The 1067203-nt window shown below is 50.0% G+C and overlaps 388 protein-coding genes across 388 annotated transcripts in view; 198 read left to right on the top strand and 190 right to left on the bottom strand.

Annotated features, from left to right (window-relative positions):
* The window catches only part of N7496_011665 (uncharacterized protein), a gene marked incomplete at both ends in the record, with an annotated part of 3072 nt that extends 898 nt beyond the window's left edge, over positions 1-2174 (bottom strand). The window contains 3 exons of the mRNA XM_056704578.1: positions 1-516; positions 578-2012; positions 2078-2174. The exon at positions 1-516 is cut by the window's left edge and continues 898 nt beyond it. Of these exons, the coding sequence (XP_056550538.1) occupies positions 1-516; positions 578-2012; positions 2078-2174 (2048 nt within the window). The remainder of the gene's footprint in view (positions 517-577; positions 2013-2077) is intronic.
* A 1278-nt stretch (positions 2175-3452) lies between these two features.
* N7496_011664 (Zn(II)2Cys6 transcription factor) lies at positions 3453-6704 on the bottom strand (the record flags this gene model as incomplete). Its single annotated transcript, XM_056704577.1, has 3 exons — positions 3453-4334; positions 4392-4444; positions 4505-6704. The coding sequence occupies 3 exons, from the start codon at positions 6702-6704 to the stop codon at positions 3453-3455; spliced, it is 3135 nt and encodes a 1044-aa protein (XP_056550537.1).
* A 1653-nt stretch (positions 6705-8357) lies between these two features.
* Positions 8358-10424, bottom strand: N7496_011663 (MFS transporter; the record flags this gene model as incomplete). Its single annotated transcript, XM_056704576.1, has 3 exons — positions 8358-9171; positions 9264-10158; positions 10328-10424. 3 exons carry the CDS (start codon positions 10422-10424, stop codon positions 8358-8360), a joined length of 1806 nt encoding a protein of 601 aa, XP_056550536.1.
* Positions 10425-22857: 12433 nt separating this feature from the next.
* N7496_011662 (GTP-binding protein Obg) lies at positions 22858-24555 on the top strand (the record flags this gene model as incomplete). Its single annotated transcript, XM_056704575.1, has 1 exon — positions 22858-24555. The coding sequence occupies one exon, from the start codon at positions 22858-22860 to the stop codon at positions 24553-24555; it is 1698 nt and encodes a 565-aa protein (XP_056550535.1).
* A 366-nt stretch (positions 24556-24921) lies between these two features.
* N7496_011661 (putative JmjC domain protein) lies at positions 24922-26535 on the top strand (the record flags this gene model as incomplete). The annotated part of the gene is made up of 1 exon (XM_056704574.1): positions 24922-26535. The coding sequence occupies one exon, from the start codon at positions 24922-24924 to the stop codon at positions 26533-26535; it is 1614 nt and encodes a 537-aa protein (XP_056550534.1).
* Positions 26536-26922: 387 nt separating this feature from the next.
* On the top strand, positions 26923-27844 carry N7496_011660 (Aminoglycoside phosphotransferase; the record flags this gene model as incomplete). Its single annotated transcript, XM_056704573.1, has 2 exons — positions 26923-26952; positions 27005-27844. 2 exons carry the CDS (start codon positions 26923-26925, stop codon positions 27842-27844), a joined length of 870 nt encoding a protein of 289 aa, XP_056550533.1.
* A 216-nt stretch (positions 27845-28060) lies between these two features.
* Positions 28061-29640, bottom strand: N7496_011659 (uncharacterized protein; the record flags this gene model as incomplete). The annotated part of the gene is made up of 3 exons (XM_056704572.1): positions 28061-28261; positions 28331-28794; positions 28860-29640. The coding sequence occupies 3 exons, from the start codon at positions 29638-29640 to the stop codon at positions 28061-28063; spliced, it is 1446 nt and encodes a 481-aa protein (XP_056550532.1).
* A 1146-nt stretch (positions 29641-30786) lies between these two features.
* Positions 30787-33407, bottom strand: N7496_011658 (cell division control 45 family protein; the record flags this gene model as incomplete). Its single annotated transcript, XM_056704571.1, has 2 exons — positions 30787-32592; positions 32649-33407. The coding sequence occupies 2 exons, from the start codon at positions 33405-33407 to the stop codon at positions 30787-30789; spliced, it is 2565 nt and encodes an 854-aa protein (XP_056550531.1).
* A 545-nt stretch (positions 33408-33952) lies between these two features.
* On the bottom strand, positions 33953-35013 carry N7496_011657 (aldo/keto reductase family protein; the record flags this gene model as incomplete). Its single annotated transcript, XM_056704570.1, has 3 exons — positions 33953-34304; positions 34373-34548; positions 34606-35013. 3 exons carry the CDS (start codon positions 35011-35013, stop codon positions 33953-33955), a joined length of 936 nt encoding a protein of 311 aa, XP_056550530.1.
* Positions 35014-36400: 1387 nt separating this feature from the next.
* Positions 36401-37594, bottom strand: N7496_011656 (GPI-anchored transamidase; the record flags this gene model as incomplete). Its single annotated transcript, XM_056704569.1, has 1 exon — positions 36401-37594. The coding sequence occupies one exon, from the start codon at positions 37592-37594 to the stop codon at positions 36401-36403; it is 1194 nt and encodes a 397-aa protein (XP_056550529.1).
* A 1073-nt stretch (positions 37595-38667) lies between these two features.
* N7496_011655 (uncharacterized protein) lies at positions 38668-42949 on the bottom strand (the record flags this gene model as incomplete). Its single annotated transcript, XM_056704568.1, has 3 exons — positions 38668-38742; positions 38789-39232; positions 39668-42949. The coding sequence occupies 3 exons, from the start codon at positions 42947-42949 to the stop codon at positions 38668-38670; spliced, it is 3801 nt and encodes a 1266-aa protein (XP_056550528.1).
* Positions 42950-43632: 683 nt separating this feature from the next.
* Positions 43633-44450, top strand: N7496_011654 (DUF1014 domain protein; the record flags this gene model as incomplete). Its single annotated transcript, XM_056704567.1, has 3 exons — positions 43633-43689; positions 43759-43859; positions 43943-44450. 3 exons carry the CDS (start codon positions 43633-43635, stop codon positions 44448-44450), a joined length of 666 nt encoding a protein of 221 aa, XP_056550527.1.
* A 526-nt stretch (positions 44451-44976) lies between these two features.
* Positions 44977-46166, bottom strand: pex7 (putative peroxisome biosynthesis protein (Peroxine-7); the record flags this gene model as incomplete). Its single annotated transcript, XM_056704566.1, has 2 exons — positions 44977-45889; positions 46003-46166. 2 exons carry the CDS (start codon positions 46164-46166, stop codon positions 44977-44979), a joined length of 1077 nt encoding a protein of 358 aa, XP_056550526.1.
* A 739-nt stretch (positions 46167-46905) lies between these two features.
* Positions 46906-48378, top strand: N7496_011652 (putative CUE domain protein; the record flags this gene model as incomplete). Its single annotated transcript, XM_056704565.1, has 1 exon — positions 46906-48378. One exon carries the CDS (start codon positions 46906-46908, stop codon positions 48376-48378), a length of 1473 nt encoding a protein of 490 aa, XP_056550525.1.
* A 604-nt stretch (positions 48379-48982) lies between these two features.
* Positions 48983-50991, top strand: N7496_011651 (GMC family oxidoreductase; the record flags this gene model as incomplete). The annotated part of the gene is made up of 6 exons (XM_056704564.1): positions 48983-49026; positions 49078-49197; positions 49252-49468; positions 49533-50069; positions 50127-50730; positions 50789-50991. 6 exons carry the CDS (start codon positions 48983-48985, stop codon positions 50989-50991), a joined length of 1725 nt encoding a protein of 574 aa, XP_056550524.1.
* Positions 50992-51221: 230 nt separating this feature from the next.
* Positions 51222-52961, bottom strand: N7496_011650 (uncharacterized protein; the record flags this gene model as incomplete). The annotated part of the gene is made up of 3 exons (XM_056704563.1): positions 51222-52170; positions 52230-52633; positions 52689-52961. 3 exons carry the CDS (start codon positions 52959-52961, stop codon positions 51222-51224), a joined length of 1626 nt encoding a protein of 541 aa, XP_056550523.1.
* A 12-nt stretch (positions 52962-52973) lies between these two features.
* Positions 52974-53267, bottom strand: N7496_011649 (uncharacterized protein; the record flags this gene model as incomplete). The annotated part of the gene is made up of 1 exon (XM_056704562.1): positions 52974-53267. One exon carries the CDS (start codon positions 53265-53267, stop codon positions 52974-52976), a length of 294 nt encoding a protein of 97 aa, XP_056550522.1.
* Positions 53268-53425: 158 nt separating this feature from the next.
* N7496_011648 (putative ubiquitin-conjugating enzyme) lies at positions 53426-54615 on the bottom strand (the record flags this gene model as incomplete). Its single annotated transcript, XM_056704561.1, has 4 exons — positions 53426-53509; positions 53566-54332; positions 54396-54490; positions 54554-54615. 4 exons carry the CDS (start codon positions 54613-54615, stop codon positions 53426-53428), a joined length of 1008 nt encoding a protein of 335 aa, XP_056550521.1.
* A 342-nt stretch (positions 54616-54957) lies between these two features.
* N7496_011647 (aspartate/glutamate racemase family protein) lies at positions 54958-55638 on the top strand (the record flags this gene model as incomplete). Its single annotated transcript, XM_056704560.1, has 1 exon — positions 54958-55638. One exon carries the CDS (start codon positions 54958-54960, stop codon positions 55636-55638), a length of 681 nt encoding a protein of 226 aa, XP_056550520.1.
* A 103-nt stretch (positions 55639-55741) lies between these two features.
* Positions 55742-56776, bottom strand: N7496_011646 (uncharacterized protein; the record flags this gene model as incomplete). The annotated part of the gene is made up of 2 exons (XM_056704559.1): positions 55742-56370; positions 56443-56776. 2 exons carry the CDS (start codon positions 56774-56776, stop codon positions 55742-55744), a joined length of 963 nt encoding a protein of 320 aa, XP_056550519.1.
* A 477-nt stretch (positions 56777-57253) lies between these two features.
* Positions 57254-59227, bottom strand: N7496_011645 (uncharacterized protein; the record flags this gene model as incomplete). The annotated part of the gene is made up of 1 exon (XM_056704558.1): positions 57254-59227. The coding sequence occupies one exon, from the start codon at positions 59225-59227 to the stop codon at positions 57254-57256; it is 1974 nt and encodes a 657-aa protein (XP_056550518.1).
* Positions 59228-59531: 304 nt separating this feature from the next.
* On the top strand, positions 59532-60719 carry N7496_011644 (uncharacterized protein; the record flags this gene model as incomplete). The annotated part of the gene is made up of 1 exon (XM_056704557.1): positions 59532-60719. The coding sequence occupies one exon, from the start codon at positions 59532-59534 to the stop codon at positions 60717-60719; it is 1188 nt and encodes a 395-aa protein (XP_056550517.1).
* Positions 60720-61523: 804 nt separating this feature from the next.
* swo1 (putative swollenin) lies at positions 61524-63328 on the top strand (the record flags this gene model as incomplete). The annotated part of the gene is made up of 7 exons (XM_056704556.1): positions 61524-61606; positions 61667-61772; positions 61827-62100; positions 62157-62203; positions 62262-62477; positions 62545-62734; positions 62799-63328. 7 exons carry the CDS (start codon positions 61524-61526, stop codon positions 63326-63328), a joined length of 1446 nt encoding a protein of 481 aa, XP_056550516.1.
* Positions 63329-64316: 988 nt separating this feature from the next.
* Positions 64317-65769, top strand: N7496_011642 (acyl-CoA desaturase; the record flags this gene model as incomplete). Its single annotated transcript, XM_056704555.1, has 4 exons — positions 64317-64570; positions 64634-65054; positions 65106-65192; positions 65260-65769. 4 exons carry the CDS (start codon positions 64317-64319, stop codon positions 65767-65769), a joined length of 1272 nt encoding a protein of 423 aa, XP_056550515.1.
* Positions 65770-66637: 868 nt separating this feature from the next.
* N7496_011641 (ankyrin repeat domain-containing protein) lies at positions 66638-68668 on the bottom strand (the record flags this gene model as incomplete). Its single annotated transcript, XM_056704554.1, has 1 exon — positions 66638-68668. The coding sequence occupies one exon, from the start codon at positions 68666-68668 to the stop codon at positions 66638-66640; it is 2031 nt and encodes a 676-aa protein (XP_056550514.1).
* A 1347-nt stretch (positions 68669-70015) lies between these two features.
* N7496_011640 (uncharacterized protein) lies at positions 70016-70660 on the top strand (the record flags this gene model as incomplete). Its single annotated transcript, XM_056704553.1, has 4 exons — positions 70016-70158; positions 70211-70409; positions 70471-70578; positions 70649-70660. 4 exons carry the CDS (start codon positions 70016-70018, stop codon positions 70658-70660), a joined length of 462 nt encoding a protein of 153 aa, XP_056550513.1.
* A 455-nt stretch (positions 70661-71115) lies between these two features.
* On the bottom strand, positions 71116-72548 carry N7496_011639 (tyrosine--tRNA ligase TYS1; the record flags this gene model as incomplete). The annotated part of the gene is made up of 6 exons (XM_056704552.1): positions 71116-71337; positions 71397-71629; positions 71679-71745; positions 71811-71875; positions 71930-72361; positions 72431-72548. The coding sequence occupies 6 exons, from the start codon at positions 72546-72548 to the stop codon at positions 71116-71118; spliced, it is 1137 nt and encodes a 378-aa protein (XP_056550512.1).
* Positions 72549-74215: 1667 nt separating this feature from the next.
* Positions 74216-75123, top strand: N7496_011638 (uncharacterized protein; the record flags this gene model as incomplete). Its single annotated transcript, XM_056704551.1, has 2 exons — positions 74216-74692; positions 74764-75123. 2 exons carry the CDS (start codon positions 74216-74218, stop codon positions 75121-75123), a joined length of 837 nt encoding a protein of 278 aa, XP_056550511.1.
* A 1898-nt stretch (positions 75124-77021) lies between these two features.
* N7496_011637 (putative homeobox and C2H2 transcription factor) lies at positions 77022-79610 on the top strand (the record flags this gene model as incomplete). The annotated part of the gene is made up of 1 exon (XM_056704550.1): positions 77022-79610. The coding sequence occupies one exon, from the start codon at positions 77022-77024 to the stop codon at positions 79608-79610; it is 2589 nt and encodes an 862-aa protein (XP_056550510.1).
* A 1236-nt stretch (positions 79611-80846) lies between these two features.
* Positions 80847-82553, top strand: N7496_011636 (Laccase abr2; the record flags this gene model as incomplete). The annotated part of the gene is made up of 3 exons (XM_056704549.1): positions 80847-81078; positions 81133-81607; positions 81683-82553. 3 exons carry the CDS (start codon positions 80847-80849, stop codon positions 82551-82553), a joined length of 1578 nt encoding a protein of 525 aa, XP_056550509.1.
* Positions 82554-83745: 1192 nt separating this feature from the next.
* N7496_011635 (uncharacterized protein) lies at positions 83746-86025 on the bottom strand (the record flags this gene model as incomplete). The annotated part of the gene is made up of 1 exon (XM_056704548.1): positions 83746-86025. One exon carries the CDS (start codon positions 86023-86025, stop codon positions 83746-83748), a length of 2280 nt encoding a protein of 759 aa, XP_056550508.1.
* A 511-nt stretch (positions 86026-86536) lies between these two features.
* N7496_011634 (fungal specific transcription factor domain-containing protein) lies at positions 86537-90070 on the bottom strand (the record flags this gene model as incomplete). Its single annotated transcript, XM_056704547.1, has 7 exons — positions 86537-87210; positions 87278-87950; positions 88006-89105; positions 89180-89228; positions 89286-89377; positions 89449-89852; positions 89955-90070. 7 exons carry the CDS (start codon positions 90068-90070, stop codon positions 86537-86539), a joined length of 3108 nt encoding a protein of 1035 aa, XP_056550507.1.
* A 2241-nt stretch (positions 90071-92311) lies between these two features.
* Positions 92312-93097, top strand: N7496_011633 (flavin reductase family protein; the record flags this gene model as incomplete). The annotated part of the gene is made up of 1 exon (XM_056704546.1): positions 92312-93097. The coding sequence occupies one exon, from the start codon at positions 92312-92314 to the stop codon at positions 93095-93097; it is 786 nt and encodes a 261-aa protein (XP_056550506.1).
* Positions 93098-93622: 525 nt separating this feature from the next.
* On the top strand, positions 93623-95036 carry N7496_011632 (homoserine acetyltransferase family protein; the record flags this gene model as incomplete). The annotated part of the gene is made up of 6 exons (XM_056704545.1): positions 93623-93767; positions 93846-94341; positions 94403-94512; positions 94567-94714; positions 94768-94847; positions 94906-95036. 6 exons carry the CDS (start codon positions 93623-93625, stop codon positions 95034-95036), a joined length of 1110 nt encoding a protein of 369 aa, XP_056550505.1.
* Positions 95037-95686: 650 nt separating this feature from the next.
* N7496_011631 (polynucleotide adenylyltransferase) lies at positions 95687-98031 on the top strand (the record flags this gene model as incomplete). The annotated part of the gene is made up of 8 exons (XM_056704544.1): positions 95687-95835; positions 95902-96050; positions 96116-96490; positions 96562-96773; positions 96836-97463; positions 97518-97632; positions 97691-97808; positions 97948-98031. 8 exons carry the CDS (start codon positions 95687-95689, stop codon positions 98029-98031), a joined length of 1830 nt encoding a protein of 609 aa, XP_056550504.1.
* Positions 98032-98696: 665 nt separating this feature from the next.
* Positions 98697-99149, bottom strand: N7496_011630 (putative quinol monooxygenase; the record flags this gene model as incomplete). Its single annotated transcript, XM_056704543.1, has 3 exons — positions 98697-98819; positions 98878-98905; positions 98968-99149. The coding sequence occupies 3 exons, from the start codon at positions 99147-99149 to the stop codon at positions 98697-98699; spliced, it is 333 nt and encodes a 110-aa protein (XP_056550503.1).
* A 297-nt stretch (positions 99150-99446) lies between these two features.
* Positions 99447-100526, bottom strand: N7496_011629 (aldo/keto reductase; the record flags this gene model as incomplete). Its single annotated transcript, XM_056704542.1, has 1 exon — positions 99447-100526. One exon carries the CDS (start codon positions 100524-100526, stop codon positions 99447-99449), a length of 1080 nt encoding a protein of 359 aa, XP_056550502.1.
* Positions 100527-100758: 232 nt separating this feature from the next.
* On the bottom strand, positions 100759-102879 carry N7496_011628 (Zn(II)2Cys6 transcription factor; the record flags this gene model as incomplete). Its single annotated transcript, XM_056704541.1, has 3 exons — positions 100759-102499; positions 102559-102662; positions 102715-102879. 3 exons carry the CDS (start codon positions 102877-102879, stop codon positions 100759-100761), a joined length of 2010 nt encoding a protein of 669 aa, XP_056550501.1.
* A 427-nt stretch (positions 102880-103306) lies between these two features.
* N7496_011627 (dihydrodipicolinate synthase family protein) lies at positions 103307-104334 on the top strand (the record flags this gene model as incomplete). The annotated part of the gene is made up of 2 exons (XM_056704540.1): positions 103307-103765; positions 103813-104334. The coding sequence occupies 2 exons, from the start codon at positions 103307-103309 to the stop codon at positions 104332-104334; spliced, it is 981 nt and encodes a 326-aa protein (XP_056550500.1).
* Positions 104335-104736: 402 nt separating this feature from the next.
* Positions 104737-105912, bottom strand: N7496_011626 (sialidase family protein; the record flags this gene model as incomplete). Its single annotated transcript, XM_056704539.1, has 1 exon — positions 104737-105912. The coding sequence occupies one exon, from the start codon at positions 105910-105912 to the stop codon at positions 104737-104739; it is 1176 nt and encodes a 391-aa protein (XP_056550499.1).
* Positions 105913-106389: 477 nt separating this feature from the next.
* On the top strand, positions 106390-108203 carry N7496_011625 (uncharacterized protein; the record flags this gene model as incomplete). Its single annotated transcript, XM_056704538.1, has 4 exons — positions 106390-106608; positions 106670-107380; positions 107443-107799; positions 107847-108203. The coding sequence occupies 4 exons, from the start codon at positions 106390-106392 to the stop codon at positions 108201-108203; spliced, it is 1644 nt and encodes a 547-aa protein (XP_056550498.1).
* A 311-nt stretch (positions 108204-108514) lies between these two features.
* On the top strand, positions 108515-109616 carry N7496_011624 (uncharacterized protein; the record flags this gene model as incomplete). The annotated part of the gene is made up of 4 exons (XM_056704537.1): positions 108515-108658; positions 108722-108737; positions 108793-108871; positions 108929-109616. The coding sequence occupies 4 exons, from the start codon at positions 108515-108517 to the stop codon at positions 109614-109616; spliced, it is 927 nt and encodes a 308-aa protein (XP_056550497.1).
* A 584-nt stretch (positions 109617-110200) lies between these two features.
* N7496_011623 (NAD-dependent epimerase/dehydratase family protein) lies at positions 110201-111347 on the top strand (the record flags this gene model as incomplete). The annotated part of the gene is made up of 3 exons (XM_056704536.1): positions 110201-110656; positions 110704-110892; positions 110949-111347. 3 exons carry the CDS (start codon positions 110201-110203, stop codon positions 111345-111347), a joined length of 1044 nt encoding a protein of 347 aa, XP_056550496.1.
* A 70-nt stretch (positions 111348-111417) lies between these two features.
* Positions 111418-113112, bottom strand: N7496_011622 (putative extracellular lipase; the record flags this gene model as incomplete). The annotated part of the gene is made up of 2 exons (XM_056704535.1): positions 111418-112449; positions 112507-113112. 2 exons carry the CDS (start codon positions 113110-113112, stop codon positions 111418-111420), a joined length of 1638 nt encoding a protein of 545 aa, XP_056550495.1.
* Positions 113113-113892: 780 nt separating this feature from the next.
* Positions 113893-115431, top strand: N7496_011621 (putative MFS transporter; the record flags this gene model as incomplete). The annotated part of the gene is made up of 1 exon (XM_056704534.1): positions 113893-115431. The coding sequence occupies one exon, from the start codon at positions 113893-113895 to the stop codon at positions 115429-115431; it is 1539 nt and encodes a 512-aa protein (XP_056550494.1).
* A 409-nt stretch (positions 115432-115840) lies between these two features.
* Positions 115841-116942, bottom strand: N7496_011620 (putative mitochondrial phosphate carrier protein (Mir1); the record flags this gene model as incomplete). The annotated part of the gene is made up of 3 exons (XM_056704533.1): positions 115841-116225; positions 116322-116741; positions 116821-116942. The coding sequence occupies 3 exons, from the start codon at positions 116940-116942 to the stop codon at positions 115841-115843; spliced, it is 927 nt and encodes a 308-aa protein (XP_056550493.1).
* A 1452-nt stretch (positions 116943-118394) lies between these two features.
* N7496_011619 (alpha-amylase) lies at positions 118395-120383 on the top strand (the record flags this gene model as incomplete). Its single annotated transcript, XM_056704532.1, has 6 exons — positions 118395-118830; positions 118888-119483; positions 119573-119659; positions 119697-119919; positions 119967-120219; positions 120347-120383. 6 exons carry the CDS (start codon positions 118395-118397, stop codon positions 120381-120383), a joined length of 1632 nt encoding a protein of 543 aa, XP_056550492.1.
* Positions 120384-121678: 1295 nt separating this feature from the next.
* On the top strand, positions 121679-123129 carry N7496_011618 (MFS transporter; the record flags this gene model as incomplete). The annotated part of the gene is made up of 3 exons (XM_056704531.1): positions 121679-122099; positions 122156-122755; positions 122807-123129. The coding sequence occupies 3 exons, from the start codon at positions 121679-121681 to the stop codon at positions 123127-123129; spliced, it is 1344 nt and encodes a 447-aa protein (XP_056550491.1).
* A 324-nt stretch (positions 123130-123453) lies between these two features.
* Positions 123454-125815, bottom strand: N7496_011617 (uncharacterized protein; the record flags this gene model as incomplete). The annotated part of the gene is given in 7 exon segments (XM_056704530.1): positions 123454-123912; positions 123964-124602; positions 124619-124866; positions 124919-125406; positions 125461-125522; positions 125572-125698; positions 125757-125815. Coding segments are annotated over 7 exon segments (2082 nt in total), but the record flags the coding sequence as incomplete, so codon positions are not given.
* A 485-nt stretch (positions 125816-126300) lies between these two features.
* Positions 126301-127598, bottom strand: N7496_011616 (iron-sulfur cluster-binding protein, rieske family domain protein; the record flags this gene model as incomplete). Its single annotated transcript, XM_056704529.1, has 2 exons — positions 126301-126712; positions 126772-127598. The coding sequence occupies 2 exons, from the start codon at positions 127596-127598 to the stop codon at positions 126301-126303; spliced, it is 1239 nt and encodes a 412-aa protein (XP_056550489.1).
* A 920-nt stretch (positions 127599-128518) lies between these two features.
* On the top strand, positions 128519-129826 carry N7496_011615 (cystathionine beta-lyase; the record flags this gene model as incomplete). The annotated part of the gene is made up of 2 exons (XM_056704528.1): positions 128519-128734; positions 128786-129826. 2 exons carry the CDS (start codon positions 128519-128521, stop codon positions 129824-129826), a joined length of 1257 nt encoding a protein of 418 aa, XP_056550488.1.
* A 739-nt stretch (positions 129827-130565) lies between these two features.
* On the top strand, positions 130566-131723 carry N7496_011614 (putative sarcosine oxidase; the record flags this gene model as incomplete). The annotated part of the gene is made up of 1 exon (XM_056704527.1): positions 130566-131723. One exon carries the CDS (start codon positions 130566-130568, stop codon positions 131721-131723), a length of 1158 nt encoding a protein of 385 aa, XP_056550487.1.
* A 263-nt stretch (positions 131724-131986) lies between these two features.
* Positions 131987-133306, bottom strand: N7496_011613 (glycoside hydrolase family 16 protein; the record flags this gene model as incomplete). Its single annotated transcript, XM_056704526.1, has 3 exons — positions 131987-132331; positions 132391-132844; positions 132900-133306. 3 exons carry the CDS (start codon positions 133304-133306, stop codon positions 131987-131989), a joined length of 1206 nt encoding a protein of 401 aa, XP_056550486.1.
* Positions 133307-136578: 3272 nt separating this feature from the next.
* On the top strand, positions 136579-138691 carry N7496_011612 (MFS transporter; the record flags this gene model as incomplete). Its single annotated transcript, XM_056704525.1, has 6 exons — positions 136579-136633; positions 136695-136918; positions 137007-137420; positions 137476-137851; positions 137924-137971; positions 138033-138691. 6 exons carry the CDS (start codon positions 136579-136581, stop codon positions 138689-138691), a joined length of 1776 nt encoding a protein of 591 aa, XP_056550485.1.
* Positions 138692-139042: 351 nt separating this feature from the next.
* On the bottom strand, positions 139043-140983 carry N7496_011611 (major facilitator superfamily domain-containing protein; the record flags this gene model as incomplete). Its single annotated transcript, XM_056704524.1, has 6 exons — positions 139043-139344; positions 139399-139646; positions 139706-139939; positions 139997-140506; positions 140561-140578; positions 140661-140983. The coding sequence occupies 6 exons, from the start codon at positions 140981-140983 to the stop codon at positions 139043-139045; spliced, it is 1635 nt and encodes a 544-aa protein (XP_056550484.1).
* Positions 140984-145077: 4094 nt separating this feature from the next.
* N7496_011610 (heme-dependent oxidative N-demethylase family protein) lies at positions 145078-146345 on the top strand (the record flags this gene model as incomplete). The annotated part of the gene is made up of 3 exons (XM_056704523.1): positions 145078-145661; positions 145736-145858; positions 145949-146345. The coding sequence occupies 3 exons, from the start codon at positions 145078-145080 to the stop codon at positions 146343-146345; spliced, it is 1104 nt and encodes a 367-aa protein (XP_056550483.1).
* Positions 146346-146864: 519 nt separating this feature from the next.
* Positions 146865-148155, bottom strand: N7496_011609 (uncharacterized protein; the record flags this gene model as incomplete). The annotated part of the gene is made up of 4 exons (XM_056704522.1): positions 146865-146912; positions 146981-147501; positions 147555-147984; positions 148054-148155. The coding sequence occupies 4 exons, from the start codon at positions 148153-148155 to the stop codon at positions 146865-146867; spliced, it is 1101 nt and encodes a 366-aa protein (XP_056550482.1).
* A 316-nt stretch (positions 148156-148471) lies between these two features.
* On the bottom strand, positions 148472-149241 carry N7496_011608 (uncharacterized protein; the record flags this gene model as incomplete). Its single annotated transcript, XM_056704521.1, has 3 exons — positions 148472-148886; positions 148946-149099; positions 149193-149241. 3 exons carry the CDS (start codon positions 149239-149241, stop codon positions 148472-148474), a joined length of 618 nt encoding a protein of 205 aa, XP_056550481.1.
* Positions 149242-152396: 3155 nt separating this feature from the next.
* N7496_011607 (putative isochorismatase family hydrolase) lies at positions 152397-153286 on the top strand (the record flags this gene model as incomplete). Its single annotated transcript, XM_056704520.1, has 4 exons — positions 152397-152486; positions 152541-152853; positions 152917-153136; positions 153196-153286. The coding sequence occupies 4 exons, from the start codon at positions 152397-152399 to the stop codon at positions 153284-153286; spliced, it is 714 nt and encodes a 237-aa protein (XP_056550480.1).
* Positions 153287-154468: 1182 nt separating this feature from the next.
* N7496_011606 (uncharacterized protein) lies at positions 154469-156660 on the top strand (the record flags this gene model as incomplete). The annotated part of the gene is made up of 6 exons (XM_056704519.1): positions 154469-154689; positions 154869-154905; positions 154972-155112; positions 155166-155472; positions 155534-156101; positions 156171-156660. The coding sequence occupies 6 exons, from the start codon at positions 154469-154471 to the stop codon at positions 156658-156660; spliced, it is 1764 nt and encodes a 587-aa protein (XP_056550479.1).
* Positions 156661-157131: 471 nt separating this feature from the next.
* N7496_011605 (transcription factor domain-containing protein) lies at positions 157132-159643 on the bottom strand (the record flags this gene model as incomplete). Its single annotated transcript, XM_056704518.1, has 2 exons — positions 157132-158197; positions 158259-159643. The coding sequence occupies 2 exons, from the start codon at positions 159641-159643 to the stop codon at positions 157132-157134; spliced, it is 2451 nt and encodes an 816-aa protein (XP_056550478.1).
* A 6103-nt stretch (positions 159644-165746) lies between these two features.
* Positions 165747-167342, bottom strand: erg13A (putative hydroxymethylglutaryl-CoA synthase; the record flags this gene model as incomplete). The annotated part of the gene is made up of 4 exons (XM_056704517.1): positions 165747-165884; positions 165933-167023; positions 167110-167212; positions 167289-167342. The coding sequence occupies 4 exons, from the start codon at positions 167340-167342 to the stop codon at positions 165747-165749; spliced, it is 1386 nt and encodes a 461-aa protein (XP_056550477.1).
* Positions 167343-168079: 737 nt separating this feature from the next.
* Positions 168080-168904, bottom strand: N7496_011603 (proteasome assembly chaperone 4 family protein; the record flags this gene model as incomplete). Its single annotated transcript, XM_056704516.1, has 2 exons — positions 168080-168310; positions 168680-168904. 2 exons carry the CDS (start codon positions 168902-168904, stop codon positions 168080-168082), a joined length of 456 nt encoding a protein of 151 aa, XP_056550476.1.
* A 291-nt stretch (positions 168905-169195) lies between these two features.
* Positions 169196-170546, top strand: N7496_011602 (uncharacterized protein; the record flags this gene model as incomplete). Its single annotated transcript, XM_056704515.1, has 2 exons — positions 169196-169320; positions 169409-170546. The coding sequence occupies 2 exons, from the start codon at positions 169196-169198 to the stop codon at positions 170544-170546; spliced, it is 1263 nt and encodes a 420-aa protein (XP_056550475.1).
* A 975-nt stretch (positions 170547-171521) lies between these two features.
* Positions 171522-173849, top strand: N7496_011601 (Hsp70 family protein; the record flags this gene model as incomplete). Its single annotated transcript, XM_056704514.1, has 4 exons — positions 171522-172091; positions 172164-173096; positions 173152-173590; positions 173650-173849. The coding sequence occupies 4 exons, from the start codon at positions 171522-171524 to the stop codon at positions 173847-173849; spliced, it is 2142 nt and encodes a 713-aa protein (XP_056550474.1).
* A 730-nt stretch (positions 173850-174579) lies between these two features.
* N7496_011600 (tubulin-binding prefolding complex subunit GIM3) lies at positions 174580-175340 on the bottom strand (the record flags this gene model as incomplete). The annotated part of the gene is made up of 4 exons (XM_056704513.1): positions 174580-174772; positions 174879-174946; positions 175035-175169; positions 175323-175340. 4 exons carry the CDS (start codon positions 175338-175340, stop codon positions 174580-174582), a joined length of 414 nt encoding a protein of 137 aa, XP_056550473.1.
* Positions 175341-176281: 941 nt separating this feature from the next.
* On the top strand, positions 176282-177396 carry N7496_011599 (autophagy-related protein 27; the record flags this gene model as incomplete). The annotated part of the gene is made up of 3 exons (XM_056704512.1): positions 176282-176549; positions 176638-177124; positions 177201-177396. 3 exons carry the CDS (start codon positions 176282-176284, stop codon positions 177394-177396), a joined length of 951 nt encoding a protein of 316 aa, XP_056550472.1.
* Positions 177397-178769: 1373 nt separating this feature from the next.
* N7496_011598 (uncharacterized protein) lies at positions 178770-180510 on the bottom strand (the record flags this gene model as incomplete). Its single annotated transcript, XM_056704511.1, has 4 exons — positions 178770-178913; positions 179035-179883; positions 180184-180366; positions 180448-180510. 4 exons carry the CDS (start codon positions 180508-180510, stop codon positions 178770-178772), a joined length of 1239 nt encoding a protein of 412 aa, XP_056550471.1.
* Positions 180511-183206: 2696 nt separating this feature from the next.
* On the top strand, positions 183207-183603 carry N7496_011597 (uncharacterized protein; the record flags this gene model as incomplete). Its single annotated transcript, XM_056704510.1, has 4 exons — positions 183207-183221; positions 183277-183338; positions 183399-183460; positions 183518-183603. 4 exons carry the CDS (start codon positions 183207-183209, stop codon positions 183601-183603), a joined length of 225 nt encoding a protein of 74 aa, XP_056550470.1.
* A 799-nt stretch (positions 183604-184402) lies between these two features.
* Positions 184403-187198, top strand: N7496_011596 (ATP-dependent Clp protease ATP-binding subunit; the record flags this gene model as incomplete). Its single annotated transcript, XM_056704509.1, has 1 exon — positions 184403-187198. The coding sequence occupies one exon, from the start codon at positions 184403-184405 to the stop codon at positions 187196-187198; it is 2796 nt and encodes a 931-aa protein (XP_056550469.1).
* A 1356-nt stretch (positions 187199-188554) lies between these two features.
* Positions 188555-189763, top strand: N7496_011595 (uncharacterized protein; the record flags this gene model as incomplete). Its single annotated transcript, XM_056704508.1, has 1 exon — positions 188555-189763. One exon carries the CDS (start codon positions 188555-188557, stop codon positions 189761-189763), a length of 1209 nt encoding a protein of 402 aa, XP_056550468.1.
* A 523-nt stretch (positions 189764-190286) lies between these two features.
* On the bottom strand, positions 190287-191024 carry N7496_011594 (uncharacterized protein; the record flags this gene model as incomplete). The annotated part of the gene is made up of 1 exon (XM_056704507.1): positions 190287-191024. The coding sequence occupies one exon, from the start codon at positions 191022-191024 to the stop codon at positions 190287-190289; it is 738 nt and encodes a 245-aa protein (XP_056550467.1).
* A 6993-nt stretch (positions 191025-198017) lies between these two features.
* On the bottom strand, positions 198018-199397 carry N7496_011593 (uncharacterized protein; the record flags this gene model as incomplete). The annotated part of the gene is made up of 4 exons (XM_056704506.1): positions 198018-198691; positions 198757-198890; positions 198950-199231; positions 199306-199397. 4 exons carry the CDS (start codon positions 199395-199397, stop codon positions 198018-198020), a joined length of 1182 nt encoding a protein of 393 aa, XP_056550466.1.
* A 3498-nt stretch (positions 199398-202895) lies between these two features.
* N7496_011592 (uncharacterized protein) lies at positions 202896-204522 on the top strand (the record flags this gene model as incomplete). Its single annotated transcript, XM_056704505.1, has 2 exons — positions 202896-203125; positions 203190-204522. 2 exons carry the CDS (start codon positions 202896-202898, stop codon positions 204520-204522), a joined length of 1563 nt encoding a protein of 520 aa, XP_056550465.1.
* Positions 204523-205012: 490 nt separating this feature from the next.
* Positions 205013-207961, top strand: N7496_011591 (DEAD/DEAH box helicase; the record flags this gene model as incomplete). The annotated part of the gene is made up of 2 exons (XM_056704504.1): positions 205013-205281; positions 205357-207961. 2 exons carry the CDS (start codon positions 205013-205015, stop codon positions 207959-207961), a joined length of 2874 nt encoding a protein of 957 aa, XP_056550464.1.
* Positions 207962-208585: 624 nt separating this feature from the next.
* Positions 208586-213710, bottom strand: N7496_011590 (uncharacterized protein; the record flags this gene model as incomplete). The annotated part of the gene is given in 2 exon segments (XM_056704503.1): positions 208586-210296; positions 210307-213710. 2 exon segments carry the CDS (start codon positions 213708-213710, stop codon positions 208586-208588), a joined length of 5115 nt encoding a protein of 1704 aa, XP_056550463.1.
* A 1073-nt stretch (positions 213711-214783) lies between these two features.
* Positions 214784-215748, bottom strand: N7496_011589 (EXPERA domain-containing protein; the record flags this gene model as incomplete). Its single annotated transcript, XM_056704502.1, has 4 exons — positions 214784-214866; positions 214932-215247; positions 215290-215453; positions 215541-215748. 4 exons carry the CDS (start codon positions 215746-215748, stop codon positions 214784-214786), a joined length of 771 nt encoding a protein of 256 aa, XP_056550462.1.
* A 1751-nt stretch (positions 215749-217499) lies between these two features.
* Positions 217500-217831, top strand: N7496_011588 (uncharacterized protein; the record flags this gene model as incomplete). Its single annotated transcript, XM_056704501.1, has 3 exons — positions 217500-217635; positions 217714-217770; positions 217821-217831. 3 exons carry the CDS (start codon positions 217500-217502, stop codon positions 217829-217831), a joined length of 204 nt encoding a protein of 67 aa, XP_056550461.1.
* A 547-nt stretch (positions 217832-218378) lies between these two features.
* On the top strand, positions 218379-220577 carry N7496_011587 (uncharacterized protein; the record flags this gene model as incomplete). Its single annotated transcript, XM_056704500.1, has 6 exons — positions 218379-218491; positions 218566-218600; positions 218678-218747; positions 218815-218982; positions 219048-219373; positions 219436-220577. The coding sequence occupies 6 exons, from the start codon at positions 218379-218381 to the stop codon at positions 220575-220577; spliced, it is 1854 nt and encodes a 617-aa protein (XP_056550460.1).
* Positions 220578-221054: 477 nt separating this feature from the next.
* Positions 221055-221944, bottom strand: N7496_011586 (uncharacterized protein; the record flags this gene model as incomplete). Its single annotated transcript, XM_056704499.1, has 2 exons — positions 221055-221737; positions 221785-221944. The coding sequence occupies 2 exons, from the start codon at positions 221942-221944 to the stop codon at positions 221055-221057; spliced, it is 843 nt and encodes a 280-aa protein (XP_056550459.1).
* A 1034-nt stretch (positions 221945-222978) lies between these two features.
* Positions 222979-226000, top strand: N7496_011585 (glycosyltransferase; the record flags this gene model as incomplete). The annotated part of the gene is made up of 12 exons (XM_056704498.1): positions 222979-223159; positions 223206-223436; positions 223507-223658; positions 223722-224077; positions 224130-224290; positions 224345-224602; positions 224661-224769; positions 224824-225171; positions 225234-225384; positions 225453-225591; positions 225651-225773; positions 225840-226000. 12 exons carry the CDS (start codon positions 222979-222981, stop codon positions 225998-226000), a joined length of 2370 nt encoding a protein of 789 aa, XP_056550458.1.
* Positions 226001-226724: 724 nt separating this feature from the next.
* On the bottom strand, positions 226725-228701 carry N7496_011584 (uncharacterized protein; the record flags this gene model as incomplete). The annotated part of the gene is made up of 1 exon (XM_056704497.1): positions 226725-228701. The coding sequence occupies one exon, from the start codon at positions 228699-228701 to the stop codon at positions 226725-226727; it is 1977 nt and encodes a 658-aa protein (XP_056550457.1).
* A 383-nt stretch (positions 228702-229084) lies between these two features.
* Positions 229085-230830, top strand: N7496_011583 (misato family protein; the record flags this gene model as incomplete). The annotated part of the gene is made up of 5 exons (XM_056704496.1): positions 229085-229156; positions 229218-229420; positions 229480-229918; positions 229975-230489; positions 230563-230830. 5 exons carry the CDS (start codon positions 229085-229087, stop codon positions 230828-230830), a joined length of 1497 nt encoding a protein of 498 aa, XP_056550456.1.
* Positions 230831-234032: 3202 nt separating this feature from the next.
* On the top strand, positions 234033-235307 carry N7496_011582 (uncharacterized protein; the record flags this gene model as incomplete). The annotated part of the gene is made up of 1 exon (XM_056704495.1): positions 234033-235307. The coding sequence occupies one exon, from the start codon at positions 234033-234035 to the stop codon at positions 235305-235307; it is 1275 nt and encodes a 424-aa protein (XP_056550455.1).
* A 935-nt stretch (positions 235308-236242) lies between these two features.
* Positions 236243-239197, top strand: N7496_011581 (Hsp70 family protein; the record flags this gene model as incomplete). Its single annotated transcript, XM_056704494.1, has 1 exon — positions 236243-239197. One exon carries the CDS (start codon positions 236243-236245, stop codon positions 239195-239197), a length of 2955 nt encoding a protein of 984 aa, XP_056550454.1.
* A 1893-nt stretch (positions 239198-241090) lies between these two features.
* N7496_011580 (uncharacterized protein) lies at positions 241091-242537 on the top strand (the record flags this gene model as incomplete). Its single annotated transcript, XM_056704493.1, has 2 exons — positions 241091-241131; positions 241223-242537. The coding sequence occupies 2 exons, from the start codon at positions 241091-241093 to the stop codon at positions 242535-242537; spliced, it is 1356 nt and encodes a 451-aa protein (XP_056550453.1).
* Positions 242538-243709: 1172 nt separating this feature from the next.
* Positions 243710-245514, top strand: N7496_011579 (cytochrome P450; the record flags this gene model as incomplete). Its single annotated transcript, XM_056704492.1, has 4 exons — positions 243710-244021; positions 244084-244446; positions 244496-245323; positions 245380-245514. The coding sequence occupies 4 exons, from the start codon at positions 243710-243712 to the stop codon at positions 245512-245514; spliced, it is 1638 nt and encodes a 545-aa protein (XP_056550452.1).
* Positions 245515-245778: 264 nt separating this feature from the next.
* Positions 245779-246318, bottom strand: N7496_011578 (uncharacterized protein; the record flags this gene model as incomplete). Its single annotated transcript, XM_056704491.1, has 1 exon — positions 245779-246318. The coding sequence occupies one exon, from the start codon at positions 246316-246318 to the stop codon at positions 245779-245781; it is 540 nt and encodes a 179-aa protein (XP_056550451.1).
* Positions 246319-247523: 1205 nt separating this feature from the next.
* N7496_011577 (uncharacterized protein) lies at positions 247524-248243 on the bottom strand (the record flags this gene model as incomplete). Its single annotated transcript, XM_056704490.1, has 1 exon — positions 247524-248243. One exon carries the CDS (start codon positions 248241-248243, stop codon positions 247524-247526), a length of 720 nt encoding a protein of 239 aa, XP_056550450.1.
* Positions 248244-249231: 988 nt separating this feature from the next.
* On the bottom strand, positions 249232-251643 carry N7496_011576 (SDA1 family protein; the record flags this gene model as incomplete). The annotated part of the gene is made up of 3 exons (XM_056704489.1): positions 249232-251395; positions 251472-251507; positions 251597-251643. 3 exons carry the CDS (start codon positions 251641-251643, stop codon positions 249232-249234), a joined length of 2247 nt encoding a protein of 748 aa, XP_056550449.1.
* A 583-nt stretch (positions 251644-252226) lies between these two features.
* N7496_011575 (40S ribosomal protein uS7) lies at positions 252227-253287 on the bottom strand (the record flags this gene model as incomplete). Its single annotated transcript, XM_056704488.1, has 4 exons — positions 252227-252321; positions 252397-252619; positions 252760-252943; positions 253160-253287. The coding sequence occupies 4 exons, from the start codon at positions 253285-253287 to the stop codon at positions 252227-252229; spliced, it is 630 nt and encodes a 209-aa protein (XP_056550448.1).
* A 966-nt stretch (positions 253288-254253) lies between these two features.
* On the top strand, positions 254254-260139 carry N7496_011574 (putative AMP binding domain protein; the record flags this gene model as incomplete). Its single annotated transcript, XM_056704487.1, has 4 exons — positions 254254-254313; positions 254378-254400; positions 254514-259139; positions 259197-260139. 4 exons carry the CDS (start codon positions 254254-254256, stop codon positions 260137-260139), a joined length of 5652 nt encoding a protein of 1883 aa, XP_056550447.1.
* Positions 260140-260768: 629 nt separating this feature from the next.
* N7496_011573 (2-isopropylmalate synthase) lies at positions 260769-262918 on the bottom strand (the record flags this gene model as incomplete). The annotated part of the gene is made up of 4 exons (XM_056704486.1): positions 260769-260951; positions 261017-261752; positions 261811-262815; positions 262911-262918. 4 exons carry the CDS (start codon positions 262916-262918, stop codon positions 260769-260771), a joined length of 1932 nt encoding a protein of 643 aa, XP_056550446.1.
* Positions 262919-263588: 670 nt separating this feature from the next.
* On the bottom strand, positions 263589-265163 carry N7496_011572 (threonine--tRNA ligase MST1; the record flags this gene model as incomplete). Its single annotated transcript, XM_056704485.1, has 1 exon — positions 263589-265163. One exon carries the CDS (start codon positions 265161-265163, stop codon positions 263589-263591), a length of 1575 nt encoding a protein of 524 aa, XP_056550445.1.
* Positions 265164-265830: 667 nt separating this feature from the next.
* Positions 265831-267372, top strand: N7496_011571 (uncharacterized protein; the record flags this gene model as incomplete). The annotated part of the gene is made up of 1 exon (XM_056704484.1): positions 265831-267372. One exon carries the CDS (start codon positions 265831-265833, stop codon positions 267370-267372), a length of 1542 nt encoding a protein of 513 aa, XP_056550444.1.
* A 1585-nt stretch (positions 267373-268957) lies between these two features.
* On the bottom strand, positions 268958-270267 carry N7496_011570 (glycoside hydrolase family 16 protein; the record flags this gene model as incomplete). Its single annotated transcript, XM_056704483.1, has 2 exons — positions 268958-269839; positions 269896-270267. 2 exons carry the CDS (start codon positions 270265-270267, stop codon positions 268958-268960), a joined length of 1254 nt encoding a protein of 417 aa, XP_056550443.1.
* Positions 270268-273583: 3316 nt separating this feature from the next.
* Positions 273584-273967, bottom strand: N7496_011569 (uncharacterized protein; the record flags this gene model as incomplete). Its single annotated transcript, XM_056704482.1, has 2 exons — positions 273584-273845; positions 273891-273967. The coding sequence occupies 2 exons, from the start codon at positions 273965-273967 to the stop codon at positions 273584-273586; spliced, it is 339 nt and encodes a 112-aa protein (XP_056550442.1).
* Positions 273968-274800: 833 nt separating this feature from the next.
* Positions 274801-277840, bottom strand: agdC (putative alpha-glucosidase; the record flags this gene model as incomplete). Its single annotated transcript, XM_056704481.1, has 7 exons — positions 274801-275734; positions 275793-275901; positions 275979-276467; positions 276521-276589; positions 276649-276892; positions 276948-277558; positions 277624-277840. The coding sequence occupies 7 exons, from the start codon at positions 277838-277840 to the stop codon at positions 274801-274803; spliced, it is 2673 nt and encodes an 890-aa protein (XP_056550441.1).
* Positions 277841-279107: 1267 nt separating this feature from the next.
* On the bottom strand, positions 279108-280406 carry N7496_011567 (NAD(P)-dependent alcohol dehydrogenase; the record flags this gene model as incomplete). Its single annotated transcript, XM_056704480.1, has 2 exons — positions 279108-280101; positions 280240-280406. 2 exons carry the CDS (start codon positions 280404-280406, stop codon positions 279108-279110), a joined length of 1161 nt encoding a protein of 386 aa, XP_056550440.1.
* A 2137-nt stretch (positions 280407-282543) lies between these two features.
* On the top strand, positions 282544-283392 carry N7496_011566 (F1F0 ATP synthase subunit g; the record flags this gene model as incomplete). The annotated part of the gene is made up of 3 exons (XM_056704479.1): positions 282544-282790; positions 283001-283085; positions 283149-283392. 3 exons carry the CDS (start codon positions 282544-282546, stop codon positions 283390-283392), a joined length of 576 nt encoding a protein of 191 aa, XP_056550439.1.
* Positions 283393-283924: 532 nt separating this feature from the next.
* On the top strand, positions 283925-286138 carry rok1 (RNA-dependent ATPase ROK1; the record flags this gene model as incomplete). The annotated part of the gene is made up of 1 exon (XM_056704478.1): positions 283925-286138. The coding sequence occupies one exon, from the start codon at positions 283925-283927 to the stop codon at positions 286136-286138; it is 2214 nt and encodes a 737-aa protein (XP_056550438.1).
* A 113-nt stretch (positions 286139-286251) lies between these two features.
* N7496_011564 (uncharacterized protein) lies at positions 286252-287110 on the bottom strand (the record flags this gene model as incomplete). Its single annotated transcript, XM_056704477.1, has 2 exons — positions 286252-286842; positions 286910-287110. 2 exons carry the CDS (start codon positions 287108-287110, stop codon positions 286252-286254), a joined length of 792 nt encoding a protein of 263 aa, XP_056550437.1.
* Positions 287111-287665: 555 nt separating this feature from the next.
* Positions 287666-288852, bottom strand: N7496_011563 (S-adenosylmethionine-dependent methyltransferase; the record flags this gene model as incomplete). Its single annotated transcript, XM_056704476.1, has 3 exons — positions 287666-288420; positions 288487-288744; positions 288819-288852. The coding sequence occupies 3 exons, from the start codon at positions 288850-288852 to the stop codon at positions 287666-287668; spliced, it is 1047 nt and encodes a 348-aa protein (XP_056550436.1).
* Positions 288853-289288: 436 nt separating this feature from the next.
* On the bottom strand, positions 289289-290129 carry N7496_011562 (ESCRT-I subunit protein VPS28; the record flags this gene model as incomplete). Its single annotated transcript, XM_056704475.1, has 3 exons — positions 289289-289693; positions 289753-289989; positions 290040-290129. 3 exons carry the CDS (start codon positions 290127-290129, stop codon positions 289289-289291), a joined length of 732 nt encoding a protein of 243 aa, XP_056550435.1.
* Positions 290130-290356: 227 nt separating this feature from the next.
* On the top strand, positions 290357-292684 carry N7496_011561 (mRNA-binding ribosome synthesis protein NOC2; the record flags this gene model as incomplete). The annotated part of the gene is made up of 1 exon (XM_056704474.1): positions 290357-292684. One exon carries the CDS (start codon positions 290357-290359, stop codon positions 292682-292684), a length of 2328 nt encoding a protein of 775 aa, XP_056550434.1.
* Positions 292685-292964: 280 nt separating this feature from the next.
* On the bottom strand, positions 292965-295473 carry N7496_011560 (uncharacterized protein; the record flags this gene model as incomplete). Its single annotated transcript, XM_056704473.1, has 7 exons — positions 292965-293526; positions 293577-293646; positions 293739-293807; positions 293860-294194; positions 294247-295055; positions 295110-295318; positions 295449-295473. 7 exons carry the CDS (start codon positions 295471-295473, stop codon positions 292965-292967), a joined length of 2079 nt encoding a protein of 692 aa, XP_056550433.1.
* A 5725-nt stretch (positions 295474-301198) lies between these two features.
* On the top strand, positions 301199-303703 carry N7496_011559 (ABC-F family ATP-binding cassette domain-containing protein; the record flags this gene model as incomplete). The annotated part of the gene is made up of 6 exons (XM_056704472.1): positions 301199-301276; positions 301340-301532; positions 301586-301774; positions 301828-302020; positions 302088-302187; positions 302243-303703. 6 exons carry the CDS (start codon positions 301199-301201, stop codon positions 303701-303703), a joined length of 2214 nt encoding a protein of 737 aa, XP_056550432.1.
* Positions 303704-304148: 445 nt separating this feature from the next.
* Positions 304149-306472, top strand: N7496_011558 (molybdopterin cofactor biosynthetic protein; the record flags this gene model as incomplete). The annotated part of the gene is made up of 2 exons (XM_056704471.1): positions 304149-305464; positions 305731-306472. The coding sequence occupies 2 exons, from the start codon at positions 304149-304151 to the stop codon at positions 306470-306472; spliced, it is 2058 nt and encodes a 685-aa protein (XP_056550431.1).
* Positions 306473-307532: 1060 nt separating this feature from the next.
* On the bottom strand, positions 307533-309197 carry N7496_011557 (uncharacterized protein; the record flags this gene model as incomplete). Its single annotated transcript, XM_056704470.1, has 3 exons — positions 307533-308176; positions 308245-308958; positions 309005-309197. 3 exons carry the CDS (start codon positions 309195-309197, stop codon positions 307533-307535), a joined length of 1551 nt encoding a protein of 516 aa, XP_056550430.1.
* Positions 309198-309834: 637 nt separating this feature from the next.
* On the top strand, positions 309835-311772 carry N7496_011556 (glycoside hydrolase family 13 protein; the record flags this gene model as incomplete). Its single annotated transcript, XM_056704469.1, has 3 exons — positions 309835-310206; positions 310260-310389; positions 310466-311772. 3 exons carry the CDS (start codon positions 309835-309837, stop codon positions 311770-311772), a joined length of 1809 nt encoding a protein of 602 aa, XP_056550429.1.
* Positions 311773-311783: 11 nt separating this feature from the next.
* N7496_011555 (fungal specific transcription factor domain-containing protein) lies at positions 311784-313289 on the bottom strand (the record flags this gene model as incomplete). Its single annotated transcript, XM_056704468.1, has 2 exons — positions 311784-312083; positions 312147-313289. The coding sequence occupies 2 exons, from the start codon at positions 313287-313289 to the stop codon at positions 311784-311786; spliced, it is 1443 nt and encodes a 480-aa protein (XP_056550428.1).
* Positions 313290-313931: 642 nt separating this feature from the next.
* N7496_011554 (Glycoside hydrolase family 32) lies at positions 313932-314449 on the top strand (the record flags this gene model as incomplete). Its single annotated transcript, XM_056704467.1, has 2 exons — positions 313932-313981; positions 314041-314449. 2 exons carry the CDS (start codon positions 313932-313934, stop codon positions 314447-314449), a joined length of 459 nt encoding a protein of 152 aa, XP_056550427.1.
* Positions 314450-315989: 1540 nt separating this feature from the next.
* Positions 315990-317639, top strand: N7496_011553 (ankyrin repeat domain-containing protein; the record flags this gene model as incomplete). Its single annotated transcript, XM_056704466.1, has 2 exons — positions 315990-316455; positions 316933-317639. 2 exons carry the CDS (start codon positions 315990-315992, stop codon positions 317637-317639), a joined length of 1173 nt encoding a protein of 390 aa, XP_056550426.1.
* A 4961-nt stretch (positions 317640-322600) lies between these two features.
* N7496_011552 (cytochrome P450) lies at positions 322601-324527 on the bottom strand (the record flags this gene model as incomplete). The annotated part of the gene is made up of 7 exons (XM_056704465.1): positions 322601-323000; positions 323053-323255; positions 323379-323623; positions 323678-323829; positions 323896-324087; positions 324138-324267; positions 324329-324527. 7 exons carry the CDS (start codon positions 324525-324527, stop codon positions 322601-322603), a joined length of 1521 nt encoding a protein of 506 aa, XP_056550425.1.
* Positions 324528-325417: 890 nt separating this feature from the next.
* On the top strand, positions 325418-326254 carry N7496_011551 (uncharacterized protein; the record flags this gene model as incomplete). Its single annotated transcript, XM_056704464.1, has 1 exon — positions 325418-326254. The coding sequence occupies one exon, from the start codon at positions 325418-325420 to the stop codon at positions 326252-326254; it is 837 nt and encodes a 278-aa protein (XP_056550424.1).
* A 1028-nt stretch (positions 326255-327282) lies between these two features.
* N7496_011550 (uncharacterized protein) lies at positions 327283-327914 on the top strand (the record flags this gene model as incomplete). The annotated part of the gene is made up of 3 exons (XM_056704463.1): positions 327283-327303; positions 327433-327442; positions 327496-327914. 3 exons carry the CDS (start codon positions 327283-327285, stop codon positions 327912-327914), a joined length of 450 nt encoding a protein of 149 aa, XP_056550423.1.
* Positions 327915-330175: 2261 nt separating this feature from the next.
* On the bottom strand, positions 330176-334184 carry N7496_011549 (uncharacterized protein; the record flags this gene model as incomplete). The annotated part of the gene is made up of 4 exons (XM_056704462.1): positions 330176-333234; positions 333295-333497; positions 333554-333672; positions 333729-334184. 4 exons carry the CDS (start codon positions 334182-334184, stop codon positions 330176-330178), a joined length of 3837 nt encoding a protein of 1278 aa, XP_056550422.1.
* A 1462-nt stretch (positions 334185-335646) lies between these two features.
* N7496_011548 (basic secretory family protein) lies at positions 335647-336618 on the top strand (the record flags this gene model as incomplete). The annotated part of the gene is made up of 1 exon (XM_056704461.1): positions 335647-336618. The coding sequence occupies one exon, from the start codon at positions 335647-335649 to the stop codon at positions 336616-336618; it is 972 nt and encodes a 323-aa protein (XP_056550421.1).
* Positions 336619-337105: 487 nt separating this feature from the next.
* N7496_011547 (mitochondrial 54S ribosomal protein mL44) lies at positions 337106-338317 on the bottom strand (the record flags this gene model as incomplete). Its single annotated transcript, XM_056704460.1, has 1 exon — positions 337106-338317. One exon carries the CDS (start codon positions 338315-338317, stop codon positions 337106-337108), a length of 1212 nt encoding a protein of 403 aa, XP_056550420.1.
* A 309-nt stretch (positions 338318-338626) lies between these two features.
* Positions 338627-339027, top strand: N7496_011546 (uncharacterized protein; the record flags this gene model as incomplete). Its single annotated transcript, XM_056704459.1, has 3 exons — positions 338627-338649; positions 338709-338891; positions 338970-339027. 3 exons carry the CDS (start codon positions 338627-338629, stop codon positions 339025-339027), a joined length of 264 nt encoding a protein of 87 aa, XP_056550419.1.
* Positions 339028-339170: 143 nt separating this feature from the next.
* Positions 339171-340491, bottom strand: N7496_011545 (uncharacterized protein; the record flags this gene model as incomplete). Its single annotated transcript, XM_056704458.1, has 3 exons — positions 339171-340036; positions 340096-340356; positions 340419-340491. The coding sequence occupies 3 exons, from the start codon at positions 340489-340491 to the stop codon at positions 339171-339173; spliced, it is 1200 nt and encodes a 399-aa protein (XP_056550418.1).
* Positions 340492-340878: 387 nt separating this feature from the next.
* Positions 340879-342701, top strand: capA (adenylate cyclase-binding protein; the record flags this gene model as incomplete). Its single annotated transcript, XM_056704457.1, has 5 exons — positions 340879-340925; positions 341051-341306; positions 341372-341673; positions 341727-341928; positions 341955-342701. 5 exons carry the CDS (start codon positions 340879-340881, stop codon positions 342699-342701), a joined length of 1554 nt encoding a protein of 517 aa, XP_056550417.1.
* Positions 342702-343505: 804 nt separating this feature from the next.
* Positions 343506-345841, bottom strand: N7496_011543 (uncharacterized protein; the record flags this gene model as incomplete). Its single annotated transcript, XM_056704456.1, has 2 exons — positions 343506-345476; positions 345581-345841. The coding sequence occupies 2 exons, from the start codon at positions 345839-345841 to the stop codon at positions 343506-343508; spliced, it is 2232 nt and encodes a 743-aa protein (XP_056550416.1).
* A 712-nt stretch (positions 345842-346553) lies between these two features.
* N7496_011542 (uncharacterized protein) lies at positions 346554-347223 on the top strand (the record flags this gene model as incomplete). Its single annotated transcript, XM_056704455.1, has 2 exons — positions 346554-346683; positions 346748-347223. The coding sequence occupies 2 exons, from the start codon at positions 346554-346556 to the stop codon at positions 347221-347223; spliced, it is 606 nt and encodes a 201-aa protein (XP_056550415.1).
* A 352-nt stretch (positions 347224-347575) lies between these two features.
* Positions 347576-350728, bottom strand: N7496_011541 (exocyst subunit SEC5; the record flags this gene model as incomplete). Its single annotated transcript, XM_056704454.1, has 2 exons — positions 347576-348307; positions 348362-350728. The coding sequence occupies 2 exons, from the start codon at positions 350726-350728 to the stop codon at positions 347576-347578; spliced, it is 3099 nt and encodes a 1032-aa protein (XP_056550414.1).
* Positions 350729-351158: 430 nt separating this feature from the next.
* N7496_011540 (isocitrate dehydrogenase (NAD(+)) IDH2) lies at positions 351159-352758 on the top strand (the record flags this gene model as incomplete). The annotated part of the gene is made up of 6 exons (XM_056704453.1): positions 351159-351242; positions 351337-351402; positions 351544-351630; positions 351693-351815; positions 351900-352619; positions 352687-352758. 6 exons carry the CDS (start codon positions 351159-351161, stop codon positions 352756-352758), a joined length of 1152 nt encoding a protein of 383 aa, XP_056550413.1.
* A 311-nt stretch (positions 352759-353069) lies between these two features.
* Positions 353070-354164, bottom strand: N7496_011539 (EAF7 family protein; the record flags this gene model as incomplete). The annotated part of the gene is made up of 4 exons (XM_056704452.1): positions 353070-353425; positions 353491-353683; positions 353749-353894; positions 353966-354164. The coding sequence occupies 4 exons, from the start codon at positions 354162-354164 to the stop codon at positions 353070-353072; spliced, it is 894 nt and encodes a 297-aa protein (XP_056550412.1).
* A 51-nt stretch (positions 354165-354215) lies between these two features.
* On the top strand, positions 354216-357292 carry N7496_011538 (tubulin gamma complex associated family protein; the record flags this gene model as incomplete). The annotated part of the gene is made up of 2 exons (XM_056704451.1): positions 354216-354498; positions 354594-357292. The coding sequence occupies 2 exons, from the start codon at positions 354216-354218 to the stop codon at positions 357290-357292; spliced, it is 2982 nt and encodes a 993-aa protein (XP_056550411.1).
* A 2433-nt stretch (positions 357293-359725) lies between these two features.
* Positions 359726-360328, bottom strand: N7496_011537 (uncharacterized protein; the record flags this gene model as incomplete). Its single annotated transcript, XM_056704450.1, has 1 exon — positions 359726-360328. The coding sequence occupies one exon, from the start codon at positions 360326-360328 to the stop codon at positions 359726-359728; it is 603 nt and encodes a 200-aa protein (XP_056550410.1).
* A 216-nt stretch (positions 360329-360544) lies between these two features.
* niaD (nitrate reductase NiaD) lies at positions 360545-363491 on the bottom strand (the record flags this gene model as incomplete). The annotated part of the gene is made up of 7 exons (XM_056704449.1): positions 360545-361434; positions 361487-362110; positions 362170-362393; positions 362448-362683; positions 362750-363008; positions 363074-363173; positions 363233-363491. 7 exons carry the CDS (start codon positions 363489-363491, stop codon positions 360545-360547), a joined length of 2592 nt encoding a protein of 863 aa, XP_056550409.1.
* A 701-nt stretch (positions 363492-364192) lies between these two features.
* Positions 364193-367873, top strand: niiA (nitrite reductase niiA; the record flags this gene model as incomplete). The annotated part of the gene is made up of 8 exons (XM_056704448.1): positions 364193-364326; positions 364386-364533; positions 364600-365139; positions 365199-365281; positions 365340-365867; positions 365922-366124; positions 366182-366812; positions 366874-367873. 8 exons carry the CDS (start codon positions 364193-364195, stop codon positions 367871-367873), a joined length of 3267 nt encoding a protein of 1088 aa, XP_056550408.1.
* Positions 367874-369553: 1680 nt separating this feature from the next.
* N7496_011534 (MFS transporter) lies at positions 369554-371274 on the top strand (the record flags this gene model as incomplete). Its single annotated transcript, XM_056704447.1, has 4 exons — positions 369554-369727; positions 369794-369873; positions 369925-370200; positions 370260-371274. The coding sequence occupies 4 exons, from the start codon at positions 369554-369556 to the stop codon at positions 371272-371274; spliced, it is 1545 nt and encodes a 514-aa protein (XP_056550407.1).
* A 465-nt stretch (positions 371275-371739) lies between these two features.
* N7496_011533 (L-rhamnose mutarotase) lies at positions 371740-372214 on the top strand (the record flags this gene model as incomplete). Its single annotated transcript, XM_056704446.1, has 3 exons — positions 371740-371869; positions 371937-372073; positions 372131-372214. 3 exons carry the CDS (start codon positions 371740-371742, stop codon positions 372212-372214), a joined length of 351 nt encoding a protein of 116 aa, XP_056550406.1.
* Positions 372215-372287: 73 nt separating this feature from the next.
* Positions 372288-373255, bottom strand: N7496_011532 (phosphoglycerate mutase; the record flags this gene model as incomplete). The annotated part of the gene is made up of 2 exons (XM_056704445.1): positions 372288-373137; positions 373200-373255. The coding sequence occupies 2 exons, from the start codon at positions 373253-373255 to the stop codon at positions 372288-372290; spliced, it is 906 nt and encodes a 301-aa protein (XP_056550405.1).
* Positions 373256-373760: 505 nt separating this feature from the next.
* Positions 373761-374889, bottom strand: N7496_011531 (60S ribosomal protein uL18; the record flags this gene model as incomplete). Its single annotated transcript, XM_056704444.1, has 3 exons — positions 373761-374622; positions 374697-374734; positions 374887-374889. 3 exons carry the CDS (start codon positions 374887-374889, stop codon positions 373761-373763), a joined length of 903 nt encoding a protein of 300 aa, XP_056550404.1.
* A 447-nt stretch (positions 374890-375336) lies between these two features.
* Positions 375337-376182, bottom strand: N7496_011530 (HAD family hydrolase; the record flags this gene model as incomplete). Its single annotated transcript, XM_056704443.1, has 2 exons — positions 375337-376068; positions 376129-376182. The coding sequence occupies 2 exons, from the start codon at positions 376180-376182 to the stop codon at positions 375337-375339; spliced, it is 786 nt and encodes a 261-aa protein (XP_056550403.1).
* A 467-nt stretch (positions 376183-376649) lies between these two features.
* N7496_011529 (kinetochore subunit FTA4 family protein) lies at positions 376650-377587 on the top strand (the record flags this gene model as incomplete). The annotated part of the gene is made up of 4 exons (XM_056704442.1): positions 376650-376790; positions 376840-377075; positions 377143-377205; positions 377272-377587. 4 exons carry the CDS (start codon positions 376650-376652, stop codon positions 377585-377587), a joined length of 756 nt encoding a protein of 251 aa, XP_056550402.1.
* A 569-nt stretch (positions 377588-378156) lies between these two features.
* N7496_011528 (uncharacterized protein) lies at positions 378157-379723 on the top strand (the record flags this gene model as incomplete). The annotated part of the gene is made up of 3 exons (XM_056704441.1): positions 378157-379089; positions 379147-379207; positions 379269-379723. 3 exons carry the CDS (start codon positions 378157-378159, stop codon positions 379721-379723), a joined length of 1449 nt encoding a protein of 482 aa, XP_056550401.1.
* A 739-nt stretch (positions 379724-380462) lies between these two features.
* On the bottom strand, positions 380463-384295 carry N7496_011527 (putative cell wall biogenesis protein Mhp1; the record flags this gene model as incomplete). Its single annotated transcript, XM_056704440.1, has 2 exons — positions 380463-381151; positions 381208-384295. 2 exons carry the CDS (start codon positions 384293-384295, stop codon positions 380463-380465), a joined length of 3777 nt encoding a protein of 1258 aa, XP_056550400.1.
* A 7469-nt stretch (positions 384296-391764) lies between these two features.
* Positions 391765-392937, top strand: N7496_011526 (uncharacterized protein; the record flags this gene model as incomplete). The annotated part of the gene is made up of 2 exons (XM_056704439.1): positions 391765-392322; positions 392389-392937. The coding sequence occupies 2 exons, from the start codon at positions 391765-391767 to the stop codon at positions 392935-392937; spliced, it is 1107 nt and encodes a 368-aa protein (XP_056550399.1).
* Positions 392938-393774: 837 nt separating this feature from the next.
* N7496_011525 (Zn(II)2Cys6 transcription factor) lies at positions 393775-395894 on the top strand (the record flags this gene model as incomplete). Its single annotated transcript, XM_056704438.1, has 2 exons — positions 393775-394662; positions 394719-395894. The coding sequence occupies 2 exons, from the start codon at positions 393775-393777 to the stop codon at positions 395892-395894; spliced, it is 2064 nt and encodes a 687-aa protein (XP_056550398.1).
* A 224-nt stretch (positions 395895-396118) lies between these two features.
* On the bottom strand, positions 396119-396583 carry N7496_011524 (uncharacterized protein; the record flags this gene model as incomplete). Its single annotated transcript, XM_056704437.1, has 2 exons — positions 396119-396400; positions 396503-396583. 2 exons carry the CDS (start codon positions 396581-396583, stop codon positions 396119-396121), a joined length of 363 nt encoding a protein of 120 aa, XP_056550397.1.
* A 1012-nt stretch (positions 396584-397595) lies between these two features.
* N7496_011523 (uncharacterized protein) lies at positions 397596-398203 on the top strand (the record flags this gene model as incomplete). Its single annotated transcript, XM_056704436.1, has 2 exons — positions 397596-397917; positions 397989-398203. The coding sequence occupies 2 exons, from the start codon at positions 397596-397598 to the stop codon at positions 398201-398203; spliced, it is 537 nt and encodes a 178-aa protein (XP_056550396.1).
* A 565-nt stretch (positions 398204-398768) lies between these two features.
* On the bottom strand, positions 398769-400211 carry N7496_011522 (uncharacterized protein; the record flags this gene model as incomplete). The annotated part of the gene is made up of 6 exons (XM_056704435.1): positions 398769-398864; positions 398924-399288; positions 399336-399477; positions 399532-399676; positions 399850-399982; positions 400049-400211. The coding sequence occupies 6 exons, from the start codon at positions 400209-400211 to the stop codon at positions 398769-398771; spliced, it is 1044 nt and encodes a 347-aa protein (XP_056550395.1).
* A 1204-nt stretch (positions 400212-401415) lies between these two features.
* Positions 401416-402033, top strand: N7496_011521 (fungal specific transcription factor domain-containing protein; the record flags this gene model as incomplete). The annotated part of the gene is made up of 3 exons (XM_056704434.1): positions 401416-401670; positions 401742-401875; positions 401928-402033. The coding sequence occupies 3 exons, from the start codon at positions 401416-401418 to the stop codon at positions 402031-402033; spliced, it is 495 nt and encodes a 164-aa protein (XP_056550394.1).
* Positions 402034-402040: 7 nt separating this feature from the next.
* On the bottom strand, positions 402041-403591 carry N7496_011520 (MCT family MFS transporter; the record flags this gene model as incomplete). Its single annotated transcript, XM_056704433.1, has 4 exons — positions 402041-402470; positions 402525-403108; positions 403173-403279; positions 403351-403591. The coding sequence occupies 4 exons, from the start codon at positions 403589-403591 to the stop codon at positions 402041-402043; spliced, it is 1362 nt and encodes a 453-aa protein (XP_056550393.1).
* An 864-nt stretch (positions 403592-404455) lies between these two features.
* Positions 404456-405798, bottom strand: N7496_011519 (uncharacterized protein; the record flags this gene model as incomplete). Its single annotated transcript, XM_056704432.1, has 4 exons — positions 404456-404862; positions 404926-405282; positions 405357-405558; positions 405628-405798. 4 exons carry the CDS (start codon positions 405796-405798, stop codon positions 404456-404458), a joined length of 1137 nt encoding a protein of 378 aa, XP_056550392.1.
* A 1336-nt stretch (positions 405799-407134) lies between these two features.
* Positions 407135-408424, bottom strand: N7496_011518 (ankyrin repeat domain-containing protein; the record flags this gene model as incomplete). Its single annotated transcript, XM_056704431.1, has 2 exons — positions 407135-408273; positions 408340-408424. The coding sequence occupies 2 exons, from the start codon at positions 408422-408424 to the stop codon at positions 407135-407137; spliced, it is 1224 nt and encodes a 407-aa protein (XP_056550391.1).
* An 887-nt stretch (positions 408425-409311) lies between these two features.
* N7496_011517 (putative MFS multidrug transporter) lies at positions 409312-411260 on the bottom strand (the record flags this gene model as incomplete). The annotated part of the gene is made up of 7 exons (XM_056704430.1): positions 409312-409868; positions 409925-409972; positions 410025-410267; positions 410321-410450; positions 410507-410920; positions 410985-411145; positions 411203-411260. The coding sequence occupies 7 exons, from the start codon at positions 411258-411260 to the stop codon at positions 409312-409314; spliced, it is 1611 nt and encodes a 536-aa protein (XP_056550390.1).
* Positions 411261-411919: 659 nt separating this feature from the next.
* N7496_011516 (Zn(II)2Cys6 transcription factor) lies at positions 411920-414390 on the bottom strand (the record flags this gene model as incomplete). The annotated part of the gene is made up of 7 exons (XM_056704429.1): positions 411920-412461; positions 412520-412801; positions 412861-412980; positions 413030-413610; positions 413680-413774; positions 413832-414108; positions 414170-414390. The coding sequence occupies 7 exons, from the start codon at positions 414388-414390 to the stop codon at positions 411920-411922; spliced, it is 2118 nt and encodes a 705-aa protein (XP_056550389.1).
* Positions 414391-414707: 317 nt separating this feature from the next.
* On the bottom strand, positions 414708-416044 carry N7496_011515 (uncharacterized protein; the record flags this gene model as incomplete). The annotated part of the gene is made up of 3 exons (XM_056704428.1): positions 414708-415502; positions 415578-415845; positions 415971-416044. The coding sequence occupies 3 exons, from the start codon at positions 416042-416044 to the stop codon at positions 414708-414710; spliced, it is 1137 nt and encodes a 378-aa protein (XP_056550388.1).
* Positions 416045-416544: 500 nt separating this feature from the next.
* On the top strand, positions 416545-417470 carry N7496_011514 (SDR family oxidoreductase; the record flags this gene model as incomplete). The annotated part of the gene is given in 2 exon segments (XM_056704427.1): positions 416545-416893; positions 416911-417470. 2 exon segments carry the CDS (start codon positions 416545-416547, stop codon positions 417468-417470), a joined length of 909 nt encoding a protein of 302 aa, XP_056550387.1.
* Positions 417471-417899: 429 nt separating this feature from the next.
* On the top strand, positions 417900-419864 carry N7496_011513 (uncharacterized protein; the record flags this gene model as incomplete). The annotated part of the gene is made up of 1 exon (XM_056704426.1): positions 417900-419864. The coding sequence occupies one exon, from the start codon at positions 417900-417902 to the stop codon at positions 419862-419864; it is 1965 nt and encodes a 654-aa protein (XP_056550386.1).
* A 130-nt stretch (positions 419865-419994) lies between these two features.
* On the bottom strand, positions 419995-421103 carry N7496_011512 (uncharacterized protein; the record flags this gene model as incomplete). Its single annotated transcript, XM_056704425.1, has 2 exons — positions 419995-420851; positions 420926-421103. The coding sequence occupies 2 exons, from the start codon at positions 421101-421103 to the stop codon at positions 419995-419997; spliced, it is 1035 nt and encodes a 344-aa protein (XP_056550385.1).
* A 487-nt stretch (positions 421104-421590) lies between these two features.
* On the bottom strand, positions 421591-423651 carry N7496_011511 (putative flavin-binding monooxygenase; the record flags this gene model as incomplete). The annotated part of the gene is made up of 4 exons (XM_056704424.1): positions 421591-421734; positions 421797-422789; positions 422864-422970; positions 423036-423651. The coding sequence occupies 4 exons, from the start codon at positions 423649-423651 to the stop codon at positions 421591-421593; spliced, it is 1860 nt and encodes a 619-aa protein (XP_056550384.1).
* A 1135-nt stretch (positions 423652-424786) lies between these two features.
* Positions 424787-425032, bottom strand: N7496_011510 (uncharacterized protein; the record flags this gene model as incomplete). The annotated part of the gene is made up of 1 exon (XM_056704423.1): positions 424787-425032. The coding sequence occupies one exon, from the start codon at positions 425030-425032 to the stop codon at positions 424787-424789; it is 246 nt and encodes an 81-aa protein (XP_056550383.1).
* Positions 425033-430368: 5336 nt separating this feature from the next.
* N7496_011509 (uncharacterized protein) lies at positions 430369-432103 on the top strand (the record flags this gene model as incomplete). Its single annotated transcript, XM_056704422.1, has 3 exons — positions 430369-430561; positions 430630-430916; positions 430967-432103. The coding sequence occupies 3 exons, from the start codon at positions 430369-430371 to the stop codon at positions 432101-432103; spliced, it is 1617 nt and encodes a 538-aa protein (XP_056550382.1).
* A 675-nt stretch (positions 432104-432778) lies between these two features.
* On the bottom strand, positions 432779-433255 carry N7496_011508 (uncharacterized protein; the record flags this gene model as incomplete). Its single annotated transcript, XM_056704421.1, has 1 exon — positions 432779-433255. The coding sequence occupies one exon, from the start codon at positions 433253-433255 to the stop codon at positions 432779-432781; it is 477 nt and encodes a 158-aa protein (XP_056550381.1).
* A 489-nt stretch (positions 433256-433744) lies between these two features.
* On the top strand, positions 433745-436447 carry N7496_011507 (uncharacterized protein; the record flags this gene model as incomplete). Its single annotated transcript, XM_056704420.1, has 1 exon — positions 433745-436447. One exon carries the CDS (start codon positions 433745-433747, stop codon positions 436445-436447), a length of 2703 nt encoding a protein of 900 aa, XP_056550380.1.
* An 818-nt stretch (positions 436448-437265) lies between these two features.
* N7496_011506 (uncharacterized protein) lies at positions 437266-439089 on the bottom strand (the record flags this gene model as incomplete). Its single annotated transcript, XM_056704419.1, has 5 exons — positions 437266-437641; positions 437702-438246; positions 438300-438371; positions 438429-438771; positions 438833-439089. The coding sequence occupies 5 exons, from the start codon at positions 439087-439089 to the stop codon at positions 437266-437268; spliced, it is 1593 nt and encodes a 530-aa protein (XP_056550379.1).
* A 697-nt stretch (positions 439090-439786) lies between these two features.
* Positions 439787-442238, bottom strand: N7496_011505 (uncharacterized protein; the record flags this gene model as incomplete). The annotated part of the gene is made up of 2 exons (XM_056704418.1): positions 439787-441796; positions 441870-442238. The coding sequence occupies 2 exons, from the start codon at positions 442236-442238 to the stop codon at positions 439787-439789; spliced, it is 2379 nt and encodes a 792-aa protein (XP_056550378.1).
* Positions 442239-443496: 1258 nt separating this feature from the next.
* N7496_011504 (uncharacterized protein) lies at positions 443497-443953 on the bottom strand (the record flags this gene model as incomplete). The annotated part of the gene is made up of 2 exons (XM_056704417.1): positions 443497-443551; positions 443616-443953. The coding sequence occupies 2 exons, from the start codon at positions 443951-443953 to the stop codon at positions 443497-443499; spliced, it is 393 nt and encodes a 130-aa protein (XP_056550377.1).
* An 847-nt stretch (positions 443954-444800) lies between these two features.
* Positions 444801-446390, bottom strand: N7496_011503 (putative nucleoside hydrolase; the record flags this gene model as incomplete). Its single annotated transcript, XM_056704416.1, has 6 exons — positions 444801-445430; positions 445485-445784; positions 445864-445898; positions 445968-446137; positions 446193-446296; positions 446355-446390. 6 exons carry the CDS (start codon positions 446388-446390, stop codon positions 444801-444803), a joined length of 1275 nt encoding a protein of 424 aa, XP_056550376.1.
* Positions 446391-449016: 2626 nt separating this feature from the next.
* N7496_011502 (uncharacterized protein) lies at positions 449017-450174 on the top strand (the record flags this gene model as incomplete). The annotated part of the gene is made up of 1 exon (XM_056704415.1): positions 449017-450174. One exon carries the CDS (start codon positions 449017-449019, stop codon positions 450172-450174), a length of 1158 nt encoding a protein of 385 aa, XP_056550375.1.
* A 640-nt stretch (positions 450175-450814) lies between these two features.
* On the top strand, positions 450815-452138 carry N7496_011501 (protein ERV29; the record flags this gene model as incomplete). The annotated part of the gene is made up of 5 exons (XM_056704414.1): positions 450815-450981; positions 451121-451233; positions 451385-451878; positions 451945-452009; positions 452066-452138. 5 exons carry the CDS (start codon positions 450815-450817, stop codon positions 452136-452138), a joined length of 912 nt encoding a protein of 303 aa, XP_056550374.1.
* A 1721-nt stretch (positions 452139-453859) lies between these two features.
* N7496_011500 (uncharacterized protein) lies at positions 453860-454969 on the bottom strand (the record flags this gene model as incomplete). Its single annotated transcript, XM_056704413.1, has 1 exon — positions 453860-454969. One exon carries the CDS (start codon positions 454967-454969, stop codon positions 453860-453862), a length of 1110 nt encoding a protein of 369 aa, XP_056550373.1.
* Positions 454970-457280: 2311 nt separating this feature from the next.
* On the bottom strand, positions 457281-457659 carry N7496_011499 (U6 snRNA-associated Sm-like protein LSm8; the record flags this gene model as incomplete). The annotated part of the gene is made up of 2 exons (XM_056704412.1): positions 457281-457552; positions 457629-457659. The coding sequence occupies 2 exons, from the start codon at positions 457657-457659 to the stop codon at positions 457281-457283; spliced, it is 303 nt and encodes a 100-aa protein (XP_056550372.1).
* A 666-nt stretch (positions 457660-458325) lies between these two features.
* On the bottom strand, positions 458326-459786 carry N7496_011498 (putative proline-rich, actin-associated protein Vrp1; the record flags this gene model as incomplete). The annotated part of the gene is made up of 3 exons (XM_056704411.1): positions 458326-458379; positions 458430-459605; positions 459661-459786. 3 exons carry the CDS (start codon positions 459784-459786, stop codon positions 458326-458328), a joined length of 1356 nt encoding a protein of 451 aa, XP_056550371.1.
* Positions 459787-459861: 75 nt separating this feature from the next.
* On the top strand, positions 459862-461412 carry N7496_011497 (uncharacterized protein; the record flags this gene model as incomplete). Its single annotated transcript, XM_056704410.1, has 1 exon — positions 459862-461412. One exon carries the CDS (start codon positions 459862-459864, stop codon positions 461410-461412), a length of 1551 nt encoding a protein of 516 aa, XP_056550370.1.
* A 243-nt stretch (positions 461413-461655) lies between these two features.
* Positions 461656-462595, bottom strand: N7496_011496 (60S ribosomal protein uL1; the record flags this gene model as incomplete). Its single annotated transcript, XM_056704409.1, has 4 exons — positions 461656-461918; positions 461990-462183; positions 462335-462512; positions 462577-462595. 4 exons carry the CDS (start codon positions 462593-462595, stop codon positions 461656-461658), a joined length of 654 nt encoding a protein of 217 aa, XP_056550369.1.
* Positions 462596-462890: 295 nt separating this feature from the next.
* On the bottom strand, positions 462891-463661 carry N7496_011495 (GNAT family N-acetyltransferase; the record flags this gene model as incomplete). Its single annotated transcript, XM_056704408.1, has 1 exon — positions 462891-463661. The coding sequence occupies one exon, from the start codon at positions 463659-463661 to the stop codon at positions 462891-462893; it is 771 nt and encodes a 256-aa protein (XP_056550368.1).
* Positions 463662-464168: 507 nt separating this feature from the next.
* Positions 464169-466550, bottom strand: N7496_011494 (uncharacterized protein; the record flags this gene model as incomplete). The annotated part of the gene is made up of 7 exons (XM_056704407.1): positions 464169-465171; positions 465232-465730; positions 465781-465871; positions 465924-466083; positions 466134-466153; positions 466219-466246; positions 466540-466550. The coding sequence occupies 7 exons, from the start codon at positions 466548-466550 to the stop codon at positions 464169-464171; spliced, it is 1812 nt and encodes a 603-aa protein (XP_056550367.1).
* A 1085-nt stretch (positions 466551-467635) lies between these two features.
* On the top strand, positions 467636-469849 carry N7496_011493 (uncharacterized protein; the record flags this gene model as incomplete). Its single annotated transcript, XM_056704406.1, has 8 exons — positions 467636-467875; positions 467950-467978; positions 468056-468095; positions 468151-468415; positions 468472-468585; positions 468641-468966; positions 469038-469433; positions 469517-469849. 8 exons carry the CDS (start codon positions 467636-467638, stop codon positions 469847-469849), a joined length of 1743 nt encoding a protein of 580 aa, XP_056550366.1.
* Positions 469850-470785: 936 nt separating this feature from the next.
* On the top strand, positions 470786-471926 carry arfA (putative ADP-ribosylation factor). The gene is made up of 5 exons (XM_056704405.1): positions 470786-470815; positions 471033-471199; positions 471319-471563; positions 471634-471699; positions 471813-471926. The coding sequence occupies exons 2-5, from the start codon at positions 471052-471054 to the stop codon at positions 471903-471905; spliced, it is 552 nt and encodes a 183-aa protein (XP_056550365.1). The 5' UTR covers positions 470786-470815; positions 471033-471051; the 3' UTR covers positions 471906-471926.
* A 1189-nt stretch (positions 471927-473115) lies between these two features.
* On the top strand, positions 473116-475578 carry N7496_011491 (DUF3405 domain-containing protein; the record flags this gene model as incomplete). The annotated part of the gene is made up of 1 exon (XM_056704404.1): positions 473116-475578. One exon carries the CDS (start codon positions 473116-473118, stop codon positions 475576-475578), a length of 2463 nt encoding a protein of 820 aa, XP_056550364.1.
* Positions 475579-476430: 852 nt separating this feature from the next.
* Positions 476431-476990, bottom strand: N7496_011490 (uncharacterized protein; the record flags this gene model as incomplete). Its single annotated transcript, XM_056704403.1, has 2 exons — positions 476431-476451; positions 476520-476990. The coding sequence occupies 2 exons, from the start codon at positions 476988-476990 to the stop codon at positions 476431-476433; spliced, it is 492 nt and encodes a 163-aa protein (XP_056550363.1).
* Positions 476991-477955: 965 nt separating this feature from the next.
* N7496_011489 (uncharacterized protein) lies at positions 477956-480038 on the bottom strand (the record flags this gene model as incomplete). The annotated part of the gene is made up of 2 exons (XM_056704402.1): positions 477956-479813; positions 479878-480038. The coding sequence occupies 2 exons, from the start codon at positions 480036-480038 to the stop codon at positions 477956-477958; spliced, it is 2019 nt and encodes a 672-aa protein (XP_056550362.1).
* Positions 480039-481329: 1291 nt separating this feature from the next.
* On the bottom strand, positions 481330-481551 carry N7496_011488 (uncharacterized protein; the record flags this gene model as incomplete). Its single annotated transcript, XM_056704401.1, has 1 exon — positions 481330-481551. One exon carries the CDS (start codon positions 481549-481551, stop codon positions 481330-481332), a length of 222 nt encoding a protein of 73 aa, XP_056550361.1.
* Positions 481552-481691: 140 nt separating this feature from the next.
* N7496_011487 (uncharacterized protein) lies at positions 481692-482021 on the bottom strand (the record flags this gene model as incomplete). The annotated part of the gene is made up of 1 exon (XM_056704400.1): positions 481692-482021. The coding sequence occupies one exon, from the start codon at positions 482019-482021 to the stop codon at positions 481692-481694; it is 330 nt and encodes a 109-aa protein (XP_056550360.1).
* A 2024-nt stretch (positions 482022-484045) lies between these two features.
* Positions 484046-485736, bottom strand: N7496_011486 (uncharacterized protein; the record flags this gene model as incomplete). Its single annotated transcript, XM_056704399.1, has 5 exons — positions 484046-484688; positions 484742-485013; positions 485078-485178; positions 485232-485327; positions 485391-485736. 5 exons carry the CDS (start codon positions 485734-485736, stop codon positions 484046-484048), a joined length of 1458 nt encoding a protein of 485 aa, XP_056550359.1.
* Positions 485737-485856: 120 nt separating this feature from the next.
* On the top strand, positions 485857-486102 carry N7496_011485 (uncharacterized protein; the record flags this gene model as incomplete). The annotated part of the gene is made up of 1 exon (XM_056704398.1): positions 485857-486102. The coding sequence occupies one exon, from the start codon at positions 485857-485859 to the stop codon at positions 486100-486102; it is 246 nt and encodes an 81-aa protein (XP_056550358.1).
* A 508-nt stretch (positions 486103-486610) lies between these two features.
* Positions 486611-487985, bottom strand: N7496_011484 (TauD/TfdA family dioxygenase; the record flags this gene model as incomplete). Its single annotated transcript, XM_056704397.1, has 4 exons — positions 486611-486767; positions 486822-487127; positions 487182-487668; positions 487727-487985. The coding sequence occupies 4 exons, from the start codon at positions 487983-487985 to the stop codon at positions 486611-486613; spliced, it is 1209 nt and encodes a 402-aa protein (XP_056550357.1).
* An 815-nt stretch (positions 487986-488800) lies between these two features.
* Positions 488801-490757, top strand: N7496_011483 (uncharacterized protein; the record flags this gene model as incomplete). Its single annotated transcript, XM_056704396.1, has 5 exons — positions 488801-488828; positions 488886-489024; positions 489075-489723; positions 489776-490477; positions 490530-490757. 5 exons carry the CDS (start codon positions 488801-488803, stop codon positions 490755-490757), a joined length of 1746 nt encoding a protein of 581 aa, XP_056550356.1.
* Positions 490758-491004: 247 nt separating this feature from the next.
* N7496_011482 (putative MFS sugar transporter) lies at positions 491005-492756 on the bottom strand (the record flags this gene model as incomplete). Its single annotated transcript, XM_056704395.1, has 5 exons — positions 491005-491399; positions 491453-491976; positions 492028-492265; positions 492324-492664; positions 492728-492756. The coding sequence occupies 5 exons, from the start codon at positions 492754-492756 to the stop codon at positions 491005-491007; spliced, it is 1527 nt and encodes a 508-aa protein (XP_056550355.1).
* A 1776-nt stretch (positions 492757-494532) lies between these two features.
* N7496_011481 (uncharacterized protein) lies at positions 494533-496627 on the top strand (the record flags this gene model as incomplete). The annotated part of the gene is made up of 5 exons (XM_056704394.1): positions 494533-494872; positions 494932-495339; positions 495399-496218; positions 496275-496527; positions 496598-496627. The coding sequence occupies 5 exons, from the start codon at positions 494533-494535 to the stop codon at positions 496625-496627; spliced, it is 1851 nt and encodes a 616-aa protein (XP_056550354.1).
* Positions 496628-497304: 677 nt separating this feature from the next.
* N7496_011480 (mitochondrial import receptor subunit TOM22) lies at positions 497305-498248 on the bottom strand (the record flags this gene model as incomplete). The annotated part of the gene is made up of 4 exons (XM_056704393.1): positions 497305-497358; positions 497582-497723; positions 497768-497876; positions 498140-498248. 4 exons carry the CDS (start codon positions 498246-498248, stop codon positions 497305-497307), a joined length of 414 nt encoding a protein of 137 aa, XP_056550353.1.
* A 402-nt stretch (positions 498249-498650) lies between these two features.
* On the bottom strand, positions 498651-500475 carry N7496_011479 (mitochondrial-processing protease subunit alpha; the record flags this gene model as incomplete). The annotated part of the gene is made up of 2 exons (XM_056704392.1): positions 498651-500300; positions 500374-500475. The coding sequence occupies 2 exons, from the start codon at positions 500473-500475 to the stop codon at positions 498651-498653; spliced, it is 1752 nt and encodes a 583-aa protein (XP_056550352.1).
* Positions 500476-500961: 486 nt separating this feature from the next.
* N7496_011478 (acetoacetate--CoA ligase family protein) lies at positions 500962-503106 on the bottom strand (the record flags this gene model as incomplete). The annotated part of the gene is made up of 2 exons (XM_056704391.1): positions 500962-502815; positions 502879-503106. The coding sequence occupies 2 exons, from the start codon at positions 503104-503106 to the stop codon at positions 500962-500964; spliced, it is 2082 nt and encodes a 693-aa protein (XP_056550351.1).
* A 2242-nt stretch (positions 503107-505348) lies between these two features.
* lcb2 (putative serine palmitoyltransferase 2) lies at positions 505349-507373 on the top strand (the record flags this gene model as incomplete). Its single annotated transcript, XM_056704390.1, has 1 exon — positions 505349-507373. One exon carries the CDS (start codon positions 505349-505351, stop codon positions 507371-507373), a length of 2025 nt encoding a protein of 674 aa, XP_056550350.1.
* A 2120-nt stretch (positions 507374-509493) lies between these two features.
* On the top strand, positions 509494-510457 carry N7496_011476 (uncharacterized protein; the record flags this gene model as incomplete). Its single annotated transcript, XM_056704389.1, has 2 exons — positions 509494-509789; positions 509866-510457. Coding segments are annotated over 2 exons (888 nt in total), but the record flags the coding sequence as incomplete, so codon positions are not given.
* A 1220-nt stretch (positions 510458-511677) lies between these two features.
* Positions 511678-512208, bottom strand: N7496_011475 (uncharacterized protein; the record flags this gene model as incomplete). The annotated part of the gene is made up of 1 exon (XM_056704388.1): positions 511678-512208. One exon carries the CDS (start codon positions 512206-512208, stop codon positions 511678-511680), a length of 531 nt encoding a protein of 176 aa, XP_056550348.1.
* A 2117-nt stretch (positions 512209-514325) lies between these two features.
* N7496_011474 (SGNH/GDSL hydrolase family protein) lies at positions 514326-515345 on the top strand (the record flags this gene model as incomplete). The annotated part of the gene is made up of 3 exons (XM_056704387.1): positions 514326-514432; positions 514481-514667; positions 514737-515345. 3 exons carry the CDS (start codon positions 514326-514328, stop codon positions 515343-515345), a joined length of 903 nt encoding a protein of 300 aa, XP_056550347.1.
* Positions 515346-515932: 587 nt separating this feature from the next.
* N7496_011473 (PQ-loop repeat-containing protein) lies at positions 515933-517270 on the bottom strand (the record flags this gene model as incomplete). The annotated part of the gene is made up of 1 exon (XM_056704386.1): positions 515933-517270. One exon carries the CDS (start codon positions 517268-517270, stop codon positions 515933-515935), a length of 1338 nt encoding a protein of 445 aa, XP_056550346.1.
* Positions 517271-517930: 660 nt separating this feature from the next.
* On the bottom strand, positions 517931-518656 carry N7496_011472 (uncharacterized protein; the record flags this gene model as incomplete). The annotated part of the gene is made up of 2 exons (XM_056704385.1): positions 517931-518450; positions 518523-518656. 2 exons carry the CDS (start codon positions 518654-518656, stop codon positions 517931-517933), a joined length of 654 nt encoding a protein of 217 aa, XP_056550345.1.
* Positions 518657-520474: 1818 nt separating this feature from the next.
* On the bottom strand, positions 520475-521319 carry N7496_011471 (uncharacterized protein; the record flags this gene model as incomplete). The annotated part of the gene is made up of 2 exons (XM_056704384.1): positions 520475-520868; positions 520928-521319. Coding segments are annotated over 2 exons (786 nt in total), but the record flags the coding sequence as incomplete, so codon positions are not given.
* A 749-nt stretch (positions 521320-522068) lies between these two features.
* N7496_011470 (SH3 domain-containing protein) lies at positions 522069-524595 on the bottom strand (the record flags this gene model as incomplete). Its single annotated transcript, XM_056704383.1, has 5 exons — positions 522069-523190; positions 523248-523399; positions 523471-524067; positions 524122-524475; positions 524568-524595. 5 exons carry the CDS (start codon positions 524593-524595, stop codon positions 522069-522071), a joined length of 2253 nt encoding a protein of 750 aa, XP_056550343.1.
* A 1112-nt stretch (positions 524596-525707) lies between these two features.
* Positions 525708-527684, top strand: N7496_011469 (uncharacterized protein; the record flags this gene model as incomplete). Its single annotated transcript, XM_056704382.1, has 1 exon — positions 525708-527684. One exon carries the CDS (start codon positions 525708-525710, stop codon positions 527682-527684), a length of 1977 nt encoding a protein of 658 aa, XP_056550342.1.
* An 864-nt stretch (positions 527685-528548) lies between these two features.
* N7496_011468 (mitochondrial 54S ribosomal protein uL15m) lies at positions 528549-529596 on the bottom strand (the record flags this gene model as incomplete). Its single annotated transcript, XM_056704381.1, has 2 exons — positions 528549-529155; positions 529280-529596. The coding sequence occupies 2 exons, from the start codon at positions 529594-529596 to the stop codon at positions 528549-528551; spliced, it is 924 nt and encodes a 307-aa protein (XP_056550341.1).
* Positions 529597-530245: 649 nt separating this feature from the next.
* Positions 530246-532259, bottom strand: N7496_011467 (uncharacterized protein; the record flags this gene model as incomplete). Its single annotated transcript, XM_056704380.1, has 3 exons — positions 530246-531372; positions 531447-531720; positions 531798-532259. 3 exons carry the CDS (start codon positions 532257-532259, stop codon positions 530246-530248), a joined length of 1863 nt encoding a protein of 620 aa, XP_056550340.1.
* A 13316-nt stretch (positions 532260-545575) lies between these two features.
* Positions 545576-546139, top strand: N7496_011466 (uncharacterized protein; the record flags this gene model as incomplete). Its single annotated transcript, XM_056704379.1, has 3 exons — positions 545576-545591; positions 545688-545790; positions 545845-546139. 3 exons carry the CDS (start codon positions 545576-545578, stop codon positions 546137-546139), a joined length of 414 nt encoding a protein of 137 aa, XP_056550339.1.
* A 2243-nt stretch (positions 546140-548382) lies between these two features.
* On the top strand, positions 548383-550309 carry N7496_011465 (sugar porter family MFS transporter; the record flags this gene model as incomplete). Its single annotated transcript, XM_056704378.1, has 7 exons — positions 548383-548506; positions 548563-548616; positions 548682-548917; positions 548978-549095; positions 549153-549243; positions 549301-549586; positions 549638-550309. The coding sequence occupies 7 exons, from the start codon at positions 548383-548385 to the stop codon at positions 550307-550309; spliced, it is 1581 nt and encodes a 526-aa protein (XP_056550338.1).
* A 1210-nt stretch (positions 550310-551519) lies between these two features.
* N7496_011464 (endo-1,4-beta-xylanase) lies at positions 551520-552678 on the top strand (the record flags this gene model as incomplete). The annotated part of the gene is made up of 2 exons (XM_056704377.1): positions 551520-551753; positions 551824-552678. The coding sequence occupies 2 exons, from the start codon at positions 551520-551522 to the stop codon at positions 552676-552678; spliced, it is 1089 nt and encodes a 362-aa protein (XP_056550337.1).
* Positions 552679-553680: 1002 nt separating this feature from the next.
* On the top strand, positions 553681-555149 carry N7496_011463 (PP2C family serine/threonine-protein phosphatase; the record flags this gene model as incomplete). Its single annotated transcript, XM_056704376.1, has 2 exons — positions 553681-553866; positions 553929-555149. The coding sequence occupies 2 exons, from the start codon at positions 553681-553683 to the stop codon at positions 555147-555149; spliced, it is 1407 nt and encodes a 468-aa protein (XP_056550336.1).
* A 1517-nt stretch (positions 555150-556666) lies between these two features.
* Positions 556667-558617, top strand: N7496_011462 (uncharacterized protein; the record flags this gene model as incomplete). Its single annotated transcript, XM_056704375.1, has 4 exons — positions 556667-557021; positions 557113-557451; positions 557514-558485; positions 558544-558617. 4 exons carry the CDS (start codon positions 556667-556669, stop codon positions 558615-558617), a joined length of 1740 nt encoding a protein of 579 aa, XP_056550335.1.
* A 2328-nt stretch (positions 558618-560945) lies between these two features.
* N7496_011461 (alpha-ketoacid dehydrogenase subunit beta) lies at positions 560946-562236 on the top strand (the record flags this gene model as incomplete). Its single annotated transcript, XM_056704374.1, has 3 exons — positions 560946-561499; positions 561575-562140; positions 562199-562236. 3 exons carry the CDS (start codon positions 560946-560948, stop codon positions 562234-562236), a joined length of 1158 nt encoding a protein of 385 aa, XP_056550334.1.
* Positions 562237-562613: 377 nt separating this feature from the next.
* N7496_011460 (thiamine pyrophosphate-dependent dehydrogenase E1 component subunit alpha) lies at positions 562614-564326 on the bottom strand (the record flags this gene model as incomplete). Its single annotated transcript, XM_056704373.1, has 5 exons — positions 562614-562634; positions 562884-563648; positions 563717-563929; positions 563987-564057; positions 564113-564326. 5 exons carry the CDS (start codon positions 564324-564326, stop codon positions 562614-562616), a joined length of 1284 nt encoding a protein of 427 aa, XP_056550333.1.
* A 685-nt stretch (positions 564327-565011) lies between these two features.
* Positions 565012-566620, top strand: N7496_011459 (uncharacterized protein; the record flags this gene model as incomplete). Its single annotated transcript, XM_056704372.1, has 4 exons — positions 565012-565174; positions 565225-565328; positions 565381-565452; positions 565508-566620. 4 exons carry the CDS (start codon positions 565012-565014, stop codon positions 566618-566620), a joined length of 1452 nt encoding a protein of 483 aa, XP_056550332.1.
* Positions 566621-567206: 586 nt separating this feature from the next.
* Positions 567207-567773, top strand: N7496_011458 (Glyoxalase/Bleomycin resistance protein/Dihydroxybiphenyl dioxygenase; the record flags this gene model as incomplete). Its single annotated transcript, XM_056704371.1, has 1 exon — positions 567207-567773. One exon carries the CDS (start codon positions 567207-567209, stop codon positions 567771-567773), a length of 567 nt encoding a protein of 188 aa, XP_056550331.1.
* A 625-nt stretch (positions 567774-568398) lies between these two features.
* N7496_011457 (FAD binding domain-containing protein) lies at positions 568399-570254 on the top strand (the record flags this gene model as incomplete). Its single annotated transcript, XM_056704370.1, has 2 exons — positions 568399-568745; positions 568799-570254. 2 exons carry the CDS (start codon positions 568399-568401, stop codon positions 570252-570254), a joined length of 1803 nt encoding a protein of 600 aa, XP_056550330.1.
* A 479-nt stretch (positions 570255-570733) lies between these two features.
* Positions 570734-572564, top strand: N7496_011456 (uncharacterized protein; the record flags this gene model as incomplete). Its single annotated transcript, XM_056704369.1, has 5 exons — positions 570734-571050; positions 571123-571360; positions 571427-571473; positions 571534-571964; positions 572041-572564. The coding sequence occupies 5 exons, from the start codon at positions 570734-570736 to the stop codon at positions 572562-572564; spliced, it is 1557 nt and encodes a 518-aa protein (XP_056550329.1).
* A 274-nt stretch (positions 572565-572838) lies between these two features.
* On the bottom strand, positions 572839-573891 carry N7496_011455 (fumarylacetoacetate hydrolase family protein; the record flags this gene model as incomplete). Its single annotated transcript, XM_056704368.1, has 3 exons — positions 572839-573137; positions 573202-573496; positions 573577-573891. The coding sequence occupies 3 exons, from the start codon at positions 573889-573891 to the stop codon at positions 572839-572841; spliced, it is 909 nt and encodes a 302-aa protein (XP_056550328.1).
* Positions 573892-575105: 1214 nt separating this feature from the next.
* On the bottom strand, positions 575106-576284 carry N7496_011454 (fungal specific transcription factor domain-containing protein; the record flags this gene model as incomplete). The annotated part of the gene is made up of 6 exons (XM_056704367.1): positions 575106-575152; positions 575487-575535; positions 575585-575883; positions 575948-576142; positions 576198-576216; positions 576270-576284. The coding sequence occupies 6 exons, from the start codon at positions 576282-576284 to the stop codon at positions 575106-575108; spliced, it is 624 nt and encodes a 207-aa protein (XP_056550327.1).
* Positions 576285-578309: 2025 nt separating this feature from the next.
* Positions 578310-578943, bottom strand: N7496_011453 (uncharacterized protein; the record flags this gene model as incomplete). Its single annotated transcript, XM_056704366.1, has 2 exons — positions 578310-578766; positions 578819-578943. The coding sequence occupies 2 exons, from the start codon at positions 578941-578943 to the stop codon at positions 578310-578312; spliced, it is 582 nt and encodes a 193-aa protein (XP_056550326.1).
* Positions 578944-580167: 1224 nt separating this feature from the next.
* On the top strand, positions 580168-581103 carry N7496_011452 (alpha/beta hydrolase; the record flags this gene model as incomplete). The annotated part of the gene is made up of 1 exon (XM_056704365.1): positions 580168-581103. One exon carries the CDS (start codon positions 580168-580170, stop codon positions 581101-581103), a length of 936 nt encoding a protein of 311 aa, XP_056550325.1.
* Positions 581104-582030: 927 nt separating this feature from the next.
* N7496_011451 (uncharacterized protein) lies at positions 582031-583390 on the bottom strand (the record flags this gene model as incomplete). Its single annotated transcript, XM_056704364.1, has 3 exons — positions 582031-582443; positions 582508-582813; positions 583333-583390. The coding sequence occupies 3 exons, from the start codon at positions 583388-583390 to the stop codon at positions 582031-582033; spliced, it is 777 nt and encodes a 258-aa protein (XP_056550324.1).
* Positions 583391-585250: 1860 nt separating this feature from the next.
* N7496_011450 (uncharacterized protein) lies at positions 585251-586437 on the bottom strand (the record flags this gene model as incomplete). The annotated part of the gene is made up of 2 exons (XM_056704363.1): positions 585251-585747; positions 585804-586437. The coding sequence occupies 2 exons, from the start codon at positions 586435-586437 to the stop codon at positions 585251-585253; spliced, it is 1131 nt and encodes a 376-aa protein (XP_056550323.1).
* A 1040-nt stretch (positions 586438-587477) lies between these two features.
* Positions 587478-590346, bottom strand: N7496_011449 (dynamin-related GTPase MGM1; the record flags this gene model as incomplete). Its single annotated transcript, XM_056704362.1, has 3 exons — positions 587478-587914; positions 587977-589992; positions 590049-590346. The coding sequence occupies 3 exons, from the start codon at positions 590344-590346 to the stop codon at positions 587478-587480; spliced, it is 2751 nt and encodes a 916-aa protein (XP_056550322.1).
* Positions 590347-590831: 485 nt separating this feature from the next.
* Positions 590832-592153, top strand: N7496_011448 (glutamine amidotransferase subunit DUG3; the record flags this gene model as incomplete). The annotated part of the gene is made up of 4 exons (XM_056704361.1): positions 590832-590846; positions 590909-591004; positions 591093-591822; positions 591882-592153. 4 exons carry the CDS (start codon positions 590832-590834, stop codon positions 592151-592153), a joined length of 1113 nt encoding a protein of 370 aa, XP_056550321.1.
* A 392-nt stretch (positions 592154-592545) lies between these two features.
* Positions 592546-593682, bottom strand: N7496_011447 (PIG-Y family protein; the record flags this gene model as incomplete). The annotated part of the gene is made up of 1 exon (XM_056704360.1): positions 592546-593682. The coding sequence occupies one exon, from the start codon at positions 593680-593682 to the stop codon at positions 592546-592548; it is 1137 nt and encodes a 378-aa protein (XP_056550320.1).
* Positions 593683-595015: 1333 nt separating this feature from the next.
* On the bottom strand, positions 595016-596843 carry N7496_011446 (uncharacterized protein; the record flags this gene model as incomplete). The annotated part of the gene is made up of 5 exons (XM_056704359.1): positions 595016-595194; positions 595256-595385; positions 595450-596097; positions 596170-596292; positions 596463-596843. 5 exons carry the CDS (start codon positions 596841-596843, stop codon positions 595016-595018), a joined length of 1461 nt encoding a protein of 486 aa, XP_056550319.1.
* An 895-nt stretch (positions 596844-597738) lies between these two features.
* On the top strand, positions 597739-598847 carry N7496_011445 (uncharacterized protein; the record flags this gene model as incomplete). Its single annotated transcript, XM_056704358.1, has 2 exons — positions 597739-598008; positions 598113-598847. 2 exons carry the CDS (start codon positions 597739-597741, stop codon positions 598845-598847), a joined length of 1005 nt encoding a protein of 334 aa, XP_056550318.1.
* Positions 598848-607211: 8364 nt separating this feature from the next.
* N7496_011444 (arrestin C-terminal domain-containing protein) lies at positions 607212-609787 on the top strand (the record flags this gene model as incomplete). Its single annotated transcript, XM_056704357.1, has 3 exons — positions 607212-607477; positions 607606-609058; positions 609116-609787. The coding sequence occupies 3 exons, from the start codon at positions 607212-607214 to the stop codon at positions 609785-609787; spliced, it is 2391 nt and encodes a 796-aa protein (XP_056550317.1).
* A 1120-nt stretch (positions 609788-610907) lies between these two features.
* N7496_011443 (GNAT family N-acetyltransferase) lies at positions 610908-611857 on the top strand (the record flags this gene model as incomplete). Its single annotated transcript, XM_056704356.1, has 3 exons — positions 610908-611021; positions 611179-611718; positions 611822-611857. 3 exons carry the CDS (start codon positions 610908-610910, stop codon positions 611855-611857), a joined length of 690 nt encoding a protein of 229 aa, XP_056550316.1.
* A 1170-nt stretch (positions 611858-613027) lies between these two features.
* N7496_011442 (uncharacterized protein) lies at positions 613028-613675 on the top strand (the record flags this gene model as incomplete). Its single annotated transcript, XM_056704355.1, has 1 exon — positions 613028-613675. One exon carries the CDS (start codon positions 613028-613030, stop codon positions 613673-613675), a length of 648 nt encoding a protein of 215 aa, XP_056550315.1.
* A 7628-nt stretch (positions 613676-621303) lies between these two features.
* Positions 621304-621726, top strand: N7496_011441 (uncharacterized protein; the record flags this gene model as incomplete). Its single annotated transcript, XM_056704354.1, has 1 exon — positions 621304-621726. The coding sequence occupies one exon, from the start codon at positions 621304-621306 to the stop codon at positions 621724-621726; it is 423 nt and encodes a 140-aa protein (XP_056550314.1).
* A 403-nt stretch (positions 621727-622129) lies between these two features.
* On the top strand, positions 622130-623248 carry N7496_011440 (chitin synthase export chaperone; the record flags this gene model as incomplete). Its single annotated transcript, XM_056704353.1, has 3 exons — positions 622130-622367; positions 622437-623008; positions 623063-623248. The coding sequence occupies 3 exons, from the start codon at positions 622130-622132 to the stop codon at positions 623246-623248; spliced, it is 996 nt and encodes a 331-aa protein (XP_056550313.1).
* A 1100-nt stretch (positions 623249-624348) lies between these two features.
* On the bottom strand, positions 624349-625822 carry N7496_011439 (esterase/lipase family protein; the record flags this gene model as incomplete). Its single annotated transcript, XM_056704352.1, has 3 exons — positions 624349-625459; positions 625522-625670; positions 625781-625822. The coding sequence occupies 3 exons, from the start codon at positions 625820-625822 to the stop codon at positions 624349-624351; spliced, it is 1302 nt and encodes a 433-aa protein (XP_056550312.1).
* Positions 625823-626178: 356 nt separating this feature from the next.
* Positions 626179-627362, bottom strand: N7496_011438 (acyl-CoA thioesterase; the record flags this gene model as incomplete). The annotated part of the gene is made up of 2 exons (XM_056704351.1): positions 626179-627027; positions 627099-627362. The coding sequence occupies 2 exons, from the start codon at positions 627360-627362 to the stop codon at positions 626179-626181; spliced, it is 1113 nt and encodes a 370-aa protein (XP_056550311.1).
* A 620-nt stretch (positions 627363-627982) lies between these two features.
* N7496_011437 (mitochondrial 37S ribosomal protein bS6m) lies at positions 627983-628490 on the bottom strand (the record flags this gene model as incomplete). The annotated part of the gene is made up of 3 exons (XM_056704350.1): positions 627983-628292; positions 628363-628394; positions 628467-628490. The coding sequence occupies 3 exons, from the start codon at positions 628488-628490 to the stop codon at positions 627983-627985; spliced, it is 366 nt and encodes a 121-aa protein (XP_056550310.1).
* A 235-nt stretch (positions 628491-628725) lies between these two features.
* On the top strand, positions 628726-629461 carry N7496_011436 (glycine decarboxylase subunit H; the record flags this gene model as incomplete). Its single annotated transcript, XM_056704349.1, has 3 exons — positions 628726-628861; positions 629007-629069; positions 629148-629461. 3 exons carry the CDS (start codon positions 628726-628728, stop codon positions 629459-629461), a joined length of 513 nt encoding a protein of 170 aa, XP_056550309.1.
* A 463-nt stretch (positions 629462-629924) lies between these two features.
* Positions 629925-632339, bottom strand: dscA (ubiquitin-protein ligase dscA; the record flags this gene model as incomplete). The annotated part of the gene is made up of 1 exon (XM_056704348.1): positions 629925-632339. The coding sequence occupies one exon, from the start codon at positions 632337-632339 to the stop codon at positions 629925-629927; it is 2415 nt and encodes an 804-aa protein (XP_056550308.1).
* A 363-nt stretch (positions 632340-632702) lies between these two features.
* On the top strand, positions 632703-634164 carry N7496_011434 (cation efflux family protein family; the record flags this gene model as incomplete). The annotated part of the gene is made up of 2 exons (XM_056704347.1): positions 632703-633029; positions 633094-634164. 2 exons carry the CDS (start codon positions 632703-632705, stop codon positions 634162-634164), a joined length of 1398 nt encoding a protein of 465 aa, XP_056550307.1.
* A 397-nt stretch (positions 634165-634561) lies between these two features.
* Positions 634562-634977, bottom strand: N7496_011433 (putative NADH-ubiquinone oxidoreductase 14 kDa subunit; the record flags this gene model as incomplete). The annotated part of the gene is made up of 2 exons (XM_056704346.1): positions 634562-634812; positions 634944-634977. The coding sequence occupies 2 exons, from the start codon at positions 634975-634977 to the stop codon at positions 634562-634564; spliced, it is 285 nt and encodes a 94-aa protein (XP_056550306.1).
* A 293-nt stretch (positions 634978-635270) lies between these two features.
* Positions 635271-637207, top strand: N7496_011432 (BOD1/SHG1 domain-containing protein; the record flags this gene model as incomplete). Its single annotated transcript, XM_056704345.1, has 3 exons — positions 635271-635483; positions 635560-636487; positions 636558-637207. 3 exons carry the CDS (start codon positions 635271-635273, stop codon positions 637205-637207), a joined length of 1791 nt encoding a protein of 596 aa, XP_056550305.1.
* Positions 637208-638012: 805 nt separating this feature from the next.
* On the top strand, positions 638013-638660 carry N7496_011431 (NOPCHAP1/New4 family protein; the record flags this gene model as incomplete). The annotated part of the gene is made up of 2 exons (XM_056704344.1): positions 638013-638399; positions 638469-638660. 2 exons carry the CDS (start codon positions 638013-638015, stop codon positions 638658-638660), a joined length of 579 nt encoding a protein of 192 aa, XP_056550304.1.
* Positions 638661-639027: 367 nt separating this feature from the next.
* On the top strand, positions 639028-640008 carry N7496_011430 (uncharacterized protein; the record flags this gene model as incomplete). Its single annotated transcript, XM_056704343.1, has 2 exons — positions 639028-639194; positions 639249-640008. The coding sequence occupies 2 exons, from the start codon at positions 639028-639030 to the stop codon at positions 640006-640008; spliced, it is 927 nt and encodes a 308-aa protein (XP_056550303.1).
* Positions 640009-641414: 1406 nt separating this feature from the next.
* On the bottom strand, positions 641415-643298 carry N7496_011429 (uncharacterized protein; the record flags this gene model as incomplete). The annotated part of the gene is made up of 4 exons (XM_056704342.1): positions 641415-642261; positions 642315-642665; positions 642724-643123; positions 643193-643298. The coding sequence occupies 4 exons, from the start codon at positions 643296-643298 to the stop codon at positions 641415-641417; spliced, it is 1704 nt and encodes a 567-aa protein (XP_056550302.1).
* Positions 643299-644330: 1032 nt separating this feature from the next.
* N7496_011428 (guanosine diphosphatase) lies at positions 644331-646129 on the bottom strand (the record flags this gene model as incomplete). The annotated part of the gene is made up of 3 exons (XM_056704341.1): positions 644331-644388; positions 644450-645788; positions 645862-646129. The coding sequence occupies 3 exons, from the start codon at positions 646127-646129 to the stop codon at positions 644331-644333; spliced, it is 1665 nt and encodes a 554-aa protein (XP_056550301.1).
* Positions 646130-646596: 467 nt separating this feature from the next.
* N7496_011427 (putative translation initiation factor IF3) lies at positions 646597-647289 on the top strand (the record flags this gene model as incomplete). The annotated part of the gene is made up of 1 exon (XM_056704340.1): positions 646597-647289. One exon carries the CDS (start codon positions 646597-646599, stop codon positions 647287-647289), a length of 693 nt encoding a protein of 230 aa, XP_056550300.1.
* Positions 647290-647724: 435 nt separating this feature from the next.
* On the top strand, positions 647725-649260 carry N7496_011426 (translation elongation factor Tu; the record flags this gene model as incomplete). Its single annotated transcript, XM_056704339.1, has 4 exons — positions 647725-647946; positions 648010-648272; positions 648336-649015; positions 649076-649260. The coding sequence occupies exons 1-4, from the start codon at positions 647752-647754 to the stop codon at positions 649258-649260; spliced, it is 1323 nt and encodes a 440-aa protein (XP_056550299.1). The 5' UTR covers positions 647725-647751.
* Positions 649261-650776: 1516 nt separating this feature from the next.
* N7496_011425 (uncharacterized protein) lies at positions 650777-653070 on the top strand (the record flags this gene model as incomplete). Its single annotated transcript, XM_056704338.1, has 3 exons — positions 650777-650849; positions 650913-651152; positions 651209-653070. The coding sequence occupies 3 exons, from the start codon at positions 650777-650779 to the stop codon at positions 653068-653070; spliced, it is 2175 nt and encodes a 724-aa protein (XP_056550298.1).
* A 512-nt stretch (positions 653071-653582) lies between these two features.
* On the top strand, positions 653583-656452 carry sey1 (dynamin-like GTPase SEY1; the record flags this gene model as incomplete). The annotated part of the gene is made up of 4 exons (XM_056704337.1): positions 653583-653728; positions 653835-654287; positions 654348-656092; positions 656151-656452. 4 exons carry the CDS (start codon positions 653583-653585, stop codon positions 656450-656452), a joined length of 2646 nt encoding a protein of 881 aa, XP_056550297.1.
* Positions 656453-656838: 386 nt separating this feature from the next.
* Positions 656839-658521, top strand: N7496_011423 (uncharacterized protein; the record flags this gene model as incomplete). The annotated part of the gene is made up of 1 exon (XM_056704336.1): positions 656839-658521. The coding sequence occupies one exon, from the start codon at positions 656839-656841 to the stop codon at positions 658519-658521; it is 1683 nt and encodes a 560-aa protein (XP_056550296.1).
* A 439-nt stretch (positions 658522-658960) lies between these two features.
* On the top strand, positions 658961-659917 carry N7496_011422 (uncharacterized protein; the record flags this gene model as incomplete). Its single annotated transcript, XM_056704335.1, has 1 exon — positions 658961-659917. One exon carries the CDS (start codon positions 658961-658963, stop codon positions 659915-659917), a length of 957 nt encoding a protein of 318 aa, XP_056550295.1.
* Positions 659918-661109: 1192 nt separating this feature from the next.
* Positions 661110-662438, bottom strand: N7496_011421 (pectin lyase-like protein; the record flags this gene model as incomplete). Its single annotated transcript, XM_056704334.1, has 4 exons — positions 661110-661139; positions 661191-661289; positions 661324-661416; positions 661488-662438. 4 exons carry the CDS (start codon positions 662436-662438, stop codon positions 661110-661112), a joined length of 1173 nt encoding a protein of 390 aa, XP_056550294.1.
* A 3808-nt stretch (positions 662439-666246) lies between these two features.
* Positions 666247-666725, top strand: N7496_011420 (uncharacterized protein; the record flags this gene model as incomplete). The annotated part of the gene is made up of 3 exons (XM_056704333.1): positions 666247-666364; positions 666431-666543; positions 666600-666725. The coding sequence occupies 3 exons, from the start codon at positions 666247-666249 to the stop codon at positions 666723-666725; spliced, it is 357 nt and encodes a 118-aa protein (XP_056550293.1).
* Positions 666726-667302: 577 nt separating this feature from the next.
* On the top strand, positions 667303-668170 carry N7496_011419 (uncharacterized protein; the record flags this gene model as incomplete). Its single annotated transcript, XM_056704332.1, has 2 exons — positions 667303-667733; positions 667795-668170. The coding sequence occupies 2 exons, from the start codon at positions 667303-667305 to the stop codon at positions 668168-668170; spliced, it is 807 nt and encodes a 268-aa protein (XP_056550292.1).
* Positions 668171-668945: 775 nt separating this feature from the next.
* On the top strand, positions 668946-670217 carry N7496_011418 (uncharacterized protein; the record flags this gene model as incomplete). The annotated part of the gene is made up of 1 exon (XM_056704331.1): positions 668946-670217. The coding sequence occupies one exon, from the start codon at positions 668946-668948 to the stop codon at positions 670215-670217; it is 1272 nt and encodes a 423-aa protein (XP_056550291.1).
* A 20-nt stretch (positions 670218-670237) lies between these two features.
* On the bottom strand, positions 670238-672092 carry N7496_011417 (uncharacterized protein; the record flags this gene model as incomplete). Its single annotated transcript, XM_056704330.1, has 6 exons — positions 670238-670378; positions 670436-670496; positions 670551-670610; positions 670666-671776; positions 671838-672012; positions 672072-672092. The coding sequence occupies 6 exons, from the start codon at positions 672090-672092 to the stop codon at positions 670238-670240; spliced, it is 1569 nt and encodes a 522-aa protein (XP_056550290.1).
* Positions 672093-673436: 1344 nt separating this feature from the next.
* Positions 673437-674565, top strand: N7496_011416 (acyl-CoA thioesterase; the record flags this gene model as incomplete). Its single annotated transcript, XM_056704329.1, has 2 exons — positions 673437-673574; positions 673663-674565. 2 exons carry the CDS (start codon positions 673437-673439, stop codon positions 674563-674565), a joined length of 1041 nt encoding a protein of 346 aa, XP_056550289.1.
* A 1523-nt stretch (positions 674566-676088) lies between these two features.
* N7496_011415 (putative jumonji family transcription factor) lies at positions 676089-680783 on the top strand (the record flags this gene model as incomplete). Its single annotated transcript, XM_056704328.1, has 4 exons — positions 676089-676376; positions 676481-676578; positions 676643-678610; positions 678812-680783. 4 exons carry the CDS (start codon positions 676089-676091, stop codon positions 680781-680783), a joined length of 4326 nt encoding a protein of 1441 aa, XP_056550288.1.
* A 1921-nt stretch (positions 680784-682704) lies between these two features.
* Positions 682705-684282, top strand: N7496_011414 (putative GABA permease; the record flags this gene model as incomplete). The annotated part of the gene is made up of 1 exon (XM_056704327.1): positions 682705-684282. One exon carries the CDS (start codon positions 682705-682707, stop codon positions 684280-684282), a length of 1578 nt encoding a protein of 525 aa, XP_056550287.1.
* Positions 684283-684869: 587 nt separating this feature from the next.
* N7496_011413 (acyl-CoA-binding domain-containing protein) lies at positions 684870-686411 on the top strand (the record flags this gene model as incomplete). Its single annotated transcript, XM_056704326.1, has 4 exons — positions 684870-684995; positions 685070-685183; positions 685253-685325; positions 685436-686411. Exons 1-4 carry the CDS (start codon positions 684980-684982, stop codon positions 686409-686411), a joined length of 1179 nt encoding a protein of 392 aa, XP_056550286.1. The 5' UTR covers positions 684870-684979.
* Positions 686412-687406: 995 nt separating this feature from the next.
* Positions 687407-688261, bottom strand: N7496_011412 (coiled-coil-helix-coiled-coil-helix domain-containing protein; the record flags this gene model as incomplete). The annotated part of the gene is made up of 4 exons (XM_056704325.1): positions 688166-688261; positions 687850-688077; positions 687617-687749; positions 687407-687505 (listed from the first exon to the last, which is right to left on the bottom strand). Exons 1-4 carry the CDS (start codon positions 688183-688185, stop codon positions 687407-687409), a joined length of 480 nt encoding a protein of 159 aa, XP_056550285.1. The 5' UTR covers positions 688186-688261.
* A 531-nt stretch (positions 688262-688792) lies between these two features.
* Positions 688793-690210, top strand: N7496_011411 (putative nucleoporin; the record flags this gene model as incomplete). Its single annotated transcript, XM_056704324.1, has 3 exons — positions 688793-689330; positions 689396-690051; positions 690112-690210. 3 exons carry the CDS (start codon positions 688793-688795, stop codon positions 690208-690210), a joined length of 1293 nt encoding a protein of 430 aa, XP_056550284.1.
* Positions 690211-690795: 585 nt separating this feature from the next.
* Positions 690796-691205, bottom strand: N7496_011410 (uncharacterized protein; the record flags this gene model as incomplete). The annotated part of the gene is made up of 4 exons (XM_056704323.1): positions 690796-690833; positions 690929-690995; positions 691053-691084; positions 691193-691205. The coding sequence occupies 4 exons, from the start codon at positions 691203-691205 to the stop codon at positions 690796-690798; spliced, it is 150 nt and encodes a 49-aa protein (XP_056550283.1).
* A 452-nt stretch (positions 691206-691657) lies between these two features.
* On the top strand, positions 691658-693142 carry N7496_011409 (transcription factor SPN1; the record flags this gene model as incomplete). The annotated part of the gene is made up of 4 exons (XM_056704322.1): positions 691658-692144; positions 692215-692297; positions 692351-692829; positions 692893-693142. The coding sequence occupies 4 exons, from the start codon at positions 691658-691660 to the stop codon at positions 693140-693142; spliced, it is 1299 nt and encodes a 432-aa protein (XP_056550282.1).
* Positions 693143-693667: 525 nt separating this feature from the next.
* N7496_011408 (HIG1 domain-containing protein) lies at positions 693668-694592 on the top strand (the record flags this gene model as incomplete). Its single annotated transcript, XM_056704321.1, has 2 exons — positions 693668-693708; positions 693791-694592. The coding sequence occupies 2 exons, from the start codon at positions 693668-693670 to the stop codon at positions 694590-694592; spliced, it is 843 nt and encodes a 280-aa protein (XP_056550281.1).
* Positions 694593-696224: 1632 nt separating this feature from the next.
* Positions 696225-697430, bottom strand: N7496_011407 (FAD-dependent oxidoreductase; the record flags this gene model as incomplete). Its single annotated transcript, XM_056704320.1, has 1 exon — positions 696225-697430. The coding sequence occupies one exon, from the start codon at positions 697428-697430 to the stop codon at positions 696225-696227; it is 1206 nt and encodes a 401-aa protein (XP_056550280.1).
* A 376-nt stretch (positions 697431-697806) lies between these two features.
* Positions 697807-699311, bottom strand: N7496_011406 (DASH complex subunit ASK1; the record flags this gene model as incomplete). Its single annotated transcript, XM_056704319.1, has 4 exons — positions 697807-697943; positions 698014-698989; positions 699054-699160; positions 699221-699311. 4 exons carry the CDS (start codon positions 699309-699311, stop codon positions 697807-697809), a joined length of 1311 nt encoding a protein of 436 aa, XP_056550279.1.
* Positions 699312-699594: 283 nt separating this feature from the next.
* N7496_011405 (uncharacterized protein) lies at positions 699595-700663 on the top strand (the record flags this gene model as incomplete). Its single annotated transcript, XM_056704318.1, has 2 exons — positions 699595-699616; positions 699723-700663. 2 exons carry the CDS (start codon positions 699595-699597, stop codon positions 700661-700663), a joined length of 963 nt encoding a protein of 320 aa, XP_056550278.1.
* Positions 700664-701819: 1156 nt separating this feature from the next.
* Positions 701820-702329, top strand: N7496_011404 (uncharacterized protein; the record flags this gene model as incomplete). Its single annotated transcript, XM_056704317.1, has 2 exons — positions 701820-702239; positions 702297-702329. 2 exons carry the CDS (start codon positions 701820-701822, stop codon positions 702327-702329), a joined length of 453 nt encoding a protein of 150 aa, XP_056550277.1.
* Positions 702330-702866: 537 nt separating this feature from the next.
* Positions 702867-703381, bottom strand: N7496_011403 (uncharacterized protein; the record flags this gene model as incomplete). The annotated part of the gene is made up of 2 exons (XM_056704316.1): positions 702867-703211; positions 703343-703381. The coding sequence occupies 2 exons, from the start codon at positions 703379-703381 to the stop codon at positions 702867-702869; spliced, it is 384 nt and encodes a 127-aa protein (XP_056550276.1).
* A 461-nt stretch (positions 703382-703842) lies between these two features.
* Positions 703843-704655, top strand: N7496_011402 (uncharacterized protein; the record flags this gene model as incomplete). Its single annotated transcript, XM_056704315.1, has 1 exon — positions 703843-704655. One exon carries the CDS (start codon positions 703843-703845, stop codon positions 704653-704655), a length of 813 nt encoding a protein of 270 aa, XP_056550275.1.
* Positions 704656-705262: 607 nt separating this feature from the next.
* Positions 705263-707721, top strand: N7496_011401 (Tetratricopeptide-like helical; the record flags this gene model as incomplete). The annotated part of the gene is made up of 3 exons (XM_056704314.1): positions 705263-705598; positions 705646-705861; positions 705916-707721. 3 exons carry the CDS (start codon positions 705263-705265, stop codon positions 707719-707721), a joined length of 2358 nt encoding a protein of 785 aa, XP_056550274.1.
* Positions 707722-708900: 1179 nt separating this feature from the next.
* On the top strand, positions 708901-710343 carry kat1 (putative 3-ketoacyl-CoA ketothiolase (Kat1); the record flags this gene model as incomplete). Its single annotated transcript, XM_056704313.1, has 4 exons — positions 708901-708968; positions 709027-709207; positions 709271-709847; positions 709916-710343. 4 exons carry the CDS (start codon positions 708901-708903, stop codon positions 710341-710343), a joined length of 1254 nt encoding a protein of 417 aa, XP_056550273.1.
* A 2336-nt stretch (positions 710344-712679) lies between these two features.
* N7496_011399 (uncharacterized protein) lies at positions 712680-713240 on the top strand (the record flags this gene model as incomplete). The annotated part of the gene is made up of 1 exon (XM_056704312.1): positions 712680-713240. The coding sequence occupies one exon, from the start codon at positions 712680-712682 to the stop codon at positions 713238-713240; it is 561 nt and encodes a 186-aa protein (XP_056550272.1).
* Positions 713241-715072: 1832 nt separating this feature from the next.
* Positions 715073-716128, bottom strand: N7496_011398 (putative zinc metalloproteinase; the record flags this gene model as incomplete). Its single annotated transcript, XM_056704311.1, has 1 exon — positions 715073-716128. One exon carries the CDS (start codon positions 716126-716128, stop codon positions 715073-715075), a length of 1056 nt encoding a protein of 351 aa, XP_056550271.1.
* Positions 716129-716787: 659 nt separating this feature from the next.
* N7496_011397 (putative mannosylphosphate transferase (Mnn4)) lies at positions 716788-717825 on the bottom strand (the record flags this gene model as incomplete). The annotated part of the gene is made up of 3 exons (XM_056704310.1): positions 716788-716881; positions 716946-717376; positions 717451-717825. 3 exons carry the CDS (start codon positions 717823-717825, stop codon positions 716788-716790), a joined length of 900 nt encoding a protein of 299 aa, XP_056550270.1.
* A 2202-nt stretch (positions 717826-720027) lies between these two features.
* hsp88 (Hsp70 chaperone Hsp88) lies at positions 720028-722573 on the bottom strand (the record flags this gene model as incomplete). The annotated part of the gene is made up of 5 exons (XM_056704309.1): positions 720028-720348; positions 720403-720705; positions 720777-722223; positions 722332-722363; positions 722499-722573. The coding sequence occupies 5 exons, from the start codon at positions 722571-722573 to the stop codon at positions 720028-720030; spliced, it is 2178 nt and encodes a 725-aa protein (XP_056550269.1).
* A 779-nt stretch (positions 722574-723352) lies between these two features.
* chsD (chitin synthase D) lies at positions 723353-725775 on the bottom strand (the record flags this gene model as incomplete). Its single annotated transcript, XM_056704308.1, has 2 exons — positions 723353-725674; positions 725725-725775. The coding sequence occupies 2 exons, from the start codon at positions 725773-725775 to the stop codon at positions 723353-723355; spliced, it is 2373 nt and encodes a 790-aa protein (XP_056550268.1).
* A 798-nt stretch (positions 725776-726573) lies between these two features.
* On the top strand, positions 726574-727793 carry N7496_011394 (tRNA maturation protein LHP1; the record flags this gene model as incomplete). The annotated part of the gene is made up of 2 exons (XM_056704307.1): positions 726574-726891; positions 726957-727793. 2 exons carry the CDS (start codon positions 726574-726576, stop codon positions 727791-727793), a joined length of 1155 nt encoding a protein of 384 aa, XP_056550267.1.
* Positions 727794-728020: 227 nt separating this feature from the next.
* On the bottom strand, positions 728021-728550 carry N7496_011393 (Dabb family protein; the record flags this gene model as incomplete). Its single annotated transcript, XM_056704306.1, has 4 exons — positions 728021-728081; positions 728145-728280; positions 728339-728425; positions 728532-728550. 4 exons carry the CDS (start codon positions 728548-728550, stop codon positions 728021-728023), a joined length of 303 nt encoding a protein of 100 aa, XP_056550266.1.
* Positions 728551-729376: 826 nt separating this feature from the next.
* Positions 729377-731460, top strand: N7496_011392 (putative RNA binding protein Ligatin/Tma64; the record flags this gene model as incomplete). The annotated part of the gene is made up of 3 exons (XM_056704305.1): positions 729377-729397; positions 729507-730326; positions 730376-731460. The coding sequence occupies 3 exons, from the start codon at positions 729377-729379 to the stop codon at positions 731458-731460; spliced, it is 1926 nt and encodes a 641-aa protein (XP_056550265.1).
* A 500-nt stretch (positions 731461-731960) lies between these two features.
* Positions 731961-733430, bottom strand: N7496_011391 (AA9 family lytic polysaccharide monooxygenase; the record flags this gene model as incomplete). Its single annotated transcript, XM_056704304.1, has 1 exon — positions 731961-733430. One exon carries the CDS (start codon positions 733428-733430, stop codon positions 731961-731963), a length of 1470 nt encoding a protein of 489 aa, XP_056550264.1.
* A 957-nt stretch (positions 733431-734387) lies between these two features.
* On the bottom strand, positions 734388-734730 carry N7496_011390 (uncharacterized protein; the record flags this gene model as incomplete). The annotated part of the gene is made up of 2 exons (XM_056704303.1): positions 734388-734473; positions 734622-734730. 2 exons carry the CDS (start codon positions 734728-734730, stop codon positions 734388-734390), a joined length of 195 nt encoding a protein of 64 aa, XP_056550263.1.
* A 2740-nt stretch (positions 734731-737470) lies between these two features.
* Positions 737471-741863, top strand: N7496_011389 (putative membrane-tethered transcription factor (SPT23); the record flags this gene model as incomplete). The annotated part of the gene is made up of 3 exons (XM_056704302.1): positions 737471-738169; positions 738240-741668; positions 741732-741863. The coding sequence occupies 3 exons, from the start codon at positions 737471-737473 to the stop codon at positions 741861-741863; spliced, it is 4260 nt and encodes a 1419-aa protein (XP_056550262.1).
* Positions 741864-742347: 484 nt separating this feature from the next.
* Positions 742348-743310, bottom strand: N7496_011388 (sulfotransferase family protein; the record flags this gene model as incomplete). The annotated part of the gene is made up of 2 exons (XM_056704301.1): positions 742348-742584; positions 742642-743310. 2 exons carry the CDS (start codon positions 743308-743310, stop codon positions 742348-742350), a joined length of 906 nt encoding a protein of 301 aa, XP_056550261.1.
* A 1057-nt stretch (positions 743311-744367) lies between these two features.
* On the bottom strand, positions 744368-745332 carry N7496_011387 (uncharacterized protein; the record flags this gene model as incomplete). Its single annotated transcript, XM_056704300.1, has 3 exons — positions 744368-744487; positions 744552-744553; positions 744942-745332. Coding segments are annotated over 2 exons (393 nt in total). The 3' UTR covers positions 744368-744487.
* Positions 745333-747000: 1668 nt separating this feature from the next.
* Positions 747001-750501, top strand: N7496_011386 (uncharacterized protein; the record flags this gene model as incomplete). Its single annotated transcript, XM_056704299.1, has 7 exons — positions 747001-747425; positions 747476-747585; positions 747636-747818; positions 747870-747894; positions 747951-748580; positions 748637-750266; positions 750445-750501. The coding sequence occupies 7 exons, from the start codon at positions 747001-747003 to the stop codon at positions 750499-750501; spliced, it is 3060 nt and encodes a 1019-aa protein (XP_056550259.1).
* A 2003-nt stretch (positions 750502-752504) lies between these two features.
* N7496_011385 (uncharacterized protein) lies at positions 752505-753221 on the top strand (the record flags this gene model as incomplete). The annotated part of the gene is made up of 1 exon (XM_056704298.1): positions 752505-753221. The coding sequence occupies one exon, from the start codon at positions 752505-752507 to the stop codon at positions 753219-753221; it is 717 nt and encodes a 238-aa protein (XP_056550258.1).
* A 152-nt stretch (positions 753222-753373) lies between these two features.
* N7496_011384 (uncharacterized protein) lies at positions 753374-754724 on the bottom strand (the record flags this gene model as incomplete). Its single annotated transcript, XM_056704297.1, has 2 exons — positions 753374-753762; positions 753812-754724. 2 exons carry the CDS (start codon positions 754722-754724, stop codon positions 753374-753376), a joined length of 1302 nt encoding a protein of 433 aa, XP_056550257.1.
* Positions 754725-755138: 414 nt separating this feature from the next.
* On the top strand, positions 755139-757499 carry N7496_011383 (Hsp70 family protein; the record flags this gene model as incomplete). The annotated part of the gene is made up of 9 exons (XM_056704296.1): positions 755139-755241; positions 755333-755847; positions 755916-755960; positions 756017-756089; positions 756151-756412; positions 756466-756568; positions 756626-756731; positions 756804-757042; positions 757125-757499. The coding sequence occupies 9 exons, from the start codon at positions 755139-755141 to the stop codon at positions 757497-757499; spliced, it is 1821 nt and encodes a 606-aa protein (XP_056550256.1).
* Positions 757500-762275: 4776 nt separating this feature from the next.
* On the top strand, positions 762276-763888 carry N7496_011382 (sugar porter family MFS transporter; the record flags this gene model as incomplete). The annotated part of the gene is made up of 2 exons (XM_056704295.1): positions 762276-762339; positions 762402-763888. The coding sequence occupies 2 exons, from the start codon at positions 762276-762278 to the stop codon at positions 763886-763888; spliced, it is 1551 nt and encodes a 516-aa protein (XP_056550255.1).
* A 529-nt stretch (positions 763889-764417) lies between these two features.
* Positions 764418-766337, bottom strand: N7496_011381 (Lipopolysaccharide-modifying protein; the record flags this gene model as incomplete). The annotated part of the gene is made up of 1 exon (XM_056704294.1): positions 764418-766337. One exon carries the CDS (start codon positions 766335-766337, stop codon positions 764418-764420), a length of 1920 nt encoding a protein of 639 aa, XP_056550254.1.
* Positions 766338-767184: 847 nt separating this feature from the next.
* Positions 767185-769461, top strand: N7496_011380 (uncharacterized protein; the record flags this gene model as incomplete). Its single annotated transcript, XM_056704293.1, has 2 exons — positions 767185-767396; positions 767463-769461. 2 exons carry the CDS (start codon positions 767185-767187, stop codon positions 769459-769461), a joined length of 2211 nt encoding a protein of 736 aa, XP_056550253.1.
* Positions 769462-769954: 493 nt separating this feature from the next.
* On the top strand, positions 769955-771142 carry N7496_011379 (uncharacterized protein; the record flags this gene model as incomplete). Its single annotated transcript, XM_056704292.1, has 3 exons — positions 769955-769957; positions 770187-770957; positions 771011-771142. The coding sequence occupies 3 exons, from the start codon at positions 769955-769957 to the stop codon at positions 771140-771142; spliced, it is 906 nt and encodes a 301-aa protein (XP_056550252.1).
* Positions 771143-773224: 2082 nt separating this feature from the next.
* N7496_011378 (ABC multidrug transporter atrI) lies at positions 773225-778530 on the bottom strand (the record flags this gene model as incomplete). Its single annotated transcript, XM_056704291.1, has 13 exons — positions 773225-773448; positions 773524-773787; positions 773848-774209; positions 774269-774675; positions 774721-775038; positions 775104-776216; positions 776267-776456; positions 776510-776569; positions 776633-776716; positions 776784-777354; positions 777408-777424; positions 777477-777528; positions 777600-778530. Coding segments are annotated over 13 exons (4593 nt in total), but the record flags the coding sequence as incomplete, so codon positions are not given.
* A 603-nt stretch (positions 778531-779133) lies between these two features.
* On the top strand, positions 779134-780225 carry N7496_011377 (ribosomal RNA processing 1 family protein; the record flags this gene model as incomplete). The annotated part of the gene is made up of 3 exons (XM_056704290.1): positions 779134-779182; positions 779248-779355; positions 779423-780225. 3 exons carry the CDS (start codon positions 779134-779136, stop codon positions 780223-780225), a joined length of 960 nt encoding a protein of 319 aa, XP_056550250.1.
* A 428-nt stretch (positions 780226-780653) lies between these two features.
* Positions 780654-782310, bottom strand: N7496_011376 (uncharacterized protein; the record flags this gene model as incomplete). The annotated part of the gene is made up of 2 exons (XM_056704289.1): positions 780654-781987; positions 782193-782310. 2 exons carry the CDS (start codon positions 782308-782310, stop codon positions 780654-780656), a joined length of 1452 nt encoding a protein of 483 aa, XP_056550249.1.
* Positions 782311-782805: 495 nt separating this feature from the next.
* Positions 782806-785876, bottom strand: N7496_011375 (coatomer subunit beta; the record flags this gene model as incomplete). The annotated part of the gene is made up of 4 exons (XM_056704288.1): positions 782806-782948; positions 783011-785009; positions 785077-785497; positions 785572-785876. 4 exons carry the CDS (start codon positions 785874-785876, stop codon positions 782806-782808), a joined length of 2868 nt encoding a protein of 955 aa, XP_056550248.1.
* A 378-nt stretch (positions 785877-786254) lies between these two features.
* N7496_011374 (mago nashi family protein) lies at positions 786255-787073 on the top strand (the record flags this gene model as incomplete). Its single annotated transcript, XM_056704287.1, has 6 exons — positions 786255-786289; positions 786351-786388; positions 786462-786557; positions 786614-786677; positions 786739-786826; positions 786897-787073. 6 exons carry the CDS (start codon positions 786255-786257, stop codon positions 787071-787073), a joined length of 498 nt encoding a protein of 165 aa, XP_056550247.1.
* Positions 787074-787634: 561 nt separating this feature from the next.
* N7496_011373 (GID4/VID24 family protein) lies at positions 787635-788792 on the top strand (the record flags this gene model as incomplete). The annotated part of the gene is made up of 4 exons (XM_056704286.1): positions 787635-788009; positions 788077-788227; positions 788307-788664; positions 788726-788792. 4 exons carry the CDS (start codon positions 787635-787637, stop codon positions 788790-788792), a joined length of 951 nt encoding a protein of 316 aa, XP_056550246.1.
* Positions 788793-790045: 1253 nt separating this feature from the next.
* Positions 790046-794147, bottom strand: sskB (uncharacterized protein; the record flags this gene model as incomplete). The annotated part of the gene is made up of 2 exons (XM_056704285.1): positions 790046-792326; positions 792388-794147. The coding sequence occupies 2 exons, from the start codon at positions 794145-794147 to the stop codon at positions 790046-790048; spliced, it is 4041 nt and encodes a 1346-aa protein (XP_056550245.1).
* A 2071-nt stretch (positions 794148-796218) lies between these two features.
* N7496_011371 (uncharacterized protein) lies at positions 796219-796590 on the top strand (the record flags this gene model as incomplete). The annotated part of the gene is made up of 1 exon (XM_056704284.1): positions 796219-796590. One exon carries the CDS (start codon positions 796219-796221, stop codon positions 796588-796590), a length of 372 nt encoding a protein of 123 aa, XP_056550244.1.
* Positions 796591-798265: 1675 nt separating this feature from the next.
* Positions 798266-799997, top strand: N7496_011370 (ammonium permease MEP2; the record flags this gene model as incomplete). The annotated part of the gene is made up of 6 exons (XM_056704283.1): positions 798266-798352; positions 798416-798480; positions 798544-798798; positions 798860-799534; positions 799587-799818; positions 799878-799997. 6 exons carry the CDS (start codon positions 798266-798268, stop codon positions 799995-799997), a joined length of 1434 nt encoding a protein of 477 aa, XP_056550243.1.
* A 534-nt stretch (positions 799998-800531) lies between these two features.
* On the top strand, positions 800532-802119 carry N7496_011369 (U2 snRNP complex subunit CUS2; the record flags this gene model as incomplete). The annotated part of the gene is made up of 6 exons (XM_056704282.1): positions 800532-800702; positions 800830-800943; positions 801012-801415; positions 801477-801585; positions 801649-801804; positions 801928-802119. The coding sequence occupies 6 exons, from the start codon at positions 800532-800534 to the stop codon at positions 802117-802119; spliced, it is 1146 nt and encodes a 381-aa protein (XP_056550242.1).
* Positions 802120-802540: 421 nt separating this feature from the next.
* N7496_011368 (tubulin beta chain) lies at positions 802541-804458 on the top strand (the record flags this gene model as incomplete). The annotated part of the gene is made up of 8 exons (XM_056704281.1): positions 802541-802552; positions 802664-802687; positions 802768-802793; positions 802889-802930; positions 803003-803057; positions 803126-803581; positions 803664-804358; positions 804422-804458. 8 exons carry the CDS (start codon positions 802541-802543, stop codon positions 804456-804458), a joined length of 1347 nt encoding a protein of 448 aa, XP_056550241.1.
* Positions 804459-805209: 751 nt separating this feature from the next.
* N7496_011367 (uncharacterized protein) lies at positions 805210-806654 on the bottom strand (the record flags this gene model as incomplete). Its single annotated transcript, XM_056704280.1, has 3 exons — positions 805210-805609; positions 805683-806269; positions 806358-806654. 3 exons carry the CDS (start codon positions 806652-806654, stop codon positions 805210-805212), a joined length of 1284 nt encoding a protein of 427 aa, XP_056550240.1.
* A 506-nt stretch (positions 806655-807160) lies between these two features.
* On the bottom strand, positions 807161-809030 carry N7496_011366 (purine-cytosine permease family protein; the record flags this gene model as incomplete). The annotated part of the gene is made up of 5 exons (XM_056704279.1): positions 807161-807269; positions 807335-807465; positions 807515-808277; positions 808330-808553; positions 808659-809030. The coding sequence occupies 5 exons, from the start codon at positions 809028-809030 to the stop codon at positions 807161-807163; spliced, it is 1599 nt and encodes a 532-aa protein (XP_056550239.1).
* Positions 809031-811189: 2159 nt separating this feature from the next.
* On the bottom strand, positions 811190-812658 carry N7496_011365 (uncharacterized protein; the record flags this gene model as incomplete). Its single annotated transcript, XM_056704278.1, has 2 exons — positions 811190-812395; positions 812473-812658. The coding sequence occupies 2 exons, from the start codon at positions 812656-812658 to the stop codon at positions 811190-811192; spliced, it is 1392 nt and encodes a 463-aa protein (XP_056550238.1).
* Positions 812659-813434: 776 nt separating this feature from the next.
* On the bottom strand, positions 813435-817745 carry pmcA (putative P-type calcium ATPase; the record flags this gene model as incomplete). The annotated part of the gene is made up of 1 exon (XM_056704277.1): positions 813435-817745. The coding sequence occupies one exon, from the start codon at positions 817743-817745 to the stop codon at positions 813435-813437; it is 4311 nt and encodes a 1436-aa protein (XP_056550237.1).
* Positions 817746-820140: 2395 nt separating this feature from the next.
* N7496_011363 (putative urea hydro-lyase/cyanamide hydratase) lies at positions 820141-821229 on the top strand (the record flags this gene model as incomplete). The annotated part of the gene is made up of 2 exons (XM_056704276.1): positions 820141-820690; positions 821021-821229. 2 exons carry the CDS (start codon positions 820141-820143, stop codon positions 821227-821229), a joined length of 759 nt encoding a protein of 252 aa, XP_056550236.1.
* A 421-nt stretch (positions 821230-821650) lies between these two features.
* N7496_011362 (nucleoporin Nup84/Nup107 family protein) lies at positions 821651-825070 on the bottom strand (the record flags this gene model as incomplete). The annotated part of the gene is made up of 6 exons (XM_056704275.1): positions 821651-822000; positions 822066-822190; positions 822244-822556; positions 822612-824645; positions 824712-824952; positions 825008-825070. 6 exons carry the CDS (start codon positions 825068-825070, stop codon positions 821651-821653), a joined length of 3126 nt encoding a protein of 1041 aa, XP_056550235.1.
* A 456-nt stretch (positions 825071-825526) lies between these two features.
* N7496_011361 (uncharacterized protein) lies at positions 825527-826005 on the bottom strand (the record flags this gene model as incomplete). Its single annotated transcript, XM_056704274.1, has 4 exons — positions 825527-825717; positions 825784-825796; positions 825870-825920; positions 826003-826005. The coding sequence occupies 4 exons, from the start codon at positions 826003-826005 to the stop codon at positions 825527-825529; spliced, it is 258 nt and encodes an 85-aa protein (XP_056550234.1).
* A 427-nt stretch (positions 826006-826432) lies between these two features.
* Positions 826433-826779, top strand: N7496_011360 (SUMO family protein SMT3; the record flags this gene model as incomplete). Its single annotated transcript, XM_056704273.1, has 2 exons — positions 826433-826645; positions 826723-826779. The coding sequence occupies 2 exons, from the start codon at positions 826433-826435 to the stop codon at positions 826777-826779; spliced, it is 270 nt and encodes an 89-aa protein (XP_056550233.1).
* Positions 826780-827355: 576 nt separating this feature from the next.
* N7496_011359 (uncharacterized protein) lies at positions 827356-827907 on the bottom strand (the record flags this gene model as incomplete). The annotated part of the gene is made up of 1 exon (XM_056704272.1): positions 827356-827907. One exon carries the CDS (start codon positions 827905-827907, stop codon positions 827356-827358), a length of 552 nt encoding a protein of 183 aa, XP_056550232.1.
* Positions 827908-828423: 516 nt separating this feature from the next.
* On the bottom strand, positions 828424-830893 carry N7496_011358 (putative succinyl-CoA synthetase subunit alpha; the record flags this gene model as incomplete). The annotated part of the gene is made up of 9 exons (XM_056704271.1): positions 828424-828510; positions 828564-828856; positions 828915-828946; positions 828996-829581; positions 829632-829855; positions 829914-830296; positions 830352-830495; positions 830563-830684; positions 830740-830893. 9 exons carry the CDS (start codon positions 830891-830893, stop codon positions 828424-828426), a joined length of 2025 nt encoding a protein of 674 aa, XP_056550231.1.
* Positions 830894-833160: 2267 nt separating this feature from the next.
* Positions 833161-834991, bottom strand: N7496_011357 (fungal specific transcription factor domain-containing protein; the record flags this gene model as incomplete). The annotated part of the gene is made up of 4 exons (XM_056704270.1): positions 833161-833371; positions 833442-834163; positions 834219-834837; positions 834909-834991. Coding segments are annotated over 4 exons (1635 nt in total), but the record flags the coding sequence as incomplete, so codon positions are not given.
* A 1019-nt stretch (positions 834992-836010) lies between these two features.
* N7496_011356 (uncharacterized protein) lies at positions 836011-836419 on the bottom strand (the record flags this gene model as incomplete). The annotated part of the gene is made up of 2 exons (XM_056704269.1): positions 836011-836123; positions 836185-836419. The coding sequence occupies 2 exons, from the start codon at positions 836417-836419 to the stop codon at positions 836011-836013; spliced, it is 348 nt and encodes a 115-aa protein (XP_056550229.1).
* A 1152-nt stretch (positions 836420-837571) lies between these two features.
* N7496_011355 (choline/carnitine O-acyltransferase) lies at positions 837572-840231 on the bottom strand (the record flags this gene model as incomplete). Its single annotated transcript, XM_056704268.1, has 3 exons — positions 837572-838337; positions 838363-839686; positions 839826-840231. 3 exons carry the CDS (start codon positions 840229-840231, stop codon positions 837572-837574), a joined length of 2496 nt encoding a protein of 831 aa, XP_056550228.1.
* Positions 840232-841252: 1021 nt separating this feature from the next.
* Positions 841253-841861, bottom strand: N7496_011354 (uncharacterized protein; the record flags this gene model as incomplete). Its single annotated transcript, XM_056704267.1, has 1 exon — positions 841253-841861. One exon carries the CDS (start codon positions 841859-841861, stop codon positions 841253-841255), a length of 609 nt encoding a protein of 202 aa, XP_056550227.1.
* Positions 841862-843734: 1873 nt separating this feature from the next.
* On the bottom strand, positions 843735-847484 carry N7496_011353 (uncharacterized protein; the record flags this gene model as incomplete). Its single annotated transcript, XM_056704266.1, has 2 exons — positions 843735-847211; positions 847269-847484. 2 exons carry the CDS (start codon positions 847482-847484, stop codon positions 843735-843737), a joined length of 3693 nt encoding a protein of 1230 aa, XP_056550226.1.
* Positions 847485-848404: 920 nt separating this feature from the next.
* Positions 848405-849445, bottom strand: N7496_011352 (uncharacterized protein; the record flags this gene model as incomplete). The annotated part of the gene is made up of 2 exons (XM_056704265.1): positions 848405-849041; positions 849111-849445. The coding sequence occupies 2 exons, from the start codon at positions 849443-849445 to the stop codon at positions 848405-848407; spliced, it is 972 nt and encodes a 323-aa protein (XP_056550225.1).
* Positions 849446-849832: 387 nt separating this feature from the next.
* Positions 849833-850914, top strand: N7496_011351 (uncharacterized protein; the record flags this gene model as incomplete). The annotated part of the gene is made up of 3 exons (XM_056704264.1): positions 849833-850232; positions 850305-850807; positions 850867-850914. The coding sequence occupies 3 exons, from the start codon at positions 849833-849835 to the stop codon at positions 850912-850914; spliced, it is 951 nt and encodes a 316-aa protein (XP_056550224.1).
* A 296-nt stretch (positions 850915-851210) lies between these two features.
* On the bottom strand, positions 851211-852507 carry N7496_011350 (MFS general substrate transporter; the record flags this gene model as incomplete). Its single annotated transcript, XM_056704263.1, has 3 exons — positions 851211-851591; positions 851665-852073; positions 852125-852507. The coding sequence occupies 3 exons, from the start codon at positions 852505-852507 to the stop codon at positions 851211-851213; spliced, it is 1173 nt and encodes a 390-aa protein (XP_056550223.1).
* Positions 852508-853666: 1159 nt separating this feature from the next.
* Positions 853667-855974, top strand: N7496_011349 (uncharacterized protein; the record flags this gene model as incomplete). The annotated part of the gene is made up of 2 exons (XM_056704262.1): positions 853667-855869; positions 855949-855974. The coding sequence occupies 2 exons, from the start codon at positions 853667-853669 to the stop codon at positions 855972-855974; spliced, it is 2229 nt and encodes a 742-aa protein (XP_056550222.1).
* A 249-nt stretch (positions 855975-856223) lies between these two features.
* Positions 856224-858011, bottom strand: N7496_011348 (MFS general substrate transporter; the record flags this gene model as incomplete). Its single annotated transcript, XM_056704261.1, has 6 exons — positions 856224-856763; positions 856836-857115; positions 857190-857342; positions 857399-857595; positions 857644-857801; positions 857882-858011. 6 exons carry the CDS (start codon positions 858009-858011, stop codon positions 856224-856226), a joined length of 1458 nt encoding a protein of 485 aa, XP_056550221.1.
* Positions 858012-860300: 2289 nt separating this feature from the next.
* Positions 860301-861289, bottom strand: N7496_011347 (CAP domain-containing protein; the record flags this gene model as incomplete). Its single annotated transcript, XM_056704260.1, has 2 exons — positions 860301-860658; positions 860733-861289. 2 exons carry the CDS (start codon positions 861287-861289, stop codon positions 860301-860303), a joined length of 915 nt encoding a protein of 304 aa, XP_056550220.1.
* Positions 861290-863843: 2554 nt separating this feature from the next.
* On the bottom strand, positions 863844-866370 carry N7496_011346 (thioredoxin domain-containing protein; the record flags this gene model as incomplete). The annotated part of the gene is made up of 4 exons (XM_056704259.1): positions 863844-864484; positions 864539-866044; positions 866112-866229; positions 866296-866370. 4 exons carry the CDS (start codon positions 866368-866370, stop codon positions 863844-863846), a joined length of 2340 nt encoding a protein of 779 aa, XP_056550219.1.
* Positions 866371-866936: 566 nt separating this feature from the next.
* Positions 866937-868237, bottom strand: N7496_011345 (WD40 repeat domain-containing protein; the record flags this gene model as incomplete). The annotated part of the gene is made up of 4 exons (XM_056704258.1): positions 866937-867185; positions 867241-867888; positions 867956-868148; positions 868197-868237. 4 exons carry the CDS (start codon positions 868235-868237, stop codon positions 866937-866939), a joined length of 1131 nt encoding a protein of 376 aa, XP_056550218.1.
* A 333-nt stretch (positions 868238-868570) lies between these two features.
* On the top strand, positions 868571-870628 carry N7496_011344 (uncharacterized protein; the record flags this gene model as incomplete). Its single annotated transcript, XM_056704257.1, has 4 exons — positions 868571-868593; positions 868673-868708; positions 868770-869100; positions 869285-870628. The coding sequence occupies 4 exons, from the start codon at positions 868571-868573 to the stop codon at positions 870626-870628; spliced, it is 1734 nt and encodes a 577-aa protein (XP_056550217.1).
* Positions 870629-871834: 1206 nt separating this feature from the next.
* On the top strand, positions 871835-873146 carry N7496_011343 (uncharacterized protein; the record flags this gene model as incomplete). Its single annotated transcript, XM_056704256.1, has 6 exons — positions 871835-871969; positions 872027-872109; positions 872167-872311; positions 872367-872402; positions 872454-873045; positions 873106-873146. 6 exons carry the CDS (start codon positions 871835-871837, stop codon positions 873144-873146), a joined length of 1032 nt encoding a protein of 343 aa, XP_056550216.1.
* A 108-nt stretch (positions 873147-873254) lies between these two features.
* On the bottom strand, positions 873255-874949 carry N7496_011342 (glycosyl hydrolase family 79 C-terminal domain-containing protein; the record flags this gene model as incomplete). The annotated part of the gene is made up of 3 exons (XM_056704255.1): positions 873255-874030; positions 874092-874201; positions 874261-874949. 3 exons carry the CDS (start codon positions 874947-874949, stop codon positions 873255-873257), a joined length of 1575 nt encoding a protein of 524 aa, XP_056550215.1.
* A 3093-nt stretch (positions 874950-878042) lies between these two features.
* N7496_011341 (sugar porter family MFS transporter) lies at positions 878043-880382 on the top strand (the record flags this gene model as incomplete). The annotated part of the gene is made up of 9 exons (XM_056704254.1): positions 878043-878189; positions 878274-878650; positions 878717-879354; positions 879404-879561; positions 879623-879723; positions 879779-879912; positions 879968-880027; positions 880082-880174; positions 880228-880382. 9 exons carry the CDS (start codon positions 878043-878045, stop codon positions 880380-880382), a joined length of 1863 nt encoding a protein of 620 aa, XP_056550214.1.
* A 348-nt stretch (positions 880383-880730) lies between these two features.
* N7496_011340 (ankyrin repeat domain-containing protein) lies at positions 880731-881900 on the bottom strand (the record flags this gene model as incomplete). Its single annotated transcript, XM_056704253.1, has 1 exon — positions 880731-881900. The coding sequence occupies one exon, from the start codon at positions 881898-881900 to the stop codon at positions 880731-880733; it is 1170 nt and encodes a 389-aa protein (XP_056550213.1).
* Positions 881901-883223: 1323 nt separating this feature from the next.
* On the top strand, positions 883224-884866 carry N7496_011339 (pepsin-like aspartic protease; the record flags this gene model as incomplete). Its single annotated transcript, XM_056704252.1, has 3 exons — positions 883224-883400; positions 883501-883825; positions 883896-884866. The coding sequence occupies 3 exons, from the start codon at positions 883224-883226 to the stop codon at positions 884864-884866; spliced, it is 1473 nt and encodes a 490-aa protein (XP_056550212.1).
* Positions 884867-888469: 3603 nt separating this feature from the next.
* Positions 888470-889789, top strand: N7496_011338 (NADH:flavin oxidoreductase/NADH oxidase; the record flags this gene model as incomplete). The annotated part of the gene is made up of 1 exon (XM_056704251.1): positions 888470-889789. One exon carries the CDS (start codon positions 888470-888472, stop codon positions 889787-889789), a length of 1320 nt encoding a protein of 439 aa, XP_056550211.1.
* A 488-nt stretch (positions 889790-890277) lies between these two features.
* On the top strand, positions 890278-891893 carry N7496_011337 (putative MFS transporter; the record flags this gene model as incomplete). The annotated part of the gene is made up of 5 exons (XM_056704250.1): positions 890278-890573; positions 890646-891419; positions 891478-891550; positions 891612-891666; positions 891721-891893. Coding segments are annotated over 5 exons (1371 nt in total), but the record flags the coding sequence as incomplete, so codon positions are not given.
* Positions 891894-892109: 216 nt separating this feature from the next.
* N7496_011336 (putative nuclear RNA binding protein) lies at positions 892110-894266 on the bottom strand (the record flags this gene model as incomplete). Its single annotated transcript, XM_056704249.1, has 1 exon — positions 892110-894266. The coding sequence occupies one exon, from the start codon at positions 894264-894266 to the stop codon at positions 892110-892112; it is 2157 nt and encodes a 718-aa protein (XP_056550209.1).
* A 1773-nt stretch (positions 894267-896039) lies between these two features.
* veA (sexual development activator VeA) lies at positions 896040-897803 on the bottom strand (the record flags this gene model as incomplete). Its single annotated transcript, XM_056704248.1, has 2 exons — positions 896040-897571; positions 897656-897803. 2 exons carry the CDS (start codon positions 897801-897803, stop codon positions 896040-896042), a joined length of 1680 nt encoding a protein of 559 aa, XP_056550208.1.
* Positions 897804-904863: 7060 nt separating this feature from the next.
* On the top strand, positions 904864-906626 carry N7496_011334 (putative DNA repair protein (Rad57); the record flags this gene model as incomplete). Its single annotated transcript, XM_056704247.1, has 2 exons — positions 904864-905273; positions 905345-906626. 2 exons carry the CDS (start codon positions 904864-904866, stop codon positions 906624-906626), a joined length of 1692 nt encoding a protein of 563 aa, XP_056550207.1.
* Positions 906627-906971: 345 nt separating this feature from the next.
* Positions 906972-908872, top strand: N7496_011333 (SDR family oxidoreductase/polysaccharide deacetylase family protein; the record flags this gene model as incomplete). Its single annotated transcript, XM_056704246.1, has 3 exons — positions 906972-907059; positions 907123-908364; positions 908415-908872. The coding sequence occupies 3 exons, from the start codon at positions 906972-906974 to the stop codon at positions 908870-908872; spliced, it is 1788 nt and encodes a 595-aa protein (XP_056550206.1).
* Positions 908873-909772: 900 nt separating this feature from the next.
* Positions 909773-911928, top strand: N7496_011332 (amine oxidase; the record flags this gene model as incomplete). The annotated part of the gene is made up of 3 exons (XM_056704245.1): positions 909773-909823; positions 909892-910320; positions 910375-911928. The coding sequence occupies 3 exons, from the start codon at positions 909773-909775 to the stop codon at positions 911926-911928; spliced, it is 2034 nt and encodes a 677-aa protein (XP_056550205.1).
* A 468-nt stretch (positions 911929-912396) lies between these two features.
* N7496_011331 (putative TMEM1 family protein) lies at positions 912397-916945 on the top strand (the record flags this gene model as incomplete). Its single annotated transcript, XM_056704244.1, has 4 exons — positions 912397-912433; positions 912499-915050; positions 915112-916197; positions 916298-916945. 4 exons carry the CDS (start codon positions 912397-912399, stop codon positions 916943-916945), a joined length of 4323 nt encoding a protein of 1440 aa, XP_056550204.1.
* Positions 916946-919573: 2628 nt separating this feature from the next.
* On the top strand, positions 919574-921061 carry N7496_011330 (oleate delta-12 desaturase odeA; the record flags this gene model as incomplete). The annotated part of the gene is made up of 3 exons (XM_056704243.1): positions 919574-919985; positions 920027-920569; positions 920652-921061. 3 exons carry the CDS (start codon positions 919574-919576, stop codon positions 921059-921061), a joined length of 1365 nt encoding a protein of 454 aa, XP_056550203.1.
* Positions 921062-922563: 1502 nt separating this feature from the next.
* Positions 922564-923154, top strand: N7496_011329 (PaaI family thioesterase; the record flags this gene model as incomplete). Its single annotated transcript, XM_056704242.1, has 1 exon — positions 922564-923154. The coding sequence occupies one exon, from the start codon at positions 922564-922566 to the stop codon at positions 923152-923154; it is 591 nt and encodes a 196-aa protein (XP_056550202.1).
* Positions 923155-924483: 1329 nt separating this feature from the next.
* On the top strand, positions 924484-925035 carry N7496_011328 (uncharacterized protein; the record flags this gene model as incomplete). The annotated part of the gene is made up of 1 exon (XM_056704241.1): positions 924484-925035. One exon carries the CDS (start codon positions 924484-924486, stop codon positions 925033-925035), a length of 552 nt encoding a protein of 183 aa, XP_056550201.1.
* A 371-nt stretch (positions 925036-925406) lies between these two features.
* Positions 925407-926207, bottom strand: N7496_011327 (uncharacterized protein; the record flags this gene model as incomplete). Its single annotated transcript, XM_056704240.1, has 1 exon — positions 925407-926207. One exon carries the CDS (start codon positions 926205-926207, stop codon positions 925407-925409), a length of 801 nt encoding a protein of 266 aa, XP_056550200.1.
* A 1999-nt stretch (positions 926208-928206) lies between these two features.
* On the top strand, positions 928207-930745 carry N7496_011326 (Six-hairpin glycosidase; the record flags this gene model as incomplete). The annotated part of the gene is made up of 2 exons (XM_056704239.1): positions 928207-928277; positions 928336-930745. 2 exons carry the CDS (start codon positions 928207-928209, stop codon positions 930743-930745), a joined length of 2481 nt encoding a protein of 826 aa, XP_056550199.1.
* A 913-nt stretch (positions 930746-931658) lies between these two features.
* N7496_011325 (uncharacterized protein) lies at positions 931659-932972 on the top strand (the record flags this gene model as incomplete). The annotated part of the gene is made up of 1 exon (XM_056704238.1): positions 931659-932972. The coding sequence occupies one exon, from the start codon at positions 931659-931661 to the stop codon at positions 932970-932972; it is 1314 nt and encodes a 437-aa protein (XP_056550198.1).
* A 1029-nt stretch (positions 932973-934001) lies between these two features.
* Positions 934002-935959, top strand: N7496_011324 (glycosyltransferase family 2 protein; the record flags this gene model as incomplete). The annotated part of the gene is made up of 3 exons (XM_056704237.1): positions 934002-934212; positions 934269-935381; positions 935448-935959. The coding sequence occupies 3 exons, from the start codon at positions 934002-934004 to the stop codon at positions 935957-935959; spliced, it is 1836 nt and encodes a 611-aa protein (XP_056550197.1).
* A 164-nt stretch (positions 935960-936123) lies between these two features.
* Positions 936124-937888, bottom strand: N7496_011323 (fungal specific transcription factor domain-containing protein; the record flags this gene model as incomplete). Its single annotated transcript, XM_056704236.1, has 3 exons — positions 936124-936695; positions 936772-937028; positions 937077-937888. Coding segments are annotated over 3 exons (1641 nt in total), but the record flags the coding sequence as incomplete, so codon positions are not given.
* Positions 937889-938254: 366 nt separating this feature from the next.
* N7496_011322 (uncharacterized protein) lies at positions 938255-939130 on the top strand (the record flags this gene model as incomplete). The annotated part of the gene is made up of 3 exons (XM_056704235.1): positions 938255-938487; positions 938549-938756; positions 938843-939130. Coding segments are annotated over 3 exons (729 nt in total), but the record flags the coding sequence as incomplete, so codon positions are not given.
* A 187-nt stretch (positions 939131-939317) lies between these two features.
* N7496_011321 (FAD binding domain protein) lies at positions 939318-941158 on the bottom strand (the record flags this gene model as incomplete). Its single annotated transcript, XM_056704234.1, has 3 exons — positions 939318-939503; positions 939587-940844; positions 940893-941158. 3 exons carry the CDS (start codon positions 941156-941158, stop codon positions 939318-939320), a joined length of 1710 nt encoding a protein of 569 aa, XP_056550194.1.
* Positions 941159-941928: 770 nt separating this feature from the next.
* On the bottom strand, positions 941929-944435 carry N7496_011320 (phosphoketolase family protein; the record flags this gene model as incomplete). Its single annotated transcript, XM_056704233.1, has 2 exons — positions 941929-943902; positions 943965-944435. 2 exons carry the CDS (start codon positions 944433-944435, stop codon positions 941929-941931), a joined length of 2445 nt encoding a protein of 814 aa, XP_056550193.1.
* A 1160-nt stretch (positions 944436-945595) lies between these two features.
* N7496_011319 (putative zinc metallopeptidase) lies at positions 945596-947008 on the top strand (the record flags this gene model as incomplete). Its single annotated transcript, XM_056704232.1, has 1 exon — positions 945596-947008. One exon carries the CDS (start codon positions 945596-945598, stop codon positions 947006-947008), a length of 1413 nt encoding a protein of 470 aa, XP_056550192.1.
* A 1274-nt stretch (positions 947009-948282) lies between these two features.
* On the top strand, positions 948283-951574 carry kin1 (putative serine/threonine protein kinase Kin1; the record flags this gene model as incomplete). The annotated part of the gene is made up of 3 exons (XM_056704231.1): positions 948283-948807; positions 948938-949565; positions 949632-951574. The coding sequence occupies 3 exons, from the start codon at positions 948283-948285 to the stop codon at positions 951572-951574; spliced, it is 3096 nt and encodes a 1031-aa protein (XP_056550191.1).
* Positions 951575-954509: 2935 nt separating this feature from the next.
* On the top strand, positions 954510-956231 carry clrD (uncharacterized protein; the record flags this gene model as incomplete). Its single annotated transcript, XM_056704230.1, has 1 exon — positions 954510-956231. One exon carries the CDS (start codon positions 954510-954512, stop codon positions 956229-956231), a length of 1722 nt encoding a protein of 573 aa, XP_056550190.1.
* Positions 956232-958310: 2079 nt separating this feature from the next.
* Positions 958311-958940, bottom strand: N7496_011316 (uncharacterized protein; the record flags this gene model as incomplete). The annotated part of the gene is made up of 1 exon (XM_056704229.1): positions 958311-958940. The coding sequence occupies one exon, from the start codon at positions 958938-958940 to the stop codon at positions 958311-958313; it is 630 nt and encodes a 209-aa protein (XP_056550189.1).
* A 1147-nt stretch (positions 958941-960087) lies between these two features.
* Positions 960088-966657, bottom strand: cch1 (calcium channel protein CCH1; the record flags this gene model as incomplete). The annotated part of the gene is made up of 3 exons (XM_056704228.1): positions 960088-961098; positions 961177-964950; positions 965050-966657. The coding sequence occupies 3 exons, from the start codon at positions 966655-966657 to the stop codon at positions 960088-960090; spliced, it is 6393 nt and encodes a 2130-aa protein (XP_056550188.1).
* Positions 966658-967610: 953 nt separating this feature from the next.
* Positions 967611-968999, bottom strand: N7496_011314 (uncharacterized protein; the record flags this gene model as incomplete). The annotated part of the gene is made up of 4 exons (XM_056704227.1): positions 967611-968163; positions 968262-968407; positions 968466-968822; positions 968949-968999. 4 exons carry the CDS (start codon positions 968997-968999, stop codon positions 967611-967613), a joined length of 1107 nt encoding a protein of 368 aa, XP_056550187.1.
* A 670-nt stretch (positions 969000-969669) lies between these two features.
* On the top strand, positions 969670-970899 carry N7496_011313 (uncharacterized protein; the record flags this gene model as incomplete). The annotated part of the gene is made up of 1 exon (XM_056704226.1): positions 969670-970899. The coding sequence occupies one exon, from the start codon at positions 969670-969672 to the stop codon at positions 970897-970899; it is 1230 nt and encodes a 409-aa protein (XP_056550186.1).
* A 497-nt stretch (positions 970900-971396) lies between these two features.
* On the top strand, positions 971397-972469 carry N7496_011312 (60S ribosomal protein eL6; the record flags this gene model as incomplete). Its single annotated transcript, XM_056704225.1, has 3 exons — positions 971397-971501; positions 971897-972232; positions 972317-972469. 3 exons carry the CDS (start codon positions 971397-971399, stop codon positions 972467-972469), a joined length of 594 nt encoding a protein of 197 aa, XP_056550185.1.
* A 1339-nt stretch (positions 972470-973808) lies between these two features.
* On the bottom strand, positions 973809-974824 carry N7496_011311 (sterol desaturase family protein; the record flags this gene model as incomplete). Its single annotated transcript, XM_056704224.1, has 2 exons — positions 973809-974327; positions 974396-974824. 2 exons carry the CDS (start codon positions 974822-974824, stop codon positions 973809-973811), a joined length of 948 nt encoding a protein of 315 aa, XP_056550184.1.
* Positions 974825-975510: 686 nt separating this feature from the next.
* On the bottom strand, positions 975511-976644 carry ksrA (3-dehydrosphinganine reductase; the record flags this gene model as incomplete). Its single annotated transcript, XM_056704223.1, has 3 exons — positions 975511-976338; positions 976401-976532; positions 976600-976644. The coding sequence occupies 3 exons, from the start codon at positions 976642-976644 to the stop codon at positions 975511-975513; spliced, it is 1005 nt and encodes a 334-aa protein (XP_056550183.1).
* Positions 976645-977102: 458 nt separating this feature from the next.
* N7496_011309 (something about silencing 10 family protein) lies at positions 977103-979077 on the top strand (the record flags this gene model as incomplete). The annotated part of the gene is made up of 2 exons (XM_056704222.1): positions 977103-977283; positions 977342-979077. 2 exons carry the CDS (start codon positions 977103-977105, stop codon positions 979075-979077), a joined length of 1917 nt encoding a protein of 638 aa, XP_056550182.1.
* Positions 979078-980127: 1050 nt separating this feature from the next.
* N7496_011308 (MutS family protein MSH5) lies at positions 980128-983822 on the bottom strand (the record flags this gene model as incomplete). The annotated part of the gene is made up of 17 exons (XM_056704221.1): positions 980128-980232; positions 980295-980433; positions 980489-980527; positions 980580-980781; positions 980845-980956; positions 981017-981098; positions 981153-981187; positions 981240-981414; positions 981468-981557; positions 981610-981706; positions 981766-982120; positions 982170-982229; positions 982281-982358; positions 982409-982808; positions 982873-983248; positions 983303-983398; positions 983453-983822. The coding sequence occupies 17 exons, from the start codon at positions 983820-983822 to the stop codon at positions 980128-980130; spliced, it is 2811 nt and encodes a 936-aa protein (XP_056550181.1).
* A 293-nt stretch (positions 983823-984115) lies between these two features.
* Positions 984116-986509, bottom strand: hsp78 (chaperone ATPase HSP78; the record flags this gene model as incomplete). The annotated part of the gene is made up of 1 exon (XM_056704220.1): positions 984116-986509. One exon carries the CDS (start codon positions 986507-986509, stop codon positions 984116-984118), a length of 2394 nt encoding a protein of 797 aa, XP_056550180.1.
* Positions 986510-986838: 329 nt separating this feature from the next.
* Positions 986839-987911, top strand: N7496_011306 (translation elongation factor 1 subunit beta; the record flags this gene model as incomplete). Its single annotated transcript, XM_056704219.1, has 4 exons — positions 986839-986878; positions 986933-986972; positions 987246-987622; positions 987682-987911. 4 exons carry the CDS (start codon positions 986839-986841, stop codon positions 987909-987911), a joined length of 687 nt encoding a protein of 228 aa, XP_056550179.1.
* An 891-nt stretch (positions 987912-988802) lies between these two features.
* N7496_011305 (membrane magnesium transporter family protein) lies at positions 988803-989389 on the top strand (the record flags this gene model as incomplete). The annotated part of the gene is made up of 3 exons (XM_056704218.1): positions 988803-988858; positions 988937-989186; positions 989330-989389. 3 exons carry the CDS (start codon positions 988803-988805, stop codon positions 989387-989389), a joined length of 366 nt encoding a protein of 121 aa, XP_056550178.1.
* A 3203-nt stretch (positions 989390-992592) lies between these two features.
* Positions 992593-993163, top strand: N7496_011304 (uncharacterized protein; the record flags this gene model as incomplete). Its single annotated transcript, XM_056704217.1, has 2 exons — positions 992593-992673; positions 992762-993163. Coding segments are annotated over 2 exons (483 nt in total), but the record flags the coding sequence as incomplete, so codon positions are not given.
* A 1287-nt stretch (positions 993164-994450) lies between these two features.
* On the top strand, positions 994451-995979 carry N7496_011303 (putative ubiquitin conjugating enzyme E2; the record flags this gene model as incomplete). The annotated part of the gene is made up of 3 exons (XM_056704216.1): positions 994451-994453; positions 994546-994884; positions 994990-995979. 3 exons carry the CDS (start codon positions 994451-994453, stop codon positions 995977-995979), a joined length of 1332 nt encoding a protein of 443 aa, XP_056550176.1.
* Positions 995980-996237: 258 nt separating this feature from the next.
* Positions 996238-997269, bottom strand: N7496_011302 (D-mandelate dehydrogenase-like dehydrogenase; the record flags this gene model as incomplete). The annotated part of the gene is made up of 1 exon (XM_056704215.1): positions 996238-997269. The coding sequence occupies one exon, from the start codon at positions 997267-997269 to the stop codon at positions 996238-996240; it is 1032 nt and encodes a 343-aa protein (XP_056550175.1).
* A 463-nt stretch (positions 997270-997732) lies between these two features.
* N7496_011301 (uncharacterized protein) lies at positions 997733-1001816 on the top strand (the record flags this gene model as incomplete). Its single annotated transcript, XM_056704214.1, has 3 exons — positions 997733-998708; positions 998784-1000918; positions 1000983-1001816. The coding sequence occupies 3 exons, from the start codon at positions 997733-997735 to the stop codon at positions 1001814-1001816; spliced, it is 3945 nt and encodes a 1314-aa protein (XP_056550174.1).
* A 152-nt stretch (positions 1001817-1001968) lies between these two features.
* Positions 1001969-1003380, bottom strand: N7496_011300 (dipeptidase; the record flags this gene model as incomplete). Its single annotated transcript, XM_056704213.1, has 3 exons — positions 1001969-1002125; positions 1002184-1003060; positions 1003119-1003380. 3 exons carry the CDS (start codon positions 1003378-1003380, stop codon positions 1001969-1001971), a joined length of 1296 nt encoding a protein of 431 aa, XP_056550173.1.
* Positions 1003381-1003727: 347 nt separating this feature from the next.
* Positions 1003728-1005422, top strand: N7496_011299 (high-affinity nicotinic acid transporter; the record flags this gene model as incomplete). Its single annotated transcript, XM_056704212.1, has 5 exons — positions 1003728-1003850; positions 1003901-1004040; positions 1004099-1004214; positions 1004276-1005001; positions 1005061-1005422. 5 exons carry the CDS (start codon positions 1003728-1003730, stop codon positions 1005420-1005422), a joined length of 1467 nt encoding a protein of 488 aa, XP_056550172.1.
* Positions 1005423-1007425: 2003 nt separating this feature from the next.
* On the top strand, positions 1007426-1007836 carry N7496_011298 (transcription factor domain-containing protein; the record flags this gene model as incomplete). Its single annotated transcript, XM_056704211.1, has 1 exon — positions 1007426-1007836. The coding sequence occupies one exon, from the start codon at positions 1007426-1007428 to the stop codon at positions 1007834-1007836; it is 411 nt and encodes a 136-aa protein (XP_056550171.1).
* Positions 1007837-1008164: 328 nt separating this feature from the next.
* Positions 1008165-1009197, top strand: N7496_011297 (uncharacterized protein; the record flags this gene model as incomplete). The annotated part of the gene is made up of 2 exons (XM_056704210.1): positions 1008165-1008366; positions 1008422-1009197. The coding sequence occupies 2 exons, from the start codon at positions 1008165-1008167 to the stop codon at positions 1009195-1009197; spliced, it is 978 nt and encodes a 325-aa protein (XP_056550170.1).
* A 291-nt stretch (positions 1009198-1009488) lies between these two features.
* N7496_011296 (uncharacterized protein) lies at positions 1009489-1010786 on the top strand (the record flags this gene model as incomplete). Its single annotated transcript, XM_056704209.1, has 2 exons — positions 1009489-1009653; positions 1009716-1010786. The coding sequence occupies 2 exons, from the start codon at positions 1009489-1009491 to the stop codon at positions 1010784-1010786; spliced, it is 1236 nt and encodes a 411-aa protein (XP_056550169.1).
* Positions 1010787-1011455: 669 nt separating this feature from the next.
* Positions 1011456-1015766, bottom strand: ssdA (mRNA-binding translational repressor SSD1; the record flags this gene model as incomplete). Its single annotated transcript, XM_056704208.1, has 4 exons — positions 1011456-1011495; positions 1011552-1012912; positions 1012989-1015591; positions 1015670-1015766. The coding sequence occupies 4 exons, from the start codon at positions 1015764-1015766 to the stop codon at positions 1011456-1011458; spliced, it is 4101 nt and encodes a 1366-aa protein (XP_056550168.1).
* Positions 1015767-1016408: 642 nt separating this feature from the next.
* Positions 1016409-1016718, top strand: N7496_011294 (uncharacterized protein; the record flags this gene model as incomplete). Its single annotated transcript, XM_056704207.1, has 2 exons — positions 1016409-1016537; positions 1016581-1016718. The coding sequence occupies 2 exons, from the start codon at positions 1016409-1016411 to the stop codon at positions 1016716-1016718; spliced, it is 267 nt and encodes an 88-aa protein (XP_056550167.1).
* Positions 1016719-1018517: 1799 nt separating this feature from the next.
* N7496_011293 (putative RNA export mediator Gle1) lies at positions 1018518-1020162 on the top strand (the record flags this gene model as incomplete). Its single annotated transcript, XM_056704206.1, has 2 exons — positions 1018518-1019318; positions 1019395-1020162. 2 exons carry the CDS (start codon positions 1018518-1018520, stop codon positions 1020160-1020162), a joined length of 1569 nt encoding a protein of 522 aa, XP_056550166.1.
* A 2683-nt stretch (positions 1020163-1022845) lies between these two features.
* On the top strand, positions 1022846-1023960 carry bgt1 (1,3-beta-glucanosyltransferase Bgt1; the record flags this gene model as incomplete). Its single annotated transcript, XM_056704205.1, has 3 exons — positions 1022846-1023105; positions 1023190-1023653; positions 1023725-1023960. The coding sequence occupies 3 exons, from the start codon at positions 1022846-1022848 to the stop codon at positions 1023958-1023960; spliced, it is 960 nt and encodes a 319-aa protein (XP_056550165.1).
* Positions 1023961-1025741: 1781 nt separating this feature from the next.
* On the top strand, positions 1025742-1032588 carry N7496_011291 (putative myosin class II heavy chain (MHC); the record flags this gene model as incomplete). Its single annotated transcript, XM_056704204.1, has 2 exons — positions 1025742-1025811; positions 1025966-1032588. 2 exons carry the CDS (start codon positions 1025742-1025744, stop codon positions 1032586-1032588), a joined length of 6693 nt encoding a protein of 2230 aa, XP_056550164.1.
* A 782-nt stretch (positions 1032589-1033370) lies between these two features.
* N7496_011290 (uncharacterized protein) lies at positions 1033371-1034033 on the bottom strand (the record flags this gene model as incomplete). Its single annotated transcript, XM_056704203.1, has 1 exon — positions 1033371-1034033. One exon carries the CDS (start codon positions 1034031-1034033, stop codon positions 1033371-1033373), a length of 663 nt encoding a protein of 220 aa, XP_056550163.1.
* A 1943-nt stretch (positions 1034034-1035976) lies between these two features.
* Positions 1035977-1036882, top strand: N7496_011289 (p24 family protein; the record flags this gene model as incomplete). Its single annotated transcript, XM_056704202.1, has 4 exons — positions 1035977-1036174; positions 1036320-1036527; positions 1036606-1036793; positions 1036865-1036882. The coding sequence occupies 4 exons, from the start codon at positions 1035977-1035979 to the stop codon at positions 1036880-1036882; spliced, it is 612 nt and encodes a 203-aa protein (XP_056550162.1).
* Positions 1036883-1037611: 729 nt separating this feature from the next.
* On the top strand, positions 1037612-1038448 carry N7496_011288 (uncharacterized protein; the record flags this gene model as incomplete). The annotated part of the gene is made up of 2 exons (XM_056704201.1): positions 1037612-1037851; positions 1038032-1038448. 2 exons carry the CDS (start codon positions 1037612-1037614, stop codon positions 1038446-1038448), a joined length of 657 nt encoding a protein of 218 aa, XP_056550161.1.
* A 492-nt stretch (positions 1038449-1038940) lies between these two features.
* N7496_011287 (uncharacterized protein) lies at positions 1038941-1039435 on the bottom strand (the record flags this gene model as incomplete). The annotated part of the gene is made up of 1 exon (XM_056704200.1): positions 1038941-1039435. The coding sequence occupies one exon, from the start codon at positions 1039433-1039435 to the stop codon at positions 1038941-1038943; it is 495 nt and encodes a 164-aa protein (XP_056550160.1).
* Positions 1039436-1041588: 2153 nt separating this feature from the next.
* On the top strand, positions 1041589-1042858 carry N7496_011286 (uncharacterized protein; the record flags this gene model as incomplete). Its single annotated transcript, XM_056704199.1, has 4 exons — positions 1041589-1041753; positions 1041854-1042229; positions 1042289-1042406; positions 1042462-1042858. 4 exons carry the CDS (start codon positions 1041589-1041591, stop codon positions 1042856-1042858), a joined length of 1056 nt encoding a protein of 351 aa, XP_056550159.1.
* A 1515-nt stretch (positions 1042859-1044373) lies between these two features.
* Positions 1044374-1046075, top strand: N7496_011285 (sugar porter family MFS transporter; the record flags this gene model as incomplete). The annotated part of the gene is made up of 3 exons (XM_056704198.1): positions 1044374-1044470; positions 1044537-1045675; positions 1045746-1046075. Coding segments are annotated over 3 exons (1566 nt in total), but the record flags the coding sequence as incomplete, so codon positions are not given.
* A 908-nt stretch (positions 1046076-1046983) lies between these two features.
* N7496_011284 (RlpA-like double-psi beta-barrel domain-containing protein) lies at positions 1046984-1047760 on the bottom strand (the record flags this gene model as incomplete). The annotated part of the gene is made up of 1 exon (XM_056704197.1): positions 1046984-1047760. One exon carries the CDS (start codon positions 1047758-1047760, stop codon positions 1046984-1046986), a length of 777 nt encoding a protein of 258 aa, XP_056550157.1.
* An 814-nt stretch (positions 1047761-1048574) lies between these two features.
* On the top strand, positions 1048575-1052049 carry N7496_011283 (uncharacterized protein; the record flags this gene model as incomplete). Its single annotated transcript, XM_056704196.1, has 5 exons — positions 1048575-1048765; positions 1048834-1048866; positions 1048927-1050277; positions 1050343-1051472; positions 1051533-1052049. The coding sequence occupies 5 exons, from the start codon at positions 1048575-1048577 to the stop codon at positions 1052047-1052049; spliced, it is 3222 nt and encodes a 1073-aa protein (XP_056550156.1).
* A 306-nt stretch (positions 1052050-1052355) lies between these two features.
* Positions 1052356-1053450, top strand: N7496_011282 (SDR family NAD(P)-dependent oxidoreductase; the record flags this gene model as incomplete). The annotated part of the gene is made up of 4 exons (XM_056704195.1): positions 1052356-1052779; positions 1052871-1053223; positions 1053279-1053400; positions 1053438-1053450. The coding sequence occupies 4 exons, from the start codon at positions 1052356-1052358 to the stop codon at positions 1053448-1053450; spliced, it is 912 nt and encodes a 303-aa protein (XP_056550155.1).
* Positions 1053451-1053635: 185 nt separating this feature from the next.
* On the bottom strand, positions 1053636-1054703 carry erg27 (the record flags this gene model as incomplete). Its single annotated transcript, XM_056704194.1, has 1 exon — positions 1053636-1054703. The coding sequence occupies one exon, from the start codon at positions 1054701-1054703 to the stop codon at positions 1053636-1053638; it is 1068 nt and encodes a 355-aa protein (XP_056550154.1).
* Positions 1054704-1057332: 2629 nt separating this feature from the next.
* N7496_011280 (uncharacterized protein) lies at positions 1057333-1058539 on the bottom strand (the record flags this gene model as incomplete). Its single annotated transcript, XM_056704193.1, has 2 exons — positions 1057333-1058332; positions 1058382-1058539. 2 exons carry the CDS (start codon positions 1058537-1058539, stop codon positions 1057333-1057335), a joined length of 1158 nt encoding a protein of 385 aa, XP_056550153.1.
* Positions 1058540-1059857: 1318 nt separating this feature from the next.
* On the top strand, positions 1059858-1060831 carry N7496_011279 (uncharacterized protein; the record flags this gene model as incomplete). Its single annotated transcript, XM_056704192.1, has 5 exons — positions 1059858-1059866; positions 1059919-1060175; positions 1060228-1060309; positions 1060362-1060601; positions 1060649-1060831. 5 exons carry the CDS (start codon positions 1059858-1059860, stop codon positions 1060829-1060831), a joined length of 771 nt encoding a protein of 256 aa, XP_056550152.1.
* Positions 1060832-1061222: 391 nt separating this feature from the next.
* N7496_011278 (uncharacterized protein) lies at positions 1061223-1063498 on the bottom strand (the record flags this gene model as incomplete). Its single annotated transcript, XM_056704191.1, has 9 exons — positions 1061223-1061364; positions 1061454-1061793; positions 1061857-1062114; positions 1062183-1062503; positions 1062579-1062820; positions 1062917-1063019; positions 1063121-1063168; positions 1063247-1063316; positions 1063370-1063498. The coding sequence occupies 9 exons, from the start codon at positions 1063496-1063498 to the stop codon at positions 1061223-1061225; spliced, it is 1653 nt and encodes a 550-aa protein (XP_056550151.1).
* Positions 1063499-1067203: the final 3705 nt, after the last annotated feature.

Raw genomic sequence — 1067203 nt, 5'->3', positions numbered from 1 at the left:
CCACTGACAGTCTCCTCAGCCTCTTCAACTTCGCTCGCCACTCTGACGGGCTTCGGTGTGCTCCGAACTTTAGTACCTGACCGCGGCGGCTTCTTAGGGCTTCGGGAGGAAGAGACATTGTCTGATTGTCCTGACTTTTCTGCAGCTGTCCATGATATATTGTGTAGGTCTTTGGACCACTTGTCCGCAGAGAACTTGGCCTGTGCAAAAGGGGTAGGTGCTTGCTGTGTCTGCGGTTCAAAAGAGCCCGCCCTAGAAGCGAACGCGTTCAACCCAGAGATGCCCGATGGTGTTGATGATTGTGTTGGGCTAGTGCGAGTGCTGGCCCGTGGCCGGGAATTCGGAGTCGCTGATCCTGCCTTGCCGAGAGGAAACCGGTCTTTCAAAGAAGCACCAAGGAAGTTGACTTCATCGAGGTGTATCCGCCAATCTTCGGCAGAGAACTTTTTGTGAAGATTATTGGTATTATGGCGAGTGTATGCAGCAGGATCTGTCTTATCCTGGGTGGAGTTGATACTATGAGAGAAAAAGTAAGCGATGAACTGTAGAGTTGTGAGCCCAACATAAATCAACATACCTAGAATTCGATTCCTGTTGCTCAGGGCGGTAGGATCCTTTCGCGAATGCAGCGCTGTCCGAGTTGTGGCCTTTGTTATCGTCACTGTCAGCGGTCAAGTCAATATAGGTGGGAGCCCCTCGAGGTTTCCGGGTTTCTTGCGTGGCTGACGAATGTCGATGGCCTTGGGTGTCTGGCCGGGCAGAGGCGTCCTCACCAGTTCCGGGGCTAGAGTCCCTCGTTCGATAGAAGTCGCCGAACTTTTGATTGGGTCTGAGTCGACTCTTAGGAACGGCCATAGGTTTGAAACCGTTGGGTCGGCGCACTTCTTCTTCGATAACATCGTCATCGAGATCACTTGAAGTTGTCGACGAAAATGAATAAGATCGGTCTCGTCTGGTCTTGGGGCTGGCGCTGCGATGTCTCTCCGGTTGAGCATGGTCAGGGCTCGAAGGGTTGGTGCGGGCATTTGATGCTCGGTATGAAGACGTAGGTGTACGCATGGTCGATGAACGTCCTAGACCCGGATTTGCGAAAAAGGTCTTCTCGCCTCCTGTCGTAGCATAGCGACTGCTAGTTCGCTCGAATTCCTGTGCCAATGGTGGAGATGGGGGTTCTGCTGATCCTGACTGCCAGTTTGGAGACACGGGTCTTGTTGACTTTTTGGCTGTGGGGGGCGGTGCAGAGTCAAAATACATGGTACTTGGCCGTTCGCTTCTGTTGCTGGTATAAGCACTGGTATTCGGAGCCATGGGCTCATCTCCAGCCGCGGTTCCAGGCGCGTAGCCATGCCTCTTCTTGGGTGAATTCGTGTTCGCGGAGTTCTTGGCCTGAACATTCTCCTTGAATTGCTCATACGCAGACTTGGGCTTAGGGTTACCAAAAGGCGCGTTCTGCTGCCGTGGCGTAGCGCCTGATGTAGGGTCAAATCCTCTCCAGTTCTGACCTCTCATATTATGGAAACCCTTGAATGCATCCGCTCTTGTCTGAGCCTCATCCTGTGGCTTCTGCCATTGTTGGGGTCCAGCACGCGCATGAGTAGCATACCGTGAAGCACCAGCTGAGGGTCCCCTGGACGCGCCTTGTGATCGACTATCAAAGGAAGATTTCGGAGCTTGTGGCCTGTTAGGGGACGTGGTATTCCAGGGAGGGGAAGGGGAGTCGTCCGAGGGGATTGGACCTGGGGGAGGACCTCCGGAAGAAGCGGGGTGGTGCGAACCTTGTGTTTTGGGAGGAGTGGCCGTAGTGTAATTCTGGGAGTAACTGGGCTGGGTCTTGCGTGGAGCAGTCTTGGACGGTCCGTATACTTTGCCATATCCTGCGCGGAGGCGCTCTGTGTCGTACTTCAGCCGTTGTTGGGAGTCGCTGAGGATCTCGTGCGCTGCTTGGATGGCCTGGAACTTGGCGATGACCTCTTGTTCACGCCCTTGGTTCCTATCAGGGTGGAATTTGAGTGCTAGACATCCCGGTCAGTTTTCCCTCCCCCCACCAAAGAGATCGTTGAAGAGCGTCAAAACTCACCCAACCTCCTGAACTGCTTTTTGATGTCCTCAGCCTCCGCGTTGGGTTGCAAACCCAGGTCCGCATAGTAGTCCCTTCGGACGTCCGCTTTCACCATATTGATCCAGTTGTTAAGGCGGTATTAGAGGCCCAGTCGGTGGTCAAGTTGCATTATCAACCGCGTTGTAAGGAATAGGCGCTGTCGGGCATGTCCAGCCATAAAAAAAGTTCTCCTCAAGTTTCCCGGCTCAAGGGCGTCGCATAGATGCGCAAGCGAAATGAGTATATGTTGTCGCCGTCGACAGATAAACCAAGGTGAAGCCTGCAGGATATCTAACTAGGGACGTGTTATAGTCGTCTAGGCAGTCGTTCCTCTATCTCAAAATGAAAGTGGAGGCTGGCGATGAGGGTCGGCGGAAGTCAGTTGCCTGCAGGACCCACGCTCCGGCAGGGCTGAGCGGGATAGAATCAAGCGAGTGTTCGGTTCAAGGGTTCGCGGAAAAGGGGCATATTACTGCGTTCAGTGGGAAGAGTCGCGGCGTCGATCGTAGATAGGAGGAAGGACGGGGAAGCCTGGCTTTGCGTCTAGATTTGGTGGTTGCGGTAAGCGGTTGCGGGCAGAATCGCAAATCGTGAGATCGTGAGCACTGGGCACCTGATGAGGTTGATGTTAGGCAGATTTGGGTCTGAGCGCAGATCGCGCCGGATCGCTAGGCAAAGCAACCAACGAGACGCGACCAAGCAGGCTGTCAGCCAGTCCCCTGAGTAGCCTAGAAGGTTTATGAGTTGGCGAGGAGAAAAAGGTGAAGTGTTTGTTTTGGCTTGGGAGGAGGGAGTTGCGGCCCAAGGCATTCACGGAGCCTTTGGTCATCTCTCATGTTGTTTCTCAGGCCACCCCCATGCATTGATTCATTGGCCTTTCACTTATCCCCCCCCTTACGACTCGACAGGAATCCCTTTATGTACCTAATTTACCCGGTCAAGCTATCTAATAGTGCTATTTATATAATTAGTTGACATTTAAATTTTGCAGTTAACACTCGACGGTTGGTCATTAGATCCGGTCTTTTGATATGTGTGATATAGTGTATATAGTATATGGTATCGCGAAACGGACAAAAAGAGGTACAAGAACAAAACAAGAAGAGGGGTTGAGAATAAAATCCGGAACCCCTTAGCCCGCAAAACCAGTCCTTTTCACCTGAAATCCTCTTTGACTATATGGTCCCAAACAAAACAAGCAGGTCGTGGTAGAAGACGGGAGAGACGGGGGTGGGTAGCGGAACGCGGAAAGTACAAAGAAAGAGACGAGGATGCAAACAAAGAAGTAACGCACAATTCAAAAACGCCCGTACCATCATGGGAGCAAGTAGAAAAGGCAAAGCAGAGGAATCCTTTACGCATCCCCGCCAGGTGCGCCGGCTCCGGAACCACCAAAGAAATATCCCTCGAGGATATCGTAGTTGGGATTTTCGCTCCAATCATGCTGGAAGTCCATGGCCATGCCGAATCCAAGGTCAATACCCACGTTTTGACCGAGGGTAGGCATGCCTGCAAGATTATACTCGGCATTAGGGTCTTGCCCCATAGTCTGGTTCTCAGGATCGCCGGACGCAAAGTCCAAAAAGTCCAAGCTAACGCCTTGCTGATTCTCCATTTCTGTGTGTGGTAGACCATGGGGTCCACCGGCCGAATGAGCAACGCTGCCTGGAGAGCCACTCTGTGGTGGGGAGTTGCCATAGTAGAACTGGGGATGGGCCTGGGCTTGGGCTTGTGGGGATGTTTGACCTTCGTATTTCATAAAGTACTCCATGGATGGAGTGCGTTGCGCGAATGGTCGCGTTAGACCGGGTGCAATAGCCTCTGCAGTCTCTGGTCGAACAGCGTAGTTGGTACCTAGGGGCCTGCTGTCGGTTCGAGACCTGTCGGCCAGAGGTGTGTTGGTGTCACTGAACAGATCGGCCAAATTCATGTCGAACTTGGGCACCGGTCGTGCTGTCCGAGATTGATTCGAGCGTCGGCCCTGCCCTCCCTGGTGTCTCTGGTTCATTGCCTGGCGCCGGCCTGAATACAGATTACCTGCACCGTGGGCAGCCGCTTGGATTCGGGACATATCAACCTGTGATCCAAAGCCAGTGGTTGACAGGCACATTTGGACGGTAGCCTTGCTCATACGCTCAAAGGCATCCCGGCAATTCTCGGCGGGGGGACACTTGTGCATCAAGTCACCGAGAACAGAGGTCGCTGCAAGCACAGTAAAATCAACCTCGTCAAGTGTCTAGGGGAAGAAGGGTCGTTAGCATCAAGCAAGGCATGAAAGCGGAGCAATACATACTAATCGACTGCGAACCAACGGCGAATGCCAGATAGCATATAGGAAGGATATTCCTAGATATCAAAATCAGCAACTAGATCAAATAAGCCGGAATTAAGACCAAAAGTTCATACCAGCCATGAAGATATGATGCGTAGCAAGATAAGTGTAGTTCACCAATCGCACACGGTGCAACTGTCGATAGATTCGAATGACTTTCTGACCCGCCTCTGCAACATTCAAGTAGACATGGTCCTCATCATCGCCCTCCTCAGGATTGGAGAAAGACGGACTAGACACGTCATCCGCGGGTGTCAGCTCTGAAGCCAACTCTGCAGGCACCGTCAAACTCTGTTGATACAACAAAATAATCGCCTGCCAGTAATTCAGCTCCAAAAGCTCAATAGAAAAGCGTACACCCGTATCAGGACGCGTTGGCGCAGACTCATTCCACTCCACCAAGCGACGATGTACATCATGACGCCATGAACGGAATGAATCGAAGCCTTGGAGGAAAGGTGATGTTAGTTCGGCGTGGGGAAGAATCGTAGCACTTTCAGATGCTCGCCTGCGAACAGCACGGGCCTGTTGATATTGAAGGACGTCGTGAATTTCGGATTGGAGAAGGCGTAATTTGAAGTAGTGGAAAGCGACGTGCTTGTACGTTGGAGCTCCGTCGGGAGGCGTCACGAGGCCGGATTTGGTGATGTACTTGTCATCCATCATGGATGGGAATTCCGTGCTGATAGCCTGATCGCTGATGCCGAATGGTCGACCAACGCACGTGGCTACCAGACGGTCGAAGCTGTATGTACACCACCACAAACGGCGCCGTAGATCACGCACCCATTCGCGCCGGCCTCGCTCACGGGCATCGATGCGGGGCTGGACTTGGTTTCCGTCTTTAGTGGTCAACCCAACGCCATCTTCATAATGAAGTCCGAGGTCAACAGCCAAGCGCATTGCAACACCGACAATATACCACAAACCAGGGGCAACCGGACGAAGCAAGGCAAAGCTGGCCAGCAGAAGCACTGCCTGAAGCTCTTCCAAGCCACCAAAACCTTCGCTAGATGATGAGCCAAGGAAAGATTCCAGATGAACGATTGCAGAGGCATGGTACTCCTCGGGCTGATACTGGTGATTCGACAATCGTAACCTCTTCGTCGTTGATGAAGCTCGGTCACGGCCTGCGTGGTCCTCTTCATCCGAACCCTGAGGCTTGTCCTCAAAAATGATACCTGCACCAATGGCAAACACGATGTTGAGGACATATAGGGCGCGAGGAGAACGATTTTTCTCTTCCAAGAGGTATGTGCGGTCGAGAAGTTCCATGAAATCTCCACGATGGAGGATGGGCATTTGAGGGTTTGCGTGTTCAAAGTAAAGGTCCACCAGACGCTCAGCAAGCTCGCGATCTGGGAAAGCAGCGCGTTTCATCATCGGCCTCGTTTGGAGTCCGAAGAATGAGTCGCGCATGCTACCTCCAGCAGGACCAGCAGCCGTCTGCGGCAGACGCTCACTGGGACGGATCGGAGCACGCTCGGGCACATTTCCTGGGAGCGAACTTCGTACCGCAGCAAAGACAACTCGGGCAAATGAGATACCCGAAGTTGAGCCGAGATATCGAGGATCAGAGGTTCCCTGCACGGAAACCATACCAATATTTGACACCAGATTATGCAGTCGCCAGTTGTCCTCGTTTGCAGCATCGCGATTCCCGTCCGTATCTCGGCCTTGATCTCCATCTGCTCTCTGAACCGATCCTTCAGCCTCCTCCTTGATCGCCGAGCCCTTCCATGACTTATCTGCACCCTCGGTACCTGGGCCATCGGCGGCAGAACCAGTTTGCGCCGTATCGCCTTCGGTCTCCGTCTTGACGGCTTCCTCTTCGTCGAAAGCAACGGCTTTTTTGAACTCAATATTGTGCTCTGCTAGTTGCTTCTCCAGATAGGCGACCCGAGTCTCTAGAAAATATACATAGCTACGCGGGATCTCCCGCTTCGTGATAGGGTCGTATCCGACGCAGCGAACTCCAGCTTTTTCACAAGACTGGCATCGCGGAAGCCGCTGGTCGCAACGGTTCTTGCGCAGCCGGCAGCGATTACAGGCCGAGACATTTCGGAAGGATGAGGAAGAAGCAGTCGAAGCCACGGTGGCGGTCGAATGTGTGGTTGAGAGGGCGGGTGATGTGGAGGGGACGGCGGCTGAGGTAGAGGGGTTATCTCGCGAGGCGTTCGCAGGATCGGATTGAGTGGGTGGCGTCTCGCTGGATGGATGAGGTCTCTTCTTGCCCGAAGAGACGGGCGAGGGCGGGGAGGGGAGGTTAGGCATGGTGAAGAGCGAGGGGCGAAGGCCGCAGACCTGCGATCATCTCTTGACGGTGGAGTTCTGCGGAGACGGCGGTCGGGAACAGCGGCTGGACTCCCCGGGTTAGATCAGCATTCATGATCCCAAGTCCAGGAACGGGCGATGCAGGTTCGGCTCAGCGTAAAGCGGCGGTTCTTGCGAAGCGAAACGAAAGAAAAAGAGGCGGCCCGCACTCGACAAAAGTGGACGGCGAGCCAAACCTGCTCTCCGCGGCGCAAGTGCACGCGACGGAGGGAGATTAATCTCCGAGGTAGGGAATGAGGTTCGCTGGATAGCGTGAGAGGAGCGCAATCCCAAAAAGCAAATGGCCGCCGTCTTTGAGCGAAGTGCAAGGGCAACGCGTAGCTGCAGAATGAGGAGAGAGAGGAGAGAAGTTGCGTCGCATGGCTACGACGATAGGGCTCTGGTGGAGTTCGGACCAATGACCATTCCCAGTCACGGAGAAATTTAAGTTGCCCTCGGGAATGGAGCACTCGGCACTTTCGGTACCCCAGATTTTTAGGGCGGTTGGGAACTAACTGGGGCAGGTCACAGCGAGGGGGAGATCTGTAAGAATGGGGGAGGGATTTCGGCTTCTGGAGTCAAGTGTCAGCGCCGGTCTCGATATGTCCATTGGCCCTACATGAATGCCGCAGCGCTTGATAGAATGTATCCGACTGTCGAGTCGTGCCAAGTGGATCTCCCCGGGAATCGTCTGCTGCCATTGGCGGAGCGGCAGAGTAGTGGCCATTGGGGTTGGATAGGGTCACAATGAGTCTGTAGGGGAGATCTTTGAAAGAGTTGCGAAAAGGATGGTGGGACGAGTTACGGAGGTATATACTGTAGCCTACACTCCAGTCATATGATCGGACTCGACTTGTCTGATGCAGACAAGGTAGCAATGAGGGATATACTGAGTGGATATTCTTCTTGGCTTGCAGTCCAAACTGAAACTGGCCCCTGAGTCTTCAGCGTTAGGCGCTAGTGTGGGCCCTGAAGAAGGATGTTTTACACTTGAGTCTAAGGAAAGTCTAAGCAGTAAAGTTGTGCAGAGCAATGAGGTTAAACCGTGTATTGTGCCAAAAGTCCGTGACGGGAAAATCTATCGAGGATCCGCAATGGTTGTTTCTTGACAAGAGGCAAATGTAGAAACAGGCAAAGAATCGCAGACGCAAAATCACAGAGAACCTCCCAGATGCATGAGTATCATCATAATATAATCCCGTTTCAATGCTCCCAAAGACAGAAGGAAAAACAAAAGAAAACATCGTCTCATGACGATGGAAGAAAGAAAACCAAACCCGAAGAAAGTAAACCCAAGGTTTATGCTTTTTCTGTCGCATATGCATCCACTCTATGTCAGTTGCGCCATTCCCTGATCTTGATGAAGCGAGAAGAAAAAGGTAACCAAAGCACACGCGAAAAGACAGAAATGTTTAAAAAAGAAACGAGAATCATGGGGCAAATAAGAAAGGTATCATGGCTAGAAATGAAGAGAAGAAAAAGAAAAGCCCTCCGTAGAAAAAAAAAAGTGGGAGCGCAGAAGAACGTTTTGTGGTGATGGATGTCCTTCCCAGAAGGACAGAGTGAAGAGGACAAGGGTGTGTTCGTGGGGTGGCATACACCGGTCTCAACTTCTTAGAGGCGAGGAGTAGAAGACAAGTCGGTCTCCGGGGGAGTAGAGAAATCGTGGATCGGGTTCAAGCTCAAGGTGGAAACGTCGAATTCCTGATCAAGGCTGGAGCGCAAAGAGAGCAGGCGTTGCTCTTCCTGGGAAATAGAATCTCTGCCAGCATAGGAATCATTCGACATGGTTTCATGTTTGAGCTCCGCCTCGCTGACATCGGAGTCCTGATCCTTGAAGCGCTCAGGCTCGGGCGACTCCTCCATCCAGAAACTTTGGATGGCACCAACAACGCAGACTAGTCCGCAGGCCCACCATGCCAGCACGGAGTAACCGCTCAGCAGACCCCTTGAGTGCAGTAGTCCCGTCACCGTCGGCCCAAAGGCACGACTGAGACTAGCGGTAGAGGCAGCAGCGCCGTTGATGGAACCGAGGACCTTTGACGTGGGAGCAGCGTTGGCCAGCAAGATGGCGATAGCGGGGAAGGCGATCACGTGGAAGGTAATCTTGCTGATCAGGGCGACGTAGACGGCGGGCATCTGGAGTTTAGCGGGGAGTAGGATGAGATAGGGCACGGCCAGGTAGAGCGGCGGCCATGCCAGCAGGACGAAGCGGAACGTGCGCAAGGTGCCAAAGTGCTTGACGACGAATGGGAAGAGCCAGAGTTGAGCGATCATGGAATAAACTCCTTGGACGGCCAACATGAAGCCGATAGTCTTCGTTGGCAGACCAAGACCACCGGTAAACTTGAGGGGCAGGACGATCGCATCGTCGGACTTGGGCGTACTGAGGAAGACCGGCATCAGCTGATCGAAGGACACGCTGTGACTGTTGGGAGATTAATGTCAGCAATTATGCAGGGCTGCAGGAGGGGAGCAAGAGTGTGGCATGCAGATGGGAGGTCATTGGGGCCAACTCACTAGGCGAGAATGCCGTAAGCAACGATGGTGAAGATGACTTGTCGAGTGAACGCCTTGGGCGCGGCCGGTTTCTGTCCCTCGACGTCGACGTCGCACTCTGTTGCTCCCACGCTCACGGTCACGGGGCGCAGGCAGGGCGATGATTCGGCACTTTCGTATTCGGGCGGGACATCGCCATACACAAAGTACTTGGTCTCCTCCACCCCCACGTCGGAATCGTCGGGGAGCTGCACACGCGAGCCACAGCACAGGCTGATCAACCAGTGGCCCAACTCACGGCCGGGATCTCTTCGGTGCTTCTTTTCGGGGTGCGTCTCCTCCAAAAACAGGAATCCGACCACAATCCCGCACACAAGCACGACAATGCACACCAGGTTGGGCAGCAGGAACGGGAACCGGTCGAAGAGCGTGTTACGCGAGAACAGCCACGGGTAGTTGTCGCAGGGTTGGGCCAATGCACCGCCCATAGCCGGCCCAATGATCGAGCCCAGGCACCACACGAACGGCATGATCGAGTATGCTCGGGGCTGGTGCTCCTTGACCGTCACAATCTCCGCCACCGTCGTTTGAAGCACTCCGATATTCCCGTTCAACAGTCCACCCAGGGCTCGCGCAATCATCGCCGTCGCCAGGTTGGGCGCAAATCCAAAGGCGACCATGCTAATAGCCGTGCCAATGAGACCCATGACGAGCACCGGCTTGCGGCCGATCCGGTCACTCATCCGGCCCCAGAACATGCCAGCGGAGAATTCAGCAAAGGTGAAGGACGAGGTGATCATGCCGGCGTAAAACGCAATTTTTTGATCATTGTCCGTTACATGGAACGATTCCACCATGTGATACACATAGGGAAAAATCGACATGAAAGCAATGGGCTCGCAAATTCGAACAAGTGCTGTAAGGAGATGGTCAGTTTTCTGGATTTGGCAGGCTGCGACTGTTTTCTTCCAACAGAGCATTCAATTGTATAGCTCTTGGGCCCATTTGATCACACCTCTTTCTTCATCATTTCTTCAAACAACAGCCGCATAGTTCGCAATGCACAACAAAAGTACCACACTTACCTAAGACGAATAATTGCCGAATGGGAAATGCAGACCAATCCTCGGCCGCGCGATTGCGCTGTCGTCGGCCTTGCAAACAAGCTGGTCGTTGAAACATGTTGTGTGATGTATCGAAATCACCCCGAGGGCGGGAAGCCAAGAAAAAGAAAAGATGTATATGAACAATACAAAGTCAGGGAGCAGAAAATGGACTCCCCGCTTTCAACCTTCCGAGAGAATAGTTCGTGAGGGTGGGGGAAAAAGTACCAAAGAGCGGTGCTTTTGATTTCCCCCTAAAAGAGGCGAAATTACCCCAGGTTAATGCGTCAGGGCTCGAAAGGGAGCGAGGAATGTAATTCGGTGTGGAGACTGATGATATCGGAGCAAGGAGCGGGCGTGGTGGTTTTAGGGCTTCAGCATTGCTCCCCCTGCGGTTGGGTAATTTCTATCGTGAATCCGATCAGGCGGTAGATCCTCGGGACCCAGCAATTGAAAAAGAGTATGAGACTCGCTGCAAGGGAGTTTTGACACAGATCGGTGAGAAAGGGAGAACCACCGTAGGATAAGGAGAGCGCGAGGGGAGAGTGTCGGAGATTTTGGTTTCAAGTCGATCCCCAAAAAGATTGGAAATCAATTGAAAAAAAAAGTGTCGTAAAACCGGACTTTGGAGTATTCTTGAATGTAGAATAGACAAAGTTCAATGGGAAGACGGAGAGTCAAAAGGGCGGTAGGAAGAATGGGGAAGGGATCTATGAAGAATCTCGGCGGATTGATGAAAGGAGTAGAGTTGCAACTTGAGTTTCAAGAAGCAAAGACAATGAGCAAGAAGGAGAGAAAGGGAGTCATTCCATGGAGCCGGAGGGGAAAGGGGAGAACTATTATATGAAAAAGCGCGGGTGTCGTGGAAGTGGATAGCTCCATCTATAGAAGACCGATGTGATCAGGCGCCAAAAGGGAACCGAACATCAACCGTTCAGCATCACCGCTTGGGAATTTCGGTTACAGCTGTACAAGAAGCCGCAGGATGCAGATTGGAGCAAGCAAACATCACAGTTGGATCAGGACAAGACGGAAAAAGCGAGTGGGTCCAGGTGGGATTTTGGGGGGGGAAGAAAAATATTTTTTTTTTTATTATTTCTATAATTTTTTGGGTTTTATTTTCTGTTCTGCTTCCTAGAAGCTCTGTGTAATAATTTGACTTGCAATAATAATCGAAGGGCGGATCGGGACCATCCGACTGGGGAGAGAGGAGCCGTCTAGCCACTTAGAAGAAAATGATATGTCCCATATTTCATAGAGGGGGCGAGCAGAATTAAGCAGGGCCCGAAAAAAAATTTAAAATTAAAACTAACGGATAATTTAAAACTCAACAGACAAGAAAATAAAAAACAAGAAATCGAGGTTAATGAGCCTGAAAGGGAAAGAAAGAAGATGGGAGGCGAAAAAAATAACATTGGAAAATACACACTCCGTAGGGGTCATGGAAAAGACAAGGGAAAATAGTATACTAGAGACCCGATAGATGGGTCGGTCAGAGATTGTAATCGCAGTGGGGGATAGTAGTTAGGGAAAGACAACGCTAAACTAGACTTCGTCATCGTTGAGACTGTGACTGAATCATAGTCACAATATAATTAAAATAATAAATACAATCATAATCATCATCATCATTAGACGAAAGAAATCAAAACCTCTCAACCCTAGAGCCAATCATCAATACCGAATGACGAGTCCTCCGTCCGGGAGGGATTGCTGGTAAAGAACCCGATTGTCACGATTTCCATTCCTGCCCAGAGATCAAAAGGTCAATCAGATCAATCAGATCAGATCATTGGCCTCCGAGAAGGGGGCAGGGCCAGGTTTTTCCTTTAACCCCCGGTTCCCATTTTGGACAAAATCCTCCTTCTAGTTGATTTCCCTTTCTTCGTAGGGCCCCTTCGATCCGCGATGTAGCTCTCTTATTCGACGGATCCATTTTCACTCCCCAGATACAGGAGGGTTATAAAATACATCACTAACGTTTAATAGTCAGTGAATTTATGGTCTCAGAAAAAGAAACCAAAAAAAGGTTGATACCTACCGGATTCTGGCTAGTCTCTTACGTCCGTACTTTCTTCCCGCCCAACCCGACTCAAGCTAAACCTACCGAGTGTATGGAGTCATACGGCTAGTACTTGTTTATAATACTGTACCTGCCGTGATGGATCATCGATCATGGATCATAGACCGGTAGACCCGCGGCCCTGACCCCCGGGCCCCGGGGAACAGCAGGAGGCGACTCCTTAGTGTGCCCCTCTCTTCCCCCTTGAGCCCTAGAGCCTAGAGCATAAGGACGGGGGGGCAAGACCGGCTCACTAAAGTCGCGCTAAGAGGATTCTCCCCCCTCTCCGTATGGCGTAAGGCAAGGATGATCGGCTTACCTTACACTCCGTCTTTTTTGACTCCCGGAGCTTTGGATTTTTTTTAGCGCGCTTTTAGTGAGATGATAGATCTCAACTGCCCATTCCATTCTTTAGGAACTAGATAAATCATTAAAATTTGTTTTAGTTTATTTAATCTATTCATGCCAGATGCGCCTCTCCGAGACTTGGCTTAACTTGAAAAAGTAGACCATGAAAGGTGATAACCAGGGCCCCGGGGAGAGCCACCCGAAAGACTACTGTACAGTAGTCCATCGGGACAAAAATGAGCCACATTGATTCTTTTGCATGCTTTTGAAGATTCCCTATCACTTGTGAGGCACATTCTGTATCGCTTTCGCGGTAAATGGAACTATAGACGCATGGCACTAAACGCTAGCGTCATCGATTCAATTAGATCTCTCCAAGCTGTCACGGAATTATCGGATTGCCTCGATTGCCTTTGGAGTAATGCTCCGCTAGCCACGAAGCCCTTCGGACCCGATGCACCTACGGATGGGAGATAAATGAACTCTATTATCCCGTCTTGTCGGGTATGAAGGATCGCCTTCCCCGGCGTTGACGATGGCCACCCCCAGCTGAGACTGGGGGGCGCGACGCGTTAAAGAGGAATGGAAGGGGGGCCAAGTGGAGCCAGATGGGAGGAGTGACAGGGGGGGCAAGGCACCCTCTTGTTTCCTTCTCGATGCAATCCGAAGACGTAAACCGTTGAACGATACAATAGCAACCGCGTGTTTCGCATTGATTTGACCTACTAATGAATTAGGCGGAGAGCTGAGAGCTGCTGTACGATACAGAAGTATACACTTCAGATACACTTCAAGGCAACGCGTGGGTAATGCGCATCGCTCCCCAAAGCCTCAAAAGACGTACAGAGTACAGCACATTCAAGGGAGGCGCCCAATCGTGATTGTCGCCAACATTCCAAGGCGCTGTCGATGTGCACTTTGATCGGGTTTTTCGGATTTGTCGGGTCTGCCACACCCCTTTAGACCGTTGTGGCCCTGCCTATCATCCAGATGTTTGGGACCATTGGACCGTCGTCATAGGTTCAACGCCGCAGAATCGCACAGTGTATCCAAAGCTCTGGGTCGGTTAGCATGCCTGATGACTCCAGACAATGCGAATGGATCGCTTTGGATGGATGGATCATAATGAGCGAAAAAGGAAGATAGCTATGTATGGTGTTAGTTATCTATCGCTTGAAGCCTTTCGTATCGAGTTCAGACTTGATATTCACATCATCGTCTAACTAGAAGCCGTATAATGATGCCATTGCAGAGTAAACCCAAAATTTCAGGTCCGATTTTCATCTCAGCCTTCTTAGCCTCTCATGTCTGAATATCAGGGCTGGTCATGGACAACGGAAAAAGAGGGTACTATTGACTCTTTGCAAGTCTCAACTGTGGAGCCCAACGGGTTGTTATGTAAACGGGGGGTTGACGATCATCCTGTCAACAGTTGGGGGAAGTTACATACGAAGAACAAATTATTCAATAATACGGAGTGATATAGGGGCGGCCACCGTCTGTCGCAATTACAGTAGGGCCACCCCACTCTCACGGCATAGATATTATTTTTGGCGCGGCTGTCCTTCTCGAAAACTCCAGCCTTGAGCTTCGAGTCCATCATCAGCTGATCTTGTCACAAAATTCACCGACACTCCGGCACCTCAACCTGGGACCCGCTCTAAAGGGTGGGGATAGATAGGGCGATCGCTTCAGAAGGCCCCCTGTTCCAGCGTGCCCCGCGACAGAGGCGGCAAAAACAAGATTTTAGGAAAGAAAAAAAGAAAACGGGGGCAAAAAAAGAAATGGGATCAGAATCTAAATTCAGGATCTAAAATCTAAAATCTAAACTGGAAATGTTTTGCAACATTTGATTTCGGAATACGCCACGGGGTCGATCATGATTCCTCTACTGGATAAACAAGATAGCTCCGATAGAAATTGGCAGGCGATCTGGACAGTAGGCAGTTCGATCAGGCTGAAGAAGGAACATTCTTTACACGGCGAGGGCTTGCATATAGAAATATCGAATTTGACACGAACATCGAATCTATCGAAAAGTCGGTAAAGTGCCGACCCAGCAGAAAGGGCCAACGCAGCGGCGACCCAAGGGGCTGGAAAACTTTCCTGCAAGTGGGACCATTATTGTATCACACGGCCTTATACTACTCCTTCCGTACAGGAACGTTACAGATGGTTATGTACGAAACGCCCGTGTTTCCAGATTGTATGACGAGGCAGAAAGGTGGACTGTGCTAGTTTCACAAACTCCGGACGGTTGAAGGCGACCTTGTAATTATTCAATATTAATTATTTAATATATTTTCCTCGGCCACGCGAGCCCAAAGGCGGGGCATTAAGAAAAGCCGGTGAGACCCTCCGAGGAATGGGGTCCTTCTTCCCTGAGGAGTCGACGTCATTGTACTTGGGCAACAATCTCCAGAGCCCTGAGCCTCTTGAACTACGACTACGGCATCCTATAGGAGCATGAAATGGAGGTGAAATGGGGGGTAGTAGGGAGAGGAGAGGGCTGTGCTCTGCACAATGAGCGGGGGCCACTACTGCATGAAGCGAAAGCTACGATGGACGTGACGATTTTGAGGATGGGGAGATGTCGCCGAGGTTGACACCCTGAAAGGATGCAAGACTCACCGTGTGCAATATTGACTGGCGATGGAAGGACTCGGTCAGCAAGTTTTTCGAATGATCGGCCACGAGTCCTTGTCCGGATGGACGAATAGTTTATCGCCAGTAGTCGCCGCGAGTCACCGAGCAAACAGATGATAAACTCCGTGCCACATCGAGGCACTATCCACGTCGACTTGATTAGAGTGTGTCATGGTAGCCCCCATGATCGAGAAGACGAATCAACATCTCGCTAGTAAAGAGGGGCAGTGCAGACGACGCTCATAACAAATCCTTCTATGCAAGCAATGCATAGAAGACGCCATGCGTTCCAACCCAGCGAACAAAATCATGAAGCAAGAGCAGGGATCTCTTCTTCGAGGGTTTGCACGAAATGAAGCGGATTCCGAATGACAGCTCGGCGAGGACAATCCGAGGCGGGTTGATTGGAACGAGCCACGTCGCAAATGTAGCGGTGACGGCGAACGGAGAACAAAAGTGGACAAGACGTTCAAGGCTTCATGATTCCAAACAAAGCAGGGCCCTGCCTGTCACGCGACTTCGGGGAACCCGTGATATCCACTCGGACTGTTCGGAAGGGCTGAGGCTAAGGCTTAGACTTTGATTTTAGGCTTCGGGCCTCGGGCTCGATGGGAAAACAAAGATGGCCTAACGGGCGGTTGCGGATGGAATTTCTCCTGTTTTGGAAGCAACAAAGAAGATATCCCCCAGGGGACATGGGATTGGCTTTCTTGTGCATCAGTCAGTCAGAAGGGTAAACAGGGTTGACTGGGTTTAGGGCGATCCAAATGGGCTGAGCTTGATTTCTAGCCTTGCAGTATGGCCAATCATCCATGCTGGGGTAGGGGAACAATCCCAGTCCTCGTCTCTATTTCCTCTTACATCTGCCAGTGGTTAACCAGTCAGAGATCGAGAGGAAGCAGTTGGCGTAACGAGGTTGACAGCGGTGAGGTGCTTGGCTGCAGTTGGACGGTTCCTTCATTGTGGTGATGCCCCCCACTTTCTAATAATTTGTATACTCAAATCACGAATTTCATATAGATTCTCCATATAATCAAAAATGAGTAGAATAGTATGGGGCATCTATGACTCCAGAACCCCTTCGTCTCCCCGACATCCCCGACAAAAGCTCTAGACAACAAAGTTATCGATTGCCCAACACCCCCACTATCCCGCTATTTACTGTACGTCTGCACCGCCGGTAGCCGGGAGGGGGTTTGTCTATACTCATCTTGCCTATTGCAAATCAGACTGACGCTGCATATGTAGCCCATATCAATATTCCGACCTCGTCTTCCAAGAGACAACTTAAAAGACGGTGAGTACTTGGCCAGGTCAACGACACAGTAGTAGCGCGGGTGCTGGGCGCGTTACGCAAAGCATCGGATCATCTGACCTTCGATCTTCATCCTGCATCTCTCATCATCCTCGATCCTCCTCCCTCCAAAAACAGATACACGAAAATGCAAGCGCATATACAAAAATGTTGCCTGCAGAGCCCTGAAACTTGACCTTGACCCGGGTAACGCGGCCCGCCTTGTTGGAGAAATAATGCCCTCTCGTCGAGATCCCAACGGCGTATGTACCTGCCTGGCTACTGATGCCTGTATAGATGTACATCGCTTTACGGGCCAACTAACCGACTTGCGACAGTCGAATCGGGTATATTCACCAACCTTGTCCGTGCTCACGACATCGTGTTCTACTTTCCCGGCTGCACAATTTGTCTTCACGATTTACATTCCTCGTCTGGACACTGCTTCCTTTTCCCTTCATTCCGCTGCAAGCCCCTCTATCTGCATGACCCTAACCTCGTTTACACCCCCAACTTAGCCTTACCCTTCGGAGGAAATACGGAAATGCAAGACAAAGAAGGGGGGGAAAAGGGAGTCAAAAGGGATAAACCCTGCAGCTCCCCGTCCTCGGGTTACCCTTTCCGCGAACAACAAATGAATTTCATTTAGATCATTTAGATCATTTCATGATTCCCGCCACAAGTCGCAGCCACAAGCAAAATATCTGGTGGCGGACTATCGTGGCGATCGATCGTACCGGAATACTTTTCAGCTGCTCTCCAGTGGCTGGCTGGAAGGGTGGTGGATAATGGCGTTTGTCCAGAGCAGTATTCGAAGTTCGAACCCCATTGTGAAACCTGTACATCGGGTTCATGATCGACGCCCAGCGCAGCTGTCGCACCGGAGTGTCGGGTTCTGACAGTTGCGTGGGAAATATGGAGTATTTTATCTTCCATTTTTGGAGATATCAGAAAGCGCCATTCTCGGGATGCTGAGACAACGGCAGCCAACAATCAAGGGGGGGAAAAGTGACCCGGTTTGACTATTCGACGTGTTACCTATATATTTTTGGGGGTGGTATTTTCTGGGGGCGTCCAAATTAGGGGGTTTTTCCTGCCAGGCTAACTCGCTTGGGGCATTGGACTGGCGCTTTGGCATTGACATTGTTTTTGGCCCCCGCGGAAGCTTATTGTTATGTGATCTATCCAACTTCCTCGGCGGTGTAGACTGTAGAGGAATTGAAAAAATGGGACAGATGAAAAAAAAAAAAAAAAAACAAGAAAGAAGCTCACATTCCAGTGATGTGATAAGATCGTTGGAAGGGGGGATTAAATCAGAGTCAACGTTTGAGGAATTACAGTATCCAAGTACCAGGAACACCTACGGTACGTACATGATACCCCCGAGTTCGCGTGCGCCAAATGATAACGAGAATCCTTATCCTGTCGCTTCCCCTATGTAATTAGGTGATGACCGAAGATAGGCAATAATATTACCAGTAGAGTACGGGGACTACATATGCATATTGTCGATCGCTCGAGTCCTGGCGTCCTCAGGCAATCGATCGCGAAGGCCAGTCTCGATCTGGTCTACGCCATTATTGCTATTAATGCTCTGCCGCGAGCTATCGTACGGTCGAGGCGACTTTTTTCATGCCTCGGGGCCAATGATCCTCGACGCAGGTGCCTCCTGGATATACGTAACTTCCCGCGCTTCCCGATCGATCGAAGACTGTCAAAGTTTATCGTATCCGAAGTGTGCAGGCGGGTCGGCTTCAATGGACTGTGGATTAGTACAAAGTGGCATGCTAGGGTGCGGCAACGACCGCTGTTCCACGATGCTGGGGGGCCTTCTTTGGGATAAATTTGAGGTTGTTGTACAGCACAATAGTGGATTTGATTTCCGGGCTTGCCACTCTGACTAGTAAGAGTAGTGCGGTGGTGGCTAGCTGCTACTGACCCTGGGGGCAGCAAGTGGTGGTATACGTCAGTGACTTGGTGGAACTCGAGCCACGATAGTTATCTGGAAATTTTGACAACTTGACAGGTCCTTATTTTTTCCCTGCTGAGTACCGAGAGGCCACGCTATGAATTACCGATCAACTAATCCAGACCCTCTAACTAGCTTTGGGTTTTTTACTCAGCGATCGGTGCTTTTTAGGAGGGTTCCAAGGGATTTTTAGGCTGCATAAGCTGACAGGAGTACTTCTGATGATGCGAGTTCCAGCAAAAGTACTCGGTACTTCCTACTTTATGCAAAGTACATAATAATATAACTATAACTTATCGATTCACGACTCCTGACTATCACAAGATACGGTTCTCGGAGCCTAGCGGATGGGTAATTTTGCTCATGGAATATTGACCATGTTTCACGTTTGGCTCGCTTAAATGGTTTCACGCCAGTCACTTTGCTTCTTATTGCCTTGTTTTTGCCTCGACGGCAAGCCCAAGTATATCATTCGATAGCTGATCAAGTAGTTAATTAATTACGTGTTCTCCATTCCTGCTTGTCGTTCTCAATTGTGGTTCACCCATTATTATTTTCCACTTGTTTAGCGCATAGTTCCTAATAAACTACCCGCGTACCACAGAAAGACACTCTCTGGCCCGGAAAGGAGCAAGCAACATCCGCGCTCCAATGAACGCGGGCCGATCGCGGATTTCCTCATCACGAGTGGGCGAAAGAGTCCCAGGACCCAGTTGGAGAGCTCCATAGCCGCGAGGGGAACCTCGGAATTCAATGATTCCCCATGCCCACGACCCACGGTACAACCAGATGTCAATCGCAGACTCAATTTCCAAGCTAGTACTACTATAATCCTTAGTATGAAACTAAAAAAAAAATGCCGATTCACGATTCGAATACTCTCCGTACTCCATACGGTGTAATTCATACCGTATGAATGTGTTTTTTATTTCGCCCTTCCCGTCGTTTCACCCGGTTCGCCCTAACGTTTCCCCCCGACCAACAGGAAGCTTCCCCTTCTCCCCCGCCAGTGGCGACGCAGCCCCATCGGAATGCAGGATCCGGTGCCGCGGTGACGGGTAAGAAATCACACTCTTTCACTCGATGGCGTCCGATGAATGGCTATTCAAGGCGGATGACTGGCTGAGAAGTGTCGGGCCCTTGCAACGATTTTCCACGCTATCGACTCCTTCCTCGGTCATGTGAGCTACTCTCCTTTTTTTGAGGCCGTTTGTGGTCTCACTAATTGTACCGTACTGGAGTAACATATCGTATCTCAATTTCTAGAAACCCCAGCAAGGACGTACTGTTAATATTGTAGTTAATAATCAGGTGACTTTTCTTCTTTTCTCCACCCTTGCGCCGTTGGCGACCTTTTTTTGCCACCAATGCGGCGTTTCCGTAGTCGACACCGTAGTCCATACAACCCAATCTATTAATGGCTTAAAGCGCCTTTGTTTTGTGGATCGTCACTGGATCGAATCCATCGCCTCGGATATCTCTAGCTTCGAACTAACCCTTGCGATGTATCTTTGTTCTCCGCTCCGCGGATCCAGTGGTTCCTGCTTCTCTGCCGTCCTTATCCAGAAGACTGGGATAAAAACCTGCTTTCGTGGGTCTAGTACTTTGGCACAGAATTGATACGTACTTTTCTCAGCGCTTGTACTTTGTCAATAATAATCTTTTCTGGCCGTTCTTCCGCGGGTGCGGGGGCAATGGACCAAGGATTGACGGGAATCTGGGCCCTTGGTGGTGGATAATGAGGCGTGATGATCAGCTTGATGGAAAAGTGATGGATAACATTTTGCCCCTGCAGCTGGCACTTTTGTACTTTGTACTTTGGTAGCTGGCCCTCGGCCTCGTCTTCCGTGGTCTGGCCGCCTCCTCGTGAGAGTTCAATTGTATTCGGTACCTTTTTCCCTGAATAACAATAGTATGGTAAATGGTGGGATGAGTATGGATTATTACTTTGTATGGAGTAGACTAGATCCTTTGGGGGCTGACGCGCAGTCAGATGGGGCGATTCCTTGAACATTGGGCATGTCCGCTCCGAAGTACTGCCGGCGAATGCATCCTTAGACCTATTAGAACAGGCATTGGACACTCGGGGAGTAAGGTGTTAGCTGGGGTTATATAGAAATATGTATCCAATGCAGCATTTCATTCGCGAATACTGTCTCTTGTAAAGACCGATTTAAATGAGTTGTAGACTCGGGCAAGGGCTACTACGTCATTGAGGATTGACGAGGTTTCGACTAGATATTTCCGCAATATATATCGAACAGTTCCACAACCAGATCGCGAAGTATGCCTGCAGCGGCTAGTTCCCATATTGAATGTGACACCATAGTAGACATTATGATTCAAGTCTTTATCCACGGCAAATATCATGCACATTCTCAAACTCAATCGACTGGAGTGCAGCAAGTAGCCCGGACTCAATCTGGGCAGAAAGTACGATCCGTTCGCCGGTACTTAATGTGACATGAACTAAGATCCCTTTCCGGCTCTTAGTAGTGTGACTAGCTCCCTGACATGCGCGCCATAGGTGTGACAGATGAACATAGATCCCTTTTTAACTGTGATGAACTAGCAACCAGACCAGGATAGTCAGCCAATCAAGGCATTAAGCAGGAATAATCATGCCATGCGGCGGTTGCACCATGGCTTTGTCCTTGCTGTCATTCAAATTCCCAATTAAACCCAGACATAGATAGACTTCGCGATATATCAGATTTAAATACCAATTGGGAAGTACAACTACCACAGTGACCGACCATACACCATATTCGATATGACTGACAGCGCCTCGGTATGCACATCTCACCCGCTGTCCATCATCTGCAACTATGAATCTGGCTGCATCTGCCAACTGCCGAGATCTCCGACTTCCAATAGATCGCCTCCCTCATCGGGCAATGGGGAGGGAAATAGCGAGCTAGATGGTGGCTGAACGTAGATCAAGTCGTATCGGTTGACCCTGGCCAGTGAAAGACCAGTCTTCAATTCTGCTGTGACTTGTACACATTGAATGCCATTGTCGAAATTGAATATTGTGTCAGTTAAACGAGTCCCTCGCTTTGAAGCAGGTATGAACAAGGCCAATCCCCGTCGTACGAGACCATGTATAGACCCTCCCAGACGGGCATCTCCTTGACGCGCAAGACATCTAAAATTCGGATTAGAGCAAAGGTTCGGCGGTGTTCTGGGCCATTAGATGTGCATACGGATACAGCAAGACCACCTGAACCGGTTCAATTGCCTGCCGTTAGTATATGGCTGTGAGGGGGAGTCTCTTGCCGAAGAACGAGGCAAAAGTCCCTTTCCAGTCGGGTTTCAACGGAAAAAGAGCCCGACTGTCTGCCTCGTTCGATGTGGACTCCCATCTGCGCCTCACCGGCTAAAGAGCCCTTTTGAACTTCAATACTCGGGCAGTCCGTTCTGTGCAGCCGTTGAGACTGGAACTTGGAGAAAAGAACGCTGAAAAAAGTAAGAAGCATGTTTCGCCCCAAACGCTAGGACAAGGCTGAGCCTAGCTGGTCAAGTGTTTGCTAATGACGAAAATGTCATACGAATTGGCCTCATGAAGGCTCAGCTGAATAAAGAGTGGATGAGAGCCCCCAAATATAAACAAAGCCCGAGTTCACCCATTGGTTGACCCTTGACTGCGCTAGGTGAGTTCGGCAGCTACGGCGGCCTCATGTATTTATCAACAGGGCCAGTCATTGTAATTTTACCTGGAAAATGAGCGAGAATGGTGGTGAATGCGGGAAGATGTTGTCCGTTATTTTGCATAGGCCTGAATAAAATGCCATTATGCATGCTGACGGGGCGATGCAAATTGTAGACACTGAACCTGAACAGTCCAGAGTTCTCGAAGCATCGGGCCATACTTACAGCCTAATTTCAGTTTCAACTGAACTGGCTTGTCTGTACCTAAAATCCAAGCTCAATTGGCCTAAAGTTGGGGATTGATATGCATTTATCAACACGTGATGATATGCTTATCGGTTATCCAGAGCTCGAGAAATCCACGACAGACGAATCCGTCGCGGTGCCTCACTCTCTATTTCCAAGAAAATTGCCTTGTTTATTTGAAAGAACATCCCTGCTGCTCTCGTGTATCTGCAGGCTCATGAGATTGTCGTGATTGAATTGTCAACAAGCGTGCACAGCGCAGAATGAGGCTGGATTAGTCTGAATTGCGCAGCATCATGGCATATCCTCGAGCCTGTTTCAACCTTCCTATACGGTCTCTCCTCTTGAGCCGCGCGCGGATCTGCTCAACAAGAGCATTTCCAGCGATATCTGCACCTATACTCGGCCAAAGATGGCAGAGTACGACGCCCAGCAACGTGCGATCCGATGACGACACCTCCTCCCACGAACCTTCGGATCTGTCGCACTTGAACCCAGAACCGGAAGACTATTCGCGATTCATTTTCCAGGACAAGTGCCACGTCACTGTACATGCCGGTGCCGGTGGCAACGGATGTGTTTCCTACCTGCGTGAGAAATTCATTGAAGAAGGACCTCCAAACGGCGGTGATGGTGGCAGCGGAGGCGGTATCTACATCCAAACTGTCGAGGGCTTGACTAGTCTACACAAACTTGCACGAAGGGGCATCATCAAGGCTAGCCGAGGGAGAAACGGACAGGGCAAAAGCAAAGGTGGCAAGCGCGGCGATGATGTGCTCCTCCAAGTCCCCGTCGGTACCGTGGTGCGCGAAGTCGAGCGATACGACCCCGTCGCAGAGGAGATCGCACGGATGCGAAAACCTAAGGTTGAACCCGTTGATGAGGATGAGATTGAATTCACGCCGATTCGGCTTGACCGCTGGATGCTTCATCCCGGTGCCAACCCGTCTGATTTCTTGACGGTCAAGTTCCCTCGACTCAAGCCACGGAGACAGGCTATCGCAGCAATGGAACCGAAAGCCCCCATCTATCTTGATCTTGACCAGCCCATGGACAAGCCCATGCTTCTAGCTGCTGGTGGTGCTGGTGGATTGGGCAACCCGCACTTCGTGACGCGCAACATGGGCCGCCCCAAGTTCGCGTCCCGTGGCGAGGGAGGCATGAAATTGGAACTCGATTTTGAGCTCAAGCTACTTGCTGACGTCGGGCTGGTTGGTAAGCCCAACGCCGGCAAGAGTACGCTTCTGCGCTCTTTGACTAACAGTCGTACCCGCATCGGCAACTGGGAGTTTACTACCCTGTCCCCTCATATCGGCACAGTTATCGTTGATGATAACAAAGGCCGACCGCTGGTTGAGTCACAGAGAAAGACTCGCCGGACTCACTTTACCATTGCCGATATTCCTGGCTTGGTGGAGGACGCACATCTTGACCGTGGTCTTGGGCTTGGCTTCCTGCGACACATTGACCGGGCGGGCATCTTGGCTTTTGTGCTTGATCTCAGCAACGGAGATCCGGTTCAAGAGCTACAGAAGCTTTGGCATGAGCTCGCAGAGTATGAACGATTGCGCAGTGCCGAGCCTGAACCTACCATCAAGGAGAAGCCTGGTGTGATTGATTGGGACCCATCTGGATCTGGACTTCCAGAGCTTCATCGGCCACGCAACCGAGAGATTGAGATCGAACCCCCCGAGTATGAGGGCTCAGGCCAAGCCCTCAACTATAGATCCTCCGGGTCGTTGCCTCCTCTCGCCATGCCGCCTCTTCACACCAAGCCTTGGTTCGTCGTTGCCACCAAGGCCGACCTCGAGAATACCCAAGAACAGTACCATGCTTTGCAAGAGTATCTCTCTTCCGTGGAGAAGGGAACTGTTGAGCATCCATCTGGCCATACTGACGGATGGAAGGAGAAGGTGACGGCTGTTCCAGTCAGCGCCATCAAAGGTGAAGGAGTGTCTCGCATTCCCAAATTGGTGATGCAATACCTGGCGTAAACAAAGGGCGACCACAGTCCTGGATAGAGGAGTGGCATATGTATATTAGAAATATCCCCATAAAGCATATAATGTACAATAAAAAGCATCAAATAATTGTTATAATTGAGTGGTTTCCACCGTGAAGAGTTGAAGATTGTAATTTTGGTGTAGTGCAGAGTGAACCACAACTCCGAACTTCCAACTCTGTCGGGCATAGCTTTTGCACCTAACAAGAGCTTTCTCAAGATCAAACATGGAATGGACACAACACTTCTGAGTCCCATTTGCCGCATCTAGGTAATCTGCTCAGGTATCCTACCGGAGCTTCGACTCTCTAGTCCTCCTCCAGCCTCTACCAACCGGTTGTCGAAGTGCGACGCAACGATGAGTCTCTCCGCCGTCCTCAGTAGCTCGTTGACCGCCATCGCCACACCAACCTCCGACGACCCAATCCTCCAGTGCACCGATGACCTGCAAACCCTCCTTTTCAAAGACACTGCGAATGCGCTGAAACTTGCTGATGAAAAACTACACGTGTTCCCATTCAAAGACGTGCACAACAGTTGGCGCCGGCTATACACCGACGCGTCAATCGTGAAAGCATGCGTCGACATTATCCGCAACTGCAACCTCCTCGGCTCCCAGACAGAGCAAGCCACAGCACACGAACTGGATGGGCCTAGGCTTATCCAAGACCTACAAGATCAGACGAAAGATGTGAAAATCTGCTCGAGTTCCTCATGGCTTCCTGACGTCATTCACACTCTGGACAATGCGTTACTCATGACGGGCGGACTGCTTCGAGAGAAGCTCATTGAGACCTTGCTGTCTACACTGCACGCGGCTACCTCTGAACCTGATGTCTCAGAACACGCTTTCGACGACGAGTCCATACCTCCCTCCAAGCGCCGTAAACTCTCACAGCCACTCTTCCCTCCCGAGTCCGTCCCCTCGCCTCGCCTGAATTACCCCATCCCTCGCGTCTCAGCACCGTCCTTCGATACCATGCAAGAGCATATCCTCGAAGTTGGCACACCCCTGGTAATTACCGACGCAGTGGAACATTGGCCGGCGATGTCGACTCGGCACTGGAATTCCCGCGACTACTGGTTCGACCGCACGTTCAACGGCCGCAGGCTTGTGCCCGTTGAAGTGGGCAGGTCATACACAGATGAAGGATGGGGACAGAAAATTATGGAGTTTAGGGAGTTCATGGACAAACATATTTGGCGAGGAAAGCTGAATTTCAATGCTCGACAGCGTGATGAGCATGGCAACTCTGGAGACGAAGATGAGACTGGGTATATGGCACAGCACGATCTTCTCTCGCAGATTCCCGCTTTGCGCAACGATATCAGCATACCTGACTGCTGCTATATCGAACCCCCCAGCGCGGAACCGGGCACGCCTGTGTACCTAGCCAAGCAGCGAGAGCGCGAAGCAGCAAAGGCCTATAAGGCGGAGAAAGCGACGAGCCCGAAAGCAGACCAGTCATCCTCTTCGACTGAAAAGGATGACAACGCGTCAGAGGCGGGCTCTCCAATGGCATTCCCGACTGACCCCATCATCAACACCTGGATCGGACCGTCATGGACTATCTCACCTCTTCATCACGATCAGTATCACAACATCCTCGTTCAGGTGGTGGGTACCAAATACATCCGACTCTACTCACCGCACACCCCAGCTTCCCAGATTCACCCACGGGGTCAAGAATGGGTAGCTTCCAAGGACGAAACCGAATCGGGGACTTCGTCCGAAGGCGAACCAGCCACGAGACTCATCGACATGTCCAACACTTCCAAGGTCGATGTTGCAGCGATTGAACTTTCCCCCGCAGAGGAGGAACAATGGGAGGCTATGTGGCCTGGATTTCTGCAGGCGGAGTACGTTGAGACCGTGCTGCACGAGGGCGAGTGTCTATACATCCCCGTCGGATGGTGGCACTATGTTCGGGGGCTACGAGCTGGAATTAGCGTCAGCTTCTGGTGGGGTTGACCGAGTTTATCAGCGATGAGATATGCTTTCATGGATTATGAGCAATGACCATAGATGTATGGGCTACATGAATATCAATTTTGAATGACTGAGACGTATATGACAACTATCCCTTAGCGAAGGGCGAGGCTGCTGCCAAACCCTAGATTTTCCGTTCACACTCCATTGGGGCCTTAGGTTTCTGCCTAGTCGTCTAGAGTCCTGCTAAGCCCGTCATAACAGTATTCTTTGTAGTAGCCACCACCACCTTCCTTACACCCACAGGACTATTTTCAATCACATGGCCTTCTTCTCTGAAGCCCACAACTCGTGTAGACCTTGAAGAGGTTCCTATGTTTGCAAGAATCCAATATTTATCGTCATCCCATCGTCATTTATCTTACTGAAATGGAACTATTCATGCGCCCAATAGCCGATGTATGTTTATTCATAATTTAGTGAATATCATCTACTGACATCCCACATCAAGCTAGAAAGTCGCGAGCCTAATGGATCTTTTCCACTGGACGGGAAGGATCTTAATTCTGTCACAGATGAGGCTCTAACAACTCTTCTCACAACTTCTCCTATTCTCCATCAGTTAGGCGGAACGACGGTTGTGCGGCTGTCAGAGATTTTAATCATGAAGGGTGGCGGGAGTGTCATGACAAGCGAAGTAGAAATGCTTCTTCTTATTGCTTCCAGAACCGCTATTCGAGTCCCACGAGTCTATCGCGCGTTCCAGCTAAAATATGATACACAATACTTTGGTATATCTGGGTATATTGTCATGGATTTTATCCCAGGCCAACCGCTGGACGAGTGCTGGAACGCCCTATCCAGTGACACCCAAGGCAGAATCGCAGCGCAAGTTGCTGAAATGATCCAAGAGATGCAGTCCATTGAGCTTTTAAAGCCCGGCCCCATTGGTGGAGGGCCTTGTTGGGCTCGGTTCTTCACAGATTATAGTGCTGGGCCTTTTATGGACACTGCTAAAATGGAAGCTTGGTTTAATCACAAGCTGGAAATCAGCAAGAGCGTTAATAAGGCCCCAAGGGACGTTCCGCCATTCTCTCTTACCAAGTTTGTCCTTACACATCACGATATTAGTCCTCGAAAGTTGATCTTGGATCAGCATGAACAGGTGTGGTTGATTGACTGGGCATATTCTGGTGCATATCCTCCTGTCTTTGAAAGCGCCGCATTGTCAATCCAGCCGTCTTTCACTGATTTCAATGAAGCGGTATTATCCCTTATTCCACGTTACCCTGAGGAAGAAATACAACTTGATGCTATTGCATATGGGTCAACCACCGCCGCATTGGCATAAGGGAGGCTGAGGTAGAAGGGGACCGTACTCGTCACGACAGAAATCGCTGGTTGGTAAAAATGCAAATTTATAATACTGAATTCGTCTTATTCGCTCCCTTCTACTTATAAAAAGGTTTTCTATAGATTATAATGGTTTGATCTTCACTGTATCTCGGTAGGTCCATGTCCATCATGTTTCAAGCATCGACTTTGACATACATATCCGTTGGCACGGTTAGTACCACCCCTCCACCAGCTCACACAGAGTGTTCTCTCCACCCACATTACCAGGGAAAACCACGAAGGGCACTCCGCGATGACGAGACGTCGGCTCATCGCACCGCCAAAGCGGCACACCAGGCGCAGCCTGACCGACGATAGTAGCACGCTTGACATTTAACCCCTTGGTAGCAGCATCAGATGAAGTGATACCACCCTACAGTATCCGTTAGTAGGAATTCCTCTATGCTGTATATTTTCAGCGGAGAAAATAGGTGGCACATACCTTGGCAATAATATATCTCGGCCGCACCTCAATCTGCTGTAAAACACTAACAAGAGCCTCCGCAACAACAGACCCAATCTTCAAAGACGAAAGCTCATCCGCGCCAGTGATAAGCTTTCGACTAGTCATAACCAAAGTATCCTGACCAGCCTGAAGATAAGCCTCCGTCTCCCGAACGACCTGCTTCACGGTCTGCGACGCTGTCTCGGGTGACGCGATCAGGTCTTCGACTTTCATCTCGATAATGGCCAGTTTGCCGGCGGCACCTAGCCGGTCTGTGAGGACCTTGAGTTGAGCTGTAGTCTTTGGCACGTATGATCCTGCGACAATAAGACCGCCGGTTTGCCGTGGGGATGGGAGTTGCAGTTCGGTGGCGGAGATGGGAGCTTTGGAACGGATGCCGAGTCTAGTTGAGACGAAGGCTGCGCCGGTGCGGTAGAGGAAATGTTTCCCCTTTGATTCGGCTGATAGAAATATGCTTAGTTAGACGATATAAATGCGAGTGAGGTGGGGATGGGCTTAAACATACCGAGTAGCAGTCCAGCAACGAAGACATGCATATCAGACTCGGCGGCAGCATTCACAATGACCACACCCCCAACAGGCGTCGTAAGTAATTTCTCACAAACAACCTGTGGTCCTCCCCGCCGAATCTCTTCAATAGTCACCGAATGCAATTGATCAGCTGTAAAGCGCCCGGGGGCTTTCTCATGTATATAATCCCGCAAATTAGAACTTTTATAACCGAAAGTAGCATCCTGGGCGAACGGCGTCGCCCCTGCTGGAACGAGACTATCACCCTCAGCAACATAATGAACATCATCAATTGTGAAGCGTCCACCCTGGAAAAAGAACGGTGCTAGAACGAGGCCATCGGCTGGTCCGAAGACAGACTGCGCGACGTCAGGCTCTAGCGGGAAATGACCGCGTAGTGTGCTATCGCCGCGTAGAACGATATCTACTTTGTTATTGGTCTTCTTGGCTGCCTCAAGAACGTTCTCGCATATTGTTCGGATGAGGACCTCGGCGTCTGGGGGAGGGAGGGCGCGCGAGTTGGTTAGAATGAAGAAACCCGGTGAAGTGGTCTGGAACTCGGTGACGAGAGTGGGAATGTCCCATACGGCGAGTACGGAGATGTCATGGCAGGTTTGTGTGCCGGTTGGGTCATCGTCAAGTACGACGAGACGGTTAATTGAGGGTGTAGCGAGTATTTGGGAGGTTTGGTCTTGCGCGTTGGTGGGGTATTCGGCTGGGAGGTTGGCGAGAGTGCCCTCCCGGGGCAGGGTTGGGTATTGGCGCGGTTGTGACATGGTGAGACACACGTAAGGACTGGCTGGTATTACGATCAAGTTCAATTGACCAAGTCGAGATTATTGGGTCGTTGCCAGTTGTTTATAGGGGTCTGCAGGTTTCGGGAATCGGAGATGTTGCGATGGAATTGCGGGGTGCGGGGAGGAATGAAAGTCGGAGAGAACCCCGGTGTACGTACGGCGGACGAGAATCTCGATTTCAGCTATTCTTTGTCCCATATAATCTTATAGAAAAGAGATTTAAATCAACTAACTAATAAGATTACTTAAGCTGAAATTTAAATATAATCTATAGCTAATCTCATAGCTAATCTTAAGAAGACCGATCTCAAGACCTAGAATCTTATAGCTAATCTCCTGAATCACCCACCTTAGTATATATAGGGAAGACTACTAATAGGGCTATAGATAACGATTTGTTTCTTGCCGTTTAACTGCCTTGGGGAGGGGGGGGGGGAGCCCCTGGTTCAGTAGATATGTATAATCTATTATCTATATAGAGTATAAGATATAGCGCTTCGCTCCGCACTTATTGGTGTCCCCCATGGGGCACTATTGGAAACCTTGTATAAGCTACATAGTTAGACGTACGTACCTACCTAGATAAGAGGATTTTGGGATATTCGGGTAGAGCGTATAGAGACGGTGGAAGAAGCGGCAAAGGCACTTAGTAGGATTTAGGAGTATTGGGCAAGTCTCCTCTATCGTCCGCCGTATGTAAGTCGAAAAAGTAAACAGAGTCAAACAGTAGAAGGAAAGTTAAAGTAAATTCCATTCAGATGGCTATCGAGTAATACTGGCAATAATAGATCATAGGAATTGCGCACAAGTGAACAGCAATGAGAAGGAACACCTCGAACGCCATAGCCCAGTGCAGAGACCTCAGATGCAAGATGCAAGATGATCGTGGACGGATGGACGTGAATAATTATGCTTGCAACGGAGAGAGAGAGAATGCAATGCACACGCTCATTCATCATCATTTGGATAATCCTTTAACGGGAGGTCAGATCCAGTTCCCCTCGCCATCCAAACCCAAGTTGGTCCACCCTCCATGTCTCCAAAAACGCGCAAAACAAAAAAAAAAGTGCAAGATGTCAGGTCGTAGACTGCGTGAATAAATGTGGTAATGGGGGAATGTGAAAATTAGCCCACCACGCTGCGGAAACTCAAGGCTTCAAGGAAGCCACCCAGGTCATCTTTTTGAACTTCAACAACGCAGTGGTCGAAGCTGTCAATACGGACGCGGGCATTGGTCTCCTGGACCACTTCCTGGAAGGCGATGCCAAAACGATTGCGCAGCAGATGTTTCTTTCCCTGGGGATCTTCGTCTTCAGACTCCGATTCCGAGGATGATTCGGAGTCCTCCGACTCCTCGTCTTCGGCATCCTCGTCGTCTTCTTGTTCAGCTCGCTCCGCTGCACGCCGCGTTCGCCGCTCCTCTTTCTCCTTTTGCTTCTTTTCCTTGGCGTCTTTCTTCTGTCGACGTTCTTCCTGGCGCTTGGACATGGCAGCAAAGTCAATCACACCGCCACCTCCCCCGGTACCCACGACCACGTAAAGATCTCGGTCTTCGTCAAGCCCAGCGAGAACGAGAGGAGTACCAGCTGCTCTCTTCCGGCCGATCTTGACAGAGTCACCTTTCTCGCGCTCTTGCACTTTGATTGCCTCGGCAATCCAGAGTGCCAACTTGGTCAGGGCTCCGGGATTAGTGAAAAGTTTCACATCAGGGCCGTCTTTGACGACTGCAATGCGGAAAGCTCGGAGATGGCGGATTTGGTGCTTCGACAGTAGCGATGTACCGGTGCGCAGAATGGCACGGTGAAGATGCTGAGCCAAAGGCAGGGCCTCCATGAGAAGAGTAGGTGACTCGGAGGTCAGCGATAGGGCATCGTATGCGCTCCAAAAGCGAGGTAGAAGACTAGCCAAGTCAGATTCACCAGGGCCACTGCTGGCTTCAGTATCATCGTTGGAGCTTCGTGGCCGAGGAAGACGTTTGGTATCCCACGCTCCGGAAGCTTCATGCGGGCCAACTTCCAACATGGCACCAACAATGACACCAACGTCTGTAGCAGACAGACAAGCCTTCCAACCCCAGCAACGCACGAAGCCCCATCCCTCACGGGAACTGGCATGCCCGCCAGATGGCTCCGGAGGCACCAAACCGTCCAGGCCGTACATTGGTGCATACTTGAGAAGCCGCCCGCGCAAAACCCGCTTCAGCTCCATATCCATGTGCGTATAATTTTGGTGGCACTGGCTGAGGCTGACACCCATCTTTGCCAAAAGCTTGTGAAGGCGTTTTCGACCGTTCTCCGTCCAAACGTGGAGCCTTGTTGCCAAGTAGGGACTGTGTAGCATACTGTCGTAGAGTGACCAGTGTCGAACCAAAAGGAAGCGAGGTTCGGGCGACAGACGAATAGATGTATCCGTAGGTGACCTGGCAGTCGTTGGAATAACGCCATTGATTTCCCCTCTTATATCGCGGTCCCGCTCCAACGGGTCTGGTGGGTTCAATCGGTGGACTTCATCTCGGAGGATCTGACGGATGTGCTCTCCGCGCTGCCCACCCCAGCCTGCGGATCCACCTGATTCTGATGTATTCGAAATGCCGACACCAGTCATCGTTCGACCACTAAGTTCCAAGCTTGATGCGCCAATAATCGCAAGCCACAGAAGATCATTGTCTTCACGACCGAGTTCAGACGCAAGAGAATAGACCAAGGACGAGATCGGCTCCGAGTATGATGTTCCCGCGGAATAGTATTTTTGGAGAACTGTCTCGTGTTTGCGCTTCAGTCGAATAAGCCGCCGTTTTAAAGAGCGTGCTGATGGCTGCTTTGCCTCCTCCGGCGACGGTGAATCTGACGTAGGGGTCGGTGAACGGGATGAGTTGGAGGAGTTTATGGCGGTCCTCCTTCGTTGACTTGGAGAGGAGACCAACGACGAGCCCTATGGAACGTGTGTTAGTATTTGATATGCAGTACATGATCGAACGATTTGCGCACCGAGTTACTTCGCTTCCGCTGGCGTGGAGGCCCGTCTTCATCTTCTGACTCGTCTTCATCCTCGCGCCCTGACCAGGATTTGCGCTTCTTCGACCCAGAGGCCATGTCGTCATCGTCATCACTAGAGCCATCGTCACTACCCTCATCATCATCCACCTCAGGCATTTCCAGGAGTTCGTAATATGCTTCTCGTTCGTCGCGGAGTTCCTCCTCGATGTCACCGTCATCAAACACGACAATGCCGCCGTGTTTCGACGTGTAAGCGGGGGTAATACACCCTTTTTCCACCCCGCGCCCGCGTCGGCGCGCGTTAACATCGATTTCCGCCATCGCCTGGCCAATTCCAGCCTGTCCACCAAAGACGTTGGCGAGATTCCATGGCCGGCGCGCGTCGAAGACCCAGATCTCAATTCCACCCATGTCCTCGACCTCGTCTTCTGGGTTGTTCAGGTTGAGGATCTCGCCAAGATCGACCAGTCCGCCTACGCCGAGACATATCACGACACCTCCGCTGCCGCCATTGGTGGTCTGCATTGGCCGGACCAGTTCCTCACCGGCGCGCGCGAGGTCGCCATATCCGGCGATGGGTTGGATTTTATGAGGGATATAGTCGCGTTTTAACAAAGATGTAAGGATCCGGCAGGCACATAGCGCGTCGGGTTCGAGTGCCACGAGAATGAGAACCGGCGGGGAGAGTGGGTGGTGAGATCGGAGGAGTTGTAGGTATAGGTGCGAGATGAGCTGCCGTGGAAGATACATGGCCAGCTATGGAGGAAGGCTAGAAATGCATTCGAGCATGAATATGGAATAAGAATAGCAACAGGCCCGGTAAATGGTGAAGGAGGGCAATTGGAGGTTGTTGTGGTCTGCAGGACTTCGTCTGATCGAGTCGAGAGTCCGGTTTGGAGGAAAGCAGCCAGAGCCAGGCGCGACGCGTCCGAGGCACGTGCCCTGAGATTCCATTCCCCGTCGCCTCGACAAAGACGAGCATTTTACGATCCTTCTTAATCCCTTTTTCTTTCCTCGTGGAAATTATTTACATGCGCTTCTTATTTGTTTCCTTATGCGGATCCCAATTTATTGAGCTATTCCTCAAGGGACCGTTGACTTGATTCTTTAACATTCGTTCGTGACGGGAGGGTCGTAACTATACAAACGAACCAATGGGAGCCGTGTCATTTCAAGGGTTTTCTTCAGACATTAAGCGATCGAGAACTCGGGTTCAATTACCTCTGTCAAAGCTGATGATATCCTAGCTCCAATGCAAATGGGCAAAAAAAAGAGAACAAACCATTCAACACCCCTTAATGGACTTTTTCCCAGAGCAAGTCTATCTTCTGCACCACCTCCGTCGGCAAGGGTCCTTTCGATATATCGGCCAGGTTCTGCGCGATCTGCGGGACCTTGCTGGCACCCAAAATGACTCCATCTTCCTCACTTAAGACAGAGTGATAGTACAGCCACCGGAGACAAGCTTCGGAGCCCGCAATGCCAAGGGGCTCCAAAGTATTCAGTAGATCGGTCATAGCTGCATGCATTTCCGAAGTGTTATACTTGGCAGTCAGAGGGCTGGCGATCTTATTGCTTTGCCCGAATCGAGTCCCCTCGGCGTCTCCACGAGTTGCCCGCCCAGTCAAGAATCCACCTGCAAGAGGACTTGTTGGATAAATTATGGTTAGCCTGATCGTCCAGATTAAGCAGTGTATCGGTCGTGGCAAACCTACCTGTATGCGTTAAATGCGATTTTATGCTTTCGGAGCAAGGGAAATAGCGTCTCCTCGCTTTCACGACTGAGAAGGTTATACAACCCCTGATATACACTTGGCTTGACGTAACTCTTTTCTTCGCAGACAGAAATAAAATTTGCGACCATTTCAGGTGGAAAGTTCGATAGACCGAACTATTACCTTGTCAGAATGAAGACCACTTTGTTAAAGGATAGACTAGAAATGCATACCTTGTCAAAGCGACCAGCCAGATGTTGCCTATGAATCTCGGCCGCTTGCTCGGCGACAGAGGTTTGAGGATCAGGTCTGTGGAAGTGCAGAACGTTGACCTTGCTCGTTTGTAGACGAGACAGGCTCTCCTTTAATGACTTCTCGATAGCAGCTGCGGTCAATGACCCTGCTCCATCACCACTCACTGCGTTAATCTTGGTATCGATAATGAAGCCCTGCTCTGCGGCTCTTGTTTCACCTAGAAGACGCTCAGATGATCCAGGCGCAGTGGGCGAGTATCTGGCTGCAGTATCGATGCGATTAATGCCGAGAGATTTTAATAGATCAAGGAGCTCTTGCACCTGATCTGATGTAGTGAAACTGGTGCCTATTAATGCGCCGCCGAACAAGGTGTTTGGTTGAGGCATGATTGCAGAGTCCTATTGCGTGGGCTGCTTTTGAAAAAGCTACTGCAGAATAACTTTTGTGGTACCCCGCTCATTCTAATGAAATTCATGATGACAATGGTTTACCAGCTCGTCTTACCAATCATGGTAGGGCTAATCGGCACCGGAAAAGCGAGCCTTGTCCGTCCCGGAATCGGCTCCCTCGACGGGCCGTAGATCAAGTTCGATCCGAGTGCTATTCTGATATTCCAATTGTAAACAATTAGTGTGGTCCTTTACTGCAAAGTCTTAGTATAGACTATCTTATCAGATCTAGTTCTACATATACACCTGACAAAGGGTCCCGGGGTTGAAACGAAACAATCCCATGAAAAGAGCCATGCACCATGACCGATATCAATCATTTTGTTTCATTTTGTTTCTCCGATTCCATCTCGGCAAGTGCATTATCCCGTAGTATCCGAAAGATGTGTGTCATGGTTTGTCGCTGATGCATTATTGTGCTCAAATCTTGAAAAAGTTTCATCTTGCTTTCTTCCAGTTGGTCCTGAAGGGCGCTGGTCGCCGATGGATGAACCTTCAAGTTGGAGAGTAATTTAATTAGCCAATTGCCGGGCAATGGAGTCGTCTAGAGTCAGATAACCTACCAAGTAGCCACCATTGGCGATACGCTGGCAAGCGATGCACGTGTCTCTATCCAAGGTGGGAATTTTGCGCAAATGATCTAAGGATTTATGGAGTAGGAACTGGCAACCGTGGCAGATCAACACGTAGGAAACGGTGGGCTCGGTGGCAGGAGATTTGGCCTGATCTGATGGAGCACTAGGGTCCCGCATTTTTGTAGCTCTAGGATATGACAGAGAAGTTGACTACCAGGTTAACTTGAGATTCTTAAGATCAAGGGGCACGAGGGTCAGGTACAACAAAAGAACTCAGTCTGCTACCCCTCCTGCTGGAACAATATTACATCCGCTGCATAGATCAGCCCGATTTGACGTGTAAACTTTTCGAAGATAGATGTGATATCGCACATTCCGGCAGAAATCTCAAGCTGGAAGGCCTTATGGAAGCCATACTTGTAAATAGATAGTTTGAATGCTACCCATGGGTGAGGCTAATTGGTTAATTGGCTAATTTTCAAGCCCGGTGTTGCCATAGAATAAATAGGTTACCCTTATAGCGAACATAGCCGAACTGTGCGAAGCGTGTTGTCGTGGCAATTTGTGTATGATGTGGTGAAACGGGAGGCCGCTAGTAAGCAGTTATGATAATTACCCCATGAATTCAATCACCGGTAATGTCACGGGCAAGATTCACCTAAACGCCTTGCACCCATAGTATGCTTGTATGTACAGAGAAAAGAAAGACTGAAAGTCGACAGGGAAATGTAGGATCACGACGCAGAGCCTTAGGCGGAACGACCCAAGATCGACCCAGCTACCCACACGGCAGTGCATGCGCCAACCACGGACAAGCCAACCAAGCGCTTGCCCCAGCTGCCAGCCTCGGCCATCTTAGTAGCGCCGACAGGTTTCTTCGAAGACAACTGCACGGTATGTGATTGTGCACCCTCGCTTTGAGACTGAGACGAATTGCCAAGAATAGCAGAGTATTCCTCGTCTCGCTTGCGCCACTTTTCAACAAGTCGCGCGATCTCAGCTAGGTCTTCCTTCAAAGACCCTGGATCGGTAGCATTGGCGTTTTCAATCTCGACATTCTGCACATTTCCGAAGAAATCCACCACAGTTCGTAGACGGCCCTCCTGCTCGCCACCCGGGAAGAGGTCCCAGCGAACACCAGGCTGCGAGTGAATCTTCGACATGTCGTAAGAGTCAAACAGATCTCCCAGGGTCAATTTGGAGTTGGCGCTAGTCACTTGTGTCTCGAGGAACTCTAGCACATAATAGGTCCACCGATCAATGACCGCGACACCGACATCGTTATCCGCGTGATGGGAGTATGAAGATTGGTCGAGCTCACTGGAGCCAGTGGCGACAATGTTAGGCGAGTAGAAATGTGTGTACATCGTGTTGGCCTGGCATGTATCAATCATGAAAAGCAGTTCGTGGTAACGCTTCTTCTCCCACATCTGTCCAAACGCGTCCGCCAAATCCCATGCGCCAATCTCCTCGGCATCCTGGAACTTGAGGAATTGATCTCCTCCATGACCTGTCATATACACCAGCACATTGCTACCGGCATCAGACCCAAGCCGCTTGCTGCGAGGGACATCTTCGTCCAGCCGGTCGGTCAAGAGTCGGATGAAGTTCTCCACCGTCACCTCGTAACCCCTGTAGTCCACCTCAATGTTGTCGCCATAGAGATCCACCGCGCGATCTGCGTTACTGTAAACGGTTCCGGGGAAGGCATTGCGAGGATTGCAGGCCATGTCATCGGGGAGCATGAGGATGATTTGCGAATCGGGAATGCCGAGGCGCTTGACTGTTCGATATAGGGAGAGGACATTGGCGAGGTGGCGATAGTTGAACCAGAATCGGGATGTTGAGACTAGAACAGCCCAGTTTGATGTATGTTCAGCGGTCGCTGCTCCAACGAAGAGCAGGAGCGCAAGCGCTTGCAGCAAGCGAATGAGAAGAGACATTGTTGTAAGTCGCGGAGGGAAGGAGAGTATATCCAAGAAAGGAGAGACCAGCTCACGCAGCTGGTAATATCGGGATTTGACCCGGGAATGGGAAGGAGAGGTTAATGCTAGGCCCCAGGAAGTCAGTCCCCATGTTATACCGAGGCCATCCTCGGGGTTGCAGTTAGATGGGCGTGGAGACAGAAGCAACGCGTGGTTGTCTGGGGACCGTCAGCGATGACAAATGAGGCCAGGAGGAACTATCGGAATTGGGTTGCTGAGCTCATCTAGGTGCACCAATCGGGTTTCAACAGGTCTGAATTGCTATGTAGCCCCTTTCTGGCAATTTGGATGGGCATAATAATGACTAATACATGCGGGTTTATAGTATCTCCTTTCTTCCGAGTATCCACTACTGGTCCTGCTCCGACACACCCCCTCAGCGCTTAGCGAGTGTTGAATAGCTTCGCCAGTGTTGAATTCAATCGAGATGAGCGCTGAACACCATCTAAAAGCTCTCTCTTTTCTCTCAATTACACCTCAAACCTCAATTAGGTGCTGTATATCCTGCATGCGCAAGATCTTGATAAAATCCTCATGTTTCTGGCGTGGCAGGATCTTTGTGAGCCCATCTGCTGCCATCTTGGCAGTAGGTACCCATTTGATTGTGATTCGACCTTCTCTAATCTCTTGTCTTAGCCAGTGCCCATGGATATCGACGTGACGAAGCTTTGTATCGATTTTGGCATGCTCCGAGGTCAACAGGTTGACTGTCTGCTGATTATCACATCTTAATGTGATTGGGTGGCTTGGTTTGAATGAGATTCGGTCGAGAAACCTCATCCACCATAGGAGAGATCTTCCTGCATCAGATAATCCAAGCAATTCGGCTTCGGTGGTTGACGTGGTAACCGTGGGTTGCTTGGTAGCCTTCCAATCCACTGGTCCGCCATAAACCTGGCAGATATACCCTGCAGAGCTTCTGCGATCTTGATTGTCAGCGAAGGATGCATCGCTTGCTAGCTCAACTGATTCTATATCTCCTTTATCCCCATACTGCAGTGCTAAGTACCGTGTGGTGTATAGATAGCAGATCACTCTATCAACCGCTCGTTGGTGCTGTGGACTTGGATTTCGAAGAAATTGCGATAGCTTTGCAGCTGCTTTCGCTGCATCTGGTCTGGTAATCGTGGTTGGATACTGCACTGAGCCAACCTTTCCTTGGTACAATTTGATCTCGGCAGGTGTCGCAGTGCCATCGTATGGCTTCATTTCTTCCACTGGTAACGGTGTGTAGACCGGCGGACGGTCTGTTAGATTGTATCGGGCTGCCATACTGCTGATATAGGCATCCTGGCATAACCAAAGCTTATATTCTCTGCGGTCACGGATGATTCGAATGTTTAAGAACCATTCAGCTTCCCCATGGTCTGTGAGTTCCCAGTGTGCCTCGAGATCCTTTTCTAGCTGCTTAGCTTTCTCGCGCACTGATGGGTGATTGGCAATGAGGATATCGTCAACATAGAAGAAGACGATGATTCCGTGTGAAACGAAGACACAGGGGTCTTCTGGTATTGGTGTGAGACCTAGTTTCTCGAGTACTCGAGATGCTTCTTGTTGCCATAGCTTTGGTGAGATGCGCAATCCATATAGCGCACGCTGTAGCTTCCAACACATCCCTGGTCTATCGAATCCTTCTGGCATTCTTGTGTAGGTCTCGGTAGGCAGTTTACTATTCAAGAACGCTGTAACTGCATCTCTCTGGCGGAGATCGAGGTTAAACGCTGCGACCAGTGCAAAGATCATCCTTGCAGACCTTGCTGCAAGTGTAACCGCCCTCTTATCCTCTGGGGATATCGTTTCGAGGTCACCTCGCACGCAGATTCGCGCTTTGAGCTTCTGGAGGTAACCGTCCTGGTCGAATTTATATGCAAAGACCCATCGGAGTGGTAGGATCTGCTTCGAAATATCTCTCGGTCGATTTATGGCGGTAAAGGTTGATTTCTCTTGCAGAGATCGTATCTCTTTCGCGCATGCAGCTAGGAAACCCTCTGCCATTGGATGCTTCATCATCTCTCTCCACCCATCAGGTACTGGTGGTAGATCGTCTCTGTGGCGTTGAATCGGCTTCTCGGTGTATAACGCTGCTGCGAACGTGCGAAGCAATTCAGGTGGTTCGTTTTCGACGGCTGGTTGGATAGTGGCGTATGCGTGGTAGTCAGGGTTTACCCTCGGTCTTCTTCTTCTGCTACCCTCGAGGATATTGGCAGTGTCGATTCCATCGCTTCTTCGTGTGTGTAGCTCAGTGTGTAGTTGCTGCTCGCTATCAGAAAGCGAATCTTCTTCTTCTTGGGTACTCTCTTCCGTGAGAGATTCAAGCGGTATCTCCGGCTCTGGCGGCTGGTCTTCATTAAGACAAGATCTCTGGTTGGTAGCCTGGGATATTGGCTGGTTGTCCACCCCCTGACCAGCTGCAGTAGGAGACGCAGTGGTACTTTGATCTCCGGCGGGACTCGGAGGCAAAATTGGAGGCTCTTCGATTGGAAATGAGCCTGGTAAGGTCTCAGTCTGGTGACCCTGATCTGCCTGTAGGCGGTCTCTCTCGTCAGGTTCCGGGGTAATGAGTGTAACCACCCCCTGAGGTTCAGCGGTAGCTTCTGTAGGATCCCCTTCTTCAACCCCAGACACTAGAGGGTCTTCCTGATGAGCTTCGTCATGATCTTGCTGCCGATCCTCCTCTGTATTTCGGTTTGTTGACGGCTCTTCAGGTATCCCGAGGTCCTCGCGTAGGACATCTAGGTGCTCTTCGTCGGTCAAGATCGTCGGTTCAGGCGCAGGCAATGCGATTTCTTGCCAGTACTGCATATCAGGTCTCCATCTTCTCGATTCATCGAAGCGTGCATCTCGTACAACCTCGACCTTTCCTCTCGATGGAAACCAGACCTTCCAGATATTCGAAGCGACGTATCCAACCAAGAATCCAACCTCTGCGCGGGGAGAGATCTTCTGTAGGCGTGGGATCTTTCGAATTCGGCAGTAGGTCAACGAGCCATATACGCGAAGATTAGCAAGGTTAGCCTTCTTCATCCTTTCGCTGCCGAAATCCTGTCGTGCTTCATCCCACGGTACAATCCAGCGGTTCTCGTCCTTCAGGTAGGTAGGGATTCGGTTCAAAATCCATGCTGCGGTACTAACCATCTCTGGCCAGAGTTCCTTCGGCAGTTTACTCTCGATATGCAGATGTCTCGATTTCGTCAAGATGACACCTCCTGAACGCTCTGCAGGCCCGTTCTGTTCCGAATGATATGGGATAATCTGTGAGACGACGATCCCTTCGTGGCTTAGGAAGCGTTCAGCTTCTGCACCCGCAGACAATTCGTTATCATAGTGAAATGCCTTGATTGGTAGATTCCACCAGTTCTTGACAAGGGCTATAAACCTCCGAACAGCTTCTCTGCACTCATATTTCCGTTCATGCGTGTACAACCAGTGGAATCTGATACCTTCCACATAGAAATGGGTCATCCATTGGTGGCCATTATACCCAGGCGGAAACTGCACCAAATCGAAGTGGATTCGACCGTATTTCCCGAAACTACGACCGATAGGTCGTCTTGAGATCTGGCGTGGTGCGCTTGCAAGGTTGCATATCTGGCAGAGTTCCCTTTCCTCTTCTTCTTGTGACGAATCTGGCAGATCTTCGTTGATTTGGATACCATCCACCATCTCAGTAGCCTTCTTAACCACACGTTTGGATACGTGGGCTAGTCGTCGGTGCCAGCGGTCTGCTGAAGCTTCTGCAACCAGTGGTTTTACCGAGGTCCTCGAGGTCGAGGTCCCTACTGCATACGCATGTGCAGTAGTGTCCGGTACAGATTGGTTTGGTTGATCGAATCCCCATATCTTCAGCGGTTTGATGAGACGTACGTTGACGATCGGTTCTCCAGCAGAATCCTTAATACACTCGTTGTCCTCGTCCCATCGAACACCCTTCTCTTTCAGCGCTGCATAAGACATCAAATTGGCATGGAATCCGGGCGAATACACGACGTTGCTTAGCTGAATCGGCCTAATAGACCCGTCGGGTCCTATCCCAGTCATGATGGCACTTCCGATTCCTTCCACAGCGGTAGACGAGTCTCCGGTCCTTAGGTTGTCTGCCTTCGGAGTGAATTTGGTGAATAGGTCCCTTTGGTTACACACATGCACTGATGATGCGGTATCTAGGAACCATCGCTTGCGAGTATCATCACTAGATCCTCCTGCAGCTTTCACGCTTTGGTACACCTGCTCGATTGGAAAACTAGTGAAGTACGAGCCCCAGAGCTGCGTTGAATTGGCCGTCTTGGTATTGTTGACCCCGTTCTTCTCATTATGATCCTTGACCATCTTGTCTATCCAGGTCTTCCACGCTTCATCTTTCGAAAGACGTTCCTCGACACGTTTGACCTTCCATCTCAGTACAGGTTTGTCTGGGAAAGCCTCTCGGTTGATGATCCAGCAGTCCCATGGTTTATGGGCCTTGTTACCACATGGGCACCAGCGCTTTGGAATCGGTGGTAAGGATCGTGGTTGCTGCGGTTGTAGCGCTTGCGCTTGCTGTTGATCTTCTTGCTTTGCTTCTTCGAATCCTTGCAGTGTTGAGAAAGAAGCTTTTGAGATCGTACTAACGGTCGATCTCTGTGGATGTATCTCACGATAGGTTCCTCTAAAATTTTCAATCAAATCGCGAGTATCCCACTCTTCTTGATGCAATACAATTGCCTCGAATTTGGATTGCCACCACATAGGAAGCAGATCCTTGACCGCACGAAGGAAATCCTTATTGGCGTTCTTTATTTCTGGCAGGTCTAGGCTGACACCCTGCTCTCTTAGTGAATCCCATTCGTTGATCCACTGGTCGATATCTGCACCTTTCCTTGGTGGTAATGCAGACACTCGCTTCCACTGCGTACGCACGTCTTCTTCTGCGGCTGTGGCTCTTCCGAATCGAGTATGGAGATATACAAGCCTTTCGTACGGAGTTTGGTAATTCAGCATGGAAGTATGGTGAATTGGATCCAAATTGGTGATGATCCACTCGTTAACAGCGTCTAGGCTCTTGCTCTGTTGTTCCCATTCGCTTAGGTCTAGTTTATAGATATCCATGCGGTCTCTCCACTCTCTCTTCGCCGATTCGTTGCCATCTTCTGGATATTGAGGTCTTCGAGGTCTTCTGATTGGTTCCTCGAGGTAACCTTCTTCGGTATGGGGGTCAATGAGGTCCCACACCCTTTTCTGGCGTGCATACAGCTTAATTCGTGCGAACCAGTTCCTCCATTGCAGAGGGTCTTTCAGCTTTTCGCCCTTCATGGCGGAGATCACTGTTGACTCCATATCGATCGGTTCTCAGCGGTGTACACTGCGATAGGAAGTTCAGGGGCAAGGTGAGATAGATCGTATGTGTGTGTGGACTACCGCAATCATCGGCGTATAGTCTCGAAATCGACGAATCTACCCTTCTCACTGGCGAATCGGGCTCATAACTATCGGAATTGGGTTGCTGAGCTCATCTAGGTGCACCAATCGGGTTTCAACAGGTCTGAATTGCTATGTAGCCCCTTTCTGGCAATTTGGATGGGCATAATAATGACTAATACATGCGGGTTTATAGTATCTCCTTTCTTCCGAGTATCCACTACTGGTCCTGCTCCGACAGGAACGCATCCGGGCTGACACCTGAGACTTCAGGCATCAGTAACCACCAGCTGTATAGCAAGGTACAGAGTCTATACTTCAAACTTTGTTCAAACACAAAAGCCCTACGATAAGATATTACGAGGTCTAAAAGAGCGCAAGCTTCATCTATCTTCTAGAAGTATCTATTGCCTTTACTACCTAGCAAGTGATCCTCAGCAATAGCAGATTAGTCACTTCGTCACCGCCTACATCGGAATCGGCATAATTGTTTTGCGGATCGGATCATCCAACAGAACAATCCACTTTTTTCTCCTCCACTCTCCTCACAGTTCATCGAATTTGTTTCAAAAACACATTTCGAAGTACCTTGAACCGCCAATATGGGAGGCAAGAAAGCTGCGGGCGAGAACTCCAAGAAGGCTGCCGGCAACGCTCGCGTATGTACTAACCCCGCCCCCGCTATTGATTGCCACCGACGCGATAGCGTGCGCTAACAACTTCTTCAGAAGGCCGAAGCTGCCGCATCAAAGAAGGCCGTTGAAGATTCGAAGCGCGCCGCCGAGGAGGATAGGGAGTGGTCTAAGGGATCCAAGAGCAACGCAAAGAAGTGAGCTTTGATTCTGATCCTTCCAAGTAAAAATACTTGTCGAGGATGATAAGCTAACAAGGTTGATTTTCTTCCAACCATAGGGACGACGCCGAAGCCAAGAAAGCTGAAGCTGCCCGCAAGAAGGCTGAACGTGATGCCCTCCTAGCCGAAGAAGAAGCCTCCCAGCCATCCAAGGCCAAGGGTGCCGGCGCAAAGACGGCGCAGAAGAAGACCCGCGGCCTCGATCTTTCACAACTCGATGACTCTTTCTCCAGCAAGAAGGGCTCTGCCCTGAACGCTTCTGGTATCGACAATGCGCTAGACGCCCTGTCCCTGACGAACAAGGATACTTCTAAGGTTGAGCGTCACCCCGAGCGACGATTCAAGGCGGCATATGCGGCGTTCGAGGCCCGTCGTCTACCGGAGATTGAACAAGAGAACCCCGGTCTGCGCCGACAGCAGCGTGTTGACCTGTGCCGGAAGGAGTTTGAAAAGAGCGAAGAGAATCCTTTCAACCAGGTGCACGTTGCGGTCAACGCCACCAAGGAGGAGATTGCCCAGGTTCGGGACTCGGAGCGCAAGAAGACGGAGACTCGCCTGACCAGATAAAGTGGCGTTCTCTGTTTCAAGCCCTCAACTGGAAAATTGCTGAGAGCTTGAAACTTAAATATCACATTGGTGGTGCAAAATCAGGAAGATCTTGTGCGACATTGGCCTTCCCCACATTGGCTGCTGATGCTTTTATATGGTGAATATTCAACCCTCTCGGAAGGTCAGAGTCAAAGCGACTATGATAGACCAAGCGTGAAATTTCCTTGTGGATCTATGATTTACGCATCATGACCGGGAAGGGCTTCCACATGGACATAAAAATTTACGAAATGAAATGATCAATATCCATAAACATTCTGATCCCCCTAGGTCGTAGCAAAAGTTGGAAATCTACTTATATAACCTCTGCTCCTCTTCCATGGGAGATGGAACCTGATTAGGCATTTTTAGGTGGAATCTATTATGTGTATCAACAATAATAGTTGTTAGGGGCTCTTTCCTAGCATGTCTATGCATGCCCATCGGTAGATACGTCATGATAATAGATAGCTAGATGAATACATCAAAGAGGCAGGGGAATCATTCACGATGAAATTACTCCTCGCACATCCCACACATAAAGGCTTTCATCCCATCCGACACTGGCACACCACCCTTCACTTCCAAACAGACACCAGTCTACACCGGTAGCAAACTCTGTGTGTCGTCCCATTCTTCCTAGCTCCGAGCCGGCAACCGGACCCGCTGGACCAGATCGCATAAGGTCCACATCACCAGCCCCGCTGGTATTTGACCGGTCACTCCAAACACGACAGGTCATATCGTAGCTTGCAGTCAGGAGAACGTCTGATAAATGTGGCGACCAGGCCATTTTTTTAATCGCGTAGTCATGGCCAAGCATGATGGATAGAGGTCCCTGTTGTGGGGCACGAATATCGAATGTGCGAATGGCTCGGTCAACACCGGCTGTTGCAAGGACTGTAGGGCGATATTTGTTCCAGTCATGAGTGAGAATCTCGGCTGGTTGGGCCGCGGCCGGAGGCATTCCTGGTTGACCAGGAATGGCGGGTGCCACTGGGGCTGCGTGGTTGGGTATCTGGACAACAAGGTGGTTGGAAGCAGAAGCTGGCGTTCTGAGATCGAAGACACGGATATAGGAGTCTGAGGTGACACATGAAATGAGTTCGGGGTTATGTGGGCAGAAGGCCGCGGAGTAGGTGCAGCTATGAGTAGGTAGGGTGAGGATGGACTGCTGGCGATGAGGTGTCCAGAGTCGAACAGTGCCATCCCAACTGCTAGAGCAGAAGCGGTCTTTTGCCACCATGTTCCAATTCACACTAAAAACCTCCCGACCGTGTTCTTTCCAGTTCATAATAGGGAAATCATCGGCGGTCGTGTCGTAGAGCTTGATGCTGCCATCACCCGATGCAGCGAGGACCTGGTTCTCGTGGATTTCAGACCAAGCAAGGTCATAGAGGGAATCTTGTGTGGTGAACCTGAATAATTATACGAGACGAAGATTAGTATATATTGCGACAATGTCCGAAGAAGAAAGCAGATTTCGGCAAGTTATATGACCGACTGCGTCCCTGAGCGAGGGCCCACATACCATTTCACGGGCACAATCCCATTAGCAGTGAGCTCAAGAACGTATAACCGGCCATTACCGACCAGGCCAAAATTGGCTGCACTTGCGATGGCTAAGCGGTTATCGAAGAAAGGCGAATATTTTACCGCATAGCCATTGTAGCCCTGTGTTCGGTAGTGTAGCATCGTGGAGGGGCTGATCGGATCGCCGACCACGGGAGGTTATGAAGAGTAGACGAGGGGAATAATTTAATTAAAGCCACAACAGCTTAGGGTATCACAAGCGACAGGATGGATGCACCGTCATAGCTCAGGGCGCGTGTCGTGACGGGAAAGCGGGCAAAGTGACGGGAGGATTGCGGGGAGATCAAATGCGCAATGGGCCGAGGTCAGTTTCGAGGGCTCAACCTTATCGCCCTTTCCGTTATCGTCTGTTATCGCTATCGCTATCGTTATCGTTCGCCGGGGGAAACTATAGCGATAGCCAGGACTAGGTACTGAATTGATGATCTACTAGGCTGAGAAGTATAGAAGGCTTTGGAGAATTCTCAAAAAAGGAGGATAAACCTTGAATGTATTATTTTATGTTCCGAATGACAGTCTTTGTTAAATTGTTGGTCGATTCTCCGGACAACTATAGCTATGTAGTGTCACGACTGCCCCGGTGCTTCAAGCTAGGAGAAGGATGGCTGTACTAGAATTTTATTGCTCTCTCATAGAAAGTGAGCTCAATGTGTTAGAATTCAAGGTAGTGTATTCAGACATGCCCAGAAGACATGCTCTGATTGGTCAATTTAAAGCTAGTCATGTGGTGATAAGGCCTTGCTGATAAATCCTTATCGCATTTACGAGGTACTAGGCAGCACCAGGACTTCCTTCCCAGCGACTAGTTAACACAAGATTCAAGAGTTACTTCAAGGCATATATGGACGCTTTCGTTTCAAGGAAGAGGCGGCGGCTGTCTCAGTCAAGCTTGGGGGCTATTACAGCGTCAGCGGGGGCATCAAATATCCCAATTCCCGATACCTCTGGCGAGGACTCAACAGACATCAAAATTGCCATTCTGCTCTCGCTGTTCCCAGATATCAAGCAAGAAAATCTGTTGGATATCTTAGTTTCTTGTGATGGGTCTGTGGAGGCTGCTTCTTCTCTTTTAACATCCCAAGGCACTTCGTCGAGCTCACCTTTCAAGAAACGTGCGACTTCGAATCCAGCTCGCGGGGCCCAAACATCATTATCATCACACGTACTCACCAAAGCAAAGGATGGATCTGTTACCACTCTCAGTGAGAGTCTCATTCATCGAAAACCATTGTCCACTAAGAAAGGACAGACCCTACACCTTTACTCTCCCGAGGATATTGCAGCCTACACGCCTTGCACAATTATCCATAATTTTCTTCCCGCCGAACAGGCAAACGCACTCCTGATCGAACTACTTGATGAATCGGAACACTTTTCACGATACGAGTTCCAGCTGTTCAATCGAACGGTTCAGAGTCCCCATACGACGAGTTTATACGTCTCGACGGCCGAAGAATACCAACAACATACCTCCGAGTACAAGTATGGCGGCACTTACCGCTCAAACGTTCGACAAGCAACGCCAGAACTTCGCTCTGTATCCCGAAAAGTACAATACGCGGTCAACGAAGTAGTTCACGCTCGCATACACAATATTTACCCTGATGGCAAGAAGCTCAAGTATCAGTCACCAAAGGAGTGGCGACCGAATGCAGCCTTTGTCAATTGTTACGATGGACCTGGAGAAAATGTGGGGTATCATTCCGATGATCTGACCTATCTTGGACCCCATCCGATCATTGGAAGTTTAAGCCTAGGCGTGGAACGAGAATTCCGAGTCCGTCGAGTTCTACCTCGGGATGAAGAGGATGATGCAGGCCAAATAGGCGCCGAAGATAACAAGAGGAATCCACCCTCAGGAGCGACCAATGATCGAAAGTTGTCCACTGCTCGTGCAGATGCGCAAGGTCAGATTTCCATCCATCTGCCACACAATTCCCTCCTGGTCATGCATGCAGAGATGCAGGAAGAGTGGAAACACTCAATCGCCCCTGCACAAACTATCTCTCCACATCCAATATCGGGCAATCGGCGGATCAACATCACTTATCGCTGGTATCGCGACACACTTCACCCTCGATATACACCTCGATGCCTCTGTGGTGAGCATGCGGTCCTTCGATGTGCTCAACGTAAACAAGAAACGCGGGGCCGGTACATGTGGATGTGCTACGCTGGATATGTACCAGGAAAAGAAAGCTGTTCGTTCTTTCAGTGGGCAGAGTTCGACGACGATGGCAATCCTGTGTGGACTCATAAACCGCAGGAGGAGGAAACCGCCCCAGCTCTGGCCAATTTTTCAGCTTCTCAATAGCCCATTCGGTTTTTGGTTAGCAAGGTTACATTTTTTATTTCTCCGATAGGTTCATCGTGATAAGAGTGGAGGGAATCCATAATGGCCCCGCAGAGCCACTATCGATAGCTTCCTCAGTTTCAGGGTTCACCAAACCAGCTTGTTCGCCCCCATGGGGAATCTCGTCAATCAAGAATAGCTATAAAGACAACGCGATCGCTGATCACCAAGCGGTCCATGGGAACAAATTAAGGTTGTGCGGGGAATACTCACCTCTGCGGAAAACTGCCCAGTTGATTCCGCTCTTCAAGTTTACCCGAATATCCCCCGCATTTCTAGCCGCCCAGCTTCACTAGCGGGCAGTTTACAACTCTGCGATGCAAAAGTAAGATGCAGTTAGCGTCTGCGGACACCGTGTCTCGTATACAGCCCAGCCAAAACAACGTGTCACTTTGGAAAATCTTGTCCCGAAACGGTAGTTGTAGAGCGGAACCCACCACCGCCCATCCCGTATTCTTGAGGGCCACCTTTTATAAGTAGTGAGCTTGGTGTACTTTTGCTGCTCGTTTCTGGGATTTCAATCCAGAATACAGTTTGACTTGTGTGCAATCCACTGCCATCCATCATGGCCTCGGAGAGCAAACAGACCTACGATTATATCGTGTGCGGGTAGGTGAAGTATGGTCCAACTATGCAAGAATGCCAATTAACAACCGACAGCGGTGGTACCTCTGGATGCGTGGTCGCCGCCCGACTCGCTGAGAACCCTGAGATCAAGGTTCTGCTTCTGGAAGCTGGACAGCATAATAAGGACTTGGAGAATGTGCATATGGCTGGAGGGTGAGCAGCATGATCCCGACCGACCGCGACCGGAACGATTGCTGACAGGACAAGATGGTCGAACAACTTCGATGCCGAGACAGATTGGAATTTCGTTACCCCACCTATGGCAGGCGTCGACAATCGCCAGGTCAAATTGAGTCGAGGCCGGTTCCTCGGCGGTTGCAGTGGTTGCAATGGCACTCTATGCATCCGTGGCTGCAAACAAGATTATGATGATTGGGGTCTGGATGGGTGGAGTGGAGACGAGTTTTTCAAGTACATGAAGAAGGTGAGAAATGACAAGTGCGCCCCAGCGTGAAGAATTTACGCTAAATACTATTGCTATTGCCTAGGCCGAAACCTTCCATCCCAAGTCCTGGCATGAAGCTGATAAGGAGAGCCATGGATACTCTGGGCCGCTGCACACGGAGCCTCACGACCTGGCGCCAATCTCAAACCTGCTACTCGAATCTTTTGTTTCGGAAGGCATGCCACTAAATCACGACATGTTCAGCACTGGCGATGTGCCACACGGTTGCGGCCATGTGCCTCGCACAGTTTACAATGGAATTCGAACAACCGGCGCTGATTTCGTGACCAACAAGAACAGCCGTGGAAATATTACAATTCAAACCGACACCACGGTTGATAAAGTGATCTTCACTGAGCAGGGCGGGCAACTTCGTGCATCTGGTGTTTCTACAAAGACCGCCGATGGTAAATCAAAGATCTACCATGCGCGAAAGGAAATCATCATTTCGGGAGGCGCATACTGCAGTCCTGCAATCCTTCTCCGTTCGGGTATCGGACCAAAGGAAGAGTTGGCCAAACATGATATCCCATGTACAGTGGACGCTCCTGGAGTTGGAACAAACCTCATGGATCATTTGGTAAGTCACGACTCGACGAATAACCTAGCACTATAACTGACAGTGGCATTGCGAAAGATCGTCTTCATGTTCTACGAAACCGAAAACGCCGGACTAACAACCGACCACCATGTATACCACGATGACAACTTCAACAAAACATACGCAGAATGGAAAGAGAAAAAGAGCGGCTTCCTCTCAACCTTCCCCTTCGGCGCCTTCGCCTTCGCCAGACTAGACGATCGCCTAAAAGACGAACCGCTCTGGAAAAAGGCACCTCGTCAAATCGGCAGAGACCCAATGGGCCTAACCCCCAAACAACCCAACATTGAATTCTTCACCACGGAATGCTACGGTGGACCGAAGCAGTACGATCAATTCCCCATTGAGCATAAGCACGCTTTCTCGATGATTGCGGAACTCTTTGCGCCTAAATCTCGAGGCTCGGTTACGTTGAAGTCGGCGGATCCGATGGAGAATCCCATCGTTGATTGCAATTATCTTGCTGATCCGCTGGATGTGCTGGTTCTCAGTGAGGCATGTCGATTTGGTAATGAGATCGTTATGAAGGGAGCTGGTACCAAGGATATTGTTAAGGGATCGTGGCCTCCCAATTTGTCTCATCATACTTACAAGACGAGAGAGGAATGGGTTCCGTATGTCAAGGAGCATGCTACTACATGTAAGTTGGAGACCGATCAGATGTCTGCATGAGGAAGCTCGAGACTAACACTGTATAGGCTATCATGCCGCAGGAACATGTGCTATGGGCAAGGAAGATGACCCCATGGCTGTATTGGATGAGAAATTGCAGGTTCGTGGTGTTGTTGGCTTGCGTGTGGCCGATTGCAGTGTTATGCCAGCGCTACATGGAGGTCACACCCAGATGCCGGCGTATGGCATTGGCGAGAAATGTGCCGATTTGATTAAAGAGACATGGTGAAAGGCTGGTAATGTCTACAGCCGCATCTAAGATATCCATTTGGGAAGGATTAGACTATCGAATGCATTTCTCAATTGTTAATGAAGAAAAACGTGCGTCTCGAAGTAAAAACTAGAAGCTTAACATAAGACCTCCGAAAACATGCAAAAAGGCACGCATGGCTAAGAATAGTAATGAAACTAGAAGGTAACAAAAACGTCCAAAAGCACCATAAAGCCACAAGCGCTATTTCAGAACATAACCAGCTCCTCGCCTTGTTCAATTACCACAACATTCGGTTTGCCAAATTGACGGCTATCTTCCATCCGGACAACGGTCAGTTGTGTCTCGGCGTGAATTAGATTCGGTGTTGGGAGTAACGAATGACGATAATCGACCGAAGCGGTCAAGATCGGCTGAGTGATTTCACCGGTGAATTCTTCCAAAAGCTCATTGATCTGAGCAAACAGGTCTCCGAGGATAGGAGATTGAACGGGCGATTCAGACGGAAGAGAGGCTGGAGGAAAGGCGTTTGGTATATGGATCCGAACCGGAACAACCCATGTTTCACCAGGACGAATGGAAGTTAGCCGAGTACTATCTATAACTGTCTGGATGAGACATCCATGGCCAGGTGACAGAGAAAGTTTGAGGTCAGATATGGACCCTGGACGTATGCCGGTACGAAGGTGCCGGATGACCTTGGAAACTTTGCGTATAAAATGTGCTCCATGAGGGCACAGGTCACCGGTCGCAACATCGTAAGAAATATGCCAGCCAGCCTGGAAGTTTGGTCGAGTCACTGGTAGACAGGTTTTGGGAGTGATGGTATGGAATCCAATGGCCTGGTCAATCCACGGTATCAAGAGATGATCGGGTGGGGTAGCAGAGACAAAGAACAAATGACAGAAGGCGGGTCGTGTGGAAGTACAAAACATGTTGGCAACTTGCTGGATGGCGTTTCCGAGGTTCAGAGGTGCGCCATGTTTCATGGGATGTTGGCGTTGGGAGAATCTGTTAAGAGCAGATCGAACAGTGTCAAGGGAATGGAAGCCCAGAGGTAGCAAGATTTCGAACCCGTGCTTCCTCATTCCGTTTACACAGACTATAGCAATCCGGTCATGATTATGCATCAAATTGGATGCCAACACAGAGGGGCCCAAGGTTATCTGTGCCAGCAAGTTGACAGACGGCTGAGACCTGGCAAGCGAATGAGTCCGGGTGTGCCGCCGTGTTTAGATCAACGAAATGCAACTCACAATCTATCAAGAACAACGATTGCATCGAGGGGAGCAAGACCTGATGTTCCCGGAAAAGGAACCGAGGTGACATCGGCAGAGACATGTACGGTAGTCCATAGAGACATGGCCCCTAGGCCGATTTGCGGGCTGCTAGTCGTCGACTTCACATCAACAAACGCGACGGGCAAGTCCATTGAGGATATGTATGCTGATTTGACTTGAGAAAACTGGTTCAGTTCAAGGTTTTCGATTTGAGGTGTGGGGGCTCTCGATTGCAATGACCCGCTTGCTGGGTTGGATGGTACAGATTGTCCGGAAGAGTCCCAAGATCCAGAACTCCAGCGAATTGTCAATCGCGGAAGTGCTCGATACCGATTCATGGGATGTTTAGCCTGTTGTTCATCGGTAAGGAGTTGCGGGTTCTGAATCACGATGTTAACGAAAGGACAAAGAACTGCAGAGCAAGGGTGCAGGCACCTTGTCAACGAAGGGGTCGTCCGGATCGTAACCATTCGAGAGGGCGCGCGCGTTCTGTTCCCGGATTTTGACAACTCGGATTTGATAAAGACTTTCGGAGAGTGATGGGGTTCTTGTTGAGACTGCTTGGCCACTGGTGCCATCGCTCAGGCTCGCCGACAGTGAAGATTGTCGACGCGGGATCTGTGGATAGTATGCAGTGGAGCTTGTGCTTTGACTTCGCATCAACGTGATCATTCTTGCATTGAGCGGCGAGGGCATTGGATCGTCCATCATGAAGCAGATCTAAACGTGCTCTCGACTTCGAACGGGCTCTGCGTACTCGAGCGGAGACTCCGAGGCCTCAGTCCACTGCGTATTGGTGCCGCCTTCGGGATCAGAACGGCTTCTCTTCTTTCTGTATCCCCGTCTCCGAGGAATGAGACGCTCTAGCCAAGCAGGTCTCGCGAATCGGCAGGGGCAGTGTTCGGAGCACGAAATGGCCACAGCCACGGCAACGAACAGGATGACAATAGGGACAAGGACTAGAGAGATAAGCAATGCCGAGCTTTTAAAATCCAAAGAGAAAGTGTTGGTCATTTTGTATAGATGTAGCAATGCATGGCCAGAGGAATGAATCGACTCTCTGAAGTCGCTTATGAGGTTGGGGAGACGGCTGGCCGTGGCAGAGACGAGGCAGGAACGATGCACCTGGATAATGGTATTCGCTGGGTATATTTCCAAGGCAAGCGCTATGATCACTCTTTATGCACGTCGGCCACCGTCATCATCATCTCCTTCACCGAGCTCAAGGTTGCGTCGTCTAGACGTGAAAACCGAATCTGTTTCTTTGGTCAGTTACCAGGTATGACCAGACGACGGAGTTGAAGACGCGTACCACTTCATCACCACCACCACCACGAGCAGCGCTTCCAAAAAGCATCGGATCGGAATGACTTGCTTGAATTTCATCCCGAGCCCGGCGAGCCCAGATTCCATCCCAATGCCAATCCCCCGGGAGCCGTGCCTGCGGACTTCCTCGTTTCAAATCGCTTGGGCCAAGCGCACCCCGACGATGTGCTTTCCATGCATGCCATGCTCCAGGATTTCCTGCGGCCTCTACCGGCAAGGAATCCAAAACTTCTTCGTCATCAAATGTTGAGCGAATGTACTCCAACAACTCCGCGACAGGTACAACCGTTCGTTGCTCTCTAAATTGCTCAGCTGAAGGTACTTGGGAAACTCGAGGCTTTTCATCGCCCGCAGTACCCTGCTCCTCTTGACTTGGGCCGGTGGCCGATCCATTTAAAGCCACATTTCCTTCTGCCCCAGAACCGCCAGATACAGTTCTCGCACCTGGGACCGTGCCAACAGTATTCCCGCTCACATTTCGAGAGGACCTGCCCGAGCCTAGGCCACTCCGTTTTGATCTGCCAAACCAATGTGGGAAGCCATGGCGCAGACTGAACCCTCCGGGTGGCAGTCGCTCCTCATCGGTCGCGCTGACTGGATCGTCACTTGCTGAGCTGGTACTAAACGTGTATGTGGTGAGAGGAACAATCAATGGGTGGAAGACATCTGTTGCAAAGGTGACTAGTGGTGGAAGATCAGGGTAGATGTGTGGGAAGCGGATTTGGAAACGAAGGACGGCGGAGGCGTAGGGACCTGAAAGGAGGTAGACAGAGGGTCAGTCGAAAAGCCAGAGGACTTCCTTGAATTAACACTCACCGGAACGGACAAAGATGACTCCATTCCACAGGGTCGGGTCTCCGGGCGCGAGGCTCACATAAACTCCAAGAGGTGCGGCTTGTCGCAAGCTTGCGCTGTACGGGGGAGCATCAGTCTGTGTCGCCTCCTGAATAGGTGGAGTTAGGGAGAGTGCTCACAATTCAAGATGAAGTTGCTGCTTCCGGATAGAGGGAATGCAAGGTAATCTGGTTGTCGACATGATTGATCCCAGCAGAGTTGACCAGCAGGTTTGCAATTGGAGGTTGTTCTTGGGAAACGCGGTCTCTCAACAAAACACGGTGACGCCGCCTCCTTATCGCCTGAGCTTATCGCCGATCTATGCAACCATCAACAACACCGAGCGATGATGAATCGTTATTCCACTTGATTGAAGAGCGCTAAAAACAAGCCATGACTTGCTATCGTGGGCTGCAATGGCCAGCTCTGTAAGCGAACTGAAGTGCGCGGTTGTAGGATGACAGGGTCTGGCGTCCCCGCTTCTTCTCCGCAGACCATCCCTTCCACCTGGATTTCTATCATCTATCCTCACGAGTAACTCAACATGAAGACGATTGGAATCTGCATTCCGACAATCGAGGGAGGTGTGGTGTGTCACCAGGAGATTGGTCGTGAAGCCATGAGGCGAGGCATTGCCTATCCGCCCATCGTCACCCATACCCCGCTATTCGAGGGAATCGACCAAGCTGTCAAGACCGGTGATTTCGACTCGTTAGTGGCAGTTCTCAGTGAATCAATCAATCGAACAGCCCAAGCGGGTGCAGAGTTTGCTATTATTCCCTCGAACACTCCGCATATAGTACTCGATGAAACGGCAAAGCACTCAACGATTCCTGTCCTCAGTATCCTGGAGGTCACCGCTGGTTATTGCGAGAAGCATGGCTATAAGCGCGTTGGGATACTGGGGACAATACCAACTGTCAGAAATGGTCTATATGATGCTTCATTGGCGAAAAGGGGCATTGCATCGGTCTATACATCCGAGTCGGAACAGGACCGCGTCCACGATATCATTCAGACAGAATTGATTCGTGGTATCTTCCGAAATGAGACGCGTAATGAGCTCGTGGGAATCGCACAACAGCTGGCGCCGAAATGCGACGCTATCATTCTCGGATGTACGGAGCTACCTCTCATCCTTGACGAGGAGAACTGTGGGATCAAAGTCGTGGATACTACGAGGAACCTGGCGCATGCCGCGTTGGATTTTGCAGTCAGGGAATAGGGTCTCGCCAGCAGTCCTTGATTTGTAAATAATGCAGGAAGATGAATAAACCGCGTTTATGTTCGAACGTGAGAATCATAACGTGTCATTATATCTAGTCTATCTAACGTCTCTCTATCGGCAGCGCCAATCTATCAAGTTCTAAACCAGGCCTCAATAATCCCAGATGCATCATACCCTCACCTACACCTTCATAAACACCCCCTGCAACACCTTCAATCCACCAACTGGCAAGGTTTGCCACCGCAGTCCCAACTCTGCCTTCATTGAGCTTGCAAACCGCCGAGCCAAAGTTCGCACTACTTCTGCCCAATCCATCCGCCGCGTCCATTGTAGTTGTGACAACCCGTTCCGTAATTCGATGTGAACGCTCATATTCATAAACATGGCGGAGGAAGAGCCGGAGATACGGCAATAGGAATCGAATAATCAGGAATACCTGCACGATCCCCGAGGCGAGCAGCCGGTGGAGGTATGACCTTGGAGGCTGGATAGCTCTGGAACTTGTGGGTCCCTCTAGATGAGCTATTTGTGGCTGTGGAGAAGATGCTACGGCGTCTATCACTTGCTCGGGTAAGCGATGCTGGAGCATTGTTGTCTCGTCTGGTGTGAGATCCGAAGGTAGTGCATCGAGCAGATACATCACGGCACTGATATAGAGAGATCGAGCGAGACGACCGTCTGCTTGTGGTTGCTGTGCTTCGTATCCGGCATTTCGAAGGAGATTAAATGCTATAAGAGATAAGAAGCATTAGCCATTCGCCACTTTTGCAAGTCTTTCAACCTCTGGGGTGACATTCTCACCAGGTACAACCCGATTCCATCGCAGACCTGATTCGGTCTCATATTTCGTGGGAGAATCCACCTCTTCCACAGGGGGACTATTCGATTCCCTCGACCCCGAGTCAAAAGACCTCAGATCATCGCTCGCCGTCGAAGGCCGCTGCACTTCCATAACCGCTCGCTCCAACAGCTGGCCGTTAAAAGGCAGATACGGCTCGGATGAGGTGGTCAGCTCACTTCGCAAGGCCCCGCTCGGCTTGTTATCGGTTACAGCCCTATGGGATGAGTAGAGTCGGGATAGCCGACGCCGAATCAAAGCCGGGATGGGAAGAATCGGGATACGTGAGTACTCCATCAGCTGGTGTGTGAGGTGTGTAGAGGGAGATTGAGAGGGAAATCGGGCTCGTTGAAGGTGTCAAGTGGAGGGGCAAGATGTATAATATGCAGCCGCAGCTGCGAGAGCGTTGAAAATGATTTGACAGATAACGGGCATGCTGGGGGCAATAATTTCTTGCATGGCGCATGGCGCAGAATTGCGTTTCACATGTCAGCGTTGCGTCGTCTGATATGCCGATAAGAGTGGGGTCGGGATCTAGCGGGATTAACCACTCGTAGTATTAGGGGTCCTGTTCAAGAATAGATTGTAGAGAGGCTGTTGTACATTTAATATATTGATTTTACCATGTTTGTGGTTTTAAACGTATAATTTCGTGTTCGGGTGTTATGGCAAAGGCGGATGTCATTGATGGCGAAATTGCGTATACTCATAAAGCTAGTCAGGTACAGATGATACTATAATTATAAATACTAGGATTTCTGGCAATCTTTACCACTATCCTCGCCTGATCACCGCTGCTCCTTGCTCGAAATGCTTCAAAAATCGACCTGCAATTACCCTGCCTTCTCGTTCTCCTACAACAATCGGCCATAGTACGCGAGCAGCGCCATCCTCGAAGCCGATAGGACATCCCTCGGCTCTCTGATACTCTGGAGCCGCACTCATATACCCTGGATCCACTGAATTCATAGCCACGCGGCGATGACTCCACGCCGGCATCGCTTCTGTCTCGGTAATCATATTGATAGCCGCCTTGGACATGTTCGTGTGGACGTGATGGCCCGCTTTGCTGCGGGACTTCGGCGTATCCTCGAGAATACCTTCTCGAGAAGAGACATTCACGATGTATCCCAGTGGCTTGGTGACTGATGTGGTGTCATCAGTTCCCATGCAAGGAAGAAGCTCGCGGCACAGAATCAGTGGGACAAATGCGTTCACGGAATGTGCGGTGATGAGATCTTCGTACGGGATCTCTTGGAGAGACTGCACCCATGATGACTTGTTAGGGTCTTGATCGCCGGTTGTACGGAGGCCTTTATGAGTAATGGCACTCTCTTCCTTCTTATCTCCATTGTCGATTTGCAGTTTCTCGGCTCTGCTCTCGATGCGTGGAATCCAAGACTCTTCCGCGCCGCCCCTGATCCTGGGCTGATAGGCATGGCCAGCACAGTCCACTAGGAGTTTCTTGGTTGGTGCGAGCTCCCTCAACTGGTGCTCACGAGATATAGCCATCATTTCTGATTTCACTGCATCCGTCAAGGTCTGCGCCGCATTGTTAATCAGGATATCGAGGTTTTTCCGTTGCGTCGACCCGGTTTCTCCATTCCAGGACCTCAACAGCTCTGACACCACATGAACCAGCCGGAAAGCATCCTGCGCGGTTCGGAAATCAGCGCCGACAACCTTTAGTCTGGACTCCCACTGCGTGAAATCGGCTTCTTTGGAATATCGATCCGCTGCATCAGCAGGATAACGAGAAGACACGATCACATTTGCACCACAGCGGAGCAACCTCAGAGCTGTATAGTATCCAAGATTGATTCTTCCACCGGTGACAAGGGCAATTTTTCCGGTGAGATTCAACTTCTGAGGTTGTGACAGTTGTGAAGAACTGAGATTGAAGGCCCCGCATGGGCGGCACAGTGAGGGGTACAGGTCATGGACGTTGAGGATGGTGCACGTCTGGCGACACATGTAGCATCGCCGGGCTTTCGCCTTTTGCTCTTCACTTTTAGGTCTGCGTGCTTGTTTGGCGTATTCAATGCGGGTATTGCTGTCCATTGAGATCTGTGCTCGGATGGCCGCAACGACTTCCGTCAATGGACTCGAGAGCGTGATTTGCGATGCCGACTCATTTGCTTGAAGATAATCCAGGACTTTGAGCGCTGCCTCAAATTCTTCATTCTTGGGAATATGTGCAGTCCCATCGACCAAGGCGTCCTTATCGGTGTCACCTTCGATACGGTCTAGTTGACCAATATAAGCCTTGATTCCTTCTATGATGCTCTCGCATCGTTTAGATCGAAGTGCCTTCGGCACGTCGACGTGAGGTGTGAGATGCCAGGCAATTGCTTCAAAGAGAGAAGACTGTGCACCTGGCAGACGACAGGCGAGAGTGCTAGGGATCTTTTTTTGGCGGCATAGCTCTTGATCTTGCCTCAGACGAGCAGCGATCGCTTTTGCCTCGTTTGCGCTGGGATTGTCAACTTGATCCAAGTACTCCTTGATCCCTTCGATAATGTTTTTGCATCGGCCCACTCGAAGCTCTTTAGAAACCTCTTTTTGGGTTAAGAGATGCCATGATACTTCATTTAAGAGCTCTGGTGGTGCTTTGGATAGCTGCAGGGCAAGGCTGCTCGGTCGCTGATTATCATGACACAGTTGCTGGTCTTGTTTTAGACGAGATGCAATCTTTTCGGCGCTCCCCAAGTCCGAGGACAAGGATAAAGGATGCGGATGATATTTCATGCTCGTTTTTGTTAATCTTCTTGGATTTTAAGAGATCAATTCTTTGACATGTCTTACATGGGCTCCCCGCCCACTTTTATTTGCGGCTCTGTACTCGGTTAGCCTCTTGTTGTGCATGGAACCTTCTACCAAATTCACCCAGTCTAAGTCGAGTGAGTCAACAGTCAATCCGAGGTTCCACTCTGACTTCTACTTTCTATTAAATTAGTCTAATTCTTTTCGGTGCTTAGTGCAAGACATCATCTTATTATTGTCTTTTGTTCGGAGTCGACAGAGCGTGGAGTACTCCCTAAACACCGCCAAAATGGCCGACCCACGATTCGAGGAGATCGTTCAAAGCATGTCGCTGATGCCCACAGAAATGGCCCACGCGATTATCGATGATCTTCGAGTTCTGGATGTGCTCAAGTTGCTGGTATATGACGATCCCATGGTCACTGCTGCGATTTCTTCGCACCCAAGCTGCCAAGCCTTGTTCGGCGTGGCCCCCAACACGTTCTGCGAAAGAAAAGAACTGATCCAAAATTACTGGAACCTGGCCGGTAGGATTGGAATCAATTTCAACACATGCTGGTACAGATCAGTTATTGCGCTCAATGTCAGTTATATCAAATCGGAACCTTTCGACTCGATCACCAACGACCTTCACGCTCGCCTGTTCACGTATACCAAGAGCCAAGCCGACGTGATAGATCTGAATCGTTACGTCGTTGGCTCCAAGCGTATTTCGCACATTATATCTACTGCGTCTTTCGAGCAGCTCGAGGAATATTGTACAACCGTGCATGAGGCTAAAGTTCGCTTTTTCCAACAAGCCTCGGGCCAGCTGCGCCGGGCGTGTACTTTATTGGAAGACAACCCCGATCTCTTGAAACGCACTCTGGACCCGGAACAAGAACGACGTCCTAATATCACACACCTGACCTCCAGGATGAACCTCATTGCCGACAAAATTGCTAAGAGCGATATGCAAAAATTGGTACACACCGAGCACTACCGCTACATCTTCTACCCGTTGACTCCGTTCGACTCCGCTTTGGCAGAGTTGCTTCGCATGATGGATGATTTTGATATCACCACCGGCAGTGTCTTATTGCTCAACAAAGACGGTTCCTCGACTCATGGACATCAGCATTCCCCGGAGATCTACCGACTGGTCCGTGTCGTGATTGATGGTATGGCCCATCATCACATATTCTGGCCCAAAGATCCAGACCGGTTTGGGCAAAACCAAGTCGAGAATGAGGAAGGCGATACCTTCCGAACAGGGAATACTCCTTGGTCAGAGCAACCCGACTTGATATTGGATGAGCCGGTGGAAGGACCGTTTTTCACACCCCACAAATCCGGTACAAATGCACAGTGGGTTCGGCCCTGGGAATATGCTGGGCGTGAGCCGTTTGACACCAAAGAGGAAGAATGGGTGACGTCTTTCGTTCAGCTATATCGATACCTAGAAAAATTGGGGGACAAGCCAAACACTGTGGAATGAATACGTGTCTGCACAGGGGGATAAAATATAGAAGCGGAGAGTCTGCTATAAACATTATCAGACACAAGAAGTAGCTCATTCTGGCACGTCCCTTATCAGCCACGTTACTTCTTTTCCAATGACTAATTCCTGGAATAGTATATATCTGCCCCTCTTTCCCTCGCGTTATAAATTGCTTGGAAGTTTTTACCAAACAATGGCGCATCTAGGTGCCATGAAAGGAGATCAATCTGCAGGCCGGGGTACACACCGAGTAGGTCTCAGGTGACGAGGACGATGAAACCGCATGCGGGTGGAAGAACTCCTCAATGTGGAATCTCGTTATATTTCTCAATCAAGTTGTCTAGATAGCTAGAGCCGGACTGCGGAGCTCATAATTGTGCACAGGGCCCCTCAAATTGACAAACTTTGCTTAATGAGCAACGGGTTACATCCTTTGCGGTGACATCCGCCTACCGACACAATTCATGTGGCGGTTACCATTTTGCATCACAAGGTCTCATGAAACAAGACTTGTGCAGAAACGCCACTTTTTTCTGTATACTTCCACCAAAGAGAAAATCGACTCCTCATTTATTTAGGCATGACGGCCCGCATGGCCCGCGCTTCGGCTCATGTGCGACCCTGGTAAATTAACACTGTGAGTTTGTTTTGGACCCTAGCTACGCCTCTTCAGACACGGTGGACCCGGCCTTATTTGGATGCGGATCCCAAGTCCGGGGTAATATAAGAAGAGGATCTTACTCCGCAATACGCTACAGCATGCCTAAAAACGCCAAGTACTGCTGCAGAAAAACAAAAGTCATGAATTTGATTATCTTTCTGGCCACTTTGATCTTAACTCTGAGTACTGGAGTAACAGGCCAGACTTCTTGTGCTTCTGCTTGGTATGTTTCTATCCTAAGGTTGCTATAGTATATGGCTATGTTAAGACTGACAATTCACAGGGGCCAATGTGGTGGAACTAATTATAATGGAACAACCTGCTGTGTTAGTGGAGCGACTTGCTCCGTTTTAAATGATTATTATTACCAATGTGTCCCAAGTACTCAGGTAAGTTTCTCGAGAGATACCTCTCACTCGACTATTTCTGGTTACTCATTCTAGAAGACATCAGGATCTGGCTCTACAGCCTCTACCGCTGATGTAGGCGTGACTTCAACTTCTATGTACACGACCAGTACTTCCATTCCCACAGGAACTGCCACGCAGCCGGCATATCCATCCGCAGATGCCAGCTCTTGTGGATCTTGGACACTCGTCGACAATGTTTGTTGTCCATATTACTGCTTATCCAATAATGAATCAGAGTCCTGCGTTAGTGGCTGCACTGGTGGCTGTGGATCTCCCGACTCCTCAATGTGCAAGTCTGGTACTATGTGTAAGGGCTCATTCTAATCGTTACAACTCCCTCATTCTGACTTATCTTGGGAACAGGGGGAGAGCAACTGACCGTTGGGTCCGATGAAGATTGGCACTATAGTGTGAGTATAGCCGATTCCTGTTCAATTTTAGAGCTCATGCTAATGAGCACGCTTACAGCGCTCAACACATTTCGGACTTACCAGCGGCGGAGCTTGCGGTTTTGGACTTTACGGCCTCTGCACAAAAGGTAGTGTCACCGCAAGCTGGACTGACCCGATGCTCGGTACAACGTGTGATGCGTTCTGTACTGCATATCCGCTTCTATGTCAGGATCCATCAAACGTCACCTTAAGAGGAAACTTTGCGGCACCAAATGGCGACTACTACACCCAGGTATTCATATACCGATACTATCTCAGTACCCCTTTACATACTTCATTAATCACTAATATATGCTTAGTTTTGGCCTTCATTGATTGCAGCTTCACCAGGCGATCCAGACAACTATCTTTCGTGCGGAGAATGCTTTGAACTCATCCGCACCAAGGCCGATGGAACCGACTACGCTGTAGGGGATGATGGCTACACCGACCCAATTTACTTAGAGGTGGTGGACAGCTGTCCCTGTGATGCCAATTCTAAGTGGTGCTGTATGTGTCTCTTCATCTTTGACAAACTCCACGAAAAGAAATCTTTACTTACGGATTATTTTAGGTGGTTCTGGTGCTGACCACTGCGGCGAGATTGACTTCAAATACGGCTGCCCCATTCCTGAGGATAGTCATCACATGGACTTGTCAGACATAGCGATGGGCCGCTTACAAGGTAATGGGAGTCTTACCGATGGGGTAATCCCTATTCGCTATCGACGCGTGCCATGTCCCAAGCCCGGGAACGCATACATCTGGTTGCGGGACGGTGGTGGAGCATATTACTTTGCTTTGAGTGTGGTTAATACAAACGGCGTTGGTTCTGTCACTTCGGTCGAGGTTAAGAGCGCAGATTCAAGTTCCTGGATTGCGCTTGATCACGATCCAAACTACACAAGCAGTCGGCCACAAGAGCGATATGGAGCTTGGGTTCTACCCCAGGGTGATGGACCATTCTCGTTTCCCATTGGTATCAGAGTCACATCGCCAGATGGTCAACAGATTGTGAACGAGGAGGCTATCACATCCTTCACTGCGCCATCTGGGTCGGTCGAGGGATTTTACTATATTGACCTGGGCGTGCAATTTACTTAGTATAGGAAGGAACTGGAGGCAACGCAAGCATAGTTGACGTGTCTACTTCGCTTGGGTCCATAGTGAATCTACCGGCCATATATAATTGGCCCTTCAATCATAATTAACGAGTACTGCGCCAATGAATATCGCTCTAGGTAATTCTCGATAGGCCAAGCTCATTAAGCCTAGAGTGGAAACCACCAAATAGGTTTGCACAATTTTGGATAGACTTTGCATTTGCACATGCCACATTTTGCCGCTATTACTATTTGCCAATCCCCATTGCTTTCTAAATTGCCTAATCAACTTGAAAACATTGAGATAGATGGCCTGACTCATTTTCTTTATTCAACAAAAAGCTAGAAGAGTCTGGAATTCAGCCTAATTGTCTACCATTTCTTACTCATCGAAGTTTCCACCCACCTGAATTAGGAAATTTACTCTAAGGAAATGGCTAGGTTAGGTTACGATTTCACTGTCTTCTCCACGGCACCTTGATAGGCTATTCGGACTTGGCTTCAAAGGGGCCGCGATAGGCTATTTCCGCTTCTTTTCCTACGTCATAGTAGACCGTTGAAGTCCAGCGAATACTCGAGATTCCTATTAATTATGCGTCAACAAATTTGGCAGGGCTGGCCACATAGTCCCATGGTTCAAAAATCAAACCCAGAAATATGTATGGTGTGTTGTTTCTTAATGCCTGGTTTACAAGGAAGCCAGCCCTGCGGGAAGATTTGGTGAGGCAAACGGGCAACACATCCTTCCACCCCAACGACCCAACAAATTCGACCACCTGGTAAAAAGATCACAACGTGTCATTCACACATGAGACCGAGGAAGTAATCGATTGCATCTTATAATCATCTTATAAACATGGCTTCATATTCGGATATTCTGTGCTTAGTTGCATTTATTCTTTTCCATGCCATTCTCATCGCTCTAGATTCCTCCGGTTTGCCGATCAATCCCTCCGGAAACCACTATACTGCCGAAAAGCGAGGCCACGATGGCAGAAGCTAAGCCAGCTGGTCAGAAAGTGCATATCAGCGAAAAGCCTATCACGCTAGGTAACTGGTATCAGCATGTCAATTGGATTAATACGACCCTTATCTTGATCGTCCCCGTTCTGGGCTGCCTTGCCGCTTTCTATACTCGTCTGCAGGTCCCAACAGCCATTTGGGCAATTGTTTACTACTTCTGGACTGGCTTGGGTATTACTGCGGGCTATCATCGGCTCTGGGCACATCGATCATACGAAGCGTAAGTATATACGCATCATGTTACGCAGAATGATGGATGCTGACTCGCAACCCACTATCACAGAAGCCTGCCGTTGAAGATATTCCTTGCCTGTGTCGGTGGCGGTGCTATACAAGGCTCCATCCGCTGGTGGAGCAGTAAACATCGGGCCCACCATCGATGGACCGATACGAACAAGGACCCTTACAGCGTCCACAAGGGCGTGTGGTACTCTCATTTCATGTGGATGGTCTTGAAGCAGAACCCCAAGGATAAAGGTCGCACCGATATCTCTGACCTGAACCAAGATCCCGTGGTTGTCTGGCAACACAAACACTATGTGTTTTTCATTCTTGCTTTTGGCATGCTTTTTCCAATGACGGTCGCTGGGCTAGGCTGGGGCGACTGGAAAGGCGGCCTGGTATACGCAGGAATTTTGAGATGGTTGTTCGTCCAGCAGGCGACCTTTTGTGTCAATTCTCTTGCTCATTGGCTTGGGGAACAGGTGAGAAAATTTCCATTTCCGAATATCATGGGCCATACTAACAAGGTACAGCCTTTCGATGACAGAAACTCGCCTCGCGACCACGTAGTTACTGCTCTGGTGACGCTGGGCGAGGGTTACCACAATTTCCACCACGAAGTAAGTATCCCGGTATACCTTACTCGAATTACTTGCCTGTTCCTTTTTCTAGTGCTGACTTTCGAAGTTCCCATCAGACTATCGCAACGCCATTGAATGGTGGCAATATGACCCGACCAAGTGGTCGATCTGGGTGTGGAAGCAACTCGGCCTGGCCTCTAACCTCAAGCAATTCCGAGCCAATGAGATCGAGAAGGGCCGTGTCCAGCAACTACAGAAAAAGGTTGACCAGAAGCGAGCCAAACTCGATTGGGGAATTCCCTTGGATCAACTGCCAGTCTTTACCTGGGATGATTTTGTGCAAGATGCTCAAAGCGGGAAGGCCCTCGTTGTCATTGCTGGTGTGATTCATGACGTCACGGACTTTATCAATGAGCATCCTGGCGGCAAGATGCTCATTAGTTCTGGCATTGGGAAGGATGCGACAGCACTTTTCAACGGTGGAGTGTATAATCACTCGAACGCGGCGCATAATCTTCTTTCTACTATGCGCGTTGGAGTTATTCGTGGTGGAGGTGAGGTTGAGATCTGGCGGCAAGGACATCCGGAGAAACTTGCGCCTGTCAGACCTGCTTGAATTTGATTCACTCGCAATGAGTGCTGAAGAGGCATGGAGTTTTTGATATTGAGTTCGATATCGTTGTGCCATCTCCACTCTACATTATTATCTGTATACAAAATTGATCAACGAAATTGATATTTTCAAAGGAAAAAATTAAGAGCATAAATGACCATAAAATTAATAGTATTATGCCCATTATAAAGGACTCCTCGTTGTAATAATCCTAAATGTCTGTCTGATACTGTTGAGAATGAAGGAACACAAATCGAAGGCATTGAGTGCGGCCTTATCCATAAGGTGTCTAAGATCCACCGTGCAGAATTTTGATGGGGCAAAGTGGCAGAAGGTGGGTCCCAGAAGCGGTCAACAGTATTGGCGGATGCCCATTGGCCAAGCAAAAATAACGGACGCAAAGTGATTGGCTGGCCCGCTCCCTAAACTATGGACTCTTTCTACAGCTCCATCAAAACCTAAAGGAAAAAATTTTCATTGTAAAGAATACAAAAAGTAAAGGATTAACTCCGATAGGGGGAATCGAACCCCCGGCTGCCGTGTGAGAGACGGCGATGTTAGCCACTACACCATATCGGATCTTGATGGAAGCAGGTTTCCAAAAGGACATCATGGAGGCGCGGCAAAAGAATTGGAGGGAAGTCGCGCTTGGTCTCGAAAGTCCAATGATATTAGGTCTACATACAGTGAGCAGAGCTGATTCAAAGACTCTGACATAGGAACTAGTTCAAAAAGACCACGAGGCGCTCACTAGTGTATGAAATTCTGTCCAAATTGCAACCAAATTCTGATTTCACCTAATCTGTGTAATAAATAAATATTCCAGGTTCCACCTTGGCTGTAGAGTTAATAGCATAGTCTCCATGGCTATTCACACTCGATCGAAATGAACACGTCGAAATCGCTGCAGAACTCTAGCTATCTTTCGATTACCATGAGTTAACGCTCCAGTTTCTGCCTTTGTTAGCTCCCGGTACAATTCCTCGGACGATTGCTCAGCCCAATGGAGATCGAACCATTCAAGGATGGTTTGAACATAATTCTCATAGCAAATAAGCTGGGGGGTTCGTGTCGCGGCAAATATCAAAGGAGTCTCTCCATTTTCGTCTCGAAGGCGGGGATCTGCACCCCTCTGGAGAAGGACGTCCAGCTGGTTGGCATGGTAATCGGAGATAGAGTTCCAGATACAGGTACGCTGGTGTTCACCTCGAGTATTTATGTCCACTCCACCTCTCAACAGAGTATCAAGTAGCATTTCAGAGGGGGAGTCTGAACTGTTAAGACGGGCGGCGTGGGCTATGCACCCCGGAAGTAGATCATCGTTATCGAGCCTGAAGCCTCGATTCAAGAAGAAACTAGCAACGGGGACGTCTTCTCGTCGAATCGAGTCGCGTATCGCGCCTTGTATATCATCATGGCTAGCGGCTCCAAAATCGAATCCATTTTGCAAAAGGGTTTCGAGCATCGGGACACCTCCACGGGTAGCAGATAACAACGTGGCCCCTCCTCTGTTCCCTTCAGATGAGACTGGTAATTCAAGTGGAAAACCTCGGCGGACCAACGCTTGAGCTAGTGCCGGGCGCCCTGACTCGAGCACATGTTGGTTCAAATGCTCACCCTCGTTCCAAATGCCAGTAGGGTTGGCCCCGTGGTCCAGTAAGAGCTCGAAGCATTCGTCATTTTCTAATGCGGAAAGCAATAGTTCGTCAAACCAGCTTGTTCTCCGAAACTGCTCCACATATCTATCAAGCAATATTTTGGCGACACGAGGATGTCCATTTTTCAAGGCAAGCACCAACGGCTTTTGAAAGTTCCCGTCGATACCGTACTGGAGTAGTAGCTTGACCACCGAGTCGTGTCCTGCCTCAGCAGCCCATTCTAGTGGTCCTTGAGACCCCACATGGTGAAAGAGGACCCCATCTATCCATTCATCATCTGGATAGCAATCTTCCTGTAGTAGCTCTTGGACAAGTCCATCTTTACCAAGAGCGGCGGCAATAGTCAGGAGCGTCACCTGATTTTCGTATCTCGTCCGAAGCAAATCGAGATCCATATTATCGGCAATAAGGCGTGTCATGGCCATCTTGTTTCCTCCAATTGTGCCCATTGCCGAGTAGATAGGGAGCTCTTCACCTGGAACGGGGTTCACGTTGGTGCCGTGTGCAAGCAAAACTCGAACAACTTCGATATGACCTTGCTCGGCCGCAATCGTAAGGGGCAGCCCCTCGCCCCGCATCCGCAGGTTTGGATTTGCCCCATGTTCAAGCAAGAGCGTTACAGCTCGTGCTTGACCCGAACTAGCAGCGGAGGCTAATGCTGTATAGCCACCGTTGCTTTGTTGATTCGGGCTCAAGCCCACCTCCTCCAATAGGTATCTTATCATTTCAAGATCTCCGCTGGACGCAGCAGACAAAAGTAGTGATTTGTTTCTTGGGGAATCAAAGCTGTCCATTCCATACGCAATTAAAATCCGTGCGACTGCTATGTGACCCTTCCTCCCAGCATAGAAAAGAAGTGTATCCCAGTAGCGCCGAAGGTCGGCGCGCGGGCCAGTTCCCCCCTCATCATGAAAGGAACTGATGCCATTCTTGATGAGAAGTTCAAGTATTCGATCCTGTCCGAGCGATATTGCTTTCCGCGGTAACATCGAGGTAGTTCGCTTGTCCACGTATGCCAGGATATTGGCCTTCAGGCATTGGGCGAATGCATCTTCATTGCCCTTTTCAACAATCCACTGCAATACTGCATCGCTGCAGTTAGGAAGTGTCTGTTGGTACAAATATGTGCTAACTAGCCCATGAAGGTGACGATTAGTCACGCCAAACGCCGTCAAATCCCAGCCATATTCCAGAAGTTGGATGATTTCAAAAAGAAGTTCGTTGGGAAGATCGAGGAGTTCCATAACTGAAATTACCATGAAAGTCTCGGTGGTGCTCTAGAAGTGCAGATTCAGAAGAAAACGATTGTAAGAAGCGAGGGAGCCTTGGGTGATCTTGATCTCTCCGATCATGCAGGGGGTTGGTTAGGCCCCCACATTAATGGTCGTACTGAAATGGGTGAGCTTAGCGAGGCTTAGCACTACCCAAGATAAGACAAAATCAGGAACGAAGATAAAGGGCATTCAAGATTCTGGGATTACTCGGTGCAAGAAGAATTGGGGGGCGGTCCCTGCCGCAGCTTGGTCCCTGAGTTTAGTGAAACGAGGCGAAGCTTCGTCCCAGGCGGCGAGCCGCCCCCGTGGCGCCGAGTGGGGGCACACCCCGAACCCGCCGCCATAATGCACTACATACCCAATACCTACCCCTATACTACTATACTACTACCTGCGCTGAACGGAAATAAATTCTCATTTTAGCTTCTGTAGAAGGGTCAGATGGGTCCATTTCTCGCCCTCTTTGCTCGAAGATAGTCATATTCCAAAAAAAAATATCCAATCAACTTTATTATCATGCTCATCTTGGCCTCATGGAGGCCCAAGCCAGAGAGCCCGAGGAGGTCGCTGGACAAAATGTGTACTATAAATGCAACCATGTACCCGAACCCTAGGCCTTGAATATTGTATATGAATATATTCGCTTCAATCACAATCCATTACGGCCACACCTCCTTTCAAACATGCGTGTCTCCTGGATTAAGGCTGTATGCCTTGGGTCTATACTTGCTAGTTCTGCCTCGGCACTTTATCGACAAACCAGCGTAAGTTCACCAGCTTGCTCTCTCTTTATTTGGCCACTCCATACCGTTGGAGTATTTGACTGATCTAAACACTGCCTAGCTTGCAAACTAGGGAGCTAAATATGCTTGCTACCCGTGATATCCCACAGGACTGGGAGGGCTTTGACCAGAGCAAAGCTGGAGACAAACAAAAAGTCCAAAAAAATCACTCAAGCCTTTCGAGATATGGATAAAATGGTATCTCGTGTCCTCAAGGCCCTCACTGCCAAAGACTCGAATGATGAGTCCCAGTCCTAGGACAAAAAAACAGCCCTCATTGTCCTTGGAAACTACTTCAGTCCTGACAAAAGACTGCCGGCGGCCCTACCCAGCAGAAAATCGTTACTGATGTGCTGACGAACATAGTTGATCCCCCTAGAAAAACTCCTAGGACCGGTTCAGCTATGTTTGTAGCCATGATGATTGGAAATGGTCTCGATGAAGAGAGTTGCTCGGCGGAAAGCCGAGTAGGTACTGTTGCGGCGTACACCGTTTTGGGAGGAAACGGTGGCACATTAAATATATCTCTGCGATAATGATAGGGTCAATCCTTTCAAGTAGGCATCCTGGTCTTGCTCAATTGCCAACGGATGCGGCCCAGTGCAAGAAGGGTTTCAAAGATGGCAAGCTGTCTTATAAGGTGGTACCGCTGGCTTACATTCAGATTCATGAATTGACGTGAGTTGGAAGGAATTCTTTCTGTCTTGATCGCATCACTAACACAGTACAGTCATACTCTTGGGGTCAGTGAGATTCCATTCAAGAAAGCAAAGGTCACGGATAAGCTGAAGGCCACGGGCGATCCTGCAGATGGACCCCAGAATGTGAGGGCACTTAGAGATAAGCCAGAGCATGGAAAGTATGCCGGGACCAAGGATCTTCTGCTGGGGCCAATTGAGAATGCAGACAGTTACGCCTGGTGTGTTGTTGTAAGTGATCCTCAAGGCTCGGGTCTATTCATTTCAGTGCTAACTATCATGACTTTTGTAGGAGGCCTACTTTTCCTTGCTCTGTCACGAGAGATTTGGTGCACCAGCCTCCAACCAGATGGCTCCCGACGGTGTCTGCTCGAATGGGCCAGACAAAGTGTACACTCATGTAATAAGTCAAGCGATCATATTTTTATCAAATATAACCTTCATTTGATTGGTGATAAAACAACGTACAGCGTAAAAGGTAGAGTTTCATATGGCTTGGGTAAGGTGTTCCGGGTAGAAATTGAAGGGGGATTTTGAAGATATCCGATGTAACATATCTAAGGGTCTCGATGGAGGGCTTCACTATCTGGGTCGTTCCTGGAAAAGAAAACGGCTTGCAGTATGTTATCATTAGCATTTCCGGCATGGATTCAGACTGTGGTCGGTTCGACCTTTCTCATAATGCATTCTTTAGATGTAATGTATTTTACAATCTCGTATTGCAAGATGGCCATGATAATATTTGCTATCGATTTAAATGTTATCTACTGATTGACGGCCAGGCGCCAAGTCATGGACCTCACTGTAGATAGTTCCTCCTGTCTCACAACTTTTCTCTTCATCTTCAATATGTATTCATCCAATTGCATCAGTAATCTTGCCAAGTCATCAGGACGTACTCAAATCAGGGACGCTATGAGTCAAGAGTAGATGTATCCTACTCCTTCGGGCGCTCTGGGAGCTCCTGCTCCTTGGCAGCGCCCGGGTGGCGAGTGCCCCTATCCTTGACCTTCTTTTGCTTCTTCTGCACAACGGGAGGAGGGTAAGCCTTAAGAGTGATCTCTTGCCATTCAGCCGAGGCCTCGTAGGCTGCGTGAATAGGTGCCATGAGACGAGTGAGAGCTTCTGCCGCAGCGGGCTTGAGGGATTGAGGGGTCAACTGAATACTTGTTAGTAGATGCTTTGTTTTCACTGAATATTGAAACACTGATCACATACAATATCGTTGGCGTAATCATCCTTGAGTTGTTGAATATCGGTGTAGATCAGGGGCTCGGCATCCCGGCGTTCAACGCGGAATTCCTTGTTGCCTGTGAGAGCTGCCGCAGGAAGCAGGACGAACTCAACTAGGGCGATAATGCCGTTGTTCTCAACGATTTTAGGGGCCGCTTCGGATTTGCGGATCTTCTTGGCAACCGTCTCAGGCGGGTCAAGGAGATCAATCTTGCTATCTGTTTGGAGTTAGAAGAGTCATTTGCGAGAGATTCGAATTTTGCCTACCTTCAACACTGGAGCTCATCTTGCCTCCACTCAAGCCTGCCACCATTGGCGTGATGAGATGAGCGCGCTAGTGAGTGATTCTGATTAGAATTGTTCAAATAGCCAAGGTGGGCAGATGTAGAGTAGTCTTACCTTTCGGTAACCGAGCTTGGGCAGCCACTCGGTAGCCGCCACGAAGAGCTTCCGCTGGTCGAGACCTACTCATTGCATTAGAAATAGCGTAAATGCAGAAAGTATATACCAGAACATACCGCCCAACTCAGCATCGACCTTGAGGTACTCCTCATCGAGGACCTGCAGAATCGGGTACAGCAGACCACTCAATGGAGCATTGGTAGACTGCTTAACGATCTCAGCACCAGCCTTCCTGCAATCGTGCTCGGAAGTCAAAGCGGCCAGCCGGTAGACATCCATAACATAGTCGGCATTGCGCTGGTAGGAACTGCCGAGAACGAACTCGAGCTTCTCCGTGGACACGCCAACAGCCTCGAGAATCGCCGTGATAATCTTCTGGTAGTATTTGACACGGTTCTCGACCAATTCGAGGGGCGCTTTCATTGAATCCAGGAAAGCGTGCACGTCGGCAAGGAGGATGACCACCTCACATCCTGCGGCGAGCAGCTGGGCAATCTTGAGCGCGGCGACGAAGTATCCGGAGTGAGGCTTGCCAGTAGTAGCGGTACCTTGAAAATGAAACGAAGATCATGTTAGCCGGTTATACTAGGTCACATGTGGAGGTAGGGAGTCGTTACCCCAGTACACACGAGGGTTGCGCCCCTCCTTGAGGATACTCTCAATCAACTCAGGATTCAGAACCTCGCCGAGGTTTTCCCGGATGAGATCAAATCTTTGCTCTGGAGACAACGCCATGGTCGCACAATGATCTAGTAGATGTCGACTTCGAAGTGAGCAACAATATGAGGGGTAGAGACGCAAAAAGAAAATAGCAGAGAAAATGCCAGGCGGAATAACCCCGCAATTGAACCGGCAGAATTAAAACGGTATGAAGGGCGGTCAGGTCAGGTGAGTCACATCCACGTGATTTTGGTTGATGCAGCTACCGTCAGCCTCCAGTCAGATTCGTTGGTTTTCAACTACTGCTCCAGTGTTCTGGATTTACGGATAAATAGAAGTCCAACGGGGACTATAACTGGGTGCAAGCACTCGAAAAACTACCCACTCACCGTCAAGTTCGGCTCCAATTCTTTATCATAAACCCGATCGGACCCATATCTAGAGGAGCCGTTCCGCGTTCCGAGCTGGTAATCCGAACAACACGTTTCCCCTAACAACGTTTTTCTTCCCAATATGTCATCGCTTTTGTAACACTTGTGAGGACCACGGTCACTGGGTAAGTGATGTTGGCCAAAGACAAGAGGCATGGTTCTTTGAACGGTATAGCGAGGATTCAGCCTCAGTGGGAAGCGAGATAAGTGATCGATTTCAATCCAAACAAATCCTGGTCTCTCAAACGAAGGAATGGGAGGTCTTTAAAGTCAAATGATATATCGGCGTGGGAATCATGAGAAATTTTGAAAAGAACTTCCCCTAAGTGTGTGCCTTGTAGGTTGTGCTAAATTCCCAAATCCTCCAGAGAGCAAAGCAAGCAAGAGGAATAACGCCCTTGCATGGCGCATCATTTAAATTGATATACTTGAACTAGCAATTCAGGCTGCTCAGGGGTATACGTTTCGAGGCCTACCGCGGCTTCATACCTTGCGCCGAGCGCCTCTGCTAACGACAGTGTACCCACGAAATGCAAAATTTGCCAAACCTCTCATTACGACTTCATCATATGCTCTCTGAGCTCACAATCTGTTGAAACATGCCGAACTGCCGAGGACCGTTTTTGAGCCACCAGAAGGAATTACCCGCTTAATCTACATTGCTCAATTTTGAGTCAACTTGATTATAGCTCCGTCTTATCGTCACAATAGGATTGATCCCATCCCAACTTCGGAACTTTTCATCTGTAAGATGGATTTGTGCTTTATTTAAGGGAAGAGAATCGCTGGGTGAAACATTATCGTGACCCACGCCCGTTATATGCTCCTCGAACCAACCCCAATCTTCACGAAAAGGCCGAAGATGCGCCGCATAGGCATAGAAACCTACAGCAGGTGAAGAAGCCCTATATTTCCTGGTGTACGTAGTTCTCAAGACCTTTGAGCAACAAAATTGCGTTGATATATCGGAGCCACGATGGAGCACTCGAGGGTTTGCCCGTGTTCTCAGCCATCCGAGCCACTTATAGAGCCAATAGTTGTTGAAGGTTGCCTCACAATCGAGTGCAATTTTGGATCTTGGTGCTGTTTATAAATGTGTGAAAATGCAATATTACAATAGTTTTGCTTCCACCCATGTGAGTGCCGCGAACTATGACTTGACTGGCAATCTCTCCCGTATCCTGCAACTACATAACGCTGGATATCCGCTTCGGAATATCTTTGTAACTGCTGATCTTTCCACCATTCCATCTCTCTCTTTTCCCTTTCTTCTTACTCGATCAAAGAAGATTGTTCTTTAGTTGCATCTCAATGAAGGCCTCCCTCACCCTGTGTTTGGTGGCGTCCAGCCTGGCAGTCCACACTGCAGCGACTGAACCCAGCAGCGGGAACACAATCCTGTCTGCTTTTCTGCCTCACGATATTCCTAGTATTCCGTTGGGCTGCCTCACTCTACCACATGAACTTCCTCAGCCCAGTGGTCTATCCATCCCCAGCGATTTGCCTATCCCCATCGCACTTCCGGTGGCAACTCACTTCCCGAGTCCTAGTGGTCATCCTGAACCTACGGGATTCCATCGTCAGGCTAGAAGACAACTTTTTGGCATAACGGAGAATGATGTTACCACCAACACTGGCTGCCAACCATTGACATTTATCTTTGCTCGTGGAACTGGCGAGTTGGGTAATATGGGAACGGTCGTTGGCCCGCCTGTCGCGTCGGCGCTGTCATCATTGACCGGAGGCAAAGTGACTATCCAGGGAGTGAACTATGATGCATCAATAGTGGTATGATCCTAATCTATCTGGGTAGCTTGATCACCTGTATCGCCTTTGTTAACCTCCAATAAATTATATAGGGCGATGCTACGGCTGGTGCAGACGGTGGTCCTACAATGGCGAAGTATGTCACCCAAGCCCTTCAGCAGTGTCCAAATACCAAGGTCGTCCTGGGTGGCTACTCTGAGGGTGCAATGGTCGTGCATAATGCGGCAAACTCCCTGTCTGAGGGCCAGGTAGCTGCTGCAGTACTCTTCGGTGATCCATTCAAGATGTTTGGCGTGGGAAAGCTCTCGGCTAGCCAAGTCAAGGAGTTCTGTGCTCTTGGTGATCCGGTTTGCGAGAATGGATTCAACATTCTGGCCCATGTTTCCTATGGAACTGATGCAAACACGGCGGCGCAGTTCCTAGTCCAGGCTGCTGGGATTTCGAGCTCTTGATCGGCGTGGATTGGCCATGGATCGGAGGGAGCTGAACAGTGAAGGGGCCATTTGTTGACAGTAGATCTGTCATTTCTCTTCAAGAAGTAAAATTCTCTAAGACACCACCAATTTGAATCACGAGCAGCTTCATAGAATAATGGGATATCTTGGTTACTATAGAAAGATTGTGAGAGTTAGTTGTGGAGAACCCAGGTGCCACTAGTGAGATACAAGGCGACACTAAGCCCCGCTGAGGAACACTTCTTCGGGTTCAAGGCCTGAGCTTTTCGTCAGCCACTGGTATCGGCACACCTAATGAATTCAGGGTTCAGTTTTTTCTAAGGAACTTAGAACAAGGACAAATCATGCGAAATGAACTGTGACTTGAAAACTGAAAACGGAATACTATTGATGAAGGCAATCATGAAATAACTTTTGCTCTTTTCCTAGCATACGGGTTAATTTGAACTGCTAGCAATTTATCGGACAAATCAAAAGTTGACCTTTACGTTGTCAAGTATAGAATAATAGTCTTTGAATGAGACCCTGGGCCGAAGCGTTGACTCAAATTCTGCGGTGCTAGCGACTAGAAGATTTTGAGATTACGGCTACCATCACGGGTTATCGAAACCCCTTCCCGGGACATTGCTGAGGAATTGCGTGACTGAAAAGGAAATCTTGGCATATGGGGCGCCTGGTGGTTCCGGAGCCGACATAGTAGTCATGTCGTACCTAGTCGGGCTGGGATAATGCTGTGGAGGCCTATATCGGTTGGCTAAAGTGCAAGCTTTGGGCAAGGTCTATCTATAGTGGTGGTCATCTGAGTTGTGCCTAAAAAAAAACGATACTATAAACGCTTGATGTTTCAAGCTAGGAGCAATGAATATTTCCATTGACCTATCAAATCATTCCTATTAAGCCGCGGTTCTTCTAGAAATCCCGAGAAAAGAAAAGTCGATGACTCGTCCGTACCGACGCTAGCAAGTTAGGAGTACTAGTCACTCCGTTAAACGGTTAGACTCGCAAGCATGGGATCCATAAATATGATCAGGATACGAACAAGACCTGGCATAAGTATGGCACTAACTGTACTAACTCCGATATCGCGGGGAGAAGATGAATCACAACTGCCCGAATGGGAGTGCCAAGGCCGATGACAAACGAGGCAAACCGAATATATGGAACAAGTGGAACAAACCGAACAAACCCAAATCCACCAAAGACCCCCACCTCGCGGCAAACCTTTCCCAAAGAGGCTTGGCGCTGTCATTGGAAGGGCGTGCAGGTGCAGCATCTTCTGATCATTCGGAACCTCGACCCTTTCTCCGGCCCCTCCCTTCCAGCCATCCGCCGGCCTATCGTTCGCTCTCGGCCAATCTTCAAGAATGACGTTGTCGTTGATCGGCTATCCCGAAATTTTGATCCCATGTCGCGGACACGAGCGCCCCCTCTTCGTTGGACGGGTAAATATGCGCCTTCTTACATTTCGTTATGACCGATGGCTTATCGGACGTGGCAGGATAGCACGAGCCCTCCCAAGATGACTGACCTGCTGGCTGCGTGAACTGAATAAAAACTGATGCTCGGATCTGAGTGGTTCCAAGTGGATATCTTAGCGTGCTAATGGCACATGGCTGGTTGGTGCCGCAGCCTGGAGGTTCAAAAAATCGCATTTGCTGGCTCCACCGCGATTGATTATTCACCCAACCACCGTGGCCTCTCGCCGCTACCCCAGACCAAGGATACGCCCTCTTCGCAGACCGACTCTTCTCTTCGAAATCTACAATCTCTCCACTCCGTGGCCTGAGCCTTACTTGATTCCCATATATCTCCGAGTGGTTCATTTTTATTTTCTCTGTGCAACAACTCCTGGAATCTCACGTCTGTCCCCGTTCGTCAGGCGCGCAGTCCCAGAGATGGAGTACTTTGATTTTGAAGGCGCCTCATCGGCTCATGAATCAAACCATCCGAGCGACGAGGTCGCCTCGCTTGATCTTGAATTTGATGAGCCCGAAGAGCGGGACGCCAGATTCGACTCGTTGATTCAGGACCAGTCGTTGGACTTTCTTGACACTGCTCCCGTGCCGGAGTCGGCCGAACAGTATGTGGGCGACTTTATGGGCCCCGATCAGGACACCGGAGTCTACCCCATGTTCCGCGCCCAGGAACCCTGTGACTTCTGTCGGCGAATGGGCCTGGACTGCTTTGTTGCTAAACGTGGAGTGATGCAGAACGGTTGTACCTGCTGTATCTCTCTCTATCGTGAATGCAGTTTCACCCACGCCAAAGTCCCTGGCAAATTTCTTCAGACCTTACATCCCGTGTCAGAGAATGCCTACATCCCTACAGGTGGCTTGACGGGGAAAAGAGCACTCAAATCTGTCTCGTACGGGGCCTTTGGAGACGATACCGATGCGCGCTCTCGTAAAAACAGCGCTCGATTCTCTCGCAGGGCCGTCACCATTCTCAAGGGCTGGTTGCGCGAGCACAACGAAAATCCTTATCCCAACGAGGCTGAGAAGGATGAATTGAAGCAGAGTACGGGTCTAACTCGAACACAAATCTCCAATTGGCTTGCAAACGCTCGACGACGCGGCAAAGTTCGACCTCTTACCGGCACCGATTCGCCCGTGCCAGGAGCCGTCGACATTCCTGGACAGCAACATCCCAAAGATCCAGCTCTCATGACCCCTCTTGAACGTTGGAAGTACTCTCCTCCTGAAAACGAAGCGGCTACTATAAGTGATATTACCCGTGCTTTGGCCAATCCTCCATTCGATCCCTCGCGTCAACGCCGGACCCATCCTGGTCACGTGAGGTCCCGTCGCCCGGGGTCCAGTACCAATGAGTCAAGCCACGCAAGCTCAGAACATAAAAGATATACTGCCTCAGCCAGTAGTTTGGATACTAGTCGGTCATCCCTCTCTGACCTCTCTTTCGCTTCTGCGTTCTCCCATCGATCCTCTCTTTCCTTTGGTTCAATGGATCGTAAGGAACGTCGTCGCCGCCGCAAACCTTCTGTACCTGCCAATACTTTCAATCATCAGAAGGCCAAGGCAGTTCGTCCTTTCCAATGTACCTTCTGTACTGATTCATTCGCCGCCAAATACGACTGGCAACGCCATGAAAAATCCATGCACTTGATCTTGGACAAGTGGACATGTTCTCCTCATGGTGGTGTAACGGAGGAGAACGGTATACTTCGTTGTGTATTCTGCTCCGCAGCTAATCCAGATAGGGATCATCTTGAAACCCACAATTACATTAGCTGTCAAGAGAAGTCTCTTCAGGAAAGGACCTTTTATCGGAAGGATCACCTGAATCAACATCTGCGTCTAATGCACAATGCCAAGTTCCAACCCTGTATGGAAAAGTGGCAGAGCAGCATTACGGAAATCAAGTCCCGCTGTGGTTTCTGCGGAACTATCATGCAAACTTGGAAAGACCGCGTGGACCATCTCGCCGGTCACTTCAAGAATGGAGCCAGCATGGCGCAATGGCAAGGAGATTGGGGCTTTGAGCCACCGATCCAAGAGCGCGTTGAAAATGCCATCCCACCATATCTCATTGACTATGAGTGGAGGTCCCCTAATCCCTGGACTACCGTTCAAGCACAAGGGGATGGCGTCTCACCTCAGCTCCAATTCCCGAATGACGCCAATTGCTACATGCGCCTCTCACGTGAACTCACTTCATATATCCACAACCAAACTGCTCAAGGGATCATCCCAACAGATCAGATGCTACAGACTGAGGCGCGTCGAGTTATCTACGGCAATGACGACGACCCCTGGAACCAGACGTGTGCAGATAACCCTCTCTGGCTGACGATTCTGAAGCGGGATACCGGCCTAGAAACTCCTGCAAGCAATGACGACATCCAACTTTCCGACCTTGGGTTGCAGCCTCCTTTCGTAGGTCACGGTGGTGTGCGGGAGCCTTCCCAAGAATCCAATCTCTTAATCAGGGGAATGGGCGCTGGCGCCCTACCCAGTCCAGCCGTGTCCAGTCCCGGTCTACGAAGTCCCGCATACCCCCCAACAGGCTTCTCCTCTGCCGCGCCTAGTGGGCAGGGAAGTCTTGCAGGGAGCTACGCCGGAAGCTCAGGGATGATATCAGCTGGCGTGCCAGCATTCATCTCTGATTGGAGCAGCAGTCTACCTGGCCATGCTTCATCATCATCTGTTCATGCAGATGGAGGGCCACCTGATCCTGATCCGCTAGTGCAGATGGGCTTCGATCCGGAATTCTTGCAGCGACTCAGCGACAGCTATAGCGAGCTTACGCCACCTGATATGGAGATCGTACCTTTGAACGCACCTCTAGACTACGAAGGCAAGGGAAAGCAGCCGTGGTTGAATCCAACATCGCAGACACCGCCACTCATGGGAATTCCGGCTTCAGATCCCCTCGCAGCCCTCCATTCTAAAGAAGGCTATCCTCCTGCGTCAGATGCTGCCCAATCTGCGCTACCTGCATTCCGTGATGATTCCGGGAATTTTTGATTTTTTTTTGTGACGGATACTATATCGATGCATGCCAGCTCAAGCTGAGCTGGTAAAAGTTTAATGTTCATTGCGCGGACTAAATGGAAGACGAGTGGATTTAGTATGGGACTTTCGATTTGTCTTTTCTTTTACGAGGATACTACCCAATCAATTACTGTTTTGCATTCTAAAATTCATAATATCTCGGTTCATTATCCTCGTGGTAGACGGTCAAGTTTGAAATCGAGCTATCACCACACGCCCTGCTGGACACCCTAGATTCCTCATTGAGGCCTGGCAATGCTTTTGATTCGTCCTAGAAAGACGTGTACCTGATTCACCACCTACGCACGTGGTATCTTCCATCGTCCAGACAATGCTGAAATTCGACCGCTTTGCTGATTTTCGTATCCGGGTTTACTGGTTGGTTGGTTGACCGTTGGCTCACACCCGGTCCCTACCAATTTTTCTTTATTCCAAGACCCAGGATCATGGTTTAGATCCTTGTCTGACACGCAGGGTGCCGAGACGCACTATTCCTGAGTCAGGCGTGTCCTGTGGGTCAGACACTTTTTGATCTTAATGAATGATTCGTTCCTCGTACACCACCGCTGTTAAGCCGAGGTTCATGGGTGGAGCATCCTTAGGGCTGCGATAGATGCCCCGCAAGTCTCAGCCTCCATCGCAAACTTAGGTTCTTCACGCCGCCGGACCATACGTCGGGCTATAATCTTTCCGAGATCTAGAGGAGTTCTCTTTGGCCTTCGATGGGTGAGCGACCTTGCCAGATTGGGATTTTCGCATGTACGAGCAAGATCCCGTGCTGACGCCACGAGAGCCTAATGTTTTATGATTGGCTGCGTTCCAAAATCAAGATCCAAGATCCTAAGCTTATATTCTTGATCTATAATGGCGGTCGGATGAACTTTCCATCGCATCTGATTTTTTCTGCAGGGTTTTGCTACAAGCTATGGTCCCCGATCAACATTTGGGAACTGTTTCTTTGATCAGTAGTGACGATGGGCATCGCGAGCAAAACAGCTCTTCCATTATGACCGGTTGCTAAGGCTCGTAGGGCGCCTTTTGACAACTTTCAGCCAGAATTGATATTCTTCATTTGCGAATATCGTGTTTTTATAAAGCTCATTTTTGGATCTATGGTCCTGTATATAACCGCTATCATCCCAAGAATCAAGATGGTGCCACACTGCATTTAATATTTGACTTGATCTACTGAACAGAAGCTAAATCGTCATGGGTAGCTTGTTTCTGTTGCTCTTGTGTTTCACGGAGTGGGCTTTTGCCGCTACCGTCTATTTTACGGCCAACCTTACCTGGGCCGAACATTCTGTCGCAGGGGTTCAGCGGGAGATTATCCTTACCAATGGGCAATACCCCGGTCCTGAACTACGATTGAACCAGGGCGATGATGTCTATTTTGATGTTTATAATGGTTGTCCGTTCAACGTGACAGTGCACTTTCATGGTGAGCATGGTGGCCTTATTATGACAGATCGAATGCTAAGATATATTCTCGTAGGTATCGAACAGATCGGCACACCGTGGTCAGATGGAGTTCCTGGATTATCCCAAAGGCCAATTGAATCAAACAGCGAATTCCGTTATCACTGGAAGGCTGACCAGTACGGTGCCTACTGGTACCATGCCCACCATCGCGGCCAATTGGAAGACGGCCTGTACGGGCCGATCTATATTGCCCCCTCGAGAAGCGTGACAAAGCCATTCAGCCTGATAACGAGCAACGATACCGATCTCCAAGCCATGATCGATGCGGAAGAAAATACTTCGCCACTACTGCTCTCGGACTGGCGTATTTTGACCTCGGAGCAGATTTGGAATGCCGAGGAGGCCTCTGGGATTGACGCACTTTGTGCCAATGCTCTGCTGATCAACGGGAAGGGCTCGGTGACATGTTTTTCACAAGCTGAAATTGATAGCCTAACGACACCTGACCAGAGGGCGGCTCTGGGAAATGAAAGTCTCACTGATATAGCGTGAGTATTTTGTTTATCTTCAAAAGTCAATTCCCAGGAGAATCAAAGTAACTAACGGGTAATCACGGAACTCAGATGCTTTCCTCCGGACATCGGGCAAGGCGACTACACTCATAACCTCAGTGCTCTCTTGCCAACAATGTTTTATGGATGCACACCCTCTCAAGGCTCCCAGCAGGTCATCAACGTAGACCCAGAATGTCAATATATCAGTCTGGATCTTACCAGTGCTGCCGGCTTACTCAAACTCACATTCTCCATCGACGAACATTTCATGTGGGTATATGCTATTGATGGACGCTACATTGAGCCCGTCGAGGTAAACGCCATCACTATCGCCAATGGAAACAGATATTCCGTGCTCGTTCCAGCAGACCAGACACCGGGAGACTATACAGTTCGCATGGTCAGCGGTAGTGGCCAGCAAATTCTCAATACAACGGGCATCTTCCACTACCAAGCTCCGGATCAGCTCAATCGACCCTCCAATCCATGGATTACCCTGACCGGTGGCAATGCCACGGCAGATACCGACTTCTTCGATGATAATCAAGTCGTACCCTACCCAGCCATCGCCCCATCCACCGATGTCGCCGCCACATATATTCTGACGATTAGTCGCTTCAACGCATCGTACCGCTGGACACTGGGAAACAGCAGCTATGACCTCGAGCTCGAAGAATCCCAGCCCCTGCTTTTCAATCAAACCGCCATCCCCAGTGACCTCATAGTTCGTACCGACAATGATACATGGGTTGACCTGATCATCCAAGTTGACTCCCCAGCTCAACCCGCTCATCCAATCCACAAACATTCTAACAAGCACTTCGTCATTGGGTATGGTTTGGGAACATTCAGCTGGTCGTCGGTCGCAGAGGCGATGCAGTTTATTCCAGGTTCCTTCAATCTTGTCAACCCCCGATCAGGGACACTACTTCCACCCTGAGCTCTGGCACTGGTCCTGCATGGCTGGCCATCCGGTATCAAGTTGTCAATCCGGGTGCATTCTTGATACATTGTCATATCCAGGTTCATCAGAGTGGTGGAATGGCGCTGGCATTGTTGGATGGGGTCGATGAGTGGCCCACTGTGCCATCGAACTATCTCAATGATTCGGGGTTCTGAATTTAGCAGTAAATACATATCTGGGTTGTAACTCAGACATGAAAATGGTGATTGCGGGTGAATAGACGGGGTTGCGGGCAGTATCGGTTGAAGGATGCCATGTCTATATCGAAAGTGAGATGTTGAAATGGAATATGACTGATGTTGAAGCTACTTCAAGAGCTAGCAATACGGATTTGAAAAGCTACGCCTCCCTCCTTCACAGTCCTTATAAAGCTATCTAGCCAACAACCAGATAATGATGTCACCTGCCTGATGTAAAAATGGATGTGATCACCCCCTTTCCATATAGTATTTTAAGCACATGCGAAGTTATAAGTTTCGAGTATTCGAGTACAATACCAAGCGATGACCCTAGAAAGGGTTCCTCGCACTAAAAAAACAACTAGCAAAAAGGAAATGATCTCAGGTTATTTGTAGGAATAGCCGAACGCGGGGGTCGAACCCGCAACCTTGAGATTAAGAGTCTCACGCTCTACCGATTGAGCTAGCCCGGCAGGGCTGGTTGAAGAGGGCTGAATTATTAGCACTCTTATTCAGGCTCTTGAGCATTTCGCATCATGCATTCCGGTTGAGGCGGCGTGGGGCTGTCTTTGCATGCTTCGCGTTTAGGCAATTCGAAACTGTCCACACCCCTAATAGCCAGCCACAGAACAGAGAATACCTATGAATATATGATTAGTGTTTTCTTGATAGAGATGCAGCTGAAGCCTGTATGTTAGTTATTTTCTAGAGATATAAAATGATTCTTAATTGAAAGTTCAACTAAAGTAGAATTCTTCAAACTATATATATCCAGCAAACCGTTACCTAACCGTGCGAAATTCAATTCCATAAACGAGAGACAAGTTGGCTAAATAACTTCGACATACGCCCAAAATGATGAGAATCTGCTAAGTGAAAAAAAGTACATAAATAAATCAAACGTCAACATCGCAGCTCATGTCGTTCCAGTCGTTAAGGGTCACATTCAAAAATTCGTGTTCGTCTTCCCCAGGTCATTCGGAGATCACCTATTCCTCCGGGTCGGGTTGGAGCTCAGGTTCGACGACATGGGATTCCTCTACAGACTCGACCGGCTCAGTCTCGCCAGAGTAGAGTTCTTCACTAGCATCGACTGGCTCTGGCTGAGATTCATCATGACGTTCCTCGGTGATCTCTTTGTCGTGGATCGGTTCACCGGGGATCGGTTCCTCGAGGATCTCGTCAATGATCGCTTCATCGTGGATATCTTCATCGGGGATCGCTTCGTCGTGAGGCTCTTCGTCGGCGATCACTTCATCGTGGGCCGCTTCACCGTGAATCGCTTTATCAGGGATCGCGTCGCCGTGGATTTCTTCCCCGTGGGTCTCTTGTTTAGGGATATCTTGGCCCTGGATTTCCTCACTCTGGATTTCCTCACTATGAATATCTTCGTCGCGGGATCCTTCGTTGTGAATATCCTTTTCTTTGAAATCTTCCACCGGCGCAGCTTCAGGCGTCGGCTCGGGGATGAAGGAAATGGGTTCGACTTCAGAAGCCGTGGGGGACGGGACAGTCTCCTCAACCTGCGACTGGGCAACCACCTCAGAAACTGGCATAGAAGCCACAACGCTCGAGGTAGGAATAATGCCCTCCATCAAGATAGAGCTTGAAGAAGTCACCGACAAAGCGGGAACATCAGCACTTATGTGCACCTTCGGCGCTGCAGGCATCTCAACGAAATCTTCGCGAGCCAACGAATGCAACAAACCCTGGAGCTGATCCTTCTGCGGCTGTACCCCAATGGCGAGGAAGATGACCAAGACACCCATGAAAACCAGTGCGACATTGCGCCTGTCACCAGCTAAGACGCGAATGTAGTTGATCATCAGAGTCCGGAGGGCAATCTCATGTTGTTGATTGACTTGCGGCAAGTCTGGTCGCTTCATTTGCGGCGGAGGTTCCACAGTGTGTCCACTACTTCGGAAGGACCCAGCATCGCTGAATGTCCTGGAGTAGGTCTGGACGGACAATCGACGCTGGTCGATATCCAGCTTATCTGGATTGTGGAACACCATTGCCTGGTGAGCATGCTCCGCGGACGCAGCCGCAGCGGCATGTTCCTCTGCGAGTCGTTTCTCCAAGGCCCGCCTTATATCGGATGGCAACCAGACGCCAACCTCGACATCTACCTTCTCCATCTCTTTCCACGCTGCAGCCCACGCGCCGGCCCGCATCAGACCGTTCGCCGCGTACACCCGAATCTCCCACTTGCGGTTTGTGTCGCTATGATGCAGGACACGTCCACCGCAGTCGGGACATTCATCGCCTTGCTCACCATCCGTCTCGCTCTCCTCTCTGTCCGAAACTTCGCCCTCTGAACCAGGATCAGCCTCTTCATGACCGAGGAAATGACCCCTGTGCACGAGCGGGCGCTGTAGTTCCAGACTCTCCAGCAATCGCTCCTCCAGCATATCATATAGGTCCTCGGGGTGAGAAATCAACACTCCACGATCGCGGAGTACACCAGAACCAACCTTGTCCTGGAGTCTGCGCCATCGCTTCCAGTATTGCGGCGGCAGCACCTCTTCGACGATCTTCTGGTTCCGCGGCTCCGCCGCACCGGGCACGGGTAGAGATGGGGCGAGTAGTGTGCAATGAAGCAGCACGAGTGGGTATTCCTTCTTCACGGCCGGCTTGCTTTGAGACGTCTTGGGCGAATAGTACGGTGATCGTTTCAGCGGTGATGTCCCGGGCGATCGCATGCCCGCACGACGTCGGGGTGGTGTCAAGAATTCATCCTCATCCGCCTCATCCTCCGTATGCATCTGCATAGCCCGTACGGAGCTCGGTTTCCGGAATGCAGCTTCACGTTGACGAATCGTCCGAATCGATTGTGGCGGTCTATCGAAGCCGCCGAAACTGGCTTCTTCTTCTTCCATCGAGTATGCGGCGATTTGCTCATGTATGCCGATGGCGGACATTTGCTTCATTTGATCGAGAGGGTGTATAAGGACTGATGCCGGCACGGAAGAGAACGAAGAGCGACTCGACGCTCGGGACTTCATCTGCTCGAGCTCGTCGTCCATCTCACGGCCGAATATATCGCTTGTTGAATGTCGGGTTGAGGAGCCGGATGAACTGTATTCGTAGCTTTGGGTTGACATTTGGCCGTCGTCAATTGTCGATCCGGCGTCGCTCGGTAGGTGGGCTGCCTCGAGGGAAGTGACGAGGAGCTCCTTGCTGGGAGGGGCAAAGGGCTGGGGGCTTAGAATGTGATCGGAGGCATCGACCTCCGTATCGGGGATATTGTCATTATTCAGTCCTGCCATGGAGACCACATTGAGTAGTCAAAAAAGGCAAAAATCAATGGCAATGTGTAAATAATCGTGTGAGCTCCCCCAATTGTACGGTGTGCTGGAGTGATGCGTGTTGACAGCTTCTCACCGCCCGGTTGTGCTGGGCAACGCGGCCCGTTGGGCGGCGCTTCTCCACTTGGGCAGACCCCGAACTATACACGTGACGAGTTAATTGTCGGAGATAGATTATTACTTTGGACACCTTTCATCAGCGTAATGGTCCCCAAAGGGACCGAGTCAAGTCAGTAGAATAATCGAGGTATTTAAATGTCCATTGGCCCAAACCTCGAAAATAACCTCCGACGGCGATCTATGTGCTGCCTAGGGATATTCATTCCCATCCGCGATACACCGGTAGTACAGAAGTTTTCACAGCCCCAAAAAGATCCAAGATGGCAACGCTAAACAGACAAAAAATGCAAAAAGATTTGCCAAGAAAGAAATACATATGTACTAGAATGGAAGAAATGGCATCAAGCAAGCATCACTGAGGAGGCTGGGGCTTGGTATCATCGGGACTCATCAAGGGGAAATTTTGGGTTTCTCCAAAGAAGCTGAGAACATCTTGTGGCAGGTATTCCAGCCACGGGAGGATCTCGCCATTGGAAAAAGGAAATGACTCTTGCTGTTGCAGGGTGTTCATGTCCACATCATGACTTTCAATCATCATGCCGGGATGCATGTCACCGGGCCTAGATCCCATATGGGCAGTATGTGCATGCTGATCCGCTGCAGAGGCCATGGAGTAAGTGTACTGTGGAGTCTGGGTAGATGGAAGGTTATGGTTATAGCCCGAGTGGGCGGCTGCAGATGCCCTAGTATTTGACTCGGGGTATGGAGAGCTCATTCCCAAGAAGTAAGGAGCCTCACTGCCAATTAGGTGAGATTGGACCGGGGAGAATTTGGAACTGATCGGCGCAAAGGAAGATGCTTTGCTTTCATCTTGAGATCGGATTGGTGGGACACTCGGTGAGAAGGAAGAGCTTGAGCTTTGCGCTATACTCGTGGGAGCTGGCATAGCTGGATAGGTATGGTGGTATTGCGACGTGTGAGCAGATTTTCCGGAGATGGGGATATTCTGGGTGGAAGGCATCTGGTAAAGCAAGCTTAGGTTGGGTTGCGAGGAATTAGTGGCTCCAGTTAGGGCCCATCCAATGGCTATTTTCCGGGAAAAAACATGATTAGTGAGATGAATACCAAAAAATATAACCCGATATGCTCTTACCTTGACCAGGATCGATCTTGGGTGACGAGGCTCGATCAGGCACTGCGTCAGTCACAGGTCTTTCGGGGCCTTGAGCTGGGTCCGCAGCTTTGCCTCCAGGCCATCCAGCAGCGCCGAGTGGTTGGATAGGAGGAAATTCAGCGGTATTTTCCATATCCTCGGCCGTGTAAAGAAGCGGATCGACGATGCCTTTAGCCTTTTGATCCAGCACTGTCAAGATATACCTTGTGCCCTCCCAATACGCATCCAGTGCTTTGAGGGCTTTGTAGCAGCGTTGATAATTCTCCTTTGCAGCGGATGCGAGAAGAATGTGCTTGGCGGTGGAGTTGCGCTCAGTACCATTTGACGAGTCCATAGACGGCATCACAAACCCACTGGCTTGGCTGCTCAGCAGTGGCTGGGGTGCGGGTGAAGTAGATCTCGATGAAGGCGACGAGTAATATGCGCTCTCCATCAAGAATGCACAAGCTGCGATGTACATCGGCTGACTGGTGAATGGGTTGCCAATAAAGCTCTTTCCGTCGACCAACTCTGAGAACGAGAGGATATCGGCGATCGTTTTGGCAGAGGACATGGAAAGTTCACGACTATTTGGGTAGAGATGTTGGATTGTGCCACCAAAAGAGTTGAGGAGCGTTGGCTGGTGGAGGAGAACGATGAGAGTATGGAACCACTAGAACGAGTCAGCCGACAGATAATTAATTGATGGGAATATTTCGGATACTCACGAAATGCAGTAGGATAAAGTTGGTTCCTTCCTTGGCCTTCACATATGCCTGAAAGTTGGCGGCATTAAAGTGTAGCCGTGGTGACAATCGCTGATATATGCCTGTCAAGTCGCTCTCCATACCAGCCAGTCTCTTGAGTGTATTTGAGGTGACGTGATTGGCACCCTGAATCCCGTTGATCAAATCGGTCACCCTTCCATAAAGATGGATGATGCGAATTAAGGGTGGAAATGGAGCGGGCCATCCATTGGGCAGCTGAGATTCGGATTGAAGCGGGAAGCACAGCTCAATATCTTCGTCGCGTAGTGTCACAGGGCGGCCCGTTCCAGAGGAGATGACGCGATCAAGGAAGAAAATGCTCCAAAATGAGTCCACCCTCTCACGTTCTCGAGCACGCTCGGCACCTATTACAGGCGGGATAGTCTTCGGGCTCTGGTAGACGTCCAAATCATCGTACTGATCCTCCCGAAGTTTTCCAGCCTGTCCAGTCATAACTGCACTGGGAGTAACACCTTTCTGGCCATAATTATACTTGAGACCTTGCAATTTTTGCAGGCCAAGGTCCTGCGCCATACGTATGGATATACCGAGATACATCCAAAGACCACTATCGTGGTTAGATCCGAATTGCTCATACGCCAACAATAGACAGGCTTGAACTGCGGACAATGTCGGACACGCGAGTGCATCCACGAGGGCGTTCATCGCTCGATGGGCAAACGGCAAACCACGGTCACAGAGGTTGACATCGGCCGGGGGTTGTGAGCGATCAATCGGCGGCGCTTGAGGAGGACCGAGTAAAGGGTGAGGAGAGAATCTGGCCGCTAGAGAGCAAACCGCATCCACCAACATGGTATCGATCTTCTTCTCTTTGAGATCCTGCAAAAAGCGATCTCGTTGCAGAAATGGAAAGCTACAGCCAAGATGTGCAAAGAACAAGTCGCATAAATGAGAAACAAGATTTGAAACGGGTAAAGCGTCATCGCGGTCGTAAAATGGGATCGTGTTGGCGTCGCGATCGTCGCGGGGAACTAACAAGGCTGCTTCCAGATTGACTGGAGCATCGGATAGCTTGGGACTTCGCAAGGGAGACAGCGAATCTAGATCATGGTGTTACTAGCGATTTCTTTGAATTGACCGACAGGCAAAGCATGCATCTCGCAAAGCGACGAACCTGATGACATCGAGGGATTGCTTTTCCGTGAACCTCGGACTTGGACGACCTTGAGAAGAAATTAGAAAAGCGAAACTAGTGCAATGATGACATTTCGAATCCGAACCATTTGCTTGAAGCCCGGTACAATGGCAGTCGGCCCAAAATAGCGAAAGTATGGAACATGAGTGCGGTTGCTGGAGCTCACGGAGGTCCGGCCTGTGCGAAAGCGAACAAAGTCAATATTGCAATACACCAGGCGCAGCCGTGCAACAACTAAAAAAACTCACCGCTCTCTGGACTACCCCCCACCCCAAGTAAATCCGACTCTCTATGCGTGCGCAACGATGTTTCTCTGGAAGAAACATCCTTTTCTGATTGTTTCGGCGCTTGCGGGGATTTATCGGTCTTGACCTGGGGTACGGATGGCGGTGGGGGCTCTGGGGAATAGCTCTCCACCGCCCTGGGGACGCGCTGACTGGCTTCTTTGGAGCCAGCCAGAGGAGGGGCTTGTGAGCGGGATGCAGAGTCGGATTGGGATCGCAGGTGGGCAGTGGAATCGGTATAGCCGAGGCAGACATGCTTATAGTCGGAGCAAGTCTTACAGACTGTCGCAAAGCCGTGAGCGAAGGGGTCCACAATGGTTAAGCGCGCCTCGGTGTATCCTACCTGGTTGTTCTCCGGAACATCGAATCTTGCGCCGGCGACATGTTAAACAGCTAGAGAGAATTAAAGTGCAAATTAGCGTCGCCGCATTCACCTTGAAGTTCCTGGGCAGAATGCGCTCCCCACTTACGCAGCGTTGACCCGGCGGCGTTTAGTTTGGGGTTGGCCATCGGTAGCAACGAAGCGGATCTGTCGCGGGCCAGAAGAATTGCCGCCGGTTTTCTTCTTGGGAGAAGGGGGGCTCATTGCGAGCGAGAGATTTATCCGTGGTCGCAATTCATTGGGCACCGGGTTGTGTTGCTCCGACCGCGGAGTGGGTGAGTCGACCGACGAAGCTCCGGTAGCTTTAGTCTGAGATGTGACCGGATATCGGGCAGATGAAGCGGTAAGGGAGATCGTGGGAGAGGAGGATCGAGACTGGCAGAGAAAACTTCATGAGGCTGCGTTGTCGAGGCAGAGCGGGAGGAAGCGCTTGAATTTGATCGAGGGGAAGGGGGCCTTAGAGTCCAATAAGAAGGGATGGAAAGCTGTTGAGGATGGAAGGAAGGCAATAAGAACGGACGGAGGGGTGGTGGTGTGGACGGATGAGAGCGAGGAAGAGGGAACGAGAGCGCGATAGGCGTGGAAGGTGGTCTCTTCCGTTTTGCTCGCTTGAAGAGCCGTGGCTTCAATAAAAGAAAAGAAAAGAAAAGAATAAAAAGGACAGAGTTGAGAAAGAAGGAAGCGCTTGTGTGGTTCAAGGAGTAGTAGCTCCACGCCACCGGAGGGGGATTTACGGGGTTTATAGGACGTGGAATTTGGATCTTCGCCCTTGCCAGATCATACTATGAAAGTACGTAATTCACGATGTACACTGCTTATGTCCTCGATATCTGATACAGTCGGAGAACTCCTACAAGTACATTATTTGGTCATAACCTTTGCCTAAGGAGAATACTTTGACCGCCTCTAGACTTTCTTTTCTCGTCGGCGATCCTAGTGAATAATTATTAACCTGTTGGATAGCTCATAGTCCTGTAGACAGGGATTCCCTGGCATTTTGTACTTACTTTCCCCTCTAGCCGCCAAAAACAATTGGCCCGTTATGAAGAACGGTTTACTACTCTCGAGTTCAGTAACACCCACACAGTCCGGTACTACTCCAGTAGCCACGACTGATCCGCTGATCCCCTCCAGAGGTCAAGATCTGATGGTCATGGGATCACTGGTGGGGCGTCCACTCGGAGATCCGCTGGGACGTTCCTGGGGGCCCGGACCCGGGGTCCTCGGGGGGAGTTTCGTCGTCTTATCGGGGTTGGGGTTTTGTATAGCGGGGGCTTTGGAGTACATTGTCCATTTTGGGGTGACTGTTCCTGCAGTAGGGAGACTTGGGTGGGTGAGGTTTGGGCATTTCGCGACTGGATATCATGTACGGAGTATAGCCTTACCTAGGATATAGATCTAGATAGCGTGGTCAAAGCTACCTCCATCTCGGGAGAAGTTTCCTCTCTTCACATCATCCCCCACGTTCGGTCCCCATATACGATACAACTTGTCTTTTTGGGAATTGGTTGGGGGTGCTTGGGAGACTTCCAGACCGGCGTTGTCCCGTTCCAACTCGGAGCATCTGCGACCGCTTCTCCTCTATCCTTATCCACCCAATCCACTTCTTCCGGTTATTTTATGTACCACTCCCCGACACGAGCTTCTCATAAATACTGTCAGTTCTTGGTTCATCGTCGCGCATAAACTAAACTCTCATGGCAAAATAAGCTTATCCACTCGATCTTCGTGTTCTTCATTTTACCGGCATAATTTACCCGCCGAGCCAGCTCCCTTTCGGACGAGAGACAAACCGAGGTTGACAGTTGACCCACGGAATACGACGGCCCAAGAAATTGTATAGAAGGGTTCTAGAACGCACGTGTAGCGGGCTCGAACTATAGAAGATTCCCCAAGGCTTGTACAGTTCTGCCATTGGAATCTTGCATTGGATAGCTAACAACAGTCTGCAGCATTCTCGTACACTTGCCGATCGACCGAGCGTATGCTTACCTTAATACCACGCACGGTGCGTGTGATGATCCGCCCAGTATGCGTGGTTATCCCACCACATCCACATCCCTGATTCCTGATTAAGGCCGTGGCAGTAAGCCCCCGCTTCGATTGGTAATTGAACGCTCTGACGTAGCACTGGCTGCTTTTTAGGGTCGCGATAGCGAGAAAGTCGGTATCAATTGGTAATTAGCCCTCAATGAACTCATTTGCACCAGCTTTTCGCGCGACTCGATCAATCTCTCTCAAACTACGGTATGTCTCGCAGCTGCTTCACCGTCTCGGTGGCAAGCGCAACCTAACCAACCCCTCGTCGCGTATGCAACAGACGCCGAATATTTCTGCGGGGCATTGTCGAGCAACCGCGCTGACCTGAAAAATCGTTACTACAGTGTTGCCTCTCTAAACCGCACCTCCTTCCCACTGCATCGGCCGCTCAGCACCACCCCCACCATGTCCAAAGCTCACCCCGATTTCGAGCAGCTCCAAGCTTCCCGCCCGGACTTCCGTCACGATGCCGAGGTGATCGTTTCCAAGTCCCCAAACCCGACCTGGAAACAAGGCGATGGTGCCAACGACGGCGGAGAAAGCCTCAAAAAGGATCACGTCGAGATCGACCCCTATGCCGATGGCCGGCCCGTCGCGTCCAACTACAAGCTCCTGATCTCGGGTATGGTGCCACGACCTATCTCCCTGATCAGCACGCAATCGGCAGACGGGAAGATTACGAACCTGGCACCGTTCAGCTACTCGCAGCTCGTCAACCATGATCCGCCCTTGTTTGTCGTCGGGTTTGTGGGCTCGCTGGAGAGGGCCAAGGATACGTTGAAGAACCTGAATGATACGAAGGAGTGCGTGATCAATATCATCTCAGAGCACTTCCTCGAAGCTGCTAATTCGACTTCGATCAATGCGCCCTACGGCCACTCGGAGTGGGAGGTGTCGGGCCTCACCAAGGGCTCAACGTCCGTGGTTAAGCCTGCGCGCGTAAAGGAATCGATCCTGGCGATCGAGGGGAAGTTGGTCGAGGTTAAGGAGTTTGAGAGCCGGGCTACTCCTGGAAAGCCGAGTAGTGTGCTGGCCATTATTGAGGGTGTGCGATTTTGGGTCCGCGAGGATGCGATTGACGAGGAGCAGACTGCCATCGACCTTAAGGTCCTTAAGCCGATTAGTCGGCTGGGTGGTATCTCGTATGGCCGTACCACCGAGGTGATTGAGATCCCCCGCCCACAATTTTAGAGCTTTGTATAGATTATAGACATACACCCAGCGAATATGGGGAGAACAGGGCGAAGGAGACAGGTGTGACGAATCAAACAACCCGTTCGTGGTATCACTCAAGTCTCCATTTTAAAGCACGAATGACGGGTCTTCGCGAAGATAAATTCAAAATTATCTGCTAAATTTATAGGTATGGATGCATTTCAGAGCTTATCAATCGCATACAAGCGGACAGAGACGCCCGTTGAACTCCCATGGAACGGCATCCCATTCAACTGCTTACAACAGCCTTAAGGCAACGTCAAACTAAAGCATGACAAACTTTGAATGACAAATTTTTGGAGACGGAATCCCAGCGGAAGTGTAACCTTGACTCCAAGCGTGCCTCGTGCGGAGAGTACTTCGTACTCAGAGCGGGGTAGTTATCAGCAGGCCGCAGAAGTATAAAATGCGTGAAGCCCAGGGATCGGATATCACCGAACCAGAATTATTTCACCCCAACCAGCCTTGGATCAACGAGTGTTTAGTCAAAAGATTGCAGCCATGTCGCAGCCAGATTACGAGATTTACAAGCTTGGGGACTGGGACTTGCAGAGTGGGGAGAAGATTGTCGATGCCCATATCGCGTACAAGACCTTTGGTGATCCCAAGCTCCCAGCGATCGTTTATCCTACTTGGTTTTCGGGTGGTATGTTGCTACTAACCTCTTACTTATTGAATCTACTGGAATTCTGAAAAAAGCTAACTTACTGCGCTTCTTGTGTAGCTATCGCTGACAATATCTGGTTAATCGGAGAAGACAAGACCCTCAACCCGAAAGAATACTTCATTATCATCACCGCACTATTTGGTAATGGGCAGTCCTCGTCTCCTTCCAACCAACCCAGTCCGAAGCCCTTCCCCAAGGTTTCATTCTACGACAATGTTCGCGCTCAGCACAAGCTCGTCACCAAGCATTTCGGCATCACCCACCTGCGCGCCGTCCTAGGCTGGTCCATGGGCGCAGGCCAGACCTACCAGTGGGTGACGCAGTTCCCGGATTTCATGGATATTGCAGTGCCATTCTGCGGCTCGGCAAAGACATCCCTGCACAATAAGGTGTTTCTCGAAGGAGTCAAGACGGCCCTTCTGGCTGTGAAGAATACTCGCTCGGCTGGGTCTGGGAATGGTGCAGTAAAGGAAGACAGCGCCGAGGTTCGGATTTGGAGTGATAGAGACAGGGAAGTTGGTCTCAAGGCTATGGGGAGAGTATATGCTGGATGGTTGGTTTATTCCTTCTTTCTTGATCTGGGTTGAATCTGGTCTGATGAATTTCTCAAACAGGGGGTTCAGCCAGGCATTCTATCGTCAGAAGCTGTATGAAACAGCCCTGGGATACAAAGACCTCGAAGACTTCTTGCAGAATCATTGGGAGAAGTGGGCTTGCTCGAAGGGTAAGCGCTATCTACCTGGTATTGCAGATCACTTGAGCTGACGACAGTATTTAGATCCTGAGAACCTACTTGTGATGATGCAGACCTGGCAGAATGGAGATGTCTCCCAGCAGGAACCATACAAGGGAGATTTTGAAAAAGCGATGGCCTCGATCAAGGCGAAAACGCTAGTTCTGCCAGCCAAGACTGATCTTTACTTCCCGTAAGAAACATTTCGTTTCGTTTCAACGATAGAAACTGACATACGTTCTACAGACCCGAAGACTCGGAATACGAGGTCGCCTGTATGAAGCCTGGCGTTGGGACGCTAGGTGTTTTCCCTTCTATCTGGGGACGTGAGTACAAATTAATTAGCTAGAAACGGGAGCAAGAATATTGCTGACTGATACGCAGACTGGGCGGGAGGCCCCGGTGATAGCAAGGAGGATGTCGCATGGTTGGATAAGCAGATGGCCGATTTCTTTGCGGCTAACCCGCCGGACGGGGTTAAGGCATTGGGGGAGAAGCTTCAAGAAACGCTGTAATCGGCAGACGAAGCGCATTTCGAACGTATTATCCATTGAAGCTTGAGTATAACGGTCAGAAGTAAATGGGAGTAACGTCATAGGAAAGTATAAGTATGAGAAGAAAGAATGCATAAGTGAGAAATCAACAGAGAATATGAATATCAGGCCGATGCCCGAAGAAATGGGCATAATTATCAGCTATTATCCTTATCTAACATTCCTAGTGAACGCTCCTTTTGTGGAGAATATATTTTATAGTAAAATCAGTGTCAAGCCACTATTGAAAATGTAGCCAAATCAGATTCCAAATTCATACAGAAACAGCCTTGGCGCTATCGAGAGCCAAAAGTACGTGATCATGTGACACTGAGTAAGCCGTCCTTGGAAGCGCCGGTCGGCGATAGAACAGACCTTTGCGCGGTCACCTCACTTAACCCTCATTCTTGACCTGTCATTCATTTGGGGTCGTGTCGCTTTCCCGAGCTTTCCTTTGTTTATCTCTAATTTACCGCGCCTTCCCCTTCCTATTTCCTTCTGTTGTTGATACAGACACGCGACTGACGCCGACTCGGTACTCTCTCCGTTATCTAATCCCTATCTTCCTCATCTGAATCGCGACACACAATCCACTCCTCCACAAACCGACGTTCCCCTTCCCTTTTCCCACAATGGCGGCGACCGGAAGTCGACAGTGGGGCGTGACTCCCCCAATCTCAACTGTCCTACCGACACAGGATGAGTTGGCTGCGAATGACGATCTCATCGTGGAGCTGAAGGCGCAGAATAACTTCGAGCCACCTTCGGACTCCGAGCGGAGGTACGTTTGATGGATACCGGCTGGGAAGCAAACGGGGAACTGAGAGAACTGACGGGTCGTTTTCAGAATCCAAATGCTCCAACTACTTCAGCGGGTCGCCCTAGAATTCGTCAAGACTGTTTCTCGGAAGAAGGGACTGTCGCCTGCAGCCGTCGAAGCTTCCGGAGGCAAGATCTTTACCTTCGGAGGTTACCGACTAGGTGTCTATGGCCCTGGTAAGCACGACCTAATACCTCCGCATACATACTTCCCGACCTGATCTTAACTTCCTTCGTCCTAGGATCCGATATCGATACACTTATCGTCGGCCCGAAGCATGTATGCAGCGAGGACTTTTTCGCCGACTTCCCTCCTCTCTTACAACAGATGGCACCCGAAGGCGTGGTGGAGAAGATGACTCCAGTTCCGGATGCCTTTGTCCCAATCATCAAGATGGAGCTTGCCGGAGTCAGCATCGATTTGTTGTTTGCTCGTCTTGTGATTCCTTCAGTGCCGATGAACCTCGATCTCAAGAACAATGATTACTTGCGAGGCTTGGATGAAAAGGAGGTTCGATCGCTGAATGGAACTCGTGTTGCGGACGAAATTCTGGAGCTTGTTCCTCAGCAAAAGACCTTCCGCATTGCCTTGCGTGCAATCAAACTGTGGGCCCAGCGTGAGTCGCGACCAGTCAATTTTCCCTTGTTCCTTGATCATTGTATTTTGCTAAGCTTATTCTTTGTGTAGGTCGAGCTATCTATGCTAATATTGTCGGATTCCCTGGAGGTATCGCTTGGGCCATGCTGGTAGCAAGAGTTTGCCAACTCTACCCGGCCGCCTCGGGGTCAGTCATCGTGGGCAAGTTCTTCAGAATTATGAACAAATGGGCATGGCCTCAGCCTGTTCTTTTGAAGCAGATTGAAGAAGGCCCTCTCCAGATGAAAGTCTGGAACCCTAAGGTAAGCGTAGCTTGCAACATGCTGTGTTTGATACTTAGACTAACATTCTCTTGTTATTATAGATCTACCACGGCGATAAATTCCATCTCATGCCCATCATCACTCCTGCCTATCCTTCCATGTGTGCAACTCACAACATTTCCATGTCAACCAAGACTGTGATTCTTCGGGAACTCCAGAGAGGTGGAGATGTTGTGGACAAGATCTTCACGAAGCAACTGTCATGGAGTGATCTCTTTACCCGCCATACCTTCTTCACCCAGGACTACAAGTACTATCTCAGTATCACGGCTTCAAGCAAGACCAAGGAAGATGAAGCCGTTTGGTCCGGACTTGTAGAATCAAAACTGCGCCACCTTGTGGGCGCGCTTGACCGCAAGGCTATCATTGCAGTAGCACACCCGTTCCCGAAGGGCTTTGAAAGAATTCATATGATCACCAATGCTGAAGAGATGGAGGCGGTCAAGAACGGATCAACAAAGTATCAGGCCAAGGGGACTACGACGGAGACAACCGACGAGACGAAGGACCCGGCTCACGAAGCTGCGGCGCAAAACGGAATGGAGAACGCAACTGTTGCGCCACCAACAGAGCAGACTGAGCAACCCGAGCAGAAACTCGAGGGTGGCAGTCACACCGTCTACACCACTACCTATTACATCGGGTTGGAGTTGAAGCCGTTGGAGCCAGGTATGAGTCCAGACTTTGGTGGTCTTCACTTTGACATGTCTAACCCATATACAGGTACCTCGCGGTCTCTGGATATCTCTACGGACTCCCAAATATTCAAGTCAACGTGCACATCCTGGACAGGTTATATTCCCGAGATCCATGACCTGGCTGTCACTCACGTTCGCAAGTAAGTTTTTGAAAATTGCCGTCTCCAGTTGGATGATTTGATTTTTCACACATTCTAGCTTTGACCTGCCCGACGACGTCTTCCAACCCGGCGAAACACGGCCTTCCCGACCAAAGAAGAAGGTGATCAGAAAGACTGAATCGACCCGTCAGAAACGCAGACTTGGCGAGATGCACGTAAGTCAACATGAAGAGAACGAGATTGAACCTGACTCAGCAATGATATCGACACTCGAACTCGCCCTTCATCCTACGAACCTAGCTGCCTTCCTCGGGTATCGCCGATCGGGAATCACTAATCTTGTTCTCGTTGTAGGACTCTTCGCTGGATGCCTCCCAAGGAGCCGCTAAGCGCCAGGTCACACCGAACACCATGTCCAACACTGCAACGCCTGCTTAAGCACCGCTCTACTGTCCGCGCACAGCAAATACAACACCTCCACGCAATCCCGCCGGGGCCGGTCCCCATGAAAATGAAAGAAAAACAACAATCCAATCATCAAAGCCACCGAAGTTCATCCCACTGGAACACGAGCTGCGGGTTTATGTTCCATCCACTGTTTTGACTCTTGGGCTCTCTGTTCTACATAGACGTGCAGAACAGAAAGCCCACCAACACGGGAAATTTGTCACCACGCTCATAGAGCACAAGGTTGGTTTATTTTCCTCTATCCCTCTCATCTCCTACAGGTCTGCCGACTAGACACGTGTCTTATCTCCCCTCTCCCATCTATTCTCGGAGATGTCCGAGTGACTTATTTCCTCTTGCCCTCACACATCTGCAAGTGTCCGATTATTACTATCTTTTTTTCGCTGTCGCATCACATCCTAGGCCGAGGTAGTTCAGGCGTTTCTCGGCGCTGGGGACAGTCTTTGCGCTGTTTGCATTGTACTTATTAGTTCGGAACCTTCCAGCAGATATCTCAGCTAGGGTAGTTCAATCAAGGGGTAGGTCCGTAATATGCGGGCTAATCGTATCTGTTCCTCATTCTATTCTATGATATAAACAAAGTACAGCTATTCAAGCACTCTGCGCCTCGTGCATACTCCAACCGTCAGCTCCTACTAATCCTTGGCCATGAAGTATGGCGGTCCCATTCTGTTGTAGATCTTGAACTCTCTAGGCTTCAAGAACATAGGCTCCGTGGCAGCAAAGTATTCTTTGTAGTATTCCTTCGTTACTTGTTTCTAGCCATCAAAGTTAGCAAATAATATCACGAATCGTGCGCTCTGCCCGTAAACCAACCTCCATGAAGTCCTGAGTGCTCATCGTCCTTGTAGACTGTTAGCGTCATGGCCGCTAATATTTGTTCTTCAAAAATTGTTTGCCACTCACCAGTCCTCAACCCAACTCAAGGTCCCAGGGTCCTCTGGGGATTGATACAGTTCGAAGAAGCGACACTCGGGCTCGGCAATTACAGCGTCGTAGACTGGCTTGAGATACTCAAAGAACTTGGGCACATTGGCTGGGTCAATGTAGACTGTGACATGGAGACTGAATCCAGACTCAGATGCCATTGTGATTTGGTGTTGCGAAGAGAATAGGGTTGGAAGGTAGGTAAGCAAAGCCGGGAGGATGGATAAGCTCTAAATGATGTTGACAGGCTAGATATATACTAGCCAGGAATTAAAGACTCACGTAAGATGGCACTCGATAATATATCATTCTAACTAACTGTGTACTAGTCTCCCAGTCTAGCGCAGATAGACAACTGTTTTCGCCTGGTGTATCTGCATAGACGCGCAAGGCTGGGGCCAAGGCTGTGGGATTTCAAATCAAGGACTAGGGCCTCACCCCGCAAATGAGCTGAGTGATTAGATTGCTTGGACAGACAACGGATGATACGCCTCCTCCAATAGGGCAGCCTCTTCTCCTGTCAATTGGATTTCCAGCGACTCGAGTGACGCCTCAATTCTCTGAATACTGTTCAACCCAACGATTGGACAGCACCCTTTTTGTAACAACCAAGCCATCGCAACCGAACTCATTGCACAGCCTTTCTGGCTAGCCAATTCGTCCAACCGACTCACAATTATTTCATTCTGATCACCAACAAACCATCGTTTAGTCTTTTGATCTTGATCTCCCCGTGCTGACTTCTCCTGCCAAGGACGCGCTAATAGCCCCCTGGCCAACGGACTCCAAGGAATCAAACCAATTCCCTCTGCTTGACAGAACGGATTCATCTCCCTCTCTTCTTCACGATATAGTAGGTTGTATAGGCCTTGCATACTGACAAACGGCGTCCAGCCGTTCATCTTCGCGATATACTGCAGTCGCGCAAACTCCCAACAGTGCATACTCGATCCGCCTAAATAGCGGACTTTGCCCATTTGTACCAGATCATGCAACGCTCGCATAATCTCCTCGGGTGGAGTTTCAGTGTCTAAGCGATGCAGTTGCAAGACATCAATGTAGTCCGTATTCAGTCGCCGCAACGACCCTTCGACCGCATCGAAGATGTGCTTTCGACTCAAACCCATCTGATTAACCAGTGGCCCGTCATTAACAGCCGGATTTGGCCTTGCATCTGGATCGTCTTCAAGTACTGGGTAGTAGACTTTTGTCATGATCACCACGCGGCTGCGTGGGATGCCGTATGTTGTGAGCATTTTTCCCAGGATTCTCTCGGATTCTCCGTTGGAGTATGTGTTTGCGGTATCAAAGGTGTTGATTCCAACGTCATAGGCCTTTTTGAGTAGAGGAAGTGATTGCTCTTCGTCAAGTACCCATGGAGACCCTTCCCATTTGGGGTTGCCGTAAGTCATGCATCCGAGAATGATGCGGGAGACCTTGAGGCCGCTGTTTCCCAGGCGTTGGTAGTGCATTTTGGGTGGGATGCGGGAATGTTGAGCATCCTGGCTGGCAGGGACTGTGGAAGGGGTCGAGGTCATGTTGGATTGATTTGTTGTTGAGGAAGGAAGGGTTGTTGTCTTTAAAACAGTTGGCTTTTACTTGATCGGCCCCTCGTCGCCGAGGGACTCGGAGAACTCTCCGTCTCTGATGCGAGGACCAACTTTAGGGATATTCCTATCCAATTAGGCCCATTTCTACCCCTTGAAAGTTCCTCTACGCTAGAAGGACATAAATAAATTAGGTGCATTACAATTCAAATTTGGCGGTAAGCTAAGTGACACCATTCGACATCATTCCCGGAAAAGTAAACTCTCCAAAGTCAGCCAGTAAGAAGTCATCTCCAGGATTAACGAATGACTCTCCAGTAAAAGAAAAGGGCCCGGGTGGTGGATGCATTGAATCTTGCACATTATGCGCTGGATAGTCCATCGGGCCCACTGCAACTGCCAAGGAGGTAATTATTTCCTCGCCACTCCGTTGTAGCGAAGCTATACATTCATGCAACTTGCGAGTCAACCCTGGAGTCATGCGACAGATCGGATGCTGCTGGATACTTGGAGTCTCTTGGAATAGCCCCAAAACCTTTCCGATCAATTCAAAATCTTGACTCGGGTCAATTGAGAGCCGAGCATGGTAGTTCTTGGTGACTTCTAGCAAGAAGTAGCCTGCAAATGCAATCATGATATGAAAGTAATGAGGCATTCCAACCAAACTACGTCGAAGCTGCTCCTGGTGTAGTATCATTTCAAAGATAGCAACAGCGGCATCGTGTGCCATGTTTGCTGCAGTCAAAAAATGAGGTGGGATGTCATCGCCGTTCAACCCTTTGAAGACTTGGTGCCCAAGGTAAAGCTTCCCAAAGTGGTAATGTAATTGTAGGCCACACTTGGGGAAATCGCCGATATTTGGATCTGGCTTGAATAAAGCAAAGAATTTGGCGAACCATCGATCAAGCTGACGGGAGTAATGAGTGATTTGGTTTGATAAAGATTGTGGTAAGCGAGCTTCTTTGTCAGAGCCTAGCAAATCACGAACTTGGCTCATGATTACCAAGAGAGCAACTTGTGATATGAGTCGTATATCAGAGTCTGTTGTGTCGTCCCGAGCTAAGAATGTTTCCCAGCTCATAGCAATCTCCTTATCATTGCGCAAAAGCGGATCTCGATTGTGGAGAATGGAGAGGTGCTGGTCTGAGATGAAGATCAAATACCAGAGCCTGACACGGTCTTTCATTGCCCCGACCTCGATCGGCGTTGATACTGCTGGAGCGCCCCCGGGCAGTAACCTTGGATCCATGGGAGTGGTAAGATGGTCGAAACTGCGATGCAAGCGCATATCAGCTGCGCGGCGGATGGCATCACTGGATAGGATCCTGGACGCGTCCGAAAGCCAGAAGGAGCTGATACATAAGGCTCGGACATACTCCAGGTCATGCTTCTCAAATAGAGATCGAGAAACAAGGCGCCTGAATTCACGATTGCAGGATTCGTACAGCGATTGACCGTTTGGATCTTGTAAGGCAGCTACTGTGCACACTGCAGCGAACATTACAGGCGACGTACTTCGGAACTGCGCAAGATCTTGATAACCACAACATATCCCATATAGATAGGGATCTAGATGGGTCAGGTATCGTTCGACAAGCGCTTGTGCCACCGTTGGGGTGATAACTCCTTTATTGATGAGATCCTGAGGCACTGCATGCTGTCTTGGACGGGTTGTGCTGGGAGGGGTGTTGTCTGACGATCCAGGACTGCCGAATTTGGCGATATCTAGGAAAGTGTCGATTGGAGCTTGAACAGCAGATGGTGTGTCGGGTGGCGATATTTCACAGCCATCTAGGTCTTCCTGATCCCGCTCCAACACCTCTTGATGATCAGTATTTCCATCGCCTTGGGAGGGTTCCCCAGTAGTCAGAAGTGGCTTTGGCCTTGGTAGGCTGAGATGTTGACAGATAGAATCGAGAACTTCATGTATCCCTTGAACGTCGTTCTGGAGAAGCTCCGTGTTCCTTCGTATGTTAATAATACGCTCTCAAATTTACTATAAACTGCTTGGAAAAGAACTCACTTTACCTCCTCTACTAGGGACTGCAAACTCTTATTCAATACACAAGACAACCCGCGCCGACGACATCGCGTACAAGGTGGACCATCGGTCATATCACATTTGATCTATATAAGTGAGAAAAAATCCTATCAGAGGGGATAGAATCCCATTACACACCTTCTGTTTCCTACATGCGCCACACGCAGTAATTTTTCGGGTAATCCCCGGCAAAACATCCAACACGCTCTGGTCCTTCGAATCATCATGATCAGCTCCTCGAGAGCTCGACTCCGGCAAAGTTTCCGATGCCTCGTCGGTCCAGGTCCGCTTTCGTTTGCTCATGACTAGAATGATGAGGAAGTTGAAAACGGCCACCAGAACGAGAGCTCACCGGTGAGTACCCCGAGGGGGTTTATCTACGCGCGGGAGGGGGAAACCACACTCCAGGCCTGACGAAATGCGACTCTCCTATTTGCTGAGAGTGGTTTGCTTTGAGCATCGCAGCCACTTGCGCAGAAGAGGGATGGATCAGCCTATTCCCCGGAAGCTTCCCCACACCACCCACGAGGCCTATTGGGCCCATCTCACTATTCCCCCGCATCGGTGGAAAAGACTCCGGGGCGGAAATCTCGGTGACTCTCCGAGGTGGCTTGAAAAGTGCCCGTTAAGTTTTCAGCTAGCAGAGTATAAGGTAGAGGGATGATAGGCGACCGCGCTGGGAGATGATCTAACGAAGAGTCCAGGAAGACATTTTTAAAAGAACTACACCATGACATCAAACATTGCCGCCAAATCCAAGCCTATCCCGCCCGGAATATATTGTCCCGTTATCTCATTATACAAGCCAACCCCGCGGCAGGAAATTGATTACGATGCATCATACAAATTCTTCTCGCATTTGATTCGCAGCGGAATTGATGGGCTTGTGTTGGCCGGTACCACGGCAGAGGCTGTTCTCCTCTCTGCCGAGGAGCGAAAGGAACTTGTCACGGTCACGCGGAAAGCTGCAGTTGACTCTGGTCGCCCTCATTTCCCTGTTGTTGCGGGGATCAGTGGACAGTCAACAGTGGAGTCAATTCGACTGGCCGAGGATGCTTTGAGCGCAGGTGCAGATTTTGGACTGTTACTACCCCCGAGCTATTGGGCTAAGGCTGTTACAAAGGAAGCCATCCTCGGCTTCTATCACGATGTTGCTGATGCAACTGCTCTCCCAATCGTTATCTATAGCGTCAGTACACCTTGATTTACAAGAGAATCTAGACTAACATGACGAAGTTTCCGGCGATGTGCAACGGCATAGACCTGAACTCTGATACCCTGTCCGAACTCGCGCAACACCCAAACATCGTCGGCGTCAAGCTCACCTGTGGCAATGCAGGCAAGGTCACCAGGCTTACACAAGAATATACGCATGGTCAGTTTGGAGTTTTTGCCGGTTCTTCGGACTGGTTGCTCCCTTGTCTTGCTGGCAACGGAGGCGGATGTGTGACTGGTATTGCGAATGTCTTCCCTAAATGCGTGGCCAGACTATATGCGCTCTGGAACGAGGACAAAATAAAGGAAGCGAAAGAGCTGCAAGGACTTGTCGCCCAAGCAGAAAAGGCATGCAAAGAAGGGATCGCCCCTACGAAATATGCGACTGGCCACTTTGCTGGCCCAAGTGCTGGCGTGACTGAGCTAAAGGCTTTTTGGCCTCGGAAGCCATATCTCCCTTGTGACCCTCAGAAAGCAGTCTGGGTGGAGAATGTTATGCAGCACTTGGTCAAGCTGGAGCAGAGCCTCCCCGATGTTGTTTAAAGAAGGATGTCCAATATTATGAATAGAAAGTATGCTAAAGCTCTAGAATACGACGCGGAAATTGCCGGATTCACCCTCGCATTTAAGAAACTCTCACAATCTTAGTTTGGGATGTGTATGTATAATAATCTCACTTGCAAGTTGTAGGTAATAGTGTTGATTTGGTTTCTCAATCGACTCTGTAAAGCCTTATGTTATGATTACATTCCCAGATTCTAAAGTATATGAGTGGAAACCACTCTGCTCAATAGTAACGCGTTAAATGGTGGGGCCTTGGTCTTTTTAATGCCAAGTTCTCCGGTGTATATCAGTTGTTGAAATTCTTCGGATCCTTCTTGATAAAGTATTTTGTGTTAAATATATCGAGTAGTATATCGTATGATGTGTGAATCAAATGTTGATTTAACTTAAAAAGTCTTCTCCTAGGCGGACGTACTTGATCCGCTGCCTCCAGAAGGTAAACGCGATGTGAAGCGAACCGTCGCTCTGAATGGTGATACTGGGGTATGAAAGCTCCCGATTCAGCTTCTGTTCGCTGTTATTTGTTAAACAATACCCATCTCCTTCTTCCAAGGTCTTCCACTTCCAAGAAGATCCATCATCATCGCTCCAAGCAACACAAAGTGGTGCTCTTGGCGCACCCCAAAAAGCCTCCTTTCCATGCTTGTTCTTCTGATTGGTTCTTGTATCGCTTTCATCACTGATGTCATCGTAAAGACCATCTCGCCGACCGACAGCGTCTTTCTTCGAAGAATGGTTATAGACGAGGACGACTCTTCCGGAAGGTAGAACATCGAAGCAGATTCCTGCGTTAGGGTTTGGTAAAATTGTCGCCTTGGGCTCACTCCAGTCAAGGCCATCGGAGGATGTTGACATGTACACGTTATCGGCCCAACGACTTCGGTAGAGAGCCAGATAGGTACCATTGCTGAGCTCCCGGATATTCATGTGGACGCATCCATAGCTATTGGGTACTTCTCTCTCCGACCAAGTGCGTCCTTCATCCGTGGATATGCGAATGCACGATATGTCATCGCTTCCAAGCCATCGCTCACCTGGCTCTGCACGGCATTTGAAGATTGGTACAACCCATGTTCCGTCTTTGAGGACCTGAATGGGCTGCCTGATGAATGTACCCCGTTCTTCAAAGAGTACTGTAGGATCCGTCCAACTTTTCCCTCCGTCAATGGAAGCCACTTGCTTCACGATTGCAGAGTCTTGGTTTCCCGCATCTTGCGATGTGTATAGGAGCCGGATTTCTCCCGTAGAGGGAACTCGGAAGAAGACGGGATTTTGTTCGCTTCGAGTGTGATCATGAGTCATTTTCACCGCATCTTCCCAGTTATTTGAATGGGCTGGAAGACGAGACATGTAAATGCAAATATCGGGTCGGCCCTCAATGCTGCCTCCAAACCAAGCGCAGAGGAGATCGCCATTGGGAAGGAGAAGAAGATTTGACGCGTGGCATTGTGTCGTGAGAGCCGGAATAAATGCCTCGGCGAAGTTGTATTTCTCGCGCCCTTGGAATTGGAGGCTGGATCGAAACTCGGGGGCAACAGTGATTGTCGTGGTGGCCATGGTGACAATCAGTGAAGTAGGTAGGTGTTGAGGTAATTGAAGACTCGCAGACTTCATGACCTCATTTTAAGATTAGTTTATCTTATCAACGAGCACGTAAATTGCTAGTCAGGACTAGCATCGTCCTCAAAAAATGTCGGGTTGGTGCCCGGCATACAGCTAGTCATGGCAGACGCCGGAGAGAAACCCGACCCCAGACCAGCCCGCGTTGCCCTCCTTCTCCACCTCCCCACTTCCCCATGGGGTTTGCAGTTGAATGATCAGACATGCAGACTGTAGAATTCGACATGGGCCGTAAAGGCATGATCACTTGACAAAAGTCAGTTGTATTTCTGGCAGGATTTATATTCTGGCTGCAACCTCTTGAACTTCCAAGTGCCCTTTGAATTGGCTTACATCCCCAGTGCCCCAAGAGCCAGATATTTCTCAAGCGTGTTTGCAACTCCATTCGGAGAAGAGCTCTACAACACCATCAACATGGCTGGGGGAACGAGCATCTGGGTTAGCAGTGAGGCAAAGACAGATCCAAAGGCAATCTTCAACCTCCGCCTTCTCTACCTCTTGGTTGCCGTCTCCTGGGCCGGCTCCTTTTATGGATTTGATACAGGGAATATCGGCGGGATTCTCACTCTGCCATCTTTTCAAAATGCTTTTGGAATGAGTGGAGTAACTCAGTCTGAGTTGGATAACAGAAAGGTAGGGTGGGAGATTCCTTCCCATAACTTTGTTATTGAAAATATTGACTGAAACTATGTAGGGCACAATTGCGAGTATGCTCGCAGCAGGTGGATCTGCCGGCTCCTTGCTCGCAGCACCAACTTCTGACTACTTCGGTCGAAAATGGTCGGTATTTGCCTGGGGTCTGGTGTTCTTAGTTGGAGCACTGATGCAGATGATCGCTAACTATGAGGTCCTCCTCGCCGGGCGGTTCATCGCGGGTATGGGTGTTGGTGCATCGTCGATGCTTACCCCTCAATTCCTGGCGGAAAATTCGCCGAAGTCCGTTAGAGGATCCATGACTGCCACCTATAATCTAATGATTGTCACATCTCTTATGCTGGCATTCTGGGTGAATTATGGTGTCTCGAAGTGGTCTTTCCCTGGTGTGGAGCACGACAATTCCCAGTGGCGCTCCGCAATGGGCATTCAGTTGATTCCCGGTGCCCTCTTGTGCTTGATGATTCCATTTGTGCCAGAGACTCCACGTTGGTTGATCAACCACGGAAAATCCGAGAAAGGTCTCGAAAATATTTGCAGATTGCGGAAACTTCCTGCGGATCACATATATGTGCAAACTGAATATCGTGAGATTGAGGCACAGGTAATTCACGAGCAGGAATGCTTTGCTGGACATAGCTACTGGGTTGTCATGAAGGATATCTTCACGTCAAGAAGTAACTTCCAGCGCTTCTTCCTGTCTGTGATGCTGTTCCTGTTCCACAAGTTCACAGGAACAGACTCGCTCAATGTGAGTTTCAAATCCCAATCCGGTAATTCACCATCTGGAATTATCACTAATTCTGTATACAGTACTACGCACCAGAAATCTTTGCCTTAATTGGAGTGAAGGGCAGCTCCTCCAGCTTGCTCACTACCGGAATCTATGGCGTTGTCAAGACAGTCACCACAATTTTTTATGTGGGTTACCTGGTTGACCGAGTTGGACGTCGTATTCCACTCCTGATCGGAGCTACATTACAAGCTACTGCGATGCTTTACCTGGCGCTCTATCTTCGGTTCGCAGGAACGAATACGGAAACGGTAGGAGGTACTCCTGCGGGAGGTATTGTTGGCATCATCTGGATCTACATTTATGCTTTCGGCTGGTCATTTGGCCATTCTGTTGCATGCTACGTGGTCGCTGCAGAGATTTTCCCAACGAGAATTGTAAGTGCAAACCTCTGGAAACAAAAGATCCACGCTAACTTTGTCAGCGATCTTTCTGTATGGCGATCTGCTTTTTCATTAATTGGATTGTGGACTACGGTATTACTCGAGCAACGCCGAACATGATCACCGAGATGGGCTGGGGTGTGTTCCTACTTTATGCTATGCTGACCTACTTGGGCGTCATTTTCATATTTTTCTGTTTGCCTGAGATGAAAGGTCGGTCAATTGAGAGTATGGATAATTTGTTTGAGCGACCGCTATGGACAATGTGGCGACATGCTTATCCTACCGAGGAAGAGAAGACTCGTTCTGATGTGCGAGAGGAAATCATGGCTGGCAAACTGAATGATCAGGATGACGATGGAAAGAGAAACCGCGTGGAGCATGTTGAGTCGGTGTGATCAGATATGGCGTCTGGAAACGCTCGCTAGTGCCATTTTCAAGGTCCAATCCATAATTCTTCCGTTAATCAAACAATTGCACAAGAATATTAAGTTTTCGAGAGGAGTAACGGAGTGAGTCCGATGCATAATGAGGGGCAAAGCTATTAGGCTTCTTACGGCTTTCTCTCCGACGAAGTGCATCCAATGGAATGGATTCTTTCAATTGAGTAGCGGGGTCAATATCGGCTGAGAGCTCCGTGGTATGACTTTAAAGAACTTGCATTCTTGAATTGGGGTGTAGAGAATAACAGTTTTGAAGTACATTCATTATGGCCACGAATATTCAAACCAAGAGCTTTGTCCTAAACACCGGGGCGAAAATCCCCGCGATCGGCTTTGGAACCTGGAAGGCTGGGCCCGGAGAGGCAGCAGCAGCAGTTCAGGCTGCATTTGAAGCAGGCTATAGACACTTTGTAAGAGTGCTCCCAAGAGATTCGGCAATATTCAAGTGTACTAACCTTTCGATTCTTCATTAGGATTGCGCTCCTCTATGTAGGTCCTACCAAGAAAAAAAAGACAATAGCGATATGCTAATGAAGATCATCAGACGGAAATGAAGCAGAGATAGGCCAGATATTCAAGACAACCAATGTGCCACGCAGCGAATACTTTGTAACTACCAAGCTGTATGTGCGAATGCCCTGTTGCCCTATTCAAGGCTGACATACCTATTTCGAAAATAGCTGGTCCTCAGATCACCACCGCATTCAATCTGCGCTCCAGAAATCTCTTGACGATCTGGGCCTCGACTATGTGGATCTCTATCTTATGCACTGGCCCGTCACATTACCTACCTCAACCCCCGAAACATATGGAAAAGAGGATCGAACCGCCCACGACCCAGACTGGGACTTTACTGATACATGGCGCGAGATGGAGAAGCTGCTTGAGACAGGAAAAGTCAAGGCCATTGGGGTAGCCAACTTCTCGACCGTGAATTTGAGCAAGCTACTTGAAAGCTGCAAAATTGTTCCAACTGTGAACCAGACAGAGATTCAGCCATTGCTTCCTCAGAAGAAGCTTAATGCGCTGTGCGTACAACACGGTATTCATCAGACCGCATTTGGTCCTCTGGGTGGCAGTGGAAGTACACTTCATGAGAATAAAGCTGTCAATTCTATCGCCGAGAAGAGGGGATGCAGTTCTGGAAATGTGCTACTTAGCTGGGGCGTGAGGAAAGGTTGGAGTGTGATCCCGAAGAGCACAAACCCGGTGAGAATTGCCACCAATTTACAGAAATGCTTCGATATGGATGACGAAGAGACCGCGCAAATCGATAATTTGGCCACAACACTCGGAGGAAAGCGATTCAATCGCCCAAACTGGGGAACAACCATCTTCCATGACGACGAAGAGGCGAACGTGCAATAGTTCTTAAGCCCCGCATGACAAGTCCCGCCCACATCTGCATCTAATGAGTATTTGTTAGCACACCGAGGCTGAGTTGGGCATCATTTGCGTGAAACTTGGGTTACAGCTGAGCAAAGCTAGGAAGCAAGTTACCGTCTTTTTCGGGATATATCTTCAGAGTGGCCGATAGAATATGTTAGAGGACGAGTAGTTCATTTCGAGTATATGATAGATAAGCAGACGTTTATCCAAAGTCAACATTGATTACCTGCTGCTCAGGTAGGAAGGCCTTTAATGTAGCTCAATGAGTTGACTAGGTAGTTTTGAAAGTAGTAGAATGCATTTCACGATCATTAATCCAGATCCTACATTATTAATCAATTAGTGACCCACTTTGGAATGTTGCATAGTTAACTGTGAGCGGGTAAGTTACCAGATGCAGCTCGGCCCGCTTGGGTTGATTATAAAAGAAGCCATTCTGCGCTGACAAATTGTCAAGCAACGTTAGGTAACATTGGCTTTTCGATTCAAAGTCGCGAGGAATTTGAGTAAAATAAATACCTGGCTTTCGACTTCCATAGATCCGCACATGCGCTATCGTCACAATGTCGCACAATATCCTTATCACCGGCGCTTCCGGGTACTTGGGTGGAACCATCCTTGCCCGTTGGGCAAGGGCCAAGCTTCCTCCCTATCAAACGCTCTACGCTCTCGTTCGCACAGAAGAGCAAGGTGAAGCCGTCAAAAAATACGGCGCCAAGCCAATCTTCTTCGATGTCAAGGATGAAGCCAGCATCAGAACTGCAATCGTCGAGAACGAAATCACCGTGGTCTACTATCTCATCGATGCCATGACATCAGTATCGCAAATCCCCATGATCAAGGCGCTTGCGGAAGTGAAAGAGAAAACCGGAAAGGATGTTCACTTCTTACACACGTCTGGTGCCAAAATATTTAGCAACCATGCCGGTCTTCCGACAGATCGACCTATTCCAGACAATGACCCTAAGCTCTACGGTCTGCAGAAGAGTTCTATTGCAAAATATGCCCCAGTGCAAATGGTTAGTTCAACTACACATTTCAGCTTAGCTTTGCTGACGCAGATTAGGCTTTATCCACAAACAACAATGTGATAGACACAGCGGATGCGCATGGGGTGAAAAGTTACATCTTCGTACCATGTGTTGTGTATGGTGAAGGCGAAGGATTTGGAAACTCGATATCTATTCAAACTGTCGCCATTGTGAAAGCTGCCAAAGCTCTTGGGCGAGTTTACCGACCCGATAGCGAAGAGTTTGTACGTACCTTAAAGTATATTCTCCTTTCTATTCACGTTTACTAACTTGAGCCTAGACCTGGCCCGTCAGCCATGTAGCAGATACTGCCAACCTCTATTTAGAAATCTTGAGAGGCATCTTGAGTGGAAAGGACATTGGATACGGCAAAAATGGCTATTATTTGGGCGCGAGCGGAAATATGGCATGGAATGATATTTATCGTGCAATGGCGACGGCTCTGGCGCAGCACAAGGTGATCAAGACAGATAAGGTGGATCTGGTGGATGATGCAGCTCAAGGTGAAATGGGGAAGGCGCTTGGGTGTCCAAAGGAGATGGTACCACTCTTTCTTGGTGGGAAATGCACACTCGAAGCTCGGCATGGGCGCAAGATTGGCTGGAATCCGCAATATCCACCAGAGCATATCCTCGACGTGGCTGAAGCAGAGGTCGATTTAATCCTTAAGAATATCTAGATAGACGGTGCCAAAAACCAAGGATTTTCTTTATCATTCTATAATTTAAACACAAAATACCTGCAGTCCTTCAAGCGAGCTGTGAAATCGGAACCTTTGACCACCAGAATTCGGTTTGCTCCCTCGCCCACTCATCCTTGATAAACTTTGCAGGAGGAGCCGTGGTGCCTCCAATCAGTTCCTCATTGCCTTCGCCAAAGGTCATCACGCGAGGATCATTAGGCACGGAGGCCTCCCATCCGGGTCTTTGGGAGTAGCGACCCTTGATGGCATTCGGGTCGCCATTGGTGATAAAACTGGTAATATAGGCATGAAGAGTGCCAGATAGCTCTTTCTGCGACCCCGAAATCCCCGTAATACCCTTATTATATGACTCATAGTACATATTATCTCCATGGTTTGCGCGGTTAACCACGGTCCTGGGAAGAGCCCAGTGGTACAGGTAAACTGGCACGCCCTGAGAAGAGGCAAAATCGGCCGTCTGACGAACAGGTGCAACATATGCGTAGTGAGCATACGCTGCCTCGATCCGCTTGTATTGAGGGCCGAGACCATGGCCCTCTCGGGTTTCGATATACGGCGAAGCCGGGTCCGTACTCGGGTCCGGGTAGAGTCTATCGATTGTATCCAAGTCCGAAGACGACAATTCAGGGAGAAGATTGTTCCAGAATTTGCGGAACTGGGACGGATCGGACATCTTTTTGTTTACGTACATGCTTCCCTCGTTGGTGGTAAAACCTGTCATGATAGGCACTTTGTTCCAGAGCTCAGACTCCCAAGCATCTAAAGGCTTGCGATAAATTATATCATCGTCTATCACGGGTTGGAATGCCCACCGAAGAGAAGGGTTGTACTTGTCGAAGACCACTGTCTGAGCATTTGTCACAGTCAAGCTAGGCAGTGACCGGAGAAACGGGAATATCTCGTCCTCAGGCAGATCCGAAGGACAGCCAACTTCGCGAAGGAAATCTTGAAACTGCTGTTCGTGGATCTTCGCATTATATGGACGGACTGCGCGAGATGTTGGCGAGCCAGATTCCATGATGACGCGGTGGAAAAGAGCCGGTGCGTTCTCCTTGTAGTTCAGAAGGTGATGTCCAATCTACCATCTTCGTCAGAAATTGTTCCATACCATGTTCACTGAGGGGGATGTTAATACCGAATGCGCTCCAGCCGATAGGCCAAACAGCGTGACATTGCCAGGGTCGCCACCAAAATTGCTAATGTTTTCTTGTACCCATTCAAGCAAATGAATCTGATCGCGAAGTCCGAGGTTCAGGACGCCTTCTTTCTTCGACAAACTTGAGGGCAGGAATCCTAATGCGCCAATCCGGTAGCCAAAGCTCACACCAATGAATGGTGACTCGGACCAAGCAACCATCGAGGCCGTGTCATGCATTGTAGCCGACCCTCGATTGAATGCACCTCCATGGATATACACTGCGACTGGCAGTTTGTGTGATTCATCTGTTCCAGCCGGGCAGAAAATATTTGCAGTGAGGCAGTCTTCGCTTTGCTCGAGTTTTGGTCCACCAGCGAGCAAGGCCTTTCCTGGAGCTGCCGGGCCATATTTTGATGCATCAATGGTCTCGGTAGATGCTGGTACCTTGAATGCCGGCTTGAATCGTCTTTCTCCAATGGGTGGAAGAGCGTATGGAACACCCAAGAATGCATCGACGGTCACGGGGAACCCATCGTCGAGTTGGGTTCCAATTAGATGGCCCTGAGGAAGAGAAACGGACGGACTAGTGCTTGGCGCAGACATTTTGTTTTTGACTTCTCAGATCAACCGGATATGCTCTGGTGGCTGGGTTAAGAAGGGCGAGGAGTTATGAGGGGGAGAAGGCGTCTTTTCGGGGAATAAAAGTAGTTCCGTGCGGGGAGAAGCTGTGCGTGGTGGAGGCAGTGGAGACTCGAGACACCGGCAATCAAACACCAAGAGATAACGCTGTTTGGAAGGTAGAAAATGAAACCAACAGGAAGTGTAGTCTACTCTTATGCCTAGCGACATCATCGCACCTGGCACTCGTGAATTGGTCAATTGTAGGTTTCGGTTGCAAAGAAATATAAGGATCTTGGTAGCTCGGCTAAATCTCGGCACTTAGCCCGATGTTAATTCAGTTCACAGTGTACTTTTGAAACTACCCAGTCACCTTAAAATAGTCAAAATTGCCGGCAGTTAGCAAAGAGACCTGCCCAAGATAGATGTAAATAACGAGATTGTGAACAAACGCTTCGTCTTCATTCTTATCGTGGCACGTCCCGGCCATCTTCCGTGCCGTCTAGACAGTCGTAGATAAGGTTATCAGGAGCTTGGATTATCATAGGAGCAAATGCAAAAGCCTATCTCCTAAATCTATCGTCTTCGGACAGAATCCGTGCTAACAGGGTTCCCCGCATGGACAATCCTGGGCACGGGAGCTGATTTGGGGTATATCAATGATTGCCCATTCTTGTTGGAGATGGTCACTAAAAGACTTTCAAACATTGAGGTCCCTCCTTTCTACTAGGCCCTTTCATTTATCATATTATTATAATTTTCATCATGGAGGAAAGTAAAATCGAAAAAGGCTCTATCAGAAACCATGAAGATGAAAAAGATGTGCAAGTCGGTACCATCGCCGACCTCGACGAAGGTGGAGCCTTTCTTCATGAGCACGGCTTCACGCATGATTCTATCCAGGTGCTTCTGGACGATGAACCACGCAATAAGAAAGTGGTTCGCAAGGTAGACATTGTACTCCTCCCACTGCTTGCAGGAACCTATGTCCTGCAGTATATCGACAAGTCAGCCCTAGCTTACTCCGCCGTCTTCGACCTCTTCACGTCAACACACATGTCCAGTAACCAGTACAGTTGGCTAGCCAGTATTTTCTACCTGGCATATCTGGTCGCCGAATATCCCTGGAACATCCTCGCGCAAAAGACTAAACTGGCTAAAGTGGTGTCGGGGAACATCGTCGCTTGGGGCGCAGTTCTGATGATAACCGCTGCCTGCTCTTCATTCACTGGCATGGCCATTTGCCGTTTCCTTCTGGGTATCTTCGAAGCACCTATCACCCCATGCTTCATGATGATAGTTGGAATGTGGTACACCCGCGACCAACAGCCGTTCCGTGCTGGCATCTTCTACAGCTGCAATGGGCTCGGTGCGATCATTGGCGGTATTCTGACATTTGGAATTGGCCAAATCCACACCATTGCCGTCTGGAGAGCCATTTACCTTATTCTGGGAGGTGTCACGGTGGCCTGGGGAATTGTCATGTTCCTCTTCCTCCCGGACGATATCATCTCTGCAAAGCGTTTCAGCTTAGAAGACAAGGCTCTCTTGATCGGCCGCAGTCGCCTCGGACGAACTGGTGTCATGAACCACCAAATCAAATGGTATCAGATTCGCGAGGCCCTGATTGACCCTCAAGTCTGGATCCTGTTCTTTTTCACTCTGTGCAATGAGGTCATCAATGGTGGAATTGCCAGTTTTGGCAAGCTCATTATCAAAGGCTTGACTGATGATCCTCTCAAGACTTGTGCATTGGGGATACCATTGGGCGCATTCCAAGTCTTTTACATTCTGAGTGGAACTTTCCTCGCCTCGCGATTCCGTAATTATCGCACTATCGTTATGCCATTGTACCTGATTCCCACGATCGTCGGCACCTGCTTGATGTGGAAACTATCCCACAAAACCAACAAAGTAGGCGTACTTTTCGGGTATTATATCGTCGGTGCATATGTCTGTTCTTTGGTGCTGTCGCTACAGATGCCGGCAACGAATCTGGGAGGCTATACCAAGCGATCCACCGGTGTTGCTCTGGTGTTTTTGGCATATTGTGTTGGGAATATCATCGGCCCCCATGCATTTTTGGCCAAGGAGGCCCCTTTGTATCAGACGGGCTGCAAGGTCATTCTTGCATGTGCGTCTGCTCAAATAGTTCTGGCTATTGGTCTGCGACTGCTGTTGATCCGTCGAAACAAGACGAGAGATGCGCAGGCTGCTGCGGATCATGCTGGGGCTGGACCCCAATCGGAGTACGACGAGCTTGCTGATCTGACTGACTTTGAGGTGAGAAGTGTTCGACTCTGAGGCCTCCTTTGGAACATGCTAACGTCTCGATAGAATTCGAGATTTCGATACGTGCTGTGATGCTCCGTAACCTTGGACAAATGAAACAGCGCGAGTCTTGATCTTTGTCTTTCTGCTTTTCTGTACTTCGCCTGTCAGTCTAAACGCCTGTGCCATATAGCGGCATCTAGAGAAACTTCTCCTAACAAAGGTACCTACTATAATCTTCAAGCCAGATCTTTGGCCTGTAAAATGTCTCTAAGGTAGGATCATGAACGTCAATTGAGACAAAGGAAACCGAGCATGTTTTTGAAGGAAAACTGAGACAAAGTATTGTACATCGTATCGGGGGGATGGACAAGGGGGAAACGTGAAAAAAAATCTAAGGTAGTCTCTATCATCCTCCTCATTCTACAGGACTCGAAATAATTTATTTGCCAATCTCGACACCGCCAGTGGCACCAAGGACACGCTTGATGTCACCGTAGATGGCGAACTGACCAGCAGTGAGGGAGCCGACCATGAAGAGACGGGCACCGATACCGGAGTAAGAGCCACGGAGACCGAGCTCCTTTCCGATCTTGATGAGACGGGAGATAGTGCCCTCACCGGGAGCACCGGGGGTCTTGTTGATCTTGGAGAGCATGGTGTCGGCGGGCTGGGAGACGATGGCGGCGGCGAGACCGGCAACGAGACCGGAGCCCAAGTTGATACCGGTCTTGGCACCGTCGGAGAGGTTGTTCTTGTCAACGGAAGCGTAGATGGCCTCGGAGACCTTCTCGAAGACGACGAACTTGGCCATGGTGTAGGGGACCCTATTAAGAGATGATACGTTAGACCAGGATCGCGTGCGAGATGCCGGATATGTCGGCATTGGATGCGCCCAATTGAGAGCGAAAAGGGCAACTTACTGCTTGAACAGGATGGGGCCGAATCCAGAGTAGAAACCGGCGACACCCTCCTCCTTCAGGATACGGCTGAAACCGCCGAAGAGACCGTTGGCGAAGGAAGGCTGGGAGACGAGACGGATACGGGTGGCCTCGAGAGGGCAGAGGGCAATATCGGCCATGAACTCAGCGCAGGCGGAGGAGGCGAGGTAGACAGCGGTACGGTTGTTGGTAGCAGTCTCGAGGCCGAGCTGGTTGATGGCCTGCTGCTTGAAGAACTCGTAACCACCGAACTTGAAGGCACCCTGGAGGAAGTAACCAGCGGCGGTAGGGCCGAGACCAGTGAGGAGAGCGCCAGCACCCTCGTTCTGGATGACCTGACGGAAGCCACCGATCATACCACGGTTGTAGGTGGCAGGGTCGAGCTGGATACGGGTCTTGACGCTGTATAGAAGATGCGCACAACGGTTAGAGGGAATTCTTTGTATCCGTTCATATCAATGGTCGCAGACTTCCAACTTACACATCAAGAGGAGTGACAGCGCCGTGGGTGACACTGCAGCACACGGCACCAGCGAAGGCGAAGCGGCTGTACAGGGCGAGGCCCGACTTGGGGGTTTCCTGGGGGGTAGTGACGGCAGCCATTGTGTGTTTATCACCCGAGAAGAGGGAAGAGGATGGGGGAAAGAGAGGAGATTGGAATTGAAGCTTGAGAGAGAGAGTGAGAAAGGAGGAAAGGATTTGAAAGGGATGGGTCCCAATTCCGAAAACTTTTCGCGGGCCAATGACGGGCCTTTGCGGGTCCCCGTCGGCAACACACGGGGACTTGCCACCTTCTTGCGCTACTCCTCCGGTCATCCCCCGGTCAACCGAACAGTTTCTTGGACTTTTGATGGCTCGAGGGTCTTAGTATGAAGTCTTTTGCATAAATTATTCCCGCGTACTATTGCCAGGCACGAGCTCATGCGGCGTGTTATGATTCGACCATACTATTTTCTATAGGTAATGTATACCAGAACAAAATGTGATAGCCTCTAACAGACTTCCTTTATCCTAGAGATAGGATAGGTATCCAGTCAAAGGACTCTTTTTTTTAGGGTCTTCAATTTGCTATCAAATTTTCCAATATCAAATGAAGTTAAAAGCCCATTTGCTACGTCACCAAGTGGACACCTGGCGGCAACGAACGGGGCAACAAGGTGGCCGCCTTGTTTTTTCGGCCACCACGCCAAGACCGGCCTGAATGGCCTGGCCTTCCGTTCTCCTGCATTGACCTTACAGTACTGCTGCTGCTATTATTATTTCCACAAATCACCGTCTATAAGCATTTCCGGCCAGCTTGTTCCTATCGCAGTCTATGATTGGTCAATGGCCAGCTTCGGATCTCGGAACCCACTTACAGCAGAGATGTACAATGAGTACGAACCTACCAGTTGGAACCCAAGGCCGAAGCAATCTAGTTTAGGCCCCCAATGGTCAAATTTGTATGAACCATGAACCTATTCCGAGCGACAGTGTCTCGAACCTTGACACCCGTTCCATTCTTGGCCAGGGTTGTAGAACTTCAATCCATTCCACGGTAGTGTAGTACCAGATCTTCTTGGATAAATCCCCCACGGTCGTGAATATATATCCACCGCTATCTGCTTCAACGAGGGAGCCGCACCTATGAATTTCGAGCCCCCAAAAAGCAAAGACGATGGTGCAACACGTAAGCTGCCAATAGAGAGCCAATGAACTGGATAGTGTATATCGACTCATCGAGGTCCGCATATCTATTTAAATAGAATCACACAACAGTGGGGAAACCGTGTCACTATCGTCAGTTCCGTTCAGTCCTACTTTAAACTTGTGGCGTTCCAGGTCGATATATCGGCCGCGACCGAACATTGTGAATATCCCTTTCGCCCTTCACCTTCGCCTATCTTCTAAAACGCTAGGGTTGGATTGTGCTGATCCGATTTAATTCTCACCAAAGCTCGTGTTCCTTTACCTCATGTTGTCCGAGTTGAGCTGCTGTTTGAAAATGCGACACGAGACAAAGAAGTGGAGAGAGATCGAAGGTGGTAGTTGCCTCTTTCCGAAGCATCCAGAGACATGGCATGGAAATTAACCAATCCCGAGTCAGAAACAGACGATCCAGAAAAGTCCCTGGGATGGGATACTCCGCAGAACACCTTGATGATGCAGGGCTTTGAATGGCACGTGCCAGCTGACCAGAAGCATTGGCACCGTCTTAGAATGGCTCTACCGAGTCTTCGGGATGCCGGGGTGGACAATATTTGGATTCCCCCGGGTTGCAAGGGAATGGACCCGAACGGTACAGGGTATGATGTTTATGACTTATACGATCTCGGGGAATTCGATCAGAAGGGTTCCATATCAACTCGATGGGGACCGAAGGAGGAACTACAGGCTCTAATATCAGCGGCGAGTGATATTGGTATAGGAATCTATTGGGACACTGTCTTGAACCACAAAGCTGGTGCAGATTTTGCAGAGAAGTTCTCAGCTGTGAAGGTGAACCCTGAAGGTATTAAATTTACTCTGATTATTTGAGAGAGTTTGAAAAGAGCTTACATTGAACTAGATCGAAATGTCATTGTATCAAAGCCCGAGAAGATTTCTGGTTGGGTAGGATTCGACTTCCCCGGCCGTAAAGGAAAATACAGTACGATGAAGTACCACCATCAACACTTCAATGGCGTGGATTGGGATGAATCAAGAAAGCAACATGCAATATACAAAATTGCCAACTCACGCAAATACTGGGCACAAGATGTCAGTGATGAGCATGGCAACTACGACTTTTTGATGTTCGCCAACCTCGACCACACAAACCCGGAAGTACGAGCTGATATCTTCAAATGGGCGGAATGGATTGGAACCGAGTTACCAATTAGTGGAATGCGGATTGACGCGGCTAAACATTACTCGGCTGCATTTCAAAAGGAATTGGTTGATCATCTCCGGAACACAGTCGGCGCTGATTATTTTCTAGTGGGCGAATATTGGAGAGGAGATGTGAGACATTTGCTTAACTACCTCAAAGTGATGGAGTACGGGGTTTCTCTGTTCGACGTACCACTCCTCGGCCGGTTTGCAGTAACCTCGCAGACTGAACGAAGTGACCTTCGCAAGATATTTCGGGGCACGTTGGTGGAACAGAGCCCAGCGCATGCAGTAGTAAGACTCTCTCATCGATTGATGCTGCAGGAAGATGCTAAACTTTGGTACTTCCACTAGACATTTGTGGGAAATCATGACACTGTAAGCTGTTGGAATTCTATAACACATTGAGTCATGCTTACACTCAAAAGCAACCTGGCCAGTCACTCGAGGCAAGTCTCAGAGATATACTCGTATTTATGTCCACATGGTGCTAATGAGACAACATAGACAATAATAACCCCATTCTTCAAGCCGATTGCCTATGCATTGATACTTCTCCGTGGCCAAGGGCAGCCATGCATTTTTTATGGCGACCTTTACGGAATCAGAGGTGGCGTCGGTTATCTCTCTTTGCCATCCTGCAAGGGAAAGGTCCCTATATTGATGCGTGCCCGTAAGCTATACGCCTACGGAGATCAACGAGACTATTTTGATAAGAAAAATTGCATTGGTAAGCATCCATCGTCTGACTTAGACTGGCCTATTAAATCAATGCAGGTTTTGTGCGCTACGGAAATAATTATTTCCCAGATGGTCTTGCATGTGTTATTAGCAACATGGGAGCCACATATAAGCGCATGTACGTGGGGATTAGCCACTCAGGAGAGGAATGGACTGATATACTCGAGTGGTGCATCGGGACTGTGTTTATTGACACTCGTGGATATGGGGTCTTCCCGGTATCTGCAAAAAGTGTTAGCGTGTGGGTCAATAACAAGGCTAATGGAAGGAGGAAGCTTTCCCAGCTGTTGTGAGTAGGGCTCATTCTCTGCATCCAGGCTCTTGTCGAAACAAGTGGACTGACAAATTTATTACCATAGTAATACTAATATCTATGGCCCGTGAGAGAGTTCAATAAAATCTTTGAATGTCTGAAGGTACTACCTTGAAATCAAGCCTTCGTTTGAGGTTTGACGATTTTCGGGCATCCTTGTTTATTCAAACTTATGTAGAGGGGTTCTATTCACTGGATTTGACGCCCTTCTGGTCTTGCCCATTTGATTCTAGTCTCGAAAAGGTGTCTTTTTATGACTATTAAATCATAACTAAGCACGCTAACCCAAGCCGGAAGCTCCGCGTCAATGACTGTGAATTCAATTACATGAACTATACGGAGATGGTTTGACTGACCCTTGAAAGGATGGTAAACCAAAACTCAATTCCGAGAAAGTTATTAATAAGTTTCTGACAGATGAGCTGGCTTTTCGTAATCTCGCATATCTTGTCACTTATTTTGTTTATCACCAATTTTAACCAAACAGCTGTAACTCTGTGGATGGAGCTTCTGATCTTGTTAAGAACAACTGACGTGGAACTCCGAAGTAGATGGCAATGATCCGGTGGTTGCTTGACAAGATTCCTATAACCATGCTTCTACAGATTATCTAGGACAGCATCTTCCTGCTAGTTATACTTCTCCGCGTGCCGTCGGCAGCCGCCGGTCACATGAGCGGGGAGTGGATCCCGCCACCAACGTCCGAAGATAGTAGAAACTCCACTCTTGTCAAGGAGTTACGATATCTCCATTTGGGGTTTCTCATAATCCACCCCAACTGATTCGTGCCCGCATCCTGTATCAAGCTCCACCTGGATGTTGTGGGCCGGCATGCCAGTATCGCCAGCGAGTCGCAGGCTCTTGATTTGATGCACGGGAATGGCAGCGTCTCTCTAGCCCACCCCAGGTACAAGACTTGCGCCCCACAGTTTATCAAAAGGGTCTGGCTAACACTCAAGCTAGTGGTCTATAAAACCAGCCCGCATCACACAAACTGGTTGCGTTGCACATCTCTCGACACCACACTGAGTGTCCTCAGTTGGCTGTTTTCTTTCACTTCACACTCGACGAGGCTACAAATAAAATTCCTTGGAATACCGCAAGAAATGACGACAAAGATCGATAAGATGGGCGGGACTCATCCCGAAGATGAGGGCCAGGACCCTACAGTGGTTGCCTCAAGCTCTGTTGTTGATGGCTCCGATGATATGTTATGTCTTGGTCGCGTCGACCAAGCTCTGGCTACGAAAATGCATCTTGTCAATGATGTAAGTTTTGTGAAGACAAACGTACGCTGTCCAATCCATGTTGACGACGCAGGCAATCGACGAAATCGGGTTTACCCCATATCATACGAAGCTATTTTTCCTGAACGGATTCGGGTGCGTTAACTTGAAATTGATCAAATGAATAGCCACACAGTGTCTAACATATGATGATCAGCTACGGAGTGGATTCACTATTACTTTTCCTCATGAGTATATCCGCCGACCAGGTGGTGGCTCAGTACCCTCCGAAATTTACAAGGGGTGCCCAACTGGGTTTCTATCTTGCATTGCTGGTGGGTGCATTATTCTGGGGTAGCACAGCCGACATTATAGGCCGGAAATGGGCCTTCAACTTTTCTCTGTTCACTAGTGCCATCTTTGCCATCACTGCTGGGGCCGCGCCAAATTACTCGGCCTGGGCTACGTTAGTCGCAATTTCAGCTTTCGGCTCTGGAGGAAACTTGGTGCTGGACACCACCGTCTTCTTGGAATATCTGCCCTCAAACAAGCAATGGCTCCTGACACTTCTAGCCGGTTGGTGGGGAGTTGGGCAGACCGTGGCTGGGTTGGTTGCCTGGCCGTTCATGTGTGAGCATTTACTATCCGCTTCTTGCTCATTTGTCTGTATGCTCACTTTCAAACAGCAAACTATAGCTGCCCCACGGATGGCTCTGTCCCGTGCACCAACGCTAACAACATGGGATGGAGATACCTATTCTACACCTGCGGAGCTCTGGTATTCGTCCTGAGTATTGCTCGAGTACTTGTCATCCGATTCCACGAGACCCCCAAGTTCCTTCTCTGCCAAGGCATGGATGAAGAGGTTATTCAAACGCTCCAGAATCTGGCTCGGAAGCATAATCGACCTTGCAATCTCACCTTGGAGCAACTCCAGGCCTGCGGCCAAATCCATAGTGCCCATGCCGAAAATAAGGCCTCCCTGTCTGAGTTGGTTGTTCACGTGAGGGGACTGTTCTCGACCCGAATTATGACCCTTTCGACGTCGCTGGTGTGGTTTTCATGGGCACTAATTGGGCTAGGTTATGCTTTGTATTACGTTTATCTTCCTGAGTACCTGGCTTCTCGAAACGCCTCGGCAGGTGAGACGTCCCCGTATCTCACCTGGCGGAACTATGCAATCACCAATCTCTGCGCCATCCCGGGCCCTATAATTGCAGCATTTATGTCCGAGCTTCCCATACTTGGAAGAAGAGGAACGATGGCCATTGGCGCATTCATCACAAGTGAGTAGATCTCGTTTTGCCAGCCCGCAACCTCAGCTTATCAATCACCAGTGGCCTTCTTCTTCGGCTATACTGCTGTCCGCACAAGTGCGCAAAACCTGGGATTTGCCTGTGCGATATCGATTACAATCAACATGTACTACGCCACGCTTTACGCTTACACCGTGGAGATCCTCCCGTCCGCGCATCGAGGCACTGGCAATGGCATTGCGGTTGCACTTAATCGACTGATGGGTATGGTATCGGCATTGATTGGTGCTTTTACGTCTACAGCCAGCTCAATCCCAATTTACATTTGTGCTGCTCTTTTGGGGATGGCTGGTGCTCTCGCTGTGTTATTCCCGCTCGAGTCTCGCGGGAGACACAGTATTTGAGGACATCGGAAGGCGCCTGGATGGAGCTTGTCGCTAGACGGTCAAGCATGTTTTGTCAAATGGAGAACAAGGAGCAAGGAATGGACCAGTAAGAATTTACTCGCAACCCGGGTTAGAGTCCCTCACATCAACATTAGCATCCTTTCCTGCCTATCTATTACACTAGGTAGATTCTATCCGCAATCTTTATCTCAATATAGCAATAAACGATATTTCCCCACCAGCTTTCAAACTGGGTCGGGTCATTCGTCGTTACAAATTTCCAATCTCCCAAACCCCCAAGTAAGGACGGTCCTGGTCTTGAAACTGATAAAAAGGATCACGGGTGATGTCCATGAATGAAGCATCATTCTGGAGCCCCGGTACCGACCACCCCATAGGGTCTCGTGGCAATGGACCCTGGACAGCGCCATTACTCATTGAAAGTGAGCTGCTTTCTCTCCACATTTCTGAACCGTCAGAAGACCGCCGATCTTGTACGGTACTCGAATATGGTGGCAAGGCTTGCCCACCATCAGAGGTATCCACCGTTCTCGTAGAGTGATGGAATATCTCCGTTTCAACCGTTACCTTCTCGGCATTTTTCTCTCCCTGTGTTGCAAAAAATGAGGGTTCGAAGAGACCTCGCCCAGCAGCATTATATGGTGCCTGCGGAGAGCTTTGAAGGAGAATATCCCACATCAATGCCGTGTCGATTGATATTGTTCTGCGTGGTGTCCGGCTGTTGCTTGAACTTGGGCTCACGGCAAATGCCGATTGTATGAGAGCTTGGACTTTTTGATACTGTTATATCGTTAGCCAGGTATTGTGTAGAATAATTTGGTCTGTACTGACGATAACCTCGCATGTGGGCCATTTTGCAGCCAAGTCGCTTAGGAAATTCGTACAGGTTTCCACCTTGCGTTGTGCGGACTCTCTCAGGGCGGGATCTGCAGCGCGACAGTAATAGAGATGAATCGTGGTCGCAATGGCTACTAAATGGCCGATCGATGGGTCGGAGAGCTGATAGTCCTTTTCAGTAACCATATCAATGAGGCGAACCGTCCACGTTGTGTGTATCAGTGCCAACTCTGACGAAGTTTTCCAAAAGGTGTTTGGCACTGCAAGTTGAGCAGACTGCTGAGGCCGCCAGGAGTAGAGAAAAGGATGGTTTATCATACTGTGCACAGCATGATATGTGAATTGAAGATATAACCATGGGCTCCAGTACCAACGATCGCCATGCAGTTCCTCAATAGACTGTTCTTGAAACCTGGCGGAGTCGTATCGATGAGACATGGGGAAGTTTGTTTCAAGATTCATCAAATGGGCTCCGATAATAGAATAGCCGGAGTCAACGGACCATGGTGGAGTGAAATACCCGCTAGCACAATGTGATACGTAGTGCTGGACCTCTCTCCAAAGGGATCCCAATTGAACCATGTAAACCCAAATTCCTCCTCTTGACGAAAGGGAGCCGGTTTCCTCCGGAACCTGAGGGGGGTATTACACCCATCTCTCGAGGGGTGTCAATGTTGACGGCCGTGTACTTTGGATTTGAAATATCTCGTAGAATATTCAACGATAAGTTCCGTGGTCCGAATTGCTGATTCAGGAAGTTGATGCTCCAAAATAGCCTTCGGCGAGCTTCCAGCGTAGGCGTAGTTTGTCCCTCATGTAGTTCAATGTCAATATTCCCACACTTGGCAAGATTTGTGACGAGGCCAATGTGAATCCAAGCCAGGTGGGTATCATTAGCTGCGCGAACATGAGCGAAGTGACTTCTTCTCATTCATTATTAAAGACTAACCAATGTACTCAGCAAGTGAAATCAAACAAAGAGCTTGCATTGTTGATAGATTCACACTCCCCCGAGCAATTCGAAGAGAAATTAGACTGTGAGCTGACTCTGCGTATTGCCGACACAGCTGGTCGGCCTGGCCATCTAGAATGTGGCTCCGTGAATACCGCAAGGCTAAACTGGAAATACCGAATGTAATCTCATCGGGAATTTCTGATAAATTTGAGAGTTTTTCAGGGTCAAAAAGCCACAGAGGTTGCTTGTGACAGTATTGGAAGTAGAGGGCAACGCATTTAGAAATCATGTCTTTTGGGGGCAATGTAAATGTTGTCAGATTGGTGGTCATGTTTGCAGACTGAATAGTCATATCATCATGAGATGGCATTCTCCGTGTTGGAGTCTTGCGACTGCCAGCTGTAGACTTTGATGCAGGATCCCCGCCTGCACTTTGGCTTATCAAGCCCAGTGGCCCCGGTATTCCAACATTGCGGTTTGGTCTGACTTTGTTAGTTCCCTCTCCTCCTGATGGTCGTGCAAGTGTATGCGCTCACACTGATTGTTCCAGCACTAGATTCATCTTCTCCTCTAGCTGCTGGAGTCGATCTTCCTGGCTCTGACTTAGCCAAACGATTCAGTAACTACCAGTCGTAGAAACTGCTCACCAGGACGCCATCGCCCCCAGCACTGCTTTCCCAGGAATCATAGTTCCTGCTATACTGGCATGCCTGCTTCAGACGAGTGCAGGTTGAACACGCCGGTCGCTCTCCAGGGCATCGCGTCTTCTTTCGTCTATTCCCGAGTTGATTGTTAGTTGGATCCACCTTGGAGCTAGTGGGATTTAGCTTACCTGCAGTTTTCACAGGCCTGATGGGATCTCTTACTGATACGAGAATTCGCCAGCGACATTTGTAGTCTTATTCGGCTCTCCCATGGACTAAAGAATAGAATGGCGGCATTACAGCTCGAGGGTGTGCTTAAAGAAGGGGGAGCGCGGGGTTGTCGGACTCGAGCCGACGAGGCGGAAAGTAGCGGGGAGCCGGCCCACAGTTATGGCCCACTCCTGGAAACAATAGCGATAAGGGGAAATGCTGATATCATTAAGTTTAACTGGTGCATAGTCGGCATCAAGCTAAGAGCGCACGAAGATCTTGATACGTGCGAGTAAGGCCTAGCCTGTGAAGCATAAATCAAACGCCAGGTCTAATTCTTCAGGTTGACCGAATTCCTATCCCATCGGAGTCCCATTTCTGGGCAATTGATTGGCCCTAAACACTGGGAAAGTATCTCATCCGTCCAGCCTTACGTATTGCTTCAATAAAGTATACCGAGTGGTTTCAACTCATTAAGTTCAAAGGAATTGTTCAACCCATCAAGTATGATCCAAAAAAGAGCTACCACTCTAACTTGCTATTACCCTCCGCCGAACATGCCAATCCTGAACAGAAATTAATATCTTCCGCAGTGGCTGATCCAGCCGAATGCTGACGAGCGGGCCAAATTTCTCGCTGTTCTCTCTGCTCTTCCTTTCGATGATTGAGGAGCAAGTCCCGGACAGTATTTTGAAAGAAAAGCGGTGCACTTTCCAGCTCAGGATGAAGTTGGCCATTGACGAAAACACCGGCATTAAGATTTTTCTGGGCTTCATTGCAAAGCCACTTATCTTCGGCTAGTACCCGCTTGAAGAATCCGTCAATGTGCTCGAATTCCTTGTCCGAAGCCTCTTTGTGTCGGTAGACTTCGTACTCCATCGAGCATGTCCCTACCGAAGTTGGAACGCATCGCATCATGTAGAAAAAGTGAGGGCTAATAATTAATCAGTATCAGGCTGCTTCTAGTTTTCTTTTGATCGACAGAAAACCCACGAGACAGTCATGCATGCGTTTGGAAAGTAATAGGTACTTGCGTTCTTGATATCATCTTCCGCCTTGTCTTGCTTTGGCCGAGAGAAATGTTGAATATGCCCAGGAGTAGAGACCGTGTAGTAGTACGAGAGATCCGCGAGATTTGCGACGTCCGGGTGTGCGACTGTGCAGTGATAACATTCGTTGTAATTATCGGCCAAAGTTTTCCAATTATAGTCACCATCCATCTGCCATGTATGGTCAAACTTGTACTGGCTGAAGTCGAAATTCTGGAATCGTTCTTGGGTGTCGACCCCTTTGAAATCTTCTTCCCAGGGCACAGGACGAGGCGAAGAGTCGAGGTTCACCCAGACAAAACCAAGTGCATCAACATGAACATGCACTGGAAACAGTCTTTGGTCTTCTTTGGAAAATCCGGGGACATCGTCAAATCGCGGTGCCTTGGCCAGTTTGCCATTTAGGCCATAGGACCATCCATGATACTTGCAAGACAGAATTTTGACATTGCCTTCGTCCTCTGATACGAGAGGGAACGCACGGTGACGACAAATGTTGTGAAAGCCATTCAGGTTACCCTCGCGATCCAGGCATAAGAAGAAGGAGAAGCCAGCTTCGTGAAACCGCAGGTAGTCGCCCGGCTTCGTGAAGCGGAGCTTGTGTGTGATCAGAATCCACTTCTTGGAAAAGATAGCCCGTCGTTCCAATTCATACAAGTCTGGCGAGCAATACCATGAAGCTGGTAGAGCCTTGGGTGGCTCCTTGACAGGCTTCTTTTCCACGAGAACATTGGGTTTGTATCCAAAGAGAGAGGCGACGGCAGCTGCCATGATGCTAGAAATTATCTTCTTCGGAGCTTGTGTGCTTGGAAGAAAGAGCCTGTGAAATATTGTCCATTGCCTCCACTATAATATTCGATTTCGTTGATTTATCTTCTTGTTTAATGCCTTCAAAGTATCCGATCATGTGGCTATACAGGCCCAACGCCATAGCAAGACCATCTGTCGCATTGGTTAACACGGTATCTCACCGACGGCGAACTTACCGTGTCATACAATAAGTGGATCCGCACCCAGGCTGATAAGGCCCCGGTCAAAGTAACGGTGAAAGTTCGTGCTCCCCAACCGGCCTCTCATCAAGTCTTACCTTCCGTCGGCATTGACCGGTCAGGTGAGCGGGTGGTCTTTTAGTCTTGATAACCGATGGAACAACCAGCCTTTTAGCAGCGCTAAGGTAAATGCAATGCGGAATGAATGACCAGATATGGGAATAGGGTCCCCGGGGAAGCTTCTGGCGCATCCTGTGAAACGTTGTTGAGTGAATCTTTTTTCATAGCCCACACCACCAGGCCTCAAGTCGTGAATTCTATAGCGGATTCCATATGTCTCATTCGGACTAGCCACAAACTTTGCGCTTCTCTGATACATATCAATCAGGTAACAGGTCATCCTGCAGCATACATGCCGGACTACGCAACGAATTCAGGTGACATCCTGTGACGCAGTCGGATATTGGAATTCACTGCTTCACAGCCCGGCAAAAATACGGAGTTCTCCGCGCATGTGCGCTGCAGCTCAAATTGGGAAAGCCTCTGTTTAGTTCGCATGGTGGCCCTCAAACTAGTGAATGGGACTGTGCTCTTTACTTCACCTTTTCCTGAACACTAACTTCAATCTGGCATATTCCCACTTCAAATTAAACATCTTACCATCCCGCCACATTGAACGCTGCCTATACCCCGAAAGACACAATGGGCTCTAGCGATACGACCGACAATGGGTCAAAATTCATTCTGACGGCAGACGCCCTCAATAAAGCTCTGCCCAACATGAGCATGGCAACGAGAGCAGTTCACGCCGATGACTTCGTCAGTCCACACCGTGCCATTGCTCCCGCAATGCACGTCGCAGTCAACTTTCGATATGCGAGAGACCCCGAAGACCTGGTCCCAGAAGAGAACAAAGATGTGTGAGTCCCGGCTCCATTGATCAATCTGAAGCCTAACAATCTGAGATAGCCAAATAACCCCCATGATTCACATGTGTACTCCCGTTACACAGCGCCCAACTCCAAACGATTGGAAGTTCTCCTTCGTAATATCATGGGCGGAGAGGTGATTACTTACTCGACGGGTCTCTCTGCTTTTCATGCTATGTTTATCCTGCTCAACCCGAAAAGAATCTTTATCGAGGATGGATATCACGGATGCCATGGTGTTCTTGATATCATGCAGAGGCTGAGTGGGGTCCAGAAATTTGACTTGTCGCAACTGGACCAAGCGGGCCCGGGTGATATCATTCATGTCGAGACGCCACTCAATCCGACCGGTGAAGCGCGGAACCTCGCATACTACCGTGAGAGGGCAACCGAGAAAGATGCCTATCTGACTGTTGACGCAACTTTTGCGCCTCCTCCTCTTCAGAACCCTTTAGATCTTGGTGCGGACATTGTCATGCACAGTGGTACCAAGTATGTCGGGGGCCATTCAGATATGCTTTGCGGTCTTCTAATCATTCACCCTGACCGCGTGGAAAAGGATGGATGGCTGAAGAAGCTACACAAGGATCGCCAATACATAGGCAATGTGATGGGGAGCTTGGAAGGCTGGCTCGGTATCCGATCTGCTCGGACGATGCACCTTCGGGTCTCCAAACAGTCACAGACAGCGGAGAGGCTGGCTGGGTGGGTACATGACCAGTTAAAGGATCCGAAGAGTGTTGTCAGTCAAGTCGTAGATCAAGTCAAGCATGCCTCGCTTCAAGTGGATGACTTGAAAGACGGTTGGCTTCGAAAGCAAATGCCCGGAGGCTTTGGACCCGTATTCTCAATGTGGGCCAGGAATGCAGCTTTCGCCCGGCAACTTCCAAGTCGTATGTTCATTTTCCAGCATGCGACCAGTCTTGGTGGGGTTGAAAGCTTGATGGAATGGCGGGCAATGAGCGATGCATTATGCGACGACAAATTATTGAGGATTAGTTGTGGTATCGAGGAGTTTGAGGATCTACAGGCCGATATCCTGCAAGGCGTGCAGTCAATTTTGCGCAGTTCTCATTCATAGGCTTTATTATACCACTTTCAATATGACGACGAAGGTCACTATTCGACGATTGACTGTATCAAGGGTGGATGCGACACAACTAGCAAGTTACTCAAACATTTTATTTCTCCGTACCTAATTGTGCACGGTTTTTGAAAAATATCACTCTGTATGAATAAGTCATTTCTTAAGCCACTTTAAATTGATGCTTTTATTGCTTTACTGATGGACAAAGTGCGGTTTTAGATAAACGGGACTCCAGGTTATTGAAGCTCCGCTTTGAAGTTTTGAAATTGTGCTGCACCTAAGCTTTTGGGCAGATAGGAAATGTCTATGAATACAATGTCGAAAAAAATCCAGAGTGCAAAGTCAATGTTTGGGCTCTGTCATTGTTGGTCAACAAGGGACCGGCGGGACACCGACCACGTGACCGGAGATAACGTGGGGAATATGCAAGTGAACGTCACGAGCCAACCGCCAAACGCTAAGTTGCAGCCCACTTTGAGAGCTAGACCCACACAAGCTCCTCAATCGCCCTGCCGACAGGTTGACTACCCATTTTTGGGGGTTCTGTCTCAATGTATCACCGATGGTCATCTTCGGTGTGCCCAACGCACTAGCTTCACGTGGACGGCGGCACCCGTGATGGAGGATTGTGCCTGGATGGTCTTAAATTCATGGCCATGGAGGGCTTCTTTCAGGGGATAAACAATCTATTCTCCCCTACCAAACTCGATCGAAACACTCGATAGGTGGCAAAATGGACCAATTTGATGTCGCAGTTGTTGGCCTCGGAGTCCTCGGAAGTGGCGCCGCATATTACGCTGCTAAGAAGGGTGCCAAGGTCATCGCTTTCGAGCAATTTGAATTAGGCCATGTTCATGGTGCTTCTCATGATACCTCACGCATCGTTCGAACTTCAAATTTTACCCCGGAATTGGTTGCACTTGCAAAATCAGCATACAAAGATTGGGCCGAGCTTGAAAAAGCCGCCGGTCAAAAGTTGTTGACCATTACTGGCGGCGTGGTTTTCTTCCCCGAGGAGCCAAATGCGCCCGCTCTTGCGAGTGACTTCACCAAGAGCCTCGATACAAACGACGTACCTTATGAACTTTTAGATTCTCGAGAAGTGAAGGACCGATGGCCGCAGTTTCAGATTCCCGAAAATGTCTCTACAGTGTACACAGCCGACACCGGCATCGCACATGCTTCTCGAGCAGTGAGCACCTTCCAGACACTAGCGCGTACCCATGGAGCTATTCTCAAGGATCAAACCCGAGTGGACCGCATCATACCGAAGGCTGCGGGTACTGGTGCGGTTGTGATCAAAACTTCAAAAGGACAATTCCAAGCCGCCAAAGTTATCCTTGCCACCGATGCGTGGATCAATAAGCTACTTGGCCCCTTGGGCACACATATCCCAGTGTCTGTGATGCAAGAGCAGGTTACATACTTCAAGCCTACCGAATCAGCAAATTTCGAGTCCGACCGTTTCCCCGTCTGGATATGGAATGGTGCAACGTGCTACTACGGGTTTCCCTGTTACGGAGAGCCGACTATTAAGGCTGCTCGAGATACTTCCAATAATTTTATGACGCCAGAGCAGCGTACGTATGTTCACTCGCCATACCTGCTCAATCAACTTTCGACCTTCCTAGGGAGCTTCATTCCGGACAAAGCACGTCAAACGCTCCGCACCGTGACCTGCCAATATTCGATTACTCCGGACCGACAATTTGTTATTAGCCCTCTTGAGAACCACCCCGACATCATTGTGGGCCTGGGCGCAGCTCATGCTTTTAAGTTTGCTCCTGCATTTGGCCGTGTACTAGCCGAACTTGCGGTGGATGGCACTACCAAGGAAGATATATCGAAGTTTGGTATTCCGACATCCGCTACTCATAGCAGCAAGCTTTAGTGTGAAAGTTTGTACTCTCAGTCGCTACCTGATCTGAACCACCGACGTAAGAATCAATGAATAATAAATAGTTCTTCCAAAGGAACCATCTTAATTGGCACCATGTGACGAAGTGTAGAAGATAAATCCCTTGATCCTAGGCCTTACGCGCTAGACGTTTTCATAGAGTCCTTGGAGGTAGATGTTGAACACTGATACGGGGTTTCTGATGTCACGTGCTCATGGAATAAATTATTGTTATTATATGCAACGCACTCTCTATTCTATGACGACTGGTATACCTTGAAACTGTTAAACTCCCAGTATGCGTTCGTGAAGTTCGCACCGTTCTCAGCCGCGAATTGAGTGCATGTGTCTGGACAACTGTTCAAGTCCGTGTAGTATGAAGTTGCACCAGCAAGGTCACCACATATATCAATATTTGCGATAATACTTTGATTCTTAAAATGTGAGCCGATGTCACAGTGGGTGCTGGGGAAGTCTGCTAGGGCCTCCCCCCACGTTGAGGGATCCGGGCTACTCGTTGAGTTTGAGATGTCCGAGGGAATATCGTCTCTTGAAAACATCCAAACTCGGATCCCGGCATCACGAAGCTCCATGGCGTACACCTAGCAATACCGGAGTCAGTATATGACCGATAATCTAACCCTGATATTGAAGAACTTACACCACCACCATTATCGTTGAATGCCTCGCCATATGTGGCAGTTTTTCCCTTGACGCCACAGCCGGCGTTGTCATTTGCCGTATTGAGGCAGTTCGAATATAGTGCTGTGCCGGTCTCCTTGCGCTTGGCATTCATTTTGCAGCCGCTGGTTGTGTGCAAGGTCATATCATTTCCATGCGTTCCTTTATTGTTGGACTCCATAACGTCGATCTCACCGTGTTCAGGCCAATTGGAAGGATCGGTGAGCCAAAGTGCTGGCCATGTTGCGCATCCATATGGCGTGTGAACAACGTCGAAAATGAATAAACCGTTGTCGTAAGTGTTTGTCGAAGTAATGCGGACAGACTTGCGGCCACTCGTTTGGTTCTGAGTATCGGTATCAACCTTAATCACGGCGGTCGAATCTGATGCGTATGTCAGGTTCATCATTGAGGCAGTTTGCGAGTCGACATATCTTTGCCCGTTCTTAGCAAGTGGTAACCGAGTCAGAATATTGAAAGAAGACATACTGTACCCAACCGTTTGTTGGATCTGTGGATGTGTAATACTCAAAGTTATCGAAAAAAGACGACCCCGAAAATGTGTCAACGAGGGTGTAATTTAGTTGAGAGTAATCGGGATAAGCATTCGCTTTGACTCCTTCAACTGCCCCAACAATGGCTGCCACGATCACCACCACAACACACCCTGCAATGATCAACTTCTTTCTACCAGACCATCCCCGTGGATCATACCATGGTCTCTCAATCACCATTCTTGAGCCAAAAACATCCGAATAGCGTGGAGGCTGTGGTGTTGTCTGAGGTACAGAGCGACCGTAATTTGTGCGATGATCAAACCGAGGTAGATTTGTCGTTGCGCTTCCAAACCGACTGTAGTCGTCTTCGGGACTGGCAAAAGGGTTTTCGGTTCTCATTATCCTTATGGGCAGGGTGAAAAGCGCTCGGTCGCGGGGTTACCAAAGAACTGGTTGAATCGAAATTGAAAACCCAATTGGTTGCGACTTGCATGCAGGAGCAGAACGTGCCATCAATGAGCAGACAAGAAGAGAAAATTTGCGCGCTAGAAACAAGATATCCCTCTTAAGCGAATGCGATGTAAGTAAACCCTTCATGGATATACGTCGCCGCGTACGTCCCTCTCGACGCTAAGAGCTCCACTTTCGAGAATTTCCCCTCTCCTCAAACAAGACTTCTTTCTCCAGCATGGCAATTATACCCATAAACTCTGATAGCAAAATTGACTTTATTGAAACCTCAAAGAACAACAACAGCGGATATCTAACCAAATCTGCTGGTCGTAGTCCTTCTCTTCGGTCATTGCATTTCTCACAGGGATCCACCTATCAGACCATGATTGCTCAAATTCCAAACCCCAGGTCACCAAAGTTGGAGTTCGGGGATTCCTGATATCTGCAGATTTAGGATTATTAATATCGAATCCAAGTGAGGAGTTCTGATATTTGCCAAGAAATTGCGCGAGTATCGACCCTGGGCTTGCCGGCTCGCCGCGCAACAAGGACGCGTAACCAGGGTCTCCAGCGGTTGGATTGTCCACAAACATCAGAAATTCGTCCACATGACTCGCATAAGTTCCACTTCTCTATTTATACGAGTTTCAGCAGCTGTTTGTAGCATTCTATTTTGGAAGTGTGAATATTAATATTCAATAACCGACGGGATCGCGTCCATTCGAGTAGTGCCTCGTTGCTGGATGTCGGATCCTTATCGTGTTGGGATCTGCAAGTAATACGTCATGTAATCAGGGTTTATTATGGCTATCTAAAGTTGAGCTTATATGCTAACGAAGACTCGTCGAGATGGCACAAGAATTTTTGTGTATTTAGCTCGTGAATTTCACTACCAACTGAGCCGACCTCGTGATGATCAATGGTAGGAAGTGAAGTTAAGACATCTTTAGCGTCGGTATGAATTTAAATTGGCGCAGGTAATCGACAGGGAATCACAGACTGCCCTGTCTCACAAGAGCAAAAAATGCTTGTTGATGAAGCGCTAGAGTGCTTACATTGATGACAGCTCCTAGGCACATATAGTCTGGATGTCGGGATGAAGCATTATGGGCTTATTCTGCTCTGCATATCGAATCAACCACAGTTTTGGTTTCAATCGCTGTTAGAATTGTTAATCTACTACAGGATAGTCTCGACCTTCGAAAGCTCCTGACGGATTTGCGCAGACAGCTTTCTAAGTACACCTTTAGACTTCTCCTTTCTATGTAGTATCTCCTTCATGGGAATGCAAATACTCGCCATGACAGCTTGGCTATTGTTCAGGGTCATTATAGTTAAGACATTTAGGTGGGGCAACCAAGATTTGCCTCGTGGCAAAGCAAGCAGTTCGTCCACGGAATTATCCATGTCTCTGAGTGGGGTGCTTGGGAAAAAGTCAGTACTGTATGTAATAGAATATCTACGGTAGTGAAGAACTGCTCACAAATAGCTCACTCTTATGCTGAGTGAGAGGTATTTAATGTACCATGTGGTAATTTCGGACATCTACGTATGGTCTCGACAGAGCCCAGCGAGGCACTGAAGTTTCTTTGGCACGATGAAATATCACTAATAGTTACACGCATTTTCTCTTGACCTTGACAAGATATCTGCTATCGTAAATGAAAGCACTACGAGAGGAGGGCATTCTCGATGTCTGCCTAAGGCATGAACATACCTTCTATTACCATTACCCTGCACAGTTTTAGGAGAACTCTGAGGGCAGGATTTGTTTCATAGTGTGTACTTGACACTCTTGAGAAGAACAGTATTTATTATGCGCAAATGATGATGCCCCGAAGTTGGAACCAGTTCTTAATTGTGGTATTTCTATGTTTCTATCTAAAGACCGTTCTAGAATACTCCCAGGAACGTCTCAAAATCCCGAAACCGGGCGGTCAGTGCAGATCGGCCAGAAGTCCGAACCCTCAACCGGCACCGGATCGCAACCGGATTGATGCCGGGGATTTGAAGGCTTGGCGCGTGGTTTCGCGCTCGCCGGAAAAAAGCAAAGAAAGGGATCATTGGTAGCATGATCCTCCATGTGTACCATGCACATGCATAAACAAGGCAAAGCACAAGTTAAATAGGACCGAGATTCTGCTGAGAATCTCCATTGATTGCCATAGTTAATGTAGAAGAACAACAATAGCGGGTGTGATTGATAGGCTGTGGAGTCGCATTCGGCTTCATGCTCCGATTCTATGACTCAAAATCCACAATAAATGCGGAATCCCCCCGTTTGGTTCCCCGAAAAATCTGGCAGAGCGTAACTGAGAAATCAATTTTCATGTTTTGGGACACCCCGCGAATGCCAAGTAGTGTGTCTGACAAGAAATTGGTCGAGGCTTGGTCTGCAGGGCCATTTCGAGTGCCAATCTATCATGAGGACAGGCGCTCGGCACCTCGCCCGATATGGGGGTTTCTTCATGGTTGAGATGTCAATTGTAATCTATAGCGCTAGCTCAAAGGCATAGAAGGTCATTGGGTTGATCTGCATGGTATAATGACCCCTCTTAAGGTTCTCGTGATGGAGAATGTCGGCCCAAAGACCGCGATGAATGCGGGTTGCGATGATCCAAGGCCTGCCTTTTGTGAATCAACACTCTGCGCACACATTCGCAAACGATTATGACAGTAGGTACCTGCTCAACGGCAACTTTGAAATATCGGGCTACTTTGCGAGGTATCATTTTAAATTTCGGCAGATGGCGAACTGTAGTATTAATAGGTTGCCACTTAAATCCACCGAAATCTTAGCTCATGTTTCCCGCAAACTTTGCGATGCCTGAAAGCCGTCTTAACCGAGGGAAACCTGGCCATGAAAAGATCAACATTTCCAAATACCCCATTTGAGTGGATCTGGCCAGGCTTTCTCCTTGTATTGTCCAGAACCGTGTCGCACACAGACTCGTTCGTCAATTATAGGGCGTAGGGAGTGAAAAAAAAAGTGGCAGAGAGATGTGGAGACCGAATCCACATCAACCTCGAGTTTGACTGATTTAGCTTGAGAATTCTGACTGGGACCCTGGGAGTGGAGCTGGGCTTGCTTTCTTGAATTTTCTCTGTCACAGGATGTACTCCATAGTCTCTTTATAATAATGTGCCATCCCACCTGAGATCGTCATACAACGTAGTCGCGTCTTTTATTGAATGGGAATTTCCCAGTTACCATCACAATGCCTGACCACTTTCCCATGGAGGAGAACCTGCAAAAGGTCATGTCAGCCACAGGTGAGTCTGCTCTGTGTATAGGTATGCTTCTTCTAGATATTTGATTCTAATTCTTTCAAAGAGGGTGCCATCATAGTAACCCCTCACGAGTCACGACGAGATTCACTACCCGATTCGCTTTCCGACTCACACTCGGATTCATCGGATCAAGACTCGGAGGTGACACATGAACCAATCCAGGAACGATATGATAACCCATCATACTCTCGTTTTCGACGGGTGGCTTCAAAAACAGTCGTTTCCTTCGGGCCAAACGATCCAGAAAACCCAGTGAACTGGAAGAAGGTATGTATAAGCATGTCAATCACGATTTCATGTCGAACTTGGAGGAAGTAATATTTCTTTAATTATACTTGCTGACATGAAACTCCAGACAAGAAAATTTCTAGTCCTTCTCGCCGGTGTTATGCAGGTCATGAACAGTACCATCGGCTCGTCTATCTGCAGTAATGCTATCCCGCAAATCGCTGAAGAGTTTAACATTACCAATCAGCAGATGCTGGTTCTACCCATCTCTATATTCCTGATCGGCTACATTTTAGGCCCACTGGTATGGGGCCCTAGCTCCGAATATTTTGGGCGCCGACGTCCTTTACTCGTCGCCTTCATCGGATTCATGATCTTTACACTAGCCTGCGCTGTGGCTAATTCTTATGCCTCGCTGTTGATATTCCGACTCTTTAATGGCATGATGGCATCTTCTCCAATCGCTACCACCGGAGGCTTGTTTGCTGACGTTCACGACGACCCAACCTTGCGAGGTCGCCTTATGGCGTACTATATGGCTGTATGCTACATCCCTATATCTGCCTCCATGGAAGAAACATGCTGATGATTCCCAGTGTACTACCTTTGGTCCGATTATGGGTCCCTGGATTTCCGGATTTGTTGCCGTCGTTAGTTGGCGGTGGTGCTTCTGGATTGGGCTCATTTGTTCCGGTGCAACTTTGCCCTTGGTCATCTTCATGCCTGAAACATATGGCCCCGTCATTCTGACACACCGGGCTAAGAAGTTACGGAAGGAAACCGGAAATTCCAACATTGTGTCGCCCTTGGAGCTTGAGAGCCGCGACCTTCGCAGAATGTTCATCATTACCATCTCTCGGCCCTTCCGAATGATCTTCCACGAGTCAATTGTCTCCCTGACATCGTTGTACCTGGCGCTGGCATATGCAATCTTCTACCTGTACTTTGAGGCATATCCAATTATTTTTCAAGGTATGCTCATCTCCCAAACCGGTATACGCAGTCGCCAGTCGAGCGATACATATTAACGTGATGAATTTACAGATCTCTATGGTATGAGTGCCGGAGTTTCAGGACTTATGTTCCTGCCTAGTAAGTTTACATTACATGAATTCTTGGCTTGCATTTAGGATCTAACTGACTGGGGTTATAGTTGGTGTTGGTGCACTCTTGGCTTGTGTGGTCTTCATCTGGTATGATGGATTCCTTGCTCGAGCTAAAGCTCGCGAAGCAAAGTGGGCGAATATTGAAGAATATCGACGACTTCCACTTGCTTGCATTGGAGGTCCCCTGTATGTCATCTCACTCTTCTGGGTGGGTTGGACAGCGTCTCCTAATATCCATTGGGTCGTGCCCTTCCTCTCAGGTATCCCATTCGGAATGGGGTACTTGCTGATCTTTATGGCAATGCTGAATTACCTCACCGACGCTTATGAGACGTTATCAGCGAGTGCTCAGTCTGCAGCCAGCTGCACACGAAGTATCCTGGGTGCAGTTCTCCCTCTTGCTACTAGGCCCATGTTCAACAAGTTGGGTATCCACTGGGCGTGTAGCCTAATCGCATTCCTCAGCCTTGGAGTTTCTATCATTCCTTTTGCTTTCATTCGCTACGGCGACCGCATCAGAAGCAACAGCAAATTCTGCCAAGAACTGAAGAGAATCAAGGAATTGGAGCGCCTCGAAATTGAGAGAGAGGAGCGTCTACAAAAGGATTCCAACAATTTGGAGATCATTCCATCAGCCAACACTGGCCAAATTTCTCGAATCGACACGGCGCGCAGTCATGCGGACAAAGCATCTATCATCTGCTAAGCCACGGCAATTATGAGAGCCAACCATGGTTTGAATGACATGATCTCATGTTATGGCAGCACATATTCCTGGTCGAGCGATTCAAAAGTTTTCTTTACTTCCCTTTTCTGTTCCATGACAATTACGATGTGACGGTACATTTATTCTTTAATACGCTGCACACTCAGGACATCGTGGCCGCTGCATTCCAAGGGAAACCCCTGAAGCCGGGCGTTATTCTTTTTCTATTTATGATTCCCCGACAGCCTTTCTATAGCCTCGACCGTTCTAATAATATACTACAATAATCATGACTCTTAAGAACCTTCCCATCCCTGGATTCCTCCTATTCACAGCGTGCTGGATTTTAAATTACTCTTGTTTGAGGCCAACCTTACCCACCTTTCGTAGCCCCCAAGCACCGATGCCAGAGGCAAGCATCATCAAACCAAAGCAAGTCCAAAAGACAGCACGGTAGCCAGCCATCAAAGCACCAGGTGAGCTCTTATCAGTATAATCCGAATCCTGCGTGACGCTTGCCGAGATAATAGCAAAAGCTGTAAGTCCAATGGACGTTCCGAACTGTGCGATCGTGTTGAATACGGCACCAGCGAGACCTTGGGTCTTCGCACTGAAGGAATCGGCAATAATCAAGTTAGCGACCGTGAAAATTACTACACAAAAAAGGTTAACAAGCTTTTTTTAACCTGAATGACAGGAATGATTACCGTCAGCCGATAGAGGACCCAGAAGGACAGCCCAAAAAGCACAATACCACCATGACCATTGTGGATCAATGATTGCCAAAAGCAATGGAGACCCAGCGCTGAGGACTGTCGTGACGAGAACTAGATAGTTGGCATGGAGGCGGTGCACTAGGAGTCCAGTTCCGAGGTTCAACACAATGCCAATAAGGACATTTGGTAAGAATCGAAGAGCGGCCTGGATTGCGGATAGTTCCTGGACCTCTTGAAAGCTATGATCGAGAAACTCCTGGTTAGCAGGGTTCACTCAAATTTGTTAGTTTACACGCACAAGAGACTCAGAATCGTTTCAGTGCCGTTCAGAACAGCCCAGGACAGAAGAACCATGACACAGATCGACGCAAAAGCAGTATTCTTCCACAGAGAGTTAGGGATCAAAGCCGATTTCCCGTTCTTCTCTCGCCAGCTCATCCAGCCTAGGAAAGCAGGAATCATGGCGGTTGCGGAACATAGCAAGGAAATGTTCTCGGGGCGATGAATATTCGAAGGATTATCGGTGATAACGCTTCAGTTGTAGTCAGCTTAAGCCCTCACAGTAACTACAGTGATGACATTAACTTACGCAAAAACATAAGAAATGATTCCTAAACAAGAACTCGAAAGCACGATCCCCACCCAGTCAATTTCGGATCGTAGCCGTTGGAGCGTGAAGGGCTCGCGGGGCTTATCCTTGGGCAACTTGAAGAAATTGACCACGGTGAGTATGGCTGTAATACCTGTGCAAAGGTAATAGCCAAATCTCCAGCCGAGCGATGATCCTTGGAATAGACCACCAAACACCAGACCGACAGAAAATCCGAACGGTTGCCCAAGACCCAGGCAGGCGAACCCGATATTCCTCCGTTTACCAGCAGGCATGGTATCCGTTAGAATACTAAACGCCGTAGGAAGACACATAGATGTCGCGATACCTTGGAACGCGCGAAACAGAATCAACTGGATACCACTCTCGGCAACACTGCAGGCCAGAATGAAGGCACATAGTAGAGTACAACCAATCAGGTTAATAATCCTGTTGCCCATGAAATCTGCTATTGAACCTGCTAGCAGAAGGCAGCATCCATTTGCAAGGCTATAATTGGTCAACTACTGTCACAAGAGGAGAAGGGAAGAAAGAAGAACTCACGAGTAAACCGAGGCGGGCCTGGGCAGTCCAGAATCATCATGTTAGAACATTTCGTACATTGAGGGCCACTTTCAAGTTGATAGATCAGGGTTCTACTTACCAAAGCAGTAGATTATCCGGAAGATTCAGATCTGCCGCGATCCACGGTAGACCAATAGTCAATAAGCCACCACTCATACTACCCACAAAAGTGATGCCAGTGAGAGTAGCGATGAGAGTTATCGCCCTGAGTCGGGACAAACCAACATCCTGGCCCTCGTAGAGACCATTACCAAGAGTCTGCCCAGGATTCAGGAGGCTTTGGGGCCTGGGGTCAGGTCGAGAATTTTTCGATGGCCACTGTACCAACGGGATGCTGTTTGAGTAATCTACCTCAAGGACCGTCGCCGTGGCCCGTGTCGGGGCGAGGATGGTAGTCGCCATGTTTCGACCAAAGCGTTAGACTTGTCGTGGCGTTGCTATTCATCAGCTAGTGCTCCTCGGATTTTCTGGCCCGGCCTTGGAAGTTCTTGACTCGGCTCAGTTGGGTTTGCTAATTGCGGTGAACCCCGTCCTGCCAAACCCTGCTCATTAGTCATTTTCGGGTGGGGTTCGGCTATTCACAGATTGCTATTCTAGAAGCTTCAATTGAAAGTTGACTACTAACTAGGACACTAATTTGTACTTCCATTATCTTCGAGAAAATTGGATCATATCGCTTTGAAGGGGATTTTCCATCTGATTTGAGAAAGTGATGACGAGTGTGGTTCGACGAAGCTGATTCTATGTTGTATATCCGTGCCATACAGAAAGTATATCCACCCCATCACTAGAAAACATAAATCTCCTGTAATGAGTTTCTTTTAGTAATGGAATTATGAAATAGAGTCTCGCTGTCGGGAAAGATCCGTCAATTCGTCTACGAGGTCGCCCAAGCGTGAGTTGGTATTGAGGTTTGTATCTGCTGATTGCGCATGAAGAGCCTAGATACCAGTCCGTTGACCTAATTGGCTTCATTTTCGTACGCACGGAGCGGTTAATTCTGTCAATCGTAGACCTATGACCCTTAAGAGGCTCTCAACAGTCCCTTCAAACCAGACTTAACCCCGAGGCTACTGTTTCCTGCCGAGGCAGGGTCAAAGCGAAAGGTAAGTTACACTCTCAACTCGGAAACAAAGCTGGGAAGGGATTAACACGGCACTGCAGTAACGCACAGAGACACGTCGCCCTTTGCACTGAGTCGACGATTTATTCGGATCAGTTTGGTAACAGCACGATGGGAACCGGCCGTTGACGCTCTCCACGAAGTCAAGCAGTGGCCACTTGTCAAAAGCAGATTTGGCAAATTGAGTGACCGGTACCTCTTTTGAGCTAACGGATGAACTTGAACGGATTAATTCAACTTGAGAGACATATGGGGCATATCTCTCAATTGGAAGATTTCATCTATTGCGTTTGAGATATGCCGTCCATATCGGAACGCGTCACGCATACTCCTGCCTATTTTCTCTGAGGAATATCCAGAGCAGATACCCCGAAACTGATCGCAAGAAATGGAAACTATTCCTCGTACATAGCTAGCAAAGACTATAGCTGTCCATGAATTCCAATACAAGGTTGTAGTTATGGATGTAGACGGCTTAGTCAACTCAACACAGCCATCGTGCCACCATAAGTAGTTAAAATATTATAAATATACTTTTAATATTCTCTAGCGAGCAATTCGAAGCAGAAACTAATGCAAAGAATAAAGCACGGTCCTCTTTGGTGATCAATGGAGCAGTAAATCAGGGATATAGTTTTCTGGATTTGGGGTATTCAAAAGTACCAAGTACCATGTATTTCTCACTATGCGTCAGCCTGATACGAGCTGACTTTGGCTGACTTGTATTCATACTGGATATATCTATTTTAAATCCAACAAAGGCCTTCTAATTAATTTAACTAAAGAATGGTGTTGATGTCATCAGTAGGCTGATATGTCAGCCCACCCAAAATTTGACATATCTGTTCCTGTGGCTTGATGGCGGCGATTTCCAGACCCCAACAACGTGGGTGACTTGCATTCTCCCCCACCAGTACTTTGTCAAGGGCTCAATGCACCTTAGATCAGAGTCATAACAACATAGAAGCCCCTCATCAATACAGTGCTATCCATGCGTCCTAGTGAAACTCAGAGTATGTAGATGGAAAGAGACAAAAGGGAGATGATGTGTAATTTCGGGGTGCATCCACAGTATTCTCTCTACCCTGGAGCGCAATTGAAAAAAAAGAGACTGGAAAGGAACCAGAAGTACATTGAGATGACCTCATATTTCCTGAAGTGTGTATCGAGTGCAGAGGCCAATGCTAATCAATGAGGGGGTCCTACAGTAGTATGTACAAGCCGCGGGGAAAAAGCAAATATTGAAAAATCTTTTTGCTGGGACAGACTCCCGCCACAATAGGAAAAAGAAATGAGATGCTGAGGATGATTATGCTTTAAAAAATTTGGACCCCTGGCGTATTGAACCATGGAACGACAAAATAGACCCAAAATCCCGAGGAAAAGGGGGGATTAATTGCTGGTTTTTTGCTCCAAAGATAAGTATGGAGGATGCCTTGGACCATGAAAACAAAGCAGCGGCAAGCGCGCTTTGCGCGAAAGGGGGGAAAGCGGTTGCAGCGGAAACCCCAGATAGGTGGAGTTGTGTAGTGGGACCGTGGAACCAGAACACAACGGGGTACACCCTACTGTACTCAATTGTATATTACTTGTAAAGCGCCATTCACGGTGTATGGAGTAAGGAATACGGACGCAGTAGTTAGTTGCATCGTGGGGAATAATTGGGGCTTAGACATGATTCTGGACCTGGTGATCACTTCGCTGGTAATCTGCACTCGTGGTTTCAACAATAGCCAGCGCTATGGGGTGCATGAGGGCTGCGGGAAGCCCATGTGTACTGTACCTGCTGCACTCCTGCCCTACTCCATGCCGGTCGGACTTGGAGGATTTTGATTTGCGCCCGGTGGATTTGGGCGGGGGAAGGTAAGGCGCGGTATCCGGTCAGAATCAGATCAAATTCATGTATTCAGCAGACAGACTGTAGTACGCTAGGGATAACCCTAGTATCCCAGTATCTTGGTACTGTATCTTCAACGTCTTGGGATGTCTTGCGGGCAAAGGAATTAACGGGGGGCTGTGAAAAGAGAAGCATACTGGACCTTCGTAGGGAGGAAACCCCCACACCTAGGATTATGATACGCCAGGGGCCTCCATGTGCCCCGTCCCTGTTTAGTTTATGTTTAGTTTGGTTACGGTGTGATGTGCACTTGGAACTAGATCGGAGCCTCCTGGCCAGTCGGGTCGGCCTTGTTTGAAGAGCAGTACTGTGCTTGGGCGATCCCCAACGCATCTCAACTCCCTATGGATCCCTATGGATCCCAAGGGATCCATGCTGGAGGCTAGGGCCGAGGAGAAAGAGGGCAAAAAGGACCCCCCTCCATTAAATGACAGCGTGACTCAGATCAAACACACATACGTACCTCAGTTGTTCCAGCCTGATGCTTATTGCTCGCCTCACGCGGCGCGAATCAGCTGCTCCAGGTTATCCCTCCGAAGGTATCCGGCCACCCCGTCGCACGACTTGGGTTCGGCCTTTTGGTCCTGTCATTGCTGGTCTCGAGAGATGTTTCCCGAATTGCCATTTCACCACACTGCAGTTCACGAGGGGCATTGTGCGCACGGACGGTTGACGCGAGCTTGACGATTTTTCGAAGCTAAATGTTGTATGTGCCTAGATCGTGCCTAGCGGCTGGGTCTCCTCCGCCGAGACCCAGGCTATAGGGTGACCCGTCCTGTCGAAGCGCCGAATCCAAACGAAGTATTCCCATACTCCTGGGAACAACAACGAGGGGACAAAGACACACCCCAAACGGACTGGTCACCCCCATCTTACAACCTACTCCACCATACACCGAGACACTTGGAGTGGAGAAGGGGGTGACGGTACAGTTTAACACAGCCTAGACCTTTTAACCCGTCGATGATGACCCGACCCCTAAGAGCTGAAGCCAACCGATCATGTGGCTTGCCGCCTATAATACTCCCCGGAGGCGAACTGAGGCGTTTTTTTATTGCGGGGAATCCCTGAGCGTATCACAGTAGTTCCGCAGGCACAGTCTCGCTAGATCAGGAATGTGGGAATGCAGTCGTGGTGCTTTGCTTTGTGGGTATCCATTTTTTGACTGGAGCTAGTGCTGCTCACTTGACCATCAAGTGATCAACTTGATTTTGATCTGGGTTTGTTACCTGGGTCCAGACGGGGTCATATCGTTGCCCGTATCCAGACGAAGAAGCATATTAAGGTAGCCTTTTCGCCGAGCTGTCAATTCCATAATTCAAACTATTTCCTTCTCCTTGTTTTTACTTTTTTTTTTTTTCTTCTTGGCCGATACCAAAAGTAGCAATCGCCCAAGTTTTTTTTGAAAATCTATAAAGACCAAGAAAGCCCACTGCTTATCACCATATACTTGCACAACCACCGCATGGAAAAAGTATGACAACCTTCTCTCTGGTGGCGCTTCCTATAGTCGTCCTACTTTTTGTCGTGCGATATCACAAAGATATTTGCAATTGGATATCGACAACTGCGAAGAACTACGGCTTCTCAAAGAAAAATGGAGGTTCCCATAGCCCCTCCGATGTCAAGCGCATGGCACCATACCCAGCGCAGCCTATCAAAGGCAGAGAGCGATACCGAGTCATGATGGACATTCGCAAACTGGATGTTCAAAACTGGCTTACGCTCGACAAAAACTACATGGAGGAGCATTCCGTGCGAGACGATCTACTCCGTGAGAAACGGGACAAAGTTTTACAGTGCTTGCCCGAGTCAGCGCAAGCCTGTCAGGAGGCACTGGAAGAAGTCTCCGAATTCCTCTGCGAACGATATCCCAACATGTTTCAAAAACTGGTGCAAGGCGGTCGAACGTCAATTCAAAATTGCATGACAGGAGAACGATTCGATATCGGTGGCTCGGCCTCTGGCGGTGAAGGTATTGACGCGCTTGAGGCGGCTGTACGACTTACTATGGAGGATCTCAGCATTTTGATGATGAACGAAGATGGCGAGTACTATCTGTATGGGCCCAAAATTTCTTTTTTCTCCTTTTCTTGAAGTTTTTCTCTTATCAGTCTCACTGACTATTTTCCAGCGCCGCCAGCGCAAGTCTTTTTCCTACGGGATGGACGGTCGAAGAGCGTATCGGATGGACGATCTCCCGTTTGCACGAACCCGTGCCTCTATGGCATCAGCACGTTGCCAATTCTGTGAGCAAGTAAGTGGATCGTGAGAGCGCATTTCCTAGGAGCATTTCCTAGGAGTGTGTCTGTGCCTTCGTATTTGCGCAAGTTCTAATCTCAACTAGGTTTCTGGCGCGGCTGACGCCAACGTCCCCAATGGAGCGGTCAAACTACTTTGTTGAGATTAAACGGCCCGACGAGGATCTTATCGAGATCTTGTATCGGCCCAAAGGATTGTGCGAGAAAGATCTATCCGATCCTTCTCCCGAGGAGATTATTATTCGCCGCGAGAGACAAACTTTCCGCCGTTTGCCAAAAACGGGAACTATTCTCTTCGGCGTCAAGACCTACCTGACTACCCTTGATCAGCTGCCAATGCAGGAGCTAGAAAATCTGGCGACAGAAATGAGAAGCTGGCCTGAGTACGTGGGCGAGTACAAAGGCAAAAACGTTTGGGGTGCCAAAGTGCTCGAGTTCTACAAAAGTCGAGTTGGTCAGATGAATGAGAAGATCGAGGTATGATTTGTTGAATTGTTGACGCGATGACGAACTATGTTGCTTTTTCTTGCCTTCTTGTTATCCCGCCTGGATGTTTTACTTTTTTTTGCGATGCATACTCCCTGGACTATTTTCTTTTTCTTTTTCGCTTCTTCCCTTAATGCGAAACAAAATGGGCTGGCTGTCTGAATACTTTTTTTTATTTTCTTTCAAAAGCTGTTTACCGCTTTGAATGTTCTTTGGCATGATTCGACCTATGCGAAACCCAGCGATTTTTTTCCCGGCAAATATGTCGAACTACGTCATATAGAGATTGAAATGAAAGTTTTGAAGAGTCATGATTGATTGAGTTTTAGTTAAATAAGATAAATTGTAATGTCACCAGGAATCGAGACCGACTGAAACAGGATGCGGTCAGGGTAAGGAAAAAGGCAAAAAGTCAATGTCTATAAAAAATGTGCAGCTGGAAGGATACTATGGGCATATGAACAGCCCGAATGTCAACATAAGGAAGTTCGAGAAAGGGTATAGGCGAGGACATGTTTAGATCTTTGACAGGGGTGGCTTATCCTGCTTCAAGCGGATAACACCCTAAACAGAAACGGTTAGCCATCAGGCACAAGTAGAAAAAGCGAAGAAGAAAAAAGTACTCCGCATACCTCTTGGGTACAGGTGGCAATCAAAGTCCCATCCTGTGACCAGATCTTTTGAATAGCCAGTCCACGACCTTCCCCAGCCCACGGGCTCTCCATCTCAATGAACATCCACTCGTCGGCTCGGAAAGCACGCGGGTTATGGAAATAGATAGAATGGTCTAAACTGACCATCATGCCTACTTCTTTCTCGGCTTTATTTTTACCTTGAGTCGCGTTGTCCAGGGCGCCTTGCAGTCTACGGCGCAAATCGGCTGCCTCCTCCTCCTTGAGTTCCTTCAATGCTTTGGTGATATCCTCATCGTCGAGGTCGGAGGGGTTCTTCAATGCCTTGAGTAGTTTCTGGAGTTCCGCTGGAGACGAGAATCGGGGAATATCGTGAACTCGCGAGACCGTACCGATGAAGTAGCTGTCGGTGACGTAGGCAAGGGCCGACAGATGGGCCTGGAAACCACCCTCCTCGGAGATGTGGCCTCGTGACCTAACAAATCTTCGCACCTTCTTGTCCTCGGGATTGGGTGAATTGCCTATGCTCCATCAGTCAAAGAGCACCACACGTGGAGACTGAGGAGCAACCTACGATTGACGATGCCCGCCTTCCTTGACTCAAATGGACCCCCGCCCACATTGTTCAAAGCCTGCACGGTTCCAGGCAGCGGATCTTTGGGCAGAGATACGTCTGGCATAGGAACTGCATGTGTAATGGTCTTCTCTCCACCACTGCCGACCCTACTGAAGCTGAGGGTCGTGGTGAAGATTGGGCGTCCACGCTGACGCGCCTGTACGGTGCGGGTTATGAAGCTTCGCCCGTCGCGTACTCGTTCCACGTGGTATAGGATAGGTATCTCGGAGTCGCCGGCAAGGACGAAGTAGCAGTGCATGCTGTGGACAGCGAAATCGGAAGGGACAGTTCGCATGGCAGCTGATAGGGACTGGGCAATGGCAGCGCCGCCGTAGATGCCGCGGGCGCCAGGAGGATGCCATAGCGGTCGTGTATTCGTGAAAACATCCTATATGCGATGCAGCAGGTTAGCATTACCTGTCTCTGCAACGGCCTATACGTTGGAAGGAGTTCGTACTGGGCCGAGGTCCACCACCGGCGTCAAGTCAAGCACATTCTCGATAGGGGCCTTGGAATGGTCCTGTGGCGGGGGATCTAGGAGCGTCACACGTTTCGGCATATTGTTGTACTTCGATAATAGTGTCTTAAGCCGACCGAGATGTTAAATAGGTTGAAGGATTGCAACTTCGGAGCTGATGGCTTTCCCGCTCGGATGACGGCGGTTTCCAACACTTTTAAAATGCGGTCGGGGCTTACGCGGGAATCTGAGCCGAGGTCCAACGCGCTCTGCAAGTCGCGAACTTATTAGGCATTTGTATTATGCTTCATTATGTCACATGAATTACGCTAACTAACTAATTAAAGAAACAAAAGTCAAATTCAGATGACTCAACACGAATATTAACTATCCGAAATATCGAGAGGGTCATGTTTCATCACGTCGTGGTTCGACTCAAGCTGCTCCAAGTCGTCGATGGCGGGGGAATCAAATGAGGATCCCAAGTCTTTGGGGTTGGGTCGAGGCCAGGGACGGTCTCGAGCCGATAGGTTGTGTTAATTTGACTAGGGTTTGGAGATGGTGCACCAGAACCCTGCTCTTGTAACAGGCGAAGCAGCTGTCGACGCTGCATCTCTTCCTGACTCAAAAGAGGAGTGCCGTCCTCAGCCCGATGGCCTTGACTGGGACCATATTCATGGTAGATTAAGAAAGATGCGAGACCATATATGACGATGAAAGCGCTCGGAAGGCCAATACCGATTACTCGAATCGCGTTTAACGGAAAGAGGCTGCGACTGAGAATATTGAATAGCACATTGAATAGTGCGATCAAGTTCACGACCAGAAAGGGCCTAGCAATGATGTTAGTAACTTTGCGCAGCACAGCATCGAGGATAGGAAAACGACCGACATAAACAACGATCGGAGGAGGAATAATTTGCGCCTGCGTTGGAAATAAGCGATCGCGATCGAGCCTATATAGGATATTCCGATGAAGAACAAGGCAAAAACGAGCGACGCGGTCCTATCAATGTGCAGTTCCTCATTGGGGTCTCCAAAGACAACTGCCAGTATTAGATAGCTAGAGAAAGATTGCCACTGGTTAGCAAAGTTGATGGCATTGACTCTGCCTCGGGCTCTAGAAGTAAGCTGTGTACTAACCCCAATAACAGCAGGGCCGCGGACAATGCTGTCACGAGTCTCCATGGCCTAGAAACCCGATGGGCACTCGAGATCGTTCCAGATTCAACCCATCTATCTGATTCAGCCGAAAGAGCTTGCATGGTGGAGGCCTATCATCGCATCTCACGCAGTCAAGATGATCAAGGGGCTGGTTGGCGCTAAGACACGGGCGAAGTAGAATCACTGGTTCTTAGTAGAGTCCTAACAGACTCGTAGTCGTCCAAAGACAGCCGGATATTCAAATACAGTGCTCGAGGCACTAAACGAGTGAATAGGGTGGGTTCATGAAGATGGTAAGAAGTCTCAGGATCAGGCACCGAGCTGAAAACAAGAGCGAGAGAAGAACCCCCACGTCAGAGCCGCAGGAAAACCTGACAAACCTGAGAAACCCAGACGGGGCACAGCTTGCAGAGTTTAGGCTCTCGGCAGGGCCACTCAGACCTACAGAGCAAAGCCCAGCCTTCAGGAAGACTGGGGGCCAGCCTCCAATCATATCAAGGTGGTTCTGAGATGGCAACGGGCGGGCTGCCTCAATCTGCGGCTGATCCGTGCTGAGCATTCCCCTTGTGGGTACTGAAGATGTACAGCATCAATTGGGCTGGGCTATGCTCGAAGAAAAAAACGCCTCGCATCCTGGCGCGATCCATTTCGGTATCAGTCCCTTCGCTAACTATTGCATCGACAAAGCCTCTTCGAAGTTCGTCAACAGGCGTGCAGCCCCGCCTCCTTCCCGCCGCCCCTGATGCTCGCCACTAAGGATGGTCCGACATAGTTTCCACCAATAGGTTCTTGGTGATGAGATGAAGGTCAAAGGTATCGGGAACCCGAAATCTACATTGCCAACCCAGTAGTACTTGTCAGCGTGATCTTTTCTGCAGCGGAGCGGGGCTAACTGACTGTACTTCGCTGTCGTCCTCGCCTGTAATTTGTCCTCCGGCAGATTTGACCAGTGACTTAAGCCTGCTTTTAAACATCAGTCAAGTGCTATGAATATGGACATTATAGGAGGCTGGCCTGTCAATGTCGGCTTGGGTGATGCCATCCTGCAAAATGACCTAGTTCAATGCTTGATTTTTAGGAACACACACGTTTATCTTGTGCCAGGCAAGAGTACTTACTTTGTGGAGAGGCATTCTGTATCTAAATCTGTAGGTGCTAAGTAGGTAGGTGAGAGTTCTGAATATATTTTGGGTGATTCAAAACTAATTAGACGGTCTCAAACTTCAACTCCGGGAAAACATGCCGCCCTTCATGGTCAGTCATGATGATATCATATCCAATACCCCTTTAGATGATATAGAACGGACTACCTGGCTGTCATAGCGATATCTTCCATCATCAGGTAGATTGAGTCATGGCGTTTCTTCACATGGAGATCATCGGACTTGTGCACCTTCGATTCCTGGCTCCACGGTGTGGGGTACATCCTCATAGTTAAAATATATAACCCCAATCCCCCGGAGTCACCGTCAAAAACAGGAAAAATACATGCTATGGCACCTTTTCAAAATTGGCATTTCTGATTCCTTTTCTAATGCTTTTCACATCATGTAATGCCCGAGGGATTGGTGTTGTTATCTCAGAGTGGACATGGATATACGCTGATTTTTTTAATTCAAACTACTATTACTGATGGATTTTTTGCGATCGCGGTAGATAGCAAAACTTCGAGGCCTTTTCTAGGAGTATCTATGTCCAAGGTGACCAAAAATGTGCCTTAGCATTTGGAGCATGAATTTTGAACATACATATCATGGACACCAATTCAATGCGATCGGGGAAAAGAGAGGAGGGGCGTCCAGAAAACAAAAACAACATTAGTGTTAGGAGGCATTTGAGATTGAGAGCAACAGTAGTTTCCAAATGTCACACTGCTAGATGCTGAGATATTCTGAAATGGGGTTGCAGTATCACTTGTCATGTTTGTCATCGCCCCGCCCCATTTCCCGACAAAGACATGACCACATCATTATTCAGGGTTCCGTAACCGGGGTTTTCGCCGTGCCAAGAAAATTTGCGACAAGCCAAGCTTAGATTCGGACAAACTGCATCATTCAGTAAGCAGGTGTAAGCGGTCTAATCTTCGCAACACTAACTTTTTTTGATATTCTTCGGGCAATATAATATCTATTACCGATGAAAATGAGACATTATCATGAGTGGGACTACACGAGAGCCGACATGCGGCATTCAGCGGTGAATTAATGATAGAAGATCTCAATCTACAAACATAATCCAAGATGCTTGGCATTGGGGATCGGGATCGCAAATTAGACTAATGAAATCTTAGAGGGAGAGGGGAAAATGACTCCGAGCGCTGGAGTTTTGGGGTAATAACGGTAGCTAACACCTTCAGGGCCTATATTGACTTAGGGTCTAGGTTGACGTGCATGCTTACTGACACATTTGTAGGTCGTTTGTCATGCGCTAATTAAGCTAAAGTGAAACGACAGGTGCCAGGCTTCCGGCGGGAGTTCCCGGTGGATCCGAAAGCTTCAAACCTTGAAATCCAACGGGCGGTATATCTCCGGTGGCTGAATTTAGCATCTCGAAGGGTCTAGAGGGGGAAAATCTAGCTGCAGATGAAGGGCAGAGGTTCGAATATACGGACGTTGTGTAAGGTCAGTCAAAGGCCAATACAATAACATTCTTGCGAAGTGTATGGACAAAATACTCCCTCGTTGATGGCAGCTTCTACATTTGAAGGATCATTGGATTAAGCTACAATCTCCATTGCTCAACTTAATAGACAATAAGACTGTCAGTTTCCTAAAGAGGAAAAAGTTGTCATATGTATCTTGGAACAGATGGGACCCTCCATCGGAGTAAAGACCTGTCACCGATCTATCCGTGCTTGTACCTGGCTAGCCGAGCCGTGACACGTGTAATAGTTTGCATATTGAAGCACTGTCTGTGGGCCAAGATCATGTGGAGAAGGTAATTATCGCCATACTAGATCTGGGGTGGGAGTAAGCAGACTCGGGATTAGCAAACCCTTTGTCAAGATTATCTATCTCCATGGTCAAAACAAATGTCGACATAATTTACATGGAGTGTGTTGGATATAAAAGGGAGGGATTCCTCGCATTCCCTGTGTTTTGTATCCAGACTCAAGACAAGATCTCAAGAACACTCAAGACTTCCTCAATCTCTTCGGTATTCCGCAGCAAGAATTCAAGATGTACTTCTCCAAGATCGTCCAGACTGCCTTCCTTTTGGCCCTTTCTGTCCCCGCTCAGGCGTGGAACAGACTGGACAAGGACAACGCTGTAAGTCAACAAGTCCCGAACTAGAACCAGAACAAGAATTGATCATTGTTCCAGGCTCTCTTGATCATCGATCACCAAGTCGGTCTGTCCCAGGTCGTCCGTGACTTCAGCACCAATGACTTCCGCAACAACATGCTTGCGCACTCTTCCATTGGAAATGTATTTGACTTGCCTACTGTCCTGACCTCCTCTTCCGACACCGGCCCCAACGGTCTCCTCCTCAAGGAGATCACCGACATGCACCCCAATGCTACCTTTGTCCGTCGCCAGGGTGAGGTCAACGCCTGGGACAACGAGGACTTCCGCAAGGCTGTCAAGGCTACCGGCAAGAAGCAGCTGATCATCGGCGGTATCGTTACCGAAGTTTGTAAGTTACCCTGCTCCTTGTTGTACGATCTCCACAGATCAATTCTGATAATATGGTGATTAGGCACTGCTTTCCTGGCTCTGTCCCTTGTTGATGCCGGTTACGAGGTCTTTGCCAACACTGATGCTAGCGGAACCTTCGACGTCAAGCTCGCTGAGGATGCTAACCGCCGCATGGAGCGCGCTGGTGTTACTCTCATGGGCTACTTTGCCATCATCTGTGATCTCATGCGCGACTGGCGTAGCAGCCCTGGTCTCACCGAGATCCTCCCCGTCCTTGACAAGTAAGTCATACACTGAAATTTTGCCAACCGGGGTTTGCAGCTAAACTAACTTACTATAGGTACCAATTCGCTTACGGTCTCGTTGCTCGCCACCACGCTGGTGCTATTCAGAACGGTACCCTGGCTGCCGTTGAGACCACTCTGATCTAAACGCAGATCTAGCACTAGTTTATGCTCTCGGTTCGAACTAAGTGTCAAGATCAAGTCGGCCCGATGATTGAAGCGGCGGAAGAGTTGAAGAAAAAGATGGAAGGGATGAATGGACAGATAGACGGATGGAACAAAGACTATTAGATGGACGAGAGAGATGGGTTGATGTATGAAAAGTGTATAGCTTTACCAATCATTACTGTTCTTCTCGTGACGCGAAATATCCAGTAATTGACGTCAAAGCGCTTGACGAGCCGCCTCTAGCAAGTCAAAACTCCATCAACAAATAAGCCTCCGATAACTTCAGTCTCGAGGCCCATCTACCTCTTTTCACAGCATAAGCCTGATCGACCGTTTGGCATAGTAGAGCCAACCAACCGGGCCAAGACTTGAATGAATTCTTGTGAAAATTCCACTCTTTCCAGAAAAATAAAGTCCGGGCAAATGAGCTTGCGGACGTCTAAGATATTATCCAACGAGATGATCGATTATCAAAAGGCGACTAGGCTCTACAAGGTAGGGCCAGCCTGATGGTCCTAGCCACGCGGCAGAAGATATACACATGCGCGCACCCCAATTTTCAAAGCCACCAATCAAGATGAGTCGTAGAATCAGAAGATAAAGAAATGCCGTTAGCTCGATATCAGAGTAATTCCAATCATACTAAAACATTAGACAGAGCTACAAAAGCCCGATAGGACAATATGTGTATTCCTCCTGTCTATCAACAGAGAGTTGTTTTATGTTGGGAGGCTGACGGATGACAAAATATCTCAGCTTTACGTCCCGGTAGCTGATGTTCAGCTAGTTATCGCTTTGTTCCCCTCGCTGACAAACAAGAGTTCATGCCCCCTTGGGTTTAGGCCTACAGTAACTGAGTTATACCCCGCTCGACAACACAATGCAACCTTCCCAATTGAAAGAAGCGAGATCGAAAAGGGGGAGGTCTTATCGTTATCAGGGGGGAACCCGACGGTCGACCGGGTTTAGTTTAATTACATGATCGGGAATGCAAGACAGGTGGAGATGATGATGAGCTTCCTTGTTTATCAATAAAACGACTGCCTCTTCCCCTCAATTAAGTCTCCTCAGCTATCGTAGCAGGGCGAAGTTCTCTGCCATAGTACCCTGTATTTTCTTTCCCCGCCAATTTATATCTTGGCCAAGCTTTTGCGGGCTACGATGGCGCGATATTCGAAAGTCTTAGCTATCACGGCAGCTTTGTTGCTCCCCTGTGCCTCGGCACAGTTCGTATCTGCCCCAACCGACTTGATCACGAAGAAGGGCCATGCGGGAATCAACGTGCGATACAAGGAAGTCCCGGCTGGAATCTGCGAGCAGGATCCCAATGTCAAGAGCTATTCTGGATATGCTGATGTTGGCGAAAATGAGCATATCTTTTGGTAAGCGACCTTCCTCCTCAAATCGTGGGGTACTAGAGGCATCCGTTGCATGCACGCGACCTGATGCGATCGCATTCCATTGAGAAATAATTGTCTGTTGCAAGGACCTCCGTCCAACCGGCGCAAGATAACGCAGTAAGATTCTCGTTTGAATGATCGGACTAACAATTGAGCTATAGGTGGTTCTTCGAAGCCAGAAATGAAGATCCAAAAAAGGTATGTTCTGCTCCAACTCCGTAGAGCCAACTATATGAAGCCAATAAGTCCTAACGATTCACCCAGGCACCACTCACCGTCTGGATCAATGGTGGACCAGGTTCATCTTCCATGATTGGACTATTCCAAGAATTGGGACCCTGTGGTGTCGATTCCGACGGCAACGCCTACAACAACCCGTACTCATGGTCCAACGCAAGCAACATGGTAAGTTCGGAAACACCGCAATACTAAAGGCACTTCATCTAACAAACAGCCAGCTCTTTATCGACCAGCCAACCACTGTCGGCCTTTCATACTCGATTCCCGTCCCCGCATATCAAGATAGCGATGGCAACATCATCCAATTGCCCGACGAAACATGCCCGGACTACGCCGAAGAGGTTGGCACATGTGGCACATACTCCAAGTCAGACATTAGCCTCGTGCCAAACACGACCCAAGGAGCAGCCCCGAACATGTGGAAGACTCTGCAGGGTTTCATGGGCGCATTCCCTAACTACTCGCGCAATGGCTTCTCCTTCACGACGGAGAGTTACGGCGGTCACTACGGGCCCGTGTTCAACGGTACGCAAGAAACCCCTCTCAACCATCCCCTACGTTTCCACTCCCATCTGATCCAACGTAGAATACTTCCTCCAACAAAACGCCAAAAAGATCCCCGGCGCAATCAACATCAACCTCGAAAACGTCCTCATCGGAAACGGCTGGTTCGACCCCCTAATCCAATACCAAGCCTACTACAATTACTCCATCTACCCGGGAAACACCTACGACTACGACCCGTACAACGCCACCATAAAAGCAGAATGGTACAATAACCTCTACGGCCCCGGAAACTGCGTCGACCAAACGAAGCAATGTTACGCAACGGGTCGCAATGATATCTGCGCCACCGCGGATAGTTTCTGCGCGAACAAGGTCGAGGAGATGTTTGATATTTACTCGGGACGGGATGAGTACGATATGCGCGAATTGACGCCGGATCCGTTCCCGTATGAGTTTTACGTGGACTATTTGAATAGTCCCAAGGTGCAGGAGGCTATTGGGGCGTATCAGAATTTCTCCGAGTATTCGTATACGGTGGGGAATGCGTTTTCGAGTACCGGTGACGATGATCGGGAGTCGAATACTATTGAGGATGTGCAGAAGTTGTTGGATGCCGGTGTGCAGGTTGTGATGTACTTTGGTGATGCGTGAGTTTGCCTATTCTCCCCAGTATTGTCTTCCATGCACATGTATAGCTAACTTGATATGTGGAACAGTGATTACAACTGCAATTGGCTAGGCGGCCAAGTCGTTGCCGAAGAGATCAACGCACGCGGCTACAAAGACGCTGGCTTCGTCAACATTACAACCTCGGACGGTATCGTGCACGGCCAAGTCCGTCAAAGCAATCTATACAGCTTCGTGCGCATCTACGAGTCCGGCCATGAAGTGCCCTTCTATCAACCCCTCGCCGCTTTGGAGCTATTCGAGCGAGCCCTCGCAAGAAAGGATATCGCCACGGGTAAACATTCCGTGACTTCGCATGGCGGGTATAAGACCGATGGAACTCCCACGAGTGACTTCCGGGAGGGTAATAGCACGATTGTGATGGAGGTGCTTTCGAGTGATGCTACGTATAACACGACTTTGAATGGACCGAATCCGTCGACTTCGAGCAAGGCGCGGAGGGATGTTTCGGCTCAGAGCAAGAAGGCCAAGGCTGTTCGAAAGGTGAGGCGGTCCATGGGGGGAAGACGGTTGGTGTAATGTTGTGAATAGTGATATGCATGAATCGGCTTGTGATCAGAGCCACGGGGATGGTAGTGTAGGTAGGGTTGGAGGTTGAAGAGATATTTTGTTTCAATCAATGTTTCGGCTTCTTAATGCCGTTCTTTATTTATGCAGTAAATTGGATGGGATACAAAATAGATATTCACAAGAAGGTAAGTATGTGGATGGATGTGGCCATCTCACGGCTTCAAGAGCCTAATGCAGATGTAGTGCTTCTCCAAATGAGCTGTAAGCGGACTCTTCTTTAGGCCTTTCAATACCCTAGGCCAGTGGTCTCGGAATTTCTGCAAGTATAAAGTCCAAACTCCCACCGAGCGATGTTTGACTTCGGCGGAATGTCTGGGGGTTAGGAAGCTGCTGTCTAGCTTCGCTGTTTGCCTTCCTATCTGTGGAAGGTTGGCCAGCATAAACCTCACTATCAATTGAGGTATACTCTCTACTACATGCTCAGATAATACTGGCAATAGTCATACGCGAATGAGCAGAGCTAGACCGACGCTCTGTCGTATCCGAACCCGCTGACTGGGGAGCGAGCATGGCGGAAGAATCCGGTCTAGAGTCCATCGCGACGTCGCGACGTTCATACTCACGGCGCTGTTTCTCGCCAAGCAAATGCGCAACGGTCTTCTCAACCCACTCCCAGCCTTCCCATTGCGAGTCTGACTGAGTTGGCGCTGGAGCCGATTGTCCGGGGATATTCTCCAGGTTGGCACCGGTTTCGCTACCCTGCCAGACCCAGCTACCATCTGCAGTTCCCTGCATATCCCCAGAGACATAGGCCATCATCGCCTCGTCGTGTTCAGAATCCACGATTTCGCCTGGCTGGGCGCGGTCGAGAAGGCACCGGAGGAAGAACGCTAAGTACCGGCCGCAGGCAGCGTTCACCGCACGATCATCACCCACGGCGGCACTAGCCTGCACACAAGCCAATGCTGCGGCGAATTCTTGCCGGAAGAGAAGGAATAGAGCACAGCGCCAGATATGTGTGCAGAGAAGTGTCCCTGCACTCGAAGCGAATAGAGTTCTCCAGTCTCCAGTGCCAGAGTGACTGCGCATGCAGCGCGAGAGGATACTAGCGGTATCGATTGCTATTGAGACACAGTAGTCCACAGCGGCGGTGCGAACGCCGGGCTGGCAGTAAGGGGAGATGTTGTGACGATGAAGGAGGAGGCGGGCATTTTGGAGGTAGATTATAGGAGCGAGAGATCGGGGATCAAGGTCGGTGTCTTGCTTGAGTTGGAGGTGTGCTGGGAAGGTCGTTCGGCAAATGGTGAAGTGGCGTTCGAAAGTTTCGAGAGTTGCGTAGCTAATGGAGGGAGAACGGAGGGTGCGTGTGAGCTGGCCGATGGAACGGACGACGTGGATTGTGGCAAGTAACGTGGATGGCGCAGTTTGCTGGTCTTCGCATAATTTGCCTTGGGCAAGAGACTGGTCGTCTACGGGGCAGGGTAGGTCGATATCGCAGTCCTGATCATTGATCAAGACTGGTTTGCCCATCTCGAGAGCCAAAAGTCTAGAATAAAAAAACATCAGTTACGTTTCTTAGATTTGCAGGTAAGCCACGGGATACAAACCGGTCGTAGGTGTACAATCCCCACCAGATGCGCTTGCGCATTTCGCCTTCCAGCTCAGGCCATGGACCAGACTCGATATGCAAACCAATCTCTTGCGCGACGCGCACTGCTGATCCGATCCAGACCCAACTAGCGGATTTGGAGTTGACTTCGTATAGGAAGATGCTAGCAAGCAAAGCCGCCCGCACTCGATCCAGATTGAATTCATCTTGCCACACATCGATGATCCCACAAGAAATGCGAACAAACTTCTTGCCCTCTTCTTCTCGGTTCGGCTCAGCTGTATGGACCGCACCGCATGCGAAAACACCGAACAATACCGCAGCCCATTCGCTCGACACGCCCGTCAAAGACCCCGTTTGATACAACTTCTCATATGCGTCGATAAACTCAGGCCAGTGCAGGACCGGCAGAACTGAGTGAATGCATTGGTAATACTGAGCGAGGAGATGATCGGCAACTTCTTTTGGGGGAAGCTGTGGCGCTCCCTCGGCTGGTACCACCGATTTTGAACCCTGTTGCTGGTGCGGATGAGGGGCCTTCAAAATCCCTCGACCGTGCTGACGCAAGTTCGATCGTACTTCGGACAAGTCTTGCGTGATGAACGGCCTGGGTCTTCTGGATGGTTTATATTCGATCTCGGGTAACTTGATTATAGGTGCTGACGTTGATTCCTCGATGTCCATCATGCCGTCTGGTCGAAGCATGCCCGATCGTAGTTGTTGGAGCTGTTGCTTGGTCGTTTGTAGTTGTTTTTCGAGATCCTGAACCTGCTTGATCGAGGACATGCGCCGATTCGTCTCTTTGGTGAATAAACAGCGAACCTTGCGGTTGATACACTCCGTGCAATGGGACGTCTCCGTCGCATCGCACTTGACCTTACGCTCGCGACAGGCATCGCAGCTGGGATCTTTCCTCCGTTGGCGATAAGCTCTCTTCTGCTGGAGCGGGGTGGGCGTCGACTGTGGAAGCCCAACCGGGCTCGTTTGGTACATGCCGGGGGCTCCTGGCACCGATACCATCGGCGGCGCATCAGGTAGACCTCCACTCTCCGCAGGAGATCCCGATGCCGAGTCATAGAATCGCGCATAGGGTGAAGTTGATGGGGCTGGGGTCGGGCCCGGTGCAGACATCTGCTGCGGCTGGGGCGGTGGAAGCGACGCCTGAGCCAACGGCGACACTTGTGGTAATGGTTGCTGCGGCTGTTGAATCGGCGGCATAGGTTGCAACAGATGAGCCATTCGCATTCCGCTGTCTGGTCGACTTGGCGGAGCGGAGGGCAGCCCAGGGGCGGGAGGGAATGCGCCCGTTACGGACTGCACCGGAGGAAGCTCATACGAGCCACTCCGGTTCGGGTTGGCGGGGCGAAAGGGCGTCTGCTGCATCGCGAGAAAATGAAGCGTCATCCAGACTCCACCGCGGCGGCGGGGAGGATTTCAGAAGAGTAGAGGACCGACGAAGGGCTTCAATGCGAAGAACCAAAGTAAATAGTCGCAAAATCAATAACCCACAGATTGAAGCCCAGGTGAAAAATATAAGATGGGCAAGGTGAAGAATGAAAACAAGAATATCCACGGAACAAACCAATCGACCAGTGGATAAAAGGAGGCAAGTTCGTGGAGTTGGTAGAGTGGACTAGTTTTAAGTTGAAGTTGGCGGGGGGTCATCAAACCCGTCGCGGCGCGAGGATACGACTGGCCGAAGGAGAACGGGCTCGCCACCGGGTCAGTTCATTCGGTCGCTTGGAAACTGCCGAGCGCTAAATAATCCCACTGGCGGAATGTGAATTGTCATTCGCGGGAAGAAGTCAAGTCGCAAGTAGCCATATTGTCGAGTTCAAATGGAGATCAAGAATGTTAAGATCGGGGTTGTTGCGATGGCCCAAAAGAAGCTCGAATCAGTCGCGCGAACGAAACCGGATTGGTTCTGGGAGCGGAGAATAAACAAGATTTAAAGCAAAAAGAGAAGAATAGAATCAAGGGAGAAAAGAGGAAAGAGAGAGAGAGAGAAAAAGGAAAAAGGAAAAAGGAAATAAGAAAGGACCCTAAATGAGAGCAGGAAAGCCAAGGCCGAGAGGAGAAAAAGGAACGAATGAGATGAAGGTCAAAAGAAGAAGGGGATCTGAACGTCAGGGCAGATCGTGGAGACGATAAATGCCGAGGCTTGTGGGATAAAGGAAACCGATCGAATGACGATGCCGATAGAGTTGAAAGGCCAAGGGTGATGGAGTATGGAGGAGTATGGAGTAGAGGAGCCGGGGGAAGAATGAGGATCGGAATGCGGCAAAATACAAGATGAACGGGTTTGACAGATTAGTGAGGAAGGTAGAAGAAAAGGAAGAGGAGGAAAAGAGAAAAGGGAAAATGGAAATCCAGAAGGAACCAGATCGACAAGCTGGACGTGGGATTGCGATCACCATTCCTCTCAGGGTCCGTATTGTCTTGGACTACTCGATAAGTTTAATTATTATATTTTTATACTGTAATGTTTAAACCTGGGCTTTGGTAATACTCCGTAGTTATAGAATCGATTGGTTGAATGGCGAACCAAAGAAACTCGACGACCCGGAAACCGAATTAAGGAATCTTCAGCCGAAATGACACTTTGCACGTCCGCTAAAAACCGGGTCTAGCCCCCCCCTTATACGATCGTCTCGAGGTTGCTCTTCTATGAGTCTATGGAGTATGGAAGACTATATATTATCTAGGACCTTAGGATCTAGTCATCTTATAACTATCTATCTCTACTACTACTACTACCTACACTACCTATACTTAATTACACTCCATACATACTTCACAAAAGAATGAAGGAACCAAAAAGTTCACCTCTCGGCCTCCGGCTATCACCTCCTATCACGACTCTACCCACCTCTTTCAGCCCGAGATCAGACCTCTTGCGCCCAAGAGGCATCCCGAGATCGGCAGAGGCAGTGTTAATGGATACCTGAACCAGTTTGAACAGCGCCTTGCCTTTTTTTTTTTTCCTTTCTTTTTCTTCCTTTTCGGATGGACCAGTCAAGGCGACTGGAGACCGTGTCCACCGGGGCCCCACCGTCGGGAGCCTGGGAATTGGCGAACCTTGTCTCCATTTACATTTGACGGAGGAGGGGGAAAGTCATGGCGTTCTTCGATCCGGAGGGGAGCCACGCCGGTAGGTTGCCCTTGAACTCGGCAGAGTTGGCGGGTCCCACTTGGGTCCAGCACTGCTGAGTCTATCCCTTGTGTGCACTGCGTTGTGTAGTGAAGTAATATTATCGTTGAACGATATTTTGTAAAATATAAGACACGGTCTTCCCATATCTAAGAACTAGTATACAATAATTGATAATGCACGGAGCATGTTCGAATCGTTCCTCGCGAACGTTTCCCGATGTTAACCTCCTAATGGTAGATCGGGAGCAGAACCGTCCAAAAGGGCTGGTGCGCCGCGTATCCTGAACGGCTAATGGATCGTCAGTGCTGGTTGGGACTGGATCATCTTTACACCAGTCAGGATGCAATCTCGATCTTACCCCTAAGGAGGCAAATTCAGAGTTTAATGAAGATGCCTAGAATTATTCGGAGTGTAGAACGCATGCTCTGTAGTCTGTACGTAGAACTGTGAACGCAGTTTCTATGGATAAAATTTCTATGGATAGCATTAAGCTCCCGACATCGGGCTTCTATGGAGCGTGGCGACAAGAAGCCAAATTATACTTCTGATCCAAATGCTTGCTAGGCCAACCAAATTGCAGGAAACTTCCGGCACGAACAGGCTTAATCCCTCCTGGTGCGTTAACCTACTTTTCTTGGTTATACCGCCTATTTCATAATCGTCTTATCCCTTACCCCCATTTAAAGTCGCTATATCCACGGATAGCACCTAGGTGGAAAAGAAAAGAAAAGGCATACGTAGCCTAGGGTATGCGAGAATGAAGATCTCGGCGCCCGCCGTGCCGTCTTCTTTTCTATGCAACAACCTAATAACAAGTTTAAAAAAACTACTGTACCAAGACCCGATTTTTTCCCCTTTCTTTTCGGTTTAGTTTAATTTTGTTCCACCGCTCCCGTTTCGTTTCATCTTCTGCACGGTTGCAAGCCCTGATCGACTCGGAAAGCATTCACCGGACCACATGGAAGCCCAGCCCAAGCCCGGATGTTGGCCCGGACAGTGGGGACCCTCATCTCCAAGAGCGGCAATAATTTGCCTTTTCCTTTTTCTCATTTCTTGTTCTCCCCTATCGCCCATCGTTGCTAGTTTGGACGCAGCGACGCCAGGCTACCCCCCATCTTTCTTCCAATCAGAAGGGACTGGCTTCATTCAATCTGGCCCCATGTCGCGTATCAAAGGAAGGTGGCTGAATGTTCCTCCCGATCTCAGACCAAGAGTTGTACATTCGGGTCTGCCGAGCCCTAGAGCCCTGACTGGTTGGTCCCGAGTTTTATCCGAAATAAACGTTGTTCGGGTCCCGTTGGGTCTCCGCAAAAGGGGAGAGATGTGATTTTATGGTTAACAACTGGGTTTACGGGATGTTTACCGAGACCAGAGCGAGGGGAGGCTAGGTTTCAACATACGAAGGTAAGTAACATATAGAATATTAAAACCCCCAAAAATCCCAACAAGTCAATAATAACATCCCTTCGCCAAGTATCCCCGTTAAAAAGCTTCGGTACAGAGTACATATTAAACTCGTCAAATAAATCAAATGCCCCGTGCGTGCCTTTTCCCACGTTGACCAAAAGCACAGGCTGCCGTGCCTCGTGCCTCCTCCCGAAGTTAACGCTGTTGGAACCTCCTTTTTCTCTAACCCAACCAACCACGACCACGCTATGCCAAACCCACGGCCCCAAGAGCTGCCCGTAGATCCACCCCTGCCATCTATCACGATTGGCCAACACAAACGAAACGTCTGATCACCCCCCCTCGAACGGAGAAGGTATCCCTCGCCAATCTGCTTAAGACAGATCTCCCACGGGTTTGGGAGTACGGAGAAGCCCTGTCGGCTTTGATCACAGGACCTGCGGTCTGCTGCAACCGGCGTGCATGCTTTGCAGCAAGCCTGAGCGACGCTGATGCTGATGCCAGCTTCAGCCGCTCATCCCCCTTGTTAGGCTAGTTCTCCGAGTCTGGTCATCTCGGGTCAGCCCCTTCACCTTCCTATTCTCGACCTTCGTCGATGCGAAGATCTATCGCGGGAATTCCGAGTTCCGATTACTTATGGTACAGTCTGGCGCAAATCCTACGGAATCATGGAGGATAGTACCGAGCAGAGATGCATTGACACTCAATTCATTTCCGTGTCATCTCATTCTTTCAAAATCTTGATGACGCTCAACGCTCGACACTCGACGTCTTGGCGCGCGGGCCCATACCCAATCTCGTCATGCTCACGAGCTCTCTAACAAGATCCTCCGAATCATCTACCACGTCTTAGAGAAATTACGGCTTCCCCGCACCCTTCGGCTACGCGATAAGACTCTCCGGCCCCAGATACCCAACCATCCACATCAGCCACTATCCACCGTCTAAGCGGCGGAACTCGCCTCGCCAATCCCCATCCCTCTTTTGTAGGAACCTGTCCGATTTCGAGGTGGATTATCGGACGCACCAGTCGCGATCATGCATGAGCCGTCTCAATTGCGCCATTCACCCCTGGCACGGGACATCAATGCGCCAGCTGCCGTATTCTGGTCCAAGCTAGCCATTTACTGTACAGTGTGCGCTGCAGTCGAACAATTCCAACAAAAGGAACCCAGTCGAGGACTCATCCAAGTCACATGGATAGAGCTGTGCTCAGCTGCATACCGCCTGCATAACCTTACCTCGAGTTCTTTCGTATAGTTTACTCCATACAGTACATGCTTTGTGCCTGTCTGAGAAATCACATTTGGTTGGGCGGTCAAGCCCTCGGTTCGTGCCGTTGCTTGTCGGGAGAATTTCTCCTGCGTTAGCATGTTAGCATATTAGCACGACTGGGTCTTGTCAGGGCAGGGATCATTACTGTGCTGTACTTCGCTCTTGTATTTTCCCCGCCTTTTTGTCACACACAAAATTAATTGTGCTTCAGCCTTCAGCGCAGGGGTGCCAGTGGTACGTGCTTTGATCTATCGTATACTTCGTACAGAGTACAGATGACATCCCAGTCAGGGACCTTGTGTGTCCGGGCTGTTGGGTAGAGACCCATAGCAAAATGAAAAGCAACAATACAGTAGCCAGCCACCAACCCAACCCAACCCATGCAAACACTACTGCACACTTATTATACAGGTCTTGGCAGTCGTAGTAAGCTCAGCAACCCTCTCAGCTCGCTCGAGCCGAAGACCAAATTCATCACTAGCGAAGCCTTGTCCTGCAGTCTTGCGACCGCTTGTAACAGCTGTTGGTTCATGACTCTATATACTCTGTACAGTAGCCCCGAACACCAGCGTCGTCATCTATGCCTCGTCTAATTCTCGCATGACCTTCCCCTGGTCAATATGCTTACATGTGTTTTGATGATAGGGCGGTATGAACTTATGTATCACTCCGAACCCCCCACCAGGAAGAACCATGCAGTCAGGCACATAATACCACAGCCCCGGGCTGATAATTGAGCTCAACTCATAAGCAATAAGCCATAAGAGAGCAAACCATGGCCCCAAACCACAGAAGCAATTACTAAAAAGAGGCAACCTGGCTAGTCTACTCTGCGTTCTGAGGCACTGGAAATCCGGCACCACAGCGCCGTATCCTAACAGCACTAGTGGACCAACGCCATCTACGATGAAGTCGACCTGCATACTACGAACATCCAAATACAAGCCCTCCCCCCCCCCCCTCTTCATATGCACACATCACACGCATACTGTGAACATTAATTTTCCCTCCAATTCCACCTCCCACCGTGACCTGACCCGATGGAGTCTATTTTTCCCGCCCCACAGCGGGACAACGATCCGAACAGATGAAACCGCCCCGACCAACAACCGAGACTTTCCGATTTGCCCCCCTGGCCCCAACCGGTGACCACGCTGAGGAGCTGGTCCTGAACGGCCCTTTCAATCTGAGACCGGAGTGTTCCGCGGACCTAATCACTAACGTTATTACGGGAGTCTCAGATTAAGCGATTGCTTGGCTTTGCGCGATGACGTATTGATCGGGTTGGCTTTTGCCTTTGGGCTATCGGGTGCTCGGGTTGTGATAGCCCGATGGGTAAGCGATTCGTACGTATGTAGGGTTGAAGGGAGTAGAGTATAGAGATAGTACGGAACATGAGATTATTATTGGTAGAGTGCATACTTCCTAGGTGTAATTCTCGGAGTCCGGATCGGTGCAATCTAGGTTTAGAAGGTCCATGTCATAGCGTTCGTGTAGCCGCGGCACGGAGAGATTTCGTTGTAACCCAAACTCACCCACGGTAGCAGCAAGTGCGAGAGATTAAATCTTGAATTGAATATAGAGTAGAGTAAAAAATTGAAGCATGGGTAAGGCTGGTTGCTATTGTATTGCAGTCACAGCTAGACTTTTCTACTCCTTAACTGCGTACGTCCGCCGGAACATCTCGTCGACTTCGACAAGATAGTATGTCCCGGGTGCCAGAGCGTCGACGCTGCCAACGGGTCTATGGCTCTTTTGTTGATATGCCTGCTCGCGCAGTTTACACATCTGATTATGATCAGCGTCTGTTATGTGCTTGAGGCGGGATTGTCTTACCTCGTCGTAGAATTCAGGCGAAACTTGCTCGCGAGCTGCGAGGCGAGCGTGCAGGTCGATCTTGGATGCGATATCGCTCACGTCGCCTACAACGCGTAGACTGAAAAGCGTACTGGCCAGACCACTGCCAAAGCTGTACACTCCCACACGTCTGCCGAGTAGTTCTGCATTCGGAACGTTGCTGAGTAGACTGACAAGACCCGAGTACACGCCCGCAGTGTACATATTCCCGCACATAGTCGGCGCTGTGAGGCTTTGCTGGACACGTTTTGCGAATCTTTCTTTCGACAGTCCTATGAAGAGTTTCTGTAATGTCTTGTCACTCAAAGATTCCTCGTAGGTTTGCTGTTGGACGGACGCAGGCACAATATCAGAGCTGAACAGTTCGTTCTGCGGGTTCGCCATGAAGTCATTATACAGCAGCCGTGCATAGGACTTGGAAACGAGCTTGCAGTTAGGCGCATGAAAGACAAAATGGTCAAACTCGTCCAGGGGAACCGTAGATGGGCCCGTCATCGAAGAATGTCCGTTCATATACCCGTTCACCATCCCATTCACCTTACGAACAACCTGCTTCTCACGATACCGCCGATAACACCCATCAAGTGCCTGCAAATAACATCTCGAAGAATAATGCCCATCCACAATCGGATACTCAGACTTGAGATCCGGTTTATAAAAGTCATATGTATGCTGCATATACGACGCACGCAACGGCTCCAAGACCAACGGTGCATCGGGCCCGATGAGCATCGCCACGCAACCCGCACCACCAGTCGGTCTCGCCGAGACAGTTTTGTACAGTGCAATATCCGAGGCAACGACAATCGCATTTCGTCCATCCCAGGCAGAAGATTCAATCCAGTTCACGGCGTTGAGGAGCGCGCTTGTTCCCCCATAACAGGCGTTGTAAGTATCTGCGCCTTCTATGTCGGTGTTAAAGCCGAAGAGTTGCATTAGTACGGATTTGCAGGATTTGGCTTTGTCGAGCATGGACTCTGTGCCGACTTCTAGGCGGCCGATTGAGTCCCGGGAGATGTTGTATTTGTGGAGGAGGGAGGAGACGGCTGTTAGGGCGAGGGAGTATACATCTTAAAGAGTGGTCAGCCACGGTCAGTGCATAGGTTTATCTCATTGGATCAATGGGCATTGAAACAGTTGAAGGATGTAGATGTACCCTCGCGATCGTCACAGAAGCTCATTTTCGTCTGGCCTAGTCCGATTGTGTATTTGCCGGTGCTAGCACCGAGGAACTCTTCCAGATCCGATTGAGCTACATACTGTAAGAATGTTAGATGCAAAGGAAATACAAGATTCGTAAGCTGAAGGCTGTTCTAAGGAACATAGTCAACTTACTCGACTAGGAAAGTAAAGCTCAATAGCTTTGATGCCAATGTTCTGAGGAGTCATGATCAGATGTATCTATCGTAAGCTTCACAGATAATTATTACCAGTCTGTCCTGATTCTGAAGCAGAACTGACGTGGGTTCCCCTCTCTATTTATATTCTCAGCAATACACAGGAAATCTCAGACCACCAGCTCATTCTCAGGAACAGGGACTTTATCCCGGTGGACCTATGCGTACAGCCCGTCACCGTTGGTCCAATCTCGTAGCCGCTTGCAAGTGCAGCGCAGAGGCACCAGAGACAAAAAGGCAACCTCCTTTCATCCGAAGGAAACGGGCAGCGTGGGTGTAAATTTCGGTGCCTGAGTGGAGGGCAGTTGGCCGTAGCATTCGGGGATGTACACTGTAGTTCGGATCCTGTATGCAATCCCGGCCTGGCCGGACTTGCTGTCAGCAAGCCTTTCCCGAAATTCGAATGCATTGTCTCTCTCATTGGAAGATATCGAGGGAGAAGTAATTGAAAACGTAGGGGCTGGAGAGGGACAAGTCCAAGGCAGCAGCTATAAAAAAGTAGTTTGACATGACGTCGTTGTGAGGCGAAGCTTTGATAAGGGAGGAACAGATAATGTGCTCCAAGATGACAATAATCTTTAGATGATTATGTTGTATTGGTCTTGCTTTGGTCAAACACATAAATTTTCAATTTTCAAGATGGGGACGTGGTTAAATGCAAGCTCTCCAGTAACGCCGCCCACATGAACGATACTCCTATCAGATCAATCCACTCTTTAGAATTTGTGATCATTTATTCTTTTGCGCTTCATATTTCTCGACGATAAGATTCACAATAAGCGTTAGGCCTTCCATTTCTTCCTCCACCGTCTGCCCGAGTCCGTTGGGATCAATGCTGCACCCAACATAGACAGGTTGTCGCACGCGTCGGGCAAGGATCTTAGCCACCCGTGTTGTATATTCGATGCTGGATGGCGTTGTGTAGAGTGTTGTCGAGATTGTCGCATTTGATGAAGTTCGCTGGGATTGTTAGCAAGGGTTGAATGTGATAATTGATGACAAGAAAAAAGGATGAGATGGCGATAGGATAGTGAAACAATCAGTTCAAGATGAAAACATTAATCCCCACAATCCAGGTGATTGATTTTGAGAAAAAAAAAAGCAAGTTCAATGTTGTAGATCGGTAGCTCCTGAACAATAGAGGTGGCATATGCCTCTATCCTTGGGCGACGAAGATATGAAATGACATAAAATATTGTACCAAAGAGCCCGAGGAAAGCTCAAAGAGTCCCAACAGATAGACAATGACCGTCGAATGAGGATTTCAATGCAAGAATCATACGACAGGTAGATGAAGGAGATCAAAGATGAATATTGTGAACGACTTACATAAGGCATTGCATACACAAAGCTACCCATCGGCTTCACAGACCCCGCCGAGTCACCTGGTGTCGATGTAGCAAGATGGACCATGATACAGTGACCCAAGAAGGTCAAATGGACATGGCCAGTCGTGTGGAGAGCTTTAGGTAGTGGGAAGGAGAGCTCTTGAGGCTTGAGAGTGGGGGAGACCAGCTCCGTCTGGGGGATTGTTGGTGCTGCGGTCATCGCCATGGTGTGTTCTCTACTTCAGACTCAGAGCTGAAGGTCTAGAAAGAATGAAGACAGAACTGAAGAAGATGTTTTGATGGCGCGTGGGGTCCTCGCGTGTCCGTTGTCAAGCTTGGAGAGGTTGAAGATTCAACGGTCCCCGCCGGCAAACGGAGGCGGTCCACCAATCCCACTTCGCTTTGCCCGCCGCACACTCACGAGGATCGACACTTGGACCTGTTCAGTCCATAGCTCATTGCAGAGGCGTAGCACATCCAGTGTATATATTGACGGTCACTGGGACTATATCTAGCTATGACAGATTCAGAGCCAGTCGTCAGCCACGAGGCTGAAGGGGAGGAGACCTGGGCTGGAGACTTTGATCCTTTCTCCGATCCCGAAGAGCGACGAGTTCTTTTCGCCGCGTTTGATTCCTTCCGGTACGCCATAATGAATACATGCAATTCTACTTGTTCGATGGCAACTGTATCAGCCAATCACATATCTTTCAGGACTAACCTACTACAGACAATACCGGCGAACGGCGCATCAAAACACGACGCATCGCCGGCGACAAGCTTTCTACGCCTTGCCCTCTGCCCACTGGCAGATGCTCTCGGAGCCTCCATTTAACATTCTAGACACCTTCAACAAGGTCGATGATGCTATTGACACCAATGCTGAAATCGCCGATGCCATCCTCGCCGTGGGCCTGGAGTCCTTTGGGCTCCCCGCCAACCCAGACAAGGACGACACCAACCAGAACTGGCACGAGACAGCCACAGCATCCGATGTGAACAAGGCGCATTCAACCATTCGCCAATTCTACCGCGACTGGAGCGCTGAAGGTCGCGCTGAGCGGGCAGTCTGCTACGACCCCGTCCTCCAGGACCTCCACGCCGAGTTTCAGACGCGCCGAGACGCGGGCGAGGAGATTCGCGTGCTGGTCCCGGGTGCTGGACTAGGCCGACTCGTCTTTGAAGTCTGTCTGGCTGGGTATGCAGCCGAAGGCAATGAGATCTCGTACCACCAGTTGCTAGCCAGCAGCTGGATTCTGAACCACACGGCCGGTCCCGCGGCGCACGCGCTGCATCCCTTCGCCCTGCACTTCTCCAATCTACACTCTCGAGCGCAGCAGTTACGGCGCGTCATGATCCCGGATGTCCACCCGGGCACGGCGATCCAGGAAGCAGCGCAGACGCGAGCGCCGATCGGGTCAATGTCCATGTCCGCGGCAGACTTTGTGGTACTATACACGGAACCGAGTAACCGCGAGTCCTTTAACGCGGTAGCGACCGTATTCTTCATCGATACGGCGCCCAACCTGATCCGATACATCGAGGCGATTCACCATTGTCTCATGCCGGGGGGTCTCTGGATTAATGTGGGACCGCTGCTGTGGCATTTCGAGGACGGACATCCCCGGTCGGATGGGGGAGAGACGGGCGAGGAGAAGGGCAAGGGCAAAGATGCCTCGGGCATTGGGGAGCCGGGCAATGTGGAGTTGAGTGAGGATGAAGTTTTGTGTTTGGTGGAGCGCATGGGTTTCCGGGTTGAGGCACGGGCTGGCGATCGGAGGCCGTGCGGCTACATTCAGGATGGGGAGAGTATGCTTCAGAACTTGTATCAGCCATCGCACTGGGTGGCGCGGAAAGTGGCTCAGTAGGTTCTAAGAGGTTAGGAGTTGTGGAAATAGAAAGTTGAATTTTGGGGGGCCAGTGGATAGTCCAGAACAGTGGAAGTCGAGACTTGGGCTCGTCTAGGCAACCCGTTTAACTCAACCAGATGTCTTCACGCCCCCAAAGTTCCCAAGAAAAGCTCCGCAAAGGGAAGTGGCCCCCAGGTTAATTTTACGATTCGATGGGGGCCAAAACGGGCGAACAAAGAGAAGTGGGATCAGCACGGTTCCATGGATCACAGACAAAGAGAAGTAAATAAACCGAGTGTCGTGATAGGTTTGTGTATAGAAGCCACATACTCGTTGATTGCAGATGAGCCTGAGGTATTAGTTTGTAGAGAATTATATTATCGTAGAGAATTACCATAGATAAGTCGTTTATTCTCGGGAATACCCAATACGAGAGTTACGTCTAGCTAGACCCTACGTGATGGACCAGGGCACTGCCCGCAAGGCATTTAGATCGACACGAAAGGGGGGCCCTGTTTTAATTCAGCTTCAAACTCGTTCTTTACTCTCTTCCTCTTCATTTTACTTTCTCCGTCTCAGCCGCACACCATTATTCTCGTCATCCTTCAACCCGCTCGTCATCTCTTTCCCCCCTCTATCCTGGGACTCCACTATAGTATACTATCTATACGGAGTACTCTTTAGACCAAACTACTATGGGATGATCTCTTCTCCTTTCACAATCCAAGATCTACCATCACTGTCATTGCGGTGGACTCCTCCTGCGCCTCTTTTTGTTTAATTTTTCTTGGGTCTTGATTTTCTTTGCTGACAGGCACCACACTGATTTTCTCGTATTTCCAACTCAGCCTTGTCCTTCCCTCGCCTCACCTCCACTCCACACCTGCAACCCCCCCCCTCTCTCACACACCCTTCCTCTTCTTTCTTCCCTGACACGTCCCCCTTCCTCCTTTCTTTTCCCCCCTCCTCAGCCTGTGGGCGCTCACCACACACATGTCCTCCATGAGCTCCCGACTTGGCAAGTTCACTTTCCGACGCGACAAAAAGCCCCAGAATCCCCCGCCTTCCGGCTCCCCCAACCCCCTCGTCGTGACCCCCTCCAACGGCACTTCACCTACCTCGCCCTCGCAGCGTAGCTCCTCGACGACCAGTCTATCTGTGAATCAGCATCCCCAACAAAGCCGTCCTCCAAGCTTCCCCTCAAATCGACCCACAAGTCCCATGGTCCCCAGTCAACTCACCCAGCACCCCGCCCCGCTCAACCCCAACACCACGATGCAGTACGCTGGTCACCAGCAGCCCATGAACCCACCCCCGGGGTATAGCATGCAACCCCCACAACAATCTCTCGGCCACCCGATGCAACAGTCGATGAATCAAAACCAGTATCGCAACCCCGCCGTTGAGATCGAGGGCGCCAATCGCAACAAAGCACAGCTCATTGTTGGTATCGACTTTGGTACCACTTTCTCCGGTGTCGCATTTGCATTTGCGACCAACAATGAAGCCCGTGAGGATATCATCACAGAATGGCCGGGCGCGGGTACGCATACAAAACAAAAAGTGAGCACTCGTTGGGAGATTTCCCCGTCGCAAGACAGCCCTTTGTTGACCATATCTATTATTTTATCTTAGATTCCGACCGTCCTTTACTATGATCAATACCAGAAAGTGGTAGGCTGGGGCCCTGATATCGCCGAGGCGCTCGCGCCGACTGGATACCCGAAACCTGGCGTGCAAAAGGTGGAATGGTTCAAGCTGCAATTGATGCTATCGGGCAACACTTATATCGATCCCATCAACTTGCCTCCACTCCCGCCGGGCAAGTCGGAAATTGACGTGGCTGCCGACTACCTTTTCAAGTTGCGACAGGCAATGCGCGCACAGCTGCAGAAGACTCTTGGCGAGGTGTTTACGCGAGAGGAGCGCAACATCCGCTACTATCTGACCGTGCCCGCTATCTGGAATGATGCCGGCAAGGCAGCAACTCGTGCGGCTGCCATTCAGGCTGGTTTCCTGCGTGATGAGAATGACAACCGTCTCACATTGGTCTCGGAGCCCGAGGCAGCTGCGCTCTTCTGTGCGAAGACGGGTTTGTTGAACTTGAAGATTGGCGACGCCATTCTGATTGTGGATTGTGGTGGTGGCACCGTCGATCTGATTGCCTATGAAGTCGAAGAGGAACAGCCATTCAGCGTGGCAGAGTGCACTGCAGGATCTGGAGACTCCTGCGGTTCGACTGCCCTGAACCGAAACTTTAGCAACATTTTGCGGGCCAAGATTCGCAAGATGAAGCTCCCTGATGGATCTCGGACTGCGGGCAAGGTCTATGCCAAGTGTATTATGGATTTCGAGAACCGTATCAAAGCGGACTTCCGTAACAATGGTCAAAAATGGGCGGTCGACGTTGGTATTGAGGCAGACTTCCCCGATGCGGGCATTGAGGAAGGGTACATGACTTTCACCAACGAGGAGATTCTCCAGTGCTTTGAGCCTGTGGTGAACCGCATTCTTGAGCTGGTTCGCAACCAGATCATCGCTATCCAAGCACAGAACCGCTTGCTTCAGGTAAGGCTTTTTCTTATCCTCTCCAGTCTTTTTTCTTTGCTAACTCCATTTTCAGAACGTGCTGGTCGTCGGTGGCTTCGGTGCCTCTGAATATCTCTTCCAACAGATCAAGCTCCACGTCCCACCCCAATACCAGACCAAGGTGGTTCGTCCTATGGACTCCGTCGCTGCCATTGTCAAGGGTGCCGTGACCGCCGGTATCACCGAGCGAGTGATCACCCACCGTGTTGCGCGTCGCCACTACCTGATGGCCACCCTTCAGCCTTTCAAGGAGGGATATCACCCAGAGCAGTACCGTGTTCCCAGTCTGGATGGCCGGGACCGTTGCAAGTACACACGCCAGATCTTTGTACAAAAGGGAGAGCGAGTCAAGATCGGCGAGCCGGTCAAGGTCAGCTTCTTCCGTCAAGTGGCACCTGGCGCTACTCTCATGTATGAGGACGTGCTGTACGCCTGTGATGAGGATGTCTGCCCCGAATACACCAAGGATCCTCGTAAGTCAACGTTACTTCTTGGTTTATTTCAACTACTCTTGCTAATCACCTTTCTACAGGCATCAAGGAAGTTGTCACGCTCACCTCCGACCTCTCGCGCAAGAACCTCGAAACCGACTTCGAGCGCATGGACACTCCCCAGGGTATCTTCTACCGGGTGTACTTTGACATCTACCTCACGCTAGACGGTAGCGAGTTCAGCGCTGAGCTGGTTTGCCAAAACGAGGTCATGGGCCGCTGCCGTGCAAAGTTCCGGTAGATGCATATTGCATTTTCCCTGTTTCCCTAAACTGATATACCCCGGAGTGTTATATAAATGCAGAACAGAAAAAGGAGAGATGAGAGACCGGACGAGCATGTGGTGGGGACTCGTAAATATCTTCCTCTTTGGATGAGAGAAAGTTGACCGAGGGGAGAACAAAAGGCAGAAATTATGGATTGGGATTGGTGTACAGCTCTCCCTCCCCCCATCCACACCGGACTGGACAGCACTACTGGAGAAATGGGCGTTGTTTTGTTGATGCTTTGCACTTTGTTCTAATCATTCTTTGACATACCTCTCACGGGCACTTTACCCATACTACCTTTTCCCTAGCGTTCTTCGATTCCCGAGATGCCATTCAGTTGACATCTGATTCTTCTTTGATTTTTCTGGCAGATAGCCTGTCTTTGCGTTTTTGTTCTTCTTTGATGGTTGCTTTAGATACCTCACCTTTGTTTTTTCTCCCCCTCTTTGGTTTATCTGGTTTACCTTGAATGAAATTTATGAGCCGTGATCAGATTAAAGATGGACATGTCCTTTGAAGATGAATATCTAAAGTCGAATGTGCCCTTCCCCGATCCTCCTACATCCGACACCACGCTTTTCTGTGACATACTAAAGTGGGAAAAGAACACATCATCCAAACTCTCATTCATCTATCTTATCGTATACAAAAATCATAGTCATTACCCAACCAACCAGACCCGGAAACCCTGACACTCAAGAATCAAGTCTCCAGGTTAATGCTCCTTCCGAACCGCGCATACAGCGCAACCTTAAGCTGCTGTAGCTCGTCGCGCAGCTCACCAAGCGAGTCTTCCAGCTTGGACACGTCAGCGTCAATTTGGGCTGTCGAGGCCTCGAGCATGGACTGGGCGTCTGTGAGGGGGAGTTGGAAGAAGGAGTCTCCGATTTTGTAGCTAGATGGTATGTTAGCATGGAATTGAAGAAGAAGGAGAACAGTGCAAGAAGCACTCCTGATGAGAAGCTGTCGAAGGAGGGGGATATGTGAAGGAGTTCACTTACGGGACAAGCTCGTCTTCATCCGCGAGTTCGAGTTCTGTAGAGACCTCTTCGAGATCTTCCTTATCTTTCTGTATCATTTGTTAGATATGGGTATGTCATGTCGGATATCAGTTAGACACGGGAAAATATTAGTTTCTCCCCGATTTTCTAACATACCTGCTTCGCCTTCAACTGCTCCTCCAGCACGGTCTCCCGCTGATGCAACCGACTAAACCGGTTAATCTTCTCCTGATCCTCGCGACGAACTTCGTTGTCCTCACTACCAGCGGTAGCTTCGTCAGCCCGCGAGAGCTGTCCGGGTTATGTGTTAGCTTTGGCCGTGCTTTCTTTTTGCCGTGGGGGGTTGTTGCGGGGAGCTAGTGCTTGGTGGGATGGATGGGTAGGCTTGTTATGGCGATGTTCTACCCCCGGCTGTCTGGGGCATACAGCCGGGGAAGGACTTACCATGCGTGGTTGGATCATGTTGGTGATACTGTGGAGGGAATTGATGTATGGGGAGTGAGATTAGGAGGGGAGTTGATGTGTTTCGTTTTGGACTTGGAGATCTGTTGCCGCTGGATTTGATGGTGGTCCGTGCGCGGGTGTGTGCCCTTGGTGGATGAGGATACTCGGGATAGAATTGGTAGGACATGGCTATGAGGGCGGCTATTTCAATATTGAGTGCTCTCTAGACACCTGGAGATTGTCTCTTTCACCAGGGGTTTTCTCTTTAAATATAGAGTCTTTGGGTAATAGCTCTATGATTGCTATCCTACGCATGCGACCACGTATAATGAGCCAACTATGGACCTTGAATGCCACAGAGTATATCAATTATGTCAAACAGTATAACATTTGCCTAGCTAGAACAACACTACTATCAAAAGTAGTACCAGTAGTATCCCAGTGTAGACCAGTCTGGTCCCCGACAATGCGAATGTTTGCGGTCGGGTGACATCATCCTCTTCCAGCCCGTAGAAGGATTCGGGCAGAAAAGACACAAGTCCTGAGGTTTGAAGCTTCCAGGACCCCTTTCCAAGTCCCTTCCAACCGATATATCACTTCTCTCGGTTCATCTCCTCTCTGATTCGCGGCGTGTCCCTTCTTGTGCTGCCTACAGCTCCCGCCAGTAACGAGCCGTGTCGGAGAATCGAAACACCTCCGCAGGGCCATCATCCGTCATCCTCGACAAACACCAGACCAACCCTCGTGCGCGCCACCAGAGCTTGCACCTCAACCCGCGTGGGATCCCCATCATCTGCACTTCGATCCCACTCTTCTCTCGACACTTTTTCTTATCCACCTGCTCACTCATATACGACCCTGCAAGCTCCCTCCCGCGCCGGAATTCGATCCAGTACCGGGCCCCCATCGACACATCCTTCCTCCCCCCTCCCCCGACTACACATTCCAGATCCGCCGCGATGCGATTACAATCAAGTGGAATCACGCTACTGCTGTCCGCGGTGCTACCCAGTCTCAGTTCGGCGCTGAGCTTCGACTGCGCTCAGCTCAACGTCGACAAGTACAAGTACGACTTGAGTCCCCTGGGCGGCGTCCATGAGCTATACCACGTGAACGAGACGGAGGCCGCGGTGACGAATACGACCTACGTTCTCAATATTTGCAAAAGCCTGGGCAGCAAGGCTTCGGACCGTGGAGATGATGGGAAATGCGGACCGACCAAGCGCAGTGCGTCTCGATTCAAGCTCCCTCTCTTCTAAGCTAGGACGTCAAGTCCAACCAGGGACCTGGTTAACTAATTACCTATACTTTCTAGTCTGCGGCTTCGTAAACCGACACCCAACCGACGGCAACGGCAGCAAGCGCTTCGGCTTCCCGATCGTCGGCCTCGAGCATATGGGCGGGGGCTCAATGGAGCCCGAGCTCACGCGACTAGCCACGATCGACCCCGAGACCGAGGGTGTCCGAGTCAAGCTCGCCGGTGGCGAGTTTAGAGGAGACGATGACGAGGGGAAGAAAAAGAATACAGCCGCCGTGATTGATTTTACGTGTGACCCGGACCGGTCTGGACTGGAAGGGCTCATCACGGAGGAAGACAGCGCGGATGCGGACGAGGAGAAGCGCCGTCGGGATGAAAAGTCCAGGGATGGCAGCCTGCAATTCAAGAGCTTCGAATTGAGTGAGGATGATACGTATGTGCTGAAGCTGGATTGGCGCACGCGATATGCTTGCGACAATTACCAGCGCGGGAAGCAGCCGAATAACTCGAATTCGTGGGGTTTCTTCACTTGGATGATTATCATGTAAGATCTCACCTTCTACCCCCTGCGATATCACATCGTCTTTTCGAAGCTTCCACTCACAACTTTTTCTTCTTAGTGTTTTCCTCTGCGTCGCCGCCTACCTCATCTTCGGCTCCTGGCTCAACTACAACCGCTACGGCGCCCGTGGCTGGGATCTCCTCCCGCATGGTGATACCCTCCGCGACATCCCCTACCTCTTCAAAGATTGGGTCCGCAGCGTGATCAACACCCTGCAAGGGTCCGGGTCGAGAGGCGGGTACAGCGCGGTATAAACGGTCTTTCTTACCTGTGCTGGCATCGGGTTTATGTGCAGGTTATCTAGCTTTTGATCTTTTTGCATGAGGCTTGCCATTTGGGGCTATATTCTTGTTTCTCTTTTGTCTCTTTTTTCGGGGCGGGTCATTGAATGAACAGATTGGGGGTTCTAACTATGTACCGTAGATTACTTGCGGGGCAGAGGCAAGTGGTGGTGTGCTTCTGTTGGTTGAAGATTCCAGTGCTTGTTAGGAAGGGCATCTAATGAGTCCTGTCTGTATGGCGACTCGGCTAGAGATGTTGTGTCTTGTATTATCGGGCAAGCCTTTTTGGGGGCCTGTGAAATATATATGGTTTATGCTGCCGTTTTAGTTCCAGATACGTACTTGAGATGTCAGACACTATTTGCACACTTTGCTTTTTATTAGTCTAATTGCCTAGTGCGATTGCTAGCCTGCATTGGGTACCAGGCACCTGGAAGACCCTGGATAGCTTGGTCTAGTTCTATATTTGAGTATGCCTCGCGGGATCATCTACACCAAACCAAGTTCTGGCCCCGGATTAAGGAGATCGGGGGTCATTATTGAAGTCAAGATGGATGCTAGGAAATCCAGAATACGTCAAGAGTACATTTTTCCCTAGGGAATGACCTCCACCTACATGAGGCCAGTGGATTTCCAGATCCGTCTAGGTATCTATAGACGTGCCGCCACCAAGCCATCTATCGCATTAGCAACCTTAACGCTAGGCTGTGACAGACTACGATGATCATAAAGTTAAATGAATATAGCAAAAGACACGTATCGTATTCATTCTCCCAACATACAAAAGACACCAGAGCAATACACATATCCAATCTCTCCGCAAACACAGCATTGGAACCTTAAAGCGGACAAACTGGCTCGAAAGACGGCAACACAAGAAGTCGGTGAAGATCAGAACCTCGAGTTGTAGCAACAAATGCAAGATCATGAGCAATATCCAGCCAATCCCCAGTCACCAATCCAGATCATCATCCCGTCTCACAGGAATGATGGGTGGGCAAAGCACGGGGATGGCGTGATCGAGACTAAATAATTCTCATCGCGGGCGTAACAATCCAACATAAAGCGGGAAAAATAGGGGGTGTGTGAAAATCATAGTGGGAATGCAGGGTTGAACATAGCACGGTGCAGTAATAATAAGAATAGTCGTAATCGTCGTTTAGCCAGGGAAAGGAGTTTGGGGGGTAGAAGAATATATGGGTCCCCCGCTTTCCTCTTTCCCCCCAGGCTTGGGTCTGATTCTTTCCATACTTCTTTCTCGCTTTCCCTCCCCCTTGCTATTCTTCCACATTATATATGACCATCTGAACGAAGCCAGATCCATGGCTGTGTCTACCTCTGGGCGGTTAGACCTTTACGGCAAACTGCTTCAGATACAGGTAGTCCTCCATGTTCTCGTCGACGGCCTTGCGGATGAGAGCTGCTGCTTCGGGACCATACTTCTTGGTCCATTCGGCATCGAACTCTTCCTCGGTCTTGTGGGCCCGTTTCTATGAGACCATGTTAGCACAAGGTTATCCAAAGTCATCTCATTTCATCCCATCCGATCTTCTCCCTCCACATCATGCACCATCACTCTATCATCTACCACCGGGGTCGAGGAATGCTTACATGCGCTCTCGCAACCAGTGCCTTCGACTCAATAGCATCGTTATGGAACCCACGCCACTTCTCAAAGCAATGGCACGCAAAGTCATAATCCTCCTGCGTATCCCACGTCAACAACGACGCATCATACGGCACATCAACGCTCTTGCAGAACGCCTCAATCGTCGCCGCCGGTGCATCCAGCATATCATCCGCATCAATGACGCAGATCTCATGGATGGTCTCCTTGGCTCCGCAATTCTCAGCCTTGACGTCCGGACGGGTCGCTACCCGCGGTCCTACGAGTCCCTCGCGAACGAGGTAGTCAAAGTGTCGCCGCAGCTCGTCATACCCGGCCTCGCGGGGGTCATAGTTATGGAACCCGGTCACCTCGTCCAAGGGTGGGATCGTGCACCGGTAGTACGAGGGCACACTGAAATGCGGGTCGCGGATGAGGAAGGCGAAGTGGAATCGCTCCTGGATCTCGCGCGGCATGACGGTGGGGTTGCCTGCCTCGGCGGGTGTGTCGTACGGGTATGGGCAATGTGAGACGCCGTTGGTGCCGTGGCCGCTGGCCTCGTGGATGCCATTGGTGATGCCGTTGGTGACCCTGTGGGTAACGCCGTTGCTCGCCGTGCCGTTGATACCGTTGGACGTGCCATTGGCAACGCCGTTGGTCGGCGCGGTAGCATAGCCGTTGGCGTGGGTGGTGCCATTTGCGGCACCATTCACCCCATTGGCCGGGGCATGGTCATCACCGTTGGTGGTGCCGACACCGCGCTTGATACGACGCAGCGAAGGAGCCACACTGGCGGGTTTTCCGGCTGGCGGAAGCAGATAGTGGTCGATATCCTTGATGAAGACTCTCTTGCCCTGCATTCACGGTAAGTATCTCCCTCGGCAAGAAAAAGACGCAAGTTACACATGACAGAAAGGGCATGAGACCCTCCGGTCGTCGGTCTTAATTTCTCGTGTGCTTTTGTGAACACATTCGTAAGAGGGAAAAAACGGTGAGTGATAGACAGGGTAAGCCATCTCATGGAGAGAATAGTAGGCAGTTGGTCTCCTTATATCGATCCTTACGGAGACATTGGGAGCATGAATTTGGAGGGGAGAAAAGAAAGCAAGAAAAAAAAGAAATCAGGGACGATTTCGCAGGAAGAAGGGTCGGACCTCTGAAGCTTCACGTTCTAGTCTCTCCAACACGGTGAGATATGTCGACTTGCTGAATCCGCTGTCAACACGAGCCTGTTCGTCATCTTCAAACCGGTCGGAGAGACGCTCTGGACCGTAGTAGAAGGCATCGCCAAACGGCTCGTGGACACACTGGATAGTAGCTCGCTGAGTCATAAAGACCTGTAGAAAAGCTGATTAGTCTGGATTCTCGAGATTGATATTTGCCTCTTATGCCGATCTGGCTCAGCTTTGGTAACCTACTCGCTCAAACGCCGTCGAACAGGCACGCGGATGCGTAGCCACAAAGATCGGCTTAGTCGACATTCTTGCAGAAGTAGATATGCACGGACGATCCGATGCTGATGGTTCGTAGGGAAGGGGATAGAAAGGGTAGATTAAGAATTTAGACCCTGCAGAGAACCTCGACGGGTGCTTGCAGGCTGATCAGAGGACGAGAAAAGAAGAGGTTTATGAGCACACGACAGGAGGGAAAGCCAGAAAAGGTAAACGGCAATAACCTCGTGGAATGTGAGCGGCTCGACTCGAATGGACCACGTCAAAATGCGAGGCAACACGATCCAGATCGTTTAGTCAGGTTCTGTCGAAAAATCCCGAGATAGGCTCGCGCGGCTAAGCCCAAATTTTCTCTTTGGGAATAGGGATTATTATTTCCTTGACGGTGATTTGATCTGCTGCTGGGATTTAGGATTGGGATAGTCTGAGGGAACAGACAGGAATCCCGGGCAGCGTCCAGCAAATAAGAGGGCTTGCAGATGATCTCAATAGAAGGCGCGATGGCGTGAGAAGAAGACCAGAGAAGGGCCAGGGCAGGATGCAGGGCCAAAATGCTTTTTTATAGGCGTGTTGATGACAGATGCGTTTAGTCTTTTAGTCCGTTGGATGGTGGGAAGGCTATTTAATCCCGTTTGATCGTTATTCATTAGGTGAATCTCCCCCTAATGGAAAGTCCGACTCCCCAATGAAAACTTCGAATCGTTAGAGACATTATTGGATCTGATCATTTTTACTCCATATTTTTTACCCTTTTGACCCAGTGAAAATCAAGGCGGCTTCGGGGCTAAACCGGGTTTTTCTTCTTTTCTGGAGCCTCGGGCGAAAGATCTTTCTCTAGATGGTACAGCTGAGCACACGTTGGTATATGCTATACTCTATCCTATGCTGAGAATTGAAAAAAAAAGAAACTCAGCTCTCCGAAAATACGTGCCAAGGGGAAGCTCGTCAAGGTCCACGGCCCTGTACCTACCATCCGTGGACGCCTCGTCTCCATGCTTCGTATGTTTCCAAAACTCCAGTCTGTTGTCGCCTACACTCCTCTGAAGCGGGGGTTCGGATTAGGATCTACGACCTTGTCATCCAATGTCCAAGCGGTATATCTTGTAGCTTAATGCTAGAGACGATAATTTTTCGTAGCTTCCACACACCCGTAGTAGCTACCATCTTCGAGAGATTTTGCTTGGTTGATCTAGTTCTTAGCCTAGTTTCACACATGCAGTAGTTACATCTAGCTACGGCCTACCTGCACAAATAATCCCAAGATCCCAGAATAGAGGGGCACGAGGCAATCGGAGCGAACGCAACGCCTTCGCCCCTCTCTTCCGCTGCCCCGCCACACGAACTTTCCGCTGCGAGTCCTTGCGCCATATCCGCGCCGTCGTCCATGCTCGGCCCCTCCAAAGATAGTTACAATTTCAACACGTTCCAAAGTCTACGTGTGGGCCAATGAGGAGCTCCGTTGTGGACAGACGGAGCCATCGATCTTCGTGTCTGGACTGCGCCGACTCGGAACAGCCTAACTGGTGTCCACCGGACAACTCCACGATGTCTGGGCTTTGCTGCGGGTGGACGAGGAACGGCTTTTTATTTGCGCATGGCCGATGGAGATGAAGGGCTTGATCCCCCTCTCTCGGTCTCTCCATCTCAGCTGTAGATGGACAACGGTCCGATGGAGAACGGTTTTTCTCTGAGCCGTTTTGACTGCTCGTTTTACGCTTTTCTTTTTTGCTAGCCTCGTTTCGTTAATCCGTAAAGCAATCGGCCGAAGTATGGGGAACTGTACTTATCATGCCTCGGACAGGTTGCTCGAGGTCTGATCCTAGGAAAGTCTGATCATCTCCTTTTTGCTTCATGGCCGGTCGCGCTTGACGTCAAGACCCGGGACGGCCTATCGCAGTAATTATTAGATCGGCTATTGTAAAGGTTGGGCCGGGCAGAGCTGTGATTTGTAAAGTAGTACTGTAGCAAACCGCCCGGCAAGGTACCAGGACTGGAAAAGATACTCTCTTGTAAAGCAAGTCGAGTGGCTGTCATACTATGGGGCTGCAGGAGAAAGCCGTACTCTATGTACTGTTCTTAGTAGTGAGTACACGGTAGGTCGAGAACGCCTCATTACCTAGGCTGGCGTCAGCGGCACCGTCAGTCAAATCAAGATCTCGCCACAATCCGGGATTTTCCTGGATCGCTACTGGTATGGCGGAGTGCCAGGGTCCGCGCGCTCCACCGCAGGAACAGTTACACACTTCAGGATTCCGCCAATAGCCTCGTGAAACTGGCACCGTGTCTTGTCTGGGAGAGTTGAGCAACGTGGGGGAAACCTTCCTGTCTGGACCAGGAGGCAATGATCGCTGTTGATGGCCTAAGGCATGAAGAACAGTCGTGACAAGTAGTAAGGCAACAAGGCAACAAGGCAACAAGGCATTCAGGTGTCGAGGTATCAACATCGCCCATTGTCAGGGAAGTATCGGGTTCTATACTTTGTGTGATAGACAAAAGCAGAGACCAGGCCCATTATCCCACAATATTAGCAACTCAGAACATACTATCCATCGCGAGAATACTATGGAGCTGAATTATTGTTCCAGAAAATATGCAGTGCTAACCATATCGGGGTGTGGGTATCATCTTACTTCCGACCGCCTTACCCGGGATGAGAACGAGAAAGCCTAGCTTGCTATTCAAAGTGAACATCCATAGCTATTCTACGTCATACAAGAAGCTTCGAAATGGATAACCGGAAGGTATGTCAGATTTTTCTATTCTGAAAGACGCAAATACTTACGGCTTCATAAAAAGGAAATCTACTTTACCTACAAGACCGTCGACGCCTATGAAGAGTTTGATGGGAAAGTACGACAGTGAGTTGAGGACCTTGATAGGACTCGATCATATATTTACCATACTCTAGAATTATCCAGGAGGACACTGGTCAAGAGTCTTGGATCGCTACTAGATCCCTTCCTCCCACCAATTATCCCCCGTGAGTCTTTGGAAGGCGATCATGTCCCGGTGTTGAATATCTTGACTGACTTGGCAGTTTATACTAGACCCCTGATCCCCGAGAGTATTGGGGAAATCAAAAAGCTGAGCGAGGATATTGTTGTCAGCGACATCTCTAACTAGGAGTTATCGTTGCTCATCAGTGCAGCTGCGGGTGTCGTAGTTAGCTCTTGGCCAGCATGGTTCAAATCTCCAATTTAAAATTGTTGGCATTGAAGATCAAAGCTAGTTAGAGTCTGGGAGTCCGGGAAAACGCTAGGGTTTAATGTAACTATTGCGAGGTGGATAGATATGGTTAAATTGTAGAGACAAAACAAACTGTTGATGTTTTACCGACCCTGTCTAGCAGATCATCCTATGTCCAGGGCTTAAAGGATCATCTCTTGTATTTCGAGGTATGAGGTGATAGTGGTTGCACTTGTAAATCTAAGAGTTCGGGGCCGACCTACATAGCCAGTATTCTTTGGTATGGTTGTCGGTCTATGATCACCACTGGTCTAGCTGGTCTAGACTAATTCGATTAGCTGAATTCAGCCAGTCGCTCTTGTATCTCAGCGAATCAAAACGCATCTCGCCGTGATCAACGTCATTGTTCATTATCTGATCGTAAGATATTGAACAACCTTGGCATAGTCATCACGTGACCTGTCATATCGGTGGAACGACGTGGATGTCAGGTGATGGCCCTGGCAGCTTCTGGAAGGCGGTGGAAGCCACTCATAACGTCATGACGGTCGGAGCAGCTTCGGGCAGCCTACCAGCCCAAGTATATTATCGGCTCGAATCACTGGCATTGTCGTCATTGTCATTTCTCACATCACACATCACATCTTACCGCTACAATCCCAACTTTCATCCTGCTCACTCCCTTCCGACCATCCAATATCACCTGACATCATAGCACACACGTCTCCCGTTCAACATGAACGGCGCTCAGTTCACAGACCGGGCAAACAAGGCCTTGCTGGATTCCAGCGCCCTGGCCGAACAATACGCCCACTCCCAGATTTTGCCTATCCACCTGGCAGTCTCCCTCCTCAACCCTTCCGTGGACGAATCCCAAGATCAGCAGCAACCGGCTGGCCACTCCTCACACGATGCCGCCTCGACCCCGCTCTTCCGTCAAGTTGTGGAGCGAGCTCATGGCGACCCTCAACTGCTCGACCGGTCACTCATGAAGCTGCTGGTCCGGCTACCCAGCCAGGACCCCCCACCAGAGACCGTCTCCGTTTCGCCACAACTCGCCAAGGTCATTCGGTCGGCAACGGACTTGTCAAAGACGCAAAAGGACAGCTTCGTGGCCATTGACCACCTAATTCAAGCGGTGTCCCAGGACTCGCAGGTTCAGCGTGCCTTGGCAGATGCCAACATCCCCAACCTCAAACTGATCGACTCCGCTATTCAGCAGATCAGAGGCACAAAGCGCGTGGACTCCAAGACTGCCGACTCCGAGAGCGAAAATGAGAACCTGAAGAAATTCACCATCGACATGACGTCCTTGGCTCGCGAGGGCAAGATCGACCCCGTCATCGGACGTGAGGAAGAGATTCGCCGTGTGATTCGCATCCTGAGTCGACGGACGAAGAACAACCCCGTTCTCATCGGTGAGCCCGGTGTGGGTAAGACTACCATCGTTGAGGGTCTGGCCCGCCGGATTGTCAACGCCGATGTCCCGGCCAACTTGACCCAATGCCGACTGCTCTCTCTTGATGTCGGTTCTCTGGTCGCCGGCAGCAAGTACCGTGGAGAGTTTGAAGAGCGCATGAAGGGCGTTCTTAAGGAGATTGAAGACTCCAAGGACACCATTGTCCTCTTCGTCGACGAGATCCACTTGCTCATGGGCGCGGGATCTAGCGGCGAGGGCGGCATGGACGCTGCTAACCTCCTCAAGCCCATGTTGGCCCGAGGCCAACTGCACTGCATTGGTGCCACCACCCTCAGCGAATACCGCAAGTACATCGAGAAGGATCAGGCCTTCGAGCGACGTTTCCAGCAGGTCCTGGTCAAGGAGCCTTCCGTCCCGGAGACCATCTCGATTCTCCGTGGACTGAAGGAGAAGTACGAGGTTCACCACGGTGTTAACATTCTTGATGGCGCCATCGTGGCTGCCGCAACCTTGGCTGCTCGCTACCTCACTGCACGCCGGCTTCCCGACTCCGCCGTCGACCTGGTTGATGAAGCGGCTGCAGCAGTTCGTGTCACTCGCGAGTCCGAACCTGAGGCTCTAGATACCCTCGAGAGAAAGGCTCGACAGCTGCAAATTGAGATTCACGCCTTGGAACGTGAACAGGACGAAGCCTCCAAGGCCCGTTTGGAAGCCGCCAAGCAGGAGGCCGCCAACGTTGCCGAGGAGTTGCGCCCTATGCGCGAGAAGTACGAAAGCGAGAAGCAGCGCAGCAAGGAAGTGCAAGACGCCAAGATCAAGCTCGACTCTCTCAAGGTTAAGCGTGACGAGGCCGAGCGCTCTGGCGACACGGTAACTGCGGCCGATCTCGAATACTACGCCATCCCCGAGACCAAGGCGCTCATCGAGCGTCTCGAAGCCGACCGCGCCAAGGCCGATGCTGAACGTCGTGCCAACTCAGGTGAAGCTGGTGAGGCCTTGCTTGCCGATGCAGTTGGCCCTGACCAGATCAACGAGATCGTTGCCCGATGGACTGGTATCCCCGTTACTCGCCTCAAGACCACTGAGAAGGATAAGCTGCTCAACATGGAGAAGTACCTGGGCAAGGTCGTTGTTGGACAAAAGGAGGCGGTTACCTCCGTCTCCAACGCTATCCGACTCCAGCGCTCGGGTCTGAGCAACCCCAACTCGCCTCCCAGCTTCCTCTTCTGTGGTCCTTCCGGCACCGGTAAGACACTCCTCACCAAGGCTCTTGCCGAATTCCTCTTCGACGACCCGAAGGCCATGATCCGCTTCGATATGTCAGAGTACCAAGAGCGACACTCCCTCAGCCGAATGATTGGTGCTCCTCCCGGATATGTTGGCCACGACGCTGGTGGTCAGCTGACCGAAAGTCTGCGCCGCCGCCCCTTCTCTATCTTGCTTTTCGATGAGGTCGAGAAGGCTGCCAAGGAAGTCCTGACCGTCCTCCTGCAACTAATGGACGATGGTCGCATCACCGATGGTCAAGGCCGCATCGTCGATGCGAAGAACTGCATCGTCGTCATGACCTCTAACCTCGGTGCCGAGTACCTCACCCGCTCCATTGACCGTGATGGTCGCATCGAACCTCATGTCCGTGAGCAAGTCATGGGCGCCCTCCGCGACTACTTCCTGCCCGAGTTCCTCAACCGTATCTCCAGTACGGTCATCTTCAACCGTCTCACCAAGCGGGAGATTCGCAAGATCGTTGATCTCCGTCTGTCCGAGGTGCAGAAGCGTCTCGAGCACAACGGTCGGAATGTTCTCATCCGCTGCACCGAAGAAGTCAAGGACTATCTCGGTGCTGCTGGATACTCCCCTGCATACGGTGCCCGGCCTCTGGGCCGTCTCATTGAGCGCGAGGTTCTCAACCGCCTGGCCGTGCTCATCCTGCGTGGCAGTATTCGGGACGGTGAGGATGCTCGTGTGGTCATGACTGACGGCCGCATCAACGTTCTGCCCAACCACAGCCTCAGTGAGAGCGAGGACGAAGATTCCGAAATGGCCGACTCGGACGATGCACTTGCCGAGATGGATGATGACAGCGGTGACATGGACCTCTATGATGAGTAAATGTCATACTTGCACATACTCTCAAAAGTTGATTTAATCGCCTCCAATCACGAATGATGTCAACGAATCCTTTTCTATTTCCTTACATATCGGCGCGGCGTTGGTGTTTTACCTTTTTCTGTCAAATATTCTGCCCCTTCACCTGTTTTTTTACACCATCTGCATGACTGTTTTAGGGTTTGTTGCTTTCCGGCTTATCAGCACGGAAGCCTTTTATGGAGTTGTTAATAAAGATAGCATAGCATAGCACATTGACAACATTATGACCCTGGCTACCTTTCCCTCCCTTCTAACGTATTTTGGACCCGTAGAACTGCTATGGTAATACCCACGTAGCCTGTAACTCGTTAGCCTCACCTCTTAACAAAACAAACCATCGTCGTTTTTCTTACGCTCTAAACGGAAACTCGAATCTGAAATGTAAATCCACACAACATCAAAACAAGTAAGCAATTGCGTAAGATAACAGAGACTCCTTTCCTGTAGGTAACATTACTCCGAAGAAAGTGAGATTTATTGATTCCTACTGTCCAGGGAATGTAGTTTCAAGGAAGACCTTCAAGGGCCCGGCAAAGAAGGTTCTCAAAAGACCGTATCTTTTTCTCAGCCTCCTTCAAGGTCAAAGCAAGGATTTAGACATAATATGACGTCCACGAAATCTAACTCTTTGCGTGAAGATACATAGGCTGCCTAGGGTTTGAGGCATACTGTACATGAAAGGTTATCATCCATTCTTCCAAGGCAATATACCTGAATATTGAAGAATTTCTCAGCAGCAACTAGCCATAGCAATCAATCGCTAGTGTATATTCGGAGAATATTTTTACGGGGCCTCTCAAATTCGAACCGAGTAACAATGCCTGTCCGCTTCTCTAGGGCCTCGGATTTGAAACTTTCGGCCTCCCTTAAAATTTAATATTTTACACAAAAGTATCTTTAAAATTCCAATTAAAATACTAACTTTGGTATAGACCTACTTAGTTATTTCAACTAATTAGATATCTGTAGATTATATTAGTTAATTCATGCATATAGTCTATTGTGTAGTTGTACGAGACATTGCCGATGTCGAAACCCCTTTGCGGTTCTTTCTGGTCGTAGAGTTGCCTACTGCTCGTTCTTCTTCTTTGCGTTATTCATTACTTATGTTCATGGTGGGTGCTGGATGGAAATAATTGAGGAATTAGAAATCTGTTTTCATTGCAAGTTGGAGCACCCAAACGCGGTAGCGCTTGGTTCTGCAGGTAGCCCGAGTCTCCCAATGTCTCACTCTCATTTTTTTCACTCTCTTCACTTCACAAAGAATGGAGAAGAAAACGACAACTAAAATACCAACAGAAAAAAAAACGACCAATAATGACAGATGCAAAGAACACGAACCTGTCCTCAACAACACCAATGGCAGGTTCAGCCTCGGCCTCGGCCGCGGACACAGACACAGACACAAATGCAAACGAAACCATGCGCCTTGCCATCACGCGCTTCCGTAGCAGAATGGCCGCCGCAAACCAAAAGTTTCTCCAGGACCGCATCAATGAAATCGAAGAGAAAGGCCTAGCTACTGAAGAGGAGAAGCGCCGCCATCTCCTCCAGTACAAATGGATGGACGATATCGAATGGGACGATGAAGACTCCGAGACGTGTGGGAGGCGCGACTGGACCCGGATCCCACAGCAGACGTCAGTCAAAGACCTCGATATCCCTGCTGTACTCAATGCCTTGCCGCCTCATCAACCGGCGGATGGTGTAGTCCCGCCCCTGCTGCGCACAGAACAGTGGCGGCAAATGTACCTCGATACAGTTCAGCGTGTGTGCCAGCGGCAGGCGGACGCGATCGTTGCCGAGGATGACGAGGAGCTTGACATCGCGTGCAATTCCCACAAAGACCACAGGCCGATGGCTATCCCGCGATGCGACGAGCTAGCCCTGTTCCTAAAGTATGCGCAGGAGGTGGTGGACGTTGACTTCCGGCTGTCGGCCATTCCGCCGTTCACACCGGCTTGGTCGATTGGGATTAAGGAAGAGGAACTGGACGGACTTGGCGAAGGACAGAGACGCGACAAGCTAGCGGATCCGGACCTCCTGAAGCGCGAGGAAGAGGGCTTGCAGCGGTATTTGGAAGATGAATTGTCGAAAGGGTGTCTGGAGGCGTATATCGACGAGGACCTGGAGGTCAGAGCTGGCTTTATCACCGGTATTGGATTTAGCCAGTTGTACGAATGCCCATCCTGGTATAGTGCGTATGTGTACTGCCGGCTGTGGACGGATGACGAGGAGGACGATGGCAAGCATAAGGATGAAGACATCCAGGATGCTACCAACATCCGGGACTGGGGGTGGCGGGTAGTTGTCTTTCAGGCCGAGGTTGTCAATCCTAGCATTCTCCACGGCCGGAGGGCACGCTTTGATTCGATTCCAGAATTTTTGGATTGGTACGCCAGCTGGCTGGACCATCTGGATGCACGGGGGTTGCTTTCTCTGCGGCGCCACGCTATAGGCTGTGAGACGGACTGCGAGTCAGACTGTGAGGATCATGCCACCGGGATATATGCACAGAATTTCTAGTCGACCAGCTCTTTCCCTTACAATGAATCCGGAAAGGCAGAGAAGACCTTCCTATGAAAGTCCGATATCAACCCCAGGAGAGGATGTCACAATCAAGGCTCCTTACTCCATTCGCTTTGATATGGGTTATCAAAGTCCTTTGGTGCCCAAGTAATGTCATCGATGCACCTATAGGTATCGATTTCCTCCTGCGCAGCGTGGTCTTTTGGCCAGAAGTAACGTGGGGGTACCCTTACCGACCCCATGATCTGTCCTTGTTCAAATCCTGGATGGTGACTCTGTGGAAGTTAGGTCTATCATGTTTCTGCAACTGATCCGGATTGTTTCGTTTCACCACAACCATGACTTTGTCCATATCATGCCCCTCTCGTGACGCTGGATCAGTGAGGCCGCGAAGATTCACTCTCATCTCAGACAGTTGATCAAAGATGACCCGTTTATGTGGTTCCACGGCTGAAGAGTGATATATCTCGACCGTCAGACTGCACTCTTGTAGTACTCCAACCATTCGCCGATTTTGAGTTCAAAATTCGGAGAGTGCGCGCTCGCTTTTGAGACTCCGGTCGGGGATATCGCTGCGCACCTCGAAGGGACTCATGGAACCTGCACGGGGGGTAATGAATCGAAGCTCCTTCCAATGGCTATCATCGATAAAGAACTCAAAGATATTGTCCAGGTTCTCGTAGAACTCGAATTCACACCCCAAGACAGTAATTGTTTTCAGACGCAAGCCCGATAGCAGCTGGAATGCTGAAGGGAGCTCGTACTCTTCCACTTCATATAGAAAGCGCTTGCTCCACTTTTTGTGAGCCTCAGTGGTAACATCGAGATCCAGATAGGCGAGATGGCTGCGAATGTGGCGGATTTGGGATAGCACTGACGGTGGTCGATAAAAGAGTTTCTCAGGCATGCTATCCGGATGCTTAAAGCTGAAGGTGACTTGACTCATCCATAGACCTCTGGCATCCTCATACATCTGGCGGTAGGTACGGAGAATTGCGAGGGAATGTGGTGCTGACTTGATCCGTCTCCATTTTCCTTTGTGAACATATCGCCTGCCAGAGGACAGCCTGGTCGATGCAAAGAGGAAGTCGTAGAGAAGATTCCGTATCTCTCCAGGAAGGCTCAAAAATTCTCGTCGGTCATTCAAATCCGGTTCAAGGCATGGCTTCTTACTTTCACGTTGAAGGAATAAGCCGGGCGAGTCTGGTGTAGCCATGGATGGGTGGTCATCCGTCATGGGAGGTTCTTTGTGCGCCATCGTATCTGGAAAATTGGCCGGGTATGGAGAAAGGAAGACGAAGGACGATGTTTTATGAACTCGAAAGAGGATACGATATGAGTGTAGCCTGAGAATTGAATATCAATTCGGAGTCAACATCTCCTGGAGACAAATATATATCACGTGATGTGTTTTGAGATTTAGTTTCATGAGTATACTATATGTTTGCCAAAGGCGTTGACCGTAGGCGGTATATAAGGTAGAAAGATTGCAGAGAATCAAGGTGACTAAGTGACAAAGATCCGGCTGGCTCATATGTGTGTCATGTAGCAGGAAACATCCTGCCCAAACGCCGGGATACTTCTTTCATGCTATTGGTGTGTCTGGTATTACCACTGACGCATTGTAGATATGCTACTATATGAAGATAACTTTACAGAGGAGGGGTCTCTTAATTAGCTAGGCCTATCTGACTACTGTTCCCTATAAAAGACACCATATGTACAAGTAGAGAGCCAGAAAGAAACTTTTACAGATATTGTTACCCACCAAGTCTTATACGCATAGACTATGTCTGAGAAGGGTTCTGGGCCACTAAATGGGAAGAGAGTAGTTTATTTTGATACTGAGGAATAATAAACGGTATGAAAGGGCTGAGACGTTAGCCAGACTTCACAGTCTGGAGCATTCTGATAAGAATTTCACCTCACGGAACAATTTTGTGGAACAGTTGAAGACCCAGAGAATCTGATCAGGCTCTTTTTCCAATGGGCCAAAGTTTGTCTTGACGGACATTACAGTAAACTCCCGTTTTCGGCACGGGCCTCCGTGCAACAGAATTCCGATGTGCCTAATGAAAGTGTGCCACTAATATCGCGCTAAACCTCATCTAGTAAGAACTAGTCTGTTTTTGGTCTAAAGTAGTCATCCACCCTTCTCTGCTTCCTCCCATTGATCTCGAATCGAGAAAAAAGATGAGCGATCCTCTCTATATCACGTAGATCTCTCTCAGTAATTCCCTCTTGGTGCTGGGCAAATTGAAGAGCTTTATGCATATATTCAATAGCTTCAACACGCGAGAGGATATCCAGCGGTGGTCCGAATATATATTCGTCCTGGTCGTCCTCGCTATCCTGAACCCCATTATCCCCACCTGTATTTTCTTCTGAAAAATGAACGATAATATCAGATAAATCAGGCTCTTCCACGTCGATGTTTTCTCCTGGAGGGTCTAGAAATTCATCTAATGCCATAACCTCTGTACCAGGAAGCCGGTCGGTCACCTCTGCGTATAAATCACCTAGTTGAAGGTCCTCAGACGGAGACGTATTCATCTCATTAGTGCTAGGACTAATAAGCGTGCTCTTGATAAAGCACTTCTGAATAGTCTCATCTAGGACGTCACGTCTCCAAGCCTGGGTGATCCAATGTAGTGTGTAATAGAGGCTCATTCTCTGCGTAGGATCGACGCCGCGGTCTATCATATTAACCATCCATGTCAACCATTTCTTCCGATAATGGTGCTTAAGGTTTCTGATGATACCCTAGTCTAATGGCTGGTAAACCGAGGTCGCGTTTGGTGGCAAAAAAACGACTTTAATATTAGACGGCGGTGGCGCATGTTTAAGCGCAGAGAGATGCGCGCTAAAGTTATCGAGCAATAGCACGACTCGTCTTTGTGTGCTAATATGCCTATAAAACGAGCGGAACCATTCTTGCATAACATTACCGCGTATCTATGCGTTCTTGTTCCATCGCCAGACACATCCAAGTGCTGGGATATTGAGTTTTCGTAGAGCACGAGGTATCTTCGCAGTGCCTATTAACTATAGAGGCATTCGATCTGAACCAGTAGCATTGGTCGTTACTGCGAGAGTAATCCTGGTCTTGTCTTTTTTATAACCAGGACTACCCTTACTCGATAGACCCCTATTTGGCATTCGACGCCAGAATAGACCTGTTTCATCCATATTATAGACATCGTTTGGCTGATATTGGTCGCAGATAGCCCGAATAGCTTCCATGTCGGAATACATCGAAGCCGGAACCGATGCAGATTCGCCATAGGAGGTATGATATCGGATCGAATGGCGCTGTTTGAACCGTGATAGCCACCCTTCAGAGAAAAGTGGCGGGTCGAGATCTTTATACTGGGGTATTTTCTTCCAATATTCGACGGCTTTGCTCTGAATCAATGGGCCTGTTATAGGAAAACCGGCATTCTCGTGACGCTGCTGCTAGATATATAGGGCCTCATCTAATAGAGGCCACCGAGATGCTAACGGGCGTTTGTTCTGACCAGCTAAACCAGTATCAAGGTACTCGTATTTGGATGAAAGAATCTTGGAGACGGTCGCACGGTTGATATGACGATTAAATTGAGATGAAAACCACTCAGCGCATTCTCTCTGAGTAGGTTTAGGGCGTGTCTCCGATGCATAGATACGTAATGCTTTTTTCTGAGCATCGGATATGCCTTTGTTGGGTTGTTTTGGTATAGCCAGTTTAGCTGAAAGAGCGACCGAAGAAGGGGTGGAAGGGTTGGAAGGGGAAAAATCCTGCATTCTGATTGGTCGGTTTATATGACTAAGCAAAAATTGAAGAGAATTTTGTGTGCCAGACAAAAAGGTGTGCCGGTTGGCCTCTTATATATGGGAAAACTCTAAGAAGTGGGTCCATCCAACAGATTTTGGTGCCTAATAAAAATGTGTGCCTAACCTGGGAGTGCCGAAAACGGGAGTTTACTGTATACATCAGACAATAGCTATGAGTGCACTTCAAAAGAGGTAGGTATTGATACTAGCTGGAGGTCTATGCCACTACTAGCATTCAATGGGTATTTATGTCTTTACCCGCCTTGCTATGTACTATCTCTGGTTCTGGCTCACTGTTATATTTTTTTCTGCGAATACCGCTACTTTGGCTTCCTGTCCTATCGCTTCCTGGCTCGGCCCGCTAGGCTCATCGAGCTCACAAATCTATATATCATGTTTCCAGCCACTGGCCTTTGCGTCGCCAGTCGCATGAACAGGGCATGAGGAAAATGGAACACTTTATGTTTATGTAGCTAATTACTACCTGACTCCAATATTGGGTCAATTTGGAGGCTTTCAAAGTCCAATTTCTCCCAAAATAGTAGTACGAATGATAAGCGGTGATGTAGCACATAACAAACGCAGCAATGCTATGTCAAACGAGCATTTTCACCACAACCCCACCGCATACACGACGGTTGTGTTGATTCTCTTGTCTCAGGAATGGCCGGTCGCTAAACAGACTCAAGTTACTGTTACCATCGGTCGAATGAGCGAGTCAAAGTGGGACGCTGATGATTATGGAGGACCTTCCGAGATATCTCATGCTTATGTATATAGTTTAGCACGATCGGCGTCTAATAAAGAGAGTTCTGGGTTCTAATGAACTAGTCCAGTATTTATATATTTACAGTCCTGCCTAATTAGGCAGGGATGATCAATGGCCACCAAGTGAGGCATTATTTTTACCACGCGGAAGTCTTCCACTGCCGGTGGAAGGATCAGCAAAGACAGACTCGAGTTGTAGAAGGATGGGCTAATCCCCTGTATATACAGCTCCAACCTAGAGTATGCAGCCTTTTACCATGTGCAGCCTGCATATGTCGTCAATTATGCCCTGTGTTTCGGGAAAAATGTTTGGGAGTTTCACCGATATATCAGAATAAAGGAGATTTTTGTGCCGACCCAGTGACAAAGAAGGTCCCTACACAATAATACAGATAGCAGGAGGGGTCCGGTTTTTGTAGGGGCGTGCCTGGAAATCTAAGTGGACCTGGCACTTCCAAGAAATCTACACCAACAAACAACCTTTGGGCTATCGAAGTTAATAGATTTTGCAACTTGATATTTTGTTTCTGCAATATCTTATTCGAGGCTCTCGTACTTCCCACCTTGTTTCCTATGCGAATGGGCCCCTTGGACAAGCTTTCGCAATGGATTGGGATCGGAGTTGTTTGAACGAACAGACAATCGAGATTGACTTTCGGCTGCCTAGACAAGATTCAATAGTCCTAGCATATCGGTTCTCGATTTGTGCGATCTCTCCCTCATGTGGGGGCTTCTCTTCATTTACTTGGTCGTCGAAAGGCATGGTACAGATTTGAATGACACCGGCATTGGCGAGGCCTCAAGAACTCAAAATATGACGGTGACTTCTTCATGTTATCGGGTTTCAGTTGCTTCTCGAGAGTCACATCGTGAATACCAATGCGAAATGGTAGTAAGACATTTCGCCTAGCAATCATATTATTATACCATTCGGATATCGCTACGGAGTAGGCCTAGGATAATAAACGCCACATATTACATATTACAATTGTCGCACCACGCCCGAAGCCGAGAAGCCACAAGCGTGTCTGGCCAGAATCACAGCGTCCAGCCACTCCGTTCCTCAAGCTTCGAAAGACTGGAAAGGTTGGTTTAGATGGCAACGCTTAAGGTTCTGGTCGTCAGGGGCCAACCAGGAAGATCGGAACTCGGGAGCAACATTCTGTAGCCACAAAGAGCAACAGCACTAGCAGCACGGACCTGCGCGTTCATGTGGACCAGGAACCACAAATTAAGACACTCAAGCTAGGCCATGATCAAGACCAGTGCTATTAGCACGGCCATTGGCCCATTTACATACTGAAGCAAAAGGCCCACTGCTTGGATTTGGCTTAGATTGTGGTGGTCCTGGACGGAGTGGCCCGATCTGGAATAGGAGGAAAGGCAGTGTTCGTTTGAGGTGTTCTGGCACGCGAATGGGATAGATTAATCTATACAGACGGTTTTATCCGTACATATTCCGAATCTTGGTAACTTTTTTCGTAGTGAGATGTTAAATTCGAAGGCTTAGGCTATTGTGCGAGTGAACCGAGGATTTCAAGCGCCATGACTCGGTCAATTTCCTCGGTAATCAATTATCATGATACATAATGTAATTTCTCAGTCAATCCGCTGGTACCGTTGTTGATTATCTGGAGAAATGGCCGATAGCCACTTGATCCGTATGGAAGGATCCGTACGTCCGTAACACAGTAATACATGTGGCAGTCATGTATATGGCACTATTCTAAGCGACATCGGACGATACAGAGGGTAACTTATCCCGAGGTACAAAAGCCTCAGGTACAAGCTTAGGATCAAGGTTCCTACCGTGTGAGTTTATGAAACGCATCTTGTTGGGTCGTATTATTGAGGAACTCTTTTGCACAGTGGGAGTATTATTATTGAGTTAACTTTTGTAAACATACTTTTCCTGTGACATTTTTTTTTGTCAGCGGACCGCGCTCCAGACACCGTGGGTCCGAAAGTTTGTCGAAACTCTGTTAGATATAAGTGGATGAAAGTGGCTGGCCGAGCACGCTGTTTTCTGGAATTTCCAAGTTAAAGTGAAAACATTCGTTTCTTTTTTTCTTTTCCAGGAAGACGTTGCATCCTTCGGTCTCACTATCACGTAGAAGGAAATACGTGCGATTTAGCGACTGCCGTGTTGCTGGTAGGGAGAAGCATATCGGACGGGCGGATAGTCGGCTCCGATGACCATTAGAAATTGATAATCGCTTGGCTGTCTGATAATAATAATGCCGGTACTGTACACAAGTCAATTACTCCAGACTCCAGACCGCTTATCGGTCGCATCTCTCCGCAGGTAGTAGATCCCGCTGGACATTCCTTGGATGCAGTGGACACTGCCCCAAAGCGCATCCGGAAAATCCTACGCTCCCTATCTATTTGGAGTACCATGGACGGTAAAGAAGGTGTGCTGGGCTCGGGGAGGCAAGTTCCATGGCTGTTGCAATGCTGATAGACAACAGGAGCCAATGTCTGCGGGTCGGTGATGGTGAGCACGACTAAGTGGAGCCTCCCAGCACTTGACTGCCCGGGGAGAGACGGACTGGACCAGCTGTATTCGGCTCTTGTGGTAAGTAGGAAAACCAGCTTAAGGAGGAACAATTGATGCGCCTAAGTTGGAAAGGGCCGTTTGTCAAAGACGCCTTATCCGGGAATCGTTCTTCATTTGTCGAAAGGAGCGGAACTATTGGATGACTCGTGGACAAATTGCGCTTTTGGGCAGGACGCGCATGAACTTGGCGGGGGATAGGCATGGAACTGGACTCAAAATTGGGATAGATCCTGCGTGGAATGTTCTATCGTACTCGGTTTAGATGTTTAGGGCAGCCGGGGCTTGTTGATTAACCCGGCTCGGAACCGGCAGACGTCGGATTTCGAGCTCAGGCCCTGAGGAAATAGTTAGCGAGACCCGGCAGGATGGGAGCTGGGACTTTTGGTTCTGCGCCAAACGGCCTTCGGAATATGAATCCGTAGAGCTAAAAAGAAAGCATCAATTCCGTACTATAGGATCAAAATTTACTTGCATAGTAGGACTTGGGAGGCGACCAAAGGCCTTGAGCTGCCATCAGCTTCGACAGAGCAGTCGGCGACCCCCGAAACAGAGCAGATCAGCAGTCGTTGACGCAGTTTACGCAAGGAGGCGGGAGATCGGCGGGGTGGGTGGCTCTCTAACTGGCTGTATCATAGATTGGATCCATCGGCGGTTCCGTGGGAGTTGTAGAATGGCTCGATGGATGGCAAAGATTGGGCAATTTGGCTATTGCCGTTAAGAGGCAAATTGATACTCAAGGATTGACGCCCTCTTGTTCAGTGGAAATGTTGTATATCATAATATGTATTTCTATGGAATTATTGTATTGTATGCCGCATTCACGGCGATCCCGGTAAGAACCCCCCACCCTTCTCCGTCCGCCCCTCCTCTGCGACGATCGTGGACAGAGGCCACCCAATCAAAAATCAAAAAAAGTAGGTCTAGAAGGGAATATGTACAGGTCAATCAATGTAAGAAAAGTGCTCAAGAAAAGGAAACGATATAGCAATATAATGGCGAGGCGATGAACGATCAAAGGCTGGGTATCTGGCCCACCAGGACTCCGTGAGTTCGTAACAAATGAAAAAATTTTGGGGTTTGGTTTGGCGTAAAAAGCAGGACGGGCCGCAGCTAAACCTCCTCACGCTCTCGGGGAGCCCGAGTGGCATGCGCTGTGCTGGTCTGGTAGTCTGCTGGCCGGGAGTCATGCTGCACGGTGACGGTGATATCTTGTCGGATCCGCAGAGCGCGAGCGGATCCATCATCGCTGCTCATATCTCGATCCTCACTAGCGCCGAGGCTCACGTCGGAAACCGCAGCAGAACCCTTCTGCGGGGTCACGGTCGCATTGTGTCGGATGTCGTTCATGTCGAAGTCGCCGGAGCGTAATTGACTGTGTGGTCCGTAGGGTCGAGAATTCTTGCTGGTCCAGGGGCCAGACTTGTAGCGGTCGGTGCCTCGCTTGGATCCTCCAGTCCAACTCTTGAGAGCGGGGAAGACATCACGGAGGAGGGACCAAACGAGCGGAAGGTTGGTGACAAGAATCGCAACGGTGGCTTCACGGAAGTACCAGTTCATGTAGACATAGGAAATGAGGGCGGGAACGAGACAGTAGACCTTGTTGAGGACGGCCGCCACGATAACGAAGATGCCCATACCGAACAGAAGCAACAGGATCAACTTCTGCTTCGTGGGCACGCGGACTTGCACCAGCATTGGAATGGCGACGATCAACATGAACACATCGGCGGAGATGGAGAAACATCCTTGGATGATCTCATAGTACTGATAGGACGAGCATTGATCTAATACGAGAAGTTAGACAGTTTTTTAGTTTGATCCCAATGGTTGACGGGTTTAACGCTCTTACAGTCTGGTGTAGGCACAGCCCAATAGTTGGTAATTGGGCGGCAGATGAGGAAAAGCGACAACTCGGTAGCGACAAAACCAAGGGCAACATAGGCGGCGATGTAGTTAATCCACTTTCGCTGCTTCAGACCCTCACTGATGAAGATAAGTTAGTGCAAGGACGAAAGTGAAATATGACGTTGAGTTCGACATACGTGATACGGGAGTAGATGACGAGCATGCAGGCCTTCAAACTCCAAATACATAGGATAAAGGCATGCTCAGAGACGAACACCCATTTACTGCCCCGCTCTCGCTCGGCATGCGTGGTGGGCGTCAAGTTTTTTATATCCTCGTCCGACATCAAATTTGATCCTCCACCCGTTGCTACCGAGTTGAGCGCAACACACAGAATTGTATACCAGACCAGGGCGAACATCATAAGGTAATCATCAACTTGGAGATTGCGAATACCCAGACGTCGAACACGGGCAACACTGTCGATCACAGTGAGTTAGTTGTAAGTCCACACTATACTCCATGGCGATCAAGCAGTATCATAAGAACTCACAATCGAAGAATAGCGCCCAAGACGCCGACACTGTAAAGCGTCCATGTCTCGCGCTCGAATTGGCGACCGAAGTCACCTCCCAGTCCAGACATAGTGTCGGAATGGAGCCTGTATCGAGTCGAGAGGGGTGTCAGGACAAAAGGTCGAAACGAAAGGATAGAGCAGTTCGGAAAAGGTGGACAACCCACATATTATAGAATTAACCGGGGAGGAAAGGCCGATATCTGGATTATTGAGTTTCCGGTAACGTATGCATCTGCCGAGCACGATCAAATCACCAGGGGTTTGGCTAACGGAGAGTTCGCCGGGTTAGCGTGATAGGTATGATTGGAGCGTGAGATGCATGAGAAGTGCAGCAGCTCGAAGCGTGGAGGAAAAAGGCTTATCATAGGCGAGCGATAGATCTCCCAACGACAGCAACCAGCCAACCACAGGACTAGGTGGAGAGTCAAAGCCAGTACAAAAGTTTCCATGGCTGTGGATGCAACAGGGAACCATGGAATTGTGATTTTTTGGGAAATGATCGGTTTCCCTCTTACAGTTTACAATACATACATCCATACACTCAGTGCATGATTTAGATTTGGTACCTGGCAGTGCTGGTCGATTGTAGTCTTTGGCTCCACCCTCTGACCCCTCAGTTCCTAACACTCCAAGTCCAACGCTACGCGGCTACTCAGGGGATTGGCCTACAGACCTTCCAATTCGAGCAAGGATGTCCTTGATTTGGTTTGATTTGCGCAGGCCAAGCATTCCTTTGGCTTGGAAGAACGGAGTAGCACTCCGTAATTAGACTCTTAGCTGCGAGTACCTGCCGGCAATGCCTCAGTATTGGCTTAAAAAGTTAACCAGGTGGACTTGCCGAGAAACTTTTGTTCTCGAACCCACCGGTCTCGGCGGCAACAATTGACTGTTCTGACACAAAATGTGGTGCTAATAATGAAAACCTGTAATCTATGGCTAAAAGTCGGCTACCTATCGTATGAAAGGTCAGCCAACAAGTGAGCACGCGAGGCCTGGGCAATTTGGGGAACTTAAACGGCCTTCCTAAGAAAGTCGAGTGGCTGCTCGTGGGGCTTGGTATTTGGAAATCGCGTACGGTATGGCAACATCGTACAATCTAACTGCTGAGCTCATTGCGGAGTTAAGTTCCACCCGCAATCAGCGAATTGATGAATCGGCGTCCGGCCACTTTACTTTCGGCGGATCCAGTGCCTGGGGAAGCGGGCATCCATGACTATAATAGACTTTGGTGCTAACCTGGTAAATGGGGACTAAAGTGGGTCTAAATGGAGCCCAAGGATGGAACAGACCGGGCACTCTCAGCGACGCCTTTGCGAATTGAGGGATTTTGCCAGTGGAGAACGGGGATCCCTACTCCGTACGGGAGTCCCGTAATTTTTTTTAAATGGAGTAGTATGGAGTGTGCTCCCCCCAAACGTGACCTCAGCGTGGCGATGTACTCAGTAGACCATCTGGAATGATTTTAGGCGGACCAATGCCAATGCATAGGTGGGAAATGGACACAGTGGTTGCATGGATTTCTTCTGTGATTCACTATCAAGTGCCATGCAGGCATTATTACGATCGGATCTGCACGATTCTGCAGGTTCGTTCTTCATGAACAGGGATATTACCGGCATTAACTGGTCGCTGCAGTACTAGTCTCCCGCCGAATCCTGGTTCAATCCCGCGGGAAACCCTAGCATCGTCTTTTTTTTTCTCACGTTTATGGCCCCCAAATCAATTGTCTTTAGGCTATGATGATAATTAAAGATAGAAAGGACAGTAATACTGTTGTGGTGCTAGTAATGTATCTGCTACATTGCAGTATATTAACGGTTGCTGGGATTTGGGCCTTGTCTAGATCCAGAGACACACGCCACACAAATCCCACTAAAATCCTTAGATCTAAGGCTAGATCTCTTTTTCTATCCGCACACAGTCAGACTAGAATTTGACCGGCTGCATCTGGATAATCCACCTTGGCCAAAACGGAGTATACCCGCTCGCCTAATGGGGGCGGGGATTTCCGAGTATATCCAGAGTGTACAGTCACTTTCTTGGGGGATGTGCTTTCGGTAACGTAGATCGTGGGCCTGATCCAACACAGAATGTCGTGGATTGATTGTCTTCAGTTTGATGCGAGTCTGGGAGACGTTTGATAAATTTCAAAGGAGTAGACGGAGCACTGACGTTTCTCATAGCTAATTTCCAGAGTATATCTACTCGGATCCGACAGTATTGCAAGACTCCGAGGTACTCCGCGAGCAGTGGAACAATCTACTATGAGATGCTCGTTAGTGCATCTATTGTTCTAGCTACGGTGATAACTCCATAGTGAGTTAGTAGTAATAGTTCTAGCTTCTAGCTCAGTAATTTTCATAAAAAAAAAAACCAATCACACCATGGAAGAGCCGCGATCCTTCGAATCCGCGCGATGCCGCATTAGCGTTGCATCCGGCCATAAATCCGTGAAACAATAGCCTGACCGAAGACTTTATTGAGTGGTGCCTCAACGAGCAGTATGTCTCACCCTGCGAGTAATTCTCCGAGCATTAAGATGTGTATTCTTAGTGCCCCTGAATTTTGAGACTTCTGGAAGCGTGGAAACCCACCGAGGGCCAGCCCTGTGTGTGCCATGTGGGAAGGAAATCGATTGCCTTTCGTGGGAGTCTCTCTTGCTGGGACAAAAAAAAGGAAGGAAGACGATACGTCACGACCCAAGATGCTTTGTATACCACATGGCGATGCAAAGTATGTTGTGTAGGGCAAAAAGCATGTTGAATAGTCAATGTAAACCACCCAAAGCAGCAAAGGGTCGAGAACCCCGCCACGCCCCAGGATTACTGGAGTCTTCTGCCATGGTTAATCTTCCTACCCCGGTAGAGGCGGTTGACAAACAGCAGCTTCGATCGGTTATAATCCATTCCGTCGTCGAGATGATGATAATCATCTGATCTTGGCGGACACAATGGTATCGAATAACAGTTCATGAGCAGCGCCAGAAAAATCCAGTCTGCTGAAGCTCCCCTTCTAGGTAAAGCGTCGATGCGCAACTCGTTGCGTCGAGGCTGACTTTCCGTTGGAGTTTGGTCAAGTTGCCTCTGCAAGTGCCCAATTGCAGCGCATTTCTGGGGCCGCGGTGCCCCACAACCGCCGAAGTGGCCACTCTGAGGTGCGCTGCCGGGATCATGATTGGATACAGATTGGAGTCTCCGTCGATTAGAGTGGCCAAGGGGAGTGGGGTCATTCAAGGACCATTTCATGGTCGAGTGCTGGTGGTCGACCAAGTCGGTCCTGATGGGTTCGCTGTACGTTTAGGACACTCCGCACCGGCAACTCGGAGGGCCCGCCATCGCGTTGGACAAGGTCCGAAATCCAATCGTATATATCTCTAGCCCTGCTCCCTGTTTTTATTTTTAATGAATCACTTCGGTCACTCCATCCATTCCCCCTTCCCCAGCATCAGGGAGCGCGCTCTTCGTGCATAATTCCCCTTACCTCCTCCCTGTTCGCACACGAGCTAGGCAGAGATTGATTCTCTTGCAATTTTGGAGGGGACTCGATTTCACGTGGATTCATACACAATGTCGACCGAATTCGATGAGAAGACCAAGGCCGTCGACTCGACGGCCGCCGAGGACCCCCAGGGCGAGTTGATCAACGCGTCCGGTCACGTCCAGGAACTGGATCGCAACTTCTCCCTGCTCAGTATTTGTGCCATTGCCGTGACGACCGGCAACACTTGGATTGCCCAGGGTGGCAGTGTTGTGACCGCATTGAGCAACGGTGGTCTGGGTGGTACGATCTATGAATTGTATGACAAACTATCTCATCCTTCAAGTGGGAATATAACACGCTAACCTTTTCGTCCTTGACAGTATTGCCGTGTCCATCTGTTACTGGCTGGTCGCTGCTTCGATCGCCGAGCTGGCATCTGGTATGCCCTCTGCCAGTGGTGTCTACCACTGGGCTTCGGTGACTGCGGGCAAGTATGGTCGCGCCTGTGGTTTCTTCGCTGGTTGGTGGAACTGTTTGGCGTGGACTCTGGGTGCTGCTTCGATGTGTTTGATCATGGCCCAGCAAACCGTTTCCATGTACGCGCTGATGCACCCTGGCTTCGTTCCTCAAAACTGGAACGTGTTCGTCAGTTTCCTGATCTGCACCTGGGTTTGCTGTGCCATTGTGCTCTTTATGAACCGCTGGTTGCCCTTTATCGGTAACGTTGGCATGTTCTTCATCCTGTCCGGTGTCTTCATCACCATCATTGTCTGCGCTGTCATGCCCCATGTCAACGGTACTGGATACATGTCCAATGACGATATCTGGGCGACCTGGAGCAACGGAACTGGCTACAAGCAGCAGGGCTTCGTCTTTGTCATGGGTATGCTCAACGGTGCTTACAGTGTCGGCACTCCTGACTGCTCGTCCCACTTGGCCGAGGAGATCCCCCAGCCTAGCCGTAACATCCCCAAGGCCGTGCTTGCCCAGATGAGTGTCGGCTTCATCACTGGCATTCTTTACATGATCGCCATCTTCTACTCTATCCAGGATCTTGACAGCGTCACCTCCAGCACCTACAAATTCCCTCTGGCTGAGATCTACCACCAGGCGACCGGCTCCCGTGGTGGTGCGCTGGGTCTCCTGATCATTGCTTTCCTGCCCACCCTGGTCACCGCGTCCGGTTGCTATATCACTGCCGGTCGTACCCTGTGGACCATCTCTCGTGACCGTGCCACTCCGTTCCCCAACTGGCTCGGCCGCATCAACACCACTTTCCACAACCCGTTCAACGCCACCCTGACTTGCGGTGTTGTCATCACCATCCTGGCCTGCATTTACCTGGGTTCGACCACTGCCTTCAACGCCTTCGTTGGCTGCTTCGTCCAGTTGTCGTCTCTGTCCTACTTCATGGCCATCTTCCCCCACATCCTGACTCGCCGCTCCTCGTTCACTCCTGGATACTTCTTCATGAACAACAAGATTGGATACGTTGTCAACACCCTGTCCTGCATTTACATCATCGCCTTCGTCATCATCTTCTGCTTCCCCTACGCTCTGCCCGCGGAGGCTGCCTCGATGAACTACGCCAGTCTGATGACCGGCGGTCTGACCATCTTCGTCACCATCTGGTGGTTCATCCGCAAAGGCTCCTACGAAGGTCCCAAGAACATTCCTCTGTCCGACAAGGCTGTTCCCGATGAGGCTAAATAAGCATATCCAAAAAAAGTAAAATTGTGGCGGGGATGTAAGAAAGATGACCGATGAACTGGCTGTTTTTTGTTTGAATATACCATTTTGGACGCATTTATTATACCTTCTTATCGCTGATGATCTGCATGACCTATTAGATGCAATATTTGATCTGACTATGATGTGATTTAACTCGTTATGTACACCAATCTTTAATGATGCTAAAGTGTTTGGGTTTCTATCTATAGCTCCAACAAGTAAAGACAATTGACCTTTAAAGCACAAATTTATCTCAACTAAATGAATATATTATGCATGCTATATTCAAGCTTAAATTGAAGATAAAACCAGCTCCTATACCTAGAAACCCCAACATTGTATCCTAAATTCGGTTGTTTACTTCCCCAGATTCGTTCATATTGACTCGATAGTGGTCATGTGACCACGCGCTCCACGCCTCGCGTCTTGCTGCCAGCCGCGTCTCTCAAGAGATCTCACGTTTCAAGCCGCCATGGTTTTCAAGCCCTTCAAACCTCCTTTGATCAGGAAGCCCGAGCAATCAACTGAGACGGCCGATGCAAATGACCACCCGACTAAGAAGCCTCGCTTGGTGAAGGACGAAGCAACATCCGAAACCCAGACAAGGCCCACACCGACTCTAGGTAGCCGAAAACCGCTATTGCAAGTCAGAAACATTGGCAAGGACTCTACGGCCAAGGAGATAAATGAATCGGTAGCCAAGGAAGACGCAAGCTTCGAGAGATTCTTCAATGTTCTCTGGTATGTTCGCTCAAAGTTCTCCTCGGCCGCCAAATGCATTGGACAATTTATCTGACATACGGCTTTTATTCTTAGGAGAAAGCCAACAGCGAAAAAGAACAAAACATGGGATGGCGATGGTATACTTGCAGCCAGAGGAGGATTCCTCTACCTACGCGATGTGGGAGGCAAAGACATGGGACGGGTGACATACGAGTCAGAACTTGAGCCCGGTAAAATGCTCTACGTTGCTGGGAAAGAGGTTGAGATCGAGTCGGAGATACCACGAGCAGAATACCTGGCTGGGAAACAGTTCTTGAGCAATGCAAAGCCCGCGCCACCACCCCCGTCGTTGCCCAAGAAAACACCCCTGCCAGTTATGCAAAGAAGCGAGTCGCGCCGGCCGTTGCCTACTGGTCCTAGTTATACGAGTTCGCTGAAACGCAACTCATCTGCTTTGGAGAGTGGCACCTCCACTAAATCAGCAAATGCCCTCGGCGCGTACAAAGCGCCTCTACTCAACAACACTGTCAATTCGTCAACGAGCTCCGAGGCGATAGTGCCACGACATGATCCTTATGCAAAGGGAGCGTTGGTCATGCCACGGCCGAAATCATTGCCCCCAGGAAAGCGCGTTGTTGATGTTGTTGTTGACCCATTGTTGACGAAGAGCTTGCGCCAGCATCAGCGCGAAGGCGTTAAATTTCTCTACGAGTGCGTAATGGGCATGCGCGATTTCAATGGCGAGGGAGCTATCCTGGCCGATGATATGGGTCTCGGCAAGACATTGCAGACAATCGCTCTACTATGGACTTTGCTAAAGCAAAACCCAATTCATGGCGAACCTCCCGTGATCAAGAAGGCGCTCATCGTCTGTCCTGTGACCCTCATCAACAACTGGCGAAAGGAGTTCCGCAAATGGTTGGGTAATGAGCGAATTGGAGTGTTTGTATTTGATGATAAGCGGAAACGCTTGACCGACTTCACTAGGGGCAGGGCTTATAGCATCATGATTGTTGGATACGAGAAACTGAGAACGGTGCAAGAAAGTCTGGCCAAGGGTGTGGGTGTCGACATTATCATTGCAGACGAAGGCCATCGGTTGAAGACCTTGCAAAACAAGAGTGGGCAGGCAATTCAGTCACTCAATGCCGCGAAGAGGGTCATTCTCTCCGGCACGCCCATTCAAAATGACCTGAAAGAATTCTTTGCGGCTGTCGATCTCGTCAATCCTGGTGTTCTGGGCAACTTCAAATCGTTCATTCGAGAATTTGAAACTCCTATTGTACGAAGTCGACAACCGGAGGCCACCAAAAAGGACATCGAAAAGGGCGAGTCCAGAAGTGAGGAGCTTCGCGAGCTTACCTCTAAATTTATTCTCCGCAGAACAGCCGATATTCTATCGAAATACCTCCCGCCCAAGTCAGAATATGTGCTCTTCTGCAAACCAACTCGCACTCAGGCAAACATCTATAAAGCTGTCCTTCAATCGCCAATTTTCCAAACGGCTATGGGCAATGCTGAAAGTGCCCTTCAACTAATTACCATCTTGAAGAAGCTTTGCAACAGCCCATCACTTCTCTCGGCGAAGAACAATGATGACTCGCCAAATGAAACCATCAGCGCCCTTCTATCTTCACTGCCACCTAACCTCCTTCGCCACTTTTCAGCCTCTTCGAGTGCCAAGGTCCGCGTCTTGGATCAGATTTTGGATAGCATGCACTCAAAAACATCCGAGAAAATTGTATTGGTGTCCAACTATACGTCAACATTGACCCTGCTCGCCACCCTCCTCACCTCACTTGGTCTTCCATTCCTCCGTCTGGATGGAAGCACACCCGCACAGAAACGCCAGCCACTCGTTGACGACTTCAATCGCCTCCCCGCAGAAGCATGCTTCGCCTTCTTGCTCTCGGCCAAGGCAGGTGGAACTGGACTCAACCTCATCGGCGCTAGTCGCCTCATCCTCTTCGACGTGGACTGGAATCCGGCTACTGATATCCAGGCCATGGCCCGCATTCATCGCGATGGACAAAAGAACCATTGTCGTATTTATCGTGTCATCCTCAAGGGTAGTTTGGAGGAGAAGATCTGGCAGCGTCAAGTTACCAAGCTCGGGTTGGCCGACAGTGTGATGGAGCATAAAGATAGCGTGTCACAATTCTCCACGGCCGAACTACGCGATCTATTCCGTCTCGACGAGGAAAGCACCTGTCAAACGCACGAGCTCCTCGGTTGTGAATGTGGCGGCAAGGGAGTGTCTCCCGCCCCGTCAGGCACGACTACACCCGGTGACAACAGTGACTCTGAACTTTCTGAGCTAAGCGAGCCCCAATCTGACGATGATGACTATGACGACCTTCCCGACTTGCCAACCCTGATGAAAGCTTCGGAAGTCGACATGGAAAAGCAAGAGCGCGAGGTTCAAGATAGATCTCGGCGTGGTCGGACAGCCTCTAAAAATGAGAAGGGCAAGGGCAAGACGCAGAAAGAGAAGATGCACCAATCCCTCGCACATTACTCTCATATCGACCCGTCCTTGCTTTCAACTGGCACTGAGGATGACGAGGAGATTGCGGCTGCCGTTGACGATGATGTCCTTGTTAATTTGCTTAAGGATGAGTGCAACATGATTGGCTACATCTTCAAGAAGACGAGTGGTGCGCAGGTGGAAAGCCCGACGGTGGTGCCTGATGCTTGAATGATGGTCATGTACGAAGATGTTTACTTTTCAGGTCACAACAGCTTAAATTAGATTTGGAGGGACAAACCGTCGGTCCTTGTAGTATAGTATCCAATATGATCTTTGTCAATAGATTACAATGATGCACCATATCTTTTCGACTCTCAACATTAACTCAAGCCTTCAATCGCACATAATTTAGGTAGAGTCGACTTATTCTCTAGTATCAGTTTTGTAGAGACAGATTTGATATACTAAGGAAAAGAAAGAATCGGGGTTAGCTACAGTGACTACGAGGATGACAAGATGGCTAATTCATCGAAAATGGTTTAAATCCATTCACTTTCAGCAGATGCTCGAGTTTATCACACAGCCGTAAAGACAAATGACATGATAATCATTAATCCATACGGCCACCAATATCTAAATGTACAAAAGAAAAATGGGGGGTAATCACATAACGACAGACAAGATCTAAAGAGATCAGTGGTGTAAAAAAACATCATAGAGAAGAAAAGAAAGTTGCATGCACGAAAAAAGATCAGCCGCTCTCCACCGATGCACTACATCATGAATGATCCATCCTATCCCTGTCTCCCTCCCGACTCCAAAACACAAAACCAAGTGTCACCCGCAGCATACCTAATACCGCAGTTTGCCCACGAGGCCAAAGGTATAAGCCGCCTCGGCTTCGGACTTCAACTGGATCATGTAGATGCGCTGGGTACTCGTGCCCACACCACCTTGTTTGGCGATGGTGCCACCTTCGTTCTCCTCATGCACAGAGACAGCGATACCCGTGCGAGCAACACGCTCGAATGAACTTTCAGGTAGACACACATCCAGCAAGACTTCGCCGCGGGTCTTGCCACGGATGATAATGCGTTTTTCGGGCTCCACGTCACGGCGTGGTGTAGCTGCGCCTGAACTGGGGGGTGAAGTGCTATCGTCCCGGCTGCCTTCGCTACGAGCACTAACAGCGGTTCCTGGACGGGAAGGTGGATTCTTTGGTGGTGCAGGCATAATTGTCAAACGGGCAGCACCCATGTCGCGCCACTTGGAGGCAGACTCACGAAGGTAGAGACGGATCTTGGCATTTGAAAGACCGATCCCGTCGGCACCCTTGATTGCAGCGGCAATCCGGCCAATGCCTGATGATGGAGAGGGGTCGGAAGAGCCCCCCGAGCCGGAGTACATGCTACCTTCGCGGCCGCTACGAGATGTCACAGTCGAACGAGAAATATTAAACATCTTACTGCCGCCGCCAAAGCGCTTCAGCGCAGAGAAGGCGCTGCTCATTGTACCGACACTACTCTCAGAGCCCTCGGCAAGAGAGCGCGGGGAATCGGAAGCGCGGTAGCTCTTTCTGCGACGAGGGAACCCGAACCAGCGGTTTCCTTCTTTGCTATCGGGCTGCTCAAATGTGGGCATGTGGTTGTCATAAACAGGGCCGCGGGCATTTTGAAGGGCGATGTAGGTAGGGTTGTTGATTCGAGCTTGATTGATCAGGCTGTAGAGGGCGTCACAATCATCAGGGCTGCGAGAGCGGAACATAATATTGTTGCTCGATGTAATCTTGGATCGGTCGGTGGGAGGTGAGCGGATGCTAATGTCGATCGCGGTACCTCGGCGAATTGGAACCAGTGGTGTGAGTTCCATGGAGATGAGAGGTCTCGAAGATGAATTCGGGTCAGTTCCCACCTTGAAAGCCTCAATCAGACCAGGGCTGACGATGATAGTGCACTCATCGGGAACTAAGCTATCCCAGCTACCCTTGTCAGACCAAGCAAAGATCGATGCAATCGCCTTGGTCGACTTGGTTGGTTGCAATGGCACAGTGCGGTATCCACCTTGCGATGCAGAGTTGGAAGGAGACAGGGAGCTCGCGTCAGATGTACTAGAGTGAATTGCTTTTGGCTTGGGGAGATCAGGCACATCTTCGTCCTCATCCGATGCCGAGGAATAAGAGTCCGAGTCCGTTACAGAGCCCGAGTATTCAGACGAGGAGTAGGTGTAATGTCGCACAGTCGATGCATCAGAGTCGGTTTCGGAGTAGTCTGAGGCAGTCGACGGCTCGTATTCATGCTTCAGCGGCGAGGAGCCACGGCGCTTGAGTCGAACACCCGAAGGGGTAAGCACAGGGCTATTGGAAAGCTTGTTCGAGGAAGAGCTCGGCGAACGATGGGGAGGCGGTGGGGGAGGAGCATTTTCATGCTTGGACTTTCGTCTAGATTTCCTCCTGCTAGATTTGGTAGGAGTCTCTAGGGGTCCTTGGTCAGGTAGAGACTCCAGTGGTGGGTAGTCTTCCTCTTGTTCGGGCTCAACGGTGGATGGAGAAGACATGTGGGTCTGACTGCTGGCACTGCGAATCTTTGGAATCATAGGCAGATAGGGAGATGGTGTTGAGGATACTCGAGGGGGAATCCCTCTCTGGAGACTCCTTCTGGCGCGGCGTTTGGGGTGCCTTCTTAGAAGTCTTCTCCTTCGGGACGGCTGACTCCTTAGCACTGTCGCCACCACCATAGAATCTCCCAGCTGCGGGTGTGGATGTCGGAGTCTCGACTGGCTGGTCTGAGACAACAGTCTGGGGAGATTCAGTCTCCGGGGCCGGGCTATCCGCATGACGAGAATGTCTCTTTGCCTTGGACCGCTTCAGTCCACCAGGTGACTTCTCAGGGCTGACCGTGGAAGGCAAAAGAGGCAGGCCAGGACGAACAGCTTGTTTGCTAGAGACTTCAGAACCGCCAGTGGTATATTCCGTCTCTCGAGTAGCAGTTGAGACGATAGAGCTCCTGTTTTCAGTGGCAGAGGAACTGACAGTACTAGGCTCGGAATAGTGCTCTTTGGGAGTAAGAGAGCGTCGTTTGGTAGCTTTCTCCCCAATAGGAATGTCCACATCGCTCGGGTTGACCCTTGGTGGAGAGTCACTGGTACTGGGCTTACGAGCCTTGTGCTGCTTGGCTCGACTGATAAAACTCTGGCTTCTGCAAAGTGCTGGGGGAACGGGATCCTGGCCCAGCAATTGCACCCATTCAAGACCAATCTCGACTTCATCAATGCGAAGCGAAATAAGCTCCTGCCAATACTTATGCTCTCCAGGAGCACTGCGTAGCATAACCACGATCTCACCCTTGCTGTCGCCGTTGCGGGCCGAGACGCACCGGAGATCCATTGGCGGGAAAAGCAACCACCGGTCTGAGTGATCAATCTCACAAATCAGCAAATCGCCGCCGGGGCCATTGCTTGATGTATTGTCTCGGTAAAGGAGTTCGGCTCGGCAGTCAACCAACTGGCCACTAGAGTGGTAAAAAGAGAGATTGAAAAAGTCGCGGGCCCGCACGCGACGAGTCTGATCGACCACAACATTGCTGGAAAGCCCCAACGTCATTGGATCTCTGGCTCGAGTAGGATCGATGCTAGCAGCGGATTCATCCTCGAGTCTTGCTCTTTCGTCCCGTGCTCGCCTACGGGCGTCCGCCACCAAGGAAGCATACGCCGTAGAGATCTCCTCGGCCTTGGCAGATGGCTGCAGGTGATTTATCCCCTTGAAACTCTTAGCAAGATATTTCAATCGGACTAGAGGCCGCTTCAGTAGATAGGCCACATCGACCTTCTCGCCATTGGAGCCAATGACATCGCCCTGTTCGTCTCGCTCCATTCCTTCGTCCAAGCTCTTCGTCTCGGCATTTCCGGTATCCTCACCCTCCTCTAATGGGGCCAGGTTCACAATGACATCCTTGAAGCCGAGCCTCCATGCCTTTAGGTATTCGCGGTACACTCTTTGAGCACCCTGCGCCCACGTGAGTAATGCTTCAGCATCATCTTGAGGAATTCGTTTATGTAGGGTCTTCAGACGCTCAATAGCGACACCCATATTGACAATAGGCTTCGAGAAGTTGAGGTCATCCTTTGGATCCATCGAGGGCCGGAACAAGCCCGCAGCAATAGCCGAGTCGGATCGCGAAAGGACACACGTGAGCAAGACGGGGATGACTCCCCCAACGAGCGTCTTAAGCTCACGCATATACTTGGCTTCATCAGCGGTGAGCTCAGCCAAGAGATCGGGGATGGTCGCATTAGCCAGTCGACTTTTGTTAGAGCGGATGCTTCTTCGGGACCGAGTACTGCCACTCCTCGAGACAGGACCCGATAGTACAGACATGAGGTCCTTGTGGGTAGTAAGACGCCGTTGAAGTTGCGACGCGACCACTGGCAAGGAATCAGGGTCAAATTGATCTTTCTCTTCAGCCGCTTCCTCGGCCTCTTCCAGAGTTTCAGGTGTCGACCGCTTGGCCACAGGTTTCTCGGAGATAGTCGAACCTTCGGGGAGGGTGCTCAGAGTTTCCACCGATGCAATGGTCGACAGTCGATGGTAGCCAGTGCTTGGGAAAGGCTTCTTGAGACCAACTGGAACGGGCGCGTTGTTTCCAGAGACTTCAGAGCCGCCGTCCGAAAATGGCTGGAAGTCTGACTCGGAAGGTGCCAGACTATCCTCATATGGTTGGTCACCAAACTTCTCCTTATCATGGCGGATTCTCAGGGCGAGTGGCTTCTCGGCCTTATCCATGTCAAACACTTGATCCTTGCGAGTCTTTTCTGAGGATGAAGCGTCGTCCTGCTCCTTAGAAGTTCGACTATGTGAGCTCTTTGGTCGAGAGCCGCTACTCTTTAGATGAGTTTCGCTTTTTTGAGACAGCTCGGAGATAGACAGCTCTGACATAGGATTGCTTGCCGCAATCTCGTCCACCATGCGCTGGGACCGTCTCGCGCGGGCTGATTTGATATCCAACGGACCGGGCATATCAGTCTTCGAATCGCCATTGTCCACGAAGGGATCCGGAGTTTCAGATAGCCATGCTTCAATCTTCGCTCCACGAGTTCCAGGTGGAGGTGGAGTTGGCCTTGGTGGTTCGGGCTCTGGTAACTTGAACATCTTCCTCGACTCGTCCAGCATGTGGGCGAAGATACCACCCTTTGGCGGTTTTTGAGGGCCACGAGCGCGTCTCCGGGATAGCTCCGTGAAGTCAGCCTCGCTTTTTGCCCACTCCACATCTTCGGGTGGCGGCGAGCTTCTTCTCTGGCTTTCCGCTAATTCTGACGGTATCGTAGACTGGGGAGGCAGGTCGGTCTCCAAGTCGCTATCGGCAACGGATTCGGCATCCTTCTGGACAGACGACCGCTTCAGGTCTCGGGTTGGCGATTTAGAGGCATCCACGATGCGATAGGCTTTAAGCTTTGGAGGTTCTCGACTCTTGTCTAGGGCATCCTTCTTGGTATCTTTCTTGGCTCGTGGTGACCCAGAGTCTCTGTTGGTCGTGTACTCGTTGATGCGCCTCGGGACGGGCAAGTTGCGTGAAGGCGTTTGCGTCGTGGATCGATTCTTTCTCCAGTGCTCATCACTGATGACTCGCTTTCGGGGGGTGCTGTGACTGCGTTTTCGGACGGGCGGGACCTTCTCCTTCTCCTTCTCCTTCTCCTTCTCCTTCTCCTTCTCCTTCTCCTTGTCGGATTTCTCCAACCGCTCCACGTTCAACTTCGTCACCTTAGGCTTTGGTTTCGGTCGGTTCTCTTCCTCGTCATCGTCATAAGTCCCATCGTTGATTGTGATTACGCCTCCGCCCTGTTGCTGCCATTGGCGCACTCGTGAGCGAACGGTGTTTGTGTCATGGATTCCCAGCGGCTGTCCAATATCGAGTGGTTTGCTTGGAGTCGATTTAGCACTCCCTCCACGGTTGGAGGGGCGAGTCGGCGTCGCAGGGGTCGGCATGGATGTCTATGCGACCACATAAAAGATCAGTATGATCGATTTTGTCGAGTGTTGTTGACTCTGCGGATAACCGAAATATGTTTGTTGACAATCGTCATCGGTCGGGGGGAGGAGGGTCGATCACTATAGACAACTCACCACAGTGACCCAACGGCCTGGTTTGGGTCGCAGATCTTAAAGTGACAGCATTTGCTTCCTTGCGACGAGGATCCCAAGGGAATAGACCCGAGGAGGGGGGAGAAGTAAACACAAGACTCCTTTGAGGCTGACCGTAGCTTGGGCGGTTGGTTCAGTCGATAAGCCCACCAAACGAGTCAAACACCGCTGCCGGGGAAACCACGCGCCGATCGACACCACACGCTACTCCGTACTTGGTCCAGACAGTGATCGCCCTTTGACTCCTGCCCAACCACCAGTCAAATCCGCCGCCGTGTTGAGTTTTGCTGCAAGGATCGATCCGCCTGATAGGTCTGCCCTTGTGATTTGATCGCGCGGCTTTCAAGAGCAGCTGAGGGCCTCGATGCTCTTGGCATCGCCCGCTATGGCCGTCCCGGGGGGGAAAGGCTGACTAGACTCTCTTAGAGACCGAGGTCAGACAGTGCTCGAATAGGATGGCAAATATGTAGGTCATGAGAAGAAGCTTAAAGGTGGACAAAGGGCAGATTTTATTACCGGGTTTGCGCGTCTCGAGTAGTGCGGTGGTGCCTCATATGCATGGGCGTCATCGCTGCGTTGGACAGTCCACTTTGACGATGTCTTTTGGACTATGCTGGAACTACGTACAGTAGTTTTATGCAGTATTTTGTAGATGCCTGATCAGATCCACCTATTTAGGCCTATGACTCGTTTTATCATCTGCTATTCCATTCCTCCAGTCGTATCAGCAAGTATCGAAGTCTACATAATCAGCCAATCACTTTTGTACTGTTTCACATTTCCTCTGAAGATGTCCTGATCAGAACGCCTCTTCCCCTCAATCTCAATGCTGACCGACTCCCGGTGTCAACCCTGTTGGAGATTAACCCTGTCTCCACCAGTGCCCACCCGCACATGCCACTATGACGGAAGAGGTGCTATTGGGCTTTACGCCTCGCGCCTGACTCCTGCTGGGCCCGAATCGCAGCCGAGAGTGTGCGGATGCTGTCGACCAGGTAGTCTAAATAATGCATAGAGTCAGTTGGTCTACGCCACCCGAAGAATTGATATAGCTTCTATACTTACAAAACGGAACCACAATCCAGATAAAGTTCATGAAGAAGTAATACAGCCAGAAATAGTAGGGCTCTGGTCGGCTGTATGGTATATCGTTCACGTAATGATCGAAGAGACTAGTCGCATAGTACAGTGTATCTCCATAGAGGTGGCTCATACACACGATCAACTGCATGGGGTGGCGCAAGGAATGCCGGGTTGCGGTCAGATATGCAACAACGAAGCAAAGAGGCCCCCACAGCAGCTGGGAAACAAGCGGGTCAGTGGAACTGGTAGGAAGTAGTCTTGAAATGGCAGCCTCGCGTATCGCACAATGTACGGTACACTGTAAAATCCAGCTATTGTTATTGGCGTGCTATTGACTTACCACGGTCATCGTCTCCATGCACAACACCAACGTGTCCGATGTCATGTATCGAGAGTCGGATAAAGCATACTCCTTCCACAACTGGCCGAACAAGTCCTGGGCCGAGGCCATATGGTCATGGTTGATCATGAAGTAGCCTTCAAAGAAACAGTGGAGCGTGCCGGCTTAATGTCGATCCTGTCAGTTCCCAGACTAACGTTTTCCTTCCATTCCATTGCTGGAGCGCTGTCAAGGGCGTGGGGATGTCATACAGAGCACAAACCACAGAATCGCAATCCGATCGGCCAGACGGAGCGTCGGTCGCACATAACTGGCCATGGCAAAGGTCAATCCGAGAAGGGCCGCGCAGCCTCCGCCGGCTGTGACGAGTAGCTCGAGGACGGAGGATTGGTTGGGCGAATAGCCAACGATATTGGCCCCAAGGGGGTAGAAGGGGTGGGCAGATGAGATCCCCGTCATGGCGTAGGCATGGAGCGGGCGAGAAAGCTTGTTTATGTTGAGATTGAATCTAGATCCAGATTTCAAGATATGTCGACCTGAATCCTATTTATAGTCTGAGCTCTGATTAGCTCTCCACGCGGCAACGAAGAGTACAGGATATTCGGGAGTTGTTTGCTTGGGTTTTACTCTTCGCGGAGGTCTGCGCGATGATCGCATCGGGTGGATCTGCCTGAGCTCGTTGGGCCAATTGGGAAAGGGGCCACCCAGAACTACGAAAAGTAACAACAATTCTGGCTGATATCCATGAACATAACAGCTGCCGACACAAATAATGAAAGAAGGATATAGTGTACTAGGCGTTCACAATCTCAAGCAAGCACCTACACCCAACGAGAACGGAAGATCGGCTTGACTAGGTACTCGCTTGGCTCTTGTTTGAAAGTCTAGGAATATATAACCCTACCGTTTACACTAGGCTTCAGCTAGGTCCTCCGTCATCATCTTTATTTTATGTTTAAACGCCGACGAAAAACCAGGGACAATCTTAGATAAGGATTTCAACTGATAGTTAACTATCGAGACTATATTGTTTGCTAGACTAGGTTAAATGATATCGCATATCTAAAGTCCGGATTACACAGGGCTCCGCCACTCTTGGAAACGAATAGGTGAGCGAACAAAGAACTTGACCATGGCAGAGTACCTGGCCAAATGATCCCATGGATAGAAAAGGATGACTGTAAGAATAAGAAACCCTCTCAAGGATAATGAGCCCTTCATTCTAGATGCTCCTACCTAGGCGCTCAGCGTCCTTTGAGCGAAGGGAACGATCAAGGGGCCGCGGCCTTCAAACCAAAAATCCACTGCTCGGCTAAGTAGGCTATGAAGTGTGGTATGTACATGATTTAGCTCCGCACATTCTGGATCCCCCTAGTAAGGGACGACCACAATGCTTATCGAGTTTTCTCCTGGGATTCTATGTGAGAACCATGATTATCAGAAAGGTTAAGTTGGCGGGCTTTGGAGATGCCAAGGAGAGTATCCTGCTCATATAGCGCGTTGCCAAAAACGAGTCTCCTAACACACCATACATTACAAGACTTAAGCTTGCTGCTTTGTTCTCAGTTTTGAACGGAAATACGAATATGCAGGTGATAGGACGCCACATATCCACGGGCACCTTCCACCTTGCCTCCACAATACTCAAAGATAGTGAATGTAGTATAACCTAAGTGTCCCTTGTCTACACTACTTAGTCACGGAAATTACAAGCTCCCCTATCACCATGCAAGCGTCCCGCTGCACAGTAAAATTACCAAGCTATTAGGTATCTGTCAAGAATATCTGAAGCTCGGCAAATATGCCATTGTTTGAAGTTTCTTCTACAAGAATGAGCCAAAATTTCAATCGTGTACTTTTTCATCTTTCGTGGCTTGTTACTGTAGAATTCCAGTTCGATGTGGCCACAAAACCCCTTCTGAGGCAAGTCAATGTCTACTTAACTTGACCAATTACAGTTCAACCTCGGCTTTCGTAGGCGTTATTGCGATTTGAGGGGTACAACACATCATATAATCTACCGGATTGGCGACGGAATCATCAACCAAGGTTGATCAGGGATGAAACTATGTGCTGCGATATTGACATGAGTATATACTTGAGCATTAACGGTTGAGGGTCTAGATAAATAGTCTTCTCTCTGTCCCTGGCCTTCCACGGACCACATTTCATTCGTACGCCTTCGACAACATCTTTCGCCTACCGCGGTCATGTACTTCATCAACATTGCTGCTGTTCTGGCCCTAGCCAGTATCGTCTATGGCGCAGCTATCCCACAGGACCCCCTGGACTCAATATTACAAGTCCTCTCTGGTGTGCCTGTGGCTGGTAACTTGATGGAATACGGTAAGTGAAAAGAAGAATAGGACGCTCTGTCGAGGTGCTCATTGGATCTCAATGCAAAACGCTAACATAATAACATAGCCTCGCGACCAACTAGTGGGAACTCTGCCACGCCGGGTGGTGACGATATCGAAAATAGTAGGTGATTATCGAAAGCCCCCATTTGGATGGTTCTGACAGCTTTCCAGTGACCGACTAAAGAAGCGCCCCCCAATCAAGATTGGATTCGATTCAAGGGAACATCTCGGGTGGGCCTTTCGTTTCACTGAAAAGTGAAAAGAATGTTTGGATTAAAATATGGGTTCGCAGGAGTTGATGTGATTATTTGTATCCTGTGGTTATTGCAGAATTATGGCCAAGTGTTGCGTGTCATATTCTCGCTCTTTTGCTTCAGATTCAGCCTCGGATCTATCTACAATATACGTTCCCTCCATACCGGCGTCCTCCAATTCTCCATGTTATCCACTTTTATAAGTTACTGCCTGAATAATGTATATCCATTTTATTTTGACTACCCTTTTTAGGAGCAAATCACATCATGTACTTCGTACTTCGTATTTCGTATTCTGTATCTTGCACTGCACCCGAGCGGTCAAGCTTTTGCTGCCTCAGGCCACAAAGGTCCTCGTACGATTAGTCTCCGACTCTCCGCGCCAGTTCCCCGATAACCCCCTCGGCCAACCGAGCGACCTACCGTGATCCCCCGATTGCTTAAATGGCGCCCCAGCGTCTGCTTTCCTCTGAAAATGGCCTCCGACACTCCTAGGAAACCCTCCGCTATTGACGTCTCGCGCGCATCCATGGAGTCGCCTCCAGGCATTGCGGCCTTGTTCGTCATCCGCTTCGACATCAGGACCGGGTAAGTCATGATCCCCATCGTTGAAGCCCCAGAGCTCGAGGTGGTCGAATCGCTGACATACGTGTGCTGTGCAGGTATGTGGTCTCATGGAAAAGAACTGCGCCAGGTGGTAAGTGATCCTATGCGCTCGTTTATTGAGCTCCTTGGTGTTTCCGGAGACTCAATGCTAACCCGATTCCTGTATAGTTGAGGTGGAAGGGGTGGTGGAATACAAGTCGCTTCCTTCTGGACTACACAATGTGCATGAGGACTTGATGTAAGTTGACTCGGAGCTTCTGCGATGCTTGATATTCAGGCATGCTAATCAAGCATCTCTCCGCTAGTTACTTCGTTCACGACGAGTATGCTGGAGTCAGCGCGTTCCTTAACCAGCCCGCCGAGGAAGCAGAGCGCAATGCCAAAATGTTCGCGATTGGCGTTCTAGTCCCCCTCAGCTCGGGGAGACTTGGAAAGAGCTGGAGACATGCCCCAAAACTCAAGGAGTTGACGCAGTACGTGATATCTGGTCTCAATTCTGAATGGCAAGCTCGCCGCTAACTCCCAACTCCATTGATAGGAAATACGCGACGGATATGTCTGATATGCAAGCATTGTCTGATTACTGGGACTCATTCCGAATTGGAGGTCCTGAGTCTTCTGCGCCGGATTCGCCGATTGACTCGCCCCTTAGCCTCCGATTCCGACCAGGCGAGCACCGTAACCGTGCCTTCAGCGACGCGATGGTATTGGAAAACTCTAGGCCGGCCCTGACTCCTTTCCATCCCGCCTCATCTCTTCCTGATTTCATCGAATCCTTCGGACCCTTGATATTCCCCCTATACCGAGCCGCTCTCTTACGCAAGCGCATCCTCATCATGGCAGAAGCACCAGTGCACACACCATGTAATTATGGTATTACAACCCAATCCAAAGCCTCCATTGGTTCAGTACTAATTGAATCTCAGTCTATGACTTATCCTTATTGGCATCTCTCCCAAATTCTCTCCTGCAAGTCCTCCCCTCGGACCACATTCCGCCACTACGACCCCGCCCCCTCTTCAATATCGGCATTCATGACATCCCTGATCTTGCCTCTTTTGATCCGTCACGGGTGACCATGGATCCTGAGAAAGATCCCAGCTGGATCGCTTGCTCAACAGACAGCGTCCTGAGCATGAAGCCTGATCTCTACGATATCCTCATTACTCTCCCTCCATCATACTCTCAGCATGCCAATGAGCGTGTCTTCCCCACAATCAATCTGGTGGACCGTTCTAGCACCAAACATAACGCGAATCAAACTGTCAGTTTGAAAGCAACACAGCGCGACGCACGCCGATATGCTATGCTTCGCAGGGGTCTCCGACAGTTCTCGCATGACCGTTCAACCTCCCCAGACACGGCGGAATCTGACGCAGACTCAACCTATTCATCTAGCCCGGTCGTGGAGCCACTCTCGTGGACCCGCCTCGCCTACACTTCTTTCATCTGGTGGGCTTCGGCGGGCGAAAATCGTGACGGCCTATCTGAGGAAGAGGAAGAACATCAAATCGAACAAGACGCTAGGCTTCTGGCAAGCGTGGAAAGTCTTGCATACCCTTCTACAAACACAGTCCGCCGCTCAATGTATTCCGAAGACCATGGCCAGGAGCCCCCAGAAGTCGCGCTGGTAGCGTACTTCCGCCGTCTCACCTCACAAATCTTTTTCACTCTTGCTGGAGCTATTGATCGACACGACAGTGACGGCCGGGGTGGGAATGACTCGGGTGATTCATACACCGACACGCCATACCTTGATGACATGACGAACGAAGATACAGACTTGTCACTATCCATGTCGCGGCAATCGATTAGCGGCGACGATGGAAATACGCCACTCCTGCGACAAAGATCACATGCAAGCCACAACGACCGCAGATCAGTATGCGAAAATCATGACGCAGATGACCCAATCACCATCACAATTGCCGACATGGCAGAGATGGGTCTCGATGTGTGGAGTGCCACAGATCGGATTTTCGTCGAGGAGCTGGTATCTTTGTGGTGGGGACGCTCTGCATATGTCGATAGCGCCCGTATCCGGTGCTGCGGCATTTCAATCTTGTAAAGACCTTTTCGGAAGCTTTCTATCAGGCTTCTTCCTCAGACACTCAATGAGGCGGCCCTGCAATCTCGGGCAAGATCTACTGCCTGAGCACATCTGCACATCTGCACATATTCTCCTTGTATCTGATATTCCGGTTTAGATAGCTTTCTATATGGCAAGATACAAAGCGCATGCATCCTACCAAAACTTGGTTTTCTGGCCAAGTCTTATACATTTTTCATCACTGCCCTGGTTTTGACAACGACTTCTTTTTGCTGGATTTGCGTGGAAGCCTCTAGGACTACACTTGTCTCCATGATATCACGACTCTAGCCTTTCTATCATTCCCCATTTATCCAACGTAGTTTACACCACTCCCCGTGAGGACTTTGATCCATCAATTTTTGATGCAAGTAATTTCTATAATGTACAAAGTGTTCCGTTACCAAGGACGCGCAAACTTCGTATAGATTCAGAATAAACACATGGCATACAGTCTCAAGGTGATACGGATCTCTCTTCCGTTCTTTCTAGCTCCGTCAAGCTCATGTAACTCACTCTGGAACCGACCTTGCGAAGTTTTTCTGGTAGGTACCATATGGCCCAAGCACTCAAAACCACCACCATTTGATAGCCGTCAAATGCATATGACGGCCACTCAGTCTCAACCAGAAATGCAACCCCTCCCGCCATAGTCAAGCGCATCACATTACGACCAGCCGCAATAATAGACACGGATAAGCCGAAAAGCTGATTCCAGCCTTTCCAGTGTGAAAGTTTGGTATTGCAGGCCTCTGTTGGCTGGCTGCGCAGCTTGATTGCCATGTATGTGTTTTCCGCAAACGTGAATAACCAGAAAAATAGTTGTATCACGTAAATAGCAATAGTGATTTTGGTCCCAATTTCGATGGTCTCGATGGAAGAAGATGCGGTGGATATCACGCCTCCCACTAGTTGGACTATCATCAAGGCCACGTTCAAGCCCAAATAAAGCGCTGGTTGCCATGGAATTGGAACCCAACAGAAATCCTTTGCATCAAGCACCCGGGCAAAGTCTATTTGGGTCAAATTGACAGAAAACATAATGAGGGTTGGACCCAGGAGCAATAGCACCGATTGAGTTGTAAAGGCAGCTCGATTACATGTCGAAAATATGCCAACTGAGTAGCCAGATAGTTGTGCTGGAAACCATTAGCCAATCCAGTTTGATAATATGTGACAATATGACCTACCCAGCCCCCGAGACAGAAAAATGTACTGGTCCATGTCTTTGCCTGGATCATACGGAATGTATGAATCCCGACCAGCATAGAATAAAGGATGATAGCGACGACCGCTAGCGGAAGGCTAGGTACATATGGGTATAGTTCACACTGCGATGCGGACATGGTATGACACTAATGATAAAAGTAAAATATGGGAGATTGATAAACTTAATTGGGTGTACAGCTGGAGCTATCTCCTGCCATAGATGTATGAAGTATGTTTTTATAATGCATATCGATTCTAGGCAGTCACATAGCGGTGGTGAAAGTTCGGGATGATGAAACCATCCAGATTAGAAAAAGGTTAGGGTTAGAATAGATTTGAGTCTTCTTTGTGAAGATCCTAGGCGACTCTGACTAGCATAAAGATCGACACCCAAAACGTTAGCCAAGCCTCAAAAAAGGGGTTGAGCGGGTGATTGAAATCATTCAGCCTCGAAAGGGTGTCGCCTAGCAAGGGCTGTACAATCCCATGGCACTAGATAAAAGATTTGGAACTAAAATAAGGATTTCCCGGGCGCGAGAGTTAGCTTAACCGCCTAATATTAGCTCGTTATCCTAACTGGGGGTCCTGCTTCACTTGTACAACACCCAATGAATGGATGCCAAGCACGATCTCCGTGAACGATTCTTTGCAAGGCAAGATTTAACTTTCTCGAAGTCATCTGTACCACTGATTGTCAGATCTCTAGAGCTATAACGATATTAACTCTAACTCCCCGTTCTTCTGTGCTTGTTTTTGGGTCCGGGTATTGTCGTATTCGGCTTCGGCTTCGAGTTCGGATTCAGGTTCCACTATTACGAAGATAGAATTAGACTTTTTGGCTCCACTATCAAAGTAAAACACGAGGTGTGAGAAAAATTGAAGAACTAGCTTAAATCCGGATTCTATACATATAACCATTTAGAAACGTCGCTGCCTTGTGCCCTTCCAAAAGTACTCTATCACAGCCCAATAGTTCAGGTCAGTCAATTAGGAGGTTCTATCTCCAAAATTAAACCAAGGCAGTATCTAACAGGAACGAAGCTGCCTGGAAGCACAGAGGCTGGTATAAAGTCCAGTGATATCTGAATTACTCCAATACCAAATCCAGACCTCTCCTGGCGCTAAGTTTGGCTTTCAAAACACCGCCCAGATACACCGAAAATATTCGACTATGTCAGAAAAGAAGGAGCTTATGCGCGCCGAGGAAGAAGTGATATGGAACGAGATGGATGACTTGGGTGAAAATGACATGGAGTCCCCACCGACATACAGTTCCATCTTCGAGGATGCTTCAGTGAATTCGTCACTACTTATAGCCGAGGATGATGAGAAATCTCCGGCGGCCTTTGAAAGTAAGTTTAAACCCAACTTGTATGGAAATAGCTTAACTTGTCTCAGAAGTTACTAACGCTGATCGCTTGGAAGATGGCCGTTTCAGCATAGACTTGAGCGCTGGGTCACGTACATCCGCTGTTTTACAAACCCTGGTGATACCAGCACAGATCCCAAGAGTGATAGACATTACATCCGACTCGAAGCCAAGGCCACCGCCACAAGAAAGGACAGAAGAAACATTTCAGAAGTATGGTGTCTCCTTAGATATCGTACTGATGCTTGTGGGTACTAGAGGTCAGTACAGACACTCAGGATAGTAGACAGCCATCCTCATATTTGAGACTTACATACGCTCTGGTCATAGACGAGATCAAATCTTGTATCTCTGTTGGTCATGAACTACAACGGCAGGGCCACCGAGTTCGAGTCGTGACACATTCTATCTTCCAAAATATCGTCATGAAGCTTGGGTTGGAATTCTTCTCGGCTAGCAGTGACCCGGAACATCCAATTGCAGTGAGTTTGTGAAATTAAGCGCCCCTTCCAAGCCACAGGAGTGATGCTGACGATTAATATCAGAAACAAGATTCAGGCTTGATGCCTGGCCTATCCAGCCCAAACAAGACCGAGATCAGGAGAAACAGCAAGATGCTCTTGGATTCTCTCAAAGCTTGCTGGATTGCGTGTACCCACCCAGGAAGATGGAAAGAAAGACCATTCTTAGCCGACGCAATCATCGCGACGCCTCTTGCTCATGCACACATTCATTGTGCAGAGCGCTTATCGATTCCACTGCATATCATGTCTACAACCCCGTGGACCCCAACTAAAAGCTTTGCGCATCCGCTAGCACAGATCCGATTGAACGACGGGGTCGATAGGGAAACGCAGAATTACCTCTCCCACATTCTGATTGAGGACACTGTCTGGCATGAGTGAGTGGTACGCTTTTACAGGGGTAGAAGACCGACTAACAAAATCTGACAGAATTTACTATGTCGTAGATCATTTTCGGCGGTCGATCCTAGGGTTGCCGCAAATCCCTCTTGAAGATAGCGCAGGTCTGCTACGAAGGTCCAATATCCCTCATACATTCCTCGTATCTTCTGCGTTGATCCCACGACCTGAAGACTGGGATAATCAAATAGGTACATGATATAAACCCGAACTATATGACCCATTATTGCTAACAAAATTGACAGATATTTCTGGTTACGTGACGGCGGATCATGAAGTACCATACACTCCCCCTGAAGATCTCGTTCAGTTCCTTGAAAAGGCCGTCGCCCCGATTTACGTCTCACTACATATAGATCTTCTCAACAGCCCAGAAAGATTTATCTATTTCCTCAAAGAAGCTTCCAACAAGTATGGGTTTGCTTTCTTGCTACCAAGCCACTTCGAATCTGTGAGCGGCATTTCAGATTCCCATTTCTTCGTGCTGCACAATGTTCCAATAGGTATGTGAAATGCAAATTTCATGGGATAAAGTGGGATAATACTCACGGCCTTTTGCAGACTGGTTGATACCCAAGATTGAGGTGCTTATCACACACGGTGATGCTGATATGGTATCGATGGGCCTTGGCCATGGAAAACCCATGGTCACTTTGCCAGTCATTCGCGAGTGAGTTCCAAAATTGGCTCAAACAATTAATATTCATTGTTAACCTCGTTACAGTCAGCCGTTCTGGGCTAGTGCTGTCTCTCAAGTAGGCGCTGGACCTATTCCTATTCACGAAAAAGGTATTTCCAGCGAGGAAGTGGCCCAGGCAATCCGCCAATGTCTTCAGCCCGAAACTCGCAAAATATCCAGCCACATCAAAGAGGGCCTTGCAAAAGAGCGTGGTTTAGCAAATGCCGTCAGCTCGTTTTATCGTCATCTCCAATGGGAAAACATGCAATGCGATCTCACCAAGACATCGCCTGCAGTATATCACATCGAGAAGGGCCAGTCCATTAAACTTTCAGCTGCGGCAGCGGCAGTACTTGTGAGATCCAATGCAGTGAGGAGGTCTGACTTGAACTTGTAAGTTGCTATCCAATTCAAGCTGGACACTCTGGACCCATTTTAATCGAAGATGCCAACAGGATTAAGCGCCGAGAGTACGACACTACGACTGAAGTCGCTCCCGAGGTCCCACCCTCTGCTCCCGTTACAAAATCTGTGGGCAAGAACTTGATCAAAGCTATTATCAAGCCGACTGTCAGCCATATTGCAGATGCCTACAATGAGATGGAGGTAAGCAAGACAACAACTATGAAGATTCCGTATCGGTCGCTAACTCGAGTACGACCACGTGGAAACAGGCCAGAGATGATACCGATGCAGCTAATTCACACAAGTTCAGGGGGAAATCAAAGAAAGGAATGGCAGTGGGTGCCGCCAGAAATGCCGGTTTCGTGTCCGCGGTATTTCTGGGGAAAGTTGCCATGTTGCCTTTTAAGAGTAGGCCATCTCCATGAGCTATCCTAATGATATCGAGTGGTTGTGTTGACATTAACTAGCTGTTTACTACATGGGTGAAACTGCATCATACAGTGTGAAAAGTCTGCAAGGGTCAACTCATTCTGAAAAGCAGAAAGACACCAGTACAAACGAGTCTGAAATGGCGTCCGAGTGTGACATAGGTGAGTGAGCCAAAAAATCACACCAAGATCACGAACGCCTATTAACCGATGCCTTGGCGTGTTCAGGGGCCTCCATAGATGAGAAACGAACAGAGACCATTCGGAATCTGCATTTTGAAAAGGGAAGGAGAGATGAAAGACTTCGAGATCCCGAGTTCACAAAGACCGTTCTGTCGAAGTTTGAAGATATATGTACAGCCAGTCTAACCAACAAACTCGACGGCTGAATTATCTTCACTCGCTTGGTGCTATTGATGATTGCCCAATTCCCAAGGTTATCAACACCAGGAATGTACGGAATGGGGAAGGGGACGTGTACCAGGAGCTGTTCGACCAGTCGGAAAAAGCTTGCACGTCCACATGGCCCATGTTTGTTGTACCTACCGCAATATCTTTGAGTCAACTCGATTGCCTTTAGAATGCCCGTGTGGGAATTTCACTTCTAAAATCCTCTTTGCTCACAACAAGAAGTTAAAGTTACCTCTTATTATCCTTAGGTTATCGTGTCTTGAAGAGGATACCGGTGCTAAATGGAGAAGAGTGAACTCAATCATTGGATGAATATCACAAATAGTATGCATATGTACAGAAACGAGACCCAGTCAAACAAAGGAAATGTAGAGGGAGTGTGTAAGTAGGAACGTAAAGCATGATTTCCAAATGAAAAAGGGGGACATAAGATCAAAAGGAATGCAAGGAGAATAGTGTTGCAAAACGCCGTGGTTAAACAAGGAACCGAAATGCACGAGAATTATTGCCACTCAGCCGCGATGCAGGTAAATAGTAAGTGGTTGTCCCAAGGCCGAGAATGCAAGATAGAAACAATTTGATGCACCGGCGCCGGGGGTATTTTGAAACGAAGACGAAGACGAGAACCGGTTGAACAGAAGGAGAAACCCAAGACACACTCATATACGCATGAAATCAGACCAGGCCAAGACAAAGAGACCCCTAGCGGCGGTACATCCGGACAGGAGCGCTCAAGTCTCGGCGCTCTGCGAGATCATTTTCAGTTTTGCCGTCTGCCCGTAGGTTGGGCATACGTCTTGGCCCGCGACCCGAGGTCGTGGCTGTGGAACCAGCTGAACGGCCAGTTGCTTCATTTGCACTCACAGAGCGTTGCTTGCTTCGGGCACGGTCGCGACGGGCCGCGATCTGGGCGAGGGCATCTTCCCGATTGATGGGGGTGTCTGGAATAAGGCCAGAAGAACCGGAAGTCCGTGCGTCAGATGCTTCACGGAGAGGAACTCGTTTCGTAGTAGAGATCGTATCTCTCTCGACACGTCTGGAGGGTCGAGACTCTACAGAAAGACGGGAATTCGCGCCTTCACTGTGAACCGTCTCTGTTGGGACATAGAGTTCTCGGGCATCCCTCGGGTCCTCCGAGGGGGAGAAAGTATCGGGGGCGTAGTTCGAAGATGCAGCCGAATCTCTCCAGTTTTTCATAGGGGGCTTTAGAATGGGCATTTCGGGGATAGGGAATGAATCCGTTCTCCGAGGCAGGACATTGTCACGGAGAGGCGACGGGAATGTCTTGAAAGTTCCGGTCTCCGGAGAGAAAGTCACCAATGGCTCTTCAGGCATCTGCATCTTCTCGGGCGGTTCCACTGGCTCGGGTTTCACAGTAGGCTCGGGTCCGGGCTTTGGATTGGATACCTGCTCTGGCCGATAGTGGACAGGGGTAGGGGGCTCGACGCTCGGGGTGTGACTCGATTGAGGTTGGGGGGTCATCTGCTTAGGTTGTGTCTGTTGGACTGCTCTAGCCTGAATCTCGGCTTGTCGAGCAGCTTTGGCCTTCGCCTCAGCTTCAGCCTCAATTTGAGGCCGTTGGAACTTTTCAAAGTATTCGGCATCATAGATATAGTGACGACCCTCGCTCTCGGCGATTCGGCACGAGCAGCGCTGGAACTGGCACTCGATATTCAAGAAGTGAATCATCTGTTCGGCCTCGTTGCGACGGCGGCGTTCGAGGTCAAGTTCATCTCTCAACTCTTCCAAAGCCTCAACGTTGGCGTCGGACGCCGAGATCTCAGATGTGGTTTCCTCGGGACCAGCAGTTGTTGTGCATTCAGAGAGGCGCTGACGCTTAGGTGGAGTGGCTTCGGCAACTTCATCGGCTTCAATTTCCGATGCAGTCGATTTGACTGATCCCACAGCGCCGCGCTTGGGTCGACGCGGAGTCGTCAAGAAAGCGAGATCACCCTCTACTAGAGAGATTCGCCCGAATTCTTCTCTGCGAATCTCATGAGCTCGGACTTCCAGGGTGCTGGATTGATTGGCGGCTTCCATCGATCGCAGCTTGCCCTTGAGCATTTCCAGCTCTTCGGTTAGGCCAGCAAGAGCGTACGCACGTTCGAATGCTTCTTGCCTCGCCTTGTCCTTGGACTCGCGTTCGGCAGCGACTTCATCTTTCAGGGCCTTGGACTCGGACTTGGAATGTTTCAGTTCTTCCTGCAGTTTGACGAGGGTCGAGCCCGCTCGGAAGGCTTCTTTGCGTGCTTTCCTTATCTCCTTCTCGAAAATTGATCGTTCGTGGGCTTGGCGCTCTTTAGCAGAATGTAGTTCTTCTAAAAGAGATTCGAGCCGCTCGCTGATCCGACGTTCCCGTGATTGCGCTTCGGAAAGTTCTTCTTGTACGGAAACTAGGGTAGACTCGGCTTCTTCGCGACCGAGAATTGCTCGCTGGAGGGCGGCATTGTGTGCAGCGGACTGGGTGTGTGTGACGGGACTGCCTCCTCGTGAGAGGCTATTGAGGAACGCAACCTTGGCCTGGACTTCGGATACACCCTTGGTGTTTTTGTGATGAAGCGACAACAGGTCTGTAGGCAGCGATGGCGAGCCGGGGATTGTTTGTTGATTCATGCGTTCCGGCGAAACCGGGTGGAGGATCTTTGTGGGACTGAGGATGGGACGCGTTGGAGAATCCATCGCGGATGATAGCGAGGGAATATGGCGTTTGAGATGGAATTTCAAACAATCATGAGGGCGTCGTAGAAAGGAGACGGGTCGGTCCACGGGGGAAAATCACCGTTGACATTTGTCGAGTGACGCACCCACTCAGTTGGGTAGCGTTGTTTATTGCCCTCTTGGGACAAATCAGGTGACTGTTGCCCTGGACACCATGGTGTCTTCCCTATTTGGGTTAGATCATGCATCACGAGGGGCTAATCATCACGTGTCATGATGGACCCGATAAGGATTAGCGATAGTGGGATAGTCGCGTCTGTGCGCCTGGAACGGCCTCGCTTGTATGAGAAAGCGAATTTGAGGAACGTCATATTAATCACAAGCGGGCAGATCGATCTCAGACGATGCATGAGATTGTCACACTCCAGTTGGGTCAGCGGGCGAACTACCTAGCGACCCATTTCTGGAATCTCCAGGTTCGTTCTAGTTCTGCAGGTTGCCGAGATTTGACATTCTTATTTTCTAATCTATGAATAGGAATCTTATTTCACATACAAGGAAGGCGAAGAGTCGCCTGTGGACCATGATGTCCATTTTCGCCCGGGAGTTGGAGCCGATGGGTCTGAGACGTACACTCCACGGACAGTCATCTATGACTTGAAAGGTGGATTTGGAACCTTGCGGAAGCAAAATGCGCTGTACGAACTCACAGAAGACTCCTTGGCCGGCCAGGGATTGTGGTATGTTGTACCCGATATCATAGCCCAGCTAGTCTGTATGTTTTTAACTGTTCAAATAGGGATGGCCTTGAGATTGTACAGAAACAAGCACCTATCTTGCAAAGCGAGTATCAAAGAAGCTTAGATCTTGGTACCACCGCCCCTCGTTTAACATCAGAAACGGTGCGATACTGGTCTGACTACAACCGGGTCTTCTATCACCCACGATCCATTGTTCAACTTAATGAATATGAGCTGAACTCCCAGGTCATGCCTTTCGAGGATTGGAACGTAGGTGAAGACCTGTTCAACGACCTCGACAAGGAGCATGACCTCTTGGATCGGGACGTCAGACCGTTCGCCGAGGAATGTGACCAAATGCGAGCTCTTCAACTGTTCACAGGTTCCGATGATGCGTGGGGAGGCTTCGCTGCTCGGTACATCGATAGGTTACGAGACGAGTATGGAAAGAAGAGTATCTGGATCTGGGCTATTGAGGATGGGGCAAGAGTACAGCGAGTCAGTTTGAATTTCTAACAGAAAACTAACAAGGAACATGCTGACCCGAAACACAGCACCATCAATTCAAGAGGGACACGAATAAGGCCAAGTCGCTATACTCGATCTCGCCTCAGGCAAATCTTTATGTGCCACTTGTCGATATTCCTCAGAAATTGCCGAACTACCTCAGTGTAGACCGTCACTCTGAATGGCAAAAGTCTGCTCTCTTGAGCGCCGCGGTAGAAACAGTGACATTGCCCTCTCGACTACAGCCATACCATGACTTCGAGGCCTCCCTAGCCGGAGACGATGGAAGACACAACATTTACGAGCTGCAATCAACCTTCAACCCCGAGAAACAAATTGATGACGCCTCCAGATCCGACGACGAGGGCTCGCCTAAAGCTCGAACCAAGTTTGACATTGACTTCACCTACGACAACGAAAACACCGAGACAGCAACTATTTTCAACCAAGTTCAGGTCATGCGAGGCAACGAAACCAAGACATCCACTCAACCACCGGAAAGTGGTGACATCGGTCATCTTCGCAAACTTCGTTTGTATAATTCAGAGCCAATGCTACAAAGGTATGAACTCGGACAATTACTGAGACAGGTTCAACCCATCATCCGCTGACATACGACCGTGGTTTTGTCTTAGTTACCACAGTCCACTCCGTCTACCCATTCTCGACAGTTTCCCGCACGGCATGTTTTCCGCGTCCCCGGCTAGTGCTGATGGGTTGAGTCTCTTTACCGCATTGACCGCGTCGACTCGGACAGCCGACCGGATCAAAGCTATTCAGGCCACTGCTGCACGGATGCTATCAGTGGATGAACGAGAGGCAATGGTCAACGGGCTGGGCGAGATCCGGGAATGCTATGAGACGGGATGGAGCAGTGGATCGTCCGACGAGGACGATGATTAGACTAAGCAAAATCCGGCTTTCGACATCGACCATCACGGTTTCTGACTTCATCGTTCTCGGCTGTCATATTATTAGATTGGCGAGAGACGAGCCGGTCTTTCCGTAGTCATCGTTGAGCGTCGATACCACAAGAATTTAACTAGACAAAAATGGCTCTTTTTTCGCTAGCGTGCGGCGAATATCTCTCCCCTCTTTACCCCGGTCCGTCTCTTCTCGATTTAGGGCAAGTTTGTCGTTATCGTCAGCCACCAAGCCCTCGACCGTCAGACCGTCAGACCTGAGTCATGGAGTCATAAGTAAAAGGTTCTTCTAGAAATACGAAATCTACCTTGCCCCTCCACGCCACTTTTTTATTCCCCCCCCCCCCCACGTTGGACAATACCGGGCATGGCAGGTAGAATAGACTTTATAGTCCGTGCCCAAGGAATAGCCACACCTGTCTTAAATTGTACCGAGTACGGAGTACTCCGTTTAAAGTGGCGATTAGAGAGTTTAAGACACATTCGCTGGGCGAAGATTCTGCTTTGCGTTCTCTTTGCTTCGACCTCTCCCGGGTAAGACAGCTTAGTGGTTTCCATAGACAACCAGGCGACTCCTCACGAGGACATTGGGCCCTGGGGGATTTCTCGAGATGTGTTTTCTTTTTTTTCCACTGGGCAGCAACAGGAACAGAAGGCAATAAACGAGGCTGGTGGGAACCTGGCTCGGCGTTGCACTTTGGATGATGGGCCAATTATTTCAGAGCAGTTTGTAGGAGAGAGGTTGGGAGATAGTTATGAGGTATTATTGTTATATTGCATACGACCAGCCTCCCCTGCCAACCATTGATAATAACATGCCGAGATCGGACCTTGTAGTACCAGACCAATTGAAAATTGCCAGGAGAAATAAAAAGCATATCTGAAGACGGGGGATTCTGACTCATGGCATCATGGTAACTAACTGATGGATGATGCGGTGACAAAAGGTCGGTGTTGTGACGAGGAAGCCATGGAAACCGGCCGGTCATCCGAGACATTTTGGCCGAACGGGAAAGGTAGCGGATAAACATACCCTGACTCTGAGCTCTCACCAAATACTAACTGGACTGATCCTAGAGACCTAAATTGCCTGTTCCGTGACATCATGAAAGGTTCTATCAGTGACATGGCGGCTGGTATCGCACCAATCGCGTGGGCTACGCGGCAGCTAGTGCCAAGCTCAGGTCCGCTTGAGCACCTGGTCCACGCCGCACTACCCCGGTCTAGGGCTGTAGTCCCCAGTACCCCGGTCCCGTCCCAGTGCCCACACCTTCCCACCCTTGGGCGTCAGCTTAACATCATCTTGTTCCTCCACAACTCTGAAAACCGGGCAGAGTCAACTCTCTAGCATGTAACGTTACCTACAGGAGGTAGTCCCCAGGGACCGACGCGGTGAAATCCCTAAATAGCCGTCCCCACTGATACCTCCGGGACTTTTCTCGTCTGAGCTTTCGTAGGATCCACCGCTATTCATTCTCCACCGCCCAGGAGCTGACCCTGAGAGGGGTACAGCATGATGCTTATGATTATTTGGGTGCTATTCGCAGTGGCAAAAGACGGGGGAAAGCGGGTGAACTGCAGGAACTAAACTCGTGGCATGCATTTGGCCCACCTATCCAGGACCCTGTCGGCCCTGGACAACAGGAAAATTACATGACAACAAAGCAAAACAAAGCAAAAAATTCGATATCGACTTTACCCATGCTGATCGCAAAGTTGATGGGTCTAGATTCTACCCAGTGCGGAGATATTCTCTAGGTTACTGGGTAAGTTTTCTGTTCGAATTGACTCTTTGCCTTATGACAACTCAAATTACTCCAGTTCTTTTTCCCCAATAATACCTCAATACCCCAGTACGTCACATAATCCACCCAAAACGGTTCTAGGATGCTTCGCTAAGATCCTTTGCCCAAGTGCGGTAGGGTCTCTGGACTACTTTTTCTCCTGCTGCCCTGTCATTCGTGAGGTTTCCCCACACAAGCACTCGGCCCACGACTAGCAAATGAAACCCATTCCATCTATTTTCGGGTCTACGAATGGCAGTCCAAGCGAATCGAAGCACACAGAGAATGAATCTGAAAGGAAAGAAAAAGAGAGACAGAGAGGACTGGGACCTCCCGCCACGTCTCAATAGTCTCATTCCTCGCAATTGATCTCATGACGTCCCAGACAGTCATGTTCTCAATCGATAATTCAGGGACCGTCACCACCCCCGCCATCAAGCCATGATCGTGGCCGAACAAAGGGAGGGGCGGGCTCTATCGACATGGATTCCATGGCCACCATCCCCCAGTCGCAGCCTCAACCCTCCGAGGCCATGGATGCTGAGTGGGTTGTGGAGCGATCCACCCATCAGGCCGCCAAGCCAGACTATGCATCATCGGGACTCTGTTGACTCGATCTCACTCCCGCTCAAGCGTCGGCTCCTTCGATGGCTTTGAGTTTTGGCTACAACTTATCCCGGTCTTCTGATCTCACTTGATTCAGCGAACCTGTCTCCAATTTTCCACGGCTACGGCCGTACTCATTGGACAGGTCCCATTTCCAGTACCAAAGCACAGGTCACCGAGCCAACCGGCTCGAGGCGTGCCACTAACTTTGGCCCTGCAGCTAGACCCAGTTCACGGTGCATCCACTGCATATCGTGGGCTAGCATGGACACAGAAGACAGCGGAAAAGTCTCCACGTCCGCTGCACCTACCATGTCCGGTTACCCTGTCAAGCTACTTTGCCAGCTGTGGGTCTCGTTGGGTATTGTTCTCGTACCACCTTCGTACGGATTGACTCTCGCACTGCACAAACTGTGACGAGGCGGCGTGGTTGATTCATGCATTGGGCCATGGAGAGCAAAAAAAAAAAAGAAAAAAAACCCCAAATCCTGATGGCTTGATCGGTCGATGGCCTTGTCCGTCACCCTGCCTCCTCGGAATCCGACTCCGGTCTGCGCTGAACCTTGCATCTTGGAAATATAAAACTGTCCATCCTCGTCGCCTTCCCGATCTGTTTCCTTTGATCTTGGAAGTACTTCGTTACCAGGAACTCTCTCGCTAAGGTTCCCATTGTCCTTCGTTTCCGAGGATCGGCTCTTGATATACTTCCTATTTAGGCAATTATCCTATTGCCCGTCAAATATCCGACTCTTCTTCAGCTCTAGCATAACCCTCGCTCTTCTGCTAGACACGATGCGTGGCGTCTCGATCCTGGTGCTCTACGCCGCCAGCCTAGTCTCGGGTAGTGTTCTGCCCAGAGACGCGGCTGGCAACGTTGCCATTGTTGCCCGTGGTGGAGGTGGAGGTGGAGGCGGCGGCGACGAAGGTGGATGGGGAGGAGGAGGTGGTGATGATCATGGCGGCCATGGCGGCCATGGTGGAGGTGGCCACACTTCTGCAGAGAGTACTCCTTGCGAAACTGATACTCCAACGCCCACCTCGACTCCATGCGATACTACTACTACGGCGCCGCCGCCGCCAACTAGTACGCCGTGCGATACTACTACGACGACGACGCCTCCTCCAACCAGTACGCCATGCGATAATACTACTACGACGACGACGCCTCCTCCAACCAGTACGCCATGCGACACTACTACTACGACGACGCCGCCGCCAACTAGTACTCCATGCGAGACGACCACCACTCCAACCTCTACTCCATGCGAGACGACCACCACTCCAACCTCGACTCCATGCGAGACGACCACCACTCCAACCTCGACTCCATGCGAGACGACCACCACTCCAACCTCGACTCCATGCGAGACGACCACCACTCCAACCTCGACTCCATGCGAGACGACCACCACTCCAACCTCTACTCCATGCGAGACGACCACCACTCCAACCTCTACTCCATGCGAGACGACCACCACTCCAACCTCTACTCCATGCGAGACGACCACCACTCCAACCTCTACTCCATGCGAGACGACCACCACTCCAACCTCGACTCCATGCGAGACTGAGACGGGCACTCCTCCTCCAACCTCAACTCCTTGCGAGACTTCTACCCCAACTGGTCCTCCCCCTACTTCCACTCCCTGCGAGACTGAGACGGGCACTCCTCCTCCAACCTCCACTCCCTGCGAGACTGAGACGGGCACCCCTCCTCCAACCTCCACTCCATGCGAGACTGAGACGGGCACTCCTCCTCCTACCTCGACTCCCTGTGAGACTGAGACGGGTACTCCCCCTCCTCCTCCCGAGAGTACCACCACTTTCACCACTGTGTACAGTACCACTTCCAGCATTGTTCCTCCCACGAGCTCTGCTTCTCAGCCTACCGAACCGGCTCCCGTTCAGTCCTCGCCGGCTGTCTCTGCTGTGACCAGCTCAGTCCAGACTACCGCGCCAGTGGCTCCCGCTACCACCAGTCCTGTCTTCAACGGAGCTTCTTCTCAGTTCCAGCAATCCCTGACCGGGCTCGTCCCCGCTCTGGCTGTCGTTCTGGCCCTGATCTAAGCTCTTTAACAGTCCCTTCATTGGCATTGCAAGAAGTGATATAATTTCCTTAATGCGTCACGGATAATATACGGATTTTGTGCAAGAGGAAGGGAAATGGACATGGAAAGCCGGACAACCGAAAACTAAAGAAACCGAAAAAAAAATCTTATTCTTGGCAGTTTTTTGGGCACGGTGTGGATGGCCCGAGGACTTGTTACTCTTAATTCCTGCTACCTGCATCCTGGCAGGTGGTAGCATTTGATGAGGTCTGATTTATGACTGACGGACATTCCTTATTACTATATTTGATGCACGGCTTTAGTTTAGTGCTGCATAAAGTAGTTCACTAATTCATTTGATATCTGATTTGATAAGATCTTTATGTTCTGCAAAGTTTCAAAATAATCTTTAGAGAGATTTGATAGATTTCATACATCAAAAACATCTCATAATTTATATTCCTCTAGCTTTTTGTTTCTCCTAGTGATGCTGTATGTAGGGATATCCACCTGCCAAGAGGACCCTTTTGAGGGCTCTTACATAAGGCTGACCCCAAACAGTGCAAACACGCCTCTATCGTAATCGGACCCGTGGCCTTAGATGCGCCTCGTCCGTTCTATTGACAAGTGGCCACAGCATCCCCTCGCGCCCGGATGGCCTGAAATTAGTGCATTCTCTTGTTTTCTTCCATTTCCTATCCTCCGGATCCCCCGATTATCGCTCAAGGGCCACATTGTGTCCCGATTTCATAGCTCACACAGCTTCCCGTTCGGCGCAAGGCCAGCTTTCCACCAACACACGCCTTGGCGATTTGGTGGTTCAATTCCAAGCCTATCTGCAATTTTTATGCTTATATACTGCTAGCTTAATGTGCGCCGAGCTCCCAGTCACCGAATTAGCAGTTGGATAATACCAGCTAACTCTTGAATTGCAGTGCGCAGCTTAGATAGACCATGGCTCTCCCGGGCCGCGGCAGGTTACTTACCTCGCCGTTCCTTTCCCTCGTGATCCTCCCATTCTTGATTTTCCTCGTCAGTTTCACCAGTCCAGCTGCCGCAGCCGGATCAGCAGTCCTCGGTCTTGATGTCGGCACCGAATATTTCAAGGCCACCCTAGTGAAGCCCGGTATCCCCCTCGAGATCGTGCTCAGCAAGGACTCGAAGCGGAAAGAGTCAGCCGCCATCGCATTCAAGCCGACAAGAGAGAGCGATGCCCCCTTCCCCGAACGGTTCTACGGTGGTAACGCGCTGGCCCTGGCGGCTCGGTTCCCGGACGATGTGTACATCAACTTGAAGACTCTCTTGGGCGTGTCTTTCAACGATGGAAACGATGAGGCGGTCAAGGGCTACTGGAGCCGGTATCCAGCTTTGAATCTTGAGACTGCTCCCGATGGTCGCGGCTCTGTTGCGCTGCGTAGCAATCGTCTCGGCGAGGTGCAAAAGAAGGATGCGTTCCTGGTCGAGGAGATCCTGGCTATGCAATTGAAGGAGGTCAAGTCCAATGCTGACGCGCTGGCTGGTAAGGGCTCTGATGTCCGCGATGTGGTCATCACGTACCCTGCTTTCTACACTGCGGAGGAGAAGAGAAGCCTGGCTCTGGCTGCCGAATTGGCTGGTCTGAAGATTCAGGCCCTTGTTAGCGATGGTCTGGCCGTGGGTCTGAACTACGCTACTAGCCGCAAGTTCCCCAGTGTGTCGGATGGCGAGAAGCCAGAATACCACGTCGTCTTTGATATGGGTGCTGGATCGACCACCGCCAGCGTATTGCGTTTCCAGAGCCGCAAGGTCAAGGATGTTGGAAAGTTCAACAAGACTGTCCAGGAGATTCACGTTTTGGGAAGTGGTTGGGACAAGACCCTGGGAGGTGACTCTTTGAACGATCTGATTGTCAACGACATGGTTGCCAAGTTGGCTGAAGACAAGAAACTGAAAGACAAGGTTACTCCGGAGCAGATCAAGGCCCACGGAAAGACCATGGCCAGGCTTTGGAAGGATGCGGAGAAGATTCGCCAGGTTCTCAGCGCCAACACCGAGACTTCCACCAGCTTTGAGGGACTCTATGACGAGGAACTCAACTTCAAGTACAAGGTTACCCGTGCCGATTTTGAGAAGATGGCTGCTGAGCACGTGGCTCGCATTGGTGGTCCTCTTGAGCAGGCTCTTGCGGCCGCTAGCTTGAAGCTTGATGAGATCGATTCTGTTGTTCTCCACGGTGGAGCGATCCGTACTCCCTTTGTCCAGAAGCAGTTGGAGAAGATCTGCGGATCTTCCAAGAAGCTGCGCACTAATGTCAACGCTGATGAGGCCGCCGTCTTTGGTGCCGCTTTCAAGGGCGCAGCTCTTAGCCCCAGCTTCCGTGTCAAGGACATCCGCGCCAGTGACGCGGCTACCTACCCCATCGTCCTGAAGTGGAACTCGGATGGCAAGGAGCGAAGCCAGAAGCTGTTCACGTCAGTTTCCCAGGTTGGCCCTGAGAAGCAGGTTACCGTGAAGAACCTTGAGGACTTCGAGTTCAACTTCTACCAGCAAGTTGAAGAGCAAGGTCTGCCCGTTCTGAGTGTTCAGACTCAGAACCTGACCGCCTCTGTGAACAAGCTCAAGGATACTTTTGGCTGCACTACTGCCAACATTACCACCAAGTTCAACATTCGTTTGAGCCCTGTCAACGGTCTCCCCGAAGTGACCAGTGGCAATGTCAGCTGTGAGGTCGAGGCCGAGAAGAAGGGCAGCGTTGTTGAAGATGTGAAGGGCTTCTTTGGTCTCGGCTCCAAGAAGGGCGAACAAGAACCCCTTGCTGAGGATGAGCCTAGCGAGTCGATTACCCTCGAGCCCGAGTCTGAGTCTTCGAGTACCGCCTCTGCGAGCTCTTCTACGACGACTACCACTAAGGAGAATGCCAAGCCGACTACCCAGACGAAGCTTGAGATTATTCCCATCAACTTGAAGTCGACCCCTCTGGGAACCCAAGCTCCCTCTGTGGCCGAACTGGCTCGTATCAAGGGTCGTCTGGCTGCTTTCGATGCTTCCGACCGTGATCGTGTTCTCCGCGAGGAGGCTCTCAATGAGCTCGAGTCCTTCATCTACAAGAGCCGTGATCTTGTTGACAACGAGGAGTTTATTCAGGCGGTCAAGGAAGACCAATTGACTCTCCTCCAAGAAAGGGTCGCCAAGGCTAGTGACTGGCTCTACGAGGACAGCGACAATGCCAAGACGGCCGACTTCCAGTCGAAGCTGAAGGACCTGAAGTCCATCGTCAACCCCGCTCTGAAGCGCATGAAGGAATCTTCCACCCGCCCCGCTCGTATCCAACTCCTCCAGGATATGCTCAAAAACGCAGAGTCCATGAAGCAGTTGATCGAGAGTCAGATTGCCAACGACGAGCAGACTTACTCGTCTTCCCTTTCGGCTTCGAGCACCTCAACCGCCGCGGAGTCAGAGACCAGCTCCGAAGCCACCCCGACTCCTTCTCCTTCGGATGAGACCCTGGATGAACTCGACGATGACTCGTACTCAACCTCGACCACCTCGAAGACCTCCACCAAGTCTTCGGCCGCGGCTAAGCCCACTGGCCCAAAGTACACCCTTTTCACCCCGACCGATCTCGCCTCTCTGACAACAATCTACGAGTCCACGAAGCCCTGGTTCGAGACCCAACTCGAGCTGCAGGAGAAGCTCACTGAGTCTGATGACCCGGCTCTCACCGTCGTGGAAATCGACTCACGTCTGCGCGAGTTCGAGCGCATCCTGAACCGCATGTACGAGCGTATGACTGCCGCCGCTGGCCGCGAGGCCAAGAAGAACAGTGGCAAGCAGAATAAGAAGAAGACCTCCGAGGAGAAGGGTAAGGGCAAAGAAAAGGCGAAGGAGGAGAAAAAGAAGGCGAAGGAGGATACTAAGGACGAGCTGTGATGAATCCTGCTCTTAGAAAACCTCTGCATTATCTCTTGTTTATCTTGCATTTTGGGTATCTTGTGCGCCTTATAAAGTACAGAGCATGATTTTCCTTTTTTTCTGTTAACACCTTTTTCATATCCCATGTACCATGCACCAGTGTCAAGCAATAATAGAGAAAAGAATTGCAATGGAGTTTTGGGTTAAATCTTTGATTATTTTCTTGACATTAAGACTGTCTACATTCAGACCGAAGATTACCACATCCACGGTTTACTTCAACAATGCCCCATTACTCGCAACGAAGCGTGTCGCCACTAGCATAAAATTCACCACTGACGCAAGCACTGTGGCATTTCTCTTCATTCTCACAGTTCCATCCATGCGCGCCAACCTTGGCTATTATCACATTCAGTCACTATACAAAATAGCCATGGAAATAGAGGTATACATACGAACAACCTGGGCTCCACTCGCTGGCGATACTGGAACAGATGTGGCTCCTGGGAGTTGAGGTTGTGGCATAGCCACAACAGCAGATATCATCCCGAGGACAGAGAGAAGAAAAGTAGCTTTCATGTTTGGTGATGTCGACTGTGAGGATCATCATTAGACCAAAGACATCTAGAGTGTGACGGCGACTCACAGTTTATTAACTCAAAGATAGCTAAACGTTGATGGTGATACACAGCAATTCGAATCTCAGATTCGGGGTACACACGAGGTATATCACTGTTGAGGGGCAGGTCTCTCCTTTGTTCAGATCTCAATTTTGAGTCCTCGTGCCAGGTCCTGTACACAAAACAAAGCAAGGGGCAGGGCTCTCCGCTGCGAATGCCATTCCAGGCGCTGATTGGCGGCTCGTTGCTTTTTTTATTGACTGTGATTCTCAGCCTGAGAACAAGCAATGGCTCTAATAGTCTATTTAGTACGCCAAGAACACTACTACTAACTTATGTGGGTAGATGGCTATTGTTGTTTCTACAGTTCTACGAGCATGGAACAACGAGACAGCCGCTTTGACTAAGCTCTGTCGTTAACTAACTAACTACTAACTAAGAGCTACAAATCCATGACATAGTGTTAAATATATAATTCTTCGAGGTGTATCTCGAGATGTTTCTCGCACTTCTCAGTGCTCAGGGAACATCATCATAGACGCGGTGTGTCTTTGACCTCTGGCGAGACTGAGCAGGATTCGAAGGCTTCTTTCGCCTCTGAGCCCCATAGCTTTCGGGTCATGTCGAGTAGCTTGTCCACCGAGGGGATATCAAAATCCTAAGATGTTGCGCCATTCAGTAAATCTCTCGTGCTTAGTGCTATAGTTAGATGCCCGCCAACGACTTCGCCAATGCATGCTCACGGTTACTAGTTAGTTACATAATGTTCCTGTGACGGTCGGCGCGGCGATTAGTGGACATCCGCCCGCGTATTGACAAGGTCATTATTTCATGTTGGATTTTGTTACTCAGAGCAAAAGCGTAACATCTAACAGTATCTATAGCACATCGTGAGGTTCTCGGAGATTATATACGGACTTGGGCTTTTTTTTGCCAATCAAAAGCTCAGCTCCGGCCTCATTGTGATGAGGACGAAAGCCGATCAGGAATGAACGCACTGCCACCGCAAATGCGCTCGGCTAGATTCTTGGCTCTCGTGTTCTCTGATGATCATCATCTAAAACACCATACAACTACGGTTACTGTGAGTGAAATTTAAACTAGTCATATATACTGTGGATACATCAATTGAGACACTATTAATAAAACCACTTAAATTTGTATCGACATCCCACTCGCAGAAGGTCCAAGAGAAAGATAACTCGATCACTTACTTTACCTCCACATTTCGATTGAGCAGAAAAAAAGAACAACAGCATTTCTTGACGTCTTAGTCTTTCCGGCCTCCACAATGCCTAGAGGCACAGACTTGCTCCAACGATTATGGTCTAAGTAAGATACTCCCTCGTTCTCGTTGGCTGGCTGCAAGATTAAATTAACACCGTTATCAACCTTTCAGAACAAATAAAGCATCACGTAACAGAAGCGAAAATCCGGATGAACAGCCACTTCCAGATGATTTATCATCCATCGAAGCATCCCAAATCCTAGAGGCGCGAGTGGAAAAGCGCAAACGAGAGCTAGGCCCGGAGCACCCCGACACGCTCGTGGGAATGAACAACTTAGCTTTCTCCTACTGGAAACAAGGGAGATGGAAAGAGGCTGAAAAGCTCCAGTTACATGTGATAGAAAGTCGCAAGCGTGTTCTAGGACCGGAACATCCTCAGACTCTATCCACCATGGCTAGTTTAGGCTTCGGCTACTGGAATGAGGGACAGTGCAAGGAAGCGGAGGAGTTGCAAGTCTATGTGTTGGAGAAACGGAAGCGTCTACTTGGACCAGAGCATTCTGAGACTCTCGAGATCATGAACAACTTGGTTTGTACATACCTCGACCAGGGTCGATTCAGAGAAGCCGAAGAGCTACAGACTGAGGAGTTTGAACTGTCTTCCCGGGTGCATGGCCGCGACCATCCCGACACCCTCATCAGCATGGGTAATCTGGCATCTACCTATACGAAGCAGGGGAAATGGGCGGAAGCAGAGTCCTTACAAAAGAAGGTGATCGAGCTCTATTCTCAAAGCCTGGGAGGAAAGCATCCTTCCACGTTGGATAGTATGGCCGAATTGGCATCCATCTACCAGGAGCAGGAGCGATGGAAGGAAGCACTGGATCTGAACTTCCAGGTGATGAAAGCTCGCAAAGAGGTACTGGGACCAGACCATCCCGACACTCTGGGTGCTATGTCCAGCCTGTCATCTATCTATCGAGAGCAAGAACGATGGGAAGAAGCCGAAAGGATAGACGTCCAAGTGGCAGAGGCCATTATGGAATTGTTTGGACCGGAACACCCAAAGACATTAGTCTCTATGTCTAACCTGGGATCCACCTATCATGGCCAAAAGCGTTTCGATGAAGCGGCAGCAGTACAGGAACAAGTCGTGCATATAAGCATTGAGCTGCGAGGACCTAACCACCCCAGCACACTCACCGATATGGCCAACCTAGGATGCACCTATCGGGGCCAGGGACGAATGGAGGAAGCAGAATCGCTGGAGCAGGTGGTGATGGAAGCCCGCCGGCAAGTGCTGGGGCCAGAACATCCCGATACTGTGACCAGCATGAACAATCTTGCTTTTACTTTCAAAGCATCCGGCAAAAATGAAGAGGCGTTGCTGCTCATTGGTAAGTGTGTGGAGATCTTGAACAAGTCTTTGGGCCCTGACCATCCTCGTACCATTCATGCGGCTGCCGCCCTTACCGAATGGCGCAAGACGCATGCTTCTGGGTCCATTTGAGTGCATAAAACGTCGATAAAGTCAAGAGTGGTACTTTCGCTCATCAAATCACACATTCCAATGAATACATAAGTACATTTGTTTTGTAGAATGTTATATCTTAACTGGATACCTTATCACCTCTATTAACGGTTCTACTGAAGATAAGCCAAGTTCCCACTTTATCAAATACCATGTGCTCCGAAAACTCGAGGGGACCAAGCAAAAGTCTAGGCAGACAATCAATTAGTGTATCTAGTTTTCAAATTCGGTGCAGGGGTAGGCTTTTGGATTTCGATTCTATAGGAGTCTCTATAGGGGGTGTCTAGATATTCAAAATTAGTTAAATTTGGGTGTGCACATGTAGCAAAGCCCGAAATAAAAGACTACAAAAGAGATTACGATCATATCCTAGTCGACCGGTGTCGACTTGCCAATTAGGGGGTTAGGCCAGTCTTATGCGTTAGTAGAATCGTATTAATTTGTGACCAGGCCTGAATATAGTCCTATTGCGCGGGATTTAGCCACCATCCTCACCGTAAGAGTCCATTCCCTGGCTCAGGTGATCAACAACTCTCTGTTTTTAGAGGCAGGAGACAGGATAATCGGCAGTTGAAGAGGTCAACAAATCCCGTCCACAGCCATTAAGACTATTAACCTCCCCCAATCCAGCCCCACGTCGCCCCGCGACCCAAAGAGAAACCCCCCGCATTCTCATACCCCAGAAGCCACACTTGAGCTATGATGCACACCCCGACCGGGTGTTCCGGCCCATACGTCCGCTCAAATCGGGCATGGACTTTGTCCAGCTTGATGATAGTTTTTGAAAAAGGGGTATTTATGACGAAACCCTCGGCAATAGCTTCTCCGCGTTTAGGCCCCCTACTCCAACTAGAGGTTGTCCGAGAAGACGACTGAAACTTGATTGGGCCTGATTGGCGGCATGGCTCCCACATGCTAGCAGGATCGGTGTTGGCTCCACGATGGGGCTTTAATATCCTCGATGATAAGCATAAGCCTTGGTCCAGGTCGTCGTGGCAAGTTCCACCCTACAACTACTATTCCTGGCAGGGCCCGGTAGTTAGAAGGAGGAGTGACATGCCGATTTGTACTATATCTTGCACTGGGATATCACTTTTCTCTGACTGTCTTAATATTTTCATTCTTTCCCTTCTCCAGGAATATCCCCCAAGATGCATGGACTAACAGACCACGTTCTTCGCATCCTTTCTGAGCACTGGATAGCAGTGTCTCTGACAGCCCTAGTGCTATGGCTCCTCAAGAATCGATATCATAATGGTCTCAATAAGTATCCAGGTCCGCTATTGGCTTCTTTTACAGACTGGTGGCGCTTCTTGGATGTCTATGGCCGAAGGCCTGAAGTCACTCATCGTGCTCTTCATAAACAGTACGGCGATGTCGTTCGTCTTGGGCCGAATACTCTTTCTTTCTCAGATCCTCGAGCTCTCAAGTCGATATATGGTTTGAACAAAGGGTTTATCAAGGTAGGAACATCATATAACGCTCCCGAAAATAGGGCCAACGCCATTGCTAACAATCTTTATAGTCTGAATTCTATGTCGTCCAGCAATCTATTGCTAGAGGCCACCGCTTGCAGTCATTGTTCAGTTCAACGGACAACGATTTTCATGCGAGATTTCGCCGTTGCGTTAATTCTGCATTTGCCATGTCTGCCTTAGTTCAATATGAGCCCTTCGTCGACAACACGACCAAGCTGTTCCTGGAACAAACAAGGAAATATTACGTCAACAATCCCGAAGGTTGTGATTTCACTCAGTGGTTGCAATTTTACGCCTTCGATGTCATTGGAGAGATTACATACAGCAAGAGACACGGATTCGTGGAAAAGAACAAAGACATTGACGGTATTGTGTCCTACCTGTCATGGCTATTCCTCTATGTTGCGCCAGTACGTCAATCTCTGATACCATTGTCATGTTCATTATTAACATTTCTAGATTGGACAAATCCCATTCCTAGACAGACTTCTTCTCAAGAATCCAATCTACCTCAAACTCTCCCAATGGGGCTTCATCGATGCCACTTTCCCCGTGGCACGATTTGCCAGCAATCGCATGGCCGAGAGACTCCCAGAGCTATCCCAAGGAAAGTCCGCTTCCGAACTGGGCGTCAAGTCGCCAGATCTTCTCTCCAAGTTCTTAGCAGCACACGAGGCACATCCCGAATTCATGAGCCAGACTCTGGTCCAGACCATGGCTGTAAGCATGGCTTTTGCCGGCTCCGAGACTACGGCTATCAGTCTTTCAGCGGTATTCTACTTTTTGCTCAAGAATCCCGATACTTTGAGGCGTCTTTTGTCTGAAATTGATGATGCTGCTCGCGCTGGAGCCTTTGGAGACTCCGAGACGGGACTTGTCACTTGGCACGAGAGTCAGCGGCTTCCTTACCTGGACGCATGTATCAAGGAGGCTTTCCGGTTGCATCCTGCTGCTGGACTTCCCCTGGAACGTATTGTACCGGAGCAGGGCGCCGAAATTGCTGGACATTTCGTGCCCGGTGGTACTATTGTTGGCTGTTCGGCTTGGCTGATTCATATGAACAAGGGCATATTTGGTGAAGATGCCGAGCTCTATCGTCCTGGGCGTTGGCTTCCAGATGAAGAGATAAGCAAGACAGAGGCCGGCAGGGATGCCGAAGATCGTCGCATCAAAGAGATGAATGGTACAATGTTCCAGTTTGGAATGGGCAGTCGTACCTGCATTGGAAAGAATATCAGTTTGCTCGAGATCTACAAGCTCGTGCCTAGCATGTTACGACGCTTCGAGGTGAGTTTCCCGGGTATTATTCGCAGTCATGACAGTCCTAATAGGGTATCGAATAGATCCAATTCCAAGATCCCTCTCAAGAATGGGAGTTGATTAACGCGTGGTTTGTGAAGCAAAAGAACTTTACGACGACATTCAAGCTTAGGGATATTGTGAAGCCAGAGAGCGAGCCTGTCCCCTCTGCCCCTTGAGATAGTCTCTTTCTATTGATCTTTCTTTTGAGCGGTAAAGCATAGCAATAAGCAAGTAGAAGTACCCTTTTCTTACACAACACCAACATGCGGTCAACTTCAAAGAAACATTTCAGGTTTCCCGGTGACACTTCAAGAACTTCTATTATAAACAATGTTTGAGACACGCTTCGAAGCATTTTAAAATGCTCGCACAGCAACTATAACGCCCAGAAATGAGAGACAGAGTTGTAAATTCACTTGGTTCCTTGATGAGGGGGGCAATTACTTCACGCTGCCCTTTGACATGATCTCAGATGGACTGTCCACTGAACTGGCGAGTTCCTGTACCCGATACATACCGTCCAACTCTACCGGCCGATTCCCCCCATCGCGCAGGTTCGTATACGGGCCACCATATGGTGTACCCGTAGCTGGCAACATTCCCCGGCCCTTCAATGCCCGCCGCCGCTCAAACAGCGCCCATACTATCGAGAGTAATGCGATTACACCAAGTGGCACCCCTACTCCAGCACCAATCGCGGTTTCATGACATGTGGTACAAATAACCGATAAGTCAGATGAGGATGACGATGAGGATGAGACCGAAGCTGTTGCAGATGGTGACGATGTCGTTGCAATCGCGTCGAGTAGCGTAGAATTGGCCAGCAGTGCGCGACCGGGAATAGGCCAGCCTGTGGGGACTTCGAACCCGGAGGTAGGATTATCAGGGCAGACGATCTTGTCACCGTCAATGACTGGGGTGCCACAGCAGTAAGTTGCGGTGCCATTATAGAACTTCAGGTTGATAATCGAAGCACCCATGTTCGGGGTGCTCGTGGCTGAAGCCCGCCATATCTGTTAGTTGCGCTGTCTAATCCTCACTCTACCAGAGATTCAGGCGCATTTGTCGTGCACTCACAGCAATAGCTCGCACATCCCGAATTCCAGTCGGAATTGGTGCATGCTCCGCGAGATAACACATAGGGCTGATGCCCAACGTTCAAACAAAGTCCGTTCGACAGGCAAATGTCTTGTGACCCGCAACAGGTAGCACTTGTGTCGTCGGAACAAGGAACGTTCCCTTTGGCGATATTGCCGGAGGGAAAGTAACAATATCGATTGTCGGCGACCATTTCTGCAAGAATCTGGAGACGTTTTGGAGCTGTGGGTTGGAACGGCCGGTAAGGGTCCGACCCTTCCCACTATTAAAGGACTCATTGCGAACTAATTGAGTCGAACGATCACTATCCCTGGCCCCACTAGGGGCGGATTTGAGCTGACCCTGAAGGGATTGATGAGCCCTGTCCGAAGACATGATTGGCGGCGGCCGCAATTAAAGCGTGGCCCCCAAACTTGTGCAGCCCCGAAGGCGCTAACACTTAGTATCAAGCCTCAGTCTCACCGTTTCGAGATCGGCCCCCACTGACGCTGCAGAAAGTCTCCCATCGAGTGATTCGGTTGGCCCCAAAATTTGCATCCTGCCACAAAGGATCTTCCTGGCGAGCAGATAGATGACAAGGAGGTAAGGCAGAAATCTAGAGGGTGGCAGCAGCGTCGCCCATGACAAGGCCATCGCAAGGCTGCAGCCTTGGACCGTCGCTGCGACTATAATTTCGTTTATCCTGTCAGGGTCGGGATCAACAGGGTACTACTTAACTTTAGACTCCACTTTGGTGCATGGAGATGGCTCGCGTGTGGTTTTTTCGGCGAGAAGCATAGAAAAGGACAAGCTTAAATATTGATTCGCACGTAACTGAATGGCGGGTGGCTGAATTTCGAAGTAATAATACAAACAATGATGGTACAAGTACAAGGCTGAAACAAAAGTGGGTATAGGTACAAAAACAAATAAGACAAACATAGGTGGTCATAAAGGGTTGGCAAGGGAAAGGGGTAAGGGAGAATGAATACAAAGGTCAAACTCGGAAGAGTGGCAAGTGTTGGCAAAAAGCAAATCAGGTACTCTTCGTGGGCCATCCAGTAGCAACCACCAAGCGCCAAAGCAAGCAGGACGAATGGACAGCATGCTATGCACAATCCATGCGCATGTAATCCGAATCAACTTCCTCCCGTTGACGGAGGAAGGACGCTTCTTCAAAGTCATCCAGGTCCATCTTTGGCTGGTTGCTAGTGTGCTGAGCGAACAAACGGCGTCTTGGAGATAAAATAATGCGTCCTCGAGGAGAATCCTGCCCAGTCTCATCCTCGTCGGCATATACGTCATCCTCAAAGTCGAACGATCGTTTCTGACCATTCAATCCATAGGTATATGAGCCTGTTGATGTAATGGACTCCTGGCTGCTAGGAGGGAGGGAAAATGCGTCACCATCATCGGTGACCATTGAGTGTGGTTCGTCGATGGATTTGGAGAGGCCAGAAAAGGGCGTCAGTTCCGCACGACGAGTGTTCCCATAATAAGGTTGAGCGAGACGGGATTGCGTTGCAACGACTGCAACTTTGGCTTTCTCGGCTTCCAGTGACAATTGAGTCTTATATCCATCTGCAACAGATTTGCGGACCCGCATTCCGACCGACAGTAGTGAGGCCTGCACCTTGGCTGGGACTACCGGAGTTGCAGAGGAGGTCGAGGCGGAATAGTGGTTGTGTGAAACGGCGTATCCATCAACTGATTGAGATTCTGATGGAACCGAAGGGAAGAAACTTGTGATTGGTGTCTGGAAGCGACGTCGCTTGGAGAGTATGCTGTTCGAGGCAGACACGGTCGGGTTGGTGACGATCGATGGCATGATGGAGAGTGGAGAATGTAAAGAGGACGGCAAATCCGAGCGAAAGAAGAACGAACAAGGAATGTAAACGGCTAGGTGGGTGTGAGGCTAATGCTCGAGGGGCAGATGAGATCTTGCAGGTAGGGTTGAGGGGTACAGGAATGGATGCGGGATAGAAAAGATAAGAATTGAGGTGATGCAAAATGATGCGGCTGGGAAACGCGACGCGGGGGACACGCGCCTGACACGTTTTCCAATTAAGCCTATTTGGGTTAGGGCTTAGGGCTCCGTGCGTCACCAGTCACGTGGAACTGCTTACATTTAGAGCTGGACATCTTGACCTTGGAAGCATCGAAAGGTAATGGTTGCAACCCTTGGAAACCATTACCTTGCATAATATAGCCCCAATGATATTGCGAAATACTGTAATTACCACGTATTCGATCTCCAGTTATCAGCCATCTGAACCATGGGCTGAATGGTAGTTATTTTCTGTTCAAATTGTACAACCTTATGAGGCAGCCGAAGTATATATTGTTGTGATCCACAAGGTACCTCATGTACACAAACCCAGCGCTATGCCCGGCCGCAAGTACTAGGAAACTAATGACATGGATTGATCAAAGAGATACAAGAACCCTCACTACCTAAATTGAAGATCGTCCCATCCATATGTACGGGGTACGTTCCACGTGCTATAGTATACGTACACTGCCTCAAACCCCAAGTTAACTCGACCCATCAATGACCAATACCTACTTCAGAATGGAGATTTGAAACACCAACTTGGATCTTAAGCAAATAGCAATATAGAAATCAGTTTATCGAAAGATGCAGTTTAGAATAATATTGTAAATCACGTTTTGGGTCTCATATATAACTTGCGAACATCAAATGAGGTAAAGAGTAAATCAAACGCCAATTCCTCGACAGATCAATGGCCATTATCTACAACGCGATGCCCAGAGTAAGTGAATCAAAGTCAGAAATAACACGGATGGACTTTCGATCAGTTTCCAAGATTACCACGCTTGCCGCCTCTCTTCTGGCGTTCGTGGTGAGCCTTCAGCACCGCCCGAGTTTCCACCAGACTGCGCTTGTTCTTGCTCTTCGCCTTGCCCAGGGTCATGAGGAAGTTCTTGCGGCGAGCCTTCTCCTTGTTGGTGGTACTCTTGCCCTGCTCCTGCTTGCGTTCTCTCCGCCTGCCTTCCTTGCTCTTGTGCTCCTCGCGATCCGGCTTGCCCTCACGAGCATGGGCAATACGTTCTTCACGAGTGGCCTTGCCAGCGGACAAAGACGCCAGACCCTCGATCTCTGCAGCAGTCAACGGGTCATCCGTGTGGCGGGCAGCAGGCTGAGCAGCCCGGCGGGACCTTGAGCCGTTAACAGCAGACTCGACAGATGCCTGAGCACGGAGCTCGGCAAGCTTCGCGAGATCGGCGGGGGTCAAAATTCTCGTGGTGGCGAGGGTGGATAGCTTAGCCTCTTGAGCCGCATCTTCCTTCTCCTTCTCCTTCTCCTTGGCCTCGGCATCATCCTGCTTGGATTTCTTCGAGGGTCGGTTCTTGCCCTCATCTTCGGAGTCGCTGAGTTCAATCTCAACATCACTCTCGACATTGATCCATTCACCAGAGTCATCACTGTCGTCATCATCCTCAATGTTCCAAGCAGCCCAATCATCTTCCTCGTCCTCGTCATCCTCGGCGTCAGAAGCCAGGCCCTTCTCCTCACGTCTCTTGCGACGCTCCTCTTCCTTCCACTTCTCCAACAGCTCGAGACCCTCGATTCCGCCAATATCCTGTTGACCGAAACGTCTCTGCTCTTTCTCGCCAGAGCGGAGACCCATAGAGGCTTCCTTGCCACGATCCCGCTTCTTGAGCATCTGCGCTCCAACGTCACGGTAGAGACTGAGCAGACCCTTGGAAGCCATCATCACACCCTTATCTTTGCTCTTCTTGTACATGACAAGGTCCTGGAGGAGGGTTTCGTTCATAGCCAGTGGCTGTCTCACACAGATCTCGCGGATGGCATTGAGACCAGCAGTGGCGACCTCTCCAGCAGATGCTTCAGAGACAAACTCGTTGGCAATCTTCTGAATGAGAGGTTCAAGGACATCTGGAGGCACCAGATCGTGCGATGCCTGAGCCAATGAGGCCAAGAAGGAGGTGACCGAAGGCTGGCGGGGAGTAAGGAACTTCTGGAAGTAGGAGTACAGCGACATGATATGCAGCTTGTGCAGGCCAACAAGGCGGGAGACCAACTGTAGAACAAGGAGCTTCTGCTCCAAGTTCAGCTTAGCCCTGCTGCTTTGCAAGTGCTTGGTGAACATGCTGTCGGCGAATCCTTGAGGGTCATGGAGCAGATGGAGGGCTGAGAAGTTGAGGGGGTGCGGCTGGTTCTTCTTGCGCTCCTTCTTCTTATGCGTAGCCATGGCCTTCTCCGCAACACGGGCCTTCTTCTTCGACTTTTTATTGATCTGCAAGGTATGACGAAGACGACCGATGTCGAGGGTCTCTTCGTCACTGCTCTCATCCTCCATGTCCTCACGCTCCTTATCACCACCGAGGAAGAAACGCACTCCGCCGACGATCACCTTTTCATTCTCCGAAAGCGCTGCCTCCTTCATAACCTCGACAGCCTTGGCGTCCGTCCAGATCTGGCGCTTCCATAGCTCTCGGGTAATTTTGATGGCCCACAATGCTTTAGAAGACGTGCGATCGGAGGTGACCAGATTGAAGAGGACAGTCTGCATCGTCCGGTTCAACTTGTGGTTGGTGGTTTTGGAGTTAGCCTGACGTAGTTCCGACAGGATCTTCTGGAATAGAAGAGCACGAAGGGTCTTGCTGGGCGTGGTGATGAGAATCGGGAAGAGAGTGTGAAGCAGCGTAGCCGAATCGAGAAGGTCCTTCTTCTTGAGAAGCACGATGCTTCCAACGATTTTCTCACGCAGTTCAGGCTCCAAAACCAGGTGGTGTTGCATCAGCATGTCAATGAGCTGCTGTGGGAAGTCCTTCAAGATCTCCGGATAGCAATCAGCGACATGGGAAATGAAGTCAATAAGCTCCCTCAGAGAGATAATGCCGGTGTCCGTGGCGGCAGAGGGAGCCGCCATGAAAATTTCGCGATGCGACTCATATTGGTAGTGCTGGGCGCGGAAATCCTCGATATAAGACCTGAGCACAGTGAAAAATTGATCAGTATTAATCCTATCTCAAATCCTTGCATCAATCGAGGACTTGAGCCACTTACTTGGGATCCCTTCGAATCTTGTGCTGCAAGTTAGGCCTGCGGAGGACAGAGAACGGGTCAGTATTCGACTCCACAACATGGTTGCACCCAGGCGCACTGCAATTTGAGGCACAGTAAAAACTCACAGATCAGCCTCAACCTTTTCCAAGGCCCCGAGCTTTCTTTTGACCATCTTGAAAGCCTCTGGCGTGGATGTAAACAGGCGGTGGAGGGAAAAAGAGGCTGGAGGTCAGTTGCGCTCCGAAACTTTTTTTCCGCCGTATCGATAAGCGACCCAACTTTGGAGAACAAGCGCGCCTCCACCATAATCTAGTAGGCCTAATAATCGTCCATCATTGTTCGAGAACTCGGAATGATAGACCCTTAATTCCGTTGAATAAATTACTAGATTTATTGTTTAAAATTTATTACAATGAAATGCTCCTTGAAGTGTCATCTGAAAGAACTCGTAGACTACTTTTGAATGCTACAGAAAATCCATAATCGCATGATGTGAACAGTAAAAAAATTTTGTTTTTTCACTTAAACTTGGCCATTACCACCCAAGGCCCCTGCGACCGCATCACAACTGCTGGAAACGAAGCTATCCGATTGTGTTCCCATTTTTGGATCCTGCTTCCTCCATGGCTGTCCCAATCCATGTACAGCTTTTGCAGTTGTATGTCAATCATCCGAAACCCGGTGAAAAACACCCCGTTCACTCCAGTATCCATAAAACACATAGGACCAAACGGAGAATGCATCCAGTACACCCTTTACCGGTTAGACTTGGCAACACGCTCCAGCTCGTCCTTCTTCTTGATGGCGTAGGAGTTGCTGCTGCCCTTGGCGGCGTTGACGAGCTCCTCAGCTAAAGGGAGATGTTAGTAGAAATTCTCATAAAAGATCGCAAATGGGATCTAGAAAAAGGTTGGATAGAACGAACCAAGGCACTCAGAGATGGACTTCACGGAGCGGAAGGAGCTCTCACGGGCACCAATGGTGATCAGAGCAATTGCGGTGTTGACACGGCGGAGGGGAGAAACATCGACGGCCTGGCGACGGACGGTACCGGCGGAACCAATGCGGGTGGAGTCCTCACGGGCACCGCAGTTGACGATGGCATCAACAGCGATCTGGATGGGGTTGGAGTCGGTGGTGATGTTGATCTAGCGGGGAAAAGTTAGAAGGGAATCATGAAGGATGCGAGTCCAAAGTATATCAAAGCGGAAGTTGAACGGTTGTCCAGTTCCTCGCAATATAGATATCCTCCGAAACAATTTGTAGGTAAAGAAGGGGGGAAACGCACGATCTCGAAAGCGTGGGCGACAATGCGGACAGCCATGGCCTTCTTTCCGTTGTTGCGACCGTTCATCATGATGGAGTTGGTCAGGCGCTCAATGATGGGGCACTGGGCCTTGCGGAAACGCTTGGCGGCATAGCGGCCGGCGGAGTGGGAGGTGTAGACCGGCTGGCGGATCTGAATGTAGTCGCTGTTGGCGGGAAGAAGAGAGGTTAGCCATTTCGAATTCTGCGTGATGAATTCGACCTTTGGTTCCTCCAGAAAAATTTGTCCCGGTGCGCGCAGAATGCCCGTCTGCCCTTTTCCTTCCCATCTCTTGCGGCGCAATTCGCTCCCTGCGTATAATCCCCGGGACCAAATCCATCCGGAAAAACTCGTTGTCGGTTCGATTTTGAGGTAGACTCACGTCAGGGAGATGTCGCGGATCTCGACATCCTCGTAGCTCCACTTGCCGAAGAGGAGAACGGGCTGGTTGTCGAGGTGAGCAATCTCCTTAGGCAGCTGAACGGCCTGAACATCCCCGGAGTCGGACATCTTGATTGTCGAGGGGGGGTGGTGGGAAAGGGTGACCGGGTTGTCGAGGGTGGTTGAACGATCAATCGGGATGGCTATCCACACAGGAATTTGGAGGTGCTCTCGCTTAGCGGTGTGTGGTGTGTGGGTGGAGTCACATGAGGAATTTTAGGGCAATCACTCGGATGAGGTAAGCAGTGTAATTTCCCTGAGGTCATGTGATATTCATCTTTCCTGCCTCAGGTGTCAAAAATAGAACACGGACTTCCCACTTGTTTAATGGCCGGCTTGGCATTTGACATTGAAGTGCCACATTTCCAATGTGCTATGAATACTTCCCCGCCATTGGATTTTGCCATGTCTTAAGTCCTATGGTACTGTTACCATGGCATTCTTTGGACGGATATCCCTGTACTCTTATCATCCAAGCACAAAATAAGTACTAGGGTAACTATGTAGAAACAAATGCACACATACATAATACCCAACTGACTGGGGGGCCCAGACAACGCCCACTGGTACCTGAGTAGTAAAGCCACAGTTTCTATCGTGACCACAGGCAATGCTACACGCCATTTATAGCCCCCTGATTTTTTTTCGTCGTAGAAACAGTCATATTTCTCGGCTCGCTAAAAAACCGTCATCTCCATAAATATAGCATCAATTGCCCGACTATAGTTCTTCTTGGCCGGCCTTGTCTCACTGGTACATTCGGCAGTCTGACCGCCTTTGGGGAGGGTGACGTTGTGTCCAGCGCGGAGGTCCGACACTTGAGACTAGACAACAATTTGCTGGTAGGTTAGTCAACGTTACTAGGGGATTCAACTACAATCAGCAGGGGTCTCTGCAGGTCACCCCTCTTCGTCTCCCCCTCATTGTGCCTTGGGAAACTTCATGAGATGAGGCTTTATTGACTGAATACATTCCCCATTCCTCCCCCGCGTGTTCGATCCACTTGCCTCGAATTGAGGCCCTTCCCGTATTCTAATGGCGGAGGAGAATCCAGAATTCCAGTCCGCTTTGCGGGAGCTGGATAGGGAACTAGAGGTATGTTTCCCTGTCCAAAGACGATGGTGTCTTCTTGCGCTTACATGGGGTGTTATTCAAACAGGAGGGCGATATCACAGAGAAAGGGTAAGCAGTCGTCCCGTAGCGATCTGACGAGCATGAACATGGGGACATGTTGATCGCCCACGGAGTTACCTGAGACCTGCTACACAAGAACGGCGCACTAACGTTAAGTGCAGGTATCAAAAGCGACGTACCCTCCTGCTCTCCCAATTTCTCGGCCCTAACAAACCACTTGAGATTGGCGCTCATGAGGCCACAGGCTATGGAGGCCCTTCTGAAGGCATCTATGTCACCCCGCCAGCTATATTGAGCGTTCGACCGCCGACCGCCGAGTCTTCGCAACCGACCATCGCTTCCCCAACCTATGCAGGCGGATACGATGCAATGCAGAGTAGCGGAGGATTTGGGTACAATCGTCGGGTCAGCGTGGACGCACAGAATCCGTCTCCGGCTCCAGCCGGATCTCACGAGCGAGACAGTACGGGCATGTTACAAGCTCTTGATCGAATGCCCTCCTCGGCCTCTTACGATTCGCTTTTCCTTCCCAAACCTCCGGTCCCCGGATCGCAAGGCCAAGATGGGTCGCGCACCGCGACTCTCATGAGCCAAAACTACGCATTCAACCCCGAGTCACAAGCGGAATATGCTCAGCCCGAATACGCTCAGCCCGAGTACATGGATGATGGCATGGGAGGCTATGATCCAGCTTCAGGTGGGGTCACGCGACAGTCGACAATGTTGGATTCCCAGCAGGGTTACTTCTCGGACTTTGCCGGACAGCAACATGATGATTACAGGGAAAGTTACGGTGGTGGCTTCCACCGCTACTCTCAATCAGGCGAGGCCTTTTCACCGACGGCAAACATGGCGCCGCCGTTCATACCTCCCTCCGAACTGCCCCACGGCCCGGCGATCGAGCATCTCCTACCCCTCGAGCCTCGAGACATTCCTTTTGCTGTGAACGACCCCCATGACAAGAACATCCCCATGTCAAACTTTGACAACATTCCGACGGTTCTTCGACACCGTGCGCGAGTCCACCCGAAACAGCCTGCTTACTGGGTGCTTGATCAGAAGGGCAAGGAAATTGCTTCAATCACATGGGACAAGTTGGCAAGCCGCGCAGAAAAGGTTGCGCAAGTTATTCGCGATAAGAGCAACTTGTACCGCGGAGATCGTGTGGCACTGATCTATCGCGAGGCTGAAATCATCGAGTTCGCCGTGGCCCTCATGGGTTGTTTCATCGCAGGCGTAGTCGCTGTTCCGATCAATAGCCTGGATGATTACCAAAGCTTGAATCTGGTGCTCACATCAACACAAGCTCATCTAGCTTTGACTACGGAGAACAACCTGAAGGGATTTCAGCGTGACATCACAGCACAGAAGCTCAACTGGCCTCGTGGTGTTGAATGGTGGAAAACCAATGAATTTGGCAGCTTTCATCCCAAGAAGAAGGACGACACACCTGCCCTTGTCGTTCCAGATCTAGCCTTCATTGAGTTTGCACGGGCTCCAACTGGGGATATGCGCGGCGTCGTGATGAGCCACCGAACCATCATGCACCAGATGGCTTGCCTGAGTGCCATTGTCTCCACCGTACCTACGGACTCTAGTGCCAGACAGTTTGCAGCCAAGGGTGAAACCATTATCAGCTACCTTGACCCAAGACAAGGAATTGGCATGATTCTGGGTGTTCTCTTAACTGTTTACGGCGGCCACACTACCGTCTGGCACGAGGACCGCGCGGTTGAGACTCCCGGCCTGTATGCTCATCTTATCACCAAGTATAGAGCGACTATTATGGCTGCGGATTACTCGGGCCTGAAGATCGCCGCGTACAACTACCAACAGGACCCCATGTCCACCAGACATTTCAAAAAGAACTCGGAACCCAACTTCAGCAGTGTCAAACTTTGCCTTATCGACACAATCACTGTTGATTCGGAGTTTCATGAGATCCTGTCGGACAGATGGCTACGACCGATGAGAAACCCACGTGCTAGAGAGATCGTTTGCCCAATGCTTTGTCTACCCGAGCATGGTGGAATGGTCATCAGCGTTCGCGACTGGCTTGGTGGCGAGGAGCGAATGGGATGCGTTCTGACCCATGAGATGGACCCAGCAGGGCGAGACAAGAAGGAAGAGGACGAGAAACTGGAGAAATCAGATAACAACACCGGCTTTGGTAGCAGTCTTCTGGGTGGTGGTGGTGCTCGCGTCTCGGCGCCAAAGGAGAGCGCAAAGAATGACCTTGGTGAGGTGCTTCTTGACAAGGAGGCCCTCAAAAGTAACGAAATTGTCGTGGTTGCTATGGGAGAGGATGCTCGCAGGTATGCTAGCAGCATGCCACATACTGTGCGAGTTGGTGCTTTTGGCTATCCTATTCCCGATGCTACACTTGCTATCGTCGATCCCGAGACAAATCTCCTGTGCACACCAAATGTGGTCGGAGAAATTTGGGTGGATTCCCCGTCACTGTCGGGAGGCTTCTGGGCATTGCCCAAGCATACCGAGGCTATCTTCCACGCTCGGCCTTACAAGTTTGAAGATTCCAACCCTACACCTGTTCTTGTTGAGCCTGAGTTCCTGCGTACTGGTCTGCTAGGCTGTGTGATTGAGGGCAAAGTTTTCGTGCTGGGTTTGTATGAGGACAGACTACGCCAGAAGGTTGAATGGGTTGAGCATGGCCAGGAGATTGCTGAACACCGGTACTTCTTTGTTCAGCACTTGGTCGTCAGTCTCTTGAAAAAGGTGCCGAAGATCCACGACTGTACGGCATTTGATGTGTTCGTGAATGAAGAGCATCTCCCGGTCATTGTCTTAGAATCGTATGCCGCTTCGACGGCACCTACAACGTCAGGTGGTCCGCCGCGTCAGCTTGATTCTGTTCTTCTTGATTCACTTGCTGAGCGCTGCATGGAGGTTCTTTATCAAGAACACCATCTCCGAGTCTATTGTGTTCTGCTTACCGCTCCTAACACTCTACCGCGTGTGACCAAGAACGGTAGATTGGAGATTGGAAACATGTTGTGCCGCAAGGACTTTGAAGCCGGTATGTTGCAGGCTGTGCATGTCAAATTTGGCGTCGAGCGGTCTGTGATGAACTTGCCCGTTGGTGTTGACCCTGAGGGTGGCATCTGGTCACCCCTTGCCCTCGCGTCCCGACAAGATGTCTTGGCCTACCAGGAGAAACAATATTCTGGCGTGGACTACCGGGATGTTGTTATGGACGATCGAACCTCTACTCCGCTCAACCAATTCAAGACGATTGTCGATCTTTTTCAGTGGCGTGTCTCACGGCAGGCCGAGGAGCTTGCTTACTGCTCCATCGACGGTCGTGGTAAAGAAGGCAAGGGTATTACCTGGAAGAAGTTTGATTTGAAGGTCTCTGCGGTCGCAACTTATCTCAAGAACAAGGTGAAGGTTCGACCTGGTGACCATCTGGTCTTGATGTACACCCACTCGGAAGAATACATTTACGCCGTTCACGCCTGTTTCTGCTTGGGTGTTGTTGTCATCCCAGTGGCCCCCATTGACCAGAACCGTCTGTCGGAGGACGCCCCTGCTTTCCTGCATGTGATCAACGATTTCAATGTCAAGGCCATCATCGTCAACACCGAGGTTGACCATGTCATGCGGCAGAAGCTTGTCTCCCAACATATCAAGCAATCTGCCCAGGTTCTTCGCATTGGTGTACCGGCCATCTACAACACCAGCAAGCCTTCAAAGCAATCGCACGGCTGTCGTGAGCTTGGCTACACTATGAAGGACACTTGGCTCCAGGGTAATCAGGCTGCCCTCGTTTGGACCTACTGGACTCCAGACCAGCGACGCATTTCCGTACAAATCGGACATGACACTATCATGGGCATGTGCAAGGTGCAGAAAGAGACCTGTCAAATGACTAGCTCGCGTCCAGTTCTTGGCAGTGTGCGCAGCACTCTGGGACTCGGATTCCTTCACACTTGTTTGATGGGTGTCTATGTCGGTGCTCCCACTTACCTCGTCTCTCCCGTCGACTTTGCTCAGAACCCAATGACGTTGTTCGTGACACTTGCACGGTATAAGATCAAGGATACCTATGCCACCAGTCAGATGTTGGACTATGCCATGAGTACCATGGCCGGAAAGGGATTCCAGTTGCAAGAACTTAAGAACTTGATGATCTCTGCTGAAGGCCGACCCAGAGTCGATATCTACCAGAAAATGCGACTGCACTTTGCGTCAGCGGGCCTGGACCGCACAGCTATCAACGTTGTCTACTCGCATGTCCTCAATCCTATGATTGTCACGAGATCATACATGTGTATTGAACCGATTGAGCTTCACCTAGATCTTCGCAGTCTTCGTCGCGGCCTGATTTATCCCGTTGATTCCGATGCGGATCCCACGGCGCTGTTGGTCCAAGATTCTGGAATGGTACCCGTCAACACTCAGATTGCCATTGTCAACCCAGAGACCTGCACGCTAGCTCACGTTGGCGAGTACGGTGAGATTTGGGTTCAATCAGATGCTTGTGCCCAAGGGTTCTACAGGTCTACGCAGGAGTTCGACGCTGAAAGAATGAATGGTCGTGTCGCAGATGGTGACCCCAACGTACCCTACGTCCGTACTGGAGATCTCGGTTTCTTGCACACCGTCACTCGGCCAATCGGTCCTGGCGGACACCCAGTTGAGATGCAGGTTCTTTTCGTTCTTGGAAGTATTGGCGAGACCTTCGAGGTCAATGGTCTGAATCATTTCCCCATGGATATCGAGAGCTCGGTAGAGAAATGCCACCGCAACATCATGAACGGAGGATGGTGAGTTTGCTTTCGTATTTTGCTTTGTGTTCCCTTGCTGACAACTTTTATCCACAGTGCCATCTTCCAAGCAGGCGGTTTGATCGTGGTCGTAGTTGAAGTCACTCGCAAGTCGTTCTTGGCCTCTCTCGTTCCAGTCATTGTCGACACAATCCTGGGCGAACACCAGGTGGTCGCAGATATCGTTGCTTTCGTCTCTCACGGGGACTTCCCTCGCTCGCGACTCGGTGAAAAGCAGCGCGGTAAGGTTCTGGCTTCTTGGGTCACGCGCAAGTTGCGTACGATTGCTCAATTCAGCATCCGCGATTTGGACGAGGATCATCCGTTCAACCTGATGCAGCACCGTGCTAGCCGCAGCTCCAAACCTGGAAGCACCATGGGCCACAGTATCCGCCAGTCTAGTATCATTCCTGATGCCGACATGCCTGCCGTACCTCGGTCTCCAGCCACTGCGGTCCCTGAAGACAGAGCTGTCACCTTGCAGGAATCTTATCGGGACATGCCGCCTGGAACTCTACCAGAGCTTGACACTCACACTGAAAACTTTGTTTCCTCGACGCCAGTTCCCGCACCGACCTCTGCTGTACCTCACATCCAGGAGCCACAGTCCGCAACGATAGTGACCGAGGATGACGACCATTTCGACCATCACTTTGATGATCACAACTTCGACCTGGTGGAACCCGCCCACGAAGCCGGTCCTAGTCCCTCCCGCAATTTCCGCTTCAGCTTCGACATGATCAATAGCCCCGTTGAGCAGCTACCGCACGACCCATTCCCAGCTGGAGGTGACTATCACCCTGCCAGACAGAGCTCGCTCGCCGGTCAACATGCCGGCTATCATGGAGATGTAGGAGTCGCAGGTCCGGGACATCAACAAAGGGCACGCCCTGGAACCGAGGAAAGCGGCATAATCGATGACTGGCCGCAAGAGGCTCTCATGTATCAATCCGCCCTGGATGGTCAGCGAAAGCCCTCCAATGCTGGCAACCGCATTTGAAGTTTTGAGTCATGAGTCATGAGGATCCGAGGTAGCCCTGACTATGTACATGGCATGGCATACTATTTGCGAATATTCCTAGAGTTAAAAAAAAGAAAGCGCATGGCTTTGAGACTTATTAACGAAGCGATTGTTGTTTGGACTGTGTGGAATGATTTCTGTGGGGGGGCTGTTTCCACACCCTTTTCCTTTTGAACTCACTGTTTAGCATTGGTTATCTTGTTTTTGTCACTTAAAGATTTCTTCTCATTTCCCTCATACCTGATTTGCACCATTGCCTACTCTGTTATGTTTTGCATATGCGTTGGCTTCTGTTTTGTACATAGCAATCACATACCCAACCACTTCACATTTACCAAAACCATATTCCAGAAACTTAGTCCCTTTAGATTCTATGTATTCTCGGACATGGTCAGGTCTCCTATGAAGAACCCAAGTATAAACGTACCCCCGGGGCGTTGCTGACGATTGTCATTGAGGTACTGCTTGAGAATCCCAACCTCTACAAGGCACGAAAGTTTAAAACAGCGAGGAAAATCACTATTTATTCAAATTGAACTCATATACTATGCATTATTTGCTACACCAGCTCCACAAAATGACAAGAAGCATCAAACTTTTCAAGCCGCTTACTGCTGCTCAGCTTGCCGGGTCAGACCGTCAATGTTGACCTTGGCAGTGAGGCCGCCATTAGCAGTCGCCGTCTCGGGAGAACCGGTCAGCTGCTCCAGAGCGTGGAGGTCCTCATTCGTAAGGGTGTTAGAGCGGATGGGGCGGAAGGGAGCGGGGGAGCCAGCGCGGGAGGTGAGGAACTAGATTAGATGGAAAGGTTAGTTATTTGAATGGCTTAGGACTGGCTCGGTTAGGTTAAACTTACGGAGCTGGCGGCGCTGAGCAGAGCAATCAGAGAAGCCTGGACCACATCACCGTGGATACCGACACCCCATACTTGTTCCTTGCTACCGGCGGCGGTACATTGGATGTATGTGGCAGCCTTGACTTCACGACCAAGACCACCCTCGTTGCTCTGGCTGATAGAGTGCTCCTTGTAGTCGATAACGTCAAGGTCAATGCTCAGGGTAGACAGAGCAGCGGCAAGGGCGGAAATAGCACCGTTACCCGTGCCGGTGATAGCGTGCTGGACACCGTCGATCTCAACGATACCGGTGAAGCGACGCTTCAGGTTCTTAGTGTTAAGAGCCTTGCCGGGCTCAGGTGGCGCAGGGGACTGGGAACGATCGGTGGTGATGTTGTAGTCGATGAGGTTGAAGCGAGGGTTTGACTTGAGGTGATATGCCTCCTCGAAGAGGGTGACGAGCTCGGATGGGCGCAGCTCCCGGTTGACTCTCTCGGTCTCTTTTTGCACAACCTTGCTGAACTCGACCTGGAGACCGCGGGGGAGATCCAGCTCCAGACTTCGCAGAATGATCCAGGCAGCTCCACCCTTGCCACTCTGGGAGTTGACACGGATGACGGCCTCGTAGTTTCGTCCGATATCCTTGGGGTCGAGGGGAAGGTAAGGCATCCTCCACTCATCGTCATCCGTAGCACCAGCCTTCTCGCGAAGAGCAAAGCCCTTCTTGACAGCGTCTTGGTGGCTTCCACTGAAGGCACTAGAAAGGAAAGGATATCAGTATATATTTAATGCAAAATCCGAGCAAAATAACAAACCTTGTGACCAGAGCACCACCATAGGGCCAGCGCTCGTTGACTGGAATCTTATTGCACTCTTCCACAAGCTTGATAACGGAGGGAATATCGGAAAAGTCCACGTTGGGTGAGACACCTTGCGTGTACAAGTTGAGAGCGAGAGTGACGAGATCGACATTACCCGTGCGCTCACCGTTACCGAACAGAGTACCCTCGACACGCTGGGCACCAGCCATCTGAGCGAGCTCAGCCGCGGCAATAGCACAACCGCGGTCGTTGTGGGGGTGGAGGGAGACAACGAACTTCTCGCGCTCGGTCATAGAGTTGCAGAAGTACTCGATCTGATCAGCGTAGACGTTGGGAGTAGACATCTCGACGGTAGCGGGCAGGTTGAAAATGATAGGGTTCTCAACAGTCGGCTCCCAAGCAGCCTTGACAGCCTCGCAAACCTCCACGGCGAATTCAGGCTCGGTATCCGAGAATGTCTCCGGGGAGAACTCAAACTGCCATTCCGTGCCGGCCATTGAGGGGTCATCCTTGGTGATTGAACGAGCGTACTTAGCGCAGGCAACGGCCTTCTCCAGACTCTGCTTCTTGTCCATGTTGAACACGATCTGGCGGAAGCAGGGGCTAGTGGCGAGGTAGATGTGCAGAATGGCCTTCTTGGCACCCCTTAGGGAGTCGACGGTGCGGCGGATGAGATCCTCACGGCAGGGAGCGAGGACTTGGAGCCAGACATCATCGGGAGTGAGACCGGGCTCTTCGACGAGGCGGCGGGTAAAGTCGAAGTCGATTTGAGAAGCAGAGGGGAAGGAGACTTCGATTTCCTTGTAGCCGAGTTCCACGAGTTTCTTGAAGAAGCGGTACTTTTGCTCGCCGTCCATTGGATCGGGCAGAGACTGGTTTCCATCACGCAGATCCGTTGCAAGCCATCTTGGTGCGGAGGTGATTTGCTTGTCGGGCCAAGTCCTGTTGGGAAGGTTCAGCGGCTTGTATGGCTTATACTTTTTTGAAGGGTCTTTGAGCCTGGAGTAAGGAATTAAGGATTAGCATTGAATTTCTCGGTTAGGCCATTTTCAGGGGATATGCAGCCTGAAAAAGCGGTCGCGAAAAGGACATACATCGGCATGTTGGCGGTTGGCGGTTGGCGGGGTATACAGCGGGGGAGAAAGGTGATAAGAGGCGATAAAAGAGAAGAAGAGGAGAGCGACTAGCAGACAAGGTGCAGTCTGGTCGAACAAAGATGATACAAATGACACACCAGAATTGAGGTATGAAGTCCCTTTTAAAATCAGAGAACAGCGAGGCCAATGAAGAAAAGGGAATTTGTGACTCAATGGAAAAGGGCGCGATCGTCGATGACGCCGAGTTTTTCGGCGCCGACAGCGGAGTCACGTGACATACGCCCTTCGGCGACGCCCTGCGAATTAGTGGCGATCGACAGTTAACTTTGGAATGTGTAGATTGACAAATCAGACTAAATTGGGTCTTTTTTCAAGCTTTTCTACCTTCCCATCTGCGCATTTTTGAGGTACAGGCTGTGGCGAGCATACCTACCATTATATACTGCTCGTCAGCTTAGAAGAACCGTCTCCCCGAACTCGGAGCACTTGTGGCCTGAGGCGAATACCTTTGGCCGAGGCTAACCGCGCAAGATGGGTTTCATAGTGGATTCGATTGCATGGGCTGATTTCGCGTAGAAGAAATGGGGAACACACTGAATTGTTATACATGGTTGGACATTTCGTGAGATATATGGTGGATATGGTACAAAGGGATAGAAGCGCTCAAAAGCAGGATCACAGGAAGTTTCTCTCAAACTGCACCAGCAATGGATGCACTTCATCCAGCTTGAGTTTCACCGCACGGGGGTTCTTCAGCGCCTCCTCTCCCAAGTGAGACTTGATCAATGACTGGAATTGCTGAGCTTCGGGGTCGGTCTTGCTCTGCATCTGCCCAGTGACATCCAGGGTGATGCCGCCTTCAGCAACATCGCGCGAGCCGAGGATAAAGATCATATTGTACTTCATCTGCTTGGCTCGCTGGATCTTCTTGCTGAGAGTCTGTGCGCTGGTGTCGACATCAATCAGGAATGTGGAATCGACCGAGGAAAGAGGGCGAGGTGGTGTAGCAGTTCCCTCGCTTTGGAGAACCTTGAACCCGGAGAACCGAGCCGCAGCGTCCTGTGCCTGACGAACTACGGCGTCATCCTGGTTGACCGTGAGGATGATACCCTGGCGAGGTGACAGCCAGAACGGCCAATGGCCACCGTGATGTTCGATAAGCAGGGCCAGGAATCTTTCGAGGGAGCCAAAGATAGCGCGATGCACGAGAACAGGAGTGGCGAATCCAGGCGTCGCTGGGTTATAATCCTCCTCGCCTTCTGCAACCTGATACTCCAGTCCAAATCGCTGGGGCAGATTCATGTCTAGCTGGATGGTAGACAACTGATGATACTTGCCCGCCTGATCCTGGAGCTGGATATCAATCTTGGGTCCGTAGAATGCACCGTCACCCTCATTCAATGCCCATTCACGCCCAGTGCTATCCAAGGCCTCGCGCAATTGGCTTTCTGCATTCTCCCACATCTCCAGTGTCCCAATATAATCTGTCTCCGGTCGCGTAGACAGCACCAATCGGTACGGCCCAAGTCCGAATGTGGTCATAGCCATATCCACGAATCCCAGCGCGGACGCAATCTCCGACTTGATCTGTGATGGCCGGCAGAAAATGTGGCCATCGTCCTGGTGGAAGCGTCGCACTCGCGTGAGACCCGTCAACGAGCCCGAGATTTCATTCCGATGCAGCGGGCTAAAATCCGCATAGCGGACAGGAAGCTCGCGGTAGGAGTGGTTCTGCGACTTGAACAGTAGGCAATGGCCAGGGCAGTTCATGGGCTTCAAGCCGTACGACTCATCCTCACCGAGTTCACCCTCCGTCTCGCCGGTCGCACCACGACCAGTCACCTCGTACATATCATCCTTGTAGTTCTGCCAGTGGCCGGAGACTTCCCACAGGGAGCGTTTGTAGATTGTCGGAGTCAGGACTTCGCGGAAGCCGTATTGGAGGTACTGCGTGCGGAGGAAGGAGATGAGCTTGTTAATGACGTGGGTGCCATTTGGGAGGAAGAGAGGCGAGCCGGGGCTGTAGTTCGACGAGGTGAAGAGCTCCTGGCTTGTGCCTAGAGCTCGGTGGTCATTCGGTGGAATTGAGGGAGCTTGAGCGTTGGGTCGGCCGTTGGCAGCGTCAGCGCACGAACATTGACGGAATGCGGTGGTGGACAGCCATTGTGATCTTGCAGAGGCCCATCTTGCCGGTTGACTGATTATAGGCCTCGAGATGAGACGTGGCCATAGCCGAGTGACTGCGCGCATGGTTGTGTTGCGGAGGTCAATCTTCTTTTCTCCGCGGTCGATCCGGACTTTCTACGGCTGCAATTAGCGGCCATCGCGCAACTATGGGTCTAGCCCAGAGAACCTACTAATTACAGCCCAGGAAGGTTTCTGTGTTATGTTCAAAGACTACGTAGAAGCCAGGAATATATGATTGACAATTAGTCTATAGTTATTTATGTAGTTGTACATAGTTATTTCCTTAATAGTTATCTAATCTCTCTAATACTATGGCCGGTAACCTTAGAGGGAGCCTTGGGCAGAGATTAATCTATAGAGCCAAATCAGTCGGTAAACGATGACAGTCATATCACAATACAACCTTAAACTACCTTCTTTTCTCAGTCGGGCTCTACTAGAATCCATCGATATGCCTATCTTGCAGTAGTAAGAGTTCTGTTTATCCCTGCAAAAGCGTACCGCTAGACGAATCTCGACTGCCCCACCGCTTTGCGCGTGAAACCGTCGCGCTTCACTCCAACACACTCCCTTGGGCCGGTATATGATCGCAAGCAGTGTCGCATTCGACAAGACAGTGCTATTACTACGAGCTTTACAAAGTGCACTCGTCTCTATTAACTACTGACCCTGTCCGACCTTCTATCCACCCGAAGTGCACCACTGTCCATCGCGACATGTGTTTAGCGCCATGTCAACAGTACCACCACGTACTCCAGACCGCTCGGTGCTAGGGGATTCCTGGATCGTCGCATCGACGGCATCGATCAAGGATCAAAGCTGCAGCTCTACACCCAGCAACGATCCTGGAAGTCCCACGCCAGCGCCCAGGACACAAAAGCAAGTTGATACCGCCAAGCCGGCAAACAAGATCGCGAACCCAAAGCCGAACCCAGACCAAAACCAATACCGGGATCAAACAAAGCTGTCAGATTCGCTGACTTCGTCTACCTCATCATGGAGTATGTCAGGTCCGGAGCTCGTCATGCCATCCATCTACGAGGTACCCATCTCAGAGGCATCATGGGTAGCGCCGCATATGCGATCCGCAGACCCAAGGTCCCCGCATATGAGGAAGCGGCGCAAGATCACACCGAGTGGACAACAGAAACAGCAGTCCAGCTCTGCACCTGAAGCATCCGACGCAGGCTTGTCAGCTCCAGGCCATGCAATCAGGAAACCGAGTGTGATCTCAAAGCTCTCGTCCCTATACCACAAGCAGCGCACGCTACTCCGCACGGCGATCAACACACTCCTCATCGCCCTAATCATGCACCTCCTCATCCTCCCCGAACTCATCTACCAAGCGCAAGACCTCTGCACGCTCCCAACAATCCAATCCACCTACCCAGCCAGCTGCATCCCTCTCCACCCACGAGCCCTCCCCTCCAATCCCTTCCACTCTGCTAGCATCCCCATTTCCCCGGAGGAAACCATCATCGCCGCGCAAACTTCCCTCCAAGATATCTTCACCACCACCCTATCAACCCTCACCCCACTCGCATACACTCTCAAAGATAGCGAATCCACCCTCTCCACCCTCCAAACAAACCTGCAAACAAGTCTACCCGACGCCCGACACGCACTAGCCCTCGAATTCCAAGGCAGCGACGCCGCCCTGCGCGCTGCAGCTTGGGAATTCGACTCGCTGCGCGCAGACCTGCGCTCCGCCGTCGACAGTCTACTCGCATCCCCGCTAGCTTTGGAGTCCGGGGGCGCGGCATCGATCGCACGGGATACCAGACTCGCAGCGCAACTGCGCCGCCGTGCAGAGTATCTCGATCGCTTGCGGGCGCAGTTGCGGAGTAAAGCCGAGTCTCTGGGCGGACGGTTCGCCACGCTAGATGATCATCTCGAAGCTATTGATGGGATTGTATCCCGTGAAGCGCGACGGGCGTCGCTTTTGCACGGTGATGGTGATCATGCAGATACAGCGGGTCAACGCGGTGAGGGTCTGCTGCACTCTTTATCAAGCTATGCCGGATTCAGCGCGCGGCTGTTCGGTGCCGGGTCAAGCTCTAGCTCGAGCTCGGACTCGAATGCGGACTCGCACGATCAATCAACAGGCCCATCACCTGCAGCTTTGTCTAACGCAGATCGGCGGCAGCCCACGAGCACCCTTGCATTACTGCGACTTGCAGCGACACAACATCGTGCCGTCGCAGACGAGGTCGCGCGACTTGCGAAGGCGCTGCGGGATGAACAGCGCGCTCGATTGGGGCCCACTTGGTAAGTGGATAGTTCACTTGGCGAACAGTCAGCCGTGAGTGGGTTCATGTTTTTTTTTCGGCCCACGCGAGAGTTTGGCGGCTGGTCGATAGCATGGTTTAGTGTGTGGATACCTCTAGCGAAACGGGGTCCATTGGGCTTGATACGAGATTTGTTGGTGTCGATGGGATCTCGATTTGAGTTGAGGTGATTTCAGGGGAGAAGGGTTGGATGGAGGGAAGGAAGAGGAATATTTGGGAGGTCTTAAGCGGTTTTTCCTTCGATCTGGGGTGCTTTGTTCCTTCGGGAGGCGTTCGGTAGTGTGGTGTTTTGGGGCTGAATACGAGGGTATGAATTATAACGATAGCCATGAAATTGAATACGATACTTAAGAAGAAATTGGATAGAATTGACTTAAACGTAAATTGACTACTCCATCTTTTCTTTCATACTCATTATCGTCATGTTTCTATGAATAACTCATTCTTGCCTTGACCCTGCTTTCCTCCGACCCAAACTTCGGTCCATCAGCTTATCCACCCAATCACTCCGAACCCTTTCATGTCTATCCATGGTAAACAACCCAAAAGTAACTACCGGGCACACCGATGACAACACAACTCTCCAGTACAAATGGGAGCTAAGAAGCTCGGATGTCACGGGACTAGAAACAAAAAAGGCGCTTCGGCCGAAGGTGCAGGTTTGGGTTAATGGATGACAGTTACTTTCTACTTGGTTTACATACATAGTATTAATTGGTTATTTGCATTGAGATTTAGTCCGGATGGACCCGGCCCGATTTAAATACTAGTACAGTGACTACTAGATTTACTTCCATTCCACGGTCGAACAACCAGGCAACGAAATTCACCACTAACCCGAACTCGATCCAAGTCTAATATCCATTATCCAATATCCACCATGCAGTCATCAACACATAACACAAATATAAGCCCCCCAAAAAAACTAAAAACTGAAAACTAAAAACTCGGTAATTACAGCCGATCGTTACATGGGGCTTTTTTGCTTTTGCCAGCTGCGTCTGACGCGGGTAGTCTAGAGCAGTTCGATTCGTATTATAGGATTGACGGCTGCATGTACATATGTATAAAGTACTCCATACAGGAGATACGATGCAGATGCATGTCGATAGATGTAGTGTATCTGCATGAACACAAAAGAAGCAAATATATGATTGTGGGGATATCCAGCCTTGCGTCGAGCTTCAGGTCTAGAGTTCTAGACAGCGATGCAAGCTTGCTGTTCTCGGAGTTGAATAGATTATAGTAGGAGGGAAACAATATGATCAGTCCCAAAGGGAAACGGATTAATCTAATGGTAATTGTTATGATGATCATGAGATCCATAGATACATGTCAGGGCAGGATGAGGAACAGGGCCAAAAAAGATACATCACGGAAAATGGGGAATAGTAACCAAATGGAAAAAAGTAAAAACAAAAAGCATTCCTCATGTCCAAAAACCCGGTTCCAGCCCAGTATGCTTCATATGTGAGAGGTAAACGTTATTAGGTGGTGTGTGCATAAAGTCGAGTAAGCGTCAAAAGTAGTCAAAGGCGAGCGTAAAGTAGGGGGTTCGTATGGGCTTTTTTACAGCTGGAGGAGAGCAGTGACCAGGCCCAGGAGGGAAACTGGGCCAAGGTAGTTGGCAACCACGTTGGCAGCTGCGTTGAAGGTGGCGCTGGTCTGGGGAGCAGTGCTGGAGGCCGAGCCGGAGCTTGAGCCGGCGCTTGAGCCGGCGCTCGAGCTCGAGCCAGAACCCGAAGTAGTACCAGAGCCAGTGCTGGAGGAACCAGACGAGGTGGACGAGCCAGAGGAGGTAGTGGAAGAGCCAGTGCCGGAGGTAGAGCCGGAGGTGGTGGCATCAGTAGACGAGGCAGTGGTAGATCCAGCAGTGGTCGTCTTGGCGGAGGTGGAGGTCTGAGTGGTGGTAGCCAATGTAGTGTGAGCAGTGGTGGAGCTCTCAGTGGAAGACTGGGAGCTGGTGGTGGAGCTGGTCGAGCTGGAAGAGCTAGAGGTCTGGCTGAGAGAACCGGCACCGCTAAGCTTGATGCTGTCGGAGGAGCCGGAGGTGTCGCTGTAGGTGTACGAGTCGGCCGGGTTGGTGTTGGTGATCTGCACCGACTTGACGTACATGGAGAAGGGAGCCTTGGAGTAGTCGGTCTGACCGCCAGCCCACTCAATAGTGCCCTCGCCGTTGGAGGGGTCACCGCCAGCCCAGATACCGATGCGCACACGCATAGGGGTCTGGGGGTAGCGAGCGCCGCCCTGAGCATCAGCGTAGTTGAGAGTGCGGACGGCAGTACCATCGATGGACCAGACGGTCTTGTCCTTCTGCCAGTTCACCGTGTAGGTGTGGAAAGTAGACTGGGGGTTGGCGACGGCGGGCCAAGTATCACGATCATAGGTGGAGGTATCACCCTTGCCAAAGTAGTTGGTCTCGATCTGGCCGGTGTTTCCACCGAGAGCCTCCTATAAAAGATTGTTAGAATCAGATACAACAATAATAGCAGAAAGTCGATGCTTACCCAGTCAATCTCATCCAGGTCATCCGACTCGAAGACGATGGAGCTAACGATGCCAGTGCCGGGAGCAGCCTGCATGGTGACCGAGATCTCACCGTAGAAGATGTAGAAGTCGGTCTCAATGGTAGGGGCATCACCCTGCTTGTTGATGGTGAAGACGGCGCCGTTGGAGCTGGTGCTGACGGAGCCAGCAGTGGTCGTCCACTTGTCTAAGCCGGAGCTCTGAGTAAAGTCAAAGTTCAGCTGGGACTGGGTGGAACCAGCATCGGCAGGGCAGGTCTTCTCCAGCGGGTTGCAGTCGGTGTATGTCTGAGCCGAGGCAAAGGGAGCAGCTGCAGCCAGAGCCGCAGCGGCGTACTTGAAGATAGACGGCATAATGGAGGGGAGGTGTGTGTGTGTGTGAATATGCGTCAAGAGATGAGGTGAGAGAAGGAAGAGTGGAGGGGGAAGCTGGAAACGAGTGTTGTTGTTGGAGGGGGAAGAGCGAGAGTTATAAATCCACGCAGTCAGGCAGGCAGTAGCGAGTGGAGCTGGAAAGTGGTCCAAGTGGTTCCAAAGTGGTCCCCTCAAAAAGTGGAGTCTTTCAATAAATCAGTGAGATATTGGAGAGAGAGAGCTCCACGGTTAGGCCATGTCTCTTCCTTTTGTACTCGGCGCCGCCACCTTTTTTTTTCCCACTGCCCTATTCTTGGTACTGGAACTAAGGAGTATACGGAAGATACGGAATACACGGTAGCATCCAGCTAGTCTCGAAAATCTCCCCTTGACTCACGCTAGTTGACTGGCCACCAGGCACCAAACCCAAAAAGAAAAATAGAAGAGGCTGACAATGAGGAGCCGTGCGTGACGGTGTATTAGCCCCTCATCCCCTAGTCCAGGACAAGCAGCGCGACAATGCTGATTGGATGATTTCTGGCAAGGGCACTCCACCAGGGATCGTGGTGGAGCCTCCGCATGAGCTGCTGGGGAAACCCTCACTGGCGGAGTCATAGACAGGCTGAGACACCCTTCTATCAGGACAGAATTAGCAGACAGGATGCGACTGGTCTTTGAATAGTTTCATATCCTCAACTCCTTGGTAGTATGGTCGTATTCCTACTGTGTACTCATTCTCCTCGCACCCGATCGGCCGATCATCCGGGACGATCATGTTACAGTATCAAAGTCAAAGTACCGTAATCATATGAAAGAGCACTACTACTCAAAGTGGCCCCAGTCCCAGCCCCAGCTTTTTTCCATGCGCCTGCCGCCCCTTCAAGGTTAGGCCGATGCATGATAGTAATATGTAGTAATATGTGGCAGTAATAATATACAGATCATACTAATCCTACTACATACTTAGTTCAGTCTACACGCGGGACCACGGCAGTAACCAGGCCACCCACTTTTTCTCCCGTAGCAGGCCTAAAAATCAACCCAAAGAAGATACTAAAGATACTAAAAGAGGACTAAAGGAAAACTAGCCATCGTGACTCGGGACGGCCGAAGCGAGCCCAATACGAAGGGAATACCCAATGTGAGACATATTGATAGAAACCCCCGGGATGGAAAACTGGGGCAATCCAAAATTACAATACATAATACACATCTGTCACTTGGATACACCACTGTAGGGTATTAGATTATGCTCTCTACACACACTCCTCGTAGCCTCCAGTACGGACAACTGATCTTCATCTTCTGCTCATCGTTGCCTGAAATATTATCTTCTGATACAATCATGACATCTTCAGGGTCCATACTATCCATCCCAATCCAGGGGATTCTCTCTCGTTCTCGCTTCTACTTGCCGCCCCATTCATCGTCAGACGGTGAACGAGCGGCCCGTGCCCCCAATTGCACGATTGAGTACGTACTCTTCATCTGCATTGAAGATACTCAATATACGGAGTACTTTAAACATTACTATCAGGAATAATAATATATATACTCCATAGTTAATTATACTATAGCTCCTACTTTACAGTATAGTAATATTCATCTAATTACTTCTAGTTTCTCTACTGTACCCTTGACCCTCCCCAAAGTCCAAGCTTGACACTTCACTAGCGCGTCAAAATGCGACCGTACCCTCGGACTGCCCTGCGCCCCCCTTACTGAGCCACGGGATCCGGGGATGGTGAAAGGAAGATTCTGAATCACCTGCACTGTAAAAAGACTAAAACAGATCATTCAACATTATTACCTATACGGACTCTCCGTATATCCCGATATTAATAGAAACCCTATTTTTTGCCTTTTTGCCCCCCCCTCGCTTCCGGGGGAAATCAAACGGTCCAATCACACCTTTCTACAGAACAAAAACCAGGGCTCATGGGATAGTTCCTTTTGGGTTGGCTCCAACGCAGGAACAAACGCTTGGCTCTCGGTTCCTCGGCATACGACTGGATCTTAGGATGGCGGACGTTGGCGCTGCGGTGGTTCCCCCTAAAACATTTCTTTTTTCTGTACATACGTCTAGTAGTCCATGGAGTGACAGCCATGTGCGTGTCAGGTGGATATGTGGGTATTTGGTACATATACCCTTTTCCACCCCATGATTTTATTCGTTGACGAGTCGCCTGCCAAAATCTACAGAGGGGAGTATCGGACATATACTACCTCTTGGCGGTTTAGGATTGATGCTTTCTCCCCTGTTATCTTATTTGAACCGTTCAGGGCCGTTCGTCAGAGACGCCTGGCGCTAACTTTATCCATACAGTGTGCCTTTTTTTCCCCTTTGTGGGCAGGTCAGTCAGGGTCTGAGACTCTAGGGGATGTTGTTTCATACAGGTCCGACAGGGCTGCTTCCCAGGAAGCAATTATTGGTTACGGTATCAAGGCACCGAGTCCGAAGGGAATAAAGACCCTGCCACAAAATCTAAGGGGGAAATTTTAAAAATCAATTCCCCCCAGGATGGAAAACTGAAGCAGTTTAAAATTACAATACACAGTACAATACACTTTATACACCAAGCGTGGTAGTACTTCCTCACTGTAGGGTATTAGATTATGCTCTCTACACAGACCTCTCGTAGCCTCCAGTACGGAGGAGCACTGATCTTCACTGTCTGCTCATCGTTTCCTAAATTTCTACCATATAGAGGTTTGTGTAATCGATCTAATAGACCACGAGGTGGAAGGATATTCCAAGTAGGTATGAAGACACCGCCAAGCGTGGGTCGTGCTGATACATAACTGGAGCTTCGGCATTTTCACAGTTGAATGGGGATGATTACAGTTTGTTGACAACTATCGAACGGACAATATACAACCAGGTACCACCATGACCCCGTCGGAATGAGTTAGCTGTACATCGATCACAGAACTCCCGGGTAACCAGACTCGGAAGCAAAACCCTCTCGAGGGTATTCTCCACTATCATCATGATCAACCGATTCGATCGGACATCGCTGTCACCGGATAGTACGTCCGGGGGACGACTGATACCAGGCATCCATTCTGCAATCTTTGGAAGATGCATATAATACCGACTTCTCAGCTCCAGACCGTCATCTGTTCGACGCCATAAATAGATCATAGTGCAGAGCTTTCTGAATTTAGAGTGTCAAGATTGGGGAATTGGCCTTGCATTATGGAGCTTGCGTTCCATGCATTCAAGGTGCCTTAGCCAGCATAAGAAAAGAGTAAAATATCTAGCCACAGAAGAAAAAAAAATACCCCCTCATTGCGAATCCGAGCATTCCAGTTTCTAACTGCGCCGCCAAGGTTTATCCGCCCAAGTATTCAAAGTAGACAGCTCATACGACGAGTCGTTCTCCTTGAATCCGGAAATCGGCCCTGGCGAACTGGGGAAGCGGGAGTTACCCGGATTACCACCCTGCCGCTCGTCGAAATCAACGTCCCAATCTTCGCGTTTGTTCCACTGCGCGTCCTCTAGATTTTCTTGCTGATCCTTTTTATAGCGTCGGTAATATATAACTCCAAGGGTTGTAGCGGCGCAGAGGAAAAGCCTGGAAATATCAGCATGGATGTGGTGTTGGTTTGGCATCACTTACACGCCTACGATCACGGCGGGTATACCAATGGTGACGGCATCGCTGGTGGGCTTTTCGTCGCCACGTTTTGAATACATCGCCTTGGCCCCGATAGGGCTTTTTCTTTGGGGTGGTGGAGCCGGTTGAATCGTCAATTGTCCTGCAAGTCGCAGGTTTCGTAGCTCATTCGAGATGCTATCTATCAGATTCAGGGGGGCGGCTTTAAGTGGGACCGTACAGAGCCAGAACGGACTGCTGGCTTGGTCGAGAGAGAAAGAGGGGTGGCGATGTCTGTCTCTTTTTGATACTTGTTTCTGGCCAAGGCAATTTCCAAGGATTAGAGGTTGAAAGAAGATTTATGTGGGGGTGGAGGATGAATTCATAACATTGCAATCGTTATCCCCTTGGTGTTGAACCTCCGACGTGGGCTGAAACGTTTGATGAGTCAGCGGGACCTTGTCCGGCAACCGGTAGGTTCCGTAGTCCGTTGCCTCCCCTTCATCTCTAAATTTATCACAAAGCTATCACCATACTAAATACGACAAAATATACCTTCTTATATCAAGTCCCCGGGTCCGAAGGAAATAAAGGTCCTAATTTCCAAGCTAAGGAGAGAAATTCAAAAATCAATTATTGATCATGATTCATTTTGATCCATTCTTTGCTCTGTCTTCTTCAGTTCCCATTTTTAGACGTGCCAGAGACATGTGGCGGGTCAGCCGCCCTAACGAGATCACCCCGAAGCCCTAAGACAACGTCTTAGCCACGATCCCAGGCGGCAAATTCATCAAGGAAATCAGCCGACCCTTTCTCCCCCCAACACCTTCCTAAAAACGATCCCCGAGAAAAAAGAACAGAAAGAAAAGAACTAGTCACAGCAAAAAGCAAAATTAGGAAACTATCTTCTCCACATGACAGTCAGTTCAGTCCCCTAGATATCAATCTCAACAGGCCCGCTCAAAGCAATATCCACCTGCTTGGTGATACTATGCCGAGCCGCATTGAATTCAACCCCACGCTTCTGCTTCCACGGCCGACTCTGTCCCAGCACGGTCACAGACTCAATCACCACATTGGCCTGGTACCCGAACTGGCCCCGGATAGTGAGATGGCCACGGTTGTACTCGAACTCGATCTCGCTGCTAACCGTGTTCACTGACTCGCCATCATCCAGGTACAACGAGCCCGAGGCGTAACCGCTCACGTTGGGCGCAACCAGGATCTCGAAGCCGCGACGACGCAGCTCGGTCGTGGTCATGGCGCTCTTTGCGCGGAGCGGGATCACGCTCCCGCCGCGGATGTGGATCGGGATTTCGGTGATGTCGATGTTATCCAGGTGCTTGGTTGCGCCTTGGCCGCGGATCACCGCGCCGGTGTGCCAGTCGTAGAAGACGTCGTTGGGGAAGTAGGCATCCACCGAGGTTTGGCCGACGTCTTGGACTGGGGAGATTAGCAGGGAGTCGCCGTAGAAGAATTGGGCTTCGTTGGCGAAGGTGTTGGTGTCCGAGGGGTAGACGTAGAAGAGTGGCTGCAGGAAGGGCTCGCCCGTTTGGGTTTGACGGTGGAAGGCCGTGTAGAGATAATCCAACAGGCGGTAGCGGATGTCGATGGTCTTGCGGGCAGCCTCGGCGACGGTGGGCCAGCGGTAGAATTCCTGGGAGATCGCGCCGAGTTCGTTGTGGTTGCGGTAGAAGGGGTTGAAGGCACCCAGGGTGGCCCAGCGAGCGCACAGCTCTTCGGTTGTGTTGCCGCCGAATCCGCAAACGTCTGATCCAACCATGGGGATCTGGAAGATGGAGGCAAAGGCCAGCATCTGCGAGATGGAGACGCGGTACTTGTCCCATTGGCTAAGGTTGTCGCCGAGCCTATGATGATAGTGTGAGCTTGTGTGTAGTCGATAATATAATCGATGAATGGACTTACCAGTGACCGACGTGAGCACCTGCACCAGCGAAAGTGCTGCGAGTAATCACCAGAGGGCGGACTCTAGGACGACGCAGCATCATAGCCCAGCGAGAGGCGGAGCTCATCACTGAGATCAGAGTCAGCATGCGTATCTAAAAAATGAACCTAGAGAGATGCATATCTCCACGCCTGCAACACACTTACTGGTACCGTAAAGATTGTGAGTATCATACTCCACGAACGAGTCACCCCCATTGTGCACAAGATCAGTATCAATGGTCTTGTTGCTGATTGAACCCGCGGCATTGGCAATCTGATAGGGCGGCGAAATCAGGTTCCGATCAGGCAAGCCAGCCTTGGTACCCTTTCCGCGACGAGTCTTTCCAGAGGCAGACCGCTTGACAGTTGGAGACTTCTTGGGCTGGAAGTCGGACGGGAAACCGGGAATTGGACGAGGCGATGACTCGCGGACAGCGGGAGCAGCTGGGGGCAGGTCGTTGTCCTTTGCATAACCAGTGGGGTCCTTGCAAGGCCAGGGGCAGAAGTTGGAGGCCTCATTCATGTCGATCCATAGACCGTCAATATCGACGCCCTTTTCAGCGTCGAAGAACCGGGCAAACTCACCATCCCACCATTCCTGTGTGCCGGGGTTGAACCAGTCAGGGTAGATGGTGACACCAGGCCAGACGGCGCCTAGATGAATGGTCAGATGAAGTCCTCGCGATTGTCTGGATGTCTATATTTACCTTGGTAGAGTTCCTCGCCGCGAGTAAGGAAGATTCCCTGGTCCTTACCGCGTTCGGCAGCACCGTTGTCTATGCACGAGTCAGCGTCATCAAGAATTCTCAGATATGATGAGTCAACTGGTACTTACCGCTGTCGCTCACCGCAGGATCCACCATAACAATGTAATGCTGATTGTGCTTATGCAGGTGATCCACTAGCTCGCGCATCTTCTCAAGGGGGAAGCGATCCGGGTCCAGAGTGAACACCCGACGACGATCCATGTAATCAATGTCAGTCCACATAGTCTCCAGCGGAATATGAGCATGGCTGTAATTGTAGACGACCTCAGCAACGTCATAGACATCCTGATATCCGTAGCGGCAGTTGTGGAACTAGAGAGAAATGTTAGACATGTCACAAGAACCACAGAATTTCAAATAAACATACACCGAAAGTCCAGTAGGCCTGCATGGCGGGCAGGCCCACAACTTCCGAGTACTGCTTGGCCACATCCTTGGGCGTCGGACCAGCGAGGAAGTAGAAATCCAGCACACCACCGATGGTGTTGTACTCCAGATACTGGCGTCCATCGTCGGTCTGGTCGATCTTGATGTCCATGCCATTGGAGTTCAAGAAGAACACGCCGTGCGTGCCATCATCACCGCGGTGATCCACGTAGATGGGGTGGTTGCCATACAAGTTCGTATTCTCTGGAATCCCGTAGGCATCACGGCTCCACAGGGTACGTGTGTAGTTCTTGATCGGCAGACGCAGAGAATCACTGTGTTCACCCAGACCGTACAGGTAGGGATCAGCTGGCAGCCAAGTCCGCAGTCGAAGGTACTGGTTCTCGAAGATCAAGTTGGTGTCTGTGGTATCAAAGAGCACCTGGTCACCACGCAGAACACGGAAGGAGAAGGGCTCAGCCTGGTAGTCAAAGCGAATGGTGGGCTGGTTGTTGTGGTGGTCACCATTAACATCAGGGCGAGGCAAGACAGAAGTGGGAACCTGATAGACATCCTCCTCGAGATCCGAGATGAGAACGTGAAGACGGTCGTCTACGTGGTGTCAGTATAAGCATATGAGCTTGTTTATATCTGGTCTGGAACATGGTGATACGAACCAGTCTGGTACTCGACGTACAACTTCAGGTTCTCCAAGTCAGTACCGTAGCAGTCACAGTGGTCACCAGCGAGAGTCAGGACAGCCTCAAAAGAATGACCCTGCTCCCAAACGTTCACAACCTTGTAGCCAGGACAATCGTCAGGGGTTCCAGATCGAGCCTCCAACATCGCGGCACCCACGAGGGGCGCCAAAAGGAGCAGAAGTGATCCCCGCATGTTGAGAAATCACCCGGGAAGACGGTTGATGCACAACAAAAGGGGAGGACGAAGGGGGTTTTAAAGTCGACCAGTGGTGCCTCCAAGGTCAAGGCGGGTTGCCTGAGAAAGGGAGAAGGAAGACGGTGAGGGGGAGAAAAAGAAAAGGTGGAGAGGGAGGAAGAAGGGGTGGAGAGGATAATGTCCGATGAATGCGCGAGCGATAAAGTGAGGAGAGAGGGAAAGATACCAAAATGTTGTCATACCAAGACTTGCCAAGTGAGGCCAGTAGCTAAAGCAGGCCCACGTTTGTGTAGCTATTGCCATGTTTTGACGCGATCTGAGCTTTTTTTTTTGTTTGTGCTACCTGCATCTATAGACCGTCCCGAGGTGCGGGCAATTATCGGAGATCGTGGCTTGGCCGGATCTGCAGGGTCCGTTTAGGTTGCATTTTTTGTGCACTTTTATGCCATGGGGTGGCTTCTGGGCTTGCTAAGAGCCGAATTGAGGCGTAAATTCAAAGCCGGGGTCGTTAGTTATCCCCCGCTTGTCGGGAGTTGCCGAGAGGGAGGAGAGGAGGAGAATACAGGGTTCAAAAGGGAGCTAAGTCATGGAACGAGGCTGGCGCTTGAGAATTTTCAAACTATGTCTCTGATGAGTACGTTACCAATATACCTTCTTCGACATAGTTCCTATACCTCGAAATGACCTAGTTAGTCGTATCTTATATGGTTTAGAGTTATCTGCATAAAACATAACTTTCAGGGGCTCGCTCAGCTTTGACTTACTGAAATCCCTGCGAAATTTGGATTCATTACTGACAATGTGAGTTGAGTAGGTAATTTTTGAGTGTAGGACTTTATGCAATGGCATTGAAGCACAGAACAGTTGAAGTTTTGCTAAGATCTATCCTTTTACTAAGCTACCATACATACTTCGAAGTATACTTCGGGTGGCGGGTTTTCTTCGGGCGTTGATACGCCGGTCCCCAATTTCTCTCCCGCTTTGCGCTCCCAAGGTTCCTCCTTCAAACTACTAGAAACTGGACTTTGACTTGATCAACTAATCAAGTATCGAAATGCACAAAAAAAGGAAATTCATTTCAGGGTCTCTCTATAGTACCCGATGGGCATCTCTAGACATCATTCGTGTCGTGATTAAGAAGAAAAATCATCATCTGGAACCCCCGCTCTGACCAGGATACCAAAGGTCAAGAAAACGGCAATCATACTCCCTCACACCATGGACCTACCCAGTCCATCCTCCATCAATCCTTCCAACCTCTTATTCAAATCTTCTCACCAGCCGAGGCCGCCTTAACATCCTCCTCCGAGCTCATAATCTGCACCTTGATAGCACCAGTCTTGGGGTTGGCCGCAGTCTCAAAGGCCTTTAGGGCATCCTCCAACGTGAAGCGGTGGGTCACCAACTTGCGCAGGTCGATCACACCATTCTGCACCAGGCGGATGGCGCGGGGCCAGGTGTTGCAGTAGCGGTACTGGTACTGCAAGTCGATCTCCTGAGTACTCAGACGCATAAAGGGGATAGTCATCTCGTTCTTGCCAACACCAATGACAAACACCTTGCCGCCGAACTTCATACTCCAAATCGCAGAGTTGACACTGCTCTCGACACCGGTGCACTCCAAGCACAGCTTGGGTCGCAGGGCATCCGGACCAGAGCCCTTGCCGTCGTTCAGGGCATTGATGATACCCTCTGCGGACTCCTCGGCCGACTTGCCAATCTCCACCTTGTAAGTGCGCACCTCGGGGGCCAGCGACTTGGCAAATGCCAGACGGCCCTCGTCAATATCGGTGATAACAATAGGGCAAGCACCAGCGGCGCGGGCGCTCAGCAAAGAAATCAGACCGATGGGACCAGCACCGGTGATGAGCGTGGGGTCGCCCAGGCGCAGCCCGCTGCGCTCGACGGCCGCCAGAGTCACGCTCAGTGGCTCCAGGAGGGCACCGTCCTCATAGCTCATGTCGCCGATCTTGTGGCACCAGACGGCGGGGTGGTTGACATAGCGGCGCAACAGGCCGTCCACGGGTGGGGTGGAGAGGAAAGCGACCTTCTCGCAGCCGTTGTACCGGCCGGTCAAGCAGGGCTCGCAGGCGTTGCAGATGACGTTGGGTTCAATTGCGACACGGTCGCCAGGCTTGAGAGAGGTGACATCGGAGGCGACCGCAATGACCTGACCGGCAGATTCGTGACCGAGGATGTGGTCGTCGGTGACGATCATGGGGCCGATGCAGCCCGCATGCCAGAAGTGCACGTCGGATCTATGAGAGAGCGCGGAGGTTTATAATCAGCCTATTTGGTTATGCAATGTATGGAATGACTGCAGAATGCATTCATTGTCTTTCCCCGAGGCTGCGCTAACCGTGGGGGTCATTAGAAAGAAGGGGGGAGTCTCTTACCCGCAAATTCCAGTACTGCGCACCTCGATGGTCACCTCACCGGGCTTGAGGGTCTTGCCACTCTCGACATCCTCGACTTTGGGCTCGGCCTCGGCAATCCACAGGTCATGCTTAGGGTTGGTGTAGACACCAATGTTGGTCTTGGAAACGGTTGTAGCGGTCGACATGGTGAGGATGTCAACTGTGAACTGTGGAAGGTAGGGGGGAAGAGAGTGAGAGGAAGAGCAGAGAGGATCAACAGGCTTCTCTTCCTTTACGAGGCGCGAGCGCAGGTATTTAAAAGATTCGGGCAGCCAGGCAGGTGATCAGAAAGGAACCCGCATTTCTTTCTTTTTTTTTTCTGCTGTTACCCCATCGCGGTCCATTATCCAGACAAGACGTGGAGAAGGACGCGGAGTTACTCCTAGAGTACGGAGAACCTCCTTGTAACCAACAAGCAGCCAAAAAGCTCCGTCTTGGTTAGTTCTCACTGGAGAGAAAAGTGGAGTGGAGGGGCAAGTGATTTAACCGCGCGGGGTTAACCTGCCTGGCGGGCTACCAACGGGGCAATCTGGACCCGCCCAGAGTCCAGAGAAATGACCCAAACTATGTACAACTACAGTACACAGTTTCGTTGGTCCACCGAGTCCTACCCGGGCCGAGTCCGACAGTCGGCTATCGGGTAAATTCAATTTGGAGGTCAAGTGACATTTTATCAGTAGTTATCTTGTATCCGTATTTTCTTCAGTGCCTACGGGGTATGCCATATTCTGTAGAAACACATTTGCTTTCCCGGATGAATTGGCGTTGGTCATTCGGACATGTAGTGTCAGTGCAACGTAGCGTCCCTGAGGCACAGCTTAGCCTTCCAGAAGCCTTCCACGACCGAAGTGGCAATTCTCCGGTGGAAACTCATTCTGGTTGATGGAGTTTTTGGACGGGTTCGGGCTCGCTGGCCCGTTTTCCCGCTAATCTTGACAAACAAGACAAACATGCCCTGGAAGTATGTATCAAGACACTTAGTAGTACTGAAGAATGGCTTTCTATAGAATGCTATTCAAAGTAGATCCCTCCATACATCCTTGATCCTGACTTTGTGTTCCATCCACCACATGCAACTGCAGATTACAATCCACGAAACACATTCTCTCCGAGCCGTGCCTTGGTGAAACCCCCACCTGTCGGCATCATTTGTAATGTGGCCAGTGTCGGACTAACGAGACTAGATGTTGGTCAGTAGAATAGAGAATAGAAATTTGTTACATTGTTTGGAATTTGGACTTTGCTTTCGAGTATACCTCATAACTTGACCAGTTTGTCAAAATAATCTCTCATAGCTATGCTCCCAACTAGAGATGTATCCGAATAGCATATCTATACCAAGAGCGCCTCACTATGAGGATTACCTATAGGAAGCCACTTTAGGTACTATCATGTCTAGTTTACTCAGGTAATGCATGTTATTCAGTCGTTTCACTAGTGCATCAAGAATTCCTACTTAGTTTCTAGACTGGAGCCGGCTGTAATGTGGCCATCGGGAATTTACCCGAACCAACCGCTATTGTCGCCGAGATGGAGTCCTGTCGAGATGGTAGAACTGACTCGAACGTCAGGATCAATTGTGAATAGAGTTTATGATATCTGACTCTAGCATTTTTTGCTACTAGATAACATGGGTCCACGAGAGGCTAAATCATTGGGCATACTGTATTTATGTCCACGCACAGGAGGCGTACGCCCCGGAACATATATCCATAATGGAGGTAAGTTGCTTATGACAAACACATCAGCGTGTTAAACCTACAACAGAATACTACAGATTAAAATCAAATATATGCCAATCAATTTTATCTGATTGAGTTTGATTATCGACCCAGCTAGCTCAATACTCGACAAAAGGTCTAGGCATGTGTGGTCCCGGCTAGTCCGTTACAGGGCCAAATGCAGGAACACACTGTTCGGGGACAACTGAATACTTGCACATCGACTATCTCCTGCTCTCCTCTCCCTGATGGAATCTCCTAATAAATTCATACTTCCACCAAATATCACTAAATAATTTCAAACCCCACCCTTCTCTACTTGCAATGGCAATTGTTTACCCCCAATTCAGGCACGCCGGAATACCCCCTCACGTGACCTCCATTCCCTGAACTTCCCGAGCCTCCAAATCCGCAGATTCTGGTCCTGTCGTTGCGCAAGACGAAATCCGCCATTGGACTTATACCCCCCCGTCCCTTCCCACCAGCGATCGTTCCGGGTCATCTGTGCTTGGTCTCTCTTCATATCCACTCTTTCCTCTTCCTTCCTCGCACTCCTCCCAAGATGCCCGCTGCCACCCGTGCCGTCCTGCGGCAATCGCAGTTCCTGGCCCGTCGCACCGTTGTCCGACACGCCTCTTCCACCTCCGAGGCTGCCTCCAAGGCTGGTCAGACTGCCTCTAACGCTGCCTCCAAGGCTCAGGAGGGTCTGTCCAAGGCCACTGCTGCCGCTGGCCCGGCTCTCTCTAACGCCGCCTCGGCCCTGCGGAAGGTCGGCGGTCCCGTCGGCAAGGTCGTTTCGTTCGTCGACTGTAAGAGACCAATCCCGACCGTTTAGGAGCAAAAATCGCTCTGAAATTGGATGAAGAGGTTGTGGATGGTCAAGATAGGAGGAAATGGACCTTCAATTGTTCTGATTGGAGTTGTGCCGGGCATTCTCCGGAACCTCCTTGTTGACAAATCCACAACCTTCGTATCCATTTCGATAACCCGTTCATGACTGACTTTGATATCCGCGATAGCCATGATCCCACCGACCCTCTACTACTCCCGTGTCGGTCTCGAGCTCGGCAAGCTGGTGTTCCGTGGCCAGAACATGACTCCTCCGTAAGTCACACATACCTCTCTTCAATGGTATACCGGATCTAACATCCTACCTTCCTCCTTCAGCACCCTGGCCACCTTCCAATCCTACTTCCAGCCCCTGATCAACGTCGTTCGCAACCCTGCCGCTATCAAGAACCTTAGCATGCCCTCTCCCCAGGGCTTCCTGGCCCGCGTTCGCAACGCCAACGCCAAGGAGATTGCTCTCGTCGGTGTCACCGCCGCCGAGGTCATTGGCTTCTTCACCGTCGGTGAGATGATTGGCCGCATGAACATTGTCGGATACCGGGGCGAGGCTGCTCACCACTAAACTTGGAAAATGCTCGTCCTTTCTTTTTTTTTAAACACCACCCCCCGTTTTTCCTATGTGCCCTACCATTATTTCCGCCCCGTGTTGTGCTCTGTATGATAGACGATGGAATATAAACTGTTGTCTGAGATAGAATCATTTTTTCTTTGCAATTCATTTGAGCCTGGTCTTCTGGGTATTGTGACAAGAATTTATCGATGTGGTAGTAGGCATGTAGATAAATGAGTCGTGTGACAGCATATAGCCTGATGCCCACCGTTATCGTAAAAGTAGGCGTTGCGAAATCTTTTTTAATTTACACTACAGAGTCCTCATTATCGAGCCTAGACTATATAAGACTTTCGTTAACATCTTTCGAATATCTCTGGCCTGGGTCCATCTGGTGATCTGATGAAGCCACCAAACAACGTTGATTGGTCCGGGCGGGGAGTGCGGGTCACTTTTTTTTCTGCCAAAATATCAAAGTCTCCAAGCTCAAAAGTTCAAAAAGTCCAAGTTCGGCCTGCTTTGCCAGAAAATTTACCCATCCAACATGGATGCTTTCAGATTGTTGACTCGGTCAACAAAATTCAGCAAGTCGGCTGCTGCGCCGGCTGCAGAGTCGACTGCTCGTCTGCCATCGACGGGCAAGGCGGCGAATCCGCAGCTCTTCCGAACCGCTGCGGGCGAGAAGCTCGAGTCGGAGAAGAACAAGAAGAAGAGGAAGAGAGCTGCCGCCGCCGATGATGAAGATGGCGAGAATGATGCAGCAGAGCTGGACTTTTTCCAGTCCTCCAAGCGCTCTTCCACAGTCAAGGCGGAATCTTCTGCGACCACCAAGGGCGACCAGGACCAGACGTCTGAGCAAGATGATGGATCCGATGAAGAGGATGAAATGGATGAAGTTGAGCGTCGCACGATCTTGAACTCGCATAAGATCAAGGTGACCGATCTCCGGGACTTGGACGAGATCCAGCCCCAGCCTACACCTGCCACGGATTCCAAGAAGAAAAAGAAGAAGCAAAAGAAAGACGAGACACCCGTTCTCAGCAAGAAGGAGCAGAAGCGCGCTCGACGCGTGTATCCACAGCCTCTGACTTCGTTCAAGGAGTTGCGCTCGAGATACAAGATCTCGAGCCGGTTGGCAGAGAATGTCGCGGAACAGGGCTTTACGGTGCCTACGGAAGTGCAATTGGGGACGTTGCCTCTTCTTCTGGGGGATTCGTCCGTTTCATCAGAGTCTAATGAGGAGCCTGATTTGCTGGTCGTGGCCCCGACTGGTAGTGGAAAGACGCTTTCCTTCTTGATTCCCGTGATCAACAAGATCGTTCGACACCATCACTCTTCGCAGTCTGACGAGCATGGCATTTTGTCAATTATTGTGGCTCCGACTAAGGAGCTCGCAAGTCAGATTGTTAATGAGGGCCGGAAATTGGTGGCTGGTACCGGTGTTAAGATTACCCTGATGAAGAAGGGTATGCGTGTGGTGGAGCGTGATGACGAGAGTGAAGCAAATGTTCTTGATGAGGACAGTGAGGCATCTGAGTCCGACGAAGAGGAAGATGACGACAAGTCGAAGAAGACTTATAGCAATGTTCCGATCACCAAGAGCGATATCCTGGTTACTACGCCACTTCAGCTTGTGAATGCCCTTTCAGAGCATCAGAACAAGCCCATGGCTAAATTGCCCCTTGTGCGCAGCTTGGTCCTCGATGAAGCAGATGTGCTACTGGACCCGCTCTTCCGTGAGCAGACCCTGGACATCTGGCGCTCCTGCGTCCACCCCGACCTGCGCGTGAGCCTCTGGTCTGCCACTATGGGCTCTAACATTGACGATCTTACCCGGTCAACGATCAAAGAGAGACAAGCCGATATTGGACAGACGAGCACCACACAGCACCCGCTAGTTCGTCTCGTCGTCGGCCTCAAGGACTCTGCCATCCCCAATATCGATCACAAACTCGTCTACGCCGCTACCGAGCAAGGCAAGCTCCTCGGCCTGCGTCAACTTCTCCGTCCTGCGGCTGCCACAGCTTCAGACGTCCGTCTGCGCCCACCATTCCTCATCTTCACGCAAACCATCCCCCGTGCCATCGCCCTGCACTCTGAGCTTAAATACGACATCCCCGCCGAAGCAGGCGGTTCCTCTCGTATCGCCGTACTCCACTCTGATCTATCAGACACCCAGCGCTCCGAAATCATGCGAGACTTCCGCAAGGGCGAGATCTGGATCCTCGTGACAACCGACCTCCTCGCCCGTGGCGTGGACTTCCGCGGTATCAACGGCGTCGTAAACTACGACATCCCCAACTCGGCCGCCGTCTACGTGCACCGCGTTGGCCGAACCGGCCGTGCCGGTCGCGAGGGCGGTATCGCCGTGACATATTACACCAAGGAGGATATCCCCTACGTCAAGAGCATTGCCAACATTATCGACGTCAGCGAGAAGCTCCGGGGTACCGAGGGCGAGAAATCCATTCAAAAGTGGCTGCTGGATTCACTCCCCGATTTGAGCAAGCAGGATAAGAAGGAGCTCAAGAAACATGGTGTCAAGGCACGACAGGTTTCGAAGCAGGTTGGTAAGGGTAAAGAAGGTGATGGGAAGGGATTGCGGGGGATGAGGATTAGTACGAAGAGTGGGTTTGAGAGGAGGATGGAGAATAAGAGGAAGGGGGCTATTGAGGCTAGTCGGAGTCGGAAGGCGAATGAGTCTGGAAAAGCTGGGGAGGAGAGTGATAATGGAAGTTGGAATGGGTTGGAGGATTAGATGATGTTTTATGCGTTTTTGTACAGGACTATGGACTATGGGAGAGAATATACCAGGTGTAACTCGTTAACACGTTAACGCATTCAATCATGAAGTCATTTATACAGAGATGTTCACTTTCCCTCTGTCGTTTTTGGTTCTTCATTAGAACTCTGTCCTTGACTGGAACTCTGCCCTTGACTGGAACTCTGCCCTTGACTGGAACTCTGCCCTTGACTGGAACTCTGCCCTTGACTGGAACTCTGTCCTTGATTCTGCTGAGGCCCCGGTGGCTCTTCCTCAGCAGGCCTCCTCACCAACTTGACCGGCACAAACGCCTTATCCAATTTCCCCTGTTCCTCCAAAATAGCTTCACACTCATCCCCATCGCCATCGAAATAAAGCGCCCACTCTCCCTCCTCCTCTTCAACCGCCACAAACCCACTACTCTCCTCAAGGGTAATCACCCTCTCATCCTCCGTCCAATCCCACGGTCCGACAATATGCGCCACGCTCTGCGACCGATTCCCGTATTTCATCTCGTGCGTGTTGACGTCCGCGTAGATCCAGTTTAGTAAAGGTGGGTTCGCGGATACGTAGGTTGGTAGACCGAGGCCGCGGTCCAGGTGTTTGGTTTCTTCGAGTTCGGGGTATTCGATGTAGAATGCGAGGGCTGTGAAGGCTGGGATGGAACGATCTATGGGGTTTGGATGGTCGAGGTAGACCTGTGAGGAAATGGGTGTTAGCATGGCAGGTATTCTCGGGGAGAGGGAGTGTCTGTGGTAATCCGACCTTGTCATTTCGGACTACTAATCTTCGTCCGTTGACGTCGCGATCGTCGTCCGTGTCTCCGTCGCATTCCACGTCGATGTTGAATTTGGCCATGCGCCGCGCATCTTCCCTGCGCTGGTTTGCTTTGCGCTGTTCGCTGACTCCGAATGCCACGCCCGTCGTGGTCGGGATGGCTGTGAGGACTAAGAGACCGATGACCATGATGTGCAGCTCTGCAGATCAAGCTCGATGCAATTAACTGTGTCGAGTGACTGAGTAGCGCAAGATTGGAAATTTGTGTAGACTCGAGGGGTATAGATCGCAGTATTGTCTTCACTCATGTGGCGAAGTCAGGTTCCCCAGTGCCGGTGGTCTATGCATTTCAGCCTGGCGGTATAGTATATTTTCGCAGACTCTTAGGAGGTCCCATGAGTATTTCGAAGGAAGTATGAATTGTAGTGGAGAGAGATTGGACCAAATGTTGACTGAACGCCCAAGTTTCTCTTTGGCGCTGAACGCCGATCGACGTCATCGCCCCGCACGTGATATTGGTCGCGTGAACGTTCTTCCTTCGTTGCATCGCATTCTTCAACTCCCATTCCTCTTCTGGGATTGCTTTATGTCCCGGGATCGATCACTTTGAGAGAGAAAATGCTTCTATTGAATCTAACAACGACCTCTGATCTATCTCTAGGGTCATGCTGATCTATCGTGTATCGTCTATTCGTGATCTCATGTTGCAGTGACAGCAGCCGCTGGCCAAATCCAGGGCCACTGTCATACTTGCTCGCTCCATCCCCAGACGGACCACCAGCACTTCACAGCCAGTGCATCGCCATCCGAACTCTCCCAATCATCGTACCCGATCTCCTCGCCCTCTTCAACAACGGCGAGGCCCAGATCAGTCATGCGCTGTCGGAACTCTTGCACCTGAGGGAGATATGCATCGCGCAGCGGCATCTCTGCAACAACACGGGCGTCCAAACCCTTACTCAACCATGGCGCAATCGTGTCCACCAACCATTTGGGGTGGTTGGGTGAGTACAACGGATCGGCGGCGAGGATCACATCAAATCGCTCTTCTGCGGTGGGCAGCGGTGTGGGCATCACGGACCAATCTAGTACGCCGGTGGTCACGTTAGCCTCAGTCTTGTTGAGCAGCTCAGCGTTCAGAGCGGCATTGTGGGCCAAGTTTGGCACGATCTCTGGGAGATCGGTCAAGTGAACCGTGGCTGATTTGCCCTTTAACGCCGCAAAGGACAAGCCAACGAGGCCGGTTCCAGAACCCAGTTCAAGAGCTCGAAGTGGCTTCTTTTCCTGGGATGATGTGGTCGAGGGATCAGTCGAACCAGCGGGGACGAGTTCGGGCGGAGACTCGAGCAGTTTGTGCAGTCGGCGGGATAGGAGGTAGGATGACACCCAAGTTTTCATGCCCAGGTTGTCAGAGGTGAGAGATGGTTCGTGCAAAGTGAGCGTATAGTCGTCACCGGAAGACGTGGGAATGCTGAAGATGCGCGACATGGCCGGCATGGCTAATCGGAAGCAACGGGTGTCAGCATGACTACAATCCTGTAACAGATGGAAGATTCAATTCTTACCAGTACGACCAGACCGTTCACTCAGACGAGCTCCCGCAGCGTCCCACACAGCCTCACGCAATTCATCCGTCTCCAGCCATGACAGCGGGCTGGAGATGATCTGGGTGAGATACCTCGTCACCCCCGCCGGCTGGACCGAGGGGCCCTTGACAGCCTCCGCACTGGTACCGAAAGTGCGCGGCTGCAAAGCCAACAAGGCAAGTGCCTTGAGGAGATCGGTCCCCGAGGGCTTCCGGTAGATCTGGGGCAGATCGAGCACTGTGGCCGTTGCCGGTCTCTTATCAGTTCCACTATCTCGGACCGGGGAAGATAGGTGTAGATCGTAGACATACCGTGAATTGGCTCGTCAGTGGTGGTACCGATCATGGCGGGTGAGATACTGAGCCCGTAGGCTATAGAGACTCTGTTGAACAGGAAGGTCTACCTGACAGACCGAACAATCGGGCGACAGGCGGATTTATCTGCGGAGCCCAGTCCCTGAAGACTACCGCCACGCGGGAAAAAGAAAAATCCCAATCGGGTAAGGCTGGCTCCAGTTCCGCGGATCGTCTGTTGGCTTTGGTGCCTGGTGATTCAGGCCAAAAGAGTAAGAGGTTAGGCTATTGCCAACCACTTAAGACATTATGATTTCACGTATGAGATAGGTCTCATGTTTAGGCCAGTTCGTAGAAATGCACACTTGGCCAGCGAGGATCCCCCTGCTGAAAACAAAGATCCTTCGAAGCGATAAACTAGAGTGGTATCTATCATCAATCACATAATCATAACTCAACTTAACGCCATTCCAATGTATGTAACAGGCTTAGTTCAATGTTGCCTTGAACCCTTGATAAGCCTGCTCAATATCAAATGCAAGTTCCCTCGTCTGGTCCTCACTGAGCTCTTCTGTCGCCCGCATCTGATTCAGCGCTATCAACCATTGAATGATCTTGCCACGGTTCTCAAATTCGCCGTCCGTCACTTTGTTGACAGACTGAATGACTTCCGATAGCAGTGGATGCAACGCATCCTTCGAGACCATATTCAACTTCAATGCGTCGAGGAAGGTGATAAAGTTCTCCGTCGCTGCCAGGATGAGACTGCCCGATGCACCACCCACACCACCTCCGGCTCCCGTGCTAGTTGTTTGCGGCGCACCATGTGAGGCTTGTTCGACGGTCGCTGGAAGACCAATGCGGAGTCGTTCGGTTGCGCGAGGACACTCCAACTGAGCTGGATGTTAGCAACGGGGCGCCAGCAATACCTGGGTAACTGCTATAGACTCACGCCCCAGGTTCTCTTGAATGTTTCCAAATCAACGAATTCTCGCGACACGGATTCGTCGCCTAGACTGGACTTGTATTGCTTCAATAGTCTGGTGCAGGTCTCAGTGTACTCCGCCTCCGTGACCACATCCTTGATGTAGGCCTTTTCGAGTCCATCGAGGGTGATTATGATGCTGTATATTTCGGCAAGTGATTCGTAGAGATCTCGTTCGCCCGAGCTGGACACCAGTTTCACTTCCTAGAGTTGTGTTAGCATTAAACCCCCACGTTTCATGCCACCGAGCATACCTCATCGAGATTAATCGAGGCCGATCGGGCCGGATTTGGTGTGTAGCTGTAGGGAGTTGGAGCATATGATAACGGCCGCTGTGAGTACATCTTGATGCGATGTGCAAAAATGAAACAAAATCAGATTATCCCTCGTCAATCGTCAGAAGTCATCAGTTGTTCCTCCCTCCTGGCCGAGGCGGAGCTTGTCCTTATCGGCAGCTCCCCCCAAGGCGGTCACAAAGGCGGACCCGCCGATAATTCCCCCAGCCAAATTTTTTTTCTTCGTCCGCCAAAGAGCTAAAGAAAGCGGTTCATCTACAGCCAAATCTTTCACAATGGCCGGCGCCAAGAAGTCGACCAAGAAGTTCGAGAAGAAGCATCTCAAAGATACTCTCGAGCGACGCAAGGCTTCGGCCAAGATCAAGCAACGCCACCACCTGAACGACAAACGCAAGGCTCAAAGTGCCAGCCGCCGCGATGCCGAAGATGTCGAGGAGCCTGACACCGAGGAGGTGAAGAAGAAGAATGCCTTTGCAGAGATGAACGTTGATGACTTTTTCTCTGGTGGCTTTGACATTGCCGATGCGACCGACGGCAAGAAGAAGGCTAGCAAGAAGGACGTTACTCCCAAGATCGGAAAGCGCAAGCGCTCCGCCAACCAGGAGCAGGAAGAGGAGGCCAGTGAAGACAGTGCTGCTAGTGATAACGATGACGACAATTCGAGCGATGCCGATGATTTCGATGCGCACAAGGATCAGCTCGAGGCATTGAAAGAAAAGGACCCCGAGTTCTACAAATACCTGAAGGAGAACGATGCAGAGCTACTCGATTTCGGCGCCCAAGGCGATCTTTCAGAGGTGGACGAGTTGAGTGAAGGAGAGGCTTCTGAGGAGGAGGGCCCCGCCAAAAAGAAGAAGAAGAAGGCCAAGAAGGATGAAGATGAAGAAGAGGAGGAAGTCATCGAGAATACTCTGACTATCCCCATGGTCAAGAAGTGGCAGACTTTGATGGAGGAGCAACATTCGATTCGGGCCATGCGCCAGACCGTTCTTGCATTCCGTGCTGCCGCCTCTGTCAACGATGCTGAGGCTCCGGAGCAAAAGTACACCATCTCCGACCCCAATGTCTACCACCAGGTCCTCGTCACGGCACTGAATGTCGTTCCTAAGGTTCTGGGCCACCACCTCCCAGTCAAGGAGACTGCCTCTGGCAAGATCCGGGTTTCTCTCGACTCGAAGAAGTTCAAGACTCTGACCCCTCTTATCAAATCCTACACTTCCTCCGTTCACCAGCTCCTGGTCAACCTGTCCGATGCATCCACTTTGAAGTTGACCCTGTCGGCCATGGAGCCCATGCTCCCCTACCTGCTCCAGTTCCGCAAGGTCCTGAAGACTCTGATCAAGACTGTGGTCGGTATCTGGGCTGACGTCTCTACCGCCGATGCTACTCGTATCACTGCATTCCTCTTACTCCGCCGTCTTATGGTTCTGGGTGACCCCGGTATCAAGGAGACCGTGCTCAAGGCTACTTACGAGGGTGTGGTCAAGGGCAGCCGTAACACCACCGTGCACACCCTGGCTGGTGTGAACTTGATGAAGAACTCTGCTGCTGAGATCTGGGGTATCGACCAGAACGTTGCCTACACGACAGGCTTCAGCTTCATCCGGCAATTGGCCATGCATCTGCGCAGCAGCATCACCAACACCTCGAAGGAGTCATACAAGACCATCTACAACTGGCAATACGTGCACTCTCTTGACTTCTGGTCTCGCGTTCTCTCCCAGCACTGCGACGGCCTTGTTGAGGCTCAAGCTGGCAAGCAGTCTGCCCTGCGCCCGCTCATCTACCCCGTCGTCCAGATCACCCTCGGTGCTATGCGTCTCATCCCCACGGCACAGTACTTCCCTCTCCGCTTCCAGTTGACCCGTGCTCTGCTGCGTGTCTCCCGTGCCACCGGCACCTACATTCCGCTCGCCTCCTCGCTCATCGAGGTTCTTACCTCTGCCGAGATGCGCAAGCCCCCCAAGTCCAGCACCCTCAAGCCCCTCGAGTTCCACACTGCTATCCGCGCCCCCAAATCCTACCTGCGCTCGCGCATCTACCAGGACGGTGTCGGTGAGCAAGTCGCCGAGCTTCTGTCCGAATTCTTCGTCCTGTGGTGCAAGCACATCGCTTTCCCCGAGCTGTCCGTTCCCGTTGTCGTTGCCCTCAAGCGCTGGCTGAAGCAGGTCTCCGCCCGCACCGGCGGCAACAAGAACGCCAAGATCAACCAGATGATCCTGCTCCTTGTGCAAAAGGTCGAGGCGAATGCCCGCTGGATCGAGGAGCGCCGTCTCAACGTGTCTTATACCCCGCGCCAACGGACTGAGGTTGACAACTTCCTCAAGGATGTGGACTGGGAGTCTACGCCGCTGGGTGCTTTCGTCAAGACGCAGCGCAAGTTGCGTGAGGAGCGTGCTGCCATCGTTGAAGAGGGCCGTCGTGAGGAAGAGAAGCGTCGTGCTGAAGATAAGAAGCGTGATGAGGATGAGTTGATGGAGGATTTCGGCAGTGATGATGATAGTGATGAGGGTGAGGATGAGGAGGAGATGGAGAGCGAGGAGGAGATTGAGGAAGAAGAGGAGGATGAGGATGAGGATGAGCTGGAGATGGAAGACGAGTAGAGTCTTCTCTCCCTGCGTCTACTGCTATGTTTTGTATATTTCCATTTATAAAAGAATCTCGGCGTTTATTTGGCTTTCATAATGCATGAATTGAATATCCTTCAACCAAAACGTTTCATATCATAGAGCCATAGCCGTAAAGGTATAACCATGGAGCAACTATCTCAACAACCCTCACATAATAAACAAAAGCATATCCCAATCGAGAACAACAAAGGGTATCTATCACCAGCGAATTCCAATCACACGCTAAGTCATAACCACATAATGATTAAAAGAATCAAACCGAACCAATCGGCACCCGATCCAACCCCCAATTCCTCGTCCTCTCCCTCCTCAACGCAGCATCCTCCTCCTCCGCCCACGCCAAAGACTCACTGGGCAACATAATCGCCTTGTCAATAGCAACAGGCAAACCCCGATGTCTTCCCCTCAACGCCACAGCCGCAAGAATCAATTTACTAATCGTATGCCAAGCGCCACAAAACGAATAATTCTTGCCCGGATACCCCAAACTAACACCCACACAGCCGTACGCAGAGACAACCTCGAAAATAATGTTGAAGGTGCTAAACGCCACGGGTTGGTTGTTGTAGTGGTCTGATTCGGCGATCGCGATGAAGAGGACTGCTAGCGCGATCCACCAGATGTCGTGGCTGAGTTGGGAGCGGACTTGTTGGTGGACGAAGTAGCTGCGTGAGGATTCGGAGAGGTTGGGGCGGCCCATGTGGTGGCGGACTAGGTCCATGAGGACGCTGCTGCGGCTCGTATTGGCGCGGGTTTCGGGGGTTTCGTCGTCGGCGTAGATTCCGAGGGAGCGTTCTTCGTAGACGTTTGTGTTGCTGTGGGTTTGTTAGATTAGTGTTGATGGAGGGATGTGAGATGGACTTACCGGATTGTCACCAACACGGGGAATGCGGAGACGTACTGACTAAATGTTAGTATTGGTTGTATTGGTCTGTCTGGGCTTGAAGCTTACCATCATGAGGACTAGAAAATGTTTTGTTAGTACATTCTGTATTGAGATGGTAAAGTAGTGATAGATAAGACTTACCATAAAGGACAAGTAGTCCTTGTCTCAAATCAGCAATGGTCACCACATAGAACCCACCAGCGCGAACGGCTATATACAGAGTCAGCCAGGCTCAATCCCATGTCTCATCAATGATACTCACCCAACGCCTGGAACAATCCATCCAGAACTCGATACTCGGTAGGCAATGCCTCGATCTCCTTGTTTCCAATAGACAAGAGCTCAAACGCCGCCCAATCAATACCATTGAGAATAATAATGGTAGCAAGAAGATACCACGTGTGACGAGCAGGGAAAAGATTGGTATAGACCCTCCTTGGATGATCCAATATAAAATCAAGAGTCACCCTCCACGACTTCCAAGATGGCGTGTTGGGCAACATCATGCGCATCGTCCAAACGATGAAGCGTAGGAAGCATGGATAAAGAGTATTACCAGCGAGAATGAGCATGCCCAGGGTGAGAAGGGGATACGCACTAGTGATCTAGTCAGCATAAGATATAGTGAAACAGAATCCGAGAATCATACTTTAATTGCAAAGCAGTCATGTTCGCATCCAAAAGCGACATGCCACTGTTGACAAATGCAGAGACTGCAAAGAACGCGCCGGTCCAAAACGGCGACAGTCCATTGACTTCGGATACTTCGGGGTGATTCGCTGCAAGCCAGGAACCCATACCGACAATACCGAGAACCAAAAACATCAAAAAGTAGAGCGAGACAATAATCCACAAAAACGAGACTGCCTTGTATTCGACACCACCGAGTTTCTCGCGCTCGGCAGATGTCAAACCGTAGAATTGCGAGTTGCGCGAGATAGTGCCCTTGGAGGAGAAGTATTTCTGCGTGCCGCGGATTATTCCCTTGAACCCAGACACCGAGGTGTCGTCAGTGTACAAGGGCAGGGGGGCAGCAACGTCGCGGGGGTGATTGTTCAGATCAGGTCGGGCGCCCACTCCGGCCATAGGAAAGACTCGACGGTGGTGATGGTGATGCCGGGCTTGGACATCGCCAACGGTGATTTGATCATCGTCCACCCATTGGATTTGATCGTCACGGAATGTGGATGATTCGTCTTGCACCTCTAGATTGCCCTTTGACTGAACTTGGCTATCCCCTTCGCTGAGAGGAGCATCCGGTTCCACTGTCGAGTTTTGCAATTCCAGAGCTGACGCACGGCGAGATGCCTCACGCTCTTCCGAGACGTGTTTCAGCTTTTCCTCAAAGGCCTGCTTCCGGACCATGAGGACGGTGCTCGAGATGAGAATAGCCGATCCAAGGATCAGGAGAATAAACAGGATAGCCTGTTGGAAGGTGTTCAGGGTTGACAAGTCCACCTGCAGTAGGAGATTAGTTTCTTAATCGGAAAAACCAGTAGAGTAAAATCATACCGTGTTCAAACCCGCTCCAGTCATCGCACTAACACATAAGAAGATGGCATCCACATAAGCCACACTCTTCCACGGGGTAGAGGTCAGATAGAAAATGATACTGGCCACCATACACGTCGCGATGAAATAGAGATAGTGCAGCGTAAGGAAATTACACGGCGGGAGCACTGCCATGATGGCTCGGCCCATAGATGTTCGCCATTTGCGAGCTGCACACGACCGTTAATATCATCGTAAGCAAGCGAAAAGGATAATCGACGGAGAAATAGGTGAATCAGGGGAAGAGAAGATGATTGGATGTAAGAGACCCGATGAATCGGGAAGAAAAGGGAGACATACGCATCAGTATCGCGTGGAGTTTCATGTTGACCGAATGGTATGCAAATGGCAGTACCAAAAGGAGATCCAATAATACGAGTACCCAGCGATGCGTGCCCTCGTGGGAGTCGGAGTCGGTGTGTAATGCAGGTCTCTGCGTTGCACCGCAGCGGCTATCACTTCAAGTAACAGCCCTGTAGCTTGAAGAAGCTCTAGTACGAAGCTAAGGAAAGCTCCTTCCGCCGGCTAATTGTCGGACCAGAATCCAAGTAAAAGGGGAATAGGCGCCCAACCACTACGGGCCGCGGGTGTGTTGAATCGGGATAGCGAGGCAACGAGGGATCATGGCTTCAAAGTTTGTGTAGGAGAAAGAGAGAGGGGAATTGACAGACCGCAAAATCCCAAGTCTACAAGACGGGAGATGCACGGATCAAGCGCCAGGGCTGTGCGCGTTGTGGGTTTTGGGCTTGGAAGGGTTTTTTTTTTCTGGATCAACGGTGCCCCACTTGGATGATGTGGCGGACAGCGGGCCGAGGGAAGTACTAAAGAGGAGGTTGAAAGTAAAAATTCTCCGTGATAAAGAGAACAGGATATAGAGATTGAACGAGTCTGAAGTAATCGACTGGGAGGGAATATAGAGACAATCGAGAACCCGAGAGAAGTAAAAGACGGTGAGACGGAGAATTTCTGAATCCAAATTGGGTCTCCTGCTTTTCTCGGCATGACCTTGTGGGCCTAACGACGGACCATAAATAAGATTATAAGTCACCCACCAGCCCTATTAATTACTTATGTTCTGGGTGATACTATAGGACTACTGGCTAATGTGATTCTTTTCTCTGTTGCATTCCGCCCATCGAACCCTTAGGAATAATCACTAGGTTACGAATGACTATTCTAAGTCGATGAGCGCCTACTGAGAACGTTAGATGACCAGTTACCTACTAAGCAAGGGGATACGCTAGGGCAGTCTGGTCAGAAGAGACAGGTCGAGGCACAAGATAGATAGGCAAATCGAAGAGGACCAAGTAGAGACACTAAACACCCCGAACAAGGCTGACAGGAAGCTATACAATACCTACTCAAGGGCGAGCGCTGCGAGCCCGGCAGCGAACACTGGGTGGGCCAATCAGATATAGAGATAGTGGCCGTCAAAAGATGTAGTTAACTAATTGAATTGAATGTGAAGAAGCGACTGCTAGAATAAGTATGTAAAGTATATTTAACTCGAACAGAAAAAAAAGAATATATGTCTAATCTTCCATCCCTCTTATCTCTATGAGGCCGTTCACGGTAACTCTCCGAATCAATAAAGTAAACCAGCCAAATAGCGCAAATAGACCAAACAGAAAAGTAATGTAGCAGACCAATCCAAAGAAATAAATAAGACCAAGGCGCCAAGTAAGGATTGGCAAATTGCCCAATCAGGTAACCAAAATCCGTCAGCAGTTCTCCTACTACACTACCCTTTAGACAACTTAAAGGAAACATGCCATATATGCCCCTAAGGCCATAGCTACATCATCGCCTCTATATATGAGTCAATCCCGAGCTACTTAAAATGTAAGAAACTGATAGGGTGAGGCACGAAGAGGAGAGGTAATTAGACAAGAGCTAGGAGTCATATACATGGCGAACAGGAAGATAGCATACAACACCCACTAAAGGCAAGTGTTATGAGCGCGGAGACTAATACTAAGTAGGCTAGTCAGATAAAATAAAAATGACCGGTCAAAGATACAAGAAATAGATTGAATTAATCATAATGAAAGTCTGGCAAAATACGTTAATGAATCGTAGATAAACCGAAAAGAATGTGTGTGTCTGTTCAATCGCCTTCTCCTCGCATAAGGCCTTTCGCCATGGCCGTCTAAACCAACAGATTAATCGGACTAAGCAGCGCAAAAAAGCTAAATAAGAATACGGGAACAGACGCACCTAATGAATTCAACACCCTAGCTAATTACCCAATCCGGTAATCGACTAAAAATCCGTCAGCAGTTTCTCATTACACTGAGTTCGTTTCTCAATAGAAGTAGATTTCCTTAGTTAATTCAGACAGTCAAATACTACTACCTCATATTAAACCTCTAAAGAAGGCCAAAGTCATCTTCCACAAACTAAGAGCCTAACGATCCTTAGATTCCCTCTTGTTGCTACCTACTTCTCTATATCATGGCCTATGACGCTGCCACCATTGACCTCTAACCACACAAGAACGATCGTCGCATCCCCAGCTCTCAAGAGCTAAATGAAAAAATTAGCCACCACGCTACGACTACTACTAGCCCTAGTCAGGTCCGAAACGACCGGTACTGCCCAACGCCTTCACCACTAGCGGCGCCTAGGGACTGACCAGGTTTCTCCCGAATTTGACGAGGATACTAAGTAGGCAGCGCTCAAGTAGGCCATATGCAATATCCTTAGATTAATATTCCTGGGCTTTGCTGGGCTCGCTAGAGACATCCCTTCCACTGCCGAAGAAGAGGTTGGATGACAATAAATCATACTGTCCGGAAAGTTAGAGGTTAAAAATGATCGAGATCAGCATCAAACGCCCGGGTGGTCTAGTGGTATGATTCGCGCTTAGGGTTCACCCAAAGCATTGACTGCGCGAGGTCCCCGGTTCGATCCCGGGCTCGGGCCTGATTCTTTTTTTTTCGTTTTCATTCTAAATTCCTTCCTAACTTAAATATCTTCCAAGTCAAAATCTAATAAGTATCCATTGAAATACTCATGATGTTTGATTAGCCTGAGTCCTCCTCTGATTTCGTCTATATCTTCCTTGACCTCTCTGATTTAGTTAGACTATTACTAACCTATCCCCTCGTTTAACTACTCCCTAAATTTGTTAGTATACCCAGGTTAGTGGGAACCCAAAAAGTTCTGCCAGATTTTGGGTCCCTAAATCATATAATATTCTTTAATAAACTTATTAAGACATAAAATATTTGGGGTCCCGTTGAGCGTTTTTTGGGTCCCGCTGAGCTAGAACCCGAGTATATATATTAAACGCGGGGATAACTATGTAGTGGTGGTTTAGTCAGAATAGATAGGTCGAGGCATAAAAGAGAGAGTCGGCGCGGTATGGGAAAGTATATAAAACACTACCAAGAAGGCCGGTAAGAAGCTATAGAACACTAACCCACGGGTAAGCGCTATGAGCCCCAATGAATACTGAATGGGCTGATTGGATACGAAGAAAGTAACCGGTAAAAGATTTAATAAATAAACTGAATTGATTATGATGAGAGACTGTCAAAGTATATTGTATAGTGGGGCCAACTACTGACGGGTTTTGATGCGTTGCCTGGTTGGCTAAATTGCTGTCTCTTGCTTGGTACTTTGGTCTTGTTGAGTTCTTTGGTTTGGTTTGTTATATTATCATTCTTGTGTACCCCGTTTGTATTATTTGGTTGGTTTGTTTACTTGATTGGTGAGCTACGGCGAAAGACTTTATGAGATAAGAGGAGACACACACTCTCTTTTGACTATTGATTACACACACGTTTTGCATGTTCTTTTATTGGTCGTATTCGTAATATCTGATTAGCCTATTCGGTAGTCATCGCAGGGCTCACCAAACTCGCCCTTCGAAAGGTATCATATAGCTTCCCGATAGTCCCTTCTAGTGGTCCTTGGTGCATTTTTTTTCTCTCCGAGTTGCCCATCCTCTTCGTGCCTCGACCTGTCTGTTTCGACTATACTGCTATAGCGCATTCCCCTATTTAATGTGTAAATCATAAATAAACCCGAAAAGAATATGTTTATGTGTGTATGTGAGATCTCCCTTCTCCTCCTATCCTAACTTGGAGGATTCTCCGCCTTAGTTACCAGCGTAATGGCCTATACTCTAGGGGATTGCTGAGACCCCATTAAATATCCTGCGCTTTCCATCCATTACTAAACATGTCGTATAAGCCCTCTTTGCTCCTTTTCCTGGTTCTCGCCAGGGATGACATTTCTGGAGGGGTTTTGCTTTGCTGGGTAATGTATGTCAAATACGTTATGTAATACAGAAAGCTTAAGGATAAAAGACATATTATGTTGGGGGCTTTGTGATATCCTCGCGAACTAATTAATGTTATCACCATTGTTGATTATTAGAAAAAGAGATTGAAACGTATCCGAAGCGTTCCCTTTAGCAAGTTCCTCTTATAACTATTCCCATTCGTCTATTTAGAATTCTGCCATCTTCCACCTAGCCCTTGGCCCTTTACCATTGAACTACGTACTACCCCTTTGGTTTTAGCTATGCCTCGTCTTTATGTCATCTCTATAGAGCGTTTTACCATGACTCTCTAAATCAATAAATCAATTTAACTAACTATGTGGTTTAGATGGATAAACAGAAAAGCAGTAAAGAAGACTAATCTAAGGAAATTAACAATATTGAAGCAAGGACCAGCGCACCACCTAGTCAGGCAAAGTATCAAACCCCTGTAGTAGTTACCTAACTATATAATGTAACGTAATTCCTAGCCGACCTGCGCAGCCCGGTCTAGCTGCGCACCCTAGAATATGTAGTAAATGCGACAAACCACCAGTTTTTATCTTAATAACTGTTTGTTATTTTTGCTTGAACATGGGAATATGGGCCATTTAGAGCATATGAAATACTATATGTTATCTCAAGGTAATTTAACTAATTATTTCGATATTTTACCACAGTGATATTATAATAATGGACGTAATATATATCACTCTACGACCACTCCAACCAATGTCCCTATACTTCCCTAGAAGGTTAGAAATACAATCTAGATTATGTGTTTTTGATATTTTATCGTAAATATATATGGTTGTTGAGATATGAATTCGTAATTTATCGCATTTACTATGTGTTTTGGGGTACGCAGCTCGACTGGGGACGTAGGTTGGCTAGGAATTACGTTATACGATCGAGATATGTGGTAGGTTTGTGTCCAAACGCTTATATAGGTAAAATCTGTGACCACCTCACATCAAACGCCCGGGTGGTCTAGTGGTATGATTCGCGCTTAGGGTTCACCCAAAGCATTAACTGCGCGAGGTCCCCGGTTCGATCCCGGGCTCGGGCCTATCTTTTTTTCTTATCTTCCTTTTTTTCCCCTTATGCCTTCATTCCTCCTAAATTCCTAACTTAAAATAATTTGAATTAATGTGGGAACTACTCTGTATATAGATCAGAATCATCATAATATTTCCGCCAACTTAGAAACGCTTTTGTCGCATATAATAACTTGGGCATTGTCATTCCGTCTGGTATTAATCTCGGGGTGCTCTTCTTGGCCTGGAGCCTAAGGTTATACCTATTGATCATGGGACTACAGAGAATTTTGAATCGTCTCAAAACCATACATACAAAGCTATTTGCTTAAACTCTGACTCACAGAATATGCCACTGAAAGCAGTCATAAAACAGTCATATAGCACAACATTGCACAATCAAACTTCTACCAGAGGCGGCATCTGCCAAGCGCGGAATGCGACGCGGCGGCCTGAGGCCCAAGACTAAACCCCATTGGGACCCCGACCCCAGGATACTCGACAACTCAACAGTCGCGAGTTTGCATCAAGTGTGAATAATTGTGGACTATCCTCGTTTTCCATCGCTTGGCAATGACTCTTATGAAAGGATCTTCATTCCACTGACCGATCGCTGGTGGCGTGAATTTGGAATGAGGACCGAGGTTATCCGCGCCACGATTTTATATGAATCTGTTTCCGCCACAATCACCACCTGGCAGACAGATCGCCATTAATAGCCGAGTCGGATACAAAGACTGACAATGACCTCGGCTCCAACTATTCTTGCAACGTGCAAGCAGACGCGGTTCCATCTGTTAGATGAGAATCCGTCGACTGAGGTGTGTGAGACGCTTTCACCGAATACCGAGAGTCAACTCTGATACGTGGATATCCCTTTGAAGATTGATGTAGAGGGTCTCAGCATTACAATCACCTCCGCCGGTGCAGATCCTACAGATGAAGCTTCAAAATCAAAAGTCAAAGGGAAATCCAAGGCCAAAGCTTCTGGGAAAGAGCTAATTTCCGACGCCCACCTCCGTCTAAAGGGTGGCGTTCACTATGGCCTACTCGGTCGCAATGGAACGGGAAAGTCCAGTAAGAACCGTCACCCAACTAATATTGATACATGTATTAACTCTCAATGCCAGCACTCCTACGAGCAATGGCCGATAAACTGATTCCTGGAATTCCGCATGTCACCCGGATTGCAATTCTCCAGCAAACCGGCGTGGATGACGAATCTGGTGGATACGGGAGGTTAAGACTAGACAAGACAGTCTTGGATGCAGTTCTCAGCAGTGATGAGACGAGGAACGAAGCTGTGTTTACAGCAGAATGTGGGAATCTGGTTTCCATTGCATTGAAATTCTGGTGGCTAATACGAAGCTAGTCCTGTCTAAAAGTTTTGACAAGGAGGATCCCCTTGAACCAGTCAAGGCGATTCGCAAGATTCAATATCGGCAAGCGGAGAAGAACCTCTTCCTTGCTCATAAGAATGCAAATCTCAAAAGCGGCGCGAGAGGGTTTCAGGCCAGAAAGGATCTTAAGACGGCCGAGGCGAATATGGAGTCCGCGACTGAACGGTAAGGAGTTGTGAAGAATCCATGAGATTCACGTTATGCTAGCAGCAAAGGCTAATGTTTGTACTAGACTCGCCCAAGACCCCGAGTCCATCGATGCAGAGGCCGTTCAAGTGGATACGCAAGCTGCTGTAGAGACACTGCAGACTCTGCAGTCCCAGCTCGAGGATGTAAGTATTTCCTCAATAAATTCAACATCAACTTCCTAATCTTACTCGAAACTAGATGAACCTGGCAGATATGGAGAAAGAAGCTCGTCGCATTCTCCTAGGCCTCGGCTTCAAAGAAGAAAACCTCGAGAAAAAGGGTTCTACCCTATCGGGAGGCTGGCGAATGCGATGTATGCTCGCAAGCGTCCTAGTCCAATCCCCAGACATCATGATCCTCGACGAGCCGACCAATTTCTTGGACCTCCTAGGAGTAGTCTGGCTTGAGAATTATCTCCAGCAATTACGCGAGACGTCCGAAACGACAATCCTTCTAGTCTCGCACGATCGCGATTTCATTAATGCTGTCTGTGAAGAAATTGTGATTCTACGAGATCAGAAGCTCACCTATTTCCGAGGCAACCTCGCCGCCTACGAGCAAGATTTTGAAGAGCAGAAGTTGTACCGAGGACGCATGAAGGAAGCGCAAGAACGACAGATCGCACACATGGAAGCGAGTATCCGGGAGAACTTGAAGATCGGCAAAAAGACCGGCGACGATAATAAGTTGCGGCAGGCTAAATCCCGCCAGAAGAAAGTGGATGACCGGATGGGTCTACAGGTCAATGCTAATGGCAATCGCTTCAAGCTCAACCGTGATCTGGTCGGGTACCATTTGACCAGCCGTGCAGAGATCGAGGTGCCACAGGATGAAAGGGGTGCGTCGATGGCCCTACCAGATGTGACCGAGCTGCGATTCCCCGGGCCATTAGTGTCGCTTGAAGGAATCCATTTTCGATATCAAAAGAATGATCGGGTCATTCTGGATGATGTGAATCTTGTGGTGCATATCGGTGATCGCGTGGGTATCATGGGCCTTAATGGATCTGGCAAGACCACTTTGATCCGCATTCTGAACGGCCAACTCCCACCGTCAAAGGGCAAGGTCTCGACTCATCCACGACTGAAGGTGGGCTACTATGGCCAGCATTCCGTGGAAGAGTTGCAGGAGCGTGGTCGGAGTGAGCCCGATTTGACTGCGCTGGGATTGTTGGCGGCTGAAACCGAAGGCCATCTTAACGAAGGTGCCATTCGTGGTCTGCTCTCGTCCATGGGCTTGGCCGGTCGCATTGCTTCGGATGTACCCGTGGCCAAATTATCTGGTGGACAACTAGTTCGGCTTGCGTTGGCACGAATTGTGTGGGCTTCCCCCCAATTGCTGATTCTGGATGAAATCACGACTCATTTGGATTTCCACACGGTGACTGCACTGGCCACCGCACTTTCCTCATTCAATGGAGCCATCATTCTCGTCTCGCACGACCGTTTCCTCGTTCGATCCGTGATTGAAGGCAAGCGAGATACGGAGCACAAGCTTGATGAAGACTTTGAGGGTGTTGAAGAGGAAGAGTCCACCGAGTCTACTCCACGACGCCGGTCGGTGTATGTGCTCAAGACGGGCAAGTTGAATGAGCAGTCGAGTGGAGTGGAGCAGTTTGAGAAGAGCCTGGTGAAGCGAGTACAGAAGCTACTCAAGTAACGAAAAAGAGTCCATAGTTATAGCATGAAATAATGGTTATGAATCATCACCCGTATAAATAGTTATTAGCACAGCCAATCGTTCTCACCGTGGATGAGTGACCAACCCTCGCTGATTTGGTGCCAAACTCCATCTTGCTAAACGGTTATAAACCGACTAGTTAACAGGTTTAACCTATTAGTAACATGTTAAGTAACATGTTAACACATTAACTGGTTCAAAGAGAACTTCCGCGGAGAGCCCCGACCGGGAGAAGCGATTACTCAAGCGAGTCACCGCCCGAGGAATGTCCAAGCGGGGTTATCTCCGCGATAAGCTCCATGGACCAACTCCTTACAGTAATACTACTCCTTCGAGCCCCTCACTTCCTCGTACTGGAACTTTATATTTAATATTGGCTCCCCCCATGGTCCCCCAAGTTCCTGCAAACTAACACATGGCGGCTATGCTATGCAAACGGGTCCTATCCATCCCCAGGACCGGGATCCCCGCGTCTTGGGTGTCGGTCGCGGTACAGACTCGATTGCAGAGCACGACAGCTTCCTCCTCCTCGACACGAGCAGACCCCGCCCTATCCGAGATTCCTCCGCCTCACCCGCACCATGCTTCCTCCGAGGCCTCCACCAGAGTCACAGCACTCAAGTCTGCAAAACCATTCTCCGAATTCCTAACCGACACCTTCCATCGGCAACATGATTACCTCCGAATTAGCGTCACGGAACGGTGCAACCTGCGGTGTCTATACTGTATGCCAGAAGAAGGGATCGAGCTGTCGCCACCCGCCCGGCTGCTCACTTCCCCGGAGATTGTCTACCTATCATCACTCTTCGTCTCACAAGGTGTGACAAAGATCCGCCTAACGGGCGGAGAGCCCACAGTGCGCAAGGACATCGTGGCCTTGATGCAGGACATCGGCAAGCTACGACGGGATGGCCTGCGCGAGCTATGCCTGACCACGAACGGTATCTCGCTGCACCGCAAGCTCGACCCCATGGTGGAAGCCGGGTTGACCGGCGTCAACCTCAGCCTAGACACCTTGGATCCATTCCAGTTCCAAATTATGACGCGGCGCAAGGGCTTCGATGCAGTGATGAAGAGTATCGACCGGATTCTGGAAATGAACAAGGCCGGCGCAGGCATCAAATTGAAGATCAACTGCGTGGTGATGCGCGGTATGAATGACCGTGAGGTTGTTCCCTTTGTCGAACTGGGCCGCGAGAAACCCATCGAGGTGCGATTTATCGAGTACATGCCATTCGACGGGAACAAGTGGAATAAAGGCAAGATGTTCTCCTACCAGGAGATGCTAGCCGTGATTCGGGAAAAGTATCCCACTTTGGAAAAGGTGCAAGACCACAAGAACGATACCAGCAAAACATATCAAGTGCCTGGATTCGAGGGCCGGGTGGGATTCATCACGAGTATGACACATAATTTCTGCGGTACTTGCAACCGCTTGCGGATTACCAGCGATGGCAACCTTAAAGTCTGTCTGTTTGGAAATGCAGAGGTCTCTCTACGAGATATCATCCGGAAAGAGAATGATGGACAGCCCATTGATGAAGCCGCCGCGAAACAACTCCAGCTTATGGAGACCGTCCAGGCCGCTGCTCTTCTAAGCGATGAGGGCGGCCTGGTCAACGAACGAGAACGCCAGATTCTCGACATCATCGGCATGGCCGTGAAACGCAAGAAGGCCAAGCATGCTGGAATGGGCCAGTTGGAGAATATGAAGAACCGGCCCATGATTCTTATCGGTGGGTAGGCCTGTTCTTTTCTTCTTCTCTTCTTCTTCTCTTCTTCTCTTCTTCTCTTCCTTTCTTATTCATCTTGTCCACACTCATGATTGGAATGATTTCACGACCTTTTGTATATGTCCATGGGAAATTGGGATTGGATACCTTTTGTCGTCACGGATATTGCATTTACCATTCGGGTGCCATGTGCCATGTATTTAACAAATTCATGTTTTGATCTCGGGCTTGCCTTATCTTTTTTAGTTTCTGTGCTGATAGGCGAATAGATAGTAAGCCAGCGCTACCAGGACTAGGATTCTCGAGTAGACCCCGGACAACCTTGTCTTCTCTTCCCTGGTCCAAGATTCCTCCACATATACTTCCTTCGTCGCACGGCTCCTTGCAAGCCCGTCTCTACCACACAAAAGGGTCTACCCTGGATCATCAACCCTCTTCACAACCCACCAAAACAAACAACAACGAGGAATCCTCCAAATCCCACGCTCTCCCAACGGCATCCGACCCGGACCTGCCACACCTCACCCCCTCCCAAACAGTCCACATGACGCAAATCACCTCCAAACCCGAAACCAAACGCATCGCCACGGCGGCCTGCACCGTGCACTTCTCCAACGCCCGCCCCTGGGCCCTCCTCCGTAAAGGCCAAGGCACCCACAAAGGCGACGTGTTCAGCGTAGCCCGCATCGCGGGCATCATGGCTGCCAAGAAGACGCCCGACCTTGTTCCACTTTGTCACCCGGGCATTGGGATTACGGGGGTGGAAGTCAGCGTGGAGCTTGAGGGGCCTGTTGGGGAGAGTGTGGAGGGGGATCATGGATGTATGAAGGTTTTGGCGACGGTTAGTTGTTTTGGGAGGACTGGGGTGGAGATGGAGGCTATGACTGCTGCTATGGGGGCTGGGTTGACGGTGTATGATATGTTGAAGGCTGTAGATAAGGGGATGGTTATTGGGGAGGTGAGGTTGTTGGAGAAGGTTGGGGGGAAGAGTGGGCACTGGAGGAGGGAGGAATAAAGAAAGATGATTCTATACTATTGTATCATTTAAAAAAAGAGCTGTTCTAGTTCCAGTTAGGCGTGACGTTGAGAGTTGCAAGTATAGATCCTACTTCTCTGATGGAAGGATCGAATACTATCTAATATCTTTATGCCTTAATACTTCAGTCCAGCCCTACGCAGCGCCAAGACTTTGGATCACGAGCATTTGAGAATATCCATCAGCCATTTAACTTGTTTAGCTTACTTCCCACGGAACTAACTACCCCCACGATTCGTAAAATATTAACCATGGCAAGAGCTAGTGGGAGTTCTTGCCAACCTTATCATTGATCGATTGCAGTCGGTCATACTCCAGCTGGATACCACGAGGTCCATACTCGAAAGGTAGGTTCCGTTATCTATTATTTCGAGGATTTGATTAAGGGGCTAGTACACGAAATATGAGATTCAATTAATAAGACTTTTAGCTACTAATAAGCTAATAGAAACCCTATTCTTTAAGGTATCCTAGAAAACTCCGGTAGACCTAAGTAACCGGTGAAATACTCTAGCTTATTCCTTTTAAATACTGTGGCGCTTAGTCTTAATATAGTTAAACTAGAATATAATTAGCGTAATCTAGATAGTTCTCTTATTGGCTTAACACACTGCTATTTACTTTTCGCACTTTGCCTCCGTGATCCGCTGACTTGTGAAGTCCTCACTGGGCTTAGCCTCCGCTTCTCCACGCTTTTTATGTTTTAGCTTTTACGCCTCGAGGCTTCGTCCGGTCTAGTTCGTACGTTTACATTCAGTGCTTGTCTCTTTTCTATTATCTAGCTTTTTTTTTAACAAAACCTACTACATATAGCTTATTACTATGCCTTGTAAGCTTCACTCACCTGCGAGAGCACTCTCCGGGCACTCGCGAATATCCGTTATAGTTACGTAGCTTTATAGTTCTAATTCGTTATACACGCTACTACTCTTGAAATGACATTACATCCATGACAGACATATTGACTCATTTAAGGGAAGTACATAACATGTTTTAATTTTACCGAACTCAACAACAACTGACCATGAAGATGTAAGCATTAGGCGACATGCTCTACTTCGATCTTGTTGGGAGACTTGAGCGTGTAGGCATCGTTGGGTCGCGAATTCGCTTGCTCTGTAGGCCCGTCGAATACAACTGCAATTTCCTCCAGAGTACGACCTTTCGTCTCCGGAAACAGAAAGTAAATGATGACAAGGAATGCAGCAAGGCAGACGACATAAACGAAATAAAACCTCCAGGCAAGTGCGTCAAATGCTATCGGGTTCACGTATTGGTTAAAGAACCCAGCGCCAAACACCACTGTCAAGCAAAGCGAAAGTCCTTTAGCACGCAAGTGAAACGGCAAGATTTCCACAGGGTATGCGATTGATAGTGGGGTGTACGCTACAGCGTAGGAGCCGAAGAAAAGAAACAGCATCGCTACAGAGGCGCTACCGGCAGCTCTTATGTGCATCTCGGCGAATACCCCCGATAATGCCGTAACAGCTGCGAAAAAGACCAACATCAAGGCTGTTGATATCATCCACAACGATCGACGACCGTATTTCTCCGTTGCCAAAGCTCCTCCTAGCGCTGCGAGACCATTCCAAGCCTGCAAAGCAAGGTTTATACCTGCTTGTTGGCTTGAACTAGTAACGCCGACTGATTTGAGGATAGGCGCGAGATAATATGAGACGATTCCTATTAGAATGATTCAAAACCAACAGTTTAGTAATGTTCCCAGGATACGGAGTCTCAAATCAACGTACCATTACCGGCCCACTGAATCATGAACCCTACGAGAATACAGATCAACAGCCGATGAACTGCACCGCGGGTGGAGAAAAATGCAGCCCATCCACTGTCCTCAGCTACTGCATTCTCATACTCAATGGCCTCGCAGATTTCACGGTATTCAAATAGAACAAGCTCATCAGTCTGATCACCATTCGCGTGATAACGAGCCAGGATCTCCAACGCCTCTTCCCGCCGGCCCTTTGAGACAAGCCATCGTGGACTCTCTGGAACAACCAGCAACCCGAGCAATTGAAGCGCAGGGAAAAAGGCTTGCATTAGGCATGGAACCCTCCATGACCATGAGCTGGAGAGGTAAAGAGTTGCCAGAGTGATAGCTGCGGAAAGGACTGCACCACAAAACCAAGTGCACTGAAATATAGCCGTGACAGTCCCTCGCTGGCGCGGATGCGCAATCTCTGTAGTCAAGGGAGGAGCTGCGGTCTGTGCAAAACCCAATCCGACTCCCATCATAAGACGAGTGCCAAAAAATGCCCAAGGTCCATGTGTAGCAGCTTGGATAATGGAGGCGCATACCATGATTGCCGAGCCGAGAGCAACGCACTTCTTTCGTCCGAATGCATCCGCAAAATATGACGCTGGGATAAAACTCGGCATACCACCAAGAGAAACTCCAGCGATGATGAGGCCTTCAACATTTGAGTTGATTTCACCTATATCTTTCAAGACTGTGATGCTGTTAGCGCCGAACGTACGTGAATGATGAAAACATACATAGTGGCAAGGCCAATAAGCCATTCATAAGGCTCCCATCATACCCATTGGCAGCAGCCGATGTAAACATCAGCCCGATACCTAAGTTCAAACGACGAAGACCAGCATCCTTGATCCACTGATCATGGGTGTTGTTGGGAAGTGAAGCGTGTGAATCCTCGCCTGAGGTAGTTACAACAAGATTGGCAACCATGCTGTCGAGGAGAATATAGCAAGTAAAATCAAGAGGACAGGAAGGAGCCGGGTTGCTTATTGGAAGGGAAGTCGACGAGAAGAGGGATTCGTGGAATATGAAAGGCTGTATAGAAGCCAAGGGGCATTTTATATGCTTGGGAATACACGGGAATTTATGGAACGCTGTCGAATCGCCAATGTCTGGGGTAAAAGTTAAACATTAGAGGGTTTGCGAACACAAGCCGAGAAAGTCCAAGGCTACATATTTTTACCAACCTAGCTCTTTCACCTAATTCTTTTTTGACTGCGCTAATATTCTTTGGTTGAACTAGACGTCCACCGTTTAGGCTGGGGGGATTCTCGGGCAGATTTTCGGGAGAGCTCTCGGCGAAATTAGTGTTCACCTCGGGATGCCTTGGTTGGTATCTTGAGAATGTGGGTGGAGTTTCCGATGCGGGGAAAACCGCGTCTCGAGCTAGAAACGCCAGTGTATGTGGATATTCTTCGGGCAAATATTCGGGAAGAATCTCGGTCATTGGGCCCGGGGACATTATCTGCATGTGTAGCATGAATATAAAGCATTGGCCTCCGTCGGCTGTAATGGCTTACCTTTTCTTCACTTCTCAACAACCTTTCTTGCGTGCTCCACGCCTGACATGACTGTTACCGAGACGCAAACCCAATCTCACTCCCAGCTTATGCTGACAGGTGGCAGAGCTTGGTGGAAGGAATCCTCCGTTTATCAAATCTACCCTGCCTCCTTCAAGGACTCAAATGGCGATGGCGTCGGCGATATTCCGGGAATCATCTCAAAGCTTGACTACCTTAAAGCGCTGGGTGTTGATCTCGTCTGGCTTTCCCCTATCCTACAGTCACCACAAGTTGATATGGGATATGATGTCTCTGACTATTATGCAATCCATCCCCCATATGGGACTTTGAAGGACGTGGATAGGCTCATTCAGGAGCTTCACACCCGTGGCATGAAGTATGTCATGGATCTTGTCGTAAATCATACCTCTGATCAAGTATGTGTCGCTCTAATACACCTTATGGCTTCCATTTCTGACAGAAACGGTAGCATGAATGGTTCAAACAGTCGAGGTCTTCGAAAACGAATGAGTTTCGCGACTGGTATATCTGGAAGAAGCCGCGCTACACAGCGGATGGCGTGCGCCAGCCGCCAAACAATTGGGGATCCTACTTTTCAGGTATAGCTCTCTTCTTCCTAATCAAATATTATTATTGCGCTTTGACAAAACTCTGTCTCTGACAATTACTCTGAAGGATCGGCCTGGAAGTACGACGAACAAACGGAAGAGTACTACCTCCACCTCTTCGCTCCCGAGCAACCTGACCTCAACTGGGAGAACCCCAAAGTCCGTGATGCTGTCCACAAAATTATGCGGTACTGGCTCGATAAGGGTGTTAGCGGATTCCGAATGGATGTGATCAACTTCATCAGCAAGGACCAGCGATTTCCAGACGTCCCTGTCGTTGATCCTTCAAAGCTGTATCCAGAGGGTGCGAAATACTACGCTTGCGGGCCAAGACTTCACGAATACCTGCAAGAGTTGGGGAGCATCTTGAAAGAGTATGATGCCTTTTCTGTTGGTGAAATGCCTTCGGTCTACGATCCGACTGAAATACTGAATGCAGTTGGGTTCGAAAGACAAGAGCTCGGCATGGCATTCCAGTTCGAGATCATGGACCTCGATCACGGACCTCAAGGCAAATTCTCCCCAGGCAAGTTCCGCCTGAAGGATTTGAAATCTGTCGTGACGAAGTGGCAGTTATTCATGTACGAGAACAACGGATGGAACGCGTTGTACCTTGAGAATCATGATCAGGGACGCAGTATATCCCGTTTTGCATCCGAGAAAGAGGAATTTCGTGCTCTTTCCGGGAAGATGCTAGCGACCTTCCTAGGGTTACAAAGCGGAACCCCGTTTGTTTACCAGGGCCAAGAGATTGGAATGGTGAACTTACCCGAAAGCTGGAATATTGAGAAATTTAGAGACCTCGAAGCTATTAACTTCTGGAATGAGCTTATTCAAGCATGCCCGGGAGACACTAAACTACACAATCAGACCATGAAAGAGCTTCGACTTAAATCCCGAGACAATGGGCGTCTACCAATGCAGTGGGGATCAGGGAAATTTGCAGGTTTCTCTTCCGGTACTGCAGATCTGTGGATTGATGTCAACGAAGATTATGACAACTGGAACGCCACCTCTCAAATGTCCGACCCGTCCAGTACCTTCAACTACTGGGCAAATATTTTGAAACTGCGCAAGGTTTGGGTCGACGTGTTCGTATACGGGTCGTTCAAACTCATCGCCGAGGACCATGAAGAGTTGTTCGTCTATACTAGAACCTTTGGTGAAACGAAAGCCGTGGTGATCAACAACTTCTCCGAAAAGAGTGTGGAATGGTGCATTCCTGTCGAGATAGCATCGGTTCTCACAGGAGGGAAGTTCCTGACGGGCAATTATGATGAGCGCCGAATCATCGGCTTTGAAGGAAACGTCATCACTGTCAACCCCTTCGAGGCCTTTGTGGTACTCAAGGAAGGGCTCAGCCACACTATCTAAATTAGTTCGTCCTAATAGACGTCGAAGTTCTTGTTATAATACACTTTCCCATTGCTGTCCGTCGTTTCACCTTCATCGTCGGTTAACTCTGGAATTGCACGAAGCTCAGAAACTGGCTCAAGAAGTAAATTCGACTCGACCAATCTCTTACGAACCCAAGCTAAGCCCTCCCGACTCCCATTCAATTTTGCAAGATAGCAGCAAAATTCATGAAGAATCTGTCGAGTTTGAATAAACATTTCTGGGGGCAGAGAATGCACACACGTCATGACATCAAGCAGAGTGCTCGTTATGTCGCATAGTTTGGCTTGCTGAAAATCTTATTAGCTAGGCTTCGGTCTTGACTGGAGGGTTTGCGAAAATATTCCGCTTACCATTCCTGGCCCGTGAGCTACCAGCGCATCAAAAGAAACCGTCGATATAGAGCGAAGCGCATCTCTTGATACATGAGCTGGGTAGGTGAATGACATGCTATCGTCTCCTGGCTCACTCGACAGAGTAACATTACTGAGAGAAAGTTGCCACACCAGCATCCGCAACCACTGCTGCGTAATAGCAAGGTCGCTTCTTTGTACTTCATTCCATTCCATGGGCCATTGATCATATCGACATAGCGCATGTTGTATTTGAACAAGCACTTCCTTGCTATACTGCTGGCCCCGCCCATTATTAGACGCTTCTGAGCCGACCAGTACGCCATCAACCGATGAAAAAAGGTGGGCTAGGCTGTGGAAAGCCTGTAAAACCTCTGGGTTATTCTGGCTGTCGCTTGAAGCAACATCGATAGAGTTCGTGAGGCAGACTGGAGTGCCATGCTGCATTGCGTGGCCTCTTTCAGTCACATATAGAAGCCAGAATGTCCGGCGTCTATAGCTCTCCTCCTCAGAATCCATGTTCTGATATGTCTCCTCCTTGTCTAAGGCGAGCAGCTGACAAAGTGATACTGCTTCCCGTAATAGAAACGAAGCGGTCCGCTTTTTCCCTTTTGCTCCGTAGTAGAAATGAAGGAATAAAGGAACCAGAATAGCTTCTATGGCTGTGCTTTCGCGATAGTCGTATTTCAAACGGTATCGCTCGGCCTCGGCAGCAAACCGATCAGCCAAAGCCGTGGAACCCATATTTTCTGGAAGCCCGAACTCGCTCCATGTTGGCGTGGTCGACTTGAGTTGCAATTGCGCGCCCGTACCGGCACAAACTGCGAAAGTTAACGCACAAGTTTCGTAATCATTTTCGTCGGTTCTAAAGACAGAGCTGAGTCTGGCAACATCGATCACTGGCCATACTGGATACATTCTCTGCCTGTAGGTTTCAAGATACTCGATCACGTCGCTCGGTGTAAAGGCGAATCTCCATGTTGCAGGTGACGAAGAGGATGACGATAGCGGAGAGGTAGCTGAACTTTCGCAATTCTGATCGACAATCTCACCAGACGGGGAAGGTGATACGATAGATGGTTTAGGAGTGCTGCTTTCTTTGATCAGGCTCTGTAATTGCTCGTTTACACGAGCACAAGTCATGCGACGGGGTCCTTTTGGCCCAGACTTTCTTGGTCGTTTTGCAAAGGTACATTTGAACCCGGTTCTCGCACAGTTCGGGCACGGTATTTGGCCAGTGCACCGAACCTTGCGAAGGGAGCATGCATCGCAGGCTCGTGGTCTTGCCATGAGGAGCAGTTGAAAATGTTGATTCAGGTGTGAGAATGAGCACGGTATCCCAGGACAGCTAGTGTAGTATCTGTGAGTCAAAAATGATGACAGCTGCACGGTTGTGTACAATATAGGAAAAGTGTTGTGCTCTGGCAAGTTCTCGGGAGAAACCTCGGCGATTCAAATCGTCCCCGCATCACCTGAGTCCTTCAAGCCTCCTCCGTCAAGCAATGCACCATTCACCATTCCTACTGTGCAGGGCGCTGTGCGTGGGATTTGGCTAGAATTTTTGTTTGTCCATAGTTGGCTTCATGGTTCTTCTGACAAGGATCTGGCTAAGTCCCGGCAAATGGAAATCAAGAGAGATCGGGCAGATTCTCGGGCTAATTTCTCGGGGGTATTCTGGGGAAATTTGTCGGCGATTTTGAAGACTTGATGATGGAACTGATTGTGGGTTATGATGTTGATGGGAATTGAACCCCGTGGGGAAGAAGTTGTGCATACGTTGCGTTTATGTTGCGTATAAAAAGCGAAGGCTGTCACTTTGTTAGGAGAAGAAGCCGGTAAGTTCTGTTTTGACCCTCACCCTTCCCACAGCATCCTTCAATCTGACTTTCTGAAGGTTCACAACAATCACCTGGACCCCATCGAACTCCACAGTCGCCGTCTCCCGCCTTTACTCGTCCGCCGTCGAAGACTTCACCAATACACCAATTTACGGTCGCTTTGAGCCTTACAGACTGGCAAGGTCCAACCAGACTAAAACCATCGAAGCCGACATATTCGTCGACGGTTCGCTCCTAGAGATCTTTATCAACGACCGCTTCGCTCTGACAACCAGGACCTACTCGTCTCGCACCGACGCTCTCGGAATCACTCTCCTCTCCAATGGTGGACGGACTATCTTCGAGAATATTACTGTCTACAATGACATGCTAGATGTGTGGCTGGATCGGCCGATGAACTCGAGCTCACCGCTTCATTATGACAGATACTACGAGACTCACATTACCTTCCCCATACGTGCCTGAAGGCACTGAACTTTATGAAGGGTGGTAACCGGAGTCTGGTTGTTACAGGATAGTATTGGTCATCCACAATGTTAGAATTTATTTCATCGGGATATGCTAAGTGGACACCCTCTTAGTCCGTTGATGACATTTGTCTGCCCAACACAGAACCTAGTCCCCGTCCTTCAATCCATGGAGGCCGCCCATAATCCGAGATAATCCCTTACGTCTTTTTACCAAATGACAAACAAAAGAACTTCCATACTTCGACACCCACAACTTTCTATATGTCCGAAACAGCTTCAAGAAATTATAAAATTCTGAAAAGCTATGGTGGCATATGTCTATTACCTGCTTACCTTACTCACCCCTAGTTACACGACGCTAAAGCAGCACTCTATAGTTTCATTGTCTTTAGGAATGTTCAGAGGATATAGTTTGTTCCAATGCTAATCCTAACACATACGACCATAGGGTGTGGAGAACAGGGCTTCCCGTCCGCTCAGCCGTACTTAAGCCACACGCCGGCCAGTTAGTAGTATGGTGGGTGACCACATGCGAATCCTGGCTGTTGTATGTTTTTGCTGTTGAATTTTATTTAAACTGCTTCACTCTTCAGCCCCTTCAGCCCCTTCAGACTGGTCAACCTGAACGCCCCGAAGCTCCCTGGCCTGTCGGCTAAAATTTCCTTCCAAACCCCCTTCCCAGTCGTGTCGCAGTTATTCCTCTACTTTTTGGGGGGTCTGAACTGATCCTGTTCGGAGCTAACCACAGAAGATAGATTCATCGAAGCTATTATAACCGTCTGGTCTGGTCTTATTTAGCTCTTCTCTATGGACGGAGTGAATATTTGACCAAAGAGGTGGTGCTGTAAAGACCAGCTCGCTCATGAGAGACAGGGTGCACTGACGCTCTCAGCTGAGCTCAGATACAATATTATTGGTTCAGCTTGATCTGGCTGAAACTGTGGAACAAAGAAAGGGCCGAATCAAATATGGAGCCCGATTTACATGTCGCATTGGGCCGAAGTACACTCCACGGGCGTTTGGCGTCGTGGAGGGACGAACAAGACGTGGGCATCGAGATATTATACACATCTCGTTGTTCCAGGAATCCTAGCTTGGGCGCCTATGCACAACTTTGAATAGCCTTAGTGAATAATTTCTGCCTTTATTAAACCCAGCGGGCTAGCATTCGCCGACAAGCTATTTTTCCACACGCAGACTGCGCCCCACTCTCGACAAAGTACTGCTCCCTGCCATACCACAACGGCAACCCAGAGGGTTCAACTGAAGCACCCTAAATTCAGCAAGAAGGACGCGAAGTGGGTGACCGCAGTTGGCCTAAGGACGCACACATTCCCTGAAAAATCGAGTTTCCAATCTCATTGGTCAGCAGCCTTCGAACTTCTTCGCGGCGAAGCGTCATCTGTGTCCGCTGCCACGGCCAGCCGTGAGGGCAACGCTGATTCACCATGACGGATCGCTCAAGATTACGTCTCAGTCGAGGTTGCTATACAGTTGGTTGGATATGCCCGCTGCCAATAGAGATGACAGCCGCAATGTCTATGCTGGATGAGACGCACCTACCGCTACCACAATCACAAGCGGATTCGAATACTTATGTTCTCGGACGAATCCATACTCATGATGTTGTTCTAGCTTGTCTCCCTGAGATGGGTCTAGCACCTGCAGCCACGGTGGCGCGGCAGATGAAACAATCCTTTCCAGACCTACGTTGCGCGTTACTGGTCGGCATTGGAGGAGGTATACCGAGTGAAGGGTACGACATCCGTCTAGGGGACGTGGTAGTTGGCGTGCCGGGATCCAAATACGGATCAGTTGTACAATGGGACTATGGGAAGACCGTCGCCGAAGGAAAATTTGTCCACTATGGCGTTCTGAACGACCCTCCGGCGGTTCTACTGACAGCTGTCAACGCTCTTCGGGCCCGGTATAACATGGGGCAAACAGGTATTGTGGAGAACCTGGAGTTTGGATCGTCGCGTATTCCTTCCGATATGAATGGTCAGTTCTCACGGCCAAGCCAGGACCTTGATGTCCTCTTCAAGGCAGATTACGATTATGAACATTCTGATTTGGGAGACTGCCAGTCCTGCGATAAGAGGAAAGCTGTACTTCGTGGGCCTCGCGAGAAACAGACGATAGTTCATTTTGGCACAATTGCCTCTGGGAACCAGGTTATCAAGCATGGCCGGAAGAGGGACGAGATTGGTGCAACATTTGATGCACTCTGTTTGGAAATGGAAGCTGCTGGAATTGTAAAGGATCTACCCTGCATTGTCATCCGAGGTATATGCGACTATTCGGACTCCCATAAGAATAAGACATGGCAAGGTCACGCAGCCATGGCCGCAGCTGCGTTCGCCAGAGACATTCTCTCGATATTGCCCAGCCACCGGGTGAAGTTACTCGATCCCGGCTATCTTTTTAACCCTTATGACTCTCCCGTTCGAGTCCGTGGGTTGAACTTGCCGCTATTAGCTCGCGAAGAAAACATTTTCTACCAGGATTATTGGCACGAGTCGCGAATTCTAGAACGTGGCAACGATGCTCGGAGCTCACAATTTGCAATTCGGCAAGATGAGCGGCAATTACTAGAGCGGTTGCTGAGCCAGCCCCCGGGACAAGGTCCGAACTTTGAAATGGAGCCAAAACTGGCAGAATTCATGCATGAATACAGATCTGAGCTACTGGAACAGCTTGCTGATTTCCCAAACCCCCAGCAGCAACGCGGCCTCTTCGCCGCAATGCTGCGGATGACAAAAGGATCGCTTGACCATGATTCCGATACATGTCGTACCTTATTGCACTGGCTGGCCATGAACGGCGTATCGGACGTTCTTCCGAAGCTAATTGATATCGGGTTCGATGTGAACCATAAAGATTCAGATTGGCAGACACCTCTTCATCTCGCAGTCATCGAAAATCACTTTCCTACTGTCGCTGTTCTTGTGCAGCAGTGCCATGCTGATGTGCATGCGAAAGATCTAAATGGTCTACTCGCGTGGCATCATGCTCTCCATATCGACTGGGATAACTGCGCCGACAATGACGAGCGTGAAAAATCCCGGATTTCCATCATCAGGCTCCTAGCAGCCTTCACAAACATAGAATCGATCAAAGGCGCAAAGGCTCGGAAGAGTCTATCTCGTCTGAAGACGGACCCGGAGGCAGTCATACTTCTATGAACTTAATATTAAAATCAGACCGAACAATATTTATTTCAATGAACCGCGCTTCTGGCATCCCGCGCAAAAGCTGTCACTTCAACACGGAGAATCCAGATGATTTCAATAACTTATGGTCACGCTGGATATGTAATAGGTCTACCTAGCCAAATACAGAGTTATTGAAGTCGCTGAGGTTTACTATATTATACACACAGGCTATTAGGGGGTCTTTTTCGTTATAATTACCTTTGTTTCACAGTGAGAGAGAAATGGTGGATGGAGAGGAGTGAAGCGGAAAGGAAGTGGAAGAGGGCGAGGGTAACCAGCGGTAACTGCATAGAAGGGAAAGATGTAGTGTCTGCTTCCGTATTGCGGAATCTTTTCCTCGATTAAATCGTACAAAAGCATCTTTTTCAGGTGGGTGAATTTCCGCCTAATCCGCTCAAACCAGCCTGAAGTCTAACTGCGTAAAGCAACAACAACAAGCCACCTAGCACCGAGCGATGGGCGCTAGGTGAGCATGACCATAGGATGGCTGTTGTACGTTTTTCCTTTCCTTTTTGGAAGGCAAAAAATACGATCATTGCTATTTTGAGTGTTGGCCAGGGTGTGGCTTCGGCTTCATGACGGATGCCCATGATCAATACTGCCACGATTTTCAGTCTCTTTTCCCCACCTATTTGCATTACTCGTCCAATCATCACACCCTACCCCGTACTTTGCTTCACCACTCGGTATGAATATAATTAGCTGATCCTATCTCTAGAATATACGTATATACCTTTCCGGTGCCTTATCAAAATTACACGTTCGACTGCTTTGTTATCAACCAATTTACGATTCACTTTTCGTACTTATATCGTTCCAGGGCCACAGCGTACGACAGCGCGCGTCACTGGTGCGAGAGAGCATGATCGATAAATTAGCTAAGTTTGGACTAGGTCGTTTCATTATATCCTTAGCATTAGGGTTCGAGAAAGTTACTCTAGGTAAAACATGGAAGCCAATTTCGACTTTAGCTGTATATCTCCTTGTATGGACAGGGATATATATACCTAGTTGACGTAGGCTGCATGTCGCCGTTGAGGCGAGGGGTCAGGGTAAATGAAATCATCATCATCATCAGCAGCTATATATCTCCAGTTGCGTCGGCGGTTCGACTCATCCCAAGCCAAGAGCCTCAACGGTGTAAACCACACCTAGAAGTCATCAACATGGCTGTTGGTCAAAAGATAAATTGAACAACCTACGTCAGCGGTGGGAGTGTTTCGCGGCGATAATACTTAGCACTATAAGGTTAGCCTTTACCTTTCATGATTATTGTAAGGCCAAGGCAGTTCGTCGTCGTGAGTTCATTGACCATGATCCTTCCTCAAGGTATCCCAGAGCCTGGCTCTTTCTACACCGACGGCCACGCCATCTTGTTTCCTGCCAAGGAGTTCGAATCGCGCAAGAAGCCCAAAATCGATGGATTATGAAAGTTATTCTGGCATCTTGGGAGGACGACGATGGGGATGTGTGCAATGGGAAAAGACCCCCAACTCGGACAGAGCTGCAAGGTTTGGGCCTGTTCGGCGTCAGAGAACGACTTGGAGCAAGATCTTATTAGGCTGAATTCGATCGATGCGATAATAAAAATGCGCCAATTAGAGACCCGTAGCCCTGTTAATGGTCTGTAGAGACTCTGAGAGATTTGTAGCCTTCTAGAGACACAGACCTGGGACGTTATCATAGAGCCGTCCTATACTTGGAGCGCCCATTGCTGCATATGCATACCATGGAGCTAAATACTATACCACTGCAAAGGTACATAGCCAGGCCGTCCCATAGATGAGAAATGAACGGTCGTGGGGGGGGATTATAGTTTGCAGGCTCAAATGGTATATAATAATTTCGTTTCATGCTTAGACTTCGGCATCGGCATGTAAGGCGTAACTATCTCCAACCCGGTATTGTAATATTTCACATGTTTACACATGACTAGGAAGGAAGATCTCTGGCAATTTTACATCAACTGCCCGGGTGGTCTAGTGGTATGATTCGCGCTTAGGGTTCACCCAAAGCATTGACTGCGCGAGGTCCCCGGTTCGATCCCGGGCTCGGGCCAAGTTTCCTTTTTTAGCTGTCAATATTTTTGGGCCTAGTTTCCGTTTTGAACTATTATTTAATCTTCCTTCGCTTTTTTGCCTTAGTAATAAGTTAGTTTATATCTACTTAGTCTCCTAGGTTGAGCTCTCAGACCTTAAAATGACCGAGATTAACATCAAACGCCCGGGTGGTCTAGTGGTATGATTCGCGCTTAGGGTTCACCCAAAGCATTGACTGCGCGAGGTCCCCGGTTCGATCCCGGGCTCGGGCCAAGTTTCCTTTTTGAGCTGTTAATATTTTTAGGCCAAGTTTCCTTTTTGAACTATTAATCTTTCTTCCCTTCTTTTCGCCTTAGTAATAACTTAATTTATAACTATTTACCTAGTCTTGTAGCCTAAGTCCTCTTTTTAATCTATTAATCCTATATATGTTGTTAAAATAAATCATAAAACCCCACAAGCCAGTTAGAGCTTAAAAATAAGCGAGTTCCGCATCAACTGCCCGGGTGGTCTAGTGGTATGATTCGCGCTTAGGGTTCACCCAAAGCATTAACTGCGCGAGGTCCCCGGTTCGATCCCGGGCTCGGGCCAAGTTTCCTTTTTTAACCATCAATCTTGCTTATTCACCAAAAATCCCTAAGTTAACGATCTCTTGGCGAAATCGATTTCTTGCGATATCTCCGGATCCAAAGAGGGCTTATAAAGCCTTACTTATACGTTCAAATTTCAATTGCCCCCCCGCTCTATCGATTGACACCAAATTTGACCCAGTACGACCGTGCTAGCGGTGGCGGTTAACCCAAACGACATTTTGTTGCCCTAACTAAGAGGTTTTCACGGTGCAACTTCTGTGCCAAGACCCCTCGACTCAGGGGAATAGAGATACACGCGCAATAACCAGAACAACAAGAAGAGCGACTAGTTAAATACCATAGATAATATCGCCAAAGCTATCCAGTCCGTCCTCGAACAAACCGAGGCCAACCAACAATCATGAGGTTGATAGTATTGTGAAGGGATTCGTGAGAAACGTTAAGAAATTTGCCCTGAAAGCCTATAGGGGCGACACCGATAGCATGAGCAAAGTGCTCGTGGCACTCGAAACACTTATACAGCGCCTAGACGGTCTCGAAAAGACTGTCTCATCGTCAACAACTACCGCCCCATCCATCGATTCTGCCGCCTTTTAGCGTTGTCTTCGTATAACCGCGTGGCAGAGTGGAATCACCGGTGCACCCGCACCACTAATTGACCGGTCAAAAACTTCCTCGCTAGGGTTTAGCGAGATTAAATTATAAGAAGACCGCTAAATTATCGTCACGATAGCTAACTAGGGGACTCGCGAGCGATACCGCCGCAGGGACATGAGCGAGAAGGACCTCGTTTTAGCAGGTCGACGAGAGGGTAGTGGCTAGTGCCCTTAGGGCCCCTTCGTCGGCGTTGGCTGCTGTGAGCGTGGTGGTAGCTAGAAACTGCCGTCTAGCGATGTGGCCCTGTATGCGAGTACTGCTACGTCAGCCGAAGTACTCAGACAGCATACGGATACCGGTTGGTTAGAGATCTTTAGTCCTGGTGCGACCGTATAGTGTCTCGGCATGGTTCATGCCCAACAACGATACCAAAGGGCGCCGCGAGGCCATCTCTCGACCTTTCGAGAGTGTCCAGCACAAAGCAGCTTGTTTAATTAGTGACGCATTCAAGACCACTGCGGCAGCCGCTCTATGCGTGGGGCTCCATCTTAGGCCCATACAAACTCTTAAAGGAAAGGATGGTCAACGAAGTAGCAATCCGTTTACGAACTATACACCGTTCGCTATCCCACCAACAATCGTCAACAAGCGCACCAGAGCACAGCGTCAACTCAGTGGATTCTCACCGATAGAAGCCATCGCGTGGAGGGTCGGCGGATGCCTCATAGCTGCCCTAGGTCTGCCTGGCCGGGGAGTGCTCGGGGAGAGCCGTATTGCATTCGTGCGCCAAAGGTGGTTATCCACGAGAGGGAATCTGTCACTAAGGAGCACAACCAAATCGTCGCGAAGCCAGAGAGGCGACGCCCCCTGGTTATCTACACCGATGGTAGTGGGTACTAAGGGAACACCGATGTGAGTGCCCTGAGGAGAAGAGGCACCGGCGGTCTGGATCACGCCAGGAATAGTTCTCACAGAGCCGTTAGCGTGGGGAACCGTAGTTTGCGCACTCTCAGGACACACTGTCGTGACATAGGTGATTGTCTCGGTGGTCAAAGTATGTCGTCTGTCGGTGCGCCGGACAGTTGGTGACTACAGCAGCACAAGAAGTGATTGTATGACTCTCGGTTGCCGTGATGGTAGTTATATGTTGAAGCACTTGATGCCGTCTCACCTGATTCATATAAAGACAGAGTCAAAGGAGACCCGAAGCCGCAACCAACTTGCCAAATAGAGATGAGCTCTTTGTCTCGTTGGCGCCTCTCCATTATTTCCCGAGTCATGACCATTTCAATTATTGATGCTGGTCAAAATTGAACTTTATCATGCAAACAACTAAGTTCCTTACTTTGGATCCTGGCAAAGCAGCACGAAAAACTCGCCCTAATCATGTTCCAAAAACATCCAGAAAGACCCTTCAAAAGGATGATTGTAGAAGCATAGCTAACCAGACTTTGTCTCTAATCTCTAGATTCAGGCTTGTTGACAGATAAGGAACCAATCTAATTACTTTTAGATTATAGTATGGCTTGACTTTTTGTCGAATTCTACTTTATTGGTAATAATAAGATAAATTTCATGTGCAAATCGTACTACAAGTATATTGGCAGTATAATTCTTTCGCTGCCTCGAGCCAAAGCTTGTAGAACATCGTCCCAGCATTGACCTAGTCGTTCCCTACCAGACATGAACACCACCCAAAATGCTAAAATTCCACACCCCCAAGAGCCTCAGCGTCACTCTGCCCCCAAGGATATAGCTTCCCTAGGGACTGTATAAGCTCCCGATGCTTCTCACTCCGAGGATGAATCGCTAACTCAAATGGAGCAGGATGGCTGATAACCCCTGGTAAGAATCTGAGAGGAACGTCTTGTACCTTGCCATCGCGTACTGGCTTTTCAATATTGAAGACAGCCAGAGCCTGTACAACGGAAAGGAACACATTTGCATCCGCCAATGTACGGCCGGGACAGGCTCGACGACCAAACCCGAACACGAGCAGATGAGGATCTCGTTCCGGATGCGGATTCTCAGAAGTGACGAGAAAGCGTTCCGGCTTGAAGGCCATGGGATCGCGGTAGACCTTTTCATCGTGTGTAAATGCCCTGAATCAATAATTAGCGATTATCTAGGGGAAATGTGACTCTGAATACACACCATATATTGGCAAGGATAGATGATCCCTTGGGAATCAGGTATCCCTCACAGATATCATCCTGACTTGAGGCGTGTGCAACGTTCATTGGGACAACTGGGTGCCATCGTAGTACCTCTTTTACTAAGGCGTTGATGTAGGGAAGATTTTCACGATCATCGAATCCTGGTAGTTTGGTTTTTCCGACTACCGTGTCTAGTTCCAACTGTGCCTTGAGTTGCACTTCAGGGAATAATGCCATCGCCAGGAAGAAGCTCCCAATGGAGGACACGGTCGATTTATTTTGTTAGCAATCTACTTTGTATAATCCTTATGGACTAGTACTTACTGTATCCGCTCCTCCGGCATATAAAGACCCAGCAGACCATTTGACGATATTTTCATCTTCTGATCCCGGTTCCACGGGATTGCTTGCAAGAAGATTAGACAGGAATGATGGTGTGAAGCATCCTCTTTGCATCTGTTGTCTAACGAATGCAAATGGAACACCACTGAACGCTTTTACCCGTCTGTTGTAAGCCTGTGCTGTCTTGATAAAACCTGTCCCAAGGAACCAAGGCGGCAAGTGCCTCACTAGTGGAACAGTTAGATAAAAATATAGTGCCCTTTTCTGTTTGAGTTACTCACGCATTGGAAAGAAATCCACCGCCCATGTTGCCGGGAGTAGTGCGTATGAAAAGTCCTCCATCGCTTTATCAGCCAGATCCACGAGGGGGTCATTGCCGTGGGGCTCAATAGTGTAGCCGTAGCCAATTTTCAAAATGATTGCGCCAGCCTCTCTATATATCATTAGGATCATGCGACCACGCATTTATACCTGGGATTGTAGGAAGATATTGAATTACTTTCGAATATGCTGTTGAAGCTTTTCTGGAGCGTCTAGAACTCTCAACAAGAAACGAGCGACCTCGACTTGCTGAACTTCATTGAAAGATAGAACAGACTTGTTAGATCCGATTTCTTGGTAGAGATTCTTGCGTGTTTTTCGAACATCCTCTGGATTTCGGAGGGCTCCGAGAACCTCGTTCCAGCCGGACCTGTTGAAGTCACCTTCCCGTCACAGAATCCGAATGTCATCTCATCTTACATGTCCGTAAATGTTTGTTGAGGACGTAGTGAGTGAATGACTGATCGCTTTTCCAAGAGTTGGACAGCCAGTTGAGCATCGTTGAGAATGATAATATTCTTCCCCAGCACAGTGAGGGAGCTAATGGGTCCTGATCGTAGAGTTTCAGTTCCCACGTTCAAGAAGGTTGCGTTGTTCGGTCATCTTCTCACCAAAATATTTCTTATGTTTCAGCCAATGCTGCCAGTCTTGCTCGTCTGGCCTGGGCAGATCCGTCAAATTACCGATGATTGGCTTTCGCCAGGGACCTGGAGGGAGAGGTGGAAGTCGTCTTTTCCGCCCATAAATGACAGAGAAACCATAGCTGCTCAGTACTACCACCAACAAACCAATCCATAAAGTGGGAAACATGACAGGCGGTACTCTTTGAAAAGTATTTTGAAAAGTGTGAAGCCTGCCAAAAGAGGGGAAGGTCTGCTGGGCTGGACTGGGCTGCTCTTAATACTTCTTTGTAGGCGCTGGGAGTGGCGTCAGCTCCTTTTCATAGCGCTTTCAATTGGCCTCATAATACAGCGATGGATGGTAGCACTGCGTTATGCATGCATTATCTCGGGCGGGGAAATCAATTCAATAGGTGGTCTCGCTGCAGTATCGTGGGGCCTCAGCAGGGGTATTATGCTGTCATGCGTCAAGTCACTGGCAGAAGGATCCTGCATTGAGATAGGCTTTACCCCTTATGGTTCAAAAACATGGAGGATTTTCATTCGGCCTGATCATCCATGGTCAAACGATATTAATGGCGCTTGTAGCTCTAGCAGCCCAGCAGACTTGGGGTTATTCTAAAGCGGAAGGCCGATTGCATGGGTCAGATTAATCAAGCCTACTTTAATGCAAGAATCGAGAGAATGAAGCTAAATTTAGGTTCCTGGTTTTTTAATCTTCGTTTCACTAGTATGTCGCAAAGACTAGGCTAGGGGCCATAGAGTCAATTCAAGTTTAGAATTCCATTCGAGCTTTGTGTACAGTCAAGCAAGTTCAAACTGCATAACATATGCTTATAGAAAATAATATGCTGGGCTATATCGGAAAATAAAGCGCTTTGTTTGCTCTTTGTTCATTGATCTCTAAAAATTGTAATCAAGAGCCCATAAATCAAGAGCGTAAACAATGGCCATGCCCGTGGGGCCCACACATCATCAGTACATAAGAAGCGAGTTTCTACCGTTTCCAGAAAGGACACCTTCAAATCATTTGAAAACCAATTTCACTACATTGAAAACCATAGCTACTATTCGCCAACAATGCCCGACCTAAAGTACGGCCATGGTCAGTTCAGGGGTCGAGTACTACAGCAATGGATTGAAGGTGAGAAAGTCGAATCAGAGGTCTGTCCAATTCAGCCATGCAAACTTGTTTTTGCTGATCTTCTTCAATGGAAGCCAATCTTCAACGAAAATGCTGTGCCGCTGCCAGTGAAAGACAAGGCAAGGGAGCTTGGGGTATGGCCAGAAGATCTTAACAATGAAAATAGCTCTTGGCGCAAGTTTCGTATAGCACCCGTCGACCCTATGAAGGTGCTGAACTTCAAGGACAGATGGGGAGGAATGACTGGACCTGGTGTTATATTTACTGACGAAATGTTTAGGAAGGATGGACATCACCCATCCGAGATCATGAAGGCAGTCTATTGGAAGGATTTTGCACAGACCAGTCTCAAGCATGTCTTCGTGCTTGACATCAAAAACCCCAACACCAAATCGATCGTCAGAAAGATCTACAAAGAAGGAAACTCGCTCGGATATCCAGATCCGCGGTTGCAGGGCAGGGTCTGGGAATGGGGCACCCCAGAATACCAGGCCCTTCTCGGAACAGAGATTGGGAAGGTCGTGGCCTATTTTGTGCTCGGGGCTTTCGGAAAAGGTAAGCGTCGCATTGTCCGGGTTGTGTCCTGGGCCTTGCCTGGAAATCCTTCCCTGGAGTTCGACATTGAAAAGATCGATCCTGCAGCCGCTCCTAGTGGGAAATCATCAGCCACTACCAGCTTACAAACAGGGGGGAAAGATAAGCGTCGACTTTCAGATGACGCAAAGGACGAGACAACTCCAGATCTTAGAGCTAAGCGCAGGAAACTAGACTAAGGATTACTTTGATGGTTACGGTATGTAGAATATGGAATCAGAGAATCATCAAGGTACACCTCCCAATCAATAGTCATGTACGAGTAAATTTAAATTTCGCCGAGGAGACCTTTGTTCGTCCTGGTAACAAAAACATGGTCACGTCACAGTACTAATCTTGGTAACTTTAGTGATAGTAGTAATATGGGCGTTATTAAAATAGGGGAAGGAGTTAAGCCTCTGGACAAATTTTCGCCCACTATTGAAAGTGGTATCTATGCCTAAATCATAGGGCTTCGATATCATCACGCAAATTTGATTAGGTGTGAACTAGCCATACGTGTAATTGCAGTCCGAGCAGCAACTTGATTTTACAGTGCTATAATGCGTATCATCTATATGGACAGTGACATAGCATCTCACTCGGAGGTGGCCCCCAGTCCCTCCAGAGGTAATATTCCCGAACTACCAGCATGGAAGTCGCCCCCAATCCATGTAAAATCTCCCCATAAACCGGTACGGGGCGACCAGGAAGACGTGGGAGTTATGCCGTCAGGATAATATTCCAGATGGCCATGATAGGGGTGTTACTGTAGTGGTGATGATGGAGAGGATGCCGGTTAAATCGGCTGGGGAGCTTACGTAGATCTCCCTTCTTCGCCCCTCCTCCTCTTCGTTTTTTGCTCTTTTTCCTTCTAGTCCTTTCCTCTTTCCTCTCATTCTTGCCTCCTTTCTCCCCTTCGCCCACCTTCCGGCCGCGATAGTGGGCCATTCCTGACATTCCTGTAGAGTGTAGATCTAAGTCTCGATACCATCCTCCAAGAGAATACGTGAATGCATCTGCAAAATATTTGACCTCTGTACATAACATAACTTGTTTAATTTCATTTAATTCCATCAAACTCTCATATAATCTCGCATGATCTGGAGCCTACGATTGCCCGCTCTCTAGAATTACAAAAGGTCCTCCTCCCTACTCCCAACTTTCTTTCCTCTTCAACATCCACCCACCCCATCGCGCACAAGATCCAAGCTTCCAGAGCTTTGCGATGTCTGACTCTCATACCACTGTGAGTTCAACAACCTCTCATTCTTCATCAAGACTGTGATTACTAACGTGGGGAAAACCTGTAGATGTTCGACTGCCCGTGCTCTGGTGGCCCGGCCCTTCTCAGGGTCCCTGCTTTGTGTGCAACAAGGTTGAAAAGGGTGAGTCTTGACCCCTATATCCATTAGAACTATACTGACTGTGTGTATATAAGTCGACGATCCTACTTTCTCGGACGATCTTCTGGGCGAGATTGCCAAACTCACCGTACAGAAGTCTGTCCTGCAAATCAAGCTAAACGCTGCCATGGTGGAGTTGCAGTCGTTCAAGGAGAATCCTTTGACGGACAGGGTGGAGGATCTCGAGAAGAAGCTCGCAGATGCCAACGCGAAGAATGCAGTCCTTATAGAGAGATTCCATCAGCCTTTAGTCCATCAAATAATATGCAATAAATTCATTGAGAAGATCAACGAGGTGACGAGTAAACACCTTGGGCTTCCAGCATCCATACGACTTGTTAGCAAGAGTCTGGATGATGCAAGTCCTGTCACAAACGGTGGCCTTGGCGGTTGCACTCCCAGCAGTACCCACTATAGGCACCGGGGCGTTGCCCAGATGGTAACCCGGGCGTAGTACACTCGACGGAGGGAGGGGAAATTTGCAAAGTGCGAAGAATTCGACTTCCGGCATAATGGCATCGTCAGCTTCGCGTTGATCATCAGGCAGAACCCACTCCTCACAAGATGATTCATGAGGGGCGTCCTATTCCCCTCCGGGATCCATAATGAAGGAATTTCAGACAAGGATAGAAATCCCAGACAAAAAGGGCGCAGAGTGTGGATAGGGCAGCTGTTGTCGGTACGGTCACCTATGGTGAACCGCAAAGGAGAAAGGAGAAGAATCCTGGCCAAAAAGCCTGTGTTTTATATTGACTCGCAGACTTGAAGTCATTCCCAGAAAATGCTTCTCCTTCGGGGCCGGTTAGCGGTAGCAGGTATTCATTGCCAGTAGAGAAAGGCCGGTGACAGATAGTAATTCCTCCACATTGGTGCTTCTGTCCGTGGCGAGAGCATGGCTACCATAGCCTCCATGGTCTCTTCGATTCGCTCGCCGTGTCTAGAGGCGTGCAGAATGTTCCCGAGGGCTACGTGCACAGCGAGCAGAGACTTTGGGCATATACGTGGGTATTACCTGAGCTTAGTGTCTGTAGATCTAGATCCAAGTCTCGACGTTATCCTCCACTACTGTCCCTGTTTGCGTACCATAACTTCTGGATTTTATTTGATTCCATCGAACTTCCATATGATCTCGCGTGATCTAGTGCCTACTAATTACCCCCTCCCCAAAATTATAAAAAGTTCCTCCCTGCCCAGTTTCGATTTTTACATTCTTCCTCACCCATATCCACCCAGCCTATCCATCGCACACAACCACCCCCTCCCCCAAATTGAAAGACACACATTCATTAACCTACCATGGTGAGTTTTCAATCACTTCTCACTCTTCCTCAAGAATTCTCTCATTCGCCATCAAAATAACGATCTCTAACGTGGAAATTTGAATCCTAGATGTCTAACTCCACTCGCGGCCTGGTCCGGGTAGCCGAGCGCAAGTCTCAGCTCCTATATCTATTCGACGCATATTGACTCTTTCTATGTAGCAGTCAACGATCCTCGTCGCACTGCCAATCTTGTGAATCATATTGCTAAGCTCACAGAGCAGAAGTCGACTTTGTAAGCTAAACTTGATATCGCCATGTCGGACTTGCAGGAGTTTAAGGAGAAGTTCGACACGGCTAACGCGCAGATTGAGGCTCTTCAACGCGAGAACTTTGTGTTGGAGCGCTATGTCGCTGAAATGGAGGCTCAACTTCATGAGGCCCTAGCCCGTGACAGCCTTGGTGGCTGATTCCCATTTTCGCATGTTCATTCCCTTCTATTCATCATCCAGGTTCTCATCAAATAGATAGAATGAAGCTCTTTCGAAGTCTGCTACACCCATGGAAGCGCTCAGTGGGAGTATATACTCAGGACCACAGGCTTGTATTACTTTCTTGCCTCGTAATAAAACTCGCAGTAGTGGTGTTTCATCGACAGTCTCATCAACTTGAGGGGGATTCTTGTTCAACAATGCCTCTGGCATACCCACCCCATAACGGGCGATAGATGATTATATAGCTGGGCTTAACTTATAGGAAAAGCAAAGCAGTTGGATTGTGCCTGTCTGTCAAGGGAGAATAATAAAACAAGAGGGGAAGGAAAATGGGTAAGGGCTGGTGCTGGAAACCGCCGGCACGCAGGACAATGGGAAGAAAGATCCTATAGGGATATTCCAAGTCACTGCCACTGTAAGAATAAATACCTAGCCGCTATCATGAAATGAAAAGCTTTGCAGAGTCAGCATGGGAGGGATTCGAAATTATGGAAGGGGTCGACGTGACTTATTAACACCACGAGAGGACTCTAGGCGACGAATCTTGTCAGCTCGGCATACTGGGCTTCCAGTATCTATCCAGTTTATTAGTTCTACCCTCCTTGCTCTATGGCTCTATCACTAGTCTCGTAAATCATGCGGCCATGTGTCTATCTAGACATTGACGCCAAGGCAACCTATAAGGTAAAATCTGCGGAACCATGTGATCTCATAGAGACTAAAGGCATACATCTAGCTGCTGGGCACTACCATACGAAACGCTACAGTAAAACTATGCACAATAAACACTTCGTTATTTTTTATGTACCGAAACATCCCACTACGCCACCGCGTCATGATAATTACAAAATCACGTTGATCAGGAAAAGATAAGGCAGAAGACTCGAAGAAGAAAAGAAGAACAGTCACAGGGAAAACTACTTACAACGGTTCAGGACCATTCCCATCTCTCTAGAGATCGTTCATTGGGACCGACGGGCCATGAAATAGGTGAGCAGGTTGAGCGAACCCTCGCCAGCGGGCGGAGTGACCTTCTGAACCCGCTCGAGGCCGAACTTGAGGTTGAGTAGGGTACACAACTCAGTAGCCTGCTTCCGCACGCCGGGGCGGGGATGACCCAGTTGCTGGCTGACCACCGCGCCAACACTGGCCAAGCTATCGTCCGATAGCTCGACGGGCCCTTGAGACAGCGCCTGGTGAACAGTGGCTAGTCCCATGATGATAGACCGGTAGGAATCTTCGCTCTTAGCATCTTTACCCAGATCCATGCCTTGAAGCACACCCTCGATGACCGTCTGCGGTGCAATCAACGAAGCCAACTGCTCTGCAACCTCTTCCAAGCAAGTCACAAAGTGCGAGTTTGACTCGTAGTGGCGACGAGCTCTTATGAGAGAGGCCATGGTGGCTACGTCGTATCGGTGGAAGAGCTCGCTGGTCCGAAGAAGCATTGAGCGAATGGTGGCCAGAATCTGGGTCTTCACATCATGGTCCTTGCGGCTGGTAGGTGCCGCCTCCAGCTCACGCAGCAGTGCTTCAAGCATGGCATAGTAATCCTCTTCGCGAGAGACGATCTCCTCGCCATGGTATTGGTACAGTCCCTGCAGCTTCCTATATCCAGAGATGTCCATAGTCTGAGAGGCAATTCGGCTAAGGGCCTTGTTTAGCATCTCCGTCGCATTGGCAGGATCCTTGGATCGAGGGCTAGGGCTTCGGTGCCGCTCTGCCCACTTCCGACTGCGGCGGAATGCTGGTTCTTCGCTCGTTGGATGGACTGAAGATTCAACGGACCGGCTTCGTGACTCTGTAGGCAGGCGCAAAGTGGACTCGTTCAAGGGGACCTCCTCAAGCGCACCAGGCTTGGCAACCGATCGTGGAGTCGCAGTAAGCTCTGCAGCCTTCATAACATGCGCAGTAGCATTCTCGTTATTTGCGCTGCTCTCAAAGGTCTCTGCAATAGCTGGCTTTGGTGGTGATGTAGAAACCAAAGTAGGGACATTTTGAGAGGGTGTAGGGTGAGGACGATTCCTGGTGGGAGAGGGGGTTCCCCGAAGTGGCGTCCTCTTGGGTGACGGGAACCGGGGCTCGTTGGGCCCATCGTTGGTGTGTTCCTGGGGAGGGGCCAGCTCCGGTACAGGGTTCTTGATAGGGGTCTCAAAGGTAGCCGGGGTACCTGGGATGGAGGCTTCTCCAAGCTCCTGCTCATCGAGGTGACGAGGTGACTTTTCAGGAGAGAAATGGCGGACTGGAGACATCTTTGGTGTCGTAGGCTCCGCGGCAATCGGCGTATCAGGGTCCTCGTATATTACCATTTCTTCGGGCTGTGGCTTTGGAGTTGGTTCGGCGTCGACTAGTGAAGGAGCAGGACGCAACGGAGTCGCCTGTTCGGATTCAAAGATACCTGGCGAAGCTCGCACAGGGCTAGGTTCAGCAGGTGAAAGCGGTTGTGGTTCTTCAATAGGCTCTGGAGTGACGTGGCCAGGATTAACTTGCTGGCTGCGAGCAAGTGTTGGCTGCGATGCAGAAAGAGGTGGGCTCTCCAGAACGATAGGCACTGGGGAGTGGCGATCTTCAGACCCGCTTCGATGGTCGGTATGGGGAGCATGCACGGATGACTGATGCGCAACGCTTTCGGCAGAGTCACTACGGGCACGGCTTGCCGCCATGAGGTCCCCGTGGGACTTGGATTTTGAGAGGTCAAGCTTCTTAGGCTTGCCTCTAGTGGTGCCCGTTTGTCCAGCATCGTGGGGTCGAAGGCGAGGCGCGTTGATGGGTTTAGATGAGGGTGTAGATGCCTTGGACCGCACGGATCTCGGAGAGCTGACCGGTTTACCCGTAGCTTGAGCTGCTCTTGAGTCCGGCCGACGGGCGTAAGGATCCGCAGTTGCAGGACGACTGATCTCAGGCCGGCGGGGCTTCATAGCAGGTCGCATGGGTGCGGATGACAGAGAAGAGAGAGGTGCCCCCGTTGGTACAGTCCGAGCAGAGGGTCTAGGAGCAGGATCTGAGTCAATAAACGCAGACTGGGCGGACTCTGGGCGACAAGGAGGCATCGCCCTCTTGCGAGCTGCAATGGCTTCTTTCAGTGCGGAACGGCTGGCACCTGGGCCAGCGGCACTCTTTGTGGGTGTAGATGTGACCTTAGAGGCATTGGGATTCGATGAATCCTTTTCCAGCAGAGTGCGCGATTTGGCATCGAGAGTCGCCATGATGGCATTTGCTCGGTCGGGCCAGACACCGTAGAAGGTCCAGAAAGTGCTGCGTACAGCCTCTCGTACAGCAGGGTTGGCATCTCCCAGACCCTTTTTAAGAGACTTCTCGATAAGGTCCAGACCACCGCCATGCTCAATCGTGCTCTTTTGATGAGCCTGTCGGTTGATCAGAGTCCTGAGCCACCCAGCCGCAAAGAGACGCAATTGTAGGTTTTTATCTTGGGAGGCCCAGTGGACGTGTTGCAGAAGGCGAACATTGTATGTTACGTTCCCAAGAACGGCATCGACCGTGGCGTTTCCACTCTGAGCGGAAATCTTTTTCAAGGCTCCACACAACTTGATCAAGTTCTGCATGATAATTTCAACCATGGGGTCGAGTCTTGGGCCGCAAGTCCGAGCAATATCTTGCATCAGCAGGCAGCCGTTGGTACAGAGCGTGGTTCGCAAGGAGTTGACAACTCTGAAAATTCCATCAAGAAGGGTTTTGACGCCGTGAACGTAGCTCTGAGGAAAGTCGTGAGGACCATTACCGTGAGTGAGTCGGCGAAACAGAATAACATTCTTTTCACGTTTCAACCAATTGTCTTCGGATTCTTTGCCCTCAAACCAGGGAAGCATGTCTCGCACGGTATCGTCGATGTCTCGGGCGGATGAGACAAGGAAGGGCTCGACTCCATCATCTTCTTGGGAGATTTGCTGCATGGCCGGTTGCTCGGCCGGGGTCTTGGGCCTTAACGGGGCTTCTGGAGCAGGGGTAGATCTATCATGGTGGCCTCTTGAGGATACTGGACGGGTTTTAGTAGGTTCTGGCTCTGAACGCTGATTAGCACCGCTCTTTTTAGATGAAAGCAACCTGAAACTTGGAATCATACCATCATCCACTAGTTCCCTAGCATGTGAACGTGAGGACATCACCGAAATAGGGCGTTCGGCACGAGAGATGGGCCGGTTTGAGCTCACGAGCTCCGAGTCGCCAAGCCCAATGCCAGAAATAATGGCGCTAGCAATTGACTTGCGCACGCCGCGAGCAACCAGCTGCTTTTGCAGATCAGACTTGGCTCGCGCGGGAGCGTTTCTAAGTCATTAAGTCAGCCTGGAGAAGTCGAATTGAGAATACAGAGTTCCACGTACCGGAACAATTCAACCACGACTAATCTTGCCGTATCTCGAACCGCGCTGTCTGCATCCTCCAAGCACGCAACCAGAGAAGGAACATATTGGCGGAACAACAGACCATGATTTTTTGTCATCTGCAGAAAGATGCTGTTAGCGGCCAGATTAGATTTTAGGCAGCGAATAAACAGACATTAGAGAGCCAGAGCATGCTCATCTCTTTGGCTCGCGGGTTTTTGCCCGTCAGTGCGGTCTCCAGAACGTAGTATTCAACCTCGTTACTCGCCACGGACCAGAGCTCAGTGAAGATCGACGCCGCCTGGGCTCGCACACGTTCTTTATGATCGCCGAGTCTCTCCATCAGGACGGGATAAAAGTTCCGCGCCTGGCCCACGATCCATTGTTGCTGGTCTTGAATCGAAAGTCGCTTCAGAAAGTGGCCAAGTGTGGAGAAGCCTGCACCGAGAACCGAATAGTGTTGGGACGTCAAGGCGAGTCGCAGAGTGTCGAAAATCGTCGGAATAGCGCCTTCGGGGACATTCTTCTGTTTAATATCGGACTTGATAGCTGTCAGGTGGGCGACCTTGGCATCGACGGAGAGATTGGGATTTTTGAAGGCCGCCAGGAGCTCTGCAGCCTTTGCCTCCATCTTGAACGCCAACAGATGATTTCAAGATATGTTAGGCACAAATCATAGGAGCTACCACCACTTTGGGGGGAGCAGATGAAGTCGCTTTGTCTTTTAAGCGGTCACGGGGGATAGGGGACGGAAAGCACGGATAATGGAGTTCTGATAATCGTCACTGCCTATTTTTGAGTGTCAATTCGCTTTCATGAAGTACTTTGCGCACGCAGATAAGACAGATCGTGACAGGGGGCTGCGCGCAGAACTGGGGCACGTAGATGACCGTAGCGCGGGTTCAAAGAGAAGGAGCGCGGGAGAGTAATCAAGGCCAACGCGAGATCCGAGAACAGCGCAACATGATATCAGGGGAATGATGGAACTTACCAAGGCAAACGCGACTGTCGAGGGCAGGATAGGGAGGTGAGCGGGCGCGAACCGTGGATGGTGGGATGTTGACGAAGGCGACGGAAACTCGGAGTCAAGGGGCGATAAGCGCGGATAAGCGCGAGCGGCTCCACTGATGCGACAATCTTCTTCCCAAAGGAACTATTCAATTCCAAATAGATAAAGGGGTTTAGTCTGCGGTCCAGGATGGTGAGATTGTTGTGTTTGTTTTTCCAGAAGTTCAATTTGAATCTTGGTGGTGGTCAACCGTGGTTGTGCCCAAACCCCGCCCAACCCTCAAAGCCGGTTTGTTTATATGGTGGTCGCAGTGGGCAACCAGATGCGGTGTAGTACAGTGTAACAAACCAAGACTATACACGAAAATAGATCTGGGAGTTGATATGAAAACAAGATTGATGAGAGTCCCAATGCTAGATCTATCTTCAAAATAGGATTACCATCCAGCTATATCTACAGTACGAGACAACACAATAAACAACGAATCATGTGACCGGGCGAGGCATTAATGTTGGCCTACAAATCCATACCACTTAGCTATAGAGCCTAGGAGTTACACAAACATCTACTACTATAACCTATGAGCATGGATTGGCCTAAGATAGACCTATATCCAGATTCTGATCAATGGACTCAATTCAAGATGTCCTGGCTCTAGCAGAATCAATCAAGAATTATTATGTCAGAGCCTTCCATGTTAGTTGTATATGTTCTCAGTCACAGATAAGCTACTTTGGGAAAGACTAAATAACTATGAGCTATCCATGATAACCGATCTCAATGGTACCAAAAGTCTCTAGACCTTCAATTTCCAATCTTTAACAAAGAAATGACGTGGAGGAGAATAATGATATGTGGAGTCAATGCAATGGCGAACTCCCCCCACCTTCCGCATTGTTAATGGAGAGAATAGATTAGTCTCCCCTCGAACTGCTCTAATTGGCCCCAACTCAGCCTCACCATCGACCACCAGTCCTTCCGCTGACCACAAATCTGAACAAAGTCACTGAAAGAACTTCCGGATACTTGATCCGATCTTCTCCAAAGCCTTAGGACTGTCAGTAGATATATGACTGAACTCGCAATGACGACTACTTCGGCCGAACCGGCCGCTGCATCTGCGATTCCCAAACCCAACCAACCTGACGAGGCACAGAAATCAAACGCCAACGATCAAGATCAGAACCAGAAGATCTCACAAAAGAAAGTACACATTCCAAAGCCCAAGTATCGCCTCCATGCCGAGGACCTCCGCCATCCAGAATCTGCCTCATTCTCTACCTACATCCCGGATGTAGCCACGACTCTCGACACGGCCCTCAGCAATATCGTCAAATACCTCTATACTAGCCCAGAAACCGGGTCTCCAGTGGATGTGAAAAGTGCACCAAAATGCAAGCGACCTCACTTTGTCCCCTTCATCCCGCCCACGCGCTCAGTGACGTTATTCCTGCGCGACTTCGGCGGCGTGGCTTACACGACGGGCACAGAGTTGGACGACGCCCACAAAGAAATCCACCTCTCATTGCCGTATATCACGCACTGCAAGAACTCGGCCGCGAAAGCTGACCCGGTGCATGAACTAGCGGGTGTGCTGACCCACGAGCTGGTCCACTGCTACCAGCATACCTCGCCCCCGGACTCTGCGAAGGGCGGGAAGGATACCCCAGGCCCACCGGGAGGTCTGATTGAAGGTATTGCGGACTTTGTTCGGCTCAAGGCTGGCCTGTCGCCGCCGCATTGGACGCGGCCTACGTCTTCTTCACAGAGGGAGAAGAAATGGGATGCTGGGTATCAGCATACGGCGTACTTCTTGGCGTGGATTGAGGATGTCTGGGCTGGCGAGGGTGCGGTTGGTATGCTCAATGATCGGCTCTTCAGGGTTGGTTATGTAGGCGAGGGGGCGGAGGATGAGGCGAATGGTCATGAAGGGGGCTTTTGGAAAAGTCTCTTTGGGGCTGGGGTTGCGGAATTATGGGATGAATATGGGCAGTGGCTTGACGATGGTGAGAAGGCTAAAGGAAACTGGGAGGAAGAGATTGTTAACCCAGTATAAAGTATAGTTTAGTTGCTATATTTAGAGCGATTCTACCTATAGTCTCGATCACTATATGCAGAAGCAATGAATGGGTATGTCTAGAATGTGATTTTGTTTTTAGAATACATTTGATAGGGGCACCTCTATACACCAATGCCGAGACACGCGACCTCGGTGCCCGATGTTAACCAAATTTCGCTGGAGAAGAGCGGGGGGCGTAGCCAGATACATGATGAGACGAAGAAAACAATGATCAAGGGGAAAAGAAAACGAGATAATAAAAGATCCATAAACAAAAAGACACCAGATGAATCGAAGGAATCACAATTCCCATACTATACAGTATCCAGTCATGCAAAAGACAGGAAGCAATGACTCTTTTTTTCCCACTGGCCTGCTTCCCGTGCGAAACCACAGCACCGAGAAAATTGGTAATAAAAAAAGTCAGTAATAAACAAGACACGAAGATGGCAACGCCCGTAGGCGTCCAAATTCAAAGCACGTATTAGACGATGACCTCACCCAGGTCAACATAGACGGGCTTCCAGGGCGCAGCACCCTCTTCCTCCATAGAGCTAGGAACACGCACGTTGAGGGGGCTGTAGAGATACCATCCCTTCAGAGCAGCGAGAGCCGCGCGCTCTCGGGCCTCGATCAGGCTGGCGCCAGCGCCCTCGCCCAGCTTATCCTGGCCAGAGAAGATACCGACCACAAAGACGGGATGTCTACTCTTCCGACCGGTCTCGCTAATAATTCTGGCAACTGGGGGCTCGAAGTTTTCGCGGGCACACAGACGAGCCAGGTCACGGGCGGGCTGGGAGAAGTTGAACAGCTGGGAGATGTTGAGGTGTCGAGAGAGGAAGTGCTGCTCAAAGAAGCGCTTGGCTGCCGGACGGCCAGCGTGGAGGTAGATGGCACCCATCACGGCGCGGACGAAAGTGGCACTGGCGAGCTCAGCCGTAACACCCTCACCCGAAGTTTCCGGTCCCTTGATCGCGTCACCAAACTCGTCATCGTAGAAGATCTTCGATGTCACCGTCATCCTCCATGCTTTCTGTGCAGCATATGGGCGAGGTGTGCGTTTGTTATAAAGGACATTCAAGTCGCTGCCAGGTGCGACCCTGCGGAACTGCAGCAGACCGGGATCGACTTCTCCACCAGGCAATGAAGCATGTTCCACACCCCATTCTCTGGCCATCGCAGCGAGTGTTTTGGGACCGGCATAGGCGTACATGGCGGCAAAGATGACAGTCAAGGGAAGGCGGGGGTAGGTGCAAAGGAGGTGCTCGGTGGTGTAGTAGGTGAGGAGGTCGTGACCAAGCGTGGCTAGCGATTCGTTGTTGAAATCGGGGTTGGAATCCGCGGAGGCATCAACCAATGCTCGCGCAAGCGTCTGAGGGGGTAATCGGGAGGGGAGGTAGAGTCGAGCGTGAAGAGCAGCGAGTTTGGCGGAATTGAGCGCGGCATCGACCGGAGGAGAGGGATATTTGAGCATGTCCTTGCGCCTGTGAGCACTTCGAACGTGCTTCATCAACTCCACATCTTCAAAGCCAGCATCTCCAAGGCCTTCTTGAGCGCTGGACTCAGCCTGCAGGGGAGATGCCGTCGATTGGCACCGCGATCCGGTAGCAAACACTTGTTGATGCAGTCGGCTAGCAGCCCGAGCCCGTGTCGAAAGGACTGTACTGCTCCATCGTTGGAGCTGTACCCTCTTCATCTGAGCGATTGTGCGATAGACTGGAAACAAAATGAAAAGCCGAGAGAATAGCAATCCACGCTGCGTCAATGGGGCGAGACTCGGAAGGCGTGCGGCCAAATTCACGGGGATGAGGAAAAGAGAAATTGTCTCGCCGGGTCACGGGATCGCTCTGTCGTGTGAGCTGACGCTAGTCCCGTTTAGGCAGTCAAGGCTTGGCACTCGACCTTCGATTGACGGCCCTTTCGGCTTCAGCCCGCTTGCGAGGAACTGTCCAGCCCGACACTCCTTTCTCTACTCAACAACTCCCTCAATTACATCTCATTCACAATGGGTGGAGGTGGAAAGATCCCGTGTGTTTCCATGTTGGTCCCAATTGGTGGCTAGAGGACTAACAGATTCTGCTGCACAGGTACCCCAAGGAAGTTTGGTCCCCCGCTGGTGGTTGGTACGCTCAGCCGGGCAACTGGAAGGCCAACACCGCGATCATGGGCGCCTTCGTTATTGGCGTTGCTGCTGTTGCCTTCAGCATCAGCGCTGACCGGGAGTACCGCGACAAGATGCCCGAGCCCGGCCGCTTCTTCCCCAGCCGGTAGTACGTCTTGCCCTGGAACCCCCAATTTGTCCGAAAACTCCCCCCATACTGACCATTGTCCTTTTTCTTTATTTTTAGCTGGAGCCGACAGATTCGCGAGCACGAGAAGCAGCAAGCTGCTCAGAACCCCTCATAAAAGAGATACAACCGAGCCGTGGACGGTAGCCAGAGGAGGAATCGCTGCGTGACGGAACATTTTCTTATCGTGTTTTTACTATCATTTTATCGTTTTCTGTGGCTGTACGACAATAGAAGGGCGTTCCTGAATGAACCATTGGATCAATTGGTCAACAGGTGTCTCTGGGGAGACTCGTCCAATGTCTTAAATAATCGCTGCGTGTACAGGCGGACTCGTTCCGTGAATTCAGACTGATTCCACAATTCCTTCCCTCCCTTCTCTGTCATAGAGATCTCCGGCACACCAATTTGTTCTACCACGAACCCTGCAGCAACGGTAGCGCAGATCAGGGCCATGGGCAGATTACGACGGACGGCCCAGGCATCGAGAGATTCTCTCCAGGCTTGAGAAGCAGATAAGATAGGTTCAATGACATTGAACGGTTCACGCCCTGCAGTAACCATGCCCTGGGCCAATGCACCGAGGAAAGAATTGCCTGCACCTGTTGGGTCGACAACGGCCGTAGCACCCGACGTTCCTGGTTGATGATATGCGGGTAGCCATAACTTTTGGGTTCTCGAGAACGCGTAGCTTCCTTCCTTGCCCGCTCTGATAACAAGGCAGCCATCCCCATTAGGACCGATACCAGAGGCGAGGATAGTTTGGACGAGTTGCTGGCCTTCCTTGCTCCACTCGGACCACCCAGGCTGATCAAACATCATGCCCAACTCCTGATGATTGGGGCTCACCACATCGACAACTTTGTTAGCCGCGAAGAATTTCTCTTGCTCTTCCGGCGTGCAAAGATCTGGTACTGGCTCCCAGACAAAGATGGGTCGAGTTGACGCATGCTCAGCGGAGGGGGCTTGTCCTGCCTCATATAGCTCCTCACGCCGCCGCAATATCTCATTCACGATATGTATGCAACGAGATGGAGAGCAGACCATATGAAATGTACGAGACCAGGCCTGGGTGTCCGATAGCATGTAGGGCTCTAGCCTCAACTTCGGCGTAAGATATTTGAAATCTGGGTGTTCCTGTCAGTCATGGGTTCTTCGACCGTCAGAAATAAGACTCTCAACCAACCCCGCTTCTCATCCGGATGATATCCATTCCATGCTCTGGTCGTCAGTCTGGTATGATCGTTCCTGAAGACACAATCGGTGCCCCAGGACTGGAGGACTGCCAGTGTCTCAGGTGGAAAGTCGGAGCCAACATCGACAATCCAACTAACAGATCGTGCATGTGTAGATCCTGCAACCATACGAGCGCCAACTACAGCGAACGAAGCGGCACCTCCAAGAATGTTCTTGACTCCTGGTCTGGAACCTCCGAAATCAATGTCATCTGGGTGGAAACGGAGTGTGAGTATCTAGACCGCGGGGCTCTACGAAGAGAGATAAGCATACCAAGAATAAACATCCCCAATGTGCAGAATTCAACCTCGCCTGGTTGGGCAGAGGCTAGAACAGACTCGGCCATATTCAACAGGAAATCGAGGGTCAATGGCTGTACACGAATGGGAACAAGATAGTTATCAGATTGTGTATCCAGTCGGTTGGGACGAGGTTAGAGCCTCTGTACTGGAAATACCAAAGATACGCGGCGACGTCATTGGCTGCCGTTACCCCCGACGTAACGACGGAACGTACTGTTGCGGGCCCCAACTTCAGGAGCTCCAGGCTAGACTCCGAATCACCATTGACCCTTTGACACTCCCACCACTTGGCGTCCTGTGGATTGTGAAGGACTGAGAACAGCCGGATCGACTTTATTTACGATCCCGTTTCTTGCAACCAAGTGAAGATTTCCCTTTCGTCGAGTTCATTTCGCCCCTTTCCGACTTCTTCGAGCAACGTGTTGCCTAACATGGCGAGCGGCGGCCATATGCATAATTTCACCACCCTCATCAAGCGGTATGTATGATATTTATTGGTAGCTGCGTGGCCTTGATTCGTTTGTTTTTCGTGCTTCAATCTCGTCCAACCCGTGCGACAAATGCCCCAGCGCAGAGCATGCTAACCATGGTGTGGATTAATAGGCTCGAGGCAGCGACCTCACGCTTGGAGGATATGGCGATGTCCCTAGACGACCCCAACGTAGCGAAGGGTCTGGGTACTCCTTCCCCAGCTGCACCTGCCACCCCCGAACCTCCTAAGCCTGCACCTCCTCCCCCGGCGCCTCCTGCTGCGCCGCAGGTTCCCCCGCAGATCCAAGACTTCGACGCATTGATCAAGGGGGATGTCCAAAACTTTGTCAACCTCGGTGAGAAGGTTGGCGGGCTTGTTGCAGAGCAGGTGAGAATTCTAGATCAGCAGTGAGATTTGGAAATTGGCCATTGCTAACGCACACCGTGCAATAGTCAAAAGCAGTTCTGCAAGCCTTCCAGGCCGAGCGTACATTCCTCTATGTCTCGACGAAAGCCAAGAAGCCCGATGTCCCCCCTCCAGAGCTCATGACGGAATTGCACAAGGCCTCGGACAGTATCAACAACATTAAGGAGTCGAACCGTGCGTCACCATTGTTCAACCACCTGAGCGCCGTTGCGGAGGGTATTGTTGCCTTGGGCTGGTTCTTCGAGACCAAGCCCGCGGAGTTCGTGTCTGAGATGATTGGTGGTATTGAGTACTACGGAAACAAGGTGCTGAAGGAGTACAAGGAGAAGTAAGAAAATCCATGAAGTATAGAGTATGCGCCAGTGACTAACATGTTAGCAGGGACCGAACACACGTTGAGTACATCCAAGCATACTACCAGAACTTCAAGGCGCTCTCTGCCTATCTGAAGAAGCACTATCCCAAGGGCTTGACTTGGAACAACGAATCTGGCCTCAATGTGTTGGATGCTTTGAAAGAGATCAAGCGCGGCTCTGCCCCAGCTGGCGGCGCTGCTCCTCCTCCTCCTCCCCCTCCACCTCCTGTCCCTGCTCTCAATATCCCTGGCAGCGTCCCGCCCCTCCCCCTCCTCCCGGAATCCCTCCAGCTCCTGCGCCGTCTGCCCCCGCGCCCGATATGTCTGCTGTGTTTGACCAGCTCAACCAAGGCGAGCATATCACATCCGGTCTTCGCAAGGTCGACAAGTCGGAAATGACACACAAGAACCCCAGCCTGCGTGCGGGCTCGACAGTCTCTGAGGGCTCAGGTTCTCCCCGGGGCAAGTCGCCTGCGCCGAGCAAGAAGCCCAAGCCTGAGAGCATGCGCTCCCGCAAGCCTCCACGCAAGGATCTGGAAGGAAATAAATGGTTGATCGAGAACTTTGAGGGCTCCGATGAGATCATTGAGGTCGCCGCGGCGCAAAATCAGTCTATTCTCATCACCCGCTGCAACAAGTGTATCGTCAAGGTCTCGGGCAAGGCCAATGCCATCGCCATTGACAACTGCACTGGTCTCTCTATCATTGTTGACTCTTTGGTCAGCAGCCTGGACGTCATCAAGTCGCCCAAGTTTGCTCTGCAGATCGACGGTACCGTCCCGACTGTTCTGTTGGATCAGGTCGATGGTGCCACTGTCTATCTTGGCCAGCAGAGCCTTGCCACCGAGGTCTTCACTAGCAAGTGCAGCGCCATCAACATCATGCTGCCTCCCAAAGAGGGCACCGATGATGATACCAAGGAGTGCCCCGTTCCTGAGCAGATTAAGAGCTACATCAAGAACGGTGTGCTGGTCAACGAGATCGTTGAGCACGCCGGCTAAAGTGCCTCACGTTCGTGATACAGCCGGATCTATAAACAGACCCGGTTTCTTATTGCTCACGACTACCGGTTCCCCTTGTGATAGGATTCGGATTTAAATTGTTTTTTAATCTTCGCTTGCTGTACCTAGCGCTCTTTGTAGATATATTCCAAGAATACAGGTCTGTCCCGCACCATCATACCTACTCATCAAACTACCGAGCAATGATATCTGGAATCTTGAGATTTGTTATATTTGTTTGCATAAACTATCTGCTATAGAAAAGTACCTCAAACGCCCTTGACAAAGGAGAACCAATGAAGGAAAGAACCGACCGAAACGAAGAGTACTTCCCATTTCTCCTCAGTAAACGCCACAGACAGGATCACGACTGTTGCTCCATGCCTTCAGGTCTGCGCGAGGCAAAGTATGAGATTACAGTCAAGTAGAAAACAAAAGATAGAACGGGGGGTATATATCTGGAGCCCAAGCGCCTGGCCTACACTGATACGATGAGGCCGAACAGAAGAAGACAGAGTAACGAGGATAGAGAACCTGGTCCCACGTGAGAGAGATGAGACATGCTGGCATCTGCACCTGCAGATGGAGTGTCCATCTCACGGGGCCGGTGGTCGCTGTGCGGGTATTGGTTAGTGGTATCGGTCACGCTGCAGTCCGGCGCTTGCTGTGATCAATTGCAAAGTAGAAAAAAAAAATAAGAAACAACACAAAGTTTAATCATCATACCGACAGTAACCCGACAATTTGGCAGACTGAGACTTATGCTGAGACTCTCGGGGTTGAGAGATTATTTCAATAGCCGGCTCAGTTATTGTCAAAGGCCTCGTGTTTATGAACATCCAGGCCGCGAAGTCGCTTGGCAAGTAAGCTCTCACCGTTTTCAGAGCCGCTCTGGATAGAAGCATAAGGATAGCCTCCATAGCCAACGTCGCCCTTGTTGAGCTTGTTATATACAGTGCCAGACTGGCGGGATGTCTGCGAAGGCTCCACGAGGTCCATTGACTCTGATTCGTCCCAATGTAGAGGGCCATCACTTGGCGAGGAGATATAGCTCGGTAACACGGGGAATCCGCTTTGACCAGCACTTCGCCGGCGAGCTGCTTTCTCGATCGCTAGTCGAGCTCCGGCAGAAGTGGAAAGCGGATTCTCGCGAACGGGTTTATACGGACTGTATCGAGGTTCTGGCAATTGAATCTCGTTCCGAAGTTTCTCCTTGCCATCCGGGACTCTGTTTGCGAAGACAACCCGAATGCTGGAGTGCAGATAGAAGCGACCCCGGGAGGGACAACAGATGTTTAGATGAACGAGATACCGCAAGATTGGCTTGTCTTGGGGGTCCTCCGTTGGGTTTAACGAGGCTTCTGGACGATCAGTTCCATAGTTCTTTCGCACGCTCAGGGGCATGTCAATTATCGGACCTGCCGAGTAACTTCTTTGCCGGATGAACGTCTTTGTGCCGGGCTCCATATCGCTGAGATCGTAAGGGACGAGGAACAGCTTGACCGCAGTCTTGTGCGGGTTCTTGATGATGATTTGTAATTGTCCTTGCTGGGGAATTCGGTAGCTCCCACCAGGGGGGCATCTGGGAGACTCCGCTCTGCGGTTCTTCTTCTCCCGACGACGCCGCGAGTCGGCGTCTGGGGCTCGCTGAGCGCCCGATTCGATTGGGACAATTTCTTCCGGGGCCTTGGATGGGCTGAAATGATGTTTACGACGCCGGGTCGTACTGGATCCATCCTTGGGTAGCGAATTTTCTAGGTCGATTTGCCCAACATAGGGACTGGGACTATCGTCGGCGATCGACCGGCCATTCCCCGAAGTCGGGTAGCTGTAGAAGACAGCCGGGAACGGGACTGTCACATGGGGAGGACATCTCAGATGTCCTTTGCAGTTGCCTTTTCCTAGAACTCCGATTTGAGCAGTGAAGTCTAGCGGCTTAGACGGGTTCATAGACATCCGACCACGTAATATAGACTCTTCGTACGACCCGACCATCGGTGCATGAGGCTTGGGAGAGATCTCCGAGGCAAGAGAAGGTCTCCGTGCTCGAAACGCAGGCGTATTCGCCGTAGAAGCAAGCTGCAGGCTATATGACAAGGCAAGGGACCGACGAGGGGCGTGATGAGGTTGGAAATGCCCATCTTGTCTACCTTTGGGACATGGACTGCCAATATTGACCGTCCGTAGGTTAGGGGGACTGGAGTGCAGATGCCGAAAAGTCTCCGGTGGGAGAGTTCGTCGTCTATTAGCCCGTTCTAATGGTCCTAGTGGCTCTGCGGAATCAACCCGAGGCGAAAAGTCTAGATCGGTGTTGTTGGCTTGGTAGACTAGAGGGCTTGTCGGGGCTTTAAGAACATAGCTCGACGAGAACGATCCAAGCGACGGTGCTCGGGATCGTGATTGTAGAACATGTTCTGGTTCATGGCGATCGGAAAAGGGGTTGAACTGTCTTTGGTTGCTTTGAAAAACAGCTGCTCCAAACCACGGCGTTGTAGGAGAAGTGCCGAGGCGGGGAAATGGCGAGGATGGGCTGGGTTCCGCAAAACGAGGTTGTGGTGATTGTTCCCCATGATGCGGGGAGCCTTCTCTAAAGTCACCAGAGTGTAATGCAGATCTAGGACGCTGGATTTCGGCAGGCGAGCCCAGTTCTTCGGTATCTTCCCCACAGCGTTGGTTCTCTGAGACCTGCTCTACCATCCGCTCGTCGGCCTGCGAGTTAAGGGGCGGTATAGAACTATGAGGCGTATAGGATTCGCAAGTGTTGGTGTTTTGTGGCTTCATACTTTGTTAGCTAAAGACAATAAAGTAGATATGAACGAGAAGAGCTCTGGATCAAAGACCAGAAGTTACTATCTCAGCCCAATAGCAGCCCGACATACCTGATATTGCAATCTCCACGGCGATGACTCTTTAATTCGCTGTATGAGCTCCTGCCGATCGTTGGCCCAAATTTTGGACGGAGACGGCTCCATGGACGTATAATCTATAGCCATCCCAGCTGATCCGACTATATAACGTCCGCGGCCGTCGTCTTCGCCAGCCTGATCCCGAGGGGACCCTGGGGCTGGCTGTTCCGGCTCGCTATGGTCACCCGACCAGCGGTGCTGGGCCCGTCGATCCGGATCATGAAAGAGGGGCATCGTGGCGAGGCTGGAGTGACTATGAGGGTTTGAACGGCGAGTTGGACATCGCAAGAGGCCACCGACGGGGCAAGTGCTAGGATCAGGCCCGACAGTGGGGGGTGGGATGAGATGCGGTGTGGTGCAGATGAGCGGGTATGCCGTCAGAGGTTCCGAGTGGAATGGGGTGATTGGCACGGACGAATATGGGTATTTCGAACAAAATGATATATAGTTGTAACGAAACGAACTTAATATATAAAGGCAGGCACTGCAGAAGGAAGGAATGAGTGTACCGGAGGAGGAGTCCGGGAGAGAGGGGAAAGATAAGGCGTTGGAGGGCGGAGGATGTCATCTGGTGAGGTCGTGGGTCTCCCGATGATTCATCGGCGAGTAGTTTCGGGTTTCTCGTTGCGAGGGCTTTAGTTTCATCCAAACAGGTTGATCCATTTTTTGAGAGAGAGAGAATAATCCTAGCGAACAATATTCAAGTAAATAATACATAACCTATACACAATAAATCCACTGGATTCGATATATCTTGAATACTCACCCATATACTACCATATACTATCAGCTCCGAACTCCGTGGGGGGAACCACAACTTTTTTTTCGGTGGCCGCGGCTCGCCACTTTTTTCCTTCTCCGACTCCAACTGCAACAAAACCACCTGCAAACCCAAACTCGTGTGCCCAGCCATATTCGCGATTACCCAACCCGATCTTGAATAATTATGGCTCCCAAAAGAACTCGCGATGGCGAGAACAAACCCTCCGAGTCACGAGCAGGTCCCGCCATGAAGAAGCGCAAGGGCTTCAGTGTCGGTCCTGCAAACCTCCCTGACGGCACATATCGACGCAAGAGTAAGAATCTGCTGTTCTGTCAATACAAAGCCTCCGTCTTTCTAACCCGATTTTCTCTCTACAGCTCAAAAGATCAAGTCTGACCTGATCCAAAAGGCCAAAGTTAAGAAAGCCTACGCCAAGATCAAAGCCCAAGAACTCGCCACCAACACCTCCAAACCACTCTTCACTACCACTGAAGAAGAATCCGAAGACAAGCCCGAACCTGCTTCCCTGGAACTGCACCCTGATCGCGTAGCGATGATGAACGAGCCCGAGCCGGTGCCTGAGCCTGCGCCACGACCTGAGCGTCGCCCGCGCAACATGGATGGACAGCGAAGAGAGCGGAAACCGAAGCCCTCGGCGTTCTCCAAGGAAATTGAGATTGCGGAGCAGCGGAAACAGGCAGCAGAGGCGCGGCAACGGCAGCGGGAGGCTAGACAGAAGGATCGTGAAGCGATGGCTCGGGCGAAGCGGCCGGATCAATTTGGCAAGAGGCGGTTGGGACGAGAGAGTAATGTGCTGTTGAGTCGGGTGCAGCGGATGGTCGGCCAGAACTGAGTATAGACTGGGAGGAAGGGACAGTGGAAAGAGGCCTACATGGAATGGCAAACCAAAAAAGTTGTGATACCCAATTGTTACTTATTCAGTATATCTCTCTCATAGTCCTTACAGAGATAGTTTCCTTCCTTCCTTCTTCTCTTTTACATCCCTTATGACATCCTCCCTTCCCATCCCTGTCAATAAGGATATCTCCTTTGATTCCGTGTAGGATTTACAAACCTTTAAGTCATCTCTATATTCTCGGAAAGCGAACATAGGCGGCATTATACCAGGTTCGACCTATAAGCAAAGAATTCATGAACGCTTCATATTAGATCGGTCTTCTCGTTGAACTATATACATGGCTAGGCTATGTCGAAGCGGAGGACTTGGAACCTCCACTTCGAGGCTTCTTAAAGCAGGCAAACTCGCCCTTCGTTCGGTCTCGCAGGCGTTTAAGCACAACTCGCATCTCTCCCAGTTCGGACTGGAGTTTGGTGCGGGCCTCGTTGGTGGTACGGCGATCCAATTCTACATAGATTTGGCTTTGGATATTGGACGCTTCGTCGGTAGAGTACTGGGATAAAGTCTGCGCAATGAACTCGGTATCCAGCGTGGCTTGCATCAAGGCAGCCAGTGAGAAAGTGGGCCGAGAGCGGAACGCTGCAAGCAAGGACGACGACACTTCTACCAGGAGGTGTGTCAAGATGGTGGCTAGAAGCGATGATGGGGCATTTGTCGATGAGCGACTGGAGCTTGGTGATACTGTGGAGGGAATAGTTGTCGAGATCTCGGTATGCACCAGCACCAGAGTGAGCATGGTGCTGTAGACGTAAGGGCGCACTTGATCTGGGCGGTCGGTGGCAGGCACCCAGTCGGACGCGGTAATGCCTGTGGTGATGGTCTCGTTCAATGTAGCAATAGTCGGCTTAGTGTATGACTGGAAGAGTCGGTCTTCGATCTGTTTCAGGACGTCCCGAACGGTTTTGCCTTCTTCCGTCAACTTGACGGAGAATGACGTCTCGAAGTTGGCGATCAACTGCGGCACATATTCGGCCTGAAGGGCCTTGAGGTTCGAAAGTGTAAGGAGAATCCGTACATTCTGCAGAGGTTAGACTTGAAACACATAAACTTAAGATGATGCAATGAAACTTACCCTGTTGCGGGAATCGACGGAGTCTGCAGTGAGAACCGACAGAGCTGCATCGACTGCCTGGCTGGCTATGACCGGTCTAGAAATAACCCATTCATTCTCCTCTTCTGAGGGCGCGAGTCGTTCTGCATTCTCAACCAGTCCGCTAAGTGCCTTGTAGACACTGGACACAAATTGTGCCCTTACCATCTGAAGCAATTTGGCAGGCGGTTGGGTAACAACATCAATAGAGCCCGATTTCGCCATTGCTTCGGAGATGTACAGAATCTTCTGCATACCTCCAAGGATAGCACTCTCGAAAGCCACAAACAAGCCAGGCATCTTCGTCAGATCTCGTTTCTCCGAATCGCGAGTCCAATCCTCTAACATCTTGCAAATCTCTGCGTCCTTGCTCCACGCAGAGCATGCTACGCGAGCAGAACGTTCCCGCGCGATGCTGACAAGAGACTTGAGTTGATCATTTGTTGGTCCTGCGCTGCTGACGGGACCTAGTGCCGCCATCTCACTGGCAGCCGTGCCCAAAATGACGAGGAATTTACTAAGATAGTGGACACCACTGAGAGAGTTGGAATAAGGCGGCCAGAATGCATAGCCCTCCCAATGCTCTCCCTTCTTGGGAGCTAATATGGGCAGATTCTTCGGGTCCAGTTTGAACCTGGATTCGGTAGGTGTGACGCCCCGCGAGGCCGGACTTGTTGGACTGGGTGGAATGGGAGAGGAGAGGAGGGAAATGTCCTCTGTTGGAGGCTCATTGAACAGAGACAAGACATTCTCTCGAATGAGGTTCACCAGCTCCACAATACCTCCCTCGAGTTGCGTCACATTGGCAGAGGTAAGCCGGTGGTGCTTGCGGCTCTCGCCCTCGAAGCCGACAGGAAGGAGTCTTTGGCGGCTACCATCGATGAAGGATTGAGCTACCTCCCAGAAGTCGAGTACTTCGCCGAGCAACCCACTCTGAGACGACAGGAGTCGAGTAAGGAAAGCCTGGACGCAATCCCAAAGCTCAATGACCTGATCAGTGTCTAGCCGCTCGGGTATCTCTACCGATCCATCTCGTGGAGCTAGACGTAGATACGATGCAGTGGCCTGGGGCGATGGTTTCTCTCCTCCCGCCAGCCTTCGCCGCAAAATCTCAATCTCTACCTTGCATCGATCACAGAATGATGTTATCTTGGTCTTGAGGAATTCGTAACGGCTGAGGAGCCAGGTCCAGATAGGGTTGTTTTCAACACCCAATTCCAACAATGCTCCAATCAGCTCCATGTGCTCCTCCACAGGACCGGATGCTGTACTAGTCGTCGACGTCGTGGGTGCATCACTCAATCGTCTCCAGAGATCCCGCTTGAAGTTTTGGATTTGCTGATCAACATCCATCCACATCCGGCCCATGGCCAAGATCGTATGCGTTTCGTGGTCGGACAATTGCCGTTGAGCGCTGGAGGCCTGCTCCACAATATTCTTTGCCCGGTTTGCTAGAGTCCGAGCCTTGGTATACTGTTCAAAGACTGAATCATAATCGCGCTGTTGGATGGACTTGGACAAGTGACTTCCAATCTCATATACATCACGTTGCTTCTCCATGGTTTCCACAACCGACTTGAGCATCTGCTCGCGGTCTCGGCCTCCTAGCGCAGGACCCCAAACTTCCTCGGCCTTTACTGAAGCTTCGACCAGAGGGCCACGGATGCCTTTCATACCGTATTCGCTCTCCTTGGTCAGTGCGTTCTTCTTGGGCCCAGTTGTTACCACAGGAGCAGGTGATATGCTCCGGTGTTGGCCTGAATAATTCCGGAAGTGTCCCGAACGACGAGGAGCCAACGCTTGCTCCTTCGTCGCTCCTTGATCTCTCATCTCAGTGTATACGCTGTCAATAGTTGCTTTCGCGCGGACGAAGCGCTCGAAGTTCGCCTCCACCAGTACCTTCAGCGACGCTGACTTTTCGTCGATGGAATTCGACAGGTTCTCCAGACCAGCCACAAGCGATTCAATCGAAGCATCATGATGGACCTGGGAGAGGAACAGAGCGGGCGAGAAGGACGTCGATGAGAGTAGGAACCGAGACCGTTTGCCCCCGTCATCCTCGAGGCGTATTCCACGGCTCTTCAGAGTGCGGAGAATACTGTCACCTCCTCCCAGTGGATCTGGCTCATCATTCTGCGTGGTTTCTCTGGCATCTTTCCCTCTCCGAGATCCAAAGTTACTCCGCCAGTCACTAGGGGTGCGTTCTAGCGCAAAGTACCGCGACTTGCGCGACTTGGATTTCTGGACGGGCTCCTGGTCGGACTGGTCGGCCTCATCCAGCGCCGCCGGCCATTCATCAGGGAACTCCGAGGGCAGGTTATAATGACTCGCGACGTCGAGGTCGGACATGGTGGCTAGACGGTATGCTGGTCTGGTGTGGAGACAGGACGAATCGAAATGGAGGGGGGTTGTCTCGGGGTCAGGGTCCGGGGTGGAGGGCAGAGGCCACTACTCGGAGCCTCCTGCAGGAGACTGCAGATGAAGAGAATCGGCAGAAGCTAGGAATTGTATGTGGTGATAGGCAATGGCAGCTGTAGAATGGAACCAAGTATGGAAGCTCAGAACCCCGAAGTTGGGTTGTTGTCACAGCAGACCAATGACCAGCAGCAGAGTGGACTTTCGGGTAGCCGGAGAGCCATCAAACCACCAATGCGGTCTGCCCGGTCGGATCGGGGCGGCGCCGAGAAACTCGATTCTTTCGTCCCTTTTCCTCTTCTCTTCCTTCTCCCCACCATCACACCCTTCCCCCCAAAAAGCCGATTGTCGGGATCTGTTCACGATGCTCGCCGCCAGAAACTTCTCTGCTGCTCGCCAGTGCCTGCGGTCGGCCCGCATGGCCCCCAGCTTCGTCGCCTTGTCGCAGGTACCGTCCACCACCTGCACCCCCCTCTCGTCCACCGAATCCGAAGCGCCCACTTGACGAACAATCAATTGACTAACATGCTCTCGATTTTTAGCTGCGCGGTTACGCTTCCTCTCCCGCCGATGCTGTCGCCAAGTTCAAGGGCCAGAAGGGCTCTGATGTACGTGTTGTTCCCAGCCATCGCGATTTTTTCCCTCCTCGTGCCGGCGCCAACCGCGCCTGAAACCCACGGACAAATTCTCCACCTCGAAAGATAATATACAATCGCGACAATACTGACAAATTTTATTTTGCATAATAGGGCAAGTACACCGTTACTCTGATCGAGGGTGACGGTATTGGCCCGGAGATCTCTCAGTCGGTCAAGGATATCTTCGAGGCCGCCAAGGTAAAGACTCGTCGCAACATTGATTGGTCGGTAACAATCAGGGATACTAACTCTTATCATAGGCTCCTATCAAGTGGGAGTCCGTCGACGTTACTCCCATCCTGAAGGATGGCAAGACCGCCATCCCCGACGACGCCATCCGCAGTGTTCAGAAGAACTACGTCGCGCTCAAGGGTCCCCTGGCTGTACGTTCTCCACCTTCGCGCATTATGGCGATACCACCCTGCGTCATTGGCGATTGCTAATCGCATTTTCCCCCATCCTTTTAGACCCCCGTTGGTAAGGGTCACGTTTCCCTGAACCTTACTCTGCGCCGTACCTTCAACCTGTTTGCCAACGTCCGTCCTTGCCGCTCTATCGCCGGCTACAAGACCCCCTACGACGGTGTCGACACTGTCCTGATCCGTGAGAACACCGAGGGTGAATACTCCGGTATCGAGCACGTCGTTGTCGATGGTGTTGTCCAGAGCATCAAGCTCATCACCAAGGAGGCCTCTGAGCGCGTTCTGCGCTTCGCCTTCCAGTACGCCGAGTCCATCAACAAGAAGAAGGTTCGCGTCGTGCACAAGGCCACCATCATGAAGATGTCCGACGGTCTGTTCCTGAACACCGCTCGCGACATCTCCAAGGACTTCCCCGATGTCGAGTTCGACGCTGAGCTGCTGGACAACTCGTGCCTGAAGATCGTCACCGACCCCACTCCTTACAACGACAAGGTCCTTGTCATGCCCAACCTGTACGGTGACATTCTGTCCGACATGTGCGCCGGTCTGATCGGTGGTCTTGGTCTGACCCCCTCCGGTAACATTGGTGACGAGTGCTCCATCTTCGAGGCCGTCCACGGTTCCGCCCCCGATATTGCTGGCAAGGGTCTTGCCAACCCCACTGCTCTGCTCCTGTCTTCCATCATGATGCTGCAGCACATGGGTCTGCACGACCACGCCAACCGCATCCAGAAGGCTATCTTCGATACCCTGGCTGAGGGCAAGGTATGTTTTTGTGCTCCCAATCTCTTGGACAATGACTAGAAATAAACGCTAACAATCTTCCTTCCAGACCCTCACTGGCGACCTCGGTGGCAAGGCCAAGACCCACGAGTACGCCGAGGCCATTATGAAGCGTCTGTAAACTTACGTCGCTACTTGGATTTCTTGTACTATGACCCCCCATTTGATCTATTTCTTCTGTACCCTCGAACGACCTTAGACTTCCTATAGCGATCGAAATATACCTCTTTGTGGTTATGCCATTGTCTTCAAATCAAAACACGTAAATCGTGGTTGGGCTCTGACGGGAAGATGTTTCATAGAAATAGTTGTAAAAGTACATAAAACCCATTGTTACACATAACAAATCGAACAGTATCCAAAACGCCACTCCAAAGATCCGCTGGTATCAAGATGTAAAACTGAGATGAAGGAAAGGGCCGATATTTAGCCTCAACGTCGGCGAGCAGTTCGGCGGGTCATAGTGCTCGTTGAAGCCTTTTTGGTGTCCTTCTGCTTGGACCGTGATGCTTTTGCCCTCGTGCTCCTTGACCCTCCCTTGTCACTGCTCTCTTCCTCCTCGTCCTCGCTGTCTTTGCCACCATCACTACCCTCCTCGCCTTCTTCTTCATCACCTTCATCATTGACGTCGGAATCTTCCCCAGAGTCGGCGTCCTCGTCAGACGCCTTGCCTTGGCTACTAGAGCCAATTTCAACTTGGAGTCGTGTCGAGCGAGTTTCGCGTGCGGGCTGGCGAGTGCCACGATTGTATTTGCGACCTCGAGATGGAGCGGGGGATGAGCGGGGCTCTGCAGTGAGCGATTGGGTTAGTTGCTGGATTGGATACATAGTTGAGAGGGAGGCTTGAACTTACCATCAGTATCTGCCACTGTGCTTCCTCGTCGAGACTCCGCATGGCGACTTGTTACAGGCGACAAAGAGCCTTCTGTCGCCAGCCGTCTCTCAAACATGAGGTCCCCATATTCGTCGTAGGGAAGCTCAAATGGCCAGTACATCTCACTTGGCTCTTCGTCATCCTCGTTCGTATCTGCAAATACCGCATCCTCCTGTTTTATGGGTAGTCATTAGCAAGAGGATTCCCAACGTGCTCGAAAGGTGGAGTGTCGCCTACCCGTTCATCCAAAGCCTCCAAGTTGTATAGGCTCCCTAGCTTCTTCCATATCCCGGGAATGCGCATATGCTCTGCTGATGAGGGCGCATATCCTTGACTCTTCAGGTAGTCTGCAATCGCGAGCATACGGAAATGCTTGTGAACGCCTGTAAAACGAGCTTCATTAGCTTCCGAATGTCCCCCGGGTGCGACTCAGCTGCACCGAATGGTAACTCACCGACGGGTTTCCATTTAATTATCGCTTTCAACAGTGCCGTCTCTTGCTCGTCTGTCCAAGGATCGCCAATCAAATCATATTCGGGCTCGGGCTTTTCAGCGCTGTCGGTTGATCCGGGGGTGTCCGCGCTAGATTGCGCTGCCGTATCCTCGGGAGGTGTAGTGGAATGTGCGCGCTTGGTCTTCTTTCGAGGTGGCATAGCGACTATGCAATGTCATACGGCAGAACTAAAATAATTGACGCGCGCGAGATGCGAATACTGGAGAAAGTCGAGCTTCCAGAATGTCAGTCGCGGGTTCTGTTATCGGGTGGCCCGTGCACGATAGCCCTTCTCATCGCGGGACTGTCCCATGAATTTCGAACGCGTCCACCACAACACCACGGAGAGGTTCTGGCTGGTTATGGATTCAGGATGGATTCGGCTGACCATGAGTCTGATCCTTTCTCCAGCGAGAGCCTATGGAGACTTTCTAAGTTCAGTATTGAAGCTCTACAACCATTAGAGGACCTACCATGGAACGCGGACTTGCCGAGTACGTTTCCCGCATCCGAGGGTGTTTAGCTGGCTAATGACGTCTCTGTTGGTGCATAGCAATTCCAAAAACATGCTTTCAACCCCCACTTGAAGGCTTTGAAACGCCTGACTCGATATGGAAACTGAACTTCTTCCCCAACGACATCGAACGCCCCGAGTCTTCGGCCAATTCTGTCATCGAACCTTCGATCGACGCCCAATCCGATGCGCCATCAGACCCCCTCCACGATCTCTCGGACGATAATGATATCTGGAAGCTCGATTCGTTAAATGATGATCCCGATTACATTGCCCCTTCGAAGACGTGGGAGAGATATCAGGATCGTTCACATCGCGAACCAGTGTCGGCATACTTTAGCGAATCAGGCGCGAAAGGATTCGATGCCGCATTGTCACACCAAGCAAATGCCAAAGGAAAGCCCATTGCGGGTCGATTAGTCCGAGACAATGTCTTCATTCGGTCGCTGCTTCGCCTTGGGCTCGGATGGAGCTCGTCGTTTTTCCGCTACAATGAGCGGACAAAGACATTCGAGAGATCCATGAACGATGTGCGCGTTTCCGGGGTGAGCCTTGTCATGCTAGACTCTGTCATTTCCAGTGTGCTACAGTGCGGTACAAACATGCAGCACATACGGACTTTTGCAAAGAATGCGCCCACCAAGTTCAAGGATCTGTCTTCTTTGTTCACGTTGCGCGGTACCATTGTGATAATCATCTACAACCTGGAGCAGCAGATTCTCCTATATTCCCAAAGCATAGTTTCAGTCTTGCAGGTCATGACACTGTTTCAACGATGCGGGGACTTGATAAGCGCATTGGCGGATATCGTCCATGTGGCAGAGATGGCCAATTCGGATGCCCAGGTTATTTCTGCGGTGATTGAGCGGGCGGCTATCTTTACCCATATGTTTGGATGGATGGAGAATCTTCTGCAGGAAATTGTCTTCCGAGTAACTAGCCCCTGGTTTGAGTTCGTCGAACGCTGGATAGGGTTACGGCCGGAAGAGGGTGCTCTCAGCGAACTGGTGGCTAGTGGAAGAATGTTTGTTCAGTTGGAGCATCATAATGACCCTACGAAGTTCAAGACAGGCTCTCAAAGGACCGAGTACATCTACCTTGGTGCCAACATGCCTTCTTTTATACCGAAAGATCAAGCTCGGACTATTTTTGAGAGTGGACGGAGTTTGCGCCTTCTAAAAAGATCGCATCCACACCATCCCATTGCACGTTATGACGTGCTTCCTCGTGCCGGAAATCTTCATTTACACTGTGCGAATACGTGGAGTGATATTGAAAGGATCCAAAGGCGAGCCAATGAGTATGAATCAAATCTTCGTCATGAGATCTTGAAATACCACAGAGGACACAATTCTACGCAACCAGCCCAACTGGACGCCCCTGCCAGCAAAGAATCATCATGTGATAACTTGGATCACACGTATGAGTTCTTTGATATGGATGATGAGAAGATTATCTCGGGTTCTGCGGTAGATCAAAAGGCGCTTGCCAATGACAAGGTCAATCAACTACTTGAGAAGACCAGGGAGCCGGCCTCGGATTTTGTCGATGACGCGAGTCGCTTCGGCCCGGAGCTATCATCTGCTCTCTACCTCTCCCTTGCTCCAGTCATTACTTCCCAGGCACAACTAATCGACTTCTCTTACCTACACCATCTATTCAAAGAACACAATGTACGGCACCATCTTAACCTCCAATGGCGTTTTCAACTGCTTGGGGACGGCTCTTTTGCCTCCCGTTTGACACATTCCCTTTTCGATCCCGAGATGGAGAGTGGAGAACGCAAGAAAGGCGTAGTCCGGAGTGGTGTTCATACTGGATTGCGTCTAGGAAACCGGGATGCTTGGCCCCCCGCGAGCTCAGAGCTACGACTGGTTCTTATCGGGCTTCTCGGTGATTGTTACTTCTCCGAAGAGGATCCTGAAAACTCTGAACAGACGCGGGGTCAGCAAGACAATGAGCTCCCAGGCGGACTGAGCTTTGCGATCCGTGAGTTGACAGATGAAGAGATTGAAAGATGCAGAGATCCGAATGCTATCGAGGCACTCGACTTCCTCCGTCTCCAGTACAAGCCGCCCGAGGCTCTTGAAGCACTCATCACAGCGAAGTCATTGAAGAGGTATGATCGTCTCTTCAAACACCTGCTTCGGCTATTGCGAATGGTTTCAGTAGTGAAGGGACTGGTTCGTGACTCGACGAATCGCGGCTCCATGTCGGGAGACACCCGCAATGTGTTTCAAAAGTTTCGCATTGATGCCCAACATTTTGTGCTCGCTATTAGCGACTACTGCTTCCACGTCGGCATCGGATCTATTTGGGACCAGTTTCAGAAGACACTCACTAGAATCGAGCGCTGCCTCGACCGCGGTGACATTGACGGGACAATCGAAGCCGCTCACTCGGTCCCGCGCCTGCGTGACTTCCACGAGGACATTCTTGACCAAATGCTATTTGCATTTTTCCTCAGCAAACGGCACGCGCAGGCGGCTAAGCTGTTGGATTCAATCTTCGGGACTATATTAGCCTTTAGCCCCCTATCTAAGGCAGATGGGTTGAGTGGACTGCGTAACAAGAGCGAAGGAACCGTCCTCCACTTATACTCAACTTTCCGGAAACAAACATCCGCCTTTGTTGGATACCTCCGTGGCCTGGACACGGGCAAGGCATCCTCAAAGTCTATGGGGAAGTCTGAATCATTGCTCAGCTCTCGTACCGACACGACTAGCGTTTTCGAGCATTTGCGAGTCAGGCTAGATGTGAGGGATTATTACTGAATTCTCTGGGTCCTTGGAGGAAATGATGATTTAAGATACAGTACTCAGAGACTTTTGAGGATTTTTGATGAATAATGAAAGCCCCAAATACCACCAAGATTCGCATGTTTGCTGAAGCTCGTAACTCTGTACAAACAACTGTTCTTTGTGTGAAAGGCCACATCCAGGATACTGATACCTCGTCTCTCAGGCAAACAATACATATACCTCTCTCTCTCTTTTCTCTGGATTACTTTCTCTCTTATTTTCATGTTCCTCTGCTTTTCTAGCCAGTTTATCTCCAGCCTTGACTGCCCATGGCCCTCCTATGTAGTGTCCCAACTTTCGGTATTTTGAGCGCGGGAATTTGCCCCCAACAAACGTTTCCACTACAATTTGACTAACAATGGTGACTTCCTAGGTGATCTAGCGGACTTGGTGGGGTTTCTCTGTCATCTTGGCGAGCGCAAGTGGGATATCTTTGAGCGAATACAAGACTACAACCCCGACCTAGAGATGTGCGGTACCTGCTTCAAAAGTATCAGGAGCATGCTGCTGGGATGTCATATCTAACTTTCCTGCTACGAGCGGACTCATATTCAAATCATGAAACTGAGTATTTCTCGGAGAATCTACGAGCAACAAGCTCTGGTACGGAGAAACACTTGAATCATAACCCCTGAAATTGGAGAGAAATTATAGCAGTCTTGTCGATTCCGACTGAAACTGCGGCATGGTACTGAATGTCTAAGCCTATAACTCGGTTGCACCCCAAGAACTGGCGTCCTATGTCTCTGGAACATACTTCAACTTGTGGACTCGGGCCCGGACTAAATGAGATTGATTTTCAGGGAATATGTACTGTCATCCCGAAAATTTATTCCACTCTTCAACACTACGGCTCCTAATATTGTGGTGGTCATACTTAGGAATTGAAATAGCAGCTATTGAGAATCATGGGATGAGCTCCGACATATACATTATTCACTTGTTCCAAGGTTCATGCTGTAAGTTTTTCAATTATCTTATGCTCTTATACTTTCTCATTTTCGCTCATGAGACTTGATTCCTTCCAATCAGAGCCAAGTCATTGATATCTGGATGCCATTCGCCCAGTCAAACTTGATAATCTTTCATCTTCAAATCCGACCAAATTGAGCTTCGCAAATTTTCTCTGTGCTCAAGAAAATTGCTTGTTATATAGAATATAATATTTCACTGTGGCATCATAGGAGTATTTTCTAGTTCAAGAGGGTGAAAGGGTCCTGCAGTACTTGACAATCTGGGCAGCTTCTAGATTATGTTAAAGTGGTTGTAAAATGGAAAAGTTCACGACTGAGCGCAGAATTTACGGGCATCACTCAACTCTTGCATTGAATCTCTCATAAAGTAGACTGCATCGTTTGAGAGCCTTTAACTGTCATTCTCCTAGGTTGTGGACCCCCTCTTAGATTGTATGATCATGTAGTAGTAACTTTTTTGTAGAAAACCCGATGCATAAATTTAGGGTCAACTAGACTATAGAGGCAGGAGCGATCACTATCATACGATTTCCTAAAGCTATATTCACATGGCTTGCCACAGCAAACAATAAACAAAGCTTCCATAGTGATAATCAGACGCGCTCGAACGCGTCCAAGCGCGACTCCAGTGTTGATTCTTCGAGAAAGACAACATCGCCAACCTCATCACAGAATACAGCAGCTCAATGGCTATCCCTCGGGCCCCAGGCTTCTCGGGTTTACATGTTATCTGTTCTATTGAGCAACTGTAGTTGGTATAAGCTTGCCGTCGTTATTGTAATAATTTTAAGGATTAGATAGAGTAGAGTAAGCATAAACTTAAGCTTAATTTATAGTCAGATATGGGCCATTGAAGACCAAGAGGACTTGATCCATTTGATGATTTCACATCAAATTTCTCCCCATCACTACACACTCTTCTCTTCTCATCTACCTCTCCATCTCGTTATCTGTCTGACTCCGACACCTACGCTTCACACATCCCTACAACGTGAATCATTTCGTTCTAAACGTTTATTTCACACTCCTCATAACCTCCTCTACTCTTCTATTACCTCATCCTATCACCAAGTTCCTCTCCCATATCCTACCAATGTCTTCATCGTGGGAGAAGTCCTCATCTGAGGCACCCACCTCGACCATCCCGTTCAGCTCGGCGGGTTCGGAAGCAATCCCGAGCGATGAGGATTCGTTGATGACAATGGCCCGAGACACCCCTTGGAGTCCCGCGGAGTCATTCCATGAATACCTCGATGATGAATCCATGGGGTTTTCTTCTTCATCTCCATCGGGGGACAGCTTGATCCTTCAGTCTATTGAGCACGACGACAGTGTCGCCCTGGTTTCTCCGCAGAACCCTCTGTCAAACGACCTCTTCATGAGATTGATGAGACCAGCTGCTCAGCTGATGATCTCTCCTACCGACCCAACCCTAACTCCTGCTGAACAAGCCCTCAAACGCCGCGAGGAGCTGTTCAGCCACGTCCCTCACAGGGTTCAGAAGACCATGCACAGTGTCAGAACTACTCGGCACGCATTGGCTGATCCTACCGCGACCCCATCCTCTCCTCCTAAATGGATTAAGAACGTGCTCTCCAAGTTCATCTCGGAGAAATGGCCACAGATTGTGGAGCACCATAAGACAATCCTGGCCACCGCAGAGAAGAAGTCCCGCTTGAGAGAACTCGAACGCGAACTTCAGACCCCAGAAGTGAAAAGCGTTCTGCTCAAACTCAAAGAGCGTGGAGAGTTGAAGAAGGATCTCTGCTTGTCTTACACCGACATTGCCGATCAGATCTTTGCCGAGGAGGACCCGGACCTGTGGGATATGCTTCTCGAGCTGTACCAACAGGAAGTTGGAGAAAATCTTCTGGAGCCTCACTCTCCCCCAGACCCTCCCGGATTTTCGGCTGTTATCAACGACTTGCTCTACGATCCAACCCAAGACCCCGGCCATGGAAGCAAGCAGTCCTAGTTTTGTCAACAATCGCCGAAGGAAATGACATGCGGAGTCTGGTATCAATTCAACGGACATGTTGCAGGTGGAGGTCTACGAATAACCTGGAAGGTACCTTTGTACGATATGTTTGCACGAGACCTTGAGTGTACCAGACTATCCAGCTATCTGAACGAAATCTAATTCACCGTTGCCTTTCGAACATTTCTGTAGATCGTCAAATTGCTTTCATTATACATGGATATCGTTTCTATACAAGTAGCTAAAACAGAGTTATGGCATGTCCGTCTTCGATCAGAAGAAGTGGAGATCAGACTCGGCCCAGCCCTGGGCAAGAAGCACTTTCTTTGCCGACTGTTCCATTGCCCCTGGTCCACAAAGAATGGCCATACTGCTCTCTTCGGGAGGCGCAAACTCCTTCACCAAGTCCTCCGAGATACGTCCCCGGCGACCCGTCCAGTTCTCTGACCCCTTCGTCAGGGTATGTACAAGAGTACACTTTTCCCTGTCTGTTTCCACATATTTATCAAGCTCCGAACGACACAGTATGTCCTCCTCCAGTCTGTTTCCATCGAGCACAACACACTTCGTTGGATCTTGTGAATCTTCCATGACAGCACGCAAGACCTGGAAGATCGGTGTAATGCCAGTGCCACCACAGATCATCTTGAAAGATTTGACATGGCGTTCCTTGCCACTGATGAGTACACGTCCGTTGCCCAGATACTCGAATCGACCAGTGGGCCCCTTGCAGTCAATCTCAGCTCCAATTTTGAGTTTGTCAAGGGCCATTGTCATCTTTCCACCGGGAACATCCTTGGTTGGGAAATAGATCTTGACCAGCAACTCCATCTTGCCTTCCATGTTTGTGTCTGAGATGGGAGTGTATGATCTGATGATGGCTTCTTTGGTGTCCGGGTCGTTGACTTTGATCATCAAGTGTTGGCCGATCGGCAAGCCCAAAGTCTGCTTTTCGTGTTCCAAATCGAAGACGAATATCCTGGTGTCCCAGGATACGGTCTTTACCTCTGAGAGTTTGAGTTTCGACCAAACGCGTGACTGAAGGAATGTTGGGCGGGGCTCGTCGGATACAGCTCCAGTGTTGCTGTTGAGCGCTTTCAGAGATGCTGCGTCCAATGTACCAATATGGTAGTCGGGCATCATCAACTTCGCAGTCTCGGAATCTGTGAAGCGTGTTAGCAGAATAGCGGAGAAGTTGGACTTCGATCTACTTACGAATTGCCAAGAAGTCCTCTGACACGTCAAGCCCGGCAGAGGATGTAATACTGATTGCTCCTCCAGGGTGGCCCTCAAGGAACCCGGTGCCGTCATACACTTCACCGTTCACAACGAACCAAGGCTTCTCGCTGCTGCTGTTTGCCTTGAGCTCTTCCAGACTAATTTGGCGGCTCACTCCTTCTTTCTTCATGTTGATCTCCTTTACAGGCTCTTGTTCCACAGGTTCTTCACCTTGGTGCCTCTCGCCCCAATTGCCGTTTGTCAAATCACCACCCGCCTTCTTGACCCTTTCCATCCAGCCTCCAGCCCTGGCTGGATGTGTCGGGTGTTCGAACTTCAGAAGGTTTCCTTCTTTCGTTATCGCAACCCGGAACCATGGGTTGTTCATCATACCGAGAACAGACCAGTACATATCGCGTGGCTGGGCGGTCATTGCTTCGTCCATAGCTCGCACAAGTAGCGCATCGCTATCTTCCAAGTCTGAGACGGGGATGGAGAGAGACCAGAATGACCAGCAATAACAGGTCTCTCGTTGCCACATGTCGACTTTTCCTCCAAACAACTCGCCGTCGTATTCTCGGTACTTGTCTTCGGCGTATTCAATGTCGGCAAGGCGCCATGCTGCAAATCAACAAATATTAGCAAGATTTTCACACATTTCTTGAGCCAGGACGCCTTACATTTGCCTTTGTCCAAGGATATCTCAACCCTTGTGATCCGTCGACCACCACCTGCGTATGCATAACCCTTCGCAGTGTATGTTTTTCCACTCGAGGTCAAGTCCAGTGTCTCTTCATGCTCTGGGTGTACAGCGACTGAGTTGACATTAAGGTCGTAAATGGCATATCTCTCATCAGTCCACCACTTCTTATCCGCCGCAGCCATCTCGGGGGAAACCGTTGTTCTAATAAAGGTGTTAGTTCAGGAATGCAAGGCTTATTCTCCCAGAACAACTTACGGAAGCACCCGGTTATCGTAAATATGATACCAGTTTTCACTTGGGGCATCCGTCACAATTAACTTGGTCAACCACTTCACACTGCGACCACCGATCTGGCCGGGTACAACTGCCCGCAGGGGACGGCCATGATCTGGGGTAAGTGCCTCGCCGTTCATCTTGTAAGCCAGCATGATCAACTTGTTCCGGTCCATAGCCCAGTTCAATTTGACAGAGGTTCCATAGTATCCATTGGGCTATAGAGCGAGTTAGTCCCTTGTTCTTACATCTCATAACCTGCTCCAAGGTAATATTTCCCATACCAATTTATCAGCCCCCTCCATGCACACAAACTTGGCTCGTCGGAGAGGCTTCGCGCTGCAGAGGATATCGGCCATTAAAGGTCCTGTGAACAGGGCAGTTGATAGACCAGCTGGACCCCATGAGAAGCCTTTCGACTTCCGAACGGTGTTCTGTTCTTTCCGTCTGTTGCCAGCACAGACGAGTGTGATTGGTGCGGTGATTGAATCATATTTCTCGAGAATTTCACGGAAGCTCAAAGTGATGGGGTTTTCCACAAGTCTAGATACAATTAGTTTTAATTTATACTCATGAATGCCTAAGTAAGCGACAGTGTCGTCACTCACCCTTCAATGCTTAGCTTCCAGTCGGGGATGTCTTCGTCGCGAACCTGTGGTACGGCGCCATGGTTTCGGACATAGAACAATTCGGGTGGCGTGAGGAATCCTTATGGGACGATCAGATGGATGTCCTCGATAGCTGAAAGCATTGTGAAATTATAGTACCTTGATTAAATAACGTTGTCAAAGGAGCCTCTACATTGAAAGGATGGACGCCGGTCAGTCGAATAAGTCTTGAATCACGAGGCACATGGTTATCGGGGGTGCCTTTGTCGATATCTAGAATCTCGGTCGGGCTGAAGGATGGCGGCGGTAGAGGGATATCAACTTCTTGTGGCGTTGGTAGGTCATGGAATGTGATATGTGATTTCTTGAATGACAACTTGTCACTATTGACAAGAACTTGTGTGGTAGTCATCGCCATGGCGAATGTACTGTGTGTGTGACACGTGGGAATTTTTTTTGGTTTCGTAGTAAATAATAATGAACGGAATCTACGATGGACTCTTAAACTGATAATAAGGATAAGACACACCAAGCAATCTCATCTAATATCATCTCATAACGGTCGATTGCCGAGAATAACGTCCATTAGTAAAAAAGGAAATCGTCTATACGATGTCAGACCCGAGATTGCCCACGACATCCGCCAGAATCCACGGTTTTGTACGCATCTCCGCGGGTCCGGAGGGGCAGTTCTTACGACATTAAATAAGGCATTACATGATATGAGTGTGGGCTATTATTCCGACCTAAGGTCTTCGGGGGGGAATTCGTCAATATGGGTGTTTTTAGCCCTTATCAGGGCATAGATCGGGACCAATCAGAGCGAGGGGATTGTTATCAGAGTAGAGTTAGTTGATCTCCATTAGTGTTTTGCCACCATCTCCGCGGAAGGCCAGTCCCCGTCCATGTTCTTATCAACGATCGCCTTCGAATGAACTCACCGATGTGGACCCTACTTCTTCCGATGTCCATACTCATTGCTTGTTCGTCGCAACTTTGTACTCCGGACTGCAATAATCGTAAAGTTCGGTTTTCTTAAAACTAGATTGTAGCCATATTTTTGTAGCGTAGTACGGGTCATTCTGTTTTCAACTCTCTGACACTGTGTTATCCGTCACTATGCCAGTTCTAGACGGGCTTCGCCATGGCGAGCCGGTCGACGGCAGCGCCAGCCCCAGCTTCCATGCCGAACCTACTACTACGCGACAAAAGATTGTAATTGTTGGATTGGGAATGGTTGCCATCTCATTGATGTAGGTCTTACAGAGAGAGACATTGGCGAATTCGTCTCGCGCTAACAAAATAACTCTAGTGAGAAAGTGATTAAGCAGGATACGGCCCGCCGATACGATATCCTGGTTATTGGAGAAGAGCCGCACATCGCATACAACCGTGTAGGACTCTCAACATACTTTGAGCACCGTAAGATTGAGGATCTATACCTCAATCCCAAAGAATGGGTCAGTTTACTGCTACCAACCGTGAAACTTTGGAAGAAGTGGTGTCATCCTAATGCGATAATATAGTACGGATCATTCAAAGAGCGCGCTTTCGATCACCATCTCAACACCCGAGTTACCGAGATCGATTCCAAGAACAAGACCGTTCTAACATCAACCGGAGAAACGATTTCATATGATATTCTCGTTCTTGCTACTGGCTCCGATGCCGTCCTCCCCACCAACACCCCTGGCCATGATGCCAAGGGCATTTTCGTATACCGCACAATTCAAGATCTCGAAAACCTCATTGACTTTGCATCCAAACACAAGGGTCAAACGGCTGTCACGGTCGGAGGAGGTCTGCTTGGCCTAGAAGCCGCCAAGGCTATGACGGATCTAGAGGATTTCGGCAATGTCAAACTGATTGATCGCAACAAGTGGGTCTTGGCCCGGCAACTAGACGCTGACGCCGGCTCTTTGGTTACTCGCAAGATTCGGGAGTTGGGTCTCGATGTGCTCCACCAGAAGCGGGTCAAGGCCGTCAACACAGACGCGGATAACAACGTGGTGGGTATGACATTTGAGGATGGTGAGGAGATTGAATGCTGCTGCATTTGCTTCGCGGTAAGTTCTGTCTTACGGTTTGAGGCCTTTGGAGGCATCCACTAATTGTTCTCTTATAGATCGGCGTAAAACCCAGAGATGAACTCGGCCAATCAGCCGGTATCCAGTCGGCTTCAAGGGGTGGCTTTGTCATTGACGAAAGGTAAATTAACACTTCGATATTTCCCTTTGTAATGAGGATATCTAACTAACACATTTAGCCTTCAAACATCCGTACCTGGAATCTACGCCGTCGGCGAATGCGCCAGCTGGGAGAACCAGACATTCGGTATCATTGCGCCCGGTATCGAAATGGCCGATGTCCTCGCCTACAACCTCACAAACCCCGACAAGGAGCAGAAGCGCTTCACTCGCCCCGATCTCAGCACCAAGCTGAAGCTGCTTGGAGTTGATGTTGCCTCGTTTGGAGATTTCTTTGCCGATCGAGATGGGCCCAAGTTCCTCCCCGGTCGTCGTCCCTCGGTCATCGACGGTGTCAACACAGAAGCACCCCGTGAGAAGGAACCTCCCGTAAAGGCATTGACATACAAGGATCCATTTGGCGGAGTGTACAAGAAGTACCTCTTCACCATGGATGGCAAATTCCTCCTAGGAGGCATGATGATCGGCGACACCAAGGACTACCTCAAATTGAACACGATGGTCAAGAGTCAGAAGGAACTGGAGGTGCCACCAAGCCAATTTATTCTTGGGGCACAGAGCGATGGCGAGGAGAATGCTGATGACCTGTAAGCTGCCGTGTGAATTTTTACTGATTTCGTGTCACTAACACTCTACTCTAGTGATGATAGCGTGCAAATTTGCTCCTGTCATAACGTGACCAAGGGCGATGTGGTTGAGTCTGTCAAGAACGGAACTTGCAAGACCATGGGTGAAGTCAAGTCCTGCACCAAGGCTGGTACCGGTTGTGGTGGCTGTCTGCCTTTGGTGCAATCCATCTTCAACAAGACCATGCTCGAAATGGGACAAGAGGTGTCAAACCACTGTGAGTATAAAGTTCTTACCGATAAGCTTGATGTCTCGTGAATACTGACTTTATTAGTGTGCCAACATATCCCCTACTCCCGTGCCGATCTATACAACATTGTCGCTATCAAGCAGCTGAAGACCTTCCCCGAGGTGATGAAAGGTGCCGGCAAGAACCCCGATTCCTTGGGTTGTGAACTGTGCAAGCCTGCCATTGGCTCAATCCTGTCCAGTCTGTTCAACCCACACGTCATGGACAAGGGATATAACGATCTCCAAGACACCAACGACAAGTTCCTCGCCAACATCCAAAGAAACGGCACATTCTCCGTCGTGCCTCGAGTACCAGGTGGAGAGATCACCGCCGATAGGCTAATTGCCATTGGATCCGTCGCCAAGAAATACGGACTTTACTGCAAGATCACCGGTGCCCAGCGCATTGATATGTTCGGAGCAAAGAAGCAGGATCTTCTGGCCATCTGGACCGAGCTTGTGGACGCTGGTATGGAGAGTGGTCATGCGTATGCCAAGGCTCTCCGTGCTATCAAGAGTTGTGTCGGTACTACCTGGTGTCGATTTGGTGTTGGTGACAGTGTCGGCATGGCCATTCGATTGGAGGAGCGATACAAGAGTATTCGCGCACCTCATAAGTTCAAGGCCGCTGTGTCGGGTTGTGTACGAGAGTGCGCCGAGGCACAGAACAAAGAGTGAGGCTCCTCCCCAATATCCTCCGCCATTCTGACAAGACAAACACTAACAAAATGACAGTTTCGGTCTTATCGCGACCGACAAAGGTTTCAATATCTATGTCGGAGGTAACGGTGGTGCTAAGCCTCGGCACTCTGAGCTGCTTGTTACGGATGTACCTCCTGAGATGGTTATGCCCATCATTGATCGCTACTTGATCTTCTACATTCGCACAGCAGACAAGTTGCAAAGAACCGCCCGTTGGATCGAGAACTTGCCTGGTGGCATCAGCTATCTGAAGGAAGTTATTATCGATGATAAGCTGGGTATCTGCGCCGACATGGAGCGACAGATGCAGGAGCTTGTTGACAGCTACTTCTGCGAGTGGACTGAGACTGTCCGGGATCCAAAGCGACGAAAGACCTTCCAGCAATTCGCCAACACGGACGAAACCGTTGAAACGGTCGAAGTGATCAAGGAACGTGCCCAGAGCCGCCCCACATACTGGCCCGCGACCTCAGCGCAAGAAGACTTCAAGGGCCATCAGTGGACAAGCCTTGCATGGCAGCCAGTTGTCAAATCGGATCACTTCTCAGACGAGCCTCCACAAGTCTCATCGGCGAATGTCAAGCGAGGAGATACTCAACTCGCCGTATTCAAGATCAAGGGCAAGTTCTACGCGACGCAGCAGATGTGCCCCCATAAGCGAGCATTCGTTCTTTCGGACGGTCTGATCGGCGATGACGACGCTGGCAAGTACTGGGTTTCATGCCCGTACCACAAGCGCAACTTCGAGCTCAATGGCGAACAAGCCGGGCGATGCACCAACGATGAGAGCATGAACATCGCTACTTTCCCCGTGGAAGAAAGAGACGACGGGTGGGTCTACGTCAAGCTACCTCCCATCGAGGAGCTGGACTCCGTTCTCGGAACGGAGAAGTGGAAGGTCAAGAAGGGAGAAGCTCCAGACCCGTTCCAGAAGCTGGACAAGCGGTACAAGGGCATGAAGGGCAAGAAAGTGGCCGAGGGTGAAGGCGTTTCCAAATCGCTAGCTCAGCCAGCGAAGGGTATTGACTGGTAGAGGTTGTAGAATGTTCATGTAACGATTGGATGGTATTTTGGCGTTCGGGCTGGATTTTATTTCGGTTGCCTCATTGCCTCATTGGCCTCATACATAGCGAGATACACAATTTTGAGATTTCAGTTAATTCATCAATGCATTTCAATAGATCTGAGAACTGGCATGGCTCATTGAATAACTCGTTAATTTATCAATTCATTCCAATAGATCTGAGAAATGGTCTAGCTCATTGAATGCTGTATTCCATCAAAATTGAAAATCGAGCCCCTATACAAAGACTAGTACAAATTGGTCTAATTTACTATCCTATCAGCCTATTAGAATGACCCAGTAATGACTAACGAGGCCAAAAAATTGCGCTAATCGAATCTTGGCCTCACGATGGAGTTCGGGAGACTGTAAAACAAGCTAGTACAACACTGGATTCTCGGTATAGGGAAATTTCGAGCGTGGGAGCTCATCACCGCTCGAAAATTTTCATTCTGTCGCTTATCGAAGTTTTTCAATGATGTCAGCATTTCAAAAGATGTGCACACACAGACGCACGAAACCACGTTGACGGCGAATTCATCGCGTGGAGGGAAGGTGCATCCCACGTTTTCTGCAAGCCATTGGGCTCTTGGGCGTTTGCATTCCTCGGAGAACGTTCTTCTTATTCAAGATTTTCCTCCCAATCTTCCCATGTATATGAGATATGGTGTTAGCCATCCGGAGTACTCTGCGCCGCGAAGAGGCGATGGGCCACAGTCATAGTCGTCAACCAGCGATTCCAGGGCTAAAGAGGATTTTTACAAGGGAAGAACTCTTATTTAACTATTTCCGCGGAGGTCAGATCAACCCGATTAAGATCATTCCTGACCCACAGAAAAGTGGTTCACGTCTCCATCCCTATCTTCGTCGCACGTTCGATATCCAATGAGAGGCAATGCGTTTATCAATACCGGGCCTGGTGGGCCTGACAAACCCTTGCTCCAGCGAACCGCCCCAAACCCCAGACATTAGGATTGAATTACATACTTAGCCGGTGGCTGTGAAATGATTCTTCCATTCCCATGGTTGAACCCGCGGAGTTATGAAATTCTAAATCCCAAACCACCTTCTTATCGGGAGTGGTCGTTTAGGGTTTCTGGCACTCGGGCCGCGTTTTCATAGGCCATTCCGATACATTCCTTATCTTTACCGGATTTATGGCCCAGACCACCCTGTCCAATTCAGGCCTTTGGTCAGCCTGTGCGTGTCTGGGGGATTGCCTTATCTATCGAGTGATCTGCTAATAGAGTAAGATCTTCGTCGAATCAGCGTAGGTGGATATAATCTGGCTTCTTGCTTTTTTGGTCGTGAATAATCTACCCGATTTTAGTTCGTGCGCTGCTTGCTATTCTCCCAGGCACCGCGATAACCGTGATTGTGGCTCTGCATGTGTCATAATGAAATTAGGCCTGGTATACGAGTATCAGCCTTAGATGCGAACCTCTCGGTCTATATAGATGTTAACGGTTTCCGGTTAAATTTGAGCTTCACACACTTCAACAATTCGATCTCATTACCTGAGCCTCCTCTATCAGACGCAATTCTTAAATCGATCTCTCGATATTAAAGCCCTTGTGCTATCCTCATTGAAAACCATACAGCCCATCACCATCTTTTTTAAAGCGGATCAACACGCTTCTTGAGCCCGCAATGGCTATTAGCTCTCTCAGAGTTCTCTATGCCTCGCCAGAGGTCAACCCTGCTAACAGGAAAGCCATCACTATTCCTATTTTGAACCCAATCAACCAATATGGCCGAGTTTTCTTCTTTGCCTGGATGGGTTTCATGGTCGCATTCCTTTCGTGGTATGCGTTCCCCCCACTGGTAAGTTGTACAATCCCTACTCAAGAGTATCTCAAAACGCAATTGGCCGCTAAACTGATTCTATAGTTGACTGTTACCATCAAAAAAGACTTGCACATGAGCCAACAAGATGTGGCCAACTCCAACATTGTCGCGCTTCTTGCAACGTAAGATATCTGATTCGCTACAACTTATCAACATGGTCTAATTCCGTCTAGTTTCCTCGTTCGATTCATTGCCGGCCCACTCTGTGATCGCTTTGGACCCCGCTTGGTCTTTGTCGGTCTTTTGCTCGCTGGATCTATCCCTACCGCCATGGCAGGCCTTGTGACCACTCCTAAGGGCCTGATCGCTCTTCGCTTCTTCGTCGGTATTCTAGGTGGTACATTCGTCCCATGCCAGGTCTGGTGCACTGGATTCTTTGACAAGAAGATTGTCGGCACAGCCAACTCGCTCGCTGCTGGCTTCGGTAACGCCGGTGGTGGCATTACATAGTATGCTTTCCCAGACTGAAATCTATTTAAATCCATATACTAACAATATTGTGCTCTAGCTTCGTTATGCCCGCCATTTTCGATTCTCTCGTCGCTAACCAGGGATTGACTGCCCACAAGGCTTGGCGTATCGCATACGTTGTTCCCTTCATTATCATTGTCTTCATCGCTATGGGTATGCTTTTCCTGTGCGAGGATACCCCGACTGGAAAGTGGTCGGAGCGTCACCTTTGGGCTAAGGAGACCTCTTCCACCGAGACCACCTCTCAAGGCAACATCATCGAAATCAACTCCGGTGTCTCCTCTAGCGGACCCTCAACTACGCCCTCTTTGTATAACATGGGCTTGGAAGATGTGGAGAAGAAGGGCGCTCGGTCTCCCCGGGTTGTCGACAAGGACGCTTCGGCAATTGGTCAGATCGACACTCTCCGTCAAGACACCGTCGTTGCGCCGACTCGCAAGGAAGCATTCCGTGTTGCCTTCAGTCTCTCTACCATGGCCGTCGCAATCCCCTATGCCTGCTCCTTTGGATCGGAGCTCGCTATCAACTCTATCCTTGGAACCTACTACGAGAAGAACTTCCCCCACATGGGCCAAACCAAGACCGGTGAGTGGGCAGCTATGTTCGGCCTGCTGAACGTCGTGTTCCGTCCCATCGGTGGTCTTTTGGGAGATGTTCTCTACCGCTTCACTGGCAGTGTCTGGTCCAAGAAGCTGCTTCTGTCCTCTTTGGGACTCATCATGGGAGCCTTCGAGCTGGCAATTGGCTTCACTAACCCCAAGAGCGAGGGAACCATGTTCGGCCTTGTCGCTGGTCTGGCCTTGTTCCTGGAGGCTTGCAACGGTGCCAACTTCGCTGTTGTCCCTCATGTGCACTCTTATGCCAACGGTATCGTTTCCGGTATTGTGGGCGGATTCGGTAACCTGGGTGGTATTATCTTTGCCATCATCTTCAGATACCACGGTTCCGACTATGGAAAGTCCCTGTGGATCATTGGTGCGATCTCTTTGGCTGCCAACTTGGCTGTGAGCTGGATTCGCCCGGTTCCCAAGAACCCAGTCATTGTTTCGTGAAGACTGTGAAAGTGAACATTGTTACGACTGCATTAGACCTTTTTTTTCCTTAGCGAGGAGTTCTTTTTTTCTTTGGCGAATACCTTTCTCTCTGTCTTAACATACTTGTATCTCTTATCCAAAATTGATCTGAGTCTCTATCCTTCAACTCCTGTGCTGTAGGCTTCGGCATCCCGATACATAGAATAGTAGAACGGGCCTCGGGTTAGCACACCCCGAGCGCGGGCTAACACTGTGGCGACAAACGAGGGGCAGACGACAAGCGCGTGCGGATACTTGGCCTCTTTTACTTTACCTATTGGCTTAATTCGATGATAGGTCTATCCTTTGTCATACTCAATTCGCTCTAAATCTGCTCTCTCCTCTGCCTGGTGACCCTTTTTTTCTCCTTCCCCAGACCACTACCCCGCAGACCCCGCCCAAACCACAATCGATTGCAATTGAATTATTGTAAACGCACACAAAATGCCTCAGGTTCGCCGTATTGCTCAGATCGTCCACCTCAAGCCATCTGCCGTGGTAGCATACAAGGAATGCCATGCCAATGTCTGGCCTGAAGTCTTGCAGCAGATCAAGGACTGTAACATCATAGACTGTATGGTCTCGACTTTCCAATTGACTTGAGAATGAAATGGCTAATTAGGAACTACTCCCTCCAACAGATTCCATTTTCTTCGACAATGAGCGCACTCTATTCGCTACCTTCAAATATGTTGGCACGGACTTTGATGGCGACATGGAGAAGATGCGGGCGAACCCTAAGGTTCGAGAGTGGTGGGCCATGACTGATGGCATGCAGGTATGACAGCCTTCGATCTTTTCTTATCACTGGAATACTAATACTTAATCTCAATAGGAGAGCCCTATCCCTGGCGCTATCGGTAGTGCCGAGGGTCCTGGTTGGTGGAAGGTGCTGGACGAGGTCTTCTACACCGAGTAAAGGCTTTTGATCAAGTGATGTCCAAACTGTATATAACAGCATGTAGGTATGGGAAAATTTCATGTTCACAGGACTATTTAAAGAACTGGTCAATCCTCTTCTGTCGATTGTCATATGAGGCGCTCCCTATGCCACCACGGGTACGGCGCAGGCCCACGAGATGTTCCTTATTATCAACAGCGATTATTTTCATAGACCATCCCTGCAGAAGAATATCTCCTGCAAGACTGCCAGATGGTGGTCCTTCAGTGTCTGTAATCGCGCCAGGTGCTACTCGCACTTCATGAGAGGTGAGATGTCGCTGTAGCGGTGATGACGACGGTGACTGCTTCATGCGAATCGATAATTCCATGAATCCTGTATTTGACCAACTTGGAGAGAGTAGAGCAGCCGGTCCGCCCTCCCGCGCGGCGATACCCGGCATCAGAGATATACTGATGGGGTCAAAGAGTTCCACGAGACAGTTCCATAGTACGCGAAGGATGATTCCATGCGCAACAATGGCAACTTTACGTTTGGCGGATGGATCATCGAATAGAAGCGGCAAGAAATGGCTATGAAGAAACGAGAGAGAACGTTGTCGCATCGAGACTGTGGTTTCTTTCTCGATGACTTCAGCAGATGTGATACTACTCAAACGACCAGGCGAGGCGCTCGCATTGGTAGACGGTGACTGCCAGTGTACACCCTCCAATGAACCAAAATCCCGCTCTCGAAGATCTGAAGTCAAAATGGGAGTCACTAGCCCGCCATCTTTCTTAGGAGGTTGCGGGCGACAGATGCCCTCTGCCGTGATGCGTGCTCGACTTAGATCGGATGCAAACACCGAATCAAAATGTATAGATTTGCTTGCAAATGTTTGAGCGAGAGATTCTATTTGTAGCATGCCGTGGTTTGTTAAGGCCGAGTCGGTCGTCCCGGCCCTAGGGTGTGGGTCAGCGTGGACGGACGAGGGCGACGGTGGCACACAGAGACGGCTTCTTACCAAGCTTGTGCGACATTGTGGACTGTCTCCCCATGCCGAATGAGATAAACTCTCATGGTTCAGACATGTGCAGCAGTATATCAAAATCCGACATGGTTGATATCAAAGAACCGAGATGGATCTATCATGGCTTCCGTCTTCGTTAGTCACGTGGCCGTGCACCTGCTCCCCCACCAGGCATAGTGCCGGCCATCGCCATGTGGGCATGTGGGGGAACACACACTACGATCCCCATCTACATTATATACTAAATCAAGGACACTGAGAAAGCGCTTGAGGGAACGATGAGATTGCATGGACATTTGGAGCAGTTAGAACTGTGAAGGAAAATTGCCTTGAATGAAACACCGAACTAATTGCTCCGAAGAAAAAACCTTGGAAAACCCTTAACCGTAACAAAAGTGGTATGTTGCCATGAAATCCCATCATCTACATCGCATTAAAGAAGAAACGCCGACTGGCAGAAGCCAATTCCCTCATTGTATTTTGGATAAAGGAACTTTTGTGAAGCTTTTGCAGCGAACCGAAGGACCCCAGTCAAGAAACAGCCGAGCGACGCGCTTAAGCAGCGAGCTGGCGGATCTTCTCCTGGACGCGAGCCTTGCGCTCGGCGTGGGTGAGCTTGGCGACCTTGTACTTCTTGGACTCGGCCTTCCACTCCTCCTTGGTCTTCTTGGAACCCTCATCCTCATCCTTCTTGAAGGGGTCCTCACGGATGGCCTTGTGGGCCTCCTGGTAGAGCTCCTCAAGGTCACCGGCATCGATCTCCTCCTCGATGTACTTGGCGAACTGGGACTTGTAGCGCTCCTCATCCTCATCGGCGAGGGTCTCCATGTACTCAGTGACGTGGCCACCGAAGATGTAGTTGCGGAGGGTGTCAGCATCGAGCTCCTCGGACTCGATGTCGTAACCGGGGAAGCGGCGCTCGGAGTGGGGGATGAAGATACCACCGTCGGAGGCACCCTTCATGGCAGCGAAGACACGGTTACCGGTGGAGGTGCGGACGAGACCAACATCAAGGAAGGCCTTGAAGGGGCGGCGCTCGCCGTCATCGGTCTCGACGGCCTCGGTGAGGGTGTACTCACCGTCAGCCTCCTCGACACCAGTGAACTGCTCAGCCAGACCGAGCTTGGCGAGGGTGCGGCGGGCAAGGAGCAGACCGGTGGCGTAGGCAGCGGACCAGTTGGTGAGACCCTGGGTGATGCCGTAGCGCTTCAGCTCGTGGGCGTAGGCAGAGGCGAAGACCTTGTCGCCGGAGATCTCAGAGTAGACGATCTGGGTGACGATGTCGCGGTTGGTGAAGCGAACGACCATGCGGTACTTGGGCGCATTGTACTTGTTCTTGGCCTGGGTGATCAGGCGCTTGCGAGCGTAGTAGTCGGTCTTACCCTCGCGACGGCGGCGGTACTTAGTCTGGTAGCGACTATGGGAGAAAGCGGGGTCAGTAAAAAATATTCTAGAGATATTAAAAATCTCAAAGTGACAGAATTGGCTTACCTGAAGTACGCATCGTTCTTGACAAGCTTGGTGAAAGGCTGTACAAGAAGATATCGCGAGTCAGCAATTTGCGCTTCAGAATTTCGTCCGAAGCATCTTGCAGGGACCCGGCTCCGAACGAGCGGAGGGAGAAAGGCGTGGGAGCAGAATGTTGATAAATTCAACCATCTGCTATCGCAGACACACTCACCATGTTGACGGTTGTCGGAGCTGAAGCCTGGTGGTCGACGGATGGAAGAGAGGAGGAGGGGAGAAATTTTGGCGGTGACTTTGTGGGGAGTTTCGCTTAGCGGGCTGCATCCCGCAACCAAAAGTGCGGTTGGCGACGACAGACTTTTGGGGTGGGCGACGAGTGGCCAAACTTACAGTACCGTAAAAGGCTTGTAATAACGGGAGGATTGGCCAGCACTTCGAAAATTACAGTACCCAGTCTTCTACAACTTTCATATCTATGGGAATAATGCCAACAGAATAATGTAATTTTTGGGGATTTGGTATGACTGATATACAACAGTATGATAGTTACCCGTAAATTACTGATAAGATAGAAGAACAGCAATGGCATAAAGCGTAAAAGTTGACACAGGGGAATCACTCGCACTCTATACATACTACCATCTCTATACTATGCTATCTTGCCTCACAGGCGGGCTTTATCCTCGCTCTCGAGCAAGGATAGGCCAGTGATCTTCTCGAGTTCCTTGACAGCATCTTCAATCCTGCCCAGGGTGACCTTGACAGTACGCATACCAGCCTTCTTGGCACCCTTCAAGTTCTCTCCAATGTCATCGAAGAAGACAATATCCGAAGGCTGAACCTCGGGCAGTCCGCGCTGCTTAGCCAAAGCCTTCATTTCTTGGATAGCCACCTGGTAGATTTTGGGGTCTGGCTTGCGAAGCCCGGTATGTGCGGATGAGATGAAGAAATCAAACTGCGATCGTACTCCAGATACGTCGCTGTTGTATGCATGACCATCGGGGAACTTCACGGTGTTCGACAGAGCCCCCATCAGATATTGCCCCGATGCTTTCAACTTCTGGAGTGCCGGAAACATGTATGGGTCTGGGTTGCGGGATACCCTCATCATCTCCCAGAAGAGCCACTCTGCATCCACTTTTGGCAGTGGGGGGACGGGGCCGGGGGTCTGGCCCTTTTTCTTCGCTAGTTGCTCATGGAATTGCTTCCATAGCTCAGGGTTCTTCAGATCATTGTTAAATCCCGCAAAGAAGTCCGCATCCATTGGGATATGACCACGCTCGAGCTTATGCCAGCTGCCGTTGGGGGATGTGCGGGAGATGCTGAAGTTAACCCAGCCTGGTGGGATGTTCTGTGCAATCTCATAGTCTAGGATTGCCTGGAATGGAGAAACAACCTGCGAGGGTGGTCAGCGAAACACTCATGGTTAGAATAAAGCAACTCGGCGTAATCTTACGCAAACTCCACCAATGTCGAAGAGAAGGCCTACTGGCCGCTTAGTCTCTGCCATTATATGGTCGATGTATCAGCAGGTGACGAGACGTGACCTTTTGCAATGTATAGGGTAACCTGGAAGATGGTTGTATCGAGCGCGTCTATTATCAGATTACTGCGGAGGAATCCAGGCCCTTTAAAAGCGACCCTGGATTGCCGAGGTACTGGGCGGTTTGAGACCGAGGGAGTGGTTCTCGCCAGCTTCGATACGAGCCTTTTTCAACAACCACTCGATAGACTATTATCATATACCAATAGTGATATTCGGCGTGTTTATTCATCATATATGCCACGACGGTTTCCCATGATCGAAAGTGCAAACCGTTAATTCATTCGATTCTCCTCCAGCATGCAGACCGTGGGGTACCGCACGTGACCCGTTATCGATAAGATTGCAAGTGGACGCGTCCCAAGAGGAGAGAAGCACGCCGCTCCTCACTATCAAATACAAAGAATGCGGTTTCATTCAACAACGTCGAAGCAATGGACTCGGCTCAAAACATATCAGAATTAAAGTCATCATTTATCCGCGGTCAAGTTCGCATCCTCTCCGAGAGTCTCGAGCCACCCGAGGACTGGAAGAACTATGCAGTGGAGACGGACGAGGGCGATCTGCCTGAGAAGGTGATTGGGGATGTATTGCACAAAAGTAGAATTCTCTCTCGGTGCTCAGGAAATGGCCTACTTGCGAGCCTCTTCTATGGACAACTCTTTGGGCTTAGAGGCTAACCCATTACTAGTCAACATGGCAGCCAAACAACACAACCGCGTCGTCTACTCGTCGCAGGCAATTCACCATATCGCTCATCAGATTGCCAGTCTCTATTGGACTTCGGTCAATGAAGAAATACAAGACCGAGCTTCTTTTGCCAATGGGGTGGAGAAAACAGCTGACTTGTCGCGACATATGTGAGCCGCCCATTAGCCCCTCCGGTTTTCTCTCCGTTCGCACAAGATCCCTGCTGACTCTCTTCAGGAATATCACGAAATTACCATTGGATATCGAATCACAGAGTGCGAGTGATGATTCAAATAGCAGGTTAGCCTACAATCTGCCCGAGCTTTCCTCGATTACAGTTCCGCCTGCCTAACTCCCGTTGTATAGATACCAACAGCTCCGAGAACAACTCGTTACGCTGGACGAGCAGCGTCAGCAACGTCAACGAAGACTCGACCAATTACAGCACTTGCAGCGCCTGCTCGGACCTTTCAAGGATCCCCAGAAGGACATCCAGCCGAATCTTGTCACTCGAGATGGAGAGCTGGTCCAAGAATTGGAAAAGATGCGAATGCTGGCCGCGCGGGTTGGTGGACGAATCTCTCAGCAGAAGCAGGGCCATCTCAGTACCCAGGAGAGCAAGGAATATTTACTACCAGGGTCTGGCCCAAGACTAGGGGCCCTACTCGATACGGAGTCATGACTTTTAACGACCTCACAAATCTACATGGAACATCCACAACGAATTTGAAACCCGCCCTGGTCCATGACATGGGTGACGGAAAGATCTCGCACTGCAGCACCGTAAGAAACTTGCAAGTCAGTCGTAGCAATTCCCGGTAGCCTTTTTTTCCTTCTCAGTTGCTTGATCTACTGGTATTCCTCGTGTACATGCAGATCCCGAGAGGGCGCTAGGCAACCAGCCCACCCGAACTATATAGATCACCATCTGGGCCCAGACCAGATGATCGGTGCAAAGGACAGCAGGCGCCTAGTGACCAACTCGAAAGACAGACAATGACAATCGCAGCAAGAACCGCCCGTGGTTAATGAATTCTAATTGTAGTAGGTACGCTTACAAATTATTTGAAAAGAAAGCGAGAGTTTACCGGTTCCTTGCAAGTTTCCAAGTTGCAGCTTCGTTCTCCATTCTCTCCGTCATCCATTACACCTACATCTGTCAGTCTCGGAACGGTTCGGTTTACTCAGGAGAACGATTCTGAGCTTATCCCTGAGAGAGTTCTCCATACATTCACCAGCCTTCATGCATCAATGAACGCTCTTGATCGGATGAAACGATTGGTTGGGTTGGAAGGGGGAAGTAGTCGACAACAGACTCCAGTGGCTTTGGGGACTTCCAGCGAGAACGGGCCTCCAGCGGTGAAGATTACTAACCCGATCGGGAATGGCGCTAACTCCCTGGAACAACGCCAGCTCGTCGAGGAGACACCACTTGCGTTGGATCTCGCCCTGACAACCTTTGATTCTGACTTTAATCCATCTGAGTACCGAGAGCATTGCGATCGTCCCCTTCACTCCTCTTCTCAACCCAACCAGCCCCTCTACCAGCCTCTTCTCGACGATCCCCCTGCGATTGGCCACGACGCCGACCCTCTCTCCCTCTCTGACTCGTGCGCCGCCATCATCGAGGGCGCCGGCTCTTCCTCCTCTTCCAAGGCACCTTATACACGTGGGCACCGCCGTCGTTCCACCCACGTTACTCGCCGTGACCTTGAGAAGTTTCAAAAGGAGGTCCTGGGCGTTGACAACCGCCCCGCCTGGTACGACGAGGAAAACGGCTCCTCGCTCCCCATCAACCCTTACGATCCCCAGCTTACGGAATTGAATCTCGCTTTTGAACGAGCCGATATGTCCATGAACAGCGGTGCCGGTGGAATGGCTGGCGGAAATAATCCAGGACCCAACATGTATTCCAATTACGCGGAGAATTCACCAACTCCCAACATGGGTAGCATGCAACGACAATCACCCAACCCTGCATATCCTCACCCTGCTCCACAAGTTAATGGTGCTAGTGCTGGTGCTGGTGGGATGGGTGCTGCGATGAATGCCAGCATGTCGATGAATGCGGGGCATCAGATGGATTTGCATCATCTTTATGAGATGGTCATGGAGCTGAGTGAGGTGCTGAAAAATAACCGAGAGGTTACAAAGAGTATTGTCACAAGTGCTGAAGAGATTATGGTTGGTTTTGCTAAGACGATCAGGTGATGGGAGAATTGAGCTAACGGATTAATGCAGAAACATGGAAATTCCGAGGATGCAAGCGCCGTTATGCGGCAGGTCAACGGCGAGATCTCCGGTATGTCTTCAAGGTTCATATCATTTGTCTCAAGCCCATGCAACTGACACTAGTTCAATAGCTGCCCGTATTTCAGAGCTCGAGCGTGCCCTTGCCAAGGAGAAGCGACTAGTCGAAGATCTAAGACGTGAACAAGTGGAAAACACCAAATTGATCAGTGACTACGAAGCCAACGTAGGCACAATGGTGGAACAAATCCGCAATTACTGCCAAAACAACAACATGCATTTCCTCTACCAAAAATCACATTACAATAACCTCCTACAAGCAGAGCGAGATGCACACCTCGAGAGCCGTCTCGACCGGGATTACTGGCACACACAAACAATGAAATGCGCACAAATGATTCGCAATGCACATCAAATCAGGTCAACTGAAGAGGAGCTCCCTGTCCGCATCATATCTGGTCTACAAAATGAAGTCCGGGCCTACCGCAACGCCTTGGGGATGGAGCCTGAGAAACCAGAAGAGGAATATGGTTGGGAAATTCTCAAGGATGTTTCCAGTCTGGAATGAAATGGAACTACAGCGCCGGATACTTAGACTCAGTTGGATGATGGACGCCGTCATGACCTGTATTATTACCTTGTTTCTGTTGCATAGTTCCCGCTGGCGGGTTGGACTTTGGATGCCGTGATGATCGCTCTTTTTTTTCTTCGCTTCCCTTTCTCTGGCTCTAAGCTGCCATAATTAGGGTTGGCTTTTGTCTATACAATAAATAGCTAAGTGTCCCAGCAGGATACTTAGATTTGAATCATTGATAGACCTTTTTCTGCAAGTGTTATCCTTGAATAGGCATGAAGCACATAGGCAAGATGATTAGCAATATTTCCTTCGAGATAAGTACACATCTTCCTTGAACTTTGCATTGTCATAGAGGCTCGCCCAGGCTTGATAGAATCCGCAAATACTATCATTAGAAATTCACAAAGAAGACTGAAAATGACAGAAAAAAAACCTAAGCCATGAGATCTGGCGAGGACTGCTGAACCAACCAAATAAGTCACATATGTACAAGACCCATTTGATGGCTATTAAAAGCAAACTGGTAGCAGCGAGCATGAAAAAATAGTAATAGTAATAATGATGATGATGATGATGATAATGCCAAGGATAAAGTAAGGTGATATTCGAACATGGACAGGCAATATGTGCAACAGGAACGCTTTCAAAGAGTAAGAGACAGTGTGGAGGACATATGAACGACCATGAATTATGCGTATTGATAAGAGCTGGGGGCGTTTGAGATGTGGAATTAAGGAGGTGTGAGAGACTTGCTCTCAGAGCTCTGCTGAGTATCGTTACTGGGGGTCTTCTTGGACTCCCCGTTGCTGGCGCTAGGCATAGATGCAGCCAGGCGCAAACCACTGTTAATCTGTGCCGCAATCTGGGATTGCTTGAAGCGCTCAAAGCCCTCGACGTCCTGCCGTTGAGCATCCCAGAGCTCTTCGACGGTTGAACCGAGCTTTTCGAAAGCCTCTTCGGCTTCGGCGCTGTCGAATGGTGACTGGGATTGTTGTTCGTGCAGACGTTCCAGTTTTTCTCGTAGAGCGACGAGATGCGCAGCATTGTCATCGTCCGGGTCGCCTTGGCTAAGTGGCGGGTTGAGGAAGTCACGACGGAGGTTCTGGCCTAGTCGGTGAACATGGCCTTCTTCTGATGTCATGGCACGAGCATGGAGCGAGGTTATGGAGCTGGTTCGGGAGAGATGAATGGCGTAGTGGTCAGTTTCTTCGTCATCGATGGCGTTCTCGTTATCAATGGCACTTCCATTCAAGTTGCCGACCATGCTTGGTCCGGTTGCATCCTCTCCAGAGTGCTGTGAGGTGTTGTCGGGGGCGATTGATGCAGGAGCAGGCTGAGGGACGATACGAGTCTCGGGGTACTCGTCTTCGAAGCGTTGAATCATCCTATGGAGAGTAAAGTCCAAGAATTGCAGACGCCCTGTAAGGAGAAGATGTTAGAGAAAGTTGCAATACTGTGTGCTGCGGGGTACTCACTATAGTTTGCATCATTGCCAGCTCGGTCCTCGCGGATAAGGGCTGTCTGAATACGAGCCCGAATGTTTCGTGCCGATTCCAACAGGTTCTTCGACATATCACGAGGCCGCTTTGCAACGACGCCTCGAGACTTGCGGCGTCTAGGAGTCGTGGTGCCACTAGGGGGAGCTGACTGGTCTGCAAGAGCATCGCTACCATCTTGGTTCAAATTGCCAAGGCAGACACCTAGCGCCTTAACGACACCAGTACCGCCAATGACATAGTCCTCGTCCGGAGCTGCATCATCTTCCTCGTCACAAGGCTCTTCAGGGCCGTTTGAATGACCGACGATATGTTGCAAGATATCAGGCACAGGAACATCCCTAGAGGATGAGGTGGTAATCGATTCAGAAAGTTCTTCTGCGATTGCACCGCCCTCGAGATTTCGAAGAGAGTATGCCACAATCTGAGACGCCAGAGCCTTGACAACTTCATTGGTCTCTGCGGTGGGAATTTCAATATCCACTGCGATGATCGTTCTCGAAACGCGGACAGCAGCCATCATAGAAGCATAGACTGCACATGCCTCCTCTTGAGCAGCAGCATCCGTACTGGAAGCCATAGCTGCAATCTGGGGATTCTCCAGAATATTGAGATGGCAGAGGCTGGGACATTCTGGGAGAACTTCGGCCAGACCGATTACATGATCCGGTGAAAGATCAACGTCTGCCAGATGGATGCGCTTGAGGGAAGGCATCTTCGGCAGGAATCGTCGGAACGCTCCAAGGGAGCTCGGTTGCGATGAAAACAGTGCGAGATTATGAGAAACATCCATGAAGCGAAGATTGTGAAGTCTGGTGAGAGCTTGGAGCAACGGGCAGATCACAGCTGGTGTCAAGGAACAATCGGCAAGGCTGAGTGCGAAGAGAGGCAGCTCGGGCTCAATGGCAGCGATGATGAGATCGAGGTCGTCCTTGATGAGATTTCCACCCAAGTCCAATCCTTCACAATAGCCATCTTTGAGGTACTCAATCACATGTTCGAGGCCTTCTCGAGTAATACCATTGTTCGCAAGACCCAGTCTTCGCAACTTCATTTTGGTGGCGGCAACACAGATCTTCTTCACTTGATCCATTGACGGCATGCACTCACTAAGCAACAATTCTTCAAGATGCTCACCACCAAAGCGTTCTCCCAGCGCGTCGGCAAAGATAGTGCAGACATCGACACAGGGCGCCTGAGGCTGCCCTGTAGAGCCGGTAGAGCTATCAGACGATGATCGGGGCTTGGGGAAAGGAACACCGGACAGGTCAATGGCCTTTAAGGATTTGGACAAATGGATGAACAGACTGATGTGGCGCCATCCTTCACGCCCAATCTTTGGGTTATTCTTGAGCGAGAGCTTTTCCACAACGCCCCATCGCACGTCTTTAACGACAGGCGAGTCTGGCTTCCGGGCCCGTCTCCGCCGGTATCGCATCTGTTCAACCGTCTTGGTAGAAAGAAGCCCGGAGAGGATGGCTCGCACAGAGTCATCAGTTAGGGCACAATTCTCCAGAATAAGCTTGCGCACGGGCACAACTGCGAGCCAATCGCTGAAGGTTGCAATATCTTGTGCAGTCATCGGAAAGTTACTCAGATCCAATGCCGCGACAGTACCCGGAGACTCGGCCAGTGTTGAGGAAGGAGACGAAATTTCATCAACAATCCTCTTGAGAACTGGGGTTTCACGTAGTTGACAGCAGCGGCGGTAAATGCGCACAGGATCTGTGGTAGGGTGACTCTGAGTTTTCGAACGAGAAACACCAGCCGCTGGGGTCCGACTCTCGTCCTCGTCATTCTCGCCATCGAGCTGCAACGGGATCGAACCATTGGCAACAGCCTGCCTGCGCTTACGTTCCTTGCGTTCTCTTCTTTCTTCCTCCGAGCGCTTCTTCTTCTCTTGCTTACGTGTCGGGTCCTTGGTTTCACCATTGGGCTTTGCATCGGCTGAAGCTTTCGGGGTAGTCACCTCGGTTGCAGGAGTTGTAGACTGAGCATCCACGGAAGCATTCTCCTTAGGGATTGGCGGGAGTGGTGCTTCCTTTTCAGTCACGGCAGGTTGAGGTGTCTTCGACGCTCCAGTCTCCTCTTTACTCTTTTCCTTGACATCAGCCTTTTTCGACTTTTGGCGATTGGACTCGGGTAGAGGCTGTCGCAGTTGGTTCGTCGGAGGCGCATCCTCATCAGAATCTCGATGTGAAATGCCTGCAATCTCCACATCGACACAGAATGCCACCCGGTTCAACTTTGCTTGGTTTAATTCCGTAATTTTGCACCGGTCTCGACTTTCATCAAGGTTCATCACCCGTCGCGGACAAATCACACCATTGGGAGGTAGCTTGGGGAGGCCTCCAGAGCTTGATGAAAACTTGCGCAACGCATTATGGATGAAGGAGGGTCCCTTTGGCGAAGTAGAGCTAGATAGACTGGGGTCATCTTTCTTCTCTTCTTCGCGGTCCTTGGGTGAATAGGCTGCGCCAAAGGGGTTGTGGGCATCAAGGGGAGAAGTTGCCTTGGGACTTGCAGGACTTCCCTTCAGACTAGACTGTGACGGAGGTGTTGACCCAGAGGAAAATTTCGAGCTCAGACTAGATATCCACGAATTTCGCCGCCCGCCGACAGGCTTTGGGCTACTCTTTTGTACTGCCGGGGTCGGGGTCGATGGCGGCTGCTTCGGTGGCTCTGCAGTCTTCTCGGCTGTCTCTCGTTTCTCTTCTACTTTTCCAGCATTGTTTTGAGGTTCGCGCTTGGGTTGCAGTTTATCCGAAGGTGGGACAGCCGGACTACTATTCGAACGAGATCTTCGGTGAGAGTTTGGGGTGGAGGTCGTCGAGCCTTTATCAGTCGAGGACTTGTCGCTTATAGTCGACGAAACTGACTTCGTTCGTGAAAGATGATCTAGAAAGAGCAAGTCAGTTGTTGCCCAACTGCCGACGAGAGGGGGACCGGATTCCGCGCCCGGGGATGTACCCGCGGGCCGCCAGCACACTGAGCGGAGCGGGAGTTGCGACTTGCCTTTTTGCGAATGATGGAGCCAGCTCACATCCACAGTCTGAACACCCTCCATGTTTTTTGAGGTTTGTTTCGGTCACGTTTCGAGTTTGCGAATGCCAGGGGCTGGCTACGAAGGTTGTGTCCGGGATAACCAGTTGTGCGACTGTGTGGCGCGGAATCGAGGTCGAATGACAGGATAGGTCTAGATCGAATGACGCATAGTTGGCTGATCCCCCGCTTTGCACGTATGACTATGCTATAAGTCTAGGATTCGAGCCGAGCAATGCTCCGGTTGGTGACCGTCCAGGATAGCCGATTCTGTTGATCAAAAATCCGGGGTTTTGCGACCGAGCAGAACTTCCGGAGTAGACAGGTGTGTTTGTGGGGCATACACCGTTTACAGGCGACCGTGGGGCAGTCTCACCATCAAGGGATGAGAGACAGAATTCATATTGTGAGAGAGGGAATAGAGGGAATAAAAGACTCGGTTGATCAGGTCGGAAGAAAAGAAAGCAAGACGAGAATCCCGAAGAGGCGCTGGAAGCGACCGGATGTGGGAGAGGAAAGATTAAGCATCGACGAAGGTGACATAATCCCCCCCCCCTCAGCTCAACTCAAAAAGCGGCTCCACTCCGGCACGTGAGGTGGTACATTCCCTGGATACTCCGGTTTTAGTTCTTACATTACTTAGCAATTATTTCCTCCCTTCTATCATCTTCTACTTGGACCATTTACCCCTTCTGTGCTTACTGTAAGCCCTATAATTGGGGAGAGTTCGGGCGAACCACTAGCAGTATCAATAATTATTCTCGGGTCTCTGATGTGGAGGACGTTACGGGGGGAATGATTGGAACTCCGGGTGGCGGGAACCAGGTCACTGGGACCTGCAAAAATATGGGCGCCCAGTCGTGGTGCAATTCCATTTGTAGAGGAGTGTGGATTTGCAATGGGCTAGGTGCTACTACTGCAGTTAGCTCGTCTCAATACTGATTAGTTGGTTAAGGCGAGCGAGCCCTCCAAAAAGTCTATAGCCCTGTTCCTTCCTCTCGCGGGAGTAGTAAGTACAGCATAGCCAAATTTCCCTAGTCCCTGAAACGGGACCCTCCTGAATAGGACCCGCCGCACTAGAGCTCTGGGGGCAAGTTTACAGGATTCAGCTTCTCTAGTTGCGGCCGAGAGTACGGAGTACTCATTATTCTCACTGTATATTGCGCCACAAGATACGTAGATCTTCAGCTGTGCTCACAGGAATGATAACTTACCCACTCATCATTACTCTACGAGTCCACAGACTCCATACTCGCAGATCTCGCCTTAGTACAGTGCTGTCCCAATTACCTCCAGTTTCCGACCGGGCACCTTGATGATGACATAATATTCGGACCGGCAAAATATTTCTTTATTTTCTGCATCACGCCTTGATATTGGGGATTTTTTGAATTCATAAGTATAATCTTATTTACATCTAGCACAAGGTTTGATCCAGAAGATCACTTTAATTTAGATTCTTAACGCTATATAGACTAGCAATGTTCTTGCTAAGAGCGGAAGACTAGGCAGTAGAGCGAGGGTGGACGAAGACTAAGGTTATGGAACACTACTACTATATAGCGCGGGCTTTACGAGACTATCTTTAATCATTTGAGGTCGTGTTTTACGCGATATACTAGTATTATCCATAAATATCGTATCCTGGCTTTAGAGTATGAATTTGAGCCTTCCGCAACCCTTCCAATAACTCTTGTAGATTAATTTATGTCAAGAAGAAATCGGTGAAATCCAGGCAGAGACAGAGAGAATTGATTAGAACTAATCTTCCGATCTCTCTAGAGGGCAGAAAAGATGAGTAGTACTTTATCCATGTGAGAGAAACCGGACATCCTCGAAGACTAGAGAAAACAAAAGAACGACTATCCGAACCCAAATCCTACCCAAAGCTGTCATCGAGACTTCCTGGCTGCACGTAAAACGGCCATACTGCGGAAGACTGCGCGGCTGTCTCGGGCAGGGGGATGAAGGGGTGAGACCTACAGGACCGGGGTTTCCAGTCCAGGTGTTAACCTGTACTCATCTCATTGATAAACATAACAATCCTTACTCGCAGCTCGTCCTTCGCAAAGAATCAACTTACATTAATAACCGCGCCACCATGAGTGGCAGTCAGTCTTCCAATCTCCGCAAAGAGGTCTCGGCGGACCCTTATCACATAGCAGGCATCATCACCAGCTTCTACATCAGTATCACTTTGTCGGTCTATGAAAACCGTAGTGTAGGCAAGAAATAGAACTTACGGTGCCCTTCCCGGTTTCATTCCCAGTAATGATAGTCATAGGCAGGTGGAGGGCGGTAGGGATAACCGCGGCGTCTCATCATCTTGACGAGACGAATAGAGACGGGAGGAGGGGGGGCGAGAGTGGAAATGTGGGGGGACCCGGGAGGGATTAGGTGATTGATTTCTCGGATTCTGGTGAGGAAGACGAGAGAGAAGAGAAATAACTTGCTGAGAAGAAAGGCTGCCATCTTTTCAGCGACTCTGAAAGTTCACCCGTCCCTATATCTAGTGATCCCGAACGTTTCGAGAAAGAAGAAGAAGAGAAGGGGGGCCGGGGGGGGAGGAAGTAGAAACAGATGATGACGATAATGATGATGACAGACAAAATGAACCAGGGGAAGAGGGCTTCCGTTTTGAAGCAACAGAATGCTTCGACGAGGTGGTTCTACCTCATCATCATGCCATACCTGACACCCTCCACTTTGAGACTTGGTTCATGGAGATTATGAGATACGTTTCGGAGGAGCTGAAGAAAAATGCTAGCAGCCGGTCTTACTCCGTTGTGGAGACACGTTTGTATATCGATCTTGTCGTCCTCGAGAAGCGCTTGCGCTTATATATGGGCATATGTATACATAAGGGCTTAGTAGTTATTATGTAGATATCCAATGTATCATTTCGTAGTCTTAGGGGTATTCCTAATCAGGCTTAGTACTACTGTTTCACGAACATTCTTTGTAGTGTTAGGAAAGCTTTTTATAGTACCATTAATATAATCATATTAGTAAGGTACCCATTTAAATGATATGTGTTGAAAGAGGCGCTGAACCTCGTGCTAGAGACGTCGGAATAGAGTACCACATAATAATGGTGTTATATCATCACTTATAGAGGATCCTTTTAATAGTGTCATATCGGGGGTATGTTTGTAGTTAAGAAGATAATTTACGCTTACGTAGACGGCTTAGGCAGTGCAAAAAAATCGATTTGCATCCCTCCAATTTCAGTGACTCTGATCTATATTTTACTGAAGCCCGGGGTACACAGATCCTCAATGCAATCACATCGGATTATTATGGCTGGGGGTCAACTAGTCATAACAAGCGATTCCAGACAAATTTATGTTTTCCTGGCTTATATTACTTCACTCCGCTCCGCAACCGACCTTATTGTCACAGCCCTGGTGGGACTGGGTTTTATCTATGTTCGTGCAAGCTACCTCTTGCACTCTCTTTTCTCCTTTTCTTACCCGGGTGGGCCATTTGACCTATGAAGTTGAACTCATACGGCTCAAGGACATTATTTCTTAACGACTATTCTAAACATATAGTTCGCAATAAGAAATAATGATTTCTTGAAAGCTCGCTCCGGAACCAACTTTGGGAGCGATGAGCCGAGACTATCAATTTTTTAACCTAGTTAGAGTGAACCCTTGGCTGTTGTTAGTAGGGTAATCTATATGGAGCTTATGGATATTCCTCTCCTTGCACTGGGGATTGGAACCATGGATTTGTGTCTCTTTTTTGGTGTTGCTAGTAATAATATTGGTTTTGATATTCGCGCAAAGCTGAATTGCCTATCTGTCTTGCGTCCTACTGATGGACAGGCGGAATTACGTGATTCTATATATTTGACCCAGGTCCAACCTTGTGCCCGCCCGAATGGTATGTAGCAGTTGGGCCTACCTCCTGACAGAAAGGACAATTTTCCGATACCCAGCCCAGCATCTATGATATTACAACCGATCCAGGCTCAATGGGTCATATATACACATTTTTGGACGTTAATCACTTCCCGAAAGCATTGACTGAGGAGTAAGAAGCCGCTTTAAAGTTATTCGAGCGGGATTGCCGACCGCATGGGACAGAAACCTTCCAGGCATAGGACACGAGCATGGTGGACCATTGCCTCCATTTACCTTTTGATACATCTAATAACCAAATTAAACCCAATTCAATTGCTCTATATACTGAAATAGCCGTTGATCTTGTCAATTGAAGCAAAGGTGGCGGTGTGGTTGTGACCCGGTCGGGTATGGTTTGGATATCAATTTTGACCTAATAAGACTCCAAAGATCTTGATTTAGGATATAACAAGAAGCGCCGATAGTGTAATGGTTATCATTCAACCCTTCCAAGGTTGAGATCGGGGTTCGATTCCCCGTCGGCGCAAGTAACATGTTCTTTTTTTGTCAACTAATAAATAGCACATCTTTTTTAACTCAGAGATAGTTCAGGAGTAAATTTCCTCCTATTATCGTGAGACCCTATACGAGGCCGTTGCATTATTCGCGGAATAGGCGGCAATTGGGGTAGAAAAGCTTTGGTCCGGTCTCTGTACCAGATCATTACACAAAAATTGTAGTAGAAAGGGGTAATAATTTCACGGTATCGACTGCTACCAAGTAACAACGGTGCCAGTAAAAGATGCGGTTACTGATACATGTATGTAATAATAAACCGAAAGTGTCCAATTCGCAACATATGTCGAAGCATCAGAATTATTCTATGCAAAATACTCCCCTATTCTTAAAAAAACAGTAATAATAACAGTTAAATTACTACTAATAATGATAATAAAGACGATAGTCTCTCGTATGGACAATACATGTTCCATGGCGACTTGATCTCCACCCGAAAGGCACATTTTTGCACATTTTTCTGAACAAAAAAGTTGTCCTATGCGCCGACGGGGAATCGAACCCCGATCTCAACCTTGGAAGGGTTGAATGATAACCATTACACTATCGGCGCTTCTTGTTATGTAAGATTATTCAAAAAAACAAGTCATAATTCTCAAGATTGAATGCCAGACTGGCAAATCTGTGATTTATGGGCCCGATCCCGTTTTTCAGCCAATCAAGACAGTTTAGGGGGCTTCGGCCTCTCACCGTCTAGCAGCACTCCTTTCTGTTGTTTTACGCCATCAAAACCACCCTACGACTTCAAAAGACCGCGTAGCGCTGAAGCACCTTTTTCGGCGAACTGGCAGGATTCCTCTACTATCATTGCATAATTCCTGCTTTTCTCCCTAAAAATTCCATATATTTATTAAGGACGGCGGCCATGTTGGCACGGCTGCTTGACCTTTTGCTAATAAATGCCCCTTTGTACACTGCCTGGATAACGCTACGCCGATACTCCAGTCGAATTCAAATTTATCGAGTTGTATTACGTCTACGCGGCAATATAAAATCGTACCTTTTAAATGCTTTGAATACGGTAGTATTGATCGTTATGTAACGTAAAAAAAGCAATGTCTACATGTTGGCTGAGCTAATGGAAGAGAAATTATCGGCGTAGCGTTGTCCAGGGAGTGTATAGTTCTTGAATACATCACCATCGAATCCACTGGGTGGTGACGGGCAAGTCGGGGGATTCGGATATCAACCAGTTCTGCCACGTTATTTACGTGCAGAACTGGCATGGTGGCTCCTAGCCATGTATCGAAACCATCAAGATCCTCGAGAGGGTTGGCCATCTTGTCGAGAGTGACATGCGCATTTGTTGTACTGCTTCGGCTCTAAGAGGGCCGTGCAACTCCAGCGTTGAAATTTGTCTTCCCATGCAATTGATTTCCTCGAAGGGGGAAGTGGCTCATGGTAAGGCTATCAAGGCAATGTCGTCTGTGACTCTGTTTTCATATCACCGACACTCAGTGATTATACCTCGAACGGATGCTGCTGGTGCATGATTGTCGAATATCCCGGATGAGACCGGACCGACCGTGATCCACCGAGAAGATATGATACTGAGTTGGATCTTATGATGAATCAGAGAACTTGTATCTTTTGGCCAGAGCCGCCAGCTGAGATTAGTATTTTCCAGCATGGCTATCTGTATAGGCAAGGAACTGGGGCAGTGATCCGATCGAGCGAGAGAAATTACTGGCATTGTTTGCTGATTCATATTGGAGGAGTCTCACTCTTAAGGGTTGGTTGAAAATGTTCTCGTATTGACACTTAATGAGGATTTGTGGCTAGGACCTACCGTGCAGATCTGTAATGGTAGAAGAACATTTATGTGTTTGCTTTGGCGCGATTTTATAATGCGACCCTCAACGTATCATATCGTTCGATGTGATTGAATAATGTTGTATTGCCGACGGAAGTATAACCCACTGCAAAGCTTAGCTTCCAGAGGCATAATCTAGAAAATTTCAGTATGGGGTGAAAGGTCTGTGAGACCCTCATTGGATCACTGGCAATCCTTCCGTACCTGTGATAAGTGGCTTAGATATCCAATTCAGCCTCGCACGTGAGCATTTGGTCAGCATTGCGTCCCCATTGCCTGTTCAGAGCGGAATTCATGGTAATCAAAGTGTTTTAGAATAAGATTCTTAATATTATGACCGCTGATAAAGGAACTGTGCCTGTGCCCGTGCTTGTTTTTGAAGGATCATCAACCTCAATTTTGGACCCGATCAGGTAACGCCTTTTGTCTAAAATGGCTGTAGTAAGTACCTATTAAGGGGTCAAAAGAAATCGTCACTAAGAATTATTCTTAGTTACAAGAGATAGGAGTAGCAGGATCAATTTTAGAGTTGGCACGTGGGCCCTCCGAGGAGATATAGGACACGAAAGCGAAACCAAGAAGGAACACATGTGCCAGCCTTGGTCAGGGTAACATTATGATTCCAACTCATGGATGTTGCCAGGTACGGCTCCGAATAATCTTCTTCGCAGTGGTGTCATTGAGGATTCTTAGAGGGAGAGGAGGGATTGTGGCGAGGGGTCAAAAAGTATGTTGGTCTAGTCTCCACGCAAACGTACACCTCGACGATCCCTCCACAAAGACTGTTTTGGTCGTCCGTGTGTGAGCACCAGCAATTGCCTGCGAGTCCAGGGCGCACGTGCTGGGCTACCACTCTGGATCGGAGGGGAGAGAGAAAGGGTGGAGGTAGATGGTACTGCCGGTAGTGCCTAGAGGTACCTACGGTAGTTAAGGATTCAAGTATATCCTGGATGTACTCTTGATAAGCTCTTGGCCCCACCAGCAGCAACCAGCAAATACCCGTCGTCCCTTGGCCCACGGGGATCCCCCGCCAATCAACGGGCCCCATTGCGGCTCGTGGGCGCAAAGCACGCGACACCAGCTTTCTATAGGGACAATCCGTCTTCATACCACCCATTCTCGGCCTTATAATCATGTCGATTCCGCTGCCTCTTCCTCGCTGGTACGGAGTGTGTACCTTTTCTCCTCATCCCTATTCCTCTCTCCTTCGTCCCCCTCCCCCTGATGTCTCGATCTCGCTTCCCGCCTACACCAGCCATGTCTGGTGAACTGATCATTAAGGATCAGCCCGCCGACGGCTCCGATGCCTTTGCTCTGCCCCCGGCAGCTCTAAGTCCCGCCAAGGGGGACTCGGCCAGCCGGCGCTCCTCGCGATCAGACCCAACTTATGTCCCCGCTTCCCCGACATCCCCCGAGCTCACTGCTCGGGGACGCTCATCCCAACATGCTCGGTCGGGAACGGCTACCAAGCGACCATTGGAGGACCTGGATCTCCCTCCTCCACCGACTCGCACTCGCAAAATCATCCAGATGAAGCCCAAATCACCAGCAACTACTAAGTCTCCTGCAAAGCCCAAGGAATCCGCCAAGGGAGCAGCTCAGACCGTATCTGAACCCGCCAATGCCAATGCCACAGCCTCCAAGAAGAAGCAGCCGAGTGCGACCAGTGCTGCTGGTCGCAAGATTGCCCGCAAGACAGCTCACAGTTTGATTGAGCGCCGCCGCCGGTCCAAGATGAATGAGGAGTTTGGAACACTCAAGGATATGATTCCCGCCTGTCGGGGTCAGGAGATGCACAAATTGGCAATTCTTCAGGTATGTTTCTTCTATATCTTCCTCATTCTACTCTCACATCACCATCCCAATCTAACAACCTTGCAGGCCAGCATCGACTACGTCAACTACCTGGAAAAATGCATCCAGGACCTCAAATCCGCCGGCAGTGCCCACCCAACAGCCGCACCTCCATCTCCTACCTCCCCAGAATTCATTGCCGAGACTGGTACAGACACTCTCATGCACCAAGCACCACAACGTCCTCCTTCTTCTACATACTACTCCTCCGCCTCCTCCGTCGCCTCCCCAGAAATCCTGCCCCCCAACACTCACATCTATGATGCATCCCCATCATTTTCTCCCCGCACGAGGATGCCCTCCGTCCACACTCTCCCCGATGCCCCCTCAATTCTGCCTAGCCCTGCCCTGGGTCCTAGTCACCCGTCCATGGATAAACTCCATGAACTTCAAGGCATTGACCACGAAGCATCCGCTGCGCTGCTGATGCTGACACGAGACCGCCGTGGTACGGCAGACTCGATCAGCGAGCACTTCTCCGGTAGCACAACTCTGTCAACGTCAGAAGACAGTCGGATGAGTGTCGACTCCCAAAGGAGAAAGGGTATGAGTGTGCGGGATCTTTTGATCTCATAGACCGAGGGGATGTATCATGTGTCACGTGCTTGTTTTTCTGGGTCTCATGTTCATATTTTGCGGGCGTTTTGGTGGTTTCATAAGATCTCTGGGTTAATAGAGTCTAATTGGCGCGAGGGTTGAGCGATTATATCCTGGCGGCTTTTTCTGAAGTTCGGTAATTTTTTTTGGAATCTTCAAAAGAATGAAATGATTTTACGCATGACGAAGATAAGACACTGTTTTTCTATAGGCTGATCCGGTCGGCCCGTCAACTGTTCTTTTGTAGTGTTCGTATGAAGTGTAGAGTGTGCATGAGGGGATCCATTTGGATTGGCAAACGCGGATGATCGCCGCTAAGAGTTGTGTATAGATCTTGCTGCCAAGGAGCAGTTCTCGTATATCCAAATATCCCATGACACTAGGTGACAGGAACACCTTTATCAATTTTCAAAACCCTGGCCCGTATCCAAATCAATAAAAGCCGACTGTCATCATCGTGCACTTCCCCGGGTTTTGCATGGCTTTTGCGTCGCTTCTCTCAAGGACCCTGACCCAACCAGACCCACTCAGATATCCACTTCATCCACCTCACCACCAACTGATTGGATGGAATCAGCGGCCATTCACCAAACCCCGAGCTCCGAACGACCGAGCCTTTGTTGCATCCATCATCGATCATCTCCACAAACAAGCGCAAATCAAGAGCAGACATTCACACTCCAACGAGCCTAAGGGCGCAAATTCCGAGCTTGAAAAATCGAGGGCCGGGACAGCCCCCTTATATTATCTCCACAATCCTCGCGAGCGGATGGATTAATTTCTGAACGACCGAGCTGGCGTGTATTCGTCATCACCATGGATATGGAGCATGTTCGTCGCTACAATGTCGAGCGCTCGTGTCTCCGCTGCCATGAACGGAAGGTCCGTTGTGATAAGGGGGCACCGTGCAACAAGTGCGTGCGCCTTAATGTGCCCTGCCAATACCCCGGCCCTAGACGGGCTAAGCGCCGCCCACCCAAGACGACGGTGACGGATGTCGTGGCGCGGCTTGAGCAGCTCGAGCGCTCGATTACCACGTTAGCGGGGAGTAAGATGGCTGGCGCTTCGGCGCAGGTGAATCAAGCGCTTACCGGGTCGAATGTTCAAATTAGTCCGGTCTCGGTGTCGAGTCAGTCTGGACCAGGTCTGAGTGGTCGGTCTGGTCGAGATGAGGAGTCGCATCGTGGATTCTTGTCGAGGGATGGTTGTTATATTGATGAGCCGCTGTTGTCGAGGGTTCTTGAGAAAGAGAAGGATTTACAGACTGCTATGGGATCACCCAATACGGAGAATACTTCCTCGAGGAAACCGCCTCCACTGAAGGTGGATGGGATTATTACAAATCCTATTTTGCTCCAGGCTGATTTCAGAGCATTATGTCCTACTCGGTGGCAGGGTACGCTGCTCTGGCAGATCTTCTTGAGTCGGGTGGATCCCGTCTTGAAGGTGATTCATGTCCCGACGACGACACCGCGTATATACACTGCTATTAATCGGCCTGATGCGGTGAAACCGGATGTGCATTGTCTGCTTTTTGCGATCTTTTTCGCTGCTACTACGACGCTGGTCTCGGATGATCCTACTAATGAGGAGACTCGGGATGATCTACGTCGATATCAACAGGGATTGGAACTTGCCATGCACAATTCATCATTCCTAGACTCTCCTACCGTGACATCGCTACAAGCCATGGCTATCTACCTGGTAAGAGCCTCTAGTCTCAAGAAAACTAGACCATCTGATATTGACGAAAAATCTAGACATGCCTTCGCTACACTAATAGCGGACGCTCCGGCTTCACACTACGCGGCCTGGCCATCCGTGCCGCTCAATCTATTGGCGTCCACCGCGACGGTAAAAACTTCAAGCTCCCTCCACTGGAATGTGAGCTCCGTCGCCGTCTCTGGTGGATTCTCTACACAACAGATGCGCGCATGGCCGAGGACCACGGCATCAGCGTCTCAGAACAAGACTTTGGCGCGGACACCGAATTCCCCACAAACATCGACGATCAGAACCTGACAGAAACCCAAACGACCCCCTCTCAATCCCTCCCCCGCTGGACAGAAATGAGCTTTATTCTTATCATCTCCGAAATAAATAGCATGTGGGTGCCCATCTCTCGCGCTAGCGGCCATGCCGAATCACTCATCACAGACCTTAAAACACGTCTGCACGAGCGCTACCTGCAATATGCAGATATGGACATTCCCATCCAACGTCAAGGCGTAATGGTCGCTCAAGTCCTGTTATCAAAATTAGAAGTCCACGTGCGTCAAAAGGCCCTACAGCGTCGATCTGCTGCAGACACAGACGCGAATGTCGAGGCTGCCTCGTCCTTGCTAGCAATGGCCTGCCATGCGCTCGAACTTGGACTGGAAATGTACACGGACGATTTACTCCGCGGAACACGCTGGTTAACGTCGACATACACACAATTCCACCTGCTGACGTATATCCTGTGGCATCTGTGCGTGTACCCGAGCGGTCCGCACGTAACCCGTGCCTGGCGCGATGTCAATCGCCATTTCGATCTTGCAGAGAATGATCCCTCGTGGCCGGATCCAGGTCCCAAATGGCCCGTTCTGGTTGGACTGCGAGCCAAGGCGTATAAGATTCGACAGGCTTATGTCCCGCCCGTAACGGGGGTGGAGGTTATCCCCGAGGGTGGTGTGACTGGCGCTACGACTGTTACGGCGGTTGCAGCTGGTACAGGCGAGACTGGGATGGGGAGTGTGGTTGTTGCGAATGGGAATATGACGGGGGCTGGAATTGAGAATACTGTTGCGATGGGTGGGGGGTTTGTACAGGGTGCGGAGGCTTTGTTTGAAGTGAATGGGTGGGATTTGAATTGGGTGGAATTTCCGGATTGGAATTATTTGGCGCAGAGTCTTGCGGTTATGGGGCAGGAGGGTGGGAGTTATCCCGTTGGCTGAGAAGGTTGGATTGATATGGGATATACGAGTGTGCTTTATACCCCTTTGATGAATTTATGATCTTTTTCATCCGGTACTTGAACTCGAGACACTCCGCGAGTAGTTGAATGATAAAGAATTGTAACTTAAAGTACGCCTAGATTCACTTAATCAAAACAGTAATCTCGTCACTAACTTAACATCTTAAGTTCGAACAAACGTCAATACCAAATCCATATCCAAAATCATTTCTTCCCCCTCTTCAAAGAAGACACAGCCACAATCCCAAAAATCATCAAGAACAACGCAATAGTCATAAAAGTCCGCGAAACAGTCGTACAGCAATGCTCCTTGCTACGCCGTCTCTCGCGCCGCTCAAGTTGCCGATCGCATTCCTCGCAGTGAGTATGCGGCTTATTGGAGTTGTTTTGGGATTCGTTTAGTTCGAGCGGGAGTGATGCGTCGTGCTGGTGTGCGTCGCGCTCGAGGTCGAGGTCTGGTTCATCGGCAGCAGCGACGCGGGAGTACTATTTGTAGATAGGGTTATGAGATGGGTGTGTATTTGGATTTATAGGTGTAGGAGCGACAATAATGATCTCGTGGTGGGAAGGAGAAGTGAGATGACGTACCCCAGTTAGTGGGTTTGATGGTCGCTGGGAGTATAGTTCTTCGTAGGGAGGGGCTACTTCGCTTGGAGTTGAGGCTCCCATGGCGATCTGGTGTAGGTAACACTGTTTAATTTCCTGTTCTGTTTATTGAAAGGATGGATGGAGATGGAGGGGATTTTAATGTGATCGTTGTCTTCGTAGTGATGCTCAGGTTGTGGTTGTGCTGACGGGCGCTCTCGACTAGGCATCCACCATGTTGACTCGTGCTGATTGGATGATTGTTATACGGGGCGCTGGCGACAGCCCACGAATGATGTTTGCGATCATTGTATGGCTATTTAATAATGTGTTTGACCATTCGCATGTGGAGCTTTAGGTACTCGAGGATAAAGGCTTGTACTATGGTTGGTTGTTGGATGGACTGTTTCAACTAAGCGATTTCCATGTATATGGATGACAGCTCCGTGATTAGGGAATTTACCTTTTTTACTTGCAGTCAAACATCCAGATTAGTAAAGTCAAAAACGATGCAGTAGTACAGTCAGTACTTAGACTTAGCATATCTATTTCTCGTCGTGGAAATAGCAAAAGCATCTTCGCGATTGTTTGCGTCCCTTGGCGCTAGACGCGTCGCGACCCTATTACGACCCATTCAGCCACATATGGAAAAGTTTGCTTGCGGAATTAATATTTTCACGAGAATATTTGGGAGAATTATGAGAAAGGAGAGGGAGATTGCATATTGAGATCTATCGACTCTCCAGTGATGAAGTGGATCTATCCGCTAGTGCGGGATGGACACAAAGAAGAGTGCCCATCATCGAGATCCGATATAGGTTATCGAATGGGATAGTTGAATTGGCAATGATTTTGATAGATCTCACTTAGTCTATTCGATTTGTACCCGACTAGTGGTTCAAGACATAATAAGCAATCACTCACTAATGCACAGATCGAGCCTCCACTTTCCCTCGGCTCGGCCGACGCGTCTTAGCGGACGCGCTAGACCGTGAATACATAGCGCCAGTTGGTGTCCTCCGCTGCTGAAAAAGTGAATATAATCAACAGCTCTTTTCAGATCTCACGTGCTTTCCGAGTCCAAAATTCATTGAGAATGGCCCCGGCAAGAGCAGAAAAAGTCGATCTACTCGACCACACAATCGACACGATCTCTACCGTCAAGCTACGCCAGATCTTCAAGTCAATCTGCAAGACGTGCCCCGAGGCAAAGAAGCATGCGGAAGAGCTACTCCTTGCAGACAAAAAAGATGCAAAGACTGGCCCTAGTATCAACGAGGAAGAAAAGGAGAACAAAGACGCGCCAGCCAAAGACGACGGCGTCAAACAACCCATTCCGCGCTTTGCCTTTTGCGCAAACTGTGAAAAGGAGTTTGACGTTACAACAAACACAAGCACGAGCTGTCTATACCACACCAGTAAGTTTTACAATGCTCCGTATATACTGCACCACCAAAGCCTGATCGGGAACTTGAACTAATCGCCACAGTGGAGGACGAACCTGACGATTGCCTCTATGAAGATAATCCTACGAATCCTCTTGATCCAGACTCGATGGAAGCCCGTGAAGAGTATCCTGAGTTCTTTTGGTTCAAGTGTTGTGGACGGAATCGCCACGAAGATGAGCCTTGCACTGTTGGATGGCATAAGGAAATGACAGAGGAGAAGCCGTACAAGAGAGCTCGGGCAAGCTATGTTGTCTAGCGGATGGGGCTTTCCTGTCTCGACTGTGACCGCTTATATAAGGGTGCTCAGGCTCAGGCTCAGACTACAAAGTGATCATATCACTGATTGGAAGTCATACGATGGAGGACTCATGCTCAGTGGCTGTTCAGTGTTTAATAACGGCCACTCGGTGATCACGCAGAATTGCTCGATGACCAATAGGTGCTTAGATAAAATTAGACACACTCGACATACAGTTCGTATTACAACTTCACTCTTCTTCCACAGTAGTAGGCCAGAAGTGACGAGTAGCCCATTTCCGAATCCATCCACCGAAGATATATGCAGGGACGCCCGGACCGAAAAGAACACCACAGATTATAGCATAAATATTCATAGCCCCGTCGTATCCGAGCTTATCGGTGATTGGCACGGTCGAGTAGCTCAAACCGAACGCGAAGAATCCTCGACCCGCACAGATAACAAGTAACAGTGGACCAGTCTGTTCTGGGAAACTGTCAATCGCATATGTGATCGCAGCAAGATTTGCGCCCAGGAAAGAGAAGTAGCCAAGGTGATAAGGTGCCGCGATGGCAACCAATGGCTATTGATCCGGATTCGTTGCTGCACGGCCGTAGATGGTGCACGATATAATGGCAGCACTTGCGGGGATGAAAATTGTGATGAGACGATATTCGGGCTAGGAAGGGTTAGATCAAGTTAAGGGATTTCGAAAGACGGTTCGCTTGAGATACTTACTTGGAAGATACCACCCCTCCATTTGCTGAGTACCTTGCAAATGAAATCGGATCCGTAGCCCAGTACTGGAATCATCACCATCGTATCAATGACCTGCGTCACTTGAACAAAGCCAAGCCAATCAACATGGAAGGAATATGGTGGACTCATGAGAACAGTCGAAAAGGTCGAAGCCTGGTATACATAGATACCAAGACAGGCACCATTGAGAAGCAACAGCCAGAATATTGTTGGCAAAAGAAGCCCCTTGAACGTATCCTTGTAAAACAATACCGAGTCTTTCCAAATAGGTTTGAAGTGGAAGATGCGCAATTCATCTCTCCATGTACGTGGTCCATAGGTGGCGTGGTTAAGGAAGGGCTCTTCTTTGGTCGCCTTATCGTAAAGAACCTCTTGAGAACCAGCTTTGTACCCTTTTTATCAATCTTCAGTTCTTCCACTTGTCCATCAATGCCTAGTGTGTCATGTCCCCGCGGTCGGTCGTAGCGAGTCTCAGCAACAAAGAAGATGGACAGGATAAACACAACTCCATTGACAATAGTCATGAAGCCATACTACCACCGTGCGCCTAGATTAGAGGCAATGTAATTCGTAGCAAGGAAACCCACCGTTGTACCGACACATTGCACGCCAACAAAGTACGCAATCTTGCTGCCATGATCATGCATGAAGTGAATCTCCTGTACCATTAATGTAGCCAAGGCCGCGCTCTGACTAGCCGCTATGCTGAAGAAATCGCGACGTGCAATGTGGCTGTTCAATGACGTTGAAGCAGCACACCAAATGCCAGAGACGATCAGCAAAGCCAAAGACATGAGGAAAACTGGCCGTCTGCCGATCGCGACATTGAGGGGCATGGCGATAAGATTTCCCACGCTCATGAAGAAGTTTGGCCATGTGAGGAGATGTCAATAGCGGCAGAGGACTCGTTGGGGTACATTTTCTCCACTTCGTTTCTGATGGATCCGAGACCAGATGTTCCAAGGACCGAGATGGCTGAATAAAGACCGACCAGCAGAATGATGAAGTATTTGCGCCATGTTGGCAGGTTAAGAGGGTCTAAAAAAAAGAGAAAGGATTAATTCAAGAAAAAGACTAGGAATCCACCATCACCAGGACTCATACCTTTCGGGTCGGGCGTAGGAGTCGGGATCAAGACAACCATCTCCTCCTCGAACAGCTTCACGGTGCCAGAAACTGGAAGCTCGGCCATTGAGGGCTTGCAATCCTCAATCTCCATAACGTTTGCACCCCCTGTCATCTCCGTCTTGTCTTCAGGAATGCCCATAGTCGCTGATTGGAGCTTACACGATCGAGTGCAGCGTTGCGATCCACGTCGAGCTGCACAGGATCATGATTCAAGGCACAAAGCTCCCAAGTTGAGCGTTATATAACAAATCCAAGGCCTGTGATCGGCTGGGGAATCTGGGGTAGCAAATTTGTGTGGGGGTCGATTTTCGGCTCCAACGAATTGTCCCGACTAAAGACTCGGGGACCCCCTTTTGTTCCGTCGGAACCTCATCGCAATGTCTTCCTCGGAGGTCCAGCTGGGTTCAGCACATCGTCCTAAGCGACGCCGCGTTAATTTAGCCGTTAATTTAGCCTGCAATTATTGTCGCGGCCGCAAGACACGTTGTGATGAGCGGCAGCCATCTTGTCATGCATGCATTGTGACCGGTGTCCCTTGTGTAACTGAGGATCGTCGACGACCTGGACAGCAGATCAAACGCCGTGAGACACACCAAAGCCCATCCAAAACACAGCAACCTACCACTCTCGTCAGTCCTACTGTCAGTCCTGGTAGAATCGGGGAAAGAGCGGGTGAGTTTCACCAATCGGATCCTCTCGTGACTCCGACATCGCCAGCCGATTTCGTGACCGTAGATCGAAGAGAGAGAGAGAGAGAGAGAGTTCCTTTGGTCCCAACGATCTCTGATCATCGGCAGATTCAGTTTAACGGGCCCTTGCCTATGCCTCTGGAGGCATCTGTGACTACCTGTTTGGAAATTCTAACCAACTGGCTGGATCTGGCTTTATTCCGCTTGGGAAAAGCAGATCGATTTGGCCCACCCCAATCTCAGCGCGATGACTGTCAAAGCCCCTCGTTGATACCATTCAGTTTCGAATTGCATGATCTACCAGAGCCGGACGTTTGCAGAGAGTTACTTGGCATCTATCTGAAGAGATTAAACTCTGTCTTTCCAATTCTAGAAGATGAACTCGCTCAGCAAGAAACAGCGGAGCTGCTGCAATCTGGCCCCAATCAATTCCTTCAGTCTTGGGGGATGATATCGCTTCTCCGAGTATACCTGAATTTCGTGGCGGGTGCCCTTTGCCATCAAGACATCAACCTCAAGCCGCTCATTGACAGCTGTCATCAGCTGAGTCGCAACTATATTGGGCATATCATTGGCGCAGTCTCATTAGAGGCCCTACAGGCGCTTCTTCTGCTCTCCATATGTCTCCGATATAACGATGAGATATCGGCATAAATGGAAATACTGGCGATGTGCGTCACTATGGCGACAACGATGGGTCTCAATAAGCCCGGTGCTGCTCGTTCTCGACGAACCAGCAATGGTGACAAGCGCATCTGCCATAGAATTTGGCTCACGCTCTTCTGTTATGAGAATCTGTTCTCCTTTGAACTCGGTCGGGCGAGTTGCATTATCGATGAACATTGCTATTTTCCACAATGGGAGGATGTGGGCTTGGGGGAATCTACAGATAGCCGCCTTGTCGAAATGGTACTCGGCTTGGCGAGGCTACTGAATAATGTCGGTCGGCGTGCATCCGCGTCAATCTATACGAGGAGCAGATTGGTAAGGACCGTTACGAGGAGCAGATTGGTAAGGACCGTGTCGAGGAAGCAATTTCTGAGAAGGTCAAGGTGACGAACGAGACCTGTCGTGATGTCCTCCAATGGGCTGGCAGCTTGCCACCGGATATGAGGTATGTGTTTTTTTCGCATTGAGCTTCACACTCAGTTTCTAACTTTGAATAGACCTGATTCAGACTTGATTTCTTTTTACATTAACCACTATTTAGCCCCATTTGCCTATACATTCACAAAACCAGGCGATGAGGGTTCGAAAATTGTACAAAGCTAGCCACCACTCAAAACTTGGCTCTTAAAACCAGCCCAGTGTGATAGAAGCGGGCAGCCAGGATGAAAAAGCTACCCGCTAGAAGGAAAACTCCAGCAAAGACCTTCATACCCGTATATGAGCCACCGTCCCGAGATAGAATAGCTCCTGCAATAGGATTGGTCGTCAAGCCTCCGAATGACGAGAACAAAAATAACAAGCCAGTTCTATATCCAATCTCCGGGAAGGGTGAGATCTTTACCACCAGCGCAGCTGCGAGGGAGACATAGGCACCAGATGCAAAGCCGAAGAGAGTCGCAAAGACGATGATGGCCGCGTTACCAGTGGCAGGTATCCAGAGAGCAAGGATTAGTATACTGGCGAGCATGCAAGCGCTGACGAGAATATTGTAGGCGCCCAGCTTATCAGAGCCGATACCAGCACCCATACGACCGAAGAGACTGTAGCGGCGCATGTTAGTCTTGTAAATTTCCGAGCCAGAACGCCAAACTTACCTCGCTGCATTCAGCATAGGAACCAGGTATTGGGCGAGATCATAGCTCATGCCCGCATCCATGGCTTGTATGACTAGGTAGTTGATTGGAATAAAAATGCCAAAAGTCAAAAACAGGAATCCCGCAATAATCAGTAACATCTTGATCTCAGTGAAAGGCCGAACCAGACTCGCTTTATCGAGGTTCTGAGGCTTGGGCGGCACTCGCGACCGAACCGTTAGAATAGCAATGCCCAACAGGAAAAGGATGAGAAATGCAGCAGTTCGCATGGCCCATGCATATCCAACCTCGGCGATCATGCGGCTGACCATAATTGGGAAGATCACACCGCCTAGACTGGACCCCGTGGAGACAATTCCGTAGGCTGCACCACGCTTTTTGTTGAACCAACTGGGGATACAATTCATCGACGGTTGGAAGATTGCACACACCCCTATAGCGCTGCAAACCCCTTGGGACAAGAGCACTTGATAGTATTCTTTTGAGATGGATGCCATCATGAGGCCGAAGACGTGTAGGAATGAGCCACCGATGAGGACGTAGCGAGGACCGAAATTATCGTAGAGCCGACCAACGATAGGGCCCTAGAGAGATAAACCAGATCAGGGAATTGTAAGAAACATCTCTCGCCTGAGTCTATGAACCCACCATTGCAAACATAAAGAAGATTTGAAGCGATGGGATCCATGCAATGGTGCTCGCGGAGTACTTTGAGAGGAGAACTGTTTCATAGTAGCTTTGGAACTCCCCAACACCTGTAGCATGATATCTGGGGTCAATATTGGATCTCTAAAATGTCCGATCATCATTTGATAGGTTGACGCACTGTTGATCCACCCGAAAGTGCAGAACAATGCACACCATGCGCCAAGCACCATCAGCCATGCCTGTAACCCCCCATCAGGAGGGGGATCTTCTGAAGACCAGTTTTTAGGCGTTTCGGCATCTTTAACTTCGAGTCCAGTATCAGATTTCTCCATCATAGTGCTTTGGTCAGATGGGGCAGCAGAGTGTAGGTCAGAGGGCGGGCTCTCGGTCGGCGCTGTCTTAACATCAGATGTGGACATCTTTTGCGATGAAAAAAACCCTTTGACAATTATGTTGCTTTCAACGAATTTCGCGTTTAAATCCTTGTTTCTAACAAAGCAAATTCTCCGACAATGGGAAGGGGTGTACTTATTGGAATTGAGCTCAACGGACTCGGCCGTTCGTGAACTGCCGCACCGCCGCACTTAACTCATAGTGGGCCATTTGGAGTCCGAACGACCGAAAGTCTATAGGGATCATTGGGATTTTGGGGGCTAAATGTGGAGGGGATTTTTTTTGACGGATCTTGATAAGAAAAGAATGATTCTTGTGGGTGATATTCCGTCGATGCCAGAAGCTCACTTGGATTTCTGGGTTGGCGTTTGATTGGGAGGGCATGATATCACCAATGCACTTGCATGCAGTTAAAATCCAAATAAGCTTCTTCGAACCACGTGGATCCCACGTACTGAGTTTTTATCATGATGAAGTTGAATGGTGTGAGTCGTGACTTCCTTGCGATCAGTGTTTGTTTGCTACATTTGTGGGTCATCGTATACAATTCTGTACCTAGTCAAGGGCCTTCACATGAATCACCATGCTGAGGCTAAAGAAGGGAAAATCCGATATGACCGCGTAGCATTTTCATTCATCAAGTAAAGTTATTCTGGGAGTGCAGTACCGCATATGCGTGATACATCACCAGTTAATTTCGCTTACGGTTGAATACTAGGTCTCAAAACTTACGAACAGTGACCATGCTAGATTTGATAAGTCTTCGTCATTTCGTCAGTTGAGTGAAAACCTTCATTATCACCCGTGGAATAAAATCATTGAAAAAGTTGAATCATAATAAATTTTAAATATACAAGAGTAATAGCGTTCAGTCACACTGACAAGAAGCATCACTGAGGATGGTTCTTGTAGCGAGACATTTCCACCCAACCTTCAGGGCCACCAGTGCTACTAAGAACCGTATGAGGGGTCTCAGCCTCTTCCTCATCATATCTGGTGAAAGAGCCTGCCGAAGATTCCGCACGTGCAGGTTCAGCAGAAGACGAAGGTCCCTTGGTGGACGAGATGGAGATAGTCGTCGTAATGACAGGGCCAGCAATCGGCGACGTGAGATCTCCCTTCGACGAGGCATACTGGTTGTAGTTCTTGTATGGTGGCAGACTACGAGACTGTCCGTTGGACTTGATGAAGTGGCGAGTGAAAGGTCGGAAAAGTGGCCAGACAGGTGGGATCGACATGGAAATGAGGACGACCCACTCCTCGACCTCACCCCAGCGGAAGAGGATACCGACACCATCTGTCAATTTGAAAATAGGATTAGCGCATTTTCAAGGCCTATATTAGAATAAAGGCTACTCACACGACGGATCATCACCCAGGATGAAGCTAGCTGCCCATGTTCGCACAATGGCTGCGACACCGGCAAAGATACCGCAGCCCATGAGGAAACTCAAGCCCCATTTCAGCTTACGATCGATTCGGAGTGGGGCCAGCATCGTGATCGGGATAATGGCCAGATAGAAATCTGAGAGTGCCGCGACAGCTCCTGCAAAGTATGTATAGTGGACACTCGTTCGGTGATCGCATTGACTCTGTCGCAAGGGGTCCCAAAGAGCGTTCGGAGGGCTGCATTGAAACCAGGCAAGCAAGATTTGCGGGATGTTGAGAACGATGTTAAGCGCAGCAACGGCGATCAGACTGCGGCGGATCTTGGGGTCTTTTGAGAAGAAGATAAGGTTAGATAGGGCACTGGTACATCCAATTGCCTTGGAATTAGGAGGGGAAACATACTGCCTTGGGCATTCATCTCAATCAGAAACGCTGCCACGGCGATCTTTCCCGTTGGAATGGCCAGGTTGAAGAAGAAGACCGTCATCCAAGTGAAGAAGAGATAATTGCCCAATTCACCGGTTTCCTCCACGGTTGTGAGATGATTTCCGAGTCCATGGAGAATAGAGATGACACCAAAGGTCTGGGTGACGGCAGTGAGGAGCTGTTACTTATCATTAGTACGAGATATTTCAGCTGCGATATCATTGTGCGACAAAGGCCGAGCTCATACCCAGGCTACAAGGGACAAAATCAATGCCGTAGTACCGAATTTATTGATTCGTAGTCGGACATAGACACGTAGGATCATGAAAATGGTGGCCACCGATCCCAGACCGAGTCCTAGACGCAGATCGCTAGGGCCACGGCCCCCATATGCTGGGTAACTGTCGTGTAGGCCCATGACGGCGAGGGTGGTGATGATGATGGAAAATCACCGACAGGGTAGACAGGCATATTTAGGTACCCCTCTCCTTCGCAGAACTTGTTGAACATGGCAATTCTCGGTTCCGAGCGGCCTTTCGCCAGTGATCTGGTTTCAACTTGAGAGTGGAGAAGCGAACCACCAGATCCAAAGGCTTAGTGCTCCAATTGCAATGTCGAGGGCATGCAATTCGACCGAGTGGAGCCGGAACCGCCGAACGATCCGGCTAGATCCATTGGATTCGCCAACGGGGCTGATTGCGCTCTTTGGTATTTGCTCCCCTCGGGGCTGTAACCCTCAAACGATCAGAGATTTGTCAAGGGGCTTTTGCTCGTGGCGAATTTCCTCCGTGGCTTCAAGGATTTGCCGCGGCGACCACTCAGCACTCTTGTACGAAACCCCGCTGATTGGATCTCAGCCGCATAATATTACCATTCAATTATGCTGAAACCAGGGTAAATATTACCGCGTCGAAGCATTATTATTGCCGAAGCCTTATCAGCCACCAAAAAACGAAGAGTGGAGCCCAAGAGGTCCGTGTGAAGCTGATCGTGTGTGCAATGACAGCTCAAGATCAGGTCCCCGCACGCAAGCCCCCTCGCCAACCATCACCAACTATTGAATTCATTGCGACGTTTCCCTGGATCATGAAGTGCATCTGTCTGAAACTTCTTAGTCAACCCATTCCCATTTTGTATTAGCGCGGCCACCTTCAGCCTTCGATCGGAGGAATCGCCTTATTCGTGCGGCACTGCGGTCGGAACCACGTGGAAGAATTTTCCAAGGTACAAAACATATACAAAAGAACTTCGATTCCCCGCTCGACTCATCTCCACTCGAAAACTTTGCTACGGTTTTTGTTGCTAATATACACGCACTACTCCTGCTATACTGGAAGGCGTCAACACATATACTCCGTTGAGAGTATACATACTGTACTACTAGATGCATACTTCTCAAGTCCGATGAGGCCGAGACACCCGAGGAGAATCGCACAAAACCACCATTCTTTGGTACGGCTTGATTTTAGAGGCGCTCGCAAATGTCCTTAATAGGAAGGAGGACGGCCATGAGGCGAACAATATGATTATTTTTGAACCTTTTACCTATTCCCGAGGGCGTATATATAGAGATTTACCTTGAGGGAATGTTTCAAGAGAGAGAAATAATTATGTAGCGATACACTTAAACTCGAGAGGTGCAAGCCAAGGATAGAGACAGAAGAGCTAGTAGCTGCAATCGCAAATTGATACATAAACAAAGAATGCAAAGGAAAACATAGACAAACGTCGCAACCCGGGAGTTCCTTGAGCGACTATTCGACCATGACATGGTTACACAACTCAAGTATCGCTACCATATTATTTTTAGAAAAATCGGCCCTAATCAACTCGGTGAAAATCTCCCTCTCAAGGGCTCTAATTGAACCTGGTTGAGGTCGCCGGTGCCTATACCAACCACAGATCCTTCGACGAGGGTTAGGGTTTGCGCCTTGTTGAAGCAGGTAACTTGTGATGGGCTCACACTCCGACTTCTGCGCCACACGCATCAGTCCTCCTTGAACATCTCGAATTTTTGCACCACTTTGCACAAAAAGAAAGAATTCATCCGACTTTCCTGCTTCCGCCGCAGCATACAGAGCCGATTTGCTGTCTGCGCCGGCATCAGCCCCATACTGCAGTAGCAGCTGGATTACCTCATAACTACCCTCCCTGCCGACGGCCAGGCACAAGGGGGTCAAAGCGCGACCGCCGTTTCTAAACTTGTCGGGTGATTCTCGGGCATTTGGATCGGCCCCGTTCTCTAGGAGGAGCCGAACCATACTGACAGGGGCGCTTTTAACCGCGTCATATAATGGAGTCCGACTTTCTACGGTAAACTGAAAGTTAATTTCAGCGCCTTCGTTGAAAAGAAGATGCATCACTCGTGTCTCGTTTCCTCGTCGTGCCGCGTGTTGTAGCAGTATTTGAATATCGGCTTTGGCAGTCAGATGTAGACGCGGGTACCGGTGCCGAAATTTGTCAAGCAGATAATCCGCAATGTCATCATGTCCCTCGCGCGCTGCGTATGTGATAGGTCGACGACCGTCCAAGTCGACTGAAAGAAGACAGGCGCCGCGGCTAAGAAGCATCTTGACCGTGTCAAAATGACCACCGCCTGCTGCCAGTGCAAGCGGGCTCCGGCCAAAGCGATTCTTATGATTTACATTGACCCCATTGTCAAGGAACTTAGCCACAACGGCAGTGTGACCACGTTTGGTAGCATTTGAGATGGGATGCCTTGCCAACTCGTTCAGTCCGTCGCGGAACTTAAGGTATCGGAAATGCTTGGCTCTCGGGAAGGCCCCTGAGCGAGACCAATAATTTGACTCCCAGCATAAGTTTGCTCCAGCATCGATGAAGCGCTGGAGGGTCCCTGAAGAGCCGTGATTCGCAGCCCACCATAACGCAGAACCTTTGTTGTGTTTCACGCCACGAGCGTAAAGACAACCGTTAAGGGAATGTTATAGAGCAGGATGACATTGTACGACCGCATTAAGATCGCGAAGACTCAAATCTTGGATGATCAGTGTGAGAAGCTCAGGAGGTAGTCGAATGAGAGACATTTCAGTGGATACACGTTGCAATCACCTTCTGAGGCTCTTTTGAACAATCAACATCGGGCCATACAGAGGGTGACCCAGAGAGAGTGGATGCAACGAATTAGAATCCTCAAATACGACACGTAAGGCTTCCGATACGCTTAGAGTGTCAGCAAAACATGAATGAATTATGGAGATTGGCCCCCGTAATACAGGTGTCGAATTCTTGTGTTGGGCGATTCCTTCTAGACTTTCTTGTATCTCAGCCATTTATTCTTTTAGGAGTCCAGAACAAGGCAAAAAAGTAATGTTTTGTGAGGGCCACATAATGATGGATGTGTTGATGTTTGGTTTGTCAAGCACTAACTGGATATCTAGATTGGCGAGGACTGGCAGACGTAACCGAAATTTCAGCCCCGGGTCAACCGCTTCTGATCGTCTCAACTTTAATTCGTGGAAATTTTAGATAGATTGAACGCAAGGATATCAGATTCCGCCAATATGCTAGCAAGTAGTAAAGGTCAAGGCTGCCATATTCACATGTAGAAATGCTGAAAACACGTTCAGGGGTAGCTGGTGAATAAGCCCCTTGGGCCCCGGGGGCCAAAACCGTTCGGGTTTAGATTGTCAACTACTGTACGGAGTACTCGCTTAACAGTTCTGGAACACCGCAACTATTATTAGTGCGTATAGATATGTAGAGCTAAGAAAGAAGTGGAAGAGAAATATTAAATGCATGTTAATGACGAATTACCTCGAAGTTAAACATTAAACAAGTAGTAGTTGCCTATGGCCTTGACGGCAACGGAAATCCCCGAAAACAATATTTTTGTATGCAATGCAAATGCCCATCGTGAATGCAAATTCGAAAACAGCTCGTGGTCTCATCATGTCATTGTTAAAACAACCCCTTAAGCCTCCTCGGGTGTTCTCGTTCCACTCGACTGTTTGATCATATCCTCTCCCAACAATCTCTGACAGAACGGGCTCCGCTTCCGTATCGAAGGGCCGTAATACAACAATGCAAAAGGAATGGGGATACACGCCATACTGGCGAACCCAAGTATCGAGGTTGCCCAAGAGACCTCGAGTTTTGAGTATAACGGATCCGCAGCGAGAGGGAACAATGCTCCCGCGATACTGCGCATGATGACTGAAGACGCCAGTGCACTAGCAGAATAGATTTTGTAGGCATCGGTGACGTATGTGAGAAGGGAGATGAAGGTTATTTGGTATGCTAGTCCGAAGATTGACCCTGAAAGTACAGGGACAATCCAGTGGACGCTCGGCTTTGCGGACCAGGCCAGCCAGAACATGCTGATTGATAGGAGAGGTCCAGCTGTGCATGAAAGTGGAAGCCTTTGATACTCGGGTCCTGAGGCCCAGCGTTTTCCGAGCTTCTTGGCCTTTTGATAGATCATGTCGTAGTATAGAGCGAACACACAGGATGATGCGGCACCAACGCCCACTGTTCAGTATTAGACTCGTGGCCACCCTCATTTTGAGAGTAAAATAACGACTTACTTGGAAGGTATGTGAGAGAAGTCATCGCAACATCGAAACCATATATTCCTTCGCACTTTTAGCTTCAATTCGTTCATTTGTGAATACTTTAGGGACACACCTTTGAAGATAATTGGATATGCTTGAAAGTAGAAAAAGACCATGGCCCATGCCAGAGAAACATAGATAGCCGTGAACAAAATAATTGGTTCAAACACAAGCATTGTGAGTGGGCGTGTGATGGTTTGGGTGAGAGTAAAGGCCGCATCTGACTTTAGTTCTTGTGGAGCGAAATAACGGTTAGATCCCGTCTCTTTGCGTAGCTTCTTAGCTTGCTTCTTCAATAGAACAGGTGTGAACGTTTCTATTGAATCCAGTTTAGCTTTGTCCCTTAAGGGCAGTAAATCCGCTTCTTACCTGACAAGAACAGAAGAGCTATCCATGTAAGACCACAAATGATCAAGTCGATACGGAAGGTCCATCTCCAACCATATTTGACAGAACATCCAGAGATGATAGGTCCAATGATTGGCCCAAAGCTGGAAGCCTTTGGATTAATTAGCTTGGTCTGCATCAAAGCTCCACTGTGATACTATAACTTACCGACATGTACAAAGCCATGGCGCGACCACGGCTCCGCATATCGGAGAACATATCCGCGTACACTCCACCGGAAACGGTCTGCGGCGCAGCAGCCATTGTACCACAGATGACACGGAAGATTAACAGGGCTGCCCAATTTGGCGCAAAAGCACAGCCAAGTGTCCCAAGAACGAAAACAGTAAAGGTCCAGAAGAGAACTGGTCTCCTTCCAACGGTCTCACTCAATGGGCTCCAAACCAAAGGTCCAACACAATATCCTATCAGGAAGATAGCAGTTGGCAACACCTTTTGGCCATCTTCTGACAGACCAAAGTCCTGCATGATAGTGGGGACTGCATTGCTAGGCAAGGAGGATGACACGCCACTATTGAGCACGATGAATAGCCCCACAACTGCATTGTATATTTTCTTTTTCTGCACCGGTTGTCAGTCTTATTTTATTCCGATTGGCTCGGTTCTCTAGAGTGTTCAAGCTTACAAGCGTCCAGTTGGTGGGATCGGCAGTTGAGTCTTCTGAGAACTCGACGAGTGTTTCTTCAGGAGTCAAATCAATGAGTGTATAGTTTTCATCTTTTATAGTACTTGTAGTAGGCTTGATTGAATCCGATACAACTTTTTCATTGAAACTAGGCTTCTTGCCTAGAAGCAGTTAGTGGCAATGTTAGGAAGAAGGAATTATGCGGGGTTTGATCGCACCTGAAGAAGAAAAGAGATTCATGGCTCGTGATGGGAATGGACGGCCTATGTCCAACATATTTTATGTGCGATAAAGAAAGGGATAAAATGTAGTATGCGTAAATGAAGATTCGAATGCCATATTCATAGATCCAGAAACCCCCTAGAAAGTAGGACCCAAGCATTATATAAAAGGAATCGATCATGGCTCGCTGCAACCGGTGGAGCCCAAGATTTACTAAAATTTGATCGGAAAATTTGAGTCACAATGTCTAGAATCCCGCAGTCATGCATAGCGTTGCAAGCTATTATGTTCGAGTCCGTTCAACACACCAATAAAGTGGCTGCTATAGTTCAAATTCTGGTTGAGTGGGTCGGAGCCGGTACGGGGCCGGTGTTTAGGGCCAGGTGGCATACGGCACCGGCCTGGGTCCGGTTTGTTGACGGGTGATGCCGACGCCTAGATCTCCGGCTATTGCACGTTTTTGACTCGGCCCTGCACACGTTTTTGATCGTTAGCGTGGAATTCCATGTGGATTGTGACAGAGGAACATAATTTTGCGGCCCAATTGTGGGATCATCTCTTGTTACCCCTCCATTTCGGATGTGGCCCGCCGGAACTATCAATCTTGGACCAGCTGCTGTAGGTCGACTTGGTACAAGAATCATTCACTATAAGCAGTTTCGTAGAGCTTAGATAGATCTTGGATAAAATTATGCTATATGGGTATTCTTCTATTAAGGCAAAGAAGGCATCATAGGCAAAAAGTCAAAGATATCATTCTGGCCTTCCTCGAAAAGGCCAAACGAGTCTGCGATCGAGTTGGAGACCGTCCAGGTAGGGGCATCCATCGTGTCAGGCAGCCTTGGTAGAGGCGGTCTGGTTGTTGCAGATGCATCATTACCTGGCATTGGAACCAAGTTTGTATCTTTGTCACTTGGGATGGCCGTGCCGGCTCTGTATCGAGGATCCTCGAGTGGTGCCAAAGGAGGGGCATTCTGCATGGGACTGTCTGGACCCCTGTATGAAGGCACGGGCCCATCGCCTGGTTCGGACATGTGAGTTGGCTCTGTACTGCCATTGCTTTGTCGATCATTGCTGAGGGGACGCTGACTAGCAATGAGGGCGCGAGCATAATTAACGAAGATAGAGACAGTGCGGTGGATATCAGGATATGGCGGCTGTTTCAGAAAGTCGCAGATTTTTTCAGCTCTTTCGAGAAGAAGATCTTGATCAATCAGATTGGGACGCCAGCGAGCGATTCGAAGCGCGAAAGTAGCTAGTAATGGTCAGCTCTGACATTGAGGGAATTATAGCAATGAATATTACCAACTTACTGACAAAGGCGACTGTCAATGCAGGGTAGGTTGGTGCCCATGGGAATTGACAACGATAGGCTGGCTCGCCAATCAAGAATGCCAGCTGGTCCATGATTGTTGCAACTAAAGATTGCCATAGTCCCATGACATTTTGGTCAATTCCCTCTGACTCGAAATTGGATGAACCAGGTTGTAATTTCTGAATGCGCGCCAAAGAGGCACAAAGAACAAAAATTCTTGCGTAAAGCAGCATAAGCTTCAGACTGCTTCGTTGGAAAGCTCCAGCATGGAAACCGTTGTCTGATTTCGGCGTTAGTCACAGTTGCTTTGTTTTCATCGGAGAAGGCACTGAAGCTTACTATTGTGAATTTCGTCCCATGTAGTCCACCAATTCTGTAGCTTCGTCATGATAGCTGGTAATTCTGTCGAAACTATTTCTCGAACCGAGCTCGAGTTATCAATAACAATACGCGAATGGCCTTTCACGAGATTAGTCGATGTACCGAAAATGGGATAACTGTTACAAACCTCGAAGTTGATGAAGCTCGATAATGCAAACTGTTCGCATATCACAAGGTAAAGAGAGAGGGTAGTCTAGAAATCTTCGAAGTTTCATGACATCCACCTCACCAATGCGGGATTTGCGGCCGGTCCCAGAGGCAACGTCCAGTTCCAGCGTAAAACTAATAAGCCACGTTCGGGTCTCCCACACGAGTTGACGTTCTTCCATTGAGGCGGAAAGTGAACTGCGAGGGAGAGTTTCTTGAGATAGCAACGTATCTAGCGACTTCTCTAATCCCGAGTCCAAGGCAGTGCGCAGAATGAGCGCCGTGGAGAACCATGTTTTCTCCGAGTAAGCGGCGAGAAGGACCATCGCTTGCACAGTTTCAAGTTTGGTGGGACGTTCGAAGAAGCTGTCTTCCGCCAGTCTCTGCGATTCGTCTTGCAAGACGCGCTGCATATGTGTGTCGCCGCGCAAGTCCATCACGGCTCGACTCGCAAGATAGATTATCACCGTGAAACAGAACAATGAACGTGATCTTATAGAGTCAAATGTATCACGTATTGGGTCAAATAGTGGCAGAAAGTTCTTGCTTCCGCCAACAAATCTATCACCGATGCGTTAGATTATGCTTTCGTATGTGTCCAGTTTGGCTGAGAGTCGATTTTTTTATTACCTTTCATACATTACTCTAGCATTTTCTTCGCTGACGATACCACGGGCAATAATATCGCCTCTTCCATCACCCTTGGCAGAGTTATCTAGAAAGATCTTTGATAGCGGTCAGTGGGGGCTTTTCACATCCCTCGACGGTTTGTTTGGACCCACATGGTTATTGTCGAGGAGGTTCACAGACATGGAGTGGACTGCCGACGCCGGAGCAATCATGTCATTAGGGCTTAATTGCTGCGATTCAGGCCCATGATGATCAGCTGTTTGAGACCTGCGCAAGTCTCCAAACGCCGATGAGTCGGGTAAAGAATCAATCGATGCGTCAAAGCTAGCATCACCTCCCGCGATCGGGGAGTATTCTTGCTCCCTCGATACAGGTGTCTGTAGCCCACTTCGCTGATCGAGTGGCGAAGTTACTGCGGAGCCGCTATATCTAAACATGATTAGCTGCTTTCTAGAACGAACGATAATGTAGTCGTAGTTAGGATGCTTACCGGGCAGGCGTCGCAGTCTTCCTACGGCGGTCACTGCGTCGTCTGGCGTCTTCTATAGGGTCGAGAATACAGTCACGACCAGTTGAGCGACAGCGAAAACATGGTACTTGTGTACGCGCATCACAGCGCATCTTCTGCCTGCGACACCACCGGCATGCTTTGAAGAAGCGGATCGGAATGTTCTCCGCCCGAAACACAATCTCCGAACCTCGCTCACTCATGATTGTTGCAGTTGGTGCTCTTGGAGAGTTACTTGTCGACTTTTAGGCGATGGCTATCACTGTTGGCATTCTCTCTGCCCCCTCGTCGGTGAACAGCTTCGGTGACACTTGCGGTGTGAAGCTCGTCGTGACTTGGTTATCTCGCTGTGACGGGATGAGCCGACCAGTCGGGTAATCCTTCGCCGGTCACGTGCATTTGAGGTATTTATGAGAAAGTAACATTCTTAATCCTTTCATTCGCGTTGTATACATCTGTTGTCGATGCTAACTGAACCTCATTAATTCCATTGACTCGTATCTTTCATAAAGAATCACATCTAGGTAAGCAGTCCACATTGCTCCTTAGGCCGCGCCAGCAAGACCTGGATATCCTTCTCGTGCGGGTGAAAAAGCTCCAGGTATAAGCAGATGGCTTGGCATTCTAATCTGGCCCGCCTGGCTATCCACCACAGAGACTCGCTCATCGGTCCGTACCAATAAGCGAGAATGAGGAGCGCCCGAGGGTCTTTCTCGTGTAACAAGGACTTGAATGCCGGGTCCATAAAACCTAGGAATTGCATATACCTCGTCATTGTGGCTTGGGTGCATTTCAGATGCCACAGTCGAGTCAACAGGGAAACGGCAGTGAAGTAGGGATTCTGCGTAGGTTCTGCCGTTCTGCCCAGGTGACAGAGTTCGACAAACTCTTTTGGCATATCGTGCATTTCGCACAGTGCTGGCTTGCTCATGAGAGTACGATAGTCATCTCTCATGACATGGAAGATACTATCCGGTCGCATTGGATCCGTTGCTTTCCATATTGCCTCTTTGCCGTGAGACATATCCATCCAGCGTAAATCAGACGACTCGGAGGATCGAAGAGGCCATGCTTCCCAGGGCGTAGAGGCTTCAATCTCGGCAATGCTCAAGAGTCCGAGGATGGCAGCGGCAGCCCAAAGGGCATCGCGATCCTGTGGCCTAATTGGAGCTGAAAGCTTCTGGTTTAGCAGTGCGGCACCTTGTGACCAGTGGTATGCCTCGGCAATAGAGCGCTTTGCATTATCTTTCGACGAGGACAGAAAACGGTCATGTCTCGCTGTTAAAGTCAGAATGACATGCATCAGGAATGGGTTCTGTACGGACATATGGTCAGTATTGGCACTGACGATTTCAAGAGATTCTATGAGGACCGCATATCTATAACTCACCTCGATGGCGATGCTGGTCACATGATTCTGGTAGACGGTGGAGTGCTGATTGCCAGCAAATGTGTAGACCGTACGCCGGTGGAAGCGATCTAAGCGACCGACACTTTCTGCGTCCAGTTGGAAGGACCCTTGGCCAGATCCTATTACCGTCGCGGGGAGGAGGAATATTGATTGAGGTCGGGGTTTTACATTAAAAACAACTTCACCGAATGAGCCTTCCGGATGAGCCTTGCTGGGTTTATCGAGCGATTTTGGCTGTAGATCTTGGCTATGGGGGGTATTGTAATTGCAAACGACACCAAACGTTAAGCACTTTTGGCATTGAGGCTGTTTTTCATCGCACTTCAAAGAGGGTTAGCCAAAGCATCTAGAGCAAAGCCAAATATTACTCACTTTGACGCGACGGAGCTTGCAGTTACGACAGCCTCGACGCGATTTAGTGTGGGCTCGGCGTCTCCGCCCGCCATGCTCATCTGGACTTAGCTTGTTCGAACCCATTTTTCACATCATCGGTTTAGAGAATGTTCCCTGAACAAGACAAGGGGAATAAAGGGAAGATGTCATGACGGGGTTGAGGCGGGCCCACTGCTTAACTCCGGAGGTTGGCCCGAGAGTGTCTCATTGGCTGCCATCAGAATCGCGCTAACCCTCTGTCGTATATCGGTGGCCCGGCGCCTTCGATCGGGCTTAGATCTTGCTTGGCTCCTTTTAGAAATCACAAGTCTAGGAGAAGCTTATACGGCGATTGCCTCAGATCGTATATTCGGTTGAACTAATGTCCCACAGAACGGAACCGGCTGAAATCATGGAGCTTGCCTCTTTATGTCCGTCGGGATCTAGCATCGATCAATCTCACCGATCGCGACTATATAATGGCCCAATACCCAGGTTCTATCACGGTCTTCATTCCAACAAACCAAACTGATAATCCCAAACAACTCAAATCAAATCATCACTACCTTTCAACATGCGTGTCTTTGTTACTGGTGCAACTGGCTTCATCGGCCAAGCTGTGGTCCAGGAGCTTCTCGATGCCGGCCACACCGTTGTCGGCCTAGCTCGCTCAGATGCATCGGCAGCTGCCCTCAAGGCCAAGGGCGTCGATGTGATCCAAGGCTCCCTTGAAGATATTGAGGCCGTTAAGAAGGGTGCCTCCGAGTCAGACGGTGTCATCAACCTCGCTTTCAACCACGACTTCACCAAATTTGCAGAGAATGCCAAGGTCGAGCATGCGGCTATCATGGCAATGGGCGATATCCTGGAAGGATCCAACCGCCCCATTGTACTTGCATCCGGCACCATGATGTTGCCCAAGGGTGAGCTCGTCACTGAGGATACGGGCCCCGACTTGGACTCCCCGTGAATGTTCGCGCATCGACTGAACAAGAGGTGGCCACGCTTGCGGCTCGAGGCGTACGCGCCTCTGCCGTTCGCCTTTCTCCCACGGTCCATGGAGACGACGACCATGGGTTCATTAACTTGATTACTCAAGTTGCGCGCGCCAAGGGTGAATCGATCTACATTGGCGAGGGGTTGAACCGATGGCCTGCCGTTCATCGCCTCGATGCTGCACGCCTCTTCCGCCTCGCACTCGAAAAGGGCGTTGGGGGTACTAGGTACCACGCTGTGGGTGAGGAAGGTCTGAAGATGAAGGATATTGCGGAGGCCATTGGAAAATCTGTCGGAATTCCAACTTCGTCCAAGACTTTCGAGGAGGCTGCCGCACATTTTGATGGTGGCTTCATGGGACTTGTTGTCGGCGCCGACAATCCATCCTCTAGCAAGAAGACTCAGGAGCAGCTTGGCTGGGCTCCTACTGGGCCGACTTTGCTCACTGATATTAATGCTGGGGTGTACACTCGAGGACAGTTGACTAGCCCCATCAATGTTTGATAAGGAATCTTGTCAGGGGTATTTTACTCCTAATTGAATAGCCCGAATAATTCTCATACTTTCTGAATCTTGTTCTGCTGATATTCATACTTGCATCTGGACATATATCGAGAATTCTCTACTACTGTATACCTGCCTCCGTAACCAAGACGAAAAGTGGATAATTCCGTGGGACAACCATTCACGCCTCGGAATACGCGATGCAAGGCGTGCCGGGATGAAAGCAACGCTTGGTGCCTGATTATACGCCACTCGCCTGGAGGTGCGCAAGGCCCGCAATTCAAGAAGATCACATATCTCACCTATGCAAACATTCTCGTATCCTAAAGTGCACACACACAGAGTGCCAAGACAATTTGGTGGTCTACGCTCAGTCAAAACCTACACTGTCCCCGACATAGACATGTCAATGCCACTGACAAAGACTCGATGAATTCAAAGGATTCTCCTCTTACCGTTGGAAATGCTCCTTCAGATTCGGAGCACATTCCAAAACGACGAAAGATTCGCAAAGGCACATTCAGCTGTTGGGAGTGCAAGCACCGCAAGAAACGCTGCGAGTCAGTGCCCGGATCTACCTCGTGTATCTTCTGCCAACGGCATGGACAGCCATGCTCCAGCCAAGAGTTCGCAGACACCTCAGTCAATGACTGCCGTGATGCCGTGCAGCGCCTTGACCGGGTTGAGGCGATAATAGATCGGTTAGCCCGGCAAAGAAGCAAACATGTTGGTCAGAGGAAGCTGTCAGCAGCAGCAAGAAGCCTTAAGCGCTTCGAAACCCCGACATTGAATTCCGTCAATCATGAACGAATATCCAGAGGCCCGTCGCTGACAAGTTTTCTGTACTCTCTTCTTCCCAATCCCGCGATTGCCGTGGTGATTCTGCGCAACAGCAAAATTTTCAGATCGCCCCTTCAGATCAGCCAACGGTCACATTCAAACACCAATCCGGAAGAGCTGAGCGACGATCTAGTCATGCCACAATCTGCACATCCGATTCTCTTGGCTCGAAAGCTGATCCAGCTTGCGCTTTGCCTTCGGAATTCTGACACTAAAGATTCCGAACAGCTTAAAGTACAGCTGAACGAGTCTGTCACTAGTGCAGCAAGTCGCTACTTCGACACGGCTTGTGGCTATGTCCTATCTCATGATGAATTGATAAGCTCTCTTGATGGGTTGCAAACTCTGATGCTGCAAGGCCGTTACTATATCACTATTGGTGACCTTCGGAAAGCGTGGTCGATCCATCGGCGGGTCTCCAGAATCGCCTCCGCGATGGGAATGCCACTACTAGCGCAGACTATGGGAGGTCATGCAAACTCTATATGGTTTCAGTTGGTCTACAGCGATCGCTTCCTGTCTCTTATGCTTGGAATGCCTTTTGCAATTACCGAGCGATATTTGGAAAGCGCAGAGTGCCGAGACGCCAGCACACCAGCTCAACGCTTGGAGCGAGTTCATGTCATGGCCGCCGGGCGAATTATTGCTAGAAATATGCGCATGCAAAGTTCCGATATGCCATACGAAATAGCATGGTCTTCCAATGAGGAAATCGCCGAAACAAGAGGCATCGATCAGGAGTTGAAAAAGGCAACGAGACTTCTTCCATCAAGCTGGTGGCTGGCACCACCTTTGGACAATGCAACTATAGAAAACGAGGTCCTAGAAAGGACGGGAAGACTACTGATTCAGATGCATCAGCACTACCTTTTAGTGCTTTTGCACCTCCCATACCTTATAAAGAGGCTGTGTTCTCACATTGGTGATAATGGCCTCCGGATCTCAGATGGAGACAATTACAGTGTGCTTGCAGCTGTTTCAGCAAGTCGTGAGATGATTTCGCATTACCTTGCATTTCGTGGGTACCATCGATCTACCTCTCCCCGTGCTACGGACGATAAATGCTTCTTGGCCTCTATAACTCTCTTACTTGCCCACTTGCAAGGCCATCGTCTTCGTGGAATGAATGTCTTAGAGCACCAGAGATGCCATGATCTAGGAATTATTGGACGGGTGATTGACTTTATGAAAGAGATCTCTGTTTTGAATGACAATCCTCTTGCTGCGGCACGGTCACAAACCCTGAGCAAGTTTGTGGAGATTGAGGCCCACGCTGCGGAGGGCTTACCTTATCACATTTGGATTGAACGTGAAACGAACGAAAATGGCACCAGAGAGGTTGAGGATACACTGCACGATTTTCAAATATCGGTTCCTTACTGCGGAAACCTCCACATCTCACTGCAGGTACGCAGTGATCCTCCGCCTGGAGATGCCTGGAACTCTGAACTATTCGACTTCGTGGTTGATTCTCCAGATCCAATCAACAACCAGTCTACGCTCGCTACTGCGGACGAAAATTTCTTCGCTGTGGAAGACTGTTCATCGATATAAACATAACGCGGTTCGAACAAAACACATATAGACAGTGATCGAGAGAAGGGAAATTCCTATGTTAAGGCCCCATCTACTTTGAATTATAGACGTGCAATTGAATGGGCACGCAACAAAACCATGGTTTCTCTCAGTTCTTCAAAGCAGGCGTATCACCGAACGCATGGCCAGTCATGTTCTGGAACCGTTCGCCAACAATTCCTTCCGCGAGGCGCCGCATTTCTTTCTCATCTTCCTCCGATAGGGTCACATCAAGACTTTGGAGATTCTGGTCCAGGCGACGGACGTTCGAAGATCCCGGAATGGGAAATATATCATCACCCTGAACAAGCAGCCAGGCAAGAGCCAACTGTGGCAGAGTAATACCAATTTTCTTCGCAATATCGGCGATCTGATCGAGGACCACAAGATTCTTCTCGAGATTGCCCTCCTTCAGCCACGGCAGAACCCCACGCAGATCGCCCGGCTTGGTCACATCGTCGCGCGAACGAATCGACCCTGTCAAAAATCCATTTGCCATGGGACTGTAACAGACAATCCCGACGCCGAGCTCGCGTGCCACTTCCAGCAGGCGTCTCTCCGGAGACTCGATCTCAGTGCAGAGCAAACTATACTCCACCTGCACACAGGTGATTCGATGCACCGCATGAGCACGACGCAGAGATTCGGCACTGCACTCGCTAAGCCCGATGTGCTTGATTTTGCCGGCGTTCTTGAGTTCCACCAAGGTCTGCATGGTCTTCTCAATCGGCGTGACTTTATCCAGACGGTGGACATAGTATAGATCCACAAATGGCAGTCCAAGTCGACTGAGAGATCTTTCAATGCACGTACGACAGTACTCTGGCGACGAGTCCATCGCGCGTCCTGGGGCTGTGTCGATGCGTTTGATGCCAAACTTGGTCGCAAGGAAAATGTCCTTTCGTTTATCGGGGTTGGCATCGAACCATTTGCCAAGTAAATCCTCGGAGTCGCCGTACTCATCCGCTTTGGACCCGTCAGCAATCAACCTTCGGATTGACACCTTGCTCTTCAAAACGAATAATACTAGTAGCGCTTACCTGTATCCCAAAATCGTTCTCCTCTTTCGTACGCCTCATCAAGGAAGGCGAGTCTTTCTTCGTTGGAGAGAGATACCCTGTACATCCCACTAGCACCCATGAGGCCAAGCCCCAACCGGGGAACAAGAGGCCCATTTCGGCCCAGTGGGCGAGTAGGCAGAGTCTTGAAAGCGGCCATATCTTGATAGAGGGGGGTTGTCGTTGTGAAGTTGCGATGTCAAATTGTGGAACAAATCAGTTTGGACTGGTCTTATTGTGATTCTGAGTCCCACGCCGCTCATCCTTATACTTTCGAGACCTCGGATTTTGCGGTGGACGAATGTTGTACTCTGGCACTGGACTACAGTATAGTCCGCTTGGGCCAATCATGTTGTTCCGCCGCCAATCCCCGTTATCTCCGTTGTGTGGACGCCTGGTCTTTCAGGCTGTCGCAGCCTTTCTTGGAGAAAACAACGAACAATAGACGGGTTACCAGTAACTACTGCGTGCGCAACAATAGAATAGGGCACGGTTGTGCAGTATACATTATTGAATTTGAGAGCAACAGCACCAAAATTTTAAGGTCAAACGCATGGTCCTTGTTGTGCATAGTAACAAAAAGGATTGCCAATAAAATATCAGCAACATTACATACCATCTATTCTTCAACTTCAATCATTAACATTTTAAATCTTAGTCTCCCGGGTCTGTGTCTGAATTCCAGATTCGATAGCCTTGATCTGCAACGCCAGGAACTTGGAGTATATCCGGCACAAGGCAAGGTTGCCACCAAAGTACCAGAATCCAGGATGCCCGCTTGGGCGCCACATCTAGAACCACCATTAACATTCCAGGGTTCAGCATGAGGACGGACAAGTCAAAATGAACTTACAGCACGGAGTTCTCCCTCATGATCCAGATCCCATACATCCAAGCATCGGTCTGCAATTTTATCACCCAGCACCTTCCGCACCGTCGTCCGCATATTATCATATCCAGTCGCCAGGACAACAACGTCAGCGGGCAAGTCAGTGCCGTCCGCAAGCTTCAGCTCACGCGGGCCAAAGCCTACGATCCCTTGTGGACTATGCTTCATCTTAATTTTACCATCGATAATCAGCGAGCTGCAGCCAACATCGATGTAATACCCGCCACCGCGCGTGTAGTACGCTCGGGCGATACCAGCGCCGTCAGGTCCGAAATCCAATTGGAAGCCCGCACGGCGCAGGCCATCCAAGGTTTCTTTCTCGGCATCTGCAATTCGACGGGTCATGTCCACGCTTAATGCGAATTGAACCGGGAAAGGCAAGCTCTCGGAGACGATGTCAGCCTCTTCTGTGGGCGGGCCACCGTCCTCGTGAAGACCCTTGTGCATCATAAAGACACCCTTATCGGCAGTGATCACGTATGTCCCACTGCGTTGGAGCATGGTTACGTCTGCGCCATTCTCGTAGTAATTCTGGGCAATGTCGTGACCACTGTTACCGGTGCCGACAACAACCACCTTCTTACCTCGAACGTTGTTGTATTCGGACGCATCAGTGTGTTGGCTACCGTGATACAATGTGCCTTGGAAGGAGTCCTGTCCCGGGAAACTTGGAATGCGTGCCTCACCGGAGTGACCCGTGCACCAAACGACATGGCGAGGCCGGAGTATGCGCTGGGAACCGTCCCCGCGAGTCACATTTACCGCCCACTGGGCAGTAGAATCATTGTAGTCGGCCGAAGTGACAGAAGTCTTCATCCAAACGTTGAGTTCCATGATAGTAGCGTAGGCTTCGAACCAGTCGCCTAGCTTGTCTTTGGGAGTGAATTGAGGCCAATTTTGCGGGAAGGGGAGATAGGCCATGTGGGTGAATTCGACAGGGTCATGGGTGACGAGTGTCTAGAGAATATACCGATCAGCATAAAGATATTACTGAATCGGTTGAGGGCTTTGAAACAATCTTTTCCACTCACGCGATACCGCTTGCGCCAATTATCACCAATCCGTTCATGCTTATCAACAAGCAGACAAGATAGCCCCAGGTTTTGTAGACGAGCACCCATATTCAGACCAGCTTGGCCTATAAGTAACTGAATCAGTATCATATATGATTGCCGATATCTCTCTGCAAACAGATCAACTCACCGGCACCAACAACCAAGACCGTTGGTTCTGCATCCAGGAATTCTTTCTGTCTCTCCCTCCGCTCAATCCACGTGCCACCCACAAGCCCACCAGGCATACTCTCCGTCGTTCCTTCGGGCCGTTTCTTCCCCAAAGGCTCTTCAGCCCCTTTCAATTCTTGCAAAGAGGTATACATCGCATACGCCCTCCAGCGTCCGTCGTCTCCCTGAGTAAGCCGCACCATCCCAGTGCCGCTACCAAAAGCCGTTTCGAAGAAGAACATGCTAGAAACCCAGCTTAACCCTTCAACCACCTGTTGCCAGCGTGGCTGAAAGTTCCCCTGTTCTTGAATTCGAAAGTTTGACAGTCGGGCCTTACTCTGGTGAGCGCCAAGGAACTCGGAGATTTCAGCGGCACTGTGCAAGGTGCGCATATCCCAGTCCAGGGCCAGCATATCTCGCCACCATGATTCTTCGTGGAAAAGCGAGCCGATTTTAAGTGTTGATGGCTTCGACAGTGCCGTCTCTAGAGCTACAAGCCACTCTTGGATCACTGCTCGAGCATCTGGCGGTGCGCTGGTGGATGTTTTAGGGAGATTGATAATGTGCGGGTTTCCACCCGTTAACGTTGTTACCATGATGGATGAAGAGTCGTGTCAATTCTGCAAGATTAAATTGCAAAACGTACAAAGTACACCAGGTTTCTTCAGTCTCCAGATGTGCGGGGAGCAAGAGGTCCTATAAATAACCCTGTTCTCCTCTATAGTACTCGTCACATTGAAGGGACATTATTCAGCCGAATTCTGGAGCAGGAGGGGTAACGTGGGGAAACAGAAGAGTCAGAAGACCCTAGATGACTGCAGAAGCTCAGCAAGAGCCAACCTTCCAGCGGTTATTTCGGGTGATTTTATGCCGTGGGGAAGGTCGGCTTGAACTCCGAGCAGAATGTTGGGGGAAGTCTGCCGAGAGTCATCGCTCAATTAGGAAAATTTCGCGGTCGCTCGCTTGTTGGTTCTTTTTGGGAGTTTCTCGATCTCCGCCTTCTTGGTGACTACTCCATCCAAATTCCACGATTGGTAGCCCCAGGCACTTTTACTGCTTTGAGGTTCCCGAGTGTGCATGGAGGTGCCCTACCCAAGAAATTATAGCACAGTCCCCGAGCACCTTGGTAACAGAACCCCACCACGCGCATAAAGACCGGGAGCACCAAATCAGTAGTGCCCATCATAGACACCTGGGCGGCCAGCTAGCGTGGTTGTAACTGTTTTTATTGTCGCCCAGGGGCGAATCACCAAGGCGACTTATTAAAGGCCTCTACCAGGCGGCGGGCGGTCATCTCCCGGTCGAAATGCTCTTACCAGGACCGGCGAATCTTGTCAACTCAGCATACTAGGCGTCCAGTATCTATGCATTTTGATAATAGTTACAGAGTCCAAATGATGCATGTTCTGAAACTTACAGTGGCCAGGGCTGTTGCAGTCCCAACAATGCCCATCATAGGCACCTGGGCGGCCGGAGTGGTAGCCAGGGCAGCTGTTGTCTTGACGGTCACCCATGGTGAACTGTACAAAGGGAGAAAAGAGGAGAATGGAGTGAGGAAGAGAAGAAGATAAGAAAAGAGTAAGAATGTAAGAATATCTGATATAGCTTTTCCTCCTCATCGTCTCCAGGTGTTCCTCGCCAGCTTGCTGTGCGTCGAGTCTATATGTCAAGGCGTGCAGCGTCCAGCGTCTAGGGCAGCTCTCTGGGCTGCTGCCTCGCTCTGTATCTTCTTCACTCGGTCGTTGACCGGCGAAGGACCGGTAGCTGAGGGGTAGGGGCGGAGACGGGACTAACCGTAAGAGGCTCTTCGGGAGGAGCATGAGCAGCGAGGAGGTAGACGAGCCTGTCATTTCTGGCGTAGATTTCCGTCACCTGGCTGACTACTTCTTTCAAATTTTGGAGAAGGCTGAAGCCGTCTATGTTACCAGCCACTCTCTGCTCAGCATTGTATTGGAGCTCGGGCGCCTCCTTGATCATTTTTTCAACGCAGGTGTTAAGAGTGTTGGGGGTACTCGTTGTCCTGAACGGGACTAGAGTAGATGATTTTCGAGTGGCTCTATCGTAAACATAGATTAGTTAAAACGTTTGTCTGAAGGGAGTGAGACGCGAAATGGACTTTACCTTTTCAGGGCGGGTTTAGGTTGAGAGCTCTTAAATGTCGATGAGGTGCTAGCTCCAAGCGGCACGATAGAGACCGTCATGCCCAACGGCATAACCATACATGGCGAACCTGCGGTAGTCGACGAACTCCGCGCAGTGGTCGAGTCGTACGACATCTGGGGCTACCCCCAAGTCGCGAACATCCCTATAGACCAGTGGATACGCATTCCCATGATCCCCAGATGGGAAACCAAGGTTCCGAAGTCCGGCCGATAGAGCCGAGATCGACAAGCTGTTTAACTCCCTCCAAGCCGATGGCAAACTCAAGTTCGCAGACTCGCATACCCCCAGTGGCCACCCAGTGCTTGTCGTCTGAAAATGGAAAACGGATGATAGCGGCAATCGCACCCGAGTCGGCAGAGTAGTTGGACCTCCGAGCCCAGAATAAGCTCGTCGTCAAGGATATCTACCCAGTGCCCACGCAAGCCGACATCATAGCGATAACCCTAGGGAAGCACTTCATGACAGTGTTCGACGGCGCGAAATGCTTCTGCCAATGGCGGGTGTATCCAGACCACACCGGCCAAATAGCGGTGATAACCCACTGCGGCCAGGAGGTATTCCAAGTCGCCATCATGGGGTTGGAGTCAGAGGCTTTTTTTGTGGGCGTACCGCCGGCCTCTTCGGGAGCGGGCCTTTTCTTGCCCTCGATTCTGCCTGATATATTGTAGAAAGATGTGTTATAGACCGCGAGGAGAGAAAAGAGGAGAGAAGCAGACAGAGAAAGAGAAGAAGACAAGAAAAGGGTAAGAAGGTAGGAGCATCCGACACAATATACTCCTTGTCACCTTCCTCAAGTTCCTTTCCCTGACTGGCTTCAGTTGAGTCAACACATCAGCATGTGCCACATCCATGGAAGCAACACTAGTATGCCTGGGAAGGAATTTCGTAATGGGAAACTTTGATACGTGCCTCTTGGAGTACCTAATACGCAGGCATCATCACCAGGTCTACACCAGTATCACTTTGTCAGTCTATGAAAACCGTAGTGTAAGCAAGAAATAGAGCTTACTATGCCCTTCCCAGTTGCATTCCCAACAATGGTAGTTATAGGCAGGCGGGGGGGCGGCAGGGATAACCTAGGCGTCTCATCATCTTGACGAGACGAAGAGAGACGGGGGGACGGGGCGCGCACAAGAGTGGAAATTTTTCTTTGAATAGTAGATGTGGGGGGCGGCAGCCAGACACGAGAGCGAGCGAAGACGTAAGACTTGTGAAGATGGGAGAATACTGGAACTACGGTTGGGAAGGAAGTATTTATAAGTTCCCCTCAGGCTTGACGCTATTCCCAGATCACTGATCTGGCGTATCTGATTGGCTGGTTTAGGGACCCATTGTGGTGATGATCATCTATTATGATTGGCTGAATCAACGCCTGTGCCAGCACCGATCCCGCACTCTGATTGGACAATCTGCAGGGGCCTTAGAACACTCCACTCATGCCGTGAGCTCGCGTTCCTATTGGCTAGATTACCGCTACTGATAGGTAATCCTGGAACTTCATTGGTTGATACTGCCTATGATCGCCCGGCCCGTCCCGCTGCAGCCCTGTGGGTCAGACATCAATATTATTGTAATAATTTGCAGTGGGTGTAGAATTCTATTGCAGTGGCCATCGCCTGAGCCCGTAGTTCCCCTTCTCTCTCTTTTTCTGTACCCTCTTGTCAAGAGTTGTGTTTCTATTCATTGCGTGTACTTTGTGTTCGTCACTAGACTACTGGAGTTTGTACGTACTCTGGTCTGTATTTGCGGGTAACTTAAGCTGCCTCTTCCCCTGCATTTCTCGAGGGAGCACTCCTCCGGTCGCCCTTTGTTTGAAGTGTCATAAAATCCCTCTTGCAAGACTCGCCATACCGTCCTCATAGTGTGGTGCAGTAGAAAATCATGGGTGGCATTGCGATTCGGGTTTCCACACTGTGTGTCCGGAGTAAGTTCTTTCCGTCTCTGTACTCGTATCTCGTTTTCAACGGCTCTCTGCTTTCCTCTCGAGTTGCCTATTGAAATTGACCACACAGAAGACGTAAGTCATCTCCGACCGGGCGGAAATTCTGACTCGCGGGTGTTTCCAGTCGTCCGCAGCCGTCGCACTTGATATCCAAGCCGGATCTCCGCCTAACTTCCAATTCTTCAAGAACGCGTCGATGCTGCCAATTTGAACGATTCCTCTGGCACATATCTCGCACGATTGGGATAGACATTTTGGAAGGAATTGAGAAGAGCAATAGAGAGCCACTCTCAAAGTTCCCTATGGGTTGGATCCGTGTTTGGAGGAAGGACAGCCAACTGCCGGAAGCTTGGTTCAGCTCTCTCATCCGCATCAAAGCGGCAGTGCGTTGTCGTCTTGAGGCTATTGCGACCCGTGCCAATTTTCGCCCGATACTCCTTCATTCGATTCGGCGGGTGTGCGGCGTATCCAGTATAACACTCGAGCTCCAATTTCCGATCCACATGTTTCTTGCCAAAATCACCTGTGCACGATCAGCGCACCACCTTCATCATCCAAGGCTTCTGAGTCACTCGCAGTGGCTGACCGTTCGTTCTTGACGAACTCTAGGACTTTACATCCGGCAGAAGCGGATTCCATGACTTTACATTTGGCAGTGCCAAATTCTTTCGACTCAATGGTCTCCAAGCTCTTCCTTTGAGTCTCTCGCACATGTATATCCTTATTATTATCACTGCTCTTCCGCTTCGATCCTTAAACATCGGACGTTTAATGTCTGTTAATTATATCCGTCAGCGGCCTGCGGCTAGTGCGGATACCGTTATAGTTCCGATTGATCGAATTCTGGTTATGATCGAGGAGGCCCTAAGTTAAATTCTCATTAGCGAATTCCTTCTGTTTATCTCCCTCGATTGATTTAGCTCTAGGGGATGGGGAGGGAGGGAGGGAGGAGGGACCTCGAGAGGGGGGGGGGAGTGAGAACTGCCTAGCTTAGCATTAGACTCCACTGCTGTAGAGCTAGACCGGCTGCGTAGGGTATACTTCACGCCAGAGTTAGTCATATTTAAGTTTTTGATTCGAATATAGCGACTCGGTATAGAAACTGATTTAATTCTTGTCGAAATTAGTTGGACCGATAGCGATGTAGAGTGAGAGATGAATGGTTATCCTCGAGGTGATCATCCGCCAACGGGGGTGCCTTATGGCCTGATTACGTTTTCCCCCATCGATTTAAAACGGACTCCTAAGTGCCAACATTCTCATTCCCCTCCTCGTTACCCTCTTCAGTGTCAGCGGTGTTGATGTCGATGTCGAACTCACCGACGGCATCTCGCTCTTAGGCACCACCAGCACCAGCACCGCGGTTACCACCATAGGGATGGACCCGAGCACAGCTTATCGTTCGTATGGAATTAACTTACACTGATGACATGACCACCATGATTAGTAGTCAGTTCAACTTTCGCCCAAATATCACGCGGACCCTCATCACAGAGCAACGCTCGTCACCAGCTTGGCAGGGTGTTCAAGCATGAGTTTGGGGGTCAAGTATGCGAGACAGGTTCAGAGAGATACGAAGTATAAGTATAAACCGCAGAATTAGGCGTTATGTGACGTTCTCGCTGTGAGCGAAGAAAGCCAAAAGAAACGATAGGCTGAACCCAAATCCTACCCAACCTCGATAACGAGACTGTTGAACTGCATAGCAAAACAGCCATACTGCGGAATACTGCCCGATTGTCTCGGGCGGGTAGTTGAAGGGGTCTCAGTGTCGTTTGTGAAGCACAGCTGACCACCGGCAAGATCTTTGGTGATCTCGGTCAGCATATGCTTTGACTTTGTTTTCAGCCTAGATTGTAATCTTTAGCTAGGAAACCACGGTCAGTATGGCCCGCACGTTCAGAAGAAAGGGAAGATTGCCTTGAGAGAGCAGTACAGATACCTTGTCAAAGGGCGATAATAACTCGAACGTGTATGAGGCTATCTCTGCTGCTTCGTCGACATGTGGGAATGGCTCTTCGAAGGGTGCTGGTGGTTCTAAGGGTCTTTAGATAGCGATCAGAGGATGAAGGTGCGAGTATCCGGCTTGTCCTTTCGCAAGTGAAGTCTCGCCATGGGTGACCCTCGAAGAAGAGGGCATCCTGACGGCAGGGACGGTAGAAGCGATCCCGTTATTCGCAGCGACGACAGGCGGCAATCCGTCTATAGCCGAGTCATTCGGGGGCCGATGGGATTCTGGGCTATGTATGTCGGTTATTCAAACTGTATAATCTAAGAAAGTCACAGAGAGATGAGAATGAAATGGGGAAGTATTAGACACTATGCAGCAAACGCCCACACTTCACACATCACTCTACCGAACTAGTTGGATACTCGGCGAAAGGAGAAAGATCAAAGGAATACGAGCATTTGTCGGGCCCCATCACTGACAAGAATGCTGTGCAATGCCCGACGAAAAATCCACAGCTTACCCCGGCCAAAGTTCATCGACCGTCAGAATCCAACCAATAGCTCCTTGAGAGGAATGATTTTCCCTCCGGACGAATGTCGCCCGGTGAAGGAGCATGCCTAGAACTCATGAGCGAAATAATATCACTCTATCAAATCACGAAATCAAGTTAGACCGGAGTAAACAACGATTCATGATACTATCGCGATATGAGCAAGATAAAAAAAAAGAAAAGATCAAGCAAGAGTCGCCGTTGATCGACCCCAAAAATTGTCGCAGGCCCTAAGGTTAATTACGGGGCCAGCTTCCGCATAAAGCTAGACGACGGGGCCTAGATCCCGACAAGAGATAAGCGCGAAGACATGACAATTAGAGTTTGCCGAAACTGGCAAGTCCCGGCGAAATGTTTCATGGTGGATGGTAGAGTCTGGGGAATGCGGGGTAATTCGACGCGGAGGGCACTGGTCGAGATCTGGGGGAGGATACCTGGTCTAATGCAATTATTGGATGCTTCTTCATGTACCCCAGAAGATTAAACTTTCGGTGGGAAATGCCTGAATCACTGGTGGCAATGATTCTCGCAGAATGGCGACGTGAGGGTTTGGAGTATATAAACCGTGACAGTCGTGCAAGGAGAATCTTTTTGGCACAGACTGAGAGACTAGCTTCTCATCTTTAATCTTCGTGAATAGATCTCTTTCATATATCAATTCAGTGTCTTTCGGAGCCCTACAATTGCTCCACTTTCAACAATCTACCATGGCAGACTCGGACCAAAATAGTGTCTCATCTAAGATGGACGAGAAAAATGCCGTCGCTGAGCATGTCGAAGCCTCCTCGCACCTGAACCTTGATGATCTCGACAGTATTGAGAACACCGAGTCCAGCAGATACGCCTGGCTTGTGTCCATCACGGCAGGTGTTGGCGGCCTTCTCTTCGGTTACGATACTGGTTGGTGCCAACTTGTCTATACTCTAAAGTGGCTCTCAAGTAACCCATATCTATTCTTCTGCTCACAGGTATCATCTCTGCAATTTTGGTCTACCTAGGAACCGACCTAGGTGAGACCCTGAATGCGAGCCAGAAGGAATTGATTACTTCCATTACATCTGGCGGTGCTTTTCTAGGTGCTATCTGCGCCGGGTTGTTCGCAGACAAATATGGCAGGAAATTGCCAATCTATAGCGGTTGTGCACTGTTCATTATTGGTGCTATTATTCAAGCTGCGTCCTTTTCAATTGCCCAGATGACTGTCGGACGTCTGGTGGTCGGCTTAGGAGTGGGCTCTGCAGCCATGATCGTTCCAGTTGGTATTATCCTTGCCTAAGGATACAAAATTCCGCTAACATCTAGCAGCTTTATATTGCCGAGGTCGCTCCCGCAAAGTATCGTGGCCGTATGATCGGTCTAGATAACATGTCCATCACCGGAGGTCAACTCATCAGCTACGGAATTGGTGCTGCATTCGCCTCCGTGTCGAATGGCTGGCGATATATGGCCGGCTTGGGTGCAGTCCCGGCCATAGTTCTCTGCTGTTTGCTCCCACTCTGCCCCGAATCTCCACGCCAACTCATCTGCCAAAACAAGCCCGATGAAGCAGCGAAAGTCATTGCTAAAATCTTCCCCAACGGTACTTCTGAACAAGTTCAACAAAAGGTCCAGCACATTTCAATCCACGTTGAGCAGGCCCAGAACGCTCTCGGGAACAAGAGTGTTTGGTGGCAGATCAAGCAACTCTACGTTGTCCCTAGCAACCTCCGTGCTATGATCTCTGCTTGTGGACTCATGGCAATTTCGCAGCTCGGAGGTTTCAATTCGTTAATGTATTATTCTTCGACGCTATTTGCACTTGTGGGTTTCAGCAATCCCGTCGCAGTGGGCACCGTGATCGCGGGGACGAATTTTATCTTCACATGGGTGAACCTCATGCTCGTTGATCGCATCGGACGCCGACGCATTCTGCTCTGCACGATGTGGGGAATGTCAGTAGCCCTAATCTGCGCTGCTATATGCTTCCATTGGATCCCGATCAATCATGATCTTACTCTGAAGAGTAGCCATATCGGGGCACCCGCTTACCTTGTCCTGGTCTCTATGGTCATCTACGTTGGATTCTATTCCTCCGGCATGGGCAATACCGCGTGGCTATCGTCTGAATTCTATCCTATGGAAGTACGTGCTGCTGTGGGCACTATGATGTTGACATTGAGTTGTTGGGGTTCCAACATCATCGTGGCGTCGACCTTCCTTACCCAGATGGAGAACACTACGCCGTCGGGGGCTTTCGGTTTTTATGCTGGTATTTGCTTCTTTGGATGGATTGCCGTCTATTTCTGTTACCCGGAAGTCAAGGGAATGACTCTTGAAGATATTCGAGAAGTGTTCAAGCATGGGTTTGGTGTCAAGTATGCGAGACAGGCTCAGAAAGATGCGAAGTATAAGTCGCGAAATCAGGCGTCAGGTGACGTTATCGCTGTGAGCGGGAAGGTGTGAGTCAGATTAGTACTATTCTTATTTCAAGAAAGACTAGATCGGTGGAATGGAATTTTTCTAAAATAGGGTAGTATTAGTATTCAACAAAGAGATCTCGTTAGAGATAGTGGTGCGGGACTGATACCATAGAATATATATTTCCTGCTCTATATGCTTCATCTACCGCTATATCTTCTAAACTAACCATCTAGTGACTAAATTATTTTAAAAAAAGATAGGACCTTTAATTTCTAATATCTAATTAGCTATATATAATGAGATTTCATAAATTTTTCCTAAGGAATATAGCTGAGTCAAGGGAGATGTTAAAGTAGTATACCAAAACACTATTTAATAATAGTAAAAAGTTCGGATGAATCCTCATTTTATCCATCTTATTTGGGAAGATTATGCAAAAAATATAAGCCTAGAGGGACTCCCATGAGCGAACTAAAAGACTTGGTCCCGTGGGGGTGGGACTAGATTTTTACTAGTCCCATGGGAGATGTCCATGTCTAGGCGATAATATATTTAGTAGGATGTAATTACTCCCATATGATAGGTATTCTGACGTTTTCAAGTACAAGACCTGCATTAGAAGGAAAGCATTATTTCATTAGCTTTCCGATACATACAATGAGCTCACAGGATGGGCTAGACATGAATTTTGGAAGGCTGCTAACACGGAGGATTTATTTAATAGTTGAAAATCCTCAGGTCCGGCTCAGCCCGGCTCTCGCTTTCCCGAATTAACTCACGGATATCAACCTTACCCAGGAACCAGCTCTGAAATAGGTTGCAAACAATACGCTGCATCTTCCCATTTTCCACCTCGTAGTATGCCCATACGCGGATCTTGATAATATCGCCCGCCTCAACCGGATACCCAAAGACGCCCTCACGAGCCGTCTTGTACACAAAGTAAGACTCCATGATAAAGAAGATCTTGTGTGCATCGTTCATCACAACCATGGGGACGACATATTCGTCACAAACGTCGAATAGTGGCATATAATGCCCACGTATGCCATCTTTCCCGCGCAGCATGCCGGTCTTGGGATCCGGGATGTGTAGTGTGACGTCATCGGCATAAAAATTGTATTGCGTCTCAAAGTCGTGCGCATTGAAGGCACGCATGTAGTTCAGGAAATCATTGCGGGAGAGCGCTGTCATTGTGGGAAAAGAGCAAAAAACAAGGAGGGTTGGCTGGCAAATAGTGCGCTGGAAAAGTTCGTTTCACTTTTTAGGATCGAGAGAGTATTCTCAGATTCCATGTTGGCGTGAAGCGCTGAGATATATGTCATCCCAAAAATAGCGGATGCAGAAGGGTTTAGAGGTTATGCTGACGGGCCGGGCCATATTGACTGACCAAATTGCTGTAAACCCACTAGGCGCCGGGACACTTCGGGTCCACCCTAGAGATAGTGACTGACCTGAACGCTGGGCACACTTCGGGTCCACCCTGGCAAGAGCCTCCCGGATCCTCTAGCCCCAAATTTCCAGATTACTCCGACACCTCTCGCCTTGAATTATACCGAGGCAGAGTAACGGGTCTATGTCTCGAGACCATAGATCGATGGTCATTCAAAAAATGAAGACATCGTGCTAACAATATTGAGAGGAGTTTACGGGTTTGACATTACACTACTAGTCAATAGGAAGATGGCTCTCCACCCAGTGTCTCTGCGCGTCAATCTTCTATCTGAACCCTTGGGCATCGATACGTCACAGCCAGAATTCAGCTGGCAGCTCTCCGCCCAGCAGGCTGCGGTGCTACAGTCGGCGTATCAAATCCAGGTCTCCGAGAGACTGGACTTCAGCGCTCCTCATTGGGATAGCGGTGTGATTACGTCTGACCTTCCATATGAAGCCCAGTATAACGGCGCAGCACTGGTTTCATGCCGTCGGTACTACTGGCGGGTGCGCGTATGGGATCAGGTAAACCAACCGGGCAACTGGAGCGATGTCAGTTGGTTCGAGACGGCCTTTCTGCCCGGATCGAACGGACCGAACGCCCAGTGGATCAGTCGGAAGTCCCTCACACCCTTGTCTTCACAGCTTCAAGATCGTGATGTGCTATACTTCCGCCGTGATATCACCCTGCAGCAGCCAGCTTGTCGTGCGCGGGTATACGCTTCTGGCCTGGGGTGGTATAAACTGGTGATCAACGGCGTCAACGTGACCGGCCGAGCGCAGGTACCACGCTGGACGCCATACGAAAACCACCTTGAGTATTCTGTTTTTGACGTTGGTCTCGTGCTGCGCGAAGGTCATAACTGCCTTGGTGCCATCGTCGCCGACGGTCACTACCGAGGAGAAAATAACGGACTGAGCCATCGCAACTGCTATGGTGACCGACTAGGCCTTTTTTGCCTGCTCGTCGTCGATCTGGAAGACGGGCAGCAGATGATAGTCCGCAGTGACAATGACTGGGCTGTCACCACCGGTCGCATCGTGCATTCGGACCCTAAGGCGGGCGAGACCGCCGACTTTCGTATCCCGGATGTGTTTGACGACGACATGAGCAGCGGCCTTCATGCCTGGGAGTCGACTGATATCCTCCCCATACCAACCAAGCACCTCATTGCCGAGGAGACTGTCCGTGTAGACGAAATTGACCGACGGCCCACCACGCACGTCTGGTGGTCCCCCAAGGGCCAAATGCTTGTCGATTTTGGACAGAACATGGTCGGTCATGTTCGTGTCTTGCTTCGAGGCCCTCGCGACACCAAAGTCACGCTTACATTTAGTGAGGTCCTCACGCCCGAAGGTGAACTTGACCTCGCGTACCTCGAGCCGGTTGGCAAGGATCGCCCTCAGCAGGACAAAGTTTTACTGTCAGGTACCCCAGCGGGGGATTGGTTCGAACCCATGTTTACCATCCACGGTTTCCGTTACGTCGCGCTTACCGGGCTAGATGCCCTTCTCTCGCCGGACGAGATCGAAGCCATTGTCATCTCCTCACAGTTCACGGGCTGGGCCGAGTTTGACTGCTCCGATAGCCGCCTGGCACAACTCTTCCGCAACACCGTTTGCAGCTTTCGGGGTAACTTCACGGATACGGCTACCGACTGTCCCACGCGCGAGCGCTCTGGTTGGACAGGAGACCTCCAGGTCTTCGCATCAACAGCGGTACTGCTGACGCGTGACGTGCAGAGCTTCCTGCGCCGGTACCTGCGCAACCTGCGTGCGGAACAGTGGGATGACGGCCGAATTCCCCCATTCATTCCGTCAGGCGACTCGAAGTTCGCTGGTGTGTCGTGGCTGTCGCGGCTGACTGCCAGTGCCGTCGGCTGGGGCGATGTCTGTGTTCACCTGCCATGGAAGATGCATTGCCACTTCGGTGAAACCACCATCCTTGAACGCCAATTTGATAGCATGCGGCGCTGGGTTGACGCGCTAGCCGAGCGGGCTCGTAATAAGCGCAGCTGGACACGTTGGCTATTTGGGGGTCCTGCCGAGGTGGAACAATATATCGTTGATACTGGCTTTCACTGGGGGGAGTGGCTGCGCCCGGGGGAGACATCGCTGGTGCCATTGCTTGTTAATTTGTTCTTGTGGCCGAATGCCGCCATTCCTACTGCATATTTAGCGGAATCTAGTCGAATCTTAGGCGAGATAGCCGGGGCCTTAGGTCGCAAGGAGGACGAGGCATCGTACCGCGAGCTGGCCTGTCGTGTCCGTGAAGCGTGGCAGAAGACCTTTGTCTCTGGCGGTGGCTACCATATTGCCCATGATAAGCAAGATGACTACGTGCGCGCGGTCCAATTCGGGCTGGTGTCCGGAGTCGAAAAAGAAGCAGCGCTGGCGCGACTAGCACAACTTGTGGAGCAGGCTGAGTACCATTTGGCAACCGGCTTTTTGAGCACAGGTGAACTTTTACCCACACTAATCACAAACGGTTACGTGGAGGAAGGCTTTCGCGTGCTATTGCAGACGACGGCGCCGTCGTGGCTGTACGCTGTGGAGCACGGCGCAACAACCGTCTGGGAGTCGTGGGAAGGCTGTACGCCGGAAGGCCAGGCTGTGCTCTCGCAGAATCACTACGCCCCAGGCGCCGTTGTGGCTTGGCTACTGCAAGGGCTTGCCGGGATCAACCCTGCTGTTCCAGGCTGGCGACGCATTCGCATTGCGCCGCAAATTGGCAGTATCATGCATGCATATGGGAGTGTGGATACTCCATTTGGACGAGTCACATGTCACTGGCGCCGCGAGCAAGAAACGGACGATATACATCTTGAACTCCATATCCCTCCCGGCACGACAGCCGAAGTTCAAATTGGCGATGGGGTTGTGCTGTCAAAACCCTCTGGGTACTACAGAGTAACGTGGAGCGGTAGCCAATGGGCGGAAGACTCATCGTAGCTGTCTTGCGGTACTCGGGGGAAGGGGGGCGGGCACAGGGACATGCTTGACTACCAGGGATGGAAAGGATATTGACCATTATATTTCTCTCTCTCTCTGAACAGCAACCCACGGGTCAATATTAGCCTACTATGTATTATGTCAAGGATTTCCCTTATAACTCAGTCAATTTAGTTTACCGGTAACTGAGCGTACCTTAGATTTCCAGACGATCTAGACGGGAGGGCAATCGAGAATTGTCCAAGGGAGCGACTGGAATAGGGAGCAATATCTAAGCCTGCCATGCAGAGGACGGGTATGAATACTGGTCAAGCCAAAGATTTCAAGTTTCTTGACCAACAACCTCGCCGCGGTTTGATAACCTTTCTAGTAAAAATGTAGCTGTAATCCTTTCTTAAGAGGTTTCGATAAAAGCCCCATTCCCACATGATGGTGTTACAGACACCAAGCACATGAAGCAAAAGGGGGCCACGAAGTCGATTAGTCTATCTAGAGAGAGGCCAAGAAGAAGAAGAAGAAGAAGAAGAAGAAGAAGAAGAAGAAGAAGAAGAAGAAGAGGGAAAAGAATGGAAAGGCCGAAATAGGCCTACAAGATACAAAGAACCAAAGGGACAAAGTCCTGGTCCTAGCAATCAGCAAACCTGCATGGCAAATCATGTAGGAACAGAAGATAGCTGCACAATCAAACGGCCGAGGCCAAGGTCGAGGTCCTGGAGGTCGATTCATCACCACAAATTCCCGGAGAGGCTGGTCTTTAACATCTAAGAAAACAACTGGTCCCGGTGGTGACTATTGAATATACCTTCAAACGTGCCACTTTAATCATTGTAAGTGGCCGAAGGATTCCACGAAGCGAACCGCCGAGCAGGAATCCCGCGCCGAAACATCTCATCCAGCGTCTCGTAAGACCGGTCCTTAGTTTCGGGAACCTCAAAGTACAGGACAATCAAGCTGATAGCGCTCGTCGCCAGAAAGATCCAGCCCATCTTTCCGCCCAGATTCCCCTCATCGGCGTTGAACATGTATGGGACGACCACGTTCCAGAGCGTCGAGTAGAAATAGTTAAATGCGAAGCCGATCGATTGCGATTTTGCTCGTAGCCGCACCTGAGACACTTCGCCGGCAATGCCCATCGCTGGACCAACCGTCGGGCCCATCGTCCACCAGGTCAACTCGAGTGAAATCCCGATCACCCTAATAATGGGTTAGTCTAAGTCAGTATCTATTTGTGTGGTACTGGGTATGATAGCCTACCAAAGGGTCTTGGAAGTGGACGGGAAGCAGCTGGTTATCCCCATCATGAGGAAGAGGAGGCACGATAGACCAACGCCAAACAGAATGATGTTGCGTCGGCCATACCGGCTGAGCGCAAACCAGGTCATGATCGAGCTACAGATCGCGAAAGCAAGGCCAATCTCCACGATCATGCCTGTGTTATTAGAGCTCATCCCCGCCATAATGAGAAAGTAGGGCGCATTGGATAGAAAGGTCGCGCCAATCATCTGCGACAGCCCGTTGCAGTAGAGAATGATCCGCGTCCGCCGCCAGTTGCTGCCCCTGAAGCATTCCAGGAAGCTGCTATCCTTGGCCTCTCCGGACAGCTGTTGTTCATGCTCGAAGACGCGCACGATGTCCTCCAGTTTTGCTCCAACGTTTGTGTGCTTATTGGAAATTCTAGCGAGCGCAGCGCACGCTTTGTCCTTCTCCCCCTTGCGGACAAGATAGTATGGAGACTCGGGAATAGCATAGGCAAAGATGATCAGCAGTGCTGTCCAGGTCCATCCTATAGCAAAAAGTACCTTTTCAAATTAGCGTTACAGATCTACGCGTATATATAGACTACGCGTCTTACCTGGTAGGAGGCGGCTGTGGGAATATCGAGACGAGTGAATGCGATCGACGCGGATATTATGAGACCTAGGTTCTACACAATCCCCGTTAATCATCGCTACCAGGGCCATCGAATGAGGCAGCCACATACCATGGAAAACGAATACAGGGAAAGCAAGATGCCGCGCAGTTCCAACGGGGCGATCTCGGAAACGTAACTCTGGCCTGTGGCAAGGGCCATTCCCAACCCAATTCCATTTACCATCTTTCCCACAAGAAAGACCGGGGATGTGGCTGCACTGTAAAGAACGGCCACGCCAGCGGAGGAGATGATGCCCGAAAGAAAGAACCCCAGGCGACGGCCAAAAGCATCCGAAATGTGGCCAGCGCTCCACGCACCCAGCATCGTGGTTAGCTGGGGGATTGCATTCCACAGCGACTGCCAATAGGCGGGGATCACCACCCCAGCGGAGGTGTTTTCGCCGAATTGCGTCCTATAGATAGCCTAGTTTTAGCCATATTGGATGGTACTTTGGGGTTGCGAGGGTGACGAACATGAATGAGGTCATGGATAGGCACAGCGACAGCGACATATTCTCGTAGCCATACATTAGAGCGCCGACGTTGGCGAACATGGACAGTGAGAGGATCATGGGGTTGGCGAGCAGCGTCTTGGTAATGGACATGGGAGGTTCTGCAGATGTATCTTCATCCCTGTCGAGGATTTTCGCGGGAGCAACATCTTCCAGGTGCAAAGCCTGGTCAGTTTTGTCGTTCTTGTCTTGGGTGGTTTCGGGCATGTTCGGACTCATGGTGAGGTTCAATACAAAGCGATATAGTTTTAAATTAGATCTGTTCCCCACAGTGTAGTAGGTTAATCTGGGGTCTTATGAACCTGGGGAAGGGCTTGAGATCAGGGGCTGGGGAAGCGCTGGCGCCAAAGTTAGACTCGGTGAAACGCACCCCGAGAAGATGCTCGTGGCGCAAGCTGTGGGCCAGCTGGCAAGGTGGAGGGTTAGGAGATCCGATGTGGAGGGGATCCTCCGGGCTTTGGGGTATTCAGCGCGATCCCTTGACAGTCAATTACGATCGTGGAGACTTTGCCCCCCGAAAAGCTGAGATTACGCCGGCTCAATAACCAACGTAGGTGTTGAGGTATCTGGGTTAAGATGAGGCTTACACACCCCCTCGGGATAACCAGAAAACAGAGTGCTGTAAGCTGGATTGATAGATAGGCTACTTAATTGCTAAATATTGTTATATAAATAGAGCACTGGTTTACCAACATAGATCCATAAGGTCTCAAAGTATGCATATACGTGTTACGTGTGCGCATACTGGGATATGGCGAAGAGGAATAGTCATTATAGATAGGCCGATGCTGAGAAGCTTACAGGTGACTATGTCAGACTCTAAATAAAATTTTTTCCAATTTGGCCAGAGGGGTGTCATGGCAGATACGGCTGATCTGAGGACTTGTAGCTGGTAATTCATAATGAACTCTCCATGCTAAGGAAATATCAGTGGCTCATTCTTTCGCACATCATACGAGCTGACGTTTCCTGTCCGGTCCTTGTACTGAATGCGGGTATCAAAGCTCGTTGTCAGGAGCACCGGTTTCCCTGGCTCCCACGATACCGTCACTGTGCCCAATCCAATCGCGAAGGTGCCCGCCATCTTCTCCCAGTGCTCCCGCCGCGGCTCAAACGAGATTGTGGCAAATTCAGGTGCAGCAGGTCTCAGCCCAGCGAGATTTGCAACCACGTCATGAATGGGAACCGCACTCCACCCATGACAGTCACTTCGGGGCATGGCCGCGGACTCCGCCCACGTTGTAAGATTGAGGTCCATCATCTCACGCCACGGATTCAACAAGCTGTGGCGGAGTTGATCATAGATGCCCACCTTGTGAGTGGCCTCCAAGACGTAGAAGGACATGGCATAGGAGCAGCGTGCGAAACTTTCATCTACCAAAGCCCGTTGCAGCACCTTGCGGGCAGTTTCCCCTTCCAGTGCCCCGGACAGAACTGCAAACACTTGCGCGTGCTGACTACGCTCCTCAATAGGGCTATCCGGCCCATCGACCAAGAATTCTCCTCGGAAGCAATGCTTGAAGACGGCTTCGTTGAGATCTGCTGCGCGCCGGTTGTACTCGGCTGCCGTATCATGTCTTCCCGCGTACTTGCACAACGCGGCAGCCTGTTGTAGGGTATAGGCATATATCAAGCTGCTATATGTCATTTTACCCGTGCGGTGGTAGGCCGGCGGAACGGCCAACTGACGAAAGTCACCCTTTCCCAACGTCCACTCCTTCGCCCAGTCGACGAATGGCCAGACGTCCCAGGCAAACCGACCTACGAGGCCATCCTCCTCTACCCGCTGGTGAAAATGGTCGAGAATCCCATCAACGGTACCAAGATAACCGCGTACCAATGATCTGTCTCCAACATACATCATATGATCATGCACCATAAGGACCCAGTACAGTGAGAAGAATGGGATATTGACAACGGGGAATGGAGCGGGGTAGTGTGTCTCAATGAGTCCGTCAGGCCGGCGGCTGGAGTAGAATTCCCGCATACACTTACGCGCCAGTCGGTCATCGTGCGAAAGCTGGTAGGTGAAAAGGATCTGCAGGCGGGCGTCCATGGCGAACTGGTTCTGCTCATAGTAGGGGCAGTCTTCGTAAGTCTCGTGCATGCAGTTGCGGAGGGTGTTCAAGCTAATATCCCATTGCTTGGCGGTCTCCGTCGAGGGGAAGTGGGAAAACGTTGTCTTAATTTCTAGCGGATAGTTGGTGGATCGGTACATGAGTCTCTGGATGCACAGCGGCATATCGAACGTCTCGATCTGCAACTCGATGTACCGAAACGTGCGGAACCAGAAGGGCTCATAGTATGTTGAGCTATTGACATCGTTCGTACTGCTGACAGTATAGATGTCATCGTAGCCCACGAGAACACCGGCAGGATCTGTGCGATCGCCCTTGTTTCTCGTAAAGGGGTCGGGACTGTCTGTAGCGGGCGCCTCGAAGCATTCTGCACAACGGATTCGGATGCGCGACTTGGCTCCACCTTGGAAGCGCAACTCAAGAAAGGCGGTTGTCAGTATAGTTGCATCCAGTGTGACTGTGACCTGGCTATTACTGTCTATCCAGACCTGCTGGTCGTTTCGTACGAGCTCTCTCCAGTGAATGGCCTCCTCGGCGGTAGTTCCCTGGCGAGTGACTGCTCCCGAGAACCGCCCATCAATCTCCGGAAGAAGAGGGATTGTTCGCTGTATCAGCCTGCGTGCTTCGAGGACAGGGACCATCGGCGTCTTCAACGTGGCCTTGACGGCAGTTACCCATGTTGAATCGTCGTAGTAGCTTGTGCACCAACCAAAATCCTCCCGTTTCCCGTCAACCTCCTCGTTCACAAGCAAAAGCGGTGGCCCGAGAGCAGGGTTGCTTCGTTTTGGGGAGATGATACAAACTGCGTCGTCCGCTTTGCAGAGCCACGGCCCATCGGTGGATATGTCCTATATGGGCGCGGCACAATCCGATTAGTGACCCGCTCCCTAACAAGGCGACAAGTCAAACCCATAAACATACCAAGTTATCCGAATAGAGAATAAACCCTGCAATTGGGCCTCGTATAAACGACATGGTACCTGGCTGGCGCGGGGAATATCTGAGCACCCTGGCCGCGATGACATTTGTCCCGACGCTGCAGAAGGGCGCTATGTCAATCGTCTCATAGTTCCATTCGGCCAGAGTGCTTTTTGCAGGCCCAAAGCACACACGCTGGCCATTAACGAAGAGTCGGTAGCGGGTGTCGGCTGAAACGTGCACCAGGCATTGCGCGGGGACCTGTTTGATCTCAAAGCGCTTGCGAAATTGCAGAATGCGAGCAACATCGCTACTGTCGTGCCAGTCTGGGGACCAAATCCATGGAATTGTCTCACTCCAATGCCCGGCCATGGTAAATTCCTTGTACTGGTGATGAGAAGTGCTGTGGTAACTGCAAAATATCCAATTTTGCATTTCTGCCAACAGCATCACCGACCGTCATTCGGGGTTTCTAATACCGAGACTTTCATTTCTCTGGTGGAGTCTTCTCTTCGTTCGGTGGATTGACTCCGAAATACAACACGGACATACGTATATAGCTGGCCCATAGCTCATCGGACCTGGCGCCTCCACTTCCCGATCAAACTACGGGGAGGGATACAATGCGCTCTACTTATCGCAGCCTCTCCTAGATCTGGTCTCTCTGCTCTCGCGCATACTATAATTGTCTAGTCCGGGTGGGATCCTTTGAAGACCTGGATCGATGTAGTACCGGGAGGTGGCCAGCCTGTCCTCTGGAAGCCAACCCGTTTATCACAGCCAGACACGTCAATGTATACCAGATGGTACGACCTGAAGTCGGACAGTTTATGGACGTAGCAATCTCGAAGATCCTGATTCTGCTCCCTCGCCTTCTGATGAGCAACCCTCTTTGACTAATTCCTAGAGATTAGCGCTCGCCTCATACTAGAGGTCGTTGCCTGCGTCCTATATTTATCCCCGAGGAAAATCGCTATCTTATCGAGATAGAGATCAGGTTTTTCCTGTAAATACTCGTAGAGGGACCCTAACATCGGCGTTGTAATACTTCGTGGTCTGCCTGCTCGAATGGGAGGCGCTCGAGCATCACGAAATTGCTGGAGGTTGCTACGGATTGTGGTGATAGAACGCTAGCTGGCAGTTATCCATATCTAGTAGTATTAGTAATCTCGGCTATGGTAGGTAATTTGCTTAGGATTATATCCCGGATAAATTTTCGACTGGAAGCTAGTAGGTTTATGGCTATTGTGCCTTCGTCTTATGGTGTAGTAGTAGGGGATAACGCGGTCTAAGGAGGCGCTGCCTAGGCGTTGGCGGGTGGATAGCGTTGGTAGAAAGCGTACGAAAGAAACGTATAAGTATAGGGGGCCATGGCGCATTAGACTTGTTCTTATTCTACGCAGCTAGCTTAGCTTTACAAAATAATGAACACATTCTGGCTTATCACACAACAATGTAGGATGGTAGGGACGAGATAAGGTTAGTCCCATCCATATCCATCGGCTGGCGGGGAGGGATTATATGAGGTGAATAAATGACCAAATTCCCATACTATCATTGACATCAACTATGTTATCTACCTATTTACTTCCCATTAAATTCATAAAACTTCCCAGAGCTCTTCATCCTCTCACTGGAAATCATCAGGTCGGCATCGGTCAATGCACCGCAGATACGTTTGCCAGCTAAAATTTACTTGTCAGCACTCTGTAATCCACAATATCCAAAAACTTATGTCATATCACTTACCAAAACTTATCATCATCCGGCACGGCAACATTACAAGTCTGCGCCTCCAACGAGCACAGCTCCGAACAATGATTGATAAGCTTGATATGATTGGGAAGATTGGCCGATCCCTGAATCTTGGGAGAATGGTGTGTGCCATTGCTCTTGCTTGCTGTTCCCGTCGTCAAGGGCTTCGTCACTGGCGTGCCGGTAGTAGTCGCTTTGTGGGCAGTCGTGACGTTGACGGGGACATGGACTGCGAGGGGTTTGCCGTGGTATGGACCGGCGAGTCTGGGCATTGCGGCGGCGGAACTGGCTAGGCCGACTAGGCAGAGGCCGAGAATACTTGTGAGTTGCATGATAAAATAATGTGGAGAAATGTTTTGAGAATCGATGATCTTGTTGATCTGACTCGGAGAATTGATCGGATGTTGATCAGGGCGTGGAGGTGGAGTTTGATGCTGTGGAACGGGGATGATCGACCGCAGGGCTTGGTTGCTTTATATAATGGGTCTGCTGGTTTTCCTGTGGCTGGTATCTGGTTTTTCGTGAGCTTCAAAATCTCCTATTGGATTGTGCGGTCTTACTATTGGCCTTATCGTGGACAATGACACGGCCGATCACTGGGGTATGGCATTCCACATTCCTGTAGTAGGCGGGGGAATTTTCTTGTCAATATCACGATGGAGCAAGATTTACTGATTAACTGGCACGTTTGTATCAATTTCTGAAGTCAATGGTTGAGAACATACTTGGTAAGGTTGCAGGACAGAGTCATTGGTCTTTCTAAACTGCCAGAATCGAGGAACATAAGTCAACTCAGGTTGTATACAAAGATGGGAGTCGCGCTCAACTTACATTCCAGACAGGCATGTTTCCACCCCACAGTCCAATCACAATTAAGTATTATAGATCAATCAGTATATTTGGCTTTCGAGTAACGCGTTGGGGTTGTGGGCCTAGGTCGATATGACAGGGAGCGTTGACCAGATGCCGCACCCAACCTCCCGAGATAACCATGGCGTTTCTCACATACCTCTGGCAGGCTGGAAAATATTCGCTGGACAAGTATACAAGCGGGGAAGTCTATGCTCCATTAATAGCCCCCATGGATCCAGGAGGCAATTGGTATGGTCTAGATGACACGATCTATATTCGTTATCATCAAGCTCTCGCTAGCTAGCTATATACAGTCCAAATAAAACTTTAACTGAAAAGCTTCTCGATGAGGATGCTTCCGAACGTCTTCTCCGCAGGCGACTCGTCCATCCGATAAATACGGTTACCGGCACGCTGGCTCAACCAAAGGCCATGGTCACTCGCGCTCTCCTCGTCGCCCTCAATCGGATGCCTGTTACGCCGGTCAACGACGCACATACCACGGGTCCATTGGCCCGTCGTCTCGATACGGATATCCTCAGGAGAGGTGGCCGTGGGCGCCCAGTGCGGGTCCTCGCATGTCAGAGCGTACCAGACGCAAACCGGATCGTGCAGACTGAGTTCAGCATCGTCGCCGACATGGCCTGGGTGCAATCTTTCCAGAGTCTGGAAAGTGTGTGCCATGAAAGCAGAGACCCATTCAGCCAACGGAGAGCCGGCCTCGACGAGGGGGGCTACGGCTGTGCGGAACTCGCCCCGGGAGAGGTTGTGTCGCAGAGTGATGTCAAGTGGGAACAAGCGGAGGGTCAATTGACGACTCAGCTTGGCGGGGTATGGTGGAAGCAGAGAGGTCTTGCTAGGCGGCAGAGTCGAGTTGGGGTTGGGCGATGTGAGGGCAAATACCCGTGCGGCGGCGAATGCATCAGCATAGGCATTGAATTCACCGACAGGGGTGACCTAGAAAACGGATTAGAATTGAGGTCATACTGAGGTCTCTTGGCTTCAACTCACATTGCCAGGCTCGTTCACTGCACCACCCATGACCACAACCTCCTTCACCCGAAGGAAGGTTTCGGGGTCTTCGGCAGACGCCAAAGCCAAGTTGGTGAGTGGGCCGACAGCGACCAAAGTCACCGTGTTCGGCTCATTCTCACGCAATACCCGCAAGATCTCCTTGTGGGCAGGCAGCCTGGATGGGATGAAGGAATGGTCCTCCGGGTCAGCGCCAGTCTTGACGGTCTCGATCCCTTGAGGATCAACGGCCGGGTCGAACAGGTGCTCCCAAGTCTGGCTAGGAGTGAGGTGGGGGTGCTATATACATCAGTTAGTTGATTTCATGCTGCAAAAATGCACAACTGTATGCAAATTGGGGAAGGGGGTCTAGCCATACACTAGCATGGATTCCGCCGAGTCCATCGGTTCCATCTGCGGGGTAACCATTAGAAATCGGTTCGACCAAGACAAAGGAGTTTCCAGCAGAACAAAATAACATACGGAAGTAATCAGCCAGCATCTTCTGGTCCTCTAGCGGATCCTCTGCACCGACGGCGACAACGGGACGGAAGGCACGCATAGCGCCAAACCCTTCAGTGCGGCCATTCTGGCGACGCCATTGGATCTCACGCTCGAGGATGTGAAACATGGAAACCACATTACGGAGACAGCTAAGGTGTGTCAATTAGATGCATGTTCTCTTACTTCAAGAGCAAGCAGTCTTACCTCTTAACCTCGATGTTGCCAAATGTCAACGAGATAAGCAGCAGCTCGACCTCTTCTGGCTGGGCGGACAGCGCCAGCAGCAGGGCGAGGATGTCATCGATGCCCTGGAGATGTCAATAACCGGTAACAATTCCCCAGTCTATCGGGAGGATGTTGGCTTACGGGATCTGTATCGATAATGATCTTCTTGCGAGCCATGGTGGGATATGGTGAAAGAGTTGGATGGTGGAAGTGGGAAAGAACGTTTATCACCGGTGGAAACCACTCGCCCGCTCTTATCGTACGGCGGACGATAGAGGGGACTTCCCCAAAACTTCTAAATCCTACAAGTGCCTTAACCGCTTCTTCCACCGTCCTGTACACTCTACCTGAATCCCAAAACCCTCTTACCTAGGTACGAACGTACGTCTAACTATGTAGCTTATATCATAAATTACACAGCTCGTTACTAAAACGTTATCTATAGCCCTAGTTATTTACCAGTATTATATATACTAAGGTAGGTGATTTAGGAGATTAGCTACAAGATTCTAGGTCTTAAGACTAGTCTTGAGGTTGGTCTTGAGATTAGCTATGAGATTATAGATTATATAGGACAAAGAATAGCTGAAATCGAGATTCTGCCGGTTTGAAAATCGCCGAGTCCCCTCTATCGCCTGGGCTGCTTCCTGAGGCATCAGCCCCACCGTGTCTTTCACTTGACGAGTTGACTAGCGGCTCTACACGGAAACACAGTTGGCCCCGATTTAAATCACGCTTCGAATATCTCCGCGCAGAACAGATCTAGGTATTTTGTGGTTTGTCACTTGGTGTCACTTGATTTGTTCGTGTGTACTCGAGAATAGAATAAGCCAATTAGTCGGTCTCCAGCCACCCGTCATCTCGCATATGCTGTGCGTATACGAAGGGCTCCGTAGTGCATGATGCACAGCGAGAATCAGGGGTTCCAGAAAAACAAATTTCATCACAAAACACACAAGTCGAAGACAGTAAGGCGGAGAATTGTCCATGACTACTGGACGACTTCCTTCTAGTAAACTATTACACTTGATTGCCTTAGAGACTTTTCGATTACCTTCAGTCTAGAGGCATTAGGGGGTTTTCGATGTTGGTAGAAGTCTTATCGAAGCACTATGGAAGAGATAAGGAAGCATCTGGATCTTTTCAATTGCCTCGTAGATCGAACAGCGCGTGAGCACGTGAGCTCCACTTCTATCGTATACGAGGTGTCTAGCAGTATTTACCTTGTACTCCATACTGATTCGCAATTTCAGATCCTGAAGAGATATATCGAAAACTCTAGAGTGAACAGATATGTCTTTACGTATACCGTTCGGCATTTCCTTTGCGCCCCTCGTGGCGGGGGCGTGAGGGCGGCTGCAAGGGGCAAGGGGATTCCCTGCCGGATCGACGCGAGAGCTCCCGGTGGGCGGAGTATGGACGGTGAGTGGACGAACAAAAGAAATTCGTTATCACATCCAGGGGGATCACTAGACTGATTTAATTTCAGGGTGCAGAAAGCAGGACCTATGTACATTGTAGCATGTACACTGCGTAGATGTATAAGACCCAATAAGGTAGATTATGGGGACGCCCAGCGGAGTGGAAATGAGACAGAGGCGGCGGAGGAGACGTGGCCTGTTCACATTCCCCCCCCAGTTGTAGCTTTCCAGCTCTCCACACCCGTGTCTGGATTCGGAGCTCTGAGCTTTGTCAGGGCCAGTCTGGTTAATTCCCGGTAGCGCTAGTCAATTAACTCCGTAGTCCACTTGGGGATTAGGGGACTAGTTATACCGGTGGTTGGTGGGTGAGTCCCGAGTCTCCCAAGGGGAAGGAGTCTGGGCGGGTATTTAATTTTTACAGGCGGTGTACCGAGTACCAAGGATTTGGATATAGATGTCGATGGTCAAGGACTGAATAGTATGAGGCAGTCGCGAGGCAATATTACAAGGTCAGAATGTAACTGAACATTTTAATCAACCGTTAATAACGTTCAATGGGCTTTTATTACCTTTTTCAATCCATTTTCGCAGCTATTATCCCCTCAAGCCCGTGGTAATCACCCCCTCCCCATAAATTACCAATACGCCGCCGTGACGGGAAATACCCGGCATTACAGTACCGTCGAATGGCTCAGCGTGTCCTTTTCCACTCCCTCCACCTCCTCCTCTTCTTCTCCTGTCCCTCAAACGTTCCTTTGGCGCTGCTTTTCTTTTCCTTTCTTTCCCCAACCTTCTTCGCTCTCCGCGCAGCTTCGGTATCCATGCCATCTGCCTGTTGAGCACAGCTTCTTGCGTTGTCTTCCTTCCTCGGCTCCCCCGTCCGAGCGCAATCCACCCCCAATTTCCCCAATTGAGCGTGGCCTTCTCGGAACCCCCGTCTCCACGACATCCTCGCCCATCTCTGATCGCAAACGACCTGAGTTTGGCTTGTGAGCTGTGGCATCGCTAGCAAGTGCAATTGACCCCCCGATTGCATCTTGACGAACAATTCCCCGACACCCCGACAACTTCGATGTTTGACCGGGTCCTCTGAATATCCACCTAACCCCTCTCCGACACCCGCTCCCCTTTTCCTTCTTTGCGGCGTACCATCAATTCGCCGTACACTTGCGCGTGCCGAAGCCTTTGTGCACGTGAACCTTTGTCCTACCTCTTGGAACTTGTGACCCGTGCGGGCCACTAGTACATCTCTCCTCGACTTTCCAGCCTTTACGGCTTCTCTCTCAACCGTACGTCCTGCGCGCACCTTGTATTCTACATGCAAAGCTTGTGGGTGCCAGGCATGGTTGACATAAACTGACGCTGACCTCTACAATAGCTCAATGACCATGAACCCCTATCTTAGCTGGGCCATCCTGCTCGTGGTAGCAGGTGGTCTGGGCTGGTACTACACCAATGGCTCGACCCCGAAGGCCAAGACAGCAGTCCGAACTGCTGTAGAGAAGACAGAGGCCGTGGTAGCGCCCAAGAAGCAGAAGCGCAAGCCCAAGGCGCCCGAGCCAGCTGTGGCCAAGAAGCCTGAGGTGAAGACTGTGGTTTCTCCCCCCACCACCGAGGATGACCAGCCGGACGAGGATGTTGACCGTAAGGAGATGGCCCGCCGCCTGGCTGCCATCAAGAACGGCACCTCCCCCGCTCTCGCGCCCTCCTCCAAGAGCCAGAAGAAGAAGGCGAAGAAGGCTGCTCAGCTCGAGAGCGGCTCCCACGCTTCCTCGACCACCGGCGCCGACGCAGACGATGACCTCTCCCCCGCTGCCTCCCCCGAGGTCAACGCCACTGTCCCCTCCGCTGGATACGTTTCTGACATGCTCGAGGCCCCCGCCCCCGGTGCCTCGGTCCTCCGTGTGACCGGTAACATCGAGTCTGAGCCTAAGAAGCAGAAGGTGCAGAACTTCAAGCAGGTGGAGACCAAGAAGCAGCGTCAGAACCGTATTAAGAACGAGGCGCGCAAGCAGCAGGTCCAGGAGGCCGAGGAGCAGCGCCGGAAGCTGTTGGAGAAGCAGCTGCACACCGCTCGCGAGTTCGAGCGCCAGGAGGCTGCTCGTTCTAAGCCGCCCACCAGCAACGCCTGGCAGACCCAGGGCGCCAAGCCCGCCGTCAACGGCTCTTCTCAGCCCGCCCCCGCTGCTGCTCCTGCTACTGCCGCGCCTGTGCAGCTCCTCGACACCTTTGAGCCCTCCGCTGCCGCTCCCGCCCAGAAGAAGTGGGACCAGAACCTGCCCTCCGAGGAGGAGCAGCTGCGCATTCTGGAAGCCTCCAGCGTTGACGATGACTGGACTACCGTCTCCAAGAAGGTCAACAAGAAGAAGGGCGGCAAGGCTGACGAGAGCGTCAGCGAGGCCAGCGCCTCCGAGTCCCAGCCCGCTCCCGTGGCTCCCGTCGCCGTTGAGCCTCGTGTGACCGTGACTCCTACCTATCTCCCGGATATCCTCCGCTCTCGGGAGAAGGGCCACCCGCTGGACTCTGACTGGGCTGCTTGAACGAGTTTTCCTCCCCTCCGACCCTTCCAATTTCGTCTATATGACTCTTCTTCTTCCTCACACTTTCGACCTTGTACCTATTACTCATTGACTTGGCTTTGGCGTTTTCGGGGGTGTGGCCCACAATCTCAGCCTTGGTCTCCCCAGCTTCACCCCCTTTGTGTTTTGGGGTGGGCACGATTGGCTCTCACGCTAATCGTGGTGAAATCGCCGGTCTCCCTCGGCGGGATCGCGCGAGGGGAGCACAAAAGCACACTTGGGACATCTTGTCTTCTTTTTTTTCTTCTTCTATTTTCGACTGTATTACAATGGAAGCATGCTTTTGTAGCATTTGATTGAGAATCGTTGATCGAGTAGAGAATGTAGAAGAATGTTGTGAATGTTCAGAAATGTATAGAATGTGCCCATGTTTGGTTTCTTGGGTTTCCGTTGTCGTCACAGTAGCCCAATCGGGACTAGCGTCGAGTTCCGGGCATCGTGGCCTGAAGAGGACCGCTTTGTATACTCGACTCCACCCTGTATTTACTCCCTCGATCCCTCCCTCCCTGCACCCAACCTTCGACCTTCTCCCACCTTCTCACAACCTCCAATTTACTCTCGAATACCTCACAACCTCCTCTCCTCTCCGACTCCTTTCGCCATGGCCCAAATCCGTGGCACCGCGGGCTACAACCTCGGTCACCAGAACCCGTTTGGCGGGCCCAGTAGCGCAGATGCTACCAACGACCCTAGCCCGCTCGATGCGATCCGCGAGCAGACTAGCAAGATCGAGGACTGGTTGGATTCATTGGCAGACCCCGTCAAGCCGTACGTGAGCTCCTCGATATAATATCTGGTTCAACATGGCTGTCCTGTTGCTGTTCGCCCAGCTTCCTCGGCCCCCCGATTGTTCCCCCCAAACAAGGGATCTTCAGGCATGCACTGACACCGTGTTCTCTTGCTGCAGGTACCTCCCTGCGATCGGCCGGTTCCTGATCGTGGTTACTTTCATCGAGGATTCGCTACGCATTCTTACACAATGGAGCGACCAGCTAACCTACCTGCGTGATTTCCGCAAGAGTAAGAAACCCTGCATCTGAACCTCGGACCCTGGATCTCGTCCCGCACGAGCTTCCCCGGTGGCTTGTGGGCGGCTTGCGCCCCCCAACAAAACAACCATATTATGATTACAACGCGACAATTTTGTCTAACTCGTCTTCGTTGGATATAGTTCCCTGGGGAATTACGCACATGTTCCTCATCACCAATGTTATCGCCATGTCCGTCTGTTCGTTCCTAGTTATCGCCCGCAAGCGCACCGAGTACGCCGTGGCCGGTCTATTGGCCGTTGTTATCACTCAAGGACTTGGATACGGCCTCATCTTCGATCTAAACTTCTTCCTGCGCAACCTGAGTGTCGTCGGCGGTCTGCTCATGGTGCTGTCGGACTCGTGGGTGCGCAAGAAGTTCGTGCCCGCCGGCCTGCCCCAACTCGACGAGAAGGACCGCAAGATGTATGTGCAGTTCGCCGGGCGCGTGCTGCTGATCTTCCTGTTCATCGGATTCGTCTTCTCCGGTCAATGGAGCTTCTGGCGCATTCTTGTTAGCTTGTTCGGTCTCGTCGCCTGTGTGATGGTCATTGTCGGCTTCAAGGCCAAGTGGAGCGCCATTATTTTGGTGGTGTTGCTGAGCGTCTTCAACGTGCTGGTCAACAACTTCTGGACGGTAAGATTGGGGTTTCCTTATTTTTGCGGTTTGGGACTTGTCTCAGATTGACTGACTATGAAACAGCTGCACCCCCACCACCCACACAAGGACTTTGCCAAGTACGACTTTTTCCAAATCTTGTCGATTGTGTATGTCTCCGATTCCCTTGATCTATTTTTACTCTGTGTTCTAATTTTTGGTTTAGCGGCGGTCTCCTTCTCTTGGTCAACATGGGCCCCGGCCAGTTGAGCATGGACGAAAAGAAGAAGGTCTACTAGTGTGGAGTAGAGAAAGGCTCTTATACTTCTCTCTATATATCCTATGAGCTCTGACATCCCGCAACTAATGGAAATTGGAAAGACCAGGTGTGGAAGATGTCAAAGAAAGCCGGCTCTCATCTTACTCTCACAAGAAAACAACATACATCACCTCTGCAAAACCAGCGTGAGGAGGTTAGTCAACTCTTGTACCCGCAATCTTTCCTTTCCCATTCGGATCTGTCTAGAGCCCCATCAAAGTCCCATCTTCCTTCCAACCATTTTGCATGTCCTGTCTTTCTGTCTTTTTCCTTGTCTCACCCAGCTCCCCTCCTCATACCACAAGGGACTGGATTGGATTGGTGTTCCATCATGCTCCCCGTCATACTCTTTTCTTCCGGGCCGTTCTGCGTTTTTTTCCCTTTTTTTTTATCGCCTTCAGCTTTTGTTCTCAAGCAAAAAAGAATATGTCCCTTGCATGCGATGGTTTGAATCACCGTCATGGACTACTGCCGAATCTATCATGAATGATAAGTTGCATTGAAGTCATGAGTTTATTTACTGTGCTGTGCTGTGCTGTGTAAAGCTGTGTACCATGTAGTATTAGGCGTCCCTCTAAACCAGGGCTTCGCTGTGTAAGGACGCCTAGTTTTTTTTCTATTTACGTATTACGGCTCGTGTTCAGGCATACTTGCTGAATAACTAGGCCGCACCCTTTCGACTAAATAACTACTCCAAAATGGAACTCGTGTCCTAAGCCCATAGTTTGGGGGCGGTAGGTATGGAAGTAGCGCATATTGTTGGGGGCGGGAGGACGAAGCCCTAACACAACGTTTCGAGTATTCGGGCTAAGCAGCCAAATCCAGAGATTATTACTCTTCTTGGGTTAAAGTAACATAGTTGTCGTGTGTTCAGGAATTTTCTGTTAGGTTTAGCCTTCGTACAGTATATGTAGCTTACCTGAAACTCTTTAAACCAGCTCTAACCCCGGTAGTCGGATACATTCAAGATATATTTTGAGCTAGCACCACCGTTCACACCCGCACGAAGGACAACCTCCAGTACTAATTTCAAAACCTTTACATGGTCAATCAATAAAGAGTTAGAGTAATTCAAAAATCCAAATCCAATGATTCATCATGCTATGTATGCGCTATGTATGTACCTAAACGGTGGAAAGTGATTATGATACAAGAGAAAGAAGAAGAAGGGGGTCGAGGAGCGATCTAGGGGATAACCAAAGGAGGGTCGCAGCTGCAAGGCAAAACAGAAAACTAATTTCACCAATAACAATATGGTAAAAAATGAGAGTAAGTGAAAGGACAGTCTCGGTGTGCTGGGGATACGCTTAAAAAAAAGGAATGACTGGGATGGGGAGGTAGTATAGAGGAAGGAATGATATAGAGGCAAAAGTGGTGGTTCTTTCGCCGGTCCAACTAGAACTGTTTGTGCTTCATTGATCGCTGTTGGGGGCATCTGGTCCAGCCGTGCGCTTGAGCCCAATGGAGGAATGGTCTGTTGGTGTAGGGGCGAAAGAGGGAGAGAACAAAATGATAATCCAGGAATGCGCTGTGACTTTTCGCTCGAATATAACGCCTTGGTGCCAGAGAAGAATCCAAAGAGGTCGAATAGGGAGGAGGTGGGTAGTCGGAGAGTATGAAGTTGAAAGGTTAGGTTAGGTTAGGTCGAGGGTGGAAGGATGATGATGAGGTGAATAAGGATACAAAAAAGGAGGGCGCTAATTATATATCCATGCTCCAGCGCCATGGGCGAATGCGTTCTAGCTGGCCGACACCAAATTCGTCTCGATCATCGTTGATCTCCAGTTGCAGCAGGTGGACCTTGTGCTTGTTGCCATCGCCGCGTTGCAAGGTAGACAACGTCTTTGAGATCTGTGGACGAGGTGCCTTGATGCTGCCTTCGGTGGAGTTGGAAGCCGGCCGTGTCGTAGGGGTGTCGGGGTACTTCCATGAAGTGCTGAAGGATTGATCGTCGGCCACGGAGGACATGGAGTCGGATCGAGAGTCCCGAAGTCGATCAAAGTCGTCGTGAATAGCACTCTCATAGCTTGCCCGGACACGTGTAACGGATGGTCGACGAGGCAATTGTTGCTGAATTCCGGTGGTATCAACCGTGCCGTCTTCAACCTCCTTGCTGATGTGTTCGGGCTCTTCTTCGTGGATGGGGGAACCCCTGATCGTGCGGGATGGCCAGTCATTGAAGCCACCCATACTGTCTCGAGGAGACGACATATCGAATCGTTCCTTTCCAGCCATGACCTTCGCACTGGGTGGCGGCTGAAGCATCCATCTAGTTTCGGCGCGGCTCCGGGGCCCACTCACGATAGGCGGATGTAGATCATTGACAGGGGGTACACGCGCTGCATAATACTTGGGCGGTTCCTGGTGATCGGTACGACCGCGACCTGAAAATCCAATGGACGATCCTCGAACTTCCTGACCCCAGAGAGGTTCGTCTTCACGCTGGTACCGCATAGATTTCCATCGGTCGTTCAGAGGTTGCATGAGGCCACTACTCTTATCCTTCTTCAACTGCGAGCTTTGATCCGTATTCCAGCTGTTCGTCCTCGCATTGTTTCGATTTCCACCTCGGCGAGTCGGAGGTCCTGGCCCTAATGATATCTCTTCGGTCCATCCCTCGTTGGTGCTAAACGCGGTCGGCTGCGGAAACGGTCGGGGTTGATCGGTAACGAGGTCGGCGGCGGCTTTCTCATTGAGACGCTGGATTCGTGCAGCATCCTTCTTGCGCTTCCGACGGTCGATGCTCATTGCACATGGTGTGCAAGTCGCGTAATAGAAGACCGCGGATTGCGCGCCACGATAGAGCCACATCGCCGACGCGGGGGAGGGGGATTTTCACCCTTTCCTTTTTTTGGTAACGATGTCCTTGTAGTACTTTTCGGTGGTAATATCGTCCGGACACGCTCACAGCGGGGTCTCAGCCCGGGAGAAGTGTTGAGTCGAGCCCGGTATTGGATCTTTGTTTCGTCGTGATACTAGAGTCCACATGAAGGGCTGAGGTAAATCGCGGATAGGGGGGGGGGAGGAGGACGGAAGGTTTGGGTGGCGCAGAGTCGTAAGAAATTGAACGCCCAACGACCAGCGGAGGGGATGCTTAAAGGTAGAGGGGAAAGAGGGTAGAAAGTAAGAGAGTAAGAGAGTAAAGAGGGGAAGAGAATGAGGGTGAGGGTGGAAGGGGGGGGGGGAGGATGAAACGGTCAGGAGTAGATTCTGAGGGGAACGGAACATTGGCACTTTGGCCCTTTGGGGTTTGGGGCGGATGGGGCGGGTATTGTGTACGGAGATTACGAGAATAGATTACCATACGGCGGAGTGGTGACAAGCAGAGACGACGGAGTCTGACTCCGCCTGGGTTTGACAGTAACATTGTTGCCTATCCCTCGGTGTAATTCTGTACCCATCAATACACTCCTTACGGTACATACAGTCAGCACCTCCACCCATGGTTCCCCCAGGTACTTTGCATACTACCGTAACTTTGGTGCCCTAGGCTAAGGTCTCCGACTTACTCCTATATATTATATTATAATATATCTTATTATATATTATTATCTGCTTGCGGTTGGGCCTATTCAGACTCACACTCTCTACAGAGTAAAGTTCTCTGACCGGTTTTTCCATTCGAATTGCGTCAATTCTACGTCTTACCAGACGAGTATACTTTAGTACCTAAGCCCTAAGGAAACTTAATTAACCAACCAGTAGTGATGACTATGACTGAACACGTCGGCCTAACTAACTCATTGTAACGGACTTCAACTAATTTACTTTCCAACCGGCGAATTGACCGCAACCAAATCCCCCTAACAACCGGTTGGCGCCAAGAGCCCGCATAGCGCTACTGTACGATTCATGCGATCGGGCAACAGAACTACCAGCTCGACCGGCCAGATCCCAATTTCCAAACCCCAATCCCTGTCTGGAGCGGGATCCCAAGAATGTTTCTCAATAATTACACACATTCGAAGAACCATAGAAACATCGTTCCCCTATATGGAGAAACTCGACGTTCATATTGGGCTTGGCATCAATCCTGCGTCCCGCGTGTGGGGCCCTGCGCCGCAAACGGGATGGAAAGGGGCTGGAGAGACAACTATGCGTGCGATACTTTCCTTGTGGGCAATAGATTACGAGATAATCTATTCTTGTGCGCTTTCGACGTCCTGTGCTCCGCCCAAGTCGTGTCACTTAAGCGCTGTGGGTCGAGACCTCTTTTAGCTCTTACTTAGGCCACAAGGTATCGTTGCAGGCCTCGTATTAGGCTTAGCTGTGAGCTGTCAGGCCTGGCGTTCTATATCAGATTCATCCACATCTATGCCGTATACTGTAAAAAGTACGCATACCCCGCCGTGTTGCGGTGAGTTGATTACTCTCCAGGTAAGACTATAACTATTACATGATCTATGGAACTAAGAATCAAGAGTACAAGAAACCAAGGCTTTGACAGGAAGCTGGGCAAGTCATATTAATGCGCAAGTACAAGGTATTCCATACTTCCAGGTACACGTATCTTCGAGATCCATCAAAAAGAGCCCCATTCTACACCCGGGTCTTCTTCCCCGCCTCATTTCGAATATCCGAAGAATGTGCCTTTCGCAAACACCCATAGGTCCTGATTGTGTGATCTTGTCTCCATAATTGAATCAATTGAATCCTCCTTTGTCTATGCCGTTGCTCGCCTTTGCCCCGTGCCCAAAGCCCCAATGTACCGTAGATCCCCGCAAGCATGTAGCCAACCGCGTGAATGCCGAGCTCCATGCGCCTGGGACAGCGCATCCCGCATGTGAAGTCGTGGTGTAGATCCTCGGGGCCGTTGCATCATGTCCAAATCAAACGCTTGCGAACGTCGTCACCAACGAATTGCATGCCGTGGGCTTGTGACCAATCAGACGAGGCTCGGCCTAAGCAGACGGACATGAAAAGAAGAGAATCGGGTATGAGCGAAATCAAGTCGACCGTCTTTCGGAGATGGATAGGACCGACCAGCGATACAGACACCCGTCAAGGCCCCCGCGCATGCTTCCAAAGTCCTCATCTCCTCGGCCCATCTCATGCAAAGAAATTAAAAGGATTTCCCAAACCACCAACGCCCGAACGCGCGCAAATCAAATCAAAACCCCGCTCATGCATTCTTCGTATCCCGAATAACCTGCCCTTTAACCTTTGACCAGTCGATATCCGCATCAATCTTCTCATCTACCTCGCCACAGACCACCACATTATCGCCCCGAATGAGGTACAGTCCATGCTCGACCTGCGCTGAGGGCTCGTCGTCGTCTGGGGTGCGGATGATGCGCTCGACCGTGTTGGTGAGGACGATGTTGGTGAGTTGATCCGTGGAGAGGAGTGTGCCGAGAAGTGTGCGGCCGTCCACGGTGAGAATGAGGACTTTTTCTGTGGTTAAGATAAAGAGGTTGAGTTAGTATTCGGCGGTTGTAGGTGAGTTAGGGACAGTAGGCGTGGGACGTACTATTAATGAGGGACATGAGAGGGAGAGACATGATGGGCGAGATTGTATGATGATGAGGTGAGGTCCTCAATTAAAAAAGTGAGAGGCGTGTAGGTAGATTTGCCGTGCAATTGAAGCTCGAGACAGGCCTGTGCAGGTCTATACTGCGGCTCGTAATGGCGATTTTGCAGCTTTCCGCAGCAAAGATCGTAGTTGTCTCTCGGCGCGCTTGCTGTCTATGTACAAGACAAGCTGGATCTCGAGAGGATGGCCTTTGTAGATTCCGGCAGGCGAATAGTGTCCAAGTCGAGCTCGAATGCAGCAAATGCGGTCTTTGGGTGTGAAGGTAAAGCCGAAATCCGCGGCGGTCAAATGTTGGTGATGATGTCAAAAGGCTGGACGTATGAGGCTGATAGCTGTGAAGGTATTAAGACTATCGAAATCCGAAGCCACAGGTAACTGAACCGTAAGACCGAGAGCTCTTGTTTAATTGACGGCGGGATTGGTCGTGATTATCTCGGAGGTCTTTGGGGTTGTTTGCACTGATTGGCATTGAAGGTCACGTGCCAGAGCTAAGCTTCATCCTTGAGAATGGAATTGATCAGATACCATATGATTACTGCGAGTAATTGCTATACAAATCAATAAATACATTTATATTTACAAAATGATTCAGAACTACTCTGTTGTATCAAACAATTTATATGTATAGTAATCACTATTTGTGCACGATATCGCCCGCAATGTCCCATGCACTCAACCACTCAACGTACTCAAATCCAACGGTACGCTGCTCCCTCGCCCAGCCCGATACCTACGTACTCCGCCGGTAAAAGGCCGAGGCTTGGGGAGTAGCCCATCACCTTGGAACTTGAACCGGGTGTCATCTATTCGGACAGGACCGTTCGTAGGAGCTGCGCGCAGGCCAGGTGCAGGAGATGAGCCGCCATTGGTAAGTGTGTAAGCACTGGGATTTAGTGGCGTATGAGGCTCATGCGAGACTGGGCGCGAAGGAACGGGGGATGGGCGAGAGGGCGGCTCGCTGGGTGGAGGGGCGGGGGCCGAGACTGGCGGAGGAGGTGGTGGAGGAGCCGCTGGAGCAGCAGAGGGTGGTGGAGGTGGAGGGTGAGCTGCTGGAGAACTGGCAGAGCCAAGTGCAGTACGTGCTGCTTGGGCAGCAATTGATGCGGGAGCCCCAGACGGGGGAGGAGGTGGTGTTGGTCGACCAGGAGCAGCTGGAGGAGGAGGTGGAGCTCGGGAAGAAGTAGGAGCAGGCGGGGGAGGAGGTGGAGGAGCCGCAGGGGAAGCTGATGGGGGAGGCGGCGGGGCTCCAGAAGGCTTGCGTGTTCCTGGAGGTGGTGGAATCTTGACTCCTCCAGGAGGTGGTGGAGGAGCACGAGGAGGAGGGACGTCTGGTGCTGCCTTTGAGGAGGTTGTGGAGATTGTAGATGATGGCCTTGAGGCCGGACGTGGAGGGGGCTTCTTTAGGTTGGCAATCAATGGATTGAGAGCGGGAGTAGGTAGCGAGTCTGAAGAAGGCGGGGGTGGTGGGCGTGCTCCAGGAGGACGAGGGGCTGAAGGAGGTTTAGGAGCAGGGGCAGCTGGAGGTCGCGTGCTTTCACCTTCAGACAGGTAAGGTGAATCTCGAACCGCTCCAGTGTCGACTCCGCCGCGACTGCGTAGCTTTGGCATTCCACCTGCGAAAAGACCGCCTAATTGTGCTGCTGGCCCGCTAGATCCTCCATCTGACCCAGATACACCTTCGCTGTTGCTTCGCAGCCGATTGGCAGCGGGACCTGACGGGACAGGTGGTGCAAGCCCTGAAGGGGCCTTCATCCCAGGAACTGGTGGCGCGCCACCAATAGGTGGTGCAGCTGAACCTCCCCCTGACTTTGAGAGCTGTGGTGCTGATCGATCATTGGTGACTGTTTTCTTCAACCGAGCGCCTTTATGGATGTCTGATAGTAACGCGCCCTGCTCTCTTGTTAGCATCTCTCGCTGGGATGATCAAGTATATCGCTGATAGCAAGCGATGCGATAATCCCAAACCTACCCGACCTTTCACTTCACCCTTCGATGGCCTGGCAGCCAGGCCTCCTCCTGGGGGAGGCGGGGGAGGGCCACCTAGACCTCCGGGCGGCGGCGGCGGCGGAGGGGGAGGAGGGGGAGGTGGAGGCATGTCGATGATACCGCGTGATCAGTGAGAATGCGAGAGTCGAGGTAGATGCGGTGTAGTATAGGAAAGGTATCAAAGATGAACGAGGATGGTCTCCTTGACCAGAAGGAGCGGCGTGTAAGGCAGAAGCAAAGACGTCAGTGTAGGGCGAGTGAACGGGCCGGGGCCAAGTCTCCGCCTTTGGAGCCTCCCTATCAGAAAAAGATAGCCGCCTGCTTCCATCGCAGCCACAGCCACCTATTGCGCGGCCTCGCGAATTCCCCAATTGACATGAACCGAATTCCTTTGAGGGCCCGTCGGGGCACCCAGTCTCCAGGGGCTGCGATTTGCCACTTCTGTGAATTCTCCTCCTCGACATCGCGCCGTGCCCTTCCCCTCGCTCGATTGAACGCAAACCCTCAAAGTCGGGTTTCAAGCAGCAATCTCGCATTGCAACCGTCGCGACCGAATGTACCACAGCCGCTGACATCCTCGGCCTCTGCCACACGGTATAAGTCGCGCATAGCTTCTCAAAAGGCCGAGAAGCCCGTGGAAACCGACCCAAGCCCAGAGCATCTTTCTGGCACGAACGACGATAATGGCGCCAGCGAGACTTCCCACCGTTCTCTCGAGGACCTCATCAAAATCACAACGGATTGTGAAGCAACGGCACTCAGCATCCTAGAGTCTAGCCAAGTACCTGAAAATAAAGACGTGGAGGACACCCTTCTCAAATGCGAAGAGACAGCTCGATCACTCTCCCCATACTGGGATTTGCGTGATGACAACTCGACAAGTGGTGAAGGGAATGCGATTTCGTCACTACTAGAGATGGAGGAAAAGCAGGGATCCGCAACCCAGCGCCACGAGGTGGAAGAAGTCCTGCACGGGTTGGCAGACCGAGTCTCGGACATCATGACACAGTTAATCAAGGATGAGAAGGTATTCATCTCCCCCGCGGCATTGGAGCGTTACGTCGGAGCCCAGTGTATCTTGAACCGAGCCGAACATCTGCCAGAGGTCTTCCATCTCTATGCCAACAAGCCGATTCCCGAGGAGAAGAGTAGCCCGCCTAAATTCCACAAGGCGAATCCAAAGGATGTGAACAGTGCCGTCTCCGCAGAACTGGCAAACCAGGCTATCGATGTCGCCATCAAGCAAAAGAATCTCCCCCTGGTGCTTGCAATGATCGATAACACCTTTTGCGCCCCGGCTTTCCATCGCGCAAAGGTCTTCCGGAAGGCTGCCGTTCCCCTGGCCGGTCTGGCCGCTGCCCCGGCCGCGTGCTTCACGCTCGCATCTTGGGCGTCAAGTTTCCAGAATACCATGGATCCGAGCACGGCGACTGGTATCGCATTTGCCGCGTCACTGGCCTATGTTGCGGGCACTTCCTCAATTGGTATTTTGGCCATTACCACTGCCAATGACCAGATGAAGCGCGTTACCTGGCTGCCCGGTGTCCCCCTGCGGCATCGATGGCTGCGCGAGGAGGAGCGCGCTGCGCTGGATAAGGTCGCTTGCGCATGGGGATTCCAGGATCCGTATATGCATGGAGAGGAGATAGGCGAGGAATGGGACAGTCTCCGCGAGTTTATTGGCATGCGGGGTATGATTCTGGATAAGACAGAGTTGATGGAGGGCATGCAGTAGACGAGGAACTTTTTGTACTATACTGTCATCTTTACATGTTGTTACTATATAGCCTGAATACATTAGCGTGTAATACTACATGCATAGCTTCCAATATTACATCTACAAAATCTACCAATTACAAGAATGCATATTTTGAGACCGTGAGATTCATATTTTATTTTTGGTGGTCACTAAAACTATGACACCCTCACTTTTCTCAAACACCGACTAGAGATCCAGCGCAATGAAGCGACGGAACATTTAGTAGATGCGCTTGGGGGGAGACATGGTAGCCTTGACGACCAGGCTACCAACGTTCTGCCAGCCCTTCTTCAGGAGGGAGACGAGGTAGTTGATGGCGAGCATCAGGTTGGCGACGAGCTCATCCTGGGTCATGCCGACGTTGCCAACGGCAACACCGAGGCAGAGAACCTTCTTCAGCTGGAACTTGATGGTGGACTTGACGTCGGTGACCTTGGCGGCCATGTCCTCAGCGTGGGAGATGGGGGTAGGGAACTTGCCGGCTGTAGGAAGGTGGAAGTTAGCATTGGTTTTGCGGATCTCGTGCAGAATTGGATTTTGTGGCAAGACTTACCCTTGGACAGACCGGGACCCAGGAGACGGGGGATCTGCTTGATGAGAGCCTCGGAAGCAAGGAAGGCATCGTACTTGCGAGCAAGCTTCTTGATGAGCTTCTTGTTCTTGTTGAGCTTCTTCAGGTCATCAGTGGACATAGCATCGATGCCGTGGTGCTTGGCACGGTCGAGATCGTGCTGGTCACCGAGAATGCTGTAATTGCCAGTCAGTAAATCAGACAGCACTCGTAGGATTCTCCTCCACTCCCTCGCTTGTCGGTATTTTGAGGCGATCCGTCACAGAACGTCCTCGCAAAAATTCGACGCAACTCGGGGTGGACGACAGAAATTGTAAAAAAACGCACCAGATGCTCATGCCAGGGCGGGGGACGGAAGGCAGCTTGATGGTGCCAGAGAAACGCTTGTCACGCTGGGGGTCATAGTTCTTCAGACCAATCTGCAGCTCAACGGTCTCAAGGAAGTTACGCTTCTTCTCGTTGAGAGAGTAGTTGAGCAGCTCATCGACATTCTGGCGCACTCCGGCTGAGAGGGTATTAGCGAGTCGAGTCTCAGGATTGAAATCAGAGGGACAGAGCGTAGAACATACCGACTGTGATCTTCGACATGATGGCGACAGTCTTCCAAAAGGTAAACTTATGGTGTGGCTCTACGCTGAAGTCTTGAAGAGAAGAAAATGTTAGTCGCGAATTTCTCCGCTTGTGGGTGGAGATTGTGCGACTAGGCCCAAAGGGGTTTAGCCTTGCCCTCTAACGAGAATCATGACTCAGCTACCGCGGGTTTTGTGATTGGTGCCTTGGTGCCTGAGAATCCATACATTGGGAGCAGACACAGGCTAGTTATTTGCTTGTCATTGTAATTGAATAATCGGTTTTAAAATTTTATATCAAGGAGTCTCTGGCTTCATGCAGACAAATCAATCTCCAACTCCAAGCACACTACGCTCGACTTTGCTCCTTGACGGTTCTCGATTACCACCGCTTCATCAACCACCTTGAACCCCACTCTCTCATATAGACGCTGTGCACGAAGATTACCAGACTCGACCTGCACGGTGATGCTAACTTTGCTTCCTTCAAGCGCGCGAACCTCCTCGGTAGCAGCCGCAATTGTCGCCTCCATGAGACGCTGTCCGTGTCCTCGTCGCCGGCCTGACGGTGAAACAAACATGCCGACAACCAGGTATACAAGGTGCGCACCGCTCAAATCACCCAGCTCGGATGTGGTTGTTGGAATTTGGTACTGGTTGTTCTGAATGAATACTTCGGAAGGCTGGTTCAGCCCTGTCGCGACGCCCTCGTTTGGCCGGGAGAATACCCCCGGTCCCAGCAGTGTCACGATGCCCACCCATTCTTTTCGTAGTAACCGCTGAAGCGCATCATTGGCACCGTTGGTTTTGACAAGCGTTTCAGTCGTGGACGCTTCCGATTGAGTGTTGGAGTCGGTCACAGCGGCAAAAGTCTTGCCAACTGGATTGTGTATCCGGGATAGCCAAACGTCATCGTCAAACTTGGACTCGTCCTCGTAAGTTGCGGAGAATGATTGAGGATCGACTTTGAGACCATGGAGCCGTAGATGCTTGTATCTGTTCACAACCTCTTGCTCGAGGGTTGGAGGAGAAAACATTTTAGGCACGAGGATAACCTCGTCTGTGTCAAGGCGAGGGGCTGCCATCACGTGGGGACTTGAGAGGATGCTGTAATGCTATCTGGCTCGCTTTGGCACAATGCAGAGGCTCAAATATAAGGTGCTCAAAGCTGGAGGAACTGAGTATCGATAGCCCATGAAAGAGTCATAGTAGGTCGTGAGTCAACTCTGTAGTGTGATACGACATTGGGGCGGACTATTCCGTCTTGACGAGGCGGGCGGCCTAAGCCTCGTTGATAAACAGCAATCACTCAAGACTTATCTTCCACTATATTGATTCGCCAAATTAGAGTCGGAATGTGTTATCGCTATGGGAAACTATTTACTAGGTTTTCATTTTCCTACCTTCACAATTAGGTTAAATTCAGCACTACTCTGGGAAGCTCAGTCTTCTGGAAATCGTTTTGATAACTGAGACGACAGATATTTCTAGTGTCGCTAAGAGTCAATTGTGGGATTTTATAAGTAAAGACAGACTCAGGCAGTAATATACCGAAACTGGTCATATAGATTTCATGTTTCCCATTGCACCCCTCATGCAGGAAACAAAGTCAAGTCAAGATTTTGCCAGTCCCAAATCTGGTCAAACTGACCAACTTCCAAATTTGAAAAGTCGCCCACACCAATAACCGGCGGGGTGTTCATTCCTGGTATCGGAAAATCTAGCGAAGCAGGCCAGAAAATCTGATTCGAACCCAAAGAAGCCAACGACGAAGATGGCGATTCCGTAGAGATAGATCCCAAAGGAGGGAATAAGTCCGTTTCTAACTCTGGCGAGGGGCCAGCACCGGTGATTTCGAGGCTAGAGGTAGCTCGTTTTGAAGATTTTGATATGCCTTTCGCAAGTCTCACGAGAACTGGATAGCAGATTGCGCCCGTTTTGGTGACCTGGGCAAGTTTCTGCATGAGAGAGCAGGCGAGGCTGATCTTTTGGATGATATTTTCACGTTGCAGGAGACTGCGGTCCTTGTCGTGAATCATTGCGGAGCATAGGAATGCAGCGGTATCAAAGATTAGAAATGTGACGAGGTGGAACTTGGCATTTAGCGGGTAGACATGATTGAATAGTCCGTGAGAAACGTCCATTAAGTGCACGGTAATATCGACGGCTGTGCTTCGTAGTGCCTTCTCCGTTTCGGAGCTCCGACTGTCGAATGTCTTGGTGAGGAATGCCTTGAACGGTAATAGCATTGTCATGTATCCGATTGCCTGTAGTTGGTGACGTTGGAGGGGTACATAGAGATGTTTCGTATCCCATTGTGTATCTGGATCCATTTCTCGGTAGGCTGGTGGAAGAGACAAGAACCACTGATCTATATCCACTTTGATGGAGTTGGCTTGAATGGGATCAACCAATTCTCCGAAATCTGGCACCCGCGAAATAATCTTGCCAAGTTCACACTGAGAAGCTATATGGCAGAACGGGGAAGGCGGACCCATGTTGGGATCGTGACATTCAAGCTGCATATTCGGGAGCTCGACAGGACAGTAATGTTGATTGATAATGAGTGGACGAGAAAGCAGTAACGACATTTGCCTGGACGGGTTATCATTAATCTCGATTTGTACACCATGTGAAAGAGTATGCATCTCTTACCAATCCCATACATATAAGAGACACCACATTCGACGTCTCATTTCAATGTCGAATTCTGATAAGCCCGCTCTTGGAGCACTTTTGTGCATACCAAGTTCCTGAGCCTCATGTATTGCACAAGTCAAAGCATGCCATGATTCAACAAATAATGACTCGGACTTGTACCAACCCGCCATAAGAAAGAGTTGCTGAATTTGAGCCAGTCCTCCTTTTCCTGGAGGAATCGTGTTGCTTAGTTGCTTGGCAGCGTGATGATAGCTTTCTGAAAGGCTCTGGACAGATTCACCCAGTTCGGACTCTAATTTCTGCTGGATCTCAACGTCGAGGTACTGAGCTGAACATGCGCAGACTCGGGTGAGCAGACAGGTGAATTCTGGTGTGAGTGTCCTACCCTTGGCTCGATCGGACCACCATGCTGCGTAGTCTTGTGAGAAAGTGGGAGGGTATAAACAGTAGTAGCCGTAATTCGTGACTTCCAGGTATCGCTCAACTAGAATATCTGGTCTGCTGTTAGAAAGGGTTCAACTTGCCATGGTTGCGACCACTAACCTGTGTAGGGTTTTGGAGGCAAAACACGTAACACGTTTCTCATCTCTGGAGATATGGCCTCGGTAGTTTGATCTGATACTGACTTGTCGGCCTTCAGAAACTCAATTATGTTTTCCATACAATTCCTAGGGAGGGTCAAATACCGTCGGAGCTGCATTTCCAAACAACAGATTTTGGTCATCGGGCAGATACCCTAAGTCACGGAGTTCATTCTTCGCCGCGAGGGCAGGCAGGTCCGTGGCTTTCAACTCGGACTCTTCCACTTTGACGTCATCTTGGACGATATCATCAGAAGATAACTTTCTGTAAAAGGTTGTCAGTCACGCTCTCGCAATATTGGACGTTGTCCATACCTCTGAGCCTCCACCGAAGCCTTTGACCCATTAGAAGCTTGCTTTTGAGGATATCTACATAAATGCGGGATCTTCCGCGACTGACAATTGTTACAGGGCCATTGGCGGCTGCACTGTTTGAACATTAGACGACTTTCACATAGGGTACTGGGTAAATTACCTTCTGTTTGCGTCGCTGGCACTCAGTGCACGAGGCCGGAGCTCGACTAGTCCTTTCCACCTTTGACCCAACCATTGTGAGTACCAGCGAGGCTCAACGTTCCTATGTAGGTGTGGCGGAATATCGTGGGGAGGTGTAGGCTAGGAACTCGGTAGGAATGCATCGCTCATTTGAAGCCTTGATTATCAGGCCAACATTCAACGTCACATGTCCCGCCCTAGGCCAATTACGGGTAAGTGTCAATACCCCGACATCATTGGCTGAGGGGTTAGGCAGCCGAGATGGCCAGTTAGTTAAGTGCAGGATAATCATATGTAAGGTGTAACAGGTGCAAGATTCTAAAAAGCTCAATATGATAGCGAACGTAGGAGCCATATTGTACTCCTGAGTCTAGGATCCTGGTTCCATGCTGGAAGTGCTCCCGCCATGTAATGTCCCGAAGACAGCATATATAGTTTCCGCGCTGTGTTTTAAACAATATCAGGATGGCAATAGAAGAAAATCCAACAACTGGAGGGAAAAGATTAGCACAACCATACATACTGAATTCAACCCAGTACTGTATGAGGATCAATATGATTACAACATTTTCGCGATTCGAACAGAACAAAACGCCCGCCCGCGAGTATCCAACATAAGTATCAAGGATTAGGTTCAACAGCTTTTAATCAGTTACCCATTTACTTGGAGGCCTGCCATTTACCAATACTCGTGTAGACCCTTACACGGGTTCAAACAACATCTATATACCAACCCTCGTCATAACCCCATCTGACCAGCACCTGACATGTACATCCATGACGGGAAAAAACTAGAAAACAACAACCCTGTGACCAAGCTTCTGCTAAGCAAAAAGCACCCGACACCTTTAATCAGACTAGTCCTCTACCCGCGGGTACAGAGTGTTCCACACGAAAACTATAATTGGTAATTGGGGGTCAAGCACCTCGATGAAACCGGGCTGTCGCGGGGCAAGCCCACGCTGCAGCTGATGCCCGGCGCTTAAGCGTGACCAGCGGCAAGATCAGCCTCAGATGACGCCCCCCCCTTTTGGCGGGGGTATGGTTCGTATAAATCACAGTGTAGTCCAGTCCTGCAGGAGCTGGGCGTGCCTCAGCTGGATTTTCTTTTTGCAGGACGCTGCGATCATTTACTGCCAGGCTCCCTCCTCAGCCTCCCCTTTTTCCATCTATTTCCCCGCAATACCACCACCGTCCCCACTTGCTCTAGCAGCCGTGTTTATGTTTAACTACTTTAAACACGAGCCTCCCGCGCCCGATTACACTAACCTGTGGTCCTTCCACCTAAGAAAATCACTGCCTATTCAACAGAGTTACCTGTCATGGCGGAAGGAAACTACGGACTCCGCAGTCCGGAAGAATACTATGCCAGCCTCCAAGGCACACAAGGCTCGTTGGGGTCCAAATTCCAGAGTATTGATGACGAGACGAATTTTGGGGATTACATGCAGCGGCTGAAGAATCCGCTGATGAGGAGCTTTGTGCTGGACTTTGGGAATGAAGATGCGTACTGCGCGACGGATTTGGATACGGGGGATTTTCGGGGCTTGTTGAGTAGACCGGTAAGTTGGAAGCGAAGCGAAGCTTGGAGAGGGGAGATTGGTGGATAGGAAGATTGCTAATAAAGGGGTTAAAGAGGGCAAAGTGCTTTGGGACTAGGTGGATGTAAGTTGGCTTCTATGATCGATCCTAGGAGGCAGGATGATGGTCGGGGGAGTTGAGGCTGACTGTTTCAATTGCAGTCATATTTGGAATCCAGAACAACAAAAGGAGACAGTTAAAGTGTGTTGGGACCACTTCTTTTTGCAGAAAGAATTGATACTGACGGGATGTTTAGATTATTACATCCGACTACGGTGTCTCTGAACGACTACAAGGCATGATGTATACCGAGCCTTTCCATGCCGCGCCGCCAACGGCTACAGCCCCGCCCAAGAAGACAAAGCGAGTATCTGCCCAAATAGTCGACTTTGAACTCGACGACATCGAGAGTGCACCTGCCGTGACGGAGAATTACCAGCCCACGTCATTCGGAGACATCACGTTTGGGCAAGTCACAGACCAGATTTGGCATTTCTCTTCCGTGGATTACGGTCCCCGATGTAAGTGTTCGATAATGACGATTATATTATATAGTTCGACCACTGATGAAAAGTAGATACTTGCATCGGCTACAACACATTATTTGTAGCGCCTGATGTACCGGTGGAAAATGGCAAGGATTTGCCCCAAGGCACACGGCTCTGGTCATGGCTAATCCTGTGCAATGATGGTAAGGAGGCCAGTTATCAGACTGACCAACCTGGACCTTTGCTGATTGCTGTCAGGGACTATTATCTCAATTCAAGAGAACCCTTTCCCCCAAATCCAGACGTTATCCGAGAAAGAGCGGACTGCGGTGCTAGCCGTCATCCGTCGGAATATTCGGTTCATCTTTTCCGGCATCTCAAAGCAGCATCCTAATAAGTCGCAGAGTGAGTCGTTGGTGACGGTTCGAGTACGAAATTTCCATGATACCGGACCGGACCAGGCAAATATCAAGCCGGAGGACGGGTCGAGTTTGCTGTTCTACTATCTATTCGACGACTGGGTGTCAAGCTTTGGGTTGATCGCGAAGCGTCAGCACACGTATGGGGTGTCCCTGGAAGATCTGGTAAGTATCGCAAGGCGCTGGGCTAGACCCCCGGCTAATTTTGGCCTTTATAACCGCTGACCCTGGGACAGAGAAAACAAATGCTCGAGCGGCCTATGGTCGACCTTGTTGATGAACTCCACTGGCTGGGACGACGACTCGGAGTTCTCAAGCGACTATATCAGAGCTACGAGCTCATCATGCGACGTCTCCTGCAGCGGCAGCGATTGTTGCGTGACGAGGCCCGCTCCTCCAATGCTCCGTCCAAGTCCATTGGAAACACTTTTACAGAATCCGACTTTGCTGAACTCCGGCAAGCGAGTATCCTCAGCGATGGAAACCGGGTTGGGCCGAACGACAAGCCGGTTGGTGTCGCTTTGAGCTCGGCGGCGGTGGCCCGGTTTGAGCGGCTGGTTGACCGTATCAACCTATATTGTCTGAGCGAGATTGACACCTGCCTCCTTGAAAAAGAGTCATTGACATTCCTGGTAAGAATCGTTCTCGCCCAAAGGCACCTGCCAGGCTGTCATCAATCATTGTAGTGCTAATTTGACCAAACTGTTTTTGTTAGAACTTCAACTTGATCGCGCTCAAGGACTCCCAGGCTGTGGAGAAATTGACACGGATCACCATCTTGCTCGCCAAAGCCACCATGCTGTTCCTGCCCGTCAGCCTGATGACGGCGTATTTCTCAACGGAGCTCAAGGGTGTCAAGGGCGGGTACAGCCAGGTAGAATACTGGGTGGCCTTTGTGGTGATATTCGTGGTGACCGTTTTAGTCTTGACCGTTTTTGGGTACGCCAGCGACACCGTGGAAGGCAAGACGATCTATCGCTCGTTAGTGAAGACGTTTTTCCGACGATCACGACAACGGATCACTGGGCGTGGAGGACGTCGGGACTGATCCAGAAGGGCTCCAAATATCTTTAAACGGAGATGTGTGTATGGACGAAGTACTCCATGGGATAAAGTTGGAGCGCACGCGATCGAGATGGTGTCATGACGCGGCGGTGGACTCCTCGGTCCCATGTGTGGTCCCACTGTTCCCACTCTCCTATTGGGGGCCCGGTGCAATGGCTTGCGGCGCATTGCAGAGCGGTATTGGCGCGGTGCAAGGAACGAGACTGGGCCGATAAGTCGGGCACGAGCCTATCAGGGGGGGTCATATGGGGGGGGCAATTGAATCTGGGTCGAGGTCGAGAAATGAGTGGATGAGTGGGTGAGAGTGGAGGATCCCAGAAAGAAGAGTCAAATGAAGAGGGGAGAGTCTGGCTGACTAACTGGTGTATGGGGAGTACGGAGTATGAAACGGTGAACTGGACAAGGCTTGGAAGGGGGCGAGTCCCCTTTCGCCTCTTTCCGTATTACGCATACGGGAAACACGGTGTCCTCTTGGAGAGGATGGTATCAACCACCTCTGAAGTATAGAGTAGCTTGTCTCAAAAGAGTATAATGGATATATGTCACTACCAGATAGAGTCATCTCTTATTGTGCTGCCTACTCTTTATTCGAGTCTCGTAAAAAAGCTTCATGTAAGGACCAACGTGGCAGTTCCCTCGTGCCCATCGGCATAAATACAGAGTTTCCCAAACCTGCTTGAAGCTGGAGTCGTCTCCAAGTCGAATACCAGCCAAGACCCTTTCCATTATTACCATACCATACACCCTCCCGGCCCGTTGTTTAGGGACGGAGACTACGCCCACCGCCAACTGCCGTATTTTGGTATTCCCAATTCCAAACCAAAAAAAACACCCCCTTCCAACTGACGCCTTTCTTTCTTGAAGTCAGCCTAAACCTCCATCATCATCTTCCTCCTTCTCTTCCTCCGATCAACCCACTCTTCTCTACTTCCATCCCTCTTTGCTACCGGTAAGTCTGTGGCCGTCGATCACCCCTGCCGCATTATTGCTGTTACCCCCTCCCTCTCCGAAAACCCACTCCCGACACCCCTGACCGCAGAGTCCACAACACGTTTTCCCACCACCTCCATCCAGCATCATCCACCCCCTCTCCTTCTCCAATCTTCCCTTGTTGCCTCCCCCCTCCTTCATATCTAACTCTATTTTTTTTTTGCTTCCGCTGCTAGGCTTCGAGGCTCCGTCAATATGGGTATCACTTTCTCCAGGCTGTTTGATAGACTATGGGGTCGCAAGGAGATGCGAATCCTGATGGTCGGTCTCGACGCCGCCGGAAAGACCACCATCCTTTACAAGCTGAAGCTCGGTGAAATCGTCACCACCATCCCTACCATCGGTTAGTCCGCTCCGCCCTTGATGCTTTCGACTATCGACAATCGAGAAATTCGAGGCTCCGACCTTCGAACTGCATTCGCAACGTATCCGGCGACCGAAGCTGACTTGAGAACGTGACAGGTTTCAACGTCGAGACTGTCGAGTATAAGAACATCCAGTTCACCGTGTGGGATGTCGGCGGTCAGGACAAGATCCGTCCTCTGTGGCGCCACTACTTCCAGAACACCCAGGGTATCATCTTCGTGGTGGACAGCAACGATCGCGACCGTATTGTCGAGGCCCGTGAGGAGTTGCAGCGCATGTTGAACGAGGATGAGCTCCGGGATGCTCTGCTCCTGGTGTTCGCCAACAAGCAAGATTTGCCCGTATGTACCTGACAGGGACCCTTTCCAGTCAACACACTTGCATGAGGTTGAATACTGATCGCACCTTTAGAACGCTATGAGCCCCGCCGAGATTACCCAGCAGCTCGGCCTCCAGAGCCTGACCCGCCGTGCTTGGGTGAGTTCACCCCCCCCCCCAATTATTACCTCAATATCCCCTCACCCCTCACCTCTTCCAACTCCCCGCTTCTTCTATATAATCCATGTTGCTAACTCATCTCCCCTCCCCAGTTCATCCAATCTACCTGTGCCACCACCGGTGACGGTCTGTACGAGGGTCTGGAGTGGCTCGCCGACACTCTCCGGAAAACCAACCGCGACTAAGCGAGTATAATATGGTGAATGCGAGTTTCCAAATCCACTTTCCACTTTTTTACTTGGGGGGAACGACTGGCGGGGGAATGCGTGTATGTAGCAGGACGAGAGAAATACCACGGCAAATCTGCAAATGATGGATTGATGATGACTACGGCGGGAGTTTTCTGCGCGAGGCCAACCCCGGATGGACCAGTGAAATCTCCTCGGGAGGGGGTTTTTTTTTTCTTTCGGTGCTTTGTGTGTTTGAACTTTCCATGGCTCTATTTCTCTTCGCTATGCTATTAGCCTCATTTGTTCTTTTTTTTCCTCCTGGCGCCACGTCAAAATTGCGGGTTTCTCCTGGTTCACCCCTTGTGTATCACCATATACCTCGAGTATGCGATATGCTTGGAGTACTCGAAGTACTGGTGCTATGACTATACCAGACTATTATGGTGTCTGTTTCGATGCTCGACCCCTCCATGTAGATCGCAAGTAGTGTATGAACACTCCGTCGTATAGGTATCTCGACTAGGGAGTATGGGGCAGGGCCCCGGGTATAAACTGGAGAGGATGGGAAGTATGAGAAGAGGTAAATAGCCTTGTCGGACACTCTTCACTTTTAAGATTTTATATGGACTCTACGAACCATCAGAGTAATACCCTTAATCTACCCGATCAGCCATATCACTTGCCCTAAAGATGATAGGAGGGAGTGATCATCTGCGGCCAAAATTAGTAGCGGACATGCGTAATCTCCCTCATTTCCTCATTTTGCTGGCGGACTAGGTCTTGGCATTCGGCCCAGACCTCGTTTGTTGTCTTCTTTTCTTTTGCCCTCGACGGAGTATTTTTTCGTGTACATTTTCCGTTGCGATTATCAATTGTACACTCGCTTTCTGGTGTTTCTCCTCCATTTCCTGGTCTGAGCCCATTGTGTTGTTGTGTTTCTTTTTCCCCTGACGCCTCGACCCCCCCCCCTCAAACCTGGAATTGCCTGGCCGACGATCTGCCAACTCCCCGAGCCAACCCAGCCAACATCCACGACGTTTGCCATCGCGCCTTTTTCTCCAACCCTCCCCCTCTCCCTTCCCCCTAATTTCTACGCTGTACATTTGCGCCCTCTCCCCCCGGTGACTGCGTCAGTCCTGGACCACAGATGTGCTTGCGCAATTCTTGATTGGACTAGTTCCCGTTCTCCCCACACGTCAATGTTGACGATTCGTCTGCTGGCATCATGACCGTCCAGGCCAGGAGATCCTCCGCGGCCTACAGCAAACCCTCGCCGTATTCTGCGCGGACACAGTTACAAGATAGCGACATTGAAAAACACCCTCTCAATGCCCGCCAACATTACCACAACCACAACCACAACCATAACCACCACCATCACCTAAGCGACGGCGACGACGAGACCTCCGACTCCGGACCCGACCACTCCTCCACATCCTACCCGCCCTTTGGCGGCGCGGGCTCACGTCGCGCAAGAGCACCTGTGGGCTTCAGAGTGCCCCAGCGGATTATGCGATGGCTGTGCTTCGCTCTATTCGCGTCGCTCGTGCTATTCATCTTCTCCCTCTTCCGCTTTACGATTTCCTCCTCCGTCTCCCGGGTTGATGTCGAGCTACCAAAAGTGAAACCGAATAAGCCCCCACTATGGGAAAGTTTCCCATTCCTGAAACGCTACGAGGGTGGACTCACCAGTCTGGTAAAGCGCAGCGACAATGTGCCTGAGTACCCCGGCGACAATGCGGATGGATTGGCACTACCCGAGGAACAAATCGCCCAAGGGGATGCAAGGCAATTGAGTAAGAGAGATTTGAAACCGTCAATGTCGAGCACTATCTTCAACCCGTATCCGGATTATAACTCTGCGGAGTACATTCAGAAGTACGGTGAAAAGCGCGAATGCTTTTTGGATCAGGACAATTCCATTCGGGTCCCGGCCGTTCAGTCATATCCCGGTGTGCCTAAAGGCTTCCCGGACCCGGCAATCGGCTCGAATACTATGCTGGGAATTCGCGACGACATGTGCTTTGACCGCTTTGGGCGATTGGGACCATATGGAATGGGATATGGAGTCAAGAAAGGCGGCAGCGGAGCTGGATTGGAAGGCCACCGTGAGGGTGCTGAGCGTACCTGGGAAGATGTGCCACCAGTGGATTTCCGCCAGGTGGACTGGGCCGGTGCGCAGCAGCGTTGTCTTGCGGCGAATCGCCACCGTTTCAAGGACTTGTCCGAGCCACGTCTCAACCGGTTTGTCTCTATGCCCGTGGGTGTGCCCAAGGTGGAGATCCCATCTCTTGAGGATGATCACAAGACAAAGCCCAAGGTTGGGTCGGAGCGTTTGCCTCGAACTGCGGTTATCATTCGTACTTGGCATGACTTTAACTATACCCCCGAGGACATTCTTTACCTTCGATCGGTGATCTCAGAGCTTGCGCTGTTGTCTGGTGGCGAGTATACCGTACACTTCCTCATCCATGTCAAGAACAACGATCTCCAGATCTGGGCGGACGACGAGACCTACGAGAAGGTATTGCATGACGCGCTCCCCGAGGAATTCCGTGGTATGGGTACACTTTGGACGGAGGCCCAGATGTCTCTTATGTACCCTGGCCTCGAAGAAACGTTCACACGCGGTCTACCCATTCACGGTGTCTACCGCAGCACTTACATGCCAATGCAATACTTTGCCTACCAGCATCCCGAGTATGATTACTTCTGGAACTGGGAGATGGATGCTCGGTACACCGGTCACTGGTACCACTTGTTCGACAAAGTGGGTGATTGGGCGAAGGAACAGCCTCGCAAGGGTATCTGGGAGCGCAATGCGCGCTTCTATGTTCCCTCGGTACACGGATCGTGGGAAGACTTCCGCCAGATGGTCCGCGTGCAGACTGAGATTGGCACCAATAGCCCCAATAACATGTGGAGCATGTACAAGGCGGCTGCGGAAAGTACCGAGAAGAACTCGCATGGTCTACACCAGCAGGGCGACAAGGCCGTCTGGGGTCCCGAGCGACCTGACGAGCCGGATATTTTCGAGGTCGAGGGTGAAGGCATTCCACCGACCACTGCAGACAAGGATCAGTACCAGTGGGGTGTCGGCGAAGACGCAGATCTGATCGTTTTCAACCCGCTGTACGATCCCGAGAGCACCACCTGGCTGCTTCGGGATGATGTGACCGGGTACAACCGCGAGAACGGAGCAATGCCCCCGCGCCGCACGGCCATTATCACTGCCTCTCGATTGTCCCGCAAGCTTCTGATTACGATGCACCGCGAGACCAGTCTCCGCCACCACAGCATGTTCTCAGAAATGTGGCCTGCCACGACGGCACTGCATCACGGCTTCAAGGCCGTCTACGTTCCACATGCCGTCTACGTAGATCGTCGCTGGCCGACCCGCTACCTGGAGTCCGTGTTCAACGCTGGACGCAATGGCGCATCTGGCGGCGCCCGCACGTCAGTCTTTGGTGACCGTGAGCACAACTTCAAGGGGACGACCTGGTTCTACTCTGCAGGGTTCTCTCCCAATCTCTGGCGCCGCTGGCTTGGTCTCCGCGTTGACAATGATGGCGGTGAGCAGCAGGAGCTGGCTGGCGAGGGTCGCATGTGTCTGCCCCCCATGCTCCTTCATCCCGTCAAGGATGTACAGATGGTGATTGACGAAGGGGCGCATGCAGAGGATCGATGAAGAGACGAAGCAGACGCGGCATCAAAAAAGAGCTCCGCTGATCTTGGACCACGACAAATTGCACAAATGCAAAAGCGAAAGAACATACGCACATGAATATACCCACCCCATCCTTCCCCAGTTCTTGATCCCTCATTGCATGATTGGGATACTGCTTTACCTTGCATGGTTGCGCTTTGCATCAATTTCATCCATCCCCTGTTACACGTTTGTCCTTCTCCGTCTGTTTTTTCTTTTCGGCCTTGCGTGTAAAGCAGGCGTTTTGCTTATTCTGGTGCAATGGCCTTGGAGCCGGCCATGGCTGTCATGATGCATTTTCCCTTTTACCCCTGATGTCTCAATGTGAATGTTTCTCTTTTTGTACTGTTCTATTCTTTTTGCCGGTCTCGTAATTAGAGGTTTTAGATCCTGATATCCAAGTCCGTTGTTTCTTTACCGTTTTTCATTTTGGTTTAGGGTCAGGCCCTGGGGTTGGATGTGTATAGTTGGATGTATTTGTATGGACTTTCTGTATAGGCGTAGTAGATAATGGATGAGATGACTTGTATTCTTGAAGCTTTTGTAGATTCCAATGGATGTACTCTATACATGACCAGAAAGATGTAAAGCAGATGCCGCTAAAGAAGACCTAAACACAACCACGCCGATGCAAAAGAAAGCAGAACGAGTAAACCACCATATCCCTCCCATATCTGATATCCCCTTCATTGCAGACAAACCAACGGCCTTGTCGTCCTTTTTCTCCCACCAGCACTTCCCCCATTAACCAACCTCCTAGAAACACCCCCAATCTGCCCTTCATAAATCCCCCGCCCAAGTTCCACCATCCCCAAAGGCGACCTCGACCGATCCCTAACCAAAAACTGCGCCGGCCTAAAACAAATACTACACTCATAAACCCCATCCTCACCCACCCCAAACGCCAAACAAGTCCTACAAACCCGATGCCCACATTTCGTCAACAACACCTCCACACCCCCATACTCCCCGTCCACAACGCACGTATGACAGAAATGCGTCGGGAAGGAGATATACGGGTTCTGCATGCGCCGCTCGATTTCGCAGGCGAGTTCTTTGCCTTTTTCGACGCGCGCGCGGAGCAGGTGGACTTTTGCTTTTAGGCTGTTTAGGATGCGGGGTATGCTGGATTGGGAGTGTTTGGTGTTGGTGGTAGTGGCAGTGGTGAAGGGTGGGGGGTTGAGGGTTGGGATGCGTTCGAGGAGGAGTAGGGGCCGGAAACGGTGGGTGACGGGGAGGTTTTGCATGGCTTTTTGTTCAAGTTGAAAGCGGCGGTTGAGTTGGCGGTTTAGTAGGATTGTGAAGTAGATCTGGAGGGTTTGCCAGGCGCGGTATTCGGAGGTTGGGTCGAGGGGGAGTGGTGGATGGGATTGGGATTCGGTGGTTGGGGACATGATTGTTGATGATTGAAGATTGAAGAAGCGGATGTATAGTTTCTTGTAAAAGTGGTGGGTATGGAAAGAAGATACGTTTCGTGTACTTTGTATACTTCTTCCCTGTAACTGGAGGATGGATTGGAACTTGGAGTTTAGAATGGAAAAGCTCGAGGTGATCGATCGTCCTTGAGGTGCCTTAAATAGACGATCGATCATCGAAAAACTATACCTATAGCAAAAATCTTGAAGAATGGATATTTCATCGGAATAGTTTCGGCCGAGGAAACACCTTCGGCAGAGCCGCAGGCTACCCCAGACGCAAATCTCTGTCACCAAAGTAACTACTAGATGAAAACTTCACAACTGACCAGGTCCAGACCAAAAGCTCCTCGCCCTATTCGTGTGGCGACGAGCGGAGTTCCCGAGAGCTTCTGAATGCAACGTTAACATGATCTGGAACCAAACTCTGGCATTTTCTTCGATTTCGTTGGTTACGATAGGCTGGTCAGGTGTTCCCGACAAGGTCAACCCTGGTTCACGGGTCCAGGGATCAATCGCCGCGCCGGCCGAGGCAAACGGAAATATCCTTGAAGATTGATTATCGTAAGGTGTGAGCTATGTGTGCAGAATCTGGATTGAGGAATGAAGTGCGAGAGATGGAGTTATTTAAGCATTGATCAGCACTTAAACTTAACAACATGGTTAGAAATATGTTCATAATCCCATGCATGGCATGTCTGTCAGTTGATCTTAGAGTTCTAGACTATAGCAGTGGAAATGGATTTTCGAGATGGAGATTATTCGTAACCCGACATATTGGAACCGAAGCGTTACGCTAGTCTATATCTGATATCTGAATATATATGGTTTAGGTCTCAATTTCTTCCTTTCCCTCTTGAGTTTTGCCAAGACATCAGTCTGGGCAGCAATATGTGGGAATTGACACGTTGATCATGTCTCATGTTCTATTCGTTGGTCTCATTCTATCTCTTGTAAATATTTTGCCAGAGAAGCTCAGATTGACTCTCAGAGTTTGTGTTGTTTTCCGAGGTACGATCTCCGACCTGGACACACTCCCACTCTGTGATAGAGACACCTTGGAAATGGAAGGTATATCTGATTCCTCGTGCAGTTGGCTCTTCGGCAGCATTGGCGTGAACCCTCTCTGCATTGATCACGTATTCTCCAACCCCTTCCTCGCGGTAAAACGGGGTCAAATGCAATCTGTAAGCGAGTCGACTTTCTTCTCTGTCTCTATCCGTGGTGACATCGTATACTTGAATCCCCGGGTTTGACTCTCTGGTTCCGGCTTCTGACAGGCAAAAAACCGCCCTCCCAACTGACGATACTTGGAATCCCGCTGAGACTTCATCTTGGCGTGTCTCCAAAACATATTCCCGGTCATGTATCTCATTTGATGGATACCGTGGGATGAATGCTACCGTGCCAGACCCAACTCGTTCCCCAGTCGCTGATGTCTGGGTATACCTCCACGTCCCATGTAAAGCCCTAAACACGGCTAGCGATGCCGCGGCTTGGGCTGCCGTGGAGTGATCCTGACATGAGATAGCTCGCAAGCTATCCAACGTACGGCGTGCCTCAACATCTTCCTGTCCATGGGCATATCGTGCAGGTATCACCGGCCCAGTCCGACTGTCATCGCCGGACGAAAGCGTCCGCTCTATTTGGAGATCCTTGGAAAATGTCTCCATTAATCCTACATAGTCACCCATCGGGAATTGCGCACGGCGAACATCCACACTGGGCTGTCTCAGAATTCGAAGAAGTTCCCTTTCGCTCTTATTCTTGGCGTCGCCTTCGCCGGGAGTATTGTCTTCGGCTGCCCATTCTTTGCCTAGGAATTTCGCTTGCATTTCCATGACACCCCAGTAAGGACCACGGTAGAATCCGACGAATCCTAGATCGGGAATCTCCGAGCGTAGTGTGCCGCCTTTATCCAGGATGAGTGGTAAGAATGGGTCGGATGTGTTGTACTCCAGGCTAGACAGAACGTCGTCAGGTAGGAAAGATAGTGAATCGAACGGGGTGAATCCCGTAGCCATCACGATCGATGTGACATCCTCCAATATTTGAGAGCCTTCAGCGGTCTCAATCTTCATCGAGGCAATCCTCGTATCAGACTGCGGATGAATCGAAGTGGCTCGACCCATTACGGTTTTTATCCCGCCGGATCGGACAAACTCTGCATAGTCATTCCCTATAGCTACCCATTCTGGCTGGGGGTCTGCTTTTGCCAAGGGAGATTGCTGGTGCGGGTGTCCGTATCTTTCATACTCAGCGCCAAGCAGGGACCTGAAATAATCGTTCGTTTTTGCAATCTTTTCTTCCGATAGAGGGCCTAGAGTATACTCTACCGGACCCGGTGGGCGGCGACTAAGGTCATACATTGCCAGATCAAGAGGTAAGAATGGCACGGTCTCCTCGGAGGTTTCGCAAGGGAGATATGTAGGTAGAGTCCAGAATGGTCGGGAATGTACGTGGTACACCTTGTTATTCTTTTGCGGGCTGCCAGAGCCTAGATATGTAGAAAGACGCAGTGAAGATTCTCGTAGAGCAAGTGCAGATGCAGCTTCGACTCCTGACATACTGCCGCCGATCACGACGGTATTTCCCTGAGGGGTAGTCTCTGCAATGGTGGAGAGACCGGCGCGACCCTTTTCCAGGGTAGAGCTATGGATCGCCTGGCCCGTGAAGTGCTCGAGTCCTGGAAGTACTGGAAGATATGGACGAGCAAAGTAGCCAGATGCGACAACAAGAAAGTCAAAGTCTTCAGACTCGATCTTGGTCTGTGGAGTTGTTTCTTGGGTGGTATTCTGTCTGCTGTTCGAACAATATCAGCTCTAATCCAGAATACGTAGATGATCCTGGATAGTCATTTACTAACCTCCCCTTAACCCAAGATACCTTCCACTTGCAATTGACATCTGATCCAGTCAAACGCTCCGTTTTAACAACTCGATGTCCCAATCTCAGCATATCCCTCGGGATATATCGCTGACTATACGCAGCCAAATACTGTCCAACCTGTCTCGCCTGCGGGAACATCGGACCATCCGTACAATTCAACGCAGATTCCCACGATAAATCAGAAAACGCCACCGTGAAACGACTAAGGTTAGTCCTCATGAGAGGGTCTAGCGTCCCCGGCGAATCTGCGCTCTGTCGGGCATGGCGTTCGGAAGACCCGGTGGGCCATAGGCCTCCGACTTCATGGCGAGTGTCGAAGATTATAGGTGAGTATGTACCCCGGGGATAATTATGGATAAGCGTCTTTGCTGTGACAAGTCCTGAGGGACCGGCTCCTGGATGTGTGATGCATGTTAGCGGGATCGTTCGGGATCGGGTGTAGCGTAGGTTGGGTTCTTGCCGATGATGGCGACTTTCTTTGGTTGCATCTTTGAAAGTATGCCCCTTTCGACTTGATCTTATCGTACGTGGCTGTGACAGAGCGAGTCATGTGGTTGACAGGGCTGATGTTGATAGTTTGATCTGTCTACCCACTGGGTTAAGTCTTCCCCGCGGCGGGGCAGCCGGCGATACATTCGCACGACATACAAAGTGCGACACGTAGCACTACTAGATTTCTTTTTCTTACAATCCTTGGATGACCTTTTTTGGAGTATGCCAGATCGCTGCCGGAAAGATCTGATCAACCTACCAGTCATTAGCCAGAGTTCTTTAGTGCCTAAAGTAGCAAAGTGATACATTGCAGATACTTCCAGGAAACCTACCCCTCACCTACTTTTCTCTTGTTGCAATGCCAATGAGCATCCGTTCCACAACTCATGTATGTTTTCTATAATATGCGACCTCTCGCGCGAGCTGTGCTTCGTATACCCACTCGAGAGTAAACTATTGATCTTGGCGAGAGGGCCCGACAGATCAGACTGGGCAAGTATAGATGCGATAAGCTGATTTGACTTCATTTCTGCTATCTCCTGCACAGTCGATCTTTCGATGCAGGCAGTGCCGAACGTCCTAGTCTTTGGTGGCCGAGTTGCACATTGGCCGGGGATGGGTGTAAAGCTGCCCGACAGTACTAATTTACAAGGCTTCAAGGAGTGAGGTTTCTCATCTTTTTACAAGACTCTTTCAATAAAATATTAGTATTATTCATATCTCCTGTATGATTTTGCCTTGATTAAAGATGGCCGTTAATAATATGCTAGAGGTATTATAAACCTATCGCCCGATAGCAAGGTCCACCTTTCGTAGATCATCTATGACACATTATTGATTAGAACAATCCAGGCAAGGAGGCTTGGTCTCGGTCTTGGCGTACCTGATGATTGCCAAGATCCCTGCTCATACCTGGGCGTTTGTTTGCGATGCCGGGTTACCGATGGAAGTAGTAGGCCGTCTCGGCATGCATAACTGTTTCCAGTGCGCCTTGCGCAACGACAGTAGTGCCAAGGCTTTGCCCAGCCAGGGGGATACGAGAACGAAGATAGCCTCCATTTGGAACGGTGCCATGGAATACCGGTACATCCATGATGCCTTCATCCGAAAATGTGTCCCAAATATTGGGACTACCCCTCGAGGCGTCCAGCACGGACATAATTCAATTTTGGGTGGTGGTGGACGTGGCTGACAGCAAGCGGGTGTGCGGGGTCACGCATCTCGAAGAGTCGAGAAAAAGCCTAGTCGAACTCTACTCAGACTAGCAGCCGAGTTGGAGGTCCCTGGCAAGTGCCCATATCAAGAAACATGTTGAAGCCATTCGACGACCTGGATGTCCGGAGTTCGCTGATTGGGTCGGCAGGCCTCGTTGCATTCTTGCTCCGTCACGAAATTATCCACATTCCGATGCGTGAGTGGGATTTTATATTGATTCTTTTTGCGGAGAAGCTCTTTCTCGGCAAAGGCCGAGGGAGAGAGCTTGGAGAGGGTGTTGCGCAGACGTCGAATCCCTCCGTTGGAAAATGACCGAGAGAACTGGGGTGGTCCAAAGGGATTGTCGTTGCGCCATGGGACTTCGGAGGCGATGGAACGAGAGTGCTTATTGCGTGAAGAGCGAGGACTGGCCATGGCGATGAAGGTTATCCAATGTATGAGCGGATGGGTTGATGGGATCTCCTTGATCCTTGTGAGGCCGAAGACCGGGGGAGATGGTTGTTAAGTAGTAGATGGGGGTAGATGAGGGCAGATGGGGGCCCGGGCAAGTCAGTGCTGAAAATATCTCCGCGGCACGCGCGCGGATCGCAGGCTGATTGGATTATGATATTGGAACCCAGTGGTTTTTAAGGTCTAGTAAGTGGGTTCTCAATGCCCTCTCACGGCACAGACATGCCGGGCCGCGCTATGCGATAGGGCAGCAGGCCTGGACTGGCTCTCCTCAAGGCGGATTCGAGAGTTGGCGTGTGCCACATGTGGTAAAGTTTGAGTGGACAAACCCGTGGCCCATCATCTTTGTGTTGTATTTCCCTCATGCTGAATGAAGTAACCTTTGACGGTGATGATTGTATTCCCCTCTCTGTTCATTGCTGTCAGTTACGTCATCTCGGAAGAGCGATGCCGATCCAGCGACTACCGTGATTGGGCGGAGTCGGGCGATCCATGCTTTTCCAGTATATGGATGGAGGAAACCTTTTTGAAGCCAAGGCGATGATCGCAGCGGTAAGAACTGGAGGGCCAGGATGGTACCTGGCTGTGGAAAAGGCTTGGTTAATGTGATCTCCCATGATGCCAGTTTTGTTCTGTCGGTCAGCGACAAATCCTGCATGCATGGGGCCCCGCGACGTGTAAGCGGCTGGCGCACCTGGCAGTGGATCAGAAACGCCTCAAGGCCCCGCCTGGAAGGTTGTTCAGGTAGATACGAGCATGCTCATTGATTGATTTGCCACGGATGAACCCCACCGATTAATCCCGCAGTGAAGGTACAGCAGATCACAGCGCCACGAATGCGCTTTTCGTGAAGCAAGCAGACGATATTCGGAATACTTGTCCGAGGTCTGTTTCATCCCACTCGGGTCTGATTGGTTCATGCACGCCCATCGGGTTCTGATGCCCAAGTGCGGCCGTAAGTAGTTCGAAGGCACATGAGGTTGACAACACAGTTGGTCAGGATCCTTTCCGACTGGGACATGTGAGTGGCTTGTGTTTTCGTCAACAAGCATTCTCGTATTCGGTTGCCTCGCTGGCATTTCATGCGGCTTAAAGTTGTGACAGGCTGGCGCATCCTCGCCACTTGGTCTCCCAAATTTGCCTGGTGCTTCTTCAACCTGAGCTATTTACCTGCGGCTTGTCCCTCCACACCGCTTTGATTCGGAGGTTCGTCGACGTCGAGGGAGGGAGGGAGGGAGGGGTTGGGGGGTTGTTGAGATGCATCCAAGCGAGGGCTGTTCTTTCGGATGAGGAGAAGAGCACGTGTGTCCCATGGGGATTGCAATGCCCATAGGAGTGGTTGGAAGTGTGAAGTTTTAACTGGTAGAACGGACTAATCAGGCTTGGATGGGTGTTCTCACAATAAGTTGACTCGGAGTCATCTGGGGAGGAGTTACCTCTGATGGTTGATACCCGTTGCTCATCCCACTTACGAAACTCGCGTGGGGGATGATGAGAACTGAGTTGATGGAGGCATGAAGCTGCCAGAGTGGATTATTGCTTTGTTGATCTGGTAGAAACGCGTCAGTATCAGCCAGTCAACGAAACTTGATCCGGAGTCATCCACCCTTCATGGATGCATCTCACGATAGATAAAGCCTTCGAGAGTCGAGGCGAGGTGAGTTTCATGCCTGACTTGAAAAAAATGCATAAGGTATGAGGAGGAGATAAGGTAAACCAAGAGGAGATAGATGGATCAAGAGGAAATGGTATGAAGTGAGATGGCGAGGATGAGACTGTGTTTTGGTCGTGAAGGTGGGGAGGTGTGAAGAAGGGAAAGTCTTGAGAGACGAGATGAGGAAAGAAAAAGAAATTTCCGTGGCTCGATCGCGTCAACTGAACGCGCTGGCGTGCTATCAAGGGAAATTTCATAATAAACCCAAATGGGTAAACGATTCATTTCATTGATATAAACTAAGCTGGCCAGCTTATTCCCCACACTACCATAACTAATACGTGAATCTAAAGCTCGGATGATCATCACCAAGATTGCTCAACTCCTCCTGAGACCATTCATACCGATGATTCCTCTTCCCAGCTTCTCTCAGACGATTCTCTCGCACCAGCCAGGCAAAGAAGAACATACACGCAAATCCACAAATCCAAACCATCCCCAGACTCACGCCAAACCCAGTGTGATACGTCGGCGCTTCGGAGTCAAAGAAGATATTGCTAGCCACCAAGCCACCACAATTCCCAAAGCCGATCTGCATCGCCGAGGCAATGGATTGCTTATAGTGACCAGCCATATTGTTACTGAGCCAGCCCATCAAGATCGGTTGGGTCATGTAGCCGCCGCCAGTGATCGCATAGAGGGCAAAGTACCGCGCTCCCACGGGGACGGACTTTTGGCAGATGAGGATCACATAGCCAACAGTTGCAATGGCACATCCACATAGTGTGAAAGCAAAACGGTGGCGTAGGCGATCACTGACGAAGGCAGTGACTAACGCAATGACGGTTGCAACGAGATAGATGGGAATACTCATGACCTGAGCACGCACCGAAGTCCAGCCGAGTTGCTTCAGGATAGTCGGAGTAAAGAAAGAGGTGGCGTATCCGGTATTGACAATGCCGAAATACATCAGTGGACTAGATATGTTAGTCACCAGGGTCATGAAGAATAATTGCAAGAGAACACATACCCAAGATAGATCTTGATATCGCGGATAACTCGCCCCCTGGCTGCACGATCTAGTCGGTCCATCCGAGCTTCTCCTCGATCACTCTCAAGCCGAGACAGCAGCAGCGCTCGCTCCTGGTCGTTCAAGAAACGGGATTTCTCGGGCCAGTCAACGATGAGGAATTTGGAAACGACGGCAGCAACAACGGTGACAAGACCTTCAATGATAAAGATCCACCGCCAGCCGCTGTATCCTGCGACTCCATCCATCTTTGCAATAGCGTATGCCAGGAGCTGTTGTTCAATATTCATTTAGTGTTCAGTCGTTTGAGAAGTCTGGAGATAATTGATGACGTACTCCGCTAACTGCACCAGCCAGGATGCTGGCACTGAAGAACACGTTCAGGCGCCACTGTAGCTCGTGGCGCTTGTAGTACATTGCAATGATATAGATGCATCCTGAGAATGTTAGTATTTCTCACGAGAGATTTACTATTCAAATGGCAACCTACCGGGCATGAATCCAGCTTCAAAAACGCCTAGTAAGAACCGACACGCAACTAGTCCTTTAAAGCTTTGAGTGAGTCCCTGGCAGACGGTAATAATGCCTATTTGGCGAAGAGAATATTATCAGCACAGTTTCATCAAGACTCCACTAAAATAGAACATACCCCATCCGAACATAATCCCACTAATCCACCACGAAGGAGCAATCCTCTTCAACAACAGGTTACTCGGAACTTCAAGTAGAATATACGGGATGAAGAAAATGAACAACGCAAGGTTATAGTCGTGGTTTTTCATGTTCAAGTCCTTCTCAAGGCCCTGCAGACGAGCATTGCCGATATTGATTCGGTCGAGGAATGCGAGGAGGAAGAGGAACATGAGGATTGGAACGACGTGAATATCGAGTTTCCAGAGGAGACGTTTCTCGGCGGAGCGATCGATCTCGGCGAGATTGTCCGACTTGACATGTTCGATCGTTTCATGATCGCCTGCTTTTTCGAGTTCCTCCATTTGGATGTAAGGGATAACTCGTGAAATTATTGAGGTCACGGAATTGGGTTAAGGAATCGCACGGAAGTGCTGCTACTTGCAGGACACGAATCAAGGGTCAAGCGAGGTTCTCAGAGGAATATGGCAGGGTCTAGAGCCGTTATTGATACCAAATATGCGGAGCAAGATGAGAAACAGTGGAAGGTGCCAGTTAAATACAACCTCAACACTGGAAAGCTATACGAACAGGCTCGCTGGGAGAGTTGGGCCGCGGTGATCCCCCTTCCCCCGCACATCATTGACAGCCTGCATTCCGCTGTATACATCCAAGACACCCTTGATTCCGCTAACCAAGACGCCAAGGCGCGCCAGGCTTGGCTGATATAAGGATGAGATCGCTCTCCTTTCTTCCTTTGTACGTGGATAGACATGAAAGTATAAAGACTAGAATTAACTGTGGCATAATTTAGCCACCCGGTAGTGTTACAAAGTTTTCGGGCGTGGAGCTGAGAAAAGACTATCTGCGAAGCAGTTGCACTAGCCGAGGGCCAAGTAACTTCAATAATTTTGTTACAGCGGAACAGGGTTCCGCTGTTCAATCCTGGGCCGTGGGGCTAAGACAATTTTTGAAGTTCAAGGTGCCTCTTTGCATCCATTCAGGTTATCCCAAGGCCGGGAAATTCCCGTCAGCTTGTGGGGTTTCCAACGATTCGGCATTTACCCCGGTTACCCCGCTTCCCCAGAGATCTACGGCATCTCGTCCAAGTTCGTGGAGCTGGTTGAAAGTTCTGATACCTGTATACAAAAGAAGTCATGCGAGATTCATTTGAATTGATAGTGAGAACCAAAGTGCGAGTCACAATATGATGAGATACAAAGATTGCTTGCTAGCATCTCAAGAGCCAATATTCTTTCGCAACGCTGGCTCCAGAGGGAATACCTGCTCTTCCTCCGTCACATCTTTATAAACAGTATCCCAACGGTCCTGAACTAGCTCGGGAGTAGGCCATGCATTCTCCGGGTCTCGAAGCCACAGGCGAAGTAGATGACGTCTAGTATAGTCAGCTCAATTCAATATCAAGGGACAGGAAACTGGAAAAACGAACTCTTTGCCGGGCTGGTCCTTGAAACCATTCCGTGCATGGAAAATGCTCAGATTATTGACATATTGGACATCGCCCTTTTGGAAGCCCAAGGAAGCACGATGCTTTTCTGCCAAAAAGTGCAATGCGTCTAGAGCTTCGGCTTGCGCTTCACTGATGGGAGGTATATTTGCGGATCGAGGCTGGGCGAGGAAGCCTGTGAAATATCGGCGAGCATATTGGATGAGAACACGCTCGGGGCTAGTCTCGGTTGCGGGTTGGTGATATAGAAGAGGACGGAGAGTATACGGCTTGTTGACATTACCGAATCTAGAACGTTGTGAGCTCGAAATATCCGGAACTTTAGGTATTCTATATGCATACCCATCAACAGGCCAGTCCTGGGAAAGAGTATGGATCAAATCGGGTCTCTCTTTAGCGAGGATATTGTAAACATTCCAGCTGCTTGAAAGATAACTCTCGCCCCCTTCGGCCGATGGGCTCAGGCAGAGAAGAGAGATGATATCTCCAGCATCGGTATGGAAGACTTGTTTATCAGCAGTATTCGAGGGAGCTCCGATCTTTTCAGCTTCCACGGTGCTGGTGATATCTTTAATGTGCGAGATCACCGGAGACTTTCCATTTTGTAATCGCGTGTCCTGTTGGCGACCGCGAATATTTCCGATATGAGAAGACACTCCAGTATAGATAATTATGTTATCCTCTCGGGAGTAGTCGTCAATACGCAGTCCCCGGAGAACGAAGAAGCCCCGACCGTGATGGATTTCCTTGGAGAGATTCCTCAGGATTGGGCGGAGGGTTGGTAGAGGGAATGTCGACTCGTTGATGTATCCCAGGGGGTTATTCAAAGCTACAAAGTTGATAATGAGAATTCTAAACTTCGATTGGACTGATAGGCAGATTACTACCTTTGAAGCTCTTCAAACCTGCATCAATCTCGTCCAGTTGTTCATTGCTCAACTTGTAGATCCAGTCACTCCTCTGTTCAATGTCCTTTCCCTCCCAGACAAGCGGAGACGTCAACTTTTGAGGAAATCCTGCCGGTAGACTAGTTTGCAGCGACTCCGTCTCCTTACGATGGCGTGTCCGTGCTTGATATTTCTCAAAGTCGGGATGATATTGAATATCAGGCTGAACGGGTCGAGTGATGGTCGTAGTAACAGACATAATAGCTTTGAAGATTATCGAAGAGGGGGTAAGTAGAGGATATTCAGAATATAACCCGCTTAAATATCCAACGTTACATAGTACTACCACTCACGCTATCTACCTTGTCACTCGCGTGTGATCGCGTCATGTTGGCCGTTGGTGGAGTTTTGATTAATTGAAGTGTAATCATTCGCTGTCCTTTGCGACATTCGCCCCACTCACGACGAGCTCACCACGTCGCATAGATCGACGGATTTTTGGGTACTTGATGTTAGATCCGTAGTGCTTGATAAGCAATATGAGGAGGCTAAATTTGTCTCAGTAGTATAAAGAGGAATAGGTCGGTGAGGTTCCGAAGGTCTAAGCTTCGATGAAACCTTTCTATTACCAAACGGTATCACTATACGTGATGATATCGATTTAGAACAGCATCTTGAGATTGAACTCAAGTCTTCTCTCTCAACAATATCTCAACATTCCAATGTGCACTCATGCTTATATCCTCATTTCACATTGTTACCATGGTAACCGTCGAGGTTTCTCTCGATGTTAGCGCCTTCTTGATCTCTATTCTTCAAGGTAAAAGTAAATGAAGACAGTGATACTCATACATATCAATCCATCTGCAATAGCCTCGTAGAAAATTGCGGCAATGGTCAGCTATTCTCTTCTCCACAAAAGCATGGGGCGCATCTGCAAGCTCAAGGCCAAGGCGATCACATCATTTGTGCTACATACTTGCCATCAGGAGTCCACTCGCAACACACTACATAATTCTTGTATTTAAGCACTTTAGTCTCGTTATTATAACATTGCAATAGAAGCAGTTCAAGATGGCAGAAGAACAAATATCACCTAAAAGTATGTTCTTTTTACCTAGGTAGCTTCCACAGGACTCACCCAATGTTAACTGGTCAGAGCTTTACCTACAGGACTCGTCTAGCGAGAATGTGTCAAGCTCCGACCTTCGGGTCCAAGAAACGCACATCTTGCAAGAGCGCAAAATTGGCGTTTTTGGGGCCATTTCACTCATCGTGAACAAGATTATCGGCGCTGGGTCTGCTCTTCTTTCTACACTCTGATGAGATGATAACTAATCAGGAATAGAATATTCTCAACCCCGGCAACTATCTTCAAACTAAGCGGTAGTCCGGGTATGGCGCTTATTCTTTGGGTTCTCGCTGGTATAATCTCGACATGTGGAGCTATGGTGATGCTAGAGTTTGGTACCAGCATTCCCCGGTCCGGGGGTATGAAAGTATATCTGGAGAGGTCATTCTCTCCTAAGCTACTTTTCACTTGCATTTACCTCTTCTATTGTGCTATCCTACGTAAGTCGAGGTCAAGCATTGACCCTAGTGCTCCCTACGTGACCGCTAATCATCTCATAGAGACCTCGGCCAGCAATGCCATCACAGCTTCTTCATATCTTCTCAAGGCTGCAGCTGTTGACTCAACAACATGGAAGCTGCGTGGGCTAGCAATTGCCGCTGTATCGTTTGCTGTTGGAGTTCATAGTGTCGCCCCAAGATTTGGAAGAGGATTGCAAGATCTTCTCAGCGTGGTGAAACTTTTCATTCTGTTCTTCATTGTCTGCACCGGATTCGCTGCATTAGGAGGTCATGTCCGAGGCTCCAAGCCTGACAATTTTGATGTCTCGACATCGTTCAAGGGCACCTCGAACAATGGCTATAATATCGGAACGGCTTTGTTGAACGCAATCTTTTCGTTTCAGGGCTATGACAATATGAACGCTGTAAGTCAGGTTGATGCTTTCTTTATAGTTTCTGGCTAATCTCCTATGTTAGGTGCTTTCGGAGGTCAAGAATCCGCAACGCACTCTGCGTATTGCGTTGCCAACGGCCATGGGCACTGTTACCGTACTCTATATTCTCGCGAATATTGCCTACGTGAGTCCCTATCCTCGTTTTCGTCTACATCAATGTGTTATTCTCTTACTGAAGTCGGAACAGTTTGCAGGTGTCTCACGCTCAGAATTCTTGGACTCCGATCTTACCATTGCGGCTTCTCTGTTCAACAATGTCTTCGGTCATTCAGCAGCAGTAAAAGCCCTCCCGGCACTAGTGGCTATCTCTGCAATCGGGCATCTTCTCGGGGTTGCCTTCACAGTCTGTATGTTTCCAAGGAGAAATAGTCTCTCACCTTTACTTCAATCTTCTAATGAACAAATTTTGGCAGCTCGAGTTCTTCAAGAACTGGCCAAAGACGGCATAACCCCCTTTCCCAACATTCTCATGCAGAATCGCCCATTCAAAACACCCATTATCTGTCTTGCTATTCACTTAGGAATCACGATTATCTTTATATGCGCTCCTCCTGCAGGCGATGCTTTTGATTTTGTCGTCGGCCTGGGCACTTATCCGACGGTCTTCCTCTTGACTCTCGTCACGATTGGACTGATCAAATTACGTCTTGACAAGAACCAGAACTTCCAGTCCTCTTTCAAAGTACCCTGGGCCATACTAGGATTCTATCTGGCAGGAAATATTGTGAGTCAAGTGCTCCCAACTCAATGAGTGATTATATTGCTAACATTGTCAGTTCCTTCTGGTTATGCCTTTTGTCCCGCCGGTCAATGGAAAGGGAGCCACGAGTCTTCCGTATTGGTTGTCTCCTGTTGTGTCCTTGTCTATATTAGCCTTGGGAGTTATCTATTATGTGGGGCGATTTGTTTTGCTCCCGTGGGTGTTTGGTTATGAGCTTGACCTGGTAGCTATAGGCCTTAGTGACGGATCACGGGTCTCGAGGTATAAGATCCGTAAATTATAGAGATGGGGGGGGTCTATTTCGATCTGCTCAAGTTTTGCACAACCTTATCGGGAGACAGGATTGATTAAAAGGTTACAAGTATAAGAAAGAACAAGAGGAAGACATTATCTCTCCAAATCGCGCTCAGCGCATGTATTAAAACTGGCAATCACTTGTGTATAAGTCCAGCAATAAATCATCTCCAATAGTGATTTTCAAACAAGAAATAAAGCCGCTTCCAGTCACTCCGCATATGGTCGTACACCCATTACTTGCGCTCAACATTCTCAACAGTAACCGAGCCGGGCTTCTCATTCACTTCGTGAGGAGCCTGAACAGCCGCAGCCTTCTGGTGAGCAAGAACTTCCTCACCCTGTACGACGTGGTTGGCACCACCGAACAGAGTATCAATCTCCTCGAGGGTAACCTGCTTAGTCTCGGGAATGAAGAAGAAGACAAAGACGGCCAGCAGGATGTTGACACCAGCGAAGAAGTAGAAGGCGTAGAAGCCATCGTTGTCAAGGAAGATGGGGAAGAACTGCTGGAAGATGGTGTTGGCGACGTTCTGGGTCTGCGAAGCCATACCGACAGCTTGGGCGCGGACGTTCATCGAGAAAATTTCGGATGTCCAAATCCAGACCGTGGCACCCCAAGATGGTTTGTCTGTGATGTTGTTAGTTTTGTGATTTTGGGATCGTGGGATATTAAATACTCACAGAAGAAGATAAACAGGAATAGCAAGAACACGATGGCAATGCCGACAGGTTCACTTTTAGCCCCGTTTGCCCCAGTTGGCGTCTCGGTTTCGACAGCAGCAACGATGATCATGCACATTGACATGCCAATAGCACCGGCAATCAGAAGAACCTTTCGTCCAAAGCGATCAACGATCCACATGGCGTTCAGGGTGAAGAGAATACCACAGGTGGCGTTGAGAGCGTTGATAAGAGCAATCTGGCTGCTGCTGGTGAAAATCTTGGAGTAGATCTTGGTCGAGTAGGAGTTGAGCGAGCCCTGTCCGGTAATCTGCTGACCAGCGTTGAGGATCAAAGCCAGGTACATGCGCTTGCGAAGAGACTTGTCCTTCCACAGAGCACTGTAGTTGCCGGAGATGGCCTCCTTCTCGTACTCGATGGCCTCACGGATCTGCAAGAGCTCGTCCTCAACCTCCTCTTCGGTGTCTCGCACTCGTCGGAGGGCGGCGCGGGCCTTTTCGATGTTGTTACCGTGCTTGACGAACCTTGGTATTGTCAGTCGGAATTCACAGGTTCTGTATGGAGTAACGACTCACCATCGAGGGCTACCAGGAATGGTCGGGAGAGTAGCGAGAATCAAGACGGGAACGAGCAGCTGGAAGATGACAACCAACTTCCAATCCCACTCGCCCAGGCTGAGCTTGTGCTTGGTGCATCCGTAGTTGATCCAGAAGCAAATGAAAGATCCGACTGAGTAGAACATCTGCCAGAAGGTCATGATCTGACCACGAATCTCAGGAGGAGCAAGTTCGCCGATATAGATGGGGCCAGACGCTATTCGATGCCCAAGTTAGCGTCTGCTTTGCAGGAAGCGTTACAAAGAGATACTTACTCAAGGCAATACCCTGGCCAACACCAATAATAACACGACCACCGATGAAGCACGCAAGGTTGTGGCGAGGGGCAAAGGTCTGCATAAACGTAGCAATGACAACCAGGATACATCCTGTCGCCATTCCGACCTTACGGCCGGCATAGTCGGCGATGGGACCACCGCAGAAGAAACCTCCAAAGATAGCACCGACAGTATACGCGGTGTTGATGGATCCGATTAGCGCAGAGTTGGGGTTATTGAACCAAGCCACCCAATTCTTGGAGCCCTGGACGGAATTGAACACGGACGCATCGTAGCCGTACAACACCATGCAGGCCGCGGCGACCAAAGACACGAACCTAAAGGATGACTATCAGAGGAGAACACTTTTTTTTGTCAACTCGGCAGCAGAATGGATATACCAGTTGTAAGCCCGCTTAGAGCTAACCATTTTGGCGAATGTAGAATGAGTTCACTCTACTATATAAAGGCCGGGGATTGTTGAGAAAGCAGCGTTGTTGACGCTGGTCACCAGATGACTGTGCCTAGTGGTGAGGGGATATCGAGGGACAACCAAGTACTCCGCTCAATGCGATTCCAATCAAGGGGAAGGGGGGAGTCGATCAGGCCAGGAGGAAACGATCAGCAACCCACAAGTTTGGGGAAGAAAGAACGGGCGGAGACTGCCCCAGATATATAACTCTCTGACAGGCAAAATTTCTGGGGGAAGAATAGACTCGTCCCCAGCGCCCTAGGCCAAAAAGAAGAGTGACTGCACCAATCAGCTCATGTCCGTGTAGGACGCCCCCAGGCGACGCTAAGCACGGCGTGCATTTTGATAACGGTAGCCCTGTCCTCGTGCGGATCGCTGAGTGGTGGGGTATTTCGAGACGTCCACACATGGCAAAGGGCCATATGCAAGCTGAGGACAGCTTATTGGACTAAGGATGGCTGGCACGCATGGTGCGGACCTGGGGTAGCCGTGATCTGGGGTTCGAGGATATTTTGTCCCGTGGGGAGCTGGTGTACTTTGCATTTCCACGAATCAGCAGCGAGCCGAACCGGGGGCTGGGAGAAAGTTGACTCCACCAATCGCGGGGGGACAGAGGAGACGTACTAACCCCAAAATCACCGGTTAAACAGAGTTGTGGAGAAAAGCAGATCGGGCGAAGTGAAGCGAGGTCCTTAATTGAGTAGTGATTGAGAGGCGAAAGAGTGGAGGAGTGGAGGAGTGGAGGAAGAGGAGGAGGAAACCCAAATTCTCCAGATTTCCTCCAGACGGTCCCCAGATCAGGTGAGCCTTCCCCCCCCTCGTGATATGAATCGTGTGCTCTTGTTTAGAGACCAAGCTTATTCTTTTTCTTTTTTTGCTTGGTAACTATTAATGAAAACAAAATGCCCTTTCCCAAGCAATTCAGGCATGTGATTACTCGACTAACTCGTTGGAAAGGTACTTCATTTAACTACCGGCTAATTAAAGACTTGGCAGCGAGATAGTTGGAAGCAGTCAGCTTTCTGTGATCACCTGTCATCCGCTTTGACTCGGAGTGCTATTCAGATGCAGGGCTGAGAAACTAAAAGCTGACAACCAAAGCAGAGGCCAGGTCTAGTCCACCATTAACGTAACATTCTAGATAGATAACTAGGCCAGTCCAAGCTTAGGCCATGACCTCAAGAACCGACCATCAGAATATGGAGGAAAAGATGAACCATAATACTAGAATGGAGAGTACCTGACGATCGTTTTCACTAAATGAAGGAGATCTTCGAATTATCCCAAAGAAGCTTAATCTTCTTATGCGATATCCCCACTTGGGACTCCATAGTAGAAAGATGGTTAATACCTGGCAAAATTTCAGACTTCCGGGTTTCTTAGGGTCAATTCTATGCGTCAAATTAAGAGCCTGTGCCTTATTTCGGTTTCTCTCCAGATCTCCCTTCGAATTCAGATCGCAAGTAGTAGATTGAAGACTGATCAAATCGTATCTCTCAAGCTACTATAGGTCACGTGCTCTCGCGCTCCTCAAACGCGGTCCCGCGCGCCGCAAAAGGAAAAAAAGTCCAGCAGCTCGCACTTGCTCAAGAAGCAATCAACCTTCCTTCTCCTCACATCTTTACATCGGGCATTCTATTCAAAATCTAATCTCGATATAACAAACAACCCCCTGCAATGAATTAAGCCCTCATCGCTACTTTGGGATCATCTTACACCCAGGACGTCATCGCGATGCCCCGCAAAACGAACAAGAAGCAGACACGACTTGCTTTTGCGCCAACTGCCCCCTCCGGCGATGCAAACGAGGCTGAAAGTGACCGCTTTGCCAGACTCTCATACGGCCACCCTAGCTTCCCTACCGTGCGACCTGAAATGCCCCGTCAAATCAAACATGAATCTCCGCCTGTGGAAGCTAGCTCGTCAACCGCCACTGCGTCCCATCGGAAGGCCACTTCGTTGAAAGAAAGCAAGAAGGAAAAGAGAGAGAAGAAAGCAAAGAAGGATGATAAAAAGGACAAGAAGTCGAAGAAGGAGAGGAAAAAGAGCAAGCTGAAGGAGCAACCGGCTGAAGGTAAGTTTACACAGCTATCTATCATGCTTCAGTAGACTATGGGCTGACACGTACGAAAGTTCAACCAGTTCAGTCAAAGATGGGAGATTCCTCGGATGACGAGATCCTGGTTCTTGAACCTACAAAGCAAGCGCGGCGTGCCTCCAATGTCGAATTCACCATCACGAAGCCCTTCAAATCTCCTCAATCATCACCACTACCCTCTGGCTCGCCTACAAACGTCATAAATATCGATTCCTCCGAAGAAGACGAAGGAGACATTGTCCAACCACGTCGCAGACTGAAGCGCAAGGCCGAACGGTCTTCAGTCATATTGAGCGACTCTGATGATTCTGAGCCCGTGGTCTCTTCTCCCGTCAAGAGGAGACGCCGGATCTCGCCTACGGAAACACCCCAAACACCTCACTCTAGTGTGGGTAAGGACCAACAAGAACTGGAAGATGATGTGAGGGATCTTCAGGACTCCGGTACCGTCACCATCTACGCTTGCTATGCATACATAGGCTTGATCACTAACATGCTACAGTTGTCAAGAACACTCGTACTCGCGGCGGGGTATATGAGTCTGCAAGAGATAAAAAGCTGAAGCTTCTGGAAACTCTTCGTCGCCGACGTGCCGGACAGAAAGAAGAAAGCGAGGAGGAGTCGGAAGAAGAATCAGACGAGGAGTCCGAAGCCGAACTTCCGCGATCCAGCCCAACACAGCATTTCTTCAACAGGCGACGAATTGACAACGACGATAGCGAGGTTGAATCGGCGATCGACGCTAACGAAGATCTGGACCGCTACGAAGATGACTTCGTCTTGGAGGACAATGAGCTCGGTGTCCCCACGGAAGAGATTCCCTTCGAGTTCACTCGACATGCATATAAGCAACCGAAGGAGTACTTCCGTGATGTTATCTCGTGGATGGTCCACAATCGTATTGACCCAGCATTCCCCCGCGACGATGCCATGTACCAAATGGCGTTCCAAAAGCTGGGGGACGAGGTTAAGGCTCGTGCCGGCTCTTCACTTATCTCTTCCGTCTGGACAGCCAAGTTCCGTCAAGTACTTCTAGCGAGACCGCATCTCGAGATCACGGGGTTTCCCACCTCGTTTATGCACTCGTGCGACGCTTGTAATCGAGCCGGTCACCCTGCATCATCTGACCTGAAGTTTTACGGCAAGGCATATTCCGAGGAGACCTTAGAACCTCTGACCGACGATACCAGCGATGACGAATCTTCCGATACATCTGACTCTAGCGATAGCAGCAAGGATGACAGCGACGATGAGTCGGACGTGGAGCGCGACCGCGACGGGAATGTTCTACCTGATGAAAACACCCGCTTTTATCTGGGAAAGTAAGTTGAAGCTGTATCTACATTCCTGAGCCCTTGTCATTCTAACGTGTCAACAGAACCTGCAGGGCCAATGCCTACATGGCACATGTCCTTACGCACTGGCGATACCAGCTCAACGAGTGGGTTGTTGATTACCTCCGTCGCATGGGACACATGGAAGACGCCGAGGTTCTCCGACGCGAGAATCTGAGCCAGAAGCGCAAGACGCGGAATGCGATCGATGCCTGTAAAAAGATGGAGGCAGATGGTGAGATCGAGAAGCTCTATCGTGACTTCCATATACATCTCAAGACTGCTCGTGAGAAGACAGTAAGTACTTTTCTGACCATTTGGTTGGTTGATTTTGTCGGTATCGTGCTAACATACCTCGTTCTTCTAGTCTACTATGGAGGTCTTGCAGAATATGTGAGAAGCTTTCAATATTCATGAGGATTATAGCTATCCTCGGTTGATGAAGCCTTAGTCTTAGCGTTGCATGATGATACCCAAGCTTTTATATCTTACCATTCACTTGTCTTTGAACGTCATAGCGATACCTTGTATGATTTTGACCCGTCTAGCCATCATTCGGCTTGGATTGATTTGGCTTCGAGACTATGTAGGCAACCACGCCCTTGATTAGATTACTCCAAAGCAGGAAACTCGGTTCGATCAAGCTACCAAATTGCATCACCTAGGCACACAAATCACGAAGAGAAGAAAGGGGAAATAACAAAGCGTATATAGAGGACATGGAGAGAGGAAAAGGAAGATGATTGTGATTGTACAAATACATGCATGCATAAGCTGCCGGAGCCAAAATTTCTGGTGGGAAAGACATATCAAGAAGCGAGGAAAAGAAAAATAGAAGAATCGGTCGACAACCGAATGACTTTATAAGCAACAGTCCTGAAGCCGATCCTTTCAAACCGATATGGTTGAAAGACCTCGGCGCAGGGTGAAGGGATTGAGGAAACCCTGGGCCAAAGCCTGGATTCCATCCACCATCTCGTTGATTTCATGTCGATCTTCTATCAATTATACGATCGATCATCAAGTCATTCGGTAGCGTTGCCCGTTCATCCCGTTTCTCATGGTGGAATTATTTTACAGAGTGGCCTGAACACCCTGCTTCTCGGGCTCGGCGCCGGGCGTGAGCATCTGGTGAAGGGATACACGGTCAGCAAATTGTCATAGCCCGAAGCTTCACAACTGGAATGGCAGAGCAGTGCCTGGTCGAGTAGAAAAACTGCAATAAGAGTTTTCCACACCGTCCCGAGGCAAGACGGGGATGGACGGCGATCAACGTAATCCCAAGTTCAGACACGCGCCACAATCCATAACTCAAGCAGATATACTAGTCCAAGGGATCTTAAAATCTTACCTCGTTGGCACCCTTAATCATGCCCTGCTCCCGCTCCATCTGGATGTACTGCTCCTCCTCGGCGTAGGCCAACGCCCATGGGACACCGATCAGGAAAGCACTGGTGCTGATGATCCAAAGGGCCTTGCCGCTGAAGGACAGGCTGGACTTGGTGAGGGATGTGACGGTGGAGACGGTGTTGCTAACGGTGCGGCGCGCGCCGGGGGGATGATGTCTTTCAAGGCAGAGATACGCTCGTAGAGGGACTCCTCCTCGAGCTCGAAGTCCTCCTCCTCATCGTTGGAGATCTCGGAGTCTGTGTTGATGAAAGAAAAAAGTCAGACTTTGCTTCGATAGATTGAGCATGATCATGTCTAGGTGTGATGATTCTGATGATGTCTTTGCGGAGACGTGGTTCTGGGCCGGTCGGGTTTAGGGGGGTGTATTTTGGGGAATGTCGACTCGAATTGGTTTTTTCTTTCCAAATAGCATTCGATACCAGAATCCCGGTGCGATATAATATGCGCCATTCGAAAGGGCTGGAAGGGCTGAACAAGTAGGAGTTTGTCAAACACTTACCGGTGTCGGTGTAATCCTCCTCGTCATCGGAAACCAGCAGGGCATCGTTCTTGCTGGGGATGGGCTTGTCGGTGAAGTGCTCATCCTCGACCTCAGTAAGCTTGACCATTTTGGCGGTTGTGAATTGGGTGGAAGTGGGAGATTTAAAAGATGATAGTTAGCCTGGATGGAGATGAATGATGGAAGAACGGAGCGCAAGTTGCACTCCGACTTTTTTGCCGGCCGCCGGGCAAAAGCGGCGAGGAAGCTTGGACCCGCCGGAACGCGACATCATCGGAGGGAACTACAATAACAGCCACAGGTATATACTTGGGAATTATCTTACAAGTTGGCAAGAGAGGAGTTTGGTGAAATATTTTACAGAGTTGTGTTTGATAGTACTTTCTATTATACAACAGATCCACCCGATACATATGCGTCAAGCTCTTTCAAGATTTGTCTGGCCATGCGACACTTTACCTGTAGTAGAAGCCCCGATTGTCCAGTCTATCCTTTGGACACTATAATCCATTTATCGCCGACCGAGCTTCCAACGAGAAATACGCTCTTGGATCTCCTCCCACGGGAATGACCGGAGCTTGTAGCCCTCCAGCTCGCCCTCCTGGAGCACAACCGTGGGCTTGCCGGTGCCCTGGCCATTGTTCTGGACATTGCCACCAAAGACCTGGCGAGCCACACGGCGCAGATCCTCGACAGTCAGGGCCTCAATCTGGTCGCACATCTCACGAACGCCGACCTTACGACCGTGGACTTGCACCTGACGGCCGAGATCCTCAAGTTCCACCATGCGGGACTCGAGGTTCATGAGCAACGATGACCGGAGCTGGTTCTTCGCCCGGTTGACCTCCTGGGTCTGCAGGGCAGTGTAGCCGGTGTCCAGAGTCAGAGACTGCAGCTCGCGGCACATCACCTCAAGCATATCGGCGGTCCGGGTGGGACTGCACGACGCGGATATACCGAAGATACCGCTGTCGGTGTAGCTGTGGTTGAAGGCCACGCAGCTCTCCACCCAACCGTGCTGGTTCAGAACGTTGGTATAGAGGCGCGAGTACATACCCTTGCCGGGACCGCCAGCGGAGAAGGAACCACCGCCACCAAGCAACGTCTGGAGGGTAGCGAGGGCGTAGATATCGGGAGAGGAGATGGGGAGTGCCTCGAAGGCAAGGTGGATGTGGCTCAGTCGTGGCAACATGGGGTTGGCTGGGGGTGGGATAGGAGGGAGGGCGATGAATCCACCGGTATAGTGAGCGGGTCTGCGGAGATCCAGAGCCGATGGCTCGATCAAAGACGGGTGTAGGGGCTCGACGGTGGCCTTCTTGTTTGCGGAGGAGAGGTTCTTGAGGAATGGAAGCTTCGACAGGAGGGAGGACTGAGTTTGCTGCGAAGCGGCCGGGCTGGTCGTGGTCGATGAGGGGGTGAATTGAGGAACGGTAGGCACCTGGCCCTCGCTAGCGACAGAGGGGGAGTTTGATAATGTGGTGTCGATTCCAGTTCCTGATAGCACGGGGCCCTTGCCCGTCCCTCTCGCCTTCATATCTCCAAAGTACTGCTCGGTGAGCTTGACGGCCTCCGCATGAGACACGCCGGCAAAAGCGACGACCATGCGGTCCGGGTTGAAGAACACCTCACGATATCGCTCGACAACCGCCTTGTTAATCTCACCCAGCCTCTCACTTGGGCAAAGCAACGGGTTACCGAGAGTGTTATCCTTGAAGGCAGTCATGTGGACCAGCTCCGGCAGGATCAACTCCGGCTTTGCCCAAATCTCGCCAATTTCATACTCTGCCGTGGCAAGTTGTTGAAGCACCTCATCCTCAGTGATTAGAGGATCCCGAATCGTCTCCGCCAGCAGACCGAGGGTTGTGGGGACTGCCGAGTTGAAACTGGCAGACTGGTACATCAGCGACTCGCGAGACGATGCGCATTGAATGTTACCGCCTAGCGACTCGAGAACCTCCAGCATTTCATCTGCCGTGCGCGTTTTGGTCGACTTGAAAGCAAGTCTGTCCATGATGTGGCTGACACCGCGAAGGCTGGCATCTTCATAACGAGATCCGGCGTCGACGTAAACTCCGACACCTGCGAAGGGACCGGGTAATGATTCTGTGGCAACTCGAATTCCATTAGGGAGTGTGGTGATCTGATCAAGGTCGACGGGGTCCTATTGTTCGCAAACGCAACTTGTTAGATGCGAGGGGAAGAAGACATTTCTAGGTTGTTCAGAAACCAAATACCTTGGCCGAGTCATTCAGAGTAGCGAAGCTTCTCGACACGGAGCGAGGAGCTCTTGAGAGAGGCTTCGCGGACTCGATGGCCCGCAATGCAGAGCGGCGCATGTTGCGTGTTGTCTTGAATGCGCGTAAGAGGCCTGGCGAATTCTTAAAAGGCGTCCTGCACGCTTTCCTTGAAGATCTGGGGGTTGCGGAAATGCGGCGCCGGCGAAGAATCGATTCCGGAGGACTGCGCCGGATGTGATTATCTAATCAGATTCACGATCGGGCAACCTTACCCCAGTGAGCAGAATTACCCTGAAATATTTACTAAACTAGATCGATCTGTCTGGAAAAAAAAATTTTGGTTACAAAGATTAATGCTTCCGGTTGCAATTATCAAGCACAGAATCACGGTCTAGTCTTTAGAGAAGCAGCACAGTGACCAATTAAGAATTGCTGACCAAATTTCGACAATCTAGAACTATGATGACATATATTCCAACACCCGAGCACTGTGACCTAGTAGTAGCTGTTCGGTAAATGAAGGATGTTGTTCATTGCACATTATTACTAGAATTTTTCTATCTAAACCAAGAAAATAAAACATAATTATGGGTTCTCTACAGCCCAGTTGCGATACCAATCAAGACAAGAAGCATTGGCCACACTGGCGCCAATCTTGATGTTGAGGCCACACAAAATCTGCTTGACAGCATTCTCAACCTTCTTGCCGTTGGAAGTGACAGGAATCTCGGGACACGCATCGATCACACCAGGAACATGGCGAGCACTCAGTTCCTTGCGAATAATGGCCTGGATCCGGGCAGAAAGCCCGGGTTGGATATCGGAGGGGCATGTTGGCGCAAGCTTGACGAAGAGGACAACCGTCTCATCACTGTCAATTCCATCCCGTCTGCGTCCAACGCACAAAGAATCTTCGATCTCATCAGCAAAATGCTTGAGTAGGACATTGTAGATCTCTGCACTGCCGAAGCGGACGCCTGATGGCTTGAGCACACCGTCACTGCGGCCAAGCATGACAACACCACCAGTCTGGGGATTCAACCGAACGAAGTCTCCGTGGTGCCAGATGGAAGGTCCAAACACGTCGAAGTAGCTCTTTCGGTACTTCTCCAAGCCGGTAGGGCCGGGAGGCCAGAACATGACTGGCTGTGCTGGGAAAGGCGTGGTGCAGACAAGATCGCCGGGTTCGCCAGAGGCGCTGATGTCGTTTCCGGCATAGTCGAAGACTGACACAGCCATGCCAAGAGATCGGCATTGAATTTCACCCTTGTAGACGGGCAGGATGGGACATCCCGAGGCAAACAGGGACAGAATGTCTGTACCACCTGTGATAGAGCCCAACATAATATCTTGATGGATCGAAGAGTAGATATACTCAAAGGTCGAAGGGGCCAGGGGTGATCCGGTGCTGAAAATGGCCCTCAAGGTCTTCAGAGTCACAGGTCGGTGGGCATGCTTGCGAGGGTTGAGAGCCGCCTGCTCCAGCATTGACAGGTACTTGGCCGAGGTACCGAAGTGGGTGATCTGAAGCTCATCGATGAGCCGGGGCATGGCCATCTCGCCATTACCACCTTCGACATCGAATGGCCGGAATGGCGAGCCGTCATAAAGAACGATGGTAGCACCGCTGGCCAAACCAGACACAAGCCAGTGCCACATCATCCAAGTGGTCGTAGTGAAGTAGAAAAGTCGATCGCCAGGGCGAATGTCGCAGTGAAGGAGATGCTCCTTCTTATGTTGAAGCAGTGTTCCCAATGACCCATGAACAATGGGTTTGGGTGCACCTGTGGTTCCCGAGGAATAGAGAATGTAGACAGGGTGCTCGGGCTTCAAGCTTGCAAACTCGAGAGGAGCATTCTGGTCACGGACAGTGAGCTGGAACTCCTCCAATGTCAAGACCTTTCCATTTGCTGGACGGACACACTCGAGGTCAAAATCAACGGTCTTGGCAGTCTCGAACACCACCAGAAGTTCTAGATCGGGCAACTCAGAAACAATCTCGCGGACCTTGGCGTATGACCCATGCACCTTGCCATTGTAAAGCGAGGCATTATCCGCAAAAAGAATTTTAGGCTCAATCTGTTTCAGGCGCTCAAGCACAGCATGAACGCCCGTATCGGGAGACACACCTGTCCAGAAAGCGCCGATTGATGCCGAGGCCAGCATTGCGACGACAGTGTTCGCATGATTGCCGACAAAGCCTGCCACACGGTCACCCGTCTGCAGACCCGCCTCTTTCAAAGCATTGGCGCATTGACGAACACGCTCACGAAGCTCTTTCCACGAGATAAACTCGCGATCTGCCTCCGTGGCGCCAATGATGGCGACGGAGTCCTCATCCGGAGCATTGACCGGGTAAAGGAGATTCTCGGCGAAATTGAGAGTGCTTCCCTCGAAGAATGCAGGCCGAGGGAACATCACCTCCTTGGACTCGAGAACCTTGAGATGAGTTTAGAATTTATTTTGGATCTCCAATTGAGTAGATGGTACATTAATACTCACCTTCTTGTATGGATCGTGGGCCTTAATGTGTGTATAGTGCCAGATTTCCTTCCAGAACTGGGCGGGTTCTGAGACACTCCATGTCCAGAGAGCATTGTAGTCATTGAGAGAGAGACCGTGCTTCTTGTTCACCTTGGTCATGAAATCATAAATTTGGGTCTTTTCAGGGGATGAAGGGCGCCAGAGCTCCTTCGCCTCGGGCGTCATAGCTTCATCAATGTGCGGCATTGTGATGGGTGAGTAGAGGTATATCAATATCACACACCGGAAAGACTGGCCACAATAATGAAAGAATTGAGGAGAGAAGAAAGATAGACAATAAGGAGGGGGCCGTTAAGAAGAATATAGACGTAATCTTCTTCTGTGACACTTTCCCTTGTAGGAGTTCTCCGCCAGGGGTAGGAGCGATATGCTTTAGGTAGGAGGGCCACCCGATTGATATGCCGAGAAAACTCTTTCCCCAACGCTCTATATCAGGTACCTCTACGCCTTAGAAGGACAGTGCAGGGGTGGGACTCGACTTGACACAAAAAAGGTCAAGTCTCAGACTGCAATTGCCCCAACAAGGGATCGCGGGGCGGCTTCAATCGGCTATCCGTTTACCGCGGCTTTGCGGGTAGAAGAGAATGCAGGTTGTTGTTGTACTTTAAAAGAAAGTGATTGGAGATCGTAACTTTGTCGAGTCTCAGCGAAGATTTGCATGTCCTTAAGCAATCCTATTCGCCTTTTTCACCCTTTCTCGCCTGAAACAACCTTTGAATCGAGATCTTGACTGGAACACATGTAGATGTGGCGGGATTAACTGCGGAATTGCGGGAGAATTGATAGTGCCTCAGACAGGAGAGTGAAACCTCAGGCATTCAACCGTCATATGGTCTCGACTCTCGACCGTTTTCGTCCTCCCAACGGCGAGTCTCGACTGATTTGTCCGCGAAGAGTCAGGAACCGCGGCTCTTGAGGTTGCAGATTTTCTGCAGGGCCTCGGTGTCTAAAGGTCTTTTATCCTTGATCATACGTCTGGCAGGGGTTACCACGCATCACCAATATCATCGGTTGCTCCCTTGCCCGAACCCGGCCATAGCTTCGGCGAGCATTGATATTACTACCCTATGTTGTGCAGTAGTGATGATGAGGATGAACTACGGAGTACATGATAATGCATAGTCAGACACCCTTTCATACTCGTCCTCCCCGTTATTCTGCACTAGGGAATACGCACTGGGCACTGGGGGGGGGGGGGGGGGGGGGAGGCTACTAGCCCCTTTTTGCTGCCGCGCCAGCGAGTAGCACAGCCATATCGATCGTGATATTGAACGCCACGATGGGAACGATGCACGTCCTTCTCATCTGGGCGAGTTTATGGTAACTATCGAACAGTTCGCATTCCAATGGGATTTGGCCGAGATGTGGCCAAGATGTGTCAAATGTCAGGGGTAAAAAGTTAGTATGTCCAGTCGATCAGCAGTATGTAACACGGTAGGGTTGCTGGTGGATTCAGGGTGGTATACTGCACAAACCAAAGACAAGAATTGATCAGTCTAACCACCAGACAACAAGGCTTCGGGCCCTGGTCAACTTGGCCCTGATCCAACTCTCCAAAGTTGCAATAATAATCGGATCCCTTTTGAGTGGACCCTCGAGTACCCAAAGGACGAAAAAAGTCTGGCCTCTCGGTATGGTACTGGTAATATTACAGCCGCCGATTAGTAACAACCCACAACGTAGCCCAATTTACTGTGAGCCTCCCCCCGTAACATTGTATCAGCCACGTTTCCAATCAATACCAGGAGGTCCGCATCGACAGTGCATGATGATGGGGACACTCGAAGTCGTTATTTACGCTTTCTCCTTCTTTCCTCTTCCCCTTCTCCTTCACTTGTGCTTGACCTTCCAACGACGTGAATCTCTGGGCAACGAAGAGTGACGGAATTGCCTGTTCACTGTTGGGCCCTGCGCCCCCCTTTCTCTGTTATTCTCCTTCGCCCCCCCCCCATTCCACGTGCAAAAGCCACAATTTTTCACCCAAGCCCTGCCCGGAGGTCTTCGGATCCGCTCATCGCGACGTCAACTTCGAGGTACGTCCCAAGGAAATCTTATGCGCTTTGCTCCCCTGTTTCTCTTCCTCTTGCAATCCAATGTTGCGCTCCCAAATCTCAATCCTCGGTTAACCATCAATCGTTATTGTCAGCACTGATTGGTACCTCCTGTACTAACATCTCGTCTCCTGCGTCTCTCAGATTACGTCGCTGGTTGTCGTCACCCTCCAACTGAACGTTGAGGTTCCGCTTGGAAGTCTCACGGAAATAAAAACCTCATACTACTCCTGCTGTGGGTAGTCCCTGCCTTAATTCGTCGGATTGGAACGCGCGAAAGGGAACCTACGCCCCCCCCCCTCCGCCTCCCTTCAAGTCCGACGGTGAAAACCTGTCGATCATCCACCCCCGGAACTGCTTCGCTGCTTCCCTCTGCGATGCCTCGCCGGTTTAGCAACAACTCCTCCAACGACACCACTACCAACTCACCTTCCTCGGGAAAGGGCGGTATCGCTATCAAGGCGCCTTCGGTCAAGTCCAATCGCCTGGCCCAGCTCTTCTCCTCCTCGCCCAAATCCAAGGCCGATTCCCAACCAACACTGGCGGCGTCTCAGTCGACTGGTGGGAACAACCCTAACAACTCCCCTCCGCCGATTAGCTCGGCATCACTGTCCTTACCGACGATCTCTCTGTCGACTGCCACTGCGGACAACCCTGCTATGGACGAAATGCCGACCACACTCTTTCAGCCCCCGACTCCTGAGGAGGCCCGCCGGCAGGCCAAGGCCCATGCTCAATTCGGTGTCATCGGTCATCCCAGCCATCGGTACTCCAGTCGCCACCCTGGCGGTGTCTTCCCGGAGCCGGTGATGGATGAGCCTCCGTATTATTACTTGCTCACCACCTACATCAGCTATCTAATCCTAATTGCTTTTGGTCATGTCCGTGATTTCTTCGGCAAGCGCTTCCGCGAAGAGAATTACCGTCACTTGAAACCCCGCAACGGCTACGGTGCCCTGAACAGCGATTTCGACAATTTCTACGTGCGTCGTCTGAAACTGCGCATCAACGACTGTTTCGAGCGCCCCGTCACCGGCGTTCCTGGCCGCACCATCACTCTGATTGACCGGGGGACCAATGATCACAACCACCACTTCTACCTGACCGGCACCACCACCGACACTCTGAACCTGAGCTCCTACAACTACCTCGGATTCGCCCAGTCCGAGGGACCCTGTGCGGACATTGCGGAGGATACCGTTCGGAAGTACGGAATTGCCACTCCTAGCACTCGTGCTGAGGCTGGTACCCAAGATCTCCACGTCGAGGTCGAGGATCTGATTGCTCGTTTTGTTGGCAAGGAAGCATCAATGGTCTTCTCCATGGGTTTCGGTACCAACGCCACTGTTTTCCCCGCTCTGGTTGGCAAAGGTGATCTTCTGATCTCTGATGAATTGAACCATGCCTCCATCCGCTTCGGTGCTCGTCTCTCTGGTGCCTCGATTGCCATGTTCAAGCACAACGACATGAAGGATTTAGAATTGAAGCTTCGTGAGGCCATCTCTCAAGGCCAGCCCCGTACTCACCGCCCCTGGAAAAAGATCCTGGTGGTTGTTGAAGGTCTTTACTCTATGGAGGGATCCATGTGCAACCTTCCCGGTCTCGTTGCCCTGAAGCATCGCTACAAGTTCAACCTGTTCGTCGATGAGGCTCACTCTATTGGTGCTGTCGGCCCTGCGGGCCGTGGTGTTTGCGATTACTTCAGCATTGACACTGCCGAGGTTGATGTTCTGATGGGTACTCTGACCAAGTCATTCGGTGCCAACGGTGGATACATTGCCGCAGACAAGGTTATGATTGACAAGCTCCGGGCTACCAACCCCGGTATCTTCTATGGCGAGGCTCCCGCCCCCGCGGTCCTCATGCAGATCTCTTCCGCTCTCCGTATCATCAACGGTGAACTCGTTCCTGGTCAGGGCGAGGAGCGTCTGCAGCGATTGGCCTTCAACTCTCGATACCTCCGTCTCGGATTGAAGCGTCTCGGCTTTATAGTATACGGTCATGATGATTCACCAATCATCCCTGTCCTCCTGTTCAACCCAGCTAAGATGCCCGCCTTCTCACACGAGATGTTGCGGCGCAAGATCTCAGTCGTAGTTGTCGGCTATCCGGCTACTCCTCTGGTCTCTTCCCGTGCTCGTTTCTGTGTCTCGGCAGCTCACACCAAGGACGATCTCGACCGTGTCCTGACTGCCTGTGATGAGATTGGCAATGTCCTGCAATTGAAGTTCTCTACCGGTATTGCTGGTGGTGCGCTGCCCCCCGTCGAGGAGATGGCTCCCCCACCAGAGATGGAGAAGGAGTGGCACCGCAAGCGCAGTGCTACTCCCACTCCTCCCCGGTGGCGCATTGAGGACGTCATCCGTCGTGGAGTCCAGGACGTCAAGTCGCCATTGTATTAGTTGTTTGGCATCCGTCCTCTGCGTTATGTGATATTGCCCTGGAAATTGCATTGTTATTGGATTGAGCCTTTCGCCTGGAGCTTATTCCTCGACCCCGGTTGGTGCTGGTCACATCGTGTCGTGGTTTAATTATCCATTTTGCCCCTTTGCTTTCCTTTTCGCCTGGTTCTCATTGGGATGCCTCGGTATCTTTTTGCTTCGACGTTCTAGGACCCTTGTGTCCTAGTTCGGACGAAGCAAGGATTTGCTGTCTTGTCGATAGCCGAGGATTTCAAACAGAATGCGACTGTTGTTAGTGAAGGAAAGAAGAAAGAAACCCAAAATCCGGTCATGAATTATTCGAACAAAGCAACGAATGAATATGCCCCCGTTTTTCATATGATCCTGTTTTGGTCCTTTGGAGATGTCTATCCCCAATCCCATTTTTTATTGACCTCGCACGCAGATTCTCCTTTTCTAGTTCATCTCCCTTTTACCTTTTTCATTGTCACTTTTTTGTTGCCTAGAATATTGCCTAATATTGCTATTCCTGTTGCCCGTGGCTTCTGGTACAGGGTGGCTTTCACTTCTTGCCTTCCCTCCCCTTACATTCTTCATGGAGCTGGTCCTGTCTCATGTCCATTCTATTTACTCGATGGCAAGGACACGGGTCGTTCCAGCTCCCACTGTTTTCTTCATTCCTGGCTTTCAGACTGCGGTTGTCTGGAGAACTGCAGGATGGCAGTTGGCTTTCATACAATGGCGCTTGCACACATTACTTTTGGCCTCGCTCTTTGCTGGAAGAGGCCAGGCTGCATTATGGTGGGCTGTTGTCTACTACCTTTTTTGATATATTTTTTGTTTATAATTAGATGAGTGATTGAAATGTCCATATCCTGCGGGTTTAATTATTCTTCATTGGGAGAGAACTGTCTTATATAGTTGATGATGGTCGGAGGCTGATCGAAACGGGATTGGCGCAAGGTTGTGACAAGGTTAAGCTTTATCACGTCACCCCCGGACCAGCTGTCGCCTTATCAGACTGCGGCTCATTTACTATAGGCTGCGCCTATCGCAGGATATGTCCTTTATTGAAAATAGCCTACGTTGAGTCTACAAGGCAACACCGTTGTGAACAAGTGGAACCTCAAAAACTATCCTGAGCTCTCGAGCCGAGTGCCGATCGCATTGGGGGCCAATACACCCTCGGGGCGGAGTGACGGATGGACGATACAGCGAGGCTCGTTCAGTGGACCTCGCCTTGAACCCTTGTCGGTCGCATCGCCTGAATTAGGATAAGTCGATAAGTCGGCAATCAGATAGTACATAGAGTGGACCAGAATGCATGGGCCATGGAGACTGGGCATGGCTTTCTTATGTACTCCAAGGAATTGGGAATAGGCGATGCAAATCTACTTAAATACTGTTATGCTTCCTGGGCTTGATAGCACAAGTACTATGACACGGACATAAGCAACATCAAGATAAGCTTTAGCCACGTTCGGGGATGCCATGTTTAAGAAAAAACATCGCCAGGGCGAAAGACTTTTCATGTTGATCTTCGACATCAACTCTGCGCTTGTAAATTTCATGCTCTTCTCAGTAAAGAGCAGCACCGAGCTCGTGAAATAACGATAGACAATGCGATTGCTAAATCTTAAAAGGGAGCCAATGAAGAACCCTGCACAGCGGGGCGGAGCGCACTCGTTACTATGTTTGGCGATAGTTTGGCACAATGTTGAAGCTAACCGGCCCGAGGGCAAAGTGTTATCCACAACTGCTGTGCGATACCAAAATATCGATTAATTTGTTACACTGTACTTTGTTGTACGCAAGATCCCTGTCCGGCCCAAAGTTCCTTGATTTCCATCTTTGCCAAGGACGCTCGTCCAATGAAGTATTGATGTCCCACACGAAATCCTCCAGGGCAGCCCACTTGCCAATGTACTAATGTTTGAAAGCCAAGAGCTTTGTATTGGCCCCCATCACTCTTTACTCAGCACAGCCTAGGGGGCTTTGCGACCGACGAGACTGTCAATAATGCCTTGCCCAACCTTTCTTTGACTTCTTCAAGGCCGAAGGATCCGCTTTCAGTGCCGTCATTTCCAGTGCGATGCGGTAACGGTCAACGCTCACCAAACATGACCACGTCCACTGCTTCCGCATCAGCGGCTATCCCGTTGACGACGGTGTTTACACCTCCAGCCTCGTGTACGAGTGTGAATTGGGTTTCATCGGATTGCAAGAAAAGCACCTGCGATGGTGTCTACAACATTGTACAAACCACCGACACAGACTGTTACCCATCCGGATGGGCGAAGACGGCTACCTGGTTCTCACCAGGATTGTTTTGTCCGACCGGATATACCGTCAATAATACCAATGTGGTCACCAGTGGCTTGGGTTTAACGGAGACTCAGGCGAGATGCTGTCCCTCGTATGACTCTCCCGTCGAATACCCCCTGCAATATGAAAACATGAGGGTATCATGCTAACACGTTACTTCTATCTAGAGGATACGCCTTTGCAACCAAAGCCTTGGAAGTCTGGTGGACCCCCGAGCCATGCACCAAGATAAGCAGGACAACCACCGTCATCGATTATACCGTCCTCGGCGTAACCCCAACTACCACAACGGCAATCACATACACACATCCCATCATCCACGCATACCCCGTCGAACTAAGATGGCAATCCACAGACAGCGTGGACGCAGTCGTAAAGTCCTCCGCCACGGTCATGTTGACATCTAGCACCGGGACTTCCGCAACATCAACATCGACATCCAGCTCTTCATCCGGGCTCTCCACGGGAGCAAAAGCAGGTATCGGAGTTGGCATTGCCGCAGCAGCCATCATCGTAATCGTCCTTAGTCTCCTCTTCTGGTTCCGTCGAAGGAAAAACCAAAAGGCTGCTACACAGACGTCGGCCGATTACTCCCGTGATGAATCCATATTCCAGAAAGCTCCTCAACAGGAACCCGTGGAGCTAGATGCATACACCCCCGAACTTCATGGGAGCTTTTCACCGGCTTCGGAGCTTGCGAGTGATCAGACCGTTAGTGAACGGGGTTATAGTGATCGTGGACATAGTGAAGGGGCGCAGAGTGAGTATGGTCAGATTGAGAGTCAGATGCATCAAAGTCCGAGGAAGTGATTTGGACGTGTCGGCGAGTTGCATTCCTCGGTTTTGTTCGTGTATTCTCTACTACGGGTCGCGATGATTATACCCTCCTGTCATGGAATAGACGTATATAGTGTTTTGAGCATGGTAAATAGTGAATATAATGTATTACTATGTTGATATTTTGATTCGGTGGGGAAATACGATGTGATTATGCTGGAGTATCAGCAAAAGTAATCTGAGCATTTTGAGGGTTATCACCAACTTCCAGATCTTCCAGTCACTCTCCCCCTCATATGGCCTAGTTGGTCAGCCAGGTTTGCGCTAACTGGTTGGCCAAGGGTGTGCCCCTGTGAAGGAAAATTGAGGGGAAATATGTGGTACAGGTATCCGATGTCGAGCACAACTCCACGGATGACCGGGCACACCCTAAAGGGGGGAGAGGGGGCGGGTGGGATGCGAGCAGGTAAGTGAAAGTACCTTGCTCGCGGATATCTTCTTATTTTATTTTCTTTATAAAAATGATATCTAATACTCTCTTATGTCTTCAATTTTAAATTTTAGATAAGATATTTTAAGGTATTATCGTAGTGTAAAGGGCGATTATTTAGTGGGTGTGGTATAGTACCCGGCCGGGCCAACCTCAAAAGTATGTCCTTCGGCATCGCGACATGACGATGGAGCATTTTAGTGAAGTATATATGGAATGTGAAGGTCGGGGGTTCGATCCATGGCAGAGGCGAGTTCGTTTCTTCTCTAGGTGAAGTGACATTGGCGTGTGGCCAGTCAAGCAGTGGAGGATGAGATGCACGCGTTGACAGTCAACTGTATTATCTTCCTTGCGAAGGCACTGACGCCGTTTGTCTTCAGGATTGAAATATTAGAAGAATATTTTCAAGTATCATCATCGATTGTCATGTTTTATAATCATCAAGGGAATCTACTAGATAACCCCCATCACCCCGACCCAGCAGCAGCCATGTATTAAGAGACATGACGACACGGCTCAGAGCCTACTTAGGCATTGTACTCAAAACAGTAGATCCATAATGACCACACCCAAATCCTCCGCAAGACTTCCCCGACCTTATTGATTGGCAGCCTCGAAACATCTTCAGAAACGTATATTTACACAGAAACAGGAATCATAACACAAGCAGAGAGATATTGGGGTATCTTCTAGGTGACGTCCAGCCTTTTTCTCAACCGCCCATGAAACTATCGTATTCATCGTCGCTGTCCGGTTGCGTCTCAATGACTGTGACATACTGGATCGGGTGCCCTCTCTTTTCATCATCCGAGTCTTCTCCCGGTGGTGGGAAATTCGCCAACCCTCGCAAAGACCTCTCATCTAGCACCATGCACATCCGATAAGCAGTAGAACAACCCCTCTTTTCTTGCGCACGAGTCCAGCTCTTAAAGTGTGCTTGAATAGCATCGGCCGACGCGCCATTGAACTGTGATGGGTCATCCATGATCACAGGATCATGACGGGCCCAAACCTCATGGTAAGGCGTTGGATCCGTTTGCCTGGAGGTAGTGCTTTGTGAAGAGCTGCATTCCGAGTATAGACCGTGTTTGATATAGGAGTTGAGTAGATCCACCACGGCGGGGAATGTAGCATCTGATTCGGGGGTATACGTTGTGCGATAAATAACATATCCCCATGTTGATTTGCTTTGAACAGCCGTGTGAAGACGGCGGGTAGGCCATGGAAGCCAAGATAGACTCATCATGACAATGAGAATCGATCAACAGTCGAGACTTTGAGGGAAAATGACAAGACAAGACGGATGGAAGGAGGATTGAGAACTCCTGGTGTATTTAATTTCATGTACTGCGACTTCCGGCGTTCCGCTGTTCGCTCGTTTCACTGATAGACAAGCTGAGGGGTTTGTCGGGATCCACATCGACTTTTGTTGCCGCGCTTGGGCTACATGTAATTACTAGCGTGTTACTTTGGCCCCAAGTATGCTGGGCCGATGTCGATGATCATATTAATCCACCCCAATTACGTATGTGCACCGGACCATCTGCAGGGGGAAAACTGCCTTGTTTAAGGGGAAAGAGATCACCCTTGCTCAGCCTTGTATTAAGAATCTGAGAGGTACGAGATGTGGCTACATATCTATGAATATCCGAACCATTAAGCTTGAGTGGCTCATAAAATGCATCTTTCTAGTAATAATCTGTCTGTTTGTCCAATTAAATATTGACCTAAAAAAACCTGATATTACTGCCGAAGGTTTCTCTACTCTATAATGTTAGTATATTCTAAGAAAAAGTACATGCATTACTATTACGACCACTGGCACGACATCGAGGCTTAGTTGGCTACTTGGCAGGAAAGTAGCGTATCGGTGAGGCTGAAAAGCGGATCACTTGGGCGCTGCACCTACCTACTTGAGTTGGTGAACCTACATTACAAGGTTCCTGGGTCTCAAGGCGTGACAAACGTGCTCTAAACAATTACTTGTTATAGATATCCAAGGAAATCATAACAAGAACTTGTTATGTACGGAGCAGCAAGTAAATACACTTTTTAATGGACAAGTTGTGTATCTGTCTAACGCGATGGCGGTTCAAGACAGAGTGACTTCTTGACGAGAAATTTATAGAGAATGTAGGCACAAGAAAGTCTAGATGATGCCTTCGCTAATCCTTCAAGTCAGGAACTGTTTTCTAGGCCCTTTTAAGCTCACACCTCATGGCTCGTACATTGGAAACATTTGTCAACGGCTATTCTCTTGTTAAGGTGGAAAGTTACGGTTTATTACTTGGCTCTGTATCGATGATTGCTTAAAGCTAGTTGAACAATCACGGTCCTCCATTTAGCACTAGATATGGGTTGTATTATGGACACGATCCCAAGATGATTTATTCTCACGACATCCATGCAATCCCCAAGCCGTACATAAATTCTTCACAGAAGGTATTAGTGTACCGGTTCGCCAACGCACAGTGAAGACAGAAATAGTCTAACCCCAAAGAGTACCATCATACGACCTTCGGTCATGCCGTTAAGAGCAGGATGCTCGAGTGGTAATGCCTAAGTCGGGGAGTCCTCATTTCCGTAGTAGGGGTCATCGAGCTACCCCCTCTTAACCAGATAATGGAAAGAGTCCAGTAAATCATAGTCGTACCCTCGGCGAGTAAAAACCGGCCAATTTTAGGCCACCCGGAAACCTACGCTGTGGGGGAATATTCTAAACCCTCAGAAGATCGCCCCCACCAACGCCAAGTATTCTTAGCATCTTGGCCCGTAATCCAACAACAAAGGCTTCATTTGAGGCCCTTCTTGGGTTTCAAAAGGATCTTTATCTTGTCTCAGGGGTTAAAAAATTCACTAAAAACATCGATGGACCCTTAAAATCTAAGATCCTTCGATTCTGAAAACTTAACAGCGGCCCCAACTGGGGTCTCTTCGCTATAATAGATTATGGCACATTTAGATGCAATTCCTTTTGAAAAGAGATTCTGACTGTAAAATAGCTCATGGGAATTATTTGCATCCTAGACTATAACGCAAGAGCATGGAATTACCTATCCGGCAGGGGAGATGTGCTTTCAACAAGTTTTCGTAGGCTAGAGCAGTCTCTTAGGTGCCCGGCTCCTAAACAGGGCATCCAGCACAGCCTACAGGATGAGGCCAAGTGGACTAAAGCTTCCTTTGAGGCGCTTCGGCCTTACAATAGGTGTGGACCCTTATTTTCTATTTTAGTTCCCCCCCCCAGCGCTGGGGTTAGTGAGTTTCATAATGCAGAGCCTCTTGGAAAGAAACATATAATAGACGCAAAATAGCTCTATCTCGAGTCTTTTTGCAGGCTCGAGTCTATCTAAAACACTAATCATGGTTACTTCTCACGCGGGATTCCCCCGATCGCTGGTTTCGCTTCTGGCTTCTATTTCTTTGTTGGCTGGAAGTGTCAACGGTTACCCGTTTATTGCCTCTTCAAGGTACGATACCCCAACTCGACCATGTTCATCCAGCTAACTTGGAGCTAGTGACCTGTTGGAAAGAGACCACAAGCCATTCGAACTGAAGTTATGGCCAGTGGGCGCCTCTATCACCTGGGGCCAGCACTCTCAGTCTCGTAATGGTTATCGCAAGCCTCTTCGCGATGAACTTGTATCCGATGGCTGGGATGTGGATATGGTGGGCTCCCAGCACCATGGAAACATGACTGATGATGTACGTTCATCCTTCTATATCGGATCTTATGTGTTTTATGAAAGACTGACACGCTCCAAATCCCTACAGAATGTCGAGGGCTACCCCGGGGCTACCATCGCTACGGTCCAAACAAAAGCCATGAATGCACTCCCAACTCTCCCAAACAAGCCCAACCTAGTCCTCATCAACGCCGGAACCAATGACTGCAGAAAAGACCTCAACATTACCGGCGCTGGCGATCGCATGGAGAAAATGATTGACGCCATCTTGAAAGAAAAGGACATGGAAACGGCAACGATCATCTTATCAACCCTCATCCCATCAGACCAGAAAGAAGTCAAAGCCCACCGAGACGCCGTCAACGAACAGTATCGCAAGCTAGTGACTGCAATGAGCAAGAAAGGTACCTCAATTCGCTTGGCAGAAATGGAAAATGCGCTCTCGTGGCCGCAGGATTACACTGTCGATGGCAAAGCGGATGATACTCATCCTAGCGATGCTGGATATGCGAAGATGGCTAAGGTCTGGTTTGAGGCTATCAAGGATGCGTATCGTGATGGTATTATTAAAGCGACTGGAACAGTGACATCTCCTAATACCGTGACAGAGGTTATTAGCGTGGAGTCGGCTGTTGGGGTTGGGCCTGGTGTTGAGGTTGAGATGGAGGTAGTGACGGAGACTATTACTGTTTCCTAGGTGCGAGGAAAAAGGGTCCATGTTCATATTTTTGTTTGTATTGATTATTTAAGATGAATAGATCGCAGTACTTCAGTCTCGTTTTATCCTACCTGGATTCACAGGTACTTAGTAACTATAGCTACAACAGTGGAAGATCTAAAGAAGCTTCATCAGAAGGCTTTCAGGAACACAAATCAACATCTGGATTGCTAGGAATGTATAATGCTAAGGGTAGGCAGAACTAAGATCCTGATCGGAGACCCAACACCAATGACTAGTGGTACAACAGCCCATGTATCTATTCATCTCTCCCTAAGCCCAAAACCAACAAGAAAAACGCCAGGAGCGAACATGACTCGAGGAAACCCGAGATGCATAATCATAATATGGGTCAGGCCCAAATAGCCGAGCACAACACGATGCAGCAGTAACAAAAGAGAATAGAATAAAGACCAGAAATGATAATAGGAAAGCAACACGCGATGCAATAGTAGGTGCGATCAAATCGCGAGGTCATCAAAATCGTAATGTATCATAATCCGCCTCGTTCCAATCGAGGACGGACCAAAAAAAGAATACGCAAAAGAATTACGCATCACGCATCCTCAGACAGTCCCGTAACGTCCACGGTCCGAGCCCAGAAGAGCCTGCCCCTCTTGTGCAGCTGATTCGCGCTCACACTCACTGCGTGTAGGAGACGCCGAAGGAATCCAGCCGCGCATCCAGCCGCGCACACGCCTCCATCGTCCGCGGCCACGCTTGGGATCTTCATCGTCGGCACCAATGACACTCTCGTCGTCAACATCCTGAGGACCGTACATGAGGAACTGCACGCCCATGAAACCGTCTAATCCAAGTACACCAAATGCGCCAAGGAAGAATGGAATCGCGCGCCCGATCCACTCCCAACGGTCGTTGCCGTGTCCATCCGCCCAGCCACCGCCACCATAGGGAGGGAAGTCAGCCCAGGCGTTGGGGTTGGTCAAAAGAGAGGAAGAGTAGAAGAGGTTTCCGCTGAAAGCAGCCATGAATAGCAATGGAGAGAGACCCTCGGTGCTCTTGCGACGATAGTTCTTATAGAGCTGTGGGGGTCGCGAGCCTAGGTAAAGGATCGTCGACATCCAAGAAAAGACGCGACCCACGATCTCGAGCACAGCCTCGCTAGGAGCGTGAGAAATAGGAGGGTGAGGCGATGGTGATGGCGTAGGGTGGGTAGGGCTGGCGTTGGCAAGCACGGCACAGAGCAGCGAGGCGATAAGCATTGTTCGGGGCAGCGCGAACGGCGGGCTAGCCGAGGTGCTGGCCACACGCACCGAGCGGCGGGAGGAGATGAATTTCTCAGTATGGTAAGGGGGCGTGCGACCAAGGTTCGAATTTAGTGTTGAACCGGTCTGAACACCCATATCCTGAACCTCCGACTTCTTGTGCGTCATATCGACCGGTGCCGGCGGCAGGTGGGTCACATCGTCGCCGGACAAAGCCACGCCTTGCAGAACGTCGCCTCGCGAATGGTGGTCATGCGAATATGGCACCTCGTTGTACCCCGCATACCGGCGCGATTTATAATGGGTGTACCAGAAGAACTGGATCACCAGTGTGACATCAACCAAGACATAGTAGCTCGCGACCACGACCTGCCACCCTGCTTGGCGAGTGAAGAGTGCCCCGAGGAGGTTGCTCGCGTCTCCGGCACACCATATAACCAAGAAAAATATCGATAGACCCGAAGTCGACTGTAGTTGGTAGTTCTTATAGATCTGGGGGAGTTGGGCGAACAGCCACGAGATGATACTGAGTGTTCCGAGCACGGACGAGATCAGCGCGAGTGGGGTGGGGAGGCAGATGTGGAGGTGAGTTGAGATAGCGGTCAGGAAGGGCGACGAAGGCTCGCAGTGATCTGGTAGCGACCCCGATATAAGCGACTGGAATAGAGTCACCGTCATGATCCGGCGAGTTTGTTCAGACGAGGACGCGGTTGAGGGCCGCGACCTGCGTTATCGGCGAAGATGGATCTGGGGAAGTGAGGCAGGCGATCCGGGGCCGCGGGGAACGTGTTCGGGGTCGAGTTGAGACGGAAGAGAGAGCAAATGAAGAGAGAAAGAGGGTCTAAGAGGAGAGTCTAGAGAGAGTCTAAGAGGAGACGCTGAGAGAGGAGAAGCTGAGAGAGGAAAAAGCAATAAGCCAAGAGGAGAGCGCGAAGACAAGTCACCCCTCGCGCATCACGAGAGCTGAACAGACGATCCTTCGCCCGATCGGGGGCTTATCGGCAGATAAGCCCCGTGACTCACCAGATAAGCGACGGTGAGCCTATTACGATTAAGATTATTAAGTTGCTGGATCGGCCTTCCGATTTAGTCCGGAAGACTCTCCGATTCCTTACGTCTTTTAATCACATACTCCATCAATCTTTGATATCACCATTACTCAAGATCCATGCCCAAGATATCAATGGAAAAAAATCAGATCAATATTAGTTTAATACTAATTACAAGACGAATAACAGCGTGAAACCCCCATTTTGAGTGGTTGAGAAACAAAGCCACCGAACCCTGCCATATATAGAAACTGGACCACGTGACGACGCCATTCCTTTCAATACAACTTTACAACATCACTGCAATGGCCAGGATGGCAGCTGCACCCATGAAGCCAGTGGCAAGCACACCGGTTGAGGCAGCGTTGCCGTGAGCAGCACTGCCAGATCCAGAGTTGCCCGATGAACCAGAGGACCCTCCGGTCGCGGCGGCAGTACTGCCGGTCATATAGTGGCTGGTGATCCATGCCTTGACGCTGCTAGGGAGATCCTGGTACCAGGAAGGATAGTGGCCGTGTTGGATCTCGCTGATGATCGAGGAGGCGGCCGTTGGGTTCGCTAACTGTGACAGGTAGGACGGTGGAATGGCGGTAGCGAGGACAGACTCGATGGAGGGAGGAGGCATATCATATCCAAGGCCGGACGGAATGCTGACACTGGGAGCAGCGGTCACCGCAGGGTAGTTGTTGGATTCACTGTTAGATCCTCCATCAGAGCCGGAGCCGGTGGCAGAGGGCAAGTAGGCACTGTAGTCGGTAGGGAGGTCGCTGTAGGCCGTGAGGTAGTCCATGTAGTCGGTATTAGTTGCCCTGGTAGAAGTGTTAGATGATGATATTCAAACTTATGTTTGATGAACGCATCTCTTTAGAGTTTGAACTTACAGGCTGTTGAGCTCGCTCATCAGGCTGTTATAGTAGTCATCACCACTGTCTGAGCCGCCATATTGCCTCTCCTCAACGGCAGCAGCAGCAGCCAGGGCTGACAGGAAAAGAACGTTCAGAGTCTTGGAATGCATAGTGAACCACGAAAGGCTGAAATGAATGTGGAAGAGGGTATAATGGAGGACGAAAGTTGGTAAATAATGGGTATATGAAAATGAGCGATGGCTGAGCGAAGGCCTCCGGCCACTACAGGACAGGGCCGTCTTTATAAACGAAGTCGGACGCACCAGAAACACCGATTGAGCCCCAGTGGACCCTGAATTTAGCGTAATGGATCCTCTGTGTTTTCAGCCTCTAGGACTCCAGCGTCACTCGTATTGCCTCATTTAAACTCCAATCGAGGCGATGCAATCAAAGCCTAGGGGACAGCATTTACTTCACGCCAATGCAAAGTTCTCAGCCCAAGCGAAATCTAGGGTCCTCATCTCATCGAACCACAGCGAGCCATGATCGACCGGGAGGGTCTAGCTGCGGATCTCTCCAAAAAGAATCAGCGAACCAAACTTTTGTCGTGACTTGATGCCTGAACTGGATAGGCGTGTTGGGTATGGTTTCGAGGAGGCTCGTATTTCTGGAGAAAATAGGGGTCTCGGATGGAGATGAATGCCCGTATCAAAGGGTCTTCAATGTTGATCGGACCCTGAATGTGGAATCGTCTAAGCTCAGATAAAGTTCGGAGGGTCCACTATGCCCCTGGAAGTCAACATCGTGCTAAGTCGCACAAACTGCACGATCTCTCTTGAGATATTGAAGAATCTTGGGTGAGCATCGATTGTGGAATATGAATTCCACGGACTCTGATTACTTGGTTCGTTTCAACGTGATACTTAAGTGTTCTTGAGCCTTGAATCAACGGGTTCAGATCAGCAAATGCGGGTCTTAGCGGGAGCATATACGAGGTGGGCGTGCTGCCCGTGGTTCAAAGGCTGAATACGAGGACGGCAAACTTTTCTTTTTGCATTTAGGCACGTTCAGCTGGTGAGGGCGTCTGGCTAATCCAGGGCCCCTGCAAGACCCTTGAGAAAAGAAGCCATGGCTGAGTGTTTGTTCCTAGGCGCGTTTCTAATCTTGACAGCGGACCTTTTATTAATAGTGGAATAACTCCTCGACAAAAGCCAGAGAGTGAGGAACTGGAAAGACTAGGAATTAATCACACGAAATGTCTGCGCTAGAAAACACCGTCTAGATTTCTTTGTCATTCCTAGTCCTGGCTAAAGCTCCTTGTCTTGCGACTTCTCTTCGTCTTCAAACGCCCCTTTCTCGGAATATCGATCAGGGCGGTAGCCAGAGTTCATAAAAATAGTCATGACATGTGTCTCCAGTACCCTAGGGAAACACTAGAATACGACAGCGGTTCATCTCACTTTTCTAGGCACTATAGCTGTAAATTCAACAGCTCCAGACCAGGGTCCTTCAAGCAAAGAAATTGACAGTGCCGAGAGAGGCGTTCCAAAGCCCGCTTCAATTCTCGGCTGCAAATTAACACGACCAACAGGGGAGATCTCTCAAATATAGTTCCCTTGGCATTTTTGGAGGTTATCTATGCACTGTAGTTTTCCGTTGCCGTTCTGGTCGATATTATACCGCCCAGTTGATGCTTTAAAAGTGATCCGTCCCCAGCGGCAGACAGGAAGTCCTCGGATTTCTTCACAAATTCTCAGAATGGTTATTCGCGTACTGATACTTTCGAACTATAAAATTGAAAGTGGTATGGTATAACCCCCACCTCTGTTGAGAAATAATCAACATAACTCATGAGATGAACTATAACAAGGCTTAGTCTCAATAGGACCGCTGTAAGCACAAAGAGCATCAAACCACCCATCATATATGCCATCCCCCAACGTATCAACGTATTATCAGACTGCCCATCTACTAAACAAAAGTCTCATCTAATAGTCATCCTCACCCCGATGTCGCGAGTGGCTTCGACTCCGACTATGTCGATGATGATGGTGATGGTGGTGATGCCCACTACCATGCTCATGGTGATGTCCATGTGAATGCCGACCACTATCCTTCAATTTGCCTTCCAGAAAGTTGCCCACGATAACACCTCCAATCGCACCCAACAGGCCATGGTCCTTCTTATGACCGAAATAATACCCCGCGGCTCCGCCGGCCAGAGAACTTCCAATTCCACGTTCACCCTCGGCGTCGGCGCCTTGGTTTAACGGACGATCTTCGTCACCGCGATAGTGTTGTTGGTCTGCATTCGATACATGCACAGAGGGTGGGCGGGGACTAGCAGATGGAGTGTATCGTGGTTGGTCGGCGGGATGGCCACTATGCATGTCAGTTGAGTGGACTTCATGCGCGTCTTACCACGAGCGCATGATTCTTACTAGTAGCCCAGATTCTCTGGAACTTTGCCTTCACCTGCGGGCGGCATTCCTGTAGTCATGGCTGGACCCATATAGTCTGGCTGCCCTACAGGCGTGTAACTTCTCTCCGGCGCGCCACCTTGATACGGCTCTGGGGCGAGGTGATAAGGACTCGGACTCGGGTTCTGCTGCGGAGCATATCCATAGTTTGGATCAGGTTGTTGTTCTGCACCACCGTATGGTTGCTGATATTGATAGCTGGGCTGTTGGTGAGCCTGAGGTTGCTCCTCTGGTGGATAGTAACCGACCCCGCCCGGAGTGGGCGTTGAGTATGAAGTGTATGGGTTGTAGGGATCGGCCATGATGGCGAAACTAGTCAGTGAGGAGCGACTCGATAGCGGAATTTTAGGAATCTGAATAAGACATTCGGTCGTGATCCTTCTTATACGAGAAGTGAAAGAAAGAGAAATCAGCAATGTCGGCGCATCGAGTAAACATCGAGTCTGCTGACGGGAGCGCGCTATACATCATGGTGCGGCTGACCTGCCCGCACGACCCTCTGCACGGCAAAAATCTTGGCTCTGGAATGTGCTGACGCCAATCACCACCGCAGAGGTGTGGAAGCAAACTATAATCGAGAGCACCTCCGCCCTAGAATGGCCGTGGTTATCATTTTCCTCTACGAGACTGATATCTTGGAAGCTTCAAAGTATTGAAATTGCGGCAAGTCATCTTTCCAAAATGACAGGACTATAAAAAAAAGACAGACGAGTAAATACGGATGAATCGGGGTATTCCGGCGAAACAAAGATCCAAACAAAAAGAGAAAACAAGGAAGGATAGGCAAAAGTATCCAGTGCAAGGCCGTGCTGGAGGTTGATCAAGTTGGGATGACGGGTCGCTTGTGCCTTGGCGAGTGGAGTGAAAGGACAAAGGGCAAGCGAAAGAATCAGATGCATCGAGTGAGCTGGCATGAGCGCAAGGAAGACCTTGAGATGATGAAAATTGAGATAAAGAATGGAAGAGGACCGGCCAGGTATGATGTGCGCAGCACACTGGAACCCCTGTCGTGTTTTGATAAATCTTCTAGAAGATAAGGGCAACAGTCCCGATGAACATATCGACAGATGCACTGGGACGAGCAAAATGTACACCAAGGCGACTAAGCACTCGGGCTCTGCATACTCCGCGTTGTGCTGGAGTGTCGCTTGCGCTGGGACATCCACTTGACAAGCATCTCGTCGAGTTGATTGTTCATCTCTTTAAGCCGTTTACTCTCTTCCTTGAAGAGACGGCCAGTCACGGGGTGGTCAGGGCCGGCCGGGGGAATGTTGGATTTGTCGTGGACAATAATGAAAAGGTCGCGAATGTCGTTTTCTTCGTCGAGATATGATCGTAGGCTGGCATCACTCCAGGTCGGTGTGTCAACTGAAAGCGTGTCCAGTGATATATGGGTAGTCTCGTCGGACTTGAGGTCGTTGACGTCGACCTCAGGCGACGACGGTGGCGAGGCAGGGGAGAGAGATCGGGCCCTCAATACGGCTTCCTTGGTCAGCCCGGGCGCGGCGATTGGAATATGAGACTCTTCAACCGGAGAGAAGCTGCCCGGAGATTGCGATCCTGAGTCAGCGTGGCCAGTCACTATCTTCGGGGTGAATCTTTGCGGTGGGGAAGCCACGGAAGGCTGAGTCCGCTCATGTGATTCGTATGGTTCTCTCCACTGGGCCTCACTGGATGGGCGATCGACTGGAGAAGCCAACGTATCTTGAGACTCGACCGGAGCAGCAAATGACTCCTTCGAGGGACTTCGATGGCTCACAGGAGAAGCTACAGTTCCTCGGCTCTCATTGCGGCTGTCGGTTTCCCGAGATGTAACTCGTCGAATAGACTGGCCAGTCTGATTCCCGATCACGATCTCTCTTTCCTTGGTCGAGTCTTCTGTTACAGCATCGGCCTGTCCATCAGCCCGAGATGTGGGAGACAAGATGGATGGCGGTTGCTTTTGCAGCCTGTTGCTGGTCTGCCGCTGTGGCTTGACAGACCGCTGTTCTGGCGACAAAGACTCCAGGGATGTCTTGGGTTGAGGCGAAGCTCGGAAGGCAGATTCGGCTGGAGATCGCTCAACCTCCTCGAGATCATCGTCAATTGATTTGCTCTTCTTATCCTTTCGCTTGAATAAACCGCTGAGCATCCCGGGTTTCTTATCCTTGCGCTTCTTGTCGTCTTTACCCTTGTCGTGCGAGGCAGTGGATTTGTCGATCGATTCAAAGCTTCCACGTCCGGGCTGGAAAATAGTCAGTCAAATGATAATTCGAGCTCTGAATTTGCTTGCGCTACATACGTCTTTCCAGTCATTACCCAAGGTGGTGCTGCTGGATTCATCACGCAGCAGGTTAGGCGTGAGGGAAATTTTCTTCGGCTCGGCGGTGTCATCCTTGAAGAAAGAATCTGTGTTGCGTACAGTGCCGTTTCTGGATCTACTAACAGTAGGTTCTGTTGTTGAAATGTTGAAATTAGGTCGCAACGTTCGCGCAATGACGCCTGAGTGGGTTGTGCACTCTTACCTTCCGGATCAAAGAACTCCTCGCTCGACCGTCTTGGCTCATAGCTCGCTCGCTCTGGCTCTTGCTTTTCAGGCGACTGTGTACCCTCAACCCGTTCTGTGAGCTTTTCCCTCTGAGACTTGGTGCGGAGAGGCTCCACAACAATATCTTCATTTTGCTCTTGAGCTTCGCCATCCTCCGACTCGACGGTTTCATCATCATTGAAGAAATCGCCATGCTCATCTTCCTCGTCTGTCGAGTATTCAACGTCCGAAGCTTCAATGTAAGTCGGTGGGGCAAAGTTGACGGTTTTGGCGTTTCGTCGTCGCATAGCCTTCTTCAGAGGATTTTTGGACTTTTCAGAGTTATCCCCTAGCATGGTTGCGGAGAGATCCACGTTGCGGTGCTTGTTTAATCTAGCAAGACGCTCGGTGGGAGTTTCGATGTGTTCAGCAGGAAGATATCCGATACTTCCATCTTTGACAACTCGTACAAGCCACCAATAACTGTTGCTATCGTCTAAAAGCACCATGGTATCTCCCTTGGCGGCGTTTGCTTGTCCATCGACGGTTGCGATAAAATTGTGAAGCGCGTAGACGAATTCAAAATCAATATCCTCTGCACTTTTGTTAGTTTCGCCTAATTTCGGGAACTTGTCTTTGATCAACGCACCGTCATCGATAGAAGGAGAACTAGACAGCTTGTCCATCATGTCATCGTCAAGAAGATCGTCGCTTTCACCGTCCGCCAAGTCGCCATCTTCCTCATGATCATATTCTCCGTGTCGTCCTATATCCTCATCCGTCTCTTCCGGTTCACCGTACATATCGACGCCATCTCGGTACTCGTGATTGCCATTCAAGGTGGATCCACTGAGAATCTCTGCCTTCGAGTCTTGCTCGGCATGGCGAATGGAAAGTTCCTGATGGGGGGCAGGCCGGCCGCCCCCAAGGGGATTGGGATGTTCGGGTTGCTTGGTATGATCTTTGGCCGATGGAGTATCGTGGTCTTGAAGGTCCAAGGTATCTAAACCGTTACTGTGGTCAGCACAAGTACATCCTGCTTCGGAGGGACAGACGAGGTTTCGAATAAGAATGAAGGGGTTCCATGCAACATACCGGCTCGAATCATTTGAGGTCTCGTCATGGTGATGGTCGAAAGGAACGTGGGATTGGCGTGGAGTGGCCTGTAGACACCAAGGTGTCGACGGAAGGGGCGATTGTTGAACCAGCACTATCGGCCTTGAACAAACAAGGGACGAGCAACGTCAAACCCTCGGCTCTTGGCGGCAGGGTCTCCGAAACCCGAAGATTGAATCTCCAAGGAGACTCTAGAAGGTGAAGCAATGACCCCAAAAAGAACGACTGCGGCTGGATGAAAGGTGGGGGCTGGTGCTGCACTTTCAGTTGCAACACGGGGCAATGAAGGCACGGAGGCACAAGGAGAAAGAAACTACTGCCAGAGCGACATTGAAAGGAAGAATGAAAGGGTCAAATCGTGAAAGAGTCACGGTCGGGATCAATTCGTATCCCCAGACCTGGGCCAAAAGGAGGTTGCGTCCAAACAAGCGCCCCTTGCGCGCGGCTAATCATGTAACCAGGGGAGTTGGAGCCCCTGAAACCAAAGTGCCTAAAATGGGTAAGTAGGGTAAAGGGTTGGCCACGTTTCACGTGATGTACACCTACATTGTTATGAACGGATGTCTATGACCTCATCTAGAATTGTTTGTCATGTTTGCTTGATGACCTACATCACCACCTGATTCCAAGTCAGGTGACCGAACGCTATTCCCAATCTAGGCACCGCGCCTCCGTCATCACCCGAATTCTTCCGACTCTCCAATGCTCCAATGCTCCGTTGGAATTGGCCCTTGCTTGGCTCCAACCAATCTCTCTCCACTGATGATTATTTTCTGCCTCTGACCTCACATTATTGCTTCTTCTGTATTCCTTTGCACTTCCCCATTTCTTCAGACGCCCAACCTCCCAACCTATAAAACTTCTCTTACCTTCCCCATACACCTGTCCTACGTCTGTTCCTATCACCCACCTTACCAGCGATACTCAACTAGCGCCTCATCCCCGCTTCTCGAGACGCTTATCGCCCCACATCTCATCTACGCCCCCAAATCGTCAGATCAGAAAAAAGTCAACATTATATTTCGCACGGCAGAGGGTTCATAGAACCCGACTGCAAGCCTTTCGCAGGCTAGCAAGCAGAACGACGTCGTTCTCCGTATTTTCGCACTCGTCGGGGGCATGGCGCACCCGGAGAGAACTGGATTGGCAGGCTTGAGGATTGAGACTTCGTTCCGCCAGCAGCGATCAAGTTGGCCGGAACAGAATGAGGCGGGGAGGAGGAGATCGACGGCGGGTGGCGATGGTATCGAGAGCGACCGCACCAAGTTAAATCATGACTATAACGCGCATCGCCGCGATACTAATGAAGACCGCAGTGTGCTCAGTGAAATGCATTCAGTCACTCCTCCCATCTCAGTACCTCGCCCCGATGGACGTTCGCAGGACGACTCGTCTTATCCTGACAGGCCGGACGATGTCCAGGGCTCCCCGCTAGACAACTATCTACAAACGCGTCGTTCCTCAATCACCTTCAACCCGAAAGTGTCGCTTGAGTCAGGCTTGCAGCGCCCACTGGAAGAGCCTCTTGCCAAAGGCGATGCCAGAAATCGTCCCCCGCTGAAATTCGAGTCCCGGACCTCAGGCCTCCGAAATGCCCTCTCGCAAGACGATGACTCCGCCAACAGGAAATCTGGCCCGTGGGGGTATGACTCCAAACGACCCCATGAGGAGCGGGGTATCCCGACCGGAGCCTCCCGCCAACGACACGCGGGGAGCCCGGAGAGTGATTCCATGCCTGGTACAGAGATAGATCAGCCAACGTCTCTCACATCGCTTTCGACAGCATCTCCCATCGCAGACGAAGTACGTACGCCACCTAGCAGCGTCAAAGATGCCTTGCTATCACCACTTTATATCACTTCGCCAACGCAGTCATTTGCGTCTCCGGAAGATCGCAGCGCTTCATGGTCCGGGGGTATTATAACTCCCTTTGGTAGCAAGACTCGCAGGTCCACCTTGGATCGTAGCAGTAGTCTGCGCAGCTCTGCCACCCGGCATGTTTCCCGACGGTCTACTATGTCTAGTGGAAAGTCGCCCGCCAGTGCGTTCCTATCCATGTGGTCTGGCAAGGACGAGCCGGCTGCGTCCCCGGACGACGAAGGTCAGATGGTGGGCACAGACTACGTGCTTGGAAAGCAGATTGGCTTCGGGGGCTTCAGTGTGGTCAAGGAAGCCTACAAGGTCGAAGAGCACGGTACTACCAAGCGACTTGCTGTCAAAATTGTCAAGAAGAATGTTACCGATCGCAGCGAGAGGGAGAACGAGGAAGTTCAGGCAGAGTTTGACCATGAGGTTCGGGTTTGGCGGTATCTCAATCATCCTCATGTCTTGACCCTGGACGCCGTTTATGAGACAGACTTTGCAACCTTCTGTTTCACTAAACTCGCCATCGGTGGTACACTGTTCGATCTGGTCCGCCAAAATCGCCAGGGCCTTGACATTACGCTTGCGAAGAAATATTCCTATCAACTTGGCTGTGCAATTCGCTACCTGCATGAAGATGCGCGAGTCGTTCACCGCGATATCAAGCTGGAAAATTGCCTTCTTGACCCCATCGAGACTCTTGATGGCACGACATCGTCGAACCTAGTACTTTGCGACTTTGGAATGGCAGAATGGATGACCACAGACGATGGTGGTGAATCGCCCGACCCTTACGACGAGGTTGCGGATCGGCCCCCGCCCAAGCACATGGGCCCTGCCAACTCCAGTACCAGTGTTGCGGGCAGCCTAGAATATGCTTCCCCAGAGTTACTGGAATCTTTGAACGGAGTTATCCATCCTTCGGTCGACATTTGGGCCTTCGGTGTGATTGTCTACACAGTGATTGTTGGATCGCGACCTTTCCAAGACTCCTTTGCCCCTCGCATCAAGTCGAACATTCTAAGTGGCACGTGGAACCGCGAAGCCATGCTCAGCGGGGTTGCTGACGAGTCCTTGCAAAAGGACCGACAGGATGCCCTCGACTTGGTCCTTGGCTGTCTTGAAATGGACGTTCACAAGCGATGGACCATCCGTGACATCTTGGCCAGCTCCTGGCTACGAGAAGTTGCTGAGAGTGAAGAAAGCTCGCCGGACTCGGTCTGGAAGCTTTAGATGGTCCATCTATCGAAGGCCTTCATCGTTCCACAACCATGCTCTCTACATTGTTTTGCAGTGGAGAAACAACATGCGAGGGATAAACCTCTTTTGCTCTTATTTGCTATTTGATCTGGCGCTTCTATTGCTCAAGCGCTGGCGTTATGTTTTGGAACTTTTGATCACCACGATACCCATTCGTTCCCATTCGTGAGATTGGCAACACAATGTTTCTTTTTTGCCTCATGGCATTGCTTTTCTTTCTTGTTTTATTTATCGGCTTTTCGGATTTACTTTGGATATTCCCCGGTTTCTAGCGCTTTTCTTTTTTTGGGGGATTGGAAGGTACTAGGCTCGGTATGACCGGATGGATAACGATACTCTACTCGCAATGGGCAAGCATGGCGTTTTCTTTTTCGGGGCATTCCGTTTTTTTTTCTACTCTTTGGTCTCTTCTCTATTGGGTTTCATGACTTGCTTCTCCACTATGGTACACTTTATATGAACGGATCTGGATATTTTGGCTCTCATCGTCCCCCCCCCCAATCTCGCCTATTTACTCTTACTTTACCTAAATTGGGTGGTTGTCTTTTTTTTCAGCCAGAGCAATAAATACTAAAACAACTCGAATCACTTCTCTCGCTATAAATCGAAATCTAATACAATTTTTGCATGGCCTAGTCATCGTAGCATAATCTAATATATCACACCGTGATCTGACAGCAAGGAGAACGATTTTTATGACCGAGGAATATTCAAGGCTAGATAGTATACATGTACATATAAAATGCTGCACCAAACAACAAATCCCAACATCCAGAACCTCTACCCCAAAAAATACAATCCTAATCCACACAGACCCTCTCAAAAACCACAACCCAATTACCAAAGTCTGTTCTCCGGCAGAACCTTCTCCTTCTTCGTACCAGCAGCCGACTTACGCTCCTCCGGCGAACGGAAGAACAAACTAGGACCCTCCATCGGCTTGAGCAGATGAGCCAGATAACCCCTGTGCGCGGGGTCACGGTAATACTCAACATCACGACGGCGCGTCGGATCCGGCAAACGATACTTCAATCCCAAGTTCTTCATAACAGTAGCCTCGGACACATCCTCGGGGGCACCGTCAGCCTTGAGCAACTCCTTGGACCCGCTCTCGGGCGACCAGGCCATCGAGATGAAAGGGTGCGACTCCATGCGGAGGATGTGGCGGATAGCGATGCGGGTGTAGAAGCGGGTTGTCAGCGAGCCGCCGGCGGCTTCGACGGCCTCGATTGCGGAGCTGGAGGCGCGGGAGACGACGAGGTGGATGGGTTGTTTGAGGGCTGTGGCGGAGCCGCCGAGGACTTTGACGCCGTCTTTGGATTGGTGGATGCATCGGGAGTGGGTGAGTTCGCGGATGGTGATGGGTCGGGTTGGGTCGATGCGGCCCTGGTCGATCCATTCTTGGATGCGTTCAAGGTTGACGGGGGCCATGTCGACGGCGAAGCTGGAGGGGGAGTGTTAGTTTGACTGGCGTTCTCTAATCTTCTCAAATGCATGACTTGAGGTGTAGCCAGGTATTGACGAGCCAATTGAGGCGTGACTCGAACGAGGGAGAAAAAAAGACGTACATGTTGTTCCATCCTCGCTCGCCGTGCACGACGATATCCTTCGTCTGACCACCATTGAAGCCTGCAGGGACCTTGCCGTGCTGCTTCTGACCCTTGTGACCACGTCCGGAAGTTTTACCCTTGCCGGAGGCAGGACCACGACCACGGCGGATGCGCTTGTTGTACGCTGTGGGATTATCGGAGAGCGAGGAGAGAATGGAGGAGTTGCGGGATTGCTGGAAAGTCGGGGTGAGGAAGGCCAGGGGCGAGGCTTGGGTGAATGGCCGCGCAATGAATTGCGATAGCTGCATGGGCAGCGCCATCAATCGAGGTGGCATTGTGACGGTTTGGCTGGTTGAATTCGCTGAAGTTGGTTTGTTGGTCGGGAAGAGGACGGAGATCTTTGATGAGGCGGAGAAACGTCGGGCCGGGCTAGGGACTGGACTCGAGGTAGGAGGACCTCGAATGCACCTCGAATGCACACTGCCTTTTCAAAAATTGACAGGGTCAATTGTAACGAGATGTTTCTATGAAGCTGATGTACTCGAATTTATTATTTTACTTTGTGCATTCACGCAGGTTCAAAAGTATGGTATGGATAAATCTGGTTGCTTGGTATGCTGCGACACTGTGTCGCCTAGAATAAAACGCCATAATATGCTAATGCACCATAGCGATGACCCGGTTGTTCATAGAAACAAGCAAAGAAACAAGAAAAAAGACAACGCCTCAGATGCCATCCCCAACCAAAGAATCCGGTTTTTCGTTGGGGAGGTCGAACACCATAGCCCCTTCTAGCTGGGGAACGCCGAGAAAAAAAAATGCAATCCACCATCATGAAACGGAATATGTGTACATGAAAAAGGGGGGGGAAATGGGTGATAAAAGATACATAGCGAAGGGTAGGGTAGGTTGGTTTTCTCATGAGATAGGTCATAGCGCGGTCACGTCGTCATCAAGGAGAATGGTGTAGGACAGGAGGATGGTCTAGCCAGAGAACTGAGTGGGAGGGAAGAGAGGCTGGAAGTGGGTTTGGGTCCAGGTCTCCGGGTGAATGTAAGGTAGCAGCCCGGTCTTGCGGTCAGCGGAGGTTTTACCCAGCGGCTGATAGTGCATGTGGTCGAAGGGAACACTGCGCTGCTGCTGCATGGAGGTAGAAGGAGGCGGGATGAGCAAGGTATGAACCGAGCGAACGGGTCGGTAAGGAGAGTTGCGGTTGGCGAGGAAGTAAGAGGGAGATAGATGCTTTTGCGGAGTGTGCACAGAGTAGGCAGATACGGCTGGCGAAACAGTGGCAGAGGTGACTCCATATGGGCTTTGGTGACGGCCCAGATCTGGGAGAGAGGGCGTGTTGTAGACGCCAGATGCCATGGTAGTGGGAACGGCAGCAGATGACATTTGCTGGGCCCAGTTGGAAGTCCGGTTGTAGACTTGACCCATCGAAACTGGCATTGGCAGCTGAGAGACCGCAGTGGAAGGGATAGATTGGGGCATAGGGTTGGAGGAAGGAGGTAGGTTGGGAGGTGGAAGACGGGAAACATGTCCCAATATCGGGACTTGACCCACGGGCGCCGAGGTCGGTGTCAGAACCGGTGGAAGAGTAGGGACCACGGAGGTCAAGTTTGACGATGGAATTGCCAAAGAAGGAGCAGTGTGCGCAGAGGTCATCACCACACGCTTCGCAGGGTGAAGCTCATCTTCGTCATCACGGCCACGCTTGCGGGTTCCACCCACAGCAACTTCGCCCTGCTGCGAAGTACCAGGGTATGGTAGGGCGGACAATGGCGTGTACCAGTGAGACGAGGGATGCGACGGTGGTCTGTATGGATCCATCGGGGGCGAAGGGAGCTTAGACAAGGGCGATTGGCCCTGGAGACGCGGCGGCGAGACTTGCATCACGGGGATCTCGCCTTCGGCGGGAAGCTTCGATGCCTGGTTGAAGTAGTCGCTGAAGAGGCCCAGCTTGGTGTGCCATTGGGCCCATTCTTCCTTGGAGCAGAACAGGTCATAGCGAATGTTGCTGAGGAACTCGACCTCCATGATGTGGATCTCCTGCACTGCGATCCCAGAGACCTCGGCCCATGTCTTATTGGTGTAAGTGTTATCGTCGAGGTCTGTGGCTGAGTCAGCATTTGATTTTCTTATCGATTATCTTTTAAGGCGGTGAAGCGATAACGCGAATACTCACATTTATTGCCGAGCATCAACGCCACGGTCATCAACCGGAATTCACTGCCCTTCTTTCCCTTCACGCCGGAGTTGAACTTCTTGAGTCGGTAGACGAAGAGGAGGGCCAGGATAATCAGGTTCTGGCTGACTTGTGTAGTCGAAAGAATCGAAGCCACCCACTTCTGGAAGCCGACGGTGGGGATAGCCTCTGAGACGAGGGAAGGCGCTGGATGGCGGCGGTCTTCAATGTCTTGCAGTTTGGAGGTCTTCTCAAACCAGAAGAGGCAAGTCATCTGCAAAAATAAAGCCAGTTAGCTTGACGTGTTCTTGTTGTATAAAAACTGCGATTCCTTTCCCAATGAACTCATACCTGAGCGGCAAACTCGGCCAAGCTGCCCTTGCTGTTATTGATTGATGAAGGAATGCGCAGTGCCGAGCTTGACGTCGTTCCAGTCGACTTCTTCTGGCTGGCGGGTTCCGTTGCGGGGACTTCTTTCACAGGCGCCGAGTGAGTTTCCGATTGATTGGACTTCATAGAAGCCACCATGGACGACGAAATTGAATCATAGTGCGGGCGCGAGTGACTGTACAGGTGCGAGGGCATGGCATGTCCTTTTCCTGCGTAGGCCGCGGACGGCATGGCATTGTAGGCCACGCCGGTCATGTCGCCGGGAGGAGTGGGTAAACCGTCCCGGAAGGGAGCAGTCCAGCAAGATCCCGTCGTTGCGAAGGCCGGCTTCGTAGATGGGTAGGTGTGAGATGTCAGGTCGACGGTAGGAGTGATGTGGCCAAGAGTCGTGGAGGATCGAGAACCCAGCGTTGGGGGAGACATAGGGATAGTGCGGAGAGAAGTTGGGAAGTGAGTCGAAGAAACATGTGGGAGTAAATCTGGTCGGGCGCTTTCACTCTCGATCAAGGAATTGGTCGATCCAGGCAGAATAGGCCGAGAGAGACGGTATTCAGACATCCATATCCAGGCAGCATATAAATCGAAGAACCGATTCGGCAGGCACCGTGGGGAACGTTTTTGAAGATCCGTAGAGAGACTTTCCCCAATTGGGAGACAAGGCAACGAGAGGCGAAGTGGTGGTAAAAGCAGGCGACGTTAGAACGGCGTGATTGAAGATCTATAAGGGAAGGAATGAAATGATATAAGAAATGCGGCGTAGTTCAGTTTTCTAGAGGGGCAACGAGAATGATGTATATGGAAATAGCCAAGAACCGGTCCATATAAGGAGGAGACTAAACCCGCGAAGGGAACCACCCATTCAAGAGAAGTGGCACTTCTGTAAATTTCCAAAAATTGATAAATTAATCAAATAATTCAGAAGGTGGAATCCCCCCCCCCCCCCCCCCCCCCCCCCAAAAGGAACGTTCACGGCTAGGCGGGACAAGAGAAGGATAATCCTCTAAAAAGAATAAATTGAGAAAATTAATAAAATGGGAAATAATAATACAATAGGAAAGGCTGAAGTCAAGGCATCATCTCCATCCTTCCCACAGACCCAAGTCCACTGACTTTCAAGGACTAAAAAGGGAGAAGACCCAGGGTCGATGGACCCATCCGGAGAAAGCCAGAGTAGCCAAACATGGGACAGAGTTTTGACCCGGACGCAGGTCCAGAGGGTTGATCCTCCTTTTTCCAGGCTCGTTTGGGTGCCGGTTTAGTCAATCTACAAAGTAGATTGATTGTTTCTCAGCAACCGATGGTCTACGGGCCAATAATAGAACGGAATCAGTCTTTACTCTCTCGCTTTCCCCCCCCTTAAATCAGTCATCTAGAATTCTTCGGTCTGCTAGTACTACGTTCTCCATTCACAGTTCACCACTCTCGAAGACCAGTAAATAAAAAAAATAATTTAAATTTCCAAAGTGTGAAAGGGGACGAAGAATACCGGTTGATGTCAGAGCCACCGGGGTCATAAGTGGATGCAAAGCCTAGAAAGGGTAAGTCGCAGAGTAATGTTTACGGAGGTCACTCGTCCCGGTCCTTCAAAGCGCAGGGCGCAGAAAGGGCAGCGCAGCCCTAGAGCGGACCTGGGCGGAGGCCTACTGAGTCTGGCGTTAGCGCGGGTTGGTGGAAGGTGGGAAGGGATGGGGGGAGAGAGAACGAGGAGAGAAGGAAAAAAAACCCTGGAAAAATAATTCAATTAAAAAAAGAGGAACCGAAAAAGCGAAAAATGCGGCAGGGAAAGGGAAAAAAAAAAGAGGGCCGATAAATCAAATATGGAACAGGTTCAGCAGTTCGGAGGACAGATCCAAGACCTGCTGGGGTTCAAGGAAGGACCCATATCAGATCCAATAAATCGGTCGGGTTTAGCGTGGTTGCAACCGTCGGCCCAATGCCTCTTCCCCTTGAAGAGAGAGATGATTACTCATGGCGGTACGAAGTACTGTAGCAAATGACGTACGGAATTTAATTAACTATAGAAGCCATATACGGAGTATACTCTACATCATATATAAGATAGCAGTCACCAGTAAATATACTCTGTCTCGAATGGACCAAAAAGAAGTCACTACTCGCTGGAGAACATAAATAATAACTATAGATAGTATATACTCTAGTGTAGTACTCCGTAAAGTCGCAGAGTGGCCCAAGTTTCCAGTATGTAAACGGGAGTACTCCGTAAGTGGCCTGGGCTGTGAGGGTGCGCAAGCATGTACGCCTCCGTTGCTGCACCAGGTAGGGTTAGAAAGAAAGAGCGGGCTAGAAGACCCAAGACCCAAGACCAAAGAACGCAGGGCTAAGAGAGGGGGGGGGGAAGAGGTTGCCGGGAAGCGCCTACGAGGGTTTGAGCATGGTGGCTGATCACTAGTCGGAGTCGTCACCAGGCGGAAAGGAAAGGAATGGGTGACTTTTGGTAAAACTACGGAGAACTTCATACGGGACTGGACCGGGGTCAACGGCAAAACAAAGCATGTAGTAATAAAATACGAACAAAAAGAAGAGGGCTGGTGAGGAGGGATCGGCCAGTGGGATTGTTGACCAGTAGTATTCCGGTATTTCGTATCGAGTGGAAGATCACTTTCCGGGTTAGGCAGAAGGGATGAAATCGGCCGGTTCTCTTTGATCGGCAGGAAAAATGAGTGTTGTATTGTGGTATGGGTATTGTCACATCCTCCCGGAATGCCTGCTGAGGTAAGCCAATTAGGATAGGATTACTCTCCTTCCTTTTCTTCTCCTCCAATCATATCCTCCCTCACTCATTACCCATCATCCAGACCAATCATATCCCTGTCAATCCCACCTCAAAGGACAGGCAACAATGACTGGTCCGGATCCTGTCCTTCCTGGTCGCTTTGCTCTCTCGGGCCTCTCTGACCTTGCTATCCTCCCTACTCCTGTCCTTTTCTGCCGGAATTCCAGGATGTGAGGATCCACCACCTCTACGCTTCCATAATCCGAGCCACCCGCCTTCGTCCTGGCCTTCCTTCTTCCGACGACGCCCAGAGATGGTCCTTCATGGCTTATGACTGGTCCCCAACAGACTTGCAAAACCTGGCCCCGTCATTTGCTCCTCAACCCAATTCGCCCCACGAGGCCCTGGCTTTTTTTGAGGCTTTACCGACGAAGCCTAGGTCCTTTGGTCCAAAAAGTGCGAAGATGGAGTATGTCAGCTGTCCGTGTACGACGGCCGAATCAATGATCCCATGGTTAGACCATTGCGCACTCTTTCCGAGGCGATCGTCCGTTTCCCTTGTCTCTACCACCAGCCCGCACTAGCCCATGGTCTTGTTCCATGATGCCGATGACTGCAATCATGACACGGTTACCCGGTGACTAGTCGCGTACTCCCCGACAGGCTGTTAGCCGCTCACTTCTCGCTGCTCATTGGTCTTGTCTCCATCTTTTTTTCCTCGTGGGCGTTGCCTCTTTTCCCTTTTTTTTTCTTGGTCATCACCAAAGCCTTGGGTAATTTCCGACTGCGGTGTGAAGTCTGTTCTTCCGACCTTCTTTGATCGTCACCTTTTCCTTGTCTCGGTCTCGGGGGGGGCACATCGCGACTAGCTTACGACCTAGCCCCAACGCGGGCTCCTCTACTTTTTTTCGCCTCCAAGTTAACTTTGCCTAACCCTTCGGACGACTTGCCTTTTCGTTGCTTTTTTTCTGGCTCTTTCCTCCTGGTCAGGGAGGAGGCGATCACGTAGTAAGATTTCAGGATGGGCGTCGATGGACCACAATCTGATAGTTCGGGCCCAGCCACTCGGGACAAGAACGAAAAAGTGCTAGAGTAGATGGCAGAGCTTGCCTTCATCGAATATCGGAGATGGTCCATGCTCTCTTCCTGCAAGCAGCTGGAAGTACTCCGTACCATGACTAGAAGAACGCCAACGGACTATAATCAAAATCCCAATTATACAGAGTACATCAAATACTATCAAAGTATCTGATGTACATCCTCCATACGAGGCTGCTACATATATCATCCAACAACAGTAAGAGGGGGCGGCCATGGCAATGCCGGGCATGCGGGCCTCTCATTCGTCCGATTATCATGTCATGCAACCTCCGACTGCGCTCGCGGATGTCCTTCTCATCTTTTACACCTTCCAAGCGCCGCATGTAAAACCGGAAACGAGCCTTTACTGGCCGCTGCCGGTCTGCCCGCTTTGGGCCCAAATTGAGGGTCGTTTGACACCACTGGAACCCTGTTCAACCATCGTTGCACCTGTGATCCATTTAGCCTGGGTCGGTGTGCTGCGACAACTAACTAGCCCGGCCTCTAATCGTTTAACGGACCGACAGGTAAAATAGTAGGATTTGTACGGAATACAGCTAAATGTAAATCCACAACTAGTTTCGGATCGTTGAATTTTGTTGATTCTGGACTTGGTACTCCATATCGAACAGAGTTCTATAGTACACCTGTACAAGAGCAACTATACGATGGTCCTCGGCCCTAACACCCAGAGTTATTCCGCGGGCTCCATCTAGCCCCGATTTGGCAATCTAATAGGTCGGATCTCGACCAAGACCGGAGTACCAAGTACAGAGTACAACTGTAAGTACCTCTGATCCCCCCTCGACGCGGTCGCGTTTTGAGCACGCGCCTCAAAAGTGACGAGCGAGGATAAGTAATAAACCTCGATGCAAAAATCCCGGTACCATGTCACGCACCCACGAACCATTGTGCATACTGGGCCGAGGATATAGTAGTGTTGGGTAGGTTACTAGGGGTTGTGGATTTGATGCAGACGGGCAATATTTACTCCCAATAATTTACTCATTTGCATGTATAATTTACTTTTCTGATTGACGCCTCCCGGTACTTCATGGCCATCTGCCTTCTACTTTCCAGACTTTCCCATAGCCAAGGTATTTGCCTACTGTAGGGGAACAAAGCAGGCTGCAAGTAGTTGAGCTCGGCTATCACGCCACCCAGGTAACCCCGTTCCATTTGAAGACTGCAAAGCAGATAATGTGAAACTCGAATGGGATGTTGGCGTTGTCAATCTTTGTTCTCTCTTGTTATGTTGCCGCCACTACTTACCTTGCGAGGGCGATCAAAGCCTCGACCCTTTTGAGCGAGTGCGGATCATGTTTTTTTTGTGGATATTCTAGATTGACGGGAGGATAGTTACTTTGTAGTTGAAGAGGGGATATCGAGAGACAAGGTTACTACTGTACTCGCAGTGGACACGCGTTGTTTGCGCGGAGAAAAACCGACCAAAAGTCTTGCCAGTCGACTTGCAGAGTCCACTTTTACCACTGTTTCCCTATTTTTCCCTACGGTCGGATTTGTCTCTGAGCCACCGCCACGATGAGGAGACGGTGGAGTGCTTTGAGAGTCCTTTTTTTGATGGTAATTTTTTTTTACTTTTTTTTCTCTTTCTGTATCATTTCCAGAAACCCCAGATGGACTTGGATAGATGTGGAGTCGTATGAGGAAGACCGGACCACGACCAGCGCCAACCGGTGTCATCACTGGCATGGGCTTATTGCTCCAATAATCCTCCGTCCTCCGTTGAGTTCCAGAGCCGATCTCTTTTTCCCAAAGATCTCGTCCTCTGATTCGCCCGCCGACGGAGACACGGAAAATGGAGCAATCTCGCGCGCCCCTCACGAACAACGCCAACGCCAGGACCAAGACACCGGGCAATGGGACGGAGTTAACGCGGTGCACTTTCGTCACAGCCCATACTCCATCCTCCATATCTCATACAGCCAGTCAGACCCGGCCTGAGATGACCCCCAAGCCTCGCTTGGGGTCTATTGCATGGGGCATGTACCAGATATGCTGCTCAACTCTCCTCTCGTACTCCCCCGTCTCCTCCTACCAGGACTCTCTCCATAACCAACATCTCCACCAATCCACCCAACGAGTCTCGTCTCGGGCAGTGCGATGCACTCGACCCCCCTGCCCAGGCTACAGGAATATCTTCCCTTTTAGCCTTTCCGATCTACACTCGCTGACCTCAACACCGACTCACACCTCTTTCTCAAGACCCAACTAAACCTACCACTCGCCATCCTCTAACTTAACTCACTGATACTAACTTACCCCCGGTCATCAACCGTGGAGTGGCTCCCCCCCCTCCCTCGCACGTCCTAGTGGGGGCAATCGAGCAAATGCTAGTGAATGACGATGACCGATGCAAATGAAGTCGAAATGAAAACGAGAAAACGCCGACAAGCCCGCCGTTCCAAACTGGATCCATCTTCAACCGGCGCACCGCAGGTTGCCACCGATGGCCACCCACGATGCGACGAGTCATCCCGGTTGCGGCACGTAAAAAGCGCCTCGAGCTGGTTGTTCACCGAAATAACCCTAGGAGGTCATCGCCAAACACGATGTCTTCGGACTTGTGGATGGAGTACCTCGTACGTACATTTCTGACTCCATACCCCTGTGCTATCAAGCGCGTATGGAGTATATGGTCGCTTTCCGAGTTGTAGAATGTACATACTACAGTTACTGTGTACCTTTGTCCACAGCTGGAGTACATTATACCTTGTACATCCATTTCCCTGCCCCCAAAATACAATCTGTCATCCCTTTCCAACTTTCCAACCCCCTAGTGAAGTTACCCAGTCACCGCCAACGCACCACAAATTGATCCCAACCGCTTTTGCGCCCACCCCGCTCACCCCCTCGAGCACCCATCTCTGTGCTCCACAAAGGCACGACGGTTGCGAAAAGGATTTTTTTATCGTTTACCGCCGAATCCTCCCCCTGTCAACTACAGTACTTACAGTAGTCCGTAGGCCTCCAGTAGGAGGTTCCTCTCGCCGGTGCACGGAGATATCCACATTTCACAGTTCATCATTCAATTTCACACTTTCCACACCTCCTAACTCGATCATCCTCGCTTCCTAACCTTGCCGAATTTCCTCCGTACCCTCCGTAATCAATAAACCTTCCCATCTCCTTCCTATGCCGTTATAGTGAGAAGGCGCGCAATGGGGTTCCCCGTACACAGTCCTACCTGCAGATTAGATGAAACCATCTGTCACAAGGACGCATCATGGATTCTGGACCTGCGAGGATGGAAGTCTCCCCTTCCAGGCTTATTTTTTTTTTGCTTTTCTTTTTTCTATCCGTTCTCTGTTAGGTTTGCATTCTACGCTAGTTATTGCAGACTATCAAACTAACGACTCTGTGTACGAGACTTGGTAGTATGGGAATTCTAAATTAGAAGTCCGAGCTGGATTTGATGAGGAATTTCTGAAACCTGAACTACTACTTCGATGATCTATCGTGGTTATCGCGTTATCCATACGGAGTACTACAGTATGCACTACTAATTTCTGGGATATGATCGCAGCCACTATGATGACAACAATGAGAAATTACTCGTGTCTTTTTTTTTACTTCTAGAATGACCACGATGATCATCATTTAACCAATATAATTCCAATTTCCTTTAATCGCCCAGGATGATCACTTTCGCTGCCCGGGTTCACAGCCAACTTTTAATCCTCGACTATTGGGGGCGCATGCAGGCTGACCGCGACCGGGTCATGATCCTCCTCCTCGATCTTCCCCGTATACTCCGTAATCCGTCACAACCAGCTTCTGGTTAAGTGAAAAGTTTACTTCTGGGGAATTCCGGAGGAAAGGGTCCGTCATCGGCATCGGTAATCAGAGACACTATCGATTCAACCAAGGATACGGAGACATTCGTTGAAGAAGGCTGTACTGTACGGAGTTCAGTCTATCCGCTTACAACCAAGAACGCCCCCTTCTGCAACCACCCCACGCCTCCTTCATCTGCACGCGGAAGGGTCACCTATCGTGGAAGTCATCCGAGTTTTTTTCAAGTCCTCGTATATTACTACACTAAAGTACTCATTTCAATGTCTATGTTGTTTCACCGTAGCGCCAGTGCCAGTGCTAGCTTGTTCCTGAGCCTTTGAAATGTCCTTTGCCGCCCATAGCTTGGTGATTGGCTAACCAGCTAGTCTGGGACTGGGAATCTACGGGACGGAGGTCTGCCGCAAAGTACGGGATGACTTGGTCCAAACACTTTGTACCAAAGTACAGGTACTCGGTACACGAGACGAGACCGTTGGCGTTGGCGTTGGATATTGGTTAGGGTAAAGCTGAAGCCGATCACATTGAGCACGTCCATTTGGAAAAGAGACATACCCCGTGCACGCTAACCAAGCTTCCCCCTGTAGAACTGATTTAATGATGATAAATTTGGTCGGTGCATTAAGTTTCGATGATTTATTCTGATTAACCGCGGTAGTTGTAGCTAGGCAATGTTGCCCTTGTTTTTTTATCAATTTCATAATAATTAATGATCCGTGAGCGATCCGGCCTGCTTCATTACACAACGGGCGGGGCCTCCGAGCCCGCTTATCACGGCAATCCATCAATCATCTATTTCCTACTCCGTATACATTCGAAGTAACCTGTCTCATGCGTCAGCAGTTCATCCTGAACCTCCCTTTTTAGCTTTCCTCCCTTGTCCTTTACGGACTTGTACCAGGCTGTCTGATTTCACGCATGCGGGTGTGGCCGCTTCTTCGATGAGCCTGGCTTGGGTCCTTTTTACCTGGCTGGGCTCCTTGCATATCCGGTAGGTTGTTTGTTTTGTTTTTTGTGTCTTGGTCGTCCTTGCGGCTGGCTGGACGCCCTGGCCACCCACGATCTCTGCTGTGGTGTGTATGGTAGATTCAGGGTGCGCTTTACACAGCCTGTTGGGACGGCTACTTGTGATGCCGATCTGGCATGGACAAGACGCAGTCGCAGACTCGGTATCAGACGGTGGTTCACATCATCCACAGTTTGTGGAGACATTGTGAGGCGATATCACCGCGCTGCCATTGTTTCCTTCACTGCCAGAGTTCCGACTCTTCCGTTCAGGAAATCGTGATCAAAATTAGTCAATGCTAGGAGGACATCTCCTCCCACAATATTAATGTAATTACCGAGGCTGCACAGTGGTTTGATATACTCCGAAGCTATGACTCGGTGAAGATGCTATTTGTACCTTTCATGGGAGGAGGTCTAAAGGAAACCCAGAAAAAGAAAAAGCAGAGAAGGTCGGTGATGTCCCAATTACTTCGTACCAACTAACCCTAGCCCTTGGTTCGTGTTGTAACATCGAACGCGTCGACACACCTCACATCTCCCCTCGCCTCGCAGTCAGCCCTGGCCCCCCCTCCTCCAGCAGGGGGGTGTCAAATGACATGACTCGCTGCGAGGGTGATCGTGAGCACATCTGCAAATCATTTCTCAAGCCATCGTATCACTCCCTGCTATAAAGGAATAATGTCTAACTCTGGACCTCACGTCCGATGCAGTTCATGGGGGCGTAGCAACTGGGATAATGGAAAAGTACCGACATGACTTTGGTCTAGCCCCAAGACAGTCCAGTCCAGTCACAGGTTTCAAGATAGATGTTAATCATTTGATTGTCATACTTTCCACCCTATAGGAAGTTTGATTGCACACAACCCCAGTTTGCCTCCCGAGTCGCTAGGGTTGGACCGGACTCCAGGTTCGAGACAAGGACAAAGACTTGTTTTGGATGTTGCGGGTCGCAAAAGGCAACAAAGACCTCCTCGAGACGTGGGGCCTGTGGATGGATCACGTTCCGTTCAAGAAGCTGCTTCCAGGCTGCTTCAGCCGTGCAGGGGCCCTTGAGGAGCGCCGATAATAAAATGACCAGAGTAAGTACGTGCTCTTGAAAGGATGTCTGGAGTTAGGAGTACATATTCGTTGTAGATCAGTATACTCCGTACTTCGAATAATATTTATCTCGGTTTGTACTTGACTGGATCCACCTCAACCGAGAATGAATCATAAATACTGTAATGAGTCATTGACGCAATCATATTATTAGTTAAATAGTCAGACAAAGGACTTGATATTATTACTGTAGTGAATGTAGTAATCCGTGGGGTAGCCTGGATGTGGTTGTTTTAGTAATGCCATTCTGAACAACCCCAAGCACGGTCCAATCATATACACAATCTAGTCAAGCCCCAATCACCTTCGCCCCAAATTATGCCATGCAGTCAGACACCGTCATCGCCCGGGTTTCGTTGAGAAACTGCAAAAGACATATTTCATCTTCGTCGTGTTTGCCCTCGCCAGTTTGACTTTTGGTCAAAGAGTCTTTGACTTTCCGGTGCCCCGGGGAAGTCCCAGCCCGCTTTGATTCGAGTTCCCAAGGCCGTTTTTCTGTTATGCTTGCCCCCGCCCGGCTGAAAGCGTGGCTCCTGGAGTGGTCATTGAGGTCTGTTAGATGCTGGTACCGTATGGAGCCGAGGTTTAAAGATGGTATGTACGAATTATGCTGGGCAAGGTAACGGGCTCCGTAAGAGGCACCAATAGTAAGCACCGTGTCCGTTATGGTTGTGGGGGAGAGAACGAAGAGTTACGTAGTGTTGTCTCAGGCTGACAGGCTCCAATCCATTATTTTGTACGGAGTAAATGTGTGCTGATCATTAAGAGAAAATAGAAACATTATGGGCCTTTCATGGAAGTCTTAGGCAATTAATCAGATACAGGTATAGCCACGATAGGCAGATTCGACAGTTGGCTGTGAGCTGGTTTGTAGTCGAGTCTAGACTTGGATGATTATGTTAACTCGAGAGTCATCTATGATTGGAAGCATGTAGGCAGTCGTCATTATTCGAGACATGTTAGCGCGATCATCCTAGTCTACCGACCTGAACTCCACATGAAGCACAAAATCATCACTACAGTACTACTGTATACTGCTGCGACAATAACGGGTCTTGCAGCCCGGAGATAATGAAAATTCTATTCTTCCGCCTACGACCGAGCCGGTTCTATTTTCGCCCATCTCAACTTCCGTCTCTACTTTGAATGGGGAATCCAGTGGAGTCAACGACGCGTCCAAGAGCAAGTCAGTTGCTATGCGGGACTATGGTTGGACCTACACTATACTGTTATCTTAGTTCCGAGTACGCGGTATACTCCATACTCCCACAACACTCACAAATTCAACAGTGGAAGAAAACTATCCATAATTCGTGCGACCTCTGGAAAGATCACATTCCCGCGAGTCTCCATCCGTCCACATCCGGTATGGCCGCCATCATTCTTTACCCCCTTCCCGCGGAGTTTCACAGGCTCCTTGGAAATGCGTTGCTTCCAAAGCCGATCAGTCTCGACTATGAGAGGCAAGCCTGCCTAGAGATTCTCGTCGTCCATCTTTGCGCTTTCCGTCGCCGACCTGTCCGTGGTTATGCTGTCGAGGCTCCCCGGTAGAAGGTTGGAATATTGCAATGCCAAAACCACTGCCAGGCACAGTCCAAAGTGATCTGCCAGTTACATTTTCAACGGAACCCTCAGCGAAAGCCGATTTCCATTCTTTACCTTTCTACCAATCCCAGGGCTCAGGTTACTACCAGCAAGGCTCTCCCAAAATGTGGACATGAACCAAAGCCTGTTTGGTCCCGTCTTTGGCTAGATCGGCCACCAATCCCAGATCGATGATCATATCGAATTCCCTAAACCGCAAGGTTCATTTCAACAACGGTCGGCGAAAATTCTAACCAAGATCATCTGAAAACATCCTACTTTTGTAGGACCCCAAGCGGGGAAATTATTTGAGATCACAAACGGCTATTCACAGACTCTTCTTTGCCCGAAGCATGCTGTGGCGCGCAGTGACAAGGACCTGGAAACTTGGGTGAGCCACCGGGTGATGATGAGAACGATGTCACCATTATCTTCGTATCGAGATCCTTGAGATCAATGGACCCAACAACCTGGCTCGAGCTCCCCGATCTCGCCCAAGAGGAACAGCCCGTCGGGGCTTCCACAGATGGAGCAGATGGAGCAGATGAAGGTCAAAGGCTCTAGCCACGCAGTCACCCTCTAACCATTGCGAACCGGCCTAGAGGATTCTTCGGTTTGGCTTTGCAGGACGCCTGGAAATGGACATCTTCCTCCGGGACTTTGCCCTTCGCGGCTTCGCCACGAATTCATGTAGCTGTCCAATCTCGGCCTTATTCGGATGTCCTGGACTTGGTCAGTAGATGTGATGTCTGACAGACATAGCCGCGCTCAGGATGCTGGATACTTAGCTGACGACTGGGCTTGCTGACAGTCATTAGGAATTAATCTGTTGCTCGCAGGAACGCTGCAGGTCTTGGGTGCGGCGGATTCTTTGCTCCAAACTCATTTGGCTTCTTTTCTTGCCTTCGGCTATCGCGCCTTGGTGAATACCGGGTAGACTGACTTGCGTTATTTGCGACGTAATCTCGATTGGAAATTCGTGTTGCTGCTATTGTGGATTTGACCAGATGAGCAGAATTTCCCCAGCAGTTTCGCCTAGCATGCCTACCTCTCCTCGACCGGTGTGTAGGCTGATTTTCCGTGATTTTAATACTGACCAGCTGTCTCTCTAGTTCTCTCATTACTATAAGTCTTTCTTCGTAGACCTCCAAGGAGCCTAAATGACCGGCTAGCTGTCCTCGAACTAATCTTGAGGCTCAATGAAGCTGCCATTTATGCGGCTGCCTTCTTTGTATTCTGATCAGATATGCCCAAGGCTAATCGTTCTCGTTTCTTTAGTAATGACTAAGGTCCATAGATATCTGGGCAAAGAAACCAAAGGCCTGAATAACTCCCACATAAACATGCCTTGAGACCCATGTGTTTGTGCGATCTGTTATTGCATATACGGAGATTTTAAAGGGTCTCTTATTCCTGAGCGTTGCCCCATAAGCACTGTTTGCTGTTGTCATCAAGATATTCGCCCGATGTATATTCCTGGATGTTTGACGGGATCCTTGAAAATATTGCTGGTCTGTCAGTTCACCTACGACTCTAATTTCCTTCAGCATATTTGTTGTTTGTTTCCAGTCCAGTCCCGTCACTTCCTTGCTTGAGATATACGTACAAAGCATTGCGAGGCACGCTCCCATAGAGATAGCAATAGACCTTCTCTTTGGACTGTCTCTGTGGAATGAAATTCCTTGTGGTGTTGTATCTATACATATTTAGCTACATAGTCTAGTAGACACGCAGCAACACGACTCGACGCTCGGTCAAGGACCATTTCTGCACCACCCGAAAGATTTGCAGAGTTCAATCAAGGTCAATTCAATAATTCAGCACAGCATGACAAGGCAATGGGGACAAGCTTAACACAATATATTCTACAACATGCGAGTGACAAACCAGATATTTTTGTTCTGGCGCTCACTTTAGCTATCCCAAGTTCAAAGCCAAGTTGATAAAATACCCTAACCAGACATATCATCGGTCTTCGTAATGGGAATGAATCACAAACAAAAATGAACGAACAAGTCCAGGCTACAGGCAATGCAAGTATCGAACGATACAATCCAGCTGCCTGCATCTCGACAAGTCAGTTCTTTCGAAATCCTGTCCGACTCGGAGTCGCTCAAGTTGCGGGGAAAGCCAGGATGCTTGCTCCTGCACAATTAAGCGATGCAGCTTGTTTCAGCACGGTGACTGGGCCAGAATATGCAATGATACCATCGTACATAAAAGGCATGATGAAACAAACACACATGAAGTCAAGGGAATCGACCCAGGTCTGGGCCTCAAGATTGTTCGCTTTGAAACTGAACTAGATTACGAGTCGAGAAATATATATGCTATTAAGGTTGATACATCAGATACATTCCAGCTTGATGAAATGTGGCTGTCTATTGGAAGGGACCTATATTCCATGTTCTCCTTGATAATGACGACGATGTCGAGTTTATACTATGTACACTAATATTAGACCTACAGATTCCTACATCGGGTTAGTACATTGATTGAGAGCACTGAAAGACATGGTATGGTCTACATAGATCACAAATCAACGAAGGGCATTGAGAACCATACGCATCTAGGATCGTCCGCCACGGACAAGCTCAACAAGCGCCTGATTCGAGTTTCGCAATACGTCAGTCAGTTCGAATTCGATATTTGTCAACGTTCCAGTATATCAAACCTCTAAGCTAACAGCCTTTCTCAATTCCCCTCTGCCGTACCTGTGAACCCCGAATCGAACGTGCTCGAGGAGATCGTTGACGCGAACCTGGTTGAAGCGGACGTTACTCTTGTGGCTCAATTACATGACTGCAATCCTACTCATGTGGAAGCGCTTCGTCGAGGATATCAGGTCAACTCAGTGATGGCCAAGTTCTGGCGCAACACGTATGGCGGGTCGGCGCTCTCACACGCCTTCGTCTGGTTTCCTCTACACTTGCCTAAGGTTGTGGAGATCGAAATAGCCATATACATCTCTTTCTATCGGTGATGAGTGTCTATCTAACCCACCTGAGTTTTAAGCTCCTCTTACTTGCTTTTGAGGCCCTTTTCTCTGGATTTCAACAGAGCCTCAAACGACACCTGTTAACAAAGAGCTCGACATGAAATGTGCTTAGTACTCGTACGACAGACGCGACTGAGAACCAAAGGAGCCCGCCAACATCCAAGAGCTGGTTAATACTCCCCAGCACGAATTTGAGGATCCCCCAAGCCCTCCCGTTGATCCATCTTCCGTACCGCAAGGTATATCCATCTACATTCCGAGTTCACATCGATTTCCCCCAAGTTTACCTGCCCAGTAGCTACAGTTCCTACGCGTCATCATCAATAATTGCTATTCAAAATTCTTATCTTTAATCCCTTTCATGTTCCGCTCGGCTGGAGACTGAGCTTTCCGAGTCTGGCAGGACTACCTATCACTGGCCCGCTTAGTCGGCCAGTCGCGGTCAGGTACCCGGTCAAGTAGCCCAGAATGATCATCATCTTTCCCCTTTAAACTTCGTTTGCTCTGAAAAGTCATCTCGCATGTCAAACTTAGCCTAATCAGTGTAGCTCCTGCTCCACTCTCAGCACTACAGTATTGGTGACCTCGATAACTGTGGAGTACTCTGCTCCCGACTAAACTTTATAGAGTCCGAAAGATAACTCGATAGAAAATTCTAAAGCTATTCCGAGAGCCAGTCCAGAAGACCTTTAGAGATATCATCTAAGGGATATGCGGTTAAAGTGTATCTGGCTAGGCTAATTCTCCAATCACTAATCCGTAGATTTAGACCTTTGGACGGAGATGAAACCAACCAAATTAGGCCTAGTCTATAGCGTGAGCTCATTTCTTTGTCGTGCAAGTAACAAGATCCTACGTGGATGGCATAGCTATGACTACTACACAGCTAGACCTACCCGAGGACGGGGTTGCTGTGACTATCCTCCGTGCCAGCTTCCGTGGAGAGAAAGACTTGGTGATACCCGAGTCTGAGCTGAAAAGAGTTGCCGAGGATGGATATTTGGAGCGAGCAGAGTCTCCTACGCCGTCTCGATGCTGACATGTCCGTTGGCCACCAAGCGATAGGAATCATGGAACACATCACGGACGCGTTGATTTGAAATATTTCAGGGGACGTGCGTGGCCATTCGAGGCTAAAGTCAAGGCCTCGAAAATGTTATTCGCGCTAGACTGCCGATGTCTCACGTGTTTATGCTGATGATTGTTCTACTTGAGACCCTGGAAGGTTGCTTGACTATCGTGGGTCTCTGGATAATAGCATTTCTGCTTTGTTCGGGCCGTTTTTTCGCCCTTCCGTTATTTTCCCCCTTCTCTCCGGTCCTGTTGCCCTAAGCACGAACCCTCGGGCTGACTAGCCGACAGGATGAATGTCTGACGATTTGATGGCTTGCCGGACGGCCTGTTAGTGCCGTCGCACTCATCCAACGGAGAAACCCCCTGGTGGACCTGGTGGGGGCTGTTTTCGACAGGCCAATGGCCACGGCAATTTCCGTCCGGGGGGAAAAGAATAATCTGGGGGAAGAAGGTTCAGTTTAAGTGGAGCACAACCCCCGGAGCGTCCAGTAATGGGCCATCGCTTCGGCAAGGCTCGTGCTAGTGTCTTAAAGCAGACATCGGCCCTTGACTCCTTTCCTGAACTGATCTAGGGTCCTTCTGGTTCCTGTCACCAAGACTATGGGCCCGACCTCGGAGCCAATCACTTCCACAACCCAAGCGACGCCTTCATTCCTCTTAGAGATGGACGGCTGTCTCCCCGGCTGCTGACCGTCGCGAGCCCGGGTCTTAACATTGGTCAGGCTCATGTCGTTCTCCAATTGAGCCTGAATTCAGTCGCAAGACCCTGGCCACTTGACAAGACAACCCCGTCGGCCATTGGCTTTGCGCAAGACCCGTAAGCTTTGCCATGAGAATTTGGCAAAGCTTGGTGGAACCCTCTCCAGCTTTATCCCCCCATCTTGATCGAATGACCGGGGTCAAGAGATCTAGGGCCTTGAAAGGATGAGAGGGTCCGACAATTTATCCTATTTTGCCGCTAGAAGAGACCGGTCCTGCAGCTTCGTCGCAACGAAACATTTCCCCGCGCATTTAAATACTAAGCGACTGTCAGCCACGAGGGTGGATTTTCAGATCCTGGCAGATTTCACAGATTGGGCCGCAACTGGTTGCATCTTCGATCAATCCTATTACTTCTTTTCAATTCGTGTCAAGACTTGACTGATACACGCACAATGGGAAAGGATACATTCACTCTCGGTGGCCGAGAATGGCCAAAGGTGACATGGTGGAAGATGAAGGGCATGCGCTTCGTCTATCTCACTCTCTGGGCAGCCATGATTACTTCTGCGACCAACGGTACTTCCCTCCTCCTTCCTGCGCCATCGCGACAACGCGACTAACAGAATGACTAGGCTACGACGGATCGTTGATGAACGGACTGGAGGCTATGGACTCTTGGAACGAGTGTGAGTAATTCCAACTTGAATAATAAATAGCTCGTGGCCATGGATCTGACAATGAGACGATCTAGCCTATAATCACCCAAAGGGCGCTACCCTGGGTCTCTTGGCAGCCGCCATGTCAATCGGCTCCATGCTTTCAATTCCCGTTGTCCCATACGTTGCGGATATTCTCGGTCGTCGTGCCGGTGTAGTTGTGGGCTGCGTGATCATGCTTTTCGGTGTTGCCATGGTCTCGATCGGATACCGTATTGCGCTGTTTGTCGTTGGCCGTGTCGTCCTTGGTTTTGGTCTCGGTATTGCCCAGGTGAGTCGGACAATAGCCTCATTTGTAGTGAGTTGATCACTGATGCCGAAAAAAAATTAGGAATGCTCGCCCCTTCTTGTCACCGAGCTGGTGCATCCTCAGCACCGCGCAGTCTACTCGTCGATCTATAACAGTCTGTGGTACGTGGGCTCTCTCATCGGAGCCTGTGTTGCTTTGGGTACGTCGGATAAGTGACATCGAAAAAAAAAGAGCAACTCCTAACGTGACGGTTTAGGAACGAACCACATCGTGGGCAGCGCATGGTCGTGGCGTGTCCCTTGTCTCTTGCAGGGAATTCCATCCCTGTGCCAGTTGGTTTTCATTTGGTAAGAGGCACAGACACAGTCTAACGAGGAACGATTTTTCTGACTTTGAGTTTACAGGACCGTTCCCGAATCACCCCGTTGGCTCATTTCTAAGGGCAGACTGGAGGAGGCAAAGAAGGTCCTGGCTTACGTGCATGCCCAAGGAGACGAAGACGATGAATTGGTCAACGTTGAATTCGACGAGATCCAACAGACCATCGAGCTGGAGAAGGAATTCGAGGGCAACAACTGGACTGAATTCTGGTCTACTCCTGGCAATCGCCACCGCTCTATTATTCTGATTTCCATTGGTTTCTTCTCCCAGTGGTCAGGCAACGGCATCGTGTCATACTTTTTGCCTCAGGTGAGTCATGGAACAACTTGTAATAGATGGTACAATGGCTGATCAAATTAGGTCTTGGACATGATTGGCATCACCAACAGCAACACTCAACTCACCATCAACTTGATTCTGAGCGCAGTCAATGTGGTTTCCGCAACTGGAATTTGTTTCTTCGTCGATTACTTCGGCAGACGCAAGCTCTTCCTGACATCCAGTGTCAGCATGCTTGTGTGCTACGTGGCGACTACCATTGCCCTGGCCCGCTTCAGCGTGTCCGACGCCGCCGGTGTGTCCAACAACAACGCAGCCAACGCCGTCATTGTCTTCATGTTCCTCTTCTACATTGCCTATAACATTGGTTTCAGCGGCATGTTGGTTTCCTACTCCTCTGAGATCCTGCCGTACCGCCTCCGTGCCAAAGGTCTTACCCTCATGTTCTTCTGTGTCGACCTCAGTCTCTGGTTCAATCAATATGTGAACCCTATCGCGCTGGACGCGATTGGCTGGAAGTACTACATTGTGTACTGTGTCTTCCTGGTCTTTGAGATTTTCGTCGTCTGGAAGTTCTACATTGAGACTAAGGAGATTCCCCTGGAGGAGATTGTCAAGAAGTTCGATGGTGACCGAGCTATCCTGGGTGGTGCGGCTGCTTCTGAGAAGGTTCAGGAACTCACTGGTGCTCATGGTAGATCCGCCTCCGCGGATGGTGGTGAGAAGGCGGTTACTTCCCAGATTGAACTGTAGATTGGCTGATGGCTCAATGCACTGGATCGAGATGACAGTCCATCGCCCCTATGAGAGATGAATGTCATTACAAGTGTACTTTTGCTCCTTGAAGGAGCATTATAATGTTGTTGTTACTATTTTGAAGAATCTATCCTGCCTAATGGCATCCCCCTCCTACTTCTGCATACAATGTTAAATCTAGTGATAGCGGTTGTGGTTCTTCATGAGCTCGAGAGTGCATGTTAAACCACACGTACATGACAGGACAATTAGCAGCATATTTTAGCTTAATCAAGTATCTTGGCATATCTGACTTTGTGAAGTTGTCCCGCTACTCAGTGCCCTTGTTATTGCTTTCTATTCATGTCCGGTTTACAACCTCTTCTAGTATTAACGACGATCTTTTGCAACTGTTTTGATGTATAGAGATGCATCGGTTATCCATCCCTTATTCTAGAACTCGCAGATCGGCACTGTCAAGCCGCTAAGATTTGCCGAAAAAGCTAAGGCGCTGGTGCATCTAGCTCTAGCCCCCAAACGTAAATCACAAGCGAACCCTTATCTCCAGCTCACATACTAAAAGTGGGACGCAATGTTAACCATCCTCGGCCGTTAATTTTCTCGGTATTCACTTTAATAAGGTTTTTTCGGTAGGGTAAATATTATTTCTCCATGCAGAGCCCATTGAACTTTGACCAATTCAACATACCTGGCTCGGAATGCCCACTCGGTAGGGGTCAATATTGATCCACCCACTAAATTTGATATACTTCATGGGGTATTAGGCTATAAGAACACTCTAAAAGATATTGAGCATATTAGACGATTATTGTAGCCGGTAACTCGGTTGAAATCAAAAACATACATCCTACTAGAACCTGTAGCCAACGCTTTTACTAATTCCGCCTAGTCCCTCTTTGCTCTTCTGCAGCCGGCTTTAAGCGAAACTGAGGCTAGTGTAGTATGCTTAGCCTTTTTCCACCAAACATCTTGGCATACCTATAGCCTAATATCCACATGCTCCTCCGGAGAATAGACGTACCCAGGGGTGTTAACTTTCGGCCAGCGAATGAGCGATTGAATATTAGAGGCTAGTAATAACAGGCGACGTGCATTTGCGGGGAAGTGTAGAAAGCTTAGGCCAAAAATTTGTTTATATAGCTTCAAAATTCTCTATGAAAATACAGTGCTAAGCAATCACCACTCTTCCACTTTCAAGCTTGTCACCATGCGTCCCTCTCTCATCTTTGCGGCCTTGCTGGCCGGTGCGTCCCAGGCCGCACCTCACTCTTCCAATAGCAATAGCAACAGCATTGATCTCAATAAGCTTGCTCAGCGCCGGGGAAAGCATTGGTTTGGTACAGCGGCCGATATTCCTGGAACTGCTGAGACCACCGACGCCGCGTACCTCAAAGTCCTGAAGAACAACTTTGGTGAAATTACGCCGGCAAACGCAATGAAGGTATGTCCATGTTGGAATCCTCCCTTGGCCTGTTATTTGTTCCTCCATTGACATTCGCATGTCTATCTAGTTCATGTACACCGAGCCAGAGCAAAACGTGTTCAACTTCACTGAAGCCGAGCAATTCCTGGAGGTGGCCGAGCGCTTCGGTACACAGGTTCGATGCCACAACCTCGTCTGGGCTAGCCAGGTGTCCGACTTCGTCACATCCCAGAACTGGACGGCTGAAGCTCTCACTGCTGTGATGAAGAACCACATCTTCAAGACTGTTCAGCACTTTGGTCGACGCTGCTACTCGTGGGATGTAGTCAACGAGGCTCTCAACTCCGATGGCTCATTCTCTTCAAGTGTCTGGTACGACACTATCGGCGAGGACTACTTCTACCTTGCATTCAAATACGCACAGGAGGCATTGGCTGAGATTGGGGCCAACGATGTGAAACTTTACTACAATGACTATGGCATTGAAAACCCGGGTACCAAGTCAACTGCCGTTCTTAACCTCGTCAGTGGACTCCGCCAGCGCGGTATTCGAATTGACGGTATTGGCCTGGAATCCCACTTTATCGTGGGCGAGACCCCTTCTCTTGCCGATCAAGTCTCTACGAAGCAGTCCTACATCAAGGCTAATCTCGACGTGGCTATCACCGAGCTTGATATTCGTTTCTCGACTGTGCCGTACTACACGGCTGCTGCTCAGAAGCAGCAGGCTCAAGACTACTATTCGAGCGTTACTAGCTGCTTAAATGTTGGTCCTCGCTGCATCGGTGTGGTTGTATGGGACTTTGACGATGCTTATTCCTGGGTTCCGAGTACTTTTGCTGGCCAAGGTGGTGCCTGTTTGTTCAACGATACTCTCCAGGCAAAGCCGGCGTACTACGCTGTCGCCGAGGCCCTCGAGGGGAAAGCTTGCAGTGTATGCTAGATAGAGTCCCACTAGATAAGAATTGATCGTGAGCCGTTTTGGCCATTAAGTGAGAGCGTTGTAATAGTATAACAAATCAGATCTCAAAGACACTGCAGTGTATATCATGTCTATGCAGTTACTCTTACCGGCAGGCTTGAGGGGTTAGTCAATTTTTAGAGCTTCTATCACAATCTCCTAGACTACTTGCAAAATTGAATATTGGACATGTAAAAGGCTATATCGTAATTGATCCAGCTAGGAGTTAGACTGTAACGCTGCCCTCTCAATACTGATTCTCAAACTACTGAAGATGGTCCCTGGCGGTGGGCTAACGCATGGTTTGACTTAGCTCGAGCAGACCTACAAAACAAACGGATAGTGAAATACAAGTGGGATTAATCGATACGAACACTTAATTATTCATGCCCGGTTAATCAATCTTTTGCGTAGTTCTCTCTGATGCCCCTTCAGATTGTAGGGATTCTTAAGTGAGGTTAAGTGTACGGATATATATCTCACATCCAACAGGAGGCACCAATTTCAGATACAATTAGTGGATATAGAAATAGTTGGGTTATGGTATAAATATCCCCAATAGACAGATGTCATGTTAAGCACATCAATTTACGTCGACTTTACCCATTGTTCTTTCGACTCGCAAGCTAGGTATCGGTATCCTCGCCCCAGGTCACGTGATCGATAGTGCATCAGGTGGTGTCCGATGCAGCCTCACTCGCAATGATTGCCCACTTTACTCGCAAAACCGCATCATTGATTTGGCCGGGCTTGTATTTGTGGGATTGCATATTTTGAGACTGCGGATTGATTTTAGGGGGCATATTCCTACCTTCCTATCACCTGCCTCGCACGCTATCACTCCTGTCCTCCCCAATTCAAAACAAGGGGGCACACGGTGCTGTCTCAACCCCTCCCATAGCCCTACACAAGAAATTGAAATTTCAAACTACGCTTTGACTCTTCTCTTGTTCTTCTCTTACCTCTACTTGAGCCTGAGCAATCATGCTGTTATGGGGCATGACTCGGACGCGCCTACGCGTCACAACAACCTCAAACCTCTGGCGGCGAGCCAAGAATGCATACTCGACTAAGGGTGCCAGCTATGGTTCCGGCTCTCGCTCCTACCCGAATCCGATCAGATCTATTGTGATTGCCAGCGTGATCAGTACACCTGCCCTTTGGTGGTTGGTAAATACCAAAGACAATACCACCCGTGATGATGCGCCGCATCTTGAAACCCCCCAGCTGAGCACTGGAAAGTCGAGCCCGATCCTTCTAAGGACCAAGTGACACGCATCATATCTCAAGGTGCTTATTCTCATTTGGTCCAAAACGTGGATGGCGTCATCAGATACGACGGTGCTCAATTGCCCTCTAACAGCCCTTGCGAGGACCATTTTACCCATGGCAAATTTCCTTCGCCGTGGAATCAAGGCAATACCTGGATGACATGGGGTGTTTTTGATGGTCATGCAGGGGCTCAAACGGCGGAATTGCTGAAGACCGAACTCATGCCTTTTGTCCGACACAGCTTGAGTCAAGTCAAGCCGGTCTCGGACGGAGTGTCTGATGGGCTGGTGCAGCGCGCTGTCGTGAACGCGTTTTTGAATCTCGACGATTCCATCATCAAGACTGCTCTGGAGACTTCCCAGAGCCAGGAATCGTTATCGGAGAAGGTAAAGAAGCTAGCGCCCGCTTATTCCGGCTCTTGCGCTTTGCTGTCCATGTACGATCCTAGCACGAGCACACTACATGTGGCGTGTACCGGTGATTCGAGAGCGGTGCTAGGACAAAAAGGTCCAGACGGTAGATGGAACGCAACGCCATTGTCGGTAGACCAGACTGGCAAAAACGAGGAAGAGATCGCCAGACTGTACAAGGAACATCCTGGCGAGCCAGACATTGTCAAGAACGGACGGGTACTGGGGATTATGGTCTCAAGGGCCTTTGGCGATGCGCGGTGGAAGTGGTCATTGGATTTCCAACAAGAAATACAGCGCAAATTCTTCGGTCCATCACCTCTGACACCCAGATACCCCGTTCAAACGCCGCCATATCTAACGGCCGAACCGGTGGTGACCAGCACCAAGCTCAACACCGGTAATCCGTCTTTCCTGATTATGGCAACGGATGGATTGTGGGATGTGCTCTCCAACCAACAGGCCGTCGAACTCGTGGGCAAATGGCTGGAACGAGGAGCAGGCGAGCAGAGAAGCAGCAACCCAGAACCACGATATGAAATGTCCGACTTTGGTGAATTTGCCAACGAGGAGAATTGGAGATTCGAGGAAAAGAGGACCACTGTTCAAGATGACAATGTCGCTGTGCATTTGGTGCGTAACTCGCTTGGCGGAAATCATCATGAATTGGTGGCAGGCCGACTTGCTTTCGATTCACCCTCCTCTCGACGTGTACGGGACGATATCACAGTGCAAGTGGTATTTTTTAATGGCCCGGAGCCTAAAAAGTAATCAGTTGTGGAAACCATAGCATTTCAAGAATATAGAAGATATTTAAAGGAGGGTACCCAAGATTGTCGTCCTGCCGCTGTTGTAACTGATCTCCAACATGGCTATCAAGTTCATTTTTTGGTTGTTCTGAAGCCACACTACGTTAGATACTGGAGTAACGATTTCGAACGTATCCAAACAAATCTCAAAGCCTGTCTTTTGGTGGTAGCGGTCAAATTCGGCTGGGAACAGCGCCAGCGATAATCGATAGATTTATACAGAGGTCACTTTGGAATGTCACCTCGCGCTTGAAATAATGACGGTAAAGATTCCAGAGAGCTTATTCTTCCAAAACCTTTTGTCCATTTTGATTTTGACATCGTCTTTTCGACCATGAGGGAGAACTGGGGCAAGGATGGTAGCCTCGTAGCACCAATAGACACATGACCATACTAGTTTTGCTTTATGACTATAATGCGCCGAGTCCTGCCGAGAGCGCGCATAGTTCGGGCAGGGCTGAAGAGGGGGCGGCAGGAAGAAATCGGGCCGCGAGGGGAATGACAAGGACAGGGTGTGGACCAAGGGAATACTTTCCCCAGATTCTACGAATAAGGAAAGTTTAGTCCCCCCTCACCAGGCGTTGTGTCAGCGAGGAGAAGCTAAGCTTGATCTCGTCGGGCGCCGCGGGTTCTTCCGCGGGTGATATCGGGGAAATCGGAGGAGCTCGTAGGTCATTAGGGCTAATAGTAATGGGAAAAGGAAATTTCAATAATAGCATAGCTAAATGGGATCAATTTTTGAACGAGAGGGAGGATATTATTCTCTGGTTTTTTATGTACAAAGATATACTAATAGATATAGATAGAGCAAAGACCTATCACAATAGCACCGCTAATATTACCGAGTTTGACCAAGTTTTTTTTCTCCTCAGCGGTTAATTACTCCTCACCGGGCATCCCCTCACGTCTCCAATTTTGCCCTTTTTGCAATTTTTCTTTTTTTGCAAGTTCGGTGTCGAGCCTTTTGCCGCTACGGGGCCCAGAAAAAACTGGGTCCCGAGTTCGCAGCTCCATAGTAGTTTAGCTTGTGAAAGCATGAGACTGTGAGAGTATAGTCAATAGGATTCAATTCATCGATAGAAGGAAGATTAGAAATATAATAATAAACGTAGAGAGATAATACAAGGCAATAGGAAGAGATATATCAGTCATATCAAATCCCTTCAATATATAGTTACAGTTACAGAAATGAAGTCATTGATTTTCTCGGGGTCGGACGGCAGAAAAAGAAAAAAGCTCTTTTCCCTGGTGGCCACACCGATTCGCCCAAAGCAGCACATCCACCAGCTCGCCATTCGCCCTTATCGAGAGATTTTCGGTTTTTTTAATTTTTAGCACTGGATTTTCGCCTGGGTCACTATTATTATTACACCCGAACGCTATATCTTTCCCAATTCCTCCCTTTCCCTTCAGATTCCCCCCCCAGCTTTTCAACGCTCCTCCCTCCCCCGCTGGTGTGCTCTTTCCACAGCCCCCATAATGGCTGGCACCACGCTAGCAATGCGCTCCATGGCCTCTCCCTCCATCATGAGGCTGTCGGCCGTGTCGCGCCGCACCCTTGCGACCACCTCCCAGGCCATCCGCCCGAAGCCGCTTCGGTCCAATGGCCTGTCTATCGCGCGCGCTGCTCGCCGCGGTTACGCTGATGCTGCTCCTACTCCTTCGCCGGCTCCCAAGCCCAAGAAGCGTTTCCGCGCTCTGCGCTGGGCCTGGCGTCTGACCTGGCTGAGCGCTCTTGGTCTGACCGGTGCTATGGCCTATAGCATCTACGAGCTGCGTCATCCCGAGGAGCAGTACGAGCCTGATCCGACAAAGAAGACTCTGGTCGTTCTTGGTATGTCATGATGCGCGATTTACGGTCGCAATCTCGGTCATCTGGCCGATACCGATAGGAATTGACTCACTAACGCTTACTCTGCGTGTAGGTACCGGCTGGGGTTCCGTCTCCCTGTTGAAGAAGCTCGACACTGAAAACTACAACGTCGTCGTCGTCTCTCCCCGCAACTACTTCCTGTTCACTCCCCTGCTGCCCTCATGTACTACCGGTCTGATCGAGCACCGCTCGATCATGGAGCCCATCCGTAACGTCCTCCGCCAGAAGAAGGCCACCGTCAAGTTCTACGAAGCCGAAGCTACCAAGATCGACTACGAGAAGCGCGTCGTCCTGATCAGTGATGATTCCGAGATCAAGGGTGACATTTCTCACACCGAGGTTCCCTTCGACATGCTTGTGATCGGCGTTGGTGCCGAGAACGCGACTTTTGGTAGGTGGTCCTGATGCGACAGAAAATATCTTTTCAATCAGAGGCTGACAATGCTGGTTTAGGTATCCAGGGTGTCCGTGAGCACTCGTGCTTCCTGAAGGAGGTCACTGATGCTCAGAACATTCGCAAGCGTATTATGGACTGTGTCGAGACCGCCATGTTCAAGGATCAGACCGAGGACGAGGTTAAGCGCCTGCTGCACATGGTTGTGGTCGGTGGTGGTCCCACCGGTGTCGAATTCGCCGGTGAACTGCAGGATTTCTTCAACGACGACCTGAAGAAGTGGATTCCCGAGATCAAGGACAACTTCCACGTTACTCTCGTCGAGGCCCTTCCCAACGTTCTTCCCATGTTCTCCAAGCAACTGATTGACTACACCGAATCGACCTTCAAGGAGGAGGAGATCACCATCCGCACCAAGACCATGGTCAAGAAGGTGACCGACAAGTTCATTGAGGCCGAGGTTACCAACCCCGATGGCAGCAAGTCTCTGGAGACTATCCCCTACGGTCTGTTGGTATGGGCTACCGGTAACGCCGTGCGCCCCGTTGTTCGTGACCTGATGAGCCAGCTCCCCGCCCAGAAGAACTCCCGCCGCGGTCTTGCTGTGAACGAGTACCTTGTTGTCAACGGCACTGAGAATATCTGGGCTGTCGGTGACTGTGCTATTACCAACTATGCCCCTACCGCTCAGGTTGCCGGCCAGGAGGGTGCTTTCCTGGCTCGCCTCTTCAACACTATGGCCAAGACCGACACCATTGAGAAGGAGCTCCAGACCCTCTCCAACGAGCAGTCCCTGGCTAAGACTGACGAGGACCGCAACCGTGTCTTCGATGAGATCCGTGAGCGCCAGAAGCAGCTGCGGAGGACCAAGCAGATCGGCCCCTTCCAGTACTCCCACCAGGGTAGCCTGGCCTACATTGGCAAGGAGCGTGCCGTTGCCGATATCAGCTGGCTGAGCGGCAACATTGCTAGCGGTGGTACTCTTACCTACCTCTTCTGGCGCAGTGCCTACCTGAGCATGTGCTTCAGCTGTGAGTTTTTCCCCCGTGACAACAACTTTCTAGATATTTGCTAACCCTTTTATCCCAGCCCGCAACCGTGTTCTCGTCGCTGTTGACTGGATCAAGGCCCGTCTCTTCGGCCGTGATGTCTCCCGGGAGTAAATACTTCAATACTCCATTCAAGTCATGCCTTCTGTGACAGCCTCCCCCTCTACGGCTGTCCATTTCCTATCCTCTTCATCGTCTCAACACACAAACTGACCTGTCTGTGTGTCCCTTCTTGAAACGCCACGCCGCCTCCATGCCCTCTTTGCTCCTCTTCCTACCCACGCCCTGGGATAGACATATCCATTACTTGTCCTTGTTTGTGATGACCTGCCATTGGTACCTGCCCACTTCTTCCCTTTTGACCTCTCATTTTGTATAACCACGCCACCCCAGATTCCAACATGGGATGTCCAGACCCCGCTTGGTCTGGGGATTGGAGAGGAAAAGCATTAATTTGGCCCTCTTTTCTCTGTCTCTTGTGAAGTTTTCTCTTTTCCTTTTCTTTGGGTTGTACGCTATGGGTATAGATAGACCGGGTCATGGTTTGTTGTTGTCTGCAACTTTCCATAATTATCCAATGAATTTTGTTTTTATCATGCTGCTCTATGATTCTTGGATTTGGACGCTGGTTACTCCAGCTCGATTCGACCGTATCGCAAAGGACCACTGGAAGCATTCGCTCTGGCATAATGGCGCATGTCGTTGCTACATCCAGATCGCAGGCCACCCGGCTTACTCACTCGGACTGTCATATCCAACGCTAGACCAACAACGCCCTAGCGGAAGTAAACATAGAGTTGAAAGCAATCTTCGACGATACCCGCGTGGCCAGTGACGCATTCTCCGGAGTCAACACTTCATGTTTCCCTATACTTAAGTATAAATACCGAATAAAGCCCACCACTAGTCAACCGAATATCCCCGAAATTTCAGAAGAGGAACTTGATGGGCAAGCAGTGCGATATCGGGCTAGTGCAAAGCATTGGCTTTCTTCTGTGTTGAATGACCTATATTCAATTCGTGAAAGTCTTTATGTATAAGCTGTGGGATTAGGGTCTTGTGACAATAATTCGGCATTCTATTGTTGCCGTGTTGGTTCGGCGTATTTAACTTGAAGTTGAAAACTCAGGTCATCATTGTATGATGAGATAAATGAACAGATTATAAATTGCCAGAAAGGTAATTATTGGGGCTATCTGCAGCTAGAGAGAACTTATTGATTGTTGAGTCATGCGAAGAACCTGGGCATCTTTTTAGATAGCATCCAGCTATATACAAAAAAGGACCACACAAATACCCATCAAACGGATATTTAGGTCTTAGCATAAAGCTCACTCAGCGTCCATAATTAGCTGCGAGACTTGTGGAGCGGGACTGACAACCTGATATTTGCATATTCTGGGCCCCGACTCTCGTTCTTCGATTTTCATCCGAGCTACAAACTCCAGGTTTGTCTTTGTTCCAGCCAATGTCTCCATTTTCAAAATTCCGACTAGAAAGATATCCGTGCCATCCGCGTCGTTGACGTAACTCTTCAAGATTGTATGCTGTCGAGTTTTCACCGTCGTCCAGGCGCCCTCTCTGGATTGCGATATCTCTGAACGTGGAACTCAGTGAGCAAAATTGAGAAATTGCGGGAACAACCCAAGAGGATTGGTCTTACCGGCAGCCCCTTGGAACGAGGCATTCGCCGTTATGAACACACCATCTTGGGTAAAGACCTCATCGGCTAAGACTTGCCCTACCTCTTGCGAATTGGTGTCTACCAAAGCGAAGAAGCGATGTACGAGTTGCTTCACCTCGGGTAAGGGCTGGGAAATAGGCCACGTCGTTGATTTTCTTGAATCACCCATAGCCTTTTATTTGAATGATGAAATAGGATCTGTAAGGTGAGGGAGACTGAGTGGGCGATAATCAACTACTAAATACTTAGCTCATGTCATCGCCAAGCCGGCTTAATTCTACTCCTCTACACCGAATGAGACCGCAGCGATTAGATTCCTTGAGCTGAAAGGGCAAAATGAACAACTTTAATCATAGCGTTATTCACAAAGTACTTGCTATAATGATGAGGATACGTCGCTTTACTTTGGCATCTCACAGGCATATACAAAATGTGGGGTATCAATTGACCGGATCCGATCTCGGCCTATTTCCGCCGCGCTCTATACCGTTTTCGTTCGGAATAACTGGTAACTTTGGATTTCATGCTCCTGTTGAAACAAAAGTCCCTAAACACCCTATACAAGCGGGGAAAGTGTTTGTCCCAGTCGGCGACTGTCAACCCTCGAGCGCTCTACAGTGTTATCCGTTTGTAACCGAGGCGTAAATGATTAGATTGAAGACTTGATAGTATGAAATGCAAATGGAGCTAGGACATATGCATTCATATACTCGATTTAATTTCAGTATTTTTCACAGCTGAGCCAATATCGTCCAAAAATGACTGCTTGTCACCTATCCCCCGTGAGATTGTCATTCTTCAAGGCACGCAGCTATGCAACAAGTGCCAAACATCGTCGACTCAACGTACCGATCGACTTCAAAGCTACCCCGTTGCTGCATCATTCCCCCAAGACATTCAAGGCCAATGGCATTCCCGATGAAGGGCCATCTAAGCGACTGAATCTTTGTCAAGCCGTCAATACTGCCCTAGCCACCGCACTGCGTTCGTCCAAAGATGTGCTTTGCTTCGGTGAGGATGTTGCATTTGGCGGAGTCTTCCGCTGCACGAGTGGGCTTCAAAGCGAGTTTGGCTCCGAAAGAGTCTTCAATACCCCGTTGACAGAGCAGGGTATCGTCGGAGCCGCTATTGGTGCTGCGGCGGAAGGAAGGAAGCCAGTCGTCGAGATCCAGTTTGCAGATTATGTCTTCCCTGCGTTTGATCAAATCGTCAATGAAGCCAGCAAGTTCCGCTATCGAGAGGGCACAACGGGCAGCAACCTTGGAGGAATGGTCATTAGGATGCCCTGTGGAGGCGTCGGACATGGCGCATTGTGAGTCTATTTAATGTAATCGACACGAAAATTCCTACTGCTTGAAACCTAACATTATATTTTGACATTTTATAGATATCATTCTCAATCACCAGAAAGCTTATTTTGTCATATCCCAGGATTCAAAGTCGTTATGCCGCGATCGCCCTCTCAGGCAAAGGGTCTTCTTCTGTCTGCGATACTCGAATCAAAAGACCCGGTCATCTTTCTAGAGCCTAAGATCCTCTATCGTGCTGCCGTCGAAGAGGTCCCGGACAGCTCGTACATGCTACCCCTGAACAAAGCTGAAGTCCTGAAACGAGGTCGCGATCTCACAATTGTTTCATATGGCCGACCTCTCTATACCTGTCAGGCTGCGATCGAAGCTGTCGAGAAAGACTTGCCGGGTGTTTCAATTGAGTTGATCGACTTGCGAACGATATATCCTTGGGACAGAGAGACCGTGATTGACAGTGTTAAGAAAACTGGTCGAGCTATGATCGTTCATGAGAGTATGGTCAATTTTGGCGTTGGTGCAGAAATTGCGTCAACAATACAGGAGAAAGCTTTCTTTCATCTCCAGGCTCCCATCAAGCGGGTTGCTGGGTGGTCCACGCATACAGGGTTAGCCTGGGAGAAATACATTCTGCCCGACGTTACCAGTAAGCTTCCAAAAACTTTTCATTCTGATTGCCTCACTAACCTGTCGGATTTTCGCAGGGGTTTATGATGCCATTCATGAGACACTGGATATTTAACCATCAATTGGGGCTGAAAAGTCTTCGTAAATCCAAGGGAGAATGTTGTGTATAATGCTGAGAGGATTGCTGAAATTTACGCAATGATTTCTTTCCCTTTCTGATATGCGCATAAGAATTAGGGCAAGGAAATGAAAATTGACATTGTATTGACTCGTCAGATACTACTGTGGCTGGCTGAGATCTATAACTACCCCTTACTCTGAGCTTTAATTTGCATGTATTTCTTTGCTAATCCCCGAGTTATTGGTATTCTTATGATTATTTCAACCTCCGTGAAGTCCAGTAATTTAGTTCAGCAGAACCAACACTCTTTTCATCCTATCTCTTTGCATTCTTCTGTTTGACACCAGGTTCTCCGATTTGATAGGAAGTCCTTAGTACTTCATAGCTGATAACTATAGGCCAATAGTGTCAATCTATGAAGTAAGAAAATTCTTAACTAGTGATAGTGTTATATAAATACTGTAAGCACTGAGTTTATAGTGGATGATAATTAAAGTAGGTGTGCATTTAAATTGATTTGTAAAAGAATACGTTCGGAAAGAAAGATAAAAATGAGATACAGTCACTCCAATTTCTCCGATCCTTGAATTTCGTTTTGGATACTCAAACCGGTATTGCCTCCCGTGTATCATAAGGCCTACAAGCCCTGAATTCCCCCCCTCATGCTCGTTCATGTCGTACTCTTCAGGATATTTCATCATCAGTCTCCGTAGTTCCTCCTTTTGTTCCTCGGCCTCCTCTGTCAGCTCTGCATAGACATCATCAAAAATCCCCCGGAGCGCTGGCTTTTTCTCTTTTTCTGCGGCGACAAGTTCCTTAAGAACAGCAGCTCTAATTGTTGCACGGGTTTCCTTTTCTTTCTCAGCATCCCAGAGACCCTTCTTCTCCATCCACAGCCTCAGCCGGGAAAGCGGATCGTTACGAGCCTTCCAAGTGTCAACATCCTTTCGATCACGGTACGCGAAGCTGTCATCGCTAGTGCTGTGGTGAGAGACGCGGTAACTCATAAATTCAAGGAGAATAGGCCGTCCTCCATCCTCCAGAGCCTTTCGTCGTGCTTCTTTGGTTGCTTCATAGACAGCAAAGATATCGGTTCCGTCCACTCGAAGAGACTCAATACCGTAGCTCATGCCGCGTACAGCAACTCCATCCCCGATATACTGCTCGCTAGTGGGCGTTGAAATGGCGAAGCCGTTATTACGGCAAAGGAAGATGACGGGACATTTTTTCACTGCAGCCAAATTAAGTGCTGCATGGAAGTCTCCCTCACTTGCAGCCCCCTCGCCGAAGTAGCACGCTGCAACCTGAGGCGGTTGGCCGGGGTTCTCCAGGGCGTCCATCTTCAGTGCGTATGCAGCACCGGTAGCATGTGGAATTTGTGTGGCAAGGGTTGAGGCAACGGCATGCTAGAGTCACGCTTAGAGTCAGAGGTCCGATATTTTTCTGTTGGGATTCAGGATTAAGAGAGACTAACGACGTTGACTTTGTTCTTTCCACTGTAATGCACCGGCATGTTTCGGCCCTTTCCAGGATCGTTGTGATTGGCAGTCAGCTGGCTCATAAAATCTTGCAGAGTAAAGCCACGCTGCATGAAAACTCCGGTCTCCCGATATTGGCAAGTGATCACGTCTTGAGGGTCTAGCGCGGCTGCAGAGCCAACAGTGACGGCCTCTTCTCCGGCAGAGACCTGAGACTCGTCAACGCTATTAATCAAAATTGAATTTAAAAAAATAGATATATTTACCATGTAAAAACTGAGACGCCCGTGTCTTTGGGCTTCGAACATTATGTTGTCCATAATACTGACTGTTGTTTCTGGTCAGAACAGTGTGCACTTTTACACTCAATGAGCATGTGTGTTCCAACCTACCGGTCAGCATGTTCTTGTACCATTCAAGAACTTGCTCGTCGGTCACACCGGATGGTACGTGACTGGGATCTTCTACTGAACCATCGGAGTTCATCACATGGTAGGTTGCGATAGGGGGTATTTCTGCAGGCTTGAGAAAGTCCATCTTGGTGGTGAGGCGGCTATTCACTGCGCCTGGGAATGGCCTATAGAAGTTTTTTTTAGTGAGAATCATTGTATGTGAGTTGGAAGTAAGCTCGTACGAAGGCTGATAGGAATTCGCGGACGTCGTTGAACTTGCTTGCTTGGGGAAAGCTCTAAGGCTGCGATTATGTCTTAGTAGACATTGAGGTCCCCGAAACAAAGGCAGTATGGGTAGGCGTATTATCCTTTGCATAATGTAAAGGCTGTGTGACTTAATGCTAGAATTATGAGACAGGCACAAGAATGCAAAAGAGAAAGGTTTTGTGCTTAGATTTGTCGATGGGATGCGGATACACTGAAGCGTTGTACCTACGGAGATTGGCAGCTCTTGGATAAAACAAGCACCAGCTGGCCCACTGACAATTACTGAAGCGGCTACAATCGGTTGATATCTAGATACAACAATAGACGTGATTTGAAGACCTTTCTGTTTCGGGACCTGAGACTGGAGCAAACCCCGGGGCCGAGTCGATCGAGTTAGCCTCCGAGCTCGGAGAGCAGGGGATCGGCTTTCTGCATTACAATTACGATTTTAATTCCTGCTACTCTCGGCTATTCAAGGAGCAGGTTTATAGAACCGATATAGATAGTCAAATAATGTTTTTACCGCTCTCTCCCTCTGTGGCATCTTGGGTTGTTCTTTATTCCCCAGATACACCTTCGCTCTCTCCCAGTTTAAATTGATATTGTATCAATTGAGTCAAAAACTTGATAAAATGGCACTCTCCATTCTGAGACGCTCGCCACATACGGTTAATATACCGAGTCGGTATCTCGCACAGTCCTGCAGTGGCGGTGCTCGTGTACCAAAAACCTACTTCCATACAACGCCTTCACGGGAACTAATCAAGCCATATCTACTCGCTGACATTGGCGAAGGTCAGTTATGCAAGTCGTCCTCTGTAGAAAATAATCATTGACCGAGTCAGGAATCACGGAGTGCCGGGTTGTCCAATGGTTTGTCAAGCCAGGAGATAGAGTGAGCCAGTTTGATCCTATTTGTGAGGTTCAATCCGACAAAGCTTCGGTTGAGGTACGCACTGTTCTCCTTGGTTAGCCTTGTGTGCATTCGCTGATCTAAGAAGATTACGTCCCGGTATGACGGGGTCATTGCTAGTATTCACCACGAGGCAGATGAGATGGCCGAAGTGGGAAAGGTAACCAAAATGAACCCGCAGAAATTGATCTCGGGATCTTACTAATTGGAATTAGCCCCTTCTCGATATTGATATTGAAGACGATTCATCCTCTCCAAGCCAGGCTCCCACAAAATCAACAGCCGAGGAGATTGTTTCTGACGATATGAGCACTGCGACGGCCAGCGTGGCAGCTAACACAAATATGCCGAACAATTTGTCTAACACAAATCCTGAACTCGAGGCAAAGAACTCTGGACTTATTGTCCCGGCAGTCAGATCTATGCTAAAGCAGCACAAGATTGATATCAAGGATATCGCAGGGAGCGGGAAGGGAAGGAGAGTAACCAAGGAGGACGTTCAACGCCATTTACGTTCAAGGAATTTAGCTCTGAAGCCTCTATCTTCAAAGCCTGCAGCCTGGCCCGGTGCACCACTGGAAGACGAAGTTGTGTCTTTGACACCAATCGAGACTCAGATGTTCAAGGTCATGACTCGTGCTCTCAGCATCCCACACTTTGGCTACAGCCATTCCGTCGACGTCACTTCTTTGATCAGTCTGTGTCGCAACTTCAATAAGCAACCGGGTGTCTCCAGTGAGATACACGGAGACGGTGTTTCGAAGTTAACAGCTCTTCCCTTCGTCATGAAGGCTATTTCACAAGCCTTTCTGCGACACCCCAGGTTGAACGCTCATCTAAACACAGAAACTAGTCCGCAAAACCCCCAGTTAATTGTGAAAGCTTCTCATAATTTCGGCATTGCCGTTGACACCCCAAATGGGCTTCTGGTCCCGGTCGTCAAAGACATTCAAAATCGGTCTATTCTTTCCATCGCAGAGGAAATCAAGCGACTGAGCACATTGGCAAAAGAAGGCAGTTTGACCCCTTTGGATATGAGCGGAGCTACCTTCACTGTGAGTAACATTGGAAGCATCGGGGGCTCCGTCGTCCACCCTATACTTGTGTCTCCAACCGTTGGCATTGTTGCAGTGGGTAAGGTCGAAGAAGTTCCTGTCTTCTCACAGCACAACAAAGACGTTGACCCATCAATTGTCAAGCGAGAGAAAGCTGTTCTCAGCTGGAGTGCGGACCATCGAGTTCTTGACGGTGCTTCAGTCGCACGATGTGCCCAGCTCGTTGCCAGGGTCTTGGAAAACATTGAATCAATTGGGATTGGATTGCGCTAGATATCTTTGGTTTTTATGGGTCGTTGAGCCACACTCATTTACCTGCTTTTGTATATTGCTGTCCGATCAACAGAAACTATCGGAAATCAAGGCGATGAAGCCCTTACACCTCTACGGCCGTAATTGCTACATTGTAAATTGAAACTTGCCTATCATCGGATGGAGTATGGGTTATTACACCGCTAGACCAAAAAGGCACCATCGACACTTCGCCTAGTTATACGGTTATTTCTTGCTGACACATTTATGTACATGACTGCTTTCCACCGCCCTTAGGCTGGTACATTTGTCATGTAAATATCCTTAGTCTCCGAACCAGAATGGAATAGCGCAAAAATATTTTTCCCCGATTGGCCCTCCATTCAACATCACATCTTTCAATTGGTCCGCGAATTGTCTGGCATTGTAGAAGAGGATTGCGCGGAGACTACCTTACGTCATTTCTCAGCTCATACACAAGCGATTTGACTGATTTACTAAACTTGCTCATATAAGATTCCAGTAATAACCCACTCGAAAACTTCCCCGCACATAGATTCTGGAGTGAATGAAACAGCATCTATTCGAAACCAGCATTATCTCCATTATGTCAGACCTTTCGATTCTTCGACCCAGTGGGCTAGCCCACGTCGTCTTCCGAACGGCCAACATCAAGGTTATGGTGGAATTCTGGTCCAGATTCCTGGGTGCGGAGCGAGTGTTCGAGAACGATTTCATTGCTTTCCTCCGCTACGACGATGAACATCACCGCGTCGCTATTATAAACGACGCGGGCACAGGTCCTCACTCGGCAACTGCAGCCGGACTTCATCATGTGGCCTTTACCTACGGCACACTCCAGGGTCTCCTCAAAGCCTGGGAGCTGAGAGAGAAGCTTGGCATCAAGCCAACCTGGTGTGTTAATCATGGCCCTACGACTAGTGTTTACTACAAAGACCCGGATGGAAATGCTATTGAGACTCAGGTCGATAATTTTGACACGGTCGAGGAGGCGAATGAGTTCATGACGTCCAAATTCTTCCAGGAGAATCCGATCGGGACAGATATTGATCCAAACGAGCTGCTTCGACAGCTAGAGGCTGGTGCGGCTGAGAAAGCCTTGAAAAGACGGGTTGAGATTGGCATTCGACATGATATTCCCGCAGCAGTGTGATGGTTGGAGAAACAGAAGACTATATGTTTCATACCTACGTTCCAGGGCTTCAAGAGTTCAATTTTATTTGATTACATTTTCTACAATGCGCGTTATATTGAGTTGATATATGCTAGTGCATTCCATTTTCAAATATTTGCGCTCTAGAATATTACTTTACTTTATATCTGTTGCGGATAAGTGTCTCACGGAAGATCGGCCTTCAGCTCTATTAAGCTGATTTTCTTGGAAAGAATGACAATATCACCACCTACTTCCTCTTCAGTTGAAGAGGTTCAACTCGAGGTTGAACGTCCACCCCACACCAGCTTGTCATACGGCATTGCCCGAGTTTGCCAAGGTTGGGTCTCCGCAGCAAACCCGCATTTCCTCTCACATGGATATAAATCTGGGTTTCTTAAAACTCCGGTACCCCGGAGCCCCGGATTTCCCCACATTTGTATTTCTCCGCACCAAAAAGGAAATAATTTGCTGTTACAATCTATTGTCACGCGATTTCAAGTCAATTTTATAATTCTTAATTGATATCTCGGTCTTACGCGTCTTCTTCAAGGTTTCAAGAAGTGAATCATCACACGATTTCTGTCTTCAAATCTTTTGTCCCTCATCACTCATTTCTATCATCATGCCTGAGGAAATCGAAACCCCCGTTGTCATCGTCGGAGGCGGCGGTTGTGGGTTGACACTTTCAAGCTTTCTGTCCAATTATGGTGTCGAACACGTCCTTCTTGAGAAGCATACAGGCACCTCGATCCTTCCAAAGGCGCACTATCTGAACCAGCGCACGATGGAAACACTTCGCAATCATGATATGGTGGAAGAAATTCTTCAGAAGACTTGTCCTCCACGACACATGAGTCAGGTTGCCTGGCAAACCTCACTAGGTGGCTCCGGCACATTAGATCGTCAGGTTATCTCCAAATTTGAATGCTTCGGTGGAAATGATGGTACTGAATTCGCGGAATCCTATAAGTATGACAACCCATGTTGAGCACAAAAGATATTGAGGCTCACCGTATATATAGACGTGACGCACCGCTCCGCTCTGGGAACCTCCCACTATTTCGGCTAGAACCGATACTTAAAAAAATCGCGGAGAAGAGAAACCCTGGCAAAATTTTCTTCGGTCATCAGTTGGTGGACTTCACCGACGAGGGCTCTTCCGTCGTCGCCAGAGTCTCTGATGGAGCCGGACTCGAAAGATCATATCGATGCAAATATTTGATTGCTGCAGACGGAGGCAGGACTATAGGCCCCAAGCTTGGCATCAAAATGGAAGGGTTGACCAACATAGCTGATATGGTTTCGGTGCACTTCAGCGCTGATCTCTCCGAGTACTGGGATGATCGCTACTTTGCTTGCCACTTCATCAACGGCGAATGTACCACTGTCTTCGAGAGCGGTGCAATTGTTCCTATGGGTCCGAATTGGGGCAGGCATTCTAAGGAATGGGTGTTCCATTGTGGATTTGCCATGGATGACCAAAATCGACACGACGATGCAGCCTTGATTCCACGTATCCGCCAACTGTTGAAGATTCCTGACCTAGAAATGGATGTGCATAAGATAAGTCACTGGGCCATTGAAAAAGTCCTCGCGGATAAGTATCGGGTGGGGCGAGTGTTTCTTGCCGGGGATGCGGGAAACCGCCGTCCGCCTACGACTGGTTTAGGGCTCAATACGGCCATCGAGGACTCTCTCAATATTGCCTGGAAGCTGGCATTGGTTCTCAAAGGGCAAGCCTGTGAGTCTATTTTGGACAGCTACGAGCCGGAAAGACGCGCCGTCGGCGAGATAAACTGCGATTGGGGGTTGTTCACGTTCAGTAACTCCGCTGTGATCAATACTGTCCTCGGACTCATTCCGGGAGAAAGAGAAGCAAACCAATTGCGTTTTCAAACCCTATTCGAAGATAGTGATAAAGGGCACAGTTTCCGAGCTCAAGTTGCGCGCATCATCGACAGCCAGGCCATTGAATTCTGTGCACATGGAATCGAGCTTGGTTTTAGATACCCCAAAGGTCTTCTTCTACAGGACGGAAGCCTCCCGATGAAAAGAGACCCCCTGGGTCTAAAGTATCATCCGACCACACAACCTGGCCATCGTCTTCCACATGCTTGGATCGAGACAGGAAACAGCGTCATATCTACCCATGACCTCGTGCCACACAACCCAGGGTTTGCCTTGATCACGGATAGCGAAGGAGCTGATTGGGCAATTGCCGCCAAGAATATTCTCAGGAATCGTGGGGTAGAAGTTGTCGTGGCTCAGATTGGTGACAAATGCCTTTACCGGGACTATGACGATCGATGGGATGGCCTGAAAGGCATTCAGCCCGGCGGCGCTATCCTTGTTCGTCCCGATAACATGTTAGCCTGGAGGTCGATCTACAAGAGCCGTCTTGACGGTAAGGAGTTTGAGGTTGCGATGGACCAGCTGCTGGGAGCGGATACTGAGGAGTATTCCAGAGCGAAACTCTAAGCTAGGTGGATTGTGCTATTTAGAAATTTATTTCTCCGATTTGTAACAGATCTTCTCTCTATCTTTTCTTTTGTAAATGCAGCTGTTAATATGGGCCACTTTTGGATAACCAAAACAGATAATTCTTGTACGTTAGCGTCTGCTTGAAGCCATGAAGAAGAATGTCAAAAATTCCGACCATGTCAGGAAGGCCTTCGCCGAATACGGGCGCCTGTAGCAAGAGCCGAGAGAACGGAAGTCTTATCTCGGGGCTTTGTTGCCCATAGCATTAGCAATTTAGGGTTTAACTAAACTTGATCTGTTCGGGATCAGGTTTGTGGGGAATATGGGAAATCCGGGGTTATGAGAAGTCCGGGGTATTTTCCTCATTGGGTTGCTACCTCAGTAGTAATCTGATGTGAATAAATAGGAGACCTTTGCCCGCAATAAGATGGAAATCATACAAAGCTCAAGAATCTGAAGTATTACAATTTGCCCAAATGGCCTCCAGCCCCAAACTTGAAGGCTGCGCTCATCACATAGACTTCTTGGAGAATCATGTCGCCGATTCACACAACTCAAATCTTCGAGATGATAAAGGCGTCTCTTTGGACCCTGAGTCAAGCAAAGCAGAAGGGTTGAAACTCACTTCAAACGGACATATTGTTCTAGTGCCCCAACCTTCAGAGAATTCCCTGGATCCGTTGAATTGGACCTTTGCCAAGAAACACGCCGTGATTGCAATTGTTATTGCGTGTTCTTTCTTGCCAGACTATGGCAGTGTCACTGGCGCTGCGACCTTGGCACAGCAAGCAGAGTAAGTAGTCCACCCTCCAAAAGCTCTACATGTCAAAGTTGAAAAAGGCAATGAACATTTATAAAAATTCAGGGAATACGGAAACTCGCTAAATGAAGTCAATCATTCGCAATCTGGGAATCAATTTATGGTAGGCGCGGGTGGACTTATTGCTGTTATATTCTCCGCATACTTCGGTCGTCTACCGGTGCTTTTCTGGTTTATGGTCGCTGCTTTTGCAACAGCTGCTGGTCAGGCTGGCTCGAATGGGTTCATGGGATTCTTCATACCGCGAGTCATGAACGGTTTCTTCTCGGGAGTTGCTCAAGGAGTCAGTCCCCACCTAGATCAATGCGATCCCAGAAACGACCTGACTGAGCTATTTGATGTTCTTTAGGGCGGCTTGATGTTTATTAAGGATCTGTTTTTCCTTCATGAGCACGCGTAAGCCAAGCCGATTGTTATCTGCCAAGGCATCTTTTTCAACTAACCGGTCAATTTCAGGCGCAAGATCAATCTTTGGCAGTCGTGTGTGATTCTTTCTCCTTTTCTTGGCCCTCTTCTGGCATCATTTATGACCATCAGCCTATCCTGGAGGTGGCCATTCTGGATATATACAATCCTGACCGGCTTCGCTCTCCTGGGAGTTGTCCTCTTTGGCGAGGAAACATTTTACAACCGCCTAGTTCCACCATCAGAGCAGCCAGTCCCTAGCTCTCGGTGGCTGCGGCTAATGGGCGTTGAACAATGGCGATCTCGCTCACAGAGAAACTCGTTCAAGGAAGCCGTTTCACGGTCTTTCGCTGTTCTTGGGAAACCAGTTATTCTTCTCACAAACCTCTATTACATCTGCATCTTTGCATGGCTCGTCGCCATCAACGCAACGCTTCCCATCTTCCTTACTTCCCTGTACGGATTTGGACCTAAACAGATAGGTACCTCTAAGCATTCTTTCCTTTTTACACTCCAATACAAGGCCAGACCTGTGCTAATATACCGATAATCTCGCAGGGTTTATGTATTTTGCTCCAGTTGTCGCAGCGATTATTGCATATACCCTAGGCCGCTGGCTCCATGATGCGCTGGCAAAATTCTACATCCGACGAAACGAAGGCCAATTTCACCCCGAATCACGGCTAATAATTGTGTGGCTCGCAATGCCATTTATGCTCTCCGGTCTAGTGATAGTTGGTTTTGCATTGCAACGCCATTACCATTACATGCTAGTCGCGCTGGGTTGGGGGCTCTACACCTTCGGCATGATTATCAACTCCGCCAGCGTGAATATGTATGTGCTGAATTCCTACCCGGAAGCCAGTGGTGAAGTTGGGATGTGGATCAATTTCTCACGCACTGCTGGGGGATTCATTATCAGTTATTTTCAGGTCGACTGGATTAGTCGTGTAGGTGCAGAGGCGGCATTCGGGACCCAAGCAGCTGTTTGTGCAGCTGTCTTTCCAGTGATCATTTTGTTGCAATTCCGTGGTAAGCAGTTGAGATCTTGGGGAGGCGAATTAAATTTCAAGACAAATTAAGGCGGAGTACGTAGTGCTGCAAAAGAATACGGATCCTTGCCTTGGGCCTGGGCTACTACCTGATATCAAATGATGTAGTTAGTTGAAATTTCTACAAGTGTCTTCTGCACTAGAAAAGTTAATTCCGTTCCTCCAACCTACTCAATTTTTACTTGTAACTAGCTCAATGGTTGAAGCAATTTATTCATATCTTGGATGACTGCGCAAGACCCTAGCTAGCGTCCGTGAACTGTGAATAAAGAACTCAGGGACGAGGTTACATTGAATTCGAACATTACTCATAGTGAACTTTGTTGATAAGGGACCCAATTTTCTCAATATAAATTCGGATTTCATCTCCATCTCCAAGGAATATTCTAGGGGACCGGAAGTATCCAATTCCTGGCGGGGTCCCAGTCAGAATAATTGTTCCAGGCTCAATGGTAGTCCCCTGGGACAAATAGGCAATGAGTTCGCACACTCCGAAAATCATGTCACTGGTATGGCCCTCTTGAACCGTTCTGCTATTATAAATGGCGCCGACTTTCAAGTTTTGGGGATCAGAAATAATGGCCGTGGAGACCAAAACAGGGCCTAGTAAAGTAAAGAATGTTAGATTTTCCCATAATTTTCATTTCATTCGAGATTTTTGACTTGCCCAATGGACAGCTGGAGTCCATGCCCTTGGAGAAGCAAGGCATTGGAGTTTTCATCTGCTCATTTCGCGCTGAAACATCGTTGGCAGCGGTGTATCCAAGAATATACCCAGGAGCCTGTTCGGCGGTAATGTCCCGAGCTGACTTTCCGATCACAATGACAAGCTCTGCCTCATAATCGCTTGAGTTGTCTTGGGCAATCTTTGGGATATTAATGGTACCTGGGTACGGATTGGCGATAGAGGTACGGGGTTTCGAAAAAAGGGCTGGGACGGTGGGAATTGACATGCCGGCCTCCTGTTTTGGATCTTAGCGGCCCCCTCCTAAGCCCTGGATTCCAGTAATCCCTCAAGTTATGGTATAGAGTAATGGCATACCAGTGCATGAAGCTTGTAATTGAGACCAATGCAGCGAATGTAGGGACACTCCTCTGGAACAATAGGTGAGAGTAGCTGTGACACACTGAGTCTATGTAATGCCTTCTGAGATAGAGCCTGACAAACCTTGCGGACTTGAAGAATATTTTCTGTCACCCTGCCATTGTATACATTTCCGTCTACTTTAAATGCATAGATGGGAACTCCATTGACAGAGTCTAGGCCGACATCACGCGTTGGGTCGACTAGTTGACCTAAATGGATTTGGTCATCCTCGAAGGCAACAAAGCGTATCAAATGTGTCCAAGGTCGCATTTTCAGAATAAAAAAAATTGAGAAACGTTTTTCTGAAACTTCTCTTCAATGAATTTTAGTAGCGTTGCAGCGTCTTCAACAGATGGGAAGAAGAATGAGCTCTTTTCTTGTTGGCCGGAGCGGATCATTTCCTATTTGGGTCGGGCGAGTCTCGGTCCGACTATTTCTGTTTACAAACATAATGACGGAGAAAATTTTGGATATGATATACTGCTTATTAAAGCGCTTATTTCCCCAATACTGTAATCGATGAACAGGGTCACCAAGAGAAAAGTAACTTGGCTGCGTATGGAAATCAGTCCTTAGGATAGGCCTATTTTAGGTCACAGCCAAAGGTACAAGCTGACGTTTCAAAAGATGATCATGTCTCCTTCAGCCGAGAGATTTTCAAAGAATTCGGTCGAGAGGGTATTTAAGGCCTCGAAATTTACATTCGAGGCAAAATCTGAGCCCTGGGGAGGAGAGAATGGAATCAACATCCGACAAGGATCATTAGAAATCTCAAGGCTTACCGGTTCTCCAGGCATATTTATTGAAAAAAAGTCAGGTGAATAAGTGCTGGGACGATTCGAGCTACTAGGCGCTACCGCCGTCGCCCTCCGTACAGCTTTATTTGCCAGACCGACAATTTCTCTCGCAAAAGTAAATGATACTTGTGACGACGTGAGAAAATGAACTTTTGCGAAATGACCGGCCGCGAGGTCTAGGAGCGCAAGGTCCGATCCGACTGTCTCCAGCGTTGGAAGTTTGAGGATGTAGATAAAAAGATTGATAACCGCGAGCATGGGGAAGTAAAAAACAAGCCTGGCATCTCAGCATTTACTCTTGATTTTCAGGCTGGGAGTAGAATAGCAGATACTCACGGAGAGGAAGACGACATATCGAGCTCGGTGTCTTTCAGAGTCGACAATATTTGTCGTGAAGCTTCAGCAGCGCGAGTCGAGCTTTTCAACATTCGATCATCAAAAATTGGCTCTTGGCGGGCAAGCAACGAACTTATCCAAGGATAATGGAAATTTGCATTCAAAGCAATGAGACTTCCCCAGTATAAGTAGTGTAAATGCAAAATGTTTGCTCTGCATCGGTAAGAGTTCTTTGACGACCGGTAATCGTTCTGCTTGGCTATGGTTAGATGTTCCGGAAGAGAATTTCGCCATATTTTTAGCTTATCCTCCAACTTTTCCATCATGTCGAAGAGCAATTTAGGTGACTGGTTAAATGCCCGGGCTGATAAAAGCTGTTTGCTTATCTTTGCGCAGATCTGAGCATGCTCAATAGCAGCAGTAACTACTTCAATATCCGACCTGCTTCCATCAGGAAGCTCATTGGGTATCTCGCAGCTTATTTCATCATCGTCAAACGCCTGAGCTCGGATTAGAAACCCTTGGAGATAAGGAACGTAGAAGGAAGAAAAGAGAACCAAAGCATAATACTTACCGATGGACGGCCCGATCGCAACGCAATATTCTTGTCATAACAATATGCGGCCCAAAATACCCAATTTCTGTGTATCATCTCTGACCTTGGAAGATTCCATGCCCTTGATGACTGTCGGTGAAGACCTTTTGATTGTGCGAGTCGAACTGCCGACGCACAAAGCATGTATTCGACAGCTGGGCTTCCTAAAAGCTCGGCGAAGGAAGTCTGGGCATCTAGTTAGTTATGGGGGTATCAAGTATTCAAGCACACATACCATCACAACCAGTGCCTGCACGGCCATTAAACCGCTGGGCCGAAATAGAAGCTCCGCAAAAACGGAAAAGGCATTATGAAATAATCGCAAGGACTCCGCCTGAATTTCTGCGAAGTCCATAGTTCCATCCATTGATGCCGCGACTCGACGCCCTATTGCATACACAGCATTCCGCAAAGCATACCAAGCAACGTCCTCGTCGGGTCTACTGGCATTCTGGAAATGGATACGAAGTCGACTCTCGAAACTGGAGCGGAGAACAACACCGAAAACACTATCTCGCGAGTTCTCAAAATAAGCTTTAATAAGTCAGCTTTAACATAGCCTTAGAGTAGATGCAATTCATGACACGGGTTCGCGTACCTGAAACGTATTTCCAAGCATTTTCAATTCCTGGCTCTGGGCATCGTTCACGAATTGTGTCTGAGGTAAGCGTCAATCTTTTGGTCCAACCCATGACCAGTCCCTGGGCAATTTCATGGAATCGAGTGGTGCACGCTTTAGCAGAAACCCATTGTACGCCTGGGGTTGAACAAATAGACAGCCATGATCCGGGCCCTATTTTAGTCAGTATTATTGCGCCTGTTTTCAGAGAAAATTGGCTATAACCGACCATGATGCTCCCAATTTACCTAAGACCCGAGTCAGCAGGACGAGCTCGCAAGGTTTGAAAATATCAACATACAGCTTGGAGGTCCATTGTGGCCTCCTCTCGATCGATTTCGGACTCTCGAGGAGTCGGAGGCCTTCCACGAATATTTTCTGTATCATTTCCACATGTCAAAGTTCTAGTGAGTCTTTGAGAAGCATCTGTTCCCCGAACTGGAAACCGATCCACCGATCCCGCCGTCTCCGTGATGTTCGGAGTAATTTGACTGGTCCCATTTAGATTTGTCTCGGGCTGTATTTGATCTTGCCTCATTTCAGCGACTGCAAAGGACGGCTGATCGGTCGGTTTTATGTTGGAAAACACATTGCACCCACCCCAATCGTTTGGCTGCTCGATCGTCTCAGTTGGGCTGGCACAGCTGTGTATCGTGCGTTCTTCGTTGCTTTTCCGTCCTCTTCGTTGTAGAATCGGGTAATCACAGTGGTGCCCACGGTCCTACAACCAGCATTTGTAAGGATATCTCCTCAAGAAGAATAGGTTGTAGTCTTAGCATACCAAGCAATTCCCACAGGGGACAGCACCGTCGCCTATGGAGAAAAGATTAGTACATTTCAGGTAATCTTCCTTTCATAACTAACATTTCACCTTTTTTTTCTCTACAGTGGCTGCAAGCCTGTGATATCTTGACGCGTTCCCTATTTGGAGGCATGGGGATTTGGAATGACTGAGATGACAAGACTAGGTAGAGTGGCTGTGGAGAGACGTAAAAGATCATGCGGGGAAATAGCGTTCTAGGTGTATAACCCTCCACGTGATGCGTAGGATCCCCTCTATGCCGTAGGAATTGGGGGATTTTGCGCGGGATGGCGGTTGTTCGTGCAGCGTGCTTGCTCTACAGAAAGAGATTGGATGTGTGGAGGGCTGAAACCAACTTGGTTCAACCTAGCTACTCTACAAACGATTTACAAGGGGCGAAGTTGAACTGTTTCCCGCAGGATGGCAGATTGCCGCATAGCTACGGTCACGTGGCCAGAGACGAGCATAATCTGGAGGATCTTGGTTTTGTATTGAGCTGGTCCCGCATCCTATAGTTGCCTATAGTATTTGTAGTGAGCTAAAATATTGCACTGGATAATTCCTGGCCCTGTGTACCAAGATTGATTGGAAATCAATCTAGAGGTTGCCTGCTGTACACAACCCCTCCGGTTTCGTTCAAACAGGATACGAGAAATCTTCCTTTCATTTACAAGTCTCAATATGATAGCCAGTAATGACATATCTAGATAATTAGTGTTGCTTTCTTTTTCGACTCTATATAATAATACAAGCATCGTCATTGTAGGGATCTAGGGATCACGTGCACTTCCCTCCTGATATACTCCATCCTCTACTACAATTAATGTAAAACAAATGCTCGGGAATAGAGCAGAAAGGTCATCCCCACAAGATACAAAAACCACCTAGGACCGACCATCCCATTTCAAGGGGATTTGAGATCCTACCACCGATATCTACCGAGGCATGCTCAAGTTTAAGATCTAACGGTGTTTTCAAGATCATCTAGACCGAAAAGAGAAATTAGCGGGTGGGGCCTGCCTTTTTCGTTCGGCCCGAACGTTTTCGGCAATCCCGACAATACACTGCATTATTGCACGTCCAAGTTATGATCCTATGGCACTTGAAATTAGTTTCGCGTTCCTTTTTTCTTATACACTTCCTTCTCATAGACCTTCCGCGTCACTATCCCGTTCTGTCGAAAAAGCCTCCACCATTTTCTCTCATCATGATCCCCATCATGATTCTCGGTGTGGCGGGCGAGGATAAATCTACTACATTTCGAGCGTATAGTAGTTAGATTGTTTCGGCGGTGGTAAACGACGTTTAACGCTTAATAATCTCAGGACTGAGTACTTGTAGAGACTGCGCTAGGTGGATTCCATAAAGCTCGGTGACAATAATTTCGTTGCAAGATTCACGCGGATTTCCCTTGTATTTACACCATCCTATATCAACATTGAGAAACTTCAAAACTACCGACGTAGACATGTGAATTCAGCAGGTACTCAATTACTCAAACGATGGGATGTGCACTTTTTGGGGAGGTTCGACAAAGCTTCATTTTCCCAGCCACTTGAAACTAGCTTCCATTAATTGTGCACACGAAGCAGAGTCATCGATACCAGGCAAATCTTGTTTGATAGAAAATCCCTTCTGTGACAAAACCCAGGAGATACATCTATAGCTCTCCCTGGAGTCTTGAGGCAAATGGAGCTCGGCCGTCTCTTGGGGAATGACAGGCGTAATCAAGTCGCGGTCATAGATTGCCTCCAAAGTAAGCAGCCTCCATTCATCCCCGACGAACTCGAGTCGAGAAATAAATCGAGTGTACGAGACGCAATCAAAGAACGCGCCGTTGTGTTGGAAGCGGATGGAAATGGACCCAGTTGATTCCGAAAGAGCCTTCTTGCCGTGAAGATGGACCTCAACGGGACAGATGGTATGAACAGCGCCCGTGCCATCTGTAGCCATACCTTTGGATCCTTTAACGAATCCATCGATATCCCCTTGAAACCTTGAAACCGTCTTAGATTATTGTAGCCGGCTCGTCATAGACAGGGTCTTACCAGGTAATTTCGATACGCGTTTTCGACGCATCGGGATGGTAGCAAGCCCTTAGCTTTTCCCACTGGCAGGTATCCCGGTAGTAGCGCTCGCGCACAAGGAGTGATTTGATCTGCGCCTCGGCCATGATGCAATTTTGGTGGTGTTATATTGTCTTTCAGTAAAAGGAAAGATGATGATCGCGCGAGTTCACTACTACCGGATGGTTTTCTCCGAGATTTTTGATCTAGGCGACGGGATTTATCTTATAGCCCTAGCCACAGGCTTTCCGCCAAATTAGCTCGGAACAACGGATGAACGGGACTTGGGGAAAGTTGCCGAGCTATCTGTCGCATCATGATAGTTTCATTACAAATAAAGAAACGGGGGAATGTCCCTATTTGAATCTGTAGTCATACACCCAGATCCCTCAACACTCTTAATGCCAAAATGACAACGACGCCTAGCTCTGAAATAGGCGTAAAGATCACCCTTTACGGTGGAAATAAATGACATACTTCCGGAGTTAATGATTTGAAAATAACGGAGTAGAAGAATATACTAGACCGGTTTTGCTCGGTCCCGATTCTATTTGATGACTGCACCATACAACAAAATCCGTGGACACAGACATTTTCGGACATAAGACATACTTCAAATTCTCAATACAGTATCTGAATTCCATCCTCACTTAATGCGCCTAGCGCCATAGAGATTGAATCATCATATTCTCCCTTGTAATGTTTCCTGTTGGCTGCGAAAGAAGGGTAAATATATAGAAGGACGTCTAATTCCTGTGCCTTCTCAAATACTGTCCATAGACTTTCATCATCGTATATCTGCCCCATTCACGTGGCTGTCAACCACCTCCCTTCCGGTGGCGGAGCTGGAGGATTAAGGCCCGCAGGCTACGTCATCTGGCTACACAACCTTTCAGCTCAGGCGTGCCCCTCTTGTACTTTAATTGGTACTGTGAGGTGTGGGTTTCGAACTCCTCAAGAAACAGTCTTGTCACAATTTGACTTCGTGATCAACAGGCTTTCTATCCTGCAAGTAGATATCTTAACTGCCATGACCAGAGAAAGTATATAAGTTTATTCTTTGGGTTGTGGTAACTTTCCATGGCGATATTCTGAGACTATATGGCATGTAGGCATAATAAATAGATGTCTTACGAATAAGTACTTCAATAGAGCCAATCGGATATATTATTTTGGTCCAAATAAGCCGGTGGCAGTGGGGTCCTCCATTTCCGAAACACGTTGCAGCGACCCCTCGCAACTTCAATTATTATAAACAGGTACGCAAGCCCCAAATTCCTTTTCTTTACGTTCTTCTTATCCACGGCACTCCAGGACGACTGCACTAAACTATGGAGCCTTTCAAACTCTCTCTACCAAATGGCGGTATTCTATCCGGCCGCTATACCTTTCCCCCAAGAGATTCCAAATCAGTTCAGACACGTCCTCTCATTGTGTGCATTCCCGGTGGCAGCTACGACTCTCAGTACTTTGACGTTCAAGGAGCTCAATCCGTATTCAACCTGTCAAGCTGTTTGAAAATTCCAGTCATCGCAATAGATCGACCTGGCTACGGAGCGAGTACGCCAGCTCCCGACGTTGAAAATGCACCGACCTATGCCCAAGCACAAGGAAAGTACCTCAATTCAGTGGTCTTCCCTGCGTTGTGGCAAGCCTTTGCAGATCGTGCAGAAGCGTCAGCGATAGTGCTGCTATCACATTCGATCGGCGCAATGATGGCAACGATTGCTGCTGGATCTTACACCGGCCTGGAGAATTACCCGTTGGTAGGCCTTATAACATCTGGTATTGGCAGCGAGATTGAGGAAGGTCCGAGGCAAGGCGTGTTACGTCTATTGGATGAACCAGCCGAGTTTGTTTCATTTGAGGTAACACCAAAAGACGCCATGATGTTGCAACTCCCTCATATGAATCTCACACCGGTCGAGATGCGTCAATTTTCCGAGCAGCTGAACCAACCGGTGCCCAAAGGCGAGATACTGGACATTAACACGACCTGGCTTGGTTATTGGAAGGACTATTCCACAAATGTCAAGGTTCCGTTGTTCTATGGATTGGGCGAATTCGATGGCCTCTGGACCTGTTCTGCGGATGCATTCGCCGTATATAAGGCCGCCTTCCCAAACAGTCCGAACGTGACGTGCGAAATGATCCCCATGGCCCCGCACTGCATGGAGTTAGGCTTTCAAAGCCAGGCCTGGTATATGAAATGCTTCGCTTTCGCGATTGAGTGTATCGTGGCAAAATCACTGCGTTCTACTGGGTAAGTTATAGAGAATAGTGATCGCGGTGCTGCAGTAAGAGGAGAGTCTGATTCTCCTGCGGGTGGGATCACTACCATTTTCTACAGTACTACGTCTTATGGGAGAGGGGTCGTGAAGATTAGTCCCGCAGGTAGTAGCCTAACAATTTCACGTCATTCGCTACCATTGTTTTCGGTGCTATTCCCGGTTAAGCGTCGTTTACGATCCGCAGCTTCACTCAATTACTCGCCAGAACCCTGCTACATCCTACGACAGGCCTGTTTTCATATCTCCTCATTCGGTCTGAAAGTTTAACGCCGACAGGGGCCCAGGGGATGAAGCTAGCCCCGCACGGAACAATACACTCGATATTGATATTGCCTCGGCCCGAACAAAAGTGGCTTAGCGTACTCCTTGACACTTCATTAGGGGAGTCATCCGTAGGGTGTTGAAAGAGATGTTAAAAAGGAAATCCCTAGTAATAGTAATTTGCCTTCGATACTGGTATATAAGAAGGATCTTTGTAGATCAAATAGAAAATTGCATAAACATGGTACTCATGGCATAACGCTAAGCCTAATTGGGGATGTACCTTATGAGTAGAACATGATATATCAGACGGCTGTCCCTGCGTATGTATGTATAGTGGTAGTTTAAAAGAATTTAGAATAACGGATAGAAAGAAAGACCTAGCTAAACGCGCTTTAACTTTCCCTATTTCTAAATATCTGTCAGAATGTCTTTTTAATTGCCTTTCCAAAGAGCCCTAGTAATATTTCTTGATTCTTCTTTTCGGGTATGACTGATTAAAGGTTCATTCGAATTCACCAGCTCGGCCAAGGCCGAGGTCTGAACAACTACTGAAGACCATGTTGAGCACCTCTCTGGTGACTGAAAAAGACACTTTCTAGTCTCAATTGCTCCGGTCCATCATTTTTGTTCGCCCGATGATCAAGAATCTGTGTCCGAAGGGCCGGCGTCTTGCTCCGTCGGACGAGGGAAAATTTGGGACAACAAATCAGGAGAGACATACATCCTCATTGACTGCCCTGGCCGCACCCAACAGGCCAGAGGCAGCATTCGAATCCTCGCGGTTGACGAAGAGTTGTCCTCATCGGAGGAATCCTCTAGGTTGGCTTCGGTATCTTGCAAAGCCTTGCCCGAAGAACTGGGAGACTCTTGCTCAAGGGTTTCAGAATCATGAGGGACAAAGTATGATAAGCCCTGTTGAGTGCTCTCCAGCTTCGGTGGTTCGCTTGCACTTACCGCAGTTTCGTGCGGAGCCACCCGATCTGTAAGTCTTGCCACCTGCCCTGCCGTCTCATCTCTTAGGTCGTTTAGTTCGAACTTGCAGAGATTGATCTCTTGAGTTAAGAGATCAAATTTCCGGGTCCTTTCCTCCTCTGACCACGCCGAGCCCTGGCCAACCTCTGTTTGAATTGGTGGCTTTGATGGCCTTGAGGGATTGGATCAAGTGGCCTGTAGGATCACTCTCTCGGGTGAGTTGTGCCAGGTCTATCTGTATAGCCTTGCATTCGGGACCTCCATTGCCAACGAGGAGCGTACCATGGTAGCCATATTTGGTCACAGCGGTGAGCATGCTGACTTGATAATGGCCATCATTCCATTTCGAAACGGCCGCCGAGGGATTCTTGCCAAGTTCCTGTCGTGGGCGCTTGGTAGGTTGCTTGTCATCTTTGTCATCCTCGTTCTTGTCCCTGCTCTTCGGGCTCCCTATTGGCGTCTATGTCGAATATCTTGCCTGAAGTCCTCAGCGGGTCAGAAATGATGCTACTATACATATATGATTGAAGGGGGTCTCACCTTGCCTTTGTCCGCAGAGAGGTGCAAAAGGTACTGATAGAGAGGGTGCGAACTCCAAAGCCCTGGTTAGGCTGAAGGTGAGGGGAAGAGGGAGGAGAAGAGGAAGAAAAGATAAGAGAAGAGAATAAGCGGGGGACGTTGAGCAAAAGGAATCAAGGTGTAGATGAAGAAAAATCCGAGACTTGTTGTCTGCCGAACGAAAGTTCTGGAGAATCCTTTGCTTTCACGGGTGTAAGAAAGAGGAGGAAGAGAGGAGAGCACCAAAAAGTGTTTGTTTAGAGGAATTTGCCTCTCCGAATTAGGAGCGCGCGGTCGTTCTCAATTGACATAAAACGCTTCCCCAACACAAGTACAACCATCTCTCCCTCCTTTATCCTTCAGACTTATGGCTTCATTAAATAACCAAGAATCCTTTTCGAGTTTACCTACTGGCTCGTGGCACAAGATACCCTTCCTTACTCTCATTTGATACCTCAAGCCTCAACATGCGATATCAGGACTGCGGAAAGCTGCGTTGCGCCTTCCTGTTGTCCGGGATTGAGATTGACCAGTGCTCCCCGGGACAAAGAGCTGCCTCGTAACCCACAAATAAACTTCTTGCGATGATCGGTCAACAGCGTGAGCTGCAGATTGATGACCTGTCAAAGAGATGCAAATTATGCCAGCAAGAGCGCCGTGCCATCTCGACATGTGTTATTGCCAAAATATCTGGAAAGAATCGAACGCCAGGGCAGTCAATTGGTAGTGGCGGTTGCATGGGTTGTTATTTCGAAGGCATCACCTGCTCGGTCAGTATGTTCGCCTCGAATTTGGCCTTTCGAGATTCGACGGCTTACAGAATTGTACTTGTTGGTTTTGATTTCCATTTCCCACCAAAGATCACAAGCGTGGCCACGAGAGTGAAGGAGAAGGTCAAGATGAGAACATAAAAACATCCTATTCGGGCTCCGGTCAATAGTTCGAAATGGTGCAGACAAATGACTGATGATGGAGCAGACGAGGACTCGGGCAGCGAGGATAATGGGAGACTTCCCTAGTCGTGAAAAGGATCGTCATACCAGGACGATCTACCGCTTACCCGACTGTGTGTTGGTAGGGAGCTCCTGACTATAAGAGATAGTGGTTCTTATAGCCATCAGTTGAAGTCTCTAGAGGTATCGAGTGAAGAGGAGCATTCAATAGTGGTCAATACGTTCCTGCTACATGCAGTATAACAGCATAGATGGCCTTTTCATAATAATGGATGTGATACTTGATCCAGGGCCAAACACAGTATTCATTCTTTGCGCACAAATATCAATACCTGACCTCGATATATCTGAGTATAGCCGAGTGGGAGATCCACGGACTGGCAAAGCAAGTGAAGCTCCATACTTTCGTACTAACAATGTAAAACAAATGTAGTCTCATATCAGTCCTGCTACCTTCGGGAACCTCTTAAGCAGGCCCTCCTTCTGAATTTTCCAAATCTTGGCAAGAGGATTGTACTGCAAGACCGTTGCTGAATATCGTCCCGGTGCCATGCAAATATCGAGAGCCGCGAGATTTATTGTCTTGGATAGTAAAGGGATTATCTTCTCTTTCATCTTCATCTTTTTTCCGATGCTCGTCATCATTTTGTAAAATTTCTGTTTCCCTTTTTTGTTTGCCGATTTCGCGCGTTCCCTCTGGGTTTTGTAATGTTCATCTGCTTCGGAACACTTCCACGCCTACGGAAAGGTCAGTGATTTCACACAGGAAAAGTTAGAGTTTGGAATCTACTGACCGCATCTTGTACGCTCATCAACGTCTGGAATATCTTCGACCGGGCGCTCAAGTAGCCTGTTACCGTGTCATAGTCTTTGTCGATTTGCGATGGGGCCTCTTGGGTCGTAAACGTGACTGATTCGTTCATCCCCAAGACACGGAAGAAGGATAAGCTCGAGGTAGGGAAAGTAGAAGACTAACGAGAATGTGTCAGACAACAAACTGACGTTTCTTTCAAGAGTCACTGAGAAAAGGAAGGCGCTTAGAAGGCTGGTCTATTATTACATACATGGATAGTGACGTGTCAGGGTGGGGTATCGAGCAACAGGCAGGTCATTCATTCTCGACATCCTAGGACAACGAACTATACAAGGATGGCACAGGAGCCACGTATTCTCATGCCATGCTCTATTACCATAGCTCTATCATGCTAGCTGGGGCTGAAGGGCTTGTTATGACTCTAATTGTGAATAAACCATTTTCATTCGAAATTATGCCTTAAATTAATGAGACAAGTGGAGAAGAGTACAGGTAGTGAGATCACTCTGCTTCTGCCTAGTTAGTTTGTGGTGGTTCAGCTGTCCACCACCATGATTCTCGTTCACCATGGCAGGGCGACAACCTTGTATCTGCCTAGACGTCGAATGGCCGGTCCATAATTTCCATTTCGAGGAGCCGCCATCGGTCCCACATGACATATCCCCATCTCCGGAGCAAAACGCGAGTGGGATTGTCGACAGTGTTGCTTAGTTTCTCGCCCAAATGGGCCCAGCGCCCAGATATCTTCGGGTCCCGAATCTGGATCGGAATACCATGGCTCGAAAGCCATCTCACCCTCTGCGCCATCGATCTGACGATCTCCCACATCCCGCATCCAGGGTTGGAGGGCGTATCTGAGGAAATAATCGAAAAGCCCACCCTTGGCTATGTCTCTCTGTAAACCAAGGCTGTTTCGAGCCAAAACAGCCGTAGCCTCCGCGTGGCGTTTGACGTGAGACAGGCCCAGATAGATCTGGTTGGTAGCGTTTGCGTATGTCTGCTGCTCCATGTTACGCTCCTGTGGCTCGGGGGAACCTTCGCCCATGAGCTGTTCCACGGCTTTAAGAAGTGATAGTTAGCAGAGATTCAAATCAGATGTGGGAGGTGCGGCTTACCAGGGTAGACAATCTTCCGCAGGGCCTGGTAGACGCAGGCGACTTGTTCATTCTCCCAGGGGGAGAAAGAGGGAAACTTGGCTCCATTAGGGGGCCAAACGACACCTTCTGGGCAAATGTTACGATGAACTTCGACCCGGTACAGTGCGCGATAAATCCGATTGAACTCTGTCGATGTCGGGGGTTGCACAGGCCGAAGATGATCGAAGTTCATCAAGGCCAAAGCATCAGATGCCAGCTTGTTGCCGAGAAATTCAACGACCTTATGTAGCTCGGCCATTTTGACTGCTTGCGATAGTGACAGGGTCAACGGACCCTCGAAGTAGCTTTCGTCGAGGGTGAAGTAATTGACGGGAAATTGCGCGATGTCTTTTGTCGGCCACTTCCGTGCGCCGATGGTGAAATACACGGCCAAGGCAGCGTGCATCAGGTCGGCCGGGATCTGGCGCTGAATGAAACGGGGTGACAGATAGCCTTCTCGGTCCTTGAGAGCACGGTTAAATGCAGCACCCGATAGAACAGCCGATTTGATCGAATAGCTATCGAGCTCGATCAGGATGTTCTGAAGGAGCTCGGGTGGGAGGTCTTCCAGGCCCCTAGGGGGAGGGACCTTGGGTAGAAGACGTTCCGCCATAGCTATTGAGTAGAGATCTGCTGAAATAAGTGTCAGATTGATATGAGATGAGGATTTGAGTCAAGGGTATCAGAACTGACGTGGGCTTGACGATTTCGCTGCGGTCTGCAGGACGCTGGTGGCTTGAGACAGGGATTTGAAAGCGCAGAAGAAATCCCGGGGTGGGGATGGAGAAGAGAATGCAGATGGAGGAGAGAGGTTGAAGAAAGAAAAGGAGTTGAAGAAAGAAGAGGAGTTGACGAGAGGAGGGGATTTATATAGACGAAAGGAAATGAGGAGAGGAGAGGAGAGATAAACAAGGAGCATTCTAGAGCCATCCCAATAGCAGGTAGGCAACGGTGCAGGCAGACCCGCGACGAGTCGATACGTCGTTGGCGAGGTACTAACTTCAGGATCCTTCTATCAAAGGCCAGTGCAATCCATAGCGTCACATGCCAGTCGATATTAGGGAGGTAATGAGTACGCAGCTTACGAGTCATGTAGATATCTTCTCACCCGTCGTGCCCGAGGCCATGCCATATTCCAGAGTTTATGAATCCCTAGGCAGAAACGGTATTTTCAGCTCATCCAATTTCTCACCCTCGAAGATTTGCAGGAAAGAAGCCTGAGTACCAGTGGCACACTTGACACCATGGAAGCGCAGGTCATCGCGAGCCCGCTCAAGGTCTTGGCCACCAGCGTGTGGTTTTGACTGGACGTTTGTTTTCGACTAGGTAGCTTGCACATCCATCTCGAGTTACCTACGCTGTCTAAATTGGTTCGACCATCGCAAAGGGTGTTTTGACAGGTTATATTGAAAGAGGGTAGAATATGTACAAGCGCCGAGACCCAAGGCCGTCTAGAGACAAGGAGACGATTAGAGCGGAGACCAGTAGGTAGACTCAAATCAAGGAGGGATAGCAAAGTATGTTGCTGTGAGAAAGCGAGGGAGGAGAGAAAGGTATCACAATTACAAAGGCCAGGGATAGAAGAGGTATCAAACAGGGTAAACAGAAAGGGGGCAAGATATAATGAATAGACAAGTCATGACAAGAAATTCATCAGAAGATGTTCCAGCGACTGCGAGTATCCTTGGCGGCTTGCGCACGATCCGCTTTCCGGTGCATGCTGCGACCGTCTAGCTGGCGGATGCCTTCAATCTTCTGCAGGGCCAACTCGAGAAGCTCCTTCTTGCGGATAATGTCGAGGTGACGACGGACGCGCGGGTCTTCGCGAGCGAAACGCTCGATCTCAGCATCGGAAAGGTGACGGCCGAGTCGTGCATCGAGCTCGCGGGGGAAGTTGTAGTAGAATTCGGAGAGAAGTTCCACGTTGAGGAACAGCACTGCCGTTGAAGTGAGTTTGTCGGCGACGACATCGAGGAAGACCTCTGGGCAGTAGTATTTGTTCTTTTGCGTGGCACATTGCTTGGATCGAACGGCCATGAGTCTCATTCTGATGAGATCCGCTCGATCACGGAGAAAGACGCCCTCTCGGCCTGTAGGGAAATGATTAGTCTCAAATTCAAGCGTATCATGCAGTCGGGGTAGGTTTGCTTACCTCTTGCTAGCAAGTCGGCACTGAAACCACCAGCGCCGCCCGAACCGTTGCCCTCCAGGACCACATCGCCCTTGAGAACCTTGTCAATGAATGACATCACATCCTTCATCTTACGCTTTCCAATCTGATCCTCCATATGCTTTGTAGCTGACTCGCAAGCACGGAGTTCTTCCTTCAACACCCTGCTCGCGTTTTCCCTGCCCTTGGCCCACTCCGAGTCCTCAAGTTCAATTTCGAACTTATATGGTTTGATGCAGTTCTCAACCTGGTCACTTGTGCTGAAGAACCGGTCATTTAGAATGCTATTGCAAGCATCCGTGATCTGCTTGTGCGCTCCTGGGTGAGAAGCGAATGTGGAAGAAGCAAGGAGCTGGTCCACGTGGTTCTGCAGAGCACTGGCAACTACAGTAGTGGCAAGTCTGCCAATGCCGAGCTTTGTCAAAGAAGAACTGGAAGCATCAAGCTTCCGGTGCCAGTACAGCGAGTCAGGATCGGCCTTTGGCAGATCCTTGAGAGGGTCTATTTCAGGTTGTCTTGGAGTCAGATCCTCAATGGGCTTGTTCCAATAACGCTGGGCCAGGATATCCATAACCCGCTGGTCCAGTTGAGCCTTGAGCATCTCACGAACTTGCGGCCGACCGAATGCCTCGGCAAATGCCTTGAAAGAATGCTTGAAGCTATCCAGGCTCTCAGCGAGATATGACTCGGCACTCAGGGGCCGGTCATTGTATTGCACCTTGAACTCATATGTAGCTTCCTCAAGCTCCTGGCTGATAGCGTCTCTGGTTCCCGAGAGGCTAGATGCCATGGTCTGCTCAAGGACATGCATCAACTTCTTTCTCAGAGTCGTAACGCCGACGGAAGTATCTGAGTGGAGTCCAAATTCGGATGGGTGGGCCGAGAAGTAAGCATTCTCGTTCTTTAGAATAGCACTGGTAATGTTTCCAGATCCTCGGGAAAAGAGGGCATTTGTCTGAGGGATGCGGCTCACGACACCCACGTACCCTAGACGGAGAGGGTACTTCTTATCAGTGAGGACATCGTGGCCTCGCTCCGGAGCAACGAGATCCATCTTTGTGATCACTCCAATTGTTCGCTCGCCACGGGGATCTACGCGCCGACTGGAGCGCAGTGCGGTCGAGTTTGCGAGATCAACATCAGCTGCCGAGATGGCCAGAATAATGTTGGGAGCTTGGATATATTTGTCGCAAAGATCGGCAATCTTTTGCTTGAGCTCCGGGGGCTGATCGTGGCCTGCCACTTGAATATAACCCGGGAGATCAATCATAGAGAGGTCGGGAACGTTCGGGGAATAGATTGTTAATTGAATAGGATCGTCCGAGACACATTCCTTTTCTGGGACGGCAAGGTTCAGGTCGGTCAAGGTACGCTGAATCGAAGAGAAGTCCGTAATCTTGCCGAGGCCGAGAGCAGGGAATTCGCCATATTCAGCCTGGGCATTAGGGGTGTTGACTAAGGTGAGTTCGATCGGGCGACGAGTGACCATATTCGAGCCCTTTGGCAAGAACTCGTGTCCGACGATGGCTTCCAATACCGAGCTCTTGCCTGAAGATTGGGATCCGATGACCACAATGGAAGGCAGAGTCAATGTTCCGGACTGGCCAACCGATTGAAGAATGTTCCGGATCTCAATCATTTTCCGGGTAAGGACCATCATCTGATCGTCTTCGGCGATCTCTTTTTCAGCTCGTGAGTCCTCCTCGCTCGACTGGTCGTAACCAAAGGCAGCACCAGTAGCAGCCGCAGCTCCTACTGCTCGACCTTCCTTTGGCTCCTTGCCGCCTCCACCGGGACCCTCCTTCTGAGACTTTGATTCTTCATCGAGACGCAGAATCTTCTGCAACCACTCAGGGAGATCCACATCCTCCGTTGTCTTCTCCCATCCACGCTGTGTTTGTTCCGCCACATCCTGAAGTCCCTGGAAGATGCCCGATGCCGTATTGCCGGCAGTTTCCCCAAATACTTTTATCATATCGACTGCATAATTCCCAGCCTCTATATCCGATGAGTTAGTAACCACATATCTAAAAATACCCGGACGAAGAACGTACGAGTTGCTTGATACTGTAAATATGCGACTCCCGCAATCGTCGCTCCACCAAACATAGCTGGAAGACGGACAAGCTTGAGGGCCAACTTTGGCAGCATGCGAGCAAATGAGATTGATCGAACAGCAGGAACATTATTGTGAATACCATTTGAGCCGATGGGCCAGGCGCGTCCCCTCAAGGCGGCACCACCATCAGCACGTAGAAGACCCCCGGTTCGGGCGCCTGCATTATGAAGATGGCGTGCCAGGCCAGCCCGCGCAAGCGGAACAAGTCTGTGGGAGAGAATCCTCCCACTCATGGCTGTCGCTGGATCGCATGCAAGAGGAGTGTTGAAGCAAAAGTAGAAGAAGTGAAGATCGGCCACTGACATCAACGTGACTTGCGCGAGTGGCCGCTTGGTCTCCCGTAATCCCAGTCACGTGGTCTACAGATGACGTGCTGTGCAAGGGAAGTGAGCTGGTTGAAAAGGAGGAATTTTTGACTCAAGAAATATTTGCAAGGAATCTCTTTGTTATTGTATCTTTATTTTTTACTTTGTCAATTGCATTTTTCAAGGTTGGCGATTGTGTTGAAAGAACCACCAGCTTGCTCCCCGATAGTCGGTGACTCTTCACCGATACAACACCTATCCATTGACCGGCCGCTTGATCAACACTAAAGGCTGAGCATTGCGACCTAGTCTCTTGCAGAGCTCCCTAAAAGTAATCCTAGAAGCTTCTGACAGAGACTTTCTTCAAACTTGGGACACAAACAACATACTAGCCGACAAATACAAGGCCCAGCATGTGCCGTTTCCTCGTGAGTCGAAGCTTGATCGGGCTGGGCGATCTCGGAGCTAGGAAAATAACAGATATCAACAGATCTACAAGGGCCGGAACGAGATTCGTCTCAGCAAGCTTGTCACAGAGCCCAGCCATTCCATCCTCACACAATCCTACGACTCCCGACTAAGATTGGTATGTCCAGACTGACTCAAGGAACGCACCCGTAGCTAGCTAGCTAGCTAGCTACCCGAACCTACACCTCAACTAACAAAATCCCCAGGACAACCGACGCCCTGTAAATGGGGATGGCTTTGGAGTAGGCTTCTACACTGACCCCAAGCTGGGACCAGAGCCTTGCATCTTTACATCAACACTGCCAGCATGGAACTGCGAGAACCTGGAACGTCTCGCGTCCAAGACATGCTCGAATCTAATCTTTGCCCATGTCCGCGCCACCACGGAGGGTGCTCTCGCAGACAACAACTGCCATCCATTCCAGCACAACACCCTCATGTGGATGCACAATGGCAACATCGGCGGGTGGAACTACATCAAGCGTGCCCTGGGCGAGTCCCTCGCCGACAAGTGGTACTTGGGCGTCAAGGGCGGCACTGACAGCGAGTGGGCCTTTGCTCTATTCCTTGATCTCCTCGAGAAGGAGGGCGCCAACCCGAGCTCTGACCCTGGTCCCGAGGGCTTCGGACAGGCGTTGCTGCGCAAAGTCATGATGAAGACTATTGCTAGGATCAATGAGCTGGTTCGTGAGGTTCCAGCTAAGCACAATGTTGCCGTTGAGACGCGTAGCCTGCTCAATTTTGCGGTGACGGATGGCCATACCGTTGTCTGCACGAGGTATATCAGCAGCAAGACGGATGAGCCTGCGAGCTTGTACTTCTCCTCTGGGACTAAGTGGAAGGAGGGGAAGACCAAGGGTCATTTCAAGATGGAGCGTCATGATAAAGGCGCTGATATCGTGCTGGTGGCTAGTGAGCCGATTACTTTTGAAAGACGTGAGATGCCCGCCTTGCTATACCCGTCAATATACCTGAAAACTAACATTGTGTGATAGACAACTGGGTCCAGGTACCGACCAACTCTGTCGTGACAATCCACAAGCAGACTGTCCTGTTGCACCCAATCTTGGATGAATTCTACGGAGAAGATCTCAACCAGGACCGCTCCTCTTGCTACGCAGTCTCCAAGGGCCTGGTCAGCACCGCGCCTGGTACCACCGTGCCCCCTCAGAATGCGGCAGAGAAGTGTGCGCCTTCTGCAAACAACGGGCCTAGTCTGGAGGATCCCCGGCTCGGGCACACCGCCAGGTGTGCGGCAACGCACTAAGTGAGATCCTTGGATGCGGTAGTTTGTGGTAGCACTCTCATTTCAAGAGCTGTTTCTGTTGGCATTGGAAGCAACTTTTTCTCTTTTGGCGTCGAAGTGATTTCTTTTTTCGGGGCAAATTGATACTCAATCCGCATACGGAGTTTGTTAGGCATTGGCCTTTGCTGTTTCGAGTTGGTCAACTGACTTTCGCCGGTTCGAGCTTGCATGGTTGGCCTAGATTTGGCACGAGGCTGTGACAGCTTATGAAAACCTAGCTATACAAAATCTTGGTATACTCCCAACTGAATATCCAAGTAGGTATTCACCTTGGCGAAATAATAAAGGCAATAGTGTACAAGTAAAATTTGAATACAGCCTTTCCATAGCTTGATTAAAGGATACCCTGACCCTCAACTATCATCCCCAGATATATTAGCATGTTTAAAGTACTTCATCCCCACCCAAGCCACAACAACCCAAACCCACGACATAACAGCCGTAAGTATAATAAGCGCAGGATAATACCCGACAATCGGCAAGGTAGGATCATCTTCCAACTCCGGCGGCGCATACGGCGTCTCGCCTACATCCCATGCCCAACTCCAGACTTCGAAGCAACTGCCCATCCCAACGACAAATACCAGCCATGTCACAATGAGTATAATCCACCCCCACCATTCAGTCTCGGAGTAGTCCCAGGTATCAGCATTATTTTTCATTTCCACCGAGTGTGTTGCCAGGGGCGAGGATTTGGCGCGGTGCACGGTTCGATAGGGCGTATCTGTCGGGAGGTCTGTAGGGAGGGGGTAGGACGAGTAATCGGATTGTGTAGAGATGTGTAAGGCTGTCGGGGGTGTGATTTTTGACGAGCCCGTGCTGGTGGATGTATTATTTGTCGTGTTTATACGCGGGAAGGAGACGAGTTCCTCGTCGTCGGTGCCGGTTTCTTCGCCGCCAAGGAGGTTATGCGGTGCGAGACCCTGTCGGCGACGGGCTACGGAGGAACGGAGAATCTTCTGTGCTGTACTCGCGCGGAACCAGCTCGGCTGCGTGTCTTCAGCGTCGTAGTCGAGGCTCTCGCGGGACCCGAAGCCATTAGCTGCAGGAGAGGACTGGTCCTTCGGGGACCGTGGCGTCTCGGCCATGTATCGAGGAGTCGTCGCATCGGCAGACTTGGATGCAGCCCGCTTCTCGCGCGACTCGAGCCTCGTTCCTAGTAGCGCGGTCTTCCGTAGTGACCCCCGCCGCCGCCGTGTTTTGCGCTGCTGCTGTATCACCGCCGACATCGCCCTGGCGCCCGTTGTAGCCTCGCTGCTCAAGTGCGGCATGGCAGGTGGGAAGTCCTCGTTGTCCCCATCCTGCTCCATGGTGTCGGATTTTGTGCCCGATTGCGCGGATGCCTGGCTCATGCGTAGAAAGGAGAGTCTGGAGAGTAAAGAGCCGGATAGGCTTCGTCTGTGGCCGTTGCTTGCGCTGCCAGATCGCGTGCGATTGGGTAGTCTGTCGACGGTTGGGAATTCCGCATTGCTGCTTGCGCCATCGTCCATTGGCACGGGTGGAAACCGAGAGCTAGCACCTCAGCTCCACGGTGTTTAGTCCCCCAGCATTAGGAAAGTGGACCAAGGGGAGCGTTGTCTGCGCGTTGGTTGTTTGGGGGTTTACACTCGAGGCGAAGGGCCTACGGAGATGCGCCAGGAGCTAATTGGGGCCTTGGGGGTCAGGCAGTAACATTTAGCGCCATAGTGACTAGCCACTGGGGGGAAATCAACGACAGCCCACCATATTTCCAAAATTACATGGAAAAAATACCATAGAGTCTCCGTTTTGCAAGCACTGTAATTCTAATTGGTACTCCCTGATATGAGCCCAATATTAGTTGGAATTGGCTACCTACAGATTGGGTAACACCACAACGGGCACCATGCATGAAAGCGGGATATGTTGGACAAAGAGCAATTGGCAAGAGTCTAAAAAACCCCGTGACGAAAGCAAATTGGTATATCGGCTAGAACGCCAGCAGGTATGAGAGACATAGCAGAAAGAATAGATCATAGACTAATTCATAGTGTCAGGTCACACAAGGAAATTCATCACGGCATATACGGATACTTGCAAGGAGGACGAGGAAAGACGGGAGCTCGCGAAAAGAAAAACACATTGATAACCGAGAAAGGGAAGCGAAGAAACGACCCATGGCAGGAGATAAAACCAAAACCCCGATGAGAGTATCTTTTAGAGTAGCGAGAGAGAAAATGAGCAGTATCCAGCAAAAGTATGGCCTAGAAAAAAGTGGAATAAACCAGAAATGACAGATGTTGAGAAGCAGATTTGATACAGCACAGTTCATGTACTGGGGAAAAAAATGCAATAGAAGCTAAACGAAAGAATTGACGAAAACAAATAAAGACCAAGTCCAGGGACGCACAACCAGGAGGATAGGAGTAGGGAGGTCGCTTTTATTTTGGAAGCATCACGAGCGAACAGTTCAAGGACAGGCCCTAGGACCAGTTCATGCATGCTCACACGGGATGCGAAGGCAAGACAGAGTAAAATAAGACGAGATCAGGAAGAAAAGATCGAACCAACAAAGTGGATTTGGGGTATTCGGTGCACAACACACAAATTCCATTTCAAGACAAAAGCAGTTTGATCGCTTGGTAATCCACTTAAACAGGCAATTTAGAAAGAAAATGAAGAGCAGATGGGAATGGGAGAGATGGGTGGAATGAGGAGGTGGTAGGAGTGGAAGGAGAGAGGGGGAAGTACTTGAGGACCACAACGACTGGGAGGTGTGATCCAGCCAAAGTCCAATGTCGAGATGAAACGGTTCCTCATGAAAGACACGAGTATCCATTTCCTAGGGGGCAGTCATGGGAGAATCTACGCCTGGTAGGCTCCGTTGAAGTTGTTGTTGGACTGGTCCCAGTTACCAGACGGGGACATGGGCTGGCCACGACCGTAGCCGCCGGCGTTCCCTTGAGCATAGCCCTGGGCAGGCATACCGGGGCCACCAAAGTTGTTGCCTTGTTGGTCCCAGCCTCGGCCAGCAGGGGCAGGACCTACGCCTCTTCAGTCAGTGAGAAAGGTGGGAAATACACAGATAAGAAAAAGGATGCCTACCTTGATTCATGGGGTTGGCCGGACCTCCGTACTGGGGGAAGAAGCCCGGGCCGTTGTTGAAGGGAGGAGCAGCGGCCTGCTGCGGGGAGAAGTTGTCAAACTGGCCGGTGGGAGGTCGGTCCTTGCCCCACTGATAAGTTCGGAGTTAGTAAATTTAGAAAAAACAGGAAAGCTTTGGGACAGAGGGAACATACGCTGCACTTGAGAGGACGGCCATTGACCTGGTAGCCATTCAGCTGGCAAATAGCCATGGCGGCATTCTCGTGCGTGTCCATCTTGACAAAGGCGAAGCCACGGTCAGCCTGGAGACGAGTCTCAAGGACATATCCGAAGTTCTGGAACAGGGGTACGAGGTCACCCTGAGAGGTGTAAGGGGTGAGGTTGCCGACGTAGCAGGTAGTCTGCCACTGTGGGGTCTGCTGCACGACCATCTCGTAGCTCTGGATGCCTTGGGTAGGGAAGTGGTGGTGACCGAAGGGAGTGGTCGGGGTCATGCCCATGGCGGCCATGGCCTGCTGCTGAGAGATCGAGGGCTGTCCCTTCTGGTTGGCCCAGTTGCAGCGGATAGCGCGAGAGCCGAGCCACTCGCCATCCATCGAGTTCAGAGCCTTGTCGGCATCGGCGCGGTCCCGGAAGGCAACGAAGCCGTAACCACGGGAGCGACCAGTCTTCATGTCCCACATCACGCGAGCCTCGGAGACGGAACCAAAGGCAGAGAAGGCCTGAGTCAGGACCTCATCATTCACCTCGTTGCTCAGGTCACCAACGAAGATGTGGAAGTGGTTGGAGGTATCCTCCTTGCTGGTACTGTTGGACTGGTAGGCCCAGTTGACGCGGATTTCCTGAGAAGAGTAGCACCGTCAGTACATTCAACAAGACCTTATCGCCTCCCTTCTCAGTCAGAGGAAACTTACCGACTGATGGATGCGGCGGCCGTTGAGAGTCTGCATGGCGCGTTCAGCAGCACCAGGATCATCGAACTCAACGAAGCCGTAGTTGTAACCCTTGCTGTTGAACTGTTGAGACGACATCAGTGTCTGTTGGTCGTGGTATAAGAGGCCTTCATTAGAAAAGACACAAAAATGTTTTCGCTGGACCGAAAGTTTCGGGTTGGTAGAAAACACAAAAGAGGAAGGAGCCTCGGGGGGCTTCGAGGGGGAAAGGCTGTTGATGTCACGGGGTAGTTCAGGGTTCAGAGCCAACTCACATTCTTGTCGGGGATAATCTTAACGCTAACCACGTGGCCAGTGGTCTCAAAAATCTGCTTCAAAATATCCTCCGTGACGCGGGGGTCCAGACCACCGACGTAGAGAGCTCTCTTGTTGGGTTCGGGGGCAGCCCGGCGCACGTAACCACCGGCGCTAGTGGGAGACATCATATTGCCAGACAGAGGCGACGAGATGGCAGTCGGGATCGGGTTGGTATTCTGGGGAATCACCACGGGGGGGCGTGGAGGCGGGGGCATATGGGAGGGGTTGGTCTGGCCATTGCCTTGGGCGCCGTCGTACTGCTGGTTCTGAGTAGCAGCAGCAGGCTGAGGTGCCGAAGGCAACGAAGAAGGGGTGGGAGCGGGAGCGTTCTCGGCCATCGTGTATAGGCGTCTGACGAAGTTGGGATAGGGAAGAGGCGATCGCGAATGTTCCAAAGAATGCTTAAAAGCAGCGGGTAACCAACAATGACCAGGCTGTCAAGAGCGTCAGGGCAGGTCGACACGGATTCAATGGCGAGGAGCAAATACAGAGCAGAAGATCAATGTCGCTGTTAGAAGCTAGTCCGATAACTATACAGCTGGTGCAGAGGGGGACAGGTGTTGATCGCGGGGCTTTTTTTTGAGATCAATGGTCTTTGAATGGGTCCAAACAAAGAGCAATGAATTCAGAGGCAAATCGTAGATGATCCGACAGCTTTTTCCAAATATAAATCGGGTTTTGCGAGATAAATCTTTGGAGTATAGGCAGGAATATCGATAGGAGGGTATCGTAGGTCGCAGAGGGGGGTGAACAGCAGGGACAGAGCCAAGCGCTTAAGCTGCACAGAGTCGAGACGGATGGGAGAAACCCCAGAGAAACCAACAAACAACAGTAAGAAAAGCTAAGAAAGCTGGCCAAACACACAAGGAAATAAGTCCGACGGGTCGCGAGCGACAGAACCCAGAAGAAAGAAAAAAACGAGACGATGGAGCAAAAAAGAAAAAAGAATAAGAGATGGGGGGAGAGTTGTAAAAGGAGGAAATAAGTCGAAGGTCGAAGATGCCGATGAGGTGAGGGTCAGTCAAAGGCAGACCCAAGCCAGTCACGACTCAGGAGGAGTAGAGAGAGGGGGGAACCCGCCCCTAATGGGTTTAGCCTCCCGACTTTCGCTGTCGAACCCAAAAGTGATCGAAGCTGTGTACAACCTCAGTACCACCCGATCACCCTGCCCCATACCCCCTCTTTACAATACCTAAATTCCTCAATAGTCTATAATTATCTATGACCATCATCATGACCACAAGCTTCGCCAACCCAGACTCCCTCGCCGAGCTTTCTGCCCTCGTGGAGCGAACGGTACAGCTGCCTTCCTCCGCGCCCAAAATGGATCCACGCGACTCTGCCACTGCCGAACGTGCTACTGACAATGAAACTCAGCTCATAGATACGGGCCGGTTGTTTCGCAAATCGAATTCCATGGCCGCTAGCACACACATCCAACGCTCCATCCCCGTATACTACGATGGCTTCCAGAACGCGCTAGACAACCTCTCCGAACAAATTGTGAGTGCAGATTGGATACTCGGGCGAATCGATGGAGCTATGAAAAATGCGCCTTTGGAGATTTCCGGTTTGTCTCCTAGACCATCCCCGCTAACTGTCCACAGTTCATCGCAAAGGCCTTCCTGGAAAAGGACTACGAAGCAATCAAGGCACGCGAGGTCGTGCCTCAGCCCGCCGAGGATGTATCCATGAGTGAAATCAAGCAGAAAATAGAGCCAGATCTACAACCGTCAACTCTCGAGCAGACAGATCTAGCTTCGCGACCTCTCAAGGTGGAACCACCCTCGGACGAAAGCGCGATGGCAGGTCTTTCACTACCAACAGAAGCTATCCCCGCACCACAACCCAGCGAACCCCTACTCAAGACGGAAGAAAAAGACACGGGAGGACTAGCAGTGACGGACCAAACATTCCCCGGAACCGAAGGCATTCAATTCGACACGGTTCTCGACGAGAGCGGAGCGACCAACTCGTTCGACCTGAATTACGACTTTGGCAACGATGATATGGGCAACCAGGCCTTCCTATCCGGGACTGGCTTTGGCAGCACCACGACCGGCACTGATAATCCCGCTACCTCCCTACCACCGACCGACAATGCGACCGCGGCCCCCGCAGGCGGGGGTGCATTCGACATGGAGCTGGGTAAGACGGAGGGTGCTAATGCATTCCCCGACCCGGGCACTGGGATGGAGGATATGATGGGACCGGGCGAGTCTAGCTTTGATGATTTGTTTATGGAGAATGAGAACTTTGGCGAGACGGCGGGGGATCTACATCAGTTGGAGGGTGATAGTTTGATGGAGATTAATGAGCTGGATGATAGTTGGTTTAATTGAGCGGGGTTAACATTGAGCTTTGCAATGATTCCACCTTGATCTGGAGGTACAGTCGAACAGTACGTGTTCGTGATTATGTCCTACTGTATGATCTTCTTCATAATCCTACGTGATGGGTGGTGGGGAAATAGTTTTCCAAGATCTGCGATCCTATGCAATCTGCACTAGTGGTCGTGGGTAGATCTATCGAGGATGGTGTCCTGGACTAGTTATTTAGTTCTTTAACAGAATAAACTACAGTGCCGCCCATTTTTGCCTTCTATATCTCGAGACACTTTCAAACCATAATCACGTGATTAGATGATCCCAATATGGTACCGCGTAAATTACGCGTCAGTACTATACGTATTACTGGTACCTGATATTGTACCTCTAATTGTACTCATACAAAGCCTCTGGAGGCAGGAACGACTAGAAGGCTCCATGCAACCTAAGCAAACCAGCACCCGTAAGCAACCTGGCAACTTCCATCCTCCATCCCTCCTCTATCCCTCAGTTGCCTCACTATGGAGGGTTTAACGCTGCCTTTAGTGTCCATATCTGGTCAAGTTGGAAGGCAAGCCTGACAGTAAGAATTGTTTCGTGATTACCCTCTTAGCTTCATCGATATCCTGAATCTCGGGAATCCTAGCAATGGCAGCTTTAGGATCATCGTGATCATCATGATCATCATGCTTTGGCTCAGCTAGCCTATTTGAGTTGTCTTCTCCGACCTTTTAGCCTATTAAGGCTGGAATAAGCATCGTAAAAATGAAAAATGGTCGCATTCTTTGGTCTGCAGTCTTGTTTTTGACTTTGCGAGAATTGAAAACACTTAACCTCGTAGAAACAGGAAAGCGTGAGACAGAATAGATAAAAGGAAATTTGCATGTGAATGTCCTTCGTTTTATATCTTGTTGGTTTTTTAATGAGCCGTAGGTCAGTTTATTCATTATCAATTGCTTGTCTAGCTTATAAGACTAGTAGACGTGAGTCCTATTCTATTAGTGATATCTCGCGCGCCTAGTGACACCCGAAGTAGATTATTAGTACTTATTTGCGCTTTGATAGTACGCTAGTAAATCCTTAAACCTTGTTGTGAAGTACAGAGTTTATGGGCCTAGGAGGAAATCACACCGACTTCTATAAATTATAGCGGCCGATCATCCGTACGCGGGAAACGGGTGGACGATCCTGCCTGATTTTCAAATCTACCAATCTGTTCTAACGGATTCTATGTATCATTACAGAACGATTACAATACGCCCTAAGAACAACAATACTGTAGTTGTGTCTACACAGAATGGTCTGGCCTTTAGGAGTTTATAGACGATCAATTTCCGATCTTGACAACGTATTAAATAGAACTCATTGATATTAAGCACTCATATCTCCCTAGCATGTGTTTATGTGTAGATTACTTGCCCCTTACTTGATAAAGGCTTTAAAAGATCCTTACTAAGTCTATAAGCCTCCTCAGTCTACTTTCAAATTCTCAAACCTGAAGAAATCTATTCGCTCTGCAATGAAGTCACCCGCTGACACGAAAGTTGGCATTATGCGGCCATTGGTAAATGATACGCTGACACTCACCAACCTAAAAGACCGTCGAGTTTTGGTCTTTTGGCTTCTTGAGATCATAGCCATAATTCAATTTATTCTCTGGCTTATTTTGGCCAGCAAATTGGCGGCCGTACCCGTCTACTTCAACACTCTGGCCGTAAGCATCTCCTCCGAGCCTAAGCTGAGTTCACCATTGAGGGCAACAATATCCAGACATATTGACCGCGCCAAGAAGGCCAATGTTGAAAGTTCGTCACAACAGATTGCTATTGATATCTGGTTTGGGCTTGGATTCACGGTGGTTATTGATGCCTTTGCTGTCGTCTTAACATTCAACCGTGCTCTCATTCGAAAATTTCATAACGTCGTGTCTCAACGCTTGATTTTCCTGGCTTCTATCATATTATGCGCCATCTGGTCATGGAATGCGAAAGATTCGGGCTTATCTTCCACGCGCGCGTTGTTATTATTGGCTGGAGGCTTCATGCTTTACGGGCTCCTCGGCTATACCCTAGATAAGCTTGAGAAGCGCGATATTTCCCCTGGCGCAGCTGTTCGTCGTGGAACATTTGCACAATACAGCAAAGATCTAGGCCGATTTGAAACATCTTGGACGCATGCTGCTTTTCTTGCGGTAATAATAGGAGGGCTCGGCTTGTTCTTGACTTGGCTCGTTCCACCCCCATGGTCGGCTGGCCTCCCAGTTATACATATCTTGTCAGAGGTTTGTAGAGCAATACTAAACTCTATGATCGTTATTCTAACCGCCTCTTCTTTTCATAGTCGCTCATTTTATTAATGAGGGGTGCAAAGAGGACACCTCGCTATATTTCTCTAAGCTCTCCTATATTCTTTGCTGTCGTTTGCGTGCATTGGGGTGTAATGCCATTGTCGAAGAACCCTCGTCTTTCGATCACACCTTCGTACTTTCTAGGCCTTGTTCTCCTGAGCCGAATTCTCCTCGACGCACATTTATTGACGATCCTGCGGTTTCGTTCTGAACTAAAGTGGTCTCGGAAGAATATCTTGATCTCCACACCCAGACTCCTGGCGATATGCTTTGTCATGCTCTTCCTCGAGAATCTGGGAGTGAGGGTCATTACTTACATCAAACCACTTTCAGTACTAGTTTTCTTTGGATTGGGGATAGCTGGGTATTTGGGTGCTGCTGCGTACGATATCGCCGCCAAGTTGACTTATATCGGTGTATAGCAAAACCCCATGAATACCCAAAGCTGTAATTACCAAGTTCCCATGATCATACAGTTTTGTACTTTTTCTCCCGCCACCATACAACACTGGAACAAATCCTTGTTTACGAAATTAGACATATCGCGTCACGTGACTAGGGTTTAGAAGAGTATCTCTCTGTTTCCAGATATGGAAGGCAATAACGGGCAGTCCTGTAGCTGGAGGAGCGGGGTGAGTACTCTTCCCTGCCTCTTGCTACTACGAGTAAGGAAGGGAAAAGCCTTTCGGTCTCCCGGTGTTATGCTTATTCCCCCGTTCATGGTGTTGTCTGTGCGGCAGAGTTCGCCTATTACCGTTGGATCATGAGCATGAGTGGCCGAGGACTTATTCACCGCAATTCGATTGTTAGTTCGACAAGCTACGATCTCCAGGGCTGAAGATACTGGAGGAAAGCGATGCATCCAATATGATCCACTATGATCTGAATAGTGTCTACTAGCACTTGCGACCAGTCGAACCACAGTTTGTGGGCATTGCACTTTCCTCTTTCGGTATTAGATAGCCCGTTAGCTTAGTTAGTCTGGCTAGCTTGTCCCCGATTGATCCTGCGATCCTGCGATCCTGACGTGTGACTGCGTGTTGCAGACACCGACAGGACTAGCACCGTCCTAAGAACCTCTACAGAGATTTATCCGCCTCAGACGACCGTGACCATAACCAAACCTACCATAAAAGGTCCACACTTCGTTGAGGGTGTGTTGGTGGTACAACTATAATAGTTAGTAATACATTCAACGCCACAAAAGGACTCGCCCCGTCCATCGCAGGTCTCGGCCAAGAGAACCCCGTGATCAAATTAATAAAGCCAAGCCTCCATCTCCACGATGACGTCGCAACTCCGAGGCTACTCGGAGACAGTATCCCTGCTTAAATTTTGACAGTTGACACAAAATAGTGACGAGACATCATTAACTCCCCATCTAATTTCCGGACTCCACTGACGTGGTGTGGGAAAATCAGGGCAGGGTAAAGGGGTCGTGCCTTAATTTCGCCAGGGTCGAGAGCGAAAGATGGGAGTAATAATATATTAGACGCCGACCGAGTTGCAGGTGTGCACCAATGAAATAGACGGAGTCGGATGATTGTAGTCAGAGGAACTTGGAAGAGAGTTTAGGGTTTGTGTGGAGGGTTGAACGCCTGACTTCTTTCTTGAGGGACGCGTGGTGGGGAGATGTCGATGAGGTCATTGCCAGCTGTCAATATGAGGCTTTGACATGGCAGCGGTAAAGATTTGCTTGACACATGGGAGATTGGGAGTCGAGAGCAGGGAAGTGAGAACCGGATCGTGGGGATCGGTGCGTAGATCTATTAATGTTGATGTAAATATGCAAAATGTATAATTGCGTAGTGCTAAACGTATTTTCTAGGAGAAAGTACTTAGATCCGAGTGGTAACGTAATCCACGGCCGACCGGATCACACGGCCGACCGGATCACCTACCCCCATGGGGATACTTCAAAATCGATTATCTCAACCAACACCTATCAATTCAACTAGATATAGCGATTTTTACATACATTAATCCTGTGGCCAATCTCCCTGCATCCACTACACCTAGGCGGAGCCCTAGCTGCTGGCCTAGTTGGCTGACTAGGCAATTCGACCTCTGCATGCGAATCTACCCCATCATCTTCCTCTGGCTGGTTTAGCTGCGTAGCTAGCTGTATAGCCTCTTCAATGGTTAAACCCTCTTCGCAGGGTATCTTCTTAGTTGACCGATTGCGCTTTTTGACCATCTTCTCATTCGCTATGCGCAAATTCGCGTTATCCTCTGCCAGTAGTGCACCGCTGTGAAGCGCGAGCTGGAACCCCTTGATCATCTGGTCTAGGATCTCTTTTGATGGGCTCGGAGGGCTATTTGACCGCCGTTTTAGTAGATCTTTCAACATAGAAGCTTGCTTAAATAGCTGAGTAGCGGTTCTAGGCGTTTGTGGTGTGAATTCGCTAGATCTGCTGCTCGGCCGGCTGTTTGGTGGTGTTGGAGTTCGTAGAGAGATATTAAGCTTGTTAAGCACTCTCTCAGCATCTAATGGTACTAGACCGCTAGCTGCGAAGCTGTTTTTGATAGTGGGATTGGTTGATTGGAACGTTTCTAGCCGCGCGTGCTGGTAATCCACTAAGAAATCGTGCTTGTCGATATGGTTATATCCTCTACGCGCAAGATCGCTAACGAAGCGACCGTACGCGCGCTTAACCACTGCAAAACACCCAACATCTAGTGGTTGTAGTAGATGCGATGAATGCGCAGGCATACAAAGAGGTATAATATCGTTTTCTGTGCAGATTCGGTCGAATTGGGGTGTAAGGTGGCTACCATGACCATCAAGAATCAATAGCCGAAACCGACCTCGTACGCGCGAATTCGTATATGGTATAAAGATCTTTTGTAACCAGCGTAGGCCAATCTCATGGGTAGTCCAACCGTTGGCAGAGACCTCGATTCGCCAGTCTTTCGGTAGATTTTCGTTAAACCATCCTGCAATAGCCACTTTGCCTTTAAAGACTATACATGGCGGTAGTGAATAGCCATCTGCGCAGATTGCTTCGATCGCAGTAACCCATTCGCGATTTCCTGGTTGTAGAAGAGACCTCCGACCGTAGTATTCAGCTCTTGTAACTACTTTCTGCGAAGATATAAGGCCCATTGCAAAGCCTGTCTCATCAAAGTTGTAGATATCCTCCGGTTGTATACCCTTCTCATCGATTGTGCGCTGTACGGTCGTAAACCACTGCCGAATCGATTTCGGATCTTCGTTTAGGGCTCTTTGGTAATCGTATCTTCGCGAGAAGCGAGACCGAAGCTCATCGCGGCGTTTAATAAAGCTTGATGGCCAATTAACACCAACAGTAGGCGGAGGGTTACTACCGCGCGTAGCAAGTAGGATATTAGCCATTTCTCCCACAGTAGCCGGTCTAGGCGCTGCTCCACGTGAATCCATAGATAATATCCACTCAGCAAGCGCATCCTCTTCGGTTTGGGTCAATTTATGACCAGATGGGCGCTTATCAACGCGTGAGACTCGGCCATCGGCGCGCGCATGTAGGGTAGTGTAGGGTATCTCATATAGCTTTGCTGCTGCGCGGATAGAAGAGATACGGCCCTCTTTTAAATCAGAAAGGGCCAATAGGATCTTTCCCTCTTGGTTGGCCAATTTATGGCTAGATTCACTGCGAATTGGTGGCATGGTAGGTGGTTGAATTAATCAGGTTGGTAGAAAGACGCGAATTTAGAAGGGGTGATCCGGTCGGCCGTGTGATCCGGTCGGCCGTGGATTACGTTAGATGATTTCAACCATGTTTATTAAGCACAACCGTACTTCGTACTTATTTGCCCTACCATGACGTGGAAATCTTACCCTATCGCTCTCAAATTAGTAACACTACTATAATCAACAGTCATCCATTCGCCTCATCTACCCCAACGATGACTGACAGTTGATGTACATCCCCACCGGTAGTTCAAAACTCGCGGAGTTGACATGGCCTTCAATCCCGAAGCATTTCTTCTCCGCGGAGTCTCACTCCCGGCCATTCACATCCTTTGTCAATATACCCCCCGCTAGCCCGTGCAGCAAACTCTGAAAAATCAGGGTCAGTACGCTGGCCAGGGCCCTGTGAAATAAGCATTTCCTCTCGGGGGAGAGTTGTTAGCCGTATGACGGTGGTCGTCTGCCCTCTTCCTTCGTCGAGCCACAGGCCATACAGAGTACATTCTGTGCCGAGTACATACCTGCACGTCGGGCCAACAAAAGGACTGCAACTCACTTCCTTGACGCTCGGGATTTGCACGAGGATGTGATGTAAATCCGCTCGTGCATCTTTTGGGTCTACCTCTTTAACATTTTGAGTTCTCCCCTTGGGATCGGTGTAAAGCGGGCTGGTCCAATCTCCTCACATGCGACGTGCCGATGGAAGCGATCTCCCCGCACCCGAACCCTTCCTATCGCCGAGTCCTAGAACTTTGTAGGACTGGACAAAGTCGAATGACAACTTCCCGTGCCGTAATATCCGCATTGTGGGAGGAAAGGACAGGGGAGCCGATCTATCCGTTCTGAAAAGCCCATTTTCAAAATTCGGGCGAGGGTTCTTGTTTGCATTCGCATCGCATGTTGGACGCATGGTACTTCAACTGCCTAACTTCTGGTTCGTAGTGTGGCTGTGTGGAGAAACTAAACACAGCCGAGATAGTTACAGTATCTCCGAGTAGAAACCTTCAAAAGTATTATTTTACCTATGTCTATCCTCAGGGATTTTAGATCCGTTCAAGCCTTATTCTCAAACCGTCGGGTGGAGTTCGATGTGGTTTTTTTTCCGGATGGAGTATCACTACCAGATACGGAGTAACGAGGCGTGGTGACTATCATAAATGATCCTCTCCACTTGGGACGAAAAGGGAGTTAAAAAGTTTGCAGGCACAGGCCGAATGAGCGCCGAAACTCTAGCACTAGGAGGACATTATTGTTACTACCATCGTCCATAGTCCTAGTAACCTATTGGAGTAGTACGTTCGTAACCCACATCTGGCCCGGATCGCCGGATACGTGAGAAGAAGAAGAAAAAAAAAAAGAGGACCCCAATGGGCATCGAGATCATGTCATCATCGATCCGGTCGATCCACGTATGGGGCCTTTTGAGCCTTATGGCTGATGGCCCTTATAGGTTCCCGTTCTTTTTTGGTTAACGCCCTGCTTCGTCCGGAGTACTTGGGGGATTATTTATGACTGATTCATCCTGGATCTAGCCCCATCATCTAATCTTATAATCACCTGCCCTGACCGTCAAACTATTGCCTGCGGATTTACACATTTCAGTCTATTATTTCCCTACGATCGACGGGCTACTTGACAGGGAGCTAATTCCGTGGACACTGAACAATCCCCGACGCCACATTACGGAGCCCAGACCCAAGCAATCTCCCTCTGTTCATCATCATCATCCAAGCCCAAAGCCCCCCAAAAAAAGCAAGCCCGCAGCAGGCCACCAAGCAGGCCGCCCAAACCCGCCCCAATTGCGCATCTCTACAGCCAATCCGACGTCTCGTTGAGAGGGATCTGCACGGCCGATGATCACGGCCGGAGGACCCGTGCTATGAAGTCAGCGCCCCGAGGTCTACGTCTCCATCTCTCCTGCAAAGATCGGTGTGCTCCTTGCGTGGTCGATCCGCATTGAAGGGGGTGACAAAGGGGAAACTATCAGAAAAAAAAAGAAACTAGACGAAAAAAAGATACCACACGGGTCATACAAAGATTAAACCAAAAAAAAGAGCTGCTAGGTAAGTGTTATCCTTGTGTTGCCCTCTTCCCTCCGTTCTACTGGTTTACTCTACGGACTCGTTCGTTTGCCTGGTGCACCATCATCCCCGCATTCTTGGCCACATTCACCTACGAGAGAGAGAAAAGAACTGGACGACGAGAGTCAGAGAGAGAGGGGAACGAGACGCTGAGAATTTGAGGACGGGTGAAACTGCCTACGCCCGATACATACCATTCAATTCTACAAATCTCTCTCCCACTTGCTGGTGCTCTCGCTCGACTGTCTCAATCTCTATCCCCATCCCATTATGCCCTCACCATGATGATGATGGCCGCTCACATCCCCGCCGCGCAGGCTTCCTCGCGATCCAGCTCCGTGAGCCAAGATCAATCGCTCGATCTCGTCGCTCCGTTATCGCTATCCAGCCTTATCCACACTCGATCAGCTCGGCGCCGAACAGTCACTCTCAGCGCGACCGTTGAAGAGCAATTCCCCAAGCAAAATCCCTCCTTTAGCCGTCGCGGCTCCATCCTCAGAAAGCTGGCGGGTCCACGAGAGAACGCGAAGCGATTCCTTCGCCTACGGTCCGCCGGCGTCCAGTCCCCGACGCCGCCCCCGCAACAGCGCCTCAATCCCCGCTGTAGCGGCGCCCGCCCCGTTTCCGAGATCATCCTCTCCCCAACGCACACGAGAGAGTTCCCACGGTCCCTAGAAGAAGGCGATATGCGATCGGATTCGTCTTCGATGGCGACCGACGTTTTGGCCCGGCGCTGCCCGAGCATACCACTGCTGTTCCCGAGTTGTCCACTCCGTTTCCCCCGCTTCGTAATGAGAAGATTGTCGCGACGGGGAGTGGCCTCACGGTGGGCATTGCGTTGACGGAGCCGGTGCTGTTTCTACAAGGCTACGATCAACATGATCCCAGTACAAAGAAGTCGGCCATTCTACGAGGCCAAATACATTTGAAAGTGACCAAGTGTGTTAAGATTAAGAAGATTTCCATTTGTTTCCGTGGCCATGCACAGACGGACTGGCCAGATGGTTCGCAATCCCCCAATCATGACCACGGATCGAAAGTCCATACTAACAAGATCACAGGAATTCCTCCTAAGAAGATCCATTTTCATGATAAGAAAGATTTGTTTACCCATGGCGTCATCTACTTCAACCACGGCGATACCGCACTCATGCAAAATGACTACGGCGCACACTACTATCAGCACGCAAAGCCCGCATCGCCCGTACCAGGAAAGGAGGGAGTCACCGCAACCACCCGGGAACTATTTTCCAAGAGCGGCTCAAATACATCTCTCGGTATAATGACCGCGAAAGATGCCAAACGTCTCTCAGTACAGACCACCCGAGGCCACTCGCGAAGTTTCAGCAGGAATGAGCCTCCAGTGAGTACGCAGAATCAGCCACAGCGCAACTACCGCATGTTCCCCGTCGGCGACTACCTCTACAGCTTCGAATTCCCCATCGACGGCTCGCTCCCGGAAACGATCAAGACGGATCTGGGCTTTGTCCGATATGATCTGGAGGCAATCGTCGAGCGCTCGGGCGCATTCCGGCCAAATCTCCTGGGTACCCTCGAAATCCCCGTGATCCGCACGCCGGCCGAGGGCTCGCTAGAGCAGGTTGAACCCATCGCCATCTCACGCAACTGGGAGGACCAGCTCCACTACGATATTGTCATTTCTGGCAAATCCTTCCCGCTGGGCTCCCAAATACCCATCGCATTTAAATTGACGCCACTCGCAAAGGTGGAATGTCATCGCATCAAGGTATACGTGACGGAGAATATCCAGCATTGGACTGCCGACAAAAGTGTGCATCGACTGCAGCCGGCAAAGAAGGTGCTCCTGTTTGAGAAGCGCGCCGAGTCTGCTAGCACGAGCACTTACCCCGGTAGTTCAATGCGCATTACTGCGGGCGGTGGTATTGACTGGGATCATCGTGCGGCTGCTGCGCGAGGAGAGGAGATTGTGGATCGTGCTCGGACGAATTTGCTGGGCAACTTGAATACTGATTCTGGCGTTGGTCCAACGGAGATGGAGTTTAATGTGCAATTGCCGAGTTGCCACGAGATGAGGGGACGGGATGAAGCGCAACGTTTGCATTTTGATACGACCTATGAGAACATCCAGATTAACCATTGGATCAAGGTATCTAGCCCTCGCTTTCTCATGCTGTTTCTTGGTTTATATGCTAACGCACAACAGATTGTCCTCCGCCTCTCCAAAATCGATGAGCGCGACCCAACCAAACGCAGACACTTTGAAATCTCCATCGACTCGCCCTTCCACATCCTCTCCTGCAAAGCCACCCAAGCAAATATCTACCTCCCAGCCTACAGTCGACCCGCCACGGAGCCAGACCCACCAGCCCAAGAATTCGAGTGCGGATGCCCCGGTGCCCCGCCAGCAGCACGAGAATATACACTGGGCCAGTCCAGCTCCGACCGCGAAGACTCCACCTCGAACCTCCACCGGCCCAACTCCATCACCCCAGTCTCCCGCAGCTTCACCAACGGCTCGGGCGGCCTTGCCCGCCCGCCACAGGCCCATATCGCCCACGAACCCAGCATCGATCGCGAAGTCCCTCGCCCGATGCATCTTGTTCGTGCGCCATCGTTCGCACCACCCGCGTTCGAGGATGTACCCCCGCCACCGCCGCTCGTCACTCCACCACCCGAGTACACGAGTATCGTGGGTAACAATGACCGCGAGGCCGTGCTGGAGGACTACTTCTCCCGACTATCCTTTTACGAAGAGCAGGATGACGAGCGCGGTCTCGGCCGTGTCGATGTACCTCTTACACCCGGAGGACGGATAAATCGCAGCATGGACGTGCCGCGGGAGTGGGTGCGCATCGAAGACTTTACTGCTTCATAATGCCTCTACACTGATCATGAGTGTTGTTCTCATACAGGGTAGGTAGCAGTGGAGTACAGTCGTTTCGCATCAGACGATATCCGAGCCATGAAATCACGACTTTGTTTATATCGGGGAACTGGGATGGGATAGGCGAATTCGTTCTTTAGCGGATTTCTATAGATTTGGTCATCATCTTCTTCATTCATTTTTGCGGATTTTTTGTCATTTTTTTCATCGCGGGGTTTATCCTCTTGGGAATGAGGGTGTCGGGCTCCGGGTTGGTGGGTTGGTGAACTAGGATTCGTGTTTTATGTTTCCACTCATGGGTACAAACTGGATATTTGTGATTCGCATTCTTCTCATTTTCAATCTCTTTTTCATGTTTGGGTTGTTCATAGGTCATGATTTTCTGGTCTAGTGTTCATGTTCATGCAGGCGAAGGCGTGGTGGTGTTTTGAGTCTTCAACTTTTATCTACACTGAGGAAAGGAGTAACAGGCTTGGATAGGAGAATTGGATGGGGGGTAGTTTGCCGATTGCTGGTGGAGTTGACCTTGGTTCCTTGTCTATTTGCATGTAGTTCTGTCTTTGGGTCTTGTCTTTGGGTCATGGCATGATATAATTCTACATTCCACCCATTATTTCTTCTCATCGTTCACTCTAAATCATCGTTATCATTCACCCCCAAGTCACACAGTATGTGGTGATAAGAGATAAGAAGGAACGCATGCACCTGCCTTCTTCGGGTTAGACTCTTCCCCACATCCCCTCGCCCATTCGGATTGACATTCGAGCTCTTCTTTCCCTCCTCTCCCAGACTACTCACAGAACTAGACGACTAGTCTTGCACGTTTAAACCACTTTATTCTAACCTAGAGATACTATCCCCATTCCTACGGGTGCTAGATATCGGTATTTCCCTCTTCGACAGATCTCGGCCCCACGGGTAGTGAATCGGGTGAGTTCTCGGAACGTAAATTGCTTCCGTGGTGCTTGTGCTAACTTGCTTTTTAGATCTGATCGGGACGCATCCCTGCTACTCTTCTTTCTATCGAGTCTGTCTGGATATTGCAGTGTTGCAAATACCAATCTTATTCCATCACTCTATCGGGCTTATCGCTACTTGAAGCGACTCCAACATGGCGATCGAAGTCGTCGACTTGACCGAGGCAGATATCCCTGGTGTTATCCAGGTGATCCAGCAAGCCTTTTCTGACGACCCGTACTTTAAATGGGTATTTGATGAACCGTCGGTATGACAAACACCTTTCTTCATATCACCTACGTCCAATCCCCTAGAATAAATTTCATATATGATAAATATTCACGCAAACTAACATCCCATCTCTCCCGTAACGCGGTCATCTCGACTCGCCGTTACATAACCCGAGAGAACCCTGATCCATACAGTTCAACGCACAAAGAAACTACGACTCACTAGCCGCCCGATGCCGCTGGGGCATCAACAACGCCATTTTCCAAGTCGCCAAAGAAACCACTTCTCCCAACAACTCACCCACACCCATCCTCGGCGTCTCCTGCTGGCTAGCCCCCCATCCATCCAACCAACCCGAATCCTGGTACTCCTGGACCCAATCATGGCTCCTCTCCTTCCGCCAACTAATCACCAACATCCGGCATCGCGGCCACGGCGGTCTCCGCACGAATCGGTATTGGATCTGGAAAACTCGACAGCAAGAAGCGCAGGCGTCTATCTGGGATGATCCCCGGGGTTATTACTTTTGTAATATTGTTGCGGTGAGTCCTGAGGCGCAGGGCAAGGGGGTGGGGAGGATGCTTTTTGAGGCTGTTACGAAGAGGGCAGATAGGGAGGGGGTTAAGTGTTATCTTGAGAGTTCGAAGAATGTGCCTAATGTTATGATTTATGAGAGGATGGGGTTTGAGATGAAGATGGAGATGGAGTGTAGGGATGGTGAGGATGCTTGTATGGTATGTTTTACGTTTTTTCCCTTGTTGTTTTTTTTTTCTTTTTCTGGGGCTCTATCTGAGTCTGTTGTGGGGATGTTGGCTAACTTTTGATCTCTTTGATTAGCTTTATTGCATGGTCCGTGAGCCTAAGACTGAGTGATTGGGCAGGCATGATACTGAGAACTCTGACTGGATGTGCTTCCATTATCTTGGGTGGTATATTAGCATCAGTATTTAGTGATAGCAGTTTTTTGATTTCGTCATGACATCGGTTTCTATTGTTTATGTTTCGTGTTTGGCATCGTTTCATGGACAATCGACTTTTTTGGGTTAAATCAGAATCTCGAATATCGGTATACAGGCTATTTTTAGGCCCCCGACTCTCGGTCTATTTCGTTGCTTTATCTAAACGTCATATTTCAGTACGTACTGCTCTGGATACCTTTCTTCTGTACGGCAGTCTCTATCAAAGGTTCATCAATTGCTCCTGTACTTCAATCTCCTTTCCGTTCACAGTCCCGACTCCCCGGTTCCCTCAAGGGCCCGCATCGGATCGCGACATATCTTTTAATCTCCAATCCAGCCCCTAGCCTGATTGATAATCAGCCTCAACGCTCTGACCCATCTTCTATTCCGTTTCCTTGTTAACCATCTCCACAAACGGGCGGGTCCCGCATAAACTCTATTGTAACAAGCGCTGGCGCGCTAGCGGCAGGCCTCGCGTTTGTATAGATGTCAATGTATCTGACGTGCCGTCAACCCTTGACCGTTTCCGATGCTCGCAGGGCAGACTCTAGGTCAACTGCAATCAATGGCTAGGACAAAGCGGGCTACCGTTGAGTTCCAACGGCATACGCATATCGCTATTTGGGAGCTCGCTTGGACCTTTGTCCCTACATTCGTTCCTCCCCGCGGTTTCAGACTTGGTCCGATTTGAATATCGGCTCTTACTTGCTTACTGGCATCTAAGGGTCTGCCGGGTTACAACTGATGAAATGGTTCGAGATTGCACGGAGATAACACCAAAGAGGAACGTAATTTAAGGGGTGGTCAACCCAACATTGATCTATATCTATGAGATCAAACCAAAGTTAAGAATGCAGCTTCGCCGTCCCCAGAAGAGAGGATCTCGAGTCAACTTTATACCTCCATCAAATCAAGTCTGTTTGTTTTCACTCTGGCGAATTGGGGACCCCGGAAAGGCATTGGCGTTGTCTTCAAACCTGTGAGTCGCTATAGTCATTCGCAACCGAAGCTACCTAGCTCCTTCTGTTACTAACTCAAACTCGACCTAGTAGCAGCATTGTACATACTACTTATGCTACTCATAATGCTACGCAAGGGCCGCGGGGCTTGGACTATACTTCGGGCATCGATCACCCGACGCTTACGGCTCAAGGATAACACCCGCCCCGCGGATAAATTCGAGAGGAATGAGCAAGCAACAGGCCATCTCGATGCCCACGACACACCGACAACACAATCTCCCGATATCCACGTCACACCACCACCCGCTCGAAGGGATACACGATGCAGTGACACGGACGGGATTGTCAATCAGCTGGCACTCCTAGCAGCCAGCGTTACACGATCATCCCCGCGGACCACAATCTGCTCTAAAAGATCATCCTCTCCATTGTCCGCAAATGCACAGAGCACGAGACCAGATGGTGGCAACAGCCAGGAATATCTAGTCGAAGACGTGGAATCCTTCCATTACCTGCGCAGTCTGATCACCATCTCTTGCCTACCGCAGCAATCCTCGCCCGGCAAAGCTCCAATCAGAACTACCATCGACGGACCCGAGAAGCAGTCACCTGGTCGAAAAAGGGCATCATCAAGGCTTAGCTTGCGCCTTGGCGATCTCCCCGGTCTTTCCTTTCCCAAGGTGCCCAGGAAGCCTTGTCCCCGTTATACCCCCCTGCCGCCGGTATATACCCCCAAGCCAATCGCAATGCGCCCCGAGGTTCGGTTCTGAGAAAGGCTTCGTGTATCTTTTAATTCTTTTTATCCTTGACACGGCACTGGCTTCGTATATACAGTCCTCAATATACCACAATACACCTTTTCCTTTCTCTATTAGCCGAAGTCATATTGTCCCACCTACCCACATACATGATGCCTTTTCTATCCCTTGTCTTTTGCATATATGCACGTTCAGACCGCCAAAAAATGATATACTGTTCGCACAAAATATCTCGTTAGGAGAACCCTGCATGAACCCTCCCCCACCATCTGGAGGGAAAACGCCAAACGGAAAGAGATCGTCGGGTGCATCTAGGGCGGGATCGAATCCTTGTAAGGCATGACGTGGATCTACTTCCAAGACGGGTTACCTACTTGAAACGATCCTTCAAGGCATTTATTCTCCTCGAATAGGATCGTTTCCAGAGCCGAAGCTGGAATTGTCGATAGCCTTGTGGTCACTACATTAGGGCAAGCGTGTTCTTGTGACCAGATGATACTCTAGAAGATAGGCACGGACAATATCCGAGCAACAATCAGAGCTAGAAGCCCCAAGCTGGGATTTTGTGGAGAAAAGGCAGGGCTTCATATTGATTACCACGATTTTGTTTGTATTGTCAATTGCCGATAAACAGTCCCAAAAAGTGAAGGAACTCCGCCGATGACGATGCCTTCTAGTAATAACCTCACCGAAAAGAATGTGGATCATGTCCGTGCTAGTCAAGGAGCTTGACTATAGAAGTCCAAAAGTGGCTTGGCTCCGTTATCATGATACATACATGCAGAAGTCTGTCCAGGTTTGAAGCGGGGCCGAACCAGCTAGCTAATTTCCATATGGCGCATCTATACTCTGCTTGGAAGGCCGATCTGGTCAGGATGAAGCTATCTCATCTGTTTTCACTTTTCAGGCAGGTAAGTTTCATGGTGCGCCGATTATCCTTCATCTCCTCTTCGCTTCATTCGGGATATGAGGTCACCTGTGTCCGGCCCCCCTCCGGAAGGTGGGTTACGGCTGTGGCTTCGGTTCTCCACCCGAGAGCTCTGTTTCCGCACAGACCGTGTGATAGAGGCAGTGGAGCCATTGATGGTGGAGTAATGGGGGCAGATAGTGTGTCGGATGAGGGTTGATCTGGTCGGAAGCTGATGGGGTATCGGGTATGGTGGTGGGGGAAGGAGGTCAACGAAATGAATTTTATTCAGTGCTTGTCTCCATGGCGATCATACGATGTATTTCGTATAAAGATGAATATTCAATAGAATATAGCAATCGGAATTTCAGAACTTTTGTCAAAGTCCGTTATTACGGGAGATGCACCTCATCCACGAAATGCAGACAGGCAAAAGTACATGTTTGCCCATTAGCCTCAATTGAAATGCATAGTGCCAAGCTTATCGCTTATGAGAAGGAGACTAAGCGAGCTAATGTCGGTAAAAATGAATAGTGCTTCATTCTGAAGAGAACAGGTTTCAAGATTCAGGCTCGAGTGTAAATTAATTGCATACTATCGGCTAGCAAATAGGCAGCAAAGCTAAGTAGCGGGTAAAAAGAACACGTTTCCCGTATATTGGACTCGCAATTTTTGTCTGGGTGGCTTTGATTGAACCACTGATATGAACTACCAGGGTCTGGGCTGGTATATTTCTTGGAAATCTTTTGGCCCCTATTACATATTGTTCAGTAATGAAACACGACAGGGGGATGTCAGCCAAGGCTCCTTCTATCGTGAAAGCCCCCCAAACTAGCCCCTCGACCTTGAGTATTTATCCTGCATGGAATTATTCAGATAGCACGGGAATTCAAGTATGAGTGAGCGATAGCATGTGAAGCGGAAGCTATGATAACAAGCTAAAGAAGGGTCTAGATTGGGCTTGCGAGCGCAAAGTACGACCGTACACCCATACATACTGCAGTCTATGCCAAGCTAGCAAGTCGTACCACGCAGGAACTCTATTTCTTATTTCTTGTAGCTAATGTGGGTAGGAATAATGCAGCAGGCCTCGATCAATGAGCATTATAGCTAGATCGGGAAACTCATGGGTGTGTTTGTGCAATGGTCTTGTTAAGGACGGATCAAGGTGCATGCTAGTCTCCCGATATGGACCCTAGCAGGATTCCCCTCCCTAATAATCTTCAGCACTTTGTCGGAGTCATGGAAATTGTTCATATGCCGGCAAAGGCCAACCGTTAAATAGGCGAGCTCGACCCTGGGACGCGATATTAACACCATAAACCCTTATTTCTCTACAGGCCCCCAATGAGCGCCCGACACGGCATGCAATTTTATTCTCAACAATACCCAACCACTCATAGAACTCCCAGGCACTTTAAACCCGCTGACTGCCCGTGTCACTGCAACTAAAGGAACAGCGAGTCCGCGCCTTGACCTGGATTCCAATGCAGTGTCATGCCGGTGAATGGAGCATCTGCATAGGCCTAGCGCACATAGGAACCTTGACTGTCACTTCTTGTTCCGGAAAATCTTCGAAGTCCTAGTAGAAAAAGAGAACTGTGCATGTGGGAGACGGACATAGCACCCGTTACAAGGCTAATTCTTTGGTGCCTTGTCAACTAGCGCCATCTCGAGGGATTTTAGCGTTCCAAACATCGCTTCGCCATATCCGGCACTTAATCCTCTAGGCTTCGGGGCTCATACCGAGCACAGCCTTGGCCCTGGTAACACCCACACCCCTTAGTCGCCCTAAGCACGTTATGTCCCCTCCAATTTTTGTTCAAACCCTTTCATTGATTACAGATATCTTTCCTCAACCTTGTCGTCTTCCAGGACCCATTGCCTAAATTGAATATCCCTGTCGTCTTCGTAGTTCCGAAAGGTCCGACATGATTCCCTATTGCGGCCCCCGGCACTATTGCATCATGACTTTCCGGGTATGTTGCTATAGATAGAGGGGTCAGAGCCCTCCCCCGGACCGGTAAATAGAGTTACGCCGGCCATACCGGAGACCGAGCCCTCGTTTTGGCATCTTTTACCTATTTCGTTGATAATCTTCTACCCCCGGATACATATACCTAGGCGGTAATGGGCCTTGGAACGCCGCACATACAAACTCAATGGGGTGCGATGATGGGCAATTCGGATTGGGTACATTAACAAACAAGCCCGGAGAGTGTCAGTAATCCCTGCCAAGGGCAACGCATAGTTGAAGCTTCGTTTGAAATCCTTCGTCCAATTAATACTTGACCGTTGCGTGGATTTGTAGGAGTAAACATGGTCTTGGCTCCTCCCCCTCCCCTCTCCCAATGATAACTCCGAATTATTATCTTCTCTCTTCCTTCGCTTAGGCCCTTTAGCTGTCTCAACGGTAGATAAAGAGGGAAGACCTACTTGGAGGCATTCTACTTTGATTGTACATGATAATCATACCCCTCACATCCACTTCACCTCTGCAATGTGCGCGTCATCGCACCACAAGCACGGACCTAGCTTAAGAAGAACAAAAGGTCCTCTTGGCACCTACCAGTATAACCTGCGAGCGTCTATATATGCAGATGTCTGCAGATAACGTTGTACTCAACCAGCTGGGTGATTGCCGATAGACCTTTAGTCGTCGTCATGCTGCTGAGCTAGGGCCCCTTCACACCCCCTGGTCTCTGCAGCGCGGAATTCAATGGGGGAGGATTAGAACCACGTTGCCTGCGCGGGCCCCCTTGGGACCCAGACCCAAATAGAAGACCTTCTCAATCTATTTCTTTTTTTTTTCAGTCTCTTGCGCTTGCCCTTGGCATGTCGGGCCCGACGGTGGACGTCGGGAAGAATATGAAGCAAAGATCCTTAATTTGAATGTAGTGGTTTTTCACCAATGATAGCATGTGATTTAGATCGATATGCAGGGTTGTCCTTTTTATGAACGAGAACGAGGGGGAAAATCAGATATACAAAAAATTGTCCGAGTCGAGTCATATCGTACAATGTGCAGGTAAGAAATGCCAATATATTAATTCCTTTTTAACCCCCTTAACCAAAACAGAAAAGGAATTTTCAACGAGACATACCCCAGAAAAATAAAACAAAATCGTACACTTCATAGGTCATTTGTACCAGGCCCCCAAATTTTAGGAAGATCAGGGTTCTGGTCTAGCCTTTGCACCTAAAGCACCCCCACAAAAAAACCCCCAATTGATACCAGTTAACCCCATAAAAACCAGAGAAGAAGGAAAAAAAAGTCAAAGTAATCAAATCAAACTTCCCGAAATTCCATGGCCGCTCAAGATCAAAATAAACGCTCGGGTGAACAAAAACGGACACGAGAAACTCGGTAAAGACCAATACTCTCCAGGAGGATTGGCGAATGTCGTCGACGGGCGGCCTCCAGGGCACAAAGTTTAAATTGGGTGGAACCCCAATAGGAAAAAAAATTTCTCAATCAATCTCGAAGAGAAACATGTCGATCCAAGCCGTACTGACGAATAGCCGATCTCAAATTATTGAGTAAACCCCCATCGTCTCAGTCATCGGCTCGGGAGGAGCGGCTTGGTTATGAGTGGATAGCGAAGGGGGAGGGACGGCTCCAACCGAGTCATAGTTCCTGGCGGCGCTGATTGTCCCAGAATCCAAAGAAACGGCGGGCCGGAACACTCTTATTCGAAAAGAGGATGGATTTCGGGCGTCAGAGATCAACGCCCGATTGTTGGATGGAAGTTGAAGCCTAAAGAAAGACGGGATGGGAGGCTTTTTTTTGGTCGACCTCTTTTAAGCTCATCGTCCGCAGAGTAGGCATTTGCCGACGACCACGATAAATCGATCGTGTGGGCTATCGGAACAGCGAGCGTCTTTGCTGCCGTCTAGAGTAGTTCGCAGAAAATGGGCAGCAGGATTTTGGCAGGTGCTATAGATATAATAGTTTTTGAAATAGTTGCACATTTCGGTCTCATGAGGATCGTTCGATAGAGAGGAATTGCAGTTAGGAGGAATGCGACAGCGTTGGCTCGAGCATATGAAGTAGAAGAAGGTTGTGTCGTGTTGTTGAAGAGCAGTGAATCAGAATGCGACAACGATAGAATTGCGCGAATTATGGGTAGGTTGGAATCTGGTGATGTAAAGTAATAATAGATGTGACAGCACTAGAGAAAAAAAGAAACCCTTCACTTTATGAACTGGATTGAATGGGCCTTTTGAATGACGGTGCCAGAGGGCCAGCACCACCAAGGTGGGTGAGGGAGTTGGGGAAAAATTATTGTTTTATTAAATCAATTTTGCCTTTTAAATTATTTAGCAAAAATGGGACCGGGGAAAGACCTTGTCCCCGATCCCAGTCAAAGTGTCGTCAATCTACGGAGTCGAGCACCCACTTCCATAGCTTTTTTTTAAGGATATTGGTACCAAGACAGTTTGTACTGTATCTCTTGCCCATGGTACATACTACATAGTAGTACTCCGTACTCTTTACGGTACCTACCGACTACTACTACTTCTACTAGCTCCCCTAAATTCTGCACGGTACTAACTAAGCTAGCCCTAGCAAGGTGGGCAATGTTGCTTCCCCCCCCCCCCACTCAGTAACCCCTACGGATTCACGGAGTGTATACCTAACCCACCCCCCTTTAAAAATATTTATTATCATATTTTCATCCCTGCCATCGAAGCGGGTCCTTGTCTGCATGAAAAGTGTGGCTTTGATTTGTGAACGACCGTTGAAAAGACATGCCCCAAGGACCGCCGACCGGAAATTTGGCCCAAGATTGTAATTAGGGATCAACGACCCTCTTCTTCCGATGACAAGACCTTCCCCCGGTTGCCGTCATCGCGGCATATTATCTATCGGGTAGGTGGGAGATCGACACGGTTCCTTGTAGCCGTTGATGCTTCTTCCACTCACACGTGGCGCTAGTCAGGATCGTCATGCATGAAACAGATATGCCGTCGTTGTAGTACACGGTCGTCCCACGCAAGAATGTTACGTAGTTGGATAGCACCCTTGAGTGACTAGTGCTATTAGACTTTTGCCAAGCTGTATACATCGTTGCTTCCGTTATACAAAACGCAAGCAAAACGACATGAAAAGCCAAATAAATGTCGGACAGGTAGATAACAATCCCAATTCCTTTTATAGTTTCTCCTGGCTAAATAGTCCGATGACGATATCTGGAACAATGCCTTACTTGGACATCTTGATTGGGGACTTGGTAAAGGGCGTACGGCAGTCGGGATGAGCCATGGGCCACGAGTGCTCAACCGAGAACGTCAAGGAGGAAACCGAGGCATGATTACTTCTTCGAGAATAGTTTTCTTTCATTTAGCTTCTGTCTACTATCACACCTTCAAATCCCTGTTCATCACACATTCAATGACTGGTTGGAGGTCCCAAGTAGATGATTGATTACAGGATGATCGATCCTGATCAATGAATGACGTGGCCGGAGAGAAAAAAACCATAATAAATGAAATTAAATTAACTATAAATCCACAAAGAAACAAAACATCAGAATAATGAACAACCAGGGAAAAAAAGGGGCGAGGCTGCTGCCACCCCCTAGATTTCCCGCGCGCACCCCCCTGATGCCTTAGAATCCTGCCTGAGATAACAATACGAAGTATACTACTCCGTATATAGTGGAGTTTTATGGTAGATTCAGAATCTATGGCTAAACTTCAAACCCGTCTTATTACTCATACTTTGAAATGTTACTTACTTAGATCGAGAGATATTATGTGGGCTATCAGAAAAGAGTCTTTCCGAAAGATATACTCATGCTCATGGCGTGCTTAGCAAGATTTAGCCCGTCAGGCAGAGATCTAAGGCCCCAAGGGGTGCGCGCACGAAATCTAGGGGTGGCAGCAGCCTTACCCCAAAAAAAGAGAACAATTGATTCTTGTTCGTAGTGGCTTGGCGGACCGGGGGGAATAGCGAACTGTTCTGGACCAGTGCGCTTGACAAATCAGGGTCGTTCACCGTAGGAGCCGTCGATAGGCAGCCGACTAGCCTCGGAGACCTCGGAGAGCCCGTATCCGATCTCTGGGTGGCATCCGGCACAAGGTCGATTCTTGTATGTGCCGCGTTTGCAACTTCAATTAGTATTCCACGAATCAAAGTAGCTCTGATACTTCTGGTTCGACTTTCTCCAGATCGCATGGCCCCAGAAAGGTCCTGCAATGGCCCCACTATACAGGTACACTCAGCCCTGAAGAGCTGGTTGGTTCTCCCGTTGTTTTGGGGCTTGTATAGGGGCTTGGCTTGGCTACATCGGTCATCAGGGAAAATCGAGTCGCACACTCGAAGCCACCAGTGGCCGGCATGAAAATTGGCTCCGTTGATTAGGTTATTATTGCCTCAATCGCGATTGTGCAGGGTTGCGACCACGACGATTTGTGGTGCCAGTCCTGCTGGGTAAGGATGGTGTGGAGCAGGTGATGATGACGAGGATTGCATGTTCCTCCGAAAGACAGGGTTTATTGGACTCGGGAAAGATATGCTGGGAAATCCTGTGAGTTGGACGAGGATGAGGAGTTCGGGCGAGAAAAATGAGATGGTGCGACATCCACAGGGTGACGTTTCGAAAGCCGATGGAAGGTCGATTCCACATGCCGAACTTTTTTTTCTTCAGTACGAAGTACAGGAACAGTTAGTGAACAATAGTCTCGGGGTCCATCGCCATCGTGTATGGTCCCATATTTAGACCGGGGGATGCAGCCGGCCGTTAGACCCAATGATGCCCGCCGGTGTGGCAGGCATCGCGCTGCTGGTTTCAAGCCCCAAGTTTATCGGGTTGTGGAGCTTGCTCAGGGGACAGTCCCCAGTACGGAGGGCAAGCTTGCCAGTGGATCCGTCTCGGGTACAGCCCTCCGCAGTGTCGCACACTTCTGCATCGGAATTGGGAAAGAACTGTGGCTGGGGCTGAAATGGGCGCCGACTCGCCGAGGTCCGCAGGATTCCGTGAATGGAAAGACCCCGAGGCTAGCTCTGTCGTGGAAAGAGGTACCTTTTCCTTCCATGGATATGGAGGGGTTCATCCTGGGGCGATGGTTCTTTGGTCGTCGTTCAATAATCGTCCGGGCTGAGGCCGAACTCGGCCGAGTCACGTGGGCAGAGGGGGAAATGTCCCGCTGACTCATCTTCCGGGGGAAAGACAACGCTAAGCCAAAAATAGAAACGGCAAAACAGGAGAGCCGCCCTGAATCCCGTGACTTCTCCCCCCCCTCGCAGAGCAGATCATCAACCTCCTTCAGCATCAGACGAGCCTCTACGCCGGTTGCACCGCTCGCTTGCAACGTGAGAGAGTCCGATCTGCTGACCTGAAGGGACGACACAGAGAACCAGGGTCTTTTTTTCGAGGTCCACTATCGTCACTCGCTTCGCTCTCGTCAACATCGCCTTTTCTCCCCACTGTTCCACCAACCCCCGTCGTTGTGGAGACAGCCGTCCTGTCCTTCGCTTTGTGACCGCCCACCGCAACAGGAAATCTACTTGGTATTTGTTGTCGCACCAGTCGACAACCTCATCGCCAGCCATCATGGGGTTCGGTGACTTCAACTCGATATGCGAAAAGACGCCGTTGCCGCTGTGCCTCCTAGTAGGCCCGGCCTCGTCGATCTCCGGTGCCACGGGCATCATCTCCAACTGTTATGCGCGAAACATTGAAGTCGCCAATACTATCATCTTCGAGGGCGCTGCCTCCTTCATGCACATCATTGCTCTTGGCATGACAGTGATTATGATCCTACATATTCGATCCAAGTTCACTGCCGTCGGTTCGTCTTACTATTGCGCCAAGAGATGAGATTGATACAAGTCGGCGCTAACCTATCATATCTTCTTAGGCCGCAAGGAAATCATTACCTTTTTCTACATTTACCTGGCTCTCACAATCTGCTCCCTTATCATCGACGCGGGTGTCGTTCCCCCAAGGAGTGATCCATTCCCATATTTCGTTGCCGTACAGAGTGGGCTGACATCAGCCCTGTGCGCTTGCTTGCTTGTCAATGGTTTCGTGGGTTTCCAGTTGTACGAAGATGGCACGGCACTCTCTGTATGGCTGGTTCGAATCACCTCTGCCGCCATGTTTGCTATGACCTTCGTGATTGCCCTGCTTACCTTCAAGTCATGGGGTGGCCTGGGACCCTCAAATACCATTGGTTTGTTCGTGGTGCTATACCTTCTCAACGCCATTGCAGTGGCCATCTATGTTGTGATGCAATTATTGCTCGTTGCCAACACCTTGGATGACCGCTGGCCTTTGGGACACATCTCCTTTGGTCTGCTGGTCTTCATTATCGGACAGGCCCTGCTCTACGCGTTCAGTGACACCATCTGCAACAACGTACAACACTATTTGGATGGTCTGTTCTTCGCAACTTTCTGCAATCTGCTTGCCGTGATGATGGTCTACAAGGTAAGACCCACTAAAATAGAAGACATTCAGTGTCATTTGCTGACAAAGTTTTAGTTCTGGGACTCGATTACCAAGGAAGACTTGGAATTCTCGGTGGGTGTCAAGCCCAACACTTGGGAAGTTAAGGAACTGCTCCCCGAGGAGGACCGACGTCAAACCGTCTACCAAGACACCAACTCGGAATATGCCGGCAGCATATACCACCATCGCCAGTCGGCATACGGTCACAACAACTACTAGCCACTTCGTCATCCTGATCTGTAAATGTGCCCATGGATATGACGGTATTTAATGTGCATTTCGTCTCTAGCTAATTGGCCCTGGAACCTGTACCCAAGGGGCTTTTGATATTTTAATACATTTCATCGGATATATGCATGATATGTCTCTACCACAAGGCTGCCACGTTGGAACGGCATTAGTACCACTTTAGGTTGATATAATTTCTTGATTTCCATGGGTACACTTGTGCTCTAGCTTTCAACTATGCTCAGTCGGGTAATAGCCTTGACACTAGCGGTTACAAAGGATGCGCTATTTCTCTGATCAACACGTCAATGCTCCGATACTTTGAACGACAAGCCTGTGGTACGTTTCGTATACACACGTATGTACGGAGTCGGCTGGGGGGTGGGCAGGAGGCCATTGCATTTTAATTCAAATCCCGGATGTATTCGATATGCTGTCGATCCTGTAGCCGATCCTTCAACAACATCCTAGAATGCGGAGTGCTCGTCTCCGGGAGTATCTTGAAGATACGAGATATGGCTAGAAAGCGTTACTATTGCCGACAGCCAACTTTTACCGATAACCAACTTTAATCATGTCAGATATCTATCCCAGGCAGTTCAAAAGCCGACCTCTCCCGTCATGACGTGCCAATGAGCAGAGCCGGCAAGACAGGCAGGATCATCGAGAGGCTGAAACAACTGGCAGGATCGGCACTGCCCCAAAACCGCAAGAATTCGAGCGAATCCTATGCGACGTAGAGACCGGGAATGGTGCCAGGCATCGGGGCATTAACGGAATTTGCCGGACATATTATGGGGAAGAATGCTGGTTCCGTATTAGCCATGTATTCGCAAGCATATCTTGGCAAAAAGTATGCATCGGAGAATATGACTCTCTGGGATGATACATACATACTCTGGATATTTTGATTGAACATCATAGGCAGGGTTTCTGATGTAACGGGCGCAGCCAAAAGTTTAAACGTGGACCCGCCGATCAGGGGGGATGTTGCTTGGAGTTGAACTTTCTATGCCCAGCGAATTTTCCACAGGTGCCCGAAACTGTGGAGGTGTAAACTCTACTGATGGATTCTGTTTTTGAGGCTTGTTTCATTCCACAACCACGACATCGTCCGCGTCCATGAAGTCGTCCTCAGTTGCCGGTTGTTGAAGAGGTGCATTCGCTTCCGTTGGTCCGGTTGAACTGTTGTACCAGCCCTTGTCGATCGAGATCACCAAGGTCTTGCAAGTTTCGCCGACAAGGTCGAGGAATGCTGGGTTATCTTTGGGCAGGAACATGCTGACGTGTGCCTGCACCTCGTCGGGTGCCTGGTCGTTGACAGCCTTTTTCCACTGAAGCCCGGCTCGAGACGAAGGTGCCTCTTCCTCTGCATCTTCCACTTCGGACGGAAGCATGCAGAATGTTCTGTTCTTTGACCGAATGATTTTCTGACTGAAGGATGTTTTGCCAGTTGCCGTTTCCGCTACGAGATTGCCTGCGCCCTGTCCAAGGCAGGTGTAGAAGTTGACGCATTCGATCCCCCGATCCTCCTGGACCTTGACCAATCCTTCCAGACGCTGCTTTAACTCGGATGTTCGTGCGAGACACCCCACAAATTCAAGATGAGATGAGACCCAGGTAAAGCCGGCCGTCAAGTTCTGTCGTTGGGAATAAAGGGCTGCAGCACCGCCGGCAGCGACGGCTCCGGCGGCTCCCGCGAACATGGCGTATCGACCCCAGCGTTGCCAAGAGGGTGTTGCTGCTGCATCGGCAGTTGGAGGTAGAGGCTTTGGGGCTTCTTTTGCGGCTTCGGCAACAGCCTGGCCGGGTGCGCTCTTTCCGTAGCCGAAGATCCCCGCAACCTCCGTGAAAGTGTTGTAGGCCGTGGTAGCATTGCGATAGTGTCCCTCGGCCCCGTACGAGACTACCCCTGGTGCGATACCCAGGAACGGAGTGTCGAAGGCGAGTACTCCTTGAACGTGAGGGAACATGAATGTACCCGGTTCCACAACAGGTGCATCATCTTCAGTCGGGGGCGCCGGTTGGGAGTTTGATGTCGCATTGATGGGAATCGGTTGCTCACTTGCGAGTAAGAGAAGGGTCTCTGCGGCAACAATGCCTCCCATGGAGTGCCCTACCAAGAAGACATGGACAGAGGGATCGACAGTGGGTGAGGCAGTTTGATTTGCAACCTCGAGATCAATGACCGTGTTTTGTAGCCTACATCAGATAGTGATTAGCACAAGCTCCCTTCTTATCGAAGCTCTGTTGAAATAGCTTACCAGTCACGGAACCTTCCCACACATTCCTTCAGATCGCCTTTGGTTTCATATTTGGGATACACGGCCGTTGTAACGTTAACAGCCGGGAGTGCCTTGCCCACTACATTGCGCAATTTCTCAGGGAAACTGGCAAAAGTATCATCGCCTCCCTGGATGAAGCAATCTTTCAGTCAGTGCAGCTCATGAAAAGGTCCCTCAACGTGGCATGTTATAATGGCTCTGTGGGGAAAGAGCTGCCATATATAACTCTCAGACATACCTTGAAGCCGTGAATAAAGACCAGAAGAAGTGTTTTGCGCATTTTCGAGTCAGAGCGGTGCATATATCATGATGAGAGAGGTGCTAGACACAACTGACTTGGAGAGGTGTGATCAGAAGCAAAACATGATGCCCGCGATGCGATGCGAGCCGAAGCTGATTCCTTACGTCATACCGTCACGTGGCATCTTATCTATACAACGCCAGAGAACCTAGCTTCAAGGTTGATTCCAATTCCGAGTAAGTATGGGATTCTATGTATTGTATTTCTTTAATGAAGTCCAGTAAAATATTGCAGTACTGCAACATTAGACGATCACAACATGTCGCACATCTCACCGTCTATCTCTATCTCTAATCTGTTTCTATGGTAGTGGTATAATCGAAACAAATGCAATGCTATAGGTTCCCCACACGTCCAAGCTTTCGCAATCGAAGCATGCTGTCCTGCAATGATGTGGCAACCAAGGTGCCATCTGGACTCCACAAATGACTTTCATGCACCGCTCTGTTCTCTGCCGACTGGGGTGTCCAGCCTTCCTGGACGAACCACTTCATGGTTACATCGGAGGAATTGTCAACCCGTGTAGCATCCCAATCAATCATTCTCAATGCCTCGCCATGTCGATGAATAATCACAGTCAAAGTGAGACTGGCCATTTCGCTCCAGTGTTTGATGCCAAGGGCCCGAGGGATCAAAAGAAGGGAGTTTCTGTCGCTAGAGTACATATGTGCGCAAGCGTAGAGATTATCGTATTCTCCATTGGCCTCTCGCTTTTTTACCTGAGCGAGAGTTGCATTTGGGTCTTCATCCGGTAATCCCTTCAAACGATATTGAGTCAACTGGCGATACTTGTCCGGCCGTTCTTGAATCAATTTCGACTGGTTATAGTCTTTCATATCGACTTTGCGTACGTCAAGCCCTGGGAATTCGCGCTCCTCGATATTCCCCTGCTTCACGGCCTCGATCCACCAGTCTGCGTCAACACTAGGACTAACAGTTTGATCTTCGGGTCGCTTTGCGGAAAGGATTTCACGAAATCGCCCCTGCACGGCTGGAGGTTGGTGATGAAAATTCTTTTGGCTTTCATCTCGCTTGAATGAACATAGACAAGAAAAGCAGATCTTTCCATCCTGTCGAGCATCAACTGCTCGAGTACAATACATATACCCGTCGCGAACATGGCGGACAGAATATACATAGGGGACGTCCAGCCTTCCGCCGACAATGAATGTGCCAGTCATATCCTATATGATGGTCAGCTTTATGAGCATGGTGACTCCGAATGACTACTCCGGCGCCCAAAGCGAGGACTCACATGAACAACAAAACCCTTTCCGACAGTTTTGGATGCCGCATATGCAGACTGGGCATATACATGCCCTCCAAATGACCTGTTTCCTTCACCGGGAGGAAATGGAGCAGCGAGCGAGCGGAATCGCTCAATTTTCTCCGGTTCATTGGAACCAGGATGCGGCTGCTCTGTATCATCGAGTCGTTTTAGTGCCATCAACCCCACAAAGGAAAGTGGGGTAGTCAACTCCTCCCAGTCGTTCTCTGCCCGTCGAGTAGTAGATGACATGTTGACGGACCACGCAGGTCTCCCAAGAGTTCAAATATATACGTGTATGCGCAAATGATCCCTCCAAAAATTATACACCCGATTGCCGTAAGCTGGCTGAAGAGCGATATGACGGTCAAGATGGGGTGTAGTAATTTCCAAGATAGGGAATGCCCGCCACAGTCGAGGTGCTGCCCGTACTGAGCCCCGAGCTCACGGTGTGGCCAGAAAAGTCGAATATAGGTTGGGTAAAGGGGGAAAGATCGCGAAAACAATCTACAAAGCTGGGGTTCAGCCGGGGAAAGCCTCGGCATCCACGGGGTAGTCACGTGGTATGGTTTCTCCTATCACGCGAATTGGAAATGTGATGTGACTAATTGGATAGCCCGACCCATGCCATAGAAAACTATAACAGGACAATTGAATAGTGTAAAAAGGTGAAATCAAATTCTGAATTTATACATGATGCGCCGATCGTGCTGACAGTGCTGAGTGGTTATGCCTGAATCCCATGCCATAATGATACAAGTAAGAGAAGAAAAAAAGAGGACGCTGTGTAGGTCGATCTCCAATAGTTATCCGGTCGTACCCCAGGCACCCAAAATGAAGAATACCCTTTTTGCTATAATGTTGCGTGTCGTCTAGATGGTATCGGCGATGCTGCGGGTCTTGTTCCATTCGACCTTGCCCTCGACATCCTTGATCTCCTCCAGCTTGTCGCCCAGCTTGACGACGGAGAAGTTAATCATACGCGGGTCGAGACCGAGGGTGCGTCGGATAGATGTTTGAACGGGACCGGAGCAGTCGAAGCGCATGATGAAGTGGTGACCCTCGCTGTATCGGGCCTGGTGCTTGGTGGTGACCTTGGGCAGACGGAAGGCACCCCAGTTGGTGAAGCCGCGAACGACGCCGCCGGAGCGGATGACTTGAACACCGGCGTTACGAGCAATCCTGTACATAAGGTTAGTTATCACTCCGGATGAGATGGCAAGTTGATTATATTATTGGTGGTGGGACGTACTCGCGAACCTCGTTGAGGCTGCCCGGGCGGACCTGTGACGTGGGAGCGTAGGTTAGTTTTCACATTCCGAATGGCATCAGAACTCAATTTGCAAGGTCACATACGATAGCAATCAGCTCGTACAACATGGCATCGAGTGGTGGCGCGCAGACCCGAAGAACAATGACGGAAAGGGACGAGGGACTAGCATCGCGCAAATTCCGACAAAGTCGGAGGTGTCGGGGCCTTATCAGCGGTCTTGGCACTTGCTTATCGACGGCGACACAACTCCGCCGGGGAAGCACTCCTCTTTCCTTTCCTTCTTAAACTCTCTCCGTCTCGCACTTCTTCTCTTCCTTTCAATTACTCCTCTCCACTTCCAAAATGGCCTCCGTTGCTCGCTCCATCCGCCCCTTCGCCTCCCAGGCCCTGGCCCAGAAGCCTCTTGCTTCTGCCTGCCGCGCTGCGCCTGCTTTCCGCTTCCCGCGGGGAACCCGGAGCTTCTCCCAGAGCCCACTTGGTGAGTTATTCTGTCCCCCGAGTTGGCAAAATGAGTCGCCTGAACCCTTTCGAGGGGGAATTGGCGATGTAGAGAGGTTCTACATGCCTCCTTGAGTTCTATACTACCACGGATTGCTAACGACGCCATCAATTGGCTTTTATAGCTCAGGTGAAGAAGTACACCGAGTCCCACGAATGGATCGAGCTCGTTGACGGCAGCAACACTGGTTAGTCAATTGGTCACCTTGCAATTGGATTGTCGAGGGATATCCATGAAAGATCTCATAATTAACATACCTCTGCAGCCAAGATCGGTATCACCAAGTACGCCGCCCACTCTCTGGGTGACGTCGTCTTCGTTGAGCTTCCCGAGGCCGACCTCGAGGTTGGCGCCGGTGAGCCTGTCGGTGCCGTCGAGTCCGTCAAGTCTGCCTCCGACGTGCTCTCCCCCGTTGCTGGCAAGGTCATCCGTGGTAACGCCATTCTCGAGGACAACGCCAAGACCATCAACGCCAGCCCCGAGGAGGAGGGCTGGATCGCCGAGATCGAGGTCGCTGACACTGCTGCGCTCGATGCTCTGCTGGACGAGGCTGCCTACAACGAGACCCTTGACCACTAAATGCTGAATATGTAGAGATAAGGTTGGCTTGGGTTTTAGAATGGAGGCTAATGATCGAGGAGTGATCTTTTTAACGTGATTTTGTGATGTTATATTATATACTATGTCCAACAGAGACAAATTTCTTTCAACAATTCCATCAATGTGCTAGGCCCTCCACGGCTTTGGCTGGTCATGAAGCAAAACTATTCGGTGCAGGTTTTAGATCCTAAGTATTTTTGCTCCCGATCAACTTTAACCCGTTATCTACTTGCGTGCTTCGGGCCACTTTCAACCCAGCAGACATGGCGTATATATAGTCTTGGACCAAGGACACCACGACTTCTTGTGTACCAGTAGCTCAGTCTACAAGGCTAAAAGTTCAACATACATAATGAGTGGTTTGCAATTGACATCGGTTCATGCATGACAAAGTATAAATACAGATCCATATAAATATCCACGTAGTCAATCAAGCCGAAGTCTATACAGGGGGGATCGATTCACGGCAAATCGGGCACTGAAGACGTAGCCTCATCCAGCTCTCCAAACAAGTAGTATGGAATATGTGCCGACAAGGGGTAACCATGTATGTCCGGCGACTCAAAATATTGGACGCGCCCTCAGCAACGCTGCTTCCGCCTGCAGAAGTCGGCGCCGAGAGCACGGGAATTTCAATGTCTTGCATGCAAATGGCACAGTCAAATACAACCTTCTTGCGATCCTTGGACTTGTGCTTGTCATCATCCTTCGTGTCGGTCACCAGATCACGTTCATCGGCTCGGAGCGATGCAATGGATAGAATGCCCCCAGCTTCAAGATCCTCGGCAGACCCGGGGGTATCCCGCAGTGTTGGGTGGTAATCGTAGGCAGGAGGTGCCCAACCGCGAGGAACGAAGAATCGCGGGCCTAGAACGTCCTGGCTGGCCAAGATCCAAGCTTGAACCCACACCCATCCGACCATGATAAAGGCGGTAGTCCAATCAGGACGGATGAACAAGACGTTTCCGCGAGCCGTAAGAAAGTATATGAAAGGAAATAGCCGCAGGATGCTTTGACCAACCACAAAATCCCACCTCAGAGCCTTGCGACAGTTTCGCATGACATTGCGATAGATTTGTGGGACCCAAAATGAAAGATAGACCGCGGCTAGGACGCGCGCATAGATTGCACCTAACCTCCTGGGTAGGAGGAAAGCCCAGATAGACATGATGAACATTCCGAAGAACGCGAGATAAAAGCGCGCATACATGGAGCCCACGTCGGTGCGAAGCTGTGCTGGCGTGGGCGCAGTAGTTCGATTGTTGGCAGCCGGTGGCTCCAAATCATCTTCAGGAGGGTCTTGATCCGGCGTCAGAATAATCGGGGTAGCACCAGTGTCCCGAATGGCAGCAGTGGCAGGCAACGGCAGTGTTCCCGGACGGGTAATAGGAGTCGGCGGGTTGACTGGCCGTTCTTCACGTCTCTCCGGCTCCTGTACGGCCCATATCTCCATCATGAATTTCATGCCAATGTAACTGACAGAAAGGAATGCCAAAAACAGGGCAGTTGACAGTACCAAGAAAGATACAGCGGCATAAAGCTCCAACACAATGAATGTAAGTACCAATCCATCTCCAAGCGCCATCAATGCAATGGTATAGAAACTAACACGACTCCTTGTGGACGGAGTCGAAGCCTCTTTGATCTGACGAAGCAGAAGGGAGATCTGCCCAACAAATACGCCAGAAACAACAAATATAAGACGCGCGGCATATTTACCGTACTCCTCGTATTTCGGTCCTGTTAGGTACAGTGAATCGGAGGGTGGGAATTCAGGGGTGCCTTTAGACTCGAGTATGTACCCGCAGTCTGGAGAAAAGACGACCGTCGACATGACCATTAAAGGCGGGTCGGGAATTGGGGCTCCCATGGGGTACCTGAGCTCTTGTTCCATTCGCTCTAGCAACAATCGGTCCGCGACCTTTTCATCAATCATGACGGGATGTTGCTGGAGGAAAATGATATGCTCGCATTTCGGCGCTGGAAACTCGATCTGTTCGGTTCCTGCCAAGATGGACCATGGAAGAAAAGTTGGAAGCCTATTCTGCTTTTCTGAAATGGAGTCTGAGAGCGACTTGACGAGAAGGCTGTGGGACAGCTCATACGTATCAGGAGAAAGGGCAAAATGTGGCAAAGAAAAGATGCCGCCAAATTTCTCGCTGGAGGTACTCAACAGTATCCCTCCGGTTTCGGGAAAGTGCACACCGAACAACGAAAAGTACCAGTTGCTTCCCCAGAAGTCATCGCTTTCGACCGTCAGACTGGCCCGTATCTCACGGACAAGGCCCTCTCCAATACGAAGCTCCTCGCCACCGCCTTCTTCAATATCGAAATAAAGAGTGCCTCCGTTGCCCGTGATGTTCGAGGCAAACTCGGTGTCATAGTATTCGTGCTCCAGGGCAATCGCGGTTTTGTTGAGAGGCGTTTGGCGTTGGACATCCGGCCTTCGTACCCAGTCACCTCGTAATTTTCCTGTAACATTGCGATATACCGGGAGGAACAGCTTGGTGAGATTCAAGGGTGACGATAAGTTGGGATCATCTAAACCACTCGGAGGTTGGAGCCCCGCATTGGAGACCGCAGATTGTAACTGATGGCGCACGCGGCCTTGAACTTGTGGAAACAATTCCCATGCGTAGCTGTCGTTCTTCCGTACTCCGGCGAAAGGAAGCCATCGATCTGCTGGTGGATCGAAATCCCCATACTTCGACTCGTTCAACAGTTGTAGCGCATGTCGTTCTCGATCGAGCTCGCGCTGACGCTCACGATCCTCATCAATCAACGGAGGACGCGACTGGGAGCTGAGAAGTAGGTAAAAAACCAGCAGAAAGAAGAAGAAAGAACCGCGGTTATCCATCGACGCCACGGGGTGTCGGCATTGGACTCTCTTCCTCAGAACGGGCCGTTGAGCATCGCGGGGCGATCAACGAGGACGCTCGAAGCACAGTCACGGCTTTCAAATACTGCGATGCCGTCGGGCGCTTGATAACGATCAATGACGAGGGTGGTAATGTGTCGGGGGTCTCTCCGAGTGGATGATGTACTCGACATGCGGTCGAGACCCTCGCCTCCCCGCCCCTTCCGCTTTACCTAGTGACACCTAGTTCCTCAGGCCACAATCGCCTCCGCTATCTCCTTTTCCCCCGGAGCTTCATGTCAATGCGTTCCCCCGCCTGGTCATCCCCTCGGCGGAAGTGTGTGTGTCCGCAAGGCCATCGCAATGGCTTCGAATCTCCCTCTGCCTATTCCACCGCGAACCCCGACTCCGCCATCAGATGAGGCGAGAGATCATTATGCGCCGCAGTTCAACTCAGGAGTCGCGGTTGATCGCGACGCCTTGTCGCCACTGCGAGATACGTTTCCTAGAAGCGTATCGCTAGACCCAGGAAATCCAGATCGTCTTAGTCCGACCAGATCTTCATTCGGGTTGAGCCCTGGATCTGCAGATACTACGCCAATCGCACAGGATGGCTCGAACGATTCGTCTGCCGCGGGACCTTTCAATTTCAATACTACTGTTATGGCCAAGGGACCAGTGGTCAAATCGGTATGTTCAAAGACATTTGTGGTCTCTATGGATGAAATTCTAATCTATTTGTTTCGTGCGCTAGAACATTGGACAACGTCGCGGTCACAAATACAAACACAGTAGTATCTCGCATCAGATATTCCTCGAACCTCCCCCGCGAGCACCATTAGCTTTGCCGAACTCGTTGCCAATCCCAACATTGAAGGAATGCCGTGCTAGTATGTCAAGGGACCAGAAGACACGCTTTTGGTGGAGTGTTTGCCACATGTTTGTGGCGGCATATACACTTTGGACCGCGCATGGGTCGCTAGCCATGACGGCATTATCCCATTTGATACTCTTCGACTCGCTCGGAGCTCTACTCTGTGTGGCCGTAGATGTCCTTGGGAACTTTGAAGTGTGGAAGCGGTCTAGCATCCGCCACCCCTTTGGACTGGAGCGAGCCGAGGTCCTCGCTGGCTTTGCGATGTGCGTCCTGCTGCTGTTCATGGGCTTGGACTTGATATCTCACAATCTACAACACTTCCTTGAGAAGTCTGGGCATGAACCCCACCATTCCCACGACCATGATCGGGTCTCCGTGGGAAGCGTGGATATCACAGCCGTCCTGGCTATTTCCTCGACGCTGGTGTCTGCAATTGGACTCAAGAATCATGCACGCATCGGAAAAGCCATGCGTTTTGCCTACATTGAGTCTCTCCCATCAGTTTTGAGCAATCCGTCTCATTTCTTGACCCTCTCCTGCTCTACTCTCCTGCTTTTGCTGCCGTTGGTCTCGATTCGGATCTATGACTGGCTTGACAAGGTTCTCTCCGGCACGATTGCAATCTCCATGTGCGTTCTCGGCGTGCGCCTGGTGAAGACCCTAGGTTCTATGCTGCTGATGTCCTACTCGGGCCAAGGCGTGACAGAGGTGATCAAGGACATCGAAGCAGACCCGGCCGTCTTTGGTGTTGATGACGCCCGCTTCTGGCAGGTCCATTATGGGCTTTGCATGGCAAATCTTAAAGTTCGTGTTGGCGGATCAGAAGACACACTATCTCGCCTGAGAGAGAAGATCTCCAGCTTGATTCGAAACCGACTTGGCGGGGGCTATGGCACCGGAGGCCAGAAATGGGAGGTCTCCCTTCAATTCACCATTGAAAAGCCCTAGTCCGCTATCTAGTGGACCATATATGTGCAATATGTTCAATAGTACCTAGAAATATACCCTTGTAAATCACATCATTGAGTTCAAGTCTGCGTTCCGTTTGTCAGACAAAACATGTGTTTAGTTTAGCCTGTAGTGTAGGAAGCTACAGTAGTAGGTCAAGTCGGAAGATACGTATAGCATTCAGCCAATCGAGCCTGGAATGTTGGAAAGCGGTTGATGAAAGTCTAATTCATTTTCTACAGCGCATCTAACGCTGCCGGATTATCATCCGGGAAGACTTCCCGAGGTTGGATACCGATATCAAACCGTGGAATTTTGGTACATGTCAAGAATAAAAGAAATACAAACGCAATGCTCGCCTCCTCGCTATTCACCAAATCGAACGCAGACCAGCCGCTTATGAGGCAGCGGCCAGAACAGCACCCTCCTCGAGCTTGCTGATTCCTTCCCGCTGATCCCGACGTTGGCGCTTCTCGAGGATGGCCTCTCGTCGCTGAGCGAGCATCTTCAGCTGGCGGTTCTCAACACCCTGCATCCAGTAGCCGAAGCTGCCACCGACACCGGCGAAAAGAGGGTAAACCCAGAGGGATTCCTTGGCGAGGATGGGACGCATCTCGATTCCAAGTTGCCAAAGGCGGATGGCAATGCCTATTGACGCGCAGGGGGATTAGCATTGTAGTCTTGCGAAGTATTTCGGACCACCAAAGTTCATGTTTTGGGTGACAATCGCCGGCAAGGAAGTGGTTCCGAGGTGATTGAGGGGGAGATATGTCACGCACCGAAGCCGCTCCAGAAGAGGACTTTGTGGACCATGATCGCGGGGCGGACGTGGACGGATGGAAGGGATTGGTATAGTTGATAGGTTCCGAGACAGACAGTAGAGGTGGTAGGTCTGCACCGTCACACTAAAGCGTCGCCCGGGGTCAGAATTGATGGGGTCGGACGGGGTCGTGAAGTCGCACTGGGGCGGCAGGAGGTTGAAGCAAATCAGCAACCCGCAGTTCTAAGCACGGAACAACCTTCCTCCGAGTATCCCCGTGTTATCGCTTATCGTGCTTCACGCGACTTTCTTCTTGTCCCTGTCCTCGTCCCCTTGCCAGTCCATCATGGCCACCAACGAGGCTATGGAGGATGTGCAGATGGGCACCAAGAGGCCTCCTATTGACATGGAATCCTTGAAGCGCAAGAAGTTCAAGGCCGACGACCTTCCGATCTCTGCTGCACAGCATGCGGCAATCGACAAACTGCTCCACTCGTTCAAGAAGAAAGGCGGGTTTGACAGCATTCGGAAACAAATATGGGCTGAATTCAACGATGGGGTATGGCTTATATTGGAAGAAGCAATGCGCTTTGTATTCTACTTTTCACCTTCAAGGTGCTAACAAAAACGCATAGGATCCAAAGACCAACTTCACGAATCAATTAATCGCACTTGCGGAATCAGAGATCGAACGCGAGCCTGCGCATCTTTCCCGTGAGAGAGGCAAAGCAGCGACACTTATTGAGGGTGCTGTCGATCGAAGTGATGTCTACAAAAATGTCGAGGATTCCATTGATCAACTAGCGTCGAAGCATCTTCAAAATATTCTTCACTCCGTGCGCGCAATTCGCCGCAAAGAGATTGGTGAAGCAGCCGCTTCGAAAGAGGAAGCCTCTGGCTGCAAAACAGATGAGGACTATGCAGCTTTCGTTAAAGTCAAACGCGACGAACGAGAGAGCATTTGGCGAGAAGAAATGCGCAAACAGAAAGAACTCGAGGACGAACAAAAGCGTATCAAAGAAGAGGAGAAACGAAAGAAGCGTGAATTGGAGCGACAAAAGGAAGAGGAGGAACGGATCAGGAGGAAAGAGATCGATGACAAACGACGGGCTGAGCGTGAGCGCATGCGTGAGGAACAAAGAGCACTTGACGAGCAGCGAGATCGAGAACGAGAAGAGCGATACGAACGACGGAGGCGAGAAGATCGAGATCGGTATCGCGACTGGGATAGAGATCGTGATCGAGAGCGTGATCGTTACCGCGATCGCTCCCCGGCATATCGGTCTGATCGTGGACTGTCCCCTCGCAGTCGGGATCCCAAACGAGAGAAATCCACCACGTCCAAAGACCCAACCCCTGCACCCCTACTCCCTGCCGTGGATGAAAAGTCACTGGAAGAAGCTGCGTTACAAATGCTATTGAAAGAAGGTGAAGAGCTTGCAGCCAAGGCTCGGCAAAAGCGCGAGTTCGATTTTGAGGAGGCCGAAGCTATCGAAAACGGCCTCAAACCGCCTTCCACTTCTGCGCCAGCTAAGAATTCCACAGCCACCACCAGAGCTCCTAGTACATCCCGGAACTCGAGAAGGGCTGACTCCACCTTTGACCGTTCTGATCGCACTCGAAATCCCACTAGAGATCGGAGCCGCAGCCGGAGCCGCTCTCATCGACGATACACATCTCGCTATGACCCTGATCGTCGTCGCGATCGCTCCCGAGATGCGTCCGTTAGATCTCGAGACCGGGGCATGGAGGAGCGCCGTGGCTACCGCGATTTCCGTGATTTCCGCGAAGAACGCAGCTATCGACCCGCCCGGCGCAGCCGTAGCCGGTCAGTTGTCAGAGGAGGACGGGAGAGAGACCGTGATCGCGAGCGCGAGCGTGAAAGAGACCGCAGCGCTGATAGGGACAGAGAGAGACTTCGAGATCGAGACCGGGACCGTGATCGTGATCGAAAGCGATCCAGATCTCGCGACCGAGATCAAGACCGGCGCCGCCTTGATCGTAGCCGCGATAGAAGTCGAGATCGCGATCGTGCTGGTGGTGACGATTATCGTCCTCGTCGAGCTCGACTTTCTCGGTCTCCTTCCCGTCGACGTTCACGCTCCCGATCTCGCCGCCGAGACCGCAGCCGGGAGCGCCATCGTTCACGTTCACGATCTGCTGCCCCTAGACGGCGCTCTCGTTCCAAGTCGAACACGCGACGAAGGTCACGTTCTCGTCGCCGAACACCTCCACGGCGGGCTTCTCCTGGCTCCCTCGACATCGACCGCTATGTACCTGTGACTAGTACTCGCAGTAGGTCACCTAGGCGTCGAGTACGATCACAGGAACGAGACCGAGACCGCGACCGAGACCGAGCGGGGGCGAGATCGACCGATACATCCCTGGTTCCGAACGGGCAAAGGAATCCACGCGAGAGACGGGCAAGGAAGGCGAGGCTGAATCCTCGGTCCCGGTCGAGACTTCTAAGGATACAGATGACCGTCGGACTCGTCGCCGCAGTCGCAGTCGTCGAAGAAGCCGAAGCCGACGAAGAAGCCCCAGTCGGCGTAGGAGTCGCAGCCGCAGAAGGAGCCGAAGTCGGTAGATCTTACAAAAGCCAAATTATGAGGCTGCTTCTTGGAGATCTCTTCAATCTTGTAATATTAATATTGTACGAATACATGTATGAAATCACAATCAATACCCTGTGACAGTGGATAAAACCTCCTATAGTGATAAATAAATAGATTGAAGCATACTAGCGGCGCCTCGATTTAGACTTAGCGTTATCGTTATCGGGCCCAGCTCCACCCAAAAAGTTGAAATCGCCAGCCCATGCGACTCGACTTTTCACAATAATTGCCCGGTGTCAAGACAAATACCTGACCCTTAATACTTCAAGGCCGTCTAATCAGACCATTTCGCCACCCTACCTTTCTTCTCGGATTCCCCCCAGCGCATCCTTCAGGTGTCACATCTCCGACTCGCGAACGAATTCCTAGTGCCTTCCACCGAACGTCGCGACATCTTGTACCGTCGGTCGTCACGAGCGAAGAGGGCGCTTGAAAGAAATACACGATTGCGGAGATAATATACCACCGCCATCATGAGAGCAACAGCCGCTAGTTCAACAGAGGACCGCCTCAACCGGGGACAGCTTCCTTCAGACGACGACCCGACGTCATCCTCCGGCTCCTCATCATCAGAAAGCGAGAGCGAAGAAGAAGACAGTGAAGACGAGGATGAGGATATGCATGACGTTCATGAGACTACGACTCCCGCTTCCGCGCCCTCAATACCTCATATCGGTGGTCGCCCTAAGCCCAATATACATCGCATGGAAGGCGGCTCGGACCTTTTGTCGCGATTGTCGAGCTTTTTGCCCAAGATGAAGAATGCGAATGAGGATTTGGAAAAAGAAATTGCGGCCGGCAGGGGCCAAGAGATGGTCTTGGATTCTGTGGACGATGACGGCAAGGATTACATTGAGATGGTATGTGGAACTTCTTTTTTTCTTTACATTGGCTTTGTCAAAGTGCCCACGCTGACTGGCTGTTTCTAGAACCTGGGACTAGGGGTTCTTGAGGAGAAACGTGGCGGTGATGAAGACTCCTCCAGTGGCGATGAGGGCGATGATGAGGGCCCCGACGGAAACTCGGCCAAAGACAAGGGAGATTCGGACCTTCTTGGGCAGCTTATGGGTGGAATTACTTCGTCTGCGGATAAACCGTCCATCGAAGAGATGGCGGACTAAACGCAAGGCTCATGAAGACTCGAATTCTTGTATCTATATACTCTTGCTAGCGCACCGCATTTTCATAAGCCTCGCCGCCCATTCGATCGAGAACCAACGTTTCAGACAAGCTTCAGGGCTATGAGATACCCAAATACCAGAAAACCCCCACTGTCACATATTCTTGTGTTTTTTTAGAATCCTCTCTTAGATTTCCCTATGCACCCAAACACGTGATCTTGATGTTTCCGCATAGGGTCCCGGCAACGGCGGATCTGATCTAAACATCAAACTCTCCATTCACGACATGTCGTCCAAGAAATCCTGAATTATCTGCATCATTCCTATCACTCTTCATTGGAGTCGGCAGCAATGATCAATCTGGGCCATGGCCCTCCAGTCAAGGCGTCCCCAAAGAAGAAGGGTCAATCGAGCATGTAACACCTGTCGAAAATCGAGGATTCGTTGCGATGGCATTCGTCCACGTTGTGGCACCTGTCATCGTCGACGGGAGGAATGCAGTTACAATGATGGGCCTCCCGGCAGTCGGACGATGTATGTTGTACTCTATTGCTAGCTTCCATCGTATGTCAGCTGACAAATGTCAAGACCACAATCGAAGCCTAGTCATGGTGCAGTTCCAGCACCGTTCAATAGCTTTTCTACAAACCTAGAGGTATCCGGCAATCTTGGGCCAGTCCCTATTGGTGATGAGGATGATGTTGGTGTGACTGCCATGGGTCTAGTCTCAAAGTCTCCTAAGGGGGATTATGCGACGGGCAAAGAACACTTCGGCGAGTCTTCGGCCATTGCTTTTATACAACAGCTTCAAGATACTTTGAGGATAGACTCCACGGTATCTAGTCCCAATGCTGGACAGACTCGTTCACAGCGCCTTGGCCACCAGGAAGGCCCCCTGCATGAAACTGGCATTAGCTCACTACCGCCACGTCCCTTGGCTGATCATCTTGTTTCCTGTTATTTCTCTAGGATCCATTCCCTCTACCCTTTTGTTCATGAACCTGCATTTAGGGATGCGTACCAGTCATTATGGGAACCAGGTCAACCAGGATCAACTAAGATTAAGGCTCGTGGACTTGGTCTAGGTTCTCTGGATGTGAGCTCGACTACGTTTTACTTTGCATTGAATGCTGTTTTTGCTCTCGGTTGCCAGTTTTCCGATGTTGTACAAGTTGATCGAGAAGTGACTTCCGAGGCCTTTTTCAAACTGTGCAAGCCAGCACTGGATCTCAACTATCTGGAAAATGGCGACCTTGCCTTGTGTCAAACGCTTTTGCTGATGGCACATTACCTACAAAGCTCCTCTACCAAACCGCTGTTGGCATGTAATAGGAATGGCTTGTCGTGAAGCACAAGCATTAGGCCTTCATTCGGGGGCTAATGATACACGATACTCATTTACTGAGGTTCAAATAAGACGACGAGTTTGGCATGGATGTGTCTTGTTGGATCTGTAAGTACATTGCAATGTCGTTTGAGCCAGAACAACTGCTCACAAGCTTTCCACTTAGGTCTACAAGCACAATGCTAGGTCGGCCGGCGATGATCCATCAAAAACCGTTGATCCCCAAGCCAGAAGCCATTGACGACTGTTATCTTACTATGGATGATACGGCTTGTAAGCAACCAGCGGATGTCTTTTCACGTGCTTCTTGGTTTGTGGAAACCTTAAAGCTGCACGATGTACTCCGAACGATTCTCTTCAAACTTTACAACAACGGAGGCTTTGTGGCCGATGAAACAACAAGCCATCATAGCAACTCGAGAAACGGCCCCGATATGTAGAGCATTGCTCAAATCGATGCTGAATTACAGGCTTTCAAAAAGAACCTTCCAAACTACCTAGACTGGGACATGAAGATGCATCAAGATGGTGGGGAAGATTTCATGAGAGAAATGCTTCTCCTCAAAGCACGGTATGCTACAACCTGCGCTAGCAATCTAAGAGCACTTATACTAATCAGGTCTCATAATAGATTCTCGTATCTGAAGATCTTGCTCTATCGACCCGTGCTATCTCACATGATAAGGGCTAGCAAACGCACCAATCAACACCTCGACGGTATTTACGCAAGATACAGCCTTGACTGCTCAGTATACTGCGCCGAGGCTGCCATCGACCTTGTCTCTATAGTGCATCAAACATGTACTAATGAACTGTCCAGCGTATGGTTTTATAACTTGTTCTGTAAGAAATAAGGCCCTGCAAGGTTAACCCAGATACTAATGTGATGTCACCACGAAGACACGTTTACGGCAGCATCAATCATCCTCCTCGCTAAACTTTCACCCTCAATCGTCGACGTTGTGACAAAAACCTCACTTGAAGAGTCTTGGACGAAATGTTACAGTTGTTTCGACCATCTCAGACTGTATAATGTTGCGGCAGAACGATGTGCTAGAAGCCTTCTCGTCATTAGGTCGAAATGCCTCACCGCTACATCGGGTAAGCCATTAGTTCTTGGAGTTACTAGTAATTAGCTGACGTTTAATTATCAGACAACCTTGATGAGCAGTCTGATGCCACTGATCGGCCGACAAGTCGGCATCAAAACGAGCTTGAAAATCTGTCTATGGTGCCAGAAACCGGTGCAGAAATGCCGTTCTCGGAGGAGTTCTTTGGAGACTTACGATTTGATGATGATACATTTTTGGATCCGTACTGGTTTGATCTTCAATTTTAATGATAAATTTGTATATGTGGCATCAGAACGCTAAATAAATACACTCTAATGTTTTGGGTGAGGTGCCTAATCAAGCAGACACTGCAAATCCAGCAAAGAAATCCTTGACTGCATCGATGTCATCAAGCGAAGTAGCGTTGCCCAGAATGCCATCTGGACGAAGAATGACCACTCCACCTTTAGCAGTAGCAATGGAATACCTGTCATGAGCAGACCGATCCAGATCATAGTAGATGTTTCCGATTCGTGGGTTTCCAAAGGCGCTATCACCACCATCAACGCTTCCTGCGAACAAGGTAATGAATCTGATCATTTTCTCGGGGAGCCTTGCTCGAGTTGTATTCAGCTCTGAGACTGACTTGGACAACACATCTCTGGTAACATCGGGTCTTCCCGCAAAGACAATGATACACCACTGGCCAGTGTTTTTCGTCACTTGGTATAGTCGCATGGGGACACGAGATCCAGGTGCCATAATCAGAGCATCTGGTCCTCTTCGGCCGGCCGAGATCATACCTGTTGAAGGGGCTTTGTTGATTGCATTCTCGCCATAGCTAATTCCGAGACCAATGTTGAACAAGATGGTTTCATCGAATAGCTTAGTAAATAGCTCATTTGCATTGAGCCGAGAACCTTTGTACTGTTCCGGAACAGTTCCTGAAATCGTGGCTGAGAAGGCCTTGTCGAGCTCGATGAGATGTTGCGCTGCCGGACGACGTTCGTCTTCATAGGTTTGAAGAACTTCGGGTCCGTACCAGCCTTTGACAGCGCCGCCCAGTTTCCAAGCAAGGTTGACAGCGTCGTGAACACCAGTGTTCATTCCCTGGGCAGCGCCGGAAGAATGAGTGTGGCAGGCATCGCCTGCTAGCAGGACCCTGTCATTGGCAAAGAAGGCGTCGGCCACCCTTTGATTGATACTAGAAGACTGTTAGTTGCTGGATCTCTTTCAGGCTTTTAGTTTTCGAAGTACCTGTACAGGGTCCACCACTCAACCTTTTCAACTTCCAGGGTGAACGGCTCCATGGACTTGACGGCTTCGGCTACAGCTTGCTCTTCGGTAAGGTTGCTGCCATACTTGGCAAGCATCTCCTCAGTCATCGCAAATCCAATGCGTTTAACTCCGTGATCCAACTGGACCCACAAGACATTGCCATGGCTCTTCGACTCGATCGAGGCGAATCCGACGTCTGCATTGGGCATGTTCGTCTTAAAGTAGCCGTCGATACGAACCCATTTGAAATCGGTACGGTCGCCTTCAAAAGGAACGCCGGCGAGTCGTCTGACCAGTGAGCTGCCGCCATCTGCTCCCACGATGTATTTACTACCGCAGACTGTTAGCACGGAAATGGACAAATATTCGAGCATATCTTATATCTTACCTCTTGACAGTCACAGAGTCGCCAGAGCTGATCTCAGTAAGATGTGAAGTAACCTTGAAGTCATCCTCTACCGAATTGTCGAGGGTGAAATCCTCAAGCTTCCAACCAATGAAAGGCTTTCCTCCGATTCTCGAATATGCATCGCGGTACACATTCTCGCTGAACTTCTGCCGGATGTTCAAGCAGTAGTCCAAGAAGGTGCCATGCATCCGCTCAAACATGACATGCCAGCCACGCGAGGTGACCAGCTTGCCATCCTTGTATGTCACACTGTTGCGGGCAACGAAGCCGATCTGGTTCATCTCGTCTAGAAGCTCTAGCTGATCGAGCATCTCCAGTGTCCGAGGGTAAAGGGTAGTAGCCCGGCCATACATGGCTTGTTCATTCTTGTTATTTTTCTCTAAATCGAGGTTATCAAGAGTTAACGAAGGTTCTAGAGAAGGAGGCAATATTTTCATGCACCACTCACCCACAACGATAGAGTCCACTCCTTGTCTAGCTAGACCATAAGCTGTAAGCAATCCTACTGGACCACCGCCCACAATCAGAACGTCTGTTTCAATAGCTGCGGTCATTTTGATTTAAGTCTGTTTGGTTCTTTGATGGAGATCGAATGTGAATGAAGAGAAGAACAAACAGGCAGGATGGGCTCTGTCTTTTGTAGTACAAGAATCGGCTGTGTCGGCATCGCTACTTTTCAAGAAATACCTCTCACGGGCCGATCAGCTTCGGCACTGTGCAGCATATTGTTTCATAGACCGAATATGATCGGGATAAACACGCGTCGCCTGAACCTGCGACTCTATACTCCCGTATCGCTTCGTAACGGAATGTAACACCACACAGAAAAGGGAAAATCAAAGTAGGTAATTTGTGTATCGGAAAGTACCGGACGGTGGATCCCGAGCCCTCGACAACTTTCTTCAGAAGACAACCTTTTCACAAAAATATAATGAGGGAAATATTTAGAATAGCAAACAATGACGGGAGCATAATTGGATTTAGTAGATCTACATGAATATTGGGGCTGTGCCTGTCAACCAAGTGCCTTTGGTTGCTTCCACCAGAATACCACGGCCAGTCGAAATAATAGTCGCGCCAGTTCCGCCGTCAAGGTTGTGATCAGCTGTCCAGCCCCGGAAATTCTCAATATACACAGATGAAGATTTTCTCAAATGCATCATCATGTATGCCGCCATGCACTTTGAAACGATTCAGAACCAGTTTAATACCTACATCGCATCGGAGAAGCGTCCTCGCCAACACGTTAAAAACTAGGCCAGGTATCAGGTGGTTGTTCCCGTGGTATATATTGTAGCTGGGTGAGGGAGGCACACCCCACCAGGCTTTTGTGGCCTTTCAAGTTTACAATAATTGATGTTTATAGCGTTCAAGTGATGTCATTTCCGCCACAAGGCCTTTGAAACAAGAAGAAAGTGAAAAATAAAAGGCTGACAAGAAGGTCTATATGAAGACAAGATGGGAAAAGAAAAAGGAGGTAAAACAAAGCATGTCGAGTATCTATTTATATGCATGGACCCATCACGTATTATGGCCGAACCATATGATTAAAAATGATAATTTGGACATCATGCTGTATAGGAAGCTCATGAAACTTCCTTGATACGGCAGGTCCAGCCAGACTCCTGGCTAAGAAGAGGCAAGCTGAGAATTGAAGTTAGCAAATCTGTGATAAACAAGCAATGGAGGGAATTGCAAAGCTTACCTCGCACCAAGGCACCAGCCCAGCTCGTTATCCTTGATCTTCTTGGCGATCTTGACCTCGCGGGACAAGGGCATCTCGTAACCGGTGTGCAGGAGACCCATCATGAAGTTGAGGTCCATGCACCAATCGGGACGGTCACGAAGTTCCTTGAGAGCATCTTCCACGCCCTCAAAGACATTCCAGCTATCCTCACCACCGCAGACGGTAGCGGTAAGCTTGTGCAGCTCATCGAGGGTGAACGAGGAGGGCATGCCCAGAGGCGCAGTACGGTCATAGAAGTAAGAGAAGATATAAACATCCTCGTGGGAGAAAGTCTTCTCGAGGGATGGCTGGTGAATACCGTTGAAAGAGCAAGGAGCCAGCTTGCACTCGGAATCCTTCTTTAGAATCTTCTCAGCAATGGCGCGGCACTGGGGAGCGGCGGAAGCGTCCCGAGGACCGGCCATGGTGACAGTAACCTTGGGACCAAGAGGGTGGTCATCAGGGAAAGTCACAGAGACTTCCTTCTCCATGTCAGGCTGAATGCAAGGGTTGGAAATGGGGCGCTTGAGCCAGGACAAGTCCTTATCGTTGTTGGCAAGCATGGCCTCCAAAACCACACGGTTCATAGACTCGCGGGCAGACATCAGGCCGTAGCCAAGGTGAGAGTGCTGGTACAGTTCGAACTCGCGGCCGCCAAACTTCAGCTCGTACTTGTGGTCGCCCTCGGCCAAGTGTTCCGGCATACCACCAGCCTTGCTCTTCTCGAAGGTGGGCTGGAACACGATCTGAGTAGATCCACCACCCAGATCGAAGATGGCAGCGGTGGGAGTCTCATCCGGGCCACCGATCTTGCCCAGGAGGTAGTTGGTGGTAATCCAGGCGTAGACACCCTCGTCGGATCCGTCCATGATCTCAACGCCACCCTTCTCACGGGCGACAACGGGGAAGGGATAGACGGTCTCCAAACGAGTACGCACAGCCTCCAGGATATTCTTGCTGAGTTCAGGGCCCAGAAGACGCAATCCAGCGGTAGCCTTGACGGCGATCGGAGTGCAAGACCGGTACTCTTCGGGGACATTCTGCAGAGCAACCTCCAGAAGGGGGTCCAGGCTGCGAGCCGCACCATCGGCATCCTCCTTGTAGGAGCTAAGGCCGGAGCCACCCTCCTTCTTCTTGGTCTGCTCAAAGACCTCATTCTCCAATTCCGGGGTAGAGCCGCAGTTGTTGAATCGGTAAACGTGGATACGAGAGCCGGTACTGCCGGCGTCAATCATGAGAGCATATTGAATCAAAGGCTTGGACGAATCGAAAGGCTTAGTGCACTTGGTGGAGACACCACCGGCAGAAGGCGCTTTCTCTGTACAGAGGGAGATTTGTTAGTGATGTCGATATCGCATAGGCGTTACATTTCAAATTTGCGGGGCGCATACCCTGGGTGAAACCGGAAACGGCGGGCTTAGAAGGAGAGAGCCATAGGAGGACCATAAAAATGAAGCCGACAATGGCGCCGGTCTTCAGCCAACGGGACTTTTGACTTTGAGAGACCATCTTATCGGGTTGTTTATCAAACACTCGATCGGACTCAATGGGCGGCGGGACAGCGGAACCGTTACTGCGGGACACCGAACGGTGACGGGCGACGGTTTCCAAGTCTATGAACTTTTGGGGTTGCTGTTGGTTGTCGACTCCAGTCGACATGCGAGCAAACCGCGGAGGGTAAGATAAGCAGAAGACAGATGGCGGAAGTTGCCACCGAAAGCGAGGGCGTAACGATCGGAAGGGTTAAAAGGAACAACACAGAAGACAAGAAACCATTGATCCTCCGGGAACCTCAAACAAGCCCAGCAAGGAAATGGGTAAAAATTGACGATGGGGATGGACGAGGAAAAGGAAAAACAGGAGAGAAAGGAGATGGCAATTTCAGGGTTCTCGGTCTGTGGCGCAGATGTGGCGTGGCTCTTACTCGATGCGGTCTTCCCCAGAGGTCAACTGCCACTTCTCCGTAAAGCTCGACCAGCTCGATCAGACTCACCTACTGCCTCACAATAACCCACTCAACGTTCGAATCCCACTCATTCCGACTTTATATTTAGGCTCATTCTGACACACATCCCGTTTTATAGTTATTTTCCCTCACTACTTCACCTTCCTTCCACTCCGACAACATGAACCACATGCGCGGCCTCGTCTCCACGGCACAGGCCTTGCGTCAGACCTTTATCACTCCTCTTCGCACTCCCACAGTCTCCCTTGTGCAGTCATACTCTCTCCGGAATGGATTCCAGCCACGTTACTTCCACCAGTGCCCCCGCCTCGCGCTGCCTGTCGTACGAACACCGAATGCTCCGACACAGATCAAGGACGAAGCTATTGGCACTCGGCTTGTGCAGCTAGTCGACGAGGAGCAAAACCTCATGCCTCCCCGCCGACTAGCCGAAGTTCTCGATTCCTTTGACCGCAGCAAGTTTTTCCTGCTACAAGTCTCCCCTGCCGAAGACGAACGACCGCCTGTCTGCAAAATCCTGAACAAGATGGAGGCCAAGCAACATGAGAAGGCCAAAGCCAAATCTGCAAAGGCTGGAAAAGTACAAACAAAGCAGATTGAGCTGAACTGGGCCATTGACGCCCATGACCTGTCGCACCGTTTGAAGCAGTTGACCAACTTCCTGGAGAAGGGTCGGAAAGTGGAGGTGATCATGAAGCGGAAGAAGGCCAAGCGCTCACCCACTGTGGATGAAATCAAGCAGGTCATTCAGAGTGTACTGGATACTACGAGGGAAGCTGGTGGTACCCAAGTCAAGGCAATGGAGGGAGAGCCAGGCAAGCAGGTGATGATTACGGTCAAAAAGGAGACCTAAATTACTGTACGAAAAGGAGCAGGCTTTTGTATAGCGCGTTCAGGCTGCTATTCTTGTCAAATATAGCGTTATTTACTGGATATTTCGCATTGTATAAGGTGTATTAAACGAATTGACAATGCGTCTCCGAGCTATAGATGGAACTTGGATAGTTCGGGTGCTGCATTTACCATTCGGGGGAAACCCAAACTCGGAGAGCTAACACTCAAAGTAAACATCTGCCTCTCTAAATTCTCAACTACCTAAAATCTAGCATCATTTGTCGGAATCTCCTACATCTAGTTGTTGATGACAGCCGGACCTCCGCAATTTGCGGCCCCTGATTGGCCGATGCATGACTAAGCGCTCCCTGTCCGCCCCGAAAATTTGGCTGTTGATTTCGCGACTCTCTTCTTCTTCCCCATCGAGTTTCCTTTTTGCTTCCTTGTTGTCCATCGTTTCTTTGGGGCTTCTCTTTGCAAGATGTCGAGCATTACCCGTTCCCTCAACCTCCTGGCCCGCACCAGCCGGTCGTCCCTGCTGCGCCCGCGCGCCATCAACCCCATCCACCATGTCTTTGCTAGTGACAAGATGGCTGCCCGTGGCCTGGCCACTGCCTTCGAGCGCACCAAGCCCCACGTTAACATCGGTACCATTGGTCACGTCGATCACGGCAAGGTGAGCATTCAATGGCATGATGATCTTGTCTCCCGGCGTGTCTAATCTGTTCATCTCATCTAGACCACCCTGACTGCCGCTATCACCAAGCACCAGGCCTCCAAGGGTCTGGCCAACTTCCTCGACTACGCTTCCATTGACAAGGCCCCTGAGGAGCGCAAGCGTGGTATCACCATTTCCACTGCCCACATTGAGTTCCAGACTGAGGACCGCCACTATGCTCACGTCGATTGTCCCGGTCACGCCGATTACATCAAGAACATGATTACTGGTGCCGCCAACATGGATGGTGCCATTGTTGTTGTTGCTGCTTCCGATGGTCAGATGTATGTTCAATGCCCGATCTAATCTCGTTAGCCTGTCGTTCTGACAGGTCTTTTTTTCCACAGGCCCCAGACTCGTGAGCACTTGCTGCTCGCCCGTCAGGTCGGTGTCCAGAAGATCGTTGTCTTCGTCAACAAGGTCGATGCCGTCGATGATCCTGAGATGCTTGAGCTCGTCGAGCTTGAGATGCGTGAGCTCCTGTCCACCTACGGCTTCGAGGGTGAGGAGACCCCTATCATCTTCGGTTCCGCCCTTTGCGCCCTTGAGGACCGCCGCCCCGACATTGGTGCTGAGCGTATCGATGCCCTGATGACCGCCGTTGACACTTGGATCCCCACCCCCGAGCGTGACCTCGACAAGCCCTTCCTCATGTCCATTGAGGAAGTCTTCTCCATCCCCGGCCGTGGTACCGTCGCCTCCGGCCGTGTTGAGCGTGGTCTGCTGAAGAAGGATACCGAGGTTGAGATTGTTGGTGGCTCCGACACCCCCATCAAGACCAAGGTCACCGATATCGAGACCTTCAAGAAGACCTGTGACGAGTCCCGCGCTGGTGACAACTCTGGTCTCCTGCTCCGTGGTGTCCGCCGTGAGGACATTCGCCGTGGTATGGTCATCGCCCAGCCCGGCAGCACCAAGGCTGCCCAGAAGTTCCTGGTCTCCATGTACGTTCTGACCGAGGCTGAGGGTGGTCGCCGTACCGGTTTCGGTGCCAACTACCGCCCCCAGGTCTACCTCCGCACTGCTGGTAAGTTCCATCCGCCCACATAGTCTTATATCTTAATCAGATCTAACTTTTAAATTACAGATGAGCCCGGTGACCTTACCTTCCCCGATGGTGACGAGTCCCGCCGCGTCCAGCCCGGTGACAACGTCGAGATGGTCCTCGCTACCCACCGCCCCGTCGCTGCCGAGGCTGGTCAGCGCTTCAACATCCGTGAGGGTGGCCGCACCGTCGCCACTGGTCTGATCACCCGTGTGATGGACCAGTAAATTGGTCTTGCTCGACCTTGGCCGGATGAGTCTTCCAAAGACTGATCTGGCCCTTGTATTATGACACCCCCTATTATCTTCTTCTTCTTTCTTTTCTTGTTTGTCTGTCATCCTATATTCACAGCGCGGGAACTGTCGATCAGCTCAAGGGATCTGGGAGAAAGCTGGAGTTTTCGCTTGAATCTTGTTCATGTACCTCTACTGTATTGGAGATGTCGTTGGTTGTATCTTCTCTCCCCTCCTCCCGTGGAATTTTGTATTAAAAACAAAAATCGAATCCAACACATCACTTTAATACATCGAGTCAAAACAGCTATCCCAATAGAAAGTCTAGAGTTAGTTGGGAAGTAATCACGCGTTCTGATTTCTTGGCTGTGGGGCAAAAAGCGTCCATGTTATTCGGACGAAGTGCACGGACGATCGCCGGATGCGCCGGACCAAGTCTCGGAACACCGGATCAGTACGCGTGGATGTAGTTTAGTAGTGTGTGGTTATTTGATCGAAGTATACTGGAGCGGCCTCTATATGCAGTATGATAGTTGCTTGGAGACGCCGAAGCTTGTATCACAAGACGATAACATGTGGTGAAATTCTGCCTTGGGGTATAAGAATTGGCAATGCTCTTCACTTGTAAAAGCTCAGCTCCCATCCGTGAGTCTTGGTTCGATAACATTCACAGAACGAGTATCAATCAACGTACAACCCTTGGCCTTGCTAAGCAGCACTATTTGGACTTTACATAATTGTTTGAGATATCTTACGATGCGTGCCGCTAATTTGTATGGTTAGGTTTGTAGAAAAAAAAAGTAGCACCTTGAGTCTCTTAATTTGATGCTCCCTCTCAGCTAACTTCACGTATTGCATCTACACATATGGCCATATCCCACGTATGAAGCTCTAGATCTTCTTGAAGCACTATTGACACTGTAGCTATACTATGTAAATCGTGCTAAGTGTACCTTGAGAGCTATACCGTACTTTCATTTACCCGGGATTGGGGCATTTTGTTTTCCTTTTTACATATATGTTTCTGGGCCGAGGCGACACAGTTTCTTCTAGGTGATATTGCATTACCTGTGTAAAATATCCGGTCAATTGACATGAAGTCAACTATTCCAGCTTCATTTTGTGGCGACTCTAGTGCTTAATTCTGGCTACGAGTGAGTGATATTCGTGACTATTTTCCCGTGCTTTCTTATCCCCACGCACCTACATGATGATGCCAGGCCGCACCTCAAAAGTAATCTAAAGCGGTCGGCCTTGAGATGACGACTTGTCGGCTTTCTCGTAAGCTTGATCTTGGAATATTCCAGATTCTCTGAGATGTGCTTTCGACAAAATTGAGGCGTTTCCCTTCATCCTATACCGTCGTCTCGCGTCGAGTAGGGCTCTTGAAATCATCACTGCACTCCGGCTGGTGCCCGCCACCGTCTGATCGCGCCAACACGAGAAATCTAGCTGATTAACACCCCAAACGATCTCTGTTACTCGTGGGCTGTAGCTAGCTCTGGGGGAAATGGATATTTGGGGCGAGTCCAACGGCCCCCCTCGCAAGAAGATGCGCAAGGGGACCAAGAGTTGTGTCGAATGTATGTTACGGCAGATAGTCTGCCTTCCAGGCCAATGTGCTCAATGCTGAAGTCTTCCGACAGGTCGTCGGCGCAAAATCCGTTGCACCTACCACCCAGATCGCCCTGATACCTGCAATGAATGTCGATTACGAGGCTCTACCTGTATTGACCAAGAGCATAGCTCCGATGACCCTGGATCCGCGCCGGGCTCTACCCAAGGCGATCAACGATATAGTCTGCGGGAGCGGGTAGCTCACCTAGAGACTGTAGTACAGGAGCTATCCAAACGGCTGGACCAGCAAAGCTCAAACAACGCTCCTTGTTAGTATATATTTGTCTTGCATCCGACCAAGCCCACCTAATGCTAACCATGCTAGCCCGGAATCTCCCCCAGGCAGAAGTGACCCCGCCAGCAACCGAATCCGATCAACTCGGCCCATCCAGCGACCAAATTCAGAATGCCCCGGTAATGCAGCTGTTTGATAACTATCTCTTGAGCCGCCGCGAGGATTCAGACAGCAATGACCGATTTGCAGGAGCGAAAGATACCTCGCCAAAGGCACGAGCTGCACGAGCTGAGCTCCTGTCGCTACTTCCACCAACATCAGATATTCGCATGGTCATTGCAGAAACTTCACATTTATGGTGTATCTGGGACGAACATTTCCCAGACCTCCTGACTCAGTTTGACTTTCCCTCAGAGCTTAGCGAGAGCACGGTTGCACCCGCCGAGATCGCTAAGGCTGTTGTCTGTCTCGCTATCAGTGTCATCCATCTACTTCCCGAGTTCAGTTTCGGTGCTCTACAACATCCTTTGGATCCGCAAGAATTTGCCGCTCGCTGCACTGGGGTCGTGGATCGCCTTGTGGTTCGTGACGATGACTTTGCGGCCACGCTTCCTGGCATTGAGGTTCAGATGTTGCTTTCAAAGTATCACATGAACGAGGGCCGGTTGCGCAAGGCGTGGCTTGTCAATCGACGAGCTATTGAATTTGCGCACCTCGCGGGCATGCACTTGTCTACTCGTAACCCACGGCCTGCGGATACTCTTTTTGAGCGACGGCTGCGAATATGGTGCTCTTTGACAACGGCAGACAGATCTTTGAGTTTGATCCTTGGTCTTCCGTACGGAGTCTCTGAATCCTTCTTCCAGCCACAGATTGAGCGGCGCCTGAGCATGGGCATCTCTGCCGCAGAACAGTATATGTTGCGCATTGGGGTCATCACCGGACATATGGTCGACCGCAACCAGAACCCAGCCGATATGTGTCTAGAGACGACTTTGAAGCTTGATCAAGAGCTTATGGATGCTTGGAGAGCCTTGCCGAATAGCTTCTACGGAACCGCCCCCGGTCCTAATGAGCAGCGGGAGCAATTTCATGCTCGGATTCCTTTGCAGTTCATGCCCAAGGTGCTCCGAGCTCTCTTGCACATGCCCTTCTTGCTAAAATATCCACATGATCAGCGCTTTAGCTTCTGCCATCGTGAAGCCATTCAATCTGCCCGAGATGCCTTGGTGCTGTATAAAGTGCTTCGATCAATGACGAGGTCTTATTTGTGCAAAATGATTGATTTCTTTGCTTTTACGATGAGCATGCTCCTCATCGTTCATCTTCACGGCCACGCTGATGAATCACCGGTACCTCACAATCAAAAAGATGAACAAGACTGGAAGCTCGTGGGGGAAGTGGTCGAGATTCTTGGACAGGCAGCGACTGAGAGGGGAGGATCTGTAGCTGCCGAATCAGCAAACATCCTCGGTGCTATCTTTCATACCAGATCACAAATTCATCGCAATTGGCCGTCATCAGCTACGTGCAAGGTCACGGTGCCTTACTTTGGAACCATCACCGTCGGGGCTGGCACCAAGCTCTTGAGGCCTCAAAACAACCAAGGCCAGGACGAGACTGCTCCAAAACTGGTGCCATCAGCAGACTCTTCATACAAACCAAGTCCAAGTCAACTATACACTCCCCCATTATCGGATCCTGATGGAACATCTACGACGAATACTAGCGGGACTTCAAATACTCAAAGCCCCGTTTTTGCAACAGAAAGCACATCCGGGTATCCCATCCAACCGTTGTCGCAAGGCGAAGATGTTTCCAACACCACTTTTGCCGGTATAGAATCCAATACATTCACAGGGTTGTTTGATGACTTTGGGCAATTCACATGGCCGAATCCAGCTGTTGATCTAGGTCTGGACTATGGTTGGAATTTGAATTGGTCCGAGTAGGGATTGGTTTTTGTGCTATACTGAACACTACTAATTTTAGGAGACGCGCTTACGACTGTACAATATTTCATGCTTTTGTTTTCTTAATACATACTCTCACCTATACCGAAGATCATCGTTGAATCAATATGAAGTTGTAATTATTAATTTGGGTAATAAGATTGCCACTAAATCTACCAGCTGGCTCCTAGTTAAAGGGGCCGATCCCGTATAGATCTCCCGAGTTACGTAGTTTCCCCAATTAAAAGGGGGTTATGTAAGACTACCTAAGGTTCCCCCCCAGCAACGACCTCGGGACCATTCGATCGCGGCACTCGTGCAACGGCCTTGTGATCGTCCTGACTTGTTCCGATTCCCATTCGGTTGATCCGGTGCTGTTGCGCTTCCTTTGTATGATCCACCTCTCCCCCCAACCTCCTCGTTCCCGCGTCTCCCACCTGCTTTCGCCACCATCTCAACCTCCCGGCGATCTGTCCCCACAACACCACCTCTAGAGTGCGATAGCAACGACCATGTCCGAACGCCCGTCAGGACTGGGCCGGACCCCGACAGCACCTCCCATCATGGCGAACGGCCACTTTGCTACGATCGGTGATAGCAGTGATGTCACTTCCTACGAGCATGGAGTGCAGGTCATTGACGGGGATAAGGAGTTCAAGTACGAGTCGCCGAATACACCTTGCTCTTGCGCCCACCTGCAGCTGCAGGCCTGCGCACAATCGCACCTTCGAGCTTCACTTTAGATGCTGACAGCTACTCTGCAGTCCCAACTTGTCCAAGTATCTCTCCCTCGAGGATGTCACGACCGCCGGCTTCAACTACCACCTCATCTCCGTGTTTGGCTCCCAGTCGACCGGCAAGTCAACCTTGCTGAATCACCTGTTCGGTACTCAATTCTCGGTCATGTCCGAGCAAGAGCGCCGGCAAACGACCAAGGGTATTTGGCTGTCGAAGAATAAGAAGCAAGGCGATGCGACTACCGAGGGGGCCCGTATGGCGGATAACATCTTGGTGATGGATGTGGAGGGTACTGATGGTCGCGAACGAGGCGAGGACCAAGACTTTGAGCGCAAGAGTGCTCTGTTTGCGCTTGCGACCAGTGAGGTGCTCATCGTGAACATCTGGGAGCATCAAGTCGGTTTATACCAGGGTGCCAACATGGGTCTCCTTAAGACCGTGTTCGAGGTCAACCTGCAATTATTCCTGAAGGATAAGAGGTATGCGGGTCAATCACGGTCTGTGCTTGTTTTAGCAAGGTACTAATGTGGTGGATCTAGTACTACGCACCGGTCTCTCCTCTTCTTCGTCATTCGTGATTTCATTGGCACCACCCCGCTAAAGAACCTCCAAAAGACGCTACTGGAAGATCTGGCCCGCCTGTGGTCAACAATCTCAAAACCCGCTGGACTGGAGAACTCTACAATCCACGATTACTTCGACTTCCAATTCTACGGACTTCCGCACAAGGGCTATCAGCCTGACCAGTTCGTGGCGGAAACACAAAAGTTGGGCTTGCGCTTCCGTGAGGGCCACCGCGACCCGAAACGGGATGCGCTCAAGGGGGAGTTCTCCGAGGGCGGTGTTTTCCTGCCTGAATACCATCGGCGAATCCCAGCGGATGGATTCTCGCATTATGCTGAAGGTATTTGGGACCAAATTGTCAATAATAAGGACCTGGATCTGCCTACCCAGCAGGAACTGCTTGCCCAATTCCGCTGTGACGAGATTTTGCGGGAAGTGATGATCGGATTCGACGAGGCTATCACTGCGTTTGAGGACAAGCAGGCCGAGTCTGTCCGCCTTGGATCTCCGGCAGTCATCGGTGGCTTGGGTGTTGCTATGCGCGGTGCCCGCTCCAAGACTCTCAAGGGCTTTGAGACTGAGGCTAGTCGGTACCACAAGGGCGTCTACCAGCGTAAGAAGGCTGAGTTGGAGGGCAAGGTTGATACTCGACTAAAGGCACTGTTCCACGGTCAGATCTCAGCCGCTCACAAATCCGGTATCCGTGACTTCAGCGAGGCTGTGACCAACGCTGTCAAGTCCGGTCAGAAGAAGGGCGGCAACTACGACTTTGCCGAGATTGTCAACCAGGAAACTAAAACCTCGTTGGAGAAGTTCGAGGAAGTCGCTCGATCAACGCTGGTTGAAGGTGCCTCCTGGAGCAACTATAAGCAGGAGTTGGCGTTATATGAGAAGGAGTTGTCTGAGGTCAGCGGTCGTCTCCGGCGGGATGAGATGAGACGGTTGGCTAGCCGCGTTGAACGATGGGTTCAGTCTCGTCTTGGCGAGTCAGTGGGACTCGAGTTCAACAACCTGGGTTCTGGACGTGCTGGGGCCGGTGCACCCGATGATGGCGATAAGCCCATTGAGACCGCTTTCTGGGATCGGATCTGGAATGTGTTCGTGGAGACCGTTCTCGATGCCGAGCGTAGATTCACGGACCGCGCCAGTAGCTTCGATGCTAGCCTGGAAGAAGTTGATGTTGGTCTGTGGCGCCTGCGTCGCAAGTCTTGGGGTGTTTTGCATGCCAAGATTGATGAGGAAATGACCGAGGGTAATTTGCTCCTAAAGCTGCGCGAGAACTTCGAGGACAAGTTCCGATACGACGAGGCCGGTGTGCCTCGGATCTGGCGCCCAACTGACGACATTGAGGGCATCTATACACGTGCTCGCGAGTCTACCCTGACTTTGATTCCTCTTCTGTCGCGATTCCGCCTTGCCGAGACTAACGCCCCTCCTCCTCTTGATCGTTGGGTCGGGCACACTCCTAGCACTGCCACTCCTGCCGACGAAGAGGACCTGGCCCCTATCGGCGGTGTGGATGAGGACGAGGGCAAGAGCCTGGAAGAGGAAATGACCATTCTGGGCGATGCCAAGCGCCAGGAACTTACTGTGCGCTTCAAGAAGGCTGCCGATGGAGTTTACGTCGAGGCCAAGCGGAGTGCCATTGGTGGTATGACGCAGGTTCCACTGTACTTCTACGGTCTCCTGCTGGCTCTGGGCTGGAATGAGATCATTGCGGGTGAGTCAGCTACTTTCTTTTCGTCTCTTATCGATCTTACTAACATAAACAATTTTAGTCCTCCGCAACCCGGCCTACTTCCTGCTGCTCTTTGTATGTGCCGTCGGTGCCTATGTCACCTACCAGCTCAACCTGTGGGGCCCTATCATCAAAATGACCGAGGCTGCATCCCAGCAGGCCCTCGTGGAAGGCAAACGTCGCTTGCGCGAGTTCCTCGAGCAATCCGATACCGGTCGCCAGGCCATTGCCATGTCTGCTTCGGACCGAGCTGGCTCTTCGGGAAACAAGGAAGAGTATGAAATGTCTGATCTGCCAAAGCGAAGCTCTGGCTCGAAGACTGACGATTTGGATGACTTGTAAATTTTTTTCTCTCTTTGCTGCCCGTTGGGCGAACATTGTGTACCTTTTCTATGGGGGTAGATTTGTTATAACATTCATTCGCATGTGTTTTTTCGGTACGACAGATGCTGTACGAAAATTGATTGACGTTTGGCGATGTTTTTGATCTAATACCGGAAACTATGTGGAGGATTTCGTGGTACTACATAGCGGCAGTGCATGCATTACAACTAGAAGATAGGGACCTAAATCGACGCCGAAAATGACAACCCCAGTACCGCCCTATTCTGCACCCGTCCAACGAGGACTGTTAGTCATCAATCTTTCATGGGCAAACTTGTCCTTGTACTCCAGTGACTCGGGGCCAGTGTCTTCTTTTACCTCTCTTTTCGCTAGGTCTCTGGGTCATGTCATATAGCGAATTTGATACTCCATGGGTAGAAGAACCCTGGGAGTCGCCAGAGACTGCCCTCCGTGACGCCGATGGTACCAGACTCTACGAGACTGATGACAGTGGCCTTCTGTTCAAAATAATCTATCTCAATGACGTTCCCAGACTGAAGCAATATCTTCCTGTTTATTCCCCGCCTCTTGATATCGAAGATAAGGAGTTCAATGACCCTTTCTGTGTCGCCGCGTCGCAGGGGCGCACCGATATTCTCCGTGTTCTCGTGGACTACTATAAGAACGACTCAACGAAAGTGCCGCTCCATCAGCGAAAATTTTCATTATTGACGGCGGCGTGCAGGGAAGCACAGCTCGAAACGGCGCAGTTTATCCTAGACAGTCAGCTGGCACTCAGTTCAGTCTATATTGACCAAGCATACCGTGATGAAGCACTCTTAGCGACTGCCAGGTCCCTGACTGCTTTGCCCCCCAGTGACTGCAAACATGAGACGCCGAATGATTCTGAGCACTGGAGGAGCAGCCGTATCGCTCGGGCTGAAGAATTAATGCGCTTACTTCTTGATGGCGGCGCGTCTGCTCAAGCGGCCGAGATCCCCACAACAGAAGTGGAATGGGCGACTATGGTACTTTTCGGAGGCTCTGTGAGCCGGCACGATGGCGACAACAGCCAACCACTACAGTCCTTTGGTACGGTTCTCGGTCTGGCCTCCTCTGGAGCCGGCTACGCGTTGGTGAACCGACTGATTGACCAAGGGGCCAATGTACATGCCAAGGAGCAGTACCAGCATCAGCCTTCATCTACATTTTGGTCTGAAATGCAGATGCCATGGGATGTCACCGCACTTCATGTTAGTAGCATGTATTGGAATCTAGAGGCCATCCAGACGCTTCTTGACCGCGGTGGAAGAACCATCACGGAATCACTATCATGCCGCGATAGTAATGGGCGTCTACCGCTTCACTGGGCTGCCGCGGGCCCTGGCTCATTTGAGTGCTGGCTTTCTGACGATAAAGTCGGGAATCGGGTCATTGATGCCTTCAAACTACTTTGCTCTGGAAGCGATATCAATGCTCGGGACAACCAGGGCGAGACTGCTTTACATTACGCTGTAAGGGGCCACGCCTGCTGTGGCGGAAGCAAGCACTTTGGTACTATACTGAGGTTCATGTTGGAGAACGGGGCGGGCGCAGATGTGATCAACACCAATGGTCAAACCGTGCTACATAAAATGGCCGCCCACTGCCTGGCTGGCGATCCCATTGACACTGCTCTGATAGATACTCTTTTATCGCAGGGTGTCAAAATCAACCAACAAGACAAAGACGGGAATACGCCATTGCATCTAATGGCCAGGAATCTACGTCAGGTTCAAGCTACCAGATTTCTGATTAGTCAAGGTGCGGATGTCTCTCTCACTAATGGTAATGGCAATACAGCTTTACACGAGTGTTTGAGGATGGGAACCATTTTGCACAGGCAGACAAGTAACGGAAGTGTACGTCCCACACTCGCTGATCGGACGAGAGCGCTGGATGAGATGGTTGCTGTCTTGCTGGAGGTAGGGGGTGATACCATGATGGACCAGCCTAATCTAGCGGGCGAGACGCCGCGACAGCTGGAGTTTAAGAAACTGGCTATGTGGCAGAAGTTGGAGGAAGATGCAATCGCGAGAAAACGTTGATCCATGACGAACCATCTAGGTGAACTGTAAAGTACCCGTTGGTATTCTACATACTCATTTTATATACGAACAAACGGGAAATTAGGATCTATCTCGACAAAGCTTATTCGCTTATATCCAATGGTCATCTCTGAAAAACCACTGCATCGTGTAAACCTTGACGTATAAATGATAATCCCACTTTCCGGCCTTATTCGCCCACTTTCCCGATCGAGTGGTTGCGGGGTCATCTCCTCCCACGCCAATGGAGATACGGACTTGCTCCGATATGGTGGGGGTATTTCTGTTAAATAACCTGCTGCACTCTGATGATCCGGTTAAATTGAGTCCCTAGCCTCCACGTCATACAAAAAGAAGTGCAAACCGACTCCTGAGCTCTGTTCATCATACCCCACACTCGACAGCATCATCCATACCACATAAACCAAACCCAATCAGCATGTCCGGAGTCACACAACTTCCAGAGACTTTCGATGACCTCCCTAACAAGCGCCAGTATTGGCCTGCGCCAGCCGGCTCGGAAGAAGAGGGCCTCGGCATGTTGCGCATCCTCACACCAGAGATAGTCGCAGAGGCAGCGCGAACGCAGATCCAGACCGGCGAGCGAGTATGTTTAAACTGGGACATTGAAAATCTGAATCCTCCCGGATTCGGTCGCAAGGCCTTTGAACATCGCATCAAATGGGTCGCCGAGGGCGTTGCATTCGACGATGAATACCACTTCAACCCTCAACAAACCTCGCAATGGGATGGTTTCAGGCACCATGCCAACAAAGACGGTGTTTTCTACGGTGGCACGACAGCCGAGGAAATCAAAGATACTCAATCACCACGTATTGGAATCGGATGCTGGGCAAAGAAAGGCATTGCAGGTCGCGGCGTATTAATCGACTACGTCTCCTACGCCCAAAAGAAAGGCATCTCTCTCAACGCGCTCTCTCGACAAATGATCTCTCTAGACGAAGTTCAAGAAATCGCACGCGAGTGCAACATCACCTTCCAAAAGGGCGATATCTTTTTCCTACGCGTTGGCTTGCCGGGGACATGGGCAGCGATGTCCGCCGAGGAACGCAAGACGTACAGCGAGCAACCGCTGCCGCAACACGCAGGAATCGAGCAGAGCGAGCGAGTACTACGTTTCATGTGGGACCATCATTTTGCGGCCGTTGCGTCTGATGCAGTGAGCTTCGAGGTTTTCCCTGCGATCAATGAGGAGTTTGACTTGCACCATCATCTTTTGGCTGGTTGGGGAGTGCCGATTGGAGAGATGTTTGATTTGGATGAGTTGGCGGCTACTTGTGAAAGGTTGGGTCGTTGGAGCTTTTTTATTTCGAGTAGCCCGTTGAATTGTGCGCGGGGTGTGTCTAGTACGCCGAATTGCATGGCGATCTTTTAGGGGGTATGGAAATGCTTGGTTATGATATGTCATGGTTGAAGCGGAGCGGAATGATGTCTATCTTCATAGTAATGAAGTTTAAAATAGCTTCATAGAACGGACAAATAAGTATTTTCTAAGACAATATTCCATCAGGCCTTGGGAAATACAGGTAGCTGCGTAAGCACCTCATTGTTGGCCATGGCTTGCATGTCGTAGTCAATAGATGTTTTTCCAGAAGCCAGACAAGATTCTGGATCTGTATTGTGTATTGCGATCATCTACCTTAAATATTATAGAATCTACTAGAATTTAGGCCTTAGCCTAATTTTAGATTCACTATATTAAAGAACGTCGTGGCTAGCATTATACGGGCCTTATATCGCCGGCTAAAGATCACCTCTCTACCATGCGCGTTCTCTTCTCTCGTCTGGGATATAGAATTCACTGTGTTGGTGAACATTATTTTTATGCATATCGGTAGGACCACATGAAGATAACGGATCCCTTCTTCTGAGTGAGGTTTGCGTTAGGTGTGATCTATCAAATAATCAAGTCTTGAGGAGGAAGGAAGGGAAAGATGTGAGACATAATCCTTTTTGACGGTGTCGGTGACACCAGTGCAAGGAAGCAAGAAGGGGAATCTGAATTAAATTGGTCTCTCTAGAAGAGAACACGAAGACAAAGAAGGAAGGGAAGAAGGGAAGTGCCTAAATAGCCTGCCTATAAAACACAAAGAACAAAGACCTGGACCTGCAACAGGCAAACTTATAAGGTAAACCATGTAGGAACAAACGAGGACTGCACATCCAAACGGCCGAGGTCGAAGTCGAGGTCCTGGACGTCGAGTCATCAAGACCTTTCGTATCCATTTTCATGTTTAACCATGTGCTGGTTGTGAACATGGTGGGATCCATGTCAATGAAGCCCGTTCTGGCTAGGAATGGTGGGCACACTGCTATCAAGACTCGTGCTAGTGGAGGTATGGGTACTAATTTCAGAAGAAACGGTAGTAGAGCCGATGGTGTTAGGCGTAGTATGGGATCTAGCCGATGACCCCGCACTTGGTGATGAGCTCGTGCTCACACTAACACTGCCCCGGCCAGGTCCAGTAAGGTGGAGGAGTGCCGATGACGGCTTCTGTCCGGGATAGAAGGTGGTGGGAATAGGGGGGATGGTGAAGGAAGCATTGGCAAGTAGCTCAGTGGTGAAATCATTCGGCATCCAGGAAGTCGAAAAAGATCTATAATTTGGTCAGCCCATGCTTAAATCAGCTTTGAGACATAATTCATACGGTCTTGCAGTCAATGTCCGACTTGAAGTATAGCTGGAAGCTGAGACCTCGTCCTTTCTCAAACAACCGCCCGTTCCATATGCATTCTGGCAGATTCTGCTGCATAACTCTGGTTGGCAGACCAGAGATTTACGTTTTCCAGGGTTATTTCTGTGCATGCAACTTCAGCAGGACATTCCAGACGGATGATCGGTCGAGAGTTATCCGCATTGTATCCATGCCAGTTCTGAGCAGAATCAGTCAGTTTATTTGCTTGCATATTGAGCTTTGGGAACAGAAAACCGCCCAGGGGCTCACCTTGTATGTGAGGTTTGTCATGAAAACCCCATCGGCACCCCCGTCCGCACTCTCCCAATCGGAGTTGATTGTGAGAGGATATGGCCCACCGCGGACAATGACGGTGTCCCAGAGAATGTTTTTCACCGTCCCGTTTCCACCATTCGATTTGATATAACAAGGGTCGGCCTTGTTCGCATAGATATGACGATAGGTGATGTTGCTTATATCAGTGCCGGTCCACAAGAAGCCGATTGCATTTCCTCCGCTCAAGTTGCAATATATGCTCTCAATCAGAAAGTTTGAAGATGGGTTCTTCACAGTCACACATTCATCGCCGTTTGTTGCCTCAATGTCATGGATCCAGACGTTGTCCCCCCATACATCGATCGCATCGGTGCCTCCCAGGACGGTAGGCCCACGCATAATAATGTTGTAGATCTCGCCGTTACTAACCGTGTCGAGGGTTAAGTAGTAAGAAGGCGAATCAATGAGCGCAATTCCATGGACCGAAAAATTTCCCATCTCCTGAAATCGGGTTAAGCGAGGACCATAGTCACCAGTGGCGAGGTACTCGTGTCCGTAACCCTGAATCGCACCCTTCGAATTCCCGCTGAAAAATTCAAAGTCCTGGCAGTTTCGAAAACTCAGCAGCGTAGAGAAATCGGATCCAGTCCGGTGAATAACTCCATCAAGCTGAATGGCACTGCGCACACCATCCTTCAGGAACACATACGAGGCCAGTGACCAGTTCCCCGGTGGGATGTAGACTAGACCTCCGACTGCACAGTCACTCCAGGCACTTGAAAATGCAGACGAAATATCGCTGCCATTTGTAGACGCGCCATAGTCAACGATGTTACAGACCTTCGTCGCAGCCTTGGAGGCGTACGAAGTGATTAGTCCGACTGACCCCGACAAGGAGGCCAAGCTTTGCCCGACGTAAACAAAAAGAAGAAATGTCGACCACATTGTTTGTCTCGTCCCATACCATGTCAAGAAAACCAAGAGCCAGGTTATTGTCGATGTACTTATACATCGGCCTCATCCTTTCCCAATCGAGGGATACCATGCGAGAGTGGGGCGTCCTCGTTTCACTTTAACATGGCCTGTTATGTAGACATCAGAAAGGCTCCCGAAGCGAAGGATTGGTCGTTTCTGTTTTCATCGGCATTCCCCTTTTAAGCGATAGTGTGAATCGAGTCGGCTAATAGCGTACAAACTAGTAAACATGGTGGCGAATGAGGACGGCCGGAATCATCAGATAAATGTGTGATTTACTGAGAAAAGAAAGACTATTTGGGAATGAGGAAAAGGGGCAGGTTGATCTGTTCCGTTGGCGGTGTAACTGGAGAGTGTTCGAGTTACCATAATGGAACCCAGATGTTTACCCACATATTACAACTTCAATCTTAACGACCTGATCAAATTATAAAGAATCAAGGGAACATACAGGGGTGCTCGAAATTAGCTTCACCTGTTTCTTTCTCTTTAATTTGCTATGGAACTTCATCTTGCATTAAACCATACCTATGCCCTGAAACGAGGAACGATGTAGAAGGGTTTACTACCCTGCGCTACGGCCCTGCGCGAGCTGCCCACAAAGCTTAGCTGTGTACGGAATGCAAAATCGGTCCAAATTGTCGTGGCTGATTGGTCAATTTTCGCCGCCAAGACGTGTTTTGGTTCGCTCGAGTCTATCATGGTTGCGTTACCTTATTGGTCACCTGCTTCTCTCTATCTTAGCGGTTAGAGTTCTACGTGGTGGTGAGGTATTCACTTGTCTTAATCTCGTCTTGAACGAGGATCACTGCGAGCTTCAATCTAAGGATAGCCGTTCCGTCGCCACGATGAACAAGAAGACTCGTCTCGCTCTTGCATGCCTCTCATCTTCAGCGGAAAACATTGAATACAAGGGACTCGTCTCTCGCAGTGATTTAAAATGACAAATATCGACAAGTTCAGAGTCCGCCCACTCGGAACTTCTGAATCTCTGCTGTTGGATACACATATATGTGTTCGAGACTCATATCAATGCGGACGTTGTGGGCCAGGAGTTATCACGCTACCGTCTTTTTTTGCAACATCCATCTCCGCCTCTTTATGATACTACGTACGAGAACCCGCATTGCCTGAGCTTGCCAGGAAACTCGCTTCCAAATGGGACCTTGTCACCACGAATCTCACATAAGACTCTTGACTGCGAAACGGGCCATACCAGTACAGCCGGTTCCATCGGTCATGAGGTAACTGATATGTTCTCTGTCATAGATGATCTTCCTAAGCAGGGCTACTTGAAGAAGGCGCAGATTGACAAACGGACCACACTATTAAAGTGAGCAACTAAATGAATCGCACGTCCAAATGATGCTAATGGCCAACCACTGTAGCCCGCCACCAATTGGAAGGAGTCGACTTCATCATGCATCGAGAAAATTCTTCAACTTCGAAGCCTGGGGGCCTATGGAAACACGATAATTCTATCAGGGGTCGCTCCTGGTACGTTGTTCCCAATATGCGTAAATGGAAACACAGTGCTCATCCAATAATAGCTAGCACCATATAATCATATCAAAGCAGCTGCCAGTTTTCAAAGAGGGAAGGGGGGGCCTACAACCGTGCTTACCGCCATTCTTCTTCTGCGAATATATTGTAACACTGGCATCAACTCAACGTTGACTCTCGAGGATTTCGTCGAACAATCACAAACAGACGAAATCTCCAGCTTGAAGTTACAAGGTGGTGAGGCAGTCTGCATGGAGTCCGACATGGACGTGTCTTTATTCTCGACAAACTTCATGGCGAAAAAGAGGCACCTCTTAACGAGTCGACTGTGCCATGGTTGTATTTCTCGAACTTCGACACCGGTAGCTCACGGAAGCTCTTTATTTGGCCAGTTCGACTCTGATTATGAAGCGGCTGATACCGTGCAAAGCGAAGGGCAGAGTATTTCTACCGATAACTCCGTGGAAAATCCCCATACCAGTCCCATACCAGTCAAGCTCCATACCCATTGAAGCTTATGGCGTTGCTTGCTGATATTAAAGAGCATTATAGCGAAGAGAAGAGGTTCGATAATCTACCAAATGAAAGCACTTGCACCACTAACATTCCTATCAGCATCTTTTTTCCTACTGAAGACGTAGTCTAGACCTCGTGGGCCGTCTTTTTCATGAGGAAGGCATCGCATATTGCCGGGTAGACGGAACTATCGATTCAGCACAGCGCAAGAAGGTGCTTCGGCAATTTCATGAAGACATGTCAATACGCGTCCTCTTATTAACCCAAGGTACGGGCTCGGGAGGGTAAGACTTCCCCGATACCAGCCCCTCGCAATATCACGATTGACATCCGCCCTTAATTGGCAACCAGTTTGAACAATCTCTCGGTGGCAAGCCGGGTCCACATTCTCAAACCACAGTGGAATCCGTCAATCGAGTCTCAAGCTATTGGTCGCGTTGTACGTCTTGGCCAGAACAAAATAGTTTGTATTGTGCGATACATAGTTCAAGAAATAATTGAAGAGGGCAAGTTCAGGCCGTAGTCCGACGCTAGGTAGATTTAGAAAGCTTACGCGTTATTCTGCAGGCAGTCGAGACTCGACAACATATGAAAGTGCAGCTGGCATATAAAGGCGGTTTCCATTCTGTGGGCGACCTTGGATCTTCTGAACGGCAGAGGAAAGTTAACAAAGTTTATGAGTTGGCGAGATCGTTGAATTTACGGTAAGGAGGCCAAAGCGCTAGTATAGTGATAAAGTACCGTTTGACTTGCGATTTTCGGAAGCTCGGAATTCTTGTAGTGCAAGGACCCATAGACCTCTACGGTCCAATAGAGAATTGTACATCTGCAAATTACTAGCGACCATATCCGGTAGCTTCTAGATGTTTATGCAAGGCTTCCTTCACACGTATAGTAGAACTACATCACTGCACAAGTGCCAGTGTGTCCGGTGCTCAGTGCGATTTTCCGCAAGACAAACCAGGCCGTTAATCAACACCCGATAACATTATAGTACATATTGATTAGAGCTGCTTAGGTCGTAGCTAACGCTCATGATTTGATGATTCAACAGTGGGAAGCTTTGATGCCTGCGGATCTCTCATTTATTTAGATCATCTCTCGCTTTCTCACACTTAAATTTGCTTGCTTTCCTTCCCTATGCTTACTTATTTAGTTGAATTCTATGACTCTGGCTGACCGTTTTATACTTGAGCGTAACACGCGCACTCTGTTTTCATCTATCTATTTAATTTCTCTCGAGGTTTAATTCATCTGTATAACACTGCATCTATACATGTTTGTGTCCTCCTGTTCGTATACTCCTTACTTGTGCACAGGAAAACATTGTATTTAAGTGAGAGGAAGTCATGTTACTGAACCTAGTACAGGAATATTGATATTCCGTGCTTATTCCTGATATACAGTGTACTAGTGTCTCTTTGCACTAGTAAGTCATTGGTGGTACCGTGGTAAACTCAATGGCAGGTACCATGGACTGCTTGCTTAAAGTCGCCACCTCCACAAAGCGATGGTTTAATAGGACCAATGCGATCTCGCCTTGCCCAAACAAACAAAACTTAACAATAATTATTCCGCTCTATCCCCGAGCTATTTGATTGGGGGTCATAGAATAAGCGAAAAGATCATATGACTGACATCATCATGACCCTCCACTGTCCTCGTTGCTCATAAATTAGCGGAAGAGTCCCAGGATCTCCGCTTTTACATCCAAGTTAAATTTTACACACGATAACTACCTGCGAACCTCACAACCAAAATGTACCCAGCCTTGATCAAGCATCAAATTGTGAAGCCATCGGCATTTCACATAACCAGACTCGCAAGAGCCTCGGTCTCTAACAAAACTCATTCAAGTTCCAAGGGCAATGAAGAATGTATGCACCACCTAATAGCTTCCCCTCTATCATCAAGTCAAAGTAACTCATCAGTTCTGCGTCTAGTCTTCGTTACTACCACCTTTCCTGATGATTATGAATCGTCCCTTAACTCCGACATCTTACAGGAACAGAGTCGGGCTATGAAAAGCCAAACCACGCCTGACCATTTCAATGCTGTAAGTACTGCCTATGACAGAAGACTACCTCACTCTGCAAGACACTAATTAGCTAGGCCGATATCGAGCAACACAAAGCTGATATTTACGAGAGTATCGTCCCCCAGGATTCAAAAGCAGCTATGAAGAAAAAGAATAATCAGGATTTGCCAGAGCAAGAGCCCAGTTTGGATGAAATGTAAAATAATGTCAACTTCTGTATGTAGTGATTTATCATACTTGGACCAAAATGTGAAAAGTTTTGATTGACAAACTCAACTTGATCAGTGTCCATCGTCAGCGGAGCTGATGTCAAGGGTCCCGCTGCTAGTCCAGTTTGTATAGGGGAGGTTATGCGGTACGAGGATCATATCCCGTCAGGTTATTCGTGTATCCATTGGCGAACTTCTTCGAAGTGTCTTGGGATCCTCGGTCAACATTTCCAGCACCCTGCGGACGTGGTAGTGTGGGGATTTCGAAGGAAAGAAGCATCGCGGAACGGACCGAGTGTATGCACTCGGATAGAACTATGTGTTTCCATAGCGCCATTTCCGGTCCAGACCATACAACTCGCCATCCAATGCACCTATTCCATCTTCATACATAATTGCCATCATGGCCTTCGACTGCGGGGTAGTTGCGACAATACAATTCCATTTTTAGCCTCCAGCTGGGGCTGACTATCAGGTGACTGGGAGCCCCGCGCTTAGCGCCCTGGATAGAAAGGGACGATTCCTTTCCTTTTAGGTTGATAAATCTTTCTCTTCACCTTTCGGCAGAATGACGGATCCTCTCGGCGCTACCGCAAGCATCCTGGGCATCGTTACGCCTGCGTTGCAAATTTCTCGGCTTCTACTCGATGACTTGAAAGCCATCAAGGATGCACCGACCAACATCAAAACTCTGACCGGCGACATTGAGTCCCTGGACATGGCACTTACCTCTATCAAGAGCGTCGATGATAATGAATGGGACTCTCTTGGGCCCGCCGTCCTCCAAAACGCAAAAGCTACAATTACTTCCAGTGCCGATGCTTGCAAGAGATTCAACGCGGATGTTCAGCGGTGGACCAGCCGCTCCAAAGACGGCAGTTTGTCATGGATCGATCGATCCAATATTGGGATCTTCAAAAAGACACGGCTCGCGTCGATGAGTGGGGAAATTCATACTTGCCAGACCAAGATTACCTCTGTGATGGGCATCGCAACTTTGTACGATGGTCCCTTTTCCCTCGAATAAATTACAAATGCTTACACAGCAGATGATTTATAGCTTCAAGACCATCCATCAAGGTCAGATCACAGAAGAGATAAGACAGTCAATTATGACCAAGCAAGGAGAACTGTTCGCTGCTTCGCGGGAAGGGCAGACCGAAGTTGCGAGGCTGGAAGACCAGCTGAAAGCTTTGAGCATACTCAGCGACCCCGAAGATGAAGAATATCAAGAAACTCTAGGGCAGTTGAAAGAACACCAAAGGACACTCGAAGCTTCCCAGAAGCTGATTGAGGAGTTAGTGAAAAAGCTTCAGGAGTCTTCTAAACAACCAATCAAGGACGGAGATCATTCGATACATGTCACGTTTGGAGCCCAGAACAGTGGAATGCAGACGGGAGTCAACCACGGTGTAATCAATTTTACTGCGAAATGAGGAGCAAGTTTGAGTAGTGACTTTGTTTTATTTTGGGATTTTATAACTGGCAATTCGAAGCAACTTGTTCTGAGAGTATTTATCTAGTCGCGATTCTGATTTTGTCATTCTGGAAACTCTTGTGATGCATAGCTATGGGAGACATATTTTCTAGAAATTCCGTTTATCCAATTCCAATCAGTTCGATACAGAGTACCAAAAACTTAATAATCAGCGTGGACGCTAAGAATAGACCTTCGTCAGAGGGTTTGCCAAATTGCCAATCACAATAGGTATAGATGGGCATTAGGCAACCAAATGAGATCATCCTGTTCTTACTTTGATCAGCCTCGTTAGGCCCCACTCTCTATTTCTGCTTCGAGGATCTTCTTCAAAGACGCAATTCTCTATTGAATCCCTCTCCGCGAAAAAATTCTGCGATGGTCTCTCAAACGAGGAGGAAGGCGTTCTCGAGACGATCAAGAACCGGATGTCGAACATGTCGGTAAGTTCAGCATAATATAATATTTTTTGGCATACTTCAAGTAGCATTATGTTAACCCTTATCAGAACCAGACGCATAAAGTGTGATGAAACTCCAGGATTTTGTCGCAACTGCACAGCAGCAGGATGGAGATGTGAAGGATACGATGTAGTTCGGCTGGTGCTTCCAACGGGAAAGGGCCAGGAGCCAGTTACATCTCTAGCACTCTACCAGCCCATCCAAACTTACCCTGGAGAAATTCCAGAGGAGCGAAGAGGATTTACATTTTTTAAAACTGCAACCGTGCCCAATATGACTGGTTTTTTCGACTCATGCTTGTGGGAGGACTTGATTCTCCCCATGAGCCATTCCGAACCAGCAGTTATTCATGCCATCGTCGCACTCGCTGCATTGCATGAAGACCTTCAATCGCGAGGAGCCCCTCTTTCACGCGAAAATTTGGCAAACCGTCGCCAGAAGTTCGCACTTGGCCAATATGGTCGATCTTTGGCTGCCTTGAATGAACGGCGATACTCGCAAGATCCAAGACTACGTGATGTGATTGTCGCTTGCTGCTTATTATTTGTATCCATCGATGTACTGCGTGGTCAATATGACCCGGCTCTACTGCATCTCAAACATGGGCTTGCAGTTATTGAGGAAGGACTTCAACTTGCTGGCAGGGGATCTGGAGTTACCACTTGTCGTACGGCCGCTGAACAGACTCTCTTGGCAACTATGACACGCTTGGAAACTCAGTCTGTGTTCTTTGGATTACCTCCTCTAATCAACTCTACTTTCAGCGTTTCGATTAATGACTCGGGTGGGAATTGCTTCAAGACCCTTCGGGAAGCACAAGGGGCCCTCGATAAACTGTTGGCCAGCAGTGTTCGCCTGTTTATGGCTGTTTACCAATTCCCAGTGAAAGATCGGGTAGCCCAGTTGCATCCGAAGTTGGCAGATACACAGAGCGATCTAATGGCTCAATTACGCGAGTTTGGGCAACAGCTTAAGCGGTCCATTACTCACTCACTCCGTCTAGAAGGATTGAAAGAACGGCGAGGACTTGACTTGGTTCTCTTGCACCACATCACGTTCTCAATACTGGCGGAGACTTTGCTATATGGCGAGGATCAGTCCGCTTACAATAATCATCTGAGAAGCTTCCAACGAATGATGGCCTTGTCGACTGAAATTTCCCAAAGCTTTAAAGATGAGAACAATTCAGGCACAAGACCCACCTTACTTCTGGATATGGGTATTATCCCATCGTTGTTTGTGGTAAGCTGGAGATGCAGGGACTCAAATCTAAGACACCAAGCTTTGGATGCTCTTGAAGAATGGCCTCACCGAGAAGGCCTTTGGGATTCGCGTCTACTTGCTATATTCGCACGCCAAATCTTTCAGCTTGAAAAAGAGAACCAGGCCGCATCGGGTGATCCGAACTCTTGGTCACAGATACAGAGCCATTCTCTAGAGGTATCAGATGATCAGTCACACGCAATACTCAGATATCAGACTCATGTCCCAGGGAAAGAAGCGCTAAAACAAAGAAGGGTCATCCCACTTGATGAAGAAATTTGAGCTGTCATTTACTGTATCTACTACATAAAGCTCAATAATGGAGTCCCTTGAAATGGGAGTACATCAGGTTTGCAGGTTGTGTTCTCGGCAGGGACCTGGCCATCAAAATACCTCTTGACATTTTCCAGTAAGCATGAAGATGGGCTGGCAATGGCAGTGTGCTAAAGGGTCACCAGTTAGTATTCTATTTTAAATATCAATGAGTCAGCCACACTTACTCCAACCGAGGCTTGAACCAGTACTACGGAGCCAGGAAACACTGATGACATCTTGTATGCTCTGTAGTATAGTCAGTTTAGTTCAGACGAGTCGGGTGCCCAAAGTCCAACATACCCTCTTTTGGGAGCGACAGGGTCGATCTCGGGAGTGACGAAAATAATTGGAAATGCGGTTCTCTTTGCATCCAGTATCGAACCTAACTTATATCAGCAGTGCATCGAGCATGTACCTATTCAAAGCATTCCACATACCTGGCAGTCTTCCACTGCTAGGTGGAGTACCATTAAAAGACCTACACATGACAGTGCCCGCATTGTTGGGCCACACTTCCCCAAAGAAGGAACTTTGTGCAGTCAAATTATCGACATAATTTCGATACTGGCTCAAGTCCTCGAATTGATTCCCCGCGTACCCATCTATACACTTTATCAGTGTGTTGACATCAGTCGTCCCATTCTTCCCACTTCCGTCGTTACAAGGATTCGCAGGTAAATTACCGTCCGTTACTGCGCTCACGTACGCGGAAATGTTGCCTTGTTCCAATCCTGATAGAACGTCTGCCAATTCGGGAAACTGGGACAAAGGAGTGTACATAGCTGACAAAACGTACTCCTTCAAATCTGAATACGTTGCCATCAATGGAATTCCACAGCCCTGTGAGGTTGGAATAGGGATTGGGTGGTTTTTCAACCCGGCCAGGAGGAGGTCGAGGCGGCTGCTAATGTTCTTCGCGGATGGACCCCAGAATGAACAATTAGATGCTCCACCTCGATAGCAGTATTTGCAGAACGAATCTAGTGCTTTGCTCGTGTCATAAAGATTAGAGCTCCAACCTAGGTTGTAATAGTCTGAAGCATCCACCACACCGTCAAGTACCATCTTCCCCACATTATCGGGGTAAAGTGATGCGAAAGTGACCCCTAGCACCGTGCCATAGCTCACGGCAAGATACGAAATCTTAGCTTCTTCCACTGGCTTTTGAGCTAACACTTGCTCCGCCTTGATGTATGTGAACAAGTCGTGAGCTACAGCAGGTGTACTGAGAAATGACGCGCTTCCATTTGGTCCTCCGACACTCGATGTGCACGCATTACCAAAGATCTCGGCCGCATAGTACTGAGTGCTCAGCGATGTTGAAGAAGCGAAGGAGACGTCCGGATAAAAAAGCTTTTCGAACTGGGCTCTTTCTTCCGGGTGATGAGGCCAGCAGTCTATAACGGGACCACTTTCGCCAACGCCACGGGGATCAAAGCCGACGATATTATGCCGTGAGCCCAATGCTTCGGATAATGTTGGACCAGCTGTAAGGACTAACTCCACTCCCGAGCCTCCAGGACCTCCTATAATACTTGTGAGTGAACACTGTAAGCTCTCGATTTTCTTCGCCAGTATTCGCCATACCTTGGTTAATCAACACATTTTGAGTATATTCTGTGGTATTGGGAGCTGCGAATTTGACAAAGGCAATTGCTGTGGTTCCTCTTGAGGTATCGCCGTAGTCCAAAGGAACTTTAAGTCGCGTGCATGTGAAATTGTCGAAGCAAGGTATCCAATTTAGATCATGAGAAGGAGTGATCTGGGAATCACGTTAACGGGTGCAATTTGACAAGATATCGTTCCTTGGGTGCGACTCACAGATGTCCAGTCATATACCATTGCCTTAGCATCGTGAGAAGCTAAAGCCAGAGGCAGGGTTGCACAGAAGAGAAGTACTGTAATAGAGTTTTGTAAAAAACGATACATGGTAAATGCCATTATCGAAGCCAGTGAGAGATATCTCAGACTCGATGTGTTTGATTTACTTCGAGGGTGTCCTGTTGGGTTATTTATGCTGGTCTTTCGTAAGGCCCCCTTCCAATATGATAGCATAGTCTCAGCCACTTTTTCATGATGCAATATCAATCCTCCATAGCTCGCGTGTCTATCAGGAACTATACTTATTTTCTCCAAATATAGCCAGGTAGTCGTGAGTTGTCAATAGTGTGATTTGATTGGCCAGCTCGTCTAGCTATGATCCACCAGGAGCGAACAGCGAAGGTTAAGGTTGGATGCCTTACTACTGAAATGGCATTTTTACCTCAAATTGATGTGCTATTAGATCAATCGTCTGCTATGGAGGTTTTCTGGAGTCCTGGTGCCTGGTGGTGTACCAAGAATACTATAGATCTACCTCAGTAATCACTTTAGTAAAGCTATCCCATCATTCATGCGAGTACCTTCACCGAGATATATCTTTGCGAGCCATTGTATATTCAGACGACTCTAACCATCACCAGGTTTGTGACTTGGCTGCAGCTCGGTTACAAAAATTGAAAACTTGACACATTCCATGAAACACTAATATCTCAGGCCTTGGGCAAAGAAGGAGGAAGGAAGGAAAGACACGAACAATGTCCATTTGATGCCTGACGAATTAGGCACCGATATGGTGCATCCTCGCTATGTAAGCCGTCATATATAACTACTACCCCACACTATGTCACTAGATATTAGCTTCGGGGAGTCAGCTATAGGTAATTGCTCCATTACTAGTGTCGAATACCATGGTAGATTACATTATCGAGAAATGGTCAAGTTCATGTATGTGCATAACTGCCCCAAGATGTACAAATTCTGAGTCAGCATCACGTGTACCCCCCAGATCTGGGGCCTCGGTCCCTTGTCCCAACAGAAATGACGAACGATTGTGATCGTGACGAGTGTGATTGATGATCGGCCCGTTCGGCATGAGCTGAACACTTCTATGGGGAAACCATTTTGCCAGTCGCAATTCTATCCTTTGTAATATCCTTGCCTCTCCTTATCAACTTTACGCCGAGTCCGGGGCTCCCGATTTCTCTCCCCTGAACAAAAAGAACATCATCGTCGGGCAGGACTATATTTGCTTATCGCTTATCAACTCAGCTAAGCCCAGCTGAAAGCAACATCAACCAGCGATTGACTGTCCGGTCTGACAGACGACGAAATTACATTCCTTTGCTCCCGTTCCAATTTATCAGAATGTCGACCGTTCTGTCTACACTTCAAGCCGGGGGCCTTCGCGACCTACTGTCAACTGTGGGTTCGTTGGCGACGTGGAAAACCTTGGCCTTGATTCTGGCCATCGTCAACCTCAAGAACCTCCCATTCGTTTGGCATGTAAGTTCCAACACCCGCTATAGCATCCTTCCTAGTACCGCAGCTTCGTCCCTGGATGCTGTGTAACAGAGTTGACCGATCTTTCCAGTTCCGCCTGTTGTACCATTTCTTGGTCAACCTACGCTTGAAGCCTAGCGCTCCCTTCTTCCCCAAGGGCAAGGCTATCGTGGATGTGCAGGGCAATCCCACACATCCGGTCTTCGTGTCATGTGGGATCACGTCGCGGACTCCGCTGCTAGAGACGGACTATAACATGCACAAGTCCAACAGCACCTACTTTACAGACTTGGATGTGTCGCGTACAGCACTCGTGAGCCGACTGTATAGCCCCGGTGTCGGCCTCGTGAGCAAAGAACTCGATAAGGAGTTCTCGGAAGCTGCTAAGAAGGAAGGCAAGCGTGCACCCAAGCGCAAGCCGATCATCATCGTACTTGGATCTGTATACTGCAGCTTCAAGCGCGAGATCAAGCCCTTCGAGCTGTACGAGGTGCATTCCAAGGTCATCTCGTGGGATAAGAAGTGGATGTACATCCTATCTTCTTTCATGCGCCCGGCTAGCAGAGCCGGCGGCGAGAAGACATTGCTCGCTACAGCTCTGAGCAAGTATGTCGTGAAGAAAGGACGACTGACGGTTGCGCCGGAGCGCATTCTACGCTTGGGCGGATTCCTGCCCACGCCACCCGTCGGGGACCAGACCCTAAGCGTGGCAGACTCGTCAACAGAAGCCTCGGCGATTGGCACCCCTGCCAGTGGTGAAGGGATCACCGCTACTGGAGGCGTTGATGGTTCGCTCGTACGGGAGGTTCTGAAGTTGAACGATGATCAAATTCCCAGTCGCGAGGCTCTCGAGGAGCAGCAGAAGGCAAACTCAGACTCATGGAGCACCGATGAGTGGACATGGGAACACATCGAACAGGAGCGGTTACGAGGGCTGGCAGTTGTTGAGGGATACATCAACCTGGACGAGAAGCTAAATGGGGAGTGGGCCTGAGAATCAATAGACTTCGATCTTTCGGGATAGACCTTAATAAATAATGAAAATAACCTAATTTTCAGACACAATGGCTCGATTGCGATGGCCCACGGCGGTTTGCAGTTGGTTTTTGCATTTGAAAATTAATCTGTTCTATAAACCGTATAGGATCGCTGCAAGTGTTCACAGGCGTGGCCCTGCGGGATCTCTTCGAGAGCAAGGTTATCTAGCTCTCACAATCCGATAGACTCGACAGAACATAAGATCTCTTGCATGTAAACGAGTAAGAAAGACAACAAGTTGACTAACTCACAAATGTCCCATGGTTCATCAGTAAGCTCGAATCGCACCACCGTCAGCTCCGGCAGTATCCGAAGCTCCAGCGTAGGCCTACTGTATTAGATACAACTATCGTGACCGAAAGGATGGAAATTGCCATATATAGTTTGAGTCAATACCGTCATGTACGGTACGGAGGCTCCAAGAGATACACGTGACATCACCTGACCTTTGACCATCGGCGAAGCTCTCACCTTGTTCCGTCGCAACAGCAATCACAGTCGCAAGTCGCTCAAACTGGGATATTACCCTCTTCTTTCTTCCGCTCAAATCTTTCAACCTTCTTCGACAACTGCATACTCCAAAGTAAGTGATGATACTTCTTGTTTTGCGGGGTTCTGCCTTCTTCCTTCTCATACTACCCCCTTACCTTACACCAAGCCCGGACATCACATTTAGCCGTCAGAAGATCCGAGACCGGCTGAAGCAGAGAGAGAGAGTCCAGTCCCGTCACGGCTCCTATGGACACTCACCAACTTAAGCCCACTTTTTCTTGTCTGATCGGACGGCCCCCATCCCCTGCCACACTCGATTGTGATTAGTCCAATCACAATCCCATTCCTCACCCTGATTTCCTCCCTGCTCTTAGATTATCAGGCCATCGTGCACCCACTCCACCCTCGCCCCCCCAGCACCTGCATGGTTGGCCCACTCTTGGTGGTCTAACTGTTCACTTTCCTCTTTTTTCTATGGCTCCTGGCGCCTGGCGAACCTAGCCTAACACCTTGTGCTCATTATTGCGGTCTTATTGGAACGGTTATCGACTCGTCCATTCCTGGGAACTCTGCAACCGCTTCCTTGTCTTCTTGCCCCTGTTCCTCACCTCCTTCCTCGCAGGAGACTGGTCGCCATTTGATCCTTCTAATTGGCGCTTTGGACTAAACCTTTTGCTTTGGCCCTTCCGCCCCTAGGGAAAAAAGAGCCTCCGAGCAGACCTTATCGCGCGATCCTCCTCCATACCACCTACGTCGACTCCTATCGCAATCTTCACGACTCTCTCCCATCCCTGAGCAGCTGGAGAACCCTTCAATAGCCCACGCTCACACCTTTCTTTTACCTACTCCGGCTTGCCGATCCCTGTCGCCTTTCCCCGACCGCTGGGAACCACACCCTATCGCCGTCGATCAGCGGTCGCTTTATTCGACGACGGCACCCGAACCTTTGACCTCCCTTCCTTACATTGACGTTCCTTCCTACTTTTCATGATGGCGGAAACTCTGGATCCGCCCCGTCTGGAACTCCCAGGAGGTGGTAACATCGTCGAGTTCGAGCCTGTTTCTATCACACCACCTCAGAGCGCCAACGGGAAGAAGGATGCGCCTGAAGGGGTGCCCTCGGAGTTGTCAGACCTCGAGCTCGATCCCAAGGCCACCGCAGTGCCTGGCGAACCTACGATTAAGCGGGAGGAATCTGAAGAAGCAGAAGAGCTTATCGAAGATATTGAACCCGACCATTACTATGGTGGTGGAAAGATTCCAGTATTCAAGCCAGTTAGTACTCCTAACTTGCAGAGTTCTTTCCATCCATGAGAGTTGGATCACTCTAGCACATTCTTTCTAGGATAGTCTCACTAACACGCGACTTACCTTCTCAGACCATGGACCAATTCCGCGACTTCCAGTCTTTTATCAAGAAGATTGACAAGTATGGAATGCAAGCGGGTATCGTGAAAGTGGTTCCTCCAAAGGAATGGTGAGTGCTTGGAATAATTCAGGGTGATGTGGATGATTATGCTCATATCTTCCTTCTTTTGAAGGACCGAATCACTCCGCCCATTAGACGATGCAGTGAAGACAATCCGTGTCAAGAATCCTATCATGCAGGAGTTCCATGGATCCCACGGCACATACACCCAAGCCAACATTGAACGACAGCGCACATACAACTTGCCCCAGTGGAAGGGTCTGTGCGAAGAAAGTAGCCACCAACCGCCTGCTCGCCGAGGAGAGCGACGTCGAAACCAAGAACGTGTCAATCGAGCCGCCCCCACACCGCGACCTCAAGTTTCTCGTCCAGAGGGCCAAAAGCGTCGCCCTGGCCGACCTCCCAAGCGTGGAAATCAAGTCAAAGTCAAAGATGAGCCTACCGATGATGATGATGCAGAGAAATCCAGACCCGAAGGCCCTCCGACCCCTGTTTCACCCGAATCTCTTCCTGTTGAGCCCAAAAGCGAGGACTTGAGTGATGGCGAATCCCTTCCGGCCGCCAAACCTAAAGGGAGACAGCCAAAGTCTGTAACGGCACGTCGCAAGAATAACCGCGGCGAGACCGTTGACCACGTGGACGAGGAAGCGTTCAAGGAGTTTGATTATCGCATCCACGATAACGAGGATTACACGGCAGAGAGATGTGAGGAGCTGGAGACTGCCTACTGGAAGTCGCTCATGTTCAACAACCCGATGTACGGTGCCGATATGCCGGGCTCCCTCTTCGACAGCTCGACCACTTCGTGGAACGTGGCCAAATTGCCCAACTTGCTTGATGTCCTTGGACAAAAGGTCCCCGGTGTCAACACGGCGTATCTGTATTTGGGAATGTGGAAGGCCACGTTCGCGTGGCATTTGGAAGACGTCGATCTATACAGTATCAACTACATCCACTTTGGTGCCCCGAAGCAGTGGTACAGCATTTCACAAGATGATGCGCCCAAGTTTGAGGCAGCCATGCGCAGCATCTGGTCCAGCGATGCCAAGAATTGTGATCAATTCTTGCGCCACAAGACCTACTTGGTCTCTCCCAGCTTGCTGAAGTCTCAGTATGGTATCACCGTCAACCGACTCGTCCACTACGAAGGAGAGTTTGTTATTACCTTCCCATATGGCTATCACTCCGGCTACAACATTGGTTACAACTGTGCTGAATCTGTCAACTTTGCCACGGAGCGATGGCTGGACTATGGTCGTATCGCCAAGAAGTGCAACTGTGAAGCCGACAGCGTCTGGATTGACGTGGATGAAATCGAGCGCAAGCTCCGCGGCGAAGCCACCCCCGATTACTATGGGGATTACGACAGCGAGCTCGAAGGGTTCGACTGTGCTTCTGATATGCTCACGCCTCCACGCAGTGTGCCCGACAAGCCTTCCACCCGTGGGCGAAAGCGGAAGAATGCGGGTGACGGGCCGCGAACCAAACGACTTAAACTCCACCTCGAAGGCCCGCGGAAGATCCCATGTTTACTGTGCCCGAACAATCTCGATTATGAAGATCTGTTGCCAACCGAAGATGGCAAGGGCCATGCTCACCGCCGATGTGCATTATTCATTGAGGAGACGTCGATTCTCCGAGATGCATCCGGCAACGAGGTTGTGTGTGATATCGACAAGATTCCCAAGGCTCGCCTGGGATTGAAATGTCTCTTCTGCCGCGAGGTTCGTGGAGCTTGCTTCCAATGCAACTTTGGCAAATGCACCCGAGCCTATCATGCCACATGCGCACTGCTGGCCGGTGTTCAGGTTGAGCATGGTGCAATTGCTGTCATTGCCGACGATGGCCAACAGTATTCACTGCCGAGTGTGGACCTCAAATGCAAATTCCACCGACAAAAGCGACCCACGGGAGTCTTGGTTGAACCATCTGATCTAGATCGCCGGGTCATTGAAGCTGCCGGTCGTCTATCGCAGGGAGATTTGATTCAGTTCCAAGCCGACAAGGAGATTAATGGCGCCATTGTGTTAGAGAATCGTCCGGAAGAGCGGAGTCTCTTATTGAAGGTTCTGCCGCGAGGGTAAGTTCTTTTCTTTTCTTTTTTCTTTTTTTCTTTTTGTTGGGAGGGGGAGAAACCTCCCCCCACTACGGAGGGGTTTCAATTGCCCCGAATTTCCCGAACAATACCCACGCCCATCCAATTATTGCTCCTCCCCCCTGGTTTTGCCCCTCTCGCCTTGCAACCCAAAACGAATTACCCAATACTGATAATTGTCAACAGAGATGTCATCGAGATGCCTTACCGCTGGATGCTGGTGGTACGCAAGAGCAACTTCGTGCCCCTCGCACCGGGCATCCAACCCCTCCCGGCCCACTTAGCGCGCAAGGCCGACTCGAGAAAGGAATTGGAGGCTGCCGTTCCGGTCGCAGGCAGTGCATTTGGCGACAGTCGATCTCCCTATCAGTGGGCTGAATTTGAGACGGTGGATGGAGCTAGGAACCAATTCGCCCCACCAGTCCGGGTGAACCTGGACAAAGATGAGCAGGTGTGGCATTACTTGGGCACGCAGTCCACCGAGAGTAGGGCACAGTATACGCACAACCCTAGCGTGCCCGTCCACAACCCGCGGGCCAATTTCCTGGACAGCGTCAAGTCGCTTGGCGTGGCTGGTGGTGTCAATGCTCGTGCATCGAAGATCCCCCCCCACCGTCCATTCCATTATGCTGCCACCGCTCCTGCCCCTCCTTACCAGCAAAATCTTTACGCCCAACACCGACCGTCGCTGCTACAACAAAACCAACATCTCCTCCCGCCAACCTTGAACGCTGTCCACTTCGTTGCCCCTCACCTACAATCTTCCTCCTCCTCCTCCTCTCCCTCCTCGTCATCGCTCCGACCGCCCTCGTTCGCCGCCGCCGCCTCTCCCTCCGCCTCCTCTTCCTTGCAGCACCTTGCCCCTCCCCCTCCCCCTGCCCCTGCTGCTGCTACCGGTGCTGCTGCTGCTGGACCTGCGATGCCGTCGGCCTTTCGAACTTTGCCGAATTCATCTATCCGCCATGCCCCCTACCCCACGGTCACCAAGTCGCATGCTCAGCAGCAGCACCACCTCACTTCCACCAATACCTTTGCCAACGTTCGTGACCTCATCGCCCGTCGCCGCCTCGCCCAGATCACTGAACATGCCAATGTGTTCGCCGGGTACACGATCGTCAGCCCGGAATTGGTGGTAGAAACTCTGCTGGGTCCTATGGGATCGATTCCTCCGCTCAATGGCCTCGAAAAACTCGAGCTGGCCATGGCCCAGCAGCGGGTGCAGCCCCGGGCGGCCGATGGGACCTTGTTGCCGCCCCAAACTCTCAATATGCGGGCAGATGAGGTCGCTCGGCTTCTTCAGATGCTTCGATTCTCGTTGGTGAGCCACCGCGAGCGATTGGATGTCATCCAGAAGAAAGAGTCGGAGGGGGTCAAGCAAGATATTGTCGATCAAGGGAGTGTTGCCGCGGCGCGGATGCCCGGGAAATATGCCTTTTTGGATCAGCAACGAGCCAAGGCCCCCAATGTGTATCAGTCCCCGTATAATATGCCGTCTGGTCTTTCCGAATATGCAAAGACCACCTACGGGCTGATCCCATCGCCGGATGAGCCGCCCAAGTCGTCCCTGGCCAATGACTTTTTTGCCAGCCTCTCCCAGGCGGATAAGGAGAAGATCATGAGGACATGCGGGAGCTTTGTGCAACGTGCCATTGAGCGGTCGACCAGTCACAGTCGGCATAGTTCAACGGCGTCGAATTTGCGATTGTCATCGGCCCTTGCACAACAGACGGAGAATCCAACCATTGACATCACAACGGTGGACGATCCCCCACTCTCCGGTCTGGACCTGCCTCTGCATGCCGATTCCCCTTGCTCCAGTTTTGGTCGGTCGCATATGCGGTTTCCTTCGCCCAATGACTTCCCCACCCACGGACCAGATCCTCAACCCGATCACCACGATCTCTTTGGTGATCAACAGGCCAACACTCGGTTCTGGCAGAACGGGCCGTGGGTCGCTGGCGACGGCAACACTCCAAACGAAGAGAATCGGCCCTTCTTCGGGCCACATCTCTTTGGACCTCATGAGCGACTCAAGCACGACTATGCATCCTCTGATATCTCCTTGGGCAAAGGGCCCGGCTCTCTACATTCGGTCGATATGGCCGGATTTGGACCCGATGTGGCCGACGATCTCCTCACGGGAGGACTCAGTCCATGAACTATGGGATCGACCTTGATTTTCTCGATTTCTTGATCTTGCCGAGTCCTTCCTCCTCGACCCTTGTACCTTCCCATTGTCCACCATCTCTTCTCGCGCTTTGCCTTCCCTGCGACTGTACTGCATCTACCTCATGTAACGACTTCACCGGACTGACGACTGCATGAATGGGCGTTTTCTTCTGCTCTTCTCCCACCCCCATTTTCGTTCCTGACCTCGATTCACGATCGTTCCGCACGACACGGGTCATGTTTCTTATGATTTATTCCATCTTTGTTTTCTGGAGTTTGATACTAGCTGGCTGGTTATGACTCAGCGTTTGATTATTGTTTTGATTTTCTTTCCCCCCTCCTGTCCCCCTCCTCTCTCCCTGGACACGGATTCCCGTTCGGAATGCTGCTCTGGTTGATTCTATCCACCAGACTGGCTGTATAGACTTGGAATCCGTTGACCCTCAAAAAATCACCCCATCCGCCCCCTTTCTCTTGACCCCGACTTGTCCTCCTTTCACACATCTTTGCCGCTTCGCCTCCCCAATTACTTCCCCCCGTTCTCCCCCCGATTCGCTCCCAACTGTTCGATATTTCAGGGCCTACTTCCGCCCGCCGACTCCGATGATCGATCTAGATCTCCTTTTCAGATCTCCCTCTAGATCCGTCTCCCCCCATGTCCGACTAGATACTCAAACAAGAAAAAAATTTCTCCCCCAAACCCACCGGACGTCCATATCTGTGCACCCACCATTTTCCATGTTTGATACCCCCCCTTTTTTCGCACCCTCTGCACTGGGGATGCCGACCGTGTGGCATCGTGGATTCTGTGGTCCACGTTTTGTTATCTGGATTGCCCGGTCTCTTCCCTTTTTGCTCCCCCTTTTTTTTCCTGTTCTGAGTGATGATTATCTTGGCGCTCATCGATGGCCCCGTGCGCTCTCCGGGGCGGCCATCTTATTCCGATGTGGCAGCCGTCACCCTCTGGGTGACCTTTTTTTCAATGATAGTGGAAATCACAAAAATGATATTCAAGTACACGAAATTTGTGGGTATAGCCCAGATAGCGTAGGCGCTAGGAAGATACAAGTGACTTAAATTATAAGTAAGGCGATAAGCAAGACCGAACAATCCACTTTGGGTGGGCCAAGTTTCATAAGGAGACCGGGGCGCACGCGACCAACCCGGAAACTTGGAAAGATAGCGTCGCTGCTTATCTGGGCCATGACTAACAACCATAATATGGATGAGTTTGTAGTAACATATAGTGTATAGTATGTACTATGTAGTACTTGAAAACAATACTCCGAGATGATTATGGCTAGAACATCACCAGCGTATACCTAATCAGTCTAACCGCTCTGAGTCTCCTGCCCGCTCCTATCGGCCTAAAGGACCCAGAATTCCGTCCGAACGTTGGACCCTGATAAGCCGTGTCTCGGACTGGGGCCTGGTATTTCCATGGTCCTTTATGCCTATTGGGAGAACCTTTCCACCCTCCGAGAAGCCAAAAAACCCAAATGCCAACAAACCCAATCCCTCGTCGACGCCCCAGCGCGCTCTCGCGGTCTCGGACCGCGATGCTTCCCCCGTTTATCACGTTTATCATGTCTATCATGCGGGGTTGCCGCCTCGTGGCTCATCTAGTTGATCCGTAGTTACTTTGTTCCTATCAAAGTGTGGCTCCAGCCTGCTTTCTTTTAAATAAATTCAAGCTTCTTCCTGATCTTTCCCCAGACTCTCCATTTTCCTGAGAACCCCACTCAAACCAAATCCTGTCACCCTTTGAGTGAAACCCTACTCCATCTTCTCCTGCCCTAGTGCCCTTAGTGCCTACTACTTCTGTCCTTCTGTTTTCTATTTCCTACTTCCTACATACCCCTAATACATAACCCTTCCTTCTCGACTGCCGTCTAATCCTCACCCCCACCATGCGGCAACACTCCGTCGACGCCTCCGCCGACGAGGCGTTGGCCCGCATGGGCTACAAGAGCGAGCTACCTCGTAACTTGTCCATGCTGAGTATCCTGGGTCTATCCTTTGCTATTATGGCCGCGCCATACGGCCTCAGCACCACCCTCTACATCACACTGGACGACGGCCTCTCCGTCACCATCATCTGGGGCTGGGTCTTCGTCACTCTCATCTCGATCGCCATCGCGGCCTCCCTCGCCGAGATTTGCGCCGTCTACCCCACCGCCGGTGGAGTATACTACTGGAGCGCAATGCTCTCCACCCGTCGCTGGGCACCGCTCATGTCCTTTATCGACGGCTGGTTGACACTCGTGGGCAACTGGACGGTCACACTGAGTATTATCTTCGGTGGTGGACAGCTTATCCTCAGCGCGATCCAACTGTGGAAGGAGGACTTTGTCGCGAATGCGTGGCAGACGGTACTCATGTTTTGGGCCGTGATGCTGGTCTGCACGCTCGTCAATATCTTTGGGTCGCGCTATTTAGACCTGATTAATAAGATTTGTATCTTTTGGACTGCTGCGAGCGTCATTATTATTTTGATCGTGCTGCTTACTATGGCGGATCACTTGAACTCGGGCGAGTTTGTCTTCGCCGAGTATGATTCCTCGCAGAGTGGATGGCCTGCTGGCTGGGCCTTTTTCGTTGGCTTGCTGCAGGCAGCGTATACGCTGACGGGATACGGTATGGTCGCGTCGATGTGTGAGGAAGTCCAGAACCCGCATCGCGAGGTCCCCAAGGCTATCGTGCTGTCCGTCGTTGCGGCTGGAGTCACGGGTCTGTTGTATCTGATTCCCGTGCTGTTCTCGATGCCCAATGTCGAAGTGCTGCGCCAGGTGGCGAGTGGACAGCCGATTGGAACGCTGTTCAAGGAAGTAACCGGCTCCGCTGGCGGTGGCTTTGGTCTGCTCTTCCTGATTCTGGGAATTATGTTGTTCGCGGGTATTGGCTCGTTGACCGCTGCCAGTCGCTGCACGTATGCCTTTGCGCGCGATGGAGCCATTCCAGGATTCCACCTGTGGCGTCGCGTTAACAAGAAGCTGGACGTGCCCGTGTGGGCGATCATCCTCTCCGCAGTGGTAGATTGCCTGTTGGGATTGATCTACTTTGGCTCCACGGCTGCCTTCAACTCTTTCACGGGTGTGGCCACGATTTGTCTGTCGACCTCGTACGGATTGCCCATTCTGATCTCGATGATCCGCAGCCGTGAGGATGTCAAGCGCTCCACCTTCTCTCTTGGTCCATTTGGATGGATCATCAATGCCATCACCGTCCTGTGGATCGTGCTGGCCGTCGTGCTCTTCTGCATGCCTTACACGTTGCCCGTTGATGCGTCCGGGATGAACTACGCGAGCGTGGTCTTTGCCGGGTTTGCTGCTATTAGTATCGTCTGGTACTTTGTGTATGCGCGCAAGCACTTTACCGGTCCTCCGGTCTCGAAGGAAGAAGTGATCGCAGCCACGGGAGTTATGACGGGCTCTGCAGTGGATACGGAGAATGCTATACTCGAAGTCAAGAAGATGCCCAGTAATTAAGTAGGAATCCACCGGAATGTGGAGTCTGGGGGATTTTCTTCTCTTTGGTCTTGTGTACATTAGCTTATGCCTTGGAAATATGACAATTCATTTTATAATTCATTCTTTCGTTTAGTTAAACTGTAGAATAATCCAATCATCTGCATACTCAAGTCTCTGGTTATTTGTCTAGTTGACCGTTGGGGCGGGAATCACAAGTGCCCTGACGATCTTCTTTCCGACAGCCGCGGTCCAACGCCCTCCCCCAAAGTTCAAACACGCCACCTGCTCGGCCTGTTCTCGAGGCACGAGACGCCTCTGACACGCTTCATTTCGACCTCTAGATGAACATTCCGTCGCATCTAGTAAATATACTGCCATTTCGAGTCCGGCAAGAGTCGCAAACGTGATCGGGAAAGCATTGCCCTTTTCCGAAGCGACTAAAAAGGAAGGACTACCAGAAGAAGGGGAAACAGGAACTAAAAAACCTCAAGGGCACCATCCAATTTCCCCCAGTCGAAAACGCCCCGGCCACTCAAAAGACTAGCTTCATCCACCCCCCTTTTGTCCCATTCCATTCCGATCATCGACACACGCCGTCTTCCTCTCTCCTACTCCTTCGCCGCGCGCTCCATGAGGCTCGTCCACGCCAGCCGATGCCCGACCCCGCTCCCATGAAGACAGGGCAGACTACCGGACCGCTTCTTCTCGCATCAGCATGTCGGATTCAGTAGGTGCGTGATTATCTGGATTTCATACTCCCCTTGGTTTCGTGGTTGCGCTGGTATTGACGTTCGTTTCGGGGTAGATCGCGTCTTCGTCCATGCCTTGAATACCGTGAAGAGGATTCCCCGGACGGGAACCGCGCGCCCGCCGGCTGCGGAGCGTTTGAAGCTATATGGCTTATATAAACAGAGTATGGGTGAGTGAATCTTGCGGGCCTGCTTTGGATACACGTATCGAGGGCGGATTGGCTTATAATCTCTGGTAGAGGGGGATGTTGAGGGCGTGATGGATCGCCCGATAGGGAATACCCCGGAGGTACACGCGGAGTGCGAGAAGTGGTATGTCGTTTTATGGGAATGGATAAACCACCCAGCCAGATCCTTAAATGATCATTCCTGTCTCTAATTTGGATGTTTGACTAACAAATCCCCGCTCTTCTCGCCGATAGGGATGCCTGGTACGCTCAGCGCGGGCTTACGCGCACCGAAGCCAAACGCCGCTACATCGGCACCCTTATCGACACCATGCATCGCTACGCCTCACAAACCCCGGAAGCACGCGAACTCGTATCAGAACTCGAGTTCGTTTGGGACCAGATTAAATACAACGCCTCCTCCTCATCCTCCTCCGGTCCACTCAACGCCGTCGGCGTTCCACCTTTATCACATCACCAAAACAGCGCATACGGCAGTATAGGCGGACGTCTCGCCCAATCACCTACAGAACAATATGAAAGGCCAGACATGCGGACAGACGATGCCCGCGACTCACGCCTACGCGTGCTCAGTCCCGTCAGCCAACCCGAAGAAGAAGAGTACTATCGCCGACGACGAGCCGCAAATGACCTCGACGAAGACGTAGAAGACGACGACGAAGATGAAGAATACGAAGAAGCCCGCGACAGTCTATACGAACCCCCAGACAACGCATCCACAAATACAGATACACATACACACACCGGCACGGACCGCACCGGCTCCCACGGCGACGACCGCCGCGCTCGCTCCCGCTCTCACAATCAAAACCACGCCAGACACAAATCCACCTCCGGAGTCAGCGATGGCACAAGCCTAACCGGTCCGGACTCGCAAGACCCGTCTAACCCACGTAATAGCCGCTGGCGCCGCCGCGTCGAACAAGCTCTCACCAAAATGACGGCTGAAATAGCCGCTGTCCGCGAGCAGATGGAGGCGCGGACGTTGGCGCATCGTCGTCGGTCTGGGGTGTGGGCTTGGCTGAAGTGGATGCTTTGGGCTGTCGTGCGCCAGATTATTTGGGATGTGGCGTTGTTGGGTGTGTTGTTGATTTGGATGCGGATGCGTGGGGATCGGAGGCTTGAGACGAAGTTGAAGGAGGGTTGGTCTGGTGTCAAGGCACGGCTGGGGCGGGTTAAACTTCTTCGCCGTGTGCCTGTGATGCCCTAGGTTTGTGGTTTGTATTACCCTCCACTGTTACCTGATCCAGACTACGTTGTTGTCCCCCCGACGTGGTGATATTGGGTCAGCACGATGGAACTGGTTGGTGGTTGGCTGTTTTGCATATTTTCATGAGTTCTTATTACCCCCCCCTCGTTTACCATTTGAGGAGTTCTTGTTGCACATGTTACTTATTGTGTTTTTTTCTTTTGTTCTGTACATATGGGTTTGAATTCGAGGTTCTGGTGTTTTTCCTTTTTCGATTTGTTTTGGTCTTCTTGGTCTTGTCTTGATATGGGGTTGTATGTAATTGGTCTGTGAGATCTATAGACTTGGTAGAGGGGTCGAATTAGAAGATAGCCTTATAGAGACAATTTGATATTGCTCAGATCCATAACGTTCTGTTCTATACGATGACGCTCTAATATTCACGCCCAGGGTCTTTAGGTAGTTTGCGCCGCTATGTCTTGGCTTATGGCCTGGCGGTGATGTTTACCGGGAAAGATGGCGCGACAGTGAGTATACAGCTGGGTCCAGTTAAGCAGAGAAATGTCAGCTAGCAACCAAGCATGAGGATCGAGTTGGACAGACCATCCCTGTTCAGCCAGTCCTGGGACCAGTATCAGTAGCTCGCATCTCGTTAGAGGGGTCTAATCCAGAGAACATAGGTCGTCTCGAGAACCCAAGCTATGAGCAACTTCAGCTGAAGTTTGAGAAGGAAGATACCAACTGCTTCGCAGTTTGCGAGAGAGACCACATTTCAAGCGGAAATCATAACCATTCCTGATGCCAATAGATATTTACACAAAACATACACCGGACGAGACAGACAGAGTAGATGAAACACAAGGACCGCTTGCGCATCTAGTTTAGAACAAACAGATAAGGAAAAAGAGAAGAAGAAGCCGGAGCCCTGGACGGCAGTATAGTAAGGCGGGCGAGTTAAATCGGGTGTTTATGAAGGAGGATTGAACCGGGAGAAGATTATATCATCTCGGCTCTTTTTAGTACTGCGGTCCGGGGTACTGGGCGTACTTCTGTTTGGGACGCAGGTGGACGGGGACCTGGTTCTCGGGGGCGCCGGGAATGGTCTTCTTCAGGCCCTGTAGGGATTGAAGAGAGGATGTTAGTTTTGGACAGTTGGATATGCGTAATGCATGTGTTGCATGCCAGCCTCAGTTGCACGTTGTATAGACTGGGGATGGAATTCATACCAGCTTGTCGAAGATGCAGTTGTTCAAGGACATCTCAGCCTTGCGGCACTCGAAGAGGTAGTGGTTGTTGTTCTCGAGGCAGTCGGCATGGGCCTTGAACTGGTCCAGGCAGTGGGTGTTAATGTCCTTGATACTGTTCCGAGATCAGTCAGCCGCCCTGCCCATTCCCCTCCAAGTCCCAGAATCGGCCGGTCCAATTCCTTTCCCAATCCACGCCGGGGAGAAATACATACACGCTAGCAGCGCAGCGCGTCACCTTGCGCCCCTCCTTCAAGCACTCGAACTCTCCGCGGCCATTAGCCTCGTCCTTGCACTTCATGTAATCGTCGTTGAAAGCCTTGCAGCGGTCGCCAATGAAGTACGCCGCACTAGTCAGGAATGCCGAAGTAGCGCCAATCTCCTCCACCTTGGGGATGTGGTCCGGCATGGGGGTGGTGTCCACGAGGACATGCTGGTTGAACCTGTTGGCCGAGGGATATCGCGGTTAGTCTTGGTTCTGGTGCGGCGGGACAGCATGGAAGGGGTAATTGGAGGAGGAGAGAAGCATACTGAGGGTCTCGCTGAGCCATTGTGTCGGTGGCTGGTCTGAATAAGGGTGGATGGGAGGTTAATTGACGAGGGCAGTGGACTTCGTGAAGCTGCGGGTTGCGGTGGAATTGAAAGGTCGGTTTCTTTGGGGACACGCTGATTGGTGGAGCGGGGATGCTGAGGTAATCACGTTGCTTGGAGGAAGTGTATGAGCGTAGCCTGTTGACTGGCAATTGGCAAAGATATAGGCAAAAATTCTTGTCATTAGGCAGAACAGGGTCTTCAGTGTAGCCTCAAGTCTAAGAAATTATTTAGCTCCCTTGATCCCCTACTTTTTCTCCAAAGTTTCCTCAAACGTGGTCCTTCACAACCTTTCCGGCGAATGTCAATATCACGTGACCTAAACAAAGCACAGCTCCGACGGTTGAGGTTCTCTTCTTCGCGAAGCTCTCCAGCGCTCATCAGCTCATCTGCCCTACCACCTCACTCTCCAATTGCTGGGGAATGCGATCTTGAGTTTTTCTTGATCTGCAATTGATTTGTCCGATATAACGCGACAGGCTTCGCTAATCTCGGTACTCCCAATTCAAGAATTGGACCTGCTTTTTTTTGCGACCTATCCTCGCACCTCATCAAGGATATTCCACCATGTCTCTCTTCAGCAATACTGCGACCCCCAGCCCCTTCGGCGCCCCGGCTAACAAGCCTAGCGCTTTCGGCGGTGGTCTTGGCTCCAGTACGACTACAGGAACCACATCAGGATTGTTCGGCGGTGCAACTCAGACTCAACAACAAACTACCACGGCACCCGGCCTTTTCGGCACGCCTGCGACATCCCAGACACCTAACTTGTTTGGCACGAGTACTGCGCAGAAACCAGCTGCCACAACCTTCGGTGCCACCACGCAACAGCAACAGCCCAGCCTGTTTTCCTCGACTACCGCACAGAAGCCAGCTACGAGCATGTTCGGTACCAATGCGCCGCAGCAACAAACGCAACAACCTGCAGGTGGACTCTTTGGAACGGCTTTCGGTGCCTCTGCCCAGCAGGCCCCGCAGCAGCAGCAACAACAGCAGCCACAGCAGTCGCAGTTCGGACAAACGACTATGGTTCAGCCACCAGGTCAGCCGCAGGAACAATCCCTATCAACAAGCCTGTGGTCTCCCGGTCGCGCCATTACTGGAGGTAAATAAACTCTTGGTTACACTTCAACTTTTACTACATACTAACTCGATTTATCATGATCAAAGTACACCGAACCGTCCCGATGCAAATCGCCATCGTCAAGGATAAATGGGATGCGCAAATTCGATCGTCTCCCTTCCGCGCCTATCTCTATAACCACGTTGGCGACGAAAACGCACCATTCTTCCAGCCCGGCTTCGAAGACGACGAGACGAAATGGGAGGAGGCCTTGCGGCAGCGCCCTGGGTCGGGTTATGTGCCCGTACTCATCAAGGGCTTCATTGACCTGGGCAAGCGTGCCCAGCGCCAGAAAGACTTCCTCGCCATGTTGCAGACACGCCTTCACGAAATCAACAACTGCTTGACCGACCTACTTTCACGACACGATCTGAAGATCTCCGTCAAGGTTGCGGATGCTCGCCGAAAGCACATTGTTCTGAGCAAGCGGTGCCTAGCCCTGGCGGCTAAGACGCAAATGCTGCGTAACCGCGGTTACGCTATGGACGACGCTGAGGAAGAGCTTAAGAAGAAATTGGTCCAGCTGGAGCGGTCTGTCTTCGATCCTTCTCTGACTGGTCGCGGCGAGGAGATCTGGGCTCGTATGCTAGCCATTCAAGAACACTCGAAGCGTCTGCAGGCTGAGATGGACCGTGCTGGTGCCAACGTGACGAATAATGCGGAGGATGAGATTGACGAGCACACTATGAAGACCGCCAAGAAGGTACGTTCTCATCCCAATCATTTCATCTTTAATTCGGACACTAATTCGCTATATTTACAGATCCTTGATGACTACCATGCTCAAATTCAGCACTTGCAGAAGGAGATGGAGGTGGTAAAGAAGGACTTTGAGGAGACGCAGAAGCTGCTTGGAAAATAGGTCAGCTTTTGCTTATGAGCCTGGATTCTCTTCGATCCTTGCCATCTGTATCTCTTCACATTCTGGAGGACTTGAATGATCATTGGGCATGGGAGCACCGGCGTTCTTGGGACGATCACATGTAATGCATAGTCAAATACAATTTTCCAAACCTGATGGACACTGCTTCTCTGTTTTGTCTGATACTATCTACGTCCTTGACAACGTAGGGCCTCTACTGAGGTTAGAGTAAAGCTGAGTCTACCTCCTTAAGGTCTGTTGGTTGATTTCAAGTGGCATCTTGCCATAGTCCAATTTTCCGTTACTCTATCCTCAAAAATAAAACCGAGATGAAAACCGGCATGTACAATCCATAATAATACAACATTTAGGCTAGATCTCGTGATATGCAGCTGGATCTCCGGAATCCCTCGAAATTGTTCTAGGTTATTCCCAGCTCAGCTGATAGATCTCCCGAGCCCAAATTTAAGAAATTTCCACATATCCCAATGCCTGAAAATGCACTCAAACATGGTAAAGGAGGTTTGGTTTGAGGATCATGGCGCAATGGAGGCAAGAGATAGGTGGAAGGGCGCAGCGATACGCTTAGAGGAACTTGCGGGCGAAGTCGATGGCGAAGGGGGCTAGTATGCGTCAGAACCGGTGATCAAGGACATGAGGATAGGATTGTAATTTGAAGGCCAGGTTGGGAGTGGCGCGATTGTGAGAATTGACTTACACAGGTAGAGGAGGATGCCGCCGAAGACAGCCATCTGGACGGTCTGGCTAGCCTCGATCTCACCGGCCTGGACAGAAGTCAGTGTTGATCCAAATGATATGTTTGTTCGAGAGGTAGTTCATACGCGGATCTCCTCCTTGGAAAGCTGTTCTTGGCCTAGACGTGAAGGATGGATGGTTAGATAAATGCGGTTTTGAGGTTTGATCTGGAGGTATGATGGCGGATGACATGTGTTGGAGTGAGTGTAAGAGTGGAAGCACATACCTGGGGCGAACATTTTGAGATATTAGAAGAATATTTGAGATGTTATTGTAGAGTGGAAGAAGAGGGAATGAAGTAATGTGAAGAACCCGCGGAAGTCGGGCGGACTTGGGGAAGAAAGAAATCACGGGAGCACAGACCAACCACTCCTTCTCTGATGCCCGCCTCGACCTTTTGCCTCTGCCTCTTTCTCTCTCCTTAACGTTCCTTATCCTTTTACAACTTCCTAAAGCTCTATCTGAGAATCCTTCGAGAGCTCTTGTTCATACCCATACAAGATTTTCATTGTCACTTGCCACCTGTGATTCACCTTTCGGATAGGTCTCGGAGACTACGCTGATAACCACCGCGTCTACTAACGGACGCTCAGCACTGGTTGGCTCTCTCCTCCGAATCTCGCTATAGAACACTCTCTGTCCATAATTTCCTGGCCTCCACTCCCTTTTACCGCATCACCTCCATCAAAATATGTCTGCTTCGCCCGAACACCAGGCTGGCTCAGCCGCCGCCTCCCCCGAGCCCGAAAAAGTCGCAACCCCAATTGCTGGCGATGACAACGAGACCGAGCAGCCTGCTGAGGTTGAGGATAATGACGATGCGCTCGAAGATCAGGACAACGATGATGATAACGAAGGTGGCATCTCCGACGACGAATCGATTCTATCCGAGGTCGATGAGGCGCAGTTTGAGGACTTCAACCCTGAGAATGTCGATGTCGAGGACCGTCCCCAGCTGGCGATTGATGAGGAGAACCTGAAGCTTATCGGTCGCCACAAGCGCAAGCGTACTGATGATGGAGAGGGCCGCTCGCGCCGCAAGGAGGGCCGTCGTGAGAAGAAGAGCCGCCGCGCGCAAGAGGAGGAGGATGCCGAAGACGGTTCCTCTCGTCGCAGGGAGCGCAAGAAGAAGGAGGCCTCGCCTGACACGGATGAGGAGACTCTTGACCCCGAGACTCGTGAGTATTATTGCCGGCATTGAAGAGAACAAATGCGTTCAGTTAGGGCTGACAGATTGGGATATTCTAGGTCGTCGCCGTGCTCTCGATCGTGCTATGGATGAGGCCATCCGCAAGCCTGGAAAGAGGAGATCTCGCAAGCAGGATGGAATTGTACGAAATACTGGTGGACCAATGTCTTATGCGCTCGCTAACAGTTTCAATAGGATCTTGAAGCTATGGCCGATGCTGAAATCGAAGATATGCGAAAGCGCATGACCCACGCCGCGCAGATGGATGCCATTAATCGTCAAGAGGGCAAGCCCGCTATGCATAAGCTCAAGCTCCTCCCCGAGGTTATTATGCTCCTCAACCGGAACCAGTACATCAACAGCTTGGTTGACCCCGAGATCAACCTTCTCGAGGCCGTTCGATTCTTCTTGGAGCCATTGGACGATGGCTCCATGCCTGCATACAATATCCAGCGTGACCTGTTGACTGCACTCACCAAATTGCCGATCCAGAAAGATGCTTTGATTGCCAGCGGAATTGGCAAGGTCGTTGTTTTCTATACCAAAAGCAAGCGCACTGAGCGACGCATCAAGGACATGGCCGAGAAGCTGCTGGCCGAGTGGACACGACCAATTCTCCAGCGCAGTGACGATTATTCGAAGCGTGTCTTCCAGCAGGCCGACTTTGATCCTACGTGAGTTTTGATGAACTTTGCCTCTGTCCGATATTCAATCCCATTTACTGATGATTCTTCTAGCAAAATCATCAAGCGCACCCAGACTCCCGCTGAGGTGGTGGCTGCCGAAGCTCGTGCACGCGAGAAGCTGCCTCCTCGTCTTGCCAACCGTGCCCGTGTTGACCGTACCAATGTGACCTATACCATCGTGCCTCGACAGACTGCAGTGCAAGAGAGCAAGTTTGCGCGACCACTGGGTAGCAGCGGCGAGGATCGATTCCGCAAGATGCAAGCCCGCAACAATGCTGCGCAGAAGGGGTCTCGTCGGTAAAATCGGATGGTTCTTCATGTCGCGATAATTTTTTCTCTTCTTCTCTGTTTCTCCTCGGGGTCTGCTACCGTCATCTGACGACTCCCAAATTTTTTCTGACATGGTGCGTCTGGCGTTCGGGATGGATCGGGAACTTCTACATTCTGAGCTTAGGGGCATGTAACATCGCGCCCGGTAGTTTATTTGCGCAACAAGTGATTCAACATATCTAATCGACCTAGACTCGTTAGATGTAGATATAGTAAGGACCAGTCAGAGAGTAGTAGATTACCAGCTTATCCTTTAATCGACGTCATCAGCATATATTTTCTGCGATGAAAATGTGTAGGGCGAGCGAGATCCGAGCTTCGTCCGAAGTTCAGCCGGCCGACAGAACGCCGATGCAGCAGATCCCGCGTGGTCACGTCATGCTTTTCGGTTTCTCGGTCTTTGCTTTCCTGCAACACCTTTAAGAGAACTCCAATTCCTCTCCAATTTTCCCCTCATCCCATTTTCAATCAACACACACACATCCATACATCCACTATGAAGTTGCTCACTAAGGAAGAAGAAGATGCCCACTACCGGTATGTTGATCCCCTCGGATCCCGGGCCTGCCTTCAATCTTTTCCACATCATGCCATACTAATACCAGCGCTTTTCCAACAGCTCCGTCGTCAAGGGCGGCTCCTTTGGTGGCATCCTCGGTCTTGCCGGCGGTGCCGCGGGCGTTATGCTCGCTGCGCGACGATACCACACAATTCGCAACCTGACCCTCCCCATGAAAGCCTTCTTGGTGACCTCATCCGGTACCTTCGTCGGTATCATCGCCGCCGACCACGCCTCCCGAGATTTCGAGAAGCAGCAAAACGCCGCCAAGATGTGGTACGAGAACCGCGAGGACCGTCTGCACGCCGAAGAGCTCCGCGGTCTGAGCTTCACCGACCGCGCTGTCGCCTTCGCCCGCCGCGAGAAGTACAAGATCGTCGGCGCTACCTGGATCGCCTCCATGATCGGCTCTTTCGTCCTAGTCGGTCGCAACCCGTATCTGTCTGGTCAGCAGAAGATTGTTCAGGCTCGTGTGTATGCTCAGGGTCTGACTTTGGCCGTGCTGTGCGCTTCTGCTGCGTTCGAGATCTCGGATCAGCGTCGGGGTCGGGGTCTACTTGATGCTGCTAAGAAGGATAAGAAGCAGCAGCTTGAGGATGCGACCGAGCCTGCTCCTGTACATGCCGGTAACAAGGATCAGGTTGATCTCTGGAAGGAGATGGTTGCTGCGGAGGAGCAGCGTCTTAAGTCCAAGCACCAGTCCCTGCATGTGAAGCACGAGGACCACCACGCGGTCGCTCAGGCAAAGGAGGAAGCTTCCGAGTCTGCCTCCGAGGACTCCAAGACTGAAGAGAAGTCCGAGTCCGAGTCCGAGTCTGAATCCAAGGAGGAGCCCAAGGCCGAGGACAAGAAGCAGGCTTAAATTTTGCCTTGCATGACAACAACCCGTCTACCTTCCCTCCCTTCTCATGTTGGCTCTGCCACACCATTTCTTTTCAACATGGCTACTTTCTAGCCTAATGTTGGCATTTGAATGACCCCCGTTCATTCTCCCACCCCAGAGCCTATTAAGGCTTTATGAACCACAATAGACTGAGAGACAGGACTGGGGTATCTTCCAAGAGGCTGGACCATTTTGGCTTCCCTTTTTGTCCATCCCTCGTACATATTTTCTGCATTTCTTCTCACCGGTGTTTTATTCTCTTTTTTCATAATGTCTCAAAATGGCTCGTGCGAGCTAAAAGTCTTCCCGGTAAAATCGTGTATGATACTTTACAAGGCGGATTTGGGATCTGTTTCTCTACTCTAATGAATGATATATATTTTCATGACTGTGTTCCCTCTCCCCTAAACTCCATCCTATTCCCTAACCAGGTTCTGCATTAAATGTAGTTAAACAAAATCTGGAATCCAACCTCTTTTTTCTCTCTTTTTCGTCATTTTCTTTCTAGAATGCGGCTCATCATTTCAGATCCGTGGGTTGTTCTTGATCCAGAAAAGCTTGGCATAGATCATCGATGATCACAGGAATACACACGATCGGCATCAGCTATGTCTGGTTGCTGATTGATTAGGTCTACTACTTAGAACTCTATTTCCAAGCAGTTTCCCATAGAATGGGATAATAACTCAGCTGGGAGAGTGCACGACTGAAGAACAACTTCAGTTTCTGCTATCGTGAAGTCGCCAGTTCGATCCTGGCTTGTCCCATTTCTTTTTTCTTTCAATTTTTTTTTTCGCTCACCATGTATCAATCGGCGATAATCTACCTAAACCTTGGCTCCACTTTAGATGGATGGGATGCTCGGTTCCATGTGCCTGGGCTTTTATTTTGTAAACGGCAGACCTGTGAATTACTTACCAAAGACTCAGGGCTGGTTATCAAAGTAAACCAGCAATTTCAGTATTTTCGCCGCATCCGAAGCTTTCTTTTCTAGTGGATAGTAAGATATATCTCAATTGGTATATAGTATGCGCTCCTGGTACCGCGGCAAGTGTTGATGTTGAAAGATTTCTCGTATTCTTAAAGGTAGTCCTCGAAAGTGAAGGTACGATGCTGAAGATACGCCCCGGCGGTGGCCAAAGCAAGCGGAATCATACAAAAGCAATTATATAGGCACTTGACCTGTTCATACTTCTATAGGAGCAGGATTCCCGGAAATACGATAGAATGTAAGGCCGTGCTGCAGAGCGTCGCACGACGAAATGTGGGAGCACGCACCATCGGCGGATCAATGTGCAAAGAATCGGGGCCAGGGGCTCGTCTTAATTGATAATAGGGTATAAGGCGGTGTTAGCGGTGTACGGAGTAGAATGTGGTGTGAGATGTGAGTCATGGGACACCGCTCAAGGTGGTCCTTGGCGTATTATCTTCCTAAAATTAGTATCTAAAACACAGGAGTCCTAGTCTCTAGTAAGTATCTGTGGTTTGACCAACAACTATATTAAATGTCAAGTACCCGTACTTGAGTACGATATCTCCAATTAGTTTGAATAAACGCTGAAGGGAGATTAATTATTTAGAGATATAATACATGCATATAGACTACAAACATCACAGTATGATCCTCTCACACTGCTCGACCGGCTTCAACCCAAAGCTCTTCATACCACCTTGCCAACTCAGCTCAATCGCGGTTTTAGCAAAGCCACGCAAGTTCGCTTCATAATCTCCAACTACCACCTCATCTACCCCTTCAACGCCCCCAGCCGTTGCAATTCGGCGTGCGAGATCGGCTGCATCTCGCAACGCAGTATTAGCGCCCATCGCTCCCGTCGGAGGCATAACATGAATGGCATCACCAAGCAGAGTAACTCGGCTAGAAGGCTCCCAAGGTGCGATCTCCGGCATAGCGGACAGGATCGAGCGAATGGCCGATTGACTCGAGTCCTGCATGTCGAAGATAGCTCGGAGTGATGGGTTCCAAGAGCTGGTAAGCTTGCGTGAGAGATCTGCTGATTCTTGCGGGTTTATATGCCACGATTTCTCTCGGGAGATGGGGATTTGTGAGCTTTGTGTGCAGAGTACCCAGTACATGTAAGGATCTGGTAGTTGCGGTTCAATGATTTCATTTACGTATGGAAAGTTGATCGACTCGAATAGGACGCATGGCTGAGACGGATCTTCAGGGTCGAGGACAAGACTCATCCCATGTCGATATTCCTCCGCAAGTTTGGCGAGGAATTCTGGGGTTGATGGGGTCTTTCCAAAGATGATTCGCGTGCCAGTATCCAGGCCTTGGAACGAGGGGAGGTACTGCTTGCGAACTTGAGAGCGGACACCATCAGCGCCAACTAGCAGGGATCCGTCCTCGGTACTTCCATCTGCAAAGTAAACCGTCACTTTGTCGGGGTGAATGGTGTACTGCTCGAGGCTTTTCCCGAAGAACACATGTCCCTCAAGTCCTGTTAGGAGGGCCTCGCGAAAGGTCGATCGATCCACTGTATAGGACTTGGACTGGGAACCGGCCGGTCTGAAGCCACCAGGGGAGGGGATATGTGTTCCATCAGGCCTGATTCGGACTCCAATGGCAGGTGTATCGGCGCAGGTTTTCTCGAAAAGAGTGAACAGCTCGGGTGTCAGGGCCTCTTTCAGCGCATCGACGCCATGTTTGGTGATTCTTAGTCTGTATCCCTGGGCGCGGAACGTGCTTTTCTCGTCTTGTTCAAATAGCTTGAATGGGATATTGTTCTTTTTCAGTGCCTGGGCTAAACAAATGCCTCCAAGGCCTGCTCCAACGATCAATACAGGCAATGGCATGATATGCGTGGTGGAGAAGTTGAGATAGGGTATCGATGGCTTGAGAACTCAAGATGAGATAGCCTTGGAGAGAGCGGAATGTGGGCTTGACTTTAAAGGTCCTAGCTAAAATTGAGTCATATTGCTAAAGTCATGGGGCTAAAATCTGACGGGGATTTGTTTCGTTGAAGGTCAACGTGGATCGGGCTACGATCATCCCGGTCGGAAGTTAGAACAACCCGAGCATCTGCCCGAGTGCATTTGAGGCTCTATCGGGTCGCTAGACCCCGATGTAATCATTTTTTGAAGGCCGATGAACATTCTCCGTAGCTCTATGGAATGGGTATTTGATTTTGAGTATATCCAGCTTTGAAAAAAATAGAAAGTACCGAGCAGTCTAGAATGTATCATCTTCAAGTCGCTCAGTCCGCCTGATCACGCTGGGGCTTTGGTCATCATCAAGCTCCTCTGTTAGATCGCCCGCCCCGGCAGTGGCTAGCAGGTCAGTGACGATCCGCTTGGAAGCTTCCTTGGCTATTGGAAACAATTAGTAAAGAACAATAGTTGAATCAATAAGGCAAGATCTTGATAGATGGTCACTTACCAGGTGTCTTCATCAGGCGGCTCTGAGGGATGTGGAAGTGCATGGTCTTCGGAGGACTCGGGCCAAAGTCCTCGTCGTCCAAATCATCATCGCTATCCCATACAGATTGATGGCCGCCATACTTCTTCGCAGGCGTCAACACACTAGTTCCTGGCTTTGGTGTCTCGCGAAGGCGGTTGCTGCTAGTACGCCGTTTGCGGTTCGTTCCTGGGGTTTCGGTGACACCCTTGATGGGCGAGAAAATCTCCGAATGAAGCCGCGGAGCTTCAAGCTCAGGGCTGGACAGCGGGGAGTCGTCAAAGGCATAACGAGAGGTAGAAGCTGCGGCCTTGGGTGTGACCGTGAACTTGGATTGCGTGCTGGCTCCATAGCCGACATTGCGGTATCCTTTACCGAGTGGAGTTGCCTGAACCCGATAGGTTTTGTCGAGAACGTGATGCAGCACGGGATCGGATGGTTTCTGATATTGAGAATCTCCATGCGATGCAGGTGCATACTTTGTTGATGACACAGGTGGAATGAATGGTGACGACATTGGGGTGACGGAGGCATCCGGTGGGAAAAACGGTTGACGTCCTGGAGTGGATGGAAGTTTTGATGAGTCGGGCATATCAAAAGGTGCATCTGCCTCATTGATCTGCTTTCTCAAATTCTCGTATGAGGAGGAACGATCAATCGAAGAAATCGTCATGTCTTCATCAGTAGGTTGACCTGTTGCACGGGGAGTACTGTGCGAGGAGATCGTGAGCTCGGTAAGGTCGATGTCATGCCCATGACCCGTATTGTGATCGTGGCGCCGCGAAGAGGGTGTTTCGTATGACTGGTCAGTCTCGTCCACGCTTGTGCTTTGGGTAACGTCGGCCGAGAGCTCTTCTTCGGTTGCCGTAGTGTCCTGTACCGTTTCATCGCCATCGGGTCGCTCCTCATATCCAGAGAGGGACACATTGGCGCTAGCTTCGAAGAATTGTTTCCAGAACTGGGCAGCTAGTCAATCCCCGCGCAGACAATCGTCTTGGGCATGAGATATAGATCGAGCTTACCTTTGCGCCTTCCCAAACATCGCGAGAATGCTCCGTATACTGTTCCACCAGAGGGAGAATACTCGTTGTAACGATTCGGTGGGCTTGACTGAAGTTGTGATCGATTTCTACCGGTAAATAAAACGATTAGCATTAAACACCCCGTTTGTTTATAGCGCCCAACCTACCTTGGAGTGTCAACGTGATTGACTGTTCCAACTTTTCAAGCTCCTCGGTGAGAGTGAGCGGTCTCTGGGACTGCGCAGATTGGTGGGACATCTTCACAAACCTGCTAGCAGAGGTTGTTGCTATCCAGTTGATAGAAAAGAAGCTACCAAGCTTCAAGCTTCAAAGAATCGGGAGACGCGCGGGGAACACGTCCCAAAGCGGTGTGTTTTTAGGGCCGGAGATAAGGGCATAAAGGCGTCATGTGCTGCGGGGTTTATGTAAGAAAGATCCAGGCATCATCATAGCGCTTCCAAGTTTCCCGACGCTCTTGTGAGGAGCAGCCAACTCAGAAGAAGAAAAGAATCATATCAGCAGAAGTGGGTTTGCATGCAATATGCCTGCTCCTATTGCAAAGGGTCAGTCTGCATCTTTCTTTTCCCCGACCACCCTCTTCATCCAGGCGGTGTACTCGACCTTATCAGCCCACCCACTCTAGTCGAGCATTTCTGACAAGTTTAATAGGGATTATCGTGACGGTATCCGTCCTGGTGGCAGCTGGAGTTGCTGTTTATCAGTCTCCACAGTTTCAACAGTGGGTGACCACCTCTCGACGTAAGATCGCCCTGGCCTTGCACAACCTAGGCGATGAGATCCAACCTCGCGACTCGTCCTCGCTCGCTCGAGAAGATATATCTATGACAGAAGAAGTTGGAGAGGCTGCAGAAGAGCGCAGACGCATTGCCAAGGCGGAGATTAGGAGGCGGGCCACCCTCCTAGAATCCCGCCGGAAGAGCAAAGACTCTCAGCAACACCTTGGCAGCTTCGACACTCTTGTAGACGTGGACGGAAACCTTCGCAGCTCGAGTAGCGACCTCGAACAGTTGGATACTAAACCCACCGGTCGCTCTTCTGGGGTGGACACTGGTAGTTCGCAGCCTGTCCACCGAGGAGTGACGTCCAACGAGACCGATAGCCCACGTATCGAACCACGCCAGCTCCATCTGGATATTCTGTCTGAGACGACGTCCAACCATCCCTCAGAGTCAATCATACAATTTACACCAACCTCCGAAGTGCCATCTGAATTGCTTTTTGATCCGTTCGCTAACTCCCCCGTACGAGCACAGACACCCGTGTCTGTCTCAGCATCCAGCCACACCGAGGGCAACGACCAGGTTTACTATGCTCACCCCGATTTGCAATCCCCATTTAACCAACCACAAGACTTGCTCACTGAGCTGGACGAGATCAGACAGGACAATCAGTTCCAGCATCCTGTTTCGTCGGCACCATCGATTGCTGGAAGCTATGGTCACATTGATGGTTTTAATGATTCGTCTTCTGATGGAACTATGAGTGACTTGGGTGGGCACTCGGTAGGAGGTATCGCAACTCCCGCCAGCTGGTCTGAGGTGGGAAGTGTAGTTAGCAACGATGATGCTGGTCATCATCCGCTTCTGTAATTTCTTTGTCGTTTTACTCGGGGGGTACTTGAACAAGATGGATGGATAGGACGGCGCTGGCAGGGTATAGGGTGATGGGATTAAGAGATTTATTTCTTTGCTCGGGGAAAGCGGCACACGGAGTTGGCTTTACAGTGTTTCTAGCACACGCAACACCTATTCATAAGACTATATTGATTAAAATCATGATTCAACTGGTTTTTAGTGTGCTTCTTATGGATACGTCTCTGAAGGGGCACTTCTTCGTACAAGTCTATACGCACAGAACCATGTCGGAGTGAGCCAAGATGGGGGAGGAAGATGAACATCTGGATTCCTAGTTACCCAGGCCAGCTACTAACCTTAAAACTTACTTACGCCGACTGACGAAGCTGGTAAGTGACAACCTCAGTTCTATTGTTGAACCTAGTGAATCGGAAAAGAGGAAAAAGTTCGCATTGTTGTATTAGCATATTTTTGGCTGAAACCCGTTGAAACACAATTTGATCACTCGAATAAATTCCGAATTCTCGATAAAATCAAAGCCTGTTCCGTCTGTATCGATTAAAGGCCGGAGCCTGCACTGTCGACACTCGAAGATATACTTGTTGATTCTACAGGTTAAAGCAATATGAGTTGTAGAATGTGTGTCTTATTACTGTATGTTCCCCCCAAGAACACAAACAGAGGGAGGTAAGTGTAGTTTTGATTCCTTGCTTACATCCCAGGAGGAGCACATAGTAAACAAGATTATCTTCTTGGCAATATCTGAATTCCAACAGGTTGTTGAACCATGTAAATCCTGAGGCATGCGCTAATTAGGGAGCTACGTGCGTTTTGAACTATGGATTATGTACGTTGATTCAACACTGCAGGCAGAAATGTTGCCTAGACTAATTGTTCTTTCAGAGATTCTTACACAATAGAAGAAGTGTCCCCTAGTTGTGGAGTAAAAAACTTGCTACACAGTAGTAGGTAAAATACTACGAAGGCGAAAGCTCTTTGTAGGGTCGTGTTGTCTGTATCCATCCGTACCGCCAACTTATCATTAGCGTACTGATCAATACCGTAGGCTTTGTGTATTGTAGCCCCTGTACGCCAAGTGTGACTACTCTCTGCCCAAATCAAGAGCTTGGAACTTCTTCCTCTCTTCACCCCCACAGAGAAAGATAAATCAATGGAACTGCCTCCAGGCCACCGGCTGAAAAAGCCGTCGACGTACAGTCGCGAGGCAGCCATAGCCGCTGTAACCCAGCTTTACAAATTTCTTACCTCTCTCTTGTATATAGAACTAACCGACATTCTCTACCCTCCACCCGGAGGATGGCCGCACATCACTCAGGAAAATGAGGCATTTGCCTCTCTCAAGAAAACCGACGAGGTAATCGAGCTGCTTCGTCACTTGCCCTACCTGGACTCCAGACGCGATACTTGGTTTATCAGACCCTGGAGCGATGCATGTGATTATGTGAACCAAGATCCTCGCAAATATTTGCCCGTCGTGCCCGATGACTTCGAGTTCCCTCCATGGGTGATCAATCTCACAGGTCATGGAAGATACGGTCAAGCTCTCATGTTTGGCACATCAGATGGTATGGTAACTCACTTTGCTCTCCGAAATACCTTCGATTTTAGATTCTAACAGGTGTTTCAGGTACGGCAACGGAATATGCCTCCGATGGGTTAATATATGAGCCAGATTACCCTAAGGGCGATCCGCGATATTGGCGCGTTCAATGTGAAGAAGAGACTGAGCCGCTTGTTGATCGCTTGAGCTTTTTTAAGCAGAGATATCAAAATCTCAATTGAATCCCACAAGTCCAGAAAGCTGGCGCGTGGCCAATTGTCTACCAATGGTACGAGGAGCCAAATCGCTCTTACGGCGATGATGACGGCAAGGTAGGTTACTTATCGCACCTTTTACCCCCAATATTAGCTTTCACATTCATATGATACTATCGGCAGGCGATTCGAGATATTTATTTCGAGAATGGGTGGCCCGGTTCATTTGATCGAGAGGCGTGCCATCAGGCACTCGAAAGATATTACCACGGTAGCTTGCCCTGACAGCTCGGGGAGCAGATCAAATAATATATTACAAGGACTCAGAGTTACATCTATTTTAGACCGAATATATCAAATGCCTGCGAAGGGCAATATGGACCAAAATAATCATAGGCGTGATAGGATTCCAAATTTCAATTTATGAGTCTGAAGTGGCTCTCTATGTCGGCGTCTGTTGAGTAGAATTTGTACCATCGAAGTTGCTGAGTCGCTCACTCGTAATCACATCGTCCGTCGCAGAGGCCAATACGGACGTTGTTGAGGCAACGGCAGGTGCAGGCATCAAGTTGGAACTTGAAGGGCGAAGAACTTTCAGATTAGGATCAACCTGTTCAAGCCCGGCTATCTGTTGTCCATAGTCATCTTCGCATCGAATCAATCCAAAATCTTTGTAGAGCTCTTCGTCCGTAGCTCTCCGACTGGAATTAGATCCGACCACCACGATCTCGTCAGGGTTGAGCAAAAAGTCTTGATGCCTCTTCCCCTTTGATGGCTTGTAGAGTGCCTGGTATTGAGTAAAATTTAATTCACAACAGTCTCTCTATCATGAGCAAAAATTCTATGATCGATCCATGGATACCTAATAATTCTTCATCTCTGACCATGGCCAACGTCTCCTACGTAGTGTGTACGTACATAAACGGGAGCCCGACTCTCGACGAATTTAGTAAACATACCGGGAAAATATCATCTGATCAGGCTCAGTAGGTGGGTCAGCTCAATTGCGAAATTATCACTGACCAGGTAATGTCCCTCAAGGGCGATCTCAGTTCTACTCAGCGAGCAAATGCGACGAGAGGGTGGGCACGCGAACAGAAGAAGGACTCGAACTACTCATCGCCCTTCTAGCTGATCTAGGCAATACAAAATTTAAGCTTGCCTGATATTAAAACTCGGGTTTTCTTGCTAGACTCCGCTCCAACATTATTTCCGGCGAGAATCTCAAAATTTCCCAAAATGGATCCTCAGGGCTCATTCAGGTAGGACGATCGGACTTAACAGCCAATCTCCGGAGAACCTCGTAATGTATGAAAGGCATCAAAAATCTATATAAATACTTCATGAGGAATTATGTTTTAATCAAGAAAGTGCAAGAGCCAGTTACTTATGTTTTCTTGCCTGTTTTATCTCTTAACATGAATACCGAACCTCGAACCATCGTGCTCATCACCGGGGCCAATCAAGGGATTGGCTATGCAGTGGCCAAAGGTCTTCTTGCTCATAAGAATTACTTTATTTTACTTGGCTCCCGAGATGCTTCCCGTGGTGCCAAAGCTGCAGCCGATCTCGATTCAACTGGTGAATTTGTTCAGCCCATTACCATCGACGTGGCAGACGATGCATCGATCCAGACAGCGGCGAACTTGGTGGCATCCAAGTACGGCCGACTAGATGTTCTTATCAACAATTCAGGAATCAACAACGAGATCGACATTCTGATCGAACAACACAAGAAGCAGCAGGAAGGAGCCGTCCCTCATCCTGAGTTAGTTGATCTGGACCAGCAACGCAAGCTCTTTCGCGATGTGTATGAAGTCAATCTCTTCGGCGCTGCCATGGTCACCGAGGCATTTACACCTCTCTTGAAGAAATCAACCGCTATCCCAGCCCGGATCGTCTTCGTGTCTTCACACACGGGCTCATTGGGTCTGCGAGTTGATCCCTCGGGCGCGGAATATGCAAAATGGTCTCGTCCTTCTTTCCCAGTCTACCGTAGTAGCAAAGCAGCTTTGAACATGTTGACTTTGCATTATGCGGCCAAGTTTCACGACAAGGGATGGAAGGTGAATGGGTCATGCCCGAATTTGACAGATACCAATTTTGCGCGAGGATGGGTGAAAGGGAGACCTGCCTCAGAGTCTGCAGTGAATATTGTGAGACTGGCGACTTTGTCGATTGATGGGGAGTCTGGAGTATACTCGGATGAGAAGGGCGTTGTACCCTGGTAGAGACTCGGTGATTTGGCAGATGTAGTTGTTGGATGTACCAGTATTCCAAGCTGTTAATCTGGAACTTTATTCGATAGTTAACGCTAACAGATGAGTCACGGTAATAATACCGTCTTGCTTCGTGGAACCACGTAGAATCTTTGGCGGGTTCCTTTCGATCTGGAATGATCGTTTTCGACCCCACCTCCAAAACAACATTCCTCCTCCACTTACCCGGCTTGTTAAAGTCAATAAAGTGCTGGAAGCAGGATGGCGCTAAACCTAACCCGTTCAATTATGAACTTATCTATGGTATGACCCACAGTTGGGGACTACCTTAGTCGTAGATCAGCGGAGAGGCGCTAGCTATAATAGGAGTGACTCTTTTGGGGCCCTATCTTCCAGCATATATGCCTTTTAAATTTGAATACGAAAGACTCAATAGCTTTGGTTTATACCTATTGATAATTGGTGGGAAGATCGAGGCATGAAGGCCGCCGAACGGCACATGTGAGCGGCGATAAATATCAGGTGACGTGAGGGAGGGGTACACGAGGGGCTGCCTCTAGGCACAGCGGGACAAATATCCACCATTTCCAACGCTTGAACTGCTTACAGTAACGTCGAAATGGCACGAATCTCAGATCTCGTTCAAGATTCTAAGCTAGAAACCTATTTCCTTCCGGACTGTAGTGTGGAAACGGTCCATAGGTTCCAAGAATCAGACCCAGCCTCTCGACAGCGCCTTGTGACCAGATCAGAGCATTGGCGGCGGCAAAAAAGGATCGGAGGTGGTGGGTTCGGTACCGTCTGGCTAGAGAAATGTATCAAAGGCGGGCGGCCAGGCGCCACACCTCAAGATGGTGCAGTTCGAGCAGTCAAGCAGATCGATATAGATACGCGACTAGGGTCGATCGAGTACAATCGTGAGTTGGAGGCAATTGCTAAGTTCTCGCACTCTCGTGTTAGTCTTCAGAAAGTCATTATGAGAGGATGTACTGACCACGGTAGTATGAACGATGCTTTGTTAAGTCATTCGGATGGTACGAAGGGCCCAGCCAGCTCTTCATAACAATGGAATACTTCGAAAATGGCGACCTTTTCGCGTATCTATATCAAAAACCGCCACTTCCAGAGGCTGAGGCGAAGGATATTACATACCAGATTCTCGATGGCCTGAGTATGATGCATGAAAATGGTTTTGCTCACCGAGACTTGAAACCACATGTGGGTTACTTTTCGAGTACGGAATAGAGAGGATTCACTAAAGCGAATATTTAGAATATCCTTATCAAATCACACCCTCCTGAAGAATGGTGGATCAAGCTTGCAGACTTTGGTATCACTAAACGTATCGAAGAAAGTTATGGGCAATCGACGACGCTAAAGGGTACCCCAAGATATCTTGCCCCTGAGATTTGGGGATTTGTTGAGCGAGGCAGTGCGTATGCCACGGATATCTGGGCTCTTGGGGAGATTTTATTCGAGATCATCACCAAGAAACCCGCGTTTGGGACTCCAGCATCGCTTGCAAGCTACAAAACTCAGCAACACTTCCCCGTCACGATGCTTACTAATGCTGATATCAGTCAAGCGGGCGTCGACTTTGTGCTTTCACTAATGCGTCCTTATCCCAGTCATCGAATAACAGCTACATCTGCAATGTCACACGTGTGGATACAATCGCTGCTGCCGTACTCCTATGAGTCTATGACAGCCATTCAAGACGAGCCACGAATTCCCTCTCCAGTCGCAATATTGACAAATGAGTTTGCATCATGGACTACAAAAAATTCCTCAGAAGCGCCAAAGGCTACTTATCGCGAAATACCTAGGTCAACAACCACATCAGATCTAGTAAACGCTACCCAAGGAAATACCAGTATGGCACAGGAAAGGAAGTCATATTCTTCTCTAGGGACTACAATACCACACTTTATGCAAGGCCAAGTCGGGGCCCTTGAGCTTAGCCCCACAGAACTCGGAAGTGAAAATCAGACTGGTCGCTCGCTCTATCGCCAGAAACGATACAAAGAGGCAGAGACTATGTTTCAACAACCTTTTCAAGGACGAGAGGTGCTAGGCCATGGCCATGAAGATATACTCAGTTCAGCATACCGGAATGGTCGCTCACTCTATGATCAGGAACGCTACGAAGAGGCAGAGATACTTTTTCGAGACGTTTTTCAAGGGCAAGAGAAGACACTAGGTTATGATCATGAAGCAACACTCAAATCTGCATACTGGCTTGGCTGTTCACTCTATGGCCAGAAGAGGTATCAAGAGGCAGAAACCATGTTTCGGCAAGCTTCTCGAGGACGAGAGAAGGTGCTAGGCCATAACCATGAAGACACACTCAATTCTGTATACCTGCATGGTTGCTCACTCCTTTCTCAGAATCGGTACAAAGAGGCAGAAACTATGTTTCGACAAGCTTTTCAAGGACGGGTGAAGGTGCTAGGCCCTGATCATGAAGCGACACTGCATTCTGCACACTGGCATGGTTACTCGCTCTATCGCCAGAAACGGTACAAAGAGGCAGAGGCTATGTTTCGACAAGCTTTTCAAGGACGAGAGAAGGTGCTAGGCCATAACCATGCCGACACACTCAATTCTTCATACCTGCTTGGTCGCTCACTTTATGAGCAGGAACGCTACGAAGAGGCAGGAATAATGTTTCGAGAAGTTTTTCAAGGGCAAGAGAAGGTTCTAGGTTATGATCATGAAGGAACACTCCATTCTGCACACTGGCTCGGCTGCTCGCTCTATGGCCAGGATCGGTACAAAGAGGCAGAAACCATGTTCCGACGAGCTTTTCAAGGACGAGAGCGGGTGCTAGGCCATGATCATGAAGACACACTCAATTCTGAATACCTTCTTGGCCGCTCACTCTATGATCAGGATCGGTACGAACAGGCAGCAAACATGTTTCAGCAAGCTTATGAAGGACGACAGAGGGTACTAGGGTATGGTCATAGAGACACACTCTTAGCTGATTCCTACCTGTTAAGGGCCCGTCAGCAGGCCCGTGAGCAAGCCCGTCGGCAGACCTCTGCTATTAGAAAACTTGGTCGGCTTTTTAAATAAATGAAGAAAATTTGTGACCTTTTCACCGGCCCTTTCATAAGAGTCATGGTGAGGAAGTCTGGTCATTGCTACAGATTCCGGGGGGATAGGGGGATATAGCAGCACAGATGTAGTGTATTGTATATATAGCCGCTTTGTGTAGAAAACAGTGACGTTCCATAATTTAACCCCCTGGATCCACACCGCCTGGCTCCCTTTTTACCGCCTACTATATCCGCTTAGCTAGAACACAGGTCAGGTTGAGCACATCGCTGTGAGACGGGAAATTTGCGTAATAATTTGTGTATAGATATTCTAATGGACATATAACTCTTTCATTTTGATTAATGCTCTATCCGTTCATATGGAAACTAATTATCTAGACTCTCTAAGTGGAAGCTTTTTAATTGCTCAAGCAGGTGCTTTATATAGACACGTTATAATTTATCACGTTCTGATATAGGGTTGAATTCCCTTATACCCTACCGCATATGGCAAATAAACACCGGCTGTTTCCTTCTCTATGATCCAGGGCGGCTACTCATATTTATTTTTTCTATCGTTATCCCCGTATATCGAAAGTAGCCTCCGGCGCTCTTCTGTTTTACACTAATCTTACAAACGCACTGTTAAGGATTTAGCTAGGATTCTCTAGATATACTAGCCGAGCTTTCTTGATATAGGACTTTAGTTCCGTAAAGAATTCTTTAATAGGGTTGAAATCCGGCGAATACGGCGGTAGGTATAGTGACCTAGGTATATCTACTTTTTCGAATTGCGGAGAGAAGTCCACCTTGAAACGGTCAAGTACTTGGTACCTGAGACTAGTATGTGATGTCTGTACTTATCCGAAGTACTGAGTACTCGCCCGGGTATTCTGCGGGCAGCCAAAGTGCCTCGGCATTTTCGGGGGAAGCTTAAAGAGTCTCCGCCCTTCGAAGTCAACTTCTTGTCTTCTCCTTCCTCCTCCATCTCTCCCTTCCCTTCTCAAACACCTGTGTGTTACTGTTTAATTTGTGAGTGAATCTATTCTTGCTGGGAAAATACCTGTATTGCACCTTGAAATCTCCCCGCATTACCTCGTCACAAACTTCCCCGCAATAACCGAAATCTCCTCTCCGCATCTCAGGGCGACTACGAACATAACGCGGCGGGCACTTACTGACCATCTCTTTGCAGTCCCTCTCTCTATAATTCACCATGGCCGCAGATCGTCTTAGCTCCATCTTGAGCCACCTCAAGGGCACCAGCAATGGACTGAGCGCTATGTAAGATCCGCGGCAACTCGGCAAAGCCAAGTCTCAGCAATGCTGACTACAGAATTAGTACCCAGAAGAACCCCGACGACGTCGTCATCACACTATCACTGCGCACTCCTTTGACCAAGGCTCGCAAGGGTGGCTTCAAGGATACCGAGTTGGACTATATTGTGTACGCTCTGTTGAAGGAGACTCTCGCTCAGTCCAAGATTGACCCTGCCCTGGTTGAGGATGTCTGCCTGGGTAATGTATGCATCTCCCGCTAGTCACAGAACTTATTAGGCCACCTCAGTTGCCTAACATCGATATAGGTCAACGAGGCCAAGGCCGCCTACATGGTCCGCGCCGCGTCGCTGGCCGCCGGAATCCCTCACACTGCTGGTGCCTCATCAGTGAACCGCTTCTGCTCGTCCGGCCTGAAGGCCGTGCAGGATATTGCCAACCAGATCTCCATGGGTGCCATCGATATTGGTATCGCCATGGGCGCAGAGCTGATGTCTGCCCCCGGCGACCGTCTCGACCGTCCCTTCAACGAGGAGGTCCTGCGCAACCAGGAGGCTGCCGACTGCATGCAGCCCATGGGTCAAACCTCCGAGAACGTTGGTAATGACTTTGGCATCTCGCGTGAGCAGCAAGATCGCTATGCTGCGGAGTCGTTCCGGCGTGCCGAGGCTGCCCAGAAGGCTGGCTGGTTCGATGATGAGATCGCTCCTATCTCCGTGAAGGTTAAGGACCCTAAGACTGGCGAGGTCCACCAGGTCACTCTCACTCGTGATGATGGAATTCGCCCCGGAACCACTTTCGAGTCTCTGTCGAAGATTCGCCCTGCGTTCCCTCAGTTCGGTGATAAGTCGACTGGTGGAAACTCCAGCCAGGTCACCGATGGTGGTATGTATCCTGTCTCGTGATGAAATATGATTAAGATAAAAAGACAATATACTAACTATTGATCACAGCTGCCTCCGTCCTCCTGATGCGCCGCTCCAAGGCCATCGAGCTGAACCAGCCCATCCTGGCCAAGTTCTGCGGCGCGACCGTTGCCGGTGTGCCCCCTCGCGTGATGGGTATCGGCCCTACCGCCGCTATCCCCAAGCTGCTGAGCAAGTTCAACCTGGACAAGAACGACATTGACATTTTCGAGATCAACGAGGCCTTCGCCTCGATGGCCGTATACTGTGTCCAAAATCTGGGCCTTGATCACGCCAAGGTTAACCCTCGTGGTGGCGCCATCGCCCTGGGCCACCCTCTCGGAGCCACTGGCGCGCGTCAGATCGCCACGATCCTCAGCGAGGCGCGCCGGACGAAGAAGAAGATTTTGGTCACCAGTATGTGCATTGGCACTGGCCAAGGTATGGCTGGATTGTTTGTCAATGAGCAGGTGTAAACATGTATGTTCCCCACAATATAGTCAGATAGTATGTACCACAGAGTCAATCGTACCGAATAAAAACATCATGCGAAACTCGTGCAATTCCCCTGTAATTTGCAGCCGAGCACTGGGGAATGGGATTCAACCCGTATTCGCGGCATGGGTCAATTTCAGGTATGGCTTGGGCTATCGTGGACGCGGTAAGAACTCAAATTGGGTGGGTGTGCAGTCTGGGGGCTAGTCTGGGCCAAAAGAGGATAAGCTTATTTGAGAGCTAACTTTGTCTCGATTATTTTCGTTTGCTCTCTAAATTCTGTGATTCCGGATTTAATTTCCCGTCAAAAAAAAGAAAGCTCGGATTACTTCGCCATTCTGAGATCGAAGGAGATCGGTTAACTAGCCTATACTTTCCTTTTTAGGTGAATTTCGAGGAAACATCCTTAACATTAATGACTATGATCATGAACGGTATTCCACAAATCATATAAACACGATCATGGTCCCAATCCCAACTCTACGCTCTCATCGTTTACCGACCTCATCCACAGAGACTCCCCTCGTGTTCAGTTCTTGGCTACAGTGGGACACAGGAACCGGACTGGCAGCCATCTCCGCTCGGTATTGGGCTGACAATTCGATAGTCGTGACTCGTGATATGTGATGGCTGCTGCGATACAAGTTCCATGGGCTGCGCCGCATCCGACCCCAGCTCTACCCCTGCATATCTTCCAGCCTGCCGCAAGCCTGCACAGCCTGACGATGATGATGCTGATTCCGCAGCATGGCGGGATATTTTGTCGTCGGTTGACACTGTGTCGGAGGATTATTAATAATCGGAGGAACATTCCCATATGTTCGCGGTTTGGTACCTAGTGGTAGTGGTAGTCGCGTAGGGCCGACCCGTGGCATCGATTCAAGATAGACGGTTGTATGGTTCTGGTTTCGGATTCAAGTGTAGCATCGCCACCAAATTACCCAAGAGACTAACTCATACGAGGCGAGTAGCATGCTGACAGTGTCCGTTGAACTGCTTCCACACACATCCAATGCCACGCCTAGTAATGCGCCGACGAGGACGAGTATAATCAGTGATGTAGTTAAGAAGCTGATTCACCATTTGGAAATAGGGGGTTGAGTTTGCTGCTCATATTGTCGGCCCTATCTATGACTCTGTCTCTCTCTCTCTCTAGAGGAACATGTCCTTGGTAAAGTCACCATGGTCGGTGGACTGGAGACATGAACAAAGAGAAAAGAAGCCAAGGACAAGAAAATCAGGGTCTAGTGGAGAAGAGTCAAGCCATGTCGGCGGTGCTCCTGTGGTGACTCCAAGATTTGAAGATATCCTCTCCACAGCTCGTAAGAGTGGGGCTGTGTTTAATTGTTTCTTGATCGGGTGGTGGTCTTTTAAAGTTCTGGCTGGGCGAGAAGTGGATTAGCAAGTTAGCAAGGGTCTTTTTGCCAAGGAGATGCGGCTCTCTGTGATGACTATCAGGAAAAAGGGCCATTCTGGGCAGACTTCACGCTGGGGCCCCCCGTGAATACGAGGTGGGCTATGGGAGACTGTAGGTTAATATGGAAAGGAAATGGGCCGATCCTTGATCCTTGCTTGAAGGCAGACTCAGCCTCGTGTTTAGAGTGTAGGGGCTATGCCTATGCCGATCAATATCATTTCTGCGTTAGTCTGCTTTGGGCCTGAGGGTTTGGGCACTGATGGATCTTAGAGAAGAGAAGAGATATTGTAAACAAATTAAGACAATATTTATTAGTGTTAGACAGAAGGAAAGGGGTTTTCATAACAGTTCGGAGTAAATAGGAACACGAAGCAGTCAGAACCCATCAACCTGGTCCCCTTCATTTTAGTGTGTAACTTTCATTTTCACCCTAATCAGTGGGGGCGAGGATCGCGAACGCTGTCACCCCATTCACACGCCCATTTAGGGTCAATTAGCATCTTCGCCAAGAGAAAGGATGTTCCTTTCCAGTCTTTTCATTGGAAGATATCAATCAACCTTCTCAGACAACTATGAGCTAAATCTCGTGTTGGAGTGGACTCGCCCTCCCGTCGATCGATGAGTTGGTGAACTAGTCACATCGTAAATTATTTTTAGCGAGTTCAATTTTCTCTCTTTTGCTTCTTTGGGGAAAGAAGCTGAAGAGTTTGATTCCCCTTTAAGAATCGTTCGTTTCTCCCTCCATCTGGCGTTGAGGCTGAATTTTGATTCTTCCCTCGTTTTCTCTTTCCCAACCCAACTGGGCTCATAACTATCAACAGTCAACAGACTATCTCCTTTTCCTTTCATTGACTTTTCTTTCCTTACAATACTCCAATCCTTCACATCCCTCTTCTCAATATGCAGCAATACGGCACAACTCCCCGCCAGGGGATGTCCAAATGGTGGTGCATCAGCTTCTTCATCGCCGCCATCATCTTCTTCATCATTGGCGGTGCTCTGATGGGCACCTATCTCAACTCCAGCTACTCCACTTGCTACTCGTCTTCCTACTATTCTTCCTACACCTACGACTACTCCTGCCTGGATGGCAACATGGGCGAATGGTACGGCGGTATCGCCATGATCGCTCTCGGCGGTGTCTGCAAGTTCATCGGCTGGGTTCTTCTCATCGTCTTCTGCGTGCAACGCCGTCGCTTCATCCAGACCAACATCACCTACGTTAACCAGACTCCCATGGAGCCCGTGCCTCAGCCGGGCTACGTTGCTCCCCAGCCGACCTATCCTCCTCAGCCTGTCGCTGCTCAGTTCCCTCACTCGCCTGCCAGCCCGGCGCCCTACCCAGCTAGCGTTGGCACTCCCCCTCCTAAGGAGGCCACTGCTACTGCCTTCAGATACTGTGGTCAGTGCGGTACCGCTGTGTCCAGCCGTTTCTGCCCTCAGTGTGGTACTGGCAACTAAGGGTTTACTACCTTTGGTGTGCTGTGTACACTCCGATATCTTGAAATGAAGTGAAGTGGGGAGGTTGAGATCTATGGAGGTGGATGGATATTTGCGACGGCGATGTCTTCATCGCCTTGAACGCTCTTGTCAGAGCACTACGTGACCAGCCACAAATGATATACCCTTGGAGTTTTTTATGTGAAGAAGTCAAAAGGACAATCTTTTATGTTATATAACCCTTTTTTTCTAATCGTCTGCTATTAATTTGCATTCTTGTCATGTCCACACCAATCACTGCACAATGAGTTTCTACATCGAGTGACGATGTCTTGATTGCGTACCGCGAGATTCGCACCATTTATTATCCACTTGAATACAAACTACCTTCATCAAAGATGTGCTGGATTATACCAATTATCGTATCTCATTGTAGGAAAGGCGGAGATCTAGACTCCAGCTCTTTGGAGACACTAGCAACGAAGCTATAGTTAGGGCTGACCCTGCCATAGCCAAGTAACTCCTTAGTGTCGGGAGCAAAGTCCACTAATACAAGGCATTCGAAGATTTAATTGGTGAAGTTTAAATGGACGGCAACAAGTCAATGATGTTGTAGTTGAATAGTAACCTGTATAGCATAATAACTAGACTATTTTGCTCAATACAAGGGCGAAGAATGGGACACACGAAGCTCATGGAACAATCATATTGTCTGGCAATTCATCAAGGTTAAATTCCCTACCTGACAGTGCATCAGATGTGTAAGCCAGACGAAGCCGTCTTGGACAGCGTATCGAGGTCTCAGTGTTTGGGAGGTTTCTCACTAGGTAGAAAGGACGTCAAACACAATCCTATCAGCAACAGCAAATTGATCCCCGAGCCTCGGGGTCTCGAACCCTGGCCAATCAATCTCGCCGTCTCCCCAGAAATGCTCCGAATAGCCTCATCTCGGACCCCGTCCATATCAAAGTCTCGCCACCATAACCTCTCCCTCCCCTTTACACACACCAACATTCAAATTTTTATTAATAATTGTAATAGAAAAGGTAAATTATTATTCAAAAAGAGAGAGTGAACCAAATCCCCCACCCAGCCAAGTTGAATTGGTGGATACATCAAGCAGGCTCCTCGCGAAGATCGGCCCCAAGATGCCAGAGGTACTGGGATCCGCACCGTCGCAAATAGAGATCGCAGGCGGGTATTGAATTCTTGGCTACCATTCGACCACAGGGGCAATTTGGTTGAAGGGGGAGGGTTTGAAGTGTTCTATAACTCTGAGAGTTAGCATGGGATGGGAAGGTGCGATGGGTGGAGGTGGGCGGTGCCTGCCTGATGAGGAAAGAGGAGGAGCAAACATGTAAACACGAAAACATGTGCATATCACTCATACTACCTAGGAGATAATGGACAGTTATACGTTCTGGTGAAACCTAGGGTACTGATTGAACTACTACTTTATGAAACCAGCAATACCTCTAGTCAACGGGACCGAATGATGATTCCTTGATCGAGTGTCTACAATAGACCTATATAGTTCGGGTATGATATTAGTCTTTGACTGTTCATATCCTCAAGGGCCACACTTTAACAATAGGTCTTCCACCAGGTTGTTAGTCTAGGCAGAGTCCAGCTACCAAAGACAGAATTTCTTCTCGCTCAGATACTTGGAGGTCCTATTGCATATGCAGGGCGGAATCCCCATAATCCACTCGAATGATTATATCTGGATTATCATGTTAATTTAGAGAGAAGGGCATATATTGAGACAATCATTAGGGTATCAAATCGAAAATGCAAATGCAAAGAAATATACAAGTCATAAACATCAAAGCCAAAGCCCATCCATATCCCCATCAAGCATCATCCTGCTTCTCCTTCGGACTCTCCTTCCGCATCCTCTCCTCCGCAGCTCTAGCCAAAATCTCCCTCCTAGACAACGACCCCGTCGCCGTCCCGGATGCGGATGCACTTCCAGCACTCCGTCCAGCTTCATCAACCCCCAATCCACCCAAAACAAACTCCCCACCGGTCCACCCCTGTTCATCAATAACCTCCTCCCCACTCTGCACCCTCTCCCAATCCCCCGGATCATAAAAGTCCTGCCCAGTCAACCGATTCCCACCAGACTTCCAATCCGCCCTCTCAACCTCCTTCTCAATCTGCGCCGTCAAATCCCAAAAGTCCCGGTCATGCGGACCGAACACGCAATGCGCCAACTCATGACACAGCGTCTTGCGAATAGTCCGGTAATCGCGGTACCCGTCGTACGCGTCCGTGCGAAGCCGCAACTCGATAACCTCGCCCTTGTTCCTGTTCAGTCCTAGCGTGCGCGATTCACTGGTCGTGTGCTCGGCGGGATTCATTTCTGTTAATAGCGGGACGGAGAATTTGTGTTTGGCCATTGCGGCGCGGATACCGGGATCGTCGCGGAGGCGTTTGAGGAATTCGAGGGAGCGTTCTGGGCGGGGCAGGTAGGAGAGTGGGAGGAGGCGGTGGAAGGTGTAGTTTGAGCTTGAGGATGAGAGTGTGTGGATACCTCCGCGGTTGGTGGTGGTGGCTTTGTGGTTTGTGCGCCGGGCTGCGGCGAGGGCGGAGGCGCGTGCTTCCTGGCGTTTGCGTATGGATTCGGATTGTTCATGCAGGTCCGCGATGGCTTTGGCTGGGGTGCCGAGGAGAGTGATTTTGAATTTGGGTGAGTCGAGGGGGAGAAGGGTTGTAAGAGGGGTTGTTGGGAAGGGCGCCTTTTGCATGCCGGGCTTGGGGGCAATAAGGAGCTTCTGGTTCTCCGTGGGTATGTTCAGGACAATTTCTATCTCTGCGGAGAGATCTTGTAATGTTGCCGAGGCGGAGAGCTGGAAGCTATGCGGGGTGCCATGGTGGTGCACGGTGAGGTTCATAGTCGAGTTCATGAGCAGTTCTTATATGTTCAAATGGCAGGACCAGAATAGAAATGTCGGGTTTGTCTAGAGAAGAAAGGGTGAGGATGGAAGGAAGTTCAGCGTTGTGTCTAAATAGATGGAAGAGCAGTCCCAAAACGGCAGGCGCTGAGGCGAATTTCGACGGGGTTCCACGGCGATAGCTTTGTCAGCGCGGAGATAAGGCCCCTGTGTGCCTGAGGCAGAATACAAAGTTGGAGAACCAGGGAGATAATGACGTGATACATGACTACAGCAAGCATATTCCAAGGACGAGAACTCAATAGTCAATGGTTATTCAGAGTAGCAATCCATTCGAGGTCATAACGCCGCAGACCATGTAGATAAGACATGTAGATACCATACCCCCCACCAAACTCCCTTTCCCTAGATATCAAGTGTGAAATGCAATAGGTGCAGAAATCAAGACCGAATAGACCAAGTAAAGCAGTCGTCGTGTTCCAAAATGCAATGCCAAAAAAGAGGGAAGATGCAATATGTGCAAGAAAAAAGTGTCCAAAATCACGTCGAGGGAAGAGTCCTGCTCGATCGAGAAACCGAAAAGAGAAAGATCAGGGCGAAAGTAGGCCCGTACTTCCAAAGGGGAAAAAGGAATTATTCTGCGTGACCAAGCATAAAACTGAACCGAGGAATCATTCGTATTTTCCATCGTCAGGCAAATGTAGAGTCAAGTTTGCAATGGTCTCGTCGGAGATCCACTCGGCTAAAGAAGGGAACCAAGTGTGACTGTCGCAGGTATAATCAGCATTTATTCGGGGATGCACAGAAATTGCAAGCAAGAAAGACTTACTTATGGAAGCTGGTCGTAGTCAAGGCCGACTCGGTATACTCCTCCATCAGCAGCGCATCATACTGGAAGGGCACCTTAGCCGGAGCCCCCTCGAAGGTCGTCCGACGCAGTGGATAGATATCCTTTAGTCGGTACTTGTGGAAGTTCTTGCACTGCCAGATATCCGGATGAGCATCGAGCTCGAGCCTACTCAGCCCCGTGATATCGATATACAATCCCGTCGTAATATCAATGAATCGCGCATCGATAATATTATGGCCCTGACCACGCTCACGCTGCCGCGACCATGGGTTGATATCCAGCAGATAATCGCGCTTCTCCTTGCCTCCAGGCGTCACGTATTCGACAATCGTTTGATTATAGTGGTCGGCCAGATAAGCGAGGGTTGTATCGGGGACTTGAGTATCCATATCCCAATCCCAGGGGAGAATCTGCATTAAGATCGCTCATGTCAGCTGACTGCGGTTTAGGGTTGACCGAAATCGGATTTCCGGCGCGTGCTCACCTTCCCGTTCCACCACCAGCCCAACAACGTTCCATGCGCAATCCACGTTTCCAGGTCATTCTCGTCGAAAAAGTTCAAGTACGCGCGAATCATGTGTGTCAAAGTCTCTGCGCGCTCCGTGTCGCTCACGGGCGTTGTGAAAAATCGAATGTCATAGTGGCCGAGGATATCGTCGCGACCGGGTTCGTGGAAGTATTTATATTCGGCGGAAGCATTGAGTCCGTACTTCAGCCATAAGGGGTCTTTGAGGGTAGGATCGGTGTAGGGTTTATTGCTGCTCCGGCTGCTATCGTCTCGAGCCTCGGGGCTGGGGAGTGCCGTCGCCGCTGTGGACCAGAGTACAGAGGCGAGCGTTGCCCACGTTCGCCACTGCATCTCCGGCCAAGTATGGGGGGGGGGTCGTGCGAATTGTTATGTGTCTATTGAATTGTGGAATTTGCGCGCATGGAAAAGCCAATGCTCATCGTGGAGCTGTCGGGAATTCTCAGATCAGATCGGAGCAAGAGAGCTAATCCGGGTCGTAGTTGTTGATTCGTTTCGCATGTATTGAGGAGCAAGACCGAATTATCTGGTTGATTTTCGCGCTGGACCCTAGGTTGAAATCGGTATATACAATAGCGAATAGCGAATAGCAATAATAGCAAAGGTAGGGACACTGGTGGAACCCCCAGGGTAATAAAAGCAATAGTTGAAGAATGAGCAAAATCAAGGAAGCGGATACGTTACACCGCGATCATAGAAATTTTTCAAAAGTCAGGACAGAAGAGAGGAAGGGGGGCGGAAATCAGGGAGAAGGGTCGGTGATAAGAAGACTCCGCAAGAACCAAGCACAGAACCAAGAACCCGTTCGACTTAGATCCGACCAATCCGGAGATCAGGGCCTTGGCCTTGTCCAGGGAGTCCCTAAGCAGAGCGTTCCAAGTGCCGTACAGGGTGCGAGCGGGGCGGATTGAGCCGGATAGGAACCCCCACCGATGGATCCAACAGTGGATAATTATTATAACAGATGGCAAGGTGGAAGGGGAAAAAAAGGGGAGGAGGAAGGAAGGAAGGAAGGAAGAGATCAGGAGAGGGGTTATAGACGGGGCCTAATAATATCGTCTACATTGTATCTAGTCTATTCTACGACCGGAGTAGCAGGGATTATTCACCAGGGAAAGGGTCTGATGGTCGAATTGAATTAGTGCATTTCATCTTTCCAACAGTCGATTCTGAGCACCAGCCTGCAGGAGGAATAATCACTCGAATAAGGAATGCGAATACGACGATCCGGGGAGGAAAGTCAACTTTCGTACTCCATGCCGGAGTGGGAAAAGGATGAAACCTTACGACGAGGGGGGGAAGACATGGGCTATGAGTACATTTCTCCGGGGAAATCACCCTGGAGGGTGACAGGGGATAGGGTAGGATGCGGGTGTCTTGGAACGTATCCCTTTGGAAAAAAGTCATGACTACAGAGGGACCACTTTACCTACTTGGCACTCGCGTGCCGGCTTACTCGGTTGAGAAAAGAGCGGGCTCCACTCCAGGAGCCGCCGAGTGCACTACAGTAGTACTAACTAGTACTTACTGCATGGGGGAATAGGGGGGAAATTAAGTAGGCCCGAGAGACCTTTGACTAAATCATGGTAACATGATAGTACCAAACAACCTGCTCATTCCGATGTATCATTATAAATTCCGTTCTATCCCTCGGCTCCAGGGTGACACGAAAGGAACGAAAAACGAGAGCGAGTGCATTTTCTTGGCACCTGCCAAGCCAGCCCCTTCGGTGCGTCGAGTGACTTTCAAATTTAGCGTCGCTGAAGGTCCTGACTTGGTGACAACCCCAAAACTGGCTGCCTAGACAGTACTAAAAAAGTATCAACTAGTTCGATTATAGGTAATTACTCGCACGGACTAACTAGTAACACTAATAATGCACAACAAAGTATCTATGAGCCCCTTGAGTACTGTAGAATAAATAGGAGTCTGTCCAATACATGGTCAACTTTCATGAGCCTTCCTGTTTAACTCAACGATATACTCCATATGTAGTCATTGTAGTGCCATCATGTTCAAACTAAGTCGGATAGGGTTATTCGTCCTCAGCCTTACGCCGCAGATCACAGGAGGAACGTTGGTTCAGCGATGATCCCAACCTTGCCTCCAAACGAAGAAGATCTTTGCCGCGATTATCATAGGGCTGAATGTTCCCAAGGGGCCAAAGGAGGACTCCCTGGTTTCTCCCTCTGCCACTCTACGAATACGAAAGTACTACACTTAACAATTCCTCAGGTATGATTGAATTCATCTATTCATCCAGAAACAAACGATCTACATCATAACTGGGGTGCCATTAAAAACAAAGAGAGAGAAAAAAGAAGAAAATGGTCCAACCAGCATCATCACCAGTCGGGTCTAGGAAGTCCGTGAAAAACATAAGGTTTCAAAAAAGGCCTTTTCGTCATCATGCGGGAGGGAAAGAACACAGCCCATCCAATTTTGCTTTTTCCAAGATGCAGCATGCTTTTCCTCCCGTCAATCACATAAATAAAAGAAAGCACCCGTAGATAGTCTAGGTAAGATCGACGATATCTACTGCTTCTCCTCGCCCTCAGCAGAGGCCTCACCCTCGGCGGGGGCATCCTGCATCTCGGCATCGCCAGACTCGGCGGCGAGCTTCTTCTTGTGCTCCTCCTCGGCCTTCTTGAGGTCCTCGGCAGCCTTCTTCATGGCCTCGAGCTCGGCACGCTTCTTGGCAGCGGCCTCCTCCTCGGCCTTGAGGACCGCAGCGCGCTCCTCCTCGGCCTTCTCCTTGTAGCGCTGGATGATGGGACCGGCAATGAAGCGGATCTCATCCATCTTGGCAACGTAGACGGACTTGGTGGTGTCATAACCGTCCTCGTACAGCCAGTCCTAAAGAAGACATTAGTTTATGATTACCCAACTGGCTCGTTTCAAGTTACTAACCTCGGTGTCGGTCAGCTTGGCCCGCAGCTTGTCCTTCTCCTCCTCATTGGCGAACTCAGAGTAGACGCCGTCGATCTTGTCACGGAGCTCGTAGATGGAAGCCTCGAGCTCGTTCTTCTTCTCGTCGGTCTCGGCAACGAGCTTGTCCTCCATGTACATAGAGTTCTCGCGCTCGGTCCAGGCCTCCTTGGTGGTCTGGTCGACACCGCCAGTGCCGGCGGCAATGGGCAGGTCGCCCTTGCGAACCTGCTTCTTGACCTTGCGGGTCTTCTTGGGCTGCTCCTCGCCGTTGGTGTCCATAGCCTGTAAATCGAATTGTTAGTGTCTGAAACATCGCCGCCAAACATAGTAAAAGGGAGTCAAAAAAAACGTACATCACCATCCTTCTGCTCACCCTCCTCGGGGATGGGCTCCTCAACCTCCATATCCTCAACGTAGTAGCCAGACTCGACGTTGAGAATACCGTGCAGGTTCAGGCGGGCCTTGAGCTTGCAGATCATGAAGTCATCGTTGGCATCAGCCTTGACGCCCTTCACGGAGAAACGGCCAATCCAGGGGTTGACCTTGCCGGGCAGCTGCTCGGGCTTAGCATAGCGAGCCTCGAGATCGAAGGGCTGCTTGCGGTAGAAGGTGAGAATCTTGGTCGAGGGCATAACGTTACCGCGGCTGAAGACGGTCAAGCTGGTGTCCTCATCCGGGATCTCGGGGGACTGCTCCCAAGTGAAGTCGATGGGGTAGTTGACAATGTCGTGGATGGCAAAGTCACGGACACGGAAGACGGGGGAGAGGGTAGCACAGCAGAAGGCGGCACCACGGGCAATAGCCTCGTCCTGGTTGAGGGTGAAGGACAAGGTCTTGCCGAAGAACTTGCTGATGGTCTCCTTGATGGAGGGGACACGGGTGCAACCACCGACCATCTCAATGTGATCGATGTCCTCAACGGTGAGCTTAGCCTCGGCGAGGGCCTGCTCGATAGGAACGGTGAGGCGGTTAAGGAGAGGGCTGACCATCTCCTCGAGCTCCTCGCGCTTGACCATGGCGCGGACATCGGTGTCCTCCATGAGGGACTCGATGCTCAGAGGAGCCTGGGGGTTGGCCGACAGAACCTTCTTGAGCTTCTCGGCGGCGGCCAGGGTACGGGACCAGGCCTTGGGGTTGGTGCGGATGTCAATCTTGAACTTCTCCTTGAACTCATCGGCGAAGCGCTCAGTGAGAGCCTGGTCGAAGTTACGGCCACCAAAGTGACGGTCACAGGCGGTAGCCTTGACGTTGAGCTCGCCCTTGCGGAACTCGACAACGGTGGCAGTGTAGTCGCTGTAACCAATGTCGATGAAGACAACACGACGGGGCTTCTCCTCGGGACCGGGAAGGTCGAGCTTGGTGATACCGTAACCCAGAGCGGTAGCGGTGGTGTCGTTGATCAGACGGAGGACGTTGAGACCGGCGATCTCACCGGCGTCGATCATGGCACGGCGCTGAACATCGCTGAACCAGGCGGGAACACTGATGGTGACATCGGAGACGGGGAGCTTGAGTTCCTTGGAGGTGATATCCTTGATCTTGGTCAAGTACATAGCAACCAGCTGGGTCGCAGTGAACTTCTCCTTCTTGCCGAGGTAGTTGACCTCGACACCAGCCAATCCATTGACATCACAGATGGAGGAGGAGTTGAACTGCTGCTCGACCTGGACATCGGGGTCGTTGAAAGAACGGCCGATCAGGCGCTTAAGGGAGCCGATAGTGTTCTTGAGGTTGGAAGTCTCTTGCGTCTTGGCGGCCTCGCCGATGGCTCTGCTGCGGGAATTGAATCCGACCAGGGAACTGTAAAACAGCGAGAAAAAAAAACTTGTTAGCGGATGTTCTCAAATCTGAAGTCTGATGTGAACGAGGTTGGGCAGCCAGGAGGGGCTTAATTGGATGACCACTTACGGAGTCTGACGGTTGGAAACCTCATTGACAATCTAAAAATTCCAAATAGAACTTCGATCAGTACCAATCCATTATGATTCTCCCTTCGAAAGAACGGTGATACCCAAAAGCCACGGAATGGGGAGGAGTTCTCCAGTGAGGCTGGGCTTCGCGGGGCAAACACTTACAATGTCAATACCCTTGTTCCGGGCAACACCGATCTTAGTGCTCTGCGCACCAAAATCAATACCGACAACAGACATTGTGGGCGGAGAGTATGTGAGGGGGTATATCGGGGGAAAAGAATGGAGGGGTGGGAGGATGAGGAGAGGAAGTCAGAGACGGAGAGAAGTTTGGAGGGGAGAATTTGCACGCCACTCCACTAATATGATTGGAGGGGATTGATAACCAGCGATACTCGAGCGGTCAGGAGTGTCTTTTTGGTCGGAGGGAAATTTATGGATCAGACAGGGTTAAGGGGGATGAGAAGATGCAGAAATCAAATGCTAAATCGAGGAAATCTATTGTCTACGCGCCGTGGCTTCTATAATGTGTGCCTAAATATGAGTCGTCTTTACTCCGAAATGTGCGCCCATCGAACCTTCTGGCGGCTACTGGATCTTTTCTTGGCCTTCACCGCCTGGAGGGGGCGGGGCAAAAAAAATTGATTTTTCACCGCCCGGTGGGGTATTACATAATGCAGTCAGGGTCATGGTCGGTTTTCCGAGGCGTTGGTTGGCAGAACGGAGATACATTGAAGGGGGAAACTTTGCTGATCAGGCACCGATTTATTATTCGTATAGAGGATAATACTATCTTGGCCCTGCAGCTTCCTATGCATCAAGTCACACCACTGTGAGAAAGAGAGAGAAAAACAAAACAATCTCCTATCAGCCAAGAGAAGACGAACATTGCCAAGGGGAGACGGGTACAGATCATAAGAATAAGTACGAATGGCTGGAACAATGTGGCAAAAGAACGGAGGCAAGGAACTGTAAAAGTGGGACGAAACAACTTGACGTCAGACCCAGAATAATATCTTTCACACCATCTCACCGGAAAAATCGGAAACCCGCGACCCTCGCCGAGATGCCCTTGCAGCCTTCCCTCGTGGCTCATGCATCTCCATAGACTGCAGGGAGACACGATTGGTGGAGATAGACTCTCGGAGACCAGGTTGGACCTTTGCAGGTTCAATGTCAAGGGCCTCGGTGACAGCCCCAGCGGGCTCGTGTACAACAGACCACGATTCATCAGAGCTGGGCTTGTCTTCGATGATCGACATCCCAATGGAATCCCCGACCTGGCGGGCATAGTAGAGCTTTCGCTGGTCCTCTTCGCTCATCAGGCTCTCCACGTTATGTGGTAGAGAAACTGTGTTAGAACCGCAGTCCGATGACCCGCTGAACAAAGAGTCCGATGAATAGCGAAACTGGCCGGGGATATGGATCCGAGGAACGTGAGGCAGAGGAGTCTCCAGCTGAGGTAGAACCGGCCCTGGTCTTGGCTCACGAGTGCTGATATAACAGCCGTCGAGCACTTGCTCGGCAGGAGCAAATCGTCCTTTAACTTTCTCAGAGGGTCGAACTGGAACTGATCTCCGGCGTACAGGCCCGGCACGAAAAGTGTCGACGTCGACATTCAATTCATCACCCTTGGCTCGTGCCAGTGCCACTGCCTCTGCTGGCGTAGTATTCATATCTGCCGCGGCTGCATCAGCCCGTGGTCCACCCCAAGTGCGCTGCCCGGCTGTGAAAATGCCATATACCATGTAAAGCCAGTTGAAGAAAGGGTTCACGACAAACATCAGTGGGTACAACCAAGCCTTGAAACGTTTCAGCTGCAGCCCAAAGTAGAACATCAGCAAATAGTTCAGCCCCAGCGAGACTCCAATGAACCCGACTGGCAGGTCCTCGACTTTCTTCGACGTTGTGATGAGAGCGATCACCATGATGAAGAACAGCAGGGCAGTTGTGCGAATGGTGTTCTGCAGGAACCGCACTATACAGAGCATTGGGTATCGCGTCCATAGTCGCACATCCGTAAGCATGCAGACTTCGTTGGTGATGAAGCCCAGAAACCACCGACGACGTTGCTTCAAGAGACTCTTGAAGGTCCGCACTGCCTCGGTTTTGCAAAAGGCCCCGGTGCACATCTGGATCTGATAGGGCTTCTTCGCCCCGATCATGAAAAGATGAGTAAGCCAACGATCCTCTCCTAGATGGCACTTTCCATAATCAAAGAGGTCATCACATTGCTCTGCCTTGTCCGCAAAATAGTATTTGGCCATCTTGCGGAAGGCCGAGAATCGAAGAATTGTCAGTGCTCCCGGGAGACATGTCACCGCACCACATCCAGACTCGACCGACCGCTCGAAGAGTTGCCCATGGATATATTCCATGTCCTGAAGAATTGTGAGAAGAGAATTCTTTTCCGTCGTGGAGGTAATGATCCCGGTCATGGCCAACATGTTATGCTTGCTGCCAGGTTTCAGCTCCATATCGTACATGAAATTCTGCAGGCAGTATTGATCAAGAATGCAGTCCGAGTCAATGAACAATACGAATAGATCGTCATGCCGCTTCAGATATTCGGCATAGACCTTGTCGATGAGCTTGAAGGTCTGTTTTTGGCAGTTTCGCTTTCCTCCATGTTTGAAGCGCGAGACCGTAATTCGTGCGCGTTTGTAGACAACATCGATACTCTGAGGATAGCTTTTGAGAGATATCGGAATCCCAAGATGATGAAGGACTCGAAGGTAGGGCTCGTCCACTGCACCGCCGTCCCAAGAAAGAAACACATGGATGCAAGACGAGGGATAGTCGCTGTCAACCACGGAATCGACGGCCTTAATCAGGACCTCGGGGTCTTCCTTGTATACAGGCATCACAACCACGGTTTTCGGAGCATTCCGTTCATCCAGGGCCTCTTTGATTCTCCTTTTCCTTCCAAGGTGGTTGGTGACGAGCCCATAAACACAGAATAGCCACGGCCCGATAAGAAGAATGGAGAAGGACCAAAAAGCGAACCACTGGAACACAGTCGCCATGCGAGCAGGGAAGTATTTGGTGACATGAGGTGGCAGTGGCAGCGTAACCACCATCACAGGAAGAAATGCCAGCCTGCCGAGTGTTTGTCTTGTCAGCCATCTCATCTCATTTAATAAATTCAGGTCAACTTGATCGAGGTCGGCGTACCGGAAAACCGTGAAAAGCACAATCATCGCTGCTGCAAGAGCCTTTATGCTCCAGTGATCCGCTTTGAGATATACTTTGATCAGACAATAAAGAAATGCGGCAAGCCAGAGTATCCATTCGAAAGCGGCAGCCAGCATCAATGGGCCGACGATGGCCATGTAAGCAATCTGAGGGACCAGGTCAGAATCAAGTCACAGTATCGCCAGTGCCAACATACATCCTTGGCCGGCCAGCCATTTCCTGGTGCGATATCCCCGGTTTCTGTCATTTTCGTAGATGATCGCCAGGAATTTCACCGTGATCTCGTGGGAAGGACTTTCAAATGGAGATCGGCATCCTCTCACACGGGCTGGTATAAAGCAGCAGCTCGAGGATGCTATAATCTAGAATGATATCAAATGATGCTTGCAAATTGGCCGTCGCAACGATAATTCAGTGGAGATGAGATAGGCAGATGGCAAGTCAAAGGCAGCCAGGGTCGACAAGCAAATTCTGACATTGGGACGACGAGAGTGTGAGGCAGCGGCAGATGAGAGCAGAAGGCAGGCACGACCAGGTCCGGCCCCAGGGTATCTGCCTGATGTTTTGTTTGTTCCGAGGCCATTGTTCTCCTACTTGCAAACCCCACATACGCATGACAATCGAGCCATGGTTGCCTAAGCTAGGCTGCAAGTACAAATCATCTACTTGGCCTCGACTCTCCAGTCTACAACACAACCATCCATACAATAATTGCGGAGGATTCTTATACAAAGTGGATCCTCCAACTAGGCCGCATTCAGCCTAGTTCTGCAGCCTCAGGCAACAACGCAGCTTCCGCGCGCCGAAAAAAAATCCCATCCCCGCTGAGCTCTTTTATTAAGACAGTTCACTGCGCCCTTCGCCGAATTGGTTCTTCAACTTCTCTTCCGACCTCTCTCCATCTCCCCTTTTGAACCGAAATTCTCCAATCCCTTCTCCTGTTGCTGAACCTTTCGTCGCGACTGAACCATCCTCTTACTCTTACATCCCGAGCCGCAATTACTCCGATTTGAGTCACCTCAATCGCACATCTTACACCACCACAATGGCTGATGAGCAGAAGCCCGTCGCTAACGCGGCCGCCGAGCAGGATGTCCAGAATGTCCTTGCCGAGCTGAAGGAGAACGGTGCCTCCGCCGAGACTGAGAACACCGACAAGGTCGACGCCGACGAGGCGCGCATTGTCGCCGAAGCCGCCAAGCTCGGTGAAAAGTCAGAGCAGTCTGAGGAGAAGTCTCAGCAGCAGCGCGATTCGCGCCCTCAGCGTGGTGGCCGTGGTGGTCGCTTCACCCGCGCCAACAACGCCAAGTTCGACCCTTCCTCCCAGAAGGAGACTGACGACCCGGTCGAGATCCGCAAGCAGGTAAGAATCTAAACTGATCTTGAGGGAGTTGTGAAAGAATGGGCTCTCTAATACGATTGGAATAGGTTGAGTTCTATTTCTCCGATTCGAACCTGCCAATGGACAAGTTCCTTCTCTCCAAGGTTGGCGGCAGCGCCAACAACGCCGTGCCCCTCAGCCTCCTTCACTCCTTCAAGCGCATGCGTCGCTTCCAACCCTTCGAGGCCATCGTCAAGGCTCTCAAGGACTCGGATGTCCTGGAGCTGACCGATGACGACACCGCCATCAAGCGCAAGGTCCCTCTGCCCGAGTCCGTGAACAACGACAACAACGCAGAGGCCGTCAAGGTCTTTGAGGACAAGGCCATGGCCCGCAGCATCTACGCTAAGGGCTTCGGCAACTTCGGCGACGAGGAGTCGACCACCCAGCTCGACATCGAGGCTTTCTTCGAGCCCTACGGCCCCATCAAGGCCGTCCGCCTGCGCCGCACTCAGGACAAGACCTTCAAGGCCAGCGTCTTCGTGGAGTTCGCCGACGAGGAGAAGCAGAAGGCCTTCCTGGAGCTTGCCGAGAAGCCCAAGTGGAATGGCCAGGAGCTCGTCGTGAAGAGCAAGAAGGAGTACTGCGACGAGAAGGTTGCGGACATCAAGGCCGGCAAGGTCTTCGCCAACACTGGCCGCGGTGGTCGTGGTGGTCGTGGCGGCCGTGGCCGTGGCGGTCGGGGTGGACGCGGTGGTCGTGGTGGTCGCGATAGCCGCGATGACAAGCGCGACTGGCGTGAGCGCCGTGATGAGGACCAGAAGAGCGGCTTCAAGAAGGACGCCCGGGGCGTTCCCGTCGTGCAGGCTACCGGTGAGAAGCGCGCTCGCGAGGATGAGTCCAACGGTGACCACCCCGCTAAGAAGGTGGATGCCAAGGAGTAGATGGATCGCTCGTCGCCTCAATTTGCATTTTTCTTATGGGTTGGCCGGGATCAAAAAGTGTGATGATACGAACACAGTTACATAGGCGTTTATGTTTCATCAATTATTCTGATTTCATCATAATTTCAAGTCCGACTCTTTCGTTTGTATGCGCGTAGAGGTGTTCGCTCTGCGACTGAAGGTCCGAATACAACATATCACGAGTCTCGAGATTTTACGATACAAGCCTAGAACTCCAAATCATAGGCCAAAGTATCATCGCATAGCTCCTCTCTCATCTTGTGAACTCTGCAGGTAATGTCAGTAACATTTCAGCCTTCTGGTTAGAAGATTCAAATCTAATCAACGTACTCCAAATGAGCCGGATGCACGGCATAAGAAGCAACATGCTCCGGCTTCTCCAGAACCGCCACAAGACCCATATCGAATCCCTGTGCACGAGGGAGACAGATAGGAAGAGGCTGCCCGCATTCCATCGAGACCAGTCCTGTATCGGCAGTGTTAGAGAAAGCTTGAACTCCTGACCCTTGACGAGGATGACCGACCTGGAATCTTGCCAACCATACCCTTGGCCTTTTGAGTCCAGACACTCAGTTGAGCTGGTGTCACGCCTTGCTTGAGGCGAAAGAGAACTGTTTGAATTGAAGTTAGTTATTGGGATGTGACGTAGATGTCTATCGCCCCGCATTCTTGGGATCGGAGGGGTTAGGAGGAGGGATGGGTTAAGTGGGTGCTCACCGATGTGGTAGACGGGCATTATGGGGGATCTACTGCCGGTAGTAGAGGGTTATATAATTGATGTAGAAAGTAGATTGGGTAAGGTTATAAGTTGACGCTTAATATGTCGGAATGGAAGGGCTGTTTATTAGTGGCAATGTCCGAGGGCGCGGGGCATCGGGAAAGCTCCGATACTCGCGTCCAACCGGCTGGTGTATACATCGGACATCTCAAGTCCGGCAGAACAAAGAGGCTAAAGTGCTTTGCTGTTTATGATCTGGAAAGTTCGAGATTGTGATGCATTCTTATTGTCTTATCGGACACTAGAAGTTGGGGCAAGGCACACTTCTTATAGCTATATCTGTATCCGCATTATACCAGAAACCTCTCATATTTCTCAACCCACGTCAAAGGCAGCGGTATAATCATAAGTCTACACAACCTGAAAGTCAACCGACTTACTAAAGATAGACATCGCTACCTAATAACAAGCTATAGTATTCCACAAAAATCTAGATAGAACTTGAGTTCGGTAGCCATCGCTACTCAGAGTATTTATCAAAACTTCTTCATTATAGAGGTAAGCCTACTTTAATGCCTCTGAAAATATAGATGAAATCCATTTCTCCTTAGATTCATCTCATCTCAATGTACTTTGCTAATAGAAATGCAATTTTGCCCTTTTCGGGAACAAGTGTGGAGCCAGGCGGCGGGGAATTTTATGCCTGCTCATCACCATGACTCCGCGACGATCATAGCTCCAACCAACTTGACCCTCTCTTCTCTGCCCCTCATTTACAGTTGACGGGTATTGAAGCTACTATCTAGTTCTTCAACCTCACTTTTGAGCTTCGCTATCTCTGAAAATGTTCAAGAAGAAGCCTACTGTACGGGAAACCCCTCTCTCCCCGCACTGCCCCTCCATTCGGAGCTATCGAAGCCCGCGCGCTATTAAAAAATATCAATGGGGAAATCTATGGACTAACCAACTATTAGATCAAAAACCTCTCCCCTCTACGGTCGTCGGACCGGAGGAAGATCGCCGACCAAATCATCAAAGACTACCAGATCACCGTCCCGACAGCTGCGGCTGAAATCCCCGCCGAAGGAGCGACTACGCCAACGCTCGCTTCAATTCGAAATACCCTTCTTCCGGAAAATGCCTTGACTGCGCGCTTTACAACAACGGCAGGTCCTGATCTGCGTGAGGTTCAGGGTATCGTGTACGTTGGCACACATCCAGATGGAGACGAACGAGTGCTCTGGTTCAAGGTCGAACATGGGCCCGGGTCGGACAAGCGCCTCTACCCAACGGTTTATACTTTATGGCACAATTCAAACTTGGTGCCTTTGCTGTATACTCCGGAAATGGTTATGCGGAAGCTTCATGGCGGTGCAGACCTTATGACGCCTGGGTTGGCAAATGAGCCACCCTTCCCCGAGCGAGCGGTCAAGGGAGCAGTGGTTGCTGTGGCCGGGCTGGATAAGCATACTGTGCCTCTATTTGTGGGTGTTTGTGAGATTGATGTCTCTGCATTGGGAGAGGTCCAAGGCACCAAGGGTCATGCCGTTCGAGGTATTCATTGGGAAGGTGATGAGCTGTGGGCTTGGAGCTCGTCATCCCGGCCTGGTCGTCCAGCTCCGGAGTACCTGAAGGGCTGGGATGAAGAGGAAGATGATACTGAAGAGGTGGAGGAAGCTGTTGGTGCGCTCACACTCGAAGAGAATAGCGATGAAGTTAGAGAGGCTTCAGATGAGGCTCCTGTGGCTGAAGAAGAAGCGCCCGCGGTGCAGGAAAAAGAGCCCACAACCAAAGGTACGGATCTCTTCGACTATTCATACTGGCTAGTACTAACATCATCCAGAAATTGATGACGCCTTTGTCAATGCTTTCATCTATGCTATCTACAAGCTCAAGCAGGACAACCCATCAGTCCCCAACCACGGCCTCACACTGCCCGTCTCGCCTTCAATCTTGATCGCCAACCTCGTCACACCTTACCTCCCCATCTCATCCGCACAACAAGCTCAATACTACAACATTAAAAAGACCAGCTGGAAGAATGTTAAAAAATTCATCAAGCATCTCGATAAGATGCAACTGGTCAAGTCGAAGGACCGTAGCGGCCAGGAGACATACATCCTGGACATCGATTTCGGCGACCGCCGCATCGAGCAATTCGTCCCATACAAGCTCCCATCAAAGAACGCCCTCGAGTCCTCCGCCAAATCCTCAACCTCGGAAGCAGCCAAAAAGCCCACCGCAGCGGACGACGCCGATCACACCGTGGGACAAACCCTAAACGTCCAAACTCTTTACCGACCAACAGCAAAACTAACCCCAGACATCTTCCCGGCCTCATCATCAAGCAACCCCAAAAACTACTACAAATACACCGACGTCTCCACCCATCTAGACCAATACCTCCAATCACAAAACCTCATCTCCCCCGAAAACCGCCGCATCATCAATCTAAACCCCTACCTCGCAAACACAATCTTCACTTCCTCGTCCCCAGAAGACCAAGGAACTCTCAAACGCGGCAAAGTCACCCGCGACGGCCTCCTCAAGCGCCTGCTAGAAGACCACACCTTCTTACAACCGCACTACGCCATTCTGAAGCCCGGCCAGACCCTCGCAGACGTTAAGCCCAAGGCTGGTGCTACGCCGAAGGCCCTCGTGACGCTGGAGAAACGCACGGGATCCAAGACTGTCACTAAGGTGACTAATTTGGAGATCTTTGGGATTGTGCCGAGTCTTTTGGCGGAGGAGTTGCAGAAGAAGTGTGCTAGTAGTACTAGTGTGACGCAGGCTGTTGGTGCGCCGAAGGGGGTTATGGAGGTTCTTGTGCAGGGGGATCAGAGGAAGATTGTTGACAGTGCTCTTTCGAGGAGGGGGTTGAAGAGTCAGTGGGTGGAGGTTGTGGATAAGACTAAGAAGAAGAAATAGTTGCATAGTTGTGGAGAGAGAATGGGATCAATTTCGCAGGTTATATTTTCTGGCATTTTCTGCGTTGGAATGAATACAATTTCCGTGCATCTGAGATACTCGCAGGTACAAGTGATCCCACGTCTATCTATATGAGGTCAAATTTCAAGATAACCCCCATTCTACAATTAAGGTTTACGTATCTGGTAGTAATTGAGAGCAGTCAAACAAGTCCATTCATGAAAAAAGTATATAAAAGAGATCTAGAAAGAAGTCCGGATCTCTTATCCCTCTATGAGAGAAAGAAAAGAAAAAGAAAAATGGTAACAGCATATGTTTACACAGCGCTCCGGGAAACCCAAAATCCTCACCAAGGGACGGGATACCTGATCCAGGCCAAGAAGAAGACGATCAAGAGAGAAGAAAATGAATCATCAGATATGAACAAAAACAATCAAGAGAAACCAACCAAAGATTGGCACTCAACTATTCCGCTCATGTCTGGCTGCGCGAGGCGCTTTTTAGACGGTAAGGTCACGCGCGTGCACCTTCTTGTCGCTGACGAGCCACTTGAGGGTCTGACGAAGCATGTTGAGGAACTGCTCGGCGGTCAGGGAGCTCAGATAAGAAGACCAGTCCTTGGAGTTGTAGGAGCTAGACTCGGAAGAGGAGGAGCTAGAGCCAGAGCTGGTGGTAGAACCAGTAGTGGTAGAGCCGGAGCTAGACGAGTCCGAGGAGCCCGAGGAGGAAGAGGAGGAGGAAGAGGAAGAATCCGAGCTGCTGGCAGCAGGAGTCGAGCTAGCGGCGGACTGGCCTCCCGCGCTGGCGGTGACGGTGACGGTGTCATCAGCGCTAGGAGTCTGGACATTGGGCGAGTCAGTAAACTGAGCTGATACAGTGGCAGTGGCATATTCGGTGGCAGTTGCATAATCGGTGACGGTGGAGGCCTGGTTCTCAGTGCCGGAGGGGGCAGTGAACTGGGGACGGCCCGAGGGAGCGGCACCGTGGCCTGGACGACGACCGTGCGAGGACGGACGGGGCAGGCGGGTGGAGTTGGAGAAGGGCGGGATGGATGAAGGGCTCCGGATGGGGGTGGCACTGGCACTGGGGGTGACACTAACGGGGGAAGCGCTGGAGATCACTCCGACGGAGGCCACGGTGGACGAGGGAGCGGCAGTGGTGGCAGCAGCAGCGGTAGTGGTAGCGGCCACGGAGGCAGCGGTGGTGGTCGAGTCCGAGGAAGAGGCGGCACCGGTGTACAGAGCAGGGCCGGGGATAGTGTAGGAGCTCAGGGACTGGTAGATGTTGACCAGGATGCCGGGGTCAGTATCCTTGTAGAGAGCGGTACCGAGGGTGCCGGTGGGAGAGTCGCTGCCGCCGCCGGTGACCTTCAGGTTGAGACACTGGGGGTAGTTCTGAGCGCCGTCGGTGTTCTCGGCAGAGTGGAGAGCGATGATCTCGTGGCGGAGGACGTAGTTACCGGCCTCAATGGTGCTGGGGATAGTGACGGTACGGCTGTTGTTGTTGCTGATCAGGTTGTCGGAGGCCCAAGTACCGGGAACGGTGGTGTCATCAATGAGACCGCCCTCGTCGATCTTGAAGAACTTCAGGGTGGTCTTGTCGACGGTGGAGCAGTCACCATTGCAGTTGGCCAAGTAGGTGATGACGGGGCCGTGGTGAGACTCGGGCCAGGTAGTCCACTGGAGCTCGACGCTGCCACCGGCCTTGACGGGGGCGGAGATAGCACCGGGCTCAGCGCTCTTGTGGCAAATGATGTCCGAAGAAGCATACGAAGAGCCATCAACGTAGCCCAAGTCGGTAGCAGTGTCGGACCAGGCAATGGTGTCGGGAGGGTTGGACTCGTAGGGGTACTGAGTAACCAGATATCCACCGTAGTAGGTACCGTCAACAACGGCACCGGAGACGTAACCGTGACCAGCGACCAGAGCGGCCGAGCCGAGGACAACACCGGCAATCTTGGAGAAAGACATTGTTTGAGTCGGTTGGTGAGAAAATGAAACGCACAGCGTTTTTTGGACCCGCGAGGGAAATGGAAAAAAAAGAGTCGAAAAAGAACGAAAATGGGGACTTCAGTCAATGAAGTCAACCCAAGGGAAGAGAATGGAAAGGTACTAGACCTTGAAGGAAAGAAAGAATGGAGTGTATAGAGACTGTTGATAGAAAAAAAAAAAAGAGGGAGGATTGATCGCGTTGCTTTATATGCTGCTCGTCGGTCGAGGCTCGCCCGGCATCATAGCTCCTTTGGGATGCACGAGCAAGCCACAGCAGCAGCATCAACTCCACCGGGACCTGACAGTTCCTTGATGGTCGAAGACCCCTTAATTCAAAGGATGTCTCTGTCATGGACTGAAGATGGATGGATTCCACCAAAAGGGACGGTCGGTCATAGGTGGAGAATCTCTGGCGACCGAAAGGGTAGCTCTCCGAGGTCCCAGATAGATGAACATTCCAGTCTGGTGGGTGGCTGTTAGACAGTTAGACTGGTTTGCTCTCCACCGGGGTTAATTAGGCTATACTCAGTATACTCAATGCATCCATTTTGAGGGGATGTCTGGGGCTCATTCAAACCGCTAGTCGGTAACCGTCGATCTTGGGCGGCAGTCTGCGACGGTCTAGGTTTCATCCTGATGGCCACTCCCCCTCAGATTGGCAGTTGGTCCCTGCGTCGGTGGATGAGATATATCATCATCACTTGCATCACTTTTACCGAGTCTGGCATCCAAGCTCCTGCCCGATGTTGTTTGGGTGGTTGATGTTTGATGTTTGAGGAGGTTAATTTCGGTCCAGGGAGAAGCTTGGTTTGGGGTCACCCTCGTCACCCACGAGGTGAAGGCTAGACCGGGTCGGTTAATTCATGGATATCCAGCATGATAAAGGATGTGACGAGCAGGTATGGTTTGTTTTATGCATCCATCTCTGGTGTCAAATTATGAAACGGGCACGGAGTAAACAGTGACCTCGAGCTTGATCATGACAACATTGAATCCCTTCAAGTCATGGTTAGTCATCATAGCTTCAGTTGGAAACTAGTTAGTTAGTTAGTTACCTAGGTTGGTTAGTAAACTAAAGAGTCGTTAAGGTGAATCAAAGCCGTTGCGACCGGCGCAGAGTTAGTGGGTTAGTGACTGTTAGTGTTAGTTAGGTCCATTCTCCCGGCCCACTGCGAAGATCCCCGTCAAGAGGGGGCTGGGGGGGAGGCTTTGGGAATATGCTTTCAAGCTCGTGCCATTCCACCACATTGGCGGCAAACTGAACCATCCCGATCCACATTTAGATCATATTACAGTCACCAACATGCGTTCGAACCGCCGGGACTCCAGCTGTCGGTGAGGATGTAATTTCCCCTGCAGCGATGGACGAGGAAGGGGGTGGCAGCTCCGGCGCGTAGTCGGGGAATTTTTCTGAAACCTTCGGCGGGCTCGGCACGCCGGGCAGGGCTAGGAAGTCCGGTCAAGGAGAACATCTCAGGAAGCCCAGACCGTGAACGAGTTTTCCCAGCGGACGTTGGCGCCTGGTCTTGGCTGCGGGCCTCCTTCATTCAATGTGCAATACGCGCTCCGTAGTCTCCATTAGTCTATCAAAAACCTCCCTTCTTCGGTGACCAGGCCCGAGACATTCTTCGGAGCATCCCTCCATATCTCCTACTCAGTACTTACGGAGTGGAATTGCTTGCGAATTCTTCATTCTCTTCTTCGTCATTGGGAAAAAACATCATCGCCACTAGAGAACGCACTGTGCACTAGGCCATGCCGGCTCTTGTAGCACTGACCTTCTCGGGCGCGAGGTCGGCGAGAAGTGCAGCGGGCTGGCTGGAGTCTTGTTAAGCCCCGGTTAGATGCATTGTCTGAAAGGTTATTTTTTTAGAATCCAAATGTCTAAAGTGGGCGATATCGGATGTACAGCTCAAACTTTGATCTAGATAGCACGGAGAGGAGATCAGTAGGTAAATGCCTTTGGTTGATGACAATTACTTCTGAGGCACCTTGGAAGCCCCCACATTCCTGGCGGGGAGATTGGAGATCACAGCAGTTCAACCAATGGAATAATACAAAGACAATGGGATTTTATGACTGCGGGAGTTTAGGTAGGAAGAGTTTGGTTCTATTGCTAATAAGAGAGAGAAATGTACGAGCTCAATGCATTCATGGCCAGGCCAATGGAAACCCGGCGATCTAAGTATATAGGTCTAGCCGGCAGGTTACCTTGGATATATGTATCCACCTTCGTAGCTTTGACCCGACCGGAATAGAAGCAACAAAGGTACCCGTTGAGAAGCTGATAGACGTTAACGGGTCCTTTAAATCGGCCGTGCCATTCTAGTAATTTCTCTAGTCGAGCCGACACATCAACGGTTTCCCTTCGGTTGTGGAAAGGCTAGCTGCAGGAAAGTTAAGACCAATTGCCGGTGCCGACCCTCGCACACTGATTCGAGACCTCGTTCTTGAGTGACGTGCATTACGTAGCGTACCACAATCCTTACTATCAATGCGGAGCACTGTCTACCGGCATTGGGGGCATATCAAAGTCGATATGTTACATATAAGGTACGGGGTGGTTGGGATGAATAGCAACCCGAACAAGACTAGGCGATCCGATCCGCATCTATTATGCTTTTATCGCCATTATCAGTTATCGCACTGGTATCACCCGGGGGAAGATAGTGGCACAAGCCCGCGATAGCGTGACACAAAGCGTATGCGAGAGGTGCCCTGAGACAATGATTTTCATGATAATTGGGTTTGTGTTCGTCATCACCGAGCGGCTGGGAATTTAGATCCATGCAGGTCGGGGCAAAAACCGACTGTGCCTACTGTGCCTAAGGGATCAGTGCGGCCCCGTCGTCGATGTTGTACTCCAGAGGTAATCCGCAAATGCCGTTACCAAAGAAATAGCGTGGGGGGAGCAGGATTCGAAGAGAGAGTACTATAATCATCGGCCATTGCGTTGTTGATCATTCCTAGGGGAGTTGAGTGCATCACGAACCCACGATTTGTGGCTGACTTGAAGCCACGAGGACTAATGCCAAGGTCAAGGAACGTGTCAATATGCTAGGAGAACCGAGATAGGTAGGACTGTCATGTATGTGGTCTAAAATAGGCGCGAATCTACCATAATAAATAATAATATCAGCTTAGAGGGTGTTCTTCATCGAACGTGGTCGACCTGTAAAGAAGTCCAGAGATGAGATTATGGAATGCGCCACTCCGGGCGGATAGGGTATCCGGTGTAATAGAATACGGGCATTGGCCTATCTTTTGGCGGTGAATTGCCTGCCAAGCTATAAATATCGGGTATCTGGTAAGACCAAATTGGTAACGAGCGTATTGGCCCGTCACCGCTGGAGTGGCAGCCTCAGGTGTCGATGGCTGATCGTGGTGGGAAAATGGTTGATTCGAACAGGAAGGAGGAAAAAGAAAACAGCACACAAGAAAAAGGCCATATGTCTGTGATGGAAAGGGGTAGATGCAGCAAAATTTTATTTTCTTATACACTACGATAGTATAGTTGTTTTCCAACCGGAAAAAAAGACCGCAACACAAAACTACTAGCTTTGGCCGACCAAGAGGAATTAAGAGTACTTCGAGTCCACGTTCTGTTGAGAGGGTTTCTTTCTGCCGGTCTGGATCGCCGCTCACACTTTTCCCGCTCTCCTTTCTCGACTCCACAAGGCAGTCACTTTCCTCTTACCCCAGCAACGACGACCACGACACTCTTCGTATATATACACGCCTGATATACTCCTGTTCCAGGAGCCATGGTCTTGGGAGACCGGTCCTGGTGCATCGCGTGAATCTCATCGACTCCAACCGTCTGATCGGCTCTCATTTCCACCCCTAATTCCTCCCACCGACGTACGTTCCTCCGAACTCCGCCGCCCGCCCCCCCAACCGTCTACACACGCGACAAGCCAACATCGTCCCAAGTCGAGCACAGTGCGAGAGTGGTCGGTCGCTTCCATATCCCCGTCGTGATACTTGGAGCCTATTCGAGCCAGAAGGGTATACAAAGTATGGGACCAGCAGAGACACCATCCTCACCCGCCTTCCCTGCCCTGGACCCCATCATCATGGACGACGAGATGGAGTCCACCTTCCGCAACGCCAACATGGACTTTCTCGACCCATCCAAACTTGATATGCCCTCAGAGTCTGCCGGAGGGGACTTTGACGATTTGTTCTCCCATGTCACCCATTCTCGCCCTCACGGGGCTCCAGAGTCGTCAAAGCGCTACCGCGACCAGCACCCCCTGAGGCAACAACCGATTATGACCGCCGATTCCCCTGCAGAGTCGCCTGAAAACTCGAGTCGCAGTTCGTCATCTGAATCTCCGCGAAACCACTTGCGCCACGCCTCCATCGCATCCACCAACTCCGCCGCCCATAGTGAGAACCCGCACATTTCGACAGGATTTGCGGCAGAAGACTGGATGCGCCCCGATCTTTCGTCCGTTAAAGAGGAATCGCCCTTCACGATAGATCCGTCATATCCTATGGATGGCGGTGTTTCCATGGATCACCCCGACTTGGAGTTTAGCAACAAGGCCATGGATGCCGCGTTTGACTTTGAGAGTGCGGCAAGCAGTCCCAGTCCATTGAAGACGGAGAACGCACCTCAACTTAACGGGCACAAGAAATCTAAACAGCAGATTTGGAGTCCGTCCAATGTTTCGGCTGTTCCACCATCTAATGATGTACAGACCGCATCTTCGGTGAGTCATCTTCCCTATGAATGGCACGGGTTAAGCATACAGATCGAATTCTAACATGATATCCAAATAGGTTTCCCAGGGTGCAAGCCAATTCTACCCATTTGGATACAAGGAACAGTCTCCCTTTGGAGGTCAATTCACCAATGGCACTGACAGATTGTCTGCACCCCAGTGGTCTGGTCAATCTCCGTCATCATTGTTGGAGGAAAGCTTTGGAGGCATCAATATGAATGGACAGTCTCCGATGAATGCTTCCATGTCACCAAACATGAACTTTGGCTCGCCCAGCGCTTTTCCATTCCCGGCCAACTTCGCATCTTCACCGGCTCAACCGCAGATGGAAGCCGCCAACTCCGCACAGCCTGTGTTGACCGTTCACCCCACCTCCCTTAAATCGCGTGTCGAAACCCAAATCCCAATTCGCTTGACACTTTCTCCGCTGCCGGCCGGCGTAAAGAAGTTGCGCCTCCCCTCACACACCATCTCCAAACTCAAATTCCTCGCCCCTCCCTCCACTGAATCTACCCCCGACACCCTCCAATTATACACGAGTTTGGTGTGTACGAGTGCAATGCAGGATCGAGACAAGCTGAAACGGGCATTTGCACGCACCCGTGGCGAAAGAAATCCCGCAGGCGCAAACGGAACGGAGGAAGAACGTCCATTGGATGGTGGAGATGTCAAGATCTGCACGGGCTGTATCCAACGAGAGCGGAAGCGTGCTTCTCGGAAGAAGCAACGAAAGCCTGAAGAGGATGAGCTCTTCCAAAAGGATGAGGAGAAGCGTGTCATTGTATTCAACACCAGCGAAATCAAAGAGTGGACTGAGCCACCCAAGACCGCTGGTGTCGGTTACGGTGAAATGCCTCCGGACCCTCCGGGATCCATGCAGGTTGAACTGCCCATGCGAATTGCTTGCTACTGTCGACACCAGAACGAGAAGCTCGGATTCCAGGTCATCTTCACTGTTAAAGATCATTTGGACAACGTTGTGGCGCAGGCGATCACCAACTCCATTATGATTACGGATGACCACAAGACACAAGCACCTTCTGCTCCCCCAGCAGCTGGCCCTTCGCCCTCTCTGCCGGATGGAAGTCAGTTGCCGGGTGTCGGGGTCTTTTCATCGGGCGACAATGGCAAAACTACAAATGGTGCATTCGCATCCCCACAGTCTCCCACAGACCTCCAGGGCCTCCAGCAAAGGTTCAATTCTCAGTATCAGCTCACTCCCAGCTCTTTTGCTCCGGCTCAAGCAGTCCCCAGTGGCGTGCCCTCGAATTCTCAAACGCCTCGAAACCTGTCTCGACAGGCGTCGCCTACCGACTTCCAGGGCCCGCAGACTAAGCGACGGAAGCATAGCAGCTCCGGCCGACTTCCTTCAGAGTTGACCATGACTCGAATGGAGACACCTCAGTCATCTAGCTCGGCTATGAGTAATGCTGCACAGCTTGCGGCAGCTCGTGGCTTCGCCTCACCAACTGAACGGCCATTCGTGGCCCCGTCGTCAATGTCTGGGCAATACGGCAATGGACCCCCCACCCCGAACCAGAGCAATGACAACAATCCCTTCTTCAACCCGACGCCTGCTCAACGACAGAGCCTGGATAGCCTGGCTCAGCAAAACTTGGTTTCTGCGCCAAACTCTGCTCACCCTAGCCGTCCTGGAACTCCCGGCGCATCTGGCCGTAATGCTTTCCAGGACCAGAATCTTGCGCTCGCGCTCGGTGCTACGTCTGCGAATCAGATATGGCCTTCTCTCGCAACCACTCCAAACCGGTTGCCCTCCGTCATTCACAAATTGGTCCCTGCCGAGGGTTCAATCACTGGAGGTACAGAAGTCACCCTGTTGGGAAGTGGCTTCTATCCCGGCATGGAGGTGGTCTTTGGCGATACATTGGCAACTACTACTACCTTCTGGGGTGACAAGTGCCTCAACTGCCTCACCCCTCCCGCTCTCCAGCCAGGATTGGTGTCGGTGGTCTTCAAGCACGAGCATCCTACTTTTGGACAAGTGCAGCAGCCTCAACCGCTCATGCCCAAACAGCAACTTTTCTTCCGATATGTTGATGATCGTGAGCTCCAGATGTATCGCCTGGCTCTCAACATTCTTGGACAGAAGTTGGGTAGCCAAGCGGATGCATTCCAAACGGCCCAACAGATTATGGGAAGCGACCCGAACGCTATCTTCAATATGCAGAAGGACATGCAAGGTGGTGGTTCCTCTGGCGGTCACCAACGCCAGGTGCCCGGGCACGAGTCTCAAGGCAAGCTTAGCGATCTTGACTCCAAGATGCTGACCTACCTCGAGTACATTGACCTCGACGACAACCCTCGGCCGCCGCGCTACAACTCTCGTAGCGCCACGGGCCAGTCTCTTCTTCATTTCGCAGCTTCGTTGGGTCTGACTCGATTTGTCGCGGGCCTATTGGCACGTGGTGCAAACCCCGATGTACAGGATAACACTGGCAATGCGCCCATGCACTTGGCTGCGCTTCACGGTCATGCCCACATCGTTAACCGACTTCGCCTGGCAGGTGCCAATGCCAATGCTCGTAGCGTGCGTGGCTTCACTCCTGCAGACTTGGCGACAACCCTCCCTGCCCACCAGGCTGCTCTTCTCCCCTCTCGCCACTACCGCTCGCGTAGCGTTGGATCCCTCACATCGCGTCGGAGACGCAGCAGCTCTGCTTCTCTCAATTCACTTTGGGAGGCGTCGTCGGCATCGGGCTCACTGGGTCATACTGTCGATGATTCGGAAGAGCTTGATGACAGTGAAGAGATTGACAGCGATGATTCCGAAGCTCCCCTGTTCTTCAGTGCTTCCCGGCGGTCAAGTATGCACCAAGATGCTATTCCCCCCGTTGTGGACGGTGGTGAGCAGCCTGCTGCACCCGATGCGCGCGGGTTCACCACGGCAGCAATCGTTGCCTGGCGTAACCACCTTGCGGGGCAGATCAATCAGTTCCAGCAGAGCGTGGCCAATGCCTTCCCCAACATTCCTGCGTTGCCTCCTATGCCCGCTATGCCTACTATGCCTGCTATGCCCGCTATGCCGGACTACCAGGCCAATCACATGATGCGTCGCATCACAAACCTCGTACCTCATCGACCCACGGCTCGAGACGGATGGTGGGATTTGCTGAAGGGGAACAACACTGCCGCTCAAACCCAGAACCAGCCGCCTTCGTACGATGAGTTATATCCGCACCAGCAAGATGATGCAGAGGCGACGGAGCTGAAGAAATCATCTCTCTTGCGTGCTGCCACGGAGGCTGCCATGGACCAACACTTTGAAGCACAAACCACCCTCCCGTCTGCGTCTACATCAACCGCGGCTGCTACAATTGAGCCCAGCACCCATGCAGTCAACGATGATCTTAAAGATATTACCATTGGAAGCAAGCTCATCTCACGAGAACAACAGAAGCATCTCCGAGAGCACCAGGCCCGCCGCATGAAGGGTCTAGGCAGCGACCGGAACCTCTATTTTATTTGGGTAAGTCAACGTACATATCCACATGTCTAAGCCTAGGATTTCATTACTAACTTTTCCTTCTAGATTCCTCTTCTGCTTCTAGTTATTTGCGCTTGGGTTCGGAATTACGTGCCCGGTATCTGGCAAGGCGTCACGGACAGCTATGACTTTGTGAAGGCTCGCTACACACAGCAGGCTGTGGGATTGGGCATTTAGGGACCGTTTTTCATTTTTCTTTTGTCGATTCATTTTCATTACTTTACCTTTTTGAACCTTCTTGGGGCCCTTGGTATATTTGGATCCGGTGTTTCTTTTTCTCTTTTTGCTTGAGCGAATTGTCGCGACCTGGCACTTTTTATCTTTTTGGTTGTTGGCTCCTGTGCTTTAACATTCATTCTTGGTTTCGCGCATAATGAGAGGATACGACTATATACATATATTCGAGCTTGCAAAGGCGATGCATTGTTCTTTCGAGATAGGGGCTGCATAGGTAGACATTTCAAGTGTTTCTAAGTATTCTGTTCCTCGTGAGCGTACGGCGACGGCGGACGATGCCGAACTTATGAAACCCACAATTCTAGCCCTTTTACACATATAACCAATTTATACTCTTTAGGGAGGTTCGTTTCCCACTAGGCTTAGCGTCGTCGAATTGACATCCTTTTTACTCTCTTATGAAATTCCGTTCCGAAAATTGATTCTAGGTGATTTTTGTGAATCGCCCGAGGAGATCGCTTAGCCCTGTAGCCTCTGGGATCCGTCCCTGCCACCACATTACAACGGCGGTGGTAATCCCGCCTAGAGCCACGGCCGTGAGAGTCAAGTTGCGCAGACATTGAATGATGCGCCCTTTAACGAGTTCATCTGCGCGCTCGGCGTAACTTCCCGGAGTATTGGTGTGGGGAAAGGGCTCGTCAGGAACAGGCTTGTCGAGGAACTATCTCTGTCATCAGCCACAGTTTTGAGAAAACCCTAGATTCTTCCCGAATCATACCTTGCAAAGCGGCTCCCAGCCATCCTCGACGGACCACTCAAGCAAATTATCCTTAGGCACCATACCCCGAACCATGTTGCAGTGGTCACGATAGACCCACTTGGCATTTTGCTGGATACTATCTGTGGTGGTGACGCCGTGGAACACGCATGGATATCCATATCTTAAGTAAAGACTGTATAGCCAATGAAACTCCGAGGAGAACCATTGCATTCCCCACATGATCCATGATTGATCGACCCCTTGGACGATGGTTTTGTCGATACTGCGGTACCAGGCATTCATATCGGGACGCAAATTGAGAACCACTTTAGCATCTGGGTAGGCGGCTAGCAGCTCGGGGGCAAAGAAGAGGCATAAGGAGTCAACCACAGCTTGGCTATCACCTATGAGAATATCGAACTCCGCGCTGGTAATCTGCACGTCGCCATCGCGAGCACCGTTGTATTTCCGCCGCAGTAGCTCATTACAGAGTTGCAACTTGCTGCCATCTGGCTCGAAGACTAAATCCCAGCCATGATATGTTTGCAGACCCAGACTTCGCAAGCCCACGCTTAATGACTCGGTTCCGGTACGTGGTAAGCCCAGGCAAAGTACCTCGACGGGCTTGCTGCGTTTGTGCGGAGCCGGTTCGGGGAATCCGTATAGTAATCGTTGGAGGGCGTACATTGTGGCTTGGAAAAAGGTGAAACTAGCGTGAGGCTAGGAAGAAGCAGGGTCTTCCACTTAAGTAGTAGCTATAATCGGTCGCCTGATTCTCAGAGCAGGCCGATTGGGGGCCTGAAGCAAGGGAACCAGCTAAGGCCAGGATATGACGTACTCTCACGTTGCTATAGTAACTTCTTTTGCCTTTCCTATGAGCTTCAGCGTTTATAAGAATTTGAGCCCTGAATACTACTTGAAAAAAAGAAGTTTATTAGGCGACCCATATCGATGTTATGTTCCTGGGAACGCTTCCTTCAGTCGACTATTACGAGCTTGAATGGGTTTTATCGCAGGGCTTATGGAGTGCCAGAGACGTTTGGCAGGCTCATTACTCTTGCGACACACGAAGAAGAATTCCTGCAAAACCAGGACTGCACTATCCCAATCTTTTAGGGAAAGCTGCTTCGCGGATGCTCTCAACCCTGTAAGACACCATTTATGAGATTCAAGGCCTGGACTAGCAAGAGCCCCCAAGAAGAGAGACCAAAATATCAAGTCCGGTGCGGTTGTCTCCAGTTCGGAGCGGCTTTTTTCAAGACTTTGTCGAAGTTTCCGGTTGAGATATCCTATGCAGGGTTTCCCTTCGAATTTCCAAATTCGTACCACAGAATAGAGCAGGATTGAGGTCCTGATTGTGTCTTGAACGGGAGTTAAAGTGCAATCGTAAGGTAGAGAGTATAACTGGCGGACCAAAAGAAGTAGATAGTCATTTTCTAATGGCAGAGACCGCGTATCTGTACCTTCAATACTCTCATAATGTGAGATAAGTCGTTGGAATGATCGAAGAATAGAGTGTAGCTCGGGACAGATATTCTGGGACAAGTCCGAGCTAAAGAACCGTGCCCCGACAGTGGAGGAGGTGTTGTGACTTTTGAAAAGGGCAGAATCGGCTTGTGTTCTAAGCATCCACTTTCTGGAGAGGTCGAAGATTGGAGGTGAGCTTTTGAGGATTCCGTAGAATAGCTCACAGCTATTGGTGATAAGTATGTTGGTGAATTCCTTGAATCAATCTGGGCGTGGCTTACCAGTATATGGTGGAAATAGTCAGATCTCCCAAAGCATCTATCCCTCCTAGTTCGCTGATGATTGCTTTTAACCCAGCGACGTGTGCTTCGACTGCTTTCAAATTGCCTTGGGCCGCCTAGACGTTGTTACTGATTAGAATTTGTCACCGCGAACATATACGAAGGGATCAAATAACTGACCTCTATACAAAATAGATTAGTGACTAAGAGGATCGTAAATTCTGAACGAATTTCAGAGGGACGGGTCAAGATCTCCTGCAATGACTTTATTGCCCGAGAACGTAGTTGAAGCATATCTTTGGCACACCGGTTCACGTCTCGCATTGGTGCACCCCGTATGTACAAATTTGTGGTACGACTAGCAGCACTCAGGAACATGATGACTTCTGCCAGGGCTGGCTGGCTGAGAGCTTGTCGAAAGAACCAAATGGTCATATCTGTTGCACTGAATGGGAAAGACACTTTGGAGACATAGATCTTGTCTGTGGAGGTAATAAGCGTCTATCCGCTGGGAACTCTGCTGTATTCGACCGACAGGGACGGTTGAACTAGGATGTTGAGTATACTTACAATAGTCAAAGTAGAGATCCATATCCTCATTCATATCAAGGCATAGCGAGGGATACGCCTCTACCATGCCGGCTTTAGGAGATTGAACAATCACAGGCCCATAGAGATTGAATTCATCGCTGGTTGGCGACTCGTCTTTCCTTCCACTAGGGGGGTGGGATAAAACAGAATCTCGGATGACAGGGTAATGCCTCTTCGGAAACGGCGTAATGGAAGATTTCAACTTCTCAAGCTTTGTTTCTTTTCGAAGCCGATGACTACGGGATCGTATGAAGGCGTGTTTTGTCCGATAAAGAGTGGAATCCCTAGCCTGGGATGATTCATCTTCGTAATCCACCCAGAGGAAGTCCACGGGCCGCTGCGCGGTTTGCCTACAAGGCTTCGGCGGCATTTTAAAGTTGTGCTGAGTTGATTTTTCAGGTGTACTCGGGGACAGTGTACCAAATAGAATAGTCAAATGTGCTAGAGATGATAAATGAGCAATTAAGGTGGCGTTCATGAGTGAACCGAAGACGACGAGGCCTGATCAGCCCCCCGAAAGCTTGTCGCGCTGGGGGCCTTAACCCCACTAGACCGCTCCTACTTGGCGGCTACTGACTGCATAGGCACTCATGCATATGTATCATTTTCACTTGTGTACCCACCCTTTTTTTGACTGTAGATAATAATTTTATTTTTGTGGCTAGTCGCCAAAGCTGGTCATTAGACTCAACTATTTTAACCGGGTTAGTTAGAGAGGCAGGTTCAGTAAAGCTTAATAGCAGAATTTCCACCATGTAAAACAAGAGGCCAGCAGTACAGGTGTTTATTCTCTCTTCTGCCACAATAATTAATACTTAGCTAAGTGCCGGTATAGTGGATGCGCCACCTGTCGAGGCGAGCCTCTTCACTACACTCCGCAAGGGCTGAAAGTGACTCCGAGCCAGCAAATTCTGCCTATCTGGATGGTTTATCTACCAATGTCAGAGTACCCCGGCCTCCTGAGATAGAGCAACCAGTTGAGATTTCGAATCGATGATATTTATCGTGTAGGATAGGTGGGTAACATGGTAGTAGGTACTATTGGAGTAAAGCATTAGTCGGGATGCTAACGAGGTGCTAGGATCGGGAGAGGGTTAATGAGAAATCAAAAAATGCCGATTGCTAGACCTTGGGGCATTTCAAGCTGGTATATGTCGCCATCTTTCAATAGCGACGAGATCTCCACTGAACAATTGTTTGGTGGCCACTGTAATGCGTTACCAGTCCAAATTCAGAGCCTAGGGCAGCGCAAAAGTTAAATTATTTCCTTAATCCCAAGACTTTTCTGCCAGGTAGAAAACTACCAGTGTTGCTTAATCCCAACCACATCAGCCTTATTTTGTATATATACCACCTGTTTGATCAAGAGTCTCCAAGATACGTCTGCGACAGTACAGCTACCTTTGGAATCGCCTCGATTAATATACACTATGAAGCTCCTTTCTGTGCATTATTTTCGGAAAATCTGCCTCGCGGCTCCCCGCCTCCATTCTTAACCCTGCCCACTTTTATCTAAACTCTAGAGCGCTTATTCTGACAACCCTGCCCTCAAACCAAGTAATCTCTCCGAATATTGAAATCACGCATTTCATGTTAAGTATCTAACTGCCACATAGCCCATTATGGAAGCCAGGGCCCCTCTATCCCGTGATGACTACCCGATCGGATGGATATGCGCCTTCCCCGTAGAGACAGCAACTGCGAAGCTGATGTTAGACGAAATACAACCCGGTCAAGCTCACTGCCCAGTTGATCAAAATGCATATGTATATTGCAATGTACCTAGTGCCCAGTTGACCGTACAAAACCGTTGCCATAGCCCCACGACGTGGCACCAATCATATATCAGATATCACCAGGCTGCTTAGAGTGGCGCAGTTCCCTGAGCCTCCTTAGGCACCATGCTTCCGCTTTTCAGGCTCCTGATCCGTAGCAGTATATATCAATCACTGGGATTGCTAAAACTGACACTGGATCGAATCATACTCAGTCGACCACACAATTCCCTGGTATTACTGGCTCAACTTTTGCTTCGGTCATGGTGGATCCCGGAACTTCCTTGGCGATTGTTAGCCTTGCTTTGCAGTTAACCAAAGGGTTTTTACGCTACTATGAGCTCTGGAAAAACAGTGACGATGACCTTATCGAGCTTCAACGCTCTTTGCTGTGGTTAGCCAACATTTTTACGCGCTTAGACATCACGCTACGAAAGCCCAGCCTCCAAGAAGACATAGTCTCCGTTATTCGAATTACGATGAAGGGTTGTGAAGACAACTTAAAGAAGCTCCAAGAAATACTTCAAAGAGTCGAAAAGAAGGGCTTGAGACAAGGTTCGGAGACAAAATTCAAGATCATGAATAGGAGGATTCTTTATTTCCACTGTGAAAAGGAGATACAGAGGGTCAAGACGATTTTGGACGATCTTCGCGAGGATTTAAAGCTGGCCATCAGTCTTTTAGAGTTGTGAGTATTGATGAGATTTGTAGCTTCTCTATATCCTGACAGTCTTTTAGGAACACCTCGGCGACGAGTTTAGAGGATCTTCGTCAGACGCATATCGAACTGAATGCTTTGAAGAAAAGCATTGAAGATGAGTCGAGAAAGAGCGAGGCTCTAGCGGAACGTTAGTCTTCTTACTGAAAGTATTGGCAGCAACGCTGACGGTATAAATAGGAGATGCAAAAGAGAGAAAAAAAGCTCTTACGATGAGCTGGCTCAGTCCTTGCGATATTTCAACTGCTCACTTATCTGCCGTGGACCAACGCGAACCAGGCACTGGACAATGGTTTCTTCAGGGACCGTTGTTTACAAATTGGAAATCGGAAGGGAGTCAACATCTTTGGATTTCAGGAGACGGTAAGAATATCTTCGTCCCATTGTCATGACAAGATGACTAAGGTTTATTAGTTGGGTGTGGAAAAACAGTGCTGTGGTAGGTCTTCCTTTTGAAAGAATTAAATTTACGGCAAGCTGATAATGTTTTATCAGTGCCTCGATAATTGAGGAACTCCGAAGGGCAAGACCTGACCAAAACGGAAGCCCCGACAATGTAATCTACTTTTACTTTGCCTTCAATGATCCCAACCGTCAAGACATCTTAACATTATTGAAATCTTTGTTGGCACAGTCGTGTGTGGATGATGCCACACTGGACCTTGTGGAATCTGTGCGCCGTCACTACAGTCCAGATCCGCCATCGACTCAGGTCTTGATAGCTACGTTCTTGGAAGCCTTGAATGTGCTTCTAGAAATAGGAGTGGACCAAAGCCACAAGAACAATGCAGTCCAACCAAACCATTCATATGTCATTTTGGATGGGTTAGACGAGGTTCCTTACGGCCCTGAACGATCGAAAATTCTTCGCTTGCTTCGAGAGGTCTCCGCCCTGGAACATTCCCGTCTTCATTTCCTTGTCTGCAGTCGGCAAGAAATAGATATCCAGTCAGCTTTGCTGAGCAGTTCCCGATGGCGATCTTTCAGCATCCCCCACGCCAATGTTGAAGAGGATCTGGATGTCTATATCACTGCCCAGATCTCTTCGAGCCCAAAACTACAGTCCCAGCCTGAAAGCATTAAAATAGAAATCAAGAATAAATTGGTGCATGGTGCAAGCGGCATGTGAGTCACTTACTAGCAGGAAATCTACTGACGTTATGATATTGACACTCCTACAGGTTCCGATGGGCTGCACTCCAAATGCAAGAGTTGAAAATGAAGAGGATATTACGGAGCAAAGACATAAAAATGGTCCTCTCATCTTTGCCAAAAGATTTGGACTCCACTTATGCGAGGATTCTTTCTTCCATTGACCCTTCCTTAGCGGACGAAGCCATGGCAGCTCTCGAGTGGTTGGCGTGTGCAAGTCGCCCACTGTTTCTCGAAGAACTGAGTGAGGCTTGCATTATACGACCCGACGATGCAGAACCCTTTGAGGAAGGCCAACGCTTAATCGGCTTGGACATTATGGAGCTCCTCCCGGGACTGACGAGAATACACCCAGCGCCCGAGCCTTCCACGCTTTCGCGGAACCGGTATCATACCGTCAGCCTCGCTCATTTCTCGGTTATGGAATACCTGTCCAGTTCACGAGCTTTAGCTGGCTTTGCTTCGAGCTATCATATCAACTTCAGTCTTGCCCAGCGACATATTACCAGAGGTTGTTTAGCATATATCGCTCGTGTCTCACAACTCCCGCTTGCATCTTATCAGATTGCTACCCAGTATCCTCTAGCCTTATATGCCTACGCACGATGGTCCCTCCACGCTTCATACATGTCAACAGATTCTCTCAATGAGATATGCACCGAAATATTGGGACTCTTTAATTCCGGGAAGGTCTGTCTGCAATGGAGTACCTGTGCCTTAAAGACATTAGAATTGCGTGAGAAAAATCAGCCAGTTTCGCTTCCAGTCCCCTTCGACGCTTTCAAGTCATGTCTATGGCCAAGGTACTATCTGCTCTGTCATGCCGCCATTACAGGGAATGAAGTCATCGTGAAAGCACTTTTGGGTGGTGGACTGGAAATCCGGGGTGGCTCCATCATGGGCGAGCCTCTTAGGCTTGCTATAACATCCCGTCATTGGGGCCTTGCAAATATTCTTTTGACAGCAGGGTACCAACCAAGCAAGGACGAGATGCTCCATGCAGTTCGACATGCACCGGAGGGGCTTTTTTGGGCCATTATGAAGAATGCACCAGTTTTGGAACTCCATGATATGCTGGCCGCCGTGAACGCCGCAATTAACCATGCAAAGTTCCGAAATGCAGACTTGTTGCTGAACCAGCTTTTCACGGGGGAGTTAACTCATCATTATAAACCTGACCTAAATATTGCCGAACTGCGGGTGAAACTGTGCTCTCTCATTCTCAAAAAGGCTACACAACTCAACTCGTCAGTTTTGATTCGGTACCTTCTTGGATATCTCCAAAATTATATCCCCGGGCGCCTGGATATGAGCCCTCTTCTGTTGGAAGCCACCATTCAAGGAAATGATAAAGTAGCGGAGGAATTTCGGTGTTGCTCTTGGGCTCAACTCAGCGAGACCAGCCTAGAGTTCTACCACAACTGGAATCACGTCCTAGTCCCAGACAAGACTTGCTTTGACTTGCTTGAGCTTTACCACCGTTGCTGTCAACATGGGATATCATACAAAACGGAAGTACTGGGGGCATCGCCCCGCCCGGCCCCAACGTGGAATTTTCCTTCTGGAGCTTTCGATACATCCAGGCAAATTTCGTACATGGAATTCTGGACAAAGCTCTTTATATGTTTTGAAGCATTCCGCAAAGCGGGCTACCCAGACGTCAGTTCCAGGAATTCCTCCAAACGTTATCGCGGGCCACTTAAACCCTGTGATCGGCTTCTCGTCTACCAAATATTGATGGGACCCCACTCCTCTGTTCTCTGGTCTCTTTATTGCATTAATTTGATGCAACGGCAAAGGCTTGGACTCCTTGCTGGATATCTGACACAATCCTCAGATTCCCCATATCACCGTTCGAGGACTCGGCTTTCCAATCTTTTCTTCTCGGACATAATTGTCTCTATTTTAGGTGACCTTCTCCACGAAACTATCAGCCATCACCCCGACAACGAAAATCATGCAGCAATACACACCGAGGTCCTGCCAAATATACGCTACAGTATGAGAAAATTGCATGATCATCGTAAAAGACGGAGTCCCCAATTCTGCGCTTGCGGAAGCCAATTGCGGAGACCTCGCGGGCAGTCCCTACCTATCATCAGATTGCATGGGCAATCTACAACCCTCCGCAAGGCCGAGGATGTTCCTCTTTCCAAACAGGATATCATCTTCAAAATAGAATCCCATCAGATCCACGTTTTTCTAATTGTGGTTGAATTCGACACGCCTCTGGGTCTTTTTGATTTCTTGGATCATCTTTCTTTCCATTCTCTTTTTTTGTTGTATTTTCTTTCATTCAGGGCCAATGATCTTCTTCCCGACAGAATGTGCCAAATGGTCCACAAATCTTCTATTGACATGATGACGTCATCAGGTGCAGGTTCTCAAACCAGCATGCAACCTCTGCTTCAATTCCGGGTCCGAGGTCTCGATACGAATAAAAAGGCAGAGCCTAGCGCCAAGACAGTTTCATCGGCCAAAGAAATCATGAATGGTGGTAAATTCTTAGCGGTGCATATATGGGATCAATTGTCAAGGGAGGACCTACACCAGCTATTGATGGAAGGTCCCACGTTATTCACATGATAGTGATTGATAGATAGTGTAGATAGACTTCCTCGCCAACCTCTCTGAATTTATTCCAATTCACCATGGAATCTTTTCTTAGCCTAGCTTACCAATACCAGCCCGGTACCCTGAATTTTGCTTGGTTTGTTCGTGTTATCCAGTGGGACACATGACTGTCTTACATTCACGGTCCCCAGGTCCGATAGACTTAGGTTCCTATATCCCCCTAGATAACCAATCAATCCGCCTCCTGCTCTCTTATCAAGGTGTTCTTATAAAGGGGGGATACATCGATCATACTTGTCAAAATGGTGGTAAATTACCACTCGGCAAGTCTCATTTCGAAGCCCTTCTTCCACAAGAAGGGACCCCTAAACGCGCCATCCGCACAGAAGGATATTGCATTGGTTTGTTCAATCAATCACTTCACTCCCTATTATTCATACTAGAGACATGATACCATTGTTACTTACTTACTTCTCAATCCTGAAGCTTGGGACTACCCTACGACAAATGAAATCTCTGTTTAGGGAATTGCCTCTGTGTAGGTATTGCTCCCGATGCATCATGAGGGTCGTGGCATTATGGCACTCACTTTTGAAAGTCATTACCCCGAGGCCTACCTTTTTAGGGATTCCGACCAAAGTAATTATGATATTTACAACAGTTCAATGTAGCAGGAGAAGCATCTTCTATATTTGGGGGCCAGGCATATTGTGATTATGGAGTGGGTCCCTTAATACACTAGCAAACGAGCGATTCTTAGGACGAAGGGAAGGAGGTGGGTCCCTCTTGATTTCGTTGCGTATTTGTTATACTGCACAATATCTATTCTTTGGCCACTAATGGACTTTCTGAACTCATCTGTCGATGGCTGTCCTCGCAGGGAAGTACAAAGTCACATCTGTCGGGGCTGAAAACGCCTCCGCTATGGGGGCGAAAACGGTTCGGCGCGGCGCTAGCTACAGGACGATCTTTTTCCCATGGGGGTTTTGATCATGCTGTAAGATTGACCAGTCAGAGTAATAAAAAATGCGCCGTTGGCGAAACTACTGGGAACCTTCCCCGGGCCCGGTCTCGTGGAGGGCTTATTGCGGAGAGACATACGTCCTCCCAGGCATCAACTAATGCAAGGCTAGATCGGATGTGTATAATATTCCGCAACTGACTGGGGTCCCTGGCCTCCACGGTGACCCTTAATCCTGAATACCTTGGAACACCAGCTACTGAGGTTGAAACCCCACCTTTGCCCATTCGTGCGTCCAATTCCTTTTCCAAGGACATATCACTCCCCTTCTAAGCTAATATTCTGTCCTTGACAGCCGAATAATGGGGATAGTCGATGGTCGACGTCGCCTGCTTGATTTGCGCCATAAGAGAGCAGAATCAACCATCTCACTTGCAAACACCCAGCCTTCGAGCATATCCGATCAAAACTCAACGCCAGGATCCACAAGCTGGTTTCGGGTTCCCAAAAAGGGAATCAATCTGACATCTGTCAATGAAGAGATAGAGGAGCTTCTAAAGACACAAAATCACATCACTACTCAGCTCCACGAGGCCCAGCGCCTTCGTCAGCTCAAAAAGCCCGTGTTAGATCCGACTGAGATGACTTGGATTGACGGCACAATCTCAGATATTGAGGAAGCCACTCGTGATGTTGCCATCTTTCTAGAGCCGGCGCGTGTCGAGAAAGCGACCAGTAATGGGAAACTCAGTCTGGGGACGCAGATCCGCTGGGCGTATCGGGACGGCCAGCGAGCCCGGGATAAAAAGCATCGCCTCCTAGCATGCCATTCTAGTTTGATGGCGGTTTTGGCCCATCTACAGCGAGTGACTCTCCCAGAGGCGACTACCATACATGAGCTGGGAGCGGAAATGTCGACAAAGGGTGCGATCGCTAGCTCTCTAAGCCTCCAGAGCTCTGTCGACGGTTTCTATCAGTCCAGGGAAGGCAAGCAGGACACTGTATCCTCAGTGTCTCTGAATAGAGAGATGTCCGATCTACTGGCATGGCGTCGATCCAAGGGGACTAACACTTCATGAATCGTTTGTCTCGAGCCATCCAGAATCAAGCCTTTGTGTCAATTTTGCATGTATTCCCAGAAGTCTCGACTTTCATTCTCTCTCATTAATCAATAATTACCGATACCTTAATACATGAAGCTATATCACAGGAACATACTACTTAAAAAGGCTCAAATCTGTGCCTTTGTCTCATCCAAAAGTCTCTGGGGAACAGCCAAGTGTCTTCCCTGCTCATCATAAACTTTGACCACGGATGGCAACAATGTGATCTGGTTTGAGTTTTTGCTGACCATTGACCAGTGGAATTCAAATGAGCATGGTTGTGAAAATAGCCAGATACCAAGCCTGGATGCTTCTCGAAAGACGGTATGAATGTGAGCGAGGCGGTCCGTTTTAGGGAAACGCGGGTCACCGTATGGCGCAAAAGTCCGATTAAAGTCATCCGCGATCTTTGTAATGTCTTCATTGTTTACAGCCAGATCGGTCGATTGAGAAGTCTGGCCTCGAGTATAGATATGCGAGGCCAACATGCGCCAGGCAAACGCCGCGCGATCATCAGCTATACCAATCAGTTACAGTACTTTCAAAAGAGGGCAAGGTTGACGTACCGGAAATACGAGACTCGTTTTCTCGAGTTTCTTGATCAAGCCTGTAACAGGCTGGCAGGAGAGATCGGGCTTGGTTCCCAGGACGGATACTTTGTAGGAGAGAATGTATGAGAACATGAGTGAGAACAGTTCTCTGAGTCCGGGGGTTGGAAAGCAAAGAAGCCAACGGCGTGCCCAAGAAGGGCGATTCATAGTCGCCGATACGGACGTTGTCTTCCTGGTTCGGTCGGAGAGCGGAATCTGGCCGGGAGTAATAGTTGTCGATATGCAAGCTTGCTTGATCAAAGAAAGTCTGGATTCGCATACAGACGGTGTTGTCGTCCGCAGGGTCGGGAACATAAGGGGATAACTCAAAAGACCCCCATGTCACGACATTTGGAGACACGTAGGAGATTCCCTCATATCTTGAGCTGACAGCGGAATTTTGATTTTTGCTAAGATTCCTCGAGGGATCTTCTAGGGACCCAAGAGTCTCCGAAGGGGAATGCTTTCTCGTCTCGTCAGTGTTAGACACTCTTTTACGACGGCGGAGGAGCAGAAAAGCGACCAAGAAAGCTATGATGAAGCCACCAAGGAAGGAGCCCACAATAGAGCCTGCAAGAGTTCCAGTACTGTATCTACTCCCAGAGGAGCTGCTTTGTGAAGCATGGTCACTTGTAGAACGAAGGGTGCCAGAGGGGGTGCTCGAAGTCGAAGAAACAGTCGTAGAAGAGTGGAGGAGTGATGAAGTGCTAAGGCTGGTTGTTGCAGACTGTGAATACACAGTGGAAGAGGAAGTCTCTAAACTGCTGGTACTGGATGAAGAAGTTGTAGTAGTCAGGGAACTAACGGATGAGGAAGCAGTCTGAGAAGAAATAATAGATGCACTTGTTTCAACCGCAACCCCACTCGCTGGGGTACCTGCTCCAGACATTCTTAGTGATCAAATTTTTGATCCTTAAAAGTATGATACTGAAGGGTTGAAGGAATTCTTGCGTCGCATCGTATTGCCTTTAAGAAATGCTCCTATGTGAGTGGGGCCTTTAACGACTGGGGTCTTAAAAGGGCATGAGCAGTGGATTGTTACAGAACGGGGCCATGCACCTCACTAGTCGAGGGCCGTAAATTAGTCGAACGCCCACTACAGCTGTGAGGCGTGATGGGACCAACAACCCTGCCAGGGGGCGGAGTAGTTGACTGAATGGGAAAAAAAGCACTTAATTATTCTTGCCCTTTATTTCCAGCATTAAATCAAGTTCAGTACTAATGTTCATTGAAATAACAACAGCCGCTTTAGCTTTATCCCCCATTCTTGACCTCCAGAATTGAATGCGCTCTACCCCAAAACATGTCCGAGAAGGAGGTCTTGATCATAAGAGGTGAAGGTGATGGTCAAGATGGATGGTCTCCAGACATTGTTGTAGGTGTCGACTTTGGAATGACCTATACAGGTAAGCTAGCTTTGAACAAATGCTAGGAGCAGCTAGAGGAAATTCCATTTGCCTTAGCTAGGCTAACAATTCTTTATGATCATATGTATAGGTGTCGCCTATTCCTCTGCACCAGAATGGCTTCCTCCGAAAACAATTCAACGTTGGCCTGGAAAATTACCAGGGGAGCTCTCAAATAAAGTACCGACTTGCATAGAGTACGACGAAGAATCGGGGAATGTGAAAAACTGGGGCTTCTTATGTGACCCAGAAGATAAGGGCTCCAACGTGAAGGAATTCTTCAAGCTACATCTTGCGCCTCAGTACCATGATGACTACCCGGGATGCCCGACTCGTCTCGAAGCGCAACGCTGGTTCCGAGACTACATCCAGTGTGTCTATCGGCATGTGATATCTCACTTCGCCTCCACGATTCCTCAGTTTGTCTCGCGTCATGTCGAATTTCTCTTTAGTGTGCCAACAACGTGGAAAGATGTACGAATGGTGGAGGAAACTCGAAAGATTCTCGAACAAGTAATTTGCACCAAGACTCCAATGCATCGTGTCTCAATTGGCTTGACCGAAGCAGAGGCAGCTGCCGTCTATGCTGGAAATGAACATTACCAGGTCAGGAGCGCTAAATTTGGTCCTAGAGTTTTCGAGTGTTCCCCAGCTCATAAAAATGAATAACATAGGAAGAAGATACTCTGCTTGTCTGCGATGCTGGCGGGGGAACCACCGTAAGGAGTTCTTGCGCTAATATGGATCTGAGAACATCATCTAATTCACGCAACAGGATGTTAATGTGCTAAAGTTGACCTCCTCGCGCGGAGAGCCAACTAGACTCGAGCAACTTGGTCACGTTGAAGGTACTTACTTACTGCTGAAGGCTTTTGTGAACAGACTTACCAAGTACTGATGGCATGTCAGGTCTTCCCATTGGCTCTGTCTTCATCGATAGGTTTATGCATCAACTTATGTGTGAAAAGCTGGAACAGATACGTCAACACTTGCAGCTTGCACCCAGTGAGGCTGCTTGGAAAATGACTTCAGGGCGCTTTCAAAGACTTAAATGCGCTTTTGGCACTGAAGCAACCTTGACTCCATGGCTGAAGCTAGATGTACCCTCCCTGGAGTCCGATGCCGATTTTCCCGAAGCCGACGTATATAACGGGCAAATGCAAATTGCATGGTGGGTAAGTCTCTGTTGTCTTTGATGTGGAGTTTTGACTGAATTGTACAAAGGGACGACCTTAAGAAATCATTTGATCTGAAGGTTGATGAAATTATCAATCTTGTTGATGGTCATATCCAACAAATGCACGATAAATACCCCAATGACAATATTGTACGTCGAATTCCCTTCAATGATTCGACCTGTCTTTTATTTCTGACAAGATTATAGCGTTATATGGTACTTTCTGGTGGTTTTGGTAGTTCCCCCTACGTCAGGCAGCGCCTTGTTGAGAGTTTGACTGTGGTGGGACCCAAGAGCCATCCAAATGCGGAAGGTATGCATATTCTTGTTGCTGATGAGCCATAAGTCCGAAGATTCAACTCTCAATATTCAAGCTCAGTTTTAGGTCAGATCATGTTAACGCAACATAGGCAGCTTGTCGTGGTTCACGGCTTAGTCCTGGATCGAATACAAAAGATCAAGAGTGGCGTGGTCACCTTTGGATCTCGGTGCTCTCCCGTAAGCTATGGCATTATTTGTGACAAAATCTACCACCCGGAGAAGCATATTGGGGAGCCAGTGCGCCATGACCCAAGAGATAAGACGACCTATGCAATTGACCAAATTGACTGGCTTGTTATTCAGGTCAGTACCGAGGCAGTCCGCTTATTGATCTTCCCATGATCCAGGCTTTAAAAACAGCTAATACTTTATCTCATCAACTCAGGGACGTCCAATTCCAAGTACTGGCTTTTCCAAGCAATTCCAACTCAAAATGGATCCCGGTCGAGAAAGTACCCCCTGGAGAGTAAGCATCGTCATGTCTGCCCTTCCACCTGACCAACTACCCCACAATCTGAGCCGCAAGGGGTCTCAACGAATTTGCGATCTTGATATCTCGACAGATAGCGTGGACAAGAAGTTGAAAAATCGACACTGGTATAGCATGAAGCCAGCTTTTTGGAGAACAACCTTTGACGTGAGGGTGGTAGTCGGGCCAGCCGATCTCTCCTTTCAACTGTGGTCACGAGACAAAAGGATCCAAGCAAGCAAACATGAGCCTATTGCTGTGCAATGGATGCCAGCCAGTGACTTCAACTAATGGCGAATCTTCGATGCTATTGTAAAGATAAATATTGATAATACATTGAATTTTTATTTGAATACAGTTACGCTGCGGTTATTTAGATCTTCATCTAGAGTGTGAAGTAGTAGCACGAGATCGTGCGCCTACTTTCGACTTTCACTAGAGCGGCAAAGCCACCCCGTTTTTCAAGGCAAGTGGCATAGAACTTAATCATATTTGATGGCTTTTCAATTACTAATAATGTTCGCTCGCTGCGCTCAGATAGAAAATACTGCTTTTATATTGCTTTCTTCCAAAGCCAGAAAACTTTGCTTTGTGGGAAAGCATCCCCCATTCCTCCATGCAAAGGCAATATCAGGCGCCCAGGCCGTAATTAGAAGTTCTCTTGACAGCGTCCTGGCGCCAGAGATCGTGGGTGTGTCTTTAACATGTTTATGGCATAATATCCTTACAAAATTGGTACCAATTCAGGGGTAGGCACATATAATGTTCGACAGACTGTCTAGCTGTGAGGGCCTAGTGGAACGGTTCAACTACTGTACAAAATGCATTTGATCAGCCACTCAGCACCGCCACTTGAAGACAGAAGAGACAGGCTCATTTCCGTCTAGACTCCACATTTGCCCCCACTGTCATCAAAATAATTTGAGGATGAAGGACCTTTCAAATGGCTCAGCACTGTCCAGTTCCTATTCACTTCTAGAAGCCATGACCCCGGACTAGTGACCAAGTTCGAATGGTCAAACCAAGCCTTGTATCGCGTGCTTCTCCAATCGGAGCTTGTCGAGGTTATATCTGGTGATAAATGCCGATAGACATCATCGTCGAGATGTTATGATCTCCCGGAACTCGGTAACTGCGGCTTGGAATCAATTATGAAGACACGTGTAGGCCCACAAGATGGATTTGCAAAGACAAAATCAAGCGCTCCAATCGCGGTTGATCCCATATTATTCATCGTTAGAAGCCTCTTTCCGACAGTTTGGATATCCCAAGGCCCGGGGTCTCTAGGTCTCGCCACAGAACTGGTTAGGGATGTGATCGATCACTCTAAGGAGAGAAGGGGTGGATCCCTGCTATACTCTTTCTGTAGGCTACCGATCCACTATGAGCAGTCTAATATAGAAAGCTGTCATCTCATTCGATATTCACCTGCATTAGATCGTGCTTCTCAGTCACGAACACCGCCAAACACGAGGTTTATTCGCGGCTAATCGGACCCACAAATTGCGCGATCACAGTGCTTCGGCCAGTTCACATCGCGAATCGCAACCTTTCACATTATCACGTCATTGGGGCCAAACAGTTGCCATCCTGCACGGACGATTTAAGGTGTGATTCGTGATAAAAAGGAAAAATTCGTCGCGTGCGCAGTCTTCATATAGCCAAGTCTTAGATCGACTAGTACTCGATCTTAGTTTCCTATATATCCTAATGGATCTTGCTATCGATCGGTGGTTCATTGCCTGCGGCATCACGATTATTCCTCCCAGAGGAGACGATCCTCAAAATGACGCTCACCGATGAGCAGCTCGATATGATAGGTATCGCGGGGCGTGTCACCTCAGTCCTGTCTATTTTAGGGTCATTCATTATCATCGGAGCATTTTGTTTATCACGATACTTTCGAAGTCCTATCCATCGGATCATTTTCTTTAATTCTTTTTACAATTTGGTAGACTCGGCTGGGACGATGATATCAGTATCGGGACCTGCTGCAGGAGATACTTCATCCTTGTGCCAATTTCAGGGGTTTGCACTTCAAATGTACCGTCTCAGTGATACTCCGTTGCCACATGGGAGCAGGGCTGATTGTCCCACTACAGGTTTCCACTTGCAGATGTTATGTGGACATTTGCAATGAGTCTTGACACATACCTCGTCGTTTTCCATCACTTTGACGCACATTCCTTACAAAAGCTTGAATATAAGTACATCGGAGCGATCTCCGCGTTGACTGGCATACCTGCAATCGTCTTTCTTTTCATCAGAACACCTGCTAGAGGCCCAATATATGGCGGTGAAACTGTGAGCTTGACTTTTTCTCTTAAGCCTGTGCTCTATAATATTGACTGGTTGATCTGAAAGATTTGGTGTTCTATATCACCTAGCTGGATGCTAATTCGGCTTGTACTATATTATATTCCCGTGTGGTATGTACATCTTGTGATGTGCTTTGTTCTATTGCTGCCCAGACTAATCATTACGGTCTTATAGGATCGTCATCGGTATTGTGCTGATTATCTACTTTTTGATCGGTATCGAAATATCAAGACTACGGGACGAATTCAAATTGACCGAGGACGATCACATTGCTCTGACCTCCCACTCGACGAGCAGCCGGCCGTTTGATAATAATGACAGCACCGTCACGACAATTGTCGAATCAGACATGACCAATAAACCCGAACTCGCATCTGAGTCACACATAATAAGTGAATCGTCGTTGGAGCGAACTTCCACCCTGCGACAACCGTCGAGACATTTTGGCTCCGGTAATCATAGCCAGCCAACCCAGAGGCGCATGTCGTTCAAACAATATATTCTCATGCCATCGCTATTTTTCCTTGCCCTTCTAGCGACATGGGTTACGCCAACCATCAATCGTGTGTCTTTGTTTGTTCGACCAGATCACCACTCATACCCGCTCTATTTGGCTGTGAGTGTGTTAGGGTCTTTGCGGGGTTTCTGGAATGGCATCATCTTTATTACCATGGGGATGAAAGGCTGGAAGAGGCGGGCCATAGAGAGAAGGGATTTGAGAAAACCAGTGAGTTAGTATGAGACTGTGTATAAGATCTTGCAGATGATGATTCAGGCACTGATCACTGTTATGATTGTAGGCTAGAGGAAGGGTTCGATGAACTGCTATATATACTATTATTTATAATAATCGATGCCAATTTTGTGTCATAACATACATAACCCTTTCCGGAAGGCTCCGGAGTGCAGGCGCTAAGAAATCCCGAAGACTCTTTTCGCCTAATATATTCAAAAGCCACGAAGGACTTTAAGTCATCGGGTGCTCTAGAAGTCTGACAAGGTATACCACCCCGACCCATCCAGCCAATCAAGAATGACGTTGGCAATCTGAAGAGTTTGGGAAGGAATGGCGAAAGGCCTGAGGTGTGAAACCCATGCGTGAATAATCTCTTTAGTGACCAAGCTATCCCAAAAGAGAGGGTCTTCCTTGGGATAAAGCAATCGTGGCTTGAAATTAGAGTTAAGATTTAGGTTCTCGCTCAACTCCCGATGACCCGTTGTGTAGCAGCGGGGCTGCTCTTAATAACGATGGCATTAGGATAAAGATTCTCTGCACAGAAGAAAATAACAGTTTACATTAATTTTACGAAGAGCCGTGAGTAGAGCTCGAGGCTCCTAGGTAATAAGGCCATAAATCATGCGACCGCAATGGTATGATGTGGGTGACGACAACTCGGCAGATTTCAGACCCTTCGGTTTCGCGATCTTCGCTCGCTCCGAGACGCCCGGTTCTTCACCAGTTCAGGCTAATAAGCGACCAGTTACGAAATCAAAGGAGGTCTGTTCTCAACCACCCCGATCCCAACAGCACCGGCGTCACGGGGTGTATGTCCTCCGATTCGCACTGAGGTCGTATGCTACCGGAACCTGACCGACGCTGTGGAGTGCAGCAAGGAATCCCATCCCACGCTCCCCCACTTCCATGCGTTGGTTCGTATATTGTATTGGGCCAAGGAACGTGGCCCATCTCTTGGCAGCCTTCTTGGCAATTGGAAATGCGAGACAAGGCCGAATAAGCCTTTGATATTTACTTCATGCCAAGTCGTTCCGAAGATCTCTGATAGGTTCTTGGACCCGGGGGATGAGGCTGTTAATAAAAGAAAAGTGTCCGGTGACATCCGTTGAGATCTCACAAATACAGACGGTACCATCAGGTCTGTTATGTACACAGAAATCGAATGTTGCTTCAATCCTGTACAGGACATCCCCGTCTGGCCCGCAATTCTCTTTGACCCGATCCCGACTATGGCAATCTCCGGCCCGAAGAGCCAATGAAATCGGCCCGAGAGTAAGTGATCTCCAACAGGTGGCTCCAACTAAAACCCATTTAGTTTTACCCCGTGGCAACATTGGAGAGAATAGCCTTTCTCTGTGACTAACCCCACGATTCGAGGAGCCCGGTCAAGGAAAAATCAGAATTGCTTGATGTGTGCTCGGTGAATACCAGCAAGCCCAAATTCGAAGTCCCGGTGGGAGGTTAGATATAGTAAAAACAAAATACGGAGATATTTCGGCATTATAATTCTGAAAATACCAACAGAAAGATGGGGCATTATTCTAGCCTTGCCCTAAATACATTTTGGTCATGAGTATGTACTGCATACAGTATGTATGTCTCTCAGACACTCGGACAACTTCCTACATGACCCGTCCCAGATATGTTAAACCCCCAATCCGTACACAGAAGTACAACTCCGACGGACTCGGGTGCTGCAGGAAGGTCGGGGTACCTGCCCATGGGGGACGAGTTTCCCCCAAGGCTAGTGCTCTCCGATGGGGCCAGCGGCGAGATCATCAAGTCACAGAAAGAGTTGGAAATCCTGCGACCCAGATGAAGAGCGCGTACCCACCGGTATGTAATCATGAAGCCCACAAACATAATTCAATCGAAATTATCTTGCGGGGTCTCCGCGGCCCTCATACGAGAGTGCTACATGCCGAGGGCGAACGGATATAAACCGAGGGACTCTTCTTTTTCTTCCCTCCCCAGAGTGCCTTTCTACCATCAGTACATCTCACCTGGTCAAAATGGTCTCCCTATTCAGAGGCAAAGCCCTTCGGGTGGCTCAGGCGCTTCTCATTGTAGCTCCTGGTATGTATTCTGCTTTTTCATGCTCGATGTATCAGGATACTAACGTGGATCCTTCTTTGCAGCTTTCATTGTCTTCGGTTATAACCAATCCGGACTGGGTCCCCTCGCAACTTTGCAGAGCTGGGTCAAGGTCTTCCCTGAAATCGACACTATCAACACGGAGGGTGCCCAGCGCTCAAAGAACTCTACAAGCAAAGGTGTTGTGATTGCGTCTATGCAACTTGGTGCCCTTGTGGGAGCTCTCTCATGTACAGCATTGGGTGATCGACTTGGTCGACGAAAGACTATCTTCCTTGGTGGTATCCTTACAATCATTGGTCAATTGCTACAGACTGCCGCCTACGGTCTACCTCAGTTCATCGTCGGTCGTGTTATCCTTGGTCTTGGTATTGGTCAATTCAGCGTTGCCGTCCCTGTCTGGCAATCCGAATGTACTTCGGCCAAACACCGTGGGCAACACGTTATTGTTGACGGCATCTGTATCTGCTTGGGTTACACCCTGTGCAATTGGATCGACTTTGGCCTCAGCAAAGTCAGTGGCTCTCTGCAATGGCGGGTTCCACTTGTGGTCTCCTTCTTCTTCTCACTGATTGTCTTGGCCGCGGTTTTCCTGCTTCCCGAGTCTCCTCGATGGCTCGTCAGTGTTGGCCGTATCGAAGAGGCCACGGAGAGTCTTGCTGCCTACAAGGGTGTCCCGGATGACGACGAGTCGGTCCGTGTCGAAATCTCCGGTATTGAGACTTCGTTGGAAGTTTCAGCCGATAGTGCCTCCCTCAAAGATATCTTCAACTTCAACAAGCCCGATGAGGAGCGCCTGCTGTACCGCTTCTGCCTGTGTGTTGCGCTGCAGTTTTTCCAGCAGATGTGCGGTGGAAACTTGATCTCGACATACATTTCCACTATCTTCGAAGAGGATCTAGGCATGACCAGTGATCTTGCTCGTATTCTGAGCTCTTGTGCCATGACCTGGAAGTTCCTATGCTCTTTCATCGCCTTCTTCGCTATTGACAGACTCGGTCGCCGAAAGATCTTTATGATTAGCGGTACCGGCATGTCCGTCTGCATGATGGTTCTGGCCATCACGAATAGTTTCAAAGATAACCGTGCTGCATCGATCACGTCTGCCTTTTTCATGTTCTTGTTCAACAGCTTCTACCCCGTTGGATTCCTCGGTGGAAACTTCCTCTATTGCACTGAGGTCGCTCCAATGCGTCTGCGTGTCGCCATGTCCGCCATCTCTACTGCCAATCACTGGCTGTGGAACTTTGTGGTTGTCATGATCACGCCAGTGGCCCTGGATACTATCGGGTACAGATATTATATTGTTTATGCCGTTATCTCAGCTTGCATTCCTGTCTCGGTCTACTTCTTCTACCCCGAGACCATGAATCGTAACCTCGAGGCATTGAACCATGTGTTCCGTGATGCCTCCACACCTTGGCAAATTGTCAATATGGCTCGCCACCTACCTCAGGGTGAGGCTGCTGAGGTGGATGTGTGGATGCGGGCAGAGGAAAAGGGGATTGTTGAGCAGAAGGAGGACGCTTAAAAATGGGCTTAGATGTGCATATACTGGAATGCTTTTATGATGATGATGATAGAAGATAGCGAGTGTGAATGTATTTATCAATAAGAACTGCAATGCGCTTTTGTCTTTCTTGAAGTCCCGTATCATTGTTAACTTGACTCGAAATTCGTCCCAAAATGGTGAATTAACATGTAAGGAAAGTCGTTGTTGCTTTGAGTAGCCATACCTTGAAAAATGAGGGAGTACCTAGAGCTCCATCGAAAGTAAAGTGAAATCAGATGATTTTCAAATAATCCTTGAAGTGTATTGAAAAATGGATAATGTGCTAAGTATACATTGGCATAACCTGAACCAGAAATCTATGTAGATGAATCGGACAGGTACAAAAAAAAGGGTAATAGATCGTGACAATATGTAGTGTCGGTCATTAGGACATGGGATGGATACACGCATGAAGGGGAATCGAAGGATGAAAGAAGTAGGCACAGAAATGAAGAAAAAAATGCAGGTACCAATATGCATTTTTAGTACAGTCCGTGGTGGTCATCAATCACGCACCGACGAGAGTCTGCACTGCTTGGGGGAATGGATGCTGAGCGTCAAACTGGTCAAGCTCGCTTCCGTCGCCGCTATAGCCGATGTTATCACGGTTATCATCGACAATGCGCCCGTACTCGAGGAGGAGGAGGTAGAGGTAAATCTCCAGATCCGCGTCACGCAGGACAAGATGGGCCCATTCGCGACTTTGGGAGGCAATCACCTCGGCCTCGAGGTCATGACGTGGAACGGAGGGTTCGTGGCTCGGGTGGGAAGTCTCGGAGGCAGGAGGTTCAAGCCCGATGAAGTAGGTCATCAGGGAGTAGAGATCCCCATAGCGGTTGTCCATGGGGACGAAGTGGCGCCAGGCGAAAAGGCGGGAGTCGTGCCATTCACGGAAGATCGTAGCCTTGAGACCGAGCGACTTGCTTTGATGGAAGGCGCGCCAGCGACCGGAGAAGCTGTGGCCGTCAATGTCCACCAGATACTTGGCCTTGAACTGTTCAGAGAATGCCTTGGGCTCCTTATAGGTCCAGACGCCCTCGTAGAAAGAGCAGTCAGGGATACAGCCCCATGCCTCGGTGAAACCAACGTCGAAGTAAGTTGCGGCAAAGTCGGAGGGGCGGAAGTTATCGATCTGCTGGTAGTGGTCATGGCTGTCCTTGGCGAGGATGGAAACCTTCTCCAAGTCCATCTCTGTGGCGTTGGCAATGCGCACAAAGCGTTGGCGATGGAGGCGGGACCAGTTGTCTTCCACCTGAATGCCACCAGAAGTCACGCCGCGCCAGAGCAGAGAGTCGGACTTGTCGTCCCACTCAAAGTCGTGCTTCGAGTTGTATACATAGCGCTCGTCCTTCAAGAAATACATGTTTGCAGGGAAGAGGATGTCGTTGTTCACGCTGACCTTGCATTCGCCAAATACGGGAAGCAGTTTTCTCGAGATCGTATTGCTCGAAGCGGAGAAGAGGAATCCATGCTTGTCTCCGAGATCAGGTCCCACCGTGCAGAGGTCCGTAGAGCCGGTGAAGTTGGAGATCAGGTCGCCATATGAGGATTTGAATAGCTTGTCTGCATCTGCCACCGTCAAGTTGGCGTCTCGGGCAGGGGACTCCGGAGGGCAGGACTCCTTGGCGAAATCCATATAGGGCTTTCCAGCAACGGAGAACCAACCAGGATCCAATTCCTCGTTAATGCCAGCCTCTTCGTTGTACAACTCATCCAGACCCTGCGTAAACTCATCCGCTGCATCGGGAGGCGTGGCCCTTGTACTCTCCTCGACTTTCAAGTATTTCTGGATATCCTCATAGCTCGCCATAACGCGAGGCTGGTCCATTGTGTTCATCGCGATATCCATGTCCGGCAGATGTTTGGCGAGCTTTTCCACGGCCGCGGCCAGAGTTTCCACACGCCATCCCTCCGAGTGCGATACTACCTTGTGATCGCGAATCCGTACACCTGCGATTCCCGGACTCTGCTGCAGGCGCGCCGCCATTTGCCGGATTTCCTTGGGTGGCAGTGCCCAGAACGGGCGCAAATCTCCGGTGATTTGCTGGAAGTCGTCGACATTATGGACATTATTTTCGCGCGCGTACTGGTACCACTCCTTAAAGCCGGGAGGAGGGTGACGTCCGTAGGTCTGGCGATACTTGGCGACGGTCTGGCGGAAGTTGGTCGAGCGACTATCCTCATATTCCTGCCAGCGATGATTCGCCTCGTTCATCAATTCGCCAATCGGGTGCTGGTCGTGTGCAAGGTTACCCTCGGGTTGCTTGGTTTTGGGGCGGAATAGCGACAGGCCCGGCAGACGAATGATGCTGTGGTCGACGGCGCGGGTCAGGAAGATGAGGTTGACGAGACAGATCAGCGATGCAGCGACAGCCAGAGTCAAGTAGAGCGACTTGCGCCGCCCCACGAAACTGTTTGCGCCGAGCATTCTGAGGGCGAAGGGGAGAGGGGGAGGGAATTCCTAGGGCTACACCGGAGGCGGGATCCGGGCGCCAGGACGGGGACTTGAGGAGACTCCTGGAATGCGAAGAGTGAGAGGGACAGAATCGCACATTAAAGAAAAGGCAGACCAAAAGGAGACTGTCGGCTATGGGGGAGACATGGCAGAGAGAGAAATGAGAGAGAAGAAGAGCAGGAGAGAATACGAGCCCCTAAGCAAACCAGAAGTGGAGTGAGAGGCCAAAGTTCTTTTTGGGACCATCAAAAGCCATTTTCGGGGGTTGTACTCCGGACTTTGGCCATACTACTACTGTAGTAGTAGTAGTCTGTAGTCCACTTGTTAGGCTGTTCGCAACTAACAGGATTGACCAACCAACTATCAGGGGCTCAATTCGGTCATTGGGGCCATTGAGGGCCAGCCGCCGCCACTGGGAATCGAAACTACGAATCTTCTGGTGGCGCGAATCTAGTACAGTAACTATTTCTTCAACTCTACCTAGTACAACTTTTTGTATACTCCGTCACCTGTCAAAACTCCCCTCGTGCTCGACTCTCCACCTTAACTTTGTCTGATTCAGATCATTCAAAAGGGTTCACTCCCTTGCGGCTTAAACTGGAGTCTCGACCCCCTCGAAACGGTCCAGTTCAACTGCCCATCCCCGAAAGAATCCTAGCGGCCTTTGGCGTTGGCTTGGTGCCCGCCCGTGATTGGACTCGGTGCTGCCAAGAAACTTGTCGGAGGACTCCGCTATCGCCGAGGAACCCACGAATCACACCCTCGCTGGTTATGGCCGAGGACTTTCCCTTCTCGCGCGGCTGAGAGGTTGTCCCAGACCATGGCCTCGAAGCGTCCGCGCGCTGCTTTTGAGGCCGATCAGGCCGCACAAGCGGGACAGGCTCCCTATGCCTTTTACGGGACGCCCTTACCTCCACTAGAAGCTGGTGGGCGAGATGATGGCTCGTACATGCCGATATGGAAACAAGAGGTGACGGATGAGCGGGGACGGAAGCGGCTCCATGGCGCTTTCACTGGCGGCTTCAGTGCTGGGTAAACTATTTCACGTGGTACAGACAGGACTATTTACAGTTGGCTAACCCATGGTATTTGTTATAGCTACTTCAACACCGTCGGCTCCAAGGAAGGATGGACTCCCGCGACCTTTGTCTCGTCCCGCCAGAACCGCGCGCGCGATGCGAAACAGACCACAGAGCAACGGCCGGAGGATTTCATGGACGAGGAGGACCTGCGGGAACAGGAGGAATCACGACAACTACAAACGACGGAAGGCTTTGCTGGGTTTGGGTTGACGGATGCCGATGCGACGCGAAGAGCGGGTCTCATGGACCTGCTCAAGACTGGCGGAGAGACCATGGGAGTGAAACTGCTGAAGCGGATGGGCTGGCGCGAGGGCCAGGGCATTGGTCCCAAGGTCCGGCGTAGAGCCAATTTGGACGAGGGCGCCGCGGCCAAAGGTCAAGGCGCAGAACAGACATATCTGTTCGCCCCAGAGAATCCCCCGATGGTCTCTTTCATTCGCAAAACCGACTTCAAAGGCCTGGGTTTCGAGGGCGAGACCCGTCTGGAGGCGCCAGACACTGTCCGTGATGAACAGCACGAGGACTCGGATTCATTCTTTGGAGATCGACTGTCTATGGACAAGAAATCCAAGTCGAAAACGAAGACGAAAGACTCACGCCGAGGCGGATTTGGAGTTGGCATTCTCAACGATACTGGATCGGACGATGAAGACCCTTACTCTTTAGGACCGCAAATAGCCTACAACAAGACTATCGGCGGTGACAAGAAAAAGAAGAAGAAGACCAAGGCTGAAGGAGGCATACCAACGATCGCGTCTGCCAATCCTCTACTTGATACTAAGCCTGTGTTCATATCGAAAAAGGTTGCGGCGGCCCGCACGACGGGAGGCTTCAGGAAATGTCGTGATGGGCGATTGCCGCTGGACGGGTTCGTTCTGGCCGATAGCTTGTCGGGGCTGTCAATCTCGGACAAGAAGTACGAACCTCCTCAAATCCCAGAGGGATGGAAGTCTACCAAACAACCTACGAAAACCGAGCGAGACGCATCCAACTATGTCTCTACGGCGGATGCTGCTAAAGCATCGTCACTGGATCCTACGAAGCGAGCGGCAGCCCTTGGAGAAGCCCAACTCCCAGGGAAATCTATCTTTGATTGGATGACGCCCGAAGCTCGTGAGCGCATTGCGAAGCTCACTGGAAACACCAACCTACCTCCAGCTTTGGGTGAGAAGGCTCCAAAGGGCTTCGAGACTTCGGATGCTCAAAAACGAAAAGATCTGTGGGATCTTGTCCCCAAATTGGACAAACAGACCGCCGTCCAAGCCTTGACTCGTGCTGTCAGTGGGTGGATGCCCTATTCAGAAGACGAGAACAAACGAGCACGCTACCGAAAGTTCCTCGAAGTGCGAGCGGAGGTTCGCGACACCCTTCCAGACCGCGTTCCCGGTTCCAGTACCGACGACTGGGTGAACGAGATGCAAGAGTTTGCGCGGGCTGCCGAAGTCTTCAAGCCCATGACTGGGATCATGGCTTCACGATTTACATCGGCTTCCTCGGGTCCCAAGGTTGCCTCCGATGCGCCTGACCGTCCAGGCGAATCTCCTCTTAGTCGGCCTACAGAGAAACCAGATTCTCCAGCTGTGGCAGCTGCCAAGATTGGCATGTTTGGGCAAATGACCCGCAGCTCAATATCGTTCTATCCATCTCGTCTGTTATGCAAGCGCTTCAACGTCAAACCGCCAGATCATGTACAGCTTGATCCTGGAGAACACCCCGGCGGCTCGGAGAGTGGACCTGGAACTCGCTTCCAGTCTGGCGGTTACCAGACCGACGCTGCTGCACGCAAGGAGCTCGTCTCGCAGGAAGTGATGAACATGATCTTGATGGAATCCGGTCGCCAGCCACAGCCTCCAGTTGCTAGCTCCGACACCGCTGGATCCAGCTTGCAGCCTGCAGTGGAGGTACCGCCCGTCCGAGTCGTTGAACCAGAGCGAAATGAAGCTCTTGAGGCCGAGCGACCGGGCGATGCAGTGTTCAAGGCCATCTTTGGCAGCGAAGACGAGGATGAAGATTAATAGCTCCGACTCCAAATTGGGGATACGACCTCTCTATGTATCCATAGATAGTATATGAAATTATTAAAGTATTAGAATACCTTCAAATGTCGACTGATCGTAAGCGTCAAAATAAGTAAAAGTGAAGTTGTGCCGTGCAACGATTGTACGATCTCCAACTCGACCGCATTCTGGCGGAGGCCCAATTGCCTGACATCATCATAAATGCTTGTCTGAAGCCACTAGATCCGGGGAATGTATCCGGCTCTCGTGTCTCTCTTCGTTTAATTCATTCGTTTTACCTTCCTCCCCCCACGAACTTGTCCTTGAGTTTTGTGGCCTTTTGTTATTTTCTTTGGGCGCTTTCGCCTCCCCCTCATCCAAAGAAAAAGTCCGGGAGCTTGGATCGCTTCCACTTCCACTTCCAGTTGGCCCCCTCCCCTCACAACCTTCTCACCCTGTACCCACGCCCCCCTCTCTCCTTGGCTTATGGAGTGTTCAAGTCGCATGCAAGATGGTAAGTCGCACCTTTCCATGTTGCCCCCAGTTTCTCCTCTGCGGTTTGAAAAGAGAAGTGCCTGGTAGATGCCCGATGCTTGATGACGAATGTCCGATGTCTGTCACTGTCACACGACTCGGTGACTCCTCAAGCTCTCCGCATCTACTAGGCCACAACCCTTGATCATAATCAAGGGATCTATCCTTAACTTGGCGTTGTCAAACTAACTATCTTCCCCATTTAACAGGGTTGCTGCTCGTCCGTGCCGTCGCATGACGACGACCATCCTCATGAAGACAGAGCCATACCAGACGATCGCACTACACAAGCAACTCGTAATGCCAGCACCGATACATCAGCAACGGCACAAACCACTCGTCGCCGCGTGCGACGCGCCCCAGCCCTCCCGCTGAGCGAGCACTACAACCAACCCGTGCGCTTACACGTCTGGTATAGTAAGCGCCGCACCTGGAATCGCGCCGACCTAGACCGCGAGCGCCGCGAGTTCTTCGAAACTCGAGTCACCGGCCGACCCGAAGTATGGGCCGCGCTATCCACCGCGATCACCCTGATGCGTGGGGGTGATCTCACCACGGCGCAGAGCATAGTTGATGCGGCGGGAGTGACTATCCCCACTGGCGATCTATGTGAGGGTTGCTACGATGAGCAGGGCGTTTTGTATCGCCTGCCACAGTGCATCGTTAGTGATCCGGAGAATATGGTGCAGACGAATATGTCTGCTGCGAATAATCCTGCGCGAGATAGCCAGGTCACGCAGGAGGAAGAGGATACGGAGGCCATGTCGGATGGGAAACTTGCTACGGACGATGCCTCGGGTGATGAATTGATTAGGGAGGATATTGAGCGGAGGAGGGATGAGAAGGGTAAGACTAGTGAACGGGACTTGATCCGCGTTCAGGCCCGACTGAGTGATCGTGGTGGTCCCGATTTGGTGCTTTCCATGGGCAAGGGCCAGAGTGTTGGATTTCTGGCTCGCAAGATCCAGCAGGAGGCAGGGGTATGTCTTTCGGTGTTGATCTGGCAGGTGATTTCGTTCTGACTGTTATCTAGATTCCCAATCACCGGCGGGTGCGCATCGCCTACCTGGGTCGTATGCTACAGGAGCATGACTCGTTACTCGGTCAAGGCTGGCAGTCTGGCCATGTTGTCAATGCCCTAATTGCTTCTCGTGGCCCACTCTGACGGAAGAAGTTGGCCTCTTTCTTTCCCTTCGTCCAAAAGGGACGTCTCTCGCCTTTTGAACCTTCCTGATTATCTATCCAGCGTTTGGCGTCACTCCCATCTGAATTTTCTCTGCATAATACCCCATTGTCTTGTGATTTACTCTATTTGATCTCTCCCTTTCTTCTCTTCCCATTTTTGCTTCATGCTCGTCGGTCTTCTTTCTATTACAACCTAGCTTACTTTTCGATCTAATGATGTGATGTGTCTCCTCTACTTCATGTGTGGTAGTGTGCGTCTACACAAATTGGACGTCCTAGTTGCGTGTGTCCTTATGTTTAGAGGTTGAGTGGGCTACTTTAGTCTTAAATTTAGTCTTAATAATATGGCCAACTTCGAGATAATGTTAACAAAAATGTTCCATGACGATTTTCAAACTAAAAGGTTTCGAACTATAGCCATTGAAGTATCTCCAGTGCTATCTATCATCCAGATCAAATCTAAAAAGCCAAAAAAGAAGAGGTGTGCATCATCCGTGAATCGAACACGGGCCTCGTCGATGGCAACGACGAATTCTACCACTAGACCAATGATGCTGGTTCATGTAAGGAGGACCGCTTTTTGGCTTTATGGCCAGGTTTTCCATTGGCGTCTAGATTAAGCTTAGCGTCCTCTTAGAAGCATTAAGAGAACACTCGAACGAACATAGATAGCGGCTATCCGTGGCCTGAATTACAGTAATGGCCCCAATACCTCATTGTGTTTCTACATTACTCTAGTATGACAAATTATTCTATAACAAGTGGGGTAATTGGAAGTTCCAATCCATTTCACCTATTTTGGTATTTGATTATATATATTTGTGCTGTTGGGGGTGTAGTGTCCTCCGCCGAAGAGGTTGTCCGACCATGCCCAGGGGTATGTCCATAAGTAAGGCTTCATATCCTTCTGCACTCACTGTGCCAATAAACCAACCAAAAACAACACCAACCAAGCCAAAAAACCGAATCCTAGGTAGGAGAGATTATTCCCACATGATTTATTGTGCAAGAGTGGCATGCGCTGCACCGAGACCCGGCCAACAATGACATACAGTCTGTCGTATGGATGCTCCCCATAGTGCACAGTTCAAAGGACCACCAGGTTTGCCAGTGAACCCAATCTTTCATGTTACCGTAGTGTCGTAATGGAATGACAGCAGGGAACTGTTGTCCCCGGAACTTGTCGACTGTACTGACATGTATGCAATCAACGCTGAGCTCGGGACGTTGATCGTAGACGAGTGTTAAGCCGTAGCCAAGAAGCGAATAAGCTAGCGAAGGAGACATACAAAGTAGCGAGGGCAGCAACCGTTGTGGCAGCATGATACCTAGCCAGCCAAGATACCAGGAACCGGATAGTGATCGAACTCATTCGGCTGGCAACCCCTATGATAGAATATTCTGATCGAGATATCGAGTCGCACTAAAGTTCTAAAGTTCCCTCTGCTTGGTGTGAGAGATGGGGGTACTTGGACTATCCAATGACGACGTCCTTCGCCTCGCAAAGGAAGCAAGAGGGAAACGCTAGTCCCGGAGATCTCCAGCGCGGGAAGACCCCCAACCAACAGGGGAATCTCCGTCATGTTGGTCTCACAAGTTGGTAAAAACCACGATACATCCCCAAGACTTTTAGGTCGTTTTGTATGGCATGCCGAATCAACACCGTGCCAGGGCCTGTGTATTTCCACTGGTTCTTTCGTGCATTAAAGAGCAGCTCTCAAACGGTCCTGAAGTGCATAGATGTAGGTAGTTGTGTATATCGTCACGCATAATGAAATAATAGGGCAAGACATAATCACAGGAATCAGAGGGCATTTCCAAAGCTCTCTAAATCGCCGAGGAAGACTATTTTATAAACTTGAATGACATATAGTGTATTGAGTGACTATCAATAAACCCCTCGGATAGGGAGAGGAAAGAGAGAAGATCTCACAGGACCAGGAAAGGCCTTTTATAGACAGACTCGTCAAACAAAGAAGGAAGACAAACAGGGAAAACAGGGTACCAGTGGCGGAGATCTCCGCAGTGATGGGTATATGACCGCCATCGTATCACCAGCCAATTAGACCAGCCTACCGTTGTCCGCCTCTTTACCCCTGGGCGTCGTACCAGAGCGCCGCTTGAGCACACGACAGAAGAACGAAGCGCCATTACGAATCCCTCTCACCAATGATGTTGGGTTGTAGTGCTTGACACGGAACATGTAGTACATGAGCACGGTGCCAAAGATATTGAAGCCGATATATGCCCAGCCAATTCCAAAATTGCGCCAGCGTTCACTGTAGTCTATTCATTTATCAGTCATTAGAGCTCAAGTAATGGAAAGATAGACCGTGGAAACACAGAGGTGAATCGACGTACAAATATTGCTCGAAGCAAGGTATTGATCGGCGTTACTGAGTTGACAGTACTCGCAGTTGCTTGTAGCCGTGGGATTGTAAAGCTGTCCTCCCGCGGCCGTGACATACTGATTCAAATATGCACCGCATGTGAGGCCGGATGGAGGATTGAATACGCTCAGCTCAGCCTCGGCACATTCAATCTTCCTAGCGTGCAAACCAGTAGCTGTGATACCCGCGATCAAGTAAGTCAGTGGGGAAGCCCTGTACATGAAGATCCAGAATCCTATATAGAGACCGAGTCAGTGAAATGTTTTCACATTATTAGAAGGCCTCTTAGTCTTACCCGGTAAGGCGCTTGGTGGCTGCATGACTCCGTTGAAGGTGAGGGTCATGATGAACATCAAGGTTGCGATGGTGCCGCCAGTCTCAGCGTCAGGAAGGGCGGCGATGATGAAAGACGCAAAGGTAGACGTGAAGATGTAAAACTGAACGACAAACAGAAGCATTAAGCCCTGTCTCTGCGAGGCCTGCCCTGCACCATAGATCGGGTAGTAGTAGCAAGCCCATGCGATTATACCAACGAAGACTTGATATGGGATCTCGACGATGACATTGGAAATGAGGAATGCGGCCCATGAGTAAGCTTTGGAAGGACGCTCACGGACTTCATAAAGAGACCGCTGGACGACAAACTTGGGCATAATCCTGTACAAAAGGCGTCAGAACAAACCCCAAAACAATGTTAAATGATGTGTATCACTTACTGTTGAACCAGCGTCGAGAAAATCGAAGTCAACATGAATGCACTGAAAAGAACATCCTGGAATCCTTGAAGCGAACCATCTGGTTTGAAGAAGGTGAAACCGATGAAAAGAGAGGACAGGGTGGCAAGCATTATCTTGGCCCACACGTAGCTCGGCTCGCGCCAGAAGCCCTGGAACGAACGGTGTGTGACGCACCACAACTGCGATAAGAACGGCATAGCATATTCACCATGCTGAGACTCATCCTCACTTGCGGTAGCCGACGCTCGTTCATCATGGATCCGATCAATCTCTGCTTGCACACCCTTTGCCTGTTGGCTCTCATTCCAGACAACAGACCAGTCCTTTGTGGATTTACCAGAAGCACCAGCGCCGATGATTTCAAGCATATACTCGGCAGGCTTTTTCTGTCAGTCAAGGAAGAGCATAATATTGGAGTAGGAACTTCTTACATTCTCAGAGGAGCCACAAACCCTTGCTCCGTTGCTTTCAAAGTAATCCAAGAGCGTTCGAGATTGGTCACCAATTTCACCAAAGTAGACTGTCTTTCCTCCCTTCGCCAAGAAGAGTAGGCGATCGAACTGCTGGAATAGTAACGCAGAAGGTTGATGGATTGTTGAAAGAACGGCCTGACCATGCTGTGCTAGCTTTCGCAGGAACGCACAGATGGCCCAAGAGCTTTGAGAATCCAGTCCACTTGTCGGTTCGTCGAGGAAAATGAGAAGTGCAGGTTTAGCAGCGAGCTCAACCCCGATAGTCAGGAGTTTGCGCTAGATTATGGGAAAGTGATTTATTAGCAAGTGGTCAATCGGCTCCTGATTAGTTGGGGAATTACCTGCTCCACGTTCAATCCCTCTCCTGGAATACCCACGATAGCATCTGCAAAGTCTTGCATACCGAGCATGTCGATGACATCTTCCACATACTGGTACTTCTCCTTCATTGACACAGACTTTGGTTGACGAAGCGTAGCACTGAACCGTAACGCCTCGCGAACAGTCGTGGTCGGGAGATGAAGATCCTGCTGTTGGACATAACCGGTCTTCCTCTGGAAGCTAGTGTCTAGGGGCTTCCCGTTGACGAGCATATCACCAGTAACAACTCCAATTGAAACACGCTTGGCTAGGACATCAAGCAGCGTAGTCTTTCCAGCACCGGAGACACCCATTAAAGCTGTAAGCGTCCCAGGTTTAACCCATCCAGAAACATGATCCAAGAGTCGTCGCTGGCCACCCTTGACAGGAATATCGTAGCACACGTTTCGCCAAGTGAAGATGTCATGCTGTGATGGAATAGCCGAAGTGTCATCTTTCTGAGATGAGTTCTTCGTGACAGGAGTAATCTCAGCTGCGCTACCTGCTTTTCCACCTTTCTCGAGATGTCGCAAATGTGCAGGCACATGACCTCTTCGGAAAACAAGGAATTCGGCCGTAGAAGATGTAGCAGAGTTGAGCTCAGAGGCAATCAAGTACAATGCCATGAAGAAAATCCAGAAGGCGATGAGGATACCCAGATTTCTCCAAATATGCGCGTAGGTATACCGGTACTGGGTTTCTATGTAGGCATCTCCAGAAACGGTTCTTTCTCCAGCAACAGCGCCTCGAACGGAACAGATGAAAGAGTCGCCGGTCAAATTTGGGTACCCAGGAATGAACTGAGAACACTCGAACTGCCGTCCGTGGAACTCGTTTGCGACCAGGGCCTCGAAGGTGTAGAAAATCGGATTGATCCAACGGATCCAGCTGAACCAAGGGATTTTGCTCATCTCAGGCGCAGTGATGACGAAGCCCGTGTAGATGACAATGGCCAACACGATGACTCCAGCCATGGACATAGCTTGTGCTAGGGTCTTGGTTGATGCTGCCAAAGTTCGGAAGACACCTGACATTGCCAACGTACTGAGGAAAGTGAAGAGGAAAAAGATGAAGAATTGAGAAGGTTCATATCGCTGTATCAAGTTAGAACTATTTGGTAGATGCCAAGGGAAAGAACACATACCAGGCTTGCCAAGAAGTAGAATATGATGTTGAACACCACCGCTGACACGAATTTGACTGGTATGTCCGCGACAATTCCCCCTAAAGCTTCGGCAAAGGGATGCACAAAGGCATAAGAGGCTTGCTTCTCAATGACAGGTCGTTGATCGTAGAGCGAATTGATCTCGGTAATACTGATAAGAGCGTTCATCCTAGAGGTAAAGTGAGACTTGGTACATTATTGTATTGGTCCATGGGGTCTTACAAAACCGAGAAGAACAGAGCGGCGCCTTTGCTTTGGAACCCCGCGGATGCGTTTGGAGTTCTGAAAGAAACGGATTTAGCATTGAGTAGAGAGGCAAAGGCCAAGACCGAAAGAGAGATTTACCCGAAATAAATTGAACCGATGATCAAAGACATGACAATTCGTCCAATGACAGTTGTCAGAGTAGAAGGCTTATCGTTCCAGATGCTACCACAGCCTGTTAGTTTGATGTTCTCGAAGAATCCAGCACTTTCTCAAAAATGGGATGATATACCGTTGATAAGCTCTTTTCACGCAAAGACGGACCTGCATCGGAATCGATATGACATATGGACTCTTCGGCCGGACATGCTTTGCCTGTCGCATTCGCTTGGTCTCGTCAAAGTCTCGCCCTGCAGTTCCACCGAGTGGATATTCCTCGCGATACTGCGCAATCTCCTTCTGAAGGTAACCGCACTGGGGACTCTTCTTCCAGTATGCTTCAAACTCGTCCGGAGTGCGAGGGACTTTATTTTCCATGCCCTCCCGAGCAGTTCGCTCTTGTGGATTAGTCACTGAAGTGAGGAAGTCACCGGTCGTTTGACGAGGAGGGCACTCCCAGCCCATATCGATAAAGTAGTCTCTGGCTGTACCGCAAGGTCCGAAGAAGATTTCTCTTCCTTCATAGAGCACGATGACCTTGTCGAAAACATCGTAGATTGCTTGGGAGGCTTGATAGATTGCAACCGAATGACAAGAACCAGTCAAGTTTGCTGAGACTCGCAGTGACTTGGCAAATTCTAGGGCACTCGCAGAATCTAAACCGCGAGTGCTATTATCCCATGCTCCGACTGGGGCTCCGGACACTAACAGAGTTAGATTGGAACAGGCAGAAATTCATAGTTGGTGGGTAACTTACATCCCATCTCGGCGATACTGAAAGGTCGTTAGCCTTTAGTTCTCACAAAACGAGGAAGTTATAGCATACCTGACTCGCTTTCGTTCACCTCCCGAGACACCTCTGATATAATCGTCGCCAACTGGGATGCTTGTTAGCCCTACTTTCCATCCGAAGGACCACGGAAGGGGCATGTCCGACAATCATACTAACCTTTGGTATTGTACGTGTGGCTGAGGCCAAAGACAGCCATAGCGACCTGTGTGATATGCTTGGCAAATTTGACTCGACTGACTCCATTGAGTCGATTCTCAGGTGTGCGAGCTGCGGCCGCAAACTCCAGCGTTTCGCCGACTGTGAGATGTGGGAAGTGCTTATCAACTTCTTGATTGTAGAGAACCTCTCCTTTGAATTCGCGATGCATTCTCTCCATGGGAATACCATTGTACTGGATATCGGAGCCTTTGCCCACTTTAAGCCCATGCAGTTCTCCAGACAAGGTCTTCAGGAAGGTAGAGCAACCACTACCAGGCCGTCCTAGGACGATCAGCAGTTCGCCGCTCTTCAGCACTCCGTCAAAGTTGCGAAGGATTTGCTTCTGCGAATGACTCTTCCCAAAGGAGATATACTCCTGCAGCCGGAATGGAGCCAGTGGCACTGAACCAACGTTGTTCTGATACTGAAGGGCGGAGCCAGAGCCAGCAATGTTTAAATTTTGCCAGACAACACCTGTCGACTTGCGCAGAGGCACTCCTTGCTTGTCCATCAGCTTCAGCATCATCCTAGCCCATTTGTAATGGTCGAATTGGTCACTCGTAGGATCGAGGACGGGGTCACCGAGCTCAACATCTTCCAGGGTATCTTTCTTTTCAATGCCGCCCATGCCAGCAACTCCAGAGTCCGCAGCGCGGTGACGAGGGAAATTGGAGGCAATACGGGTCAATTCTTCCCGGTCTTCAGGGCGGATGTATTCAAACACAGCTCTTTCATTGTCGGGGACTGCCTCGGAGCTCGATCGGCCGTGAGGAGGGGAGCTGGCTGGGGTGATCTCGGGTTCTTCATCTTTGTCGCCCATCCTGCACAAAGTCGATAGGTTTACGTTTTTTGGAGAGGAGTGAGGCTGGCAGTTACTCGAAATAGGCGTAACTGCGAGGTTGAATAATTGGAATAAACTACATCAGAAAAGAACAAAGTTCGAGTGCACCGATGGCCCTTATACGTGGTATCCCCTAAAAGTTGCAGGGTCGTTCTGTGAACATCACCGGCCTCGACGCCCAATCCATTCTTCAGAATGTTGCCCTGAGCCACAATTCTGTAGCTCTGGGCTCCATAGATGCAATGTTCCAATTCGATATGTTGCAGAGTCATGATGTCAAGACCTAGCGGAGCCTCATTCTCCACTGGTATTGGATGGCGGCCAGCGGCTACAGTATGGAGAAGCCAAATGCGGCGATTCGAATGGTCTGATTAGTTCTGAGCTCCATCCTCTCTTTTTCGTCTCAGGTACCAAGCAACTGGAATTAATACTTACGATACTACTGGCTCATCAGATTCGAGTTTAATTTCGCTTGCAGGGAATGACAAAGCATCATTGACCTGGTGCTCTTTGAGATGATCGACACCTCAGGCAACAAGTCTTAGACAACCAGTGCAAACAGTGCAAACCCGCTATCAGAACAGAAAAAAAAATGATTTATCGCCGAGATCGACGGAGCTCAGGAAGACAACCACCATTCATATTGGCACAATGGCGGATATTCAAAAGACTCCTTTTGTGAGGGAGCTTGCCTCAAGTGGTATGCTCACTTTAAACCCAGCCTAAATCTGAAAAAAATTCTGTCCTAACATGTTACCTTTCTAGACCGCAAGGTCCGCGACAAGGCCCTTGAGTCGCTCACACAGTTCTTGCGCGCGCGCAACGATCTTAGCCTCGTCGACCTCGTCAAGCTATGGAAGGGTCTCTTCTTCTGTAAGTCTGAATCAGTGCTCTATCAATTGGACATGTTCGAGTCTTAACTAACAGTTTTATCTTCCAGGCTTCTACCACTCTGACCGACCTCTCACGCAACAAGCCCTCGCCCGCGCACTCTCCTACTCCCTCGTCCCCTCTCTCCCCCACGCTACCCTCCACCGCTTCCTGCGCGCCTTCTGGATCACCATCGGCCGGGACTTCCACTCCCTGGACCGCTTGCGACTGGACAAGTACCTTTTCCTGATCCGTTGCTACGTCGGAGTCGCATTCGAGATCTTCGTCAAGGGCTCGCACAAGACCGAGAACGGGGATGCCAAAAAGCGCAAGCGCCAAGATAACGGCAAGCAGGGCCGCGGCAAGAAGCAAAAGAAGCAGGCCGAGAGCGAGCCTGCTCCCGCAGAGACCGAGACTGCAGAGGGAGATGGCAAGTGGGCTGATCTCGAGGCTTATATCTCCATCATCGAGGAAGGTCCTCTATGCCCTGTCAACTTTGACCCTGATAATTCGTCCAAGCCCGTTGTCGATGAGAAGGATCCAAACTTTATTCCCATGCCGCATGGTCCGGATGGCTTGCGCTATCATCTAATTGACCTTTGGGTTGATGAGTTGGAGAAGGTCTTGGAGTTTGAGGGAGGTGAGAGTGACTCGGAGGGTGAAGCGAAGAATAGGAAGATCAAGGGTGATGTGCCCATGGAGCTGCTTTTACGGCCGTTGGAGAAATTGCGCACGGAGAGCCCATACAAGCCTGTGCGGACGAGAGCCATTGACGCTCTTGACGACGACCGGTTGGTGGAGTGGGGAATTCGTACGAGGGAGGAGGAAGAGGAGGAAGACAGCGAAGGCGAGTGGGGTGGTTTCGATGATTAGTGGGTGCCAAAAGCAGCCATTTGATCTCGAGTTTCTGTACAGCATCTTTATAGCGAAACATGAACCTGGTTTAAAAGTACTCTAGATAATGATTTCCGAAGACATATCTTACCTACGAAATGTGTCCGCACAGAAGAACAATAATGATAAGTAACATCTAGCTCAAGTTCAAAAGATTATGTACACAGCTTAGATCGAAAATTTAGGTAGTCTCGAGAGCAGCCAGCAGACAACAAATGTTGGGAGGAACGCGTATTAACACATTGTCAAAGCAAAAACAAAAGAGAAAGAAACGGTATATTTGACTGCCACTCTTGCGCAAGGGTATCATGAGTGTGGATAGCAAGAAGGGCCCAAGGCACACTGTACAATATAGGTATATTAAAAATCCACGAAAAGCAAAGATAAAAGAGTGACTGGTGAACATATCACCTCGGCCCATCAGCTTCGTACGCATGTCTCGATTTCGCGAGCACTGTGCCCAGACCTTGGTGGATCTCGCACTGAAACGCTTCAAAGGGAACCCGTTCACCGTCGATGCTGATATATCCCTCCTTTTGGTGGGGCACAAGGCGATATGCAATGGCCTTGCGGATCTTGACGTCCGGCATATCGAAGAAGCCGCCGGTTTCAATCTCAGTCATCATCTTGAGCGAGGTGCCGCGGCTGACGGTTCCGTCAATGGTGACAATGTCCATGAGACCATCGTTGGGAAGCGAGGCAGGGAAGAAATTGGTATCCTTGGACATGATTGCCATGTTTCCAGCATAGAAGTTACCCATGGTATCGCCTGGGACAACCTCCCAGTCCTGGGGAAGCTCGTCCTGAACGGTGCCGAACTGAAGTTCTGGCAATACTGGTGATTGCTTGGCAGCATCAAGGCGGGCTTGCTCGGCAAGAGGACCGTCCTCTTCCTCCTTGGCTCTGAAAGCGGCGTAGTGCTCTTTGATCGCTTGTTTGTCATCCATTTCAACTTTGATGGCCAGGTCACAAGGCCAGATCGTGCGTTGCAACAGACGGACTAGGAAGCCGTATGTGAACCTCTGAGCACCCATCCAGCGAATATGATCGGTACCGAGGTCACACTCGGCAACAATACCAAAGGACTGGGAAAGGAACGACAAGGTGCGTGTGTTCTGCTGCGTGACCGAGACCAGGTCTAGAGGGGTCCGCAGGCCCTTGACGATGCACAGCGCCGCGATCGAGTTACTACCTGTACCCTGACAGTTCCAAGTCAAACCATTTCCGGAACCACAGGGAAGAAGTGCCACGGCCACTTTAGCCAATGCTTCGCGGCCATTGGGCCGTTTGCCTAGCCCATTGAAGACCTCGTATGGGAGACCGTCACCAGAACAACAGACAATCGCATCGTACGCGTCAATGTCGAGTTGTTCCGCAATCTCAATGGCATGTCCACGGTATTCCGTGCTCTGTACATCCACTTGACACCGTGCGGCGGCGAAGATTGGCGCAGCGTATCTCTGGTAAAGGCTCGGGGCGTTGCCTTTGCCACCAAAGGGGTTGATCAAGACCTTGAGTCGCTTTCTGCGCTGGGCGGTGCCGTATGCTAGGTCGAGCAATTTGTTCATCCAAGCCTCGATGGCGGGCTTCTCTTTCTCGCCGACGGGATAATGGAGGGCGGTTACGGAGACGTCATCCTTGGACGAATGTTGAGCATAGGTGATGACTAGGCTCGACGGGTTGATCTCGGCGTCAAGGACATTATACAAAGAGATCGCATGCGTAGTCTTGGTCTTAGCTTCTGCAGCGAATGGGACATGATGATTAGCACTGATAAAGTTTCAATGCGGATCGCCGGAGGGGCAAAAGAAAGAGGGTCCAGCTTACTCGACTTGCATAAACCGCAGCAGCCACGGGCCGATTTGCGATGGGGGCGATCATCTTAGGCGCTGGTCAACTATAACAGTCCGGTCGCAAAGCCCCCAGGCGCAATTCATGTAACTTACCGACAATCAGCAGGGAGTCGCTGCTCAGGGTGAGTGAGACGGCCTTGTCAAGGACTAGGGTCGAGTCATGCTCCAGTTGTGTTTCCGGATGTTCTGTGGCTAGATCGGAGGAGGACATTCTGGGGGGGGGATAGATAAAGAAGTAATTCAGCGCATGACAGAAGAAACCATGCGCAATGGAGACGTCTAGGGAGAGAAGAGGATAAAAGATAATGGGGACTGGTCAGATCAAAGATCAACACCCGCGAGTTCCGGTTCCTGGGGGGCTGCAGGTGGCCCATGCGCGCCTCGGATCTTAGGGGAGTCGACGGCAGTGCAACTCGCTTCCCTGTGGTAATTTTCCGAAGTGTTTCAGGCTAATCAAGATACGGAGTAGTACAGACATAATTCTTTGTACATCTCTCGTACATAAAACTGGAATCTAGCAAATACTGTACAATCACTTGTATAGCCAAGACCATTATCTATTTCACTACTCCCCGGTCTCAATACATGATAGAAAGGATAACATAAAAAATAGAACACAAACTTTGTCTGGGGAGAGAGAAGAAATAAGTTAAAAAGGAGACATCATATAGACTGTAGCCCGCTGGAAAAAAGAAACAAAATCTACTCATGCCGTCGCCGCCTTGAGGCCCTTCAGAGAGCCCAGGCTCAACGCTAGACCCTGCGAGCGACTGCGGATACGAACGAAACCAGTGATAGGCCCGTCATCACCCTCCTTTTCAATGCTCAGGTTGGCCAAAGCATCCTCACCTAAAGAGAAAATATGTTAGTGTTTGATCAATCAACTTGGCTTTAGAGACAAGGGGACATACCGAATACACTCCGTGCGTAGAGGTTGGCGCTCAAGAAGCGACAGTCACCCTTGAGCGATGCTTCCGGCGTCAAGCAAGCCATGTTGGTGCTCTCCATCAGCTGCTTAAGGAACTCACGCAGAGTCTTGGCCTTGGAGTTGATGTTGACCTTATTCTCCCACTCAAACTCGGTCCACATGGTTCGGAACTGAGTCTCAGTGCAGTGGGCGGGTTGGATGTAGTCCATAATGTCGGCATGGATATCGTTAAGAATGACTACGTGGGTCTCGGTGGAGCTAGCACCGTCGTAGACAATGTTACCAAAGATAACACCGGTGTCGGTGGAAGAAACCTTGACGGTAGCCTGGACGTTCAGGAAATCGCGGGGGCCCAAGTTATGCGTAGACGGCCGCTCAACAACCTTGAGATCACCGAGAGTGGCAAACTCGACGGACAGGTTTTGCAGAGTTTCGGCGGTCTGGTTGACCAAGAGCACGTCCAGGACGATATCGAATTGGTGAACGGTAACGTAGGCCTCGGCATAGACGGAGTCGGAGAAACCAGTCAATTGCACAACACGACTCAGCTTTGAGGAAACGTTCTCTGTGACAGCATCACCACCGGTGGCCTTGGCCAGATCCATCTCGATCTCTTCGGCGCCCTCCACACTGTTCTTCTTGGTGAACTGACGGATGGGAATGGCGTCGTCGATCTGCACAGCACTCTTAGCCTTCTCCACAGCTTCCTTTGCAGCCCGCTTCTTGTCCTCAACCTGGACCATGGCGCGGAACGCTTTGCGAGTGTCCTCAAGGAAAGTAGTCTCAAGCTCCTTCTTTTCAGAGAACTCAGCAAGGGAGCGGACGCAGGTCATGATACGGTCGACAGAGTCCTCGTCGATCGGAGCCTTGACAAAGTGTGACTGGCCCACGCGCAAGATGGAAATCATGATAAGCATGGCCTCGGCGCGGAGAGCATTGGTGCGGGCAGCATCTTGGGAGACTTCGGAGTGGCGCATAACCAGCTTGGTCAGAGTGGAAGACAGAACGGTGGCCAGGTAGTAGTCACCGTCAAGGATGAGTTGACGAAGAGGGGGCTTCTGGGCGGCCTTGACAGCCTCAAGACGAGCAGCGGCGGCAGACTGGCTGGTGAGAGCGCTCTCAGTAGCATATGTGCCGTCAGCCAGAACCTTACGAGATCCGGTAGGAGCGGCCTTGGTGTGACCATTAGCCTGCTCTTGCAAGAGCGCACTGTCATCGGGGACCTCATCAAGGAGTCGCTGCTCAGAGGCCAGGATAGGGATTTCACCCAGACTGGCGCGGATCTTCTTCCAAGCTTCCCGAATATCATTCTCCTCCAGAGAGTATTCTCCAACAACCCAAAGAACACCACGGTACACCTTACCAGCGCGGACCTCGCTCAAGGTGGACACCAAACGGTCAACAATAGATCCACGCAGGTCGGGGAACTTCTCGACGACCTCCTTGACGAACGAAATAACATCCACAGCCGAGTTGTTGTTGAAGTCAGCAATGAAGTCCATGAGGAGATCGACGACGCTAGCGGCGATTTCGGAGAACTTGATGGCACAGTTGTGTATTGACTGCACGAGGAGTTGACGGTATTCGCTGTTCTGCTCATACTGCTCGTTTACGGTCTTGGCGAGTTCCTTCTTCAGCAACATGACAATCTCCTCAACGTTCTTGCTTGAAACCATCTCCAAGGCGATGCCGAGAGCCTTCCGGCGGACATCGATGTCGGGGCTAGTGAGGACTCGCAGAATCTCCATGGTCAGCTCATCCAAAACACCCTCGTTGCGAATCCGGAGCTGGTCAACACGATCCAATACAATGAGCTTGACATTGTTATCCGCCTCGCGGATCGCAAGCTCGATCAACTTGCCGGCGGCGGCTTTCACGGCGACAGGGTTGCTGGTCAGGGCTGTAAGAGAGGTGGCGGCTTCGTAAACGACAGTGCTGGTGGGAGCATCGAGGAGCTCAAGCATGAGTTTCAAGTATCGTGACTAGTAGTATTCGTTAGCACAAGGCAGACACCTAACCCCCACCGTGATGGATAAGTGTCCAACCCACCTTGTTCTGGGTGTTCTGAACAGCATCCTTCCGCAAGAACTCAAGCTCAGCCAGCTGAAGAAGCTCATCGGTGTTAGGAATAGTATCGAAAGTTGTACCAAGGTACTCGAGGGCCTTCTCGTGGCTAATAGACATGAGGGCGGCGAAGGCATTGCGCTTGCAAGTGCCATCCGTCTCGGCTTCGAGGAAGGTCTGAAGCAACTCGGGCGCATCTGGGATGAGAGCCTCGGAGTGCTGGAAGATGGAAGCAACTGCCCATGCGGCGTTCTTGCGCACATAGGCGTGGCGGTGTTCCAGACACGAGCGGGCCGAGGAAAGGAGGGGTTCGATGAGTTCGGGTTCGCGCAGCTTGCACAGGAAGCGGAGAGTGTTTCCTCGGACGTATTCGTTAGGGTGCTGCAAGTCGTTGCGGATGCCGTTGCTAAACAAGAAAGAAAAAGAAGTCAATTGAACGAGTTCATAGAGTGACACCGAAAGAGTTGGGATTTGTCTTACCAGACCAAGATCATCTCCTGCTTCAGCTTACCATTCGAATCGAGCTTCGGGCAAATCTCATAGTAGAAATACAACAACTTCTTCAAAGACTTGCTCTTCGCAGGCATAACGAAACGAATGATATGCATCAGCAGCTGGGGCATGGGGTCGCCATTGAGCATGATCGTGATAATTGTCCGCATTGTCTCCATCTTCGTCTCGTCATTGCCCTTCTCTAGCTGGAGTTTCAACTCCTGAATGGTCGGCTGGTCCGCCGTATTGTCCAAGTGGACCAGACTGTACGCATTTTCGAGGAAGGACGCCATGGTGGTGGGATTGTGAGGGGACGGCCGTGGTCGAAGGGGAGCTGCAAGTTGTCAGGTCGGGGGAATGTTTTGGACACCTCAGCGGACAACTCGCCCAGTTTGTAGAACGTACCAGAGGAACGGGTCTCCCAGGAATAGGAGTTTCAGACCAATGTCAGAAACGCGCAATTAAAGTAGTCCAACACCCCTCGCCGGCCAGAAAATCATGGGCGTGTTGGTTTTGAGATGCGCAAATGGGGGGAGTGGGAGCATCAACCTGTCCCTTTGCCCCGGTCCCTCTGTGTGGATGACTAAGCCGGCCGCTTTTCTGGAAGTCCGCCTTTTGAACTGTTCATCGCGGCCAAACTCGAGGACTAAACACCTACCCCACTCCCAAAGATGTCGACGAACGAGACATTTTACCTCCGTTACTAGTAAGGATGATGATGCGATGACAAGCCCAAGTCTACTCGGCTGCTGACAGCTCTTTCACAGCTCGGGTCACTCTGGGCGGTTCGGGCACGAGTTCCTAGGTGGGTGATAGCCTCCCAATGCCTCTCCATGAGAGTACAGCGCCCTAAGCCATTGCGCTAACATTCGCTCTAGAATTCGATTTCCGAACCATTGCCGATGGCAACAGCGCTGCTGTGCGATATGCGAACAACTCAAACTACCGAAATGACTCCCTCATCCGTAAAGAGAGTGAGTGGGAGGATCCCCGCGCCGGCGCCAATGCAAGCGATCTGACTCGGAAATAGTGTGTGTGAGCTCGGCAATGATCGAGGAGATCAAGCGCATCATCAAGCAGAGTGAGATCTTGAAGTACGAAGCCAATCTTCCGAGGAGAGGAGACACGGGACCAGACGCTGACACTCGACCCTAGGGAGGACGACTCCAAGTGGCCCCAGAAGAACAAGGACGGACGTCAGGAGCTGGAGATTCGTCTAGGAAATGAGCACATTTCGTTCGAGGTAAGACCCAAGTGGGCAAGACCTGGCGCGACTACCACCGAGAGGCTGCAATGTTCTAATTCCTTTACAGACCGCGAAGATCGGCTCTTTGGTGGATGTGACAGAGTCTGCAGACCCCGAAGGCCTCCGAGTCTTCTATTACCTGGTGCAGGACCTTAAGGCGCTGGTTTTCTCGCTCATTTCTCTGCATTTCAAGGTATGGCCCGCTTGGCTTATTGTCTTTGGGTCCACTTTAGGTCAACACTAACGGCGATCTCTCAACCTACAGATTAAGCCTATCTAAACCCGAGGCATTTAGAGTTTGAAATTGGTTATTTTTTATGATACCGGGCGTTCGATCGAGGCTTTCTTGCATGGGTTCATCATGAAGCGGACCCACAGGCAGATAATACAAAACACGTGCTTTTCCAGGAGCTCCCTATCCTCGATGAATATTTATAATGTAGTCATTGTAAATCTCATGGGTTATTATAACCCCCTAACCGTATCCCAATCACATATATCATCGTCGCATGCTTGTCCGCGATTGCCGCGCGCCCACGCTGTACCTGACGTATATATTGCAGCCTGAGGCCACCAACGCCTCCCCCGCGCTCGCATGACCCCATGATGGGCCCCCCGGTCAGGACTGGACCTACAGACAATCCTTCTTTCCTTCAAGATTCCTTCCCCCCGAACCCCAAACCTCTCTCCCCTTCAACTCCCTTCCTTTCTTTCTGTTATCTTGCTTAGTGATTTTTTCTCTTTTCGTTACTGGCGCCTAGCTCGATCCGATGTCTGCTCTCCTCCTTCCTTGATCCCGCCCCCAATGCCGACCCCGAGTGACAACCGCCCAACTTCGATCGCCGAGGTGATCTCCACCCGTACTTGCCCACCGGAACTGGACCGCGTCTCGGCCTGGAGAGACTCACCAGATTCAACCGTTTCCGCCAGCGAGGCACTTGAAGATGCTCTAACTCCGGCCAGCGCGACCGCGCCCTCCGTGCTGAGTCGTTCCGACGATGACAGCGCGCTCTTGGCGTCTGACCCGCTGAAAGTGGAGAGCAAGATAGCCGGCGCGACGGACGACGAGACTACTACACGCGAGCGATCTACTTCACCTACAGAGTTATGCGCTCGCAGTCGGTCGTCTGTCATGCCACCGAACTCTTCATTGTTGCGTTATGAATTTTCAAATGTTCGCGTAAGTCTTACGGCCCAACAACATTCCCAACGCCACGCTATACCCGGTGACTGACCTATTACCACAGCTCCTGCCAAACCATTCTTCGTCCTATCTCCGCTCTGGGAGCAGATTCGTCGGCACCCAAATGTCCGACAAACAGGTGTACAATGTTGACGTGGAAATAAAGCACGTGGACATGGCCGAGTCCTATCTTTGTGGCTATCTTCGCATCCAAGGTTAGTGACTCACCCGCATCTCAACCGTGACTCGGATATCAGTCTAACCGTCGTGTCCCTTTGATTCAATCCGAAATAGGCCTTACAGAAGATCACCCTACCTTGACTACATTCTTTGAAGGAGAGATCATCGGTACTAAACACACGTTCCAGACTCGCAATGAGGAATGGGGTGCCAACGAGAAGACGGATATCCACCACTGGTCCCGTTTCCCCGCTTGGAAACCACTTGCCAAACAGGCGAAGCGAACTGATTTCACCTACCGCAACTTTGCCCAGCGCGAGCACGTGTTCATGAGATGGAAGGAATATTTCCTTGTCCCAGACCATCGGGTGCGAACCATCTCTGGCGCTAGCTTCGAGGGATTCTACTACATCTGCTTCAATCAGATTGAAGGATCTGTCAGCGGTGTTTACTTCCATGCCAAGAGCGAGCGGTAGGTCACTAATACTCCAATAGGTGAGACTGGATTTTTTTTTGGCTGACTTTCCTACCAGATTCCAACAACTTGAGCTAAAGCACGTCGAAGATCGTGGATGTGCGCCAGCAGTTGAATTCCGCTAAGATTTACGAAGCTTGTCTTCTGGCGCTTGAATGATTCAGACCCGCCATTTCAAAGCATTGATTCGCCTTCTCAACGCACCTGTTTTTTTTTTCGTCTCTTTTACTCCTAACGGTACGGCATGGCTGAGCGCATCCCTCTCCGCACCTTCATCACTACATTCGACCTACCAAGAAGCTTGGCCATTTCCTCCTCTACAGATCGATCTTACATCAAGCCCTCATTATTCTCTGATCCTTGCAATATCTCCTTACTCAAACTCTCCTCCGCTTTCTCTGTTTGTTGGACACCCGTGATCCCACGGCCTCATTGAACATCATACTCTCCACATACCACATATACCCCCACATCGGTCACCTCCTGGCGCCAGCTCTTGTCAACCTGTATCTCATCTCATGCCTCACGAAACCCTCGATCTCGGAAATGGCGTTTTTTCTCTTTTCTCTTTTCTTTGGGGGCGAGATGGGTTCCTTTCTTTGTTCCGAGTCTTTTCACCTTACGACATTTTTATTAACCTCACCCGCCATCTACATCTATTCCTGTCTTATTGTTTTGTCAGATGTATTCAATCACCAGGCTAGGATAGGCCGTGCAGCCCGCTTGAGAAAATCAATACTCAGGTTTTCCTGGACTAAACTCAAGATACTTGTGCTTCATCTGACCTCGTAGATGTGTCGTTAGATAGTATTGATAGGTTTGGGCCGGAGCAATGCAGAAAATAAACGCTCATGTGTTCCTCGTAGGATGCGAATCTAATTTCTCCATGGATGCCTTGCTTCATAGATTGAGATTACGGAAAGGAAAAGAAGAATTCATGTTCCGAAAATTGCTCAACAGTATGCACGCAATAGAGTCAAATGCTAAAACCAAGTCGTTTTCGTACACACAGAACATCATACAATTAACTAGCACACAGACCCAGCGCCAAACGAAAACCAGAAACCCTAGAATGACCAGCAGACTCAGCTTCGTATATGCGAGTAAAATGAGGGGGAAAGATAGACATCGCAACGCAGATGATCAGAGAAAACCAGAAAAAAAATCAGCACAGGAGGGGGTATCACATGCGATGCCGTTTGAGGATAGGTACGATTCAAGATCGAAATCGAGATCGAGCGAGTGTGTGGTGAAATGGAAGATTGAAAGATTTTTTCCCAACAAATATATGAGCGCTAGTGCCATGAAGGCTAGCAAATGGTGAAATGCCACGGTGAGAGGCAGAAATAAAATATTAGAAGATTCGGTGGGTATAGGATCAGGCATAGGTCGAGCCCTGGCGACTAATAGAGCTTGAACTGGTGTAGCTACCGCTCTCGCTACTGGGCGTTGCAGGTTCGAGGACGACTTGCTGACGAATTGAGACGATCCATTCGTGTTGGAGTAGTTCGGCGGCAGTAGGTCGCCGCAAGGGGTCGCACTCGAAGCAGCGGCGCACAAAGTCGATTCCTGTGTCGCTGAGTTGGTCTTGCGTGGGTAGAGCTGGCTGGTTACCCTGTGCGATGTTGTACATGATCGCCCATTCATTGTCAAGGGTAGACCAGGGACGGCGACCGGTCGCCATTTCCAGGATAACACATCCCAAGGACCAGATATCAACGGCGCCTTGTCGATTCACCAGGTCGGGTGAGTCACCGCGAATGACCTCGGGAGACATGTACATCGGAGTACCCGTGGTGGTCTTCTGGTTCTTACCCCGCTGGGTGGCTATTTGAGCATCCTTTCCGAGAATGCCGCCGTTGGGACCGTCCATGGGGGCTACTGTACGACCCGACCGGGCGATGATCTTTGCAGCACCGAAATCAACGTATTTGATAATTCCGTTGTGATCCAGCAGGATATTCTCAGGTTTGATGTCGCGGTGAACAATACCTGCTTGGTGGAGATAGGCCAAACCCTCGAGAAGTTGAAGAGCATAAACCATGATGACTGTTTCATCTTCGATGCGGCCGTGCTCCAACAAGCTGGCAAGTGAGCCGCCCGAGCAGTACTCCATGAAGATGTACACCTTGTCACGATGCACTTCAATACCGTGATAAGAGACGATATTGGGATGATCCAAAACTTCCAGAACACCCATTTCATCGCGAATTTGCTGTGCAATTTTGGGGATGAGCTGGGGATCCTGCAGACGGATCTCCTTGACAGCCATCAGGTAATTGCTGTCCAGGTTGATAGCCACGTAGACAGAGCCGAAAGTACCTCCACCAATGAACTGGCCCTGCTGCCAACGCAAAGTGACGTTCGTGGCAGAGGATGAGAGTACCGTCAGAGAGCGGTCGGCCTCGTTGGAGCTCTCGAGGACCCTACCGAGTGCCTGCTGTTTGGCGTCAGCTCTGCGGTCCTCGATATCCGCCACTCGAGCAAGCCATTGTTCGCGGATCAGCTTTGAAGCTTCATCATCGCTCAGTATGCGACCGGCACCGACCTTGCGATAGCCGGCGCGCTCCTCCATGCGCTGTTTCTCAGCCTGCGCAGCAAGAGAAGAACGAGCACCCATGATATCAAAGTGAGAGATCAGCAGGGACATGCAGCCCGCCACCTTCGACCGCAGACGGCCAAACTCTTCCTCGTCCATGGATAGCAGGTGTCGGCTGGAGGTGATGGCCATTGCGAACTCCAGAGCCGCCACCGCCCACTTGAAGGTCTTCCGATCCGCAGCATCGCACTCATCACAAATGAAGGAAACCCAGTCTAGAGACAGCTCGACTAGACGGGCACTGTTCATAGCACGTCGGTTGGAGTCAACATAGTTAGATGAACGCTTACCAAATTCAGTTGCAAATGCATAGCAAGCCTGAATCAAGTCGTTGTTCTCCCACGTTTTCTCCCGCAGTTGGTCCTTGATTACTGCCACGCTATCCATAATAGCCATGGACAGTTTGAAAGAGATTTTCTTAATCTTGTTCAACTCCACGTTCACACGGCCCAAATTGGCGCGCTGTTCGATCGCCATATCGAGCTGGATGCCCGTGAGCTGGGCCAACTCCATCCGGGCATTCTGCAGTCGCTCCTGCATGCCCTCGACGACAAGCCGCAGCTTTCCAAGACGCACATCGGTCGGTTGCTCCAAGAAATCAATCTTCATCTCTTTGCCAGCCCATGCCAATGGCTTTTCAGGGCGAATGACCAACACGTACGGAATATGTGGTCCGTCCTTTGTGGACTCATCTTCTCGGAATGAGGTGGCAAGGATTGCTTGGATATCAGCGGGTCGGTTCCACAGCGAATGGTGTGCAATCAGGTAGACTCCCTTCTGACCAACGGAGGTGGGCGATGTGACAAGGAAGTGATCGGAGACGAGTAGCGCCTCGAAGAATTCGTAAGCGATGTCGGTCGTCAGGTTGTATTCGGTAGCGTTTTCGAAGAGTTGACAGAGGAACTTTGAGAATCGGTACAATTTCCGCTGGCGAATACGTGTTGAATCCAATATGCTCTTGTAACGCTTGTCCATATCCGCAACGCTCTCGTTATGTCTCGGTACGAGCTCGCGCTCGAAGTGGATCATGAGCCGCTGAAGTGACTTCGCAGTCAAAGCACTGTAGAAATCGAAGTGTTAGTTGCTAGTAAATCTCTCGAGGGGTTTAGGCGTTGACATACCTGAATTGTTCAGCCACCTCAATATCGCCGTTCTCAATTTGTCGGCCAATAACATAAGAAAACTCCCACTCTTGTTCAAGAATTTCAGCTTCCTTGAACGTGTTCTTGTTCGCGTTCAACTTCCAGTTCAATATCCGGAAATAGTACTTCATCGCATCCAAAACCACAGAATCAAAGTTCTCGTCAACGCAGGGCGGAAGATCCCAGCCGGGTTCCGGCCGCGAGATTTCCAGGTAACGTTGTTTGATTTGCGTAGCCACCCGCATCAAGATCTGGAACTGTGAAATCATTTGATCCACCAAGATGGGAGATTGCTGGGCAGGGTCCTTCATATTCTTCGCGTAAGACAGTCGAACGCGAATAATCTCTTGAATCAGCCGCGACGGGAAGTTGATCAGAGTCAAGAGCTCTTCAATGTATGGCGGTAAATGGCGGGCAGCAAAGGCCTGCGCATTCTCAATCAACGTGCCTTTTGCCTTCTGAATGACTCTACCAAGTCCATTCAGCATGCTATGGTCCCCTTGAAGCGTCTTCAGACCGTCTTCCTTCATGATGCGATCCAAGAAAGAGGAGTCCTCGGAGAGCTCGCTGTTTTCGTGTTTCTTTCTGGGCTGGCTGAAATCCAGCGCATCGTTACCGACCCAGCTTTGCAAGACGGCCAGTTCAGTGTTGATGAGAGCTGTGATATTATGCCAAGCAAAGATGGCTGCACGGCTAGAATAGAATTCCTCCGAGGCGGTACGAGGATTCGCGGCTTCCATTTCCTTGGAGGTAGAATAGAGAACCTCGCATTTCTCAACCTTCGCTACAACATCCTCCACCTGTTTTCTGGGCGGCTTGCCGATTTCAGTTTCACCCTTGATCTGGAAGTTGATGATCTCTTCAATCAAAGGGCCAAGCTGTGCCCTGGAATCCTCAATGAGCTTCCGCTGCAGGGCAATGCTTCGTCCACAAGTTCTCGCTCGTACACCTATCCAGAGCGCATGACCTAGGGCAGCCGAGCGCTTTGATTCCGTCGAGTCGATCAACCGTTGTTTCTCTTGTCTAACGACATCTCCCTTTAGCACGGAAGCCAGCATTGAATGCCACTCCAACCGTTCCTGATTCTTTGGGTGCTTCAATTCTTCTATCGTCGGCATATTGTCATCGGGGAGAAATAATTGGGTATCGGGGTCGTAAGAATCGTCATCAAAGGGCACCTCCGAGGAGGGCGAGGGGTCCTCAAGATCTGCATCTGCCACCATCATGTTGGCGGATTGCGAGTCGTCAAAGTGGTGGTACCAGGCCTGCGGATTGGCCCGAATGCGCTGAACGTAAGCCTTTTCCTGGGCGCGATACTGCGCGTTTGGATCGCGTCGAGTACCCCTTTTCGTAGAGGAGGATCGTTGCCGGTCGCTCTGGAGACTGATGTACTGCGGTGGACGGCGTTGGGGGGCATACGTATTGGAGGGAGTTCTTGCGGGAGCCGACGGGCGTTGAAGGCGCGGATCACCGGCCATGTCAGCTTTGTCAAGGACAGCAGAGGCTCCAACACTAGCCCCTCGTGGCCGGGCAGTTGGAGTACTGGACCATGAGGAGCCCAGGCTCGAGGCGTGTGAGGGAGGGGAGGATGTGATGGTCGTGGCCGGAGTCTGGACCTGAGCCCCGTCGATAAAGGGCTCACCGAAGGATGAATTGGCCCTCAAAGGGTATTGAGGGGGGAACTCATCCGAGGATCCCGAGCCATCTGAGTCATGGCTGACAATGTCGGGATGCTCCATGGTGGACCGTGTGATGCAAGAAAGCTCTGGCGATGGGGAAGGACGGAGCTCAGAGAGACGATAGGAATGATAGGAAGTGATAGGGGCCGTGTGGCGGTGCGGGTGGCGGGGGGCCCAATGACAGGCCTGTCTGCCCATGGGGATCCCTGCTTTTTGCTCTCTCCATCTTGGCCTTTCAGCTCGCAATGACACCGATCGACTGCTTGTCCTACCCTATTTAGTTGGTGCATGAGTAACGCTCATGTACGTGGCAGTGTGCTGATGTCTTGTTTGATATTAAATAACATCCCTGTGCCCTGTCCCTAGTCAGCTGCCCAGACCAAGAATTGGTTGAACATGACACCAGTCTGGTGTGATATATAGGACAAGAAACCGAAAGAGTGAAGAAAAAACCCGAGATCGCTTTTTTGATGCATGAATTAGATCTAAGTAGCTACGAGCTTTTTGTAAGAAAATACTTCTTAGTCGTCTGATGACACATCGCTGTCATAGAAAATATTGATTCTATCTAGAAATTCTGTTCCCTTGGTCTTTTAAAGCCTGCTAAGTATAGGGATCACAAGGAGACGAGAAAATAATAATCTAGACAAAATCTGGAATTTTGGCCTTCTTCCTGGTTTTCATAAAATTTCACTCATGCATACTTTTAGTCGTGGCTCCGAATGGAGAGTATATGTACCTATGCGCTTTCAAAAGAGGGGGCTCGGTGAATGCTTGATCCAACCGTTGACAGATCAGATCTATCTTTCAAAACAAATATGCATGACAAAACCTGATCTTTGAGACTATTATTTGACAAATATATACCTACCACCTCAAGCTATATAGCAAATGTCAGATACCTTTGCGTTGATCTTTACCCAGCCCAGAGCCCTTGAGACCAATACTGCTACCGGATAGTTATTTGCTTGTGTACTATTAATCAATAAGAAAACGTGTTCTATGGATAGACAGAAGTGTTTGACAATATTTTGAGTACATGTTATAAGATACCGGGTCCAGGGCATATTACTGAGGAAAGCCAAGCTGAGGGAACGAGCTTCTGTAAAAGCAGATCTCCCTATTTACCATGCTTCTTACTCCAATAGGTTATATATCTTGTTGTTATAAAGGTGTTTCAATTCTAGGGATTTTTCCACAGCCTGAAGCTGCTAAACTCGAGGGTGGGATGAAGAAACTACTGAATAGCCTGAACCTTAAAGAGCCCAAGGTATTTTTCGTACTCTATTTACAATATATACAATAGAATAACCAATGGATGGAAGTATTTATGTCAACAATATGCATAGTAACTTTCGAATGTACTGTAAGGGGCTGAAGGCAAACAAAGTAACTCGTTTTCACTCCAGTCACTATCCTAGCCAGGTCTACATTTGTTTCTCCGAGACTGTGTCATGATCTGATATCATGGTTAGTTAGCATAACTATTTGTTTCCAAGCTTTGGCTCTCTAGGTCCTGGCCAGCATTTATCGGCAGTAGTCTTCCAGGGGTTACAGGGTTCAGACTACTTCCAGCCAAGCAGCGTAGCCCCCAAGATAGTAATAGTGTCTGATAGTGTCTATAGGGCTTGGTACATTCTTCCAAGTCGACTTCCATACGTAACGCTCAGCCTTTCCCGCATAATGGGACTGTTACTTCCCGCTCATGGCAGGGTTCCTGCAGGAATCATAGCTGTAGAAGGCCGTGATCAGCGAACTCCTGGGGTCAGCCAAGGAAAGCTCGGCTCAGCCTCAAGAACAATGTTTACTTTATGTACTTGCATGGCCTGTGCGATATAGTAGGGCCCTCCATCTCCACCTCGATGCTCGTTAGATCGGTAGATCATCACCACTTCTCCATGCTTGTCGATCAGTGGACCCTGACCAGGGCTGGTAATTTTCTATCATATAGAACTTGAGAAGTCAATATAGACGGACGGTCATTTGCAGTCAGAAACGAATAATAGATCTCATATTCTCAAAATGGCCCTTGATATGACGAGCACGACATGCACTAGCGAATGAGACTGTGCCCGAGGCGACACGGCCACCTCCAACGTCTCATCGAAGGAAGGAATCGACTTTGGGCGAGATGTCCATCAACCAAGGTCCAAGAGGCGAGGAGAAGTCAATAGCGGCACAGATAGATCCTGCATCTCGACGTCAGTCAAACGAACTCTCTGGGGAGGGTGACCAGTCGAAGCCCGCTGGAAGCGATGCCAAGAAGAAGGTCGGGATGCCGACTTCAAGCCCTACACCAGCTTACGCCTCCACAACCAATGAGCACTTGAAGGCTTATCATGGCTTGGCACTCCGCGGACCGCGTGGCAGGGAGCAAAACCGTCGCACTGCGCCCCATGCGTTCTCGGAGGGAGGTCATGTCCCTGGCAAGTGGAGTAGGGGTCTCCATTATCCCGGACCCGGAGAATGGGAAGTGACTACTCCTAATTTGGAAATCCTCTAGACTCGCATTATATGCATTTGAAATGCGAGGGGTGATGGCAATCATTGAACGGCTCAAGCTTCAAAAATCGATGCTCGACCTTCGAGGCTCAGGCCATGTACCGGCGGAATGGTTGTACTGGTGGAAGTCTCATGATTTGCATATTCTTTGGTGTCGTCAGAGGCGGGAAGTATAGAGAGGGAATTGCCAAGAGCCAGACTTTGTTTTATTTGGGAACGAATAAAATACGAAGTGTCTGATGATATGAAAGGGTGATGCTTAGGGAGTGAGGTCCGAAGGGCGAAGGTTCGGACGAGGCAACGATAAGCAGCTCTGACAGGCCGAGTGATCGGGCGCTGATTGGCTGATCATAAGGTGTCTGATAAGACCTTTTTGGGATAGATGTACCTTACAATATTCAGGATTACACTTTTGAGCACGACAAGCTCTTTCCGAAGAGTTCAATTTCTAATTGTCTTATAGAGTCGGCAAATTTATGTTACATATTCATAGTTTGAAACAATTATCGTCTAAAACTCCGCGGCAGGCGACGCTGTTGTCGTGTTTAGTACCTTTGCGGACCAGTCGCAAGATGCTTTTAAGGATGAGGGTGCAGATAAGCACTGTAGCCGTTGATTGGCCCACTGTGGACTTGCATATCTACAGCCAGTCGTAGACCTCCACCGCGGGTATCCTTAATTCCCACCCATTGTTTTATTGTTTTTTAAATTTTTTCTCTTGTTGATATGGCTGATTAGGCTGGCTGATTACTGGCGATTAGAGCGGTTTCCCTGTCAATTCCCATTATTCGCCTCCATCTGTCACTCAAATAACCCAATCGTGCTATCACCCTAGCGATTCCGAACCCCTGCTTATCGCTCCTGCACTCTCCAATGCTGACGAGCCCTATTCGGCGTCACACTTCAATTCCCCTGGTCTGCCACGGCATACAGAAAAGAAATACCCTTACGGTACCTGGCTGGGATCGGAGAATTTCTGTAAACATTTGCAGTATAACATCATGCTATGCATTAAGATCTAAGCACAGTCTCTCTGCCAACAAGCAAAAAATGATAGTTTCTTCTTTGCTTCATTGCGGCATCTTTACTAGAGTCAATTGTATACCCCGTAATTATACTCCTACCCCATCCCGTAAATCCCCGTCCCGGATCCATACAACCATGCCCACAGTCCTCCTAAATCCCGGACATGGCTGAAATGGGGCTGGCTTGGCCCTGGCTATCAGTTCGATCCGATGAATCATGCCAGTAATCATCATGACCACAAGCTGGTTCCCACTATCGCGGAGCCCAAGATCGAATGCGATGCTGCGCTTTCTAGCGTGGCCGATGGTGGGGCCCTGCGTGTCTGGCCTAGACATACGAAATATTGCCTGTCGCTATTTAATTATCAGACCCAGTCCCTGCAGGTGCTGGATAGATCAGCTTTTCTTTTTTCCAATCCATCTTCCCCTTTCCAGCTCCGCAGGCCGGTTGGTTTAAGAATCATCTTCCTTGGATCTATCCTTTTCCTTGACTTTGCTCCCCTTTGGTCGTCCTATCTACTCGGTTGACCTTCGGAATCCCTAAGCCTATCATCGCCTCCCCTGTCCTTGAGTGACCTATCTGGCTGTGCCGGTTATCGTGCTCCCCTATTGTGAAACACTTACACACGTCTAAACACATCTGGTATCACCATGTCTGCATACCCGGTGGCCTACAACGGCTCCGCCACGGGCACTGGTGGTGACTCGTTGACGGAGGACCTGAACATCTATTACAATGTAAGCATTGATGAGAATTGAGTGTATTCAATTCAAAGGTGATGACTGACAAGGACTATCTAGGCCGGTGATATTGCTTGGGTAGTAACTTCATCCGCCCTCGTCTTGCTCATGATTCCCGGTGTTGGGTAAGTTGCTCTTGAGATACAAGCTGTCGAAGGGTCAAGCCTTGCTAACACGTCGTTTCATAGTTTCTTCTACTCCGGTCTCGCTCGTCGCAAGTCTGCCCTCTCTTTGATATGGCTGTCCATCATGTCGGTCGGTGTGGTTTCGTTCCAATGGTTCTTCTGGGGTTACTCTTTGTCTTTCTCCCACACTGCTGGAAAGTTCATCGGTGATCTGTCCAACTTCGGTATGAAGGATGTTCTGGCGGCGCCATCTGTTGGCAGCTCCAAGGTCCCGGATATCCTGTTTGCCATCTTCCAGGGCATGTTCGCTGCTATTACGTGAGTACTATAATCAACTGGGACGGGATCTTGCTAGGAATGGCTCATTGACTTCATATAGTGTTGCTCTCGCCGTCGGTGCCGTTGCTGAGCGTGGTCGCATGCTGCCCTGCATCATCTTCATGTTCATCTGGACTACCGTTATCTACGATCCCATTGCTTGCTGGACCTGGAATGCTTCCGGTTGGGTCTTCAAGCTGGGTGGTCTCGACTTCGCCGGTGGTACTCCCGTCCACATCGCTTCCGGTTCCGCTGCTCTGGCTTACTCCCTGATGCTGGGCAAGCGTCGCGGCCACGGCACTCACGAGCTCAACTACCGTCCTCACAACGTCACTCACGTCGTTATTGGAACTGTCTTCCTCTGGGTTGGATGGTTCGGCTTCAACGCTGGTTCCGCCCTGTCCGCTAACCTGCGCGCTGTCATGGCTGCCGTCGTGACTAACCTCGCTGCCTCCGTTGGTGGTGTTACCTGGTGCTTGCTCGACTACCGTCTGGAGCGCAAGTGGTCTACTGTCGGTTTCTGCTCCGGTGTTATCGCCGGTCTGGTCGCCATTACTCCTGGCTCTGGCTTCGTTACTCCCTGGGCTGCCTTCATCTTCGGTGTTGTCGGTGCCATTGCCTGCAACTACGCCACCAAGCTGAAGTTCCTGCTCCGCGTTGATGATGCCCTGGATATCTTCGCTGTCCACGCCGTTGGCGGTCTGGTCGGCAACCTGCTCACCGGTCTCTTTGCTGCGTAAGTCAAGCCTTCTATCGGTTTATTACGGCACTATACTAATTGCTATTAGTGACTACATTGCGCACCTCGACGGCGTCACCGAGATCCCCGGTGGCTGGATCAACCACAACTACATTCAGCTCGGTTACCAGCTTGCTGACTCCGTCACTGGATTTGCCTACTCCTTTGTTGGAACCTGCATTATCCTGTTCATCATGAACCTCATTCCCGGTCTTAGCCTGCGTGCTCCTGAGGAGGATGAGATCCTGGGTATCGATGATGCCGAGATTGGCGAGTTTGCCGTAAGTTATACCTCAAATCTTCTGCATACAATACATTCTTTGCTAACTAATATCCCCAGTATGACTACGTCGAGGTTACTCGCGACATTGTCAACGGCGTTGAGAGCAGCGATGCTGGCTCCAAGCGTACCATGACTCCCACTGGAGAGCAAACTACCACCATTGACACCAAGGCTTGATTGATCTCGCCTTGCAACTCACTCCTTCTTTAATACTTTAATTTTTTTTTTAACTTTTCTAACTCTCGGTGCGGTCCTTGTCAATCCTGTGTCCATCTTCATCATTAAGCAAAACGGATTGTGGGCTTTGGATACTCTGTATCGCTTTCATTTCTCTTGGCTCTGAGCTATTTTTCCCCCTTCATTTTTTTTTCTTAGCATGTTCCAGATACCCTTTCAAATACAAGAATAAAAAACCAAGATATCGCTATCACTATTTCCTCATTGCGAAGTTGTGCCTGTAGTTGAAATGAACGTTAGAGCATCCCTTACCGTAAGCAATGAGCGATCCACGGGTAAGGCTGTTTCAGTCCTGGAGAGCTCGGAGCTCCTTCCAAGAGCTTCCCGCGCGAACCCCCGCGACTTGCGACCCGCGCCCCCGCGACCTCTCGTTCTGTTTTCTCACTCCCACGCCCACCCCCGCGATCGCTGACAAATCGAATACTACTTCTATTTCCATTCTTGATCGCTCAGCAACAGTCCTACAGACTCGAGATGGCCTCGGTCGGGGCCTCCGCAGACACACCTGCGTTCCCGCAGGACCCGGCGGAGTTTGATAGCGACCCACGCATCTCGTGGTCCATGGTCGATGAAAAGTTCATCCTGGAAACTGAGGATGGGCAGGAGTTTGAGTATGATACCGGCATCAAGCGCTGGGTTCAGAAGGTATGTTTTGTATAATATTGGGCTCTGCTCGTTCCTTAATTCTGCGAGCCTCGCAATTCCGTCGGGACTGTAAAATCGGCATTGTTGTCCTTGTACCTTTGGGTGCTAACTTAATATGCCATTTTAGGTTGATGAGGAGCTTCTTAAGCAACAGCAAGAGGCCTACAAGGTTGCAGGCGTTGACGAAGATGAGGTGGTTAACCCCCGTGAAATGAAAAAGCGGAAGCTGCCAGCTGGCGATGTAAGTGCTCCGATAATTCAGGTTGTGTTAAAAAAAAGTTTTCGGCTTTATTCCTAATCTTCTTCTAGGCAAAGGGAAACAAGGCAAAGAAGCCGCGTGTAAATCACGCGGTTTGGGTCACTGGCCTGCCTGTGGACACCGATCGGGATGAAATTGAACAAAAGTTCGCTCGTTGGGGTGTCATCGCCCGAGAAATTGATAGCGGCGGTCCACGCATCAAGATGTACTACGATGAGAGTGGCAAATTCAAGGGTGAAGCCCTGGTGGTCTACTTCCGTCCAGAATCCGTCTCCCTAGCCATTCAGATGGTTGACGAGACTGATTTCCGCGAGGGCAACGTTCCCTTGGCAGGAAAGGAGCCGATGAGAGTGCAGGCAGCTGAACTGTCTTTTAAAAATCAAACGGAGGCCCCGGCCAAGTCTGCGCCTCGTGACAGGCGTAAGATCATAGAGCGGACGGAGGAATTGAACCGGTTTGTGTTGCTCTTGACCGATGTTTTCTTTGTTTAGCGCTAACATTCATTATCCACGCAGTTTGTTGACGGATTGGGATGATGACGACCCGTTTGCCCGGAATAATATTGGCGTCCGCCAGGAACGGACGGTAGTCCTGAAAGGCCTGTTCACGTTGGAGGAGCTCCAGGTAAGCCCGTCTATTATATTCTTATTGGCTACGAATCTAGTGAGACTGACTCTTACTACAAAGACCGATGTCGAGGCAATTCTGGACATCAAAGACGATGTTCGAAACGAATGCTCCAAGTTCGGAGAGGTCACTAATGTAGTGCTCTACGACCTGGAGCCAGCAGGAGTGGTGACCGTAAAATTTGCCGAACACGAGGATGCCCAAAAATGCATTGCAGTATGTGTTTACCCTCCCTTTTTCTTGACATCTCTTTCAGTCCTATATCTTCCGAGGGATTCGATACCTATCTCAGAACTCTTTCAATTGTCTGATCTTTTCTGACGCTAATGTTCCTTCTAGCGCCTGGATGGCCGATTCTTCGGCGGCACCCAGATTAAGGCCTACCTCCAGGTCGGACGTGAGAAGTTTAAGAAGACCAATGAGCGACGGGCAGCTCTGGAGGACATGGCGGAGCGGGGCCTTGATGCCGAGAACGAGGAAGAGAACCAGCGATTGCAAGGGTTCGGAGACTGGCTGGAGAGTGAGAAGTAAGAGTATCTTGCCCATCAAAGAGCCAGGAACATGATCGCAATAGACGGACAGGACGGTGTATCTCTCAAGTGTAATGATAGTGTTGTCATCTCATAGCTAATGACTAATCCATGCATGGTTTGGCCCAACGATACCCAAAAGCAAACAGAACAAACAAAAGTCCAAAGTGTGGTTCGCGCACTTCCCATCAAGTGAGATCACCTGATCCCCACCTGACTGGCCCAATTGCACTAACCCCAATCGGGACATCTCCCCCCCCCTGAACGTTCCTTTTGGCCTGGTTTGTTGTTGATCCCCACGCCCACACACCGACCTTTTCCTCCTCTCCTCCTCTCCATCTCCTGGACTTCTGGTCATCAACCCTCCTCGTCCTCCTTTCCAATACCCTTCTCCCACTTCATACCGCCAATTTCCATCCACAATGCGTGAGATTGTACGTCCAACCCCGATCCGACGCGTCCTGTGTTTTCCCTTTACCCCTGAAGGTCGACAAACCCCACCTGTTCAGCCTGTGCTAACCTCCTCTTTTTCGACGACTATCTAGGTCCACCTCCAGACCGGCCAGTGTGTAAGTGACGTCCAGAAACACGTGGAGGATGAAGTGAGGAATGTGATGGTTTGACTAACCGGAATTTGGGGGGTTTGTAGGGTAACCAAATCGGTGCCGCTTTCTGGTACGTGCCACGCCCGTCAAAAAACTCCCCAGCACAACAAAGCAACACCCCAATTGCGAGTTTATATGGACAAAACATACTGACTCGAACTACAGGCAGACCATTGCTGGTGAGCACGGCCTTGACGGCGATGGCCAGTAAGTTTCTTCGATAACCTCCCCTCGACAATACTACTCGACGCGGAATGGCGGTCTGATATTTTTGGCTAGCTACAACGGTACCTCCGACCTCCAGCTGGAGCGCCTGAACGTCTACTTCACCCACGTAAGTTACATGTCTATCGAAGAGATACTCGGTGTCGAATCTAATCAATGGATCTTCGGTTTTTCTAGGCTAGCGGTGACAAGTACGTTCCCCGTGCCGTTCTGGTCGATCTCGAGCCCGGTACCATGGACGCTGTCCGTGCCGGTCCCTTTGGCAAGCTCTTCCGTCCCGACAACTTCGTCTTCGGTCAGTCCGGTGCCGGTAACAACTGGGCCAAGGGTCACTACACCGAGGGTGCCGAGCTCGTCGACCAGGTCGTCGATGTCGTCCGTCGTGAGGCCGAGGCTTGCGACTGCCTCCAGGGTTTCCAGATCACCCACTCCCTGGGTGGTGGTACCGGTGCCGGTATGGGTACACTCCTGATCTCCAAGATCCGTGAGGAGTTCCCCGACCGTATGATGGCTACTTTCTCCGTCGTCCCCTCCCCCAAGGTCTCCGACACCGTTGTCGAGCCTTACAACGCCACTCTGTCCGTCCACCAGCTCGTTGAGCACTCCGACGAGACCTTCTGTATTGACAACGAGGTATGAACCCATTGTCAGGGAATATCTGTTGCTCTGCTGCTCTCTTGGGGATCAACTAACTCAATCTCTTCTGTTTCTCTAGGCTCTGTACGACATCTGCATGCGCACCCTCAAGCTCAACTCCCCCTCCTACGGTGACCTGAACCACCTGGTCTCTGCCGTCATGTCCGGTGTCACCACCTCCCTCCGTTTCCCCGGTCAGCTCAACTCCGATCTCCGCAAGCTGGCTGTCAACATGGTTCCCTTCCCTCGTCTGCACTTCTTCATGGTCGGCTTCGCTCCCCTGACCAGCCGCGGTGCCCACCAGTACCGCCAGGTCAGCGTTCCCGAGCTGACCCAGCAGATGTTCGACCCCAAGAACATGATGGCTGCTTCTGACTTCCGCAACGGCCGTTACCTCACCTGCTCTGCTCTCTTCCGCGGTAAGGTCTCCATGAAGGAGGTTGAGGACCAGATGCGCAACATCCAGAACAAGAACACCAGCTACTTCGTTGAGTGGATTCCCAACAACGTTCAGACCGCTCTGTGCTCCGTTCCTCCCCGTGGTCTCCGCATGTCCTCCACCTTCGTCGGTAACTCGACCTCCATCCAGGAGCTGTTCAAGCGTATTGGCGATCAGTTCACTGCCATGTTCCGTCGCAAGGCTTTCTTGCATTGGTACACTGGTGAGGGTATGGACGAGATGGAGTTCACTGAAGCTGAGAGCAACATGAACGATCTCGTCTCCGAGTACCAGCAGTACCAGGAAGCCTCCATCTCCGAGGGCGAGGAGGAGTAGTAAGCAATCCCTTTTCCAAGAATACTTCGCTGATGGATACATCATACTGACCTTTTTTTTAGCCTCGCTGAGGAGGGCGGTCTCGAGGAGGAGGTCTAAATTTGCTGATTACCCAGCATTTTTGAGACTTGCTCGCAGTAATACCCTTCGATAAAGCCTACATTCTCTTATGTGTACGGGGCTAGGCTCCACACGGGTCCGGCTCCGACCCCAAGTATCTTGTTTGAGCGCCTAATGTACCCCTTTTTTATTCTGTCTCTATTTTTTCCTGTCGGTTTCTGGTGGTTTTTCCCCACCGCCGGGCCAGAATACATACTGGAAAAGCAATTGACGAAATGACTTTGATTGTCTGGGATTCATCATCATAGTAGAGAGGCATCGTGTGTCTCGTCTATTTGTAGGATCATACTCATGGCAGTATAAGAAACTCTCGTGACACTACGTCCCTTACGATTATAAAATAGTATAAGGACACGGAGATTACTATCCGTGAGTAGCGGTTTTGCATAGGTATACAGTGGAGTCTCATAAGATAAATTGAGATGTCTTACTAGAGCTCTCTAAAAAGATGATCTTTAAAAATAGAGAAGGCTGAAGGGTATCTACCTAGGCCTTTCTTTCTGACTAATGCTTCAGGATTTTGAACTATCACTGTATAAGGGCTATTGAATGTATTATGTGCTTAGCATCATGGTGCCACACAACTTTCATATAGTGCAATGAGTATGAGCCTATCTGTATTGATTAGGTCGTAATAAAGTTTCGCTTGTCTACAACGAACATGACCTTCCCTTCTATCTCACCCAAGATTGCTGAGCTTCCCTCAGAGTCTCCATTCTCGTGCCCCTACTCAATGGAATGGGCACTTTCCAGTCCGATACCCCTTGAACTCCTCCATGGACTCATCAATCGCTTTCCGCCCCTTACCCTCGAAGTACTTCGGGCCAACGTCTTTAATACTATACCCTTGAGGATAATACTTATCACCCTCGTCACCAGGCACAGGTCGACCAAGAATCCGGGTTAGCAACGCAGTGGGACCCCAGCGATTCCAGAATGTCGGCTTGACATAATAAGGCGCCGCTTCCCACTGGGTGAGGAAGAACCGGTTATTCTCATCGGGTTTATCAGTGTGAGAAATAGAGCGCAAGAAGTACGGCCGAGGCAGAGATAGATACCGCAAGAACAGCTTGCGGATGGTGAGCAGGCTTGAGAAGACAACGACCGCGATGGAAGAAGGTGCGTCGTAACTATAAACACTCGTTAGTCGCAAATATCAAAATATCAAAAGGTCGGAGTTAGAATGGGAAAGTTGCAACATACAGCATCGCCTTCCGCAACCGCTCATCCATCATAAACGAAACAAACTGCAATCCAACCGGATGCAACACCTCGGGCAACATATACAGCAACACGGCCGTAGTCTGATCAGCCGTCTCCCGATTCTTCGCATCAGGCACCATACACTTCTCCTCATATTCCTCACTCCACGCAGTAATTTCCTCCAACCACTGAATTCCATCCTTGAATCCCGTCGCACCAGACGGCAACTTCTCGTACCCAATACCCAACGCATCACCGGCACTCTTCCAGAACGTGCCGATAGCGCAGCGCTCTAGATCGCTGAGCTGGCGCCACTCGTACCGGTTGATGAAGCGGATTGGTTCGAGGGCGAAGAGGGCGAGTGTGTAGAGCATGTCGTCGTCGAGGATTTTGCCCGAGGCTCGGTAGCCGGCGTGCAGGAAGCGGGTGCGGGCGAAGGAGGTGTAGGCTCGTGCGGAGGTTGGGTTGTTGCCGACCATTTCTTGGACGAGGGCGCTTGTGTCTGTGTATCGCTTGAGAGATGTTTCTGGGCTGGAGAATTGGCTGGTCTTGGTGAGGACGTGGGAGATTGTTGGGATGCCGTAGGTCTGGGTGGTTGTCAGATACGTTGATGATACATGGGAAGGGTTTGTTGTTGGATGATAGGTATCATCCATGGGTATAGCTTGGACATACCCTGAACAAGGCAAATTGCAGCGATTTGATAAACATAAACGGGAACTCGAGCTGTGCGACAGCTTTCTGGATCTCGAATGCGTGGTCGTCGGTCATATTGGCCATGTCTTCCCGAGTGGCATAGGGGTACTTTTTGTACATATTTCGCACTCGCTGGTAGCGCAAGCTACCCGTGAGAAGAGGATAGCCTACCAGTAAGCCCAGAGCGTAGGGGAGCCATTGTCGAGGGGCAGAGTCGAGGAGGGCCCTCACTGCGTCAGTCAGTGACTGCGACGCCAAAGAAGTCGCGTTGTCCATGGGTGTTGCAGGGGTCTCTCAAGGTCCAGAGTGCGTGAGGTGCCTTTGCCAAAGAGTCCAGGGGAGGTACGGGCCTTTTTTGAGCTAAAAATCTGACCAGCAAAGCGACAACCAGCGCTTGTCAGCATTTATTAGCAGTTGTTGTTCGTCCCGTGTCGTGAAATCGGCGGCTTGTGATTTGGCTTGAGGCGTGCGGGGGGCCCGCCACGATTGAACTCGATTGGTCGAAGCTCTGCAGAGATGGAGTGGGAAGTTAGCACTAAGGAACAACTAAGTAGATACTAATTATGAAAAGACTCGGCATATTTTGAGAGAAAGAGGATATGCATTTTCTATGCTTCGGTGTTTTATTCATCTTTTGTTCATACTTCACAATTAATACCTCGATATTTAATCTTCAAGCATGAGCCCCGGTGCAGCTCCCTCTAATGAACACAACAAGACGAAATCTCATCTTTACAGATCCCATGCAACTAGCATAAATATAATAGCAGCAGAGTATGTACTCATCTATCAGCACGGACCGAGGGCATCTTCATCTCCATGGGCCGCGGGCCGGGGCTGTCGGTATCATATGCAACGCGCACGATCATCCTTGTTCGCCTGGCCCCCCTCCTGTTCAAAGTTTAAATATCTTTAAATGAAAAGAAACCTTTGACTGTGCCTAGCGCCTGAAATACCAGAGTTCCATCGCTCTGAGTGGTGGGAAGACTACGGCTGTAAATGCAGCTCCAGTCCACAGGCCCAAGTCCGCCCCGGAGGCAATCTGGGCAAGAAGGCCACGATAATAGACTTGGTTCTGGATAACCACCTGTTAGCTTATACCTATTGAATTGTCAGAGATAGGATGTGTAACTTACCATTCCAATAATGGCCCCCACCCATCCAACTATAAACGAGACGCCCGCCGCAATCCCCACGGGCAGTCGCTGCGGCGAATTCCACGCCGACCAGTCATACCCCTTCAACCGACGGAAGAACACGTCCTCCTCCATGACGATAATTAACCAAATCATCACCCAATACCCAATAAGCGGTAAGAACCCCTTAAACACTTCGTACAACGAATTCCGACCCCCCATCGCACAAGCGGTATAAATCACAGTCGCCAGCGTGGTAAAGACTGGCCGGGGAACACGCCAGAAGAAGCCACCCAGCATCTGGAGATTCATTCCCATAGAATACGCCCCGGGCGTGTTATTAGCGACCAGCGCCAGCACGTTGATCACTGCGCAGAATTTGCCGAACCCTCCGAGGGCATCATATGCTGCCATCAGGAGACCTCCTGGAGTGGAGCCGTACTTGTCGAGGTAGGTGGGCGAGCTCGCCATCATCGTGCCTAGTCCGATGCCGAGGAGCAAGGTGATTATCATTGCTTGGGAGCTGCCTAGCACCGTTACGGCGAAGGTACGCCAGCGCTTTATTTGCGGTGGGTAGTAAACGTAGTAGTCTGCGGCAAGTGGAGCCCATGCGAGGGCAATGGATAGAGCTAGAGAGAAGAAGGTGACTCGTTTGGCATTGAGTCGGCCGCGTGAAACGGGCGTGTGGACTTCAAAGTCGAAATGAGGGCCTGCAGAGCCGAGCATCACGCAGAGAACCATTAATTGAGGGACCCATGCAAATCTAGATGAACGGTTAGGACATGTTGAGCCTACTATTTCATGGCCGTACTTACCGTTCATAGATCTGGAAAATGCGCATTCCAAACATGGCCATTATCCAGCTCGAGAGGGCCACCACGACGATGCCCACCAGTACTGAAAGGTGTCCACCGGACACCCGAGAGAGAATCTGGCCACCGGTCACACAATTGACCATGCTATAACCAAGATTGGTGAGGATGTTCAGCGCGCTGCAGACTTTACTTGGATAGTACCCCATGAAGTAGCGGGCGACAATCTATCACAATTAGCACCAGCCATAGCTCTCCCCATCATGGAATGGGTATGAAATTACCAAAGTTCTATTCCCACTTCGAGGTCCCCAAGTGCTCATATATCCTACCGTCATAGTCCCGACCAAATTCCCCAGAATCGCGCAAATAGCCGCATCCTTGAAGCTCAGCCCTAATACCAAAGTTCCCATCGACCCGACAGTGATATTATTCGTCGCCAAGCTCATGCTGAACCAGAGAATCATCATGTGCAGTGACGTTGACGAAGTCACCGGCTCCCTTTCTTCCAGTGGTACAGGCTCGATGCCTCTGGTTTCCACGCCTTTCATGTTGGTGATCCATCGCCGAAATCTCGTTTGTGGTTTGGGGTCGTGGACGGTTTCCTTGATTGGTTCGCTTGAGGAGCTGTTGATGAGCTCATGTTGGCTTATGCTGTGTAGGGAGGGTGATCCATGGATTTTTTCAATGTCGTCGATCTTCATTGTTTGTGGTTGTTTTGTTGTGCTTGGGGAGGTTGATTTTCTGCCCTGATACTACCTCGAGAGGTCCGTCTGGCTTGTTGAAGTATGTGCAATTCAGGCCGACAGACTACTGACGAGACTGAAGCTCGTATATACCGTGATATATACCCTCCAATACAGTCCAGCACCTCAATGAAAGAGAATCGGAAAAAAAATCGGGTTAGTCGATTCGCGGATGACGATCAAAAGGTGAGCTCGGGCATGATAGATATAGGAAGAAAATCAAAAATTCCAATAATCAGATCCAGGAAAAGAAGAATGGCCCTCTCCACGTACTTCCAATTTTACCCTGTCCACCGTGGAACCCAATCCTGACATCACCCTGTCTTGGAGGAAGGCTACATACACGCTCCCTGGTGTAACACCCGCACCACTATGATACCGGCATTCCTCAGCAATCAAGGACGCAGGCCAGCTGGTCCGGGCACCGATCCAATGACCTCGCCAGAAGGCATGTCCATCTGAAGGAACAAAAAGAATCAAGAGAATCAAGCTCACACTGTATCAGGATGATGCTAGGATGTGGAGAAACGGCTGTTGTCAAGCTTGACGCATGTGGGGAAACATCAAAACGCAAGTCGTGCCAAACTAATGCATGTTGCCATCGGTTCCTGCCCTATCTGTTCGATGATGCCATCGAGCCAAGGATGGCTTGACTTGCTTTCTCCGAGCCCAGTACCGCGCGAGCGAGGGACACCGCGACGAGCTTTTTCACAGGATCGTCGATGTATTTCCCAATTTGGAAGGTCAGCATACCCTAAAGCTCCGGGAATCCTTTCACTGGAATGTTGGCCCTGTAAGGAGAGCTGATCTTTTCCCTTGTTCCTATACGGTGGTCATATTGATGGAGCTTTTCGGAGAATCGGAATTGCTTTGCTTCAAAGTTTCTCTTTTGCACGGTCAATATGGCCCCCGCTAGAATGTGCAGCCTTTCTATGCATCTTTGGGGGGTTTTGAGTTGATGATTGGCTCATGTGAGGAGCCTTAACAAAGATACCAATGAAGGGAGGACTCTGACGCGGCTCTTTTGTCTTACTATGCTTCTTTCTGTCCATAATTTTTCCTACATGAGCAACAAGGTTTTATGAATTCGCTCCCCAGGTTCCCCTCGGCTTCGGAGGTTTGTCCGGAAACAAAGATCCGATTATACTTTCTCCGAGTCTGCACAGGTCATGCACGATCGATTGAAAAGTTTAAGCTCTCATCTAGGGGGTTTGGTTCTTGGTAGCTACTACCGACAATCGGCGCCAAATTGCCAGCTTTTTTGCTCGCTGACATCTGGCCAAGTGACCAGCACAATCATCCCAATCCTCTACAGGACAGGGAAACAATACTCCCAAATTATGCCCAATTACGTACAAAGTAGCTCACTCTGATAGCAATCTGCCTCGAAATAGAACAAGTCAAGCTTTGCGCTCTCCTTTCTGTTCCACAAGTTGTTCTATTATGCGCATAACCTGCTCGAAAACAACATCGCCCTTCTCCTGCATACTCGAACACACGCGACAGATGTTCGATGACAAGGCCTTTGAGATGCTGGGTTGATCTGCCGAAGGATCGACTGCTAGCTCATACAAGTGGCTGCTGACTTATGAATTAAATCTACAGCTTTTCGGCTTTGTTGGCGACTCTGGAGTGTGCTTGTCTGTCGTGTATATTCTCCGAGGGTCTGCCCTTTCTTTAAGGCAATAGATAGTACTCCATGTGAATATATCATTTTAAGATGTAAATCAACATGTTTGCTCAGCATGATCCTCACTGTACCTGAACAACCTTCTCATTTGATCTATAAAGGAACCTAAGAGAAGCCCCTTAACTTGACACCGCAACACGCTTTCCCAAGCATATCAAACTGATATAGTCTTGATAATTGTTGTAAGATATACAAAGGCTACCTAATCTCCGTAGGAGAAGCCATAACCTAAGTGTTTTTGCTATACTAAGATCGATATATCATATTCCAGATAACAATTGTCTCTATCAGTAGCAATTCATCGCTAATGCAGATACATGATCTGTGCCGAAAATGCCTCCAAACTGATACATCCCAATGGATTCCACCTCCCATTCATCGTGAATCCAACCCTCAATCCTAACTGACGCGTATACAAGATTACCTCCTACTGAAACCTCGTCATCAAAAACGGATCAGAAACATCCGACCCCCGTCCCCTAACCCAAACATCAACAATCTGCGACCCATCCCGATCCCTTTCCGAATCAACAACAAAATACCACCCATAAAACGCAGCCGCCACACAAGAATGATTAGGAAACACCCTCACCATCTGTCCCACACTAAGCGGAATACTCCTCTGCACGCCAGCCTCCCACGCCACAATCCCATGTTCCTGGCTAATCCGATCAACAATCAGCCTCGGCGCACCGGGATCTTCATTCCGTCTCCATGAAGAAAGAACACCCCAGCCGGGGTAATTCGCGCAGGGCTCGCGGCCTAACGCGAGTGTACCAGCGGCAATCAGGGCTTCGGGTTTCTCGCGCTCGCCGTCGTTATACACGCTGCACACCTCTGCGACGATGGACATGGCGATTTCTTCTTCGAATTTGCCGGCGCCGTCTCTGGCGTTCGTTGATACCTGTTGCATATCCAGGATGGGGTAGTTGCCGGCGTGAAGTTCGATTTTGATCTTTGCGTCTGCGTTTTCGGGACACGGGTTGCGCAGGAGGGCTTTTAGTTCTTCGGCCTCGGGAGAAATAGTATTTTCACCGACAAGATTATGCGAGGATGAGATCTGTGGCGTTGCGCCGACGCTGATGATCAGCTCGCGATCCTGTGGGAGAAGGGGCAGCCACATGTTCAGCGCGACTTTGCAACCCTGGATCTCGGCGATGAGGTGCGTCATCGCTTCCGCAGCGCTCTTTGCATTATAGCTCAGACTACTGTGTGAGTATAAACCCAGTAGACGCACCCAGCCCTCTGCTTCGGCGTCGGCGAGCTTCTCCAGGAGCCCGTTCTTGTTCAGGGAGACGGGCGGCAGTCCCGCGCGGTGGTAGCCGGTGTCTACCTTGACGAAGACGCAGGCGGGGAATTTGGTTACTTCGAAGAATTGGCGTAGATAGGGGATTTGATCTGGATGGTCGATCATGACGGAGATGCTATCTTCACCGATTTCGGCAGCTAGTTCTGCGAGGCGTGGGACGTGCGAGGGCACGAGGGGGATGCCGTAGAGGACGTTGACGGGACGTTTTAGAATCTTGAGGCCTTTTAGTAGACGATGCAGCATTTCGATTTCGAGAAGTGTCGAGGCGATGAATTTAGTTTCTGGATCGCCGTTTTCCATTTGCATTCTGGCGATTTGGAAGGTCTATCGATGATGTTAGAGAAGGCTCAAGTAGTATGGTTGTACGCATAGAGATATGTATGTAGAGTAGATCAAATTACCTTGTGTGTCTTGACATGTGCTCTGAACCCAACACCTAGAGCTTTGACTGTCTTCTTCATCCGCTCGCAATGCCGGCGAATGATGGCTCGGTCGAGCACGGCGGCTGGCTTGGGGACATCTGCGATATCCTTGCCGATCCAACGCCGGAACAATTCATCCTGAGAGGGGAGTGTGAGTGAATCCATGGCGAGTACAAGAGTTGGAAATTAGTTGACCAGATTGTAAGTGAGTTAGATGTTGGAGTAAGATGACAATTGGGAGAGGGCGAGTTGGAGTGCCTATGGCGGGGAGTGGAAATGTGGGGCACACAGGCAGACAGTTAAACAGTTGAGGCTGAACCTTTTCCCTAGTTTTGGCTACGTACTCGATGGAGGAGAACGATTACTGGGGATCTATTTTCAAAAAGACCGTCCGAAAGATATCAAAGAACAGAAATGAACGGATTATAAATGAGATTAAGGGTGTACCCCTCAAGGTGAGCTAAGACCAAGATAAAACGACATCGGCCAGCCCCAAAAAACGCCAAATCAATCCAAAAAAAAAGGAATTACAAAAAGCCTCAACCACCCCCAGTACAAGAATGCAAATGAGGTTCACAAATGCAAAAGAAAGATGGTTGTTAGTCTATGAAGGAGGTTCTTTTAGTCCCCAACAATAGTACACGGTACGCCGGCTCCAATTCCGCCAACAAACCAGAAAACACAGCGACAGAAGGGACGGACACACGAAGATTGAGGAGAGCATTAACAAAAGGAATTAAAAACGAAGATACCCGAGATCGGAAATTGGACAATTGTAACCAAAGAGATGAGGGCCACAGAGATGAATGTGTGGAGAGCCCGGGATATCAGGGACAAGGAAGGAAATCCGACAACGCCGTTCCTCGGAATGCTTTTTTTTTGAAGTAGAGGAATTCAAACTATCATGAACGGTATTGAAAGTTGATGGTGGGGGTTGTATATTACACCTGTGAGTGGCTTTGACTGGTGTGAGACCGCTGGGAGAAGGAGCGGCGTCCCCGACTCGACGGCGCTCGCTCTGCAGTCGCCGGAGGCGCATGTTCAAAGAATGGAATAAGGTCCGGATTTTGACTGGGAGGGGTCTTGGAGTTTGTAGAGTACTCGCTGACGATGCGGTCATCTGCCGCTGTGTCAGGGTGAATCTCGATACCCTGCTGGTTGTCCAGACCGCCGTGCACAGCGTTGGTAGGGAAGGTGATCGAGTCGGCCTCGTCGTGGTTCCGCTCAATGGGAGACCAGCCGGCGATACTACCAGCCACGACACCAGCCATAGCGGCAGCAGGTCCGAACGTCGAGTTCGAGCGTGACCGGGTATTGCGACGCGAGCGAGTCTCGGGGCTAGAGGGACCGGGAGGTGGGCTTCCATTGTCGCCATTAGGTGTGGGTGGGATGGAAGATTCACGAGAGCGAGAGCCGCTGCGAGATCGTGGCAAGAATTCTTGCGGGTGCTGCAGCTTGTGGCGGATGTGTCGCAGGCGACCACCGCGGACGGTCTTGATGAACTGCAATTGGTCGCGAATCTCCTCCAAGGCCGGATTCCAATCGTAACGGCGGTCCTCGTCCGAGATCACAAGCTCAGGTCCCTTCTTCTGGTGACGACCATGCCAGCTGTGTGGAATAAGCTTGCTAACGAATTCGTCGGGGATGAGGCGGATAACCACAGCGATGGGTACAGAAAGAGCACCCAGGACAAGGCTAACGGCCCACTGGGAGCCCTGGTTGAGACGCCTCACCGAGAATGCAGTGCCACCAACGAAGATGATCAGAACTTGACCTCCGATGATAATGATCTGAATACCAATAAACCATTTGTTGCGCCAAATACCCTCAAGAATGTTAAGCTTGTTGTCAATGCGACGGGAGTTGTACTGGTTGAAGATTTGCATAAAGACGAAAGTGTTGAAGACCACGGTTTTCATGCGGGCATCGTCCCAAGAAGGGAAGATAGACTTGCCGGCAAAGTTCAGCACGAGCGTCACAACCAGCTGGTAGATCGACTGTCCGATGATCATCTTCCACATGGTGAGAGTGATAAGCGGAGCAGCCTTGGATTCCGGTCGACGGTCAAGAACGTAGGGCGATGGTGGGTCTGTTGCAAGAGCAAGAGCGGCAAAAGTATCCATAATCAGGTTAACCCAAAGCAACTGCACTGCACTGAGGACGGAATTCTCCGAGCTGCTAGCAACTGCCGAGACAAAAGTAAGGATCACAGCAGTGATATTGACCGTGATCTGGAATTGGAGGAACTTCTTGACCGCATCGCTGACAGTACGACCCCATGACATGGCCTTGACAATGGATGCAAAGTTATCGTCCATCAGAATGATATCCGATGCCTCCTTGGCCACTTCGGTACCGGTGATACCCATAGCGAAACCGACATCCGCATTCTTCAAAGCCTGGGCGTCATTGGTACCGTCACCAGTGACGGCAACAGTCTCGCCAAGTTTCTTCAGAGCGTTCACGAGGATCTTCTTGTCTTCAGGGCTAGATCGGCCAATTACTTGCAATCTAGGAAGGATCTGGTTCATTTGACGTGTGCTGAGCTTGCGGAACTTCGGGCCCTCGATAGCAATACCACCAGGTGTGTAGATACCACACTCTTGAGCAATAGCCTTGGCCGTCATGATGTTGTCACCAGTGACCATACGAACGAAGACACCAGCACGCTGACACGTGTGCACCGCCTCTGCAACACCAGGTCGAAGAGGATCCTGAATACCAAAGATGCCAATGATCGTCATATCCTTGAATATGGGCTCGAAGGTTGCCTGGGTGCGATCAGCTTCCGAAGTGGGCGCACCACGTGGGGGCCACTGCTCGAAATCACGGTAGGTGAGAGCAATGCATCGCAGGGAACGGTTGGCGTAGGTTGTCATGATGTTGTCCAGCGTAGACCGGTTCTCATCCGTCAGAGGCGTCTCGGTGAGGGTGTCGGTGGGATCACGGATAATTCGAGTGGACTTGGCCATCAAGATTTCGGCAGCACCCTTGACTAGCATGCGATACTTTCCATTTTCCAGCTGAACGACCACTGCCATGCACTTGCGACTCGAGTCGAACGGGAACATCTGCGGGATCTTTGCACTTGCTCGGGCTTCTGCTGGAGGCCCCATGCCCATGAAATCACGAGCAAAGGTCAGCAGGGCAGTCTCAGTCTTGGAGCCGATGAAGGTTTTGACACCTTCCTGTTCTCCTTCGAATGCAGTAGAGTTGAGAACGATTGACTGCATCAGAAGATCCTTGACAGAAGGTGACAAAGTCTTGACAAACTCGGCAGCGGAAACATCACCAGGTTGGTTGGATTGGTTGGTGCCAGACTTGTCTCCAAAGCGTGATGTCGTTCCCAGGGTCGCCGAAACGACGCTCATTTTATTCACTGTCAGGGTACCAGTCTTGTCGGAGCAGATGGTTGTCGCATTACCCATGGTCTCGCACGCCTTGAGGAAACGTACCAGGTTGTTATCTTTGATCATTCGCGTCGTTGCAAAGGCTAGTGCAAGGGTTACTGCTAGCGGTAAACCCTCGGGTACAGCGACGACGACAATGGTCACGGCGACAATGAAGATCTGAAGGAAAGCCTGTCCCTTGGCATCGGCACCGCCCTCGATATTCTTGAGTCGAACGAGGAACTTGATGAAAAGCACAACAAACAGTAGAAGACCAGAGGCCAGACCAAGCTTGGCAATGTACTCGGCCAGCTTATTCAACTTGGTTTGAAGAGGAGTCGTTTCGCCTTCCTCCTGGAGAGACATCATTGTGCGACCGTGAGTGGTATGAACACCGACAGCAGTAACGAGGAACGTTCCCACACCCTCGGAGACCTTGGCGCCGGAGACGATAAAGGGATCCATTTTGCGGAGATCTTCGTGTTTTTCGATTGCTCGGTAGACTTCGTCACCAGGAGTTTTTCGTAGGAGATCAGATTCACCCGTAGCCGAAGATTCGTCGCATTTCACATCGTGGCCTGCGATCAGGATACCATCGACGGGGACAAGGTCACCGGGTTCGAGGTGCATCACATCGCCGACGAGCACATCGTGAATCGAAATTTCAATGGTCTTGCCTGATCGAATAACCTGGACCAGTCTGTTTTCCTTTTTCTTATTCAATTTGGCAAATTGTCGTTCCTTCTGCCAATCATTTGCAGCACCAACCGTAACCACAATGATGATAGCAACAAGAATGGCAAGACCTTCCACCCATTCCACACCCGGCTCACCAGGTTTCGCTGGATGGAGTGACTGCGGGATACCCACGGCCAGTGAAATAACCGCGGCAACCGTCAGCAAGATCAGCACTTTATCGTTATACGCAATCCAAGCCAGTTCCCAAATGGTCTTGAGCTTCCGTTCCGGCAGCACGTTATTGCCGTATACTCGCTTTCGGTCTACGAATGACCCGTCGGCTTCTGATGCCGCCGCTGCACCTCCTTCGGGAATCGAGGGAGGTGGACGCGTTGGCGAAACTGACTTGGGCATCGAGTCCGACGACGTGACATCGCTCAACTCGACTACACCATCTAGGGTCGTCTCGTCCACGCTCAGTCCACTCCGAACATCCGTCCGCAAGCCTTTTTCCAGTCCTCGTAGTCCGCCGAGTTGTCGGAATGCGCCGAAGTTCTTTGGATTCAAAAGCTTGTTAAGCTGGCCTGGGGAGAAGGCGAACTTGTTGTTCTCCACCTCAAATTCATCTTCACGGCCCGGGTCCGGAGTGAGGGCATCCTCGTCATCGACGTTGGTGTTTTTTGTCACCTCAGAGTTGGATCCTTGCGAGGCACTTGGCACGTAGGTCTCGCCACCATATGTGCTGGAGGTTTGACTGGTGTCTTCGGACTCCAACGAGTTACCGCGGGATCGCGTACCGGGCACCGATAGGAAGTGGGAATGCGCCTCGGGGGCTTTGGCCTTTGGGGACGAGATGTTATGAGGCGAGGTTGGCCGGCTTTCACGGTCTCGTTCGCGGTCTCGAGCTTCGGAGGAGGCATTGGAGCGCAGGGAGGCCGGGGATCGCATGTCCGTAGGGGAACCGGAGCCATTGTGGTGTGCGGTAGTGTCGGAGGAGTCGATCGTGTCGGTATTCAGCCGGAGCGATGGCTGCTCGGGGTCGGAGAGGATCTGCACCGGGGGCTCGTTCGTATTAGAGGAGCTCACCGCAGAGGTATCGATGGTGATGGTAGGCGCGCGCTCCCTCCGCAACGGCGTCGTGGGAGACTGAGCCGGCTCGTCGGCCCCTCGACGCGGGTCGGACATGATGAAGGATTGGGTCGAGCCGAGCGCGATTCACGCGAGCAGCACATTCACGAGCCAGTCGTGTTTTGCATGAGTGGGACAGGAGGGTTGTCCGGGTGAAAGAGAGCAGCTGAAATCAGGAAAATCCAAGTGCGAGGGGAGGGCCTGATTCCTAGATTCAAGGCCTGTGGATAATCAGGCTATTGGGCAAAGAGGGCCATGGGCAGCAAAAGTGGGAGGCTGCGGGATTGGGAAGAGGCGCAGGAGGCGTACGTGTGGAAGAGGAGGAGGAGGAGTATGTGTACGGAGTAGATTGGACTAGGAAATCCGTGGAGAATACATAGGAAGGAGAGAAGGAGAAGCGGTTTGCGGTGGTGGCCAGTAGATCACAGAGCTCCGCCGCAAGCAGTCAAGTCACGAGTTTAGCGATTATCCTCCCGGCCATTTTCCTCTTGAATTATTATTCCTTCAGTTACTACTACAGTACTACTACTACTACTACTACCACTAACTACACTCCGTCCAACAAAGTTTACTCCCATCTTTCCATCGACCCCTTTGCAGATCCACTACGGTCTCGACTGGGGATTTCCCCCAATGACAGCCAATAGTGGTGGCGATTGTTCTCCCAAACGGCCAAGTCCATCAAGTACCCGCACCTGCAGCTTCTCCACTTGGCTCAACAGCACAGCCCCAGTGGTGGATCGAAAGTTCAATTCCTTTTCGCTGCGCTGGCGGGTTTACCTGTCAACCAGGCATTGGACTCCTTCGAAGGCGACTACACACCGACTAACGACTAGGAAGAGTCCATTTAACAGACCCAATGGCGTGGTCCTACGACTCTCTCTCTCTCTCAATTGTTGACCAGTTTCCCATCCCGTTATTGTGACATTATCGTCGGAGCGAACACAGTCCCCTTTTTTTGCACTGCCTCTGCCAAGACCGCGTCCGGGGGCAGAGGCGAATCACTCGGCGGGCGAATGGGAGTTTGGGCAAATAAGGGGGAGGGGCAATCATCATGAGCGTGTCATACAAGGGAAAAACAAGGAGAACTGGACTAACTGACTTTGGCTGTATTCTATAGTGACTTTGCTACTACGGTATCCTTGATTTTCAATCTCTATTACCGGGGATTATGTACTACTATGTACTACTTCCCGTCCACTATACGGACTATAAATTAAGCGATCGTTCCCCCAGCCCGTTCGGAGATGACGTCTCCTAGATACGCCACCTTCGTTTTACACCCCTTCTTTAGTTAACTTGTTCCGGCCTCGATGCACGGCACCGACAACCACAAATCAATAATTCAATAGTATGATTAATATCACAGAATTCTCCACTCCCTACTTCAATGTAATGATCCAATCAATCTTCAAGTCCCCTAGGAAACAAATGCAGGCGACATACTGTACTTAATCGCGGAGTCTCATGCCCAATCTTATCGATGGATTAACGCCCGCAGCCCAATGCATACAACATTTCCTGGATCTGAAGCGAGGCGGACATTGCTACTAGTTTCAGTCAGCATCCGTGATCTACGGTATCCATACGTAGTAAGCTTACTACTTTCTTGGTGATCTGTTGTTCTGGAATGTTTTAGAAGACAGGGATACGTTGGAGTGGAGCATGATCCATTGGAGCATCCCCAAGTCGGGAGTCTACTGCGAATAAATACCTAGACTATCCAGATGGCCCCTTACAAATATGTCGAACCCAATAATTCTTTGTACCCTTAACTGACCCTATCGCTTTATTGGCAATTCAATAGTTGATTTTGGCCCTCGGTCCTGTCTTAGATCTCTCCGTAGCACGGAAAGGAGACAGGGCGGAGGATATCGGACAATTCGTATTTGGATGATATACTTCGTATTGCGGCCTCACCCTGAGATGGTTGAATCGGGTTCAACCTAGGGGTTCAACTAGTTTCAACTTGGCCCAAACAGACCAAAAAGATAAGTATATGAGACTACAAGACTAAACAAACTGTTTACCAATACTGCAGTCAGAACCTTGGCCAGTCATCAGTCATCAGCCTCTTGAGGTTCCAGTTCCCTGGATCTCCCTCCTAACTCCATACTTGGCTAAACCCGATTTGGAAGTTATTCACAGAAGTACTTGAGATAGCCATAGAGATTCATCAATGCGAAACCATTCAAGCATTACCAAGCCAGGATAAGCACTAACAGTCTTCTCGAAGTAACCTTCTTGATGACCAGTTCATCATCGTCCTACTCTCAGCAATCTCGAATCAACAGTATAAAAGCAGGGCTCTAACGATGGAACAATCAATTGCTCTCTAGTCTCTACTCCCCTCTCAAACTTGCATCATATTTCATCATAAAATCCCCACCAGCCAACCTTAAACCCTGATACTCCGACTATCACTCTTTACAGTATCTCCCAAAGACTCCAAATGGCCAACCCCATCAACACCTACGGCTTCACAGCCGTCCCCGCCTCCGCCCAAGCCCTCCTAACCTCCACCTCGGCCTATCCACCTCCAACCACCGCCCCAATTCCCATCTTCGTCTCCGACACTCCAATCCCCAACACGCCACTCGCAACTCGCATCGACGCCTACGCCAAGGCCCACCTACCAACGCCAACGTACAACCACTCCCTGCGCGTGTACCACTTCGGACTGGCGATTAAACGGTACCGCTTCCCGTTCCCGGATTGGGACTTTTCGGACGAAACGTACTTTTTGGCGTGTGCGTTGCATGATATCGGGACGACGGAGGAGAATATCCAGGCTACGCGCTTGAGCTTTGAGTTTTCGGGCGGGTATTTGGCGCTGGATTTATTGCAGAATACCAAGTCTAGCCAGAGTCAGGACCAGACTTCCGTTGCACCGCGCGATCAAGCGGAGAGCGTTGCGGAGGCGATTATTCGGCATCAGGATTTGTGTACCGTGGGCAAAATTACTGCCGTGGGACAGCTGTTGCAGCTCGCAACCATCTTTGGTAGGTTATATTTCCATATAGAACCGGACTAGCGAGCCTGAGAGTCCTACCCTATACACATTGCACTGCCTCATTCACTTCCCTCCTTCCCCATTCGTCTCGTTTCCTCCCAAGACCAGGACCAGGATCCGATACCTAGACCGCTTCACTTTCTTCACCTCCTGGGGATCTACACCGATGATGCCGATGGATACATCATCGCCGCCCCAGCCCCGAGTTATGTGCCCAACATGATTAAACTTTATTTTCCCTCTTTCTCTGACGGATCGCCTTTGATCTATGATCTATCCCGACGTTTTCGATGCGGATTTTAACTTACATATGTGACAGATAACACGGGTGCATACTCCGATTTGGTCCACCCAGACACTATCAAGGACGTTTCAGCGCATTTCCCCCGGCACCATTGGAGCGATTGCTTTGCGGCAACGATTCATCGGGAGAATGGGCTGAAACCTTGGGCTCATACTACGGCCTTGGGAGAGGAGGAGTTCCCTGCCAAGGTTTTGGGGAATACCTTGATGCGGCCGTACGAATAGGGGGTTTAGGGGGTCTCGGATGGGAGGCTTGGAGTTACCTTACTGAGTTCGTGGCGTGTGGGTTGCCTCGGGATAAATTGAAAATGACCTGATACTGAGATATCGTACGAGAGGAATGAATTTACGCGAGAAATGATCACTTGCAGTTTGTTATTGAGGGGGCCGGAAAAAGAAGAGAATGGTGCCACATCCCCCGTTTGCATTTCCAAATCCCAGTACGCAGTAGAGATCCTAGCTCTACCTATCCTATCCATTCCCATTGGCCCGAATAAAACCTCGCTCCAGTCCATGTCCAGTATGGTCTCAGTGAGGTTCAATAGTGTATCCACTTTCTCTCCACCCTAATCCACTCCATCAATGCTAATGTACATTCCCACAACGCGACACAGCCTCACCGTCTCACCCGTCTCATCGCCCCAATCTACTCCCTGTTCTGAAGCAGCGCAGCCTCATCGTCCTCGGAGACGTCGACCCGCCAAATACTCAACGTCTGCCCATTTGGAAAGCTCTGGTCGTTTTTCGGGTCGGCTAGAACCATTGCCTTGCCTGCCAAGGCTAGACAGTCCATGAGCTCGGACATGCGCTGCGCCTCCGTGAAGCTGGTCGTCAGGTAGGCGTTGTTGGCAACCCAAATGGACACGGTCATGCATTGGGTGAGCAGATTGGGCTTGTCGAGGGAGTGGCTAGCGTAGTACAAGGCATTGTGGTAGTCGAGGATGATTTCGGGGAGATAGGTCCGGCGAATGTGTTTGTAGTCTCGTTCTTCGTCCGCTGTAGCGAGAATCAGCATGGGTCGTTCTTCAACGTATGAATCAGAAGAAAAGACTAGGACTTACCATTCTCGGATTCTCCAAGCCACTCCTCCACGATCAGTCCTACGCAGTATTCGATTTCCTGCACCAGAGCCCCGAGTTCTGCCAGGAAGTCCCTGACAGTACCGGAATCCCGCCGGCGTTTGGTCCTAAATTGAGTCAGATTGAAGCTTTGAAGGTGTTCACACAGAAGAATACTCACTTCGAGGACTGGTCGTATACGATAGCGAACTGCTCCAAAGCATCAAAGCCAAGAGCCATGACCTCAAGATTCCACATATGAACAGCTTGTTGATATGCGTTTCGGTGAGCAGTGGTGATGGCGCCATTGCTGCTGGACAGACTGCGTCGGTGAGCATGACTGCGCTTGGCCTTGATCGGACTCAAGGGTGCGTCCTCCAGCGATGGGGCCAGATCCGGGTACTCAAACACATCCACGTTGAAGGTTTCGTAAGAAAGGTCCGCCATGCGCATGCGACGACCCAGCTCGCGAGCAGCGGCAAGTTTGCCGGCGACTAGATATAAGTTAGAGACTGCGAAGAATAATTAAGAGACCGTGATTTGACATACCAAAGAACTTGCGGTACAGCCAGGTTCCGCGGGTACAAATCTTAGACCACTGGCCGCCTACGCTCCGGAGCCACTCCAGATTACGTATCATCTTCTCATCCTCGGGTGCGATACTCGTCCCAATGAGGTCCTTCTTGGGCGGCATCAACACACGAGTGCCGTCCGGTAGTCGCCTGACTCGGGAGTATCCAGTGAGGCCGGCGGAGTGCTCGATTGAGGAGACACCACCCCTGAGCCATGACCACTGTGCGTCGAGGACAGCATTGATATCGACGCCATGTTTCTGCGTAGCTCGGATTTGGTACCGTCTATCTTCTGGATCCGTAATCTCAATCAGAATCTTGGCGAGGACGCTGTGGCCCATCTCCATCGGCAGAAGAGAAGCGTACGATGGGATCAGGTCAGGCAAGCCCTTCTCTTGCAGATAGGCAATGTAACCGGTCGTGATGACAGAAGCTGCCTCCGTGAACTGGCTATCTCCATGTGCGTATCCGATCGAATTGACAATCACATAAATGTGAGTCGCCATCTGTACGGCATCAAGGTCTTCGGCCGTGATGACCATTGCATTGTCCACGTGAGAGGCCGCCAAGTCGGGAATGTAAGAGGACCTTCCAAGCTTTTTGATGCCGACCTGGGAGACCGCTTGGGAGAGCTGGTTGAAGAATGCATCATAACTCTTACTCAGGATAGCAGCTTGGATATGACGGAATGGCTCGCGCGTCTCGGTGCCCAGCGTCTCGTTACCACGCAGATATTCGATGAACTTTTGCAGATCCGCATGTCCAGCTGGCTCCGGCTTGAATGCAACAGGGATACCAGGGGACTGGCTCAATTTGCGCTGGAACTGTCGGCAGAATCCTTGGTACCGCGAGAGGACGATGCGGTTAAAGTACACGTAGAGATAGTCGTCCCACGTCTTGCAAATCTTGGATGCCGGTTCTGATTCTCCGCAGAGAAGCGCGTAAACTGCTTTCTCGTAGTCACAGGTGTTTGGATCCTTGGTCAGAGCATGACAAGCAGCACGCCACGAGTCTTGGGCGCGACTGTTCTTCAAGCGGGTCAATCCATCATCTGCCGGAGTACGTGTGGTGGCAGTAGCCGCATCAACACTGGAACCGCAGAGACTGACGGCTCTCCAGCTCTCAAGACGGCTCTGAGCCCATTCGCGAATGGTAGTCCAGTTCTCGCCCCGGCGCAGCATCTTCCAGCAAGCCATCCACGTAGCCCGCTCGTAGGAATTATCCTGCGTCTGCAAGCTGAGCTTCTGGCGAGTCAGAGCGTCGGGATCTAACTGTGTAATCAGTGTCGCTTGCGTCTCCTTGTTCAAAAGACTGCGGGATATGGCAGGGTCATTCGGTTCCAGAGGTTGCGGCCAAGCGCGGAGTCGCTTGTGGCCCTTGATGGCTTCCTTTGTGAACAGCCAACCATGTGCCCACAAACCCTGGCCTCGCTCAGCTTGATCTTCCAGTTCTTTGATCATGTTGTCAATCTCCTGGGGTCCCGCCTTTGCTGTTTCCTCCAGCCATCGCATGGAGACCACACACTCGAGCGCGTACTGATCCGCATTCAGGAATTCCTCCCAGATTTCACGATCCGACGAATACCGGTGCAGATTCTGGAAAGCCTCACACTGGCCTTCTTTGAAGCTCGCGCGACTGGCAGGGTCGTCGATACTGATCAGATTGAGAAGCAGGCGCCAGGTGTCGACCTGTAGCTGCAAGCGACGCGCTTCGGTGTCGGCTGGAGTATCCTCGATCGCGGCACTGTTCCGGAAGCCTGACTTGGCCTTTTTGATGGTTTGCTGTCGGTTGAGCTCGTTGATGGCATTCTGCGTGAGGTCCCGGTAGCTCTCCACAAGCTTGTAAGCTGCCTGGACGTTTTGGAATTCATCGGTGGTGTTCTTTCGTTTGAATTGATCCAGCTTCTCGGCGAAGGCCTCGATCTGGCGGGTGACACGATCCGCGGTCTTGCGAAGGGGTTGCAACATTTCCTGGGCACTGGTGCTCGACTCGGTGAACAGCTTGGGGGATGCTGAGGAGAAGAATCAATAAGCTATGGCGATCGCATTAAGAGCCAAAACACAGTATTAGAACAAACCTTGCAACCTGTTTCTATTGCCCTTGGTGGATTTCAGGCTAGATTCCAGCACACGAACTCCGGATCCATTCTCCGCAGCATCGCCGTTGACTTGGTGAAGCTCATCGTCCATTTCTTCATCCATGGCCTCATCCTCATCTTCGAATTGTGGTTGATCCTCGTAAGACTCCTCATCCTCCATGAGCTGATCCCCCTCGTCATCCTCGTCAATGCTGATGATTTCTGGTTCCTTGGCCGGAGCCTATAGACAAGGAATTAGCTGCAATGAAACCTAGCAAGGCGAAGGGCGCGCTTACCTGTGATCGCAGCGTGGTGGCACCCGACGCAGCTGATCTTGCCGACCTAGTAAGGGGAGCCATGGCTTGCAGTGATTCGAGCAAGCTTCCAAGGCCGGAGATGTTTGGGGTTGTGATGGGGGAAGAGAACGGGAATTCGTGTTTGTCTCTTTTGGTTTTGGGCGCGTTAGGCCATTCGCCTAAAACGGTTTAGCGTGTCGGCACGGGATTTTTTCTTATTTAATCGGCCAGCAATTTTCGCCCTTCCTCTTCTTTTTTTTCTTCTTCAACAAATGTCATATAGGCAGTCATTAGAGTCTCGGAACGAAAGTTTTCAATGGTCGTTCAGGTCCATCGCGGCCTCTCAGCGTGCTCAAGATTGTCTTAGAGCAATCTAGCAGTCCCTTTAAACAGTCTAGTTCCTGCCAGTTGGGAGCTCAGCTTATAGGGGCCTGTTACATGCCATTGCGATCCATTACAACGTGCGATATGCAATTTTGCAAGTCGCCTGTAGAATTTATCGTAATTTCTCTATGCTATCTATGTCTGGCTCTGGCTTTCTGCCGCTTGCGCTCGTTGCTTCATCTTCAATCGCAGTAGATGCGCTTTGGGGCAGCTCACGGTCGAAGCCTGGTCGCCTTGCTGCTGATAGAAGGCATTGCAACACTCATAAAGGGCATCAATCTGTGCCTGGCATTTTTCCTCTTTGTAGGAATTCTTGGTCAAGCAATCTGGAATTGGATTAGTTCCCACATATGAACAAGGGGAATGTGGAAGTGTGGCTGCAGGCTAGGTACCTTGAATGGCGCACTAGGTTTGTATAAGCAAGCTTCTTAAGCCATTTATCATAGACAGATGTTCCAAGGTTTTGGGGGAGACTTACGGCTCGTGGATGACAAGGAGGGTCGTGAGACAGATCTTGCTTGAGATTCCCCTGTAGCACAAAAAGTCAATCCTTTGAGATGTTCCTATTTGTCTCTTTTCGTTTTCACTCTTTCTTTGGGAAGTTGCCATACCATGATTGGCAAAGTAAATGCGCAAGACAGAAGCTCATAGAAGCATCACGGTTCCAAGGAAAGCCGGGATGGGACGCTTTGTCCTTAGCTAAGCAGTCCGTTCCGCCCGCAGATTTACCTGTTCGCAATAATAGATTCTCCGCTTTCTGTGGGGCGAGTCGCCATTCTGCCGTTGATATCTCTCTTCTTTCCCTCTTTGCCTTCTAACCTCTCTTGACCTTTCTACCTTACCGTCATTTCCACTAGGTAAGTCGACCTTCTCATACGATAAGCCTTATTTACACCTCGTTAACTGATATCTAATAGAGTCAAACCTCCACTTTGAACCATTTCCATCAATTTCCAACGTGTTCGTGCCCCGCGTTCCTTACCCTTCTAGCGCGCAACGACCCTCTGACTCAAGCGCAGTCTTTCCACAAAACCAGCAACCATGTCGGCTGAGCAAGAAGCTGGCGCCGGCCCCAGTGAGCACTTGAATATCAAGGTCACGGACAATAACAACGAGGTCTTTTTTAAGATCAAGCGGTCAACACAGTTGAAGAAGCTTATGGACGCTTTCTGTGACCGTCAAGGAAAGCAGATGTCCACTGTGCGCTTCTTGTTCGATGGTACCCGAGTGCGACCAGAAGATACCCCTGATACAGTATGTTTTTGATATCCATATCTCTACAAATGACTATTGGATGATGAAGATAACTAATACATTCACACACTCTACAGCTCGATATGGCCGACGGGGACACCCTTGAGGTCCACCAGGAGCAGATCGGTGGTTGAGCGTACCCGGGTCCCATTAATTTGCACATCCGAGGTAACCTTGCGCAGTGGATTGGGTCATCGAGTGTGTCGCAACTTGGCAGATCGAGGGAAAAGTGTGCGGCAAAGCGAACCAGCCATCGCGAGGAGTTTCCCGCTTGTTTTGTTTCACGAGGATACGAATTTCACCGAAATGGCCACTTGATCGTGGTTTTCTACATACCTAACCTATTCCTACCAAATCTTGAATTCGAATGGTATCATGGTATAGATTGACTTTCCTAGCTGGAGATTGCTATTGCTCCTTAGCGGTAAAATGATTTAGCCATTTCCTATATTACAAGTATATATCGAAATGGCAAAGCCTAGCGCCAAAAGGCCGATCGACCAGCTTCGGCAAAGCTGAGCCATAGAGAAGGATTCAACAAAAGTCCCAGCAATGATCCTCAAGCCCACCGAGAGAACAACCAACTCAAGCGCCATGTAAAATCGCCGCATACACATTTATACAAGTGAATATAGAGGAAAAAATAATCCCCAATGAAGAATAGGCAACGCATACCCAGACAGAAGAAAAGTAGTCGAGCAGCAAAAGGGCTAATCAGTCCAAACCGAAGCCTTAACCCGCTCCTCTTCCTCCTTCGCCTTGGCCAACTCCTCCCGCTCCCGATTCCGCCGCCGAATCTCCTGCTCCTTCACAGACCGATCGTAAGCCCTCTGCTCCTCCGTCCGCTTCGGCGCCCGAATCCCCAACGCACCCGCAATCAATCGCCCCGCCACGGCAGTCTGCTTCTCAGGCCTCCGGCCCAGATTATTCTGCCCCGCGGCGGGGGATGCAGAGCCTGCACCAGCCCATGGGTACGAGGTCTGCGGCGAGATAGGCGTTGGTGGGGGATCAAGCGGTCCCTCTGCACTGATTGCGGGCGAGAGGACGGACGGAGATGTCAGGTTTGACGTGGAGGCTGGCTCCTCGTCGTCGCTGGCTTCGTCTTCCCAGGAGTCTGCGACGGGCTGCTTTTTGGGTTTCGGGGCGGATTTGGTTGTTGAGGGTTTGCTGGGGATTGGTCGGGGGATATCTTGTACTGGTCCTTTCTTGCCAATGGCCAGGTCGCGGAGTGTCGATTGGAGCTCGGCGCTTGGATCAGACATGGCACGTGAGAGGGTTGTTTGGTTGGGTTTGTTGAGCGAGGGGGGAGACCCGGACAGGTTGTGTATAGGACGGGTGGTATATATGGTAATGTATAACGAGGTTGTTAAATAGGTTCGAGGTATAGAATGCGGAGGCGAGAGTCTTAAAGTCAAAGATCGCAGGCAATGGCGTCAGAGATGGAGGGGGTTTAGCGCATCCTTGGTCGATCGTGGAGAAACGGACGGGGCTAGACCAACCCGGGAAGAGGGCGAGCCTCGGGCGGGGTTGGGTTCACATGGCACCAGTTATGCATTATATTCTATTCGATATATACTTTGGGGATTTGCAGACTTGCATGATTCAATAGGTAGGGATATCGCTTAGCGATCCGTTATCTGGATTAACGTGAAGGGAAAATGACGTAGAACTTGCGTCCGAATATATTCATCATCGAACCTAGCCGGAAGTATATACATCGTTTCTTCTTCTAGTTGTTTAGATCTATGTACAATCTATGAATCAACAAGTAGAGTAGTCTATTTGTTCTCAGCCAGAGAAATCACCTTCTTGGCTGCAGCTTCAAATCCATCAAATGCATGTAGAGGGAGCCCACTTTCGGCAATCTACCAGACAATCCTTGTTAGTTCGCCTCTAATCAACGGATCCATGAACTTACCATTTTCTGACCGAGCTCCTCGTTGGTCCCACGCAGCCGCACCACGACGGGTACTTGCATATCCAGATCTCGGAATGCCATAATGATACCCTCCGCAATCATGTCGCAGCGCGTCAAGCCGCCGAAGATATTGACAAAGACAGCCTTCACTCGTGGGTCGGAACAGATGATTCGGAAGGACGACTTGACGGTCTCGGAGGTGGCTTTACCACCAGTGTCGAGGAAGTTGGCGCAGTGTCCGCCATGGATGGTGAGAGCATCGACTGTGTTCATGGCAAGTCCGGCGCCGTTCACTGGTAGAAACTGTCAGCAGATATCCTCCTTGAGGAGCGAGAGATGCCTGATACGTACCTAGTGTACCGATGCTACCTTCTCCTTGAAGTCTGTTGATGATTAGCACGGCCTCAAATGTTGTGGGTATCATGATCGTACTTGACGTAGACAATTCCATCCTTCTCAGCCTCGACCTCCTCGAGAACCTCCTCCGCCTTGTTTCGCAGACTGTGGATGGCTTCTTGACGCCCGGAGCTGCGGTATGCTGCGTCGTCAAATCCAAAGTGGGCACCGTGAACTTCCAAGTTGCCTTCAGCGGAGAGTCCGATGCGAGTCTCCAAAACAAAGGCCTCCTTCTCCTTGAAGATCTCCCACAGCGCCCGGACCAGGCTGGCCAACTTGCCCTGGGCTGAAGCGGGAAGACCTAAGTGCGACACCACTTCGGAAATCACCGACTGACCTTCAAAATTGGCTAGCTTGTAGCTGAAAGGAAATTTGCGAGACCGAGCTGGCTCAAACTCGGGACCTGGGGATGCCACGATGCACGGGGACAGAGCGGTTCGATCCACAGAGATGGAGACGGATCCGTCGGAGCTGGAGACCGTCTCGTTGACGGGGATCGACTTTTGCTTGAGGATATCGAGGGCCTGGAACTGCTTGATGTAGAGGTTGCGCTTCTGCTGGACAGCCGACTGTGAGGTTGGAGTAAAGCGTCTCATTGTATGGAACCCGCGCTTTTGCGAGACTGGAAAAGTAGACTGCTTGTTGTCAGCTCAACTCGAGTGAAGATCATACCGTTAGAACTCACGCTTGTGCCCGGTCGAGTAGCCTTATTGCCCAACAGAGTCTTCATTCCTTCGCCAAACTTTTCAGGATGGTTAACCATGACAGCTCCAGCCCGTTCCAGAGCCTGGTATTTGGTCTGACCATCAGGTTCACCAGGTGCAGCCCAAGCTCCCGCATGTCCCATAATCCGTCCCGGGGGTGCTTCCAAACCGCCAACAAGAGCCATGATGGGCCTGTCTAGAGTCAGTACAATGGTCTCAGCTCACTCCATCTAATGAGAGTCAGACATACTTGGGATCGGCAGTTCTCCGTCGGTAATCCTTGATCCACTCAGCCGCATCCATCTCCGCAGTGCCTCCAATCTCACCGACGAGAATGATACCTTCGGTGTCTTCATCGTGTTCAAAGATCTTTAACGCGTCAACAAAGTTAGTTCCTGCCAACACATCGCCACCCATGCTGATGCACAGACTTTGACCGAGGCCAGCTCGTGTAGTTGAAGCGACAGTTTCGTAGCTCAGCGTCCCCGACTTGGCTACAATGCCGACATTGCCGGGTGCGAAGCACGGCAAAGGCTGGAAGCCGATTCGGCACTTGCCGATGGCAGAGATGATCCCGGGGCAGTTTGCGCCGACGAGACGAGTTTTGGACTGAGTTTGCAGCATAGAGTGGATCTATATGGAGAGTTAGAAATCATCATCGTAATCCCACTGCAACAAACGTGCTTACCCGGAGAATGTCATGGATCGGAACGTGCTCGGCCACGGCTACCACGAGAGGAATCTCCGCCTCGATAGCCTCTTCAATAGCTTGAGCAGTCTGGTTCCCTGGAACGTAGATGGCAGAGGCGTCCGGCTTTGCTTTTTCTTGAGCCTGAACAGCTCCGAAATGTAGATTAGCAAGTGAACATGTAGACCGAACATGCTGCTTCTCCTCGTACCACTTTGACAGAGGGGAACACCGGGAGTCCCAGGTGCTCTCCCTCCACGCCAGGCTTAACTCCGCCCACAATCTTGGTGCCCCATTCCAGAGATTCCTTGACGTTGGCCGTCGCCTGTCTTCCTGTAGAGAATTTTTAGCGATGACTCCGAGTCGAACGACATCAAAACAAACGTACCAGTAAATCCTTGGAATAAAACACGCGTATGAGCCCCAATCTTCAAATTGGGCAGAGTATCCGCATAACTGGCATTTCGCGGGGAGCTTGAGAACCGTCTGGTCCAGCGCATCCCCATTTGGGGGGCGCGTCTTGGCAGACTGCGCAGAGCCATGGGGGAGGACCGGCCGAGGCAACAATTCGAGGCGAAACGCGACTGGGCTACACAACTTGAGCCACCAATTTCTAGCCGTAGAGGTTCTTATATGCACCGCTGCTACTTGTACGTGCTTGTTCTCATGGAAGACCTTCGGGTGACTTGTTCCAGTTAAGACGGCTACTCGTTGCAAGTCGGCTATCCGGTCTCGGCGTTTCCCCACACGGCGGATCTCCGACCCGTTGGAGTCAGCCGCCTGCAAAATCAGGCACCAATATAATTCTCGGGAAGTATACACTCGGATGGCTTCAGACGGGATCAACACAGAACTCCATTTTCATCACTCTATGTATCATCTAAGGGTAGATATCTACTGTAACATGATGCGGACACTCTACAGAAGGTCTGGGGTCTCTGGAAATGCAAATTACCCCGATGGGGCTTACGGAAAAATCATGGATGGGGGGTTCTCGCGGCTGGAGGGGAGTTGCAAAAGGAAGAAAAATTTCTAGGGCCTCCAGAAGGTCCCAAAACAGAATCTTATATACTCTGGGGAATCCGCACTAGCAGAAGCGAGGTCCCAATCGGGGTTAGTGGCAGGACCCCGTTTTTCATAAATATCTCCCTTACCCCAGACTTCTCCAGCTTTTTTTCCCTCCTCAACCTTTTCAACCTTCCAACTCTCCTCCCATCCTCGGACATCCATTCCACCCTTGGTCCTTCATTCTATACCCAACCATCTTATACCAACCATCTATTACTCTTATCCTCCATCAAACTTCTCCATCTTCTTCTCACTCAACCTCGTGCCATCCAACCTTGGTCCCCTCCCACATCAGGTCATCACCCTCATCTACTCTCATCCACCTGACACGTACACAATACGTCCCTCTTGACGTGACGTGTCTATCATCATGACTCTTATCTACCTTGACCATCTCATAACATCATATGACTTGACCAACACATACCTGGGACCTCAACCTACTTCCATCAACACATGACCTGACCTCAACATACATCAAGTCTTTCCTACACCTAGTCACTACTCTACATCAAGTCCATTCAACCATTGAAACACATCCACTCTTGGACTTGATTCAACTTCTGGCACCTGGTTCAACATCTTGGCTACGATGACTTCGAGGCAACGTATATGAGCTTGATACATCCTCTTGTTGATACTCACCACTGACCCTTCATCATATCAGACCACTACATCCAGCTTCCACAGTGTCTATCACAACAAAACACATTAGACCACTCTATCCTTTCTCTACTGTGTCCATCAAAACACATCCACTTGGAAGATTCACCTCGAAGTCTCGCTCGCATACCCCCTCAATCACCTGTTGTAACTTGGGAAGGCGGAGGACGAGCGGTGGGGAGGCAAAAGCCGCTGGCGAAGCTCAGGGTGAAGAAGCACCGAGCACGACCCTCGACCCTACCTACCTTCGAACCGAATACGAACTTGCGGTGTGGAGGGACAAGCCGCCGGGAAACAAAAGCTCAGGATGAAGAAGCATCGAGCATGTGGTGTGGAGGGACAAGCCGCTGGTTAGGAAGCTCAGGGTGAAGAAGCACCGAGCAAAACATGGTGACTACGTGGCGAGGAAGCGCCAGCCTGTCGAAACCACAAAAAAACATACACATACACAAGCACAAACCAAAAAAAAAAACAACAAAAGACAAAACATCAAAAGACAAAACATCAAAAGACAAAACATCAAAAGACAAAACAACAAAAGACAAAACATCAAAAGACAAAACATCAAAAGACAAAACATCAAAAGACAAAACATCAAAAGACAAAACATCAAAAGAACAAAACACAACACAAAACAAAACAAAAAACGGACGCATCTGGCATTGCCGATGGATCAACTCGGCCTTGAGACTTGACACTATTTCATCATTCTACACAAGCCAATCAAACATTCTTTTCATCGTCAAGTAGTTCTGTCTATTAAACTATGGAGTCTTCTTGTAAGGAAAAAGGTTGAAAGCCTAGCATGCATACTGCTACCCATGTAACTGCGGCTAATGATAGACACGGTACACTTCATTTTGCGTGATAAGCAAAATGTACTCGGGGAAGGGGATTCCTAGAATACCACCAAGAGCCTCGATGAGACTTTGAGAAAGATTAGCACAAACCTTTTGCTGATTACCAGCAATAATAGAGCAGGTAACTCTGGCGATAGGAGGTATCTCAATGTTTGGAATTTGTGAATCTTTGTACAATTATTTACAATCTGGATCTGCCATCGACAACCATGATACAACTACTTAACCGAACAGACCAAGTTTTGTATGAGAGCCTCTGTGACAGCAAACGGCGGAAACCCATCCTCCTCATCAGCAATCCGAAGAGTGACGAATACCTCATGAATCTTCTCCAAAAGCCGAAGATCCTCATGAACATACTTGGCGGAAGTCATTTTGATGCGCTGGTACAACGCAAAGACTGCAGTCAGAATGAACTGCGCGTAAATCCTGTAAGATAAATATAGTACAGACGAGTTATTCAAATGATCTGAAAAATCCATCCAGTCGCAAGACATACCAGAATGTTTCTTTCATGATGAGATGATGAATTCGACAGACGTATAATAGTGTCAAGCGGGAAGCCTGATAACAAAGTTCCATGCTGGAGGATGGAGGTGACATGGCCGAGTCGTTGCTACCACTGATACTAGCTCCGTGAATCTTGGACAGACAATGGTAATATTCCAGATGCGTGTTTACACCTCGCAAACTAAGATCGTGGAGTAAGGTGTCTGGTACCTCGCCCTTCGCATATCTATCTGGCTGGCAGACGGCCGGGAATTGAGCCTTCAGATCGCTCAGTTCCTCGTCCAGTTGCCGGATTAAATGTAAACGGGTGCTTTCGGGGAGTCGCAGACTTGATGGTGAGTAGAGAAGGCGGTAGATTTTGGATTTGAGTATTGCGAGACGGAGATCTGTGGGGTAGAGAAGCTCTTGGAGGGATAAGGGCGAGTGGAAGAATTGGTGGTCGGAGGTTACGGATACGTATGTTGCTGGTAGATCTAGGTCGCAATCGGAGTCGTTGATGATTGGTGGTTGGCATCGACGGAGAGACATTTCTTTGTCGATGGAGTAGCACACCCAGAAGAGAGCGCGGAGATGGTGGTGAGCTCGGATTTGCTCGGGGTCTGAGGAAGCTGGTTTGTTGATGTTGCCTTTGAGATTATAGAGGATTCGTACTGCTAGGGACATTAAAAGCTCTGCTGTCTGTGGTTGGCCTTGAGGAGCGAGATCGGCAGCCTGTACATTGTCAGAAAATCTCATCGTGGTCCACTTGATAGCATGCAGAACCAACAAGAATCAACACGGCCTCCAAGACCCGAATGTTGGTATGTTCCATGACCAGCTGGGGCAGCATCGAAAGTACAGCTTGCATGTAGGCACTGGAATCCGCCTCGGTAAATGCAGGCTCATGATGACGAAGTCGAGTGATAAAAGCTGTCAGGGCAGTTAAACATGCCTGGTTGGCCGCATCGATCGTCCCTCCGTGCAGACCCAAATCGTTGGCATCTAGAAGGCGTTTCAAAGCCACGGTATCCACCATCGGAAATATCACATAGAGCTTGTTGTTTTCATAATATTCAAGTGACTGTTTCATCATCAGGCGGGAAGGCCATTTCGGCGTAATCACCTTGGCTGGGGTTGTTAGTGGTGAATCGAGCGACAGCTTTAGCCCGTGAGCAAAGGCATCAAAATTAAAAAGCGTGTCCAGTCGCCTGTCGGGATCAACCCCAGGCATACAAAACTGAAGATGCCATTGAAAGGCAGTCAATGTAGTCTCGAACCCGCATGGATCGAAGACACTGACAGTCGGCGCTGCTGGGCTGGAAGATTGAGAGCGAGTCTGGTAGTCCCTTTCCAGGCGTAGAGTTTCTTTTAATTGTTTAATTTGAGCCTTGGCTTCTTCAAGCTGTCTATATCTAGAATCAGGAAAATTGTACACTTGAAGAAATAAGCAAACAAGGTATATCAGGTGCAAACTTACTCGCGGGGGCTTTTCCGCTGAGGTAAACGAGTAAAGAGGCAAGCTACGCCAGCCAACCGACAATTCTCACAGGCAGGTTTCGCCCTATCGCAACGAATCTATGAGACAACGACGGGTCAGCATCCGCCATTGTCTTTCCCTTAGTGAGGCGGGGGCGGGTCCCGACCTTTCGATGCCGGCAGAGGTTGCAGGCGCTCTTGGGGGCGTCTGTGCCACTCATAGGGGCGATGTTCCATCGGGGGTTGGGGGGTGCCGCAAGAAGTCTTAGCCCCCGTAGCGACCCTAGTGATAGTTAGTTAGATGGTGCGGGTCTTGCAGCGCTGAGTAATCGGTGGTGGGTGCTCCGAGAGCCAAGACTGAGCTACTCCATTTTAGTGGTGATAGGTGGATGTACAAATAGATGATTCGATTCCCTGAATAATTTTAGGTAGCAAGCTGCACCCATACATATACGTGGGATGTACTCAAGGTATGCGACTACATCTACCTATGCCTGATTTGATGGGCATTCAAGATATATAGAAGTCTGAATCCGCTATCTCTTGTGCAGGAGAATTGCTTGGCACGAATCACACCGATAGTTCCAAATTCCCCTAAGGTTGCGAAGATCTATGACTAACTAACTAACTAACTAACTAACTAGTTAGTAGTCTATGGATCTAAGCAATTACAGAAGACGGTTATTTTAGAACTTTGATGGTTGCTTGGTAAATAGTTCAATGTTGGCTAAGGGCCAGATCGAAAGCTGCACCAGGATCCTTTGCCGAGTTAATCACCGGATTACGCTCAGTAAGATATACCGCAGTTGAAAATTAAAAGAATGGAGATGCCAAGGGTCTAGCTTTCGACGCTCCGATGGACCCTGTATTATTTGTCACATGATGAACAAACGCCTAGGAGACACTAAAAGATTCGAAACCCTCTCCCCTTAATCCTTTTTGCAATTCAATTCAAGTCGAACTCGTATATTCAACCCACAATACTAACTCTATATCAACAAATTATTTAGTACCGTCAATGTCGTGAAACATCCCATTATCGACCTGCCCAAGCCTGTATTGTTGTCTCAACATTATACACCCCCAATCAAGCAACCCCCTGCTTAAACATCACAGAACAGCTCGAAGCTGCGGTAATACTCCTCTCCACTCAAGCAGGTCCCAACAGTAACTTCCTGCTTGGTAAGGTGGCACTCCAGATCACTGTAGATGTACACTGATAAACGGTCAGAACTTGTAATTATCATGGAATCAATTTGAAGGGTCAAGAAACTTACAAGTACATCCGTCATCGGCACCCTCAAAGCTCACGGAGCGAACAACATCGTTCTCATCCAAGAGGTTGCACTGGGAAAGCTGGTCACCGTAGATACCCTCCTCCCCGAGGTTGAGGGTTGTACAACCCGGTTCGCCCCAGAGACGAAGTTGGGCGTAGCGGTGAGCAGGGTTTCCAGCTGCGGAGGCAGCGCCTGCAAGGGCGATGGCAGAGGCGGCAATGGTTGCGAAGTACATTTTTGTGGGTGGTGGTTCTTTGAGAAAATTGGGGTTTAGATGTGGAATGGAGGAGGTAGGATGGGAATTGTTATTGATGATTGCTTGTTGATAGGTTTGGTTTCGAGGATTATCAGCAGCTCTTAAGTAGTTTTTTTGGAGGTTGATATGATGCTTGCTGGGCTTACTTGCGTTCTTCGGCTCCTACCGACTCGTGGTTCTGCTGTATGCGAAGGAAAGACATGGTACGTAAACTTGTTCTAGAATCTGACTAGATTTGAGTGCATTCTAGAGATCAGGCGTGATGTTGCGTGGTGTCGGCCTGATACCTTAGCCTTGTCTCAGTGGATTGTCAATGTGTCGGAACTATCGGTATACCGATATGTAATTCAGCCATAGACTCTAACATCAACTACCATCTACTACGAATTGAAAATTATACTCCTGTATCCACCAAACCATCTATCTAATTGAATTGTTCATTGAAACTAAAGCAACTTGCTAGTATTTCTCTACTGTATCTCAATGTCGATCCCGAACCCCACCAAGATAATTGCGGGGACAGAAAGATCCTCGTCGATCATTAACATGTAAGTTACTCTATTTTTATCCTTGCATCCATTACGTTAGCCACACATCAAGGCAACTGTTTCCAACCCCGCATGTCTCGCAAAGCGGGCAAATCAAGCACCAGAAGCCAAGCAAACCATGCAGATGTAACATGAACTGTAGCCAAGACACTGATCTACATTGTCAGCAGCGTTAAGCCATCAAGCCACAAGAATTTGGGGTACATATGGTGTCAAGATTGATAAAATTGCTACGTTCCGGCGAGGCCACCCGCGGGTGGCTGAGTGGTGCCGCAACTGATCGGACCAGGTGTGCTGTATGTCTCAGCATTCCACAGATGTACAGTGAGCTAATAGCCTTACAAAGTAGAGCTTACTAGTACCCCACTCGGGATGCCCGGAATCGGTCGAGATTCAAAGATCTTTTATTATCCATCTTGCTCTTCACGTGGCTCATTAGGTGGCTGGGGTATAGTTCGTGGAGAATGCTACTATGTATAGATCAAGGTCTCACTGAAGAGTAGATACGGGTATGCTCTCATTTCCATGTGGATGATAGATCGTAGAAGATTCCAATAAATACAAGTCGCAGAATTTCATCTCTTCAATATTCATTGAGATGAAGCTTCTTTCCAACGAACTTCCGTTTCGCGGGCTTGTCACCACGTTCGCGCTCTGCGCTGACACCCTTAAGTGCATGCAGAAGCATGCCAGCATCGAAGAATCCATCTAAGCACATCGTCAGCTTTTGTGTCTTTTGTTCCTCTACGGAAAGACCGAAAAAGAATGTCTCGGGAATAAGGAAATACTCACATCCACCCATTCCATCATCCTCTATCTCCCCGCTATCCGTCGTGGTAGTCGGTGTATCCGCTCCACGGTTATCCCCGCGAACAACCCGACCGCGTCGATTATTATCAGCCTGTAAACGCTCTGCCAGCATCTCAGTTTCCCGGGCACGGCTGGTCCGTGGGCTGGTGGCCTTGCGATTGGTCGCGCGCAGCAATTTTCTAATTTCGAATAGGTATGACTCGAGAGTGTGCATTAACCGTGCTGTTTGGCGGTGCTTGGACGAGGCGCAGAATGAGATGGAGTCGTCTTTGATAATGTATCCAATACCGAAGCCGTCAGCGGATGTCGGGCCGAATCCAAAGTGTCGTAGACAGGGGTTGCCGCAGTTTGAGGTTGACAGTACGGTGGTGTTGATCTTGTCCCAGCCAGCATCGCTGAAGATGGTGGGTGTGGGGGAGAGTAGGAGTACGCAGTCCACGGATGCTGCCGGTGCCGGGTGATGAGGAGAAGCAGTCCTCTGATGTCTCGGAGAGCATCCCCTCGCTGGGGCTTGAGTAACCACCCGCAGAGCTGCTGTCCTGGAATAGGCCTTCGTCAAATGACCGTTGCCACAGGCAATACAGAGCGTAAAGATGACGGTCTTGGCCCTGTCCCTTGGAGCAGTCCTTTGTCATGGCAGTATGTTTTTGGGTTGCAGTGCGCAGGGCATCAATCTTGTGCTCTGCCGGGTTCTCACCCCAGAATGTCTTAACAAATTCAACGGCTTCGGGTGTCACGGTGCGCACGGCTTCGGTACGACCATGCAAATACATTTTCGTCATAGCTGGTTCATAGGTATTCTCAACGCGACCGTAGAGACCATAGTATGCCGCCTGGAAAGCCATCTGCACGAATGCATCGGGCGAGAATCCCATGGAAGTGATGAAGTTCTTGCCGAAGCCTTCAAAGTCCAGGACCTGGAACTCGTGCTGGTATAGCAGGTCTGACAGGTGAGATTCGGCAAATCGCAAAGCAATATTCAACTCCGGAGTCATATCCCACTCCAGCTTGCGAGGTGTGGTGCTGACATTTCCAAAGCTGCGGGGGTCACGTTTGGCAGGGTCGGGGCTCGTAGTAGCCCACAGGCTTGGGGCCTGGCCGTTGATCGTCTTGGCGAATCGAAGAATAGTGTCGGTATAAACATCACTGGCGAACCGTAGAACGGTATGACCATCCACGCCCGTGTGCTCAAAGTTGATACCAGCACTGCCATTGTTGCAAACGATTATTTGAAGTTTGTCATACCATCGGTTGGTGCATGTGCCGACCTGAACGCCCTTGATCACTTCGCTTGTGCCGCAGAGCATATTAGCACAAAGCTCGGCCGTACTCGAAGGTTCGGTATCATCAAGACATAACACGAATAGGGCGGTATCGACAATGTTCAGGCACTCGGCGTTGTTTGAAGCAGGATCCTTGGTCATGATATCTCGCAAGCCTGACCATACCTTACGGTTCTCAGTGCTAAGGACGCCCAGTGCTCCTTTAGCGGCTTCTTGAATTGGAGTTTGTGCCGCATCTTCGATGATGACGTGTAAGTTGAGCGAGATGTCTTTCTCCGTCATGATCAAATCGCTGTTGTCATCCAGGACATCAAACCAATAGAACTGTCCACGGCACATCACCACCATATGCCTGGCTGAAGGGTCTTGACTGATGACACAGCCATTGTCGGTTGGGAGACGGGCGGTTCCAAACATGCGAGAGTACTGGTACATGCACAGAGGAGTGCCACGAACGGTATCTGGTGGAAGCTCCTCTCTTCTAACAGCGCGGACGAAAGAGAGGGCAGACACGACTAAGGAGGCCGCGCGGGTCACCTGGTGGTTTCGAGCAGGAGTAGGGTCATCCTCCAATAGGAAGAATGGGTTCAGATTGAGGACGACCGCTGATTAAACGTCAGTTGTGAATGAATGCACAGTGACAAAATTTCTCTAGACTCACGGTTGTCAAAGTTCAGGTAAGAATCATACCCTGGGGACTATTAGCGTCTAATGGATTACAACATCTCGAGGCATTTCACTTACAAAATTGCTCGATATAACTTGTTTTGGAGGAAGCATATGTCTTCAGCTTCTCTTGAAGGATGGGTCCATCGGTCTTTAAAAAGTCCTTCACCGCTGCCTTGGTCTCCTCATGTTCTCGAATGGTCTGCAAGGCCGAAAGAGCTTCAAGATGTCTCCGACAGGTATCCTCGAGAGCAGGGATAGGGAGTTTAGGAAGAGAGTCTTGATTGGCAAATGTCAGACCCTTTTCCTTGGATGTGTGAACCTTCACAGCCTCTGATGAGGGTCGCTCAGGAGACACATTTGGCCTCACGACGGTATGTCCCTGGGACTCAGCCGCGGTGATCTTAACTGAGTCGGAATCCATGGCATTCCCAAGAGGCTTTGGTGCTGTAAAGAAACGGACTGCCGTTGGTGAGTAGGACATGATGATTAGTGACTGATTTATTTTCTCTTTTCGATCAAGCGTAGGACGAGGCGAGGCAAGTGGGGAGAGAAAGGAGACGCAAGGCAGTGCGGTAGAAATAGTGGCAGTCTTGTAGGCAGTATGGTGGCATGGAGACTACCTCATAAGAGTATAAAGGGATGGATAGTATAGAATTATATCAAATGCGATCAAGGGGAAAAGAGGACTAAAGGGAAGCCGGGCAGGAGACCGGAGATGCTTTATACGAGCAGGAACTATAGAGCAGCTCCGAAACTCCACGGAAGCCGTGGAATAGTGGAGCCGACTCGGGCTGAAGGGGCCAACGGAGAAAAGGACTTACGGGGAATGACAAGCAGGCGGCGGGAGATGTGGGCTTTCCTGAGACTGGCCGTGCTGAATAGCGCCGGAGGAACGGATGAGCCTCTCTGGGAACTGCGCAGATGATTCCAGCCAAGCAACGTGCAGCCTGCAAAATCTAAAGAGGTTTAGTGGTTGACTCGACTGACGCGGTAAAATAACGAGATAAGAGTTAAAATGAAACGGTGAGTGATAGAAAAAGAGGAAATTTTGGCAGTTTTAATGCGTGACAAGGGTTTAAGCTTGATTCTTTGAGGGGAAACTCACCCGACCTTAACCAGACGAACCTCGAGGGTCCGTGTGTGCGAACAGGTGAGCAGTCTGATCAGGTATTACTCAGTCGGTCAGCTGAGGAGAGACCAAAATTAAGCAATCTGAAGACCCTTGAAGAAAAAGAGTGACCGTGAGTGATTTTGCCGGAGTCCGTAATACTGAAAACACCGCGTTGTGGGGATTCAGTTTGCGATGACGTTTCGGGCGAAGGGAGCTGCGGGGAGGAGCTGGAGGTCACGTGATGGAGTATACAATTTATAGTATACAGTCTACTGGATTGGAAATGAACGAAATGATAGAATTCAAAAACATACTACAGAAACATAGGAAAATAGAAAAAAATCAAAACCGTCAGCTTCATCCCCGGCACCAAGGGCAGCCACAGTAGGGGTCAGCAGAGTACATGTCCCCGGCACCAAGGGCAGCCACAGTAGGGGTCAGCAGAGTACATGTTTGGAATAAGAATATTAAGGTCCTCCCCAATATTGAAACATCTCATGACTCTCGTCAAAATATCTCCCCTGCCAGGAATGTGCTTATTCCAAAGATCTTGTGCCTGACGATCCATATCATCGGCAGTCTCGTCACAGAACCCGATCAGGCGGATGCCTCCCACGCACTTTCTAATAAAGTCCAATGCCAGTGCACACTCTCCAAAGCCATCGGGGATCTCAATCATGCGAAATATGTAGTGGAGACAGATGATAGTCCCATTTTGTCGTCGTTCGGCACATTGTTGCGATCGATCGCCCAGCGGGAGCTGGGAGACCATGAGCAGTTCCTCTAGCCTTTCGGTCAAGGAGGTCAACTCCTTTTTGATTTGGTTGATTTCCATCTGATCGGGACAAAATTGGGACCAAATCAACTTCATGTTGATGCTTTGTTGTCCCAGGTCTTGTGCGAGGCGATTGCGCACCTCGTAGAAGCGGGCAGCGTCTAACGCTAGCTGTTTGTCGGACTGAGGGAGGATATCGAATTTCCGAGCATCGAAGAAAGCCATCTTGGTGGAGTTTGTAATGAATTTTGAAGATGACCTCAGAAAGTGAAATTCCGAGGTAGTTGCTACTATTTATGTTGATTATTTATCTATATCTTCAGACAGCCGTCCAGAGATTTCTAGGGCAGGATTAGTTCACCAAGTCTTTGTCAGTCAGTGGTTCTTTGTTCAGATCCACCAAAAATAGACAGCGAAAGCTAGGATGAATGCCTCGACTCCAGAAATGAAAGCCTCATGCAGATAGACTAGTTTCAAATTAAGCCCATATAAGGCTTCTGAGACTCGACCAAGGAAGCGAAAGGGCAGTTTCTCTTGACTTGGCCAATCCAGCGCATATGGCGACTCATCATGCGCAGTTATCAAAGGAATCAATGAAAGATCATGTTGGTAGATAATACAAAGAAACAAAGAGAATAAGCTTCTTGAAACAAACCTAAAATGTTTCGAGTCAACCTTGGTAATCTAGAATGTCAAACTCGAAAATCTGCCGCTAATGGGAGGGTCGATGAAAGGGCCGCTCCTCAGGATAAAAGTCGTGCATTCTAAATCAGTGCAGCTCCTCTATTTCATAAGGCAAGACGCAGAACAACTTACTAGTACTAATTATTTGCATCAGTTTGAAGGAGACATCTCGTAAAGCTATAGCCTCATGCTGAGAAAGTAATCACACAGAACAATAAAACCACACATCAAAATCACCAACGACAATAACAACACCCACAACCCGAATTAATAAACCCCATCAACACAGACATAGAATGTAAACTATAAAAAAACACCGAATCGTCATCCCCCTTCCACGAATATCTCTCATGAAGCTCCCTCGCCTGCTTATCCATCTTATCCGCAGAAAGATCTACAACTCCCACCAATCGAAGTCGTCCAACATGCTTGCTAATAAGTGCCAACATCGCAGAAGCTTCCCAAAATAAACCATTTTCTAACATGCGTTTCGCTTTTCTCAACGCAAGGAGGATTCGTCAGATTCTCCGTGTCGTGCAACGTTCTAGTTTTGTGTCGTGGGTGAAGGTAGTTGTGGAATGTAGTAGATCTAGATATCTGGTCTCGCATTCTAGGGAGCGACGGATCCGGGAGCGGAGGAGGGGCCGTTCGTGGATGTCTACACTGTATCTTTCTAAGGTTCTGACAAGTTTTTCTCGTCGCGTGTAGAAGTCTTTTGTTTCTTCGGCTTGCTCATCTGGGGTTTGCTTACCATCGTTTTGTCTGGCTTTGCAGAGGTGCTTTGATGATCCATGACTTGGGGAAATACTCGATAGAGCTTAGAAAAAGGTTGTTGTTGAGGATAGTGACGGCGAGGAGAATTTTGAATCTAAATAGTCCACTTTGCCTTTTTGAAATCTATTAATTACTGTTTGAAAGATGGTGGCTGGGACGCTTATTTAGTGACTTCTTTGTTCATTGTTCTAACACGACTTCGGACCACGCCCTGTCTATTTCAGTCTTCAAGCCCGTTGAAAGATCAAAGAGATGAAACTGGCATCGAGTCTATACAACGAAAGGACTTCGAGGTTTAGTTAGTGGATGAGGGATCTCCACTCTGGATTTACAATAATCGAGCAAGTCCATTCATTCTCAAAATTCAACCATCCCCCCAAGTGGAAATTGCCAATAATACTCCACAAATATCAGGGAACAAAATCATCTCTGAAATCTTTGGTGCATACATAGTAAAACTAAGCAGAAAGCAACGATGACATGCTATTCTATGCATACACATCGGATTTAACGAAATATTTGAATAGAAGACTGCAATTTAAAGTCATGTATAGATCATTCTGCTAACGTGAATTCTAACCAGAGTCCCATTCCAAGAGAGAGGAAAAAAGAAAAACGCCTAGCCGATCTGGCTATCTCATCACGCCCGTAAGATACCATCCACCGTCTGCACTACATCTTCAAGCACCTCCTCTCTCCCCCGATTTGCATCCAGCACGAGCACATCCGGCTCATCAGCGGGATTCTCCTGCGAATCTATAATCGCCGACTTTATGTAGTGGTTCTCTTGAGCCACCATACGATCCTTCAATTGCTCGCGATCTTGCAGCGACAAGAGCAAGAACGTGACAGTGACAGGGAAATTGAATAGCCGTGATAAGCGACGCAGCTCATCGTGGTAGGCAGTGCGCAGGGCGGAACAAGTCACCACGACAGCGGGGGTCTCTGACTCCAGTAGACGGCCCATCACAGCGCCCCGGACATGCGAGAGCCAATCCAAGCAGTCAGAGTCCTGCAAGGGCAGATTGTTGGCCAATCTCTGCCGCGCGAGCGGGGAGTGCAGATAGTCGGCTTCGACGACGGGTACGTCCAGGCGTTGCTTGACGACCTGTGCCAGGTTGCTCTTACCGCCGTCGCAGGGGCTGATCAGGAAGAAGACGTTGCGAGGGATGATCTGAGTGGCGGGCTGGCCCTGGCCCCAGCACTGGGTTGTGAAGTAATTGACGAAGCGGGTGATAAACTCGGTGCTGAGGCCCCGGGCACTGGCGAGAGCGGGCGACGAAGCCTGGGCCTTCTTCGTGTCGTAGAGGAGGGTGCGGGCCGGGTTATTGTTGTCGTACTTAGAGGCGAAGAATTCGAGCAGCTTGATGGGTGGGTTGACCTCGGGGTCTTGGTTAGAGTCCCGGAGGCGCTGCAGCCAGGCTTGCTTGGGGAGCTGTTCAAAGTCCAAGCCAGCGTCCTTCAGTTGGAGGAGCAGGTCTTGAGTCCAGTGGTTCAGGGTCGGGTTGGTGACGTTCATCACCTCTGCGGCATTTTGTGCTAGGCTGAGTTCGATGATGCTATTCGCCATCACATCAACGGGGGTCCAGCTGAGGACGTCGTCGAGCTGAGGCAGGGCATGAATGGTCTTCGCTGTTTGGAAGATCATTGGGATGGCCTCAGTGGCGTTCCAGATACCGTGGACGGTGTCCCCAACGATCTGTCCGGCTCGCAAGACACGAGCTGTCATGCCGGTTGCATGGGCAGCGCGGTTGACAATGTTCTCGGTCACCAGCTTGGACTGGGCATATCCCATCCCTTGAGCATACGACAAAGACGCCGGAAGGGCTTCTGGAACCCAGTTTCCAGGAGTGCGGGCGACTGTGCTGACGGACGAGCAGAAAGAGAAGGAAGCAGGGCGCGGCCTCTCAGCGCTCAAGCACAGATCCAGCAGGTTGCGTGTGGCAGCAATACAGCTGTCCTCGAAGCTCTCCAGAGCCCAGTTGAAATTGACCGACCAAGCACAGTGGATCACCGCAGTGACTGACCTTTTGATATTTGCATAGACACCCTCACCAAGGCCCAGGTCGGCTGACTTAGACAGGTCGCAAGGCAAGGCAACGATCTTGCGCCCTGCGGCAGGAGACATAGAATAGGAGACTGCTCGAGCGCGCAAACTTTCAGTTACGCGTCGATAGGCGGCAGTTGAGGATTTCGCTCGTACCAAACAGTACACTTTCTTCACACGGTCTGACTGGACCAGCTGAGAAACCATGTGGGCACCGAGGGAGCCGGTCGCCCCAGTAAGCACAATATAATCACCATCATCCGCACGATCAACGGGGAGGTGGGTCTTGAAACCAGTGCTGTACTTATCAATCAAGGTCTGCATCCGTTGTTCAACAGGAGCCTGCTCCTTCAGAGCTTCACCGGAACGTAGAACAGTGATCTGATCTGCCATCGCTTGGAGGGACGGGTTCTCAAAGACGAAATTCTGCGACAGCTTCTGGCCTCCGAGGTCCAGGGTACGAGTGATTGCGCTGCGCAAGCGTATCGACTGCAGACTATCGATTCCCAGGCTGAAAATATCCGTAGTCTCGTCCAGTGAGGAAGGCTCCACCGACGGGGCGATCTCGAGGAGAGACTCGCGAAGGAACTGAATCAGCTCGGGACCCTCGAGGACCTGATCGCCTTGGTGATCGGGAGCCTCGTAGATCTCGTTGATTTTCTCAGCGAAGTCTTTGTAGAATGCAGAACGAATCACAGTTCCTTTGTCCGTCCTTCGGTAGACAGTGTTCTCTGGAAGAACGCGGATCATATCACGGGAGATGTACGCATAAGCCGGCGATTCGGCATTGCAGGTTTCGATGTCCACAAACACATTTTCCACCAGTTCTTCATCGGTTTGGAAAGGGCACTTATCAGAGGGAATAATAAACAGACCCAGACGGGGCTTGGTGCTTCCAAAGGCGACGGCTTCGCTGACATTGGGGTTCTTGCGCGCAACACCCTCGATGACCAGCGGGTTGGCCTTCTCCCCATTTTCCAAGACCAGGGTGTCGTCCAGACGAGCATAGTATCGCCAAGCGTTAGGGGTGGTCGGGTGTTTTTCGAACAGGTCCTTGGTAGCATATGAGTTATCAGGGCGATTGCTCGCAACCTTGGACGGCCAGCCCTCTAGAACACACAGCTCGTAGATGCCAGGCATACCTGGCTGATCCTCCCAGCGGAGGTACGGCAGCAAAGAAGGACCGGGACGAACGTAGTCCCAATCCAGATCCGAGCGGTCACGGAACGAGGTCATGAGTTGGCCAGTCTCTGTGGTTCCGTAGTGGGATACCAGACGGACGCCGTTCTGCACGAGAGTATCCCCAATTGACTTGGGGCAAGACGATCCACCGAACATGACCAGCTCCAGACGGGCCATCCGCTTTAAGCCCTCCTCGGATTCCGAGAGAACCTTCAGGGCGTACGGGACAGCGTATAGGACCTCAATTTCCTCATGGTCATTGAGAGTACTGAGTAGACAGGGGGCCGTGAGCGGCAAGCTGGCATTGTACATGTAAATGAGCTTCTGTGAGTGAATGGCACGGAATAAACAGCTGATGCCATGGGCGTGGAAGAGGGGAAGAGTAATGAAGCCCCGGAGCCCGAAGTTGTTGGCATAGTTTTTCAGGGCACCCGAATGGGTCTGGTAGATGGGTTTTGGATGACCGGTCGAGCCACTAGAGTGAATGACCCAGGTAATATGTTCGTTCTCAGTGGGGCCGTGCAAGTACGCTGCAGGGAGACGGGCAGATGTCGTCTCGGGTGAGGCTGCGTACGCTGGCGCTACGACGGGGACTTGGATGGCCCCCGTTCGCTTGGTGACGTTTTCTCCCATCGTTTGGAAGCTGGGGTGGGTTATAAGGAATGAGGCCTTGGTGGCCTCCACAAGACTGACATAGGCATCTTCTGCGATGCGAGTCGACAACAGCAGGACGGTGTGTCCAAGTCGGGAGACGGCCAATAGCGTGATCAAGTATTCAAAATCAGATACACCTAGTAGTCCCACAACTTGAACGGGATCACTTGATGTGAGTCTCTGGGGGATCGCTTTAGAGTATTGTACCGCGGCCGCTTCAACAAGCACATCCAGCTTAAGGCTTCATTAATGACTCTAATAGGCAAGCACAATAGGAGCGAAGAACTGTACCTGATGAGGTGTATAGTATACATAATCTGTGCCCGACGATGGATATGCCACAATAGGATCGTGTGCGGTCTCTCCCAAGGCTCTCAATCGCAGAAGGTCATTGATAGTGTAGATCTCGTGTTTTGGCGCCGCTGCCGTCGCTACGGAAGGAGTGGCGGACGAGCAGATGGCTGGCAATGAGGACGCAGCCAGTGTTGAGAGAGCTGGTGCTGCCATCTTGGGTTGAAATGGCAGACTGGTTTGTATAGATGGCAAAACTGTAGATTTGGAGAAGCTGTGCCTTTTGAGGTCCGCCGAGCGAATCCTCGCACTGAAGCAGTTGGGATTTCCGCTTGCTCCATCGGTCGGCACGTTGAATGTCCGGGACTTGTTCTCATGTCTTCCTGCCCCTTCCAATCATTTTCTGACAGAGAGGTGTACATCGTCCCGGGTTTCGGAGGCGTTTTGCTCCACAGGCCTTCTCCGCATGTACGGAATCGATGGCAATGGTGGGGCGGTGCACTTTGGTGTTGAGCGGAAAAGGAGGTAAGAATGATACTTTTCCGCCGCGTCACCTGACCGACATAGACCGCAGGAAAACGGCGCCATCACGTTGCTGTAATTCGGAAATCGGGGCAATCTGGGTGACAAATGGTTGGTCATAAGTATTTCATGTTCAGATTTCGTACGCGCCACGAGAGCTTGAGGTTCTATATGTCCCGGAAGGCCACGATCTCTGTGGAAGATTTCACCATCAATGTAGTGTGGATTCGCTCCGATCGGATTATCCCCAAGCAATAGGCAACTTTAATAAAAATACAGTCCTTGACGGATATCAGCCTAGCATATGGATGATAAACGGTGTCTTGAGCGAGGAATAAATTTCAACTCCCTTGAATCATTTGGGGCAGAGATGATCAGAGAGATCATGTCCATATCTATGCACATCCCAAACTTACTCCCCCTTGAATAATGCAAAGGTAGTCGTACGATGGAAATTACATGTGGAAACCGGCTAAAGAACTCACATGTCGACTTGAAGTCAGGGATACTAAGGCTAAATAACAGGTGCTTGAAATAATAATGATGACTTTCTATTTCTTTGAAGTTTTTGGCTTTCTATACAGGAGTATGGAATAGGACTCGTAAAATATTCCTTAAACAGTGAACTTAATCTTGTTGGCAGGGCCAGCTGCCACAGCTGCCTTGCGAACAGCCTCCTCACCAACCTCCTCGAAGATATCGTAGCCCCAATTAGCCGGGAAGTTGAAGCGCTTGTGCCGCTCCAGACCAGTCAACTTGGCGTATGCATCATCAGGCAGAGTCTTGATCTGGAGGTTGGCCGCAATACGAGAAGGAGTAACGCTCTTCGATAGGACGACAGTGCCGCGCTGCACACCCCAGCTAGCCAGAAGAGGGCCAGGGTCCATGCTGACCTGCTGTGCGACCTCGGCCACCAGCGGGTCATCCACGGTACGCGGTTCACCGGTTTGGTTGTTGCCCAGAGGAGAGTAGGCCTCGACAACGATTCCTTTGCTTTGGCAGAACTTGAGAAGCTCCGGCTGCTGCAGGTAGGGGTGGGCTTCAATCTGGTTGGCGGCAGGGACGACCGAGACCTGGCCCAGGAGTTCCTCCAGGCGCCGGATATTGAAGTTCGACACACCGATGGCCTTGACCTTGCCGGTCGGCAACAACTTCTCCATCTCCTTGTACGTGGCGACGTAGTCATTATCGGCCAATTCGAAAACACCGTCTTCGTTGAGAGGGAACCATTTGTCGCCGCCCTTGAACGCACTGCGTGTATATGTTAGCCATAGCGGCCAAACAGCATTGCAAGGTATGGCGTAGGAGGGTGACACTTACACGGGCCAATGCATGAGATACAGGTCAAGATAATCGGTCCCAAGATCAGCCAGAGTTTTGTTCAGAGCAGGCAGAATATCCTCGGGGGCATGCTTGGTGTTCCAGAGCTTGCCGGTAATGAAGATCTCTTCGCGTGGCACACCCGACTTCTTGATACCGGCTCCAACCTCCGTCTCGTTGCGGTAAATGGCAGCGCAGTCGATATGACGGTAGCCCTCCTTAAGAGAGACTTCAACAGCCTTCTCAACCTCTAGAGGCTTAGCCTGCCAGGTGCCGAAGCCCACGGCTGGGATCTTGGCGCCAGTGTTGAGCGTGAAATGCGTTTGAATGGCCATGGTGGATGAATGTACTGTGAATTGATGAGAATAACGAGGATGAAGATAGGGAAAAGGACCGCAATTTCAATTCGAATCTCGATGGAGGAAGAGCAAGTTCTCAAAAATAACCTCGATAGCTTTTTGTGACTATATGGCGCCCCCCACTCTACGTCCCCATGGTAGTCTTTCTCGGAAAAGGACGTGGAGCGGAAACAGACACGGAAATGAGCAATCCGACCTTTAACAAGCGCGAACGTTATCGCAGTATCCTCCGCCGAATTCATTCCATTTGGGTCCATTAGGATTCTGGGCTGGTGATAGTTTCTACCATAGTAAGTTCATACATAACTTCGTGTTTCCACTAACCTCCTAAGTCCTTCTCGTCTACCCGCACCATTAATTATTATGGCTACAATTCCATTGTTCGACAGTCTTCCCCTACGGAAGGATGGCCCTCCAGGTAATGCCTGGGGACTTTTCGGAGACAGTGACCAGTGTGGCATGCTAAATCGACTCACGCCCGAGATTGTGAGCGCTGCGTCACAGGAAATCAAGACGGGAATCCGTATTCCCACTGATTTACCACTCAACTTCATGTCAATGCCATGCTTCGGACGAGTACCATTTAAGCAAACTATCAAAAACAAAGCGCCCCGTGAAGTCAACGATGACACGTTACATTTCAACACCCAGAGTGCCTCCCAGTGGGATGGTTTCAGACACTATGCCTACCAAGAGAGCAGGAAATATTTTAATGGCCAGACGCTAAATGACTTGTTGACCACCGAAGTCAATGGAATACACGGTAAGTCAAGAACCATACGATAACTGCCCGGATGAATGGGCCTCATTATGGCTAATGCATCATTTCCCGCAGCATGGGTGGAGAAGGGTGGAATTGTAGGACGAGGAGTCCTCCTCGACTATGCCGCATGGGCAGAAACCAATAATGTCCAGTTCGACCCCTTCTCAACGCATGTCATCTCGGCAAAGACTCTACAGGACATTGCAGCCAGCCAGGGCACAGAGCTCAAACAAGGCGATATTCTGTTCATCCGATCGGGCTGGGTGCGCGCCTATTCTCAACTATCAGAGGCACAGGCCAAGACCCTTGCAGATATCACATCTCCCCCGGCCATCGGGATTGAATCCTCAGAACAAACCCTGCGTTGGCTGTGGGAAACAGGCTTTGCGGCGGTTGCTGGCGACATGCCTAGTATGGAGGCTTGGCCATGTCAGAATACTCAATTTTGGCTGCATGAATGGCTGCTGGCTGGCTGGGGAATGCCAATCGGTGAACTGTTTGACCTCGAGAGGCTCAGTGAGGAATGTCGACGACAGGTACGGTGGTCATTCTTTTTCAGCAGTGTGCCACTTCGGGTAAGCAAGCTATGACGATTCATACCAAGCTCCAGGTTCCAAGTTGACGAATATTTTAGGTACCCGGAGGAGTCGCAAGCCCACCAAATGGAGTCGCAATTCTGTAGTTTTTATAAGTACATGCAAACGAACAAAATAAAGGATTTTACAAAGAGACTCGAGTATTATAGTGTGCTGGTGGAGTATACAATGAGGTATATTAAGACTTTCTTTACAGTTTAAACCAAGTCCAAAAGAGATTCCTCACCTAGTGGATAGATGAGTGGACAACCACACAATACGCCAGGTTATCCGGCCAGTGATTGGAGTTAAATCGCCCGATGCTGGAAGTTTGACTCCGGAAAGGCCCCTCTTTATTCGTCTTGCCGTCTTCATGTGTACAACAGACATTCCACACAGGCGACTAGTATGAGTAACGGAAGTAGATGTCTTCCTTGTCAGTCTGGTCCACTGGAATCTCTTCCATGGGTTGATAAACGGCATTCTCCAAGCTGAGTCCCTCTTCCATGAGAACCTTGTCTTTGGTGTTGTTCAACATGGCAGCATAGGCCGCAAATGCTAGAAGCAAGAAGATCTCAACACAGTACGCTACCAGCATAGCCACGATTCCTGATGTGTATTTGGGGGCCTCGTTGCTCTTGAACGAGAAAGGGCCGATTATATTACCCACGCAATAGGAGATGAAGAACACGCCGTTGACAATAGACCGTTTTGTGGAGCCACCAGTATTGGCTGTGATGAGGGACATGATCATCGCGAAGGAGGCCGTATAGGTACTCGTTAACTAAGATTGGGAACATGTCAGCCCCAGATAATTCAGAATCAAAGCATCAAAGCGTGCCTACCCAGTAACACACTAGAAGTGCAACTTTGTGATCGCGTGGAATGGCGTGGATCCCAACTGCACCGGCTAGAGCCGGACACACATAAAGCACGGCAACGAAGCATCGCTTCTGGCCTGGTAGCCACCGTTGCAAATACATTGCAGAAACATTGGATACCAGAATTACCATTCCGTATGGTATCTGGAACAGAGTTGTCACTAGATTGGAATAGCCAAATCCCTGGATGATCAGGCTGCCGAAGTTGCTGGCGGCACCGTTGACCACCTGGGTTGCCACACCACAAAGGAAGAAAAGCCAGGTCTTGGGATCTAACACAGCTTCCTTAATTTGGTACTTCTTGATGTCATGGAAATTGGAACCGTGGTGTCTTGGTCCTAGGCGCCTAATAGCGACTTGCTTCTCGTCTTCCTTCAGCCATGACCTGGTGCGGCCAGTTAGTTCATCGATTCGTCGCCCAACATAGAATACTTACGCTGTTGAGGGACGCTCAGCCAACGTGAATGCCATGAAGATAGCCCAAGCGCACGAGATGGCGCCAATAAAGATGAATTGGTATCGCCATGATTCCAATGACCCTTCGATGTGACCCACGGCATAGGCCAACAGGCCACCGAATGAATTGGCAACGCCAAGGAAGGTTGACCACCATCCAATTCTGACTGGCTGCTCTTCAACAGTATACCAAGTTGCGGTGATCAAAAGGTAGGCAGGTGTCGAACACGATTCTAGGGCGCCGATCAAGAAGCGCAGTGCGAGGAATGACTTGAACCCACCACAGCCAGCTAAGGCCATGGTGATTCCACCCCAAAGAAAAAGATTCGCAGACAGCCATTTCGACACGGGTAACTTCTGCATGGCAAAGGTGGTAGGATACTCGAACTAGGATGATTCTGTTAATTGGAAGGCCTTTTGCCGGTATAATGCAAGAGTAAGATGTACAGCGAGGTAGCCGAAATAAAAAATGCTTCCTATTCAGATTTCGTCTGGTCAACTCGAGTCTTTCTCATTCCATACAGTAATAGCTTACCCAGCCAACTGTACTCATTTCCTTTTAAATGCAAAGATTCCTTCAAGCCAAAGACGGCCGCATAACCAAGCATGGCTTTGTCAATATAAGTCACCAAGTACGTGATGCAAAGAAACGGGATGATCCTCAAGTCGATCTTTCGAATAACTCTGTTCTCCAGCCTCGAGTCAATGATATTGTTTGGGGCATTGGGCTTGGTGTATTCTGGTTCATTATTCCGATCTGCTAGACTCCCATATTCCAGGGATTCCGGGGATTCTTGGTGATCGCTGCGTGGTTTCGACATTTCTAGAGTGCTTAAGCAAGTTCACTCTCTTGATAAAGGGAACTGGATACAAGCTGTGTATTAACAGATACTAACTCTGTCTCAGGACAGACAATATGGCGCATAAATTCTCGTAGCATCCACGAATTTTAAGTGAAGAGGGGTTCGAGAAGATAGTGCGGATTTGCATTGACTCGGATTATGTATCGGAACCCTGAAATGGGTCAAGTCCTCTACCACCTTCGGTTTTACTGGTGAGAATTATGTCTTACGAGACTTAGTTCGGAGAATTCAAGGAAAAAAAAGGCACATAGTCATCTATCGTATGCCCCCAGAAAGGTGAAGAGAGCGGTATATGCATTCGCATGCATAGGCTGTTGCGTTCCGTTTATTATGAAAAGAAGACAGTCGTCAAAAGGACTCATAGTGGACGATTACAAGTGTTGTTACAAGTTTGCTACAGCAGCATCGCCTTAATTGGAAGCCCATAATTTTAACTTGAAGCAACTGGGGATGTGGAGACCCCAGATTTGGTGGCGCTGGAGTAGTTCCCGTGTTCCACACTCTCTGCGTCGGAAAAGTACCAGCCCGCGGCGGATTTTCTTGCCCATACTTTCTCCCTTCTTCAGCCAGCCGATTTACATGCGCGGAGCTGGAACTTTGAACAAAAGAAGGCTATTCTCGATATAAATCATCACAGATTTGACACATACGGAGAGAAGATGGTCATTACATCCCATACGGCGGAGGCACATCAGCGTCGCCGAACCCGGACCCGGGCGGAGCGGATAAGGCGAAAAGTGACAAGGGCATGCGATGCCTGCAAGGCACGCAAAAAGGCATGCACTGGGGACATACCGTGCGAATCTTGTGTACGGCTGGAGCTATCATGCACGTATGATGTTCCCTATAACCGGGGGTCTGCTGCTTTCCCGCAACCCTCGTCACGACCGATGGAAACGGGAGGCGGAAATAGAGCGAACAAGACGCCTGCCGCGAGAGTAGTAGACGGGGCTGTGGCTACACCTTCACCCACGGAGAATCCAGGACGCCGATCTGTCACCACGTCGTCGAGTCTAGCTGCGACACATCCGACTCCGGAAGATGGCAATTCAACCGAAGTTGGCGGCCAATACAGAGGGCCAGCATCCGCCCATTCGTTCTTGGACAGAGCTGTCAGAAACTTGCACGGGGCTCCACCTCCATTATCGTTGCCTTCGGAGGATGTATCCGCTTCGATTTTCTCGCATGGCGATCGGCATGCCCCGAGAACACTGGTATCTCAAATGCGCTGGCCTGACCGATCAACGGCCGATTACTTGATACGGCGATATTTTGAATTTGCATCACCTACCTACAGAGTGCTACACCAAGGGACTGTCGACACTTGGGCAGAAGCCCTTTTTGGGCCCAATGAGCCATTAGAGGGCGAAACCACAACTTCAGCGGTGTCATCTGCTGCCAAGGCAATTCTCTTACTGCTATGTGCTACAAGTTCCTTGTTCTCTACTCGCGATGGATCGCCGGCTCAAAACACCCAAGACTGGTCAAATTGGCAAGACAGCGAGACTTATTATCAGATCGCTGAACAGATCCTTGCCCAGGAAACCGGTGCACCGTCTTTGGAGTCTGCGCAGGCCCGGTTCCTGACGGTTCTATATCTTTTAAGTACCTCTCGAGTAAACCAAGCCTGGTACAACTTTGGCACCACGGTACAACTCGTGATGGCACTAGGTCTTCATCGAAAGCAAACACGACCACGAGCATTTGCCTCGATTGCATCGAGTGCGGTTGCCGCAGAGTGTTCGAAGCGTGTACTGTGGTGCTCTTTTACTCTCGATGAGTACCTCAGCCTCATACTTGGTCGGCCGCGATTACTTCGAGAAGAGGACATTGATCAAGAGTACCCAACCTTGATCAACGACGAAGCCCTGGATTATAAGCCTAGATCACGCTCTGCTCCCCTGAGAAATTGCTTGATGGATGCATCCGTTTGCCATGCGAAGATTTCTCGAATTCTAGCACGAGCCTCTAGGGACTTGTACTCGATCAAATCTCTCGATAAGGAGCAAGAAGTCGAGACCATTGCGATATTGATGGAGCAGATCACCGAATGGCAATCCAAATTACCGCCTCTCTTAGGAGATTGGGTTTGTCCGAGCAGCCTGATCTCAATTTTTCGAAGACAACTGACCGTCATCCGCCTGGCTCGACTCCATGCTATTATGTTTGTTACTCGACCGCTTCTTCTTCGAGACTATTCGCAACGCATGAACATAGATGGGCCCTTGAAGCAGTTTCTGCGAACTTGTATCTACACGGTTCGCGATACCCTTGAACTGGTGTTAGAACTCGTCAAGGATAATCTACTGTTCCCGGCGTTCTGGTATACGCAGTACATTGCTTTTACCGCCCTCTCAATCGTCTACATCTATCTTATCCACTCAAAAAAGGGTCGAATTCCATATGAATGGTTATTTGCGCACGATGAGAGCCAGGAATTACCACCTATCGATCGTATGATGCTTTATAATCTGGCAGAAGAGACGCAATATCATCTTGGTCATGCAACCGAAATGAACGCTCTTGCATGGAGATACACCGTCGTCCTGAAAGCTCTAAGGCTGGAGGCAATGGGAGAAGAGAATGAGACGCACGTCGATGATGTGGCGGACTCGCAAGTCGATTCGAATGAGGAAGCCGTGGCCACTTTGCCGATGGAAGTCGTTCGTACAGAAGGCGTCCCCCATGAGCAACTCCCTGTGGACTGGACAGGGCTTTGGACCTCCCTTATCGAACCGGTCAATCCGTCGATTCACGGTTCCGGGCTACTTGATTCTGGAATAGGAGGCTTGCTCAGCTTCAATGGTCTCACCGATGAGCTTTGTCTTGACTTCTGGCCGCAGCTTGATCGTTTACCAACGTGTACGTCCCTTGCTCATATAGCGATTTTAATGCGCCATGTGCTTTTGTCGGATTATTCTGCTGACTCTGACTTATATAGCACTGCTAAATTCACGGAATGCGTGATACTCAGCTGCTTCGGTGCTTTGATCCCACGCAACTGATTTAATACGACTGGAAATGTTGAGACGACCTTACGAATGACTTTACTGTACCGTACAATATACCCAACCATAGGGGGTAGGGTTTAACTTTTTCAAAAATCAACACGAATCTATATTTATCCTCTACCACATAGCTATATATCTCGAGTAAACTTTGGTCTAAAATCCCACATATGTTCCAGAAGCACTCTAGTTTCATTCGCCATTGCATCTACCAGAGATACTTGTAGCGAGGTTGCCCATCCTGCTCTTCCTCCCGAGCAGCCAGAATATTCAACTGGCGTAGCCAGAAGCCCAAAGCGAGGGCCAGCACGATACCACCCGCCGCAAAAGAAGAGAGAATTATCCCACCCATGCGGTACTGCGGCGCATCCGAACTGGGAAAGAAGTACGACCCATAGATATTGGCCGAGTTGCCGAACAGGTTGACTAGGGCGTAAACAATAGCGCGCTTGGTGCGTGTTCGCGGCACAGTACTTGCGATCCACGCCTGGACTACGTTGAAGGCAGAGTACGAGCCGGCGCACATGAGGAACATGCCCACGTAGCGGGGCGCCGTGCTGTGCGTACAGATAACCATGACATTACCAATGATATCGACCATCAAGGGCCAGACGATGAGGATGGCGCGCTTGTCTGTGTATGTGGCGATGAATGAGTTACCGAGGGAGCTGATGAAGCCGAAGACGTAGACTGGGGCAGTGATGAGGAGGGTTACGATGTTGTTGAACCCGAGGGTCTTGACGATTGACTGTAGCAATCGATGAATACATGTTAATGTTACTGAAGCCGAGATTATTGTTTGAAAGGGATTAGTACTCACGGGGAAGAAATAGGTCCACGTTTGCGATGTGAGCTGACAGATCTGAATGCCAATCATAACCCACGCTTTGGGATCCGTAAATGCGTCGATGAGGCCTTCCTTAATGGAGCCGTTCTCGTCGATCTCCGAGTTGGCTCCCTGCGCTAAACGCCACACTGCAAATCGCTGTTCTTGATCGGAGAGCCATCCATGCTTTCCAGATCCCGGGAAATCGGGCAGGAGCCAGATTGCCAGAAAGCCAGAGAGGATAGTACCTGCTCCTTCAATTATAAAGAGCCACCTGTCAAAAGGGATATCGTCGGTAAATGAACGCAGAAAAGACCCAAAACCGAGAATAAGGTCCCAATAACGTACCTCCATCCGGCCAGACCACCAGCTCCATCGAGACCGTTCAAAATCCCAGCTGCCAACATGCCGCCAAAGCCATTGGCGATTGTGTTACCGCAGTACATGACCGCTACTCGCGGCGCAATCTCCTGGGGCTTATACCAGGAACTTATCAATAGACTTTCTGCCGTGTTAACTTTTTGAGATCTCAACAGTCGGGACAAGATTGGCCTTACAGCGCTCCAGCAAAGAAGGGCGACTCTGCAAAGCCCAGCAGTACCCGCACCACTATGATACCAGCAAAGTTATGCGTAGCAGCGGCACACATGGAAATGCCGCCCCAGATGAAGATGGCAACTGGTATATAGCGGGACGGCTTAAGGCGTGTGAGGATAATGTTACTGGGAACTTGGCCCAACAGGTAGCCAATAAACTAAAGAAGTTAACTCGGAGGATGGCAAGCCGGCTCGACTTTGCTCACCATGATGGCGACAGCCGTCTGGTATTGGGTGTCGCTGAGACCTAGGTCGGTCTGCATACCTCCTAGACGCGCATTGGCGATATTGGAGCGATCGAGAATGTTGAAGATGAATAGGAGACATAGCGAGGCGACGAGGTGCAGATCGATCTTGCGAACCACTGAGGGAGAACTCGTTAGCAAAGCTTATGATGGCCCTTATTCAAACTCAAGAAGAGCCATTACCGGAATAAACACTCACGTTTCTTCTCAAGCACTGTTTGTTCCTCCGTGGTCAATCCCTCGAAGTAAGCTTCTTGGAGGGTGACCTTAGGGGAAACCTCCAGGTGTACTGCCTGGTCATCCTTGAGAGTCTCCGCATCAATAGTCATGGTATTCTTACTTGGATTCCAAGGAAGTCAAAAGAAATTAAAACCAACAAATTTTGGCCACCACGCCAAGCATTATATAGCTAAACTAAATCATCAATCAGCCTTTCGGCGCCGATAGAAGGAGCCACCAGCCGAAGAACGGGGAAGGAAAGGCGAGTCGGGTCAAAACTGCATATTGTCGGGGTATAGATCGTCGTATGGAGAAGGAAACCTCGGGGAAGCGGATTTCGCTCCAGAAATTCGGATTACCAAGTTTTCCCCGCATCCCCATACCCCGGAGGCGGAAAAGGCTGGAAATGGGCTACTCGCAATTCTCCGCCAAACAACCCCGGAAAATGCGCTCGGTGGAGCTCTTACGCTGGATAAAGACTGCAATGGGAGGGGCCAGGTCGCGAGATATATGCTAGAAGTAATATAAGCATACGGCACCCGGGAAGAATTCGGCTCTAGCATAACGACAATGTACTTACATGGAGCCTATAAATATTGCCTTGAAGCGATTCCGAGCGGCTCATTTATAGATTACTATCCATAAGTGCGAATGTCATACGACAGAGACAAAGCTCCATGGTTTTATCATCGTTACTGACAGAATTCATGTTAAGCCTTTAACGATCGAGGTTATCGAGGCGTCGGATAAATCTGTAGCCATAACAGATGTCAAGTCCTTCCTAGAGAGATGAAACTTTTACCGGCGATTCATCAAGAACTATAGCAAGATAGTAAGCCTTTCAAATTGATTAAAAGGGAAGGAGATACTCTTTGAAGATGATCTTATTTATGACTAGGCCCCCAGGGAAGTAAGACCTAGGTTGCTGATAACCACACTATTGAATCGGGCCAGTTTTCCCTAAAGGAGAAGGCAATGTGACGACCTGGACGTATATGGATATTATACTTGACAATAGGAACAGAGAGGGCCGTCGGGATAACAAAAGAAGGCCATGTTGATCATATGATATGGGGTATACTCCCTTCATACCCTTGCGACTGGCCTTGTGATATAGTAATAAACGTACTAGATATCCTGCCACCAGCGACCGGAGAATTCCAATGCAATGCTACTTGACCATCGAGCTGAGCACTATCTAGCAGAATTCCCAGCATCTCGTATCATGAAACAGCACGTGTTTTGACACCTCTCATCCCGATCCCACTGGGCCACCCTGATCTGTGCTACACACTACCATACCTCAAATCCAGATCTAGTAGCCACTTTCTGCACTTATCTAGTGTCATAGTCAGTGGCAAATCCCAGATACGGTATAACAAGTCTAGACATGTAGATCAACACATCAAGCAACGACTAGTCATCTAGTATCTCACTAGTCAAGTCCGCAAAATTGGGATGTGCGCATGCAACCAACCATTCCAGAGCATAGCAACCAACAGTTCTTACAGGATTCTATGTCCTTTCAAGTTTCGAGAAACTTTTACATGGGCGAGCCTAATAAAATTCCAATTCCACTTTCAGTTTCCATTTTCGTCTGTTGAACACTTGAGAGGGGGTAGTTTGGTCACGGCGGCTACTGAAGCTCCAATAATTCGGTCGAACCGGAAATCCCTCGCAGCGCGACCAAACACCAAACCGACCACAAAGTTTGGTGGGAGGGATGATTTGATTGGTTGATCATGACGTTTCAGGGGGAAGATCGGAGGGATCCACTTTGTGGGGAGCTCTCTCATCACAAACAGGATTTCTAGTTGATAGGTAATGAAGGTTTCTTGTTGGCGGAAGGTAGACTACGCGTAGATAGGGCATATTCGGTAGTAGGCAAGGTTCATCTCGCATTCAGATTGCAGTACATCACATTTGGGGTTCTTTTTTTATCCACAGGAAGGGGGGCAGAAAATCGCTAGGAGGACACCGAGTCAAAAAAAGGAGTATTCACAATTGTAACGGGGTCGCAACTTTGCACGTTCCCTTCTTCCGAGGGTCCAACAATAAAGAAAAAGGGACAAGCATACGTAAACCCTCCGCGTACATACAAGACAAAAAATCCCCTTGGATAGTATAATCCTGGCCAAGGGGGTTGAAGGTCCCAAATGCTAATCCCCACCTCGGAAAAAGTACCCGGTCAAGCGGGAAGATGTCGATCAGGTTTGGAACATGCAAAGTCGCTGAGAGAAGCGAAGATAGTATGATAAACAAAAGTAACACAGTGTTAGAAAACGAATGCAGGCTTCGCTAGACATCGAGATGTAACATGCATCAGAACTATCCCAACAGATAGCCCGCAAGAAAGATGGGAGCGGCTTTCTGGCGGAGAAGGAAACAAAGAGGCACGCTTAGGCAGTATAGGTGCCTGCAGTACCGGGAGCGAGGACGTTGTCGCCGTACTGTCCGTCGACGTTGCCGGCGGGAGAGTAGTTGCAGACGGTGAAGGGCAGGGCGGAGCTGGAGTCGACGTTGCCCAGGCTGTTGCAGGTCACGGTGGCGCAGCCGACGTGAGTGGTGGCCTTCCAGACGATCTGGGAGAAGTGGCCCCACTTGTCGAAGTTGGTCATGCTAGGGTCGGAAGCGCCGTAGGGGGTAGGGAAGTATTCGATCTCATCGTTGTACATCAGGTTGGTGATCATGACGCCAACATCGTCAGCGCTGACACCGTAGCCGATGTTCTGACCGTAACCGCCGCCATCAATAGAGCTATACAAATCAGGTTAGAATGACTCGCAATCATGACAAGGGATCAATTGCAATGCAATTAAATGTGTACTTACGTATCGTGCTCGTACACACAACGAGCGGCCAAAGTCTGGGCACTGGCCTGGAGATCGGCAGACCACTCAACGGACGAGACGGAGTGGTTGCTACGGTGGATGTTGTGGTTGTACAGGACGGCAGACTGGTAAGTGTTGGTGGCAGTGGCGGTAGAGGCGGCAGTGGAAGCGCTGGAGGTTGAGCTGGAAGTAGAGCTGGCCAGGGTGGAGGCAGCCTCCACGGTAGAAGTCCAGGCAGTCGAGTAGGTGGTCGCGGCGGCAGTATCAACTGCGGCGGCAGCAGCAGCCTGAGTAGTGGAAGACACAGGCACGATAACGGTGGACTGGGCCAGCTCTGAGGACTCGGTCTCAGCGGCAGCGGCGACGGCGGCCTGGGTGGTGGTGGTCACAGTGTTCTGGATCTGAGCTTGCTGAGCAGGCTGAACAGTCTCGGTGACGGCGGCGGCAGTGACGGTCTTAGTGACGGTAACGGTAGTCCAGTCGGTCACATAGACATGCTTCTCGAAGGCATTGACGCAGCCAGCGGCGAGGGCAGCGAGGAGCAGAGTCGAGCGCATTGTGTAATTGATGGGCGATCACAGATCAAATCCAAGATAATGTGGAAAGTTGAGGATTGGAGTTATCGAGATGAGAGAACTTCCCCAGGAAGTTCGAAGTAGAGAGCGTGTGGGGGGTAAAAGGTCAACAACTGCAGATCGACTGCAGTATGAATTGACAAAAAAGAGTGTATGTACGCTTAAGGTTAAAGGAATGACAGGCCTGTACACTATTCAAGTGCCACGAGGCGGGAGATAAAGAAGTAAGAAGCGTGGAGGGGGAGGAGGAGGAGAGAGAGAGAAGAGAGATGGATGAGGAGGAGATCAAGTAGAAAGAGAAAGGGGAGGAGAGAGTCAAGTGGGGCCCAGTCAGAAAAGGTGATTTTAATTAGCGGAGATGAGCTCAGGACTGGCTTGCTTTGTGGTCGATAATAATTTTATGATCGTGACTTGTCTTGTCTTCATTAGATTGGAGTTCCATTCATACGCTGTCCATCCCGTCCCCTTTTATTGCTCACTCTCAGACGAGATGCTTTCTTCCAACCTCTCGATATCCGCGACACATTCCACATCGAATCCCGCCACTGACTGGCGTGGGACATTCTACATTCCAACGCGTCTGTCAAGCCTTTCTTATTGGCTCTTCCCCGGTCGCAAAGAAGGCTGGGTCATGAACGCCAGAATGGAAATTCTAGTGTAAATGATTCAATTCTTCAATTTTTCTCCGGGCGCTTTCTGGCCCAGCACCGATGAAGTCTGGGCTTCTCTTCCCCTGGGCGGATCCTCAATTCCACTTTGCTGGAGACTAGCGCCAGTCCTCCATTTAGAGGCTGCACTAGCGGCCGCGCGTACAGGGATTGCAATCTGATGGTCTCCTGAAGAACAAACAAAGAGAATTGCCATCTCTTCCAGCCAGAAAGAAGGAGAAAAGGACCCCCATATCGGATGGCCTGGACTAAGTGGATTCCATAACCCTCATCAACAAAGGCGTCGCTCATTCTCCATTCCCAGACAAGCTCGATCGAGATCTGTAACATGCAAAATCACCCAGACACGAGCCAGTTTCAGAGTGACTGGCAGCGCGCCAATCAACGCCTCCACGCAGGGGCCGTCTCCTCGGGAAATTACCCACTGCAACGGCGGCGCCGCTAAGAGACTTGGCTTCGAGTCTGGTCCATTCGGTCTCCATTCTTTGCCAGCCCGTCAATTTGGGATTGATTAAATCGTGGCCCGCTTCCTCTGTTTCGTGTTTCAGCCTCTGTTGCGCCCGTCGGGATTGTCCAGACTCGAGACCCTCGAATAGCCCCAAGTTCCAACCTTTTGATACTCAATCCCCCACAGAAGCTGTCAACCAGGCTTGAATGGTAGAAGCTATTGGGATTTACCGAAACAGGGTCTTTTTAGTTTATCTGCTGCAGGAGATCAAGAAACTGTTTAAAGTTTCACTGCCGCTCGGCTCTTAGTCGTAGTACAGTACATTGCATGCTGCACGAGTCGACGACCTGTCAACCCTACGAATGAGGCCTCAAATGACTTGGGCCCGCACAATAAATTTCACTACATAACGGTACATAAGGCATAATGAAAATGCGATCGGTAATTTCGGAGTGGACAAGGATTGCGTGAGCCACTCAGCATGGAAATGGGTCCGTGAGGTTTCGCTTGGCCCGTATACTTCCCGTTCCAGAACACAACAGTCTAGACAAACAATCATGGATCGACTCCATAGTTTGATCCCTCTGATCTTCACATCGGATCTTCGGATCATCATCGCAACCGTCCAGAACTCAAATGTACAAGGCAGCAAAGAGAAGTCAAATAGAGTACTACCGTTGCTCCACCTATTCGTATTATCCTTTATGCTCACAGCTCCACGTCACCCTTGGTTTTCAATCTCCGAGGCCCTCGCCAAGTTTCCAAGAACATCCCAAGAGCGCCACGAATTGGACGCGGTAGATTTTTTGGCTCTGGTAATTTAAAGGTGTAATAGGGGGAAATAAGCCACATTGAGGGGGGTGATCATTGCTATGTGATTATGTTTTGGCCCTGCCGCTCGCTTATACTTTTTCCTGGTTCCATGTTAAGGGGGAAGGACCGTGGAACAGAGTTACTCGTGTAGCTCTAAAGACGTTACTGTACTCTGTGTTGTTCGATATTATCAATTTGGCGACGAGCTTCTGTATATGCAGCTGCTTCTGCATTTTGTCTGGAATTGACCATTTACAGCTGCCCTTGGCTGTTGTACCTGCGGCAATATCGCTCCTGGCTGAGGTCTGCGAGTCTTTTTCAAAAGTGTTATTGCTTTCATGAATTTCACGCAGCCGTTGTAGAAATCATATTCTCGAGCTAGAGAGCTACTGTATTAGGCTGAGGATGCAAAGACCCTTGCTAGTTACATTTCTATCCCATCTACCAACACTGACAAGAGCCTTAAATCTGGCCTGCCCAATAGCATTGACCCCAGCATTCCGACATTATCACAAAAAATGACCTCAAATACTCCAAACAGAGCAGAACGATAAACACAAAGGAAATCCAAGCAGTCAAAAGTGAAATAGTGGAATATATGATCACTCTAAAGATCCACGATTCTACATCGGCCTGCCTCGCACACTAACAAATGATTTTTGGCCGGATCGCCAGCCTTTAACTCCTTGAAAAGGGAGTTTCGAGAATTCAACCAGAAGGACTGATTACCAACAAAGTCCTTCAAGTGTGAGGGTCGGATATCTACCAGCGATGCGACCGCAAGAGTTGGGCACAGGCCGGCACCGGCCTCCGCCCGAACTCTCTGCACGATGAGGTCACGCGCAGCCAAAGGCTCGTCCATTCGACTGAGAAGGCTGTCATCACGACTGGCAGATGCTTGAGTGACTTCAGCGGTGCTGAATACACCGGTCACGGTACGAGTGCCAATCTGCAGTCCCACGATAACATCAAGCAATCCGACGAAAAGGAACGGATGCTGCATGATTTCGACTGCAAAGGAGTTGCACGTCTGTTGTGCCAGGGTGCGGTAGGTATCCTCATTAACTAGAGCAGCCAGGCGCAGCAAGTTGCGAGCAATGACGGCATTGACGGATGGTGTCGCAGATTCAGTACCAGTCTTCAATCGGAACAGAGGACCCGGCATGCCCGGAGTCGTCTCGGACGAGGTATTATAGTATCCAGACGACGTTACGTCCGTCTTGGACAGGAAGTACTCATTGAGGTATTCTGTTCAAGAAAGTTAGTCATGGGAACAGTATCAATGATAAACGGGTGACTCACTTTGAAGACGCTCCGCAAACTGAAGATAGCTGTCGTCAAAGGTCGCCTCGTACATATCGAGGAGACCGCTAGTCAGATATGCATAATCATCGGCAAAGCCTGGAGTATCGCCGCGGCTACCATCTCGCCAGATGCGCCACAATTTTCCGGTGGCCTTGTCAAATAAATGCTCCTTGATAAAGCTGATAGCACGCGAGGCAGCCTCGCGACACTGCACGGCTTTGGAACTCTCAATCTCCCCAAACAAAACACTACACTTGGCCAGGGCACCGATCGCCAGTCCATTCCACGCGACAATGATCTTATCGTCAAGGTCAGGTCGACCCCTTGTTTTCTCACGGTGGTCACGGAGCTTTTGCTTGCCGCCCTTAATGATCCTGACCACCTCTTCCTCACTTAATCCAAATTCCTTGGCGAGCTTGCTCGGCGTGGCTTTGATAGACAGGACATTTTGATTCATGAACTCGTCATGAGGATCATGCTCGGCAGCGACGTTCCCGTCTGGCAGCACACCCCAGTGACGAGCGCACACCGGAGCGTCACGAGGGCCTAGAACCTGGGTGAGCTCCTTGAGCGTCCACACATAGAAAGCACCTTCTCGCTTCTCTGTGTCATTAGGACTGGGGTAGCTGTCGGCATCCTCCGAAGAGTGGAATCCTCCAGTCGGTGATTGCAGCGGGGTGGTTGTCAAGTAGGCAGACAAATCATACACGGCGCCCAGCAGCTCAGGATCATGTGTCAGCCGGAACGCATCAACATATACGTCCAACAGCTGCGCTTGGTCATATAACATCTTCTCAAAATGCGGCAGATTCCAGTCAGTGGTAACACTATATCGAGAAAATCCATGGCCAATATGATCCCGAATACCGCCTCGAGCCATGTTCACCAATGTCGTAACGGCCATAGCGGTCGCTTTCTCGCATTCTTCTCGCCCGACGACATCTCGGATCTGCTTCGGGTATGCGCCCAGTCGCAGCAAGAAGCCGAGATTGGAAGGAGTGGGGAATTTGGGCGCTCGACCAAAACCACCGTTGATGGAATCGTATCGCGACACGAAATGCTGATACGCTTCTTCCAAAAGCTCGATATCCAGATCCTCATCATCCTCACGGCCAGTAGGCTGGGAATGTGTGCCTTCTTCAGCAAACTCCCTCAACTGTTTCGTAATATCTTTAGCGCTCTCCAAGCAGCGTTGTTGCTGTGTCTGCCAGACATTGCTCAATTTTTCCAAAATCTCCACAAAACCAGTCGTACCCGGACCTTGCGATGTGCTTGAATTCGGACCTGGCCAGTATGTTCCTCCAAAGACAGGCTCGAGCTCCGGGGTAAGGAAGACGTTCAAGGGCCAACCGCCAGAGCCGGTAGTCGCTTGGACGTAGTTCATGTAAATGTCGTCAATATCCGGACGCTCCTCGCGATCGACCTTGATGGGAATGAAGGACTCGTTGAGAATTGCCGCGACCTCGGGGGACATGAACGACTCTTTCTCCATCACATGGCACCCTATGCACCGTTAGCACAGTTGCTCAGATATCTACCTGCGAAATTCTAGGCCCGATCGGTCACCTACAGTGGCATGCCGAGTACCCAATGCTGAGAAATATCATCCGATTATGCTTCTGAGCAAGCTCAATGGCCTCTGCATCCCAGAGCTGCCATGCGACGGGATTGTTCATATGCGCCCGCACCTAGTCGACCGTTAGCGTCACGCGGCTCCTTGAAAGGGTGGGGCAGACGTAGTCTGCGCATCTCACATAAGGCGATCTGCTCTGTTGCAGGCGGTTGACCAGCTTCAGTCCCGCTTCCGATGTATCGTGCTGCGACTGCATGCTGGGCGACGCCTTTAGAGGTGAGATTTCGAAAGTCTGCGGGGAGATTTCCAACACGTTATCTCTCGGCCCAAGTCGGAGGTGCTAACGGAATCCGGCAAGATAGGTCCCGAGCTAAAACAGGCCAAATACTACCCCGCGTACAAGTTTCGAGGGGTAATTCGAGGCCCGATCAGATGAATGATAAGAGTTGGGACGAGGGTCTCACAGGGTTGAGTGGGTGTACAAGGGCCGGAAGTGGGGGGTAGATGCAGGGAGGTCGGGGCTTCAGCTGAATGGCCTCGAGGTGCTTTGGGGGGGGGTTGCTTTTGGAGGGGGGAATGCACGGGAGATCGGCCCCGTACGTCATCATGTGTCGCGATGGTCACGTGGGTATACTGATCCGTCGATATACTTGTGTTTGACTGTTTACTACGGTGTAAGTATACACTATCTTGACTAGAAACATCTAGCAGTATTACTGGTAGTGCGTTGAGAGTTTATGATATTCGGTCGCTGCACTCTGAAGACACCTATTTTCTTTTTCGTACACATCATATCTTTAGTCCGGGGTATCAATGCAATGTCTAATCATCACCCATTAACTCGGCCAACTCCCGCTCCTCTTCTTCTGTGAGCATAGGCTCGGCATTCTGCTCTTCCTCTTCCTTAGGACCGTTTTTGGCTAGGTCTACCGCCTGTTGCAGCTCATCCGGCCGAAGAGACCACTGCCGAATGGTACCATCAATGGCCACACTAACGATAGTTGACCCAACTAGAGCTAGGGCAGTAACTTCCTCAAAATGCCCCGAGAATGTGTGATGGAGTTCGCCAGTCTAATATAGGATTAGCAAGCCTCCATAGCCTCAAGGCTTAGACGGAACACCTTACAGATCGATTCCAAACCCGAACCTCCTCGTCCCGACAGGCAGTCACCACCCAGCCTCCAGCCTCATAGACAAGAATATCTCGCACAAAATCAGGATGCTCCAAGGTGAGATTGGCTTTCCAGCCATCGGCTCGGACCAGACATTTAGCCGTCTTGTCAGCGGAGGCCGTCCACATATCACCATCTGCGTCGAAGAAGAGCTTGTTCACACTGGTTTCATGTGGAAGAAGGGGCTCCGCCTCGTCACCTCCACCAACGAGCTTGAATTGGCGGATCTCTCGGTCACTTCCGGCACTAAATACGGTCGCTTGACTTTCCTCCGTCTCGGGGTCAATGGTAAGATCCAGGATACCGCGGAGGTGACCCTTAAATGTCTCGGTCCGCTCGCCGCTGGCAATGTTGAAGACGAGCATTTTGGCATCGGCGCCTCCGGAGATCAACACATCCTGACCTTGAAGTCTCGCACTAATCACAGATTTGACAAAGTCACTGTGTCCTTCGTACCTCTGGCGAGGCTGTCGGGAGGCCACGTCCCAACTCCAGATGGTCTTATCCCAACAGCCGGCGAACAGCAGTTTCCCGTCCGGGCTGAGACATAGACTTGTCAATGGAGCTTCGGGGCCCTTGTATAGGGCCGCAGTCTCACCAGTCTGTAAGAGGTATTAGCCACTGGCTTGCTTTTACTCTGAGACCAAATATATGTCATTGAGTACTTACTGCCAGCACAACCCTTCTCACCACACCACTGCTCTGCGCAACGTAGACTGATCCCTGATTCCAAGGATCAGAAAAGACTGCTAGAATCTTGCTCTGTAACTTGATGGGATTGCCATTTTCATTCTGAGACTTGGCTTCTTTCCGCTCCTGCTCGTCCAAGGCAGCACTGTAAGTAAGGAGGGGAAGGGTCAGCCTGGAATGTTCTATATCGGAAACATCCAAAATAGCAATCGCTCCTTACGAGGTCTGGAAGAAGTGGTCTCGGTTCGTAGAGGTAGTCATGGTCAAGAGCCAAGCTTTCTCTCGTTTCTCTCTTCGTCTTAAATCGTCAAGAGGCTAAAGGAAGGTTGAAACTCTCGTCAAAAACAGCCTTCAACCCACCAAACGCCCGCGTGGAGAACTGCTTACCGAGCTTCTGCGGTCCGCCCTAGCCCGAATCCACCAAAACCACAGATTTTGCTTCCTCGCTCTTCTCTTCTCTTCCCATCTTACCCACTTTCCTCCACGTCACCGGATTCCCTCGCCCCTCCTAACTCTTTCTTCCGCTCCCATCACCCCTCCCCTCTATCACTTCGCAAATTACTCTCGTCGCGCGATCCCGCGCACCCCGCCAACATGGATATGAACCACTTGATAGGGTCAGTCGTCTACTGCTGCTGCAGCTCCCGGGCGGAACCAGGGTTTGTGTGGCTGGGTCTGGGATTAACAGTTTAACAGTCAGCGCTTCAACCTGATCTCCAAGAGCGAGATTCGGTATGTTCTCCCCGTTTTTTCCCCTGGTTTTTTAAGAACTCGCTGCTAATTAATCTCCCAGCTATGTCGGCACACTCCATGAGATCAACCCCGAAGCCTCGACGATAGCTTTGGAGAACGTTCAGTCCTTTGGTACCGAGGGCCGCCGCAAGAACCCAGCGGAGGAGGTCCCTCCCTCTTCGACCGTTTACGAATACATTGTCTTCCGTGGTAGCGATGTGAGCGACATCAGCATCGCCGACGAGGAGCCCAAGGAGACTGCACAGCCGGAGCCCCCTCGGGTTCCCGATGACCCTGCTATTCTTGGCGTAAGTTCCCGCAATTCACTCCTCCGTTCTTCGATTCTTCCCGCCTCTACACACGACATCCATCAGACTGCCCGCACCATCGCGGTCCGTCAATTGATCAAATGATGAAATATATTCGGATGTAAACTCACAGACCTGTTCGGAATGCGCAAAACCGTGTCGATATTTCCGTTGCCTTCCTTCTGATTGATCAATGTCCCCTCCTCATTGCTGCTCATGCCTTGCTATGCCTTGCTTCTTTCGGCTTACTGACAGTGAGGCAAATTAGAATGTGTCGCGATCGGGTCCTATGCCAAACCCTCCTCCCATGGGAGCTTCCGCCCCAGGTCTTCCTTCTCAGCCACCCTCTCAACCCCCACAGGGAGCTCAGCAGACGCCTCCTGGATACCCCCCACAACAGCCATTCCAGCAGCAAGGATTTTACCCGCCCTACGGACAACAACGCTTCAATGGTCCCCCACCTCCGTTCCCCCCAGGCCCCGGAGGTCCTGGTGGCTTCCCGGGCAACATGCCTTATGGTGCCCCTCCTCCCGGCTGGTTCCCTCCTCCCGGCCATGGCTTCCCTCCCGGCGGACCTGGTCAGTTCCCTCCCCAGATGCCCCTTGGTGCTCCTGGACAGCCACCCCAGCAGCGCCAGGGCCCTCCCGGTGCGCCCACCCCTCAGACCACCTCCGAGCTGCCCGGTGGAGATCAGAAGCCCACCAGCCGCAATGCAACTCCTGCCGCCCAGAATGCGCCTACTCCGCCCGTTGAGTCCAAGCCCCCTGTAGCCGAGGCCGTGCATGGATCTGGACCCGCCGCTGCTGCTCAGAAGTCTGGCCGCGTCATGCCAGCTATCCCAATGGCTGCGCCCCGACCTGTCGCTCCCGCCCACAGTGCCGCTCCTATCGACGCCACCGCCGCGGCGACTCAGGCCGTTGCGGCCGCGATGGCCAAGCTGCCTCAGCCCGGTGCTCAGAAGAAGCCCGGTCAGGACGCCTCCGTTGACGCTCTTGCTCGCAAGATGAACGATATGCAACCCTACAATGGCCCTCGTGCTCCTCGCGGTGGTCATCATCAACACCAGCAGCATCAGCAGCACCCTCGTGGTGGCCGCGGTGGTGTTCGCGCCCCACACAAGAAGATCGAAGTCCCCGAGTCCGACTATGACTTTGCAACTGCCAACGCCAAGTTCAATAAGCAGGATCTGATCAAGGAGGCTATTGCCACCGGATCCCCCGCTGCTGATGCCGAATCTCACGACGTTGCCCACCAGCCCGAGATCGATGCCAATGGCTCCGCGCCCGCAACTTCTCATAACCTCTACAATCGCTCTACATCATTCTTTGATAACATCTCCAGCGAGGCTCGTGATCGCGAGGAGAATTCTGCTCGCGTTGGCGGCCGCGAATGGCGTGGTGAGGAAGAGAAGCGCAACATTGAAACCTTCGGACAGGGTAGCGTTGACGGCTACCGCGGACGTGGACGTGGTTATGGCCGTGGTGGCCGGGGTGGTCGCGGCTATGGAGGTCGCGGTCGCGGGTTCAACAACAATCGTGGCTTTGGTGGCCGCGGTGGTTCTCGCGGCGGTCGTCCTCCCTCGCAATCTACCGGTGTGCCCTCCGAGGTCTAACTGAAGCCATCTACCATTCCGCACTTTTTGAAATGATTGCTATGCCTTTCTTTGTCTCTCTCTTCTCCCTTCCTCTCATCACCTCGTGGGTCAACCAGACCCGTGGACGAAATGATTGACTACGCTTGAATCTTTCTCGTTTCTTTGGCGCAATGGGAATAATCATGGTATGGGGCATCATGGGATGGCAATATGACAGTGACTTTTTTTCCCTGCGACAGCAACTGGTGTTTTATGTTCATGATTTTTTTGGCTTTCCGATCTCTTTTTTCTCTGTAAAGCATACCCCTTATTCAGCGTCGGCTCCTGATATCCAATAAGTTTTAGGCGGATATCTCCTCCCTTTTGTGTGATGGCTTTCCAGCTGGCGATGCGATGTGGGGAGACTCTGATGTGCACAATGTCAATCTAAGACACGGTGGTTCTTCGGTTGAGGTCGGCTCTAGTCTGAGGACCAGTCATTTTTCGTGCAAATGTATCATAAAGGATATTATTTTCTGGAGGACAACAACTCTGATCAACAAATTAAAAAGGAAAAAGAGACCGTTTTGGTCTATACACCAGTGTCTGTTTAGTCTATACTTTGTAGGTCGCTCTTTGAACCATCCAAGCTTTTTTAGCTGCAAGGTTACACGAAGCTAGTATTCCTTCTGATCCTTGCTGCAGGCGCTTAATTCTCTGCAGGATGTTGGACGTCATAGTGGGGAGAAGATGCGGAGAAGCACCACCAACCTCTCCGCCCGGTTTGAGTCGTCCGCAAGTGATTTATGTTAGCTAGATGCTACCATAGCAATCCTATCCCGAAGGCATGGACGATAGCATCTAATATCGAGTAGATAGAGCATCAACTTGAGAGATATCACCGGTTCGACAATCCCAAAAAGCTGGCTCGAACAGACTCGGCAAGTATAGCCTCGGGAAATCCCCCATGCAGCTCATGGAATAACCCCCACACATCATCTATCCTCGGCTGAAGACTACTCAGTGAAGACGAACCTTCTTCTCCCCGCACTCCATAGCCGATAGATCCACTTATACCTATAAACGAGTTTGTTACACGCGTCCTTATTTCCTGGGCCTGCTCAATTTGAGTTTCTGTTTCCACTGATTCGTTCATATATTTCAACCACGATGGCACCCCAAACTTCCTCTAAGAGACTTTCTGCGATATCTGGTCATATAGGTCAACAAAGATCATCTGATACAATGACCGAGACTACCCAAGATCCGGGCCAGTTGCCCTGGAATCCTAATTGTACCAAGTTCCCTTCGCAGAAGGACTTACCTCGGTTGCCTGGTGCACCAGAGGGTGCAGCTTGGGTATGGGGAGAAGATGATCAGGTATAGCTGTACAATGGTCAATTGATTTTATATCGACACGCTAATGAGAGTCAATAGCTTGGAAGATTGAAGCTGTTGACACCGCAGCGGGTCAAGGCGTCTGCGCAGGAGATACTCACTGGAGAGATGGTGCGATTGGAGTAAGCTCAGAGAATGTCTGAAGCTACATTGGTAGTCCTCTATTGACGAGTAAACAGTCTTCCTCTCAATGTGCCCGAGAAACCCGCTTTCAATCGCGAAACTTTCCAGCATAGCTACAAGACCATTGCCGAGGATATCTCCTATGATGACTGCTACTCTCTGAATACGCAGAGCGGCACTCAATGGGATGGCTTCCGCCATGTAAGTCTGAGATATAAAACAGGAATTGCAAGCTCAATCACTGACTGGGTTCAAGTTCTCCCACATCCCTACTAAGCTGTTCTATAACAAGGTAATCCATCGCCATAACTTCTCAAGCTAGCTTTCGAGCTAACACTCACAGGCCACCAGCAAAGACTTCTTCGGTGAAAGCCCAAACCTCCGCTGCAGTATCCACCACTGGGCAGAACACGGCATCGCCGGCCGGGGCATCCTACTCGACTATCGCCACTACGCCCTGACTCACAACAAGCCATACGACCCGTACACATCCCACGCCATTACTCTCGATGAGCTAAAAGCCTGTGCCGCCTCTCAAGGCCTCGACATCCGCCCCGAATCCGAAGGAGGCGACATCCGTGTCGGTGATTTCCTCCTAATCCGCTCCGGCTTTGTCGAAAAGTACCACCAAATTAGCCCAGAAGAGCGCTACACAGCCGCGACGCGCACTCACGACGACCTTGCCTTTGCAGGTGTCTCCCGTGAACAGGCTGTGCGGGACTGGCTGCATGATTGTTACTTTGCGGGCGTGGCGGGTGATTCGCCGACGTTCGAGGTGTGGCCTGTTCCGCAGATGGACTTTTTGCATCAGAGCCTTCTGGCGCTTTGGGGTTGTCCTATAGGGGAGATGTGGGATTTGGAGAAGTTGGCGGAGAAGTGTCGGGAGCGTGGGAAGTGGACTTTCTTTATGACGAGTGCTCCTGCGAATATGCCTGGTAAGAACCACCCCTACTCCAATTTAATTGTGTATCACGCTAATATTAGTGATGTTTTAGGTGGAGTTGGTTCGCATGCAAATGCCACTGCTATTCTGTAGATAGGGCGCCGGCTTTTATACGAATGGAACTGAGTTTGGAATTAATTATTTCAAGCCAATATAAAAACATATCAATCCTCTAAAAGAGTTGCAAAAGGGCCATCAATGCTAGTTAAAAATAACAATAATGGCTTCGCTGTCTGGTACAACGACTGCCACCTGACCATTCTCGGCCTTCACAGTCTCCTGGATAACATGGCCAGTAGGAATATGTCCCAAGCCCCGATCAACGGTATAAGTCCATTGTTCTCCGGCCCATGTTACATTATCGTCAGCGTCACCGAGATCCAGTCCCATCGCTGCAGCCCCATTCTGCGCATGTAAACGCCTGATCGTCGCAGTATGAACACCATCACCAACATCAAGGCTAACCGTAGCATTCCCCCTTTTAGGACCCAAGCCTTGGTACCACTCTTTCAGGTTCACCAAAGCAAGGCGTTCTATCACCTTGGCCTCCTGGTTATACATAGCATAAGCACTCAACAAGTCTGGTTTCCCAGGAACGTCGATCTCAACCACTTTCCCCACCGACCCGTTACCAACAAAATCAGCAATAAACGGCGCAGAAGCAAAAATGCCATGTACGACAGGGCCTTTCGTCTTGCTCCCTCCAGAGTTATCCGGTATCCAGTATGAATGTGTAGCTTCGGGTCGCATGGTGTTCGAAATGCGTTTTACCCCGCGAGTCATGGCAAGGAGGTGGAAATCCACTGCCCAGAGGGCGGCGCCGAAGGACGCAGAGAAATTTACGGGCTGGGCACCGATGGCTGAGCCGGTTTCTGATAGGATGTAGGCAAGGTTGTTCTCGTTATCGTTGATGTATTTGATGCTTTTGTCGATAGGGGGGAATCGAGATGTGATGGCTGTGTGGTTCATGAGGAGCGCTGTTGCAGAGGTGTAAGTTAGTTGTGGTATTCAGTCTGAATGGATCACCATTGTACGTACCCTGCCTTTGGTCTGGGCTCGGGTCATCCTGTCCGTCAATCTGATAGAAGTGCTGAGCTGCATATTTACCAAACCCATTCTTGTTTATACCATCTTTAAGAATGTCTGTCCTGTGTTGATCAATCAGGGTTAGCATACATTCAAAATAGAGGCTGAGACTTAAACTCACAGTCCCCAGTTACTACCCTTCTTGATTACAGAGTTCGGAATATCGCCCAGTTCAAAGATACTCTTCTCCGCACCTTCGAGCCCGAGCTCCTTGATGATTTTGTCCTCCAACCCCAATGCACGAGATATGTAATCTTTCATATCATACTTGTAATAATCCGGTTCATTACCCAGCGCAATCCCAGCAATCCGATCCTGACCGAGTGCTTTGGCCGCATTGCGCACGTAGTCCATCGACGCAATGGTCCAATTGCCGGGTTGTGCTTTGGGATAAATAGGAGCTTGGAAAGTCATCTGCGTTTTGCTGAACCATTTGAAAGAATCAAAGTAACTCGGTCCCAGGGTGTAGGTATTCTTGCTTGAATGCGAACACTGGAATGGGCCTTCGCAGTGTGTAGGCTCCGTTTGGCTTTTGTTGAAGCGAACTAGGTCACCCGAAGTTCCTCCGACACGAAGGATCATGGGTTTACTCATACGTGAACCAACTGAGTTGACTAGGTTCTGTGAGAAGTCGTTGCAGAAATGATTTAAGAAAGCAGTTTCGAATCCAAAACTGAAGAAGTCTGCGGGCACGGAGACAGCGGAGTCTGGTGTTTTAGTGTTGATGTGGAGAGTGTAGTCCGAATTTTGGTTACTCGATCCGTAGACAAGAACCGCGTAGAACGCGGGCAGGAGTATTTTCGAATGCATTGTAGACCATGAGACAGTGCAGAACCTAGCATCAGTGAATGAGGTCGGCATAATCAATCGTATGCAAAATATCGGATACTTATATGCGGTCATCTTATTGCTTCCGTATTATTTCCATGATATGTGGATAATAAGATATGAGAAGTACGTATCTCAGCTGGCGAGGCTTAGACAACGATGAGGTCATGGTCTGTTAACAAGACAAAAGCTATACCTATCATGAAGAAGGAAACTAACATCCAAGTCAGTAGATTCCTATTTCTGAAATCAAGTAACGTAATTCTGGGGCCGAAAAGAGTTGAATCATGCGCTTGGCGGATGGCCTATTTCCCGCAGATCTTAACATCAGCCTCATGGCTTGGCTATGGTTGATCGACAATTGCCGTATCATAATGGCAGTGCTTTGATGATCAACCGAGGCCATGTAGAGCCTGAAGGAGATGATTGGCAGGGCTCGCTCTTGGACCCGGCATTTCTCGAATCGGCCCCAGCGCGGTAGACCCTAGTTCTGGCCTGGACCTTGAGGCTGAATGTCTGCACCTTTAATTAGACGGCGAGGGCTCTAGGTAGAGCACATTCGTGACTGTTAGTTGAGTATTGCGCTCCCCTTCCCGGTATATTCATGTTGAATGCTGGGAAGGTCTCAACATGGATCGATAATTGATGTACGATAGCTCTGCTGAACAGGACATCGGTATCAGTATTAGCAGTTCAGAGTGATTTAGAACAGCAACTTCAATTATTAATCAAATGCTGAGCTCTATGTCTATACCCTGCTGTATCCATTTCATACATCCATATCTCGACGACCGGCAGGGTTCTGACTATATCCTGTCCTCCAATAGTTAAAATGTTGACCCATAACACTTTATGAGTCTCGTCCAAAGACAGTATCTAGTGCTCCTTAAAACAACAAGCAGTGCGACTACTACAGCGGCATATAGAACTGCATGAGGCTAGGTCACTTAAGCACCTTTATACGCGAGAGCTCGGCTTGAGACTTGTGGAAGCAGATCCCGAAACATAAGGCCCCCAGCCGGCGTTGACGTGTCACAAGTAGTTTCCGGCCTAATTCTAATCCTTGCAGCAGAACATGATATCTGTTTCAACAATAGGGGACCTCACATAAGACTGGAGAAGTCCCAATCGAATTAACCATGACAAAAATTCCTATACATTCGGTGTATCTGTACATGCAGATCGTGTCTAATTGGTTATTATGGATACGGGTTTCTCATTTGCATGCTTCACCCGACTAGAATACTGCAAAGGTGTTGGACGAAAACATCAAAAAGAATTTTGAATTAGCATATTAACTTTGCTCTGACGGCTACAATAGACCAATGCTCAAGTCCCCGTGAAGGTTCGGCGAGGAATGTGAGTTATTGCCTGAGGCAGAGTCCAATGTCGATCATTACCCCTTCCCCTCCGTTTTTGGTAATTCTCCACCGTTCAAAGAGGGAAACTGCGGAGATCCTTCGAAACTTTCTTTTCTATGCTTGGAAAAGTATCTTGGGTCAGGTGAGATGTGCTAGAACCCTTTCTCCCAGAAGAAGAGAAGAATGTCCGCAAGCCTGGGCGTTGCCAAAACTTATGATGTCTCTTGTCTTGGTGGTTAGTTAATTAGGTGGTTGAAAGCCGGGATTATGTCAGAGCCGAGCTCGGAAGCCAAAGCCCGTGTTTCTCCCGGATAAATTCAAGATCCTTGATAATGCAGACTTATAGAGGAGGCTCCTAAGAAATTCTCCTTCACGCGCTTCAAAAGATGAGCCACATGGCCTGACCAGTCGAATGTTGCGGGCCAATTGGATGAGAAGATTATTCCCGGCTAAGAAAATGATGCATGGCGAAAGACGTCAGTGGAAGGAGGGATCTCCCCCTTGCTGTTGGATAGACTCGATTTCAAATGTAACCTAAGTTCAGCCACCAAGCCACCTTGAAACGCCTATCTGCCGGAAACCAGCGATCCAACCGAATCACCAGAGTAATGTGCCGTTCGCTGATGTCCATGCTGCCAAAGGCTCCATGGTTTGGGCAAGTCGGCACGGCCAATGCATCCAACCCATCGGAATCAAGGGATGAGTCTGCTTCAGGGTTTAGGCATAAGGAGCAGGTTGCTTTAAACGCCCCATGAAGGTTGTGTTGCGCCGTAACACCCGGGCGCGTGTTGTAGGATTGAAAGTCGAATCAGTCGATGGAGCAGCCTCAGCAAGCCGGAAAAGGCGTTCCGGTCGAGACTCCAGCCAATGGAAAGCTGGCAGCGAGTTGCCCAACCTAAGCTCTTGGCCTCGGACTTGACCTGAAGGACTCTTCCTTTGAATCCCCCCCGCATACGCTTTGAGCCCAAGTCGGGTGTGGGGCTACGGGGAGTCCATCCAATCCTGAACCACATGGCTCTCCGTCGCCGGACAGGCAGATGTCGAAACATCCACGTTGTTCGTTGATCGAGGAATGTGGACTCGGAAGTCAATCGGGATATCAAAGCATGAAAAATCTAGAAAGCTCCGTTAGCAAACTCTTTTCAATATTCCTTCTTGCCAGAAATCAATATAGGCAAACCCTAAAAAATGGCGCAATTATACAAGGATGGGGCGCCCGGTGGCTTATCCTTGGCTGACTTGGGCTGACGGGGTCGTGCTCCGATCCTCCAGAATACTTTCCTAAAGCTGACCAGAGTCCAGCCCGTGCGGGGACTGAGAGAGGCAATCCATCCAGTAGAAGGCTGTACCGAGATGGTGCCAGTGTGACTGTCGTTTCCGGTCTTCACTTTGGTCTGTACGGAGTACGGGCGTAGAGCAATGCGCTTTTACCCCACGGGGCGGCCTGGTAAAGACCGAAGCTTTAAATGCAGTGGAGTCGCCGATGTTTGTTCCTCCCCACGGGGTTTTGCGCGCCGACTTGTAAAGTGAAGAGAAAAAAAAAGAAAGATTTGGAGAAGCCTTTCACTGCGTTTGCTTTTTCTTAGAGCTGCAGCTTCACCCGGCCTACTTTTTCCAACCTGCTCTTCCACCTTCTTAACTGCAGCTTTCGCAACTTCCCATTTCCTTAACAGCATCTTCTCGATACCACCGCTTTGGCAACACCTCGCCCAATATGAATGAAAAGGAGGAAAAGGTCCTCACAGGCAAGGACCCTCTTGCCCACGATGAGTTCGTGACCGAGCCTGCGCCCACCAAGGCTGAGGAAAGACGGCCGTCCGGTCATGCTACTGCCCTGAACATCGTCGTGAACCCTCTCAAGGTAAGCTTTGCCAAGCTTGAACTCCAAGACTGAACTTATCACGCAGCTTCGAACACCCCATACTGACCATTTATTTCTACTCAGCGCTTTGCCAAGGAGCAAGTTTACGAAGATGCCCGCGGATTCGCTGAGCAGCACGGCATGTCCGAGGACGCCGACCTGTTCGGCCGCGCTGCACTCGTTGCTCGGAGCCCCAAGTACTTTGAAGACATTACTGAGCTTACCGATGACGAGCGCGCAGCCCTAATCTACGAGCGGGACCACAAGTGGCACGGCCCGTACATGCTGTGGTACTCGATCGCGTTGTGTGCCGTTGGTGCTGCTACACAAGGTTGGGATCAGACTGGTTCCAACGGAGCCAACTTGTCCTTCCCCGAGGCACTTGGTATTAATGGCACGGGACGTGATGAATGGATTGTCGGACTCGTCAATTCCATCATTTTCTTGACTGCTGGTCTCATGTGAGTATCATGATCCAGTCTTGCTTGTTTCAATTTCCATGGACGGAAGACTAATTTTGCGTTTAGCGGTGCATTCATTGTCGATCCCCTTAACCATTACCTTGGTCGACGTGGTGAAATCTTTTTGACCGCTGCTTGTCTCACTGCTACCCCTATCGGTTCCGGATTCGCTCAGACATGGCAAGGACTGTTTGCTGCACGGTTCGTCATGGGGATCGGTATTGGCGCGAAAAACGCCACAGTCCCGATCTACTCGGCTGAGATGGCTCCTCACCGTATTCGTGGTGCTTTGGTCATGTTCTGGCAGCTTTGGGTTGTGGCTGGAATCTTCTTGGGTTTCTGCGCCAACGTTATTGTCAAGGACACCGGAGCTCTTTCGTGGCGTCTCCAACTTGGCTCGGCTTTCATTCCATCTTTTATCCTGATGATTGGAATTTTCTTCTGTCCTGAATCTCCTCGTTGGCTGATGAAGCATGGCAAGCATGCTCAAGGTTTCAAGTCTATGTGCCGTCTCCGAGCTCATCCCATCATCGGTGCACGAGACTTTTACTACTCGTGGGTTATCTATGAAGAGGAGCTGAAGGAGGCGCGTGGTGCGGGCTACTTCTCCCGTATGCGGGACTTGTTCACCGTGCCCAGAATTCGACGGGCCAACTACGGTGCCTCGACTGTCATGATTGCACAGCAAATGTGCGGTATCAACAGTAAGTGGATCGTCGTTCTCAATTGATGGTCGCATCTGACAGCTTGCAGTTATCTCGTTCTACAGTTCGACTATTTTCGAGAATGTCGGCTACACGCCAGTACAGGCATTGTACGCCTCCCTCGGATATGGTGCCATCCAGGTTGTGTCGACAATCCCCACCTTATTCCTGATCGATACAAAGGGTCGTCGAACTTTGACCCTGATTGTGAGTTATTATCTTTCTTTAAAGTATAGCTAGGATGAAACTGACCGTTTTTTCCTTGAAGACTTTCCCCTTGATGTGCATCTTCCTCTTGGCTGCTGGTCTGTCTCTTCTAAACTCGGACGATGACCGAAGCCGAGGAGCGCATATTGGACCGGTTGCGCTGTAAGTTCTCCAGGTATCGTGGTTCGCGCGGCTTTGTTTGCCTGACTCGTCAAAGGTTCATCTATCTGTTCACAATCTGTTACTCGCTGGGTGAAGGTCCCGTGGCCTTCCAGTACTCTGCCGAAGTCTTCCCTACGATCCAGCGTGAGCAAGGCATGGCTTGGGCCGTCTGCATCAACAACACCTTCGGTAAGCCCACCAGGATCTAACCCATGAAATTCAGTTTGGCTAATGTTATTTACAGCTGGTATTCTTAGCTTAACTTTCCCTCGCATGAAGACTGTCATGACTCCCACTGGAGCGTGTAAGTGTCCACCACCAAGTACCTGTTGTGATAGCATACTGACCGCAGCTATAGTTGGCTTCTACGCCGGTCTCAACCTCATTGCTTGGTTCATGATCTTCTGCTTCGTCAGAGAAACCAAACAACTCACCCTGGAAGAGTTGGACCGTAAGTGACAACCCGATTTACATCACCATGACTCCCGCTAACATTTTTCGCAGAGGTCTTCTCCGTCCCGACCAGCAAGTTCATCAGCCATGAACTGACCGTCTGGCTGCCATACTTTATCAAGCGCCACATTTTCCGCCAGAACATCCCCAAGCCACCAGCGATCATCGCCACTGCCGATGAGGCCGAGGGTAAGGATTCAAGCTGAAACCGTTCGAGCGGAATACAAAGAAGGAGGTTATGGGCTTAATTGGGCGGATCGGATGTCCGATCTTGTATGAATCTTCTAGAGTCAAGGAGGATCTGTGAGGATGTCTATTCACTTGTGTGTCACATAATGGCTGGTTCATGCCAGCTGCCGCAAGTGTACGAGTGCTATCTAGATATCCTCGCACTTTCTCGTTCCTCTAACTTATGCTTTGCTAGTTTCTTGAACGCCACTACATTGTTTAATTTTGTCTCTTATTATTTGAGTGTAGCAGAATCATCAACAGTTTTAAAACAAATTTGTTCGTTCCTAGTGTATAAATTTCTGCTATAAATACTGAAATTATCCTCACCAAAGCCTCCTCCTCGTTGAACCCCAATCCTGATCCACCGACCGCCACCCCTCCTGCGACTCTTGCCAGGCTTTATACAAAACAAACGGCTCAGGATACATATCTCGCTTGCTGCGAGAATGAACAGGGAACTCCTCTGCTAGCTTCACGATATACTCGGGAGCAAAGAGTCTAGCAGCTTTCAAATCCTCCGGGTAAGCACGAGCCCCATGGCTCAGTAATGCCCTCATAATTCCAACATGGCGATTCGCGATTACTACCCCCACTGCACTTTGACGAAGACTTGGCAAGTCAACGTTCGCTCCGCATGCTAGAAGGTGGGTGACGATGTCTTCCTTGTCGCGGTTGATGGCTTCTAGAAGGGCTGCTTCCTCGTTGAATCCTGCATTGAAGAGGATTTGGAATATTGCTGTATCTCCGGTCGCTGCTGCTTCTTCCAGGAGGTTGATTGGGCATTCGTCCATCTTGTGTTTGGCGAGGAGCATTTCTAGTGCTATCTTGTTTCGTTGCAGGATGGCTTCAAGGACGTGTCCATTATCGATGTCGGCTCCATGAGCTAAAAGGGTCATACAGATCTCGTTGTAGTTCTTATCAAGGGCCGTATACAAAGAAGTTTCCTGGGAACTAGAAAATCCCGAACCAAGGTTCACGTCTGCGCCATGGTTAAGCAAATGATTCACCATGGCTAGATCGCCGTGACTGACTGCAACTGATAACGCGGTTGATTCATAACCTCGTCCTGGTGAATTAAGAGCTTTCCGAGGCGTATGTCGTTCCACATATTTATGGTTGATCTGTGCTCCTAAATCGAGGAGCATTGATACAAGTGCTATGTTTCCAGAACCAGCGGCAAATGGAAGCAACGATGAAGCATAGTCCTGGTTATTTGGAGTATTTGGCAGTAGATATTCGACCACTTGCATGTGTCCGTTCATCGCAGCCTCTTTGATAGGTGCTAGGGTGAAATTGGTGTCAAGCCTGGAGACCTTCGACCCTCCCTCGTTAAGCAGAACCTCGATAATTGAGAGAAATCCATGTCTCGCTGCTAGATGTATAGGTGTTTCACCCAGATTGTTCTCAAAGTCTGATCCTGCGCCCGCGTTGAGAAGATACCGGACAAGCTCCGCATGGCCATACTCCGCTGCATAAAGAATAGGATGCTCCATAAAACATGAACACGGGCTTGGAATTGTAAATCCAGATACTCGCGGGTGTTCCTCCTTATGGACGGGTCGATCTTTCACGGGATATCCCTCTTTGATGAATTGAGCTATCGCAGGGGTTGACCCTAGCTTAGCTGCTTGGAAAATACCATGTCCATCGTGATAGTTCAGGTTATGTCGATATAAGAGGTGCTTCAGCAGAGAATAGAAGCGGTGGCTAGTGCGTACCAGTGCGTGGATGTCTGTTTGGGAATGTAATTGCTGCCCAATTAAAAGTAGGGCTTCGTTTGGAATGGTTGAGATGGACATTTTCAAGCAAGGTATAATGCTAATTGAGATCGGTTCGAAAGGAACTAGGTGCTATCATTTACCTCGTAGGGGATATAGACATTGGCAAGTCGCTCGAAGGAGAGGATGAATACAGTTCAGGGCATGACAGCTGGTAGCAGGGCGTGATCAATTGAGGTGCAAGAACAAAGCAACACGGTCGGCCACAAGGTCTGAGTTTAGAGTAGACACAATATCGCTTGTTCTGCAAACATATGTCATATCCTATGGATCTGGAAGGAGTACTCGGCTCAGGTCGAACTGGCCTATTCAGTGAACAATTGTACACAATTCAAAGACACAAACAGTGCAAACAGTGCAAACAGAAAATAGGGGCTCAAAATGAAATCCAATAGAATACCGTACAGTGCTACAGTAGAGTCCATATAACACCGGGAATCCCGGCCCGCAAGCTTTTCAGCCCCCACTTTCCCTGATATTCAGGGAATCAGGGTTAAGAACGGATACATCCATATATCTTCTTTGTCCGTTTCCGAGCTCCCTCTGGCTAATTCCGGACAACACTAGACTAACTTTGTACCTAACCTCCGTCAAACCCCATATTATTCGTTCGGCTGCGCTCGCACGGAGACCGCATGATGCCTAATTCTCACCATTAGCCTGCCTCTAGGTCTACATGGGAAATTACCGGTTCACGATGATTGGCCCTTATCGGTTGTGGAGAGACATACTTTCAAGACTAAAATCCACCGGTTCGCTGAAGGGTCGCTAAGAGGTAGGATCGGGATCATTAGTAAAGTCTTTAGCCCTGGTAGTGACTCAAGTGCAAATAGGCAGTGAGGCTGCTCGTACTGTACACAGCCTGCTTATTATTTATCCCTTACCCCCCATTTCTGTTTAATTTTTTTTCCATATTCTAAGCTTAGAGAACTTGCATACTCTTTTTTGTCTCGTTGCCGGTCTACCTGACCTATTTTACGATATATCAGCCAGCTATACCCGGAGATCTTCACGATCGGCATCCGTGCAGCGTTGATCATGCGCGGAGCCTCCATCCTGTCGCTAGCTGCCGTGGCTCTGCCATGTGCTAATGCCATTACACTTCATAAGCGGGACGATCCTGCCGTATTCGGACTCCCAATTGCCCGCAGTGAACGGTCCCAAGCTCTACAGAAACGCGATTCGAAGGTTGCCAGCACGGCTCTTTACAATGTGGTATGAATCCGACCCCATTCTAGTGATTGCAGGTTGCGGGAGAGAGAAAATAACTAGTGCACGATTCCACGATGACAAATCATACTAAATACCTGAATAGCAAAACATGTATTACATGGTGAACATCACCGTCGGCACCCCCGCTCAAAATGTCTCTCTTAGTCTCGATATCGGCAGCAGTGACATCTGGGTTAACGTCCCCAACTCTACCTACTGTGCGGCTGACGATGATCCCTGCACCTCGACCGGGGTGTTCGACTTGAAAAAGTCCTCCACCTTCAAAATGCTCGATTATGATATGAACGCCACCTATGGGGTCGGGTCATTTTTGGCTGCAGGTCCCTATGCCACTGACACGCTGACTATTGGAGGCGCCACGGTGAAAAATATGGAGTTTGCATTGGCTGAGCAAAGCCGCAATCCTCGTACGTTTATGGTTCTTTGTTCCCTTGATCCGAAAAGTTATCATCTAGCTAATGGCGAGGTTATGTGTAGATGGCATCCTAGGAATCGGATATTCGATTGCTACTGATGCCGCCGCCAACCTTGGCAAGAACTACTCCAACCTTCCCGAAGCATTGGTCAACAGCGGTGCTATCAAGTCGGCTGCCTATAGTCTGTGGTTGAACAAGTATAGTGGCACCGGAAACCTTCTCTTCGGAGGAGTTAACAAGGCACAATATAAAGGCGACCTGCAGACTGTGCCTGTCTTGCCAGTCTATGGTCAGTATCGTTCCCTGGCCATCGCCTTGACAGATATCTCTGTGAAGGGCACCAGTGGCACCAAGAGTTATACGACAGGCCTGCCCTTGGCCGTCAGCTTGGATAACGGAAGTCCTTTGATCGCACTGCCTCAGGAGCTCCTGGACCCCATCTTCAAGGAAGTTGGTGCGGGATACTCTTCGACTGCCGAGGCCGCCTATATCCCCTGTGACCAGGCCAACGCCGATTACAATGTGACCTTTAGCTTCTCGGGCGCCACGGTCACGATTCCCCTCAGCGAACTAGTGTTTGCAGACTACACCGAGACCGGGTTCCCCAAGAACGCCTGCCTCTTCGGCCTTTCCTACAGTCAACCCGGACTGAATCTGATGGGCGACCCGTTCCTGCGTGGTGCCTATGTGGTCTACGATCTCGCCAATAACGAGATTTCACTCGCAGATGCTAACTACGACGGCGGCAAGGATGACATTCTCGAGATTGGCACGGGTACAGCTGCTGTCCCGGGCGCGACACTCATGCCCTCTGCTGTCACTTCGGCGACGGGCAATGGGGCTGCTGCAACCGGCACAGGCTCGACCTCTGGGTCTCAGGGAACCACTGTTTATGTCACTGGTTCCGCGACTGGAACGGTCAAGAGTGGTGGTGCTACTAGCACCTCCTCCAAGGGTCTGGCAGCGTTGCCCACCGGCAGTCCTAACCTGCTGCCCGGTATCTTGGGCGCTGGCTTGCTACTGGCATTGTAGGCCATGTGATTAGGTAGCCAGTTTTTAGTGTCATATATATAACATGATTAAAGTACTTTTGTACCTATCTTCTACCTCGATGAAGATTTAATGAACATAATGTATCTCATTATTGACTCGCTCGCCGTGATTAATGCTCATTTGGCTTCCATACGTTCATGCTTTGATAGACGGAATTCAAAGGAAAGAACATGGTGTACATCAACAGAATGGGACAAAAAGATATGGGGATGGAATATAGATATAGGTCAGTCGAGTTGCACCGTTAGGAAGGGCAATATAAAGGAAAGAAATAGCTATTGCTATGTCTACGGCGTTCTCCCTGTCCAACATGATTGCAACTCAGCTTATCTATGATCTATTCTTGTTTGATGGAGGAAGTACAGCTAAATATTCTTCTCTTCGACGGATGACATTGAGCCAATAATGTTGATAGATCCAAATAGGGTCTATATCCCTCGTAGCAGGGAACCCCCAATCTTGTATTCTACCCAGGTCATATCATATATTATTCTAGTCTTGAGGCATGATTCAAGAATTAATGACAGTATTCCCAAATAAAAAGTATGCACCTATTCCCTCAAAGCTCGGTAAAGAACCATACACATCAATGATGTTACCTAACTTGAGCGCTGGTCATCCCTTCCGAGAGAGTATAGTGCTAGTTACGTGGATTCTGTAACTCGGGACGAGATAAAACTTGCTCTCTATTCCATGGAGCTTTGGTTCTGTGCCTCTATGTCGGCTGAGACAGACGTACCCTCTTTCTGACTTCGATCCTGAATTTTCTTCCGCGGGGGACAGCTTTGTTGCTCTGTAGCAAAAATCTCAAATGTCTTACCAGCAGGTTGGGTACCATGAGATATATTCCAAGAAGAGCTTGATGGAGGCCGTAGAGCCCCCTGTCCTGGAGCCGTTATCCCCTGGTCCAGTGGAAGACAGACACCAACGTCTCTGTGAATGGGCACTGAATCAGGGCAATCAACAACCTGGGGGGAAGAAAGTAAGCCATATTTCGGTGAAGGACTTTCAACCGAAGAGTTGTTCTCGCTAGCTTTCGTGGATGGCAGTAACCCTGTTGGTCTGATCCAGTTCGGAACAGAAGGTCCTAATATGTAGCGATAAAACATGTTCACCGGGAGAACAAGAGGGACTAAAACTACCAACAAAAGGATTGTAAAGGCCCATAATGAAAAGTTCGTCATGCCGAATATGCTCTGAAGATATGGTCAGTTTAGCACAAGGCTAGCTGTCTATGACAGAAAATGATGGGACATACCGCAACCCAGGAAACGGGGAGGAATGCAAAAGCGAGGACATTCAATCTGGCTACTGCCTGGCCTTGGGTCATTGTCTCGATGTTGAAAGCCTGAAGCATATTAGCCATATTTCCCACTCCTTTAGTTTGTGGTTCTCACAAGGCTTGTCATGTTTTCAAGTTGGCGTAGTAGAACTTGGGAGGTCTCTTCATGAAATTCGATATCCTCAAGATGCTCCTGTGCTCTTTCCGCTTGTATTTGGACTGCAGTGACTTTGTCAAGGTGAGCAAAGCGTGTGGTAGTACTTGCATGCACGCGTAGTTGTTCCCGCGCTGACAGTACCTTAGCCATTTCACTGTGGAGTGCTTGGGTCAGGTCAAGTAAAGGCATTGTGCGAGCACTATCATGTATTTGACGCTGAAATTTTGCAATGTTGCGTTTCGTTGTATTCCAAACCTGCCCCCATTCACGAAATATGTGTAGCAAATCGGTAAATATCCACAAATGGTCTTTTTGGAAGCGCGTCCATCTTTTTGTATATGCAGAGTCGTAGTGGGAATCCAAAAGTCTGCAGACTGCCGAGCTTGTACATATGATAAATACTCTACTTTTCTCAGTAGGTAGCTTGGTAGCTGATGGAGGACTAATCCAGATAGCGATCGGTAAGAAACCGACAAGATTGCTGTCAGAAACAAATGGATGATTCATGAGGCACCGGAAACCTGAGCAGAAATCCTTTAGTGATGAATATAATAGGGTATGTTTATGACGAACTCGCCTTCGGCTCGTTTATAAGACCTTGGTATTGTAGAGAAAGACTGTCCAGAAGATCCATTCTCTACAACCTTCTTGAGAAGGTCAAGTACGGGTGCAAACCCGGGGAAAATACACTCAAGCAAGTCAGCGACCGCGGGCGTGTAGACCTCAACCTGTATGATGCTGGATTTTCGGTCAATAAATCGAACGATTCTCATAGTAAGGGTGACAAATACTTTAAGAGTGATTCTTTAGGGGCCCTTAACTGTGCTAACGGACGTCCTATGTCGTCTGTAGTGAATCTTTGGCCTAAAAACACTTTGTATGGTCGGTCCCGTGAGGAGGCAACCGTTGACTCCAGCAGACTGCTCCAGATAGTGAGTGGAATCATAGCGTGGGCCAGATGCTATATCTCGCTGCACTGGCTATTTCCCTGTCGGGGATCGAACTACAGTAAATTATGGTCGGATAGTTATATAGAGCCACCCCCCATTCCATGGTGGCTGAGCAACCGACGCCGCAGTAACCCCTTGCTTTTCGACTGTCGGGCGCTAGCACGGCCTTTAGTATAACTAGGGAACTCTGTAGATACGTCACCCTATATTCCTAATTACATAGCCCCTATACTCTGTACACTCTTAAGGTCTAGTTAGTTAGTTAGTTAATTAGGTCTAATTAGTCACCTGACGACTACTTCTAACTATAACATATGAGTTGAGACTATTTGATAATTCCTGCTTTTGGAGTCTAGTAATCGAGGAAGAAGGCTAGTTAGTCGGAAGGTGAGAATAGTGAATTTAAATACAGGGATTCTACTATATGTCCGGTCTTCGTGTACCGCAAAGTACTATGAAAGCCGTTCAAAGATTCAAATTTAAAAAGCCTCGAGCAAGTCTTCGTAATTATCTTAGGTTTCCGTATTGGACCAGGAAAGCAGAGAATAAGAATGATTTAATTTTGACCATTTTGAATGATTCCGTCTACGAACATTCACGAATTATCTTAGTCCAAGGTTTATTCTCTATTTAGTGGGAATTGGTATGCTCTACTTCGCGGGGCTTTTGAGAACATGGGCTAGTTCTATATCTGGATTCCGCAACGCAAGGTTTGATTGCTTTTGTTTTCTTAAAGTATAAATGTTCTTGATGGCCCAAATGAGATGATGTTGAGTCGTTGCTGGCCGGGATATGACGAACTTTAAGTTTTAAACTAAATAGCACCACTGGATTTAGTCTAGCTGTTCGTCACATACAGTAATAGCATTGCTGGTTGGCGCATTTCACGATAGCATCATTGACGATCGGTATATCACGTAAACTTGTAGCCGATTTACCCGAGCCCCAATTCGGGGAACACCTTAACGCTGACAAATTGGCTCTCAGATAAAATGACAACCGCTTGTAGGCGCATTCGGAATGGTTCCAATTTTCTCCAAGCTAATTGATTACCAAGCATTCAGGGTGACCCTGGTGGAGACAAGATAGATTCTAAAGAATATCAATGTCGACATGGCCAACTTTGGGAACAACCATTTTTGTGACCTTAACCCATTCAATTCCATCTCAGAATTCCCACCACCTTAACGGCCATGGGTTCTCTCGCAAATGATCAAAACGGGGTCACCCCTTACAAGGGCCTGCCGTATTACACACCTGCCAACAATGGCGGGGCAGCTACAAAGCCAGAAGACCCCGCGACACCGACTCTATTCCGGCCACTCCAAATTCGCCAGTTAACGCTGAAAAATCGAATCATGGTCGCTCCCATGTGCATGTACTCGTGCCAATCCGATCCATCCTCGCCATTTGTCGGAGCATTGACCGACTATCACGTTGCTCATCTCGGTAACCTCGCTCTAAAGGGCGTAGGCTTGGTCATTATCGAGGCAACTGCAGTCCAGGCAAATGGTCGTATTTCGCCCAATGACTCGGGCCTTTGGCAAGAGGGCACGGATTCGGAGCAATTCAAGGGGCTTAAGCGTGTCGTTGACTTTGTTCATAGCCAGGGTGCCAAAATTGCGGTTCAGCTGGCTCATGCGGGTCGCAAGGCGAGCAGTATGCCGCCATGGATTGCCCAGGAGGCTGGCAAACGGAGTCTCCGAGCTGAGGAGTCTGTGGGCGGATGGCCGCATGATGTTGTAGGACCATCTGGTGGCGAGGAACAGATCTGGGCACCCGGGGATGGGTTCTGGGCTCCTCGGGAGCTCTCCACTGCGGAGGTGGAGGACGTGGTAAAGGCATTTGCCAGAAGTGCCGAGTTGGCTGCGAAGGCTGGCGTTGATACACTCGAAATCCACGGCGCACATGGCTATCTGATCAGCCAATTCTTGAGCCCAGTGACCAACAAGCGCATCGACAAGTACGGCGGCTCCTTCGAAAACCGGACGAGGATCCTTCGTGAGATTTCGGCTGCTATTCGTGCTGTTATTCCGGAGGGCATGCCTCTATTCCTGCGCATCAGTGCGACGGAGTGGCTTAAGGACAAGTTCTCCGAGTTCTGGGATCTTGACTCGTCTATTAAGCTTGCTAAGATCCTTCCTGACCTAGGCATTGACTTCCTCGACGTCAGCTCTGGGGGCAATCATAAGGATCAGGTACTTGAGCCTCATACCAACTACCAGATCGATCTTGCCAGTCAGATCCGGAAAGAAATCAGACATTCCGGACAGAAGACATTGATTGGAGCAGTTGGATTGATCACGGAGGCAAATGCCGCCAGCCAGATTGTGCAAGGATCTGATATCGACGAGGCACATGCCGCTGAATCGATGGTCGCAGGCTCGGATGCCCGAGCTGATGCTGTCTTATTGGGTCGCCAGTTCCTTCGTGAAGCAGACTGGGTGTATCACGCGGCCAAGAGTTTGGGTGTTGAAATTACTGTCCCCAAGCAGCTGGGCCGAGCTGTCTGAATGGAGGTATAGATCAATGCTGTAGTTAGATTTTGCGTCGGGGGTGTTGCATAGAAGAATTAGATCGCGTGCTTGGCAACTTGATCTATAACGAATGATCTTGAGCATTTAGTTCATAATGACTTGGACTTCTCGATTAGACACGGGCTACTTTCCACAGGAGCCAGACCAGTGGAACTCTCCAAGTGGACCCGAGTGGTCTAGTTATCCCCATTCGGCAGGTCAACCAGCAACCCCGCCAGTCACAGAATCCCCGATTGGTTGTAAACGGAGCTTCCCCGACTTCACTCGACATCGCATGTCCACCTTCTCCACGTTGTGAAAAGCTCCGAGCATATGAAAAATCTTGCACAATTACAATACCACACGCAAGCTATTGTGGAGTTCACAGTTGCAAAGCCGGCCCGGACTGCCGTCGCTCTCTTCCCCGGGATCAATGCTCTCCAAGCTTTAAATGAAAATCCAACCCTCCCTCAGTTTAACACCAGCGTCTTGGCCTAGCGACGTCCCTCCACCTTAGGACCAAGATGTCCACGCAGACGCAAACCAAGACGGAGACATTTGTCCTCCAAGCTAGACCTTCAGCTGAACCGACTTCGGAGGAACCGACTATCCTGCAGGAATCAGAAGTCGAACAACCAACACAGCCAAAATGGCAGTATCCCAAGATCCTCAGCGCCGGTTTTTCATTCTTCGTGGCTGGGATAAACGACGGCAGTCTCGGATCCCTTATTCCCTACGTGATACGCAGCTATTCAATTGACACGAACATGGTCGCTATTCTGTAAGTGATTAGAACATGGCCATCATCACCCACAACTTTACATCGAAGAGATTATACTCACAACCTCTCTAGATACGGCGTAACATTCTTCGGCTGGCTCTTCGCCGCTGTATCCAACAGTTTCATCTGCCAACATCTCGACCTAGGCATGATCCTCCTCCTGGGAGCCTTCCTCCAAATCCTCGCCCACGTCCTACGCACCTGGCTCCCTCCCTTCCCCCTCTACGCAGTAACATTCTTCTTCGTAAGTCTGGGCCAAGCATACAACGACACGCACGCAAACACCTTCGTAACGTCCGTCCGCGGAGCCCATCGCTGGCTCGGCTTTATCCACGCCATGTACATGGGCGGATGTCTAGTCAGCCCCTTCGTCGCGACGGCTGTAGCATCGGCCAACACACCGTCCAAATGGAATTTATTCTACATTTTCCCGCTGGGAATTGGAGTTATTAATATGGTTATCGTGAGTGTGGCGTTCCATGATCGGATGCTCGTGTCGAAGAAGAAAGCGAGACTCGATACGGCTGAGGGTGAAACCGAGTCGAAGGGGAGAACTGCGTGGAAGGAAATCAAGGCTACGCTTTCTTTGCCGGGGGTGTGGCTGTTGAGTCTGTTTTTCTTTTTCTTCCTCGGTGCAGCTATTACTGCCGGTGGATGGATTGTCGAGTACCTCGTCAAGGTCCGCAATGGAGATCTTAAAGACATGGGTTACGTCCCGGCTGGATTATCTGGGGGTGGATTTTTGGGCCGTCTCCTTCTTGCAGAGCCGACGCATCGGTTGGGAGAGCGTCGGATGATATTCATATACGCCATTTTGTGTGTTGGATTGCAACTTGTGTTCTGGCTGTGAGCTTTTGAACCTGGATCTTGGATTCGTTGAATGCTTGCTAATCGGTTATATCAGGGTTCCGAATATCATCACTGAAGCCGTTGCCGTGAGTTTGCTGGGCTTTTTCTCCGGTCCCTTCTTCGCGACTGTATGTATTTGTCCCTTATTCCACACAATGTGAATAGCATCTGATTAATCATATCATGCAGGGCATCTCCGTTGGATCCAAGATCTTCCCTCCAGAAATAGTCTCCTCGGCAATCGGTAAGCATGCACCAACCTTCAAATATTCCTCTTTGTAATTTCTAACTCTACCAGCATTCGTCTTCGTCCTCGGCCAAATTGGCGGGTCCATATTTCCCGCTGTCACCGGTGTCATCGCCGCGGAGGTCGGTGTCAAGGTTCTACAGCCAATGTTGGTAGGACTATACGCTGCGGCGGGAATCAGCTGGCTATTCCTCCCAAAGGATCTTGAGCTTCATAGGGACTAGCGGTTGGAAACATGGACTATCCATAGAACTTTACAAAAACATGTAAATATGGCACGAGAAACTGAACATGAATTGCTACAAAAAGCTCCAAACACAAAGCCGACAGCCCAAACCAAACTCCAGGGTATAAGAAATCGTAACATCATGACATCACGTAAGTCTTCAGCAACACTCAAACCATTCCATCCAAGCTCCTCTCCCCTTCGGAACCCCATATCAAAAGATATCATCAGGCCACGGGTACTTCTCCAAGGCAGAAGGTTGCAGGTTCAGCACAGAAGACGACTGCTCCTCGAGCGTCCCCTCGCCCTCTTTCGCAGGGCCCGGTTTCTTCGTTGGTGACGCGTTCACCTTGGCAGCATTCATCAAAAGCTCCTTGGGGAGAGGCGGCACAGGAGGAATATCGCTATCCTGCCACCTTCTCTTCCGACCCGAACTAGATTTTGTAGGTGAAGCGCGCGGGCTCCGATCGGGATCCAGTTGAGGGTCCGGTTGTAGATAGAACGCATGCAAGGTTCTAGTGGGTACGGGAGACGACGAAAACACATCGTCAGCCGCTGCGCCAGGTGATTCAGGAATGGTAGTCGCGGTAGGGGACACGGAGCGCATGTTGGAATTACCGCGTCTCGTGCGCAGGAGAGGAGGGGTTGGTACGGTCTTGGATTTTGGTGAATGGGCGATAGCTGGCGAGGATCTTCGAGGATTGGCGGATGGGGACCTTTTGTGCATTGAACCTGGTGCTTCTCGCGCCAAGATTTCAACATTGCGCTTACGCTCGACGGAACCAGGGCTATCGCCGGCCTCAAATTTCTGCCATTTCGCTTGACGTGGTGGGATGAGGAGGCCAAAGTCGATCAGGTCGTCATCGTGGTCGGGCGGGCGGTCGTCGAGGTCGATGCGGTTCGCCAGATGGGACTCATGGGGCTTCGGGGTCCGACTATCGAGATGTTCAGGAACGGGGGACTTCCGTTTGCGGGAAGAGCTTTCCTTACTGATGGACGATGACCGCATGTCTCGTGGTCGTCTGCTCGGTGACCGAGATGTAGCAGTGCTGTAGGTCGGTTGTGATTCTTCAAGCGAGATACTTCCTCGACCCTCCACAGATGGCAAAGCGGTTAGTTCGGATGTGACAGCCTCAGGCGATTCGGTGATCATGCCGTGTTGGTCTAGAAGTCGTTCGGAGGGGAGTGTGGGTAGAGCGCCTGGCACGAATTTGCGAGGGTAGCTGCCAGGGTCCATATCGAAGCTCAAAGACTTTCGATCTGGGGTCGTTGAAGGCAGCCGTTCCTCATTGCCAGATAGTTGGCGAAGCTCTCGTCGAGCTCGTTCCAGCTTGTCTTCGAGGTTGCTCACTTTCTTGAGCAGTTTCGTCTGGCGTGAGAGTTCTTTCCGAGACTTTTGCTTGCGGAGACCAGTGTCTTCAATCGACTCTTCTGATGTTCGCTCTTGGTAGATTGATGTCGTTGACGACTGATCATGATGCCGTATGAACGGAATCCCCAAAGAACGCAAGTCCTGGAAAGACGAGCGTTTGGAGGATTTGGATGCAGATCGTGAAGGCGTAGGGATATCGACACGATCCCCCGAGGAACCAGCACCAGCCACGCCAGTATCGTAATTCATCTTGGCTTGAATGGCTTGCCATGTCTGGTCGGCATGGGTCGGATCAACCGCACAGCGGCTATTGGCATTATTCTGACTCTGCAGATAAGCACCCTTGTTGGTGCCCTTGTAACCGGCTTTCTTGAGTTCAGCATAAGCCTCCTCCGCCTGGCTGAGAGCATCCTTGGGAGGCTGCGGGTTGGCACTCTCTGCAGCGCTCTTACCCCAACCCCCAAACGGATTAAACGCCGAGGCGATCGCCTTGCCAAATCGAAAGATCCCAGATTGCCGTTGCCGCGGTCCAGCAGGTTTACCATCATGCATGAAGATACTCGGAGGCTTCTCGCTGATACTATCAGACATAGTCGCCTCGACGAATCGCGACCGTCGACCGAGCCTCATACGAGGGCTATTAGTCGATGCACCTCCATGCCGACCACGCAATGAGGCGAGAGAAGTACGAGGCGATGCCCGCGGTGATGCTCGATATCCGCATGCAGGGCCTCCGGGTGCATGCCCATTGCGAACGTGTCGGCGATCGTGGTGCCCATAATCCGCAGCCTCTTCGGGTAGAGGCCAATCGTTGGAACGGCGCCGTTTCACGGACTTGGCTGAAGGCGACTTGTAATCTTCCAGCTCGGGCTCCTCGGCGGCATCGTCGAAGCGACCGGAGATATCCGAACTCCAGTCCGGCACATCCTCCTCCTCGTCACTGCTGCGCAAGTGTTTTCGTGAAGTGCGCTGCTGGGCGGGGTTGGAGTCGACGTCCATTTCGGCCGGGTGAGAGGGTGGCTAGAGGTGGCGTCGAACGAGTCAGATTCACTGTTTTGGGGTATTCAGGAGATAAAAGGTTCTCCGTTAAACCAGTGCATAGAGGTAGTGGCCAGGACAAGGGCAAAAAGGCACTCACCATTGCGCGGAGGCGTGTCCTTCCTTATCCCTACTTACTCCCCGCGTCCGTGCTGCGGGCAGAGAGAGGAAGTGATTCAGTACAGCACTGAGCCGACCAGATAATGCTGCATGGGAAAAAGTTATCCGAAAACCAGTCGACAAAAGGAAGGCTAAACCGAGAGCAGAGAAAACAATGTATTCCAAGGCAGAAGGCGTGTCAAAGATATTAAAAGTCCAGAACAGAGGGCCGTAGCGGTCTAGCGTGTTGTCACATACTCCACGCTTTCCCAGGGAGGAAGTTTGTTTTGATGTGGGGACCAACCAATCTAGCCAGCGGAAGTATTCACTACCAGACAACACTACGATCCACCCACCATTTACCCTGGTATCATGGACATTTACAAGTACGGAGCTAGGAAGAGAATGTTCCTGACACAATCCCTATCTACTATTGACATACTGTGGCTCCTTTCTTCTCGAAGGATACAATAATGTAGGCACATCCAGGTATAAAGGGATTCCCACCTTGCGGGGCAGATCGATCGGAGTCCTTTACTGGGATTCCGCGTGTCTCAGACGGGACATGGGTGTAATTTCTCCCCGGGGAATGAGCTAGAGGGAATGTGATAACACTGGAGGTTATAGAGAGAGGGAGAGAGTCATGGTGAAGAGAGTCTTGACGGGAAAGCATTGCGGACATTCATGACATCACTCTCTTTGGATACTGGATACACCTAACACAAGCAATTTACGATGAGTTCGATGGAGTATAGTAATCAGATTTTCCGATTTCGGCCAAACAATGCTAGAATAGGTATCAAAGTCATGCCACAACGCCAAACGAATCCAGGACAATTGTCCAGCAAAACAAGTCCTCCCGACGCGGTACATATCAATATCGCTGTGGAGAAAACACGGACAAGCAAGGGATTCCCAACATCACGTATCGTCAAGATGCACTTTCATAAATATACCCAGTCCCTTTTTCCCTTTTCAGGAAATCCAAAATTGCAGCAGAAAACATCAATCGCTGATAAAAGACTGGGATGAAAAAAAGAGACCGACAACAACACCACCCTTTTGACCGTAGGAAAAAGGAAACGACCAAAGCCCGTTAATCAAGGGCATGACAACTGAACAACTAGATCAAGGTGATCAAGGTCACAAGGGGTGACTCCCCTCAACAGAACAACCAGCTAGGACGAGATCATGGCAAATCTCCTCGTCCAAGGAAAAGGAGAGTATATATGGAAGAAAAAGATACCAATGCAAATAATCTCCGTAGGAATGAGATCAACAAACAGATCGGGGAATAGATATGAAAAGACCGACGTAACCGTAAACCACCAGGTATTGGCCAACCGATTTCCGCGCAGACCAAATAGAACATGGACAGAACAACAAAAAAAGAGACGACTTCGTGGACGATCGGACCAGAGGAAGCAACGCATCGAGATATCTAGGCACCAGGCAAGGATGATCCACCGAGGGAGGAGAAGGAATTCATGTACAGGAAGAGAAAATGCAAAAGGGCGCTCATTCCCAGGAGGGCGAACCAACCCAGGGGGTAAACAGACCCCCCTTTTGATCCCACCCAGCAGGATTGAGAAACGAGCTATGAGAAGAAATGATCACGTTTTCTTGAGAAGCACTTTATTGCCCGGATGGAACTTTCATGACCATTCTCCCGTTCGCACGCTTGTATGCCATATCAACACCCAACTCGGCCATCAAGGCAGCGCGACTCTCAGCAGAGAAGTCGCGGTAGGCACTTGGATAGGGATCCACATCTGGGCGCATGCCGTTCTGCATCGACCGGTCGTCAAGACCGAATGAATCTTCATGCGAGCGTTTGCTACCAACGGGTCCGGTATGGTATAGCATCCGCTTCCCTGAGACAGCATCGTATCCGGGACTCGGTGAGCCAACCTCGATAGTCGAATCTAGGTTCGCATATTCACTAGTCATGTTCTTGACGGGGGGCGCAGGGTAAGTTGTATGGCCGGGTGTCGGGGTGGGTACGCTGGGCATCATGCCCTGATGCATAGGCTGATATTGAGACGGATCAGGTACCATATATTGTTGTACTTTGGGCGGCTCCACGTGGTACGAAGTCATATTGTTCTTTGGATAACCGGTCGGTTCGATCATTTGAGATGCCATAGGGTATCCTGCGGGCGAAGCTTCGTATTCGGTTGTAGCTGAGGGATGTCGGATGTTGGCATAGGTAGTGTGAGGAGAGTAGTTGCCCGGTGGTGCCACCGGTGGAGGCGTTGGAGGCATGTGAGCAGTAGGATAGTGACTAGGCGTAGAGCCAAAGGAAAGATGTGATTGGTAGGAAGGGGTCTGGGTGTGAGACATAGGCGCGGGCGGCATCGGTCGCTGGTAAGGTTGTGGTGGACATTGGAAGCCATAGTCGGGACCTGATTGCCGCCGTTGGATATCGGGTCCGAATCCATATGGTGAATCTATCGCACTGCCGTTGCTGTTTGATCGAGGGCGTTCCACTGTCTGTGCGACATAACGATCTGGTGTTGAGTACCGGTCGGACCGTGGGTAAACTGCCGTACTCCCTTCATCGTATTCATATTCTTCATCGCGCTTATCACCCCGACGTCTCATGCGAACATCACGACGAATGCGAACGCGACATCCTTGCTCCGCAATGATGCGGCTGAGAGATGTGCTAGTAGCCAGGCCAGGGAACTTCTTCGCGCTATAGACGGTGAACGGCACCGACTTGACTTCGAGGCGGAAATGCAGGTATGATTGTGGTGATGCTGGCTTTGCTGAATTGGACCGGCCCATCTGGTTGGGAAGCGGCGCGTTCGAGTCTTGGTCGGCATCCTTGGCATCTTTAATCTCTTCGTATAGATGGAAACTCAACCGATATCGACCCTCATGGCGCACTGATAGATCGGGAAAGATAAAGTAGCCAGCTTGGGAAGGACGGTCGAGATATGCTACACCCGCGACTGGCACTCCGGTTAATACGGGGCATGACGGCGGTCCAGCCACCCGCCCGTGGGCGATAGGGCGCGCCGTGTCCAAAGTTGCATAGAGAAAGAAATTGGCATTATAGGCAAAGGTGATATCGGTTTTCTGCGCGTCGTTGGCAGGATCGGATTCATAAATGCGCAATTCAACGACGGGTGGAGGGTCAACAGGGCGACGGTCGGCCGAGGCTATTTGTGATGAGGATGATTAGCAGGACATCCCCAAGAGTCGAGTTGGACTTGGGGGGAGACAGCGAAACGAAGACGGCTTACACTTGGCGCCAGCACCACAGGCTCTTGCACGTTCAGGTTGTTGCATCACACTCAAATTGTATGTAAGCTTTTTACCCTCGCGAGTGATTCGGCTCACGGAGTGAGTCGTCTCGTTATGAGGCGGCATCATGGGTGGTCGGGCTGCCATTTTGTACACTTTATGAAATAATTATCGTCCTCCAGGGAAGTTTTCTATCGGTCGCAGCGATATCAGCAAGTCGAACCCGAGAGAGATTGGCGGCACAGTCGATCAAGTCGGAATATTGCGGCGTGCGACGTACATCGACGTGTTTATCCTCCCTTCTGGTACTTTTCTGGTGCACGACCCGATCGCAGTCGAGTCGGGCCAGATATATTTGTCGACCCTTGTCAATCCTCCCAAGTCTGATGGGTGTCTTTAATTTTCTTTGTTTCCTCGGTGGCCTTGGTCGGGGGGAATTCAACCCTTGCTCGGATCACGATTCGCAGGCGGTCAATGGGCGGCCGTCGGGGGTGGATGTTTGGAAACGGTCGGACTGGACGGATTTCGATAAATATCAACAGGGTACTGTTTTCGATAACGGGACAGCCCTGAGCGACGACTGATGATGAAGAGAGTGAAGGATGGGGAGATGGGGGAAGGGGAAAAGCGAGAGGGGGAGAGAAACAGTAGTGACACTAAGGCAGGCTTTCAGGCTTTGGCTCAGCCGTGACTTGCTGGGAAATCGTTAAATTACGACTTCGTACGGTACGAGTACGGGAGATTCACAATGTCCTGGTTATCAAATGGCAGGGCCTTTGGTGTGGACCGTATCCATACATTACAGTACCGATACACATGCTATGGACGACCCCCACAAGTCTCATCAGAATCATGGAGATGGTTGTCCCACCTTCTTGGTGATTATTTTCCTGGTCTCCAACTTTCGCCTTGAAATAGGGATGAGTTCATTCCATGGTCACGATTCCATGAGGGGGTCTCTTGATTGATTACCCAAGGTTGCCATCTTATCTATTACGACCATCTATCCATGGATGTACCCGATGAGGGCCATTCCTGGATTATTGCCCTGGTCTACTCATTGTATTCTCTCGCTCTTTCTCGCTTCTCTTTGCGCATCTCATCCGGATTTCGGGGCTATCGACTGGGTGTGATCTGCAGTCTCAGGCAAGCTTCCTCGAACTTGACCCAGTTGGTGCTAGCGTAGTTCGTTAGGGCTCCTTCGTGCGCTGCCAGTCAAAAGTCCCAGACCCGGTGGGCTCAGAGGGGGATTGGAGGAAGAATAAGAGGAGAAAGACTCCTGCTTGACGGATAGAAGATACGCAGGCTGGGGGTAATTCATAGTCCTAGGTGGAAATCAATTCTGAACTGATCTGATGGTAGGTTCTCTGTATACAAGTAGTTATTATATTCTATGTGATCCTAATATGCCAACATTGATAAAAACAAAATTAATCTACAGTACTATCTACAGGACAGCAATTCCCCTTTTCCAGAGGCCCGTCATGGTCGAAAAGAAGTATGGTCAATTCCCACCTTCTTGGTCTCTGGGCCGCTGGACCCGTAGATCCTTGGGTGATCCGGAGCGTCCATTCCATCATGGCCAATCCCGCCCCATGCTCTATCCAGGACATACTTTACACTTTACAGTCACTGCTCTTCTTTTCTTTTTCCTCCTGCGAGTAGGCTTACTGCTTGATACGGGCCTTTGGTTGGCCCTGTGTTGATTTTCTGGCTTCCCGTTGGCCCATCGCATTCTAATCTCCCCCCCTCTCTCTCTCTCTCCTCCCTCTATGCGTTTCTGCAAAATGCAATCACAGCCCGTGCGTATCGCTCAGATTGCTTGCTGTGTGACCCGAGCATTGCTTGCGATCGTAGCCCATGGGACAGTCACCGACTCCACGTTCCGCGCCTGTCGAGGGTGCTGGGTGGCTGCCACAAATCCCAGCCCAACGGACCGGAGAGATCCCCTTTCTCTTTATTTTCAACGTCAACCATTATGAGGGGTGAATCTCTATATAGTTATAATTATACTTGCTAAAATCATCTCGCCTTCAGAGTTACAAATTCCTATGATTTCTCTTCCTCGAGGGGAAACCCGGGGCGATGCAATGCCAACAATACTCACATTCCTCCCTGCTGACGTGGTGCAGGTATTAGTCCCTAACTGAGTAGTAACACCCCGTATGGTGACTATACTACGTACTGATGGTCACATACCACTCCGTATATACCAATTGTACTCCGTACAGATTGTCTGTACTCCGAGGCTACGGCTTAGATACCAATGGTATCTCCGTCTTCACCATTCGTTGACTACTCCGTGGCTAGCCTAGCCCAAACCTTGGCCAGATCTCGTTCTCGCCAGAGGGGGAATGGAATTATGTCTAGTAGTTGAATGCTTTGGCTACGGCATCTAGAAACTCTTAGAACTATCGGAATGTATTTCTATCCGTTGGACCCGACCGACTGTCCGCCGTTTCCTATACCCCGAGCCTGAGATAGAATATGTGGACTCGTCTGGGCGGATTTGATTCACTTCCCCTCGTCTCATCAAAGACAAGCCCAAGCCCACCACGGGAACCATCGAACCACTGGTGATCAATGAGCACGTCTTGGCCGCAGATGAACGCCACCAATGACTGCGTGAAACCAGGAAAAGACTCTGCCCGTTCTCAGTAGACTATCCAATCCAGCCCGTCTCGGGCGGGTCTTTGGTCCAGTCAGTCCTGATCTACACATCCCTTTTTAACACAGATCATCGCTAAATACTCGCGGGTCATTGGCGCAGGCATCCAATTCTGTATGACTCGCAGTTGTGATTTGCTGATGGCCGAACAACGCTTGCGCCGAGCAAAGCTATTAAGACGAACCTTCAAATATGAGCTATCAAGATTCTATTCTCCGTAGCCGCGCCTCAACGCCGTAACGGACACTCCTGTGTGGCTCAAGTACCCGCTCGATGATTCCACCGCAAAAGCAAAACAGACACCAATCTCGCATAATGATGTCAATCAAGGGGGGGGGGGAGATCAGTTATCAGTTGGCCCGACCGTGTATCAAAAACCGCGTACACATACATACTTCCGTCCAGCCCCGGTCAATATGGGGAAACGTCGGGATCGCGTTGCCCTCACCACGGTCCGCTCCGAACTGAAAACCCCCTGCCCTACTTTGGGCCAGGAATGTGTTGTCATGATACGGAGCCTGTTCGAGAGTGCGGTACATATAGTTAGCTGGTTTTAATATAAAAGGTGAAAGGGCTAAGCGAAAACGGGCAAAAAGAGCGACTGCGACCTGCAGATTTAGTTTTGCGCATCCTGGTCGTACCGTACCGTACGCGACAAGGATCTTCCGCAGCCAAGGCGAGGTCCTAACGGTCTAGCGCTGTTCGAAAGGAGTGGAGTGTTGGAGTTACGATATTATCTAGTTCATACTGTTCCGTTCTACTACGGAGGAGATATCTTCCAGAACGCACCAGAAAACAGAGAAGAAGAGCACGAGTATCTAGACACCCTCCCTCGGCCTTCCGTTTAGTACCGGAGAAGTCGGGGAGAGAGAGGGGAAATAACGGGGGTATCTCCACATGACTTGAGGCAAGTTCACCAAGCTAACCTAGTAACCATCATTTCTTTGACCCTGATGCCACCGATACCCGTCCAGCGACATCCGGGCTCCTTCTTTGTAGGCGTGTGTACTCCGTACTGTATACTCCATCCCCCAGACGGCGTCTAGGACTAATCAGAGGAACAAAATGGAAATTACCCCATACAGAAGCTGGACCGAAGGGTGTAGCCCGATATAGAGTGCACTTATCAATCATGGCAGGTCAGCCCCCTGTCAGTGTTGTGCTGTTCAGCGCCGTTAGTGGCGCGAGAGACCACATGCGACAAGGGCCTGCGTTCGCTACAATTGAATGCTAGTTGCCTAATACGTTTCTCTGCTCCTCCTTGATTGGAAACTGGTAACATCAAAGTCGATCAAATCCTTCGAGTCCATTAGCAATGCCCCTTTTACGGATATTTTGGGAGCCAGGCTCATAGGCATTTACATCGAGGACCCTACTGTACTCATTCAATGGGTATTTCCAGAGGGCAACGGGCACTTCTGCCCCGGAGTTTACTCCTGATCCCCCGAGAAGCGGTTTTCAGACCTCGCACCCCGGCAACACTGACAACAAAGTACATGGTACATACTTCGAGGCTCGTGGATGGACTCGGGATATGAAATCCAACGTACGAACATACGGGTCTTTGGATGCTCAGTGATTGACGACGGCCGCATTTTTGATACTCTCAGCACCCCCAGCTCTGTCTATATCATCATTATTCTGGAAGGATTCATGCGAACATTAAGGACGATAGAACACAGTTCCCTCGGGCTGCTTAATGACTAGGCTTTCACACCCTGACACGTGTGGCTGAATGCGCAACAATGGTGACCACTATTGACTACAACCCTCACGAATACTCATCCTATCAATCTCTATCTCAGCAATCCATCAGGTTCTAGTCATATAAATGAACGGAGGGTAAGATTCGCGTTGGCACCGAGCAGACAGACCCCTGTCACCGTAGCCACGAGTAATTAACGACTAGACCAAACTAGCCCCCTTTTCGCTGCCTTCCTTGCATCCGTCGACAGAGCTAGTCAGTCATGTGCACAAGGACCGCTCGCAGTTGGTGGAAGGTCTTGGGGTGAGGCGCGGTTTGATGGAGCAGATTGTATGGAGTAGGTAGTGCTGGAAACTTAGAACTTCCAGCCAGCCACATGACGATCGCGAGTAGAGAAGGCTAGGTTAATCTCAGCGGTCATCATCTACAGCTCTCAGCCCGTCCCTGAGATTTTCGGAGGTTGTATCGCATGAGGTTGTCAAGCGTCGTGGGTAGCCCCTTCGGTTACGAGGCAAACGCTTGCCTTGCCTGTGCTAATGTACGTTTATGTACGGTTGCCTGGGTACATGTCAATCATTTCGGGTCACTTTCACCGGAGCCAATGATGCAAGACCTGACATAATTGCACGAGGTTCGAGCTTGGATTTGGCCAGCGATCGGTGCATGTCCTGTATGATGATGCAGCCTGTGGTCTTTCCCTGGCTGTTTCAAAGTAAGCAATATGTATGTATAGGTATTTTTCAGCCATGCCTTGCCGCATCTATCCACATCTACTTTTTGCTTGTGTGATTCGATATTTCTATCCAGTAAATATAATTAACCGATCAGGATCAAGACTTTGGTGCTACTAATTCCATGTTCACGAGGTATTGTTAATTGCCCGCTGGTGAGATTGGGCGATCCGCCACCACGTGGCAATCATTAAACGACGGAGCTCACGATACCCACCCTAGAAAAACAAGACCTTGGCGATGAAAAATAAAACAACTAGACGGAGCTTAGTATGTTGAATACAGTGGCGGAAGAACCCTTATAGTGTATAGTGTAAAGTGCAGAATACGTGTTCAACGGTCAACCCCTCTCCTACCCCTCCACCTTCAGAAATAACACAGTATGCGAGCCGCAACCTCGACGAACACGGCTCATTACAAACATGATTCTAGTACCGTATCATCTAGTCTTTAATGGTGGAGTTTCCCGAATCCCCGAGACGCAGCCGCCCCTCCCCTATCGAGGATCATGTTTTTGAATGGCTCAGATCAAGGCATCCACTTCACCCACCTGCCCAATCCAGGCCCTCCATCGGATAGACTAAAGACTAGCTGGCTGATCCTCGTCATGTCAATACGAGAATACCATACAATGTCAAGCTGGTACTTCGTACGCACGGTCATTTAATTATTCTTGTACGGCTCGTATCTGATGTACGAGTGCGTCTAGTTAATGATCGCCTGATCCGCACTTGGCAACTCTCCACGGTCGCTCTCGGTCTGTTAACTAAGTATAGGAGTCAGTGGAGCATGAACAATTAGTTCATGGCAACAATTAGCAATCTCAACATATTTACACGTTGTCATGTATTGAGAACACTTGGATATTGAATTTGGAAGGTAGTCTAGAATGTTTTGAAACAGAATGCTACATTCTACTGACCTTCCTATCCGGGATTGTCGCCAGCCGCGTGCCCAGCCTTATCAATCCTAAAATTATTAGCAACGGTCTTGGTCATACTGGTCAAGTCAAACGGGTTGTGAAAGGCGATCCTTCGGGATGGTTCAAAATTGGGACCTTCCGATTTAGTTCCTCACTATTTCGCTTATGAAGATAGATCGGCAGACAAGATTATTGTGAAGTAGATACAATGTACTGATAGATTCAAACAAAAGCTTCGGCCGAGGAGGTTGATATGACCTTAATGCTGATTTTGCAACCTGATAATGTTGCTGCGACGGCCTTCCGAGCAGTAAGCAGGCCATCTTAGGGAGATTGAGGTCGCATCGCTTACATCGGTTATCCGCGAGTGGGGAATATGAGACGGACTATTTTGAAGTTCAAGGGCTTGAACTGTGTGCTTATAGTACGTTCAGTGCAGTAGTCTACATTTGAAACAGAGAGCGTTTGAAAATAGATCTATACGCCCCATTGTGAAAACTTTAATCCGTTTCGGATGTGAAGATATGTAGCTTTCTTCCATTGTTTGGTCTATGCCTACATAGTCTCTATCTCCATTCTGTGAAGCGAACTTGTAGGTAAAACAGGAGAGTAATGGGCGGAGGCCGTATACCTAGTCACCTTTATTCAAGTCTGATATCCCTACTATCCATACCTAGGAGTCTTGGTTGACTTCGAGTCCAATGCTCCAGACCCTTGTGTGAGTGTATGAGGGTAAAGTCGGACGACCTGGTGATGCCTAAAATGCCCCGGGCTGGGTGTTGGAATTGTACATGATCATCTACGCTGTTGAGTCAAATTTGAATGAACATGCCATTTTCGTTATTTTATCAATTAAGTCAATTTGACTCGAAATGCCATAGGTATGGGACATATATATGACAGGAACTTCTTGCTCTAAAAATTCCCCAGCATAAGTGACAAACAAACAATTAGTACTACATATACAAATCAATCCAGGCAAGCACATAATTCTCAAAACCTACCAAGTATCTTCAGAGGAAAAACCCAGATCAAAGCGCCGTTGAATTGATGTTCGTGAGGTTGTTCATCGTTGATGTGGAGGATCGCTGTGATCGCTGTGATTGGCCCCACGCGGTAGAAGCTTGGATAATCGCGACGCGCCAGCAGCTCGCCAATTCTGTCCGTTGCCTCGCATTCTTATGGATCTTCTATCTGTTCTTCCAGACTTCGTGACGAAATCATATGCACATATTCTACCTCCACTCGAGCGAAGTAAGATCACCACCGTCGACCTCATCACCCTCGAGACCCTCGAGATCGCGAAACGCGCCCATGTGCCGCCCACAGATGTGCGGCGGCTCTCCGCCCAGATCATCGAGGCCCTGCACGCCGACCTTGGATTCGAGAAGAGCCAAGTAGAGATAGGAGCGTCCTCGGATGCCGAGCCCAGCTCAAGCATCAATCCTGACTCGGTTATCGTCACCCCCGGGCCGACTACGAAGCTCCAGCCGTCGCGATGGAATACGATCAACACGTTAGACCCCGCAATGGATGCACTGCTGGGTGGTGGGATACCAATGGGATATGTCACGGAAATAACGGGAGAGAGGTACGTGTCAAGGCATATAAAGCTTGAGATCAAAGGCATTGCTCTGACTCTCGGTTAATCTGTGCCTACAGTGGCAGCGGCAAAACCCAATTCCTCCTCAGCCTCCTTCTAGCGGCTCAGCTGGTTGAGCGAAATGGCCTACCGTCGCAGGCCGTATACATCTCTACCGAACACCCTCTCGCAACGAGTCGCCTCTCTCAAATGCTAGAATGCCACCCACAACTATCCAGTCTCCCCGCCGACAAGGCACCGTCCCTCGAGAACATTCTATCCATCAACGCGATGGATTTGGAGGCCCAAGACCACATCCTCAATTACCAGCTCCCCGTCGCTCTCGCAAACTACAACGTTAGCCTGGTGATCATTGACTCCGTCACATCGAATTACCGTGCTGAACTCTCCTCCAACAATATCCTCGCCATCTCTACCCGTTCCACCGAGCTTGCAAAGCTAGGGCAAATGCTGCGCAATCTTGCCGCAAAGGAAAACATTGCCATTGTCTTAGCAAATCAAGTCTCCGATCGATTCGAGCCCGCGGAGGGGATCGGTGCCGACCCAGCTCAACGATCAGGCTTTCCATCGATCCTGTCTCAGGGTGCTGTGGCGCGTGAAGCCGGGGCTGCATCACCGTTGCAGAGGACCAGATCAGACAACTCAGACCAACTGTCCCAGTATAGCCAAGCGCCTTCTTCATCTCAGGCTATTCCATCATCGCCCTATCATGCTCCAGACGATGAGAAATTTGACGGCTCATATATCATTGAAAACCCGGCTCGGAATAGTATCCTGAGCCTGGTACACCAGGAGCGGTTCTTCACCGGATGGGGCGACGGTTCGTACTTTGAGAAGAATCTCAAGACACCGGCTTTGGGATATTTCTGGTCGACACAGATTGCTTGTCGTATTGCATTGAAGAAGGAGGAGAGACGAACAGTGGCCGCGCCTTGGGATAGTAGTGATGCATACTATCCAGTGCCTACCCCGACAGAGAAGGAAGACTCTCAAGAGAACGGCGTGGCAGGAAAAACGAACCAGTACAAAACTGTGATTTCCTCGGCCCGCAACGCCCAAGCAGCGAAGCCTGAAATCGGGTCTGAGCTGTCCAAAGAAAAGGATCAGGCTCCAAGCTCCATTAAGAAGGAAGTGCCTTCGCAGAGGCCCATGGAGCCCCCTGCAATTGAATATAGCACACGACGCACTATGAAGCTCGTTTTTGCTCCTTGGACGGCTGGTAGAAAAGAGCCAGCCACGGACAAAAATCAAGAACTGGGACAGGTTGAAGACCGAGGAACTATGGAGGTGGAATTTGAGTTATGGAAAGGAGGACTACGGAGCATACGCCCTGATAATTGAGATACGCCCTGATAATTGAGATGTATGGATGTCATTAGATCTTGCAGGTGATCTTTAGAACGGCCGCCTCTAAGCCAGAATGGCCCATGATAATTTTTTTTCTTCTCGTCTACACCCCAATTAAAACAGAAGCACCGAAGAAGCTAGCTTAAGCCCCTTTTAACCCAATCTCTTCAATTATCCGGAGCCAATGGTGGATGATGTTTATTTTTCTTGGTCGACCGAGACGATCCACCCGACCACCATATAAAGCGGACATACCCCGCCCCGCGCCTTTCGGAGAGCAGTTGCCAGAACTCGCACCCGATAACGTCCCCCCTGGGCAGCTGGCCAATTCAGTCCACAATGAGTTTCCTCCGGATTGAGGGATACCATGTCTTCATCACCGGAGCTGCCGGTGGCATTGGCCAGGAAGCAGTTAAAGAATTCCTTGGTAAGCGGCTCTCTTATCCTACAGGTATAGCCACACGAACCCATGCTGATAAGCTGTCTCTAGGCCAAGGGTGCAAGGTTACAGGGCACGACCTTCGCCAGGTTCCTGTACCGAATTCTGCAAACAGCTCCAACTTCTACTCTGTGACTGGAGACATTTCATCTGAGGAATCAGTCGCATCCTGCATCAAATCTGCCGTGGAGCATTTCGGACCCATCAATATCTTGATTGCCAATGCGGGAATCACAGACGAATCTTCCGATTACAACATTTGGGAAATTCCGTTGGAGATTTGGGAAAAGACATATAACACCAATATCCGGGGCACTTTCCTAACCATCAAGCACTTCCTGCAAAGCGCGAAAGAGGTCCAGACCGCGGCCGGCAACGCCGAGCTGGAAAATCTGGCTATCGTCGTCACTGGATCCGAGACTGGCAAGTTTGGCCAAGCCGGACATACCGAGTATGCCTCCGGTAAGGCTGGTCTGCAATACGGTCTTGTTCGCGGAGTCAAGAATGAGATTGTCAAGATCAACTCGAAAGCGCGTATTAATGCTGTGGCCCCTGGATGGGTTGATACCCCTCTTATTGCCGGAAGACTGGATGACCCCAAGGAGATGTGGAATGAGGCTCAGGCTACGGTTCCACTCAAAAAGATCGCACAACCCCAAGATGTCGCACGTACTATGGCTTTCCTCGCTAGTCATCGAGCCGCTGGCCACATCACTGGGCAATGTCTTTCCGTCGATGGAGGCATGGAAGGGCGTGTTATTTGGAGGGCAGACGAAGTACTGGGCAAAGACAACACTGTTGTGCAAGCAGGTACTACGACAGCGAATATCCCTCAACATATTATGACCAAAAAGCGCCGCATTCAAATTCTTCTCTCAGTCGATTTTGACGCGGTCTCGGGCTTCCTCGGAACCGGAGCTTCAAAAGATAACAGCTTGTCCGATTACAGCAGCGGATACTTTGCAGCCCAGGTTGGAGTACCGCGCCTGTTGCGACTTTTCAAGAAGCATGGAATTTCTTCATCGGTCACTTGGTTTGTGCCGGGTCATTCGATGGAGTCTTTCCCCAATGAGACCAAGATGATCGTGGATTCTGGCGCTGAGGTCGGATGCCATGGATACGCCCACGAAGGTGCTGCACAGATGACCGAGGCACAGGAAAGGGATGTCATTATCAAGTGTGTCGAGCTTTGCACTGAATTGACCGGACAGAAGCCTCGTGGATGGAGAGCACCACTCTATTTGCTCAGAGAGCATACTGTGAAGGTGTTGGAAGAGTTTGGGTTCTTATACGGTATGGATCAAAATGCTGAACACCCACGCCTGATGCTAATTTCGACGCAGACACCTCCCTTACCCACCACGACTCGGCATTGTATTTCCTCCCTGAGCTTCCTCCTATCGAGCCTATTGACTTTTCTCCTTCGCAATCGGCCACCACATGGATGAAGCCTCTTGCCAAGGCCGGCCCCAGGACAGAAAAGACACTCGTGGAGATCCCATGCAACTGGTACATGGAGGACATGACGCCAATGCAATTCATTCCTGCAGCCAGCAACTCGCATGGATTTGTCAGCCCAACGGCCATCGAAGAGAACTGGAAATCTCGATTTGAGTTCCTTTACAACGAGACCGACGACTTTGTCTTCCCTCTAATCTTGCATCCCGATACGAGCGGTATGGCCCATGTTATTGGTATGATCGACCGAATGGTCACATGGTTGAAGCAGAAGGGAGACGAGGTGGAATTCGTTACTTTTGAGAACTGTGCGAAGGAGTGGAAAGCCAAGCAAGATAAATAATTTGTTGGCTTAAAAGACATCATAGTTTATAGCAGCTGCAATCTATAGAATTTTTGGATCAATTCACACAAAATGATAACTCGCCGAAGCTTTCTTTGGCCACGTGATTCAATAGTCAAGTGAATCAAGTACACAATGTGCCACGATAACACACATTGGAATTATCCAATACCTTGATTTATCCTTATCAGTACTTCTCTTCTAGTTAAATAAGTATACAGCGATGGAAGTGGGGAACAAAACATCCCCTGGAACACGCCTTACCTTTGGAGTTGAAGTTAACCGCCCACTAAACCAAGATCGTTCATGCCCGGCTATTCCTAACCTTAGCGGATTCCCCTCTCCACGTGGTAAGCCAAGATCGAGCCGTGCACCGGCTATTCTTATACCTTAGCGAATATCCCGCATTCGTCGGTTTACATCAGTGATTCAGGAAGGTGGAGGCAGTAGTATCCGGTTAATCCTAACCTTTGCGGATTTCCCCTGTCTACGTTCTGAATTGATGCCAAGTTATGCCCCGGCTACTCTTATACTTTAGCGAATATCGCGCATTTTCTCGATTTAGATCTGTTATCGCCGGGGGTCTTGATTGTTCATACTCGATTATTCATAATATTTCAACATTCAAGTTCTGTGATCTCGTATAGCTGGGGAAAGTACTATAAGTGCCTAGCTGCCTGTCGGACAATTGTCCGTTAACTCGCGCCTTCAGCCAGTCGAGAGCCAACTACCATATCTTATCATCACAGACGTATATGTCGACTTCCCCGCATTGATTCGAACTCATTTTCATCCTCTCTACTCTGCAAATTTGCCGCGTACAAAGAAAGCCAATAATTAGCTTGTGAATTGCTTCTCAATACTCGAACTACTGTTACTCTGGAACGTGTCTTTCTCAAGATGGCACCTCCGCATCCATTCGATCCCCTTACTTCCGGGGAGATCGCCAAGGTAAGGAAGGCACTTGCGATTATACAGCACCAGAATTCAAATAGCTGACTGTTGTTCAACAATTATAGGCCGCAACAATTGTGCGCAAGGAGCTCCACGGGAAAGACCCCAATTTTCGTGTGATCACTCTCCAGGAGCCGCCCAAACAGGAGATGGTCTCCTTTCTTGAGGGAGAACTCCGCGGACAAAGTCGTTCACGACCAGTTCGAGCTGCACGTGTTCAAGTCACTATTCGAGGCAATTCAAAACCTAATGAGATGGTAGAGCTCACTGTTGATTTGACTTCCGGATCTATCATTAAGAAAGAACATCTCGTGGGAAAGCACCCTTATATCGACTCCGCTTATATGCAAGCCGCCGAGAAAGCATGCAGAGCAGACCCGAGAATTGAAGCAGAGATTCAAAAGCTTAAACTGCCGGATGGTGCTCAAGTTGTGGTCGAACCATGGGCATATGCGACTGATGGGATGAATGATGTATCTGAACGTACTACAATGGTAAGGCTTGCTATCTCCAGGAATTTAGGTCAAGCTGCTCATAACGCAACCTAGTGCTGGTTCTATCTGCGTCTTCTTGACCACCCAGATGCAAACTACTACGCATACCCGCTCGATCTATGTGCCGAGGTTTCCGAACAACTGAAAGTCACCAAGATCTATCATCTACCCTCAGCTGAAGATGAGCGTATCCGTGAAGATGCACGGCCATATGACCACAGCAAGGCCCACTCGCCCGAGCTCAGCGAGTATCATCCTGATTTGCGGCCTCCACCGCGGACTACGACGAAGCCTTATCAAGTGGTTCAGCCGGAAGGCCCTTCGTTCAAAGTGAATGGCAACCTTCTTAGCTGGGAGAAGTGGACCATGCGCGTGGGGTTCAATTATCGCGAAGGCCTCACCTTACATGACATCAGGTACGATGGTCGGAGCCTCTTCTACCGGCTGTCGCTGTCGGAGATGTTCGTTCCTTATGGAGATCCCAGAACGCCGTATCCTCGCAAAGGAGCTTTCGATCTTGGGAATGATGGTGCTGGCATCAACGCTAATAACCTACGCCTCGGCTGTGACTGCCTAGGTACGATCAAATACTTCGATGGCTGGCATAACACTGCCTCGGGCGAACCTCTCAAGCTCCCTAATGTCGTGTGCTGTCACGAACAGGATGATGGGATCCTTTGGAAGCATACCAATCACCGCACGCAGAATGCGGTCGTGACTCGCTCGCGCATCCTGGTGCTGCAGACTATCATCACCGTTAGCAACTACGAGTATATCTTCGCCTTCCACTTTGGCCAGGATGCGTCCATCCACTATGAAGTGCGTGCAACCGGAATCCTGTCAACCTGTCCCATCAACAACGGTGACCAAGTAGGCTATGGCACGGTCGTTGCACCAGGTGTACTCGCTCCTTACCACCAGCACCTCTTCTCTCTCCGAATCGACCCAGCAATCGACGGGTACACCAACTCACTCCAGGTCGAGGAATCCCACGCTATGCCCATCAACGATCCAAAGGTGCACAACCCCCTCGGCGTGGGATATACGACAAAGTCCGAGATCATCACCAAAGAAGGTGGACACGACCTTGACTTTGCCAGCGGTCGCACTTTCAAAATTATCAACGAGAAACAAATCAACCCGATCACCGGTACCCCCGTGGGATTCAAGCTGCTCCCATGCTATAGCCAGATGCTTCTAGCGCATCCACAATCCTACCACGCACGACGCTCCGAATTCGGCAGCCACGCAGTCTGGGTGACTCGGTATCAAGACGATGAGCTATTCCCATCAGGCCGGCACACGATGCAGTCTCTTGGTGGGGAGGGTATTAGCTCCGTGATTGCGCAGCGCAAAGACGATCCAGTCGCGTCGAATGTGCGTAATGAAGATATCGTGATCTGGCACACATTTGGGTCAACTCATAATCCACGCATTGAAGACTGGCCGGTTATGCCTTCGGAGAAGATGGTGGTAGGCTTGAAACCGGTCAATTTCTTCACGGGAAATCCGGGTCTGGATGTTGCAGTCTCGACGCAGGAGAAGAATAAGAGTGTTTTGGTTGACGATGGGGCTGGATGCAAGACAGGTGTTTGTCCTCGCTTGTAAAGAAGGACATTGTTGTACGTCAAGTGTATGGGCATTTGCACCGTTGTAGATAGCTCACTCTACCTAGTGTTTTTTTTCCTACGGAGATGTATAAGATTTAGGGTTCAGGGTCACTTTGGCCACTCGCTCTAAGGATGAGATCATGGCAATCTAGAAGTAACGTGACCTCCATTCAAATATCAATAAAGAATCTTGCTTCTCTTCAGGAAAACTCAAAATTGAGTCGCTATCCCATCGGACACGGTAGCCAGGGCTGGTATTGAGCTGATGCTGCCTCTCCTTTCCATCGGCGGACGGAGCGCCAAGCCTGGGATCCACCTCCGAGCTGGCCTCGTTTCCCAAACATCTCCCTCCCCCGCAAACACTTTGCTGCCAAACTACCCCCTGAAGAGGTCCGCAGCAGCTCGTGGTGCTCGAACCGGCATGTTCTGATTGCCATTGGCCCCCGAACCTGCACCCGGGAAAATCATGGACCCTTCAAAAGCGGCCTCGAGCAATGTGACCGGTACGAGTCCCCAAGAGTCCGGAATGTTTGCCCGCAACTCGTACTGACCAGCAGCTACGAACCAGTTGAATACACGGACCCATCTGGGTTGTTTCCTCTGGTCCAGCCCGTCATCGAGTCCAAGCTTCCCTTAAAGAACCTGCACTGGAAGTCGCCTACTCGTCCCGTTCGATCGATCGAGTCCCTCCGCATTGGCTTCTCACCCGCGCAGACCGATCCCACCGAGCGGAAGTCCTCTAGCGATGGCACTGGCACTGTGCCGCACCGGCGACACCAAATTCCTGGTCTGCGCCAAACACCGTACTTGAAAATCTACCTCCTCCGCTGCGACGACAACGATACATACAAGGCAACCGCACGGAAGACCCTCAGAGAATGGATCAAGGCTCAGGGATCATCAAGCACCTCGCAACCGACGGGTAGCAGCCAGGAGAAGCATGATGCGTTTGAGTGGCTTATTCTGCATGTGGTTCAGGATGGCGAAGGCGCAGAGAAGACCCCCGCGTCTACATCGAAATGGGGTCGCAGCACCACCACGGTTTTGGAGAAGGTCAAGGCTGACTTCAACGGGACATCCAAGACGGCTATTGATCGTGTGGCGCAACTACGGATTCCGAAGGAGGGTGCGACAGCCAAGTCTCCTGAGCTAGCCGACCAGCTGGAAGATCTGATTGACAAGGTCAAGAACAGCATTCTAGCCTCGTTTGACCTGCGCGTGGCTCAGTATGAGGAAGATATCAAGGAAAAAGACTCGCAGCGAAGTCTCCCCGGTTGGAACTTTTGTACGTTCTTTATTCTCAAGGAGGGTCTTGCACGAGGTTTCGAAAATGTCGGTCTTTTTGAAGATGCACTCCTTGGCTATGACGAGCTATCCTTTGGTCTTGATGCAGCAATTCGAGATCAATTACATGGAAACAGCGAGCAGCATGGTACAACGCTTCTAAACTCCAGCAAAAATTGGGTGGAAGCTGCAAGGAAGGTACTGGACTCAGGGTCATCAACCAAAGATAGCGATGATGAGGGCCAAAGCCCAAGTCTAGAGATCCGGCCTGAGGATTTCCCACTTAGTTCGACCAAGTTTCCGTACCGAGAAATGATCCTGGCTAGCGATATCTCCATTTTCGATTTCCGCACCTATGTCTTCTCCCGACAACTCACTCTCCTTCTGCGGGCGGCCAGAGCTCCATCGGTCGTTGCGAATGAGCCAGCGAAACGTGACAGAAAACCGGAAGATTTGATCTTGCTCTCGGAAATATGTGCAAGATCTTTAGAGTTTATCAGTCTTGCTGCTCGCAACCTTCGGTTCGGCCTTGAGTGTGGCCTGGAGGATGTGGAGAATGATGCTAAGGCAGAGGTCATCCATAATCTTGTGTCTTCCTGGGCATACTCGGCAGCTCTTCAAATACTTAACCAGACCTTTACTCCAAACTTGTCCCTCCCCGAGTCATCATTCCATGCTGCGGCGCAGGTCAGCGATGCTGGAAAGTCCACAGTGCCGGTGAATGAGAGCCGCTCAGAGATACCACGCCGGTCAAGCTCATTGATAGCTTCAACTGCGACTCGCCCCGCTCGTCCGATGACACAGGATCTTTCTGATACACCCGCTGGAATCATCCAGCGGCGTTCAACTATGGACCACCCCAAACCGGCACCGGGCTCGATGCAAAAGACTGGCTCCGAGCAACTGGCATCTGCGAGAGGAGAGCTGCTTCTCCTGGCTCGACGATCACTTGAAGAAATTGCTCGCCGACGGGGTTGGTCTGAGAAATGGGGCGACCTCGGTCTGTTGTTCGATGACAGCCACCGCGCTGGAGCAGGCGGTCTTACGGACGTCTCCCTAGACGATAACGATGCCTCAAACGAGGAGACTCCATCCAAGGTGGAACACACCTCTCTGGTTGGCATCGAGCTTGCCACGCTGAAGGCTGGGCTGCGGTCAAAAGAGGCGTTTTCGTCTCTCTATGAGGACCTTACTGACCATATCATCCGTCATTATATGGTGGCAAACCGAGCCAACTCTTCAGAGACGGCTCTTGCAGATATCGCTATCCTACGATACCGCCAGGGTGACTTTGAAGCTGCTGCTTCCTATTTCCACCAGATGGCTCCATTCTACGGTAGCAAGCTTTGGGTGGTCCTGGAAGGAAGCATGCTAGAATTATATGCCCGCTGTCTCAAGGAATTGAAGCGAAACGAGGATTTTGTTCGCGTGATGCTTCGACTCCTGGCCAAATTTGCCGCATACGCGCAGGCAAAGCTATCGGTCAGGGAGAGAGCATTGTCTACTCCCCCGTCCATCTTGCAATTGGAGCAGTTGGCGGGATATGTTACCGATCTGTTCAGCGGAGCATCGGCCATGCAAAAGGATGTCACGGCATCATTGGTTGAATTCTTTGCGGACCTCCGCGTTGACCCAGCTATCCAGCTCTATGAGGATAAAGATGGATTCCAAATCAAGCTATCTCTTCGATTCCTCTTGGGCCCTAAGATCAACATTGACTCTATCAAGGTGCGATTGGTCAGCGATACCAACTCCCAAAATGCGGAGCATTGGATTGAAGCCTCGACCAATTTCGTGGTCAAGTCGTCGATGACTACGATTCTCATTGACTCTTCGGTAAGTGGTATTTCTTTGTATGCGCGGCTAAATTCCTCTCTTACTGACGGTGATCATCAAGACTACACTGCATGGCAAATATTTCGTTGATCGCCTCGAGATGAAGTCTGGCAACATCATCTTTTCATTCAACAGTGGAAATCATTCGACTCTGCCAATTGGCTTCCGCGAATCGGACGAGGACGAGGAGACTGATCGTCGACCATACATCTACTGTTACCCCCCTTTGGAGGGATTGCAGGCAAAGGTAGTCTCACCGCATCTGATCAACCTGGAAGCCATGCGCACGCTGGAGCTGGAGCTCAACAGCGGACGAAACGATATCAAGACCGGCACTATTCGTGTGCGGCCAGCAACAGCAGGGCTCCGACTTCGAATTTCCGAAGTAGAGATTGTGGAGGGTGAGATCGATGTTACCCCCAATGTTGACGCTGGTACCATCGAATTCGCTCAGCTCCCACCGCAAAGGTTCGTGCGACTACGTATCCCTTACACGGTGGAAGAAACCTTTACAACTCTGTCCGCACGAGCCGAAGTCAGTTACGAGACTGATCGGGGTAAATTTGCCTTTTCAACTGCACACAGTATTGTTGCTACGTTACCCATTTCAGTCAACGTGCAGGATATTTTCAAGGATGAGTTGCTGTTCTCACGTTTCACGATCAGCCCCGCAATGCTGATCCCGCTGCGCATCACGAATTGCAGCCTGCCAAGCTCCGATTCATATGACGTTCAAACCAGTATCACTGGACCCGTGGCTATGGACGTCTTCCCCAAGCAGCCAGCATCTCTACTTTACAAGATCCGTCCGTCCGGGCTGAACAGTGCTACCACTGGCCCAGAGGCACCTCGCAGTCTTCGCTTGCGTGTTGACTTTACCTGCGTGAATGATGAGTGCCTTGACGCGGTTGAGAAAATCTTCCTTTCCGCTGTCCAGTCTAGTTCATTCAGCCAGTATGCAACTCTCCTTACGTCGCATATAGTTAACAGCTTCCGCGCTCAATTATCGACCTCGGACATGGAGGTCATTGGTCTTGTACGAGAGGTCGAGATGCTCCCATACCAGAGTGTCCGCTGGGAAGAAATGTTGGGCGCGCTAAAGGAACGCACGGAAGACGTGCGACAGTGGCTCACGTCATGGCACGAGGTGAGCGGCTCCCCTTTACTACATCACATTACTACTTGACCACAAGTCACGAGTACCCTCCTCTCTATTTAAGATGTGCTGACCAGGTTTTTACGATTAGAGCAACCCAATCATTCGTCTGCCCGAGCGGGCCTCCATCCCCATCCGTACTATCATTATCCCAGTCGATATCCCCGAAATCCAAGTGGTACACACGGCCGAGCTGCAGCTCCAGCCTGCAAGCGCCGATGCAGACCCCTCATCTTCTCACGCGGCCGTGGGCCAGATGATTGCCGCGGAGTTATGCATCCGCCACACGCGACGATGGTGTTCCCCAACAAACCAAGGATACGCAGACCAGCCACTCGAGTGCTCGTACGAGTTACACGCCAACCCAGAGCTATGGCTCCTGGGCGGCCGACGACGCGGCAACTTCCTAGCCCGCGATGGCGAGACCATCCGCTTCACGGTGTTGCTTCTGCCCCAGAAGCCCGGCCATCTACTCCTCCCGGGTCTGGAGGTTCGCACCTTTGCCCCAGTGCAGGCACAGCCTCCGATGTCTCCTCCGGCAATGGACGTCGCGGCTGGGGGTGCTGCTGCTCCCGTGCAGCGCCAGGCGATTGCCTGCGAGGTTGATTACCGGAACCATGGCGAAACCGTGCTCGTCCTGCCTGATCTGCGCAAGACTACGGTCAGTTTGAGTGCGTCGGGCAGTCCGGGTGGGTCGTCATGGCTGGTGGACTCTGAACGACGTGCGGAGGTTCATTAAGTAGCAGGGAGGTGATCTCGCTCTGTTGAATGACTGTGTGATTGCCCCTGTATAGAGTAAGGGATGGACAGCTGGTATTGGAGTGTGTATGTATATAGATCTACGAGTCATGAAACTTGTTTTTGTTTGGTTTCAACCTATTCTAGTAGAGTGCGTGTTCCAACATGTGATTGTATACTTGGACCTTTGTATGATTCAAGTTGTCAGCAATGAGTTTACATCATCATAGGATTCGTAGGTATGTAGGTACACTAAGAAAATATAGTAACAGATCTCTTGTGAATTAAATGCCCCTCTTCCTAGCAAATGACTATCACAGGCAATTGTTCATTTTTCTATAGTATTGTGTATATCATCCTCGGCCCTTCCATAGGCTTGTCATGCGTTTTGCAAAAAAAGAACAACCATGACAGGTCGCAAGTGGGGCCATCTGATTGGCGGGGGCGCTCCTCAACAAAACTCAAGCGGGACCCGCTCGCCCAACAAGAGAACTTGGTAGTAGTACATCGTAAATGTAGTACTTACTGAAGGAGTAATACTGTAGTAAGTATGCGGAGTCTCCTCCGTAAGCCGAGCATATCCCGAATTACTTTTCATAGATGGGATACCTTAATTTCTACTTTTTATCTACCGAGGTCGGGATTTGTATAGGGATCTGGAGATTGTATAGAATCATGCCATATTCATTCCCAACATTGTCCTTTAATAATAATCGCTATACAGTGTATACAAATGTACTTGCATTTAATATCCTAGGTACATCATATGTTTACATACTCCGTACCCTTACCTAAACTGCGCCAATGCCTGGGACCGCCCAACAAGCAGCCTATTCACATGCCAGACGCATCCTCCATTCCCTCGCTTTACAACACACTGTAACAAAGGTTATTCAAAACTCATCTACAATACTCCGTACTCCATACAGTAATTCCCATCCCCCTCCTGAGTTTTTACAATTGCCACCCCGATCCCCTCCAAACCCAGCGGGCCGTGAACCCAATCCCACCAATCCCTTCTCAAATCATCGCACGCCTGGCAACGCAACCCACGAAAATGACCCGCCGAGGCCGGTCGATCGACCCCGTAGGGTCCGGGGCCCGCATGTGAAAATTGTTCCCGGTTTCTATCATCCATGGGCGAGATCTGGTATCTGGGTTTACTACTTTATCGCGAGGGGCTGGATGCAGTACGGAGTATATAAGCTTACTTCTGGAGAATGTTGGTTGGATGATTTCATGGCTTGCAATTAGTGTTTTTGTGTTTTGGAGATGGTTATTACTGTTAATTGACTCTCTCTACGTATCTGTATAGATGTACTCCTGCCATGTCAGGTAGTTGTTTTAAGCAGTCGTGAGATTAATCCCTCACCGCCTCCGAAGAAATGCGAAATTTTGAAATTTTGAAAAATTAGAATGTTGGGGCTCCCAAAGGGGACTAGTGCCATATGGGCGGTGGCGTATTTCCTGGCTGAAGAACGACGGGGTTCCGGTAATTTTCATTTGGATGTAGTATAGTCTACCTCTATAGATCTTAGAATGATAATATCTCGTCCTTGCAGAGAGAGGTGTACAAGTCAAAGTAAAAAGGTCATAGTAACAAAGTTTACATTGAAGAATACACAGATGAAGACCCCTGTCTTCAGCCGGCCAAAATCAGATGTTGCAGTCCGCTACGGTGGCGTCGACTAGATCTATCCAATCGATGGACTCGGTCGGGAGGGCCGTGGCCCTTGTCATGCAAGTCGTGAGATCGGCCTACGGCTGGAAGAGGAGTTCATGCAGGACGAAGTATCCGGTGAAAGGCGAACGAGTCAAAGTGGCGGATAAAGAGAAGTCCAAAAGAAGAAAAGGAAAAGTTCAAAATGTGATGGATGGGGCCCAGAGGCGAGTGGAGAAGAGAGAAAGATAGCCACATCTTTAATCCTTTTAGATTGGTTGTTGTAATTTTGTAAATTCTAATACACCCAATAATACATATATACTTGTATGGTGGTGCCAGGGGTAACAACAGGGACCGGGTATTAATGCTAAACTGCAAATTACCCGGCCGAGGGGAAACCATGGAAAGATGGAAACATAACAGACCAACAGTGTAACTGTGGTCCCTTTTTTTGCTTTTTTTCAGTTTTTTTTTTGCCATTCCCATTTGAAAGGGAGAAAGAGCTGATCGCCTTCTTTATCAATCCCTTCAGCTCTCCTCTTCTCTTCTTTACCCCCCCACTCCCTGTGTAACTGGTCAGGTCAAAAAAACTTAGGTGCTAGAAAGAGACAGGACCCATTGAACTGTGAGTTAGCCACTGAACCCGCCAACCTCCACTTCTTGACCCGACGATCAATTGGAAACTGACGGCCCTTTCCCCCGATCCCCACAGGCTTGAGACCCAGCTTGCGGTTTTTTCTTTTCTTTTCTGTTCTGTTCGGTTTTGCAATTCGCAGCTGGCCGTTCCCTTTTTCTTTCCCTTCTCTCCGTTCTTCCCAACATCCTCGCTGTGATTCGTTTCCGTTGGTTCGGTGGGCGCATTATAGTACAGCCGAGGAAAGCTTTTGAAGACCTCGCCATCCACCTGTTATAGAATCCTTTGCGTCTTTTTTTCTTGGGATTGATCATCCATACGTCGTCCTCGCCATGTCGTCGACTGCTCTTCCCAAGCGCGTTGCGCTGCATCGCAACCCCACCACCGACTCGTCGATGCCTTCGTCGGTCTCGGCCTCGCCCTTTGACAGCCCGCGTCAATCGCCCTCGTCGACCTCGCTGTCCTCCATGGCCTCGGACCAGGAGGTCCGGACCAAAATGCTGGACACTTACGGCAACGAGTTCAAGATCCCCGACTTCACCATCAAGCAGATTCGCGATGCCATTCCCGCTCACTGCTTCCACCGCTCCGCCGTCACCAGTTTGTACTATGTCTTCCGCGACATGGCCATTCTGGCCTCCGTCTTTTACCTCTTCCACAACTATGTCACCCCGGAGACTGTTCCCTTCATGCCCGCTCGCGTTGTCCTGTGGACCCTGTATACCGTTATCCAGGGTCTCGTCGGTACCGGTGTCTGGGTCTTGGCCCACGAGTGCGGTCACCAGGCCTTCTCCCCTCCAAGGTCCTGAACGACACTGTCGGCTGGATCTGCCACTCCCTTCTGCTGGTCCCTTACTTCTCGTGGAAGATCTCCCACGGCAAGCACCACAAGGCCACCGGTAACCTTGCCCGCGACATGGTCTTCGTCCCCAAGACCCGCAGCGACTATGCTTCTCGTGTTGGCAAGACCATCGCCGAGCTCAGCGAGCTCGTTGAGGAGACCCCCATTGCCACTGCTACCCACATGATCGGCCAGCAGCTGTTCGGCTGGCTGTTGTACCTGGTTATCAACGTGACTGGCCACAACAACCACGAGAAGCAGCCTGAGGGCCGCGGCAAGGGCAAGAAGAACGGCTGGGGTGGTCGTGTCAACCACTTCGACCCCTCTAGCCCCCTGTACGAGGCCAAGGATGCCAAGCTGATTGCCCTGAGTGACATTGGGCTCCTCCTCACCGGCTCCCTTCTGTACTATATCGGCTCCACCTATGGCTGGCTGAACCTGCTCGTGTGGTACGGTATCCCGTACCTCTGGGTTAACCACTGGCTCGGTAAGTTTTTTCCATCCGATCTGAATACAGTTAGCAAGTTTCGTTCTCCGATGTATCAATCTCACTGACCTTTTTTTTGCAGTTGCCATTACCTTCCTGCAGCACACCGACCCCACCCTCCCCCACTACGAGCCCGAGGTGTGGAACTTTGCCCGTGGCGCCGCTGCCACCATCGACCGTGACTTTGGCTTTGTCGGCCGTCACATCTTCCACGGTATCATCGAGACCCACGTCCTGCACCACTATGTCAGCAACATCCCCTTCTACAACGCCGACGAGGCCAGCGAGGCCATCAAGTCCGTCATGGGTGAGCACTACCGCACCGAGGCCCACACCGGCTGGATCGGCTTCTTCAAGGCCATGTGGACCTCTGCCCGCGCTTGCCAGTGGGTCGAGCCCACTGAGGGTGCTAAGGGTGAGAGCAAGGGTGTTCTCTTCTTCCGTAACACCAACGGCATTGGTGTTCCTCCCACCAAGATTGCCGCTAAATAGACGAAAACGAGACGAGACCAACGCCCCGACCTGCTTCGCATCTGTCGTGTTTTGTTGATTTGGTTTTTTGGGATCTGTTAACCTTCTTCTTTTTTGTGTATACATGTTGCGTGCGCCGCATACACAGTTGTCGTCTGCTTTTTTTTTCTTCTCTGATGAGTTGCCTCTTGCTGAGAATATAGATGAGAGAAGGATGATGCTGTAAAAGGAGTTTTTTCGTTTCAATGTTCAACCCCTTTTTATAATTGGATCTTGCCTTTTGTATGTCTCGTTTATTCGCGGGCTGGACGTGGCTGCGCTGGTCGTACCGAACCTGATAGGGGTTTAATTGTTGAAGATGATCTGGGATGCAGAAAAGGACGGCAATCCGTTGAGTGTCGATGCAGCTTTAGTTGTTAGTTATAGACTCGTCTTTCGGATTTTTTCACCTGCGTTGTTATTAATTTCAAGTGCACTCTGCAAAGCTTGGTTGTCTCAAAATGACTGTCTTATTCAAGGTCTTTTGCATCTCATTCCAGCAAGAATGTTCTCGGTTAGTGTAATTGTCTGCGCCCGTGGAAAGTAGACCACCAGGGCGCTGGCGAGACTGCCGGGGTCATAAAGACCTAGATCATCCTCGTAGGCAACAGCATTAACACAGACGAGTCCTATTCATCAAGGCCATTGAGCAGCTCATTTTAGGAAAAGGGGCAAGAAGGTGCTGGCTGGGGCTGTGAGTGACGAGTCCGGTAGAGGATGTGCTGTTGCAAAAGGTGAGAAAGAGAAAGAGTGTAGATTCCGGCGAGAGAACATTTTTTAATTAACACTGGTCAAATCAAGGCACTCATGTCAAGCCAACACGAGACCCATTCCAGATGTGACGTTAGAAGGTGGGAACAAGGAAACAAGGAATAGGAAACAAGAAACCGTTAGAATCGTGGATCTTGCGGGGTAAAGTAGCCTTCCGTCGAGAGCCGGTCATGGGGCTGAAATACGGTCGGGTCTTTATTGGATGATTTAGGCTGATGTTTACTTTTTGGTGAAAAGTTGAGATTAAAGAGAGTTTATTTCTTGTTAGCATTGGACATTGTGGAGGAGTTCTATATTATGAATGTTATGTCAATTCTAGAATCAGTCCAATACGTTCATGCGATCTTGAAGGGGACTAATAACCGATTGTTCTAATTGTATAACCAAGCAATTAATTAGAGGATCATCGGTAGCTAAGAGCAAGATTGATTAATAGAGCAGATCACTTATCCTCTTAAGCTTGAATGCCTCATATGCTAGTTAAGTTAGTTATTCGTAGATCTTGTGTCAGCAAACGCCTAGATTATTAGCTTCCCGCGGCCAGATTATGAGTTTCCCCGCGCCCCGACAGAAGCCTAGGCACAAATGACACACCCTCGGCATCGTAATCGCCAGTAGTAATTTCTCGAGAAACTACAGACACCCTCTTCTCTATCCCTTTATCTATCAACCCTACAAGATTCTTACCTATTTGAAATTCTTCAACACCCAAAATGGCAACCAACGATCCAACCCCCTTCCAATCCATCCCCTGGGTATCAACTCTCCTACAAGACCCCACCTTCACAACCCTCACTATCCCCTCAAGAACAATCAAACCCTCCACAGAAGACAGCCTCTTCTCAAAAACACTCAACTCAAACACAACCCTATCCGCCTGTCTCAGCCAATACCGCCCACCACCTTCCAACCAGTCTTCCACCCCACAAAATGCCCTCGCCGAAGAACTGCGCATGTTCTTCCTCATCGGGTCCGATCTAAACGGATACCCCGGCATCCTGCACGGTGGTGTCGTTGCCGCACTGCTAGATGAAGTTACCGGCCTCTTGCTATCTTTGAATGGCCATGTAGGCGATGCGTCGACTCGGGAGGCGAAAGATGCGCAGCCGGGTCCGGTCACTGCGTATTTGAATACGAAGTTTTTGCGTCCTGTGCCGACGCCTGGGCCTATTCTTGTACAGGCGAGGATGATTGAGGTTAAGGAGGAGAGGAAGTGGAGGATTGAGGGGAAGATTCGGGATGGGGAGGGGGTGGTTCTTGCTGAGGCTGAGGCGTTGTATATTAGACCGAGGGCTAAGATTTAGATTAGATTGTTAGGGATGATTACAATGGAATACTTGGAAGGATATTTTTCTGGGCCTTTTTGGTTTTGGGGTTATTCTGTTGACTCATAATTTTTAATCTTTGTTTTTGCGAGGTCGTGGTTATAGATCATTTCGATGAGATATGGAACGCACGGTCGAAACGAGCTGCTCAATGCTGATCACATCAAGCCATTTTGATTTTCTGAGGCTAGCACTGTTTTCGATTGCCACTATGTCACTATTGTCTGTTCATATGCTATTTTTATTGAAATTAAAATGTACTTCCCTCCGAACTGAAGGCACATCATCTAGACCCCAGGGACAGTACGGTAGGTTTGGTGTGGCTCGGTTGGATTGGTGGGGAGGGCAATCCCGGCTAGGATATATTAACCCTAGTCTATACGTAGACATAGAGCAATCGGACGATCTAGAGTAAAACTATTCTTATTGCGGTAGATACTGCTCAATTCTTACCATCTATCTCAAAAAAAAAAAAATCTCATCGGTCGCAAGTACGGTACCAAATTCGGACAAGCAAAAATAAAGTTGAGACGTCAGCTACAGGGTTCGAACCTGTGCATCCGAAGATACTTGATGCCCAAACATGGTAGGGTTTCCCCAAAGTTCAAGTCAAGCGCCTTAGACCACTCGGCCAAACTGACATCAACACTTTAGTAACTAAAATTTGGTTACATGAACCATGAAAATAGTCGCCTATCTGGGTAGCATCACTTCCCGACTCTGGTAACTGCACGAAGAGGTCCTTCGATTTTCCTTCTGGCCCAATTGAGCTTAACAACAATCTGTCTTGAGAAATATGTAATATGGTGCTCTTATTTATCATTAGAAACTACCTGTTAAAACAAATCGCTTGGCCGAATTTGCTTAGAAGCCTGGTGAATGCTTCGACGCCCCCAGCACTCATGGGCTGCCTTGCACTGTTCAGACCACCTTGACAAGCGCTACTTTATCTTGTTAAACTTAGACATTCATTTAACTAATCTGAAACAAAGAGAGTAGGTATATAATGGAGTCAAGACAATGACACTCGACTCGGGTTCAAAGAGAACAAAGCCATTCAACGTAACGAGCAACCCGACAATGCAGCTGCATTGTCTAATCTTTCTAAAATATTATCGTCAACCTATTTCAACCACCACGACGCAACTATAAAAGGGGATCTTGCCTCCTCCCATTACAGATCCCTATCCACCACACTTGGTTCCATTCCTCACAATATCCTCATCATCTGCAATCAAAACCCCAGCCTTCAAAACCTTCACCATAAAACACTCACATTCAGTAAGTACCCCGATCCAATCCTCAACAATGGAGAATTACGAAGAAGCTTTCAACTGCAGCCGAGAAAACATCATCAACCGACTCGTGGATTCCATCCACAAGCTCGAGGAGTTCCCCAATCTGTTCAACGAGGTTGCCGCCGACATCCAACTTGCGGCAAGCCTACTCGAGAACAACATCAAGGGCAATGGCAAGCTCGAAGCCTCTCGCCAAGGCAGCGACGTGCCCACTTGCTTTGAAGCTCGGTGTGACATGCTTCGAGACGCCATTAACCGACAGGGCTCATTACTCGCTGGTCGCTCCCACCTTGTCGCCCACACTTGTACCGCGTTGGATTATCTTCGAATTCAGGTTGGTAGACTGACCCTTCGATCGCAGGTGAACGACTCTTATGCAGAGCTGATGGAGGCATCTGCTGCTTCACGGGTGTCTAAGGCAGTGACTCGCCAGCCGTTGAAGAATGAGGTTGAGGAGGGTCAGCTTAAGGAGCTTGAGAAGACTTTTGACATGTTGAACCAGGTGTTCCCTAACTGCAGCTGCAAACAGTGCACTAAGCGCCGGCTTGTTACGCGCTCTTGAAGAATGACTATTATCACAGGTATTTTACTTGTTAGTTGAATTGAAAATTAAACATTACTTGTTTATATATACCCTCGCTCGTAATTGTAGGTCTTCCTCTCCTTGTTTGCTCGCTGTGGTCTGTAAACTCTTGAAGTAACTTCAATCTAGAATGGAAAAAAATTGCTTATTGCGTAATAATTTTAAAGAAAACAGTAGTTTCGCATATCCTTCGTTCGCCGACGAGCCTATCGCGTCGTATCATTCCCTCTAATCTGGGTCGTATACCCGGACGAAAGAACAGTAGCAGTACAAAAAAAAACGAAATTACAGTAGGAAATTAAAACAATGGGATTCCATGTGCATAAGAGTAGACTCATGACTCGAATAATTTAAAGTCCACTTTCTATTCCAAAATGTTGAGCAACTTCAATCAGACCTGAGCCTCCGTCTGGGACCCAAAGATCGACGAACCCCCCTTCTCGGGCTTGTTCAACATCTTTACTATCCCAAGCTTCTTCCAAGGGTCTCTCGATATAAATAGTCTGGAACCCACATTTTCTGGCAGCGTGCAAGTCCTCAAGATGGGCTGCGACCAGACAACATTGCGAATTCTCGAAACCGAATCTGCGAGCAGCACCATTATAGACCTCTGGCGATGGCTTGTAAGCACCGAAATGCTCTGCGCTGGTGATATGCTTGAAAGGCAAGGAATTGTGTCCTTGCAAGTCTTCGAGGAGTTTCACATTGCCGTTGGATAATGTAGACGTCGGAAATTTAGTACCCAGCAACTCAAGGCCTGGCACACTGTCGGGGTATGAGTCAAGTCGGTGCCAAGCCAGTGTCAAATGATCGAGATCGTCCTCATTAAATAAATCCCGGAGTAGCCGTTTGGTGAGGATCTGTTCCAAGGAAATGCGGTTGTGCTCGTCTACGGAGACAAAGGGCTTAGATGTATCGTAATTGTCTCCGAAGTTCATATATGCGCGATGCCACTCCGCAGAGATCTCCTGCCACTTCGAAGTGGACATTTCAGAGACACGTGCTCGCACATCGGAACTCGTATTTCGAGCTTTATCTTGTAGAGCCCTTTGTGCTGTGGCATTCAGCTCGTTCGCGATGCAGCATCTCCATTCAACGATAGTCCCTAAGACATCGAAAAATATCACTGAAGGGACATTATTTTGTGACATCTTTGTCGAAATTTCTCTAAGAGATACGAAAGAGTGAAGGCTTTGCGATGAACTTTAGACTATATCTGAAAGTACAGCACAATCATCGTCAGTCAAAATAGTACTTCAAAGACAAAATATGTAAATTTACCATCAAGTACTGGTATAAACGCTGAGACGATACTATTGCAATGAGATTAGGCTTTCTTAAATATCAACGCCAGAACTTTCACTTTCCCCCATCAACCTCGGGATTTTATTGCTTATGGTTGCATGTGATTGGCAAATGCAAAATCTCATTACGGCTCTCGGGTATCGCGGGTTCGGAATTCGAGGTAAGGGGCCAAAATGAGTCAAATCAATCGGATCGAGTAATGAGACCTCGGCGCCGGCTATCGGCATCCCGTAGAGACAAAGTTGTAGACGACCCTTGGACTGGTCTTGAACACTGCCGCAGAAACTACTGACTATACATAAGTTAAACAAAGCAACTCGCAGTTCTGTTAGCTTCTGCTGCATTGCGCATTTTTTCAGCTCTAGAACAGGCTGGTGCTTAGCCGTAACCAGAGGGATGTCCCATTATAGAGCATCAAGGATGTCAGAAAAGAAACGCTTTTCATAAAACGAGGGCCGGGCCTATGCAGGGTTCTCATTTCAAACGAACCGCATTCCCTAACTTGCGGATGATTGTCCAAGCTGCGTTTTAGAAGTAAATTATGTCGAAAGGATAGTCGTTGGCATCACCTCTCAAGCTCCCTTCATACCGCCACTGTGCAAGCAGGAAGTCCCTATGCAGAGAGTGAATGCTGTGTAATCTCTTGGGGACAATAGTACGTTGGAGATCAACAATTGTCCGGGTTTGACGGATACTGAGGATATTTGGGAGTAAAGAACATCAATTTATTCCGAGTATCTAGCTAAAATTAGCTATCTGTGACAATTTACTACCATAGGTTGAAGATTTTCTGCCGCAAAGGCTTGCCTCCGAGAAACGTACACTTGTCGGCATAAGCGCAACAATCCCTTTCATATCGGGCAAGGAGAATCGTCCTCCAGCACATATTTACCCTCATACTTCTCCACGGTTGGATTCCGAGCCATCGTGCCATCTTTGTGAAAGCAGTGGCCCTAACATGGGTGGGCCAAACTTGTTAGATCCAGATTCTTATGAAAGCACCGCCGATTCAGCAGTCGTCTGTCAGCACTAGTAATATTGAGCCGTGGATTGTCTGCAGGGGCAAGGACCTCCCGATAGATCAAATACCTGATATCTAGTGGGAGTTTGACAAAAAAAGGATTGTTGTGGGCTGCTGATTCTGGCTCCCTTCTTTTCAATGCCCGGTTGTGAGTAGCTGGCAATGGGTCAGGATGATCGCTGCGACGCTTCCGTCTTTGAACATGCTCCTTGTCCTCTTGACGCCGAGAGAAAAGACTGTGGGGCCATTTCATTTCCCCTCACACCATATCTAGTGCTAACATTCTAGAGCCATGAATAATCCATTGAAAGTGTAAGTAATGCCTTGTCGGCAAATCTTGTTTTTTTTTGCTTCTCCACACATCGGCAAGACAGGGCGGCACTTCGGCCTTCTGTGGTGGTTAATCAAGACCCCTAATCTGCTTCTGGGCCCACAGGTCTCAACATCTTGTCTTTCTACTGGGGATGGAAGCTTCATGCCCACAGTCGAAGGCTTAAAAGCTGCGCAACGGCTGGTAGATGGCCTCTTTTACATTTCCGTGAGGGGAACAAGTCACCTTAACCTTAATTAAGCCAATAGCATGATCATTGCACCGAATACCGAGCAGAATATAGGAACCCCGGAAAAGCCGACCCTGACGATGTGGGGTTGCGGGGTATTGCGGGTGTGCCGAACGGCCTCATATCCAATGGAGTCCCTGAATTTTAATAACGAGCTCGGATACTCGTTGAGACACTTCCGAAGAAAGCCCGGGAGATTGAAGGGGAAAATAAATAGCGAACACCGCCGTCACTACAGTGGATTCACAACCCCTATTCACAACCATGCGGGCCCTGGCAACCGGGAAGTTATTTCTTGTGGGCACATTGCTTGCAGTCTGCAATGCATCGACAGAGTAAGTTTCCCATTAGCATCTTAATTCCGTCGATAGCACTAACAAACTTTTGCTACAGCAATTTCCTACCTCAGAGGTACCAATTGGGTACTAAACCGAGCATAACCACTAAGCCGCTCCAAACTGGCCAGTCAGTCACCTTGGATTTCGACAAAAATTCCGTTGTTACTTTGGATTATGGATACGAAGTTGCGGGCTTCCCATACTTTCAAATCTCTGATGTGAAGGGCCCCGTGCAGATTGAAGTCAAGTATACGGAGCAATTTGACGGATTGAACCATGTCTGGGCTGACGGGCCATACTACTTTACCAATGGGCTTTCCAATTCATTCCGAGTCGAGACATTCAACATCACCGAGCCTGGCAAAGTCGAGTCCTACTTTATTCAGGGGGGACAAAGATGGCAGTCTATTAAGGTTTTGACCAAGGGTCACATCACGCTGACTGGGGTTGGATTTGTTCCTACCATCGACCGTGTGGATCTTGATAACCTTCCTTCCACATTCACTTGTTCTAATCCAACATACAATGAGATTTGGAAGCTCGGAGCCAACGCCGTCGCAGCTGCTTGCTTTGATGCTAATTCACAGCCGTCCACTTGGGAGGTTACGGAAGAGGGTGCTTATATCCGCGGCCAGAAACCTGGCCCTGGCGTGAATGGAATGGACTGGACTGACTACACTATGACCTTTTCGTCTAGGATTGTTCGCGGAGGAACTGGCTGGTCTGTTTCTCAGCCTATCTCAGAAAGTGGACTGCTGCTCCTCCTGATTTCTAATCTTCCGGATGAGACGACGTTTGTAAATACGAACAAGACTCTTACTCCACCAAACTCTATCGTTGTTGCCTCTGGATGGGGATTTGTGAATCAAACCACGCTCGACAGCCAGCTCGTCGGAAGTTTCCCTGTCTCTGTTGATATCAAGGAAGGCGAATGGTACAAGATTTCGACCACGCTACTTTCCGGCTCTCAACTTTCTATCGATATTGATGGGACTCCCGTCCTGAACATATCGCTAGCTGACTATGGAGTCTCTGCCCTGAGTGCCGGTGGCTGGGGATTTGGGCCCTACCAAGATCAAATTGCATTGGTGAAAGACGTGACTGTCCACGCAAGTAATGGTACACTTCTCTATGAGAATGGAATGAGATCCTCTTCTATCTTGTCCGAATACGGCGTGCGGCAAAACACCGAGGCTCTGTGCATGGACGGGGCGAAGCGAGACCGATTGGTCTGGCTCGGAGATTTCTTCCACACCTCGAAAGTCCTAACTTCAAGCACATCTCGCTGGGACTACGCTCAAGGAACATTGAACTACCTGCTCGATACCCAGTTGCCAAATGGACTTGTCAGTATTGCCCCGCAGATGGGATACAACACTTCTTCCCTGAAAGAGGTTCTCTACTCCTACTATGGCCTGAATGACTACCAGATCTTGGGAGTCTTATCTTTCACTGGATTTTTCTTGAGAAGTGGCGATCTGGCCTGGGCTAAGAGTGTCTGGCCTTCCATCCAAAGGCAGATTTCGTGGATACTGGGAGAAATCGACAGCAATACACAGCTCGTCAGCTTTAGTGGATTCCTTGGGGATGCAAACGGGACTGCAATTAGCGCCGCGCTCGTGCAAGGGCTGAAAGAGGCCGCTGTGGTGGCTGATGCTTTGGATGACGCAAAGAGCGCACAAACATACCGTGACACTGCCACTAAGATATCAAAAGCCATCAATGAACTCCTCTGGAACGATGAGCTGGGGGTCTATGTGCGCAGTACCTCGTCCAATACCAGTTATGGAGTTGCGGATATCGCTTTCGCAATCAGCTCCGGCGTAGCCAGTGAGGAGCGAGCTGCATCATCCCTGGCTAAAGTCGCCGAGTTGAAGCTTACACCAGGCTATAAGGATGTCTCCACTACCGACTCCTCTTCTGCTGATATTTCTCCGAACACTAACGGCTTCCTCCTGGCAGCGGCTATGGAAGCAAATGACACATCCATTGCCAAGTATCTCTTGGACAACCTCTGGACAGCAATGACAAATGATAAATATAGCAGCGGTGCTTCTTGGGAGTATGTTGCTCAAGATTTGAGCCCTGGACTGAGCTTATTTACATCTCAGAGCCATCCATGGGGTGGCGCACCGACCTATGTTCTTACCGAGCACGTTGCCGGAATTCGTGCAGTTACGCCAGGACATAGGTCTTGGATCATCCAACCTGCGATCTCAGGATTTGATCTTGATTGGGTCGCGGCATCTGTTAAGACTCAGTACGGACAGCTCTCGGTCAAGTGGGAGCTTGGCAATAAAATGTTGACAGTGGATGTCACCGCACCTCGGGGGACGTCCGGCATCCTGAGCCTTCCATCCAGTATCCAGATTAAGGCGATTAAGGTCAACGGACACAAGGTGACTTCAGGGCACAATATTTCGCTGCAGAGCGGATCCTCCGTTGTCACAATCCAATTAGGTTGATCTGGATATGAAGGCTAGGTCAAGTATGGTATGCCTCAATAGAGCTGGCAATGTACATATGCATTTGAATCATTGAGAAATGCTTCCATATAAAGAACCGTCTGTATGGATATTATTGTCCCCATTGTTATTGAAGGCTTAGCTTCGCACAATCGGTACATTTGTAAAATGCTTCGAACTAAAACAAGATTACGGGAAGAACATCTCCACACTTACTGTAGTCTTGCTTTAGTTCCTTAGGTCTCTAGGCAGACACGAATTGTACCAATCTGATGGCGATTAGGGTTTCAGAACGGAGCATGTCCACCGAGTCATCCGAGTTAGTAGTTTTTCGCAGAGCCCGAGGGTGCAGATCTTTGCGCGATGACATACCAACGCGCAATCCACGCTGAATGGTTATCAAAGATATTTAGTTGAAGTCCCTTGTTTTAGGCAGACGGATATGCTTCATTCCAATTTTTACGGGTACTTCTCAAACGAGAGGCTCTATTGCAAGCACGTGGGTCGAACCGTGGCCGCTCTGCCATGGCTCGGACCCTTGGACCCGCGAAGCTTGACTGAGCTTAGCCAACGACCTGAAGGTTCCGAGAAGGCTTCTCTCTGCTATTGCCCATGCAAAGATCCCTTTCACTGATTTTATAGAACTGATCTTCAGGCCCTATGAGCGTATTCAGTCTAGTGCAGTTACACCTGCATCCAGCCATGAATGTCCATGATCCGCTTTGGACCCTTCTTCCACTTCGATGCGAAGCGATGCCCCCACGTGTCTTGCAAGAGTCGCGGACCAATTCACAGTGCAATACACGATGCTATAGTATAAGAAGGGGCTATATTGCCAAGACAACACGCACTTTCCTCGTAGAAAATAATATTTCTCGAAGTTTCAACAGCTGTGGACCTCCGGTCTTCAACAATGAACACCTTCACCAACGCCGTTTCGGCTTTGGCTCTCGCCTCTGCAGCTACTGCTCAGTATGCTCTTCCCGCAAAGGATGTTCCTTTCATCGGTGGAAATGTCTTCAAGAGGAATGACTCGGCCGTCGCCAGCTTTCCCTTCTCCTATACTCCTCCTTTCGAGGCGAACCAGTATGGTGGTTACTACACCTGGTCGGTGAACAACGAGACTGTTAGCGGCACCAACTTCACTGGCTATGGCACTAAGGAGGGTTATCTTCTTCCAGACGGTGCGACTGGCAAGTACCCTTACTTCCAAGTCAGCGAGGGTCATCCCAAGACCATCAGCAAGTCCAAGCTCTTCACCAATTGCCCTGGATCGGGTCAGTGTGAGGGCAGGTTCAAGAAGATCCTCCACATCATTTTTGAGAACGAGGTCTACGACTGGACCATGGGTCAGGCCTACTGGAAGCTGCTCGCTACCCGTGGCAAGCTGCTCACCCGTAGTTATGCTATCACCCACCCATCCCTGCCCAACTATGCTGCTATAGTCGCCGGCGATTTCTTCGGTATGGCCCACGAGGATTTCTATAATGTGAACGCCAGCAGCATTTACGACCTCCTCGATGCCAAGAACGTCTCCTACGGTACTTACGCCGAGTGGTACAATCCCATCGCCACTCACCGTGGCCCGAACGACTGCAACAACTACATCACGAACGGCCCGGTCGACAACACCAACCCCGATTGGTGGTCTCAAGTCTACCGTCGTCTCGACGTCCCAGCTCTGCTGTTCAGCTCTTACACTAGCAGTTACGAGCGCTGCAGCAAGATCTACGGCGCTAACACCACCTTCGCCGATCATGTCATGTCCCACACTCTGCCAGAGTACTCCTACTACGTTCCGGATATGCTTAACAACGCCCACGACCCTACCTCCAACAGCAACTACTTCAACCAGCCGAACACTGGTGGCGAGTGGCTCAACTCCTTCTTGGATTTGTACCTGCCCCATCTCGAAGCTCAAGGCACTCTGGTTGTCGCTACCTTCGACGAAGCTACCTGGTGGAACGACGATGACGCCTCGCCTAACAATGACAACCACATTGCGACTATCCTGTTTGGCGCTGGAGTCACCCCCAACACCACCGACGACAGCTACATCACCTTGTACGGTATGCTGCGAGGTGCCATCCAGAACTTCGGTCTGGGCTCGCTCGGCCGTAACGACACCAACGCTACCAATGGTAACCTCTTCGACCTGGTCGACTCGGCTGACTCCAAGAAAGCTAAATTGTGGGGTGAGGTCCATGGCAATGATGAGAAGCCTTGAGTTTTGTCAATTTGTTAAGGAATTATAACTAACTAAGAGGAGCTCGGCCATTGGGCGAAAAGAGACTAAAGGGGGTAACGTAAGCGGAACTTTCTAGGGACCTTCAAGGGGGTCACACTGGAGAGTAGCGTATTCTTGTCTATATTTAGAATTATCTTTTCTTCTGTGCGTCTAGCGCACTTGCCACTTTAAACAATAGTTTAGGATCGAATTGACAACTTTTCATCCCATCATTAATTGAAAGCTGAGGTAAAAACAACCACTCTATTTCTGTACTATTTTGTGAGGCCCTTTCTATTTCTAACTGAATAGTCATTGTCGAGTGTTCCCGACAGAGAAAATTGACTTAGTTTGAGCTGCAGATCTGATTAGATACTGGTATTTTGCATGCTTGGATTACCCTGCACCCATAAATATTTGGGACTATCTAAGTGAAAGAAGCAACTAAAACAGAAAACTTTGACACATCAACCCCGAGATTCATCTCTTAAAGCCGAGGGCAAGCCCAGCGGTCAAGAAACCTAAAGAACCCCGGAATTTCCACCGCCGGATGCCAAAAGAAAGTTTCATCCCCAGACTCACCCCAAGCTCAATTGCATTCGCCCACCCGATCTTTGCTACCACAAGCCCTGTATTATATCAACCGAAAGAATACAAATAACATGCACCATGTCCTTTACCCCTCCGCTTCACCGTCGGCAGCCGGGACGAGCGGAAGAAGGTTTGGGCACGATCCGACCCAGGACTCCACTCGTGGCGGTATAGCGGCCGTCTGAATGGCTCGAAGCGGCCTCTTGTACAAGCGCACAAACGCCTTCCCCCTATTTTATGTGGCTTTTCGCTTTCCTATCCGGCTTTCTTATGTCGTGGAATTCCTTCTCCGAGACTGGGAGATTTTAAGGCCTCTTTCCATTTAGCCGTGGAAGTGACGGCTGAGATTGCTTAAGCTGATCTCGCTTGGATCTACGACGAAACTACTGCACGTCAGCGAGACTTCGGTACAATCGGTGGAGCGCACAACCCCAGACAATGGCTGCCGATCAGATCTACGATATCCGAGAGCTGCCTGAAGACCCCCGGATTCGCTCAGGGCGCAGATACCGAAATTATCTTTCCTATGTAGCCCAGTCTGCTATTTGGATCGGCAATATCTATGTTACCCTCCGTTTATTGGCAATCTTGCTTTCTCCGCAAACATGGCAGGTCTGGGTGATGTTCCTTGTCGAGGCTGTTTTCTTTGGTGAGTGCCACAATCGAGAAACCGTGAGAGAGATGCATAATTCTGATCAATCCCAGACCTCTCACGAAAAGATCAACACCTAGTCATTGCAGCGTCCAAAGTCAAGGAGAATGGTCCCCGGAAGAGACTACGCGTGCATGGGTCTAAGGATCTTCCCCACGTAGACGTGCTGCTGCCTTGCTGTGGCGAAGACGTGGATGTTATCATGGCCACAGTACGCGCAGCTTGTGCCCTCGATTATCCAGCCTCCTGCTTCCGCGTGAGGGTCCTGGACGATGGGGGATCCGCAGCCTTGAAAGAAGCGGTGTCAGCCCTGCAATCCCAATGGAGTCACGTCTCATATCATTCCCGTGGCAAACAATCCGGGATGGTATTTGCCAAATCAGGCAATCTGAATTACGCCTTGACTACCCTGCAAAGAGAGACTCCGCCCGAATTCTGTGCGATTCTCGATGCGGACTCCGTTCCATGCCCGGATTTCCTCCGGGCAACCCTGCCTCATCTATTGCAAAGTCCAGACGCCGCTCTGGTTTCCACACGTCAATATTTCTCTAACCTGCCAAACGGTGACCCGCTTTCTCAGACTCGGAGTCACTTCTACACGTGCCAAAACGCCGCCTTGGATGTCCTCGGTCTCGCAATCGACGCGGGCTCGGGAGCAGTTTTCCGACGGAGCGCAATCGTGCAAGTTGGTCTATACCCAACATTCTCCTTCTCTGAGGACTGGCAGTTGTCCCAAATCTTGCATGGCAATGGTTGGCGCACGTTCCAAGTTCAAGAGCCTCTGCAGTTTGGTCTGGTCCCAGATTCGCTTACGGGCCACTGCGCCCAGCGAAACCGATGGAATATTGGACACGCGCAGCAGATTCCTGCCATGCTCTCATCCGATTATAAACACTACAAGAAGTCTTTGCGGCGGAGTGTCATCTGGGATGGGTTTGGAATCGTAGCCGGAGAAGTCGAGTGTTTCTTTGGCTTCCTTGCAGTTCCGTTGCTCTTTTTGTCAGGGCAGCTAATCCCGACAACCAACCCTTCTCTCGTCAAGGCTCAGATATTCATGTCTGTCTGTCAAGTCTCAGTCATGTGGATATATGAGTATGTCCAGGCTGCCCTGAATAACTTCCAAAGTGCACCATTTGCTCACCTAGAAAACAAATGGTTGGCTGGCCGTGAGTTCCAAAATCCTTGTATCATTAACTAGAGGGTTTCCAGATCTGACTAACGTTTCACTTTAGCGAACATACTCGCGATATTGCGATTTTATCTTGTCTCCGCCAAGCCTAAGGGATCTTCCTTCGTCACGGGAAGCATTCTCAATACCTGGAACCAACATGCCTTGTCGGCATGCAGGAGAATCTACCTCGATCTCTGGAAGAATGGCGTCTTCTACAATTTGTCATTACTGCTTGCTATCGTCTGGGCTGTTTACTACGCGGCAACGTCCTTGATGGAAAATCAGGAGTACACCATCACTAGCTTGCTGACGAGCGTCGCCTTCCCTCCCTTATTGCATATCTGCTACCTTACGCTGTCGGTCAACTGGGTCCCTGTCGCTTATATCTTGAAGCCCCCTCACTACCCTAACCGTTCCTCGCATCTACCAGCCGAGAACGGGAAATCGGCACCTCACGTGGAAGCCAAACGTGAAGCTACCTCGGAATCTAGATGGCATGCCGTGGACAAGGTGGGCAAGGAAATTTTGCACTTGGGAACCAGGTTGGAGATCCAAGAGCGTCCCGAGCTCTAGGCGGTATCCCTATCCCGGAATTCTTGATAAGCGATAGTCGGTGTCAAAAAATATAGTACATTTCTAATTCAGCCTCTATTCCCAGCCGTCATGCCGTGCCTGCCAGCGCTGCGATGGTATAAAATCCGATAGTATTCTTGCAAACTCATATACTCTCCCGACACTCATGCCATTTCATTTGCCTCCAACCCGTAGAACAGATTATCTTTCAACCACCAGTCCTCCAAGAAAAGAGCATCAAGCTGTGCATTACCCCCTCCCATCCCCGAAAAGTCAATATTTTCAGCCTCGCGTGCTGCCGCACCAACTCCCGCGGGAAGATTTGGCAAACACCATGACTTGAACCTGGTAAATATACCTATAGCCCGTTCAAGAGTTCCGCCGGAACATTGCTCACCAAGATCTGACATTGATTGCTCAATGTTTTTGATAACTTGGTCGATCACTTGGATTACATCGATACTCCCTCTGACCAGATTAAGGTCCCAGACGGGATCATTTAGAGTTGAGAGCTTGTATAGCACGATGATGTAACGAACGAGTTGTGTGAAGACTGGAAATGATATTCCTGGATAGTCGGAGATTGGGATTGTGAGAAAGTTTTCTGTTGCTGATTTGACCGTGTCGAGGCATGAGTAGAGGTATTCGAGGCGTTGGAAACCTGGCGGGCTTTTGCGGGAGAGGACTAGGCCGAAAATGGATAGCTCAGTGTAGAACACTGAGGCAGAAAGTACGCCTATCGAAAGCAAAGGTCAGTAAAACTAAAAACAATAATCAAACACACTTAATAAGCATGCAAAAGGGGGACTTACGGTCCTGCTGCAGCCGTGGCGGCATGCTAGCCTTGACTTCGTCCACTTTCTGCTGGAGAAATCTCAAATAGAAGTCCGGTGGAGCCTTTGTTTCCTCTCTAACACTCTCGACTTCTCCGACAATACGCTGCAGCCTGACTTGGTGGACGAAAATCTCATCGTATGGAGATTCCTTGCTTTGCAATAACGCGTTGATGCAGTCGTCCATGTAAGGCGTCCATTGCATCGGGTCAATATGGCCAAAGTACACAGAAACACTGATAAAGTAAGAATCTGGACTTCTAATTTCGGGAGGAAGAACTCACATTGAGCTAAGGACATAGCACCCTAGGACGGCTCGCCTTTCTTCGAGGGACCGCAGCAGATTTTTAGAGGGAATCACGCATTGGCTGATGGGTAGCATGTTGGACTCTTCCGGCGGAGATTTGTTCAAGCGAAGATCAAATACCAGCGTTGTCGCTAGCTGCGTGAACCTAGCTAGTTGAGCAGGGTTGGAATTGAGGAGTTGATTGTGTCCCCAGGCAAGAAAGATCAAGAGACCGAGAAGTAGGTCAATGTTGATAGTAGGCTCGTTATCAAGGAAAATACGTCGTATCACTTCTTGCTTGATTCTGTCGCCTAGCGCGAGCTTCGTCTGTGTTGATTGAGAAGCTGCAGCTACTAGGCAAAGCCACAAGAAGGGCCGATCTCGGCTTAGTTGATGCGCGTCTGTTTCTGGGGGTATATGTAGAAAAGGGAAATATTTCAGAAGATGGTTTCGGAAATAACTTAGGTGCTGCTCTGGTGAAGTCTCAACGACGACTGTGGAAGCTGATGATGCTGGACCGGTCGATACACCCCATGAGTTTGATGTGCTGGGGTTAGAGATAGGTGGCGATAAATTATTTGTGCCAGGAGATGGGGAGCTCAAAGCTCCACCAGATCCTAATATTGAGACGAGGTTATCGAGTTTACCCTCGAGTTGATCCAGCCGGGCGATCGGATTATTGCGTTGCGCCTGTCGTGCTCGGGATGAATGTCCTGGCAGACAAATCTTTTTTAGGCGATCACATCGCTCACAGGCACCACCGGGTCTCGAAATGCATTTACATTTGGACCTTGCGCATTCTGCGCATGCCTAGATATACATTGATGTCAGTCAGCCTATGGCGGAAGTACTCGGATGATGCAAAGGGAATGCGAACTTTTCCATATAGCTGCATGGTAGCTGGCCTCCGATCTGGGCCCATATCGTACGCGTCGTTAATTTACCGAGTGCTGAATTAGCCTAAATGCGGCATTCATCGCCCGAAGCCGAAGCAAAAGGTGGAAAGAGTCAAAAGGTAGTGAGGTTGGAGACAAGAGCAGGCGGGGATCGTTGAGATGAACTCCGAATCTTTCTTCGGAGTTCGGCACCCGAACGCCGAACAATCATTACCCAGCATAATAAAGCTAACGTAGGTCGACGCCCGATTTGAATTGAGTATATTGTCTTCTTATAGCACAAATCGCAATGAAAATTATAGTCGCAGGAGCAACGGGCCTAGTTGGATCCGAAATCATCCGCCAGTGTCTTGACAATAATGCAGTCACCGAGGTGATTGCATTAGCGAGAAACCCGATTCAAATCGACGAAAACACCAACTCTTCAAAACTTAAAATCTTGCTCATTGAAGATTATGGACACTATCCCGATCATATCAAGGCTGAATTTGTAGGTGCAGATGCTTGTATATGGTAGGTATTGCGAAAAGAAAAGTCAATCCAGAATGACCACCAGTTTAATTCAATATCGCAGGACGGTGGCTGTTACTCCTTTCAGATCAGGGAACTTTGACTTTGATGAAGTTAAGCGAGTATGCCAATCGTGTACTATGACTGGTCTACAGGCGATGTATGAGGCCCAACAAGGTCGCCCTTTTCGATTCATGTACCTTAGCGCGGAGGGAACACCCGACGACACTACCAAGAAGCCCATTTTCATGGGAGACTATCAAATTATGCGGGTAAGTAATCAAAGATCTCAATATTACCTCAAGTATCGAGGCGATGGCGAGGTTTTCTACTCGTGGTGTGCTCACGCAAACATTAGCGCGAAACAGAACTACAAGTGCGAGAGTTCTCCAAGAACCACACGAACATAGAGACGTGTATCGCTCGCCCCGGTGTGGTTACAAATTCTAAGACCTGGGGGAGAGCTGCTCTGGCTTCTATGTTGCAAGTGACCAATTACTTCTGGCGGTTCATTCCCAACGTGAGCCGTAGGGAGCTTGCCGCAGCCGTCTTAAGCCAGGTTTTACATGGATTCAATGGCGAAATGCTTTCAAATGAGGATTTGGGTCGAATTGGGCAAGAATTATTGCGTGCAAAAGAGAGTTGAAACTATCTTTCTGGAGGACACAGGTTGAGATGGAGATTTGTTCAATATAGAATTGTGACCTTGCAGGCCAATAATGTGAAGAGCCGCTTATAGGCAAGATGTTATTAATGAACCTTATCCTATTTTCCTTTGAAGAAGACTCGGACATAGCATTGGCTACTAAGGTCTCTAGTAAGGGCTGTTTTGCTTAAAGTTCGTCGTGGGAAACGACCGGGCACATGCGTCCACAAGACGAGACAGTCCACTCATCAGATCCGACAGCAGTCAGGCCGTAGAAGAGATTATGCGGGTCATACTTGGCTTTAACTTGGCGCAAAGTCTGATAGTTCTTGCCATAAAATGCAGACTTGAAGTCAGGCTGGCGGAAGTCCCCCTAAGAAATATAGGTCAGTACACTGTGCCCAGTTTTTTTCAAAGACCAAATTGGCAAAAAGAAAAGGATAAAGGATAACATACCTCGTTAAGATAAGCACCAGAATCTGGAGCCAATTTCATCAGACTTGGCACAAAGTCGTTGGTCATCTTTTCCTGGGCTGCAACAGTATACTTGAGATCATTCCATTCCCAATCGGTACTCAAAACGACATGTGCAATGGCATCGCGCCACGCAGGAAGGACGGCGTTATGAACATCGCCGCTAATCTGTTTCGACACGTTGATGGCCACTGTAGTGAAGATCCCGCCGTTGCTAATCACACTTCGAATAGATTCGGTCAAGCCAGAGTTATTCTCCTGGACTACCGACCGGGGAATAAGCCAGCCGCCATACTGAGCGACGCCAACCTCAATTGGCGCTTGTTGTGATTTGAACTGAGCAACATAAGAATCAAACTCTTCTGAGTGGTATGTGTACTTGATTCCCAGTTTGTCGAATCCATCACGGACTGGCTGGAACAGACTCTCGAGCTTCTTCAGAGGGATATCAGGCCCTGTCATAGGAGCGATAGTGAAAGAAGTGTTGGTCATAAAGTTGAGACTCATAATACCTTCGTCTACTATTGAGGGAAGGTGAGCATTATATAGCTCAACGGCCTGGAAGAACGTCTCCGTGGAGATCTCGGTAGCAGAAAAGGTAAGGTTCAATCCAGAGACAACACCATCAGGATGCGCTTTGGAAGTCATAGACCAGACAATACCGTAAGTCCCGCCACCTCCGCCAGTAAGTGCCCAGTAGAGATCGGTATTCTGCTCACGGTTGACAACTAGGAATCTTCCAGTACCATCTATAACTTCCCACTCAAGAACCTGATCCGCGCCGAGACCATACCTCGAAGACAAGGCAGAATGCCCGCCCCCTTGACTGTATCCACCGGCCAGTCCAACGCTGGGGCACTCGCCTCCCACTATACGGAGTCCTTGCTTGTGAGCAGCCTCAAATGCTTCAATGCCCTGGACACCGGCTGCAAGTTTAGCAACCCTCCCAGTGTAGTGCGTGTCACTCCAGTCTTTAATCTCGATATCCTTGAGATTATGCATCCAAACAGCGAGAGCGCCTGCGCCCGTAGATTTTCCTTGATAATCATGCCCGGTATTCCGAACGATGAATCGGATGTTGTGCTGTTTTGCAAAATCCAATGTCTTGATAATGTGCTCCGGCTTGGAGACGTTGACTGCGTACTGCACAAGATTCCCGATCGCGCAAGGCTCGGAACTAGGGTAGAAGGGATCGCAGCTGCCGAAATAAGGTGCCATTATCGAACTTGAGGTTTTATAGCTGAATAGTTTAGTACTCAAAATGCGTGGGTTCGTGTCTGCTACTCACTGCTCATCTGGTAAAAGCCATTCATCTTTGAGGAACCCGCACTTTTCCTCATTATAGTTCGGAGCATGGCAGGGGGTACCCAATGGCACGGTCGCTATGAGTCGACCATTGACGGACTGATTGAAAACATCCCACGTAGGCATTGTCGGCCAGCAATCATCGCCTGGCAGACATCGGCAAGACGAGCTCTGTGAAGCTTCAACTGGGAGAGTGATGGCCACGAGGCCAAAGAAGAACCCTCGCTTTATGACTTCTGTTGCCCGCATTGATGATAGTGGCCGCTTGTCTCTTAGTTGCCCAAAAATGTTGAAGAAATCACTCGCAGACTTCGAGCTGCGTTGTATCTTAAGCCTTTATAGGTTCGTCTCGCCCAGTAGTCCAAGTTCGCAAGCCGATCCCGCCTGTGCTTGAAGCTAATGCAAGCTGGGGGCCGCATTGGCTTGGTTTAAATATTGGGAACGGCACCAACTGCCTTTAGTGTGAAGATCATCTTGGCAGCCTTGTCGGACAGCGTGTTTGCGAGGCGAATGGTGGGTCATATTGTGCAACGCGTCGTGGCGAGTTGCATAAGCGTGTTTCAAAAATTGAGAAGAACGAACCTTTTGAGGCATTATTGCCTGAGACGGGAATTATCCAGTAGTGTGCGGTCAAGCTGTCGGGAAAATTCATGAATTCCATGATGCTATGCTGTTTCAGGCGTAGAATCCTTTCGGGGCCATGTTTCCCCGCAAACGTCATTATCCTCCGCCTTCGGGCTAGCAGGACATTAGTGTTAAGGTCGGGGGGACGAAAATCGTGGCACCTAAGGTACCTGTTGATCACGATCGTGCTACATGTATTTCGTATACTACCTTTGGTTCAACTCTGTGTGATCGGTACACTCTCGATACTTGATTCATATCCGACTACTGCCTTGCCTTGTTTTAATGAATTGTTTCATATTGCTAACCATGTATCGCAATCTGTTTCTAATCGAACATGTACTTCATTCTCTCCAACTCATAGCATAGCGTCTTCAGCGACTCATCAAAACACATTAAGCCTTCTTTGAGTAAGGCCAGGTCCAGTTACGGATGTTCTCAGGATCAACACCATTACTGAACGCCTCCTTCTTCCCTTGAAGCTGGAACTTGGTAAACTTCTCACGCGCACTAGATCCAGTATTACCGAGGGACTGAATCAAGTCAATCGCGTCAATGGCAAGACTGTATCGATCGGTTCCATTACGCAGGGCCAGCTCGAAGGGAGTATCGATATTGCCCTTCTCTCTGTATCCGCGGACATGCAAGTTGTGCTGTCCAGGTCGCTTGTAGGTCAATCGGTGGATCAGCCAGGGGTAGGAGTGGAAGTTGAAGAGAATGGGTTTGTTGTCGGTGAAGATGGCTCTCCATTGTTGATCGGGCATGCCGTGAGGGTGCTGGCTCCCTGAAATCAACCGGAAGAGGTCCACGACATTCACAAAGCGGATCTTGAGGGTGGGGAGATGCTCACGCAGGAGAGCGGTAGCGGCCAAGGCTTCGTGAGTTGAGACATCACCACAGGATGCCATAACAATATCGGGCTCTTCACCCTGGTCGTTGCTTGCCCAGTCCCAAATTCCGAGTCCTTTGGTGCAGTGTTCAACAGCATCCTCCATGCTCAGGAACTGAATGTGTTCCTGCTTGTCGGCCACGACGACGTTGACATAATTGACACTGCGCAGGCAATGGTCCATAACAGAAAGGAGGGTATTACCATCCGGAGGGAGGTAGATACGAACGACTTCGGGAGACTTGTTTGCGACGACATCTAGGAATCCAGGGTCTTGGTGGGTGAAACCGTTGTGATCCTGGCGCCAGACGGTTGCTGTAATCAGAATATTCAACGAGGCAACCTTGGCTCTCCATTCAACCTCGAGACACTTCTCGATCCACTTGCAGTGTTGATTAACCATAGAGTCAATAACGTGAACGAACGGCTCGTAGCTGTTGATGAGACCGTGACGTCCAGAAAGGATGTAGCCCTCAAGCCAGCCTTCGCAAGTATGCTCACTGAGCATCTCCATCACACGACCCGAAGGAGAAAGATTGCCACCATCTTTGTCCTCTTCAAAGTAGTCGGCCAACCAGACCTTCTTACCTGCCTTGTAGACTTCGGCAAGCTTGTTGGACTCGGTCTCGTCGGGGCCGAAGAGTCGGAAGTTGGTCATATTCCTGCTGACGACGTCGCGAAGGAAATTGGCCATGTTTGCCATGCCTCCCTTGATGGTTTTTCCGGAGACAATGTCCTGGAGAGCATACTTCCTGAAGTCATTCAGGTCCAAGGGCTTGCGCAAGACACCTCCATTTCCGACGGGGTTTGCAGACATTCGCAAATTCCCAGTGGGTGCAAGAGCACGAAGCTCGGGAACCAATTTGCCGTTCGCATCGAAAAGCTCCTCAGGCTTGTACCCCTTCATCCAAGACTCCAGAACTTTGAGGTGATCGGGGTTGGTGAGGACATCGGTGATTGGAATCTGATGAGCCCGCCAAAAGCCTTCAAGTAGCTTTCCATCAATCTCCCTAGGGGCGGTCCATCCTTTGGGGGTACGCAGGACGATCATCGGCCAGCGCGGGCGGAAGGGCTTGTTGGAAGAGCGAGCTTGCTGTTGATACTCTCTGATTTCCTTGACGCACTGCTCCATGGTGACGGCCATGGCCTGATGCATACTCTGCAAGTCGCTTCCCTCAACAAAGTACGGCTTCCAACCATATCCAATGAACAAGGAAGTCAATTCTTCATGACTGATTCGAGCGAGGATGGTTGGGTTGTTGATCTTGTATCCATTTAGATGTAGGACAGGTAGAACGGCACCGTCGGTGATAGGGTTGAGGAATTTGGTACTATGCCAGCTTGTCGCAAGTGGACCTGTTTCGGATTCTCCATCGCCAACCATTGTCAGCGTGATGAGGTCGGGGTTGTCAAACACGGTTCCAAAGGCATGGGAGATGGAATATCCGAGTTCGCCGCCCTCGTGGATACTGCCAGGAGTCTAAAATCGACAATTTTTGTTAGTATGTGCCCTGCCAATGTATATGTGGGAGACTAACGTACCTCGGGTGTTGCATGCGAACCAATACCCCCGGGAAAGCTAAATTGCTTGAAGAACTTCTGCATACCCTCGGCGTCTTCGGTCTTGTCGGGATAAACCTCCGAATAGACACCTTCAAGGTATGACTGTGAAAGAATGCCAGGCGCTCCGTGACCCGGGCCTGATATAAACAGAGCATTCAAGTCATATTTCTTGATCAGGCGGTTCATGTGAATCCAGGTAAAAGATTGGCCAGCATCCGAACCCCAGTGACCCAGCAGGCGATGCTTCAAATGTTCACGCTTGAGCGGCTCCTGAAGCAAAGGGTTGTCTCGAAGATACAACATGCCAAGACAGAGATAGAGGCTGGCACGGAAATAGGAGTTCATCTTCTGGACCTCGTCAGAGGTGAGGCATTCTCCTTGGACGGTCGAGCGAGCTTCTCCATAGGCGGAGATGCTTTTGCCCTCACTCTGCTTGGAGAGCGAAGCCATGATTGGATGATGTGGATGATGTGGGAGCAGAAACAGCTCGGGGGGTTGGGTGGATGAGAGTTTAGTGGAACGTAGTAGGAGGGAAATGGGTGTAGTGTTGAGCTTGAGGACGGAGGGTAATGAAGAGAGGAAGGAGATACCCGGCCAGATGTTTGCGACAACTCTGCTCAACTATGGCAGCCCCTCCCAAAATACCTCTCCGGGACTACAGCTTTTAATGAATGAAAACAGAGAGACTGGCCATTTGTGGAGTGGCCTGATCCCTGTATTGGAGGCGCGTCGGTTGCATTTTGGGAGTGGGCGAGCAGTCAATGACGTATAGTTTGGTAGGTAACACCACACCTTGTGCAATGGAGCCATGTGCATGCGCCCATGGCCATGAATCATGACATAGTAGCAGTAATCCAAAAGTACGCAATGCGATTGCCATATCCATGATTCTAATTTGAAAATGCGATCGGGTCAATTTTCCCATTCCTCGCCAACAATTCTTGTTTCGGCTCCGAGCAGCTCCGCCGTCATCCGAATACTCTTTGTGGCCAGAATCATGTATCAAGGGTAGGATCCTGTGCTATGCCAATATCGGAAGTTAGAACAATCCAATTGGAAGTTTATTTCATGCTAACTCCATTGAGAAATAGCTGCAATCTCTGTGTGCCGACTGCGAGACTCGGGTTGGATCCTGCGTGTCGCCTCTTTTGTATGATGGTATGACATGGACGAACAGGGTCTAAAAGCCGGTTTTATGCACCCCGCTAAGTCATCACGCCGATTAATTAACTAGTTTATTTTATTTTTGCCTAATAGCTTGTATCATCCAGCGATATCATTCCTAGCCTTCTACCACCCTGCTGACAGAAGTACCGACCTCCGAACGAGGATAGCCTATACCTATAGCGATAACCTAGAAGATCAGAGATATACATTTGACAATCACGATACTATAGGGAGCCAGTGATATATAACAATGGTTAGCAATGGCCATTAAGGATCGTCGACAGTCTTATATCGAAATAGCTTTTTATCAGTCATGAAGATCGTCCAGGTCCCGGCGATCGGTTGTCCGCGGGAAGCCATCCGAGTGGAGAACCGCCCGCAACTGCGACGCCAAACCTGGAACCAACCGTCTAAATGTTCGCTACAAACTTTCACCTATAGATATGCCGCCACCAACGCTGAGAAACAAGCTCACATCAATCAAAGGGGTACGCTTAGCAGGGTCGCCGTCGACCTGGAACATTGACATCCACTACCCACCAGATTCTCCGCGCGGCATCATCCAGTCCGTCACCCCGCACAACGATACAACCCCTGGAGATGACTCTATTCCTGCTCCGCTGGTTCTACCGGCCTTGACACATCCTCATATTCATTTGGACAAGGCTTTTGTCCACAGTGCCCGGCAGTACGCACATCTTCTCCCGTCTACCGGGTCCTTCCAGGAGGCATTGTCGTTCACCACAGAGGCGAAACAACAATTCACCGTGCCCGACGTTCTTCAAAGAGGGGAATGGCTGCTGGCCGAGTCCATCTCGAACGGGGTGACCGCGATGAGAGCCTTTGTAGAGGTTGACCATACGGTGAAACACGTCTGCTTGGAAGCAGCCACCAGACTCCAAAACCAATGGAAAGACGCCTGTGAGATTCAGATTGTCTGCTTTGCACAGGATCCCATATTCTCGACCCAATATGGGGAGGAAAATATGGACCTGATGCAAAAAGCGCTCGAGGAGTACCCCCAGATCGACGTGATCGGAACAACCCCCTACGTGGAAACAACTATTGAAGCCGCAAAGCGGAACATCGACTGGGCCGTTGACTGTGCGTTACAGCTGGATAAACATCTCGATTTCCATCTCGACTATAACCTCGACTCGGGCAAGGAAGCTCTAGTATGGTACGTGCTGCACAGCCTAGAGCAACGGGGCTGGACCTCGTCTGCTACGACGAAACGTGTGATGCTTGGACATTGTACTCGACACACGCTTTTCACCGATGATGAGTGGTGTCGGATCTCTCGCATCATCCATGAGAACGATCTTCCCGTTAGCTTTGTCGGGTTACCCACCAGTGACCTCTATATGGCCGCCTCGCCCGAACAAAAGGTCCCGCACGACCGGCCCAGGGGAACCCTGCGAATCCCCGAGATGATTCGCAAGCATGATCTCGACGCCGTGATGGGCGTAAACAACGTTGGCAATGCATTTACACCCTGGGGGCCGCCGGATCCATTGTTTCTAGCTTGTCTAGGCGTGGGCATTTATCAAGCCGGGACGCAGGATGATGCGAGATTGCTGTACGAGTGTGTATCTACTCGTGCCCGAGCAGCGATTGGGCTTTCGTCGTCACCTTCGAGTATTGATCTGAAGAAGGGGCAAAGTCCCGACCTTCTCCTGTTTCATCATCGGGATCTCACTGGGTGTGGTGTGGCTCGTCCTTGTGGTACTGTCGCCGAGGTTGTTTGGGATCCTCCGGCGACAGTGAATCGAAATGTGGTGATCGGTGGTCGACTGAAGAGTTCTGGTTTTTCGTGTTCGCAGAGTGAATCGATATATCACTTCTCGGGAGAGTAGGTTGATGTTGAGGTTAGTAAATAGGGGGTATTTGAAGAGATAAGTTCCCAGCAGAGGTCATGCAATGCTATTCTCCAGAAATATATAAGAATCTACCCAGAGGATCAGTGAAGTGTCAAGACCGCCATTTGCAATCCTGAAGTTGGAAGATAAAGATTTGGCGACTCCAGCCCTATTTATAGTCGTGGTCACGTGCGCTTGAGATGGCGGGGAGATCGTTTTTCTTGTCGCCGTGGCTGGGCCCGGATGATCCACACTCTTTCACGATGCTCCATGAGGCATTTTTGTGAACATGATTATGTGAAGAGTATCCTAAAGCAACCGTGGATAAAGCAAAGGACTCGATACGTTAGTTTATATTATCCTTATAGCGAACTACCGACCGAAGATCTAGGTTTAGTCTCTATATAGAGACCATATATAGGTGTTGGGAGTAAGGAGCCCCCCACTATCCGGTACCTGGAACACGGTGGATACGGAAGACCAAGATTATTATGTCATGGGCGTTCCTCGCCCATCAAGGATTAGTTAACTAGTTAGGATTATTAGGTTTGAGTGATCTCGAACCGAGGGAAGGGCCTGGGGAAAGTACTGTAGTCCACGGTGAAACTTCCGACCGAGTCGAGGCCGCGTAGTATATTGACCGTTAGAATATGACCTATACAACTGGTTCATAGCAGATGGTCTATATCTGAGATCAGAAGTAGGGGGACTGAAGAGACTCGTATATCACCGGCCACCAGGATATATAAGAAAAGACTGAATAGTATAGGACGGCTAAAAAGACAAGGTTGCCAATACTCGGTCGAGTGGAAAGAAATACCTCCTTTGTCTTTTGGCGGCTCGGGCAGTTGCTCGGGCAGAGACTGGGGGGGCAAGAAAGAAGAAAAGATATTGGCAGGTGCTAGAGGGGGCCGGTGCTCGTGAAGTTGTCGACTTGTTAGTTTTGGCCGTGCGAGTTGTTAGTGTTGCCTCGTCCCGCTCCTCTTCCCCCCCCCCCAATGCGTTTCGTCTTTCGTCTTCTCCATCCTTTTCCCATCCCATCGCCCTTTCCCATTTTCCCTGTCTCCTCCTTTTGTCCGTTGCATCTTTTGCCTCGCATTTGCATTACTCATCTTCCCCTCCTTTCGAGAGAGTGCGCCCGTGGGGCCCGATCCCTCGCGGTCCCAGTGCAGGTGGCCCTCCTGTTGTCAGCAGCGCTCCTCTCCCCGCTTGCTCATCACCTTCATCCCCCATTTTAACCATTTCCCAACCCAGCGACCGAGGCTGCCACAATGTCGTCGGCTCCAAGGCGCACGGCGTCAACCTCTTCAAGACCCGCGCGACCGGCCGCTCAATCGGAACTCCCGCATCGCACGAGAAGCGTGGCCGTCCGATCGTCCAACTCCTCCCAGCCCCCTCCACAGACTCATTATGCGCATTCAAAAGCTCCTTCTCAGGATCACCGTCCGCCTGCCAATTATGCGGCTGTGGATAGCATAGCCCGCCAGGACGTTGACGCCAAGTCTCGCCGCGACCGTGATGCCTCCGCTGAGCGTCCGGCCACTGCACGGACCGAATCTACCCGGAGACACCACCAAAGAACCTCATCTACGCAGCCGCGTGAGACCGAGCTGGCCTCTGGAGATACCGCGCAAGCGCCTGCAAGTGGAACTCATGGACAATCCAATGCGCCCGCTCAGCCCAAGCGGCGAACCACGATTACCACCCCCACCGGGAATTGGGCCTTGGGGAAGACAATTGGCGCTGGTAGTATGGGTAAAGTGAAGCTGGCGAAGAATATCGAAACCGGAGAACAGGTTATTATCTCCCTTTCTTGCCTTTTTTTTTCCGGCACCTCTTTCCCCACGCTTCGGATTATTCCTTACGATGTGGTTCATGCCATTGAGTACCGTCCGGCTTGCTAATTGATTCATCTCTATATCGCAGGTCGCCGTCAAGATCGTTCCTCGTCTGTCAACCGAAGAGCACAAGTCATCGCGCGAAACCGAGCGGGCAGATCGCTCGAAGGAGATTCGAACCGCACGAGAAGCTGCCATTGTATCCCTCGTGAACCACCCATACATCTGTGGCATGAGGGACGTGGTCCGGACCACGTATCACTGGTACATGCTTTTCGAATATGTGAACGGTGGTCAAATGCTGGACTACATCATCTCTCACGGAAAATTGAAGGAGAAGCAGGCGCGCAAGTTTGCCCGGCAAATCGCAAGTGCGCTCGATTATTCCCATCGCAACAGCATCGTTCATCGCGATTTGAAGATCGAGAATATCTTGATCAGCAAGACCGGTGATATCAAAATTATTGATTTCGGTCTCAGCAACCTCTTTTCGCCTCGAAGCCTGCTCAAAACTTTCTGTGGAAGTCTTTATTTTGCGGCACCGGAGTTGCTCCAGGCGAGACAGTACACAGGTCCGGAAGTCGATGTGTGGAGTTTCGGTATTGTCTTGTACGTGTTGGTTTGTGGAAAGGTGCCATTCGACGATCAGAGTATGCCTCAGCTCCATGCGAAGATCAAGAAGGGCGTCGTGGAATATCCCCCGGGTCTCACTACTGGTATGTATCCATCTTCTTTCTCCTGCTTTCTCTTTGGATGCATTTGGCTAATTGGCATCATAATAGAATGCCGTCACATTATCTCCCGCATGCTTGTTACAGACCCGAAGCAACGCGCCAGCTTGGCCGAAATCATGGCCCATCCCTGGATGAACAAGGGCTTCAACGCTCCACCGGAGAACTACCTTCCTGTTCGCGAACCTCTGCAGCTTCCGCTGGATCAGGAGGTGGTTGAGAAAATGACTGGCTTCGATTTCGGCCCTCCCGACTACATCGCTGCCCAGTTGACCAAGACTCTGGAGTCCGAGGAGTACCAGCATGCACTGCGCCTCAACTTCCGTGAACAACCCATGCCCAACCAGGCAGAGAAGAAGCGCGGCGTGTTCGACTTCTACAAACGGCGCAACTCTGCCGCAAGCCGAGACACCTTGTCCGCACCTTCTGCCGAGGCTATTCAGTTAGGCAATGACCCATTAAATGCTTACAGTCCCTTGATATCTGTCTACCATCTTGTGAAGGAGAAGCTTGATCGGGAACGAGCCGAAGCCCGGCCTGGGACTCTTGGCCTCCGTCAGACCCCTGGTGATGTACAAGTTCCCGAGCTTACACCTCCGGAAGCTGCTCACACCAACCAGTACCAGTTGCCGGGCGAGAGGGACACTGGTCGTCGTTCTCGCCCTCGAGCCAGGACCCACGGCGAGGACGAAGTTACAGAGACACTGAAGAGCCATCACGCTTCGTCCCCATCTGCACATGCGGTCCCAAACGCAACGCAGCTCGATACTCCCAAGAAGGAAAGCACCGCTGCTGGTATTCTACGGCGCTTCAGTACGCGCCGAGCCAAGGACCGCAGTCGCGATGTCGAACGGGAGCGCATCAGCACTCCAAACACCCCTACCCTCAATGTCCAGCCCCCTGCCGATTCAGCCTCGCCGATGCATCGTGGCTTCAGTGTGCGGCGCACACGGCGGGCCGAGCCGTCTCCGGGTCCTGTGCCCCATAGTGGTAGTCAGCCACAGCAAGATCTGCTGACTGCCCCAAGTTCCGGTGAGCAGTTCTCGCAGTCAAACAAGTTCCTCGGCCGGTCGACCAGTGTCAACTCTGCCGATTACCGGACTCGAAGGGCCGCTCGGAGGAACGATGCCGATACCCTGGATGTCGATCGCCAACCTCCGTCAACGAGCGGCTCGGATCAGCTTGGACCCGAGAGTCAGCGAGACCAACTTGGTGTCAAGGCTGGCGGACGCACGCATACGGCACGCACCATGTCGCTTGGTCATGCCCGTCGTGAAAGCATCCAGGCGCGTCGCGCTCGCCGTGAAGCTACTCGAGAGGCCAACGTGCCAGAGGAGACTGACGCAGATATCTCGGGCGCAGGAACTGCTTTGGAAAGTGCCAATGAAGGAGAAGACCTGTCCAAGCCCGTTTATCTCAAGGGTCTCTTCAGTGTCTCGACTACCAGCAGCAAGCCTCTGCCAGTCATTCGAGCGGATATCATTCGCGTGCTGAAGCAGCTAGCCGTGGACTATGTTGAGATAAAGGGCGGATTCAGCTGCCGACACGCCCCAAGCATCGATCTTGAGAAGGTGGTTGATGTCAGCCCACCCAGCCCAGACCGCCAGGGTCAGGTATCCCACCGTCGCCGAATCAGCTTTGGTGGACTTCTTGGGCATGATGACAGCCGAGACGACAGTCGCCCATCGCACTCCAAGCTGCAGCGCCGAACTCAGGGCCAACCGGACCGCAGCTTCACCACAAACTCTGATGCTTCAGATGAGTACGTTCCTCGTGAACCGCCTACCAGTGTTACTGTTGGTGACCGAGTGGTTGGTGAAACTACGACTCGTGTGCAGAGTGACACTGGAGAGAACTTGATCCTGCGGTTTGAAATTCTCATTGTCAAGGTTCCTCTGTTCTCACTTCACGGTATTCAGTTCAAGAAGGTCTCCGGTGGTATGTGGCAGTACCGCGAGATGGCAAAGAAGATTCTCGATGCTCTGCGCCTCTGATTTGGGAGTTTCCGCCAACGCCCCAATATGCATCATACCTCGCGACTTCATAAGATGAACATAGAAGTATCCTTGTTTTGGGACCGACCCCGTTATGTCTTCTTTCCTATTCTTCACCCCGTGATTTTGCATCATCCTCCCCCCGGTACATTGATCAACGACGTATCCACACGAGCCATCCTATCATACTCTATGTTTATCCCTCGCATGCATTATTCATGTTTCTATCCCCTATTTCCCTCATCTATTAGCCCCATTGTTCAGGTCTGCATCTTCCTATCACGCTCGTCTTAGCTGTTTAGCATGTATTGTTGGACTAGATAGCCCCCCCCTCTTCTGTTCGGTCTTATGATGTACCTTAGAGTCAAGCGAAGACGCCTTGTGGATGCCAGTTGTTTTGTTCTTTCTTTCTTTTATCCTTCTTATATTATATTGAGTTAGGTTCATGGCTGAGGGATTGAGAAATTCTTTCAGTCTTTGATTTTGCAGGAGCAGGGAAGGGGAATGGCGTATGATTGTTGGGATATTTGATTAGGAGTTCGCGGAAAATACGAGATCAGTTTTATGGTGATGGTAAAATTCTGCCGGTCAAAAAGTTTGCTTATTGATGTTGGCTGTTACGCCTGGATTTGACGAAGAGGGGTCGATTGATATCGTAATAAAGGTTTAATGAGAGGAAAATGAACACTAGAATACCTATCCTGCGGTTTTTAACCTGGAAAGTCTGATTTTTGTACGAAATATGTTACAGTTGGTCGATCCCTAGCGCTACGGGGAGTAAGTCCACGGATATGGATTTAGCTCTTAGCCCCATCCTTCCTTCCTGAATTGCTTCTCATCGTGCTTAGCACTGAATTAATGACCTAGAAAGTCATTATCTCATCCTTTTATTTCTAGCATCAGGCTATAACTAAGCTATGATCAACCTGGTAATATAAGCGCTCAGAGCGGAAAATTAGGCGGTAAACCTAAGCTCCCGTACCACATTGCCTCCCGTTCTAGGTCACAACATATGAGTCGTACCTCGTTATAACGAAATCGGCTTTATGATCAGATAGAAGATCAGCGACCGTGGCAATATTCGAAAATATTGAAGTAAACTATTATATGATGTGTGTTAGGGGTTCTTAGATGATTTGTGACCGAAAAATCTCATGTTGGAGGCTATTTTGCGTTGGTTATAGGTGCTAGATACTGCTTATTATCCAGCTAGGCGATGGTGGTGGGGGCATGCCCCTGGTCGGGGACCGGCCCCTGACTGAGAAAACTGGCCAGTTGACTGAGTACGTCCAAAGAACCACATAAGTATCGATAAATGAAGTGGTTAAGAGGGAATCGATCAGATATAAGGAGATCATTGAATGTCAGTGTATTCTATAAATTTTACTTGTTAAACTGTTTCATTGTTGATGTTATGCGAAGTTGAAGATCCTATATATCTGAAGAAGCCCGGCAGATGCGAGGGTGGCATGCCTGTCTACCAGATATATATCGCTCGCCTTCACTTGAACTGCCCCTCAAACTACATCGCGAAACGGACGAGGCCTTATTCCACTTCATCAAGAACTAATGCTTCCAAAATCATATGCATCAATTATCTTCTGTTCGATATCTCTAGGACATATAGGAGTGATTAGTCAGTACGCTAGCGAGTCATGCACCGATGTGATTGTGGGAGGGAGCCATCAAAAGTACATAATTTGGTATAGGCCCCCTACAATGACCCCCTGCCGCAGCCAGGGAAAAGAAGCAAATGTGCAACACACGTCCTCCGTTTTCTCGGGCTTCTCTGGGCCAATCACTGGTTCCTATCCAGAAGTACTCCAACTTCCACACTGAAGACCACTTTTGATATTTCATCAATAGCCCATAAAATTGGGTTCAAAATACTGCTGAGAACATGATAAGGTCCTTTTCATATGTTTTAGACATGCTTTCCTGCACTTTCTCATTGCTAGAAGGTAGGATATCATGATATTTTAGAGTTTGATATATGACTAAGCTACCCATGCTTACCTAATTAGGTCCTCTCACGAGAGGTCTTGCTCTTTCTTTCACTCGTAGCTTTATCTCCCCACGCTGTCCTACACCCTCTTCTCCTCGTTCTTTTCATGATTCTTCTCCTCCGCTGATTTATTCCGTCACTTCTCTATCTCCTGAACCAGAGCACCCGAGATTATTCCCCTATCTCGTCCTCTAAGCATCTTTTCCCCAGCACAGCCTTTTCACTTCTCGTCATCTCCTAGGGGGGGGGGGAGGTCCCACACATCCCGACTCCTAAACTCCTAGTACCCAGACCTTTAGTTCTCGTTTCCACCAATTTCCCATACTGCCCCATTCCTTTCAGCGGGATATTCATGTTCTTTGGCCCCGTCACGGTCTATCCTACCCGTCTATGCGCGTCTATACTTGTTCTAGGAGGATCTCCCTGTCGTCAGTCCTCCCGTCCTGATCCAACGATCCTGACACCCATCGGAGAGCAATGCAGGGGCTGGCTGGGTCCTTAGCGGCCCCGAAATCCGGGTCTCCTCCCACTCGGGAGGTTATTGACCTAACGCTTGATGATATGGACGTGGATGAAGTGCAAAACCGCCGGGTAAGTTTGAATTATTTTTCCTCCGTATTTTTATTTCCCCAATTCCAGTTGGCTCGACGCGGTTGCACTCGCCTTATCTAGGGACTCGTGTCCTTCTGGTCTCTTCCTTTCCCAGAATTGCGTTCTGGCTATGAGCCGGTTCGGTCGCTCGTGCGGTTATTATCCTTTCTGAACATTCTTGTGAAATTGCTTTTATTTGTGAACCCCCTCCTTTGAGCTTTGATTTACTTTTGTCTATCGCTCCTATGCCCGGCTTCCTCATGCATGGTGGGCCGTGTAACCTAGAGCACCTAGGGCTACATTACCAGACAGAAAGAAAGCACATTGTTCCGGCTCATCATGGAACTTATCACTAATTTTCGACTTTTCTCACAGCCTTCTGAACATACAACACAACCGAACGGGGTGGCGCCGGGCGTGAAGAAGGAACCCAATGGCGAGCAGGTGACTTTCGTGTCAACCCTCGCCCATCGAGCACAATCTTTGAGTCCGCAGAAACAGAAGCAGAAGTCTCTTGAGAATGCGGGCTTTGTTGTTTCAAAGAATCCTGAACCATCGCCTTCGGCTTATCATCACAGTCCCTATGATAGCGGGGACAATGAACGATCTTTTCGTGCCGTGTCCACGACCATCCCTCAGAAGCGCAAGAGCCAGAGCGCCGAGGCCTCAGATGTAAATGACTCTTCGGATGAACTTTCCTTACCACTAATTTCTCAAAATGGTGTTCTTGATAATGGTGTCGACTCTACGGGTCCCAGCCTTAAGGCGCTTGGGAAGAGGCCTGCAATTTCCCCAAAGACTCCAAGCCCGCCACCTCAGTTGCCCCCTGCGGATTCTGTGAGCGTCGTGATCCCTTCTCCCTCGGCTGCTCAGAGGCAGCAGATGAAACCGTCGCTTAAGCCTGAATTCATTGGCCTATGCGAACGATATTTTCCGACTGGTCGAGAGGAGCAGGTTAAGGCTCAACGCCGAGCATACCCGATTGCCACGGCTGCCAAGGTCAACAAGAAGGTGGTACCTTTCACTATTGCAAAGCCGACTCTAAAGGAGCACGAGCCTAAGCCCGCTGCTTCCCTCTCTCTGGCAAAAAGCTTCCCCTCTCAAGGATCCGCCTCGAACCGAGCCATAGAGCCTGAAACCAAGGCTTCAACTGCGAAGCTTCTTCGTAAGAAGCTTCGGAAGAAGCTCAAGCGAATCTGTGGCGGACCGGAGACCTTGTTTGACGTTAGCGATGAGCAACTTGCTACCTTGTCTGCCAACTTTTTCTTTGTTGGTGACTATCGACTCGGGCCCGGCGTAACGCCCATCGACGATGATTTCCTCACCGGCTGCGACTGTGGCACCGTTTGTGACCCAAGCACCTGCCGCTGCCTGATTGAGGAAGAGGATTCCGATGAGCTAATCGTGGCCTATGAACGGCTGGAGTCTGGAATGGTCGTCGTGCGAAAAGAGTTTTTGGACCGAAAAGCAATGATTTCAGAGTGCAGCTCCCGATGCCTATGTGCCGGGAGCGACTGCTGGAATCATGTTGTTCAGCGTGGCCGTCAGGTTCGTCTAGAGGTTTTTGATACCGGCGAGCGGGGACTCGGTCTGCGATGTCTGGAGCCTCTTATCGTAGGACAATTCATCGACTGCTACTTCGGTGAAGTGATCACGAAGAAAGATGCCGATGCTCGGGAGTCCGCCAACGAAGGCAAGCCATCTTATCTCTTCAACTTGGACTGGCTCCTCGGAAATGGACATCATACCTACGAGGAGAGCTATGTCGTTGATGGACAGAAATTCGGCACTCCCACGAGGTACATCAACCACTCTTGCAATCCTAATTGCAAAATCATCCCCGTCTCGACGAATCGCCTCTCCGATCAGAGGCTATACTACCTCGCCTTTTTTGCGATTCGCGACATTCCCGCCAATACAGAGCTCACCTTTGATTACCACCCGAAATGGGATCAAGAGAAGCAAATTGACCCCCACGCTGTCAAGTGTCTCTGCGGCGAACAAAACTGCCGAGGCCAGCTATGGCCTAATATCCGCAAGAAAGGCATCCAGGAGGACTAGTCTTTAGTCTCTTGACAGGATGGTCCTTTCGTCGCCCGATTCTGGCTGCCGCTCTTCGAAAACAAGCCTCAGGGCCTTACCTCCCTTCCGTCCCCCTCTTCGTCTTCCCGTTAATCCCCCCTTCATCATAAGACATGCATATCAGCGCAGCGATGGTCCTTCTTCTCCTTGCCACTTGGCGTGTTTGTGTTTCGAGCATCTGCATACATTAGCGAGGCGCGCAATGACTGCAGCATTACCTTTATGTCTGAGTTTTACATACATTGACGATAATAACGACGGAGCATCAATGCATATTCTCTTCTTCTTTATTGTGTACGCATGACGAGTCATAAAATTCTAGCCCGTGTTATTTACGATCTATAATAGGCTTCCTACCTTAGGAAGTCACGGTAAATGATATAGGAATTAGAGGTAAGCCCGATAAAGCTATGGAATAATGAAGCCCTATTAGATAAACTACAACGCTAGGTAACGGTAAATTCGACGCCAGAAACGGCTATTCTTGACTCCATCCAATGGAAGCGTCGGTGTCATCGTAATCTTGCTCATCCGAGGTAATATATGATCTTAGCACTATGTTATCTTGGCCCCTTTAATTTAACGTTAGCCTGAAAGATACGCATTTATTCCCTAATTCCTCTGCTGACTGATTCCTTAAGTTAGCTTATAGAGACGAGTAGGGTGAATAAAGTCTTCATACGTAGCTTGCGGCCTAGAAGTGTTCGGCGTGTGGCATGTGATAGTTGAAAATTGGCATACACTATAATAACCCGCCCCTATAACCCGCGTTTGATCTGGGAACGAACCGGCCGGGAGCCGGTAAATTTAGCCCTATATGTTTCATTAAACAAGGAAAAAGATGTTTATATAGTAGATATTAGCAGTGAATTCTACGCAAGGATAACGGTGAAGCTGGAAAAAGCACTCCGGAACAATCAAGTTCAAGAAGCTAGGTTAGCCGATCTCGATATATCAACGTTTAACCATATTCACTTAGCTCCCCCTAGCAGTGGCTCCCGCTCTCTATCTAGCGCATCTCCTCTCCCTTTACCCCCGCTAAGCCGCCAAATACAAAACACACTGACCCATCGCAAGTATACCATTATCAAAAGCAGGGAACCAAACAGAGGTAGTCGAAGAGGTCGAATGGGAACGTTGAGCGGCTCGCTTAGCTATGACTACTTACCTAGTATACACTTACAGATATACTGTAAATAATACGCCTAACGTTGATAATATTTATACTCTGTTATTTTTGTGCGGGCACTTAGAGTATTATAAGCCGTACGGCTAGGTAGGTATAGGAAGTCCTTTTGTGTAGTCTGCCTATAGCTTCTGCTTAATCAATCTTGTGGTATATTTCACCGAGCTAAGTTCTGGTGAGCACTGCTTTAGCTAAACACGATGCGTTAACTTATATCTAGCATTTTGTAAGCCCTTTAGCGCTAAGAAGACTTACCCACCCACGATCGGATATAAGAAGCGACTCGGACCCCATCGATCTAGATAGAGTGTCTTATTAGCAGTCCATTGAAGACTCACCCGCCCTAAAGCTCCGGGAGCCGATTACCTCCCGAGGCGATAGCTTTACGGTCATGTATATTATGAAGAGAAGTCACAAATAGATATTATTCAAGGTAGAGAATGAAGCTTTGCTTCGACTTTATCAATTCAGTATGAATATCTTAAGGGAGCGAAGTTCGCCCCGAAGTAGAGAGGTTCTTAGCTAGGAAGAGAGCCTCTCCGCCAGAAAGAGAGGCTCTCCGCTAACAAGGAAAGTTTCTCACCCCGAGGTAGAGAAATTCTCACCAATGAAAAGGAAGCCTCCTCAAAGAAGTCTTATGTAATGCTCAATCAATCTCAAGTAGATCTGTACACCAAACAATCTGCCTCTACGGCTATACCAGACCCCAGAACCCAGTTTCCTATACAATTTCACTCCATCAAGAAACCAAGAAAAACACCCCCAACCCAAACTCCCAAAACACCTTTGCCCACATGCTTTTCAATGGTAGTCGCCAAAAAGAAGAAGAAAAAGGTCCAAAAAGAACGAAGAACAGGACCTAGACCCCAAACCTAAGCCCGACCTTCCATAACCTCAAAAATGCCACCCATCACAAATCTCGGTTGTTGAACAAGAACCGACCGGGTATCCGAGCCGATACTAGCCCTCGAAACCGAATCCCGACGAGCCAAGTCTATATTTACACCCATATTGAGGTTCATGTTGAGATTCATATCCACAGGCCTCGGCTCCATAAGATCCAGACCCTGTCTCTCAATAGCGTTTTCGTCACAGCGACATCGCTCTTCGCTCAGGGCCATGTCCACCGCTGAGGGGCGTCGTCGCACGATCATCAATGAGGAGCGGCCTCTAAGTACCGCGCAGGGCAGAATGCTGACACCGCATTGGGTCGAGGCATTGGATTCGTGGTTGTGGACGTTGCCGTGAATATGGCGGTCCTGTGGTCTAGAACCAGTGTCGTAGTCCTTGGGATGGGTGGTGGTGGTGGTGGTGGGGTGGAAGGACAGATTGAAAAGGTGGTGCGGAGACACTTGCGTTGGCTGGTGACGTCGGCGGAGTGTGGAGGTGGGCGAGGAGGGCGGAGAGGTTGTACGTGAACTGGGCGGACTGGAGGTATCGCTGGCTGGGTGTCTTTGAGAGCGGGTGTTGAGAGGAGGGAATGGAGAAGGGCATTGATGCATTTTGGTGATCTTTTTCTTCTTTGATTGTGCTTGTTTTTGGTTGGTTCTGGTTGGTTGTTTTGCGGAATGCGGGTATATTTTGGAACAGATCAATAGTAACGATCGTCTTCCATAGATCGGATTGGACTGGAGAGGACTTGGGGAGGTGGATTGGTTAAATAGAAGAGAGAAGGAATCAAGGTTGAAGAGAGTAAGTCAGGGAGAGAAAAGGCATTATGAATGCAAAAAGGCGAGAACTGCAAGGAGAGTTTGAGACACGAACGGATTCATCGAATGCGGTTGATTTTGGGGCCGCATGCGGGAATTGCGTGGCGCACCACAATCCTCATTGTTTCTTGCCCGCAAACAGTTAAGATATGAAGGAGATCGATAAGAGCTTAAAACTTGAAGGTAGTTTGCTATTCTATTGACTGCATTTGTTAAGTGGTGTATCCCTGTTATCTATACCGGTAAAGGGCGAAGGGCCGATCTCCAGGACATCTATATAGTCTAGTACCCAAGTACTCCGTACTGTACTTCGTAAAAAGTACGGTTACCCGGATTGTCCAGCCAACCAATAGTAACTTACAATAATGGCTAATAACCTACTTAGTGAACCAGCCAGACCCACCCTGATTTAGCCTCCAAAAGAAAACGTTTGTACCTGGCATGGCCTATCATCCTAGAACTAGTACATGTACATGCCACATTCTATTGAACCTATTATACCCCGAGTGTGATATCGACTCTATCCGAGCAAGGGGAAACTAAAAAAACACAAACCCTCGGGTAAAAAATTGGAATCCATGAAAGAAAAAAATTGGCAAGCCCACGCCGTTGCTATGCAGAATAATGCTCCCAAGGATGCCGGGATCATAGAGGGTAATATACAGCGAAATGGAAATCATCCGACAGGCAAAAACAAGGAGAATAGGCTAAGAAAAAGGAAACAGTGAATCACCTCGAGGTCAAGTCGAGGATGCAAGGAATGTCCAGAGAAGAGAAAATAGGGAATGAAGAGAAGGGAAGAGAGAAAAAAAGAAATGCATACAGGGCCAAGTCACGTCTCGGCTCTTCAGTCATAGGTCTATACCTCCATACGTTTCGTGTCTCGTGGGGAGGCATAAGTCAACATGTACTTTTCGGAGAACCTCTAAAATGGGTCTGTCTAATGTTCGCTCGTTCGATCACCCGATCGTCGCTGTGTGAAACTGCGCCGAATACTCTCACCCCAAGCAGAGTTGTCCAGCGAGTGCATGACATCTTGCACACTAATCGCGCTATTCTGGCGAGAGTGATCGGCTCCCCTGACCGACTCGTCGAGCTCACCAGACTCAAAGGAAACGCGCTCACCGTACAAACGACGCGGAGTCCTTGACGGGCTGATACTAGACCACTCCGTAGGGGTACTAGCACCGGAGGCGCGCCCAGTGAAGCTGGTATCCAAACGAGGAAGGTCGTTACGGCGTCCAGTTGGGCTGGACTCCGCCCGTCGGTGAGAAGTCGACGTCGGCGAGAGCATGGGTGCAAATGGCGAGTCGGGATCTATTTGGTTCTGCGGTGTCATCGCGCCAGTCGCGTGCTCTTCGGGTTCCTCCTCGACAGGATCGTCGACGTAGATCTCGGGCACGGTAAATTGTGGAACAGCCGTCATGCGACTAGATTTCTTGCGGTCGCAAGCTCGCCGGAATTCGCGAGACCAGTAGAGCGTATCGAAGAAGCCAATAACCGTGTTGCGACGCACAGCTTCCTCGACACGTTGCAGTCGGGATCGACGACGGAGGAATTCTTCAAGTCGCAAACTCTTGCTGTCGCTGATGACATTGTAATGCGCGAGAATCATCAAACACTGGTGGAATGATATTCCTCGTTCTGGATCAGCCGAAACGAGAATCTCCTCATAAAAGGTATTTAGGCGTTGACGTCGTTCACGGATGGTATTGACCGGGATGCGATCAATGATACGAGAGAGTTTCTTGAGATCAACGCCCGTCGCAAGGGTAGTCTCGCCATTTGGCCGCAGTGACTGGACTGATTCTCGAGAGCGAAGAGGCAATGCGTTGTGCATCGAGCTCAAAGAATGCACCGATTCGCGAGGAGTCTCTCGACATTGGTCTAGGATAGCTCCAACAGTGAAATCATTGTCATAGATTCGCATGGCAAAAACACCAGAAAGCTCCTAATTTCCAAGTTAGACGATATTCACAAAAGTAGACCAGAGCTTGCGCAAATTGCAACAAAAAAGGTCAAGACCTACCCCAAGTAGCCGGGGGAACTGCTCTTTGGTAATGTAGCCCGATCCATTCGGGTCATAGGTCGCCCATGCCTGCTTGAAGCGGCGAATCTCTTCACGGCTGACCGCATACAGTCCACTGCTGCGTTGATAGACATACGAGAAACTCTCGAAGATGAGCGAAACGAACAGCGAAACGAAAATGTACATGCTGATAATGTTCCACATGATAAACAGTGTCCGAGCCCAGGCGGCACCACCGCAATCATCATCGAGGAAGTTAGAATCATATGTGCAAAGGGGAGGTACCATTGTCGCGAAATCTTCCATAATCTCATTCCACCCTTCACCGCAACTAGCACGGAATAGCAAGATCAGGGATTTCGGTACGTCGCGAAAGTTCATGTTATGGTTCTCCTGGGAGCCGAACTTGGTAAGACCGAAGGCCTGGTTCATGGCAATGCCAAATACCAGGAACAACACGAACCAGGTCGCTAGAAGGTTGCCGATCACCGGCAGACTAGCTGCGGCAGTCTTGAAAAGCTGGTCAAGTTGGTTGTTCCGAGGAATAAGCAACAATGCGATTGAGACGAGGAACAATTTGTTCAACTCAAGCACGACCTGGGTTGGATACGAGAGATCGAGAATGGTCGTGATGAATGCACCAGGCACGGCGAGAAGCGAATAAAGATCCCAAGAGCTTCGACTGAATCGATGCCATCCGAGACCGATCAACCGGATGAGAACGTTGGCAATATAGACGAACATGAAGACGAAGAAACAGATTGTACGAGTCGTCACCCACCAATTAGGCTCGGGGTAATACTCGAGTACCAAAAGAAGCAGGTGCACAACGAGAATGCAGGTCACGAATCGCGCCCATCGCCCATGTTTCTTAACGGCGATTCGATAGCACCATAAGCGCCATTTGTTGCTTCTCTCATTGAACGACCGCTTGGACGGCGAGATTTGTCGAAGCAGCTTCCGCAATTCCAGCCAAGATCGTTGCTCAGCGGTCAAGAATGCAACGCCAGTCTGTTCTGTGTAATTGCGCATAAACACAGATACGAACAGCGTCAAGACGAACACTGCACCCAACAAATTGAAGACGACGAAGAACAACCCATTCTCCGGTGCACTTCCGTCCTGCGGTTGCAAGCCCTTTCCAGTAATCTGCATCGCGCTATCCTGTACGTCGATCCAGCCTTCCTGAGAAACAATCTGGAAGAGAATGAACAAGGCATCGCCAAAGTCATCAAAATCGTAGTATGGATTTGCTGCGACTCTCGGAGCCAATACATCCCAATTGTAGGGAGAGCTGGCATACTCGCCCACACAGGCCGTCAAATTCCCCACAAAGTTGCCATCGTTGCACGAGATCATCTGTCCGTTAAACAAGTTGACACTGTAGATGGCAAATGGAATGAGGAAACTCATCGACACGGCCGCCGCGGCAACGACCTTCCATCCTCCGACAATGATGACCGAATGGAAAGTGTCCTTGGCACTGTCAGAGACGTTAAGCAAACGCAGAGCCCTGAGCGCTTTGAAAGCACCGATGGCCCGGGAAACGTTCCAGTCCTTCTTTATGGAACTGCCAACATTGATCCACAGGGTCAACAACACGACACCGTCGATGAAACCCCAAGAACTGCGGAAGAATGCGTTGGGTGTCCAGAAAAAGCCATCGGCGATGACCTTGATCAGTGCCTCGACCGTGAAGATAACAGCGAAGCTTAGATCAGTGTATACGAACCAGTTGCGGGTGGTGCGGAAGTATTGTCGTTGGTACAGTGGTGTGGTTATACAAGCAAGGAGCACCATGGCTACGATCGCCGCGTAGATGAAAGCCGAGAACGCATACCACACCGGTTTATACGGATCAACACCTTCAACTCGCTGGTTGCCCCGTCCAGGGCCGACAATCTTCTGGCAGAGTCTGCGAGCAGCGCTTTGTGGCGAGAAGATGAACAGCGACTTGTTGTAATTGGGATGCTTGACGAGGTATTCTCGCTGCGCGCGCTTTCTGGCCTCGGCAGCAGATGCGACTTCCCTTGCCATAGTCCGCGGGTCCAATTCTTCATAGGCTCGTGAAAACTGCAACTTGGAGTAGAACGGGTTTGGTTCCCGGCCCAAGATGAGAGAGGTGGTCTTTGTCCATAGTCGAGACAGTGCGCCGGGCTCGACGGCTTCTTGATTCGCACTATCCGGGATCATCGTATTTTCTCGGCGTCGGTTCGCGTTTTCGGCCTCTGCATTTTCTTGCTCTTCGTCAAGGAAGTCGCGGACGACAGCATCCTTGAGAAGCATTTCCATCGCGGCAGGACCGTGGTCCAGGGGATCTTTGTAGCGATCTGAGTCTCTGCCTAGACGGAGAATCTTAGAGAGAGCAAGGTTGCCTCGCGCATTTCCACCAACATGCTTCTGTTCCAGAAACGCCCGCACTTGCTGCATTCGCTTCTCATCTTCTGACACGTCAAAGCTCTCTTGAATGACAGCAATGAACATATTCAAAATGATAAAGTTGGCCACAATGAACCACAAGATAATGAATGCAGCAGAGATCCAAGCGGTATTAAAAGACACTGTGTAAGTGGTAGCATTGTAGAGGATGTCTGTCCAATTCTCACTCGAGAGAATTTGGTACATTCCCAAAAACGAATTGTAGATGTCAGCAAAGGTGACGCTGATTGCATTGCCATCGGAGTCTTGGGGAGGAATCTGGCTTCGGAAAAGTTGGGTTGCAAAGATAGATGCAAGGAATGTCATCAAGAACAGGAAGAAGATGAGGTTAAGCAAACCAACAGTGTTTCGGAAAACAACCATGATCAGCTTCCTAGTGACGGAGAATGCCAGGACGAATCTGTACACTCGAAGAATCTGAAAAAGGGTGAGAACGGTGTAGGCGCGTCCTGAATTATGAATCGGAGGAATCTGAATGACGCAGGTGACTACCACGAGGAAGAGGTCAAACCAATTGCGGCGTTTTCGATGGAAGACACGCCAATCTGATGCAAATCGCAGGATAATCTCAATCAGGAAGACAAGAGTAACGACGGTCTCGGTGTTGTCAATGAATTGAGCCCGTTCGCCCGACATGGTGGCACTTCTCAAAGCTTGGACAACCAGATCAAAGAAGATGAGACACACCCACAGCCACTCGGTCTTATCATAAATGCGTTTGAGCGAGTTGACCCTCCGTTGTAAATTTTCATCGCTGTCAACCGCATCGATCTGTTGGACGGCGAACGCACTGCGCTTGCTTTCTTCACGAATCACCTGGAAAGAGTGGGTAATGACCGCAACGAGCAAGTTGACCAGCCACAAACTCAGGATGACCAAACCGAAAGCAAAGTAAAGCGCTGTCGCGAGATAGTCACTATCGGTGGTAGAGTAAAGGAGGTCGGTGAAGGTGTTGGAACTCATGATGACGAAAACCAACTCGAGGGATTGCACGATATTGTCAAAGCTCTGTGTTCCATTGTAAGGGTTTTCCCCTTCCATGCACAGGGAGCCTTGTGGACAAAGGAACCCCTTTGCGCTGGAGGTGGAAGGGTTGCCCAAATGATCAAGCCAAGGCATTTCCGCTCCAGTGACATTGTCAAGATATCCACCACAGAATTGACTGCCGGACGAATAGTTATTCTGGCCTTCGGGGTCGATCCAAACACAAGTTCGTCTGAAACTGGACTTGAAGCTTTGAATTCCAACGATGGCGAAAAGAAGCCAGAAGAAACCGATAAGGAATGCGACATGAACCAGCAAAGGAGCAGCCCGTTTCAAACTTCGAAGAATTACCTATAGAGTATACCAGTCAGTGATAGATTCGTAAATTTCCAATAACGCATGAAAAGGTAGAGAGGAAGAGTCATTGCTCTAAAATATAGGGTGCCATACAGATGTGCCGTTCGTGAGGGCGAGGAGACGCAAAATTCGAAGACAACTGAGCATTCGGAAAATGTACAGCTGATGCGTTGACTCCACGCCCATTAAAGAGAGAAAGAAAGAAACCCAAAATGCCACGACGGCCACGAAATCTAATCGGTTAAACGAGTGTCGAAGGAAAGCTCGATGCGCAAGTCTAACACGGCGCTTATGAAGAGGATCTTCGTAATTACCAGCGTTGGGGTCTAATGCATTCATTCCGGTGAACGACCGAAGAATAGACCCCTGCGGTTCTTGCGGAAGAAACGATACTTTTTTAGTGGTCGCTTGTCGATGAGGCGTGATCAGGTTCCTGCTCTTCTCCGCAATGGCTTTGCGAATGCCCAAAGACCGATTGAGAGTACTGTACTCTGCTGGGTTAAAAATGAGGCCGGACACCAGAATTTTGGCAATTATTTCGAGGGTATAAATGGCGAAAATGACGAAGAAAATGTAGTCTAGCGGGCTGCTACCCCATCGCACAGCTAATGGTCGATTGAAAACGGATTTTGAGGATTCCACAATGAGCAGGATGGTCTGGATGATAATAATGACGAGAATGAAAGGTTCCATGACTGGATGAACGAGAATATCACACAGCCAAAGTCGAACTGGGTGATCCGGTCCCAATATACCGAGTGACCTGCCTCGGAATGGGTTGTTTCGATATCGCCAAAGCTTCGATGATGATCGTTTTTCCCGTCCAGATGCATTAGGTGAAGGATCATGCGCGTATTCTGGCATTGCGGGAAGCATCGGAGGGCCTTCGAGTCGCGAATTTTTGTGAGACTCCTCCCTCTCAATAGCCTGTTCTATAACTTCCGGTTCATTACTCAAGTTGACCACACGTTGCGACATGGATTTCACCATGGAGCTGGCTCGTTGTAGAGCTCCGCCAGAAGCTGAGGGGGACAGAGAGCGAGACCGGGCACTGCTGCCACGGCTTCGCGACAATCCTTCCTCGAGATGTGGCAGATCATCACCCAGTCGCGCTCCATGTCCAAAGTGTACAGAGTGAACACCCGTGTCACTGCTCTGTCGGCCCTCTTCCCCGGAGGCGCCGCTAATAGGTTGCAAATATCGTGGATCCGTCAATCGTGCGGTGTCATCTTCGTCCTCGACGTGTGGAGGCATGTAGCCATCGTGGTCGTGAGAAGTATAGGCGTCCAGCGGCACATTATCGAGATCGGAAGCAGCGTCGTTAAAGTCATGCATCGACGAGGGCCCGGCTGTCGCTGTTGTTTGGTGTGAGTCGTCGAAAGTTGCACCAAATGACATGGCCTGCGCCAGGGCTTCAGGAGGGATCTCATCGGATTCCGGGCCGCCATAACGAGTAGGTCGAAACGGATTCCTGATCGCGCCGACTAATTCAACGGGGGATTCTTCGGCCACGCTCTCATAATGCCTCCGCGACCCTCCTCTCATCAATGACCGTCGAGAGAAAAGACCACTCGCCGCACTGTTGGCACGACCTCTGCCGCGTTGTTCGGCGGGGCCCTCTAATCTAGAGAGGTCTTGGAGGGGAATCTGGTTTGCGGACGGACTGTCATGGTCGCCAGGCGTCTGGCTATTCGGCGCCATCGTCAGGCAGTGTCAAGGATTACCGGATCGGAGACATCGCAGGTCGTGCTGTTCACATTCGTTCGGCAAGGCAGGGGGGTTGGTTGGTTCGAGATCACCGGGAGCGCGAACGATAGAAGTGAAAGATTGGGAGGGGAAGGCGGGTGGCTCCCGTTGATCAGGGGAACGAAGGCGATCCAAAGTATGATTGTTTGCGTATTAGGAGAGAATTCAAGGGCGAAAGATCAGAAGTGTGAGGGGGTCATGTCGCCAAGAGTCGCGCAGCGCAATGGGGCCGAGTTAGCAGCTGAAAGATGGTTTAGTTCAAAAAGAGAGAGACCCGCCGGTCGCAAGATGAACAGAGCCACGGGAAGTGCTGGGCTGGTTCGGCTGGTTGTCATTGGCCCGATGCTCGACGGAAGGTCGGACTTGACATCCCTAGGTCTGAAACACTGAGATGGCCGTGTCTTAGTTACGATACGACTGCTTATCCATCTTGGTTATACTTCTCCGCTATCTTGAAGATTAGCCTCTGTGGCTGAGGGGTGCACAGCCTGTTTTATCACTGTAACCTAATTGTGTACAGTAAACTATATATCCAGTATCTCCATAACCAGAACTAGTTTACAAATGTACCTATTCCTTACACTCTACACCAGCCTCGGGCTGTTATTCGTCTGATCCGCGTCACTCCGATGGGAAATTACCTCTTCCTCTAGACGCTGGGCGGTCTACGCTAACTATCGTAGTTGCTGACGAGGCCATGGGCAAAACAGTGTTGCCTGGTGGGGTCTCCAGTTTACCAAAAATAGGCCCGTAGGGCCTGCAAGGAAACAACATTCTGGATTAAATTGTTATCACAACGATACTACGATAAATACTACGTTCTCTGAAAGTAGGGTATAGTATGTATCATGTATGGGGGGTGGTGTATTTCAAAAGACTTCCAAATAATAATGATAATAGTGAGCTAATCAGTCCGTTTCCATTTGACCCGACTCATCCTTCTGCTTGACATGTTGCCGAACGCCGTCCAGGAACGCTTCCACCGCGTCACCCCCACCAAGGGGTACGCCGCCACGCCGCATAAATCCGCCATTGGCTACGGGAATCTGCAGGGCCTCGCTAATGCTGGGAAGCCCTCCATCTCGGAGGGCCACGGTAAGACTGGCTAAACTTTGCATAAACTGGGGGGATCGGAGAACACGGCGAAGGATATCTTTCTTTTGGGAGAGTTCGAGAGAGAGTAGTGCCGCCTGGGCAAGTTCGGGGTCGGTATCGGCTTCCGCAGCCTCGGCATTGCCCTGGGCCAGCAGAAGTAGTGCCGGTGGGAGGAAGCTCAGAAGGTGATCAACGGTAGTATCGTCGGCAGTCTCGATGAAAGGGAGAGTAGTAGGGGGAGTAAGCAGGTCTTGAAGTGTCGTAGATGGTCGTTCGGGGTCCTGGGATTGGCCTTGGCTTTGTTGCCTACCACCCAGGGACCGCAAGAAGTCTTGAACTACCGATGATGGGTCGCCCGAGGAAGCACTGGAGAGAGAGAAAGAAGGACAATGGTCAGACTTGTGTGTTCTTGGACAGATGCCCCAAAAGAAGAGATATTGAGGTTGTCAGAGATATGTACCTACGCTCGTCCACCATCGGCACCGCCCTCTCGGGATTCCTGTCCCTCCTCGCGGATATCACCTCCCGTAGCATCCGGGCCAGCTCCACCACTGCTTCCGCCGTGATTATGGTTGGGGTCATGGTCCGTTCCTTCCACATCCTCCATAGTCTCGTCGTCATCGCCACCAAATGGCCGCCGGGGGGAGGTTGGCGATCTCGTGCTCAACATCCACATCCTCGCCCTGCAGCAAGACATCGACAATCTCACCTAGCTTCAAATCCCGGGGGCTGAACCAGCTAGGGTCACCACTCTCGTGTTGGGATTGAGACTGCAACCAGAAGAGATAGCGCTGGGAGCTGGAGGAGAACTTGAGAACAAACACGCGTCCATTTGTAGCGTCCTTGCCCGACGGTTTGTAGGGAGTGAAGCTTCCATCTGAAGGAATCATGACCAGATCAAGATCGGGCTCATCGAGAGGAGCATTGCGAGGGCGCCAACAGAAGTGCATCAGTTCATCTTCGGAGTAGAGATAAATGTAACCGGGAGTCGGCTTAGGCTTCACGGTGGCGGGGGAGGAAGAGCCCTAGAGCGGGGGAAAGTATTCGGGTTAGTTGTTTCTCATCTCCATTGTGTTGATTAATGGACACTGGGTGGAGTGAATAGAAGGGAAATAATTGAGCTGTTGAGCTAGGGCCAGCAGTCGACATACATCAAAGTCGCAGATACCTGCTTTGAAGGTGATGATTGGAGCTATCGACATGGCGGATTAGGGTGATGCTGAAGCTGACAATCTCTGTGGATGGATTAAATTTCGTCAATCCACACCAGGTAAGCGGGGAGAAATCAAAGAGTGGTGGAGGAAGGGAGTAGCACTGCGGAGAGAAGCTTGCGGATACGTCAGTTGCTGGTGTTTGTGTTGAGCAGCTGACTTGCATCGGGGGCGGTTGCGGGCGACCGTGATTTCCGCCTGAATATTTAGGCATGAAGTATGGCCTTGTGGCCTGAATGGTCGACAAGGCCTGTGGGGCCTGCGGGAGTTGAAGTACTTCTCCCGTCATATCTTGGAGAGATTGATTGACATTGATCAACAAACTACGCGATGAAGATCAAACTAGCGCTGACTGCCCGGAAATGGGATTCTGAGTTTTTAATTAGCCCTATGATAAGTCCAACAGTGACACAGGTGACCTCATCGAAACAACTGGCCTGCCTCTCGCCTTCGGGGTATGTTGAATTGTCCGAAAAAGCCGCAATTGTCCGTGTCCACTCAGAGCCCTGTACTTTACGAAGATTACGAGGTATATAAGGGCTCATCTGACTCAAATGTTTCCCGGTATATATCTACAGCCAAGTCCTTTCTCTTTGCTCACAGCACATTGTTCATAAGCAACAAACACGAAGAAACGCACCGACGGAACCAAGTCATCCTCATGGCTCCCTTGAAAGTCCTCATCTGCGGCGGTGGATGTGCTGGTCCAGCAGTAGCTTTATGGCTTTCTCAAACCGGTCACCAAGTCACTGTTGTCGAGCGCTTTCCAATTCTGAGATGCGGGGGCACGCAAATCGACCTCCGAGGTGCAGGCATCGAAGCCGTCAAGCGCATGGGACTGCACGAGGCTATTCAGAGCAAACTTGTCGACGAACAAGGCATGGCTGTGGTGGACGCCAAAGGCAATGTCAGAGCTACTATCATGGCCAACAAATCCGGTCAGGGCGCCCAGACCTTGACGTCCGAATACGAAATTATGCGAGGCGACTTGGTGCGCATACTCTATGAAGCAACCAAGCATAATGTACACTATGTCTTCGGCAAAACTGTCGACAGCTTTGAGCAAGATGACAAGCAAGTCACCGCTTACTTCTCAGATGGCTCCTCGGATACATACGATCTCCTCGTCGGTGCTGACGGTCAAGGGTCCCGTATTCGGAGAGCGATATCGTCTCCAAACAGTCCTGACCCCTACTACCAGTTGGGGACCCATGTCGCCTACTTTTTCATTCCGCGCATTGATTCAGACACCAACATGATGTCAGTGTACAATTGCACTGGAGGACGAACAATCATACGCCGAAGCCATAGCCCGACTGAGACACAGGTCTTGCTCTTCCTGAAGGACGACTCCCCAGAAATGTCAGGTCTCCCCAAGGCTTCCGTTGAAAAGCAAAAGGCATTTTGGTCTGGACGATTTCGCGATGCCGGATGGGAGGCCGACCGATTTCTTGCGGGCATAGAATCCACGGATAATTGGTACTGCCAAGAAGTTATGCAAGTCCGCACAGATACGTGGCATCAGGGACGAGTGGTGCTTCTTGGAGATGCTGCTTATTGCCCATCGCACTGGAGTGGAATGGGAACTTCAGGTGCTCTTGTCGGGGCATATGTCTTGGCTGGAGAGATCAATCAGCACACGGATGATCTCCCTCAAGCCTTTCTGGAATATGACGAAGTCCTCAGACCCTACGTGCATGAGTGTCAAGACGTGCATCCCTGGTTGATCAAGTTGGCTTTTCCGGAGTCCTGGTGGGGAGTTGCCATTCTCCGATTCATCTTCCAGGTGGTGTGCTTTCTTCGTCTTCCCGAGTTGATGTCGAGATTCTCGACTGAAAGGGATGGGGGGTGGCAGCTACCTGATTATCCCGAGCTTCGGGGGAATCAGTGATGTGTGAGAATATTTCTGCGTGTCTACAGTTGTAAAAATATGTAGAATCTCGTCTATAGTACAGATAGTGTTAATGATAATACTCTACTCACCTCCGATGACCTCATATGGAACATGGTGACAAGTAGTCCAGCCTGCGTACTATCAGTACCATCATGATTAGGAGAAAGTATTTCTTGAGTTATCTTCATCATAGTCTATTTTCAAAAGCTATAGATGTAAGATGTAGTCTACTAATAATTAACAACATGCTAATAACCATTTGAATGTGTTGTGGTATACATCTCCAGGCCTGGACCCACCCAAACCAAAAAAAGCCGCGATAACCAGCGCGATAGCTCGATGAGTCAGCCCCGTCGGTTCGGCTAACCCGTATCACGTGAGATAGGGCTTCCCCTTCCCACAAACCCTCTAACTGGACTCCACTGGCAAGTCCGCACATCAACCTCCAACACCAACCCCCCAACCCGACAACCACCTACACCATCTTCGTCACCATGTCGGACGGCCAGACGAAGCAGTTTGGAAAGGGCCAGCGGCTCGTGCCCGCCCAGAAGGCTCAGAAGTGGTACCCCGTGGACGACGAGTCGCAGCCTAAGAAGGTCAGTGAACGACCCCGGGCAACCTGCAAATCCGATACACATACACACAAACTCGAGGAGGACTACGGGGCATGCGAGGTTTCGCTCGGATAGATGCGACAACAATTCGCGCCGGATTCTGTTTCGAATGCAATTCGTGGGAGAGAATGTTCACCACCAAGCGACAATTCATTCCAAACGAGCCCGGTAGCAATTGATGGTCACAAATTTACGACGAGATCTTTTCACTCTCGACACGCATCGCACGCACCAAAAGAAAAGATCGAATTGCATCGCATCCGAGCGAAACCGACCACGCCTGGAAACTCCCCACGAGAGAAATAATCGAATTGCTGGGGAACCCAAGCACACAACACACAACAGTCACTAACATCCGCTCTTTCTGTGCTCTACAGGTCCGCAAGTCGATCCGCCCCGCTAAGGTTCGCGAGACCCTCCAGCCCGGTACCATCCTGATCCTCCTCGCTGGCCGCTTCCGTGGCAAGCGTGTCGTCCTCCTCAAGCACCTCGACCAGGGTGTTCTCCTCGTTACCGGCCCCTTCAAGATCAACGGCGTTCCCCTCCGCCGTGTCAACGCTCGCTACGTTATCGCCACCTCCAAGCGTATCGACATTGCCGGTGTTGACGCCAAGACCCTCGAGAAGGTCTCTACTCCCGACTACTTCACCAAGGAGAAGAAGGCCGAGAAGAAGTCCGAGGAGGCTTTCTTCAAGCAGGGCGAGAAGCCCGAGGTGCGTTTTTCCTACTCGAGATTTCTACGGGTATTTAGTCTGAACGTTCAAAACTAACGTACATGTTTTTTTCTCTCTCAACAGAAGAAGAAGGTTGCCTCCGCCCGTGCCGCTGACCAGAAGGCCGTCGACCAGTCCATCCTCAGCAGCGTCAAGAAGGAGGAGTTCCTGAGCAGCTACCTCGCCACTACCTTCAGCCTCCGGAACGGCGACAAGCCCCACGAGATGAAGTGGTAAAAAAGTGCGATGCGGCGGCCGCGGGTTCGGTAGATAGTTGGGGAGGACTCATCTTTCAAGACGAGGGGCGGCTCGATTGCACGTCGGCAACCCTTTCGCGTGGCGGGAAGGGGGAAAAGGTTTCATGAATCATGTAAATCCCACAAACGGATTCCGTCTCTACACATGCTTTTTCGCTTTTTCTAGGGATCGGCGGTTTAATACGGAATATCCGGCTGTTCTTTTTTCAAGATGCCCTGTTTTTTTTCCTTTTCTTCCTCTTTCGCCCCGTGGCCGGTCCTGCATGACTCCCTTTCTCTCGCTGGCTTTCTTTTCTCAATGTCTTCGAGGGTTTGGGGGGATCAGCCGTGTGAAGAAAGACTTCCAAACAAAAAAAGATTAAAAAATACCTCGCTCCAGCCGTCCGGCTGGGAATTTCTCTTTCATGTTCAGTATGACATATACACACCTCCCATTTCCAGGTTCAGGCGGCAAATCCAAAAAATTGGGTCTTTTTCATAGAGATTGTTCTGCAGTGCCAGTAAGATATAGAATAGATATTCTAGTGGGCTGATCTTAGAAAAGATTTACCATCTCCATGAATTGAACCCATGACTTCTCGCTCCCTATATACTTCATGACGATGCGCGATGTACAGCCCGCGGCTTCAACGCGATACAGCACGGAGTAAACAACACACAATATATCCACCAGGCTACCTTTTAAATAATTTCTAAAAAAAGGATTATATTCTATAAGATTTAGGGATTAATTTAATATAAATAAAGTATAATAAAAAAGACTTTAAAAGGGAGAAATCCTAGATAGTAGTTTGATATAAAAATCCTCACCCGCCGGGGGCCGCACCTGCTCCACAGAAGCTTCCTCGCAGTTACGACCGCCGAACCCACCGAAGTGGCTACGGGCGCCTAGGGGTTAACCCACTAGACAACCGGGCAGGATCAGTTGCTGACTTCAACTGGAAGTAAATGATCACACCTCAAGCGATTCCTACCCGGTAGACTTTTGTGGATTGTGTAAATAATCTTTACGTGATCGCGACTCCATTTACGAGCTTAAATGTACAAGAATAAACCTTCTCCATATATATCTCCACAACTCCCGCTGCTATCGACGCCCTATCCAACCCATCCATAAAACCCGGAAGAAGACATAGAACAAAAAAAACACGAAGAAAAAGGAAACCGAATGGATAGAACAGAAAACAAAATTCAAGAAGGACCATAAATCGTGTCAAGACAAAATCTATACATCAACATATACAACCAAAGCGCCTCGAACACCCAAGACATTCAATCATTGCCACACTTGCCTGACGCACCTATATCCATTCTACCATTCACCGCTTCCGCCCATTCCTCCGCAAAGTATCAACATGGACCTTCCGGGCATTCGCATCCATAGCCTGTCTCACCTTCTGCCCAAGTTGATGATCATGAGCCTCATTCCGCACATCCTCCTCGATATCAGTTACACCAATACTAGTACCAAGGATCCAGTCCAGAATACCCCATGGTCCAAAGTTACCCTCCCCCAAGTAAATCATATGCTCTTCGTTACGGCGAGCAATGCCGCCCAGGAAGAAGCTTGTCGGCATGAAGGTGTATCCCGAGTATGCGAAGGTCTCTTCGACGGAGACGGCGGCAGTGTAGAGGAGGAAGGTGAGCATGTGGAAGCGGAGGAGCATGGCTGGAAGATAGGTTGGAACGAATCTGTGCGCTAGGTAGACGAGGGGGTGGTCGTAGTGCGCGGTGAGAGGGAAGGGTAAGCTGAGGTCGTGATACCATTCCCGGTGGAGCTTAGTGAGGTATGAGCTCGGATGGTGGAGGGCGTAGCGGTGCATAGTGTAAGTCAAGCCCTAATATAGAATAACAGTTAGCGGAAGTCCAAAGAAGCACAACGAGAACAATAAAGAAAAGAACTTGCCTCTCGAAACAGAAAGCCGGTGAATATATCTTGCAATATCGTCCACGGCGTGGGAAGGCTCGCGGACACCTTGATCGCACTGCGCACGCGCAGGACTCGAGTGAAGAGCCATTCAAGTGTCGCCTGCGTAAAGAGGGCCAGCCCAAGATTCAAAAGCGACCACCCTGCGATCTTGAACTCCTTCAATCGAAGCTTAAACCGCTTCCTACCACCGGGAAGCCCAGCCTCGCCATGCTCCTTGACAACCACCGCGGCAGACGGTGTCAGGACGTCGAAGAGGAAGAACACGACGGATGGTATCACAAAGAAGGCTAGTCGAAATGCGGCGGTGCCGAAGATCTCCACCCGGAGAGGTGAATGCGACCACACTAGTGTGCTCCATGTCATATAGAAGAAGAGCAGGTTGAGGGTGGTGGTGTAAGAGGACATCGTGGGAATGAGGAAGAAGGACAGCAATGGGACAGAAAGGAATGCGCCCATGATATTGAGAACCTCGAAGCGGTTATCGAGGATGTTTCAAATGGTGGTTTAATGTAGGTAATAGACGCGGTTGCAATTGTCGCAGCTTCGAGCGCGTCTCTTGTGGAGATGGGAAAGTCTTGCGATGAGAATGTTGTTGGAAGATCAGGCGCAAACTCGAGATTTGTATAGTCAGGATTTGATTGTTAGGCCGAGCGATTCTGAGATTTGATCAGTTTCTTTCAAGTCATTCTTTCAACTCTGAAACTCGGTCTGGCGCAAAGAGAAATACTGAAAACTGGGGAGGCTGGTGGAGGGGATTCTAACCAACACTACGTCACTCCCCGCATTCCGTGAGCCACTTACAAAGAAATGCTGGGCAATCCGACAGTCGAGTCTAGAACCACAATAGGAATTCAAAGAATGGGAGGGACTGGAATAAAGTTTTGAGTAAACGGAAATCATTGAAAATTTTTAAAAAAAAGTCAATCTATACAGGGACACTAAGAATAGAAATGCCCGGTCGCAGTCGGACAAAGAGAGCGCTGCGTCTCAATCAGACCCAAAGAAGGCAAGGAGACTTGTAGGAAACATGCAGGGTATAATACAAGCACCGACTAGCGAGTCGGAAAAAAAGAACAATACAGTCGTGACAATTAGGACGAGGTCTTGGGAAGTCCGTTGTTCTTGCCCCAGTTGAATGCTTTGTTGCGAAGATCAGGAATAACTTGAAGGAAGACCAGGTTGCTAAGCCAGCTGAGCAGGGTGTCGCCGACGATAGCATTGCGAGGGCTGGCTCCGAGAGCAGTTCCCTTCATAATATTGCCCACAAACATGGTGGTGATCAGATATTCACCACGCTCCAGAGCGGCGATGGTGATCCGAGCGACCTCCTCGGGAGTCTGGGGCTTGTCGGCCTCCTCGAGCTTCTTGGTCAACTCGGGCTTGATCTTCTGCTCGTTGTCAAACCCAGGGCTGAGAATGCCCATGGGGAAGACAGTGTGAATCTTGATATCAGCAGCAGGAGCCGAGTTGCGGTGTCGCTGGCTATAGGCTCCATTGTACATCTCGATCTCCTGGCTGAGGGTATCAGACAAAGAGCGAATGGCAGCCTTGGCCGGTGAGTAAGGACCATAACCGGCGACTGGGACGAATGCGAGGGTAGAGCAAGTGAAGATGAAGTGCCGACGAGGGGTTTTGACCTGCCCACTTGGGGAAATGGGGGTCAGCCATTTGCGCAGGGTGGCGTGGGCCGTGTTAGCGGCAGTCCAGTAGACAGTGTCCATCTGCTGACGCTGGACTGAGAGGGGCACATCGGTAAAGAAACCCGGGTGGCAGAAGCCGGCACAACAGAAGACAGCATCGGGGGCACAATCGTCATTCCAGGCAGTGGCCTCGGAAATCACCCGTTCACATTCGGCGCTATCAATCAGATCCGCGCTGATGTAGTGAAAGCGCTGCTTCATGGGGTTGAGAGCGATGAGCTATGGGGAAGGATTAGCGGAATGGTTGACAGGATGAACGAGATGGAAACATGGGAGTGTACCTTGAGCGCTTCAACGGTGTTCTGAAGCTTGGAGACAGTTCGAGCAACCACAACGACGTGAGCGCCTTTGGCGGCGAGCTGGATGGCGAGAGCACGACCCATGCCATCAGAGCCACCAGTGATCAGGACAGTCTGGAAGACAGATGATTAGCAACAAAGACTTCGTAGGATGGAACCCCCAATTGACAATGCAACTTACTCGACCGTCGACGGGGAACTCGTTCTTGCGACCGAATCCGAACATTTTGGCAACCGTGTAGGCGATAGCGGTGCAGAATAGTATCGATATTCCCAGCAACGGGGTAGAGATATTATAGGGTGGAGTGAATGAGGGAAGTTGAAACATGAGGAAAAGAAGGGGAGAAAAGGAAAAAAACACGAAACAAGACTGGGAGGTGGGAATGGAGGCTGAATGTGGAAGTTGGTGTCCTTCGTTGTTGCTTGCTTGCTGATTCCGAAGCTGGCAGGAGCGTTGAATGTGGTGCCTGTTACCATCCAGGACAGCGTTACCATACCAACCCCGTAGAATATTCCATGAGGAGCTGTAATATTTCCGTATTTCCAATACTCACCACTTTATCGCTGCAAACTGGACAAACACCGACCCGCAGCTTCTGCGCGGGCGGTGAGCGCCGCTCCAAAAAATTATTTTGTCGGTGATCAATCGACGTCGAAGCAGTGAGACAGTACACACAATTCACCATGGGCAAGAAAAGAAAGGCGGGCGGTCGCCCGGCACAGAAAGATGATGCTCCTTTGCGATCAAAGTTTAGCATTGAAGAGCGGTTCGAGGACTCCGAAGATGAGTTCCAGGCCAACCGTGACCAGATTCTGCTGGAGGAAGCCCCAGAAGCCAAGCGCCGCCGCAGAGTTGCAGAGGATGGTACGATAACTGCTCAAATACGGCATTCGATGATGTTGATTGCTGACTCTTCCCATAGAGGAACTACTTCAACCTTCCGATGAGGAGATTCTAGGTTACGAGTCGGTGGACGAGGATGAAGATGATCTCGAGGACGAAGAGGACTACGATGACGATGACGATATGGGCCTGTCAAAGAAGACTCGCGACGCCGCATCTGATGAAGAGGAAGAGGGTATCGCCGCCTGGGGCTCATCCAAGAAGGATCTCTACAATGCCGACCAAATCGAGACCGAGGCAGATGCTTTGGAGGAAGAGCAGGAAGCCAAGAGGCTGCAGCAGAAGCAGCTGCAGGCCATGAACGAGGCCGACTTTGGTTTCGACGAGTCTGAGTGGATGGAGTCTGGCAAGGATGCGGAGGATGACGCAGAGGACAACGGCGTGGTCACCGAAGTTCTCCCCCAGTTGGAGGTCACCGAGGATATGGACGATGATGAAAAGCGCAAAATTTTGAGCTCAAGATACCCCGAGTTTGAGCCCCTCGCCAAGGAATTCGCCAGCCTCCAACCTATTTACAAGGATCTGCAGAAGGCAGCCTCGAAAGCTACTTCGGCACCCCGTGAAGATTCCGATGAACCCCAACCAGCACCAGTGGCTGTGGTCAAGCTCCGCGCCCTGTCAACATACCTTGGTACAATCAGCTTGTACTTTATGCTCCTCACTTCTTCTCCTGAAGGCTCCGACGCTCACGTGCCCCTGTCCCCTGCCGAACTCCGTCAACACCCTGTGATGGGCTCTTTGGTCAAGTTCCGAAAGCTTTGGGAGACAGTCAAGGACCTGGAGATCTCGGAGGTGGTTGAGGTTATCCAGAAACCCGTGAATATCGTTTCACCCGAACCTACCGAGACCGAGAAGAAACCGAAGAAGGCCAAGGAGGTCAAGGAAGTGCCGCAGAAGAAGAAGCTGAGCAGGGCTGAGCGGGCAGCTGAGATTGCACGAGCTGAAGCCGAGGCTCGTCGTGCTGAGCGCCTCCGCCAGACTGAGGCTGGCCTGGCTGATCTCGACGATCTGGTCACGGCACCCACTCAGAAGCGCAAGACGAAGAAGTCTAAGAAGTCCAAGGACGATGACGAGTCAGACTTTGGTGACGAGGGTGCTCTTACGGCACGTGAGGCTGAAGAGAAAGCCAAGCAGAAACGCTCGCTCCGCTTCTACACCTCCCAAATCGCCCAGAAGGCCAACAAGCGCCAAACTGCTGGTCAAAATGCCGGTGGTGACGCTGATATTCCTTACCGTGAACGTCTCAAGGATCGCCAAGCCCGTCTTAACGCCGAAGCTGAGAAGCGTGGTCGTCAACGACCAGACATTGGTGAAGAACTGGGCGGCGATAGTGACGAAGAGGACCACCGTGTTCGCAAGGAACTTCGCAGCGGAGGCAACCAGTCTGGTACCGACGAGGACGAATACTACGACATGGTCGCTGCTCGCTCCAAGCAACGCAAGGACGACAAGAAGGCCCGTGCCGACGCATACGCCGCCGCCGCCCGCGAAGGTGGCCATGTGGAGATCCAAGAGGACATTGGACCTGACGGCAAGCGTGCCATCACATACCAGATCGAGAAGAACAAGGGTCTTACGCCGAAGCGCAGCAAGGATGCACGCAACCCGCGTGTCAAGAAGCGCAAGAAGTACGAGGAGAAGAAGAAGAAGCTCGGCAGTATTCGCCAGGTCTATAAGGGTGGCGAGGCCCGTGGTGGATATGGTGGTGAGCTTACGGGTATTAAGAAGAACCTGGTTAAGAGTGTTAAGTTCTAAAGATGGGACTTTGGGACTGGTTACAGGTCTTTGTTTTACGGATAAAATCTTCTTGTTGTTACTACGGCGTTTACTGTCCATGAGAGAGGCACAGGCATTTGATGTGTATATAAAGTCCAATTTCACGCTTTTGAAGACGCTCCTTGTTCAAGTACCGTAATATAGTCAGGGCCTGCTTTTACTTTTTCGTCCAGTTTATCTGATGAGTGGTTGATCGCGGAGCGCAGCGGAGCAATATACTACGAAACTAGAGGCTTGGTGCGATCTGATTGGTCAGTTCGATTTCAGAATCACGTGAGGTCACGTGAGTCATGTGACAATACTATATAGTATTTTTAAGAACCTTAGAATTTAGGTATTAAGGTATCCCTACTATCCCTACTACCTCTATAGTTAGTTAGTAGATTAGTTAGTAGATTAGTTAGTAGATTAGTTAGTCGATTAGTTAGTCGATTTACTACTATCCCTTCTACTTTAACTACTATACTTCTACTACTTAGCGAAAGTAAAGCGACTAGCATAACTAGGGGGGTTCTAAGGAGGGGGGGGGGCGTCCCCCCCCCTAGGCTATACTAGCGTAGCGAATAGGGGGTTTAGAGGGAGTCCCCTTCTTAACGTCGTTAAATAAAGAAGATTAAGCTGCTTAGTGACGCAGTTATTCTGCTAGACCTACCCGGAACGGGTCCCTAGGCGCGCAGATCGCTTGTAAGATCTAGATGGGGGGATAGGGACACTATTCCAGAGGGTAAGACGATAGATTGAACCTCAACTTGACCTAGTTATCCATATGAACCATACTTGGCGGAGGTAAGATACATGAAGATAAGAAAAGAGAGCGAGGATTGAGCCGCCCTCATTGGGATCCCAGCCCACAATTCCACAGAGATACATCAGGTGTAGAAGTCTGGGGTAAGCTGGAGTGATCAGTTGAGCACCTGCTTCAAGTCTTTGTCTCTAGCGTATGCTAATCAAATCCGGATGATGACGGCGTGTCTGAGCACCGATAAGATATTTCAAAAAGAGTCATTCTCCTCCTCGAGGTGCGATCTCTCACGCCGGCGTCATAAATAATGCCTCGAGTGCTGTTTTGGTATCTTGTCCCGATTCGTCATCTTTCGAGAGGTCGAGCTCCAGGAAATTTCTGGCGAGGAGATTCTACCATTTCGAATCAATCAGTCCATGATCACTACTTGACTTTCAGAAAGCCACATTCCTACCGCTTCTTGAAGGTTCTGAATCTCCTCGGGGGATAAAACTGCACATGCAGCGATCAAGTTCTCGCCTCGGGCTGCTAGTAATGCAATCTCATTCGCGCGAGCAACGATAGCCGCATCGATTCCGTTGATTGCAGCGCAACTATGTCGTTGTCAGCCAATCCCATCTTAGCACAGAGGATGAAAGCGAGTCATACATAGTGCCGTAACTCTTGTTGCTTCGACCAAGACGAAAGCTGTGGTGTCTGTATTAGCTGGGTTACGACGAAATTGAACGGGGGAACAAACTTGTAAAGATATGTGACCTGGTCTTCCACCTCTCGTGACTCCTCGCAGACTTTAACCTCCATGTGGCCCAGTTGAAGTTCAGGTCGAAGTGGGAGGAAGTCATTCTCGAATATCTCGTGGAAGTGTGTGGCTGCGATCACCTTTGGAGGGTCCTCGAGACTGAGTAAATGCTCGAGGACACCACAAGCGAGTCCAATACCATCTGAATTCATTAGCCTAGAGACTTTATGCGCAATCTATTGAGAATTATCAAGACAGTTTGTACCGCTCTCATTTGTTCCTTTCCCGAACTCATCAATGAGGACCAGGCTTCGGCCAGTCACTTGTCTCAGGCAAAGTGAGATTTGCTGCAGATCGCTCATGAAGGTACTTTGTATCTAAAAGCAAATTAGTTTCTCCTTTACTAGAGCCCAGATGTGACATTTCAAACAACATACCTTTGACACACTTTCCTGGGTATTGATCTTCGTCAGGATCTTATCGGTGATTCCCAACTCTGCACTCTCTGCAGGCACAAAGCTATGGCGGCTTAGTTCAATTCAGTGGGTTGGGGAGAACTTGGACTTGACGTACCTCCCGATCTGCGCCAGATAGACGATAAGAGCAACCTGGAAAACGGTTAAATGATAGTCCAAGGCTACCATCAAGACTGCCACTCACCTGCTTCATGTAAACACTTTTGCCAGAGTAGTTTGGACCGGTCAGTAATAGCATGCTGGGAGCCGGGGTCACCTGTGACGATGCAGTTGAATTGTCTGCCTGGGTTTGGCGTCCACCCATGAGCAGAGAATTGTTTGGAACATATGAAGACACCGTCAACTCTTGCAGTATGTGACTGCAATGTGTTAGAACCAAGAAAATCCTAATGAAATGAGTGAGTCCTCCTACCGGCCTCCTTTGATCCTGACAACATTCTCGAGTACCATTCGTGGTCGACTCAACTTATAAAAGCTAGCTGCCTGTGTGAGAGCAAGGAGGCTATTTGCTGGTCAGTATTAGATGATAACATACTCCCCGGAGCAGGAAATACCTGTCGAGCTCTCCGCAGACATCGGACGCCTCCACGAGCACGTTCTCATATTGGAGAATCCTCTGAGCCATATCGTAAACGATCTCAATCTCTTTCTCTGGAGAATACATGTCACTCAGATACCGCTCTTTCCCATTGACTAAACCGAATTCTTACCGCATATAAGCCCATAGATATCTCCCAGTTTGTCATCGAGCTCCCGCATTCGAAAGTCTTTGAAATACGCTCGCGTCTCTGTGATGAACACCAGCTCCCAGTCTTCACCAGAACCAGAGTAGGCTGCCTGGCCTCGATCATTGAGTGGGATAGCGATGTTGAATCCGAGTTGCGGAAAGTAGATAACGTTCACATCGATGTCCAGCTGCTCCGGAATCGTCGTGGCAATGTCGATGGCGACATTTTTGAGAAGACTGTTCAGACCATCGTATCGATCTTTCATTCTATCAAGCTCTCGATCAAGACCCTGCTTAACGACGGTTCTGCCTTGCTCTTCTGAGTTGTCAATGTCGACCTACACAGGTTAGTCTTTGGTTCGGGATAATTAGGTAGTGGATTCCTACTATCTCTTGGATCATCCGTCCCACGCGATAGAGTTGTGCTGCCTCAAACACTTGGAGAGCCTACACTTTGTCAGTTTTTCTACCCTCAAAACTTGGCACTGGATCTTCAACCTTTGTCTGCAAGGGCAAGATGTTGGCACCCGAGACCTCCCGAAGAGCATCATGAATGTCGATTGAGTAAAATGCAAACTAAAGCGCGGTGTCAGTAGTGGAGAATTATAGCGTGTGAGGATACATACAGCTAACAAGCTTGCCCACACGGTAGCTTTGAATCCCGTCATCTTCGCACTCCCAGTACTGATCCCTTTCCGCAGATTGATCATCACTGGCCGAAGATTCTTGATATTCTTTAGGCCCTTTGTAATCTTCTCCAGAGCCGCCAGATTATCGGGCCGGGAGAAGACCCCAATAAAATCATGTCGTTGTCGGATTGAGGAAATGTCCAGACTTGGGCGGAAAAAGATCTGTTTGAGTTTGGCTTTGCCTTGAGGGGTGTATGCGAATCGATGAAACAAGCCATATACCGAGAGACCCTCTTTTCCTGAGGCTGATTTGGTGCCGGGACCCTGATTGAACATGTTTGGGTGAGCCTCGGATTGTATGATCTGGAGTGACAAGAACGTGTTGCTACTGATCCACCTGATCGTGAGACAGAAGGTTAGCGAGAGGTACCATTGACGCCGTCAATCCTCCCATTGCTTACATGGAATCCTGGAGACTGAACATCTCCAAAGATTGAACCTTGAACGGACAGTCATCCAGGGGCCCTATTCGCGTAGCTGTCGCTCGACGCCTTTGTAGATGGGTAAGAACAGCACCCGCACATCCAATCGACACTGGGTTATCCATATCGACGGAGCTGGATACGTGCAAAAGTCTTCCCTCATGTAGTGAGAAGCCCATGTCTTCAGGATTGACCTCCTCTGGGCCAGTTAGGCCACTACTTGGGACAAAAAAACGGATCCGTTCCTCGTGAGACGATGACATGTCCAAGGCGACCAAACTGATTTGAGCGTTGGAGAAGCTGAATTCTTGGTTTGGGCGGACGTCCACCTGATAAGGTAAATAAGACGAGGAATCTACAGTAGTGAGTTAGCCTCCGTCGCTGTCCGCATAGGAGTGGTAGTCTCTACCATTGTCATGAGCCAGACTCTGCTCTCGGCCCCGTGCACTGGGGATCTCGACTCGGGAGGGCGTCAAAATGACCGTAGGCTTGATTTGAAGAATCACTAGTCGAGCAGTCAGTAGTTTGCGATATCTGGTATTGATTGGATTAAATGTACAGGCATCAATTGCTTCCATTCCTCCGGACCGACTGTCTCCAAGCAGGTATAGTTTCTCCTCCTCCGCAGAGTAGTAGGCACATCCCACCGTGCCGTAATCCTTCAGGTCAATGGCAGCAATGACATGGCCCAAATCATCCTCGCCAGAATCGTATTGCTGTGCCTCATTTGCAGTATCTGTTGTCTGATAAGGCGTTCGCAACTGTCTTGTTGCCGATGGTGCTGGCAGTGGGAACGAGCTCCTTGGGTTTGTAGATGCGCGGCTCGCTGCCCGAGTTGCATTGCGAGTCTTCGAGCCAGACGAACCTGGTGTGATGGGCGGATGTCGAAAGGCAGCTGATGAGCGGTACTTCTTTTGCGATGAACCCATTTTGTCGGATTGGGAGAAAATGCCGAGTATCAGAGGACAGGATGGGGTGTGGACAGAAGAGGCGACGTTGAGCAGGTCACGTTGTCGAGCCTCAAGACAGCACGATTACAAACTACAGTAGGAAGACCATGATATACATGGACGAGCTGCATTGCATTATTGTACAGTAGATTGGAGTTGCAATATTATACATAATGATGACAGGAGTGAGACACAATCTCGAATGCAATATAAATCAAACCCAAAAACACCAAGCTCATATGCCCTGATTAATACCGTTGAATGTTTCCGAATTATGCTTCTTCCTGCTTTCCTTCAGTCGTAACAACCAAGCCAGACTTGTCTTCATTGAGGGAGACACGGGCAGTCTGGCCAGAGGTGACCTCGCCACGGATGATCTTGTCGGCCAGCCGGTTTCCGATCTCCTTGGCGATCAACCGGTTGAGAGGGCGAGCACCGAACTTGGGATCGTATCCCTTCTCGCACAGCCAGTCTTTGATCTCGTTGTCTACCTCCAGGGTCATCCGGCGGCTGTCCAGACGTCCTTGAAGTTCCTTAAGTCTGATATCCACAATATCCCGCAGTGCTTCCTTCGAGAGCCGCTTGAAGATGATAAACTCGTCGATGCGGTTCAGGAATTCGGGAGGGTAGGCGCCCTGGACAACATCCAATACGGCCTTCTTGATGTCTGGTGAAAGCTCAGCACCACCAGTATCCTTGTAAGAGTGCAGCGGGTCGGCTCCGACCAGAATCTCAGCACCAAGGTTCGAAGTCAGGACAATCAGAGTGTTCCTGAAATCAACCTTGTGGCCCTGTGCATCAGTAAGGAAGCCTTCATCAAGGACCTGCAACAGCAGAGCCGAGATATCCCGATGAGCCTTTTCAAATTCATCGAACAGGAGAACAGCATATGGTTTGCGTCGCACTGCTTCGGTGAGCTGGCCAGCATCGTCGTATCCGACATATCCAGCGGGGGAACCGATCAGGCGACTGATGGTGTGTTTCTCTTGGAACTCGCTCATATCGAATCGCACAACTGCAGTCTCAGTGGAGAAGAGGAACTCGGCCATTTTCTTGCAGAGCTCAGTTTTACCCACACCCGTTGGACCAAGGAACATGAATGAAGCCAATGGCCGGTTTTCGCCACTAAGGCCAGCTCTCTGCATGCGCACCGCGTTGGCCACGGCAGAGAGCGCTTCATCTTGTCCACGGACTGATTGCCGGAGAGTATCCTCCATGTGAATCAGCTTCTCGACTTCCCCTGCCATCAGTTTGTTGACGGGAATGCCAGTTGTTCGGGACACAACATTGCCAATGTCGTCAGCGGTCACGGAATCATGGATGAGGCTTTGCTTTTCAGCCTCCTGCTCTGATCCCTCTTTGGGCAATTTGGCTTCCATGGCGGGAATGGTCGAATATCTGAGCTCGCCAGCTTTTGCGAAGTTGCCTTCACGCTGGGCTTGCTCGAGTTCGAAGCGAGCGCGTTCCAGATCCTCCTTGGTACGCTTGATTGTATCAATCTCGGCCTTTTCCTTCTCCCAAACCTCGGTCAACTTGCCAACCTCATCCTGCTTGGTCTTCAAGTCTTCCTGGAGCTTGTCGCGACGTTCGCGGCTACTCACGTCAGTCTCTTTGCGAAGGGACTCGAGCTCAATTTGAATTGTAGTGATATCGCGCTCCAGCTCGCGAATCGCGTCGGGCTTGGATTCTTGCTGCAGACGGAGGGCCGATGCGGCTTCGTCGACCAGATCAATGGCCTTGTCGGGGAGGAAACGATCGGTGATATAACGATTGCTGTAGGTAGCAGCGGCGACCAAGGCACCATCGGTGATTCGGACACCGTGATGGACTTCGTATTTGTTCTTGATTCCGCGGAGGATGGAGATGGTGGAGGCAACGGACGGTTCACCGACCAGGATGGGCTGGAATCGGCGAGCCAGCGCAACATCCTTCTCGATCAGTCGGTACTCGTTGAGAGTCGTAGCACCGCAGCATTGAAGCTCACCCCGGGACAGAGCAGGCTTGAGCAGATTGCTAGCGTCGATACTGCCCTCAGCCTTGCCCAGTCCTAGCAGTGTGTGCAGCTCGTCGATGAAGAGAATGACCTTGCCTTCGGCGTCTTCCACCTCCTTCAGGACGGACTTCAGACGCTCCTCGAAGTCACCGCGGAACTTGGCACCCGCGATCAGAGATCCCAAGTCGAGGCTAATCACGCGCTTGTTCTTGATGCTTTCGGGGACATCTCCTTGCACGATACGCTGCGCCAGACCTTCCAACACGGCAGTCTTACCAGTACCAGCTGCACCAATCAAGACAGGGTTGTTTTTGGTTCGTCGAGACAGAATCTGGATTGTGCGATGAATCTCTGCGTCTCTGCCAATAACTGGGTCCAGCTTTCCAGCTTTCGCCTTCTCCGTCAAATCCACACCGAATTGTTCCAGCGCAGGCTTCTCAGCCTCCGGGCTCATGTTCATGCGGTGAGTACCGCCCGGAGGGTGTGGTCGACCATTAGCATAGTGGCGAACCGAGATGGCCGAAGTAGGTCTCGCAGTAGGTGTTAGGAGCGGTGCCGCAGTCCGAGAGAGTAACGACGAGCGCGTAGTCGTAGAGAGTAGTCGGGAGGAAGTAGGTAAGGTAGGTGTGCGCAGCAGCCGAGTGCGCGAGTTGAGAGCGATTCGGGCCGCCATAATTATGATGACGATGTGTACAGGCGGGAAGGACCCTCCGTCGGGTAGACGCTGGTCGCAGCTTTAATAGCTGCACCGGCGGGCTCATCGCGATGCTTCTCGAAAGCTCCACCACGAAGACTCTCAGTGGTTCCCCAGCGGCGGCAGCTCCGCAGCAACTGGACCAAGCTCCGTCACGACTCGAGTCACGTGGTATGCTGGCGCCCAATTTAAACGGGAAAAAAAAACCTTTACCCCTCGGTCTCCCTCCCACTTTGTTTTCTTCCTTTCCCCCCTTTTCCTCTCTACCAACCACTTCACCCCCAAAAATCACATAAACCACATTCACAATGGGTTTCACCGACTTCGTCTCTGATGCCGGCCTGACTCGTAGGCATTCCCTCGCCATTATCTCCTGAGCTCATGGACTGACTGTTGCCTCAGTGGCCAACAACTACCTGGCCACCCGCAGCTACATCGTTGGGTAAGAGATTTCCGCCCTCTGTTATTGTTTGATGGTATTTTGCTTCTTCTTTTTTCTTTTGTGTTCAACTCACTCAGTGTTGTGCCTTGATCCCCCCCTTGCTGTTATGATGAGAAAAAATTGGTCCGTGTTTAGGAGGCGGCTTAAGACCCCGCTGTGTGACTACATCCAATTGCGAGCAATCGCGTCTCTGATCTTTATTGCAATCTTGATAATCTTGTCTTGTCATGGAACTTGCCGTCGGGGACATTATATACTGACTGTTCTCGATAGCGATGCCCCCAGCCAGGCCGATGTTGTGACCTTCAAGGCCTTCAGCGCCGGCCCCGACGCTGCCAAGTTCCCCCACGTTGCCCGCTGGTACAAGCACATCGCCTCTTACGAGAGCGAGTTCTCCACCCTCCCCGGTGACTCCTCCAAGGCCTTCACTGCCTACGGCCCCGAGTCCACCGAGCTCCCCTCCAACCCCAAGGACAAGCCCGAGGAGGACGAGGAGGAGGAGGACCTCTTCGGTTCCGACTCTGAGGAGGAGGATGCCGATGTCGTTGCTGAGCGCAACAAGCGTCTCGAGGAGTACAAGGCCAAGAAGGCCGCCAAGGGCCCCAAGCCCGCTGCTAAGTCTCTGGTGACCCTCGAGGTCAAGCCCTGGGGTATGAGTTTTCACCGAATTTGTTTTTACAATGGCCCTAATACTAACTTACTCGCGCAGACGATGAGACCGACCTCAAGGTCATGGAGGAGAACGTCCGTGCCATCGAGATGGACGGTCTCGTCTGGGGTGCCTCCAAGCTGGTCGCCGTCGGCTTCGGTATCAAGAAGCTCCAGATCAACCTGGTCGTCGAGGACGAGAAGGTCTCCACCGATGCTCTCCAGGCTCAGATCGAGGAGGATGAGGACCACGTCCAGTCCACCGACATTGCTGCCATGCAGAAGCTGTAAATGATGTCCATTCTGCAATGTGGCAATGGCGTGATGATGGAATTTTTGATGTCTTAGGAACCCCCAAATAGTAACGAACCTAGAATCCAGTCTGATAATGGCTGGTCTGATGAAAAAATTAAAAATTTTCATGACCAATTGTTTTTTCTCCATTTATTGAACCTAGCTATAAGGTTTTTCTTTGCTGAGATCGTCCAAGATGACAGCTGTAAGGTTGGGCCATTGTGCCACGATGGCGGGGTAGAGATTTTTTTCTAGCAGGTTCCGGCGCGGGGCTACCCTGATGGCAACCCTTCGCGTCCGTTCCCATAGCAATTTGGTGGGTATGGAGTTCATCGTGATCGATCATGGGGGTTAATTATGATAATTGAGGTACTCCTAGTCCAAATTGTCTCGAAGTATATATCATCTACATCACTAGGTTAAGGTCGATCCCAGCAGATCACTGTAGGTAAGATATATATTCTGAGCATAACGGCCATTGTTCGATCGCTGGCAGTGCTAAACAGGATGACAAGAGCTTTCGGTTACAGTACAAGGAAAATCCAAGTAATACTACTGAATGGAGCATGCCAGTTATCAACAAGGTGTTTTATTATTCCCGTAGCAGTGCCTGGAAGGTCTTGACTGGATAGCTCGACTCCAGCTTTCCCCAGGCCCGAAATGCACATGATTAGGTAATCACACCGCGGACAATCCAGAGACCGTCCGGACTCCCATGAAGAGCGATCCGGGACCCCAGGTCTACATCTCCACAGCTATTGATCAATCCCTTGGCCTATCCTGCCATCTTCATCTTTATCTTTAATTGACTGCAGGATCCAAAACCTGTCCACCCCCCGGATACGTCACTGCTTCGCAACACCCTCCCAAATTGACCACCTCACCACCATGAGCTTCCTCTCGCGCCTCGTCACACTGTTCGGCCTGGTCCTGCTGGCCCACGCGTACGTTTCCCTCTACGACTGGTAACCCCTAAACTTTTGTCTGGAGATGGATAAGCTAACAAGCTGTTGAACCTGCAGAGGCTACTCCGCCCACGAACACACCGTGCTCTTCAGCAACGCCCGCCTCTCCTCCTCCACCGCCCTCCCGCAAGATATCATCGTCGAGGTCCTGGTTGCCGTCGTCATTGTCTCCGTTGGACTGGTTCTTGGTGCGGAGAAGCTGAAGCCGATTAGCTGGCGCGACTGGGCGGGTGAGATTGAGCGGGAAGGAGGTGCTCGGAACCCGTATCTGAGCTTGGAGGAACGCCATGGGTTCTGGGATATCCGGGTAAGATATGCCTCTTCCTTTTCTTCTCTTGCTAAAGTCTCTTCTGTTGTTGTTCCATGCCTTCTTGGACTGGCAATTGCACCTGATGTCGACATCACACAGTATTCTATGATGAGCAATGCTAACTCGACTCTACTTGATAGGCTAAGCGGAAGGAGTTTGCGGATTGGATTCGGGAAAAGGATGTGGTGAACAAGCAGTGATTATGGCGATAGAGGTGTCATAATGCTGCGGATGTACCGTGGCGTCGCATTTTTGTATTATAGACATTACTATTTCTGTGAGGGAGCCTCAATCGATACTTTCCGCGCTGGGAACTGTCGCTGCTGATCAGTATATATGGCAATCTTTTAACCTCGCCCGCTCTGTCCGTTCTGTCCCCTGATCAATGGCGCTATCGATGGAGACTTGCTGGTTTGTACGGGGCCGTGTATACCTCCTCGGTCTGCACTGCAGCTGTTGCATCAGCCGACGTATTCAATGGGCCGAGCGGTGATCTTGCAACTCTTGGAGGTGACCCGTAGACAGTCGAGACCGGTGGCCACATCTGATATTGACAGTCTGCATGTGATCAACAACATAATAGCTATTATTGCAACACGTCGCGAAATGGCACCATTCAGCGGCATCGATCGCCGTCCGTGGCAAGCATTGGGAGGAAATAAAGATCTGCCGGCAAGCAAGGATCATGCGTCGACGGCTAACGGGGCGAATCACGCCTCGCAGCTTAATGCATTGCTTATTTCTTTGAGCTTTGTTCGTTTCTCTTTGCCGTAGCTCCTTGTGCAATATGTAATGTGCTAACTATAGCATATAGAAGAAGCTCGGGCATATGATGGCTAGGATCTTCTAGAGTAGTCACTCATATGAATTGTAGGACTGAAGAGCTATGGCCTTGCCTACTACAGCTTATACACACATTGTATGTATATACTCTCTTTGCTACGGTATCCATCCCCCGTCTCACCAAGCTAAGCACAATATACGCGTTCTGCGTCGCACAGACAGCAGGCCAGACGACGGACCGTTTCTACCACGATGCACTCAAGCTTAGAACTCGTTGTGCCCTGCAGGGACTAGGAAGCGACTGCGAAGTACCCCGTACGAAGTGCATCATGGATTTCGAGTCCACCGCGGGGATTCACAATGTTCCAGTTTGCGACGCCTCGTCCACATCGGAATTTGTGGCGAAACCGCAGGGACGGGGTTGGCGAGAGTTTTGTAGCTGTTGTTGTCTTGTTTCCTGGAGCCGAGTCTTGGCTTCTGAGAGCATGAAGGTATTCAATATAGAGGGTAGAAATGTAGCTATATAATCATTATGCGGGCGACAGGGTGTACATAGTCTGTAAAGAGGGTCTACGAAGTATGGAGGACATGCCGTAGTATGCTTTCCCTAGCATTAGGTCCATGTCCATGTCCCACACAATCCATCTCGAGGTAAGGAAATGGGCTGACAAGACGGATCTTTCCCGTGAGAAGAGATCCACTTCATTCCGTGTGATCTGGTAATGTAGGCCTAGGCCAGAGAACTGTTCCCGGCACTTGTTTATGATTTCTCATGACTGTTACTATTCTTGTTGATTCTGACCCGTGGATGCGATGAGGAGTAGGTTCAGTACCAGAGGGGACCTTGCATATGTACGGCGTGTATTTTAGTTTTGGGGCTACATCAAAGCACACAGTACAAGGTTTGTATACTCGGGTACGAACCAAAACACAATAAGAGCCAAAATGGCACCATTGAAACCCAACACCGAAACGATCTGTCCTAGGTGCATTGCCTTGCAGAGGCCTGACTCCTCATTATCCATTCCGTCACGACTCACGACTCACCATAGCCACTCCGAGTATAGTGATAGGCAACTAATCATAGCCGGCAAAGTTGATGTCTCACCTTGTCGGGCGATCCGCGTCCCAAGCTAGTCTTAGTGTTGCGTTCTTGGCGGTCTCACCCGATACGCCACGTCGAACGGCACCGCTGCCTTGGAAACGGCCATTGGGGAAACCAGATCCGAGAGTGACAAGGATAATGTGAAAAGCAACCTGGCTGTAAAGAGACGAGAAACAAAGAGAAGATAAAAAAAGGCAATTGATGGCATGGTGGTAGCCAGGAAGTTTGGTTGTTCTTATGACTTCGGCAACTCGACAAGGGACTGCGTAGGCCGCCACGCGGTCCGCCAAGGGAAAAGGTCGATCCGCCCATTTCTGTTTTTCCCCAGGCGTGGATTTGGTGCTAGCCGAGTGGACTCGATGTAGACTTTCGGCGCCTCGCGCCGAAGTGTACAGAAGATAGTCTCCTCCACACTCCAAAGGGTATACATTCGCGAGGTGTTTGCAGCCTGGAACCATGGACTCTTCTGCATGTACTGTACTCTGCACTGTACGTAGTACTTGAGGCTGTTTTATTTAATACGAATGCTTCATACATGCTAAGCTTACTATGCTTATGATCTCTCGACTATCCTATCTCACCTCCTATTATTTCTATGTACGTACTCCGTACTACCACTTCTACTATCAATAGTGGACATGTAATTATGTATCATCCCTGCTCTTCTTCAGGGGGAAAGAAGCAAAGACGGGATGCTCCAAGGACGGCCTTGGAGCTGGACCCTCTCTTAATTAAGTCCCCATCAATTGACCAAATACTTGTTTCGTATGATATGGCCACGCCCTGTACGTAGGAGGCTCCGAATGGCCGTGCGTTGTAATAAAATGACAGGGTGTGTGGACCCGGTAGGATACTAAACTTGAGAATCAAAAATGGAAGAGTCGGAGAACGAGACTGTTTTTTCATTCACCTAGGCTGGCGTATTTAGAATCAAGGCATCACTGTAAGTATCAATCTACTCTGTAAAGTATATCTAAGGATATAATAATATAACTATGACTGTACCGTACGTAACGAGGACAAGCAAAACAGCTTACGACAGCGTTGCTGCATGGCAGCCAGCCGGTGTGACCCCGGAGACTCACGAAAATAGAAACCGTCGCCAGACCTTGCAGATCTAACGCCGCTAAAATCGATTCCTGCCCAGACAGACCCACTGTTTTCGTCGATTTTCTCCTCTTTTCCAATCATTTCCACTTATTTTCTTCCCGTTAGCTGGTCCTATTGGCTAGCATTCAGCCCTGATGGCTGAGGATGGCTGATGGCGTGTCAGTGCTTGTGTACGGACCACAACTGGAGGAGGATCCAAACAGATATAAGACAAGCCTCCTAGTTCCCCCCATCTTCCCTGTTTCCAGTATATTTTCTTGTTTTGTTTCCCTAGACAACCAGCCTCTTTAATTAATATCCCGCCGACGCTCGCTTTGCTCGCCGTGACTTTCGTTTCTTCTCTCTACCTCCGCATCTCCATAACATCTCTATCCAAGTAATCTTTACTCAACCAACACCATCAAAATGCGTGCCTCCTTCACCGTCGCCTCCCTCTCGGCCCTGGCTATGGGTGCCATCGCCGCCGACTCCTCCAGCTCCAGCGAGGTACGTATGATTCCATCCTATGAGACCTAGGATTGATCATTGGAAATGCCCTCCGCTGCCCAACAGATACTAACTCTCATGGTAATAGGGCAACCCTGCCACCCAATACCTGACCGAGACCAACTCCCTCGGCGTTGTCACCGGCCAGCCCTCCGTCGTCACCTCCCAGCCCTCGGTCGTGACCTCGCAGCAGGCCGCTGCTTCTATCCCCGCTGGCCTGTCCTCCCCCGTGGTTACTCCTGCCACCAACAGTGCCACCTCTAGCGGCAGCGCTTCTGCCTCCAGCGGCTTCACCTCTTCTGCCAAGACCACTGGCACTGCCACTGGAACCAGCACCTCCACCGAGACTGGCTCGTCTTCCTCTTCCTCGGGCTCTTCCTCGGGCTCCTCCTCCAGCACTGCCTCCAGCTCCTCCTCCACCGGTGGTGCTGCCATGGCCACTGCTGGCCCCATGGGTCTGGCCGGTCTGGCTGCCCTGGCTGCTTTCGCTCTGTAAGCAGCTTAACAAGTTAACCACGCTGGGTGACTCTTTGATCTTCTCCTGGTGCTAAGAATCCATTTTCCTGCAAATACTTTGACATGGATTCCATGCTCAGCGAAGAGAGAGAATAGTCATGAGGAGTATGCGGGCTTGCCAATTCTTTTCAAGATTGGGCAGTCCATGGGACGAGGGACATGAAAATGCTAGCCAAGGTTTTTGTTTCTGCTTCGCGCTTAATATTCGGGGATCTCTGTAATTTGGCCCATCTCTTTTGGGGTCCAATATGTATTTGCTTTTATCTGCTTCGTCAATCGGACAGCATACCCATGGCGCATCCGTTTACCCCATTTATCATTACATTTTTTTTTATTTCACATCCTGTTCCTGATCATGATTAGCTAGGCTTAATTCTTTTGGTAAATATAAGGTCGGACAGACTGACACTCCTCGAATACTCGATTTCACATGTTGATTGTCAAGAACGAATGGTCAAGAGACGTTGACAAGGTCGTCATCCATCAATTAATGTAGGAACAGCAAGAAATATGCATGCTGGTCTGCTGGCCTTAGGTCTCTACATGGAGCTACGAATTTCAATTTACTTCAGCATGTGATCTGGGCTCTTAACACAAGTTGCTCTAATCGGGGTCACTTATTAGATCCAATGGCTCTTAAAGGCCTATCATATATACTATATCAAGATCCAATATGATCACCATTAGTAGTGGTCTCATTGAGCTTGAATGGTAGGTATGCTATGCGCGGCCTGGAGTGTAGCCTGTCCAAGCTTTGCTAAGACGCATGGATGATTGTTAAAAGCTAGTGTCTATAGTTGCAGATGTTTACAAATGGCGTTTCTTAAAGCTTTTGTCAACCGGACAACACAGAGCTATCTCGCTCCACTACATAGTCCTAATATTATCGGTTAGTTTGCCGTCCAGCTAGAAGTCTGAATATCGTGACCAGAAAAAAAGTCTAGGGAGATACGCGTTAACTGCCTCTCTTTTGGTATTTTGAGGTAGATTTCGAATCACCTCCTAGCTTATATTTCAAATTATGATCAACACCCCCTAGCGTTTAGGTAGGGAGTAGACTATCATACAATTATCAAGCTGCACAATGCTGACGCGAAAACACCAAATTAGGAAATGTAATTAGTAGACGCGCTCGCGTCACAACGCGTCACCGCCTCACCGCTTCGGGATTAGCGGATCCAAACAACCCGTCGACGAAGTAACCAACTGTTTTGCTTTGCTTTGAGCTACTCCACCATCATCACCATCACAACCTGCCATCATGGTAAGTCCCAGATCTGGATCTCTATCCATCCTGGCCACTGCGAAGTATCAAGAGCGCAAGTAAGGCTTCATAGTACTGACACTACCGTGTAGGTCTCCAACTTGCGCCGGTTGGCTGCAGACCATGCTGCCCTCCATGGTGATAAGCTTCCCCCGTACTACCTCTTCCCACCGGGTGATGGGCGCTTCGCCGCTGCGGATGACTTGACCCAATTGAATGTGCTCATCACAGGCCCACGAGGCACTCCGTATGCGGATGGCTTGTGGCGACTGCATTTGAAGATGCCAGAGGATTATCCCAATAGACCACCCAAGGCTACCTTCCGCACCAAAATCTGGCACCCGAATGTGGAGGAGCACACGGGCGCAGTCTGTGTGGATACCCTCAAGAAGGACTGGCAGTCTAACCTGACTCTGCGCGACGTTCTCGTTGTAAGTCTTGCAATCTCAAAAGTCTCACCTTCCCCGGGCTTTTCCCTAGACCAGATAGAACGTTCCGGATCACTTTAGCTAACCCCGTCTTCCCTCTCGTCATAGACCATCTCCTGCCTTCTCATTCATCCCAACCCAGACTCGGCCCTCAACGCAACTGCCGGAACGCTCCTCAGAGAGGACTATGATGAATTTGCCCACCAAGCCAAGCTGAGGACCTCGATCCATGCGCCGATTCCAGCTACTCTGCAAGGTGCTGTGAAAGAAGCCAAGTATCGAGGCGAAGATCCTGGCTCGATTCCATCCGACACGGACGATTCGCAAAACCCTCGCCCAAGAAAACAGCCGCGTCTGCAGTCGAGCATCCCCAAGAAGACAGTCCGCAGAATGAACCAGCCAGATAGCCATCTGGCACATGCTGTCGCTGAGCCCTCTCAGTCTACACTACCAGAGAACAACGAGAACGATGATGCTATGGTCGACAGCGATAATGAGAGCCTTGCTAATTCATCCAAGGAGAACGACCCTTCTCTCTCTCCCACCCCGGTCGAGACCCCACCTCTCAGCCCGCGCAAAAACGCACTCGGCAAGCGCCCACTCTCTATCATCTCCACCTCATATCCCGATGACCCTGATGCGGATTTGATGGCTGTCGACTCGGACTCTGAGGAAGAACCCCCTCAGATGTCTCCCTCGGACCGAAACATTACCGCCAATTTCATCCATTCGCGGCAATCTCCCTCCCCGAAGCGCAAGTCCTCCAAGCTCACCTTGAGCAAGGGAAGCAACACCCCTTTCCGCTTGCGTGAGGATGTCCAGATCTACGAGGATGTCCCGGACCGAACTAGATACAACGGAAAGGAGAACCGTGAATCTGGCTTTGTGGGCTTAAAGGAGAGACCCGAGATGCAAGCTGCGATACCTGGCAATAGCGTCAGTTCCCTGACCTCAGGACAGAATCCGACTCTCCCTGCCCCCTCGACCTCTCCCTTGAAGGGCAAACAGCCTTCCAAGGTTACCAAAAAGGTCGGTGGAGGTGCACGCAAGGCTACCGGGACCAAGCCAAAGGCCCGGATTGGTGTACGCAGACTGTAATTGGTCCGATCACTGCAATTTCTCCGTTTCATTTGCTTTTTGATGTTTGTGCATTTGGGTTTCCATTTTGATGCCATATGATACCCCCTACTTTACGATTGATAGAAACGGAGTGTTTGGAGTACGCGAATATGGGGCAATGCAATTTATCTGATTTTGAATTGAAGAGATCTTGACTGCAATTCGCTTCCTTTTTCTAGGTACTTTGAAATTGTCTAATGTTTGTATTTGTTTCCCATATCCATATTTCTTAGCTTTTCACACTTGATTTACTGGTGTCTCCGGCTTGCCACTCTCCAGGAAAGATTCGAGATTGCTCCAATTTCCTGCTTCAAAGTTGGCCCAACTCGTGTCCGAGCATACCGCAATATGTGGTAACAAAGTGACCATCCAGTTCTCCCTTAGCTTGTCATGGACTTTTGGCTCATTCTCATGAACATCAAGCCCGATCCCAACGACCTGGCCTGCTTCTAGCGCAGATACCAGAGCCTCTTCATCGATAATCTTTCCGCGAGCAATATTGACCACTCGAAGGCCGGTCTTTTTGGCGGCCCGGAACTCCCGTTGCGAGAGCAGATGATGCGTGCTTGGGGTATAAGGTGCGGCAACTACCACACAATCAACGACGGAGAGCATCTCGAGCAGATCCAGATAGTACTGAGCACCCCCCTTAAGCTTCGCCTCCGCATCAGGCTTTCTGCGTGGACCCTGATACGCAATTTTCATCCCCAGCGCAGCCTCGCATTTTTGCGCAATCGCAATCCCAATGTCGCCCATACCAATGACCCCCAACACCATACCAGCTGGATCAACAGCTTTGGTCCCAAGTTCTCGACTCTTCTGCCAATCAAACCGGGCACACCACTGTGCATAGCTCAGATATCGGAAGCTCTCCAGCACGAGAGATAGTCCCGTGTTGGCAACAGCCTCTGTACACGCATTGGGTGTATTGCAGTACCAGATCCCCCGCGCAGTTAATGCTTCGATATCGGCTGCATCATAGCCGTGTCCACTGCAGCAGATGAGTTTCAGGCTTGGAGGGTAGTGCACAATAGATTTGTTGGTGAAGACTAGGTGTGATGCATACGGTCCGGCTTTAAGCCAACCTGTTCGGATGATAGCGGTGATATTGCTGTATGTGCCACCAGGCTGCAGCCGATGAATGAACTCGTCGACAGACGAACAGTCATAGATCAGGAAGTTGACATTTTCTGAAAGGGCTTGCCGTCGGGGATGGTCGATGTGCTGAACGCTGGACTCAATTAGGAGGACGGAGGGCTTTTCGGCCATTATGGCTGTCTACACCAGCCGGGAGTGGATGGGCTTCTATTTGGATTTACGTACTGCCTACATATCCTACATTTCGGAGTGATCTATTGCTTCTTGAGAAGACATGCCCCCCGCAGAGTTATCGATGCTATCAGTCGGCATTGCAGTCCCGGCGTGCGGGGTCGCAATCGGTTTCGGGCTGCACTTGCCGATAGGCAATCTATTGCGACCGGCTGCGCGACCGACTTACCGAGTGGAGAGTGGAAGTCCAAAGCGGATTGGTAATGATGGACACAGATGCAGTCTGTCAATCTAGAATTGCGGAAGACGTGCTGTTGCCGGACGGATCATGCGGAGTACTCTCCGACCGTATCTTCCTGTCCCATGGAAGTTGAACTACTATAAACAGCTCAATCCCCTGGCTGATAGATTGATATCTAAACCACATTCATTCATTTACCTAGAGTCTTCATAACACAACACCATGTCACAGGCTGGCATTCGAATCGCCATCGACCGCGGTGGCACTTTCACAGACGCCTGGGCCCAAATCCCCGGCCACCATACTGATATCATCTTCAAAGTTCTTTCCGTATCACCCGATGAATACGATGATGCGCCTACAGAATGTATCCGACAAATCCTGGAGATTGCCAGTGGCAGAGTCATTCCCCGAGGTACACTTTTGGATCTCGAGCCTGTCGAGTCCATCCGAATGGGTACTACAGTTGCCACGAACGCATTACTCGAACGCAAAGGCGAGAGAGTCGCCCTGCTTATTACCAAGGGATTCCGTGATCTTCTCAAGATTGGAAACCAGGCTCGACCTAATATCTTCGATCTCTCAGTACAGCGGTTGACTCAACTATACGAGGCCGTGGTCGAGATTGACGAGAGAGTTACGATTGAAGGCTTTTCAGAGGATCCAGAGCCTAAGACGATCGACGTGGATTCTGACCCGGAGCTGCAGATTGGTCTGACAGGGGAAGTTGTCCGAGTACTACGCGCTCCAGATCTGGAAGCAGTTCGAAAAGACCTGCTTTCACTTTGGGACCGAGGCTATCGCTCTGTGGCCCTCGCACTTATGCACTCATATACGTTCCAAGAGCACGAGACTGCCGTCGCAAAGATTGCTCGGGAGCTTGGCTTCAGAGTTACAGTCTCGTCGGAACTACAAGCTATGGCGAAAATTGTGCCTCGCAGTCAGTCAGCCGTTGCTGATGCTTATCTCTCGCCTATGACTGAGAAGTACTTGGATGGATTTAGGAAGGGGTTCAAGGGCGGACTCGAAGATGATAATGCGAGAAAAGTCTTTGTCAATCAGTCTGATGGCGGATTGACCTCGATTGCGAATTTCTCTGGCCTTCGCGGCGTGCTAAGTGGACCAGCTGGCGGCGTGGTCGGCATGTCTCGAACGTGCTATGATGCAGAGGATGGAACGCCCGTTTTGGCGTTTGATAGTAAGTTGTGACACTTTAGAGACATGGGTTATCACAGGCCCCGATACAAGCCTCTCAATACTGACAAATATTTAGTGGGCGGTACTAGCACCGACGTGGCCAGGTTTGCCGGAACCCTGGAGCACATCTTTGAAAGCACTATTGCCCAAGTGACTATCCAGACTCCACAGCTTGACATCAACACAGTGGCCGCAGGAGGTGGATCGATGCTCTTCTGGGAGAATGGTCTGTTTAAAGTTGGCCCTCATAGCGCCGGAGCCCATCCTGGCCCAGCATGCTACGGGCGAGGCGGACCATTGACCGTGACGGACGCCAATTTCTTCCTCGGCCGTGTTATTCCCGAATACTTCCCGATGCCCCTTGACTTGAACGTCGTCAAAGAGAAATTTACGGCACTCACAGCAGTCATTAATGCCGAGAAAGATGGCTCGTCACAGCTCACGCCGGAGGAAGTGGCGGTGGGATTCCTCTCAATCGCGAATGCAACTATGACTCGCCCTATCCGAACGTTGAGTGAGGGCCGCGGATTTGAGACTGCTGCTCACAACCTTTGCTGCTTCGGTGGAGCTGGTGGACAGCACGCGGTTGCTATTGCGAGGGATCTTGGAATTCGCCGAGCGCTTATTCCTCGTTACTCGAGTATCTTATCCGCCTACGGAATGGCCCTTGCCGACGTGGTCGTTGAGAATCAAGAGCCCGATGCAACATCTTTCAACGTGGAAGTTATTCCCAGGCTCGAAGGGAGGTTTTCCAGACTTAAAGAGGCTGGTGTGGCAGGCCTCATTTCTCAGGGCTTCTCAGAGTCCCAGATTCGCCACGAGCTTTTCTTGAATATGCGTTATCAAGGAAGCGACACGGCACTGATGATTGCCAAGCCAGAGACCAACAACTTCGAGGACTTTGGAAATGCATTTGCCGCTCGTCATCAGCAGGAGTTTGGATTCACACAGCCGCGAGAGATTTTGATCGACGATGTTCGAGTGCGAAGTATCGGCAAGGGTATGGATGTGACCCTTTCAAGCCCATGCGCAGAACTTAAGAAGCTTGTCGATTCCCCTCCTTCCACCCCAATCCAGCCAGAGCGAAAGATTGAGGTCTACTTTGAACAGTGTGGTTGGGTTGAGGTTGGCCTTTACTCGCTCAAGGGCCTTTCACCTGGTACTCGCATCAGCGGTCCTGCTATGGTTATTGACAAGACTCAAACGATCATCGTCGACCCGGCTAGCGAAGCTATCATTCTACTAGAGCACGTTGTGATTGAGATCTCGGGAACGGAGAAGCCTGAGATTAGCACTGATGCCGTCGATCCCGTACAGCTCAGTGTCTTTGGTCACCGTTTCATGAGCGTTGCAGAGCAGATGGGACAGACCATGCAGAAGACCTCAATTTCAGTGAACATTAAGGAGAGGTTAGACTACTCTTGCGCTGTCTTTTCAGGAGATGGCAGTCTGGTGGCCAATGCACCTCATATTCCCGGCCATCTGGGTTCAATGAGCTATGCGATTGCTTATCAAGCTCGTCGTTACAAACCCGGCGAGTTGAAACCCGGTGATGTACTTCTGAGCAACCACCCTAGTGCGGGCGGCACCCATTTACCTGATTTGACCGTCACAACACCTGTATTTGACGATGACGAGAATCCCACAAAAGTCCTGTTCTTCGTCGCCAACAGAGGTCACCATGCAGACATTGGAGGCATCCAGCCAGGCTCCATGCCCCCACACTCCACAGAGCTCTGGCAAGAAGGAGCCGCTGTTGAATCCTTCAAGATCGTCAAGGAGGGCGAATTTGACGAACCGGGCTTGATCGAAGTTTTGGTCGATATCCCGGCGTCATACCCTGGTTCAAGTGGCACTCGCACTCTCCGCGATAATATCGCTGATCTCAAAGCTGCGATTGCTTCAAATAACAAGGGCATCCACCTGATCAAGTCATTGATCAAGGAATACACTTGGCCTGTGGTCCAATATTACATGCAGGCGATTCAAGACAATGCTAGCCAGTCTACACGCGATCTTCTCAAGGTTATTGCTCAGAAGTTCCAAGGGCAGCCCTTGGAAGCCATTGATTACATCGATGATGGAACCCCTCTGGCTCTGAAAATCACGATTGAGGAGAGTGGAGATGCGGTATTCGATTTCACCGGAACTGGGCCTGAGCACTTTGGTAACTTGAACTGCCCGCCAGCTATCATGTACTCTGGAATCATGGTAAGTTGAGACATGTTTCCACTCTAAAAATCTTCCTCATCAAAGATATCTGACACGCTTACAGTATTGCCTTCGATCAATGATCTCATCCGATATCCCACTCAACCAGGGCTGTCTCAAGCCCATCAAATTGATCTGCCCCCCTAATACCCTCCTATCTCCATCCCTCAAAGCAGCCACCGTGGGTTCTAATGTCGAGACGTCCCAAAGAATCGTGGACTTAATCTTCAAGGCATTCCGTGCAGCCGCGGCTTCGCAAGGAACCTGCAACAACTTGACTTTTGGCTACGGCGGCACTGACCCCGTTACCGGGGTAGTCACCAAGGGCTTTGGCTATTACGAGACAATCGCCGGCGGCTCTGGTGCCGGCGCAGACTGGGATGGCGAGAGCGGCGTTCACACGCACATCACCAACACCCGCATCTCAGACCCCGAGACCTTCGAACGACGCTATCCGGTTGTCCTTCACGAATTCTCTATTCGGAAGGGTAGCGGCGGTGCCGGTCGACACCGTGGTGGCGATGGGTGCATCCGCGACATTGAGTTCCGGTTACCAATGCAGGTATCAATCTTGTCAGAAAGGCGCGTGATTGCGCCCTACGGTATGGCTGGTGGTGAGGAGGGGAAGAGAGGTGTCAATATCTGGCTGAGGAAGTATCCTGATGGGACGAGTAGGTCTATTAGTATGGGTGGTAAGGCCACGACGCAGATGAGCGCTGGTGATCATATCATTGTCTACACACCTGGAGGTGGTGGCTATGGTAAGGACCCGAATATGAAGGAGGAACAGGTCTTGTCGGATATCTTCAAGATTAAAGACAAGTTTGTGCCTGGTTCGTCGGTCCTTCGGACACAAGGGAGTGTTTCGGAGAGAACTTCGACGGCTACTGGTAATTAATTCTAGCATTGTGGAGACTAGATATAGATTCATAGCATTCAATTCCGATGTTTTTCAATTCATTTCTTCAGGAACCAACTAGATTGAAGAAGCTCTACTAATAATTGCATCTCAAATTCTTCCTTGAAAGTACAATTTGTATCCCATCCCAATCATTGGTAATCTCGAGCAGGTATACGATCTGGATTTCCTGGGATCATATTTGGCAGTGGATTGTTCCATCTTGACCAACTTCTTCCTTCCCAAACGTCTTCAACGGGTAGCTCATCGGCGAATAACTTTGCATTGCGCTCGATTTCACTCCAGACCCTAATGATTGTCAGTCTATACGGCCATTTCGGTCTGCACATCTCTAGATTAACCTTACCTCAAAATGTTCAGTCCCACCAGTTTCTTCATTTGCTCGTCCGTCGCTCCTCGTCGCATCACAGCCTCGATCAGCTTCGGGTAGTCTGCCACCGAATGAATGCCGTTTGCGAGCGTGACGGTGCCATCGAAATCACCTCCGATACCAACGTGATCCCATCCGGCTAGATCCACGATATGCATAATATGATTGACGACCGTCTCGATATTAGCCGCATCGGGATCATCTGCGTTAAGAAATCTCTTGACAAACATGACCATCAAAACGCCCCCATTCGACTTTAAAGATTTGATCACGTCGTCGGGTGCATTTCGATAATTTCGTGCCAAGGAGTAGCAAGTGCTATGACTAAAGATTACAGGGGACCGAGTAATCTCTAATACTTGTCTCATCGTGCGATGTGAAGCATGCGACAAATCCACCATCATACCGAGACGGTTCATTTCGTGAATCGCAGAAGCCCCGAATGATGAGAGGCCTGCATCCTTACCGGTCGCAGTCACGGTTGCCGCTGCAGTTGCGTACGCGTTATCGCTATTATGAGTGATGGTGATGTATCGAACTCCAAGATCCCACAGTTGGCGAATAACTGCGATCGATGAACCGGTTTGGTGCAGGCCCTCTGCACCGAGCATGGATCCTATCTTACCGGCTTTGAATGCTTTTATGGCACCAGAAGCAGTTGAGCAGAATTCCAATTCTGGCGTCATTTCGATGAAACGACGAGCTACGTCGATCTGCTCGAGAGTGTCACGAACAACATGACTAGGGTCGTCGATATTTTCTGTATCGGGGCATTCCATGAAGACAGACCAGAATTGGCCCCCGACCCGGCCTTCTTGCATACGCTTTAGATCTGTATGACTAGCCAAGCCTGCTAATGATATTATTTCGTCAGTATTTGTCTTCCTCAACTCGAGCCATATATTTCTTACCATCGCGAAAGGTAAATTTGCCGCCATTGATTTGATTTTGCAGCTCAATGCGAAGTAGGTACGGTAGGTCATTATGACCGTCAATCAAAGGAGTACTTTTGAGCACTCGATCTACTCGCCCTGCATAATCCGTCTCCGCGATATTACCATTTGGGGCCAGTCGTCGATATGCGATCCATAACGATCCAGTCAACAAAGTGAAAAGACATAACGATGTGGGAACCGAACCCAGTTGGCCGAGGTTTAGCGTTTGGCTTGCCATGCCTCATAGATTTCCCCACAATATTGGAACAAAAATAATATATTTCATCCAAGGAACTCTAAATGGTCTGATAGATAGTAACCCAGTCTCTTAAATCCCGCGAGAGGGGTTACTGTCAGCCGATTGGGCCGGCATGAACGTGGTCCAGCCGATCATGGGCAGATGATGCACGGACTTGGCGTTATCAACGTTATCAGCTGGAGATACCACGAATGAGATGCATTGTATCGATAACCATGATTCTAGCCCTAAACTAATATTCCCAGTGCGGAGTATATGTACTTGCTAGCCAGACATAGTCACAGATAGTTTTCGACATCCTTGTTCCTTTACAATATCGCCAGAAAATGGAGACAAAATCAGCAAAAGAGAGCCACAAGGCTCAGGTCTGTGAGCCAGACGCAGGTGAAGGTGCAACAGAAATCTACATTGACCCGGTCAAGGAGGCTCGAATGATGCGTAAATTTGACGTGAGGCACCCAATCAGGCACATAGCGATGGTCGACTAATGCAGAAGCAGTTCTGTGCAATTGGCTTGCTGGGATTGTTCTACATGATGGCCAATTTGGACCGCAGCAATATAGGCAATGCTCAAACTGCAGGCATGCCTGAAGACTTGGGCTTAGTGGGCAATCAGTTTGGCACCGCCACGACTTTGCTGTAAGAATCAGACCAGTTAAGCCGACTAACGAATCCCCTCTCTAATCTTGAGCTGTAGGTATGCGACTTACGTCCCATTCGAGGGACCGGTCGCAGTTCTCCTGAAGATTATCGGACCCAAGCCTCTTCTCTCCACGTGCGCTTTCTGCTGGGGAATAACGACTCTTGGAATGGGTTAGTTTGCATAATTGAGTGATATCACTGGGTTCATTTGACTGATGCTATGGGTTTACAGCATTCATACAGTCTTGGAAGGGTCTCTACGCCTGCCGATTGCTAACAGGATTCTTTGAAGCGGGCTTAATCCCATGCATCAATGTTTACATTGCCCTGGTGTATAAAAAGAGTGAAAGAGGAAAGCGCTCGGCAGTTATCTTTGCTTTCAGTGCCTTTTCGAGCGCCTTTGGTGGAATTCTCGCTTATGGCCTGACACAAGTCCACGGACCTAATGGATGGGAGGGTTGGCGCTGGCTTTTCGCCGTTGAAGGAGCTATGACCCTAGTCCTTGTGCCCATCTTTTTCTGCCTCTTCCCCAAGCATCCTACCACGGCGTGGTTCCTCACTACTGAAGAGAAGAGCATGATGCAAGCTCGCTATGACAATGACCCGCATTGGGGGCAAGACGAGGAGTTTACCTGGGCCGAGTCACTGAGCGCTTTCGTTGACCCCAAATGGTGGGCATTTTGGATTTACCAGTTCAGTGTCGACATCTCGCTCTATGGTTTCACGACATTCCTCCCTAAAATTGTTTCTGGGTTGGGATACTCGGGTGTGCATGCGAACTTGATGACCGTTCCAATCTACATGGTCGGTCTAGTCTGGTTCCTTATGATTGCGTACTGTTCCGATAGGGCTGGTCTACGAGGCCCATTCCTTGCTGGGCCCTTGCTATGCCTCATCATTGGATACGCAATTTTGATCTCGGTGGAGAGTCTGAAAGTGAGGTTTTTCGCATGCTTCGGTAAGATTATGTTCAGTCCCAATCTTGTCAGCTCCATTCAATTGACTCAATCTTTCTAGTTGTCGCCCTTGGTATCTATCCAACAACCGGACTGTCACTCATGTGGCTTCAAGACAATACGGCCCGTCACTTCAAGCGGGCCACAATGGTTGGAATGACTCTTTGTTTCGGAAATACGGCTGGTGTCGCTGTTGGTCAAATTTTCACAACCCAGTCAGCACCGAGATATATTAAAGGGTTATCTATTAGTTTGGCACTAGCGGTTGTAGCATTGGTCATGGTGGGCGCATTGTCGATTGGAATGATGACAGTAAACAAGAAGCGGGCAGCAAGAATCCAGAGAGCTGAGGAGTCAGGGGAAGTGCTGGAGAAGAGACCGGAGAAAGGGGATTATGATGTATATTTCCGATATTCGCTGTAGATTAGTAGCTGCTAGTTTTAGGGGGTTCCAGAACCAGAGCCTATGATGTGTCTCCACACGCTTATCATCCAGGGCGTTTCTCCGCAGATAACTAACAGTGCCCCCGCTTCTTATGGCGCCGTTTCTCCTCTTTTACATTGATCTCCAAATTTATCTTCTCATGGCACCTCAAGCTAAGCGCCAAAGGCGCATATATGTAGCGTGAGTAGACATTTGCATGTTATGTATCCCAGACTAACATCTTATCGACAGCTGTCGGCGATGTCATTCGCAGAAAATCAAATGCTCTGGTACCCAGCCTTGTCAGGCATGCTGCATCTCGAGTAATCGCGATCAATGCCAGTTCCCTCCCCGGGATCGGAAAGTCTCAGTGTCAGAAACGTAAGCGAGAGAGTTCATCTTACATGATTCCCCAATAACTAGGGCCATGCAATTAGGTACATCAAGAAGCTGGAAGGAGAAGTAAGAGATTTGAGAGCGCAACAACAGCGACCGAGTGCATCGTCTCCATCTGAGACCACATACGAGGCTGCCAGTATTCCAAATGAACAGGGCCAACTTCCGACAAAGTTCACAGACACTGATGTCTCAAACCCGCTACTGGAATCACCCACTGGGTTTGTAGCAGCTGGGTCAGCATCACCACCAGTGTATATTGGCGAAGCCTCTTGTGTCGCCTTTGGTGATACACTTCTACAATGTGTAGATAAAGACGCCGATCTCGCTGCCTGGCCTCCTCCAACGTATTTTCAGCACGACATTTTTAATCGCCTTGTACGGCCAGATGTTGTCTTGCCGGATAGGATCCAGTCTCGACTTTTGGTGGAGGTTGCAGTACGATTCATAGGGACCGATTATCATCTCATATTGAAGAAGATCTTCTATGAGAAGCTTGATCGAATATGTGCTGGAGAAGAGCCCCGCGACTTTGTGTGGATATGCAAATTCTTTATCTTGCTGGCATTGGGGGAGATGTACTCCAATCGACAACGTAGGATGACGAGCCAACATGTGCCCGGCACGGATTACTTTCTTCGAGCCACTGGCTTGTTGCAAGATTTATATGAAAATCCATCAGTTGAGCAGGTGGAGGTGATGGTTCTTTTTGTGAGTGATTTTCCATCTTTAAGAATTGACAAGTAGCTACAGCTCAGCGAGAACTAACAATGAACACCTAGTGCTTCTATGCAAACGCGCTAGGGCGTACAAAATCCGCATACACATACATTGGGATTGCAATGAGGATGGCTCTGGCTTTAGGCCTGCATAGAAGCCCATCGACCGATACGATGCTCAATCCTGTAGAGCGCGAGCATCGAAAGCGCGTCTGGTGGACAGTATATACCCTGGATCGATTATGCAGCTCCATTCTTGGCTATCCGTTGCTAATCAGTGATTCGCTTATTGACGTGGATCTACCGACCGAGGAAGGTCTCAGCACATCTGAACAAGAAGAGTTTTCGGATCCTGCACATTTGATCGCAAATATCAAACTTGCTAGGATCACAGGTCAAATTCGTACGTCCAAGTCTCCCCGGGAGACCGAGTACTTCTCTTGCAAAACTGACAAATTGTAATTCATAGTGAGTGATTTGTATTGTTTACCCCAACGAACCCAAGAGCCTTTTGTGCAGAGAGTACACCGAATCCTTTTGAGCTTGAGGAAATGGGACGAAGAGCTCCCCACGAAGCTGAGCTTACAACAAGAGCACTTGCCCCGCCACGTCACGAGTCTTCATTTACACTACAACAAATGCGTTATCTCAACGACCCGACCTATTTTACTCTATCTTTTCAAGAATCGCTTTTCTCTTACAGCTGATGCGGCAGGAGCCGCCCCACCGAGGGTATTCTCGCCAACGACCCTCGCACTAGCAGAAAGCTGTGTTCAAGCTGCACGAGCCTCAAATTCGATCCTATCGCGATGTTTTGTGGAGGGATCCCTGGCATCTTTTGGGTACTTTGATGCTCATTATCTGTTTTCTTCCACGCTCATTCTGATTATGTCGGCTGTCATGGATCCAAATGTGGCCATGTCTGACGCCGTTTCGTACGCCTTCACGATTCTGAAGGCTATGAAAGAAGATGGTAACCTTCCTAGCTGTGACTACTATGAGAGATTGCAGCGAACAAGAGCTAGTGTTGGAAAGATGAGAGAAAATCGCGAGACAGGCTCGCGCTCGTTAGGAGTGGCTAATGGAGGAGAGACAATCCTCGAAGCGCAGATACCATCCCACGAAGCAGACGGTTCAGCGTTGGGATTTAGTGAAGGTGTTCCGTTAGATCACCCTCTAATAGATAGTTTTCTTGCGGATAAGGGGTTCGTTTGGACTGACGGGATGCTTCCCGAAGATCAGTCTTTGAGAGATTTGGCTTGCGAATTGGGCGACGAGTTTCTCTTCGGGGCGCAATAGATTAGCTTGGCTGATGGAATACTGATACTGCTCAAAAGGCATTTATCTTCCCTAGCAATGACAGATATCAAGCTATCAACTTTGAAATAAGGGCTTCCCTTCCAAATCGGCACTCGGAAGCCGGGCCCGAGTCCACTCGCAGATATGCATCATCCTAGTTTCTCGGTTGGGTGGCCGACGAACCTTTCGGCTAGGAAAGATTAGTCCGACCAAAAATTCTTACTCCGTACGTCCATATAACTTCAATTAGCTCGATCTGCTGGATGGTCTTGTCTCATTGAAACTGTCTATTCGTTTGATACCGAACCTGCTGTCCCATTCGGGCATCATGGATAACCAATCAGTCGTCACTCTACTCAAACAATTGATGGAAATTCCATCTACAAGTGAAGAAGAGAATACCATCGGTATATTCCTAGAGGAACATCTTCAATCACTGGGTTATACCGTCGAACGAATCCCCATCAGCCCCGATAGCACTCGATGCAATGTCTACGCCTACATCGGACCATCTCGCAAGACCCGAGTCTGTCTGACATCACACATGGACACTGTCCCCCCACATCCCACTCCGTGAGACTGCAGACACTATCTACGGACGTGGCGCATGTGATGATAAAGGTCCACTTGCCGCCCAAATTACCGCACTCGAAGAGTTACGCAAAGAAAGCCTCGTTCAGCCGGATGATGTATCTCTACTCTTTGTCGTTGGCGAGGAAAAAGGTGGACCGGGCATGCTTGCTGCCAACTCAATGGGTTTAGCCTGGGATGCTGTGGTATTTGGCGAGCCCACGGAAGGTAAACTTGCGGTTGGCCATAAAGGTCACTTTGTGTTTGAGCTCGTTAGCGAGGGGATCCCTTCGCACTCTGGCTATCCACATCGAGGACGTAGTGCCATTTCGAACATGACGTCCCTTCTGGCGGACCTGGAGAAGATTGAATTTCCTTCTTCTGACATTATTGGACCGTCTACATTCCACTGCGGGCAGATTAATGGAGGTGTGGGATACAATATACTGGCTGCAGAATGTACCGCACTCTGCGCGGTTCGCGTGGCTAGCGACTTGCCTCTGATTGAGCGATTGATCGAGGAGGCTGTTTCTAAGTATGAGAATATACGATTGGAGAAGAAATTCATGTATCCCGAGCTGTACTTGGATCATGATGTGCCTGGGTTGGGTACAATGGCTGTGGCGTTCGGCACGGATGCGCCACGCCTAAAGGGCGACCATAAGAAATATCTTTATGGACCGGGATCAATTTTGTTGGCTCATGGAAAAGATGAGCAAATTGGTATATCTGAGCTGCTGGAGAGTGTTCAAGTGTACAAAAAGATTGTGAAACACTATCTGGGATTGTGAGATGATGCCGAGTGACTAGTCGGCAAATAAAGTAACAAGCCGAGCGGGGATACCATATCGCAAGCCAATGTACTACAGCATAGTCTATTGATAAAATCGAGTATGATTACTCGGCTATAATACACTTTTTGCTTTGATATTTCCTACTAGTCCATAATTGAGCCTTGAGGCCCGAGTTGAGCTATAACAGCGAAGGATTCTCGAGAGACCTGGACCTGACATCCTCTTTATTGCCTGCCCGGGCCTGCTCACATCGCCAATTCCCCATTTAGTTTTTACTTTCTAAGCAAAATGGCACTCAAAAACCTCGGTGATCTACCGGTGCTACCACTACCAGAGTCTTTCGCACTGACGGCAGCCTACAATGAAGACTCATTCCCCAACAAGGTCAACCTGGGACAAGGCGTCTACCGTGACAACAATTGTCAGCCATGGGTTCTACCTAGCGTTAGAAAGGTAATTCCACCTCCAATATCAAATAATCTAATTCATCAATCTCATACTTCTCCCTATACCAGGCCGAAGAAACTCTACACAATCAGCAAGTCAACCACGAATACCTCCCCATAGCCGGAGACTCGAAATTCCTCACCAAAGCCCGAGACCTCCTCTTCAGTCCTGAAATCGGCTCGTCAGAGAATATAACAAGTCTCCAAACCATCGCTGGCACAGGCGCAAATCATCTCGCGGCGATATTCTGTGCGCGAAACCTTCACCCAAAGAATGTCTTTATTTCTGATCCAACATGGGATAATCACCATTTGATCTGGGAAGTGGCCGCACCGAATGTCACCCGAAAGCTGTATCCGTATTATGAGCCTTCTACCCGGGGCCTCAACTTTGAGGGAATGCTTGCTGAATTAGAGAATTCCGCGGAGGAGAATGACGTCGTTATATTGCATGCTTGCGCTCATAACCCTACCGGGATTGATCCGACGAAGGAACAGTGGAAGAAGATTGCTGAAGTTGTCGGACGCAAGAAGCTCTTTGTAGTGTTTGACTGTGCGTACCAGGGGTTTGCATCGGGGGATACCGATGCCGATGCATGGGCGATTCGATACTTCTACTCTACGTTGTTCGCCGAGTCGTCCTCGTTGACGCCAGCAGGCATGTTTGTCTGTCAATCGCTATCCAAGAATTTCGGACTCTACGGTGAACGAATTGGAGCGCTTCACCTGGTTACTCCATCCTCGAATTCGCCCGAGGGAGCGAAAGCGCACTTGGTCCAATTCGTTCGCGCCGAAATCTCGTGTCCTTCTCTCTTTGGCGCACGGATTGTCCAAACAGTTTTGGACGATGCTGAGCTCCGCTCGAAGTGGCAAGAAGATGTACGAATTATGGCGCTTCGGATCAAGGGTGTCAGGACGTTATTGAAGTTGGAACTGGAGAAGCTTGGTACTCCAGGGGACTGGAGTCATATTGAGCAGCAGATCGGCATGTTCAGCTTCACTGGGCTTTCTAGTGCACAAGTGCAGGAGCTGAAGGAGAAGCACCATATCTACATGTTGAGTAATGGGCGCATGAGCTTGAGTGGATTGAATGAGAGCAATGTAGCTTATGTTGCTCAAGCGATTAGAGACGTGCTGTGAATGCTCATGGGCAATGGATATTCAACATGGTTGAATTGTAACCGCAAAAATATGGTTGATTGTCGGTCGTCACTCGTGGCCCTGATCTTACTGTAGACCTACACAAGACTGCTTACTCCGTACATTTGAAATGCGAAGTTATATGAATATCTGGATTAATAGAGGACTCTCCGGAAACTATCGAGCTGCAATCAATCTTTCTCTCCTGGATCACCATCTCCAAGCATCGCGCAAGACTGCAAATAATAGCAAGGGCCCTTAGAAAGCGCGGAGACATAGGATCAGGACGGGTTTCAAGAGATCAAGCTGAAACGTAGGGCCACACTTTCTTTCATTCTCCGGAAGAAGAAACTCAGATGCTTGCAAGGAAAATACGAAAAAAAGGTAAAAACAGACAACCGCTGCACAACATATAACAAACAAATAAGTATACGGGGACCCCCAGGACACGTCGGAAAGATGGGTGGGGTGGAGTGATAAGGGTAGAGCGGTGTTATCAGAAAACTTCCTGATAATGATATATGTTCGATCCGCATGTTGGGGGAGGATTATGTCCGTGGGTGTAGAGAGAACATGGAGGCCATGCTCCAAAACACCCAAAGAATCTGCAAGATAGACATGCAATAATATTTCCCAAGAAAGGAGGAAGGCAACCGCCTAGAAGCACCTTTACAGGGCATAGGGGTTGACGGACCGGACAGTCAAGCAACTGCAAGATGACGTTAGCATGGGTTTTAGACATGAAGGAGAGGGAATGGAACTTACGGTGGGCTCTTGCTGAGGTCAGTCTTCAGAATGATAGGAACACGAGTCATCTCAGTAACATCCTGGATGAACTCGCCATCTTCCTCTCGCAACTTGAAGAGCTTCAAGTACTTCTCCTTGTTGGTCATCTTGCTCTCAGGAGCATCGCTGGTGCTCGAAGCAATCTTCGGGTCAGAGCGAGTGCGGTGAGGGCCCTGCTGGTGGTGACCGTTGCGGGTGGGAGACGGAGGCATGCTCTGGGTCGACCGGTCGGCCGAGTTCAGAGACACACCAGCGGCCATTTCGGTCACCTCGTCAACGTCCTCATCATCATCGAAGAGGGCATCAACGTCGTCAGCGGACATGGTACCGGTCTCGGTCTGCTTGCGCATAGCCTCATCGCGCTCGCGAGCGCGCTCCTTGGCGGCCTCGGCTTCACGAGCAGCGGCAGCAGCCTGGGCAGCACGAGAGTTGCCGGGCTTGGGACGCTCATCCTCAGGGATGTAGGCAGAGGAAGGAACACCCTTCTCCCAGTACAGCTCGAGGACACGGCTGTCCTTGCGATACTCGGCCTTCTTCAGCGGCAACTGATCACAGTGGACACGCTTCTCAAAGCCGAATTCAGGAATGAGAACGTCGAAGGCGGACTCGTAGACGCAAAGGACGATACCCTCGCTGATGAGATCTCCACCAATCTCGTGAACCTTTCGGTCCATTTTGCGGCAAGCCTCGATGTGGACACTCTGTTCCTGAGCATTGAGAGCCGAGTCCTTCTTGTTGTTGCAAAGGTCGGCAGTCTTGTTCAGGGATTCAGCATCATCGGTGAACTCGATGGCGCCCTCAGAGAGGATAGCCTCGAGCTGGCGGTGCACAAGGACGTCGGCATAGCGGCGGGAGGGGTTGGTGAAGTGAGTGTAAACCGGCACGTTGAAAGTGTAGTGCTGGCGCTGCTCGTCCGCAGCACCAGTGCCAACGAAGTACTTGGCACGCTGCATAGCCTTGGAGAGAAGAGTCTCCATACCCTTACGCAGATCAACATCCTCAACCTTGCAGAGAGAGCTCTGAAGACTGCCGCTGCTGGAGGAGTCGATGTTGTAGCCAAGGCGGTTCATCCGCTCCACAAACAGGGTCAGACGGCGAGGGTTGGGGGAAGGCTGGCGACGCAGGAACGCCTTTTCAGGCATAGCACTGACCAGCTTCCGAGCCACGTAGAAGTTGGCCTGGCGGCTGAGCTCCTCCACAAGCTCGTGGGCCGGGGTAGAGTCGAAGATGTTGTACTCAACCGGGACGTTCTCATCATCAAGCTGCTGAAGGAGGCGCAGGCTTGGGACATTGGCCGCACGGTTACCGAAGCGGGCATCACGGAACTTGTTCGCAATGGCCTATAAAGAAACATGGTTAGTTATGGTAAAAATGACGGCAAACTTGACCGCAGCTGGGGAAAAATAGAGGACTCACGTTCAGCAACTGCAGGTTGTCTGCAGTGATGCCGGCACCGGTCGAGGTAGACTTGCCAGTGAGCACGGAGTTGACCTCGTCATAGCCGAGGCGGCCGGCACTCTTGACCACACCCTTGCCGATCCAAACGTCATCATCAATTGCACCAGTCTCAGGGTTGGCCTTGAAGACAACGCTGACCGTCAGGCGGTCCTCACCAGGAACAAGGGAGCAAAGTTCGGTGGAGACACGAGGGGGCAGCATGTTCATAACACGGTCAACCAAGTAGACGGCAGTGCCGCGCTTCTTGGCTTCCCGGTCAACGAGAGAGTTACCCTTGACAAAGTGGGCAATGTCGGCAACGTGAACACCGATCTCAACCTTTCCATCGGCAAGCTTCTTGACGTGGAAAGCGTCCTCGAGGGCCTTGGAATCCTCGGGGTCGATGGTGAAGGTGGTCTCCTCACGGAAATCACGGCGAGAGGCAAGGGCGTCACCCTCCTTGGCGACCGACCAATCCTCCCAGCCAATGCTCTTAATGACCGCATCAGAGAACTCGTCCGATCCGAAGTTGTTGTCCCGAAGAAGGGCATCGGTCTCGACGCGCAGATCACCCATCTCTCCGAGCTGCTCAACCAGAGTACCGAAGGGGTGAAGAGAGGTGATGGGCCAACGCTTGATGGAAGCAACGAAAATGCGGTTGGCATAGTCTTGGTGCTTCTCGACGAAGTCACGAGGAGCCTGCTCGGTGGGAATAGCGATCAGGGGCACACGCTTGTCAGTAGGCTTGAACCAGACAATCTTGGGCTTCTCCTGATGACGATCCTGGTGACGGCCGTGGGCACCATCCCGAGCCTGCCGTTCAGCCTCCTGCTTCTCCTTGGTCGCCTGGCTGCTGGGTCGAAGGAGTCCCAGAGTTCCGGAGAACATCTGGCCGGCGATACGCTCAACAACTGCAACGACGTGGCCAGCGTAGAGGGGCTTCTGCTCGTCGCTAATCTCATCCTCCTCGACAAGCAGCAGGCTCTGGCCCTCGACTTCGACATCGTCGTTCTTCTTCTGAGTGGGACGCTGGCGAAGACTGCCACGGCGACGGATGCTTCCATCCGGGCCGATCTCCTGTCGGTCGCCATTGGAGTCGGACCGACCGAGCTTGTCGTTTCCAGCGTTGCTACCAGACCGCGCGTCGGTGATATCCTTGCGCTTCTTCTTCTCCTCCTTTTCCTTCTTCTGGTTCCACACTTCGTCAACGTCGAGGAGCTCGATGGCGACAAAGTCACCCTCAAGGGCACGGTTACGGTCCTTGCTACCGCAAATGAAGATATCGGCATCCAAGTCGGGTGTAGTCACGTAGGCATCGGAACGGTTCTTCTTGTTAACACGCAGAACACCGGCAACGAGCTGACCGTTGCTGATCAGCGCAGGCAGATTGGCCTGAGGCAGGTAAGGAGTGAAAAGAGTCTTCCGCTGCTGTTGTTGCTGCTGTTGCTGTTGCTGGACAGACAGCTGGGGAGGTGCGTGCTGGCTAGCCTGAAGGCCTCCCATGCCCTGGCCGTTCTGCTGCTGGAGGGCCTGGAGCTGAGCAAGCTGAAGAGGGGTCAGCTGCGCTTGGCCACCCGCAAACATTTGCGGGGCGGCCATCATGACCTGTCCCTGAGGCAGCTGGATGAGCTGAGGCTGACCGGGGTACTGGAACTGGCCGATGGAGCCCATCGACTGGTTCATGGAGCCGCGCGAGCGGTGACCAGGTTGGAAGCCGCCGCCCTGTTGCTGCTGGCCGCCGAAGGACTTCTGTTGGTCTTGTCCCTGGTTTTGGTTGTTGGGCTGACGCCAGTTACCGTCAAAGTTTCGAGAGCCGGTGCGAGCGTGGCCACCAGCCTGACTACCACGGCGCTGGTTATCGGATTGGCCGTCGCTAGGAGCGGGGAACTGGAAACCACCAGCACCACGTCCGGACAAGGAACCTCGGTTACCACCAATGGCCATCGACTGACTACGGCCGTGGCCGCCGGCGCGAATGTTTCCAGCGCGCTGGAGACCCAGACCCTGCGGAGCCGGAGAGGTACTGGAACCGGGCTTGTCATCCGAAGTAGACTGGCTCTCCGATCCTGGGGCGGGGGCAGGGAACTGGAATCCAGAGGCAGTGCGCTTCTGCTGAGCCAGTTCGGCAGCCTTCTTTGCCTCAGGAAGGGCAAGGGAGTGGCGGCGCTGGTGACCACCACCGCCAGGGGGTCCACCACGGCCACGGCCGTGGTTGGTGTTCTCATTCTTCTGGTGATTATTTTGGCCTTGCTGGTTGTAATCGGCATAGCCGGAAGCACCAGACGATGGAGCCGGAGGAGGGCCCATGGCAAGGCCGGGGAGAGCTGATTGATTGCGACGGTGGGAGTGTTGGTTCGGTGCGTTCATGGGCACGCCGAGCTGTTGCTGCTGTTGGGGGAACTGGAAGGCGTTGACCTGAGGAGAGACGCCGCCCATGGAGCCGCCTGGAGAGAAGGCGCCGACCTGGCCGAGCTGCTGTGGTTGCAGGAGACCCATGTTCACATACTGTTGGTGTGTCGCGGCAATCTGTTGTTGCTGCTGCTGAAGCAGCTCAATTTGTTGCTGAATAGCCAGTTGTTCCACTAACAAGAGACAAGTCACGATGAGTTAGTTGAGAGGCCATTACAAGGTAAAGCGGGGTGTCAAGAGGTCGATCGTACTCATCAAGGGGGTAAGCTCAGATGGACTTCTCCGGTGAGCGATGTGGAGCTTGCGCCCAGCAGGGCCTGGTACCCCAGACTGGCCTTGTTGATCCATAATCCCGGATGGAGGAAGACAGCTAGCACAGTAGAGTGTAAAATGTGGGAGGGACGGAGAGGGAGATCCGGAGACAGGAGAGACTGGTGATGCCCTGGAAAGGCAATCGAACCGAGTGAATTCGGATCGCGAACCGACCGCCGATAGGTTATGTTCGAACGATCGTTCTCAAAACGACGACGGAGAGGATGAGCTATACTGCAGGTGATGGAAGGGAGTGGATTAGCAAAGATGGATGATATGAGAAGAGTCGGAGAGAATGTGGTCAAAGGAAGAAGGGGAAACAAGTCGAGAAGGAGGGATAAAAACAAAAGGGAAGTAGTCAATGATGAAGGAGCGAATAGGGCAGGAAGGAGGGACAGGAAGATAGGGAAATTATGGATGACGGGGTTGTGGTCAGTGCAGAAGCAAGCAGTGTTGTCATTGCGGGCGGAGAAGTCGAGGAGGGCAGGGACTCGAAAGGACCATTCGACAGAAGGAGGGACGGAGTAGTCGGCGGACAACCAGCCAGGATCAAGCCACTCCACCCAAACGACGTTTCGCTTATCTTCAACCCGGGCAAACTCTGTAGAGAAAAAGTAATAAAGCACTCTTACCTGCAAGAGAGACTAGTAAGAATCTCGAGACCCTAGCATCCCAAAAATGACGTCTGCGCTTGTCCAACGTGGGATGAAATTTGCTAGAGCAGCCAGCGAAGCGGTGACGGAGAAAGTCACCAGCAGTTCGCAGAATCGAGGAGAGTGGGCAGTCGAAGTCAATTGCACGCTCAGTGTGCGTTAAATCGATCAATCCAAAGATCGACTGAACAAAAAAGGGACGACGCTCGATTCGACGAGGGGAGATTGGGAAGGACCGAGTCGGCGGGTTGCAGCTTCGAGTGCTCAAGACGCACAACGAGCAACCGGGCACAAAATGGTGGGAGGAATCGGATTGGATCCTGAACGACCGCTAGGAGATGGCCGAGGTTCGAATTCACGAGGTATCAAGCTACTGAGAGAAAGCTTTCTCGGTTTCGTGAGCGATCCCGGGTTGGTTCAAGAAAACGGGCAAGCCCAGATAAGTTGCACGTCCCCCGAAGAGAATGACAACAAGAGTAATTATGGGAAGGATAGAATAGACGATGCAAGCATCGACTGATTCGGCCTGAAGGAGCGATGGAGGGGGAGGGGAAGAGAGAGATGGGAAGAAGAGAAGAAGGAGAAGGAGGGGGGGGGGGGAAAGGAGAAGAAAGAGGCGATGATGGATCCATACAAAGCGGGTGTGGGGAGAGGGTTGAGTACGGAAAGGAGATGTGGTACGGTCATGGTATAACGGTGTAATACAATACCATCAGCATAATAAATGAGGGTTTATCTAAGCTTGGCATTCTGTAAATACCATTTAAATACAGCTGTCAAACCAGAGCTTCCCCCAAGGCGGATGCCATGGATGATCTCCATTGCTCCCGGGCAACCTCATCATCATCCTGATGCAGCCATCGAGTGGTCCTCGACCGATTCTCCCTCGAAATACGATAAAATCCAATGGAGTTGGAGATCTAGAGTAGTGACAGCTTCCGTGGATAGTGGTGGTCTCACTTAGGATCAGCGATCTACGCCTATCCCCTCCTTAGTGACATGCTAGACGTTCGCGGCATTAGTGGCTATCAAGCTGGAGCAACTGTCTCGAACTAGCGCTAAGACAGACGGGGCCCTACAAGCCTGGCTTAATCTGGCGATGGCGTGCTGACTGTTGCACCAAGTTAATGTAGCATGTAATGCCAAAAAAAACAAAGAGATGATTAGCTATAGCAATTCTTCTAGGCTTTAGAGGATCTCCATTTTTTAAGAATGGATGATGCTCACGATGATGCAAAGGAACCAAAGTTCGACGAGTTCCAGTTCCACCGTTCCAACGCTCCCGGGTCCGGCTGACTCAGCCGGTAATTTATTTTCCGCTTTGAGGCAGTCCGACTGTCGGCTTAGCGATAAACATTGCTGTTTTGCCTGTTTGAGGGCATTCCAGGTTGACAAGGTACGTTCGCTTGCCTTGTGCAAGACTTGTGGTCGGAAACCCACCCACTGCTGCCTTGAAAGGCTGTCATTCTGGTGCCTCCAGATCTGCCTGGAATTTATGCCTTGCTAACCATTGACCTCGCGACAGCTTTAAGACGAAGCTTCCCATTACTTCAATCTTTCAACCTCGACAACCTGCTGTCCCTCCAATTCTTCCACTCTTGCCAAACTCACCTGCCTATCCTGCCTACACAGTTCAAAGCACTGGTCACAATCTGAGAGACTGCAGGCACCAAGTCCAAGCTTGGTGATTGCCTGGGTGATTGCCTCGAGCAATCGACTTCGGCGCATTCACCTCAACGCCGCTGATACTTGACATAAATACCCTCTTGCGGTCCTCTCAAAGTTCTCAATTCGCCTTTCCTCCAAACGATGACTCCTACGACCACCACATTTCCATCTCAGTAGTCAAGGACTCATCCTCTACTTCTCCAACTACTTCACCTTTACCACGCACCGCTTTTCACCTTGAACTTCCTCACCACCCTCAATCTCTTTCCCTCATTCCCCCTTCAGCTTCTTCCTCCTCGACCTCTTTACGCCTCTCACGATTCACTCTTCTCCGACTCCGGCACACTCGACCTTCGCCTCTCTTCGTTCCCTTACGTCTCTCGCACGCCGTTCAGACCCTCCTCACCTTTCATCCTAATCTCACTCGTACCACACCTTCTCCGATTACGGCCACACAACCGCTACCATGACGGTCAGGGAGGTGGTTCCTGCCCCGGAGAGCCCATCGCGGCAGCTGATGCGGGAGCTGGCCCGTGACCTGGAGAATGTCAGCAATTTCAATGCCGACTTGCGAAAGGTCCGAGCCTACGAGCGCAAGCTTTTCTACGAGAACCTTGATCGGATCGAGCGGGAGAGTGAGGCTGCGCACACGGCTGCGCTCGATGAGGCTGCCGCCTACCACGACAGCCTGCGCGAGGAGGCCGAGGCGACTCTGAGAACGCACATCCTTGCGGAAGAGGTGGAGCGCATGCGACGACAGGAGGCCGTGCGCAAGGAGAAGGAGCTCATCGAGCGGATCCGGCGTGAGGAGGCTGAGAGGCTGCGCCGCGAGCGAGAAGAGGCTGCCCTTGCCGAGGCCGAACGCAAGGCCAAGGAAGAAGCTGCTAAGAAGGCGGCAGAGGAAGCCGAGCGCGCACGCAAGGCCGCCCTTGAGGAAAAGGAGCGCCAGGAACGCGAGCAGCGTGAGCGGGCTGAGGCGGAGAGACGCAAGCAAGCCGAAGATGCCAAGAAGGCACAGCTCGAGGCCGAGCAGAAGGCAAAGGCCCAGGAACTGCGCAAGGTCGGTGCCGCGGGTCTCACAGCAGAGGAGGCTCGCATCCAGGATCGCTACGTGGAACTGCACAAAACTCTCAAAGAAATGCGAGAGTGGCTGAGAGTGAATGTTAAGGACAATCCTCCAGTCAAGCAGGCCATGGGCGATATGCGCCGGGCGATCAAGAAGTGCGTCGGTCAATTGCGGGACGGCAAGGGTGCGAACAAGGCCCAGGTACGTATCCTATTTTCCGAGTTTGTTCCTGATATGATAAGCATCGTTAAGTACTAACTTGATTGCTTCAACGCAGACCCAGCAAATCCGGGCAGAGCTTGAAAAAGCCTGCAAGATAACCGAGCCCACTGTCGACATCCGCCAGTTCATCGCGTTCCCTCCGGCAGAGATTGCTCAGACTGAGCACAGGGTACCCGCCATGTTGATCTACGGGCTCAACATGCTCGCTAAGGCCCTGATCTCAGCTCTCATCGCCGAGGCCTCCATCAACCCTGACCACGCCGAACCGATCGGAATTGTCGCCGCGCAGATCTTTTCGATGGACATTTTCATGTTCAGGGGCATCCCCATGAGCGACATCCTACTCGCCAAGTACCGTGTGGTATGCCCGGCACTCTGGGGCTCCACCGGTAATGAAAAGACCGAGTCTGGACGCCGAGCACTTGGATGGTGGCGTGAGGAAGCCGGTGGTCCCTTCGTGAGCGAGCAAGCCCACATGGACCGCATGACGGCCCTGGGCGCCGGCTTTTCCGCTCTGACGCTTCGCAACTTTGGCAAAACCCAGCGCAAAAACCCCTTCCCGAATACCATTTTCTGGACTTCGCTACAGAAGATCCTTTCCATCCCGCCTGCGGACATGCAGGACACCCATGTTGCACTCCTCCAAGCCATGCTACGATCATCGAGTGCGCGCATCTTGGGCTTTTTCGGTCAAGTTGGCCTGGCCCTTCTTCGACGGGCCATCATCGATCTGCCTGCGGCTCTGCCACGGCAGACGATGAATGTGAACCAGTTGAAGCTCCTCAAGGAGACCTATCAGCGTGATAGAAGTCTCGTTATCTAGAGCGGCTTCCCTTTGTTTGCATTTCCCTTGCACAATAGGTGACAAGAGAATGCCTGCCCTTTGCCGATTGCTCCCTTTAGCTAGAGGAGGGGGATCGGGGACTAGGCAATGCCTACGTCCAATTGCTTTCGATCTCTAATCCTAGTGAGATAGATGATCGACAATGAATTGAAATTAATAGCAAAACCTAACATACCTTCTCTCTTTTGTAAAATGTAAGCCTTTTAATGGAGTTAGACCTTGCATGCTCCAAATAATCTTAACCGGCACAAGTTTAAGGATGAACAAAAAGATGATACATAGACCATAAAAAAAGACGATTCAAAAAGACCTTTCGAAAGTTAGGATCTTGACTAGATGGCCCCCACCCGCATCACAGCCACATGCCAATCCTGGAACTACCTTACTGCAACCCAAGAGGTAAGCATAAGACAACTACACTCCAGGTCCCCAACTCCCGTCCTACAACCTCCCTCTATCCCCAAGAACTTCCCAAAATGAAACCCACCCTCCACCTCCAAAAAGACCTCTCTCATCCATCTCCTCCCCAAAACTCCACCTCCCACTTAAACCCCAACCTCCACTCCTGCGTACCACGGTTCCCCTCCGCAGTCCAGCCAGACTCCTACCGACTACTCCGTCCTTCTCGACACGGACACCACACTTGTCTCTCTCCAGCAAACCCTCCCCGGTAAAGCCCGGATCGGCAAAGACCCACAAGCCTGATCAGGATGGAGAGGTCCAGGCCCAGACCCCATCCGTTAGCTTTGAGGGTCTGGGCATTAGTCGGAATATGAAGGTGGTTTTGTTGGTGATTCTGGGGGCGTTTGGGAGTATTGAGACTTATTTTTGGTGTAGGGCTATTTGGACTTGGTGGAGGGGTGGGGAGGAGGGTGATGGGCAAGAGTAGGGTATGGATGGAACTGATTCATTTGCTTCTCTATGCTTATGTGAATTGATGTTTTGGGTTGAGGGATTGAATGAACTGAGAACTCCATTCTTGCTGTGTACAATATAGCTTTTGAATCTCGCTATGTATAAATTTGGACTTGATGATTTGGTATGTCTCGAATATATCTGCTTACCATCCCCCAATCTCTAGCCTTTCCTCCTTCCAGGATTCTTGCTTGGTCGGGGAATAGAAATATATAGTTTCATGAGAAGTGGAATATTCGGCTTGTGGTGTATGCCCGTGAGGGTAATCGTGGACTGCAGCCCTGCTCAATTTGAAAATAGAGGTATCTATCTATACCTATAACCGACCCAGTGATATCAATTTCCCTTCCCATTAAGTTCGGGCATCCCAGTATATACCTATCTTTAACATGTCAAAGCCTGGTTTGTCCCCACAGATTGATTCGTCTTTTGTGTCGGATACTTTTCAATTGCACGGGCTTTAAAACTTGAATCCACTTCGTGGGTGACCCTTGACCATTAACCATCTTCCATGCGTGGAAACCGTATCCGCCCGAATATATCCGACTGAACCAGAAACACTGGCTATTGTATGAAGACTGGCTACGATACCCTGTCTGACGCATATAATCCTCGAATATTTACATGGCCAGACATGCTTAGCAAAGACTGGTAAGACAATCATCCTCTAAGCATGATCGACTGCACGAAAGCCGGATAGAAAAGGCTCGTGAGATCCTCGACCAGGCCATATGGAGGTCCAGAGGATTCCCCTCTCGGCCGCGACGGATATGTTTCACCTAGACACGATTTGTCTAGACCTCCATGAACCATAAGAATAACATCCAAGGAACTGGCGCCTGGTGGCTTGATAGCCCACCTGGCGGATGCACAGGGAAGCATCGGATCGGGATAGCCGTGGGAAGATCGTTGAAAGGCAAGGATGACAATGGGTTTTCTTAGGGGCGTGTTGTTGCCATCTGGTCAAATTGGCCGGTTATACTCCACTTGCTGCGCTCATTGTTGTGGATTTTCCAAGGTACGTGAGTATCTGGGCAATCAGCGATGGAGGCGCAGTGACATCATGACTTTGGATCTCTCGATCTATGCGAGGCTTGGCGCTGGGCTAATCGGTGATTATGGGGTGACACGAGGGAATGGAAGTTGAAACATCAAGCATAGGCAGGAAAAATAGACATAGTCCAGGAACATTGAGTCAACAATGTCGAGATATCAACAGTCGAGGCTTTGGGAAGTGTTCTGGAAGAGGGGCGCCACAAGCCAAGTGGAGTCAAGACCCTGAGCGAGCTGTTGTTTCATATCCACGGCTGCACAGGCCCGGGGGCTGCTCAGTCGGGGCTCTCATTGGTTACTCTGGTGGCGCTGCTTGCCCCTTGATGGAGTCCCTAAGAGGCCCTACCATGCAGTCCCCTGCACCCCTGCCAGGGCCCAAACCCTCTCTCTCCAGGACCCTTTGGAGAGTTGATCTGGAGCCACCCCCCCGTTTGGCAGCTTCTTTGGGAATAGTCCAGGAGGCGACCAGTCTTATCCAACCCAAACTCTGGAGCCTTCACTTCGTTCTTTCTACCAACTACCTCCTACGTCCACTTCTGACGTCCTTCCGTTCTTTAATATTTTTCTTTTTTTTATAAAGAAAGTCCATTCCTTTCCCTGGTCATTCTCTTCTCCTCATTCCCTTACATTCTTTCCCCGGCTTTTTCTTTTCTCCGACCCCCTTCTCCGTCATCGCGTTCGCTCGCCCATCACAATGCGTGTTTCCGGCCTTCTCCCCATCATTCTGGCCGCTGCCCCGGCTGTGGTCTCGGCCCGTGGTACTCTGGGTTTCTCACTCGGTGACAAGAATGCCGACGGTACTTGCAAGTCTACCAGCGACTATGAGGCCGACTTCGACAACTTGAAGAGCCTGGCCACCCTCGTCCGCACCTACTCCGGCACCGAGTGCGATACTCCCCAGAACATCATCCCGGCTGCTAAGAACAAGGGCTTCAAGGTCGTCTTGGGTATCTGGTAAGGCCGCTGTCCCTCTCCCCCGCCACTGGTATTGGTGTATTCTCGTTCCCAGGCTAATTGCGCGTTGTTTTCATTTTCTAGGGTCGGCGCCCAGGACAAGACCGATATGAGCACCAACGATGCCTCTTTCCTGAAGGATTTCGCTGCCCTCAAGAAGACCGTCCCCGGCAACGAGGATGTTATCGAGGCCATCACCGTCGGTTCCGAGACCCTCTACCGTGGCGATCTGACCGGCCCTCAACTGCACAACTACATCTCCGCTGTTGCCAAGCAGTTCCCCAAGGTCACCGTCGGTACCGCCGACAGCTGGAACAAGTTCGCCGACGGCACTGCCGATGACCTGTTCACTACCGACACTGACGCCAACCCCATGGTGACCTACGTTCTGGCCAACGCCTTTGCCTACTGGCAGGGAACCGCCGCCGACAAGGCCTACCAGACCTACTTTGATGACATGGCCGGTGCCATGTCCCACATCCAGAAGGTTGCTGGTACCAATTCTGACAAGATCCGTGTGATCAACGGCGAGACTGGCTGGCCCACTGGTGAGTGATGACCCATCAATACTGCCTGCCACTTCTAGTTTCCCATTTCTTTGGCTGACCCTTTGTTTTAGATGGTGGCTCTGACTACGATGCTGCTTTGGCTGGTACCGCCAACGCCCAGACGTTCTGGAAGACCGGTGTCTGTGGCATGCTCGCCTGGGGTGTCGACCTGTTCTACTTCGAGGCCTACGATGAGTCCTGGAAGCCCGACAGCACTGGTGACAACGGCAAGGCCATGGACGAGAAGCACTGGGGTCTGTTCACTGCCGGCCGCAAGCTCAAGTTCGACACCAGCTGCCCTAAATAAGCGTTGATCTGAATCATGCGCGTTTGACAGGGGGGTTTTGTTTTGTTCCATGTTTCCTGAATTCTTGAAGGGAACCAAAGAGACTTGTAGATACTTTTGTCTTTTTTTTTTCAGATTGTATCATGTTTTGAAAGCTCAGAGCTCCTTTTTCATTGCTTATCAGTTTTTATCACTTTATTAACCCTTGCTCGTTGGGCCCCGGGAATCGCGCATAGACGAATTGTTGTTTTTGAACTGGAATCCGAATTGAAAAGCTAATACGGATGTAATTGGTGTTTGCGTACTCTAGTTTTGTGTCTTTCCAACCCGTAAGGTAGTTCGTGGCTCCTGCAGTGGGACAGTCCTTGCAGCCGGGGAAAGGCTGGAGGGGAGATGAGTGGCCAGTGGCCACTATGAGCTCATGCACCATGATCTGGCTGGTGGCCAGATGGTGAGTGATCTACAAATCATATCGGTCTGGACCAATTGACCACGTAGCCGTTTGTTTTATTTTGTCGTGATGTATCACTACCCAACGATCATACTACCTACATAGTAGGAGTAGTGCTGTAGATATCGAATGGTCTTTGTGGAGGTCTGCGCAGTGGAAAATGAGATTATGTCATCACTGTATCGGTAATACTAAAATGGTAAGTAGATACTGCGTAAATCACCAGTAATACATCAATACAGGTGTATTAACCCATACACACCTTCCATACCGACGTGGAGGAGACCGAGGAACCACGGTTCGTCTACCCCTGAATCCATCCAGATTTCATCGAATCCATCCAGATTTCCAGCTTTCTTCTCCGCGAACCACGCGTCGGGGCTTGTTTACATTTTGGAACGCGACTTTGCTGTCCCCCCAGATCTACTGCACGATCTGAGACTGCCGCAAGGGGAATTATCGTGCCGAGAGCTTTTAGTCACCGCTGTATGTACTCCGTACTCCGGGTGGCGGTCAGGCCTCAGTGCTCTCCCAAACGTTGGGGCTCTTCAGTTGTTCGGGGGGTACCTGCGCAGGTAAGGGTTGGGGGGGAACCGCCATCGGGGGACCCATTCAGCGCCTCCCGCTAGTTACATGTGCCTCTGCACCTCTTCAGAGTCTGTGGTGACTGGTCAAGGAACGGCTAACCTCCTCGGGAAGTGCGTGGATAAAAAAGTGGTTGGACTAACTAAAAAAGTTAGTGCAAGTCGACAAGCTAATTGTAAGTCGACTCCGTAGGTGTAACGGCCTCCGTTAGTCCCGTTTAGGAGAGGTAATTATTTTACAACGTGTACGCCGAAAACGAGTTAGTACTGAATATTACCTCGCCAATGAGCCTATTCGTGAGATAATGAGGGTCCCCCCCGTACTAGGTACTCGATAGGCGCTCGCTAGGCTCTTATTCAGGGGGTACCTTTTACCCCTGAAGCCCAATCATCATCCAAGTACCGAGTACTTCCATTTTGCCCTTCGACTGTTCGGCCGTGACATGACATAACCACCGTCTTTTTCCACTCCCCTTTCCCCTGTCCCTTGACCGGCCATACTTCCGTCGCGTTGTGATCTTTCTTTCTCCCTAACCTCCCCCCTCTCGCCATTTCCGTCCCTGCGGAGTTCAATAGGTCGAGTCGAATCGTTATCGCCAAAGGTCCGTTCTGCCAGATCTACTCTTCCCGTGGGATTTCCATGCGTCAACATTCTGGACGATAAGCGGAGCGGCAAGCAAGTGCTTGCTGCAGGAGTCGACACGGAAGGTGGGTGTTTTGATTCACTTGGGCTCGTTCAATCTTTTTTCGTGTCTACTCTGGTCTTCATGCGCCGCTCTTCGAGTTCATCGCGTGAATTGCAATTGACCGGACTTTCTTCCTCTTCCCTTCGCCCACGTCGCCACGCGATTTTCCCTCCCTTCCACCACAAACCCCCCCCCCCCCTTCAATCGGAACTTTTCGAAACACCCCCCTCATTCCAGAACTTGCCAAAAAAGGAAAACACGAGAGGAACTTCGTCGCTAACTTCCCCGCGTTGATGAATGTTCAGATCTAGATCAACCCGTCTCTTCCGCCAGTGCGGCGTCTTCTCCGTTCCATCCCAAAGACGCGCGCATTCTACGTGACGAATCGCATCTGGGCCCGTCCCTGTTCCTCTCCTCTCCTTCATCTGGAGAGTCGAGCCCGTCGACTGCCGGTTCGCCCTCCCAGCAGCATTCCCCGCGGAGCATCACTCTCGAGCCCCCGCAGCTGCCATTCCTCTCGGCCCACCACGCCTCCCGTCGGCCCCAGGAATCATTAGTCTCGTCCCCGGAGACTCGCCGAGCGGATAGCAGTGTTTATTACACCACGGCCTGGGGGTCCCCGTACGCTGCACCTAGCACTCGGCGACTATCGTTAACCCTCAGCCAATTCGCCGGTGTCGACCAAGGTTCGCGTGAGAGCTCGCCTACCTCGTCCGTTGCGGCTGATCACCCGGAGCTCCGACGAGCAAGTGTCGCCGAAGGATTCACGGATCAACCGCTGCAGGGAGAGAAGACTATCAGGGATTTCACTCAAGATTGGATCAATCAGTATCTGTCGGGACAACCACGGACAGAGAAAAGCAATTGGTTAAGCGACGATTCCGGAAGCGAGGCCCCGTCTTTCTTCACTGCGAAGAATCACCTCGCGGACGATCTTTCTGACGATTGGCTCGGTCTTGAGGACGATACTCGCGAAAGCGACCTGCTCAGGACCCCAACCCTTTCGGACTTTGTTGGTCGAAGGGCTGCTGCGCGCGCCAAAGGAAAGAAGAGTCAGCATAAGCGCGCGGATACTTTGCGCCAGGAGGATTTTTGGGGGTTCGCGTACGATAAGGAACCATCAACCGACATAATGGCTGATTCTCAAGAGTCACAACCACCCGCCGAGGCTGTGTCCCCGGTGGAAAAGCCGCTGCCGCCTCCACCAGCCAGTACAGCGGATGAAAACACGAATACTGGAAGCAAGGAGGAGTTGTCACAACCGGATGCTCCCAAGAGGCAGGCCTCTGATATCAACACATCATCTGCGCCAGTAATGCGGCGAAGAAAGAAGCTCGCGTGGCGCGGGAAAGCTTGTATTATTGATCTGCCGAATGATGACCAGCGTGGTACCGAACAGTCTGGCTATCGTCTGTTGACACGTGAAGATGTGGATGAACGTTTGAAACAGTGGGAGCAGGAAGGATGGGACGTGCGTGGATTCACTATTGGCGACGAAGTTGATCCTTCGGCAACCACCGAGCTCGGTGGGTTGAGCCGTCCATTGTATCCCGATCCGTATGAGGTTTACGAAGAGACCAAGGGCCAGCGGCCGTTCATTCAATTCCCCGACAAGGCCGTGTGGGATGCCTACGTTGCAGAGCTACAGGAGGAGAAATTGCGGGCTCTTGGTGTCTCATTTGGTGACCCCGAGCCTCAATCTTCGATCTCTCCAGCATCGGCTGCTCAGACACCTTTCCCTGGTCTCGTGGCCTCGCCGCCAATTCCCACTGCCTCAGCTGGAAGCAATCCCCTGGGTGCGGTGCATCCCTTCTCACCTCACTTTGGCCAGCCAGCAGGAACGACGAGCGGTGGTATTGGATCTCTGGCATCGCCTGCTTCTCAGTTCAGCGTGCAAACTCCGTTCATGGGTATCGAGCAAAGCATGATGCCTGGTTACCCATTCCAATTCCAGCCTACGCCTCCTGCGCAGGGTTCCATGACCCCTCAGAACCTGATCAATATTCGCCAAGCCAGCGGATCGGTGGGCCCTGGGAGCCTTGCTAACTTCAATTCGATGCTGTCTCCTGTGTCACCACTTCATGAACAGGGTGCTTTCCATGGCTTCAACGAGAAGGCTGTATGGGATAACCACTATGGACATGATGGTCAAGACGATGGACCGCCCTACCCTACTCCCCAGACTCCCGTCAACGCCCCGGATCACTTCCACGCCTCGAATGTTGAGATTGCCCACCCGACACCCCGTGGTCACGGTCACAACTTGAGCGAGACTCTTCAGCGCGGACTCGATCAAATGAACCACTCCGAATACCGTATGGATGACCAGATGGAGCATCACATGAACGAGGATCACGTTGATCACCACCGGGGCTTTAACCCCGCCATTCTCCAGAACCACTGGGCGATGCACGAGCAGGATCAACACCACCAGATTCAGAACAACGTACGACAGCCATCACACTCCTTCTCCCAGCAGCCCCATGAATTTTACAACCACTTTGGTCAACCTGATGTTCATGAGGGCTCGGATCTGGAAACGAATCCCAGTCTTACTGGAACCCCACATGTTCGCGGTGTCTTGCCTAACCAAGGACCCTGGCATGAGTCCAAGGCTAGCCATCACTCCAAGCTCTCCATTTCATCCCTCAATGTGGACGCCAAGCCGTTCGATCCCACCGCTTCCTTCGCGTCCCAACAGGGAGCGTTTGGTAACAATGCATTCCAGTTTGGTGGCATGGATGGAATGGCCCAATCCGGGTTCGGCTTTGCTCCTGCGCCATCTTTCGCCCCAGTTAATGTGATGAACGGTTCTATCCATCATAACCCCGTTCCTGAGCCCGAGCCCGAACCGAAGCCTAGCTCGTTCAAGTTCTCTGCTGCATCGTTCAACGTGGACGCACCCGTGTTCAATCCTTCTGCTAGCCTCAACTCGAATGCCAGCTCCGAACAGGCCTCTGGTAGCCGGACCAAGATCTTCGGGGATATCGATTTCGCTGAAATTGCTAAGCCCCCTAAGCAATCTAAAGCTATTCCTATCGTTCGTCCTGATGAGATTGACTCTGCCAGGGAGGAGGAACATGAGCAGGCGACCATGGAAGATGCCGAAGGTCGACCCGTCCCCACCGACCGCCACAAGCGTGCTCGCCGTGCTATTGGTCATGCTCAGGGCGAGGCTCGGTATAGCATCTCCACGCAACCCTTGGGCGAGGCTGGTAACGCTCAAGCTCAGACCTCAGGCTCTCTCCACATTCTTGCCGAGGGCAAGGAGAATGCTTTGCCTGAAGATGACAAGCATGCTGAGCGCCGGGGTACCCCGATGAGCGAGGCTACTACCTGGACTTTGTTTGACGTTAAGAACGAGGGTGACGAAGCTCGATCCCGTGCTGGATCAAATGCTCGCCCCGAACAAACTGAGGAAGTCAAGGAGGAGCCTGTTGCCGAGGCTGAGTCTGAACAGACCGCTCCAGCCAGGGAGCAGAAGCCCGTCAAACATGCTCTTCAGGACTCTCGGAGCTCCATCAAGAGCACCATGTTGTCGCCCACCGCTCAGCCTTTCGAATTCAAGCCTGCTGTTTCTTCATTCGTGCCAACGAGTGTGCCTACTTCCGACTTTGCTCAACAGAAGCCTGTTGAGCCAGAGCCTGTTAAGATTGAGGAAACTCAGTCGAAGCCTGTTGAGAAGCAGCCTGCCAAGGGCGGTCTTATGGCTTCTCGCTTTGCTACTGCCAGCCCACCCAAGCCCGCGCCTGCAGCTGTTGAGAGGAGCTATGTCGAGCAAACGCCTCAACCTAGGCATGATCTCTCTCGCTGGCAGGAATCCGCTGAGGAGTCACCGGATGACGAGGAGCTCAATGCTATTATGGAGCAGCTCAATGACGACTCTGATGTTGGCATCGAGCGCCAGCACACTCCTCTTCCTCCTCACTTTGTCTCCGAGTCCGCTCCCACCAAGGAGCACCGCTTTGGCTCCGCTGAAGCCCGAAGCGAGGCCCCCAGCCCCAGCCCCGGCGGTGGCCAGAAGACCTACAAGCTCAACATTCCCAAACTCGGCTCCGATATCGATGCCGCCAGCAACGCTACTTTCTCGCCTCAGAAGAGCCTTATCTCGCGTATTCAGTCTCCCGTGCGCCAGCTTATCACTGAGAACGACCATGTCAGTGATTGGGATGACATGATTTCCTCGGGCGAGGATGAGAAGTTCTTCAACCGTAACCGCTTCTTCGATCGCCGTATTAATGATATCGTTGGTTCTGCCATTGATGATCGTTTGACTCCCATGGAGCGTGCTTTGGCTGTCATCCAGCAGTCCGTTGCTACGATTGCTTCCGGTACCGCTAGCCGGAGAGTCTTCCGCAGCACCTCCGCTGAGATGGACGAGAGCGATGCAGATGACGAGGATGATGAGGGTCACGAGAGTTCTGTTCGTGAACGCTCTCCGCACCACATGCGCGATCGCAAGTTGGAGATGTTGAAGAGTGTCGTTATGGAAGCCCTGGTTACGCATGATATGCCCAACCGTGGAATCCAGCACTCGAGTCACAGCGAGATGGCTCAGCTTAAGGAGAGCATTGCGGAGCTTCAGGCTCTGACTATCAAGAAGTTGGCACAAGACCCTGTTGGCGATATGCGTGAGATCCTTGAGGAGTCTCTCGTCCGCCACATGGCTCAGCAGACCCCGCGGTTGTCGGAGGCTGACGAGATCGGTGCCGACAGCCTTATGCTCCAGATTGACGGTCTGAAGAGCATGCTGCGTCTCGCTGACGAGCGTTCTGAGACTGAGTACCGACTGCGTCGCGAGGCGACCGATTCTGTGGGCGAGCTTCAGCAGCTGCTGAAGGTTGCTGAGGAGGATGCTGCTCGTCACAGTGCGGCTGCAGAGGATGCAGAGGCCCGTCTTCTCCAGTTCAAGGAGGAGAAGATTCCCCATCTGGAGAAGATGCAGTTCCGTTCCGAGTCCCTCGCTGAAGAGAGTGAGACTCTCAAGGTTACTATTGCCGAGCTCTCTACCAAGAACATTGCTCTCGAGGGCACTTTGGATGAATACCGTGTTTCGGCTGACAGCTTCCGTCGTCAATTGGAGACTACCAAGGCCGAGAATTCGTCCTTGCATGAGACTGTTGATGCATTGCGCACTCGTATCGAGGATAGCATGGCTGCTCGTCAGAACTTGACTGAGAAGTTCGACCGGTTGCAGACTGACATGGTGAACGTCACGGCCGATGTTGCGCGCGAGCAGGCTTCCTGGCGCCGGAAGGACGAGGAGCAAGCTGCCAAGTACAATGAGCTGCTGGCCTCGTTCAACCGTGAGGTCAAGCTTCGTGAGAAGTTGGAGGAGGAAGTTGCCGTCTTCGAGAAGCAGGAGAAAGAGGCTGCTAAGGTCAAGTTCCTCTATGAGCAGTCACAGCAAGAAAATGTCAAGATGGAGGAGACCATTGCAGTTCTGCGGGCTGAGAATCACAATCTTCAGTTGACTGCGGCTCGCTTCGAGCGCGAGTTCAATGAGGCCCGTGAGAGTAGCCGTATGGAGATTCAGCGTACCCGCACGTCGATGGAGGCGGATCTCGAGGCTTCCAATAGCCAAGTCAATATCGTTCGTGCCGAGCTCGAGGCTCAGATCCTTCGTCTTGAGACCCAGCTGGATAATGTTCGTCTTGATGCTGATACCTCTCGTGAGCGCTATGAGATGTTCCTCGAGGAGGCAAAGGAGTCCCGTCTTACTGCTCTTGCTACCGCGAACGAGTCGCGAGAGCTTGCCCTTGAAGAGCAGCGTAAGACTCATGAGCGGGTGCTTAATGATCTTCGCGAGCGCCACGCCCGTGCTCTGCACAATTCTTCCGAGGATCGCCAGCGTGGTGAGGCTCATATGATCGACCGCCTGGCTCTGGCGGATGATCGGGCTAAGCACCTCGAGGACCGTGTGCAACATCTCGAGGAGAAGTTGGAGATTGCCCAGTCCGCTGCTCGTGCAGCCGCTGAAGCCGCTCAAACCGCCAAGGCAGCTCCTACAATTCCCCTTCCAACTCCCGCGGCGCCTACACACTCGACTTCGCCTTCCATGTCCTTCAGCAAGGGATCCCAGGAGCCGGAGAGAATCTCTCCGCAGGCCCTGCGTGAGTCGATCTTTGTCTTGCAGGATCAGCTTCAGCAGCGTGAGACACGTATCGAGGAGCTTGAGCAGGAGGTTGCTTCCATGGACAAGGATGCCCCCAACAAGATCAAGGAGAGGGACAGCGAAATCAATTGGCTTCGTGAGCTGCTCGGTGTTCGCATCGATGATCTCCAGGATATCATCAAGACTCTTTCACAGCCTTCCTTCAACCAGCATGCCGTCCGCGACGCTGCTATCCGTCTAAAGGCCAACCTCCAGATGCAACAGCAAGAGCGGGAACGCACGCTGACCGGCTCCGGTCTGCCATCGCTTCAGTCTCTCACCGAGCTCGCTGCCTCGCCCCGTTCGCTTCCCCTCGCTGCAGCTGCGGCCTGGGGTAACTGGCGCAAGGCCCGTGAGAGTGCCAACGGAGGCTCAACTCCATCCGAGCAGACCCCATCCAAGTCCAGCAACGCCGGCGCATTCCTATCCGGTCTTCTGACTCCTCCGAGTTCCCATGCCCGACAGAATGCTCCCAACACGAGTGGTCCCGGACGCGCTTACGCAGAGACCCGCCCGCTGAGAGGCTTCAACTCCACCCCTCGCCGTGGATCGGTTCGTCAGGAAGTCCCCATCACCGAGCCACCAAAGACTCCTCCTCTCCTCCGCCGCTCGAGCTATGATCACGACGCCGAGCCGGCAAACTACGAAGAGGGAAACTTTGCCTCGGATGATATCGAGTCTACCGTCGACGGCATGGTCTCAGCTTCGCCAAAGGACTCGGACGAGGGACCCTTCGGCCCGTCGATTTCCGCTGAAGCTATCGCCGAAGAGTGACCGTCTCTGCGGCGATAGTTTCGTTCTATTTCATTAGACTGTTTGAAAAAATTTATGTCCCACCGGTATCCGCGATACTCGTTTTCTCGGAACCAAAAATGCTTCCTTTTGTTTTCATCGAGAATATCTGAATGGTGAAGAATTTCCCCAGTTTTTCTTGATTTTATGCCTTATTGCTTTTTTCTTCCCATGCTTTGATCTTTTTTTTTTTGCTTTTTACTCGCGTGTCTTATACTTACAGCGCCTTCTTTTACTCGGGTACCTCTACGGAAAACCAGACCACCCATGTCCTACCATCCCTACATCACTCCCCTCTCTGACTCCCACTCATACTCACTCTTTGTAACCAACCAATCACCCAACCCTGCCACTCGTTCCGCAGCCCTAACAAACTATCCCCCATACATATTTCCTTCATTTCGAGACCGGATCTGTGATTTTTGACGTCCTTTCGGATTTGATACCACCCTGTTTTGATTTATCTTTTATCCTGGTTGTCCGTTCTATGGCAATCGATATTCTTCCTTTTTTTGCTTTGTGCTTCTTTTTTCTTAAATTACCCTGTATATTTTTTGGAAGCCTTTTATGCTTCGTGTTTTACATATTAATAGTGAAGCTGGTAGTCGCTCGCTTGCTCCTGCGGGAGGTGTTTTATATTACTTATACATATTACTATTTCTCTTCTAAGTGCTTCAGATGGGATGAATCTGGAATGTTGGGTTTTATTTTATAGATTAGCTGTTTTTAGAACTCTGAAATGAGTGGCATCAAAGGGTACCGTGTCAAACTCCCGAGTCCCAGCTCCTTTTCACACCCCTATCCCATCGCTTCCAGCTTTCATTCACAGTCTCCCTAAACCTCCTCGCTATCCCTGACCGCTCAGCCTTGTCAAAAATACCCTTCACCATATCTCTATCCTCCAGTCGAATACTTGCTATACCAAGGCAAAAAGCGGGAATAAGCAAGAACGGGAAAACTTCAACATCAGAGATATTCTCCGCGTTAACAAGGCCTGTATATACAGTATTTTGAACCTTTTCATCTTCCATATTCTCCGGGTGCACGACAAGATAGAGCCATACAAAGAGTGCTGATACACAGGATGCATGTAGGGAAAGATACCCGGATGAATCGAGGGTTTCTGGGGGATTCAGGTGCTCTAGATCGTTCCATATGGCGAGGGCTTGTGGGATTGAGTGTGAATCCAGGCTTCCTGTTGCGCGGGCGAGGGTGTGTAGAAAGTATACTCTTTCCATGAGGTTTAGGAGGCCGTCGTGGATGCCGAAGGCCGTTGGTGTCTCGGTGTCTGGTTGTCTTGGTTTATTTGGGTCCCAAGGAGAGGCAGAAGGGTTTTGTGTGAGGTTTTCATGTTTGTTTGACAGACGAATTATTTTTTCAGCAAACGAGGTAAGAAGTTTGTATTTGTTAGACGGGATGGAAGACATTGGAACCCAAAATTCGATTTTTGTTATCTATACCCGATCCGATGAGTCCAGCTGCAGGCAGATAAGACGAACAAGAAAGAAAAAAAAAGACGAATGAACTTCTTGAAGATTGCCGTTCTCTTCGGCATGATTTCCATCTTCTTTTATAGTCCTCGGGGTGGGAAAAAATCTCCATAAATCTTCAATCCTTTTGTCAAGGGGTTGACTAGTATGACCCAGACTCGGACTGTCGCTTGTGAGTAAAAAAAGGTCTCATTCGGCATTCAAACCGACCCTTTTCCCGCAGCCTTGCATTCAAGACTAGCTGAGCCCCTCTAAAAGCCTTGAAGATAGTTCCATTAGTCTTGCGGGGTAGGATCTAGTCGAAAAATCGAGGTACAAGATGTCCTTGGAAGGCGGTTTTGCGTGGATCCAAGCGTGACCGCGCGGATGCCCTTCCTGTGTCCATTGACCCGGTAGAACATGACCTACTATCCTGACTGGTCAAACTTTAGTCATAGAGAAATTTAGTCAAATGCCAAAGCTAATTAGTGCGTAGTATAATGGACGGATGTGCTCTGAGCTTTATGCGTTTGCCGCGCTATCCGCGGAGCTGGAGACTCGAGATGTCATGGTGGATGTATAACGGGTGGCCCTAGCACGGATGCAGGTAAAGAATGGAGTTGAGGGTACTCCCCTGACCTAATGGATCAGCACCTGCATAGGCTGGAAGACTATTTTTTATTACTTTCATCCAATTATAGGGGTTTAATTGCCAAATAATGGATCTTGCTCGGTTTGGTGGTTGTGTGGGTTGATTGCTCGGTTCGCCTCTTTTCCGAAGTTTATATGTGGAACCGGGGGCCAGACTTGGTTCCATTGGCCCTCGGAGGCTCCGGTTGTCTATGCAAATCATTTTCTTGACTTTGACGAGACTAGATGTACGCCTCTAGCCCGAATAAGTACTTAAAGCCAGCTTGAGAAATATGACTAGAGAGGTGTGAGCTAGGTATGAGAGCACGAGACCATTGGAGGCGTTGTGTGTGCACTTCACTCGAGTAGACAATGGACATCTAGATCAAATGTTATTTATTCATGTCCAACATTGAATGTGTAGAGATGTTGAAATAAGGATACTAGCAGAATGATATAAACCCAATGTAGTTCATCAAGCACGATCTACTACGCGAACATAGGTACCCATCCATACGTTACATTATTTGAGAGCCTTACAAAGGCTTTTTTCTCAGCTCAACTACGCCGGACTGAATCTGGAATTAGGCGGATATTAAAACTCCCAGATACGGGTATAATCACATGATTGCTGCTACAAATTGAATCCTGTTAGGTTTCCATTCGTGTGGGTATCTGGAACCAAATAGTACCACCCTGGGAGCTCGACTAGTATGAGTCATGCTTGAGGCTGGCTGCCGAGATACAAAGCTCAATTAAATTATTCCAGAGATTTTTATTGCGCCTATTTTATCATTCTACTGATTGGAATAGCCATCGGTACTTGCGTCAATTATGGGGAGTCTGTAGTCAAGGTTGTTTAACTTCTAGTTAGTAGTACTCGAACAAGTACATACTTGCGGTATGCTGATAGGCTGGTAAGCCTCAAAGATCACATTTTTTTCTCAGTGGAATTGTGTACATGACTGATTAGAGTAACCAATTCTTGCTAGCTCTGACCTATATGTCAATTCGATTTTATAATTATGAATAAGCGAGAAATGTAAGAGGTTCACTTACCTACTACTGTACTACTAGAACCTTAAGAGTTGCGGCGAGTGAGCGGGCCTGTTTACCAAAGTGGTCCGAGCGTCTCCAATTGACACCTTGCGCGTTGTTGGATCCGCTACGAAACCAACTGCATCATCACCATCTTCACTCCCTCTCTGCCCGCCAATTCGATCCAGTTCCACCAAAGCCCCCAAGCAGAATTTGGCTGCCGCTCCTTCAACATGCGATTCTCCGCCACCACCCTCCTGGTCACCGCGCTGGGATGGGTCTCCGCCGCGACCGCACACACCATTCAGCTTAAGGCTCACTCACGAGAGTGTTTCCACGAGACCCTGCACCGTGATGATTTGATGACAGTCACCTTCCAGGTTGGCGACCGGGAGTTTGGTGGCAGTGGAAACCTCGAGATTGATTTCTGGGTAGGTCTACGTGCGGTGTTGATGGTTCCCCTGGTTCAGCAGCGTTCAGCGCTGCGCAGGGAGGAAGTAGCAGGAGCATTTTCAGACAGGGAGACACATGTTATTGTCAAGAATATACGAAGCTAATGATGATCGCAAACTCTAGGTCGAGGATCCTCTCCGCAACCGCCAATACTATAAGCAGGCTATCTCCAACGAAGACTACTCCTTCACCGCACACGCCGACGGCAAATACAACTACTGCTTCAGCAACGAGGGCTGGACCTCGAACTCAAAGGAGGTGTCTTTCAATGTCCACGGAATCGTCTACGTGCCCGAGTCGGAGATGTCTGCGGACCCTCTGGAGGCTGAAGGTAAGCGAATCGATGGACACGGATCTGCGTCCCACGGAGGAAGGGAGAAATCGAGGCTAACCACCTGAGATAATATAGTTCGCAAGCTGTCCGAGGCTCTCACGCAGGTCAAGGATGAGCAGTCATACATTGTGGTTCGTGAGCGGGTGCACCGGAATACCGCAGAGAGCACAAACGGTCGGGTGAAGTGGTGGAGTATCTTCCAGCTGGCTGTGGTGATCGGAGAGGGTATTTTCCAGGTTTGGTGGCTGAAGCGCTTCTTCGAGGTGAGTTTGATCGACCGTCATAATTGAGTATATCGCAAAAACAGTCCTCTAATCTGTGGTCGCATCTCTAGGTCAAGCGTGTCGTCTAAGCGATTTTCTTTTTCCGCCGTCCCTTCCTCGAATAAGCAGTATGAAAAATACGATGTTGAAAGCGATTTTGGTCTCCGAGTAGACCCCTTGGGAGTTTGTTTGTTGGAGACAGATGCTGAATTTCTTGCCTGCGGCCGACAAGCGTGGCACATTTACGCTCATGTCCATTTCATTATATCTCACGTCATGGTGTCATGCATACAGCTTTGCTAGCTTTTAATACAACTGTACCATCAGCCAATTTTAGATATCGACGACCGAGGAGCAATGTAGATCGAGATGTTGTCCCACGGAAACACCGTTGTATGATAGACACGGTGCTCAGGCAGGGCCCGAATGCGAGAAATGCGCTTGAGGCAAATCCACGAAGAATTCTTTCGATGGTATTTGTGGGTAAAGACAACCTAGCCGCCTCTTTTGTGAACTAGCTCGATTGTAAAGTCCGTCGACCCGATTGTTCCAGGGCACAGCCCGCCTCGACCGTCCAGGGGTGTATACATTGCCCCGCACATTCCAACCTCCCAACGTTCTCCCATCGAGATACAAGTATTTCTCTTCTCTTCTCCCATGGAGAGTTGGTCGCAGTACCTACCGATCTTTCTGTTTTCCTCATTATTTGATTCATATAAAGAGTGTTCGTATTGATTTTCCCTCGAGATACGCATCGCTGCGTTTGATTCAGCGGCACTTTGATATAGAGCTAGGCAACTAGCCCTTTTGCCCCTACAATGGCCATTGATGAGAAGGCAGGCCGCTACAGCAATAATTCTCAGGGGATATCTGATGATCCACTCTTTCACCTTTGCTGGCGTCGCCAGTCGTGCACGTCATGCCTAGCGGGTGACGTTGGCTGCAGCTGGTGCCCAATAGTAGGTCTCACTGTTTACTATGTCTTCGATCTGCCGACTTGTCAAGGAGAATACACATATTTCCTACTATTTCTTCATTCGATTGTTATCATTCTTACTGTGCATGATCATTTCAGAGCTTCCGTTCGATCGACATGTTTGGCTTGATCAGTCCTATTCATCCTCTCCTAACTAGCGCATTTCATGATTATTTTTTCTTGTCTCAGATTCATCGCTGCCCTTGCTGACAAGCTATGAAAAACCCCGGTTCATATTACGGCCTGCTAATTGCTATATTAGTCTTCTGCCTGCGTGCCCAACTCCGCACGGCTACCAATCCTGGCACCGATAGGCTCATCCCACATTTGTCCACTTGGTTCCGAGGAGAGATGGGAGCTTCGAACCCTTCCATTTGGATGCAATGCTAGCTCCTTGACAGTGATCTCTGTTGTGATTTCAATACTGGGGACCTTAGCAGCAATCATGATTGGATGTGGGATGTTCTACCTTGCGAACAGCGTGCGGCGTCGCTGGAAGGGATCAAATCGCGAGAGCTTGAATGACGCGAGACAGGGATGGCCATTGAGTACTTTGTGGAACAAGCTGCTACTCTCGCTGTCTCAAAGTTTTGGGAGAGGCCGCGGAAGACATGGACAGAGTGAACTTTTGGTAGAAGAACCTCGAGACAACGGAGAGACGAGACCCCTACTGGAGTAGATCAAGATTTACGAAGAGAGCTCCCATCATAGCAGACAGACTATTACGAGATTTCAGAATATTATCAGACGATATAACCCGCATGAGGAGTATTTTATTGAAACGGTAGTTACCACCAGTGGCTGGGAGACGCCTGGGAGACCTAAAGGACCCCATCAACATGGGTTGACCATCGATAGACTGAAGCATTGGATTGAGTGGACCATGAGACACGATTTATTCTGTATGTGCTTCTCCAAAACTTGGTCCGAGATATAGAATTGATTTCACTGCCGGAAAACGCTATATGTACAGGAGGGTGACGGGCTGAGAGGAAGCAGGCCCACTTCAAAGCGAACTGCGACTCAAAACTTGCTTCGCAGAGTCAATCGCACTTTATGTGCTTATTTAGTCATGGTCGTCTTCCAAAGGTCAAATCTGTCGTCTAGGTCAGTTCCTACATCCGGAAGATGTCTATATTTTGGTTGCACTTACCACCCGGTCCATTCCACCTTACTGAGAATGCGTGGGCGGAGAGGTACGCTGAGTGCAGTCAAAAGGCTCATCAATCCACCAGGTACTGTGCTGTGAGTCGTAAACAATGGGATAATTCGTGTTGGGATCACACATCTTGTCGATCAGAGAGGGATTTCCGGAGCTGATGGTGAACCAGTAGAGGTTGGTGTCATCACGGATCTTCTCGCACTTATAGAAGTATCCAATCAAGCCAGGGCCAAACACGTCGCTGCGGAAGTCAACGGCAATCTTCTTGTTCAGGTTGATGTTGTCGCAGTCCTCCTTCATACCCTCGACGCTGGTTTTGTCGCCCGCCTTGGTGGTGTATCCCTTGGCAGTATGGGTTCCATTGGCCGACCAAGTATACATTGGCAAAGAGACCGACTCGGCGATGGACTTGAGGAAAAGGCTGTTAGGTACGGTCATTTTTGCGGCGCAACCTGTACTGGAAGCGAGGAAGCTCAATGCCCCCAAAACGAAAGAAGACTTCATTGTGGAATGGTGTTTCGAGTGAAGATCGGTAAGCGTAGGATGTAGATGAAAACGATATGAAAAGATTTTCTGGGGTATTGTTGCATTCTTATAAATTCCCCCAGATTGCAGTCCCACTTCTTCTCCAGTATCGTGGAATTGCCCGAAGAGGTTTAGAAAGAGGCTCTAATTATGATGTAATAAGCATCAGGGTATGATTCGAAGCTTTGATGGCCGTAAAAGGGTTGCGTAGCCGCGCTTATGAACCCTGGATATGGAAAGGCTTCTTTTGGGTAAGTGATCGCCACCCAAACTCTCAACTATTTGTAACACCTCCCACATGGACTTTCTCCGTTTCAATTCAGGTACAGTTGGAGTAAGACTTCCCCAGATTTTGATGCATCCAAAGCTGGCTTGTTAAAGAAAGCCCAGGTGATGCGACCATTAAATCTCTCAGCAGGGGCACTGTGCAACTACTTTGTCAGGCTCGTCCCAAAGTAAAACCTAAAGCATGAAGTCAGGGCCCAGGGAATATTATGTGTTAATGTTGCAAGAGAGCACAAAAGCAAAGATGGGCCAATATGGAATCTTGTTCAAAATCTTGTTGAGGCAGGGGAATCCTTGTGAGGTAGGTTGATAGACTTAGTCGCCAGTGTGACTGTGAGCTTTTCCTATAATTATGCTCGGCAGACTCTCAATACTTCACAAGAGTCAGCGTATCGAACAGTTTCCAAGACAGAGGCACAAACTCGGGAAGGAGGGCATTATGAAATGATAGCATGGGGGTGCTATAGCTACCGATCATGTTCTTAAAGTCCTTCTCGGCAGTGGGATATGTACCTCCAAGGACCCAGTATTCTTTCTATTTTAAGGCGCAGGGTGCTTGCTTTCCCACATGAAGATGGAGACTTGGAGACTAAGACTGCCTTACGCAATCCAAGATCGCGGTCTAGAATTAGGAGCACCCCCACTGTATCTTGTTTGGGCATTCCGAGTGCGTTTCAACAGATATCTGAGATTTCACGCCTCCAATGTGAGAACCTTCAAGGAATTAGTTCGCAAGAATATTGAAGCAAATGGAATTGAATTAGTTTCCCGCCTCTTTCAATAGCTCTTGCGTCCGGGGTTTGAGTTTAGGAGAATGTGCCGAGTCTTAGGCTTCATTTCACGGACGTCTGAACCGTCTGTTGATACGTGTTCGGAAAAATCTCCCCAAGAGACTGAGATGAAGTGTGGAAAAAGAGTTCCAAAATTCTTATTTCGAGTGCATTGAACTACTAATACTATTTGCTTGTTTTTAAAGTGAAGACACCCAGTCGGGAACTCTAGGGACTGCTCGCAGAGCCTTACCAGTTTAAAGCTACAATGCGTGGCGGACTATAGTCGCCATCAGTTGCTTTATTCGGAGAGACGCAAGCCAAGTAAAACGAAAAGTTTATAATTCTCGTCCTAGCGAAATTGGCTCTGCGAGAATAAGAGGCAGGCAGTCAAAGCGTCTACATGCTGATGAACCGGCTCAGCTTAGACTCTATCAATTGACCCCTTCCAACTATTTCAAGCTAGCCTCCTCACTCTTACTCTTCGGGCATGTCCTATCGCCAAAGGTGCAATGAAAATATGCGAAGTCTCGATTTTCAAAAAGATAGGACGCCGGCCCCCACAAGAGTTTTCCCCTGTCCGAACTACTGGTCACAGCTCAAGTAGATAGGTTGGCCATATCGATCACATCTATCTTTACGACCGCTTCAGCCGCACTAGGCGTTCCTGATATTTGATTTCATTCATGCGAAAGCCAATGAAGATTATAACCATTATCACAGTAGCTGCCCAACGAGGTCAAGCTTTAGTGAACCGCTCGAGATATTAGAGTTACCCGCATGGAGCTTCTTATCTGTGTCAAGTGTCCCAAGGAACCCAAAACGCGGAGAACTCCGACAAACTCTATTTGCCCTCAACTAATTTAGTCTTGCCTCCCCCAGATCCCGTATAAGTTCACAATGGAGATCTCCGATACTGTATAATTCATTTTGCTTCTTGATGATAACGATTTGATATGGGCATGAATTTATAACCATCAAGTTAATGGGTTGTTGTCGCATGTCGACAGGACAGCGGCATTGTTTTGCCATGCGCTCGTGGCCTGGTTAAGAGCCAGCCAGAAATCGATATTCGCCATGTCTCTCTCACCCAGAAACTCTGTCTATAATGCCGGGCCCCAGCTTCTAAGAGATGTATGGGGTCTCACAGCTGTTGCCATTCTCATCATAATATTAAGGATCATCGCGAAGCTGCGCATCGGGAAATTTGGTGCTGATGATATTCTCATGGTTTCTGCTTTGGTCAGTCCATCTCCGTTCTTATAATCTATTTATTAAATAGACAAGAAAGTCAATCACTTCTTCCAATACCTTCTAGGGCTAACCTTGTATCGGATTACAGTGCTTAGCAGTGATCGGATCGATCATGGTTACCTTGGCCATAAAGCTGGGCTTCGGCCAAGAACTATCGAGCATCAATACCTCAAATGTCTCTAAAATCATCATGCACGATTACTTGACTCAAACCTTCGGTCTCGCAGGCGGAGCCTTGGGCCGAATATCCTTCATCGTCTTCATCATCGGCCTTCTTGTGCAGAAGCGATCCCATAGGATCATTTTGTGGATCCTCATTGGCCTGCAAGTTATTGTTAATTCCATATTTATTATTATACTATTTGTTCAATGCCCAGGACATGCATCTGCCATTTGGGCTCATTCTGGAAAGGCGAAATGCTGGGATTTACATGTTCAAGCCTACTACGGGTATTTTCAGGGAGGTAAGGTATATCCCCCGTCCACGACTGCGCAGACAACTCACTACCTACTGCGCGGATAGCTTTCAACTCTGCAACTGACCTATATCTTGCCGTGTTCTCGACATGTATATTCTGGAATCTGAACCTGAAGGTTCGGGTCAAAGTAGGTCTAGTTGCGCTACTAGGAATGGGAATCTTGTGAGCATCCTGAGAAATAAAGCCTTCTTCGCTATCTAACGCTTATTTCAACTAGTGCCATGATCGCCTCCATCATCAAAACCGTTCAGACCCGTGTCCTCGCAACCTCGGATAGCGAACCGACAACAGCAACAATCGACTACGACCGCTGGATTTACATTGAAACATACTTGGTCATAATAACGGCATCTATTCCATGCATTCGATCTCTTCTGCGACCTACGAATAGCCGAAAAATAAGCAGCAGCGATACGCATGAGCTTAGCTCTCGATATGCAATCAGTAGTATGCGTTCCAGGACAAGAAGGCGGGACTCTTCCATTGACGGAAAGAGGATCATTAATGTATCTGAGGGTGATCTGAGCATCGACGACGAGATTTCTCGAGGATATCAACATAACGTGACGCCCCAATTGGGGGAGTCTAGAGAGTCTGTGGTCATTTGCGTGTAAGCTAGTGTTGCTCTCAAATTTAATGAGGTTACGATGTTTCTACTTTTCTCCGGTCAAAGTACTCCGATAAACGGACAACTCATCCTTCCGACGTCCGGCAATAACTAGCTCGTTCAAGTACTGCTTTAGACAACGATAATAATGTATGTCCCGCTGCTCTGTCATTTTATTCAGATATCCCTGGAATTAGTAACCAAGCGATATCCCGAACCGCCTCTTCAATCAATCCCATTCGTCGCCTTTAAGCGACCAATGCGTCTAGTACCCCTGTCAGTAGTATTGACTCCTTCGTCAAGCTGCATCGTCGGCAACAGAGTCAATAGCCGGATGGCAATACCTGTGCGCCGCTAGGCAGTACCAGAGAGTGAGAGAGCGCGATGCTATGTAACTGCCGATATTTGATACCATGACGTTGAAATTCCCGCTCCCACGCCGACTCCGACGTGCGTCACTGGGATAGAGCTTCAATAGTGGGCACCAATAATCAAGCAGATATCATAGAAAGCACAGTGTGCGGCTCCAATAGGCTTGCCACGAGGCCACGCCGAGCAATTGGTCGCTAGGACCCGAACGGATTGCGTTTGTCGTGAGAAAAGAACCAGGATCCAAGTTAGCTCTGCATTGAATCGGCAATAGGCAGTCATTTGCCGACGGCGATTGCTAGGATTGAGGTAGCATTGGGTGCTGTTGGTGGCTCAATTGACATTGAAGAGCGCGTTGATTGTCAAAAAAATCATATCCAGAGAAGACTGATCGAGCAGACGGTGTCATTTCGTTCGGAATACTGACGGAACATCCTAGGACAATTGATAATGCGCGTTCTCCAGACTTTATGTCAGAACGGATCCAGCAGGTGGGCCGACGGACGGATTCAAGCCCCCAAATTTCCCATGAATCACAGCGATTTCTCGGCCCTCCTCCTGCCTTCTTGGCAGCCGAAGAAGCATGGCTGACCCGTCCAGTCGCTACCGAGCAAAGCCAATTAAAGTTAGTCGTGGCTGGACCTCATGCCATGCGCGAGAAAAGTAGGGACGAGCTTGAATGGACGGAAAAATTTGGGAAAAAAGCGACCGAACCAATCCCCACTGCAATCCCCGCGGAGTCCCCCGCTAAATTTCCCCCATTCGACCCCAGTCGAAATGGTGTCTCCATATGCCCCGCTGCCCCCGGACCAGTCAGCGTCTCTGGCGACCGGGGAAAAGACGAAAAACACGACTAGGTACCCTTGCAAGGGTGGTTGCACGGCAAAGAGTGCCACCCGATCTTGGACGGTGCTTAGCAGTAGCCGAACAACGGGTTCGGCTTACTAGTTGATTTCGTTGGTTTAGGTCCGCTAATACCGTTGCAGATAACTTGCTAGTCTCCTTGCCCCCGAATATAAAAGAGGATCCATCCTGGGGTGGAAAGTGCCTTTTCTTTCCCCGGTTTTTTTTCTCCAGGGAACTTGGAAACTTTGCACCTGGCGTGCTTCTTTTTATATTCCGAGTCTTCTTCATATCATTTTGCCACCCCTAGAGAAACCACTCCGCCATCATGGGACAAGAAGGCTTCCTCAAGAATTCGCGAGTGTATATCCTCACCTCGGTTGCCTATATGGGCTCCTTGTTGTTCGGTAGGTCCCAAGAGTCACCACTATAGCTGCTCAATTGCAACCAAGTCTAACATGCCCTTCCTATAGGATATGACACCGGTGTGATGAGCTCAGTCTTGGCCCTGACCAGCTTTAAGACTGATTTCGGCCTCCCTCTCGGCAGCAGCGGTTTCGCCTCGAGCAAGAACTCTGAAGTCTCTTCAAATGTTGTCAGTCTCTTGACTGCTGGTTGTTTCTTCGGTTCCATTGCTGCCGCCTTTATCAATGATCGTCTCGGTCGTAGATACTCGCTCATGATCTTCACCCTGATCTTCCTGGTCGGAGCAGCGATCCAGGTCGGCGCCCACCACGAGATTGGAATGATCTACGGTGGACGTGTCATCGCTGGTCTCGGTATCGGTGGCATGTCCAGTATCACCCCCGTCTTCGTCAGCGAGAACGCTCCCGCTCGATACCGTGGCCGTATCGCTGGTCTTTTCCAGGAGTTCCTCGTCATTGGAAGTACCTTTGCATACTGGTTGGGCTACGGAGTCTCCCTCCGCATGCCTGCCAACACGAAGCAATGGCGTGTCCCCGTCGCTATCCAGCTTATTCCCGGTGGTCTGATGTTCATCGGCCTGTTCTTCCTCAAGGAGTCTTCCCGCTGGCTGATGAAGCAGGGTCGCCGCGAGGAGGCCATTCAGTCATTGGCTTACATCCGAAACGCGTCTGAAGACAGCGAGGAGGTCCAGAAGGAGATTGCTGAGATCTACGCTGCCATTGAGGAGGAGACTGCTCTGACCGAGGGTGTCACCTGGAGGGAGTGCCTGCAGAAGAGCAACCGCTACCGTTTCTTCGTGGCCTTCGTAATGATGTTCTGCCAGCAATTCTCCGGAACCAACTCCATTGGATACTATGCGCCTCAGATCTTCCAGTCGATCGGTATTAGCAGCTCCAACTCGTCGCTGTTCGCCACCGGTATTTACGGAACTGTCAAGATCGTTGCTACCGCTATCTTCTTGTTTATTGGAATTGACCGCTGGGGCCGAAAGCGCAGTTTGATGGGTGGTGCCGCCTGGATGGCCGTGATGATGTTCATCATTGGCGCGGTTCTGGCTACTCACCCTCCTGACACGTCCTCTACCGTCGTCTCCAAGGCTTCCATTGCCATGGTGGCCATGATTTATCTCTACGTTATTGGCTACTCCTTCTCATGGGGACCTACCCCATGGGTGTACCTTGGCGAGGTATGTTTTTTGCTCTTCTTTCCTCGTCCGTTCTCGTGACAATTTTTGCTAATGCCTGTTCGCTCTTCAGATCTTCCCTACTCGTCTGCGCTCATACGGTGTCGGCCTTGGAGCTGCCACTCAGTGGTTGTTCAACTTTGTCATTACCGAGATCACCCCTCACGCCATCCACAGCATTGGCTGGAAGACCTTTATCATGTTTGGTGTCTTCTGCACTGCTAATGGAATCTTCGTCACTTTCTTCGTGAAGGAAACCAAGGGCAAGACCCTGGAAGATATGGACCTGATCTTCGGTTCTATTACCGAGGAACAGCGTCGTGCGGACGTTGAGAACACTTTGCACAAGAACGAGATTCAACATGCAGAGCATGTTGAGGAGGAGACTGCTGATCGCAGATGAGTTGAGATACTTGTCTCTGGAAGTGCAAGATCAATATAATTATAAGACGTCGATGGATGCCGATATGAATAGCTAGTCTATTTGGTAGTAACGTTCAATTTACGATACTATGAGATGTTCACATGAAGTCATAAAGATTTTACTGCCCTGGGAGCTCTCTCCGTAGAAACTATGCGATTCGACACGCAAGGTAGATTGTCTGATTGTATTTGCGCCGTTTGGAATGACAGAGAGCTTAACATACAGGAGTAGCACACACAAGAGGAAAAAGCGCTTAGTATTTTTCCAGTGTCGTATCTAGACCCAAGGTTTATCCTGGTAGCCCCCATCCAATGAAGCGAGGGTTGGGTGTCAAGGAGTAGATGTTCTGTAAGTTTTGTGCGTGCCTCACCACTTTATGATAGAGGAACTCCCACGTGCGGACAGAAAGCCATCACGTAGCGATGGCCTTGACAATCCTGCAGCTCAAATAGACGAACTTTGCTAGCACAGCCGACCTGTCTGCAAATTGAACTCGGCGTGATAAGCGTGAAGAAGATGCAGGTAGGATCGAAGTGATCAAATTTTGGGGGCCTTTGTTGGCATCTTGATGTGCCGGCGATATGAGCGGAGATGAGATGGTAGCACCATGATTTCCCTTGTTGAGAATTCCTGTCCTATCAATCAATGATAGTATTTCCTTCGCTTGCCCTTACAGAGACTGAATTGTCTGGACTTAACAGCCCTTGAGTCACATCTGCCTCATGTGAAATAGTCGCCAGCCCGGCGTTGCGCAAACGAAGAGGCCAATGCTAGTCAAGGGGTACGGTTTATGTCGGGGGCTGCCATTTTTGGGCGAACACAGTTAACCACCACGGAGCCAGTGCCCTGAATGACTTTAATGCATGCATCCAAGACCTCAAAGTCAATCACGAGACGGAAACCGGCGGCGTCTCTAGCCAGGACCACTCGACAGAAACTCGTCCCTGGTCCAGGTCGGCCACCTTCTTGAAGACCGCTTCAGTGACATCCAGATCAGTCACTGCACAGCCAACACAACGATCGACAATCTTGACGTCCACGCTCTCCCCATTGCGACGAAGTCTGATCTTCAGCCCGCAAAGCGGGTTTGCATTGGGATTTGAGCCTGTTGAGGCAGCATCGTACAGGATATGCGATACTGCGCAGATCATATCGGAGTCTGTATTCGTGTAGCCACATGATCCGAGGGCTGGGTTGTAGTAAGTCAGGTCGCCTTCGTAAGGGCCCCCGTTGGCAGTTGGAAGTGGGAGATTTGGATGTCTAGAAAAGTCAGTATCTACCTTGGTATTGATAAGGAGAGGGAGTTCGCTCAGTCCAGGGTTTGCATACTTTTTCCCCACAGTTAAGCCCACGGCAAGGCCAATAATTAGTGCGATCAGTAAAATCCCAGCTCCGATGCCGATGATGAGGAATTTGCGTGATCGCTTCTGTGATGCGAACCAGAGGCCGAGACCACCAGCAGGAAGCCATGTAGAAGGAAGCCATGTCTTCTTGGTAGACGAGGCTGCAGGTTTATCATTTGTCAGACTCGTTTGGCCAGAAGCTGCCTCTTCAGACTCCATTGCTGCAGTGGCAGTTGGGACAGGCTTGCGCTTGGGCATTGAGCCCCAGGAGTCTTGCGCAACCTCTGTGACAGGGGCATTGTTCTCGTTCTCGGAAGACATGTCTGTAGTATTGAATCTCGTATTCCCATCACCGACGACCGTGGGGTTTTTTTGAGGTGGGGAAAGTGAAGACCCTGAGGGAAGAAGCTTCTTTTGTGTTTGGCGATAGGGTCTTCACTTTTCAGGGGCTACTGGCTCTTTTAGCGCCGGACTTCTTCCATAGCGGGCGCGTTTCACAAGCTTGCAGTTTGGTAGTCTTATCCAATAGTTTAGTTCTTTCTGCGATAAACTAATATATGGTAGCTCGGCAAATTTAGCAGTTGTCCTCCCAATTCTGCCTGAAATCCCATTTGATGCCTTCTTCCTATTGCCCGTCCACACAGAGTCGGCTACGTGCATTTTGTCCTCCCATTCGCCGAAAACAAATTCCAGCCCAGTGAAGATCCAATTGTATACACTATTATACAAGCGATCAGTGTCCTGCATCGATAAAATAACCTCAATAGACTAGCGCAACGGAGTCTAAATAGCGAGCCCCAGACGTACGTAATGTGCTCCCCGCAATGGTTCTGAATTGCGCCTCCTAAAAGATAAGGCGGGGGCTCCACCCGAAACGTGGAAATCCCTCGGGAATTGACTCTCTTGCCCCTCGATTCTCCCTATCCTCGTCTTCGCAACCAAGCGACTCTCTACCAGCCATCCGAGGGGGCAACTCGCTTGAATTGCAGTTGCCAGACTAGAAACACCCCGATATCGCCCCTGATCACGTGGTGATGTCCTAACCAGTCCGCGCCTCTTTGTAACAATCACCGCTTTGTGCGTCTGTGGCGGAACTTGGACGCGCGGGCTTGTCGCCGTATGCTAGTCGCCGAAAATGGCTACTCGTACGAGTACATGCGAGTCGGACTCCTCGGACAGTTCCTCGGAGGGCCCATCTCTGTCGCGACGTGGTACTTTTGCATCCAGGGCTACGACCGCTAACGAAAAGAAGACCCTGTGGGGTTGGATCAAGAAAACATGGGAGAGAACGGGCTTGGACCGACCGACCATCTTATTGATGATGAAGTAAGTCTGCACGATTGAGAGTCACAAAGATGCAAAAGTAGTATTGAAGAGTTCTAACATCATCAAAGAGGCGGTCTTGCGCCAGCGATTGCGGTGTCAATGTAAGTTAAATCTATCTCCATACGGTGTTCTCGAGTACACATCATTGACCATCCTTGCAGCTATCAAGCTACCGAGGTGGCAGATGAGTATACGACTCTCGGTTACCTGATGGCCATTGTCTCAATCCTAGGCTTTGCCATCATGCCGAGGGCCAAGTTCATCCAAATGATGATCTTTGACGTGCTGGCCGTCTGTCTTGCATCCTGCTTTGCGCTGTTGACTATGTACTCCAGTGTGAAAGCACGCGAACATACAAGTACCGAAGCTACCAGCCAGTCCTACAATTCATCGGCAGCTGCTGTCAGTGGTGTGTGGCTGTTCTTCCAAATTTGGCTTGTGCATACATTCCGTGCCAAATACCCTCAGTTCCAATTCCCTGTCATCATCTACGCCATTTTCGCCAACGTCTCATCCGTCTATGCACCCCAGATGGCCAACATGGCAGCTGCAATCAAACTGGTAGAACAGCTGCTAAGGACATTCCTCACTGGTTTGGCTATTTCCACAGTTGTCTCGCTCTTCATCCTCCCCATGACGTCACGCAAGGCCGTTCTTAAGCAGATGGCAGGCTACATTGGAGGCCTCCGCTCTGCATTGGGAGCACACGCAATCTATTTTGAAACTTTAGAAAGTGACGACATGTTCGGTCGGGCTGAAACATACGATGATTCGCGCGAGAAGTTTGGCAAGAAGGGCAAAGTCTACAGTCCCGAGGCTGAGGACATTCGGGCTGCGATCCGGCAAATCACAGAGCTGCATGCAAAATTGCATGGAGATCTGTCATTTGCGAAGAGAGAATTCGCGCTTGGTAAACTGGGTCCGGATGATCTCCAATTGATCTTTCGACACCTTCGACAGATCATGATTCCCGTGGTGGGGTTGAGCTTCGTTGTGGATATCTTCCAGAGGTTGTCTGATTACAACAGATGGAATGCGCCGCTCGACCCAAATGCTGAAACGGTGCCTGAAGAGATTCGTTCTCGTGCTGTGCGCGACTGGAATGACATTATGCGCGCTGTGCACGATCCTTTTGCGGAGATGATTCAGACCATCGACGAGGGATTACTACATAGCTCGTATGTCTTCCAGCTATCGAAGCCGCCCAAGAAGACAGCATCTGCAGCACCTACGAATAGTGAAGCCGGTGAAGAGGCGAAAGATGTGGAAGCCTCGGCGGGCAACAGCGCGCCCGGGGAGAAGGGCTTTACGGCTCATTTTGAGAAGAAGCTCGGCGAATTCCGAGGTGCGAAGCGTATCGCTCTTCAGACTTGGGCCGAGGAGAAGGGAATCAAACTGCCACCCGACTTTTTTGATCACCCTTCCTCTGTCGGTAGTCTGAAGGGCGATTTCTTTTCGGCGTCTGCTTCATTCCAGGACCGCAGTCGTCGACAGCTTTACCTCTTCCTCTACGTGCGTCTTATTACACTTCATTCCAGTCCAATATCATGGAGCCGATGCTGACTATGTACCCCTAGATGGAACAACTGCTTTATTCGACTGGGAAAACGGTGCTTGAGTTTGTCCGATTCGCTGACGATGTCGCCGCCAAGGGGAAACTGTCGCGAACTAGACTCATCATTCCTGGTTCTAAGCGCATGATCAAATGGGCAAAGAGCTGGCTCAAGGCCGAGGACAGTCATGAAGATGATAACATGGGCGATGTACACGCGCAAAACAGCAGCCTTGAGCTTGGTGAGGCATATAAACACCGTAAAGACCCTGAGCATCTCCCGCCTAACACAATGTTCGAAAAACTCGGTGACAAGGTCCGGGTGATCCCGTGGTTTTTCCGCTCGTTCGAATCGACCTACGGGTTCCGAGTCGCATGTGCAACTATGACTATCGCAGTTGTAGCTCTTCTACACGATACGCAGTCCTTCTTCACCAAACAACGCCTTGTGTGGGCCATGATCATGGTGAATCTCAGCATGTCACCAACTTCTGGACAAAGCATCTTTAGCTTCGTACTACGAATTGCAGGTACAAGTATTGCTATGGTGGCAAGTCTCTTGGTATGGTATATACCCGATCAAAAGACTCCTGGCGTCATTGTATTCCTCTTCATCTTCGTCTCTTGTGCATTCTACGTCCCCATCAAGATCTTCCGTTTCCGAGTCATTGGAATCATCAGCATCGTCACTACGACCATGATCATTGGATACGAGCTCCAAGTCCGCAAGGTGGGTGAGAAAGTTGCAACCTCCAATGGACAGCCTTACTATCCGATCTATCTGCTGGCGCCGTATCGTCTGGCCACTGTCAGTGGAGGTATTGCGGTCGCGTTCCTCTGGACGTTCTTCCCGTATCCCATCTCGGAACACTCTGTTCTTCGTCAAAGTCTGGGGGCATCGTTGTACCTCCTAGCCAACTACTATTCCATCATTCATGAGACTATTTCTGCTCGCATGCGTGGAGACGAGGGAGACATCACCCTCAAGAGTTCTGCAGGTCGAAAACTGGAGAAGGCTCGACACAAGGTGTTTTCGAAACAGATGTTGATGTTGAATGGTCTTCGAACCTACTCGGAATTCCTTAAGTGGGAGGTTCCCATTGGTGGCCGATTCCCGAAGAAGCAATACGACTCGATCATTGTTTGTGTTGAAAAGTGTGTTGCCCCTGAAATTTCATTCCATCTAATGTTTGCTTACTGACTTCTCGTCTATAGTATCGTGAGTTACCTCAGTTTACTCGGATACGCATCCGATACATTGATGCGCCTCGGAGACAACGAAGACGACGAGACGGGGTCGGCTTGGATGCACGACTTCCGACGGCTTGTGGGCACTGCCAATGTCACCACGCACGAGGTCACATCCCTGCTGTGTCTCTTGTCAGCTAGTATCACCAACCGGCAACCTCTCCCTCCGTACCTCAAAGCTCCTCGGCCATATAGCTTCTCCAAGCGACTCGAGGCACTCGACAGCGACATTCTAAGCATCAAGCACATCGCCGAGCCCGGCTTTGCAGCATTCGCAGTGTTGCAGATTTCAACTCGCTGCATTGTCGGTGACGTTGAAAGACTGATGCGGCATGTAAAAGGTCTAGTTGGAGAATTGGACTTTTCGTTCCATGCTGTGAGCACGATGGATGCGAGAATTGCCGAGTCAAGATATACCTCGCGTGCGCCGTCGAGAGTTAGTGTCAACGAGATTCAGGCTGCTGATCGGGAGAAGAAGGACTAAAGGAGGGTGTTTGTTTCTCGATGTATATACCGAACCTCTTGGGGTGGTCCTTAGTTAATTGCACTTACGTATTACTTTTTCATCTCCAACCTAAGCATGAAAAGCATCCCTCGCAGCTACTTAACAACCCCTCATTGCTTACAGGAACATGATTGTTAGAGCTTAGTAGATGTCGCAACCGGCGAGAACCCCGCAGTTTTTTTCTCCACACCCTCAGGTGATCTCGGCCGGGGTATATAAGCTTTCTACCGAGAACTAAATGGCGACACGACGTAAACAAACAGCAACACAAGTAAACCGCTCAAAATGTCTCAAATCGAAATCAACCCCAGCATCCTATCCCAATCCGCAAACAAAACCGTCTTAATAACAGGTGCAGCTCGCGGGATCGGTGCTGCAACAGCAGCACTATTCAATCACCACGGAGCAAACGTAGTAATCGCAGACCTGGCCCAGTTCCAAGAGACAGCTGAACGCCTGATAGCTTCAATTTTCACAAATCCGCAGCGTGCGATTTTTGTCCCTGGAAATATCGTGGACTGGGCGCAGTTGACGTCTTGTTTCAAGGCTGCCGTTGAGATGTTTGGGGGTATTGACGTTGTCGTTGCGAATGCGGGGATTATGGAGTCGAGTCCCGTTCTAGATATGGATGTCGATGAGAATGGGGATTTAAAAGAGAATACCGATGCTGAGAGGGTTATTGATGTTAACTTGAAGGGGACATTGAATAGTATGCTCGCCTTTCTTTCTTCCACTGCTTTTCTTCAGCTTCATACTTGGATAACGTGATGGTTGATATTGACCAAGCATTTCTGGAACAGCACTTCGACTAGGGCTCTTTTACATGAAACAACCCAGCAAGGAGACATCGACACCTTTTAAATCAATAGTTTTGATAGGGTCAACATCGAGTTACTTTGGCGGCACTGGAGTAACGGCGTACATTGCCTCAAAGCACGGCGTGCTAGGCCTTCTCCGTGCATCCCAATCTACAGCTCAGGAGCTCGGAGTCCGGGTAAATGGCATTGCGCCCTTCCTAACCCCGACACATATCACGGCTGGATTTGCGCAAAGATGGAAAGATCAGGGTCTCGAGGCGAATACGCCCGAGCGTGTAGCAGAAGCTATCGCGTTGGTTGCTTTGGACGAGAGCCGACAGGGGCAGTGTCTCTTGGTAAGGCTTGAAGCTCCCACGAGGAATTGACCAAGCTAACTATATGGACTAACAGGTTGCGGGAAGGTATCTCCAGGAACTTGAGTCGCCCAGAATGAAGCTGCTGCCTGAGTGGATTGGAGAAGAAGTTGCAGAATTTATGGGGCGCGCTATGCAGTTTTTTGTCAGTATTGGAGGGTATGTGCTTCCGAAGAAGTACTAATATTCCAATTAGATGCAAATTATAGGCAATTCAAAGCTAGCAAGATATTTACACGTGGGTGTCTTTGACGAGGACACTTATGTACATTGAAACAGACTGAAAACATCAACAAAACACCAGCCCTGAGTAACAAGTAATTGTAAAAATGGACAAAGAAAACACAGCAAACGCTCCTATCAGCTTTTCTATATCATAACTCCTCATGCGACATTAAATCGGATTCATCATATTCGCGCTCGGTACCGCAGGCTCTGTGACGGCACCGCTCGAAGGGACGGGTGTAGGCTTGGTGACAGGGATAGGGGAGACGGTAGTTGGGACACTGATATCCAGATGTGATGGACTGCGACTACTCCGGCTTTGAGATTGGTCGCCTCGAGAAACGGTGCTTCCAGCTGTACTGCTGCCAGACTTTCCGCCGCGCTTGACCATCTTGCCTAGCACACCGACGATCTCGGCAGCATCTTCGAAGCTTTCGTCGTCCATGCCTTCTTGAGCGTTGTATACATCCGCAATGGCGCGTTTTGCGAGGCGGCGCGACGCGATTGGGTCTTGTAGGCAGTCATAGAGGTATGCGGCATACTCCATCTTGACGGAGAGACGGAGGGGGTGTGAGCCTGGAAGTAGTTTGTCTGCGAGCATGGCGGCGTGATTGAAACATGCTGTGGCGGTAGTCGTATAGTCCAGGGGGGGAAGGAGGAATGAAGTAGCCGTTTGTGGCGGTTGGACCGGTGCTAAACCCGGAGGCCGAGATGTTTTCTTGCCTTGTTTAGCCGCCAATCCATCCAGCGCTGTCAACGAATCCGGATTATAGATCGAGTCGCGCTTCATTTCGGCTGGCGGCTCGGCATCGGGTGGTATGATGACGGGCCGGTTGTAAAAGAGCACGAAAATGTGATAGAACGAGGCGCGGAGTTTGTATGATAGCACCTTCAATTCGACAAATGCGGTTACCATAGGTAAGACGTAATGTTCCAAGATGACTAGGCCTTCACGCGACAGCCATATAATGTGGTGGTAGAGCTGAAGCGATTTTGTTTCGCGTGTGACATCTAATCGACGGAGGCGGCGGGCACGAATGAGTTTCTTCGAAAGCATCACCGACACCCCGAGTACTCTATAGAGCATGGCCGACAAGCATGGGTTTTCGAGGGCTGTCCCGGCCGCGAAATTGCCCAAGGCCTTCTGATCCACCTCGGAGGAGGCCATCCATAAATCGATAGCTGGACAATCTGAATCATCCAGGTCAGACAGGTCAGCCATATGGTCAAGATCCATTTTTGGTTGGTCTTGGTTATGCATGTTTTTCGAGGCTATCATCCAAACAGAAAATCAAGTTCATAGAAGGGGAGAATGTTGCACCTGGGACTCGTAGGAATCATGGAGAAAAGAAAAAAAAGGGAAGAAAGCAGGTCACAGAAAGCGAGGCGAATAAACAAAGAAAGAGAAGCAATAAAGGGAAACTCACCTTACTAGCGCGCGCAAACGATACCAAAGAACTTCAAACGGCCTTCAAACGCAGCGGCTGCAGCATACTCCGAGGCGCGTACCTCCCCCGCGAACCAATCGACCTCGAGCGATCTCGGCGCTTCGGTAGATCTCAAAGAAACTGATCTGACTGATCTCAAGGTGCAAGGCTTGAGCGCACACAATTCACGCACCTTTTCCCGAGCTAGCGAAATTCTGTCCTGCAGCGAGGTCCAGGAGAAAGCACGAGGAACCACAGAACTGTCTTCTTTCAGGGCCCCAGCCTCGATGGGTATATTTTCCTTCCAGCTTTGACAAGCCTTTCACTCCACCACGAGACCTCCTCAAATCAACCGTGAAATATGACCAAATACAGACCGCGTTGAGTGTTCTGTAGATCGGTGGGCGCTATCCTCGGTTCAACCACTCGGATCGGATGTATCGCAGCAGTTGCGCAACAGCTAACAACGCAAGGCACGGTCGGAGGCAGGGAAAAGGGGGCACTCGTGGTTTATTAGGAGGCAGGCTCGACGCATCGTGTGGTACGCTCGATAGGGAGGCGCGAGGCCGGCGATGCTCGTTGCCAACGCACAATCTGATTGTGCGGGGAAGAATCGCAGGCACAATCTGAACAGCTTCGGGACGGGGGAGTTGGAGTTAGTCTAAGACAATCGCCAGCAGCAGGTTCACAGCGACATAGACTCGCGAGACAATGGCTAGGGGGTCGATTTAGCGAAAAAAGCCTGTGCTTTTTTCTTTAAATGAATATTGACCGCACGCAAGGACGAAGCCTCTGCACGGATTTCCCCCTGATATGACGCATGGGAGCGAGATACCGGGGCGGGCTGGATTCGGGCAGCTAGAAGAGTGATAGAATTCGTAGTATCGTACTGTCGTAATATCATGACCAAATATAGAGTCGAAAGAGTCACTAATGGAGACTACTTTTGCTGTGTATAGATACAGCAGATACAGTAGGGTAATTATCATTACTAGTCGCGCCCGTTCCTCGAAGTAGTCCCACCAGCGACGAATTTCACGAGTAACATGAACACACGGCAGCATTATTCTGCGTTGGACCTTGAATCTTCAAATTGAGACTCTAGTTTACCAAAATCAACTTCCTAGTGTAGCTGATGAACTCCCAAGCGATGTACTTTGTGGTCGATTGTACTTCGTACTGTACCCAAATCCATTTCCCAGCCTCTTTTTCGCCCCAATCTTAGGTTGGTGTGTCTAGGCGCAATCAAGCGATTGCTGCGTTGTCTTGCAGCAGCCATGCATGAGTAATTCAGCGAGTGAATCGCCTTATGGTATAAGTGTACTGTAATAAACGAAACAATCCCAATTTCCGATGGCGCGCTACGTGGCAGCGGCTCATGACCAGGATTCCGGTCGTCGCCTCATTTGAGCGCCCAATTGGCGCCGTGCCAGCTCACTGGTTAAATACAGAAAGGTTTCCGAGGACCAGGTTAACCAGAGAGAGCCTAAGGACGAAAGATCCGGGGGGTGAAAAAAAGCACGGACTGCCAGCGTGGCAGTGGCTGGTCGCTTTAGTACTCGGGGCGGGAGTAGCGTGTACGAGGATCGCGAGTACCCCTGCACACTGCTGGTCAATCGTGAATGCGGTCGAGATGCCAATTCGCCTATCCTATTAGACAGCTATCGAGTCTACCGGATGTTCTGCAGTGACATGTTCAAGTCTCAGACCTGTCACTCGATGCTAAGGTTCATTTGATTGTCGATGATCGGCTAGGAGGCAAAAGTTCACTGGGGCCCACAGGATCTGAGCGACTTGGCCATTGTGTACCGCGAACTTGGCGGCCTAGTAGTACACCGCCAGAATGATGTCGAGTCCCCATGGTGGCCGTTAGCACTGGCAAATTTTGCCATTTCTTACTATGACCTAATTATTTCGATCTTGATGGTTCTATGGCCCTTGAAAAGTCATCCTCCCACCATTCCTAGCAGAGTGTATGATGATTCGATTGCCCTTTGGTGCTAAAAGAACGAGGGAAAGGCATAATCGAGACGAATGAGGGCACGGGGGGCCCACAGCGAACCGCTTAAGAGAACTTTGATTCTAGCTACCATGAGGGTCAAGTAACTATACATACAGCCTTCTCAGTCTTGACTTGCTGACTGGTCTCATTGAGTTTGGGCATTATCTACGCTGAGTGGTCGTGGCGAGGAAACTGTCTTCACGTCATATGACCTTAAAGCCGCCTTCTCAATACACACTTCACGAGGTGATGTGTGTGCTTATAACGGGGAACGGAACCAAAGAGCACCGTACGAATGGACAATAGGAATATTGTTTTGAACAAAGTCAAGACTATTTGCCGCTTTGGTGCGACAGCGGCATTCTCCTATCAGAAGACCCAATCAAAGACTAACAGGGCAAAAAAGAGCAGAGGCAATGGAACTTCTGTAAAAATTATCAGGAAGCTCGACGAGTGACCTCCATAGGAAGGTCGCCGGGGTTGGAGTTGAATCTTTCCTGTGTCTCGAGTTGAAATCCTTCCTCGACCTTACAATCAAAGAACTTGAAAATTGTAGCAATCACCACAGTTTGCTCAAAATACGCAATGTTGCGGCCAATACAGGCACGAGGACCAGTGCTAAAGGGCAAATGATTGGTCATCATCTTCTTCTTCTCTCCCGCATCCTCAGTAAGCCAGCGATCGGCGTTATACTGGGTGGCATTCTTGAAGACATTCTCATCTCGTAGAAGCGAGTATGTTGGTACCGAAACTATCACTCCTTCCTGAACGAACTTTCCTGCGATCTCTCTCCCACCAGCTGGGACTATTCGTGGGAGACCAAAAGAGCTAGCCGGGCGAACACGGAGTGGCTCTTCAATACAAGCACGAAGGTATGGCAACCTCGACATAACGTCGTACGCAGGGATTTCGTTTCTGGGGGCTGCAGAGTCAATCTCCTCGCGCAGCTTTTGGAGCACCACTGGGTGGGTATAGAGTAGGAAGATAGTGTTGGTCATTGCCGCTGTCGTTGTTTCGGTTCCGGCATTCATCATCGAGGAGCATTCGGACATAATTTCGCCAAAAGGCACATTCAACGCCTGGCCTTTGTTATCCTGCAGCATACGCGTGAAAAGATCGTCTTCAGGATCCGGGTTGGCCATTCGCTTCTTCGTGTTGTGGTACACAATGTTCTCCCAATCCACTCCTTTCTTCTTGTACGAGTGGTGCTTTGCTAATCTTTTGGCAACGGGCAGAATGTGTGAAAAGATAGCAAGGAGATTGTTAATCATCGTCGCGTTAAGGAGTGAGTCAATGAATGGAACGCGGTAGATTTTCCCCTCTCGAGACTCGGCATCGAGCATGTCATTCCCACGGTCAAAACAGCCGAGTTTATGCCCGTAGAGGAGTTGGCCAAAAGATCGGTCAACATATAATTCAAAACGCGGCACATGTTGACTATTTTATGATCTTTTTCATGTCGGTCGAGAAGACCCATGAAGATGACAGATTCTCGCGTAGCACCGGTTCAAAAGCAACGACTGTCTTGGCCGCAAAAGTGTGCGCAAACATCTTGCGTTTCGCTTGATGCTCCACCTTGTCGCGCGCATCAGCGAGGTTTCGATGAGGCCCAGCAGCCGCATCATACCACTCGGCTTTACGCATGTTGGCTCCATGTCCGTATATCTGTTGATGTGCCCTCGGGTCGAGAATAGAGGGGTGATTTGGTGCAATTCGAACATGGGCTCCCAATTTTCTGTGTGCCGCATCTACCGCGGCGTAATGTTCCCATTGAATGTTGTGCCATGCTCTCCACAAGTGTGTGATGCCTGCGATGAAGGCTGTTGGGTTCTGTCATAGCCCTTTCGGATCCAACAAGTAACGGACCACAGGGGAAAGTATGACCCCGAGAGCTAATAGCCTTATGTAGGAGGAATAAGAGTGACAATCATTATATTGGAAGCCTTTCTTCTCCTTGTAGAGACGAAGATCGATCAATAATGTACTGTAGTAGAGGGACAAATTTTGGTCGGTACTAGAATTCATTTATATCTCGATATTTTATCCTGAGCTCCTCGTAACAGTCACACCTGGAAAAGAAATAAAGCATTGCGATATTGAACTCTACACATGCATGCCTTCCGTGATGTATCCAGACAATCTCGCCTGTTGTTGTGAAGCCGACCAAACCTGGCAGCGGTGTTCCCTTCCTAAAGGGGCAACAGCCGTATGCCTTTGCATTCAAAGCTCCAACGCTGCTCAGAAACTCTTGGGCGCGCGAAACGCCTGAAGAACTAGCCGCGTCAACCAGAATATGTTTGATGGTATGAATACCGCGGGTTGCGGGATCGATCAGGAGGTCCTTTGTAAACGTCTGGGCGATTCCTCCAGTAGCTAACTGTACTCCAATTAGATCAATCTGCCCGGAAGTTGGATACGTCAACCTTACCGAGAATTTCCCATCGGATGGTTTTTGGAGCCATGACGAGATGAATGATTCACGCAGGTGGTGGGGGGAAATAATTTAAAGAAATATAGCGGCCAGTTCTCAGATTTTTGAGGACTATGACTCGCTCCTCTAGCTGGGGAAGATATATAGAGCAGCCCATCTAGACAAATCAAGATTCCGGATGCTAGAGATCTTCCTCTTTCGGAACTTATGCCAATTTGGCATGTTAATCCCATGTTGGTAGTTTCCCCGAGAAGTGTGCAGAAACATCCCCCTGCGTAACCAGACAGTACTTGGGCTTCATCTGTACGCGATTCGCGGATTTCCTTTTGGGGAAATGTTCCGCTACAGCAGGTTTGAAGAATGAAACGGAGATGACGGTTACCAAAATTCTCTATCGGAATAAGGCAACCACTGGTCCCAAAGCGTGCTTTAATAGTTCTTGACACTATATTTAACTTATAAATATGGTCAAGTCCCAGCCTAGATCCCTAAGGTCGCAACGACGCGTACAAAGTCTCTCACGATTTCAGCATGGATCAAGTAAGCTAATTCTTTGCAAATTGCTTTTTTTATCTATACTGACGAGCCCAAGTTTTCACTCAAGGGCAACACTGCCGTTATTACCGGCGGGGCGCGTGGGTTGGGCTTCGCTTTCGCTGAAGCGCTTGCTGAAGCCGGTGCGAACATCACCATTCTGGACATCGGTACTCCTCAACTCGGCTCCCTGCAGACTCTGGCTATGAAACACTCCGTAAAACTGGAAGCGTACAAGGTTGACGTTACCTCAAGAGAGCAAGTAAACCAGGTCGTTGAAACCATCGAAAAAGAGTTTGGCAGTGTGGACGTCAAGTAAGCTATCAGTAAAGTTCTCTCTGACTCAAAGACTAATCCTTGTCCTCAGCATTAACGCCGCTGGTGTGGTTACTGACGAGCCCTTCCTCACTACTTCCGACAAAGATTTGAGCTCCATATTCAATGCCAATGTAAGTAACAGCTTCTGTGTTCACCGAACTTAAGCTTACTCGATTAATATAGTTCGTGGGCTCTTTCCTCGTTGCCCAGGCATGTGCCAATGCTATGGTTAGAAAGTGGGAGAAAATTGACAAGCCGAAACCACAGGATGCTCCTCTAATTGGCTCTATCATCTTAATCTCATCTGTTGCGACGCATATCAGCACGATGGCTCAGCAAATTAGTTGCTACACCGTATCCAAGGCGGCAGTTCGTGGCCTTGTAAAGCCCTTTGCCATGGAGCTGGCACAGTATGGAATCCGAGTGAATTCCTCTCCCCTGGCTCCACCCGAACCGACATGATGAGACAGGTTGAAAAAACTTTCCCAGACCTTCTGAAGCAGTTCAACCAGGAGTCAATGTTTGGAAGGGTGGGTGAGCCTGATGAACTCAAGCCAGCTATCCTTTATCTCGCTGCAAGCACTTGGACAACTGGACAGGACCTACTTGTTGATGGTGGTGTGAGCTCCTGGAAGCACCGAGGCAATTGGTAGGACAAAAGAATTTAGTCAAGAGACAATCTTCAATCACAAGAGCACTATTTCACTGCGACTTGTATTTAGTTTTCAAAGTAGAAACAATTCCTGGTAGTAATATTTAGGTCTTGATATACTAGGTCGCTTCTTTAGCTTGGTTGAGTCGCATGGGAAGAGAATCTTACAGTCTGTCTCACGTAGAATCAGCTAATGAAATAACACTAGTAAGTGAATATAGTTCACCCCGTGGTATAATGTGAATTGTTGTAGGAAGTTAAATATTAGAACAATTATGACAAAGTACCCTGACAATCAATTCCCTTCAGCACTCTCCCCGCCGCAAGAGCTCCTCGCAACTGAGGCCTCGTACTCAAAGTGTTCGATTCAATGTGAACGAATAATTTTGAGATTACGCATCGGCATCAATCTTCTCAGTGACAGTGCCATCCTGCTGCACAACGACCTTGTCCAGGCTGAGAGAAGCCTTGACGGGGTTGGGCTGCTGGTAGACCCACTCCAGCTCCTCGAGGGTACGGCCTTGGGACTCGACACTGAACCAGTAAAAGTTAGTATTCAGATGATTTCTTTTTTATAGCATCAGGCAAAAATAGTGCCAGGGGATATAAAATGATAGACATACCAGAACAGCCACCAGAACACGACCTCGAGGAGATCCCAACCGACGAAGATCCAGAAGTAGTTGGTGGAAATGTTGCCAAGACCGATGGGAGAGGCGAACTGACTGATGAAACTGATGGAGCTGACCATGAAGCCAGACAGGGCAAGACCCTTGGCACGAGTGGTAGTCTCCAGAGCTTCAGCGGGGACGACACCCTGCAGAGGAGTGTAGGTGAAGGAGAACACGACGTTGAAGAGGTAGTAGAACGCCAAGGCAGCCTGACCCTTAGTCTTGCTAATGGTTCCGGTCTGAGCAATGGGGAGGGAGACGGCGGCGTTGATGGCCATAGTAATAGCACAGGCTATTTTCAAGGTTGGTTAGCTGAAAGATCGAGCAGGCAATATACACAGGACTAGGAACTCACCCAAAGTTCCGTAGATGAGGACTGGACGACGAGGCATCTTGTCAGTCAAGCAGACAGCAATACCTGCGCCAACGGCAGACACAATCGAGTTGACAATGTTCAGCAGCAGCTGGGTAGAGCTGGACTTGTATCCGAGAATGTTGAAGATGGTCGAGTTGAAGTAACCGAGACCGTTGCCGGACCACTGGCCAAACACGGAGATCATGATGACTTGGGCGAAGCGCCAGCGACCGCTGTGAGTTGTGACGAAAGGACGGTCTGTTGATTTTCAATCAGTTTCCTGAAATCCTAGAATGGGTTGAAATCGGGATCAGGGCACGACTTACAATCCCACCATCTCTTGTCAATACCGTCAATGCGAATACCCTCCTTCATCTCCTCAATTTCCAGGCGAACGAGACGAGCGCTGGGGTCACCGTTACCGTGGTACTTGACCAAGAAAGCAGTTGCCTCCTCCTCTCGGCCTTGAGCGAGCAGCCAACGGGGTGACTCGGGAATGAACCACACAGAGAAAATGACCAGAACACAAGCGAAGCACTGGCAAATGAAGGGAATACGCCACTGCCAGTCAGTAGTCATGAAGTTGGTACCGTAAGTGATCAGAGCGGCGGGAATACTGCCTCCAAACCAACCGCAGTTGTAGAAACCTAGTTATCATCAGTATTTGAGGCTGAAAATGACAGGGTTCGTTTCAATAACAGCAGGAGAAGAGATATACTGACCGACGGCACGGCCACGCCAGTGGGGTGGAGCAATCTCAACAGCGTAGGCGGGCGCAGACACGACCATAACTTGAATGCCAACACCGAGGATGAAACGACCGACAACGAATTGAGCCAGAGTCTTTCCAGATGCGATGATAATCGAGCCGATAATGATAATCCATGCACCGGTAAACATACACTTTCGGCGACCCAGTTTATCGGAGATAACCGCACTAACTGGGGTTGCAACAATGGAGCCACTAATAAAAAAACCAGAATTGTGAGTCACAGATACTGAAAATGGGTTGGAAAGTGCAATAAGCTCTTGGAATAGTAGTTGCAAGATTGGAACTCACACTGTGTAGAGCGAGGTAACGACCGAGACCTTCTCACCGGTCAGACCGGTGTGGAATACATTCTGGTACTGGTCCATGGCGAGGACGGATCCCATCAGCGAGCCTGTTTGTTGTTAGAGTCTCGCTCTTCAATCCACATTCAAATTCCCATCTAATTGGAGCTCGGTTCAAGCTCGGTATTAAAAGAAGGTTGTGTAGACGTACCATCATAACCGTTGGCGCAGGCGCAGAGGAAGGCGACAAAGATGCAGACTGGGGAAGTTGCAAAATGTTAGATACTTGTTATCTTGTTGTTGCATAAAGTGGACTAGTCGTTTTCCGAATACTCACAATAGAGGTGGATCGAATTCTTGCTCCATCGCTCAATCTTGGTCTCCTCGATAGCTGCGAACAATTCGGCCTACGTTCGGTCAGATCCTAAATAGCTTCAAAGGGAGGGATGCCCAAGCTCACATTGTGAACCTCCTTGGTCTTCGCGCCAGCAATCTTAGCCGTTTCACCATACCCCGGAATAACGTGAGCAGTATCCTCGACGGCAGTCGAGATGCCATGGACTTCCTCGGGGGCCTGTTTCTCCGACATGATTGTTTAGTGTGCAGCGGATACCTCCGGCTGGGCCAATGGTGATTCCGGTTTGCGAAGTGATACACGGTATAAGGCTCTGTAGACGGTGGGGAAACATGAGACTTATATACCACGCAATCGGTTTGAAAACCAATCTGACAGGGTCCAATCTCTAGGCGGAGGCTAATCAAATTTGGGGTCTTGCGGAGACCCTACAACCTTGTGACCCCGGATCCCGTCAGCACCTAGAGACCCTGGGGTGTGGCGTGCACGAGCAGCTCCGTATCCTGATTGGAATCGGGGGATTCCCCAGTGAGTCCAGACATCTCCAGGTCACAGACAGGAGTCGAGGATCGTCCAAAAAGAATCAGGACATGGTTTCTGGGGTATCGGCCCTACCTCCCGCGGAAGCTATGAACTCTAGAGAATGATTGGTTCGGTACCACAGGGCAGTGGGCACCCCTATAATATTTCCTCCTCGGGCTACCAATGTATTTCATAATGGGAAATGATTCCAGCATTTCACTTTGTGTTGATTAGAATCCTGGCTCAATTCGGGTTAGTGCACGAGGGAATGCCCGTTTCATCTCATGCCCGCGTTCCCCATTCTAGAAAGCCATCATTCCTACGAGGTTTAGGTGTCCTTACATCTTCATGATTATGTTGAACAATTCATTCAACTCGACCGGCCTAGATTATTATTCTGATGTCTTTGGTCCCTAATGGTCCCGAATCGAAGCTCTTCCACTCGGCTGCGCAAGAAGCGCACTGTGCGTGAAGCCAAGCGCGGAGTGTCTCTCCGTGCTTAATTCTACACGGGTCCGCCCCCACAAACCGCTAGACCCGTTCTCGACTGCCAAGTCCATCTCGCTTTGGCTGGTTGCTCCCTCGGACAAGGGGCTTTCTCGGACAGGGCTGCTTGTTCAATTTCGGCCCGAGAGCTCATATTCATCTTAAACTTCGTTCACGAGGCTTTTTGTTAAGCTCGGGTCCTTGACGCATTCGAACCGCTAATCTTTGAAGCCATTCAATATACCTCCGTATGTATTCATTCAAAATGCCGTAAAACGAAGATGACCTAGGTCATGTCTACCGTTCTTGAACTATTTTATCACTAATAGCACAACGACTAGTAGAATGTCAGCAGCTGAGAGCTCCAACATACCTACTATAGCTGAATACTGGTCTTGACCCGCAAATATGGACGGACAGTCCCGACACATGCCTAAACCTAGAAACTTAGCGAGTGAGGGTCATGCGTGAGCATGTCCACATTCTTAGCGCTCGCCATGTGCCAAGAGTTTTGGTATGTTCCGCTAGCTAGCCCAAGTTCGCTCAAGCAACCTTCGAAAGCTCCCGGGTCGACCAGTCGTTTTTTGTGTCAATTTAAAAACAAATAATCTTAGTAAACTTGGGCAATAGACAACGTTCTTGGCAAAATTGCTGCCCACTTGACAGGCTGACAGACGTATGGTAAGAGGTCTAGAGAGTCGGATGGATTCGGCTAGGATGACCAGAATCAGCAAGGCATCAGGCCGAAGTCCGCCTCTCTATACCATAACGCATGGTCGCCGATTTCCGGAACCACTCAAGCAGCTATAATTCTCGAGAGATGTGAGGCACGAATTACTGATCAAAGACCCACGAAATTTGGTGGCGGATCATTGACTCATTGGTGCCGAATAGACTACTAGAAGCGAGGTGGCGAGCAGAGACCGAATCATCTGCCGAGGTTGTGCTGGATAGATCATCCCATCCGTACGATCAAAGGCAGGAACTCTATAACTCGGCCCCTGAGGCTCAGATATTCGGATATAGCTTGAATAGACACGTAAATGATGTATAAAAATGATGAATATTTGATTCTAGCAATCTAAAAGCCCGCTGGTACATCAAAATTAGCCCAAAGGACCGGAGATCGGCAGTTAGTAAGGGGCACCGGTACAACAGAGAGATGCCGCGCCCGAGTGCCTTAATTTTGTTCCGATTTCACGTCCCATCTCTATCCATGCCGTCCGATGACCGACTTGTTCCTCCCCCGTCCCACCGTATCTACACATGAGGATGGCCCAAGCATGTCCGGAACCACGACAGATATCCGAAGAACATAGGCCACGGCGTGCCGACCGTGTGCTTCAACTTTAATGAAGTATGCTTAGAGTTAGGTTGAGTACTACTGCAAAGTGCACGGTGGTTAGCGTTGGCATGGGTGTAAGCATGAGCGCTTCTAAGATGTAACGTTCTGAATTATCCACCACGCAATAATCGGGCCGTGACCCCGGCTTGGATGTGCAGCGATTAGATTAAAGTTAATTTCTTAGCGAAGCACATGGGTGAACGCCAAACGCTAACGTCGAGGTTGAATGCAGGGATTCCCTATGCCGATTTGAGGGACGTGAATACTCAACAATCTCTACAGAGTTTTGTAGATCTCGAATTAGCTCGTAATCTGAGCCATACTGAGCGAATTGGTACTTTTCTTGTCGGTTAAGAGAGTTGTATTAACGATACGCGGAATAATTAAACACGATCGCCAGTTTCACTTCCCAAGGAGTGAAATACTTTTTATGTGCCCGGCCTTCATGGGTTAAATTCCAAACAAATACCTACTCGGTAACCATGTATGAAGTAAGCCTGAAACAACAAAGTGGTGCTTCAATTCCTTTACAGCGAAAAAGGGTTCGGAGGAGTACGATAAGTTCCCAGTGAAGACCATAGCGCAACCCAAAAGGCCAACCTTGGTCTAGATACTTACCTAGCGGCGTTTATACCGACTTGGCAATTTAAGATACTGTATTATTTTTTGTGGGATGAGGACACAAAGTTTGGAACGGAAAGTCATTACTGAATCTTTGACCAGAGCCAGGCTAAGGCGATGAGTCGCGTCCACTTATAGATCATGGTTATCCACAAGGCATGCAATCAGACTTTCTGTAAATAGCTTCAAGATGGAGCCCACAAAGCAATCGTGCTCTCGTAAGAATCAAACCTGTCCAGTGACTGATATCTTCAAAAGCGTGCAGTCTAGCTACATTCGCATTCTATGACACCTCAAATGGAAGATTACCCACATGGGCCGACCCTCGACTGTTCTCGGATTTTGCTATTCGCACTTTGAGGATTTCGCCACCTCTCCACCACGGGAAGTTCTCTCAGAGGCTAAGGGGCTAACAGCCCTGCTGCAGGAGACTAACCGGATAAGCATAAGAAAACCTGCACCATCAGGCTAGCGTGTCAAGTCGCGTAAATAATGAAAGTTCTTGCCCCGTGTTGCTGCATGCTCCCAGTGTTAGATCTTGTGGTACGGTACTGTTGATTGCACTGGTTTAGCAAGCTTGTTATGCACGCCACAGGAGAAAGACAAGTAAATAGAGGGTCGGAGGAGAGGATTACACGATGTACAGACTGTTCAACCCCCAAGATGTCAGCCTTAGTGGGGGCTGTGGGCGAGTTGGCGCTTGTGGCCGAACTTGGACCCCGCTACGGCGACCTCCCCGCTCAAAACCCCTCTTGAGTCCGGCTATTTTCATAATTTTTTGGTTACTTTCAAAACATTAACTATGAATTGTGGATTAGGCTCATGAAACTGACTCATGACTACGAAATTTCACTGCGGGGTCTTGGTAGGCCACGGAATAGTGTTATACACACACGGCTTTTGAACAGCAGGGATACCATGCTGGTTCATTGTTCATCGTTCTCACAGTTCTCGTAGCCTTATCT

Source organism: Penicillium cataractarum (genome assembly GCF_028827025.1).
Source record: "Penicillium cataractarum strain IBT 29864 chromosome Unknown utg000009l, whole genome shotgun sequence".
Taxonomy (NCBI): Eukaryota; Fungi; Ascomycota; class Eurotiomycetes; order Eurotiales; family Aspergillaceae; genus Penicillium; species Penicillium cataractarum.
The sequence above is the reverse complement of the archived record's forward strand: the minus strand, read 5'-3'. Positions and strand labels throughout refer to the sequence as shown.

What these genes read in the sequence shown, in the direction of transcription:
- arfA (XM_056704405.1), top strand. Translation starts at nt 471,052, where the DNA reads ATGGGTATCACTTTCTCCAGGCTGTTTGATAGACTATGGGGTCGCAAG. An exon ending in CCAACAAGCAAGATTTGCCC is followed by an intron (nt 471,564 to 471,633) that starts GTATGTACCTGA and finishes TCGCACCTTTAG; the next exon opens with AACGCTATGAGCCCCGCCGA. An exon ending in GCCTGACCCGCCGTGCTTGG is followed by an intron (nt 471,700 to 471,812) that starts GTGAGTTCACCC and finishes TCCCCTCCCCAG; the next exon opens with TTCATCCAATCTACCTGTGC.